This window comes from Scyliorhinus torazame, chromosome 3, assembly GCF_047496885.1.
Source record: "Scyliorhinus torazame isolate Kashiwa2021f chromosome 3, sScyTor2.1, whole genome shotgun sequence".
NCBI lineage: Eukaryota > Metazoa > Chordata > Chondrichthyes > Carcharhiniformes > Scyliorhinidae > Scyliorhinus > Scyliorhinus torazame.
In genome coordinates, this window is record NC_092709.1 from 235,411,955 (window position 1) to 236,332,129 (window position 920,175).

Below are 920,175 nucleotides of genomic sequence, written 5' to 3' on the forward strand. Positions count from 1 at the left end.
TTAGCAACAGCCTTCAGCTGTGTGGCCAGCAGCTTCCACAGTCACCAGGGGTTAGTGACCATATTACCACAAACAGGGCTCTGTTCTGGGGGTGTTTGGAGGGATGAACAAGCAGCAGCCAGAGCTGCCTCTATGATGGATATTAACGATCAGGGAGGATGCTATATCGGGCCTGCGGGTGCTCGATCATCCCCCCCCCCCCCCCCCCCGCCCCCCCCCCCCCCAGCTCAGGGGTGACGTCCCCAACCAGGTCGGTCCCCAGGGCCCAGTCGCCCCAGTGCCCCCGGGCTGGTTGCCCCATTCCGAAGATGGTTACTCACCTTCTCGGATCCTCACAGCAGCCATTCTGCGTGCTTCACATTTTTAGATAGATGCGCTAAAGGGCGCCCGTGTGACTGCTCGCTGGGGAAGCCGGTTAGATCACAGGAGGCCGTTAGAGAGGGGGTTCTTCCCATCAATGTAATGGAGATTGACCTTAAATGGTGATTATTTATTTCTCGCCACGCCACGGCAGAATCCGGGTCTCGCCAACGGGAGCAGGCCGGTGAGATCAGAAACTGATCAGCACCCGGTGTGTTTCTTGATTGCGGCATTTCCCGCGATCTAATTGGCCGGCGCAGATTCGTGCCTGACACGTGCGCCCGTTAGATCGTGCCCAGATTTAGTGTTTGAAGTCTAAATGGCACTTATTCAGAAGTGAACAGAAGTAGGAATGTGATGGACTTTATGTTACTGAAAAAGCAGGGAGGAGCAGGTGAAGCAAAAGAGAAGGTCAGGGATGGGTTAATGGGAGGGGGCAATTAAATGACAAAAATGTCATGGAGCAAAAAGACTAGAAAGTGCTCATGATAGTATTAAAGAAACTAAACATTGTTCCAGAGTAGGTGCTTGTGGGAGTGTGCCTCCTTTAAGGGGCGTGCCCTAGCAGTCCATGTGACCGGCTCGGGGCTTATTTTGCAGAAACACACAAACCTTGATCAATGGGGCCCGACGTTCTGGTCAGAGCAAACCCAGGAGCCAGGGCTTTAACACCTGGATAGAAACTTTGGGCGGGAATCTCCGTTGCCCGACGCCGATATCATAATTGGCGATCGGGCGGCGAATCCCTGTTTACGACCGAATCGGGGCCTGTTTTGAGGTACTCCGCCTGCTCCAAATCGGTGTCATTGAGGAGTACGCTGCACGCCACTGGGGTGGCCTCAGGACGTTACCTGAAGGTCCTCCCCCGATGCTCCGTCCCCGGTGGGCCGAGTTCCTGACGGCGTGGGGGACGTCTGCTCTCAGCTTTCGTGAACCTGGCGTGGCGGCTGCGCACTGTGTCCAGCACTGCCACAGTGGGGGTGGAGGGTGGGGGGTGTGGAAAGCCGTGCTGCTGGCTGGGGCGGCTTTGGTGAGGGCTGGGGGGACTGGTGCAGGGTGGCCCGGGGGGTGGCAAGAGGGTGTCCAGGGAGGCACTATCTGGCAGATCGGGTCCGCGCGAGGCCGGCGCCATGTTGTACGGCGCGACCGCTGCAGGTCATCGCCGACGCATACGCAGCCACAGACCCGGCAATTCTCCAGGCGTTTATATTTGAGTTGTTTATTGTCATGTGTACCGAGGTACAGTGAAAAGTATTTTTCTGCGAGCAGCTCAAAATTATGACGGTAAGGCTGTGCATTTCACGAGGCACGGCTGCTGGCCCCTCACCTCACCAGTCGGAGCATCGGTGCGGGGGCGGCACCAACCTTTTTGATGTAAAACCAGACACATCCTCCGGACATAGCCTCAAAATCAGAGAGCCCAGCCCTTTGTTCTTCCTTACCACCACCCACCTGGTATTGTCTCAAGCCACCACATTGGCGATGAGTATAAACCGGATTCATCGCAAGCCCGCAGGCATCAAATTAGAGAGGGAAGGGAGAGCCTCCAGGACGAACACAGAGTTGAAAAGTGTCAATGATACCAGAGAACAGTGAGTGAAAAATGCTCACGAGTGGGAAGTTAAACCCATTTGTTCAGGGGGTCGAAGACTGGAGTCAATATATTGAGCACTCCGTTACTGAAATAACGGGGGAGGATAAACAGAAAGTTATCCTATTAACAGTGTGTGGGCCAACAATCTACAACCTAATCAGAAATTTGATGTCTCCGGTGGCTCCTGACACAAAGTAATTTGATCAGTTGATGAAGCTGGTCAGGAAGCATTTCGATCCGGACCCTCGATCATATTACAGTGATACAAGTTCAACTCGGCTGTCAGGGACCCAGGAGCAATGATCCTCGCCTTTGTTGCCAGACTAAGGCAAATGGCCGAGCATTGCGAGTCTGGTGCAGCACTTGGTGACATGCTGTGTAATAATTTTTTGGAAATTAATTTACTGGATGTGGGCGTCGCTGGTTGGTCAGCATTTATTGCCCATCCCCAGCTGCCCTTCAGAAGGTGGTGATAAGTTGCCTTCTTGAACCGCTGCAGTCCTTGAGGTGCAGGTATACCCACTGTAATATAATATAATAATAATAATAGCTTATTGTCACAAGTAGGCTTTAATGAAGTTACTGTGAAAAGCCCCTAGTCACCACATTCCGGCGCCTGTTCGGGGAGGCCGGTACGGTTGCGACATGGTAGCACTGTGCTGTCAGGGAGGGTGTTCCAGAACTTTGAAGGAACGGCGACATATTTCCAAGACAGGATGGTGAGTGACTTGGAGGGGAACCTCCTGGTGGTGGGTTCCCAAATATCTGCTGCTCTTGTCCTTTTAGATGGTAGTGGTTGTGGGTTTGGAAGGTGCTGTCTAAGGAACCTTGGTGAGTTACTACATTGCATCTTGTAGATGGTACACATGGCTGCCACTGTTCGTTGGTGGTGGAGGGTTTGAATGTTTGTGGAAGGAGGAGCAATGACGTGGGCTGCTTTGTCCTGGGTGGTGTCGAGCTTCTTGAGAGTTGTTGGATTTGCACTCATCCAGGCAAGTGAAGAGTATTCCATTACACTTCTGACTTGTGCCTTGTGGGTGGTGGACAGGCTTTGGGAGGTCAGGAGGTGAGTTACTCACCTCAGGATTCCTAGCCTTTGACCTGCCCTGGTAGCCACAGTGTTAATATGGCTAGCCCAGTTCAGTTTCTGATCAATGGTAATTCCCCAGGATGTTGATTGTGGGGGATTCAGCAATGGTAATGCCATTGAATGTCAAGTGGTGGTGGTTAGATCCTCTCTTGTAAGAGATGGTCATTGCCTGGCACTTGTTGCGGCACGGTAGCACAGTCGTTAGCACTGTTGATTCACAGCGCCAGGGAGCAAGGTTCGATTCCCGGCTTGGGTCACTGGCTGTGTGGAGTCTGCACGTTCTCCCTGTGTCTGCGTGGGTTTCCTCCGGGTGCTCCGATTTCCTCCCACAAGTTCCAAAAGACGTGCTGTTATGTAATTTGGACATTCTGAATTCTCCCTCTGTGTACCCGAACAGGCGGCAGAATGTGGCGACTAGGGGCTTTTCACAGTAACTTCATTGCATTGTTAATGTAAGCCTACTTGTGACAATAGAGATTATTAAATTATTGTGTGGCGCAAATGTAACTTGCCACTTGTCAGCCCAAGCCTGGATGTTTAGCACAGGGCTAAATCGCTGGCTTTGAAAGCAGACCAAGGCAGGCCAGCAGCATGGTTCAATTCCCGTAACAGCCTCCCCGAACAGGTGCTGGAATGTGGCGACTAGGGGCTTTTCACAGTAACTTCATTTGAAGCCTACTTGTGACAATAAGCGATTTTCATTTTCATTTCATTTTCATTTTCATATTGTCCAGGGCTTGCTGTATTTGGACATGAACTGCTTCATTATCTGAGGAGTTGCGATGGTGCTGAACATTGTGCAGTCGTCCGCAAACATCCCCACCTCTTACCTTATGATGGAAGGGAGGGCATTGATGAAGCAGCTGAAGATGGTTGGGCCTAGGACATTCTCTTAGGAACTACTGCAGTGATGTCCTGGAGTTGAGATGATTAACTTCCAACCAACAGAACTAACAGGCTACAAGGTGCCCCCAGTTGGCACTACTCCTGCATTCCCCCCCCCCTCCTCCCCCCCCCCCCATCCCCCAACCCAGGCCCTGTCAATGCCCAGCACCATTGGGGCTTCTGGCTCTGGTGTCCATCCCTGCTGCCATACGGCTGGTGTCACTCTGCAGGACCAGGGGACAAGGTGGGTGGTCAGTGGGGCACACAGCAAGTTGGCTACCTTGCAGGCCGTGGCAATGCTGGTCTGTGCTTGGCACAGCTCCAGTCCTGTGGGGGATCACCCTGGCCCCGTGGCGTTTCCCCGTCACCACCTTCCACCCCGGCCCTGGCAGGGCCACGCCACCCCAGCCAGTGTTCAGTCCAGCAGCCCATGGCCGAGCATCCGTGTCCTACCGCCTCTCTCTTTCCCTCATCAGCCACAGCACTTGTTTCACGATTTTTAAAAGCACTTCAGGAATTCGCCCCAGTGGAGGCAGAGAATCGTGGAGGCCCCGGAGAATACCAGGTCAGGCCCACTAATGATATGCTACTGATGCTTACTGTACATACATTCTAGAACGCATTGACGTCGTTGTTGAGGCGACGGAGAATTGCGATTTGTTGTGAAATCGGCACCCGCCATGATTTTGGCGTCAAGACCAATTCTCAGAACATCTAGTTTAAATAGTTTATTATGAAACAACTGCCTGGTAAAGATAACTGGAATAAATAAATAAGAAACCACTAACAGTAACTAACTATTATAGAGCTACTGCAAAATACGTCTACACTCCAACACAACTTGCTCCCAACTGCCTCGAGGCACAGAACCGCATGGTAGATTTACCCTGCTACACTGCCACCTGCTGGTCAGAGGTCCTGTAAAATATAATATACAGAACTGCTTTATGCGTATCATCACAACGCGAACTTCTTCCCCCCAGGATGCAAAAACCGCCAGAGACCTGCCCCTCCAATCTCTTCCATAAATACTGACAATACCTTCACCATCACAGCCAGGACCAGCGATTTTGGTCTAGAGCAATCCACCTTCGAGTCCAACACACAGTTCATATCACCCCCAAAATCAAAATCAATTGGTGGGTGTTCAAATCTGGCACCGCAGACAACAACCATTTCATAAACGCTACACCGTCCCAATTCGGGGCATACACATTCACTAAAACCATTTGCTTCCCCTCAATGCCCCTCCACTATCACACATCTTGCACCCAGATCTATGGTAACCCTCTCTGCCCAAAATCAAACCCTCTTATTAATTAAAATCGGCACCTCCCAGGCCCTACTATCAAAGCCCTAGTAAAACACTTGGCTCACCCAGGCTTTTTGAAGCCTCGTCTGATCCTGTTTCTGCATGTGAGTCTCTCATAAAAACACCATGTAGGCTCTTCAAATGAGCAACAACGCTGCCAGAGGATGTGGTGGAAGCAGGCACATTAGCAACATTTAAGAGGCATTTGGATGGATACATGAATAGGGATGAAATAGAGGGATACAGACCGAGTAAGGTCAGAAGGTTTTTTTTTTACTTAGGGCATCAGTTGCTTCACAACTCCAGGGTTCCAGGTTCGATTCCGGCTTGGGTTACTGTCTGTGTGGAGTCTGCACGTTCTCCCCGTGTCTGCGTGGGTTTCCTCCGGGTGCTCCGGTTTCCTCCCACAGTCCAAAGATGTGCTGGTTAGGTGGATTGGCTCTGCCAAATTGCCCTTAGTGTCCAAAAAAGGTTAGATGGGGTTACTGGGATAGGGTGGAGGTGTGCGGAAAGGGTGGGGGTGCGGGCTTAGGTAGGGTGCTCTTTCCAAGGGGCAACACAGGTGGAGAAGGTAGTCAAGAAGGCAGACGGCATGCTTGCCTCCATTGTCCGGCGCATTGAGTATAAAAATTGGTAAGTCATGTTGTAGCTGTATAGAACCTTAGTTAGGCCACACTTGGAGTATAGTGTTCAATTCTGGTCGCCACACTACCAGAAGGATGTGGAGGCTTTAGAGAGGGTGCAGAAGAGATTTGCCAGGATGTTGCCTGGTTTGGAGGGCATTAGCTATGAGGAGAGGTTGAATACACTTGTTTTGTTCTCAGGAGGTTGTGAGGCGGCCTGATAGAGGGCATAGACAGAATGGATAGTCAGAGACTTTTCCCCAGGGTAGAGGGGTCAATTACTAGGGGGCATAGGTTTAAGGTGCGAGGGGCAAGGTTTAGAGGAGATGTACGAGGCAAGTTTTTTTACACATAGGGTAATGGATGCCTGGAACTCGCTGCCGGAGGAGGTGGTGGAAGCAGGGACGATAGTGACGTTTAGGGGCACTTTGACAAATAAGTGAATAGGTTGGGAATAGAGGGATAGGACCCAGGAAGTGTAGAAGATTTTAGTTTAGACAGGCAACATGGTCGGCGCAGGCTTGGAGGGCCGAAGGGCCTGTTCCTGTGCTGTACTTTTCTTTGTTCTTTGGTGCAGACTCGATTGGCCAAATGGCTTCCTTCTGCACTGTAGATTCTTTGATTCTATGATAGGAACAGGTTTGGAGGGCCAAAGGGCCTGTTCCTGTGCTGTACTTTTCTTTGTTCTTTGTTAATAACTCTCGCCCTCTTTACTGGTCCCCCAGGCCATGCACATTCCGGTTAATAACCTTGTCAGTGGCCTATCACCCCCCCCCCCCACCCTCCTCACTCTTGAGTCAGCCATTTCCACCATAATACCTTCACCACCAACTAGGCCACATGCTCATCAGGTGTGCATGCCAATGCATGGCAGCTCGTACCGCCCAAAGGATTCAAATGGTTCAGTCCACACCCAGTGCACCACCACCCAATAACTTCGAAATGGAAAGTTTCTGTTGATTTGTTATTTACTGCATTATTACTGCATTATTAATCATTAATTATTATTAATCATTTTATTACTGAATTACATAATCAATTTTGAATCATCTTCCATTTATTACTAAATCATATACTCAACTTCAGTTATTTTACTGTATAATCATTTTATTTGTATACATGAAATAATTATTATTAACCTTTTATTACTCAATTATGTAATCATGATATCAACTCTTAATCAGTATATCAATTTTTAATTAGTGTCTACATTTTTTATCAAAATGTCAATTTTTAATCAGTAAATCAATGTTTTAAGCAATTTTTCAATTTTTACTGTCCTCTAATCAATGTATTATCAAGTTCCATTATTAATGTATTAATATTTTATGATATTATCATTTGATTTGTTTGATTGAATTATTTAGATGTTTGTAACGCTTCCAAGGCTTTTCCCACTCTGTTGTTGAAGGCTGTTCTCAAATAAGTGAACCATTAAAGGCAATGTGAACGAGTCTCTCTCTATGCCTACCACTGTCCTATTGCATTTATTCCTTTCCTTCTTTGATTCTATTTCATTTTTGATTCATCTTATTCACCTATCGAATAATCAAAAAGGGGGGACTGATAGAATCTACCTTTTTAGTTAGTATATACCAAGTGTAAAGGAATAATTGGCCCAAGATTTAAAACAGCTTCTTGAAATGGATTGTTAAAATACCCACATTTCAAACAAGACAGTAACAAAATGCTGTTTCCCATGAGAATCATCAAGATAAGGAAGCTAGACTTACCAAGGACACATCTGGTTAATTTAAAGTGTTTGGGCAGTGTTCACAGAAACTGTTTTCATGACAACGGATAAGACTCATAAGAAATTCGCATTTCATCACCGCATATTAAAATTTGACAGACGGATATTAATCGAATTGAATTAACTGTGTAAAAACCTTAACCCAATCACAGCCAGAAAGGAGGATACCATCAGTGACAGCAATAATCTTTAAAAAATAGGTGTCAGTTTGAACAATTCATTCCGGAATCACCTACCTTAAACCTCTGAAGCTACTTTTCTGCGCTATCGCTTTGAACAGCCATTTTGTTTTTATTTTCAACTTTTCTGTATTGTGTATTTAATTAGAAGAAATATCAAGAGCTGTAATTTGTATTGAATTCAACTCAGTACTCTGTATTTGCTTGGACAAAACGAACTTCAAAAAACTCTGTATCTGCAAGAAAACTGACCTTTGATAAGAGACATCTGCAAAGCTAAATGAATAAAAGCAATTTAATTCATGCATGAAGCTCAGTTTCATAATCTGACGAGTAGTGTATAAAGTGCGGCGACACATAAGATACACTAACCACAGTACAGATCTAATACCCTCCCTCCACACCATTAACTAGCTTAGTATTAGCAAGGTGACACCCCCAAAGTCCTGCCCAAAAAACAACCTAAAGAGGGAACAGATGGGTGTTCTATCTGAAGAGGAGGACAAGGAGGAGCGGACCAGGAGGGGCTGGGAAACGAGCCCGGGGGAAGCCCGGAGGGACCAGCCTGAGGAAGGCGGCGGCGGCGGTCCTCCTCACACTCCCTCTCCCTACATCTCCCCACCTGACCATTCTGCAGTCATTTCTATTTCTATCAATTTATTTTAATTTCTTCCATTGATTTGTTTTACCCTCACCATTGTTCCCCTCCCCCAACCCTATCTGTTCCTAGTTGCTCTTTGACACACTGCTCACCTTTGTTCTGCCATTCACTCTATCTGCACCCTTCTTAGCCTTAATCACCCTCATTTACATGCCTTTTGTCTTTCTGTCCACAACATCTTTGTCAATCTCCACCTAAAATTAATTGGGCATTCGTTAACTTTTAACACTTCCATTCAGTATCGGAAGTAATGGAATTAATTGATTTGGTAGGCAAAGTTACTTCAGCGGATTTTTCATATTTTTCAATGATCCCTACAAAGAATGTATTTTCCAGGGAGTAACTATCTCAATCTGTCAAAAAAATTTGCTCTAACTCTTCTTCTTTTGATTCAACATTGCAAACATTAATCTGCCTTGAAATTGGTTTGGAAGATTTAAATGCGAGTGAAGATCTGCACTGTGCAGCATAATGATTTAATCTGCCACATTGTGAGCATTGTTTTCCTCTGTCAGGGATTTTTTTTCCAAGTGGGAGGTTCCACACCTTGAACACGTCATTGCGTTGATGTCATGATGCACAACACTTCTTCATGCATGCGCAGATCGGCTTTCGGCCGTCTCGCATTTCTGAGTGAACTGCGCATGTGCAGGGCTAGAATGTTCAAGCGCAAGATGGCTGCCGTTCAAAATGTGCGTCTTCTTCAACTGCTACACTGCCTTTACACACTCTGCCGTTTGGGGAATTTTCGCGCCCTTGTCACGGAGAAAATACTCTTGGTACTAATCTTTTGATTATTGATGAACCATACATATTTCTATCGCGATTTCTAAAGTAAATTCTTTTTGCCTTAGTAATCTGTCCCTTAGATGTTCATCAGTAATGCCAAGCACCATTTGGACACAAATCATTCAGTGTAGAAAAGTTACAGGATAGTGCTAGCAGCCTGAGATCTATTACAAAACTGTTAAAGGATTCATCTTTCCCTTGCAATCTCTTCTTAAATATGTAGCGCTCAAACGTCTCATTGGTTTGAATTTACAGTGGCTATCAAATCTTTCAAGGGTTACGTCAAACTTTGTTTTGTCTTGACCCCCTGTGTACTGAAATGAATTGTAGACCACTATTATATGTAGACCAGCCATAGTTAATAACAGTACAATTTTACGAGCATCTGTGGCATTAGTTAAATCTGAAGTTTCTAAGTAAAGCTGAAATTGTTGTTTGGACAAATGGCAATTTACATTTAAGTTACCTGTGTTCCAGAGGTGTCAAGGAGCTTGTGTTCTGTCCATCAAGCTGGGAATCATCAAAGGTTTTGCCGGAAGATGATGCTTCTGTTGCCGAATAGCTGTGAATGTTTTTTACTTTTTCCTAATCTTACTATACTATCCTAGGTAGTTTCTGTAGCCAATCCTGGTACCATGTTATATTACTGGGTTCAGTAATATGTATCGTTACTAGTTGCTGTATATCCAGAAGGTCTGATGGTGTGATCCTGAAGAAACCACGAGTCTTCAACTTAAAGCAAACAAATTTATTAAATAACAATTAATTATAATTGAGTTCGACACTATACAGAACTATCACTAGTAATCAAGTAATTAAATATTAATGTATTAACTGATTCAAAACTACACGTGCTAAATATGCTGTGATCTATCTACCATACGTTACTGCTGTGCAGTCACTCCTGGGTTGAAAGAGACCAAGATCCTCTGGGACCTGATACTTATAGTGGGATATAGTGGTGCCCTCTAGTGGTAGTGTTAAAGCCAGATGTTATAATTAATTCTTTAATTATCTACATGTATACATAATCATTACAGGAAGGACAGTCATGGTAAGGGTAAGGGAGGCTTGGGGGTCATGGGATGGGAGCCCTAACTAATTGTCAGTCGCTCTCCTTCTCCAATTCCTTCCAGATAAAACAATGTTTTCTGGTGTTGATCACACGTTAGCTGCCTCGCTGTGTTTGTGGCAGCCGAGGCAGGCAGACGGCGTTGAAGGCAGCAAGGCCAACTCAGGCTGGAAGCAGCACCCCACGTTCAAGTGGCTGCCACACACCCTGAAGATCCATGAGGCTGAGGAAGGACCCAGAAGGTGTTGCCAGCGAAGGACCAAGGTGCACAGGCATTGTTTGTCTATCAATGAGATAATGGACAGCATGTGCCGCAGAAGAATGCATCTTAGCAGGGAGACAGTACAGATAGGCACCCCATTGAGGAGGAGGACACCCGCTCCCCGTGGCCGTAGCCCTAAACCTTTCTGCCACCGGATCATTCCAGAGCTTGAGTGGGGGGGGGGACTTGTGTGGCATATCGCAATGTTCCCTTCTTTCCTCCAATTCATCTTAAATTAGAGGCAGCCCCAAAACCTTTTTTTTTAATGAACATTTTATTGAGGTATTTTTTGGTATCATAACAACAACACAATAAACAATGTACATGAAACTAGAAACATGGTGCAAAAGCCGTCTCCCTCCCTTACAGGTCCCACCTTTATTAACCCCCTACTCTAAGCTAAACTAACCCCCCCCTTCTGCTGACGATTAATTTTCCGCGAAGAAGCCGATGAACAGTTGCCACCTCCGGGCGAACCCTAACAGTGACCCTCTCAAGGTGAACTTGATTTTCTCCAAACAGAGAAAGCTAGCCATGTCCGATAGCCAGGTCTCCGACTTCGGGGGCTTTGAGTCCCTCCAAGCTAATAGTATCCATCTCCAGGCTACCAGGAAAACAAAGGCCAGAACGTCTGCCTCTTTCTCCTCCTGGATTCCCGGGTCTTCCGATACCCCGAAAATCGCCTCCTCTGGACTCAGCGCCACCCTTGTTTTTAACACCGTGGACATGACAACTGCAAACCCCTGCCAAAATTCCCTAAGCTTCAGACATGCCCAGAACATGTGGCCATGGTTCACTGGTCCCCGCCGCACATTTTGCACACCTGTCTTCCACCCCAAAGAATCTGCTCATCCGGGCCACTGTCATGTGAGCCCGGTGAACGACCTTAAATTGTATCAGGCTGAGCCTGACACATGTTGCGGATGCGTTCACTCTACTCAATGCGTCCGCCCATTGACCATCCTTTATCTCTCCTCCCGGGTCCTCCTCCCACTTGCGCTTCAGCTCCTCGGTCTGCATCTCCTCTGACCCCATAAGTTCCTTGTAAATGTCCGAGACGCTCCCTTCTCCTACCCACCCTCTGGAAACTACCCTGTCCTGAATCTCCTTTAGTGGTAGGAGCGGGAAGGTTGACACCTGTTTACGTAGGAAGTCCCGCACCTGCAGATACCTGAATTTGTTTCCCCTCACCAACCCAAACTTCTCCTCCAGTGCCCTCATACTCGGAAAGCTCCCCTCTATAAATATATCCCCCATCCTCTCAATCCCTGCTCTCCGCCATATCCGGAACCCCCATCCATACATCCTGGGGCAAACCGGTGATTATTACAGATTGGAGGCCAGACCGATGCTCCCTCTGCTCCCGCATGTCACCTCCATTGCCCCCAGATTCTCAGGGCTGCCACCACCACGGGGCTGTGGAGTACCGTGCCGGCGGGAACGGCAGAGGCGCAGTTACCAATGCCCCAAACTGGTGCCCTTGCATAAAGCTGCCTCCATACGCTCCCATGCCCACCCCTCCTCCACCACCCACTTCCTCATCATGTCTATATTCGCCGCCCAGTAATAGTTACTGAAATTTGGCAGCGCCAGCCCGCCCTCTCCCCGACTCTGCTCAAGCATTACCTTCTTTACCCGCGGGGTCTTGCCCGCCCAAACAAAGCCAGAGATCACTTTGTTGACCTGTTTAAAAAAGGACCACAGAATAAAGATGGAGAGACATTGAAACACGAACAGGAATCTCGGGAGGACCGTCACCTTCACCGTCTGCACCCTCCCAGCTAATGACAACGGGAGCGCGTCCCATCTCCGAAAATCGTCCTTCATTTGGTCTACTCGCCGGGCCAGATTTAATTTATGCAACCGGCCCCATTCCCGCGCCACCTGAATACCCAGGTACCTAAAGCTACCCCCTACTAATCTAAACGGCAGCTCCCCTAATCGACTCTCCTGTCCCCTCGCCTGGATCACTTTTCCCCACATTTAACTTATACCCCGAAAACCGGCCAAATTCCCCATGAATCCTCATGATTTCTGTTTAACTGGTTTAGCACAGTGAGCTAAACAGCTGGCTTGTAATGCAGAACAATGCCAGCAGCGCGGGTTCAATTCCTGTACCGGCCTCCCCAAACAGGCGCTGGAATGTGGCGACTAGGGGCTTTTCACAGTAACTTCATTGAAGCCTACTTGTGATTATTATTATTATTTCTTCCATACCCTCTAATGGGTCCGATACATACAGAAGCAGGTCGTCTGCATAGAACGAGACTCTGTGCTCCACCACCCCTCCCCCCCACCCCCCAACCCCCGGACCAGACCCTTCCAGCCCCTTGAGGCTTTCAGAGCAATTGCCAACGGCTCTATAGCTAGCGCGAACAACAGTGGGGAGAGGGGGCACCCCTGTCTCGTCCCCCGGTGCAATCTAAAATAGTCCAATGTTGTCCTATTCGTCCGTACACTTGCCACAGGAGCCTGATACAGTAACCTGACCCAAACAATAAAGCCCCGCCCAAATCCGAACCGTCCCAGTACCTCCCACAGATAATCCCATTCTACTCGATCAAAAACCTTTTCTGCATCCATTGCGATCACTACCTCCACCTCCCTACCTTCCGGGGGCATCATGATCACATTTAACAACCTTCTTACATTGGCCACCAACTACCTGCCCTTAACAAACCCCATCTAGTCCTCCTCAATAACGTCCAGAATACAATCCTCAGTCCTGGAGGACAAAGTTTTGGCCAGCAGTTTGACGTCCACATTCAACAGGGATATCGGCCTATAGGACCCACACAGCTCCGGGGTCTTGTCCCACTTGAGTATCAGCGAAACCGTGGCCTGTGACATCGTCGGGGGCAGCACCCCTCTTTCCCTTGCCTCATTGAACATCCTCATCAACACCGGCCCCAATATCCCAGAGAATCTTTTATAAAACTCCACTGGGTACCTGTCCGGCACCGGGGCTTTACCTGCCTGCATGGCCTTCAGGCCCTTCACTATCTCTTCCAACCCGATCGGGGCCCCCAGCCCTTCTACCAGCTCCCCGTCCATCTTTGGGAAATTCAGCACCCTCAAGAACTGCCTCATCCCCTCTGACCTATACAGCCTACTGTAGAAATCCTTAAATGCCTTATTCACCCCTGGTGAATCTCCAACCAGGTTCCCATCTCCGTCATTTACTTTCCCTATCTCCCTGGCTGCCTCCCTCTTTCTAAGCTGCTGTGCAAGCATTCTGCTGTCCTTCTCTCCATACTCATAGATCACCCCCCTCGCCTTTCTCAGCTGCTCCACCGCCCTCCCTGTGGTTAACAAGCCAGCATCCGCCTGTAGCCTCCGCCGTTCCCTTAAAAGCCCTGCCTCTGGGGTCTCCGCATACCTCCTATTGATCAGTAGTATCTCCTTAACCAGTCGGTCCGTCTCTGCCCTGTCTATCTTCTCCCTGTGGGCCCATATCGAGATCAGCTCCCCTCTGACCACCGCCTTCAGTGTTTCCCAGACCACCGCTGCTGAAATTTCCCCCGTGTCGTTGACCTGCAGATAGCTCTGAATACATTTCCTCAGCCACTTGCACACCCCTTCGTCAGCCAAAAGTCGCACATCTAACCTCCAGTGCGGGCGCTGGTTACTGTCTTTACTAACCTGCAGGTCAACCCAGTGCGGAGCATGGTCTGAGACTGTGATCGCCGAGTACCCAGTGTCCACCACCACTGCCAGTAAGGCCCTGCTCAAAATGAATAAATCGATCCGGGAGTACACTTTATGCACGTGTGGGTAGAAAGAGAACTTCTTCACCCTCATCTGCCCAAATCTCCATGGATCCACTGCCCCGCCCCCCATCTGCTCCATGAACCCTTTTAGTTCCTTTGCCATTGCTGGCACCCTGCCCGTTTTCGAGCTTGACCCGTCCAAGCCAGGGTCAGAACTGTGTTGAAGTCCCCTCCCATGACCAACCTGTATGAGTCCAGATCCGGTATCTTCCCCAGCATCCTCTTTATAAACTCCATATCATCCCAATTTGGTGCATACACATTTACTAATACCACCTACACCCCCTCCAGTTTCCCACTGACCATAATGTACTGACCTCCCACATCCGAAACTATTCTACCCGCCTCAAACACCACACACTTATTGATCAGGATCACGACTCCTCTAGTCTTTGAATCCAGTCCCGAGTGAAAGACCTGACTGACCCAGCCTTTCCTCAATCTAATCTGGTCAGTTACTCTAAGGTGCGTCTCCTGCAACATTATCACGTCTGTCTTCAGTCCCCTAAGATGCGCAAACACACGTGCCCTCTTGACCGGCTCATTTAACTCTCGAACATTCCAGATGATCAGACTAGTTTGGGGGCACATTGCCCCTCCTCTTCGCCGATCAGCCATCCCCTTTGTTGGGCCCGCCTCCAGCGCATGCTCTGCGCCTCAACCGGCCCGCCCCCAGCAGCCTCCGCCCCCAACCTCCTCTCTGTCATTTGGCCCAAGTCCCTACCTCGTCAGCAGAACGTTTTCCCCCCCTCCCCCTCCCCAGTAACAACACTCTGCAACCCAACCCCTTTGATAAACCGAACATATGCACCCCCCCCACCCCCCCCACTGCGCTTCCGTGAGCTTGCCCGCCCAGCTAGCTTGGTGGCCCCCATCCCTGGTGCCAGATAGTCTCCCAGCTAGTCTCCCTCCCAGTGGGCAGCACGGTAGCCTTGTGGATAGCACAATTGCTTCACAGCTCCAGGGTCCCAGGTTCGATTCTGGCTTGGGTCACTGTCTGTGCGGAGTCTGCACATCCTCCCCGTGTGTGCGGGGGTTTCCTCCGGGTGCTCCGGTTTCCTCCCACAGTCCAAAGATGTGCGGGTTAGGTGGATTGGCCATGATAAATTGCCCTTAGTGTCCAAAATTGCCCTTAGTGTTGGGTGGGGTTACTGGGTTATGGGGATAGGGTGGCGGTGTTGACCTTGGGTGGGGTGCTCTTTCCAAGAGCCGGTGCAGACTCGATGGGCTGAATGGCCTCCTTCTGCACTGTAAATTCTATGATAATCTATTGTTCCCTATCTCCGTTGACTGCTGGGTCGACAACCAGAGGTCCGGTCCTCCGCCACGCTGTCTCCCGCTGCAGCTTCAGCCCAAGCTTTCTCTGTCTTTCTGCTTCTGCCTTTAGGAGCACTTCTAGTCCTTCTCTCCATGCACCGATGTGGGAGTACACAATTGCCTCTGTATTCAGTTTTACAGTACAAGTCCGGTAGAAAATCGGGGGAAAACGTCCAAATGTCCTACCGGAGCGGGAGCCACCAAATGTGCAACTTACTCCTTCATAGCCGCCACCGGAAGTCAGGCAGCCCCAAAACTTAATAATCTTATCAACTTCATATTAATAGCACCATATAAAAAATATACAGTCTAAGTTTTTTGTTCTTGTGTCTCCTTTATACTTGAGTGAAAATAAGATGTCGATAGTCTGGAAGTAGATAATTAATGCAGATAATGCCAATTACATTATCCAGACCCTATTTGAAATCAACCAGGCAACATACCACGAGATAAACCACACAGAATGCTCTATGGGGATGAATATAGCATCTGATGGTTTTCACATGCAGTGAAATTTGTTGGCTGTCCTAATGTCCTTTGCGTATATGGTTATGTATTGCACATATCTGCAACAGTGGTTAGCACTGCTGCCTCACAGCACCAGGGACCTGTGTTTGATTCTGGCCTTGGGTGACTGTTTTTGTGGAGTTTGCACGTTCTTCCCATGTCTCCTCCCACAATCCAAACATGTGCTGGTTAGGTGGATTGGCCATGTTGAGTTCCCCTTGGTGTCCCTGGATGTGCAGGTTATGTTACGGGGATAGGGCGGGGTGGACAGCGGACTGGTCCTGGGAAGGGTGCTCTTTTGGTGGGTACGTTCAGACACAATGGGCCAAATGGCTTCCTGCTGCACTAAAGGGATTTTACGATATGGTACATTAATCAAAAGCGGTCAGCACCTACCCAATTCCAAATCCTTTCCTTAAAGTTGGTTAGGAAATTAGAAGCAGGTGTGCTTTAGTTAAAGTAAATTGTAAAGCTCGGCTCAACATGATGAATAAGATATGAAAAGGAAATGAGAAAAATTCAAAAGAGTTTTTGAAGTTGAGAAGATTTTTTTTTTTTAAATCAGGACAATTTTTCATATTTAGAATAAGACAGGATAAAGGAAAGGCATATTAAAGATAAAGAGGTGGACAGGAAATTAGGATTTCCACTTCAGTTGATGCTGTAGCGACATTCGAACTGACCTTCCAGATCTGACTTTAGGGTGATGTAGTGTGAAAAACCTTGGAGGTAGGATTTAATATTACATTAAATTACTACTTCTGTGTGGTGTGAAACTGAGTTGTTGAAGTGTTCTTGGGGTCTACTGTTCCCCTCAAAATCACAGAATCACAGCACAGAAGAGCCCATTCGGCCCATCATGTCGTCACCAGCTCTCCGAATGTGAAATTCACTTTATGCTGTTTTCCTGCCTCCTCCCTGTAGCCCTGCAGGTTCTTCCTTTTCAGGAAACGGCTCTAAATGTAAACGAGTATGATATATTAGGGATTACAGAGACATAGCTACAGGGTGACCAAGGATAGGAATTGAATGTCCAGGTATATTTAGGAAGGACAGACAAAAAGGAAAAGGCGGTGGAGTTGCAATGTTGGTTAAAGACAACATTAACGCAATAGTGAGGGAGGATATTAGCTCTGACAATGTGGAATCTGTATGGGTAGAGCTGAGAAACACCAAGGGGCTAAAAACATTAGTGGGCATCGTATATAGACCACCAAAATGCAGTGGTGATGTTGGGAATGGCATTAGATAGGAAATTAGAAACGCGTGCGATAAAGGGACATCTGTAATTATGGGTGATTTTAATCTGCATATAGATTCGGCTAATCAAATTAGCCACAATACCATAGAGAGGAATTCCTGGGGTGTATAGGGGATGGTTTTGAGGACCAATATATTGAGGAACTAATGAACCAACTAGAGAACAGGCCATCTTGGGTACTGTGTAATGAGAACGGAATCACTGGCAATCTAGTTGTCCCTTGGGGGTAGAATGTTTCATCAAGGTGGAGAATGAAGTAGTTGATTCAGAGATTGGCGACCTGAATCTCAATAAAGGAAACTACAATGATATGACGCATGAGTTGGCTATGACTGATTGGTGAACGTTAATTAAAGGGATGACTGTGGATAGGCAGTGTCCGCCGACCGGTGCCAAAAACGTCGCGAATCAGTCCGGCATCGCGCCGCCCCAAAGGTGCGGAATTCTCCGCATCTTGAGCGGCCGAGCCCTAACCTTGAGGGGCTAGGCCCGCGCCGGACTGATTTCCGCCCCGCCAGCTGGCGGGAAAGGTCTTTGGTGTCCCGCCAGCTGGCGCAAAATAGACTTTGCCGGGCGGCGCATGCGCGGGAGCGTCAGCGGCCGCTCACGGCATCCCCACGCATGCGCAGTGGGGGGGGTCTCTTCCGCCTCCGCCATGGTGGAGACCGTGGCGAAGGTGGAAGGAAAAGAGTACCCCCACGGCACAGGCCCACCCACGGAACCGTGGGCACCGATCGCGGGCCAGGCCACCGTGGGGGCACCCCCCGGGGCCAGACAGCCCCGTGCCCCTCCCAGGACCCCGGAGCCCGCCCTCGCCGCCTTGTCCCACCGGTAAGAGAGGTGGTTTAATCCACGCCGGCGGGACAGGCATTCCAGCAGCGGGACTTCGGCCCATCCGAGCCGGAGAATCGCCGGGGGGGGGGGCGCCAACTGGCGCGGCGTGATTCCCGTCCCCGGTGCCGGAGAATTCGGCAACCGGCGGGGGCGGGATTCACGCCAGCCCCCGGCGATTCTCCGACCCGGCGGGGGGTTGGAGAATCTCGCCCAAGGTACCAGAAATGTTGGGAAAAACTGTGTTTAGTGAGAGGGAGGAACTGAAGGAGATCAATATCAGTAGAGTAATGGTGTTGGGGAAATTGATGGGATTTAGGCCGATTAATTCCCTGGGCCTGATAATCTGCATCTCAGAGTACTTCAGGAAATGGCTCTAGAAATATTGGAATCATTGGTGGTCATCTTTCAGGATTCTATAGACTCTGGAATAATTCCTGCAGATTCAAGGGTAGCTAATGTAACTCCACTACTTAAAATGAGAGAAAACAGGGAATTATAGACCAGTCAGCCTGACGTCAGTAGTGGAGAAAATTCTAGAATCCATTCTCAAAGATTTTATACCAGAGCACTGAGAAAACAGTGGCAGGATCAAACAGAGTCAGCATGGATTTATGAAGGGGAAATCATGCTCATCAAATCTACTGGAATTCTTCGAGGATGTAACTAGTAGAGTTGTTGAGTGGGCGCTAGTGGATGTGGTTTATTTGGACTTTCACAAATCATTTGACAAATTCCCGCATAAGACGTTAGCATGAAAAATTGAAGTGCATGAGATTAGGGGTGGTGTATTGAGATGGATAGAAAATTGGTTGGCAGACAGGAAACAAAGAGTAGGAATTAACGAGTATTTTTCAAATTGCCGTGCAGTGACTACTGGGGTACCACAGGGATCGGTGCTAGGACTCCAGCTATTCACAATACATATTAATGATTTAGATGAGGGAACAAAATTAATATCTCCAGATTTGCAGATGACACCAAATTGGGTGGGAGGGTGAGCTGTGAGGGGGATGCAGAGATCCTTCAGTGTGATTTGGACAAGTTGAGTGAGTGGGCAAATGAATTGCAGTGTTAATGTAACCTACTTGTGACACTAATAAAGATTATTATTAGTGTGGTGCCCTGATCAGGATGCAATGGTTTAGATGAGGCCGAACTAGTGTTTTATATTTTCCTGTATACTTATAAGCGTGAACCAAGTTTTTTTGTGTGGTGTCTTCAGAATCAAGCCTCTCAAATGAATGATTGCGTTGCTCTATGCACTTGGGTAAGAAGACGCTCCTGATGCCAACATTTTGACTCAGTGCCAGGAGCTATAAGTCAAGCAGTTAATCCTGTAGCTTCCACTCTCAAACTAGCAAGCTATAGTGTAATATAGAGGCTTAGGGGTGATCTTATAGAGGTTTATAAAATAATGAGGAGCATCGATTTGGTAAATAGTCAACATCTTTTCCCAAAGGTAGAGAAGTTTAGAACTAGAGGGAATAGGTTTAAGGTGAGAGGAGAGAGATACAAAAGAGACCAGAGGGGAAATTATTCCTCACAGAGGGTGATGAGCATCTGGAACAGGCTGCCAGAGGCAGTGGTAGAGGCGGGTACAATTTTGTCCTTTAAAAAGCAGTTAGACGGTTACATGGGCAGGGTGGGTATAGAGGGATATGGGCCAAATGCAGGCAAGTGGGACGAGCTTAGTGATAGAAACAGGGCAGCCTGGACCAGCAAGGCCGATGGGTTTGTTTTCATGCTGTAAACATCTATGACTCTACGACTCTAATATATACTTATACCAGAGAGAACGGTTTTGGGAGTACATCCTTTGCAAAGTGTCAAATAATAATAATCTTTATTAGTATCACAAGTAGGCTTACATTAACACTGCAACAAAGTTACTGTGAAAATCCCCTAGTCGTTATACTCTGGCACCTGTTCGGGTACACTGAGGGAGAATTCAGAATGTCTAATTCACCTAACAAGCACGTCTTTCAGAACTTGTGGGAAGAAACCAGAGCACCCGGAGGAAATGCACACAGACATGGGGAGAACGTGCAGACTCCACACAGACAGTGACCCAAGCCGGGAATCGAACCCGGGTCCCTAGCGCTGTGAAGCAACAGTGCTAACCACTGTGCTACCTTGCCATTCATATGCATTTGAGTGCACAATAGAATTACAAGATGAAAATCATTTCCAACAAAAAGATGGACGGTTGCACAGATCCTTTTTTATAACCTATGTGCTGAATGTGTTGAGGGGCACAAAAGCATTAATGGCCAAATTACTATTTATTGATAATAACTATGAAATGAGTGGAAATTGCTGATTGTCACAAGTAGGCTTCAATGAAGCTACTGTGAAAAGCCCCTAGTCGCCACATGTCCAGCACCTGTTCGGGGAGGCTGGTACGGGAATTGAACCGTGCTGCTGGCCTGCCTTGCTCTGTTTTAAAAGCCAGTGATTTAGCCCAATGAGCTAAACCAGCCCCTGCTGTAAAGTTATAACTATAAAGTTATTTATCAATTATGTGTTTCATTGGTTCTATTCAGGTACTACCACTCTTATCCCAGTGTCAAGAAGTCCATGCTAATTCATGGCCTGAGCACAAAATCTAGCCTAATGTTTCAGTGCAATGCTGTGAGAATAGACTATTGTTAAAGGTGCTGGATCAAGACCCCATCTGTCTGTGCAACTGGATGTAAAAGCTCTAAAATAGGCCGATTTGGGGAAAAAAAGGTTGATGTATTGGTTAACATTTCTGTTTCAACCAACACAACCAAAATATTGAAGCAAGATATCGCTCATGCCAGAAATCTGAAATAAAAACAGAAAATGAATGAAGGAATAAAAATGTGAACTGGTCATTCGTTTTATTTGTTGTCTTTGGGTTTTTGTTGTACACAAATTGGTTGCCATGTTTACTCATATAACGTTAGCGAATGTTGTGGAATGCTTTGGGGAATGCAAGACCTTTAGTACTTTTTTAAAAAATGATCTTCTCATGGCTTTTAAGTTTTCCATTCTACAGCTTTCGCCTTGCATGTTGATTTTGTGGATTTATTTATTTTGTTTTCTTTTAAACTTGAATGGATTTATCTTATCGCCAACAAAAACTAATTCTAAGAAACTGTTTCCTTTTTTGCATCAAATATTTTCCCTATAACAGCTCTGATCTCCTTATAGCTCAGCTCCGTTGAATACTTGAATGTTGTTCCCATGTCAGGGGAGGTTCTTCTAACAGTTCCCTTGCATTAATGGACCAGACAGTGGAAAAGATTGTCATCTGATAGAGATTCTTCTTTCACTCAACACTCCAACCTCTGGTTGGTCTCTCTCCCTTTCAGTAATACTATTCTGGTTATTATTCCTCTGGACTTTTACCTCTTGTTCCTATTAAACTGCAAGTATGTTACTTTTGTATAATGGTCCTTGCCAATTATTTTGTGTTCCTTAATGCAAAATATATAAATAATACTCTATTTCATCATCATTGGCTGTCCCTTGCCTTGAGGATGGCGTTTACTCGGGGTCATGATGTTATTGAACAGAACATAAAACATAGAACATAGAAAAATACAGCACAGAACAGGCCCTTCGGCCCACGATGTTGTGCTGAACTTTTGTCCTAGATTAAGAACAAATTAATCTACACCCCATCATTCTACCGTAATCCATGTACCTATCCAATAGCCGCTTGAAGGTCCCTAATATTTCCAACTCAACTACTTCCACAGGCAGTGCATTCCATGCCCCCACTACTCTCTGGGTAAAGAACCTACCTCTGACATCCCCCTTTATCTTCCACCATTCACCTTAAATTTATGTCCCCTTGTAATGGTTTGTTCCATCCAGGGAAAAAGTCTCTGACTGTCTACTCTATCTATTCCCCTGATCATCTTATAAACATCTATCAAGTCGCCCCTCATCCTTCTCCGTTCTAATGAGAAAAGGCCTAGCACCCTCAACCTACTCTCCATTCTAGGCAACATCCTGGTAAATCTCCTTTGCACCTTTTCCAAAGCATCCACATCCTTCCTAAAATGAGGCGACCAGAACTGTACACAGTACTCCAATTGTGGCCTTACCAAGGTTTTGTACAGCTGCATCATCACGTCACGGCTCTTAAATTGAATCCCTCTGCTAATGAACGCTAGCACACCATAGGCCTTCTTCACAGCACTATCCACTTGAGTGGCAACTTTCAAAGATCTATGAACACAGACCCCAAGATCTCTCTGCTCCTCCACATTGCCAAGAACTCTACCGTTAACCCTGTATTCCGCATTCATATTTGTCCTTCCAAAATGGACAACCTCACACTTTTCAGGGTTAAACTCCATCTGCCACTTCTCAGCCCAGCTCTGCATCCTATCTTATTTCTCTTTGCAGCCGACAACAGCCCTCCTCACTATCCACAACTCCATCAATCTTCGTATCGTCTGCAAATTTACTGACCCAACCTTCAACTCCCTCATCCAAATCATTAGTGAAAATCACAAACAGCAGAGGACCCAGAACTGATCCCTGTGGTACACCACTGGTAACTGGACTCCAGGCTGAATATTTGCCATCCACCACCACTCTCTGACTTCTATCAGTTAGCCAGTTTGTTATCCAACTGGCCAAATTTCCCACTATCCCATGCCTCCTTACTTTCTGCATAAGCCTACTATGGGGAACCTTATCAAATGCCTTACTAAAATCCATCTCCATTACATCCACTGCTTTACCTTCATCCACATGCTTGGTCACCTCCTCAAAGAATTCAATAAGACTTGTGAGGCAAGACCTACCCCTCACAAATCCGTGCTGACTATCCCTAATCAAGCAGTGTCTTTCCAGATGCTCAGAAATCCTATCCCTCAGTACCCTTTCCATTACTTTGCCTACCACCGAAGTAAGACTAACTGGCCTGTAATTCCCAGGGTTATCCCTATTCCCTTTTTTGAACAGGGGCACGACATTTGCCACTCTCCAATCCCCTGGTACCACCCCTGTTGACAGCGAGGACGAAAAGATCATTGCCAACGGCTCTGCAATTTCATCTCTTGTTTCCCATAGAATCCTTGGATATATCCCGTGAGGCCCGGGGGACTTGTCTATCCTCAAGTTTTTCAAAATGCCCAACACATCTTCCTTCCTAACACGTATCTCCTTGAGCTTACCAGTCTGTTTCATACTGTCCTCTCCAACAATATGGCCCCTCTCATTCGTAAATACTGAAGAAAAGTACTCGTTCAAGACCTCTCCTATCTCTTCAGACTCAATACACAATCTCCCACTACTGTCCTTGATCGCACCTACCCTCGCTCTAGTCATTCTCGTATTTCTCACTTATGTGTAAAAGGCCTTGGGGTTTTCCTTGATCCTACCCGCCAAAGATTTTTCATGCTCTCTCTTAGCTCTCCTAATCCCTTTCTTCAGTTCCCTCCTGGCTATCTTGTATCCCTCCAGTGCCCTGTCTGAACCTTGTTTCCTCAGCCTTACATAAGTCTCCTTCTTCCTCTTAACAAGACATTCAACCTCTCTTGTCAACCATGGTTCCCTCACTCGACCATCTCTTCCCTGCCTGACAGGGACATACATAACAAGGACATGTAGTATCTGTTCCTTGAACAAGTTCCACATTTCACTTGTGTCTTTCCCTGACAGCCTATGTTCCCAACTTATGCACTTCAGTTCTTGTCTGACAGCATCGTATTCACCCTTCCCCCAATTGTAAACCTTGCCCTGTTGCACGTACCTATCCCTCTCCATTACTGAAGTGAAAGTCACAGAATTGTGGTCACTATCTCCAAAATGCTCACCCACTAACAAATCTATCACTAGCCCTGGTTCATTACCAAGTACCAAATCCAATATGGCTTCCCCTCTGGTCAGACAATCTACATACTGTGTTAGAAAAGCTTCCTGGACACACTGCACAAACACCACCCCATCCAAACTATTTGATCTAAACTCAATGTTTGGGAAGTTGAAGTCACCCATGTCTACTACCCTGTGACTTCTGCACCTTTCCAAAATCTGTTTCCCAATTTGTTCCTCCACATCTCTGCTGCTATTGGGGGGCCTATAGAAAACTCCCAACAAGGTGACTGCTCCTTTCCTATTTCTGACTTCAACCCACACTGCCTCAGGAGGCAGATCCTCCTCGAACTGCCTTTCTGCAGCTGTTATACTATCTAATTAACAATGCCACCCTCCCCCCCCCATCTCTTTTACCACCCTCCCGAATTTTATTGAAACATCTTTAACCAGGAACCTCCAACAACCATTTCTGCCCCTCTTCGATCCAAGTTTCCTTGATGGCCACCACATCGTAGTCCCAAGTACCGATCCATGCCTTAATATTCACCTTTGTCAGTGTTACCTTCCCCACTGCCTCACTACATGCTTTGGCGGCTGCTGGCCGATGACGGGTCCCTCGTCTCGGATCCGGAGAGGGTCAAGACCCTGATTAGGGACTTTTATTCTGACCTCTTCTCTCCGGATCTATCCAGCGAGGATGCTTGAAGAGTTCTGTGGGAGGACCTGCCGCAGGTCCCCCCGGAGGGCGCCGGGAGGCTCGATCAAGTCATCAGCCTCCAAGAGCTGACCGTCGCCCTGGCCAGCTTGTCACGGGGCAAAATCCCAGGGCTGGACGGCCTGACCGTGGAGTTCTTCAGGGCGGTCTGGGACGTCCTGGGGAGAGACTATGCGGGGGTCCTCAGGGAATGTATTGCGACCGGGGAGATGCCCCTTTCGTGGCGCAGGGCCGTCATTGCCCTGCTGCCCAAGAAGGGGGATCTCCGCTTACTTAAAAACTGGGAACCGGTCTCCCTCCTCAGCATGGACTACAAAATCTTTGCCGAGGAGATGTCTTTACGCCTTGGCCCCGTGCTGGACCACATGATTCACCCTGACCCGTCTTACACAGTCCCGGACTGAACCATTTATAACATCCATCTGGTCCGGGACATGAAATGAAATGAAAATGAAAATCGCTTATTGTCACAAGTAGGCTTCAAATGAAGTTACTGTGAAAAGCCCCTAGTCGCCACATTCCGGCGCCTGTTCGGGGAGGCTGTTACGGGAATTACGGACATTATTCATTTTACCCAGAGCATTGGTATGTCGAGCGCCTCCCTGTCTCTTGACCAGGAGAAGGCGTTCGACAGGGTGGGGCAAGAGTATTTACTCGGGACTCTGTGAGCTTTCGGGTTCGGGACACACTTCGTCGCCCGGATCCGATTATTGTACGCTGCCTCAGAGTGTCTGATTAAGGTTGATGGGTCCCTGACGGCGCCCCTTCGCTTTGGGAGAGGGGTGCATCAGGGCTGCCCCTTGTCCGGCCAACTTTATTCTGTGTGCGTGGAGCCTTTCCTGCGCCTCCTGCGGAGGAGGTTGTCGGGGCTGGTTCTGCGTGAGCCGGACATGGCGGTGGTCCTCTCGGCTTACGCTGATGATGTGCTCCTCATGTTCACTGACCCCGGTGACCTGCGAAGGATGCGAGAGTGCCAGGCTGTGTACTCCGCCGCGTCCTCTGCTAGGATCAACTGGGCTAAATGTTCCGGACTCCTGTTCGGTCCGTGGCAGATGGACTCCCTCCCGGAGGAGCTCAGGCCCTTTAGCTGGAGTCGGACCAACATCCTCTACTTGGGAATCAATCTTTGCCCAGCAGAGGAAGCCTGGCCGGCGAACTGGCAGGAGTTGGAGACCAAGGTCACCACTCGCCTGGGACGCTGGACAGGACTTCTCCGAGTGTTGTCCTACAGGGGTCGAGTTCTCGTCATAAACCAGCCGATCTCCTATATGCTGTGGTATTGGCTGGTCACTTTGACCTCTCCCCCTGACTTTGTCACACGCATCCAGGGAACCCTGCTTCGGTTCCTCTGGGTCACAGGATTGCACTGGGTCGCTGCGGAGGTCTTGAGTCTCCCGATTGCGGAGAGCAGTCAGGCATTGGTGTGCCTTCGCACCCAGATTGCGACTTTCCGCCTTCAGACTCCGCAGCGATGCCTGTACGTTGAGCCTCCTCCACGATGGTGTGTCCTAGCATAGAACATAGAACATAGAAAATACAGCACAGAACAGGCCCTTCAGCCCACGATGTTGTGCCGAACCTTTGTCCTAGATTAATCATAGATTATCATTGAATTTACAATGCAGAAGGAGGCCATTCGGCCCTTTGAGTCTGCACCGGCTCTTGGAAAGAGCACCCTACCCAAACTCAACACCTCCACCCAACACCAAGGGCAATTTTGGACACTAAGGGCAATTTAGCATGGCCAATCCACCTAACCTGCACATATTTGGACTGTGGGAGGAAACCGGAGCACCGGAGGAAACCCACGCAGACACGGGGAGGACGTGCAGACTCCGCACAGACAGTGACCCAAGCCGGAATCGAACCTGGGACCCTGGAGCTGCGAAGCAATTGTGCTATCCACAATGCTACCGTGCTGCCCTTAAGAACAAATAAATCTACACTATATCATTTTACCGTAATCCATGTACCTATCCAATAGCTGCTTGAAGGTCCCTAATGTTTCCGACTCAACTACTTCCACAGGCAGTGCATTCCATGCCCCCACTACTCTCTGGGTAAAGAACCTACCTCTGATATCCCTCCTATATCTTCCACCTTTCACCTTAAATTTATGTCCCCTTGTAATGGTTTGTTCCACCCGGGGAAAAAGTCTCTGACTGTCTACTCTATCTATTCCCCTGATCATCTTATAAACCTCTATCAAGTCGCCCCTCATCCTTCTCCGTTCTAATGAGAAAAGGCCTAGCACCCTCAACCTTTCCTCGTAAGACTTACTCTCCATTCCAGGAAACATTCTGGTAAATCTTCTTTGCACCTTTTCCAAAGCTTCCACATCCTTCCTAAAATGAGGCGACCAGAACTGTACACAGTACAGTTGGATTATCTTTCAGCTTGGATTAGTACTTGGAACTATGATGTTGTTGCCATTACAGAGACCTGGTTGAGGGAAGGGCAGGATTGGCAGCTAAACGTTCCAGGATTTAGATGTTTCAGGCGGGATAGAGGGGGAGTGAATTTAAAAACTCTTACCTTTACAGGAGCAGCCCTTTGGATTTCGGCGGCAGCGGTGCGCAGGGGCCTTCTGGGAGGTGAGTAGCGACTTTAAAACCACTTACCTTTACAGGAGCAGCCCTTTGGATTTCGGCGGCAGCGGTGCGCAGGGGCCTTCTGGGAGGTGAGTAGTGACTTTAAAAACCCTTACCTGGTCCCGTGTCTGTTCTTTTCTGTTTTATTTGTTTTTATATAAGGCGGGAACCGGAAGTTCGACCCGCGGACCTCTGGGAAGTCCCCCCCCCCAACCAATAAATTCTGGTGGAGATTTTATTTGTTCCACCCGGGGAAAAAGTCTCTGACTGTCTACTCTATCTATTCCCCTGATCATCTTATAAACCTCTATCAAGTCGCCCCTCATCCTTCTCCGTTCTAATGAGAAAAGGCCTCTCCCACCCGCCCTCCTCCTCTAACCTAATAATAAGACCCATTGGTGTGAGGTAAGTGCCATATTATATTATTATTATATTATTAGCATTGTGCAGGTCAAGGTTCGGAGGTGGAGGAGCAGTCTCTGTCAGCGAGAGAACCTGAGAACATCTAAGACACTCGGAAGGTAAGAAGGTAAGTAAGTGATTTTTACTTATTTTTACTTTTATACCTTTTTTCAAATTGTGTGTGTCGGGGGGAAACTGAAGTGACATCACAGAAAAGCTGTGGCTAGTATTTGGTAACTAATTAAACATAATAACTTAATTATAATTTAGAGGGATATCTAAGCCAGAGATCGGAGAGTACTATAGTTAGATATCTCATTTCTATTAGAAATCTAGTGCTAGGAAACAGATAGTGACAGTAACTTTGAAATGTTTTTAAAAATATTGAAAAAAAAGACTAATTTTAATTTTAATTAATTGACGCAATGTCAGTTAGAGGGGTGCTGTGCTCTGACTGTGAGATGTGGCAGGTCCGGGAGGCTTCCAGCGTCCCGGATGGCTTCATCTGCAGAAAGTGCACCCAACTGGAGCTCCTCACAGACCGCATGGTTCGGTTGGAGCAGCAATTGGATGCACTTAGGAGCATGCAGGTGGCAGAAAGCGTCATAGATCGCAGTTATGTAAATGTGGTCACACCCAAGGTGCAGGCAGAGAAATGGGTGACCACCAGAAAGGGCAGGCAGTCAGTGCAGGAATCCCCTGTGGTTGTCCCCCTCTCGAACAGATATACCCCTTTGGATACTGTCGGGGGGGATAGCCTATCAGGGGAAAACAGCAGCAGCCAGAGCAGTGGCACCACGGCTGGCTCTGATGTTCAGAAGGGAGGGTCAAAGCGCAGAAGAGTAATAGTAATAGGGGACTCTATAGTCAGGGGCACAGATAGGCGCTTCTGTGGACGTGAAAGAGACTCCAGGATGGTATGTTGCCTCCCTGGTGCCAGGGTCCAGGATGTCTCCGAACGGGTAGAGGGCATCCTGAAGGGGGAGGGCAAACAGGCAGAGGTCGTTGTACATATTGGTACTAACGACATAGGCAGGAAGGGGCATGAGGTCCTGCAGCAGGAGTTCAGGGAGCTAGGCAGAAAGTTAAAAGACAGGACCTCGAGGGTTGTAATCTCGGGATTACTCCCTGTGCCACGTGCCAGTGAGGCTAGAAATAGGAAGATAGAGCAGCTAAACACGTGGCTAAACAGCTGGTGTAGGAGGGAGGGTTTCCATTATCTGGACCACTGGGAGCTCTTCCGGGGCAGGTGTGACCTGTATAAGAAGGACGGGTTGCATCTAAACCGGAGAGGCATAAATATCCTGGCCGCGAGGTTTGCTAGTGTCACACGGGAGGGTTTAAACTAGTATGGCAGGGGGGTGGGCACGGGAGCAATAGGTCAGAAGGTGAGAGCATTGAGGGAGAACTAGGGAATAGGGACAGTGTGGCTCTGAGGCAGAGCAGACAGGGAGAAGTTGCTGAACACAGCGGGTCTGGTGGCCTGAAGTGCATATGTTTTAATGCAAGGAGCATTACGGGTAAGGCAGATGAACTTAGAGCTTGGATTAGTACTTGGAACTATGATGTTGTTGCCATTACAGAGACCTGGTTGAGGGAAGGGCAGGATTGGCAGCTAAACGTTCCAGGATTTAGATGTTTCAGGCGGGATAGAGGGGGATGTAAAAGGGGAGGCGGAGTTGCGCTACTTGTTCGGGAGAATATCACAGCGGTACTGCGAGAGGACACCTCAGAGGGCAGTGAGGCTATATGGTTAGAGATCAGGAATAAGAAGGGTGCAGTCACAATGTTGGGGGTATACTACAGGCCTCCCAACAGCCAGCGGGAGATAGAGGAGCAGATAGGTAGACAGATTTTGGAAAAGAGTAAAAACAACAGGGTTGTGGTGATGGGAGACTTCAACTTCCCCAATATTGACTGGGACTCACTTAGTGCCAGGGGCTTAGAGGGGGCGGAGTTTGTAAGGAGCATCCAGGAGGGCTTCTTAAAACAATATGTAGACAGTCCAATTAGGGAAGGGGCGGTACTGGACCTGGTATTGGGGAATGAGCCCGGCCAGGTGGTAGATGTTTCAGTAGGGGAGCATTTCGGTAACAGTGACCACAATTCAGTAAGTTTTAAAGTACTGGTGGACAAGGATAAGAGTGATCCGAGGATGAATGTGCTAAATTGGGGGAAGGCTAATTATAACAATATTAGGCGGGAACTGAAGAACATAGATTGGGGGCGGATGTTTGAGGGCAAATCAACATCTGACATGTGGGAGGCTTTCAAGTGGCAGTTGAAAGGAATACAGGACCGGCATGTTCCTATGAGGAAGAAAGATAAATACGGCAATTTTCGGGAACCTTGGATGACGAATGATATTGTAGGCCTCGTCAAAAAGAAAAAGGAGGCATTTGTCAGGGCTAAAAGGCTGGGAACAGACGAAGCCTGCGTGGAATATAAGGAAAGTAGGAAGGAACTTAAGCAAGGAGTCAGGAGGGCTAGAAGGGATCACGAAAAGTCATTGGCAAATAGGGTTAAGGAAAATCCCAAGGCTTTTTACACGTACATAAAAAGCAAGAGGGTAGCCAGGGAAAGGGTTGGCCCACTGAACGTTAGGCAAGGGAATCTATGTGTGGAGCCAGAGGAAATGGGCGAGGCACTAAATGAATACTTTGCATCAGTATTCACCAAAGAGAAGGAATTGGTAGATGTTGAGTCTGGAGAAGCGGGTGTAGATAGCCTGGGTGATATTGAGATCCAAAAAGACGAGGTGTTGGGTGTCTTAAAAAATATTAAGGTAGATAAGTCCCCAGGGCCTGATGGGATCTACCCCAGAATACTGAAGGAGGCTGGAGAGGAAATTGCTGAGGCCTTGACAGAAATCTTTGGATCCTCGCTGTCTTCAGGGGATGTCCCGGAGGACTGGAGAATAGCCAATGTTGTTCCTCAGTTTAAGAAGGGTAGCAAAGATAATCCCGGGAACTACAGGCCGGTGAGCCTTACTTCAGTGGTAGGGAAATTACTGGAGAGAATTCTTCGAGACAGGATCTACTCCCATTTGGAAGCAAATGGACGTATTAGTGAGAGGCAGCACGGTTTTGTGAAGGGGAGGTCGTGTCTCACTAACTTGATAGAGGTTTTTGAGGAGGTCACTAAGATAATTGATGCAGGTAGGGCAGTAGATGTTGTCTATATGGACTTCAGTAAGGCCTTTGACAAGGTCCCTCATGGTAGACTAGTACAAAAGGTGAAGTCACACGGGATCAGGGGTGAGCTGGCAAGGTGGATACAGAACTGGCTAGGCCATAGAAGGCAGAGAGTAGCAATGGAGGGATGCTTTTCTAATTGGAGGGCTGTGACCAGTGGTGTTCCACACGGATCAGTGCTGGGACCTTTGCTCTTTGTAGTATATATAAATGATTTGGAGGAAAATGTAACTGGTCTGATTAGTAAGTTTGCAGACGACACAAAGGTTGGTGGAATTGCGGATAGCGATGAGGACTGTCGGAGGATACAGCAGGATTTAGATTGTCTGGAGACTTGGGCGGAGAGATGGCAGATGGAGTTTAATCCGGACAAATGTGAGGTAATGCATTTTGGAAGGTCTAATGCAGGTAGGGATTATACAGTGAATGGTAGAACCCTCAAGAGTATTGAAAGTCAAAGAGACCTAGGAGTACAGGTCCACAGGTCATTGAAAGGGGCAACACAGGTGGAGAAGGTAGTCAAGAAGGCATACGGCATGCTTGCCTTAATTGGCCGGGGCATTGAGTATAAGAATTGGCAAGTCATGTTGCAGCTGTATAGAACCTTAGTTAGGCCACACTTGGAGTATAGTGTTCAATTCTGGTCGCCACACTACCAGAAGGATGTGGAGGCTTTAGAGAGGGTGCAGAAGAGATTTACCAGAATGTTGCCTGGTATGGAGGGCATTAGCTATGAGGAGCGGTTGAATAAACTTGGTTTGTTCTCACTGGAACGAAGGAGGTTGAGGGGAGACCTGATAGAGGTATACAAAATTATGAGGGGCATAGACAGAGTGGATAGTCAGAGGCTTTTCCCCAGGGTAGAGGGGTCAATTACTAGGGGGCATAGGTTTAAGTTGAGAGTGGCAAGGTTTAGAGTAGATGTACGAGGCAAGTTTTTTACGCAGAGCGTAGTGGGTGCCTGGAACTCGCTACCGGAGGAGGTAGTGGAAGCAGGGACGATAGGGACATTTAAGGGGCATCTTGACAAATATATGAATAGGATGGGAATAGAAGGATACGGACCCAGGAAGTGTAGAAGATTGTAGTTTAGTCGGGCAGCATGGTCGGCACGGGCTTGGAGGGCTTTGGAGTACACATTTGTACTCCAAATGTGACCTTACCAAAGTTTTGTACAGCTGCATCATCACCTCACGGCTCTTAAATTCAATCCCTCTGTTAATGAACGCGAGCACACCATAAGCCTTCTTCACAGCTCTATCCACTTGAGTGGCAACTTTCAAAGATGTATGAACATAGACCCCAAGATCTCTCTGCTCCTCCACATTGCCAAGAACTCTACCGTTAACCCTGTAATCCGCATTCATATTTGTCCTTCCAAAATGGACAACCTCACACTTTTCAGGGTTAAAATCCACCTGCCACTTCTCAGCCCAGCTCTGCATCCGATCTATGCCTCTTTGCAGCCGACAACAGCCTTCCTTACTATCCACAACTCCACCAATCTTCGTATCGTCCTCAAATTTACTGACCCACCCTTCAACTCCCTCATCCAAGTCATTAATGAAAATCACAAACAGCAGAGGACCCAGAACTGATCCCTGCGGTACGCCACTGGTAACTGGGATCCAGGCTGAATATTTGCCATCCACCACCACTCTCTGACTTCTATCGGTTAGCCAGTTCGTTATCCAACTGGCCAAATTTCCCACTATCCCATGCCTCCTTACTTTCTGCAGAAGCCTACCATGGGGAACCTTATCAAATGCCTTACTAAAATCCATGTACACTACATCCACTGCTTTACCTTCATCCACATGCTTGGTCACCTCCTCAAAGAATTCAATAAGGCTTGTAAGGCAAGACCTACCCCTCACAAATCCATGCTGACTATCCCTAATCAAGCAGTGTCTTTCCAGATGCTCAGAAATCCTATCCTTCAGTAGCGATGTATTTCTTCCGCCAGGTGCACGGCCTGAACTACGACGTGCAGCTCCTGTTCGTTGACCGGAATAGTCTTCGGAACTCTTTGTTGGCGCTGCTGCTGTCTTGTACCAGGACCTCCTCAAAGTCTGGAACATGGTCGCCACGCCCCGCAGCTCTCCCCCGTCAGGAGTGGTGGCTCTCGTAAGGGACCCCTGCTCGGACGGAATTCCACATTGGTCCCAAACCCCGGACGCCCCCCCGAGTGCTGGTGCCCCACAGCCCCAGCCACCTCGCAGAAATATCCTTCATGCCTTTTCGCACTGCGCGGAGGGGTTTCCTGTATGGCCTGCTGTTGCGCGCCTTCCACCTCCTTGCCCTCGCCCGCCGCCCGGACACACCTTGGCGTGCCTTGTTGCCGTCCGGCGGCGGAGTTCCCCACTGGAGGTCCTTCTACGTAGGTGTCCTCCCCATAAAACTGGGGGACCTGGGGTGGAGGGTGCTGCGCATGGCAGTGCCGTGCAACTATCGTTTGAATCACTTCACGGCTTTGCCAGAGACCTGCCACTTCTGCGGCCTGGTGGAGACCGTGGACCACGTTTATGTTGTCTGTCCTAGGCTGCACTCCCTTTTTGTTTACTTGACAACGTTGTTGTTGAGGTTTTCTTTGCACTTCAGCCCCACGCTCCTGATTTAAGGACATCCGGTGCGGAGGGGGGCGGGGAAGGCGGAGGACCTCCTCGTGAATCTGCTCCTGGGCCTGTCCAAACTTGCCATTTATAGGTCCAGGCAGCGGGTGACCGAGCGGGTCGTCCAGCCTGACTGTCTGCCCATCTTCCGCGGCCTCGTTCGCGGCCAGGTGTCCATGGAGAGGGAGCATGCGGTGTCCACGGGCACACTCGAGGCCTTCCGTGCTCGGTGGGCACTGCAGGGGTCGGATTGCCTTATCCACCCCGATTCTCACACTTCAATTTGACGGGTTTTTGCGAAGTTTTTATTCCCTTTCTCGTTCTTTTTGGGCTGTGCTCCACTCGTTGTTTTGGGGCACTCCCCTCTTTTGTTTTATCCATCAGTTCCTTTATGTTCTTTTGCTTGGTTTTCACACCCAGCATCACGCCAGTGTCAGTGGCGGATGCTGGCCTAATCCTGCACGTGTAGATAAACGTGCAGGTCATAAACTCACAGAAAACACAATAAAAAAATAAATAATAATAAACAACACAAAACATATACACAAAAATTAGAGTAGAGAGACCCTATAAAAGGTCTAAACCAAACAGCAACTTTTAAGTTAATTAACTAAATAAAAGAAAGACTAGACTTGAGATAAAAATGAACTGTGACACTCCCTCAGTCACCAAACTCTCACTATAGCATTCAAATGCACCCAAAATCATCACTCAGGATGACTCTTGACTCACAGATCCTTGGGCACAGGGGTAGTGGTATCCAGAGAGCAGGATTTGCTTCCTTTTCTTTCCTTTTCTGCTGCCATTCTGCCTCAATATTAAGATGTGATGCAGATTAGGGCAGCACGGTGGCGCAGTGGTTAGCACTGGGACTACGGCGCTGAGGACCCGGGTTCGAATCCCGGCCCTGGGTCACTGTCCGTGTGGAGATTGCCCATTCTCCCTGTGTCTGCGTGGGTTTCACCCCCACAATCCAACGATGTGCTGGTTAGGTGGATTGGCCATGCTAAATTGCCCCTTAATTGGTAAAAAAAATAATTGGGTACTCTAAATTTATGAAAAAAAAGATGTGATGCAGATTTGTGGACAGGTTGTCACTATTTTGAATAGTTGGTAGCAAACTCCACCCAGACATTAATGTCAATGCGGCTGCACCTCAAGGAAATCTTCTGAAACATCTCTTTAAGCTGAAGCATGTGAACAGACAGAAAAAAATTGCATTCATATTGGAACAGCAGAAATAGATTGCCCCGGACTGTTGATATTGCTTAATGAACACACACCTAAAATTACATCCATTCTTCCTGTTTCAGATGCTCAACAACCTGTAGTGTATTTTCAGGGGGGTTTTTATACATTTTTTTAATTGATTTCCAAACGAGGAAAGGAGGTAAAGCAAGTACAATACAGCAACTATCCCAGTGCTGCAAATCTGCTTTAATTTTAGTGGCCAGTCTCGTAAGGTTTGTTCTATGGAGTCCAACAGGTTTGTTTTGAATCACTAGCTTTCACTGCTCACCTGAGGAAGGAGCAGTGCTTGAAAGCTAGTGATTCAAAACAAACCTGTTAGACTTTAAGCTGGTGTTGTAAGACTTCTTACTGAAAATATTAATTATGCCATCAACACAGGCACCAGGGTTAGTGATATATAATAGGAGGCCAGCAGCAAATAAGGACACACAGTGCACCACACCAGCTCGAAGGATACCCTTTAACAGTGTGGACAACTTTAAGGAGTTTGACAGGGGTTCTATCGCCAGGGCAAAGGGCAGTGGGGACAGAGGGCACCTATGACAGGTTCCCTGGATAAGGGGAAGCACTCTGAGTGCAGAGAGTTAGTGTGCATGCTCACGGTAGAGGAAGCATAAAGAAGCTAAATCAATTAAGTGAATTTTAGACCAAACCCAAATTTACCCAAAATTGAAAACAGGTAATCCCATTCTTTCTAGTCAAAAGCCTTCTTAGAACCCAGTGAGACAACAAATTCAGGGACTGTCGAGGCAGTTGGGAAAGTAGAATGTCAAGAAGATGACATACATTTGAGGATAATTGGCGTCCCTTTACAAAGCCAATTTGGTCATCAGATATTATATCAGGGAGAAATGGCTCCAAGTGGCACTCCAGTACCTTCGATAATAGCTTTATGTCTGCATTTGGAAGAGAGATAGGCTGATATGACCACATTATTCCGAATTTTGAAGTGAAATGGAAGCTTGAGTCAAAGTAGGGGCTTAGAACCCTGACATAATGAGTCATTAAACATAATGTAGCAATAAGGGCGCAAGTTCAGTGGAGAATGTTTATAAAAATCAAAAGGGAAGCCGTTCGGGCTTGGCGCCTTATCACTTTGCATCAACTTAATGCAGTTTATTATCTCATCCAGGTGCAAAAGTTGTCTAAGTCTCTGCTGCTGTCTACATCTACAGATGGGTTGTCCAAATTATTTAGGAAGTCAGCCATGCCATTCTATCTGTCGGGAGATCAGATTTATTGAGGTTACGATAAAAGGGAGCGAAGATAAAATGAATATCAAAGGGGTCAATAGTAAGATTATGGGAAGAGTAGTAAATCTGAGAGATAAACTGAGAAGCAGACTGCTGTCTGAGCTGGTGGGCTAGTAGGTGGTCAGTTTTGTCCCAGTATTCATAAAAAGGGCCCTGTTGTAACAAGTGCACAACTTTATTTGTGGAAAGTAAGTCGAATCTGGAGCTTTAGCCTGTCTGCATATAACTCAGATGTGGGGGTAATGGAATATTTCTAGAATTGAATCCACCAATTCTTGTTGTTTAGTTTTCTTTGTGTTACGGGCCAGGGTTTAGAGAACCCCAAAGTGTATCATGTAGTTCACCTGACCCACAACATTTACTAGATTGTGGTATGTGGAGCACACGTCCCACTCTACAGGTGTGGTACAGCAGAAATGGAAAAGTATTTTTTAAAGCAAAACAATGTTTATCCTATGAACTCAAGTCAACCTTTTTAAAGCATACAGTGAACATCTTAGCAACCATTAATTCAAATACAACACCCAAAGAATACAACACGATGTAATCCTTGAGCTTTCCTTTTAACATCCATAAGACTTAAAACAAAACCTTTAACAGAAGCATCTCAGGTTTAACTTCACTACTGAGAACAGTTACCACGTTGAAATCAGCAAATGGACACTCATAAGCTTGCAGAGATTCACACACATCCTGCTGGGATTGCAGCTTCTCCAAAACTAAAATGAAACCAATCCCACCCTGCAGCAAAAAGCCTTAAGCAAAAGTAAAGAGCTGACAGACAGCCCAGTTCCATCCACTCTCTGACACCACTGCAGTAATAAATACCCATTTCTTAAAGGTACTCTCACTACAGATATTTATGTACACACCCATTTATAAACACCCATTTTTTAAAGGTATTCTCACATGACATTTGTTTGATAATATATGCATTGTAAGAAATTACATTTCCCTGGAGAAGAGCCTTGAGGTTCTCCCATAACACTGGTGGGGTAGTGGAGTCAGATTTGTTTGTTCTAATAAAAACATCAATATTGTCAGATAATTTGAATAATCTTTATTGTCACAAGTAGGCTTATTTTAACCCAGCAATGAATTTACTGTGAAAAGCTCCTGGTCACCACATTCCGGCGCCTGTTCAGGTACACAGAGGTAGAATTCAGAATGTCCAAATTACCTAACAAGCACGTTTTTCAGGACTTGTGGGAGGAAACCGGAGCACCCGGAGGAAGCCCACTCAGACACAGGGAGAACATGCAGACTGCGCACAGACAGTGCCCCAAGATAGTCGGGTTATGTCAGGGCGATGAACGTCTGAGGATCCTGGGATTATATTCATTGGAGTTTAGGAGGTTGAGGGGAGATCTAATAGAAACTTACAAGATAATGAATGGCTTAGGTAGGGTGGATGTAGGGAAGTTGTTTCCATTAGCAGGGGAGACTAGGACCCGGGGGCACAGCCTTAAAATAAAAGGGAGTCACTTTAGAACAGAGATGAGGAGAAATTTCTTCAGCCAGAGAGTGGTGGGTCTGTGGAATTCATTGTCACAGAGGGCGGTGGAGGCCGGGACGTTGAGTGTCTTTAAGACAGAAGTTGATAAATTCTTGATTTCTCGAGGAATTAAGGGCTATGGAGAGAGAGCGGGAGTTGAAATCAGCCATGATTGAATGATGGAGTGGACTCGATGGGCCGAATGGCCTTACTTCCGCTCCTATGTCTTATGGTCTTATGGTCTTATTAGCTTTGGATGTAAGGTCAAGGGATTTCTTGAAGAGATGCAACATTAGCATTAGGCTCTTGAGATGTGAAAACACTTTGGAACATATTACTTGGCCATTTAAACCCCTGACATTCCATGTGACTGATCTGATCAAGAGCCCAGTATCACCCTGACCACCTGAGCGAGTCACATACATAGGAAGACTTTATAAAAGAGTCAGTAAATTGAATGGAAAAGAAGGCAAAGCCAAGAAGATCCATAACACAATGAAAATGGCTAAATGCAAAAAGGTCATTGATTACTGTCAACACAGGAAATCTCTCCCAGCCCACCCTACCCCCAGAACAATGATCACACTCCCAAACAACTAGAACAAAAACCAAAGTGTGATAATAAACCTTTAACTAAATAAAGTCATAAATCAAATCTGAAATTCACCATTATAAACAAGAGGAGCAGCAAGTAATACATCTTATATGACATCCATTGACTAACCAACCCAATTAATAATAATGTTTGTTAGTGTCACAAGTAGGCTTACATTAACACTGCAATGAGGTTACTGTGAAAATCCTCTAGTCGCCACATTCCAGCACCTGTTCGGGTACACTGAAGCAGAATTCAGAATGTCCAAATTACCTAACAAACACATCTTTTGGAGCTTGTGAGAGGAAACTGGAGCACCCGGGAGAAACCCACGCAGACACGGGGAGAACACGCAGACTCCGCACAGACAGTGACCCAAGTTGGGAATCAAACCTGCGCCATTATGTATAGTGTCTAGCACATTAAGGGTTAATGTAATAGTCTAACCAACCACTAGATGGAGCTGGGGAGCATACCTATAAACAGGAATGCCTCTCAGGCTTTTGGGAGAGAGTGTGTAATGTCATGTGAGAATACCTTTTCAGAAATGGTGGTTTATCGAATAGCTGTAGTGGGTGTACCTTTAAGAAATGGGTTTTTCGTTTTGAGAGCTGGATAGCTGCAGGCAAAGCAAGGAGCTGCATACGGATCTCTCTGCAAACTAAAGACTGTCTGAAAATTAATTGGGTGATTTCAAATTGCTGACTGCTCTCAATAGTGAATTTAAACCTGATCTCTGTGTTAAAAAGGGTATTTTGTCTTCCGGATGTTGTTTGGGAATTTATTAAGGGTTATCTATCGAGTACTGTATTCTTTGGGGATTTATTGGTGTTGATAGTTGTTAAGATGTTTACTGTGGGTTTATAAAGTGTCAACTGGTTTCATAAATAAACATTGTTTTAATTTAAATGTACTGTAAAGCTCTGTTGCACCACACCTGTAGAGTGGGCCGTGTACTCCCCATAACACAATCTATTAAAAGTTGTGGGTCAGGTGAACTCCATGATACACTTTGGGGTTCTCTAAAGCCTGGCCCATAACAGTAAGGAGAGCTATAAAGAACAAAGAACAGGAGTAGAGCAGAGAACAACTTAAGTTAGAGTGCATGAGACAGGTTTTAGTATCGTGTAGATTGTAGTTTAGTTATAATATTGCTTGTTTTAAGAATAGTGATCGAACTGTAGAATAAGTAGTGTAATAAATTTAGCTTTGTTTATTAGACTTAGCTTTTGTGGTCTTTGTGTACACTATGAAACCATCCTGAGTAATAGCAGCACAAAGAACACCACAGTCCCTGGTGGGTATGCACTGCGCTACCGTGCATACTCCCATGGTGAGACTTAGACTGAAGGTAACGGCAGGCTCGGTCTAGCTCCGAGGTTTTGGGGAATTTATCTTCGCTCACCATCTTTTTGAATAATTCTGACATAAGCTGTGTTGGGGCTCGGCCTTCAGTCTCTTCTGGTATATCAACAATGCATAGGTTTTGTCATCTTGACCAGTTTTCCAGGTCACCAACTTTGCCCCACAACAACACGCTCTCCGTTATCACCGCAGTCAGCCTGGACTCCAGTGTACTGGTCCTGTCGCTGTGGACAGAAAGGGCCATCTCAATGTTGGTAAGGGTGCTGCCATGAGAGTCGGCAGCTAAATGATGGGTCCAAAGGAGGACCAAATAGGGATCAGCGATTTTTTCAATTAATTTTTCAGTGACAAGAATTTCTCTGAGTTTCGGTTGTTAGAAGCGTGGGGGAGTCGGCCATCTTAGCTGTAGCCGTCTCGGCAGGAGTATCTTTATCATTTAATATTTTCCAGCCTGTATGTTCTAAATTCTTGGGTATATTTTTTAAAAACTTGTTCCTTGAGTGTTTAAATTAATTTTCTCAGCGGCAAATAACAGCATACCGGTGTATTAAGAAAGAACTTGTCAAAAGGATCGTAGAGAGAAACATCACGTGCGCTTCCCTTACATTGCGCAACTGGAAGTCCTCATATTTTCAGTTTTTAATTCGGATTTCCAGCATTTGTGTTTTTCCCTTTGATTTCCACCTATTGATGTTGCCTGTCATTATGCAGGATCTTATCTCTTGAAGAACATCTGTAATGCTGGAAGGACTCGACGCTTCAAGCACATCATCGGGCGAGGAAGAACAAAAGCAGGAAATAGTGGTGTTCATGTTTTAAATGAACTTGAAATATCTGAGATTCAAAGATAAAGGTTGTTGTTATTGCGCATTTGACCTTTGAAGCACTAATCACATCAATTAGTGTACAGAATTGCATTTTTGTTCAAATAAATGCACAGAATAGTAACCAAAACATGGTCATATTATTTTCTAATTAAATAATTCTTATCTCGTGGACTTCCACATGCCAAACCAAATATTGTTTTTTCTTAATTTTACATCTGCTCAAGTTGTTTTCCAGCTTCAATTTATTAAGCTTAAAAGTTATTTTATTATTTTCCATATCCATTGCTTGACCTCAGTTAATGGTATTGAAAGAGACAAGGTAATGATTCCCCATTAATTATTTCATCAACAGGATGTCATGCAGACTTTGCTTCATGTATTAGGCACATCTTGCAAAAGACATATGTGCACTGTGATAACATGCATAGGTTTTAACTATGATGTCCTTTTTCCTTGCTGATAATAGACTTTATCAATGATTATACGTTTGATTAAGACTAGGGGGGTTGCAATCCTGATTCATAAAAGGGTTCAATTTTAGGCGGAGGGTACAGTTACGGATGGGGGCGGCAGATTTGTTATGGTGAGGGGTAAGCTCGAAGGGGTGAGAGTAGTCTTGGTTAGTGTGTATGCCCCTAATTGGGACGATGTGGGTTTTATCAGGAGGTTGCTAGGGAAGATCCCCGACTTGGACTCGCGCAAACTAATCATGGGTGGGGACTTTAACACAGTCCTGGACCCGAGCCTGGATCAGTCGTGTTCCAAAATGGGCAGGTTGCCAGCGATGGCAAAGGAACTGAGAGGGTTCATGGAGCAAATGGGGGGAGCTGATCCGTGGAGATTTAGCTGGCCGTCGGCAAGGGAGTTTTCGTACTATTCCCACGTCCACAAGGTGTATTCCCAAATTGATTTCTTTGTCATGAGTAGGGACTTGCTGGCCGGGATGGTGGGGGCAGAATATTCGGCAATTACCATATCAGACCATGCTCTGCACTGGGTAGATCTACAGATTTGTAAGGATAGCTTTCAGTGCCAACAATGGAGGTTGGAACTTGGATTGCTTGCGGACGAGGTGGTGTGTGAGAGACTCAGGAAATGCATGCAGAATTACCTGCAGGTAAATGATACTGGAGAAGTCTCAGCAGCGGTGCTCTGGGGGGCGCTGATGGCCGTGGTGAGAGGGGAGCTGATCTCAATCCGGGCTCATAGGGACAGGAAGATAGGACAGGAACGGACCGACTGGTTAAGGAAATTTTACGGACGGACAAGAGCTACGCGGAGACCCCGAGGCCAGAGTTACCCAGGAAACGACAGAGGCTGCAGGCCGAGTCCGGGGTGCTGACTACAGGCAAGGCTGTAGAGCAGGTTAGAAAGGCAAAAGGCGCGATATATGAGCATGGAGAGAACGCCAGCAAAATGCTCGTGGAACAACTAAGGAAGAGAGAAGCGGCTCGGGAGATAGGAAGTATAGCGGATGGGGAGGGAAATCTGGTGGGGGACCCGGCAGGGCTGAACAAGGTGTTTAGGGAAATAGTGGTAGCTATGGATGCGGAAAAGACTTTTAACCGGGTCGAGTGGGACTATCTGTGGGTGGTGCTGGAACGGTTTGGGTTCGGGGAGGGGGCCATTGTGGCAAACCACTGTTGCACCTATATTAGGTGATGTAAGGTAGGACCTGTACTACAGGTTCGCCGGTAGTCCCTGCCTGCTGGCTCCGCCCAGTAGACGGAGTATAAATATGCGTGTCCTCCATTCAGCAGCCATTTCGCCAGCTGCTGTGGGAGGCCACACATCTTAGAGCAATAAAGCCTCAGTTGTATCCAACTCTAGTCTTTGTTCAATTGATCGTGCATCATTCATTGACTGGGTTAGGCTGTTATATCAGGCCCCAGAGGCTAGTGTAAAGACAAACAGGACAACATCAGATTACTTCAGACTGCACCGTGGGACAAGGCAGGGTTGCCCTCTCTCCCCACTGCTGTTCGTGCTGGCCATAGAGCCGCTGGCAATTGCTCTGAGAGCTTCAAGGGATTGGAAAGGACTGGTCCAGGGGGAAGTGGAACATAAAGTCTCGTTATACGCAGATGACCTGCTGTTATACGTATCGGACCCAATGGCAGGGATGGACGGTATCATGGAAATCCTGAGGGAATTTGGCCGGTTTTCAGGATATAAGTTGAACATGGCTAAGAGCGAGTTGTTCGTAATTCAGGCGAAGGGGCAGGAGAGTAGGCTGAAGGGGTTGCCGTTCAGACTGGTAGGAGAAAGCTTTAGATACTTGGGGATACAGGTGGCACGGGACCGGGGCAAGCTGCACAAGGTCAACCTGTCCCGACTGTGGAACGAGTGAGGGAGGAGGTTCGGAGTTGGGATGCGCTCCTGCTGTCACTAGCGGGGAGGGTGCAGACTGTTAAGATGACGATTCTCCCAAGATTCTTGTTCATATTTCAGTGTCTCCCCATTTTCATCCCGAGGTCCTTCTTTAAGAGGCTGAATAAAATTATTCTGGGATTTGTCTGGGCGGGGAAGTCCCCGCGGGTGAGGAAGGTGATGCTCGAAAGGAACAGAGGGGAAGGGGGGCTTGCGTTGCCGAACTTTAGCAACTACTACTGGGCGGCCAACATAGCGATGATAAGGAAATGGATGGTGGGTACGGGGTCAGTTTGGGAGCGGATGGAGGCTGCTTCGTACAGGGGCACCAGTTTGGCAGCCCTGGTTACGGCGCCTCTGCCGCTCCCGCCGGCGCGGTACTCCACCAGCCCTATAGTGGTGGCGGCTCTGCGGATCTGGGGCTAGTGGAGGAGGCATATAGTGGAAGTGAGAGCATCGGTGTGGACCCCAATCTATGGCAATCACCGATTTGCCCCGGGGAACATGGACGGTGGGTTTCGACGGTGGCGGAGGGCGAGGATTGCGAGGATGGGTGATCTGTTCCTGGAAGGGAGTTTTCCGAGCATGAGGGCGTTGGAGGAGAAATTTGGGCTGGCAGGAGGGAATGACTTTAGATACGTATAGGTGCGGGATTTTGTGTGCAGACTGGTGCCGTCCTTCCCATGCCTCCCACTGAAGGGGAGGCAGGACAGGGTAGTTTCTAGGGGAGAGGTAGGCGAGGGTAGAGCCTCAGATATTTACAATGAACTAATGGGAGCAGAGGATACACAGACTGAGGACCTGAAGCTTAAGTGGGAAGAGGAGCTCGGGGGAGAGATGGAGGACGGTATTTGGGCAGAAGCTCTGAGCAGAGTAAACACGACCGCAACATGTGCCAGGCTCAGTCTGATCCAGTTTATGGTCGTGCACCGGGCCCACATGACGGTGGCCAGATGAGCTGATTCTTCGGGCTGGAGGACAAGTGTGCCAGATGCGCCGGTGGGCCGGCTAACCATGTACACATGTTCTGGCCTTTGTTTCTGATGCGACCATCAAGTCACACGAGATGGAGAGTTGAAGCGAACAATGGTTTTAATCAGCTAGAACTGTGCCTGCCTGCGACTGCTCTGCATTGAGAGCCGCCTGCAGGGCAGCAGCTTTATATACCTCCCCCAAGGGGGGTGGAGCCAGGGGCGGAGCCCACAAGGGCACCAACATGATACAGTGCGGTGTAATGTGATACAATGGTCCATAGGTGGAGCCCACAAGGGCAACAACATAGTACAATGCAATACAGTGGTGAATGGTTGCCGTAATACATTCACCACAGCTTCCCTGGTAGCCCGGCGATGAATACTGTTGGCATGGAGGGACTCAAAGCCCCCGAAGACCGAAGTATGGCTATCGGACATGGCGAGCTTTCTTGGTCTAGAGAAGGTTAAGTTTGTCTTGAGAGGTTCACTATCAGGGTTCGCCCGGAGGTGGCAGCCATTCATTGACTTCTTCGCGGAGAATTAATCGTCAGCGGGGGGGGGGGGGGGGGGCAGGGGCTGGGCTAGGGTAGAGTAGAGTAGGGGGTGGTTTTAGGCAGGTCCTCGCGAGAATGGAGTCGTGGTTTGCACTATGCGTTATTTGCTTTTCTTTCTGTACAGGACTATACAATGTCATTGTTTAATATGCCAAAAATACCTCAATAAAAATTTTTTTAAAATTTTTTAAATGATTATACGTTTGAAGAGACAAGAGGGTTTTTGTGCTTTTGATGGTAACTTAAAGTATAGGTAAAGTACAGTTAGTTATAAATATAGATATAAAAAAGAGAATAGTTTACAAATTTGCTTTTCTGATTTGAAGTTTCACTCACTGGAATTCAACTTTATGCTGCTTATTATTTTGTAGCCATTCATTTTAAAGGACACATAATTGCAGTGCCCAAAACCAATTACTAATAAGCATTTCCAAATTCTTCCCTGGCGAGCGGACAAAGGGTTTGAACTTGGAAATCCGATGGCATTGTCTTAATAAGGACACAGGGAGGTCCACACCAGATAAGGATAAAGGACTTTGGTTTATTTACAGGTACGTTATATACAACTCCCGGTAGATCCCTACCGCGTCCCTCTCCATGGTCAGGGCCTTAGTGGCCAACCTTTTATACTTAGCTGAATGGAGTTCTCCCGCCCCTCAGCGGGGGGAGCTCATACTCTGCGAGAACCACGGGGCAGATTGTGGTAAACCACTGTGTTCTGATATTAGAGGTTGTACGGTAGAACATGCACTACAGGTTCACCTGTGGCCCCTGCATGCTAGCTCCACCCAGGAGGCGGGTTATGAATATGCGTGGCCTCCAGCTCGCAGCCATTTCGCCAGCTGCTGTGGGAGGCCACATGTCTGATAGTAATAAAGCCTCAGTTTGGATTCAACTTCGTCTCCAGTCAAATTGATCGTGCCTCAATTTATTAGTATCAGATTGAGAAGATGGACCTCCGGATTAAACCAGATCACCTGCAGCTGGATCCACACGCAAGCGACGCCAGAAAGGACTTTCAGCACTGGCTAGCTTGTTTTGAAGTGTATATCAACGTGGCGCCGACCCCTGTTCCAGAGGCTCAGAAGATCCAAATATTGTACTCCAGACTCAGCGCCAAAGTCTTCCCGCTGATCCAGGATGCGCCCAATTATGCTGATGCCATGACTCGACACAAAGAAAATTATGAACAGACGACGAACACGCTCTTCGCCAGACACGCGCTCGCAACTCGTGCTCAACTACCCGGTGAGTCAATCGAGGACTTCTGGAGGGCCCTGATCCCACTAGTTCAGGACTGTGACTGCCAGGACGTTACAGCTAAGGAGAACTCAGATCTCCTTATGCGGGACGCTTTTGTAACTGGGATTGGTTCTGATGTTATCAGGCAGCGGATCCTAGAAGGGGCCACGCGCAACCTTGCAGAGACTAAAGCACTAGCACTCTCCATGTCGGTCGTCCTGCGCAATGTCCAGTCCTACGCCCCCAATCGCGCGGCCCACTCCTCCTACACTTCATGGGCCACACATGCAGCAGCGGGGGCGCTACCCACCCAATACGCCTGCACTACTTGCCAGCCAGGAATATCCGGGGGGGCCCCAATGCTATTTTTGCGGCCAGCAAAAACACCCCCACCAACGCCGCCCGGCCCGCGCTGCCCTTTGTAAGGCCTGCGGGAAGAAGGGCCACTTTGCTGCAGTGTGCCAGGCCCTCTCAGCGGCCGCGGTCGCCCCCACCCCATCCGGTCACCGACTATGGGCGCCGCCATCCTCCTCTCCTCCCCAGGCCATGTGTGACCAATGGGCGCTGCCATCTTCTCCCCCGCACAACACGTGCGTATCATGGGCGCCGCTATCTTGCTCCACCCCCGCAACGTGCGTTCCATGGGTGCCGCCATTTTGTAATCCCCAGGATCTCCGGGCGCCGCCATCTTGTCCACCCCACGGCACATGGACACCAACGGCTTTCCAGGACCTCAACTCAACGGCCGCCTCACTACCCGACGATCAACCATGGCAATCAATCAGTCCCGACCACATAATCTGACCAACGCATCCGCCAGCGTGAAAGTCAATGGCATTGTGACCTCCTGCCTACTGGACTCCGGGAGTACCGAGAGCTTTGTACACCCAAATGCGGTAAGGCGCTGCTCCTTTAAGGTACACCCTACCAATCAAAGTATCTCCCTGGCCTCCGGATACCATCGCGTAGTGATCCAGGGGTACTGCACGGTCATACTCACAGTCCAAGGTGTAGAGTTCCACGGCTTTCGCCTCTACGTCCTCCGTAACCTCTGCGCTGCACTTATCCTCGGCCTGGACTTCCAGTGCAACCTCCAGAGCCTGACCCTTAAATTCGGCGGACCCTTACCACCCCTTACTGTGTGCAGCCTCGCGACCCAAAGGTCGATCCTCCTTCCCTCTTTGCCAATCTAACTCCAGATTGCAAACCCTTCGCCACCAGGAGCAGACGGTACAGCACCCAGGACAGGGCCTTCATCAGGTCCGAGGTCCAGTGGCTGCTTCGGGAGGGCGTCATCGAGGCCAGCAACAGCCCCTGGAGAGCTCAAGTGGTAGTGGTTAAGTCTGGGGAAAAAAAACAAATGGTCGTGGACTACAGCCAGACCATCAACAGGTACACGCAGCCCGATGCGTACCCCCTCCCACGCATATCTGACATGGTTAACCAGATTGCACAGTACTGGGTCTTCTCAATGGTGGACCTGAAATCCGCTTACCACCAGCTCCCCATCCGTAAATCGGACCGGCCATACACCATCTTCGAGGCAGACGGCCGGCTATATCACTTCCTTAGGGTCCCCTTCAGCGTCACCAATGGGGTTTTGGTCTTCCAAAGGGAGATGGACCGGTACAGCTTGCGGGCCACGTTTCCGTACCTAGACAATGTGACCATCTGCGGCCATGATCAGCAGGACCACGACGCCAACCTCGCTAAATTTCTCCGCACCGCCACTCTCCTTAACCTCACGTATAACAAGGAGGAGTGTGTGTTCCGCACAAACCGCTTATCCATCCTTGGATACGTGGTCCAGAACGGAGTTCTGGGGCCCGATCCCGACCGCATGCGCCCCCTCATGGAGCTCCCCCTCCGCCACTGCCCCAAGGCCCTCAAACACTGCCTGGGGTTCTTCTCATATTACGCGCAGGCCCGCCCACTCATACAGTCCACTCATTTCCCCCTGACGGCCAAGGCCCAACAGGCTTTCGCCCGGATCGGAGCTGATGTTGCCAAAGCTGGAATGCACGCTGTAGACGAAATACTTCCTTTCCAAGTAGAAAGCGACGCATCGGACGTCGCCCTTGCCGCCACCCTCAACCAGGCAGGCAGGCCCGTGGCATTATTTTCCCGCACCCTCCATGCCTCCAAAATTCGGCACTCATCCATTGAAAAGGAGGCCCAGGCTATCGTTGAGGCTGTGCGACATTGGAGGCATTATCTGGCCGGCAGGAGATTCACTCTCCTCACTGACCAACGGTCGGTAGCCTTTATGTTCAACAACACACAGCGGGGCAAGATCAAAAATGATAAAATCTTGCGGTGGGGAATCGAGCTCTCCACCTATAATTACAAGATTAAGTTTCGCCTTGGCAAACTCAACGAGCCCCCAGACGCCCTATCCCGAGGTACCTGTGCCAGCGCACAAGTAGACCGACTCCGGACCCTGCACGGCAGCCTTTGTCACCCAGGGGTCACTCGGTTGTACCATTTCATTAAGGCACAAAATTTGCCCTACTCCGTCGAGGAAATAAGGACGATCACCAGGGACTGCCAGGTCTGTGCGGAGTGCAAGCCGCACTTCTACCGGCCGGACCGCGCGCACCTTGTGAAGGCCTCAGCGTGGATTTCAATGGCCCCCTCCCCTTCTCTGATCGACACACATATTTCCTCAGTGTGATCGATGAAGACTCCTGGTTTCCCTTCGCCATCCCATGCCCCGACATGACGTCTGCCACCGTCATTATAGCCCTTAATTCTATCTTCACTCTGTTCGGCTTCCCCGCCTACATCCACAGTGACAGGGGATCCTCATTCATGAGTGATGAGCTACGCCAGTTTCTGCTCAGCAGGGGCATCGCCTCCAGCAGAACGACGAGCTACAACCCCCGGGGAAAGGGACAGGTAGAAAGGGAGAATGGGATGGTATGGAGGGCCATTCAGCTGGCCCTGTGGTCCAGACACCTCCCGGCCTCCCGCTGGCAAGAGGTCCTCCATGATGCACTACATTCCATTCGCTCGTTACTCTGCACCGCTACTAACAATACACCACATGAAAGTCTTTTTGCCTTCCCCAGGAAGTCCACATCCGGGGTATCGCTCCCAACTTGGCTCACAGCTCCGGTAACCGTGCTTATGCGTAAACATGTGCGGCTCCACAAGGCAGAGCCGTTGGTGGAAAGGGTGCACCTGCTCCACGCAAACCCACAGTGCACCTACGTGGCGTTCCCCGACGGCCGCCAGGATACCGTCTCCCTCAGGGATCTGGCACCAGCAGGTGCACCCCCACACCACCGCATCGCCCCCGCGCCACCCTACCCTCCCCTGCCGCCCCATCACCCCCCCTAGGACTGTCTGTCCTCCCCCTACCCACCCCCGTCGATGAAGAGGACTTCAGCATGCTCCCGGAGTCAACTTCTACCATAGAACATAGAACATAGAACATTACAGTGCAGCACAGGCCCTTCGGCCCTCAATGTTGCGCTGACCTGTGAAACCACTCTAAAGCCCATCTACACTATTCCCTTATCATCCATATGTCTATCCAATGACCATTTGAATGCCCTTAGTGTTGGCGAGTCCACTACTGTTGCAGGCAGGGCATTCCACGCCCTTACTACTCTCTGAGTAAAGAACCTCCCTCTGACATCTGTCTTATATCTATCCCCCCTCAATTTAAAGCTATGTCTCCTCGTGCTAGACATCACCATCCGAGGAAAAAGGCTCTCACTTTCCACCCTATCCAATCCTCTGATCATCTTGTATGCCTCAATAAGTCACCTCTTAACCTTCTTCTCTCTCACGAAAACAGCCTCTCTGCTCATCCACGCTGCCAAGAATCTTACCATTAGCCCAGTACTCTATCTTCCTGTTATTCCTTCCAAAATGAATCACCTCAAACCTTTCTGCATTAAACTCCATTTGCCACCTCTCAGCCCAGCGCTGCAGCTTATCTATGTCCCTCTGTAACTTGTAACATCCTTCCATGCTGTCCACAACTCCACCGTCTTTAGTGTCATCTGCAAATTTACTCGCCCACCCTTCTACGCCCTCCTCCAGGTCATTTATAAAAATGACAAACAGCAGTGGCCCCAAAACAGATCCTTGTGGTACACCACTACTAACTGGACTCCAGGCTGAACATTTCCCATCAACCACCACCCTTTGTTTTCTTCCAGCTAGCCAATTTCTGATCCAAACTGCTAAATCACCCTGAATCCCATGCCTCCGTATTTTCTGCAGTAGCCTACCGTGGGGAACCTTATCAAACGCTTTACTGAAATCCATATACACCACATCAACTGCTTTACCTTCATCCACCTGTTTGGTCACCTTCTCAAAGAAGTCTATAAGGTTTGTGAGGCACGACCTACCCTTCACAAAACCGTGTTGACTATCGCTAATCAAATTATTCCTTTCCAGATGATTATACATCCTATCTCTTATAAACCTTTCCAAGATTTTGCCCACAACAGAAGTAAGGCTCACTGGTCTATAGTTACCGGAGTTGTCTCTACTCCCCTTCTTGAACAAGGGGACAACATTTGCTATCCTCCAGTCTTCTGGCACTATTCCTGTAGACAAAGATGACTTAAAGCTCAAAGCCAAAGGCTCAGCAATCTCCTCCCTAGCTTCCCAGAGAATCCACCACGGCAGCGCCAACCTCGGCGTCACCACTTTGTCGATCTCAAAGGACCATCAAGGCACCGGACCGGCTGAACCTCTGACCGGCCCACCAGATGCCAAGAGACATTTTTTTTTCTGCTCTGTAAATATTAAAAATTGCTAATTGCATATAGTTATCCACCACCCCCGCCGGACTCAATTTTAACAGGGGGTGAATGTGGTAAACCACTGTGTTCTGATATTAGAGGTTGTATGGTAGAACCTGCACTACAGGTTCACCTGTGGCCCCTGCATGCAAGCTTCGCCCAGGAGGCGGGGTATAAATATGCGTGGCCTCCAGCTCTCAGCCATTTCGCCAGCTGTTGTGGGCGGCCACACATTTGATACTAATAAAGCCTCAGCTTGGATTCAACTTCGTCTCCAGTCAAATTGATCGTGCCTCACAGATAATCATTCCCACCCAATAAGCCCCGTGCGGGATATTACAATTGTGCCTGTTTATCGGGTGCTAAACCTGAGCCTCTGAAATGGCTGGAAATGAGACAGAAGTGTGCATCCACCATACAGACTGAACAATAGACAGCCAGGATATATAAGTGATGGGAAATAAATACTAGCCTAGCCAGCGACACCCACATACCATGAATTAATTTTTAAAAAATCAATGTAGATATCCATTTCTTAAAAACACAAATAAAAGACTAAATGCCTGTTTGAGACCCCTGTGTAAGATTTGACTGGCCTGACTGAGCCAGAGGTGGGCCAACTCTGTTTTCAGACCTAGTCTGCCAGCAGTTCTTAAAGGGACCACTCCAAAAATGTAAGTTTTTAAAGTATACTTACCTGAAGAATAATCAGAATTTGGAATGCAGTTTCACATTCAAAACAGAGCTGCTGTTGTCACCGCTCACCCTCACCAGCTCCCGTCCCTATACCAGCTCAGGGCTACCTTTGTGGTCAGGTCATTACTTGAGCCTTCTGCAGCAAAACTCCTCTGAAACCTCTCTGGGGAGCTGATACAAGGAACCACCCTTTCCTCCTGGCCTGCTTGCTGCCTACTTGTGACTCACCACATACTAATCCCAACTCTATGCTACCCTGTAACGTATGTGCGCTGTCAGTATCTGAACTGGTGGATAAAATTGACAAATCAGGTGATGGTGTTTATTCAACCCCTGCCTCTTGCCCATTTGTTCTTGCCCTTCATGATGAGCATGAACTGGATGGCCAGGAGAAAAATCTGGAGCAACCAAAACAGAAATACAGAAGGGCAGGGTCAGGATGATGGAAGGGAGGTGGGTGGTGTGGGTGTAGTGGAAAGCAAAGGTTCACGGGTACACCACTTGCCGCTTGAACTTCATGCCAGTAAGCAGGATGAAGATGAAGTGGGATTGGAGAAGACGCAGAAGGCAAGAACGTACCGTCACCCTGAATGCACTTGGTAATACTGGGTACATCATTCTCAGTCAGAGCTGATGCTATGATGTGGAAAACCATTTCCTCCAGGGCTCTGGAGATACAGGCAGAGCCAGTCCCCCACCGGTGCTCTGTTGCTTTTTGGTTTTAAGATCATCACATAAGTATGATCATAATAAATAGCAACAGGGGAAGGGGATTTGACCCCTCGAGCCTTCTCTGCTATTCAATAGGATCATGGCTGATCTGAATGTGGCCTTAACTCATCTTTCCTGCTGACCAGCTCCCCTCCACCAAATGCTTACACCCTTGTTGATCAAAAATCTACATAATACAATGGGTGGAATTTAAATGTCCCAACCAGAAGTTTGTAAAATAGCCTGTGATGACTTTGGGTGTACATCGCAACGTCACCCCGCACTTGTGCAATATTTCGGTCGGCGGGCACAGGTGTGGATTGGCAGTGTGCCTGCTGACAATCATGGAGCCAATTGAGGGGATAATCTACCCCATTGCCCAGAATATTACGCTGCCAGTGCAATGTTTTCATGTCATTTGCAATGTCATTTCATGTGCAGAAGAGGCAGGCAGGCAACTATTCTTCATCGCGGGGGGGGGGGGGGGGGCATATCAATCTGAAAGCCCCTTCCAGAATTATGGATCACCTGCACTCCTTTACCCCTGGCCAAACCCCCAATGTCACCAATCATCCCCCTCTCGACAGCCCCCCCTCCCCCCAGAGCATCCTCAACCAATTTTGGTGTCGTGGAAGTCAACAAATCTTGCCCCAGGGTCAACACTTAGGGCGCGATTCTCCGGGCTCGTTGCACTCTCGATACAAGACTGGTGAATAGCGGGAGAGCCCAAAAATGAGATCCGCGAGAGGCGGCAACCAGTTAGCGATGCAACCGGCCCGCTCCCGTAGGCAAAATCACCTAATTCAACGGCCTCTCCAGCAAGTGCTCATGTTGATGCCGATTATTACTCCTTTTTAAAAAAGTGAACCTGACGGAAGGACTTCTGTGGGGAGCCGAGGAGGTGAGTAGCAATCTTTGCTCACAGACAAAGAGCCCAGGGGTGCTGTGCTTGCCACCCCAGTGCTCGGCAGTGGATGGGGACCCTTGGCTGGGAATGGGGGATCCTTCGCAGGGATGGGCTGCCATGGGAGGGCGGGGGGGAAACCGGGGGGGTAACCGCTCGCGGCACCACCATGTCAAACCCTGGATTGTGTGTACCCGTTCCGGGGCCAACCCCTGCCCCTGCCTGTCTGTCCCACCGACCACTCAGAAACCTCACCAACTGCTGAGGCCTCTGGCAATGCAGCTGAAGGCTGCACCCTCTAGGGAATTGGCAATCGTGGTTAAGTGAGCACTTCACACAATCCAAGCGGATTCCCGTGGGTGGCCGGGCCATGTACCATGTGGAGTCATTGCCTAGCATCCTAATCAAACCGTGATGCCTGGGCACTGTGCTTGAACATTGCGGGAGGCAGCACCACACACACAGCAGCCAACATCTGAACACCCACGGGATGTGACACAGCTCCGGAGACGTGTTAACGGCCGGAGGGTGGGTGATTGCCACGGGGAGGATGCCAGCGCCTGGTCAGATGATGTTGTGAGGGGTCTGGAACCCGGTGAGGTGTGACATTGGATACTGGAGTACGTGGGTAGGGTTTTCCGGGTAGGGGGGGTGGGGGGGGGGGGGCGCGTTCAGTGGGGGAATGGAAGGTCCCGGGGTGGGAGCCACCAGTGTTTGTCAGTCTAACACCCTCTCCCAATGCCTTACAGACATTGAAAGCTATGGCAGGGATGTTGGACTCAGCGATCGCCCTCGTGATGCTGGTGCTATGTGATGCGGCCAGACGCCAGAGATAAAGAACAAAGAACAAAGAAAATTACAGCACAGGAACAGGCCCTTCGGCCCTCCCAGCCTGCGCCGATCCAGATCCTTTATCTAAACCTGTCTTCTATTTTCCAAGGATCTAGGTCCCTCTGTTCCCCGTCCGTTCATATATCTGTCTAGATGCATCTTAAATAATGCTATCGTGCCTGCCTCTACCACCTCCGCTGGCAAAGTGTTCCAGGCACCCACCACCCTCTGCGTAAAAAACCTTCCACGCACATCTCCCTTAAACATTTCCCCTCTCACCTTGAAATCGTGACCCCTTGTAATTGACACCCCCACTCTTGGAAAAAGCTTGTTGCTATCCACCCTGTCCATACCTCTCAGAATTTTGTAGACCTCAATCAGGTCCTCCCTCAACCTCCGTCTTTCCAACGAAAACAATCCTAACCTACTCAACCTTTCTTCATAGCTAGCACCCTCCATACGAGGCAACATCCTGGTGAATCTCCTCTGCACCCTCTCTAAAGCATCCACATCCTTCTGGTAATGTGGCGACCAGAACTGCACGCAGTATTCCAAATGTGGCCTAACCAAAGTCTTATACAACTGTAACATGACCTGCCGACTCTTGTACTCAATACCCCGTCCGATGAAGGCAAGCATGCTGTATGCCTTCTTGACCACTCTATCGACCTGCGTTGCCACCTTCAGGGTACAATGGACCTGAACTCCCAGATCTCTCTGTACATCAATTTTCCCCAGGACTCTTCCATTGACCGTATAGTCCGCTCTTGAATTAGATCTTCCAAAATGCATCACCTCGCATTTGCCTGGATTGAACTCCATCTGCCATTTCTCTGCCCAACTCTCCAATCTATCTATATTTTGCTGTATTCTCTGATAGTCCTCCTCGCTATCTGCAACTCCACCAATCTTAGTATCATCTGCAAACTTGCTAATCAGACCACCTATACCTTCGTCCAGATCATTTATGTATATCACAAACAACAGTGGACCGAGCATGGATCCCTGTGGAACACCACTAGTCACCTTTCTCCATTTTGAGACACGCCCTTCCACCACTACTCTCTGTCCCCTGTTGCCCAGCCAGTTCTTTATCCATCTAGCTAGTACACCGTGAACTTCATACGACTTCACTTTTTCCATCAACATGCCATGGGAAACTTTAGCAAACGCCTTACTGAAGTCCATGTATATGTCATCGACAACCCTTCCCTCATCAATTAACTTTGTCACTTCCTCAAAGAATTCTATTAGGTTTGTAAGACATGACCTTCCCTGCACAAAACCATGCTGCCTATCACTGATAAGTCTATTTTCTTCCAAATGTGAATAGATCCCATCCCTCAGTATCTTCTCCAACAGTTTGCTTACCACTGACGTCAAGCTCACAGGTCTATAATTCCCTGGATTATCCCTGTTACCCTTCTTAAACAAAGGGACAACATTAGCAATTCTCCAGTCCTCCGGGACCTCACCCGTGCTCAAGGATGCTGCAAAGATATCTGTTAAGGCCCCAGTTATTTCGTCCCTCGCTTTGCTCAGTAACCTGGGATAGATCCCATCCGGACCTGGGGACTTGTCCACCATAATGTCTTTTAGAATACCCAAAACCTCCCCCTTTCTTATGCCGACTTGACCTAGAGTATTTAAACATCCATCCCTAGCCTCAACATCCGTCATGTCCCTCTCCTTGGTGAATACCGATGCAAAGTACTCATTAAGAATCTCACCCATTTCCTCTGACTCCACGCATAAATTCCCTCTTTTGTCTTTGAGTGGGCCAATCCTTTCTCTAGTTACCCTTTTGCTCCTTATATACAAATAAAAGGCTTTGGGATTTTCCTTAACCATGTTAGCCAAAGATATTTCATGACCCCTTTTAGCCCTCTTTATTGCGCGTTTGAGATTTGTCCTACTTTCCCGTTATTCCTCCAAAGCTTCATCAGTTTTAAGTCACCTAGATCTTATGTATGCTTCCTTTTTCATCTTAGCTGGTCTCACAATTCCACCCGTCATCCATGGTTCCCTAATCTTGCCATTTCTATCCCTCATTTTCACAGGAACATGTCTATCCTGCACTCTAATCAACCTTTCCTTAAAAGACTCCCACATTTCAAATGAAATTTACCCTTAAACAGCTGCTCCCAATCCACATTCCCTAGATCCTGCTGAATTTTGTTATACTTGGCTATTCCCCAATTTAGCACTCTTCCTTTAAGCACTCTCGACTTTGTCCATGAGTATTCTAAAACTTACGGAATTGTGATCGCTATTCCCAAAGTAATCACCGACTGAAACTTCAACCACCTGGCCGGGATCATTCCCCAATACCAGGTCCAGTATGGACCCTTCCCGATTTGGGCTATTTACATACTGCTCCAAAAAACTCTCCTGGATGCTCCTTAGAATTTCTGTTCCATCTATGCCTCCAACACTACATGAGTCCCATTCAATGTTGGGGAAGTTAAAATCTCCCATCACGACCCCCTATTGCTCCTACATTTTTCTATAACCTGTCTACATATTTGTACCTCTACTTCACGCTCGCTTTTGGGAGGCCTGTAGTAAAGTCCCAACGATGTTACTGCACCCTTCCTATTTCTTAGCTCTACTCATATTGCCTCAGTGCTCGAATCCTCCATCGTGCCCTCCTTAATCACAGCTGTGATATCATCTCTGACCAGTAATGCAACTCCTCCACCCCTTTTACCTCCCTCTCTATCCCTCCTGAAGCATCTATACCCTGGGATATTTAGTTGCCAGTCTTGCCTTTCCCTCAACCAAGTCTCAGTAATACCAATAACATCATATTCCCAGGTACTAATCCAAGCCCTAGGTTCATCTGCCTTACCTGCTACACTTCTCGCATTGAAGCGAATGCACCTCAGACCACGTGTCCCTTTGCGTTCATCATCTCTTCTCTGTCTACTCTTCCCCTTAGTCACATTGAGTTTATTATCTAGTACCTTACTGGCTTTAGTTGCTGCCTCTTTACTGACCTCTAACTTCCTAATCTGGTTCCCACCCCCCTGCCACATTAGTTTAAAACCTCCCCAACAGTGTTAGCAATGTCCCCGAGGACATTGGTTCCAGTCCTGATTGGCGGCAGCAGCAGCGTCTGCAGATACTTGAGGCAATGGCCCAGAGGCCAGACCCCGCCCCATACCCTGAGGACCTGGCTGCCCATCAGGCCAGGGAGAGACTGAGAGGGGGAGACACGCAATGACCCAGGGTATACAATCGTCGCTGGTTGTTTGAACAGATGACGGACAGCGCGTGCCACAGGAAGCTCCACCTCAACAAGGAGACAGTGCGACACCTATGCCATCTTGGCACCACATGGAGGAGGCAGACACCTGCTCCCGGTGGCTGTCAAGGTCACGGGATCATTCCAGGGCTCCAGTAGGGACCTGTGTGGCATCTTGCAGGTCACACCCACAGGTGCATCTGACAGGTCACCTATGCCCTGTATGCCTGGGTAGAAGACTACATTGTCTTTGACATAGACCAAACTCAGCAAGATGCCCGGGTTGCAGGATTCTCCATCGCAACCATGCCCAGCCTCCACCCCCATTTCCCACCCTCCCAGGGTATGTGTTACATGACTCGAGGGTGCTGGGAGTGGGTTGGCACTGTCAAGGGCAGGGGGGGTGATGCTAACCTGCAGAGGGCTGAACGCCAGTGCGCCTCAATCTATGGCATAGTCTGACCCCTGCCTGTCTGCCGAGTGTTCGCTCAAGCTCATCACCTGCACGTGGTAATGCATTCTGGAAGAAAGTGACAGAGGTTTCCTACTGGTTGTGCACAAGGGTGTTTATTGTTCATTACAGGTCTGCACTCTCCCGATGGTGCCACCCCCCCAACCCCGAACCCCCACACTCCACACCCCCTCACCCTCACCCCCCATCACCCCCTACTACCCCATCCCCCCTCACCCAGTGCCCTCAGTGATCCTCGATGTGCTTGGCCCTCCTAGCTCTACCAGTACATCTAGGTGTCTCCCCAGGATGTACATTCAGATGGTGGAGGCAGCCAGCTGCTTACCTCATTCTGTGGCCTTCGTTGCTCCTCTCATCCCTTGGGGGCTCTGGGGCAGGGGGGGGGGGGGGGGCGCGACTCACCTGTCGACAGCATGTGCACAGCTGTGCCGCTCTGTCCCCAGATGCAGCCTAAACAGAGGGGTGAAACTCGGGGAGCTGGTGGCTGTCATGATATACAGACACACACATAATGATATACAGACATGCAGACACACACATAATGATATATAGACAAGCAGCTAATGGACACAGAGAACAGGACATGACCAATAAGCAGGCAGGATACTCAGGGGTGGGATCTGACTATAAAAGATACGAGGCACTCACACTCCGCCTCTTTCCACTGATGAACATCTAGAGAGTCAGTCAAGGCTGTTGTTACAATCTCACACCTCCACCACGTGGCTAAGAGCTAGTCTGGTTCAGTCAGATAGAGTAACCACACTTAAGTTAGCAGAGAGTCGAACTCACAGAGAACTGTGCTAACTGTGCTATTAGTTCAATAAACCTGATTGAACTAACCTCAATGTCTGGAGTATCTTTCTGATCAAAGTTGCAGCCAGTGTTATACCAGTGTACATAACATGACAGTGGCCACCGCCACTGTCCTATGGGGCAGTTCCGGGTTGGCACTTAGTGCCCCCTCCTCCCGGTCGGTGCCCATAGGGCCCTGGGATCCACCTTGAGATGGAGGGGCAGCTGGTTCGAACCCCGGCTGCCCCTGCATCATCTGGCTCTGCCAGCCCTGGCGGTTCCCGATCTCTGCACCATTGTGTCGATGCCCACGGGCTATGTTCCTCAGTGACTGAGCCATGCGCTGCAGAACCTTGGCAATGCACACCTGCGACTGGGACATGTCCCACAGCACCTCATCAAGGTCATCCTGGTACTGGGTGACATTCCCCGGTGAGGCAGACATTCGGCCGAGACCCTCAGCCATGGCCATCCCCAACTGAGTGACGCCTTGGACAACTTCACTCATGGTGCCGATGTTCGTGCACCAGGCCCTCCACTGCGGTTGTTACACTAGCAGGGTTGGCCTCAGTGCCACGCATTGCAGTGCCATGTCCTGCGTCCGTAGCCTCTGAGTCTCCTCCAATTAGCTATGGATCTGCTAGAGTGATGCTGACATCTCCCTCTGAATGTCCTGGCCGCTCCCTATCATCTCCATCAGTCCCGGATAACCCTGTTCCAGAGGCTCAGCATCAGGCTGGGACCCAGCTGGGTCATGGGATCCAGCAGCCCTCTGATTGCTGTCTTGCCTGGAGTTTCTGTCTCCACCTGATGTGCATCATCAGTGGTGTGGTGCTCACCAGATTGTGCCCCAGACGCCTGTCCACTAACATGTCCCACCGAGGTGTGTGCTCTGAGCTGGTGGAGGGTTGGGGTTGACAGCTGTGACACAACTATGGCGGTTGCATCCTCAGAGTTCTCCTCCGAGGTTTTCTCCTCGGAGTCAAGAGAGAGTGCTGTCAGGGATGGGCTGGCTCAGTCGGCTGGAGGACCTGCAGGAGAATGGTCTCCTCAGCACCATTGCAGCTTAAGCGTCCTTGTTAGTGGGGAGCTGGCGAGCTCGGTGCCAGCGAATCAGCTCGCAAGCTGTCATTTGGAGCGAGAAGCCCGTGGGACCTTGTTAAGTGGGCCAATTAACGTTGAATAGCGTTGCTGGCCTCGCTGGGCCAAGCGGCGGGAAAATCGCAGCAATTCCCGCTCGCTAGCACACTTAGAAATTTTTCCGGAGAATCATGCCCTAGTTCTCAGGAATGGAGAATCCAGCCGAAGGTTCCTGAAGCATGCTTCGTTTCAGCAACTATCCATACGTAGGTATCGTGGGCAAGCTTCTCTGTCCAGCGACACAGTAATCACAAAATGCGATTGGGCAGAGAATCGTGTGTGATGTGAAAGTCATGGCCAGCGCCGGGCACCTGACACACTGCCGTGCTCCCCTGCTCATCAGCAGCTTCAATACATTCTATCCTGCCCATACAGTAAACATATCATTAATGGGCCTGACCTGGTATTCTCTGGGGCCGCTGCGAAGCTCTGCCTCCGCCAGGAGGAATTAATGTCGGTCGCTTTCACTTGTGGTTTTAAAATGTGGGAGAGAAGGTGTTGAGAAGCTGCCTTTTTGAACAGCTGCACTCTGTGGTGTAGGTGCACCCACAGTGCTGTTAGGGAGGGAGTTCCATGATTTTGACCCAGAGACAGTGAAGGAACGGTGATATATTTCCAAGTCAGGATGGTGTGAGCTTGACGAGGAACCTCTAGATGGTGGTGTTCCGATGTGTCTGCTGCCCTTGTCCTTCGAGATGGTAGTGATCGTGGGTTTGGAAGGTGCTGCCTGAGGAGGCTTGATGAGTTCCTGCAGTGCATCTTGTAGATGGATTACAGTGCTGCTCCTGTGCATCACTTCTAACCTTATGCTGGAGGGAATATCACTGGTGAAGCAGCTGAAGAAAGTTAAGCCGAGGATATTACCCAGAGGAACTCCTGCAGCGATGTCCCAGGACTGAAATGATTGACCTCCAAAAACCACAGCCATCTTCTTTTGTAGTAGGTATGACTCCAACCAGCGAGAGTTTTCCCTGATTTGCACCGATTCCAGTTTGCTATGGTCCCTTGATGCTACACTGAGTTAAATGCTGCTTTGATGTCAAAGGCAGTCACTCTCACCTTTGCAGATCAGTACTTTGTCCATGTTTGAACCAAAGCTGTAATGAGGTCAGGAGCTGAGTGGCCCTGGCGGAACCCAAACTGAGTGCTAGTGATCAGGCCATTGCTAAGCGATTGCAACATGTTGAAGACCCCATCCATCACTTTACTGTTGACTAATGGGGTGGTAATTGTCCAAGTTGAAGTTGTCCTGGTTTTGTTCACAGGACATATTAGGGTAATTTTCTAATGCTGTAGCTGTACTGGTATAACTTGGCTACGTGTGAGGCTAGTTCTGGAACACAAGTCTGAAGTATTATTCTGGAATATTGTCAAGGCCCATAGACTGCAGTATCCAGTGCCTTCAGCTGTTTCTTGAAATCATGTGGAGTGAATCGAAGAGACTGAAGACTGACATCTGTGATACTAGGGACCTCCTGAGGAGGCTGAGATCCACAAAACACTTCTGGCTGATGATGGTTGCAAATGCTTCAGCCTTATCTTCTGCACTTTTGTACATGTCTTCAAATCTGCAAGAACTGCGTGTTTCTACTTGGCTATTACTGAATCACTTCATCTGAACACTTGAACTTCTTGTACAGGGGTTACATAACAAAAGAGACAAAGACAATGCACAGCAGAAGGGCTCCCTAATATTCTTCCTCTAATTCCATATGAGGAAACATTACCAATCCAAAGACATGCCCATAAAGCAGCTGATGATGTAAAAACAGGAGGACTGTCCTGCTTTGAGTTCATGATAATTCTTTTGGCCATTTTTCATAATTTTCTCATCTCTCAATGGCCCAAATTCAATATTAACACTTTTCACTGAGGTATTTCTTGTAATGAAAGCTGAACTTGAAATATTCCCATAAGAGATATCTCTCCTCTTTTCTTATGCATGGTAAAGAGTTCATTGTGTGGCAGCTACATTAATTGTAAATACAGAATGTTCACTGTTCCCAGCAACCCACAAGTACAGCATGCTCCAACTACATACTGTTACTTCTCTCTTCAGATTAGTGTCACATGTAGATCACCCATTTTGGTCTCTACACAGTAAGATGAATGTAGGAATTTCAGTATTTTAGTTATTTGGTGCAGTAAGGGTTAAAGGTCTGGGTTAGAGTGTGTTTGACTGCTGCAATCACACTTTAAAAGAAATCCTAATTTCAAAGACCGTGGGCAGCACGGTAGCATTGTGGATAGCACAATTGCTTCACAGCTCCAGGGTCTCAGGTTCGATTCCGGCTTGGGTCACTGTCTGTGCGGAGTCTGCACATCCTCCCCGTGTGTGCGTGGGTTTCCTCCGGGTGCTCCGGTTTCCTCCCACAGTCCAAAGATGTGCGGGTTAGGTGGATTGGCCATGGTAAATTGCCCTTAATGTCCAAAATTGGCCTTAGTGTTGGGTGGGGTTACTGGGTTATGGGGATAGGGTGGAGGTGTGGACCTTGGGTAGGGTGCTCTTTCCAAGAGCCAGTGCAGACTCGATGGGCCAAATGGCCTCCTTCTGCACTGTAAATTCTATGATCTATGAAAGGTTTTGTGAGCCAGGGGTGTAATTAAGCCATCATAAAAAGCTTGAGCTAATGCAGTTTTGTTTGGATTAGGGGGATTCCATTTGGGGTTAATTAGATTTCAACTTGGTAAGATAACGTTGTTGCTGGGTGGAGCTACGGCATCAGACATTTTGCAGGAAAAGCAGATCAGTGGAATAGGTGAAGCTGTGAACAGAAGTCAAGCAGTTTGCTCTCTGCAGTTCGGTTAATATTATGTCTGTAGATATATTAGCATCTTTCAAAGCAGTTCAGACTTGTCTGATTAGAAGGTGAGCAGAAGCAGCTTCTGAAGAAATACAGCCAGAGTTTCTGCATGGTTCTGACAGGGTCAGAGCTTTTCTTTAAATCAGTGGCATAAGATGTCTCTTTTTCAAAGCACATTTCTGTACAGCAGTTCCAATGTGTTAATGGTATTTAAGTGGATTGAGAGCTGAGATGTTTTTCTTGTGTGAATGGGAATAAAGATAACAGTTAAGGGTATTGAATTCACTGCATTGAGTAGAATTGTTTAAGAGGCAATTGTAAGTTATTTTCTGGTGTGGTGTTAAAGATATTTTAATACTGTGTTCGTAATAAAGTTTGTTTTAATATACCATATCCCTAATGTTCGTGCAATCACTCCTGGAGCTAGGTATTCTTTCCTCACAGTCTTACAAAATTAAAATAAAATGTTGGGGTTTCTGCCCAGTATCCTAGCCACTGTTGGGATCTTGATGTACCATCAATGACAACAGACGAGAGTCAGAAGAGTAAACTGTGGCTTTAATCAGCTAAAAGACACCTGCTGGCAGCCGGTCCCAGAATGAGGGCAGGGCTGGAGGTTAGCTACCTTTATACTTGAGCCTGAGGGGCGGAGCCAGCAGGGACAAACCCAGACATGTAACAAACAGTAAGAACAGTAAGTACAACAAGTAAGAACGGTAAGTACAATATAATACAGTGGTTTACCACATTCACCCCCTTTTAAAAAGAGTCCGGCGGGGGTGAAGTGGACGGGTTGAATTAGAGATCGAGTCTGTCGGGGGCTTTGACCTTCCGCTGTGACTGCCTCAGTCCCGGCTGTGGTGAGGACACTGGTGTCGGATGAAGTGATGAGGCCTGCGTATCCAGGAGCGTGTCGTCTTCCGGATAAGTAGCAATGGAGGGAGACGGTGTAGAGTCGTGAGTAGCAACGGAGGGAGACAGTGTAGAGTCGGGGGTAGTGGTGATGGTCACTGGGGAACCTGCGGATGCCAAGTCCCGAAGGGAGACTGTGTCCTCCCGCCCGTCATGGTGTGCCACGTAGGCATATTGGGGGTTAGCATGGAGGAGAAGGACCCGTTCGACCAGGGGATCCGACTTGTGACTTCTCGCCTGCTTCCGGAGGAGGACGGGCCCTGGAACCGTCAGCCAGGATGGGAGTGAGACTCCTGAGGTGGACTTCCTGGGGAAGACAAACATTCTCTCGTGAGGTGTCGCATTGGTGGCGGTACACAGGAGCGACCAGATGGAGTGGAGCGCATCGGGACGAACCTCCTGCCAGCGGGAGACTTCTAGACCATAGGGCAAGAAGGACGGCCTTCCAGACCGTCGCGTTACCCCTCTCCACCTGTCCATTTCCCCGGGGGTTGTAACTGGTAGTCCTGCTTGAGGCGATGCCCTTGCTAAGCAGGAACTGACGCAGCTCATCACTCATGAAGGAGGAACCCCAATCACTATGGCTGTAAGTGGGGAAACCAAACAAGGTGAAGAGGCCGTGCAGGGCCTTGATGACTGTGGCAGAGGTCATGTCAGGGCATGGGATGGCGAAAGGGAAACGTGAGTACTCGTCAATGATGTTGAGGAAGTACACATTACGGTGAGTGGAGGGGAGGGGCCCTTTGAAATCGATGCTGAGGCGCTCAAAGGAGCGGGAGGCCTTTACCAGGTGTGCTCTGTCCGGCTGATAGAAGTGCGGTTTGCACTCTGCGCAGACCTGGTCATGGTCCTGGCCGCCTCGATGGAGTAAGGCAGGTTGTGAGCCTTGATAAAATGAAAAAAACGGGTGATCCCCGTTGGCAGTGGTCACTGCGAAGAGTCCGAAGTTGGTCTACTTGTGCGCTGGCACATGTACTGCGGAATAGGGCGTCTGGGGGCTCATTGAGCTTCCCAGGTCGATACAAGATATCATAATTATAGGTGGAGAGTTCGATCCTCCACCTTAGGATCTTGTCATTCTTGATTTTGCCCCGCTGTGTGTTATTGAACATGAAGGCAATCGACCGTCGGTCAGTGAGGAGAGTGAATCGCCTGCCAGCCAGGTAATGCCTCCAATGTCGCACAGCTTCCACAATGGCCTGGGCTTCCTTTTCGACAGAGGAGTATCGAATGTCGGAGCCCTGGAGGGTACGGGAGAAGAAAGCCATGGGCCTGCCCGCCTGGTTGAGGGTAGCGGCCAGAGCAAAGTCAGAGGCATCACTCTCCACCTGGAACAGGATGGACTCGTCTACAGCGTGCATCACGGCTTTGGCAATATCTGTTTTGATGCGGTTGAAGGCCAGGCGGGCCTCAGCCGTCAGGGGAAAAACGGTGGATTTAATAAGTGGGCGGGCCTTCTCCGCATAATTGGGGACCCACTGGGCATAATAGGAAAAGAACCCCAGGCATCTCTTCAGGGCCTTGGGGCAGTGGGGGAGTGGAAGTTTCAGGAGGGGTCGCATGAGGTCGGGATCGGGCCCTAGAACTCCGTTTTCCACAACGTAACCAAGGATGGCTAGGCGGGTTGTGTAGAAAACGCATTTCTCCTTATTGTAGGTGAGGTTAAGGAGCTTGGCGGTGTGGAGGAAATGTTGGAGGTTAGCGTCATGGTCCTTTTACACATATGTGAGTAATATGAGAATGACTAGAGCGAGGGTAGGTCCGATCAAGGACAGTAGCGGGAGATTGTGTATTGAGTCTGAAGAGATAGGAGAGGTCTTGAATGAGTATTTTTCTTCTGTATTTACAAATGAGAGGGGCGATATTGTTGGAGAGGACAGTGTGAAACAGATTGGTAAGCTCGAGAAAATACTTGTCAGGAAGGAAGATGTGTTGGGCATTTTGAAAAACTTAAGGATAGACAAGTCCCCCGGGCCTGACGGGATACATCCAAGGATTCTATGGGAAACAAGAGATGAAATTGCAGAGCCGTTGGCAATGATCTTTTCGTCCTCACTGTCAACAGGGGTGGTACCAGGGGATTGGAGAGTGGCGAATGTCGTGCCCCTGTTCAAAAAAGGAACTAGGGATAACCCTGGGAATTACAGGCCAGTTAGTCTTACTTCGGTGGTAGGCAAAGTAATGGAAAGGGTACTGAAGGATAGGATTTCTGAGCATCTGGAAAGACACTGCTTGATTAGGGATAGTCAGCACGGATTTGTGAGGGGTAGGTCTTGCCTTACAAATCATATTGAATTCTTTGAGGAGGTGACCAAGCATGTGGATGAAGGTAAAGCAGTGGATGTAGTGTACATGGATTTTAGTAAGGCATTTGATAAGGTTCCCCATGGTAGGCTTCTGCAGAAAGTAAGGAGGCATGGGATAGTGGGAAATTTGGCCAGTTGGATAACGAACTGGCTAACCGATAGAAATCAGAGAGTGGTGGTAGATGGCAAATATTCAGCCTGGATCCCAGTTACCAGTGGCGTACCGCAGGGATCAGTTCTGGGTCCTCTGCTGTTTGTGATCTTCATTAATGACTTGGATGAGGGAGTTGAAGGGTGGGTCAGTAAATTTGCAGACGATACGAAGATTGGTGGAGTTGTGGATAGTAAGGAGGGCTGTTGTCGGCTACAAAGAGACATAGATAGGATGCAGAGCTGGGCTGAGAAGTGGCAGATGGAGTTTAACCCTGAAAAGTGTGAGGTTGTCCATTTTGGAAGGACAAATATGAATGCGGAATATAGGGTTAACGGTAGAGTTCTTGGCAATGTGGAGGAGCAGAGAGATCTTGGGGTCTATGTTCATACATCTTTGAAAGTTGCCACTCAAGTGGATAGAGCTGTGAAGAAGGCCTATGGTGTGCTCGCGTTCATTAACAGAGGGATTGAATTTAAGAGCCGTGAGGTGATGATGCAGCTGTACAAAACTTTGGTAAGGCCACATTTGGAGTACTGTGTACAGTTCTGGTCGCCTCATTTTAGGAAGGATGTGGAAGCTCTGGAAAAGGTGCAAAGAAGATTTACCAGGATGTTGCCTGGAATGGAGAGTAGGTCTTACGAGGAAAGGTTGAGGGTGCTAGGCCTTTTCTCATTAGAGCGGAGAAGGATGAGGGGCGACTTGATAGAGGTTTATAAGATGATCAGGGGAATAGATAGAGTAGACAGTCAGAGACTTTTTTCCCCGGGTGGAACACACCATTACAAGGGGACATAAATTTAAGGTGAAAGGTGGAAGGTATAGGAGGGATATCAGAGGTAGGTTCTTTACCCAGAGAGTAGTGGGGGCATGGAATGCACTGCCTGTGGAAGTAGTTGAGTCGGAAACATTAGGGACCTTCAAGCAGCTTTTGGATAGGTACATGGATGACGGTAAAATGATATAGTGTAGATTTATTTGTTCTTAAGGGCAGCACGGTAGCATTGTGGATAGCACAATTGCTTCACAGCTCCATGGTCCCAGGTTCGATTCCGGCTTGGGTCATTGTCTGTGCGGAGTCTGCACGTCCTCCCCGTGTCTGCGTGGGTTTCCTCCGGGTGCTCCGGTTTCCTCCCACAGTCCAAAGATGTGCGGGTTAGGTGAATTGGCCAATGATAAATTGCCCTTAATGTCCAAATTGCCCTTGGTGTTGGGTGGAGGTGTTGAGTTTGGGTATGGTGCTCTTTCCAAGAGCCGGTGCAGACTCAAAGGGCCGAATGGCCTCCTTCTGCACTGTAAATTCAATGATAATCTATGATTAATGTAGGACAAAGGTTCGGCACAACATCGTGGGCCGAAGGGCCTGTTCTGTGCTGTATTTTCTATGTTCTATGTTCCTGCTGGTCATGGCCGCAGATGGTGATATTATCCAGATACGGGGACGTGGCCCGCAACCTGTACTGGTCAACCATTCGGTCCATCTCCCATTGGAAGACCGAGACCCTATTGGTGACGCCGAAGGGGACCCTGAGGAAGTGGTAGAGGCGGCCATCTGCCTCGAAGGCAGTGTGTTGTCGGTCCTCCGGGCGGATAGGGAGCTGGTGGTACGCGGACATCAAGTCAATAGTGGAGAAGACTCGGTACTGCGCAATCTGATTGACCATGTCAGATATGCGGGGGAGGGGGTACGCATCGGTCTGTGTGTACCGGTTGATGGTCTGACTGTAGTCGATGACCATCCGGTGTTTCTCCCAGTTTTGACGACCACCACTTGGGCTCTCCAGGGGCTAGTACTGGCCTCTATGATCCCTTCCCGCAGGAGTCGTTGGACCTCCGACCAGATCAAGGCCTTGTCCCGAGCACTATACCGTCTGCTCCTAGTGACGACGGGCTTACAGTCCGGGGTGAGGTTAGCAAAGAGCGGGGGTGAAGCGACCTTAATGGTCGAGAGGCTACAGACGGTAAGAGGGGGCAGGGGTCCATCGAACTCCAAGGTAAGACCTTTGAGGTGGCATTGGAAATCTAGACCCAGTAGTAGGGCAGCGCAGAACTGCGGGAGAACGTAGATCTTGACACTTTTGTACTCGACGCCCCGTTACTGTAAGGGTTGCGACACAGTACCCACAGACTTCCACGGAATGTGATTCGGAAGCCAGGGAGATTTTCTGGGTCGCGGGTAAAATTGGGAGGAAGCAGCACCGTACCGTATCTGAGTGAATAAAACTCTCCGTGCTCCCGGAGTCGAAGAGGCAGGTCGTCTCGTGGCCGTTGATCCGAACGGCCATCATGGATTTAGTGAGGTGATGAGGTTGAGATTGGTCGAGGTGATGGAGGCGAGCTTCGGAAGATGGGTGGGCTGATTGAGGGAGGCGGCGGGGTGATTTCAAGCTGGCGGCCCCCACAGGTCGCACGTGTCGGGTGGCGTCGAAGATGGCGGCCGCCACGGGTCGCACGAGGCGGATGACGTGGAAGATGGGGGCGGTCCCCGCGGGCTACACACAGCTGGGTTTAGAAACAGGTCGGGCCTGGCAGACTTTAGAGAAGTGGCCCTTCTTTCCGCACCCATTGCAGATCACGCTCCTCGCTGTGCAGCGTTGTCTGGGGTGCTTATCCTGGCCACAGAAGTAACATTTCGGGCCTTTGGAGTTGGCTGGTTGCTGCGCGGCACAGGCTTGCGGTGCCCCTGGGTCGGGTGATGGCGGCGCCCACGACGTCCATGAGGGTGCCACGTGGCCGGAGGTGTAGGCATCCATGTTATGGAAGGCCACTTCCAACGAGTCCGAGAGCTGTACTGTGTCTTGGAGGTCGAGTGTACCCCCTTCTAGTAGGCGCTGGCGGATGTAATTAGCTTTTATGCCTGCGACATTGGCGTCCCGGATCAGCAATTCGGTGTGCTTGACAGCCGATACAACCTTACAACTGCAGTTCCGACCGAGTACCCGTAAGGTGTGCAGAAATTCAGCTTGCGATTCTCCAGGGCGCGGTCACCTCATGGCAAGGAGATACCTAGCGTACACCTCGTTGACTTCCTTAACATACTGCGCCTTCAACAGCGTTATCGCATTCTCGTACGTGGTAGCGTCCCTGATAAGAAGGAAAACCTGCGGGCTCACCCGGGAGTTGAGGACTCGCAGCTTGTGGGTCTCAGCGACGGCGGCGGCGGAGGAATCAATGTAAGATTCGAAGCAGCTTAGCCAGTGTTCAAACGTGGCAGTGGCGTCGGCTGCTTGGATGTCCAGCTCCAGGCAATCAGGCTTGAGCGGTGGATCCATCTTAAAATTTTAGCTGATTAAATTGATGTACCATCAATGACGACAGACGAGAGTCGGAAGAGTAAACTGTGGCTTTAATCAGCTAAAAGACACCTGCTGGCAGCCGGTCCCAGAATGAGGGCAGGGCTGGAGGTTAGCTACCTTTATACTTGAGTCCAAGGGGCGGAGCCAGCAGGGACAAACCCAGACATGTAACAAACAGTAAGAACAGTAAGTACAATAAGTAAGGACAGTAAGTACAATATAATACAGTGGTTTACCACACATCTGATCTGGGATTACAGGTGGATTGAAGGTACATCTACCATTCCATCAACAGTGTCCAGCCACTTCCTCCTTTGACTGTTGCTGTTGCTACCAAAAACAAATTGAAACAAATTCTGCAATAACTGTATGCTCACAGAAGCTTAAATGTGCATATGGGAGTACAGTAGCAGAATTATCAGGTTACTGGAGTACCAATCCAGGAATAATGATCAGAGAGACATGAGTCCAAATCCCACCACGGTAGCTGGGGGAATGTAGAACACATACTTAACCAAATAAATATGCAATATAAAGCTAATATCAGTAATCATAACGATCGTAATAAATAGGAGGGCCATGAAGTTGTTGGATCGTCATAACGTTCACAAGTGCCCTTTAGGAAGGAAACTTGCCTGGTTTGGACTAAATGTGACTCCAGACCATCATCAGTGTGGCTCTTAAGTGCCCTCCTTTATGGCCTCTCAAACCAATTAGGGCTGACTCAAGGAGGGGCAATAAAGTTACCTTTGCCAGGGCCGCACACATCCCATGAAATGAATGACAAATATGCTATTTGTAGTACTATTAGTTCAATATTGAACTTGGCAATGTTTGAAAGATCAAACTGACAAAGTTGCCAAGTGAAATATATTTTCTTTGCTTCTCATATTTTATGGAATATTATCAGTACATTAAATACGGATAATCACACATTTCTTTCTAATCATTATGTAAATACAATTAAGAGGGTTTTGTAGATTGAGGAAAATTAGGAACAAAGTCCAGCATTCTTGGCAGAGAATTATTACTGATTGATATAGGCAAACATGATCATTTTCATCCCACACTCTGCACGGCAGACAGCTGTACGATCAAATGTAATACAGGCCTTGGTTTAGCAGGTTTTTTTTAACAGTTGGTAAATATTTTACAATTATCTGTATAAAAATGACAACAGAATCTAGTGGTGTTTGCATTGCCTTTTTTTAAGATAAATGAATCTTGCTCCATGGTGTTGCTATATGACAGAAACAACAACTAATGACTATTAACTACTCACTGCAAAACTGTACAGTCGGGATCTCAGTTTTTTCAAACCAGTTAATAAAAACATAAGCTACTTTCTCCCACGACCTTGGATTCCCCCTAACTCATGAAACACATTGCTCCTCAGTTAGAGGTCAAGGCTGCAATTCATTCCCAGGGTTGTGCACATGCTGTTCTCGAGCTGTCAACTTAGAAGTGAATGAAAAAATGTGGGTTTATTCACTGACTGTCTTTCCATTCTTCCGTCTGGGAGAGCTCTTGGCTGAGATGAGAATTTCACTATGTGAAAACTGCACAAATCTGCTTCCTCCCCTCTGGCACAGCTTGTTATCACAGTGACTTGCTGCACCAACAGGTTCCATTGAAATACTTTAACCTTTCTCCTGTATTCAGTGGCACGTGTTGGGGTGCAACATTGAGTGATGATGCCCCAGGACTTCATCTAACTGAACATCTTTCACCTGATTTCCTGGTCAATAAGAAACCGTAGGACTAGTTTCTCAATCGTAAAGGTTGAATTACTTTGGGGATTCTCCAAATCCTTTGCTGGAACTTTGGCAGAGAATCTTTGAAAACCCCGGAGAAACAGGATAAATGGCACATGATCGACAGAACTAGTGTGGAAATTCAATCACATAAAATTACTATAAATTACTTGAGTGAAGGAATTGAGAGCCATATGTCTAAATCTGCTGACATGGGAAGGTAAATGGGAGCGGAAGGTTCCAGAGGGGCATTGATAGACTAACTGAGTGGGCAAAACTGTAGCAGGTAGAGTTCAACGTGGCAAGTGTCAGATCATCTAGTTTGGACTTAAGAAAGATAGATCAAAGAATTTTCTAAATGTTGAGAAACTAGGAACTGCAAAGGAACAGCGATTCAGGGATACAGCTAGAGAAATCACTATAAAGCTTGTGGTCAGGTACAAAAATAATCAGATAGGCTAATTGAATGTTCGCCTTTCCCTCATCGGGGCTGGAATATACAAGGGATGGAAGCTATTTTTTAGTTATACATGCTCTGGATGGTATTGGCATCCTTCTATGTACGAGAGATGGTGGATACTCAGCAAACAATCCATTAAAATGGAGACTTTTCTTGTGATGTACCTTTGTTGATGGTTGTGAAGGCCTTTTCTTGAGGGGCCTCAAGCTGCAAAAAGCCATGCACATGAAGCTGCCACATGACATTTAGAATGATGTTCCTGGCATTGGTGCATGTTGCCAAGCCACTGGTCATCGTGGTAGTGCAAGACAGCCCACAGGAAGTGTTACCATTTACCTCTTTCATCAGCTAGTGAAGCCCAAGTGTGAAACTCAATGTTTAGGCCCCTCGTGTCACACTTTCAAGCATCCTTGAAGTGGAGCATTGGACAGCCCACTGGTTGTCAGGCTCCAGCTACCTCACTCTGGGCCTGTGATCATGTTTCATCCTGCGGACATGCCCGGTCCACCAAAGCCACCTCTGGTTGATTAGTGCCAACAAACGTGGAGTTCTGTCTTTGAAAAGACTACTGGCTGCATTTCTGATTTAGCACTTCCTGGATGCACCCATAATATGCCAAAGACGCCGAAGATGAAAATGATTGAGATTCTGCACTGAAGACTTCTATGATTCTTTTTCTGGTAGCTGTAAATCATCCACATTTCACAGTAATGCAGAAAGGTGCTGAGGACACAGGCTTTACAATCCATTAGCAGTTTAGTCCCAAGGTTGAGTTTGGTGTTATTCCATGCTCATTTTGCAAGTTGGCCAATAGTGGTAGCTGCTGTCCTTATGTGCTCACTGAGCTCTGCATCAAAGAATAAATTGTCTGTCATGACGGACCATTGATAGTAGAATTTGATCAGCATGTCCATGGAGTATAATGTGCTCTGGTCAGAGGCTGAGATGCAACACCTTGTCCCGTAATCAAGGATATTCTCAGGGATAACAAATTGCAGACATGGGAGAGACAGATTTTAGAGAGACAAAGCTCTGGTTATACCCTATTTAAAGTATTGCATTCTGTTCTGGATTTTCATCTTTGAGGCACATTGTGGCAATCGGGAAATTTCTCAGTCGCCATGCCCATCCCTGGAGAAAGTACCCACAAAAACAGAGTTTCCATAAAAACGTACATCACAAATAGAAGCAGGAGGAGGCCATTCGATCCTTCAACTTGTTCCGTCATTCATTATGATCATCAAGTTCAATACCCTGATCTTGCCTTCCCCCCCATTGGCCCCAAGAGCGATCTCTAATTCCTCCTTGAAATTACACATTTTGGCCTTGACTACATTTTGTGGTAGTGAATTCTACAAATTCACCACTCTCTGGGTGAAGATATTTCTCCTCACCTCAGTCCCAAAAGGTTTACCCCGAACTCTGACCTCTAGTTCTGTACTCTCCCACCATCAGGAACATTCTTCTTGAATCTACCCTGTCTAATCCTGTTAGAATTTTAATAGTTTCTATGAGATTCCCTCTCACTCTTCTAACCTCCAATGAATATAATCCTAACTGACTTAGTCTCTCCTCATATGACAGTCCCACGATCCCAGGAATCAGCCTGGTAAACCATTGCTGCATTCCCTCCACAGCAAGAACATCCTTCCTCAGATAAAGATACCAAAACTGCACACAATACGCCAGGTGTGGCCTCACCAATGCCCTATGCAATTGTAGCAAAACATCTCTATTCCTCTACTCAAATCCTCTCGCTATGAAGGCCAACATACCATTTGCTTTCATTACTGCCTGCTATACCTGTGGGCTTTTCAGCGACTGATGCACAAGGACACTAAGGTCTTGCTAAGTATCCACCTCTCTCAATTTACACCTATTCAAATAATAATCTGCCTTCCTATTTTTGCTACTGAAGCTGATAACCTCACATTTATCCACATTATACTGCATCTGCCATGCATGCGCCCACTCACTCAGCCTGTCCAAATCCCACTGATGCATCTCTGCATCCTCCTCACAGCTCACCCTCCCACCCAACTTTATGTCACCTGCAAATTTGGAGATAATACATTTAGTTCCCTCATCCAAATCGTTAATATATAATGTGAACGGTTTGGGTCCTAGCACCGATACCTGCAGTACCCCACTGGTCACTGCCTGCAAATCGGAAAAAGACCATTTATTCCAACTTTTTGCTTCCTATCTGCTAACCAGCTTTCTATCCATCTCAAGACACTACCCGCACTTCCATGCACTTTAACTTTACAAAGTAATCTGCTATGTGAGACCTTGTCGAAAGCCTTCTGAAAGTCTAAATAAACCACATCCACTGGTTCTCCCTGATCAACTCTACCAGTTACATCTTCAAAGAATTCTAATAGATTTGTCAAGCATGACTTTCCTTTCATAAGTTCATGCTGACTTTGTCTAATTATGCCACTGCTTCCCAAATGCTGTGCTATGAAATCCTTGATAATGGACTCGAGCAACTTCCCTACAACTGAGGTTAGGCTCACTGGTCTATAGTTCCCTGTTTTCTCTCTACCTCTCTTTTTGAAAAGCAGGGTAATATTAGCTACCCTTCAATCTGTAGGAACCATTCCAGAGTTCAAAGAATTTTGGAAAATGATCACCAATGGATCTCCTATTTCTAGAGCCACTTCCTTAAGTTAGACAGATTTTTAACTGGTAATGGGTTGAAAGGTTATGGAGAACGGGCAGGACAGTAGAGTTGAGGCCATGGTGGGATCAGCCACGATCACATTGAAGGTGTTTAGGTTCGGGAGGCTAAATTGCTCACTCCTGCTCTGAGTTTATGTGTTCTCGGGAGGAGAAGCGCAGGCTGATTATACAATCCAGCTCTTGGTCTATAGCATTGTAGGTAACAGATGCGGAACATATCAGCTATGATAGAATGGCAGAGCAGATTTGATGGGCCGAATGGCCTAATTCTGCCCTTTTATCTGATGAATTGATTAGCTTAAGTACTCTGGGATGAAGATTATTAGGCCCATTTATCCCATTAATTTCCCCAAAACCTAGTACTAATTTGACTAGTACTAATTTCCTTCAGTTTCTCACTAAAACTTCTGATTCTCTGAACATCGTGTACATTATTCATGTCTTCTTTTGTGAAGACAGAAGCGAAATACAAATGTAGTTCCTCATCTATTTCTTTGTTCTCCATTATGAATTCTCCCGTTTCTGACTGTAAGAGGCCAACATTCGCTTTCATTAATCTTTATCTCTTTACATACGTATAGAAACTTTTACAGTCAGTTATTATGTTCCCTGCTGGCTGACCATCATACTATATTTTCCCCTTCTTAATCAATCCCTTAGTCTGCATTTGCTGAATTTTAATCTGTCCTCAGGTCTACTGTTTTTTATTTCTAATTTGTATGCCTCTAATTTCCTTTGTAAGCCATGGTTTGGCCACATTTCCCTTTCCATTCTTGCACCAAATAGGAATAAACAACTTTTGGAGTTCACCTATTCATTCCTTGAATGCCCGCCATTACCTGTCCACTGTCCTTCCTTTCAGTAATGTTTCCCAGTCCAGCAAAGCCAACTCATGCCTCATAACGTCATAGTTAACTTTATTGAGATTCAGTATCCTGGTCTCAGAATCAACTACCTCACTATCCATCTTGATAAAGAATTCTATCATATTATGGTCACTCATCCCCAAGCATTTTCTCACAACTATATTGCCATCTAATCCTTTCTCATTGCACAACAGTCCAAGATGGCCTGTTCGCTTGTTGTTTCCTCAATGTATTGGTCCAGAAAACCATCCCATATGCACTCCAGAACTTCCTGCTCTATTGTACTGTGATTAATTTGACTCACACAATCTATTTGCAGATTAAATTCATCCATAATCACAGATGTTCCTTTATCACATGCATCTGTGATTTCCTGTCTAATGCTATTCCCAACATTACCACTGCAGTTTGATGGTCTGTATACCAGCCCTACAAATGTTTTTTTCTTCTTGGTGTTTCTTAACTCGACCTATACAGATTCCACGTTGTTTGTGCTAATATATTTCCTCAATATTGTATCAACATCTTCTTTAATCAACAATGCAACTCCCACCATCTTTTCCTTTCTGTCTGTCCTTCCTAAAAACTGAATACCCTCAATGTTTAGTTCCCATCCTTGGTCACATTGGAGCCATGTCTCTGTAATCCCAATGATATCATGAAAATGAAATTAAATGAAATGAAAATCGCTTATTGTCACAAGTAGGCTTCAAATGAAGTTACTATGAAAAGCCCCTAGTCGCCACATTCCGGTGCCTGTTCGGGGTATCACTTTACATTTATCTGTGCAACTAATTGAACCATTTCATTGTCAATGCTCCGAGCGATCAGGTTAAAACTTTTAGGCTAGTCCTTTTATCGTCCCTTGCCCCACCCCCACCGTTATCTTATACAGGCCCTTGACTTCTCTGCCTATCACTTTTCCTATTTTCCTTGCTGTCCTTTTCTCTTGTTCTTTATTCCCATGCTTTGAATCCTTACATAAGTTCCCATCACCCTGCCATATTAGTTTAAACCCTACCCAACCATTCTAGCAAGGACCCCCCCCCCAAGGCCATCAGTCCCGCTCCTGTCCAAATATAACCTGTCCAGTTTGTGCAGGTCCCACCTTTCCCAGAACTGGTCCCAATGCCCCAGGAATCTGAAATTCTCCCCCTTACACCATCTCTTCAGTCATATATTCATCTGATATATTTGCATTGCAGGGACACAGGTACAGGCTGCAGTCAAGCCAGCTGATCCGGAAAGAGTTTAGAAGAAGCCAGTACGCCTGCCAGGTGCTAAGAAATGCTGTGGGTAAAGTCTGCGTCATTGCTGTGCGACTTTGTCCCAGTCATACTAATAACAGTAATGCTCACTTGCCTCATCACTCATACCTCTCTACTCCCCACACACTCTCCATGTGCCATCCATGTCACCTTATGCCTCCACACCTATGGCCCCTCATATACACCCATGCCAGATCATTCCCCCCACCGACCCTCCATGTCCCGTCAAACACCACACCAGGCTATGCCCCAACCTACCCCAATGGCGCCTCCTACCTCCATGCCAAGCTATGACACTTCCATGCACATTGACCCATAAAACACTATTCACAGAATGCACAATGAGGCTGGGTTGAGAGGCCAGATATCCATTAGACTGTTGGAATAATCACAGGGAAAGCATTGCTAAATTGACAGCTCAGGTTTTTTGTTCTCTTCTGTCAATTGCACAACATTTATTTGCATAACAATAAAGGGGTTCCAAGTGCTTGTAGTTTTTTCTGCTGATACTTCAAATGGTCTGGATGAATGGCAGTTTTATTGGCCTGTAGTAAGAGGAGTTTTTTTTAAGTAAGTGGAAAATTACAAATTAATGTCTGTTTTGTTTTTAAATCTTTGTTTAACGCACCTGATTGTCACTGTAGGATTCTTTGGTTCCATACAGTGTGTGAATTAGCGTGGAAGTGCCTCAGCTTGACATGAGGGCATGAGAGGCCATGGGGGAGGGGAATGACGTGGCATGGGTAAGAGCGTTTGACCTTATCTTTTAAAAGCTTCTCTTGTGGAGACTATGATTTACGACATCTCTGAGGTGCCATGAACGATGAGTCCTAATTAAATCTGACTCAACTCCAGGGAAATTGCAGAGGGCTAGGAAATACCTCTCCCCACAAATAAGAATCCCAGGAATTGGGTTGGGAACCCTGGAATTGGGTGACACTTTGCCAAAGCCGGAGGGACTGGAAATGGGGTCAGATTTGTACTGCTGTGGAGGTGGGGTGGGGGGGGGGGGGGGTGGCGGTGGCGTGGAGCAGTGGGGCTGAATTGAGGGCCATCAATAGATGGGGTCATGGTCCAGGAGGAGGTATGAGGATGTGTCTGTGAGTTGCACTTCAGTCTCTGCGGGGTATGAACGCAAGCTCCAACAACCATACCAACTGCCATCCAAGACCCTCCCCAAACTTCCCATCCCTTGGAATACAGTGTTTCTAACCCCAGCCCTCCATTCCCTACCAGGATGGTCTGAGGGCTCTCCGTTTCTTCATCGAATAGAGGCCGGAACAATTCTCACCCACCACCACTCTCTTCCGTCTGGCTGAACTTGTCCTCTCACTGAACAATTTCTCCTTTACTATGTATCATTTCCTCCAAACCAAAGGTGCGGCTATGAATACCCACATGGGTCCCAGCTTTGCCTGTCTCTTTATGAGGTATGTGGAGCATTCCTTGTTCCAGTCCTACTCCAGCCCCATCCCACAGCTCTTTTATCGGTACATCGACAACTGTTTTGGTGCCGCTTCATGTTCCCGTCTGGACCTGGAAAAATATATTAACTTTGCTTCTAATTTCCAACCATTAAGCACCTTCACATGGTCCATCTCTGACATTTCCGTTCCCTTTCCTTGACGCTTCCATCTCCATTTATGGGGATGGACTTTTCATTAGTATCCATTACAAACCCACCGACTCCCACAGCTACCTCGACTACAGCACTTCACACCCCACATCCTGTAAGGACTCCATCTCATTCTCCCAGTTCTTTCACCTCCGTCGCATCTGGTTGCATCTGTTCTGATGATGCCACTTTCCAAAATGATGCTGCTGACATGTCTTCATTCCGCCTTAATCGTGATTTCACACCCACTATGATCAACAGAGCTCTCAACCGTGTCTGACCCATCTCCCGCACCTCTGCTCTCACCCTTCCCCTACCTTCCAGAACCAGGATAGGGTTCCCCTTGTCCTCACTTTTCACCCCACCAGCCTCCGCATTCAAAGAATTATCTTCCGTCAGTTCCGCCAACTCTAGCATGATGCCATCACCAAACACATCTTCCCCTCACTCCCTGTCAGTATTTTGCAGGGACCATTCGCTCTGGGATACCTTGGCCCACTCCTCCATCACACCCAATACGTCACCCTCTTCCCACGGCACCTTAGCATGCTATCGCTGACGGTGTACCACCTGCCCCTTCACCTCCTCCCTGCTCACCATCCAAGGACCTAAACAATCTTTTAAAGTGGGGCAGTCCTTCTCATTGACCTCCTTCAATCTAGTCTATTGCATTCGCTGCTCCCAGTGCGGTCTACTTTACATTGGAGAGACTAAACGGTAACTGGCTGACCGCTTTGCACAGCAGCTTTGGTCTGAAAGCAAGCAGGACCCAGACCTTCCTGTCACTTGCCATTTCAATTCACTATCCTGCGCTCACTCAAACCATCATGGTCATGATGCCAACCTTTGCCAAAATCCTCTGCACTGCATTGTGCCGTATCCCTCTATATCCATCCTGTCCATGTGTTTGTCAAATGCTTTTTGGTGTATCTGCTTCCACAATCTCCCCAGGCAACATGTTCCAGGCACTCACCACCTCTGGATGAAAAACCTGCCTTGCAAGCTGTCATGACATTCAGGTAAACATCATAGCACATACATACATACATACTGATGGACAGATCAACGGACCAATCAACACACACAACACGACAGCCAATCACATGCAAGAGCATACACAGTACAAAACAGGGAACACGACACTTCCTGGGCACTCGAGCAGGAGACAGCTCAGGACACAGAGCTCATTACAAGCCACTCAGACATCCACCATATGCTGAGTGCCACTACACGATAGAATTAGGACTAGGTCCACAGAATCAAGGGTCATGATCGAACCTCAGTAAACAGTTTACCAGTGTAAATAGATGTTTGAAATAAAACTGCATGGTACCATTCGCAACCGTGTTGGTTTGTCTGTGTAGCAGAGTACCCAACACTTCACAAGCCTCCTCTAAACTTTGTCCCACGGACCTTAAACCTATGCCCCCTGGTGACTGACCCTTCCACCCTGAGAAAGAGTACCTGCCCACCCACTCTATCCATGCCCCTCATAATCTTGTAGACCTCGATCAGGTCACCCCCTCAACCTCCGTCTTTCTATGAAAACAGTCCGAGTCTATTCAGCCTCTCCACATGGCTAACACCCTCCAGACCAGGCAACATCCTGGTAAACCTCCTCTGCACCCTCTCCAAAGCCTCCACATCTTTCTGGTAGTGTGGCAACCAGAATTGAGTGCAATATTCCAACTGCGGCCTCACCAAGGTTCTATACAGCTGTAGCATAACTTGCCAGTTTTTATACTCGATGCCCTGTCCAATGAAGGCAAGCATTCCGTATGCTTTTTTGACTACCTTTGTCCACTAGTGTTCCCAACTTCAAAGATCTGTGGACATGCACACCCAGATCTCTCTGACTTTCTATATTCCTAAGAGTTTTGTCATTTACGATATATTGCCCCTGTCATGTGAGAGTACCTTTAAGACATGGATGTTTAAGCAATGTACCTTTAAGAAAACAGTGATGTCAGAGAGTGGGTGGGGCTGAGCTCCGGCCAGCCATTTTGCAATTTAGTTTTGCAGTTTGAAAAGCAGCTTGTATGTGTCTGTGTTTTGCAGTGAGCATGATCTCTGCCATGAAAGACTACCTCTGGATCATTTGGGTGATTTAAACTTATAATAGTGAAGCCTTTAACCTGATGTGATTTTGTTTAAAGGTGTTAAGTCTCTTGGAAGTTTGAAGGAACATTTTAAGGAATTATTTACTGTTGCAATATTTTCTGAGTTATTTTTGAAGTAAGGGGTGTTAAGAGTTCCAATGTTTATTTAAGATGTTAAGTTGAGTTCATGGAATAAACAGTGTTTTGTGTTTAAAAACCCACGTGTCCATAGTTGTAATCCCACACCTAGGGAAAAAGCCGTGTGCTAGGAAAAGCGACAAATACATTGGTTGGTTGAACTCCATGATACATTTTGGGGTTCTGAAAACGCCTCGCCCTTAACACCCCTCTATGTTAGGCCTACCAAAATGCATTACCTCACATTTGTCCGGATTAAACTCCATTTGCCATTTCTCTGCCCAAGTCTCGAACCTATCTATGTCCTTCTGTATCCTCTGACAATCCTCAACACTATCTGCCACTCCAGCAACTTTGGTGTCATCCTCGAACTTACTAATCAGACTGGCTGCATTTTTCTCCAAATCATTTATGTACACTACAAACAACAGAGGCCCCAGCACAGATCCCTGTGAAACACCACTAGTCACAACCTTCCATTCAGAAAAACAACCTTCTACTGCTACCTTTGCTGTCTGTGACCGAGCCAGTTCTGTATCCATCTTACCACCTCACCTCTCATCCCATGTGACTTCACCTTTTGTACCAGTCTGCCATGAGGCACTTTGTCAAAGGCTTTACTGAAGTCCATGTAAACAACATCTACCACCCTCCCCTCACCAACCATCTTTGTCATCTCCTCAAAAAACTCGATCAAGCTAGTGAGGCATGACCTCGCCTTCACAAAACCGTGCTGTCTATTGTTTATGGCTCCTTGATTGAGAAAAAACAGGAGACAAGATGCAGAACAGTAATAATCTAATTGAATGTGAGAAGCGGCTTGAGAAACTGAATGGTCTAATCTTGTTCCTGAGTTTTTAATTCCATGTACTCTTTCAAGAAAAAGTGTAGGAGACAGAGACAAATTCCACCTTGGCACTAGCACTTCTGCAGCAATGAGAAACGACCAAGAGAGAAAATGAACAAGAATGTGAAGGAAAAACAGCTATAAAAGATTATCGTTTCATTGTCAACTTCATCATGGGGCGCACGGTAGCACAGTGGTTAGCACAGTTGCTTCACAATTCCAGGGTCCCAGTTTTGATTCCTGGCTTGGGTCACTGTCTGTGCGGAGTCTGCATGTTCTCCCCGTGTCTGCGTGGGTTTCCTCCGGGTGCTCCAGTTTTCTCCCACAGTCCAAAGATGTGCAGGTTAGGTGGATTGGCTATGCTGTATTGCCCTTAGTGTCCAAAAAGGTTAGGTGGGGTTACTGGGTAATGGGAATGGGTTGGAGGTGTGGGCTTGGGTGGGGTGCTCTTTCCAAGGGCTGGTGCAGACACAATGGGCCGAATGGCACTGTAAATTCTATGATTCTATGATTCATCAACCTCTGCCCACAACGCCCATTCCACTGCTCCATTCTGATTGGGCAATCTAGGCCTTTTGTTTGCATTGAACATTACGATGGAAATCCCTCCTCTATATCAGGCTATCCTATCAGTTCAAACAATGTGGGTGCCATGGACATATAAACGCTACTCCTTTCCCACATCACCTGGACAGACCTTGTGCCTGCTCAACAGTTCCATAGCAATTAAAAGGAGAAACTGACCCTGTGATTACTTATTCCGTGTCTTTTGTTTTTTGTTGAGGAACATCTAGAAACACTACACATCATGTCAGCTTTATCATCACATGCAAGGAACTCAATGATGCATTTAGTCACACATTTGTAAACAGAAAAATGTTTGCCATAAATGCACTTTTGTGAAAGGCACTTCCCTTTCTGAACTAGCACCTATCATAATTTAAAAACAAACCCATATTAACAAAGAGATAGGGTAATAGTTTAAACTGATTTGAAACTATAGTGTTAAGGCGAAATGTGGAAAGGAAAAGTAAAAACCATTTAAATGCATAATCATTCAGTCCAGTGTAGCCTCTTGGTAATGATAAAACAGCAATCCAAGCACTTGTTCAGAATCACAACTATTATTATAAACAATCATCAGTTTCTAGCAAAAGCCTTGAAGGCAACTGAGCCATAATGTGCTGCTGTTTTTCTTCTGCTTTATTTCAGTCATGTATAGGGGGCTGGAAGAACAACTGCCAGTCCACTGACAAAGGTAATGGAATGTTTAATCTATTTCCTTAATTCCAGACCGTAACCAAACACAAACATATTTTTCTCTAATTTTCTGTACTCTTGAAGGCACAACTCACTATGGTGACATCAGGCCTGTGGTACCTCTTCAAAGTCGCATTGTTTATATATGTGGCATTAAGGTGGCCTGCTTTGGCCCGTGGGTCCCGCTGTTGTCAAAGGGGTTTCCTGTTGAATGCACCCCTCGCTGCCTTGCTGTCAGCGGGACCAGAAGATCCCACCGACGTGAACGGGCAGAAAATCTCGCCCCATTGTGCAGAAACCGTAATAGACTATTTCCACATACATGCACTTTTGATTCAGAGTATTGGATAATAATCATGCGTGAGACGGTGACCGATTTTCTCCTCCCTAGCCCAGATGCAGTGAACATCCCAAGGGAAGATTTCCTCTGTTCGCTCTTAGTGCTAAAGTCATCAACTTATGTTTGCACTTTTGCTGAAAATAGCAAAAGAGGAAATACCCTCCTTCCAGCTGCTATCCCAGTTGAAACCAACGTGGGGTAAAATGATAATTAAATTCAGGATCTCTGGTCTGTACAGCTAACTGTAGCACCAGATAACATTTCTGCCTATGAAGCTATTAGGGAAGCTAAAAATAATTGCACTATAGAGGAGGTTTTCTAAGACCATGACTACAATATTCTGCGCATATCCGGAATATTTATATGATTCATATTAAAAGTGATTAGATTTTATTTTTGAAATTGTCATATTCCATACAACAGGACTGTTTCAGTAGACATTTCAGTGACTGAAAGTCTTCTAAAGGTGTTACAGAGCCTTGAACTCGTTTGAAAAGCTTTAATTTTAACCAGTCTACTTAGTAATCAGAGTATGATAATCACTGAATTTCCTTTTCTGACATCACTGCTCTGGTTATCTGTTGTGAATCCATTTTTCCATTACCCTTTGTCCTCACAAGTTACTAAAATATTCCACTCACAGTTATCTAATTGTTTTGGAACAACAAACCATAGGCTATTCCTGGATACCAAGAGGTTACAGACTGTTACTTCCTAAAATATGTGCAAAGTATCTCAACCTGGAAACTCAAAGAGGTGGTCAAAGTTTTCAGATTTTTAACGGCTTGTCCCCCACAGATTTATTCTTTATTTTTCCTGAAGGACAGATTGCTAGATAGATAGATTGATATTTATTGTCACATGTACCGAAGTACAGGGAAAAGTATTTTTCTGTGGCCAAGGGAACGTATACAGTACATACATGGTAGGCAAAAGAATAATCAACAGAATATAGAACATAGAACGATACAGCGCAGTACAGGCCCTTCGGCCCACGATGTTGCACCGAAACAAAAGCCATCTAACCTACACTATGCCATTATCATCCATATGCTTATCCAATAAACTTTTAAATGCCCTCAATGTTGGCGAGTTCACTACTGTTGCAGGTAGGGCATGCCACGGCCTCACCACTCTTTGCGTAAAGAACCTACCTCTGACCTCTGTCCTATATCTATTACCCCTCAGTTTAAAGCTATGTCCCCTCATGCTAGCCATTTCCATCCGCGGGAGAAGGCTCGCACTGTCCATCCTATCCAACCCCCTGATCATTTTGTATGCCTCTATTAAGTCTCCTCTTAACCTTCTTCTCTCCAACGAAAACAACCTCAAGTCCATCAGCCTTTCCTCATAAGATTTTCCCTCCATACCAGGCAACATCCTGGTAAATCTCCTCTGCACCCGCTCCAAAGCCTCCACGTCCTTCCGACAATGCGGTGACCAGAACTGTACGCAATACTCCAAATGCCGCCGTACCAGAGTTTTGTACAGCTGCAACATGACCTCCTGACTCCGGAACTCAATCCCTCTACCAATAAAGGCCAACACTCCATAGGCCTTCTTCACAACCCTATCAACCTGGGTGGCAACTTTCAGGGATCTATGTACATGGACACCTAGATCCCTCTGCTCATCTACACTTCAAAGAACTTTACCATTAGCCAAATATTCCGCATTCCTGTTATTCCTTCCAAAGTGAATCACCTCACACTTCTCTACATTAAACTCCATTTGCCATACTCAGCCCAGCTCTGCAGCTTATCAATATCCCTCTGTAACCTGCTACATCCTTCCACACTGTCGACAACACCACCGACTTTAGTGTCGTCTGCAAATTTACTCACCCACCCTCCTGCGCCTTCCTCTAGGTCATTGATAAAAATTACAAACAGCAACGGCCCCAGAACAGATCCTTGTGGTACGCCGCTTGTAACTGAACTCCATTCCTAACATTTCCCATCAACCACCACCCTCTGTCTTCTTTCAGCTAGCCAATTTCTGATCCACATCTCTAAATCACCCTCAATCCCCAGCCTCCGTATTTTCTGCAATAGCCTACCGTGGGGAACCTTATCAAAAGCTTTACTGAAATCCATATACACCACATCAACTGCTCTACCCTCGTCTACCTGTTCAGTCACCTTCTCAAAGAACTCGATAAGGTTTGTGAGGCATGACCTACCCTTCACAAAGCCATGCTGACTATCCCTGATCATATTATTCCTATCTAGATGATTATAAATCTTGTCTCTCATAATCCCCTCCAAGACTTTACCCACTACAGACGTGAGGCTCACCGGTCTATAGTTGCCGGGGTTGTCTCTGCTCCCCTTCTTGAACAAAGGGACCACATTTGCTATCCTCCAGTCCTCTGGCACTATTCCTGTAGCCAATGATGACATAAAAATCAAAGCCAAAGGTCCAGCAATCTCTTCCCTGGCCTCCCAGAGAATCCTAGGATAAATCCCATCAGGCCCCGGGGACTTATCTATTTTCAGCCTGTCCAGAATTGCCAACACCTCTTCCCTACGTACCTCAATGCCATCTATTCTAATAGCCTGGGTCTCAGCATTCTCCTCCACAACATTATCTTTTTCCTGAGTGAATACTGACGAAAAATATTCATTTAGTATCTCGCCTATCTCTTCAGACTCCACACACAACTTCCCATCCCTGTCCTTGAATGGTCCTACTCTTACCCTAGTCATTCGCTTATTCCTGACATACCTATAGAAAGCTTTTGGGTTTTCCTTGATCCTACCTGCCAAATACTTCTCATGTCCCCTCCTTGCTCGTCTTAGCGCTCTCTTTAGATCCTTCCTCGCTACCTTGTAACTATCCATCGCCCCAACTGAAACTTCACACCTCATCTTCACATAGGCCTCCTTCTTCCTCTTAACAAGAGATTCCATTTCTTTGGTAAACCACGGTTCCCTCGCTCTACGCCTTCCTCCTTGCCTGACCGGTACGTACTTATCAAGAACACGCAGTAGCTGATCCTTGAACAAGCTCCACTTATCCAGTGTGCCCAACACTTGCAGCCTACTTCTCCAACCTATCCCCCCCAAGTCACGTCTAATGGCATCATAATTGCCCTTCCCCCAGCTATAACTCTTGCCCTGCGGTGTATACTTATCCCTTTCCATCACTAACGTAAACGTCACCGAATTGTGGTCACTATCCCCAAAGTGCTCTCCTACCTCCAAATCCAACACCTGGCCTGGTTCATTACCCAAAACCAAATCCAACGTGGCCTCGCCTCTTGTTGGCCTGTCAACAAGTCAATACATTGACAAATGGTACATCAACAAATAGTGATTGATTACAGTGCGGAACAAGGGGCCAAACAAAGCAAATACATGAACAAGAGCAGCATAAGGCGTTGTGAATAGTGTTCCTGCAGGGAACTGATCAGTCCAAGGGGGAGTCGTTGAGGTGTCTAATAGCTGTGGGGAAGAAGCTGTTCCTATGTCTGGATGTGTCGGTCTTCAGACTCCTGCATCTTCCGCCTGATGGAAGTGTCTGGAAGAAGGCAATGCCCGGGTGGGAGAGGTCTCTGATAATGCTGTCTGCCTTCCTGAGGCAGCATGAGGCGTAGACAGAATCAATGGGAGGATGGCAAGCTTGTGTGATGCATTGGGCTGAGTTCACCACAGCCTGCAGTTTCTTGAGATCTTGGGCCAAGCAATTGCCATTCCAAGTTGTGATGCAACCATATAGGATGCTCTCTATGGCACATCTGTAGAGGTTTGTGAGTTCAATGAAGACATGCCAAATTTCTTTATTTCCATGGGAAGTAGAGACGTTGTTGGGCTTTCTTGTCTGTTGCATCAATGTGAACGGACCAGGACACACTTTTGGTGGTGGTGACCCCCAGGAACTTTAAGCTATCGACCATCTCCACTTCGGAGCCATTGATGTAGATTGGGGGGGGGGGGACCACGGGGATGGGGGTGGGGGGGTGTTGGGGGGTGGTTATGTGCTACCCTTCCTGAAGTTGGTGATCAGTTCCTTGCTTTTTCCAACATTCAGAGAGAGGTTGTTTCCGGTACACCATGCAACCAAGTGATTTAACTCCCTACTGTAGTCTGATTCGTCCTTGTTTGAGATACGGCCCACCACAGTAGTATCATCCGCAAACCTATAGATTGAGTTGGAGTTAAATCTTGCCACACAGTCGTGTGTGTATAGGGAGTACAGTAGAGGACTGAGCACACAAACATGCGTGCCCCGGTGTTGAGCACTATTGTGGAGGAGGTACTGTTACCTATCCTGACAGATTGGCGAGGAAGTCAAGGATCCAGCTGCACAGGGAGGGGTCAAGTCCAAGATAGCAGAGTTTGGTAATTAGTCTTGTCGAGATAATGATGTTGAAGGCGGAGCTGTAGTCTATGAACAGCAGTCTGACAGGTGTTCTTGTTGTCGAGATGTTTGAGTGTTGATTGTAGGGCCAGAGAGAGAGCACCTACTGTGGATCGGTTGTGGTGATAGGCGAACTGCAATGGATCGAGGCCATCCGGGAGGCTGGCATTGAACTGTCTCATGACTAGCTGCTCGAAGCATTTCATGATAACAGACGTCAGGGCGACCGGTCGGTAGTCGTTGAGGTACGCTACCTTGTTCTTCTTTGGTAGACTAGGGGCTTTTCACAATAACTTCATTTGAAGCCTTCTTGTGACAATAAGCGATTTTCATTTCATTTCATTTCATAAATAGGGAGTTTGAGCAGGGCCCTGGGACAGGAACCTGGGCAGCGTGACCCTGGAGCCAAAGTGTAAAGACCTGTTCACACCAGGGGGATTCTACGGTCCGCTGATGGTGCATGCCCTCCATGGGTTTCCCGGTGGCATGAGGCGAAATCAATGGGAGTTCCCATTGGCAACGGCGGTACCAGAAGATCCCACCACCAGCGAGGAGCACGCCATCCCCCTCCCCCGGGAAACACGCAGCATGGAGACCAGAGAATCCCACCCATTGTGTTCTGTGCCTGTCACTTAACTACCTTTGCCTGTCATCAGTAAATCCCTTTGTTAAGGGGTTTATTGGAAGCCTCTGGTGCATGGCTTGAGCCAGCACATTGGTAACAAGGTAAAGGTTATCTATTGCAACCGACTGATGACATGAATTGAGGGGGGAAGGAAGGAGCAGCAGCAGGAGTCCACAGCGCCACTCAACATAATGGAGAAAAGATCTGAATGCAGTCCAATTGAATAAGGTGACCCCAATTGAAATTGTTTTAAGGGTAAACAGCAACCCCCTTAAAATGGAAGACGACACCAGGGCTTCAGTGAGTGTAGTGGGGAACAGACTTTCCAATATCTTTGTGCAGGCACTCCGTCTATAAGCTTGAAGAATACCAAAGCCAAGCTTTCCACATTCACCGAGAAACTGTGAAGATCTTTGCAGCCACCAATACACCAGTGGTGTACAAAGGGCAGGAGGCCAATCTTCCCTTGATTGTTGTGGAAGGGCATAGACCCAGCCTGATAGGAAGAGACTGGTAGCAGAATGGGCTCAATTGGCTGGAAATTTTCAAAATATCCAATGGCACCTCCAAGGTATCCTAAGGAGGTATGAAGATGTCTTTCACAACGAACTTTGCCAGATTAAAGATGTCAAAGCCAAAATCTATTTCAATCAGGATTTGGCGCCCAAGTTCTTCAGAGCTAGGCCCGTACTATACGCACTGTATCAGAAGGTTGAAGCAAAGCTAAAGAGATTGGAAGAACTGACCATAATCGGCTCAGTTTTCAGAGTGGGTGGCGCCAATAGTCCCTGCCCTTAAACTAGATTGTTTGCTAAGAATTTGTGGGGACTATAAACCAGGGTTTTTCAAAGTGGGGTTACGACCTGCAGGTGGGTTACAGGCGTGAGGGTTGCGGCATTCCAGCGGTGGTCCCGATCATGGGAGAAGCACCAAAAAGGCCGCTACCGGCTTTTACATTGAGAACGGCGGCCGCTGCCACTTTTTAAATGAAAATAAATGAGGTTGTATGGAGTCCTCTATCTAGAAGCGGCAGCAGGGAGAGGCCATGTGCTCTGCATGTTCACTTGATATCAAGCACCCTCCTCGGACGTGCATTTTGCGCCAAATCACGGAGCAGAAGTGCTTTCATTTTCCAGCTGCTGGCATGATGACTGTGATTATGGATCATTTTCTTAAAAGTCAAAGATGGCCAGAGACTCAAATAGGCAATGTACCCACTGGACATGATATCACAACAGAATCTTCTGGAGAGAGCTGCGCAGGAGAGTCCAAGGCAGGTCAGAGTGGGACTCGTGTTAGCTCTGTACAAAGCTCCGGGACCTCTGGTTAACAACCTACAAAGAAAAAAACTTAACTCGGGAATAAAGCAGTATAAAAATGATTCCGTGAGGTATGGGCCAGGATTCTCCGAGCCCACGCCGGGACGGAGAAGTCGCGGGGGGCGCGCGTGAATCCCGCCACGCAGCTCCGATGCCAGGCCGCCGATTCTCCAGCAACTGGAGAATCGGTGGCAATCACGCCGGTGCGGTCATCGCGGTGCCGGTCGGGGTCGTTGAAAGCGGCCCCCGCGGCGATTCTGTACGCTCGACGGGCTGAGTGCCCATCGGCGTCGTTTGTGTATGGTCCTACCCGGCGGGACCTCAGCGTTCTGGCTGCGGGGGCTGTCCTGGAGGGGGGGTTGGTGTGGGGGCGGGGGGGGGGGGTAGCCGACTCCGGGGGTGGCCTCCCAGTGGCCATGCCTGCGATTGGGGGCAACCGGTCGGCGGATGCGCTAATTCCGGCGGGGCCTATGTTCCTCCGCGACCGGGTCCCTGTAGGGCTCGGCCATATTGCCTGTGGGACGGCGCGGAGACGGCCATGGCGCGCATGCGCGGAACCGCATGCGGCGTTCGGTGACGGAACCGCGCACAGCATTCCAGCACCGTGCTAGCCCCCGAGGACGGGGAGAATGACTGGGCCTGGAGGCCCATTGATGCCAGCGTCGCTCGTGCTGGTTTTGACGCCGGCGTCAACACCTGGCCGGGATTTCGGAGAATCGCGGTCATGGTTTTGTCAATTGTGCCAATGCAAATAAGGATTGATGCGCAATCAATTGCAAAAGACGGAGATTGGGTACAACTGTGGCTTTATTGCAGTCAGATGCGTGGCCTCCTGCTGCAGCTGGCGAAATGGCAGAGCAATGGAGGTTACGCATATTTATACAGATCTTAGTGGGCGGAGCCAGCCGGCAGGGGCTACCCGCGAACCTGTAGTGCAGGTCCTACCTTACATCCCATAATACAGTGGTTCACCACATTCAACCCCTGTTAAAAATGAGTCCGGCGGGGGTGATGTGAAACTATATACAAATAGTGCAATTATATACAGTGTTAAGAATGGGGAAAACAAGGAAGAAGAAAAAAAAGAAAAGTCCATGTTGACGGTCCGGAGTCCGTCAAAGGTTCAGCCGGTCCGGTGCTTTGGTGCTTCGTTGGGAGCGGCGTAACGGTGGCAGCGAAGTCGGTGCTGGCGGTGGTGGAGGTGGCACCGATGGCGGTGGTGGCGGTGCTGATGCTTGCCAGTCATCGGGGAACTCCGGGAGTGTGCCGAAATTCTCTTCGTCCTCTTGTGCGGAAAGTGGGGGGGGGTTGGTCTGGTGGGGTCAATGTTGGCGGCGCGGTGGGAGGGGGGGACGCATGGGTGGGGGAGTGTGTTGGGGTGGAACCTGATGGTGCCAGGTCCCTGAGTGAGACAGTATCTTGGTGGCCGTCGGGGAACTCCACGTAGGCATACTGAGGGTTGGCATGGAGCAGGTCACCCTGTCCACCAAGGGATCCGCCTTGTGGAGTCAGACGTGCCTACGGAGAAGGACCGGTTCTGGAGCTGCGAGCCAAGTCGGGAGCGACACCCCGGATGTGGACTTCCTGGGGAAGATAAAAACACGTTCATGGGGTATGTTATTAGTGGTGGTGCACAATAGTGACTGAATGGAGTGCAGAGCGTCAGGGAGGACCTCCTGCCAGCGAGAGGCTGGGAGGTTCCTGGACCGTAGGGCCAGATGGGCGGCCCTCCAAACCGTCCCATTCTCCCGTTCTACTTGCCCGTTTCCCCGGGGGTTGTAACTGGTCGTCCTGCTGGAGGCTATACCCCTGCTGAGCAGGAACTGACGCAGCTCATCGCTCATGAATGAGGATACCTGTCACTGTGGATGTAGGCGGGGAAACCGAACAGAGCAAAGATGGTGTTGAGGGCCTTGATGACGGTGGCAGACGTCATATCGGGGCATGGGATGGCGAAGGGGAATCTGGCGTACTCATCGACCACACTGAGAATGTATGTGTTACGGTCGGTGGAGGGGAGGGGCCCTTTGAAATCCACGCTGAGGCGTTCAAAGGGGCGGGAAGCCTTCACCAGGCGCGCACGGTCCAGCCAGTTGAAGTGCGGCTTGCACTCTGCACAGACCTGGCAGTCCCTGGTGACTGCCCTTACTTCCTCGACGGAGTAGGGCAGATTGCGAGCTTTGACCAGATGGTACAATCGAGTGACCCCCCGGGTGACAAAGGCTGTCGTGTAGGGCCCGGAGTTGGTCTACTTGTGCGCTGGCACATGTACCTCGGGAGAGGGTGTCTGGGGGCTCATTGAGTTTACCGGGGCGATACAAAATTTTGTAATTATAGGTGGAGAGCTCGATTCTCCACCGCAAGATCTTATCATTTTTGATCTTGCCCCGCTGTGTGTTATTGAACATGAAGGCTACCGACCCTTGGTCAGTGGGGAGAGTGAATCTCTTACCGGCCAGGTAATATCTCCAATGCCGCACAGCTTCAACGATAGCTTGGGCCTCCTTTTCGACGGATGAGTGTCGAATTTCAGAGGCATGAAGGGTGCGGGAAAAGAATGCCACGGCTCTGTCTGCCTGGTTTAGAGTGGTGGCAAGGGCGACGTCTGAAGCGTCGCTTTCTACTTGAAAAGGCAGTGACTCGTCCACTGCTCGCATCCCGGCCTTGGCGATGTCTGCTCTGATACGGGCGAAAGAGTGTTGTGCCTCGGCCGCGAGAGGGAATTGGGTGGACTGAATGAGTGGGCGGGCCTTGTCTGCATAGTTTGGGACCCACTGGGCGTAGGAGGAAAAGGACCCCTGGCAGCGTTTGAGGGCCTTGGGGCAGTGGGGGAGGGGGAGCTCCATGAGGGGGCGCATGCGGTCGGGGTCGGGCCCGAGAAGTCCATTTTGGACTACATAGCCGAGAATGGCTAACCGGATCGTGTTGAACACATACTTCTCTTTGTTATAGGTCAGGTTGAGAAGAGTGGCAGTGCGAAGGAATTTATCAAGGTTGGCATCGTGGTCCTGCTGGTCATGGCCGCAGATGGTGACATTATCTAAGTACGGAAAGGTGGCCCGCAAACAGTATTGGCCGACCATTTGGTCCATTTCCCTTTGGAAGACCGAGACGCCATTTGTGACGCTGAAAGGGACCCTAAGGAAGTGATAGAACCGACTGTCCGCCTCGAAGGCAGTGTATGGACGGTCCGACTTCCGGATGGGGAGCTGGTGGTAGGCGGATTTCAGGTCAATTGTTGAGAAGACCTGGTACTGCGCAATTTGGTTGACCATATCAGATATGCGTGGGAGGGGGTATGCGTCGAGCTGCATGTACCGATTGATGGTCTGACTGTAGTCCACGACCATCCTGTGTTTCTCCCCAGTTTTAACCACTACCACTTGGGCTCTTCAGGGGCTGTTGCTGGCCTCAATAATACCCTCCTTAAGCAGCCGCTGGACATCTGACCTGATGAAGGTCTTGTCCTGGGTGCTGTACCGTCTGCTCCTGGTGGCGACGTGCTTGCAATCCGCAGTGAGATTGGCAAAGAGGGAGGGGGGGTCGACCTTGAGGGTCGCGAGGCCGCAAACGGTAAGGGGGGGTAGGGGCCAGCCGAATTTGAGGGTGAGGCTCTGGAGATTGCACTGGAAGTCCAGGCCCAACAAGAGTGCAGCGCAGAGATTAGGAAGGACATAAAGGCGGAAGTTACTGAATTCTACGCCCTGGACAGTGAGGGTGACTGTACAGAAACCTCGGATCGGGACGGAGTGGGATCCGGAGGCTCGGGAGATCCTTTGATTGGCAGGATGGACCGCAAGGGAGCAGCGCTTTACCGTATCGGGGTGTACAAAGCTTTCGGTGCTCCCGGAGTCCAGCAGGCACGAGGTCACGTGGCCGTTGATTTTCACCGGCGTCGATGCGGTGGCCAGGTTGTGCGGGCGAGATTGGTCCAGCATCATTGAAGCGAGCTGCGGGTAGTCGTCGGATGCTTCGGATGGCGAGCGTGTGCGGTTTCGATCTCGGGATGTCTGGAGACCCTGTGGGGAACAAAATGGCGGCTCCCATGGTGCGCACATTGCGGGGTCGGGACAAGATGGTGGCGCCCATGGGCCGCACTTGGCCGAAGGGGGACATGGTGGCGGTGCACATGGCCCCGGGAGGAGAAGGTGGCGGCTCCCATTGTGCGTTTTCCATGGGGGAGGGGGCGATAGCGGGCGCGCTCGCAGCGACTGCATGGGCCTGGTACACAGCGACGAAGTGGCCTTTCTTACAGCAGGATTTACAAACGGCAGTGCGGGCCGGACAGTGTTGGCGGGGGTGCTTCTGCTGACTGCAGAAGTAGCAGCGGGGACCCCCGGGGTGCGCAGATCGGCATTCGGCGCACGCATATTGGGAAAGCAGGGCCCCAGCTGATGAGGTCATCGGCAGGGTCCAGGAGGGTTAGGAAGGGGTAGAAGGGTGGGCAGCGCGGCGGGAGGGGTAAGACTGTACATTACGGGATGCGACCGTCATGGAGAGCGCCAAGGTTTTCGACTCCGCTAGTTCAAGCGTGGCCCCTTCCAGTAATCGTTCTCGGATGCGATCCGACGCAATCCCCGTCACAAAAGCACCGCGCATGAGGAGATTAGCGTGGTCAGCAACCGTAACAGCCTGATAGTCACAGTCCCAGACGAGTGGAATTAGGGCCCGCCAGATGTCTTCGATGGACTCACCAGGTAGTTGCGAGAGGGTGGCGAGTACGTGCCTGGCGAAGAGCGTGTTCGCCTTCTGCGCGTAGTGTTCTTTAAGGAGATCCCATTGCTTTTGCCTAATCGAGGCATCTTGGATCAACGGGAACACGCTAGAGCTCAGTCTGGAGTACAGGACGTTTATCTTCTGAGCCTCCATTGGCGCGGGGTTTGCAGCGTTGATGTAGGCCTCAAAACATGCTAGCCAGTGAATAAAGTCTTTTCTGGCGTCGGGCGAGTGCGGATCCAGCTGATATCCATTCTGTGGAAAGAATCGACTGCAATAAATTGATGCCGGCGTCGCTCGTGCTGGTTTTGACGCCGGCGTCAACACCTGGCCGGGATTTCGGAGAATCGCGGTCATGGTTTTGTCAATTGTGCCAATGCAAATAAGGATTGATGCGCAATCAATTGCAAAAGACGGAGATTGGGTACAACTGTGGCTTTATTGCAGTCAGATGCGTGGCCTCCTGCTGCAGCTGGCGAAACGGCAGAGCAATGGAGGTCACGCATATTTATACAGATCTTAGTGGGCGGAGCCAGTTGGCAGGGACTACCGGCGAACCTGAAGTGCAGGTCCTACCTTACATCCCATAATACAGTGGTTCACCACAAGAATGCAAAGCCTATGAGTGTTATAAGCAGGGAAGAACTGGTAATTGGGAGAAGTTTCAGATTTTGGAAGAGAAGTGGAAGGCAAAAAATTCCTTTTGTGGTTGAGACCCCAGAGTCAGTTATTAATTTATAGCTGTCTCCAAATTAAAAGACTGCACAGCTGTAGCAGTCCTGTAATAGGGACATAGGAGTTAAACTAAAAAGTAGGACCTCAAAAGTAGTAATCTCAGGATTGCTACCAGTGCCACGTGCTAGTCAGAGTAGGAATGTCAGGATAGATAAAATGAATACATGGCTTGAGAGATGGTGCAAGAGGGAGGGATTCAAATTCCTGTGACATTGGAACCGGTTCTGGGGGAGGTGGGACCAGTACAAACCGGACAGTCTGCACCTGGGCAGGACTGGAATCAATGTCCTTGGGGCAGTGTTTGCTAGTGCTGTTGGGGAGGGTTTAAATTAATGTGGCAGGGGGATGGGAACCGATGCAGGAAGTCAGAGGGAATTAAAGTGGGGACAGAAAAAAAAGGTGGTAAGGAGAAAAGTGAAAGGCAGAGAAACCAATGTCAAAAATCAAAAAGGACCACAGTACCGAGAACAGAGACTGTCGAGAACTCAGTGAATGTGTCCAGTAAGGCTAAGAGAAATAAAACACAGGGAGAGTGCACAAAACATGACCGGCCAGATGGTCTGAAAAAGCAGGGCAGAGAGCAAGGGAAGTCGAGATCAAACTGCATTCATTTCAATGCAAGAGGCCTGATGGGCAAGGCAGATGAACTCAGGTATAGCTGTGTACATGGGACTGGGATTTATAGCTATTACTGAAAAATGGCTAAGGAAGGGGCAGGACTGGCAGCTCAATGTTCCGGGGTACAGATGCTGTAGGAAATATAGACCACGAGATAGGAGAGGAGGGGGAGTTGCATTTTTGATTAGGGAGAATATCATGGCAGTACTGAGAGGGGATATATCTGAGGGTTCGCCCACTGAGTCTATTCGCTCACTGAGTCAGAAAAGACTTCTGAACTGAAAAATAAGAAGGGAGAGATCAATTTGATAGGATTGTACTACAGGCCCCAAATAGTCAGCAGGAAATTGAGGAGCAAATGTGTAAGGAGATTACAAATGGCTGCAAGAAAAATAGGCTGGTAATAGTTGGGGACTTTAACTTTCCCAACATTAACTGGGACAGCCAAAGCATTAGAGGCTTGGCTGTCGAAAAAGTTGTTGAATGTATTCAGGAAGAATTCCTCATTCAATATGTGGATGGCCCAACTAGAGAGGGGGCAAAACCTGACCTCCTCTTGGCAAATAAGGAAGCGCAAGTGACAGAAGTATTAGTGAGGGATCACTTTGGGACCAGTGACCATAATTCCATTAGTTTTACGATAGCTATGGAGAATGGTAGGTCTGGCCCAAAAGTTAAAATTCTAAATTGGAGCAAGGCCAGTTTTGATGGTATTAGACAAGAACTTCCAAAAGTTGATTGGGGGAGTTTGTTGGCAGGCGAAGGGACGGCTGGTAAGTGGGAGGCTTTCAAAAGTGTGTTAACCAGAGTTCAGGGTAAGCACCTTCCTTTTAGAGTGAAGGGCAAGGCTGGTAGAAGTAGAGAACCCTTGATGACTCGGGATATTGAGGCCCTCGTGAAAAAGAAGAAGGAGGCTTATGACATGCATCGGCAGCTGCGATCAAGTGAATCCCTTGAAGAGTATAAAGGTTGTCGGAGTAGAGTTAAGAGAGAAATCAGGAGGGCAAAAAGGGACATGAGGTTGCTTCGGCAGATAAGGCAAAGGAGAATCCAAAAAGCTTCTACAAATACATAAAGGGAAAAAGAGTAACGATGGAGAGAGGACGGCCTCTTAGGGTCTACAAGGTCATCTATGTGCGGATTCACAAGAGATAGGTGAGATCCTAAATTAATATTTCTCAGCGGTATTTACTGCTGAGAAAGGCATGGATGTTAGGGAACTTGGGGAAATAAATAGTGATGGCTTGAGGAGTGTATATATTACAGAGAAGGAGGTTCTGGAAGTCTTAAAGCGCATTACGGTAGGTAAATTCCGAGACCTGATGAAATGTATCCCAGGATGTTGTGTGAGGCTAGGGAGGGAATTGCGGGTCCCATAACAGAGATATTTGAATCGTCAACAGCCACAGGTGAATTGCCTGAAGATTGGAGGGTAGCAGATTTTGTGCCTTTGTTTAAGAAGGGCCATAGGGCCACTGGGAACTACAGTTGAGCCTAACTTATGAGGTGGGTAAGTTGTTAGAAGGGATTCTGAGAGACAGGATCTGCAGGCATTTAGAGAGGCAAGGACTGATTAGGGACAGTCAACACGGTTTGTAAGTTGAAATTATGTCTCACGAATTTGATTGAGTTTTTTGAAGGGGTAACCAAGAAGGTAGATGAGGGCAGTGCAGTCGACGTTGTCTACATGGACTTTAGTAAGGCCTTTGACAAGGTACCGCATGGTAGATTGGTGCATAAGGTTAAATCTCATGGGATCTAGGTGAGGTAGCCAAATTAGATACAAAAGTGGCTTGATGACAGAAGGTGGTTGTAGAGGGTTGTTTTTCAGACTGGCGGCCTGTGACCAGCAGTGTGCCTCAGGGATCAGTGCTGGGTCCACTGTTATTTATTATTTATATTAATGATTTGGAAGAGAATTTAAGAGGAATGGTTAGTAAGTTTGCAGATGACACCAAGATTGGTGGCATAGTGGACAGCAAAGACGGTTATCTAGGATCGTAACGGGATCTTGATCAATTGGGCCAGTGGGGCGATGAATGGCAGTTTAATTTAATGGGGTTTAATTTAAATAAATGTGAGGTGGTGCATTTTGGTGCGAATCGGGGTAGGACTTACTCAATTAATGGTAGGGTGTTGGGGAGGCATATAGAACAAAGAGATCTAGGAGTACAGGTTCATAGCTCCTTGAAAGTGGAGTCACAGGTGGACAGGGTGGTGAAGAAGACATTCGGCATGCTTGGTTTCATTGGTCAGAACATTAAATACAGGAGTTGGGACGTCTTGTTGAAGTTCTACAAGACATTAGTAAGGCTACACTTGGAATACTGGGCAGGATTCTCTGATCCTGAGGCAAAGTATTGACGCCGTCGTAAACGCCGTTGTGTTCCTTGACGGCATCAACATGGCCTCAGGAGAAGAAATTCTCACCCCTACAGGGGGCCAGCACGTCACTGGAGAGACCCACACCGCTCCAGCTGCCGTACCCAGCGTCAGATGGGCGCCGCGGGGTCTGCTCATGCGCAGTGGCACCGGCGCCAACGCGCGCATGCGCAGTGGGACCGAAGCGAGTGCCGCACATGCGTGGTGGCTCCCTTCTCCGTGCCGGCCCCGATCCAACATGGCGTAGGGCTACAGGGGCCGGCGCGGAACAAAAGAGGCCCCCAGTCTGAGAGGCTGACCCGCCGATCGGCAGACCACGATCGCAGGTCAGCCCACAGTGGAGGCCCCCCCGAGGTCGGACACCCCCCCACCAGGCTATCCCCAGATGCATCCACACCGAGGTCCCTCCGGGAAACAGCAGGTTTGGAGGCGGCGGTGGGACTCGGCTTTTTCAGCGTGGCTGCTCGGCTCATCCCGGGCCGAGAATCACCGGGGGGATCGCGTAGAGTGGACCCCGACTGGCGCCGCGCCGACTGTGCCGGCGCCAATGGTTCCGGTTCTCTGCGCTCTGGAGAATCGTCGGACCAGCGTTGGGACGGCATGGCGCGATTCGCGCCGGTCCCAGCGATTCTCCGGCCGGGCCCCGGGGTGAGAGAATCCCGGCCACTGTGTACAGTTCTGGTCACCCTATTATAGAAAGGATAATATTAAACTACAAAAAGAGTGCAGAATAGATTTACTAGGATGCTACCAGGGCTTGATGGTTTGAGTTATAAGGAGAGGCTGGACAGACTGGGACTTTTATCCCTGGAGCATAGGAAGCTTAGGGGTGATCTTATAGAGGTCTATAAAATAATGAGAAGCATACATAAGGTAGGTAGTCAACATCTTTTCCCAAAGGTGGGGAAGTCTAAAACTAGAGAGCATAGGTTTAATGTAAGACATTAGAGATACAAAAGGGTACAGAAGGGTAATTGTTTCACACAGAAGGGGGTGAGTGTCTGGAATGTGTTGCCAGAGGCAGTAGTAGAGGTGGGTACAATTTTGTCTTTTAAAAAGCATTTAGACAGTTATATGGGTAAGATGAGTACAGAGGGATATGGGCCAAATGCGGGCAATTGGGACTAGCTTAGTGGTAAAAACTGGATGGCCTGGACAAGTTGGGCCACAGGGCCTGTTTTCATGCTGTAAACTTCTATAACTATGCCTCTACGATACCATATTAAAACACAACAAAAGCCCTTGAGACTGTCAGTGTTCTGGAGTAGCAACTCCCAGAAGTATCCAGTGCTGAGTAAAACAAACATTTTGTTGCTATTGCTCTTCACAATGGCTTACATGTGCGAGATTGGATTTTCTGTTTTCTTAAAGATGAAGACAGCAAAAAGGAACTGGCTGAAGACTGCACCTGATATGCGCATTGCCCTCTCCTCCTTTGAACAAGTGAGATCGTGAAGACCAAACAGGCTCCCCTTTCACATTAAAGGTAAGCGAATATGGCATGTGTCATGAAGATCGGACATGGTGTGTCCCAAAGGCTGGCTGGTTGGCAAAATGGGTCCTGGGAAAAAAAGTTTGAAAAACACTCCAAAAACTAACCATACCTCACACTGCCCAGGTTGATCAGTATCCGATTCCCCGAAGGACCTCGACTCTAAGCTGGCCGGGGGCCTTACCTATTCAAAATTGGACCTTAGTTAATAATAATAATAATAATAATCACTTATTGTCACAAGTAGGCTTCAATGAAGTTACTGTGAAAAGCCCCTAGTCGCCACATTCCGGCGCCTGTTCGGGGAAGCCGGTATGGGAATTGAACCCGCGCTGCTGGCATTGTTCTGCATTACAAGCCAGCTGTTTTTAATACATCTAACTGTAAGTAAAATTGGATGAAGAATCTCAGAAGTTTGCCACAATAAATACCAACAAAGGTCTCTTTTAATATGCCAGACCATCCTTTAGCATCACTTCAGCCTGTGCTATTTTCCAGTGAACGCTGGAAAATCTCCTCCAGGCGTTGGTCTACCTTGATGAAATGTTAGTCACCGGCACTACACCAGAGAAACACATGGGAAGAACACCTGGCCAGCAGGGAGTATTAAAGAGGTTTCAGGATGTGGGGGTCCCCCTCAAATGCAAAGAGTGTATTTTCCAGGCCTCAGAAGTGATGTACCTTGGATTTAGTTTGATGCAACAGGGTTGCATCCCTTGAAAGAAAAGGTCAAGACTATATGAGATGTCCCTTTCCCCCAAAATGTCAGTCAGCTCAAATTTTTCCTCAATATGGCAAATTATTATGGAAGGTTCATTTCAAATTTAGCGACAACATTGGTACCATTACACCATACTAAAGAAGAGTCAGCAGTGGCAATGGAGAGACCACAAGAGGAAGCCCTCCAAGTCACGAAGCAAGCATTGCAGTCTTCAAACCCCTTGGTGCATTTAGGCCTGGGAAAACCGATCGTGTTTACATGTGATGCGTCTTCTTTTGGTATAGGGGAGATTTAATCCCATAAAAGGGGAAATGGTTCAGAGTGCCCTGTTGCCTTTGCCTCAAGGACCCTTTCAGAGGCAGAATAGAACTCTACCCAGATTGAGAAGGAGGGCTTAGCGCTTATCTATGGTGTGAAGAAATTCCACCAATATGTGACGGTTTGACATAGTGATCGACCATAATCCATTACTCGGCCTTTTAAGGAAAGACCAGCCCATACCACCCATAGCTACAGTGAGGATGCAAGATTAGGTCTTGCTGTTGGCAGCCTATGTTTTCCAGTACTGACCTGTGTAGCCATCTAAAATGGCCACCTGCAAAGGACCATGGGAATTGTGGTCAACTAAGACACAGACATGTACACAGCCTCTGTGTATTGTGCAAAGAAGCCAGACCTGACAGAAACTTGCACCCATTAAAGGTCAATCACCATTTCCCCCAGGACAATAGAACTCAAATCATGGAACGGCAACAGTAGCAGACTAACCGGCACCACTTCCCCTTATTTGGAAAGGCCTACGTGCCTAGGACAATGACAGCTAGGACCTGCCCAGCCACCGAGCTATCTGCCCCCTAATTGGCCAGTATCAATGAGTGTGATCAAAACCCTATCGATCCATTGGATCTGAAGTTAAGACCGCCCAAAAGGGCGCGAAAGAGAAGGATACGAAGCCCTGAGCACTAGGGATCGGCCTCTTTTGGACCGGCCTGTGTGCGACCAATTGCAGTATATCAACCAGCCGAGTTCAAGGACCCGCGATCGCTACCTGAAGGACGAGCCCAGCCGAGACGAACCTGACGACTTCCAACCGACCCACGTGGACACAGATAAAGGCCTTATCTCCCGCACAGAGCTGGTCACCCTGAAGTTAAGTAAAGGTCACCTTAGTTATTCGGTCTAGTTTAGTGCGTAGCCGCGTCAATCATTGCATATAGAAATAAGTCTTGTGTTTAATAATAAACTGTCGTTTGGACTAATATACTGGTTGTGTGGTCATTCGGTCAATATAAGAAACAGCTTGTGGTTCACAAAGAAATAAAGAAGTCAACACCTGGCATGCAAATTGCCAATGGGGATGCATTAAGCCGCCCGCCCATGACAAAGAGCATTCTGCTGCCACCAGTACTACAGGGGAACATACTTGCCATGAACCTCCTAGACACTCTGCAAATGTCGGCCAGAAACATCTGAAACTGGACCCAGAGAGACGCCATACTATCAAAGCTGAAAAAAAATGAAACAGACTGAGTGACGCTACGGGAAATCTAAGCAACTGAGGCCACACTTCACTTGTCAGGATGAGTGGACATGTGAGGATGGTATGATTTGGTGGGGATCACCAAATGATTGGTCATTCCGGGTCCAACCAGGAGAGCTAAAAAGAGCCCACCCAGGGCAGACAAAATGTATTTATTTTTTCTTTTTTTTTAAATAAATTTAGAGTACGCAATTCCTTTTTTCCAATTAAGGGGCAATTTAGCGTGGCCAATCCACCTACCCTGCACACCTTTGGGTTGTGGGGGCGAAACCCACGCAAACATGGGGAGAATGTGCAAACTCCACACGGACAGTGACCCAGAGCCGGGATCAAACCTGGGACCTCAGTGCCATGAGGCAGCAATGCTAACCACTGCACCACCGTGCTGCCCTGAGGGCAGACAATGTTGAAGATGCCGGCACCCGGCTACGTCTGATGGCCAGGTAGAGATAAAGCCATTAAAGAATTGGTGCTAAAGTGCCATCTTTACCAAACGCAGCATTCCTTGCTGCCATCCATCACTCTTCGCCGTTGGGAATGGGCAGGCAGCCTGTGGATATGGGTCCACATTGACTAAGTGGGCCCATTTATAGACAAGATGTTTTAAGTCCTCATGGATGCCACTCTGAGTGGCAATCGGTTCAAGAGATGGGAAGCACTACCTCGGGGGCCACTGTTCATGCCTTGCACCGAGTGTTTGCCATTCATGTGCTTCCCAAATCAATCGTTTCGGACCTGGAATCCCCTTTACTTGCAATGAATTCCAGTTTTTTGTACGAGCAAATGGCATAACGACAAATGAGGATGGCCCCGTACCAACGTCTAACAGTTTGGTTGAGAGGGCTGTTCAACTTTACAAGCATGCAATGAGAAAGCAATCTGATAAACCACTTTGCCAGCAGTTGGCTAATTTTTTGTTGTTGTACTATTCAAACCCCCCACTCCACCACAGGGTCACACCAGCTGAGCTGCTCATGAATCATCGGTTGAGAACCAGGTTGGATCTTGTGTTTCCAAACTTGGCAGGAGGGTGGAGGCATGTCAGGCCTCCCAGAAGAGTCAGCAGATAGAGCAGAGGGCGACAGGTCGTTCCGGGTGGGAAACATGATATTTGGTCCATAATTCTGCTTCAGACCTGCCTTGGTTAGCAGGACAGGTTGTGGCCCAGTCAGGGCCAGTGCCATATGTGCTGGTGATGCCAGTTTACCTTTCAATGAGGCGGTGCCTCCTGAGTTGATGCAAACTGTTGATGATTCGATGGTATAGAAGGGTGCTGAGTCTATGGCAGGTCTACGAAGATCTGGGAGGGCCCGGCGATATCCAGACTGATTGACTTTTTGATGGACCTTCTTTCCCATGTTGTCTCTTATAATATTTGTAACTTCTGTACATAGTTTTTTGGGGTTGTTGTAGGAGGGAGGAATATGGTAGTGTGGACCCTTTAAGGGATCAAGCTCCATGGACCACGTGACTGGCTCGGGGCCAATCGCACAGGTGCGTGTGAACACCAGCCAACAAGGAGTATGTGTGGGATCCAGGGTGCAGGACCCTGGGCAGTGTGAACCCAGAGCCGAAGTGTTAAAACCTGTTATACTGTGTTCTGTACCTGATACTTACCTGTCTTTGCCTTTCATCAATTAACCCCTTTGTTAACTGCTGGAAGATTCCAGTGTATGTCTCGAGCCACCACACTGTCAGTGTGGGATAAGATAAAGCAATTTCATGAGTGTGGCACTTGGCTGGGAATTTCAAGTTTGTTCCGAGTGCCTGAGGACGGCTTGAAAGAAGTAGCTCTGCATTTTTAAGTTGTCTATCTATCAATTTCTGGCCCAGTGAAGAAAAACCTGATAATCAAGCTCACATCACCTTCCTGGGGAACAGATGATGGGTGAGGGGAGTTTTGTTTATTTCTGTCTCCCTCCACAGAGGCCTCTGCCACCTCCAATCAGAACAATCTTTTTGCACAGCTGAAAGGGTTAACTCAATGGAGATATTTTTTGACCATGCATGCCGTTACTAATTACCTTTGATCAAGTTTGATCAGTTTATTTTACTTCTGCTTCTGAACAGCTAGAAACGAACCCAACTCTGCAAAGATGGTTGATGGGTGAGTAACACTTTATGACTTCTTTGTGAAATGACTTCCTGATGAAAGGGTCCATGCAGGATACAAGATCTACTGAATATTTTTTAGCGTATCTTTAGCTGACCTTTAATAATGATGTGAAGACATGTCTTATGATGTAGTTCCATCCAATTTCATAGGTGACTCCAGAAGATGTTATTGATATCACATGGGCAAGTTTGTGGAGATAAATTGGGACGTACTAAAATGGCTATACATGATGTAGATGTGGGAAATGCTGTTCCAATCAAACAACATCCATATAGATTTAACCTTTTAAAATTGGCACAGGTTAACAAAGAGATTGAGAATATGCTTAAAAATGGCATAATTGAAGTGGTTTGCAGCCATTGCAGCTCACCCATAGTGATGGTATCAAAACCAGACGGTACCTAATGGTTGTGTGTGGACTATAGAAAGGTCAATGCAGTTACAAGAACGGACTCTTATCCTATCCCACGTTTGGAGGATTGCATTGAGAAAGTGGGACAATCAGCTTTTATTTCCAAACGGGATTTACTTAAAGGTTACTGGCAGGTACATTTACCCGAAAGGGTGAAGGAGATTTCAGCTTTTGTGACTCCAGGTGATATATACCAATTCAAAGTTATGCCATTTAGCATGAAAAACGCCCTAGCCACATTTCAACGGTTAACTAACAAAGTTGTTTCAAGATTACCCAATTGTGCGGTATACATTGACGATCTGGTAATTTTCAGCCAGACATGGACAGAACATTTGAAACACCTGATGGAGTTATTCGATCGACTTCAGGAGGCGGGTTTGGTGATAAGCCTAGCCAAAAGTGAATTTGGAAAAGCCCAAGTCACTTTCCTTGAGGAGTTTCCGATACCCTCAAGACAAAGGGAAATAATGCGATTTCTTGGCATGAGTGGATTTGATTGAACATATGTGCGAAAGTTTTGTCGCGTGATTGCTCCACTGATGGACTTGCTGAAGAAACGTCGAAAATTTCAGTGGACTGCAGACTTTCAACAGGCATTTGACGGCCTGAAAGCTGTGATAACCAATGCTCCTGTGTTGAAGAATTACAAGGGACTCTGCGATCAGATTGAACTACAGTATCTGACTTTAACGAGAAATGCCGAGGCGTAGAGAAATGGGCGGATCGTGCAGAGACCTTCTTGTTCAAAGAGACTGACAATCAGGAAGGATTTCAGTTGGAGGAAGAAGAACAAAAATGGACTATATTATTGTACCTGTTTGCGTGTGTTGTTTTTTAAACAAAAAAGTATATTTACTGTGTGCATTTCTTAAAGGATAGTGAAAAGGTGAAAAATGAAACCATCTTGAAGTTGATGGTTTATTTTTTTTTCTTGGGGGGAGGTGTCATGTACATTTAAGAAATGGGTGTTTATAAATGGGTGTGTATATAAATATCTGTAGTGAGAGTACCTTTAAGAAATGGGTGTTTACTATTGCAGTGATGTCAGAGAGTGGGTGGAGCTGGGCTGTCTGTCAGCTTTTTACTTTCATTTTAGGCTATTTAATGCAGGGCGTGTTTTAGTTTCGTTTTCAGTGTTGGAGCTGAAGCCAGACAGAGCAGGTGTACTGTGATCTCTCTGCCATGAAAAGACTATCTTTTGATCATTTGGTGAATTCAGAATTATAAATGTTCTCAGTAGTGAATGTAACCTAATGTGCTTCTGTTAAAAGGTGTTTCTTCTAAACTGGGTTCGTCAAGGGCAGGCAGCTGGTGGCCAACCTAAGAAGGCGGCTGAATGTGATTATGATGCCCACGGAGAGTAAGGAGGTAGAGGTAGTTGTGGCAATGGATGCTGAGAAGGCTTTCGACCGGGTTGAGTGGGACTATCTTGGTAGGTGCTGGGACGTTTTGGGTTCAGGGAGGGCTTTATCGACTGGGTCAGACTGTTGTACCAGGCTCCGGAGGCGAGTGTGAGGACGAACAGGATGATATCAGACTATTTCAGACTGTACCGTGGGACAAGGCAGGGGTGTCCCCTCTCCCCACTGCTGTTTGCGTTAGCAATAGAGCCGCTGACAATTGCCCTAAGAGCTTCTAGGGGCTGGAAGGGGCTGGTACGGGAGTGGGGTGGAACACAGAGTTTCATTGTACGCCGACGACCTGCTCTTATACATCACGGACCCAGTGACTGGGATGGATGAAATCATGGGAATCATGAAGGAATTTGGCCGGTTCTCGGGGTACAAACTGAACATGGCAAAGAGTGAGTTGTTTGTAGTCCAGGCGAGGGGCCAGGAGGGTATGTTGAGGGGGCTGCCGTTCAGGTTAGTGGGGGACAGTTTTAGATACTTAGGGATACAGGTGGCGCGGGACTGGGGCCGACTGCACAAGTTGAACTTGTCTCAGTTGGTGGAGCAAATGAGGGCTGAGTTCCGGAGGTGGTATATGCTCCCACTGACACTAGCGGGGAGAGTGCAGACAGTTAAAATGACGATCCTCCCGAGATTCCTCTTCACCTTCCAGTGTCTCCCCATTTTCATTCCGCGGTCTTTTTTCAAGAAGGTTAATAAAATGATTATGGGATTTGTGTGGACGGGAAAGTCCCCGCTGGTGAAGAGGGTGATGCTCGAGATGAACTGAGGGGAAGGGGGGCTGCGCTGCCAAACTTCAGCAAATACTACTGGGCAGCCAACATGTTTGTGATAAGGAAGTGGATGGTGGGTGCGGGGGCGGATGGAAGCCGCTTCGTGCGGGGGTACAGTTTGGCAGCCCTGGTTATGGTGCCCCTGCCGCTCCCGCCGGCATGGTACTCCACCAGCCCCATAATGGTGGCGACTTTGCGGATCTGGGGCCAATGGAGAAGGCACGTGGGGGGAATGGGAGCATCGGTTTGGTCCCCAATTTGCGACAATCACCGGTTTGCCCCGGCGAATATGGATGGTGGGTTCCGAGCATGGCGGAGGGCTGGGATTGAGAGGATGGGGGATTTGTTCTTGGAAGGGAGCTTCCCGAGCATGAGGGCGTTAGAGGAGAAATTTGGGCTTGCGAGAGGGATTGAGTTCAGGTACCTGCAGGTGTGGGACTTTCTACGCAGACAGATTCCGTCCTTCCCACGCCTGCCACTCAGGGGGATCCAGGACAGGGTAGTGTCCAATGCATAGATGGGGGAAGGGAGAGTCTCGGATATATGTAAAGAACTTATGGGAGCGGAGGAGTCACAGACCGAGGAGATGAAGCTTAAGTGGGAAGAGGAGCTCGGAGGTGAGATAGAAGAGGGCTTATGGGCGGTGGCGTTGAGCAGGGTAAACGCGACCACCGGGCCCACATGACAGTGGCCCGGATGAGTACATTTTTTGGATTGGAGGACAGGTGCGCCAGATGTTCGGGAGGGCCAGCGAACCATGTCCACATGTTTTGGGGATGTCCAAAACTCAGGGGGTACTGGCAGGGGTTTGTGGATGTTATGTCCCGGGTACTGAAAACAGGGTGGTGATGAGTCCAGAGGTGGCTATTTTGGGGGTTTCGGAGGATCCAGGAGCCCAGGGGGAGAGAGAGGCTGACATTTTGGCCTTTGCTTCCCTGGTAGCCCGGCGACGAATTCTGCTGGCATGGAGGGACTCAAAACCTCCGAAGTCGGACCTGGCTATCAGATATGGCGAGCTTTCTCGGTCTGGAGAAGATTAAGTTTGCTTTGAGAGGGTCACTGTATAGGTTCGCCCGGAGGTGGTAACCATTTATCGACTTCTTTGCGGAAAATTCATCGTCAGCGGAGGGGGGGTTAGGGTAACGTAGGTTAGGGGGTATTTAGGCTGGTCCTTGTGGGAGGGGAGCTGGGTTTCTTGCACTATAACGATTGTTTTTTGCACACTGTTTTATTTTATTTTAGGTTATTGTGCCAAAATGTCTTAATAAAGTTGTTTATCAAAAAAAAAGGTGTTTCTTCTGTCTTCTGGATGTTGTTTGGGAAGTTATTAAGGATTACTTAGTGTTGTATTCTTTGGGGGTTGTATTTGAATTGATGGTTGCTAAGATGTTCACTGTATGTTTTAAAAAGGTTAACTTGAGATCAGAGAATAAACATTGTTTTGCTTTAAAAAAATACTTTTCCATTTCTGCTGTACCACACCTGTAGAGTGGGCCGTGTTCCCCAGACCACAATCTATTAAACGTTGTGGGTCAGGTGAACTCCATGATACACTTTGGGGTTCTCTAAACCCTGGCCCATAACAAAATGAAGTGCATCCATTGAGTATAATGAAAGAAATTATTCCGAGAAACATCATCAACTCAGACATTTCACAGAAAAATGTCAATATCGGAGCATTTTGGTTCTTAATGCATGAAGAGGTAGCTTGTTTTGCGGTTCTGCACATGATAAAAAACTTTTGGTAATGTGTAACATTTTCCTTATCCTTTCAGTAAGAAGCTAATTAAGGGGCGGCAGTGGCATAGTGGTTTTGTCACTGAACTGGTGATCCAGAGACCGAGGGTAATACTCTGAGGACCCGGTTCAAATCCCACCATTGCAGATGGGGGAAATTGAAGCCAATAAATATCTGATGGCCATTAAACCATCGTCAATTGTTTAAAAAAACCCAGCTGGTTAACTCAAGTCATTTAGGGAAGTTTAGTAGTCAGAGGAGTCCGGAAATGAGAGTCAAAACGAATGGCTTGTTACCAAAGTAAAGTATGTACAAGTAATAGTCCCAGTCCCAGCTGAGCCAGCTTTTAATGTCCTGAGTTAACTATCCTTCTGGCAGGCCTCTGCCCCTCAGCGGATTAATTTGGTCGTCCCCATAGGTCTCTTGGGTGTTATAGCATTCCTCCCCCCCGAAGTCTGTAAGTCCCTCTGAAGAAGGTAGAGCAGGAAGATGCCTGCTCTTCTTTGTCCGTGGCTACACTTCAAGCGGCTGTGGGGCTGGGTCGGGGGCATGTAGTGTGTCGGGGTAAGCTGCTTTCTTGACCACCACCTGAGGGATACTACAAATCGTGACTGAACCCTGACCAGGTTGCCGTCGGAAGTCTCGGATGCCTGGGTCTCCATTTCCAAGTCGGGGTCTACCACCTCTCGTATCTCGATGTCGGGAGTCAACAGAGGGCGACGTCCCCAGACCTCCATGTGCCGGGGTGACGTAGCTGGAAGAGAGTTCCTTAGGTGGGGGCCTGGTCTAACACTGGTTCCCTGCTAGGAGCTGGTTTAGCACAGCTGGTTTAACACAAGGCCAGCAGCGCTGGTTCAATTCCCGTACCGGTCTCCCCGAACAGGTGCCAGAATGTGGTGACTAGGGGCTTTTCACAGTAACTTCATTGAAGCCTACTTGTGACAGTAAGCGATTATTATTATTATTATGCTCCTGAGGTGGTCAAGGTGCTTTCGCACCATCCGCACTCGAATCTGCACCTGGTACGAAAGTGGCCCAGTCTACCACTGTCCCTGGATCCGTTGGAATTCCGTCCATGACGTTTTGGACGTAAACCACGTCCTCTGGTTTGAAACTCCTGGTCCATGTCCAGGCCTGACCCTGTCTTACTTTCCCACCAATATCGGGGACGGTGAAGCTGAGATGGGTCCTGAGTCTCCAACCCATCAACAGTTCTGCCAGTGCCACACCAGTGGCCGCATGCGGCGTGATCCAATAGCTGAAAAATAATCTTGCAAGCCACATTTCCACGGACCCTGTAATCTGCTTCTTCAGACCCATCTTGAAAGTCTGCACCAATTGCTTGGCCAGCTCATTAGAAGAAGGGTAATACGGGACCGTGCAGATATGCCACACCCCGTTTGCCTTCATAACTCGTTCGCATTCGTCTCTGGTGAAGGGGGTGCCACTGTCTGTGACTAGAACCTCCAGAGAGCTGGAGCTTCTCAACTGTAGCCTTCGATGTGGTGGTCCACATCCAATAGACTTGGCTAAGGGTTCCCCCATATAGGTTGCGAGTCTCACCTCGGTACCCCACAAAAATGCAACCATTGGTCAGTCCTGATTCTCTGGAAAGTCTGTATTGCAATTACCGAAACTGCAGTCCCCATGTCCAACTCCATCTCGAACGGGCGGTCATTTACCTGCACAGTATTCCTGATGGCGATAATGTGTGGCGTGGTTTTGCAATTCAATTACATACACTGCTGGTCAACAGGTTTTTCTAAGTGGAGGCTGCGGGCTCTGGGCTGGCACTTCCCCTGGGTATGATGATGAGTTTGTTGGCTGGTCTGCGATTGCGCTGGCATCCCAATTACACCGTGATGTCTGGACACTGTGCCTGAACACTACGAGGCAACACCACGCACACAGCAGCCAACATCTGAACATCCAGGGGATGGGACACAGCTCCAGGGACATGCCCACAGCTGGAGGGTGGGTGAGTGCTACGGGAAGGGGGGAGGGCGCGGGGGGAGATGCCTGGAGATATGGTCCAAGACTTCGGAAGTCGGCCCGTAATTGCGGAAGAAAGTGACAGAGTGTGGTAAACCACTGTTGCACCTTTATTAAGGGATGTACGGTAGGACCTGTACTCCAGGTATGGCGGAAGTCCCTGCCTGCTGGCTCCGCCCACTAGGCAGAGTATAAATATGTGCGTCCTCCTTGCAGCAGCCATTTCGTCAGCTGCTTGGGAGGCCACACAGCTTAGAGCAATAAAGCCTCAGTTGTTTTCAACTCTCGTCTTTGTCCAATTGATCGTGCATCAATTTATTGCTCTAAGATTTTCAGAAGGTGGATCTTCGTATCAAGCCTGATCGCCTGCAGCTGGATCCGCAATCAAACAACGCCAAAAAGGACTTTCAGCATGGCTAGTTTGTTTCGAGGTGTACATCAGGTCTGCACCAGACCCTGTTCCGGAGGCTCAGAAAATACAGATACTGTACTCGAGGTTGAGCTCCAACATCTTTCCGCTGATCCAGAACACGCCGAATTACGCCGAAGCCATGGCGCTACTTAAAGAAAATTACGCCCAGTGGACGAACACGCTCTTCGCCAGACACGTACGCGCCACTCGCTCTCAGCTCCCTAGTGAGTCCATAGAAGACTTCTGACGGGCCCTAATCCCACTAGTCCGGGACTGTGACTGTCAGGCCGTTACGGCCATGGAACATTCAAACCTCCTTATGCGAGACGCTTTTGTTACGCGGATTGGGTCGGACCTCATACGCCAGCGACTTTTAGAAGAGGCCACGCTCGATCTCGCAGAGACAAAGAAGCTAGCGCTCTCTATGATGGTCGCCTTCCGCAACGTTCAGGCCTACACCCCCAGCCGTGCGGCCCACCCCTCCTACGCATCGTGGACCCCACAGACGGCCGCCCCAGCGGGGGCCTTACCCAGCCAATACGCCTGCGCCACACGCCAGCCAGCTAACCCTGGGGGTCCCCGATGTTACTTTTGCGGCCAGCAAAAACACCCCCGCCAACGCTGCCTGGCCCACGCTGCCCTTTGTAAGGCTTGTAAGGGGCACTTCGCCGCGGTGTGCCAGGCCCGTGTAGTCACCACTATAGCCCCCACCCCCCTCGTTTACGCACAATGGGCGCCGCCATCTTCACCCCCCCGGACCATGTGCGGCCAGTGGGCGCCGCCATCTTCTCCCCCTCAGACCAAGAGCGGCCAGTGGGCGCCGCCATCTTCCCCTCCGTGCAACACATGCGGCACCGCCATCTTGTCTCCCCCACGGCACATGGGCACAGCCAGCGTTCCAGGACCCCCGGGCACCTCATCACCCGACACCAGCGACGACCAATCACAACTCGCCTCAGTGACCATCGACCAGTCTCGTCCGCACAGCCTGGCCACCGCATCGACCAGCATTAAAATCGACGGACAACGTGGCCTCTTGCCTGTTGGACTCCGGGAGCACCGAAAGCTTCATCCACCCGGATACGGTAAGGCGCTGCTCCCTTGTGGTACACCCCGCCAATCAAAGAATTTCCCTGGCCTCCGGATCCCATTCCATGGCGATCCGGGTGCACTGTGCGGTAACACTCACGGTACTGGGCGTAGAATTCAGTGGTTTCCGCCTCTATCATAGATTATCATAGAATTTACAGTGCAGAAGGAGGCCATTCGGCCTATCGAGTCTGCACTGGCTCTTGGAAAGAGCACCCTCTATGTCCTCCCTAACCTCTGCGCTGCCTAGACTTCCAGTGTAATATCCAGAGCATAACCCTGAAATTCGGCGGGCCCCTACCACCCCTTACTGTGTGCGGCCTCGCGACCCTAAAGGTCGATCCACCTTCCCTCTTCGCAAATCTAACCCCGGATTGCAAACCTGCCACCAGGAGCAGACGATACAGCACCCAGGACAGGACCTTTATCAGGTCCGAGGTCCAGCGGCTGCTTCGGGAAGGCATCATCAAGGCCAGGAACTGCCCCTGGAGAGCCCAAGTGGTAGTCGTTAAAACTGGGGAGAAACACAGAATGGTCGTGGACTACAGCCAGACCATCAATCGGTACACGCAACCCGACGCGTACCCCCTCCCACACATATCTGATATGGTCAATCAGATTGCACAGTACCGGGTCTTCTCAATGGTAGACCTCAAACCCGCCTACCACCAACTTCCCATCCGTAAGGCGGATTGTCCATACACTGCCTTCGAGGCAGACGGTCGCCTCCATCACTTCCTCAGGGTTCCCTTCGGCGTCACCAACGGGGTCTCAGTCTTCCAAAGGGAGATGGACCGAATGGTCGACCGGTACGGTTTGCGGGCCACCTTCCCGTACCTAGACAACGTCACCATCTGCGGCCATGGTCAGTAGGACCACGATGCCAACCTTGCCAAATTTCTCCACACCGCCACTCTCCTCAACCTCACCTACAATAAGGAGAAGTGCGTGTTCAGCGTGAACCGCTTAGCCATCCTCGGCTATGTGGTCCAGAACGGAGTTCTGGTGCCCGATCCCGACCGCATGCACACACTCATGGAGCTCCCCATCCCCTACTGCCCCAAGGCCCTCAAACGCTGCCTGGGGTTCTTTTCATACTACGCCCAGTGGGTCCCAAATTATGCGGACAAGGCCCGCCCATTCATACAGTCCACCCATTTTCCCCTGACGGCCAAGGCTCAACAGGCCTTCGCCCGATTCAGAGCCGATATCGCCAAGGCCGCGATGCACGCAGTAGACGAGATGCTGCCCTTTCAAGTGGAGAGTGACGCATCAGACGTCGCCCTAGCCGCCACCCTCAATCAGGCAGGCAGGCCCATGGCATTCTTTTCCTGCACCCTTCATGCCTCAGAAATTCGGCACTCATCCGTCGAAAAAGAGGCCCAAGCTATCGTTGAAGCTGTGCAGCATTGGAGGCATTACCTGGCCAGCAGGAGATTCACTCTTGTCACTGACCAACGGTCGGTAGCCTTCATGTTCAATAACACACAGTGGGGCAAGATCAAGAATGATAAGATCTTGAGGTGGAGGGTCGAGATCTCCACCTACAATTATGAGATTTTGTATCGCCCCAGCAAGCTCAAAGAGCCCCCAGACCCCCTATCCCGAGGTACATGTACCAGCGCACAAGTAGACACCTTCCGGGCCCTGCACGACAGCCTTTGTCACCTGGGAGCCACAAGGTTGTACCATTTCATAAAGGCCCGCAATCTTCCCTACTCCGTCGAGGAAGTACGGACAATCACCAGGGACTGCCAGGTCTGTGCGGCGTGCAAACCGCACTTCTACCAGCCAGACCATGCGCGCCTGGTGAAAGCCTTCCGCCCCTTTGAACGCCTCAGAGTGGATTTCAAAGGGCCCCTCCCCTTCACCGACCATAACACGTATTTTCTCAGTGTGGTCGATGAGTACTCCAGATTCCCCTTCGCCATCCCATGCCCCGACATGACATCTGCCACCGTCATCAAAGCCCTCAACACAATCTTCGCTCTGTTTGGTTTCCCCGCCTACATCCACAGTGACAGGGGATCCTCATTCATGAGTGATGAGCTGCGTCAGTTCCTGCTCAGCAGGGTTATCGCCTCCAGCAGGACGACCAGCTATAACCCCTGGGGAAACGGGCAGGTAGAGAGGGAGAACGGGACGGTATGGAGGGCCGTCCAACTGGCCCTACGGTCCAGGAACCTCCCGCTGGCAAGAGGTCCTCCCTGATGCACCTCACTCCATTCGATCACTACTGTGCACCCCACTAACAAAACACCCCATGAGCGTCTCTTTGCCTTCCCAAGGAAGTCCACATCCGGGGTATCGCTCTCGACTTGGCTGCAGCTGCAGGACCCGTCCTTCTCCATACATAGAACATAGAACATAGAACATTACAGCGCAGTACAGGCCCTTCGGCCCTCGATGTTGCGCCGACCTGTGAAACCACTCTAAAGCCAATCTACACTATTCCCTTATCGTTCATATGTCTATCCAATGACCATTTGAATGCCCTTAGTGTTGGCGAGTTCACTACTGCTGCAGGCAGGGCATCCACGCCCTTACTACTCTCTGAGTAAACAACCTACCTCTGACATCTGTCTTATATCTATCTCCCCTCAATTTAAAGCTATGTCCCCTCGTGCTAGACATCGCCATCCAAGGAAAAAGGCTCTCACTGTCCACCCTATCCAATCCTCTGATCATCTTGTATGCCTCAATTAAGTCACCTCTTAACCTTCTTCTCTCTAACGAAAACAGCCTCAAGTCCCTCAGCCTTTCCTCGTAAGATCTTCCCTCCATACCAGGCAACATTCTGGTAAATCTCCTCTGCACCCTTTCCAATGCTTCCACATCCTTCCTATAATGCGGCGACCAGAATTGCACGCAATACTCCAAATGCGGCCGCACCAGAGTTTTGTACAGCTGCAACATGACCTCATGGCTCCGAAACTCAATCCCTCTACCAATAAAAGCTAACACACCGTACGCCTTCTTAACAACCCTCTCAACCTGAGTGGCAACTTTCAGGGATCTATGTACATGGACACCGAGATCTCTCTGCTCATCCACGCTGCCGAGAATCTTACCATTAGCCCAGTACTCTGTCTTCCTGTTATTCCTTCCAAAATGAATCACCTCACACTTTTCTGCATTAAACTCAATTTGCCACCTCTCAGCCAAACGCTGCAGCTTATCTATGCCCCTCTGTAACTTGTAACATCCTTCCGCACTGTCCACAACTCCACCGACTTTAGTGTCATCTGCAAATTTACTCACCCATCCTTCTACGCCCTCCTCCAGGCCATTTATAAAAATGACAAACAGCAGTGGCCCCAAAACAGATCCTTGTGGTACACCACTAGTAACTGGACTCCAGTCTGAACATTTCCCATCAACCACCACCCTTTGTCTTCTTCCAGCTAGCCAATTTCTGATCCAAACTGCTAAATCACCCTGAATCCCATGCCTCCCTATTTTCTGCAGTAGCCTACCGTGGGGAACCTTATCAAACGCTTTACTAAAATCCATATACACCACATCAACTGCTTTACCCTCATCCACCTGTTTGGTCACCTTCTCAAAGAACTCAATAAGGTTTGTGAGGCACGACCTGTCCTTCACAAAACCGTGTTGACTATCTCTAATCAAATTATTCCTTTCCAGATGATTATACATCCTGGGCGAAATTCTCCGGAAACGGCACGATGTCCGCCGACTGGCGCCCAAAACGGCGCAAATCAGACGGGCATCGCGCCGCCCCAAAGGTGCGGAATGCTCCGCATCTTTGGGGGCCGAGCCCCAACATTGAGGGGCTAGGCCGGCGCCGGACGAATTTCCGCCCCGCCAGCTGGCGGAAAAGGCCTTTGGTGCCCTGCCAGCTGGCGCGGAAATGACATCTCCGGGTGACGCATGCGCGGGAGCGTCAACGGCCGCTGACGGCATTCCCGCGCATGTGCAGTGGAGGGAAAAAGTGCCCCCATGGCACAGGCCCGCCCGCGGATTGGTGGGCCCCGATCGCGGGTCAGGCCACCGTGGGGGCACCCCCCTGGGGCCAGATCGCCCCGAGCCCCCCCAGGACCCCGGAGCCCGCCCGCGCCGCCTTGTCCCACCGGTAAGGTAGGTGTTTTAATTTACGCCGGCGGGACAGGCATTTTAGCGGCGGGACTTCGGCCCATCCGGGCCGGAGAATCGAGCGGGGGGGCCCGCCAACCGGCGCGGCGCGATTCCCGCCCCTGTCGAATCTCAGGTGCCGGAGACTTCGGCAACCGGCGGGGGCGGGATTCACGCCAGCCCCCGGCGATTCTCCGACCCGGCGGGGGGTTGGAGAATTTCGCCCCCTATCTCTTATAAACCTTTCCAAAATTTTGCCCACAACAGAAGTAAGGCTCACTGGTCTATAGTTACCGGGGTTGCCTCTACTCCCCTTCTTGAACAAGGGGGCAACATTTGCTATCCTCCAGTCTTCTGGCTCTATTCCTGAGGATAAAGATGACTTTAAGATCAAAGCCAAAGGCAATCTCCTCCCTAGCTTCCCAGAGAATCCTAGGATAAATCCCATCTGGCCCAGGGGACTTATCTATTTTAACACTTTCCAGAATTGCTAAAACCTCCTCCTTATGAACCTCAAGCCCTTCTAGTCTAGTAGCCTGAACCTCAGTATTCTCCTCAACAACATTGTCTTTTTCCTGTGTGAATTGACGAAAAATATTCATTTAACACCTCTCCTATCTCCTCGGACTCCAAGCACAACTTCCCACTACTGTCCTTGACTGGCCCTACTCTTACCCTAGTCATTCTTTTATTCCTGACATATCTATAGAAAGCTTTAGGGTTATCCTTGATCCTACCTGCCAAAGACTTCTCATGTCCCCTCCTGGCTCTTCTTAGCTCTCTCTTTACGTCCTTCCTAGCTAACTTGTAACTCTCGAGCACCCTAACTGAACCTTCATGTCTCATCTTTACATAATCATAGATGATCATAGAATTTACAGTGCAGAAGGAGGCCATTCGGCCCATCGAGTCTGCACCGGCTCTTGGAAAGAGCACCCTACCCAAGGTCAACACCTACACCCTACCCCATAACCCAGTAACCCACCCAACACTAAGGGCAATTTTGGACACTAAGGGCTATTTATCATGGCCAATCCACCTAGCCTGCACATCTTTGGACTGTGGGAGGAAACCGGAGCACCCGGAGGAAACCCACGCACACACGGGGAGGATGTGCAGACTCCGCACAGACAGTGACTCAAGCCGAAATTGAACCTGGGACCCTGGAGCTGTGAAGCAATTGTGCTATCCACAATGCTACCATGCTGCCCAGTAAGCCTCCTTCTTCCTCTTGACAAGTGTTTCGACTGCTTTAGTAAACCACGGTTCCCTTGCTCGACCACTTCCTCTCTGCCTGACAGGTACATACTTATCAAGGACACGCAGTAGCTGTTCCTTGAACAAGCTCCACATTTCCGTTGTGCCCATCCCCTGTAGTTTTCCTCTCCATCCGATGCATCCTAAGTCTTGCCTCATCGCATCATAATTGCCTTTCCCCCAGATATAACTCTTGCCCTGCGGTATATACCTATCCCTTTCCATCACTAAAGTAAACGTAATCGAATTGTGGTCACTATCACCAAAGTGCTCACCTACCTCCAAATCTAACACCTGTCCTGGTTCATTACCCAGTACCAAATCCAATATGGCCTCGCCTCTCGTTGGCCTATCTACATACTGTGTCAGGAAACCCTCCTGTACACATTGGACAAAAACAGACCCATCTAAAGTACTCGAACTATAGCGTTTCCAGTCAATATTTGGAAAGGCATGTCCGACTCCACAAGGCAGACCCGTTGGTGGAGAGGGTGCAGTTGCTCCATGCAAACCCCCAGTATGCCTACGTGGCGTACCCCGACGGCTGCCAGGATATTGTCTCCCTCAAGGACCTGGCACCAGCAGGTTCCACACACACACATACCTCTGGCCTGGCTCCACCCCCCCCCTCCCCAGGCGCTCCCAGCAGCAACCCCTCCAGTGTAGCCTCTGGGACACCTCCAATCAGCTATGGACCTGCTGGAGTGTTGCTGACATCTCCCTCTGAATGTCTTTGCTTCTCCCTAACGTCTCCATCATCTCCGGGTAATCCTGTACCAGAGGCTCAGCAACAGGCTGGGACCCAGCTGGGTCCTGGGATCCAGCAGACCTCCGACTGCTGTCTTGCCTGGGGGTTCCTGCCTCCACCTCATGTACATCAGCAGCTGTGTGGTGCTCAACAGATTGTGCCCCAGAAGCCTGACAAATGTTTCCCACCGAGGTGCGTGAATCTGCACTGGTGGAGGGTGGGGATGACAGCTGTGACGCATTGATCGTGTCTTCCTCAGAGCTCCAGAGCCCGTTCCCGGAAGGTGGTGAGGATTCTTAAGTCTGGCACCCCCACCGCTAATCTGGGCTCTCTGCCAAGGTTTTTGAGAGATCTTTTGCTGCAGAGACACAGAGAGGGAATCATTAGCCACACGCGTGGTTCATATTGGTGGGGGTTGGGGGGGGTGAAGGAAGGGTTGCGGGTGTTGAAGGGAGAGGGGGGGTGAACGGAGAGTTGAGGGCCGCATGAGAGGGGGTGGATGCTCGCGTGGGGGCAGAAAGGCCTTGTGTGGGGGGAGGGGAGGGGGTGGCATTGGTACCTACTCACCCATGCTGCACAGTGTAGGTCGTTCACCTTTTTATGGCACTGGAGGCCAGTCCTCCTGGTCACACTCCCCAAGCTTAATAATCTTTATTGTCATAAGTAGGCTTACATTAACACTGCAATGAAGTTACTGTGAAAAGACCCTAGTCGCCACATTCCAGCGCCTGTTCGGGTACACAGAGGGAGAATTCAGAATGTCCAAATTACCTAACAGCACGTCTTTTGGGAGGAAACCGGAGCACCCGGAGGAAACCCACGCAGATACGGGGAGAACGTGCAGACTCCACACAGACTGTAACCCAAGCCAGGAATCGAACCTGGGACCCTGGAGCTGTGAAGCAACAGTGCTAACTAACCACTCGGCTACCACTCTGCTGCTCCCAAATTGTATACAGCCTTTGTGAGATTGCACCCAAGGTATTGTGTACAGCTTTAGTCTCCTCACCTAAGGAAAAATATGCTTGCCATAGAGGGAGTATAACGAGATTCACCAGATTAATCCTTGGGGTGGCGGCATTGTCTTATGGGACGAGTTTGAGGAAACTGTGCCTGTATTCTCTGGAGTTTCGAAGAATGAGAGGTGATCTCATTGAAACTTACGAAATCCCTGCAGGGCGTGACAGGGTAGATGTAGATAGGATGGTTTCCCTGGCTGGTGAGTCTAGAACCAGGGAACACAGTCTCAGGATAAGGGAAGGCCATTTAAGCCTGAAATAAGGAAGTATTTTGTCACTCGGGGAGTGGTGAATCTTTGGAATTCTGCCCAGAGGGCTGTGGAAGCTCAAACATTAAACATGTTCAAAGATGAAATTCCTAAATTAATGTTTTTGAATGATATCAAGAGATATGGACATAATGAGGAAAATTGGTTTAGAGGTAGATGATTAGCCATGATTAAATTGAATGGCGGCAGGTCAAGCTCAAAGGACCCAATGGCCTACTCCTGTTCCTGTTTCTAGTTACTGACAGCTCTTCCATGGTCATCATAAAACACTCACACCAACAATAAGACATTACCATTTCACCTGTGGAAAACAGCATGCCATATGTAATGCCAGAAAACATCACTGAGTAATGAGGCAAGTTATAAATGCTTCCCACTAATTTTCCAAGCTTTGAAATAGAAGTTACTGATAAAGAAAGAGCACCACCTGGTGGAATGTGTTGTAAACTGTACTGTTACTTTTGTGAATACAAATTGGAAATGCGAATTGATAATAGTGCAGCAACTTTAACTGTGCCTCTGGGAATGTGTGAATGTTGGGTGCAATGGTCTATTTCCTTAAGAAATGAAACTTAAGAGTCAGGTGATCCATTTAGTGCTTGCTGACAGGGATATAAATATCTTGATATTGTAGGCAGTTCCTAAAGCTTACATAAACCATTACAGGCTAGATACTGGGCTGAATCTTCCCATCCCCACAAAGGCAGCTTTGGAGGCAGAGAGCTGTGAAAATTTCAATGAAAATGTTTTGGGCCAGCTCCATTACATGTTCCTACCTCTGTGGGCTTTTTCCAGAGGCGGTCTCTCAGCAGCTTCCCAACTGGCAATGGCAGCTAGCTAATTATTAGAGTACTTAGTAGGAAAATCAGTCCCTATTGTGGTAATGGATTGAAACTTTCCTGATTGTGCATGGGCCACTGCCATGTCAGGAGTTGGTAGGAGGTACGGTAGGGGAGGCAGTGGCATGGTGGTATTGTCGCTGGACTAGTAATCTAGAGACCCAGAGCCATGCTCTGGTGACCCAGTGACACCCACATCCTATGAACAAATGTTTTTTAAAGTGACCAGTAAGTTTGCAGATGACACTAAAATTGGTGTTGTGCTAAATATCGGGGAGGAAAGCCATAGATTAATCATCTGACAAATGGTCAAATGAGCAGAACAGTAGCAAATGGAATTTGACCCTGAAAAGTGTGAAGTGATGCATTTGAGGGGTTAACAAGGCAAGGAAATACAATGAACAATTAGATGCCAGGATATACAGAGGATCAGAGGGACCTTGGGGTGCATATCCATAGATCTGTGAAGACAGCAGGACAGGTAGATAAGGTGGTTAAGAAGGCAGATGGGATACTTGCCTTTATTAACTGAGGCATAGAGTATAAGAGCAGAGGGGTTATGATGATGCTATACAAAACGCTCATTAGGCCACAGCTAGAATACTGTGTGCAATTCTGGTCGCCATACTACAGGAAGCATGTGATTGCACTAGAGAGGGTGCAGAGGAGATTCAGCAGGATGTTACCTGGACTGAGCATTTCAACCATGGAGAGAGGCTCGTTAGCCTGGGGTTGTTTTCCTTACAGCAGAGAAGGCTGAGTAGGACCAGATCAAGGTGTACAAAATAATGAGGGACATAGATATGGTATATAGAAAGGAACCTTTCCCCTTAGTAGAGGGGTCAATAATCAGGGGGGCAGCGGTTTATCATAAGGGGCCGGACATTGAGAGGGGATTTGAGGAAAACGATTTTCACCCAGAGGGTGGTGGGAATCTGGAACTCACTGCCTGAGGCAGGAACCCTCAAAGCATCTAAGAAGCATTTAGATAAACACTTGAAATGCCATAGCCTACAAGGTTACCGACTAAGTGCTGGAAAATGGGATTACAATAGACAGGTGTTTGATGGCTGGCGCAGGCAGAATGAGCCTAGAAATGCAGTCATGTTGGCTTCACAGCAGACGATTCAAGAAACAAACATTTGAAACCTTTTATTAAATTGCAGTGCTCGAGTCTCTCCCAAGCAGAAATCATGTTACTGTAGTGCCATCATGGTCACTGATGCTTCTACCAATGTTGTACCTGCTGCAGTGGCAGTCACTGCCCTCTCCTGAAGGTGTTTCCATGGCACTGCTGCTCTGCTCCGTAACATCACCCACACTGTGAGGGGGGGGGGGCAGCGACCCAACCCACAGACCATGCTGAATGGACTTCTCAACACTGGAATCTGGCCTCCAACTCTAATTGAATGGGGTTCCCGGAGCAGGCCTCTTAATCAGTCGTCTCCAGGAAACTCACACTCGCCATACCACGACCTGGAATTGAGGCTGACATCAGAATCAAAGCCACTGGGAAAATCCAGCCCGTTGTTTTAATAAGATATGAAAAACAAACTTCAATAGCACAGCCACACCAGCAAGACTGTACTGAAAAATTTAAAAGTTCTCTTCCAGTAACATGGAATCTGAACACAAACTAATTGCATAAAGGCAATTATGGAAATGGAGATGTTACAGAGTAATAGGAGAACATAGCACGTAATACTGACATTTAACATCCAATAACCACAAAGAAATTAAGAAAATAATTCACAATACATTTTAGGGAAAACTAAACTTTCAGTATGTTCGTTATTACAACAGATTAGGAGATTATTCATGAGCTCTGTTTTATAATTGAATTTAACAACAGCAAAATAAATATATCTTGATATACAGGTAATAGACAAGGTCTTCATATAAAGTAGCACTTTTGTGGTCCAAATAACCCAATTGAGTTGCTGGATTGTGACTCAGAGTTAATGGAACTTTAAATTCCCTGTTAAGATTTAAAATATTCAGTTAACTGCTGCCATATAAGCATAAAAATTACTATTTTTATAAGCATTGTTTCTTCTTTAGAATTTTTTTACAATTACAACGCATGCTCTTTGATCTACAATTTGTTTTTGTTCAGTGCAAGATGACCAACATTGCAGTATTATAATGAAATGCGACTGGAAATAATCATATTGGGTACCCCTTTAAAGTACAAAACAGCCTCTTGCGGATTTGAAGTAACATATATGAGCACAGCAGACGTATTTTCTACCCACTTTTCACTTAGAAATGCAGCGTAAAAGGCAATGATATCATATTCCACTAATCATTTGTGCAATTGAGCAAATTGAGACCTTTAACTATGGGAACATTCTGTGATTCTTCTTCAGCCAGAAAAATAAATCACTGAATGAATCAGTGGCGTGTCACAAAAGATTTGGAAGGATATCTGGAAGAAGATGGCTGTTTATTCAACAATTTACTTACCTAAGTCAGGAATAATAATATGCAAGCACAAATAGTCACAAAAGAAAGCCAACTATGCTAAACTTCTCGGGGAATATATTCAATAGTCCTTGAAACAGGCATACGGATTGAGATGTGTGGTTAACCTGTGCTTGATGGCAAGTAAAGTGGGCAGCTTGTCAACTTTGTGCTGTTGCTTCAAATGATTTCAGTGCTTAGCTAGTGAGAACCATGTTGTTGACTGGTTGGATGGCTGAGCAGGGGGCCACTATTGTAATTAGCTAGCACCAGTTAAAGCTAGCCTGCATCTCTTAAATGGGAGGTATATTGTGGCTTGATCGGGTGCTGGCAGTTGTGCAGGAAGTGAATTTGATCTTTGAAGCATTGAATAATGGCAGTTTGTCGGATAGAGTAGGCTCCAAGGTTTTCAGACGCCGGATGAATTGGTGAAGGAGATGAAATATAACAATCATATCTGGTATCCACCGGCACCTCTAAACGGCACTCAGAAGGTAGAGAGCCTTGGATGTCGATGCCAGGACTCATCCAAAGAACAAGGATGCAGTGATAGAAGCTTAATGACCTCCTAGGAGTGATCAGGACAGAGAACAGCTCTTCAAATGCGAAGAGCTATCAACTACATTATTAGCTTCAGACTCACAACATCTACCAACAATCTCTATCGATCAGGACCAAACATTTATACGCTCCACCACATCCTCACACACTTACCACTATTTTAATCCTGCACCCATATCTCACAGTTTGCATACACTGGCAACTGTCCAGATATGGCAGTCACACCACTCAAACAGATTGCATGACACTCACTGACACGCTTTCCTCTTTCCTGCAGGGTAAGATGATGTACAATTGGTGGCAGAAGCAGAACTAACTAGAGGGAGATAGGTGTGCCTAATGGAGGAGACACTGTTCACAAATAATGAGGCAGCTGCTGCTGAGGCCATCGCCAGCAGAGGAATTGAAAACATCAAAGATAATGGTACCCTCATAACTAATTCTCCTTCACACATCCCACCTCCCACTCACTTCACATTCTCTTCTGATTTACCAACTGGAGATAGTGTAACCATGCATCTCTTATTTTCTCCCTCCCTATCTCATAACCAGACCATAAACTTACCCCTCCGCCTTTGTTTTTTCAGAGACACAAGAAGTGCAATCTGGTCAGAGTAACAACACCAAGAAGACAGCGATACCCCATGCGAAGATGGGAAAAAGGGTAGTGCAAGCACCAGCTTGCCGGAAGTCACACATGCGTTCTGGTCAAAAGTCAGATCAGCAGTTTAATGGGCAGCCTACAGAGGAACACTGATGGCTCTGCACAACAAAATGTTTCATGCATTAGAAAGCCTGCCAGAATGTCTGTGGTCAATGTCAACGAGTCACGGAGGAGTCCATCACCAACTTGGCACAGGGCTTTGCATATAGCTTGGAGCTCCTCTATTCCAATCTAGAAGTGGTGGCAAATTCCACCAACATATGTGTGGACCCAATCATCATGCAAGTATCTAATGGTCGATGCCTCAGCTTCCATTGCAATGCAAGCAGCTTCCACCAGAAGTCTGAGTGCTGAGAGAACCTCAAACTGCTGTCATGTAAAGCTCAACTGCTGATATCATGGTTGTGGATTACAGTGTGCACAGGAGCTTGAATAGTCTCACAGCAGTCTAGTAATTTGTACTCCCAAGAGGTTACTAGCATTGCTGTCCAAGAGGAGTGGCAATGGCTCCATGGAGTAAGAACCTGTTGTCCTCCCACCCCTGCCACTCCTCCAGTGCCCTTGCAGTTGCTTGTTATCCAACCAGCCCAGGCTGCTGCCAACCATGTTGAGATTGGGCAGTCTGCAGACAGGCCATTTAGGTACAGAACTATTCAGGGTCACCCTACAAGATCATCTGCAGTGCTCCTCCATTGAAAGTCAGCAACCTTCCACCAGCCATGCTGTAGCCACTGGTGTAGCCACTGGTGTAGCACTGAGTAGGTGGTTTAGGACAGGCAAAAGCATATGAAAGATAGTCACTCAGGTAATACACAAAGGTGATTAGTTGATTTGTGTATACAATATGCAATAATATCATTTATAAATTTAGTTTGGAATGTTTATATTGTGGTGACTTTTATTTTTGCATTGTGGCCAATCGGATACTGTGATAGTTACAAAGGTAAGGTGATAGTTGTGCTCCTCGAATCCTGGCCCCTTGTGCATTGCCAACTATAACTGCTCCATCATTGATGGTTGTGCCTTCAATTGCCTTGGCTCCAAACCCTGGAATTCCCTCTTTATATTGCCTCTCTAGCTTGCTTTCCTCTTTAAAACCTACCTCTTTGACCAAACTTTTGGTCATCTGACCTAATATATCTTTATGTGGCTCAGTCTCATCCTCTGTTTCATAATGTTCCTGTGAAGTTTCATTACATTGAAGGTTCTAAATAAATGCAGGCTGTTGTTGTGGTGTGGTACTGTTGGTGAATCGGGAATTGGGGTTGTAGTTATTGGGATCACACATGGATGAGCTCTTCATAGCTAGAAAGGAGCTGTCTAGGTTGCTTCCTCTGTTCCTTTTATGCTTCTTCATGCTCCTGCCAGTGAGCTTGCTTGTTGCTGGCAATGGTTGTCCCTTCATGAAGATGAAATTGTGCAGCATGAAGCTGACAATTATGAATCAATCTTAACACTCACTCTGTGAATTACCTCAAGTGGTTCTCCAGAGCAGCCCAGGCAGCAGAACTATTTTCTTTTTTATATTCATTCAAGGGATGTGGACTTCACGGGCTAGGCCAGAATTTATTGCCCATCCTTAATTGCCTTTGAGAAGGTGGACCTAATCTTCTGTTCCCTAAATTGTCGGAGACTGGATGTACGACCCAAGATACGTGTCAGAAACCTATAGAAGTCCTGCCATGCTGACCTCTGCTGGAATTGCCCGGTAAGTTTCAACTTCCAATGGGTAATTCCTCCCCTCCCTGGGACCCTCTGCAAATGTGTCACATGCAGCTAAAGTCGGAGACTTCTGATAATTCCGATTTACTTACTGTGATATCCATCACAGGACTTGAGGGGTGGGAATGATTATCTTCTCCGTGGTTCTCGCGGAGTATGAGCTCCACTGCTGAGAGAGACCCAGTAGGGATCTACCGGATAGTGTATATACCATTGTCATAAATAAATCAAAGTTCTTCATTTTACTCGGTGTGGACTCCCCGTGTTCTTATTAAACTTACCTGAATAGTTACCCAGGAAATATTAAAGAGAAAAAGAATCCTAGTCTAACTCCTGAGTGTCTGAATCAGTCTTACTGACCCCCCGCCCGACTCTCCTATCGACTCCCCAACTATACCCCTGACATCCTGACTGCACTCCTACTCTCCGATTACCCCCGACCCCCTGGCTACCCCTGACCTGATCATCCCTCCTGACACACTACCTCCCTGACCACCTGTCAAATCCTGAACCGACCTGCATACCCCCACCACCTGATCACCCCTCCCAATATGCTAACCCCTGACAACCTGACTACACCCATGACCTGACTACCCCTCCCGACCAACCACCCCGACTCACTGACCCACTCAATCACTCACCCACCCACCCACTCACCAACCTACTTAACTTTCCCACCTGCTACCATACCCACTTACCACCTCGCCCACCTACTACCTCACCCACCTACCACTTCACCACCCTACCTTATCCACTTACAAATATATGAGCATACAAATGTTCCACCATTCAATAAGATTACGGCTGATCTGATTGGCCTCAACTCCACATTCCCATCTATTCTGATCTTTTGATAGTGAGGAATCGACCTAGTTTGGCCTTAAATTATCAATGACCATGCCCCCACTGCCCCTGGGAAGAGAGTTAGTTCTAAAGATTTATGACCCTCTGAGAGAAAATGTTTCTCCTCATCTCCATTTTAAATGGAAGATCCCTTACTATTAAACTGTGTCCCCTAGTTCTAGTCCCTCCTCTCTCACAAGGGGAGCCATATCCTTTCAGAATCCACCCTGCCAAGTATTTTATATGTTTCTTCTAAATTCCAATAGATATAGGCCCAGCCTGTCCAACATTTCCTCATAAGGTAGCCCCCCATCCCAGATATCAGTCTCCTGAACCTCAGCCATGTATACACCCCACAACCCTACTCATTTGTTCATTCATCCACCTATTTAGCCATTCACTAACATTCACACTGGACAGTTAAACTGAACTGCCCTATGGCAGCTCGTGACGTATAGATGGGAGTGTCTTGCCTTTCCCCTGAATTTACAGCACTCTGATGGAGGTCTCAGAGGGATGCTGCGGCCCCCCATTTCTGGTAAAACTAAGTTCAGAAGACTTGGCAAGAAAAGTGAAGCCGTGTCGATGGGGGGTAAATTTGAGCAGAGTGGAAATCCAATTATGGCAGCTGCTCCTCAGAAACTCCGGGCATTGTTTCACTAGACCAATGGTCTGAGGAACCACATTTTATGTGGCAGCACGGCGTTCATTATATCCAATATACATACAGTGCGTTTGTGTGAGAGTTGTGCATTGGAGTCATCAGCCACATCATCGACAGGTAGTTCTTGTTTTCAGTAACCGCACTTTGCTTTGTTGTGGTGGTTCAAATGCAGCTGGTACAGTGGACTGCTGCAGAATGAAGGCACAATGCCTCCTGCCAGGATACCAGGCACTGATCTGCATGATTCTCTGCCTTTGATCACACATCAGTTAATGTTGAGGAAGTGTAATTATTTGGTTCCAGTATAGGGCAGAGATCATAGAATCATAGAATTTACAGTGCAGAAGGAGGCCATTTGGCCCATCGAGTCTGCATTGGCCCTTGGGAAGAGCACCCTACTTAAGCCCACGCCTCCACCCTATCCCCATAACCCAGCAACACCACCCAACCTTTTTTGGACACTAAGGGCAATTTAGCATAGCCAATCCACCTAACCTGCACATCTTTGGACAGTGGGAGGAAACCTACGCAGGCACGGGGGAACGTGTAGACTCCACACAGACAGTGACCCAAGCCAGGAATCAAATCTGGGACCCTGGAGCTGTGAAGCAACTGTGCTACCATTGTGCTACCATGCCTGCAAAGCAACGTGTAACACCTTGGGGAAGCCTAATGAAGCAGAGTATTAGTGACCTACCCTGTGCAATGGGGACAGATAACTGCAATATACTGCAAATATCTCCAGCTCCAGCCCGGTAACAACGAGTTGCATCAACGTTTATTGCCGCATTCACACCAATGGCAATGCAATCCTTGCCCGAATCTGGATTTGCAGTTATGGCTGTCGCAGGTGGCATATTTCAGTGAGGATATCCTTACTGAAGGGCAAACACTGCATACGTTATTCCTCATGAGTTTCAGGTAGGATAATTTGTTCCCTGAACACCCAGGGCAAATATGGTCCCCTGCATAGTGTTCATCTCCCCATCCTCTTCCTCCCTCTTACAGTAGTTTGTCCTGCTGTGCATGGCCTCTGTTCATTCTCCAAGTCATGCTGTATTTCAAAGGGAATAGCTATCATTGCTTTGCGCAGAAGCCTTGAAGTCAACAAAATTTCCTTCAGCATCTGGCACACAACTCCATGTCGACTTTAGTAACTTGCAACAACTGTACAAAGCACCAAACACTTATGGAGTTTAAACAACAGCCAAAATAAATCAACCAGCAACTAATCTGTAAGCAGTTGATGATCCCTTTAAATAGTGCAGGGGCAAGGTGGGGGGTGGGAGTGGGCTCTTCCTGCTGCTGAACACATGTTTTAAGTTGATTGGCATTATCATCTACCTGCACTGCATACTTGCAGTAGCCATTCACTGTACATACACAAAAATCCTCACCATACAGCATCCAGTGAGGCTCACCCCAAAGTATACATGTTCATCATAGATGGCATTTCGGTCAAGAAATGGCATCTCCAGTGCCCAAGCAATGGACATCACGGATTCCCAATTCCACACCACTGATCTTTATTTGATTCTTCATGAAAAACAGTGTAAAAAGTTAACTTCTACAGTGCTAAAATATCATAACCAGAGACTAACATTTAAAAAATACATCATTCTGAAATGAATGAGTAGATTCATATACTAAGCACTTGTGAACCTTTGTATCAGGAAGGATCCCAAAAGGCTGTTCATATGGCGAATTATGAAGATGATGCAAAGTTGAAGAAGGAAGAAGGGCTTGTAGTTATATAGCACCTTTCATAACTTCAGGTGTTCCATAGCACGTTACAACCAATGAAGTAATCTTTATTAGTGTCACAAGTAGGCTTACATTAACACTGAAATGATGTTACTGTGAAAATCCCCGAGTTGCCACATTCTGGCGCCTGTTCGGGTACACAGAGGGAGAATTCAGAATGTCCAATTCACCTAACAAGCACATCTTTCACCTCTGAACTGCAGTTATTGTTGTAAGATAGAAACCATGGCAGGCAATTTGTACACAGCAGAAATAAAAACGCATAAATGATAATGTGATTTAGATTTGTCCATCAAGTTCAATCTATCTAGAGTTCATTCATGATTTTCTACCTGAGACAGCTGACTCAAAACCAGAATTCTCTCGATCCACAATATATGTGGGTCTTGGGTCATTGGAATTTGAGCAAGCTGTGGATGAAGCCCAGCAGCTAGACAGGACACTTACTCCTTGCATTAAGGATTGCTGAAGAGCAGTAGTAGTCTGATGTTTCACACTGTACCCACAGTGAGAGAAAAAGACTAGCACACCTATTTGGGATTCAACGGAAATTGAACAGTTGAGATTGAAACACCTCATCCGAATTATGCAAAATATTGATGTTTCAGTGCTCAGGATGCAGCAAAACTACAGAAGGTGGAATAAATAATAGATAAAAGGGAACACAAGTGTAGGTGATAGTATGAGTAAGCAGTAAAAATCAAAATCGAATGAAGGTTTTTAAAGGGAACAACTACTGTACTTATTCAAAGGCATCAAGTATTAGTGCCTGGCGCACCAGTCTTCCTTGGTGGATTGTTGGTTCTTCAACTGGTTCTTCATCATCACTCTCAGCCTCTTGCTCTGCCATAGATTCTTCATTCTGCTCTTCCTCCATGGTGAGGCCTCTTTGGAGAGCAAAGTTGTGCAGGATACAACAGGCAATGATCATTCTTGAGACCTTGTGGGGACTATACTGTAGGGCACCCCTTGAACGGTCTAGGCATTGAAAGCGCTGCTTCAGAATCCCAATTGTATGTCCAACAGTAATCAAGGTTTTTGAATGTGCCTCATTGTATCTATGCTCTGCTTCTGTTCGTGGGTATCTCAAAGGTGTCATTAGCCATGGTTGGAGAGGATACTCTTTGTCACCCAACAGCCAACCTTCCAGGTTTCTTTCTCCTTCAAATAATGCTGGCACTGAGGATTGCCTTAAAATAAAGGCACTCTGTGAGCTTCCTGGAAAGTGGGCATTGACCTGCATAATTCTGTGCTGGTGGTCACAAACCAACTGCACATTGATAGAGTAAAAGCCCTTGTGATTCATATAGGCCATTGCATCATGCACGGGTGCCCGAATGGCAACCCGCATGCAGTCAATGACGCCCTGTACTCTTGGAAAGCCAGCAAATCTGTAGAAATGTGATGCCCTTTGCTGCTGATGCTGTTGATCTATTGGAAAAGAAATGAAATTGTCAGCCCGGCAGAATAAGGCATCTGTCACCTCTGTGATGGATCTGTGTACAGCAAACTGGCTGACACTGCATATATTACCAGTGCTTGCCTGAAATGACCCTAAAGCATAGAAGTTCAGGGCTGTTGTGACTTTCACAGCCACTGGCAGTGCTGTACTGATAGTAGATTGTGTTTGCAGGTCTCCATTCAATAGATGGCACAATTCTGTCACAGCCTCCCGACTAAGCCTGAGCCTCTGAAGGCACTGTTCCTCAGTCATTCCCAGGTAGCTTTGTCTGGGACGATACACCCGATGGGTTGGGTACCGACGGGATCTGACCGTCCGCCTTCTGTGCCATCTTACATCACGGGCAGCCCTCTCCTGTTCCTCCTGGTCCTCCTCAGCTAGGTGCAGTGCAAGTGATGCGCTGAATCCAATTCCCATGATCTCCAATACTGTCAAAATGGTTTCTGTTCAACTCTCATCAATTCTGACTAAACCAGAGTTGGCTGCAACAACTAATGCTGCACCAGCCATAAATGATCATACCAAACACCCAGCATATGCAAAATGAACATATTGCAAAATGGTTCCCAGTTGAATTAAAACAGTGATTATGTCAACATTAACAAGTTCAGTAAGATCACTGAAACAACTCAATAATATGATGCCTATCAGACACTTCCTGCCAAGAATAATCTTTTAGCACATTTTTTAGCCAGGTAAAATAGGCACTCAACACCACTCTTGAAATTACTTGCTACTAACACACCAATAGTGCAGGCATTAGCAGTAGCGCCAACAGCAATCTCCAGGCTACAATCGTACTGTAGTTTACAAAGTTAGTGTTTATATATGTGTGATCAAATTCCGACATATGTAATTCTGATGCAAATATATTTCTATATGGAGATCTTTATAAAGCTTCAAATTATGTCTTTACTCAGCAAAGCTTTTGCAGATTTGAAAATGTGCTGTTATACAGTTTTCCATCTAATTTTCTTGCATTTATATGGGTGTATGGGTGTATACTATTCACAAGTATGTTAATAGTTGAATCTGCAAAATGCCACTTCACATGAGATTAAACAGATACCTCATTCTGACATTATTTTCTAACAAACTGTATAAATACCACACTCTATTGCCATTGAGTTTCATGTATGGCTTTTTTGTCTAATCAAGATAGGTCAGTAAGATAAGAGATGTAGTTAACTCCATTTTGAAAGCATTTATTGTATCCCAGGGCTATATTCCTGGACAGTTAAGTATCCAGGTAATCACGACATTCAAGTAGTGCCAAGTCCATTTGATGAAGTGAAGGGTGATTTTGAATCCAACATTCCCAGGAGTTTTGTTTCCACCAGCAGAACCTTTACCTCATAAGATTTCAGGAGTCCGTGGCAGATGTAGCTGATATCATACAGGCTGCCATTGATGTGTTCTAAATCTCAGCAGACTGTTAACCCTGCCAGGAGAGAAAAAATAACAAGTGAAGAGGACATTCACTAGAATGCATAATTCTGCCATATTATGTTAACTCAGTATTATTAGAATTAAGCAGTTCTTCCTTGATGATTTTCTCTGCCTGGTTGATTCTCTGTAACTACAAAGCTGAGAAAATAAATATTTGCATTAAAAGCTTCCATCTGACCAAGGAGATTTCAAGCCAATCCACATCCAACAACCTGCTCCGAAAACTCTGTTCACATTTCAAATGCTGTGAAAAATTGCTGAAACAACTTTATAAAACAAACAATGGCATTCTAAATAAAACAGCCCACATCATTCTCCTGGAAAAGTCAATTCACCCTATCTTCCAATGTTAACAGATCCTTTAAAAAAATCCAGGATCTAATCCGTACCTTTGCCAAAACTAATCTGTACTTCCTTGGGCCATACCCTAACTATGTACCAAGTTTCATTGAAATCTGTCCATTTGTTATTGACATATTGTTATGGGCCAAATGTTCTGAGGAGTGGCAATCAACATCGGATTGAAGTGACATTTTTTACTCTAAGGAGGAGCTCAGCATTTCTGGCCTGGACTTCTGAACTGAACCGTTTCAGATCTGTGGAGTGCGGCAGTTCTGGATGCCCTTTCTCATCCTGCAGTATCGTAGGTGGAAGCCAAACCTTGCTCCCTTTTCATGGCAACGGCTGTTGTATTCCCAGATGTAGAGTGGCATGGTAGCACAGTAGTTAGCACTGCTGCCTCCGGCTTTGGATGACTGTCTGCATGGAGCTTGCACTTTCTCCCCGAGTCTGCGTTGGTTTACTCCGGGTGCTCTGGTTCCCTCCCACAGTCCTATGATGTGCAGGTTAGGTGGATTGGCCATTCTAAATTATGCAGATTAGATGGAGGTTACGGAGATAGGGTAGTGGAGTGGGCCTAGGTGGGGTTCCCTTTCTAGGCTCATTGCAGACACAATGGGACAAATGGCCTCCTTCTGCACTGTAGGAATTTTATGATAAGTCCCAAAACTACTTTGAAAGCTACATAGAGAAGATAAGTAGGTGAGGGAGTAAGGCGGGAGGTGGGTGGGTGAGGGGATAATAATAATAACCTTTATTAGTATCACAAGTAGGCTTACATTAACACTACAATGAAGTTACTGTGAAAATTCCCTAGTCGCCACAGTCCGGCGCATGTTTGGGCACACTGAGGGATATTCAGAATGTCCAATTTACCGAACAAGTACGCCTTATAGGACTTGTGGGAGGAAGCCCGAGCACCCGTAAGAAACACACGCAGACACAGGGAGAACATGCAGATTCCACACAGACAGTGACCCAATCCAGGAATCGAACCCGTGCCCCTGGTGCTATGAAACAACTGTGCTAACCATTGTGCTACCATGTCGCCCAAACAATGGCAAATGAATGGATGAAGGGGTAGGGTGGGTTGATGTTCAGTGGGGTATAGGGCAGCCTTTGACTAGGAGCCCCAGGCACGAAAGCCAAGAGCATCTGGACAGTCAGAGTGGGTGAATGAGCAGTGTGCCTGTAGCTCAGCTGACACCACTAGAGTAGCACATTGGGGTAATAGGAAAGGAAGACAAAGACTTTCTAGCTTCACAAGGGAAACACTTGGATATTTAAAAATTAAATTACAGTTTTGTTATCAATGTTTTTGAAGTATAAACTTTAGATCAAAGTTTCACTGTCCAGACACACCTTGTTGCTTGCCAGCCTTCAGCAAAGTGCAATGACAAGAGTAGAAGAGGACAAGAAATGGATATTAGAGAGGGGGATGGATCATTGACTGTGGGGCTGCTTTGTGCTGGGGTCTGAGGGCTAGGCATTCAGGATTGAGATGCCAGGTGTCTGCATTACCTCAGATCATCTGAAGTGTGCCCTAATGACTCTGTCCCATACATCCTTGGCAGCTTAGTTTGCAGTTGCAGTTACTCTGTCCACATAAGGCCCTTCGGTCTCCTCCTCCTCTGAAAATACAGAATGGTCCTCACCTTCCACTTCCTGTAGCTCCAGTAAACTCGGCTGCATTACGTTGTGCAAGGTGCAGCAGAACACCCTTCGGTACAGAAGGGCTCCCTAATCCAGGCATTTGAGTCACATTTTATTTTATTATTTCCCGGAATGTGGGCATGCTCACAAGGCCAGTATTTATTTCCCATCTCTAATTGCCTTTGAGAAGCTGGTGTTGAGACATCTATTGAACTGTTGCAATCCATGTAGTGCCGGTCCACCCGCATGGAGACATGTGGGGGAGGGTCTGCAGAGCAGACCGGGGCCACCATGTGGCATGGGTGAAGCTGATTGGGCATGGGGGTACGCACCATGCTAATATATATATTTTTCATTCATTTACAGGATGTAGGTGTCGCTGGCTAGGCCAGCATTTATTGCCCTTCAGAAGGTGGTGGTGAGTTGCCTTCTTGAACCACTGCAGTCCCTGAGGTGTAGGTACACACATTGTGTTGTTAGGGAGGGAGCTGCAGGATTTTGCCAGCGACAGTGAAGGATTGACGATATAGTTCCAAGTCGGGGTGGTGAGCGAGCTCATCATAGAATTTACAGTGCAGGAGGAGGCCATGCGGCCCATCGAGTCTGCACCGGCTCTTGGAAAGAGCACCTTATTTAAGCCCACACCTCCGCCCTATCCCTGTAACCCTGCAACCCCATCTAACCTAAGGTCAATTTAGCATGGCCAATCCACCTACCATGCACATCTTTGGACCGTGGGAGGAAACTGGAGCACCCGGAGGAAACTCACGCAGACACGGGGAGAAGGTGCAGACTCCGCACAGACAGCGACCCAAGCGGGAATCGAACCTGGGACCCTGGCGCTGTGAAGCCATAGTGCTAACCACTATGCTACCATGCTGCCCAGGTGGTGGGGTTCCCAGGAATCTGCTACTCTTGTCCTTCTAGATGGTAGTGGTCGTGGGTTTGGAAGGTGCTGTCTAAGGAACCTTGGTGAGTTACTGCTGTGCATCTTGTAGATGGCACACATGGCTGCCATTGTTCATCGGTGGTGGAGGGTGTGAATGTTTGTGGAAGGAGAAGCAATCAAGCGGGCTGCTTTGTCCTGGGTGGTGTCGAGCTTCTTGAGTGTTGTTGGCGCTGCACTCATCCAGGCAAGTGGAGAGTATTCCATTAAACTCCTGACTTGTGTCTTGTAGATGGTGGACAGGCTTTCGGGGGTCAGGAGGTGAGTTACTCACCATAGGATTCCTAGCCTTTGACCTGCCCTGGTAGCCACAGTATTAATATGGCTAGTCCAGTTCAGTTTCTGATCAATGGTAACCCCCGGGATATTGATTGTGGAGATTCAGTGATGGTAATGCTGTTGAATATCAAGGGGTGGTGGTGGTTAGATCCTCTCTTGTAGGAGATGGTCATTGCCTGGTACTTGTTTGGCGTGAATGTAACTTGCCACTTGTCAGCCCAAGCCTCGATATTATCCAGGTCTTGCTGCTTTTGGACATGGACTGCTTCATTATCTGAGGAGTCGCGAATGATGCTGAAATTTGTGCAGTCATCTGCAAACATCCCCACTTCTGATCTTATGATGGAAGGGAGGTCATTGCTGAAGCAGCTAAAGGTGGTTGGGCCTAGGATACTACCCTGAGGAACTGCTGCAGTGATGTCCTGGAGCTGAGATGATTGACCTCCAACCACCACAACCATCTTCCTTTGTGCCAGGAATGACTCCAACCAGCAGAGAGTTTTCCCCCTGATTCCGATTGACTCCAGTTTGACTCGGACTCCTTGGTGCCATACTCAATCAAATGCTGCCTTGATGTCAAGGGCAGTCACTCTCATCTCACCTCCAGCATTCATCTCTTTTGCCAACCAAGGCTGTAATGAGGTCAAAAACTGAGTGACCCTGGCGGAACCCAACTGAACATCTGTGAGCAAGTTATTGCTGAGTAAGTGCCGCTTGATAGCACTGTTGATAACTCCTTCCATCACTTTGCTGATGATGGAGAGTAGACTGATAGGGTGGTAATTGGTTGAGTTGGATTTGTCCTATTTCTTGTTACTGGACACACCTGGGCAATTTTCCACATTGCCGGATAGATGATGGTGTTGTAGCTGTACTGGAACAGCTTGGCTAGGGGTGCGGCAAGTTCTGGAGCACAAGTCTTCAGCACTATTGTCGGGATATTGACAGGGCTCATAGCCTTTGCAGTATCCAGTGCCTTCAGCCGTTTCTTGATATCACGTGAAGTGGATCGTATTGGTTGAAGACTGACATCTGTGATGCTGGGGACCTCTGGAGGAGACAGAGATGGATCATCGACTCGGCATTTCTGGCTGAAGATTGTTGCAAATGCCTCAGCCTTGCCTTTTGCACATATATGCTGGGCTCCTCCATCATTGAGGATGGAGATATTTGTGGAGCCTCCTCCAGTGAGGTGTTTAATTGTCCACCACCATTCACGGCTGGATATGGCAGGTCGCCCTGAACTTTAACGCACGGGGTCCTTCCAGGTGCCAAGTGGGTCCTGTCCAGGATCTCGCAGACCTCGACGCACAGGTGCATCCACGCTGTCACAGAGGCCCTTTATACCTGGTTGGCACAATATATCAAATTCAATGTGAACAGAGCCCACCAGGATGTCCAGACAACGGGGTTCTCCGCCATGCTGAGATGCCGCAGGTTCAGGGAATGATCGACGGGGTTCATGTTGCTCTACGAGCACAGCACCAGGGCACTTTTCACAAACCAAAAGGGTTTCCACTCGATGAACATGCAGCTGGTGTATAACCATGAGATGCACATCATGCATGCCTGCGTCCGATACCCAGGCAGTGTGCAAGATGCCTTCGTCCTGGCACACAACCCAGGCTGAGGGGTTAGCTCCTGAGCGACAGGGATTATCCGCTGCAGTCATGACTGATGACGCCTATCTGAAGGACACAGCCCGACGCAGTGACACGCCATAACGATGCCCATGCAGTGACCAGGGGCATGATTGAATGGTGCTTCAGCACCCAGAAGATGCAGTTCAGGTGCCTGGACTGTTCTGGAGTGGCCCTCCAGTATAGCGCTAGGAAAGTATCCTATATCGTGGTGGCCTGTTGCGTCCTATGACTGGGCCAAGCTCTGGAGCGCCGCTGCAATGTCCAGATGGCTCTGGTACACAGCTGCCTGTGACAGGGCAGCACTGTCGTGTGCCTAAGCCACCACCCACACAGACTGCCCCAGGCCTTTGACAGCCTGACCTATGGCCGATACTTTCGCTCCCAAGGCCTCCACCGTGGACACCATCTCTGTTGGCCTGGGTGGCATGCATGGTCAGCACCTTGCAGGGGGTTGGACTCCTCCAACTGCACCTGCAGTGCTGGATGGTTGCTGGCAGCCCCTCATGCAGTCCCTGGCTCTGTGACTGCATATCCATTATCGTTGGGCTGCCCTTTCCAGAAGGCCAAAACCAGTCCAGGTGGCAGCTAGTCCCTGGGGTTGGGCCGGGCTCCAATTGTCCAATGTCTAGGGGGTTCCTACCTCCACCTGATGTACCGCAGCACATGTGTGGTGCGCACCAGATGGTGCCCGAGGAGCCTTATTGCTAAAGTGCCCAATGCGGTGTGTGTCTCTGGGATGGTGGAGTGTGTTGGATGCAGCCGTATAGGGAGGTCAGTACCATCCCCGGACTGATGCTCCGGGTTGTCTCGGGCCGTGGTTCGAGGGCTCTCGTTGCTGTCCGTTTCCTCTTTCTCGCTGCTATCCACTTGGGGTTGGGGGTCAGGGGTGGAGAACATCAGAACAGCCTGCCTCATCGCCAGGTGATACAAGACATGGCGCACAATGGGATCACACATTGTGGTGGTGGTGGTGGGGGGGGGGGGGGGGGGGAGGGGGCGCGTCAGGAGATGGGGTGGTGGTGAGGGGTTGGTGGCACACGTGCCATGAGGAACAGCAACTCAGTAGGGTCTCAATTGCTCGCCTGATGCCAACTTCCGCCTTGGTGGCTGCCATCTCTCCACGCCCACCAACCAAGTCCAGTGCCCGCTGCAGGTCCAGCGGTCCCCATCCAGTCTTTTCTCTCTCCCGGCGGTTGTGGGCCGCCTTTTCCTGAGGCGGGAGGAGGGACGTGAAGTCAGAAAGTGCACACTGTTAGGCAGTCGGATGCATGAAGCACAGGGGTGGGTAGCTAGTGGCCTTCATGGCCGGGACACCCAGCCATGGCGGCCAGCATGGGAGCTGGCATGTGGTGCAGTGTGGGTGTGCGCATACTGCCAGCGGGTGGGGTCCAGTCGCCCTCCTGGTGGGGGTGGGGGTGGTTATGGGTGTGTGCCAGGGGCACAGTGCTGCCTACTCACCCTGGCCACCCTGAGGAGGTTGTGCAGCTTCTTCCTGCACTACTGCACCCAGACCTGGTGTACGGCGGCAGGTGGCTGCCTCCTTCCCACCACCCCAGGGTACAGGGTGGCCTGCCTCTCCTCCATGCTATTCAGCAAGGTTCCCAGCTCCGCGTTCCCAAACCAGGGTGAAGCTCTTCATGCTGCCATCCCGTTGGCTGGGATGAGTGTGTCTGGGGAGTGGAGTGTTAATATGCGACTGCAGCTTGTCAGCCTCTCGAGTGTCAAACCCGACCCTGGCGATGCCAACACCGGTTCCCACTGGAATCGCTCGTGTTCCACGTGACGGCGAGCTAGCCCATTAATGGTTGTTGAATTGTTCTGCGACTGGCGGCAATTTGCTGTCATAGAAGTCCACCGATTCTGTCCCAGCGTCACACTTAGTCTGTGAAATGGAGAATCCCACCCATGGTTTTTCAACGTTCAATTGATTGGAAATTTTACTATTTGAACTGAGACAGAACAAACTGCTTAAAAAAAATGAGAGGCCATTCATAATTGCAGCATCTTTGAGCCATGCATTCAAGGCCCTGGTCTTATATTCCTTCTGTGAATTTTTTGTGCCTCACGTAGGAATCCAGAGATTCTGCTTTTTCTTCTTCGGTGACTACTCATTAACGAGTATGGTTGTCCACCTAAGAAACTTGTGTCTGTGGGTTCTGTGGGTTCATGCTTGGCTGATGTGCCCGATCCTGAAGCTGCTTCTTCAATCGCACACTTGGCAAGTGTTTTCTGGAGGTGGGATTGGTCCTTGGATTCAAGATTGCCGGTGTTTAGTTCTCGTTCCTTTTCTGGGCCTCCTCTTGCCATCGGATGTCCTTGAAGAATTGGGTCCCTTCAATCAGGAGGTTTCTCCAAGTAGGTCTCTTCTGAGCAAGAGTCTCCCAGGCATTGACATCGATATTGCATGCCTTCAGGGTGTCTTTTTAGTGCTTCCTCTGGCCTCCTCCTGCTCAGGAGCCTTCCTTGAGCTGACCGAAGAACATTCGCTTTGGCAGTCGGGATTCTTACATCCCAAGCTCATGGCCAACCCAGCAGAGTTGATTTAGGATGATTATAGCCTTGATGCTGGTGTTCCTGACTGCTTCAAGGACGGGGATGTTAGTAAGCCTGTCCTCCCTGCTGATGCGGAGTATTCGTCTCAGACAGCATTGATGGTGCCTCTCCAGGGCTTTGAGGTGGCATCTGTCGATAGTCCAAGTTTCTGAGTCATATAGAAGAGTTAAGAGAATGACTGCTTTGTATATGTGGATCTTGATGGCAGCACGAATGTCACGGTCGCCAAAGACTCAGGTCCTTAGGCGTTGAAGGAGGTGCTCACGATTGGATACGATGTTGGATCTCCGCATCGATATTAGCCTTCAATAAGAGGTAGTTCCCCAGGTAGAGGAAATGTTCCATGTTTGGTCGGGTATCTCCATTGATCTTGATGGAGGGGGAGACGGAATCTTGCCCTGGAGTGAGTTGGTAAAGGAGTTGCGTCTTCTTGAGGTTGAGGCTGAGACCGATTCTTTGGAATGTTTCCGTGAAGGAGTCAAGCATGGTTTGGAGATTCTATTCTGAGACAGCCAAGATGATGATGTCATCTGCATATGGAAGTTTCCCAAACCATGTCAGTGTCATTTTCCGCTTGGATTTCAACCGGTTGAGGTTGAAAACTTTTCCATCCATTCTGTAGACGGCGTCTACTAAGAAACTTTTTCTTGACAAAGTGAAGGATGGTGGTTGTAAAGATTGAGAAAAGGTGGGGGTGATGACACATCCCTGCTTGATTCCAGTCTTGAACTTTGAAGATTTCTGTCTTATTTCTGTTGGTGACAACTGACACCAATATCTTTTCATGGAGGAGTCGTAGGATGTTGATGAATTTCTCTGGACAGCTGACCTTTGACATGGTCTTCCATCGCACTTTGTCATGGTCAGATCACTGAAGGTCATGTCGAGTGGTTGATATTGTTCTTGGCATTTCTCTTGAAATTGCTGAGCAGTCAAAATCATTTCCGCCATTCCGCGGTTTGTCCGGAGGCCACACTGGCTTTCCGGAAGGATTTCTTCAGAGACTGGAAGAAGGCACCTAGAGAGGATTCAGATGATGATGTTGGTAGCTCCCATGGTCTGCTTTGTCTTCTTTCTTGAAGATGGTGGCGATGACAGCATCCCTGAAGTCGACAGGAATTTCTTTACTCTCCCAGATTTTGAGCAAGACCTGATGGAGATCACCTCCTCCAAGTTTGAAAATCTTTGCTGGAATCAAATCCACTCCTGCATCTTTTCCATTATTCACATGTTTAATGGAGGCTTCAAGTTCATCCACGCTTGGTGGGATTCCAAGATCATCTTTTTAAAAATAAATTTAGAGTACCCAATTCATTTTTTCCAATTAAGGGGCAATTTGGCATGCTCAACCCACCTACCCTGCACATCTTTGGGTTGTGGGGGCGAAACCCACGCAAACATGGGGAGAATGTGCAAAGTCCACACGGACAGTGACCCAGAGCCGGGATCGAACCTGAGACCTCGGCGCCGTGATACTGCAGTGCTACCACTGCGCCACCATGCTTCCCCCAAGATCATCTTTGATGGGGAGTTGGAGGATTTCCTCAAACACATCCTCACCTATGATTGTAACATGGTTTAGAAGTTCTTTGAAGTATTTCCTCCATCAAGGCTAAGATTTTCTCTGTCCCTCAAGAGGTTTCAGTCCTTACTCCACACCAGTTTGATGCCTCGGGTGTTGGATCCATATAATGCCTTGGTGGCACTGAAAAAGCCCAGGTGTCATGCCTGTTGGCAAGGAGTTGCAGTGCCTTAGCTTTCTTAGTCTACTGTTGGTTCTTGATTTCCCTGGTCCTTCTTTGTACCTCAACCTTGGCTGATTGATGAGCTCTCCTCTTTGCTTTGCTGGTTATGTTGTTTTGTCAGGCTTGGAGAGTTTTCCTCTACTTGTCGATGAGGTCTTGGATGATGTGGTCATTCTCATCGAACCAGTCTTGGTGTTTCCTGGTCTTGTAGCCAATGGTTTCTTCACAGCTTGCGATGATGGCTGTCTTCATTTTTCCTCACTCCATTAGAATGGACACTTTGGATATTTTGGAGTAGACATTGTTGGAAGTTAACTAGAATACTTGGCTCTAGAAGCCACTCACGTTGATATTTTTTCCTGAGCTGTTTATTTATCTTCTGCTGCTTCTGGTGGAGTTTGATAAAGGGCCGCATGAGCCGGTGGTCTGTTCAGCAGTCTTCTGTACTGGTCATTTCTTTGGTGATGAGGGCATCCATTTGGTCTCTCCATCAGATGATGATGAAGTCAACCATGTGCCAGAGCTTTGATCGTGGATGTCTTCAAAAAATCTTGAATTTGTCTTTTTAGTGGGACAGTGTGTTAGTGATGACTGTGATTTTGGTGAGCACGGGAACCCCATTCGAGTTTCAATTCCCAACTCCTTCCTTTCCTATGGTTCCTTTCCAGCATCAGGAGTCCTTTCCAACCCTGGCATTGATGCCCCCAAGGAGGATGACGTTATCTCCCTTAGGAATGTTAAATAGTATGGTATCCAGGGTAGAGTCGAAGTCTTCTTTGGACTCCTCATTGGCAAAAAATCCAGAGATTATTATCCTTGTGGTTGTGCTTTTTAATTTAACCATAATAAATAATTGCACTCGCTCAGCAGGTCCTCTTTCTTAGTCCTATCTATGGCGTTGGTAACCACATGTACAAGTGGATCCCTCTCCTCCCACTCCAAATTCTTCTCTTGCCCAGAGGAGATGTCAATAACCTTGGCACTGGTCAGGCAACAGAGCCTTTCAGAATCTTGCTCTTGACTGCAGAGAACAGTGTATCCCCCTAACTATACTACCCCGTTAAAACTAAATTCCTTTTTGCTCCTCTCACTTAAAAGGCATCCTGCACCATGATGCCAGAGTATTTTCATTCTGCCTGCAGTCCACGCTCTCTTTTACACTAGCTGTAATAACCTCAAACTTGTTGGCCAATTGCAAGGCCTGAGGCTCTTCAATTGCTGCCTTCCATTGCTGCCTCCCTTATGGTTACACCGTCCTATCTCTGACCAAAAGGGTGTGATTGCCTCTTGGAACAAAGTTTTCAGATAACTTTCCCCCTCCCTGCATCTCAATATCTGAAGCTCGAACACCAACTCATCAACCTGGAGCCGAAGTTCCTCAACTGCAGACACTTAATGCAGATATGGTTACCATGGATAATACAGCATCCACATGCTACAGTTGCAACACATCATCTGCCCTGCCATCTTTATCTTGTTTTCATTTAACTAATTAGGTTTCCAGCTTAGAATATCACTCAATGATTATCTGTCGTTATATTATGGAAGTTATGCTATGAACTTAATGTAATACTTATATTTCCCTAGTACAGGTTTAAACTATCATCCCAGTTTGGAGGAGTCTCGGGTCCCATTATCTCTGGTTCACTCTCTTGGACCACTAATTTTTTGTAAAAGATGAAAACAGCGCCTCCTCCCTCACTGCACCAAATTCCACCACTTACAAAATTCCTGGATTTAAGCACTCAGATTTGCAGCACTCAGTCTCCTGCCATCTTCATTCAGATTACATGTGCCAATAAAACTGTGAACTCACAACACCCTGCTGAGATAATTGTAGCTTCTGAAATTCAAAATGTTCATAATTACAGTAAAAGCCTTTAAAACAATGTCAGCAAGTGGCTGCACAGTGGTGCAGTAGTTAGCACTGCTGTCTCACGGCGTTGAGGACCCGGCTTCGATCCTGGCCCCGGGGCACTGTACATGTGGAATTTTCACATTCTCCCCGTGTCTGTATGGGTCTCACCCCACAACCCGATAGGTGGATTGGCCACACTAAATTGCCCCTTAATTGGAAAAAAAAGATTTGGACACTTAAAAAGGAAAATGGCAGCAAAGAACTCTATTGAAACTGCATGACCAGATGGGTTTTTTTTTCTAATCTGCAATAGGTGGCTTTCCAATCAAAGCAGTCCAGGAGAGGGTATTTTTATAACACCTGCAGCCTATTTTCTTTTAAAATTTAAAGATCGGACATTTAAAAATCTTCAGGGTCATCACTGTTACACAGACCCTAACTGCCCTTCAAGAGTATTTATATCCACTCTATCAATTCAAGACTCCCACACTGCAGGTTAAGGCCCTTGCAACAATCAGAATAGGGTTAGTTTGAACTCAGCACGAAGCTCAAATGGTCCTACTGAGTTCCAGATTTTCTTCTTGTGTGAACTCTACCAGCAAAAATTGTGTTTGTCAGAAATGAGAGTGGAATCTCCATATCCGGGATCTTCCCATAATTTTGAAAGGTTCATGGAATCTTCCCAGCTCCAAGAAATTCCAGCTTATAGTGTTAAAGAGAAAATCTTGCAACCTCTCTACCCATTACACCCGACCTCATATTGAGACTGTAACAGATGGGTGGCACGGTAGCACAGTGGTTTTTAAGCGCCAGGGTCCCAGGTTCTACCCCCGGCTTGGGTCACTGTCTGTGCGGAGTATGCACGTTCTCCCTGTCTGCATGAGTTTCCTCTGGATGCTCCGGGTTCTTCCCACAAATCCCAAAAGACGTGCTGTTAGGTGAATTGGACATTCTGAATTCTCCCTCTCTGTACCCGAACAGGCGCCGGGGTGTGGTGACTAGGGGGTTTTCACAGTAACTTCATTGCAGTGTTAATGTAAGCCTACTTGTGACAATAAAAGATTATTATTATTATTAATACTGTTGCTTCACAGCGCCAGGGTCCCAGGTTCGATTTCCAGCTTGGGTCACTGTCTGTGTGGAATCTGCATGTTCTCCCCGTGTCTGCGAGTGTTTCCTCCGAGTGCTTCGGTTTCCTCCCAGAAGCCCCGAAAGACGTGCTGTTAGGTAATTTGGACATTCTGAATTCTCCCTCTGTGTACCCGAACAGGTGCCGGAATGTGGCAACTAGGGGATTTTCAGAGTAGCTTCATTGCAATGTTAATGTAAGCCTACTTGTGACACTGATAAAGATTATTATTATATCATGTTCTAAAACCAAATCTATAATGTTCGGAATTCTCTGGCCGTTCATTGGTGACAGGATTCTCTGGAGGCTACAATGGGAATTTCCATTGACAGCGGTGGGAGCAGTAAACGGCGTGCTGCTGAGAAACATCTGGCTGGGAATCTGGAGAATCCCACCCCATGGGTGGGATGGTCCGACCCTCCGCACCGAAACTGCGCTCGGCGTGGGGGCAGAGAATTACCCAAATTAGGCTCCCACACCGGCACACGATTCTCCGGAGACCGGAGAATCGCTGCCAGTCGCGCGCACGGGATCGACGCGGCGCCGGGTCCGAGGCCGTTGAAACGGCCCCCGCGGCTATTCTCCACACCCGATGGGCCGAGTCCCGCCGATGTAGTTCACATGTGGTCCCACCCGGCGGGACCTCAGCGTTCTGGCTGCGGGGGCCGACCTGGTGGGCGGGGCGGGGGGAGCCGAATCCGGGGGTGGGGGGGCCTCCACGGTGGCCAGGCCCGCAATCGGTGGCTACCGATCGGCAGGCGCGCTCATTCCAGGGAGTGGGGCTATGTTCCACCATGCCGGGCCCCTGTAGGGCTCCGCCAGACTGTACGGGGGCCAGCGCGAAGACGGCCGCCGTGCGCATGCGCGGCAGCGCGGGCGTAACTGCAGGGCTCCGCCAGCAGCCAGAGATGCGGGATGCATGCCATGGCCCTGCTAGTCCCCTTGAAGACAGAGAATTACCCCGGACCTTCTAGGAAAAAGTCCGAAGTGATTCACTCACGTTTTCCGGCTGGTGTGGGGACTTAATCCCCAGAAGGGAGACCACTGCCCAATGTCTTTGTTCTCTTTAGAATTTGGAACATGTCCATTCTTTTTTCGAATACTCCAATAGACACTACATGCATAGTGTTGAGCAGCACTTTATCCTTAAATGAAGACCATTCCTTAAAATTATGTTAAGCTTGCCTCATTATTTTGCAATCATGGTACCAGTGGCGCAATGGATAACATGCCTGACTACGGATCAGAAGACTCCAGGTTCGACTCCTGGCTGGCTCGAGAGCATTTATGGGCGGCACTGTAGCACAGTGGTTAGCACTGTTGCTTCACAGCGCCAGGGTCCCAGGTTCGATTCCCAGCTTGGGTCACTGTCTGTGCGGAGTCTGCACCTTCTCCCCATGTGGGCATGGGTTTCCTCCGGGTGCCCAGGTTTCCTCCCACAAGCCCCGTTAGGTGCTTGTTAGGTAAATTGGACATTCTGAATTCTCCCTCTGTGACTCGAACAGGCGCTGGAGTGCGGCGACTCAGGGATTTTCACAGAAACTTCATTGTACTGTTAATGTGAGCCGATTTGTGACAATAATAAAGATTATTATTATTAATTATTTTCTGCTGACGTCCGGTGGCAGTCATGAGAGAGTAGGTCGCACATTTGGTGGCTCCCGCTCGTGACGGACGTTTTGGACTTTTTTCCCCTGACTTTTTTAGGAATTTTATTGAGGGGCCGGTAGTGGATGAGACTGTGAGGAGGAATCCCACCCAGTATATGGAGACATGGTACAGAAGTGGACGTAAGGGAAGGAAGAACTGAATCGAGCAGACACGTGCAGATTCTGCAGCAAAGGAAAGCCTGGCGGATCTGCAGAGTACTGGCTCAGTGGCCCAGTGGACACCAGACCAGCTGGTGGAGTTTATTCGGGAGGGCTTTGCCAAGCAAAAAAAAGAATGCCTGGACCCGATCAAGGAGTCGATCACTCGGGTGGAACAGGGACTGGAAGCCCAAGATCGAGCGGTCCGGAAGGTGGAGGAAACGGTGGCTGAGCATGAGGAACACCTAACTGCGCTGGAGACGCAGGTGGGACTGATGAAAGAGCAACAGAAAAGGCTGCAAGACAAGGTGGAGGACTGAGAGAATAGCACGAGGCACGAGCTGGAGGCTGGCCTAGGAAGGGGGATGGTTGATCGGCAGGGGGAGGGGGGGGCAGTGGTGAGAACACTCCCGACCAGGCTGATCTCGTAGAATATCAGAGGGCTGAATGGGCTGGTTAAGAGTGCTCGCGTGTTCACACATCTGAGGGGATTGAAGGCGGACTTTGCAATGCTACAGGAGACACACCTGAGGGTAATTGATCAGACCAGACTGAGAAAGGGATGGGTCGGGCAGGTATTTCACTCAGGGCTGGACTCTAAATTACAGGGGTCGCGATCCTGATTAATAAGTTGGTGTTATTTGAGGCGGGGAGAATAGTTGCGGATATGGGGGGTAGATATATCATGGTTAGCAGGAAGCTGGAAGGGTTGCCGGTGGTGTTTGTGAATGTTTACACACCAAACTGGGATGATGTGGAGTTTGCAAGACGGATGTTACGGAAGATCCCGGATCTGGGGCGAAATTCTCCGGAAACGGCGCGATGTCCGCCGACTGGCGCCCAAAACGGCGCAAATCAGACGGGCATCGCGCCGCCCCAAAGGTGCGGAATCCTCCGCATCTTTGGAGGCCGAGCCCCAACCTTGAGGGGCTAGGTCGGCGCGGACGAATTTCCGCCCCGCCAGCTGGCGGGAAAGGCCTTTGGTGGCCCGCCAGCTGGCGCGGAAATGACATCTCCGGGCGGCGCATGCGCGGGAGCGTACGGCATTCCCGCGCATGCGCATTGGAGGGAGTCTCTTCTGCCTCCGCCATGGTGGAGACCGTGGCGGAGGCGGAAGGGAAAGAGTGCCCCCACGGCACAGGCCCGCCCACGGATCGGTGGGCCCTGATTGCGGGCCAGGCCACCGTGGGGGCACCCCCCCGGGGCCAGATCGCCCCGCGCCCCCCCAGGACCCCGGAGCCCGCCCGTGTCGCCTTGTCCCGCCGGTAAGGTAGGTGGTTTAATTTACGCCGGCGGGACAGGCATTTTAGCGACGGGACTTCAGCCCATCCGGGACGGAGAATCGAGCGGGGGGGCCCGCCAACCGGCGCGCCGCGATTCCCGCCCCCGCCGAATATCTGGTGCCGGAGACTTCGGCAACCGGCGGGGGCGGGATTTACGCCAGCCCCCGGCGATTCTCCGACCCAGCGGGGGGTCGGAGAATCTCGCCCCTGGTTTCACACAAGCTGATCATGGTGGGGGGGGTCTTCAATACTGTCATTGACCCAAGGCTGGACCGATCGAGTTCAAGGACAGGCAGGGTGCCGGCAATGGGGAAGGAAATAAAGGGGTTCATGGAGCAGATGGGTGGGGCAGACCCATGGAGGTTTGGACGGCCACGAGTGAAGGAGTTCTCCTTCTTCTCACATGTACATAATTATACTCCCAGATCGACTTTTTTTATTTTGAACCACTTTACTGGCGGGGGTAGTTGACACTGAGTATTCGGCGTTTGCTCTGTCGGACCATTCCCCACATTGGGTGGACCGACAGCTGAGCAAGGAGGGTGGTCAGTGCCCTCAATGGAGATTGATGTGGGACTGTTAGCGGACGAGGGTGTTTGCGGGTGGGTGAGGGAATCCATCCAGAATTATCTGGAGATTAACGATACGGGAGAGGTCTCAGCAGCAATGGTTTGGGACGCACTGAAGGCAGTGGTCAGAGGGGAGCTGATTTTGATTCAGGCCCATAGGGAAAAGGAAGAGAGGGCAGAGGCGATAGGTTGGGCGGGGAAATACTTCAGGTAGTCAGGAGGTATGCGGAGGCCCCGGCGGTAGGATTACTGAAGGAATGACGGAGGATACAGGTGGAATTTGGCTTGTTGTCTACGGGGAAGGCGGTGGAGCAGTTGAGGAAGGCGAGGGGGGCGATGTATGAGTATGGAGAGAAGGCTAGTAGAATGCTGGCACACCAGCTCAGGAAAAAGGAGGCAGCTAGGGAGATCGGGAGAGTGAAGGACAGAGGAGGGAACACAATCTTGGACCCAGCAGGGGTTAACGTGGTGTTTAAGGAGTTCTACAGCAGGCTATACGAGTCAGAACCCCCAGCGGGAGTGGAAGGAATGAGGCAATTTGTGGGAGGGCTGGAGTTCCCGAAGGTAGAGGAAGGGTTGGTAGAAGGGCTGGAAGCCCCGATAGGGATTGAAGAAATAGCAGCTGGACTGGAGGCCATGCAGTCAGGCAAGGCCCCAGGACCAGATGGTTACCCAGTGGAGTTTTATAAAAAGTTCTCTGAGATGCTGGGCCCACTGTTGGTGAGGATGTTTAATGAGGCAAGGGAGCGCAGTGTTTTTCCCCGACAATGTCACAGACCTCGATCTCACTGATCCTGAAGCGGAAGAAGGACCCTGAGCTATGCGGGTCTTATAGGCCGATCTCCCTGTTGAATGTTGATGCCAAACTGTTAGCGAAAATCTTGTCCTAAGGACTGTGTCCCGGGGTGATAGGGGAGGAGCAGATGGGGCTCATTAAGTGTAGGCAGCTAACGGCCAACGTTAGAAGGCTCTTGAATGTAATCATGATGCCCCCAAGGGAAAGGAGGTGGAGGTAGTGGTTGCAATGGACGGGGAGAAGGCCTTTGACCGGGTGGAATGGAACTATCTGTGGGAGATGTTGGGGCTGTTCGGGTTTGTCGGGGTTTCATCGACTGGATCTGGCTGCTGTACTAGGCACCAGAGGCGAATGTTCAAACGAACCGGCTGACGTCGGGCTATTTTAGACTGCACCGGGGGACTAGGCAGAGATGCCCCCTCTCTCCGTTGCTGTTCGAACTGGCCATTGAGCCACTGGCTATGGCGTTAAGAGCTTCCAGGGGCTGGAAGGGGCTGGTCCGGGGTGGGGTGGAACACAGGGTCTCGTTATATGCCGACGACCTGTTTTTGTATTTTTCCGACCCGTTACAGGGGATGGGAGAGATCAAGAGGATTTTAGGGGAATTTGGCCGTTTTTCGGGGTACAAATTGAATATGGGGAAAAGCGAGATGTTTGCGATCCAGGCAAGGGGGCAGGAGAGGAGACTGGGAGAGCTGCCGTTTAGAGTGGTGGGAGGAATCTTCTGTTATTTAGTGATCCAGGTGGCACGGGACTGGGAGCTGTTACATAAACTAAACTTGACCCGGTTAGTGGAACAAATGAAAGAAGACTTCTGAAGGTGGGATATGCTCCCGTTATCACTGGCGGGGAGGGTACAGCCAGTGAAAATGACGGTCCTCCCGAGATTCCTGTTTATTTTTCAGTGCCTCCCCATCTTTATCCCAAAGGCCTTTTTCAAGCGGGTAAATAAGATGATCTCCGGTTTTGTGTGGACGGTTAAAACCCCGCGAATGAAGGCGGTGATGCTGGAGCGTGGCCAGAGGGAGGGTGGGCTGGAGCTGCCGAACTTTAGCAACTATTACTGGGTGGCAAATATAGCCATGATGAGGAAGTGGATAGTGGGGGAAGGGTCGGTGTAGGAGCGAGTAGAGGCAGCATCTTGCGAGGACACGGGTTTAGGGGCATTGATCACGGCACCTCTGCCGTTCTCGCCGGCCCGGTACTCCACAAGCCCGGTGGTAGTGGTGGCCCTGAGAGTCTGGGGGCAGCGGAGGAAACATGTGTGAGCTGAGGCAGCATCGGTTTGGGCTCCAATCTGCAGTAACCATCGGTTTGCCCCAGGGAGACTAGATGGAGGGTTTGGGGGTTGGTAGAGAGCAAGGATTGGGAGGAGGGGAGATTTGTTTATAGATGGGAGTCCCCGGTTTGAGGGAGTTAGAGGAGACGTTTGAGTTGATGGGAGGGAATGGGTTTAGATATCTTCAGATTCGGGACTTTTTGCGAAGGCAGGTTACATAGAACATAGAACATAGAAAAATACAGCGCAGAACAGGCCCTTCGGCCCACGATGTTGTTCCAACCTTCCCGCTCCTACCGCCACGTGGGATACAAGATAGGGTAATTTCTAGAGTATGGGTGGGAGAGGGGATGGTCTCAGATATCTATAAAGAACTCATGGAGTCAGAGGAAATGCAGACAGAGGAGCTAAAGCACAAATGGGAGGAGGAATTAGGGGGAGAGATAGAGGCAGGTCTCTGGGCAGATGCGTTAAGCAGGGTTAGCACGTCCACATCATGTGCCAAGCTCAGCCTGGTACAATTTAAGGTCGTTTACCGGGCACACATGACGGTGGCCCAGATGAGCAAGTTTTTTGGGATAGAAGACAGGTGTGCAAGGTGCGCGGGAGGGCCAGCGAGCCATGTCCACATGTTCTGGGCATGTTCGAAGCTTAGGGGATTCTGCAGACGTCATGTCCACGGTGTTAGAAACAAGTGTGGCACCGAGTCCAGAAGTGGCAATTTTCAGAGTGTCGGAGGACCCGGGAGTCCAGGGGGCGAGAGAGGCCGATGTCTTAGCCTTTGCCTCCCGGATAGCCCGGAGACGGATACTGTTAGCATGGAGGGACTGGAAGCCCCTGAAATCAGAGACCTGGGTCAATGACATGGCTGGCTTTCTCAGTCTTGAGAAAATTAAGTTCGCCTAAGAAGCTCAATGCTAGGGTCCGTCCAGAGGTGGCAGCCGTTTGTCGACTTCCTCAGAGAAAATTAACTGTCAGAAGAGGGGGGCGGGGGGGGGGGGGGGGGAGGGGGGAGTCTAGATTACTGTTTTAGGAAGATGGGACCTGTGAGGGACCTGTGAGGGAGGTAGAGGATTGTTGCACTATGTTTATAGTTGTTTGTATATGATTTACTGTTATGGTTATAAAATCACAAATGCCTTAATAAAATATTTTACAAAAAAAAATTATTATTTTCTTCTGATTCAGTAAAACAGCATCTCTCTGCATCCTGTCTTTCTGTTACCTTCATGATTTGAAAATCTCAGATGATGCTGAAGCTTTTATTTATGGTGAAAACAGATTCAGCTCCCTTAGCCTCTTGTGGACCACATATAGCTGAATTGTTGGTATCAGTTCCTTTGATTTACTTACATATGCCAATATTCCTTGCCTTGACAATGACTGCCATATAGTGTGATAACGAGAACCCAGGGTGAAACTTCAATCAGCCATAACATTTTATAGAGATTCAGCATAATTGCCATCAACCTCAGCAGCATCAGGGGCAATTCCACTTCAGCTCCATTATAAAGTATCCCAAATAAAAAGATGTATAAGAATGGGGGCTTAAAGGGTAAACGTCTTGGGCGAGATTCTCCGACCCCCCGCCGGGTCGGAGAATCGCCGGGGGCTGGCGTGAATCCCGCCCCCGCATGTTGCCGAATTCTCTGGCACCGGATATTCGGCGGCGGCGGGAATCGCGCCGCGCCGGTTGGCGCCCCCCCCCCCCCCCTCCCCCCGGCGATTCTCCGGCCCGGATGGGCCGAAGTCCCACTGCTGGAATGCCTGTCCCGCCGGCGTGGATTAAACCACCTCTCTTACCGGCGGGACAAGGCGGCGCGGGCGGGCTCCGGGGTCCTGGGGGGGGCGAGGGGCGATCTGGTCCCGGGGGGTGCCCCCACGGTGGCCTGGCCCGCGATCGGGGCCCACCGAACCGCGGGCGGGCCTGTGCCGTGGGGGCACTCTTTTCCTTCCGCCTTCGCCACGGTCTCCACCATGGCGGAGGCGGAAGAGACTCCCTCCACTGCGCAAGCGCGTGGATACCGTGAGCGACCGCTGACGCTCCCGCGCATGCGCCGCCCGGCAAAGTCAGTTTTGTGCCAGCTGGCGGGGCACCAAAGGCCTTTCCCGCCAGCTGGCAGGGCGGAAGTCAGTCCGGCGCAGGCCTAGCCCCTCAAGGTTAGGGCTAGGCCGCTCAAGATGCGGAGGATTCCGCACCTTTGGGGCGGCGCAATGCCGGACTGATTCGCGCCGTTTCTGGCGCCAGTCGGTGGACATCGCGCCGATTGCGGAGAATTCCGCCCATTAGAATCTTTTTGTTTCCTTTAAAGTGAAAAATCTTTTTTCTTTTCTGATGTTACCTCTGAAGACCAGCTATTTACATGTAACTTCCAGCTGCAATTGTTCAGTTGCAAGTTATTGCTGACAGCACCTTGTCTACACTTCTACTGCAAGTAGATGATCTATTGTTCCACACTAAGTAAGTGCCGCCTTCACATCCAGCTACAATTACTTCTGATACTAGCACCAATTTACTGCTTCAACAGTCACGCTCGTCGATAAAAATGTTACTGATCAAAGAAAAGTGTTCCCTCCACTTTTTAACCTAAGTACATCTGAGTATTGCAGCGCCCACTAATACACCTACTGCTGATATCACTGACATTTTCCCAGCATATCATCTGCCCTTTTGCCTGACTGACTCAACTTCGCAAGAAACAAAATACTGGAGCTATTAGTTTGACTTTTGAAACATTTGCTAAACATCTTTTTGAATCAGATATAATAGAAAGTAAAAAAAAAGGTAAAAGCATCATTTACTCTGAGGCCACTTGGAATATGTGAAGATAGAGTGGCTGTGCAAATGTTGCTGGACATGCCTCATCTTGCACCCTAAGCAACACAAGGTATATAGCATACTAATTGATTTCCCTTCACCTACTACTGGCTTAATGTAATCGTCATTGTCAATATCAAGCTAAATCTGGGCACTAACAACTATCACTCCATAGACTGACTGACCAATTTCCAATGCTTTCATTACAGACACTACATGCATAATGTTGAGCAGCACTTCATCCATAAATGAAGACCACTCCTTAAAATTATGTTAAGCTTGCCTCCTTATTTTGCAATCACAATACCTAATTATTTTCTTCTGATTCATTAAAACAACATATCTCTGCATCCAGTCTTTCTGTTACCTTCTTGATTTGAAAATCTCAGATGATGCTTAAGTTTTGATTTATGGTGAAAACCGAAACGTGCCAAAGAAGGTAGTACCTGCGTTCCTCAACTGGAAACTATGGTTTAACCGGGAGATTCGCTCCCTACTGAAGGACAGGTCTGAGGCGTTCAAGTCAGGCAACCCTGACCTATACAAGAAATCCAGGTTCGACCTCCGCAAAGCCATCAGGGATGCCAAGAGATAATAACGGACTAAGCTAGAATCACAGACTAACGACACGGACTCTCGTCGGTTGTGGAAAGGCTTAAACAACATAACAGGCTATAAAACAAAGCTAAGTAGAATCTCCGGCAACAGTGCACTCCTCCCCGATGAACTCAATGCATTCTATGCTCGTTTCGAGCAGGAAACCAACAAACTGTTGTCAACTGCCACAGCAGCCTTGGACACACCCATACCTACCATTACAGCTTCCAAAGTCAGATTGGTCTTCATAGAATCATAGAATTTACAGTGCAGAAGTAGGCCATTCGGCTCATCGAGTCTGCACCAGCTTCTGGAAAGAGCACCCTACTTCAGCCCATGTCTCCACCCTATCGCCATAATCCAGTATCCCCACCTAACCTTTTTGGACACTAAGGGCAATTTATCATGGCCAATCCACCTAATCTGCCTTCTTGAAAGTGAACCCTCAGAAAGCAACGCGTCGTTCAGATCTTATGCGGACCAATTGGCAGGTGTGTTTGCGGACATCTTCAACCCCTCTCTACTCTGTTCTGAGGTTACCACCTGCTTCAAGAAGATCACCATCATACCAGTACCAAAGAAGAACCAGGCAATGTGCCTCAACATCGATCATTATGAAGTGCTTCGAGAGGTTGGTCATGAGAAACATCAACTCCATACTCCCAGAATGCCCTCATCCACTGCAATTCGCATACCGCCACAACCGGTCCACAGCAGATGCTATCGCCCTGGCCCTACACTCATCCCTGGAACATCTCGACAACAAGGATCCCTTCTTCAGACTCCTATTCATTGACTACAACTCCACCTTCAACACCATAATAACAGCCAAGCTCATATCAAAGCTCCAAAACTTAGGACTTGGCTCCTCCCTCAGCAACTGGATCTTCGACTTCCTGATCCATAGACCACAATTAGTAAGGATAAACAACAATACCTCCTGCACAATAGTCCTCAATACCGGGGCCTCACAAGGATGCGTACTTAGCCCGCTACTATACTCTCTATACACACACGATGTGCAGCAAAATTCAGCTCCAACTCCATCTTCCCGTACCAGCCTCCCCGAACAGGCACCAGAATGTGGCGACTAGGGGCTTTTCACAGTAACTTTATTGAAGTCTACTTGTGACAATAAGCGATTATTATTATTATCTACAGGTGTGCTGATGACACGACCGTAGTGGGTCGGATTTCGAACAATTTTGAGGACAATTACAAGGAGGAAGAAATGCATATGTACTGTGGAGTGGTGACCCAGAATTTCCCGTGGTGGGAGGGGACAGAAATTGCACTGTGGAGGGGAAGGGGGCCAGCCAGCAGACCTCGCCATCGGGCTGCCTGTTCAAAATGGCCGCCCGATAGTGGGATTTACAATGGAAGCCCTAGCGATCCCTGCCTTGCATAGATTTTCATGGCAAGGGGCAGTGAACTGCCTCTGGGCGCTGCTCACAGCGGGAGCGCAAACCAGAGGCAGTTCACCTATGGTGGGAGAACATAGGGCAGGATTCTCTGATTGCCAATGCCGAAATCCCGTTCGGCGATTGGCTGGAGAATCCATTTCTACGCCAAAATCGGGGGCGGCACTGTATTTCTGATGCACTGCCCCCTCAAAAACGGGGTAATCGCCGTACGCCACCGGGACGGCCTCAGGATGTTACCTGAGGCCCTCCCCTGATGCTCCACCCCCAATAGGCCGACTTCCCGACGGCGTCGGTCGTGTGTGCTCTCAGTTTTCGGGGACGTTTTCGGGCTGCAGACTGTGTCCAGTGCCGCCACAGTCAGGGGGGAGCCATTCCGATGGCGTGGGGGGCTTCGACAGGGGCTGGGGGGACTGGTGGGGGATGGTCCGGGGGTGATGAGGTGGGTTACAGGGGGGCACTATCTGACAGGCTGAGTCCGCGCGCGTCTGACGCCATGTTGCAGCCACGGACCCGGCAATTCTCCATCCGTACCTGGTGAAGCCGGGGGCTTTACGTAGCGCAGCTGCTAGCCCCCCACCGAGCGGAGCATCGGTGCGTGGGTCACGCCGACTTTTTCATTGTAAAACTAGAACTTCCTCCGGACATAGCCTCAAAATCGGAGAATCCAGTTCATAGTCTCCCAAACAAAGCATCCTGCCCTGGGGCGAAATTCTCCGGAAACGGCGCGATGTCCGCCGACTGGCGCCCATAACGGCGCAAATCAGACGGGCACCACGCCGCCCCAAAGGTGCGGAATCCTCCGCATCTTTGGGGGCCGAGCCCCAACCTTGAGGGGCTAGGTCGGCGCCGGACGAATTTCCGCCCCGCCAACTGGCGGAAAAGGCCTTTGGTGCCTCGCCAGCTGGCGCGGAAATGACATCTCCGGGCGGCGCATGCGCGGGAGCGTCAGCGGCCGCTGACGGCATTCCCGCGCATGCGCAGTGGAGGGAGTCTCTTCTGCCTCCGCCGTGGTGGAGACCGTGGCGGAGGCGGAAGGGAAAGAGTGCCCCCACGGCACAGGCCCGCCCGCGGATCGGTGGGCCCCGATTCGCGGGCCAGGCCACCGTGGGGGCACCCCCCGGGGCCAGATCGCCCCGCGCCCCCCCCAGGACCCCGGAGCCCGCCCGCGCCGTCTTGCCCCGCCAGTAAGGTAGGTGGTTTAATTTACGCCGGCGGGACAGGCATTTTAGCGGCGGGACTTCGGCCCATCCGGGCCGGAGAATCGAGCGGGGGGGGGGGGCCCGCCAACCGGCGCGCCGCGATTCCCGCCCCCACCGACTATCCGGTGCTGGAGACTTCGGCAACCGGCGGGGGCGGGATTCACGCCAGCCCCCGGCGATTCTCCGACCCGGCGGGGGGTCGGAGAATCTCGCCCCTGGAGTCAGTGTGGTGTTGGCCAGAGACATATTAAGCCCTAGAGATGGAGAAATCTCCACCCATTACTGTATATATGTATATAATTGAAAATAGTTAATAAAAACTTTCTGTCAACATACAAAAGACTATAAAGACTTCTTTTGCAGATATGTTTTGCTATAAACAGCATTACAACATTCCCCAGGAATGAATCATATTATTAGACCTGAATTTGGGCGCAGGGTGTACAATTGTGAAGTTTCGTATCTGATTATGAGGCATTCAATTATGTTTCATTCATTTCCAAAACTGTCTCAAATGTTATTTCATTTACGATATAGATGTTGGGTGCTCAATAGTGGAGTATTTTATGCATGTGGTTTTGTGCCTGTGGTTATTTTACAATAATTTCCAAAAACCGGGATGCCACCTATGAACTGGCAAAGAGGGGCAACTTCAAGGTTTTAGATATTTAGAGATCCCCATTTTAGAGACCCTGGATTTTAGAAGTTCTGGAATGCTGAAACCTGCAATTTCCCAGCCCTTCAGATCATGCATCTCCAGTCCCCTCTCTATGGGAACTTCACTGAGCCAGAGCCTTTTCCAGTCGCAGCAGAGATGTCTGAAGCTGGGATGGGTTGGACTGTGGAGTGCAGGACAATTAAAGTGTAGGATCATCGAGGGTCCAATCCTGGGAAATTCCCAGTCATTTCTGAGGGTGGAGTTTTTCATTCTGGAGACTATGTGAGGTGACAGGCAGGAAAATGGGCATGATTCCCACTGGAAAATTCCACCCGAAGTCTCAGCTGGATCATTGTATATAATTTTGGGCACTATGGGCGGGATTCTCAGTCAGTCGATGCCAAAATCGGGAGACGCATTTGGGCGGAGAATTGGCTGTGAACCCAAAATCATGGTGGGCACCGATTCTCCGGTGCTTCAACAGCGGCAGCAATGTATTCTACTCTTCACGTACAGTAAACGCCATTCGTATATTATTAGCGGGCCTGACCTGGTATTATGCAGAGACCCTGTGACTCTCTGCCTCCGTGGGGGGGGGGGGGGGGGGGGGGGGGGGCGTTGCGGTGAGTACCAGTGGCAAGTTTCATTTATGCGTGGGCTGCCGGACCTGCCTCTGGCAGGACTAGTTGGGGGGGGGGGGGCATCTGCCAGGACCAGTGGGACAGCAGGGCATGACGGGGATGGGGGTGACCAGGTGCTGGGCTGTGGGGTCAATGTGACCCCACACGGGACCCTGGTATCCAGGCATGGACTGCCATTGCTGCGACCTGCAAGCCAGCCAGCTTGCTGCGCACCCCACTGACCGGCCTCCGTGGTCTGTGGTTGTGCGGTGTCACCAGCCATATGGGTGCACCCCTCTCAACCCCCCTTCATTCCACCCTCCATCCCACTAACTCTCACCCCCAAACCGGTGGCCATAACGCGGCCCACCCAAGTACAGCGCCCACAGTAGCTCCTACAAGAGGGTGCAGGGTCTGCAGTGCAGACCAGGGTCAACATGTAGCCTGGTGGACCTGGTCAGGCATGGATGCACACACCATGTTAACATGTCTGACTGTCGCCCCCTACAGATAATGTACTTCGGAATTCAATCAGGAATGGTGGCCTTCATCTTAGTTGCCGCAGCCCTGGGGGATACACTGACGCTGTCCGAGCTAGAGCTACTCGGGGTGGACACTGTAGCAGCGGAGCCTGTTCCAGAGGAACAGGAGACAGCCGGTGAGGATGGAGGGCTGGCTGCCCAACAAACCGAGGAGGAGGTGGGAAGGAGGCTTCACATGATGTCTTGTGTGTGCCGGCAGTGCCTGTTATTCGAGGACCTGCCAGACCAGGCATGCCATCAAAGACTCCGGCTGAGGACTTCCGGGTGCGGCGATGACCAGCTGAGTCGCACGTTTCGGCAGCTCCCGGTGAAACGGACTTTTGGGCTCTTGATAGGAGCCCCAACGGCAATTTTGATGGCTAAAAACACTGTGCAGTAAACCAGAAGGGAATCCCCCCTGGATACGGATGAAAAAAGGAGGAGAAAGTGGCCGGATTGCAGTGGATCCTTTAGAACAGCGGCAAGGAAGGCAAGCAAAAACCAAGATGGCGTCGGAAGGTGGCAGTTTAACATGGGGCCCTGAACAACAAGAGTTCTTGAAATGCTGTGTGGAAGAGCTCAAAAAGGAAATGAAGAAAGAGCTGTTGGCCCCGATACTACAGGCGATCGAAGGGCTAAAGGAGGAACAAAAGACCCAGGAGCGGGAGCTTCGGGTCGTGAAGGCAAAGGCAGCCAAGAATGAGGACGACATACAGGGCCTGGTAGTGAAGACGGAGACGCATGAGGCACGTCAGAAATGATGTGTGGAAAGGTTGGAGGCACTGGAGAACAACGCAAGGAGGAACAACCTGAGGATTCTTGGTCTTCCTGAAGGTGCGGAGGGAGCGGCCGTCGGGGCATATGTGAGCACGATGCTGCACTCGTTAATGGGAGCGGAGGCCCCGGCGGGTCTGTTGGAGGTGGAGGGAGCATACCAAGTGATGGCGCGAGGACCGAGAGCAGGAGAAATTCCCAGAGCCATAGTGGCGAGATTCCTCCGTTTTAAGGATAGAGAAATGGTCCTTAGATGGGCAAAGAAAACTCGGAGCAGTAAATGGGTGAACGCGGTGATCCGCGTTTATCAAGACTGGAGTGCGGAGGTGGCGAGAAGGAGGGCGAGCTTTAATCGGGCCAAGGCGGTGCTTCATAAAAAGAAGATAAAATTTGGAATGCTGCAACCGGCAAGACTGTGGGTCACATATCGAGGGAGGCACCACTACTTTGGGACGGCGGATGAAGCGTGGACTTTTATTATGGAAGAAAAACTGGAATGAGCGGGTTATTAAAAAGAACGTTTGAACAAAGTGGTGGGGCGAATGTGGGGGGCGAAGAGGGGGGTTAAAAAGGGGGGAAAGAGGAGTTTTATGTACTAATCCTGCGATGTGGTAACTTTTCTCTCTTCCACAGGTGGTGATGGGGGGAGGAGGGGAGGTGGAGGAGATGGGGCGTTGGCCATTGGGGGCGGGGCCAAGGGAGAAGCGCGGGCTTGGTTCCCGCACTATGATAATCATGGCAGGAATAGAGAAGCAGGAAGGAGGGGGCGTCGCACGGTGCGAGCCAAGGTCACGGGGGGAAGCCGAGGTCGGCCAGAGTTTGCTGACTTCTGGGAGCAACATGGGGGGAGTAATTACGCTAGCGGGGGATCTAGCGGGGGGGGGGGGGAGGGGGGAATTACTGGGTTGCTGCTGCTGCTGGGGAGAGGGGGGAGCTGGTATGGCAGGGGATGGGCGGGGGGGCACCGCCTGGGGGAGATACAGCTGCGTGGGAACCGGGTGAGGAGCTGGAAAAAGGGGATGGCTAATCGACAAGGGGGGGGTAGGAAGCCCCCCAATCCGGCTGATCACGTGGAACGTGAGAGGGCTGAACGGGCCGATAAAGAGGGCACGGGTACTCGCACACCTTAAGAAACTTAAGGCAGATGTGGTTATGTTACAGGAAACGCACCTGAAACTGATAGACCAGGTTAGGCTACGCAAAGGATGGGTGGGGCAGGTGTTCCATTCGGGGCTAGATGTGAAAAACAGGGGGGTGGCTATATTAGTGGGGAAGCGGGTAATGTTCGAGGCAAAGACTATAGTGGTGGATAACGGGGGCAGATACGTGATGGTGAGTGGCAAACTACAGGGGGAGACGGTGGTTTTGGTAAACGTATATGCCCCGAACTGGGATGATGCCAATTTTATGAGGCGGATGCTAGGACGCATTCCGGACCTAGAGATGGGAAAGCTGATAATGGGGGGAGATTTTAATACGGTGTTGGAACCAGGGCTGGATAGGTCGAAGTCCAGGACTGGAAGGAGGCCGGCAGCAGCCAAGGTACTTAAAGATTTTATGGAGCAGATGGGAGGTGTAGACCCGTGGAGATTTAGCAGACCTAGGAGTAAGGAGTTCTCGTTTTTCTCCTATGTCCATAAAGTCTACTCGCGAATAGACTTTTTTGTGCTGGGAAGGGCGTTGATCCCGAAGGTGAGGGGAACGGAGTATACGGCTATAGCCATTTCGGATCACGCTCCACACTGGGTAGACTTGGAGATAGGGGAGGAAACAGGAGGGCGCCCACCCTGGAGAATGGACATGGGACTAATGGCAGATGAGGGGGTGTGTCTAAGGGTGAGGGGGTGCATTGAAAAGTACTTGGAACTCAATGATAATGGGGAGGTCCAGGTGGGAGTGGTCTGGGAGGCGTTGAAGGCGGTGGTTAGAGGGGAGCTGATATCAATAAGGGCACATAAAGGGAAGCAGGAGAGTAAGGAACGGGAGCGGTTGCTGCAAGAACTTTTGAGGGTGGACAGACAATATGCGGAAGCACCGGAGGAGGGACTGTACAGGGAAAGGCAAAGGCTACATGTAGAATTTGACTTGCTGACTACGGGCACTGCAGAGGCACAATGGAGGAAGGCACAGGGTGTACAGTACGAATATGGGGAGAAGGCGAGCAGGTTGCTGGCACACCAATTGAGGAAAAGGGGAGCAGCGAGGGAAATAGGGGGAGTGAGGGATGAGGAAGGAGAGATGGAGCGGGGAGCGGAGAGAGTGAATGGAGTGTTCAAGACATTTTATAAAAAATTATATGAAGCTCAACCCCGGATGGGAGGGAGAGAATGATGGGCTTCTTGGATCGGCAGGAATTTCCCAAGGTGGAAGAGCAGGAAAGGGTGGGACTGGGAGCACAGATCGAGGTAGAAGAAGTGGCGAAAGGAATTAGGAGCATGCAGGCGGGAAAGGCCCCAGGACCGGATGGATTCCCAGTCGAATTCTATAGAAAATATGTGGACTTGCTCGCCCCGGTATTGACGAGGACCTTTAATGAGGCAAAGGAAAGGGGACAACTGCCCCCGGCTATGTCTGAAGCAACGATATCGCTTCTCTTAAAGAAGGAAAAGGACCCGCTACAATGCGGGTCCTATAGACCTATTTCCCTCCTAAATGTAGATGCCAAGATCCTGGCCAAGGTAATGGCAATGAGAATAGAGGAATGTGTCCCGGGGGTGGTCCACGAGGACCAAACTGCGTTTGTGAAGGGGAGACAGCTGAACACGAATATACGGAGGCTGTTAGGGGTAATGATGATGGCCCCACCAGAGGGGGAAACGGAGATAGTAGTGGCGATGGATGCCGAGAAAGCATTTGATAGAGTAGAGTGGGATTATTTGTGGGAGGTGTTGAGGAGATTTGGTTTTGGAGAGGGGTATGTTAGATGGGTGCAGCTGTTGTATAGGGCCCCGATGGCGAGCGTGGTCACGAAAGGACGGGGATCTGCATATTTTCGGCTCCATAGAGGGACAAGGCAGGGATGCCCTCTGTCCCCATTATTGTTTGCACTGGCGATTGAACCCCTGGCGATAGCGTTGAGGGGTTCCAAGAAGTGGAGGGGAGTACTTAGAGGAGGAGAAGAACACCGGGTATCTTTGTATGCGGACCATTTGCGACTATACGTGGCAGACCCGGCGGAGGGGATGCCAGAAATAATGCGGATACTTGGGGAGTTTGGGGATTTTTCAGGGTATAAATTGAACATGGGGAAAAGTGAGTTGTTTGTGGTGCATCCAGGGGAGCAGAGTAGAGAAATAGAGGACCTACCGTTGAGGAAGGTAACAAGGGACTTTCGTTACCTGGGGATCCAGATAGCCAAGAATTGGGGCACATTGCATAGGTTAAATTTAACGCGGTTGGTGGAACAAATGGAGGAGGATTTCAAGAGATGGGATATGGTATCCCTGTCACTGGCAGGGAGGGTGCAGGCGGTTAAGATGGTGGTCCTCCCGAGATTCCTCTTTGTGTTTCAGTGCCTCCCGGTGGTGATCACGAAGGCTTTTTTAAAAAGGATTGAAAAGAGCATCATGGGTTTTGTGTGGGCCGGGAAGACCCCGAGAGTGAGGAAGGGATTCTTACAGCGTAGCAGGGATAGGGGGAGGCTGGCACTACCGAGCCTAAGTGAGTATTATTGGGCCGCTAATATTTCAATGGTGAGTAAGTGGATGGGAGAGGTGGAGGGAGCGGCGTGGAAGAGATTAGAGAGGGTGTCCTGTAGGGGGACTAGCCTACAGGCTATGGTGACAGCCCCATTGCCGTTCTCACCGACGAACTACACCACAAGCCCGGTGGTGGTGGCTACACTGAAGATTTGGGGACAGTGGAGACGGCATAGGGGAAAGACTGGAGCCTTGGGGGGGGTCCCCGATAAGAAACAACCATAGGTTTGCCCCGGGGGGAATGGATGGGGGATATGGAATGTGGCAAAGAGCAGGAATAACGCAACTGAAAGATCTGTTTGTGGATGGGAAGTTCGCGAGTCTGGGAGCGCTGACCGAGAAATATGGGTTGCCCCAAGGGAATGCATTCAGGTATATGCAACTGAGGGCTTTTGCGAGGCAACAGGTGAGGGAATTCCCGCAGCTCCCGACACAAGAGGTGCAGGACAGAGTGATCTCAAAGACATGGGTGGGGGATGGTAAGGTGTCAGATATATATAGGGAAATGAGGGACGAAGGGGAGACTATGGTAGATGAACTAAAAGGGAAATGGGAAGAAGAGCTGGGGGAGGAGATCGAGGAGGGGCTGTGGGCAGATGCCCTAAGCAGGGTAAACTCGTCGTCCTCGTGTGCCAGGCTAAGCCTGATTCAGTTTAAGGTATTACACAGGGCGCATATGACTGGAGCACGGCTCAGTAAATTTTTTGGGGTGGAGGATAGGTGTGCGAGGTGCTCGAGAAGCCCAGCGAATCATACCCATATGTTTTGGTCATGCCCGGCACTACAGGGGTTTTGGATGGGGGTGACAAATGTGCTTTCAAAAGTAGTGGGGGTCCGGGTCGAACCAAGCTGGGGGTTGGCTATATTTGGGGTTGCACAAGAGCCGGGAGTGCAGGAGGCGAGAGAGGCCGATGTTTTGGCCTTTGCGTCCCTAGTAGCCCGGCGCAGGATATTGTTAATGTGGAAAGAAGCCAAGCCCCCGGGGGTGGAGACCTGGATAAATGACATGGCAGGGTTTATAAAGCTAGAGCGGATTAAGTTCGTTCTAAGGGCGTCGGCTAAGGGTTCACCAGGCGGTGGCAACCGTTCGTCGAATACCTCGCAGAAAGATAGATGGAATGGAAAAAAGAAGGCAGCAGCAGCAGCCCAGGATGGGGGAGGGGGGGGGGAGGAGGAACCAGAAGGACTCTCAGGGTTGTTAATATATACTGTATAATATGTATAGGTCGTTGCGACAGATAATTATATATTGGACTGTTAAATTATATTTTTGGAGAGTGTTACTTGTGATAAGGCAGTTGCCAATTAGGGTTAGTTTTCATTTTTGTTATTTATTATTTATTCATTTTTTTTTTGTTTATAAAATAGGTCATTGTTATTTGTGTTGTTATAATATTGTGTAAAGGATGCACAATGTACTGTGTTGGTTGACCAAAAATTTTCAATAAAATATTTATTTAAAAAAAAGACTCCGGCTGAGCAGGGGGACAGTGCGACATAGGGGGGATTAGGCAGCCATGGCTGACAAAGGAAGTTAGGGAATGCATCAAAGCAAAAGAGAAAGCCTATAATGTGGCAAAGAGTAGTGGGAAGTCAGAAGATTGGGAAGACTACAAAAACAAACAGAGGATAACAAAGAGAGAAATAAGGAAAGAGAGGATCAGATTTGAAGGTAGGCTAGCCAGTAACATTAGGAATGATAGTAAAAGTGTCTTTAAATACATTAAAAACAAACAGGAGGCAAAAGTTGACATTGGGCCGCTCCAAAATGACGCTGGTAATTTTGTGATGGGAGACAAGGAATAGCTGAGGAACTGAATAAGTACTTTGCGTCAGTCTTCACAGTAGAAGACATGAGTAATATCCCAACAATTCCGGAGAGTCAGGGGGCAGAGTTGAATATAGTTGCCATCACAAAGGAGAAAGTGCTAGAGAAACTAAGAGGTCTAAAAATTGATAAATCCCCAGGCCCAGATGGGCTACATCCTAGAGTTCTAAAGGAGATAGCTGAAGAAATAGTGGAGGCGGTAGTTATGATCTTTCAAAAGTCACTGGAGTCAGGGAAAGTCCCAGAAGATTGGAAAATCGCTGTTGTAACCCCCCTGTTCAAGAAGGGAACAAGGAAAAAGATGGAAAATTATAAGCCAATTAGCCTAACCTCGGTTGTTGGCAAGATTCTAGAATCCATTGTTAAGGATGAGATTTCTAAATTCTTGGAAGTGCAGGGTCGGATTAGGACAAATCAGCATGGATTTAGTAAGGGGAGGTCGTGCCTGACAAACCTGTTAGAGTTCTTTGAAGAGATAACAAATAGGTTAGACCAAGGAGAGCCAATGGATGTTATCTATCTTGACTTCCAAAAGGCCTTTGATAAGGTGCCTCACGGGAGACTGCTGAGTAAAATAAGGGCCCATGGTATTCGAGGCAAGGTACTAACATGGATTGATGATTGGCTGTCAGGCAGAAGGCAGAGAGTTGGGATAAAAGGTTCTTTTTCGGAATGGCAACCGGTGACGAGTGGTGTCCCGCAGGGTTCAGTGTTGGGGCCACAGCTGTTCTCTTTATATATTAACGATATAGATGATGGGACTGGGGGCATTCTGGCTAAGTTTGCCGATGATACAAAGATAGGTGGAGGGGCAGGTAGTATGGAGGAGGTGGGGAGGCTGCAGAAAGATTTAGACAGTTTAGGAGAGTGGTCCAAGAAATGGCTGATGAAATTCAACGTGGGCAAGTGCGAGGTCTTGCACTTTGGAAAAAAGAATAGAGGCATGGACTATTTTCTAAACAGTGACAAAATTCATAATGCTGAAGTGCAAAGGGACTTGGGAGTCCTAGTCCAGGATTCTCTAAAGGTAAACTTGCAGGTTGAGTCTGTAATTAAGAAAGCAAATGCAATGTTGTCATTCATCTCAAGAGGCTTGGAATATAAAAGCAGAGATGTACTTCTGAAGCTTTATAAAGCATTAGTTAGGCCCCATTTAGAATACTGTGAGCAATTTTGGGCCCCACACCTCAGGAAGGACATACTGGCACTGGAGCGGGTCCAGCGGAGATTCACAAGAATGATCCCAGGAATGGTAGGCCTAACATACGATGAACGTCTGAGGATCCTGGGATTATATTCATTGGAGTTTAGGAGGTTGAGGGGAGATCGAATAGAAACTTACAAGATAATGAATGGCTTAGATAGGGTGGACGTAGGGAAGTTGTTTCCATTAGCAGGGGAGACTAGGACCCGGGGGCACAGCCTTAGAATAAAAGGGAGTCACTTTAGAACAGAGATGAGGAGAAATTTCTTCAGCCAGAGAGTGGTGGGTCTGTGGAATTCATTGCCACAGAGGGCGGTGGAGGCCGGGACGTTGAGTGTCTTTAAGACAGAAGTTGATAAATTCTCGATTTCTCAAGGAATTAAGGGCTATGGAGAGAGAGCGGGTAAATGGAGTTGAAATCAGCCATGATTGAATGGTGGAGTGGACTCGATGGGCCGAATGGCCTTACTTCCACTCCTATGTCTTATGGTCTTATATCAGCCGGATCATGGTGCACCTGCCACCGCGGGGAGGGGGAGGGCGGGGGGGAAGGACACCCGCTCCCGGTGACCATCAAGGTGACAGTCGCCCTGAATGTTTACGCCACTGGGTCTTTCCAGGGACCAAGTGGGGACCTGGCTGGGATGTCACAGACCTCGGTGCACGGATGCATCTGCGCCTTCACAGAGGCCCTATATGTCGGTCGACACAATACATCAAATGCAACGTGGATTGAGCCCACCAGGATGGGGTTCGACTCGATGATTGTGCAGCTAATGTGTAACCATCAACTGCGCATCACACGCATCTGCACCTGATACCCGGGCAGTGTGCATGCCGCCTTCAACCTGGCACACTCGGCGGTTCCTGGCCTCGTCGAGGCGCGTCCCTGGCTGGGAGGCTGGATCCTGGGAGACAGGGTTTATCCGCTGCAGTCGTGGCTGATGACACCAATCCGGAGGCCACATGCCAATGTGGAGACCCGCAACAACAATCCCCATGCAGTGACACCGGGGCGTGATTGAGCGTAGCTTTGGCATCCTGAAGATGTAGTTCAGATGCCTGCACCGCTCTAGGAAGTCCCTCCAGTATAGCGCTGGCAGGGTCGCCAGCAATCTGGCTGCCTTGCAGGTCGCAACAATGGCAGTCCGTGCCATGGTGGCCTCCACAACATTGTGCAGTGGAGGGACGCCGGACGGAGGAGGATGAACGCCAGGCCTCATCCAATGAGGAGGGTGCGGGGAAGCCGAGTAGGGACAGGACATGGGGCCTGGGCAGGAACGAGAGGCTGCACAAAGTATGCTCCAGGGTCAACGCGCACGGGACGCTCTGATCGCCTCCAGGTTCACTAACTAGGGGTCGGGAGGACTGGCCAGGGGCATGGACACGACATCTGACTTCCACACATCCCCATCCACCCCCTCGCTTTCAACCTCCTCTGTGATACCTACCTGCCACACTAAGGGGTGCGGGCCCTGAGTTGGCAGTAACAGCAGGTATGATCCATGGAATGGAGGATGAGCTCTGTTGCTCCACATCATTTAACAATGTCTGACTCTTGCCCAGGGTAGCACTTCCTATCATTCACTTGGGTGAACACTGCATGCGAGCTGGCCATTCCATCATATAGTCCCATCAAATTCTGTGGGTGGTGGAGGTGGGATGTGCAGAGAGGGTGGGGGGAGGACACCGGAGCGGTAAGCGTTGGCTGAACCGCAGTCTCAAGCCCTCCCCCAACATCCGCCCATTAAACTTCTTGTGGCACTGGGTGGCAGTCCTCATAGTGACACTACACGGATTTACAGCCGCTGCCACGGCCTCCCAGGCGGCACTTGCTGCCCTCTGGCTGACTCTCCGACCCCCTCGAGGGAACAATATATCCCGCCTGGATCCCACCGCATCCAACAGTCTGGCCAGGTTGGCATCTGTGGGGCAGCACAGTGGCACAGTAGTTAGCACAATTGCTTCACAGCTCCAGGGTCCCAGGTTCAATTCCCGGCTTGGGTCATTATCTGTGCGGAGTCTGCACGTTCTCCCCCTGTCTGCATGGTTTCCTCCGGGTGCTCCGGTTTCCTCCCACAGCCCAAAGATGTGCAAGTTAGGTGTAATAGCCATGATAAATTGCCCCTTTATGTGTCCAAAAAGGTTAGGTGGGGTTACTGGGTTGCGGGGATAGGGTGGAGGTGTGGGCTTAAATGGGGTGCTCTGTCCAAGGGCCGGTGCAGACTCGATGGGCCCAATGCCCTCCTTCTGCACTGTAAATTCTATGATTCTATGATCTCCGAATCATGGGGCCGGTGAGCGCGGTGCCATGGCTGAGTACAGTCTGGGATTTGCTCTGCAGGATCGGTTTTAGAACTGTTCCTCCTTGTTAGCAGGAAGCTGCTGAGCGGGACCAGGCGAATCAGCTGGCGGGACAGTCTTTTCTGGCGTGAAGCCCACGGAGTATCATTAAGTGCCCTAATTAACATTAGATACCGGTGACGGCCTCGCTGGGCCGGGCCGGCCATTGGGAAACAACCGTCTGCTCCTGTTCACTATCACAGTTAGAAACATTTCCGCTAGATAGCGCCCTGTGTGCTCTAAACATAATCTTTTACTGCACAAGAATTAAACAGAGTAAGTTCTACTAACTTAACATTTGCTAAATACTTAAAGTCTGAATGGACTACTTCCCTTTCAATTCTTACTTTCACCCAAGAGTTCCCTAAACTTTTATTGTTATTATTATCCTGAGTCATTGGGCTGGATTCTCCGCCCAAAAACGTCCAGGTTTACAAACCTCATTCCTGAAGATAGAACATAGAACATAGAACATAGAACAATACAGCGCAGTACAGGCCCTTCGGCCCACGATGTTGCACCGAAACAAAAGCCATCTAACCTACACTATGCCATTATCATCCATATGTTTATCCAATAAACTTTTAAATGCCCTCAATGTTGGCGAGTTCACTACTGTAGCAGGTAGGGCATTCCACGGCCTCACTACTCTTTGCGTAAAGAACCTACCTCTGACCTCTGTCCTATATCTACTACCCCTCAGTTTAAAGTTATGTCCCCTCGTGCCAGCCATATCCATCCGCGGGAGAAGGCTCTCACTGTCCACCCTATCCAACCCCCTGATCATTTTGTATGCCTCTATTAAGTCTCCTCTTAACCTTCTTCTCTCCAACGAAAACAACCTCAAGTCCGTCAGCCTTTCCTCATAAGATTTTCCCTCCATACCAGGCAACATCCTGGTAAATCTCCTCTGCACCCGCTCCAAAGCCTCCACGTCCTTCCTATAATGCGGTGACCAGAACTGTACGCAATACTCCAAATGCGGCCGGACCAGAGTTCTGTACAGCTGCAACATGACCTCTCGACTCCGGAACTCAATCCCTCTACCAATAAAGGCCAACACTCCATAGGCCTTCTTCACAACCCTATCAACCTGGGTGGCAACTTTCAGGGATCTATGTACATGGACACCTAGATCCCTCTGCTCAGCCACACATTCAAGAACTTTACCATTAGCCAAATATTCCGCATTCCTGTTATTCCTTCCAAAGTGAATCACCTCACACTTCTCTACATTAAACTCCATTTGCCACCTCTCAGCCCAGCTCTGCAGCTTATCTATATCCCTCTGTAACCTGCTACATCCTTCCACACTATCGACAACACCACCGACTTTAGTATCATCTGCAAATTTACTCACCCACCCTTCTGTGCTTTCCTCTAGGTCATTGATAAAAATGACAAACAGCAACGGCCCCAGAACAGATCCTTGTGGTACTCCACTTGTGACTGTACTCCATTCTGAACATTTCCCATCAACCACCACCCTCTGTCTTCTTTCAGCTAGCCAATTTCTGATCCACATCTCTAAATCACCCTCAATCCCCAGCCTCCGTATTTTTTGCAATAGCCTACCGTGGGGAACCTTATCAAACGCTTTGCTGAAATCCATATACACCACATCAACTGCTCTACCCTCGTCTACCTGTTCAGTCACCTTCTCAAAGAACTCAATAAGGTTTGTGAGGCATGACCTACCCTTCACAAAGCCATGCTGACTATCCCTGATCATATCATTCCTATCTAGATGATTATAAATCTTGTCCCTTATAATCCCCTCCAAGACTTTACCCACTACAGACGTGAGGCTCACCGGTCTATAGTTGCCGGGGTTGTCTCTGCTCCCCTTTTTGAACAAAGGGACCACATTTGCTGTCCTCCAGTCCTCTGGCACTATTCCTGTAGCCAATGATGACATAAAAATCAAAGCCAAAGGTCCAGCAATCTCTTCCCTGGCCTCCCAGAGAATCCTAGGATAAATCCCATCAGGTCCCGGGGACTTATCTATTTTCCGCCTGTCCAGAATTGCCAACACCTCTTCCCTACGTACCTCAATGCCATCTATTCTATTAGCCTGGGACTCAGCATTCTCCTCCACAACATTATCTTTTTCCTGAGTGAATACTGACGAAAAATATTCATTTAGTATCTCGCCTATCTCTTCAGACTCCACACACAATTTCCCATCCCTGTCCTTGACTGGTCCTACTCTTTCCCTAGTCATTCGCTTATTCCTGACATACCTATAGAAAGCTTTTGGGTTTTCCTTGATCCTTCCTGCCAAATACTTCTCATGTCCCCTCCTTGCTCGTCTTAGCTCTCTCTTTAGATCCTTCCTCGCTACCTTGTAACTATCCATCGCCCCAACCGAAACTTCACACTTCATCTTCACATCGGCCTCCTTCTTCCTCTTAACAAGAGATTCCACTTCCCTGGTAAACCACGGTTCCCTCGCTCGACGCCTTCCTCCCTGTCTGACCGGTACATATTTATCAAGAACACGCAGTAGCTGATCCTTGAACAAGCCCCACTTATCCAGTGTGCCCAACACTTGCAGCCTACTTCTCCACCTTATCCCCCCCAAGTCACGTCTAATGGCATCATAATTGCCCTTCCCCCAGCTATAACTCTTGCCCTGCGGTGTATACTTATCCCTTTCCATCATTAACGTAAACGTCACCGAATTGTGGTCACTGTCCCCAAAGTGCTCTCCTACCTCCAAATCCAACACCTGGCCTGGTTCATTACCCAAAACCAAATCCAACGTGGCCTCGCCTCTTGTTGGCCTGTCAACATATTGTTTCAGGAAACCCTCCTGCACACACTGTACAAAAAACGACCCATCTATTGTACTCGAACTATATCTTTTCCATTCAATATTTGGAAAGTTAAAGTCTCCCATAATAACTACCCTGTTACTTTCACTCATATCCAGAATCATCTTCGCCATCCTTTCCTCTACATCCCTAGAACTATTAGGAGGCCTATAAAAAACTCCCAACAGGGTGACCTCTCCTTTCCTGTTTCTAACTTCAGCCAATACTACCTCGGAAGAAGAGTCCCCATCTAGCATCCTCTCCGCCACCGTAATACTGCTCTTGACTAGCAGCGCCACACCTCCCCCTCTTTTGCCTCCTTCTCTGAGCTTACTAAAACACCTAAACCCCGGAACCTGCAACATCCATTCCTGTCCCTGCTCTATCCATGTCTCCGAAATGGCCACAACATCGAAGTCCCAGGTACCAACCCACGCTGCCAGTTCCCCTACCTTGTTTCGTATACTCCTGGCATTGAAGTAGACACACTTCAAACCACCTACCTGAACGCTGGCCCCCTCCTGCGACGTCAAATCTGTGCTCCTGACCTCTATACTCTCATTCTCCCTTACCCTAAAACTACAATCCAGGTTCCCATGCCCCTGCTGCATTAGTTTAAACCCCCCCAAAGAGCACTAACAAGATGTGCCCAGAGGATAGCAGGAGAGCCCCTAAACGGGGTTCGTGCCACGCGCTGAACGGAGCACGATGCTCCTGGCCCACGGGATTGGACGTGATCTGGTTTATGCCCTCGATGTCCCCGCTGCTGTGCCTGCACATACTTCTGCAATGCTGGCCCCGAAGATGCTTTTTCCCCCGAGCAGGAGACCCTTATCAGGACAGGACCCTCCAGGACTTGAACCACCAGAGTACGTCTTCCAAGGTAATCATAGATGTCAGGACGTAGCAGTCGGCAGGCTGTTTCCACCCCTGCTGTGCATGTCGGGGCTGCACTGAGGTGCAGTGGTAGGATTAGGAAAGTTAAGATATTTTGATTCGTGGGTGTGCTATCACTGTAAATAAATTGTACTTATTGAAACTCATTGGATGGGTATGTGAATGTTCTGGTCAATTGAACGTGTTTTGATTTTGTACTTTGGAAACCTCGTATCTTGCTTTTCAGCCTTTCCCTCACTCAGTCAGAGTGTCCAATTTTAAGATTATTGCTTTTGTTGTTGTAATTATGATTAATGTTAAACTCAGTGCAACTAGTCTCCAGACCCTTGTGTGTTGTCAGGGAGATATACTTAAATCTTTATTAACAGTGTATGCTGGGAAAGTTTATTCCTCAATGGACAGCAATGGTCGAGGACAACTCATCAGTAATGATACTCTAACATCATTTGGTTCGCATCTCATTAGCGGTATTATTTGTATCATTAGATGAGGTCGAAAGCATTAAGCCTTGTCTTACATTGCTGTTGTTCGTCAGCGGACAGGGTGAGTGAATTAGCAGGTAACAACTAGGATAAAATCCTAGAAAATCATGAGGTCAGAACGTCCTAGTATGAGCGCAGGAACCGTCCTCAGCGATGGTTTGGCTACTCCCTGAGATGACAGGGAATGGCATGGAGGGCGAGAGGAGATGTTTCAAGATGACCTAACTTAACTTTACTTCTCCTGGAATCTGACACAGACATGTTTCCCACATCACCCCTCCTGGATGGCATCATCACACTCATACTGTCTCTCAGTAACGTCCTGGGCTTCCTGCATCATCTCATCTTTATCTTCTGATATGCTGTCATCCTCCTCTGGTTCACCCTCTCTTTGCATGGACAAATTGTGAAGCGCACAGCAAACTGCAATCATGCAAAAACCTCTCTCCCATGCATATTGCAGAGAATCACCTGAGCAATCCAGGCATTTGAATCACATCTTCAGAAGTCCTATGGTCTCCTCTACGAAGGAGCGTGTGGGGCTGTGAGCAGCGCTGTACCACGTAGCAGTCAGCAGGCTGTTTCCAGATGGAATTTGAGGGTGACACATCAATCATTAGTCAGTGTTCAAGTGGGTAGCCTTTCCCCCCTGTAAACTTCTTCCCTCTGCCTTCTGTTGCTCCTTATCCTCATCCACCTTCTTGTCCCTCTGCCTGCCATTGTGGCCCCCTCAGACTTCCCCCTATCCTGCCCTTGCACAGCACTCCTTCCACACTGTCCATCTTGTATTTGCCCTTCCCCTTGCCCTTACACAGCCCTTCTTCCACATTGTCCCCTTGTGTTTGCCTTTCCTTTGTGCAACCCTCCTTCCATATTGCCCCCCTTGTCTGCTTCAGCAAACCCCCTTCATCTCATACCCCATCCCCGTCAAACACTGGTCCATTGAAGTGGAAGGAGCATGGGTCCCACAGCACAGTGCTGTCCATTATGAACAATGGTATCAGGCACCAGGAACAGAAGACATTGCACTCCAACCTGGTGAAGAATTAATCCGGGTCGGTAAAATGGGAGGGTCCGTGAGTCCAACAGGACAGTGCTGTCCATAAAGACCAACTTGGCATAGAGCTGGAGGGCATGAACCGGTCTGTCTCAGCAGCGTTGCATTCAGCGCAATAGGAGCTACGGCAGGTAGGCTATGTATGTGTTATTCACCTCAAAATGTTTGATGAACTGAGGTCCACCTTGTGCAAGCTACTCCTTTTCAAATGGGTTGGAGGCTGAGGTAATTTCGTGCTGTTTTCTTGTAAGATTGGAAGGCGCGAGGACATTCCAGTGAGTAGCTATTTTAATGAGCATTTATGTGATTCAAATTAATGCAAATAGCGTTCACACCACCGTGCAGGAGGAGAACCGAGCTGCACTGGGAGAATTTCAAGCTGTTTTCACACCCGAGGGATTCTGACTTTTTGGGCTGGATTCTCAGTTTCGCGGCAATGGAAAGGTGATTCGCGATCGGGTGGAGAATCCAGCAGGGATGTGTCATCCGCCCACCCTTTTGTCCACCTTCACCCTTCACATTGTCAAGAACAAGCTTCCCAATGGAGTGGACATCGTCTACAGGATGGACAGAGAGCATTTCAACCTCAATCAGTTGAAATTCAAGAAGAAAATGACACTGACATCACTCGTGGAACTTCAATATGCGATGACATCACTATCTCCACTCTCTCAGAAGAGAATTGCAGGGTCATGCTTGAAACCTTCGTGGAAGCAATCCAAAGAATTGCTCTCAGCCTCAACCAAGCCGCCCGAAGGCAAAATCTGGGCTCTCCCTCCCTTAGGATCAATGAAGAAACCTTCCCAAATGTGGAACATTTCCCATAACTGGAGAGCCACCTCTCCTCTAAGGCTGACATTGATGTAGAGATCCAACATTGCCTCCTTCGTACAACTAAGGATGAGAATCTTTGATTTTTTTGAAAAATGCTTTATTGAAAGCATTTTAAATATATATATATTCACAAAAATACAAAAGCCAACCAGGCAAAATGTACTAAAACCCCTCCCTCCCTGCTTCCCCCCCAACCACAGCCCCCACTCTCTTCACTGCCACCGCAGTGCCCACCCCTCTTTTCCACTCTATCTCCCCCCACCAAACAAAAAGTAAACTGCCCCTCCTCTGCTGACAACTCAATATTCAATAAAGAAATTGATAAATAGTTTCCACCTCAAGGTGAATCTCTCTTCCACCCTTCGAATGGCGAATTTAACGTTTTCCAAATGCAGAAACTCTGCCAAATTACTCACCCATGCTTTTGGCGGCTCCGAGTCCCGCCAACCCAACAGAATCTGTCTCCGGGCTATCAGGGAGACAAAGGCCAAGACATCAACCGCATTCCCCACCTGAACTCTCTGATCCTCTGACACTCCAAATATCGCCATTCTGGACTCGGAGCTACCTTTACCACCAAAATCCTTGACATTACGACCGAAAATCCCTTCCAAAACTCACTCAACCTCGGACATGCCTAAAACATTTGAACATGACTGCCCACACCTACCCTCCACCCCCGTGGACTGACTCATCCTAGGCATTTTAAATATATATATTTAAAATGCGTCACCTTAAATTGGATAAGACTTAACCTAGCGCATGACAAGGACGCATTCACCCTCCGTAAAGCTTCCCTCCACGCTCAGGCCCAATGCCCCCCTTCCCAACTCCTCCTGACGAGAATCTTTAATGACCGCTACATCCATGCTGACATCAAGATCCTCATGCACAAGGCAGTTGTCCTCCCAAATTTTCTAAACGGCTCAGAAAATTGGAATATGTACAGACGCCACCTCAAGACTCTGGAATGGTACCATCAGCTCTGTTTGAGGCAGATTCTCCACATTAACTGGGATGACTGGCACATTGGAAGGAGCCATGTGCTTAGGATGTCAGAGTCCCGATTGCCAAAGCGAATATTCTTGCCCAGCTCAAGGAAGGCTTCCAAATTAGAGGAGAACAAAGGAAGCACTTCAAAAGATACCTTGAAGGCTCATCTCAAGAAATGAAATATAAGCATCAATACCTGGGAGATCCTTGTTCAGAAGAGACCTACCCGGAGGAACCTCCTGATTGAAGGGACACAATCTTTTGAGGACACCCAATGGCAAAAGGAGATTGAGAAATGAATACCAGTGATCTAGAATCCAAAGACCGATCCCACCTCCCAGAAATACCTGCCAAGTGTGCAGTCAAAGATTCTGCTCTAGGATCAGGCTCATCAACCATGCAAGAACCCACAGAACCAATGACCAGCAACATGCAGTTTCTTAGGTGAACAATCATACTCATTAGCGAGTGATCGCTGAAGAAGAAGGAACCTTTGAAAAGATCATAGTGGTGAAGAGAGAAATACAACTTGTGGGCACGATTTCACTGTAAATTTGTGATGGTTTCTACATTCTTTATGACGAAGATGTTCATAAAATATCAGAAATTCCGCAACAATACTATTATATTAAATATTTTCTTTACATTTCTAATCAGACTGTCACCATCTGTATCTGCGGCCTATGGTCTTTGCCAGAGGTTTGAGAATCTATAAAATAAATTATAGGATGTGGAACATTGTGTTGCATTTTAACAAGTTTTTATTTGTTTATTCTGTGAATGTTGATAACTAAGTGTAATTAGTCATTTTTACATTTCTCCTTTATGATATTTACAGAGAGTCATTTACCAAACTGTTATAGGTCGATATCCTGAAAGCAGTACAGATGTCTCTGTATTAAACGGGGTTCCAATACAGTGACAAAGCAACATTTCTCAATCTTTGCAAGATCACAGGCCATTTTTAGCATTTTATTTATCACTCCACTTATTCCTCAAACAAATGAGAGCAGCACTCTTGTCTAAATAATCAAAAATCATATCAATACTAGTTTTTTAATATCAGCTTTTAAAGAAACATATAAACAAAATACTTATAAAATAAATATCCTTCCTGGCACTTCAATGCATATATATTCTGTATACCCAAAGTGCATTGCCAGTTTGCACATGCTCAGTTTGGATGTGAAAACCCTTGTTCACAATAAGATGCTTCTGATTTTTTAAGGAAATATTGCTGGTGCTGCTTTCATCTGCATATTTTTCAAGTGGCAGGTTACTGGTAACTGTTCCTTATTCTATTGAACTGATTGTTGAGCAATCTTACCAGCATCACTAGAAGGAACACCTGGATATTCTTCAGACCAGATACTATGTGGATTTATTCAGTAAGCTCAGCTGTTCCCATCAGATACAGTTCTCCAGCAGCAGCCTGTAGAAAACAACTTGTTTCAGTGATAGGTGTAGACCAGCACTGTTATTCTCCTCGATAACCTGTGGCCGTAAAGTGATTTATTCTCCAACATTTTGTTTGACGACAGCTGTTACTCGATTCGCTGCAATCTCTGCTTCTCTGCTCGAAGCATTGGGGATCACATTTTCTCGCTCCAATTTTAAATAATGAGATAGAAAATGGATTTTAGTTCTTCACCTGTTTTTGATCAACACAAAGGTATGGTTATTTTTTATCTGAATTAAAATAATAATGATATGCAATCTTGTTCAGATTTCTGTTGAGATGTACAGGATTCAAAGCCATCTGTGCTTTTCAAATAAAAGTAGATGAACTGGCAAGCTGGATCTTTAAAAATATTACGCACATTGTTATTTCTTACTTCATCTCCAATGAGTCGCTGAAATAGAAATACCAGTTTTTGTATAATTTGTATTTGTTTAATATGTTAAAATTCTGAGATTCAAAGTCTAATAATAACCTCGACACTATACGTTATAGAAAAAGCTTGTTGTCAAGCAAGGGCAATTTTAACTGCAATGGGACTACTGATTACATTACTAATCTAATCTCATATTACTGCATGGAAGTCTACATTTCAGACTCACAACTTTGTCATGCATTTTCCTACAAATACATCCAGATTTGATGAACTGACCCACTTTTGCAAAACCAGACTTATTAGTAACCTGGGGAAATTGCAATTAATGCTGTTTATTAGTTATGTTATTCTGCATTATCTCTTACAAATGGAAATACATTTCTCTATTTTTATCAATGTTAATTTTGAGAAGATACAAACAGAAAAGTGCATAATTAGCAATTCTGTGCTCATTGGTGGCAAATATATTTGGACTGACACCAAGATGAAAAAATTAGCAGCATTTTCATTTTTTTCCAAGAATATTATAAATTCATACGTTTTATAGCTCTGCATATTTTTTTATTATTTTGTACCATCACATTTACAAAAATGTTAATAATGCATAGTGATATGCTCCTCAGGGTAGGGGCTATGAGGAAAGGGTTATTAGTACTAGAACACGTACATTTTCTAATTCAGTGTTTCAGTATAGAATTGACCATTTCAAAGACAGTTTTGTGCTACGAGCCAAACATGTATCATGTACAATCCTTGAATTTATATAACAAAAGTAAGCAACCAGCATCTAATTCGCTGTACCAACCATCCCTCAAGTTAACATTTAGGCTTTTGGTTCCAAATAATATTTATAGCGTGGCTTCACTCACACAGTTTCACATATTGGCCTGGATTTTCCGTTCTGAAGCCTAAGTGCTCCTACCAGCAGAGAATTCTTACTGGGTCTTTTGGTACAAGGAGTGGGACCTGGTATATGAGTCTCTCTCCTTATCCATGCTAATTTGGGAGAGCTCACTGGATTAGATTGGAATCCCGGTATCGGGCCACCATTTTGAGCGGGCGGCCTGATACTGTGGTCTGGCAGTATGCCCCCTTTCCCCACAATGCAAATCCTGTCCTACCCCACCCCTGCCAAGTAGGGGCATCTTCCCCACATACCACAGGAATAACGAGTAACCCCACCCCCACAGCATGCACCAGGGTGACCCTATTACCCCCAGACCCTCCATCTGACTCCCCCATCAGAAATTCCATCAGAGACCCACCCATCAGAAACACCCCCATAGATCCCATCAGTCTCCCTGCCTGAAAGCTGAAGAGCAGTCCAGGCAGTAGAGTGAAACATCATTGCATTTTCACTTACCCTTCCGTAACATCTGCTGCCTCAGACAAAGGTGTTTAAAGCAGCAGCTGTTATAAGTGTCAGAGGTCTCCTCGAAAGCCGAGTACACTTCAAAGGGCTTTAAATCCCTTGACAACATTTCAACTTCACACAGTAATACATTGCACTAGCCAGTGATTGACAGTTTTATTACTTCAGAGACAGGTACTTGGTGGATTGTTTATTTATCTCCCTTCATGGTTGAATGCATCTCAGGTATCCTGCTATGATGATAACCACAATGTTTATAAATGCTCTTGCTATTGACAGTTTCTCACCACATCAAAAGCAGCAAAGCATCACAACAGTGCCAAACCCATTTTTCCCTTGACGCTCCATTCTCTGCCCGATCAGGAAACTGTTTAAAATGCAAGGCCACATTCCAAGGTGAGGGTGAGAAGCAAACAAGTCACCCTCGGGGGAGTGTGAAGCGAGAGGTATTTCCCATAATCCAAACACACATCAAAGCATGTAATTGTCTAAAGAAGCGACATTAAAAATACAAGGAACTGCATCAGCCATCATTTTTACTGGCCACTCCTCTACAAGGATGTAGTTAGGTTTTGCAGATCCTACCACACCTGCCAGTTTGTGGTAAAACACCAATCTGAAATATAACATGCACCTATGATTCTCTTGCTGGCTTTTGGGGAACCATTCACTTGCTTAGCAATAACATGCTCATGGACGCTCAGTTTGGGTTCTACCAGGGTCACTCAGCTCCTCATCTTATTACAGCCTTGGACCAAACATAGACAAAAGAGCAGAATTCCAGAGGTGAGGTGAGAGTGACTTCCCTTGACATTAAGACAGCATTTGACTGAGTGTCACATCAAGGAGCCCTAGCCAAACTGGAGTCAATGGGAATCAGGGGGCAAACTCTCCACTGGCTGGAGTCATACCCAGCACAGAGGAAGATGGTTGTGGTGTTGGAGGTCAATCATCTCAGTCCCAGGACATCACTGCAAGAGTTCCTCGGGGTCGTGTCCTGGGCCCAACCATCCTTCCATCATGAGATCCGAAGCGGGGATGTTCACTGATGATTGCACAATATTCAGCACCATTCGTGACTCCTCAGATACTGAGGCAGTCCATGTCCAAAGGCAGCAAGACTTGGACAAGCCCTGGTTTGGGCTGACAAGAGGCAAGTAACACTAGTGCCACACAAATGGCAGGCAATAACCATCTCCTACAAAAGTGAATCAAACCATCACCCCATTAAATGGCAATACCATCGCTGAATCCTCCATTATCCATATCCCGGGATTACCATTGACCTGAAACTGAACTGGACAAGCCATATAAACACTGTGGCACCAAGAACAAGTCAAAGTCTGGGAATCCTACAGCGAGTAACTCACCTGCTGACCCCCAAAGCATGTCCATCATCTTCAGGGCACAGGTCAGGCGAGTGATGGAATTCTCTCCACTTGCCTGGATGAGTGCAGCTCCAACACTTAAGAAGCTTGATACTATCCAGGATAAAGCATCCTACTTAAATGGCACCTCATCCACAAACATTAATTCCCTCCACCACAGGCAAACAGTGGCAACGTGTGTACCATCTTCACCGAGGGTCCTCAGGCAGCACATTTCTATAATATTGCTACTTCTGATAGTAATGTTATATTGCTTTGTGCAATATATGTTACTCATTTGCTTCTTGCCAGGATGATCTTTAACTCGATGTTGATTAACACTCGTAGTCTTTCAATTAGAGCAAATACTATATTGAGTAATGTTGACAAATTAACTGTGAGTTTGTTCTCTCTCCAATGCTTAAATTAGAAGTTACATGATCAATATTAAATAAGAAATACTTGTGATTAGCTACACCTGCACTGAGCTGTCTTTGTCTACCTCTGGTCACTAGTCACTGTCCTTACGAAGAGGCAGATCTTGGCTTGAGTCTGTCTTTTATACCCATCTCTAGTGCTGCCCTCTAGTGATTACTTAGCAGTTATGTCTATACATTAGTCCCTTGTGTATGTACAGATATGCAGATTACTACAATTCCAAAAGTATTTCCTGTGTACTGTGTACGTTTCCTTGCCCACAGGAAAATACTTTTCACTGTACTTTAGTACATGTGACAATAAATCAAATCAAAGACACAATCACTACCATTTAGAAGTACAAGAACAGCGACCACATGAGAACACCACCACATAGATGTTCCCCTCTAAGCCACTCACCATCCTGACTCGTAAATATATCACTGGTCCTTCACTGTCGCAGGGTCAATATCCTGGCCTCCTTCCCTAACAGAACTGTGGGTGTATGTTCAAGAAGGCAGCTCACCATCACCTTCTCAAGAGCAATTAGGGATAGGCAATAAATGCAGGCCTGGCCAGCGACACTCCCATCCTGTAAATTAATAAAGAAATACATTCTGATTCAGAAAATGCATATCCTAGTGAAAAAGAAACTTAAACCTTTGTTGTGACCAACGAAAGAGGTTGAATAGAGGGGGGCCAGTTCACCCCTTCTCACATGGTTGTAACAAAAGATGGCCATGCATTTTGGGAGTGACATCACAAAGGGGAGGTTGGAGTTGGGGTGACAGAAGCAGCAGGTCAGCATTTACTCCACTTCCTTTATTGTTAGTATTGGGATTTTATAAAGGCAGTAGCCTCCTTTCCAAACATTCTTGGCATATTATGGTCAGTGGTTCTGCTATTGCCTGCCCAATCTTATTTGCTATTCTAGGATGCATACGTTGTGAGACAATTAATTTTTTAGTCCTGTGAATTTTCCTTTTTAAGGGTTATCGCTAACAGAGCGTCAAAGGACTGGCAGGGGTTAGTCCGGGGTGGGGAGGTGGGGGGGGGGGGGGGGCTGGAGCATAAGGTCTTGTTATATGCGGACGACCTACTCCTGTATATTTCGGACCCGTTAGGGGGAATGGGATAGATTATGCAGATCCATAGGGAATTTGGCCATTTCTCGAGGTATAAATTGAATATGGACAAAAGTGAGGTCTTTGTGATCCAGGCGAAGGGGCAGGAGAGGAGTTTGGGGTAGTTGCCGTTTAAAGTGATGAGAGGGAGTTTTTGATATTTGGGAATTCAGGTGGCACGGGGATGGGAGCAGTTACATAAATTAAATCTGGCCCGGTTAGTTGAGCAAATGAAGGAGGACTTTCGGAGGTGGGACATGCTCCTGTTGTCAATGATGGGGAGGGTACAGACCGTAAAGATGACAGTTCTCCCGAGATTTCTGTTTATTTTCCAGTGCCTCCCTAGTTTTATCCCGAAAGCTTTTTTTAAGCGGGTCAATGCGGTGATCTCTGGGTTTGTGTGGGCGGGCAAAACCCCGCGAGTCAGGAAGGTGCTGCTGGAGTGGAGCCGGGGGGGGGGGGGGGGGGGGGGGGCTGCTGGATTTACCGAACGTTAGGAATTATTATCGGGCAGCAAATATAGCCCTGATCAGGAAGTGGGTAGTGGGGAAGGGGTCGGTGTGGGAGAAGGTGTCATGTAAGGGCACAAGCTTAGGAGCATTGGTAACGACATCTCTGCCATTCTCGCCGGCTTGGTACTCCACAAGCCCGGTGGTGGTGGCAGTTCTGAGAGTTTGGAGACAGTGGAGCAAGCATATGGGACTGGAGGGAACGTCGGTGTGGGCTCCAATTTGTGGGGACTACCGGTTTGTGCCGGGGAGGTTGGATGGCTAGTTTCGCAAGTGGCAAAGAATAGGGATTGAGAGGCTGGGGGATCTGTTTATTGATGGGAGCTTTCCTTGTTTTGGAGGTTTTGGAGGAGGAGTTTGAGTTTCACTATCTGCAGCTGAGAGACTTTGTACGAAGGCAGGTTTCAACCTTTCCGCTTCTACCGCCACAGGGGATACAGGATAAGGTTGTTTCAAAAATGGGAGTGGGGCAGGGAAGGTCTCGGAAATTTATAAAGAGCTCATGGAGTGGGAGGGAACCCAGATAGGGGAGATAAAGCGCAAGTGGGAAGATGAGTTGGGTAAGGAGCCAGAGGCAGGTCTGAAGGAGGATGCTCTGAGTAGAGTCAAAACGGCCTCATCATGTGCCAGGCTCAGCCTGATACAATTTAAAGTGGTTCACCGGGCATATATGACGGTGGCCCGGATGAGCAGGTTTTTTGAAGGGATGAAGGGCAGGTGTGGGAGGTGTGCGGGAGGGCCAGCAAACCATGTACACATGTTTTGGGCATGCCCGAAGCTTAGGGGTTTCTGGCAGGGATTTGTCGATGTCATGTCCACAGTATTAAAGACGAGGGGGGTACCGAGTCCAGAGGTGGCGATTTTTGGCAGTGTCGGAAGACCCGGGAGTCCAGGGGGCGAGAAAGGCTGACGTTTTGGCCTTTGCCTCCTTGGTAGCCCGGGACAGATCCTATTAGTGTGGAGGGACTTGGAGCCCCCGAAATCAGGGGTATGAGTTACCGACATGGCTAGATTTCTCAGGCTTGAGAAAATCAAGTTTGCCCTAAGAGGATCCATGTTAGGGTTCGTTCGGAGGTGGCAACCGTTTATCGACTTCTTCGGGGAAATATAAACTGTTAGCAGACACAATAGGACGGGGAGGAATTAGGAAACGTGGGGGGGGAGGAGTTTGTTTAGTTTAGTTCAGGCGGGATCAGTGAGAGGAGGTGGTGGGAATGGGGAATTGTGTGTATAAGCCATGTTGGCTGGGTATGGTGGTTGGTTGGGGAGGTGTTATTTACTGAGTTATGTTTATATTTGTATTTGTTGTTCTAAAATCATAAATGCCTTAATAAAATGTGTTATTAAAAAAATATTTACATCCCGAGAAAATAATGCAAACCACTTCTTCAACATCTCTAACATTTCCTCCCCTTAAGGACCAGGTAACTTCTTTCATCCTTAATTGGTCCAACATCTTATTTGGCAATTCTTCTACTTTGCATGTGGTTATAAAAAAAAACTTTTTATATTGACTTGCAATTTTGTTTCAGACTTTCTCTCCATCTACCTAAACTTTCATTTTGCCTACTTTCTCCACTTTTGATATTTCTTATTGTTCGGTGCATACAAATTGCATATTGATGGATTTAATTCCCTTGCGGTTAAGAAAGGTAACAGGAGGAAGTGAGTATCACTGAATAAGGGGGATTTCGAAGTTACCAAAAGAGATATTGCTTGAATAATTGGGTCACAAAACGAAAGTTGACGATTAACATGAGATTTTTCATGGAAATGAATTTGAAAAGGCATAGATGATTATAAATGTATTAGATTTGATATTAGGCGAGCAATAAAACATAATAAAAAGAACAGATAGTACCTAGTTGTTAGCTAACGTTATTTGCTTTCATCACTAAGAGTTGAATGATGACTGAACTTTTTATGAAAACTATAATTAAAATAAAACCAAATGTAAGGTAAAATAAACAAGAGGCTAAAACTAAAAATATATTTTAGGACTACAATGGTCAGTGGTTTACAATTTTTGAAATCGATATTGAAACGGATATTGAGAGAGATAGATGAACCCAACAGAAAAAAATAGAATGAATAAAATCAGATATAACTATTGCATACAGAGCATTGTGCATGTTTCACATGGACTGCTCAGGGAGATAGCATCAGCAATTTTGAGGGACTTGGGACAGATATTTGGTGAGAAAATTAATTGTGAAATAGAGGCAGTGAACTCTGTATTCTAGATGGATATTGATGATATTTCAGGTCCTGAAGGTTCACAACACCATAATGCATTTCGTAAGAAGTGAAACAAAATGATTATAAAACTTTGCATTATTAATTGTCTTGTTTACAAAAATGAGATTATGCAAATTGTACCTCTGATCAGCATTGTGGTGATATGCACATATGCATATCTGTATATAACTAGATAATTACACCAATGTATATAACTGTATCTAACAGTACCAATGTACATAGCTGATGATCAACATGTAGTGACAGTTATGACCTCCTGCCAGACACACATGGAGCCAGTTATTTTTATTGGATGACGGACGAGACAAGGGCACTTGGTAGCAGGACAGACAATAGGACAGTCGCATCGCACCTTACCGCTATAGTAAATTAGATATAATTGTCTGTACATAGGTTTGTTGGTGACTGTGGTATTGTCATGAATGTAAGAACTACAAGGGTCAATGAAATGTTTAGAATAGCCACTAGAGGGAGCTACAGTTACAAGTATATAAGGCATTGATGCCAAGCCTTGGGGGAGAGAGTAGTGCAGGAGTTAGCTAGAGACAGACTGAAGTAAAGATAGTGGGCTGGATTCGCCGCGCCCCGACGCTGAAATCGTGGCCAGCGAGGGGGTGGAGAATCCATTTTCCCGCAAGGAATCGGGACCTGCGCAGGTTCCAATATTCTGCGGGCCCCGATTCTGCAGGCCGCCTGAGACCTACCTGGGGTCATTGCCAGAGGCCCGCTCTGCCATTCTCCAACCCCGACCGACCAAAGTCCCAACGGCGTGGAACTAATGTGCTCTAGCCGGTTGGGATACTCGCGTGGCGGCTGCGGACTCAGTCCGCGGCTGCCCTGGTCGAGGACGGGCCAATCGGAGGGCGGGGGGGTGCGCCTTATAGGCGGCCGGTAAATTCTTGTGCGGGCTTTAAGGGTTGGGCGCGCGGCCGATCGGGGGGGTTCCTTTTTGGGTCCAGCTCCGCGGTCCAAGTCCGCCATGGAGCACGGTGCGGCCGCTGGAGGCCGCCGCCGTGCGCATGCGTGGCCTCTGACCCGGAAGTGCGGGGGTCCGCATCTGCAGCAAAAGCTGCGAGATCTATGCCGGATCCCTTCTAGTCCCCTGCAGGGTTAAGAATTCGTGGTCCTCTCATGCCAAGTTTTCTGGCGTGAAGCTCCACCAGAATCTCCGTGGGGATATAGTCCCAATAATGGAGAATTCAGCCCAGTGTGAGTAAGAGCAGATCTTGTTTATAACAGTATAGAGATTAGTTCTAGATGAGTGTAGTTTACATGTTAATAATCAACTGTGTATTATTTAAGAGTACATGTCAAATCCAAATGAGCAGTGTTAATAAAGTTATAGCTTTGTTCAAGTTCAAGCTATTTTGTGGTTTTTATGAACACTATGCCAACCATCCTGAATTTAGCAACACAAAGAACACCACATGGTACCAGGAGTTTGTTTCTACAAATAAGAAGCAGTTACACTGGAAAAGATTAGCATAGGAAGATTGAAGAAAACAATCAAGAAGTTACAGCTCTCAGAAAATCTACATCGAAGACAAAACGTAAGATGGAGAGTCTCAAGAAGCCTGACCACTTCAGGACACACAGTAAACTATATCAAAATTGGACATTCCTTAAACAGCAGTTTGAAGTTTTCCTATCTGCCTCCACGCTAGAAAATGCTTCCGATCAAAGAAAAATAGCACTCCAATAAATTTGGCTAGAACTCTTTAATTCGTTTGAATTTACTGCTGATGAGGATAAAACGAAATATAACATAGTATTGCAGAAGTTCGATACACACTGCAAGAAGCAGGTGAATGAGACCTATGAGCGCTACATGTTCAGAAAAAGGCTGCAGGTAAGAGGGGAGTCAATAGATTCTTTCATAACAGTTTTAAAGTTAAGAGCGCAGTCCTGTAACTTTTCCTCAGCTTCCGATTCAATGCTGCATAATCAAGTTGTTTTGGGGATAAATGACGAACGTTTACGTGAAAAAATGCTAAGACGACCGATTTTACTGCTAGAAGATGCGATTAATATGTGCAAAACCAGTGAACAGGCATCGTCTGAATATGCAGAGTTCGTGGCAAATGAAAAGAGTGCAAAATCGGGAAACGTGGCAGACGCCATTAATGCTGTGTCGCAGCAAAGAAAACTGCGTACAACGGCTGGAGGCCATTTTGAGAGTGACATCACAAGCGTGATGACGTGCACACGCTGTGGCCATGTCCACAGTAAAAGGAATTGTCCAGGAAAAGGCAAACAATGTTCAATTGTTGCAAGTTCAACCACTTTGCAGTACAGTGTCGTTTCTCAACAGCTTCTCCAGTAACCAAATTTTAAAAGTTCTCCAATGACTACAGAAGGATCCAAAGTGTTCAGAGTGAAGATAAAAAAATCTAATATCTTGACTGATAGAGAGGAATTCTCATTTTATACGCTAAAGGATACTTTCATGATTGAAGCAGTCACCAGGATTAATTTTCTGGATTGCAATGACAGACCAGTATAACAGCTCTCACAGATAATTAAAGAGTGGACTGTATTATTAGAAATTAATGGCACATATATACCATTTAAAATTGATACAGGAGCACATGCAAACATTATCACAGAAAAAAATTTAAGATAAGCTTATAGGACACCGCTAATAAAGAAATCTACTTGTCAGCTGATCGATTACAATGCTAACACTGAGAGGATCCTGCCGTTTCATTGTTATAAATGGTGACATTGAAATGCCATTCGCCTTTGAGATAGTGGAAGATGATAAGTCATTGCTAATTGGGGTGGATGCTTGCGCAAAAATGAAGCCTAGTTGAAAAGGTTCACTCACTTATCCAGAGTTACCACTGATGCTGACACATCAGATACAGAGATAGTCCAAATAATGGAATCTCAAACCTCTTTCTTTACCGAGATACTTCCAGTGTCTGACCAAAAACTACGAATTATCCAAGACGAAACAGAAAAGGATTTGACGCTCCAGACGGTGATGAAATACCTCAAAGAAGGATGGCCCAATGGATGTAGATCTGCCTTTGAAGTATAAAAGATTATCTTCCTGGAATAGATGGGTTCCTACTCGAGGGCGATAGGAATGTGATTCCTGCAAGTCTTCGTCAAGGAATTCTGCAACAGATTCACGATGGTCATCAGGGCATAGATAAGTGTTGTAGAAGGCTAGACAATCGGTATATTGGCTTGGAATCAACAGAGATGTTGATCAAGATATACAAGAATGCAAAGAGATGTTGATAAATATGTACAAGAATGCACAATCTGCCAGGTGCATCAGCCTATACAGTGCCAAGAAAGCATGGAAGAAACTGAACTCGTCATCAATCCATGGGTCAAAGTTGGTATGGTTTTGTTTCACTTTAAAGGTTGAGACTATCTAGTTGTCATAGACTATTACTCCAACTATCCAGAGGAGATGACGCCAAATGATTCGACAGCAAGATCTGTCATAAACACAACAAAATCAATTTTTGCACACCAAAATATTGAGGACAGATGGACGATCCCGGTAATGCCCAATGGACCGACCATCTAATGCAAGCTCAATATGGGAGTGAGGGCCAACCTGATCCCGTTCTCGGCGGTGCAGTAGCTAAAGGTCAAACCTCACATCACTCCGGGAGGAATGCTTCTGAAAAACTACAATGGTCATCGGATCCCAACTTTGGGAGGATGCGAGCTTGATGTCATCGTCAAAGAGGTAACGCGCAGAATACTATTCTTCATGGTGGAGATGGAGCGTGAATCGCTCATTGGGGTGCAGGCATGTGATTGGGGTGCAGGCATGTGATGAGCTCGGGCTTGTCAAGATAGTGTACAGCAGAGAGTGCATGGTACCCCGCCGACATATCTCGGTGGAGTCGATCTCGAAGATACATCGGGAGGTATTTCAAGGGTTTGGCACCGTACCCTTCACTTACCACATACAACTAAAGGAGGATGCCAGACCAGTAGTGCATGTGCCCAGGCGGGTGCCTGCTCCACTGAGGGAGAAACTCCAAGGGAGAAACTCCAAGCTGAGTTGCAGGGGATGACAACCCTGGGTGTCATTAGGTGCAGAGAAGAGCCCACTGACTGGGTCAACTCAATGGTATGCGTAAAGAAGTGGAATGGAGACCTGAGAGTTTGCATGGATACCAAGGATCTTAACACAAACATAAAAAGAGAGCACTACCCTACCCCAAAGAGGGAGGAAATTGTGTGCAAAATGGCAGGAGCAACATGCTTCAGCAAGCTGGATGCGTCACGTGGAACACCATCGATTCCAAACATAAACAGTATGGGATTTGCCAGATTCGTGAATGACACTCAGGAGGCTGACAAGCTACAGCCACATCTGCACACTTCACTCCCCGCACAGACCATCCCAGCCAACAAGATGGTAGCAAGGAGAGCGGCCCCAAGATTCACTGACGCCGAGCCTCAGATCCTTCTGGATGGGGTGGAAGAGAAGCAGGCCACCCTGTACCCTGGCCCAGGAAGGAAGCTGCCAGCCGCCGCTTTATGCTGAGCCTGTGCGTGGCGGCAGAGGCAGTAAGCGGTCTGCAGTGCCTGTAAAAAATTGCAGGGTGAGTGGGCAGCACTGCGCCCTGGCACCAACCTCAATGCCACACACCCATTACACCAACCCCCCCCCTCCCTCCAACCGAGAGGGCATCCGAACCCCCACCACATGCCGGCACATACTGGCTGCCATGACCAGGTGCCATGGCCACTGAAGCCATCAGCTACCACCCCCTGGGCAGCATGCATCAGACTGTCTGACACTGTGCACTTTCAGTTTCCCCCTACCCTCCCAGATGACCGCTCTTAACTACAGGGAGCGATAGAAGTCTGGAGGGGACCGCCGGACCTGTGGCCCCTCACTGTGGCAGAGCAGCAGAGCAGCAGGCCCTGGACATGGTCAGCGGGCTCGAGGAAAGAGCAGTAGTCGGGGTGGAAATCAGCCTCACCTGAGGAAGTGAGATGCCGTTGAGTTGCGGTTCCCCTAACATGTATCAACTCCTGCCCCCTCCATCAGCACGGTAGCATTGTGGATAGCACAATTGCTTCACAGCTCCAGGGTCCCAGGTTCGATTCCTGACTTGGGTCACTGTCTGTGCGGAGTCTGCACATCCTCCCAGTGTGTGTGTGGGTTTCTTCCGGGTGCTCCGGTTTCCACCCACAGTCCAAAGATGTGCGGGTTAGGTGGATTGGCCATGCTAAATTGCCCATAGTGTCCAAAATTGCCCTTAGTGTTGGGTGGGGTTACTGGGTTATGGCGATAGGGTGGAGGTGTGGACTTGGGTAGGGTGCTCTTTCCAAGAGCCGGTGCAGACTCGATGGGCCGAATGGCCTCCTTCTGCACTGTCAATTCTATGATCACCACCCTCATACCACCCCCCCCCCCTCCACAATTCCCCAGCCCGCGGTCTTGTAGGATATGATGATGGGGCAGGCCCTTCTGGTGTCCCCCACCCGCAGCCACAGCCAGTAGCGACGAGGATACCAACAGAGGGGGCCCTGATGCCCCAGACCAGGACATCCCAGAGCTCGAGTCCGATGATGACATAGACCTCCCATCACAGCTGTCTCCAACATCCTCCACCATCCCAGAGACTCTCATCTTGGTTGTGCACTTTAGTGAAGAGGCTCCTGGGACACTATCTGATGCTCACCACACAAAGGCTCCGGTACAGCAGAAGGCGGTAGGAACACCCGAGGCGGCGGACGGTTGGAGGGCGGGCCGACCCCAGGGACTAGCTGCCGTCCAGAAGAGTTTTGGGCTTCTGGAACAGACAGTCCTATCGATCATGGAGATGCATTCACAGAACCAGGGACTACGTGAGGGGTTGTCGGCGAGCATCCTGCACCTGCAGGTGGAGGAGCCCAACCACGTGGCAGAGCAGGAGGTGGTGCCGGCCATGCATGTCACCCAGGCCAACACTGCACGGGTGGCATCCACAGTGGAGGCCTTGGGGGCGAGGGCTTCAGCCATGGAACAGCATGTCCAATGCTTGGGGCATTTTGTGCAGGCAGTAGCCAAGGCCCAGGACAGGGCTGCTCTCTCACAGCAGCCATGTGCCAGAGCTACCTGGACATTACAACAGTGCTCCTGAGCGTGGCTCAGTCACAGTGGGCAATGGCTGAAAGTGTGGACGGTATTGCCCAGGCGCTGGCCGACATGACACAGACACAGAGGGAGGTGGCCCACTCCCAGAGGGCGATGGCGCAGTTACTGGGTGTGTTACACAGATCCAGAAGGTGGTGGCACTGCCAATGGGTGATGTGTCGCAGTCCCAGAGGGAGGTGCTCCACTTCCTGTGCTTCATGGCTGCATGCAGACCCTGGTTGAGACGGCAGCCGGCCTCCAGGACTGGAAGCGTCAGGTGGTGGGGTAGGCTCAGGGGCTCCGCTCGCACTCCCGTCCCATGGATTAGCCCGGGGGACACCGGGCACCCCAAGGAAGCCAAGGATGGGGCCCATGCCGGTGACTCCCACAGGGGCGTGCCGAAACACCGCTGCACCTCGGATTAGTCCCCCACCCCACTGTTACTGCCAACCCATGGCCCGCAACCCGGAGTGTAGCAGGTATGTATCATGGAGGGGTTGGCCCTCGCGCACACATTGTGCGGCCTCTCTTGCCTGCCTGGGCACCATGTCCTGTCCATCCTCGCCATCCCCTGGACCCTATCATCGGATGAGGGCTGACATTCATCCTCATCCTCCAGCAGGTTGCCCCTCTGCTGCGATGTTGTGGAGGGCGCAGCAGGCCACCACGAAGCAGATGACCCTCCCAGCCTTGTACTGGAGAGCCCGTCCAGAGTGGTCCGGGCACCTGAACCACATCTTCAGGATGCCGAAAACCTCGAAATCACACCCCTGGTCGCTCCATGGGGGTCGTTGTAGTGGGGATGTGGCCTCCGGATAGGTGTCATCAGCCACGACCACAGCAGATAGCACCTGTCACCGAGGAGCCAGCCCCCCAGGCAGGGGCGAGTGCCTCAAAGAGACCGGGAACATCAAGTGTGCCAAGATGAAGGCGTCAGGCACACTGCCAAAGGACGGCATGGTAGCACAGTGGTTAGCTCTGTTGCTTCACATGTCCAGGGTCCCAGGTTTGATTCCCGGCTTAGGTCACTGTCTGTGCGGAGTCTGCACGTTCTCCCCGTGTCTGCGTGGGTTTCCTCCGGGTGCTCCGGTTTCTCCCACAATCCGAAGATGTGCAGGTTAGGTGGATTGGCCATGATAAATTGCCCTTAGCGTCCAAAAAGGTTAGGTGGGGTTAATGGGTTTCGGGGATAGGGTGGAGGTATGGGCGTAAGTGGGGTGCTCTTTCCAAGGGCCGGTGCAGATTCGATGGGCTGAATGGCCTCCTTCTGCACTGTGAATTCTATGATCCTCTGATTATGATGCACATCTGATGGTCACATATCAGTTACACGACTTTGAGTGGAACCCCGTTCGGTTTGTGTAGTCATCTGCAGGTGCTCGTAGGGCGACATGCGTCCCAGTGATCACCCACTGGACCCCGGCCATTTTAGCGATGGCAGCGAACCTCGCTGCCCGGGCATCCTGGTGGGCTTGGACCACATTGAAATGGATGGATTGTGTCGACTGGGCATCTAGGGCCTCCGTGACGGCGGATATGTACCTCTGCACTGATCTCTGTGAGATCCTGGACAGGTTCCCACTCGGCACCTGGAAAGAGCCCATGGCGTAAACGTTCAGGGCGACCGTCACCTTGACGGCCACCGGGAGCAGGTGTCCTCCGCCATTCCCCTGAAGTGTCAGATGCGCCAAGATCTGGCATATATGTCACACTGTCCCCCTGCCCTGCTCAGCCAGAGTCTTCAACGGCATGCCCAGTCTGACATGTGCTCGAATGACGGGCATTGCCAGTACACACAAGGCCTTATGCAACTTCTCTTTTGCACCTCCTCTTCCTCGGCCTGTTCGGCGGCCGGCTATCCATCCTCAGCAGCTGCCTCCTTTTTTTCTGGGGCACGCTCCGCTGCTGCAGCTTCCTCCTTTTAGAGCAACTCCAGCTCGTACAGTCACAGTGCATCCCCCAGGGCTGCGGCAACTAGGAGAAAGGCCACCATTGCTGGTTGAATACCAATATTCATTGTCTGCTGCAGGTGAAACGCCGACATGTTAGCATGACGCATACCCCCGTGCCCATCCAGGTCCAACGGGCTACACGGTGGCCCTGGTTGATACTGCAGACTCTGCGCCCACATGACCCCTCCTCTCTGCACCCCAGGCCCCATCGGTGCCCAGCACTATGGGGGCCTCTGGCTTGTACCTGTCCCTGCTGCTAGGGGTACCATCGGCTGGTGCTACTCTTGCCAGCAGTACGCTTCATGGCCCCTGTCCGGCATCCCCCCCTGTAGGGGCTACAATGGGCATTGCCCTTGGCTGGGCCATGTGATTCCCTGCTAATGGGTGCTGGCCAGTTGGGTGGAGAAGAGGGGGGGTGGAGGCACTCGTATGGCCGGTGGCATGCTGCAGGACCAGGGGCCAGGTGGGGTGGTCAGTGTGGTGCGCAGCAATGGCGATCCATGCCTGGGCACCACCCCAGTCCGATGGGGGTCACCAATTCCCCCCTCCCCCCTCCCCAGCCAGTCCAGCCAGTGTCAGGACCGGCAGCCCAAGGGCGTGCCTCTCTGTGTCCTATCTCCTCTCTCTCCCTCATCAGCCACAGCGCCCATGTCATGATTTTTAAAAGCATAAGTGAACCTCGCTGTTGGGAATTCGCGGCAACGGAGGCGGAGAATCGCAGAGGCCCCGGAGAATGCCGGGGCGGACCCGCTAATATTATACCAACGCCATTTACTGTACGTGCGGAGTGGAACGCCTTGACACTGCTGTCGAGGCACAGGAAATTGTGATTTGGTGTGAAGCCGGCGCTCGCTGTGATTTCGGTGTCGAAACTGATTCTCTGTCCAATCGCGTTTCCCGATTTCAGCGTCGGCTGTCCCAACACCCCCGACTGCACTGCCCGGCCCGCAACGTGAACTGCAGCAGCTGCGGGCGAAAAGGACACTTCGCCAAGGTCTGCCTGGCCAGGTCTAAGAACGCGGACTGATAGGCCCGCAGACCCTGCAAGGTGGCAGCGTGTTTGCCGACTCCACCTCCGCATAACATGTGCGACTCATGGGGGCCACCATCTTGGCCATCCTCCCATGCGGCCGGCTACGTGCGATCCATGGGGGCCGCCATCTTGGACGCCATCTTCCTCACCGCCCACCACGCTCGACCAACGGGGCCGCCACCTTGGCCGCCATCTGCTACGCCATGCAATGCGTACGACCTACACGGACAGCCATCGCGGGGCCACCCCAGGAACTCCGATCACGCCGCCGGCTACCCACACCTCAGCGCGGTCACCCTGGACCAGTCGCGACCTAAGCACCTCCGGAGCTCCATGATGGCCGTCCGGGTTAACGGGTACGAGACACTTTGCCTTTTCGACTCCGGGAGCACAGAGAGCTTCATTCACCCAGACATGGTAAGACGCTGCTCGCTCCCAATATTCCCGACGCAACAAACCATATCCCTCGCCTCTGGGTCGTACTTGGTGCAAATCCAAGGGTGCACTACTGCAACTCTAGCGATACAGGGCGCTGAGTTCGCTAATTTTAAACTATATGTGCTCCCAGACCTCTGCGCTCCTCTCCTTTTGGGACTCGACTTCCAGTGCAACCTCAGGAGCCTAACTCTTAAGTTTGGGGTGCCCCTGCCCCCGGTCACCATATGCAGCCTCACAACCCTAAAAATCGACCCCACCCCCCCCACCCCTTCGCAAACCTCACCGCCGATTGCAAGCCAGTAGCCACCAGAAGCAGGACAGGACGTTCATTAGGTTTGAGGTCCAGCGTCTCTTACGGGAGGGGGTCATAGAGGCCAGCAATAGTCCCGGGAGAGCTCAGGTGGTGGTCGTCAAGACCGTGGAAAAGTTCCGGATGGTGGTTGATTACAGCCAAACCATTAATCGGTATACACAACTCGATGCGTACCCCCTTCCCCGGATTGCAGACATGGTAATTCAGATTGCACACTATCGCGTGTACTCCACGGTGGATCTGAAGTCTGCATACCACCAGCTCCCAATCCGCCCGGAGGACCGCCACTACACGGCATTTGAGGCAGACGGCCGCCTTTTCCATTTCCTCCGGGTCCCCTTTGGCGTTGCGAACGGGGTTTCAGTGTTCCAACGAGCGATGGACCGAATGGTGGACCAGTACGGGCTGCGGGCCACGTTTCCGTACTTGGACAATGTCACCATCTGCAGCCATGATCAGCAGGACCACGACGCCAACCTCCACCGATTTCTCCAGACCGCCCAAAAACTCAACTTCACCTACAAGTAGGAGAAATGCGTTTTCCGCACAACCAAGATAGCCATCCTCGGCTACGTCGTGGAAAACGGGGTCCTAGGGCCCAATCCTGACCGTATGCGGCCCCTCCTACAATTCCCTCTCCCTCACTGTCCCAAGGCCCTGAAGAGGTGCCTTGGATTTTTCTCCTACTACGCCCAGTGGGTCCCCCAGTATGCGGACAAAGCCCGCCCACTATTTAAGGCCACCCTCTTTCCACTGGCAGCCAAGGCCCGCCAGGCCTTCAACTGTATCAAGGCGGACATCGCCAAAGCTGCGATGCGCGCGGTGGCCGAGTCCGTCCCCTTCCAGGTGGAGATCAACGCCTCAGAGGTCGCTCTCGCCACCATCCTCAACCAAGCAGGCAGACCGGTAGCGTTGTTTTCACGCACCCTCACCACCTCCGAAATTCGACACTCTTCGGTCGAAAAAGAAGCCCAAGCCATCGTGGAAGCCGTGCGGCACTGGAGGCACTACCTCACTGGTAGGAGGTTTACCCTCGTCACCGACCAACAATCGGTTGCCTTCATGTTTGACAATACGCAGCGGGGCAAGATCAAGAATGATAAGATCTTGAGGTGGAGAATCGAACTCTCCACCTATAATTATGATATTGTGTATCGTCCTGGGAAGCTCAACGAGCCCCCAGATGCCCTGTCCCGACTACGGGCTACCCACGATGACCTCTGCCACCCGGGGGTCACCCGGCTCGCCCATTACATCAAGGCCCGCAACCTGCCCTCCTCCACCGAGAAGGTCAGAGCTATAACCAGAGACTGCCAAATCTGTGCGGAGTGTAAACCGCACTTCTATCGACCGGATAAGGCCCACCTGGTAAAGGCATCCCGGCCCTTTGAATGCCTCAGTATCGATTTCAAAAGGCCCCTCCCCTCCAATAACCGCAACACGTACTTCCTGAACATCATAGATGAGTTCTCCCACTTCCCGTTTGCCATCCCCTGCTCTAATATGACCACCCCCACTGTCATTAAAGCCCTGCATAGTGTCTTCACCCTGTTTGGTTTCCCCAGTTATGTCCACAGTGACAGGGGCTCATCGTTCATGAGCGACGAACTGCGTCAGTACCTGCTCAGTAAGGGCATCGCCTCGAGCAGGACGACCAGTTATAACCCCAGGGGAAACGGGCAGGTGGAGAGGGAGAACACGACGGTTTGGAAGACCGTCCTACTGACCCTGTGGTTCAGGAATCTCCCAGTTTCTCACTGGCAGGAGGTCCTCCCTGATGCGTTCCACTCTATTAGGTCCCTCCTTTGCACGGCCACAAACCAGACTCCTCATGACCGTTTGTTTGTTTTCCCTAGGGGAGCTACCTCAGGGGCTTCGCTTCCGCCCTGGCTGATGACACCGGGTCCAGTCCTCCTCCGAAAACATGTTCGGAGCCATAAGACCGACCCCCTGGTAGAGTGGGTCCAGCTCCTGCACTCCAACCCACACTATGTGTACGTCGAACACCCCGATGGCCGGCAAGATACCGTCTCCCTCCGGGACCTGCCGCCCACAGGCTCCAACACCACTCCCACTACTGCAGCCCCTACACTATGTCCCGTCCAACCTCCCATGTTCAGCGCCCCCACCCCTTTTATGGTTCCCGCGCTCCCTCCCACCCACCGCACCGGTCCACAGGAATGAAGCTCCGGAAGAGCTGCTCCCGGAGTCCACGCCTGTGCCTGCTCCGGACCCACTTCCACAGCCACCCGAAGCGGCTGCAACACCAGTGCTTCGGCAGTCGCAACGTACAATCCGGGCACCGGACCGACTGAATCTATGAGCCCGTCACCCCCGCCGGACTTCATTTTTAAACAGGGGGTGAATGTGGTGAATGTATAATTACTGATAATTCGCCAGTGCACTGCTATGTTATTAACCCTGTGGGCTCTACCTATGGGCCATTGTGGGCTTCACCCACAGCGGATATGTTGGGGCATGTACGAGCTCCGCCCATGGCTCCACCCCTTTTACAGGAAGTATAAGAGCTGCCGACCTGCGGGGCCGCCTTCAGTGTTGTACCGGTCACAGACTGGCTCAGTTCTAAGCTGATTAAAACCACGGTTTACTTCTCCATGTGTCTTCGAGTGAATTGATGGTCGCATCAGCCCAATTGTAAGCAAAGCAAGGGAGGCCATCGCTTGTAAGGTGCTGACCTGCCATGATTCTGCAACATCAGTGGGTGCTTGGAGCTTAGAACCTCTGCTCAATAAGTGAACAGAATTCATTGCAACAGGCAAACAAATAAAGCAAAGTAAAAGAAAGAAGATGCCAACTCTTTGATTGGCAAGCGTGAATGTCAGGATCATGTTGACGATGGATGACTTACACCCAAGACAGCTGTGAAACTTCATAGGCTGAACATTGATAAACCTTCCCAACAACCTGGCAAGAGACCAGGCTTGCCGAGAGTTGATCATTGAAACAAAAACATTACACATTCGTCCTGAAGGGATAGACTGAGCAAAGTGTAGGTTTCACTGTAAGCAACTCACTATTCTTGTTGATTGAACACCCCACAAATGATTCAGAACGTGTTCTGTCCATTCACCTTTCAACTCAAATGAGGCCAAATAACCTAATTAATGATTAATGTTCCAACACTGTGCTCCACTACAGAGGCGGAAGATTAATTTTATGTGGAGCTTGTCACAGCTATCAGCAGAATTCCTAAATCAGAATATTTTTACCTACTGAGGGATTTCAACGCAAGAATGGCAATGGACCATGAGGCCCCTGCCTCGGACACCGTGCCCTGAGAAAGATAGTTACGCCAGCCCTGATTTTTCCTCTCACCACCCATCCATAATTATATTTCCCCCTTTATAAATGGTGAAGTATTGTCCCTAACCCTCAAATGCAGAGTGTTCTACCCTCTATGAATAACTTGCACAGCAAACTTGGGATAAGAGAAAATAAAAGCGGTTGGTTTATTTCACGCACACACAAAATGCAAAGAGGGGTTTTACAATGTCCGCTCCTTTTTGCACTCATAATACAAATAGGGGTAAGGGAAAGGAAGGAGGTTCAGTACCAGAACACAATAAAATACAAGTTAGGGTTTTACCAGAATCAAAGATCTAATGGAATGTTTCTTCAGAGGAGAGGTTAACTGTTGCAGTGTGACCTGTCATTCGACTTCCACAAGGCATGTGGAGTTGAGTTAGTCTTGAAGGCACACCTTCTAATGTTTCAGTCATTTGTGTTTTGATGAGGATCACCTACTTGATGGTAAGATGGTAGCCAGCGCAGGCTTCTTGGCTGGAGCTATTGTTCCTCTATGGAGGTCCAACAGTGATTGCCTATAACTTCTAAGAGATTGTTAATTAAAGGAATTCAGACAGTGCAAGTCTTAGTCATGTGACACTGGTTTCAGGTTAAACCAGTGTTAAACAAGGCTGCTCGTTGGAAGTCATTGTTAGTTGGAACAGAAGGCTCTGAATGGATTAAGTGCTGCTCGAAGCACGTTCAACAGCCTGCTAGGCAGTGCGCCAATGCCTACTGGTTACAACTTTGCCAGACTATCTAGATGTTCTATGACACAAGAATCTAAGAACATGTATGAAGGGATCAAAATGGCAACAGGTCCATCAGCAAATAAAGTGACCCCATTGTAAACAAAAGCAAGGGAGGCCATCACTGACTACAATAAACAGTTGGAGAGATGGGTGAAACACTATATTGAGTTGTACTTTAGGGCGAATGCTGTCATTGAGGAATCTCTGGACATCATAGAAAACCCACCTGTCATGGCAGAGCTGGATATCAAACCCACTGTGAAAGAGCTTAGTGATGCTATTGACTTGCTTTCCACGGGCAGCATCTCCACAAACATCTCTGACTCTGCTGGATGGAAAGACCTAGGATATGTATGATGCAAAGATTGTGACACTGTACAAAACAAAGGTGATGGCAGAGATTGCAACAATTGGGCATGATTTTCCTACCGCATTGCCCCTGGCGCCGATCCCATTACATCAGGTGCATAGTGGGAGAGGCTAAAAATTAAAGGGTCCCGCACAGCGATCCCCTGACTAAAGGGACCCCCCCCACAGAACCCCCCCACCCCCTCAGAAAAGAGAACTCTGTCTAGAAGCTAGAGAGCAGTCCAGACAGGGGCAGTAAAAACTACAGCTGTAACAGTGGAAGCTCCAAATGTCCATTCCTGGAAGGAATTGCTAAGTCCATTCTAAGCATACAAGTGTGGGATTCCAATGTACTTTCCGCTCTTTTATGTGGTTGGTGTTTGTAAACATTTGAGGTTTCAGCACTTAAGAGTGTGGTAGTCTGTGTAGAGGTATTACGGTACCTGGTAATGCTGGAACACCATTGGTAGATATTGTATGTTTCCTATTGGTCAAGCTGTATGGTAGCTCCGCCTGCAAGGCGGGGTATAAGAGCCCGTGCCACCACAGCAGCCTTTTTTCTGTACCTGAGCTGCTGGGGGAAACACCTAGCTTATTAAAGCCTTCAGTTGGACTACAACCTCGCTTTAGTGGTCATTGATCGTGCATCAATTTAATAAGCTAGATTTAAAAGGATGGAACTCCGAATCAAGCTGGAGTGTCTGCAACTCAGCCCCCACGTGGCAAACTCAGCGGCAACCTTCAAGCACTGGCTGGCATGTTTAAACGGATATCTCGGAACGGCCGAAAACACACCCACGGAAGAACAGAAAATGCAAGTCCTGCACTCGAGGGTGAGCCCGGAAATTTACACCCTCATCGAGGACGCGGACGACTTCGATGCAGCAATGGAGCTGCTGAAAGGACATTATATTCGCCTGGTAAACCAGGTCTACACCCGACATTTACTAGCAATGAGGAAACAAATCCCTGAGGAATCGCTGGAAGAATTCTACCGTGCGCTCCTGGTGTTGGGGAGAAACCGCAGCTGGCCGCATGTTTCGGCGAGCGACCACACAGAACTTTTGATCCGGGACGCTTTCATTGCAGGTGTGCTGTCCTCCCAAATCTGCCAGCGATTGCTGGAGAAAGACAGCCTAGGCCTCAAGGAGGCACGGGCCCCTGCAGGCTCCCTGGATGTGGCCTCCCGAAACCTCGCGCTTACGTCTCCGACCACGCAGCAGCCCCCTGGGCAGCGTGGAACCCCTCCGCAGCCGACCTCGAGACATCTCCCATCCCCCCACAAGCTTGTGCTGCAAGGCGGCCTGGCAACCCCGTGGGGCCCCGCTGCTACTTTTGCGGCAAGGCCAAGCACCCCCGGCAACGCTGTCCAGCCCGCGCATCCACCTGCAAGGGATGCGGTAAAAAGGGCCACTTCGTGGTGGTTTGCCCGGCCCGTGCGGACGCTGCGGTCACTGGTGGCGAATGCGGACCGCCAGCACAACCCTCTCCACGGTCCCCATGTGGCCAGCAGGCGCCGCCATCTTCCTCCTCCAGGGCCACGTGTGGCCCCCGGACGCCGCGTGCAATGGATGGGCGCCGCCATTTTGTGCACCCCCAGCCATGTGCGACCAATGGGCACTGCCATCTTGGATGGACTCCCAGGACCCCAGCTCGGCTGACAACACACCGCCCGAAGAGAACACTCAACTGCTGCCGCGATTAGCCTCGGTGACCCTGGACCAGTCCCGGCCTCGAACACTCTTTTTTAAAAATATATTTATTAAAGTTTTTTCACACAATTTTTCTCCCTTACAAACAATAACCCCCTCCCCCCCCGTAACAAAAAAAAACCGAGAAATTGCGCAGAGCAAGATATACACATGGCAAAATGATATATTTACACAGCTTTGTACACTGGCCCTCACCCATACGTGCCAGTTTCTCCAACACTTCATGTTATCTCTTGCTCATCCACCCTCCCAGGCAGTCCCCCCTTCCCCCCCCCCCTTCCCCCCCCTCCCAGGACGTCCCCTCCCCCCTCCCCCCCCCCCCCACCCCCCCAAGGTTGCTGCTGCTGCTGACTGACCTTCCTCTAACGCTCCGCGAGATAGTCTAGGAACGGTTGCCACCGCCTGTAGAACCCCTGCCCAGACCCTCTCAAGGCGAACTTAATCGTCTCCAACTTTATGAACCCAGCCATATCATTTATCCAGGCCTCCAGGCTGGGGGGCTTCGCCTCCTTCCACATTAGCAAGATCCGGCCGCGAACACTCTCAACTGCTACAACAACAGTACTAATCAACGGGCACGAGACGTCCTGCTTAATCGACTCTGGGAGCACGGAGAGCTTCATACACCCCAACACGGTAAGGCGCTGTTCTAGAACATAGAACATAGAACATAGAACGATACAGCGCAGTACAGGCCCTTCGGCCCACGATGTTGCACCGAAACAAAAGCCATCTAACCTACACTATGCCATTATCATCCATATGCTTATCCAATAAACTTTTAAATGCCCTCAATGTTGGCGAGTTCACTACTGTTGCAGGTAGGGCATTCCACGGCCTCACCACTCTTTGCGTAAAGAACCTACCTCTGACCTCTGTCCTATATCTATTACCCCTCAGTTTAAAGCTATGTCCCCTCATGCTAGCCATTTCCATCCGCGGGAGAAGGCTCGCACTGTCCACCCTATCCAACCCCCTGATCATTTTGTATGCCTCTATTAAGTCTCCTCTTAACCTTCTTCTTTCTAACGAAAACAACCTCAAGTCCATCAGCCTTTCCTCATAAGATTTTCCCTCCATACCAGGCAACATCCTGGTAAATCTCCTCTGCACCCGCTCCAAAGCCTCCACGTCCTTCCTATAATGCAGTGACCAGAACTGTACGCAATACTCCAAATGCGGCCGTACCAGAGTTTTGTACAGCTGCAACATGACCTCATGACTCCGGAACTCAATCCCTCTACCAATGAAGGCCAACACTCCATAGGCCTTCTTCACAACCCTATCAACCTGGGTGGCAACTTTCAGGGATCTATGTACATGGACACCTAGATCCCTCTGCTCATCCACACTTCCAAGAACTTTACCATTAGCCAAATATTCCACATTCCCGTTATTCCTTCCAAAGTGAATCACCTCACACTTCTCTACATTAAACTCCATTTGCCACCTCTCAGCCCAGCTCTGCAGCTTATCTATGTCCCTCTGTAACCTGCTATATCCTTCCGCACTGTCGACAACACCACCGACTTTAGTGTCGTCTGCAAATTTACACACCCACCCTTCTGCGCCCTCCTCTAGGTCATTGATAAAAATGACAAACAGCAACGGCCCCAGAACAGATCCTTGTGGTACGCCACTTGTAACTGAACTCCATTCTGAACATTTCCCATCAACCACCACCCTCTGTCTTCTTTCAGCTAGCCAATTTCTGATCCACATCTCTAAATCACCCTCAATCCCCAGCCTCCGTATTTTCTGCAATAGCCTACCATGGGGAACCTTACTGAACGCTTTACTGAAATCCATATACACCACATCAACTGCTCTACCCTCATCCACCTGTTTGGTCACCTTCTCAAAGAAGTCTATAAGGTTTGTGAAGCACGACCTACCCATCACAAAACCGTGTTGACTATCTCTAATCAAATTATTCCTTTCCAGATGATTATACATCCTATCTCTTATAAACCTTTCCAAGATTTTGCCCACAACAGAAGTAAGGCTCACTGGTCTATAGTTACCGGGGTTGTCTCTACTCCCCTTCTTGAACAAGGGGACAACATTTGCTATCCTCCAGTCTTCTGGCACTATTCCTGGAGACAAAGATGACTTAAAGATCAAGGCCAAAGGCTCAGCAATCTCCTCCCTAGCTTCCCAGAGAATCCTAGGATAAATCCCATCCGGCCCAGGTGACTTATCTATTTTCACACTTTCCAGAATTGCTAACACCTCCTCCTTATGAACCTCAAGCCCTTCTAGTCTAGTAGCCTGAACCTCATTATTCTACTCGACAACATTGTCTTTTTCCTGTGTGAATACTGATGAAAAATATTCATTTAGCACCTCTCCTATCTCCTCGGACTCCAAGCACAACTTCCCACTACTGTCCTTGACTGGCCCTACTCTTACCCTAGTCATTCTTTTATTCCTGACATATCTATAGAAAGCTTTAGGGTTATCCTTGATCCTACCTGCCAAAGACATCTCATGTCCCCTCCTGGCTCTTCTTCGCTCTCTCTTTAGGTCCTTCCTACCTAACTTGTAACTCTCAAGCGCCCTAACTGAACCTTCATGTCTCATCTTTACATAAGTCTCCTTCTTCCTCTTGTTTCGACTGCTTTAGTAAACCACGGTTCCCTCACTCGACCACTTCCTCCCTGCCTGACAGGTACATACTTATCAAGGACACGCAGTAGCTGTTCCTTGAACAAACTCCACATTTCCATTGTGCCCATCCCCTGCAGTCTTCCTCTCCATCTGATGTATCCTAAGTCTTGCCTCATCGCATCATAATTGCCTTTCCCCCAGATATAACTCTTGCCCTGCGGTATATACCTATCCCTTTCCATCACTAAAGGAAACGTAATCGAATTGTGGTCACTATCACCAAAGTGCTCACCTACCTCCAAATCTAACACCTGTCCTGGTTCATTACCCAGTACCAAATCCAATATGGCCTCGCCTCTCGTTGGCCTATCTACATACTGTGTCAGGAAACCCTCCTGCACACATTGGACAAAAACGGACGCATCTAATGTACTCGAACTATAGCGTTTCCAGTCAATATTTGGAAAGTTAAAGTCCCCCACAACAACTACCCTGTTACTTTCGCTTCTATCCAGAATCATCTTTGCAATCCTCTCCTCTACATCTCTGGAACTTTTCGGAGGCCTATAGAAAACCCCTAACAGGGTGACCTCTCCTTTCCTGTTTCTAACCTCAGCCCATACTACCTCAGTAGATGAGTCCTCATCAAACGACCTTTCTGCCACCGTAATATTGTCCTTGACTAACAATGCCACCCCTCCCCCTCTTTTACCACCTTCCCTGAGCTTACTGAAATATCTAAATCCTGGTACCTGCAACAAACATTCCTGTCCCTGCTCTATCCATGTCTCCGAAATGGCCACAACATCGAAGTCCCAGGTACCAACCCATGCCGCAAGTTCACCCACCTTATTCCGGATGCTCCTGGCATTGAAGAAGACATACTTTAAACCACCTTCCTGCCTGCCGGTACACTCCTGCAACTTTGAAACCCTACTCATGACGTCACTACTCTCAACATCCTGTATACTGGAGCTACAATTCAGGTTCCCAAGCCCCTGCTGAACTAGTTTAAACCCTCCCGAAGAGCATTAGCAAATTTCCCCCCCAGAATATTGGTACCCCTCTGGTCCAGGTGCAGACCATCCCGTTTGTAGAGGTTCCACCGACCCCAGAATGAGCCCCAATTATCCAGAAATCTGAAACCCTCCCTCCTGCACCATCCCTGTAGCCACGTGTTCAACTCCTCTCTCTCCCTAGTCCTCGTCTCGCTATCACGTGGCATGGGTAACAACCCAGAGATAATAACTCTGTCCTAGATCTAAGTTTCCACCCTAGCTCCCTGAATTCCTGCCTTACATCCCCATCTCTTTCCTACCTATGTCGTTGGTACCTATGTGGACCGAATGGTAGACCGGTACGGTTTACGGGCAACATTCCCGTATCTCGATAATGTCACCATCTGCGGCCACGACCAGCAGGACCACGACACCAACCTCCGAAAATTCCTCCAGACCGCAAAGATCCTTAACCTTACATACAACGAGGATAAATGCGTGTTTAGCACCGACCGCCTAGCCATCCTCGGCTACGTAGTGCAAAATGGAGTTATAGGCCCCAACCCTGAACGCATGCGCCCCCTTATGGAGATCCCCCTCCCTCACTGCTCCAAGGCCCTGAAGCACTGCCTAGGGTTTTTCTCTTACTATGCCCAGTGGGTCCCCTACTATGCGGACAAGGCCCATCCCCTGATCCAATCCACAGTTTTTCCCCTGTCGATAGAGGCCCGCCAGGCCTTCAGCCGCATCAAAGCAGACATTACAAAGGCCACGACGCACACCATCGACGAGTCCCTCCCCTTCCAGATCGAGAGCGACGCATCTGACGTAGCTCTGGCGGCCACCCTCAACCAAGCGGGCAGACCCGTGGCCTTCTTCTCATGTACCCTCCATGCTTCCGAAATCCGCCACTCAGTCAAAAAGGAGGCCCAGGCCATAGTAGAAGCTGTGCGACATTGGAGGCATTACCTGGCCGGCAGGAGGTTCACTCTCCTCACTGACCAACGGTCGGTTGCCTTCATGTTCGATAATGCACAGTGGGGCAAGATAAAAAACGATAAGATCTTGCGGTGGAGGATCGAACTCTCCACCTATAACTACGAGATCTTGTATCGTCCCGGGAAGCTAAACGAGCCTCCTGATGCCCTGTCCGACGGCACATGTGCCAACGCACAAGTGGACCGCCTCCGAGCCCTCCACTAGGACCTCTGCCACCCGGGGGGTCACTCGCTTCTTCCACTTTATCAAGACCCGTAACCTGCCCTACTCCATCGAGGAGTTCAGGACAGCCACCAGGAATTGCCAAATCTGCGCGCAGTGCAAACTGCACTTCTACAGGCCAGAGAAAGTGCATCTGATCAAGGCCTCCCATCCCTTTGAATGCCTCAGTATGGACTTCAAAGGCCCCCTCCCCCGACCGCAACACGTACTTCCTGAATGTGATTGACGAGTACTCCCGGTTACCATTCGCCATCCCCTGCCCCGACATGACCGCAACCACCGTCATCAAGGCCCTCCATAGCATCTTTAAGCTGTTCAGGTTTCCCGCTTACATACATAGTGAGAGGGGTTCCTCCTTTATGAGTGACGAACTGCGTCAATTCCTGCTCAGCAAGGGCATCGCCTTGAGCAGGATGACCAGTTACAACCCCCGGGGTAACGGACAGGTAGAGAGGGAGAACAAAACAGTCTGGAAGACCGTCCTACTGGCCCTACGGTCCAGGAATCTCCCAGTCTCCCGCTGGCAGGATGTCCTCTCGGATGCCCTCCACTCCATCCGGTCACTGCTTTGTACCACGACCAATCAAACACCTCACAAACGTCTCCTTGTCTTCCCCAGGAAGTCCTCTGGGACCTCGCTTCCGACCTGGCTGGCAGCTCCCGGACCCATCCTGCTCCAAAAACACGTGCGGGCGCACAAGTCTGACCTGTTGGTCGAGAGGGTCCATCTTCTCCACGCTAACCCCAGTACTCCTACGTGGCGTACCCCGACAGCCGGCAAGATACGGTCTCCCTCCGAGACCTGCCGCCCGCCGGATCCCCACGCACAGCCCAGCCACCAGTCCCACCCTCCCTCCCAGCAGTGCACCTTACAGTCGCCCCCTTCCCAGGAGGATCGGTCCTTCCGCCGGCCCCGTCTACGCCCCCCACCCACCGATGAACCCCGAAGATGCTCCCTTCCCAGGTCAATCGGCTTCCCCACCAGCGCCGTCCAGGGGTGTTGAAGCAGCCTCAGAGATCGAGGCCATGCTCCCAGAGTCACAGACGCCCGAGCCTCCACCGGCGTCACCACCAGAGCTTCGACGATCACAGAGGATGACCAGGGCCCCCGATCGACTGATTGCTTCATTTTACAGTGTATATAGTTAATTGTGAATCTGTAAATAGTTACGACAATAAGACAAAACGCTGTACGGAGGTATTACAGTACCTCCATAACTATAATTTCTACCACGTTACCATGTTGTAATATCAAGCCACCACCCCCGCCGGACTCTTTTTAAACAGGGGGTGAATGTGGTAGTCTGTGTAGAGGTATTACGGTACCTGGTAATGCTGGAACACCATTGGTAGATATTGTATGTTTCCTATTGGTCAAGCTGTATGGTAGCTCTGTCCTGCAAGGTGGGGTATAAGAGCCCGTGCCGCCCCAGCAGCCTTCTTTCTGTACCTGAGCTGCTGGGGGAAACATCTAGCTTATTAAAGCCTTCAGTTGGACTACAACCTCGCTTTAGTGGTCATTGATCGTGCATCAAATAGTCACTCATTCATGAAGGGAGATGAATGAAGCAATGCTGCAGCTGTTTTGTGGAAGCTGTCAACCACAGCCCACAACTAGAAAATGGCATGCAGCTAATGAATCTAAGGGGTTGAAACACAGGTTACAGCAGTTCTCCTTCCAAGAATGGACATGAGCGTAGACCTCGTTGTTTCCGCTAGTGGTGGGGGGGGGGGGACTTTCAGGTTTGCCTCTGGCGCTGGTCCCAATTTCCCCTGATGCCCAATTCTCCATCCCATTTGGTAACGCAGTCCTGGGATGGAGAATCCTGCCCATAGTCTCCCAAAGGGAGAATCACACCCTTAGTCATTTGTTGGGGAGAATTGTCCCTTCTGGAAGTACTATGTTGAGTATTGTTGGAGGAGTTGACAGAAGATTTTGGTTTCACAAGGAAGTGGTTCTTGACTCAAGGTCAGATGAATTGAAAGGCTTGCAGTGCTGGGGTTATATTGCAGTCCTTCCTGGGCTGCAACAAGACTCAGAAATGGGGCACAGGCAGCAGAAAGAGGATGCTGGGGCGGCAGGGTGGCACAGTGGTTAGCACTGCTGCCTCATGCCGCTGAGGGCTCAGATTCAATCCCGGCCCCGGGTCAGTGACCTTGTGGAGTTTGCACATTCTCCCCGTGCTTGTGTGGGTTTCGCCCCCACAACCCAAAGATGTGCAGGGTAGGTGGATTGGCCCAGCTAAATTGCCCCTTAATTGAAAAGAAAAATGAATTGGGCACTTTAAATTTATTTAAAAAAAGAAAGGGCAAAGAAAGGGTGCCTGTCCACCCCGACCCCACGGCCCGTCTCTTGGCCACCCCCCACTACTCCCCCCGACCCTGGCAGAAGCCCCCGGCCAGCGGCACAACTGTCAGCAAACTATGGCGATGTTGGACACCTTCCATACGCCCTCTCTCTCCCTCAGCAGCCGCCACAGCGGTTTCACAATTTTTAAAAGCACAAGTGAACCACGCTGTCGGGAACTCGGCCCATAGGAGGAGGAGTATCGCGGAGGCCCCGGAGAATACCGGGTTGCGCCCACTATTGATATGCAAACTGTGTCTACTGCACGTGCGTTCCGGAATGCATTGACGCCGCTGTTGAGGTGCTGGAGCATTGCGATTTGGCGTCAAATCGACGCCTGCCACGTCGAACCGATTCTCTGCCCAATCGCCGTTCCCAATTTTGGCGTCAGCTAACAAAGAATCCCGCTCCAAGTCTCCGTGTTTGTGGCACTGTTGAATTCTCCACAAGGTGACTCTCACAGGGGCACACTTCTTGCTACCTGGCCTTTGGAGGTCACATTGGGCGAAAGAAGAGGAAGGGTTCAGGCATCCTAGACCCTATCACTCCAGACGTGCTGTCTATGTGCAGATACTGAGACTTCCAAGATCTCATGCCCACATCACTATTGCTCCAGAATCCATCTGCTCCATTCATTTCAATCCATCTGCTCCAGACCATCACTGTGTTACTTAGCCGAAATCCTGAAATAAAAGCCACCACTAAGAAACCTGCAGAACAATACAACACTTACAATAATATATGCAAAACTGAACTATTCAAACTTATGCATTGTTTTAGTGCCATGTGCTTTAGCCTGTCCTAGTGCTCCTACACAGTGCTACTTCAATGACTGCAACGTGACTAGTGGAAGGCTGCCAGCTTTTACCAGAGAAGACTGCAGATGACCAAGGAGGTTGAGCTTGAGGTGCTATGGGCCTGGAGGATCTTGTTTTGGACTGCCCTACCTTGGCATGGATGGTAGTGGTCTGGACAGGTTGATTGAGCAGCATCAGCAGGGGCAATGCTGTCCTTCTGAGGGAGGACTGCAGGTATGTGCTCCACGGAGCCATAGACAATCCCCTGGGGCAGTGCCTCAACACAGGTTTTTTTTTAAATTTGTTGATTCGACCTAGGCTTCGCAGGCTGCACCAGCATTTATTGCCCATCCCTAATTGCCCCTGAGGGGCATTTAAGAGTCAACCATGTTGCTGTGAGTCTGGAGTCACATGTAGGTCAGACCAGGTAAGGACACACTAGTGAACCAGATGGGTTTTTACGGCAATCGACAATTAGACTTTTAGTCAGCATTAGACTTTTAATTCCAGATTTTTATTGAATTCAAATTTCACCATCTGCTGTGGTGGGATTTGAATCTGGGACCCCAGAGCAATACTCTGGGTCTCTGAATACCCGTCTAGTGACAATACCACTACACCATTCCCCCAGATTGCTGAACTATTGCCCTTTTCAGGATTGGTGCCTGCAGCTGTGATGTCAGCAGTCTGAGCTGACAAGCTCAGATCTGAGAAAATCCGAGATTTCTATTATATTTTATGTTGTTTTATATAGTAACACTACGTATCAGTATAATATCAAGTGACCATAAACTGAAACTTTGGCCATTCTGATGTTAAAACATGCAGAATTTGAATCCACTCTTGTGTTCAGCAAATAAGTAAGGGAGTTGGTGAAAAAAATGGTATTCTAACTGGTATATAGATTTACCAGTTCAGCTGATTTGGCTAGGCAATTGGTTCATGATGCAGAGTAAGGCCAGCAGCGCGGGTTCAATTCTTGTACGGGCTGAGGTTATTCATGAAGGCCTGCCTTCTCAACCTTGTCCCTCACCTGAGGTGTGGTGATCCTCAGGTTAAGTCGCCACCAGTCAGCTCTCCCTCTCAAACGGGAAAGCAGCCTATGATCATCTGGCTCTATGGCGAGTTTACCTTACATTTATCAGGATTAATTTAAATTGGAACTGTGTATTGAAATATGTGATAATGGTAAGACACTCACATAATAAGGAAATATTCTGGCAACTTTAGAGTTCAAAGTATTACCTCATGATAAATTGCCAATACTATACTTTTTAAGGGGAGTCTTGACAAATACATGAATAGGATATGAATAGAGGGATATGGTCCCCGGAAGGGTAGGGTTTTTTAGTTCAGACGGGCAGCATGGACGGTGCAGGCTTGGAGGGCTGAAGGGCCTGTTCCTGTGCTATAATTTTCTTTGTTCTTTGTATAGATCTCAAGGTATAGACAGAAGGATGGTGCAAAGGTGCAATGGTTCAGTGATTTGTCATGAATAAGTAAAAGTTGGTATTTCTGTAAAACTTGCATTAAATGTTCTGTTTTAATTACTGCCTCTTGATTTGTGATCCTGTTACAAAGGTGACTCTGCAGAAGAAATCGACCTCACTGTGGTTTATCAGGCAGCATCCAATGGAGATGTCAACACCCTGACTGCAGTGATTCGCGAGGATCCTTCCATATTGGAATGTTGTGATAGTGAGGGTAAATGTGTTACCAATACTCCACCCATTTTAAAATTAGATTAGATTATATAATCACAGAAAATATAAATATTATATGAACTTTTGAAGTTCTCGCATTGGTTCAATGGGTCAACAGACCAATTGGTGTAATGTGGAGTAACTCAGGTGTAGCCCCCTGATTTGGTTCCTGATCTTCACTGAAGTAGCTGATGTCACCCAGGGTAACAACTGAGTACTATAATTGTCCTTGATGAATATGAGCTGAGGCAGAACTCCCTGTAGCTGAATAGCCTGCAAACATCCATTGGCAAGACATACATCAAAAATGTTTTTTTTTTGTTGAGATGCTGGAGGCTTACTGGAACCTGTAGAACTGTAGACTGTCAAGAAGAGAATTAGGAAAATGTTTTTACATCACTTTCAGCATTCCGTGTTTATTAAAAATAAAGTCCATATCTTGCCAATAAAATTTATTTACATTCTACCTCACATACTGCTAATTGCATTTACACATCCCCATCCACTAGATTAATTGCTATGAAACCGTGTGAGTAATTGGATAGTTAAAGAATAATCTGTTTAGCAAAGAGCCTGGTCTTCCTAATATTATTCTGCTGCTAGTATTTTAAAAATATACTAATCCCAGGAGTTCCTTATATAAATAGAATTGACACAAAAATATGAAATAAGTTTATTTTACATCAAGCTAACTGCAAAAAATTTGGCTTTCTTAACAGAAATCTCAAGTCCAACAATTATTCAAATAGATATTACTGATATAATTTGCTTTCATACTCTATTTTGCACAAACCAGGATATGTGCGATATATATCGTATACATAGTATATCAATGTATTAATTTGTTCATATTAATAATATTGTAAAAGAGTCCACTTTGCCACAGAAATAAAATGGAATCCTCCTGTAACTAACGGGTTTGCAATACAACTGCAAGAGGAATTTGGAGGTGATACCATATCAAGTTATAGATAATGGAATTTTGAGCTAAAATTTAAATTTGCTGATAAAAGAAAATATCAAGTTAATTGTTTAAAAACTATTTCAGGATCAACTCCGTTGATGCATGCAATATCTGGTCGCCAGCTCGACACAGTGAAGCTGCTCCTTAAGATGGGGGCTTCCATCAATACTGAAGATGCCTCTGGAAGAACTGCACTATCTCTAGCTACCTACTTGGTATAGATTTCCTGTCATTTAATTTACCTCAATTCCAGTTTGCAATGTGTATTCATATCATAGACTCTTACATATTGATTAAAATTAGTAGGCATTTCAAACTTTGTCATTCATATTTGTGTTTGTGATGATGTGTGTGTGTGTATAAATTTTTTTCAAGGGCCACATTTTGCTGGATTGCTGTGTCCCATTTCTTTCAACTTATTTATATACATTTATATCAAAAGAACAATTTCCCATAAAGTTGCTGCTAATAATGGCCAACGGGCATCTGGGACCTGAGTCAACAATGGGAGAAACAGTGTATTTTCTTAATTAGGTTAAAGGATTGAGAAATAAACAGACAAAGGACTGTGAAGGAGACAATTAGAGTAAATAAATTTAATTTCAAATTAGGCACAGAAAAAAGAATAATTGGCTAGGATTATGTTCATGTTGGAGGCAAGAGGACTGGTGCAATTGCAGAGAGTCAGGTTAGGTCCACTCCTCAATGTGGTCCTGCCATTTAATCATTTTACCTTTGGTGGGACTAACTACGGAGAGGCTGACTGCCCCAACGAGGCGGACAGCTGATTTACATAAATAAAAGTCCAATTAGGGGCCATTGGTACCTTTGGTACTTTACTGATGGTGAGGCAACATCTTTCCAGATGGAAAGGCCACCAGCTAAAAAAAGGCAGCCTTCCTGATGCAGTCTGAGGGGGAAGACTCCATGAAGGGGCTAGGGAGGGAATGTAGCACCTGTGGTCTCAAATACTTCTCTGGGGGGGATTTACCCTCTCACTCTCAGCATTGTGAATTTTTCATTTTTTATTTCAACTTGCCTCTCCAGGAATTCAGCTTCTCCTACATACCTCAATGGTGACTACCTCTCCTGGTTGCGCTGCTGAGGCTTCAGAACTGCCAGCCCTGTGATTGTGTGCTGGCAACATGGTCTACCTGCCATCCTTTATTGGACAGAGAACTCAAAGGTGACAAATCAGGAGGCTGGCTGTCTATGGTCAAATTGCCGAGCAGGCTGCTGATGAATGCAGGGTCAGGGCCACTTTTTCACTGATGTTAAGATCCCGAGCCCCCTCAGAAACTTCAGCCCACGATTTACTTTCTGGATGAGAGATTGATTGGCTCTGGTGAGTTTAATGGGAAAATAATATGTAAATGCAGCAACTTCATGAAAATCACAGGGAGGCTAAGGTGAAATCTGTTTTCATGAAGCTAATATGGAATTGTACAAAACATTCAGCTATTTATGTCAATTCGTAATTCATGAGATATCTTTTCCTCGCAACAAATTGCTGGCTGATTTGCACATTAATAATGATATTCCGATGCAGTTATGTTTTCAGCAAAATCTGGCCCAATATGTTTAGTGTATTTCCTGCCCACAAAACATATTTACTGTTCTAATGCTTGTTTGATACTGATGTATGTCCATCATAAATTCTTATACCTATTTTTATAATGGAAGTAGTGATGTAAACTTGTCAAAATTGTCAGTTCTTTATCTTACATATCCTCCGCATGTTCTTCAGAGAAATGTCTACGCAGAAACCAATTCTACACCTCTGCTTCTCAAGTTATAGTCTGCTTTGCTATTTCATTCTAAATCATAAAATAAAATTATAGTATAAAAAAGGATAGAACGTATTACTTTAAAATAGTATCTGAATAATGTCTTCATATCTGGTCTAATTATTCCAAGAAGTCAAGGAGTCAAGACTCTTCATGTGAAATGTCATGCTCCCCAAGAGCAGGTTTGGAGGCGGGTGATGAGGATGGGGTTGTGGGTGTGATAGAAAAGTGGGTGGGAATGTGTAGGGTGAAGACCCCATCATCATGCGACTCCCCCCACTGGTCACGTCCAGAATGGGAATGTTTGAGGATGGTCTTTTAGCCTGAAAGGCAATTAAGGTCCTCAAGTAGCCAGTTAAGTGGCCTCAGTTCATCACTGCTGGTATTCAACCAACCGCAGGTGAGGGCCACGCCATGTGAGCAAGATGCCAGGTAAACCCTGGTGGGTATGCCTGATGGGATGGATCCTTCCTACTTGGGCAGCTCCTGCCCAACAGAGAAAACCCCCAGCCAGGATTGGAAGGGAAAGAGGAACTCGGGAAAATTATGATCACCTGCAAAGTAGTATTTAGCAAATTGTTGGAGCTGAGAGCTGACAAACCTTTGGCTCCTAATGGGCTTAATTCTTGGGTCTTGAAAGAAGTGGCTTATGGGATAGTTGATGCGTTGGCTTTAATTTTCTAAAATTTCCTAGATTCAGGAAAGGTTCCATTAGATTAGAAAATAGCAATGTAACTCCTTTACTCAACAAGGGAGGGAGACAGAAAAGGAAACTACAGACAAGTCAGCTTAACATCTGTCATAGGGAACATGTTGGAAGCTACTATTAAAGATGTTATGGCAAGGCACTGAAAAACAATTAGGCAGTGTTAACATGGTTTCGCGAAATGGAGTTTTTTGAAGGAGTCACTTGTTCTGTGGATAAAGAGGAACCAGTAGATGTACTGTACTTAGATTTCCAGAAGGCATTTGATAAGGTACCACATCAAAGATTGTTGTGAAAAATAAAGTTCCTAGTGTAGCGGGTAACATGTGACATGTACAGAAGATTGGCTAGGAAACAGAGAATAGGCATAATTGGGTCTTTTGCTGGTTTGCAGTATGTAATGAGTGATGTGCCACAGGGATCAGCACTGGGACCTCAACTCTTTACAATTTATATTAATGACTTGGATGAAGGGACTGAGGGTATGGTTACGAAGTTTGCTGAAGACACAAAGATTGATAGGAAAGTAAGTTGTGAAGAGGACACAAGGAGGCTACAAAGGGATATAGATAAGTTAAATGAGTGGGCAAAGATCTGTCAAATAGAATATAATGCAGGTAATGTGAAATTGTCCATTTTGGCAGGAAGAATAAAAAAGATGCATATCTAAATGGTGAGAGATTGCAGAGCAATGGGATGCAGAGGGGATTTGAATGTCCTAGTGCATGACTCACAAAAGGCTAGTATGCAGGTACAGCAAGTAATTAGGAAAACTAATCGAATGTTATCATTTATTGCGAAGGGAATTAAATATAAAAGTAGGGAGGCATATGTTTCAGTTGTACAGTACACCAATGAGACCACATCTGGAGTACTGTGCGCAGTATTGGTCTCCTTATTTAAGAAGGATGTAAATACATTTGAAGAATATTATTTAAATGAAGAGAGACTTCAGAATGCTGCAGTGCAGAGGATGTCCTGTACACTAATCACAAAAATTTAACTTGCAAGTTATTCAGAAAGCAAATTGAATGTTGGTCATTATTATTTGTATATATATATAGGGAGATACAGTACAAAAATAGAGAAGTCTTGCTCCAGGTGTAAATGCATTGTTGGGACCACAACTGGAATGTGTGCACAGGTTTGGTTTCCTTACTTAAGGAAGTATATACTTGTATTGGAAGCATTTTAGAGAAGATTCATTAAGCTGATTCCTGGAATGGGGAAGGTTTGAACAGGTCAGACCTAAATTCATTGGAGTTTTAAAAAATGGGAGGTTAATGTTAGTGAAACATATAAGATTTTGAGTGGTTTGAAAGGCTAGATACTGGAAGGATCCTCTTATGTGAAAATCTAGTACGAAAAATAAAGGATCTCCCATTAAGATGGGGATGAGGAGCAATTTCTTCTCTTAGAGGGTCATTGGTCTTTGGAATTATCTTCCATTGGAGATCCTTGGGTGGTCGGGGACAGGGTACGGTGGCACCCTGGCTCTCTCCATTGCACTCTGATGCCTTGGTACTGCCAGCCTGGCACCTTGGCACTGCCACCCTGGTACTGCCAGGATGCTCAGCTGGCACTGCCAGGCTGGGTGGCAGTACTGGGGTGCCTAAGTGCTGGGATGGCACTGCCAAGGGACAGGGCCTGAGGGGGGCCTTGCCCATAAAAGGGGTGCTCATGGGGGTTATGAAGGGTGCGGGATAAAGGGTGGGAGTGAAGAGGGCTCATAAAGGTGGGAGGGGGGGTTAAGGGTAGGAGTCCTGAAAGGGGGAGGGGGCTGAAAAGGGGATGGGGAGGCCTGGACCTCCCCCGGCGACTCCACAGCAAGGTGTCCTCACTTGGGGGGTGGGGGGGTGATAATGTGTGCAGCGGGTGACATTACCTGTGGGTGGGGGGGGGGGGGTGAGAGACCCTCAAGCTCACATAGAGATCGGGCACACTTTCAAAATGGCGGCCTGATCTCTAATGAGCTTGTCCCGTCGGCGGGTTTAGCTCACCAGCGATGAAAACATGTCAAGGGCGCGATTTAATGGCTGCATTGCGCTTAAGTGAGAGAGCGACGAGGCTGTTGAATTACAGAAGAAGCCAAAATCGAGAACCGTGCCGGCCGCTGATCTGATTACGATCTAAACGGCCCACTCATGTTGCTGAAATCAGGATCCCGTCTTAGCGTTGCGAGAAACCAATAATCACCACTTAAGCCCAATCGACATACAATTAACCGGAGCAACCCCACTATCTAACGACCCCTTGTGATCTAACGACATCCCCAGCAAGTGGTCACGCGGGTGCCGATTCTCTTTTTAAAAAAATGTGAAGCTGTTGGAATGGCTGCAGGGTCCCGAGGAGGCGCGTAACTATCTTCAATCCCAGGCAATGAGCCCATGGCACTGGGGTTGCTGCCCCTGTGCTTGTAGGGGGCTGGGGGAGCCCCTGGGGGGGCAGCCTTGGTCGGTGTGGGCCGCCCTCGGGGGGCCCCGCCCATGACCTGAGCTGGGCTGGAGGGAAGTAGGTGTCTTAGTGCCCATGGGTCTGCCATGCCTGTTTTAGCCCCTGCCCGCCTGCCCCACGAACCATCCTTAGCTCCCACAGACCGTCAAGGCCTCTGGCCGCGCAGCTGAAGGTTATTGCTAATTGGGGATTGGCAATCGTAGTTAAGTGAGCATTCTCACATCCCAAGTGGATTTCCGTGGGTAGCTGTGCCATGTATCATGTGGGGTTATTACCCAGCAACCCTACCAGTTTGTGCTGCCTCGACACTCTGCCTGAACAGTGCGGGGGGGGGGGGGGGGGGGGGGGGGGCAATTCCATGGTGCAGCTGCCAACATCTGAAGCCCAGGGGTTGGGCCCCAGCACAGGGAACATTTTGGTGACCAGGTGGTGGGTGTGTGCACTGGGAAGGGGACCAGCACCCGTTCCAGGTAATGTTACCTGTGGGTGTTTGGGGTACAGGGTTTGGGGTCCGGTGAGTAGGGGCCCCTGCTGCAACCGGGGGGTGCGTGGGAAGGGCATGTATGGTGGGGGATGGGGGGACCAATGGGAGGACTGAAGGGTTCTGGGGTAGAGGACATCGCTGCTTGACAGTCTAACACCCTCTCCCAATTCCTTACAGATATTAAGCGGTATGAACGATATCTTGGACCCAGTGGAAGCTGCCCTCGTGTGCTGCTGGCAGCCCAGGAGGCCAGACACTGAAGGAGGCAGCGAGAGCAGCTTCGATAGTGACTCAAGGTGGCGGCCCATAGGCAGCAGCCAGCACCACACCCTGAGGACCTGGCTGCCCATCAGGCCAAGGAGTGACCCACAGGGGAGGCTCACGACGGTGCAAGGTGCATAGGCATCGCTGGCCTTTCAAAAAGATGATGGATAGCTTCTGCAACAGGAGGCTCCGGCTCAACAAAGGGCGACGTGGCACAAATGCCATGTCCTCGCGGACTTGGCACTGCATGGAGGAGGACGATACTCGCTCTATGCCTTAGGATCATCCAGGGCTCGAGTGGGGACTTGTGCTGCTTCTCACAAGCTACAGCCCACAAGTGCATCTGTGAAGTCATGGATGCCCTGTTGTCCAGGCAGCAAGCTATATAAACTTTGAAATGGAACAAGCCAACAAGATTCTCTGCCATCGACAGCATGACCCAGGTTCAGGGGCTAATAGATGACATGCATGTCACCTTGTGCTCACCGGACCATCTAGGAGTGCCCTCCATCAACAGGAAGAGTTTCCATTCGCTGAATATCCAGCTCATGTGCGACCATGGCATGAAGATCATGCACGTGTGTCACACACTTCCCAGGGAGTGTGCACAACACCCACATCCTGGGGTAGTCGGACATCACCGGCCTCTTCGAGGATCGCCCAGGATGGCTGGTTGGCTGTTGGGGTATAAGGGCTACCCGCTGAGGACATGGCTAATGACTAAGCACGGAGGCTGGTGACCGGTGAGACCCGATATAACGTGGCCCATGCAGCCACCTGGGTTATCATTGAGCAGCACATCAGACTCCTCAAGCTACGGTTTTGATATCTCGACCGATCTGGTGGTGCACAGCAGTACACCACTCAGATGGTCGCCCGCTTTGTGGTGGTCTGCTGCGTCCTCCACAACAGCAGCGGAGTGACGTGCTAGCGGTGGAACGGGAGGAATATGTGGCCATCTCCGAGGAGGACGAGGGGGCACCGGACCCAGAGGGGCTGGAGGACGAGCCCGGAAGGACCCGCAGGACCAGCCGGAGGATGGAGGACAGGCGGATGCGGCGAGGATCCGGCAAGCCCAGGGGAGGCAAGGGATACCCTCATCCTCACCTGCTGCATACAGGACATGTCCATGACTGTCATTCCTCCTCTCCCAGCACCTCCTCTCCTCAGTCTACCCCTCCCCATTCCCCACCCACCCCTTTGTTTCCCCCCCCCCCCCTCATGCCCCACACCCTCCCAGGGTTTGTGTAATAACACTCCAGGGTGATGGGACAGTGCCGGCACTCTCAGCGGGTCACTGTTGAGGGTAGGGGGTGATGATAACCCTCTGAAAGCTGAGCACTGGTGCTCCTCAGTCTATGCCATAGTCTGTTCCCTGCCTGTCTGCTGAGTGCTCGCTCACACCCATCACCTACATGATTGACTAGGTTGGGATTGTTCTCACTGGAGATCAGAAGAATGAAGGGGGATCTCCTAGAGACTTATAAAATTCTAACGGGACGAGACAGGGTAGATGCAGGGAAGATGTTACCAATGATGAGTGTGCCCAGAACCAGGGGCGTCATTCTCCGATCCCCCGCCGGGTTGGAGAATCGGCGGGGGCTGCCGTGAATCCCGCCCCCGCTGGTTGCCGAAGTCTCCGGTACCGGATATTCGGCGGGGGCGGGAATCGGGCCGCGCCGGTTGGCGGGCCCCCCCCCCCGCTGGATTCTCCGGCCCGAATGGGCCGAAGTCCCGCCGATAAATTGCCTGTCCCGCCGGCGTGGATTAAACCACCTTTTGAACGGCAGGACAAGGCGGCGTGGGCGGACTCCGGGGTCCTGGGGGGGGGCGCGGGGCGATCTGGCCCCGGGGGGCGCCCCCACGGTGGCCTGGCCCGCGATCGGGGCCCACCGATCCATGGGCGGGCCTGTGTTGTGGGGGCACTCTTTCCCTTCCGCCTCCGCCACGGTCTCCACCATGGCGGAGGCGGAAGAGACTCCCTCCACTGCGCATGCGCGGGAAACTTTCAGCGGCCGCTGACGCTCCCGCGCATGCCCCGCCCCGACATGTCATTTCCGCGCCAGCTGGCGGGGCAACAAAGGCCGTTTCCGCCAGCTGGCGGGGCGGAAATTCCTCCGGCGTCGGCCTAGCCCCTCAATGTTGGGGCTCGGCCCCCAAAGATGCGGAGCATTCCGCACCTTTGGGGCGGCGCGATGCCCGTCTGATTGGGGCCATTGTGGGCGCCAGTCGGCGGCCATCGCGCCGTTTCGGGAGAATTTCGCCCCAGAGGTCACATTCTGAGAATTCTGGGTAAACCATTTCGGACAGAGATAAGGAGACATTTCTTCACACAAAGAGTGGTGAACCTGTGGAATTCATTACCACAGGAGGTAGTTGATGGTAAAACTTTGAATATATTCAAGAGGCAGCTAGATATAGCAATTGGGGAGAATGGGATCAAAGGCTATGGGGAGAAAGCAGGATTAGGCTATTGAGTTGGATGATCAGCCATGATCGTGATGAATGGCGGAGCAGGTTTGAAGGGCCAAAAGGCCTCCTCCTGCACCTATCTTCTATGCATCTATGTGTCTATGTGAGGGCCTCCTTGGCCCTCCAGGCTTGCCGGACCCTCACGGCTGCCGCCTATCCTGCAGCCTCCGGCTGGTCCTCCGGTTCCTCCCGGCCTCGTCCCCCAGCCCCTGCTGGTGCAGCGCCTCATCATCGTTGTCCCCATCGCCCTCCTCTTCCAAGGTGGCCACATTTTCCTCATCACCAACACCTCCAGCTCGTCGCCGAACTGCTATGCGAGGTTGTGGGGGACACAGCAGACCACAACAAAGCGGGTGACCCTCTGGGCGGTGAACTGGTGTGCACCACCGGAGCGGTCAACGCATTGGAACTGCATCTTGAAGAGTCCAATGGACCGCTCAATGACACCCCGGGTGGCCATATGGGCCTCATTGTACTGGGTCTCCGCTTCGGTCTCCGGGCTACTGGCCTCATGAGACAGGTCCTCAGCACATATCCATTATTCCCCCAACAGCCAACCACCCATCCTGGGGTGTCCTTCGAAGAGGGCAGGGATGACCGACTCATTCCCCGGGCAGCATGCACACACGTGCATTAGCCTCATCTGGTGATCGCAAACGAGTTGTATGTTGAGGAAGTGGAACTCCTTTCTGTTAACATAGGGCACCCCCACATGGCCAAGTGAGCTCAGGGCAATATGCGTGGCATCTATGACCCCCTGGACCTAGGGCATCCCAGCAATGGCAGAGAAACCTACTGCCTGGGCATCCTGTTGGGCTTGGTCCATGGCAAATTGGATGTAGTCTTCCGCCCGGGAATACAGGGCATTCGTGACCTGCTGGATGTACCTGTGGGCTGTGGCTGTGAAATACCACACAGGTCCCCGCTTGAGCCGTGGAATGATCTTGTGGCATAAAAGGTCAGGGCTGCAGTGACCTTGACGGATATCGGGAGTGGGTGTCCTCGTCCAAGTTCGCGAGGATACCTTTTCCAGCATCCGGCCGCATTGTGTAGCACCAGCACCACTAGGGCAACCTCTGCATCCAACATCCCTGCCATAGCGTTCAATATCTGTAAGGCATTGGGAGAATGTGTTAGACTGACAAACAGCGATGGTTCCCATGTCGGACCCACTATACCCCCACTGGTCCCCCCCCCCCCCCCCCAAACCCTCCTCCACGCGGATCGCCCTGCCCACGCACACCCAGCTGCAGCAGCCCTGTATCCCGGACACCCACTCACAATATCAACCGGACCAGGCGCTGGCCCCCTCCCCGTGGCACATACCCACCCTCCGGCTGTGGACATGTCCCCGGAGCTGTGTCCCATCCCGTGGGTGATCGGATGTTGGCTTCTGCATGTGCCTTCTGCAGTGCTCTGGCACAGTGTCCAGTTATCTCGGTCTGATTGGGATGCTAGGCAATGACGCCCAAATGCTACATGGCCCTCCCACCCATTGGCAATCCACTTGGGTTGTGTGAAGTACTCACTTAACCACGATTGCCAATTCTCTAGAGGCTAAAGCCTTGACCTGCACAGCCAGAGGCCTCGGCAGGCGGTGGGGATTATGGGTGGTCTGTGGGGCAGACGGGCAGGGACAAGGGTTGCCCCTGGAATGGGTACACACGATCCAAGGGTTGGCATGGTGGTGCTGTGAGCGGTTGCCCCCCAGTGTTCTCCTATCCTCCCATGGAAGCCCACCCCTGTGGAGGGTCCCTCCACCCCCAGCCGAGGGTTTCCCATGGGTTCCCCATCTCCCACCGAGGACAGGGGCAGCAAGCGCAGCGCCCCCGGGCTCTTTGCCTATGAGCAAAGATGGCAACTCACCTCCTTAGATCCCCACAAAAGCCCTTCCACCAGATTCACACTTTTCAAAAGGATTACTATTCGGCGCCAGCGTGAGCACTTGCTGGGGAGGTAGCTGAATGATGGGAGGCCGTTGGAAATGCGGTTGCTCTCGTTAATTGTACAGAAATGGGGCTTAAGTGGTGATAATTGATTTCTCGCCTCATTGCGGCGAGATTCTGATTTTGCCTCGGCGAGCGGGCCGGTTGCATCGCAAACTGTTTCGCGCATTGTGCGGTTCCTGTTTTTGGCCACTCCCACTATTTACCAATTTCATTTCGCTTGGGCATGAGTGCAACAAGGCAGGATGATCGCGCCCTAAGTGTGGGCTAAACCTGTGAGAAACTCCCCAGGCTAAGTGTCATTGAATAGCGCTGGGGAACTCCCTGAAAAACCCGCCACAAATTAACTTAGAAATCTTTTGGGAGAATTGTGCCCTAAGGGCACATTTCTAAAGTGGATGCTAGAGCAGGGGGACTTGGGACTCTATGACCAGAATTCTTCGGCCGCTGGGATTCTCTGTTTCTGCGGGAAGCGCGGCCCTGCCAGCGGATTTTCCGGCAGCGTAGAACGGCGTCAATGGGAAATCCCATTAACAAGCAGCGTGCCGCTGAGAATCACATGGCTGGGGGACCAGAGAATCCAGCTCTATGTGCACAAATCACTGAAGATGGCAGGAGTTATAAAGCTTACAGCATTCTGGGCTCTTTCAATAGGGTTATAGAGCACAAAAGGAAGTTATGTCAAATCTGGATAAAATTCTGGTTCTTGCCTCAAATAGAGTATTGCATCCAATCCCAGACACCACACTTTAGACAGGATATGAAGACATTAGAAAGGATGCAGAAAATATTCATGAGAATTGTTCCTGGGATGAGGAAATTCAGTAACTTAGATTGAGTAGTTTGAGTTTGCTCTTCTTGGAGAAGAGAATGTTGAGAAATCATGAAGGGTCTTGTCAGAGTAGATAGAGAAAAACTGGTTCCAATTGGTGGAAGAATTGAGAACAAGAAGGCACAGATTAAAAGGGCAGGATTTACCGACCACCCTGTCACGTGATTTTCAGTAGTGGAGGCAGCCCGCCAGCGAGATCTACCGATCCCGCCGTTGTCAATGGGATTTCCCGTTGAAAGTACCCCATATCGCCAGGAATGCATGCGTCAGCTTCGGACAGGAATTTTCTGCTGGAGTGAAAAGCCAGTAAATTCTGCACAAGGTGTCTTGTAAAAGAAGCAATGGTGATACGAGGAAACACTTTTTCACTGCAGCGAGTAGTTACGACCTGCAATGCACTGCCTGAAAGTGTTTTGGAGGCAGGGTCCACTGAGGCATTCAAAAGGGAATTGATCATTGTCTCAAACGGAAAAGAAATTGCAAGGCTACAGGGAAAAGACAGGGCAGTGGGACAAGGTGAATCACTTCTTTATGGGGCTTGCACAGACACAATTGGTCAAATGTTGCGTTGTAATCATTCTATGATTCTATAACAGGTTAGATGGTGAGTGGCTGGTTCATCCAGTTGGGGAGTTTAGAATCAGGGTAAGGAATTGGCCATTTAGGCCTCAGATGAAGACAAATTTATTAATTGAGGGTTTTAAGTTTCGGAATTCTGTAGCCCAGAAAGTTATGGATACTCAGTTGATGAGTATATTCATGGCAGAGATGAACAATCTCGGACACAAAGGGAGGGGACAGTAGAGTTGATGTACAAGTTTATCCATTATCTTATTGAATTGTAGTAAAAAGGGGTCAAATGGCCTACTCTTTTTTGGTTCCTGTCAGTCATGGCCCACAAGAATGCCAAATCTGATATCATCACCTCAAGAAAACTCAGGAAATTTTACTTTCTTTTCAACATTAATGAATGGCAGGCTAGTACTCTTCAAAAAAAAATACTAGTGCTCAAAGATTGATATCAATTGGAGAAAGAAAATTGACCAATTACCTTTCAATTTCAGGGCTGGCTGGATGGCTGTGTAACACTCCTCCGAAATGGTGCCAAGCAAAATATCCCTGATAAAAATGGAAGATTACCCCTTCATGCTGCTACTGCTGAAGACAATGTCAGGTAAAGATTTTTTTCTGTTTGAAAAGTTAAATGATATAGAGGGTGCAATTTAACGTAAAGAAACAGAGTCTCATTGTGGGCGGGTTTACCAGGGTGTTTCCGGCGTATGTTAAATTTTTTAATGGCACCCCAATCCCTCGATCCTGCAATGTGACCCCCGGAGGCCCCAACACCCAAACTTACCAGTTTGGGGGTCCTCGAGCCCCTGTCATAAGGGCAGGGCACACCCGGGCCCGAGCAAAATGTCACCTTGTCACCATGGCAGTGCCAGCCTGGAAGGGCCACCTGGACAAACTGGCAGTGCCAGGATAGCACCCAGGTGGCACTGCCAGGGGGCCAAGGTGGCAGTGCCCGGGTGACATTAACAGTGCTAGGATGCCACTTGCCTAGAGGCCGACCAACTGGAGGCCTCTGATTCTCTGGGAGACCTTCCCATGGGAGATCCCTCCCAAGTGCCATTCTACCTGGTCCCTGTTTGCAGAGACCCGTGCTAAACTGTGCCTGGCTGGGGCCTCCTCAGCATGGGAATTCAAGGCCACGCTCTGGTTAGGTCTGGTGTAGACATATTTAAGAGTGCCGAACTGCAACTTTAGCTACCGCGCATTGTGGGCGAGGTCCAGATCATGACGCCTCACAAGATCCCTTTAGATCTCACAAGGCGTGGCGAGTCGGGTAAATCGCGTGAGAGGGATCTTGTGAGATTTACCGGCTGCCTCGCCTCCCAAGCCGGTAAATTAGATCGCTCCCAGACTCATCATATGGCAATGTTTTTGTTATTTTAATCATTTCAGGAACGGAAGAATTATGGTAATTCTTTCTTTTAGTCATAAGTCAGATGAATATTTGTTTTAATGTCAATGTGCAAGGTAGTTCTAGGGAATGGAGACTGGAATTTAACAAATAGCTAACAGTTTAACAGTTATTATTTGAAATGGAATTGTTGTGACATTAATATATCAGAAACATGAATATTACTGAAAATAGAGATAGAAAATAGAGTCTGAGAACACGCACGAACAGACTCAAAAAGAGCTTCTTCCCCACTGTCACCAGACTCCTAAATGACCCTTTTATGGACTGACTTCATTAACACTACACCCTGTATGCTTCATCCGATGCCAGTGCTTATGTAGTTACATTGTACATGTTGTGTTGCCCTATTATGTATTTTCTTTTATTCCCTTTTCTTCCCATGTACTTAATGATCTGTTGAGTTGCTCGCAGAAAAATACTTTTCACTGTACCTCGGTACACGTGACAATAAACAAATCCAATCCAATCCAATCCAACCAAGCAACTGCTTATCAGAAACACTTGGGGCAGAATTTTACGCTCCCCACAAGGCAGGTTCTGAGAGTGGAGGGTGTTTAAAATTTTGTGGCCAGGATTCCCCTGGGATCCCGCCTGCCCAGGCACAGATGCAGTTTCACAGTTGGGCAGGCAGGGACTCAGTGGGAAACCCACCCTTTCACCAATTAAGGCCCTTCAGTGGCCACTTACTGACCACCTAAGGGCCTTTCCCGTCCAGCTTCAATTTTTAGGCTGGAAGGAGTGGGTGCGAGTAGGGTGGGAAACAGAGAAATAAGCTTTTCTCCATCTCAGGCAGGAAGGACTGGTGGGTTGCCTCAATCTGAAGGCCCCTTCAAGATTTGGGGCATCCTTCCCTCTGGGTCCTTGGATCTCCGGCCTTCATTTCCCCATGGCCTACCCTCCAAAGCAACGATCACTCCACTCCCGACCCACCCCTCGTCTCTCACCCCCGGGATCCCTGGGACTTATCTTGTTACTTTGTTCCAGGCAGAGTGCTGCAGTATCTCTTCTGGCCACTGCAGTACTGTGCCTGGACAGGTTGGAGAGTGACAAGTCTCACAGGCAGGACCTCCTTCCAAGGATGGATGAAAGACCCATTCACTGCCAATCAGTGCTCAAGTGAGTGTTAAATGGGACTGGCCTTCCAAGAGTTGGTGGTAACACGTTATGTGCCTACTCTCTGGGTGGCGAGCATGACCATTCACCATCCTTCAAGTTCTAACGTTTAAATATTTTGTTTTCAGAATAATACTGATGTAATTCTCCAGTCGGTATGCCAGTTACTGGATATATGGGGTGCAATTCTCCGTAATCGGCGCGATGTCCGCCGGCGGAGCCAAAATCGGCGCAAATCAGTCCGGCATCGCGCCGCCCCAAAGGTGCGGAATCCTCCGCCCTTGACCGGCCGAGTCCTAACCTTGAGGGGCTAGGCCCATGCCGGACTGATTTCCACCCCGCCAGCTGGCGCGGAAATGACATTGCCGGGCGGCGCATGCGCGGGAGCGTTAGCGGCCGCTCACGGCATCCCCGCGCATGCGCTGTGGAGGGAGTCTCTTCTGCCTCCGCCTTGGTGGAGACCGTGGCGAAGGCGGAAGGAAAAGAGTGCCCCCACGGCACAGGGTCGCCCGTGGATCGGTGGGCCCCAATCGCGGACCAGGCCACCGTGGGGGCACCCCCCGGGGCCAGATCGCCCCCCGCTCCCCCCGAGGACCCCGGAGCCCGCCCGCGCCGAATTGTCCCGTCGGTAAGGTAGGTGGTTTAATCCACGCCGGCGGGACAGGCATTCTAGCAGAGGGACTTTGGCCCATCCGGGCCGGAGAATCGTGGGGGGGGCCCGCCAAGCGGCACAACTTGATTCCCGCCCCCGCCGAATCTCCGGTGCCGGAGAATTCGGCAACCGGCGGGGGCGGGATTCACGCCAGCCCCCGGCGATTCTCCGACCTGGCGGGGGGTCAGAGAATCTCGCCCATGATCACCACTAACTGGCAAATCCTCTGAGACATTGGGGAATTCCCAACATCTGGGCCAGGATTCTCCGCTCCCCCACTAGGTCGGAGAATCGCCGGGTGGGCACGTGAATCGCGCCACACCACTCCGATGCCAGTCCACCGATTCTCCGGCGCCGGACTCTCCCCACTGCGCATGCGCGGGAAACTGTCGGCGGCCGCTGACGCTCCCGCGCATGCGCCGCATTTCCGCGCCAGCTGGCGGGGCAACAAACGCCATTTCCGCCAGCTGGCGGGGCAGAAATCCCTCCGGCGCCAGCCTAGCCCCTCAATGTTGGGGCTCGGCCCCCAAAGATGCGGAGCATTCCGCACCTTAGGGCCGGCGCGATGCCCGTCTGATTGGCACCGTTTTTGGCGCCAGTCGGCGGACATCGCGCCGTTGGGGGAGAATTTCACCCCCTACTCCTGGCTGATGTCCCTATGTCACTTGTCCTGTCTGGTGTAGGCAAAAGGCTCTTCCCTTAAAATGTACATAGAATATTTAATGTGAGCTGGAACCTGGTGCATCTAGATTTCCTTCTCATTTCAGCTTTTTAGTGCACTCCAGCTGGAGTTACAACAGCAGTGCACTGAAAGGGTTACAGACTTTTAGTCTGCATCAATGTAATGTGCTCACCATATGTGACATTGGTTTGCACAGCTGCAGTAATGCCATTTTATTTGCATAGCCAAAGCTATTTCTGGAAGCACTCAGAAGCAATTAAAGTAGCCCTCTAAGTTTACTGCTGACAATTCGATTTGGATTTCACAAAAAGGGTGTTGTAATATTTTTTTACACTGAAAGGGAAAAATTAAATATTTACCCTGTATCAATTAATCAGTCAAGAGCAGATGGATTCTGCTAGCAGGCTCTCCTTCTGACGCAAATGATCACAACTGAACAAGTCAATAGTTTGCTCAGGCTTCATTTTTATCAGTTGGAAGAAATCGCCTAATTGTTTGTTTTAATTAATTAGATTTTGAAGTGGCTGTTTCTATATTAACACTTCGCAGTAGAAATTCTGCATGAATGCTGTTTTCAGTGAACGTTCAACATAAAATTAATTAAAATGTCTCTTAAATCTGAGTGTATTCCTTTCACAATAGAATTTTTATGGAAATTCTGTGACAGCTGTATGAACCTGTATTAGCATATCCCTAAACAATAACCACTTGCATTTATAAAGTGGCAATTTTTGAGTGGGATGCGATTGTGGGCGGTGGTCTGGTTTCAATTTCAAAGGAGCCGTTAAGCTAACATCATCCTGATCCATCATTCATCTGATTCACAGGAAATCCTACACATCATGGGCGGGATTCTTCCCTACCTGGATTCTCCTCCGCACCTTCAGGGGCTAGGCCGGAGCCGGCGGGGTTGGCGCACGCCAGCCGGCGCGGAAGGGCTTGGAGCCACGCCAACTGGCGCCGTAGGGCCTCCGCCAGCCAGCGCGAATTTGCGCATGCGCGGGAGTGCAGGCGTGTGCTGGCGTCATCCTTGCGCATGCGCAGGGGGGTTCTTCTCCACGCCAGCCATGGCGAAGGTTGACAGGAGCCGGCGCGAAGGGAAAGAGTGGCCCTATGGCAAGGCCCGCCTGCGGATCGGTGGGCCCAGATCGCGGGCCAGGCCACCGTGGGGGCACCCCCCGGGGCCAGATCCTCCCGCACCCCCCTGAGGACTCCGCAGGCCGCCTGTAGAGCCAGGTCCCACCGATACAGACCTGGGTTGATTTACGCTGGCGGGACCGGCCAAAAATGGGCGGCCACTCGGCCCATCGCGGGTCGGAGAATCGCCGGGGGGGGGAGCGCTGCCAGTGGGCGCTGACTGGCGCGCCCGATTCCCGCCCCCGCCAAAACCCCGGCGACGGAGAATTTGGCAACTGCCGTCGGGGCGGGATTCACACCGCCCCCCCCATGGCGATTCGCGATCCGGCGGGGGGTCGGAGAATCCCGCCCCAGATCCTGGGCCAGTCTTGAATGCTTAATAAGAAAATACTGGGCTAAGAAACAGTACTGCCTTAAATATCAAATTGCATTGATTCAGAAACCTCCCAGCCACACTCAGGACCAACTGTGATAATCATTTGTTGGACTCCAGGTGGAGTTGCTCACTGATGCCCCTGTAGCTGATGGTGACACAAAATCGGAGGTCGCCAAAAGAGGAAAAATTACAATAAAATGGGACGTATTCCATAAAATAGAATTGTTTCCAAGTAGAGCTATTGGGCTGGATTCTCCGATCTTGAGACTAACTGTTGACGCCGGTGCAGGATTCGTGAAGTTCCATGACAGCAAAACTGGCGCTGCACCAGGATCGATTCATCTACTGTTAAGGGGCTAGCACCGGCGCCACGTGGAACACAATCAATTCCAATGAGAAACAGTGCGGGATTTGCCGGGTCCAAGATTCACACTCAGGAGGCTGACAAGCTCAGCCACATATACACACTGCACTCCCCACACACACCATCCCAACAAGATGGCAGCGAGGAGAGTGGCACCCGATTCACGGACGACGAGCTGGAGGCCCTCCTGGACGCGGTGGAGGAGAAGCGGATGACCCTGGATCCCAGCCTGGAAGGAGGCTGTCAGCCGGACCGTGGAAAAAACTGCACGGCCTCCTCAGGGCGGCCAGAATGAGTAGGCACAGCACTGTGCCCTTGGCACTAACCCACATCCCACACACCCGTAACCTGATCCTCACCTTCCCCACCCAGAGGGCAGCTGAACCCCCACGCTGCACCACATGTTGGCACCCATACCGACCACTAATGCCAGGTGCCCTGGTCACTGAGGCCACCATCTAACCACCCCTTGGGTTGCATGTGTTGGACTGTCTAACAATGCATTTTCTGATTCTCCCCCTCCCCCAACTCAGGAGAACGCCGCTCATCACCGCCAAGAGAGGGAGAAAACTCGATGGGGACCGCTGGACCTGTGACCTCTCACCTTGGCAGAGCAGAGGGCCCTGGACATAGTTGGCGGCACAGAGGAAAGGGAAGTCGCCGGGGTGGATGTCGGCCACGGGCAAGAAGTGAGATTCCACTGAGTTGAGTTCCTCAAGCCAAACCCCCTCCATCACCACCCTCACCTCCACACAACCGTCACCCTCACACCAACCTCAAACCCCACACCAACCTCAACCCCACACCACCCTCACCCCCACTCTCACCCTCACACCACCCTCACCCCCAGCCTCACCCTCACACCACCCTCACTCTCACACCACCCGCACCCCCACACCAACTTCCCACCACCCTCACCCCCACACCACCGTCACCTCCACCCCCAGACCACCTCACCCCCAGACCACCCCTACCCCCACACCACCCCTACCCCCACACCACCCCTACCCCCACACCACCCCCACCCCCACACCACCCTCCCACCACCCTCACCCCCACACCACCCTCACCCCTCCACCACCCTCACCCCTCCACCACCCTCACCCCTCCACCACCCTCACCCCACTCTCACACCCACACCAACCTCACCCCCACCCCACCCTCACACCACCCCCACACCAACCTCCCACCACCCTCACACCACCCTCACCCTCACACCACCCTCACCCCCAGACCACCCCTACCCCCACACCACCCTCACCCTTACCCTCAACCCCACCCTCACCCTCACCCTCACAGCACCCCTACCCCCACACCACCCTCACCCCTCCACCACCCTTACCCCACCCTCACACCCACACCAACCTCACCCCCACACCACCCTCACACCACCCCCACACCAACCTCCCACCACCCTCACCCTCACACCACCGTCACCTCCACCCCACCCTCACCCCCACCCCCTCACCACCCTCACCCCCAGACCACCCCTACCCCCACACCACCCTCACCCTTACCCTCAACCCCACCCTCACCCTCACAGCACCCCTACCCCCACACCACCCTCACCCCTCCACCACCCTTACCCCACCCTCACACCCACACCAACGTCACCCCCACACCACCCTCATCCCGACTCCACCCTCACCCCACACCACCCTATCCCTCACCCCCACACCACCCTCACACCAACCTTACCCTCACCCACACCACCCTCACCCCCACACCACCCTTACCCTCACCCACATAACCCTCACCCCCACACCACCCTCACCTCCACACCACCCTCACCCCCACACCACCCTCCCAACACCCTCACCCACACCACCCGACACCACCCTCACACCCACACCACCCTCACCCTCACGCCACCCTAACCCTCACACCCACACCACCCTCACCCTCACGCCACCCTAACCCTCACTCCCACACCACCCTCACCCCCACATCTCCCACACCCACACACCACCCTCACCCCCACACCACCCTCACACCATCCTATCCCTCACCTCCACACCACCCTCACCCCCACACCGCCCTCCCACCACCCTCACCCCCACTCCACCCTCACCCCCATATCGCCCTCCCACCACCCTCACTCCCACACCATCCTCCTACCACCCTCCCCCCCACAACACCCTGCCACCACCCTCCCCCCCACACCACCCTCCCCCCCCACACCACCCTGCCACCACCCTCCCCCACACCACCCTGCCACCATCCTCACCCCCACACCACCCTTACCCCCAAACCACTCTCACTCCCTCACCCCCACACCACCCTCACCCCAACACCACCCTCCCACCACCCTCACCCTCACCCCACACCACCCTCAGCCCCACACCACCCTCACCCTCCCACCACCCTCACCCCCACACCACCTTCACCCCCGCACTACTCTCACCCCCACACCACCCTCACCCCCACACCACCCTTACCCCCACAGCACCCTCACATCACCGTAGCCCTCACCCCCCTCACATCACCGTAACCCTCACCCCCACACCACCCTCACACCACCACCACACCACCCCCACACCACCCTAACCCTCACCCCTCACACCACCCTCACACCACCCTAACCCTCACCCCCACATCTTCCTCACACCCACACCGCCCTCACCTCCACCACCCCCCAGGTGACAGGGCGGGAATCTCAGCAGGCCTCCTCCACTCCTGATGTACCATCTGGGGATCCTCCTCGACTTAGCGTTAGGGTCCGTTTCCCCACCCCCTCCCCCAACCAAGTCGGTGAACCTTGGAGGCGATCAGACCATCCTGAGCATGTTGACCCTGGCGCACACATCATGCGGCCTCCCGTGCCTGCCTGGACCCAATGTCCTGCCCACCGTCTAACACCATTGAATCATCCTCATTGGATGAAGCCTGGTGTTCATCCTCCTCCTCCAGCATGTTGCCCCTCTGCTGCGTGATGTTGTAGAGGATGCAGCAGGCCGCCACGATGGAGGCGACCCTCTTAGCATCATATTGGAGAGCCCTCCAGAGTCGTCCAAGCACCTGAACCACACCTTGAAGAGGCCGAAGCACCGCTCGATCACACTCCTGGCTGCTGCATTGGAGACTTTGTAGAGGATCTCGGTATCGGTGTGTGGTCTCCAGATAGGAATCATCAGCCACAACCGGAGCGGATAACCCCTGTTGCCCAGCAGCCAACCACCCAGTCGGAGGTGTTGGGGGTGGGGTCTCAAACATATCAGGAATCGTTGAGTGTGCCAGGGTGAGGGCGTCATGCACACTGCCCGGGTATCGTGCGCAGACGAGCATGATGCGCATCTGATGGTCATATATCAGCTGCAAGTTTATCGAGTGGAACCCCTTTTGGTATGTGTAGAGAGGCCTGACATCTGCAGGTTCTCATAGGGGTCATGCATCCCGCCGATCACCTCCTGGACCAGGGGCATGTTGCCGATGGCGGTGAACCCCGCTGCCTGGGCACCTAGTGGGCTCGGTCCACATTGAAATGGATGTATTGAGCCGACTGGTCATATAGGGTCTCCATGATGGCGCAGATGCACCTGTGCACCAAAGTCAGTGACATCCCGGACAGGTGCCCACTCGGCACCTGGAAGGACCCCATTGCGTAAAGGTTTAGGACAACCGTCACCTTGACGGCCACCGGGAGCGGGTGTCCTTTCCCAAATCCCTGTGGTGCCAGGTGTGCCATCATCTGGCAGATATGTCGCACTGTCTCCCTGCTCAGCCGGAGTCTTCGAAGGCATGCCCGGTCCTGTAGGTCCTCGAATGACGGGCGCTGCCTCATGCGGCGTCTCCTTGGCACCTCCTCGGCCTGCTGGGTGACCCACTCTCCATCTTGGGCAGCTGCCTCCTGTTTCTCAGGGGCTGGCTCCGCTACTGCACACTCCCCTGCTGCAGCTTCCTCCTCCCCGAGCAGCTCCTTCGCATCCCCGAGGGCTGCGGCGATTAGCAGGAAGACCACCATCACTGGTTGAATTTCAATATCCTTTGTTTGGATAAGTGAAAGGCCGCCATATTAACATGGTGCCTACCCCAGTGCCCAACCAAGTCTACTGGCTACATGGTGGTCCCTGTTGGCACTTTGGGCTCTGCCATGCACGATGTCCTCATCTCCGCACCCCTGGCCCCGCTGTTGCCCGACACCATGGTGGCCTCTGGCCCTGGTGCCCATTCCTGCTGCCAGGGGTACTGTCAACTGGCATTGCCCATGCCAGCAGTAAGCTTTTCAGCCTCCACGCGGTGCCACCGTAGGGGCTACAGTGGGCATTGCCTTTGCGTGGGAAGCCTAATGTCCCAGCGGCTGGTGGGGGTATGGCAGATGATGGGATGTGGGAGTAGGGGGGGAGTGGGGACACCCATTTGGCCGGTATCACTCTGCAGAACCAGGCACCAAGGTGGATGGTCAGAAGGGTGCGCAGCAAGATGGCTGTCTTGCAGGCCGCGGCAATGGCGGTCCTTGACTGGGACACTGCCCCAGTCCCGTGGGGGGTCACCCCGGCCACCCGACCCATTTCCCCCCCCCCCCCCCCCACCCTGCCCCCAGCCAGGGTCCGGTCTGGCAGCCCACGGTCGCGCCTCTCTGTGTCCTACCTCTTCTCTCTTCCTTATCAGCCACAACGCCGGTTTCAAAGCATAAGTGAACTGAGCCGTCGGAAACATGGTCCATCGGAAGCTGAGAATCACGGAGGCCCCAGAGAATACTGGGTCGGGCACACTAATGATATGCAAACAGTGTTGACTGTACGTGTGTCCGGACCACATTGACGCTGCTGTCAAGATGATGGAGAATTGCGATTTTGGCATCAGGACCGATTCTCCGCCCAATCGCGTTTCCTGATTTCAGCGTCGGCCAACGGAGACTCCTGACCATTATTTTTCCACACAATCTTCTCTGGAGGTTCCTCAAAGGAATGGGTGAAAACCTTGTTTGGAAGAACCCTGATCTTGATCTAAAAAAATTGTATGCGTTGCTAGTTCCATAATCAAAAAACAAAATAATAGAAACATAATTTTTGCCATGTTAGCAGAATTTAAAACACAGTGGGTGCAATTAAAAATGCACAAAGTGTTGGATCAGCCGAGAAAAGCTGAGCGATAGCCACCTGCTTCACACTTGCCTTTTCTCGCCTGACTAAACAGCACTCTGTGCAATTTCAAAGTGCTGCCAAGGATCACACAGCCAGCTGGAGGGACGGGACTCAAACACACCGGCAAAGCCAGGGTTCTGAGGTTCGGCACCGTTTGTAAAGGGTGCCCGATCTCAAAGTTAAATGTAAGTCGTCCCCCCCCCCCCCCCCCCCCCCCCCCACACCCCCACACCCCCACACCCCCCACCGAGATCAGGATGTCCCACATGGATGTCAGGAACCCCCCATGGAGATTGCGACCTCAACCCCTCTCCCCCCAACCCACCCAAGCATTGGGGCACCCCTCCCCTCCCAACCACACGGCAACATGGGGGCACCCCCCCCCCCTCCATTCACAGACATTGGGGTCTTCCCTCCCCCACCCCCAATGCAGACATTGGGGCTTTCCCCTTTACCCCTCCCCTCACAAACATTGGGATTGTCTCCTCTCCCCCCCAATTGAGAAGGTAAAACCACCCTCCCCGCAAGAGCCACCTTGGCATTGCCTCTTATGCACCTTTTTGGCATTGCTCAGGGACACTGCCAGGGTGCCAGGGGGCAATGCCCAGCCATTGTCCCTCAATCCCTGGGACCTACAGGCACCTCCGTGCCCCTGCTGTTGTTATCATGGCTGAACTTCGCGAAAACCCCAGAGTGCAGGGGCCCAGCCTCATGGTGAGTACGGTGACCATGACCATTTTGGATAGCCCCCTAACAAAGTGAAACCTGGAGTGCAGGGGCCCATCCACAAGGCAAGTATGGTTGATCCCGCAGGAGGCAGGGGGACAAAAAAAAAACATCAGGATAGTTACCTGGAACGTCAGGGGATTTAACGGCCCACTGAAAAGATCCAGAGTCTTCGCTCTCCTGAAAAGTATGAAAGCTGACATTCTCTTCCTCCAAGGGATGCAACTGACAGAAAAGGACCAACTCCAAGTAAGGAAGGGACGGGTGGGACAGACGTGCCATTCATGTTACGGGATGAGAGCCAGGGGGTAGCCATACTGATAAGTAAGAGGACGATGTTCACTGCGACGAAGACGGTCACGGTATGTCATGGTCAGCGGTGTCCTAGACGGTGCACCGGTAGACCTGGTGAACGTGTACGCTTCCAAATGGGACAACGCGGAGTTTGTAAAGAAGACCATGCCGAAATTTCCTGACATAGATACGCACCGACTGACCATGAGGGGGGGACTTTAACTCTGTACAGGACGCACTGACAGACAGGTCAATCCCCAGAACTGGGAAAATGGCAGGCATGGCTCGAGAACTGGGAGCATGGGGGCAGTGGACCCTGTGGTAGTCACCACTGTTGTATTATACTGTATATACTGCACTGCATACGACATTATTACGGTAAGGCCCCTGTACTACAGGTACGGGGGTAGATCCCTGCCTGCTGGCTCCGCCCAGTAGGCGGAGTATAAATGTGTGTGCTCTCCGAACTGCAGCCATTTCGGCTGCAGCTGTAGGAGGCCACGCATCGCTGTGTAATATAGCCTCGATTACTCTCTACTCTCGTCTCTTCGTAATTGATAATGCATCAGACCCATGGTAGTTCATGCACCCAGGTGAGAAGGAATTTTCTTTTTTCTTGCAAGTACACAAGGTCTATACCTGTATCAATGTCTTTGTAATGGGGAAATTGGTGCTTCCAGCGATAGTAAGGGCGGAATACTCCGCGATTGTAATCTCTGGACCACGCTCCACATTACATGGATGTGAAGTTGGAGTTGGGTCATGCCCAACGCCCCACGTGGAGGATGAACACAACCCTCTTGGCCAACAAGGTCTTCTGCCAGAAAATGTCACAGGCCATAGACGAGTAAATTACTAACAACTGGAACGAGGAAGTCTCACCTTCAACGTTCTGGGAGACACTAAAGGCGGTGTTTAGAGGAGACATTACCGCCTCTAAGGCACGCAGAGGCAGGGCAACAACTGATTGGTTTAATTCTGGAGGTCGACAGAAAGTACTCTGAGGCCCCGACCATAGGTGGAGAATAAACTACAAATGGACTTTAATCTGCTATTCACCAGGAAGGCAGTGCACCAACTCCACCAGACACAGGGGACCTTCTCTGAACACAGAGACAAGGCTAGCCACCTGCTGGAACATCAATTGAGAAAGCAGGCAGCCAAGAGGGAAATAATACACATGAAGGATAGCAGAGGTGGACTGGTAGCCAAACAAAAAAGATCAATGAAGCTTTCAATGCCTTCTACCTTGGGCTGTACACCACCTGACGGGGACTCCGGATGAAACAGTTCCTCGATGGACTGGACATGCCAGTCGTTGGGGATGATAGACGGAGGGGGCTGAAAGCACCAGTGGGACTGGGAGATGTCATGGAGAGCATCAGCTCCATGCAGGCGGGGAAGGCGCCGGGATCCGACGGGTTTCCAGAGGACATCTACAAAATGTTTGCAACAGCCCCGCACTTGTTCACAGACTCCCTAGCGAGGGGCACCCTGCCTCCAATGCTAACACAAGCCACCATATCATTGATACCCAAAAAGAACAAAGACCCAAAGGAATGCAGATCATACAGACCCATTTCGCTGCTCAATGTGGACGTGAAAATACTTGTAAAAATCCTGGCTAAGCGGCTGAAGAACTGCGAAACAGAGGTGGTCACAGAGGACCAGATGGGGTTTGTCAAGGGTAGACAGCGAACAGCAAGCATCAGACGACTGCTGAACTTGATAATGACCCATCTGGGGAGAGAGCACCAGAGGTGATCGTCTCCATGGACGCAGAGAAGGCCTTCGACAGGGTCGAGTGGAAGTACCTCATTGAGGTACTAGAGCGGTTTGGGCTGGGCAGGGCTCACCACATGGATGAAACTCCTGTACAACATCCCCAAGGCAAATGTATGGACCAACACCTGAACAATCACAAAGATTCGATGGAATGTGGGTCATCTCAGCCTGCCTTGTTGTTAAGCGCTGATGTTAAGTCGTTGGCAAAGGTTTTGGCAATGAGGCTAGAATCCTATCTACCGGGGTGTTTTTGGAGGAGCAGACTGGATTTGTGAAGGACCAGCAGTTGTCAGCCAATATCAGGAGGTTGTTAAATGTTGTGTTGTCACCCTCCATGGAGAACAAACCAGAGGTGATCATTTTACATAAAACATACAGTGCAGAAGGAGGCCATTCGGCCCATCGAGTCTGCACCGACCCACTTAAGCCCTCACTTCCACCCTGTCCCCGTGACCCAATAACCCCATCTACCTTTTTGGACACTAAGGGCAATTTAGCATGGCCAATCCACCTAACCTGCACGTCTTTGGACTGTGGGAGGAAACCGAAGCACCCGGAGGAAACCCACACAGAAACGGGGAGAACGTGCCGACTCCGCACAGACAGTGACCCAGCGGGGAATCGTACCTGGGACCCTGGCGCTGTGAAGCCACAGTGCTAGCCACTTGTGCTACCGTGCCGCCCATTTTGATGGATACATAGAAGGTGTTTGACAGGGTTGAGTGGGGATACCTCTTTGGAATCTTGGGGCGGTTTGGCTTCGGGCCTAAATGTGTGTCATGGATTAAGCTTTTATGCAGGACCCCCTCCGCAAATTTATGCACTAATGTCCTGAGTTTCGGTTATTTCCAAATGGGCAGCGGTACAAGACAGTATTGCCCATTGTCTCTGTTGCTTTTCACATTCGCAATTGAGTCATTGGCCATTGCATTGAAGTTGTCTATTGGGTGGACGGGCATACAGCGTGGGTGGAGGGAGCATAGGGTGTCCTTTTATGCGGATGATCTGTTACTATATGTTACGGACCTAGCTGGAAGGGTACAGACAGTGAAGGTGAATCTTCTCCCGAGGTTTTTGTTTTTGTTCCAGTGTCTTCCAGTTTTTCTTCCCAAGACTTGTTTTGCAGGGTTAACAAGTTGATTTTTACTTTTGTTTGGGCGGTAAGATTCCTTGGGTGCATATGACATTTTTGCAGATGGACAGACAGTCGGGAGGGGGGATTGGCTTTACTCAATCTGTTTTGTTAATACTGGGCGGCAAACACTGATGACGATGGAGGAGGTAAAGAGGAAGTGGGAGGAAGAGCTGGATTTGGTCCGGAAGTGGAGGGGGGGAGGGACTCTGCGTCGGACCAACTTCACATCCTCATGTGCGAGGTTAAATCTGATCCAGTTTAAGGTGGTGCACAGGGCGCACCTGACTAGGGCATGTATGAGTGTTTTTTCCCCGGGGGTGGAGGATAGGTGTGCGCGGTGTTCTAGGGGACTGGCGAATCACACGCACGTATTTTGGGCTTGCCTTAAATTTGCCAACTTCTGGGTCTCCTTTTTTTTTATACGTTATTCGGGATTTTGGCCATTCAGTTGGAGCCGTGCCTGTTGGTGACCATCTTTAGAGTGTCTGACTCACTGGGGCTGCAGGCAGGAATGAAGGCTGATGCCTTAGCCTTCGCCTCGCTAATAGACCAGAGGAGAGTTCTGTTTGGTTGGAGGTCCCTGTACTGCCCAAGTCCTTGGCTTGGTTGGAGAACTTCTACATGTGGAGAAGATTTAGTATACCTTGAGGGGGTCAGTGGAAGGGTTCTATTCAAGGTGGCAGCATTCCATCTTTTTTAAGGAGCTGGTTACCATCTTCTTAGTTGGGTTAAGGGTTTGCTAAGGCTTTGTTTTGTTTATGAGATATTTGTTTATGAGGGGTTGGGGTTGTATTCTTGGTGGGTTTGTTTGTTATGTTGAACTTTTTGTATTTTTGGTGGATTTGTTTGTTATAATGAAAATGTTGCTTTAATAAAATATTTTAGAAAAAAATGTTTTGCCTAAATTCTTTACCAAAACAACTTTTATTTATATAGCACCTTGAATGTAATAAAATGTTCCAAGGCACTTCATGGGAATGATATAATATAAAATTTGACAGCAAGCCACAGATGATGTTAGGGCAGATGACCAAATGTTTTGTCAGAGAAAGGTTCTAAGGTGTATCTTAAAAGAGGATAAAAGAAAAATACAGAGGCAGAAGGAAACTAGATCTGTTAATGATTATGCTCTCTTTATGGCCTCATCTTTGGGACCCATCACTTCTGGAAACAGTTTCTCCACGTCCAGACTATCGAATCTAGCAATAATTTTAAAGATCTCCTATTTACCTACAATTTCCTGCAATATTTCCTATAATTGTATCATCTCAACTTTGCTAATGTCCTTGTCAATATTTTCTTTTATTTATCCTGTACTTCACATACTTTTTAAAGTATAGAGACCAAAACGTCACAGGAGTTAGCCAATGTTGTGTATAAATGTAACACTACCTCCTTATCTTTGTATTTGTTCCTCTAGCAATGATTCCAGTAATTTATTTGCATTATTTATGATTTTATTAGCCTGTATTATGACTTTCCTAGACCTATGCAGTTGTATTTCCAGATTTCTCTGCTCCTCTTACCGCATCTAATGTCTTGCTTCCGAGGAGTGACCGACCTCCTTATTCCTCTTGTCAAGCTGAACCATGCCACACTTCTCTGCCATTTACCTGCCCGCACTCCAAATCTGCTTATATCTTCCTGTATTTTGGTGCAGCCCATCACATTATTAGTTACACAGCCACTACACCTCCACCTCATAATTTCGTATCTGTAAATTTAAACACCATTTTTCCAATTTATGAGTCCAAATCACTTTTTTGCAGGTGAACAATGGGCTCAGCACAGTTCCCTGGAATACACCATTTCATACTTTGTACCAGTTCAATTAACCTCCCCCTTCTGTTCGAAGTTTTGTATCCACTTTTCAAGCAATTTTGCTATAATTAATACTAATAATCGACTTCAGACATGAATACAATTTATATTTCAATATCTTGAAAGTGTACTTAGCATTAGACCATGATAACTCAAATGAATTGCAGCCTCCTGAGGCACATAGCAAGAGCTGCCAGAGACAGCTTACAGTAGGGGATATTTATATCCTAGTTACTGGAGATCTTGTGGTATAATGGGTAGCATCCCTGCCTCTGAGCCAGAAGCTGCAGGTTCGAGTGCCACCCCAGGACCTGATGGCCATGGAAAGTGCATTCATAATGTGGCCAACATGTTGAGTATCAACCTGCAAAGTCTTTCGAGTACACCAATGACAGGCGGTAAGACCAGGAGAGACTCCTGGTCAGCCATGCTTGATGCAGAATGGCACCCTTCAAGCTATAAGACTCTGGCAACAGGCTAACGACATGCTCCAGGAAAAATTGTGCGATGGGAACAGACAAAAATCTGCCTTGGCAAGAGAACAACAACAATCCTAGTTACTATAATTTATTAAATGACTATATTATATCTTTCTTTTCTTAAAAAATGCTCTTGAACACTTCTTACACGCTCGGATTCATATTTTCCTCTGTTCAAAACACATGTGAAATGCTAATTTTCCTTACCAGTTCTCACCTTGCAGTACACAGTTTTGAATTGTTTGATTCTTGAGCACTTGATTTTATTCATGGTCACAAACAAAACATCAAATCACAACATACCTACAATAATGAAAATAAAGTTCCTGTAATATAGTTCAAGCAAATAATCAGACACTTATCTAATGTAGAAGTTGAAAAAAAGCAAAGAATTCTGGAAATGCACAGTAGGTCAGTCAGTATCTGTAGAAAGTAAAGACTGGTTATTGTTTCAGGTATACTCCATCACAGATGCTGGAAAGTTCTTAAATCCAGTATGCACAATGGCAATTTGGGGGGGGGGGGGGGACATGGCTAAAAGGAAGTAGAGAGAAACCAGGTTTCTCCTGCAGATAAATTGTTGGACATTATATTTTCATTGTTATGGAAAATCATAAGCAAGGTTTTGTAAGGACTGGACACAACCCCCAACTATGAAAAAGATGCAATAAGAATGATGATATGTCATGAAAAAGTGAATGTAATGTCAATGTCTCACAGATTTCTGTCAGAAGAAGCAGAAAAAGGTGATTGATTTAAAGAAGAGCACAATAGTAAGACATGATAGAAAGTAGTAGTCACACATGCAAAAAGAGTCACTGCACTGATGGAGAACATTAAGTGTAGTTAGAATGAAAATTGCAGGCTTACACAGATTAGACCCATTCAATAATTACAGAAGAGAATGTTCTGCTTGAAATAACTCCCATGGGTCTCACCATGCCATTGTAATTCTTGTGGAAAGCTAAACATGCTGATAGGAAATCAAAACACAGAGCAGGCAATGAAAGCTCAAAGATCAAACTGCTGTCTTTTACAAATAAGGACTGCGTAGAATTTATGGGGTGAGAAATTGGACTTATAGTGCTAGTATTTTGGGTGCTGTGAGTGCCCTTAGAGTTCCAAAATGGTATCATGACATTGGTGCACACTTGGGTGAATCACAATGGACACCATCTTGGTACAGGCTTTAGCCTCCAAATAGTGAACAAAAATATGAAGTATGAGGAGGAGAAAAATCATGACATCAAGCAATGTGCAATACTGATTGATGCTTGTGGTGCCATTCGGAGCTTACCACTACAGCCAGCACCCACTCTTAAGCTTGCATAGTTGAACAAGCATTCAGCAGCTGGAAAGAAAACTGACCAACACTATTTAATGGGATTGCCAACTACTTTCAGGTTAGTTTCTTGTTGATTTCCTCTGGCTGTTACATTGGCAAGATCTCCCGGCTGTTCATGCCGGCAGGATGTTCTGGTCATGCCAACGGCGCAATCTCACTGCGGGTTCCCCTGCAGCATGGGGTGGAATAAATGGGAAATCCCATTGAGAGCAGGGAATTCCTTCACATGGCCTCCATCTAGGTATGGCATTTCCCACCCCATCACTCCCAGGTAAATGCAATCTGGAAGACCAGCGATGGATGTTCCTCCCCTTCCTACATTAATGCGCATAGCGATAATGCTCTTTAACCCTGGATGATGATAGTCAAGTGCAGGAAGCCTCAAGCTGACATTTTCTGCTTGCCTCCACTACCCTCAGAACTCTACAGAGAGACCATCGCTTTGACAGCATTGAAGACCAGGATTCAAGATTGAGTCTGCAAGCCTTGGAGGTTCAACCAACATATAGAGCTTTATTTAGAAAATCGTAACACTACAGGCTGCGATGTTAGATTACCCACAAATCACCAATGGTGTCATCTCTGATGTCACGCAATCATTTTCTTAAAGAGCCCCTGCTCAGCTATGAGCCTGTTTATGACGAAACACTAAAAATATTATGAATATACAACATTTCTATCCCTTTAAATCAAAGGTCCCTGACACAATAAACAATATAACAGTAACAATCAATCAGCAACAGGAACAATCAATCAACAGCAACAATCAATATGTCAGACGTTCCGGAGGTCATTGTTCTCTGTGTGGTTGTCGGCGAAGCTCAAGCGCCTGCTTTTTCATACATGCTGCAACCTCTGGTGTATTTGGCTGGTGTGAGCGTCGTCAGTGCTTTTCTTAACCGGAATTTATGTAGTGATCTGAGAGTGGCTCGATGTTTGATTCACAATTCAGGTGCTGCTTTCTCCAATTGGTTCGTTAGTGTCATGTTGTCGGGAAGGTCCAGGTCGTCTCTTGTCACGGCTGGATTTGGACTCTCTGCCGGTTCTGGTGGATTGGTTCTTGTCACCAAAATTGATCCACATGCCTTCTCTAAATGACATAATCTCTGGTTTATAAGACCATAAGACATAGGAGTGGAAGTAAGGCCATTCGGCCCATCGAGTCCACTCCACCATTCAATCATGGCTGATTTCAACTCCATTTACCCGCTCTCTCTCCATAGCCCTTAATTCCTCGAGAAATCAAGAATTTATCAACTTCTGTCTTAAAGACACTCAACGTCCCGGCCTCCACCGCCCTCTGTGGCAATGAATTCCACAGACCCACCACTCTCTGGCTGAAGAAATTTCTCCTCATCTCTGTTCTAAAGTGACTCCCTTTTATTCTAAGGCTGTGCCCCCGGGTCCTAGTCTCCCCTGCTAATGGAAACAACTTCCCTACATCCACCCTATCTAAGCCATTCATTATCTTGTAAGTTTCTATTTGATCTCCCCTCAACCTCCTAAACTCCAATGAATATAATCCCAGGATCCTCAGACGTTCTTCGTATGTTAGGCCTACCATTCCTGGGATCATCCGTGTGAATCTCCGCTGGACGCGCTCCAGTGCCAGTATGTCCTTCCTGAGGTGTGGGGCCCAAAATTGCTCAAAGTATTCTAAATGGGGCCTAACTAATGCTTTATAAAGCTTCAGAAGTACATCCCTGCTTTTATATTCCAAGCCTCTTGAGATGAATGACAACATTGCATTTGCTTTCTTAATTACGGACTCAACCTGCAAGTTTACCTTTAGAGAATCCTGGACTAGGACTCCCAAGTCCCTTTGCACTTCAGCATTATGAATTTTGTCACCGTTTAGAAAATAGTCCATGTCTCTATTCTTTTTTCCAAAGTGCAAGACCTCGCACTTGCCCACATTGAATTTCATCAGCCATTTCTTGGACCACTCTCCTAAACTGTCTAAATCTTTCTGCAGCCTCCCCACCTCCTCCATACTACCTGCCCCATCACCTATCTTTGTATCATCGGCAAACTTAGCCAGAATGCCCCCAGTCCCGTCATCTAGATCGTTAATATATAAAGAGAACAGCTGTGGCCCCAACACTGAACCCTGCGGGACACCACTCGTCACCGGTTGCCATTCCGAGAAAGAACCTTTTATCCCAACTCTCTGCCTTCTGCCTGACAGCCAATCGTCAATCCATGTTAGTACCTTGCCTCGAATACCATGGGCCCTTATTTTACTCAGCAGTCTCCCGTGAGGCACCTTATCAAAGGCCTTTTGGAAGTCAAGATAGATAACATCCATTGGCTCTCCTTGGTCTAACCTATTTGTTATCTCTTCAAAGAACTCTAACAGGTTTGTCAGGCACGACCTCCCCTTACTAAATCCATGCTGACTTGTCCTAATCTGACCCTGCACTTCCAAGAATTTAGAAATCTCATCCTTAACAATGGATTCTAGAATCTTGCCAACAACCGAGGTTAGGCTAATTGGCCTATAATTTTCCATCTTTTTCCTTTTTCCCTTCTTGAACAGGGGGGTTACAACAGCGATTTTCCAATCCTCTCGGACTTTCCCTGACTCCAGTGACTTTTATACAGTGTTGGAGGCTGGTCCGGTCTTTGCTAAGAGGTTGGCAGGAATCCACTTTTCAATTGTGGGGCGTGATTCTGCCAATAGTGTACTTGCCAGCGGGAAAACCAGATTGATTCCAGTTGGCATTAGGAGTGACCCCGACCCTGGGGAAGATGGACGGGGGGTTCCAGAGCTGGCATCGGGCGGGGATTGGAAGAATGGGGGACCTGTTCATCGACGGGACGTTTGCGAGCCTAGGGGCACTGGAGGAGAAGTTCGAGTTACCCCCGGGAAATGCCTTTAGATATATGCAGGTGAGGGCTTTTGTGAGGCGACAGGTGAGGGAATTCCTGTTGCTCCCGGCACAAGAAGTTCAAGATAGGGTGATCTCGGGTGTATGGGCCGGGGAGGGCAAGGTGTCGGAAATACACCAGGAGTTGAAAGAAGAAGGGGAAGCGCTGGTAGAAGAGTTGAAGGGTAAATGGGAGGAGGAGCTGGGGGAGGAGATCGAGGAAGGTCTGTGGGCTGATGCCCTAGGTAGGGTTAATTCCTCCTCCTCGTGTGCCAGGCTCAGCCTGATACAATTTAAGGTGGTCCACAGAGCGCACTTGACGGGGGCAAGGTTGAGTAGGTTCTTTGGGGTAGAGGACAGATGTGGAAGGTGCTCAGGGAGCCCGGCAAACCATGTCCATATGTTTTGGTCATGCCCGGCACTGGAGGGGTTCTGGAGAGGAGTGGCGGGAGCAATATCTCAGGTGGTGAAAGTCCGGGTCAAGCCAAGCTGGTGGCTAGCAATATTTGGAGTAGTGGATGAACCGGGAGTGCAGGAGGCGAAAGAGGCCGGAATTCTGGCCTTTGCGTCCCTAGTAGCCCGGCGAAGGATCTTGCTAATGTGGAAGGATGCGAAGCCCCCCAGCCTGGAGGCCTGGATAAATGATATGGCTGGGTTCATAAAGTTGGAGAGGATTAAGTTCGCCTTGAGAGGGTCTGCGCAGGGGTTCTACAGGCGGTGGCAACCGTTCCTAGACTATCTCGCGGAGCGTTAGAGGAAGGTTGGTCAGCAGCAGCAGCAACCTTGGAGGGGGGGGGGGAAGGGGGGACTGCCTGGGTGGGTGGATGAGCAAGAGATAACATGAAGGGTTGGGGAAACTGGCACGTACGGGTGAGGGCCAGTGTACAAAGCTGTGTAAATATATCATTTTGCCATGTATATATTTTGCTCTGCGCAATTTCTCGTTTTTCTTTGTTACGGGGGGGGGGGGGGGTTATTGTTTGTAAGGGAGAAAAATTGTGTTAAAAAACTTTAATAAATATATTTTTTTTAAAAAGGAGTGACCCCGACCTGTGGAATGGCACATAGAATTATTTTTACCCTAAATCAGGTTTTCCATGCCATTCCATGCCACATCCGGTTCTTGTTGAAACGAGAGGGGTGGGACCTTGTCCCTCCAACAGACCTGCTCCTCTGAGATCAAGCCTCCATTTTTAAAGGGTGCCCCGAACTCAGAATACTGCTGCAAACACTTGTGGATCGCTGACAAGGGCATTCCCTAAACTTCCCCCTCATTCCACCCCCACCCCCACCCCCACCCTTCAGTTCCCACCCCTTGGCAGTGCCATCCTGGCAGCTTGCAGTCCGAGGGGTTGCAAGGAGATGAGTACCCTACCTACAACTGCCTCCAGGGTGTCGAGGGGGTCCTTCATGGGAGGTGGGGATCAGGGGGGCTTGTGCTGGGCTGGAGGGGCTCAGGTCGGGGATCTTTCCTGGGATGGGCATCATTTAGCTGCTCTTCCGATCTGCAGCCATTGAACCCTTGAAAAGGTCAGTTACTTACTATAAATTAAAGTTCTCTCATAATAAAGTTTAAAATATTCCCATTTGGATTTTAAACCTTTAAAAAGTCTGTCAGAATGCCAAGTTCAAAGATCTGTGAGATGAAGGTAAAAATAATCCCTCCAATGTGGTGAAAAACTTTGAAGTGGTTTTCTCACAATCAATATCATTGGTCCTTAAAGTCAGGGTCGCTCCCAGCACAAGTGGGAATCATTCTGGGTTTCCCGCTGGTGGGTTTATTTAGTCGCTGATCAGAGAATTGCATCCCAGAAGTGAAAAGTGTATTCCTGCCACCATTTTACCACCTGCTCCCCTGAGTTAATGGATCACTGCAGAGCTATATAAATAAACAATCTTCCATGCTAATGCTATTATTGGCTTCCAACTCGATAATAAGTTCAGATGAATGCTGACGAGCACTTTGAATGTTCCCACCGGTGCAGGGCTGGAAACCCGTTATAGCCTGTGGGGGTGGGGGTGGGCAGGAGACTTGCGACGGGTCTGATGCCCGGCCTGAATCCCAATTTTGGCCCGACGTGCGATTCAGCAGGCCATCGCGAATCCCACGGCTAGTGGGCAGACCCAGAAGATCCTGGCTGTGGTATACTTTCTTTGCAGAACTTCTTGCCCCTGGCAAAAAACACACCATTTTGCCTTGTTCTCCCACTGTATGAACTGATCCTGCAGCTTTTTCCATCATTTTGTTTTGTCTTGGTTGGTTTTAGAAAATCGAAAGCTGTGCGTAATTGTATTTTAACTATTAATGCCAGAGGAACTTGGGTGTTGAGTGCACAGTAGTCCTGTGCGTGAGCAGGAATTGACTCAAACATTTAGACAATGGACCTTGTTGTCTGGGTACCTTTAAGAATGTTTCATCGCCTGTACAAAATGTTCTGCCAGCCTATTTGTGTCAGGGTGATAAGGAGCGGACCACATGTATTGAATTCCGTTCTCCCTAAAATAGTTTATGAACTCTTGGGATATGAACTGCAGCGCATTATCGCTCACCAATTGTTCAGCATAACTGAATATGCTGAAGATTTCACCTATCTCTCAATTGCTTTTTCCTATGATTTTGAATACATGATGGCAACTTCAGGGTATTCCGAGTAAGCATCGATTATAAAGAGAAACATACTAGCTTAGTCGGTAGAGCATGGGATTCTCAATCCCAGGGTCGTGGGTTCGAGCCCCATGTTGGGCTTTTCCTTTTTAGGATGGCACAGTGGTTAGCATTGCTGCCTCACAGTGCCAGGGAGCCGAGTTCAATTCCGGCCTTGGGTGACTGTCTGTGTGGTATTTGCAATTTCTCCCCTGTCTGCGTGGGTTTCCTCCAGGTTCTCTGGTTTCCTCCCATAGTCCAAAGAGAGAACATAGAACATAGATGTGCAGTTTAGATAGATTGGTCATGATATAATTGTGCCTTAGTGTCAAGGGATGCGCAGGTTAGGTGGGGGTTATGGGGATAGGGTGGGGGAATGGGCCTAGGTAGGGTGCTCTTTCAGAGGATCGGTGTAGACTCGATGGGCCAAATGGCCTCCTTCTGCACTGTAGGGATTCTATGAATTCTATGTGCTTTTCAAATGTTCCAGGGCAATCAACATCTATCCATTGTCAGGCCTCTTCTGGCCATTCCCACAGGTGAAGCAGTGCTAATGGTGGCGAGTTCCACTTTTCATGCACAAGATGAAAACGTTCCCACCTTCTCCTCAATTTCGACATCCAACTCCGGCCACCAAAAATTGCTCCTGGCTATTTCCATCACCCTTACAATACCACAGTGACCTTCATGTAATTGGTTTAATACAAATGTTCTTCATATTGGGGGAATAATGACTCTCATTCCCCAGATGACACAACCTGGGCGGGATTCTCCGAACCCCCGCCGGGTCGTCGAATCGCCGGGGGCTGGCGTGAATCCCGCCCCTGCCGTTTGCCGAATTCTCTGGCACCGGATATTCGGCGGGGGTGGGAATGGCGCTGCCCTGGTTGGCGGCCCCCCCCACCCGGCGATTCTCCGACCCGCGATGATCCGAAGTCCCGCTGCTGGAATGCCTGTCCCGCCGGCGAGAATCAAACCACCGTGGGGGCACCCCCCGGGACCAGATCGTCCCGCGACCGCCCCAGGACCCCGGAGCCGGCCCACGCCGCCTTGTCCCGCCGGTAAATAGGTACTTTAATTTACGCCGGCGGGACAGGCAATTTATTGGCGGGACTTCGGCCCATCCGGGCCGGAGAATCGAGCGTGGGGGCCCGCCAACTGGCGCGGCCCGATTCCCGCCCCCGCCCAATCTCCGGTACCGGAGACTTTGGCAACCGGCGGGGGCGGGATTCACGGCGGCCAACGGCCATTCTCTGACCCGCTGGGGGGTCGGAGAATGACGCCCCTGGTTTGTTCCTGAAGTTTGTTCAGGTACAGTGAGGGAGAATTCAGAATGTGCAATTAACCGGACAGCACTTTCGCTGAAGTGATGCCAAATGATAGGGCGGGATTCTCTGACCCCCGACTCAGGTCGGAGAATCGCCGGGCTGGGCGCAATTCATGTTGACGACGCCCCGAACCCGGTCCGCCGATTCTCCGGTCACCGGAGAATCAGCGCCAATGGCGGCGGCGCGGCGCTACTCTACTCAGCCCCCAGGCGATTCTCCGCATGGGTTGGGCCGAGTGGCCGGCGAGATAGGCTGAGTCCCGCCAGCGCCGTTCACATGTGGTCTTACACGGCGGGACCTCGGTCCATCCTGCGGGGGGCGGCCTGGTGGGAAGGAGAGGGAATCCGACCCGGGGGGGGGGGGGGGGGGGGGGGGGGGCGGTTCAAGGACTCCCGTGCTTACCGGCCATTCTAATTCTGCCTCTACCTTAGTACTGATTGTATTTGGCACTGACATAGCTTTTAAGCATCTTACTCTTTTTCCAACAAGTGTGTGCAATATGGCCCTTTCTGCCACAATTTCTGTGCATGATGTCTTTGTACCAACAGTCTGCGGCTGAGTGCCCAGTGTTTTCACACCAATGGCAAGTGTGAGTCTATGTTTGCTTTCGCGTTTTAGCCAGCATCGTCAAGATTTTTGTGCTTGAACTCAACTGTTGAGCTTCTTTAGCTACTAATTCCATGGATGTAGCAACTTCCAAAACTTCTTTTAAGGTTGGGTTTGCTTTCTGTTAACAACTGTTTTTGAACAGCTTTGCTCCTTAAACCATAGACTAATTTATCTCTGATGGTATCGTTTAACACATGCCCAAATTCGCAGTATTCAGTTAGTTGTTTCAGGGTAGCTACAACTGTGTCATCGATTCACCTTCTTCGTGGTTGCACTTATGAAACCTAAACGGTTTTACGGGACTAAAGGTTTTGGTGAATAGTGGCCCTGAAAAATTTCCATTGTTTCTTCATGGCAGGATTCTCTGATCCTGAGGCTAAGTGTTGACGCCGTCGTAAACACCGTCACGTTTTACGACGGTATCAACAGGCCCCCAGGATCAGCGATCCTGTGCCTCACAGGGGGCCAGCACGGCACTGGAGCAACTCACGCAGCTCCAGCTGCCGATACCGGCATCAAACGGGCGCCGCGGTTCTGCGCATGCGCACTACAGATGGCGCAAATTTGCGTATGCGCATTACAACCGGCGCGATCTCTTGCGTGCTAGTTGCCTTCTCCGCTTTGGCCCCGATGCAACATGGCAGAAAGCTACAGGGGCCCGGCGCGGAGGCACATAGGCCTCACCAGGAGAAGCCAGCCCGCCAATCGGTAGGCCCCGATCGCGGGCCTGGCCACAGTGGAGGCCCCCCCTGGGGTCGGACCCCCCTCCACCCCATCAGGCCGCCCCCCGCCCGGCCAACCAATGGGACACCCTAATAATCAGGAGGAAATTCAATTACTATAATACTCGGTTGTGATCTTCACTCCACGATACAACCGAGTATTATCGTAATTGAATTTCCTCCTGATTATTAGGGTATCCCATTGGTTGGCCAATTATGCTGATCTTGAACTCCACCCATTTAAAAAGACCCTCACTCACTTCAAAGCATCGCAGTTTATATTGAATGGAAAGATGGAGCGTGTAACTTTCCAGACATGCTCCACGACTTTCTACCCTCCCCCTGACCCACCCAATATCATCATTACTCTCCACTCTGTCGCCCTTGAACCTCCCGCCATTACGCTGAATTCTATAACTATCCAAATCCACATGCTATTCTTCTCCTCAGATCCAATGTCTGTGACAGTCCCCAAGCCCATCCTGCCCCTGCCCTCTCCCCTTAACTGAGACAAATGTCTTATTTCCCCTCCATAAGCCATCAGGTGATACCACCAGTTCACACCCCCCACAACCTCACCGTCAACACCACTGAGCCGGTCCTCTAAAGCACTCTTCCCCTTTCCCCAGACAAACCCCCATTCACTCTCCCTGGTCAACTTTCCCCTGTAAGCGTGCCTCCCATGTCCAGCCTTGGAGCTGCCTGTGATACACGCACCCAAATTATGACCTTCTTAAATGCAGCCAAAAGCAGCATTTACTTATCGTCAAGTCATTGATGAAATGAAGCTTGCAGGTGCACGAATGTACAGTTGCGAATTAGACTGTTCTAATAATCCACTAGTGGGGCACTTAATTTGGAGGGAGAACGTGATTCTGGCAAGTTGGCCTTTTAATGAACATTTATGGCATACAAATGCATGCAAATGTCATTCCCAACATAGATCACCAGAAAAGCTGAACTACCTTTAACCTGCCATCAGGAGAACAAAAGTCCAAACTGATTTCTCGACACCAAGAAACGGCAGGATTTTATGGTTCTTCACGCTGACAGGATCTTATGATCTCGCCGATGGCGCACCCCAGCCGCAGGTTTTGCAGCAGCGAGGGGTGCATTCAACGGGAAACTCCGTTGACAACGATGGGATCAGAACCCGCTGCCAGCCACTGGTGAGCCTCCTTCCGCCGTTGCAGAACACGCCGTGGAGGGGGAGCAAACGTCCACCCACAGACTTTTGCAATCACTCCAAATTATGAGCTCCCATCACGATTCACGCTACTGGTGGGAACAGAAAGTTCCACCCAACATTGCAGCTCCTATACAAAGGTAGATTATAAGAGAAGTGGCTAAAGTAGGTCCTCAATCTTCCTGCTCTTCTTCTCAATTTTGAGCATGTAGTTTGTTTTAGTCTTGCAGTGGGTAAGTGGTATTACAGGAAAAAATTGACTGCTTTCTCAGTGAAAATCAAGAGGTAATTTTGACATATTCTACCAGAATTTGGTCAAAACTTGGCCAGCGACTTCTAGAAAGGAAGTGAATACCACATGAATTGTGAATTGCTACAAGTTGCTGGATGATTGCAACATTCCGCCGTTAGTTTTATGAAGCTGGCGTCTCCACTTAATCACGCTTGAGATTTCAGAAAGTACTGGATTTTCATATTAATTCACCATTAAACTTGTCATAGTGAATTAAATCTAACATTCACAGCACAAGTACAGGTACCCCTTTAACAATGTGATAATTGTTGATGACTATCAATCTATCTCTCTTGTCCATATAGTAAGCTATTGTGTGCAGTCTCATTACTTCAGGTTATGAAATTTTTTAAATGTCAACTTTTACCATTTTTATCCTTTTACGCCATTGTTTTCTCTTTCACGCTTAAACCAATTTTTCATTCAAAATTTGACATTCATTTAGCCACTTTAATTTGCCCTCCTTCTCCATCCTCCCTATGTTCATTTCTCAATCTTTTAATCTAATTGAGTTGGGAGATACATTCTCCTGTTGTTCACTCCATGTTGTCCTCACTGTGCTATTATTAGCTTGCACTTACAGTAACACTGAATTTTTTTTCAGTACTGATTAATGCGAGAGCAAACTAAAAGAACAGGTGGGCAGTCAGTATTCACCAATGTAATTATGAAGAAGCTGTAAGTTAACCCTTCTTCCGGCAACCATGAAGAATGCTGCATTTATGACCCATGAATTAACACAGATATGTCTGCTGTAAACTATTCGTTCCTGTAATGTTGTGCTAAAAATTATCTTTCATTTGCTCTAGACTGCTAGTTGTACTGTTGCAACAAACCACTCTATGTGAGATAAATCATCAAGATAATGAGGTGAGTGAAAAAGTGTTTTGTTTTTAATCTGTTGATTACATTATTCAAAAAAGCTTTTGAGAACTAACCACATAATAATGTTAGAGCCACAACATCTGTTTTGGTTTTCTAATCTCCTACCGTAATTTAAGCAGAAGTTCTCGCATGGCTGATAACGCTTGATCTCTCTTCTAAATTCAGTCAACAGATTGGGAGACCCTGCTGAAATTCACAGCCCATATTTCCAGTGTGTAAACTTTCATAAGAAAATACATAGGAACGTAAGAAAGTACAGAACTGGGAAATATCATTTTGGCCTATCTAGAGAGTACAGAATTTGAAATTGTAATATACTTCTCACTACTATCCTCAGTTCATTCTCCTAAAATACCATGCCAGCTCCCTCTTCTCCCAATGTCCTTGCAAACTAGCATCCCTTTGCCAAGTTCCCTGCCCTTTCCAAAGTCCTTGAACATGTTTTCGCCTCCCAAATCCTTTCCCTTCTTTCCTCCATGTTTGAATCACTCTAATCAGGCTTCCTCCCATCACAGTCCTGAGACAGCTCTTATCAAAGTCACAAATTATATCCTATGTGACTGTGACAAAGTTGAACTTTAACGTCTTGTCGTTCTCAACCTGTCTACAGCCTTTGGCATGGTTGACTACACCAGCCTCCTTGAACACCCCTCTGCTTTTGACCAGTTGGCTGGAACTGTTGGCACCAAGATCTATCCTTAATTATCTAATCATAGCCAGAGAATCATTTAGGTAATTTGGACATTCTGAATTCTCCCTCAGTGTACCCGAACAGGTGCCGGAATGCGGTCACCAGGAGATTTCACAGTAACTTCATTGCAGTGTTAATGCAAGCCTACTTATGACTCTAATAAAGATTATTATTATTATTATTATTATTATTATTAATGGCTTCTCTTCCTGCTCTTGCATTGTAACCTCTGCTGTCCTCCAAAGATCGATCCATGGCCACCCCTCCTCATATTTCTAATCTACATGCTTTCCCTTGGTGACATCATCTAAAAGCACAGTGTTAGTTTTCATATGCACGTTGACGGCACACAGTTCTACCTTACCATCACCTCTCTCAGCTCCTCCACTCCCTGCAGCGATCCCTGAAAGTGAGGAGGACGCATGCCACAGAATTCATGGAGTCTTGTACCTGGAGTCTTTTAACTTGCGGAAGCTGTTGTGCTGCAGGTACCACATGGTTCTGGCTGACCAGGAAGCTCTCCCACTCTTAGCAACCGCCAAATTGGAAGGTTTTACAAGTTGATAATCAACCTGTTTTGCCACGTTATGAAAACACCTCCTATGCCATAAAGTCCTGACCTGGGACCAAACACAGAGTTTCTGGCTCAGAGATATAGATTCTGAAACACCAGACCTCCTACTCCTCCATTCCTGCTAAATTATCAGCCTGCTTTCCGACATCCAGCACTGGAGGAGCAGATATTTCTCTCAATTATATTGAAGTTATTGGACAAAATTCTCTGCCTCGTAACGCTGCAAATGCGAACCACTATTGGGCGGAGAATTGGGCATCCAGCCAAAATCGAGGTCTGGATCCGGCTCCGATTCGGGCACCATGCTCCAGTCCCTCGCTGTTGGCGATAACAAGGTTTGCACTCTGCACCAGCGGCAGTATGCAAAATCGGCATTTGCATTCATTTAAATATGATTACCACGTTTGACCGACTATGCTCCAGGCCTCTGCGATGCTCCACTCCTCTCAGGCAGAAGTCACGTGGGCATAATTTACTGCAGGTATTTACAAATGGGGAATGGGCACCATGGCTGCTGAGGGGGAGAGAGAAGGTAAGCAAAGTTTGAAAAACTGTTAAACATTGTAACGCTTGCTGGGGAGTAGCGAGGAGTGACTTGGTGACAGCTCCTTGGATTTGCTGTGTCCCCTCCGGGATCTGGGTGGCCTAGTTCAGGCTGCCTTTGCTGCAGTATTTGTTTTAAACACACCCATTTGGTACAAGTTACAGATCCCTGGCTGCTCACTCTGCTGATTTCTCACTGTGTCCTGTGAATGTTCACAGAGCCTTTGGTCATTTAGGAGGCCACCCGGGCCGCCCCTCTGGAAACCCACAGACCCCAGCTGACCCATCAACAGGATGGTCTTGGACAAGCTCAATCAGTAGCATACCAGGTGCTGCCACTCCTCAGTGCTCTCATCAGAAGCGCAGACCCACTGCGGGGGAAGCAGGAGAATAGCAGATATCACCCTAAACAAAGGACACATGCACCATGGCCTTTGGCACCCTCTCAAGGCAGAGGCCTCACCAGTGATACTATCAGCTCGCCCAGTCCGCAGGACCACCAGCTGTCTCTAAGCCCTGCCTGCCCACCACACCCATGCCCCCATCCATCCAGCCCCCGGACAGTTGTCACAACCTGTGTGCCACAGCCAGGGCCCACATCAAATTGCAGTTATGCTCCCAGCAGATGCACACTTCCCTGTTTCACCCTCATCTGTAGGACCTGCCCACACACAAGCCTCTATGGAGGCAATTGGAAGCACACGGTGACCCTCTCCACCACACAACCAGGTGCCACCCTGCTGGTGGATAACACACAATGAGATCACCCACAGTAGACCCCACTGGGAGGGACAGGACGAGACTGGAATGTTGGTGAGAAGGTGTTTAATCGTGACTATATAAATTGTTGTGCCTTGGCCCTACCTCTAACTTATGTGTCAATTCAACTGGTATCTAACTTCCTTATTATATGTGACCTACCACTGCATCTAGGTGTGACCCCAGGCAGCACATCAGACATGGAGGAGCCTGCTGCGTATCTCGCAATCTGACCTGAGATGCCTTAGGCTGCCGTCCTCTGGAGGGCCTGGATCTGGATGGGCCCGACTTTCGGGTGTCACAGTGACAAGGTGCCATCCTGTTCTGCCCGCTGCCCATCAGATGCACCAGTGTCAGGTGGGTGAGATTCAGAAACACTGAGGTGTTCCAGCATCTCCCCTGCAGAAGGCACCGGCATGGGCCCCATCACCTCCTCCTCCCTCGGGGTGTTCAATGACCCCCCCTCCATAGGACGTAATTGTGACTGGGGTGAGCTTCCATAGACTCCAACGATTCCACTGCCAGTCCTGGAGGCCCACTCTCGTCTCAACCAGGGTCTCGATGCCCTCAACCATGGAGCACAGAGACTGGGCCATGTCTCTCATCGAATAAGTCATGTCCCTCATTGCCTCAGTCATGTCCCTTTGTGAGTGGTCCAGGTCAGCCAGCACCCAGCCAATGCTCTCGACGGCATCAGCCATGACCATTTGTGACTGGCCCAAGCTCTGGAGCAATGTCCATGATGGCCCGGTACATGGCAGCTTGTGATTGGGCTCCCCTGACCAGAGCCTCAGCCATCGACCGCATAGTGTGCCCCAAGCATTGGACATTTTGACCCACGGCTGTAGTTTTCTGACCCATCGCCAGGGTCCCAGGTTCGATTCCCGGCTTGGGTCACTGTCTGTGCGGAGTCTGCACGTTCTCCCCGTGTCTGCGTGGGTTTCCGACGGGTGCTCCGGTTTCCTCCTACAAGTCATGAAAGACATGCTTGTTAGGTGAATTGGACATTCTGAATTCTCCCTCTGTGTACCCGAGCAAGCGTCGGAATGTGGCGAGTAGGGGCTTTTCACAGTAATTTCATTGCAGTGTTAATGTAAGCCTACGTGTGACAATAAAGATTATTTTTTTAAAGTCTCATAATAAGCCATGTACACATTGGCATTGGCTGTACATCTGGGTGATGTACCTTGTTTGGAGATTATCGTTCCTGTGGCACTTGTTGCTTGGTGACTGTTGTCCCATTGCAGTTGTTGTGGACATGCAGACCTCTTGGATTAATGGCAGTTCTGTACAGCTAGTGAGATCACTTCTCCCGATCTCTGTGGTGAAAGTGCAGTTTAGCTAGTTGACCGTACATGCCTGTGGCTCCATCTGTATGTCTAATTGAGTTTTGTCAACTCCCGCTTTGAGGTACCAACTATGGAACTGTGAGTAAATCTTTCCTCCTGGTACCTTTGTGTCATCCCTAAAATGTGTTTGTTCCAATCTCGCACAGCTAGGTTTACCAGAGACTCCAGTTTTTCATGTGTTTTCACTGCTATATACACAGCTGGAATCTTGCCTTGTAAGGGCCCTTCCTGTTGATTCCCTAAGTTCCTATTTCGTTTTTGGTCCATGAACTGTTAATGGAGACATGCCTTTAAGTTGAGCAGAGGAAGTAAGGAACACAAACTGGTAAAATAGTACACTGTGTTATATAGTTTGTATATAGGGCAAAATAACCCAGACATTATGGCACCCAAGAGATTGGAGCAGTTTGTTTCGATTGGTTGGCTGGTGGCCAATGGATTGGCCAGGGACAGTATTCTGCCCGACAACCAACAGCGATTGGTTCCTGTCAGATGGGGACTGAAGATAATGGGCTGAATTTTATCAGCGGGCCCTGACAGTGAACTGGAAAGCTGGGAGCAACCCCAACTTGGCCAAATGCAGGATCCCTGCATGTTGTTCGCATATGTGTGGAACATGGGATCATGTTTTTGGATGATATCGCTGAGAGCCAGATGAAAAATAGGAAGTATGCAGGTTAAATCCTGGGGAGATTCCAGAAGTAACAGAGCAGAAATAGGAAGAGAAAATGAGAAGCTTCCAAATTCCCATCTCTGGTGGAAAGATAAGACCCAAGTATCTTTGAAAACGTCTTTATTTCACTTTCAAGTTCATAATACCAATTGGCCCAATTCATTTATGTTAGTTGTGTAACAACAACAAGCCAGTTGTTGTTTAATTTATTTTGGGACACATTCCAAAGAAAAAATAGTTTCAAAGCACAAGCTATTAAAAATGTTTGTCCCAAGCTTTTAAACACTTGTTTCTTTATCGTTCAGGGTATGACCCCACTTCATTGGGCTGCTTTTCACAACCGGCCACAGCATGTCCAGGCCTTACTCCAGAAAGGAGCTGACCCAACATTGGTTGACAAAGACTTTAAAACAGCCCTTCACTGGGCAGTGCAGGTAAGAATATTTTCAAAATCAAATTTAGTTGCTTAATGCAGTTGGGGGAAATGAATTGCACAATGTGGAACTAAGAAATAAAAACCAGGAATATCTTAGATTCAATTTTTGGTATGTTCTTAGTTTGCTATTCTTAAGTGGTATACAGTTGTTATGAAACTGTGCCACCTGGCTAGGTAAGGCAGAAAAAACAATTGTGAATAATGTTTTCCATTGGCTGACATCAAAAAAAGATGGGTTTTTGTAACTCGAGGTGGGGTAAAAAATTTAATTACACATATTGACTGAGGAGATAAGTGTGATTATGGCACAATGTTGTATTTATAAACAGAGACACCAATGAAGATTATTATTAAAGCAAAGTAATAAACATGTCACATTTCTAAATGAATCACTGTCCAAAAAATACAATGTGAATTAGCAAAAAGTATTCCCTTTGTAATGGGCAAACTGGTTGCAATTATCTGGTACTGCTGTGCAATCGCAGGGTTAAATACAGGCTGTATAATAGACCTCCAATTATTCCAAGAGGAGAAGCTAAGCTCTCAGGTCATGGGCGCGATCTAACCCAATTGGTTCTAAGTGTGGTTAGAAGCAGGAATCACCAGGTGTTGGCCGAGCGGCGAGGCCGTCACTGGTATCGAATGTTAATTAGGCCACTAAATGATGCCCCATGGGCTGCAAATAACTGTCCCGCCAGCTGATTCACCAGGACTGCACCTGGCAGCTTTCCGCTCACGAGGGAGAGCAGCACTGAAACCGATCCCACAGAGTAAACCCAAGACAGCACGCATCCATGCTACCACGTTGACCTGTGCCGCGATTCGGGGATGCCTACAGGCTAGGCTCATGGACGAGGGTGAGTCCAGGAGAGGTATCCTGTTCCCCCAAGGGGGTCGGAGGGTCAGCCACAAGGCAGCCAGTGCCACATGGGATGCAGTGGCTGTCAGCTTGGGGAGTGTCACCAGGAGGCCACCACCCAGTGCCGCAAGAAGCTCAATGACCTCCACCGGGCCGCACGGGTGAGTTGGAATCGGCCCGCTGGCACCGGTCCCAGCTCTGCCCCCCCCTCCCCGGGTTACTCTGCACCTCGGCACCACCCCTTCGGCATAATGCTGCGCCCATGCCCCAGCACACCATGGCACCCACCAGTACATCCCACCTATTCCAGCACCATGAGTGGTGGTGTCCAAGCATTGTTCAGCCAGTGAAGGCCATAGCTGACAGCCTCGACAGCGTGTACCAGTTGCTGTGGGGGGGGGGGGGGGTTGGGGGGGGTGGGGGGGTGGGGGGAGGCATTGCTGAGGCACTCAAGAGCATGACCCGTTCACTGAAGGCCATGTCCCAGATGCAAGTGGGCATTGGCGAGGCGCTGCAGAGCGTGGCCCATTCACAGGGGAAATGGCGGAGGTCATCGACACCATGATGTGGATACTGACGTCATTAGCCAGGACCTAGGCGGGTGCCCGTCATCCCCCAAGAGCCATCTGGTAAGCCTCGGGTTCATTTGAGGGCTTGAACGGGGACTTATGTGGCATATCTCAACCAACAGCTCACAAGTCATCTCGAAGATGCAGGGGATCTCCAAATATTCCAGGATGTAGCTGTCGTGCACACTCCCTGGGAAGCATGCACACACATGCATGATCTTCAGGTCATGGTCGCACATGGGTTGGACGTTTAGGGAGTGGAATCCCTTCCTGTTGATGAAGGGCACTCCTGTCAGCCTGTGTGCAAGGCGCCATGCGTGCCATCTATTATCCCCTGTCCTGGGGCATCCCGGCGATGGCAGAGAATTCTGCTGCCCAGGCATCTTGATGGGCCTGGTCCAGGTCAAAATTTATATCGTCAGCTGCCTGGGCAAACAGGGTATCCGTGACTTCACAGATATGCTTGTGAGCTATTTGTTGAGATGTGCCACATAAGTCCCCGTTCCAAGCCCTCGATCGAACCCGAGGCGTAGAAGTTCAGGGCTGCGGTGACCTTGATGATCACTGGGAGCGGGTATCTTCCTTCTGTACATAGTGCCAAGTCCGCGAGGATGTGGCACAGGTGCGCACTATCCCCATGCTGAGGCGAAGCCTCCTGTGGCACATGCTGTCCAATATAAGTTTGAAAGACCAGCGATGCCTGTACACTTTGTGCCATTACCGGCCTTCCCCTCTGGATCCCTCCCTGGCCTGATGGGTGGTTACGTCCTCAGGGTGTGGGGTGGGTTCTTGCACATGGGCCGGCACCTTGAGCCTCTATCGATGCCGCTGCCTTCTCCATTTCTAGCCACCTGGCCTGCCAATGCCACTGCGAGGGCAGCTTCCCCGCTGCCCACAATATCATCCATCATGTGATATCTTAAAGAATTGGAGAGATTGAGGACAGACGATCATCCATGGCTTCCACCCCGGTCCCGCGGGTCCCCCAGGTCTCCCCCACTCTCACACATCCCCTTCCATTCCTCATGGCACCATCCAAAACGCCCTGCATATGCACCCCGGCCTCAGCGGTGGCCCCTTGGGACTGGACCCCAGACCCTGTACCCCAGACATCCGCTGGTAACATTACTGGACCGGGGACTGGTTCCCTCCTTGGTCTACACACATACCCTCTAGTCGCAGGGATGTCCCCAGTGCTGTGGCTCAGTTCTTGGGTGTTGGAATGTTGGCTGCTGCCTCTGTGATGTTGATGTCCCCCAGAGTTCAGGACAAATGTCCAGACCTCAGAGTCTGATTGGGATGCTTGGCTGCCTGCTTCATGGCATGCCTACCTATGGAATCAACTTGGGAGTTGTGAAGTGGTCACATTATTACGAGTTGCTAATTCCCTATTAGCAACAGCCTTCAGCTGTGCGGCCAACAGCCAGCACGGTCAGTGAGAGTTAAAGTGACTTTCAACATATTGCCAAGGGTGGGGCTCTGACACGGGGGTGTTTATTGGGACACACAGGCAGAAACTGGAGCCACCCCCGTTATGGGTATAAACGATCCGGGGTGGTGGCATGCTGGGCTAGCGGCACAGGACCACCCAACCCCCGCTCAAGGGCCACCCCCAACGATGGCAGCCCAACCCCCTGACCAAACCCGTCCCCCCAGAGGTTCCCCCACCCCTCCACACACTGGGGCAGTGGCCCCAGTGCCCCCTGGCTGACTGCCCAATTCTGAAGATGGCTACCCGCCGCCTCGGACCCCCAAAGTAGCCACTCTGCTAGCTTTACCTTTTCAAATAGGTGTACTAAATGGTGCCCACGTTACCGCTCGCTGGGGAGACTGTTAAATCACAGGTGGCTGTTCAATAGGGGGCTCTTCCCATTAATGTTATGGAGATTGGACTTAATTGGTGATTATTGATTTCTCTCCACGCTGTGGCGGGATCCGGATCTCGTCATTGGGAGCGGGACTGTTAAATCGGAAACCATTCGACGCCCGGTGTGGTTTCTGATTTCGGCCTCTCCCGTTACCTAACCACCCTGCCTGTTTTGCGCCCAGCGCGACCAGGCCGATAAATCATGCTGTTGTGTTTTGTCCTTTATACCTTCTGAAGGAATGAAAATGAAAATCGCTTATTGTCACAAGTAGGCTTCAAATGACGTTAATGTGAAAAGCCCCTAGTCGCCACATTCTGGCGCCTGTTCGGGGAGGCTGATATGGGAATCGAACTGTGCTGCTGGCCTGTCTTGGTCTGCTTTCAAAGCCAGCGATTTAGCCCTGTGGAAGAGGCAGCCGGGGGAGGGGGGGGTGGTCAGGTCAGGCCCCGTAGGTGGGGATCCAGCGGATGCCAGGTCCCGGAGGGAGACTGTGTCCTGGCACCCGTCGGGGTGTGCCACGTTAGCGTACTGTGGGTTCGCGTGAAGGAGGTGGAACCTTTCGACCAAGGGGTCCGACTTATAAGTCCGCACATGCTTGTGAAGGAGGACGGGTCCAGGAACTGGTAGCCATGTTGGGAGCGAGACCCGGAGGTGGACTTCCTGGGGAAGGCAAACCCACGTTGAGGCACAATCAATTTGACTGGAGACAAAGTTGAATCCAAACTGAGGCTTTATTAGTATCAGATGTGTGGCCTCCCACAGCAGCTGGTGAAATGGCTGCGAGCTGGAGGCCACGCATATTTATACCCTGCCTCCTGGGCGGAGCTAGCATGCAGGGGCCACAGGTGAACCTGTAGTGCAGGTTCTACCATACAACCTCTAATATCAGAACACAGTGGTTTACTACACACGTTCATGTGGGGTCTCGTTAATCGCGGTGCAGCGGAGTGATCAGATGGAGTGGAGCGCGTTGGGGAGGACCTCCTGCCAGCGGGATGCCAGGAGATTTTTAGAATGCAGGGCCAGAAGGACGGCCTTCCAGACCGTCCAGTGCCCCCTCTCCACCTGGGGTGTTTCCCCGGGAGTTGTAGCTGGTCGTCCTACTCGAGGTAATGCCCTTGCTGAGCACGAACTGGGGCAGCTCGTCGCTCATAAAAGAGGATCCCCGATCACTGTGGATATAGGTGGGGAAACCGAACAGAGTGAAGGTGCTGTGGAGGGCTTTAATGACCGTGGCAGAAGTCATATCGGGGCATGGATGGCGAAAGGGAACCGGGAGTACTCGTCAATCACGTTCAGAAAGAACGTGTTGCAGTCGGTGGAGGGGAGGGGCCCTTTGAAGTCCACGCTGAGGTGTCCAAAAGGGCGGGAGGCCTTCACCAGGTGCGCTCGATCTGGCCGGTAGAAGTGCGGCTTGCACTCTGCGCAGACCTGGCAGTCTGTGGTGACGGTCCAAACCTCCTCAATGGAGTAGGGCAGGTTGCGGGCCTTGACGAAATGGAAGAACCGGGTGACCCCCGGATGGCAGAGGTCATAGTGGAGAGCCCGGAGTCGGTCCACTTATGCGCTGGCACATGTATCGCGGGATAGGGCGTCAGGGGGCTCGGTGAGGTTCCCCGGGCGATACAAAATCTCGTAATTATAGGTGGAGAGCTCGATCCTCCACCTCAAGATCTTGTCGTTTTTGATCTTGCCCCGTTGTGTGGTTTTGAACATGAAGGCAACCGACCGTTGGTCAGTGAGGAGAGTGAATCTCCTGCCGGCCAGGTAATGCCTCCAATGTCTCACAGTTTCCACAATGGCCTGGGCCTTCTTTTCGACAGAGGAGTGCCGAATTTCAGAGGCATGGAGGGTGCGGGCGAAGAAGGCCACGGGCCTGCTCGCCTGGTTGAGGATGACGGCCAGAGCTACGTCCAATGCATCACTCTCGACCTGAAAGGAGAGGGACTCGTCGACCGCGTGCATCGTGGCCTTGGCGATGTTTGGCTTGATGCGGTTGAGGGCCTGGCGGGCCTCAGCCGTCAGGGAAATGAGTGGACTGAATGAGTGGGCGGGCCTTGTCCGAATAATTAGGGACCCACTGGGCATAGTAGGAGAAAAACCCCAGGCATCATATCAGGGCCTTGGGGCAGTGGGGGAGTGGGAGTTCCATGAAGGGACGCATGCGGTCGGGGTCGGGCCATGGAACTCCATTTTCCACGACATAGCCAAGGATGGCTAAGCGGTTGGTGCGGAACACGCATTTCTCCTTATTGTATGTGAGATTAAGGAGTTTGGCGGTCTGGAAGAATTTTTGGAGGTTTGCGTCGTGGTCCTGCTGGTCGTGGCCGCAGATGGTGGCGTTATCTAGGTACGGGAAGGTGGCCCGCAGTCCGTAACGGTCAACCATTCGGTCCATCTCTCGCTGGAAGACCAAGAGCCCATTAGTGACGCCGAAGGGAACCCTAAGGGAGTGATAGAGGCGGCCATCTGGTTCGAACGCAGTGTATTGGCGGTCCTCCGGGCGGATGGGGAGATGGTGGTAGGCGGACTTCAGGTCCACTGTGGAAAAGACCTGGTACTGTGCAATCTGATTGACCATGTCAGATATGCGTGGGAGGGGGTACGCGTCGAGCTGCGTGTACCGATTGGTGAAAAAAATGAAATGAAATGAAAATCGCTTATTGTCACAAGTAGGCTTCAAATGAAGTTACTGTGAAAAGCCCCTCGTCGCCACATTCCGGCGCCTGTTCGGGGATGCTGGTACGGGAATGATGGTCTGACTGTAGTAAATGACCATCCTGTGCTTCTCCCCAGTCTTTACTACAACCACTTGAGCTCTCCAGGGGCTGTTGCTGGCCTCAATGACCCCTTCCCGCAGAAGCCGCTGGACCTCCGACCTGATGGAGGTCCTGTCCTGGGCACTGTACCTACCGTCTGCTCCTGGTGGTGATGGGTTTGCATTCCGGGGTGAGGTTCACAAACGGAAGGTGGGTCGACCTTAAGGGTCGTGAGGCCGCATACGGTGTGGGGGGGTAGGGGTCCGCTGAATTTTAAGGTTAAGCTTTGGAGGTGGCACTGGAAGTCCAGGCCGAGTAACAGGGCAGCGCAGAGGTGGGGGAGGACTTAGAGCCGGAAGTTGCTAAACTCTACGCCTTGGACGGTGAGGATCGCGATGCAGTGCCCACGGATTTCCACGGAATGGGATCCGGAGGCCAGGGAGATTTTCTGGGTGACTGGGTGTGCCGGGAGGGAGTAGCGCCTTACCGTACTGGGGTGGATGAAGCTCTCCGTGCTCCCGGAGTCAGAAAGGCAGGTCGTCTCGTGCCTATCGATCTTCAACGTCGTTGTTGCAGTCGCGAGGTTGCGGGGCCGAGATTGGTCCAGGGTGATCGAGGCGAGCTGCGGCAGATGCTGGGAGGCCACGGGCTGGTCAGAGGTGGTGGAGATAGCAGCAGGCGTTGATCGGCCAGACGAGCAGGGGTCCTGAGACGGAGTCCAAAATGGCGCCGAAGATGGCGGCGCCCACGGGGCGCACATGGCGGGGGACATCAAAGATGGCGGTGCCCACGGGCCGCACGTGGTTTGCGGTGAAGAAGATGGTGGCGCCCGCGGGCCGCACGTGGCTGGCGATGAGGAAGATGGCGGCGCCCCTGGGTCGCACGTGTGGGGTGCAGGAACGTCGGGCCTGGAAACAGCGGCAACTGACCGAGCCTGGGAAACAGAAACAAAGTGCCCCTTCTTCCCACATTCGTTGCAGGTCGCGCTCCGCGCCAGACAGCACTGCCTGGGGTGTTTGTTCTGCCTTGATGCTACCTTTGTGCCTTGCCAGATCCAGCTTTCATTATCTGGGTATCCAGGTGGCCAATGATTGGGCCTCGCTTCATAAATTAAACTATGCTAGTCTGATTAATGGGGCCAATTGTGACTTACAGAAGTGGGATAACCTCCCCCTGTCCTTGGCAGGCAGGGTTCAGACTATTAAAATGAATGTCCTCCTGGGGTGTTTATTTTTCAGTGTCTCCCCACTTTCCTCCCCAAGTCCTTTGTCAGAGTTAACAAATTAGTGTCCTCTTCCATTTGGATGGATCCATAGGGGATTTCTCCTCAGAGATAGACAGTCAGTTTAGTTTTCTCCAATTTATTATATTATTATCAGGCAATCAATACTGAGGAAGTATTGGGGTGGTTTAGTGATCCAAGTTCCATATGGGGACAAATGGAGGTGAGTTCTTGTAGGGGTTCTAGCGTGGGTGCATTAGTAACTGCCTTGCTGCCATTCTCTCCTGAAAGATTTTCTTTGAATCCAGTAGTGGTGTCCACCCAGAGAATCTGGAATCTAGCTCTCATGTCTTTGCTGGTCGCTAACTGCAATAATCACCTGTTTTTGCCAGCAAGTTTAGAATCAACATTTAGGTCTTGGGGGTGAAGGGTTTGGAGAGATTTGGGGACTAGTTTTTGGAGTGAGGTTTTGCCAACTTTGAGGAGCAGTCAGAAATATTTGAATTCCCTAGTTCCAATCGTTTAGATATTTTCAGATTCATGATTTTTTGCGTAAAGCATTTCCCTCTTTTCTCTTGCACCATCATCCTCCCTGTTGAGGAGGATTTTGGTCGGGATTCTCCGAGCCTTTGCGCCGAAATCGCACTTGGCGTGGGGGCGGAGAATGGGGGGCGGGGTTCTCTGATCCTGAGGCTAAGTGCCAAACGCCGTTGTAAACGCCGTTGCATTTCACGATGGCGTCAACATGCCCTCAGGAGCAGCGATTCTGACTGGGGGCCAGCACGGCACTGGAGCGACCCATGCCATAGGCACCGTGGGTCTGCGCTTGCACAGTGCGACCGGTGCGATTGCGCGCATTCACGGTGGCTCCCTTCTCCGCGGCGGCCCCGACGCACATGGCTTGGGCTACAGGGGACGGTGCGGAGCAAAAGTGGCCCCCAGCCCGAGAGGCCGGCCCGCCGATCGGTAGGCCCCGATCGCGCGCCAGGCCACAGCGGAGGCCCGCGCCAGGGTCGAGCCCCCCCCCCACCCAACCCCACCGCCACCAAGCCGCTCCTGGACGGATGCACCAGGTAAGACCACACATGGACGGCACCGGCAGGACTTGGATTTTTTATGCGGCCGCGCGGCCCATCCCGGGCGGAGAATCGCCGGGGGAGGCCACGTAGAGCGGCCCCTGACCAGTGCCGCGCCTGGGCCAATGCCGCCGATTCTCCGCTCTGCAGAGAATTGCCGGACAGGCATCAGGGCGGCGTCGTGCGATTCGCGCCCGACCCGGTGATTCTCCGGCCCGGCGTGGGCTGAGAAAATCCCGTCCAGGGTCTCAGACCCGCAGCACCGGAACGCAATTCTCCGTGGACTGGAGATGCGGCGCCGGTCGGGGACCATTGAAAGAGGCCCCCGCGGCAATTCTCCGTGATCAACTGGCCGAGTTCCTGCCGAGTTCCGTCGGCCAGGTTCCAACCTGGTTCCACCCGGCGGGAGCTCGGACTCGCGGCGGCGTTGGCTGTCCTGGTGAGGGGGGCGGGGGGGATCAGACTCCTGGAGGGGGGGGGCTCCATGACGGACAGGCCCATGATCGGGGGCTGCCGATCAGCGGGCAATCTGGGGGGGGCTATCTTCTTTCGCGCTGGCCCGCTGTGTGGCTCCGCCATGTTGCATGGGGGCCAGAGCTAAAACATCCGCCGCGCGTATGAGTGGACCCACGGCCGGCCGCCACGCGCATGTGCGGACCTGCGGCCAGAAATGCAGGGCCCCGTATGTGCAGCAGCAGCTGCGCAGCGCACGCCTGGGCCCTGCTATCCCACATAGAACCAGAGAATCACTCCGGACTTTTTGAAAAAAGTCTGGAGTGATTCCTTTCACTTTCCCGATCTCCCTCGCCACCTCCTGCTTCCTCAACTGGTGAGCCAGCATCCTTCTCGCCATATTCATACACCGTCCATTTTGCCCTTCCCAACGGCCCCCTGCCCCTCGCTGATCAACCTGGGCCAGCCCCCAGCTCACGTCCCGCACCTCCTCAGGCCCACCCTCGGGTGGCCACCGTCATCGACCTTCCCTATACCACCTTTTAAAAACCCCTCCCAACACCAACCCCCCTCACTCTAACCACCTGCTCACCCCCCACTGCGCTACTGTGAACTAGCCCGCCCAGCTAGCCTGGTAGCCCCTTCCCATGGCACCTAGCATCCTACCCCCCATTTGTTCCCCTCCCCCCACTCATCCTCCCAGTGCAAACTTAACAACCCCCACCAACCCCCATCAAGACAAAACAAAACAATAACCCAAACAAACCCCAAAGGAACAGAACGGAAACATCTCCTCCAAAGTTCAGTGTCCTCATCTCCTGCCAGTTCATTGACCCTGACAAAATCCATTGCCTCCTCCAGTGTCCCCAAATAGAGCTCCCGACCTTCATAGGTTACCCACAGGCACACCGGGTACAACATTCCAAATTTCACTCCCTTCTTGAAGAGGGCTGCCTTTACCTTATTGAAGCTCGCTCTACTCTTGGCAAGCTCCTGGTACACCCGTAGCTCTCTGCCCTCCCAGGTGCAGCGCCTCATCTGCCTGGCCCACCTCAAAATCCGTTCTTTATCCAAGAATCGGTGCAGGCGCACCACATCGCCCTCGACGGCTCATTTTGCTGCGGCTTCCTCATTAGCGCCCTGTGTGCCCGGTCCACTTCCAGGAGTCATGCAAATGCCTCCTCTCCCAGCAGCTTCTCAAACATCCGCGCCACATACGTGCCAGCGTCCACTCCCTCACTGCCCTCCGGTTGGCCCACAATCTTCAAATTCTCCCTGCGTGACTGATTCTCCAGATCCTCCACTTTCTCCTGTAGCCGCCTCTGTTGATCCCGCATCAACCCCATCTCCACTGCCATCGGGGCAAGCTGTTCCTCGTGCTCCCCCACCGCCTCCTCCACTTAATGGATCGCCTGGCCCTGGGCCTCCAACCTCGTCTCCATGCAGTTGATCCCTGCCTTTATTGGGTCTACCATCTTGGCCAGGTCCTCCAATTTCTCCTTCCTCTGCTGGGTGAACGTCTCATTCAGGAAGCCCACCAGCTGCTCAGTCAACCACAGGATCGGTCCCTGACCCTCCGCCATCTTCACCTGTGTTGCAGGTACCACACCAATTTTCACTGACTGTTCACTTCTTTTTCGACCACTTCTGGTGCACGAATCCATCCACCGGTGGGACACCCTCTCCCTCCACCCCATCTGCACCTTTTTCAATCACGCAATCCACCCGTTAGCCGGGGAAAAGGTCTGAAAATTCCACCACAAGCGGGAGCCACCAAATGTGCAACCACTCACACCATGGCTGCCACCAGAAGTCCAATGGACCGTAAAGCTTAAGTTATTGGATATGAATCTTGCTGGCAGACTAATATTTTAATGTTAATATTGTAATAACGCAAGGTATTTTAAATGACTTTACAGACAAGGTAACAATACTTCCGAATAACTTCAGCTAAGCACTCAAGTTGATACATTTAATTATTTTTCAATGGTACCGAAGCAACCCTAGTCCAGCTCAAACAGGGGATTGTCTACAGCATCAGAACACTGAAGATTACCATTATTGTCAAATCATGTAGTATTTTTTACTCGTTTTATTTGTTCTTCTTGGCAGAGTGGAAATAGGACCATGACTTCTATCATTCTGGATCATCATCTGAGCCCCTCTATAATAAACTATGATGATGAAAATGGAAAGACAAGTGTGCATATAGCAGCAGCAGCTGGATACAGTGATATTATCTTTGATCTGGCAAGAATTCCAGAATGCAACCTGCAACCACTTGATGTGGATGACAGGTACTACATGCATGTCATTTCATTTAATTTCATCTACTCCAAAGTGATGCAAAGATCATTTCATTTCATTTCATCTACTTCAAAGCGATGCAATATCTTTCTGCGTTTAATTAAAATTTTCAGGACTATGGGAAACCAGTACAACACTTATTTAATATACACTTGTGACTAACATGCTCCAGCATTCCTGGATATTTGTCGAGCATATTAATATTGTCCTCATTGTCACTGCGTACTGGCTATCTAGATTCATCGAGGACATAAAGTAACCTGTGATATAAAATGTTTGATAAATAACAATGTGTTATGGGCTATTGTTTAGAGAACCCCAAAGTGTATCATGGAGTTCACCTGACCCGCAACTTTTAATAGATTGTGGTCTGGGGAGCACATGGCCCACTCTACAGGCGTGGTACAGCAGAAATCGAAAAGTATTTTTTAAAGCAAAACAATGTTTATTCTATAAACTCAAGTTAACCTTTTTAAAACATACAGTGAACATCTTAGCAACCATTAATTCAAATACAACCCCCAAAGACTACAACACTAAAGTAATCCTTACTTTCCTTTTAACATCCATATGACTTTAAAAAAAACTTTTTAACAGAAGTACATCTGGTTTAAATTCACTACTGAGAACAGTTATCACTCTCAATTCACCGAATGATAAAGAGATAGTCTTTACGCGGCAGAAAGAACGACATTGCACCTTCTCTGGCTGACTGCAGCTCCAACACTGAAACAAAACCAAAAAAACACAGACACACCCAAGCTTTTCTCAAAGTGAAACAAAAAAGCGGAGCCAGTGCTCAGCTCCACCCACACTCTGACATCACTGCAGTAACATGAGCAGACAAACATTTCTTAAAGTGACATTCTCATGTCACCTCCCCCCACAAAAAAAAACCATTAACTTCAAGATGGTTTCATTTTTCACCTTTCCACTTTCCTTTAAGAAATGCACACAGTAAATATACTTTTTCATTTCAAAAAACAACACACGCAAACAGGTATAATAATGTAGTCCATTTTTTTGTTCTTCTTCCTCCAACTGGAATCCTTCTCGATTGACAGTCTCTTTGAACAAGAAGGTCTCTGCACGATCCATCCATTCCTCTACATCTCGGCATTTTTCTTTAAAGTCAGATACCTTCGTTCAATCTGATCACAGAGTCCCTCGTAATTCTCCAATACAGGAGCATTGGTTATCACAGCTTTCAGGCAGTCAAATGCCCGTTGAAACTCTGCTGTCCACTGAAATTTTTGAAGTTTCTTCAGCAAGTCCATCAGTGGAGCTACCACGCAAAAACATTTTCACAAATGTTCGATCAAATCCACTCATGCCAAGAAATCGCATTATTTCCCTTTGTCTTTAGGGCATTGGAAACTCCTCATGGAAAGTGACTTGGACTTTTCCAAATTCGCTTTTGGCTAGGTTTACCACCAAACCTGCCTCCTGAAGTCGATCGAATAACTCCATCAGATGTTTTAAATGTTCTTTCCATGTCTGGCTAAAAAGTACCAGATCGTCGAAGTATACCGCACAATTGGGTAATCCTAAAACGACTTTGTTAGTTTACCGTTGAAATGTGGCTGGGGCGTTTTTCATGCCAAATGGCATAACTTTGAATTGGTATATACCATCTGGAGTCATAAAAGCTGAAATCTCCTTCGTCCTTTCGGATAAAGGTACCTGCCAGTAATCTTTAAGTAAATCCAATTTTGAAATAAAAGCTGATTGTCCCACTTTCACAATGCAATCCTCCAAACGTGGGATAGGATAAGAGTCTGTTCTTGTAACTGCATTGACCTTTCTATAGTCCACACACAACCGTTGGGTACCGTCTGGTTTAGGTACCATCACTATGGGTGAGCTCCATGGGCTGCAACCCACTTTAATTATGCCATTTTTAAGCGTACTCTCTAGGTCTTTGTTAACCTGTGCCAATTTTAAAGGGTTAAGTCTATATGGATGGTGTTTGATTGGAATAGCATTTCCCACATCTACATCATGTTTAGCATTTTAGTACTTCCCAATTTATCTTGCCCATGTGATATCAATAACTCTTTCAGGTCAGTCCGTTTTTCCTCTGGAAGGTAACACAACAATTTATCCCAATTTTTAAGAACATCCTCATTTTCCAATTTAATTTGAGGTATGTGAAATTCAAAGGCATCTGGATTTGGTTCATCACTTTGAGTGAGAATCATTAAAACCTCCTTCTTTTGTTCTCCTTCCCTTTCAAAGCACCTTTTAAGCATATTCACATGACACACTCGGTGAGTTTTCCTTCTATCTGGAGTTTTTACCACACAATTCACCTCACTTAATTTCCTTTCAATCTGATAAGGTCCACAAAACTTTGGTTTTAAAGGTTCACCTACCACTGGTAACAATGCTAAAACTTTATCTCCACTGGCAAAACTACGAACTTTGGATTTCTTGTCCGCTACCCGTTTCATCACATTTTGTGCAACTTTTAAATGTTGTCTAGCCAATTCACCTGCTCTATTTAATTATTCCCTAAAATTTGACACGTAATCCAATAATGTATTTTCCGATTTCTCACTCACCAATTTTTCCTTAATCAATTTAAGTGGTCCTCTTACCTCATGACCAAAAATTAGTTCAAAAGGACTAAATTTGGTTGACTCATTAGGTGCATCCCTAATTGCAAACAGTACGAACGGAATTCCTTTATCCCAATCCTCTGAATAATCGTGACAATAAGCCCTCAATATTGTCTTTAATGTCTGATGTCACCTTTCTAATGCTCCCTGCAATTCTGGATGGTACGCAGTTGATTTAAATCTTTTGATTCCTAAGCTATCCATAATTTCTTTGAACTACCTTGAGGTAAAATTCGATCCTTGATCCGATTGTATTTCTGTGGGTAGTCCACATTTAGTAAAGAATTTCAGTAACTCCTCCACAATCTTTTTAGCTGTAATATTACGTACTGGAATGGCCTCTGGAAACCTAGTTGACACATCCATTATAGTCAAAAGATATTGATTACCACTTTTCGTTTTAGGAAGCGGTCCTACGCAATCAATTAGGATCCTTGTAAAAGGTTCCTCAAGTGCTGGAATGGGTATGAAGGGTGCTGGTTTTATCACTGCTTGAGGTTTCCCTGTCACTTGACATGTGTGACATGATTGACAAAATTTAACTACATCTTTATGTAGTCCAGGCCAACAAAAATGTTTTTGGATTTTAGCTTGAGATTTCCTTATTCCCAAATTTCCTCCCACTGGTATCTCATGTGCAACTGTCAACACCTCATTTCTATACCCTACCGGCAATACTACTTGATGAACTTCTGCCCACTTTTCATCCGCCTGCATTTGTAAAGGTCTCCATTTTCTCATCAAGCCATCACATTTACAGTAATAACACTCTAGTATACACTCAGATTCCTCTTCCATGTATGCTTTCTGATACATCCGTTTTATTTCTATATCTTTCAGTTGTAACTCCGCCAATTTTCCTGAACTAAAAATATCCACCTCATCCTCCGCCTGTCCTTTTTCAACCATCAGATCAAAAATCGTTTCTGATAATTGCACTTCAACTTCATCTTTATCTTCACTCTCTGATTTCTCCTCTTGTCTTAACCTGTGACTTTGCAACCTTGTTACTACACAATCTGGAAAAATCCCAGGATACTCGTCCTTCAACAGTTCAGTTGTCTGATTTTCCACTGGCTTATCAACCACAGTAGGCATCACTCCCACCTGCGATCCAGCTATATCATTACCCAAGATAAACTGTATTCCTGGACAAGATAGTTTCTCTATTACTCCTACTACCACTTCACAACTCTTCACTCGACTTTCCAATCTTACCTTATATAGTGGAACACGACTCTTCTCACCCTGAATTCCACATATTACCACCTTTTCTGGCAATATTCTTCCCAGACTACATAACTCCTCATCTCTTACCATTAAAGATTGACTAGCTCCCATATCTCTTAAAATTGTGACTTCTTAACCTGCTCCTCCTGATACACATGAGTAAACTTTACCCCACAAGTAAATTCTTTAAAGAGATCTGACACCTTATTATCAATCACCTCTTGATCAGGCTGTACAATCTTTTGCACCTCCTTTGCTTCACTTGGGCTTTCCTTTGCCACTTTAACAAACCCCACTGTCTTCTCCTGTTTTACCACATCAGCCTTCCCAGTGCTTTTCTTCAACCACCAACACTGTAACTTTACATGGCCTAGTTTATTACAGTGAAAACATTTGAAACTTTTCATTTCTTTTCCACCCTCCTGGATTTCTTTTTTAATCTGAGGTACACTCTCCTTATTATCTCCCATCAGATCACCTTTACCTCTACCACTTGAGTATTTCTCATTTCCCCAGTTTCTATCCCTCACAGGCTGAAACTGATGTCGGAAACCAAGCTTTGATTTATGAACTAATTCATTATCATCTGCCGTTCCTGCTGCTAATCTCGCAGTTTTAACCCTCTGCTCTTCCACATGAGTTCTCACTACATCAGGAATTGAATTTTTAAAGTTCTCCAAAAGTATAATTTCTCTGAGAGCTTCATACGTTTGGTCTATTTTCAAAGCCCTTATCCACCTGTCAAAATTACCCTGTTTGATCCTTTCAAACTCCCATGTATGTTTGACCAAATTCTTTCCTTTAATTTCTAAACCTTTGCCTGTAGGCTTCAGGCACTAATTCATCTGCACTTAAGGTGGATTTTGTCACCTCTTCTTACGTCCCAGATACCTCCTCCGGTTCTGATGCAAACACTTCACTCGCCCTACCTACCAGCTTTGTTTGAATCAGTAATACCCACATGTCCTGTGGCCATTTCATTTGTTTAGCCACCTTCTCAAATGAAATGAAAAAGGCTTCTACCCCCTTCTCGTCAAACCTTGGCAATGCTTGGACATACTTAAATAGATCCCCACCAAGCCTTCGACTATGCCACTCTTTCCCTTTATCCTCATCACTATCCTCAAACTGTACATTTCCCTTCAAATCCGCCAATCTTAACTGACTGTCATGTTTCATGGCCATTTTCTGAAGTTGAACCTCTCTCTCTCTTTCTTTTTCCTCTCTATCTCTTTTGTATTCAAGCTGCTTTAATTCTTTCTCATGTTCCATTTGTTTAATTTGTAACTGAAATTTTGCCATTTCCAATGAGTCAGACTGTATCTCAGGCAACTTTAAATGCTTAGCCAGTGCCATAATTACCTCACCTTTTCGCATTTTGTCAGGTAATGTTAACTGCAATGTTTTTGCTAAATCTAACAGTCAGCTTTTAGTCTCTCTCCGTAAGGTACTGCGTGTGACCGTCTCCACTCCCAAAAACTTCAGAGCCTCTGAAAGAGCCATTGTCCACAGCACACTCCCTATTTAAACTGAAATAACACACCTGACAAGCCACCACAATATGCTCACCCCTCACTGTCTTTAAGTTCACAAAGCCAATCCAATAGATAGACTTTTATCCCGGACTAGCCCCCAGTTTGTTATGGGCCAGGGTTTAGAGAACCCCAAAGTGTCTCATGGACTTCACCTGACCCACAACTTTTAATAGATTGTGGTATGGGGTGCACGCGGCCCACTCTACAGGTGTGGCACAGCAGAAATCGAAAAGTATTTTTTAAAGCAAAACAATGTTTATTCTATGAACTCAAGTTAACCATTTTAAAACATACAGTGAACATCTTAGCAACCATTAATTCAAATACAACCCCAAAGAATACAACATTAAGAAATCCTTACTTTCCTTTTAACATCCATAAAACTTTAAAAAACTTTTAAAAGAAGCACATAGGGTTTAAATTCACAACTGAGAACAGTTATCACTCTCATTTCACCAAATGATCAAGAGATAGGCTTTACATGGCAGAGAACAACATTACACCTTCTCTGGCTGACTGCAGCTCCAACACTGAAACAAAACCAAAAAAACACAGACACACCCAAGCTTTTCTCAAAGTGAAACTAAAAGCAGAGCCAGAGCACAGCTCCACCCATACTCTGACATCACTGCAGTAACATGAGCAGACAAACATTTCTTAAAGTGATATTCTCATGACAAATGTGTCTGCACTGAATGCACACTGGTGGTGATTTCTCAGCTCAGTTTCCTGCGGACACAAATCCCGTTATAACCATTAACTCTCGTGAGAGGGCCATAATGAAATTTGGACCGGGCAGATCTCAGAATGAGCTCTTCCCCATCTCCCGTCAGCGATGTTATCAGGTTCAGGCCGAGCGAGGTTGTGAACTTGATTATCATGCATTCACATAAAGTTAAACATACCTAAACAGCATAACCTTCTGGATTCACCGTATGTCCCCCCCGTCCCCGTCCCCTCAAGCCGGTATGTGATACCTGGCGGGTATCACAACTGCTTTGCAGCATTCCAGATGACCACATGGAGGCAAGTGTAGCTCCAGTGTGGTCAGGGATATGGCAGGGTAGTGGCGGGGCAATGATGGGGGGGGAACCATGATATGGCACCACACTGGCAGGGGCGGAGGGGTGGGTATTGCTGGAGCCAAATAATTGGGGTGGGAATTGCTGGCGATGATGGATCGGGGATGGGACAGGGGTGTCCCGATGTACATGGGGAGAGGAAGGGACTGTCTCTTAACATTAAATCTCTGCGGAGCCTGGCTTGCCTGCATCTATAGGCCCCACCCCTCAAGAAAGATGGCGCAAAACACACCCCTGCCTTTTTTTGACCAAGTGTCAGAAGGTCTGGAGAGAGAACCTGGCTCTTCTCTGGGGGAAAACTTGCCAGTTTTCAGTCAGAAACTGACACTTTGTCATTTTTTGGAAAATTTTCACCCATTGATAAAAAGCTTCTTCTCAGTTGAGGTGAAAATATTAAGCTCGTAGTATCCATGTCCGCTCTCTGCAAGTGCAACTCAGCCAGTCCAATTTTTCTTAGCCCTGAAACTCTTTTCTCTTCAGATAATTATCCTTTTGAAGGCCACAATTGAACCTGCCTCAAACAGTGCATTCCAGATCCTAACCACTCACTGCATAATAAATGTTTTTCTCATGTCACCTCTGGTTCTTTTGCTTATCGTATAAATCAGTGTCCGGTAGTTCTCAATCCTTCCACTAATGGGAACACTTTCTTGCTATCTACTCTGTCCAGTCCATTCATGACCTTGAACTCCTCTCAACATTATTTTCTGTAAGGAGGACAATCCCAGCTTTCCCAATCCATCCATGTAACTGAAGTCTCTCATTCTGAAACTTTTCTTGAGTAACTTTTCTGTACCCTCTCCAATGTCTTCATAGCCTTTCAGCGCCTGAATTGAATACTACTCCAGCTGGGGCTGAACCAGTATTTAATAAGTGTTCATTATAACCCACTTGCTGTTGTACTTGTTTCTCTTTATAATCCTGTATGGGGATCCCATATGCTTTATTAACCATTTTCTCAACTTGCCCTGCCACCTTTAATGATTTGTGTACATATACACCCAAATGCCTATGCTCCTGAACTTTGGTTAAAATTGCACCCTTTTTTGTATATTGCCTTTCCTCATTCTTCCTATCAAAATGTATCACCGCATGCTTCTTTGCATTAAATTTCATCTGCCATATATCCGCTCATTTCACCAGCCTGCTTATGTCCACGAGACATATATCACAATCTCCTTACAGTTCACAATAAACCCAAATTTTGGGTAGTCTGCAAATTTTGAAATTGTACTCTGCAAGCCCAAATCTAGATTATTAATGTACATCAAGAAAAGCAGTGGTCTGAATACCAACCCCTGGGGAACTCCACCACATACCATCTTGCAGTCTAAAAAACAACCATTCACCACTATTCTCGGTTTCCTGTCACTCAACCAAGTTTGGAAGTATGCTGCCAGTGTCTCTTTTATTCCATGGGCTTCAACTCTGCTGACAAGCATGTTTTATGTAGCACTTTATCAGATGTTTTTGTAAGTCCATGTACACCACCACAATTGTGTTACCCTCATCAATCTTGCCTGCTACCTCATTATAAAACTCAATCAATTTAGTTAAATACAATTTGCTCTTCACAAATCCGAGCAGGCTTTTTAAAACTCTTCAACTGTTACAGCCAGGTGAAAAAGAGTTAACTGGCTCCTCTCTATTCAATCTCCTTCATTGGTCACAACAAAGGTTAAGTTTCTTTTTCACTTGGATATCCCTTTTCCAAATCAGAATGTATTTAACTATTTAAGCTGTGAGCAATAAGGAGCCAATCAACCAAGGTCTTCTTGAGTCAAAGAAAGAGAAAATGTATGTACCACAAAGCTTGAGAAAAATAATAAAAACGTGACATCAAGTATTTGGCCCATGCACACACACATACAAACACACGCATCAGAAATAAGGCGAGTTAGAGTCCAATAAAAAAGATAAAAGAATATACAGTTCAGTATACTTTGACTGTCCTTGAGGCATAGATTTTAAAATGTGGCTGATTTAGGTTAGCTGGTTTCTTGGATGTGATCAGATGTAGAAGATGTTGCAAGTATTACAAAATCTCGGTTTGCTGGAAGGTTTCTGGTAAAGTTAGTTTTTTGAGAGGGAGGGAGAGAGAGAGAGCAGCCTTCAACCTGCTTTCTTTACTGAAGGCTTTCTTTATACAGCCTGTGCCATTTTCAATTTCTCTCAAATGACTCGGCAGCCTTCCCTTGAAATAGGAATATAGGAATGCAGGAGTAGCCCATTTGTCCCCCCGAGCCTGGTCCATCATTTAACTAGGTCCTGGCTGATCTTCGAGCTCAACACCATCTTCTCGCATTATTCCATTATCCCAATATTCCTTGGTGTCATTGGTATCTAGAAATCTATCAAATTCTCCTTCGAACATACTCAACAACTGAGCCTCCACAGCCCCTTGAAGGAGACACCTCCCCTCAACAGTGGGAAACTAGGGGGTAAATCCTTTCTGCATCTAATCTTCCAAACTCCTTAGATTTTGGAACGGTCCCAATGTTTCGGAAAACAGCCAATTTAACATCTTTATTCAAGCAAGAAGGGAGACAAAAATCAAGAAACTACAGGCCAGTTAGCCTCACAATTGTCAAAGGGAAAACGCTAGAAACCAATATTAAGGAGGTTATACCAGGATACTCAGAAAAGTACTTAGGGCACAGTGGGGAGAACTGTTGCTTCACAGCGCCAGGATCCCATGTTCGATTCCCAGTTTGGGTCACTGTCTGTGCGGAGCCAGCATGTTCTCCCTGAGTCTGCGTGGATTTCCTCCGGGTGCTCCGGTTTCCTCCCACAAGACCGAAAGATGTCCTGTTAGTGAATTGGACATTCTGAATTCTCCCTCTGTGTACCCAAACAGGTGCCGGAATGTGGCGACTAGGGGATTTTGCAGTGTTAATGTAAGCCTACTTGTGACAATAAAGATTATTTTAAAAAATCATAATTTGATCAGGCAAAATCACATGGGTTTGTGAAAGGGAAATTGTGTTCAACTAATTTAAAGAGGTTTTTGAAAAGCAACAAGCAAGGTGAATCTTTAAATGTTCTGTACCTGGATTTCCAGAAGGCATTTGATAAGGTGCCACATCAAAGGCGACTGTATAAGATACAACTATGTGTTTTAGAGGCAACAAATTGGGAGTGAAATGTGATTGGTGGCTAACAGGAAGCAGAGAGTAGTGATAAATTGGTCTTTTTTGGGTTGGCAAGCTGTGACAAGTGCAGTACCACAGAGGCACAAATCCCAGTCGGCCCTCATTCGTCTGCCCCCCAGTGCTTTGTATCTATGGGTTGTGTTGGTGTGAAGCATATCTTCTCCACACCAACATTGTTTACGGGAACTGTGGCATTTCACCCTACCTAAGTATTATTCAGCCATAAATTGTGAATAGCTGGGGCCAAGCACTGACCCTTGTGGTATCCTATTAGTTACAGCCTGCCAACCTGAGTATGATCCATTTATCCTAACTCTCTGTTTTATGTCCATTAATCAGTCCTAAATCCATGCCAGTATATTTCTCCCAATTCCATGAGCTGAAATGTTGCTTATTAACCTCCTGTGTGGGGCCTTACTGAAAATCCAAATACAGCACTTCACCTGATTCTGCCTTATCTATTCTGATTGTAATATCCTCAAAAAGCTCCATCAGGGGACTTCCGGTAGCAGTCATGGAGTGAGTGGTCGAACATTTGGTGGCTCCTGCTCGAGGTGGAATCTTTTTGTCCTTTCCCACCTGATTCAAGGAGTGTGTGATGGTGTGAGGTGTATGAACTCTTAGGAATTGCAGTACTCCATTGGTGGGGCCGGTTTATGGCTTACCAGACAAGGAACATAACAAGTTAGAGGCAGCAGTTTGAGTGAGAGATTATTCGAAGTCCGACACAGGAAACGTTGCCGGAGGATGCTAGGGCGTTGTTGCCAGCGCAGTGATCTACTTTTGAATGCGAAGTTCCAACAGCAGAGGCAGGAGGCCTCAGAAACAGAGGCTGGAGGTGCAGGGTCTGGCCCACCAGAAGGTCGAGGGGTTGTTGGGGAGTATGAGGACCAGCTTGTCTCATTGGTGGCAGTGATGGTACTTATGGAAGACAGCCATAAGTGGTTAAGGGAGAAGGTAAAGTAAAGAACCGTTCCAGGAGGCAGAATCTCCGGATTGTGGGACTGCCTGAGGGGGATTGAGGAAACGCAAGCCACAAAGTATGTGACGAGTATGTTGGAGGGGATGGTGGGGGAAGGGATCTTTGACCATCCGCCCAAGTTGGATCGAGCACATAGGATGCTGTGGAGGAGGCCAAAGGCAGGGGAGCAGCCGAGGGTGATGGTGGTACGGCTACATCGTTTTCTCCATAAAGAGAAGATACTGTGATGAGCGGAGCAAACAAAAAAATGCTTCTGGGAAGAAAATGTAGTGAAGATCTACCAGGACATAGGTGAGGAGTTGGCCAGGTGGCAGGCCGGTTATTTGGATCAAGCCTGCCCTTTACAAGGAAAGGGTGGAGTCTGGGGTGTTGTATCCTGCTCGTCTATGGGCCACGCTCCAGAATCAGGAGTTTTATTTCAAAACGCCAGAGAAGGCAAGTGAATTTATGAGAGACCATGGACTGGGAGGTGTGAGAGGACACTGAACTTTGGAGACGCTAAAGTGGGGAATATGGGTTTACACGAAAGATGGAGGGTTGTATTTAACAAATATGGGTGTGGAGTGGATGAGTGAGTTTTTTACTGGTTTTGGTGATTTGCGGGTAGTTGTGGGGAAAGGGGTAGATGGAGGCCTCGAGTGGGGACCACCATGCTGGCTGGTTGGCTAGTTAATGGGAGTGAAGTTCAGGGGTCGACCTGTGGATGGAGTGGGGGAAGGGTGGTTGAGTTTTCTTTGTTTTTGTTTATGAGGAGGAACGAGGGGGAGATGGGGAAGGATGCTGACATGGGTGGTGTTGATATGGCGCAGTTGGTTACGTACATACATAGATACATAGAAGATAGGAGCAGGAGGAGGCCTTTTGGCCCTTCGAGCCTGCTCCGCCATTCATCACGATCATGGCTGATCATCCAACTCAATAGCCTAATCCAGCTTTCTCCTCATTGCCTTTGATCCCATTCTCCCCAAGTGCTATATCTAGCCGCCTCATGAATATATTCAAAGTTTTAACATCAACTACTTCCTGTGATAATGAATTCCACAGGCTCACCATTCTTTGTGTGAAGAAATGTCTCCTTATATCTGTAGTGATATGCATCACTGTATATACACAAGAGGTTAATGTAAATACACTACAACTAAGTAACCACTAGAGGGAGCACCAGAGATGTATATAATGGACAAACAGGAAGTCAAGGAGCACTGTTCACAGGAACAGCAGCTAGTGAGCAGGACACAGACAGACAGCTCAGATATAACAAATAGTAAAAGCGCTGGAGAGAGAACAAACTCACACAATAAAGCATCTACTTGAATTGTAAGACTACAAGCTTTATTCAGACACAAGGAATAATACAATATCTGTCCGAAATGGTTTACCCTGAATCCTCAGACTATGATCCCTGGTTCTGGGCACACTCATCATTGGTAACATCTCCCCCGCATCTACCCTGTCTAGTCCCGTTAAGTCTCTGTGAGATGCCCCCTCATTCTTCTGAACTCCAGCGAGAACAATTCCAACCTAGTCAATCTCTCCTCATATGATAGTCCCACCATCCCTGTAATCGGTCTGGTAAACCTTCGCTGCACTCCCTCGAGAGCAAGAACATCTTTCCTCAGAAAAGGAGATGAAAACTGCACACAATACTCCAGGTGTGGCCTCACCAAGGCCCTGTATAATTGCAGCAACTTATCCCTGCTTCTATACTCGAAACCTCTTGTAATGAACACCAACATACCATTAGCCTTCTTTACCGCCTGCTGCACCTGCATGCTTACCTTCAGCGACTGGTGCACAAGGACACCCAGGTCCCACTGCACACTCCCCTCTCCCAATTTACAACAATTCAGGTAGTAATCTGCCTTCCTGTTTTTGCTTCCAAAGTGAATAACCACACACTTATCTAAATTATACTGCATCTGCCATTGATTTGCCCACTCACCCAATCTGTCCAGATCATGCTGTAGGATCCCTGCATCCTCGTCACAATTCACCCTCCCGCCTAACTTGGTATCAACTGCAAACTTTGAGATCCAAATCATCCAAATCCAAATCATTAATATATATTGTGAATAGCTGGGGTCCCAGTACCAATCCCTGTGGTACCCCACTGGTTACTGCCTGCCAATTTGAAAAGGACCCATTAATCCCTTCTCTTTGTTTCCTCTCTGCCTACCAGTTTCCCCAATCCCACGCGCTTTAATTTTGCCCAATAATCTCTTATGCGAGACTTTGTCAAATGCCTTCTGAAAGTCCAAATATACCACATTGACTGGCTCCCCCTTGTCAACTTTACTGGTTACATCTTCAAAGAATTCCAACAGATTTGTCGAGCATGATTTTCCCTTCATGAATCCATGCTGACTCTGACTGATCCTGCCACTGCTTTCTAAATGTTCCGCTATAAAGTCCTTGATAATGGATTCAAGCATTTTCCCCACTACCGATGTTAGGCTTACTGGTTTAGAATTCCCTGCTTTCTCTCTACCTCCCTTTTTGAATATCAGAATGACGTGAGACACCCTCCAATCTGCAGGAACAGTTCCAGAGTCTATAGAATCCCGGAATATGACCACCAATGCATCAACTATTTCCAGAGCCGCCCCCTGCACTCTGGGGTGCAGGTCCTCAGGCCCTGGGGATTTATCCGCCTTCCAATCCCATCAATGTTCCCAGCACCATTTCTCTACTAATGTTGATCTCCCTCAGTTCTTCCCTCTCACTAAATCTTTCATTTTCCAGCATTTCTGGTATCTGATTTGTGTTCTCTTTTGTGAAGACAGAACCAAAGTATGTATCCAATTGCTCAGCCATTTCTTTGTCCCTTATTATGCATTCCCCTGTTTCTGTCTGTAGGGGGCCTAAATTTCTCTTTATCAATCTCTTTCTCTTCACATATCTATTGTTTCGGTGTAACATCGTGGGCCGAAGGGCCTGTACTGCGCTGTATTGTTCTATGTTCTATATCTATAGAAACTCTTAGTGCCAGTCTTTATGTTCCCTGCAAGCTTTCTTTTGTACTGTACTTTCCCCTTCTTAATCAATCCCTTTGTTCTTCTTTGCTGAATTCTAAACTGCTCCCAATCCTCAGACCTATTATTTTTCTTGGCCAATCTGTATGCTTCTTCATTGGATCTGGTACTATTTCTAATTTCCTTTGTAAGCCATTGATTGGCCCTCTTATCCCCTTTGCTTTTGTGCCAGAGAGCAATGAACAATTGCTGTAGTTCCCCCATGCGTTCCTCGAATATTTGCCATTGTCTATCCACTGACATCCCTTTAAGTAACTCTCCCCAATCTATCAAGGCCAACTCACGCCTCATATCTTCATAGTTCCCTTTATTACGATTCAGCACCCTAGTCTCCGAATCAGCTACTTCACTCTCCATCTTAATAAAAAATTCTATCATGTTATGGTTGCTCATCCCCAAGGGGTCTCGTACAGTCAGATTGGTAATGATTCCCTTCTCATTATACAGTACCCAGTCTAAGATGGCCTGCTCTCTAGTTGGTTCCTACACATATTGGTCAAGAAAACCATCCCGTACACACTCCAGGAATTCCTCCTCTACGGCATTGTGGCTAATTTGATTTGCCCAATCTATGTGATGATTATAATCACCCATGATCACTGATATTCCCTTATTACATGCATCTCTAATTTTGTGTTTAATGCCATTCCCAACCTCACCACTGCATTTTGGTGGTCTATATATGACACCCACTAATGTTTTTTGCCCCTTGGTATTTCTCAACTCTACCCATACAGATTCCACATTGTCAATTCCACATTCCACATTGACTTCAGGAAGCAAAGTACTGTACACACCCCTGTCAGCATCAACGGGGCCGAGGTGGAGATGGTTAGCAGTTTCAAATTCCTAGGGGTGCACATCTCCAAAAATCTGTCCTGGTCCACCCATGTCGACGCTACCACCAAGAAAGCACAACAGCGTCTATACTTCCTCAGGAAACTAAGGAAATTCGGCATGTCCACATTGACCCTTACCAACTTTTACAGATGCACCATAGAAAGCATCCTATCAGGCTGCATCACAGCCTGGTATGGCAACTGCTCGGCCCAGGACCGCAAGAAACTTCAGAGAGTCGTGAACACCGCCCAGTCCATCACACGAACCTGCCTCCCATCCATTGACTCCATCTACACCTCCCGCTGCCTGGGGAAAGCGGGCAGTATAATCAAAGATCCCTCCCACCCGGCTTACTCACTCTTCCCAACTTCTTCCATCGGGCAAGAGATACAGAAGTCTGAAAACACGCACGAACAGACTCAAAAACAGCTTCTTCCCCACTGTCACCAGACTCCTAAATAACCCTCTTATGGACTGATTTCATTAACACTACACACTGTATGCTTCATCCGATGCCAGTGCTTATGTAGTTACATTGTATATGTTGTGTTGCCCTATTATGTATTTTCTTTTATTCCCCTTTTCTTCTCATGTACTTAATGATCTGTTGAGCTGCTCGCAGAAAAATACTTTTCACTGTACCTCGGTACACGTGACAATAAACAAATCCAATCCAATCCGATCCAGAGGTAATATCCTTTCTCACTACTGTGTTAATTTCCTCTTTAACCCGCAGTACCATGCCACCACGCCTTCTTTTATGCCTGTCCTTCCTAAATACTGAGAACCCTGGGACATTCAGTTTCCATCCCTGGTCACCCTGCAGCTATGTCTCCGTAATCCCAATTATATCATACCCATTTATATCTCTCTGCACGATTAGTTCATCCATTTTATAGCAAATGTTCCGGGTATTAAGGCACAGAGCTTTTAAGTTTGTATTTTTCACATTGTTTGTCTTGCTCCCAATATTTTTCTCTATTGGTTAGGAGAGGATTGCAGCGGACATCTTGGGGTCGGCCCGGGACGAGCGCTGCGTGGACCTGGGGGCGCTGGTTAATGGGGGGGCTATGGATGATCGGCGGGGGCTGGGGGGGCCTCTCAACCCAGTTGATTAAGTGGAACATACGTGGCCCGGTCAAAAGGTTGCACATTTTCGCACATTTAAGGAGATTGAAGGCGGATGTTGTGTTTCTTCAGGAGACGTACCTGAAACTGGGGACCAGACGATGCGAAGGAAGTGCAGGGTGGGGCAGGTGTTTCACTCGGGGCTAGATATGAAGACAAGGGAGGTTGCAGTGCTGGTCAACAAGAGGGTGGCCTTTGAGGTCGGCAGTATTGTAACCAATCCAGGGGTAGGTTTGTGATGGTTAGCGGGAAGCCAAAGGGGGTGGTTGGATTGGAGTATTTGGCGATTGCGGTTTCTGATCATGTGACACACAGGGCAGATTTGCAGGTGGGGCATTCGGGCCACACAAGTACCAGGCAATGACCATTTCCTACAAGAGAGGATCTAACCATCGCCCCTTGATATTGAATGGCATTACCATCGCTGAATCCCCCACAACCACGCCGGCGACTAACTCAACTCCTGACCCCACTTCCTCTAAAGCCTGTCCACCATCTACATGGCACAAGTCAGGAGTGTAATGGAATATTCTCCAGCTGCTTGGATGAGTGCAGCTTCGACAACACTCAAGAAGTTGGACACCATTCAAAAAAAAAAGCAGCCTGCTTGAGTGCTCCCCCTTCCACAAGAATTTAAAACCTCCACCACCGCCGAACAGTGGCAGTGTGTGTACCATTTGCAAGATGCACGGCAGTAACTCACCAAGGTTCCTTTGATAGTGTCCGTGATTCTCCAAAATCCCGGCTAAGTGTTGATGCTGGCGTAAACACCGGGGTGTTTCACGCCGGCGTCAACTGGCCTTTTGGCCCAGCGATTCAGTGGCCCACATGGGGCCAGCATGGTGCTGGAGTGCTGCAAGCAGCGCCAGCGCCGATACCTGGCCCTGCACTGCCGGTGCGATCCGCGCATGCGCGCGGTGGCCGTTTCTGCGCCAGCCCAAGTGCGTAGTGGCCGTTTCACTATACAAGGTATAGTGTTCAATTCTGGTCGCCACACTACCAGAAGGTTGTGGAGGCTTTAGAGAGCGTGCAGAAGAGAATTACCAGAATGCTGCCTGGTATGGAGGGCATTAGCTATGAAGAGCGGTTGAATAAACTCGGTTTGTTCTCACTGGAACGATGGAGGTTGAGGGGAGACCTGATAGAGGTCTACAAAATTATGAGGGGCATAGACAGAGTGGATAGTCAGAGGTTTTTTCCCAGGGTAGAGGGGTTAATTACTAGGGGGCAAAGGTTTAAGGTGCGAGGGGAAAGGTTTCGAGGAGATGTACGAGGCAAGTTTTTTTACACAGAGGGTAGTGGGTTCCTGGAACTCGCTGCCTGAGGAGGTGGTGGAAGCAGGGACGATAGTGAAATTTAAGGGGCATCTTGACAAATACATGAATAGGATGGGAATAGAGGGATACGGACCCAGGAAGTGTAGAAGATTTTAGTTTAGGCAGGCAGCATGGTCGGCACAGACTTGGAGGGCCGAAGGGCCTGTTCCTGTGCTGTACTTTTCTTTGTTCTTTGTTCTTTGTTAAACTTATGCCCTCCAGTTCTAGACTCCTCTACCTTTGGGAAAAGATGTTGACTATCTACTTTATCTGTGCTCCTCATTATTTTATAGAGCTCTATAAGATCACCCCTAAGCCTTCTGTGCTCCATGGAACAATGTCCCAGCCTATCCTTATAGCTGAGCCCATCAAGTCCTGGTAGCATCCTCATACTTATAAATCTCTTCTGCACTCTTTCTAGCTTAACAATATCCTTCCTATAAAAGGGAGACCAGAACTGAACACAGTATTCCATGTGTGATCTTACCAATGTCTTGTACAACTTCAACAAGATGTCCCAACTTCTGTATTCAATATTCTGACCAATGAAACCTAGCATGCCGAATGCCTTCTTCACCACCCTGTTCACCTGCGACTCCACCCTCAAGGAGCTATGAACCTGTACTCCTAGATCTCTTTGTTCTGTAACTCTCCCCAACTCCCCACCATTAACTGAGTAGGTCCTACCCTGATTTGATCGACCAAAATGCATCACCTCACATTTATCCAAATTAAACTCCATCTGCCATCTCCATCTGCCCAATTGGTCAAGATCATGTTGCAATCTTATATAATCTTCTTCACTATCCACTATGCCACCAATCTTGGTGTCATCTGCAAACTTACTAACCGTGCCTCCTACATTCTCATCCAAATTGTTAATGTATATAACAAATAATAATGATCTAATTGGGCATAGTCAACATGGATTTGTGAATGGGGAATCATGTTTAATTAATCCATTGGAGTATTTTGAGGATGTTATTAACAGAATTAATAAAGCAACTTGATTTTCAGAAGGCTTTTGATAAAGTTCTTCACAGGAGTTTGATTAGCAAAATTAAAGCACATGAGGTAGAAGGCAATATACTGGCATGGATTAAGCTTTGATTAACAGGCAGAAAACAGAGTTTTCTCTCATGTTAGTAGGCTGTGACTAGAGGTCTACCACAAGAATTAGTACTTGGACCACAACTATTCACAATATATATCAATGATTTGGATGTGAGAGTCAAGTGCGTGGGTTTCCTCCAGGTGCTCCAGTTTCCTCCCACACTCCAAAGATGTGCAGATGAGGTGGATTGGCCATGTTAAATTGCCCCTTCATGTCCGAAGATGTGTAGGTTAGATGGGGTTACAGGGTTGCAGGGATAGGGTGGGGGAGTGGACCTGGATAAAGTGCTCTTCTGGAGTTTGTTCGCAATGGCTCAAATTTCTTATTGTTCCTCATAACTAGGAACAAATTTACATGTTATACTGAAAGCTTTATTTTTCACCTTTATCCTTTTTAACAAAAATATTTTTATTCAAAAAACATTTGCAGTATTACAAAAATAACCCCAACACTACACAACCCACCCCAATCTAGTTTTTTCCAGGATGATCCCCACTAATGCCCCCCCAGGGCACCTCCACAAAGACGACCCTAATAAACTCACCGCCCAACAGCTGATGGCAACCAGCTCCACGAAAAAGGTACTGAATGGCTGCCACCTTGAGTAAAACACATTCACTGACCCTGCCCCCCCCCCCCCCCCCCCCCCCATCGCATACTTGATCTTCTCAATGTACAGGAATTCCTTCAGGTCCCCTAACCAGGCCAAAGCCTGAGGCGACACCGGAAACCTCCACCCAAGCAAGACTTGCCTCCGGGCTATTAGCAGGGCAAAAGCCCAGACATCTGCCTTCGTCCCCACTGTTATATTACTTGGAGTAATATATGTTACTCATTTTCTTATGCCAAGATGCTCTTAAACTTGATGTTGATAAATGCTCAGAGTCGTCCAATGAAAACAAATAATTTATTGAGTAACTAAGCAATTAACTTGTGAGTTTGATTCTTTAATACTTTTACTGGCTATGAAATTAAACAAGATAGAACTAGAATAAATTATGATTAATTATACTTCCACTCTGAGCTAACTCTGCACCTCTAGTCACAATACACAAGAGGCGGGAAAACAGATTGAGTCTGTTTTTATACCCCTTTGTTAGTGTTGCCCTCTAGTGACCATTTAACTACAATGACTATACATTAACCCCGTGTGTATACACAGATACACAGATCACTACACCCACCTGCAGCACTGGCGAGTCTGACACTCCGGAAATGGCCAACAAAGGATACAGCTCCAGCTTAACACCCAGAATCCCTGACATTGTATCAATAAAGGAGACCCAAATATTAACTAGCTTGAGGCAGGTCCAGAACATGTATGTGTGGTCCGCCGGCCCCCAAGAGCACCGCTCAAACCGGTCCTCCACCCCTGAGAAGAATCCGCTCATACGCGCCCTGGTCATGTACGCCCTGTGCACCACCTTGAACTGTATTAATTCACCTTAATTCTAAGGAATATTTCCCATTTAACTTTTCCACTGTATCGCAATCAGAAGTTTGTGTTGACAAGTTGTTGCTGTGTAATGTGCTAAACACCAGTAAAATATTTACTAATTCTGTTCAAAGCAACATTGTCTTTATCAATGTGTTTTATTATTTACCCTAGGACACCACTTCATTGGGCTGCTGCTGCAGGGAAAGCAGATTGTGTACAATCTTTGATGCAGTTGGGGGTGGACAGCAGTCCAAGGGACATCAATGAAAACACTCCTTTGACATATGCAATGTACTGTGGGCACACAGCATGTATCAAGCTGTTTTCACAGGAAAACAGGTGGGTTCCAAATAAACCTTTCAATTATTTGTGAGGAAAGAATGTTGGATAAATATAACACTGTTACAGTACAACTTATGTTTAAATAGATGCTTTCATATTTTCTTGGGCTTATCAAACCCAGGTAATTGAGTGCTGGTTTAATTGAATACGTTTGTAAAGTATGATCAGTGCATTATGTTAGCATCAAATACTCCCTGGTCTATTTAACACTCTATTCTAGCAATGACACTGGACACCTTTCTTTGTGTCGTGCAAATTAGTGTGGACAATTTGTCCTGCGAGTTTCATATGCAGGGAACTTTGAGTCTTTCTTCACCATTGAAGACATCTGTAACATACAAAGATACGAAATAGGAGCAGAAATAGGCCATTCAGTCCCTCAAGCCTGCCCTTCATTCAATAAGATCATGGCGGATGTTTGTGCTTTGAGTTCCAGTTTATCATCTACCCCTGACAATATTTGATTTCCTTTTTGAACAAGAAACTATCTACCTTAAAAATATTCAGTGACCCCACTTCTTAGACAAAGTTGCACAAATCTATCCTTATCGCTGTTCTGTAAGGGCCTGCCCTGATTTTAAAATAATGCCCTTTAATTCTGGACTCGCCCACGAGAGGAAACACCCATTCCCGTCTACCTTGTCAAGACCATTCAGGATCCTATATACTTCAATCAAGTAATCCCTCACTCTTCTAAATGCCAGTGGAAACAAGCCTAGACTTAACAACCTATCTTCACAGGGCAACCCACTCATCCCAGATATCAATCTAGTGGACCTCCGCTGAACTGCTTCATAAGCATTTACATCCTTCCTTAAATAAGGAGACCAAAGTGAACAACTTCAAAATTTCCCACCTTATACACCATCTGCCAGGGCCGGGATTCTCCAAGCCTCTGTGCCTCAATCGCGCTTGGCGGGGAGAAAGCGGCGTCAGACCCGCGATCGGGTTCGATGTCTTCCCGTTATTCTCCGGGGACTGCGCACGCGCAGTTGGCGTGGCGTCGGTTGGGGGCCAATGAAAAAGGCCCCCACGGCGATCCTCCGCCGACAACTGCCCGAGTTCCCGCGTGGTTCATTCATGGTTCCACCGGGCTGGAGCTCTGAGTGGCGGCTGCGGACTCAGGAATCGCATTTGGCAGATCGGGGGGATCCGTCACCGGGGGGGGCGGGGGGGGTGGGGGGGGGGGGCTCCACAACGGCCAAGCTCGCGATCTGGGGTCACAGATCGGCAGGCATGCGCAATCTGGGGGGGGGGGGGGCTATATTGTCAGGGCCGGACCACTGTGTTGGTCTGCCATGTTGCACGGGGCCACCGCGCGCATGCGTTGATCCGCGGTCGGAAGTGCAGGGCCCCATATCGGTAGCCAAAGCTGCGAGGGGCCTGCAAGACCCCTGCAAAACGGAGAATCACTCTGGACTTTCTCCAGGAAAGTCCAGAGTGATTTGCGCCTGTTTTCACGCGGGCATAGGGACAGAGCCCCATTATCACAGAATTCCGCCCAAGGTTCATGCCCACTCACTCAACCTAGCTAGGCCGATCTGCAAACTCCTGGGGCGGGAGTCTCTGTTTCAGAAACTAAGGGCTGGATTTTCGGATTTTGAGGCTATGTCTGAAGCATGTATCTAATCTTACAACCAAAAATTCAGCGGTACCCCCGGACTGGTGCTCCCTCTGGTGGGGGGCTAGCAGATGCGCCACGTAAAGCCCCCAGATACGGACGGAGAATTGCCGGGTCCGTGGCCGTGCATGTGCACGGCGGCAACCTGCGGCGGTCGCACCATACAACATGGTGCCGGCCGCGCTCAGACCCGGCCTGCCAGATAATGCCCCCTTGTAAACCCTCTCGCCACCCCTGGACCACCCCCCACCAGTCCCCCCAGCCCCCTCCGAACCCCCAGCCAGCGGAGCGGCTCCCCCCCACCCCCCGAATGTGGCGGCGGTGGACACAGTCCTCAGTTGGCACACGAGGTTGACAAAACCTCAGAGCCCATCGGGGGAGGAACATCGGGGGAGCGCCTTCAGATGATGTCCTGAGGCCGTCCCAAAGGCGTGCGGCGTACTCACCGATGACGCCGTTTTGGAGGGTGCTGGGCATCCGAAAAACATTGCCATCCACGATTTCGGTGTCAAAACGGATTCTCCAACCAGTCGCCAAATGCGATTTCGGAGTCGGCAATCGGAGAATCCAGCCCTAAGTTTTAACGCCGGGACTGAATTGGTGAACTTCAACAACTAAATTGGCGCCAGTCCTGGAAAAATTCATGATCCATGAATGGGCTAGCACCGGCGCCACGTGGAACTCGAGCAATTCCAATTGTTATGCGCGAGGCGTTTTCAGAACTCCAAAATGTATCATGGAGTTCAACCAACCTAACCCTTTAATGTATTTGTTGCTTTTCCGAGCACGCGGCTTTTCCCTAGGTGTGGAATTACAATTATGGACACGTGGGTTCTTAAACACAAAACACTGTTTATTCCATGAACTCAACTTAACATCGTAAATAAACATCTTAACACCCCTTACTTCAAAGATAACTCAGAAAATATTGCAACAGTAAATAATTCCTTAAAATTTTCCTTCAAACTTCCAAGAGACAAAACACCTTTAAACAAAATCACAACAGGTTAAAGGCTTTACTTTCAATCACCCAAATGACCCAGAGATAGTCTTTCCTGGCAGAAACCCAGCTCCCTGCAAACACAGACACACTCCCAAGCTGTTTTCAAACTTGCAGTTCTCTGGAAACACACAGACACCAGCTGCTTTTTAAAACTGAAACTAAAAACCTGCAAAACTAACTGCAAAATGGCTGACCTGAGCGCAACCCCACCCACTCTCTGACAGCACTGTTTTCTTAAAGGTACATTGCTTAAACATCCAGTTCTTAAAGGTACTCTCACATGACACCTCCCCCCAAGAAAAAAATAAACCATCAACTTCAAGATGGTTTCATTTTTCACTTTTGCACCATCCACTAAGAAATGTACACAGTAAATATACCTTTTTGTTTTTAAAAAAACCAACACATGCAAACAGGTATAACAATATAGTCCATTTTTCTTTGTTCTTCTTCCTCCAACCAAAATCCTTCTTGATTGACAGTCTCTTTGAACAAAGTCTCTGCACAATCCATCCATTCCTCTACTCCTCGGCATTTCTCTTCAGAATCAGGGGCGAAATTCTCCGGTATCGACGCAATGTCCGCCGACCGGCGCCAAAAATGGTGCAAATCAGTCCAACATTGCGCGGCTCCAAAGGTGCGGAATCCTCCGCATCTTGGGGGGCCGAGCCCTAACCTTGCGGGGCTAGGCCCGAGCCGGACAGATTTCCACCCTGCCAGCTGGTGGAAAAGGCCTTTGTTGCCCCGCCAGCTGGCGCGGAAATTACATTGCCGGGCAGCCCATGCGCTGGAGCGTTAGCGGCTGCTCACGGCATCTCCGCGCATGCGCTGTGGAGGGAGTCGCTTCCGCCTCCGCCATGGTGGAGACTGTGGCGAAGGCGGAAGGAAAAGAGTGCCCCACGGCACAGGCCCGCCCGCAGATCAGTGGGCCCCGATCGCGGGCCAGACCACCGTGGGGGCACCCCCCGGGGCCAGATCGCCCCGTGCCCCCCCCCAGGACCCCGGAGCCCGCCCGCGTCGCCTTGTCCCGCCGGTAAGGTAGGTGGTTCAATCCACGCCGGCGGGACAGGCATTCTAGCAGCGGGACTTCGGCCCATCCGGGCCGGAGAATCGCCGGGGGGGGGGGGCCGCCAACCGGCGCGGCGTGATTCCCGCCCCCATCGAATCTCCGGTGCCGGAGAATTCGGCAACCGGCGGGGGCGGGATTCACGCCAGCCCCCGGCGATTCTCCGACCCGACGGGGGGTCGGAGAATCTCGCCCCAGATACTTTGGTTCAATCTGACCATAGAGTCCCTTGCAATTCTCCAATACAGGAGCATTGGTGATCACAGCTTTCAGGCAGTCAAATGCCTGTTGAAAGTCCGCTGTCCATTGAAATTTTTTACATTTCTTCAGCAATTCCATCAGTGGAGTAATCACGCCACAAAACGTTTGCACAACTGTTCGATCAAATTCATTCATCACATTATTTCCCTTCGTCTTGAGGGTATCGGAACTCCGCAAGGAAAGTGATACGGGCTTCTCCAAATTCACTTTCGGCTAGGTTCATCATCAAACCCTACTCCTGAAGTCGATTGAAGAACTCCATACGATGTTTTACATGCTCTTTCCATGTCTGGAAGTTGGAAATAAAAGCAGATTGTCCCAATTTCTCAATGCAATCCTTCAATGGTGGGACATGATAAGAGTCCGTTCTTGTAACTGCATTCACCTTTCGATAGTCCACACACAACCGTTGGGTACCATCTGGTTTAGGTACCATCACTATGGGTGAGCTCCATTGGCTGCAACATACTTCAATTATGCCACTCTTCAGCATACTCTCAATCTCTCTGTTAACCTGTGCAAGGAAAGTGATTCGGGCTTCTCCAAATTGACTTTCGGCTAGGTTCATCACCAAACCCGCCTCCTTAGGTCGATCGAAGAATTCCATACGATGTTTTATATGTTCTTTCCATATCTGGAAGTTGAAAATAAAAGCAGATTGTCCCACTTTCTCAATGCAATCCTTCAAACATGGGTTAGGGTAAGAGTCCGTTCTTGTAAAAGCATTTACCTTTCGATAGTCCACACACAACCGTTGGGTACCATCTGGTTTAGGTACCATCACTATGAGTGAGCTCCATTGGCTGCAACCCACTTCAATTATGCCATTCTTCAGCATACTCTCAATCTCTCGGTTAACCTGTGCCAATTTTAAAGGATTAAGTCTATATGGATGCTGTTTGATTGGAACAGCATTTCCCACATCAACATCATGTATAGCCATTTTAGTACTTCCCAATTTATCTCGACAAACTTGCCCATGTGGTATCAATAACTCTTTCAGGTCAGTTTGTTTTTCCTCTGGAAGGTAACTTAACAATTCATCCCAATTTTAAAGAACATCCTCATTTTCCAATTTAATTTGAGGTATGTCAAATTCACAGTCATCTAGATTTGGTTCGTCACTTTGAGTTAGAATCATTAAAACCTCCTTTTTCACTCCTTCCCTTTCAAAGTACTTTTTAAGCATATTCACATGACACACTCGGTGAGTCTTCATTCTATCTGGTGTTTTTACCACATAATTCACCTCACTTAATTTGCTTTCAATCTGATAAGGTCCACAAAACCTAGCTTTTAAAGGCTCCCCTACCACTGGTAACAACACTAAAACTTTATCCCCACTGGCAAAACTACAAACTTTGGATTTCTTGTCCGCTATCCGTTTCATCACATTTTGTGCAACTTTCAAATGTTGTCTAGCCAATTCACCTGCTCTATTTAATCGTTCCCTAAAATGTGATACGTAATCCAATAGTGTAATTTCCGATTTCTCACCCACCAATTTTTCCTTAATCAATTTAAGTGGTCCTCTTACCTCATGACCAAAAATTAGTTCAAAAGGACTAAATTTGGTAGACTCATTAGGTGCATCCCTAATTGCAAACAATACGAATGGGATTCCTTTATCCCAATCCTCTGGATAATCTTGACAATACGCCCTCAACATTGTCTTTAATGTCTGATGCCACCTTTCTAACGCTCCCTGCAATTCTGGATGGTACGCAGTTGATTTAAATTGTTTTATTCCTAAGCTATCCATAACTTCTTTGAATAACTTTGAAGTAAAATTTGTTCCTTGATCCGATTTAATTTCTGTGGGTAGTGCATATCTAGTAAAGAATTTAAGTAACTCCTCCACAATCCTTTTAGCTGTAATATTACCTACTGGAATGGCCTCTGGAAACCTTGTAGACACATCCATTACAGTCAAAAGATATTGATTCCCACTTTTTGTTTTAGGAAGCGGTCCTACACAATCGATTAGGACCCTTGTAAAAGGTTCCTCAAATGCTGGAATGGGTATTAAGGGCACTGGTTTTATCACTGCTTGAGGTTTCCCTATCACTTGATGTGTGACATGATTGACAAAATTTAACTACATCTTTATGTAGTCCAGGCCAATAAAAATGTTTCTGGATTTTAGCTTGAGTTTTCCGTATTCCCAAATGACCTACCACTGGTACCTCATGTGCAACTCGCAACACCTCCTTTCTATACCCTACCGGTAATACTACTTGATGAACTTCTGCCCACTTTTCATCCGCCTGCATATGTACAGGTCTCCATTTTCTCATCAAGACATCATTTTTACGGTAATAACACTCTGGTATACTCTCAGATTCCTCTTCCATATATGCTTTCTGATATATCCATTTTATTTCTACATCTTTCTGTTGTAACTCCGCCAATTTTTTTGAAGTAAAAATATCCGCTTCCTCCTCCACCTGTTCTTGTTCTTTTTCAACCATCTGATCAAAAATTGTTACTGATAATTGCACTTCAAATTAATCTTCACTCTTTGATTTCTCCTCTTGTCTTAACCTGTGACTTTGCGACCTTGTTACTACTCATTCTGGAAAAATCCAAGGATATTCGTCCTTCGTCCAGTTGTCTGATTTTCCGCTGGCTTATCAACCACAGTAGGCATCACTCCCACCTGCGATCCAGCTATAACATTACCCAAGATAAACTGTATTCCTGGACAAGATAGTTTCTCTATTACTCCTACTACCACTTCACCACTCTTCACTGGGCTTTCCAACCTTACCTTATATAATGGAACGCTACTCCTCTCACCCCGAATTCCACATATCACCACCTTTTCTGGCAACATTCTTCCCAAACTACATAATTCCTCATCTCTTACCATTAAAGATTGACTAGCCCCTGTATCTCTTAAAATTGTGACTTCTTTACCTGCTCCTCCTGATACACATGAGTAAACTTTACCCACACAAGTAAATTCTTTAAATACATCTGGCACCTTCTTAACAATTACTTCTTGAACAGGCTGTACAATCGTTTGCACCTCCTTCACTTCCCTTGGGCTTTCCTTCACCATTTTCACAAACCCCACTGTCTTATCCTGTTTTACCACATCAGCCTTCCCAGTGCTTTTCTTCAACCACCAACACTGTGACTTTACATGGCCTAGTTTATTACAGTGAAAACATCTGAAACTTTTCATTTCTTTTCCACCCTCCTGGATTTCTTTTTTAATCTGAGGTACACTCTCTTTATTGTCTCCCATCAGATCACCTTTACCTTTACCAGTTGAGTATTTCTCATGTCCCCAGTTTCTATCCCTCACCGGCTGAAACTGATGTCGGAAACCAAGCTTTGATTTATGAACTAATTCATAATCATCTGCCATTTCTGCTGCTAATCTCTCAGTTTTAACCCTCTGTTCTTCCACATGAGTTCTCACTACATCAGGAATTGAATTTTTAAACTCATCCAAAAGTATAATTTCTCTGAGAGCTTCATACGTTTGGTCTATTTTCAAAGCCCTTATCCACCTATCAAAATTACTCTGTTTGAGCCTTTCAAACTCCATGTATGTTTGACCAAGTTCTTTCCTTAAATTTCTAGACCATTGTCTGTACGCTTCAGGCACTAGCTCATATGCACTTAAGATGGATTTCTTCACTTCCTCATATGTTCCAGATACCTCCTCCAGTAGTGATGCAAACACTTCACTAGCTCTACCTACCAGCTTTGTTTAAATCAGTAACACCCACATGTCCTGTGGCCATTTCATTTGCTGAGCTACCTTATCAAATGAAATGAAAAAGGCTTCCACTTCCTTCTCGTCAAACCTTGTCAATGCTTGGACATATTTAAATAGATTCCCAACAAGCCTTCGACTATGACGTTCTTTCTCACTATCCTCATCACTGTCATCCAACTGTACGTTTCCCTTTACGTCTGCCAATTTTAACTGATTATCATGTTTCATGGCCATTTTCTGAAGTTCAAACTCCCTCTCTTTATCTTTTTTCCTGATCTGTATCTCCCTTTCTTTTTGTTCTGCTATGGCTATTCTTTCTTTTCTCCTTTCTTCTCTCTCCTTTTCTTTTTCCTCTCTCTCTCTCTTTCTCTTTCTTTTTCCTCTCTCTCGTTCTCTTTCTTTTTCCTCTCTCTCACTCTCGTATTCCAGCTGCTTTAATTCTTTCTCATGTTCCATTTGTTTAATTTGCAACTGAATTTTTGCCATTTCCAATGAGTCAAACTCTATCTCAGGCAACTTTAAATGCTTAACCACCGCCATAATTACCTCATCTTTTCACATTTTGTCAGGTAATGCTAACTGCAATGTTCTTGCCAAATCTAATAGTCTGCTTTTCGTTTCTGTCCGTAAAGTGCTACGTGTGACATTCTCCACCCCCAAAAACTTCTGAGCCTCTGAAAGAGCCATTGTTCACAACAAGCCTCTTCCCACTTAAACTAAAATACCACACCGGTAAAGCAACAATCCTTCACAGTCTTTAAGTTCACAAAAGTCAATCCAATAGATAGACTTTTATCCCCCTCGAGCCCCCAATTATTATGGGCAAGGCGTTTTCAGAACTCCAAAATGTATCATGGAGTTCAACCAACCTAACCCTTTAATGTATTTGTTGCTTTTCCGAGCACGCGGCTTTTCCCTAGGTGTGGAATTACAATTATGGACACGTGGGTTTTTAAACACAAAACACTGTTTATTCCATGAACTCAACTTAACATCGTAAATAAACATCTTAACACCCCTTACTTCAAAGATAACTCAGAAAATATTGCAACAGTAAATAATTCCTTAAAATGTTCCTTCAAACTTCCAAGAGACAAAACACCTGTAAACAAAATCACATCAGGTTAAAGGCTTTACTTTCAATCACCCAAATGACCCAGAGATAGTCTTTCATGGCAGAAACCCAGCTCCCTGCAAACACAGACACACTCCCAAGCTCTTTTCAAACTTGCAGCTCTCTGGAAACACACGGACACCAGCTGCTTTTTAAAACTGAAACTAAAAACCTGCAAAATGGCTGACCTGAGCTCAGCCCCACCCACTCTCTGACATCACTGTTTTCTTAAAGGTACATTGCTTAAACATTCAGTTCTTAAATGTACTCTCACGTGACACAATGAAAAATGATGTCGGATTTGACAAGGTCGGGATTGCCACTCGAGAGGCTGACAAGTTGCAGCCACATATTAACACTTCGCCCCCCCCCCCCCCTCCCCCCCACACACACACACTCATTCCCGCCAACAAGGCGGCAGCACGAAGAGTGGCACCCTGGTTCACGGGTGCAGAGTTGGAGACTGCTGATTGCAGTGGAGGAGAGCCAGGTCACCCTTTTCCAGGGGTGGGAAGGAGGCTGCCACTCACTGACGTACACGGCGCTCTACTCCCAGGACAGGCCAGCAGTGTAGGAAGAAGCTGCACAATCTCCTCAGGAGGCCAGATGAATAGGCAGTGCCGTGCCCCTTGCACCAGCCCCCATACACCCATAATCACTCCCCTGGAGGGTGGCCTAACCCCACCTGCTGGAAATGTGCTAGGTGTCCTGTTCACAAAGTCCATCAGCTGCCCAGCTCCTGTGCTACCCGCGTCTGACTGCTTTCTGCCCCCCCCCCCCCCCCCCACCCACCCACCCCTGCGGCTGCACACTGTCGTGGAGCAGCGGGCACTGGACCAGGTCCCCACTCGGAAGGACCCATCGCATAAAGGTTCAGGGTGACCATCAGATTGACGGCCACCATGAGCGGGTGGCCTTCCCCATACTCCTGTCGTTTTAGGTGTGCCATGATCCAGCAGACATGCCGTACAGTCCTCCTGCTCAGCCGGAGTCTTCGATGGCATGCCCAGTCCAGCAGGTCCTTGAATGACGGGCGCTGCAGGTACACACGAGGCCTAATGCCACGCCTTTTTCCCACCTCTTTCTCAGCTGGTTGGGCAGCCGGTTCTCCATCCTCACAGCTGGCTCCTGTTCCTCTTGAGCAGGCTCCTTCGCTGCAGGGCCCTCCTCGAGCCCTCATGCAGCCTCAGTGCAGCCGCTAGGGCTGCGGCGGCTAGGAGGAAGGCTGGGCCAAACCAGGTCTAACGGGCTACACGGTGCCCCCGGCCTGCACTACAGCCCCTGTCCCTGCATTACCCCTCCCCCCCTTCATCATCCCCACACCCACCCCTGGCCGTTTCCCTTGGCATTCTGCCCTCCTCACCACATCCCTTGGCCCTGTCAGTGCCCGACACGTGGGGGCCTCTGGTTTGGTGCGGACTCGATGGGCTGAATGGTCTCCTTCTGCATGGTAGGGATTCTGTGGATTCTATGATATTATCCACTCACTTCCACTCAGGTACTTTAATGCCTGAATTACAATCCTGTCCACTGATGAATACAGATCATTGGTTTGAAGATGTTGTGATCTTTCAGACAAAACATTAAACTAATGCTCTATTGTTCAGAAAGCCAGCCCACTAACAAAAAGCACAGTAATATGCTTGATATTCAGGATGACATTCTTCTCTCAACCAACATTCCCAAAAAGACTAACCGGACAGAGATGCAGATGACCCTAAGAGGAAAGGCAGTCAAAGTTGAATTTGAAGCTTAGAACCATAGGATAGTCGTTGCACAGAAGGAAGCCATTCAGCCCATTATGTCCATGCTGGCTCTCTGTAGAAGTAATTCAACTGGTGCCACTCACCTGCCGTTTCTCTGTCGGCCTGCACATTTTTCCTTTTCACATAATGATTCAATTCTCTTACAATGTCTCGATTGAGCCTCCCTCCAATACACCATCAGGCAGTGCATTTCAGATCTTAACCATGCTGTGTGAAAGTTTTTCTTCATGTCACTGCTTCTTTTTAAAAATTAATTTATGGAATGCAAGCGTCGCTAGCTGGGCCAGCATTTATTGCCCATACTTAATTGCCCTTGAGAAGGTGATGGTGAGCTGCCTTTTTGAACCACTGCAGCCCACAAAGTGTAAATCCGCCTCTGGGTATACCCTTTGCCTCTAGATATACACTTTGTGGAGCCCAGAGCTCTCCTACATTCCTGGGTGCCCGGCACCCACTCCCAATGACATCATGCTCTTCCTGACCCCGCCCACCCTCACCACAGAGAACGCAAAGGCGCAAGTCACAAAACTATACAAATTGATCACTGCTTCAGTGCTTTTTAACTTGAAAATCATGCCTGTATGAAGACTTGCTAAATTGAAATCCAGCCATACTCCTTGTCAAAATGATGGTAAAGATTATCAATATTACATGTGTGTCTTGAGACAAGCTAATATGGACCTTGCTGATGAGCAATGAGATGGAAAATCAGCCAATGACATCACTGCGGCACAGGCCAGTGGAGGACAAAATGAGCCAGTTCGGTGCAGGAGCAAATACTCCAATCAACAAAGTTCATACACCGTCATCCAGTAGTTTTCAGAGTCCCATTAAGTTTCAAAAGTTAACTTCCTCTCACAAAATCCAAGAAGTTATTGCCATTAATTCATATGAGTGGAGTTCCCAGTGAGTCCAAGTCCAATATCAGTGGCTCTGTCTGCAGGAATCCATTCTTTGTCTTAGAGAGACTTTCTGAATGCCTGTCTTAGGGTTGGGGGGAGGTTGGGGGGAGTTGTGGTTGGAACTATCAGCATATAGCCAGCTACAGCCATTATATCAGGCTCGCAATAGAATTAAATTCAATAGAATTTAAACATGAGAATATGGAAGACGGACAGGGAGAGCACGGTACCACAGTGGTTAGCACAGTTGCTTCACAGCTCCAGGGTCCCAGGTTCGAATCCCGGCTTGGGTCACTGTCTGTGCGGAATCTGTACGTTCTCCCCGTGTCTGCGTGGGTTTCCTCCGGGTGCTCCGGTTTCCTCCCACAGTCCAAAGATGTGCAGGTTAGGTGGATTGCCCATGCTAAATTGCCCTTAGTATCCAAAAAGGTTAGCTGGGGTCACTGGGTCACGGGGATAGGGTGGAAGTGTGGGCTTAGGTAGGGTACTCTTTCCAAGGGCCGGTGCAAACTCAATGGGCCGAATGGCCTCCTTCTGCACTGTAAATTTTGTGATTCTGTGACAGATTTTTTTGCTACATCCCTTGTTGACATGGCAGTGCAGCTATTTTTGTATACTTTTTCTTCACAAAGTTATCAATTACATTATCATAGGTATAGTCATTTAAAGACGCACTTTCAATCATAAATATTATTGAACTTGTCAAATGTTCCTGACTCATCGTACCTCCTAAATAATTTTTAGTTATTTTTTTAAAAGAATGTTCATCGGAAGCATTTGTGATAGACATTATGAAAAAATAATTTCGGAATGGTTTCCACATTTTGAAAGGTTGCCTGCAAACCATCAGGTACAAGTCCGTAAGACCATAAGACATAGGAGCAGAGTTAGGCCACTCGGACCATCGAGTCTGCTCCGCCATTCAATCATGGATGATATTTTCTCCTCCCCATTCTCCTGCCTTCTCCCCATAACCCCTGATCCCCTTATTAATCAAGAACCTATCTAACTCTGTCTTAAAGACACTCAGTGATTTGGCCTCCACAACCTTCTGTGGCAAAGAGTTCCACAGATTCACCACCCTCTGGCTGAAGAAATTCCTCCTCATCTCAGTTTTAAAGGATTGTCCCTTTAGTCTGAGATGGTGTCCTCTGGTTCTAGTTTTTCCTACAAGTGGAAACATCCTCTCCACGTCGACTCTATCCAGGTTTCGCAGTATCCGGTAAGTTTCAATAAGATCCCCCCTCATCCTTCTGAACTCTAACGAGTACAGACCCAGAGTCCTCAACCATTCCTCATATGACAAGTTCTTCATTCCAGGGATCATTCATGTGAACCTCCTTTGGACCTTTTCCAAGGCCAGCACATCCTTCCTTAGATACGGGGCCCAAAACTGCTCACAATACCCCAAATGGGGTCTGACCAGAGCCTTATACAGCCTCAGAAGTACATCCCTGGTCCTGTATTATAGCCCTCTTGAAATGAATGCTAACATTGAATTTGTCTTCTTAACTGCCGACTGAAGCTGCACATTAACCTGAAGAGAATCATGAACAAGGACTCCCAAGTCCCTTTGTGCTTCTGATTTCCTAAGCATTTCCCCATTTAGAAAATAGTCTATGCCTAAATTCCTCCTTCCAAATTGCATAACCTCACAGTTTTCTACATTGTATTTCATTTGCCACTTGATTGCCCACTCTTTTAGCTTGTCCAAATCCTTCTGCAGCCCCCTTGCTTCCTCAATACTACCTATCCCTCTACATATCTTTGTATCATCTGCAAACTTAGCAACAGTGCCTTCAGTACCTTCTTCCAGATCATGTTTACAAATCAGTTAGTGACCTCGAAGCACAGAGCTCATCATTATCTATGAAATTAATGAAGTGTTTCATTTCACCTTCAAAAAGATTTGTCTATGTGCTCCCGGTAGAATTCACTTAATTATCTTACTGCAGTGGCTTTTAGCATTCTCATTGAAACTTCTGTTGAAAAGAACGCAAAATAAATCAACAGTTTTCTTCAGAGATTATTCCCGGCTTGGGAGAAGTGCAGTGCAGAAGGAGGCCATTTGGTCCATCAAGCATGCACCGACCCTCCAACAGCTCACCCGACCTAGGCCCACTCTCATGCCCTTTCACCGCAACCCCACCTAACCTGCAAATCTTTGGACACCAAGGGACAATTTAGCATGACCAATCCACTGAAATTGCACATCTTTGGACTGTAGGAGCAAACCGGAGCACCCAAAGGAAACCCACACAGCCACAGGGAGAATGTGCAAACTCTACACAGTCACCCAACGCTGGAATCGAACCTGGGTCCCTGGCACTATGAGGCACAAGTGTTAACCACTGTGCCACCATGCTTCTAGACCTGAATATTTTCCTACCATTTGCAGCATTGTTGAAGCTCTGCCCGTGACAATTTTTGATGTCCAAACCTAAATTTGCAATGATTTGCAAAGTAGTTTTCACTAGACGCTCAGAACAGTGGGATTGTAGCTGGACAAAACAAATAAGTCGTCATACAACTGCATCATCACTGGTCACCTTAAAATTAATGTTAATTGGTCCACATGACTCACATCTGATGGTGAATCAACTAGTATGGAATAGTGTTCAGCATCTTTTACTTTATTAGTGAATTGGTTTCTGAGCTGCTCTGCCATCTGCAGCTGATCAACGCTTATTGAAGTGTAAATTGGCTGCAGAACAGTCGGAGTTGGCAGAGACGTGTTCCCCACTGACTCTTCGGATGCCAGGGTCTTATTTCCTCCGTACAAAGAGTCAGTGGGGAACAAATCCTTGCCAGACCAATTTTTGTCATCCCTTAAAATTGTGCCCTGTATACCCAAGTCTAGGTCATTAATATATATCAGGTAGCGCAAGGTCCCATTGGCCCTGGGGAACTCCACTACCAGCCTTTGTCCAGTCTGAAAAACAATCATAATCCATGTGGACTCATACTTTAATAACCTTTTGGAAAAATAGCATCGATATAAAACAAAATACCCTACAGAATATCAACAGCAACAGTAACACTTGACTTGAGCTCAGCATCTCCAAAAATTATTATTGTACCTATACTAAATAGCAGCACTGGAAAACAATATTTATAAAACAACTCACAAACTGTAACAATACACCAGGCTTGCATGCTGGAAATCTGAGTTCAAATTCCAACTCAAGTAACAATCAAGCTACAAGTCAGGATGCCAGTTCTCATCTAGGGTGCCAGACCATAACCTCAAAATTGTATAGTGCCTCATCTTGTCAGGAGGGATAAATCAACATGAGACCTATAATACCCAGAGCGATGCACATTCATCAAATAGACTGAAAATGGTCATCGCAGATATCTTCAGCCCAAACTGAAAAACAACAGTATAGAGAAATGTAGGCAGCATAGACTTGGCATATATAATGATCTTTTTCTCTTGAACAGCATTTGACAATGTCTAGAAATAAGGATTTTAAAGTGAAGATTTTACTTCTATGAAGAAAAATGTACAGCTCATAATAATTACAAATAACAACCATTAAAATAAAGAACTAAAGACAGTTAAGAATACGATAAAATAGTTGATGGGCATGATTCTCCCATCAGGTGGTTAAGTGTCGACGCCTGCGTAAAAACGGGAGTGTTTTACTCCAGCGTCGACGCCCGTTCCGAGACCCGATTCTCTGGGCCACAGTGAGAGAGCATGGCGCTGGAGCGGCCCACGTCGCTACAACTGCCGATCCCGGCATGAACCCGGCGCTGGGTAAGCGCAGTTGGGCCGGCACCAACTAGCGCATCGCAGTGGCCTTCTTCCCCGCGCCTACCCCGACGCCAAATGGTGCAGGGCTACAGGAGCTGGCGCGGAGGAAAGGAGGCCCCAAGACAGAGAGGCTGGCCCGCCGATCGGTGGGCCCCAATCGCGGGCCAGGCCACTACAGAGGGCCTCCCGGGGTCGGAATCCTCCCCCAAGAGGCCGCCCCCAGACCCTTCAACGGCGAGGTCCCGTCGGCTCAGAGGATGTTAGAACGGTGCCGGCGGGACTGGGCTTTTTGTTGACGGCCGCTTGGCCCATCCGGGCCGGAGAATCAGCGTGCCGGCCCGGGCCGGAGAGTCGGTGCATACCCCGACTGGCGCCGCGCCAACCACTCCGGCCACGCCGGCCCCAGTGGCGCTGATTCTCTGCTCTGCGGCATCTGGCATCGGGTCGGCGTGGCGCGATTCGTGCGGCGCCGCAGCGATTCTCCGACCTGGCAGGGGTCGGAGAATTCCGCCCGATGACTTTAGTTGATGTCTAACTTATAAAATGCTGCTCAAATGACAATTCGTTGTAAACCTTTTAACATCTATGGTTATTTTATGCTTTAAATAATAACCACTAGTGAAAAACATGATAAAATCTGTTTGTAAAGTTTTATTTAATATTATTTTTATTGAATACAGACCTGACCCTGTTAGACAGCAACTTTCCCAAAGCAGCAAGAAGAAAGAGGGGCGCTTCAGTGTATTGAACCAGATATTCTCCTGCAAAAAGAAAAAGGATGAGAAAAAGAGCACTCGGAAAGTTAAAAACAAGGAAAAATGCCTAAGAGATGAAACTTCCGAAGTCGATGACATTATAACAACCTTTGATTGCATCATGGATTCCAACAATAGTGATGTCCTGGAGGAATGGACGGAGGAGAGCAGGCAGAGGAAAACAACTGCAGAGCTAGCAAATCAGAAACAGCAGACAGACAAAAAACAAAAAGTATATAAAAGTCTTCCCCCAATACGGACACAGAGCCTTCCACCACTAACTCTGAGCAATCCTCTGTTTTTAAATTCGCCTTGCACAGATCAGAGCACAGAGAATAAGTCTAGTACACACCATTTTGCGCATAGGTCTCAAAAAAGCCGCAGTGAACATGACTTGTTTGGGAACAGGACGAGCTCTCAGCAACTTTTGGATGGTCCATGGGCCAAAGACACCAATCACGTTTTGCCCCATAAAGCATGGACTGATCCTCCTTCATCAAAGCTACTGGAAGTATTTCTGCAAGAAAGAGCCAAACACATGGAACTCTCGCAACATCCTCAACTTCCCTGCTTATACAACAAACCTCAAGGTAACTTTTAAAATGTTACACTGAAATACTTATGTTTATATCATGACTTATGAAACAATGTCTTAAAATACATCATGCAATATATTACTTTGAAGTGTAATGAGCAATCATATTTAAGAAAAGCTATATTACTACTTTAAAATATAGAGAGCTGAATTAGATTGGGTACAATATATGCACTTTTGTTGACCACAATGTATCCAACATGCCAATTTTATGTTGTCTGTTCAAAGAAAGACTTGCATTTATATTGTGCCTTTCATGACCACCAGATGTCACAAAGCGCTTTACAGCCAATTAAGTATTTTGAGGTGCTGTCTGTGTTGTAATGCAGGAAACATGGCAGTCATTTTGCAAATAACAAATTCTCACAAATAACAGTGATAATGACCAAGTTATCTGTTTTGTGGTGTTGATTGAGACAATTATTGGCTTGCAAATTGGGAAAATCTCTATTACTCTTCTTTGAAATACTACTGTAGGCTCTTTTAAATCCATTCGAGAGAGAGAAGACAAGACCTCTGTTTACTGTCTCACCCAAATGATGGTGGGCTCGATTCTCTGGCCCTGCATGCTCTTGCACAGATCGCAATTGTGCCACGCAGGACCAGAGAATTGCAGGGGAGGAACAAAAGCGCGTTTCGCTCCCCACTCCCGCGCCCCGATATAATCTGGTTCAAGCCCATCAAGGGAAGGATGGATGGGAGGGTGGGGGATGACTGGGTCACCCTCATGTCTGCGTGGTGTGGGGAAGGAGGGTGATCAAGACATTTAGCAATGATGCGAGGTTGCTCATCTGGGGTCAAGATTTGGGGTGTTGCTGATGTCTGCAGAGGTCGTGATGTCCGTGTCCACAGATCGTGCTGGAGCCACGCGGTAGCACAGAATCGAAGAGGAGGGACCACAGCGGATTTAGCGCTGGAGAGAACCCGCTTTGGATTCTCCACAGCCCTGAGCCATGATATAATCCTCATTTAAATATGCTCTGTCACTTTTAAGTCCTGCCCCTTGCTAGTACCATCTTGGAACCCTGGCAGTGCCGACCTGGCAGTGCCAACAGGTCGACACTGCCAGGTTGACACTGCCATGTCGACACTGTCAAGGTGCCAAGAACAGCATGGAACAGCATGACAGAATTCAGGCTCTGAGGTTTTCAAAAGCTGCACTGGAAGCATGGTGGGGAAGGGAAGGAAGTAGTGAATTTCTGTATTCACAAGGGACCAAGACATCCTCCAGGCATTAACAACTTGAAATTAGATAGTAGTTTCAACATAAGAAAATGTCCTAAATGGTCACAAGACCATTATTAAACAAAATTTGACACCTAGGCACATAAAGAGATATTGTAAATCACAGCGTCTAAGCCAACCAGGAATTTAGATGATCCCATTGGTACTGTTCCTCAAACTCCAGAAGGTGTATCGGTTATGGCTTTAATCACAACTTGTCCTTCCACCAAGACTGCTCCAGCTAAAAGCTGCAACAGATGAACCTGCTACACTGAACTGGGTGGAACTAGAGGGTGTAACTCTATTAAAACATAAGTTTCAAGTCCTCAATGGTGAAATGGACATTAAATAAGGCGCACGCGCACACCAATGACTGTGAAGATGGATGAAGGCTGCAATGGGATTGACAGTCACCAGTTGTCACAGCTTGCCATGACATTGGGTAAAGATTGCCAATCCAACAAGATTGTGCAGTTGTTGAGTGCGCACCAACTTCCTCACGTTAAAAGATGGCATGTGCAGTCCTCTGCTATGGACAATGAAAATATTAAACCTGTACATAGGCTGTGGGTACTTGAGGATTGCAAGTGCTTGGATTTGGGAAGAAGTAAGTTCCCAGGTGCAGCATTCTTGACTCAGCAGTCCTCTTTAGTATCCCCTCTGCTCATCTCACTTGGCAAAAGTGCTAGAAAAGTTGTCTAAAGCATTCCAAACAGTCCTGACCAGGAAACTGCACCCAGTGGAATCACCACCCTTGCAGTCAAAATACACACAAACAATAATACACATGAATTTCTGTACTTGAAATGTGCACAACCTATGGACAATCACAACAGTAAATGCCCTGAAAGAAGAACCGCCATAGTTACTTGTGAGCTTGTGAGGTGTAATATCAATATTGCTGCTTTCAATGAAATCCAATTCCTTGCGGAAGGCCAGCTTAAAGAAGGGGGAGGATACACTTTCTTCTGGAGGGGAAACCAGAGGAGGATCGTCATATACACAGAGTTGGGTTCACCATGGACTACATCATTGTCAAAATCATGGATGGGAAGAATATGCACATCACACAAGCCATGCAGGGTATAAACAATGCTTGCATGTGCACACACAGAGGCCGAGCTCCAAATTATTGTCTATGCATTCGTGGAGGGGTATGAAAGAATAGGCCTTAGGCTAAACATCTGGAAGACAAAGGTCCTCGACCAGCCTGCTCCCACAGCATAACACTGCCACCTGACTGTAAAGAGCCTCAGAAAATTATTGGACAATGTAAATAATTTCTCATACCTTTGGAGCCACTTCTCAGAGACGGCAGATGTCGATGATGAAACTTAACATTGCCTCCAGTGTGGCAGAGCAGCCTTTAGACAACTTAGGAAAAGAGTGTTTGGCGACAAATGCCTGAAACCCAGCACCAAGCTCATGGGGCTACCTGCCTTCTTGTATGCTTCAGGGACATGGATAACGTATAGCAAATCCCTAACTCCCTGGAGAAATATCGCCAGCGGATTTGATGGCAGGATAGATGCTCCAATATTCCTGTCTCAGGCCACCATCCCCAGTCTCAAGGCACTGGTTATGGTTAATTAGCTACATTGGGCGGGCCACATAATCCGCATACCTAATAATAATATTTATTGTCACAAGTAGGCTTACATTAAAACTGAAACGCAGTTACTGTGAAAAGCCCCTAGTTGCCACATTCTGGTGCCTGCTCAGGAAATGGAGGGGGAATTCAGAATGTCCAATTCAAAGAAGCACGTCTTTCAGGACTTGTGGGAGGAAACTGGAGCACCCGGAGGAAACCCACACAGACACGCGGAGAACGTGCAGACACCGCACAGACAGTGACCCAAGCGGAAATTGAACCTGAGACCCCGGCTGTGAAGAAACATGTTAACCACTGTGCTACCATGCCGTCCACCACACAAGACTCCCAAAAGCAAGCTCTCTCCTCCAAGCTTTGTCACGGTAAGCGGTTTAAAGGGTTGAAAGGTTGCCAAAGGAAAGAGCAGCTAAGCAACGCCACCCCAGGAAAGACCCCCGATCAAACCCCTCTAGCCTAGCACTGACCCCCACCTCCCATGAAGGATGCCGTCTTGGCACTCTGGAGGCATTTTTAGGGAGAATACTTATCCCCTTGCTATCCCTCGGACTACAAGCTGCCAAGTTCCCATTTCTCAGGATTTGCACCAATTGGCATCTGCAGGACTCTCAGCTGGGGGCTGCTGGAGCAAAGTAGGAGGCAGGTGAATCGGGCCTGTAAATTCCATTCAAAATAGCTCTGGGTGTTAACCCCCTTGAGGATGTCAGGAAGCTCATCGGGGCCAGCGGGGTGGGCTTGGAGATTCGCAATGGATTTCACGACCGGCGTGAAACCCATTTGGGCCCGACACCAGGGATTCCCCAGGCTATCGGGATTCCCTCCACTGGAGGTCGGTCCCGGAAAATCCCGCCTTTGTATCAAGCTGAAAAAAGCGATCCAAGATACATACACACAGTTCAACAGGTTTAAATCTCGAAGGCACCAAAACAGGTATTATGAAAATGATGAAGAAATATGCAAGATCTTTGACTGGAAACACCTTCATTATGTGTCAAAATCACTCTACATCACAGCAGAAATGAGACCTGAAACTTAGAGAATATATGTGTCATCAAAAGTAAGTAGTGGGTAGAGAAGGCTAATGAAATCCAATGCAATGCAGACCTGTACACCATATGCTGCTCCTTCCAAGCTATTAAGAACATAGATGGACCAAATACAAATGGTTTCTTCCCTCTCCAAGTTGAAGAGGGTGATACTCTTCTCAAAGACAATGCAACTTTCCGAGATCGTTGGAACCTTCTCAATTGTAGTCAACAGTATCAGACAAAAAAACAATTATGTCAGAGGGTTGTGCAACTTTGGAAATCTCTGGGCTGGAATCTCCGATCGCCGAAATCACAGTTTCCGACCAAATCGGGGGCGGCACCGCTTTCGTGATGCTCTGCCCCCTCCAAAGTGGCATACTCTCCGAGTATGCTGTGCCACGTAACGAAGGCCTCATGACATTGCCTGAGACCTGCCCCCCAATGCTCTGCCCCTGACCGGCCAAGTTCCCGAAGGCGTCGGTCGTGTGGTCTCATCCGTTGGGAACTCGGCGTGGCGGCTGCGGACTCAGTCCAGCACCGCCACAGTCGGGGTAGGGCCGATCCGTGGGCAGGGGGAGACAACAGCCCCCATACCAGCCTCCCCGAACAGGCACTGGAATGTGGCGACGAGGGGCTTTTCACAGTAACTTCATTTGAAGCCTACTTGTGACAATAAGCGATTTTCATTCATTTCATTTATTAGGGGCTGGAGGCACTGTGAGGGGGTGGTCGGGGGCGCAAGAGCCGGCCTAAGTGGGGTCACCATTTTGCGGGCTGAGTCCATGTGGTACACGGTTGCACCATGTACCACAGTGCGGCCGCTGCAGGCCGCCACTGTGCATATGCGCAGCCACGGACCCGGCAATTTTCCGGGCTGTATCGGCAGCTAGAGCCGGGTGCTCTACGCTTCCGGCATGCTAGCCTCAGGGAAATGGGAAATCGGTAGCCGTTTTACGCCATTTTTTCTGCCATAAAACGGCGCTGCTCCCACGCCGGCGTGGGGACATGACCCCAGAATCGGAGAATCCAGCCGTCTGTCTCAGAAGGTGGAAGAAGCAAGGTCACTGAATATTTTTAAGGCAGGAGTAGATAGGTTCTTGTGAGGCAAGGGAATCAAAGATTATTAGTGGTTGATGGGGAATGTGGAACTCAACGCAAACAGATCAGCCATGATCTTACTGAATGGCTGTTTCGAGGGGCCAAATGGCCTACTTCTGCTCCTATTTCATATGTTTGTGTGTTCGTATGATGATTTAAGAAACAAATTAACCGAGTTAGGAGAAAAGTAGAGGTGACTAAAATTCAAAAGTAGAGAAATAGAAAGGAACACACAAAGATTTATAGCCTATTTTGTCCAAAAGAGAACTATTCAATCCAATCACACCTCATAACTCTTGGCCTATAGCCCAGTAAATTACAGCCCTTCAAGTACTTATCCAAGTGTTTTAGAAACATGATTAAGGTTTCTGCCTCCACCAGCTTTTCAAATAGTGAGTTCCAGACCGCTAGCATCCTCTGGGTGAAAAGTATTCTCAATTCCTGCTACCAATTATTTTAAATCTACTTTGGTTATAGACATTTTTATGAAGGGAAATGGGTCTTTCCTAACCACTCTATCCAGGTCCCTCATAATTTTAAATGCCTCAACAAACCTCCTCTGAGCCTCCTCTGTTCACTGCCTATGTTCATACTCAAGCTGGGTGCAGCAGGTATGGAATCACTTTTAGCTCTGGTACAGGGCAGGGTTTACACATGGGGCAAGATTCTCCGACCCCCCGCCGGGTCGGAGAATCACCGGGGGCTGGCGTGAATCCTGCCCCCGCCGGTTGCCGAATTCTCCGGCACCAGATATTCGGCGGGGGCAGGAATCGCGCCGCGCCGGTTGGCTGCCCCCCCCCCCCCCCCCACCCCGCGATTCTCCGGCCCCGATGGGCCGAAGTCCCGCCGCTAAAATGCCTGTCCCGCCGACGTAGATTAAACCACCTACATTACCGGCGGGACAAGGTGGCGCGGGCGGGCTCCGGGGTCCTGGGGGGGGCGCGGGCGGGCTCCGGGGTCCTGGGGGGGGCGCGGGGCGATCTGGCCCCAGGGGGGGGGGCGCCCACGGTGGCCTGGCCCGCGATCGGGGACCATTGATCCGCGGGCGGGCCTGTGCCTTGGGAGCACTCTTTCCCTTCCGCCTCCGCCACGGTCTCCACCACGGCAAAGGCAGAAGAGACTCCCTCCAATGCGCATGCGTGGGAATGCCGTCAGCGGCCGCTAATGCTCCCGCGCATGTGCCGCCCGGAGATGTCATTTCCGCGACAGCTGGCGGGGCGGAAATTCGTCCGGCGCCGACCTAGCCCCTTAAGGTTGGGGCTCGGCCCCCAAAGATGCGGAGCATTCCGCACCTTTGGGGTGGCGCGATGCCCGACTGATTTGCGCCGTTTTGGGCGCCAGTCGGCGGACATCGCGCCGTATCCGGAGAATTTCGCCCATGGTGTGACAAAGCAATGTGCATTGCCATCAACTTCTCAGCCACTATCAATGCAGCCCTTGCCCTGCTCTGAGGATGCAGTTAGGGTAGCAGCAGGTAGCATATTAAAGTGAGGAAATCCTTCCTGAAGTGCAGATATTACACAAATATTTTCCTCGCTGAGGTGCAAGTCGGAGAATAGTTCTCTAAACACCCTGGGGTGATCGACCTTCTGCTGAAAGCAACACCCAGAAGAGATGAACTAGCAAATAATCTGAAAGTAGGTGATAATCCCTTTATGTCGTGCTCCGCTACTACCGTTTTAACCACATACTGCATTTCGGAGGAAATGCTTTGTATACACTTGCACAATACACTTGTATTTACTTAACACATCGGCCACCAATGTAACCAAGGAAATGAAGCAGTTGATAACATGCTCTCGCACTCTGCTTTCCCCTTAGATTTTTACAAGAAACACAAAAATACACAGGCACCCTGCTCTCGAATGAGAATTGAGAGTATGTGATGTCATATTTTTAAAAAATTTACTCATCAGAAAGCAACTTGGGCAAAGATACACATTTCATTAATAAGAGGAGGATATGATGATGAAGCTTTTTAATTTTTTGAAAAGTTTTATGAATCCCTGGTTTTATAGGAAAGGGCAAAAGTGTCCAAAAACAAAGCAGCAATAATAATTCTGTGCAGTCAGTGGCAGGAATGTGGTTGGGAAGGATTTTTACACACTTAATTCACCCTGCAGTGACCCCACCAATCTTCTAGGTGCAATGCAATTTGAACATTCTGGGTCTCTGGTGGTGGTCTCTGATGGGGGTCTCTCATGTGGGTCTGGTGGGGTCGAGGGTTTCAGGTCATCCTCTTGCGTATGCGTGCTGTGGGGTGACCAGCGGTGGAGGGGCAGGATTTGCATTGTAAGGGGAGAGGGGCCAACCGCTGAACCTCAGTATCAGGCCACCTGTTCAAAATGGCGGCCCGAAATCGGAATTTGGAACGGAATCCCTCAAGTTCCCCACGATGCATAACTTAGCACGGTAAGGGAGAGGGATTCACTGCTGGGCGCTGCTCCTAGCATCAGCGCAAACAGAAGTGATTCACTTCCGACAAAACAAGGCCGGTGAATAGCAGGAGAGGATGAAAACGAGAATTGTGCCAGGTGCCAAACAGTTCCTGATGCAACCGGCCCGCTCCCCTAGGCGAAACCAGGATCTCGCTGTCGTGTGGCGAGAAACTAATTCTCACCATTTTAGCCCTATTTCCATACAATTAACGAGAACCACCCCTGATCCAATGACCTCCTGTCATTCAGCGGCCTCTCCAGCAAGTGGTCATGCTGGCGCTGATTAGTACTCCTTTTAAAAAACGTGAACCTAGCAGAAGGGCTTCGATGGTGAACTGAGGATGTGAGTAGCCATCTTTTCTCACAGTGAAAGAGGCCTGGTGCGCTGGGCTTGCCACCCCAATATTCAGAGGGAGCGGGGAATGGGAGATCCTTGGCTGGTGGGGAAACAGCCCCAGCTGGGGTGGGCCGCCATGGGAGGGAGGGAGGCGCTGGGGGAGCAATAGGAGGGCAACTGCTTGCGGCACTAACATGCCAACCCCTGGGTAGTGTTTACCCATTCTGGTAGCAAGGCTTGTCCCTGCCCCATCTGTCCCACCGGCCACCCATAACCCCCATTGACTGCCGAGGCTCCTGGCCGTGTGGCTGAAGGCTATCGCTAATAGGGAATTGGCATCGTGCTTGGATGAGCAAGTGGATTCCAGTGGGTGGGCAGGCCATGTAGCATGTGGGAGTCATTGCCCAAAATCCCAATCAAATCATTATGCCTGGACATCATGCCTGAACACTGCGGGAGGCAACACCACAAACGCAGCAGCCAACATCCGAACACCCAAGAAATGGGACACAGCTCCGGGGACATGTCGACGACCAGAGGGTGGGTGAGTGCCACGGGGAGGGGACCACCGCCAGTTCCAGGTGACGTTGTGAGTGGGTGTCTGGGGTACAGGGTCTGGGGTCCAGTAAGGAGGGCCCGCTGTGGCCGGGTGTGCATGGACATGGCTTCCGGGGTGAGGGGGGAGGTGTATTTAGTGGAGGCATGGAGGGTCCCAGGATGGGAACCACTGCTGTTTGTCCCAATCCCTTACAGACATTGAATGCTGTGGCATGGATATTGGACTCAGAACTTGCCCGAGCTGATAGTCATGGCGACCAAACGCCGGAGATGGCAGCAGCAGCATCTGCAGATGCTCGCGGTGGCGGCTCATGTGCTGGACCCAGTCTCACACCCTGAGGACCCGGCCACCCATCAGGCCAGGGAGGGACCCAGAGGGGGAGTCCCATGATGGCCCAGGCTGTACAGGCCCGCTAGTCGTTCGTGCAGACGACGAACAGTGTGTGCCGCAGGAAGAACAAGAACAAAGAAAATTACAGCACAGGAACAAGCCCTTCGGCCCTCCCAGCCTGCGCCGATCCAGATCCTTTACCTAAACCTGTCTTCTATTTTCCAAGGATCTACTTCCCTCTGTTCCCCGCCGTTCATATATCTGTCTAGATGCATCTTAAATGATGCTATTGTGTCCGCCTCTACCACCTCCGCTGGCAAGGCGTTCCAGGCACCCACCAACCTCTGCGTAAAACACTTTCCACGCACATCTCCCTTGGGGCAGCACGGTAGCATAGTGGATAGCACAATTGCTTCACAGCTCCAGGGTCCCAGGTTCGATTCCGGCTTGGGTCACTGTCTGTGCGGAGTCTGCACGTCCTCCCCGTGTGTGCGTGGGTTTCCTCCGGGTGCTCCGGTTTCCTCCCACGGCCCAAAGATGTGTAGGTTAGGTGGATTGGCCATGTTAAATTGTCCTTAGTGTCCAAAATTGCCCTTAGTGTTGGGTGGGGTTACTGGGTTATGGGGATAGGGTGGAGGTGTGGGCTTCGGTAGGGTGCTCTTTCCAAGAGCCGGTGCAGACTCGATGGGCCGAATGGCCTCCTTCTGCACTGTAAAATCTATGAAATCTATTAAACTTTCCCCCTCTCACCGTGAAATCGTGACCCCTTGTAATTGACACCCCCACTCTTGGAAAAAGCTTGTTGATATCCACCCTGTCCATACCTCTCATAATTTTGTACACCTCAATCAGGTCCCCCCTCAACCTCCGTCTTTCCAACGAAAATAATCCTAATCTACTCAACCTTTCTTCATAGCTAGCACCCTCCATATCAGGTAACATCCTGGTGAACCTCCTCTGCACCCTCTCTAAAGCATCCACATCCTTCTGGTAATGTGGCGACCAGAACTGCATGCAGTATTCCAAATGTGGCCTAACTAAAGTCCTATACAACTGTAACATGACCTGCCGACTCTTGTACTCAATACTCTGTCCGATGAAGGCAAGCATGCTATATGCCTTCTTGACCACTCTATCGACCTGCGTTGCCACATTCAGGGTACAATGGACCTGAACTCCCAGATCTCTCTGTACAACGATTTTCCCCAGGACTCTTCCATTGACCGTATAGTCCGCTCTTGAATTAGATCTTCCAAAATGCATCACCTCGCATTTGCCTGGATTGAACTCCATCTGCCATTTCTCTGCCCAACTCTCCAATCTATCTATATTTTGCGGTATTCTCTGACAGTCCTCCTCGCTATCTGCAACTCCACCAATCTTAGTATCATCTGCAAACTTGCTAATCAGACCATCTATACCTTCGACCAGATCATTTATGTATATCACAAACAACAGTGGTCCGAGCACGGATCCCTGTGGAACACCACTAGTCTCCTTTCTCCATTTTGAGACACGCCCTTCCACCACTACTCTCTGTCTCCTGTTGCCCAGCCAGTTCTTTATCCATCTAGCTAGTACACCCTGAACCCCATACAACTTCACTTTTTCCATCAACCTGCCATGGGAAACTTTACCAAAGCCTTACTGAAGTCCATGTATATGACACCTACAGCCCTTCCCTCATCTTTGTCACTTCCTCAAAGAATTCTATTAGGTTTGTAAGACATGACCTTCCCTGCACAAAACCATGCTGCCTATCACTGATAAGTATTTTCTTCCAAATGTGAATAGATCCTATCCCTCAGTATCTTCTCCAACAGTTTGCCTACCACTGACGTCAAGCTCACAGGTCTATAATTCCCTGGATTATCCCTGCTACCCTTCTTAAACAAAGGGACAACATTAGCAATTCTCCAGTCCTCCAGGACCTCACCCGTGCTCAAGGATGCTGCAAAGATATATGTTAAGGTCCCTGCTATTTCGTTCCTTGCTTCCCTCAGTAACCTGAGATAGATCCCATCCGGACCTGGGGACTTGTCCACCTTAATGCCTTTTAGAATACCCAAAACTTCCCCCTTCCTTATGCTGACTTGACCTAGAGTATTTAAACATCCATCTTTAGCCTCAACATCCGTCATGTCCCTCTCCTTGGTGAATACCGATGCAAAGTACTCATTAAGAATCTCACCCATTTCCTCTGACTTCACGCATAAATTCCCTCTTTTGTCTTTGAGTGGGCCAATCCTTTCTCTAGTTACCCTCTTGCTCCTTATATACGAATAAAAGGCTTTGGGATTTTCCTTAACCCTGTTAGCCAAAGATATTTCATGACCCCTTTTAGCCCTCTTCATTGCGCGTTTGAGATTTGTCCTACTTTCCCGATATTCCTCCAAAGCTTCATCAGTTTTAAGTCGCCTAGATCTTATGTATGCTTCCTTTTTCATCTTAGCTAGTCTCACAATTCCACCCGTCATCCATGGTTCCCCAATCTTGCCATTTCTATCCCTCATTTTCACAGGGGCATGTCTGTCCTGCACTCTAATCAACCTTTCCTTAAAAGACTCCCACATTTCAAATGTGGATTTACCCTTAAACAGCTGCTCCCAATCCACATTCCCTAGCTCCTGCCGAATTTTGTTATACTTGGCCTTTCCCCAATTTAGCACTCTTCCTTTAGGGCCATTCTCATCTTTGTCCATGAGTATTCTAAAACTTACGGAATTGTGATCGCTATTCCCAAAGTAAGCACCGACTGAAACTTTAATCACCTGGCCGGGATCATTCCCCAATACCAGGTCCAGTATGGCCCCTTCCCGAGTTGGACTATTTACATACTGCTCTAAAAAACTGTCGTGGATGCTCCTTACAGATTCTGCTCCATCTACGCCTCCAACACTACATGAGTCCCATTCAATGTTGGGGAAGTTAGAATCTCCCATCACGAACACCCTATTGCTCCTACATTTTTCTATAATCTGTCTACATATTTGTATCTCTACTTCACGCTCGCTTTTGGGAGGCCTGTAGTAACGTCCCAACAATGTTACTGCACCCTTCCTATTTCTTAGCTCTACCCACATTGCCCCAGTGCTCAAATCCTCCATCGTGCACGGTAGCATTGTGGATAGCACAATTGCTTCACAGCTCCAGAGTCCCAGGTTCGATTCCGGCTTGGGTCACTGTCTGTGCGGAATCTGTACATCCTCCCCGTGTGTGCGTGGGTTTCCTCCGGGTGCTCCGGTTTCCTCCCACAGTCCAAAGATGTGCAGGTTAGGTGGATTGGCCATGATAAATTGCCCTTAGTGTCCAAAATTGCCCTTAGTGTTGGGTGGGGTTACTGGGTTATGGGATAGGGTGGAGGTGTGGACCTTGGGTAGGGTGCTCTTTCCAAGAGCCGGTGCAGACTCGATGGGCCGAATGGCCTCCTTCTGCACTGTAAATTCTATTCTATGATTAATCACAGCTGTGATATCATCTCTGACCAGTAATCCAACTCCTCCACCCCTTTTACCTCCCTCTCTATCCCTCCTGAAGCATCTATACCCTGGGATATTTAGTTGCCAGTCTTGCCCTTCCCTCAACCAAGTCTCAGTAATACCAATAACATCATATTCCCAGGTACTAATCCAAGCCCTAAGTTCATCTGCCTTACCTGCTACACTTCTCGCATTGAAACAAATGCACCTCAGACCACCTGTCCCTTTGCGTTCATCATCTCTTCCCTGTCTACTGTTCCCCTTAGTCACATTGAGGCTCCGTCTCAGCAAGAGATGGTGTGGCATCTACCATGCGGACTTAGCACCACATGAAGGAGGAGCACACCCGCTCCGGGTGACCTTCAATGTCACTGCAGCCCTGAACATTTACGTCTCAGGATCATTCCAGGGCTTGAGCAGGGACCTGTGTGGCATTTTACAGGCCACAGCCCACGCGTGCATCTGGAAGGTCACAGATGCCCTATATGCCCAGGCGCAGAACTACATCATCTTTGACATGGAGCAAGCCCAGCAAGATGCCCAGGCAGCGTGCCCTCCATCATCGGGATGCCCCAGATCCAGGAGTTAATAGATACCACGCATGTTACCCTGTGCTCACCAGGCCATCTGGGGGTGCCTTATGTTAACCATAAGGAGTTCCACTCTCTCAACATACAGCTTGTATGTGACCACCAGCTGAAGATAATGCATGTGTGTGCCCGCTTCCCAGGGAGTGTGCATGACGGCTACATCCTGGGGAAATCGGTCATTCCTGGCCTCTTCGGGGAGCATCCCAGGTTGAGCTGCTGGCTCTTGGGGGATAAGGAGTATCCGCTGAGAACCTGGCTATTGACACCAGTACAGAGGCCGGAGACCGAAGCGGTGACCCAGTACAACCAGTCCAGGCACAAGCAGCCACCCGGACTGTGATTGAGCAGTGCATCGGACTCTTCAAGATGCGGTTCCGATGCCTCGACCGCTTCGGTAGTGCACTCCAGTACACCGCCCAGCGGGGCGATGTGCTGGAGTTTGGTGATGAGGAACATGTGGCCATCTCCGAGGAGGAGGACGAGGATGATGAGGTGGCGCCGGACCAGCAGGGGCTGGAAGAAAAGGCTGGTGAGGAACCTAAGGATCAGCCGGAGGCTGCAAGCCGGGCGACAGCGGCAAGCCCGGAGAGCCACGGAGGCCCTCATACTCCCCCAATTCATGTCAAGGAGTGGCGATTAGATTCTCTTTCTTGTTGGAGATGGTTATTGCCTGGTACTTGTGTGGCATGAATGTTATTTGCCACTTATCAGCCCAAGCCTGAATGTTGTCCAGGTTTTGCTGCCTATGAACATGAGCTGCTTCAGTATCTGAGGAGTCACAAATGGTGCAAACATCAGTGGACATGTCTCTTCTGACATGATGGATCGAAGGTCATTGATGAAGCAGCTGAACATGATTGGCCTAGGAAATTGCCCTGAGGAACGACTGCAATGATATCCTGGGACTCAGAGGATTGACCTCCAACAACCACAACCATCTTCCTTTGTGCTCGGCATGACTCCAACCAATGGAGAGTTTTCCTCCTGATTTCCATAATTCAACTTTTGCTAGGGCTCCTTGATGCCACACTCATTCAAACCCGATTTTGACGTCAAGGGCACTCACTCATGGTTCATCTCTTGAATCCAGCTCTTTTGTCCGATATGAAGATAAGTGAATAAACGCGCGTTTATTGTAGACATAGAAAACAGCCACTCCGGCGACATATACACAATCAGCCCCCGTACCAGGATGCTGGTCCCTGTCCGGGCCGGCTTTTACACTGTCCACCAGCTAGGGCCTCCGCCCACTACCGGGGAAGTTTGTATTGCACAAGTCCCACGGGGAGATCGATTAGGGTATCTCTGTGGGCCTCATGAGGGTTATTACCTCCATGTTTAAACTAAGGCTGGAATAAGGTCAGGGAGTTTCCCTGGCAGAACCAGTGAGCAGGTTGATTTGAGTAAGAGCTGTTTGATAGCTCTGTTGAGGACCCCTTCCATCATTCTGCTGATGACTGAGAATAGACTGATGGGGGAGTAATTGGCCAGGTTGGATTTATCTTACTTTTTGTGGATATACCTGGGCAATTTTTCACATTGTCGGGTAGATACCAGCGTTGGAACTTGGCTAAAGGCACAGCTAGTTCTGGAGAACAAGTCTTCAGTACTATTGCTGGAATGTTGTCATGGCCCATAGCCTTTACAGTGTTCAGTGCCTTCAGCTTTTTCTTGGTATCACATGGAATGAAACAAATTGGCTGAAGACTGGCATCTGAGATGCAGGCGACCTCAGGAGGATACTGAGATAGATCATCCACTTGGCACCTGACTGAAGATTTTTGCAAATGCCTTCCCTGGTGTACTGATGTGCTGTGCTCATGCATCATTGAGGATGAGATATTTGTGGAGCCTTCTCCTTCAGTTAGTTGTTTAATTGTCCACCATCATTCAAGATTGGATGTGGTAGGACTACAGAGCTTAGAAATTATCTGTTTATTGTGGGATCGTTTAGCTATGTCGATTGCATGCTGCTTTCACGGTTTGGCAGGCACGTAGTTCTGGGTTCATTTCCCGTACCACTTGAGGTTATTCATGAAGGCCCACCTTCTCAATCTGAGGTATGGTGTGATGATCCTCAGGTAAAATCACCACCAGTCAGCTCTCCCCCTCAAAGCGGAAAGCAGCCGATGGTCATCTGGCGACTTTATCTTATCTTTACCTTTAGTCCAGGATTGTACCTTCACCAGATTGACACCTAATTTTTATGTATGCATGGTGCTACTCCTTGCATTTCCTCCTGCACCCTTCATTGAACCCATCTTTTTTTTTATTTTTTAATCTTTTTATTGGCTTTTCTCATATTTCTAAACAGTTGTTACTTATATACATTACATTTTCCTTGCCCGCGCTAATTTAATTTATTTTATAGAAAGGTTTGTTTTGTCCTTCATTAGAGACATTTTGCTGCCCTCTGGATCGGTCTATGATACCCCCCCCTTCCTCCTCTCCCCCTCCGCCCCTCCGCCCCCCCCTCCACCCCCTTCCCCCTCCACTTCCCCCCCCCCCCCCCGATTGGTTTCAGCACCCTTCCTCTTCTCTTGTGATTTCCCCAATCCACCCCCCCCCCCCCGGGTTGCGCAGTCCTTTGGTTCTTCATCTTTTTGGGTTTTTTTTCCCATGGCTTACTCCTCGTTGCTGGCCTCGAACAGGTTTTGGAACAGGCCGCGAACTGCCCCCAAGTATCCAGGAAGCCTTCCTCTGACCCTCGGATGGAGTACTTAATCTTCTCTAGGTGGAGAAATTCCAAGAGGTCAGCGAGTCTGCAGCTTTGGGCGGTGCTGCCGATCGCCAGCCGAGCAGGATTCTCCGGTGTGCGATTAGGGAAGCGAAAACAAGGGCGTTGGCCCCCTTCCCCATGTGTAGCACTGGCTGCACCGATACCCCGAAGATTGGGCATGGCTTCACCCTCACCCCCACACTTTGGGCATTGCCTCGGAGAAGGCTGTCCAGAACCCAGCAAGCTTGGGGCAAGCCCAAAACATGTGGGTGTGGTTGGCCGGGCCCCTCTGGCACCGTTCACATTTGTCCTCCACCTCCGGGAAGAACCTGCTCATTTGGGTTCTGGTCAGGTGCGTTCTGTGCACCACTTTGAGCTGCATTAGGCTTAGCCTTGCGCAGGAGGAGGTGGAGTTCACCCTGCTCAGGGCTCCGCTCCAGAGTCCCCATCCTACCTCTGTCCCCAGTTCGTCCTCCCATTTTTGTCTGGTCCTGTCCAGTGGTGTTCGAGCTCTGTTCAGTAGCTGTCCGTATATTTTCCCACATAGGCACAAGCAGCGAGAAGGGGGGGCTATCAGGTCCTCTGGTAGTGTGCTTTCTGGGGCCCCAGGGTACCCTACTGTCTCTTTGCGGAGGAAGTGCTTTATTTGGAGGTGTCTCAATTCCTGTCTTTTTGCTAGTTTCCACTTCCTCATCAGTTCGTCCAGTGTTGCCAGTCTGCGCCCTACGTAGACCGTCAGTGTGCCCCCGTCCTGCCGCCATCTTTTGAAGGTGGTATCTTGCATGGCTGGGGGGAAACTGTGATTGCTGCAGACGGGGGCCATGGGGGACATTTTGGTTATCCCAAAGTGCTGTCTCAACTGGGTCCACGTTCTCAGCGTGGCCGCTACCACTGGGCTCGTTGTGTACCTTGTTGAGGAGGATGGGAGTGCTAATGTGGCCAGGGCCCGGAGGATTGTTTCTTTACAGGATGCCTCCTCCATTTGTACCCAATCTGTGACGGGTTCTTATACCCATCCCCTCACCTTTTCTGCCGTTGCTGCCCAGTGGTAGTATTGTATGTTCGGTAGAGCCAGGCCCCCTCTGACTTTCCCTCTTTTCTGTTCTGGGCTGTTTTGATCAGGAGCCCCTTCAGCTCTGTCCCTCCCCCTTTTGGGTTCACTGGGAATGTCTCACTTTTGCCCAGGTTAAGTTTGTAGCCCGAGAAGGTTCCAAACTCTTTCAGTATTTGCAATATTGGCTTCAGTCCCTCCTGTGGCTTCGAGACATAGAGGAGCAGGTCATCTGCATAGAGTGTGCTCTATGTCTCCTCTCCGGATTCCCTTCCAGCTTTTTGCGTCCCGCAGGACTATCGCCGGGGGTCCGATCTGTATCGCGAGCAAGAATGGGGACAGGGGGCAGCCCTGTCTTGTTCCTCTCTGTAACTGGAAGTATTCAGAGCTGGCGGTGTTAGTTCGGACACTCGCTTTGGGAGCGTTGTACAGGAGACTCACCCAGGCAGTGAATCCCGTCCCAGTACCTCGAGGAGGTAGCTCCAATCGACTCTGTCAAAGGCCTTTTCTGCGTCCAGGGAATCGATCACCTCTGGTGTTCTCTCCCGGGGGGTGGGAGGGTCATTATCACATTCAGTAGCCACCTGATGTTCGCTGTGAGCTGCCTACCCTTGACAAAGCCCGTTTGGTCTTCTGCGACCACCTCTGGTACGCAGCCCTCCAGCCTTTTGGCCAGGACCTTGCGATAATTTCCGCATCCACGTTCAGCAGTGAAATGGGTCTGTATGATCCACATTCCGTCAGGTCTTTATCTTTTTTGGGTATCAGTGAAATTGTGGCCTGCGCTAGCGTGGGGGGCAGGGTGCCCCTTGCCAGTGAGTCCGCCAACATGTCCCTGAAGTGTGGGGCCAGGACTGGTGCAAATCTTTTGTAGAAGTCCGCCAGGAACCCGTCGCGTCCCGGTGCTTTCCCTGCCTGCATGGAGCTGATGCTCTCCATGATTTCTCCCAGGTCTATTGGTGCTCCCAGCTCTCCCCATCTGTCTTCCCCCACCACTGGTAGTTCCAGTCCGTTTCATCCCCGCGCCCCCGTTAGGGGGCTCGAAGGTGTACAGTCCCCGGTAGAAGGTCTCAAATGCCCGATTGACCTGCTTTGGCTCTGTTACCATTCTGCCGTTGCTATCCTTAACCTGCGCTATTTCCCTCGTGGCTGCTTTCTCAGCTGGTGAGCCAATAGGCGGCCAGCCTTGTCTCCGTGTTCGTTGAAGGTCTCCCGTGTCTGGCAGAGTTGGTACACTGCTTTCCTAGTGGATAGCAGACATTTGCAGCTTTTCCCTCTCCGCCAGCAGCTCTATGGTCGGGGCTTCGGAGTACTTTCTATCGACTTCCAGAATGGAGTCCACTAGCTGTTGCCTGGCCACCCTCTCTTCCCTAAATCTACTTGCCTGGTAGGCTATGATCTCTCCTCTGATCACGGCCTTCAGTGCCTCCCAAAACATGGAGGGTGAGACCTCCCTGTTTTGGTTGTTACTAACGTAATCGCCTATGGCCTGTGACATTTTTTGGCAGAAAACCTTGTCGGCCAGGAGGTCCGTGTCCAGCCTCCATGTGGGGCACTGGGCCCAGCCTGTCTCCAACCTCACATCCATATAGTGTGGAGTGTGGTCGGAGATAACGATCGCGGAGTAGTCCGTTCCCGTGATCCCTGGAAGCACCGATAGCCCCACAGCAAAGAAGTTGATACGGGTGTATACCTTGTGCACCTGCAAAAAGAACGAGAACGCCTTTTCTCCCGGGTGCAGGAACCTCCATGGGTCCACTGCCCCCATCTGTTCCATAAAGGCCCCTAGCTCCCTAGCCATGCCAGCCGTTTTCCCCGTTCTGGGGTTTGATCGGTCAGTCAGTGTGTCCAGCATGCAGTTAAAGTCGCCCCCCATAATCAATCGGTGTGTGTCAAGGTCGGGGATTTCTGCCGTGGTCTTCTTTATGAATTCTGAGTCGTCCCAGTTGGGAGCGTACACATTTGCCAGTACGACAGGTGCTCCTTCCAGGACACCGCTGACCATGACGTACCTTCCCCTGGGTCCGTAACTGTCTTGGTTCCTGTGAACCTCGTCCTTTTGCTAAGTAATATTGCTACCCCCCTAGCCCTCGTCCCGTAGCATGAATGGTACATCTGTCCCACCCAGCCCGTCCTTACCAGCAGTCGGTCCTTCTCCCTCAGGTGTGTCTCTTGTAGGTAGATTATGTCTGCTTTTAGGCTTAGGTGGGCGAACACTCTGGATCTGTTCACTGGGCCGTTGAGTCCCCTTACATTCCAGGTAACAATCCTGGTGTCATGATATCCATATTAACATATCATGGTGCAATCACACACACACTGATGGACAAACAGTTGGACCAACCAACACACACATAACATCGCAGCCAATCACCAGTGAGAGCACACGCACTATAAAACGGAACACCACAGTTCCCGCTCATTCTACCAGGAGATAGCTCAGAGCACAGAGCTCACAGCATGCCACTCAGACATAGTCCATGTGCTGAGTGCCTCACTAAGATAGTGATAGGGCTGGGTCCACAGCTTAGCTGGTTAAGCACGTACCCAAGCCAGCAGTTAGTTGTAACCGTTGTTTAGACAATAAAACAGAGTTGTACCATCTACAGCCGTGTTGGATCATTTGTGCAGCAGAACACCCAACACGACATCTGGTGGGGGGGGTTTCTGACCCCCTGGTCCTGTGGGATCATCCATACTTACCTGGTGGATGCGCCCCTGCACTCCGGGGTTTCCCTTTGTTTGGGAGCAGTCCAAAATGGCCAGGATCACCGCTATCACCATGGGGTCATGCCCCAATGCTCAGGGGTTTCTCTTTGCCCAGGGGGCACTCAATGCGGCCACCAGCTGTGTGTGTGCCACACAGGTGCGCCCTTGCGCTCCAGGGTTTCTCTCTGCCCTGATGCCCTCTCGAGCGGCTGTTTGCGGCGCCCTCTTGGTTCCTCACCCTGCTCCATGCCCGCCGAGGCCGATGTCTGTACTGCTTTACTATCTCACCCTTCTCTTTTGTTCTGTGTTCTCCCCCAGACTCCTCTCCCCCCCCGAGCCCCTGTACCTTTGTCACCCCCCTGCGTTCTCCCCCCCCCTTCTGCCCCCTCTCCCTTCCTTGTGCCAGGCGCTCCCCATCCCCTGAGAGGGGCGCCGCGGCCCTCCTTCCTTCCTGCCCTACCGTGCTGGCTCTCCTCGCTAGTACGGTAGCCCTCCTCCCAGTATTCGCCCAGTTCTGGCCCGGTTTAACCTTTCTCCTACTGGCCCTTGTCTCGCCCTCCTATTTGCTTTCCTCACTCTCATTTCCCTCGCTCCACTCCCCCCCCCCCCCCCCATTGCATTGAGAGAGAAGATAATCTCTGAGACAAGACAGCACACCCCCGCGCAAGGCATAACCCCCATGTGCACAGTTCATGAGTCCATTGTCCTTGTTTGTGGTCTGTCCTCCGCTCTTTGTCCTAGTTTTCCGTTCTTTTTCCGTCCTCATGTCTTTCAATGTGGTTGCGTGTGATCCTCTCCCAGCTTGTTCACCCTAACGAACTCATCAGCCTCCGCTGGGGTGTTAAAATACAGCTCTTTCCCCTCAAATGTTACCCAGAGTTTGGCCGGGAATAACATCCCAAACTTTATCTTGTTTTTGTGCAGTGCTGATTTCGCCTTGTTGAATTCAGCCCTCTTTTTGGCCAGGTCTGCCCCAATGTCCTGATACACCCTCATGGTCTTCCTTTCCCACGTGCTCTGTTTTGTTTCCCGGGCCCACTTTAGAATTCTCTCCCTGTCCTGGCGCCGGTCCAGCTTCGCAATAATTGCCCTGGGCTGGTCCCCGACTTTGGGCTTGGGTCGGAGCGACCTGTGCGCCCTGTCTATTTTCGGTGGATTTGGGAATACCTCCTTTTCCACTAGTTTGCCCATCATTTGGGTGATGTAGCCTGTTGGGTCTCTGCCCTCTATCCCCTCTGGCAGACCCACTATTTTAATGTTCTGCCGTCTGGACCTATTTTCCTGGTCCTCCACTTTCCCTCTTAGGCTCCCCTGGGCTGTTACTAACCTTTTGACCTCGGCTTCTAGGGTTATCACCCTGTCGCTCTGGTCCGAGGCGGCCCTCTCCAATTCCACAATCGTTTTTTTTCTTCTCCTTCACTTCCCTTTCCAGGCCTTCGATGGTCTGCTGCATTTTGTGCGTCATCTCCTTCATCATTGTTTGGAACTCCGACCAGAGCGCCTCCTTTATGCTGGTCGCTGCGTCCTGCTCATGCTCCGCTGCTTGGTCCGCCATCGTTTTCCCTTTCAGGCTCGCCTGTACCTCCGTCTCGTCTTGTGGGGCCGCCTGCCTGTGCGTCCGCCGCTCATGCGCCTTACCTTCGCTGCTGCTGCTGCTTGTGGCTCGCTGTCTCTTCACCTTGGTGTTTTTCTTTCCTCCAGCCATCTGTCTGTCTCTCTTTATTTCCCCGCTGCTGTTCCTTACCCTACTCTCACTTCCCCCACTCCTCTGCTCTCGCTGGGTCTGCCTCACGCTTCGGGTTTCCCTTTTTTTTTGTTTGGGGGGGTGCGGTGTTGTGGTTGGTTACCTTCCTCCCTTCCTTCCTTTCTCTCTTTCCTTGTCTCTTGATTCATTTACTTTTATATTTCCCCCCTTCTTCGTCTCTTTTTTCTCCCCCTCCTTCTCACTGGGTCAGGAGGGTTTGGGAGAGACGTATCCTGGTGCGGACCGGAGTCCCTCTTTGTCTCATCCCTCATCATGTGGTCACTGCCGGTCCGTTGCAGGGGGTGGTGGGGGGACCCTCTCTCTCTCTCTCCTGCTCGTTGGCCCCGCTGGCTCCGAGCGCTTGTGTTTCTGGCTTCGCGGTCCGGGCTGCCGCTTCTCTTCTGCCGCCCACGTTCTGCTGTGCGGGGAGGGGGCTCGGTCAGGCAGGCTCGCAGGCCTGCACTAGTTCTGTTCGGGGACGCGACTGTCCTTGGCCGCTTCTGAGCCTCCAGCTCCGGTTCATCCCACACCTTTTTCCCCCCCTTTTTAAAAATATTCTCTGGCTCCTCTCGCACGCTTATTTCTCCCATGGGCTTCAGCTTATCGTTGGTCCGGTCCCTTGCGGCTTTTTTTCCCGTCCTGTTCATACCTTCAGGGGAGCGCTACGTGTGTTCTTTCTTTTTTTTAAATAAAAAAAACAAGAATAAAAATACCCCCGAGACTAAACAAACAAACAAACAAAAAAAACCTGAAAGTTTAGTCCTTTCGCGGGAGCTGCCTCGTGCACGTCTTCCCCCTCTAGAGCTCTACCGGAAGTCCGATCCCCCATCTTGATGATCATGATAGAATAGGAGATATGCCAGACCATGGTGTTACAGATTCTGGTTGTATAAAATTCTGCTTCTGCAGTTCTGCTGATGATCTACAGCACCTCATGGATGCCTAGTTTTGAGTTGCCAGATCTGTTTGAAATCTATCCCCTTTAGCATGGCACAACATAATAGTGTATCCTTGATGTGAAGGTGGAACTTAGTCTCACAAGGACTGTGCAGTGGTCACTCCTACTGTCATGGACCGATGCATCTGCAACATAGATTGCTGAGGATGAGGTCAACTAGGTTTTCCCTCTTGTTGTTTCCCTCACAACCTGCCACAGGCCCAGTCGAGTAGCTATGTCCTTTAGGATTTGCCCAGCTTAGTCAGTAGTGGTGCTACTGAGAAACTCATGTTGATAAACATTGATGTATTGAAGTTCCTCACCCAGAGTATATTCTGTACCCTAGTCATCCTTGATGCATCCTCCAAGCAGTGTTCAACATGGAGGAGTACTGATTCATCAGCTGAAGGAGGGCAGGAATCAGCTGGAGGTTTCCTTGTCCTTTTTTGACCTCTCTCCAAGAGACTTCAGAGGGTTCTGTGTTCAGAGTCAATGTTGATAACTCCCAAGGCAATTCTCTTTTGACTCATTACTTAAGTTATGACAATTGGGAGAAACCCTGCAGAACTGCACCTCAATATCTTTATTGCCTCATTTAAACTCAACACTCAATTTTTGAATTGGATCAAGTAGAATTGAAATTGAAAACTGGACAGATAAAAAAACTGGTGAGAATCTAGCAACTCGCTCCATTCTTGCTCCCAATCCCATTCTCAGTCGTATTTCCCACTCTGATCCCACCTACCTCAGTTCTGTTCAAAGTTGGTCAATTTGAATAGGAAAATCCAGCTGAAATGAAAAATGTAATTACAATAATGTATTCATTACCACACAGCCAACATGTCTGTGTTAAACAACTATTACAAGCTGAAATTTTCCAATTGTGATAGCAGTGATAAGAAAAGGTTTTGAGGAGGTGGTGGCATAGTGGTATTGTCACTGGACTAGTAATCCAGAGACCCAGGATAATGATCTGGGGACCCGGGTTCGAATCCCACCACGACAGGTGATAGAATTTAAACTCAATAAAATATCTGGAATTAAAAATCTAATGATGACCATGAAACCATAGTCGATTGTCGGGAAAACCCATCTGGTTCACTAATGTCCTTTAGGGAACAAAATCTGCCGTCCTTACCTGGTCTGGCCTACATGTGACTCCAGGCGCATAGCAATGAGGTTGACTCTTAACTGTCCCCTCAAGGGCAATTAGGGATGGGCAATAAATGCTGGCACAGCCTGCGAGGCCCACATCCCACGAATGAATAACATTTTATTAAATGCACGGCATTTTAAATGGTGAACTTTTGCTGTATCCCTTTAAATAATTGTCTGCTATATTATGTTGTGTATTGATAGTTCTTTCCATGTTCAATGTGCTTTAGTTAATTCTTCATCTTGTCTCTTAAGAACAGGTAGGATACATATTCTGCAATGCTCTGGAGAAATACTTTTCTGCACACAAATGCATTCACTCATTTTGTGGTTACATGATCCAACAATTGGAAATCAACAATGGTTTTCACATGAAGCTGTCTTGATATTACTATTGAGGTAATAGACATGTTGGTCGCAAAGTTTTTTAACAGGCTTACATTCCAACCTGGACAATTCATGTGTTCCCAAACTGATGTCAATAGGTAGCTTAATTAGTTCACTCCGAATGGTGTAGATGCGAATGTAACCAAAACAAAATCCTAAAGGAAAATTGATACTTAGCAGTATGAGAATGTTGAGAATATATACTGACGTACATCCTTGTTACACATTTTATATTTTCTCTGTAGAAGTAAATATACAGGAAGAACCGCTTGAGAAAATGAAAATAAAAGATTCAATTCCGGCACGGTCCTTCTTAGCTCCAATTTCTCACTATTGTGCTCATAAATGTAAGTGAATATTTATAAATTTGTTGCTGCAAATCATCTTAGTAAAGTCTGATCACATTTGATAAGTTCTGTATGACTTTTGTTTTACATTGTGGGGGTTAACATTTCTCTGTTCAATAATTCCAACCGTAACATTAGCATGCATACAAAATATGATTTCTCATTTTGCACTCATACTTTTTCTTTAAGGTTATTGAAAAGAGGAATCTCACCCCATTTGTATTAATAGATAAATGATAATTTGGTATTTTGCTATTATTACATTTTGTGACAATTGAATATGGAACAGTTGTCTCAACTGTCCCTACACTTGTAATGAGGAAATTTCTTATTTGGAGTATATTTTCACGCTCAACAAGGTAAGGAATATTAATATCAAAGAATAAAATATTTTGCAATTCCACAAGCTCCCAGGTCAGATGTGAAAAAAATCAGCTACAGTGTGAACCTCCCTCCATTAATTGATCACATATGGGCCATTCCCTCTCCACACCCCCATTACATTTCTGACAGGTAAGCGGTGGACAGGCAGGCTACTCACTGGATTTTATGTGCCCCCACCTTCAATCCCAAGCGTGGGCAAAGATACAGCCTGGAGAATTCATAGAATGTTTATAGGACATAAGGAGGCCATCTGGCTTGTTGTGTTTCTGCTGGATTTTGCAACAGAAACCCAGCTAGACCCACTCTTTTTCAAAACTATTTTATTGGATATAGGTGTCACAGTCTAGGACATCTTTATTGTCCATCCTTAATTGCCCTTGAGAGGGTGGTGGTAAGCTGTCTCTTGAACCACCAATCCATATGGTGTTGGTACACCCACAGTGCTGTTAGGGAGGGTGGACCAGTAGTTTGACACATTGACAGTCAAGGAATGGTGACATATTTCAGAGTCAGGATGGCAAGTGGCTTGGAGGGGAACTTCATGTGGTGGTGTTCCCATGTGTCTGCTTCTCTTGTCTTCTCGATGATAGTGGTCGAGGGTTTGGAAGATTCTGTCCAAGGAGTCTTAGTGAGTTCCTTGGTGACTCCCCCGCCGTTTCCCTGCAAGGGGTCGTTAAAATTATGAATGGGTTGGAGAGGATAGATGTGGAGAAATTGTTTCCACTTGTGGAAAGGTCCAGATTAGGTGCCATAAATACAGATAATTCCGACTAAATCCAATGGAAATATAAGGAGAAATTACTTTACTGAGGAAGTGGAATTCGCCACCACATGAGGTGTGAGGCAAGTAGCTTGCATGTTTTGAAAAGGAAACATGACAAGGAAAGGGAGTAGAAAGATGCTTTGAAATGCTCAGACAAGGAAGATGTCATTGAAGTAGATTTCAGAGGAGCATAAATATCAGCATAAACCAGTTGGTCCAAATGGCAGGATTCAGTACTCGAGATACATGTCTGATGTTATCTATCCCTTTAGATTTTGAAGTTTATAAGAAATCCCCTGCTATGCAGTGTGACTTTCTTTTATTTCCCACAGCAATCATTCACGCGATCGCTTTGAGAATGCTACTTAAAGGCGATTCTTAGCACCGAGGTTGAATCAAATAGGAGATCTTAGTCTGCCCAAACTCGTCGAAGTTCCCTTACACCTAGTATAGAGAATACCTTCATCCCATTAGTCTGGAGTGGATTTAAACTTAGGTCAGAAGTAACAATTTCTACTGCTCAATTTCCAAGTCGATTTCATCTCGTCATTTTGGTCATTTTAGTGACATTCAAATTTCTAATACTGAAAGTGAAGCTCAATAATATCCTCAGAGAAGTGAGTTGTTAATAAGCTCTATTCAATGTTGTTAAATACTCTGACTCGAAATTCCAAAATTCTGAAAAATTACATTTTATCTTTTAGATATTTTTTGACTTATATTTTCAATTCAGCTGAAGAGTTTAATACCATACATTTACTTGGAGTGTCAAACTCCAGCTTATCACAAAATAAACATGCACAGCCTGTTTTGAGAGGCTGAATCAATAATATAAATCTAAATAAGAATGAATAATTAACATCTGCAAAGAATCTGCCATTTTCTGCTTCCTAACTGGATCAAATGCAGTATTTATGTATTCACTGAATGTTGTTTTGTCATTTTCATTTTCTGCATAAAAATTCATGGAATAGTCTAATATCTGCGATCTTCTTTTAGAAAAGGCAAAAGCAAGTTTGTGATCTTGTTGTCATATTTGACCCGAGGGTGAGCTTCCAGCCACATAAACATTGTGGGCAGGATTCTCCGGTCGCCCTAAAAATAGCGTACTCGGGGAGTGCACCGCACGGCGAATGGACGGCCTCAGGACGTCACCGGAGACCCTCCCCCGATGCTCCGCTCCCAATGGGCCGAGTTCCTGACGGCGTGGGTCACTCATGCTATTTTTCTCCGTGGACCCCGCGTGGTGGCTGCGGATTGAGTCCAGCGCCGCCACAGACGGGATGGAGCCGTTCCAAGGGCAGTGGGGCTTTGGCGGGGGCTGGGGGCACTGGTGGGGGTTGGTCCGGGGGTGTCGAGGGGCGTTACTGGGGGACAGTTTTTGGCAAGCCGGGTGCACATGGCGGGCCGCCGCAGGGCGCCGCCATGCGTATGCGCGGCCACGGACCTGGCAATTCTCCGGCCGTATTTGCAGGTAAAGCCGGGGGCTTTACGTTGCGCAGCTGCTAGCCCCCCACTGGATGGAGGATCGGTGCAGCTGTTGTGCAGATTTTTCTGGCTTAAAACGCCACTGTTCCCACGCTGGCGTCAGCGTTTAGTCTCCAAATCGGACAATCCAGCCCATCATCATTGCGACGACCTATTTTGACCTCCAGCTCCATAACATTGTCAACTTCACCCCTGCCTCAAGAATCCTCATCATATGGGCACGATTTAACCAAATTGGTTCCAAGTGTGGTAGCAAGCAGGTTCTGCTGCTTGCTTCCCGACGCTCGGCCCAGCGAGACCGTCACCGCTAGAAAACGTTAATTGATCCACTTAACATGGCCCCACAGGCTTCACACCACAAATGATGGTTCCGCCGGCTGATTTGCCAGGACCGCGCTCGCCAGCCCCTCTCAATAACAAGGAAGAGCAGCATTTAAACCGATCCTGCACACTCAACCCCACTCAACTCGTAGTCATGCCTCTGAGAAGACCAGCCCCATGATTCGGATATGCACACCTGGGCAGAGAATTGGACACAGTTGAGTCCAGACTGGTGCCAAGGTTCTTGGAGGATCAGCCACAGGGCAGCCAGTGCCCCTGGTATGAAGTGGCAGCGGCCATCAGCTTGGGGAGCGTGGCCAGAAGGACTGGCACCCAGTGCCGTAAGAAGATCAACGACCTCGACCGGGCCGCAGGGATGAGTTGGCACCGGACCCTGGACCCATCCTCCCCCCCCAACAAGTATGCGCCTGGCACTGCCCCCGCCCAGCACCGTTCCGTGCCCTGACCCACCCATGTCCAGCAGTGCTGCCCACCCGCCCCTTCCCCATTCTCCCCACAATATGGCCCATATCCCCAACCCCCCCACCCACCAAGCCTCACAACCCCACAGCCTCTAAGAACAAAGATCCAAGAAAGGTACAGCACAGGAACAGGCCCTTCGGCCCTCCAAGCATGCGCCGACCATGCTGCCCGTCTAAACTAAAAGCTTCTACACTCCCGGGGTCCATATCCCTCTATTCCCATCCTATTCATGTATTTGTCAAGATGCTCCTTCAACGTCACTATCGTCCCTGCTTCCACCACCTCCTCCGGCAGCGAGTTTCAGGCACCCACTACCCTCTGTGTAAAAAAACTTGCCTCGTACATCTCCTCTAAACCTTTCCCCTCGCACCTTAAACCTATGCCCCTAGTAATTGACCCCTCTGCCCTCGGAAAAGTCTCTGACTATTCACCCTTTCTATGTCCCTCATAATTTTGTAGACCTCTATCAGGTCGCCCCTCAACCTCCGTCGTTCCAGTGAGAACAAACCGAGTTTATTCAACCTCTCCTCATAGCTAATGCCCTCCATACCAGGCAACATCCTGGTAAATCTCTTCTGCACCCTCTCTAAAGCCTCCACATCCTTCTGGTAGTGTGGCAACCAGAATTGAACACTGTACTCCAAATTTGCCTAACTAAGGTTCTATACAGCTGCAACATGACTTGCCAATTTTTATACTCAAGTCGACTCCTTATACTCTGACTTTTTATACTCTGTCGACGCTGCTCCCGCCGACTTCTCCGCTGTCTGGCTGATTCACTATCAATTACGACGAGGCAAGAGTAGAGAGTAATCAAGGCTCTATTAAGCAGAGATGTGTGGCCTCCTGCAGCTGCTACCAGAATGGGAGCAGCTCGGTGTGCACACACATTTATTCTCTGCCTACTGGGCGGAGCCAGCAGGCAGGGATTAACCCCCATACCTGTAGTACAGGAGCCTTACCGTATTACCTCTAATAACAACTATTATACAATCAGTGGTGACTACGACATTCACCCCCTGTTAAAAAAGAGTCCATCGGGGGTGGTGGAAAAATTTACAGGTTTGTGAAAAATTAAAGTTTACAGTTTGGTGAAAATTTACAAATTCAGCCAGTTGGGTGCCTTGATCCTCCGCTGTGAGCACCTCGGTCCCGGTGGTGATGCAGGCGGCGACTTGGTCGCCTATGACTCTGGGAGCGTGTTGTCCTCTTCTTCATCCCCGGGTGGAACCAGTGGGAGGACGGATCGTCCTGGGGCGGGGGCTGTAGTGAGGTGCGCTGGAGGGAGGGTGGGTGGCGCCGGGGCAATCGGAGGGGGGGGGGGTGTCGAGTGGTGGGCTGTGGGTGGGGATCCATCTGGTGCCAGGTTCCTGAGGGAGACTGTGGCCTGGCGCCCGTCGGGGTACGCCACGTAGAGGCGTACTGCGGGTTCGCGTGCAGTAGTTGTACCCTTTCGACCAACGGGTCCACCTTGTGGATCTGCACGTGTTTGCGGAGGACGGGTCCAGGAGCTTCCAGCCATGTTGGGAGCGAAACCCCGGAGGTGGACTTCCTGGGGAAGGCAAGGAGACGTTCATGGGGGGTTTCACTAGTTGCAGTTTAGAGTAGCGATCGAATGGACTGGAGCGCGTCAGGAAGGACCTCCTGCCAGCGGGAGACCGGGAGATGTTTAGACCGCAGAGCTAGCAGGACGGCCTTCCAGACCGTCCCATTCTCCCTCTCCACCTGCCCGATTCCCCGGAGGTTGTAGCTGGTCATCCTGCTCGAGGCAATGCCCTTGCTGAGCAGGAACTGACACAGCTCATCACTCAGAAAGGAGGATCCCCGGTCGCTGTGGACGTAAGCGGGGAAACTGAACAAGGTGAAGATGCTGTTGAATGTTTTAATGACTGTGGCAGACGTCATATCGGGGCATGGGATGGCGAAGGGGAATCGGGAGTATTCATTGACCACGTTCAGGAAGTACGTGATTTGGTCGGTGGAGGGGAAGGGCACTTTGAAGTCCATGCTGAGGCGTTCAAAGGGGTGGGAGGCCTTCACCAGGTGCGCTCGGTCAGGCCGGTAGAAGTGCGATTTGCACTCCGCGCAGACCTGGCAGTCTCTGGTGACAGCCCTGACCTCCGCAATGGAGTCGGGCAGGTTGTGGGTCTTTATGAAGTGAAATAACGGGGTGACCCCTGGGTGACAGAGATCATTGTGTCGGGCCCGGAGTCGGTCCACTTGTGTGCTGGCACATGTACCTCGGGATAGGGCATCGGGGGTCTTGTTGAGCTTCCCGGGACGATACAAAATCTCGTAATTGTAGGTGGAGAGCTCGATCCACCACCTCAAGATTTTATCGTTTTTGATCTTGCCCCGCTGCGTATTGTTAAACATGAAAGCAACCGACCGTTGGTCACTGAGGAGAGGGAATCTCCTGCCGGCCAGGTAATGCCTCCATGACCACAGCTTCCACGATGGGTTGGGCCTCCTTTTCGACAGAGGAGTGCCGGATTTCGGAGGCATGGAGGGTGCGGGAAAAGAATGCCACGGGTCTGCCTGCCGGGTTGAGGGTGACGGCCAGAGCTACGTCCAATGCATTGCTCTCGGCCTGAAAGGGGAGGGTCTCGTCGACCGCGTGCATCGTGGCCTTGGCGATGTCTGCCTTGATGCAGTTGAAGGCCTGGCGGCCTCAGCCATCAGGGGGAAAACTGTGGAGTGGATGAGTGGGCGGGCCTTGTCCGCATAGTTAGGGACCCAATGGGCATAATAGGAGAAAAACCCCAGGCATCATTTCAGGGCCTTGGGGCAGTGGGGGAAGGGGGGGAGTTCCATGAGGGGGCGCATGCGGCCGGGGTCGGGCCCTAGAACCCCACTTTCCACAACATAGCCAAGGATGGCTAAGCGGTTGGTGTGGAACACGCATTTCTCCTTGTTATACGTGAGGTTAAGGAGTTTAGCGGTGTGGAGAAATTTGAGAAGGTTAGCGTCATGGTCCTGCTGGTCGTGGCCGCAGATGGTGACATTATCTAGGTATGGGAAGGTGGCCCGCAGCCCATACCGGTCAACCATTCGGTCCATCTCACGTTGGAAGACTGAGACCCCGTTAGTGATGCCGAAAGGAACCCTAAGGAAGTAGTAAAGGTGGCTGTCTGTTTCAAACGCAGTGTATTGGTGGTCCGCCTTGTGGATGGGGAGCTGGTGGAAGGCAGATATCAGGTCCACTGTGGAAAAGACCCGGTACTGTGCAATCTGATTGACCATATCAGATATGCATGGGAGGGGGCACGCGTTGAGCTGCGTGTACCGATTGATGGTCTGACTGTAGTCAATGACCATCCTGTGTTTCTCCCCAGTCTTTACTACTACCACTTGGGCTCTCCAGGGGCTGTTGCTGGCCTCGATGATGCCTTCCCGCAGCAGCCGCTGGACCTCCGACCTGATGAAGGTCCTGTCCTGGGCACTGTACGGTCTGCTCTTGGTGGCGACGGGTTTGCAATCCGGGGTGAGGTTTGCAAACAGGGAAGGTGGGTCGACCTTAAGGGTCGTGAGGCTGCATACGGTGAGGGGTGGTAGGGGTCCGCTGAATTTTAGAGTTAGGCTTTGGAGGTTGCACTGGAAGTCCAGGCCGAGTAACAGGGCAGCGCAGAGGTTGAGGAGGACGTAGAGCCGGATGTTGCTGAACTCTACGCCCTGGACGGTGAGGGTGGCGATGCAGTACCCCCGAATTTCCACGGAATGGGATCCGGAGGCCAGTGAGATTCTCTGGGTAACGGGGTGTAGCGCGAGGGAGCAGCGCCTTACCATAGAGGGTGGATGAAGCTTTCCGTGCTCCCGGAGTCAAGAATGGCAGGAGGTCTTGTGCCATCGACTTTCACCGTCGTCGTCACGGCTGCGAGGTTGTGCGGCCGGGACTGGTCGAGCATGATGGAGGTGAGCTGCGGTTGGTGTTGGTAGGCCCCGGGCTGGTCGACGGTGGTGGCAGGCGATGAACGGCCAGACGAAGTCCCCAACGAACAGGGGTCCTGAGGCGCCGTCCAAAATGGCGCCGAAGATGGCGGTGTCAACGGGGCGCACATGACGGGCGGTGTTAAAGATGGCGGCACCCACGGGCAGCACGTGGTGTACTGGGAGGAAGATGGCGGCGCCCACGGGCCGCACGTGGCCTGCGGGGATGAAAATGGCGGTGCCCACGGGTCGCACGTGGGGGGTGCAGGAACGCTGGGCCTAGATACAGCAGCGATCGACCGGGCCTGCCACACAGCAGTGAAATGTCCGTTCTTCCCGCACGTCTTGCAGATTGCACTCCGCGCCGGGCAGCGCTGCCGGGGGTGTTTGGTCTGCCCGCAGAAGTAGCATTTTGGCCCCCGGGGTTGGCTGGCTGCCGCACGGCGCAGGCTTGGGATGGGCTGGGGGCGGCAGCTGGTGGCGCCCACGATGTCCATGAGGGCGGCGTTCGGTCGGTGGCGTACGACTGTACGTTACGGGAGGATACCATTAGCGAGTTCGCGAGCTTCCTGGCCGCCGCGAGGTCGAGCGTACCCCCTTCTAATAGACGCTGGCGGATTACGCCGACCCCATGCCCATAACAAAAGCGTCCCTGGTTAAGAGTTCTGTATGTTCAGTGGCCGAAACTGCCTGGCAATCGCAGTTCCTCGCCAGGATGTGCAGGGCACGCCAGAAATCGTCTACTGACTCACCGGGGAGTTGTTGCCTCGTGTACAGGAGGTGCCTGGCGTAGAGTTTGTTGATCAGCTGGACATAATGTCCTTTCAGGAGCTTCATAGCTTCAGTGTAAGTGGGCACATCCCGGATAAGAGGAAAAATATCGGAGCTCACCCGTGAGTACAGGATCTGGAGCTTCTGTGCATTCGAGGGTTGTTCAGTCGATGATCTGAGGTAGCTTTCGAAGAAAGCTAGCCAGTGGTCGAAGGCCGACGTGGCGTTGGCTGCTTGCGGGTGCAGCTGTAGTGATCAGGCTTGATGCGTAGTTCCATCGCTGTAATATCTCTGCTTAAATAAATTGATGCACTATCAATTACGAGACGAGAGTAGAGAGTAATCGAGGCTTTATTAAGCAGAGATGTGTGGCCTCCTGCAGCTGCTGCCAGAATGGGTGCAGCTCAGTGTGCACACACATTTATTCTCCGCCTACTGGGCGGAGCCAGCAGTAAGGCATTTACCACCGTAACTGTAGTACAGAGCCTTACCATATTACCTCTAATAACAACTTTTATACAATCAGTGATGACTACCATACTGGCCGCCTGGCCTGTCAACTGCACCACGAGGGCAGCTTTGGCGGGGTCTAAGATATCATCCGTCCCCATGTAATATCTGGTAGGTTTGAGACTGACAACCAAAGGTGGCTTCTACCCCGCAACCCTCCAGGCCCCCAATTCTCTCCCCCACGCAACATGATCTGCACACACACACGCAGCTGCAGTGGGGGCCCCTGCTCACCTGACCCCAAACACTGCACCCAGACACCCGCACGCAAGGCTACCTGGATTGGGCGCTGGTTCCGTCCCCGATGCACACACCACCCTCTAGTTGCAGAAATGTCCTCGGTGCTGGGTCCAGTCCCTGGGTTTTCGCAACCTAGGTGTTGTCTCCCACAGTGTTCAGGCAAAGAGTCCAGGCATCACGGTCTGATTGGAATACTAGACAATAACCCCCACATGATACGGCACGCCTATCCATGGGGTTACATTTGGGATATGTGAAGTGCTCACTTAACTAGGATTGCCAATTCCCGATTAGTAATAGCATTCAGCTGTGTGGCAAGTGGCCTCCGTGGTTAGTGGGAATTATGGGTGGATGGTGGGCAGGTGGGCTGGGGTTACCCCCAGAACGAGACCACACGATCCAAGAGTTGGCATGATGGACCGTCAGGTGCTGAGACACTCATCTCCCCCTGCCCTCCTCTAGTCCAGACAAGCCATGGGCAGCCACACCCCCTGCCTCGCAATCCCCCCCACCAATGGCGGCCCACCCCAACCAAGGCTGGCCCCTGGGGGCTCCCCACTCCCCTCTGAACACCGGAGCAGCACACCCACTGCCCCTTGCTCATTGCCTTTGAGCGAAGATGGCTACTCACCTCCTTGAGGTCCCCACAGCAGCCCTTCCACCAACTTCACGTTTTATAAAGGAGTATTAGTTGGCACCAGCAGGAGGTCATTAGATCATGGGAGGCGTTAGATAGTGGGTCTCTCCAGTTAATTGTATGAAGATTAGACTTGGTGGTGATTATTGGTTTCTGCCCATGCTACGGCGGGTTCCTGATTTCACCAAAGGGAGCAGGCCAGTTAGATCCCAAACCGATCAGCGCCCTGCGTGGTTCTTGTTTTTGGTCTCTCCCACGATCTAATGGGCTTGATACGCTCTTGTTTAAGCGCATACACGGGCATTAACTCACGCCCCATATCTGTATCTAGATTTGACTATTCCAACACACTTCTGGCTGACCTCCCAAATTCTACTCTCCATAAACTTGAGGTTATCCAAACCTCTGCTCTCTGTGTTCTAATTCATACCAAGTCCCTTTCAGCCGTCAACCCTGTGCTCACTAACCTACACTGGCTTGAGGATAAGCAATGCATTGATCTTTCCAAAACCAACCAAGTCTTCACCCTCCCTATCTCTAATCTTCTCTATCCCCATAACCCTTTGAAATAACTGCACTTCTCTAATTCTAGCCTCTTGAGCATTCATGATTTTAATCGCTCCATCAATGGCAGCCATGTCTCCTGTTGTGAAGGCCTTAACTTCTTGAATGCCATTGTCTCTCTACCTCTCCTTCCGGCTTTAAGACACACTGGCCTGAATTTTACACTCCCACCCCCGGTGGATTTTGAGGCAAAGGGACAGCACGAAATTACATGGAAGGGATTCCCTCTGGGATTCCAATGCCCTGATCTGGAAGTAATTTTACGTTGGTTGGCAAGGCCTTGGGGAGGAAGCCCCCCCCATTGCCTCAATTAAGGCACTTAAGTGGCCATTTAAGGCACTTAAGTGGCCACTTAAGAGTGAGGGGGAGAACACCTCCATCAGAAGCCTCCTTCTTGCTGGAGACGCCGACCCCTCAAGGACTGGAAACCTTCAGATCTCTCTCTCGCCAGCTCAGCTTATCCCCGAATCACCCCCCTGACAACCCCCCTCTCCCAGTAGATCCCTGCCACTTACCTGGCCTCCATATCCCGACAGTTAGTTCCAGTCATGTTGCTGCAATGCCTCTACCGGCCACTCCAGAGGATTGGAGGATAGCCAATGTTGTGCCGCTATTTAAGAAAGGTTGCAAGGATAACTCCGGTAATTATAGGCCAGTGAGCTTGGCATCAGTGATAAGTGAAATTGTTGGAAAAGATTCTCAGAGATAGGGGGCTGGATTCTCCATTTGGTGACGGCAAAATCGTGAAACGCAATTGGGCGGAGAATAGCTTCCGATGCTGAAATCGCAATAGGCGCCGGTTTGAAGCCAAATCGGGATGCTCCAGCAACCCCAAAATGGAGTAAATGACGCGGGCTGAAAGTACAGCCGGCATATAATTCGCCAGCCTGACGCCCGATACTTCGGGGCCTCCGCGATTCAGCGCCTCCGATGGGCCGATTTCCAGACGGCGTGGTTCACTTGTGCTCTCACAAATCGTGAACCTGGCGTCCTGGCTGCTGAGCAAGAGAGAGGAGGTAGGAAATGGCGTGGAGTGACTGCGAGCTGCCGGCCCGGACACCGGCCTTGCTGGCTGCGACGGGGGGGGGAGCCCTGACAAGGGCGGCGGAGGGGAGGGGGTGTGGGGGGGTCAGGCTGAACAGCTGCTGTGCCCCCCCACGGGACTGGGGCAGTGCCCAGGCACCAACCTCCATCCTGCTGAACACCCACTGATCGACCATGATTTCTGTCGGAAACGCCGGGGGTTTTAAGTGGCGCGTCTGCTAGCCCCCCCCCACCGGGCGGAGCATTGTAAGACTAGAGAAAAGACTAGACTAAAAACGGACAATCCAGCCCTAAGGGTTGACACCAACCCAGAATTCATGGACTTTCACAACAGCAAACTGCCGCCCAACCTGGACCAATTCAGTAACTATGTAGGGGCTAGCACCGGTGCCACTTGGATCACAATCAATTCCAATGAAAATCATGCAAGATTCGCCGGGTCTATGATTGACACTCGGGAGGCTGACAAGCTGCAACCGCACATACATATTACAATCCCCACACACATTCATCCCGGCCAACAAGATGGCACTGGTTGAGCTGGAGCTGATGGGTCGGCTGGGGCCAGAGGGCACCTAGGGGAATGGCCTGGGGGGACATCTATATGACCTCTGGCCATAAGTTCACAGTGAGCTGTCAGCGACGTGCACAGCTGCATGGCTGCCTTTCTGGCTGCGGCAATGGTGTTCCATGCCAGTCCACGCGTACCCCACAGCCCATGGCGATGTTGGACACTTTCCATTCCCCCTCTCCCTCCATCAGCAGCCACGACGCCCGTTTCACGATTTTTAAAAGCACAAGTGAACCGCGCCGGTTATTCGGCCCATCGGAGATGGAGCATCACGGAGCCCCCGGAGAATACCAGTCAGGTCTGCTAATGATATGCAAATAGTGTCTACTGTACGTGCGTTCCGGACCACATTGACACCGCAGTTGAGGTGACGGAGAATAGCGATTTGGAGTCAAATCGCGCCCGCTGTGGTTTTAGCGTGAGCATCTATTCTCCGCCCAATCGCGTTTTGCAATTTCGGCATCAGTCAACGGAGAATCCCGCTGACTTCCTAATTACTTACTGTACCTGCATGCTGACTTTTTGTGATTCATGTACAAGGACCCCCAGATCCTTCTGTTAGTGCAGACTTCTGTGGTCTCTCCCCATTTAAATAATTCTCTGTTTTTCTATTCTTCTTGCCAAATTGGGATTTTCTAATCCCTGCCGCTGAGATCAGGAATCCCGATCGGGCCAAAAATGTTGCATGGGCACAAAAACGTGTTGAGCACTGGGAGGCATACCCATCCCCAGTCTCTGGTCCCACACTGCCGGCCAGAGCGGGATTCCCACTCAAACTGCCGGGAACATGCAAACAGTTCCTTTGCAATCATTTGAATGCGATGAATGGGGCTGGAAGCTCGAATCTCCACTCCCCCCCCCCCCCCCACCCCCCGTTATGCTCCACCCCTCCCAGCCGGGAGTTACGCAGGAGTGATTTAGCGCAACTGTTTACCAACAGGGTCCTGGCATCATGACTTTTGAAGGGGAGCAAGGAGGTAAGTACCTTTTTCTATATCTTTGGCTTGCTGGGGCGGGGGGGGGGGTGCTTTGTGACTAGTGAGGACCAACTTAGTGGTAAGGATGTGGACTCGTGGTGTTCCTCAACACCCCCAGGATCGGGGTGCCGGGGCTGAACCTTCAATTGCTGCTGTAAAAGATTAGCAATTAGGTGTTACTTACAGTCCTTTCATCCCACTTTCTCATTAGCCGTTCATCCTTTCCCACAACCACAGCTCCCATCCTCGTTCCGAGAGTCATCTCCGCATCCAACAGGGTGTTGGGCCTGGGTTGGCAGTCTGCGGGGTTTATCTGCGGGACAGAGGAAGATGACGACTGGCTGTGAGATGAACTTTGGTGCGGTGACAAAGGCTGACTCCAGTCTTTTGGATAACATACTGTTGTCCACCTGGGTGACCCCTGGTTGTATGGTGGGGCTCATTCTCATGGGCCACATTGTTTTGGGAGAGGAGCTTTGGGTGAGATGGAGTAAGCTTTGGGCTCACAGAGTGGGGATGCTGTCATACTAGGCAGTGTCAAACTGCGACTGCCATGGCCTGTCACTTCTCGGTAAGGGTGGATGTCTGTGGGACATCCATGTGTCCGATGGGCCCTGGACCGAACCCCCCCCCCCCCCCACACACACACACACCAACCACACCCCAACCCCCCTCCCCTTCCCCCCATCACAGGCCAACATAAGCTCAGGCGAACCTTCCTACCATGGGACAACAGTGAGAGGCAGATCGAACGGGTGGTAGAAAAGTGTTTAATGGTGTTCCTACAGATTTGGTGCCCATCCACTGACTCACTATGTTAAACTACACCCATGCCAACTTAAGTGTTGTCTATCTTTCTGATCCTCTGTGACCTCCCGCTTCTTCTAGGTGTTCTCCAGATTGCACAACGGGAGTTGAGGCAGCTTGCTGCTTGTTCCTCAGCGAATGAGCCATGTCCCTCATTGAGCGGTCATGTTACTGTAACTGTATCATGTGACTGGCTAGGGTCAGTCCTCGCCTGGCCAATGCTTTCACTGCCCTCAGCCAGGACACTTTGTGGGTGGGCCAAGCTCTGGAGCTCCGCAGCAATGTATATCTGTGCCTGGGACATGCTCACCTGTGGTTGGGCCTTCCTGTCCTGGGCCTCAGCCATGGCTAATACATTGTGCCCCAAGCCTTGGGTGTCCTGACACATGGCTCAGACTTCTTGCCCAGGCCTTTCACTGCGGGTGCCGCCCTTTCATTGTTGGCCTGGATACCACACATTGTCCACAACATCTCCTGTTCCTGAAGACGATTGGACTCCACCAGTTTTATTTTCGGGCGCTGCAATGTAGTTAATACCCCCTCCTGTATATTCTGGCTCTGAATTTGCATCAGTGATGAAATCATCTTTTTCAGAGGCACGACATCTGTCTTGGAGGCAGTTGTTCCCTGGGATCGGGCAGCCCGACCGGCCGCTCCCTCAGGCCTCCACCTGATGTGATGCAGCATATGTGTAGTACACACCAGAGGATGATCCAGGAGCCTGACCACTAACATTTCCCATCGAGGTGATAGTCTCTACCCTGGTGGATGGTGCTAGTGAAAGTAGTACCGAGAAGTTGGTTATAGAACATAGAACATAGAACAATACAGCGCAGTACAGGCCCTTCGGCCCACGATGTTGCACCGAAACAAAAGCCATCTAACCTACACTATGCCATTATCATCCATATATCTTCCCCAGAGGTCTGCTCTGGAATGTTCTGAAGGTCTTAATGGAGGGGTGCGACCCAGACGATTCGGCCTCGTCTGATGGAGATCCTGGAAGACAAAGGATATGGGATCAGTTGTTGGGAAGGACAGGGCTATAGGAGATGAAAGACCTTCTTGAGATAAGACATCTGGATTAAATTGCATTGGACTCTCACTTCTTTGGCACATGCCAAACTCCATGTCAGCCACAACTTGTTGCTTGGCCTCCCCCGCAAGTTCCATGACTCTTTCTTAAAAGGGGAGGTGGAACCGTATGTTGGGCATGCCGCTGGCTGACTTCTGACGCTCCCTTCGATTATGGTCCGCTTTACCCTTGGGGATACAGAAAGGACATAGTGAGATGCCATCATGCCAGTTTTATGGGGGGAGTTTGTAGCTGGTGGCATATGTGGGAAAGGTGCCTGACCAAAGACAACAGGGCATGTGTTGGGGGTTCCTTGAAGGGGGGGGGGGGTGCTGAGGGGCACACTGGTAGGTGAAGTGTTACTGGCAGATCAGGGTTTGTAGGCAGGTGTCAGGGGTCAAGATGGGACTGATGCTAAGGTCACGCAGGTGGTTCTCACTTGAGTTGCTTGAAGGAGGTTGTTCATCTTCTTCCTGCTTTGCATGCGGTCCTCTTGATGAGGCTGCCAGCACTCACTGCATTTGCCACTTCATCCCAGGCTTTATTCACAACAGTTGGCTGTTGACTCCATCCCACCCAGGGAACCAGGGTGACCCTCCTCTCCTCAACTGTGTCCAACATACTGTAGATGTCCGCATGAAAGAAGCGTGGTGCAGGTCTTTTAGCAGCCATATTCTTGGTTGGAATGAGAGTCTGGTGTGAGTGGAGCGCTTAAATCTGCTCCAATTTGTCAGCCTCTCATAAGGAGTCCCAGCCCCAACGAATCACATGTTTGGGAATCGGGACTTGGGCAGGATGCACATGAGCAGCGTGCTGCCCTATTTGCATAGATGAAATCACACTTCCCCGGCGCTCCTAATGGCAGTGCGAAAATGTTCCGATTCTCCACTGGTGGGAGCACTTAGACTCTGGAACGGAGAATTCCACAGTCCAGCTGCAAAATTTTTTGCTGACTCACTTAATTTACCTATATCCCTTTGCAGACTTTTTGCATCCTACCTATTTTCATATTGTCAGCAAATTTAGTTATGATACAGTTGATCCCTTCATCCAAGTTATTAATGTAGATCATAAATAGTTGAGGCCCCAACACTGATCCTTGTGGCAATCCACCAGTTACAGTTTGTCATCCTGAAAATAGCCCATTTGTCTTGACTCTGTTTCCTGTTTGTTAGCCATTCCTCTATCCATGCTCATATATCACTCCCAACACCATAATCTCTTATCTCGTGGAGTAGTCTTTTATGTAGCACCTTGTCAAATACTTTTTGGAATTCCAAATACACTACATCTACTGGATCCCCTTTATCTACCCTGCTTGTTCATATTTTGTGTTATCTAGGAAACTAATGGTTTAACAATCACTCGCCTGAAATTATTACACAATTGCAGGAGAATTTTTTTTTTTAGGAATGTTGAAACTTCGCAATGTAACTATGTTAAAAATTAAGTCCTTTCTTTTGACTATAGGTAATCTGCCATCTGACAGCATGACTCAGAATATGAAAAAATTCAGATCCCTTCCTCAGACTTCTGTAAGAACTACTGCAGTGAATTTCCTGCCACCACGCCCATCCAGATTGCAAAGGGAAGGGATTGTCCAAAGCCAATCTTTTCTGCCAGTTATGTCAGGTGACTCCCTGAGAACCAATCGTGTACTCCCTGCTATCCAATCTCAGAAGAAGGGTACTCATTCAGAAGGCTTATCCAAGTGTGTCACCGAATTGCAGCACAACAGCCAATAAATATAAGAATGTAAATTTCTCCCTTTTTTAACAGCAATTTTGAAACTGAGTAAATATTCAGATAGAATTCTTTAATTAATAACTTTTGCCTTTCATTTTCAAACAAGGCACTAGGACTTTATAATGCATTTTATATTTTGAGACTGCAGCGCTTTGTTAAAATGCAAGAAGTTTTCATGGAAGCCCCATTTGCATGCCAAATGTAATCAGTTTATTCAAAACAGTATACATGTGCTATATGTAGCTGTAAACTATTATCTTTCTCTGCATATGTTTTTCAGGCACCAATGTTTCTAATCATGGAAAGTACTTATTTGAAACTTAGTTTATGGCAGCTTTTTTTAAGGCATTGATTAAAAAAAAGTTAAGAACGCTGGAAATTTTTATAAGAGCAGAAAATGCTAGAAATACACAGCATATCTGAATCAGAAAGATGGATTAACATTTCAAGTGTTAAGAGTTACAAGTAAAATATTGTATTTCCTTTCAAATCATGGCCTGTTGACTTTCAATGTTTTTTGTGATATATTGATGCTATCTTGGGATGAATTAGAGGATGTGGTAAGAACTAGTCACGTGCTGAATTCTTTAAAAAGTGCATAAACGGCCTTCCTGTGAATCACTGTGTAGTTGAAGTGTCCAGAACAGGAAAGTCTCAGATTTGATCTATGCTCTATGTTGAATTATCAAGCTAATGATAGCTGATATATCAGCAGCAGTATTACAATTAGCCTCAGCGACATGTGCTAAGTAAGGGGAAAACTCCTGATCAGTGTTCTGAAATCCTTATTGAAAAATGTGCATGTGAGGACATCAGGGCAGCACGGTAGCACAAGTGGATAGCACTGTGGCTTCACAGCACCAGGGTCCCAGGTTTGATTCCCCACTAGGTCACTGTCTGTGCGGAGTCTGCATGTTCTCCCCGTGTCTGCGTGGGTTTCCTCCGGGTGCTCCGGTTTCCTCCCACAGTCCAAAGACGTGCAGGTTAGGTGGATTGGCCATGATAAATTGCCCTTAGTGTCCAAAAAGGGGTTATTGGGTTACGGGGATAGAGTGGAAATGAGGGCTTAAGTGGGTCGGTGCAGGCGCGATGGGCCAACTGGCCTCCTTCTGCTCTGTATGTTCTATAAGATCTATAAGGTGAAATCAGAATCAGGATTAGTTGTACTGCCTCTCCATAACCAAAACCGTTTCAGTATTGTAAGATGGTGTAAAGTTAGAATGGTAGACTTTGGATCCACCAAACCTGTTACCACCCTTGACAAATTTTCTGAGGTCAACCTAATTACTGTAATTTTATTGCCATCCCAGTGGGATTCTCTACTCCACCCAAAGACCACTTTGCGAACTGGATGAAGAAAAATGATCGCTGTGGAATTTGGGTATCTGCAGCAGCAGAGCAGGTGCTGTGCACAGATAAAAAGAACCAAATTGATGCAAAGTAAAATATCATTAAAGTCCATCTGTCCAAAACGTAATATTGGATGCCGAAAGAAATACTCTCCAAGCATTTCCCCACTCCTGTCATCCCAGAATTTGCAGAAGACCAGTGCAAATTTCCCCTCAATTCTCCAAGGTTCACAAACAAAGGATGTACACATACTTTCAGCATTAAAGCAGTGTTGCTTGTGCTCATTGAACAGTACAACAGCAAGGAATCAATATCAAATGGGGAGCAGGAGAGAAGGGAAAAGAAAATGAACAGAAGAAACAGTGTAAAAATAATAAAGAAATTAAAATCAATATTTTCATAAAAATAAAAATAAATACTTCACTTACATTTTTTTCTTATTCAACCAGAATTATTACAATTCTCAGTAACATTCAACTCTAGTCCTATGCCACAATTTCTCTCTCCAAGCCTGCTATTTATCCTCGAGCTCATTGATGTGTCCAGATCACAGCAATACTACCACCCTTAAGACTTCTACTACTTAACTGTTTTCCTTCCAACAGAAATGTAACTAATGCCAAAAATATTCAGCAAACTTTGTGAGAGGACTGGTTGAGATGCTAAAATGGTCCAAATATTATGATGTGAGAGAAATTCATTATTTTTTATTTTATTACATTACTTTTATTGGCTATCATGTTCAATGAAAATCCTCCATTCATGGTCCGCCTCCCAGCCAAATGCATGTTCCTCGGCGGCGTGCCATCGCCGGCAGCAGGATTCTCCATCCCCGCTGCCGGCCAATGGGATTTCCCATTCTGGCCACCCCACAACGCCGGGAAACCCTCAGGCGAGGGAGCACTGCCGCGGAACAGAAAATCCCGCCGGATGAAAATTCACCCCAATTGAACAGAGAATTTTGTTTGAACAGGTGAGTCAATTTAATGAAAAGTGTACAGTGGAATTTCTACCTTGATGTATGAAGTTGCGGTCTACCTATTGGCTGTGGAACATTTATTCACTGTCTCGTTTTTGCTTGGACATGCATTTGCTATTGCACTGTTTCTGAGATTACAATAAATAACTTAAAATAAATTAAAGGACATCTTCAAAATCCTTGAATTGAAATATTCAACCTGTTTTGTAACTGTTTGTAATGCCTCATGTCATGCACAATTCTTCCATCACAATTGTGAATCCAGATTTCTGCATACTTCACTCCAAACTGATCATTTAATGGCCAATTAAGTCAGCTGGTTCACTAATTTTAACTACCTCTTCTCTGTACATTCTATCCTTTATTCCCAGTGAACTATACAGAGATACAGTTAAACAGGCATCAGCAAAGCTCCAGCGGCTTTCTCAAGTAGTTGTACTTCATGTGTGGCCTTGGGCAGTGAGTGCAGCCCCTCACATCCCAAAGCAGCATCTCAAAGATCAGGGAGGCCCTGGGCACAGCCAGATGAGGTCTCCTCTCCATTCCTGTGTATTCTTTTTTTAATTCATTTACGGGATGTGGGCATCACTGGTTAGGCCAGCATTTATCGCTCATTCCTAATTGTCCTTGAGAAGGTGCTGGTAAGCTGCCTTTTTGAACAGCTGCAGTTCCTGTGGTTTAGGTACACCCACAGTGCTGTTAGGGAGGGAATTCCAGGATTTTCATCCAGCGACAGTGAAAGAACAGCAATATATTTTCAAGTGCCTCTTAATAATAATAATCGCTTATTGCCACAAGTAGGCTTCAGTGAAGTTTTTGTGGATCATACACACAGCTGCCACTGTTTGTCAATGGTGGAGGGAGTGAATGTTTGTGGAAGGGGTGCCAATCAAGCAGGCTGCTTTGTCCTGGATGGTGTTGAACCTCTTGATTGTTGTTGGAGCTGCACTCATCCAGGCAAGTGGAGGATATTCCATCACACTACTGACTTGTGCCTTGTGGACAGTGGACAGACTTTGGGGAATCAGGAGATGAGTTATTAACTGCAGGATTCCTAGCCTCTGACCTGCTCTTGCAGCCACATTATTTATATTTCTGCAGTCTGAAAAATCCAAGTGCTGGACAGCTTTTCTGATAAATGCCGTGATCTCTTCAATTAAGATTCTTTCCTTTGACAGAATGGACTTATCAGCCTGCCTTCCCTCCCTAATTGGATTTGGAATCTGGAGACGTGGATGATAATTGGTTTGTGCAGGTGAAGAGCTGGACTTGCTGTGCAGAAAGATGGATTCCATATTTAAACATTTATAGATTATAGATTATAGAATTTATAGTGCAGAAGGAGGCCATTCGGCCCATCAGGTCTACACAGGCCCTTGGAAAGAGCACCCCACTTATTGATTATACATAATCAGAATGTGAAAAAAAACAAAGGTTGACCTGTTATTAAAAAAATTGATGCTGACAATTTCTTCCAAGATTTCTAGACTTTTTTATGTGCAATCCTTCTTTGTTAATCAGCGGAGGTGATGTTTTAGTTTAAAACCACATACTTGCTACATTGGCAAAATTGATTAAAGATCAAGGCAGGATTCCCCATCCCGTGACAACCAGAATGCATTCCCCAATGGGACAGAGAATCGGCGTTGGGGAAAATCAGGATTGGCACTGGCCCCGATCTGAATGCAATGCTCTGACGCACTACTGGTGCCATGAATGAAGTGCACGATGCATGCCTTGGGGTTGCGGGGGGGGGGGGGGGGGAATCTAAATAAATGTAAATGGGTCTTAATGATTCGTTTGCATCTATTTAGTGGGCTTGGCACTCAATGCTCCGATCTCCCGTGATTCTCCTGTCTCCCCGGCCGGGAATCTTGTAGGCATGGAAGACTTGTGGTCTCAGTAATCTTCAACCTGATGTGGTGGACGTCGCAGTGGGGCAAGGGGGCAATCGTGCCCTAGCCCCTAATGATAACCTAAGTGCTTCACCTGTGCCAACTTAGTTGGTGTCTAACTTTCTAACCTTACGTGACCTAACAGTCCTTCTAGTGCATCCTCCAGGTGATACATCAGAAGTGGAGGTGACCTGCTGCATATCTCGCCCTGTGACCTGGGTCCTCTTTGTTGGCCGTCCTCTGGAGCGACAGGGCTGAGATTGGCCCGGCAGCCTTCCGGGTATCATGGGTGGCGTGGTACCAAGCTGTTCTGCTCACTGTCCATCAGGCACCCCGAGGGACGTGGAGGTGATGGGCTTGTGCCAGTCTCCCGCAGCAGGGTGAGTGCGGGAACACCGCAGAACCTATAAATCTCACCCACCTGTCCCTGGTGCATTTGGGGTTAGGGCACGATACTTGTATATATATTTTATTCATTTGCGGGATGTGGGCATTGCTGGTTAGGCCAGAATTTATTGTCCATCCCTAGTTGCCCTTCAACCGCTGCAGACCTTGAGGTGTAGACATTGTAAAATGTCAATCATCGAACAATAAAAATTGCTCACATTTAGAGAAGCGCAGATATTTCAGAGGGTTGTGGTACTGGAGGAGATCACAGAGATAAGGAGGGGCAAGGCGTGGAGAGATTTGTAAATAATAAGGGGAATTTTAAAATCAAGCCATTGTTGGACTTTGAACCAATGTAGGTCACCAAGCACAGCGATAATGGGTGAATGGAACTTGATGCAAGTTAGGATATGGCTGGCAGAGTTTTAAATTAATTCACAAGTTTATGGATATTGGAAGATGGGTACCTGACCAGGACAGCATTACAACCGTGTAGAGGGAACAAAGGCATAGGACAGGGTTTCAGCAGCAGGATGGAGATGAGTGACGTTACAGAGTTAATAGTCTTGATGATGGATTGACTATGCTGTTTGAAATTCATCTCCGGATCAAGTATGATGCCAGCTTTGCCATCAGTCTGGTTCAGCCTCTGACAATTGCCAGAGAGAGGGATGAAGTCAATAGCCAGAGAATAGAGTTAGTGGCATGGACCGAAGACAATGGTTTCAGTCTTCCCCATATTTAGTTGGAAGAAACCTCTGCTCATCTAGGACTGTATGTTCGATTCCCGCTTGGGTCACTGTCTGTGTGGAGTCTGCATGTTCTCCCCATGACTGCGTGGGTTTCCTCCCACAAGTCCCGAAAGACGTGCTGTTAGATGAATTGGACATTCTGAATCCTCCCTGTGTATCCGAACAGGCGCCGGAGTGTGGCGACTAGGGGCTTTTCACAGTAACCTCATTGCAGTGTTAATGTAAGCCTACTTGTGACACTAATAAAGATTATTAGGTAAGCAGCGTGACAAATCAGAGACAGTGCAGCAGTTGAGAGAGATGATGAGGTAGAGCATATCAGCAGACGCGTGGAACCTGTGCTTTCAGACAATATTGCCAAAAGGTAGTATATGAATGAGAAAAAGGAGAAGGTCATGGATAGAACCTTGGAGGACTCCAAGGATGTATTTTAGAAGTTCTTCATGTAATTCTGCTCAGTGGACCACTGCAGCTCATATGTCTTTTTGCTCCACCAGGTGTCACTCATACTCCTTAGTTTAGTCTGGCCTTCTTTACTGACATTATCTTAACATATGTATCTTTTTAATATTATTCTAAGTTTTTTGTTTTATGACTTGTTCTTTATCCATGATGAGTGCAGATAATGTTTCCCATCATGTAACCGTTTAATATAATCATTTTCATCAAACCAGTCATTGGGTGGGATTATTTGTGGGTTTAGTGGCGGCGAAGACAGCCCTCCATTGGTCGGCAGTGGGATCTTCTGGTCCTGCCACTGTCAATGGGATTTTCCCGTTGTTTGAACCCTTCGGGCTGCACGGTAGCACAAGTGGAAACCACTCCGGTTTCCTCCCACAGTCCAAAGACGTGCAGGTGAGGTGGATTGGCCATGATAAATTGCCCTTAGTGACCGAAAAGGTTAGGAGGGGTTGTTGGGTTACGGGGATAGGGTGGAAGTGAGGGCTTAAGTGGGTCGGTGCAGACTCGATGGGCCGAATGGTCTCCTTCTGCACTGTATGTTTTACGTTCTCCACCGGGGAACCCACTGCGGGGTGTCGCTTTAGGTGGGACCAGAAGATCCTGCTGGCAGGAACAGCTGAAAAATCGCTTCCATTGTGTGTCTGTTCAACTGTTTTGCTTTTTCCATTATTAGACGTGGTGGAATTCCCTCTCTCTCAATCTCTTTCGCCTTTAAAATCATAGAATCATGGATTTTACAGTGCGGAAGGAGGCCATTCAGCCCATCGAGTCTGCACCGGCCCTTGGAAACCTCACACCTCCACCCTATCCTCGTAAGCCTACTAAGGACAATTTAGCATGGCCAATCCACCTAATCTGCACATCTTTGAAATGTGGGAGGAAACCGGAGTACCCAGAGGAAACCCACGAAGACACAGGGAGAACGTGCAGATGCCGCACAGACAGTGACCCAATCCAAGTATCGAACCGGGGACCCTGGAGCTGTGAAGCAACAGTGCTAACCACTGTGCTACTGTGCCACCCAGCTAATGCTGCTGAGTTTCCTGGAGATCATGGGCCTTCCGTACCAGCGGCAGCATGAAGATACCCTTAAGTGGCCAATAATGAGCTTCTTTAATGGCCTCAATAGGGTCAAGGGTGGGCGGACATCCCAACACTTTCCTTGCCGTTCTCCCATAAAATTTCAGACACATGGGGCAGTTGGCTCCATGGCAAGAAGGCTGGATTTTATGTGCCCCCTACCTTCAAATGAATCGGCGGAAGAGCATAAAATTTAGCCCACTGTCTTTTTCAGATAATTTTTTAAAACCTTCTTTGTTGGGAACAAATGTTTATATGGATGTTTTCTGTTGTAGGATAACAAAATATCAATCAAAATATTCTGGTGACATGGACAGGCTGGCTGTGTGAACAAACACATGGCAAATGCATATAATTTGGGTAAATGTGAGGTTATCCACTTTGGTGGCAAAAACAGGAAGGCAGATTATTAACTGAATGGTGGCAGTTTAGGAAAAGGGGAAGTGCAACGAGACCTGGGTGTAATGGTGGAACAGTCGCTGAAGGTTGGCATGCAGGTACAGCAGATAGTGAGGAAAGCTAATGGCATGATAGCCTTCACAGCAAGAGGATTTGAGTATCGAAGTAGGGCTGTCTTGTTGCAGTTATATCAGGGCCTTGGTGAGGCCACACGTTGAGTATTGTGTGCAGTTTTGGTCTCCTAGTTTGAGGGAGGACATTCTTGCTATTGGGGGCGTCCAGTGAAGATTCACCAGAGTAATTTCCAGGACGACAGAACTGACAAATGAAGAAAAACTGAATCGACTGGGCTTGTACTCACTGGAGTTTAGAAGAATGAGGGGATCTCATCGAAACGTATAAAATCCTGTTGGGACTGGACAGGCTAGATGTGGGAAGAATGTTCCCGATGTTGGGGACATCCAAAACTAGGGGTCACAGCCTAAGAATAAGGGGAAAGCCATTCAGGACTGAGATGAGGAAGAACATCTTCTGAGTTGTGAACTTGTGGAATTTGCTACCACTGAAAGCAGCTGGGGCCAGTTGAAATGAAATGAAAATTGAAAATCGCTTATTGTCACAAGTAGGCTTCAAATGAAGTTACTGTAGAAAGCCCCTAGTCGCCACTTTCCGGCGCCTGTTCGGGGAGGCTGTTATGGGAATTGAACCGTGCTGCTGGCCTGCTTTCAAAGCCAGCGATTTAGCCCTGTGCTAAACAGCCCCTGCTGTTCGTTGGATATATTCAAGAGGGAGCTGGACGTGGCCCTTGTGGCTAAAGGGATCAAGGGTTATGAAGAGAAAACAGGAGTGGGATACTGAATTTGCATGACCAGCCATGATCATGTTGAATGAGGCTGCAGGCTCGAAGGGCTGCACCTATTTTCTATGTTTCTAACTTGTAACATTGCCGAGTTAATACAGTTTTGCAATAATTCGAAACATCCCACAATGAGTTTTTTCCCAATGAACAATAGATGTTTATGGTTTTATTTTGTGAAGTTGGGAAGACAAATATTACAACTGTCTTTGTAAATTGTATAATTTTGAATTTGTTTTCTATTCAAGGGCTTCCAAGTAGATGCATTCAGAAGTTTAAAATATATTGGCTTGGGGATAGAGGTGAAAGAGGACAAGAAATAACTCTGATCTTCAAGACTGTCTTTAGGAGAATGGGATTTTCTTTGTGTCTTCATAGGAAAATGTTTTCAACTTATCTATATTAATGTCAATATTTGAGCAAGAAATATCTTCCAATAAATTGCCTTTTTTGCTGTTTAAGGTTTTAAAAGATCACTGATTTCGGTCTTCAATAATTTGTTCCTCTCATCCACTGAAGTAAGCTTCTAGAGAGGTGATCTGGGGCGAAATTCTCCTAACCGCCCCGCCACATTTCTGCCCCGACCGGCCGGCGGGAGTCTCCGTAACACCGGCCGGTCAATGGGGGTTCCCATTGTGGGGCAGCCCCACACCGTCAGGAAACCCCGGAGCGCCGGCAAAACGGAGACTCCCGCCGGCGGAGAATGATGCCCCTGATCTCTGTGGTCTGTTAAGGCCATCTCAATGCCTTCAAGTGTGGCACCATGTGCCTCGATGGTCATATTTCTTTTTCTCCAATTTTGTGTGAATGTGGGTCACAGCTTCCTCAGTCGACCTTTTCAGATCCACCGCCAAATTTTGACGATGTTTCTCTAATTCATTCGCCATGATGCGGCCGTTGCTGGTATAAACAAGATGGGAATACGATCAACTATTACACACTCTTCCCCCTCCCTGTATCTTTATTGTGTTAAAATTAAGACCCATCCATGCATCTTTTCCTTCGCTCACTCTTTCCCAAATTCTCAAAGCAGCTCGATAGACTTGCCTCAGTCCCCTTGCCTTATCGCATGTTACCTGGGAATTCAGGAAAATAAAATGATCTATGATTGTTGTAAAAATCACACTGACTCACCTAATGCCATTTCAAGTCTGCTGTAATGCTGCTCCAGTGCTCCAGTAGAAAATTGACTTTGACGACATTTCAGGGAGAAACTTGGGATGGACTATATGCTGTTCTGCTAGTGTCACTAATATCCCAAGAATAAATTGCTATGGGGCAAAATTCTCCCCAAACGGCGCGATGTCCGCCGACCGGCGCCCAAAACGGCACCAATCAGACGGGCATCGCGCCGCCCCAAAGGTGCGGAATGCTCCGCATCTTTCAGGGCCGAGCCCCAACATTGAGGGGCTAGACCGGCGCCGGAGGGAATTCCGCCCCTCCAGCTGGCGGAAACGGCCTTTGTTGCCCCGCCAGCTGGTGCGGAAATGACATCTCCAGGCGGCGCATGCGCGGGAGTGTCAGCGGCCGCTGACAGTTTTCCGCGCATGCGCAGTGGGGAGAGTCTCTTCCGCCTCCGCCATGGTGGAGACCGTTGCGGAGGCGGAAGGAAATGAGTGCCCCCACGGCACAGGCCCTCCCGCGGATCGGTGGGCCCCAATCGCGGGCCAGGCCACCGTGGGGGCACCCCCCCGGGGTCAGATCGCCCCACACCCCCCCCAGGACCCCGGAGCCCGCCCACGCCGCCTTGTCCCGCCGGTAAATAGCTACTCCAATTTACGCCGGCGGGACAGGCAATTTATCGGCGGGACTTCGGCCCATCCGGGCCGGAGAATCGAGCGGGGGGGCCCGCCAACCGGCGCGGCCCAATTCCCGCCCCCGCCCAATCTCCTGTACCGGAGACTTTGGCAACCGGCGGGGGCGGGATTCACGGCGGCCAACGGCCATTCTCCGACCCGCTGGGGGGTCGGAGAATGACGCCCATGATCTTAGGTCAGACCTCGGGTTTTCAGTAAAATCCGATTAGAGTCTAAGAACATTTTGTTTAAAGTAGACAAAGTTAGAGATTCAAGACACTTTCCCAGTGAATAAAGCCACAAGGTTCCAGGGGTTTGGAACAGACAAAAAAAAATCTTACGAAACTCTGGGCAGCATGGTAACATTGTGGATAGCACAATTGCTTCACAGCTCCAGGGTCCCAGGTTCGATTCCGGCTTGGGTCACTGTCTGTGCAGAGTCTGCACATCCTCCCCGTGTGAGTTTCCACCGGGTGCTCCGGTTTCCTCCCACAGTCCAAAGATATGCAGGTTAGGTGAATTGGCCATGATAAATTGCCCTTAGTGTCCAAAATTACCCTTAGTGTTGGGTGGGGTTACTGGGTTATGGGGATAGGGTGGAGGTGTTGACCTTGGGTTGGGTGCTCTTTCCAAGAGCCTGTGCAGACTCGCTGGGCCGAATGGCCTCCTTCTGCACTGTAAATTCTATGACAATTTATGATTAATCTAGGACAAATGTTCGGCACAACATCGTGGGCCGAAGGGCCTGTTCTGTGCTGTATTTTTCTATGTTCTATGTTCTAAACAAGTTCAGAAAGATAAAACAATTTAAGATCTTATAACCTAACGTTCAAGGTAAGTATGAGGTACATGTGGTCCAATGAGGTACATGAGGGGGGCACAGTAGCACAGTGGTTTAGTTGCTTCACAGCACCAGGGTTCCAGGTTCGATTCCCATCACTGCCTGTGCGGAGTCTGCACCTTCTCCCCGTGTCTGCATGGGTTTCCTCTGGGTGCTCCAGTTTCCTCCCATAGTCCTAAGATGTGCAGGTTAGGTGGATTGGCCATGATCAATTGCCCTGAGGTAAGGTGGGGTTACTGGTTTATGGGGATAGGGTGGAGGTGTGGGCTTAAGTGGGGTGCTCTTTCCAAGAGTCGGTTCAGTTGGGCTGAATGGCCTCCTTCTGCACTGGGAATTCTATGATTATGAACAAGCCAAATCTGGTCGAACAGACCACATTACACAATAAATGGCAGGCGCAACCAAAACAGCATCCATGGATTTCTGAAAAACCCACCCAAAAGTCGGTAATACTGTGAGTCAACCAATCTCACTGAAACTCTGTCTCCCACATGAGGGATTCCAGTCTTCACCTTCAAAGATATAGGGAGCGATCCAACAGAAATGTTTCTAAGTGTGGTAGCGAGTGAGAATTCATCATAGAATCCAGACAGTGCAGAAGGAGGTCATTCAGCCCATGGAGTCTGCACCGACCCTCTAAAAGAGCACCCTACCTAGGCCCAATCCCCATGCCCTATCCTCGCAACCCGACCTAACCTTTGGTCACTGAGGGACACTTTAGCATGGCCAATCCACCTAACCTGTACACCTAACCTGTGGGAAGAAATCAGAGCATCCAGAGGAAATCCATACAGATACGGGGAGAATGTGCAGATTCTACAGTCACCCAAGGTTGGAATCGAAGCCGGGTCCCTGGCGCTGTGAGGCAGCAGTGCTAACCACTGTGCCTCCGTGCCGCCTAATTGCCGGGAGCTTCCCGATGGGCAGTCAGCTTCCCAGGCAAACAAGGCATCCATTACCTCATGGATGCACTTGTGGGCTGTTGGTTGGGATATGCCATACATGTCCCATGGAATGAACCCAAGACGTAAAAGTTCAGGGTTGCGGTGACCTTGATGGCCACCAGGAGCAGAAATCCATCTCCTCCACGTGGTGCCAAGTGCCAAGTCCACAAGGACATGGCACATGTGGCGCACCATTCCCTTGTTAAGGCGGAGCCTTCTGTGGCACATGCTGTCTGACATCTTCTCAAACAACCAGCAATGCCTGTATGCCTTGGGCCTCAACAGCCTCCCCCTCTGGGTCCCTCTCTGGCCCGATGAGCGGCCAGGTCCTCAGGATGTGTGGTGGACCCCTGCACATGGGCTGCTGCCTCGACTCTCTGTCGATGCTGCTGCCACCTTCTCTGGCATATGGCCACCTAGACTGCCACCACCATTGCGAGGGCATCTGCTGTCGGGTCTACAATATCATCCATCATGTGACATCTCTAAGGAATTGGAGAGGGTGAAAGACCGACATCAGTTATGGCTTTCACCCTGGGACCCTCAAGTCCCCCAAGCCTTCCCTAACCTTACATTGCCTGCTATCTCTCAGGGTGCCATCCTACGAGCCGGTTGCGCTGGGGGACCCTGCCTTGCACACGCATCCCTGGCCAGAGCATGGGCCCTTGAGCACTGGACCCTGGACGCCAGACTCCCACCAGGAATATTACTTGGAACAGCTCATGTGCCCTCTCCAATTTACACACCCACCCTCTAGTCGCAGCGATGTCTCCAGTGCTAAGGCCCAACTCTTGGGTGTTTGATCTGCAATATATGTTCTATGTTCTATGATTGATGGCTGCTGCCTCTGTGGTGCCTCCAGTCTTCAAGCAAAGTGTCCAGACCTCACAGTATGATTGGGATGAGAGGCAGTAACACTCACCTGCGACATGAGAGGTCTACCCACGGGAATCCACTTGGGAGCTGTGGAGTGCTCACATTCCCTTTTCGCGATAGTCTTCAGCTGTGCAGCCAAAGGCCACCCCGGGAGTGGGAGTTAAAGTGACCTGCACTATATTACCACGGTAATGGGTCAATCCTGGGGTGTTCGGTAGGACGGACAGGCAGCAGTTGAAGTTGTCCCTTGTATGGGATACACGATCCGGGGGTGGCATGTCTGATCTGTAGGTTATGAGCCATCACCCTGCAGCCTAGGGGTGACCCTCCATCGATGGCAGATGACCACCCCCCGTCCATGCCCTACCCCCCCCATTGGTCCCCCTATTTACCCTTCCGGAGCACTAGGGCAGCGGCCCCCGTGTCCCCAGGCTGATTGCCCGATTTTCAAAATGGCTACTCATCTCCTCCAATCCTCACAGCAGCCATTGCGCTAGCTTCACCTTTTTAAATAAGTGTGCTAAAGGGCACGCGTGTGACCGCTCGCTGGAGAGCCGGTTAAATCACGGCAAGCCATTCGATCGGGGATCCTTCCCGTTAATGAGATGCAGATTGGCCTTAATCGGTGATTATTGGTTTCTCGCCACATTGTGGCGGAATCTGGATCTCGCCAACAGTAGTGGGCTGGTGAGATCGGAAACCGATCAGCGCCCGGCACTGTTCCCAGTTTCGGCCTCCCCCGCGGCCTAACCGGCTCACGTGAATTCACACCCAGCACAATGTGGCTGTTAGATCGTGCCCATAACCTTGGAACTCTCTCCGAACCTCACCATAACTCAGACATCAACAATGCCACACCTCCCAGGGTTTTAATCACATCTGCTGAAATTCCGTTCCCTTGGATTCCTGAGTGTGCACCTGAACTAACTCGCAAGCACAATTTCAGATCTTCAGCCACTCCCAACAGAACACTACTGTCCCAAACAGGTTCCTTTGCTCCAATGGCTCGCAGCATGTAGTCACCAACCTTCAGCTGCCTTCTTGAATCTTCATGGCTTCTTCTGATTAACAGGCCTTTCCCTGAGCTCTCTTCATTTAAAGTCTGCTACCTGCAGCACTTTTCTTATTTGGAGCCTTTTCTCTGCACATCTTTTTGTAAACTTTACTGGGACCTGCCTCTATGACTCTTCCTTTGGGATCTCTCACCATCCCCTCTCACTTTGGGAGCTCTCCCTGTCCCCACTGCTTGTCCCCTGCCTGGAACTCTTCTCGATGGTGCTCTGTTCCTGGTCACCTGACCTGAGTTTTCACATTTTCTCTTTCTATCTTTATACGCCGGCTTGCTGGGCCAGCCGTGGGCCCGAAGAACTGACAATGCAGAACTGCACATGTGCAGCCTGCTCCCAACCTGTGCATCCGTGGAAAGTCCAAGGTCCATCAGGAGTTGAAATTCCCAACCTCCACTCTCAACCCCAAAGTAAGTTTGGATTTCATAACAAAGTAGAATAAAAAATATAAAACCATACAGTTTAAACTCCATGCTAGGGGCCAAGGGCAGCACGGTAGCACAATGGTTAGAACTGTTGCTTCACAGCTCTGGGGTGCCAGGTTCAATTTCCGGCTTAGGTCACGTCTGTGTGGAGTCTGCACGTTCTCCCTCTGTCTGGTTGGGTTTCATCCGGCTGCTCCGGTTTCCTCCCACAAGTCCTGAAAGACGTACTGTTAGGTAATTTGGACATTCTAAATTCTCCCTCTGTGTACCCGAACAGGTGCCGGAATGTGGCGATGATGCGCAATCAATTACACTCAAGACGAAGTGATTTCATAACTGAAGGCTTTAATCTACTAGAACTTGTTCCCCAGCTTCGATACAGAAAGTGAAGGCTGCTGGGACGGCACGGTTTCTTATACCCCGCCTGTCAGGGCGGAGCTACGTACAACAGCCAATGGTAGACTCCTGGGTCTAACCAATGGTCATCAGCCTCTTAGGTACCGCAGTACCTGGTACAACACAGGCGACAAGGGGCTTTTCACAGTAACTTCATTGCAGTGTTAATGTTAATGACACCAATGATTATATTTTTAAAAATTGAAACATTCACGGGATTCTACAGTCTCCGACGCTGAAATCGCGTTTGGTCATCGGCCGGAGACTACTCGTTTGATCCGCCCCCTCCAAAGCGGCGTACTCTAGGAGTACGCCGCACGTCATATCGACTGCATCAGGATGTTACCTCAAGCCCTCCACCCCCGATGCTCCACCCCCGACCGGCCGAGTTCCCGACGGTATGGCTCTCATGCTATGTTTTGTCGGCAACTCGGCGTGGCGGCTGCGGACTCAGTCCAGCTCAGCTACAGTTGGGGGAGAGCCGATCTGCAGGCAGGGTAACTTTGGCAAGGGCTGGGGGCACTGTTGGGGGGTCGTCCGGGGGTCGCGAGCCTGACCAAAAGTGAGGCACTATTTGACAGGCTGGGTCCGCACGCCGCCGGCGCCGTGTTGCATGGCGTGGCCGCTGCAGGCCGCCATCGTGCGCATGCGCGGCCACGGACCCGGCAATTCTCCGGCCATTTTGGCAGCTAGAACTGGGAGCTCTACGCTGCCTGCCTGCTAGCCCCCCACCAAATGAAGGATCGGTGGCCGATTTGCTCTGATTTTTCAGTCGTAAAACGCCACCATTCCCACGCCGACATAGCCTGAAAATCGGAGAATCCAGGCCAAATTATGTTTTTTATTATTTTGGCTTCATGTTCGCTCTATAATCCCTTTGTGCTGGTGGTATTGCATAATGGATTTTGACTTCACATCATTCTGATTCTAACTCAGGGTAGAAATTGGGAGTATGGATGATTGGGCAAGTGGTATGAAGTCTGAGGGAATTGAACTCCTAGGCTTCATTACCTAAGACCAAAACTTAGCTAGTGTTCCAGCCTTAGCTAGTGTAATGATATCACTCAAAGAAAAGCAAAATACTGCAGATGCTGGAAATCTAAAATAAAAACAGAAAATGCTGGATGAACTCAGCAGGTCTGGCAGCATCTGTGGAGAGAAACAGAGGGTGGGATTCTGAAATGAAAATCGCTTATTGTCACAAGTAGGCTTCAAAATGAAGTTTCTGTGAAAAGCCCCTAGTCGCCACATTCCGGCGCCAGTTCGGGGAGGCTGTTACGGGAATTGAACAGTGCTGCTGGCCTGCCTTGGTCTGCTTTCAAAGCCAGCGATTTAGCCCTGTGCTAAACGGCCCCCTCTGTCCTGCTGCACCAGTTTTCTAGTGCGGCGCACCCCCGTCGCCAGCGGGACTCTCCGTCCCGCCAGCTGGCCAATGAGGTTTCCCATTGTGGGCAGCCCCATGCCGTCGGGAAATCACCAGGCATGGGTGTGCTGCCGGCGTAATGGAGAATCCCGACAGTGGAGAATCTAACACAGAGTTAATGTTTTGAATCGAAATGGTGTTTCTCTGCAAGACAGTTTTTCTGTAAAATTTCATGAGAGGGCTAATCGATTGCCAAAGAACAAAGAACATTACAGCGCAGTACAGGCCCTTCGGCCCTCGATGTTGCGCCGACCTGTGAAACCACTCTAAAGCCCATCTACACTATTCCCTTATCGTCCATATGTCTATCCAATGACCATTTGAATGCCCTTAGTGTTGGCGAGTCCACTACTGTTGCAGGCAAGGCATTCCACGCCCTTACTACTCTCTGAGTAAAGAACCTACCTCTGACATCTGTCTTATATCCATCTCCCCTCAATTTAAAGCTATGTCCCCTCGTGCTGGACATCACCATCCGAGGAAAAAGGCTCTCACTGTCCACCCTATCCAATCCTCTGATCATCTTGTATGCCTCAATTAAGTCACCTCTTAACCTTCTTCTCTCTAACGAAAACAGCCTCAAGTCCCTCAACCTTTCCTCATCAGATCTTCCCTCCATACCAGGCAACATTCTGGTAAATCTCCTCTGCACCCTTTCCAATGCTTCCACATCCTTCCTATAATGCGGCAACCAGAATTGCACGCAATACTCCAAATGCGGTCGCACCAGAGTTTTGTACAGCTGCAACATGACCTCATGGCTCCGAAACTCAATCCCTCTACCAATAAAAGCTAACACATCGTACGCATTCTTAACAACCCTCTCAACCTGGGTGGCAACTTTCAGGGATCTATGTACATGGACATCGAGATCTCTCTGCTCATCCACACTTCCAAGAATCCCACCATTAGCCCAGTACTCTGTCTTCCTGTTATTCCTTCCAAAATGAATCATCTCACACTTTTATGCATTAAACTCCATTTGCCACCTCTCAGCCCAGCTCTGCAGCTTATCTATGTCCCTCTGTAACTTGTAACATCCTTCTGCACTATCCACAACTCCACCGACTTTAGTGTCATCTGCAAATTTACTCACCCATCCTTCTACTCCCTCCTCCAGGTCATTTATAAAAATGACAAACAGCAGTGGCCTCAAAACCGATCCTTGTGGTACACCACTAGTAACTGGACTCCAGTCTGAACATTTCCCATCAACCACCACCCTTTGTCTTCTTCCAGCTAGCCAATTTCTGATCCAAACTGCTAAATCACCCTGAATCCCATGCCTCCGTATTTTCTGCAGTAGCCTACCGTGGGTAACCTTATCAAACGCTTTACTAAAATCCATATACACCATATCAACTACTTTACCCTCATCCATCTGTTTGGTCACCTTCTCAAATAACTCAATAAGGTTTGTGAGGCATGACCTACCCTTCACAAAACCGTGTTGACTATCTCTAATCAAATTATTCCTTTCCAGATGATTATACATACTATCTCTTATAAACCTATCCAAGATTTTGCCCACAACAGAAGTAAGGCTCACTGGTCTATAGTTACCGGGGTTGTCTCTACTCCCCTTCTTGAACAAGGGGACAACATTTGCTACCCTCCAGTCTTCTGGCACTATTTCTGTAGACAAAGATGACTTAAAGATCAAAGCCAAAGGCTCAGCAATTTCCTCCCTAGCTTCCCAGTGAATCCTAGGATAAATCCCATCCGGCCAGGGGACTTATCTATTTTCACACTTTCCAGATATGCTAACACCTCCTCCTTATGAACCTCAAGCCCTTCTAGTCTAGTAGCCTGAATCTCAGTATTCTCCTCGACAACATTGTCTTTTTCCTGTGTGAATACTGATGAAAAATATTCATTTAGCACCTCTCCTATCTCCTCGGACTCCAAGCACAACTTCCCGCTACTGTCCTTGACTGGCCCGACTCTTACCCTAGTCATTTGTTTATTCCTGACATATCTATTGAAAGCTTTAGGGTTATCCTTGATCCTACCTGCCAAAGACTTCTCATGTCCCCTCCTGGCTCTTCTTAACTCTCTCTTTAGGTCCTTCCTAGCTAACTTATAACTCTCAAGCGCCCTAACTGAACCTTCATGTCTCATCTTTACATAAGCCTCCTTCTTCCTCTTGACAAGTGTTTTGACTACTTTAGTAAACCACGGTTCCCTTGCTCGACCACTTCCTCCCTGCCAGACGGGTACATACTTATCAAGGACATGCAGTAGCTGTTCCCTGAACAAGCTCCACATTTGCATTGTGCACATCCCCTGCAGTTTTCCTCTCCATCCAATGCATCCTAAGTCTTGCCTCATCGCATCATAATTGCCTTTCCCCCAGATATAACTCTTGCCCTGCGGTATATACCTATCCCTTTCCATCACTAAAGTAAACGTAATGGAATTGTGGTCACTATCACCAAAGTGCTCACCTACCTCCAAATCTAACACCTGTCCTGGTTCATTACCCAGTACCAAATCCAATACGGCCTCGCCTCTCGTTGGCCTATCTACATACTGTGTCAGGAAACCCTCCTGCACACATTGGACAAAAACAGACCCATCTAAAGTACTCGAACTATAGCGTTTCCAGTCAATATTTGGAAAGTTAAATTCCCCCATAACAACTACCCTGTTGCTTTCGCTCCTATCCAGAATCATCTTTGCAATCCTTTCCTCTACATCTCTGGAACTTTTCGGAGGCCTATAGAAAACCCCTAACAGGGTGACCTCTCCTTTCCTGTTTCTAACCTCAGCCCATACTACCTCAGTAGACGAGTCCTCATCAAACGACCTTTCTGCCACCGTAATATTGTCCTTGACTAACAATGCCACCCCTCCCCCTCTTTTACCACCTTCCCTGAGCTCACTGAAATATCTAAATCCTGGTACCTGCAACAAACATTCCTGTCCCTGCTCTATCCATGTCTCCGAAATGGCCACAACATCGAAGTCCCAGGTACCAACCCATGCCGCAAGTTCACCCACCTTATTCCGGATGGTCCTGGCATTGAAGAAGACACACTTTAAACCACCTTTCTGCCTGCCGGTACACTCCTGCAGCTTTGAAACCTTACTCATGACCTCACTACTCTCAACCTCCTGTATATTGGAGCTACAATTCAGGTTCCCAAGCCCCTGCTGAACTAGTTTAAACCCACCCGAAGAGCATTAGCAAATTTCCCCCCCAGGATATTGGTACCCCTCTAGTCCAGGTGTAGACTATCCCGTTTGTAGAGGTCCTACCGACCCCAGAATGAACCCCAATTATCCAGAAATCTGAAACCCTCCCTCCTGCACCATCGCTGAAGCCACGTGTTCAACTCCTCTCTCTCCCTATTCCTCGTCTCACTATCATGTGGCATGGGTAACAACCCAGAGATAATAACTCTGTCCTAGATCTAAGTTTCCACCCTAGCTCCCTGAATTCCTGCCTTACATCCCTATCCCTTTTCCTACCTATGTCGTTGATACCTATGTGGACCACGACTTGGGGCTGCTCCCCCTCCCCCTTAAGGATCCCGAAAACACGATCCGAGACATCACGCACCCTGGCACCTAGGAGCGAACACATCAACCGCGAGTCTCTCTCGTTCCCACAGAATCTCCTAACTATGGAGTCTCCAATGACTAATGCTCTACTCCTCTCCCCCCTTCCCCTCTGAGCAACAGGGACAGACTCCGTGCCAGAGACCTGTACCCCATGGCTTACCCCTGGTAAGTCCCCCCCCCCCACCCACCCCCCCCGTCCCCCCCCCCCCCCCCCCCCCCCCAACAGTATCCAAAGCGGTATACTTGTTACTAAGGGGAACAAGGACTAATGGAGTCAGTGCATGACAAGGTACGAAAGCGAGGAGGGGATGGATCAGTAAGTTCTAAGTGAAGGTTCAGTAAGAAGTCTTCCAACACCAGGTTAAAGTCCAACAGGTTTGTTTGGAGTCAATAGCTTGTCACATGCATGTCTGCATATCATGACACATCCTGGTGCTATAAGCACCATGAAAGACCCCGCTAATCCCACTCAGAATGGCACTCTGTTTTATTTTGGTTAGATCACACCCGTTAGCTTTGCTGGGTCTCTATGAAGTCAATGTGGTTCCACAATGACATCCCGAGTGAAAAGTGTTTGAAACCAAGGCAACCATTAGCCACAGCTTTAAAATATAATAGTTTTAACATGGTGTATGGTGGTGTAGTAATTAGGTTGGTAATAAAGAAATCTTGGTTAAAAATCCAAAGAATGAATTTAAATTACATCATGCTAGTTTTCGAATTTGAACTTGGTTTGCTAACATTTAGGAATAGAGAAGGTAGGTGGTAGAAAGAAAAGGGGATAAATGAACAAGGCCTGCATTTTATATTAGGGCTGTGGAGGCAACATTGGACTGTTGTGCTCAGCAGTGCATTGCCACGTTGTAATTTTTGTGTAATGTTACCAATGGGAATTTTTAATTTTTAAATAAACTTAGAGTACCCAATTCATTTTTCCAATTAAGGGGCAATTTAGTATGGCCAATCCACATACTCTGCACATCTTTGGGTTGTGGGGGTGAAACCCACGCAAACACGGGGAGAATGTGAAAACTCCACACAGTAACCCAGAGCCGGGATCGAACCTGGGACCTTGACGCCGTGAGGCTGTAGGGTTAACCCACTGCGCCACTGTGCTGCCCTTTGGGAACATAAATTGATAGCAAAATGAAATTATGGCAAATGATTATGGCCCTTACCAAAGGGAAATGAGTCATCCTATCTTTCTGAATGAGTCAGCTGGCACTGCTGTAATATTCTAAGATCGTAGGATTTTGTATGCTTCTAGTTTCAATTCAGTTTTATAAAAATGCTCATAGTGAAACACATTGCTTGTAATATCACTTGTTTTCAGTATGTGTCTCGTTAATACATCTCAATCTAAAGTAAAATATTTAAGCTTTTTCTTTAAAATCAAAGGGCTGGATTCTCCAATTTTGAGGCCATGTCCGGAGGAAGCGTCTAGTTTCACAATGAAAAATTCAGCACTGCACCTGCACCGATGCTCCTGGGGGGCCAGCATGTACCGGCTTTACCTGCAGATACGGATGGAGAATTGCTGGCCACACGGCAGCGACCTGTGGCGGTCGTGCCGTACAACATGGCGCCGGCCGCGCACGGACCCGGCCTGCCAGTGCCCCCCTGTAACCCTACTCGCAACCCGGGGACCACCCCCCACCAGTCGCCCCAACTCCCACCGAAATTCGCCCAGCTCGTGGAACGGCTCCCCCGACCGTGGCGGCTCTGGACACAGTCCGCAGCCGCCACGCGATGTCCCCGGAAACTTGAGGACACGCAACCGACGCCGTCGGGAAGTCGGCCCTTCGGACGCGGGGCATCGGGAGAGGACCTCGGGTGACGTCCTGAGGCTGCCCAACGGTGTGTGGCGTACGGCGTACTCAGCGATTAGGCTATTTTGGAGTGGAAAAACGGGACCGCCCCCGATATCAGCGTAAAAACGGATTCTCCAGCCAATCGCCAATCAAGATTTCGGCGTCGGCAATCAGAGAATTCCATCCAAAGTATGTGTTCAACTAAATGCAACTATAATTTGGTTTTTAAACTAACAATCAGTGTCTTTGAGTTCTGATGAAAAATCATGAACTTCAAACATTAATTCTGGCCAGGATTTGTTCGATATCGGCAAAGGCTGGGTTCCATGATGCTTTGCAGGCATGCCGGCCTCTGATTCAAATCAGAGACTCGAAGATCTGGAGCGGGATTCTCCGCAATCGGCGTGATGTCCGCCGACCGGCGCCAAAAACGGTGCAAATCAGTCCGGCATCACGCCGCCCCAAAGGTGCGGAATTCCCTGCATCTTGAGGGACTGAGCCCTCACCTTGAGGGGCTAGGCCCGCGCCGGACTGATTTACGCCCCGCCAGCTGGCGGGAAAGGCCTTTGGTGCCCCGCCAGCTGGTACGGAAATGACTTTTCTGTGCGGCGCATGCGCGGGAGCGTCAGCGGCCGCTCACGGCATCCCCGCGCATGCGTAGTGGAGGGGGTCTCTTCCGCCTCCGCCATAGTGGAGACCATGGCGAAGGCGGAAGGAAAAGAGTGCCCCCACGGCACAGGCACGCCCGCAGATCGGTGGGCCCCGATCGTGGGCCAGGCCACCGTGGGGGCACCCCCCGAGGCCAGATCGCCCCGCGCCCCCCCCCCCAGGACCCCAGAGCCTACCGCCTTGTCCCGCCGGTAAGATAGGTGGTTTGATTCTCGCCGGCGGGACAGGCATTCCAGCAGCGGGACTTCGGCCCTTCGCGGGCCGAGAATCGCCGGGGGGGGGGCGCCGCCAACCGGCGCGGCGCGATTCCCACCCCCGCCGAGTATCCGGTGCCAGAGAATTCGGCAACCGGCGGGGGCGGGATTCACGCCAGCCCCCGGCAATTCTCCGACCTGGCGGGGGGTCGGAGAATCCCGCCCCTGGGCGCTGAAGTCAGACGGACCTGAAACTTTAACTGTGTTTTTTCTCCTTGCGTATACTGCCAGACCTGCTGAGTTTTTCCAGCATTTTCAGTATTTGTTTAAACTGGTACTACCCTGGGATTATCCTCTCACTCCTGAGTATTTCACTCACCTCCAAGTTCCTTTGGCAGTACTGCTCGCCAAGTGCAAATCTTCTGAGACCTGTCGCATTTCACACCACTCTGGCAGCACGCTGCTGTGGATGGATTTTTTGACATGGGGGGCTGCTTCTGGCATAATGCTGATCATAATAATAATCTTTATTTGTACGAACACATTCAAGTCACTCTGAACATTTTTTAAACTCTTTCATGGGATGTGAGCATCATTGACAAGGCCAGTATTTGTTGCCCCTTCCGAATTGCCTTGAACTAAATGGCTAACCAGGCTATTTCTAAGGGCAGTTCAGAGTGAATCACATTGTTGTGGGTCTGGAGTTACATGTCGGCCAGACCGGATAAGGATGGCAGATTTACTTCCCTAAAGGACATTAGTGAATCAGATGGATTTTTACAACAATCAATGATAGCTGTCACAGTCACCATTACGGAGACCAGCTTTCTCTTCCAGTTTTATATGTTGAATTTATATTCCACAGTGGTGGGATTTGAGTTCATGTCCACAGAGCATTGGCCTGGGTCTCCGTATTACTAGCCCAGAGACATTACCATTATGCCACCATCTCCCATATGAATTAACATTTGCAACATCAAGGTTTCACATCTTTCAAAAAAATTCTGCTTTTCTATTTTTCCAACCATAGCAAATAACCTCGCCCTGACTTACTTATGCTCCTTCTACCATCTTGCTGTCCTCCACATAGCCAGCAACTCCTTCCACCTGACCTCCTTCTCAGCCTCACTCACCTGTGGCCTGGATCCCTCACTGAGCCCCGGTGTCTGGTTGGTGCATCGTCAGCAGCGACTACTGCTATTGGTGACACTGCCGATATTGGGGAGATGCCGGTTTCTGATTTGCGGGCAGCTCTCGGGGAGTGGAATTTTCACTCCTGGAATCCACACAAGTGGGAGGCACAGTGGGTAGCACTGCTGCCTCAGCGCCAGCAACTTGAGTTCAATTCCTGCTTTGGGTGACTGTCTGTGTAGAGTTTGCACTTTCTCCCCGTGTCTGGGTGGGTTTCCTCCGGGTGCTCCAGTTTCCTCCCACAGTCCAAAGATGTCCAGGTTAGGTGGATTGGCCATGCTAAATTTCCCCTTTGTGTCCAAGGTTTGCAGATTAGGTGAGGTTACGGGGCTGTGGCAGGCGATTAGACCTAGGTACGGTGCCCCTTCGAAGTGTCGATGCAAACCCGATGAGCCAAAAGGCCTCCTTCTGCACTGTAGGAATTCTATGAATCTAAATGCCAGCAGGCATTCACCATAGGATGGGACACAGGGATCTCTCTGATTCTTCAGCCAACAGGAGAGATCCTTCTCGGCAAAATTAAATTCATCCCCTCATTACCATAGCAGCAGATATCATGACGTCTCAGTACAGTTATTGTCCACCTTTCTGTAAGAAACCTCAGTCAAATAAATGCTACAGCATTAACCATGGAAGCATAGGGGATGATTTTAAACCTAACTGCCTTGCAGAAGTTAAGCAGACAGGCAGTTAACATTTCCTGGGTGACTTAACCACAGAGCGAATAATATCCACTTTTGTTTCATCACCTCACATTTCTCTGCACTAAATATTATTATTTTTAAAAATAAATTTATTTAGCCAATTCATTTTTTCCAATTGAGGGGCAATTTATCATGGCCAATCCACCTACCCTGCACACTTTTGGATTGTGGGGGCGAAACCCATGCAGACACGGGGAGAATGTGCAAACTCCACACAGACAGTGACTCAGAGCCGGGAATGAACCTGGGACCTCGGCGCCATGAGGCAATAAGTATTCTAATAATAATCCTTATTAATGTCACAAACAGGCTCACACTACCATTGCAATGAAGTTACTGTGAAAATCCCCGAGTTGCCACATTCTGGCACCTGATCGGGTACACTGAGGGAGAATTCAGAATGTCCAATTCACCTAACAAGCATGTCTTTTGGGACTTGTGGGAGGAAACCGGAGCACCCGGAGGAAACCCATGCAGACACAAGGAGAATGTGCAGACGCCGCACAGGCAGTGACCCAAGCCGGGAATCGAACTCGGGCCCCTGGCGCTGTGAAGCAACAGTGCTAGCCACTGTGCTACCTTGCCGTCCCAATCGACAATCAATCAACCAAACTGAAGTCACTTACAGGCCTTTTCAGTTAGCTACACACCTTGGGCAGGATTCTCCGTAAATCCCGCCCGGCCACCCCGTGATATTCTCCGGCCCGCCAAAAATTCCGGCGACGTGAATCGCGCTATGTGCCTCGGAGAACGGCGCGATGCAAGGGGCTCCGGGGCCGCCCCAATTCTTCGGGACGCATGGACCGAAGTCCATGAGTCATGCCGGTGTAAATTAAACCACTTATTTAACGGTTGACGCCGGCCAGCACGGAGGTATGGGTCGGCATGGGGCGGCCACCAGTGAAGTGACGGCACGGCCACAGGTGGTGGTGGGGAGGGGTTGCAGCAACCGTTGGAGTGTGTGTGCCAGGGGGAGGAGCTAGGGGGGGAGAGGAGCTGGGGGAGGAGCTGGAGGGGGGAGGAGCTGGGGGAGAGGAGCGGGGGGGAGAGGAGCGGGGGGGAGGAGCTGGGGGAAGGAGCTGGGGGGGAGGAGCGGGGGGAGGAGCGGGGGGGGAGGAGCTGGGGTGAGGAGCGGGGGGGGGAGGAGCGGGGGGAGAGGAGCGGGGGGAGAGGCGCGTGGGGGAGAGGAGCTAGAGGGGGAGGAGCTGGAGGGGGAGGAGCTGGAGGGGGAGGAGCTGAGGGTGGGGGAGAGCTGGGAGGAGAGGAGCTGGGAGGAGAGGAGCTGGGGGGGAGGAGCTGGAGGGGGAGTAGCTGGAGGGGGGGGGAGCTGGAGGGGGAGGAGCTGGAGGGGGAGGTGCTGGAGGGGGAGGTGCTGGAGGGGGAGGAGCTGGGTGGGAGGAGCGGGGGAGGAGCTGGGGGTGGGGGAGGAGCTGAGGGTGGGGGAGGAGCTGGGGGGTGAACTGGGGGGAGAGGAGCTGGAGGGGGAGGAGCTGGAGGGGGAGGAGTTGGGTGGGAGGTGGAGCTGGGGGTGGGGGAGGAGCTGAGGGTGGGGGAGGAGCTGGGGGTGAGCTGGGGGAGAGGAGCTGGGGGGAGAGGAGCTGGGGGGGAGGAGCTGGGGGAGAGGAGCTGGGGGGGAGGAGCGGGGGGGAGGAGCTGGGGGCAGGAAATGTGGGGGGAGGGGGTGGGGGAGCAGCAGGGTGGAGGAGAAGCGGGGAGGAGCGGGGGGGGGGGGTGCTGGGGGGGGGAGGGGTGCCGGGGGGGGGGGGGGTGCCGGGGAGGGCGAGTGATGGAGAGGGTGCGTGCCAGGGAGGAGAGGAGGGGGGGGGGGAGGGGTGTCCACCTGGCCATGCGCCTGCTGGCTACAGTCGCGACCATGCAGCCCATGGCATCTGGCTGCAGGGCGGTGTATGGGCAATGATGACATGGCGTCTATCACCCCCAACCCCCACCCGCACCCCCACCCCCGCCCCCACCCCCTGCAGGCTGTTATGCTTGGCCACCACCCAGCGATATTGGCCGTTGAGGCGGGAGCTGCACTTTGACATGTTGCCCTTATGGGAGCTGGAGGAGGAGCGTGCCAGGGAGACTGCAGAGGCTGCCACAGAGGAGCGTGCTGCAAGGAGGCAGGTGGCAGCCACCCAGGCTGGAGGGCCGCCCGCACAACAGGACGTGGAGGAGGAGGAGGAGGTGGTGGTGGTGGTGGTGCCACGGCAACGGCGACGCCCGATGAGGCCCCGTGTGTACCGACCCCGCTCGTCATACCAGGACCTCGGACCGGGCATGCAGGAGGGGACTCCGGATGAGCCGGGAAACTGTCGCCCATATCTGCCACCTGATGGCACACCTGGCACCGCATGGCACTGGGGGAGGACACCCTCTCCCCTTGGCCGTCAAGGTTACGGTGACATGAACGTTTATGCCACGGGGTCATTCCAGGTGCTGAGTGGGGACCTGTCCGGCATCTCGCAGGCGTTGGTGCACCGGTGCATCTGTGCAGTGACAGACGCCCTGGATGCCATTGCGGACCACTACATCCAGTTCCCTGTGGACCAGGCCAGCCAGGATGCCCAGGCAGCGGGCTTCGCTGCCGTGGTCAGGATGTCCATTGTCCAGGGGCCGATCGACGGGATGCACGTCGCCGTGCGGCCATGTGCGGATAACAGGGCCTTGTTCACGAATAGGAAGGGGACCTATTCCATGAGCGTGCAGATGGTCTCTGACCACTGCATGAGGATCATGCACGTCTGCGCCCGGTAACCGGTGATGCACTATCAATTACGACGAGACGAGAGTAGAGAGTAATCGAGGCTTTATTGCACAGATATGTGTGGCCTCCTACAGCTGCTGCCGAAATGGCTGCAGTTCGGTGAGCACACACTTTTATACTCCGCCTACTGGGCAGAGCCAGTAGGCAGGGATCTACCCCCGTAGTACACGGGCCTTACCGTAATACCCTCGTATGCAGTGCAGTATATACGATATAATACAACAATGGTGACTACCACATTCACCCCCTGTTAAAAGCGAGTCCAGCGGGGGTGGTGGAAAACTATTTACACACAGGTTGTCATTAAAATTTCAGAGAAGGTTACAAATTTAGACGGTCGGGCACCTTGATCCGTCGTTGAGAGCGCCGCAGTGCTGGTGGCAAGTCAGGCGTCGGCTCGGTCGTCTGTGACTCCGGGAGCGTGTCGACATCCTCTTCATCCCCGAGTGGGACCAAGGGGAGAACTGAATGTCCTGGAGCAGGGGCTGTGGTGGGCTGTGCTGGGGGGAGGGTGGCACCGGGGCAGAGGGTGGGGACCCAGCTGGTGCCAGGTCCCAGAGGGAGACTGTGTCTTGGTGGCCATCGGGGTACGCTACGTAGGCGTACTGCGTGGAGTAGCTGTACTCTCTCAACCAACGGGTCCGCCTTGTGGAGCCGCACGTGATTGCGGAGGAGAACGGGTCCTGGAGGTGCCAGCCACGTTGGGAGCGAAACCCCGGAGGTGGACTTCCTGGGGAAGGCAAAGGGACGATCAAGGGGTTTTGTTTTTTGCCGTGCACAGGAGCGCCCGAATGGAGTGAAGTGCGTCAGGGAGGACCTCCTGCCAGCGGGCGGCCAGGAGATTTCTGGACCGTAGGGCCAGGTGGACGGCCTTCCAGGCCATCCTATTCTCCCGCTCCACCTGCCCGTTTCCCCGGGGGTTGTAGCTGGTCGTCCTGCTCGATGCAATGCCCCTGTTGAGCAGGTACTGGCGCAGCTCATCGCTCAAAAATGAGGATTCCCGGTCGCTGTGGACGTAGGCGGGGAAACCGAACAGAGCGAAGATGGTGTTGAGGGCTTTGATGACAGTGGCTGACGTCATATTGGGGCATGGGATGGCGAAGGGGAATCTGGAATATTCGTCAACCACATTGAGAAAATACGTGTTGTGGTCGGTGGAGGGGAGGGGCCCTTTGAAGTCCACGCTGAGGCACTCAAATGGGCGGAAGGCCTTCACCAGGCGCGCACGGTCTGGCCGGTAGAAGTGCGGTTTACACTCTGCGCAGACCTGGCAGTCTCTGGTGACAGCCCTGACTTCCTTGATAGAGTAGGGCAGATTCCGGGCTTTAATGAAGTGATAAAAGCTGGTGACCCCTGGGTGACAGAGATCGTTGTGCAGAGTCCGGAGTCGGTCCACTTGTGCGCTGGCACATGTACCTCGGGACAGGGCATCAGGGGGCTCATTGAGCTTACCGGGACAATACAAATTCTCGTAATTAAAGGTGGAGAGCTCGATCCTCCACCGCAAGATCTTATCATTTTTGATCTTACCCCGCTGTGTGTTGTTAAACATGATGGCAACCGACCGTTGGTCTGTGAGGAGAGTGAATCTCCTGCCGGCCAGGTAATGCCTCCAATGCCGCACAGCTTCAACGATAGCTTGGGCCTCCTTTTTGACGGAGGAGTGCCAATTTCGAAGGCATGGAGGGTGCGGGAAAAGAATGCCAAGGGCCTGCCTGCCTGGTTGAGGGTGGCGGCCAGAGCGACGTCTGATGCATCGCTCTCAACTTGGAAGGGGAGTGTCTCGACAACCGCGTGCATCGCGGACTTGGCGATGTCGGCCTTGATACAGTTGAAGGCCTGGTGAGCCTCGGCCGTCAGTGGGAAACCGGTGGGCGTAGTACAAAAAGAACCCCAGGCATCGTTTGAGGGCCTTGGAGCAGTGGGGAAGGGGGAGTTCCATGAGGGGGCGCATGCGATCGGGGTCGGGCCCTAGAACTCCGTTCTGAACCACATCACCGAGGATGGCTAATCGGTTTGTGCTGAACACACACTTCTCCTTGTTGTAGGTTAGGTTGAGGATTTTGGCGGTGTGGAGAAATATGGAAAGGTGGGCGTCGTGGTCCTGCTGGTCGTGGCCGCAGATGGTGATGTTATCCAGGTACGGGAAAGTGGCCCGCAGTCCGTACCGGTCAACCATTCGGCCCATCTCCCGTTGGAAGACCGAGATCCCGTTAGTGATGCCGAAGGGAACCCGAAGGGAAATGGTAAAGACGGCCGTCCGCTTCAAACGCGGTGTATGGATGGTCCGCCTTGCGAATGGGGAGCTGGTGGTAGGCAGATTTCAGGTCCGCTGTCGCGAAGACCCAGTACTGTGCAATCTGATTGACCATATCAGATATGCGTGGGAGGGGGTACGCGTCGAGCTGCGTGTACCGATTGATGGTCTGACTGTAGTCAACGACCATCCTATTTTTCTCCCCCGTTTTCACCATTACCACTTGGGCTCTCCAGGTGCTGTTGCTGGCCTCGATGATACCTTCCCGCAGCAGCCGCTGGACCTCAGACCTGATGAAGGTCCTGACCTGGGCGCTGTACCGTCTGCTCCGTGGAGACGGGTTTGCAATCCGGGGTTCGGTTTGCAAAAAGGGAAGGCGGGTTGACCTTAAGGGTCGTGAGGCCGCATACAGTAAGGGGTGGTAGGGGCCCGCCAAATTTCAGGGTTAGGCTCTGGAGGTTGCACTGGAAGTCCAGACCGAGTAGCAAGGCAGCGCAGAGGTTGGGGAGGACGTAGAGCCAGAAGCCGCTGAACTCTACGCCTTGGATGGTGAGGGTGGCGGTGCAGTACCCCCGGATCGCCACAGAGTGGGATCCGGAGGCCAGGGAGATTCTTTGGTTAATGGGGTGTCCCGCGAGGGAGCAGCGCCTTACTGTATCGGGGTGGATGAAGCTCTTCGTGCTCCCGGAGTCCAGAAGGCAGGATATCTCATGCCCGTCGACCTTCACCTTTGTCGACGCGGTCACGAGGTTGTACGGTCGGGACTGGTCGATCGTGACGGAGGCGAGACGTGGCTGGTCATCGGCAGTTGCAGGCGATGAGTGGACCGATGAGGTGCCCGACGGGCAGGGGTCCTGATGCGGGGAAGATGGCGGCACCCTCGGGCCGCACGTGTCCTGGGGCAGGCATGATGGCTCCGCCCATTGGATGTGAGGCAAGCAAGATGGCGGCACCCACGGGCCATACATGTTGTGAGGGGAGCAAAATGGCGGCACCCACGTGCTGCACGTGGTCTGAGGCAAGGAAGTTGGCGGCGCCCACTGGCCGCACGTGGGGGGTGTAGGGACAATAGCGGCGATTGAGCGGGCGTGGCACACTGCAGCGTTGCCAGGGGTGTTTTGCCTGTCCGCAGAAGTAGCACTTCGGTCCGCCGGGGTTGGTTGACTGCCGCGCAGCGCAGGCGTGGGGTGGGCATGGGGCCACGATGGGGTGGCCGCTGGCGGGGTCCACGATGCCCAGGAGGGGTGGGCCGTGCGATCGGGGGCATACGCCTGTACATTGCATGAGGCAACTGTGAGTGAGAGCGCTAGTTTCTTGCTCGCCGTGAGGTCAAGCGTAGCCCCTTCTAAGAGGCGCTGGCGGATCTAGGCCAACCCTATGGCCGTTCAGAATGTTCAGCGGCCGAAACGGCCTGGCAATCACGGTCTCGCACCAGGGCGAGCAGGGCACGCCAGAAATCTTCCACAGACTCACCGGGAAGTTGGTGCCGCGTGGATGAGGTGCCTGATGTAGATCTTGTTGGTCTGCTGAGCGTAATTCTCCTTCAGTAGCACCATGGCCTCTGCGTAGGTAGGCGCGTCCTGGATGAGGGGGAAAGACATCGGAGCTCAGCCGCGTGTACAGAATCTGGAGCTTCTGTGCTTCTGGGATTGGGTCTGTCGCAGATCCGATGTATGCTTCAAAGCAAGCTAGCCAATGTGCAAAGTCCTTTTTGACATTGTCTGCTTGAGAATGCAGCTGCAGGCGATCTGGCTTGATGCGGAGTTCCATCTTTGTAAAATCTCTATGTAATAAATTGATGCACTATCAATTACGACGAGACGAGAGTAGAGAGTAATCGAGGCTTTATTACACAGAGATGTGTGGTCTCCTACAGCTGCTGCCGAAATGGCTGCAGTTTGGAGAGCACACACATTTATACTCCGCCTACTGAGCGGAGCCAGCAGGCAGGGATCTACCCCTGTACCTGAAGGACAGGGGCCTTACTGTAATACCCTCGTATGCAGTGCAGTATATACAATATAATACAACAGTGGTGACTACCACACCCGGGCAGTGTACATGACTCATCCGTATTGGCGCAATCGTTCAGCCCCACCATGTTCGAGGGGTGCCCCCCCCCCCCCCGGCTGAGGGGCTGGTTGCTGGGCGACAGGGGTAACCAGTTGCGGTCGTGGCTCATGACGCCTATACAGAGGCCACAGACTGACGGGGAGAACCTCTACAACGATGCCCATGCAGCGACCAGGGGTGTGATTGTGAGGTTCTTTGGACTGCTGAAGATGCGCTTCAGGTACCTGGACCGCTCTGGAGGGGCCCTCCAGTACCCTTCAGATAGGGTCGGCCGCATCGTTGTGGTCTGCTGCGTCCTGCACAACATAGCCCAGCAGTGGGGCGATGTGCTGCAGGCAGAGGAGGGTGAAGGGGAGGAGCAGCAAGACGAGGTGCAGACCTCCCGAGATGAGGAGGTTGGGGGCAATGGTCAAGACAGACGGGCTGGACATGGACGGGAGGCTGCCCACCATTACCGGCTGGGCCAGCGGGCACGGGACAGGCTGATAGCCGCCCGGTTAACAGGCTAGGGGGGCATGGGAATCGCCGAGTATGGGCACAGACTGCACACTACGGCACCAGCCTATCACCCTCACCCTACCCACCCAACACCAACCACCCTCACCCCACCTGCATGCACACCACCCCTCCATTGCACATTCACCTACGGCACAATGGGCCGGGCTCACACGGTCGTCGGTGAAAGCGTGTCTATTGGAGGAAATGGAGGACGATGACGACCTGCTCTGCAATGAGCTCTGGCCTCTACATTGTTGGACAATGTCTGACTCATGGCCACAGTACCACCCTCCACCCGGACTGTACCTGCATGCGGCCGTGACACTGCAGCGCACGGTCCCGCCGTCTGCCCAGGGGGATGGCGAGGGCGACCCGGGGGGAGGGGGGTAGGCACACCCACCTGAGGCCGATGTTCTATCACCCCTCACACACACACTGACGCTCACCTTACACCACACTCCCGCACGCATTGGAAAGAGCACAAAGGCAGATTCTGTAGGTGTGAAAGTGATTTTAATAACACAGTTCATACACGTGCCCTAGCCCCAGAACTGATCTGTGCCCTGCACCCGTGCCAACTTACTCCGTGTCTAATTTTTTGGCCTTACGGGCCCTATGACTACGTCGAGGTGGTTCCCCATATGATGCAGCAGAACTGGAAGTGGACTCCTGCCCTGTGACTAGGGAGCCCTTTGCGGCCGTTTCCTGGGGCGATCTGGCCTAGATGGGCCAGGCTGCGGCTCAGGCGACTGGGATGGCGAGCTGCCAGCCTGTCCTGCCCGTTGCCCACCAGATGCACCTGGGACGGAAGGGGGGGGCGGGGAATCCGAGGTGTCGCGGTGTTCCGGGACCTCCCGTTTAGGGGGACCCGGAATGGGCCCCAGCACCTCCTCCTCCCTCGGGGTGCCCGATGGCCCCCGGGCCTCTACATGGGTCGGGGATGCGAACGGACACTGCACCCAAGGCCCCCCCGACACCTGGCACTGCCAGTCCTGGAGGCCTGCCCTGGTATCAACAAGGGTCTGCAAGTTTGCAGCCATGGAGCTCAGGGAGTTGGCCATCCCTGTCTGTGTCTGGGCGATGCCGGCCAGCACCTGGGCAATGGCGCCGATGCCCTCAGCGATGGCCTGCAGAGACTGGGCCATTGCCTGTTGAGACTGGGCCACGACGTTGAGCGCCTCTGTGATCTGCTGCTGGCTCTGGCTCATGGCTGCCTGTGAGAGGGCAGCCATGTTCTGGGCCACGGACGCCGCCTGCACGGAACACCCCAGGCCTTGCATACTGCGACCCATGTCTAACACCATCGCACCCATTGCCTCCACCGCGGATGCTACCCATGCGGTGACAGCCTGGGCGGCACGCATGACCGGCACCACTACCTGCTCCTGCATGCGGGTGGACTCCACCGTCGTCTGCAGCTGCCGCAAGCCAGCCGTCACCCACTTCGGTCGTCCCTTGGTCCGTGACTGCATCGGGTCTATGGGTGGGTGTGGTAGCTCCATGAACCCAGGACCAGCCTGGACGGCAGATGGTTGCCTGCCCCTCGGCTGCTCCTGCCTCCAGCTGCTGTACTGGGACGGCTGTGTTGTGCGCACCAGTTAGTGTCCCAGATGCCTCATCGCTAAAGTGTCCAACCGAGGTGAGTGTCTCTGCGATGGTGGAGGGTGTAGGAGATAGCAGTGGCGTAATGGCGTGCTTCTCATCCGACACAAAGTCCGGGGTCCCCCGGAGTGGTGATTCCTGTCCATCCGTCCGCTCTGTGTGGGTGTCGTGTGCGTCAGTGTCCTGGGCGTCGGTATCCTGTGTGTCAGTGTCCTGTGCGTAGTGTCGTGGGTCGGCTGCGACGGGGGCCTGTTCCTGTGGCTGCCCCCCTCGTAGCTGCGTGTGGCCCGCCGGCGTCGCCGCACTCGCACTAGATGTGGACGCCGTCCGCCTGGTGCTCCTGGTCTGTCCCTGGCTCATGGCCGCCCTGGAATGTCCTGGGGGCATCGTATGCCTGATGGGCCGGGTCTGTCCCCCCTTCCCCCATATACCCCCTCCCTCCATATCCCCTTCCCCATAGCGCCCCTTCCCCCATATCCCCCTTCCCCCATATCCCCTACCCCCATATCCCCCTTATGGGGGGATATGGGGGAAGGGGATATGAGGGAAGGGGGATATGGGGGAAGGGGATATGGGGAAATCGGGGATATGGGGGAAGAGGGTATGGGGATATGGGGAGGGGGATATGGGAGGAAGGATATGGGGGAATGGGGAAGGGGGGAAGCGGGGATATGGGGGGAAGGGGGATATGGCGAAGGGGGATATGAGGGAAGGGGATATGGGAGAAGGGGGATATGGGGGTGAGGGGGATTTGGGGGAAGTGTGGGAAGGGGGATGTGGGGGAAAGGGATGTGGGGGAAAGGGATATGGGGATGGGGAAAATGGGATATGGGGGAAGAGGGATGTGGGGGAAGGGGGCATGGGGGAGGGTGATATGGGGGAAGGATGATATGGGGAAGGGGGACTTGGGGGAATGGGAGATATGGGGAAGGGGGTATATGGGGAAGGGGATATGGGGGAAGGTGAGATATGTGGGGATGTGGGGAACGGGAGATATGGGGAATGGGGTTATGGGGAAGGGGAATATGGGGAAATGGGGAGGTGGGATATGGGGGAAGGTGGATATGGAGGAAGGGGATATGGGGGAATGTGGGGGGGAAGGGAATATGGGGAAGGGGATATGAGGGAAGGGGGATATGGGGAAGGGGGATATGGGGGAATGGGGTTATGGTGGAATATGAGGGAAGGGGTTATGGGGGATATGAGGGAAGTAGGTATGGGGGATATGAGGGAAGGAGATATGGGGAAGGGGGATATGAGGGAAGGGGGATATGGGGGAAGGGGATATGAGGGAAGGGGATATGAGGGAAGGAGATATGGGGGAAAGGGGATATGAGGGAAGGGGGATCTGGGAAATGGGGCTATGGGGAGGGGGATATGGTAGATATGGGGGAAGGGGGGATATGGGGGAACGGGGATATGGAGAAGGGGGAATATGGGGGAAGTGGGGAAGAGGATATGGGGAGGAGGATATGGGAGGAAGGGGGATGTGGGGAATGGGGTTATGGGGAAGGTGATATGGGGGAAGGGGATATGGGGGAAGGGAGATATGGGGAAGGGGGATATGTGGGAAGGAGTATATGAGGGAAGGGGGATATGGGGGAGGGGGATATGGGGGAAGGGAGATATGGGGAAGGGGGATATGTGGGAAGGAGTATATGAGGGAAGGGGGATATGGGGAGGGGGATATGGGGGTGAGGGGAGATGGAGGAAATGGGGCAAGGGGGATGTGTGGGAAGGGGGATATGGGGGAAAGGGATATGGGGTGGGGATATAGGGGAAGTGGGATTTGGGGAAGGGGGATATCAGGGAAGGGGGCATGGGGAGGAGGATATGGGGGGGAAGGAGGATATGGGGAAGTGGGACTTGGGGGAAGGGGAGATATAGGGAATGGGGTTATGGGGAATTTCATAAAATTTCATAGAATTTACAGTGCAGAAGCAGGCCATTCGGCCCATCGAGTCTGCACCGGCTCTTGAAAAGATCACCCTACCCAAGGTCCACACCTCCACCCTATCCCCATAACCCAGTCACCCCACCTAACACCAAGGGCAATTTTGGACACGAAGGGCAATTTTATCATGGCCAATCCACCTAACCTGCACATCTTTGGATTGTGGGAGGAAACCGGAGCACCCGGAGGAAACCCACGCACACACGGGGAGGATGGGCAGACTCCGCACAGACAGTGACAGTGACCCAAGCCGGAATCGAACCTGGGACCCTGCAGCTGTGAAGCAATTGTGCTATCCACAATGCTATCGTGCTGCCCCTAAGGGGAAGGGGAATATGGGGAAGAGGGGATATGGGGGAAGGGGATATGGGGACGTGGGATATTGGGGAAGGGGGAATATGGGCGAAGGGGATATGGGGGGAAGGGGGAAGGTGAGATATGGGGGAATGGGGATATGGGTGGATGGGGATGTGGTTGAAGGGGGGATATGGGGATGTGGGGGATGGGGGATGTGAGGAAGGGGGATGTGGGGTAAGGGGGGGATATGGGAGAAGGGGATATGGGGGATGGGGGGAGATGGGGGATGAGGGAAAGTGGACATGGGGAAGGGGATATGGGGGAATGGGGAATATGGGGGAACAGGATATGAGGGAAGGGGATATGGGGAAGGAGGATATGGGGAGGGGGATATGGGGGATGTGTGGGAAGGGGGGATATGGGGGAAGGGGGATGGGGGGGGCGGGGATATGGGGGGCGGGGGGAATTGGGGGATATGAGGGAATGGGGTATGGGGATATGGGGAAGGGGGACTTGGGGGAAGGGGAGATATGGGGGAATGGGGTTATGGGGATATAGGGGAAGTGGGATTTGGGAAAGGGGGATATCAGGGAAGGGGGCATGGGGAGGAGGATATGGGGGGAAGGAGGATATGGGGGAAGGGGAACTTGGGGGAAGGGGAGATATGGGGAATGGGATTATGGGGAATTTCATAAAATTTCATAGAATTTACAGTGCAGAAGCAGGCCATTCGGCCCATCGAGTCTGCACCGGCTCTTGGAAAGAGCACCCTACCCAAGGTCCACACCTCCACCCTATCCCCATAACCCAGTCACCCCACCTAACACTAAGGGCAATTTTGGACACGAAGGGCAATTTTATCATGGCCAATCCACCTAACCTGCACATCTTTGGATTGTGGGAGGAAACCGGAGTACTTGGAGGAAACCCACGCACACACGGGGAGGATGGGCAGACTCCGCAGAGACAGTGACAGTGACCCAAGCCGGAATCGAACATGGGACCCTGGAGCTGTGAAGAAATTGTGCTATCCACAATGCTACCGTGCTGCCCCTAAGGGGAAGGGGAATATGGGGAAGAGGGGATATGGGGGAAGGGCATAGGGGGACGTGCGATATTGGGGAAGGGGGAATATGGGCGAAGGGGATATGGGGGGGAAGGTGAGATATGGGGGAATGGGGATATGGGTGGATGGGGATGTGGTAGAAGGGGGGACATGGGGGATGTGGGGGACGGGGGATGTGAGGAAGGGGGATGAGGGGTAAGGGGGGATATGGGAGAAGGGGATATGGGGGATGGGGGGAGATGGGGGATATATGGGGAAGGGGCTATGGGGGAATGGGGAATATGGGGAACATGATATGAGGGAAGGGGATATAGGAAAGGAGGATATGGGGAGGGGGATATGGGGGAAATGGGGGATGTGTGGGAAGGGAGAATATGGGGGAAGTGGGATATGGTGAAGGGGGATAGGGGGGACGGGGATATGGGGAGCAGGGGGAATTGGGGGATATGAGGGAAGGGGGTATGGGGATATGGGGGGAAGGATGATATGGGGGAAGGGGGACTTGGGGGAAGGGGAGATATGGGGGAATGAGGTTATGGGGAAGGGGGGATTTGGGAGATGGGGAAGGGGAGATATGGGGAATGGGGATGTGGGGGAAGAGGGGATATGGGGGAAGGGGGATGTGGAGGAAGGGGGTATGGGGAAGGGGATATGGGGGAAGGGGATATGGGGGATATGAGGGAAGGGGGATATGGGGAGGGGGATTTCGGGGATATGGGGAAGGGGGTTTGGGGGATATGGGGAAGGGGATATGGGGAAGGGGGATATGCTGGAAGGGGGATATGGGCAAAAGGGAGATATGGGCGAAGGGGGGTATGGGGGAAGGGGATATGAGGGAAGGGGGGGTATGGGTAGGGGGATTTCGGGGATATGGGGAAGGGGGATATGGGGGAAGGGGGGTTTGGGGGATATGGGGAAGGGGGATATGGGGAAGGGGGATATGGGGGAAAGGGGGATAGGCGAAAGGGGGATATGGGGAAGGGGGATATGGGGGAAGGGGGTATGGGGAGGAGGAAAGGAGGATAGGGGAAGAGGGATATGGGGGAAGGGAGAGATATGGGGAAGAGGGTATGGGGAAAGGGTGAGATATGGGGGAACGGGGATATGGGGAAGGGGGGATATGGGGTAAGGCGGGATAAGGGTGTGTGTGGGAAGGGGGATATGGGGAAGGTGGATATGGGGGAAGGGGGGACATGGGGAAGGGGGGATATGGGGGATGGGGATATGTGGGAAGGGGATATGGGGGAGGGGGGATATGGGGGAAATCGGGGATAGGGGGAAGGGGAATATGGGAGAAGGGGGGATATGGGTGAAGGGGAGATGTAGTGGAACGGGGATATGGGGAAGGGGTATATGGGTAAGGGGGATATGGGCGATATGGGAGAAGGGGAGATGTGGGGGAATGGGGATATGGGCATGTGGGTAAGGGGATATGGGGTATATGGGGAAATGTCGGACAGGGATATGGGGAAGGGGGATATGGGGGAAGGGGATATGGGGAGGGGGGATATGAGGGAAGGGGGAGATATGGGGGAACAGGGATATGGGGGGAACAGGGATATGGGGGAACAGGGATATGGGGGGAAACAGGGATATGAGGGAAGGGAGGATATGGGGGAGGAGGATATGGGGGAAGGGGATATGGGGAAGGGGATGTGGGTGAAGGGGGGATGTGGGGGAAGGGGGCTCTGGGGAAGGGAGGATATGGGGAAGGGGGAGATATGGGGAAGGGGGATATCGGGAAGGGGATATGGGGGAAGGGGGGATATGGAGGAAGGGGGGATATAGGGAAGGGGATATGGGGGAAATGGGGGGAGGGGATATGGGGGAAGGGGGAAATGGGGGGATATGGGGTAGGGGAGATATGGGGAAGGGGATATGGGGAAGGGGGGATATGGGGGAAGGGGGATATGGGGAAGGGGAAAGGGGGGCAGGCTGTGGGGGTCTCACTTGGCGCTGCGTGGCAGGTGGCCATTTTGCTGGGTCTCCGGTGGGGGGGCGTCTTTTGTGCAGTGACGCTACGCGCGTCCGTGACAGGTGACGGCGTTGCGAATGACGTCACGCCGCTACTAGCCCATTCCCAGCCGAAGAATTCGCGACGTTTTGGGGTGCCCGACACCGTAGTGATTTGCCCTGTTTTTGGGCCATCTGCCGATTCCCGGAGAATCCCGCTCCTTATTTTCATGTTGCCTACTAATTTCGAGGCGCTACTATGCATACCCAAGTCCCAATCGTTTCACAGAATCACAGAAATGTGTCTAGAATTAGGTAATTCAGCCCATTCTGACTGCACTAGCTCTCCAAATGAGCATTTCCGTTTTGTGCCATTCTCCTACCTTCTCCCTGTGACCCTAATTTTTTTCCTTTTCAGATAGCATAAAGGATTTACTTAAATCAAAAGAGCAATGGCTCTAACAATGATCCATGAGAGACATAACTGTTTCCATCCCTGCAGCCTGAAAAAAAATCCATTAATCATTACTCTGCGCTGAATGTCCTTTAGCTAATTTCCAACCTTACTGTCTTATTCCATTTAATTTAATACCTTAATTTGATCAACAATCCTCCAATGTGGCACCTTACCTAACACCTTTTGAGGTGTTATTAATCTGCTATTATTTCATGATTTTTTTAACCTAAAGATTTCAAAACAAAACTGGGTTCACAGTAACTCATTTAAAATTACTATAAATCCGAGTTCAGTATCATCAACAATTACAACAGCTTGATAACTTCATGAGGAAACTCTGGGTTTCCCATCAACTGCAAACCATAAAGTAAGGTTTCTTTAGAAATTGCTCAATTTCTCAACATTACTGGTATTTTATGGTGCACTCATATCCCCACCATAACTATCACAGAAAGATGAGTAGCTATGAACTGGATAAGATTTTAATTTGTCATCTTTCAGATTTTTAAACTTGTCATCTCTCAGGTTTTTAAACATGCGAATATCTGGATTTGATTCTGTTGACATTGCATTTCACCTCACTATGTGTGGCATAATTTTTATTTTAAGAACCTACACAGAAAACTATTATTGCCTAACTGGAGAGGGAAACCGTTGCATCATCAGTTTGCAGTGCAGTAAATGTGGGTAACAGCATTCACATTAAAGTTAGTACTACCTCTTTTTCTGGTACACTGATGACTCTATTGGTGTTGTTTCATGCTGTCACTCTGAAACTGAAAATTTCAATTTTCACTTTTATCTCACCATAACATGGCCCATCTTCCCAATTCTTCCCTTACTTTTCTCCATTTCTCTGTCTCCCTTTCTGGTGATAGTTATCAACCGATATTGACGATAAGCGAACTGGCTTCCAGAACAACACTGACTACACTGTCTTACACTTGGCTGAGGACTCTATCCATTCCCCCAGTTTCTCCATCTCTTGTCAGATCTGATCTGATGATATCACCTTACATACCAGGGACGGACTATCCAGTGCCCCAGCCTCGTGCTTCTCGGCCTTGTGCCGTTCGCTGGCAGCGATTCTATCTTCCTGCTGCTTGTCAATGGGATTTCCCATTGTAACCCCCTGGCCATTGTACGCTGCCAGTGGGAAAATTGAATCACATCACCGGAGAATTCCAGCCCAGGGCTTCTGAAATTGTTTCCCTTTTCCTCAGTTGAGGATTCTTCCCTACCCTGATTGAATAGCGCCCTCAATCGTATCTATTACATTTCCCACACTACTGTACTCACCCTACCACTTCTTCCCAGAATCTCAAGAGGTTTCCCTTTGTCCACACCTCCTACCCCACCTGCCTCAACAGATCACCTGCTGCCATTTCCATCATCGCCACCGTGATGCCACTGCCAAACACATCTCCCATTCCTCTCCATTTTCACCATTCTGAAGGAAGCATTGTGGATAGCACAAATGCTTCACAGCTCAAGGGTCCCAGGTTCGATTCTGGCTTGGGTCACTTTCTGTGCGGAGTCTGTACATCCTCCCCGTGTGTGCGTGGGTTTCCTCCGGGTGCTCCGGTTTCCTCCCACAATCCAAAGATGTGCAGGTTAGGTGGATTGGCCATGATAAATTGCCCATAGTGTCCAAAATTGCCCTTAGTGTTGGGTGGGGTTACTGGGTTATGGGGATAGGGTGGAGGTGTGGACCTTGGGTAGGGTGCTCTTTCCAAGAGCCGGTGCAGACTCGATGGGCCGAATGGCCTCCTTCTGCACTGTAAATTCTATGATTCACTCCATGATACCTTGATCCAACCCTCAATCAGCCCCAATACTCCCTTTGCCTTCCCATGGCACCTTACCATACAAATGGAGGAGGTGCAACAACTGTACTTTTACCTCTTCCCTGATGACTGTCCGAAGCCCCAAACACACCTTCTAGCTAAAAATACAATTTAATTGCACGTGTTTCAATTGAGAAAATTGTATTCACTGCTTGTGATGGACTCTCTTCTATACTGAGAAGCTCAATTTAAGAATTCCACTTTGTGGAATATTGCCACCCAGTCCACAAAATTAGGGTTCGCCCTTACAGGACAAAGATGAGGAGAACTATTTTCTCTCCGAGGATTGTGTGACTTTTGAACTCCCTGCCTCAGAAGACAGTGGAAGTGGGTCACTGAATATTTTTGAAGCAGACAAAAATAGATTCTTGTAAGGCCAGGGGTTCAAAGGTTATCAGGGGTGAATGGTGAAGTTAACACATATATATCAGCCATAATTTTATTGAATGGCGGAGCAAGCTTAAGGGGCTGAATGGCGGAGTACTTCTGCTCCTATTTGGTATGTTCATATGTTTGTAAGCGCAGCCACAAGATTCCTGCCATTTTAATTCTCTGCCCCATTCCAACTCTGCCCTCAGCCTCCTACACTGTTCCGATGAAGCTCAAAGTAAACTTGAGGAACGTGATCTAACTGTCTCCCCAGCAAGTGGTCACGTGGGTCCCGATTAGTATACCTTTTTAAAAATGTGAAGTTGGCGGAGTAGCTGCTGTGGGGAGCTCAGGAGGTGAGTATTCATCTTAGAACCCAGACGGCGAGCCCAAAGACATTGAGGTTGCAGTCCTCGTGTTGGAGAGAGGGGGACAGGATAGAGACTCAGGGAGGTTACCCGGGGGGGGGGGGGGGGGGGGGGGACCTCGGTCAGCGGGGCTGGACCACCATCAGTGGTTGGGTGTCCCACGCTGTCAGGGCCACCATGCCACCCCCTGGATCGCCTGTACCCATTACAGGGGCAGCTTCTGCTGCTGCATATCGGTCCCCCGAACCCCACTGACTGTAGCCGCCTCCGGGCACACAGCTGAAGGCTATTGCTAATAGGGAATTGGCAATCTGCTCTCAAGTGCAGTGCCGTGGGCACAAGTGCCATTTCACAGGTGAGAATTATTGACTAGCATCCCAATCAGACCATGAGGCCTGGACATCCTGCCTGAACACGGAATATCACAGAGGCAGAAGACAACATCCAAACACCCAAGAGCTGGGCTTCAGTACTGGGGGCAACCCCGCAACCAAAGGGTGAGTATGTGCACCGCAGAAGCAATCAGCACCCAGTCCAGGTAACGTTACCAGCGGGTGTCTAGGCTACAGGGTTTGGGCTCCAGTGCCCGGGGGCGCCCACTGTGGTCGGGGGTGCGTGTGCAGGATGTGTTCGACGGCAGCCCGAGGGATGGCAGAGGTTGTGAAGGATGGGGTGGAAACCATGGGGGACCAGAGGGTTGGGAGCCATCACTGAATGACTATCCCTCACCCTCGTTAATCCCTTACAGATATTGCACGGAGTGGATGATATCTTGGACCCTGCGGAGGCTGCCATCGCGGTGCTGGCGGCAGGCCAGGGGGCCAGCCAGGCGGCCAGATGGCAGAAAAGGCGGCGGTAGGAGCATCGACAGAGGCTCAAGGCGGCGACCCATGTGCAAGGCCCTGCCTCACCCTGAGAACCTGGCTGCCCATCAGGCCAGGGAGGGACCCAGAGGGGGAGACAGGCAAAGGCCCAAGGTGTACAAGTGTCGCTGGTCATTCAAGTAGATTAGGGACAGTGTGTGCCGCAGGAAGCTCCGTATCAACAAGGGGCTGGTGCAGCACCTGTGCCACGTCCTTGAGGACTTGGCACCACGTGGAGGCGGAGGATACCCTCTCCTGGTGGCCGTCAAGGTCACCGCAGCCCTGAACCTTTACACTTTGGGTTCATTCTGTTCATGGCTGTTTAGCACAGGGCTAAATCGCTGGCTTTGAAAGCAGACCAAGGCAGGCCAGCAGCATGGTTCAATTCCCGTAACAGCCTCCCCGAACAGGCGCCGGAATGTGGCGACTAGGGGCTTTTCACAGGAACTTCATTGAAGACTACTTGTGACAATAAGCAATTTTCATTCATTTCATTCATTCAAGAGCTCGAGAGGGACTTATGTGGCATTTCCCAATCAATAGCCCACGAGTGCATCCATCACGGATGTTCTGTTTGCCCTGGCAGCTAACTATGATCATGGCATACAAAATGATCAGGGGGTTAGATAGGGTGGACAGTGAGAGCCTTCTCCCGCAGATGGAAATGGCTGGCACGAGGGGACATAGCTTTAAACTGAGGGGTAATAGATATAGGACAGAGGTCAGAGGTAGGTTCTTTACGCAAAGAGTGGTGAGGCCGTGGAATGCCCTACCTGCAACAGTAGTGAACTCGCCAACATTGAGGGCATTTAAAGGTTTATTGGATAAGCATATGGATGATAATGGCATAGTGTAGGTTAGATGGCTTTTGTTTCGGTGCAACATCGTGGGCCGAAGGGCCTGTACTGCGCTGTACCGTTCTATTTAAACTTTGACCTGGACCAAGCCCAACAGTATGCCCAGGCAGCAAGATTCTCTGTCATCGCTGGTTTGGCCCAGGTCAAGGGGGTAATAGATGGCACGCATGTAGCTTGAGGCACCAGGGCATCAGGAAGTGTCCTTCATTAACAGGAAGGCGTTCTACTCCCTGAATGTCCAGCTCGTGCGCGACCACCACATGAAGATCATGCACGTGTGTGCACCCTTCCTCAGGGGTGTGCAGGACACCTGCATTCTAGGGCAGTCGGAGATCCCCAGCATCTTCAAGGGACACCCCAGAGTGACCTGTTAGCTCTTGGGTGATGAGGGGAACACGCTAAGGACCTGGTTGGTGATGAAGTGCAGAGTCCGGAGACCGATGCAGAGACCCGATGTAACGAGGCCCGGGCTGTCATTGAGTAGTGCATTGGACTGCTGAAAATCTAGTTCCGATGCCTCAACCGCTCCGGTGGTGCACTGCAGTACACCTCCCAGAGGAACGCCCGCTTTGTGGTAGTCTGCTGTGCCCTCCACAATCTGGCACAACAGCAGGGTGACGTTCTGGAGGTGGAAAGGAAGGAACATGCGGCCACCGTGGAGGAGGAGTACGAGGAAGTGCCGTGCCAGGATGTGCTGAAGGGCGAGCCCGGGGAGGACCCGCAGGACCAGTTGGAGGATGGAGGACAAGCGGCAGCGGCACACCCTCAATCTATGCCATGGTCTGATTCCTGTCTGTCTGATAACTGCGTGCTCGCACCCATCACCTGCACTAATATGCCCTGGGGGGTGCAGATCCAGGACCACTGTGCCTGGGGGGCTGGGGCAAGGGGTTGTAAGTCATAGAATCACAGAATTTACAGTACAGGAGGCCATTCAGCCCATCGGGTCTGCATCGGCCCTTGGAAAGAGCACCTTACCCAAGCCCACACCTCCACCCTATCACCGTAACCCAGTAACTCCACCCAACCTTTTTGGACACTAAGGGCAATTTAGCTTGGCCACTCGATCTAAACTGCACATCTTTGGACTGTGGGAGGAAACCGGAGCACCCGGAGGAAACCCACGCTGACACGGGGAGAATGTGCAGACTTCCCACAGACAGTGACCCAAGCCGTGAATCAAACCTGGGACCCTGGAGCTGTGAAACAACTGTGCTGCAACTTATTTTATTATTGTACAATAAAACAGCCCCTAACTCCTGATGGTGTTGCCCTCTCCTCCCCCGCCCCCTTCTTCACATCCCTTCTCTACCACAGTGCCCTCTCAGTGACCATCTATGTGATTAGCCTTTCGTGCTCTGCCATCACGTCTAGGTGCACATCAGAGCTGGGGACAGCCTGTTGCTTACCATGCCCCATGGCCTTTGATGCCCCTAGTGGGTGTCCTCTGTGGGCCCTGGAGCCGGAGGGCGCTGGCCCACTCGTCAGCAGAACATGCCCTGCCATACCACCATGTTCCGGATGCTGGCTCCAAGACGCGTGGGTTGTTGGGGGGGGGGCTACTCAGTGGTGCTGGTGGCTGTCTTTGCCACCCCGCAGGGAGTCTCCGTGTTGGCCCCCCCAAGCCGCCTCCTCCTGAACGGTGCTTGCAAGGCCCTGGGGGCTACCTTGGGACAGAGGGACAGCTGGATTGAGCTCCAGGTGTCCAACCAGTGAGGCCGTCACCGGTATCTAACATTAATTAGGTCATTTAATGAGGCCCCATGGGCTTTCTTAAACTGATTCCACATAGCAAACCCCAGACGGCATGCAGCCATGCCACCGTGCACACCAGCTGCATGATCTGGTGGTGCCGCTCTGGCCAGACTGATGGATACCGTGGAGTCCAGATGGGATACCCTGTTCCCACGAGGGGGGTCAGAGGGTCAGCCATAGGGCAGCCAGTGCTGTCTTGGAGGAAGCAGCAGCAGCCGTGTCACCAAGAGGATTGCTATTCAGTGCCATACAAGGTAAACGATCAGGCGGCGCAGTGGTTGCCTTACATCGCCAAGGAGTTGGGTTCGACTCTGCCCCGGGTCACTGTCCGTGTGAAGTTTGCAAATTCTCCTTGTATCTGCGTGGTCTCATTCCCACAACCCAAAGATGTGCAGGAAAGGTGAATTGGCCACACTAACTCGGACCTTAATTGCAAAAACAAAAACCAAAGAAGCTAAACGACCTGCACTGGGCCACATGGGTGAGTTGGCTCCAGCTCCATGACACCAGTCCTGTCTGCTAAACCTGGAAGACCCCGATGACCCGTGACGTTTTCACCGCCCACCCCGCCCCATCCCTCACACCCTGGCACCCAACAGCACACCCCACGCATGCCCAGAATCCATGGCTGTCCCCCGCCATGCCCCCCCCCCCCCAGCGAAGCATGAAACGTGCGGCTCAAGATGTCCTCGCAGGAGAAGTTGCCCATTACAGACCAGAGGGGGTCAAACTGGCGGCAGGGATGGGCAATAATGACATCAGTCCTCACACCTTATGAGGAGAGGGCCCCAGTGGTTGCAGGGGTGGCCGAGAACAGATCGGTCACCGATATGCAGAGGTGGGTATCCACCAGCCCCTGCCCAGATGACATATCGCTTGTGTTTTGAATAAAATTCATCATGGGATGTGGGCGCCGCAGGTTGTGGCAACATTTATTGCCCATCCGTAATTACCCTTGAGGGGGCAACCGCATTGCTGTAGGTTTGGTCACGTGTAGGTCAGACCAGGTAAGGACGGCAGATTTAGTTCCTGAAACCAGATGAGTTTTTCCGACAAACGGCAATGGTTTCATGGTCACCATTAGACTTTTTAATTCCAGATATTTTATTGAGTTTAAATTCTATCACCTGCCGTGGTGGGATTCGAACCCGGGTCCGAACAGATCATTATCCTGGGTCTCTGGATTACTAGTCCAGTGACAATACCACTATACCACCGCCACCTCAAAACCTTTTCTTACCACTGCTATCACAATTGGAAAATTTTAGATTGTAATAGTTGTTTAACACAGACATGTTGGCTGTGTGGTAATGAATACATTATTATAATTACATTTTTCATTTCAGCTGGATTTTCCTATTCAAATTGACCAATTTTGAACAGAACTGAGTGTGGTATTATCAAGTATTACAGTACTCAGGAGGCCGAAGACCATTGGTTAAACCTAGGGGTTTACCATTGGCTGTTGGTATATAGCTCCGCCTTGACAGGCGAGGTATAAGAACCGGTGCCGTCCCAGCAGCCCTCACTTTCTGTACCGAAGTTGCTGGGGAACAGTTCTAGTCGATTAAAGCCTTCAGTTATGTTACAACCTCGTCTTTGAGTGTAATTGATCGTGCATCACTGAGGTAGGTGGGATCAGAGTGGGAAATACGACTGAGAATGGGACTGGGAGCAAGAATGGAGCGAGTTGCTAGATTCTCACCAGTTTTTTTACCTGTCCAGTTTTCAATTTCAATTCTACTTGATCCAATTCAAAAATTGAGTGTTGAGTTTAAATGGGGCAATAAAGACATTGAGGTGCAGTTCTGTAGGGTCATCATTAGGATTTTAATTCCAGATTTTTATTGAATTCAAATTTCAACATCTGCAGTGGTGGGATTTGAACCTGGGTTCTCAGAGCATTACTCTGGGTCTCTGGTTTATTAGTCCAGTGACAATACCACTACGCCACCACCTCCCCCTGGCCAGAGGCCTCCATGGTGTAGGGCACTGACAGGGAAGGGTGCGGGGATGGGGGTCATGCGAGGGCAGGCGCTGCAGTGCCAACATGTCGGTCTTTCACCCTCTGCAGACAATGGATATTGGAATTCACCCAGCAATGGTGGCCTTCCTCCTAGAAGGCACAGCCCTGTGGGATGCACGGAGGCTGTACGAGCTGCTGCTGCTAAAAGAGGATGAAGCTGCAGCAGCGGAGTGTGCCCCGAGGAACAGGAGGCAGCTGCTGAGGATTGAGGGTCGGCTCCCCAACAGGGTGAGGAGGAGGACAAGGAGGTGTAAAGGAGGCGCAGCATGATGCCTCACGTGTACCAGCAGTACTTGTCATTCGAAGACCTGCAGGACCGGGCATGCCGTCAAAGACTCCGGCTGAGCAGGGAGACCGTACAACATATCTGCCAGATCATGGCGCACCTGGCACCACGGGAGAATGGGGGAGGACACCTGCACGCGGTGGCTGTCAAGGTAACAGTCGCCCTGAACCTTTAAGCCACGGGCTCCATCCAGAAGCTGAGTGGGGACCTATCCGGGATCTCAGAGCTCCGTGCACAGTTGCATCCGCGCCGTCATGGAGGCCCTATATGCCCAGTCGGCACAGTACATCAATTTCAATGTGCACTGAGCCCACCAGGATCCCCGGGTAGCGGGATTTGCCGCCATTGCCAACATGCTCCGGATCCGGGTGATGATCGACGGGATGCATGTCGAGCACCTGCAGATGATAGGCCGAAAAGGGTTCCACTCGATGAATATGCAGTTGGCCTGTGACCATCATATGTGCATCATGCATGACTGCGTCCAATACCAGTGTGTACGATGCCTTCATCCTGGCAAACTCAACGATTCCCGGCCTCTTAAAGGTTGGCTCCTGGGCAACAGAGGTTATCCGCTGCGGTCATGGCTAATGACGCCTATCAGAAGGCCACAGACAGACGCGGAGACCCGCTACAACGACGCCCATGCAGCAAACAGCAGCGTGATCGAGTAGTGCTTCGGCATCCTGAAGATGTGGTTCAGTTGTCTGGACCACTCTAGAGGGGCCCTCGAGTATAGCGCTGGGAAGGTCGCCCGCATCGTGGTGGACTGCTGCGTCTTCCACAATATCGTGCAGCAGGGAAGTGACGTGCTGAAGGAGAAGGATGAACGGCAGGACTCGTCTGATGAGGAGGATGCGGGATAGGGAGAGGATGGACAGGACATAAACAGCGGGCAGGCACGGGAGGCCACACAACGTGCCGCTAGGGCCAACGCATACGGTATGCTCTGATCGCCCCCAGGTTCACCGACTGGGGGTGGGGGAATGGCCAGGGGAACGGCTACGGCTACTCTGTTCCCCCCCATACCCCCCCCCCGCCCTGAACATGTCCCTGAACTCATGCCAACTTAGCTGTTGTCTAATTTTCTTGTCTTACAAGCCCTAACACTATGCTAGGTGGATCCCCAGATGGTACATCTCGCCTGCTGTGATTCCCGCCCTGCGACCGGGGTTCCCTTTAGCGGCCATCTTCTGATGCAACCCGTCCTGGATGGACCTGCCTGCTGCTCGGGTAATGCAGATGGCGTGGTGCAGCCCTGTTCTGCCCGTTGCCCACCAGAGGTGCCAGAGAAGGGTGGGGGGGGGGGGGGGGGGGGGAGGGAGTCCGAGGTGCTACAGTGTCCCAGTATCTCTCCTGCAGGAGTCACCGGCACGGGCCCCCTCACCTCCTCCACCTTCGGGGTGCCCGGTGGCCCCCAGGCTCCTCTATTAGACGGAGGTGCAAGCGGGGATATCCCCTGAGGCTCCCCTAGCACCTGGCACTGCCAGTTCTGGAGGCCCTCCACCATCTCGACCAGAATCTGCATTCCCGTGGCCGTGGAGCACAGGGAGTGGACCACATCCATGTGGGACTGCGCCAAATCACGCTGTGACTGTGTCACCACCTCTGGGTTTGTGCCACATCAGCCAGTGACTGTATCAGTTCCCTCTGGGAGTGGCCCACCTTCATCTGCATCTATGCCACATTCGCCAGCGCCTGGGCAATGCCGCCGATGCTCTCAGCCATGACCTGCTGTGACTGGGTCACACTCAGGAGCTCCGTTGCAATGTCTAGGTGGCTCTGGCACATGGCTGCCTGTGAGAGGGCAGCCCTGCTCTGGGCCTCGGCTACCACATGCACGGAATGCTCCAGGACTTGGACATGCTGATCCATGGCCGAAACCCTCACCCCCAAGGCCTCCATCACGGATGCCACCCGTGTGGTGTTGGTCTGGATGGCACGCATGGCCAGCACTACTTTCTGCTCCTGCACGTGGTTGGACTCCTCCACCTGCGCTTGCAGGTGCTGGATGCTTGTCAACGACCCCGAATGTAATCCTGGCTCCACGACTGCATCTCCAAAATCGATTGGACTGTCCGTTCCAAAAGTCCAAAACTCGTCTGGATGGCACGAGTCCCTAGGGCCGGCCCGCCCTCCAACTGTCTGCCCCCTTGGGAGTTCCTACCACTACCTGATGTGCTGGAGCATTTGTGTGGTGAGCACCAGATGGTGACCCAGGGGCCTGTTCACTAAAGTGCCCAATCGATGTGAGTGTCTCTGGGATGGTGGAGGGTGTTGGAGACAGCTGTGACTGAAATCCGTGTTATCCTCGGACTCCAGCTCCAGGTGTCCTGGGTCACGGGGAATTTGGGTCACCTGCATTTCGATGTCGTCGTTGCTGCTCAGCACCTGTGGCTGGGGGCAGGGGACACCAGAAGGGCCCGCCCCTCACCAGCAGGTGCTGCAAGACACAAGACAGGACACATGAATAGGCCACGGGCAGCAAGGGCGGGGGGCGGGAGTTGAGGTGGTCTGGCGTTAAGAGTGGTGTGGGAATGAGGGTGGTGTAGGGGTGAAGGGAGGGTGTGGGGTGAAGTTGGTGCGGGGGTAGTATGAGGGTGGTGTGGGGATGAGTGTGGTGTGTAGGTCGTGTGGGTGTGAGGGTGCTGTGGGGGTGATGGTGTTGTTGGAGGGTGGGGGGGGTAGGGAGTGATACACGCAGGGAACCGCAACTTAGCGGGGTCTTACATCCTCGCCCAAAGCTGATCTCCACCCCAGCGACTGCCCTTTGTTCAGGCCAGCAAACCACGTCCAGGCTCATTGCTCTGCCATGGTGAGGGGCCGCATGTCCGGCAGTCCCCTTCCAGTTTTCTCCCGCTCCCTGCGTTTATAAGCGGCCTTCACCTTGAGGAGGGGAAACAGAAAAAGCACAGTGTTAGACAGTCTGACGCATGCAACCCGGGGACTGGGTAGCTGGTGGTTTCAGTGGCCAGGTCACCCGGCCATGGCGGCAGTTATGGGTGCCAGCATATGGTGCAGGTTGGGGGTAAATGAACATACTCACCCACCCATAGTGGTCAGAATTTGTTCGGTGCCAGTGCTCGCAGCACCAAATTGTTGTGGTTGTAAGATGAGACCACTTGCGTGTGAGAGTTCCAGTTGCTATCTCTTTATTACTTTATTCAGACAAAGCTGTGAGAGCAATTAGGCTTCAACAATCTACGATTGCTAGGTGGGTTCCCATAGTATCCTGCAACTTGCACATCATGCAGCACAGTAGCACAATGGTTAGCACTGTTGCTTCACAGTTCCAGGGTCCCAGATTCAATTCCCTGCTTGGGTCACTGTCTGTGCAAAGTCTGCACTTTCTCCCCATGTCTCCGTGGGTTTCTTCCAGGTGCTCCGGTTTCCTCCCGCTGTCCAAAGATGTGCTGGCTAGGTGGATTGGCCATGCGAAATTGCCCTGAGTATCCAAAAAGGTTAGATGGGGTTCCTGGGTTACGGGGATAGAGTGGAGATATGGGCTTAAGTAGGATGCTCTTTCCAAGGGTTGGTGCAGACTCGATGGGCTGAATGGCCTCCTTCTGCACTGTAAATTCTGTGATTCTATGCCAGCGTGAAGTCAAACCTTCCCACCATTCCTGTTGTGTTTGGTCCTTTGTACTTTACATAAGAACTAAGAGCAGGAGTAGGCCATCAAGCCCTTCAAGCCTGCTCCTCCATTCAATGAGATCATGGCTGTTACTTTGCGGACTCAGCTCCACTTTCCTGCCCGAACACCATAACCCTTTATTCCTTTATTCTTCAAAAAACTATCTATCTTTATCTTGGAAACATCTAATGAAGGAGCCTCAACTGCTTCGCTGGGCAGGGAATTCCATAGATTCACAACACTTTGTCATGGGATTGGCACTTTAAGAAATGTTTGTCTGGTCAAGTGGCTGCAGTGATGTCAGACTGTCGGTGGAGCTGAGCTCTGGCTCTGCTTTTTAGTTTCGCTTTGAGGAAAATCTTGTGTGTGTCTGTGTTTTTTAGTTTCATTTTAGTGTTGGAGCTGCAGCCAGCCAAAGAAGGTGTAATTTTGATCTCTCTGCCATCTAAAGACTATCTCTAGATCATTTGTTGAATTCAGAGTGATAACTGCTCTCAGTAGAGAATTTAAACCTGTTGTGCCTCTGTAAAAACGTTTTTTGTCTTATGGATGTTAAAAGGAAAGTTGAAGGATTACTTACAGTGTTGTATTCTTCGGGGTTGTATTTGAATTGATGGTTGCTCAGATGTTCACTATATTTTAAAAAGGTTAACTGAGTTCATAGAATAAACATTGTTTTGCTTTAAAAAAAGTACTTTTAGATTTCTGCTGCACCACACATGCAGAGTGGGCCATGTGCTCCCCATACCACAATCTAGTAAACGTCGTGGGTCAGGTGATCTCCATGATATACTTTGGATTTCTTTAAACCCTGGCCCATAACAAGTTGGGGGCTCGTCCGGGATAAAAGTCTATCTATTGGGTTGGCTTTGTGAACTTAAAGACGGTGAGGGGTGAGCATATTGTGGTAGCTTTTCAGGTGTGGTATTATAGTTTAAGTAGGGAGTGTGTTATGGACAATGGCTCTTTCAGAGGCTCAGAGGTTTTTGGGGGTGGAGATGGTCACACGCAGTACCTTACGGACAGAGACTAAAAACAGACTGTTAGATTTGGCAAATACATTGCATTTAACATTCCCTGCCAAGGAATGAAAAGATGAGGTACTTACGGTGGAGCTGAGCATTTAAAATTGCCTGAGGTGCAGTCTGACGCATTAGCAATGGCAAAAATTCAGTTACAAATCAAGCTACTTGAACATGAAAAAGAATTAAAGCAACTTGAATATGAAATGAGAGAAAAAGAAAGAATAGCCCAAGCAGAACAAAGAGAGAGACAAAAGGAAATGCAGATCAGGGAAAAAGAAAAATAGTGGGAAAGAGATAGAACGGAAAAAGAAAAAGAAAGAGAAAGAGATAGAGAGGAAAAAGAAAAAAGAGAGAAAGAGATCGAGAGGAAAAAGAAAAAGAGAGAGAAAGAGATAGAGAGGAAAAAGAAAAGGAGAGAGAATAAAGGAGAAAAGAAAGAATGGCCCTAGCAGAACAAAAAGAAAGAGAAAGGGAAATACAGATCAGGGAAATAGAAAGAGAGAGAGAAAGGGAGAGAGGAAAAAGAAAGAGAGAGAGAGGACAGGGAAAGAGAGAGAGAGTTTGAACTTCGAAAAATGACCATGAAACATGACAGTTAAGATTGGCGGATGGAAAGAAAAACGTACAGTTGGAGGATAGTGATGAGGATGAAGAGAAACAGCTTCATAGTCAAAGGCTTAGTGGGGATCTATTTAAGTATGTCCATGCATTGCCAAGGTTTGATGAGAAGGAGGTAGAAGCCTTTTTCATTTCATTTGAGAAGGTAGCTAAACAAATGAAATGGCCACAGGAGATGTGAGTATTACTGATTCAAACAAAGTTGGTAGGTAGAGCTAGTGAAGTGTTTGCATCACTATCAGAGGAGGTATCTGAGACATATGAGGTGAAAAAATCCATCTTAGGTGCATTTGAACTAGTGCCTGAAGCCTACAGACAAAGGTTTAGAAATTTAAGGAAGGAACCTGGTCAAACATACATGGAGTTTGAAAGGATCAAACAGAGCAATTTTCATAGGTGGATAAGGGATTTGAAAATAGACCAAACTTATGAAGCTCTCAGTAAAATTATCCTTTTGGAGGAGTTTAGAAATTCAATTCCTGATGTAGTGAGAACTCATGTGGAAGAGCAGAGGGTTAAAACTGCGAGATTAGCAGCAGAAATTGAAGATGATTATGAATTAGTTCATAAATCAATGTTGGGTCTACGACATAAATTTCAGCCTGTGAGGGATAGAAATTGGGGACATGAGAAATAATCAAGTGGCAGAGGTAAAGGTGATCTGATGGGAGATAATAAGAAGAGTGTACCTCAGATTAAAAAGGAAATCCAGGACGGTGGAAGAAACATGAAAAGTTTAAAATGTTTTCACTGTAATAAACTACGCCATGTAAAGTCACAGTGTTGGTGGTGGAAGAAAAGCACTGGGAAGGCTGATATGGTAAAACAGGATAAGACAATGGGGTTTGTGAGAGTGGTAAAGGAAAGCCCAAGTGAAGCGAAGGAGATTGTGCAGCCTGATTATGAAGTGATTGATAAGAAGGTGAGAGATCTCTTTTAAAGAATTTACTTGTGTGGGTAATGTTTACTCATGTGTATCAGGAGGAGCAGGTAAAGCAGTCACAATTTTAAGATCTACGGGTGCTAGTCAATCTCTGATGGTAAGAGATGAGGAGTTATGTAGTTTGGGAGGAATATTGCCAGAAAAGGTGGTGATATGTGGAATTCAGGGTAAGAAGAGTCGTGTTCCATTATATCAGGTAAGGTTGGAAAGTCCAGTGAAGAGTGGTGAAGTGGTAGTAGGAGTAACAGAGAAACTATCTTGTCCAGGAATACAGTTTATCTTGGGTAATGAGAGAGCTGGATTGCAGGTGGGAGTAATGCCTACTGTGGTTGATAAGCCAGTGGAAAATCAGACAACTGAAGTATTGAAGGACGAGTATCCCGGGATTTTTCCGGATTGTGTAGTAACAAGGTTGCAAAGTCACAGGTTAAGACAAGAGGAGAAATCAGAGAGTGAAGATAAAGGTGAAGTGTCATTATCAGAAATTATTTTTGATCAGATGGTTGGAAAAGAACAGGTGGAGGATGAGGCGGATATTTTTAGTTCTGGAAAATTGGCGGAGTTACAACAGAAAGATGTAGAAATAAACCAGATGCATCAGAAAGCATACATGGAAGAGGAATCTGAGTGTATACCAGAGTGTTATTACCGTAAAAGTGATGGCTTGCTGAGAAAATGGAGACCTTTACGTATGCAGGCGGATGAAAAGTAGGCAGAAGTTCATCAAGTGGTATTGCCGGTGAGTTTATAGAAAGGAGGTTTTGCGAGTAGCACATGAGGTACCAATGGGAAGTCATTTGGGAGTGAGGAAAACACGAGCCAAAATCCAAAAACATTTTTGTTGGCCTGAACTACATACAGATGTAGTTAAATTTTGTCGATCAAGTCACACATGTCAAGTGATAGGGAAACCTCAAGCAGTGATAAAACCAGCACCCTTAATTCTTTTAGGAAGGGAATAGAGGGATACGGGCCCCAGAAGTGTAGAAGATTTTAGTTTAGACAGGCAGCATGGTCTGAACAGGCTGGGAGGGTCGAAGGGCCTGTTCCTGTGCTGTACTTTTCTTTGTTTTTCGTTCTTTGTAATACCCATTCCAGCATTTGAGGAACCTTTCACAAGGGTCCTAATTGATTGCATAGAACCGCTTCCTAACATGAAAAGTGGGAATCAATATCTTTTGACTATAATGGATGTGTCTACTAGGTTTCCAGAGGCCATCCCAGTATGTAATATTACAGCTAAAAAGATTGTGGAGGAGTTACTTAAATTCTTTACTAGATATGGACTACCCACAGAAATACAATCGGATGAAGGATCAAATTTTACCTCAAAGTTATTCAAAGAAGTTATGGATAGCTTAGGAATAAAACAATTTAAATCAACTGCGTACCATCCAGAATTGCAGGAAGCGTTAGAAAGGTGGCATCAGACATTAAAGACAATGTTGAGGGCTTACTGTCAAGATTATCCAGAGGATTTGGATAAAGGAATTCCATTTGTACTGTTGCAATTAGGGTGCAGCTAATGAATCAACCAAATTCAGTCCTTTTGAACTAATTTTTGGTCAGTCGGTAAGAGGACCACTTAAATTGATTAAGGAAAAATTGGTGAGTGAGAAATCAGAACTTACATTATTGGATTACGTGTCACATTTTAGGGAACGATTAGAGCAGGTGAATTGGCTAGACAACATTTAAAAGTTGCACAAAATGTGATGAAGTGTGTAGCGGACAAGAAATCCAAAGTTCATAGTTTTGCCTGAGGAGATAAAGTTTTAGTATTGTTACCAGTGGTAGGTGAACCTTTAAAAGCAAGGTTTAGTAGACCTTATCAGATTGAAAGGAAATTAAGTGAGGTGAATTATGTGGTAAGAACGCCGGATAGAAGGAAAACTCACCGTGTGTCATGTGAATATGCTTAAAAGGTACTTTGAAAGGGAAGGAGAGCAAAAGGAGGTTTTAATGATTCTAACTCAAAGTGACTCTGAATTTGACATACCTCAAATTAAATTGGAAAACAAGGATGTTTTTAAAAATTGGGATACATTGTTGAGTTACCTTCCAGAGGAAAAATGAACGGACCTGAAAGTTATTGATATCACATGGACAAGGTTGTGGAGATAAATTGGGAAGTACTAAAATGGCTATACATGATGTAGATGTGGGAAATGCTGTTCCAATTAAACAACATCAATATAGACTTAACCCTTTAAAATTAGCACAGGTTAACAAAGAGATTGAAAGTATGCTTAAAAATGGCATAATTGAAGTGGGTTGCAGCCAATGGAGCTCACCCATAGTGATGGTACCAAAACCGGACGGTACCCAACGGTTGTGCGTGGACTATAGAAAGGTTAATGCAGTTACAAAAACGGACTCTTATCCTATCCCACGTTTGGAGGATTGCATTGAGAAGATGGGACAATCTGTTTGATTTCCAAATTGGATTTACTTAAAGGTTACTGGCAAGTACCTTTACTTGAAAGGGTGAAGGAGATTTCAGCTTTTGTGACTCCAGATGATATATACCAATTCAAAGTTATGCCATTTGGCATGAATAACACCCCAGCCACATTTCAACGGTTAACTAACAAAGTCGTTTCAGGATTACCCAATTGTGCGGTATACATCGACGATCTGGTAATTTTCAGCCAGGCATGGAAAGAACATTTAAAACATCTGATGGAGTTATTCGATCGACTTCAGAGGCGGATTTGGTGATAAACCTAGCCAAAAGTGAATTTCGAAAAGCCCAAGTCACTTTTCTTGGCCATACAGTCAGATAGGGTCGAATGGTCACATGGGATGAGAAAACAAAAGTTATTGAGGAGTTTCCAATACCCTCAACACAAAGGGAAATAATCCAATTTCTTGGCATGAGTGGATTTGATCGAACATTTGTGCCAAATATTAGCAGCGTGGTTGCTCCACTGACGGACTTGCTGAAGAAACGTCGAAAATTTCAGTGGACAACGGACTTTCAACAAGCATTTGACTGCCTGAAAGCTGTGATAACCAATGCTGCTGTGTTGGAGAATTACAAAGGACTCTGTAATCAGATTGAACTAACGTATCTGATCTTAAAGAGAAATGCCGAGGTGTAGAGAAATGGATGGATCATGCAGAGACCTTCTCATCCAAAGAGACTGTCAATCGCGAAGGATTCCAGTTGGAGGAAGAAGAACAAAAAATGGACTATGTTATTATTAAATGTTTGCGTGTTTTATTTTGTTAAAAAAAAAACGTATATTCATTGTCCATATTTCTGAAAGGAGAGTGAAAAGGTGAAAAATTAAACCAACTTGAAGTTGAAGGGGCTGGTTTAGCACAGAGCTAAATCGCAGACTTTGAAAGCAGACCAAGGCAGGCCAGCAGCACGGTTCAATTCCCATACCAACCTCCCCGAACAGGCGCCGGAATGTGGCGACTAGGGGTTTTCCACAGTAACTTCATTTGAAGCCTACTTGTGACAATAAGCAGTTTTCATTTCATTTTCATTTCATTTGATGGTTGGTGTTATTTTTCTTCGGGGGAGGTGTCATGGGAATGTCACTTTAAGAAATGTTTGTCTGCTCAAGTGGCTGCAGGATGTCAGAGTGTGGGTGGAGCTGAGCTCTGGTTCTGCTTTTTAGTTTCGTTTTGAGGAAAAGCTTGGGTGTGTCTGTTTTTTAGTTTCGCTTTAATGTTGGAGCTGCAGCCAGCCAAAGAAGGTGTAATTTTGATTTCTCTGCCATGTAAAGACTATCTCCAGATCACCTGGCAAATTCAGAGTGATAACTGCTCGCAGGAGTGAATTTAAACCTGATGTGCTTCTGTAAAAAGGGTTTTTGTCTTCTGGATGTTAAAAGGAAAGTTTAAGGATGACTTAGAGTGTTGTATTCTTTGGGGGTTGTATTTGACTTGATGGTTGCTAAGATGTTCACTGTATGTTTTAAAAATGTTAACTGAGTTCATAGAATAAACATTGTTTTGCTTTAAAAAATACTTTTCGATTTCTGCTGCACCACACCTGTAGAGTGGGCCGTGTGCGCTATACCACAATCTAGTAAAAGTCGTGGGTCTGGTGATCTCCATGATATACTTTGGAGTTCTCTAAACCCTGGCCCATAAAACCTTTGGGTGAAGAAGTTCCTCCTAAACTCAGTCCTAAATCTATTTCCCCTTTTGAGTCTATGCCCCCTAATTCTGCTTTCACCCGCCAGTGGGAACAACCTCCCCGTATCTATCCTATCTATTCTCTTCATAATTTTATATGTTTCTATAAGATCCCCCCGCATCCTTCTAAATTCCAACGAGTACAGTCCCAGTCGACTCAACCTCTCCTCGTAATCCAACCCCCTCAACTCTGGGATTAACCTAGTGAATCTCCTCTGCACTCTCTCCAACGCCAGTACGTCCTTTCTCAGGTAAGACCAAAACTGAACACAATACTCCAGGTGTGGCCTCACTAACACCTTATACAGTTGCAGCATAACCTCCCGAGTCTTAAACTCCATCCCTCTAGCAATGAAGGACAAAATTCCATTTGCCTTCTTAATCACCTGTGCACCTGTAAACCAACTTTTTGCGACTCATGCACCAGGACACTCAGGTCCCTCTGAACAGCAGCATGTTTTAATATTTTATCATGTAAATAATAATTCCTTTTGCTGTTATTCCTACCAAAATGGATAACCTCACATTTGTCAACATTGTATTCCATCTGCCAGACCCTAGCACTTCACTTAAACTATCCAAATTCCTCTGCAGACTTCCAGTATCCTCTGCACTTTTTGCTTTACCATTCATCTTAGTGTCGTCTGCAAACTTGGACACATTGCACTTGGTCCCCAACTCCAAATCATCGATGTAAATTGTGAACAATTGTGGGCCCAACGCTGATCCCTGAGGGACACCACTAGCTACTGATTGCCAACCAGAGAAACACCCATTAATCCCCACTCTTTGTTTTCTATTAATTAACCAATCCTCTATCCATGCTACTACTTTACCCTTAATGCCATGCATCTTTATCTTATGCAGCAACCTTTTGTGTGGCACCTTGTCAAAGGCTTTCTGGATATCCAGATATACCACTTCCATTGGCTCCCTGTTATCTACCGCACTGGTAATGTCCTCAAAAAATTCCACTCAATTAGTTAGGCACGACCTGCCCTTTATGAACCCATGCTGCGTCTGCCCAATGGGACAATTTCCATCCAGATGCCTCGCTATTTCTTCCTTGATGATAGATTCCAGCATCTTCCCTCCTACCGAAGTTAAGCTAACTGGCCTATAATTACCCGCTTTTTGCCTACCTCCTTTTTTAAACAGTGGTATCATGTTTGCTAATTTCCGGACTTCCGGGTGCGGCGATGACCAGCTGAGTCGCACGTTTCGGCAGCTCCCGGTGAAACGGACTTTTGGGCTCTTGATAGGAGCCCCAACGGCAAGTTTGACGGCTAAAAACACTGTGCGGTAAACCAGAAGGGAATCCCCCCTGGATACGGATGAAAAAAGGAGGAGAAAGTGGCCGGATTGCAGTGGATCCTTTAGAACAGCGGCAAGGAAGGCAAGCAAAAACCAAGATGGCGTCGGAAGGTGGCAGTTTAACATGGGGCCCTGAACAACAAGAGTTCTTGAAATGCTGTGTGGAAGAACTCAAAAAGGAAATGAAGAAAGAGCTGTTGGCCCCGATACTACAGGCGATTGAAGGGCTAAAGGAGGAACAAAAGACCCAGGAGCAGGAGCTTCGGGTCGTGAAGGCAAAGGCAGCCGAGAATGAGGACGACATACAGGGCCTGGTGGTGAAGACGGAGACGCATGAGGCACATCAGAAACGATGTGTGGAAAGGTTGGAGGCACTGGAGAACAACGCAAGGAGGAACAACCTGAGGATTCTTGGTCTTCCTGAAGGTGTGGAGGGAGCGGACGTCGGGGCATATGTGAGCACGATGCTGCACTCGTTAATGGGAGCGGAGGCCCCGGCGCGTCCGTTGGAGGTGGAGGGAGCATACCAAGTGATGGCGCGAGGGCCGAGAGCAGGAGAAATTCCCAGAGCCATAGTGGTGAGATTCCTCCGTTTTAAGGATAGAGAAATGGTCCTTAGATGGGCAAAGAAAACTCGGAGCAGTAAATGGGAGAACGCGGTGATCCGCGTTTATCAAGACTGGAGTGCAGAGGTGGCGAGAAGGAGGGCGAGCTTTAATCGGGCCAAGGCGGTGCTTCATAAAAAGAAGATAAAATTTGGAATGCTGCAACCGGCAAGACTGTGGGTCACATATCGAGGGAGGCACCACTACTTTGAGACGGCGGATGAAGCGTGGACTTTTATTGTGGAAGAAAAACTGGAATGAGCGGGTTATTAAAAAGAACGTTTGAACAAAGTGGTGGGGCGAATGTGGGGGGCAAAGAGGGGGGTTAAAAAGGGGGAAAGAGGAGTTTTATGTACTAATCCTGCGATGTGGTAACTTTTCTCTCTCCCACAGGTGGTGATGGGGGAGGAGGGGAGGTGGAGGAGATGGGGCGTTGGCCATTGGGGGCGGGGCCAAGGGAGAAGCGCGGGCTTGGTTCCCGCGCTATGATAATCATGGCGGGAATAGAGAAGCAGGAAGGAGGGGGCGTCGCACGGTGCGAGCCGAGGTCACGGGGGGAAGCCGAGGTCGGCCAGAGTTTGCTGACTTCTGGGAGCAACATTGGGGGAGTAATTACGCTAGCGGGGGATCTAGCGGGGGGGGGTGGGAGGGGGGAATTACTGGGTTGCTACTGCTGGGGAGAGGGGGGAGCTGGTATGGGAGGGGATGGGCGGGGGGGCACCGCCTGGGGGAGATACAGCTGCGTGGGAACCGGGTGAGGAGCTGGAAAAAGGTGATGGCTAATCGACAAGGGGGGGGGGGGGGGGTAGGAAGCCCCCCAACCCGGCTGATCACGTGGAACGTGAGAGGGCTGAACGGGCCGATAAAGAGGGCACGGGTACTCGCACACCTTAAGAAACTTAAGGCAGATGTGGTTATGTTACAGGAAACGCACCTGAAACTGATAGACCAGGTTAGGCTACGCAAAGGATGGGTGGGGCAGGTGTTCCATTCGGGGCTAGATGCGAAAAACAGGGGGGTGGCTATATTAGTGGGGAAGCGGGTAATGTTCGAGGCAAAGACTATAGTGGCGGATAACGGGGGCAGATACGTGATGGTGAGTGGCAAACTACAGGGGGAGACGGTGGTTTTGGTAAACGTATATGCCCCGAACTGGGATGATGCCAATTTTATGAGGCGGATGCTAGGACGCATTCCGGACCTAGAGATGGGAAAGCTGATAATGGGGGGAGATTTTAATACGGTGTTGGAACCAGGGCTGGATAGGTCGAAGTCCAGGACTGGAAGGAGGCCGGCAGCAGCCAAGGTACTTAAAGATTTTATGGAGCAGATGGGAGGTGTAGACCCGTGGAGATTTAGCAGACCTAGGAGTAAGGAGTTCTCGTTTTTCTCCTATGTCCATAAAGTCTACTCGCGAATAGACTTTTTTGTGCTGGGAAGGGCATTGATCCCGAAGGTGAGGGGAACGGAGTATACGGCTATAGCCATTTCGGATCACGCTCCACACTGGGTAGACTTGGAGATAGGGGAGGAAACAGGAGGGCGCCCACCCTGGAGAATGGACATGGGACTAATGGCAGATGAGGGGGTGTGTCTAAGGGTGAGGGGGTGCATTGAAAAGTACTTGGAACTCAATGATAATGGGGAGGTCCAGGTGGGAGTGGTCTGGGAGGCGTTGAAGGCGGTGGTTAGAGGGGAGCTGATATCAATAAGGGCACATAAAGGGAAGCAGGAGAGTAAGGAACGGGAGCGGTTGCTGCAAGAACCTTTGAGGGTGGACAGACAATATGCGGAAGCACCGGAGGAGGGACTGTACAGGGAAAGGCAAAGGCTACATGTAGAATTTGACTTGCTGACTACGGGCACTGCAGAGGCACAATGGAGGAAGGCACAGGATGTACAGTACGAATATGGGGAGAAGGCGAGCAGGTTGCTGGCACACCAATTGAGGAAAAGGGGAGCAGCGAGGGAAATAGGGGGAGTGAGGGATGAGGAAGGAGAGATGGAGCGGGGAGCGGAGAGAGTGAATGGAGTGTTCGAGACATTTTATAAAAAATTATATGAAGCTCAACCCCCGGATGGGAGGGAGAGAATGATGGGCTTCTTGGATCGGCTGGAATTTCCCAAGGTGGAAGAGCAGGAAAGGGTGGGACTGGGAGCACAGATCGAGGTAGAAGAAGTGGTGAAAGGAATTAGGAGCATGCAGGCGGGAAAGGCCCCGGGACCGGATGGATTCCCAGTCGAATTCTATAGAAAATATGTGGACTTGCTCGCCCCGGTACTGACAAGGACCTTTAATGAGGCAAAGGAAAGGGGACAACTGCCCCCGACTATGTCTGAAGCAACGATATCGCTTCTCTTAAAGAAGGAAAAGGACCCGCTACAATGCGGGTCCTATAGACCTATTTCCCTCCTAAATGTAGATGCCAAGATCCTGGCCAAGGTAATGGCAATGAGAATAGAGGAATGTGTCCCGGGGGTGGTCCACGAGGACCAAACTGGGTTTGTGAAGGGGAGACAGCTGAACACGAATATACGGAGGTTGTTAGGGGTAATGATGATGGCCCCACCAGAGGGGGAAACGGAGATAGTAGTGGCGATGGATGCCGAGAAAGCATTTGATAGAGTGGAGTGGGATTATTTGTGGGAGGTGTTGAGGAGATTTGGTTTTGGAGAGGGGTATGTTAGATGGGTGCAGCTGTTGTATAGGGCCCCAATGGCGAGCGTGGTCACGAATGGACGGGGATCTGCATATTTTCGGCTCCATAGAGGGACAAGGCAGGGATGCCCTCTGTCCCCATTATTGTTTGCACTGGCAATTGAGCCCCTGGCGATAGCGTTGAGGGGTTCCAAGAAGTGGAGGGGAGTACTTAGAGGAGGAGAAGAACACCGGGTATCTTTGTATGCGGACGATTTGCTACTATACGTGGCAGACCCGGCGGAGGGGATGCCAGAAATAATGCGGATACTTGGGGAGTTTGGGGAGTTTTCAGGGTATAAATTGAACATGGGGAAAAGTGAGTTGTTTGTGGTGCATCCAGGGGAGCAGAGTAGAGAAATAGAGGACCTACCGTTGAGGAAGGTAACAAGGGACTTTCGTTACCTGGGGATCCAGATAGCCAAGAATTGGGGCACATTGCATAGATTAAATTTAACGCAGTTGGTGGAACAAATGGAGGAGGATTTCAAGAGATGGGATATGGTATCCCTGTCACTGGCAGGGAGGGTGCAGGCGGTTAAGATGGTGGTCCTCCCGAGATTCCTCTTTGTGTTTCAGTGCCTCCCGGTGGTGATCACGAAGGCTTTTTTTAAAAGGATTGAAAAGAGCATCATGGGTTTTGTGTGGGCCGGGAAGACCTCGAGAGTGAGGAAGGGATTCTTACAGCGTAGCAGGGATCGGGGGGGGCTGACACTACCGAGCCTAAGTGAGTATTATTGGGCCGCTAATATTTCAATGGTGAGTAAGTGGATGGGAGAGGAGGAGGGAGCGGCATGGAAGAGATTAGAGAGGGCGTCCTGTAGGGGGACTAGCCTACAGGCTATGGTGACAGCCCCATTGCCGTTCTCACCGAGGAACTACACCACAAGCCCGGTGGTGGTGGCTACACTGAAGATTTGGGGACAGTGGAGACGGCATAGGGGAAAGACTGGAGCCTTGGGGGGGTCCCCGATAAGAAACAACCATAGGTTTGCCCCGGGGGGAATGGATGGGGGATATGGAATGTGGCAAAGAGCAGGAATAACGCAACTGAAAGATCTGTTTGTGGATGGGAAGTTCGCGAGTCTGGGAGCGCTGACCGAGAAATATGGGTTGCCCCAAGGGAATGCATTCAGGTATATGCAACTGAGGGCTTTTGCGAGGCAACAGGTGAGGGAATTCCCGCAGCTCCCGACACAAGAGGTGCAGGACAGAGTGATCTCAAAGACATGGGTGGGGGATGGTAAGGTGTCAGATATATATAGGGAAATGAGGGACGAAGGGGAGACTATGGTAGATGAACTAAAAGGGAAATGGGAAGAAGAGCTGGGGGAGGAGATCGAGGAGGGGCTGTGGGCAGATGCCCTAAGCAGGGTAAACTCGTCGTCCTCGTGTGCCAGGCTAAGCCTGATTCAGTTTAAGGTATTACACAGGGCGCATATGACTGGAGCACGGCTCAGTAAATTTTTTGGGGTGGAGGATAGGTGTGCGAGGTGCTCAAGAAGCCCAGCGAATCATACCCATATGTTTTGGTCATGCCCGGCACTACAGGGGTTTTGGATGGGGGTGACAAAGGTGCTTTCAAAAGTAGTAGGGGTCCGGGTCGAACCAAGCTGGGGGTTGGCTATATTTGGGGTTGCACAAGAGCCGGGAGTGCAGGAGGCGAGAGAGGCCGATGTTTTGGCCTTTGCGTCCCTAGTAGCCCGGCGCAGGATATTGCTAATGTGGAAAGAAGCCAAGCCCCCGGGGGTGGAGACCTGGATAAATGACATGGCGGGGTTTATAAAACTAGAGCGGATTAAGTTCGTCCTAAGGGGGTCGGCTCAAGGGTTCACCAGGCGGTGGCAACCGTTCGTCGAATACCTCGCAGAAAGATAGATGGAATGGAAAAAAGAAGGCAGCAGCAGCAGCCCAGGATCGGGCGGGGGGGGCGGGGGGGGGGGAGGAGGAACCAGAAGGACTCTCAGGGTTGTTAATATATACTGTATAATATGTATAGGTCGTTGCTACAGATAATTATATATTGGACTGTTAAATTATATTTTTGGAGAGTGTTACTTGTGACAAGGCAGTTGCCAATTAGGGCTAGTTTTCATTTTTGTTATTTATTATTTATTCATTTTTTGTTTATAAAATAGGTCATTGTTATTTGTGTTGTTATAATATTGTGTAAAGGATGCACAATGTACTGTGTTGGTTGACCAAAAATTTTCAATAAAATATTTATTTTAAAAAAAATGTTTGCTAATTTCCAATCCGCTGGGACCACCCCAGAGTCAAGTGAATTTTGGTAAATTATCACGAGTGCATTTGCAATTTGCCTAGCTGTCTCTTTTAGTAGCCTGGGATGCATTCCATCAGGGCCAGGAGACTTGTCTACCTTTAGCCCCATTAGCTTGCCCATCACTCCCTCCTTAGTGATAATAATAGTCTCAAGGTCCTCACCTGTCATAGCCTCATTTCCATCAGTCACTGGCATGTTATTTGCGTCTTCCACTGTGAAGACCGACCCAAAAAACCTGTTCAGTTCCTCAGCCATTTCCTCATCTCCCATTATTAAATCTCCCTTCAAGGGCAGTACGGTGGCGCAGTGGGTTAGCCCTGCTGCCTCACAGCGCCGAGGTACCAGGTTCAATCCCGGCTCTGGGTCATTGTCCGCGTGGTGTTTGCACATTCTCCCCGTGCGCCCCCACAACCCAAAAATGTGCGGGTTAGGTAGATTGGCCACGCTAAATTTCCCGTTCATTGGAAAAAAATAAATTGGGTACTCTAAATTTTAAAAAAAATGTAATCTCCCTTCTCATCCTCTAAAGGACTAATATTTACCTTGGCCACTCTTTTTTGTTTTATATTTTATATATTTGCAGAATATATAATATACGAATGTGTAAAATACGAAGGAATCCACCAAACACTTCGACTTGTCCAAACAGAATCTTCTATTGAGTCTTGTGTGGTAAGATAGCAATCTGATACAGAGCACGTTATCATTGAGTCTGCTAAATACCCCTTTGGAACTTGCACCTAGCACTGACAATTCACATGCATGTCTTATTACCCTCTCAATCTTCTTCTGAAGATGGCCGGATGTGTCTCCCCTTAGATGGAAGTCACAGGTTACATGACCTTAGTCGAGCAACCGCATGGTGTGTCTGTACCACCACCTGCTGGTTGGAGGTCACACACCTTCCAACTATGATATAGCCCATAGGCATATCACCACAATTTCCAAAAGGCTCTCAAAGTTGACTTTAAACTATTACTGTTCAAACTACATTTGTATTTTTCCAAATCTATATAATGCACAGTTAAATATAAGTTTTAATATCAAATGGATTCAATTACCCCACTTCAGTTTGGTATAACTGAATGGCCATATAAGAGGACAGTTTAGAGTCAACCACATTTTTCGAGTCTGAGGTGTCGTGTCAGCCGGACCAGGTAAGGCATCAGGTCCAGGAGAATTATCAGCCTTTAGTTCCATTAGTATTTCTCGTACGTTTTCTCTTGCGATTGTTTCAAGTTTGTTTCGCCCTTTCCCCTCTTTCCCTTTCCGCCCTGCTTTTCACCCTTTCCCCCCATTCCCTGGCTCCCTGCTTTTCTATTATTCTTCGGATTTTTTAATACATTTTCTACTGTGAAGATCCATACAAAATAATTTTTCAAAGGCTTTTCTCATTGGAACGGAGAAGGATGAGGGGCGACTTGATAGAGGTTTATAAGATGATCAGGGGAATAGATAGAGTAGACAGTCAGAGACTTTTTCCCCGGGTGGAACAAACCATTACAAGGGGACATAAATTTAAGGTGAAAGGTGGAAGATATAGGAGGAATATCAGAGGTAGGTTCTTTACCCAGAGAGTAGTGGGGGCATGGAATGCACTGCCTGTGGAAGTAGTTGAGTCGGAAACATTAGGGACCTTCAAGCAGCTATTGGATAGGTACATGGATTACGGTTAAATGATATAGTGTAGATTTATTTGTTCTCAAGGGCAGCACGGTAGCATCGTGGATAGCACAATTGCTTCACAGCTCCAGGGTCCCAGGTTCGATTCCGGCTTGGGTCACTGTCTGTGCGGAGTCTGCACGTCCTCCCCGTGTCTGCGTGGGTTTCCTCCAGGTGCTCCGGTTTCCTCCCACAATCCAAAGATGTGCGGGTTAGGTGAATTGGCCAATGATAAATTGCCCTTAATGTCCAAATTGCCCTTGGTGTTGGGTGGAGGTGTTGAGTTTGGGTAGGGTGCTCTTTCCAAGAGCTGGTGCAGACTCAAAGGGCCGAATGGCCTCCTTCTGCACTGTAAATTCAATGATAATCTATGATTAATCTAGGACAAAGGTTCGGCACAACATCGTGGGCCCAAGGGCCTGTTCTGTGCTGTATTTTCTATGTTCTATGTTTTGCCATTTCCTTGTTATATACTTTTAAAAACAGTTACTATCTCTTTTTATATTCCTTGCTAGATTTCTCTCAGATTCTAATTTCTACGTCTTTTGTTTTGGTCGTCCTTTGCTGGTTTTTAATATGTTCCCAATCTACTGGCCTATAATGACACAAAGGAGGCAAATGGTAAACATAAAATAGATTTATTTACAAGTTTTTACAATGGTCTGCATCAGGCAACATCTCACTCTCAGTGCAATCCTAGCTGGGAGGACTTGTCTCGCGGACGTACTTTTAACCTTTGCTCATAACGAGCCAGAGGTTGTAGGTCTCCGCCCCCTACCTGGAGAGCTCGTACTCCACGAGTCCCATGGGGAGGTCAATGAAGATTTCCCCATGATCCTAATGGGGATTAGGTCATGGTCTATCACTAATCTATGTAGCATCATGAATCTTTTCTTTCAATTTGATACCATTCTTAACTTTAGTTAGCCACAGATGGTATTTTGTGAGAGTCACTAAGAGTCTAGCATGAGTTTCTTGAGTCAGACAGAAAGTAACTTTTATTTACAACAATATTTACACATTGGAGAACTACTGGTTCTCTCTCCAGCCAGTACCATACTAGTCAGCTCTATTTATACAGCTCATAGATTATCATAGAATTTACAGAGCAGAAGGAGGCCATTCAGCCCATCGAGTCTGCACCGGCTCTTAGAAAGAGCAACCTACCCAAGGTCAACACCGCCACCCTATCCCCATAACCCAGTAACCCCACCCAACACTAAGGGCAATTTTGGACACTAAGGGCAATTTATCATGGCCAATCCACCTAACCCGCACATCTTTGGACAGTGGGAGGAAACCGGAGCACCCGGAGGAAACCCACGCACACACGGGGAGGATGTGCAGACTCCGCACAGACAGTGACCCAAGCCAGAATCGAACTTGGGACCCTGGAGCTGTGAAGCAATTGTGCTATCCACAAGGCTACCATGCTGCCCCTATATGCTTCCTATATGCTCCCTGTATGCTTCATGTAAAGTCTTTTTTTTGTCAAGGAAATATATTTTGTGAAGCGTTATGAAATATCTCGTGGAATGTTTAGTAACCTTGCTATTGATCATTATGAAGTGCTTCGAGAAGTTGGTCATGGGAATTCCTTGATCCATTGCAATTTGCATACCACCACGACAGGTGCACAGCAGACGTTATCTCACTGGCCCTATAGTTAGCCCGAGAGCATCTCGACAACAAGGACTCGTAAGTCAGACTCCTATTCATTGACTATAGCTCTGCCTTCAGCACTATAATCCCAACCAAGCTCATATCAAAGCTCCAAAACCTAAGACACGGCTCCTCCCTCTGCAACTGGATCCTCGGCTTCCTTACCCACAGACCACAATCTCAGTAAGTATAAACAACAACACTGTTATGGGATTGTCCCTTCAAAAACTGTTTTGTCTTATCACATGGCTTCAGTGATGTCATTGTGTGGATGGAGCTGGGCTGTGGCTCTGAATTTCACTTTCGCTTTGAGTTTGGACTGGTTTGAACTGCACAGGTTGAAAGTGTTTTTCTCTATCTTCATTTTAAAAGCTGTTCCAGACAGCTTGGTAACTTAAAAGAGAGAACTGCTTTCTGGAAGGAATTCAAATCTGCTGTTTGAAAAGGGGAACAGAGTATGAATAACAAGTTTTACACCAGTGAGAATGCTGTGTCCTGGGCCACACCTTTGAAAAGTTGTTTCTGGATTTACATGGATTTTGTTATTGAATTGGAACAGTTAAGGGGGAATTCATTTAGGGTTATACAAAGATTACTGTAGCTGTGTGGGGTCTTTATGTTTGTAGTTGATAAAAAGTCTTGCTGTGTGTGTTTATACAAATGTTAACTCAACCATAATGGGTCAGATCTCGAACAACGTTGAGTCAGAGTACAGGAGGGAGATAGAGATAGTGGAGTGGTGAAATGACAACAGCCTCTCCCTCACTGTCTACAAAACTAAAGAGCTGGTCATTGACTTCAGGAAGCAAAGTATCGTACACACCCCATGCTGCATCAATAGTGCCAAGATGGAGATGGTTGACAGCTTCACATCCCTAAGTATGCATATCATCAACAATCTGTCCTGGTCCACCCACGTCGAGGCTATCTTAAGCACTTCACCTTCCCCTGTAGCCACCTCTGAATATCCCGCATCGCCTCCATCTCGGCTGCCATCGAAGTCCTCGTGCACCGTCTCCTCCACTTTCTGGATCACCTGACTCTGAGACTCCAGCTTTATCTCCACGCAGTCGATCCCCGCCTTAATCGAATTCACTGTCCTCGTCAGGTCCTCCAGAGTCTCCTTTCTCTGCTGGGAGAACGTCTCGTTCAAGAAGTCCACCAGCTGCTCCATAGACCACTGAGACATTAGGGCCGGTCCCTTACCCTCCAAGATCGTCCTCTGTGTCCCAGGTACAGCTTCTCGCTTCAACTGCTCCTTTTGCTTAAAACCATTTCTGGTCCACAAATCCATCCATCGGTGTAACACCCTCTTCTTCCACCACTCCTGCACCTTTTTTCATCAACAGGTCCGCCCGTTAGCTGGGGAAAAGGTCCAAAATCACCGTCACAAGTGGGAGCTACCAAATGTGCAATCACTCACACCATGGCTGCCACTGGAAGCGTCGCTTCTCAGTTTCAATGAGCAGAATTGGCACACCAGAAACAGCTTATTGAGAAGGATCGGCAAGTCATAAACCAGCTGAACACAAAAATGAACTCCCTTCAGCATAGTATTGCGTTTTTAGAGCGAGAGAGAAGCCACATGAAAGGGATTATCTTGAAGTGGAGAACTAACGTATTCAGTTGAAAAAAGCACTTGAAGCAAGTGAAGACAACAACGGAGAAGCTGTGTTTAAACTGCAGAAGCTACAAACTGAGATAGGTGAATTGCATCAGGAAATCAAACAACTGAACATCCAGAAGGAAGAGCTAAATAGAAAGACAGGAGATATGGAAACCTGCCTGCAAGAGAAAAAGGCAGAGCTGCAAGTGATGATGGATAATCACAGATACCAAAAAACAGCAGCTCAGTGAAAAGAACAGCACACTCAAGCAACCAGAGGAAAAGCTGAAAGGGCAGTCTGACCATGAAGAGGTCAAAAAAGCACTGAGTATCCTGAAATCGTTGGGAGGTGTAGCATCAGAAGGATCTGGATCACAGGACACATCGAAAACCCTGGAAGTACTTCTTATGGAGAAGAACCGCTCGTTGCAATCTGAAAATGCAATTCTGCGAATCACCAAGTGACCTCAGTGAACCCGTTCCAGCATTAGATCTAGGACAACAGCTCCAGCTCAAAGTCCAGCGTATGCAAGATATAGAAACCGAGAATCAGAAACTATAGGACTCACTTGAGCAATACAACAAGGAGTTTGCAGAAGTCAAGAATCAGGAAACAACAATAAAAGCACTTAAAGAAAAAAAATCAACGAGTATGAACAGACCTTGAGCAGCAAAGCAGAAAGCGTTGCTCTTGGGAAAGAGCAGATATTACGGAATGACTTCACGAAAAAGGACAGTAAGTTGCAGAAGATTCAAACATTTTTGGCCTCCAAATTTGAGGAGGCTGATCTGCGCCTGTGCGCAGATGGCAGAGGCAGTAAGCGCCACGAGTAATACCATCTGGACGGCCTGAACTGAGTAGGCAGCACTGTACTCCTGGTACCAACCACCATCCCATACACTCATAACCCTAAACACCCCCCCCCAACCCGAAGTGCGAGCGAACCCCCACACTACTCCACATGCTGGCACCCATACCCTCCACCATGGCCGGCTGCCCGGGTCGCTGAAGCCACCAGCTACCCACCCCCTGGGCTGCATGCATCGGAATGTCCAACACTGTGTGTTTTCTGTTTCCCCCCTCCAGGAGAAGGCTACTGACAACTGCAGGGAGCAGGAGAAGACTAGAAGGGGACTGCCGGACCTGCAGCCCCGCACCGCGGCAAAGCATTGGGCCCTGGACGTGGTTGGTGGGACGGAAGAAAGGGCAGTCATCGGAATGGAGATCGGCCTCGGGCAAGGAAGTGAGACCCCGCTGAGTTGCACTTCCCCGTGTCACATATATCACCTTACTGACACCACCCTCACACCCACATCACCCCCAAACTGCCCTCACCCCCACACCACCCTTAGCCCCGCACCCTCAAACCACCCTCAACCCCACACCACCATCACCACCGTCACCACCCCCACTCGCCCCCCCCGGCTCATAGTCTAATCATGTGTCTTGTCTTGTGTCTTGCAGGACCTGCTGGTGATGGGGCAGGCCCCTTTAGTGCCCTAATTCCCAGCCACAGCCAGAGCAGAAGCCGGCTGCCAAGGAGCGACGACGATACTGACACAGAGGTGACTCATATACCTGGAACCCAGGACACCCCTGAACTCAAGTCCGAGGATGACACGGATTTCCCATCATAGCTGTCTCCAACAACCTATACCATCCCTTGGACACCTCGGTTGGGCACTTAGGTGAAGAGACTCCCGGGACACAAATGCTCCGGAACATCAGGTGGAGGTAGGAACTCCCGAGGGAGCGGATGGTCGGAGGGCGGATTGACCCCAGGGACTAGCTGCCATGTAGACGGGTATCAGGTTTCTGGAATGGACAGTCCCACCGATCGTGGAGATGCAGTCGCAGAGCCAGGGACAACATGAGGGGTTGTCGGCGAGCATCTAGGCACCTGCAGGCATAGGTGGAGGAGTTCAACGGCCTGCAGGTGCTGGCCATGCGTGCCACCCAGGCCAACACCGCACGGGTGACGTCCATGGTGGTAGCCTTGGGGGCAAGGGTTTTGGCCATGTATCAGCATGTCCAAGGCCTGGGGCATTTTTTAAAAATATTGTTATGGCCCAGGGTTTAGAGAACCCCAAAGTGTATCATGGAGTTCACCTGACCCAAAACTTTTAATATATTGTGGTATGGGGAGCACACGGCCCACTCTACAGGTGTGGTACAGCAGAAATGGAAAAGTATTTTTTAAAAGCAAAACAAGGTTTATTCTATGAACTCAAGTTAACCTTTTTAAAACATACAGTGAACATCTCAGCAACCATCAATTCAAATACAACCCCCAAAGACTACAACACTAAGTAATCCTTTAAGCTTTCCTTTTAACATCCATAAGACTTAAAAACACCTTTCAACAGAAGTACATTAGGTTTACATTCACTGCTGAAAACATTTATAACTCTGAATTCACCAAATGATCAAGGGATAGAGATAGTCTTTTGATGGCATAGAGAACAGCAGTACACCTGCTGTGTCTGGCTTCAGCTCCAATACTGAAAGTGAAACGAAAACTCACCCTGCAGCAAACAGCCTAAAACGAAACTAAAAAGCTGACAGACAGCCCAACTCCACCCACTCTCTGACATCACTGCAGTAGAATTATAGAATTTACAGTGCAGAAGGAGGCCATTCGGCCCATCACAAAGGACACCCTATTGAAGCCCATGTATCTACCCTATCCCCGTAACCCAGTAACCCCCACTTAATACTTTTCGGACACTAAGAGCAATTTAGCATGGCCAATCCACCTAACCCGCACATCTTTGGACTGTGGGAGGAAACCGGAGCACTCGGAGGAAACCCACGCAGACACTGGGAGAACGTGCAGACTCCACACAGACAGTGACCCAGCCGGATATCGAACCTGGGACCCTGGAGCTGTGAATCAACAATGCTAACCACTATGCTACCGTGCTGCCCAAGTAATAAACACCCATTTCTTAAGGGTACTCTCACATGACAACTACCCCCAAGAAAAAACATAAACCATCTACTTCAAGATGGTTTCATTTTTCACCTTTTCACTATCCTTCAAGAAATGCAGACAGTAAATATACTTTTTTGTTTCAAAAAACACACGCAAACAGGTATAATAATATCGTCCATTTTCTTTTTAGTTTCTCTTCCTCCAACTGAAACCTTCTCGATTGACAGTCTCTTTGAAGAAGAAGGTCTCTGCACGATCCGTCCATTTCTTTACGCCTTGGCATTTCTCTTTAAAGTCAGATACTTTAGTTCAATCTGATTTGAGTCCCTTGTAATTCGCCATCACAGGAGCATTGGTTATCACAGCTGTCAGGCAGTCAAATGCCTGTTGAAACTCCGCTGTCCCTGAAATTTTCGACATTTCTTCAGCAAGTCCATCAGTGGAGCAATCGCACTACAAAACTTTTGCACAAATGTTTGATCAAATGCACTCATGCCAAGAAATCGCTTTATTTCCCTTTGTCTCGAGGGTATTGAAAACTCCTCAATAACTGTTGGTTTCACATCCCGTGTGACTATTCGGCCCTGTCCAATTGTATGGCCAAAGAAAGTGACGTGGGCTTTTCCAAATTCACTTTTGGCTAGGTTTATCACCAAACCTACCTCCTGAAGTCGATCGAATAACTCCATCAGATGTTTTAAATGTTCTTTCCATGTCTGGCTGAAAATTACCAGATCGCCGATGTATACCGCACAATTGGGTAATCCTGAAACAACTTTGTTCGTTAACCGTTGAAATGTGGCTGGGGCGTTTTTCATGCCAGATGGCATAACTTTGAATTGGTACATACCATCTGGAGTCACAAAAGCTGAAATCTCCTTCGCCCTTTCGGAAAAAGGTACCAGCCAGTAACCTTTAAGTAAATCCAGTTTAGAAATAAAAGCTGATTGTCCCACTTTCTCAATGCAATCCTCCAAACGTGGGATGAGATAAGAGTTTGTTCTTGTAACTGCATTAACCTTTCTGTAGTCCACACACAACCATTGGGTACTGTCTGGTTTAGGTACCATCACCATGGGTGAGCTCCATTGGCTGAAACCCACTTCATTATGCCATTTTTAAGCATACTCTCAATTTCTTTGTTAACCTGTGCCAATTTTAAAGGTTAAGTCTGTATGGATGTTGTTTGATCAGAACAGCCTTTCCCACATCGACACCTATAACCATTTTAGTACTTCCAAATTTATCTCCACAAAATTGCCCACGTGATATCAATAACTCATTCAGGTCAGTTCGTTTTTCCTTTGGAAGGTATCCCAACAATTTATCCCAATTTTTAAGAACATCCTCGTCTTCCAATTTAATTCGAGGTATGTCAAATTCACAGTCATCTGGATTTGGTTCGGCACTTTGAGTTAGAATCATTAAAAACTCCTCCTTTTTCTCTTCTTTCCTTTCAAAGTACCTCTTAAGTATATTCACATGACACACTAGGTGAGTCTTCCTTCTATCTGGTGTTTTTAACCACATAATTCACCTCACTTAATTTCCTTTCAATCTGATAAGGACCACTAAACCTAGCTTTTAAAGGGTCACCTACCACTGGTAACAACACTGAAACTTTATCTCCTGTCATGTGAGGGTACCTTTAAGAAATGGGTGTTTATAAATGGGTGTGTTTATAAATATTTGTAGTGAGAGTACCTTTAAGAAATGGGTGTTTACTACTGCAGTGATGTCAGAGAGTGGGTGGAGTTGGGCTGTCTGTCAGCTTTTTAGTTTCATTTTAGGCTGTTTACTGCAGGGTGTGTTTTCGTTTTGTTTTCAGTGTTGGAGCTGAAGCCAGACAGAGCAGGTGTACTGTTGATCTCTCTGCCATGAAAAGACTATCTCTTGATCATTTGGTGAATTCAGAATTATAATTGTTTTCAGTAGTGACTTTAACCTGATGTGCTTCTAATAAAGGTTTTGTTTTTAACTCGTATGGATGTTAAAAAAGAAAGCTTAAAGGTTTACTTAGTGTTGTAGTCTTTGGGGGGGGGGGGGGGGACATCAGGGGGCTCGTTGAGCTTACCGGGGCGATACAAAATCTCGTAATTAACGGTGGAGAGCTCGATCCTCCACCGCAAGATCTTATCATTTTTTATCTTACCCTGCTGTGTGTTGTTAAACATGAAGACAACCAACCGTTGGTCTGTGAGGAGAGTGAATCTCCTGCCGGCCAGGTAATGCCTCCAGTGCCGCACAGCTTCAACGATAGCTTGGGCCTCCTTTTCGACGGAGGAGTGCCAAATTTCTGAGGCATGCAGGGTGCGGGAAAAGAATGCCATGGGCCTGCCTGCCTGGTTGAGGGTGGCGGCCAGAGCGACGTCTGATGCATCACTCTCGACTTGGAAGGGGAGCGTCTCGTCGGCCGCGTGCATCACGGCCTTGGCGATGTCGGCCTTGATACGGTTGAAGGCGCGGTGAGCCTCGGCCGTCAGTGGGAAACCGGTGGAGTGGATGAGTGGGCGGGCCTTGTCCGCATAATTAGGGACCCACTGGGCGTAGTACGAAAAGAACCCCAGGCATCATTTGAGGGCCTTGGAGCAGTGGGGAAGGGGGAGATCCATGAGGGGGCACATGCGATCGAGGTCGGGCCCTAGAACTCCGTTCTGAACCACATCGCCGAGGATGGCTAATCGGTTTGTGCTGAACACACACTTCTCCTTGTTGCAGGTTAGGTTGAGGAGTTTGGCGGTGTGGAGAAATTTGGAAAGGTTAGCGTCGTGGTCCTGCTGGTCGTGGCTGCAGATGGTGATGTTATCCAGGTACGGGAAAGTGGCCCGCAGTCCGTACCGGTCAACCATTCGGTTGGAAGACCGAGACCCCGTTAGTGACGCCGAAGGGAACCCTAAGGAAATGGTAAAGGCGGCCGTCCGCTTCAAACGCAGTGTATGGGCGGTCCGCCTTGCGAATGGGGAGCTGGTGGTAGGCAAATTTCAGGTCCACTGTCAAGAAGACCCGCTACTGTGCAATCTGATTGAGCATATCAGATATACGACGGAGGGGGTATGCGTCGAGCTGCGTGTACCGATTGATGGTCTGACTGTAGTCAACGACCATCCTGTTTTTCTCCCCCGTTTTCACCACTACCACTTTTGCTCTCCAGGGGCTGTTGCTGGCCTCGATGATACCTTCCCACAGCAGCCGCTGGACCTCAGACCTGATGAAGGTCCTGTCCTGGGCGCTGTACCGTCTGCTCCTGGTGGCGATGGGTTTGCAATCTGGGGTGAGGTTTGCAAGCAGAGAAGGCGAGGCGGGTCGACCTTAAATGTTGTGAGGCCGCATACAGTAAGGGGTGGTAGGGGCCCGCCAAATTTCAGGTTTAGGCTCTGGAGGTTGCACTGGAAGTCCAGGCCGAGTAGCAAGGCAGCGCAGAGGTTGGGCAGGACATAGAGCCGGAAGCCGCTGAACATTACGCCCTGGATGGTGAGGGTGGCGATGCAGTACATCCGGATCGCCACAAAGTGGGATCCAGAGCCAGGGACATTGTTTGGTTAATGGGGTGTACCGGGAGGGAGCAGCGCCTTACCGTATCGGGGTGCTCCCGGAGTCCAGAAGGCAGGATATCTCATGCCCGTCAACCTTCACCTTTGGCGACGCGATCGCGAGGTTGTGCGGTCGGGACTGGTCGATCGTGACGGAGGCGAGACGCGGCTGGTCGTCGGCGGTTGCAGGCGATGAGCGGCCCGATGAGGTGCCCGACGGGCAGGGGTCCTGAGGTGGGGAAGATGGCGGCGCCCATGGGCCGCACGTGTCTTGAGGCAGGCAAGATGGCGGCGGCCTCGGGCCGCACGTATCCTGGGGCAGGCAAGATGGCTCCGCGCATTGGTTATGAGGCAAGCAAGATGGCAGCACCCACGAGCCGTACGTGTTGTGAGGGGAGCAAGATGGCGGCGCCCACGGGCCGCACATGGTCTGAGGCGAGGAAGATGGCGGGGTCCACTGGCGGGGGGTGCAGGGACAATAGCGGCGATTGAGCGGGATAAGGCCCACCTTTACCAGGTGGGCCTTATCCAGTCGATAGGAGTGCGGTTTACACTCTTCACAGATTTAGCAGTCCCTGGTCATAGCTCTGACCTCCTCGGAGGAGTAGGGCAGGTTGCGGGCCTTGATATAATGGACGAGCCTGGTGACCCCTGGGTAGCAGAGGTCATCGTGGATAGCCCGTAGTCGGTCATCTTGCGCGCTGGCGCATGTCCCGCGGGACAGGGCATCTGGGGGCTCACTGAGCTCCCAGGACGATATACTATATCGTAGTTATAGGTGGAAAGTTCGATCCTCCATCTCAAGATCTTATCGTTCTTGATTTTGCCCCGCTGCGTATTGTCGAACATGAAGGCTGCCGATCGTTGGTCGGTGACGAGGGTAAACCTTCTACCAGCGAGGTAGTGCCTCCAGTGCCGCATGGCTTCCACGATGGCTTGGGCTTCTTTTTCGACCGAGGAGTGTCGAATTTCAGAGGAGGTGAGGGTGCGCGAAAAGAACGCTACCGGTCTGCCTGCTTGGTTGAGGGTAGCGGTGAGAGCGACCTCTGATGCGTCGCTCTCCACCTGGAAGTGGACGGACTCGTCCACCGTGCACATCGCGGCTTTGGCGATGTCCGCCTTGATGCAGCTGAAGGCCTGGCGGGCCTCAGTTGCCAGTAGAAAAATGGTGGCCTTGATTAGTGGGCGGGCTTTGTCCGCATAATTGGGGACCCACTGGGCGTAATATGAAAATAACCCAAGGCACCTCTTCAGGTTCCGGATGAGGTGCCTTGGGACAGTGAGGGAGAGGGAGTTGCAGGAGGGGGCGCATACTGTCAGGACCCTAGGACCCTGTTCTCCACGACGCAGCCGAGGATGGCTAGTCTGGTTGTGCGGAAAACGCATTTCTCCTTGTTGTAGGTGAGATTGAGGGTTTGGGCGGTTTGGAGAAATCGGTGGAGGTTGGCGTCGTGGTCCTGCTGATCATGGCCGCAGATGGTGACATTGTCCAAGTACGGAAATGTGGCCCGCAGCCCGTACTGGTCCACCATTCGGTCCATTGCTCTTTGGAACATCGAAACCCCATTCGTCACGCCAAAGGGGACCCGGAGATGGAAAAGGCGGCCGTCTGCCTCAAAAGCCATGTAGTGGCGGTCCTCCGGGCGAATTGGAAGCTGGTGGTATGCAGACTTCAGATCCACCGTGGAGAACACCCGGAAGTGTGCGATCTGGTTAACCATGTCTGCGATCCGGGAAGGGGGTACGCATCGAGTTGTGTATACCGATTAATGGTTTGGCTGTAATCAACCACCATCCGGAACTTTTCCCCGGTCTTGACGATCACCACCTGAGCTCTCCAGGGGATATTGCTGGCCTCGATGACACCCTCCCGCAAGAGACGCTGGACCTCGGACTTAATGAACCTCCTGTCCTGCATGCTGTACCGCCTGCTTCTGGGGGCGACTGGCTTGCAGTCGGCGGTGAGGTTTGCGAAGAGAGGGGGAGGGTCGACTTTTAGGGTCGCGAGGCTGCATATGGTGAGTGGGGGCAGGGACCCCCAAACTTCAGGGTTAGGCTCCTGAGGTTACATTTGAAGTCGAGTCCACATAGGAGAGGAGCGCAGAGGTCTGGGAGCACATATAATTTAAAGTTAGCGTACTCAGCGCCCTGTATCGCTCGGGTTGCAGTAGTACACCCTTGGATTTGCACTGAGTGCGACCCAGAGGCGAGGGAGATGGTTTGTTGCGCCGGGAAAATTGAGAGCGAGCAGCGTCTTACCATGTCCAGGTAAATGAAGCTCTCTGTGCTCCCGGAGTCGAAGAGGCAAGGCGTCTCATGCCTGTTAACCCGGACGGCCATCATGGAGCTCCGGAGGTGCTTGGGTCGCGACTGGTCCAGGGTGACCGCGCTGAGCTGCGGGTAGCCGGCAGCGTTGTCGGAGGGCTGGGGCGGCCCCGCGATAACTGTCCATATTGATCATACACGTCGAGCGGCGTAGCAGATGGCGGCCAAGATGGCGGCCCTTGCTGGTCGAGCATGGCGGGCGGTGAGGAAGATGGCGTCCAAGATGGCGGCCCCCATGAATCGCACGTGGCCGGCCGCGTGGGGGAGGGTGGCCAAGATGGCGGCTGCCGTGAGTTGCACATGCTGTGAGGGCCGGAAGATGGCTGCCCCCACTGATAGCATGAGGCCGAGGCATCTGCAGGGGGTGGAGTCGGCAGGAACGCTGCCACCCTGCGGTGTCTGGGGGGCTGTGAGTCTGAGGATCAGGTCTGTGAGTTAGAGTTCTTAGACCTGAACAGGCAGACTTTGGCGAAATGTCCTTTTCTCCCGCAGCTGCTGCAGTTCGCGTTGCGGGCCGGGAAGTGCTGTCGGGGGTTTTGCGAATAGCCGCAAAAATAGCAGGGTAGCCCCCCATGATGGGCGGGCGGCCGCGCGGCACAGGCCTGAGGGAGTCTTTGGTCAGGGGCCCACAGGGGGGTCGCGTAGTCAGCCGGGAATGCAGTGAGGCTCTGAAATGCAACCTCCAGAGAGGTGGCTAACTTTACCGTGTCATCCAGATCCTGGGCCCCCTTTTCGAGTAGGCGCTGTCTCACATAATTCGACCGGACTCCCGCCACGTAGGCGTCTCAGACGGCGAGTTCCATGTGCTGAGTGGCCGTAACGGCCTGGTAATTACAGTTGCGTGCGAGGGCTTTGAGGTCGCGTTGGTAGTCCTCTAGTGACTCCCCGGGGTGCTGGCGGCGAGTGGTGAGGATGTGTCGCGTGTAGACCTCGTTCACGGGCCATACGCATAGGCGTTCGAGCATCGCGAGGGCATCTGCATAGGAGGAGGCCTTGTCGCGCTGGACAGAAATGCGATGGCTCACCCGTGCGTGGAGGAGGCTCAGCTTCTGTTCATCGGTGACGGAAGGCGTGGAAGAGGCAGCGAGATAGGCCTTGAAGCAGCGGAACCACTGTGAAAAAATTTATTTCGCCTCCGCAGCCTGCGGGTCGAGTTGCAGTCAATCAGGTTTGAGGGCTGCTTCCATAGTTGTGTTTAAGCTGATTAAATTGATGCAATCATCAATTCACTCAAAGACACGAGTAGAAGTAAACCGTGGTTTTAATCAGCTTAGAACAATGCCTGCCTGCGACCGGTACAATACTGTGAACCGCCTACAGGTCAACTGCTCTTTTTCCTTCCTTTCAAGGGGAGGAGCCATGGGCGGAGCTTGTACATGCCCCAATATATCCCCCTGTGGGTGAAGACACACAATGGCCCATTGGTGGAGCCCACAAGGTCAACAACATAACATAGCTGTAACACAATGGCAGAACATGATACTAATACAATCGTGAATTACTAGTACGAGACAGTCACAACGGCCTGGCAATCACAGTCTCTCGCCAGGGCGAGCAGGGCACGCCAGAAATCTTCCACAGACTCACCGGGAAGTTGGTGCCACATAGACAGGAGGTGCCTGGCGTAGATCTTGTCTGCTGAGCGTAGTTCTCCTTCAGTAGCTCCATGACCTCTGCGTAGGTAGGCGCGTCCTGGATGAGGGGAAAGACATCGGAGCTCAGCCGCGTGTACAGAATCTGGAGCTTCTGTGCTTCTGGGATTGGGTCTGTCGCAGATCCGATGTATGCTTCAAAGCAAGCTAGCCAATGTGAGAAGTCATTTTTGGTGTCGTCTGCTTGAGGATGCAGCTGCAGGCGATCCGGCTTGATGCAGAGATCCAGCTTTGTAAAATCTCTGTGTAATAAATTGATGCACTATCAATTATGATGAGACGAGAGTAGAGAGGCTTTATTACACAGAGATGTGTGGCCTCCTACAGCTGCTACCGAAATGGCTGCAGTTCGGAGAGCACACACATTTATACTCCGCCTACTGGACGGAGCCAGCGAGCAGGTATCTACCCTTGTACCTGTAGTACAGGGGCCTTACCATAATACCCTCGTATGCAGTGCAGTATATACAATATAATACAACAGTGGTGACTACCACACTCAGGAGGTTGACAAGCTGCAGCTGCATATACACACTTCACTCCCCACACACACCATCTCAGCCAACAAGATGGCACTGGTTGTACACAGATGATGTGTCGGCTGGGGCCAGAGGGCACCTAGAGGGGTGGCCTGGGGGGACACCTATACGACACGTGGCCCTAAGTTCACAGTGAGCTGTCAGCGGTGAGCGCAGCTGCATGGCTGCCTTCATGGCTGCGGCATGGTGCCCATCCACCTCCTGGCCACATCCTGCTACTCCTCCCGGTCCTGACTGAAGCCCCCGACCAGTGGCACAACTGTCCGCAAACGATGGTGATGTTGGATACTTTCCGTAACCCCTCTCTCTCCCTCGGCAGCCACGACTTTGCTTCACGATTTTTAAAAGCACAAGTGAACCACGCAGTTGGGAACACGGCTCATCAGAAGTGGGGAATTGAGGAGTCCCTGGAGAATACCGGGTCAGGTATGCTAATGATATGCAAATGGTGTTTACTGCACGTGCGACCCAGACCGCTGTCGAGGTGACAGAGAATGGCAATTTGGCTTTAAATCGCCGCCCGCCACGATTTTGCCGTTGGAACCTATTCTCCGTCCAATCGCCGTCAGCCAACGGAGAATCCCGGCAAAGGTAATCATGAGTGAAATCAGGAAGTACTTTTCTAATATCTGAAACTGTCACTCAAAAGGCTGAGCATACTGAGTAAAAGTCTGAGATTAGTAAATTTTTGTTATATAAGTGTTTAAAGGTGAGAAAATAGAGTTGAGGTACAAACCTGTCAGTATTGTTGAACAGTGAAGAAGTTCAAGGGATTGAATGGCTTATTCTTGTTCTTTTATTCCTATGTTTATTATTTAGAAAAAAATCAGTTATTTCAATTATTTTAAATGAAAACAATCCACAGTTTTATCTGATTCTCAAGAAAATTGGAAAAATGTTTTTGCAATAGATGAGCATTTCATTCCATCAATTCAGTTACTGACCCAGAGTACTTTGACCACTGGCATGTCTACTGACCTATACGATTAATGTAGCTTCCAATGCAGGAAAAATGATAAGCTGAAAGTGACATAGTTAAATATCATGCCTAAAATACTGCTGATCTCTGCAAAACACTAATGCAGTCCTCATATTTTTAACTGGCTCCAGGCTCAAAGGAACTAAACTTTAGTATCACTGCAATTCACTCAGTTTCTTAATGCAATCGCACTATAAAGTGAAGGAAACATTAAGCACAATTTTAGTACCTATTTATAATTCAAAATAAGTTGGCACTTGCATTCTACTTTATCAAGTTTGTAAAGAATGTGGATCAGAATACTTCCCAGCAGAAAAAATATATTGCTGGGAATACACCATGGTCCAAATCTTCCAATCATAGTTGAAACCCGTTTCCAATCCTGATCAGTCAGAAAAAGCTACTTACACAATTATCTTCCTTCAATTTTTCTAATCAATCTTCCAAAAAGGATCTTGCAGAATTCAGTCAGTGCAAGAACCCTCAGAGGGGCCGGCGGAGAAACCATGCCTTTTTTAACAGCACTGGCGGCCATATTCTAGTAATTAAGGGTGCAATTCTCCAAAATGAAGACTACGGGCGGGATTCTCCATTATCCGATGCCGAAATCGTATTAGACTTTCGGGCAGAGAATCACCGTTTGCTACCGAATCGGGGTCGGTGCCGTTATTCAGATGCTCCGCCCTCTCCAAATCGGCGTCATCAAGGAGCGCGCCGCACGCCATTGCGACGGCGTCAGAGTGTCGCTTTGAGGTCTTCCCCCAATGCTCTGCCCACGATGGGCCGAGTTCAGAAACGCACGGGTCGCGTGTGAGTTTGTAAGGCAGCCACCTTACTGCACACCCCACTGACCACCCACCTTGGCCCCTGGTTCTGCAGAGTGACACCCCCACCTCAGCATCCCACCCTCCGCCATACTCTCCACCACCCAACCGGCTGTCACCCGCCAGCAGGATATCAGGCGACCCACACAGGGCAATGGCTACTGTAGCCCCTCTGGGGGTGCCGGGCAGGGCCACTGAATGTACTGCTGGCAACTACAGTGACAGCCGACGGTACCCCTGGCATTAGGGATGGGGGCCAGGGCCAGAGGCCCCATGGTGCCAGGCAATGACAGAGCCAAGGCTGAGGAGGTGGTGGGGGGACATGTGGGGGCAGAGCCCGTAATGCCAACCGAGGCCACCATGTAGCCCATTGGACCTGGTTAGGCACAGGGGTACGCACCATGCTAACATGCCGGCCTTTCACCCACTGCAGACAATGGATATTGGAATACAACCAGCAATGGTGGCCTTCCTGCTGGTCGCCGCAGCCTTAGGGTGTTGCCCAGTGGCGTTACAAGCTGGAGCTGCTCGAGGAGGAGGAAGCTTCAGCAGTGGAGCGTGCAGTAGCAGAGCGTGCCTCAGACGAACAGGAGGCAACCACCCAGGATGGAGAGGGAACCGCCAACAGGCCGAGGAGGAGGAAGTGCCAAGGAGGCGTCGCATCAGGCCTTGTTTCTACCGAAAGCGCCTGTCATTCGAGGACCTACCGGATCAGGGATGCTGTCAAAGACTCCGGCTCAGCAGGGGAACAGTGTGACATATCTGCCAGCTCCCGTTGGCCATCAAATTGACGGTCGCCCTGATCTTTTATGCAACGTGGTCCTTCCAGGTGCCAAGTGGGGACCTGTCTGGAATCTCACAGACCTCGGTGCACAGGTGCATCCATGCCGTCACGGAGGCCCTGTGGGCCCAGGAGGTTCAATGCATCCACTTCAATGTGGACCAAGTGCACCAGGATGCCTAGGCAGCGGGGTTCGCTGCCACCGATGTGATGCTCGGATTCAGGCAGTGATGCATGTCCACCTACGAGCACTTGCAGATGGCAGCCTGCTCTACACCAACCAAAAAAGGTTCCACTTCATGAACATACCCATACACCGACCAGGGGCGTGATCGAGCGGTGCTTTGGCCTCCTGAAGATGCGGTTCAGGTGCCTGGAGAATCTGGAAGGGCCCTCCAGTATGATGCTGAGAGGACCGCCCACAGCGTGGTGGCCTGCTGGGTCCTCACAACATCGCGCAGCAGAGGGACGACGTGCTGGAGGGGGATGAACGCCAGTCCTCGTCCGATGAAGAGGGTGCGGGGGAAGGGATAGAACATAGAAAAATACAGCACAGAACAGGCCCTTCGGCCCACGATGTTGTGTCGAACCTTTGTCCTAGATTAATCATAGATTATCATTGAATTTACAGTGCAGAAGGAGGCTATTCGGCCCATTGAGGCTGCACCGGCTCTTGGAAAGAGCACCCTACCCAAAGTCAACACCTCCACCCAACACCAAGGGCAATTTTGGACACTAAGGACAATTTATCATGGCCAATCCACCTAACCTGCACATCTTTGGACTGTGGGAGGAAACCGGAGCACCCGGAGGAAACCCACGCACACACTGGGAGGATGTGCAGACTCCGCACAGACAGTGACCCAAGCCGGAATCGAACCTGGGACGCTGGAGCTATGAAGCAATTGTGCTGTCCACAATGCTACCGTGCTACCCTTAAGAACAAATAAATCTACACTATATAATTTTACCGTAATCCATGTACCTATCCAATAGCTGCTTGAAGGTCCCTAATGTTTCCGATTCAACTACTTCCACAGGCAGTGCATTCTATGCCCCCACTACTCTCTGGGTAAAGAACCTACCTCTGACATCCCCCCCTATATCTTCCACCATTCACCTTAAATTTATGTCCCCTTGTAACGGTTTGTTCCACCCGGGGAAAAAGTCTCTGACTGTCTACTCTATTCCCTTGATCATCCTATAAACCTCTATCAAGTCGCCCCTCATCCTTCTCCGTTCTAATGAGAAAAGACCTAACACCCTCAACCTTTCTTCGTAAGACCTACTCTCCATTCCAGGCAACATCCTGGTAAATCTTCTTTGCACCTTTTCCAAAGCTTCCACATCCTTCCTAAAATGAGGCGACCAGAACTGTACACAGTACTCCAAATGTGGCCCTACCAAAGTTTTGTACAGCTGCATCATCACCTCACGGCTCTTAAATTCAATCCCTCTGTTAATGAACGCTAGCAGACCATAGGCCTTCTTCACAGCTCTATCCACTTGAGTGGCAACTTTCAAAGGTGTATGAACATAGACCCCAAGATCTCTCTGCTCCTCCACATTGCCAAGAACTCTACCGTTAACCCTGTATTCCGCATTCATATTTGTCCTTCCAAAATGGACAACCTCACACTTTTCAGGGTTAAACTCCACCTGCCACTTCTCAGCCCAGCTCTGCATCCTATCTATGTCTCTTTGCAGCCGACAACAGCCCTCCTCACTATCCACAACTCCACCAATCTTCGTATTGTCTGCAAATTTACTGACCCACCCTTCAACTCCCTCATCCAAGTCATGAATGAAAATCACAAACAGCAGAAGACCCAGAACTGATCCCTGCGGTACGCCACTGGTAACTGGGATTCAGGCTGAATATTTGCCATCCACCACCACTCTCTGACTTCTATCGGTTAGCCAGTTCGTTATCCAACTGGCCAAATTTCCCACTATCCCATGCCTCCTTACTTTCTGCAGAAGCCTACCATGGCGAACCTTATCAAATGCCTTATTCAAATCCATGTACACTACATCCACTGCTTTACCTTCATCCACATCCTTGGTCACCTCCTCACAGAATTCAATAAGACTTGTAAGGCAAGACCTACCCCTCACAAATCCGTGCTGACTATCCCCAATCAAGCAGTGTCTTATCAGATGCTCAGAAATCCTATCCTTCAGTACCCTTTCCATGACTTTGCCCAGAACCGAAGTAAGACTAACTGGCCTGTAATTCCCAGGGTTATCCCTAGTCCCTTTTTTGAACAGGGGCACGACATTCGCCACTCTCCAATCCCCTGGTACCATCCCTGTTGACAGTGAGAACGAAAACATCATTGCCAACGGCTCTGCAATTTCATCTCTTGCTTCCCATAGAATCCTCGGATATATCCCGTCAGGCCCGGGGGACTTGTCTATCCTCAAGTTTTTCAAAATGCCCAACACATCTTCCCTCCTAAAAAGTATTTCCTCGAGCTTACCAGTCTGTTTCACACTGTCCTCTCCAACAATATGGCCCCTCTCATTTGTAAATGCAGAAGAAAAGTACTCGTTCAAGACCTCTCCTATCTCTTCAGACTCAATACACAATCTCCCGCTACTGTCCTTGATCGGACCTACCCTCGCTCTAGTCATTCTCAGATTTCTCACAAATGTGTAAAAGGCCTTGGAGTTTTCCTTGATCCTACCTGCCAAAGATTGTTCGTGCCCTCTCTTAGCTCTCCTGATCCCTTTCTTCAGTTCCCTCCTGGCTATCCCTCCAACGCCCTGTCTGAACCTTGTTTCCTCAGCCTTACATAAGTCTCCTTTTTCCTCTTAACAAGACATTCAACCTCTCTTGTCAACCATGGTTCCCTCACTCGACCATCTCTTCCCTGCCTGACAGGGACATACATATCAAGGACATGTAGTACCTGTTCCTTGAATAAGTTCCACATTTCACTTGTGTCCTTCCCTGACAGCCTATGTTCCCAACTTATGCGCTTCAATTCTTGTCTGACAACATCGTATTTACCCTTCCCCCAATTGTAAACCTTGCCCTGTTGCACGCACCTATCCCTCTCCATTACTAAAGTGAAAGTCACAGAATTGTGGTCACTATCTCCAAAATGCTCCCCCACTAACAAATCTTTCACGTGGGCTCATTTAGCACAGGGCTAAAGAGCTGGCTTTTAAAGCAGACCAGGCAGGCCAGCAGCACGGTTCAATTCCCGGATCAGCCTCCCCGAACAGGCGCCGGAATGTGGCGACTAGGGGCTTTTCACAGTAACTTCATTTGAAGCCTACTTGTGACAATAAGCGATTTTCATTTTCATTTCATTTCACTTGCCCTGGTTAATTACCAAGTACTAAATCAAATATTGCCCCTCCTCTGGTCGGACAATCTACATACTGTGTTAGAAAAGCTTCCTGGACACACTGCACAAACACCACCCCATCCAAACTATTTGATCTAAAGAGTTTCCACTCAATGTTTGGGAAGTTAAAGTCACCCATGACTACTACCCTGTGACTTCTGCACCTTTCCAAAATCTGTTTCCCAATCTGTTTCTTCACATCTCTGCTACTATTGGGGGGGCCTATAGAAAACTCCTAACAAGGTGACTGCTCCTTTCCTATTTCTGACTTCAACCCATACTACCTCAGTAGGCTGATACTCCTCGAACTGCCTTTCTGCAGCTGTTATACTATCTCTAATTAACAATGCCACCCCCCCCCCCCCCACCTCTTTTACCACCCTCCCTAATCTTATTGAAATATCTATAACCAGGGACCTTCAACAACCATTTCTGCCCCTCTTCTATCCAAGTTTCCGTGATGGCCACCACATCGTAGTCCCAAGTACCGATCCATGCCTTAAGTTCACCCACCTTATTCCTGATGCTTCTTGCGTTGAAGTATACACACTTCACCCCATCTCCATGCCTGCAAGTACTCTCCTTTGTCAGTGTTCCCTTCCCCACTGCCTCAATACACGCTTTGGCATCCTGAATATCGGCTACCTTAGTTGCTGGACTACAAATCCGGTTCCCATTCCCCTGCCAAATTAGTTTAAACCCTCCCGAAGAGTACTAGAAAACCTCCCTCCCAGGATATTGGTGCCCCTCTGGTTCAGATGCAACCCGTCCTGCTTGTGCAGGTCCCACCTTCCCCAGAATGCACTCCAATTATCCAAATACCTGAAGCCCTCCCTCCTACACCATTCCTGCAGCCACGTGTTCAGCTGCACTCTCTCCCTACTCCTAGCCTCGCTATCACATGGCACCGGCAACAAATCAGAGATGACAACTCTGTCTGTCCTGGCTTTTAACTTCCAGCCTAACTCCCTAAACTCGTTTATTACCTCCACACCCCTTTTCCTACCTACGTCGTTGGTACCAATGTGCACCACGACTTCTGGCTGCTCCCCCTCCCCCTTAAGGATCCTGAAGACACGATCCGAGACATCCCTGCCCTGGCACCCGGGAGGCAACATACCTTCCGGGAGTCTCGCTCGCGACCACAGAATCTCCTATCTATTCTTCTAACCATTGAATCTCCTACAACTATTGCTTTTCTATTCTCCCCCCATCCCTTCTGAGCCCCAGAGCCCGACTCAGTGCCAGAGACCTGGCCGCTAGGGCCTTCCTCCGGTAGGTCATCCCCCCCAACAGCATCCAAAGCGGTATACTTGTTTTGAAGGGGAACGGCCACGAGGGATCCCCGCACTGTCTGCCTGTTTGTTTTTTTCCCCCTGACTGTAACCCAGCTATTCTTGTCCTGTACCTTGGGTGTGGTTACCTCCCTGTAACTCTTCTCTCTCACCCCCTCTGCCTCCCGGATGATCCGAAGTTCATCCAGCTTCAGCTCCAGTTCCCTAACACGGTCTTTGAGGAGCTGGAGTTGGGTGCACTTCCCGCAGGTATAGTCAGCGGGGACACCGGTGGTATCCCTCACCACCCACATCCTACAGGAGGAGCATGCAACTGGCCTAGCCTCCATCCCCTCTTACCTTACAGAATATAGCTGCCCTGTGGACCAACTGGATCTCCGCCCTCCGACTCTGCTCCCAGTCAGCTGCACTCACTGTAAACTCCTGGCTCTCTTCTCACTCTTTGCGGAAATGTAGGAAACAAAATGAAAGGAGCACCTTACTCCCTCCTCACCTACCTCCCTCAGTCACCAAACTCTCACTATAGCACTCAAATGCACCAAATTCAGCACTCCCTCAGTCACCAAACTCTCACTATAGCACTCAAATGCACCAAATTCAGCACTCAGTGGGCAGGACATAGAGCCCAGGCAGGCACAGGAGGCTGCACGACGAGTGTGCCAGGGCCAATGCGCACGGGAAGCTCTGATCGCCTCCAGGTTCACCAACTACAGGGAGAGGAACTGTCCAGGGGCACGGACACTGCATCCCTCCCCCACATACCTCTCCCCTGACCAGCCACTCCCCCGCCCTGCAACCCCCTCTGTGATACATACCTGCCGCACTATGTGGTGTGGGCACTGGGTTGGCAGTAACAGCAGGACTGGTCCATGGGATGCAGGATGATGACAACCCACTCTGCGATGAGCTCTGGTGCTCTGCATCATTTGACAATGTCTGACTCCTGCCCACGGTAGCACTTTCCACCATCCGCCTGGTTGATCCCTGCATGTGAGCTGGCCGGTCCATCACACGTTCCCATCGAATCCCTGGAGAGATAGTGGTGGCGACGGTCAGGGATGGGGTGGAGTCCAGGCCACCCACAACTTCCGCCAATTTCCCCCCTTCCCCACCTCTCTGGCCAGACAAGCCCACCCCTTATACCATCTAACAGAGCACCGAGACAGGTTTTAACAGTGTGAACAGGTGTTTAATGTAACAACGTATATACAGATATAAACTGTGCCCTGCAACTGTGGCAACTTAACTGGTGTCTAATTTTCTGGCCTTACGGGCCCTAATGCTACGTTTTGGTGGATTCCCAGACAGTACAGCAGGAGGGGAGGCGGCCTGCTGTGATTTCCGCCCTGCAACTTGGGCCCCAGTTGGAGGGCGTCCGAGGTGCTGCAGTGTTCCGGTTGCTCCCCTGTGGGAGTCACTGGCATAGGCCCCATCACCTCCTCCTCCCTCGGGGTGCCCGATGGCTCCCGGGCTATTCCATGGGACAGTAGTGCGATCGGAACCATCCCCTGAGGCTCCCCGCTACCTGCCACTGCCATTCCTGGAGGCCCGCTCTGGTCTCAACCAGGGTTTGCATTCTCGCGGCCATGGAGCACAGGGAGTAGACCATCTCCGTCTGAGACTGCACCACATCACGTTGCTACTGTGCCACCAACGTCTGGGTTTGTGTCACGTCAGCCAGTGACTGAACCATCACCCTCTGGGACTGGGCCATCTCCCTCTGTATCTGCTCTATGTTGGCCAGAGTTTGGGCAATGCCGCCGATATTTCCAGTCATGGTCTGCTGTGGCTGGGCCATGCTCTGGAGCGCCGCTACGATTTCCAGGCTCTGGCACATGGCTGCCTGTGAGGCGGAAACCCTGTCCTGGGCCTTGGCAGCACCCGCACAGAATGCCCTAGGCCTTGGAAATGCTGATCCATAGCCAAAACCTTCGCTCCCAATGCCTCCACCGCGGATGCCACCTGTGCTGTGTTGGCCTGGGTGGCACGTATGGTCGGCACCACCTCCTGCTCCTGGATGCATTTGGACTCCTCCAACTGCACCAGCAGGATGCTCGCCGACAACCCCTCATGTAGTCCCTGGCTCTGCGACTGCATCTCCACTATAGATGGGACTGTCCGTTCCAGAAGCCCCAACCCCTTCTGGACAGCAGCTAGTCGCAGGGGTCAGGCTGCCCTCTGACCATCTCGGGAGTTCCTACTGCCACCTACTGTACCGGATCAGCTGAGCAGTGCACACCAGAGTGTCCCAGGAGCCTCTTCACATAGGTGCCCAACCAAGGTGAGTGTTTCTGGGATGATGGAGGGTGGTGGAGACAGCTGTGATGGGAAGTCAGTGTCATCCCCGGACTCAAGCTCCAGGGTGTCTTGGGTCTCAGGTGGAGGCTGGCGTCTGAGTTGCTCCCAGTGTCACTGCTCGGCTCAGGGGGATGCTCCGGCTGTGGCACTGGCTAGGGGCTGGGGACGTCATACGGACCCGCCCCATCTCTGGCAGGTACTGCAAGACACAAGACAAGACCCATGATTAGACCGCGGTTCGGAGGTGTAGTGCGGATGGTGGGGGTGAGGGTGGTGTGGGATGAGGGTGGTGTGGGGGTGAGGGTGGTAGGGGGTGACGTTGGTGTGATGGTGGTGTTGGGGGGGTTGGTGTTGTTAACACACATGTCACGGGGAACCGCAACTCAACATGGTCTCATTTCCTTGCCCATGGCCGAACTCCACCTCAGCAACCTCCCTTTCCTCCGGGATGCCGACCATGGTTAGCACAGCTCCAGGGTCTCAGGTTCGATTCCCGGCTTGGGTCACTGTCTGTGTGGAGTCTGCACATTCTCCCCCTGTGTGCGTGGGTTTCCTCCGGGTGCTCCAGTTTCCTCCCACAGTTCAAAGATATGCAGGTTAGGTGGACTGGCCATGATAAATTGTCCTTTGTGTCCAAAATTGCCCTTAGTGTTGGGTGGGGTTACTGGGTTATGGGGATCGGGTGGAGATGTGGGCTTGGGTAGGGTGCTCTTTCAAAGAGCCGGTGCAGACACGATGGGCCGAATGGCCTCCTTCTGCACTGTAAATTCTATGATTCTATGTTCATGGCCCTCTGCTTTGCCATGGTCAGGTGCCGCAGGTCTGGCGAGAACGGGAGAAGACTGAAAGGGGAAGCCACACGGTCCATTTCCCGCGTCACTCCCCCTCCCACTGGCCTTGGCAGAGCCCCCCACCCCCCATCTCCAGCCAGCCCCAGCCAGTTTCCTACCTCCTCTCTCTCCCTCATCAGCTACGACGCCAGTTTCACGATTTTTAAAAGCAAAATTGAACCACGACATTGGGAATTCGGCCCATCGGAGACGGAGGGCGCCATTCTCTGGAAAAATTTCTAAGTGAAGTGGCGAGGCCGGCAACACTATTCAATGTTAATTGGTCCACGAGGCCTCACGCGTTTCCTGCCCCAAATGGCGGCTCGCCAGCTGATTCGCCGGGACCGAGCACGCCTGCCTCCCGTAACAACGTCGAGCTGCACTTAGGCTGCTCAGCCAACCCCAGCCAGGAGGGATGCCCTGTTCCCCAAGGGTCCCGGACGGTGAGCCAGAAGGCAGCGAGTGCTGCCTGAGACGAGGTAGCCAGCCGGCTGTCTCCACCTCTGATGTGCATCCTCGGGACACAACTAGATGTAATGGTAGAGCTAGAAGCGCAAAGCACATCGAGGATCACTGAGGTCTTCGGGGAGGGGGAGGCGGTAGGTAGGGGGTGAGGGGTGGGTGGGGGGGTGAGGGTTGAGGGGGAGATGCACCATGGGGAGAGTGAGGACTTATATTGAACAATAAACATCCTTGCGCACAACTAGTAGGAAGCCTCTGTCACTTTCTTCCATAATGTATTGCCACGTGCAGGTGATGAGTGTGAGCGAGCTCTCAGCAGACAGGCAGGGGTCAGATTATGGCATAGATTAAGGAGCACTGGCGTTCAGCTCTATGTGGGTTATCATCACCCCTTCCAACCTCAACAGTGACCCGCGGACAGTGCCAATACCCTGGAGTGATATGACACATAGGTGGGAAATGGGGGTGGCGGGTGGGTAAGAATGCGACGATTGTCCAGGCCACGTCCTCGGTGAATTGGGCAAGTATGAGGGCCTCCCTGGCCCTCCGGGTTTGCCGGACCCTCACTGCCGCCGCCTGTCCTGCAGCCTCCGGCTTGGGCATCTGCTAGTGTGGTGCCTCCTCATCCTCGTCCCCGTCCCCTCCTCCTCCAACCCCTGCTCCTCCTCCGAGGTGGACACAAATCCTCATCACCAATCTCCAGCTCATCGCTGCTCTGCTATGCGAGGTTGTGGAGGACATAGCAGACCACAACAAAGCGGGCGACCTCTGGGCTGTGTACTGGAGTGCAACACCGGAGTGGTTGAGCCACCGCATTGCATCTCTTTTTTTTAACAAGCATATTATTAACGCATTTATGGTTTTATAACAACAAAAATGCAAATACAAATGTAAACATAATTCAGTGCGTAACACCCCCCTCCATCTCTTCACACTGTTCCCGCCTAAACTAAACTAAACTAAACTAACCTAACTCCCCCTGTCCGCATTAATCCCTAAGCCCCACCCTTATTATATCTGCTAACAGTTTAGTTTTCCCCGAAGAAGTCGATAAACGGCTGCCACCTCCGAATGAACCCTAACATGGATCCTCTCAGGGCAAACTTAATTTTCTCAAGCCTGAGAAACCCAGCCATGTCACTCACCCATACCCCCAATTTTGGGGGCTCCAAGTCCCTCCACGCTAGTAAGATCCGTCTCTGGGCTACCAAGGAGGCAAAGGCCAAAACGTCAGCTTCTCTCGCCCCCTGGACTCCCAGGTCTTCCGACACTCCAAAAATCATCACCTCTAGACTAGGCGCCACCCTCATTTTTAGTACCGCGGACATGACATCCGCAAATCCCTGCCAGAATCCCCCAAGCTTCGGACATGCCCAAAACATGTGGACATGATTTGCGGGCCTTCCTGCACACCGCATGCACCTGCCCTCCACCCCAAAAAGCCTGCTCATCCGGGCCACCGTCATGTATGCCTGGTGAACCACCTTGACTTGTATCCGGCTGAGCCTGGCACATGATGAGGACGTGTTGACTCTACTCAGAGCATCCTCCCACAGACCGCCTCTAACTCCTTTCGAAACTCATCTTCCCAATTACGCTTACGCTCACCTATCTGGGTTTCCTCCCACTCCATAATTTCTTTATAGATTTCGGATAGCTTCCCCTCCCCCACCCCCGTTCTACAAACTACCTTGTCCTGTATCCCCAGCGGCGGTACAAGCGGAAAGGTCGAAACCTGCCTTCGCACAAAATCCCTCACCTGCAGATAACGAAACCCATTCCCTCCCGGCAATTCAAACTTCTCCTCCAAATAAGGAAAGCTCCCATCAATAAATAGATCCCCTAGCCTCTCTATCCCTGCTCTCTGCCACCTCCGAAACCCCCCATCCAACCTCCCCGCCACAAACCGGTGATTACCACAAATTGGAGCCACAACGACACTCCCTCCACCCCCAGATGCTTCCGCCACTGCTCCCAAACGCTCAGGGCCGCCACTACCACCGGGACAGTGAGAACGGCAGAGGTGTTCCCAGACTTGTGCCCCTACATGATGCCACTTCTACCCGCTCCCACACTGACCTCTCCCCCACTACCCACTTCCTAATCATGGTTATATTTCCGCCAAGTAATTGTTCCTAAGGTTCGGCAGTGCCAACCCTCCCCGCCCCCCTCGGCTTTGCTCCAACAGGACCTTCTTTACTCGCGGGTTTTTACCCGCCCACACAAAACCAGATAGCACCACATTTACGTGCTTAAAAAAAGCCTTTTGTATAAAAATAGGGAGACAGAGGAAAACAAAAATCTCGGGAGAACCGTCATCTTTACAATTTGTACCCTCCCCGCCAGTGACAACGGGAGCATATCCCACCTTCGGAAGTCCTCCTTCATTTGCTCAACTAACCGGGCCAAATTTAATTTATGAAGCTGGTCCCATCTCTGTGCCACCTGAATTCCCAAGTGTCGAAAACTCCCTCCCACCACTTTAAACGGCAACTCTCCCAGTCTCCTCTCCTGTCCCCTCGCCTGGATCACAAAAACCTCACTTTTACCCATATTGAATTTTTACCCCATAACCAGTAAAATTCCCCTAAAATCCGCATAATCTCCTCCATCCCCCCCAACGGGAGTAGGTTGTCTACATATAACGAGACACTGTGTTCACTCTTTCTATCTCCCTGGTCACCTCCCGTTTCCTGAGCTGGTGTGTTGGCATCCTACAGGCCTTCTCACCATACTCATATATCGCCCCACTCACCTTCCTCAACTGCCCCACCGCCTTCCCTGTAGATATCAGACCAAACTCCATCTGCAGCTTCTGTTGCTCCTTCAACAGCCCCGCCTACGGGGCTTCAGAATACCTTCTATTCACCTGGTGTATCTCCCTAACCAGCCTATCCATCTCTGCCCGCTCCACCTTCTCCCTGTGAGCCCTTACTGAAATCTGATCCCCCCTAACTACTGCCTTCAGCGCCTCCTACACCATTGCTGCCGAAAACTCCCCTGTGTCGTTTATATCCAAATAATTCTGGATGGCCTCCCTCACCCGCCCGCAGACCTCCGCATCCGCTAACAGTCCTACATCCAATCTCCATTGCGGGCGCTGACACCCCTCCTTGCTCACCCATAGATCCACCAAGTTTGGGGCATGGTCCGACACAACAATCGCTGAATACTCGGCATCTACCACCCCCACCAGCAAAGCCCTGTACAAAATGAAAAAAATCAATCCAGGGGTACACTTTGTGCTCGTGGGGGAAAAAAGAAACTGCCTTCGCTCTTGGCCGACCAAACCACTCATCTGCTCCATAAACTCTTTTAATTCCTTCGCCGCTGCTGGCACCCTCCCTGTCCTTGAATTCGACCGACCCATCCTCGGATCAATGACTGTATTAAAGTCTCCCCCCCATGATCAGCCTTTGCGAGTCCAGGTCCGGAATCTTCCCTAACACCTGCCTCATAAACTCCGCGTCGTCCCAGTTTGGTGCATTGATATTCACTAATACTACCGGCATCCCCTCTAGCTTCCCACTCACCATAACGTATCTAACCACCCCAAGTCCGCCACTATACTCACCACCTCAGATGACACCCGCTTATTGATCAAAATCGCTTCCCCCCTAGTTTTAGAGTCTAGCCCCGAAGGCAGCACGGTAGCATTATGGATAGCACAATTGCTTCACAGCTCCAGGGTCCCAGGTTCGATTCCGGCTTGGGTCACTGTCTGTGCGGAGTCTGCACATCCTCCCCGTGTGTGCGTGGGTTTCCTCCGGGTGCTCCGGTTTCCTCCCACAGTCCAAAGATGTGCAGGTTAGGTGGATTGGCCATGATAAATTACCCTTAGTGTCCAAAATTGCCCTTAGTGTTGGGTGGGGTTACTGGGTTATGGGGATAGGGTGGAGGTGTTGACCTTGGGTAGGGTGCTCTTTCAAAGAGCCGGTGCAGACTCGATGGGCCGAATGGCCTCCTTCTGCACTGTAAATTCTATGATAACTATGATTAAGAACAAAACAAATCCGCATACAAAACTGAGCAACGGCCCAAAACTTAGTACAAAAACAATACACACAGAACCCAAAGTGAAAGGAAATTTAGCAGCATAAGTACAAAATTACTCGCCCCCTTGTTCAATGTCCTCCATCACCTGCCAGTCTCCTGTCCATAACAAAGTTCATCGCCTCATCCGGCGATCCAAAATAAAGTTCTTGGCCCTCGTAAGTGACCCACAAACGAGCTGGATACTGCATGTCGAACTTCACCCCCTTCTTAAAGAGGGCCAATAAATTTTACTTTATTGAAGCTTGCCCTTCTTTTGGCCAGTTTCGCACCCAAGTCCTGATAAATGTGCAGCTAGTTATCTTCCCATTTGCAGCTCCTTGTCTGCCTGGCCCACCTCAAGATCTGTTCCTTGTCCAGGAACCGGTGCATTCGTACCACCATCGCCCTCAGTGGCTCATTCTTCAGCTGCTTCCTCATAAGCGCTCTGTGCGGCCTGTCCACCTCCAGGCCGAGTAAACACAACTTCCCACAGCAACTTCTTGAACATACGCGCCATATATGCCCCTGTGACTGATCCCTCGCTGCCCTCCAGGAGGCCAACGAACCTCAGGTTCTGCCTGCGTGACCTGTTCTCCAAATCCTCCACCTTCTCTTGCAGTCTTTTCTGGTGGTCCTTCATCAACCCCATCTCCGCCGCCATCGCGGCTAGCTGGTCACCATGTTCAGCAACCGCCTCTTCCACCTTCTTAATCAACTTGCCCTGGGTTTCCAATATTTGCCCCACCCAGTCAATCCCCATCTTAATCGGGTCCAGGTACTCTTGCCTTTGCTTGGCAAAGCTCTCCTGGAGGAAGTTCACCAGCTGCTCCGTTGACCACTGGGCTGGCAATCACAGTCCCTGAGCCTCAGCCATATTTCTCTGTGCTGCAGACTCCACTCCCTTCTTTGTCCAACGCTCTCTCCTTTTCAGACCACTTCTGGTCCACAAATCCATACACGGTGGGGTATCCTTCTCCTCTACCTCACCAATCTCCTATTTTGCTGATAAAATCCCCCATAAGTCAGGGAAAAAGATCTCAAAGGTCCACCATGAGCGAGAGCTACCAAATAAGTGAGCATTCACTCCATGGCCACCACCGGAAGTCTCCAGAACCGCACCTTGAGGAGTACGATGCACCACTCAATGCTGCATGGACCTCGTTGTAGCAGGTCTCCGTTTCAGTCTCCGGCTTCCATACTGGTGTCATTTGCCAGGTCCTCGGCGGATATCCCTTATCCCAGGATCAGCTATCGATCCTGGGGTGCTCCTTGAAGAGAGCAGGGATAACCGACTGCCCTAAGATGTGGTTGTCGTGCACACCCCCCTGGAAGCGGGTGCACACGTGCATTATCTGCAACTGGTGGTCGCACGCGTATGTTGAAGGAGTGGTTAGCACAGGGCACCTCCAGATGGCCCGGTGAGTGCAAGGCAACGTGCGTGGCATCTATGACTCCCTGGAACTGGGGCATCCCAGCGATGGCGGAGAAACCTGCTGCCTGGGTATTCTGTTGGGCCTGGTACACGTCAAAGATGATGTAGTCTTCCGCCCTGGCATACAAGGCATTCATGACCTGCTGGATGCACCTGTCGGCTGTGGCCTGTGAGACATCACACAGGTCCCCACTCGAGCCCTGGAATGATCCCGTGGCATAAAAATTCAGGGGTACAGTGACCTTGACAGCCACCGGGAGCGGGTGTCCTCCTCCACGAGTTGCACCGTCTCTTTGTGGAGGCGAGCCTCCTGCGTCACGCGCTGTCCATCATTTGTTCGAATGACCAGCGTTGCCTGTACACCCTGGGCCGTTGGGGGATTCCGCCCTCTGGGTCCCTCCCTGGCCTGATGGGCAGCCGGGTCCTCGGGGTGTGGGCCGGGGTCTGGCACATGGGCCACTGCCTCGAGCTTCTGCAGACGCTCTGTTGCTGCCGCCTTCTCCAGCGTCTGGCCGCATCGCGTAGCACCAGCATTAATAGGGCAACTTCTGCATCCAACAACCCTGCCACAGCATTCAATATCTGTAAGGCATTGGGAGAGGGTGTTAGACCAGCAAATAGCAGTGGATCCCACCCCCAGAGCCCCCATTCCCCCACTGATCTCCTTCACCCCCCTACCCGGAACGCCCTGCCCACGTACTCCTGGCCGCAGGGTGCCCCCTCACCGGGTCCCAGACCTTGTAACCCGGACACCCGCTTGCAACATCACCTGGACTGGGTGATGGCGCCCTCCCCTTGGCACTCACCCACCCTCTGGCCATGGACATGTCATTGGAGCTGTGCCCCATCCCCTGGGTGTTCGGATGTTGGCTGCTGTGTGTGTGGTGTTGCCTCCCGCAGTGTTCAGGTATACTGTCCAGGCATCACGTCTGATTGGGATGGTACGCAATGACTCCCACATGCTACATGGCATGCCCACCCAGGGGAATACACTTGGGTTGTGTGAAGTTCTCACTTAACCACGATTGCCAATTCCCCATTGGCAATAGCCTTCAGCTGCACGGTCAGAGGCCTTAGCAGACAGTCCGGGGGCAGACGGGCAGGGGCCAGGGTTGCCCCCAGAATGGGTATACACGATCCAGGGATTGGCATGGAGGCGTAGCAAGCGATTGCCCTCCCCCAGCACACCCCACCCTCCCATGGCAGCCCACCCCTGCGCAGAGTCCCCCTATCTCCAGCCGAAGGCCCCTGTCCCCCACCAAGCACAGGGGCAGCAAGCCCAGCGCCCGAGGGCTCTTTGCCTGTGAGCAAAGATTGTTACTTACCTCTTCAGCTCCCCACAGAAGCCCTTCAGGTTTTTAAAAAGGAGGACTAATCGGCGCCTGCGTGAGCACTTCTGGGGAGGCCAGTGAATGACAGGAGGCTATTGGATGACGGGTGGCTCTCGTAATTGTATGGAAATGGGGCTTAAGTGGTGCAGATTGGTTTCTCGCCACGCTGTGGCGGGATTCCGAATTCGCCTACAGGAGCAGGTCGGTTGCATCGCAAACTGTTTGCCGCCTGCCACGGTACCTGTTTTTTACCTAGCCCGTTATTCACCGGCTTCACTATGCTTGAGCCCAAGTGTAACGAGGCCGGAAGATCGCGCCCGGAGAATCATGGAGGCCTTGGAGAATGCCGGGTCGGGCCCTGCTGATGACATGGAAACAGTGTTTACAGTACGTGCGTTCAGGACACCATTGACGCTGCTGTCGACGTGATGGAGAATCACGATTTGGTGTCAAATTGGCGCCCGCCTCAATTTTGACGTCTGAACCTATTTTCTGCCCAATTGCGTTTCGTGATTTTAGCGTCAGCCAAAGGAGAATCCCACCCTAAATGTTTCAGTACGATCTCCTCTTAATCTTCTAAAATCCAATGGATCGTCCCAACCTGTCCATCCTTTCCTTATAAGATAACCTCTTCATCCCAGAATCAGTTAAGTGAGCCTTCTGTGAACTGCTTGGATTGTAATTACATCTTTTTTAAGTAAGAGACCAAAATTGTACACGGTACAATGTAAATATGGACACATGATGCCAAATGTGTGAGCTTCCATTCTTTAATAATGAGACTGGAAGAGAGAGGAGGTGGTGAAGGAGCAAAGGTCTTGGGAGGGTGGATTTGAAACCTCTACACAGGTTGCCATCATTCATTGGCGGTTTGAAGATTGAAAATTCAGTGGAAGTGCTCTTAGTCAACTCAAAGTAAATTCCAGACTATGCCATCTCCCTGGGTAAGAAAGGGGCCTGATGATCCTTGATGTTGGCGGCATTCCGATTAAACCCTTGAGTTCTGCCCTGGGCTGGGACATCATCATGCCCAGTCAAGCATCTCTGTATTTTGCATATTCCTCCTTTTCCTTTGATCCACATCTTTCCTCTCCCCACATCCTGCTCCTCCTCTTCTTCCAATAAATTGTGTCATTCCAGGCCCTCTTTCCAGGGCAGGAACAGTAACAGGAATCCAGGACACCATGCTATAATGCTACTTATAGCACCAATCTGGCTCCCGTCGAGGCTAAAAATTGTGCCCACAGGGGGAATGTGAAAAAAAGGATTTTTATACATCATGTGACAATGATCTGGAACTGGTTGCCTATATGAGGCTGGTGGAAACGAAGACAATTAATTATTTCAAAAAGGAATTGAATGGTCACCTAGGGGATATAATCCGACAGGGCTACAGGAATAGAGTGGGGAATAGGACAAACTGGATTGTTCATAGACTGGATGGGCTGAATAGCCTCATTCTGTGCTCCATTGACTATAGAAGCACTATGCTCTCAGTAACAACTAAAATTAGTTTGAGTCTATTCCTTTGTCATATTTGTCTTCAGGTGCTCTGTATTGTGATATCACATTACAAATATGCAACAGTGCATATATAATGATTTCAGCTGAATCTAAATTCATGCTCTTATGCAACAATTTAACTTCCTAATGTAACATTTTAGAATGCCATGTCACTTTCTTTTAAAAAGGGTTCTGTATGTTAACATATTTGCACTCAGTAGTATTTCTTCCTCTTCTTGATCATTATTCTTTCTGAAACATCCTATTGCAGCAGTTTCTATATCAGTAATTCAGTACATGACACCAGTGTCATGATATTTAGATCAGCATATCATGGTTCAATCAAACACACACAGCATGCAGCGGCTTGTTTTAGAACAACTGCACGAAGGCCATCTCGGCTTTGAGAAGTGCCAGCGGAGGGCCCGAGACGCTGTGTACTGGCCGGGAATAAGTGAGGACATTGCTAACACTGTGCTCAATTGCCCCACCTGTCAGTGGTTTCAGCCGGCACTACCCCGTGAGACCCTTCAGCCCCATGAGTTGGTCACGTCCCCCTGGTCGAAGGTGGGCGTGGACCTGTTCCATGCGCTCGGCAGGGGCTACATCATCATCGACTACTTTTCCAGCTATCCAGAGGTCATACGCCTGCATGACACCACGTCATCGGCTGTCATCCGGGCCTGCAAAGAGACCTTTGCTCGCCACGGCATTCCGCTCACTGTGATGTCAGACAATGGTCCCTGCTTTGCGAGTCAGGAATGGTCTTCCTTCGCCAGCTCATACAATTTCACACACGTGACGTCCAGTCCTCTGCATCCTCAGTCGAATGGCAAAGCAGAAAAGGGCGTCCATATCGTTAAAAGGCTCCTCTGCAAGGCTGCTGATGCAGGATCTGACTTCTGCCTCGCCTTGCTGGCCTATCGCTCGGCCCCACTGTCCACGGGCCTATCGCCAGCCCAGCTGCTTATGGGTCGCACCCTCAGGACCACTGTGCCATCCATTCAGGTCCCAGACCTCGACCATGCTCCAGTACTTCGGCGGATGCAGCAACAGCGTGAGCAACAAAAGGCGACACGTGATGCTCGGGCGACTGATCTTCCTGTCCTGGCGCCTGGAGATAATGTCCACATACACCTTCCGGAGGGCGGCTGGTCGACAACCGCTGAGGTTCTCTGACAGATAGCTCCCCGCTCGTTCCTGGTTCGTTTGCCTGATGGCTCTATTCGCCGCCACAATCGGCGCGCCTTTCGTCTGGTTCCGCGCTCGCTACGTGATCCTGCACCGGTGCCACACCCTCCTGTTGTCCCTGCAATGGACTTTGTTGACCTTCCGGACACCCTGCATCCTCCTCACTCGACCGTCGCTCAGCCCGTTCCTCAGCCAGTGGATCCTGACCCACCCTTGAGGCGGTCAACCCAAATTCGTCCCCCACCTGAGAGACTTAATTTATGAACCTTTTCATATTGGACTCACTGACTTGTGGTCCCAGACCATTGGGTGTTAATATTATGCACAAGCACAGAATAGCTCTCATAAAGTCTGACAAGCATTACCATCCCCATTGATATTATAACTGAATGGGAAGCTCCCATTTTGTCCCGATTACAAAATGGACACTTGCAAAGACTGCAGGGAAAATTGGACAATGCAAAGAAACAAGCAGGTGCAAGTTGTGTCTGTTGATTAGAACCTTAAACGCTCAGACAGGACAGAAACTACCAAGCGATTTACATACTAATGAGCCATCTCCGGGGACTAAAGGGAAATATTTAGATACACAATGTTAGGACAGACTCCCCGCCGCCAGAAGAAGCTAAGACAAAGCAGACCGACAGTCACCAGGACACGCCCAGCGATCAGGGAACCACCCCTCTATTGGGAGGAAAATCGATACCGATGATTGGGAAAGGCCCAATTAGTTGAGGCCAAGTTCAAGGCCCGCCCAAAAGAGCGCAAAGCCCTTTGCAGTATAAGAGGTATCACCCAAGGGAGAATCTTTCTTCTTTGGCTTTGGCTCTCAGCGAAGAGAGAGACCAGCCGAGCAGCTACAGCAGACCAAGTAAGTTCCAAGTCAACGCACGCTACGAGATAGACGCTCCTAGTTGCTACCCTGTAAACAGCTCAACCCAGCAGCCTCAAAACAGAGCAACGGCCATTGTTCTTCAGACTGAGTGGGAGCCCAAAGCTAAGTATAGGCCTTAGTAATAGTGGTAGTTTAGTTTGTAGAGTTCATGCATGAGTAGATTTGACTGTGTGTAAATAAATGAGCATTGCTTTTGAACTTACTAACTGGTGTATCGAGTCATTGATCAGTATTCGGTTCTGAACCTTGTGGCAGTGTCGAAAGATACCTGGCGACTCTTGAGCAAACGTGATTAAATAGAGCCAAATTAAGAGCCAACCAAAAGTTAGCAACATTTACTGGCGACTCTGGGTGGGATTCAACTTAGAAGTGGCCTAACCACTCCGAGAGAACCCAAAATTTGAATTGAGAATCCAATTGGTAACAGAAAACCACAAGTGTCAAAACAGTACTGATCAAACCTCTGAGATTCGGAAGTGTGTTAATGCATGCGTACTAACAGGGATATAAGGTAAACCCGAGAGATTTTGTTGCGAAAAACTGTCGGGAGTTTTGTAGGCCGGAAAATAGCGTAAGCCGCATCCATGTTTACATCACCGCTTTATCACCCCGTGTTCCAAATTCGTTAGAGATCCTAGTAGAGAGAATGGCAATGAAGGCAATGGAACGCCTTATGAACCCCCAGAAATTCGAGATCGCAGCGACCAGTAGAGTAGGACAGTGTCCCGTTTGGGAAGAAGAGATCAGGAAATATCTCAAAGCGAAAGGATGGCCCCTTTGGAGTGAATTCTGTGAAAATGAGGAAACAGGACCCGGGAGTATAGGACATACTTGGTGGGAGAACCTGTCAGAGATCCACAAGAAGAGCTTGGGAAAAGTTCGGAAGCCGATGGCAATCGTGTCCTAAGTGGCACAATTGCGAGGCACAGAGGAGGTCATTAGGACGTTCCGTAGAGAGATAGAGGAGAGAGACAGAACCAGTGAGGTAGACTTGAGTGAGGTAGAGAAAGAGAATCGGGATCTGAAAGAGCAGTTAGCAGCAAAGGACAGAGAGGTGGATGATGCCAAAAGGGCACATCAGTCTTGTCTCGCGCATTTGAACAGCTTTCAGACACAATACGATAAGGCCTACCAGGACACGCAACGTGCGGTCTTGGTAAGACAAGAAACAGAACAGCAAGTTGAGAAATTGCAGAAGCAGTGCAATGATTTAAAAGCAGCCCTACGAGCACTCCATACTTCCACAACGGAACAAAGGCAGAACTCCGTAGACCATGCAAAGTGCCGGAAGCAAATTGCAGAATTGCAATCTCAGCTGTCCGTGAAAAATGGCTTTCAGAGTACATTCGGACCCCAATTAGATCAAGAAAACGGCCTGATTGGCAGGAATTGAACGAGACTGCCCATAGATACGTACATGGGACATGTACGCAGGAAAAACTACAGAAAAGGAAAGCGCCCCAACCCCCAACTGAACAGGCTGAACACACCCCCATGAATCCTGTGACCACACACCGCAGGGCTGCAGGAGAAGGAGAAGCAGGCTTCCTTTACACAACCCCGTTAACCGTGACCCAATTATGGGACGCGTGTGGAAAAATTACACCGTTCCTTCCCACTTCAGACCCCCACCAGTTTTTGGCGAAAGTCAGACAACAGGCAACCATGTACGGCCTGGACGAAAAGGAGCAAGTGAAGCTCACAGTTTTAAGCCTCAACCCTTCAGTCGTAGCAGCTTTCCCGACCCACAGAATGTAGGAGAAGGCACACTCCAAGAGATGCGCACAGCGATCCTTAATGCGATCAGCTTTAACAGAGGAGACCCCGTAGAAGGCCTAAATAAGTGTAGGCAAAAGAAGACAGAGCACCCCACAGCGTTTGCTGGACGTTTGTGGACTCACTTTACCGCAGTTTTTGGAGAGTTAGCCCGTGCCCATTTGTCCCCAGATAATACAGCCAAATGGACCCGAATTCTAGTCTCCCACGCCACAGAAGCAGGACGAAAAGCTTGCTCAATTTATGACCCCTCAGATGAGGCCCACAATGAAAAATAGGTTTTGAAGAGATTGTCCCGCCCTTGGGAGCAATCAATTGCAGGCAAAACTGCATTTATAACACCCGATGAAGAGCAGGCAGAAATTAACTCAGTTAAGGCACACCAGAACCCCGCATGGGTAAATGAGGGCAGGAACAGCCAACCCCAGCCAAAACCTCAAGAATGTTATAATTGTGGACAGCTAGGACACTTTGCACAAGAGTGCAATCCGCCCCAGAAGCAGCAGAGAAACCAACAGACAGGCACCCTAAACAAGAATAGGGCAAAGCCGATCCATAGCGTTAGCGCCTGTTCAGAGTCCAGACATGAACGGCACCGACTGACGGTGTTCGGGCTCCCCAACCTGGGTCTGCGACACCCTTTGGGACAAGTCCGGTAGACCGGTAGTAGCAGGCAAAGTTCGGGGACAACCCGTGGAATTTCTTTGGGATACAGGAGAGTCCCGCACCACACTCAAATCCTCCACGATGTTCCAGCGAGATACGTGGCCCACAACAGACTATTATACTCAGCGGCTTTACAGGCCATTTGCAACAGGGATACATCACAGCCCCTATACCTATACAGATAGGGAACATCACAGCCAAGCACCCCATAGTTTTAGTTGGTCTGGCCCAGACAGCAGAACATATCCTTGTGATCGATTTCATGAGCTCCCATAACCTTTCTTTCAACCCAGTGAACAAGAGTATATGGAAAATAGCAAAGGCAGTACGAGCCCCCGCCACGCTCACAGTAGGAGAATACGTAAATAGGATTATCTCAGTGGGAGACTTCTGGTTCGACCCTCGAGCCATTAGTGCAGACAAACAGGTTAGGGCAGTCCTGCAGGAACACAAAGCAGCATTTGCACAGCACAATCACGACTATGGCAGTTTGACTGGCTTTGTGAACATTACAGGTCCCGACCCTAAACCCTAGAAGCAGTACGGATTTCCCCAGGAAGCAGAGGGAGAAATCTCCAAAGTAATAGAGAGTTTGTTGGATCAAGGCGTACTCAGATCAGTAGCCCCCACAAACAATGCACCGATTGGCCCGTCAGGAAACCGGATGGATCATGGCGACTGACCATTGATTACCGGGAACTGAACAAAGTAACCCCAGCAGCAGCCCCCACCGTAGCCACGAGTCCCGAGACCATGCTTAAACAGGGACACTAGTCAAAACATTTTTCGGTTTTGGACATTAGTAATGGCTTCTGGTCCATTCCATTGGCTAAAGCGTGCCAGTACAAATTCGCCTTTACATTCCAAGGGCAACAATAAACGTGGATGTGCTTTCCACAAGGCTTCCACAACTCCCCCTCCATTTTTCTCCGACAGCCGGCAAATGGATTAGCAAAATTTTCCCGCCCCGATGGTCTGGTCCAGTATGTAGACGACTTGTTACTACAGACAGACACAAAGGGAGAGCACATTTTGCTTCTCGCCGAACTCCTAGCACTCCTAAAAGAAATTGGTTGTAAAGTCAAGTCCAAGAAGGCCCAGATTCTGAAAGAAAAAGACTTGGGAACAGTGATCACTCATGGTAAACGCGAGATCGAGCACAAGAGAATTGACTCAATCGTCAAATTGCCCCTTCCCCACAATGTCTCAGCCCTCCAGTCATTTTTAGGACGAGTTGGTTACTGCCGAAACCATATTTACGGTTTCGCCACTAAAGCAGCGCCCCTTTCCGAACTTCTCAAGAAGCAGGCACCTTGGGAATGACTTCCACAGCATACAGATGCCGTAGACGCTTTAAATAGAGCACTCAGCACAGCCCCCGCACTACAGGTCCCAGATCCACATTCCCCGTACGCTATAGAGGTAGCAAGCACCGACCGAACCCTTTCGGCCATGCTCCTCCAGGAACACAACGACCCTATAGCATACGCCTCACACATGTGAGACCCCGTAGAGCAAGGATTTTCTGTCTGTGAAAGGCACCTGCTCGCAGTTTTTTGCGCAGTACAATACTTCGCCTACATTACAGGACTCAACCCCATCACCATCCTCACAGAACACACACCGACACAGTTTTTGTTAGACGGCCGACTTAAAGATGGCACAGTCAGCCAAATCCGTGCAGCCCATTGGACCCTTCTTTTGCAGGGAAGGGACATCACGGTAAAGAGAACCAAAACCCACACATGCCTTGCCGATAATTTGCAGTATGCAGGCATCCCTCACGAATGTGAGATCATCACCACTAAACACAACACAGGCCCATTTATTCCCAAAACACCCCCCAGGAAAACAGGTAGTACACCCCAGAGACCCCAGCCCACAGACACGTGCGCACCCCTAAGGATTTATGTGGATGGCTCCTCCAGTGTTAAATGGAAAGCGAATTACCTGGACAAGAGTGAGTATTTTGTGGTGTCTCGGCCGGGGGTGGGGGCAGGGGTGGGGGGGCTCCCATTCCTATAAGATGATCAGGGGAATAGATAGAGTAGACAGTCAGAGACTTTTTCCCCGGGTGGAACAAACCATTACAAGGGGACATAAATTTAAGGTGAAAGATGGAAGATATAGGAGGAATATCAGAGGTAGGTTCTTTACCCAGAGAGTAGTGGGGGCATGGAATGCACTGCCTGTGGAAGTAGTTGAGTCGGAAACATTAGAGACCTTCAAGCAGCTATTGGATAGGTACATGGATTACGGTAAAATGATATAGTGTAGATTTATTTGTTCTTAAGGGCAGCATGGTAGCATTGTGGATAGCACAATTGCTTCACAGCTCCAGGGTCCCAGGTTCAATTCCGGCTTGGGTCACTGTCTGTGCGGAGTCTGTACTACCTCCCCGTGTCTGCGTGGGTTTCCTCCGGGTGCTCCGGTTTCCTCCCACAGTCCAAAGATGTGCAGGGTAGGTGGATTGGCCATGATAAATTGCCCTTAGTGTCCAAAATTGCCCTTGGTGTTGGGTGGAGGCGTTGAGTTTGGGTAGGGTGCTCTTTCCAAGAGCCGGTGCAGACTCAGGGGGCCGAATGGCCTCCTTCTGCACTGTAAATTCAATGATAATCTATGATTAATCTAGGACAAAGGTTCGGCACAACATCGTGGGCCCAAGGGCCTGTTCTGTGCTGTATTTTCTATGTTCTATGTTCTATTCCGTAGAGCAGGGACTCATTTTAGGCATCTGGGGGTGCAGGTTGCCCGGGAGTGGGGGAGGCTTCGCAGGTACAACATCACTAGTTTGGTGGGGAGAGTGAAAGCTGATCTGGCAAGGTGGGACGGCCTTCCTCTGTCACTGGCGGGTCGGATACAGGCGGTTAAAATGAATGTGTTGCCGCGATTCCTGTTTATTTTTCAATGCGTACCGATTTTCCTGCCAAAGTCTTTTTTCAGGGAGAGTGAGGGAAGGATTACCTCATTCATATGGGGAGGGAAGGTGGCCAGAGTGAGAAAGGTGCTGCTACAGAGGGGAAGGCAGGCAGGGGGTTTGGGTCTCCCGAACCTGTTGTACTACTACTGGGCGGCGAATGTGGAGAAAGTGCGGAGCTGGGTCAGAGGGGTTGATTCTCAATGGGTCAGAATGGAGGAGAGTTTGTGCAGGGGGTCGGAGCTGAAGGCACTTGCAACAGCGTCTCTCCCGATAGCTCCGGGGAAATATTCAGGGAGTCCGGTAATAATAGCTTCATTGAAAATCTGGCGGCAGTTTCGCCAACACTTCGGGTTGGGTTTAGGGTCAAGGGAAATGCCGATTCGGGGGAACCACAGATTTGAGCCAGGGAGGTGGGATGGAAGTTTTCGGAAATGGGAAAAGAAGGGGATTAAGACGCTAAAAGATTTGTTTCTTCGGGGTCGGTTTGCAGGATTGAGGGAGCTGGAAGCGAAGTATGGGCTAGAGCAGGGAGAAGTGTTTAGGTACATGCAGGTTCAGGATTTTGCCAGGAAGGAGATACAGAGCTTCCCAGAGGAACCGGCCTCCACATTGCTGGAGGAGGTGTTGACGACAAGGGGACTGGAGAAAGGGGCAGTGTCAGCGTTGTACGGAGCTATTTTGGAAGGGGATAAGGCACCACTGGGAGGGATCAAAGCAAAGTGGGAGGAAGAGCTGGGGGAGGTTATAGAGGAGGGGGTCTGGTGTGAGGTGCTCCGGAGAGTGAATGCCTCCACCTCATGTGCGAGGTTGGGGCTGATACAGCTGAAGGTGGTATATAGAGCGCATCTCACGAGGGCGAGGATGAGCCGATTTTTTGAAGGAGTAGAGGATGTGTGTGAGCGTTGCGGGGGGTGGGGGGGGGCTGTGTAGATTAAGGGTGACTACGGGTAATCCCTGATTCCTTTTTGTCATTTGTTTATGTAAACATGCGGGCTGATATTTGGGGGTTGGTGTGCGGATGGGATCGTTGTTATTATGGGGATTGACATATCTTGCTGATTATTGTTTATTGTTGATGGGTGTAAATGTGGGAGAAAATGTGAAAAAGGAGGAGAATAAAAATTTTTTTTTTTTTAAAAAAGCTAATCCAGTCCAGGATATTACACCAACCCCTTTAGGATTTTGCTGTTTTGACTGCTGTTTTTTTAAATAAATTTAAAGTACCCAATTAATTTTTTCCAATTAAGGGGCAATTTAGCGTGGCCAATCCACCTACCCTGCACATCCTTGGGTTGTGGAGGCGAAACCCACGCAAACACGGGGAGAATGTGAAAACTCCATACGGACAGTGACCCAGAACCAGGATCGAACCTGGGACCTCAGCAATGCTAATCACTGCACCACTGTGCTGCCCTTCAATTGCTTTAACTCTTGATTCACAGAGTAGATAAATATAGTATCAGACATTTAGTCTACCTCTGAAGTCTGTGGTCCCACTTTAAATCTAGTTACTGCAATTGTCTCTTTAACTCAGAACATTTTATTTAATCTTCCTTGAATTCTTCTTAACAATATCTTGTTTTCTGTTCTCTTAACTTTAGGTACCTTAAACACACTTTCTGTCACAATTCCCTCGTTATCTGGACTGTGATTTGTACTTTCGGAAGATGGCTCCTTTGCAGCTCCCACCCTGTTCAGTCTTTCTTCTGGCAGAGTTGAGAAATGTTTACTTCCTAAGATCTTGCCTCCAACTACAATCAAATTAGCTGAACTAAAATGTAAAAGCATCTCTATCCTCCAAGGCCCAGTTGCTAACCAACACCCATATGCTGATTCCTTTTATTTATTCTTCATACTGTAGCCCTCTCTAAGCACAACATAAATACAGTTGGAACTTAACCAACCCCCACACATACAAACACTTTTGTCCAGCATGAATCTAATTATAGGTTTTACCCTTCCAGGCACAGAAACATTAAATTAAACCTACTTAAATCTATCCTTATTTCTAATGTTTAACAATACAAATATAAATCCCTTAAAACTACCTTTGTTTTCTGAACACATGCCTAGAGTCCCTCTTTGCCACTTCTCTTCCAAACTTGCCAGAGGGATAGCCATTGGAATAATCATTGGTGCCAACAATGGTGCTCAAATCACAACGCCTCAAATCACAGGAAGGAATAAAATGAAAAAAGATGAATAATTATTGCAGAAACTGCCAAATGTGTACAACATTTGCAATTCTAGACACCTATTACATGTGAACAGAACATAAGAACATAACAAATAGAAGCAACACTATATAACTTAAACCTTTGAGACCATTCAACAAGATCGTGGCTGATCTTTGACCTCAAACCCATTTTTCTGCCCAATCCCTTGATCCCCAATTATTGTAACAGATGCTAGGCGTGATTTATCGTGCAAAAAAGAGAGTACCATTTTGGACGCGTATAGTGGGGCCTTCAGCGCCGTGAACAACCACACTATGAAACAAGACTCGGTTTTCTTTCTGGCCTCAGTCGGGAACGCCTTGGCGAGGCTGCAGTTCCAAGATGGCACTGCCAGAGTGCCCGAGTGGCTGTGCAAAAGTGCGAGGCTTGCAGTGCCAAGGTGCCCAGGTGGCAGCAGGATTGCCAGGGTACCACCCTGCCCAATGTCCGAGCTCTCGGGGGCTTCCGATGGCCTGGGAGACCCCCTCAGGTGCCATTACGTCTGGTCCACATTTGTCTGGACCAGTGCTAAATATCGCCATGGAGAGATCTCCCAGGAGTGGGCATTCATTCCCTAGCCTTGGGAGAATGGTGCACCAACATAGTTAAATGAGCCTAATGGATCCCTTAAATATGTTGATCTGGAGAGGCATCCCGAGCATTGCAAATCTCTCAAGGTGCCTCTCACGAGACTTAGCGTCCTTGTCACATCGCCGAGTCAGGCGCGATGAGGCCATTCGATCGCACCCGGAATTTCACATTGATATTAAGCCTTTCTCACACACTCAGAAGAGGGCTCTGAATTCTCAGAATCTTTCAAAAGCGGGCAGGTTGCCAGCAATGGCAAAGGAACTGAGAGGGTTCAGTGTCTCCCCAATTTTCTCCCCAAGTATTTTTTTTTGCTAAAGTCGACACATCACATTGATGTCCTCCTTTACTTGGGTGGGTATGACTCCCAGAATCCGTGGCATTTTATTCCAGATACAGACAGTCGGGGGTGGGGGGTCTGGCTCTATCCAATTTATAATTTTACTATTGGGCAGCCAATATTCAGAAGATATTGTTGTGGTTTAGCCATCCAGGCTCTATATGGGGACAAATGGAAGCGAGCTCCTTACTGCTTCTAGACTGCACCATTGTCCTTTTTCCTCATTGAAATTTTCCTCAAATCCAGTGGACAAATCCTGACGATTTGGAAGCAGCTCAGGTAACATTTCAACCCCGCTCCCTGTCTTCACTAGCCCCCATCAGAAATAACCATCTTTTCCTCCTGCCAGTTGTCTTGGACTCAACGTTTAATAAGTCCTGGGAGGGAAAGGGTCTGGGGAGGTTTGGGAGACTGTTAATGGAGGAGAGGTTTGCTAGTTTTAAGGAATTGGCTGAGAAATTCCAACTGCCTAATTCTAGTCTTTTCTGGTGTTTTCAATTTCAGGATTTTTCATGCAAGGCTTTCCTCTCCCTTCCTTTGGAGCCATCCTTTTCCCTGTTGAAGACAATTTTGACTCTGGCTAGGCCGGACCAGGCGGGAGGAGGGATCTATTTTGGACATATTTGGCCATATCCTTTCAACGGATTCTGCTCCGTTGTGGGAGGTGAGGGCGAAATGGGAGGGCGAACTGGGTCCCATTTTTACTGATGAGGTGTGGTGTGAGTCCCTCCATAGGATCAACTCCATGTCTTCATGTGTTTGGCTGAGCTTGATTCAAGTTAAGGACAGGATTCACCTGACCAGAGCTAGGATGAGCAGCTTCTTCTCTAGGGTTGAGTACAAGTGTGATCGCTGCTCTCGGGGGCTGGCTAATCATACACATATGTGCTAGCCCACTCCCAAGTTGATAAGCTTTGGGATCTTTCTTTAACACCATGTTGGAGATGCTCTTGGTAGATTTGGATTCATGTCTTCTGGTGGCCATATTTGGGGTGCTGGATTTGCCAGTGGTTCAAACTGGGGTGAAAGCGGATGTCCTCGTCTTTGCCTCGTTGGTAGCCCAGAGGCAATTCCTGCTTTGGTGGAGGTCTCCTTCTCCGCCTATTGCCTCGGTTTGACTGGGTGACCTTATGTCTTTTCTACATTTAGAGAAGGTCAAATACACCATCAGGGGTCAGTGGAGGGATTCTACCCGAGATGGCAACAATTCATTTTCTTTTTTAAGGAGTTAGTCACCGACAGCTGTCAGGGGGGGTTAGTTTAGTTTTTTGTGTAAAAGTTAATGTGTGGGTTTGTTTTTTTCCCTTGGTTTCTCTCTTCCATAGTATATTTATGTTTGGTTATTTCAAGTGGTTTTCTTTAACATGAAACAGTTTTAATCAAAAAATGTTTTTAAAGATATTGTGGTTGATACTGTTTGATATTAAAATAATTAATTTAACTTAAAGGGTAAGACATGGCAGGAGAGCTTCAAGCCATGGTCTGCTACATGTGGGAGACCAGGAACATTTCCAGTTCCCAGGACCAGCATGTGTGCAGGAAGTGCCTCCGGATGCAGCTCCTGGAAGCCTGGGTTTCAGAGCTGGAGTGGCGACTGGGGACACTGTGGAGCATCTGCGAGGAGGAGAGTATCATGAATAGCACTATAGAGAGGTGGTCACAACGCAGGCTCAGACTCTACAGACAGGAAGGGAATGGGTGACCGCCATGGAGAGCAAGAGGACTAGGCAGGCAGTGCAGGAATCTCTTATGGCTATTCCCCTGCAAAACAGAAAAACCATTTTGGATACTGTTGAGGGGAATGGCCTCTGGGGGGATAACAGCAGCAGCCAGATTTGTAGCACTACAGTTGGCTCTGCTTCACAGGGGAGTAACAAAAGGTATACAAATGCAATTGTCATAGGGGACTCAATTGTGAGGCGAATAGTAGATAGTCATTTCTGTGCCCATAAAAGAGACTTCAGGATGGTACGTTGCCTCCCTGGTGCTAGGCTCAAGGATGTTTTGAAGCGATTGCAGAACATTCTGAAGGGGAGGGTGAACAGCCTGTTACCGTTGTAGCCATCTGGGATGGCCACGTCCCGATTACAAAATGGACACTTTGCAAAGAATGCAGGGGAAATTGGACAATACCAAGAAAGCAAGCAGGTGCAAGGTTTGTCTGGTGATTGGAGCTATAGCTCCCAGGGAAGACCGAGACTGCAGAACCATCGACATACTAATGAGCCATCCCCGGGAACAAAAAGGTAACATTTAGGTAAACAATACTAAGACAGACACCCCCGGCGCCAGAGGAGACTAAAACAAAGCAGACCAACGGCCACCTAGGACACGCCCAGCAATCAGGGAACCCATCCCTCGATTGGAGGAAAATCGATAAGAACGATTGGGAAACGGCCCAATTAATTGGGGCTAAGTTCAAGGCCTGCCCAAAAGCACGCAAAGCCCTTTTGGGTATAAAAAGGATTCCCCAAGAGAGAATCGCTCTCTTGGCCTCGGCTCTCATCAAGGAGAGACCTGCCAAAGCTGCTCCAGACCAAGTAAGTTCCAAGTCAACGCACGCTACGAGATAGACGCTCCTAGTTGCTATCCTGTAAACAGCTCAACCCAGCACCCTCAGAACCGAGCAACTGCCAATGTTCCTCTGACAGAGTGGGCACCCGAGTATAGGCTTTTGGCAGTTGTGATAGTTTAGGTTGTAGAGTTTTATGCATGAGTATATTTGACTGTGTGTAAATAAATGAGCATTGAGTTTGAACTTACTAACTGATGTATCGAGTCTTTGATCAGTATTCGGTTTTGAACCTTGTGGCGGTGTCGAAAGATACCTGGCGACTCTTGAGCAAACGTAATTAAACAGCCAAATTAAGAGAGAACACAATTAGCAACATTTACTGGCGACATCTGATGGGACTCGACTTAGAAGTGGCCTAACCACTCCGAGAGAACCCAAATTTGAATTGGAATCCAATTAGAAACAGAAAAACCACAAGTGTAAGAACAGTATTGATCAAGCCTCCGAGATTCGGAAGTGTGTTAATGCATGCGTACTAACAGGGATATAAGGTAAACCTGAGAGATTTTGTTGCGTAAAACTGTCGGGAGTTTTGTAGGCCGGAAATTAGCATAAGCCGTACCCATGTTTACATCACCACTTTATCATCCCCTGTTCCAAATTCAGTAGAGAACCTAGATAGAGAAAATGGTAATGAAGGCAATGGAATGCCTTATGAACCCCCAGGAATTCGAGGTTGCAGCGACCAGTAGAGTATGACAATGTGCCGTTTGGGAAGATGAGATCAGGAAATGTCTCAAAAGGAAAGGATGGCCCCTTTGGAGTGAATTCTGCGCCAATGATGAAACAGGTCCAGGGAGTATAGGACATACTTGGTGGGAGAACCTGTCTGAGATACACAAGAAGAGCTTGGGGAAAGCTCGCAAGCCAATGGCAATCGTGTCCTGTTTGGCACAATTGCGAGGAGGTCGTTAGGACGCTGCGTAGAGAGATAAAGGAGAGAGACAGAAGTAGTGAGGTAGACGTGAGCGAAGTAGAGAAGGAGAATAGAGATTTGAGAGAGCAGTTAGCTGCAAGGGACAGAGAGGTGGATGATGCCAAGTGGGCACACCAGTCTTGTCTCGTGCATTTGAGTAGTTTCCAAACGCAATATGATAAGGCCTACCAGGACACGCAACGTGCAGTCTTGGTAAGACAAGAGACCGAGTAACAATTTGAGAAATTGCAGAAACAGTGCAATGATTTGAAAGCAGCGCTACGAGCACTCCATACTTCCATGACGGAACAAAGGCAGAGTTCCATAGACCACGCAAAGTGCCGGAAGCAAATTGCAGAATTGCAATCTCTGCTTTCCGTTCAAAATGGGTTTCAAAGCACATTCGTATCCCAGCTAGATCAGGAAAACGGCCCCGATTGGCAGGAATTGAATGAGACTGCCCAAAGATACGTACATGGAACATGTATGCAGGAAAAACTCCAGAAAACGAAAGCGCCTCAACCCCCAACCGAACAGGCAGAACACAACCCCATGAACCCTGTAACCACACACTGCAGGGCCACAGCAGCAGGAGACGCAGATTTCCTTTATATAACCCCGTTAACCATGACCCAATTATGGGACGCGTGTGGAAAAATTACACCGTTCCTTCCCACATCAGACCCCCGCCAATTTTTCGCGAAAGTCAAACAGCAGGCTACCATGTACGGTCTGGACGAGAAGGAGCAAGTGAAGCTGACAGTTTTAAGCCTCGACCCTTCAGTCGTGGCAGCCCTTCCCGACCCACAGAATGTAGGAGGAGGCACACTCCAAGAGATGCACACAGCGATCCTTGATGCAATCGGCTATAACAGAAGAGACCCCGTAGAAGGCCTAAACAAGTGTAGGCAAAAGAAAACTGAGCACCCCACAGCGTTTGCTGGACGCTTGTGGATACACTTCACAGCAGTTTTCGGAGAGTTAGCCCGCGCCCATTTGTCCCCAGATAATATGGCCAAATGGACCCGAATCCTAGACTCTCACGTGACCCCCCCAGATGAGGCCCACAACGAGAAATGGGTTTTGAAGAGATTGTCCCACGCATGGGAGCAATCAGTCCAAAGCAAAACCGCAATTATAAAACCTGATGAAGAGCAGCAGACATGAATCCAGTTAAAGTGCACCAGAACACCGCATGGGTAAATGAGCGCAGAAACAGCCCACCCCAGCCCAAAGCTCAAGAATGTTACAATTGTGGACAGTTAGGACACTTTGCACGAAAGTGCAACGCGCCCCAAAAGCAGCAGAGAAACCAACAGACAGGCACCCTAAACAGGAATAGGACAAAGCCGATCCATAGCGTTAGAGCCCGTTCAGAGAATGCAGACATGAACGGCACCGACTGACGGTGTTCGGGCTCCCCAACTTGGGTCTGCGACACCCTTTGGAACAGGTCCGGTAGACCGGTAGTAGAAGGCAAAGTCCGGGGACACCCCGTAGAATTTCTTTGGGACACAGGAGGGTCCCGCACCACACTCCATGATGTTTCAGCGAGACACGTGGCCCACAACAGACACCATCACACTCAGCGGTTTTACAGATCATTTGCAACAGGGACACATCACAGCCCCTGTAGCGATACAAATAGGTAACATTACAACTAAGCACCCCGTAGTTTTGGTTGATCTGCCCCAGACAGCAGAACATATCCTAGGGATCGATTTTATGAGCTCCACAACCTTTCTTTTGACCCAGTTGACAAGTGTGTATGGAAAATGGCAAAGGCAGCCCGAGCCCCCGCCACGCTCAAAGTAGGAGAGTACGTAAACAGGATTAGCTCAGTAGGAGACTTCTGGTTCGACCCTCGAGCCATGAGTGCAGACAAACAGGTTATGGCAGTCCTGCAGGAACACAAAGCGGCATTTGCACAGCACAAGCACGACTGTGGCAAATTGGCTGGCTTTGTGAACATTACAGGTCCCGACCCTAAACCCCAGAAGCAGTACGGATTTCCCCAGGAGGCAGAGGAAGAAATCTCCAAAGTAATAGAGAGTTTGTTGGATCAAGGCGTACTCAGATCAGCAGCCTCCACAAACAATGCACCAATTTGGCTCGTCAGGAAACCGGATGGATCATGGCGACTGAACATTGATTACCGGGAACTGAACAAAGATTTTGAAAGAGAAAGTAATTTACTTGGGAACAGTGATCACACATGGTAAACGTGAGATCGAGCAAAAGAGAATTGACTCGATCGTCAAATTGCCTCTTCCCCACAATGTCTCAGCCCTCCGGTCATTTTTAGGACTGGTGGCTACTGCCGAAACCATATTGACGGTTTCGCCACTAAAGCAGCGCCCCTTTCCGAACTTCTCAAGAAGCAGGCACCTTGGGAATGGCTTCCACAGCAGACAGATGCCGTGGATGTTTTAAAAAGAGCACTCAGCACAGCCCCCGCGCTACAGGTCGCAGATCCACTTTCCGCGTACGCTATCGAAGTAGCAAGCACCGACCGAACCCTTTCGGCCATGCTCCTCCAGGAACGCCATGACCAATTACGCCCCGTAGCATACACCTCACGTGTGTTAGACCCTGTAGAGCAAGGATTTTCTGCCTGTGAAAGGCACCTGCTCGCAGTTTTTTGGGCAATACAGTACTTTGCTTACATTACAGGACTCAACCCCATCACCATTCTCACTGAACACATCCCAACACAGCTATTTTTAGACGGTCGACTTAAAGATGGCACAGTCAGCCAAATCCGTGCAGCCCGTTGGACACTTATTTTACAGGGACGGGACATTACAGTAAAAAGAACCAAGACCCGCACCTTCCTTGCCGATAATTTGCAGTATGCAGGCACCCCTCATGAGTGTGGGATCATCACCACAAAACAGAACACAGGCTCATTTTTTTCCCAATACACCTCCCAGGAAAACAGGTAGTACACCCCCAGAGACCCCAGCCCACAGACAAGTGCACACCCCTGAAGATTTATGTGGATGGCTCCTCCACAGTGTTAAATGGAAAGAAAATCACCGGTTGTGGTATTTATGTTGAGGACGCGCAGGGACGCACCCTAGATGAGATTTCACTCAAGTTGCCAGGACACTTAGGCTCGCAGACAGCAGAACTGGCAGCGATCGCTTACATTGTAGACACCCCGACTCATTCCGACCCCAGCAGACATCTATTCGGACAGCTTGTATGTCTGCAATAGTTTGACGGAATTCATACCCCTGTGGGAAACGAGAGGATTTGTTTCCGCGGACAGTAAACGCTTAGCCTCAGCCCCATTACTCCGCCACATCTTAGAGACAGCGAAGGATAGAAAATACGGAATAATTAAGGTTCACGATCATCACCGTTCTTTCCCCCCACCCCGGTAACGTTAAAGCAGACGCCCTAGCGAAGGCAGGCTCCAGCCATGGTTATTTTTGGAACCCCCGGAAAGCACCCCAGTACATGCAGTTTAGGTCTCACAGACCAATATTCAGGATCTAGCGAAGGCACAGAAAGAGGACGAGAAACTCAGGGAAGTTTTAAAGGGTACATTCCCAGCCCTGTATGATAAATAGAAGAATGCAATAACCACGCATGACGGTGTGATTGTAAAGGATGGCATTTATATCGTTCCCAGCCAGGACAGGAACCAGATCATTTGTCAGTTCCATGACAATCATGGACACCAAGGTATTGAAACCACCCTAGCCCACCTCAGACCGCTCTGCTGGTGGCCTGATTTAAAAGTCGATGTTACCCACTACATAGAGAATTGCTTGATCTGTGCCCAGAACAATCCGGACAGATATGCGAAAAAGGCTCAACTTAGTCATACCTGCCCCGTTAATGGACCCTGTACAAATCTACAGATAGATTATATAGGACCCCTACCCCCTTGCAGAAATGGTTATAAGTATGTGTTGGTGGTCATCGACACCTTCACAAAATGGGTGGAAGTATTTCCATCGAGGACTAATACGGCCAAGACAACAGCTAAAATACTAACACAGCACATCTTTACAAGATGCGGCCTCCCCCGCAGTATAGAATCCGATCAAGACTCCCATTTCACAGGGCGTGTAATGAAAAACGTCCTCACGATTTTCAGCATTCGACTAAAGTTTCACATAGCATACCACCCCCAGTCAAGTGGTATTGTAGAGAGGATGAACAGGACATTAAAAGCCACCCTCAGGAAAATGGTACAGCAGAATAACAGCACTTAGGATTCAGTTCTCCCATTTGCTTTAATGTTTCTAAGGAACATGGTATCCACGTCCACAGGATACACCCCCCACACTCTCATGACCGGACGCCCCATGAAAGAGACAGAGTATTTATTAGGACTGGATTTGGCCAGCCCCGCAGTCACAGCCCTCACGCATGAAAATGCTGTACAACAATTCATAGAGAACATAAAGGCAGACCAACTCGCAGCAGACTTGGGACCAGGAAGAAACAGAGCAAGGCTTGTTTTGACAAAACAGTACAGGCCACTGAGTTTGCAGTAGGGCAGCAAGTGATGCTTTCCCTATACAACCCCAGTTCATTCCTTTCCTCTAAATTCTCCGGACCGTACTCCATTTCAGACAAAGTCAGTCCCTCGGTATACAAGATTACATATCCCAATGGCAAGTCTGCGTGGTTTCACATAAACCAGCTCAAGGCTTATGGCTCGCAGAATAGCCACACACACCACATCCTGCTCGCAGCAGCAGACGAGCACGCCCCGCCCACAGATGAATTTTTCCTACCCTCCCCCAACCAGTCCAGCCAGTCCTCAGACACATCTTCAACTCCACCCCCAGAGACACGACTCCGCCTCTCCCTTCCTTCAACCAGCAGCGACATCGACAGCGATAGCGTTCACGATGACGATAGCCACAGCACACCACGTTACGATTATCCCCTTGTACCAGGCCCCATTCCCAGCGAATCCGAGCATATTTCCTCTGACCCCTTCGAGATTACATATATCAAAGCCCCGGACCCAGACCCCCCGCCCAACGATTACGGATTGAAACCTAGTAGCTCCAACCTCGACACACGATTCTGGCACCGAGACAATTCGTTCAGGTTCATCTGGAATGATGAGATGGACCCCAATTCGCCCCAAGCTGCTTTAGCATGATTACTACAGTCAAGGGTTTGGCAGCCGGGAGAAGATGATGACATAGAGTCTGACTCCCACCAAACAAATCCCTTTGCGACCCTGTTCGCTATTGAGCAGTGAGGTGTCCAGATGATGGAAAAAAGGAACCGATGGAGAGATACGGTGTCCTTTCTGATGGAACCTGCACCATGTTTGGTGTATGTTTGTTCGTTAGTGTTAATGTTAAGTGTTGTTTGTAAACTTGAAAGATTTCACGGCCCCACGTCACCACTCCTTTAACACCCCCTGGCTGTTAATGGAACAAGTTTGTCCCCAGACAACAGTTCAGAGGAACTAGTTTGTCAACAGAAACCAGTTCAGAGGAACTAGTTTGTCAACAGAAACCAGTTTAGAGGTACAGGTTTGTCAGCAGACAACAAGGCAACCCCCACGACGACCATTCTTACCTGTTCTTGCCGGTTGCTCAGGCAGTGGAGAAACGGCACTGGTCCCCGCCCTGCCTGAGGAACCCCCTCTGGTCAGTTACGCTCGGGTAGAGCATATACGGCATTGGTCACTGTCCTACCCGGGGATTCCACCCACTTGTTACCCGCCGCGGCCCATACGCACCCCATTTTGGCACTTTCAGTTCGAAATTCTTTTGTTTGGTTTTGGCAACCCTTAGGTTGCTTCCGTATGCTATTTACATCCTCAAACACTAGGATGATAGATTGCACAGGCTGCGAGACAGCTCGCACTATGTCAGTATTTTTCTTGGATGTCTTGTCCCAAATATTTGGTTTTTTAAAAAAATGAGGGAGTCACAGATGGTGACCAATTATAAAGGGAAATTGGTAACAAAGGACAGACAGACACACGAGATCTTAAGCAATAACAGGTATTATGCTTGTGTCCATAGAACTCCTGAACCTCAGGAAACCCAGAGGAAGACAAAGAAGAAGACAGAAAGACGGAAGGATGAAGATGACCTCCATCTTTTTCACCTGGATCTTAGCGGGATTCCTTCAGTTGCGCGTGGAAGCTACCCCCCTGACCCCTACCACACAAGCCGTGAATGATTCCCACCCCCGCAATACACAGAACCCCGAGATAGCTAGTCCTGCGACAGTTAACAATACCCCGACCTGGTGTGATAAGTTTATCACCTGGTACTCACTATCGTATGTAGTAGACGCCCTCTTAGTACTGGCGATACTTTGTAGTGTCGTGCAGACATTTAAAGTCAGGAAATGGCGAAAGAGAGCCTACTGCTCTCGCACCCCGGAACACAGGTTTAGGTCTCCCATTTTCGGATTCCACCAAACCCCAAACCCCTTGACATGAATTAAAGTGCATCCATTTCTCTTTATGTATTCTGTTAAATAAAGAAATGTAAACCTCTGTGCCTGATTGCCAGGCCAGAGAAATTTGTGTGCTGCTATTTTGTACAGTTTAAGATATTATAGATTATTTTTGGGATTGTTCGAGTGAGGATAATTTATTGAGGATAGTTCGAGGTTCCAGTTTTTTTTATTTTTCTGTAATGCATGCATTAATGTCATAGCGCCCCGTAGAGTTTTATAATAATGGATGTATTTAAAAGGATTTAGGTAAAATTGTGTTTCATAGGATAGGGCAGAGTAGAGCCTGATTATGGGTGCCTCGTTTGGTCAGAGAACGAAGGCGACGCAGTAATATGATCCTTCACGCTTCGCGTTGAGGATCACAAGGAGGGTGTGTAGCCATCTGGGATGGCCACGTCCCGATTACAAAATGGACACTTTGCAAAGAATGCAGGGAAAATTGGACAATACCGAGGAAGCAAGCAGGTGCAAGGTTTGTCTAGTGATTGGAGCTATAGCTCCCAGGCAAGACCGAGACTGCAGAACCATCCCCGGGGACAAAAGGGTAACATTTAGGTAAACAATGCTAAGACAGACACCCCGGCGCCAGAGGAGACTAAAACAAAGCAGACCAACGGCCACCTAGGACACGCCCAGCAATCAGGGAACCCACCCCTCTATTGGAGGAAAATCGATAAGAACGATTGGGTAACGGCCCAATTAATTGGGGCCAAGTTCAAGGCCCGCCCAAAAGCACGCAAAGCCTTTTGGGGTATAAAAAGGATTCCCCAAGAGAGAATCGCTCTCTTGGCCTCGGCTCTCATCAAGGAGAGACCTGCCAAAGCTGCTCCAGACCAAGTAAGTTCCAAGTCAACGCACGCTACGAGATAAACGCTCCTAGTTGCTATCCTGTAAACAGCTCAACCCAGCAGCCTCAGACCCGAGCAACGGCCATTGTTCCTCTGACTGAGTGGGCACCCGAAGTTAAGTATAGGCTTTTAGTAGTTGTGATAGTTTAGGTTGTAGAGTTTTATGCATGAGTATATTTGACTGTGTGTGTAACTAAATGAGCATTGATTTTGAACTTACTAACTGATGTATCGAGTCTTTGATCAGTATTCGGCTTTGAACCTTGTGGCGGTATCGAAAGATACCTGGCAACCCTTGAGCAAACGTAATTAAACAGAGCCAAATTAAGAGAGAACAGAATTAGAAACACCGTGGTACACATTGGTACAAACGATACAAGTAAAAGGGGGGATGGGGTCCTAAAAGCAGAATCTGGGGAGCTAGGAAGCAAGTTGAAAAGTAGGACCTCACCCTGCAACAGAGGTAGAGGCAGCGGGGGGGGGGGGGGGGGTTGGCGTTGCCGAACTTGCTTCATTATTATTGGGCGGCGAATGTGGACAAAGTGCGGCGGTGCTGGGAAGGAGAAGGGGTAGAGTGGGTTAGGATGAAGAAGGAATCGTGTAAGGGGTCTAGTTTTCTAATTGGAGGGCTGTGACCCGTGGTGTTCCGCAGGGATTAGTGCTGGAACCTTTGCTGTTCGTGGAATTGCAGATAGCGATGAGGACTGTCAGAGGATACAGCAGGATTTAGACTGTTTTGCCGACTTGGGCGGAGAGATCGCAGATGGAGTTTAATCCGGACAAATGTGAGGTAATGCATTTTGGAAGGTCTAATGCAGGTAGGGAATATACAGTGAATGGTAGAACCCTCAAGAGTATTGAAAGTCAGAGAGATCTAGGTGTACAGGTCCACAGGTCACTGAAAGGGGCAACACAGGTGGAGAAGGTAGTCAAGAAGGCATACGGCATGCTTGCCTTCATTGGCCGGGGCATTGAGTATAAGAATTGGCAAGTCATGTTGCAGCTTGAAAGAACCTTAGTTCTATAACACTATACTTGGAGTATAGTGTTCAATTCTGGTCGCCACACTACCAGAAGGATGTGGAGGCTTTAGAGAGGGTGCAGAACAGATTTACCAGAATGTTGCCTGGTAAGGAGGGCATTAGCTATGAGGAGCGGTTGAATAAACTTGGTTTGTTCTCACTGGAACGACGGAGGTTGAGGGGCGACCTGATAGAGGTCTACAAAATTATGAGGGGCATAGACAGAGTGGATAGTCAGAGGCTTTTCCCCAGGGTAGAGGGGTCAATTACTAAGGGGCATAGGTTTAAGGTGAGAGGAGCAAGGTTTAGAGTAGATGTACAAGGCAAGTTTTTTACACGGGTAGTGGGAGCCTGGAACTCGCTACCGGAGGAGGTGGTGGAAGCAGGGACGATAGTGACATTTAAGGGGCATCTTGACAAATACATGAATCGGATGGGAATAGAGGGATATGGACCCAGGAAGTGTAGAAGATTGTAGTTTAGTCGGGCAACATGGTCGGCACGGGCTTGGAGGGCCGGAGGGCTTGTTCCTGAGCTGTACATTTCTTTGTTCTTTATGAGCTGGCAAGATGGATACAGAACTGTCTAGGTCATAGAAGGCAGAGAGTAGCAATGGAAGGGTGCTTTTCAGATTGGAGGGCTTTGACTGGTGGTGTTCTGCAGGGTTCAGTGCTGGGGCCTTTGCTGTTCGTAGTTGTGGTAGTCACCACTGATGTATATATTGTGTATATCGGATGCTAATATAGATGCTTTATGGTAAGGCCCCTGCACTCCAGGTACGGGGGTAGATCCCTGCCTGCTGGCTCCGCCCAGTAGGCGGAGTATAAATATGTGTGCTCCCAGTACAGCAGCCATTTCATCAGCTGCTGTAGGAGGCCACACATCTCAGTGGAATAAAGCGTCGATTACATCCTACTCTCGTCTTTGTGTAATTGATCGTGCATCAATGGGATCAGAGGTGAGCTGGCAAGATGGATACAGAACTGTCACAGAAGGCAGAGAGTAGCAATGGAAGGGTGCTTTTTTGATTGGAGGGTTTTGACTGGTGGTGTTCCGCAGGGTTCAGTGCTGGGACCTTTGCTGGTCGTAGTATATATAAATGATTTGGAGGAAAATGTAACTGGTCTGATCAGTAAGTTTGCGGATGACACAAAGGTTGGTGGAATTGCATATAGTGATGAGGACTGTCAGGGGATACAGCAGGATTTAGATAGTTTGGAGACTTGGGCAGATAGATGGCAGATGGAGTTTAATCCGGACAAATGTGACTCATGTGTATCAGGAGGAGAAGTCGCAATTTTAAGAGATACGGGAGCTAGTCAATCATCAACGGTAAGAGATGAGGAGTTATGTAGTTTGGGAAGAAAGTTGCCAGAAAAGGTGGTAATATGTGGAATTCAGGGTGAGAGGAGTAGTGTTCAATTATATAAGGTAAGGTTGGAAAGTCCAGTGAAGAGTGGTGGTGGTAGTAGGGGTAATAGAAAAACTATCTTGTCCAGGAATACTGTTTATCTTGGGTAATGATATCGCTGGATCGCAGGTTGGAGTGATGCCTACTGTGGTTGATAAGCCAGTGCAAAATCAGACAACTGAAGTGTTGAAGGATGAATATTGTGGGATTTTTCCGGATTGTGTAGTAACAAGGTCGCAAAGTCACAGGTTAAGACAAGAGGAGAAATCAAAGAGTGAAGATGAAGTTGAAGTGCAATTAGCAGAAACGATTTTTGATCAGATGGTTGAAAAAGAACAAGAACAGGTGGAGGATGAGGCAGATATTTTAAGTTCTGGAAAATTGGCGGAGTTACAACAGAAAGATATAGAGATAAAACGGATGTATCAGAAAGCATACACGGAAGAGGAATCTGGGTGTATACCAGAATGTTATTACCGTAAAACTGATGTCTTGATGAGAAAATGGAGACCTTTACATATGCAGGCGGGTGAAAAGTGGGCAGAAGTTCATCAAGTAGTATTGCCGGTGGGGTATAGAAAGGAGGTGTTGCGAGTTGCACATGAGGTACCAGTGGGAGGTCATTTGGGAATAAGGAAAACGCAAGCTAAAATACAAAACATTTTTATTGGCCTGGACTACATAAAGATGTAGTTAAATTTTGTCAATCATGTCACACGTCAAGTGATAGGGAAACCTCAAGCAGTGATAAAACCAGCGCCCTTAATACCCATTCCAGCATTTGAGAAACATTTTACATGGGTCCTAATTGATTGCGTAGGACCGCTTCCTAAAACAAAAAGTGGGAATCAATATTTTTTGACGATAATGGATGTGTCTACTAGGTTTCCAGAGGCCATTCATGTATGTAATATTACAGCTATAAAGATTGTGGAGGAGTTACTTAAATTCTTTACTAGATATGGACTGCCCACAGAAATACAATCGGATCAAGGATCAAATTTTACCTCAAGGTTATTCTAAGAAGTTATGGATAGCTTAGGAACAAAACAATTTAAATCAACTGCATACCATCCAGAATCGCAGGGAGCGTTAGAAAGGTGGTATCAGACATTAAAGACAATGTTGAGGTCGTATTGTCAAGATTATCCAGAGGATTGGGATAAAGGAATTCCATTCGTACTGTTTGCAATTAGGGATGCACTTAATGAGTCAACCAAATTTAGTCCTTTTGAACTAATTTTTGGTCATGAGGTAAGAGGACCACTTAAATTGATTAAGGAAAAATTGGTGAGCAGGAAATCGTAAATTACATTATTGGATTACGTGTCAAATTTTAGGGAACGATTAAATAGAGCAGGTGAATTGGCTAGACAACATTTCAAGGTTGTGCAAAATGTGATGAAACGGGTAGCGGACAAGAAATCCAAATTTGTAGTTTTGCCTCTGGAGATAAAGTTTTAGTGTTATTACCAGTGGTAGGTGAGCCTTTAAAAGCTAGGTTTTGTGGACCTTATCAGATTGAAAGGAAATTAAGTGAGGTGAATTATGTGGTTAAAAATACCAGATAGAAGGAAGACTCACCGAGTGTGTCATGTGAATATACTTAAGAGGTCCTTTGAAAGGGAAGGAGAGAAAAAGGAGGAGTTTTTAATGATTTTAACTCAAAGTGACGAACCAAATCCAGATGACTGTGTATTTGACATACCTCAAATTTAATTGGAAAACGAGGATGTTCTTAGAAATTGGGATAAATTATTGAGTTACCTTCCAGAGGAAAAACGGACTGACCTAAAAGAGTTATTGATATCACATTTGTAGAGATAAATTGGGAAGTACTAAAATGGCTGTACATGATGTAGATGTGGGAAATGCTGTTCCAATCAAACAACATCCATAGAGACTTAATACTTTAAAACTGGCACAGGTTAACAAAGAGATTGAGAGTATGTTTAAAAATGGCATAACTGAAGTGGGTTGCAGCCAATGGAGCTCACCCATAGTGATGGTACCAAAATGAGACGGTACCCAACGGTTGTGTGTGGACTATAGAAAGCTTAATGCAGTTACAAGAACAAACTCTTATCCTATCCCACGTTTGGAGGATTGCATTGAGAAAGTGGAACAATCAGCTTTTATTTCTAAACTGCATTTACTTAAAGGTTACTGGCAGGTACCTTTATCCAAAAGGGCAAAGGAGATTTCAGCTTTTGTGACTGCAGGTGGCATATACCAATTCAAAGTTATGCCATTTGGCATGAAAAACGCACCAGCTACATTTCAACGGTTAACTAACAAAGTTGTTTCATGATTACCCAATTGTGCGGTATACATCGGCGATCTGGTAATTTTCAGCCAGACATGGACAGAACATTTGAAACATCTGATGGAGTTATTCGATCGACTTCAGGTGGCAGATGTGGTGATAAACCTAGCCAAAAGTGAATTTGGAAAGGCCCAAGTCACTTTCCTTGATCATACAATCGGACAGGGTCGAATGGTCCCACGGGATGTGAAAACAAAAGTTATTGGGGAGTTTCCGATACCCTCGACACGACGGGAAATAATGCAATTTCTTGTTATGAGTGGATTTTACTGGAAATTTGTACCGAATTTTAGCAGTGTGGGCGCTCCACTGACGGACTTGCTCAAGAAGCGTAACAAATTCCAGTGGACAGTGGAATGTCAACAGGCATTTGACGGTCTGAAGGCTGTGTTAACCACTGCTGCTGTGTTAGCCATTCCAATTATACAAAACCATTCAAAGTGGCGGTTGATGCGAATGATGTGGGTGTAGGTGCGGTGCTTCTACAAGATGACAACGAAGGGCTAGAGCAGCCAACTGGTTATTTTTCAAATAAATTGAATTCTCACCAGAAAAGGTATTCCACATTTGAGAAGGAGACTTTGAGTTTGGTGCTGGCTTTGTAACATTTTCACATTTATGTGACCAGCAATCCGTCTGACACCGTTATATATACTGATCATAATCCGTTGACGTTTTTGGAGCGATTCCAGAATAACAATGCAAGGCTGTTTCGCTGCAGTTTATTGTTACAGCCATTTCATTTATAAATAGTACATGTGGCAGGACGAGAAAACGTGATAGCCGATGCTTTGTCACGAATGTGATGAACGGAACAGTTTCAATTGGAGGAAGAAGAACAAAAAGAAAATGGACTCTATTATTCTACGTGTGTTGTTTATTGAAACGAAAAAGTATATTTACTGTGTGCATTTGTTGAAGGATAGTGAAAAATGAAACCATCTTGAAGTTTCTTTTTTTTTCTTGGAGGGAGGTGTCATGTGAGAGTACCTTTAAGAAATGGGTATTTAAGGAATGTACCTTTAAGAAATAGGTGTTTAACAGTGATGTCAGAGTGTGGGTGGAGCTGTGCAGTCTGTCAGCTTTTTACTTTCATTTTAGGCTGTTTGCTGCAGGGTGTGTTTTAGTTTCGTTTTCAGTGTTGGAGCTGAAGCCAGACAAAGCAGGTGTACTGCTGTTCTCTCTGCCATGAAAAGACTATTTCTTGATCATTTGGTGAATTCAGAATTATAATTGTTTTCAGTAGTGAATGTAAACCTGATGTGCTTCTGTTAAAAGGTGTTTCTTTTGTCTTCTGGCTGTTGTTTGGGAAGTTATTAAGGATTACTTAGTGTTGTATTCTTTGCGGGTTGTATTTGAATTTTGGTTGCTAAGATATTCACTGTACATTTTAAAAAGGTTAACTTGAGTTCATAGAATAAACATTCTTTTGCTTTAAAAAACATTTCCATTTCTGCTGTGCCACACCTGCGGAGTGGGCCGTGTGCTCCCCATACCACAATCTATGAAAAGTTGTGGGTCAGGTGAACTCCATCATACACTTTGGGGTTCTCTAAACACTGGCCCATAACAAGAAGGCATACGGCATGTTTGCTTTCATTGGCCGGGGCATTGAGTATAAAAATTGGCAAGTCATGTTGCAGGGATATACACTTGGAGTGTAGTGTTCAATTCTGGTCGCCACACTACCAGGAGGATGTGGAGGGTGTGGAGAGGGCGAAGAGGAGATTTACCAGGATGTTGCCTGGTAAGGACGCCATTAGCTATGAGGCGAGGTTGAATAAACCTGGTTTGTTCCCACTGGAACGAAGGAGGTTGAGGGGCAACTTGATAGAGGTCTACAAAATTATGAGGGGCATAGACAGTGGATAGTCAGAGACTTTTTCCCAGGGTAGAGGGGTCAATTACTAGGGGGCATAGGTTTAAGGTGTGAGGGGCAAGGTTTAGAGGAGATGTACGAGGCAAGTTTTTTACACAGAGGGTAGTGGGTGCCTGGAACGCGCTGCCGGAGGAGATGGTGGAAGCAGGGACAATAGTGACGTTTCAGGGGCATCTTGTACAAATACATGAATAGGCTGGGAATAGAGGGATACGGACCACAGAAGTGTAGACGATTTTAGTTTAGATGGGCAGCATGGTCGGCGCATGCTTAGTGGGCCGAAGGGCCTGTTCCTGTGCTGTATTTTTCTCTATTCTTTGTTCTTTGTTGAGGACTATGGTGACGGCAGCATGCCAATGGCTCCGAGTAGGTATTCAGGGAACCCAGTGGTGCAGTCCACGGTGAAGATATGGAATCAGCGGAAGAAGCATTTTAGGATGGAAGGGATGTCGGTGCTAACGCCGTGTGCGAGAATCATGGGTTTGAGCCGGGGGGGATGGGTAGTGTATACAGGAGGTGGAGGGAAGAGGGGCTGATCAAGTTGAGGGATTTGTATTTGAAGGAAGGGTTCGCCAGTCTGAGGAGCTAAGAGAGATTGTCGCGCTGCCGAAGGGTAGTGAGTTCATGTATCTGCAGGTTAGGGACTTTGCACGATTCTGGAGGGGGTTCCCGAGGTTGCAAGGATATACCCTGCTGGAGCGACTGCTGCTTCCGGATGTGGAAGGGGAGGGAAAATTGGGATATATATAAGTGGCTGGGTGAGCTGGGAGGTGAGCGAGTGGTGAAGATCAAGGAGAAATGGGAAGCGGAGTTGGGAATGGAGATCAATTGGGGAGTATGGAGTGAGGCACTGTGAAGGGTAAACGGGACCTCCTCTTATGCAAGGATGAGCCTGATACAGTTTAAGGTGGTGCACAGGGTGCATATGACTCGGGTGAGAATGAGTGGGTTCTTTCAGGGCGTAGCAGATGAATGTGAGAGATGTGGGCGGGGGCCAGCGAATCACGAGCACATGTTTTGGGGTTGCGGAAAATTGGGAAGATTCTGGGCAGGTGTGTTCGCGTTCTTAGCCAGGATAGTGGAGGAGGAGGTGGACCTGGACCCTTTGGTGATGATATTTGGGGTTTCAGAGAAACCAGAGATTATGGAGAGCAGGAAGGCCGATGTCATGGCCTTCGCCTCTCGGATTGCACGGCGATGAATTTCGTTGGGAGTGGGGGTCGGCATCGCCACCGGGGGTAGTAGCATGGTTAGATGACCTGTACGACTTCCTGCTGTTAGAGAAGATAAAGTATGATTTAATGGGCTCAGTGGGGGAGTTTAAGCAAAGGTGAGGGATGTTTGTGGCAGTGTTTGAGGAGCTATTCGTCGCAGGGGGATGGGTGATGGGGAGAGGGGGGGGGTGAAAAAGGGGGAAAATCTGTCCAGATTGTATGGTTGAAAGTTGGGAAGTATGTTTCCCAGGGTGTTTACTTGCTGTAACCTGCTTTGATATAAGTTTGGAATAAAATACGTTTTTAAAAAAAAAAAATTAGGACCTCAAAGGTAGTTATCTCACGATTACTGGCAGTGCCACGTGCTAGTCAGAGTAGAATCAGTTGGATATATGGGATGACTACGTGCCTGGAAAGATGGTTTGAGGGGAAGGGTTTCAGATTCCTGGGGCATTGGGACCCGTTCCGGGAAGTGGGACTAGTATTAATTGGACAGGTTACGCCTGGGCAGGACTGGGACTGATGTTCTTGGGGCGGGGGGTGGGTAATGATATAGCTGAGATTACGGAGACATGGCTCTAAGGTGACCAAGGATGGGAACTAAACATTGAGGGTCATTTAGTGTTTGGGAAGGACGGACAGAAAGGAAAAGGTGGTGGAGTTGCATTGTTGATGAAAGAAAATACTGATACAGTATTAAGGAAAGATATTAGCACATGCGATCTGAAATCTGTCTGGGTCGAGTTAAGAAACACCAAGGGCCAAAAAACATTTGTGCGGTGGTATACAGACTACAAACCTGTCGTGGTAGTGTTGGGAATAGCATTAGACAGGAATTCAGAGATGCATGTCATAAAGGAACATCCGTGATTATGGGTGACTTTAATTTGCGTATTGATAGAGTGAGTCAAATTAGTCACAGTACAAAAGAGGATAAATTTCTGGACTGTATATGAGATGGTTTTAAATTGAGGAACCAACAAGGGAACAGGCCACCTTGGACTAATGTGCAATGGGAAAGGATTAATTGGCAGTCTACTTGTGGGAGAACTCTTGGGGACGAGTGACCATAAGTTCATAAGATTATAAGAGCAGAATTAGGCCATTCGGCCCATCGAGTCTGCTCGCCATTCTATCATGGCTGATATGTTGCTTATCTGCTACCTACAATGCTACAGACAAAGAGCTGGATTACAAAATCAGCCAGAGCAGCTCCTCCCTAGAACACATGACCTAGGAGCAGGAATGGGCAATTTAGCCTCCCGAGCCTAAACACCTTTAATATGATCATGGCTGATCCCATCCTGGCCTCAACTCCACTGTCCTGCCCGTTCTCCATAACCCTTCAAACCATTACCAATTAAAAATCTGCCTAGCTCCTCCTTAAATTTACTCACTGTCCCTGCATCCACCTCACTTGAGTTTCAGATTCACAACCCTTTGGGATAAGTAGTTTTTCCTAAAATCTGTTTTAAATTTGCTACCTCTTATTCTAAGATTATGACCTCTCGTTTTAGAATGCCCCACAAGAGGAAGCATCAGTTCCACGTCTACTTTATCCAGACCTTTTAGCATCTTGTATACCTCAATTAGATCTCCCCTCATTCTTCTAAACTCCAGAGTATAGGCCTATACTGCTAAATCTCTCCTCATACAACAAACCCATCATCTCTGGAATCAATCTAGTGAACCTCCTCTGAACTACCTCCAATGCCAATTCCTCAATTAGGGGGACCAAAATTGTGCACAATATTCCAGGTACGGTCTTACCAATGCCTTGTATCGTTCCAACCACACTTCCTTACCTTTATACTCAATTATTTTTGCTATCAATGCCAACATTCCACTTGCTTTCTTTATTACCTGCTGTCCCTGCATGCTAGTTTTCTGCGACTCAGCACGAGGACACCCAGATCCCTCTGCATCGGAGCACCCCAAAGTTCTCCCCATTTAGGTAAGCTGATTCAGAGATATATGAGTCCTGAATCTCAAAAAATGTAACTTTGATCGTGTGAGGCATGAGTTGGCCATGTTGGACTGGGAAACATTACTGAAAGGAAGGACAGTGGACAGATAATGGCAGGCATTCAAAGAACGAATAGGTGAACTCCAAAAGTTGTTTATTCCTATTTGGTGCAAAAGTGGAAAGGAAACTGTGACCAAACCATGGCTTACAAGTGAAATTCGAGATAGTATTAAATTCAAAAAAGCTTGCAAATTGGCAAAAGCAGTAGACCTGAGGATTGGGAAGTTTAAAATTCAGCAAAAGCGGACCAAGGGATTGATTAAGGGGAATATAGAGGATGAAAGTAAGCTAATGGGAAACTTAAAAACTGACTGCAAAAGTTTCTATAGGTATGGAAAGAGAAAAGGATTGACAAAAACGAATGTTGGCCCCTTACAGTCAGAAACAGGGAATTCATAGTGAGGAACAAAGTAATGGCTGAGGAACTAAATTCATAGCTTGCTTCTGTCTTCACAAAGGACGACATGAATAATGTACCAGAGTTTCTGAGAAACACAAGTTGTAGTAAGGAGCTGAAGGAAATCAGTATTATTAGACAAATGGCTTTGGGGAAATTAATTCGATTGAAGTTGGAAAAATCTCTGGAGCCTATTAATCTTCATCCCAGAGTACTTAAGGAAGTGGCCCTAGAAATAGTTGATCCATTGGTGGTCATTTCCAAAATTCTTTGGACTCTGGAATGGTTCTTACAGATTGGAGGGTAGCTAATTTTTTTTATTGGGTTTTATACATGATATACTTACAAATGTACACACAGAGAAACAAAAATAAAACAGAGGAAGTATATAAATTTTAAAAAACAAAGAAAAACGTCATAACACATAGCAGTAAGGGCGGGGGTGGGGACTTTCTCCCCCCTTCTCTCTGTTTTTATACAAAACAAACAAAACAAAACCAGGTGGAAGGGGAACCTGGGTGCTGCCCCTGATGTCACTTGCATACCTTGGTCTTTTTTTTTGTCCATTTGCCTAAGCTTCGGCCGTCTGTCGTTCCTTCTCCCTGTTCTTTCTTTCTCTCTTTTGCCTTGCTGTGCTTGTTCTGGTCGTTGTCGTTTCCTGCGCTCTCCCCCAGGTTGTGTTCTCTCCTCTTTCCTCCCTTCTGGCTCCCCCCTGTTGGTCTCCTTCTCTCATCCTCCCCCACCCCTTGCCCCCCCCTTCTCCACGCCCCCCTTCTCTCCCCCTCTCCTCTCCCATCCCCTTCTTCTCTGCTACTCCCCTTTCTTTCTGCTTAGTTTGGCTAACCCCTCTTGCTCCACTTCCCCACCCCCCCACCCCCAGGTCGAGGGTAGCTAATATAACCCTGCTTTTCAAAAAGAGAGGTAGAGAGAAAACAGGGAACTATAGACCAGAGAGCCTAACGTTGGTACTAGGGAGGTTGCTAGTCCACTCTCAAGGATTTCATAGCACAATATTTGGAAAGCAGGGGCATAATCAGACAAAGTCAGTATGGATTTACGAATGGGAAATCATGCTTGACAAATCTTTGAAGATGTAACTAGTAGAGTTGTCCAGAGAGGACTGGCAGATGTGGTTCATTTAGACTTTCAGAAGGCTTTTGACAAAGTCTCACATAGCAGATTACTATGTAAAGCTAAAGCGCATGGGATTGCGGGTAGTATTCCTGGTTAGTAGACAGGAAGCAAATCATTGGAATAAATTAGTCTTTTTCTCATTGACAGTCAGTGACTAGTGATGTATCGCAGGGATCTGTGCAACGGACCCCAAATGTTTGCATTATATATAAATGATTTGGAGGAGGGAACTAAATGTATATATAAATGATTTGGAGGAGGGAACTAAATGTATTATCTCCAAATCTGCAGATGATACAAAGTTGAGTGGGAGGGTGAGCTGTGAGGAGGATGCAGAAATGCTTCAGAGGGATTTGGACAGGCTGAGTGAATGGGAATATGCATGGCAGATACAGTATCAATGTGAGGTTGTCCGCTTCGGTAGCAAAAATAGGATTATTTGAGTAGGTGCAAATTGAGAGAGGTACTCAAGAGACCTTGGTGTCCTTGTGCATCAGGCGCTGAAAGTAAGCACTCAGGTACAGCTGGCAGTAAAGAAGGCAAATGGCATGTTGGCCTTCATAGCGAAAGGATTTGAGTATAGGAATAGGGATGCCATACTGCAATTGTATAGGGCATTGGTGAGGTCACACCTGGAGTATTGTGTGCAGTGTTGGTGTCCTTATCTGAGGAAGGATGTTCTTGCTAGAGGGAGTGCAACAAAGGTTTACCAGGCTGATTCCTAGGATGCCAGGACTGTCATATGAGGAGAGACTAAGTTCGTTAAGATTATATTCATTGGAGTTTAGAAGGGTGAGAGGGAATGTCATGGAAACTTATTAAATTCCAACAGTATTAGACAGGATAAATTCAGAAAGAATGTTCCCGATGGTGGGGAAGTCCAGAACTGGGAATCATAGTTTGAGGAATTCACTACCACAGAAATTAGTTGAGGCCAAAACATTTTGTAATTTCAATAAGGAATTAGATATAGTTCTTGGGGCTAAAGGGATCAAGGGATATGAGGGGATGGGGGAGGCGGGATCAGGGATTTCATGATCAGCCATGATCATAATGAATGGTGGAGCAGGTTCGAAGGGATGAATGGCCTTCTCCTGTTTCTATGGCACAGTGGTTAGTACTGCTACCTCACAGCGCCAGGGACCCAGGTTCGATTCTGGCCTTGGGTAACTGTGTGTGGAGTTTGCACATTTCTAACAGTGTCTGTGTGGGTTTCCTTCCACAGTCCAAAGATGTGCAGATTAGGTGGATTGCCCGTAGTCAACGCCTGGGTTATGGCGGGGGAATAGGCCTAGGCAGAGTGCTCTAGGCAGTGCAGACCCGATAGGCCAAATGGCCTCCTCCTTCTGCACTGTTGGGATTCTAAGGATTCTATGAAATACAGAGAAGTAAAACAAGTTTTCAGCATGGCTGTATAAATGACATATTCAAGATAGCAAAGTGTTCATCTATTTTTGATAAGAGGAAAAAGGAAGTCACTTAGACAATGGAAAATGCGAGGCAAATAGAACTGGGAATGTAGATATTTAATTTCTGCGCACATAACTGTCCCATCACCAAGACAGCCTAAATTCAAATCCGTAAAATCACCCATCTTTGATCTTGCCTCAGCTCATCTGCCATTGAAACTCTCATCCCTATTCTTATTATCTCTAATCTTGACTATTTCAATACTCTCCTGGTCAATTTCCCAACTTACAAATTCCATAAACTTGAACACTGTTGTTGGTAACCTACATCAAGTTCAATTCATTCAACACTCCTGTGTTGGATGACCCACACAGGTTCCCAGTTCAATGTCCTAATTTTAATATCCTCATTCGTGTTTCCAAATCCCTCCATGACATCAGCCCTCCTTATCTTGGTAACCTCCTCAAGCCCTACATATCTCTGAATTTTTGTTATATTTTTGCAGGACGTAGGCGTTGCTAACTCGGCCAGCATTTTTATTGCCTATCCATACTTGCCCTTGAGAACGTAGTGGTGAGCCACTGCATTGAATTACTGCAGTCCATTTGGTGTAGGTACATCTGCAGTGCTGTTTGGGAGGACTTTCAGCATTTTGAACCAGTAAGTGAAGCAATGGCAATTTTGTTCCAAGTCAGAATGGTATGTGGCTTGGGTGGGGAACTTGCAGGTCGTGCTGTTCACATGTATCTGCTCCCCCTGTTCTCTAGGTGGTGGAGGTCGCAGATTTGGAATGTGCTTTTGAAGGAGCCTTGGTGCAGCCTATCATGCAGATAAGTCACACTGCTGCCACTGTGCATCAGTGCTGGAGGGAGTGGATGTTGAAGATGGTGGGCGGGGTTCTCCGACCCTCCGTGCCAGAATCGCGCCTGGCGCTGGGGTGGAGAATAGCTGTTCACACCGGAAATTTGGCGCGACGGCGCTTCCGCGATTCTCAGCGGACCCATCAGTAGCACGCGCGGTAGACGCGGTGCCGGTCGGGTGCCGTTGGATTCTCTGCAGTCGACCAGCCGAATTCCCACTGGCGTGGTTTTTATCTGGTACCACCCGGCAGCTCGGACCCGCGGCCGGGATGGTGGTCCTGGTGGGGGTGGGGGGGTATTTGACCCCCCGGGGAGGGGGGCCTCAGCGGTGGCCAGGCCCGCGATCGGGGGGGCCACCGATCAGTGGGCCATCGCGATCTGTGGGGGACCTACCTTACTCCACGCCGGCCCGCTGTGTGGCTCCGCCATGTCGGCGACGCCCATGCTGAGGTGGGCCACTGCGCACATACGCGGACTCGCTTGCAGTCTAAACAGCAGGGCCACGCCGGCAGCCAAGAGTTGTGGAACGCACGCCGGGGCCCTGCTAGCCTCCTGGAAAACGGAGAATCACACCAGACTTTCGAGGAAAAAGTCCGGAGTGATTCTCCCCGTTTTCCGGCGGGCGTGGGGACTTAGTCGGAATGCCAGCCGGTATCTACACTCCTCGAATTCTGGCCTCTTGTGCATCAGCGATCATATTCACTCCATTTTGCTGGCCATGTCTTCCATTGCCATGGCCCTAGGCTCCCTAAACCTCTCTACGTCATTTGCCTCCTTTAAGACACACCCTAAAATTTACCACTTTGAACAAGCTTTTGGTCATTTGTTGTAATATCTTATGTGGCTTAAAAGACGACAAAAGTAAACTATGAGCAATGTGTGGTTTGGATAGGTTCTCCACTCAGAACTGGATTGAAACTGGCCAACCTAATTTCACAAATAATTCATACAAAAGACAGATCTGACATTCACATCGACAAGTTAACTGTTTGATAACCCATTGCGTAAACAATTTTCTATCTGGACTTCAGGCTTTTCGTCCTTGTCTTTTTAAATGTCCGTAGGGACCACGAGCGAGATTCCCTTGCGGCCGGAGATCCTCTGGTGTTCGGCGGCCGGAGGCAGCCCGCCAACAGCTGGAAGGACTCACCGTCAAATTGTAATTATTTCATGGAGTGATATTACTTCCAAAATTTGTCATAGAATCTCAGTTATGTGGTTAAACCATTGTATTACGTTTGAAAAATCTTAATTAAAACGGCTATTTTTATTCTAAAAACTCGGCAATACAAAGGCAGCGTGTAAGACAGGATGTCCCCTCGCAACAGCCCTTTACCGGATAGACCCTGAATCAGCGTTAAGTGACATTCTGGTAATCGCAGTATTTTCCATGCCAGCTTTTGATGCAACAGCTGCAGTTTGGTAATCAAAAAGTGTACAGAATAACCTGCAAAATAAAGCGATCTTTAATCCAACTTCAACAACAATCTGTTTTTCCAGTCTTAACCGCTCCTTCTCTGTCACGAAGGTGTCTGCTCCAGTTGCAAATGTTTTAATAAAATCAATTACTTTTCTGTAATTCACACGCCAACTCATGAACCATCTGATGATGACTCAATTTACTGGAAGGCCATATTTCAAGGGTCTCTGCCAGGAAGTGCTTGTACATTGTGCCGTAAGGCGTCTACTGTTGTTGCGACTCCTCCTCCATAACCTTTAACATCAAATTTAAAAATTCCAAAATATACATCGTAACGCGCTCTCAGTTAGATTTTTAAAAACACGTAAAGCAATACTTCCCTTAGCCATCTACAAAAACACATTAACACTTTTTTTAAACTACTTTTCTTGCAGTTCCTTAAAAATCCTTACTGAAGGAGGCCGTTTGGCCATCGAACACCGAACCTCCTAAAGAGCACCCACCTATGCCCAATCTCCCACTCTTTCCCCATAACCCCATCTAGCCTCGGGACACTAAGGAGCAATTTTAGCACAGCCAATCCATCTAACCTGCACATCTTGTGGACTGTGGGAGGAACCCCATGCAGACACAGGGAGAATGTGCAAACTCTACAGTCACCCAAGATCAGGATCGAACTCGGGTCCCTGGCACTCTGAGGCAGCAGTGCTAACCACTGTGCCACCATGCCGTCCTCCTCAAACATTGCCTTTACTGGTCATCCACAGTAACCACATTTAATCTCTTAATTTCTATTCACAGAAACAATTGTAATTTCATGTATTGCTTCCCTGGGCCCACCCAAAAATAATTGCATCAACATTATATTTTCTATGTTTTGGTTTGATTTGTTGAGTGTCTAGCATAGGTATTAGTCAATACTGGACCGAGTGGATAATTGGGAACCTAGATGTGTATCGAGATAAACTGGCAGAAGAGGCGAGGGGACATGAATTTAAGGTAATAGGAAAAGAACCAAAGGCTGGGATTTTCCACTGCCCCCGACCGGCCTTCCCATGACAGGTGTGGCTGACGAATGTGATATAAAATAGTTACTTTAGAGATATTAGTTACTGTAATGTAGAGATAGGCCAGTCTCATTCTGGTGAGTTCACAGACAAAGGATTTCAGACCGCATGGCAAAGCAAGGAGGAGGTGTGTCCACCAAAGGAGGAGAAAAGGATGCTGGGTAATAAGGGGGCCAAAGGAAGGGATGAGAAGTGAGCCAATCAGAATGTATGACCAGGTCAGGAGGGGTATAGGATGACCTATGGGAATCGTGTATGTGAAACTTGATACCATTTGAATGTATTTGCAGAAATCCCTTTGTCTCCTTGTTCATTCGCTTTCCCGGGGTGTAGGAGACTAGATGTGTCCTATGCCTCTGTGAAATGAATCAGGCTTGCAAGTCAAATAAAATAACTAATGCTGTACCTGCAAATCCAGCTCGACTTTTATTGAGGCCAGACTGACGGGTAAAGAAATTTTGTTTTGTCATTTGGTGCCGAAACCTGGGATTTCTCAAGACGGTTCTGACCAACCGCGAAATCGGAATTAGACTGATTATGAACAGGGAGAGTGGGATGAAGGGGCCCACAATGTATAGCTGGAAAATGACCGCGCATTGCTTTTTCCCTTCTTCTTATCGTCTGATTAGTCTGGTCACTCGCGGTTGGTATGGAAAGATCGTCTCGACGAAATCAAAGGTTAGTCTGGGGATTAGAAAATTAAACTGATGGGATATCATAATTGATAGTTCAGTTTTGGGTTAATTGTGTTGTTGATGGACTGATGTGACTTCAGCAGATGAAGGTTCAGTTAAGTAAGTGTTTTAAAGACTGATGTGACTTCAGCAGATGAAGGTTCAGTTAAGTAAGCGTTTTAAAGACTGATGTGACTTCAGCAGATGAAGGTTCAGTTAAGTAAGTGTTTTAAAGACTGATGTGACTTCAGCAGATGAAGGTTCAGTTCAATGAGTGTTTTTAAATCTGAAGATGATTCAATTCCATGTGTGAGTGTTTTAAATCTATAGTTGATTAAGCTACAATTGTACCCTTGGACTGTAGTGGCGAAAAACGCAGTTCTGAGGACTAGTTGAGATTATGGGGAATTGCTTGGATAAATTTCAAAACAAAGAACATCCATAGAACTGGATGCTGCATGTTAGTTAAAGCAGAAGTCTCTCAAAGGGTTAACAGCAGCAGCCAAAGTTAAAGACGACAGACAGTGCTTCTCACACAGGCCTTGAGGTAACAGCAGCAGCCTGTAGTGTAATCGGATACCTTTCCTTTGAGTCAGTGAACTCCAGCAAAGTTACGTTTTGAATTAATTAAAGGAAACCAGTGGGTTTCTCCACCTCTTTGATAAAAGTTATTATTTTCGAAAGCAATTGATTGAAATTGCCAGAATCTTAAGTTTTACTTACTTGAAATTATGTTTATCTCATTTTATTTGTGAATTAATAGAAACTGAAAGAAACTCACTGACACCATTTTAAAAAGTGTAAATCTGGAGATGACAGCTGACTTTGCTCCGGTATACATCACCGCAGCTAACTGCTCCCTCATTGATAGCAGCCAACATTTTTGAGAATGTAAGAAAAACTTGTTAAAAGAAAAATTGTTAAGATAAAGAATTAATTAAGTTGTAAATGTTATACAAGTTTGTGTTAAGCAAATCGTAAATTTAGTTCTGAGTTGAGATCAGAGCTAAGCTTGCAAGTTGCAGTAATTCAATTTGAATTTTCAAACAAGTTAAGTTTTAAAAGAACATTGTTAGAACCTTTTTAATAATTTTGTCAAGGAGCAAAAAAAAAAAAATTGCCATTGGTTATAAATAAGCAAATAAAAAATATATATATAATTAAAAAAAGAAAGAGCCAAAGTATGAAAGCTAAAGAGTTAATTAGATTATGGAGACAATATTGTCAAGAGGAAAGAGATAAGATCATGTTATCAAGTTGGCAGGACAATGCCCTTAAAATGGGAATTCCAATTAGTGAACAGGGTAACAAAAAAAATTACAGGTCTTGAAAAAGGAATGTGCATTCAAAAAAACACGCAAGTAAAGACAGGAAAGGCTCGGGTCAAACAAAAGATGGGCTACGTAGTTCAATGGCTGGCCTTGAATTCACAGAAAATGACCAATTCGATGATTTGAAAATGTCAGCAAAGGATTTCGACTGCACCTGTAGCATTGTCTGCACTAATTCCAGAACCACCAGAGTATAATAATTTATATCCAGTCACTGCTCCTCAGATTCCAATCATGCCAGTCACTCCAGCCCTTTTGGTTGATAGCGTGGGTCCCGATTTACCATCTTCACGATCAGTAGGGGAAGAGGAGCTCTGTTCCACAAGCCCAGTTAGCTCTAGGACCCGATCTCGGACAGCAAGAGAAGGGCTTGATCCTAACCAGAAACAATTAAGCATACCACCTAAATCCCTTCAGACCAAGGGGAAACCGCAAATTTCGAGAACAAAGGGAGATGCCAGGGATGATTCTGAAGAGAAAGAACTCCCTCTAGTGACAGGGAGGGACGTCGAAGTCTTGGAAGAAGAGCCAGAGGAATTTCTGGATCGTTTTAATGAAATCTACCGTGGGCAGTCAGGCGACTTGCCATATCAAAATGGTCAGAATTCCCCTCAATATTGTGCTATGTTAATGCATTGCCTACCACCTTCCGTGGCTACTGCTGTGAAATGTAATAACATGAATTGGACAGAGAACGACCCTTCCCAGATGGCAAGGGCAGTCAGATTTTATTGGAAGGAGGGTGTAGGCCAGGAAGGAGGCTCAGTTACAAAGGTTAAGACTGAGTATGTAATGAAAAAGGATGATCTGCGACCCCAACAAGCAGCAGAAATGGTAGCTTACCAGCTGGAGCCCCAATATTGTGACTTTGGGTGGGTGGATCAGCGAGGGGGAGGATATCAAACCCACCCAAAGGGACCCTCAGCTCCTTTTTATGGCCCACCGTATGCACCAACAGCTTTACAACCGCCGCCCCCTCTGAGGGGCCATTGGTCTACTGGGAGAAGAGGACGGGGCAGATATAGAGGGAGCAATGCATGTTTTAATTGCGGCCGTGCAGATCACTGGCACCAGGAATGCCCCTTTAAAAGACAGGCAGCAGAAGGAGACTACACGACCCAAAGGAGGGGGTACCCACCAAGGGGAGGACAGACGAGATACACTGACTTCTCCCAGGCAAACCCTTTCCCAACACAGGATTGACTAGCTAATTTAGTCATAAGGACTCTCCAATCGGACAGGGAACCTATTATCTCTCTGCAGATAGGAGATGAACATCACCCATTTGTAATCGACACTGGAGCAGCCATGTCTTCGGTACAATCAGAACTTCGACTACCACTATCCGACCACACCCAGCATTTGTCGGGGTTCTAAGGACAGGTGTGTGAGTATCCTATTTCTGAACCTGTGACAGTCACTTACGAGAATAAGTCTGCAGATCATCAGTTTGTAGTGACTACTGGATTGGACTGTAACTTGTTGGCCCGAGATTTACTGTGTATCTTCCAGCTACAGCTAGAGTACGGAGACGAAGGGGTAACGGTCCAATCATGGAGGATGAGACAACAGTGCTATCTTTCTATCACCCCCCAGTGGTGCACGTTAGACATTGAACATTCACTGCATCACGTTACCCTGGCCTATGACAGAACTGGACAAAACAGGGAGTTGGAGGACAAATACCGGCCATTAATTGGGACCGAATGGCCAGTCAAAGTTACAGCCACAGTCACGGGAAAAGAAGGTACAGCCGATTTTGTTACAATACCACCACATTTATGGCCACAGTCAGCTTCGGTAAGCCTTCATATTACACGTCAGGTCCACGACCAGTACCATGCCAGGGATCTGGGACCTATGGTAAGGAGGGCAGTGGATCATTCAGATCCAACAAGTACGCACTTCAAGTCACGCCAGACGGCACTGCCATAAAATATTTTGAGGTCCCTGAAACGATTAACACTCGACTGCAGCCCCGTCTATAGACAAATTAATCCGAGAGCTGTTGCAACAGGGTATTTTGGTCCCTTGCCAATCAGAATGTAACACCCCCATACTTGCTGTGCCTAAACCAGCCAAGCCAGACCAGTACTGATTAGTACAGGATTTACGTTCAATCAATGCCATCGCACAGCCGTTACATGCTCTCACTCTCCAACAGGATATTACGGTGTATAGCTCCCACTCGGTCATCGCACTACTGAGGCAACTGCAGACTCAGCATCTTACCGCAGCTCGTCAGAATAGGTATGGAATATACCTTTTGAACAATCCACGTCTGACATTTAAATACTGTACCACTATCAATCCAGCCTGTTTTCTTAGCGGTCGCCCTGTCCATGAGGACGCACCTGGTCACGACTGTTTAGCCTTGATTCAGGAAACTACCACAATAAGGGACGATCTGAGTGATATTCCGTTAGAACAACCTGACATGATTATGTATGTTGATGGCAGTGCATTAGTAAGACCCACTGGCCGGAGATTGTCCGGTTATGCAATCGTAGAATAGGATGGTCTGATTCTGGAAGCGGCAGCTTTCCAGACCCCTTATTCAGCCCAACAAGCCAAACTTTTTGCCCTCACCCGTGCATGTATACTTGGGGTAGATCGTCGGGTAAATATTTACACTGACTCCCGATACGCTTTCGGGGTAGTTCATGACTTCGGACAACTCTGGAAGAATAGGGGATTCCTTACCTCGGCAGGCATGGAAATATCCCACCAGGGTATAGTTAATGACCTACTGCAGGCCCTCCTTATGCCCGCGCAGATTTCCGTCATTAAATGCGCTGCCCACACAAATGGTAAGACCCCAGTTGACGTTGGTAATGAACAAGCAGATTGTGCAGCGCGGACAGCCGCGCAAATTCAGCAAGTGATGGTGCCTAAAATGTTAAGTCAGACTAAACAATCTACTATAAATATGTCTGCTTCTGACAAGTCAATGCCAACCACCCAAGACGTTATAAGGTTACAGGAGGACGCTCCTGAGAATGATAAACAAATGTGGAAACGGTTAGGTTGTACATAGAACATAGAACATAGAACAATACAGCGCAGTACAGGCCCTTCGGCCCACGATGTTGCACCGAAACAAAAGCCATCTAACCTACACTATACCATTATCATCCATATGTTTATCCAATAAAATTTTAAATGCCCTCAATGTTGGCGAGTTCACTACTGTAGCAGGTATAGAACATAGAACATATGATTCTATTTCCTCTTTATGGACCACGCCAGCACATCAGACTTGTATGTATGTATCACTAGCTCGGGGGACTAGTGATTTGTTGTTGGACACTTGGTGGCACCCTAAAATGCAGGGGTTGGCCCAGAGTATCAGTAATCGGTGTTTGATTTGTCAGCAATATAACACCGGCAAAGGTATCCCTTGTGTGATGGGGCAAACCCCGTCGCCCAGTGGTCCCTTTGAGACGCTCCAAATGGATTACATTGAGTTGGAAAGGTGTCAATCGAACAACAAAGAACAAAGAAATGTACAGCACAGGAACAGGCCCTTCGGCCCTCCAAGCCCGTGCCGACCATGCTGTCCGACTAAACTACAATCTTCTACACTTCCTGGGTCCGTATCCTTCTATTCCCATCCTATTCATATATTTGTCAAGGTGCCCCTTAAATGTCCCTATCGTCCCTGCTTCCACTACCTCCTCTGGTAGAGAGTTCCAGGCACCCACTACCCTCTGCGTAAAAAACTTGCCTCGTACATCTACTCTAAACCTTGCCCCTCTCACCTTAAACCTATGCCCCCTAGTAATTGACCCCTCTACCCTGGGGAAAAGCCTCTGACTATCCACTCTGTCTATGCCCCTCATAATTTTGTATACCTCTATCAGGTCTCCCCTCAACCTCCTTCGTTCCAGTGAGAACAAACCGAGTTTATTCAACCGCTCCTCATAGCTAATGCCTTCCATACCAGGCAACATTCTGGTAAATCTCTTCTGCACCCTCTCTAAAGCCTCCACATCCTTCTGGTAGTGTGGCGACCAGAATTGAACACTATACTCCAAGTGTGGCCTAACTAAGGTTCTATACAGCTGCAACATGACTTGCCAATTCTTATACTCAATGCCCCAGCCAATGAAGGCAAGCATGCCGTATGCCTTCTTGACTACCTTCTCCACCTGTGTTGCCCCTTTCAATGACCTGTGGACCTGTACTCCTAGATCTCTTTGACTTTCAATACTCTTGAGGGTTCTACCATTCACTGTATATTCCCTACCTGCATTAGACCTTCCAAAATGCATTACCTCACATTTGTCCGGATTAAACTCCATCTGCCATCTCTCCGCCCAAGTCTCCAGACAATCTAAATCCTGCTATATCCTCCGACAGTCCTCATCGCTATCCGCAATTCCACCAACCTTTGTGTCGTCTGCAAACTTACTAATCAGACCAGTTACATTTTCCTCCAAACCATTTATATATACTACAAACAGCAAAGGTCCCAGCACTGATCCCTGTGGAACACCACTGGTCACAGCCCTCCAATTAGAAAAGCATCCCTCCATTGCTACTCTCTGCCTTCTATGGCCTAGCCAGTTCTGTATCCACCTTGCCAGCTCACCCCTGATCCCGTGTGACTTCACCTTTTGTACTAGTCTACCATGAGGGACCTTGTCAAAGGCCTTACTGAAGTCCATATAGACAACATCTACTGCCCTACCTGCATCAATCATCTTAGTGACCGCCTCGAAAAACTCTATCAAGTTAGTGAGACACGACCTCCCCTTCACAAAACCATGCTGCCTCTCACTAATACGTCCATTTGCTTCCAAATGGGAGTAGATCCTGTCTCGAAGCATTCTCTCCAGTAATTTCCCTACCACTGAAGTAAGGCTCACTGGCCTGTAGTTCCCGGGATTATCCTTGCTACCCTTCTTAAACAGAGGAACAACATTGGCTATTCTCCAGTCCTCCGGGACATCCCCTGAAGACAGCGAGGATCCAAATATTTCTGTCAAGGCCTCAGCAATTTCCTCTCCAGCCTCCTTCAGTATTCTGGGGTAGATCCCATCAGGCCCTGGGGACTTATCTACCTTAATATTTTTTAAGACACCCAACACCTCGTCTTTTTGGATCACAATGTGACCCAGGCTATCTACACCCCCTTCTCCAGACTCAACATCTACCAATTCCTTCTCTTTGGTGAATACTGATGCAAAGTATTCATTTAGTACCTCGCCCATTTCCTCTGGCTCCACACATAGATTCCCTTGCCTATCCTTCAGTGGGCCAACCCTTTCCCTGGCTACCCTCTTGCTTTTTATGTACGTGTAAAAAGCCTTGGGATTTTCCTTAACCCTATTTGCCAATGACTTTTCGTGACCCCTTCTAGCCCTCCTGACTCCTTGCTTAAGTTCCTTCCTACTTTCCTTATATTCCACGCAGGCTTCGTCTGTTCCCAGCCTTTTAGCCCTGACAAATGCCTCTTTTTTCTTTTTGACGAGGCCTACAATATCACTCGTCATCCAAGGTTCCCGAAAATTGCCGTATTTATCTTTCTTCCTCACAGGAACATGCCGGTCCTGTATTCCTTTCAACTGCCACTTGAAAGCCTCCCACATGTCAGATGTTGATTTGCCCACAAACATCCGCCCCCAATCTATGTTCTTCAGTTCCCGCCTAATATTGTTATAATTAGCCTTCCCCCAATTTAGCACATTCATCCTCGGACCACTCTTATCCTTGTCCACCAGTACTTTAAAACTTACTGAATTGTGGTCACTGTTACCGAAATGCTACCCTACTGAAACATCTATCACCTGACCGGGCTCATTCCCCAATACCAGGTCCAGTACCGCCCCTTCCCTAGTTGGACTGTCTACATATTGTTTTAAGAAGCCCTCCTGGATGCTCCTTACAAACTCCGCCCCGTCTAAGCCCCTGGCACTAAGTGAGTCCCAGTCAATATTGGGGAAGTTGAAGTCTCCCATCACCACAACCCTGTTGTTTTTACTCTTTTCCAAAATCTGTCTACCTATCTGCTCGTCTATCTCCCGCTGGCTGTTGGGAGGCCTGTAGTATTCCCCCAACATTGTGACTGCACCCTTCTTATTCCTGATCTCAACCCATATAGCCTCACTGCCCTCTGAGGTGTCCTATCGCAGTACAGCTGTGATATTCTCCCGAACAAGTAGCGCAACTCCGCCTCCCCTTTTACATCCCCCTCTATCCCGCCTGAAACATCTAAATCCTGGAACGTTTAGCTGCCAATCCTGCCCTTCCCTCAACCAGGTCTCTGTAATGGCAACAACATCATAGTTCCAAGTACTAATCCAAGCTCTAAGTTCATCTGCCTTACCCGTAATGCTCCTTGCATTAAAACATATGCACTTCAGGCCACCAGACCCGCTGTGTTCAGCAACTTCTCCCTGTCTGCTCTGCCTCAGAGCCACACTGTCCCTATTCCCTAGTTCTCCCTCAATGCTCTCACCTTCTGACCTATTGCTCCCGTGCCCACCCCCCTGCCATACTAGTTTATGTTGTCAATATTATAAATATGTTTTGGTTATTGGGGATGTGTTCAGTAGATGTGTCGAGGTGTATCCGACTATCGATAATAAAGCTGCTACTGTGGTTAAGGTTCTGAGGCGGGAAATCATTCCCCAGTACGGCATACCAGCTCAGTTGAGTTCTGATAACGGGCCTCATTTTCTTGGACAGATTAACCAGCCTCCCTTCCCCAGTGCTATTTTACAGGTGTGGAGCATGAGGGGGTGGCTACGCACCGTCTGTGTGATATTCGGCCTCACCTCGCTTGGAGTGTTATTGGCGATGGACATGGAAAAGGGAAATATTATCTACATTTGTAACCCCAACCAAGCTACAAGGACATTTCATTTATGCAAAGGTGATGTTCTTCGCTGCCCCCATATACGAGGACATAGTATCGACTCATGGAAGGTCACCAAATTCAAGGAAAATGCAGGACTCATGAAGCAATTGCACCGGTCCCGGCGATGGGAAGGAAACATTATATGGACATTGCCTTGTTTTTGGAGTACATGTAAATTTGATTTTGGATGTGTTAAGATTGGTGCGATAGACTTCCGGGTGCGGCGATGACCAGCTGAGTCGCACGTTTCGGCAGCTCCCTGTGAAACGGACTTTTGGGCTCTTGATAGGAGCCCCAACGGCAATTTTAACGGCTGAAAACACCGTGCGGTAAACCAGAAGGGTGTTCCCCCTGGACACGGATGGAAAAAGGAGAGGAAAGTGGCCGGATTGCAGCGGATCCTTTGGAACAACGGCAAGGAAGGCAAGCAGAAACCAAGATGGCGTCGGAAGGTGGCAGTTTCATATGGGGCCCTGAACAACAAGAGTTTTTGAAACGCTGCGTGGAGGAGATAAAAAAGGAAATGAAGAAAGAGTTGTTGGCCCCGATATTACAGGCGATTGAAGGGCTGAAAGAGGAACAAAAGACCCAGGAGCAGGAGCTTCGGGTCGTGAAGGCGAAAGCAGCAGAGAATGAAAACAACATACAGGGCCTGGTGGTGAAGTCGGAGATACAGGAGGCACACCAGAAACGATCTGTGGAGAGGTTGGAGGCACAGGAAAATAACGCAAGGAGGAACAACTTGAGGATTCTTGGCCTTCCTGAAGGTGTGGAGGGGGCGGACGTCGGGGCATATGTGAGCACGATGCTGCACTCGTTAATGGGAGTGGAGGCCCCGACGGGTCCGTTGGAGGTGGAGGGAGCATACCGAGTTATGGTGCGAGGACCGAGAGCAGGAGAAGCTCCCAGAGCCATAGTGGTGAGATTTCTCCGTTTTAAGGATAGAGAAATGGTCCTTAGATGGGCGAAGAAAACTCGGTGTAGTAAATGGGAGAACGCGGTGATCCGCGTCTATCAAGATTGGAGTGCGGAGGTGGCGAGAAGGAGGGCGAGCTTTAATCGGGCCAAAGCGGTACTTCACAAAAAAAAGATAAAGTTTGGAATGCTGCAACCGGCAAGACTGTGGGTCACATATCAAGGGAGGCACCACTACTTTGAGACGGCGGATGAAGCGTGGACTTTTATTGTAGAAGAAAAATTGGAATGATTGGACTACGAAAATGAACGTTTGGACAAAGTGGTGGGACGAGTGGGGGGGGGGGGGCGAAGAGGGATTGTATGATTAATCCTGCGGTATGGTAACTTTTCTTTCTCCCACAGGTGGTGATGGGGGGAGGTGGGGAGGGAGAGGAGATGGGGCGTTGGCCATGGGAGGCGGGGCCGAGGGAGAGGCGCGGGCTTGGTTCCCGCGCTATGATAATTATGGCGGGAATAGAGAAGCAGGAAGGAGGGGGCGCCGCACGGGGCGAGCCGTGATCACGGGGGGAAGCCGAGGTCAGCCAGAGTTTGCTGACTTCTGGGAGCAACATGGGGGGAGTAATTACGCTAGCGGGGGGTCTAGCGGGGGGGGGGGGGGAGGGGGGAATTACTGGGTTGCTGCTGCTGGGGAAAGGGGGGAGTGGGTACGGGAAAGGATGGGCGGGGGGGCACCGTCTGGGAGAAATACAGCCGCGTGGGAACTGGGCGAGAAGCTGGAAAAGATGATGGCTAACCGGCAAGGGGGGGGGGGTGGGAAGCCCCCCAACTCGGCTGATCACGTGGAACGTGAGGGGGCTTAACGGGCCGAAAAAGAGGGCACGAGTACTCGCACACCTTAAGAAACTTAAAGCAGATGTGGTCATGTTACAGGAAACGCACCTGAAACTGATAGATCAGGTTAGGTTGCGCAAAGGATGGGTAGGGCAGGTGTTCCATTCGGGGCTGGATGCGAAAAACAGGGGGGTGGCTATATTAGTGGGGAAGCGGGTAATGTTCGAGGCAAAGACTATAGTGGTGGATAACGGGGGCAGATACGTGATGGTGAGTGGCAAATTACAGGGAGAGATGGTGGTGTTGGTAAACGTGTATGCCCCGAATTGGGACGATGCCAATTTTATGAGGCGAATGCTAGGACACATCCCAGACCTAGAGACCGGAAAGCTGATAATGGGGGGAGACTTTAACACGGTGTTGGAACCAAGGCTGGATAGGTCGAAGTCCAGGACTGGTAGGAGGCCGGCAGCAGCCAAGGTGCTTAAGGATTTTATGGAGCAGATGGGAGGGGTGGACCCGTGGAGATTCAGTAGACCTAGGAGTAAGGAGTTCTCGTTTTTCTCCTATGTCCATAAAGTCTATTCACGCATAGACTTTTTTGTGTTGGGTAGGGCATTGATCCCGAGGGTGAGGGGAACGGAATATACGGCTATAGCCATTTCGGATCATGCCCCACACTGGGTAGACTTGGAGATAGGGGAGGAAACAAGAGGGCGTCCACCCTGGAGAATGGATATGGGACTAATGGCGGATGAGGGGGTGTGCTTAAGGGTGAGGGGATGCATTGAAAAGTACTTGGAACTCAATGACAATGGGGAGGTTCAGGTGGGAGTGGTCTGGGAGGCGTTGAAGGCGGTGGTTAGGGGGGAGCTGATATCAATAAGGACACATAAAGGGAAGCAGGAGAGTAAGGAACGGGAGCGGTTGTTGCAAGAACTTTTGAGGGTGGACAGACAGTATGCGGAAGCACCGGAGGAGGGACTGTATAGGGAAAGGCAAAGGCTGCATGTGGAATTTGACTTGCTGACCACAGGCACTGCAGAGGCACAATGGAGGAAGGCGCAGGGTGTACAGTATGAATATGGAGAGAAGGCGAGCAGATTGCTGGCACACCAATTGAGGAAAAGGGGAGCAGCGAGGGAAATAGGGGGGGTGAGAGACGAAGATGGAGAGACGGAGCGGGGAGCGGAGAGAGTGAATGAAGTGTTTAAGACATTTTATAAAAAATTGTATGAAGCTCAACCCCCGGATGGGAGGGAGAGAATGATGGAGTTTTTGGATCGGCTGGAAATTCCCAAGGTGGAAGAGCAGGAAAGGATGGGATTGGGAGCACAGATCACGGTAGAAGAAGTGATGAAAGGAATTAGGAACATGCAGACGGGAAAGGCCCCGGGACCGGACGGATTCCCAGTTGAATTTTACAGAAAATATTTGGACTTGCTCGCCCCGCTACTGACGAGGACCTTCAACGAGGCAAAGGAAAGGGGACAACTGCCCCCGACTATGTCAGAAGCAACGATATCGCTTCTTTTAAAGAAGGAAAAGGATCCGCTACAATGCGGGTCCTACAGATCAATCTCCCTCCTCAATGTAGATGCCAAGGTCTTGGCCAAGGTAATGGCAATGAGAATAGAGGAATGTGTCCCGGGGGTGGTTCATGAGGACCAAACTGGGTTTGTGAAGGGGAGACAGCTGAACACGAACATACGGAGGTTGTTAGGGGTAATGATGATGGCCCCACCAGAGGGTGAAACGGAGATAGTAGTGGCGATGGATGCCGAGAAAGCATTTGATAGAGTGGAGTGGGATTATCTGTGGGAGGTGTTGAGGAGATTTGGGTTCGGAGAGGGGTATGTTAGATGGGTGCAGCTGTTGTATAGGGCCCCAGTGGCGAGTGTGGTCACGAATGGACGGGGATCGGCATATTTTCGGCTCCATAGAGGGACAAGGCAGGGATGTCCTCTGTCCCCGTTACTGTTTGCACTGGCGATTGAGCCCCTGGCGATAGCGCTGAGAGGTTCCAAGGGATGGAGGGGAATACTTAGGGGAGGAGAAGAACACCGGGTATCTTTATATGCGGATGATCTGCTACTATATGTGGCGGATCCAGCGGAGGGGATGCCAGAAATAATGCGGATACTTGGGGAGTTTGGGGATTTTTCAGGGTATAAATTGAACATGGGAAAGAGTGAGCTGTTTGTGGTGCATCCAGGGGAGCAGAGTAGAGAAATAGAAGACCTACCGTTGAGGAAGGTAACAAGAGACTTTCGTTATCTGGGGATCCAGATAGCTAAGAATTGGGGCACATTGCACAGGCTAAATTTGACGCGGTTGGTGGAACAGATGGAGGAAGATTTCAAGAGATGGGATATGGTAGCATTGTCAATGGCAGGGAGGGTGCAGGCAGTTAAGATGGTGGTCCTCCCGAGATTCCTTTTTGTGTTTCAGTGTCTCCCGGTGGTGATCACGAAGGCTTTTTTCAAAAGGATAGAAAAGAGTATCATGGGTTTTGTTTGGGCCGGGAAGACTCCGAGAGTGAGGAAGGGATTCTTACAGCGTAGTAGGGATAGGGGGGGGCTGGCACTACCGAGCCTAAGTGAGTATTATTGGGCCGCTAATATTTCAATGGTGAGTAAGTGGATGGGAGAGGAGGAAGGAGCGGCGTGGAAGAGATTAGAGAGGGCGTCCTGTAGGGGGACCAGCCTGCAGGCTATGGTGACAGCCCCATTGCCGTTCTCACCAAGGAACTATACCACGAGTCCGGTGGTGGTAGCTACACTGAAGATTTGGGGACAGTGGAGACGACATAGGGGAAAGACCGGAGCACTGGGGGGGTCCCCGATAAGAAACAACCATAGGTTTGCCCCGGGGGGAATGGATGGGGGATATGGAATGTGGCAAAGAGCAGGTATAACGCAATTGAAAGATCTATTTGTGGATGGGAAGTTTGCGAGTCTGGGAGCGCTGACCGAGAAATATGGGTTGCCCCAAGGGAATGCATTCAGGTACATGCAATTGAGGGCTTTTGCGAGGCAGCAGGTGAGGGAATTCCCGCAGCTCCCGACACAAGAGGTGCAGGACAGTGTCATCTCAAAGAAATGGGTGGGGTACGGTAAGGTGTCGGATATATATAGGGAAATGAGAGACGAAGGGGAGACTATGATGGACGAACTAAAAGGGAAATGGGAAGAAGAGCTAGGGGAGGAGATTGAGGAGGGGATGTGGGCAGATGCCCTAAACAGGGTAAACTCGTCGTCCTCGTGCGCCAGGCTAAGCCTGATTCAGTTTAAGGTATTACACAGGGCACATATGACTGGAACACGGCTCAGTAAATTTTTTGGGGTGGAGGATAGGTGTGCGAGGTGCTCGAGAAGCCCAGCGAACCATACCCATATGTTTTGGTCATGCCCGGCACTACAGGGGTTTTGGATGGGGGTGACAAAGGTGCTTTCGAAAGTAGTAGGAGTCCGGGTCGAACCAAGCTGGGGGTTGGCTATATTTGGGGTTGCACAAGAGCCGGGAGTGCAGGAGGCGAAAGAGGCCGATGTTTTGGCCTTTGCGTCCCTAGTAGCCCGGCGCAGAATATTGCTAATGTGGAAAGAAGCCAAGCCCCCGGGGGTGGAGACCTGGATAAATGATATGGCGGGGTTCATAAAGTTAGAGCGGATTAAGTTCGTCCTAAGGGGGTCGGCTCAAGGGTTTACTAGGCGGTGGCAACCGTTCGTCGAATATCTTGCGGAAAGATAGATAGGGGAGAACAAAGAAGGCAGCAGCAGCGGCCCAGGACTTGGGGGGGGGGGGGGGGGGGATGGCCTGAGACAAGGCAGTTGCCAATTAGGGCTAGTTTTTATTTTTTGTTATTTAATATTTATTTATTTGTTGTTGTTTTTGTTTAAATTTAAAAAAGGTCATTATTATCTGTATTGTTACAATGTTGTGTAAAGGATGCACAATGTACTGTGTTGGTTGACCAAAAATTTTCAATAAAATATTATTTAAAAAAAAAAAAAAGATTGGTGCGATAAAGGTAACATCAGACTGTCAGGAGACGGTAGGAAGAGGTTGTGAGAGAGAGAGGGGGACCAGAGAGAGGACGGAGCGTGTGAGAAGGGGAGTACAGCTAGAACGTAGGTTATCAGGAGATACACTTAATTTAGTTAAAGGCCACACTGAGGAAAACCCGGGTAGTATGAATCTCTTCTACCAGATTTACCACCGCTTGTATGGCCAGGGACGGGTTGTCTGCTACCCGAACCCCGCAGCGGTGTCTAGGTTATTTTCTGTTTCACCGCTTGGGGGCACTCCCCAAACGGTGGTTCATTGTCAGCGTTCCGAGCCACCGCCCGATCAAGTCACTCTTCCTTACGATCCGGGTTCAGCACCACCGGCTATTTGCCTTCCCCTTCCTCGGGATAATCCCCACTCACAGTATGATAGGCTGCAACGGTGGGGGGCGTACATACCTAGCCACTTCACTCCCAATAGGGATTCCCGGTCGTACGAGAATTGTTTCAGAAGTGAAGGATACGGCTGTTTGCTGGTAGAGGTAGAAATGAATATAACATGTCTGTTCCCCACCTGTACGGACAGGAGGTGTCATATCACCCAGGCGTCTGGCCAATGCGTTTGTTATAACACCACCTGCGTTCCATTGAACGCCGGCCTCCAGCTCCTTTGTGGCTGGGCGAATGTCTCTCATATCACTGTTGGGACTAGGGCTTTCCGCATTGCTAGGCGGCCCGAATGGGCGTTCCAAAGCTGGATAAACTGGGCTACTGGGGGATCCCTACACAACCGATATACCGATTGTGATGTTCACCTGTACACGGAACAAGGATACTACTTAAAAAAAAAAAATGGTACAGCAACTAATGTTTTGTCACCCCCATTTCCCCGCCAAATTGCTATTGGGACTCTCGTCCCTACCACAGTCCCCTGCCCCTCGGCGTAGATGCTGCATAATCAGTTAGCACGCCGGGCAGTCTCAGCTGAATTCTGCGAGAACTGGAAAAAAACTTCAGGTTCTCGCACCCAACCGGGGCCCCTCAGCCCGGTGGGGAATTCGGAGCGTCTTGACACTGGGAGGTGTGGGGGTTTCCTTGGCTGTCAGCGATAGGAATTATTTTATTTGTGGCCTTACCATCTTGGGAAATGAAACCTTGGGAGCCCTCGGGGCAATAACCAAGGAATTGTCTCAGCTGCGGTTGTTTGCAGTGCAGAACCGGTATGCTCTTGACTATCTTCTGGCCCTTGAGGGTGGGGTATGCGCCATAGTACAGGGCAAGTGTATCATGGGAGTTCAAGATTTAACCGCTAACATCACTAAATTTATGGATCGCATACGGGATCACCTGGACGGAATGCAGGATCTTGGCTCTTGGGGTAACGGGGGATTTGGAGGTTGGAAGGACTGGTTGATAAATATGGCCATGTATTTAGCAGTGGCTATTGGCTGCATCTTTGTGGGCCCAGCCATCCTTAAATGTGTGATGGGTAGAATGCGGGGTGCACTGGAACAGATCAACGCCCCTAAAATCTTGGCTGTCAAAATCCATGAGGGTGCAGCAGATGAAGGGGGGCTACGCCAGGAATTGGAAATGCAGCGACAGATCTTTTTAGATGAGGGACCGTAGCTATGGATTGGATAGTTCGGTTATCATGGAATGATAAAAGGAGGGAATGACGAATATGATATAAAATAGTTACTTTAGAGATATTAGTTACTGTAATGTAGAGATAGGCCAGTCTCATTCTGGTGAGTTCGCAGACAAAGGATTTCAGACCGCATGGCAAAGCAAGGAGGAGGTATGTCCACCAAAGGAGGAGAAAAGGATGCTGGGTAATAAGGGGGCCAAAGGAAGGGATGAGAAGTGAGCCAATCAGAATGTATGACCAGGTCAGGAGGGGTATAGGATGACCTATGGGAATCGTGTATGTGAAACTTGATACCATTTGAATGTATTTGCAGAAATCCCTTTGTCTCCTTGTTCATTCGCTTTCCCGGGGTGTAGGAGACTAGATGTGTCCTATGCCTCTGTGAAATGAATCAGGCTTGCAAGTCAAACAAAATAACTAATGCTGTACCTGCAAATCCATCTCGACTTTTATTGAGGCCAGACTGACGGGTAAAGAAATTTTGTTTTGTCATGGCGAGCCATTGGCTGCTGATGGGATCTTCCAGTCCTGCCAAAGTCTATGGGCTGCTGCGTGGCTCACTGGCCCTGCAATGAGGGGTCTACTTCGATTTGACCGGAACATCCTGCCGGTGGGAGGGGCTGGAAAATCACACCCAACAGGAGGAAAATATGTTCTCATGCAGAAGTAGTTGGGATCTGGAATACTCTACCCAAGAGGGTGGTGGAGGTAGGTTCAATGGTGGCTTTCAAAAGGTAATTGGATAAGCACCTGATGACGAAAAACAATATTTGCAGAGTTACGGGAAACGGATGGGAGTGGTTCTTACACATTATGGGCAGAATAGCCACCTTCTGTGCTGTAACCATTTTATTATTCTATAGTAAATCTATGGTAAGTAAATAAAAAAATAAGAGGTAATGTTCTTGTGCATGTCATCACAAGACTAATATTTGCACAATGTACTTTAGCTTTTTTACCCATTCTTTGGTGAAATTATGGGAAAAACATTAGTGTGCCCTTATTTTTTGATCACTGCTTTACTTCCTTGATTACTAAATGGTGGTAGATGTTTGTTGGTAGTATACCTGAGTGGAGTAAATGTCCCCTTTTTGTGTGAGCATTTGTAAGTTTTCTACTATAATAAGAGCATATGATACAAACAGTGACATCCCTTTGACCATCAATCACACACCATCCTGACTTGGAATTGTATCGGTGTTCCTTCACTATCACGGATTCAAAATCCTGGAACTCCGTCCCTAATGTCACTGTTGATGTTCTTACACCACATAGGACTGCAGCAGCTCAAAAAGGCAACTCACCACCATCTTCTCAAGAACAACTAAGGATGTTAAATAAATGCTGGTCTAGGCAGGGACACATACATCCCAAGAACAAAAAAAAACCAATGAAAATCTTGACCATCATTAACAAGAAACTAAACTGGACCAGCCATACAAATACTGTGACTTCACGAGCGGGTCAGAGGCTGGAAATTCTGCAGAAGGTAAATCACATTCTTACTTCCCAAGGCTTGCCCACGATCAACAAGATGCAAGACAAGAGTGTGATAGAATACTCTCCACTTGCCTGGTGAGTGCAGCTCCAACAATACTCAAGAAATTAAACACCATTGAGGACAAAGAAGCCTACTTGATTAGCACTCATCTACCGTCTTATACATTCAATCCATGCAGCATTTATCCGTGTGCCTAAGCAGTCATCCAGGCAAAACACCATGCCTGCAGTGTGTACCGTCTATACCAGGCATTGTCAAACTATGGCGCAAGCCGCGGGCGGGTGTCGGGAGGGTCGCGGAGCCGTCCGTCGCGGCGCTCCCGATCGCGCAAATCGGCGCGTAACTGCCGCAGCAGCTGGCTGTTAACATCCTTCAAAATGGCCGCGAACATGTAAATGAAATGCGGCCGAACTGCGCATGCGTGCCAGATCATCGGTGCGCATGCGCAAAACTATGCGCATGCGCCTCGATGATCGGGCACGCATGGGCACTGCGGCCGCTTTTTTTTTTTAACGGTTGCAGCTTTTTGTTTTACAAGTTCGGGGGGTTTTATTCATTTCATTCATTTAGTTTATTCATTTAATTTTTATTTTTTTCATTTATTTTATTCATTTTATTTTTATTTTTTTACAAGTTACGGGGATTTATTTGATAAAATTTACAGGAAAAAAATGCAAAACTTTGAACAGATGGAGACAACATACTTTCCGACACCGGAAGGCTTCACCTTCATCCAACAGGTTCCATTGGAGGAGCGTGTACGAGGGCAAAAGGACCCAAAACCATTTCAACCATTTTTGTCAGCAGCAAACAAGGTAAGGAAAAATGGTGGGTCACGCAGGTCGGCCGGCGTCAGTCGTGAAGGTCGCCGTGTTGGGTCCCGAAGGTTGGCCGGTTGGGAAAAATGGGTCCCCGGAAAAAAAGTTTGAAGAACACTGATCTGTACAATTCACTGCAGCAAATCGCCAAGGCTTCTTTGACAATAACCTTCAAACCTGTGACCTTTATCAGCGAGAAGAACAAAAAAAAAGCAGGTGCATGTGTGTGGTAAACCACTGTTGCACCGGGTTTAGGTGATGTAAGGTAGGACATGGACTACATGTTCGCATGTAATCCCTGCCTGCTGTCTCCACTCAGTAGGCGGAGTATAAATATGCATGTCCTCCATTCAGCAGCAATTTCGCCAGCTGCTGTGGGAGGCCACACATCTTAGAGCAATAAAGCCTCAACAGAACCTCAGTTGTATCCAACTCTAGTCTTTGTTTAATTGATCTTGCCTCAATTTATTGCTCTAAGATTTTCTAAAAGATGGACCTCCAAATCAAACCAGATCGCCTGCAACTGGATCCGCAATCAAGCAACGCCAAAAAGGACTTTAATCACTGGCTAACTTGCTTCGAGACGTACATCAACTCAGCGACCACCCCTGTTCCGGAGGCTCAGAAGATACAGATCCTGTACTCAAGGTTGAGCTCCAATGTGTTTCCGCTGATCCAGGATGCCTCGAACTATGCCAACGCCATGGCGCTTCTCATAGAAAACTACGCACAGAAAACGAACACGCTCTTCGCCAGGCATGTACTCGCCACTCGCTCTCAAATCCCTGGTGAGTCCATAGAAGACTTCTGGCGGGCCCTAATCCCACTCGTCCGGGACTGTGACTGTCAGGCCGTTACGGCCACCGAACATTCCAACCTTCTTATGCGGGACGCGTTCATTACGGGGATTGGGTCGGACCTCAAACGCCAAAGACTGTTAGAAGGGGCCACGCTCGACCTAGCTGAAACAAAGAAGCTAGCACTCTCCATGACGGTTGCCTCACATAACATTCAGGCCTACCCCACCTGTCACGCGGCCCACCCCTCCTACCCCTCGTGGACCCCACAGACGGCCGACCCAACGGGGGCATTACCCAGCCAGTACGCCTGCACCACATGCCAGCCCGCGCACCCCAGGGGTCCCCGATGGTACTTCTGTGGCCAGCAGAAGCACCCTCGCCAACGCTGCCCGGCTCGCGCTGCCCTTTGCAAGGCTTACGGCAAAAAGGGGCACTTCGCCGCGGTGTGCCAGGCCCGTGCAGTCGCTGCTATCGCCCCCCACCCCCCTAGCCTACACACAATGGGCGCCGCCATCTTCATCTCCCCGGACCACGCGCGGCCCCATCATCACCTCCCCGGACCACGCGCGGCCAGTCGGCTCCGCCATCTTCACCTCCCGGGGCCACGCGCAGCCAGTGGGCGCCGCCATCTTCTCCCCCTCAGTCCACGTGAGGCCCAAGGGTGCCGCCATCTTGTCCAACCCCCCCAACGTGCGGCCCATGGGCGCCGCCATTTTGTCCCCCGCAGGATCTTCAGGCGCCGCCATCTTGTCTCCCCCACGGAACATGGACACCGACAGCATTCCAGGACCTGGGTCCCCCAGGCTCCCCATCATCCGATATCAGTGACGACCGACCACGATTCGCCTCAGTGACGATCGACCTGTCTCGTCCGCACAACCTGGCTACGGCATCGACCAGTGTGAAAATCAACGGCCACTTGCCCGCTCCGGACTCCGGGAGCACCAAAAGCTTCATACACCCGGATACGGTAAGGCGCTGCTCCCTTGCGGTACACCCCGCCAAGCAAAGAGTTTCCCTGGCTTCCGGATCCCATTCCGTCGCGATCCGGGGGTTCTGCACGGTCACACTCACAGTCCAGGGCATAGAATTCAGTGGCTTTCGCCTCTACGTCCTCCCTAACCTCTGCGCTGCTCTACTACTTGGCCTGGACTTCCAGTGTAACCTCCAGAGCCTAACCCTCAAATTCGGCGGGCCCCTGCCACCCCCCACTGTGTGCGGCCTCGTGACCCTAAAGATCGATCCCTCTTCCCTCTTCACCAATCTTGCAAACCCGTCACCACCAGGAGCAGAAGGTACAGCACCCAGGACAGGACCTTCATCAGGTCAGAGGTCCAGCGGCTGCTTCGGGAGGGCATTATTGAGGCCAGCAACAGCCCCTAGAGAGTCCAAGTGGTAGTCGTTAAAACTGGGGAGAAACACAGAATAATCGTGGACTACAGCCAGACCATCAATCGGTACACGCAGCTCGACACGTACCCCCTCCCACGCATATCTGATATGATCAATCAGATTGCACAGTACCGGGTCTTCTCAACGGTAGACCTCAAATCCACCTACCACCAGCTCCCCATTCGTAAATCAGACCGTCCATACACCGCTTTCAAGGCGGACGGTCGCCTGCACCACTTCCTCAGGGTTCCCTTTGGCGTCACTAACGGGGTCTCGGTCTTCCAAAGGGAGATGGACCGAATGGTTGACCGGTACGGTTTGCGGGCCACCTTCCTGTACCTAGACAACGTCACCATCTGCGGCCATGACCAGCAGGACCACAATGCCAACCTTGCCAAATTTCTCCACACCGCCACTGTCCTCAACCTCACCTACATCAAGGAGAAGTGCGTGTTTAGCACGACCCGCTTAGCCAGACTCGGCTATGTCGTCCAGAATGGAGTTCTGTGGCCCGATCCCGACTGCATGCGCCCCCTCATGGAGCTTCCCCTCCCCCACTGCCCCAAAGCCCTCAAACGCTGCGTGGGGTTATTCTTGCACTACACCCAGTGTGTCCCAAACTATGCGGACAAGGCCCGTCCACTCATTCAGTCCACCCATTTTCCCCCGACGGCCGATGCACAACAGGCCTTCGGCCGTATCAGAGCCGGTATCGCCAAGGCCGGGATGCATGCAGTAGACAAGACACTGCCCTTTCGAGTAGAGAGTGACGCATCGGACGGTGCCCTAGCCACCACCCTCAATCAGGCAGGCAGACCCGTGGCATTCTTTTCCCGCACCCTTCATGCCTCAGAAATTCGGCACTCAACCGTTGAAAAAGAGGACGAATCTATCGTTGAAGCTGTGCGGCATTAGAGGCATTAGCTGGCCGGCAGGAGATTCACTCTCCTCACTGACCAACGGTCGGTAGCCTTCATGTTCAATAACACACAGCAGGGCAAGATCAAAAGCGATAAAATCTTGCGGTGGAGGATCGAGCTCGCCACCTATAATTACGAGATTTTGTATCGCCCCGGCAAACTCAACGAGCCCCCAGACGCCCTATCTCGAAGTACATGTGCCAGCGCACAAGTAGACCGACTCCGGACCCTGCACGACAGCCTTTGTCACCCGGGAGTCACACGGTTGTACATTTCATAAAGGTCCGCAACCTGCCCTACTCCGTCGAGGAAGTACGGACAATCTCCAGGGACTGCCAGGTCTGTGCGGAGTGCAAGCCGCAATTCTACCGGCCGGACCGTGCGCACCTGGTGAGGGCCTCCCGCCCCTTTGAACACCTCAGCGTGGATTTCAAAGGGCCCCTCCCCTCAACCGACCGAAACACATATATTCTCAGTGTGGTCGATGAGTACTCCAGGTTCCCCTTTGCCATCCCATGCCCCGACATGACATCTGCCACCGTCATCAAAGCCCTAAACACTGTCTTCGCTCTGTTCGGTTTCCCCGCCTATATCCACGGTGACAGGGGATCCGCATTCATGAGCGATGAGCTGCGTCAGTTCCTGCTCAGCAGGGGTATCGCCTCCAGCAGAACGATCAGCTATAACCCCCAGGGAAATGGGCAGGTAGAGAGGGAGAATGGGACGGTATGGAGGGCCATCCAACTGGCCCTACGGTCCAGGAACCTCCCAGCCTCTCGCTGGCAGGAGGTCCTCCCTGATGCACTCCACTCCATTCGGTCACTGCAGTGCACTGCATGAACCTCTTTTTGCTTTCGCCAGGAAGTCCACATCCAGGGTGTCGCTCCCGGCTTGGCTCGCAGCTCCAGGACCAGTCCTGCTCCGTAGGCACGTCCGCCTCCTCAAGGCGGACCCGTTGGTGGAAAGGGTGCAATTGCTCCATGCCAACCCCCAGTATGCCTATGTGGTGTACTCCGACGGCCGCCAAGATACTGTCTCCCTCAGGGACCTGGCACCGGCAGGTTCCACACACACACACCTCTCCAGCTCGGCGCCACCCTCCCCTCCCCCGGCGCTCCCAGCAATAACCCCACCAGGACCATCAGTCCTTCCCCTGCCCATGCCCGAGGAAGAAGAGGATTTTGGCACACTCCCAGAGTCACTGAACATCAGGCCAGCATCGACATCGCTGCCACCGCTACGTCGCTCCCAGCGGAACATCAATGCACCAGACCGGTTAAATCTAACTGGCACCGGACTTCAAAAGACATTTTTTTTCCTGATCAAATACTGTAAATATAAATTCATTGCTGTATATAGTTCTCCACCACCCCTGCCCAACTCAATTTTAAAAGGGGGTGAATGTGGTAAACCACTATTGCACTTGTATTAGATGATGTAAGGTAGGACCTGTACGACAGGTTCGCCGGTAGTCCCTGCCTGCTGGCTCCGCCCAGTAGGCAGCATGTCAATATGCGTGTCCACCATTCAGCAGCCATTTCGCCAGCTGCTGTGGGAGGCCACACATCTCAGTGCAATAAAGCCCCAGTTGTATCCAACTCTAGTCTTTGTTCAATTGATCGTGCCTCAATGGGAACTCAACAACAACTTATATTTATATAGCACCTTTAACATAATGAAACTGCTCAATGCAATTCACAGGAACACTATAAAACAAAGTGTGCTAGTCTGTGTAGAGGTAATTCGGTACCTGGTAATGCTGGAACACCATTGGTAGATATTGTATGTTTCCTATTAGTCAAGCTGTATGGTAGCTCCGCCCTGCAAGGCGGGGCATAAGAGCCCATGCCGCCCCAGCAGCCTTCTTTCTGTACCGGAGCTGCTGGGGGAAACATCTAGCTTATTAAAGCCTTCAGTTGGACTACAACCTCACTTTAGTGGTCATTGATCGTGCATCAATTTAATAAGCTAGATTTAAAAGGATGGAGCTCCGAATCATAGAATTTTACATAGACTTTACAGTGCAGAAGGAGGCCATACGGCCCATCAAGTCTGCACCGGGTCTTGGAAAGAGCACCCTACCCAAGGTCAACACCTCCACCCGATCCCCATAACCCAGTAACCACACCCAACCCCACCCAACACTAAGGGCAATCTTGGACACCAAGGGCAATTTATCATGGCCAATCCACCTAACTTGCACATCTTTGGACTGTGGGAGGAAACCGGAGCACCCGGAGGAAACCCACGCACACACGGGGAGGATGTGCAGATTCCGCACAGACAGTGTCCCAAGCCGGAATCGAACCTGGGACCCTGGAGCTGTGAAGCAATTGTGCTATCCACAATGCTACCGTGCTGCCCCTTTTCTGCACTTCTTCCTGGCATTTTAAGGGCCTATGCACCTGAACCCCCAAGCCTCTTTGGACATCCACTGTACCTAACCTCTTTCCTTTTAGAAAGTACTCTGCTCTATCCTTTTTTGATCCAAAATGGATAACCTCACACTCGCTTACATTAAATTCCACCTACCACAATTGCCAATTCACCGAGTCGGTCAATATCTCCTTGCAATATTATGCTATCATCTAGGCTGTCTACAATGCCGCCTAACTTTGTATAAGCCGCAAATTTGGATATATGACTTTCTATGCCATTATCCAAGTCATTATAATGAATAGTGTGAAAAATTGAGCCCCATAACAGATTCCTGTGGTACACCACTAGTCACCTCCTGCCAATTAGAGTAATTACCCATTATCCGCACTCTTTGTCGCCTGCCACTCAGCCAATTTGCTAACCATGTCAAAATTTTCCCTCAACTCCATGGGCTTCCACTTTAGTAAACAGTCTTTTGGTGGGACTTTATTAAGTGCCTTCTGGAAGTCCATATAAATGACATCCAGAGACATTTCCCTGTCCACTACCTTAGTCACCTCTTCAAACAATTCAATAAGATTAGTTAGCCTTGACCTTCCCTTCACAAATCCATGCAGGCTCTCCATTGTGGAGATTGTGAAAAAGGATGTAAAAATGATGGATCCTTTTGGGAGCCTGAGGATCATGGTGCAGGGCTGGAAAGAGAAGTTATTGCTAGAGATGCTCTAGAACAACTGAACAGGCAAGAGTGGAAGAACTGGACAGGCAAGAGTGGAATCAAACAAGGATAATCTCACCAAGGTGGACAAAGGAAAAATGGCAAAGTGGATGGATGATGTGGTCAAGCATATTGAAATTCCAAAATGGTGCAGTGGCATAATGCAGAATGTTGTTATTTATTGTTTCTTCCCTTCCTTCAATCTCTAATTCAGTCCTTGTGCATGAGCTGTCCCACCTTCTTCCAAGAAATGTTTTTATTCTCCTTTTGAGCGTTGTGGGTGGCGCTGGCTAGGCCAGCATTTTTTGCTCATCCCTCATTGCCTTCAAGAAGGTGGCCTTTTTGAACCACTGCAGTCCATTCCATATGGCATTTACTGCTCTTTAGGGAGGCACGGTAGCACAGTGATTAGCATTGGTGCTTCACCGCGCCAGAGACCTGGGTTCAATTGCCGGCTTGGGTCACTGTCTGTGTGGAATCTGCACGTTCTCCCCCGTGCCTGCGTGGGTTTCCTCTGGGTGCTCCGGTTTCTTCCCACAAGTCCCGAAAGATGTGCTAGTTAGGTGAATTAGACATTTTGAATTCTCCCTATGTACCCGAACAGGCGCTGGAGTGTGGCGACTAGTGGATTTTCACAGTAACTTCATTGCAGTGTTAATGTAAGCCTACTTGTGACACTAATATTATTATGGTTTACAAATTTTGTCCCATAATCCTGTCTAATCTCTTCCTGTAGCTTTTCTTCATGTTCTTTACGTTTGTCCTCAGTTTGATTTTAGTTATCTGCCCTGTAGATGCTAATTATTTTTTGAAGTTTAAAATTTGATTTAACCCTCCTGCTAATTCCAGGAACTGAGACAGTACAGAAATTGCGGCCATTCTTCTTTTGAGTGAAAAGTTCGGGGGAGGTTCAATCTTATGAAGGGTTTTGATAAAGGACATAGATTTAAAGTAACTGATAAAAGGTGAGATGAGGAGAATTATCTTTATGTAAGAAGCTGTGATCGAGAATGCTTTCCCTGAAAGGGTGATGAATGCATATTCAATAACATTTTCAATAGCGAATTGGAGAAATACTTGAAGGGGGGAGCGTGGCTTTTCAAAGAGTCACTAGAAGCAGAATGGCGCTACCAGAGCGGGGTGACTATAGCTTTCCGTAAACTTTTTTTTTCTCAGTGGAATTTAACTATAGGTTTGTACAACTCAATGCTGAGGTTAAGATATTAAAACACGATAATGAAATGTCCTGCAGTCAGGTGCTGGAGCGACAAAGAAGGCGGTGTGTTTGAACAGCCGCTGGTGTGGGCGTGGTGTGAAGGCGTCAGTGGTGGTGGGCGGCCAGCAGGGAGATGCTGGCTGACAGGCAGCGGTGGGAGGGCCCAAAGCGCGGCCTGCGGATCCCAGTCTTTTATCAGTTACTAACACAACCTGAGCGAATTTAATTCCGCCGCAGTGGGAGAGGCCTGGAATACCGAACAACGAAGTAACACAGTAAGTACCGTGCAATCCACAGATCTATAACAGATTCTAGATCATATATAGTTTAATGGTTTTGTTTTACATACGGTGTCCGACTCTGGGCGTTGCTTGCGAAGGAGTTGCCGTGGTGACGCACAAACCTCGTGCAGCTGGTGGCAGCGGTCAGCAGGCAGGTACTGCGTCTGCGCACTCAGTTTGGTGACGCAAGTGTCTGCGGCTGGACGCTTCGTTGAACCACCGAGACACCGGGGCCCCTGCCAGGAGGTACCGGGAGCGGCCGCCCGGACAGCCGGTACGTGTTGTTCGGCTACCCGCAACTTGTGTTCTTTTGTTTGTTGTGACATTCTTCAGGCAGGAAGGCGTCTCCGCTGGGAGTGGTCGTTGTGCGCCTGTTTTTCTTCTTGTTCATTTGGTTCAGTGTTAACTTTGTCTGATTTCATAATCGCGCGATTTCTCAATTCCAGTCACCGCCGCCAACCCCCAATTTCCCCAAAAAAGCGTTGGCTGGGTTGGGGGGGAATGTTCGGAGGCAGGGTGTGAAAATGAGAGTTGCAGCATGATGTAGCAATTGATCAACGTTTCTTTAAGCCATTTATAGTAGTAATGTGCTCCTCATACTCGATGCAAACAATGAAGGGAGCCTAGCAAGTAAGGAAGGCTTGTTTATACATAGCCTCTTTAACATCTCGAGACTTCCCACAACGTTACTTTTTGAAGTGCAATCTCTGTTATAATGTAGGAGTAATTCGTGTTAGATGAGCGTGCTAATAATCAGGCAGGCCAAAATGTTACTAAAACTGACTACTCCAAACCCCACATAACCATGCTCTTGGATGGGATTCTCAAAATCCTTGTGTTTTATGATCATAGATGTTTACAGCATAGAAACAGGCCCTTCGGCCCAGCTTGTCCATGTGCCCAGTTTCTACCACTAAGCTGGTCCCACTTGCCTGCATTTGGCCAATATCCCTCTATACCCACCCTGCCCATGTAACTGTCTAATTGCTTTTTAATGGACAAAATTGTACCTGCCTCTGGCTGCCCATTCCAGATGCTGACCATCCTCTGAAGAAATTTCCCCTCTGGTCTCCTCTCCCTTTAAACCTATACCCTCTAGTTCTAGACTTCTCTACCTTTGGGAAAAGATGTTCACAATAGCACACTTGTATAGTAAACTTTTCACTTCTCTGACTCCAGCATGCCATTATGGGCTGTCCTTATCATGGGTTTCCTGAAATTAAATGCCCCTGTGTACTGCTTCAGGTGGATTTTTAACTTAACTTTATAACATCATTTGTCATCCACCAGTTGTCCATATTGTGTGTATTGCTTTTATTGCATCTCTGTTTACCCTCGACAGATCATGATCTTGTTTCAATTGCTGTCGCTGGAATTGGAATTTGTTTCTGATTATTGCAGGGGTAATAAGTACTAAAATCAAACCTAAATTCCTTCTAGAGCGCAACATTGCATATTTTAATTGATTTGAAAATGGAGACGGGCCTTTGCGATACCATTTGTATCTCATGAATTGGCTGGCCTGAACTGGCAAATTATTTAATTGACTTCAGTGTCTCCAAATCGGAGATGAGAGGGGAAAAGCACCAGCAGTCCCAGTCTTTGTCTTTGCATAGTGTTTCCTGATTGAAAATACCTCTGAAAATCAGACAAAACAATAGGAGACTCGGTTGTAATGCAACCTATAACCAGGCAGCAACCTGTAACCAGACAGTGTACTGACACTGTCTTGACTCTCAAATGAGTATTTAGTGACAAATACCGAAAGGCAGCTGGCCCCAGTAAATCAGTTTTCCAGCAAGTAAGTACAGCCAGGGTAGGATCGGAATAAGAAAAGTCTGTCAATTGTATATCAATGTCTCCACGAATAAACCCAATAAGGAAATGAGAAATGTATTTATTGACAGTGGTTACTCCAAACGGTGATCGTTTCCAGGGTTTACTCTGAGCCCATGTTAACACTGGATCTGCTCAGGACTGTAGATTTTCACCTTCGCTTTACATCCCCTATATAAATGATTGTTGATCAGAATTTGATGACAACAATCCTAAGTATGCTGATGATATGGTACTTGTGGACTTCATAAACAATAGTCAAGGAAACTATAGGGACTCAGCAAAGAAGCTTGTAAAAAAGTACAATAACAATTATTTGAAACTGAATGAAAACAAGACAAAAGAACTAGTTTGAAACTTCAGGGGGGAAAAAAGTTAATTTTGTTCCTGTGAAAATTCATGATAAAGACATTGCAATTGCAAACTAAAAGTATCTAGTTAAAATTGGAGGGAATAGTGTATACATGTGGTAACCAAGGGACATAAGTGATTAAACTGCCATGGAAAATTTAAATTCTTTCACGTAGATCACACAATTCAGCTGGAGTTAAATGTGCTAACCCATTTGGATATCTTGCCTGTTACTTAGAGGTGTCTCAGAACGATAAGACATCAGAGCAGAAATAGGCCCCTAGGCCCATCGTCTGCTCCGCCATTCAATGAGATCACGGCTTATCTGATATTATCGTCGACTCCACTTTCCTGTATTATCCCTAGAACCCTTGATTCCCTTACTGATTAAAAATCTGTCCAACTCAGCCTTGATCATACTTTTCACTACTCTCAAGAGAAAAAAACTCCTCCTTATCTCTGTCTTATGGGCGACCCCTTATCTGAAATTATTCCCTTTGGTCCTAGACTCTCCCACAAGAGGAAACATCGTCTCAGCATCTACCCTGTCAAGCCTTCTGAGCATCTTGTATGTCTCAATAAGGTCACCTCTCATTCTTCTAAACAACAATGAGTACAGCCCCAATCTAGCTAACCTCTCCTCGTAAGAAAATTCCTCTATACCCGGGATCAACCTAGTGAGCCTTCTCTGGACCGCCTCCAATGCCAGTATATCTTTCCTTCAATAAGGGGACCAGAATTCTTCACAGTATTTCAGATGTGATCTGACTAGTGCCTTGTATTGTTTGAGCAGGACCCCCCTAATTTTATACTCCATTCCCTTTGAAATGAAAAGTAAACATTCCATTTACAAAGAACAAAGAAATGTACAGCACAGGAACAGGCCCTTCGGCCCTCCAAGCCCGTGCCGACCATGCTGCCCGACTAAACTACAATCTTCTACACTTCCTGGGTCCGTATCCCTCTATTCCCATCCTATTCATGTATTTGTCAAGATGCCCCTTAAATGTCACTATCGTCCCTGCTTCCACCACCTCCTCCGGTAGTGAGTTCCAGGCACCCACTACCCTCTGCGTAAAAAAACTTGCCTCGTATATCTACTCTAAACCTTGCCCCTCTCACCTTAAACCTATGCCCCCTAGTAATTGACCACTCTACCCCGGGGAAAAGCCTCTGACTATCCACTCTGTCTATGCCCCTCATAATTTTGTAGACCTCAATCAGGTCGCCCCTCAACCTCCTTCGTTCCAGTGAGAACAAACCGAGTTTATTCAACCGCTCCTCATAGCTAATGCCCTCCATACCAGGCAACATTCTGGTAAATCTCTTCTGCACCCTCTCTAAAGCCTCCACATCCTTCTGGTAGTGTGGCGACCAGAATTGAACACTATACTCCCAAGTGTGGCCTAACTAAGGTTCTATACAGCTGCAACATGACTTGCCAATTCTTATACTCAATGCCCCGGCCAATGAAGGCAAGCATGCCGTATGCCTTCTTGACTACCTTCTCCACCTGTGTTGCCCCTTTCAGTGACCTGTGGACCTGTACTCCTAGATCTCTTTGAATTTCAATACTCTTGAGGGTTCTACCATTCACTGTATATTCCCTACCTGCATTAGGCCTTCCAAAATGCATTACCTCACATTTGTCCGGATTAAACTCCATCTGCCATCTCTCCGCCCAAGTCTCCAAACAATCGCAATCCTGCTGTATCCTCTGACAGTCCTTACCTTCCTTATTTCTGCTGAACTTGCATGCTAGCTTTTAATGATTTATGCACGAGGTACTCCAAGTCCCTCTGTGCTGCATGCAGTTTTCTGCAGCTTCTCCATTTAAAAAATTGACTCTTTTTTTATAAGGGTGCAGAGACTATTGACCCAGGCAGTATTGGAAGAGCAAATCTTTCTTGAATAAATCTGCTCTCGAAGAATCTTGCTGAACATTAAGAGTGTCGTGAACAATGAGAATCGCCACATGTTTCAGCATCACTGCTGGTTGCATTCAGAGAAAAGGCTACAATTCCTACGATGCAGGACATATTGGTCCTTGAACTCTGCCCTTCTCCAAAAGAACTTTTAACAGAAATATGATTATATGGATTAAGATATGCACTCATGGTGGAACTCGCTCCTTGTTTTTATGCCTTGGAACAGTTTTTATCCATATTTTAATTAGAGTTGGACCTCTGTCGCAGAGTGATTTTTCTCTTTATTGTTACTATTCATTTAATGTAATTTTTTAATAAATGAATTTCCATATGGACAATGAAGTTAAACTGGTTAATTGTTTAAAATGTGGAACTTGGCACTAGGAATTGATTGCATTCAAAAACAAAATAGACAAATATGAGAGGAAAGGAGATGGATAGAAGGAGACAGGTGAAATGGGAAGGAAATGTATGGAGTAAAAAATACCAGCACAGACTAGTTGGGCCAGATAGTCTTTCCATATGCTGAATATTTTAGTTAATTCTACATATAACAAGTATACCGTTTTGGATGCTGTTGGGGGGGATGACATACTGGGTGAAGGAATCTAGCGGCCAGGTCTCTGGCATTGAGCCTGGCTCTATGGCTCAGAACGGAAGGGGGGAGAATAGAAAAGCAATAGTGATAGGAGACTCGATGGTTAGGGGAACAGATAGGAGATTCTGTGGTCGCGAACGAGACTCCCGGAAGGTATGTTGCTTCCCGCATGCCAGAGTCAGGGATGTCTCGGATTGGGTCTACAGGATTCTTAAGGGGGAGCAACCAGAAGTTGTGATGCACATAGGCAACAACGATAGCTAAGAAAAGGGATGAGGATCTTAAAAAGTGATTTTCGGGATTTAGGTTGGAAGCTAAAGAGCAGGACCAGCAGAATAGTAATTTCAGGATTGCTACCGGTGCCACGTGCAAGTGAGACAAGGAACAGAAAGCGAGTGCAGTTGAACACGTGGCTACAGGGCTGGTGCAGGAGGGAAGGCTTCAGATATGTGGATCATTGGGATACCTTCTGGGGCAGGTGGGACCTGTATATGAAGGACGGATTGCACCTAAACTGGAGGGGCACCAATATCCTGGGTGGGAGGTTTGCTGGAGTTCTTCGGGAGGGTTTAAACTAGTTTGGCAGGGGTTGGGAACCAGAGCAATGGACCAGAGGATACGGTAGACATTGAACAGGCAGAAATAATATGCAGAGAGTCTGAGAGGAAGGATAGACATTTGATAGGGCAAAGTTGTACTCAGTGGAATGGGTTAAAGTGTGTCTGTTTTAATGCAAGGAGTGTCAGGAATAAGGGAAATGAACTTGGAGCATGAATGAGTACTTGGAGCTACAATATTGTGGCCATTACAGAGACATGGATTTAACAGGGGCTGAAATGGTTGTTAGATGTTCTGGAGTTTAGATGTGTTAAGAAGAATAGGGAGGGATGTAAAAGAGGAGGGGGAGTGGCACTGTTAATTAGGGAGTGCATCACAGCTGCAGAAAAGGAGGTAGTCGAGGAGGGTTTGTCTACTGAGTCCGTATGGGTGGAAGTCAGAAACAAGAAAGGAGCAATCACTTTATTGGGAGTATTCGATAGACCCCCCCCCCCCCCCCCCCCCCCCCCCAAGAGCAGCAGAGAGATGGAGGAACAGATTGGGCAGCAGATCTTGGAAAGGTGCAGAAGTAACAGAGTTGTTGTTATGGGTGACTTCAACTTCCCTAATATTGACTGGAACCTCCTTACTGCAAATGGTTTGGATGGAGCAGATTTTGTCAGGTGTGTACATGAAGGATTCCTGACTCGATATGTAGATAGGCTGACTAGAGGGGGAGGCCATATTGGATTTGTTGCTTGGCACCGAACCAGGCCAGGTGTCAGATGTCTCGGTGGGAGAGCATTTCAGTGACAGTGACCACAACTCCTTGACCTTTACCATAATCATGGAGAGGGATAGGAACAGAAACTAGGGGAAACTATTTAATCGGGGGAGGGAAAATTATACTGCTGTTAGACAGGAGCTGAGAAGCATAAAGTGGGAACAGTTGTTCTTGGGGAAATGCACAACAGTAATGTGGGGGTTGTTTAAGGAGCACTTGCTGCAAGTGCTGGATAGTTTTGTTCCACTAAGACGAGGAAGGAATGGCAAGGTGAAGTAGCCTTGGATGACAAGAGAAGTGGAGCTTCCAGTCAAGAGGAAGAAGGAAGCTTACGTAAGGTTGAGTAAGCAAGGATCTGGTACGGCTCTAGAGCGTTACAAGGTAGCCAGGAAGGAACTCAAAAATGGTCTTGGGAAAGCTAGAAGGGGGCATGGAAAGGCCCTGGTGGGAAGAATTAGGGAAAACCCCCAAGGCGTTCTACAATAATGTGAGAAATAAGAGAATGATCAGAGTGAGAGTAGGGCCGATCAGGGATAGTGGAGAGAACTTGCGCCTGGAGACTGAGGAGATAGGGGAGGCCCGAAATGAATATTTTGCTTCAGTATTCACTCGAGAGAGGGACCTTGGTGCTCATGAGAACGATGTGAACCAGGTTAATAGACTCAAACAGGTTGATATTAAGAAGGAGGATGTGCTGGAAATTTTGAAAAACGTCAGGATAGATAAGTCCCGTGGGCCTGACGGGATATACCCAAGGTTACTACGGGAAGCAAGGGAGGAGATTGCTGTTGGCAATGATCTTTGCGTCCTCACTCTCCACTGGAGTAGTACTGGATGATTGGAGGGAGGCAAATGTTGTTCCCTTGTTCAAGAAAGGGAATAGGGAAATCGCTGGGAATGACAGACCAGTCAGTCTTGCGTCTGTGGTGAGCAAAATATTGGAAAGGATTCTGAGAGATGGGATTTATGATTATTTAGAAAAACATAGTTTGTATAAAAAGATAGTCAGCATGGCTTTGTGAGGGGCATGTCATGCCTCACAAGCCTCATGGATGCTTTGGAGAGGGTGCAGAGGAGATTTACCAGGATGCTGCCTGGATTAGAGGGTATGTCTTATGAAGAAAGGTTGAGGGAGCTAGGGCTTTTCTCACTGGAGCGAAGAAGGAAGAGAGGTTACTTGATATAGGTGTACAAGGTGATGAGAGGCATGGATAGCCAGAGACTTTTCCCAGGATGTGACAAGACACATTGATGAAGGTCGGGCAGTGGATGTGGTGTATATGGATTTCAGTAAAGCATTTGATAAAGTTCCCCATGGTAGGCTAATTCAGAAAGTTAGGGGGCTTTGGATACAGGGAAATTTGACTGGGTACAGAATTGGCTGGTCGAAAGAAGTCAGCGAGTGGTAGTGAATGGAAAGTATTCTGCCTGGAGGTTGGTGACCAGTGGTGTCCCGCAGGGATCTGTTCTGGGAGCTCTGCTCTTCGTGGTTTTTATAAATGACTTGGATGAGGAAGTGGAAGGGTGCGTTAGTAAGTTTGCCGATGACACGAAGGTTGGTGGAGTTGTAGATAGTGTCGAGGGCTGTTGCAGGTTACAACAGGACATTGACAGGATGCAGAGCTGGGCTGAGAAGTGGCAGATGGAGTTCAACCTAGATAAATGTGAAGTGATTCATTTTGGAAGGTCGAATTGGAATGCTGAATACAGGGTTAAAGGCAGGACTCTTGGAAGTGTGGAGGAACAAGGGGATCTTGGGGTCCACGTACATAGATCCCTTAAAGTTGCCACCCAGGTTGATAGGGTTGTTAAGAAGGCGTTTGGTGTTTTGGCTTTCATCAACCGGGGGATTGAGTTTAAGAGCTGCGAGGTTTTGCAGCAGCTTTATAAAACCCTGGTTAGACCACACTTGACTATTGTGTCCAGTTCTGGTCGCCTCATTATTGGAAGGATCTGGATGCTTTGGAGAGGGTGCAGAGGAGATTTACCAGGATGCTGCCTGGATTAGAGGGTATGTCTTATGAAGAAAGGTTGAGGGAGCTAGGGCTTTTCTCACTGGAGCGAAGAAGGAAGAGAGGTTACTTGATATAGGTGTACAAGGTGATGAGAGGCATGGATAGCCAGAGACTTTTCCCAGGGCGGCAATGGCTGTCACAAGGGGACATAATTTTATGGTGATTGAAAGAAGGTACAAGGGAGATGTCAGAGGTAGGTTCTTTACACGGAGAGTAGTGGGTGCGTGAAATGCAATGCCAGCAGAGGTGGTTGAGTCCGAGTCATTAGGGTCATTTAAGCGAGTCTTGGACAGGCACATGGACAGCAGTAAATTGAAGGGGTGTAGGTTAGGTTGATCTTGTATAAGGATAAATGGTCGGCACAGCATCGTGGGCCGAAGAGGCTGTACTGTTCTATGTGATAGTTTGTCATAATAGAATCTTACAGCACAGAAGATCTCCATTTGCTGCATCATTCCTATGCCAACTCGTTGAAAGAGGAACCAATTATGGTTGTTCACGAGCACTATTTAGTCCCTCCGGCCTGTTCCACCATTCAGTGAGACCATGTTTGATTTGCAACATAACTCCACGTACTCGTCTTTGAATTATCATCTGTACATCCTAGATTTAGAATTAACAGCTGATCTCATATCAGTTGCTGTTTATAGAGGAAAGTTCTAGACCCTTATCATCCTTTGTGTGTAGAATTTCACTCCTGAAAGGCCCAGCTCCAAATTTTAGATTATGCCCCTGATACTAGACTCCAACTGATTCGGATAGGGTAGTATCTATTCCCTTTTTAATATCTTGAGCACTTCAACCAAATCACCCCGCAGCTTTCTAAATTCCGGGAAATAAAAAATGTAAACGTAAAATGTAAATGTCACCACATAACCAGAGGTGTATAGGCTGCTCTCCCCTTTGAAAGCTGACTGTTGGTGATTTAACCTGAGGCTCACCACACCTCGGGTGAAGGGCAATATTGAGAATGCAGGGGCTTCATGAATAACCTCAGCCAGTATGGGAATTGGACTCGTGCTGTTGCATTGCCGCACATCATGAACCAGCTAACTGACCCCCTACTTCAATCATCCTGTTTGGTTTCATGGGTGCCATATACATAAACTCCAATTTATGTATCTGGTACAGTAGTGCAGTGGTTATGTTACTGGACTAGTATTCTAGAGATCTGGTCTATTCTAGAGAATGACCATTCAACCATGCCACAATGGCAATTTGAATTCAGTTTTTAAAATAATTAAGTGGTTGCAGTAAAAATAGCAGTGAAACTGTTGTTCTATTGTAGAAACCCAGCATTTTTTCTAGAAGGATGCTACTTGCAGTACTTTTAAGTTCAAAGCCCCTATGCAATGTTTGTTCTGTCTCACCAAGACCCCGCACACATCAAGCAAGTACCCATGATATATAACAGAAGTTATTGTCATAATTCATCACTTTAAGGTAGACTGCCTGCAGGATAGAAATAATTTCACTTCAAATTCCTGTGGCACTCAAACCTTTTGGGGTTGAAATTGTTATCTTTGATAGTAATGAGTACAACATACAAAAAATCTTTCTGTTCTTTAAAGTAAATATTATATAACATTAAATACTAGACTGAGAAATTTCATACAAGTGCAAGCATTACCGATATCGCACTGCAAGATTCAAAACTAGGTTTCCTAGCTTGAGTGTTGGATCCAGACAGAGCGACCACAAGGAGAGATGATGGAGGCAAAACAAAGCATTACTGATATCGCACAGCAAGATTCAAAGCCAGGTTTCCTAGCTTGAGTGTTGGATCCAGACGCGTGGCCAGAAGGAAGCAATGATGGAGGCAAAACAAAAAGATTTAATCACAATACAATATTCAAACTCCACTCCCGAGACTTCCGGTGGCGGTGATGAGTGAGTGAGGCGCACATTCCGCAGGGATTTGAGGACCTGGTTCCCCGGTTTTGCGGGTCTGCGGAGCGCTGAAAAGATGACCACGGAGGTACTGAGGAATGGGCAGAGCTGCATGGAACCGCGGGAGAGCAGAAAGCAGCAAAAACGGGAGAGGAAAGGACAAAGGCAAGGTGCAGGGGAAGCTGACCCGGGAGCAAAGATGGCGGACGTCGGACCCGGCGATCCAGCAAGTGCTGGAAAACATGCTGCAGGTGACAAACTCCACTCACGAAAGGGTTCTCCCGCCCCGAGCCACATCGGGACGGGAAATTTTTATATCCACCAGTACACTCTTAACGAGGAAGCTCGTATTCCGAAAAGGTCATGGGGTACCTAATAGTCCATACCCATGACCTTCCTGAGAGTTATAACACTCCTCTTTTTCCTCCTCCTCTCTTCCCCCCCCCCCCCCCCCCCCCCCCCCCCCCCCCCCCCCCCCCCGCCCCGCCCGCCCGCCTCCCATCCCGAAAGGCCTGGACGGCACCGTGACTGATTGAGCAGGACCTCTGGTCCTTTTCACCCTGGGCTGGCACTTGGGCATTGTGTGTTTGGGACCTGGCGGCATGTAGCGCACATGGGACCACCTAACTGCGCACTGCCGCCACAGATTGACCTGTATCTGCGCCCAGGTGCTGGGCCACCGCAGACGGTTCATCTCCATCTCGGAGTCAGAAGACAAGGTGTCAGCGTCCTGGGGGTCTGGAACCTGTGGAGGTGGCAACGGAGCTGGTTCTGGGGCATCCGAACAAGGGTCGGCCAGTTCTGGAGTACATCCACGGAGGTGGCCCACGTGCCTAATAGATTCCTGGCTGTGTGCCCCTATCATAGTGTCATAGAATTTACAGTGCAGAAGGAGGCCATTCAGCCTATCCTGTCTGCACTGCCCCGTGGAAAGAGCACCCTACTTAAGCCCATGTAGGAGACTTGCCCTGTTTGTTTAAGTACAACACCCAGGATCCACATGGCTCCATCTCTTGTTCCAGGTGAAAATCATCGAAGAGGCGTGCATCTGCCAGAGTCTAATTTTGGACCACTCCTGCCTGCTGTGGACCTTCCTGCCAATATCTGGTAACACAAGGCTCTGGCGCATGTGAAGGCGCCATCCCATGAGCAGTTCCGATGATGCCATCCCTGTGCAGGTGTACAGCATTATGTAGCAAAAAATGCCAGATGCATTTCAAGAGAGCCCGTGGTCTGTTTCCAAATTCACCATTTAAATGTCTGGACTGCTCGCTCAGCCAAACCATTCAGCAGGTGGTATGGTGCGCTGCGGACATGACTAATCCTGTTGGTTCGTAAAAAGGTGAACACCGTCCCTTTGTCGGAGATGAGGATTCCAGTATGCCGTGTATACTGAACGTCTGGTGGAGTCACTTGATCATGGCCTTGGGGGTTGTCGAGATCATCCTGTGAAAGTCCATCCACGGAGTGGGCTTCAACCAGAATCAAGTACAGTGATCCCTGGAATTGGCCTGTAGATGGGGAGTGGCCAGAATGGCCCTGTTCACAAGAGTGTAGGGATGCTGCCTGCGGAAGCTTCTGATGCTCCTCGCACTGGCTATACTTGGGCATGTTTTGCGATATCTGTGTTGATGCCAGGCCACCACATGTAACTGCAGATCAGCATCTTCACTTTCGAGACCCTGGAATGGCTGTTGTGGAGATCTTTCAAAATGGGGTCGCAACATTTTGTCGGGACCACGAAGCGTGTCCCCCACAGTAGGACCCCGTCCTCTATGCTGAGTTCCGCGACCTTCAACGTGAAAGCTCTCAGGTGGTCAGACAAAGTGTGGTGCTGAGCCCCATACAAATGACATGCCGGACACCGGCTAACTGGGGGGTCATAGAATCATAGAATTTACAGTGCAGAAGGAGGCCATTCGGCCCATCGAGTCTGCACCGGCTCTTTGAAAGAGCACCCTACCCAAGCCCACACCCTATCCCCATAACCCAGTAACCCGAGCCAACACTAAGGGCAATTTAGCATGACCAATCCACCTAACCTGCACATCTTTGGACTGTGGGAGGAAACCAGAGCACCCGGAGGAAACCCGCGCACACACTGGGAGAACGTGCAGACTCCGCACAGACAATGACCCAAGCCGGGAATCGAACCTGGGACCCTGGAGCTGTGAAGCAGTTGTGCTAACCACCATGCTACTGTGCTGCCCTGTCTGGTTCAGGTCCTGATTTGGAATGCGTTAACAGGCAATGTATCCATAAAATGTAAAAGCGCAGAAACTTTGTTGGTACAAGCGGGCGTCCGTGGCCTGGTCGCTGGGGGAATTCGCCTTCCGCATGAGAGATCTTCGTCCTGGCAGTGTTCCCAATACATATTCGTAGGCTGCCAACAGCAAACCCCATCGTTAATTTTTTGCGGACGTAAAGGGAAGGATCGCCTTGTCCTCCTTGAACAACCCCAGCAAAGGCTTGTGATACGTCAGAACTGAAAGCATTGCCCAAGACCTATTGATGGAATTTCTTCACTACAGACCCTATAGCCAAACCCTCCTCAATCTGGGTGTAATTTCGCTCTGCTGCTGTGAGAGTCCAAGAAGCGAAGGTGATGGGCCGTTTTGTGCCATTGTCCATCCAGTGGGCTAAGACTGCTCCGATGCCATAAGGTGAGGCGTCGCAGGTGAGTATCAGTGGCTTGGCGGGATCGAGGTGTGTAAGCAGCCGCAAGGATGAGATTTGCTCTTTTACCTCAGCAAAGGCTGCCTGCTGTGGAGGACCCCACATCTATGCCTGACCCTTCTTCAGCACCCAGTGTAAGGGGGCCAGCAGGGTCACTAGGTTCGGGATAAATTTCCTGTAATAGTGAAGACCGAGAAAAGATCGGAGTTCCGTGGGCCCCTCCGAACGGAGGCCGAAGAGATTGCTCTCTCCTTGTCCTCGACCAGGTGAAGACTGCAGTCCACGCCGTAACCAAGGTACGTAATGTCCCGGGCATGGGACCAAACATTAGCGGACGAAAAATGACTGAGCACCTCATCAAGGTTCCTTAAGTGTTCCTGGTCCGACGTCCCAGTGAGCAGGATATCATCAAGATAAGCCGCGAAGCTGGGTAACCCCCGCAGTCTGTTTTCCATGACACACTGGAATATTGCGCAGGCCGATGATGCCCCAAAGGGTATTCCAGTACAGCGATTTTCAAGGTATTGGTTGCAGCCCCAGATGGACTGCTGGATGGTGTAGAATGGGTCGGCAAAAGGTCACCAAAATGATCCCCAAATATCGCCTGACCATGTTTACTGCTTTCTCTCGTGATAAATTCTCATTGCGTTACAGTGTATGACCACGCAAGGCTGATGAAGAACTGCTCCCGTGGACTTCCTTGCTTCTCTGGGCCAGAGTATAGTTGTGCAGTTTTCAGTCAAAGACCTGTAAAATTCTCTTTGGGTGGCATATCCTGCTACTGTGTTCAGCGTCAAGATCTGTATTGTTTCTTTTATCATTCTCTCAGTTAAACTGGACATACAGCCTCCTCCAGCCCGACAAGCCCCCATGTCCACTGCTTCCACTTGCGAATTGTCTCTCCACACCAGGGCTCTTGTCCTTCAAGGACACTTTTTATCATCACGTCCCCCGCCGCTATCTGCCCGTCTTCTTAGGTACTCGTCCCCACGCATCCCTCTCTGCCGTGTGGCTACATAGATTCCATCAGTTGAATCGGTTCCTCTACAGCAAGAACTTTTGCATCTCGGGACTTGAATTGTTCGCCAAAGATGGTATTAGCTGGTGACTAAACTATACTTGTGCCTACAGGAGCCGGTAGCCGGTATAATGTTGCAGGTGTATGGAATGGAATGTGCGTGCATGCTTTGCATATTGCTTTTTTAGCAAGCTTTCAGTCTGTTGCATAAGTACCTGGGAAACTGTATTTTTACCTGGGAAACGGTACTATCAGGCGTCCAGTGACATTCTGTCTGACCGTGTTTTTCATTCAACAGTACAGGCTCCTGTTGCTGAAGTTGAAGTTTTGAGTTTAATTTCCTATCGGTGGTCGTGTTAAGTTTTGAACACATGAACATGACGTTGTGAAATATTAAGCCTGTTGATCTTTCCAGCTCTTGCAAGCAATTTACCAAATGCTAACAATGGGTGTGAAGAAACAAAATAATCAAATAATCCTGAGGTACACCCTTTAGCAATGTGTCAGGGTGCAGCTGTCGTTTAAGATGAAACAGCAACTCAATTTACAAATTTAGATTCAATAATGCAGAAGTGCCAACAATGAGCGCAACATTTTAACAGTAATTCTGGAGAATCTTTTGTAAATGTGGTGTGGGTCGCGATAGTCCGACATTCTGTAAACGTGGGTCGCTGGAACAAAGTCTAGTAAGCTCATACAACCTGCGATGCATATTTCCCGTCACAAATTATCTTGATCCCGGGACCAAGATAAGCGTGGCTCATCGAGAGTTGTGAAGGTGTGACCTCTGCTGAGCCGTGCATAAAGATTTTGTATCCCGGGACCATGGACGGCACGGTAGCACAGTGGTTAGCACGGTTGCTTCACAGCGCCAGGGACCTGGGTCACTATCTGTGCAGAGTCTGCACGTTCTCCCCATGTCTGCATGGGTTTCCTGTGGGTACTCCGGTTTCCTCCCACAGTCCAAAGATGTCCCGCTTGGGTGGATTGGTCACGCTAAATTGCCCTGTAATGTCCAAACGTTAGGTGTGGTTGCGGGGATAGGGTGGGAGTATGGCCAGGGGCTGGAGCAGTCAGATGTTGCGTTTTGGAGTTCAGTTTTGGTCTATCTGTAAACAGGCGACCAGATTCTCTCAAAGCAGTTTAGTTCAAAAGATGTTGCCTGTAAACAGAACAGCAGTTTCTGAAAAGGCTGGCAGGTTAAACTGTAGTTTGACACAGGCAAGAATCTGCAAGCTGTTTCCTGAAGGATCTCTAAAGCAGTTCATTCAAGATATCTCTTTACAGTAAATAATCTTGGGTCTGATAGCTGTATTTAAAAGTGGACTGTATGTTAATGTGGCTTTTGACTTGAGGTGCGTTTTGCTTGAGTGGACACAGAAGATAGCAGTATCATTGTTAAGCATTGTTTAACTAGTAATTATAAGCTCTTTTCTTTATGATGTTAAAGTTAGTTTTCAGACGATGTTAATGTTGAATCCCAAGTTTCTTTACCCGTCAGTCTGGCCTCAATAAAAGTTGAGATGGATTTGCAGGTACAGCATTAGTTATTTTATTTAGCTTGCAAGCTTGATTCCTTTCACAGAAACATAGGACACGTCCAGTCGCCTACATCCAGGAAAGCGAATGAACAAAAGAGACAAAGGGATCTCTGCAAATCAATTCAAATGGTATCAGGTTTCACATACTCGACGCCCATAGGTCAGCCTATATCCCTCCTGACCTGTTTGATCTATTCTGATTGGCTCACTTCCAATCCCTTCCTCTGGCCCCTATTACTCAGCATCCTTTTCTCCTGCTTTGGTGGACACACCTCTTCCTGCTTTTCCATGCGGTCTGAAATCCTTTGTCTGTGAACTCACCAGAATTAGACTGGCCTACCTCTACATTACATTAACTAATATCTCTAAAGTAACTATTTTATATCACATTCGTCATTCCCTCCTTTTATCATTCCATGATAACCGAACGACCCAATCCATAGCTACGGTTCCTCATCTAAAAAGATCCGTCGCTGCATTTCCAATTCCTGGCTTAGCCCCCCCTCATCTGCTGCACCCTCATGGATTTTTTTAACAGTTAAGATTTTAGGGGCGTTGATATGTTCCAGTGCACCCCGCATTCTACCCAACACATTTAAGGATAGCTAGGCCCACAAAGATGCAGCCGATAGCCACCACTAAATACATGGCCATATTCATCAACCAGTCCTTCCAACCCCCAAATCCCCAGTTACCCCAAGAGCCAGGATCCTGCATTCCGTCCAGGTGATCCCGTATGTGATCCATAAATTTAGTGATGTTAGCGGTCAAGTCCTGAACTCCCATGATACACTTGCCCTGCACTATGGCGCATACCCCACCCTCACGGGCCAGAAGATAGTCAAGAGCATACCGGTTCTGCATGCAAACAACCGTAGCTGAGACAATTCCTTGGTTATTGCCCCGAGGGCTCCCAAGGTTTCATTTCCCAAGATGGTAAGGCCACAAATAAAATAATTCCTATCGCTGACAGCCAAGGAACCCCCCAAACCTCCCAGTGTCAAGACGCTCAGAATCCCCCACCCGACTGAGTGGCCCCGGTTGGGTGCAAGAACCTGAAGTTTTTTTCCAGTTCTCGCAAAATTCAGCAGAGACTGCCCGGCGTGCTAACTGATTATGCAGCTTCCACGCCGAAGGGCAAGGGACTGTGGTAGGGACTAGAGTCCCTATAGCAATTTGGCGGGGAAATGGGGGTGACAAAACGTTGGTCGCTGTGCCATTAAATAAAAAGTAGTATTCTTGCTCCGTGTGCAGGCTAGCATCACAATCAGTATATTGGTTGCGTAAGGATCCCCCAGTAGCCCAGTTTATCCAGCTTTGAAACGCCCATTCGGGCCGCCTAGCAATGCGGAAAGCCCTAGTCCCAACAGTGATATGAGAGACATTCGCCCAGCCACAAAGGAGCTGGAGGTCGGCGTTCAATGGAATGCAAGTGGTGTTGTAACAAACGCATTGGCCAGACGCCTGGGTGATATGGCACCTCCTGTCCGTACAGGTGGGGAACAGACATGTTATATTCATTTCCACCTCTACCAGCAAACAGCCGTATCCTTCACTGCGGAAACAATTCTCGTACGACCGGGAATCCCTATTGGGAGTGAAGTGGCTAGGTATGTATGCCCTCCACCGTTGCAGCCTATCATACTGTGAATGGGAATTATCCCGAGGAAGGGGAAGGCAAATAGCCGGTGGTGCTGAACCCGGATCGTAAGGAAGAGTGACTTGCTCGGGCAGTGGCTCGGAATGCTGACAATGACCACCGTTTGGGGAGTGCCCCAAAGCGGTGAAACAGAAAATAACCTAGACACCGCTGCGGGGTTCGGGTAGCAGACAACCCGTCCCTGGCCATACAAGCGGTGGTAAATCTGGTAAAAGAGATTCATACTACCCGGGTATTCCTCAGTTTGGCCTTTAACTAACTTAAGTGTATCTCCCGGTAACCTACGTTCTAGCTGTACTTCCCTTCTCACACGCCCCGTCCTCTCTCTAGTCCCTCTCTCTTTCTCATAGCCTCTTCCTACGCTCTCCTGATGACCTGATGTTACCTTTATTGCACCAATCTTAACGCATCCAAAATCAAATTTACATATATTCCAAAAACAAGGCAATGTCCATATAATATTCCCTTCCCATCGCCGGGACCGGTGCAATTGCTTCATGACTCCTGCATTCTCCTTAACTTTGACGTCCTTCCATGAGTCGATACCATGTCCTCGTATATGGGGGCAGCGAAGAACATCACCTTTGCATAGGTGATGTATCCTTGTAGATTGGTTGGGGTTACAAACATAGATAATATTCCCCTTTTCCATGTCCGTCGCCAATAACACTCCAAGCGAGGTGAGGCCAAATATCTCACAGACGGTGCGTAGCCACCCCATCATGCTCCACACCTGTAAAATAGCACTGGAGAAGGGAGGCAGGTTAATCTGTCCAAGAAAATGAGGCCCGTTATCAGAACTCAACTGAGCTGGTCTACTGTACCCGGGAATGATTTCCCGCATCAGAACTTTAACCCCAGTAGCAGCTTTATTATCGGTAGTCGGATACGCCTCAACCCATCTGCTGAACACATCCACAATGACCAAAACATATTTATAACATTGACACCTTTCCAACTCAATGTAATCCATTTGGAGCGTCTCAAAGGGACCACTGGGCAACGGGGTTTGCCCCATCCCACAAGGGATACCTTTTCCGGTGTTATATTGCTGACAAATCAAACACCGATTACTGATACTCTGGGCCAACCCCTGCATTTTAGGGTGCCACCAAGTGTCCAGCAACAAATCACTAGTCCCTCGAGCCCCACAATGAGTTGCGTAGTGTACACATTCAATGACTCATAAAGCCAGTACATCAGACATACAAGTCTGATGTGCTGGCGTGGTCCATAAAGAGGAAACCGAATCATATGTACAACCTAACCGTTTCCACATTTGTTTATCACTCTCCGGAGCGTCCTCCTGTAACCTTATGACGTCTTGGATGGTTGGCATTGACTTGTCAGAAGCAGACATATTTATAGTAGATCGTTTAGTCTGACTTAACATTTTAGGCACCATCACTTGCTGAATTTGCGCGGCTGTCCGCGCTGCACAATCTGCTCGTTCATTACCAACGTCAACTGGGGTCTTACCATTTGTGTGGGCAGCGCATTTAATAACGGAAGTCTGCGCGGGCATAAGAAGGGCCTGCAGTAGGTCATTAACTAAACCCCGGTGGGATATTTGACCACACATAATCATGTCAGGTTGTTCTGACGAAATGTCACTCAAATCGCCCCTTATTGTGGTAGTTTCCTGAATCAAGGCTAAACAGTCGTGGCCAGGTGCGTTTTCATGGACAGGGGGACCACTAAGAAAACAGGCTGGATTGATAGTGGTACAGTGGTTAAATGTCAGACGTGGATTGTTCAAAAGGTATACCTCATACCTATTCTGACGAGCTGCGGTAAGATGCTGAGTCTGCAGTTGCCTCAGTAGTGCGATGACCGAGTGGGAGCTATACACCGTAATATCCTGTTGGAGGGTGAGAGCATGTAACGGCTATGCGATGGCATTGATTGAACGTAAATCCTGTACTAATCAGTACTGGTCTGGTTTGGCTGGTTTAGGCATAGCAAGTATGGGGGTGTTGGCAAGGGACCAAAATACCCTGTTGCAACAGCTCTTGAATTAATTTGTCTATTGACAGAGCAGCTTGGGATTTCAGGGGGTATTGCCGAATGGAAGGTAGCTTTACATGATCCTTAATCATTACCTTTATAGGTGTAACATTTGTCTTTCCCACTTGTGATGGGTATTCCGCCCAGACCTGCGGATTGACATATTCCAACACATCATGTCCCCAGTGATGCTGCAGTCGAGTGTTAGTTGTTTCAGGGACCTCAATATTTTATGGTAGTGCCATCCGGCATGACTTGAAGTGCGTACTTCTGTTGGATCCGAATGATCCACTGCCCTCCTTACCATTTGCCCCAGATCCCTGGCATGGTACTGGTCGTGGACCTGACGTGTAATATGAGGGCTTACCGAAGCTGACTGTGGCCATAAATGTGGTGATATTGTAACAAAATCGGCTGTACCTTCTTTTCCAGTGACTGTGGCTGTAACCTTGACTGGCCATTCGGTCCCAATTAATGGCCGGTATTTGTCCTCCAACTCCCTGTTTTGTCCAGTTCTGTCATAGGCCAGGGTAACGTGATGCAGTGAATGTTCAATGTCTAACGTCCACCACTGGGGGGTGATAGAAATATAGCACTGTTGTCTCATCCTCCATGATTTAACCGTTACCCCCTCGTCTCCGCACTCTAGCTGTAGCTGGAAGATACACAGTAAGTCTCGGGCCAACAAGTTACAGTCCAATCCAGTAGTCACTACAAACTGATGATCTGCAGACTTATTCTCGTAAGTGACTGTCACAGGTTCAGAAATAGGATACTCACACACCTGTCCTTGGAACCCCGACAATTGCTGCGTGTGGTCGGATAGTGGTAGTCGAAGTTCTGATTGCACAGAAGACATGGCTGCTCCAGTGTCGATTACAAATGAGTGATGTTGATCTCCTATCTGCAGAGAGATAATAGGTTCCCTGTCCGATTGGAGAGTCCTTATGACTAAATTAGCTAGTCAATCCTGTGTTGGGAAAGGGTTTTCCTGGGAGAAGTCAGTATATCTCGTCTGTCCTCCCCTTGGTGGGTACCCCCTCCTTTGGGTCGGATAATCTCCTTCTCCTGCCTGTCTTTTAAAGGGGCATTCCTGTTGCCAGTGATCTGCACGGCCGCAATTATAACATGCATTGCTCCCTCTATATCTGCCCCGTCCTCGTCTCCCAGTAGACCAATGGCCCCTCAGAGGGGGCTGCGGTTGTAAAGCTGTTGATGCATTGGGTGGGCCATAAAAAGGAGCTGAGGGTCCCTTTGGGTGGGTTTGATATCCTCCTAATCGGCAACTGTCTCCGAAGCTCACCAGGGGGCACTCTAGCTATTTCCTCTGGTTCTTCGACGTCTCTCCCTGTCACTAGAGGGAGTTCTTTCTCTTCAAAATCATCTGTTGCAGCTTCCTTTGTTCTACAAACCTTGCGGTTTCTCCTTAGTTTGGAGGGACTTAGGTGGTATACTTAATTGTTTCTGGTGAAGATCAAGCCCTTCTCTCGCTGTCCGAGATCTGGTCCTAGAGCTAACTGGGCTTGCGAAACAGAGCTCCTCTTTCTCTACTGATCGTGAAGATGGTAAATCAGGATCCATACTATCACCCAAAAGGGCCTGAGTTACTGGCATAATTGGAATCTGGGAGCAGTGACTGGATATCAATTATTATACTCTGGTGGTTCTGGAATTAGTGCAGACAATGCTACAGGTGCAGTCGGAACTTTTAGTGAACATTTTCTAAATTATTGAATTTATCATTTTCTGTCAATTCAAGGCCAGCCATTGAACTACGTAGCTCATCTTTTGTTTGACCCGCGCCTTTCCTGTCTCTACTTGCGCGGTTTTTTTCTTGGCAAAGCGATTGAAAAGGTTCTAACAGTGTTTTTTTTTAAACTTTAAAATGTTTGAAAATTCAAATTGAATTACTGCAACTTGCAAGCTTAGCTCTGATCTCAACTCAGAACTAAATTTACGATTTGCTTAACACAAACTTGAATAACATTTACAACTTAATTAATTCTTTATCTTAACAATTTTTCTTTTAACAAGTTTTTCTTACATTCACAAAAATGTTGGCACAGTCAACTATCATCTCCAGATTTACACTTTTTAAAATGGTGTCCGTGATCTTCTTTAAGTTTCTATTAATCTCCAGATAAAATGAGATAAACATTATTTCAAGTAAGTAAAACTTAAGATTCTGGCAATTTCAATCAATTGCTTTCGAAAATAATAACTTTTATCAAAGAGGTGGAGAAACCCACTGGTTTCCTTTAATTAATTCAAAACGTAACTTTGCTGGAGTTCACTGACTCAAAGGAAAGGTATCCGATTACACTACAGGCTGCTGCTGTTATCTCAAGGCCTGAGTGAGAAGCACTGTCTGTCGTCTTTAACTTTGGCTGTTGCTGTTAACCCTTTGAGAGACTTCTGCTTCAACCAATATGCAGCATTCCCCACAATCTCAACTAGTCCTCAGAACTGCGCCCTTCGCCACCACAGTCCAAGGGTACAATTTTTGCTTGATCAACTATATATTTAAAACACTCACACATAGAGTTAAACCATCTTCAATTTCAAATGTCCCATCAACTCCATAACCTAACCCAAGCCGAATCAGAACTCACACATGGAGTTGAACCATTTTCAATTTCAAATGTCCCATCAACTCCATAACCTAACCCAAGCCGAATTAACAATATGAAATCCCATCAATTAAATTGCTAATCCCCAGACTGACCTTTGATTTCGTCGAGACGATCTTTCTGTACCAACCGCGAGTGACCAGACTAATCAGACGATAAGAAGAGGGGAAAAATCAATGCACGGTCATTTTCCAGTTCTGCATTGTGGGCCCTCTTTCCCCATCCTCCTGTTCATAATCAGTCTAATTCTGATTTCGCAGTTGGTCAGAACCGTCTTGAGAAATCCCGGGTTTTCGGCACCAAATGTTGAATCCCAAGTTTCTTTACCCGTCAGTCTGGCCTCAATAAAAGTCGAGATGGATTTGCAGGTACAGCATTAGTTATTTTATTTAGCTTGCAAGCTTGATTCCTTTCACAGAAACATAGGACACGTCCAGTCTCCTACATCCAGGAAAGCGAATGAACAAAAGAGACAAAGGGATCTCTGCAAATCAATTCAAATGGTATCAGGTTTTACATACTCGACGCCCATAGGTCAGCCTATATCCCTCCTGACCTGTTTGATCTATTCTGATTGGCTCACTTCCAATCCCTTCCTCTGGCCCCTATTACTCAGCATCCTTTTCTCCTGCTTTGGTGGACACACCTCTTCCTGCTTTTCCATGCGGTCTGAAATCCTTTGTCTGTGAACTCACCAGAATTAGACTGGCCTACCTCTACATTACATTAACTAATATCTCTAAAGTAACTATTTTATATCACATTCGTCATTAATAATCAAGTTTGTTTTAATGCACCATATCCCTATTTATGGGTGGAATTGCTCCTCACTCTTGGAGCAAAGTATCCTTTCCTCACAGTCTTACAAATTAAATAAACTATCTAGGTTTCTGTCCGATATCCTCGCAATTGTTAGGTCTGATCCGGGACCGTAATAACCCCATAACACCACCTAATCAAAGTCTCTCTGCCCATCAAGTCTGCACCGAACTTGCTCTTGATGAATCCACAGATGTACAAAATAACGTTATGTAATTGTGAAAGAAGAATTGTTGACTTTAGTGGTGCCCAAAGAAGCAACTCGTGGTGTTTACTTAAAGGGGGTACTTGTCAAGAGTTAACAAATGCCAATGTACCACTGGATAAACCCGTCGGTGTTGTAACGGATGGAGCAACTGCAATGGCGGGGAAACATGTCGGCCTAATTGCGCTCTTGAAGTGATCCAAAATTTCCAAACGATTTTCATCACTCATTATGAACATCTAGGCAGCCAGATACTTCCAAGTACGAAAATCTGCTCAAATGGGAAGACTCCCTGATGGTTGAAACATTTTATTGAATAGCAGGATCTCTTAAGACGAGCCTGCCGATGTCTCTTTCTATTGCACATCGAGGTGGTTATCAGCCAACAATGTCTTAAATAGGTTTGTGGAACTGTTGAAGCCTTTCATTGCTTTCCTTGAAGAAATTTAAAAATTGTACCACAGCTGGAAGATGACAAATGGATACAGAATATGATGTTTCTCACTGATGTGCAGCATCTACAAACTCGCAACTTGGCAAAGGCAGGAGAAGATTATTTCTGACCTTAATAAAATAATTTTCAGCTTCCAGAATAAAATGAGGCTTTTGCAAAAGACTCACTGTCAAGAAACGTCAACCACTTGCTTCACCTCAAAAGAAAGGTAAACACGTTCCCTGAATTTGAAGTATTAGATCATAAACGCAAAGAATACAGAGATAAATTAGAAGGACTGCTTGATAATTTGGAGCAGGTTTGATGACTTGCACAAGTTCAGATCCTGCTTTGCCTTTCTTGTAAACCCATTCATGGTTGATGTGGTCAATGATGGCTGTCGGAGTCTCGAACCTTTGGCTGTAGAAACATCTGTAGAAATTGAACCATTAAACTTGCAGGAGGTCCAGGGCCTAAAGATGATGCATAAAGCGAGCAACAAATTTTCCTCCCCCCAAGAAAACTAGTATCAGCATATTGCTATGAATTGATGTACTCCAGAATTAAGTTTGTAAAGTTGAAACATCTTGCAGCTCTTTCAAATCAACATCTGACGGAACTCCTTAGTATAGCCTTGACAACATATCAGTTAGAATTTCAAAGACTTATGCCCAGGATGGAGACCCACAAGACCTCTTGCTGCTCTCTTACATCTGAGTTCAGTAAGTTTAGCCACCTTTTAAGTAACTTAGTATTCCACTTGGCATCTGCAATCTCAATATTCCATGTAAAAAAAGACTAAATAAGAAATTTATCCTCTGTAGATAAACCTTTTCTGTCACTGTCACCCATCTGTGAGCAGTCCATAATTGAAAGAAAGATTTGAAAAGCCAGCTTCTCCAATCTTTTGGCAGAAGCAAATACGTGGAGACAAAACCTTGTTGTATATTAGCTCTTATACTGGGAAATTATGCATCTTGCAGGTGCTCCGATCTGTGGTTGTGGCAGAAAAGGTCTGCTTGTCCAACTGAGGGTAAAGGCATCCAGTTGAAACCTACGCTTTCGAGACAAGTTGCAACTTTGAGGTTAAAAATATTGATGAAGGTCTTCAAAGGTAAAAGACAAAGATAAAATATTAAATTTGGGTATATTTAATCTGATATTATGTCTGATTATTTTTTTTTATTTAAAAGCTTATTTTGGATTTTAAACATTTCCGCTACTGAGGAAAAATACAATGGATGTGATCTTTTTGAAAATGTATTAGTTCAACAACAAACCGAGACACAAATGTTCAACTCTGATTTTCTGTGTATAAAGCATAGAATCCCTACAGTGCAGAAGGAGGCCTTTCAGCCCATCTAGTCTGCACCGAACCTCGGAAAAAACACCTCTTACCAAGGCCCACACTCACCCTATCTCTATAACCTCATAACACCATCTAACCTTTTGGACACTAAGGGACAATTTAGCATGGCCAATCCACCTAACCTGCACATCTTTGGACTGCGTGAGTAAACAGGATTACCCGGAAGGAACCCATGCAGACACGGAGAGCAGGGAGAGTCACCCAAGGTCATAATTGAACCTGGGTCTTTGGAGCTGAGAGGCAACGGTGCTAGCCACTGTGCTGCCCTATTTGGAAGATTATTTTCCCAATGTTGACATAACTGTTGCACAAGGTAATGTTTACGATACATATGTACTGTATGGAACATTTTCCATAAATTTATAAATACAAATCTTAGCTGTGTTAAGTAAATGACAATTGCATATAATTTAATTAAACATGACACAAATGATGACTAATGAAAAATGCATACAAGTACAGTTAGTGTTCGAGGAAACATTAGGGAAAACTGGCAGCTGTTCCATATTTCCTGAATGTTTTGCATGCTTTCACATTTCAACTATTGCTGCTGTCCTATTTCCTTTGCCGCTATTGGTTAAACAGCATAAACTGCTGTATTTCTATGCAGTAGATTCATTTGGAATAATTGACCATTTAGATCTAATGCAGATGATCTGGGGTGCATTGTAAATTACTAGTTTTTCTATGAGTGAATGATTAATTTATGCTTGTAGTATTTGCATGTTGTGGTCCCTGGCTTTAGAGAGGGTGCACAAAAGATTTGCTAAAATGGTTCCAGGGAGCAAGCGTTTAGGATCTGCCTGAAAGTGTGGTGGAGACAGATTCAGTCGTGGCTTTTTAAAGGGTATTGGATAAGCACCTGAAGAAAGAGGTTTGTAGGGTGAGGGAGTGGGACTAACTAAATTGCTTTTGCAGAGTCCCTGCACAGGCTCAATTGGCTGAATGGCCTCTTTCTGCTCTATAATCATTCTATTGTCCTACAATCAAGATTAAAATCATGCATTTAATTAATTTACTCCACATTTGTATATATTCTGAGACAAACTTTAGAGCCTGGCATACATTGATTATTATTTAACATGCAGATTGATATCAAGCACTGGGAAAAATTACACTTAAGTAAGCAGACTTTGCAGCTCTAAAGTCTGTTTCCTGTGTGATCTTCATTCATCACCTTGATATGTTTCCATCCACATATTTCTGCCTACCCATTATACAACTGAATCTCATGATTTTAGTTCAGAAAAGCAAAGTCTATAATACTTCAAGACATTTTTCACAGTTCAAGTGGTCACTATGTAGTTTTTTAAAAGTATAGTTAAATATATAAATATGCCACAGCCCTCCATTTAAGATTTGGGGAAAGCCTAATGATGGCAGTGTTTCAAAACTTTATGGAATAACTATAGACAATATAACATTTGCAAAACATATGTACACTTCATATCAATTTTCCCTACTGCCATTTGTCACAACTTGTGTAAGTTAGTTTGCCTTCACTGATGTATTTGAGTTTACAAAAGCCATCTGGGTTATTAGATATAGATAAATTTATATTATGACAATGAGAGGCACTATATTTGTACATATGTGCACTCAACCTAAAACACTGCAACTAGCTTACTGGTATAGCCAAATAACTTCTGTATTTGTACCCAATATTAATTTATCCGTCATTTAGCATTATTTCACTTAGTTTTTAAACTATTCATGAGCTCTTTAGATGTGTAAGGGCATACCACACACCAAAAACATTTCCCTGGTACTCCAAATAATATAAAAAGTTTTGAATATATCCTATCGACATTCAATATATGCTCATCTCCTTTTTTAAATTTATTATTTGATTCACAGAATCTTTACAGTGCAGAAGGAGGCCATTTGGCACTATCTCGCTGAAAGTGAGTTCTATCTAATCCCCATAACCTTGCGTATTCTTTCTTTTAAGCTAGCAATCCAATTCCCTTTTGAATACCTTAATTTAACCTGCCTCCACCACCCTCTCCAGAAGTTTGTTCCAAACTCCAACCATCCTCTGGATGCAAACATGTTTCTTCACACCACTTAAACTCCTTTTACCTATTATTTTGAATCTGTGCCCTCTAGTTTTTGAGGTATTCTCAAGAGGGAACAGTTTCTCACTATTTACCCTGTCCATATCCCACAGATCTTGAATACTTCTGTAGTCTCCAAGGAAAACAGACTGAACCTTTCCAATCCAGCTAAGGGTTCCAAGTTCGATTCCCAGCTTGGGTCACTGTCTGTGTGGAGTCTGCACGTTCTCCCCGTGTCTGCATGGGTTTCCTCCGGGTGCTCTGGTTTCCTCCCCCCATCCAAAGATGTGCAGATTAGGTGAATTGGCCAAGCTAAATTGCCCTTGGTGTCCAAAAGAGGTTGGGTTGCGGGGATAGGGTGGAGATGTGGGGTGCGGTGCTCTTTCCAGGGGCCGATGTGGACTTGATGGGCCGAGTGGCCTCCTTCTGCACTGGAATCATGCTTGTGAACCTCCTCTGTACCCTCACCAATTCCTTCACATCCTTCCTCAACTATGGTCCCCAGACTGGATGCAGTATTCCAGGTGAGGTCAAACTAATGCCTAATACAAGTTCAACATGACCTCCTTAATCTTGTACTCCATGCCGTTATTAATAAAACCTAGGATACCATATGCTTTATTAAGGATTCTTTCAACGTGCCCTGTCACCTTCAATGACCTGTGTACATATGCACTGAGGTCCCTTTGTCCTCCCTTTATTTTACACTGTGTCTCCATATTCTTCCTACTAAAATAAATCACCCCCACTTCTCTGCATTGAACTTCATCCACCATTTGTCTCCAAATCCACCAATGTCACGATATCCCTTTGAAGTTCAAGACTATCCTCATCACAGATCACAGTTGACCATGCTCCCAGTCTTCATATCATCCACAAATTTTGAAACCATGCCCTGCACACCAGTTGAAGTAATTTAATATATCAGGAAGTGCCAGGGTCCCAATACTGACTCCTGGGGAACTCCAGTACAAATCTTCCACCAGTTTGAAAAACAATATCACTAATGTTTGTTTCATCTGTCTCAGCCAATTTGTTTCCTCTGTCTCAGCCAATTTGTTTCCTCTGTCTCAGCCAATTTCTTATCTAAGTGTCTACTTTTTTTATTCCATTAACTAGAATTTTGCTTAAGTCTTTATATGGCACTGTATGAAATGCCTTTTGAAAATCCATACACACCACATCAGCAGCATTGCCCAATCAATCTTCATATTGCCACCTCAAAAAAAACTCCAAGTTAGTTAAACATGATTTTCCCTCATGCTGGCTTTTCTTAATAATCTTTATTGTCACAAGCAGGCTTACATTCTTCACACTGCAATGAAGTTACTGTGAAAAGCCCCTTGTCGCCACATTCAGCGCCTGTTCGGGTACACAGAGGGAGAATTCAGAATGTCCAGATTACCTAATAGCACGTCTGTCAGGACATGTAGGAGGAAACCCACACAGACACGGAGAGAACGTGCAGACTCCGCACAGACAGGGACCCAAGCTGGGAATCAAACCTGGGACCCTGGCGCTGTAAAGCCACAGTGCTAACCACTATACTACCGTAATTATCCTGTACTTGTCTAAATGACTGTTGATTTTGTCCCGAACTATAGTTTCCAGAAGTTTCCCTACCATTGTAGTCCAACTGACTGGTCTGGAGTAGCTGATATTATCTTTGCACCCCTTTTTGTACAAGGGTGTAGCATCACAATTCTCTAGTCCTCCAGCACAACCCCTGTAACCCAAGGAAGACGGGAAGATCATCACCAGGGCCTCCAAAATTTCCACACTCATCTCCCTCAATATTCCTGAATGCATCTCAACTAGCCCTAGTGCCTTATTAATTTTAAGTAAATAAAGCCTTTGTAATATCACCACATTCTCAATTGTCAATTCTTTGAGTGTACCAGTTACTACCACCTCATCTTGGCCTGGGTGGTATCCTCTTCCTTTTGTAAAGACAGATACAAAGTATTTGTTTAATGCCTCTGTCAGTTCTCCTACCTCCACATGCATTTCTCCTTTTTTTAAAAGACCTATTCTTTCACCACCCTTTTCATATTTACATGCTTGAATGTAGAAGATCTTGGGATTCCCTTTTATGTCATCTGCTGGTCTCTTTTCATGCTCACTCCTTGCTTTTCTGATTAGTTTTTTTCATTTACCCTCTGGTCCTTCTATATTCAGCCTGATTCTCTATTCTATTTTCTACCTGATATCTGTCATATATGTACTACTTTTCATCTTCATCTTGATCCCTTACGTCATCATAGGTGTTCTGGACATATTTATCCTACCTTTTCCTTTCAAAGGAATATACCTTGACATTGCCTGCAATACTTCCTTTTTAAGGGAACCCATTATTCAGCCGCCGTTTTTTCTGCCAACATTTGATTCCAACTCACTCAACTCCAATGCATTCTCATCCTGTCAAAGTTGGCTTTCTCGCAAATGATTATCCCAGTTCTGGATTGCTCCTTTCCCTTTTTCTTTTCCAATCTAAATCTTTTTAATAAATTTAGAGCACCCAATTCTTTTTTCCAATTAAGGAGCAATTTGGTGTGGCCAATCCATCGGTATACACCAAGGAGAGGGACATGACGGATGTTGAGGCTAAGGATGGATGTTTAAATACTTTAGGTCAAGTCGGCATAAGGAAGGGGGAAGTTTGGGGTATTCTAAAAGGCATTAAGGTGGACAAGTCCCCAGGTCCGGATGGGATCTATCCCAGGTTACTGAGGGAAGCGAGGGACGAAATAGCTGGGGCCTTAACAGATATCTTTGCAGCATCCTTGAGCACGGGTGAGGTCCCGGAGGACTGGAGAATTGCTAATGTTGTCCCTTTGTTTAAGAAGGGTAGCAGGGATAATCCAGGGAATTATAGACCTGTGAGCTTGACTTCAGTGGTAGGCAAACTGAGAGATAGGATCTATTCACGTTTGGAAGAAAATAGACTTATCAGTGATAGGCAGCATGGTTTTGTGCAGGGAAGGTCATGTCTTACAAACCTAATAGAATTCTTTGAGGAAGTGACATTGTTAATTGATGAGGCAAGGGCTGTAGATGTCATATACATGGACTTCAGTAAGGCGTTTGATAAAGTTTCCCATAGCAGGTGGGTGGAAAAAGTGAAGTCTTATGGGGTTCAGGGTGTACTAGCTAGATGGATAAAAAACTGGCTGGGCAACAGGAGACAGAAAGTAGTGGTAGGAGGGAGTGTCTTAAAATGGAGAACGGTGACTAGTGATGTTCCACAGGGATCCGTGCTCAGACCACTATTGTTTGTGATATACATAAACGATCTGGACGAAGGTATAGGTGATCTGATTAGCAAGTTTGCAAATGATACTAAGATTGGTGGAGTTGCAGATAGCGAGGAGGACTGTCAGAGAATATAGCAAAATATAAATAAATTGGAGAGTTGGGCAGAAAAATGGCAGATGGAGTTCAATCCAGGCAAATGCAAGGTGATGCATTTTGGAAGATCTAATTCAAGAGTGGACTATACGGTCAATGGAAGAGTCCTGGGGAAAATTGATGTACAGAGAGATCGGTCCATTGTACCCTGAAGGTGGCAACGCAGGTCGATAGAGTGGTCAAGAAGGCATACAGCATGCTTGCCTTCATCAGACGGGCTATTGAGTACAAGAGTCGGCAGGTCATGTTACAGTTGAATAGGACTTTGCTTAGGCCACATTTGGAATACTGCGTACAGTTCTGGTCGCCACATTACCAGAAGGATGTGGAAGCTTTAGAGAGGGTGCAGAGGAGGTTCACCAGGATATTGCCTGGTATGGAGGGTGCTAGCTATGAAGAAAGGTTGAGTAGATTAGGATTGTTTTCGTTGGAAAGACTGAGGTTGAGGGGGACCTGATTGAGGTCTACAAAATTGAGGTATTGACAGGGTGGATAGCAACAAGCTTTTTTCCAAGAGTAGGGTCACGATTTCAAGGTGAGAGGGGGAAAATTTAAGGGAGATGTGCGTGGAAAGTTTTTTATGCAGAGGGTGGTGGGTGCCTGGAACGCTTTGCCAGCGGAGGTGGTACAGGCGGGCACAATAGCATCATTTAAGATGCATCTAGACAGATATATGAACGGGCGGGAAACAGAGTGAAGTAGATCCTTGGAAAATAGGTGACCGGTTTAGATAAAGGATGTGGATCGGGGCAGGCTGGGAGGGCCGAAGGGCCTGTTCCTGTGCTGTAATTTTCTTTTTTCTTTGTTCTTTGTTCTTTACCCTGCACATCTTTAGGTTGTGGGGATGAGACCCACACAGACACTGGGATAATGTGAAAACTCCACACGGACAGTGACCCGGGATCGAACCCGGATCCTCAGCGCCGTGCGACCAATCTAAATCTTATGATACAATGGTCGCTGTCCCCTAAAAGCTCTCCCACTGATACTTGGTCCACTAGGACCATCTCCTTCTCCAGTACCAGGTCCATCAGTGTCTGCCCTCTCATTGGACCAGAAACATACTGCTGCAGAAAATGATTTTGAACGAACTCAAGGAACTCTAACTTTTCTTGTCCCTTTGCACTATTCCTATCCTAGTCTATATTTGGATAATTTAAGTCCCCCATTACATATTCTTCTCAATAAGGGATTTCATCTCCAGAAGGACATTGCAATGGTCACCCCCTAACAATACTGCCATAGACAGATGAATTTGTGGCAGGTAGATTGGTGAGGGCGAGGAGAAATGTGGTTAAATGTAGAACTCACCACCACAGCGTGTAATTGAGACAAATATTACATTTGCTTACAAGATGAAGGCAGATGAGCTTATAAAAGAGAAGGGAATATAGAAGCTAATGCTGTTGGAATTGATTAAGAAGGGTGGGCAAGTACTCCAATGGAGAATAAACTCGAGCATACACTGAGCTGTAAAGTTTGTTACAGTGCTGTATATCCCACATAATACTGCAGTGAATGTGAGTAATCTAATAGGAGTGGCACTGCTCACTGCTCCAGGGACCTGGGCTGACCTTGGGTCACTGTCTTCAGGCAGTTTGCACTTTCTCTCTATATCTGCATGAGTTTCCTCCGGGTGCTCCGGTTTCCTCCCACAAGAGTCCATAGATATGCAGGTTAGGTGGATTGGCCATGCTAAATTGTGCCTTAGTGTTCAAAGGTTAGGTGGAGTTACAGGGTTGGGCAGGGGAATGGGCCTAGCTAGGGGTGCTCTTTCGGAGGGTCGGTGCCCACTCGATGGGCCGCATCCTAGCAAATCGTGTAACTAGGGTTGTAGATAGGACTTTAAACTAAATGGGGGAGGGAGGGGGATTCAGTTGTAGGGGAAACTAGAAAACCCAATTTAAAGGAGGAGGTAAGAGTGCAGGTTAGCAATGTGGCGGACGGTTACCAGAAAATGAGGGACAGAACAGGTGAATGTCTTTATGCCCAAGGAATTACAGAAGAGTAGAGAAATCTAACATTGAAACAAATTTAAAAGCTTTGCATATAAATGCAAGAAGCATTTGTAACAAACTTAATGAGCTAATGGTGAAAATAGAAACAAAAGGTTATGACTTGGTGGGGATTACTGAAACGTGATTACAGGGAGACCAGGTCTGGGAATTGAATATCCAAGGGTACGCAGTGTTTTGGATAGATAGGGTGAAAGAAAAAGTAGGTGGCTTAGCTCTGCTGGTGAGGAAAGGGATCAGTGCTGTAATGAGAAATGCCATAAGCACTGGAGATCAAGATGTCAAATCAGTCTGGGTTGAAATAAGAAATAACAAAGGGAAGAAGACCTTCGTAGGAGTAATCTATAGGTCCCCAAACAGTAAGTTCTACCGTGGGGCACAGTATAAACTAGGAAATACTGGCGGCTTGCAAGAAAGGTACGGCAGTAATAACGGGTGATTTTTATATGCACATAGACTGGTGGAATCAAATTGGCAAGGGTAGTCTGGAGGCAGAGTTCATTGATTGTATTAGAGATTATTTCCTGAAACCGTATGTTGGGGAACCAACCAGGGAGGAGGCTACTTTCGATTTGGTATTCTGTTATGAGGGATTAATTAATGACCTCATAGTTAAGGATCCACTAAGGAGTAGTGACTACAGTATGGTAGAATTCAAGATTCAGTTTGGGGGCGAGAAAGTGGAGTCCCACACTAGTGTTCTGGAATTAAACAAAGGAAATTACATAGGCACGAGAACAGATTTGGCCAATATAGACTGGGCAGGAAGGCTAAAAGGTAGGACAACTGATGAGCAGTGGCAGTGGTTTAAGAAGATAACTCACTTCCTCTCAACTAAAATATATCCCTGTGAGGAAGAAAGATGGGAAGAGGGGTAAAAAATCTATGACTAAACCAGGATATCAAGGACATTATAAAGACACAAACTAAGTTACATCATTTTGCAAAGGCCGGTAGCAGGCTGGAAGATTGGGAAACTTTCAAACATAAAACAAAAGGATGCTAAAAAAGTACAAAAAAGAGCTAAAGTAAATTACAAAAAAAGACTAGCACAAAATAAGGATAGCAGAAGCTTCTACAGGGACATAAAAGGGAAGTGAGTCGCTAAGGTGAATGCTGGCCCCTTGGAAGACAAAACTCGTGAGTTAATAATGGGGAACACAGAAATTAACAGACAGATGCTAAATCAGTACTTAGCCTCAGTTTTCACGGTGGAGGAAACTAGTACCATTCCTATAGGAACTAGCAATTCAGAGGTAAAAGAAAGTCCCCAGGGACTGCTGGCCTACATCCTAGGGTGTTCAAGGAAGTGACTGCAGAGATAGTGGATCCATTAGTTATAATATTCCAAAAATTCCATGGACATCCAGTGGAATGGAGCAGTGCTAACGTAACACACTTATTCAAAAAAGGAGGGAGGCAGAATGTGGGAAATTACAGAGCAGTTAGTTTAACTTGTTGGAAAGTTGTTAGAAGCAATTATCAAGGTCGTAATATCAGGACATTTGGAAAGCCAAAATGCTACCCATCAGTCAGCATGATTTTATGAAGGGCAAATCATGTTTGACTAATTGGGACAGTTCTTTGAAGATGTAACAAGCCAAGTGGATAATGGGGATCCTGCAGATGGAGTATATCTGAAGTTCCGGAAGGCTTTTGATAAGGTGCCGCACAGAAGGTTAATTCACAAGGTGAGCTCACATGGGATTAGCGTTAACTTATTAGCTTGGATAGAAGACTGGCTGACGTCAAGAGATGGAGAGTAGGGATAAATGTTTTTTTTTTCTGGACGGCAAGATGTAACTAGTGGGATGCCACAGGGTTCGTTCCTTGGGCCCCAGCTATTTACAATCTATATATTAACAACTTGGATACAGAGATAGAAGGAGCTACAGCTAAATTCGCAGGTGACACAAAAATAGGTGGGACAGTAAGTTGCAATGAGAAAATAACCTTACAAATGGATATAGATAGGTTAGGAGAGTGGGCCAAAATATGGCAGATGGAGTCTAACGTGGATAAGTGTAAGGTCATGCATTTTTGTTGAAAAAATGGAAAAGCAACTTATTATCTAAATAGGGAGAGACTTGAGGGTGCTCCAATGTAAAGGGATCTGGGTGTCCTTGTGCATGAGTCACAAAAAACGAGCATGCCGGTGCAACAGATAAGGACATCAAATGGAATGTTGCCATTTATAGCAAAATAAATTGATAAAGGTAAGGAAGTGTTGTTGCAACTATACAAGGCATTGGTAAGACCTCACCTAGGGTATTGTGCACAGTTTTAGTCCTTTTATTTGAGGAAAGATGTAGTGGCTTTGGAGGCAGTTCAGAAGAGGTTCGCTAGATGGATTCCAGAAATATGGGGTTTGTCGTATGAGGAGAGGTTTAGGTCTATACTCTGTAGAGTTTAGAAGAATGAGGGGTGATCAAATCGAAGTACACAAGATCCTAAAAGGTATGGATGAAGTAGACTTTATGCTTATGCTTCCTCTTGTGGGGCATTGTAAAATGAGAGGTCATAATCATAGAATAAGGGGTAGCAAATTTGAAACGGATTTGAGGAGAAACTACTTCTCCCAAAGGCTTGTGAATCTGGAATTCTCTATCTCAGTATAGGATGCAGGGACAGTGAGTAAATTTAAGGAGGAGCTAGGCAGATTTTTAATTGGTAATGGTTTGAAGGGTTATGGAGAACGGGCAGGACAGTGGAGTTGAGGCCAGGATTGGAGCAGCCATGATCACGTTGAAGGTGTTTAGGCTACGAAGGCTAAATTGCCCACTCCTGCACCTACGTCATGTGTTCCAGGGAGGAGATGCTGTGGCTGATTTTGCAATCCAGTCTTGGTCTGTAGCATTGTAAGTAACATATGAGGAACATATCAGTCATGGTCGAATGGTGGAGCAGGCTCAATGGGCCGAAGTGGCCTAATTCCGCTCCTATATCTTATGAACCTCTGTCTGCACTGTAGGGATTCTATGCTTCTATGATTTTTCAACCAGAAAATAAGTTTTAATATTGCCAATTTTTATAGCTGTCCATTGTTACATTGGAAGTTAGGAATGTAACTACCATTATCTGCAGATCTGAAGTTTGTGATATTGTGTAATTTTAAAATTAACTGACATTGTGGCAAACTTTATTTGCGAACGAACATGATGAATTGCAGCAATGTATTGTGACATTTGAGTGCAAGTTTGCTGTGACGTTTGCTGTGATGTAATCAAATTATTTGTCAAACAAAATGTTCATTATCTTTTCAGTTGGTGAAATTGTTTTATGGAGTACTTTTGGGAGAGTTGGTGTGATTGTAGAATCATTGTTGTTAATTACACTTGTATAAAACGCCTCAAAAGATTTTCTGTTCCTTTTTAGAAGTTTTGTATAATTTATGCTGTCTGTCTTTTGTAGAGGTTCCAAGTAGGGGAAGTTTTGGATATTTTGAGAAAAAGACGTGTGAAATGTAGAGCAATTGGCTAACTGGGAATGGGCATAGCTTTTTAAAAGAAAAATCAGTCTTGGCTTATTCAACAGAATATTTGAACTGTTTGCACACTTAGCTAGCTAGATGAATACACAATTACTGGACAATATCAGCAATTGCTGTGAAAACTTTTCAAAACTATATAGTCCTGTTTTGTCTGAGGAGGTGTGGCAATATAAGGCAAATTTGAGAACCAGCTTAATTGGTAGCGAGGGTGAGAAAGGGTGCAGAAATCTCTTTAATGTCCTATGTGATATGAATAAGCAATCTTGTATATAATAATATACACGACCTCCAACCACCAGGTGGCAGTGTAAACCTTCCATGTGACTCTGTGCCTAGGGGAGTTGGGAGTAACCATGTTGGTGGATAGATTTATTTTGCAGTAGCTCTAGTTTGTTAGTTACTGTTAGTAATTTGTTACATATTTATTCCAGTTATCTTTACCACGCAGTTGTTTCATAAATTATTTTAAACTAGTCAAGAACTAGATGTTCTGCAATACATTTACGTCGGCCAGTCAACAGAACATGACATCCGATAAACTTGGTATTTACGGATATATTCACAGAACCTTGTGACCATACTTTGAGATGAAGTTTGTGGCTGATAACTTCTTTCTCTGGAGGATCGTGCCCCAGAAAATGCACTGGGATACTCTGGAAAACCTTAAGCAAGGATTGCACAGGAATTTTCCAAGATGGGGGAAATTTCCATGCACCAGGAACCATTCATAACCGCAATTTGAAATGGAGACTTACAATGGTTCCAGCTCTTTTAACAGAATAGTTACCCAGGAAATGTTAAAGGATTAAAACTGCTTCCAACTCCTGGGTCACTGTGGTACTAGAACCACCTGACTGCTTTCCCCCAACTAACCCCCTTCAACTGCTCTCCCCCTCCCTACATACATTTATTTTCTCTCCTGCAAAAATATGAGACCTTTCAACTTGCCCACTTTGCAGCAGCTCGCGTTGTGAAAAAGGGTATGTGGCTTCACTTCCCAAACTGCTGCTGGCCTACACCGAAGGGACTCTCTGGAGCTGCTACACTGCACATTTTGTACCAGGCCCAGATCAGGATGGAGTGGCAATCCAACAGTGGTTGCCACTCCACAGAAGTTCTGTGAATTGTAGTGTTGGGATTTTACTGGTGTGTGCCTAATAATCATGGTATAAACCTTTACACCAAAGTGTTCAATGTGCTTGACAGTTATGGTATTAATGAATTAACAACTCTGGCATTAAACAGGAACTTCATATCTTTAACCTTGCCAACCACTGAATAAACAATTGAATAAAATACTGTCAATAAAATGCTGCTTGTTGCAATTTGGGGGTCAATGTTCTGTGCAACTTGTAATTAATAGCCATTGGGAATGCTTTTTTCACTGCTGGATACTCAATTCTTTTCTCCATTTGTTGCATGAAATTTTTTCTTTACCTGCAATTTATGTTGCTCAATTCAAACTGAGATAATTCAATCCCTTAGCACAGAAAATAACTTTGCCATTCCATATCAGAATACTGTAACTTGCTTCACTTTAGCATATTCATTCTCCTATTGCTTTATTCATTAGTTTCCAGTGCAATAACTGATTACAATCACTTAATTCCACCTCCATAACATCACCTGCCTCCCTCCCTGCCTCAATCAGGCTGCAGCTGAAATTCATGCATTCCTTTTGTTACCTCCAGACCTTCTTTGTTCCAATATTCTCTTGGTCAGTATCCCAACCTTAAGGCTCTAAATGAGCTTATCCTATCCTATCCCACACCAAGTCCCACTCGCCTATCTCTCCAGTCTTTACTGACTGACATTGGCCCCTCGTTCCCCACTGTCTCAAATATAAATTCTCATTCTTGGTTTTAAATATTATCATGACCTCACCCATCCCTATCACTAACCTCTTCTGGCACTACAGCTCCTAGTAGTACTCTCCATTTCTCCAATCATGGTCTTTTGTGTATCGTTCCACTGACCGTGTCTTCAGATACTTAAAACCTACCCAATAACATTTTATTTTTTTTAGTTCACATTTTAAAAAATAAAATATGGCAGCTGAAGTTATTCCTCTACAGCCACAGATAAGCCAATGCTCAAAAGTGAGGGCGGTCCTAGCATGACAACCAGCTGGAAGCTATCATTGTGAAACTGGCACTAGCGAGTTAAACTCGACACCACCAACGTATGAGGATCCTTAAGTCTCTGCTATCAGTGTGTACTGATGTCCTCTGGAATTGGTCATTTGGGATACAGTCAAACATGATTGTGCGCAGTACATGTTGAATTAAAGTAAATAAGAGGTAGGTAGAGTGGCTTGTGTTGGAGACTCTTAAACATAGTCATAAATTTCTGTGCAAAAATCATTCTGCTAACCAAAAATAAAGTTGCTAAAATTGTATATGAAAAATTGATCCCTTGAACTTTTTGGCAAAATCTATTCAAACTGTTCCTTTATTTACAAGGAAGAGCTATAGGGTGGGATTTACCTGCCCTGCCGCGTGTTTTTCGGCAGCGGAGATGGCCCGCAGGAGAATTTTCAGGCCCACCGTTGTCAATGGGATTTCCTATTGACTGCATTCCTTGTCTCCGGGAAACCTGTGTGTCGCCGGTGGGACCAGAATATCCTGCCGGCGTGAACAGGCGGTATATTCCACCCATAATGTGTTATTGTGGGGTCACTGATTATAGTATACAGCAGGGGGCATATCCTCCTACATTTTCTGTAAATCTAACGGGCAGCACTCTGTTGAGAAATGAAATGTATGAGAAATTCAATTAAAGCCAGTAATGTGAAAACCTTCTTGTTTTTTAACATTGGCTTATGCAGTGAGTTTACCAGTGATCGATTTTTCTTTTGCTTTGAAATTTTTGTGCATCCTTAAAAATGCATTGCTGAGCAGTCCATGTGAAAAAAGGACATTGCGTAAACTATAAAATACCAGAAATAGGAAAGCATTGGACTCTATGTTTGCTGTATAAATTGAGGCTAGTATTGTTTCTTTGGGATATTTTACTTAAATTATGTAAATCAGTTTGCACTTCTTGCTTCCAAGTAAAAAGTTAATATACAGCTGAACTTTGCATTCCAGATGTTGATAGCAGTGGGTTTGATATACAATATTACTTTAAAACTACGAGATGTTTTTTGTTGTAAAGTATTTCCATGATTGAGATATTTTTATAAGTTTGGGATTTCAGTTAGCCGGTTTCAGAATGCCCAAATGTTTGAGTCATTTAGTACGGCAGCTTATCGGTGAAGCAAGTATACAGTGCTGTAAAGAAATTTCACAAGGTAGTAGTGACTGTAATCATTTGGGTTAGCAGACCTCTACTCTAGTATGGAAATTGCCGCAGATCACTACTGCTTTAAATGTTGTTTTCAAATCTTTCGTGCAGCTTCATGACTTGGCCATTTATTTTTCTAATTATTCTATGCCTATTTTAAAATGAGGTCATGTGTTATTAACACATTTTTTGTGGGATTAATCACCATTTAAATGTGCATAAGCATCTCTTTTGTTTTATCGTCGTTCTCTTAACAGCATAATACAGCATGTAACAGCACCTTCAATGTGTTAAAATATCACAGGGCAAAAATAGCATCCCTTTATGATCTGTACTGGACGATCTGTGAAAACAGATCTACATAAGGCAAAATTTACTGTGGATCATAAACTGATTCATTCCATGGTATGGTAAAATACAGCAGACGTGCAGAATATAAAAACAGATCGCAGTGTATCTTCAACAGAGTGGAACATTGATAATTTGGTGAGCATGCAGAATTGAAGTGGGGAAGCAAGGCAGTTTTACTTTTAACACTTTTGGTATGATCCAATTAGGGATGAGTAACTTTTTTTTTTAAGTAGTCAAAATAAGAGATTCCAGATACTTACAAAGAGAATGAAGTCACAAGATACCACGGTTTTGAACAATCAAAACATGGTTTTGATCAGTCAGAACCAATTTACAATATTTATCTGATTTTCTATCATTCAGAATCATCAAAAGGTACATGTGAATTAATGGGCAAACTGTTGTCCAGTTGCACAATAAATGGCAAATGTGACAGATCCCACAAATTTCACAGCAACCCACCCAGATGCCACTAAACACTGAGTCAACTAATCTCATTAAAATTGCCTCCCTATGAGGGACTTCCAGTATTCACCTAAAAAGACCTCTAAATTGTTCAAGTTCTGACTGCCTCAAAAACTCATATCCCAGGGTTTCAATCTTGATTCCTGACTATGTTGCACCAGATTCCCAGGTCTGCACTCCAGCACCGGCTGATCATTACAACTCTAGCTTTTCAGCCATGCTGAGGAGAACACCACTGCTTCAAAGGGCTACCTTTGCCCCAGTGGCACACAGCAAGGAGTTGTTGCCCTTCTGCCTTTTCAGCTCTCCAGGACTTCTCCCAAACCCTGATTGGATTGGATTTGTTTATTGTCACGTGCACGGAGGTACAGTGAAAAGTATTTTTCTGTGTGCAGCTCATAACAGAACTTTGTATATGAAAAGAAAATACGTAATGGGACAACACCAGGTCCACGATGTAAATACATGGACACCGGTATCGGGTGAAGCATATAGGAGTGTAGTATTAATCAGATCAGTCCATAAGAGGGTCGTTTAGGAGTCTGGCAACAGCAGGGAAGAAGCTCTTTTTGAATCTGTTCCTGCGTGTTCTCAGACTTTTGCATCTCCTGCCCGATGGAAGAAGTTTGAAGAGTGAGTCAGCCGAGTGGGAGGGGTCTTTGATTATGCTGCCCGCATTTCCAAGGCAGCGGGAGGTGTAGATATAGAGTCAATGGATGGGAGGCGGGTTTGTGTGATGGGTTGGCGGTGTTTACGACTCTCTGTAGTTTCTTACAGTCTTGGGTCGAGCAGTTGCCATACCAGGCTGTGTTACAACCAGATAGGATGCTTTTTATCGTGCACCTGTAAAAGTTGGTAAGAGTCAATGTCGACATGCCGAATTTCCTTACTTTCCTGAGGAGGTCTAGGCACTGTTGTGCTTTCTTGGTCGTAGCCTCGTTGTGGGTGGACCAGGACAGGTTTTTGGTGATGTGTACACCTAGGAATTTGAAGCTGTCGACCATCTCCACCTGGGTCCCGTTGATGCAGACTGGGGTGTGCAAGTCAATGACCAGCTCTTTAGTTTTGCTGGCATTGAGGGAGAGATTGTTGTTGTTACACCACTCCACTAGGTTCTCTATCTCCCTCCTGTATTGTTGTTCCATCGTTGTTCAAGATCCGACCCACTATGGTCGTGTCGTTCAGCAAACTTGTAGATGGAGTTTGAGCCAAATTTTGCCATGCAGTCATGTGTGTGTGTATAGGGAGTATAGTAGGGGGCTAGGTACACAGCCTTGCTGGGCCCCGGTATTGAGGACACTAGTGGAGGAGGTGTTGTTATTTATTCTTAATGATTGTGGTCTATGGGTCAGAAAGTCGAGGATCCAGTTGCAGAGGGAGGAGCCATGTCCTCTGTTTTGGAGCTTTGATATGAGCTTGGCTGCGATTATGGTATTGAAGATGGAGCTGTAGTCAATAAATAGGAGTCTGATGTAGGAGTCCTTGTTTTCGAGATGCTCTAGGGATGAGTGTAGGGCCAGGGAAATGGTGTCTGATGTGGACCGGTTGCAGCGGTATGCGAATTGTAGTGGATCTAAGCATTCTGGGAGAATGGAGTTGATGTGCCTCATAACCAACCTCTCGAATCACTTCAATACAATCAATGACTGGAGCCTGCCAACCCAACTCCACAGGGCATCAACAGCACTTTAATTGCATGGAACTTCGTCTCCTACTCCTGAATAAAACTGACTGACCTTTGAATTGTTCTTCACTGACCCTTGAGCTGATCTGGGCGACCTATCAACACACCCCAAGAGGGTCCTATCCAGAAACAATTATAGAAGCATGCTGAACCTTGAATGTTACAATCACCACAAGTGTTAGTTCACAAACCATACAGCCCAAAACAAAATACATGACATTTTGTAAAATTTGCCTCAAACTTAATTTAAAACTAGGGATCCACGATTAATACAGTATTAGGAAAATAATCATGTGAGCAGATGTGGTAAATTAAAAGGAAGCAACTAGGTAATAGAGCAAGGTAGCAATTTGAGTAATGATAGCCAGTGTTGGAGGAAGGGACACATCATACAAACCACAAGAGAATGCCAAAGATTGCAAAAATGGCATAAAGACAAGAGTTCAAGCTCTGCACCTTAATGGTCACAGCATTCTGGATGAATTTTCAGCGCCGATATAAATAAAAATGTATAGCCTAATAGCCATTTCAGCCATATGATTGCAAGGAGACCAACTGGGACCTGAATATTGAACGGTATTTGACATTTTGAAGAGACCGGAATCTAGGCAAAGGTGGGGTACTCTGTTAATCAAGGATGTCATTAGTGTAGTAGCAAGAGCTGACTTTGGCTCAAAAAAGCAAGATGTAGAATTAATTTTGGTATAAATAAGAAGAGGTCAATTATGCAAGTAGTTTATAGGTCCCCAAACAGTAGATGCAGTGTAGGGCAAATATACAGAAAAAAATAATGGTGGCGTGCAAGAAAGGTATCTCAATGATCATGGGTGACTTTAATCTATATGTCGATTGGGCAAATCAGATTGGCAAAGCCTGGAAAATGAATTCATAAGTGTGTATTCTGGACAATTTCTTGGAGCAGTGCATTCTAGAGCCAACCAGGGAGCAAGCTATTTCAGACCAGAAAATGTATAATAAGGCAGGATTAATCAATAACCTCATGGTAAAGGAGCCTCTCGGTGACAATAATCATAACATGATTCAATTTCACATTTGGTTTGAAGGGGACAAGTGTGGATCTAAAACTGTTTTGAACCTAAACAAAGGTAACTGAGAATATGAAGACAGAGCTGGCTGAAGTGAGCTGGGAAAATAGGTTAAAAGGTAGGACCGTAGAAATGCAGTGACAGACTTTTAAGGAGTTATTTAATAACTTTCAGCAAAGATTTAGCGGAGTGAGAAAGAATAATCTGTGGCTAAATAAAAATATCAAGTTAAAAGAAACACTACAAATCTGTAAGGATTAGTAGTAGGTCAAAAGATTGGGTAGATTTAAAAAGCAGCAAAGAATGAGGTAAAAAGTAGGGTACAAGAGAGAGCTAGCGGTAAGATAAAACTGATAGTAAAGGCTTCTACAAGTTTTTAATTGGAAACAGAGTAACTTGAGCTAATGTTGATCCTCTAGAAAATGAGTCTGGGGAATTGTTAATGGAAAACAAGGAAATGGCAGGTGCATTGAACAGGTATTTTGTGTCTCTTTTCACTGTTGAAGACTTCAATATCCCAAATATACTTGAAAATGCTGAGGTGAAAGGGAGGAAGGAACCTAAAACACTGTCACCAGGGAAGTGGTGCTGGGAAAATGATTAGACCTAATCTAGACTAGTCTTGTCCCCGGGGCTGGATGGCCTGCATCCTAGGGTCTTAAAATATTAATAAGTCATGATGTGGAGATACCGGCGTTGGACTGGGGTGAGCACAGTACGAAGTCTTACAACACCAGGTTAAAGTCCAACAGGTTTGTTTCGATGTCACTAGCTTTCGGAGCGCTGCTTCTTCCTCGGGTGAATGAAGAGGTATATTCCAGAAACATATATATAGACCAATTCAAAGATGCCAAACAATGCTTGGAATGCGACCATTAGCAGGTGATTAAATCTTAACAGATCTAGAGATGGTGTAACCCCAGGTTAAAGAGGTGTGAATTGTGTCAAGCCAGGACAGTTGGTAGGATTTCGCAGGCCAGATGGTGGGGGATGAATGTAATGCGACATGAATCTCAGGTCCCGGTTGAGGCCGCGCTCATGTGTGCGGAACTTGGCTATAAGTTTCTGCTCGGCGATTCTGCGTTGCCGCGCGACCTGAAGGCCGCCTTGGAGAACGCTTACCCGGAGATCAGAGGCTGAATGCCCTTGACTGCTGAAGTGTTCCCCGACTGGAAGGGAACATTCCTGCCTGGTGATTGTCGCGCGATGTCCGTTCATTCGTTGTCGCAGCGTCTGCATGGTCTCACCAATGTACCATGCTTCGGGACATCCTTTCCTGCAGCGTATGAGGTAGACAACGTTGGCCGAGTCGCACGAGTATGTACCGCGTACCTGGTGGGTGGTGTTCTCGCGTGTAATAGTGGTATCCATGTCGATGATCTGGCACGTCTTGCAGAGATTGCCATGGCAGGGTTGTGTGGTGTCGTGGTCACTGTTCTGAAGACTGGGTAGTTTGCTGCAAACGATGGTTTGTTTGAGGTTGCGTGGTTGTTTGAAGGCAAGTAGTGGGGGTGTGGGGATGACCTTGGCAAGATGTTCATCGTCATCAATGACTTGTTGAAGGCTGTGAAAAAGATGACGTAGTTTCTCAGCTCCGGGGGAGTACTGGACGACGAAGGGTATTCTGTCGGTTGTGTCCCATGTTTGTCTTCTGAGGAGATCGGTGCGGTTTTTCGCTGTGGCGCGTTGGAACTGTCGATCGATGAGTCAAGTGCCATATCCCATTCGTACGAGGGCATCCTTCAACGTCTGTAGATGTCTGTTACGCTCCTCCTCGTCTGAGCAGATCCTGTGTGTACGGAGAGCTTGTCCATAGGGGATGGCTACTTTAATGTGTTTAAGGTGGAAGCTGGAGAAGTGGAGCATCGTGAGGTTATCCGTGGCTTTGCGGTAAAGTGAAGTGCTGAGGTGACCGTCCTTGATGGAGACGAGTGTGTCCAAGAATGCAACTGATTTTGGAGAGTAGTCCATGGTGAGTCTGTGGTTGGATGGAACTTATTAACGTCATTGTGTAGTTTAAACACATTAAAGAAGCCATCCCCTATGGACAAGCTCTCCGTACACACAGGATCTGCTCAGACGAGGAGGAGCGTAACAGACATCTACAGATGTTGAAAGATGCCCTCGTACGAACGGGTATGGCACTCGACTCATCGATCGACAGTTCCAACGCGCCACAGCGAAAAACCGCACCGATCTCCTCAGAAGACAAACATGGGACACAACCGACAGAATACCCTTCGTCGTCCAGTACTTCCCCGGAGCGGAGAAACTACGTCATCTTCTTCACAGCCTTCAACACGTCATTTATGACGATGAACATCTTGCCAAGGTCATCCCCACACCCCCACTACTTGCCTTCAAACAACCGCGCAACCTCAAACAAACCATTGTTTGCAGCAAACTTCCCAGTCTTCAGAACAGTGACCACGACACCACACAACTCTGCCATGGCAATCTCTGCAAGACGTGCCAGATCATCGACATGGATACCACTATTACACGTGAGAACACCACCCACCAGGTACGCGGTACATACTCGTGCGACTCGGCCAACGTTGTCTATCTCATACGCTGCAGGAAAGGATGTCCCGAAGCATGGTACATTGCCGAGACCATGCAGGCGCTGCGACAACGAATGAACGGACATCGCGCGACAATCACCAGGCAGAAATGTTCCCTTCCAGTCGGGGAACACTTCAGCAGTCAAGGGCATTCAGCCTCTGATCTCTGGGTAAGCGTTCGCCAAGGCGGCCTTCAGGACGCGCAACAACGCAGAATCGCCGAGCAGAAACTTATTGCCAAGTTTCGCACACATGAGTGCGGCCTCAACCGGGACCTGATATTCATGTCGCATTACATTCATCCCCCACCATCTGCCCTGCGAAATCCTACCAACTGTCCTCGCTTGACACAATTCACACCTCTTTAACCTGGGGTTACCCCATCTCTGAATCTGTAAAGATTTAATCACCTGCTAATGGTCGCATTCCAAGCATTGTTTGGCATCTTTGAATTGGTCTATATATATATGTTTCTGGAACATACCTCTTCATTCACCTGAGGAAGGAGCAGCGCTCCGAAAGCTAGTGACATCGAAACAAACCTGTTGGACTTTAACCTGGTGTTGTAAGACTTCTTAAAATAAGTGGCTGCAAGATCATAGAGGCATTGTAATATTTGAAAATTCTTTAGATTCTGGAAAATAGCAAACATGGCACTTTATTCAAAAAGGGATACAGAAAGCTGGAAACTGTATTCCAGTTAGCCTGACAATGATCATAGCGAAATTGCTAGAATTCATTGGGAGGGTGCTTAGAAAATGATAATGGGATTAGGCATAGTCAACATGGTTTTTTGAAAGGAAAATTATACTTCACTGAGGAAAGTAATAAGCAGAGATGAGTAAAGCAGAATCTGTAGATGTGGTATATTTGGATTTCTAAAGGGCGTTTGATATCAACGGTTATTTAACAAGTTAAGAGCCCTTGCTGTAGTAGTAACATATTTGCATGGATAAAGGATTGGTTAGCTAACAGGAATCAAAGAGTAGGTGCAATGGGTCTTTTCGGGTTGGCAAATTGTAAATAGTGAGGTGCCATCGGGGTCAGGGCTGACTATTTACTATTTACATCTACGACCTGGATGAAGGGACTTGAGTGCATCGTGACTAAACTTGGTGCTGACACCAAGATAGGTAGGAAAGTAAATTTGTCAAGAGTATGTAGAGAGTCTGCAAACTAATTTAACTAGGTCAAGTGAGTAGGAAACTCGGCAGATGGAGTATCATGCTGGAAAATGTGAATTAGTCCATGTTGACAGGAAGAATAGAAAAGGCAGTGTTCTATTCAAATGGAAAGATTTCAGAACTCGGTGGTACAGAGGGTTCTGAATGTCCTCGTCGTGGGTCATAAAAAGATCATTTCAAGTGCAGCTAGTAATTAGAAAGTTAAATGAAAAGTTGTTATTTACAGTAAGGGGAATGGAATATAAAGGAGTTTTACTGCAGCTGTCCAGGGCCTTGGTGAGACCACATCTGGTGTACTGAACATAGAACATAGAATTTACAGTGCAGAAGGAGGCCATTTGGCCCATCGAGTCTGCACCAGCGCATGTAAAGAGCACCCTACTTAAGTCCACACCTCCACCCTATCCCTGCAACCCAGTAACCCCACCTAACCTTTTTTGGACACTATGGGCAATTTAGCATAGCCAATCCACCTAACCTGCACACCTTTGGACTGTGGGAGAAAACTGGAGCACCCGGAGGAAACCCACACAGACACTGGGAGAACATGCAGAATCCGCACAGACAGTGACCAAGCCGGGAATCGTACCTGGGACCCTGGAACTGTGATGTGAATCCAGTGCTAACCACTGCTACTGTGCTGAGAATGAAGTGCTTCAAAATTAGGCCATTTTGGCCCATCGAGTCTGCTCCACCATTTAATCATGGCTGATGTGTTTCTCATCCTATTCTCCTGCCTTCCCCATAACCCCTGATTCCCTTATTAATCAAGAACCTATCTATCTCTGTCTTAACGACACTCAGTGACTTTGCCTCCACAGCCTTCTGTGGCAATGAGTTCCACCAATTCACCACCCTCTGGCTGAAGAAATTAAGAAATTCTACCTCCTCTCGGTTTTCAAAGATTGTCCCTTCAGTCTGAGTATGTGCCCTTGGGTTCTAGTCGCTCCTACTAGTGGAAGCAACTTCTCCACGTCTACTCTATCTTGACCGCTCCGTATTCTGTAAGTTTAAATGAGATCTCCCCTCATCCTTCAAAATTCCATTGAATACAGACCCAGAGTTCCCAACCGCTCCTCATATGACAAGTCCTTCATTCCCAGATCATTCTTTTGAACCTTCTCTGGACAACCTCCAAGGCCAGCACCTCCTTCCTTAGATGCGGGGCCCAAAACTGCTCACAATAGTGCAAATGGGGTCTGACCAGAGACTTACACAGCCTCAGGAGTACATCCCTGCTCTTGTATTCTAGCCCTCTTAATATGAATGCTATCATTGCATTTGCCGTCCAAACTGTCAACTAAACCTGCATGTTGACCTTGAGAGACCTGAACTAGGGCTCCCAAGACCCTTTGTGCTGCAGGTTCCTAAAGCCTTCCCCCATTTAGAAAATAGTCCAATTCTCTTCTTCCTACCAAGTGCATAGCCTCACACCTTTCCTTTCCACATTGTGTTCCATCTGCCAACTCTTTGCCCACTCTCCTAGCCTGTCCAAGCCGTTCTGCAACCTCCCCACTTCCTCAACACTACCTGCCCTTCTACATATCTATGTATCATCTGAAACTTGGGCAATAATGCCTTCAGTTCCTCCTTCTGGTTCATTAATAGTGAATAGTTGTGTTCCCAAAACTGACCCCTACGGAACACCATAGTCACTGGCTTCCATCCTGAAAAATACCCTTTTATCCCCACTCTGTCTTTTGCACGTCAGCCAATCCTCTATTCATGCCAGTACCTTGCCCCTAATGCCATAGGTTCTTTTCTTATTAAGTAGCTTCCTGTATGGCACCTTGTCAAAGGCCTTCTGGAAATCCAAAAAGATCATGTCCACTGACTCTCCTGTCGAACTTCCTTGTTACCTCCTCAAAGAACTTAACAGATTTGTCAGACATGACCGCCCCTTTGCGAAGCCGTGCTGACTCAGCCCTATTTTACCATGCACATCTTAAATATTCTGCAATCTCATCCTTAATAACGGACTCCAAAATATTACCAATGACCAAAGTCAGGCTAACCAGCCTATAATTTCCAGTCTTCTGCCTCCCTCCCTTTTTAAACAGGAGTGTTACATTAGCCAATTTCCAGTCCTCTGGGACCCTCCCTGCCTCCATTTATTCCTGAAAGAGCACCACCAATGCCTCCACAATCTCCTCAGCTATCTCGTTCAGAACCCTGGGATGCAGTCCATCTGGTCCAGGTGATTTATCCACCTTCAGACCTTTTCAGTTTCCCCAGAACCTTTACCTTGGTGGTGGCCACTACACTCACCTCTGCCCCGACTCAGTTTTGGTATGCCATTGGTGACTTCTACCAAGAAGACTGATGCAAAGTGCCTTTTCAGTTTCTCTGCCATTTCTTTTTTCCCCATTGCTACTTCTCCAGCCTCGTTTTCCAGTGGTCCAATGTCCATTCTTGCCTCTCTTACCTTTTATATATCGAAAAAATCTTTTGCAATCTTCTTTTAGATTACTATATTTTATATAGGCAGGTTATATAGACAAGATTATAGACAGGCGAAGTGATTGGGCAAGATGCTGAGAGACAAGAATATAATGAGGAGGTGTGAAATTATTCATTTTGGTTTGGATGAATGAAAAAGCAAAACTATTAAATGTTGATATTCCGCGTGATTTGTCTATGAACCACAGAAGATTAACATGCAGCTGTAGCATACAGTTGGGAAGGCAAGTGGTATGTTAGACTTTATTCAAGGACAGTAAGAAGTCTTACAACACCAGGTTAAAGTCCAACAGGTTTGTTTCAAATCACTAGCTTTCGGAGCACTGCTCCTTCCTCGGGTGAATGAAGAGGTAGGTTCCAGAAACATGTATGTAGACAAAGTCAAAGATGCAAGATGATGCTTTGAATGCAAGCATTTGCAGGTAATTAAGTCTTTACAGATCCAGTGAAGTCACATATTTTAAGATACTTGGAGGATTCCTTCACAGGAACCAAAATTGTGCCATGAAAAGATAGAATCATCAAATCCCTACAGTGCAGAAGGAGGCCATTTGGGGCCCATCGAGGCCACACGATCCTCTGAAAGAGCACCCCAACCCAGGCACATTTCCCCCACCCCATCCTTGTAACGTCACCTAGGGACAATTCAGCATGTCTATTCCACTAACCTGCACATCTTTGGACTTTAACCTTCATACAAATTCCTAAATTTGAACAATTTTGGAATATTTTAATGCAATTTCCCTGAACAGAATTATTGGGGTGAAAATAAAATTGTCAAATTAAAAATAGGCAACATAAAATATGAAAGTTACCAATTTTTCTGTTTAAACTACACTTCCAAACTGCAAGTTGTCAATGCAACAAGTAAACATTCAACTAATACAATCAAACTGTAACATGGTGGCACAGTGGTTGGCACTGCTGCCTCACAATGCCAGAGACCCAGATTCAATTCCGACCTCCGCCGATTGTGTGGAGTTTGCACATTTTTCCTGTGTCTGCATGGGTTTCCTCTGGTTTCCTCCCACAGACTAAAGATGTGTCCAAAAGGTTAGGTGAGGTTACTGGGTTACAGGGATAGGGTGGAGGCGTGGGTCTAAGTAGGGCGCCCTTTCCAAGGACTGGTGCAGACTTGATGGGCTGAATGGCCTCTTTCTGCACTGTAAATTATATGATTTTGTTTAGTAGCTAAGGTTTCAACCTGATGAGAGCAATTTTCAATAGGTTTTAATTTGTTTTGGGTATGTGGGCATCGCTCGCAAGCCCAGAAATCATTTCCTATTTGCACATCTTTGGACTGTGGGAGGAAACCAGATGCACCTCCCGGAGGAAACCCATGCAGACACTTGAGTGAAAGCACAAACTCTACATAAAATCACCCAAGGTCAGAATAAAATCCTGGTCCCTGGTGCTGTGAGGCAGCAGTGCTAACCACTGTGCACCCTGCCGCCCAACCAGACTATGTAAGCATAGAAGATTTCCTTCCCTAAAGCATGTTAGGTGGGGTTTTACAACAATCCAGTGATTTCATGGTCATCATAACAGATGCTGGCTTTTTATTCTGGATTTATTTGTTTAACTGTCTTTAATATAACTAGCTGTCATGGGGGAGCTTAAAATCCACATCTCTGGAACATTAGTCCAACCTCCTGGATTACTGGTGAAGCGACAAACCATTTGCTATGGTACCCTGTAAAGATTGGCTAAATTAAGATAAGAACTGCCTTGCCCTATGGAGTATTTTGGGGCTGGTTTGGCACAGGGCTAAATCGCTGGCTTTGAAAGCAGACCATGGCAGGCCAGCAGCACGGTTCAATTCCCGTTTCAGCCTCCCCAAGCTGGCGCAGGAATGTGGCGACTAGGGGCTTTTCACAGTAACTTCATTTGAAGCCTACTTGTGACAACAAACGATTTTCAGTTCATTTCATTTCATCAGTTTATATATTCCCAGTCCATTCTTGCCCAATAATGAAAACGGAAAATACTGGAAAGGCTCAGCAGGTCTAGCAGCATCTTTAGAGAGAAAAGTTAACATTTCAGGTCTGTTAGAATGGGGAAAAGAGTTTGAAATGTATAGGTTTTGAACAAGTGAAAAGTTTGTGGGTGGATGGGAAGGAGAACCGAAGGGAAGGTCTCACATAAGGGGCAAAATTCTCCGGAAACGGCGCAATGTCCGCCGACTGGCGCCAAAAACGGCGCAAATCAGCCGGGCATCGCGCCACCCCAAAGGTGCGGAATGCTCCGCATCTTTGGGGGCCGAGCCCCAACCTTAAGGGTCTAGGCCGGTGCCAGACGAATTTCTGCCCTGCCAGCTGGCGGAAAAGGCCTTTGGTGCCCCGCCAGCTGGCGCGGAAATGACATCTCCGGGCGGCGCATGCGTGGGAGCGTCAGTGGCCGCTGACGGCACGCCCACGCATGCGCAGTGGAGGGAGTCTCTTCCGCCTCCGCCATGGTGGAAACCGTGGCGAAGGCAGAAGGGAAATAGTGCCCCCACGGCACAGGCCCACCCGCTGATCGGTGGGCCCCGATCGCGGGCCAGGGCATCGTGGGGGCACCCCCTGGGGCCAGATCGCCCCCCCCCCCCCCCCGGACCCCGCCCGCGCCGCCTTGGCCTGCCGGTAAGGTAGGTGGTTTAATCTACGCTGGCGGGACAGGCATTTTAGCGGCGGGACTTAGGCCCACCCGGGCCGGAGAATCGTGGGGGGGGCCCGCCAACCGGCGCAGCGCGATTCCCGCCCCCGACGAATACCTGGTGGTGGAGAATTTGGCAACCGGCGGGAGCGGGATTCACGCCAGCCCCCGGCGATTCTCCGACCCGGCGGGGGGTCAGAGAATCTCGCCCAAGGTAGAGGACAGAAGTTCAGAAGAATGAGATCTGATTGTATTGAAACGCAAAAGATCCTGAGGGAGTTTGACGGGGTGGATGTTGAAAGGATGTTTCCACTTGTGGGAGAGACTAGGGCACATAGTTTAAAAATAAGGTGTCTCCCATTTAAGGTCGAGATGAGATTTTTTTTTTTTCTGAGATTTGTGAACTTCTCCCGACCTATAAACCTCCTGAGATATCTATGCTCCTCTAATTTTGTCCCCTCTTGAGCATCCCCAGTTGTAATTACTATGCCTTCAGAGTGCAAATTTAGTTGGTATCTAATTTCTCATGTGGACTTGACCTGTAACTCATACAGATAACATCTGTAGTTAGTTATTTTCAGTTTCTCCTATTTATGATCCATAACTGGGTTAATGCTCTTAGCTGCAACACTATTAACAGACTTATTTTTGCCCAGATTATTAAAAGAAAATGGGATATTGCTATCCTTGATGTCATCTTATTTCCCAGCAAAGAGTATGGATAGATAAAATGCTCAAGTTTTTGAAGCTGCCCAGGAGCAAACCAATTGGAGATAACACTAGTGTTGAATATAATTCAAGAACCGAGGATGCTGGAAAACCCCAGGAGGAACTGAGAGAAAACATAGTTAACATTTTGATTCCTTTGGTTCTTCATCATATAGTGTTGAGTTAGCAGGGGGTTGACATTATTGGCAGCATGTTGGAACACCAACTAGTGCAATCCTGTGTTGCTATTTAATATTTGCTCTAGCTAAATTTTATCCAAAATCAAAAGCTAATGTTGAGGTAAATTGGTTAATTTCAACATTGACCATCTTTTTATATTTTAGTGGCTGCTAGAATCATGTTTCTGCAGTGGGGTTGGTTGACGTTGATCGGACATCTATACATACAATTCAGTGTATGTTTAAGTACAGGTAAGTAAAGAATAATTATGTGCTATGTCTCATAGCTTATCATCTTCATTTTTGATATTTGCTTTAAGCAATAAATTAGAATGATTTGTTTGCACTAAGATATATTTCCTGAGCTATCAGCAGGAGTGACTTGCAGAAACAGTGATATTGAATCAGTTTTTGTGTGTAGGCCATAGTCCAGGACACTAACCTAGTATACTGGCTTATTGTCATATTATTACAGAGATTGAACTGCATAGAATTTCTGGAGATGTAGATATTACAAAATGTTTGCTGCAAGCAATAGTATATCAAGCATTGAAGTCTTTTCCTCATCCTTGATTTTTCTAATGTTTTTATTGCTTAGAAAGCCTGGCTTTTTGGTATTTTTCAAATTGAATTTAAATGCATGCATTAATTATCTAAACCAAAAGAGTTCTCAAAGCCATTGCTGGAAATGCAGGTCAAGAAATCGGGAAGGGAGATAGTGGGCGGCACAGTGGAGCAGTGGTTAACAGTGCTGCCTCACGGCGCCGAGGACCCGGGTTCGAATTCCGGCCCTGGGTAACTCTCCGTGTGGAGTTTGCACATTCTCCCCATGTCTGCGTGGATCTCACTCCCACAACCCAAAGATGTGAAGGTTCGATGGATTGGCCACACTAAATTGCCCCTTAATTTGAAAAAAAAATCAAAAAAGGAAGGGGGATAGAAATATAGAATGGAGGTCCCAATTTTCTGGATGTTCTGCTCCAATTCAGCACTGCCACAATTATAGAATCTCAAGTACTTGAGATAAAATGGCCACAAGCCAAATCCAGATTTGTCAAACTCTGAACACTGGGCCTGAACTTAGTCAGAGTTGCAATCAGTTTCAGATTGCCCCTCTGCTCCTAGTTGTTTACCCAAAATCCTGCCTCGCCCAACCTTCCAACTGAAGGCCGGCACGACCCGAGTACTGTACTGTTGAACAATGCGTTCTGAACCAGCAGATCTATTTCCTGAGCTATCAGCAGCATGTTATGGTTAACCTGATGAATGCTAGCCGGGTACTGCTTCTGTAGCAAAACTGACAAGTAGGGAAAGCTTGGTTTAGTGAAACTAAAGACCTGCAGCCATGGCCAAGTTGAGAGTGCTTTCAGTGCTGAACAGCTGATTGCCAACTTCTTTGAAGTCAGTGTGTCCTGTCTCCCTCGTCTTCAGCTGCACTTACCTGCTGCCAACCTTCACCATGGCACTGAAGAGGCTTGTGCAGCTCTTGAAAAGCACTAATGGTAGCAACACCAACTGCAGTCATGACTTTTCTGTCAATTTCTATCAGTTTGAATTCAGAACTTCACAACTTCGAAAAACCCGATATCTTGTCCAATATCCTCAATTTAATTAAGTTGCTATTAAAGAGACTCATTGAATGCAACAATTTCCATTTTTCCTGACCAGTCTTCACCAGTTTGAGGTCTCTTGTACTGCATTTGCCTTCTTGAGATAAGCCAGTCAATTTTGAAAAAGATTAGGACGTGATTTAATGCAATAAAAAAAGATGTTGAGGGTGCGTTTAGCGGGATGAGTCCCAGCATTTGCTGCACCGAGAATGATCTTGCTATTAAATGGGACGGGACACTTTTTTTCGAGCAAAGTACGCCTCGCCAAGGCCACACTTAGACTCATTTCCTGCACTAAAGAGCTCAGTTGACCCCACCACACCCCGCCCGTGGCCTCTGTACCAATTGGGGGATCCTCGGGCCTCCCCACACTCCACCTCGTAAGGCCAAGGCATCTGCAGATCCTGGCACATGGGCATTTTGATAGTGCCCTTGCGAACCTGGAGGTGCCTGGGTGGCAGTGCCTGGTGGTGGCGGGGCCAGCGCCTGGCGGGGCCAGAGTAGCACTGCCTGCTCAGAGTCCAACCCAACCACCCAGTGCCTTCCAATTGCTTGCGCGACCCCCTTCCATTACACCTGGTCCACGTTTGTTGAAACCAGTGCTAACATGATAGGGTCTCCGAAGCAAGGCCATTTGACCTCATTGTGGATGGAATCCAGATCGCGAGTCCCTAGCGAGATCTCGTTCGATCTCACAAGGCATAACTAGCATTGTAAATCTCCTGAGAGGCCTCAGTAAAATAGGACTTGTTCTGTTGCCCTCACTTTTCAGATTATGCCCCCTTACCTTACATGTGCATTTTATATCATGTCTTTAAAAAATCAGCTTGAACCAGTCTACTTCAGTTGTATAAATACTGTTGAGAAATGTATTTTGTGACACATAGGTGTAGTTGCTAAACTAGTTTCATTTCTTTCCTCTAATAGATAGTTTAATTGAGAGGCATGCCTACATCATACCGGAGTCACCAGTAAGAGCACTTGGCTCACAACTAGAAGCATCCTGCATCCTTAATGATACCTTCGTAAAAAAAAGTAAAGTGGATGCGAATCAGATATTCTGGAAGTTAAAAGAAGATAAAATATCAAAAGACTTCTACCACACAGTCAATAGTACAGTGTCTAATGTAACGCTGAACATTTCCAGTGTTGGGATTGCACTTCTGACCTGCAATGTACAACTCAATGAGGATCAAGTAACAACTGTCTTCGGAATACAAATTAGAGCAGGATGTAAGTGTTTTTTGTGGGCAAGAAGGATAAAAGGGATATTTAACTATCTAACCATCTCATTTTTTAATATTCCAGAAGTAGGCATTGTTTTCACTGACGCATTCCAGAAGTTAAGTTGACCAGAATAAAAATATTGTGAGGATGCAGACAAGATTAAAGCACAGTCAATGTCTGTTTCTACAACAAAGTTTAGTTATCATAGTTTTATCATACGATTTGAGCATTCCATACTTGTACAGATACCAGGAAAGGTTTAGCTTGCATATAAGGACAATTAGAATGGCTGTATTCCATTTTTTATGGTGGGCTGGAATGTGATTTTTGTTTACTCTCTCCCCCACTTTGTGCTTTCACAAAGCATATCCAAGGTTTCGAACACTAACTGATATATAGTTGTCCACAAAAAATAAACCCATTTATTTGCAAATGATGCCATAAAGTCACAGCATTTGCTAACCAGTCAAACCAAAGCGTGAAAGAAACTATTGCCAGTATTTGAAGTTAAAATTTGGATGACTGAAGAACCCATGCACTTAAACATAAGCAACTTGGCCTACTCCATTAAAGGGATTTTATGGGTTTCTTTCATTTCCCAACTGTCCAAGAATGCACGAATTCTGGTGTATCTGGAATTTACAAATTTCTTTAAATGTCAGATTCAGTGACTGTGCTTCATATTATCCAAGTGCTCTGAGGTTTTGTCAATCAAAGGGAAGTATTTTTTTACTTTATATTCACAAAACACCATCGATGGTTGCCATCACTTCCTACAGCTTTTGATAAATCTGTTCCCTCTTTAGAAAAGTGACTCAGCAAAGTAACTTAAATGAATGCAACAGTCACAGTCCAGTGGGCTATTCGAAAAATAAATATTGTTTCTATCTTGACTAAACACATACCAATAACAGTTGGCTGTCAAATTATGAGCTAGCAAATAGGCAAAATGCTCGGTTTCCAAGCATGGCTGGAGGTGGAGTTGCAGCTGGGGAGTCAGTGTTTAGAATAAAATCCCTTTCTTTCCTGGCCTGGCTAAGTTTCTTATAGATGAGGCTAATGTTTATCTTAAAGATTCAAGTGAAGAGAAGCTAATAAAAAGGGATAATGAATGTGCTAAATTGTTTTGCACATTTTTCTAAATGTAAGAACTATTTTGATTTAACCTAATTAAGTGAACAGATACCCTTCAAACTGAAGACCACAATCTGTATTCAACATCTCAAGCCCTGACAGTTCAACCTGTCCAACGGTTATATTTGGGATTTTATTTTCTACTCGTTGATTCTTTCCTTGCTTGAATTGTGTGAGACTAGAAGTTAGAAAGAGAGAAGTGCATTTTTAGTGACTTGTTGCATCCTTCACAACATCTGAAATCATTTTGCATATAATGAATTTTATTAAAATATCATTAGTAAGGGCAACACGGCGCAGTGGTTAGCATTGCTGCCTCACGGCACCAAGGTTCCAGGTTCGATCATGGCTCTGGGTCACTGTCCGTGTAGAGTTTGCACATTCTCCCCATGTGTTTCACCCCCACATCCCAAAGATGTGTAGGGCAGGTGGACTGGCCGCACTAAATTGCCCCTTAATTGGAAAAATAAATTGGGTATTCTAAATTTATAAAAAATGAATAAATATCATTAGTTATGTAGGCAAACATGACGGACATTTTGGACATGCCCAATACTGTTCGTGATACTGATCTCAATGGATAAATCAGAATATCCAGGCAATATGGGCAGCACGGTGATGCAGTGGGTTAGCCCTGCTGCCTCACGGCGCCGAGGTCCCAGGTTCGATCCCGACTCTGGGTCACTGTCCAAATGAAGTTTGCACATTCTCCCCGTGTTTGCGTGGGTTTCGCCCCCTCAACCTAAAAGATGTCAGCTAGGTGAATTGGCCACGCTAAATTGCCCCTTAATTGGAAAAATGAATTGGGTACTCTATAACTTTATATTTTTAAAAAGAATACCCAGGCAATTGTAAAGGCAATTTGTGATCTATGCAGACTATATACATTCACCTGTGAGTCTCCATCAGACTTTGAACGACATAGGCATATACTAAAAGCTCAAAAAGCTCCTGATGTATGATAAATGATGTTTCTTATACAGTGCTCAATTTTCTTTTATTGTGAATTGTGATGGAATACATTTTCTGTTGATTTTTTCCTTTAGTACCACCAGAGAAGCCAAAACACTTGTCATGTATTACATATCATGAAAGAAATATGACTTGCTCCTGGAATCCGGGAAATAATACATACTTGCCAACCAGCTATCAGTTTAAATTGTCGTAAGTATACGGTTGCTTTGTCAACAATTAGTTTTGCAGGTCATCCTACAGAAAGTTAATTGCGATTTAAAAACATTTTCTTAAATGTTCAGTTTTTAAGCATAGAGAAATCACAATCAACATTTATTTCCTATGTGTTTGGGGATTATATTTTCAATTTTTATCCTTGGGCCATTTAATAATCTTTAATGTCACAAGTAGGCTTATATTAACACTGCAATTAAGTTACTGTGAAAAGCCCCTAGTCGCCACATTCCGGCGCTTGTTCGGGTACACAAAGTGAGAATTCAGAATGTCCAATTCATCTAACAGCACACCTTTTGGCTTGTGGGAGGAAACTGGAGCATCCGGAGGAAACCCACGCAGACACGGAGAACGTGCAGACTCCGCACATACAGTGACCGAAGCCGGGAATCGATCCTGGGACCCTGGCTCTGTGAAGCAACAGACTAAATCATTGTGCTACCATGTAATTTACTACTTAAAGATAATATTTTGATGATCTTGCTAAAAGGAAGCATTTAAAAAAAATGAAATCTGAACAATATAATTTGCAGTCAGTGATATTCCTACAACACCAGGTTAAAGTCCAACAGGTTTGTTTCGAATCATTAGTTTTCGGAGCACTGCTCCTTCCTCGGGTGAATTCACCTGAGCAAGGAGCAGGGCTCCGAAAGCTAGTGATTCAAAACAAACTGTTGGACTTTAACCTGGTGTTGTAAGACTTCTTACTGTGCTCACCCCAGTCCAATGCCGGCATCTCCATATCAGAGATATTCCTGTAAGTAGCTTAGAATCATGCATGTTTAGGGACACATTGCTCAGAAACAACATTGTGACTTGAATAAATAGCCCTTGCTATAAGCCTGAATGAGCTTAACATTTTATATCAAAAATAAGTGTTGAAACATTCTAATTTTTCTTTTTCAGAATTGCACCCGACAGGTTGAAGTCATATCAGCTACTAAATAATGTGAACAACTCGTACACAATTTTCTATCCAACTATTTCTTATTTTGTTTCCAATAAAATTTGGGTGGAGGTGCATAATGACTTGGGCAGTGCAAAATCTGATGTACTGTGGCTGGATCCAGTTGATGTTAGTGAGTATGCATCGATGTATTTATTATGGGGGAAACCTTATGAGCAATAGCGATCAATCCATGCTCAATATTTCTAGTGTTAAATCTAAAGTCACTCTAATGTCATTTGTCAAAATGTATCCTGCACTTCTTTGGACTGTATGAGGAAACCAGAGCACCCAGAGGAAACCCACACAGACAAGGGGAGAAAGTGCAAAATCCACACAGACATTTGACATAATTTTGAATTCTTTGTGCACAGACTGACAACATCTAGTATTGTTGGCTCTCAATTTGAATATTTTTGATTCCACTGCGTGGTTTAATTGGAGAACCAACAATTATTTGTCCTAGAATTGACAGAAACCCCACAACTGCTTTTGATCATTGGCTAGTTATGCAGGCTCGGATCGCTGTTTGGTTTTCCAAGACCCATCGTTGTTACAATCTCAGTAGATTTTTTTAAAAAGAGAAGTCGAAAGTCCCAGTTATTTACTAAAACAATGACATGATTTCACTGTAAAACTGAAGAATTTTTACTATTCAAGAGTTACAGAATAGCATCAATTAATTCATTGTAAACTATAGATTACATGTTAAATGATAGATAAACTGATCTTAAGAATTGGTTCAGCAGTCTACTCGGGACATAAGTCATTAAAGCCAATCATGATTTCCTTCAAAACTCTACAAAGAATTTCAGCTCATTTTCGTCTAGGAGCCAAACTGATCGCCAGCAAACATAGGCCTACAAGCAAACAAAGTTCCAGGGGTGTATTCTTCACCAAAAATGGCACACATCTACAGAACCTCCTCAACTCTACTTGAGAGAATCTGGATGTCGTAAACTCATCAATGTTATCTTCCAATTAATAGAAATAGCAAATAAGTTTATTCTCAGTTTCTGGATTTAATCTCTGTCTTCAGCTTGCCTGCTACTATTGAGCTTGGGTGGCTCTGTGCCACTCCATGTAGCCTCAAACAGTTTCAGTTTTGGTTTCCTTAAAAACTAGGAGGGTCAGTCTGCCTTCCCTGTCTCACTTCCCAGATGGAATCTGTCTCAAAAAAGATATAAGCTTTGAAACCATAGATTTCATCACATCATGTGTTATTCCTTATATTTATCATTTTGAATATTTTTAAATCACAACAACATGTTTCATCACTGTTTGACAGCGTATACATACCCCATTTTACTCAGTTGCTTTTGTGATATGATTTCGCAGTTTGTGTATTTAGTTGAGGTATCCTGACTGATGTACAGATAATGAGTTAATAGAAAGCAGTAGAAAAGGTTTACCACCATAGCAAGTGATGAGTGAAGCTCTGCATGTCTGTTAACTAGAAGAATAATGAATATGCAAATAGCTATATACTACGTGATGTATAGAGCTACTGTCATATTTTGCTAACGTTGGCAATTTGCAGAACAGTTTTAACAAAACTCCTAATACTAACTTAGACTTGTCCTCTGAAAGAATGTATCTTGCTCTTTCATCTCTCCATTCTATCCTCTTGCCTTTGCCCAACACTTTTACACCCCCCCCCCCCCCCCCCCCACCCCAAAATCCATGACCGGGCTTTAAACCATTTTTCTCTACACTATGGAACTCTTCCCTTTTGCTACATATCCCTGCACCTTTAGATTCACCCTCAGGACCTAATTATTTGATGGCACCATTTGCCCTCTTCCATTAACTGCATCCCCCTCTTATTTTGGTTTGAATTGCCATTGGGAATTTTGGTACACTGTTATTGCAAACATTTCAAGCAAACCGACTTTTGTTTTTATTTTTTCTTTCCAACATCTATGTTACACAGGATTTGAAGAGTTGAGAATTGACCGGCTTGCACAAGTGTTGTGGGATTGCAAAGAAGTTGAAATAGTGTCAAGATACTTATTTTTTTGTCTCTTTCCTTGTTTTTTGGCTTGCAGTCTGTTTCCAAATCTCATTTTATGGTTATCTGTCCATGTTAAATTAGTTTCTCTTGTATTTCAGTAAAACCTGATCCTCCAAAGATAACATCTGTGCAACACGTAAAACATATAAGCACAGTCTTGACTCTGAAATGGGAAAATCCAGTTGTTCCATATACATATGACCTCGAATACAATCTACGATATAGAATTGTTGATAATCCAGAGTGGATGCAGGTAAGTTATTGCCCTGGTAAAGAAGTTGACTATTTGTTGCATATGTTAAGGTAGATTATCAAATTCACAGATAATTAACTTGAAAGAATTCAACAGATTTTGTCTTTGCATAAACTTGGATCTCTATTTTGATGCACGAAGAATAACGAGTAATTATGAGAAATAGTTTTCAGATGTTGTTGACCTTCCAGGAATTGAATTTGTAATTATTTGCTCATAATTTTCTCACTGTTTCCCCACAACATTGAATGAAATAAACCCAAATAATTAACTAGTTCCAATTATATTGTTCAATGACACATCTGTTTCTGTCAACCAACTTAACTGTAGCAGTTGCCAATTCCTGGCCATTCGCCATTACAGTACTTTAAAGTAGTGTAACATTGGCCCAATTCTTCCTGCCCTTCACTCTGGTGGAATCTTCCATAAATCCTTTGGTGCGGGGGGGGGGGCTGCAAAATTCTGGCAGTTGTTTCATTTGAGATCAAAGTGATCCTAGGTTTGATCTTGTCAGTGCTAAATAAGCTATCTCGGGTGGCATCGGCTGTTTTGAACCTAAATTTGTTTAATTATATCTGAGAAGTCATGAACCATTACTAAAAATGTAGTGATAGATGACTTTCTTAATCTTAAATTCAATGTGCTGTATAGTTATTTTCACATAAGAACATAAGAACCAGGAGTAGGCCACCTGGCCCCTCGAGCCTGCTCCACCATTCAATGAGATCATGGCTGATCTTTTGTGGACTCAGCTCCACTTTCCGGCCCGAACACCATAACCCTTACTCCCTTTATTCTTCAAAAAACTATCTATCTTTATCTTAAAAACATTTAATGAAGGAGCCTCTACTGCTTCACTGGGCAAGGAATTCCATAGATTCACAACCCTTTGGGTGAAGAAGTTCCTCCTAAACTCAGTCCTAAATCTACTTCCCCTTATTTTGAGGCTATGCCCCCTAGTTCTGCTTTCACCCGCCAGTGGAAACAACCTGCCCGCATCTATCCTATCTATTCCCTTCATAATCTTATATGTTTCTATAAGATCCCCCCTCATCCTTCTAAATTCCAACGAGTACAGTCCCAGTCTACTCAACCTCTCCTCGTAATCCAACCCCTTCAGCTCTGGGATTAACCTAGTGAATCTCCTCTGCGCACCCTCCAGTGCCAGTACGTCCTTTCTCAAGTAAGGAGACCAAAACTGAACACAATACTCCAGGTGTGGCCTCACTAACACCTTATACAATTGCAGCAGAACCTCCCTAGTCTTAAACTCCATCCCTCTAGCAATGAAGGACAAAATTCCATTTGCCTTCTTAATCACCTGTTGCACCTGTAAACCAACTTTTTGCGACTCATGCACTAGCACACCCAGGTCTCTCTGCACAGCAGCATGTTTAAATATTTTATCATTTCAATAATAATCCCTTTTGCTGTTATTCCTACCAAAATGGATAACCTCACATTTGTCAACATTGTATTCCATCTGCCAGACCCTAGCCCATTCACTTAGCCTATCCAAATCCCTCTGCAGACTTCCAATATCCTTTGCACTTTTTGCTTTACCACTTATCTTAGTGTCGTCTGCAAACTTGGACACATTGCCCTTGGTCCCCAACTCCAAATCATCTATGTAAATTGTGAACAGTTGTGGGCCCAACACTGATCCTTGAGGGACACCACTAGCTACTGATTGCCAACCAGAGAAACACCCATTAATCCCCACTCTTTGCTTTCTATTAATTAACCAATCCTTTATCCATGCTACTACTTTCCCCTTAATGCCATGCATCTTTATCTTATGCAACAACCTTTTGTGTGGCACCTTGTCAAAGGCTTTCTGGAAATCCAGATATACCACATCCATTGGCTCCCCGTTATCTACTGCACTGTTAATGTCCTCAAAAAATTCCACTAAATTAGTTAGGCACGACCTGCCATTTATGAACCCATGCTGCGTCTGTCCAATGGGACAATTTCCATCCAGATGCCTCGCTATTTCTTCCTTGATGATAGATTCCAGCATCTTCCCTACTACCGAAGTTAAGCTCACTGGCCTATAATTACCCGCTTTCTGCCTACCTCCTTTTTTAAACAGTAGTGTCACGTTTGCTAATTTCCAATCCGCCGGGACCACCTAGAGTCTAGTGAATTTTGGTAAATTATCACTCGTGCATTTGCAATTGCCCTAGCCATCTCTTTTAGCACTCTGGGATGCATTCCATCAGGGCCAGGAGACTTGTCTACCTTTAGCCCCATTAGCTTGCCCATCACCACCTCCTTGGTGATATCAATCCTCTCAAGGTCCTCACCTGTCATAGCCTCATTTCCATCAGTCCACTGGCATGTTATTTGTGTCTTCCACTGTGAAGACCGACCCAAAAAACCTGTTCAGTTCCTCAGCCATTTCCCCATCTCCCATTATTAAATCTCCCTTCTCATCCTCTAAAGGACCAATATTTACCTTAGCCACTCTTTTTTGTTTTATGTATTTGGAGAAACTTTTACTATCTGTTATATTCTGAGCAAGTTTAATCTCATAATCTATCTTACTCTTCTTTATAGCTTTTTTAGTAGCTTTCTGTTGCCCCTTAAAGATTTCCCAGTCCTCTAGTCTCCCACTGATCTTTGCTACTTTGTATGTTTTTTCCTTCAATTTGATACTCTCCCTTATTTCCTTAGATATCCACGGTCGATTTTCCCTCTTTTTACCGTCCTTCCTTTTTGTTGGTATAAACCTTTGCTGGGCACTGTGAAAAATCACTTGGAAGGTTCTCCACTGTTCCTCAACTGTTTCACCATAAAGTCTTTGCTCCCAGTCTACCTTAGCTAGTTCTTCTCTCATCCCATTGTAATCTCCTTTGTTTAAGCACAAAACACTAGTGCTTGATTTTACCTTCTCACCCTCCATCTGTATTTTAAATTCCACCATATTGTGATCGCTCCTTCCGAGAGGATCCCTAACTATGAGATCCTGAATCAATCCTGTCTCATTACACCGGACCAGATCTAGGACAGCTTGTTCCCTCGTAGGTTCCATTACATACTGTTCGAGGAAACTATCGCGGATACATTCTATAAACTCCTCAAGGCTGCCTTGACCGACCTGGTTAAACCAATCAACATGTAGATTAAAATCTCCCATGATAACTGCTGTACCATTTCTACATGCATCTGTTATTTCTTTGTTTATTGCCTGCCCCACCATAATGTTACTATTTGGTGGCCTATAGATTACTCCTATCAGTGACTTTTTCGCCTTACTATTCCTGATTTCCACCCAAATGGATTCAACCTTATCCTCCATAGCACCGATGTCATCCCTTAATGTCATCCTTAAATAACACAGCTACACCACCTCCCTTACCATCCACTCTGTCCTTCCGAAAAGTTTGATACCCTGGGATATTTAACACCCAGTCGTGACCATCCTTTAACCATGTTTCAGTAATGGCCACTAAATCATAGTCATTCACGATGATTTGCGCCATCAACTCATTTATCTTATTCCGAATACTACGAGCATTCAACTAAAGTACACTTATGTTGGCTTTTTTACCTCTGTTCTGAATCTTAACACCTCGATCAGTAACCTCTCCTAAGTTATATTTCCTCTTAACCTTTCTCCTAATTTTCCTTGTCGCGAACCCATATCTTCCTGTAACAACCTGCCGCGTCGCTTACCATTAATGTTTTCACTTCCCGTTTTATTTCTTTTAGTATTTCTGGTCCTATTCACTGAGCTCCCCTCAGTCACTGTACCTTGTACTGTCGCCCTTTTTGATTTTTGACTATGGCTTCTCTGCCTTACATGATATTATTTTCTTGACAGGTTCCTCCTGAGGATACAAAATCCAAACGGAAGTCCTTCTCGGTTCAAAACCTGAAACCTTTCACTGACTATGCCTTCACAATTCGATGTAAAAGAAAAGATGAGGCAGGATATTGGAGTGACTGGAGTTTGGAGAAAATTGGAAAAACTCCTGAAGCCGGTATGTAGAATAAGGAAATTTGAACTCTGTTGAGTGTAGATATGGTAAATTGAATTGAAAACTGCTTAAAGAATTCACTTAAATTCACTTAATTTTGAATCACCTTTCCTCTATTACCAGCGCACAGTGGCAGTTGTGTACCAAACACAAGATATACGGCAGCAATTTCTATTGCTCCTTTGACAATACCTTTCAAATTTTCAACCTCTGTCACCTAGAACAGTGTTTTTCAAACTTTTTTCCGGGGACCCATTTTTACCAACCGTCCCACCTTTGGGACCCGGCCCACCTTCGCAGCCCACGCTGGCTGACCATTGCGACCCACCACTTTCTCTTACCTTGTTTGGTGCTGACAAAAATGGAGGAAATGGTTTTGGGTCCCTTTGGCTCTCGTACACACTGCTCGCGGCCATTTTGAAGGCCGCTTACAGCCGACGTTATTAAAAGCCGGCTGCTGCGACTGTTGCGCGTGGATATGCGCGATCGGGAGCGCCGCAACGGATGGCTCTGCAATCCTCCTGGCACCCACCCGTGGGTCGTGCCCCTGGGTTTGACAATGCCTGACCTAGAAGGACTAGGGCAGCGGGTGCATGGAAAAAAACACCAGTGACTTCTCCAATCTCGCATATCCTGACTTGGAAATATATCGCCATTCCTTCACTGCCATTAGGTCAAAATACTGGAACTCCTGCCCACTGCACTTTGATGTACTAAGCCATAAGAGCTGCTGTTGTTCAATAAGGTAGCTCACCAACACCTTGAGTATTTAGGGACGCGCAATACATTATCGCCTTCCCAATGGTGCCATATCCCATGAATAAATTTTAAAAGAAAACCTCTTGGACTACATAATTAGAACAAGGTGCAATTAATGTCCGTTAAGTTCCAGATAGCACTATCTGTATTTCTCTATTTTGGGAACATGGATACAGGAAGAGACCATTTAACCTCCTAAGCCTGTTAGTGAGATCATGGCTGACCTGTGACCTGCCTTTGCCCATATCCTTTATATCTTTGCCCAATAAAAATCACATCAATCTCTGTTTTAAGTTGACAGTTAACCTAGCCGCAATTGTTCATTGCAGAAGGGAATTCCAAACATCCACCACTCTTGCCATTTACAAATGTTTCCCAATTTACACTAGAAAGGTCTGACTCAAATCTTACGGCTATGTTCCATCATCCTAGACTCCTCAACTAGTGCAATCTCTCCTCGGATCATAACCCTTGGAATCCGAATATCGTTCTGGTAAATTTATGCTGAAACCGTCCAAGGCCAAAGAATCCTTCTGATGGTAGTGCCCACAACTGAATACAGAGCTCTTAAGTGATGTCTAACTGGTCCTTTGTAGATAGCATAACTTCTATGCCTTTTTAATCTAGATATAAAGCTCAGTATCCCATTAATGTCTTTATTCTTTTCTTACCATTTCATAATATATATATTTTTTTATAAATTTAGAATACCCAATTCATTTTTTCCAATTAAGGGGCAATTTAGCATGGCCAATCCACCTAGCCTGCACATCTTTTGGTTGTGGGGGCGAAACCCATGCAAACACGGGAGAATGTGCAAACTCCGAACGGACAGTGACCCAGAGCCGGGATCAAACTTGGGACCTCGGCGCTGTGAGGCAGCAGTGCTAACCCACTGCGCCACCGTGCTACCATTTCATAATATTTTAATCATCCACCTATAAGAACATAAGAACTGGGAGCAGGAGTAGGCCACCTGGCCCCTCGAGCCTGCTCCGCTATTCAATGAGATCATGGCTGATCTTTTGTGGACTCAGCTCCACTTTCCTGCCCGAACACCATAACCCTTAGTCCCTTTATTCTTCAAAAAACAATCTATCTTTATCGTAAAAACAATTAATGAAGGGCCTCGACAGCTTCACTGGGCAAGGAATTCCATAGATTCACAACCCTTTGGGTGAAGAAATTCCTCCTAAACTCAGTCCTAAGTCTACTTCCCCTTATTTTGAGGCTATGTCCCCTAGTTCTGCTTTCACCCGCCAGTGGAAACAACCTGCCCGCATCTATCCTATCTATTCCCTTCATAATTTTATATGTTTCTACAAGATCCCCCCTCATCCTTCTATATTCCAACGAGTACAGCCCCAGTCTACTCAACCTCTCTTCGTAATCCAACCCCTTCAGATCTGGGATTAACCTAGTGAATCTCCTCTGCACACCCTCCAGCGCCAGTGCGTCCTTTCTCCGGTAAGGAGGCCAAAACTGAACACAATACTCCAGGTGTGGCCTCACTAACACCTTATACAATTGCAGCAGAACCTCCCTAGTCTTAAACTCCATCCCTCTAGCAATGAAGGACAAAATTCCATTTGCCTTCTTAATCACCTGTTGCACCGGTAAACCAACTTTTTGCGGCTCATGCACTAGCACACCCAGGTCTCCCTGCACAGCAGCATGTTTAAATATTTTATCATTTAAATAATCCCTTTTGCTGTTATTCCTACGAAAATGGATAACCTCACATTTGTCAACATTGTATTCCATCTGCCAGACCCTAGCCCATTCACTTAACCTATCCAAATCCCTCTGCAGACTTCCAGTATCCTCTGTACTTTTTGTTTTACCACTCATCTTCGTGTCGTTTGCAAACTTGGACACATTGCCCTTGGTCCCCAACTCCAAATCATCCATGTAAATTGTGAACAATTGTGGGCCCAACACTGATCCCTGAGGGACACCACTAGCTACTGATTGCCAACCAGAGAAGCACCATTAATCCCCACTCTTTGCTTTCTATTAATTAACCAATCCTCTATCCATGCTACTACTTTACCCTTAATGCCATGCATCTTTACCTTATGCAGCAACCTTTTATGTGGCGCCTTGTCAAAGGCTTTCTGGAAATCCAGATAAAGCACAGCCATTGGCTCCTTGTTATCTACATCACTGGTAATGTCCTCAAAAAATTCCACTAAATTAGTTAGGCACGACCTGCCCTTTATGAACCCATGCTGCGTCTGCCCAATGGGACAATTTCCATCCAGATGCCTCGCTATTTCTTCCTTGATAATAGATTCCAGCATCTTCCCTACTACCGAAGTTAAGCTCACTGGCCTATAATTACCCGCTTTCTGCCTACCTCCTTTTTTAAACAGTGGTGGCACATTTGCTAATTTCCAATCCGCCGGGACCACCCCAGAGTCTAGTGAATGTTGGTAAATTATCACTCGTGCATTTGCAATTTCCCTAGCCATCTCCTTTTGCACTCTGGGATGCATTCCATCAGGGCCAGGAGACTTGTCTACTTTTAGCCCCATTAGCTTGCACATCACTACCTCCTTAGTGATAACAATCATCTCCAGGTCCTCACCTGTCATAGCCTCATTTCTATCAGTCACTGGCATGTTATTTGTGTCTTCCACTGTGAAGACCGACCCAAAGAACCTGTTCAGTTCCTCCGCCATTTCCTCATCTCCCATTATTAAATCTCCCTGCTCATCCTCTAAAGGACCAATATTTACCTTAGCCACTCTTTTTTGTTTTATATATTTGAATAAACTTTTACTCTCTGTCTTTATATTCTGAGCAAGTTTACTCTCATAATCTATTTTACTCTTCTTTATAGCTTTTTTAGTAGCTTTCTGTTGCCCCCTAAAGATTTCCCAGTCGTCTAGTCTCCCAATAATCTTTGCCACTTTGTATGCTTTTTCCTTCAATTTGACACTCTCCCTTATTTCCTTCGGTATCCAAGGTCGATTTTCCCTCTTTCTACTGTCCTTCCTTTTTGTTGGTATAAACCTTTGCTGAGCACTGTGAAAAATCGTTTGGAAAGTTCTGCACTGTTCCTCAACTGTTTCACCATAAAGTCTTTGCTCCCAGTCTACCGTAGCTAGTTCTTCTCTCATCCCATTGTAACCTCCTTTGTTTAAACACAAAACACTTGTGTTTGAATTTACCTTCTCACTCTCCATCTGTATTTTAAATTCCACCATATTGTGATCGCTCCTTCCGAGAGGATCCCTAACTATGAGATCATTAATCAATCCTGTCTCATTACACAGGACCAGATCTAGGACCGCCTGTTCCCTCGTAGGTTCCATTACACACTGTTCTAGGAAACTATCGTGGATACATAATGTATCCTCCTCAAGGCTGCCTTGACCGACCTGGTTAAACCAATCGACATGTAGATTAAAATCCCCCATGATAACTGCTGTACCATTTCTACATGCATCAGTTATTTCTTTGTTTATTGCCTGCCCCACCATAATGTTACTATTTGGTGGCCGATGGACCAATCCTATCAGTGACTTTTTCGCCTTACTATTCCTGATTTCCACCCAAATGGATTCAACCTTATCCTCCATAGCACCGATGTCATCCCTTACTGTTGCCCGGATGTCATCCTTAAATAACAGAGCTACACCACCTCCCTTACCATCCACTCTGTCCTTCCCTGAATTGTTCGATACCCTTGGATATTTAACTCCCAGTCGTGACCATCCTTTAACCATGTTTCAGTAATGGCAACTAAATCATAGTCATTCACGATGATTTGCGCCATCAACTCGTTTACCTTATTCAGAATACTACGAGCATTCAGGTAAAGTACACTTATGCTGGCTTTTATACCTCTGTTTTGAATCTTAACACCTTATCAGTAACCTCTCCTAAGTTATATTTCCTCTTAACTTTTCTCCAATTTTCCTTGTCGTTGAACCCATATATTCATGTAACAACCTGCCGCGTCGCTTACCATTTATGTTTTTACTTCCCGTTTTATTCCTTTTAGTATTACTCGGCCTATTCACTGAGCTCCCCTCCGTCACTGTACCTTGTACTGTCGCCCTTTTTTGATTTTTGACTATGGCTTCTCTGCCTTACACTTTCCCCCTTACTGCCTTTTGTTTCTGTCCCTGTTTTACTACCTTCCGACTTCCTGCATCGGTTCCCATCCCCCTGCCACATTAGTTTAAACCCTCCCCAACAGCTCTAGCAAACCGCCCCCCCGCGCCAGGACATCGGTTCCAGTCCTACCCAGGTGCAGACCGTCCGGTTTGTACTGGTCCCACCTCCCCCAGAACCGGTTCCAATGCCCCAGGAATTTGAATCCCTCCCTCCTGCACCATCTCTCGAGCCATGTATTCATCCTATTCTGACATTCCTACTCTGATTAGCTCGTGGCACTGGTAGCAATCCTGAGATTACTACCTTTGAGGTCCTGCTTTTTAGTTTAACTCCTAACTCCCTGAATTCAGCTTGTAGGACCTCGTCAGCTGGCTGTTCACCCCCCACCCCCCCACCCAAGAATGTCCTGCAGCCGCTCCGCGACATCCTTGACCCTTGCACCAGGGAGGCAACATACCATCCTGAAGTCTCGATTGCGTCCGCAGAACCGCCTGTCTATTCCCCTTTTAATTGAGTCCCCTATCACTATAGCCCTGCCATTCTTCTTCCTGCCCTGCTGCGCAGCAGAGCCAGCCACGGTGCCATGAACCTGGCTGCTGCTGCCTTCCCCTGGTGAGCCATCGCCCTCTTTTTATTTTGTAATTTTTATTAAAGGTTTTCATAAAATATCAATAACAAAATGAAAAAGAAACCCAACAGGGTTAAGTACAAAACACAGTCCAGAAAAACAAACCTCCATATCCCCCTTCCCCCACCCTGTACATAATAAATTAACATTAACCCCCCCCCCCCGAGTTGCTGCTGCCATTGACCAATGTCTACCGCTCTGCCAGGAAGTCTAAGAATGGTTGCCACTGCCTAAAGAACCCTTGTACCGACCCTCTCAAGGCGAATTTCACCCTCTCCAACTTATTAAACCCCGCCATATTGCTGATCCAGGATTCCACGCTTGGGGGCCTCGCATCCTTCCACTGAAGAAGAATCTTTCGCCAGGCTACCAGGGACGCAAAGGCCAGAATTCCGGCCTCTTTCGCCCCCAGCCTCCTGCACTCCCGGCTCCTCTGCCACCCCAAATATTGCGAGCCCCCAGCCCGGCTTGACCCTGGATCCTACCACCCTCGACACCGTCCTCGCTACGCCCTTCCAAAATTCCTCCAGCGCTGGGCATGCCCAGAAAATATGGGTGTGGTTTGCTGGGCTCCCTGAGCACCTAGCACACCTGTCCTCACCCCCAAAAAACCGACTCATCCTTGTCCCGGTCATGTGTGCCCTGTGCAGCACCTTAAATTGTATGAGGCTGAGCCTCGCGCACGATGAGGAAGAGTTCACCCTCCCCAGGGCATCTGCCTACGTCCCTTCCTCCATTTCGTCTCCCAACTCCACCTCCCACTTACCTTTTACCTCCACCACCGAGGCCTCCTCCTCTTGCATCACCTGTTAAGTTTCCGAGATCTTCCCTCCCTCACCCCCCCCCCCACACACACACCCAGAGCACCCTGTCCTGTACTGTGTGTGGCCGTAGCCACGGGAATTCCACCACCTGCCGTCTGGCGAACGCCCTTACCTGTAAGTACCTGAAGGTGTTCCCCAGGGGGTGCCCGTACTTCTCCAGCTCACCCAGGCGCGCAAACTTCCCGTCCACAAACATGTCCCCCAGCTTTCGAATCCCTGCCCTGTGCCACCCCACAAACCCTCCACCTGTTCTTCCTGGGGCGAACCGATGGTTCCCCCGTAATGGGGTCCCTGCCGAGGCCCCCACTTCCCCCCCGTGCCGCCTCCACTGCCCCCAAATTTTGAGGGCAGCCACCACCACCGGGTGGCTCGTGGTATACCTCCTTGGAGGGAGCGGCAGCGGCGCCGTTGCCAGCGCCCCCAGACTCATACCCACACAAGATGCCGTCTCCAGCCTCTTCCATGCAGCCCCCTCCGTCATCCACTTGCGCACCATCGTCGCATTGGCGGCCCAGTAGTATCCACAGAGGTTATGCAGCGCCAGTCCCCCCCCTATCTCGACTCCGCTCCAGGAACACCCTTCTCACCCTCGGAGTCCCTCGCGCCCACACAAACCCCACTATACTCCGGTTAACCCGCCTGAAAAAAGCCTTCGGGATAAACACGGGGAGGCACTGGAACAGGAACAAAAACCTTGGGAGCACCGTCATTTTGATTGACTGCACCCTACCCGCCAAGGACAGCGGCAACGCGTCCCACCTCTTGAACTCCTCCGTTTGCTCCACCAGCCTTGTAAAATTAAGCCTATGCAGGGCCCCCCAGCTCCTGGCCACCTGGACTCCCAGATACCTGAAGTTCCTCGCCGCCTTTTTTAGTGGGAGCTCGCCGATCCCCCTCTCCTGGTCCCCTGGATGAACTACAAACAGCTCTCTCTTCCCCATGTTGAGCTTGTACCCCGAAAAGTCCCCGAATTCCCTAAGAATCCTCATTACCTCCGTCTGTAGTAGGTAAGTTGCTAGAAGGTATTCTGAGAGACAGGATCTACAAGCATTTAGAGAGGCAAGGACTGATTCGGGGCAGTCAGCATGGCTTTGTGCGTGGAAAATCATGTCTCACAAATTTGATTGAGTTTTTTGAGGGAGTGACCAAGAAGGTAGATGAGGGCAGTGCAGTAGACGTTGTCTACATGGACTTTAGCAAAGCCTTTGACAAGGTACCGCATGGTAGGTTGTTGCAGAAGGTTAAAGCTCACGGGATCCAGGGTGAGGTTGCCAATTGGATTCAAAATTGGCTGGACGACAGAAGGCAGAGGGTGGTTGTAGAGGGTTGTTTTTCAAACTGGAGGCCTGTGACCAGTGGTGTGCCTCAGGGATCGGTGCTGGGTCCACTGTTATTTGTGATTTATATTAATGATTTGGATGAGAATTTAGGAGGCATGGTTAGTAAGTTTGCAGATGACACCAAGATTGGTGGCACAGTGGATAGTGAAGAAGGTTATCTAGGATTGCAACGGGATCTTGATCAATTAGGCCAGTGGGCCGACGAATGGCAGATGGAGTTTAATTTAGATAAATGTGAGGTGATGCATTTTGGCAGATCGAATCAGGCCAGGACCTACTCAGTTAATGGTATGGCGTTGGGGAGAGTTATAGAACAAAGAGATCTAGGAGTACAGGTTCATAGCTCCTTGAAGGTGGAGTCGCAGGTGGACAGGGTGGTGAAGAAGGCATTCGGCATGCTTGGTTTCATTGGTCAGAACATTGAATATAGGAGTTGGGACGTCTTGTTGAAGTTGTACAAGACATTGGTACGGCCACACTTGGAATACTGTGTGCAGTTCTGGTCACCCTATTATAGAAAGGATATTATTAAACTAGAAAGAGTGCAGAAAAGATTTACTAGGATGTTGCCGGGACTTGATGGTTTGAGTTATAAGGAGAGGCTGGATAGACTGGGACTTTTTTCCCTGGAGCGTAGGAGGCTTAGGGGTGATCTTATAGAGGTCTATAAAATAATGAGGGGCATAGATAAGGTAGATAGTCAACATCTTTTCCCAAAGGTAGGGGAGTCTAAAACTAGAGGGCATAGGTTTAAGGTGAGAGGGGAGAGATTCAGAAGGGCCCAGAGGGGCAATTTCTTCACTCAGAGGGTAGTGAGTGTCTGGAATGGGCTGCCAGAGGTAGTAGTAGAGGCGGGTACAATTGTGTCTTTCAAAAAGCATTTAGATGGTTACATGGGTAAGATGGGTATAGAGGGTTATGGGCCAAGTGCGGGCAACTGGGACTAGCTTAATGGTAAAAACTGGGCGGCATGGACTGGTTGGGCCGAAGGGCCTGTTTCCATGCTGTAAACTTCTATGATTCTATGATTCCTCCCACCGGGTCCGTCACATACAGCAGCAGGTCATCCGCATAAAGTGACACCCTATGCTCCTCCCCACCCCGCACCAACCTCCTCCAGTTCCTCGACTCCCTCAGTGCCATAGCTAGGGGCTCAATCGCCAGTGCGAAGAGCAGGGGGGACAGGGGACATCCCTGCCTCGTCCCTCGGTGCAACCGAAAGTACTCGGACCTCCTCCTGTTTGTGGCCACACTCGCCATCGGGACCTCGTACAACAGCCTAACCCACCTGACAAACCCCTCCCCAAACCCGAACCTCTTCAGCACTTCCCACAGGTACCCCCACTCTACCCTATCGAAGGCTTCCATCGCCACCACTATCTCCGCCTCCCCCTCCCTCGCCAGCATCATGATAACGTTCAAAAGCCTCCGCACATTTGCGTTCAACTGCCTCCCCTTCACAAACCCCGTCTGGTCTTCATGGATGATCTGTGGCACACAATCCTCAATTCTCGTGGCTAAGACCTTCGCCAGCACCTTGGCATCTACATTTAGCAAGAAAATCGGTCTGTAAGACCCACACTGCAGGGGATCCTTGTCTCGCTTCAGGATCAAGGAGATCAGTGCCTGGGACATGGTCGGGGGCAAAGTCCCCCCCCCCCCCCCCCCCCCCTTGCCTCATTGAAGGTCCTAACTAACAGCGGGCCCAACAGGTCCATATATTTTTTATAGAATTCGACCGGGAAACCGTCCGGCCGCAGTGCCTTCCCCGCCTGCATGCTTCCTATCCCTTTGATCAGCTCCTCCAGCCCAATCTGGGCCCCCAATCCCGCCACCAGTCCCTCTTCCACCTTTGGAAACCGCAATTGGTCCAGGAAGCGGCCCATCCCTCCCTCCTCCCGTGGGGACTCGAATCGGTACAATTCCTCGTAGAAGTCCCTGAAGACCCCATTGATGCCAGCTCCACTCCGCACCACACTCCCTCCCCTGTCCTTAACTCCCCCGATCTCCCTAGCTGTGTCCCGCTTCCGAAGCTGATGCGCCAGCATCGGCTTGCCTTTTCCCCATACTCGTAAATCGCCCCCTGGGCCTTCCTCCACTGCACCTCCGCCTTCCTGGTGGTCACCAGGTCGAATTCGGCCTGGAGGCTACGCCTCTTCCTCAACAATCCTTCCTCGGGCTCCTCTGCATACCTCCTGTCTACCCTCACCATCTCCCCCACCAGCCTCTCCCTCTCCCCCCGCTCCCTCCGCTCCTTGTGGGCCCTAATGGAGATCAACTCTCCCCTCACCACCGCCTCAGTGCCTCTCCTACCATCCCCACTCGGACCTCCCCGTTGTCATTGGTCTCCAGGTACCTCTCTATACTTCCTCTGACCCGCTCGCTCAACATCTCGTCCGCCAACAGCACCACCTCCAAGCGCCACAGCGGGCGCTGTTCCCTCTCCTTCCCCATCTCCAAGTCCATCCAATGCGGGGCGTGGTCAGAAATGGCTATTGCCGAATACTCAGTATCCTCTACTCTTGCTATCAACGCCCTACTCAAGATGAAAAAGTCGATTCGGGAATAAGCCTTATGGACATGTGAGAAGAATTAAAATTCCCTAGCCCCCGACCTTGCAAATCTCCAAGGGTCCACCCCTCCCATCTGGTCCATAAACCCCCTCGGCACTCTAGCCGCCGGCGGCTTCCTACCCGTCCTAGACCTGGAGCGATCCAGTGCCGGATTCAGCAGTGTCTTATAGTCTCCCCCCATTATCAGGCCCCCCCATTTCCAAGTCTGGGATCTGACCCAACATACGCCGCATAAAACCCGCATCGTCCCAGTTCGGGGCATACACATTGACCAGTACCACCCTCCCTGTAACTTGCCACTTACCATTATGTACCTCCTCCTCAGGCTCAAAATAATGGTGCAGGTCCTTGTAGGTAACCCACGGTCGCGCCGGCTGCAACATGCCAAACTCCACCCCCTTCCTGTACAGCACCGCCTTCGCTCGATTGTACCGGGCCCCCCTCTTCGCCACCTCCGCACTCCAGTCCTGATATATCCGAACCTCCGCGTTCTCCCACCTGCTGCTCCTCTCCTTGGCCCACCTGAGCACACACTCCAGATCGATGAACCGATGGAACCTCACCAGCACCGCCCGCGGAGGCTCGTTAGCCTTGGGCCTCCTCGCCAGCACTCTATGGGCCCCTTCCAGTTCCAGGGGCCCCTGGAAGGACCCCGCTCCCATCAGCAAGTTCAACATGGTGACCACATAGGCCCCCACGTCCGGCCCCTCCAGGAGGCCCAGAATCTGCAGATTCTTCCGCCTCGACCGATTCTCCATCTCCTCAAACTGCTCCTGCCATTTCTTGTGGAGCGCCTCGTGCGCCTCCACCTTTACCGCCAGGCCTAAGATCTCGTCCTCATTGTTAGAGATCTTTTGTCGCGCCTCGCGGATCGCCACTCCCTGTGGCTTCAGCAGCTCATCAATAGATGCCTTCATCGGCTCTAGCAGGTCCGTTTTAACCTCTCTGAAGCAGTGCTGGATACCTGCTGCTCTTCCGCCCACTGCATCCACGCTGCCTGGTCTCCGCCCGCTGCCATTTTGTCCTTCTTCCCTCGCATCTTCTTCGGGTCCACCACCACCTTTTCTGTCGCCCCGCTCCTAGTTGAAGCCATATACTGACCGGGAGCTGTTGTGGACTCCTTCCCACACCAGGAAACGTCGAAAAGGTGTCGTTGGGGGCCATGAAAAGAGCCCAAAAGTCTGTTTTTGCGGGAGCCGCCGAATGTGCGACTTAGCTCCGCATAGCCGCAACCGGAAGTCATGAGCCATCTCCCTCAACAGTATCCAAAACGGTATATCTGTTTTGCAGGGAGATGACTGCTGGGGGAACCTGCACTGCCTTCCTACTCTTGTTCTGTCTTTTGGTCACCCATTTTCTATCTCCCTCAGTAACTTTCACCTACGGTGTGACCAACTCACTAAACGTGCTATCCGCGACGTCCTCTGCATCGCAGATGCTCCAAAGTGAGTCCATCCGCAGCTCCAGAGCCGGTAAGCGGTCTAACAGGAGCTGCACTGGACACACTTGCACGTGAAGGAGCCAGGGACAGCGGACGTGTCCCTGAGCTCCCACATCACGCACTAGGAGCATGATATGGGTCTGGGATCTCCTGCCATGCCTTAAACCTTAGGTTAACTTATACAACTACAATTCCAAAAAATGAAAGAATAAATAAATAGGACAATGAAAAGAAAAACTACTTACCAGTCACTTACCAGGGTTAAAAAGCACCTCCTCTCCACCCAGCTTCGAATTCCCACCTAGCTTCAAATTCCCAAATTCACTCTTTGCTGACTCACTCTGGCGATGTCTTCTCTGGCTCACTGGGAGAACTCATGTGGACAATTTAAAGCAGATGTTGCACTTTAGGCTCTTTTCAAACCACTTTATCCCAAATTACCTTGGCTTCCTTGAATACTTTTATTGGTGAGTCCCTACTCTCCATGCCTTGCAGTGAAATATGGGTAAGCATTTGATTAGATACTTGAGAAACTAATAGCAAAACTTTGTCTGATAATTGCTTTTGCTACTGGACTAATCATGATCCTTCATTGGAAGCAATATTTATAAATTTGAGCTATTGGGCAAATTTATTTTCAGATGATGAAAAAGTGTACAGTGGCAGGATTCACTGGCATTACCTGTGTTGAGTCGGTAGGGGTCTAGTCCAGACGCTTGATAGTTGGCAACTAATACGAAAAGCAAAATACTACAGATGCTGGAAATTTGTAATAAAACAGAAAATGCTGGAAATACTCAGCAAGTCGAGCAAATATGAGGAGAGAAACAACATTAACGTTTCGCTTTGATAACCTTTCATTTGAAGTTCAGATGAAAAATCACAAAGTGTTAATTATGTTTCTCTTTGTAGATGCTGCTGGGTATTTCCAGCATTTTCTGTGTTCATTTCATTCACATTTGGATTTGGTTAAGAATTGAGCAGCTAGGAGAGATGGAGGAGCAGTACTGAAAGCTTGAGGAATTTTATCACAAAATGCCAACCAGCCATCCAAAATAATAACTGTTGGCATGAAGACCTGTCCTTGAAATATGCATTTGTGATATAAATACTGAGTCAATTCATTAATGTTTTTTTTTTCAAATCAAACCAATTCTTCTATCTATCATTTTATTTCTAGTACCATTGCGTGGTCCACTCATGTGGAGAACAGTTGAAAATCAAGGATCTTCAGAGCGAAAGATATGCATCATGTGGAAGGTAACTTTGTTTATATAGTGAAGATTTTCCTAGCACAGGCATCTCAAATACACAAGTACCTAGTGACAAATGCAGGGGAATTAGTAATTTTAAAATACATTGTCTAATGCTGTATCTGGCTCTCATTTATGTATGGTAATATATATTGCTAAATTGTCTAGGGTTTTTGTTCCATTTTGGAGAGTGGATAAACAGTGCAGGAAGGTTGGCCAATTCTGGTCTACCTCCTAACTCAACGGACACCTACAGAAGTCATGGTTTTCAAGTTTTGGCCAAAAGGAGAGCAAGAGGCAATAATGACTTAATGTCACAGTTCTAAAGAGTGTACAAGGACAAAGGAACCTGTTGGCAGGATATGTTGAGAGAGCAGTTAGCAAAGCATTTGGGATATTGGGCTTGATAAGAGGTATTGAGTACAAAAGAAGGGAAATTATGCTGAACCTGGATAATGCTCTGGTTAGGCCACAACCAGTTCTTGTCAGTACATTTTTGGGAAGATGAGGAGCCATGGGAGCATGCAGAGGAGATGTACCGGAATGGCTTCAGAGAATCAGGGATTTTATCAACAAGGTTAGGTTGTAGGAGTTGGGGTTATTCCCCTTGGAGTAAAAGTGGTTGAGGAGAGATTTGGTAGAAATCAGCCATGATCAGAATAAATGGCAGAGCAGGCTTAATTAGCGATGTTGGCTGCTCTTGCTCATATTTCTTAGGGGTGCAAGAAAGGGTATACAAAGGAAAGCTGTCCCCAATAGCGGATGGTAGAAGGACTAGGGGGTACAGATTTAATAATTTTGGCAAGAGGTACACAGGGCATGTGAGGAAGAACTTTCTTTACACAGCAATCAACAATGGCTTGCAACTTGCTGCCTACAAGGCTGATAGAAACCGAGATGATAGGCTTGGAAATTAAATTGGACCAAGTCCAAATGTGAATGAATGAAGTAAATTGAATGCCGCTTAAACAAAATAAATTTGCAGTACTGCGAAGACCAAGTAAAGAATAGAACTGATTAGCTTTATGGAGAGCTGGCATGGACTCGATGGGCAGAAGGCCTCTTGTGGCGTTAGGGCATACAACAGCAATAACGTTGTGGGCAGGAATCAAAAACAGAGCATCAGTGAATTTCAATGATGGTTGTGCCAGATTAGCATCCAAGTCTAGAAAGGAATCTGATTCAGTTTAATGACTCCAAGCTGAAGAGGGAACTGAGTATGTCACTTGAATTGATCATTTTATCTGACCTGAACAAAGAAATGTACAGCACAGGAACAGGCCCTTCGGCCCTCCAAGCCCGTGCCGACCACGCTGCCCGACTAAACTACAATCTTCTACACTTCCTGGGTCCGTATCCCTCTATTCCCATCCTATTCATGTATTTGTCAAGATGTCCCTTAAATGTCACTATCGTCCCTGCTTCCACCACCTCCTCCGGTAGCGAGTTCCAGGCACCCACTACCCTCTGCGTAAAAAAAAAAAAAAAAACCTGCCTCGTACATCTACTCTAAACCTTGCCCCTCTCACCTTAAACCTATGCCCCCTAGTAATTGACCCCTCTATCCTGGGGAAAAGCTTCTGACTATCCACACTGTCTATGCCCCTCATACCTTTGTAGACCTCTATCAGGTCGCCCCTCAACCTCCTTCGTTCCAGTGAGAACAAACCAAGTTTATTCAACCGCTCCTCATAGCTAATGCCCTCCTTACCAGGCAACATTCTGGTAAATCTCTTCTGCACCCTCTCTAAAGCCTCCATATCCTTCTGGTATTGTGGCAACCAGAATTGAACACTATACTCCAAGTGTGGCCTAACTAAGGTTCTATGCAGCTGCGACATGACTTGCCAATTCTTATACTCAATGCCCCGGCCAATGAAGGCAAGCATGCCGTATGCCTTCTTGACTACCTTCTCCACCTGTGTTGCCCCTTTCAGTGACCTGTGGACCTGTACACCTAGATCTCTCTGACTTTCAATACTCTGGAGGGTTCTACCATTCACTGTATATTCCCTACCTGCATTAGACCTTCCAAAATGCATTACCTCATATTTGTCCGGATTAAACTCCATCTGCCATCTCTCCGCCCAAGTCTCCAAACAATCTAAATCCTGCTGTATCCTCTGACAGTCCTCATCGCTATCCGCAATTCCACCAACCTTTGTGTCGTCTGCAAACTTACTAATCAGACCAGTTACATTTTCCTCCAAATCATTTATATATACTACAAACAGCAAAGGTCCCAGCACTGATCCCTGCGGAACACCATTGGTCACAGCCTTCCAATTAGAAAAGCATCCTTCCATTGCTACTCTCTGCCTTCTATGACCTAGCCAGTTCTGTATCCACTTTGCCAGCTCACCCCTGATCCCATGTGACTTCACCTTTTGTACTAGTCTACCATGAGGGACCTTGTCAAAGGCCTTACTGAAGTCCATATAGACAACATCCACTGCCCTACCTGCATCAATCATCTTTGTGACCTCCTAAAAAAACTATATCAAGTTAGTGAGACACAACCTCCCCTTCACAACACCATGCGGCCTCTCACTAATACGTCCATTTGCTTCCAAATGGGAGTAGATCCTGTCTCGAAAAATTCTCTCCAGTAATTTCCCTACCACTGACGTAAGGCTCACCGGCCTGTAGTTCCCTGGATTATCCTTGCTACCCTTCTTAAACAGAGGAGCAACATTGGCTATTCTCCAGTCCTCCAGGACATCACCTGAAGACAGTGAGGATCCAAAGATTTCTGTCAAGGCCTCAGCAATTTCCTCTCTAGCCTCCTTCAGTATTCTGGGGTAGATCCCATCAGGCCCTGGGGACCTATCTACCTTAATATTTTTCAACACGCCCAACACCTCGTCTTTTTGGATCTCAAGGTGACCCAGGCTATCTACACACCCTTCTCCAGACTCAACATCTACCAATTCCTTCTCTTTGGTGAATACTGAAGCAAAGTATTCATTTAGTACCTCGCCCATTTCCTCTGGCTCCACATATAGATTCCCTTGCCTATCCTTCAGTGGGCCAACCCTTTCCCTGGCTATCCTCTTGCTTTTTATGTACGTGTAAAAAGCCTTGGATTTTCCTTAACCCTATTTGCCAATGACTTTTCGTGACCCCTTCTAGCCCTCCTGACTCCTTGCTTAAGTTCCTTCCTACTTTCCTTATATTCCACACAGGCTTCGTCTGTTCCCAGCCTTTTAGCCCTGACAAATGCCTCCTTTTTCTTTTTGACGAGGCCTACAAAATATCTCGTTATCCAAGGTTCCTGAAAATTGCCGTATTTATCCTTCTTCCTCACAGGAATATGCCGGTCCTGAATTCCTTTCAACTGACACTTGAAAGCCTCCCACATGTCAGATGTTGATTTGCCCTCAAACATCCGCCCCCAATCTAGGTTCTTCAGTTCCCGCCTAATATTGTTATAATTGGCCTTCCCCCAATTTAGCACATTCACCCGAGGACCACTCTTATCCTTGTCCACCAGCACTTTAAAACTTACTGAATTGTGGTCACTGTTCCTGAAATGCTCCCCTACTGAAACTTCTACCACCTGGCCGGGCTCATTCCCCAATACCAGGTCCAGTACCGCCCCTTCCCTAGTTGGACTGTCTACATATTGTTTTAAGAAGCCCTCCTGGATGCTCCTTACAAACTCTGCCCCATCTAAGTCCCTGGCACTAAGTGAGTCCCAGTCAATGTTGGGGAAGTTGAAGTCTCCCATCACCACAACCCTGTTATTTTTACTCTTTTCCAAAATCTGTCTACCTATCTGCTCCTCTATCTCCCGCTGGCTGTTGGGAGGCCTGTAGTAAACCCCCAACATTGTGACTGCATCCTTCTTATTCCTGATCTCTACCATATAGCCTCACTCCCCTCTGAGGTGTCCTATCGCAGTACAGCTGTGATATTCCTCCCTAACCAGTAGCGCAACTCCGCCTCCCCTTTTACATCCCCCTCTATCCTGCCTGAAACGTCTAAATCCTGGAACGTTTAGCTGCCAATCCTGCCCTTCCCTCAACCAGGCCTCTGTAATGGCAACACCATCATTATTCCAAGTACTAATCCAAGCTCTAAGTTCATCTGCCTTACCCGTAATACTTCTTGCATTAAAACATATGCACTTCAGGCCACCAGACCCGCTGTGTTCAGCAACTTCTCCCTGTCTGCTCTGCCTCAGAGCCACACTGTCCCTATTCCCTAGTTCTCCCTCAATGCTCTCACCTTCTGACCTATTGCTCCCGTGCCCAGCCCCCTGCCATACTAGTTTAAACCCTCCCGTGTGACACTAGCAAACCTCGCGGCCAGGATATTTATACCTCTCCAGTTTAGATGCAACCCGTCCTTATATAGGTCACACCTGCCCCGGAAGAGCTCCCAGTGGTCCAGATAACGGAAAAACCTCCCTCCTATACCAGCTGTTTAGCCACGTGTTTAGCTGCTCTATCTTCCTATTTCTAGCCTCACTGGCACGTGGCACAGGGAGTAATCCCGAGATTACAACCCTAGAGGTCCTGTCTTTTAACTTTCTGCCTAACTCCCTGAACTCCTGCTGCAGGACCTCATGCCCCTTCCTGCCTATGTCGTTAGTACCAATATGTACAACGACCTCTGCCTGTTTGCCCTCCCCCTTCAGGATGCCCTCTACCCGTTCGGAGACATCCTGGACCCTGGCACCAGGGAGGCAACATACCATCCTGGAGTCTCTTTCACGTCCACAGAAGTGCCTATCTGTGTCCCTGACTATAGAGTCCCCTATTACTATTGCTCTTCTGCGCTTTGACCCTTCTGAACATCAGAGCCAGCCGTGGTACTACTGCTCTGGCTGCTGCTGTTTTCCCCTGATAGGCTATCCCCCCAACAGTATCCAAAGGGGTATACCTGTCCGAGAGGGGGACAACCACAGGGGATTCCTGCACTGATTGCCTGCCCTTTCTGGTGGTCACCCATTTCTCTGCCTGCACCTTGGGTGTGACCACATTTATATAACTGCGATCTATGAGCTTTCCGCCACCTGCATGCTCCTAAGTGCATCCAATTGCTGCTCCAACCGAACCATGCGGTCTGTGATGAGCTCCAGTTGGGTGCACTTTCTGCAGATGAAGCCATCCGGGACGCTGGAAGCTTCCCGGGACGCTGGAAGCTTCCCGGACCTGCCACATCTCACAGTCAGAGCACTGCACCTCTCTAACTGACATTGCGTCAATTAATTAGTAAATTAAAGTTAAAAGTTCAAATAAAAAATAAAAAGTTACTGTTAACTATCTGTTTCCTAGCACTAGATTTCTACTATAAATGTGAAAGCTAAATATAGTACTCTCCGATTTCTGGCTTAGATACCCCTCTAAATTATAATTAAGTAATTATGTTTAATTAGTTACCAATGCTTAATTTTTTTATTTTAGTGTCGATTCCCAACCAGCCACTCGGGTCACAGCTTTTCTGTGATGTCACTTCAGTTTCCCCCACCCACACACGCACACGCACACGCACACGCACACGCACACACACACACACAATTTGAAACGGTAATAAAAGTAAAAATGAGTAAAAATCACTTACTTACCTTCTGAGGGTCTCCGATGTTCTCAGGTTCTCTCCCTGCAGATTAAAAGTTACAGGCCAGCAGAAAGAGAGAGAACAAAACAGTAGGGAAAAAACACCTTCTCCCACTCTGCACCGAATTACCTCACTGCACCAAATTACCAAGTTTCAAATTCTCACTCTGTCTGTGTCTCACTCACTCAGGCTGTGTCTCTTTGACCAGCGCAACATTTACTAAGTGCGCTTTCTGTCTGTCTTTTATGCAGACTTTAGGATAACTCACACTACTTAAACTTCAAAGAGAAGAATACAATGTGTACCTTTGTGCCCCTAAACAGGCGTCAGGTGACTGCCAGATAACTGCCTCTCAGCAATTAGGGTGGGGGCGGCTTCAGCCAATCAGACACTAATCTACACTGCACTTTTAACTGAAAAACAACAGAATTAGATTTATCACTTACCTTTCCTGGTTACCTCACTGCACCAAATTACCAAGTTTCAAATTCTCACTCTGTCTGTGTCTCACTCACTCAGGCTGTGTCTCTTTGACCAGCGCAATGCTTACTAAGTGCGCTTTCTGTCTTTCTTTTATACAGACTTTAGGATGACTCACACTACTTAAACTTCAAAGAGAAGAATGCAATGTGTACCTTTGTGCCCCTAAACAGGCCTCGGGTGACTGCCAGACTGCCAGCAGGGGCTGTTTAGCACAGGGCTAAATCGCTGGCTTTTAAAGCAGACCAAGGCAGGCCAGCAGCACGGTTCAATTCCCGTAACAGCCTCCCTGAACAGGCGCCGGAATGTGGCGACTAGGGGCTTTTCACAGTAACTTCATTGAAGCCTACTTGTGACAATAAGCGATTTTCATTTCATTTTCATTTCAGATAACTGCCTCTCAGCAATTAGGGTGGGGGCAGCTTCAGCCAATCAGACACTAATCTACACTGCTCTTTTAACTGAAAAACAACAGAATTAGATTTATCACTTGCCTTTCCTGGTTACCTCACTGCACCAAATTACCAAGTTTCAAATTCTCACTCTGTCTGTCTCACTCACTCAGGCTGTGTCTATTGACCAACGCAACAATCGAGCAGATTGTCAGCAAATTCTGTTAATCTGTGAAATGTGGCATGTGCTTCTTGAGTAGGAGATGTTTGGAATAAGATTACTTTGATTACTTTCCAACTATACTGGGCAGGACTTGAAGATATTATTGCTCCAAAGTAATGTTAAATTTCAAAATTTTATGATTGGATTATATTTACTATCAATTTGTTCGAAAAACTAAAAATGAAACTTTCTTTTAAAAATAAACTGAATTGCCTCATCTGATTCTGAAAAGGCACAAACTTGAAACCTCTACTTTAAAAGGGAGTAATTTATTCCTTATAAGTGACCTAATGCTGATTACAGCAACCACAATATGCTAAAGGTGCAGTTCATATTTTTTTTAATATTCAGGCATTTTCATAAAAACAAACCAAAGCAGAAGAAAAATTGTACAACATTATAAATAACCAACACCCACTCCAGGCACACGCCCGGTCCCCACCATTGCCCTTTCTCCTATCCTGCCTTCCCCATTTTACCTCCCCCTCTTTTCTCTCCTCTTTTCATCCCCCCCCCCCCCCATTTCCTGACCCCTCAATCCTCGTTAAAGTCGATGAATGACTTCGATCTCCGATCGAGCCCATCAACCAACTCTCTCAGGACGAACTTGACCTTCTCCAGCTTCAGGAATTCTGCCAGGTCGCTCACCCACAGCCCCGCTTTCCACGGCTCCGAGCTCCTCCACCAAGCAAAATCCGTCTCCGTGCTATCAGGGAGGCAAAGGCCAAGACATCAGCCTCTCTCACCCCTTGGATCTTCCGACACCCCGAATATCGCTACTTCTGGACTTGGGGCCACCTTCACCCCCAGCACCTCGGACATTACATCCGCAAACCCCTGCCAGAATCCCTTTAGTTTCGGACATGCCCAAAATATGTTGACATGGTTCGCGGGCCTCCCCGCTCTCCGCCCGCACTTATCAACACCCTCAAAAAACCTACTCATCCGTGTTACCGTCATATGTGCTCTATGAATTAGCTTAAACTGAATGAGGCTTAACCTCCCACACATCGAGGACACATTCACCCTCCGTATGGCCTCAGCCCACGTCCCGGCCTCCACCTCCCTCCCAGCTCCTCCTCCTACTTACGCTTTATGTCCCCCACCAGGGCCACCTCCCAATCCATCAGCTCCTGTAGATCTTGGACACCTTCCCCTCCCCTATCTCCTCCTTCGACAGTATCTTATCCTGCAACCCCAAGTGCGGTAGCCCAGGAAAAGATAGTAACTCTCTCCTCACGAAATCCCAGACCTGCAGGTATCTAAAACCGTTTCCTCTGGGCAACTCGTACTATTCCTCTAAGTCCTCCAACTTTGCAAATCTGCCCCCAATAAACAGGTCACCGAATCACTCAATCCCTGCCTTCTGCCGCCCCCGAAACCTCGCATCCAGCCCCCTACCCCGCTGCAAACCTATGGTTGTTGCAAATGATTGCTCACATCGAGGCATCCTCCAGTCACAAATGCTGCCTCCACTGTCCCCACACCCTCGAGGTCGAAACTGTCACTGGGCTCACTTGAGTGTCTGGCGGCGAGAACGGCAGAGGCACTATTAACAATGCCCTTAAGCTCGTTGCTCTACAAGAATCCACTCACTCCCACGCCGACCCCTCCCTCACTACCCATTTCCTAACCATGGCAATGTTCATTTATTATTTTCGGCAATGGCAGCACCCCCCCCCCCCCCACCTCGTCCCTGCTCCGAAAAAGCCCTCCTGGCCCATGGGGTCTTCCCTGCCCACACAAACCAAGAAATCAGCGCATTGACCTTTTTTAAAGAATGTCTTCCAGCCAAAGATTGGGAGGCTCTAAAACACAAACAGAAACCTTGGCAGCACCGTGATTTTTACTGTCTGCACTGGTCCCGCCAACGACAATGGCAGCACATCCCACCTCTTAAAGTTCCCCTTCATCTGCTCCACCAATCGCGTCAAGGTCAGCTTGTACAACTGCGCACAACCCTGCGTCACCTGGATGCCCAGGTATCTAAAACTCACCCCCACTGCCTTAAACGCCAGCTCCCCTAATCACCTCCATTACCTTCTAGCGTCAATCAGGAACACCTTGCTCTTTCCCATTTTCAACTTGTACCCAAAGAATCGATCAAAATCCCCATAATGTCCCCTATACCACCCAATGGGTCCAAAATGTATAATAACAGGTTGTCCGCGCATTGTGAGGTGGGCTGGGTACAGCACTTCAAACTTCACCCCCTCCTTAAAGAGGGCATCCCAGTGAAACCCAGCCCTTCCCTTTGCCAGTTCTGATTCACCTGCAGCTCATTCCCTTCACAGGTGCATTTCCTCACCTGCTTCGCCCACCAAAGGATCTTCTCCTTATCCAGAAAGCGATGCAACTGCACCACCATCGCCCTTGATGGTTCACCCGTTTGCGGCCGCCTCATCAGCGCCCTGTGCACTCGGTTGTCCTCCAGGGGCTAGTCAAAGGCTGCCTCCCCCATCAACTGCTCCAACATTGTGGCCATGTACCTGCTGGCCTCAGCACCTTCCATGCCTTCGGGCATCCCCACAATCCTCAGATTCTGTCTTTTGGAGCGATTCTCCAGATCTTCCACCTTCTCCTTCAGCCTCTTCCAGGTCTCCCACATCACCCCCACCTGCACCACGAACGAGGCCAACTGCTCCACATGCTCCCCCACTGCCTCCTCCACTTTCTGGTCACCCGGACCTGCCTCTGATCCACTCTCTCGATCCTTGCTTTGATCGGCTCCACCATGTTGGCCAGGTCTTCCAGGGCCTCCTTCCTCTGCTAGCTGAACTTTGTGTTCAAAAACTCCACTAGCTGCTCCATTGACCATTGGGTGGGCAGAACAGTCCCCTTGCCCTCTACCATCTTATCCTGTGGTGCACCACAAATAGTCTCCTGTTCCAGCAGCTTTTTTCTTCTCGCCCCACTCCTAGTTCGTGGATCCAGTCACACCAGAGGAGTAACACCTTCTAAGTGTACTCCTGCACCTCTTGCCATAAAAAACTTCACCATTCGGGGGTTGGGGGGGGGAACCAGAAAATACTGCCTTGAGCGGCAGCCACCAAATGTGCGACCACTCACTCCATGGCCGCCAACGGAAGTCGTGCTGTTCATATTTTGCACAATGTCTGTTTTGAAAATCAGTCTGCACTAACCTCAATTTCTCTTGAACTTTTCAAATCTATTTAAATTATTTTTAAATTTCAGGAACTGGATAAATCAGATGCTAATGGAATTATTTTGAAGTACCAAATGACAATTAAGGGAAAGACTTTTATGAAAACTGAAAGTTTTGGAGCTGAAAAACTAGAATACGATCTTACTCTTTCAAACGAAGAATATGAAATCAGACTTAACGCCAGCAATTCAGCTGGTGACTCTCCTGATGCAATTTTAATACAGCCATCAACAACAAAGTCGGGTAAGCTAAATGTTATAATATAAAGCAGTGTGTGAAAATAGGCTACACGATCTTTAAAACCCATTCCCTCTGCGTATTTGTTCTACTGTAAAAATTCATTGCATTTCCCAAGAAATACTAACCAGTACCTGCAAAATCTTCCAAGACATTAGAGTACAAATGTTGTTCCTTAATACTCCAGGCAATCAAGCTAAATTCCATGATACTATGCTCTTGCAGTTGGATCTGGAGTCACATGTAGGCCAGACCAGGTAAGGAAGACCGATTTCCTTCCCTGAAGGACATTAATGAACCAGAAGGGCGGTGCAGTGGTTAGCACTGCTGTGTCACGGCGCCAAAGACCGGGTTCGATCCCAGCCTCAGGACACTATCCGTGTGGAGTTTGCATATTCTCCCCATGCCTGCATGGGTCTCACCCCCACAACCCAAAGATGTGCAGGGTAGGTGGTTTGGTCAGGCCAAATTGCCCCTTAATTGGGAAAAAATAATAATGAACCAGGTGGGTGTTTGCGACAATGGATTCATGGTCATCATTAGACTTTTAATTCCAGATCTCTATTGAATTTGAGTTTTATCATCTGCCGTAATGGGATTCAAATCCTGGCCCCCAGAGCATTACCCTGGATCTCTGAATTACTAGTCTAGCAATAATACCACTACGCCACTACCTCCCCACAAAGTTAAAGGCGAAGTTGTTTAATGTGAGAACAAGCTCAACCAGGCAGAAGCTGGTGACTTCTTGGATTTCCATTCAAGGAAGAAAAGGAGACTAGCCTGGTGAGTGTGGGATGTCAAGAGGGATTGGATATCAGTCGTGAAAAGGATACTGTTAGGGCAAGGAAACTTAGTAGCAGAAGGTGTCAAAAGAATTGCAGATGTAGTTGGGAAGAGACTGGGCAAGGAGCGATAAGACAAAATAAGTTTAGTAGGGCAAGAACAGGCTGAACCAATGGGTTTGCCAGGTAATACTGTTTGTGAATCTTGGGAAAGAGATGAAATCAAGTTGTGTGGGATTGGGGAATCTGAGTTTGGAAGTAGTGGAAAGAAGATTTTCAGAGGAGATGAGTTCAGTGACAGTCTTGGAGACAGTAGTTCGTGGAATGAGAGACTTCAATTACATGGATAGGTTTGGAGCTTTGTATAATGCGAGCTCTTCCTTCCTCTCCATGTCTGCTTCATTTGCCAGTGGCTTTTCCCCCTACATTGCAAATCCTTTCTCTCACTTTCAGAATTGTCATTCCACTTGGATCTGCCCCTCTGGCCTGTTGCTTTCTCCAGATCTTTTCATTGGAAACTGCCAGCATGACGTTGGCCATCTCAATTTCTCTGTTTCCCTCTCAATTTAAACTAACCCTTTGAATTGTAGGACTGCATTCTCTCGGGTTCAATGCTAAAGTTGTTATCAAATCTTCTTATAAGAATGGCGGGGCATTGTCTTTTTTAAATATTTTTTACTAAAGTTTGCATTTTTACACTGTACAAGAAATGGATGAAACGGTTATAATTCACAATTTACACATTCCTTATCAGCCCTTTTCCGCCGCGTGCCCCCCCCCCCCTTTCCAACTGTCTTTGGGTCCTATCCTGGCCCTTCCCTTACACTTCACCATAGATGGTTTGTTCTGGTGTTTGTTTTACTCTTATTGTTTTGTGAGTGGCCCTCTCCCCCCTTTGGCGTTTCCTTGGATCTCTCTCTTCCCCCCCCCCCCCCCCCCCCCCCTGTTGCCTCCCCCCTTCGTTCCTGTCAGCTTTCCATGATCCTGGTGGTTCCTGGACATCCCCCACCCCCCGTTCTATCTATTGCTGGATTTGAACAGTTCTTGGGAACATACTGATGAATGGCCCCCACGCTTTGTGGAAGCCCAAGTCCGACCCTTGGATGGTATCCTTGATCTTCTCCAGGTGGAGAAATTCCGGCAGGTCTGCCAGCCAGTCTGTAGCTGTAGGTGGTGCTGTCGATCGCTAGCTGAGCCGGATTCTCTGGCAGGCAATTAGAGAAGCAAATGCAAGGGCGTCAGCCCTTTTTCCCCCATGTGAAGTTCTGGCTGTCCGATACACCAAACACTGCCACTCTTGGACATGGCTCCACCCTCACCCCCACAAATGAAATGAAATAAAAATTGCTTATTGTCACAAGTAAGCTTCAAATGAAGTTACTGTGAAAAGCCCCTAGTTGCCACATTCCGGCGCCTGTTCGGGGAGGCTGGTGCGGGAATTGAACCGTGCTGCTGGCTTGCCTTGGTCTGCCTTAAAAGCCAGCGATTTAGCCCTGTGCTAAACCACAAGCTTGGACATTGCCACGAAGAAGGCTGTCCAAAACCCAACGAGTCTGGGGCAGGCACAGAGCATGTGGGCGTAATGGCCGTGCTTCCCTGGCACCGTTCACATTTGTCTTCCACCTCCGGGAAGAGCCTGCTCATTCAGGTTCTTGTCAGGTGTGCTCTGTGCACCACTTTAAGCTGCACGAGGCTTAGCCTTGCACAGGAGTAGGTGGAGTTGGCCCTGTTCAGTGCTTCACTGCAGAATCCCCGTCCTACTTCCATCCCTAATTCTTCCTCCCATTTCTTCCTTGTTCCGTCCAGTGGGAAGCGTTTCCTTCCTAAAAGTCGTCCCTATATGTCCCCGCAGTTCCCTTTTTCCAGACTGTCCACGTCCAGTAGCTCTTCCAACATTGTGTATTCTTGGGGCCCTCCTCATCTTGCAGAGAATGTTTTTGATTTGTAAATGTCGGAGCAGAGTCTCTTTGTCAGCTCTTCTAAGGTCGCAAGTGTGTCCCTTGTGCAGAAATCCCTGACTGTTAGCGTGTGTCCCCCTGTCCTGTCTACTTCTTAAAGGTGGCGACCGGTATGATTGGTGGAAACCTGTGGTTGCCGCAGATGCGGACCATGGTGGACACCTTGGTTAGACCAAAGTGATGTCTCATCTGTTTCCAGGTTCGTAGTGGTGGGGTATGGGTATAAACAGGAAGAGGAACCTGGGCAGTACATTCATCTTGATCATCTGCAACCTTCTCGCCAGGGAAAGTGGGAGTGCACCCCTTCTCTGTAGGTCCTCTTTAACTTCCTCCGCCAGACTGGTCAGATTCCACTTGTGGATCTGTGTCCAATTGTGGGCAGTTGGATCCCCAGGTAACGGAATTTGTTTATGGCCATTTTAAATGGGAGATTTTCCAGGTCTGCCTCTTCCCCGCTTGAGTTCACTTTTGTCCAGGTTGAGTTTTGTAGCCTGAGAAGGCCCCAAACCCTTCCAGTAGCCTCATGGTTTTGTTTGTGCCGTTTTGCAAGTCCGAGATGTAGAGGAGCAGATCATCTGCATAGATGGAGACTCTGTGTTGCCTATCTTCTCTTCAAATACTTTTCCAGCCTCTCGTGTCTCGCAGGGCGATCGCCAGGGCTAACAGGAGCAGGGACAGCGGGCAACCCTGTCTGGTGCCTCTGTGCAACTGGAAGTATTCGGAGCAGGTGGTGTTGGTCCGAACGCTCGGCTTGGGAGCATTATCCAGGAGGCACTGGTGTTGTTGAGAAAACCAAACTCCAGCCCAGTGGAGGGTGCATGCCAACTTTTTGACTCCTCCTCCTACCTCCCCAGACCATGAAGAGACTACTGAATATCAAGCCACAGTTATTGACCCTATCTCCTCTTGAAACCCCCAACTCCATAGTCACACACTTATCACAGTGCAGAAAGTGGCCATTCGGCCCATCGTGTCTGCACCAACTCTCTGAAAGAGAACTCTATTTAGGCCCACTCCCCCACCCTATCCCCATAATCCCACCTAACCGTTGGACACTAAAGAGCAATTTAGCATTACCAACCCACCTCACCTCATCTTTGGACTGTGGGAGGAAACCGGAGCACCTGGAGGAAACCTACGCAGACACGGGGAGAATGTGCAAACTTCACACAGACGGCCAATGTCGGAATTGGACCCGGATTCCTGGTGTTGTGAGGCACCACTGCTAACCACTGTGCCACCCCAGACCTTGTGTAACTCACTTATACCTTCTTCCCATGGTCTGCAAATATGGCTGCTGATAAAGCACACCATTTCAGCCTGATTTTGTTCTTTCTACCTATTCCAACTTGATTTTCTCCCCTTGTCCATCCTCTTTCCATGTACATCTATGACTCTTCCAACTCTCTGCCACTTTAATAGTTTTCTTGCTCTCCTTACATTAATTATTATAATGATGTTGTTCCATGCTTTCACCTCGGATGGAAAATTTAATTAACTTTGTTTTCCATTCCTACCCTTTCCTCACTTTCACATGGTTGACCTTTATCTCTTCCCTTTCCTTTCTTGATTTCTTTGTCACTATTTCTGGGGATAGATTAGCAACCAATATCCATCAACTACCTTGGGTACACTTCCTCCCATCCAGCTTCATGGGAACATATAACATCGGAGCATGAGCAGACTATTAAGCCTGTTCAAGCGCTATATTCTATGTTCCTGTGAAGCTGGATGGAAGTATACCTTATGCCCCCACCTGAGGAATTCCTCAGTAATTCTAATGCTCTCACCTCTTCCCTCCCTCCCAGAACCACTGAGGTTCCTTGTCCTCGCCTTCCATCCCACCAGAGTCTGCGTTCAATGCATTGTTTGCACAACCTTCAATGTGATGCCCACCAAACGTATTTTCCTCTTCCACATCTCTTTTGGCATCCTGAAAGGGCTGTTCCTCCATGACCCCCTAGTCCACTCCTAATCACCTCTATCCATCCCAAAGCACCTGTCTATGCAAACAAATAAGATGCCTTTACCTTCTCCCCATTTACAAGTTCCTGTGCATAGGAGAGTTGAAACACAGGTTTGGTGACCATTTTGCTGAATACCTCTTGTTCCATCCACAAGCATGACCCTGAATTTCCAGTCGTTTGTCATTTTAATTCCCTGCTCCACTATCATTCTAACTTATCTGCCATTGACCTCTGACACTGTTCTTCAGTAAGGCTTATCAAAAGTTCAAGGTATAGTACTTTATCTTTTGATTAGGCACTTTATAGCCTTCCTGACTCGGCAAACAATTTCAGATTATAACCACTGCCTCATTTTCTCCTTGTTTACTTTGCTTTCTGTACTATTTTGTTTATACATGATGATGATTCCACATTTTCCAATTGTAGCACTTCTTCTAAAGCCATCTTTTTGTTTCTTTGCTTGTCCCATTAACATCTCCTTTTGCTTGCACAATATCCCTTTCAAAAATGTATCTCGCCAACCTTCAATCCAAAACCAACCCCACTTCCCTGGCCAACACCCTGCCTTTGTATTTGCTTGTCATTCTTTAACCCTTACAGTTCTGATGATACATCTTCAACCTTGGACCTTAGCTCTGTTTCTTTCTTCACAAATGCTGCCAGACCTACTGAGTATTTCCAACATTTTGCTTTCCTTATTAATTGTTCCAAAATCTTTCCTGTAAAATAAATTGTGCAAAAAAAATAAATTAAAATCTGAAACACAGCACTTCATTATTTGATGTGCTTCCAGTTTCAGAATTATTTACAACATTAAAATACTGAATAGAGGGAGAAAGAAAAATATTGGATCAATTTAGGAAAAATGACATGCATTCCAGCAACTAAGTGTGATCAAACAAGATCCAAGTGCCATGGTAACTCATAACAAGTCTCAGTTAACCTATGTATCATCTAGGTAGTGTCAGTCTTGATTATGTGCTCTGGAACAGGATTTTTCAGATGGTGCTGTTTCCCACCCTGTCACCCAAAGAGTCAGCAGGGAATGCATCCCCGCCAATATCAGCTGCTCTGCAGCCATTTAATGTTCAGTGGGACAGGACAAGACAGGCCGATCAGACGCTGCATTTTGTGAAGTCGCACCCTTCCCCCACCCCCCACCACCACTTTCTAATATTGAAATGTGTGTTATGACTGAACTCATGGCAGTAAACATTTCTTTCAATGCAAAATGTGTTAATTCTGTTTTAGCACTGCCACCTGTACAAAATCTCCAAGCTTACCCTGAAGATAATCAGTTGCTGGTGAAGTGGAAGCCTCCTGTTTCTTCAGTGAGTGGCTACGTAATAGAGTGGTGTGAAGAGTCCAGCAAGGATTCATGTACTGGGCCTTTATACTGGCGACACGTGCAAAAATCTGCAAGCAAGGCTTTTTTAAAAGGTAAGCGGTTCTGTTATTTTGGCTTCATTCACAGTATTCAGTATTTGAAGGGCTAGTGTGTAATGTGATTACCTTCCAATTATTTTATTTTTACTTTGTTCAATGGCTAGAATATATGAGTGATTTTCTTTGTTTGTGCTTCTGATGTGTGGCCATGCTGGCTCAGAAGGGGATATTGGAAATTTGAGTATAAGTGTATAATTTGAGTATAGTGTATAATTGTCCAGCTAATATCTTAAATAGGGAGAAAAATTTGCACAGCGTGTGCATTCATCTTATCCAAAAGAGCCACTGTTAGAGGATGGGTTTATTTATGATTGGATTTCATAGATTCTGTAACTACAAGGAATGGTACTTCGGCATAGAATTAATCATGAAGTACTATCAATTGCACCTGCTGATTGTGGTTTTTAGCACCAATATTTCTGGTTGGGACTGTACTGTACTTTACAGCAGTGAATTGTAACAATTCCACCATATTAGTTTGTTTCTTTGCATCTGGTTAAATTTTTCCACTCCGAGTTCCCTAGAACATTTCTCATCCAGGTAATGCCAACTTTTTGTTAGCTAATAACTTATTGGCTACTTCAGAATATTTTGAATAAAAGCAAATTACTGTGGATGCTGGAATCTGAAACGAAAGAGAAAATGCTGGAAAATCTCAGCAGGTCTGGCAGCATCTGTTGGGAGAGAAAAGGGCTGACGTTTCGAGTCCGATGACTGTCAAAGCTTGTCAAAGAATATTTTGAATTGGTGCCTCTTCTCTCCCAATTAGTAGGGTACTCATCTATGTAAATGCACTGGTCAACAAATCACTTGGACATCTAACTGATTTTGGACTTGTTGAGGGAGGATTGGGGGACTGGAGAAGCAATGGAGTTGTCCTTAAACTCTTTCATTTCTTAATTTCATCACATTATAGCCTGTATTCATGTATTAAGTTTCACAGGTTAATTTGACATAAGTTAACTAATTGGTAATATGAATATCCCCATTTATAGCGCATTCTAATATTGTGTTTTCGTTTTAGCACAGTTGGCAAATTAGGGATGTTCTTCTGTAGCGAGTTTATGGAGCATGCTCAGTGGGTTCCTCCGGGTGCTCCGGTTTCCTCCCACAAGTCCCGAAAGACTTACTGTAAGGTGATTTGGACATTCAGAATTCTCCCTCAGTGTACCCGAACAGGCGCCAGAGTGTGGCGACTAGGGGATTTTCACAGTAACTTCATTGCAGTGTTAATGTAAGCCTACTTTTGACAACAATAAAGATTATTATAGGTATCTTAAAAAGACAAATTACAGCTTCTCATCTGCTCTCCACTTCTCCCACTTGCTAACTCCCTCCTAATCGCTGCTTTCCTCCTCCCACTCTCCGTGCTGCTTCCCAGCTCCCTCCCTCCCACTTGCAGCCCTCTTATTCCATCACTCACTTTTTCGCACGTGCCACCCCTCTCCTGAGCCCTTGCTCACAGCAAGGGTTTAGGAGAGGAAAGCACCAACCACTGGAGGCAGGGAAGGAGTAAGTGGGGAGAGTTGGCAAACTGGTGGCCGAAAGCGGCATTCTGCAGGCAAGTTAGGCGGGTGTATCTGTTAGTAAGAGTTCATAAGATGATTTTGGGCCAGTTAGGTTCAAGACAGCCAGTAGGCTTTTACTGTAAAAATTACAGGTCAGGAACCAACCCAACCTCATCATATGCTTTCTTATCGAATAGTAATTTTTGTTTAGCCTGCTTTCTTTTAGCACACTGCTTCTATTTTTGCAGGAATGCAGCAGGAAAGCTAAATGTGGGATAGCTATATAAAAGTTGAAGTAATATCTGTTTAATTTTGTTTCTTCGTCAGATAATGTTATGCCATTCAAGCGCTATAGGATAACTACTTACACACTGTACAGTGGTCGTCCAGGAGCTCCACTCTCACAACTGGCGTATCTACAACAGGATCGTACGTACACACTACTTATACTAACTATAAATGCAGAATGTATGAGCATCAAATAGCTTAATTGTTAAATATATTAATTCTTAACACAATGTTTATATAATTCATTCATCTACATATTCAGTCCATGGTATCATAATATATAATAATATAATAATCACTTATTGTCACAAGTAGGCTTCAACGAAGTTACTGCGAAAAGCCCCGAGTCGCCAAGTTCAGATGCCTGTTCGGGGAGGCCGGTACGGCAATTGAACCCGCGCTGCTGGCATTGTTCTGCATTACAGGCCAGCTGTTTAGCCCACTGTGCTAAACCAGCCCCTGGTCTCAGCATGTTTTAATAAACATCGAAACATACTTTAGAAGAGAGTTGGCTCGCACAATGCTCTTTCAACCCTGGGACCGAACAATTGAATTCTTCAGTAAGAATTTTATATATGAATGCAGTGGCTAATGAGAAGGTTCTGGGGAAACTGAAGGGTCTGAAGGTGGATAAATCACCTGAACCAGATGGACTACACCCCAGGGTTCCAAAAGAGATAGCTGAGGAAATTGTGGAGGCATTGGTGGTGATCGTTCAGGAATCACTGGAGGCAGGGAGGGTCCCAAGGACTGGAAAGTGACTAATGTAACACTGCTGTTTAAGAAGGGAGGGAGGCAGAAGATGAGAAATTATAGGTCGGTTAGCCAGACTTTGGTCATTGGTAAGATTTTAGAGTCCATTGTTAAAGATGAGATTGAGGAACACTTGGAAGTGCACGATAAAAGGACTGAGTCAGCACGGCTTCGTCAAGGGGAGGTCATGTCTGACAAATCCGTCAGAATTCTTGGAGGAAGGGCGGCACAGTGGCGCAGTGGTTAGCCCTGCTGCCTCACGGCACTGAGGACCTGGGTTTGAATCCCAGCCCTGGGTCACTGTCCGTGTGGAGTTTGCACGTTCTCCCCGTGTCTTCGTGGGTTTCATCCCCACAACCCAAAGATGTGTAGGTTAGGTGGATTGGCCATGCAAAAGTGCCCTTTAATTGGAACAAAGATTTTTTTAAAAATAATTGGGTACTCTAAATTTAAAAAGAAAAGAATTCTTGGAGGAGGTAACAAGGAAGTTAGATAAAGGAGAACCAGTGGATGTGATTTATTTAGATTTCCAGAAGGCCCTTAACAAGGTGTCGCCTGGCAGACTATTAAATCAGTTAATAGCCCATGGTGGGAAGGGTAAGATCCTGGCATGGATAGAGGATTAGCTGACTGGCAGAAGGAACTGAAGACCTTGTTGCTAAGTTTGCAGATGATACAAAGATCTGTAGAGGGACAGGTAGTATTGAGGAAGTGGGGGCTGCAGAAGGGGGCTGGACAGGCTAGGAGAGTGGGCAAAGAAGTGGCAGATGGAATACAATGCGGAAAAGTGTGACGTTATACCCTTTGGAAGGAGGAATGGAGGCATATATTATTTTCTAAATGGGGAAATGCCTCTGAAGTCAGAAGCACAAAGCGACTTGAGAGTCCTAGATCAAGATTCTCTTTAGGTTAATGTACAGGTTCAGTCGGCAGTTAGGAAGGCAATGCAATTTTACCATTCGTGTCGAGAGGGCTAGAATACAAGACCAGGGATGTACTTCTGAGGCTGTATCAGGCTCTGGTCAGACCCCATTTGGAGTAATGTGAGCAATTTTGGGCCATGTATCTAAGGAAGGACGTGCTGGCCTTGGAAAGTGTCCAGAGGAGGTTCACAAGAATGATCCCTGGAATGAAGAGCTTGTTGTATGAGGAACGGTTGAGGACTCTGGGTCTATACTCGTTGGAGTTTAGAAGGATGAGCCAGGATCTTATTGAAACTTGCAAGATACTACGAGGCCTGGACAGAATGGACGTAGAGAGGATGTTTCCACTTGGAAGAAAAACTATAACTAGAGGGCACAGACTAAATGGACGATCCTTTAAACAGAGATGAGGAGGAATTTCTTCAGCCAGAGGATGGCGAATCTGTGGAACTCTTTGCCGCAGAAGGTTGTGGAGGCCAAATGACTGAGTGTCTTAGACAGAGATAGATAGGTTCTTGATTAATAAGGGGATCAGGAGTTATGAGGGGGAAGGCAGAAGAATGGGAATGAGAAAAATATCAGCCATGATTGAATGGCGGAGAAGACTCAATGGGCCGAGTAGCCTAATTCTGCTGCTATGTCTTATGGTCTTGTTACACCAACAATCTCACTAAATTTCTCACTAAAGTGCATTCGCATTGAAATAAGTTTGAACCCTGTTTGTAGTTGGCACAAATTCATTGCATACACTGCCAATTTGCCATAACACTAAATTGGCATAAAAAATGGAAAATTCACTGGTAATTAAATAATTTAGTACAATTGGCATTAAGGTACATTTCAGAGGAAGGTGTTTGCAGAAATCCCTATTTTGTATCATGTTGCATCCAGCCTGAATGGCCCTGATGCCTAAAGCAGCAAAGTACCCCAGTATTCGTGCTGATCTTTTCCTAATAAGTGCATAATTAACTATACATGATTATTGTTAATACATTCCCCGTGGCTGCGTGGGTCTCACTCTCATAACCCAAAGATGTGCAGACTAGGTGGATTGGCTACGCTAAATTGCCCTTTAATTGGAAAGATTTTTTTTTTTTTAAATTTTTTAAATGTAAAAAATAAATTAATTTTGCAAAATAATTGGAGTAAAGGTGATTAGATATAAGAGACCTGGAAATGTAGAATTGCTTTTACAACATGAAATTTAGAAGTTGAATTGTTCTGTTTTGCAGGTCCTGAAAATGGTCCATTAGTTCATCTGAAACATGTGGGAAAAAAAGAAGCTGAATTAACGTGGAGTGAAATTCCTGTAAAGGAAATGCGTGGTTTCATCACAAAGTACACCATATTTTACAAGAGTGGAACTGCAAATGAGACAAGTATGTCGCTTTATGTGAAATATCTACAATATAATGTTTTCAGAAGGTTTTTCAACTGGATGGGCTGGATTGCCATTTCAATGGCAATTGAATGTTGAAATTGGAATGTTATTTTCTATTCTTTTACTCGTGTTAAATATTCTGGTATTTCCTGCAGCATTCAGCTGTAAATGTTAAATGCTACATGTGAATATTTTTAAATATTCATAAAATCAGGTTCTGCATTTGTAATAATTAAAGTTTATATGATGATTAATCTTCTGGCAGTTGCCAATAAAAAAGCTTGATTCTTTGTTTTGATTTAAAATATCTTTTCAACTTAAAAGTTTCAAAAATTGGAAAAGTATACTTCTGGAGACCAACATGGCTGCTAGGTTGCACATGATAAGATCCTGCAAGCAACACTGAGAAAACTGACCGCATAATTTAGTTAAATGATATTGTTTGAGGAAAACATTTTGGTTGAGACACCAAGAGAATTCCTTTGTTTGTCTTCCAAGTAGTGTCACTAGACATTTTTATGTCCATCAGAGCAGACAAAAACTCACTTGGCATCTCACCTCTACTGGTGCAGCCCTACTGAATTGTCAATCTTGTGCCGAAATCCTGGAGTGAGTCTTTAACCCCTTTACTGAGGCAAGGATACTGTTACTAAGCCAAGGCTACCGCAACAAACTCATGCAATTTGAAAAGGATATTGCAACAAACATAAGAATTTCTTTCACAAACTGCTTAAAGGAATTTCTTTCTAAGCTTTTCAGCTGCCAAACAGTAAAATGGATGAATTGGAATAACTTGGACTAGAAAGTGATGAACATGTTCATTAACCATAACCAGCAACCAGTCTATCTTTGAACAAATTGATGGCTTTTAAAAAAAATAAGTTTGTGTTCAACCCAAAAACGTAGTCTGATGTGCACTGTGAGGTGTTCCATAGTGTGATGTGCACTGTGTGAAGTGTTCCGAAGTAATATTGCCTGCATTAATTCAGTTTTTACGATTTTAAAACTGACATTTTATGGCACTGTTGGGTGAACTGAGAATTGTTTCTGAAAGTAAAACACTGACCGCCTTTTCAGGAATAAATTGCTTGCCTTTCCTCCAAGTCATTATCGCAACTATGACTTTGCTGTCCCATTTTGAATAAAAATCTATTTTGCTGTATATATACACATTGAAATATCACATGATTACTTTGTGTTACTGTACAAAAGTGATAAATTTCATGAATATTGAGAGATTGTAGGCAAGTTCAGTGAAACAGTGAAGAATTTAATATATTTTTGAGGTAACACTTTTATAATAAGGCCCTTGTAAAGCTTGTGCAAATATTGTGTTCAGCCAATTTTTTAATTGGTTTAGAAAATATAGTAAGGCTTAACTGATTACAATGAGGTGAAAAACCTGTTCCCTCTGAGCTTAAGAGGAGTTCAGATGAAAGAATTGTTGGGAAATATATAGTTGTATCCTGACTCTGTTGCACCGATTATGCAATCTGTTCAAGCAAACAGAGTCCATAATGTTGAATGTGAAGGTGTTCTGACAATTATCGCACGCAATTTAAAAACCCTGTCTTATCCTTCAGTAATTATGCAGAGAATAGGTTTCTAAATGTCCAATCAATAGGGACATGCTGAGCCAAATAACCTCCTTCCGTGCCATAAATCTTTCTATGTAATCTTACTGAGTGGTAACTGATGTCGTCCCAACTGCCAAATTCTCAGCATTTCCAAACTGTGTTTTAAAATACTGGCCCAGAATTTGCCGGAACAGGCAAATTCACCCTTAACCCTTCCACAAATTTTTTTGCAAAATAAGTTGCTGGAAGTTCAAACTGCTAATGAGGCACTTGGGACCATGGTGACAATAGGACCAAGCAGTCTGTCTCCTTTAATTAAAGAGATTTGAGAGAGAAATTATGACTAAATTAGAGTCAAATTAGGTACAGCAAGAGTGTTGAGATTGGATTCAGTAAGAGAAAAGGAAAGGTAAGAAAATAATTAAAGCACTTAAAATTTGAAATATTTACACCACAAACAACAATTTATTGCCTGCAGTTTGAGACTCCATAGTTTGAATTGCTCCCTTTCTGGGATGGAGAGGTTGAATGGCATTGCAGGAACCTAAATCTTGTAAATAAAAAGGATGCTTATTCTGTTGGATACCAACCCTAACTTGCTGCCCACTTTATTTTTGTGCAAAATCTCGGCAATATATTTTTTCATCCTTTGCATTAGTGGCGATTTTCTGCCCACTGGTTTCACTTGTCTTTGCACATTGTTTGCATCTCTTCAATGGTTTTAGTTTTTATTTGATAGGAGTTTCTCAAATTGTTTCTAATTTCTAATTCTTTGTTTAATTTCCAGGTATTGTTGTTGATGCAAAGTATCAAGAGCTCCAGCTAAATTCGTTAACGGGCAATACTTTGTATGTCGTACGTGTCATGGCATCAACAGTGAAAGGAGGCACAAACAGCTCGGAAGTTAACTTCACCACTTTAAATTTCGGTGAGTTATTAACTAGAAGTTAAAAATATTACTGAATAATCAGTGGAAACTTGCATTCCAAAGCAACACAACTGAGGTACGAATTCATTTCATAGATATTCTGAGATCTAAATTGCTAGTTTGTGGGAATAGTTTAAACTGGAATTTCTGTATGCGTAACTATCTGTCAGAGCCTCAATTGATTTATTATTAGATTAGGCCCGGGTTGTCATACACGCTGTGTACAGTGGGTATGATATGATAACCTGTTAGTTTGCCAAAAGGTATTTGAACACTTGGGTTTTGCTTGCGTTCCTGGGTGTAAGATTGGTGCACTGTATACCAATTTTCTAGATATTATGTTCTGGACCCAAAATGAGGATTGAAGTGAAGATAAGATCCCAAGCAAGGAGCTAGTAGTTCAGATGGAGATAACCTCGAGCCTGATGGCTACAGCTCACTGCTCTGAGAGAAAAGCAGTCCGCTTCTGGCTCCTCCTCTTCCAAACCAACATTAATGATGTCTTTTGGTGCTTACAATATAAAACCAGATTGTGTAATTCCTCACAAGCCAAGAATTCTCGGTCTGCAAATTCTTGTTCCCTATTCACCAAAGGCCCCTGCTCATTCTTGGCAGTAAGGTCCCTGGTTTCACACACAGTTTTACTGACTACTTGCTCTTCTCTCAGTGCTACCACAGTGCTGCTATGCCCACCTCAGCGGGACAGCTGGGTTGCATGTCACGCACTCCCATTCCAGTTCTTAAACCCTTGTCCCCCATTTCCCCCTCACCTCCTCCCCCAGGCCCAATCTTCCAACCCCTGCCACACCCATCATGCAGTTTCCTTCTCTCTCTCTCTCTGACTCGCTTTCTCTTTCCTGTACCCTCCGCTCTCCATCCCAAGCCATTACCCTAACACACCTCCATTATTTTCTCCCTGTCCTGAGTCCCAATCTCCTCTCTCCTAATCTCTATTCATCCTCCTTCAACCCAACCCAAATTTCCTACTCCTTTTTTTGTTCCGTACATCATCTGATCCTGCTTTGGTCACTGCTGAGCAGGCTGCTCACAGTGGGTGAGAAGTGCTGCTGCAAGACAACATTTAAAAAGTGTAGTTCTCCTGGACAAGTGTCTAGGATTCCCATATCTTGTTCTGGAAGATTCTGCAACACTATTAGCGCAGCTGAGGTTGAATAAAACTGTTCCGGGTTGACATCACTTGATTGATTAAAGACATGGAAGGACTTCGATCATAGAATCATACAATTTACAGTGCAGTAGGAGGCCATTCGGCCCATTGGAAAGAGCACCCTACTTAAGTCCACGCCTCCAACCTATCCCCGTAACCCAGTAACCCCACCTAAACTTTTGGATACTACGGGGCAATTTATCAAGGCCAATTCACCTAATCTGCACATCTTCGGGCTATGGGTGGAAACCGGAGCACCCGGAGGAAATCCATGCAGGCACGGGGACGAAGTGCAAACTCCACACAGCCAGTCACCCGAGGCCAGAATTGAATCTGGGATCCTAGAGTGGTGAGACAGCAGTGCTAACCACTTTGTTGTAGCATCTACAGGCTTTTCAAGCCTAAGTTTGGTTTCATTTAACCTCTGCTGTCAGATTGTCCTCAATGTTTCTATTTAAATGCTGCTGATATCCTTGTACTAATATTTAATCTGTTTGTTTACCAAGGTTTTTGTAATTTTTAAATGTTAGGTAGTTAAATCTTTGTTACAATTGAAACTGAAAGGAAAGGTGCTCTGGTGATTTAATGTACCATAAGCCAATTAATTTGATATAAGTAACTACAGCAGACTTTAAAGTTGCCATTGCCATAATTTTCTTGATTGATTCATGTCAGTTTCTGAGCAACCAACTAATTCTAGGCCTAAATTTAATAAACATAAATTACACTTTTCCATAACGTTTTTGTAATTTTGGGGATAAAGTTTACCCTTGGTTGAAATTCATAAAGCAAATTTTATCAAATAAAACTACAATAAGTAACTTCTGTAAGCTTTGTAAATTTGGAAACATTATAGTTACTGCTTTTTATTCTTACATTTTCTAACTGTGTACTTCTTGCAAATTGTCCCAGAGGTTTTCTGGTTTCATTGGTTTTCCAGGAGTAGTTTTGAAATGCATGTACAGGCAGTCCTCAACTTTATGACGTTCAAGTTAAGATGAACGGTGTTTATAATTTTTAGAAATTGGCACCTTGTTTTGACTTTCCGCGTCGGTTTTGATCTTCGTTGCCACACATCAGTGGTGACCTTTTGACGCCAGATCAGTGGTGACCTCATGATGCTATATTAGTGGCATCCATATGTGTACATCGACATTAAGTGGCGTCCATACATGTTCATCGATATTCAGTTGCTGTATGATACACTTTTGCAGTGCTTTTAGTTCCTTTGTTTTTCCAAACTCTTTTTTAAACTTGTCTCTTTGTCCATAATAATGATAAAAAAGCATAAATCTGGTGCAAGAAATGTTTCTTCAAAGAAATGTAGAGCAATTATTATGGAGCAGTAATGGAAATAATTAAAAGATCTGTAAAGGGAAAGACGCAAACTGAAAACGGTAGAGCTTTGGCTATCCCCTGAATGACAAAGAACAAAGAAATGTACAGCACAGGAACAGGCCCTTCAGCCCTCCAAGCCCGTGCCGACCATGCTGCCCGACTAAACTACAATCTTCTACACTTCCTGGGTCCGTATCCCTCTATTCCCATCCTATTCATGTATTTGTCAAGGTGCCCCTTAAATGTCACTATCGCCCCTGCTTCCACCACCTCTTCCGGTAGCGAGTTCCATGACAATCGTGACCATTCTGAAACACAAGCTAAGAAATCAGGAACATGAGTTTGGCTCCTATCAACTGTGAAAACTAAGCGTGTTTGACATAGAGTAACTGTTAATAGTTTGGCTTGAGGTTCAAAATCGATGCTCTGCTCCTGTGAGTTTAGACATAATTCAAGAAAAGGCTAAGAGTCTTTATGGTGCTGTAAATAAGCAACAGGGGGAAGAGTTCTAACGCTGAGCCTTTTAATGCAAGTAGAGGGTAGTTTGTGTTTTAAAGCCAGGGCCAATCAAGTTTTCAGGTGAAGCTGCTGGTGCTTTTGAGAAGGCAGCTCATTCATTTCCTGAGACATTGGTTGAAATTATTGAAGAGGGTGTGGTGGGTGTTGTGCTCGACAGGCTTTTAATGTTGATTGAACTGGATTCTTTTGGGTGAAGAAAGTGCTGTCGAGAATCTACATTGCCATAGAGGAGAACTCCATGCCAGGATTACGGACACAAGTTTACTTTCTGCTCGGTGCCAATGCTGCGGGTGACTTTCAACTTAAACCTTTGCTTGTATCATTTGGGAAAACCCAAAGGCTTTTGAGGGACATTTCAAGGTATTTCTCCCAGTGATATGAAAATCCAATCGTAAGGGTCAGTAGGAACACCTTTGAAGATTGGTTTAACCATCATTTTGTGCCACGGAGTTATTGCAGCAGAAATAATCTTGCATTTAAAGCATTGTTACTCCTCAGCCAATGCTCCTGGTAATCCAACCATCCTTGATGATATGCATCCTGACATTAAAGTAGTGTTTCTGTCCCCCAACCTACCTCCAGCCCATGGACCAGAGGTAATTGCATCCTGTAAAGCTTCCTGCCTTAGGTGGTCCAACTCTCAAGGAATTCTGGAAGGGCTTCAACATTTACCATGCAGTAAAGAATTTAGGTGAGGCATGGAATGAATTCTCACTATCAAATTTGCATGGTATTTGGATTTATTGTTTGTGAATGACCTTTAAGGCATTACAGACACTGTTGAAGGGGTGACCAGAAAAGTTGTCAAAATGGGTGAAGAACTCAACTTAGACATTGCACCGGAGGATGTTTGAGATGCTGGCATCACATTCTGAAGAATTAACTAATGAGGACCTCATTGAATTGGAACAAGAAAAAGTGGCAGAGGAAGTAGAAGATGCACCCAATGTTGTAAGAGATTCCTCCTCGTAAAATCTTAACTGCACACGTGTTGGCTGAGGCATTTCAACATTTGGAAGCTGCCATGTCCCTGTTTGAGGAACATGACCCCAACACTGAACACAGTGCATCTGTAAATAGGAGCATGGACAACATGTACAGCTGCTACAGAGACGATTTTGAGGAGAAGAGAACATCTGTCCAAACCTCCTTGGACACTTTCACTTTAAGAAAGCAGAGAAGAAGAAAACATGAAGCCAAGAATCCTGAGAAGATTCCAGCCAGTAACCTTTCAAAATTTCCAACCAAAGTCAAGCAAAAATCATGCCAAAGAAATCCTTCTACTGAAAACCTCATCCAGTCAGACTCATCCATGAGCCCAGGAATGAAGACGACACAAGTACTGTAAAAAAAAAATGTGCCTACACTTTTTAGATAATTTGTAGGTAATATACAGTGGACAATACTATTGTACAGTGCGATACAGTATAGACTTGTACATTTCGATGATATTTTTGTCAATAAATATGTTAATATTGATCTATTACTCATCTATGATTTGAGTACATAATCCTGGGTTATTTTGTTGAAAATAGTGTATCGGTCCTCAGTTCAGAAACCAAACCGTATTTATAACATTGGTTTTGGTGTATGGCGTTTCGACTTCAGGTGCGGGTTTTCTGGAACCAATTGTGTCGTAAAACTGCCTTTGTTGCAATGTGAGAAGCTGCAAAATACCGCTAATTGCTTAGTATAATAATTAATTAAATCTTCAATTTTTATACTTCACAGTATGGTAAAGTTAGAAAGAACTTTACGCATGTCAAATTAATGATTAGAGTAAGTATTTTTCCGTTATGGTCCGCACCTAATAAATGAACTGCAATTTCCCACATGTACTATATGAGGCACTTGATAAAGTTCACTTTTGTTTCTCACATTTAATTCAAATGAATTTGGTTGCAATGGAGACATTTTTCTGACATCTGCCTTCATGATAGCTGACTGATCCTTGCTCTTCCTGGTTGTGATATTTAAATGGAAACACTGTTCAACTCTAACAGTCACTTTTTTTACCCTCCCAATTTAATTTCTGGCACTTAGAACATAGAACATAGAAAAATACAGCACAGAACAGGCCCTTTGGCCCACGATGTTGTGCCAAACCTTTGTCCTAGCTTTCTCCACCCTGTGTCCGTCCTACCTCCTGCTGTGGTCCTTCTCCCCTCCACCCTGAAGTCCTCCCATTGTTCACACTTTTGTGGGTACAGGAAGTCATCTTTGACATAGTTTTCAAGTTAAAACAAATCTGGGGTCATGCAAAGCCTGGAGCGTTAAAATGGCGACACTCAAGGAAAATGTTTGGGAAGCAGTGCCACAGAGACATTTAAATCTGCACAGTGAAAAGAGATTCCTCCAGATAGAGTACTTGTGAAGTACTTCATTGTTCCTCAGGATAAATCTGTGCTGGCTTGAAATGCTGTTTCTTTTAAACTACTGAAACATCAGATTGTGGTATCAAGAACAAACTGCATCTCCATAATATAGAAACCTACCCGGTATTTTAATCTTGCATATGTGTACTGCAATTTATATATACTTGTATTTTATTTGATATTGCTTCCATAGGAACATTATTATTAAATTCCTTTTAAGAAAGCCTAAAACACTCAAGTGAACAATGTATTCTTATTCCAGAGTTCATAACTTTTCCACACTTCAAAATTGGGGAACCTCGTGCAGGCACAGATGCTGCCTATGATGCAACTTATTTTAGAAATACTGCAAAATTTTCTTTTAGTTGTAATGTTGATCTTTTTTTTTTAACAGCAAAAGGTGAAATTGAGGCAATTGTAGTGCCTATTTGTCTGAGTTTCCTTTTGATTACTGTGGTGACTATACTACTGTGCTTCAACAAAAGACATCTGTAAGTATAATTTATTTTGGTTTAGTAGTGTCAGCTACAAAATCTTAATCTCTTGCAAATATGACAACAATTTATTTATATGCAGTGCCTTTTAACATAATAAAACATCACAAGGTGCTTCCCGGGAACATTGGAACATAAGATCTAGGAACAGAAGTAGGCCATTCGGCCCATCGGGTTTGCTCCGCCACTCTGATATCGCTGATATAATCCTCAAATCCACTTTCCTGCTGTATCCCCATAATCTTTGCTTCATTTACGGATTTTTAAAATCCATCTCAGCCTTAAAACATGGCGACACAGCCTCTACAGCCCTCTGCTATAAAGAACTCCACAGATTCACTATCCTCTGAAAGAAGAAATCTCACCTCATCTCGGTCTTAAATGGGTGACCCCTTAGTCTGAAATTCTGTCCTCTAGTCCTAAGCTCTTCCACATGGGGAAACAACCTCTCAGCATCTATGCTCTTAAGCCCCCTGAGAATCATATGTCTCAACAAGTTTGCGCCTCATTCTTCTAAACTCCAATGAATACTGGCCCAACCTACTTAACCTCTCCTCGTAAGTAAATTTCTCTGTTCCTGGGATGTCTCGTGAACCTTCTCTGTATTGCCTCCAATGCCTGTATATCTTTGTGCATTGTAGAACAAAGTATATCATGGAGCCACGTAAGGAGCACGTAGGGTAGCGCAAGTGAATAGCACTGTGGCTTCACAGCGCCAGGGTCCCAGGTTCGATTCCCTGCTGGGTCACTGTCTGTGCGGAGTCTGCACCTTCTCCCCGTGTCTGTGTGGGTTTCCTCCGGGTGCTCCGGTTTCCTCCACAGTCTAAAGACGTGCAGGTTAGGTGGATTGGCCATGCTAAATTGCCCTTAGTGTCCAAAAAGGTTCCGAGGGGTTATTGGGTTACGGGGATAGGGTGGAAGTGAGAGCTTAAGTGGGTTGGTGCAGACTCGATGGGCCGAATGGCTGCCTCCTGCACCGTATGTTCTATGTTCTAAGGAGAAATTCAGTCAGATGTCCAAAGAGTATCTTAAAAGGGGGAAAGCAAGATATAGAGATGTAGGGATGGAAATGATAAAACTTGGGACCAACAGCTGAAGGCACAGTCACCAATGGTGGAGCAGTTATAATTGTGAATCCAGACAAGGCCAGGATTAGTGAAGTGTTTTTATTTTGGACAGTTGTGCGGCTGGTGGAGATTGCAGAGATGGGGTTGGACGAGACCATGGAGAGGTTTGAAAATATCCTGCTGGATGTTTTGTGTTGCTTTTTAGCTGGTTACAGTTCACATGAGCACTGCCAATTGAAGCCTCTTAACCTGGCATGAGCTGCATGTTGCATATTCCCTCCCAGCTCTCCCCCTCTCTCCCCACCAGGATGACCAGTTCTATCCAATGCATCAAACTCATTGTCGCAGTTTTGCCCCCCTTTCCAATTTAGTCTTTGGAGAGTCATAGATATCTCACAGGACAGAAGGATGCCATTCGGCCCTAACGTTTCAGTACCTTTTTCAGTACATGTTGAGCATCAGAGCCAGGCAGCCTGTCTTTCTCCCATGCCATTCTCTCACCCATCGTTCCCTCCTTTTACCCAGTGTATATCCCTATCATCTTATTTCACGCCCTGTCCTGCAGTAACATTTGTAACCAGTAATTGAGGACATAAGTAAGAGAACAAATATGAAATTCATGTAGAGCGAATGAAAGTTAATGAAAAAAGTGAAATGGTGTCACAGTTTAAAAGCACCATATACGCAAAAAGCAAATAATGAAAAATAGAGTGGCACAAAGTAGCAACGGGCAAGAGAAACAGTTACAAGGAGAGAAAACTAGAGATTTTTTTGTTCTTGTACAATAACAAACCCTGTTGCAGGGCCTAATGCTTCAGTGAACCATGCTGCGCAATAAACACTGGTTTAATTTCAATTTTTTTTAATACAGGATTAAGAAATATGTTTGGCCTAACGTTCCAGATCCTGCAAATAGCAGGGTTGTTGAATGGTCACCTAGCGCGGCAAATCTCATTCAGGTATGGTTTTTCGTCTGACTGTAAAACTGTTAAATGGCTTTGGGACATAATTTAACAGATGCTGAAAAGCAATGCAGTCTCTGTGCACCAAAATACCCAGCTATGGTGGAAGATATGCACCAAAGTAAAGTTAAGTTTATTTTAATTGAGCTTCAGTAAGTTTCTTACTCCTGTTCTTTTCCCCCGCACGTATTCGGAGTTCAGCAGAGTTTAAAATGGATCCAAGTTTGTTTGTGCTCTGATGATGACCACTTAAACATTATTCGGTCACCACAGTGGAGCAACCAAATCAAATTGTCATTAAATTTGGGCCAACTACATTAGAACCGTAGAAACCATAGGAAAGTTACAGTACAGAAGGAGGCCATTCGGCCCAGCTTGTCCATGCCAACCCGAGGACACCCAGATGTTCTTTTTAATCCCACCTTCCTGCACCCCGGCCCAAAGCCCTGTAGCTTGCAACATCTAATGTGCAAATCCAGGTACGTTTTAAAAGAGTTTACGGTCTCTGTCTCCACCACCAACTCGGGCAACGAATTCCAGACACCTACCACCCTCTGTGTATAATTTTTTTTTTTTTTTTTTAATTCTTCCCCATGTCCCCTCTACAACTTGCCACTTATCTTGAATCTATGTCCCCTGGTTCTAGAATTCTTACCAAGGGAAACCATGTTATCCTGTCTACTCTATTTCTTCCCCTCATAATTTTGTACACCTCAATTAAGTCACCCCTTGGCCTTCTTTGTTCCAAGGAAAGTAGCCCCAACCTATCCAATCTCTCCTTGTAGATACACTTTTCTAGCCCTGGTAACATTCTTGTAAACCTCTTCTGCATTCTCCCCAGAGCAATTACGTCCTCCTGTGATGTGGTGGCCAGAATTGCGCGCACCACTCCAGTTGTGGCCTCACCAGTGTTTTATACAATTCCAACTATATATCCTTATTTTTATAGTCTATACCTCTGCCAATGAAGGAGAGCATTCCATATGCTTTCTTTACAACCTTGTCTGCTTGAACCGCTGCCTTTAGGGGCGTGTATACTTGTACGCCAAGATCTCTCACTTTATCTACCCCTCTTAGCATATTGCCATTTATTATGTACTCCCTACCTCCCTAAATGTATGACCTTTTACTGCTTCTCTGTGTTAAGTTCCATCTGCCACTTTATGGCTCACTCCATCAACCCATCCATATCATTTTAGAGATTATAGCTATCCTCTGAACTGTCCCCCACTCGGCCAATCTTTGTGTCATCTTCAAATTTCCCAATCATATCCCCCACGTTCACGTCCAAATCATGATATGTAACACAAAACAGTAAGGATTCCGACACCGAGCCCTGTGGAACACCACTTGAAACAACTTTCCATTTGCAAAAGCAGCTATCGAGCATTACCCTTTGTTTCCTGTTACTAAGTTTCCTGTTACTAAGCCAACTTTTTATCCAGTATGCTACGTTGCCCTGTATCCCATGTGCTTTTACTTTTTTGACCAATCTGTCATTAGGACTTTGTCAAACGCCTTGTTAAAATCCATGGACACAACATCACTGCACTACCTTCATCAACCCTTCTTGTTACTTCCTCAATCACATTTGTGAGGCAAGACCTTCCTTGAACAAATCCAAGCTGGCTATCACTGACTAGTCCATGCCTTTCTACGTGACAATTAATCCTATCTGTCAGGATTGATTCTACTAATTTGTCCACTAATTTGTCAGACTAACTGGCCTATGATTGTTTGGCATTTCCAGTGATCCCTTTTTAAACAATAGGACCACATTTGCATTTCTCCGGTACCCAATCCATGATCTATGTCAGGTGAGGATCAGAGAATTATCCTCCGAGCATTTGCTACCTCCTCCTCTAACCTCCTTCAGTAGCCTCGGAAACAATCCATCTGGCCCTGACGACTTATCAACTTTGAAGGATTCCAACCCTTTCAGTACTTCCTCTCTCTTCATGATTATCCCATTCAATATTTTAGTGTTCCTCCTGGATTACTATATTGGCATCATTCATTTCCTTTGTAAACGGAGACAAAATATTCATTTAAAACCCTTCCCATAGATTCTGCATCTATACATCAGTCCCTTCAGCTCTGGTAGGTACCAATTTTTCCTTAACTAACCTTTTATCATTAATATGTTGATGAAACATTTTTGGGTTTTCTTTAACTTTACTTGCTAATGTTTTTTCATGTCCTCTCTTTGATTTCCTTTATGGCTTTGTCCCTGCACTTCCTATACTCGTCTATCTGCAGTGCTTAGTTCTTTGAACCTATCATATGCTTTCTTTTTATGTTTGATCTTACCCTGTATTCCTCTATAGACAACAAGGTACAGCAGTACCACTCTTATTTTTGGAGGGGACATGTCTACTTTGTACATTTAGGATCTCGCTGGTTTTCTGCTGATTTATTCTGTAGCAATGCTGGCCCAGCCCACCTCAGCCAAGTCCCTTCTCATTTCTGTGAAATTTGCATTCCCCCAGTTCAAAACTTACTCCTGCTTTATCTCTGTCCTTTTTCATGGTAATACTGAATCTAACTGAGTTGTGGTCCCCAACTGTCACTTCACTCACTTGCCCTTCTTCGTTCCCCAAGATGAGGTCTAGAATTGCATCTCCTCTCGTCACTAATTGGTTGAAAACATTTTCCGAGACACACTGCATAAACTTTTACCCCCCGGTCCCCCTTGTATTGTTTGAATCCCAGTTGATATTGGGATAGTTAAAATCTCCAACTATTATTGCCCTCTTGTTCTTACAGGTATAAATTTGCCTACATATTTGAATTTCTATCTCCCTTTCACTATTTAGGGGTCTGTAGTACACTCCCAGTAGTGTGATTGCCCTTTTTTTATTTCTAAGCTCAACCATAAAGTCTTGTTTGTCAATCTGTTTAGTATACCATCCTTTCTCACAACTGGAATTGATTCTTTAACCATTAGAGCTACACCCTCTCCTTTTTTTAAAATCTCCCACTCTATCAGGTCTGAAGACTCTATAATCAGGAATATTGAGCTGCCAATTTTGCCCCTCCTTTAGCCAGGTTTCCGTTATAGTAATGACATCCTGCTGTCATGTGTCTCCCTGTGCCCTGAACTCACCTACCTTGTTTGTAATACTCCTTGCACTGAAGTATAAACAGTTTGACCCCATAATTTTCCCTTGCTGGGCGATTTTTAAACTTTGCTTGTCCTGTAATTCCAAGTCTATCAGTACGGCTTCATCATTACTTGTTCATGTTCCAGCTCCCTTTTCCTGATCTGAAGCTGACCTATCTGATCCTAATCCTGGGATCCAATCCCCCTGCCACACTAGTTTAAATACTCCCAACAGACATTGGTCCCAGCTCTGCCTGGGTGCAACCGAGCAGGTTTGTACAGGTCCCACCTTCCCCAGAACCGGTCCCAGTGCCTCAAGAATCTGAATCCCTCTCGGCTACACCATCTCTCCAAGCACGCATTCATCTGATCTATCCTCTTATTCCTGCTCTCTCTAGCGCGTGGAACTGGGAGAAATTTGATGTCCTGCATTTTAGTTTATCTCCTAACTTCCTGTACTCGGCTTGGAGATCCTCAACCCTTAGTTTACCTATGTTGTTATTACCAATATGTACCATGACCAATGGCTATTCACCTTCCCTGCCTAGAATGCCCTGCAGCCGCTCCATGGCACCCCTGATCCTGGCACCAGGGATGCAGCATACCATCCTTGATTCACGTTTGTGGCTACAGAAGCGCCTGTCTGTGCCCCTTACTATTGAATCCCCTATCACTATAGCCCTGCCACTTGTTTTTCTCCCACCCGTCTGCTGCCACCCACGGTGCCACTAACTTGGCTGCTGCTGCTTTTCCCTGAGAGGCCATCCCTGCCCACAGCCGTATCCAAAGCAGTATATCTGTTTGGGGGGGGTGAATGACCACAGGGGGGTCAATGACCTGCACTACCTTCCTCAGTCTTTTCCTGTTCCTGATGGTCCACCATTCCCTTTCTGCCTGTGCAATCCTCACGTGCGGTGTGACCACTTCGCTAAAATATGTTATCCACCTCCAGCTCCGAAATCCGGTTATCAAGAAGCTGAATTCTCCACTCCCACGCCGGTTTGGAGAATCGCCTGGCGCGCCATTATTCCCCACGACGCCGGTCCGACGCCCTCCCGCGATGCACCGAAGCGACGAGAACGGCCCCGTCGAGTTCGGCGCGCGCAGGCCGGAGAATCGCCCGGGACACCCAAAATGGCGATTCTCCACTACACCCGCGATTCTCCGGCCCGAATGGGCCGAGCGGCCTGCCCAAAACGACGGCTTCCCGCCGGTGCCATCCACACCTGGTCGCTGCCGGCTGGAACAGCGCAGGAACGCTGGGGGGGGGGGTGACCTGTGGGGGGAGCGAGGGGGATTCTTTCACCGGGGTTGCACTCAAAAGGGGTCTGGCCCGCGATCGGGGCCCACCGATCGGTGGGCCGGCCTCTCTGAAGGAGGACCTCCTTTCCTCCGCGCCCAGCAAGATCCATCCAACATCATCTTGCGGGACAGCCTCGGGGAGGACGGCAACCACGCATGCGCGGGTGAAGGCAGTTAGGCGGCTGATGACGCGGCGTCGCTTTTCTGCGGCGCCAATGCCCGGCGCCAATGCCCGGCGCGCGCTGACGACGCTGCTTTAGGGACACACCCCCCGAGTTTCTCACGGCCCCGATCCTAGCCCATTTTCGGGCCCTGAATCGGTCGAGATCGGGGCAGTTTCGCGCCGTCGTGAATCTCTATGGCGTTCACGACGGCGTGGGCACTTAGCCGCGGGAGTGGAGAATCGCGCCCACCTTTTGCACACATAGTCCAGCATCCCTGTTTTCCCATATTATGCATATCACCGGTCCAAATCAGCCAGTGCTTTCAATGATGTAACTTGATTGTATCGGTAAAGGTGATTAATGGGCCTTTTATCTCATATGTTTACTGAATCTTTCTCTGTGTAAATTTCCACATTTACCTATATAAACAAGTTGCTCTATTTCAAAAAGTAATCAATTAGCTACAAAGTACTTTTTGGGCCATCCTGAGAATGTGAAAGCCATTATGTAAAATGCAGTTTTCTCCTTCATATCTGAGTGTGACTGAAATTAATTTGTGCCGACTGCTGTTCAATTTGATAAGTATCTTCATTTGTGTTTCATAACTTTTAATGTGCTTAGATTATACATATGTCACTCTTAATCACAACAAATAACTATTTTCAACAGAACAACCTAGGCCCAAAGGAGCCCTTGAATCCAGATGGTTTTATTTCCGATGTTACTATAATTGAAGCTGATGTAGATGATGAGAAATATCTGTCTAATGAGGATGAAATAAAGCAATTGACATCCTTAAAGAAGGAGAAGAGTACATCAGAAGAGCACAGCAGTGGCATTGGAGGTTCCTCGTGCATGTCATCCCCTCGACAAAGTGTTTCAGATAGTGATAGTGAATCTGCACAGAATACTACAAGCACAGTCCAATATTCAACTGTATTAGTAAGTGACACTGGTTATAGGTGTCAGCAACCATCAACACAGGTATTTACAAGATCAGAATCAACCCAGCCACTATTAGAAAATGAAGAAAAGACTGATGAGCATGCATATGGCAATTTTGGAAGCTGCAGTACAGAAGTAAAAAGACAGTATTTTAAACGGAATGCTAGCATTGAGGAGACATGTTTGAGTGAGCCACATCCAAATGGGGCAGAAATCGTCGGTGATACGAATGAAGAAGACTCACTCAGACCAAATCAAATTGAAATTTCAGATCAGAACTCAGACTTGGAGGGATGCTGTCCAACAGTGGAGGAGTTCCCAAGCAGTAATGATCAAACTGTTGTCAGACTGGAATTTTTGGGATTCAGTGCAGGTCTGGAAACTGATCAGCAAAGTTACATGCCTCAGGCTGTGAAAAGTAACAGTTATATGCCTCAATCAAAATAAAAGAAGTCTACCCTTTTCCTTGTGCTTGAGATGAAGCAGCTCCTCTTTCACAATCTACATGTCAAAGTTGTGTTTGCAGCTATCCTAAGTAGCCTAAACAAGCACTTGTGATTTGAACATTTGTGGTAGCACCTTGAAGAAAATTGTATCCAAATACTGATGTGAATGTCTTGTTTGCAAAATCTTGGACACCAGATTTTGAGGTTGACTCATTTTATTACCCCTTCTAACCACTTTGGAAATGCTAGCCTGGTGGAAAAATCAACTTGACCATGGAAACCAAGCTAAATCATTCTTGTACTTGCAAGACAGCCATATACCAAAGAATGTTGGGCAGCTGATTGGCTTTATGTTACTATGGGGCAAGGGAGGAAGGATAAGTAAAATTAATCTCTCGTGAGTTTTAAAAAATACATACCATGTTGGATTTGTTTTGAAGTTCTTTCAGGATTAGGACAATTAAGTATTAAACTTCTAAATTCCTTTGCCTGTCCGCTCTTAAAAAAAATTGAAATACAATGTATTTTACTCTAACATTTTTAATTTTATTGAAAATTTATTTGCATATTATGAAGTCACTTTTTTCATTGAAAGTGCTGCACTATTCAGTGGATTCATGTACTTAAATTCTGCTTTATCCAACTAAACTGGTATTTAAAAAAAAAGCTAATTTAACTTAGAGGGCACAAGATGAATCTAAACACTCAAAAGTGTTGCTTGGTCACCTTCTTCCGTAACAGACTTTCAGTAATTATTGTGAATAAAATGCTGATGCATTTTATGCTTATTCGATCCCCTTAACTGTACTTAATAAAAGGGCAGCACGGTGGCACAGTGGTTAGCAATGCTGCCTCACGGTGCCGAAGTCCTAGGTTTGATCCCGGCTGTGGGTCACTGTCCGTGTGGAGTTTGCACATTCTCCCCGTGTTTGCGTGGGTTTCGCCCCCACAATCCAAAGGTGTGCAGGGTAGGTGGATTGGCCATGCTAAATTGCCCATAACGCCTTTTAAGAATTAGAGGTGGCAAAAGCACTACAACCTTTTTTTCGCAATATGTTAACCAGGTAAAGAGAAGGGAGGAAATATCAGATTTACACTACTGCAGCTATATACCTTAAACAAAAACTATTTTTCTAATATGTACAGTGTTAAAGTATCTTTCACACTTTATTTGGGATGGGGGCAAGAATGCAAAGCGTGTCCGGCATAAACCACACAAGTACGTAAATGTGAAGTATAACACTTGAGCGGTGAGTTTTGTGTTCAGTTCTCCTAAACCAGGATGTGGCAGCATTTTGAGATCTCTTGCAACTATATTTGCAGATTTACAATGGTAAAACCATTTATATGTATTGGATGTTGTGGAAGGGTTAGTAATGAAGTTTGAATATAGATTTTTCTCACAGTTTTTAAAGGATGTACGCCACTTAAATATTCAATATAATCAGTGTTGTGACATTTTAATCATGTTCTGGACAATTCTACTCCATTATGTTTTCTCAGTGTAAGCTATATCCAATTGCATTATCTGCTGAACTAACACTCAAAAGCATCTTCAAGCCAAAGATTTTCAATCATGAGCTCTGCTAACATTTTATTCTATGCATGTATATTTAATGGTGATAATTCTGCACCTTGAGAAATTGTTAATATGTTACAAAATTTAAAAAATAATTGTACTTGGCACTTGTGCTCCACACCGCAATGTTCAAGATTTATTTAAAAGTTAATCCGGCTCCTTGTGCTTCTTTATCCTAATGGCTAAAATATTTTCCACTATTGAAGCATTATGCTATTTTTATTTTCTTTCTAATAGCATAAGATCAACTTTGAGCAGGTAATCTCCAACCCAAATGTTAGTGTCCTAATGACATTTTGTATCCAAGGCAACATTGTGCACAAAATTTGATCAAACCTAATTCTGGTTGCAATATTTAAAAACAATAATTGCCATTAGGGCGGAGTCTCCGGTCCGCCAGCCGCATGTTTCTCGGCTGTGCGCCGTTTGCTGGCGGCGGGATTCTATCTTCCTGCTGATTGTCAATGGGATTTCCCTTTGAAACAACCTACGCCGCCGGGAAACCCGCTGGTGGGGCTGTGCTGCGAGTGGGAAAATTCAATGGCAACAGCCAGAGAATTTCGGCCATTATCTTTTATTTGACTATATGCTGCTTTTAATCTTGCTGGTACATTATACAACCAAAATTACTGGGCTAATTCTGTGCAGCTGGCAGTGTAAGTCTTTTGGGTTGTCATTACACTTGTATGTTCTTAAGCCACATATTATTTTCATAAAGTCATTCCTGGAAAACTAAACTTGTGGTTAGGGCTGTAAGATTTGAGTTTTGCTAATTCTGCCTGAATCCAAAATAAAGCTTATTTTCAAGTTTTGATTGTGCCTGACCTTTTCATGGACCACATTTTTTGTATGCTATACTTCCTACCTGCAAAATCTGAAGCTGAGATCAGTGTTTTAGAATTGATTGTTAATCCATTCAGTTGTATTGGAGGAAGGACTTACAAGGTAGCTTAAGAACTGAGATTTTGGGACGAAAATTGCATGTGTTACATGCTACATGGTAATGAATTGCTTGCACAAAGCATTTTACCACCAGGAAATTGTCAAACATTTCATCAAAATTTGTTTCTTATGCATAAAGCTTAACATACACTGGAATGTTGTATTGGTACTTAATTAAATTTTGTTTCGTTCTTTGGAATACAACTTTTTGTTTCAGAGGTAAAGTGGTTCATTTATTTCCTAAAGACTGAATGTAATATCTAAGTTCCTGAAAAGCATACTTACTGTGAAAGCATGCTGTTTTGAGGATAATGTATCTGGACTATTTGGATGACTTTCTTTTCCAGAGTACTGAGGCAGTAAGTATGAGGAAATCATGTGCATAAATATGCAAGAGGCGGCTGGATATGGTACTTGGGGAGAATGGAATCAAAGGCTATGGGGAGAAAGAGAAAGCAGGATCAGGCAATTGAGTTGGATGATCAGCCATGATCGTGATGAATGGAGGAACAGGCTCCAAGGGTCAAAAGGCCTCCTCCTGCTCCTATCTTCTATGTATCTATATGTAACCCACTTAATTGGCACCCCATTGAACACCTTCAACATCCATACACTCCACTATTGATGCACATGGAAAGCATTATGTACCATCTGCAGGGTCCACTACAGCAACTTCAACTGCACCTTCCAAAACCCATGACCTCTACCATCTGGAAGAGCAAGGGCAGCAGATACAGGGGAAAGCCACTCTCCTCTAATCCACACACCATCGGGACTTGGAACTATATCGTTGTCCCTTCACTGCCACTGCATCAAAATCCTGGAACTCCCTCCCTGACAGCACTGTTGGGGAGGCGGTGGTGCAGTAGTATTGTCACTGGGCTAGTAATCCAGTGACCCAGGTTATGCTCTTGAGGTCACTAGTTTGAATCCCACCGTGGCAGATGGTGATATTTGAATTCAATAAATAAATCTGGAATTGGGTCTAATAAGAACTAGGAGCAGGAGTAGGCCATCTGGCCTCTCGGGCCTGCTCCGCCATTCAATGAGATCATGGCTGATCTTTTGTGGACTCGGGTCCACTTTCCCGCCCGAACACCATAACCTTTATTCTTCAAAAAACAATCTATCTTTATGGTAAAAACATTTAATGAAGGGCCTCGACTGCTTCACTGGGCAAGGAATTCCATAGATTCACAACCCTTTGGATGAAGAGGTTCCTCCTAAACTCAGTCCTAAATCTACTTCCCCTTATTTTGAGGCTATGCCTCCTAGTTCTGCTTTCACCTGCCAGTGGAAACAACCTGCCTGCATCTATCCTATCTATTCCCTTCATAATTTATATGTTTATATAAGATCCCCCCCGCATCCTTCTAAATTCCAACGAGTACAGTCCCAGTCTACTCGACCTCTCCTCGTAATCCAACCCCTTCAGCTCTGGGATTAATCTAGTGAATCTCCTCTGCACACCCTCCAGTGCCAGTACGTCCTTTCTCAGGGAAGGAGACCAAAACTGAACACAATACTCCAGGTGTGGCCTCACTAACACCTTATACAATTGCAGCATAACCTCCCTAGTCTTAACCTCCATCCATCTAGCAATGAAGGACAAAACTCCATTTGCCTTCTTAATCACCTGTAAATCAACTTTTTGCGACTCATGCACTAGCACACCCAGGTCTCTCTGCACAGCAGCATGTTTTAATATTTTATCATTTAAATAATAATTCCTTTTGCTGTTATTCCTACCAAAATGGATAACCTCACATTTGTCAACATTGTATTCCAACTGCCAGACCCTAGCCCATTCACTTAACCTATCCAAATCCTTCTGCAGACTTCCGGTATCCTCTGCACTTTTTGCTTTACACTCATCTTAGTGTCGTCTGCAAACTTGGACACATTACACTTGGTCCCCAACTCCAAATCATCTATGTAAATTGTGAACAAATGATGACCATGAAAGCATTACTGATTGCCGTAAAAACCCATCTGGTTCACTAACCAATGTCCTTCAGGGAAGGAAATCTTGGCACCCTCACCCAGCCTAGCCTCCATGTGACTCCAGACCCATACAGTAATGCAGTTGACTCTGAACTTACAACCCCCACCCCCCCCCCCCACTTCCACTGAAATGGCCTTGCAAGCCACTCAGTTCAAGAGCAATTAAGAGATGGGCAACAAATGCTAGCTTAGACAGTGATGCCCACATCCGAAGATCGAATAAGAAAAAAACTGGGTGTTCCTGCACTACATGTATTTGACATATTTACAACAATTTAGAGAAGGTGTTGAGGGCAAAATCTCTAAATTTGCAGATGATACTAAGCTAGGGAGAATAGTGAATTGTGAGGATGACACAGAGACGTCAGAAGGACATTGACAAGTTGGCCAAATGGGCAGTGACCTGCCAGATTAATTTCAATGCAGAGAAATCTGAGGTAATGCATTTTGGGAGAAAAAACATGGGGAGACAATACAGGCTCAATGGCACAACTTTGAGGGGAGTACAGGGTCAGAGGGACCTCCGGGTTCAAGTGCATAATTCTCTGAAGGTGGCCAGGCAAGTTGAAACACTTGTTCAGCAGGTGTATTGGATCCTTGAGTTTATAAAATAGAGGCATAAAATATAAAACCAAGGAAATGATGCTCCACCTCTAAAAATCATTGTGACCTGGATCATCATCTTCTGCAGAAAAGTCTATTCCCCTAACAATAGAACCAAAGTTAAACTTTTGAGCTAAAAATTAATTTGATGAGCAAGTTTAGCTTCTCTTGCTTTGAATTTCTGTTTTTATATGGGTTTTAAGGAATACATATTCCTGCCACGCTCTTGCATTATTGCCTCATCCTTAATTTCCGCTGGTCGTCATGTCAACCAAAATTTTGCATTTATTCTTTCTTACTTGCATAGTATAAACCGCCGAGTCTGTGAGCTATGACATTGATACTGCCATGAGTGCATTCTTGAAAATCTAGAGAATTCTGTGGATACCTTCTTGCTGTTACTTTTTATCGAAAGTCCTTTTTCAATTTGAACAACAAAAAATTGCTTTGGAATTAAAGGTACCTTTTTAATGAAGAAATTACTATAATTTATAAATTTAAAGATTGTAGGATTCAAATCAGGGAAGCATTATCACAAGCATATTTTTCTTCTGGAATGTAATATTTAGTTCTACCCAAGCTTCATCAGCCAAACTGTAAATGGTTATCTTTCTGTGGAGCTAAGAAGAAACAATAACATTAAAATGTGAGCACTTAAGAATTGAATCTCAAAGCTGACTCTAAATAAGATTTATAGGTATTTTTGACAAATGTTATATTGATAAAGAAATTGATTCTTTGAATATATTACCTACTCTGCAAAGAATTGAATCTCATGTTATTCCATTCATTGGTCTTGTTCTGTGCAATTTAATGCAGTTTACAATAAAGCAAGAATAAAAATCCCCAAAATTTGATATTGAAAAAAATAATTTTTGTCTGTAAATTCTTGTTAAAATCAATTGTGTATGTAATCTTTTTCTATTAAATGAAAAGTAAATATCCCAATTTTTCAATCTGTTTATTTATTCATTCAAGTGATGTGGGCTCTGCTGGCTAGACCAGCATTCATTGGCATGTCCTATTGCCCTAGAGAAAGGTGGTGGTGAGCTGTCTTCTTGAACTGCTGCAGTCCATGTGGTGTGGGAACATTCAGTACTATTAGGGAGGGAGTTCCCAGATTTTGACAGCAGCAACAGTGAAGGAATTATATATTTCCAAGTCAGGATAGCGAATGGCTTGGAGGGGAACTTCAAGATGGTAGTATTCCCATGTACCGGCTGGCTTTGTCCTTCTAGAAAGTAGTGGTCATCGTGGGTTTGGAAAGTGCTGTCGAAGGAGCCTTAGTGAGTTCAAGATGTACATCTTGTAAATGGTACACGCTGCTACTGAGTGTCGATGGTGGAGGGAGAGAATGTGGAAAGGTTGGATTGCTTTTGTCCTGGGTGGTGTCAAGCTTCTTGACTGTTGTTGGAGCTGCACTAATCCAGGCAAGGGGAGAGTGTTCCATCACACTCCTGACTTCTGCCTTGTAGATTACGGGGGAGGTTCGTTACTCACTGCAGGATTCCTAGCCTATGATGTGCTCTTGTAGCCACAGTATTTATATGTCTAGTCCAGTTGTATTTCTGGTTAATGGCAAACCCCAGGATATTGATAATTGGTGATTCAGTGATGCCAATGCCATTAAACATCAAGGGCCAATGGTTAGATTGTCTCTTGTTAGAGATGATCATTGCCTAGCCCTTGTATGGAGTGGATGTTCCTTTCCAGACTGACCAACGGTGGTGGCACAGCAGCATACAGTTGGAAAGAAGTTGCCCTGGAAGTTCTCAATATTGATTCTGGACTTCCATCAGGTCAAACATGGGCAAGGAAACCTCCTGCTGATAACCACCTATCCCCTTGACTGATGAATCAGTATCCCTCCATGCCAACCACCAATTGGAAGACACAGAGGTTGGCAAGGGCACAGAATGTACTCTGGGTGGGGACTTCAATGTTCTTCACCGAGTGGCTCAGTAGAATAAATTGTCGAGTCCTGAAGGACATGCTGCTCGATTTAGTCTACAACAAATGCTGAAGGAACCTTAATGATGGTGAAACCCAGCACATCAGTGCAAAAGACAAGTTGGAAGCATTTGCACCCATCCTCAGCCAGAAATGCCAAGTGGATGATCCATCTCTGCATCCTCCTGAGGTCCCCTAGCATGACAGATGCCAGTCTTTAGCAAATTCAATTAATTCCATCTGATATCAAGAAACTACTGAAGACACTGGATACTGCAATGACTGGTCCTGAGAAAATTCAGGCAACAGTCCTAAAGACTTGTGCTACAAACTAGCTGCGCTCCTAGCCAAGCTGTTCCAGTATAGCTACAACACTGGCATGTACTCAGCAATGTGAAAAATTGTTTTGTCCACAAAAAGTCAAATCCAACCCAACTCAATCAGTCTACTCTCGGTCATGATGAAAGGTGTTGTCGAATGCTACAAAGTGACACTTGCATAGCAACAACCTACTTGTTGATGTTTAGTTTGGGTTCTGTCTGGGCCACTTAATTCCTGATCTCAATACAGCCTTAGTCCAAACATGGACAAAAGAGGTGAGAGTGAGAATGACTGCCCTTGACATTAAGGCAGCATTAAATAGAGTATGGCATCAAGGAACCCTAGCAAAACTGAAGTCAATGGGAATTTCTTTTTGAGGGGAATAGGGCAGTCCTATCCAGCACAAAGAAAGATGGGTATGGCTGCTGGAGGTCCGTCATCTGAGTGCAAGGATATCGCTGCAGGAGTTCCTCTGTTATGTCCCCGACCTAACTCTAGGTTCTTTGGCCTTTCATCCATCATAAACTCAGAGGTGGGTATGTTCACTGATGACTGCACAATTTCTGACATCTCAGATACTAAGCAGACCATGTCCATGGGCAGCAAGACCTGCACAACATTCGGGCTTTGGCTGGTAAGTGGCAAGTATGCCACAAATGTGCCAGGCAATAACTTTCAAGAAGAGAGAATCTAACATCTCCCCTTGATATTCAATGGCATTACCATCGCGGCATTCCCCACTATACGCATCCCGGGGTTACAAACAAAAACTCAGCTGAACCATTTGCCTCGCTACAGATGCTGCCTAACCTGTTGAGATTGCAGCATTTTTTGTTCTTATTTTGAAGGATATGTTCACGGTAATAGTGTGGTAGATTACAATAGCGTGGATCCTGCTTGAATGGAACCTTATCCACCACCTTCAACATTCACTCCTTCCACCATCAATGCACAATGGCAGCAGTGGGTCCCATCTCCAAGCTGTAATGCAGCAACTCACCAAGGCTCTTTTAAGAATATCTTCCAAAACCACAACCTCTATCTGGAAGGACAATGATGTGGAGATGCCGGCGTTGGACTGGGGTGAGCACAGTACGACGTCTTACAACACCAGGTTAAAGTCCAACAGGTTTGTTTCGATGTCACTAGCTTTCGGAGCGCTGCTCCTTCCTCAGGTGAATGGTGCTGGAAGGACAATGGCAGCAGATGCATGTGAACACCACCGTGCAGGTTCCCCTCCAGGCCACATCATGCTGACTTGGAATTTGTTCTTTCATGGTTGCTGGATCAAAATCCTGGAACTTCCTCCCTAACAGTACTCCTACACAAGATGGAGTGCAGCAGTTCAAGAAGGTAGTTCGCCACCACCTTCTCCAGGACAATTGCATATGGGCAATAAATGCAGGCTCAGTCAGCAATGCATTCTTGACTGCATTCATAGGTAATAATCGCTGCCAATTATTAGATACATCTCCTAAATAGAGGGTTTCACAAGACCTCCTGCTTACAGCATACATCAAATAGCAGATTGGCATTGGATAAGAACTGACTGAGGAGAAGGTGGGAGGAAATGAAAGTAGAAGTATCAGTCTGAACTGGGTATGAGTTACCAGTGTGACCTGGAAGGACAAGGAGAAGGGCACTAACTAGAATGGCAAGACCTTGATGCATGAGCTAAGGGCAGACATGTGCCATTTGAACATAGGGAAAAGACGCTAAACTGGGGAGATAATAGAATTAAGTGCCTTCATAATCTCAATATCACAAAATATTTTTGAGTAGTTTAACAATTCAATTTAGCAGCAGCAGAATATAATGCAGTAGCGCTAATTTATTTTGTCTAAAGGTCAACATAAGTTTAATTTAACTCCCCTCTGATAGCTCTGTTTTTGGCTTTCTGCACTGTTCCAATGGAACTCAACGCAGGCTCAATAAGCAGCACCTTATCTTTCGGGCACGATTCTCCCAAAACATTTCTAAGTTCATTGGTGGCATGTTTTTCAGGGAGTTTCCTACCAGCTCCGCCAGTGAGGTCCCCACCACTATTCAATGTCACTTAGTCACTTTTTGGGGCCCTGAGGAATTTCTCACCAGTTTAGCCCACACTTAGAATTTTGTTTTAGCACTGAGGAGCTGAACTCCGAGATAGGGCCGCCATTTTGATAGATTGCCCCGATCTCTAGTGAGCTTGTGGGACCCCACACTCCCCACCCATGGGCAATGTCATTCCCCACACAAGGGCACTGCTCCACACCCCCAAGTGAGGATACCCCACTATGGGGTACTTAGCGGATCCCCTCTTCAGGCCCCCCAAGCCACCTTACAGCACCCCCTCACATCCAGGACCCACACCTGTCACCACCCCCCAATCTCAGGAGGCCCCTACTTACCTGCCCTGCACACTCCCACCTTTAAAATCCCCCCCCCCTCCACCCTCCTTTCATGGGCATGGGCCTCCTCGGGCCCTGACCCTTGGCAGTTCCTGGCATCTGGGCACCCAGGCAGTGTTTCATCCAGCTTAGCAGTGCCAGGATGCCAACTTGACAGTGCCCATGTTCCAGGGGGCCACCCTGCTCTATTCCTGACCACCCAGGGGTCTCTGATAGCCCAGGAGACTTCCCCAAGTGCCATTCCATCTGGTCCACGTTTGTGTGGACTAGCACTGATCGGTGCCCGGCTACAGAGTTGCTGGGGAGACCAGAGAATCGAAAGGGATCCGTGTATCCCGGCTGAGTTAAGTCTTAAGTAGGTTTAAGACCTACTTCTGGGTGGTCTATTTCGTCCTGCCCGTTTTGAGCGGAGTTCCAACTCCGCCTCGTGTGATTTGGGTAAATATTTGAGTCGCGGGTGCTGCCAGGAGGCCTGCGAGAGGGCTATGCCAGGATTTTCTGTCAGCATTGTGCTCTCACTTAAGCGCAAGGCAGCCAGAGAATCGTGCCCTTTGATTCTGGACTCAACATTGAATTCAACAATTTTAGAGCATGGGACATCAAGAAAATAGGACTTAGGAGCAGGAGTAGGCCCTTTAAGTCTCCCCCCACCCGCCCCCCCAATAACTCTTGATTCCCTTGTCTGCCAAAAATCATTGAATTTTGAGCCAGCCTCCACGACTTTCTGAGGAAAATAATTCTCAGACTAACAACACTGAGAGAAAAGAAAATCTTCAGTTCCATCTTTAAAGGGAGACATCCTATTTTTAAACCGAGTCTCTTACTTCTAGTCTCTTCCACAAGAGAAAATATCTTCCTGGTATCTAACCTATCAATTTTCCCCCAGGATCTTGTATGTTTCAATAAGATCACCTCTCATTCGTCTAAACTCCAATGATTATCGGCCCAACCTGTTCAATCTTCACAGGATAAGCCCCTCATCCCAGGAAAGAGTTGAGTGAACCTTCTTTGAACTGTTTCTAAACCACTATATCCTTTTTCAAATAAGGAAACCAAATCTACACGACGCTCCTGACTGGGCGGCATGGTAGCACAGTGGTTATCACTGTTGCTTCACAGTACCAGGAACCTAGGTTCGATTCCCGGCTTGGGTCACTGTGCGAAGTCGGCACATTCTCCCCATGTGGGGTTCCTCCGAGTGCTCGGGTTTCTTCCCGCAAGTCCCAAAGACGTGCTTGTTAGGTGAATTGGACATTCTGAATTCTTCCTCTGGATTTTTAGAGTAATTTAATTGCAATGTTAACGTAAGCCTACTTGTGACACTAATAAATATCATGTGGTCTCACCGATGTCCTTTGCATTCCATTTGCATTGATCACTTGCATGTTCATTTTTATGATGCATGTACCAGGGCACCCAGACTCTCTTTTTTTTATCATAAAGTTCTGCAATCTGTTTACATTTAAATAGTATTCTGCTTTTCTATTCTTCCTAATAAAGTGGACAAGTTCAAATGTTACCGCATTATACTCCACCTGCCAATTTTTTGCGCATTCACTTAATCAATGTCCGTTTGTAGACTCCTTGCCTCCTCTTGACAGCTTACTGTCCTGCCTATCATGATGTCCTTGGCAAATTTAGTTACTGAACATTCAGTCTCTTCATCCAAGTCATTGATAGAGATTGTAGATAGTTGAGGTCTCAGCACTGCTCCCTGTGGCACTCCACTAGTTATGGCTTGCTAACCCAAAGAAGACTCATTTATCCCTACTCTTTGCTTCCTGTTAGCCAATCAATCCACTATCCATGCTAAAATGTTGCTCCCGACACCATATTTTCTTGGCTCACCTTTGATGTAGCACCTTATCAAATGCCTTTTGGAAATCCAAGCAAACTACATCCAAAGATTCCCCTTTACCAACCTTACTTTTAACTCTCTCAACAAACGCTAATAGATTAGTTAAACATGATTTCCCTTTCCCTAAGCCATGTTGAACCTACCTGATCCAATAATGAGTTTTGAAGTATCCTGCTTATAACCTCCTTGATAATGGTTCTAGAAATGTCTCTCTGATAGTTTAGTTATTAGGCCAACTGGCCTATAGTTCGTTGCTTTCTGTCTCGCCTTTCTTTAATAAAGCTGATACGTCTGCTTTTTCCAATCTGCTGGAACCTTTTTGAAACCTAAAGAATTTTGGAATATTAAAATGAATACCTCTTCTATCTCTGCAGCCACTTTTTTTAAGATCTAGAATGCAGGCCATCATGTTCTGGGGATTGGTCAACCAGTCCAGTCTGGCTGGTCCAATCCTTTTCCCAATACCTTGGGGGCGATTCTCCCAAATGGAGCCCAAGTGTTCGTGCCGTCGTGAACACCGTCGCGTTTCACAACGATGCAAAACGGGCACGGGGACGACCGATACTGGAGCGGTTCACGCCGCTCCAGCCTCCCTTCCTGGCACCAAATGGAGGCGCGCCAACCCGCGCGTGCGCAGTGGAGCCACGCCAACCTGCGCATGCGCGGGCGACATCTTTAGCATGCCGGCCCCGACTCAGCATGGCGTCGGTGTTCAGTGGCCGGCCGCGCAGGAAAGTAGGCCCGGGCGGGGGGGGGGGGGGGGGGGGGGGGGGGGGGGATTGGAAAGAGAGAGCCTGGCCCGCCGACCCTTCATGCAGAGTTCCCGCCGGCAGCGATGTAGCCACCTGGGTTGGCCACTTCCCGACTTTAAAATGGAGATCCGCTAAGAATGCAGGGAAACTCAGCCAACACAGGAAAAACAAGCAGGTGTAAAGTTTCCTGTAATCAGAACTTGCAGGAACCCAGACAGCATGAAACAAACAACCATCTACATATTAATGAGCGATCCCCGGGTACAATTAGAAACAGTTGAGGTAAACAAGGCCAAGCCAGACTCCTCGGCGCCAGCAGGAGCCAAGACAAAGGAAGGCCAACGGACACTTAGGAACCGCCCAGCGATCAGGGAACAGCTCCAGTATTGGAGCAAGGTCAATGTTAGTGAGATCGAGAGAGAGAATGTAGAATTGAGAAGGAAGTTGGCAGCAAAGGACTGAGAGGTGGATATGCCAAGATGGGGCACACCAGTCTTGTCCAGCATCTGAGCAGCTTCCAAACCCAATACGATAAGGCCGATCAGGACACGCAACGTGCAGTCCTGGTAAGAGAAGAGACAGAGAAACAGGTCGAGGCAGTGCAGTGATCTAAAAGCAGCGTTAAGAGCACTCCATGCTGCCACCACGGAACACAGACAAAGCTCAGTGGATCATGCAAAATGCCGGAAGCAGATTGCGGAACTGCTGTCTTTACTTTCAGTGCAAAATGGGTTTCAAAGCACCTTTGGATCCCAATTAGATGAAGAAGACGGCCCTGATTGGCAAGAACTGAACAAAACCGCGCATAGATATGTACAGGGAACATGTGCGCAGGGAAAGTCCCAAAGGAGAAAAGCACCCCAAACTCCCACAGAGCAGATAGATCAGGCACCCATGAATGCAGTAACTACCCACCACACAGTCACATCGGACGGAGACACGGAATTCCTTTACACCACCCCCTTAACCGTGACCCAATTACAGGACGCGTGCAAAAGATCACACCGTACCTCCCCACCTCAGACCCCCACCACTTCTTTGCTAGAGTGAAGCAGCAGGCGACCATGTACGGCCTGGATGAGTGTGAGCAAGTGAAACTCTCAGTTTTAAGCTTAGACCCTTCTGTTGTAGCAGCCCGTCCCGACCCACAGAATGTAGGAGGAGGCACCCTTGCAGAGATGCACATAGCGATCCTAGACGCGATTGGTTATAACAGAGGTGACCCAGTAGAAGGCCTGAATAAGTGCAGGCCAAATGGAGCCGCACCCTTATCTTCCATGCCACAGAGGCAGGACAAAAAGCTTGTACTAATTATGACCCCTCGGAAGAAACGCACAACGAAAAGTGGGTTTTAAAAAGGTTGTCCCGCACCTGGGCGCAATCTGTCCACAACAAACCCGCGATTAGAAAACCCAAAGAACAGCAGGCAGAGGCAGATATTCAAGCAGTTAAAGCGCATCTGAACCCTGCATGGGTGAATGAGGGCAGGAACAGCTCACCCCAGCCCAAAGCCCAAGAATGTTATAATTGCGGACACTTAGCACAAGAATGTCAGGCCCCCCTGAAACAGCAATGGAATCACCCCAAAAATGCCCCCGAACCAGCAACGACGCCAACGGCCCCAACCCCCAACCCAGGGAACCATACCCAAGGGAACAATACCCCAGAGAGCCTGCTGCACCTTACGTGCCCCTAGGGTCATGTTACAACCGTCGGCAGTCAGGACACTTCACCCAAGATTGCAGGAGACCCCCACCAGCTAGACTAGCCCCCAGATATGAAAGAGACCACCACCCACAGCAGCTGCAAGGTCCCAGCTGCCCCATGCAAACTGTGAGTGCTTACCCACCACTTCTCATGGCAGCGATACCTCAGCAATGCCACTTCATTTTGGTTTCGCTTCTCCTTCCTCTCTTCTCCGGTCACACTACACTCCCTCCTTATGCTAGTTACACCCCAATCCAAATGTGATTTACGATGGCCTTTCTGTTGGAACCTGCACTATGTTGAATGTTTGTTCGTTAATGTTATCGTTAAGTGTTGTGTGTAAACTCGGAAAGTTTTTCACGGCCCCACGTCACCACCCCCTTTGATGCCCAATAGCTGTTAATGGAACAAGTTTGTCCCAGACAATAGTTCAGAGGAACTAGTCTGTCGACCGAACCCGACTCATAGTTGCTCTCCTAATTCGAGAGGCAGCCCCCCCACGACGACAACATTCTTGCCCGTTCTTGCCGGTTGCTCAGGCAGTGGAGAAACGGCATTGGTCCTCGCCCTGCCTGAGGACCCCCCTCTGGTCAGCTACGCTCTGGTACAGCACATACGTCATTGATCACCGTCCTACCCGGGGAAAATCTTACCCGCCGCGGCCCATACGCACCCCATTTTGGTTTGTTACGTTCAAAAGTCTTCTGTTTGGTTTTGGCAACCCTTGGGTTGCTTCCCTATGCTATTTACATCCTCAAACACTGGGATGGTAAATCACACAGGCTGCGAGACGGTTCGCAGTACGGCAGTATTTGCTTAGATGCCTAGTCCAAATTTTCGGTTTAAAAAAAAAATTTTTTAAATGCGGGACTCACATGGTGACCAATTATAAAGGGAAATTGGCACTAAGAGACAGACCTGCTAATGTACAAGATATTAAATAAGATAGTACGAAGAGGAACATACCTCTTCATTCACCTGAGGAAGGAGCAGCGCTCCGAAAGCTAATGACATCGAAACAAACCTGTTGGACTTTAACCTGGTGTTGTAAGACTTCGTACTGTGCTCACCCCAGTCCAACACTGGCATTTCCACATCATTAAATAAGATAGTAACAGAAACTATGATTGATCCACAGAATTCCAGAAGCATCAGGAAGAGAGAAGAGACTAAAAGGAAGAGAAGAGAACAATGAAGACATCATACGTGTTTTTCGTTACCATTATAATTTGTATTCGGTTACGCGTGAACACGAACCCCCTGACCCCAACCCCCCCCCCCCCCCCCCCCCCCCCCCCCCCGGCCGTCAATGATTCATTTCCCCATAGCGCCCAGTGACAAGTGGGGCAGCACGGTAGCATTGTGGATAGCACAATTGCTTCACAGCTCCAGGGTCCCAGGTTCGATTCCGGCTTGGGTCACTGTCTGTGCGGAGTCTGCACGTCCTCCCCGTGTGTGCGTGGGTTTCCTCCGGGTGCTCCGATTTCCTCCCACAGTCCAGAGATGTGCAGGTTAGGTGGATTGGCCATGATAAATTGCCGTTAGTGTCAAGAATTGCCCTTAGTGTTGGGTGGGGTTACTGGGTTGTGGGGATGGGGTGGAGGTGTGGACCTTGGGTGGAGTGCTCTTTCCGGGAGCCGGTGCAGACTCGATGGGCTGGGTGGCCTCCTTCTGCACTGTGAATTCTATGATAATCTATGAAACACACCATCATGGTGTGATAGGTTTATAACATGGTACTCCCTTTCAGATGTAATTGAATCCCTTTTAGCATTGGCGATATTCTGCAGCATCGTGCAGACTATCCGCGTGAGAAAATGGCGAAGGAGAGCCTACCGCTCTCGCACCCCGGTATACAGGATAAAATTCCCTATTTTCAGTTTTCGCCAGGCCCCCGAACCCCTTGATCTACAATAAAGGACATTCATTTTGCGTCATTTGTGAATAAAGACAACTGAGAGATTGTACAACTCTGAGCTTGACCGCCAAGCCAGAGGGAAATGTGAATGCTGCTATTATTTTTGTATCGTTAGGAAGTTAGTATTATTGGATGTTTAAGTGAGTGTGGTTTATGGAAGATAGTTAGAGGTACCTTTTTTTATATGCTGTACTGCATGTCCCGGGTGTGACATAGCGCCACTTAGAATTGTCAGTTAAAATTTTCGTGCATAGTTATGGTCAGTGTAGAGGCCATGGAAGAGTGTCGCTGGGTCAGGGAGTGAGGACGACGCAGTTATGTGATCCTTCACGCTTCGCGTTAGGGATCACAAGGAGGGTGTGTAGCCACCTGGGTTGGCCACTTCCCGTCTTTAAAATGGAGATCCGCTAAGAATGCAGGGAAATTCAGCCAACACAGGAAAAACAAGCAGGTGTAAAGTTTCCTGTAATCAGAACTTGCAGGAACCCAGACAGCATGAAACCAACAGCCATCTACGTATTAATGAGCGATCCCCGGGAACAATTGGAAACAGTTGAAGTAAACAAGGCCAAGCCAGACTCCTCGGCACCAGCAGGAGCCAAGACAAAGGAAGGCCAACGGACACTTAGGAACCGCCCAGCGATCAGGGAACAGCTCCAGTATTGGAGCAATCGATCTAAGTGATCAGAACTTAGTCCAATCACTTGGAACCAGGTACGGGGTCCGCCCCGAATGGCGCGAAGCCCCTGGGGACTATAAAGTAGAGTCCCCAAGTTCAATTCGTCCTTCTTGGCAGGGTCTCTCAGCAGCTCGAAACAACCCTTGACCGTGACCCGCCTAGTAGCTGCACCAGCCAAGTAAGTCTCCAGTCAACGCACGCTACGAGAAAGGCGCTCCTAGCTACCAGTCCATACCAGCTTTGAAGCCTGCAGACTCAGAATCGGACGAAAGGCCATTTGTTTCCCTGACCTAGTGGTCCAATTCTAAAGCTAAGTATAGGCCTATAGTGTTAGAGATAGTCTAGTAAGTAGAGTTTTATACATGAGTAGTGATTGACTGTGTATAATAAATGTGTTTTGATTTGAAATGTACTAACTGGTGTATTGAGTTATTGATCAGCAACTAAACCTCGTGGTGGTATCATAAAGATACCTGGTGACTCTAGAGCACAGGTTATAAAAACAGAGCAAATTAAGTAAAGACACAACGAGCAACATTTACTAAGAGCCAACCAAAAGTTAGCAACAGCGACCAGGGGTGAACGGCACCGGCTGGACTCTGTTGTATCCGCACGGCCGCTCGGCCCATCCGGGCTGGAGAATCGTCAACCCCGCCGATTCCAGCAGCCGGCGCCACACCAAACGCGCCGGCGCAAATGGTGCAGATTCTCAGCACCTTGGAGAATCGCGCGCCGGCGTCGGGGCGTCTTGGCGCGGTTGCGCGATTCTGCAGCCCGGCGCGGGGCTGGGAGAATCGGCCCCCTTTTAGTTTAAAGTTTCTCTCTCCCTTTCCCTTAATTTCTAAGGATATTTTAGAAGTTTTTTTTTAAATCTTCTACAGTAAAGACAGACACAAAATACCTGTCAGACCCATCCGACATTTCCTTGCTTTTCATCAATAATTCCCCACACTCCCCCTTGAAGCCATATTTGGGGTGTCGGAAGCAGGTGCAGAGGTAGATGTCTTAGCCTTTTTTTCGTTGATTGCCCGAAGATGGGTCATGTTGGGGTGGAGGTCAGCCTCTCCACCCTGTGGCGGGATAATTTGCTGGAGTTCTGAAGTTCGAGTTGAGGGGAAAGGTGGAAGGGTTCTATACCTCATGGGCTTTGTTCATTATGCATTTTCAAGAATGACATTGAACATTAGTGGGGGATTGGAGTGTATAAGTTATTGGTGGTATAAGTTATGAATGGGATGATGGTGAATTCCTGATTCTTTTTCTTTGGTGTTTGTATTTAAAATGTTGGGGGCTGTTTGGGGTTGGGTGGGATGAAGGAATTGTTGGCCAGGAGATTGCCGTTGTATTTGTTACTCTTGATTATTTGTTGGTGGATGTAAATTTGATGATAAATGTGAAAAAGGAGGAGAATAAAAATATATTTTTAAAAATAATAATTCCCCAGACTCGTCAGCTAGAAGGCCAACATGTGCTCTAGTTACTATTTTCCTGTTTAAATACTTGGAGAAACTCCTACGATGGCTTCATCTGCAGAAAGTGCACCCAACTGGAGCTCTTCACAGACCGCATGGTTCGGTTGGAGCAGCAATTGGATGCACTTAGGAGCATGCAGGTGGCGGAAAGCATCATAGATCGCAGTTATATAAATGTGGTCACACCCAAGGTGCAGGCAGAGAAATGGGTGACCACCAGAAAGGGCAGGCAATCAGTGCAGGAATCTCCTGTGGTTGTCCCCCTCTCGAACAGGTATACCCCTTTGGATACTGTCGGGGGGGATAGCCTATCAGGGGAAAACAGCAGCAGCCAGAGCAGTGGCACCATGGCTGGCTCTGATGTTCAGAAGGGAGGGTCAAAGCGCAGAAGAGCAATAGTAATAGGGGACTCTATAGTCAGGGGCACAGATAGGCTCTTCTGTGGACGTGAAAGAGACTCCAGGGTGGTATGTTGCCTCCCTGGTGCCAGGGTCCAGGATGTCTCCGAACAGGTAGAGGGCATCCTGAAGGGGGAGGGCAAACAGCAGAGGTCGTTGTACATATTGGTACTAACGACATAGGCAGGAAGGGGCATGAGGTCCTGCAGCAGGAGTTCAGGGAGCTAGGCAGAAAGTTAAAAGACAGGACCTCTAGGGTTGTAATCTCGGGATTACTCCCTGTGCCACGTGCCAGTGAGGCTAGAAATAGGAAGATAGAGCAGCTAAACACGTGGCTAAACAGCTGGTGTAGGAGGGAGGGTTTCCGTTATCTGGACCACTGGGAGCTCTTCCAGGGCAGGTGTGACCTATATAAGAAGGACGGGTTGCATCTAAACTGGAGAGGCATAAATATCCTGGCCGCGAGGTTTGCTAGTGTCACACGGGAGGGTTTAAACTAATATGGTAGGGGGGTGGGCACGGGAGCAATAGGTCAGTAGGTGAGAGCATTGAGGGAGAACTAGGGAATAGGGACAGTGGGGCTCTGAGGCAGAGCAGACAGGGAGAAGTTGCTGAACACAGCGGGTCTGGTGGCCTGAAGTGCATATGTTTTAATGCAAGAAGTATTACGGGTAAGGCAGATGAACTTAGAGCTTGGATTAGTACTTGGAACTATGATGTTGTTGCCATTACTGAGACCTGGTTGAGGGAAGGGCAGGATTGGCAGCTAAACGTTCCAGGATTTAGACGTTTCAGGCGGGATAGAAGGGGATGTAAAAGGGGTTGGGGAGTTGCGCTACTGGTTAGGGAGAATATCACAGCTGTACTGCGGGAGGACACCTCAGAGGGCAGTGAGGCTATATGGGTAGAGATCAGGAATAAGAAGGGTGCAGTCACAATGTTGGGGGTTTACTACAGGCCTCCCAACAGCCAGCGGGAGATAGAGGAGAAGATAGGTAGACAGATTTTGGAAAGAGTAAAAACAACAGGGTTGTGGTGATGGGAGACTTCAACTTCCCCAATATTGACTGGGACTCACTTAGTGCCAGGGGATTAGACGGGGCGGTGTTTGTAAGGAGCATCCAGGAGGGCTTCTTAAAACAATATGTGGACAGTCCAACTAGGGAAGGGGCGGTACTGGACCTGGTATTGGGGAATGAGCCCGGCCAGGTGGTAGATGTTTCAGTAGGGGAGCATTTCGGGAACAGTGACCACAATTCAGTAAGTTTTAAAGTGCTGGTGGACAAGGATAAGAGTGGTCCTAGGATGAATGTGCTAAATTGGGGGAAGGCTAATTATAACAATATTAGGCGGGAACTGAAGAACCTAGATTGGGGGCGGATGTTTGAGGGCAAATCAACATCTGACATGTGGGAGGCTTTCAAGTGTCAGTTGAAAGGAATTCAGGACCGGCATGTTCCTGTCAGGAAGAAGGATAAATACGGCAATTTTCGGGAATCTTGGATAACGAGAGATATTGTAGGCCTCGTCAAAAAGAAAAAGGAGGCATTTGTCAGGGCTAAAAGGATGGGAACAGACGAAGCCTGTGTGGAATATAAGGAAAGTAGGAAGGAACTTAAGCAAGGAGTCAGGAGGGCTAGAAGGGGTCACGAAAAGTCAATGGCAAATAGGGTTAAGGAAAATCCCAAGGCTTTTTACCCGTACATAAAAAGCAAGAGGGTAGCCAGGGAAAGGGTTGGCCCACTGAAGGATAGGCAAGGGAATCTATGTGTGGAGCCAGAGGAAATGGGCGAGGTACTAAATGAATACTTTGCATCAGTATTCACCAAAGAGAAGAAATTGGTAGATGTTGAGTCTGGAGAAGGGTGTGTAGATAGCCTGGGTCACATTGAGATCCAAAAAGACGAGGTGTTGGGTGTCTTAAAAAATATTAAGGTAGATAAGTCCCCAGGGCCTGATGGGATCTACCCCAGAATACTGAAGGAGGCTGGAGAGGAAATTGCTGAGGCCTTGACAGAAATCTTTGGATCCTCACTGTCTTCAGGTGATGTCCCGGAGGACTGGAGAATAGCCAATGTTGTTCCTCTGTTTAAGAAGGGTAGCAAGGATAATCCAGGGATCTACAGGCCGGTGAGCCTCACTTCAGTGGTAGGGAAATTACTGGAGAGAATTCTTCGAGACAGGATCTACTCCCATTTGGAAGCAAATGGACGTATTAGTGAGAGGCAGCATGGTTTTGTGAAGGGGAGGTCGTGTCTCACTAACTTGATAGAGTTTTTCGAGGAGGTCACTAAGATGATTGATGCAGGTAGGGCAGTGGATGTTGTCTATATGGACTTCAGTAAGGCCTTTGACAAGGTCCCTCATGGTAGACTAGTACAAAAGGTGAAGTCACACGGGATCAGGGGTGAGCTGGCAAGGTGGATACAGAACTGGCTAGGTCATAGAAGGCAGAGAGTAGCAATGGATGGATGCTTTTCTAATTGGAGGGCTGTGACCAGTGGTGTTCCACAGGGATCAGTGCTGGGACCTTTGCTGTTTGTAGTATATATAAATGATTTGGAGGAAAATGTAACTGGTCTGATTAGTAAGTTTGCAGACGACACAAAGGTTGGTGGAATTGCGGATAGCAATGAGGACTGTCAGAGGATACAGCAGGATTTAGATTGTTTGGAGACTTGGGCGGAGAGATGGCAGATGGAGTTTAATCCGGACAAATGTGAGGTAATGCATTTTGGAAGGTCTAATGCAGGTCGGGAATATACAGTGAATGGTAGAACCCTCAAGAGTATTGAAAGTCAAAGAGATCTAGGAGTACATGTCCACAGGTCACTGAAAGGGGCAACACAGGTGGAGAAGGTAGTCAAGAAGGCATACGGCATGCTTGCCTTCATTGGCCGGGGCATTGAGTATAAGAATTGGCAAGTCATGTTGCAGCTGTATAGAACCATAGTTAGGCCACACTTGGAGTATAGTGTTCAATTCTGGTCGCCACACTACCAGAAGGATGTGGAGGCTTTAGAGAGGGTGCAGAAGAGATTTACCAGAATGTTGCCTGGTATGGAGGGCATAAGCTATGAGGAGCGGTTGAATAAACTCGGTTTGTTCTCACTGGAACGAAGGAGGTTGAGGGGCGACCTGATAGAGGTCTACAAAATTATGAGGGGCATAGACAGAGTGGATAGTCAGAGGCTTTTCCCAGGGGTAGAGGAGTCAATTACTAGGGGGCATAGATTTAAGGTGAGAGGGGCAAGGTTTAGAGTAGATGTACGAGGCAAGTTTTTTACGCAGAGGGTAGTGGGTGCCTGGAACTCGTTACCGGAGGAGGTGGTGGAAGCAGGGACGATAGTGACATTTAAGGGGCATCTTGACAAATACATGAATAGGATGGGAATAGAGGGATACGGACCCAGGAAGTGTAGAAGATTGTAGTTTAGTCGGGCAGCATGGTCGGCACGGGCTTGGAGGGCTGAAGGGCCTGTTCCTGGGCTGTACATTTCTTTGTTCTTTGTTCTTTGATGTGTTTTTACATTTCTTTTTTAAAATATATTTTATTAGATTTTTAAATTTTTTTACAAAAGAAGCAATAAACAATGCAAAATGGGTTCAGAACAGGAGAAGGATTATTGCAAAAATAGAAAAAGGCAATTAACATAAACTCTATATCCAAAATCCCTAACAACTGACGCTGTCTACATCTTTGAACAAGGAGATAATTGGTTGCCATCTCAGGTAAAATATCTCAACAGAACCCCTGATAGTAAATTAAGTCCCCTAACCCAGCCAGACACAATAGGCGAAGCGGGAGACCTCCAACCAAGCAGAATCCGCCAGTACACCAGAGTGAACTGCTGGAGAGTCCGAAACCCCAAATATAGCCACCAGCGGGCATGGCTGTAATTCTAATCGGAGAATACTAGTCATGGTATTAAAAAAGGAAGCCCAGAAGTTGGCGGGTCTGGGACAGGACCAAAACATATAAGTGTGACTGGCAGGGGCAGTCGCATCTGTTCTCAATGTTTGGGGATAAGCCCACTCATCCTCGCATCGGTTGTACTTTGAACTGAATTAGGCTCAACCGGGCACATGAGGACCTGGAGTTGACCCTGAGCGTAGGGCCCAGTTCACTCTTCCATTTCACCTTAACCTCATTCAGTGGGGAGGGGTCGGATAAGAGAATGTGACCATGCAAGTCTGAGACAGCTCCCCTGCCTGGCTGAGCCGGGGATCGAATCCTCTCCAGTGACCTGGAGCCAGAGGATTGAATCCTCTCCAGTGATGACGTGCCGAGGATTGAATCCTCTCCAGTGAGGTAGAGTCAGAGGATCGAATCCTCTCCAGTGAGGTAGAGTCAGAGGATCGAATCCTCCCAAGTGATGAGGTGCCGAGGATCGAATCCTCTCCATTGAGGTAGAGTCAGAGGATCGAATCCTCTCCAGTGAGGAGGAGCCGAGGATCGAATCCTCTCCAGTGAGGAGGAGCCGAGGATCGAATCCTCTCCAGTGAGGAGGAACCGAGGAGCGAATCCTCTCCAGTGAGGAGGAGCCGAGGAACGAATTCTCTCCAGTGAGGTTGAGTCAGAGGATTGAATCCACTCCATTGAGGTGGAGCCAGAGGAAAGAAAGGAAAGGCTGTACAAGTGAAATCGCGACCATAAAAGTAACAAAATAGACTAGAGTTGGGTAGCTGAAATTTGTCCAACAATTCTTTAAAGCAAACCTCCCCTCCATGAACAGGTTATCAAAGTGCGTGAGTCCTTCAATTTCAACCAGTTAAAGGTCGAGACCAGTCCTGAAAGTAAGAAAAAGTGATTTTTACAGATAGGGGCCAGTGAGGACAAGGACAGCAATTACATATGTTGTCTGAACTGTTTCCAGACTCTTTCTTTCTTTTTTTTTTAAAAAAGTATTTTTATTGGCATTTACCAATTTTTGTAAAAATAAATTTAGAGTACCCAATTATTTTTTTTTCCAATTAAGGGGCAATTTAGCGTGGCCAATCCACCTACCCAGCACATCTTTGGGTTGTGGGGGTGAAACCCACACAGACACGGGGAGAATGTGCAAACTCCACACGGACAGTGACCCAGGGCCGGGATTCGAACCCGGCTCCTCAGTGCCATAGTCCCAGTGCTAACCTCTGCGCCACGTGCTGCCCTTGCATTTACCAATTTTAACAGTTTGACAGTTTAACATATAAAGCACAATATTTACAAAGTATGATGTTTGTTATGTACAATTTTACACACACCCCTTCAGTCATTGCCCCCCAGACTCCCCCGTTGATAGTCAGGCTCCATCCTGGCACCACCTTTCACCCTGGGTGTCGTATTGTTGCACTTTGTTCCTTTCTTATGCGATTCCTGTTGTTATCCTTGTGGGTATGCTGGGGTGAGGGCTCTCTGTCCCCTCCCCTCCCCCCTCCCGTCCTCCTCCTTTTTCATGATCATGGGGGGGAGGGGGGGCGACTTCAACTGTGACAGGACCCGTGGACGGACTGATCAAGCCCCAAAACAGGAAAAAGACAGAGATGGCTAGGGAACTGGGACCTTTCATGGAGCAGATGGGGGGGCAGTGGATCTATGGCAGTTCCTACACCCCGGTGAGAAGGAATTGTCTTTCTTTTCGCCAGTGCATAAAGTATACACCCGTATTGACTTCTTTGCAGAGGGAAAATCAGTGCTTCCAGAAATAGTCAGAGCAGAATACTCCGCGATAGTCATCTCCAACCACACTCCACTACTAAGAGGTTGGAGACGGGACTTGCCCAATGTCCCGCATGGAGGTTGGACAGGGACGTTTGGCTGACGAGGTCTTCTGCCAGAAAACATCACAGGCCATAGGCTAGTACATCACGGACAACCAGAGCATGGAAGACTCATCTTCCGCTCTCTGGGAGGCACTGAAGGCAGTGATTAAGGGAGAGATTATAGCCTACAAGGCACGTAGAGAGTGGCACTATTGCCTGGGCGAATAAAAGTGGAGAGAGTGGGCAGGCCTGCCTTGTGCCCTATTCAAGGGGAAGTAAGTAGTCCGAGTATAAGATATTCACGTGGACGCTGGCAGTAGGAGCATTATACAGCAACTGGATCCATGAAACAAATTTTTGGTTTAATCCAAATCTCCCAGGAATCTCAAAGAAATAGTCCCATTCAACTCTATCAAATGCCTTTTCTATGCCTGGAGCTGCTATCACCTCTGGCTCAGGTGCAAGAGGGGGAGAAAGTATTATATTCAAAAAGCGATGTATATTGGCTGATAACTGACAGTTCTTTACAAAGCATGTTTAGTCCTCTGCAATTCTGCTTGGAAGGCAAGGCACCAACTGCAGTGCCAGTACCTTCACGAACAGTTTAACATATGCGTTTAAGAGCAAGATGAGTCGGTATGAACCACACTCGGTCGGGTCATTGTCTCTCTTGCAGAGCAAGAAAATCTAGGTTTGAGTAAGGGTTGGAGGCAATGGACCGCGGGACAGTGAGTCGTTGAACATATCTAACAGCAACGGTGTAAGTTGCTGAAAACCTCAATTGGAAAGCTTTCTGGGCCAGAGGCCTTAGCAGCCTGCATGTGACTGATTTTGAAATCTCATCAGGGTGTAACTCTCAACTCTTGACTGTTTCGACAGATGGGATGGGCAGGCTGTCCAGAAAATCAGCCATGATCGACTTGTCTGTAGGAGGCTCACATTTATACAGGTCACTGTAATAGAATGTGAGAGCTGTATTGACATGGAGAGGGGTGGAAACGAGGTTACTGCCCAGGTTGAGTATCTGGGGGATCTCACGGGAAGCCAATTGGCATTTAGGTTAGTGTGCTAAAAGATGACTGGCCTTCTCCCCGTTTTTGTCGAACGTCCTGCCTTGTGGTCTGTAACTCAAACTGGGTCTGCAACTTTTGCCTGCTTGCATGTAATTCCGGAGTGGCATCAGATTCTACCTCTAGAATGGTCCACACGCCTCTGTTCTAGTTTCTTCAGCTTTAGCACATGTGTGCTATAAGAAATCATTTCCACCCTGAGGGCAGCTTTAAGAGCCTTCCACTGCGTGGAAGGGGAGATAGAGTCGACCTATTTAGTTTAATGTAGACATCAAGAGACATGGACAAGCGCTCGCAAAATTTTTAAACAGCCAACAAAGTACTGGCCAACCTCCAGGTTGGATGTTCGGAGGGGCCGGATTTCAGCAACAGATCGACAAAGTGTGGGTCAGACATTACAATTACTGAGTACTCAGCCGCCACTACCGATGGAAGGAGAGCCGTATCCAGAATTTAAAAAAACAATGCAAGAGTGCTCATGAGGGACATGAGAGAAAAAGGAGAAAACCCTGTCTTTGGATGCAAAAAATACAAGGATACTACCCCTTTCACCTGAGCCATGAAGGAAGACAAAGCCCTGGTCATTCCTGATGGGATAGAAGATTTGGATTTTCAGCAATCAAATTGTTGGTCCAGAACACAGTTCAGGCTGCCTCCCAAAATAAGATGGTGTGTGTCAAGTCTGGTACTGGAAACAGGCTGACAAAACACATAGGCCAGGAACAGAAACTGCCATAAGAGGCCCTTGCTGAATTGATACTGGCCATCTGCCAGAGCACTCAAGTCAACACAAACTCGTTATTGCTAGATGGACTTTGTGATTACCTACTCACATTTACACAAAAGAACCAAGACCATGCTATGGATGTGTATCAAATTTCCAGGCACAGGTGATCAATTTGCAGCAGGACAAAGGACAGACAAAAGAAACCATCCGACTCCTTGATGGGTTAATAGCTGGTCAGATGAGGGTGTTTCAGAGGACAATGATTCTTGATTGAATCACTCTGCATGAACAGGAGCATACTATTTAATCCCATCCATGAGTTTGAATGTGGATGTGATAATAGAACTCAGGCCAGTTGTGGGCATATACCTATGACTCAATGATAGCAGACCAGTTTAAAGGAAGGAACATCGGAACGGGTCTTCAGCGATAACCTGGGATCTCCCAGGCACAACCTGAAAAACAGTATTAAAAGAAGACGGTAGAGCTTCAAAGAATTGATGCAGGACTTATAACAAATATATATTTCTTTGTGGCACTGAAAAGTGATCCAACCATAGCTAACAAGAGAAGTTGAAGACTTTTAGATCAAAGAAGAAGCTTATTAAAATGCTTAAAAGGTAGTAAGCCTGAGGATTGGGAGATTTTTAGAAGGAGGAACAAGAAAAATGGTGATAAAAGGGAAAATAGAGTATGAGAATAAACTATTGAGAAACATCTAAGGTATCTAAAAAGTAAACAATCAGCAAAGACAAATAAGAACAAAAGAACTAGGAACAGGAGTAGGCAATTCGGCCCCTTGAGCCTGGTCCGCCATTCAATGCGATCACTGGGCCCACTACAGGCAGTCACACAAGAACTTTTAATGGTAATAAGGAAATGGCAATGAAACTAAACAAATATGTTGGGTTGAATAATACTGGGGGTGGGGGAGGCGGACGGATGGCCACTCCCTCATGGAAACAGCACTGTTGCACAATGGTTAGCACAGTTGCTTCACAGCTCCAGGGTCCCAGGTTCGATTCCCAGCTTGGGTCACAGTCTGTGTGGGGTCTGCATGTTCTCCCCGTGTCTGCGTGGGGTTTCCTCCGAGGGTTCCGGTTTCCTCCCACAGTCCAAAGATGTGCAGTTTAGGTGGATTGGCTATGCTAAATTGCCCTTAGTGCCCAAAAAAGGTTAGGTGAGGTTACGGGATAGGGTGGGGGTGTGGGGACAGGGTGGAGATGTGGGCTTAGGTAGTGTGCTCTGTCCAAGGGCCGGTGCAGACTCGATGGGCCGAATGGCCTCCTTCTGCACTGTAAATTCTATGAAACCATGCTAATTAAGTGCTCATTAACTAGGGATAAGTGGAACTTCCGACCCTCATTGGGGTGTAAGTCCCACCCTCTGAAGCTGCCAGCCAATCAGATTGCCCGGCAACACCAGGAAGATGTCAGTCACAGCTGTCGGGATCGTAGCTTTAGCGAGAAGTCTAAGATCGAGGATCCCCGAAGCAAGTACATCTGGGGACTTTGACCAAGTGGCTTGGGAGCATGAGGGGCAGGGGCTCTAAGGGGGAGCAGGTAGGAACGAAGGTGGGGGTTTAGTCTAAATAGAGGACCGCCCTGCAATTGGCAAAGGGCAGCTCCTGAAGGGGGCTATGAAAGCTCAGTCATTGAGTATGTTCACGACTGATATGGCTAGATTTCTAGATAGTAAAGACATCAAGGGATAGGGTGGGAACATGGCATTGAGGTAGAAGGTCAGCCATGATCTGATTAAATGGCTGAGCAGACTTGAGGTACCGAATGGCCTATTCCTGCTCATATTTCCTATGTTCTCTCATCCTCCAATTTCATATGAAGCACCCTTCTCCTGGGGTCTTTCTTTCTCACTGGGATAAACCTGAGAGATATTAAATATCTCCTTAAAAGTCTGCCACTCCATCTCTATTACTCTCATTATCTTGGGCATTAGGTGCTGGAAATGATTATGCTGTTGCCATTTAGATGTCTTCTATACCCATCCTTTATTTTTTTATTTCTACTTCATCTCTTTTGTTATTTAATTATTTTTACCCTCCACCCTTTCATGGAATACTCTCTTCCCCTGGAGCCATGCTTGCCTGAAAGCTTGCTTGTTAAAGCTCCAACTTCTTCCAATTCTGATTAAAGGTTATTAATGTGAAACATTAACCCTGTTCTCTCTCTACAGCTGCTGCCTAACCTGTTGATTTTCCAACATTTTCTGTTTTTACTTTGAAGGATTCCTAGATTAATAGTTTTTAGTCTGCCAATAGATGAAGATAAAGACTATATTAAAATGGAATATGATGTCCAATACTTACAGCACCACTAAAGTTAATTAGATCCCAATTAATGCTGTTTTTAATTTAGTTTAATGTTTAATATCAGGTTAAGTTTAGATTGAAATGTCCACATTGGTTTTAGTACACCCAAAATAGACACTTTAAACTGCTGCAATGTGTGCTGGTAAATTGGCTTAAAAATACCATTGGGCAGGAAATGTGTCATTAATACAGCTGTGGTTTTGTATGATAAATGTAAACTTTTGGTGTATTTAGTAGAATTGTATGGCTATTACAGTCACGCCATGTAAAACCCCGGCAGATACGGACGGAGTATTGCCGGCTCTGTGGCTGCGCGTGCACACGGCGGCGACCTGCAGCAGTCGGGCCGTACAACATGGCGCCGGCCGTGCGCGCACCTGGCCTGCCAGATAGTGCCCCCTTAGTGGCAATGAGTAGAGCAGCCCCAAGATTCACAGATGCCGAACTGGAGACCGTCCTGGGCGCCTTGGAGAAGAGGAGGATGACCCTGTACCCCAGCCCACGAAGGAGGCTGCCAGCCGCCGCCTTTCGCCGTGCCTGGGCGCAGGTGGCAGAGACAGTCACTGGTGGGAGAAACTACATGACCTCCTCAGAGCGGACCGGGTGAGTGGGCAACACTGTGCCCCTGGCACCAACCCCCATCCCACACAGCCATGCGTCCCACACACACCCCCACCCGTAAGGCCGGTGAGCCCCCACCCTGCAACACATGGCAGCACCTGTACCGGCCATCATGTCTAGGTGCCCTGGCCACTGAGGCCACCAGCTACCCAGCCCTGGGCCGCATGCATAGGACTGAGGAAAAGTTTGGCCTTGGGCGAAGAAGTGAGACCCCAGTTAGTTGCAGTTCCCCGTGACATGGGTATCAACCCCCACCAGCACCATTGCACCCTCACACCAACCTCACCCTACACCACTCCCACACTCATCACCCCCCAACCCCAACCAAATGCTCAAAACATCCCCCCCCCCCACCCTCCGGCCCGCGGTCTCATCATGCGTTTTCTCTTGTGTCTTGCAGGACCTGGTGGTGACCTGGTGGTGATGGGGCGGGTCCATCTGATGTCCACAGCCAGAGCCCACTGTGAGCCGAGCAGTGGCACTTAGAGCAGATCGGACACCAGCCCTCCAGAGCCAACACAGCCCGGAGCTTGAGCCAGAGGTGGATGCTGACTTCCCATCAAAGCTGTCTCCAACACCCTCCACCATCTCAGAGACTCTCACCTCAGTTGGGCACTTTAGTGAAAAGGTTCCTGAGCACTATCTGGTGCTCAGCACACAGCTGCTCCGGTACATCAGATGGAGGAAGGAACACCCGAGGGGGCGAACGGTCGGAGGGCAGACTGACCCCAGGCGCTCACTGCCATTCAGACAGATTTGGCTTCTGGAACGGACAATCCCATCAATCGTGGGGATGCAGACGCTGAGCCGGGACTACATGAGGGGTTGTCAGAGATCATCCAGCACCTGCAGGTGCAGTTGGAGGAGTCCAACCATGTGCAGGAGGTGGTGACGACAATGCATGCCACCCAGACTGACCCGCACGAGTGGCGTCAGCGGTGGATGCATTGGGGGGCAACGGTTGTTGCTATAGATCAGCATGTCCAAGGCCTGGGGCATTCTGTGCAGACGCTAGCCGAGGCCCAGCACAGGGTTGCCACTTCACAGGCAACCATGTGCGAGAGCCAACTGGACATCGCAGTGCCGCTCCTGAGCATCGCCGAGTCACAGCAAGCCATGGCTGGGAACGTCAGCGGCATTACCCCGGGGCTGGCCGACGTGGAACAGATGCAGAGGGAGGTGGCCCAGTCCCAGAGTCACAGTCACCGGCTGATATAACACAAACCCAGAAGGTGGTGGCACAGTCAATGTAGGATGTGGCGCAGTCCCAGACGGAGATGCTCCACTCCATGTGCTCAATGGTCGCAAATGTGCAGACCACTGGTCGAGACCAGAGCGGGCCTCCAGGGCTGGCTGTGCCAGGTGGTGGGGAAACCTCAAGGGGTTGCTCCGCTTTCACCCCTGACCTATGGAGGAGCCCGGAGGCCATCGGGCACAATGAGGGAGGAGGAGGTGACTCCCATAGGGGAGGTGCCAGAATACTGCAGCTCTCCTGTCCCTGGTGCATTTGGTGGGCGGCGGGCACAACAGGGTGACACCATGCCACGTGGGACACCCGAGCAGCAGTCAGGCCCATCCAGGCCCGGTCGCCCCAGAAGACCTGCCAATGGGGACCCAGGTCACAGAGTGGAAATCCGAGCAGGCCGCCTCCACTCCATCTGCTGTATCATCTGGGGAACCACCTAGACGTAGCATTAGGACCTCTAAGGCCAGACACATGTAAAGTTGGTAAGGGTACAGGGTACAGTTTAGTTATAGGGGCTAATGCACAAACCTGTAAGTATCTGTTCACCGTGAAGGACGTGGGGGTGGGATGTGGTGTCCATGCCTCTGGCCAGTCCTGCGCCCCCCAATATTTGGTGACCCCGGAGATGCTCTGAGCGTTTCATGCACGTTGGCCCTGGCGCACATGTTGTGCAGACTCCCATGCCTGCCTGGGCCCCGTGTCCTGCCCATAGCCCTCGTCAGACGATACCTGGTGTTCATCCTCTTCCACCAGCAGATCGCCCCTCTGCGGCGTGATGTTGCAGAGGACGCAGCAGGCCGCCACGATGCGGGAAACCCTCTCTGCGTCATACTGGAGGGCCCCTCCAGAGCGGTCCAGGCACCTAAACCGCATCTTCAGGATGCCGAAGCACCGCTCGATCAAGCTCCTGGTTGCTGTATGGGTATCGTGTATATGGGTGTTGTTGTAATGGGTCTCTGCATCGGTCTGTGGCCTCCGGATTGGTGTCATCAGCCACGACCGCAGTGGATAACCCCTGTCAACCAGGAGCGAACCCCCCAGCCGGGAGTGCATCTCGAACATGTCAGGAAGCGTCAGGTGTGTCAGGATGAAGGCATCGTGCACACTGCCCGGGTATCGAGTGCAGAGGTGAATGATATGTGCATCTGATGGTCATATATCAGCTGCACGTTCATCGAGTGGTACCCCTTTTGGGTGGTGCAGAGTGGCATGTCATCTGCAGGTACTCAAAGGGGGACATTCATCCTGTCAATCACCCCCTGGACCTTAGGCATCCTGACGATGGCGGTGAACCCCGCTGCCTGGGCATCCTGGTGGGCTTAGTCCACATTGAAGTGAATGTATTGAGCTGCCTGGGTATACCAGGCCTCCGTGGTGGCATGGATGTACCAATGCATCGAGGTCTGTGAGAACCCGACAGGTCTCCACATGGTGCCTGGAAGGAACCCATTGTGTAAATGTTGAGGGCGATCTTCACCTGGACGGCCACTGGGAATGGGTGTCCTGATACCCCCACGGTTCCAGGTGTGCCATCATCTGGCAGATATGTCGCACTGTCTCTCTGCTCAGCCGGAGTCTTGGACGGCATGCCCGGTCCGGCAGGTCCTTGAATGACCGGCGCTGCCAGTACACATGAGGCCCCCATGCGGCGCCTCCGTGGCACCTCCTCCTCCTCAGCCTGTTGGGCGGCCGGCTCTCCATCCTGGACGGCTGCCACCAATTCCTTTGGAGCAGGCCCCGCTGCTGCAGTTTCCTCCTCTTCCTCGAGCAGCGCAGCTCATACAGCCACAGGGCATCCTCCAGGGCTGCGGCGACTAGCAGGAAAGACACCATTGCTGGCTAAACTCCAATATCAATTGTCTGCAGGGGGTGGAAGGTCAGCGTGTTAGCATGGTGCATACACCCGTGCCCAACCAGGTTCAACGGGCTACATGGTGGCCCCAGTTGGCACTGCGGACTCGGGGGTGGGGGGGGTGGGGTGGGGTGGGGTGGGGTGGGGTGGGGTGGCGGGGTGGGTGGGTGGGGTGGGGTGGGGGGGGTGGGGGGGGGTGGGGTGGGGGGGGTGGGGGGGGGTGGGGTGGGGGGGGTGGGGTTGGGTGGGTGGGGTGGGGGGGGTGGGGTGGGGGGGGTGGGTGGGTGGGGGGGGTGGGGTGGGGGGGTGGGTGGGTGGGGGGGTGGGGTGGGGGGTAGTAGTGTCTGCATGGATTTCCTCCGGGTGTTCTGGTTTCCTCCCACAGTCCAAAGATGTGCAGGTTCGGTGGATTGGCCATGCTAAATTGCCCTTAGTGTCCAAATAAAAGGTTAGGTGGGGTTACCGGGTTATGGGGATAGGGTGGAGGTGTGGGTTTGGGTGGGGTTCTCTTTCCAGGGGCCGGTGCGGACCTGATGGGCTGAATGGCCTCCTGTACTGTAAATTCTATGGTTCTATGATCCCTGATTTACAATTTTTTCCTTAGTCTAATGAAATAGGCAGGCTTTCTAACCTTCGAGGTTTCACAAAATGCTTTGAGGCTAATTTAACTCTAACTGCCAAAACAAAAAATTGGATAAGTACATGGATTACGGTAAAATGATATAGTGTAGATTAATTTGTTCTTGAGGGCAGCACGGGAGCATTGTGGATAGCACAATGCTTCACAGCTCCAGGGTCCCAGGTTCGATTACGGCTTGGGTCACTGTCTGTGCGGAGTCTGCACGTCCTCCCCGTGTCTGCGTGGGTTTCCTCCGGGTGCTCCGGTTTCCACCCACGGTCCAAAGATGTGCAGGTTAGGTGAATTGGCCAATGATAAATTGCCCTTAATGTCCAAAATTGCCCTTAGTGCTGGGTGGAGGTGTTGAGTTTGGGTGGGGTGCTCTTTCCAGGAGCCGGTGCGGACTCGAGGGGCCGAGTGGCCTCCTTCTGCACTGTAAATTCAATGATAATCTATGATTAATCTAGGTCAAAGGTTCGGCACAACATCGTGGGCCGAAGGGCCTGTTCTGTGCTGTATTTTCTATGTTCTATGTTATGTTCTCTTTTCTATTACTTTCGGCAGACATCTCCTCTTTAGCTAAATATCCCCGTCTGCTATTTTATAGCTCTAGCTCATCTGTTCTAACTTTATTAAATAAACATGGGTAACCTGATGAAATGCCATTTTTTAGATGTTCTGGTAATCTCGAAAGCCCAACATTTTAATTACCTTGCCATTCCAACTTTAATCTTCCAGGAATTAAAACAAAATTATCTCTAAAATATTATAAACCATGAAATAGATATTTGCGACACTATAAAAGTGATTTTGCAATTGTGTGCATCGTACGAACCTCTTATTTCCCACCACAATACTTTAGGCAGGGCAAGCCAATTATATAGTGTATGTAAAATACTCTCTTATATTTACAAAAATAAGAAATACATGCGTCATTTTTCCGAAAAGCTGTAAGTAAGCAGTTTTAGCTTCCTGAAAAATGTAAATATCCAACAGGAAACGGAGCTAAGCATTTTTTAAAAAGAGAAAAGTAAGAGCTTCAATAAGACCTGTTGAAGAAAAACCAGTCAAGTAGATTTCACTTCCCATGGAGTTTAAAATCTCTATAACAGGAAATAAAAGTAAAGTTCTTGGGTTCCAGATTTGACTTGGGGGTGGCACTCTTGTCTCTGAGTCAGAAGGTTTAAGTCCCATTGCCGAGCACCTATTGCTGTATTGCTGATTGAGATCTGGTTGCCAAATTTCCTATATTATACTTCAAATGTATTTAATGGGTAATAACTTTGAGATGATTTTAAGCCATGAAAGACACAAAAATAAGGGGAGAGATTTCCCTTTGGCTGACGCCGAAATCAGGAAACGCGGTTGGGCGGAGAATAAGTTCTGATGCCATAATTGCGGCGGGTGCCGATTTGACAGCAAATCCCAATTCTCCGCCGCCTCAATGGCGGCGTCAAAGCAGTACGGAACGCATGTACAATAAACACAACTTGCAAATCATTAGCGGGCCCTGCCCAGTATTCTCAGGGGCCTCCGTGATTCTCTGCCTCCGATTGGCCGAGTTCCCAACGGCAATTTATCCTTTGAAAAATCTTGAAACCAGCATCATGGCTGATGAGAGAGAGAGAGAGGTGGTAGGATACTGTGAGGAACGACTGTAGTCTGACGGCTGGTTGAGGTGGGGGAGTGTCCTGCCTGGGCAGGGCGTGGGGGGGGTGGGGCGTGTGTGGCTGGTGGATGACGGGTAAACCACAATGGGACTGGGAGGTCCCATGGAAGAATACCACTGCCTGCAAGGCAGCCATCTTGCTGCGCACCCTACTCACCACCCGTCTTGGCCCCTGGTTCTGCAGACTGACACTGGCCGTATGGGTGCCCCCATACGCCCCCACCCCATCCTCCGCTACACCACCCCCACCCCCCTCTCCCCCCCCCCCCCCCCCCCCCCCCAACCTGGCCGCCACCTTTCGGCAGCCCACCCAGGGTAACGCCCATTGTAGTACCTACAGGGGTGTGGGGCAGGTGTCACGGAGCTTACCCATGGCAAGGGCATTGCCAGCCGATGGCACCCTGGCATCAGAGACGGGCACCTCTGTTATAGTACACCCTAATGGTTTGTCTCAAATAGATTACAAGTAATACATATGTGCAATCACCCAATGAGCAGTCAACATCACGAATGATCATACCTCTTGTAATATATTTCTGCAATAATTTTAGACTTTTCTTTTCCATGATGAGCAGGTTGTTTCCTTGTCAAGATCCCCTCAATGTCAACTTTGAGCTACAATTATCCAATGAAGTGACTAATTCTTTGTTCAAACTATGATTTTAGGCACTCTTTGACAATATCCATGTGTCCAAAACCCTCATCTGTAATTTCTATCCCTCTTGGCTGTTGCCAAAGTTTTTTTAGTTCCTCCTTCCCTGGACATAGGACAATAAAACAGTTACAGACTCTCTCAAATTTCTGGCTCCTTACAAACTCTGCCAAATTAAAGGCAGCATAAACTACGAAGACCATTTTACAAAGCAAATTTTTGAAACTGCCATCCTTTGTCATGCTCTCAGATATGCAGGGCTTCTATAAATCATCTTGCCATCAAAGTGAAGCATAATATGTTTATTGGTAGTATTTAGGTGTTCTGGCCCACTGCCTTTGTAATCAGTGATGGAAGAAACCACCGGGCAGCTGTAACTGCATTCTGTATTTAATTTAAACTATTGATGTTCTCCCCGTGTCTGCGTGCATTTCCTCCGGGTGCTCCGGTTTCCTCCCACAAGTCCCGAAAGACGTGCTTGTTAGGTGAATTGGACATTCTGAATTCTCCCTGCGTGTACCCGAATAGGCACCGGAGTGTGGTGACTAGGGGATTTTCACAGTAACTTCAGTGCTAAAGTAAGCCTACCTGTGACAATAATAAAAATTATTATTACCCCCGATTGAATCATTTCAACAAATTTGAAGCACAAATTTTGATTAAAAGTGCAATCAGATTCTCTTACTGGGGGAAATAATCCTGAGTTATGACACTGTGATTCAATGAGAGGGTTATTCAGTCCACCATGATTTGGTAAGGGATCCTACATGATTTTTTCTATCCATGTAAATTGATGGATGGAAAATCAACCATGGAAAGTCCATTAGGAGGACAACTTCTCCACGCCTTTTATTTCTATAATTGCTACATCCTGTTGGCCCAGTAGCCAGACACAGGAAAAAGGATAATTTGCCACAGAGAATCTACCAATCTACACACACAATCACATCCATCAAACTATGGCCTACGTTTAAAACTAAACATTTTAAATTTAAACAAAATATGCAGAAAATAGAATTATGCTACATTAATTTTAATGAATGTTCAGTATGGTTTCATCCTAACTATTCCGTAGCTTGTAATCTTCTGCTAAATGTTGTGCATCTCTAGCCTTAACTGGTGATTCATTGTCTTCTCCATCTCAAAAGCAAATGATAAAGAGTGGTATTCAATACTTTTGAACAGTTACCATCATTGGGCCTTCAATGTGGCTATGCTTCCTTCTAAATTGCACTACCTTTGCTGCAGCTAATGATTCGTCCTTGGACTCTTTTGTTATTAACCTGGGAGACACTGTCCTCTCTCCCAATCCTATTTCTCCGTATTCGTAACATCTGCCATTAATTATCCACCTATCTATTTTTTTTTGTTGATGACTGTTCCAGATTCACCAACTTCCTCCATGTCACATGGCCTTTGTGTTTGTAATCCTCTATCTTTAAGCACTGTAAGGGTCCTTCCTGTTCATTTCCCCTTTCTTTTATTTTACCGTTCTTTTTTGACCCATTGTTGCTAACTTTTGGTTGGTTCTTAATTTGGCTCTATTTAATCACGTTTGCTCAAGAGTCGCCAGGTATCTTTCGACACCGCCACAAGGCTCAGAACCGAATACTGATCAATGACTCGATACACCAGTCAGTAAGTTCAAAAGCAATGCTCATTTATTTACACACAGTCAAATCTACTCATGCATAAACTCTACAAACTAAAGTACCACTATAACTAAGGCCTATACTTAGTTTCAGGCGCCCACTCAATCAGAGGAACAATGGCCGTTGCTCGGTTCTGAGGCTGCTGGGTTGAGCTGTTTACAGGGTAGCAACTAGGAGCATCTATCTCGTAGCGTGCGTTGATTTGGAACTTACTTGGTCTGCTGTAGCTGCTAGGCTGGTCTCTCTCTTCGCTGAGAGCCAAAGCCAAAGGAGAAAGATTCTCCCTTGGGTGATACCTCTTATACTGCAAAGGGCGTTGCGCTCTTTTGGGCGGGCCTTGAACTTGGCCTCAACTAATTGGGTCTTTCCCAATCATTGGTATCGATTTTCCTCCAATAGAGGGGTGGTTCCCTGATCGCTGGGCGTGTCCTGGTGACTGTCGGTCTGCTTTGTCTTAGCTTCTTCTGGCGCCGTGGAGTCTGTCCTCACATTGTGTATCTAAATGTTTTCCTTTCGTCCCCGGAGATGGCTCATTAGTATGTAAATCGTTTGGTAGTTTCTGTCCTGTCTGAGCGTTTAAGGTTCTAATCAACAGACAGAGCTTGCACCTGCTTGTTTCTTAGCATTGTCCAATTTTCCTTGCAGTCTTTGCAAGTGTCCATTTTGTAATCGGGACGTGGCCATCCCAGATGGCTACACCATGGATGATTAATGGATATGTCTCTTTAAGGCAAGCAGCCTGTATCTTTAATACAGGCAGAAGAATCCAGAAGTTTCATGAGACCACAGACTTGCTGGCACCAATGAGATGGGTTGAGACTCGATTTGCTTGATTGGCTGGTGGCCAATGAATTGGCCCAAAAGGATGTACTCTCCCTGGTAACAGGAGGTGATTGGATCTTATCCCACTGGTATGTTTTTCAGAATCCTAAGGTTTCAGTTTTTGATTTTTGCAACACGGAGAAAAGATCCAACTGACTCACTCCATAACACTGCTGTGAGTGCTATCGCTCTCTCCAGAAAGCCTGTGCGGGCTGTATTCCTGAAACTACAGAGGTCCGAATTCAAACCACAATCTGAAAACAAGATTGGAAGAGAAGTAAAGTTCCTCTCCAGAAAATTTGTGAATACTGTAATTCTAAATCATAAAGAACCTGAATGAATGAATCTACAGAGAGGACTTTCACAGGCTTCAAGCAAAGACTTTAACCTGCAAGCTTGCTGTGAAGAAAAATGTGCTTAAAACCATCATCATCTGAAACAAATTCTCTTTTTTCTTTTTGTTTATTAATTTTTACCCCTTTCCACCCCTTCTGTGTTTGTCTGCCGTGCGCATGTGTGTGTTTATAGAGAGGGCCAAGTTAAAGTGGGGAGTTAGGAATTGGTTAATAGTTAATCAGTTTCATTTGCTTCATAGTTCATTAAAGTTCTAGTTATAAATAAACTGTAATTGTACTTACATTTACAAACCTGGTGACTGTAATTGTTGGGCAGCCAAGGGCCAAGACTTCGGGTATTTTTATGAGAATTATTGATTAATTCACTTGTGTTGTGATCCGGGGCATGTGGGGCTGTAATTGACCATGCACTTGTCCAGAGGGAGTCGTAACAGCACAGTGCCAAATCACCGCATTACACATGGCAGAAAGAAAACTTTAATTAGTATAGGATTTGTGAAATTAATCATCTCCAAGCAAGGCTGGGCATTGAGATAAATCACTTGATGCGGGGGAGATCCAGGGTGCCGTGAAAAAATAAGCATTTGAAAACAATTTGAAGACCTATAGGGAAGTAGTGAAGCATCTGGGGAGGTAGATTGGAAATAGACTAGTACGTTCAAGAGGGTGCCAAATCAGTTATAAACACTGCATACAAATTAATCTTTTTTCCAGTTCACATGAAATAATGACATAGATTATCAGGAGTAAATTTGAGAATTAATCTAGATAACAGATGTCAGCCTGCCCTTGCCCAACCTCCTCGGTCTCTCAAGGAATTTGTAACCCAAGTGGACTCAAAGGCAAGACACACATTTCCAAAGGTTTTTGACAATGTTCCAGAAGAAAAGCTATTAGTTAAACACACAAGCTGTGGGTGTCCAAGGTAAACTCTAACAATGACAGTGACTGTAGCAGGGAAAACCAGTGATGATTAGAAATGTTCTGTCAGAGTACAAGGAAATGCTGACTTAGCTACCTCAAGTCTGGCAACCTCTGCTATTGCCAATTCAAATAAATAACCTGAATCAGAAATTGAAGGCAAACTGATCAAATTTTCAAATGAGAGGGAAAACAATTCAATATTATATGCTGCTGATCTTTCATTAGAACTGGAAAAAGTTAGAAATGCAATAGGTTTTCAGCGAGCAGAGGAAGAAGTGGGGAAAGGGGCAAAAAACAAAAGGGAAGGTCTGTGATAAGGTAAAAGGAAGGAGAGATTAAATGGCTAAAGAGAAAATGGTGCAAGGCAAAAGGGACAAGGAAAGAAACAAAAGATGAGTCTAGAGGAGGTGTGAATGGCAGCAGAATCATCTTTACCAACAGCTGCTGCCAAAAATTGAAAGTGGTGATTATTATCTGAAATATTTTGATGCTATGTTCAGTCCAGAAGATTATACAATGCCTAAACAAAACATGAGATGCTTTCTTTGAGCTTTGATTCATGTTCAGGGGAACAGTGTTGTAGGCCAAGGATAGAGAGCTCAGATTGGGAGCGGAGCGGAGAATTAAAGTGCTAGGCTACAGGAAGAAAAGGGTCAGTTCTTGCAGAATAAACATGGTATTCTACAAAACAATTTGCATTTGGTCTCTCCAGTGTAGACCAGATTGCATTATGAACAGTTAATATGCAGTGTACTTAATTAAAATAATTAAGTTTCACCATGGGAACTTGCTAGAATCCAGTACTAAGTGTCTCTGGGCTTTCTTCTTTCCCTGACAGGTAAGCCTGTTCTGTTAAAGGTGATGTCAACTAATCTAAATTTCCATCTTCCTCTTTTGATCCTACATGTCTGAGTTTATTATTCCTCGTGGATATTCAGTCTTGGAACAATAGAACTTTGCAACACAGAAATCCCTATTTGACCCTCATATTTATCTCTCAAGCAATGCAAAATTAATCCTTTCTTCTTGAGCGGCAAGGTAGCACAGTGGTTAGCACTGTTCCTTCACAGCACCTGGGTCACTGTGCAGAGTCTGCACGTTCTCCCTGTGTCTGCGTGGGTTTTCTCCGGGTGCTCTGGTTTCCTCCCACAAGTCTTGAAACATGTGCTGTTAGGTGAATTGGACATTCTGAATTCTCCCTCCGTGTACCCAAACAGGCACCGTAGTATGGCGACTAGGGGCTTTTCACAGTACTTCATTGCCGTGTTAATGTAAGCCTACTTGTGACAATAATAAAGATTATTATTATTATTAGAAGGCAATAATAGACCGTTTTGAAAATCATAATGTAGCCAGGCAGAGTCAACATGGTTTAGTGAAAGGGACATTGGGCTGGATTATCTGGTCACTGACGCTGAAACCGCGTTCAGCGAAGGGCTGGAGAATCACATTTCCCAACTGAATCGGGGGCGCCGCCACTTTCACGATGCTCCGACCACTCCAAAACGGCATACTCACAGAGTACGCCGCACACCGTATCGTCAGCCTCCGGCCATTGCCTGAGGCCCACCCCCCGATGCGCCACCTCCGACCGGCCGAGTATCTGACAGCGAGGGACATGTGTGGTCTCACCTGTCAGGAACTCGGCATGGCGGCTGCAGACTCAGTCCAGCGCCATCACAGTTGGGGGTGGTCTGATCCTCGGGGGCGGGCAGGGGGGGGGGGACATGATTTGGGGCTGGGAGCACTGTGGTGGGGGGTCCGGGGCATGCAGGCCGGCTGAAGAGGGGACTATTTCATGGGCCGGGTCCGGGGGCTGCGTCCGCCATGAAGCACAGTGCGGCCGCTGCAAGCAGCCGCCGTGCACATGCACGGCCATGGACCCGGCAATTCTCTGGGGCGTATCGGCAGCTAGAGCCGGGTGCTCTACACTGCCACCCTGCTAGCCCCCAGAAAGACGGGGAATCAGTGGCCGTTTTGCACCAGTTTTCCTGGCGTAAAACGCCACCGTTCCCATGCTGGCATGGGGACATAGTCTCCAAATCGGAGAATCTAGTCCATTGTGTTTTACAAATTTATTAGAGTTCTTTGGGAATGTAACAAGCAGAGTGGTAGGGGAGTTCAGCTAGATATAATGCATATGGATTCCCAAAAGGCATTCAAAAAGGGGCCACATAAAAGATTATCACACAAGATAAGAGCTCATGATGTTCAGGGTGTAAAATTAGCATGGAGAAAGGATCAGCTAAGAGTCAGGATAAATGGTTAATTTTCATGTTGGCAAACTAATTGGTGGTGTTGCAGGGCTCAATGCTGGGGCTCAACTATTTACGATCTATATTAATAACTTGGATGAAGGGGCCAACTGTATTGTAGCCAAATTTGTTGATGATAGGTAGGAAAGCAAGTTGTGAGGAGGATACAAAGAGTCTGCAAAGGGAATGGACAAAAAATTGGCAGATCAGTATATAATATGGAGAAGTGTGAGTTTGTCCTGTTTGACAAGAAAAATAGAAAAGCAGAATATTATTTATATGGAGAGAATGCAGAATGCTGTAATACAGAGAGATCTAGATGTCCGTGTACATGATAGACGGCACGGTGGCACAGTGGTTAGCACTGCTGCCTCACAGCGCCAGGGACCCAGGTTCAATTCTGACCTTGGTAACTGTCTATGTGGAGTTTGCACTTTCTCCCAGTGTCTGCGTGGGTTGCCTCCGGGTGCTCCAGTTTCCTCCCACAGTCCAAGGGTGTGCAGGTTAGGTGGATTCACTATGCTAAATTGGCCCTAGGTGAAGTTACGGGAATAGTGTTGGGTTTGGACCTAGCAAGAGTGCTGTTTCAGATGGTTTGTGTAGACTCAATGGGCTGAATGGCCTCCTTCTGGCCTGTAGAGATTCATGCAATTAGGAAGGCAAATAGAATGTTGGCCTTTATTGCAAGGGAGATGGAGTATAAATGTAGGCAAAGCCTTGCTACAATTATACAGGACATCAGTGGTGAAACCACATGGATTACTCTATACAGTTTTGGTCCTCTGACTTAAGGAGAGATATACTTGCATTGGCAGCAGTTCAGAAAAGGTTCACTAGGTTGATTCCTGGGATGACGAGGTTATCCTATGAGGAAAGGTTGAGTAATTTGGCCTATGCTCACTGGAGTTTAAGAAGACTGAGAAGTGATCTTATTGAAATATATATGATTCTGAGGGGATTTCACAGAGTAGATGCTGAGAGAAAGGTTCTTCTTGTTGGGAAACCTCGATCTAAGAGACAGTTGTTTTATAGGAGTTTCCTCATTCTTTGTTACCTTGTGATAGATTGGCCTCTAATAGTGTCAGGGGTAGAGGGATAGGCATTTGCACGACTGAGGATCATACCGGCTGTTCAGAAGATCCCGCTGACAATGCACCGTCGCTGTGGGTTTCCCAGCAGCATGGGGTGGATTCAATGGGAAATCCCATTGGCAGCGGTGGGACCGGAAAATCCCGCTGCTAGCCAATGGTGGGCCACCTCCCGCCACAGAGAAACACGCCACAGGGAAGTGTGAGGATCTCACCCATCATCTCTTCTAGAACTTTAATGGATTGAAAATTGTGTCTTCTGACTGGCAGGTGCAGCAATATTGAAACATCAATGGGTAGGGTGGAGCACCTCCAGGGCTTGGGTGACAGCTGCATTGATGGACAACTACTTGACTCCAGAACTCAGTCGTGGCAGGACATTCCAGGAGTACGGCAAAAATGCTTTAGTGATGTCCTCAAATCATCCCTTAAGAGGTCAAACATCCTGCTGACTCATGGGAGTACCTGGCTTGTGACCAACCAATATGGAGAAGGTTCATCCAGGAGGCATCAAACACGTAGACAGACTTCATCAGGATTGTGAAAAGGCAAAGCTCAGAATATGAGGGAATGCACAAACCTCTAAATTACCCAAATACCCAACTTTTCAAGCAGGACCTGCCCCACATAGAACATAGAACATAGAACATTACAGCGCAGTACAGGCCCTTCAGCCCTCGATGTTGCACCGACCTGTGAAACCGCTCTAAAGCCCATTTACACTATTCCCTTATTGTCCATATGTCTATCCAATGACCATTTGAATGCCCTTAGTGTTGGCGAGTCCACTACTGTTGCAGGCAGGGCATTCCACACCCTTACTACTCTCTGAGTAAAGAACCTACCTCTGATGTCTGTCTTATATCTATCTCCCCTCAATTTAAAGCTATGTCCCCTCGTGATAGACATCACCATCCGAGGAAAAAATCTCTCACCGTCCACCCTATCCAATCCTCTGATCATCTTGTATGCCTCAATTAAGTCACCTCTTAACCTTCTTCTCTCTAACGAAAACAGCCTCAAGTCCCTCAGCCTTTCCTCATAAGATCTTCCCTCCATACCAGGCAACATTCTGGTAAATCTCCTCTGCACCCTTTCCAATGCTTCCACATCCTTCCTATAATGCGGTGACCAGAATTACACGCAATACTCTAAATGCGGCCGCACCAGAGTTTTGTACAGCTGCAACATGACCTCATGGCTCCGAAACTTAATCCCTCTACTAATAAAAGCTAACACACCGTACGCCTTCTTAACAACCCTCTCAACCTGAGTGGCAACTTTCAGGGATCTATGTACATGGACACCGAGATCTCTCTGCTCATCCACACTGCCAAGAATCTTACCATTAGCCCAGTACTCTGTCTTCCTGTTATTCCTTCCAAAATGAATCACCTCACACTTTTCTGCATTAAACTCCATTTGCCACCTCTCAGCCCAGCGCTGCAGCTTATCTATGTCCCTCTGTAACTTGTAACATCCTCCGTACTGTCCACAACTCCACCGACTTTAGTGTCATCTGCAAATTTACTCACCCATCCTTCTACGCCCTCCTCCAGGTCATTTATAAAAATGACAAACAGCAGTGGCCCCAAAACAGATCCTTGTGGTACACCACTAGTAACTGGACTCCAGTCTGAACACTTCCCATCAACCACCACCCTTTGTCTTCCAGCTAGCCAATTTCTGATCCAAACTGCTAAATCTCTCTGAATCCCATGCTTCTGTATTTTCTGCAGTAGCCTACCGTGGGGAACCTGATCAAACGCTTTACTGAAATCCATATACACCACATCAACTGCTTGACCCTCATCCACCTGTTTGGTCACCTTCTCAAAGAACTCAATAATGTTTGTGAGACACGACCTACCCTTCACGAAACCGTGTTGACTATGTCTAATCAAATTATTCCTTTCCAGATGATTATACATCCTATCTCTTATAAACCTTTCCAAGATTTTGCCCACAACAGAAATAAGGCTCACTGGTCTATAGTTACCGGGGTTGTCTCTACTCCCCTTCTTGAACAAGGGGACAACATTTGCTATCATCCAGTCTTCTGGCACTATTCCAGATGACTTAAAGATCAAAGCCAAAGGCTCAGCAATCTTCTCCCTCACTTCCCAAAGAATCCTAGGATAAATCCCATCCGGCCCAGGTGACTTATCTATTTTCACCCTTTCCAGAATTGTTAACACCTCCTACTTATGAACCTCAAACCCTTCTAGTCTAGTAGCCTGAATCTCAGTATTCTCCTCAACAACATTGTCTTTTTCCTGTGTGGATACTGATGAAAAATAATAATTTAGCACCTCTCCTATCTCCTCGGACTCCAAGCACAACTTCCCACTACTGTCCTTGACTGGCCCTACTCTTACCCTAGTCATTCTTTTATTCCTGACATATCTGTAGAAAGCTTTAGGGTTATCCTTGATCCTACCTGCCAAAGACTTCTCATGTCCCCTCCTGGCTCTTCTTAGCTCTCTCTTTAGGTCCTTCCTAGCTAACTTGGAACTCTCGAGCACCCTTACTGAACCTTCATGTCTCATCTTTACATAAGCCTCCTTCTTCCTCTTGACAAGTGTTTTGACTGCCTTAGTAAGCCACGGTTCCCTTGCTCGACCACTTCCTCCCTGCCTGACAGGTACATACTTATCAAGGACACGCAGTAGCTGTTCCTTGAACAAGCTCCACATTTCCATTGTGCCCATCCCCTGCAGTTTTCCTCTCCATCTGATGCATCCTAAGTCTTGCCTTATCGCATCATAATTGCCTTTCCCCCAGATATAACTCTTGCCCTGCGGTATATACCTATCCCTTTCCATCACTAAAGTAAACGTAATCAAATTGTGGTCACTATCACCAAAGTGCTCACCTACCTCCAAATCTAACACCTGTCCTGGTTCATTACCCAGTACCAAATCCAATACAGCCTCGCCTCTCGTTGGCCTATCTACATACTGTGTCAGGAAACCCTCCTGCACACATTGGACAAAAACGGACCCATCTAAAGTACTCAAACTATAGCGTTTCCAGTCAATATTTGGAAAGTTAAAGTCCCCCATAACAACTACCCTGTTGCTTTCGCTCCTATCCAGAATCATCTTTGCAATCCTTTCCTCTACATCTCTGGAACTTTTCGGAGGCCTATAGAAAACCCCTAACAGGGTGACCTCTCCCTTCCTGTTTCTAACCTCAGCCCATACTACCTCAATTGACGAGTCCTCATCAAACGTCCTTTCTGCCACCGTAATACTGTCCTGGACTAACAATGCCACCCCTCCCCCTCTTCCTTACCACCTTCCCTGAGCTTACTGAAATATCTAAACACCGGCACCTGCAACAACCATTCCTGTCCCTGCTCTATCCATGTCTCCGAAATGGCCACAACATCGAAGTCCCAGATACCAACCCATGCCGCAAGTTCACCCACCTTATTCCGGATGCTCTTGGCATTGAAGAAGACACACTTTAAACCACCTTCCTGCCTGCCGGTACACTCCTGCAACTTTAAAACCTTACTCATGACCTCACTACTCTCAACCTCCTGTATACTGGAGCTACAATTCAGGTTCCCAAGCCCCTGCTGAACTAGTTTAAACCCACCCGAAGAGCATTCGCAAATTTCCCCCCCAGGATATTGGTACCCCTTTGGTCCAGGTGTAGACCATCCCGTTTGTAGAGGCCCCACCGACCCCAGAATGAGCCCCAGTTATCCAGAAATCTGAAACCCTCCCTCCTGCACCATCCCTGTAGCCACGCGTTTAACTACTCTCTTTCCCTATTCCTCATCTCGTTATCACATGGCACGGGTAACAACCCAGAGATAATAACTCTGTTTGTCCTAGATCTAAGTTTCCACCCTAGCTCCCTGAATTCCTGCCTTACATCCCTATGCCTTTTCCTACCTATGTCGTTGGTACCTATGTGGACCACGACTTGGGGCTGCTCCCCCTCCCCCTTAAGGATCCCGAAAACACGATCCGAGACATCACGCACCCTGGCACCTGGGAGGCAACACACCAACCGCGAGTCTCTCTTGTTCCCACAGAATCTCCTATCTATCCCCCTAACTATGGAGTCTCCAATGACTAATGCTCTACTCCTCTCCCCCCTTCCCTTCTGAGCAACAGGGACAGACTCTGTGCCAGAGACCTGCACCCATGGCTTACCCCTGATGGCAGAGTCTGTAGATTGCCCATTGAATTTATCAGCCATCTCAGAATACATTAAACTGGAGTAGAAGCAAATTATCCTCGATCCCAAGGGACTGCCTAAGGAGAAAAGATGTTCTTTGCATTTCCAACTTGTAGACCAGGATGCTGTTACTTGTTGGTTTGAAGGGCTGATTAAGAGTATCGTTTGTGAATTTCTGTGAAGGATTCAGTCTATTGTGGGAGGGGCAGGTTGGTAACATGTTCAGATTCAATAGCAAGGAATCAATAAATCACATATTAAGTCATGTCTGATTTTCAGTCAAATATCCTGGGGGGGAGATTTGTTAGTGCTCTTTGGGGGGGTTTAAACTAGAGCAGCAGGGGCATGGGAACCTGGATTGTAGTTTTAGGGTAAGGGAGATTGAGAGTATGGAGGCCAAGAACACAGATTTGACGTTGCAGGAGGGGGCCAGTGTTCAGGTAGGTGGTTTGAAGTGTGTCTACTTCAATGCCAGGAGTATACGAAATAAGGTAGGGGAACTGGCAGCATGGGTTGGTACCTGGGACTTCGACGTTGTGGCCATTTCGGAGACATGGATAGAGCAGGGACAGGAATGGATGTTGCAGGTTCCGGGGTTTAGGTGTTTTAGTAAGCTCAGAGAAGGAGGCAAAAGAGGGGGATGTGTGGCGCTGCTAGTCAAGAGCAGTATTATGGTGGCGGAGAGGATGCAAGATGGGGACTCATCTTCCGAGGTAGTATGGGCTGAGGTTAGAAACATGAAAGGAGAGGTCACACTGTTGGGAGTCTTCTATAGGCCTCCAAATAGTTCTAGGGATGTAGAGGAAAGGATGGCGAGGATGATCCTGGATAAGAGCGAAAGTAACAGGGTAGTTATTATGGGAGACTTTAACTTTCCAAATATTGACTGGAAAAGATATAGTTCGAGTACATTAGATGGGTCGTTTTTTGTACAGTGTGTGCAGGAGGGTTTCCTGACACAATATGTTGACAGGCCAACAAGAGGCGAGGCCACGTTGGATTTGGTTTTGGGTAATGAACCAGGCCAGGTGTTGGATTTGGAGATAGGAGAGCACTTTGGGGACAGTGACCACAATTCGGTGACGTTTACGTTAATGATGGAAAGGGATAAGTATACACCGCAGGGCAAGAGTTATAGCTGGGGGAAGGGCAATTATGATGCCATTAGACGTGACTTGGGGGGGATAAGGTGGAGAAGTAGGCTGCAAGTGTTGGGCACACTGGATAAGTGGAGCTTGTTCAAGGATCAGCTACTGCGTGTTCTTGATAAGTATGTACCGGTCAGGCAGGGAGGAAGGCGTCGAGTGAGGGAACCGTGGTTTACCAAAGAAGAGGAATCTCTTGTTAAGAGGAAGAAGGAGGCCTATGTGAAGATGAGGTGTGAAGTTTCAGTTGGGGCGATGGATAGTTACAAGGTAGCGAGGAAGGACCTAAAGAGAGAGCTAAGACGAGCAAGGAGGGGACATGAGAAGTAATTGGCAGGTAGGATCAAGGAAAACCCAAAAGCTTTCTTTAGGTATGTCAGGAATAACTGAATGACTAGGGAAAGAGTAGGACCAGTCAAGGACAGGGATGGGAAGTTATGTGTGGAGTCTGAAGAGATAGGCGAGATACTAAATGAATATTTTTCGTCAGTATTCACTCAGGAAAAAGATAATGTTGTGGAGGAGAATGCTGAGACCCAGGCTAATAGAATAGATTGCATTGAGGTACGTAGGGAAGAGGTGTTGGCAATTCTGGACAGGCTGAAAATAGATAAGTCCCCGGGTCCTGATGGGATTTATCCTAGGATTCTCTGGGAGGCCAGGGAAGAGATTTCTGGACCTTTGGCTTTGATTTTTATGTCATCATTGGCTACAGGAATAGTGCCAGAGGACTGGAGGATAGCAAATGTGGTCCCTTTGTTCAAAAAGGGGAGCAGAGACAACCCCGGCAACTAGAGACCGGTGAGCCTCACGTCTGTAGTGGGTAAAGTCTTGGAGGGGATTATAAGAGACAAGATTTATAATCATCTAGATAGGAATAATATGATCAGGGATAGTCAGCATGGCTTTGTGAAGGGTAGGTCATGCCTCACAAACCTTATCGAGTTATTTGAGAAGGTGACTGAACAGGTAGACGAGGGTAGAGCAGTTGATGTGGTGTATATGGATTTCAGCAAAGCGTTTGATAAGGTTCCCCACGGTAGGCTATTGCAGAAAATACGGAGGCTGGGGATTGAGGGTGATTTAGAGATGTGGATCAGAAATTGGCTAGCTGAAAGAAGACAGAGGGTGGTGGTTGATGGGAAATGTTCAGAATGGAGTTCAGTTACAAGTGGCGTACCACAAGGATCTGTTCTGGGGCCGTTGCTGTTTGTCATTTTTATCAATGACCTAGAGGAAGGCGCAGAAGGGTGGGTGAGTAAATTTGCAGACGATACTAAAGTCAGTGGTGTTGTCGATAGTGTGGAAGGATGTAGCAGGTTACAGAGGGATATAGATAAGCTGCAGAGCTGGGCTGAGAGGTGGCAAATGGAGTTTAATGTAGAGAAGTGTGAGGTGATTCACTTTGGAAGGAATAACAGGAATGCGGAATATTTGGCTAATGGTAAAGTTCTTGGAAGTTTGGATGAGCAGAGGGATCTAGGTGTCCATGTACATAGATCCCTGAAAGTTGCCACCCAGGTTGATAGGGTTGTGAAGAAGGCCTATGGAGTGTTGGCCTTTAGTGGTAGAGGGATTGAGTTCCGGAGACAGGAGGTCATGTTGCAGCTGTACAGAACTCTGGTACGGCCGCATTTGGAGTATTGCGTACAGTTCTGGTCACCGCATTATAGGAAGGACGTGGAGGCTTTGGAGCGGGTGCAGAGGAGATTTACCAGGATGTTGCCTGGTATGGAGGGAAAATCTTATGAGGAAAGGCTGATGGACTTGAGGTTGTTTTCGTTGGAGAGAAGAAGGTTAAGAGGAGACTTAATAGAGGCATACAAAATGATCAGGGGGTTGGATAGGGTGGACAGTGAGAGCCTTCTCCCGCGGATGGAAATGCCTGGCACGAGGGGACATAGCTTTAAACTGAGGGGTAATAGATATAGGACAGAGGTCAGACGTAGGTTCTTTACGCAAATAGTGAGGCCGTGGAATGCCCTACCTGCTACAGTAGTGAACTCGCCAACATTGAGGGCATTTAAAAGTTTATTGGATAAACATATGGATGATAATGGCATAGTGTAGGTTCGATGGCTTTTGTTTCGGTGCAACATCGTGGGCCGAAGGGCCTGTACTGCGCTGTATCGTTCTATGTTCTATGTTCTATTATTTCCAGAAACATCTCCCTTGCCCTATCCTTTCCAAACTTCCGTCCTTCTGTGTTTGCTGGTGTGGCCATCTAAAATGGCCACCCACAAAGAATGTGGGAATTGTGGTCAGCTTGGGACGCAAACAAGACACAGCTTATGTGCATTGGCAAACAGCACCCAGACCTATACAGAAACTCGCACCTGCTAGAGGTCACTCACAGATCTCCCAGGACAATGGGACTCAGACTGAAACATTACATTAATAGCAGTCACAGGGGCACCTATTCACCTTATTTGGGAGTGCATTCATTGGTGCCTTGGACAATAACAACTAGGACCTGCCCAGCTATCAAGGTACCCGCCCTCATTGGCCAGAATTGATTTGGGTGTTTGAAATCATATCGATCCATTGGATGCCTGCCTGGGACTGCCCAAAAGAGCCCGAAAGATCGGAGGATAAGAGGAACTGTACGACCAACGCTCTGTCTCTTTTGGACTGGCCTCTGCCCACCAACTGCAGCAAATCGACCAGCCAAGTTCAAGGACCCGTGATCGCTACCTGAAGGACGAACCTCAGCCTAGACGTATCAGACAACTTCCAGATGCCACATGTGGGGAACCAGATAAAGGCCTTATCTAACCTGCACAGAGCCGGTCACTTGAAAGTTAAGTAAAGGTTGTTTAAACTGCTAGATATTGCCTAATGTGGAGTAGCGTGTAAGTTATTAAGTATAGAACCAATCCTATGTTTAATAATAAACTATAATTGTACTATTATACTGGTTATGTGGTCATTTGTCCAATACACGGAACACACTTTCATCTTGTGGTTATTAATAAAGATAGAAGTCCAACACTGGGAATGAACACTCTCACAATTCACTTACAACTATACTGTAATGCAAAGTTCTTCTTTATAGAAAACCATCTTTTTAAATGTTCTCCCCCTGCCTACTCCAATCTCCCTTCGTGAGGCGGTCATGGATTTCTGTGTCACCAAGATCGAGGCCCTCTCATCAGCTGCATCTGCCATTTGCCACCCTTTCTCCAGCATATTAGGGTAATCTTGCTCAGACGTTCCTCTGCCCTAACAGTGAACTTGCATCTTTCTCGTTTCCTCTCCTATCTTCTTTCATACTCTCTCCAAACATATCCTGTCCAAAAGACCCATCTCTGATGACATATCTGCGCTATTACGAAGAACCTATTTCCACCACTTTAGCAGTGTCTGACTCTGCCCCTACCTCAACTCATTTGTTGGAACTGTTCATCCATGCGTTGTTAACACTAGACATGACTGTTCACTCCATTATCCATGTGCGCACTGACTTACACTGACTTACACTGAGTCCCAGTTAAGCACGTTACAAATATAAAATTCTCCCTCTTATTTTCATATCCTTCATTGCCTCCCCCTGCCCAATCTTTGTAATCTTCCCTAGCCCTATAACCCTCCAAGATACCTGCTGTACTCGAATTCTGACCTCTTGAGTTGAGCATCCTCAATTTTATGCACTCCACCTTTGTGGCCATGCCTCCAGCTGCCAAGGATCTACGCTATAAAATTCTTTCCCTAAGCCGCTCTGTCTCTCTACCTTTCTTTCCTCCTTGAAGATGCTCCTTCCAATTACCTATTTGACCAAACTTTTGGTCATCTGCCCTAATATCTCTTTTTATGGCTTGTGTCAAGTTTTCTTTCAGTAATATTCCTGTGAAGCACATTGGAACATAGAACTATATTAAAGGAGCTATATTTTAACACGTTGGCAGGACTCTCCGTTGCCCAACACCGAAATCGGGAAAGGCGATCGTGCTCCCGACGCTGAAATCTCTGTGGGCGGATGTTTGACGCCGGGTCACGATGCTCTGCCTCCTCCAAATCGGCATCACGGGACGCGCGTTGGAATGTCATTAGCAGGCCCACCCGCCATGCTCCGTCTATGATGGGCCGACTTCCCGACGGCGTGGGCCACGTGTGGTCTCAGCGGTTTTGAGCCTGGCGTAGTGGCTGCTGGGAGAGAGAGAGCGTGCGGACAGTGTCCAGCACCGTCACACTCGGCCGAGATCTGTGCCGCTGGCCGGCGGGGGGCTTCTGCCAGGGTGTAGTGGTGGTGAGAGGCCAGGAGGTGGCTGTGAGGTTGGGGTAGACGGGTACGCAGTCCAGCACAGCCGGCGCCACCTTTTCTGGCATGACAGCTGCATGTGTGGGGGGTGTAGGCGTATGCACGGCTGCAGCTTGTCAGCCGTGCGCACGTGCAGCCTGGACCCTGCAATTCTCCAACCGTTTCCTGCGTGTTTCACGGCATTTCACACGGCGCCGGTACGAGCCCCTCACCGGTATCGGAATCGGTATAGGTTCTGGCCAATTTTTCTGACATGGAACACCATGGATTTGGCATTTGGCATCAGCACTTAGATGCAGGAACGGAGAATCCTGTCAGTTATTTCTTTTTTTAATAAACATTTTATTCAGGTATTTATGGTTTTACAACACCAACAAAATAAACAATGTACATGAATTTATAAACATAGTGCAAAAGCCGTCTTCCTCCCTTACAGGTCCCACCTTTACTAACCCCCTATTCTAAACTAAGCTAACCCCCAGCCCCCCCACCCCCCTCCCCTTCTGTTGACAGTTAAGTCGATGAACGGCTGCCACCTCCGGACGAACCGTAACAGTGACCGTCTCAAGGTGAACTTGATTTTCTCCAAACAGAGAAAGCTAGCCATGTCAGTTAGTCAGGTCTCCGACTTCGGGGGCTTTGAGTCTCTCCAAGCGAATGGTATCCATCTCCGGGCTACCAGGGTAGCAAAGGCTAGAACGTCTGCCTCTTTCTCCTCCTGGTTTCCCGGGACTTCCGACACTCTGTAAATCGCCACCTCTGGACTCGGTGCCACCCTTGTTTTTAACACCGTGGACATGACATCTGCAAACCCCTGCCAAAATCCCCTAAGCTTCAGGCACATCCAGAACACATGGACGTGGTTCGCTGGCCCTCCCGCACACTTTGCACACCTATCTTCTACCCACAAAAAACTGCTCATCCGGGCCACTGTCATGTGAGCCCGGTGAACGATCTTGAACCGTATCAGGCTGAGCCTGGCACATTTTGTGGACGCATTGACTCTACTTAACGCAACCACCCAGTGACCATCCTCTAACTCGCCACCTAACTCCTCTTCCCACTTGCGCTTCAGCTCCTCGGTCTGCGTCCCCTCTGACCCCATAAGTTCCTTGTAAATGTCAGAGACGCTCCCTTCTCCTCCCCACCCTCTGGAAACTACCCTGTCCTGAATCCCCCTGGGTGGTAGGAGTGGGAAGGTTGAGACCTGCCTGCATAGGAAGTCCCGTGCCTGCAGGTACATAAATTAATTTCCCCTCGCCAATCCAAATTTCTCCTCCAGCTCCCTCAGGCTAGAAAAGCTCCCCTCTGAAAACATACCCCCATTCTCTCAATCCCTGCTCTCTGCCATCTCCGGAACCCTCCATCCAGCCTTCCCAGGGCAAACCAGTGATTATTACAGATTGGAGACCACACCAATGCTTCCTCCGCTCCCACATGCCTCCTCCATTGCCCCCAGACCCTCAGGGCCGCCACCACCACTGGACTGGTGGAGTACCGTGCCGGCGGGAACGGCAGTGGCGCCGCTACCAACGCCCCCAAACTGGTGCCCTTGCATGAAGCCGCCTCCAGACGCTCCCATACCGACCCTCCCCCCACCACCCACTTCCTGATCATGGCTATATTCGCCGCCCAATAATAATTACTAAAGTTCGGCAGCGCCAGCCCGCCCTCCCCCTGGCTCCGCTCAAGCACCCCATATTTTACTCACGGGGTCTTACCCGTCCATACAAAGCCAGTGATCACCTTATTGACCCTTTTAAAGAAGGACCGTGGAATAAAGATGGGGAGACACTGAAACACAAACAGGAATCTCAGGAGGACCGTCATTTTTACTGTCTGCACCCTCCCAGCTAGTAACAACGGAAGCGCGTCCCATCTCGGAATATCGTCATTTGGTCTACTAGTCGGCCAGATTTAGCTTGTGCAGCCGTTCCCATTCCCGCGACACCTGGATGCCTTGGTATCGAAAGCTTCCCCCTACCACCCTAAATGCAGCTCCCCTAATCGCCTCTCCTGCCCCCTTGCCTGGACCGCAAACATCTCACTTTTCCCCATATTTAGTTTGTACCCCGAAAACCGGCCAAATTCCCCCAGAATCCTCATAATTTCTTCCATCCCCTCTAGTGGGTCCGAAACATACAGGAGCAGGTCGTCTGCGTAAAGCAAGACTCTGTGTTCCACTCCCCACCGGACCAGCCCCTTCCAGCCCCTTGAGGCTCTCAGCGCAATTGCCAGCTAACACAAACAGCAGAGGGGGCATCCTTGTCTCGTCCCCCGATGCAGCCTGAAATAGTCCGATGTTGACCTACTTGTCCGTACGCTCGCAACAGGAGCCTGATACAGCAACCTGACCCAGTCAATAAAGCCCCACCCAAATCCAAACCATCCCAGTACCTCCCACAGATATCCCCATTCCACCCGATCAAAAGCCTTCTCTGCGTCCATTGCGACCACTACCTCCACATCCCTACCTTCTGGTGGCATCATAATCACATTTAACAACCTTCTTACGTTGGCCGCCAACTGCCTACCCTTAACAAATCCCATCTGGTCCTCCCCAATCACGTCCGGAACACAGTCTTCAATCCTAGAGGACAAGATTTTGGCCAGCAGTTTGGCGTCCACATTTAATAGGAATATCGGCCTGTAGGACCCACACAGCTCCGGATCCTTATCCCGCTTCAGGATCAATGAGATTGTGGCCTGTGACATTGTCGGGGGAAGCACCCCACGCTCCCTTGCCTCATTGAATGTCCTCATCAACAGCGGTCCCAATATCCCAGCGAACATTTTATAAAACTCCACTGGGTACCCTCCGGCCCCGGGGCTTTACCCGACTGCATGGCCTTCTGACCCTCTGCTACCTCTTCCAACCCGATTGGGGCACCCAGCCCTTCTACCAAACCCTCGTCCGCCTTCGGGAAATTCAGCCCCCCTAAAAAGTGCCTCATCCCCTCCGGCCCAGCTGGGGGTTCCGACCCATCCAGCCTACTGTAACTCCTTGAATGCCTTATTCACCCCTGCTGAGTCTCCAACCAGATTCCCATATTCGCCCTTTACTTTCCCTATCTCCCTGGCTGCCTCCCTCTTTCTAAGCTGCTGCGCAAGCATTCTGCTGGCCTTCTCCCCATGCTCACAGATTGCCTGCCTCGCTTTCCTCAGCTGATCTACCGTCCTCCCTGTAGTTAACAAGCCAAACTCCACCTGTAGCTTCCGTCGTTCCCTTAGAAGCCCTGCCTCTGGGGTCTTGTAGCCATCTGGGCTGGCCACTTCCCGATTACAAAATGGACACTTTGCAAAGATTGCAGGAAAAATGGACAATACTAAGAAAGCAAACAGGTGCAAGGTTTGTCTGTTGATTGGAGCCATAGCTCCCAGACAAGACCGATACTGCAAACCATTTCCATACTAACGAGCCATCCCCGGGAACAAAAAAGTAACATTTAAGTAAACAATACCAAGACAGATACCCCGGCGCCAGAGGAGACCAGAACAAAGCAGGCCAATGGCCACCTAGGACACGCCCAGCAATCAGGGCACCCACCCCTCTATTGGAGGAAATCGATGAGAACGATTGGGAAATGGCCCAATTAATTGGGGCCAAGTTCAAGGCCTGCCCAAAAGTGCGCGAAGCCCCTTTGGGTATAAAAAGAATCTCCCAAGAGAGAATCGCTCTCTTGCGGCCCCGGCTCTCACCAACGAGAGACCTGCTCAACAGCAACATCAGAACAAGTAAGTCCACGGTCAACACACGCTACGAGACAGACGCTCCTAGCTGTTATTCCATACCAATTCGACCCCAGCAGCCTCAGAACCGAACAACGGCCATTGTTCCTCTGACTGAGTGGGCGCCCGAAGCTAAGTATAAGCTTTTAGTAGTAGTGATAGTTTAGGCTGTAGAGTTTTATGTATGAGTATATTTGACTGTGTGTAAATAAATGAGCATTGAGTTTGAACTTACTAACTGGTGTATCCAGTCTTTGATCAGTATTCGGTTTTGAACCTTGTGGCAGTATCGAAAGATACCTGGCAACTCTAGAGCAAGCGTAATTAGAATTAAGGAAGGCGACCATATTGGCTGCCATCTTCAGAGCCAAATTAAGAGAAACACAATTAGCAACAGTCTCCGCATACCTCCTGTCGACCTGCAATATCTCCTTTATCAGTTGGTCTGTCTCTGCTCTGTCTGCCTTCTCCCTTTGGGCCCGTATCGAGATCAGCTCCCCTCTAATCATGCCTTCAATGCCTCCCAGACCACCGCCGCCACAACTTCACCCATGTCGTTGACTTCCAGGTAGTTCTGAATACATTTCCTCAGCCGCCCGCACACCTCTTCATCAGCTAAAAGTCCCACATCCAGCCTCCAGTGCGGGCGCTGGCTACTCTCCTTGCTCACCTGTAGGTCAACCCAGTGCGGGACATGATCTGAGACTGTGATCGCCAAGTACCCCGTGTCCACCACCCCCGTCTGTAGAGCCCTGTTCAAAATAAAAGTCAATCCGGGAGTACACTTTATGCACGTGTGAGTAGAAGAAAACTCCTTCACCCTCGGCTGCCCAAATCTCCACGGATCCACCCCCATCTGCTCCATAAACCCCTTTAGATCCTTTGCCATTGCTGGCACCCTGCCCGTCCTTGAGCTGGACCGGTCTAACCCAGGTCAATAACTGTGTTAAAGTCCCCTCCCCTGACCAACTCATGTAAATCCAGTTCCGTGATCTTTCCCAGCATCCTCTTTATAAACTCCACATTGTCCCAATTTGGCACGTACACATTTACTAATACCACCTGCACCCCTCCAGCTTCCCACTGACTATAATATACCGTCTCTCACATCCACAACTATTCTTCCCGCCTCAAATACCACTCGCTTATTAATCAGGATCGCGATCCCTCTAGTCTTCGAGTCCAGTCCCAAGTGAAAAATCTGTCCAACCCAACCTTTTCTTAATCTAATCTGCCCAGCTACTCTAAGGTGCATCTCCTCCAGCATTACCACGTCCGCCTTCAGTCCTCTCAAATGCGCGAACACGTGTGCCCTCTTAACCGGCCCATTTAGCCCTCTCACATTCTATGTGATCCGCCTAGTTGGGGGGGCTCATCACCCCACCCCTTCGCTGATCAGCCATCACCTTTCTTGGGCCAATCTCCAGACCGTGCCCCATGCATCCGCTGGCCTGCCCGCAGGCAGCCTCCGCCCCGACCTCCTTTCTGTCCCACAGCAAACGTTCCTCCCCCCGTCAGCAGAACATTTCCCCCCCTTCCAACTCTACTAACAGCACTATGTAAACCAACCCCTTCAACAAGCATAACATCTGCTCACCCCCCATTGCGCTTCCGTAAGCTAGCCCGCCCAGCTAGCTTGTTGATCCCCGCCCATGGCACCAGACATTCTCCCACCTATTGTTTCCCCCCCCCCCCCCCGCCCCCCCCCCCCCCCCCCTCGCTCGTACACACATATTCATTCGAAAGAAAAGCAATCCCAACACAATTGCCCGGAAAAAAACACGAAAAATAAAGAAAAGATCAAACAGAAGATCCAACATCTAACAAACACACCTCTATCCCTCATCAGTGCAAATGTAAACTTTAACTCACTCAGCTCTGCAACAGACCTCAAATCAATACTGAAGGCATTACAAATAACGTCCAAAAAAACAGGAAACTTTTTTAACATGAGCGCTGCAGCAAAGTTCAAGACCTCAGTCCACCACCAGTCCTTTCCTTCCAGCGAAGTCCATCGCTTCCTCGGGCGACTCAAAATAATAATGTTGCTCCTCATACGTGACCCAAAGACGGGCGGATACAGCAGTCCAAACTTCACCTTTTTCTTAAAAAGGGTCGACTTTATCTGATTGAACCCCGCTCTTCTCCTGGCCACCTCCGCACTCAGATCCTATAGATCCGCAGGATACTGTTCTCCCATTTGCAACTCCGTGTCTGCCTGGCCCACCGTAAAATACGCTCCTTATCCAAGTAACTGTGGAATCTCACCACCATTGCCTTCGGGGGATCGGGGGATCCCCCACTCGCGGCTTCGTTGCGAGCACTCTGTGAGCCCTGTCCACCACCAAGGGTCAGGAGAATGCCTCATCCCCCAGCAGCTTCTCAAATGTCCCAGCGTTCGCTCCTTCGGACCCCTCTGGGAGACCGATGATTCTCAAGTTCTGCCGGCGGAACCTATTCTCTAGGTCCTCCACCTTCTCCAGGAGCTTCTTCTGCTGGTCTCTCAGCATCTCCACCTCCAACTCCACCGCAGTTTGATGTTCGCTCAGCCAGCGCCTTCTCTACCTTCTGGATCGTCTGATCTTGGGCATCCAATCTAAGTTCCAGCCGCTCAATCAACTCTTTTATCGGGTCCAAGCAGTCCTGTTTCTGCTTGGCGAAGCCCTCCTGAATAAACTGCATCAGCTGCTCTGTCGACTGCTGGGTCGACAAGCCAGAGGTCTGGTCCTCCGCCATGCTGTCTCCCGGTGCAGCTTCAGCCCAAGCTGTTCGTCTATTTCTTCCTTTGCGAGCACTTCTAGTCCGCGTCTCCATGCACCGCTGTGAGAATCCAATCAACAATTGCCTCTACCATCAATTTACCAAATCAAGTCCAATACAAAATCGGGGGAAAAGGTCCAAAAGTCCGACCCGAGCGGGAGCCACAAAATGTGCGACTTACTCCTTCATAGACGCCACCGGATGTCCAGTTGTTATTTTTAATCATTGATGAGTTGTGTGTGTTGCAGACAAGGTCAACATCAATTATCGCTGGGAAAGTAATGGTGAGCTCAGACTTCCCATAGTATTGCTAGGTAGGGATTTCCTGGAATTTGACCTAACAACAGTCAAAGAACAGCATTATAGTTCCAAGGGGGAATAAGAAATACATAATAACATGGTAGCAGAGGTAGACCCCATAGTCCTCGAGCCTGCTCCATGATTCAATATGATAATGCCTAACCAAAACCTCAATGCCCTTTTCTATCCACACCCCATGAAGACCAGTGGTTGAAATGGTTCATAACTTCGCTCTTGTGGCTGAAAATTGTTGAAAAATGTTTCAGCCTTGTTCTTTGCATTGTTGTCATTGAGGATTTGGATGGGGATGTCTACCATTCTCCACCACCATTTGTAATTGAATGTGGCAGGATAACAGGTCTTCATATAATCCATTGGTTGTGGAATGATCTAGCCCATAGAATTCTGTTTTTACTGCTTGTAGTTTTATGTTGTAGCTTCACCAGGTTAGTGTCTTATTTAAAAAAAATACCTGGTACTTCTTTTCTTTGAACCAAGGTGATCCTCTCGCTTGATGGTAAGGAATTCATCAGCTGATGGCAACTCATGGATGCCCATTTTTGAACTCGCAGATCTATACTGGACCTATCCCACGTAGCACAGTGGTAGTATGACACAAGACAATGGATGGTGTCCTCAGTATGAAGATGGAACTTTGCGTCCAAAAGGATTGTGTGATGGTCACTGCTGCCAATAATGTCATGGGCAGCTGCATCTGCAACAGATAGATTTGTGAATACATTCTGTTCCCTTGCTAGCCTCAATGCTTTTTGCATGTTGTGTTCAACGTGGAGGAGTACTGATCTGATGAGGGAGGATGGTAGGTAAGAAGCAACAGGATTCCTTGCCCATGTTTGACCTGATGCAATGAGACTTCATGCTGTCCAGAGTCAATGTTGAGGACTCCCCGGGCAGCTCCCTCCTGACTGTAAACCTGTGTGGAGTGGGTCAGAGATCAGTATCGCAGAGTATTCCACCCCAACTAACCCTGGAAGGACCGATTCCCCTACTATCAAGACGTCTATGCGTAAATAGGCCTTGTGCACGTGGTAGAAGAAGGAGAACTCCTTCTCCCTCGGATGAATGAATCTCCATGGGTCTACCAACCCCCTCCCCCCCCCCCTCCCCCCCGCCCCATCTGCTACAGAAAGGTATTTAGCTCTCGTGTCATTCCTGATATTGCTCCCATCCTAGCATTGGATCTGTCCACCTTCGGGTCCTGCACACAGTTAAAGTCCCCCTCCTTGATCAGTCAGTGGGAGTCTAAGTCAGGGATTTCCGCCATTGAATTCTTGACGAACTCTGCGTCTTCCCAGTTTGTGGCGTATATATTTTCCATATTCGTCACTGTGAATGCTACATTTTTGGTAACTAGTGTGGCCACCCCCTTGACCTTGTGTCGAAACATGCCTGAAACGTCTGTCCCACCCAGCTTTTCCTTACCCGCATTCGGTCCCTGTTGTTCAAGTGCGTCTCTTGTAGGAGGGCTACGTCCACCCTCAGTCTTTTGGGATGGGTGAAGACTCTGGGTCATTTCACTGGCCTGTTGAGGCTCCACATGTTGCAGGTGACTATCCTGATGAATGGGTTTTGTCCCTCCCCAATCCTCTTCTGTGGGATCAGCTATATTCACCCTGTGGTCATGGCGCTGCTTCCCAGGCGTGTTCTTGGGCCATTTAAGATGGCAGCCGTCTCCTTCCTCTTTTCCACCGTTTCCACATGCAACCTGTTGCAACCAGCGCTCTCCCCTCTCCCCATCTCTCCCCTCCCCCCCACCTATGCCCTGATTTCCCCTGAACCTCTCTATCCTTGTGATCCCCCTCCCTTTTCCACATTCCGCCTTTGTCTCCTCCCCCTCCACCTGTTCCTCACCTATCGCCCATTGTCCCCCCCTGGATTTTTGCTTCCTTGCCCCCCTCCCCTCCTCCCCTTTTGCCAGGCACTCCCTCCCTCCTGGGAGATGTGCCGTGGCCTCCCCCTTCTTTTTACTTCCGTACACCAGCTTGTTCGCTAGTCTAGCAGCTCCCATCAATGATCGAGTTCTCATTCTTACAGCCCCATTCTGGTCCTCCCCCCATCCCACACTCCATGACCCCATGTATGGTTGCCCCTGTCCCCCCTCTGGATCGTTAATAGACCGTTGTCCTTTACTGATGCCTCTCGAGTTTATTATTCTGAACCAAACTTGTTGGCCTCAACCGGGGAGTTGAAGTGATATTCCTTGCCCTGAGAAGTGACCCATAGTCTGGCAGGGTAGAACGTACCAAACCGCACCTTGCTCTTCAGCAGTGCGGATTTGGTGCCATTAAATTCTGCCCGGCATTTGGCCAGGTCTGCTCCAATATCTCAGTACAAGCGGATGGTGTGTCCTTCCCACTTGTACGCCCTCATGTTTTTTGCTCACCTCAGGATCTGCTCTTTGTCCTGGAAACGATAGAGCCTCAGTATCATCGCTGCAGTGGTTCCTCCTCCTTGGGCCGCTCCCGGACCAACCTGTGAGCGCGGTCCACCTCTGGGGGCTTGGCGAAGCCTTCCTCCCTAACCAGCTTTCCGAGCATCGCCGCTACGTACTCTGTGGGGTTCCTCCCCTCACTGTCCTCCGGTAGTCCAACAATCCGCAGGTTCTGCTGGTGGGACCTGTTTTCTTGGTCCTCAACCTTTTCTTTTAGTATCTTCTGGGTCTTGTTCAGCTCATCACCTTGTCTTTGAGTGCAGTGATCCGGTCTCCCTGCTCCCTGAAGGCTTTTTCTAGGTCCTGCACCATTGTCTCTTGGGCCTTCAGTTTCCGCTCCACTCTGCTCATTGCCTCTTTTAGTGGGGCCATCGCGGTCTCTACTGCTGACACCACTGCTGCCAAGAGGCCCTACTTCATCACTTCCCTCTGCCTCTGGAGCTCAGTTGTGATGAACTCCATCATCTTGTCCACCATTGCCTGGGTCTGCGCTGGCAATTCCATGGGGTCAAACATGGCTGGGGCCAGCATGCAGGCCTCACTGTTCCGAGGTCAAGGTTTCCCTTTCCCCTGCTTTTACTGCCTTTACAGCTGGATTTGTGGTTCGTCGGCAGTTTAGTTAGCACCTCAATGGATCCGGGGTTAGTTTGGGGAACATTTTGCCCTTTTAGTGCCTATTTGGTGGGGTTGAATGGTCCAAACCGAAGTTCCTAGACAAGAGCCACATTGTGTGACGGCTCAGCTCATGGCCGCCCCCGGGACTCGGGCAGCGGTATTTTAGAATTATCTGCAAACATACCGCTGCTGAAGATCACTCTAAATAAATCCCTTCTTGTTCACTAATAAAGTCTCTGACAGTTCATTATTACAAGTAGTTACCTTCAATAATGAAACAGCCTGTGCCTGAAGAATATCTGTCAACTGACAGCTAACATTTGTAACTCATAATGCCAAGAAATTACCATCTTCAATAAACAAACTTCTCGCCCTATTTTCAAATGCCCCCCAACACTGAGTCTCTCAGTATCAACATTTATGTGGTCATCAATGATCAGAAGCTTAACTGGGCCATACAGTGTGTGGAACATAGGAAGAGAAGAGCTCATTTAGCCCCTTGATTCATTTAATGAAGTCATGTCTGATCTGCAAATCAGCTCCATATGGGCCTTTGTCTAGTAGCCCTTAATTTATGTTATTAACAGAAATCTGTGAATTTAAAATTTACAATTGATTTAGCATTGCTAAAGTTTAATGGAATAGAGTTTCAAACTTGTACCACCCTTTGTGTATATGTTAACTTCACATTGAAAGGCCTGACTCTAGGCTCTTAGAGGGAGATAGTGGCATAGGCATAGTGGTAATATCACTGGGCAAGTAATCCCGAGGCCCAGACTAATGTTCTGAGGACGTGGGTTCAAATCCCATTGTGGCAGCTGGTGGAATTTAAATTCAATTGATAAAATCTGGAATTGAAAGCTAGTCTCAATAATGGTGAGCGTGAAACTCTTATTTATTGTTGTAAAAACACATCTCGTTCACCAATGTCCTTTTGGAAGGGGAACCTGCTATCCTTACCTGGTCTGGCCTAGAGTCAGAAAGCTCAACATCATCAGGAGAAGAACAGTCCAATTGTTCAGTGCCTCTCGCACTGGACCTAATATCAATTTTGTCACTTTGAAGCTGCAATCTGCAGAATGCCCAGCAACAAGTAAGCAAACATATATCAATAGAATCTGCCACAATCGCGAAGGCAGCACTATCATAATGTTGTAACCCCAATCCAGGTCCTGTGATCAGGACCATACAATATCCCACATCCTCCCTGGAATATGAACTTCCCCTTTAAGGCAGGCAGAACTTCCCCTTTTAGGGGCAGGGTTTCCCCTTTACAAAGACCTCAGCTGTATAAAAAACCCGGCCCAGCTGCAGGATGAGAAAGGAGACCAGGACGAGGAAGGAGACCCTTAGGAGAGTGGAGGAGTATTGTAACTGTATTGGAATAAACCTTGATCTTTAATTTCTCCCATTGTCTATGTTTTCTGCTCATTGAGGATTCAACACTGGCAATGAGGATTCAGTGGAGCTGTCATCTAGGCTTTGGCAGGCCCCACTGCTAACCGCTGAAATGCCATTCATAGGAATGCTGGAACCTTTTAATTCAGGTACAGACGATTTGGGGGCAATGTGTGGAACGCATGGACTATATTTTTTTCGCACAAATGATATTACTGGCGATGCAAGAAAATGTGTTATATTGCTGACAGTTTGTGGAGGGCCCACAGCTGCAGTGTGATGAAGAGCCTGACTCACCCAGACGCCCCAGATTCCTGGCCGTTCGCCGCCTTGGTGACCCTGGTGGGGGAGGGGAATTTCGACTCGAACCTACCGCTCATCGTACACAGTTTCCAGTCCATTTTATGGACTCATGACAGATCATGGCATCCTGCATCTGCAGGTGGTCCCAGATTGACCTTCAGCTATCCTGTGTCCGCCACATGGTGCAGTCTGGGCTCAGCACAGGGCTGTACCGCAGGACCTAAAGGCCTATGCCACAAAGCTGAAGGAGCTTAGCATAGAGGATGGTGTGCTCCTTTAGGGTACCCACGCGATGGTCCCCGAACGTGGTCGCGCCCACTCCTGATGGACCTTCACTGCCATGGCTAAAGTGAAAATATTAGCTCGCACGTACATTTGGTGGCCCAGCATTGATGCAGAAATCGAACAGGTGGTCCAGCACTACATCCTGTATCAGGCACACCAGAAGATGCCTCCTGCAGCTCCGCTCCATCTGTGGGAATGGGCAGGTTGTCTATGGCCTCGCCTCCATAGAGACTTTGTGGGCCTCTTTCAAGCAGCAATGTTCCTCGTCGATGTCCACTCCAAATGGATGGAGATCCTTGAGATAGAGGTGACAATGGCCTGGATCATCATAGAGAAACTCCAGCACATTTTCAGCATGCACGGCATACCCGAGGTGCTGGTATCAGACAATGGTAAGACCATTAGACATAGAAGCAGAATTAGGCCACTCGGCCCAACGAGTCTGCTCCGCCATTCAATCATGGTTGATATTTTTCTCATCCCCATTCTCCTGCCTTCTCCCCATAACCCCCAATCCCCTTATCAATCAAGAACCTATCTATCTCTGTCTTAAAGACACTCAGCGATTTGGCCTCCACAGCCTTCAGCGACAAAGAGTTCCACAGATACACCACCTGTCGTGATATGCAGACATGCACATAATGACAGGCAGTTAATCAGCACAGGGAACAGGACATAACCAATCAGCAGGCAGAACACTTGGGGTGGTTTCCCACTATAAAATGCATGAGGCACTCACACTCTGCCTCTTTCCACTGGTGACATCTACAGTGTGAGTACCTATTACGTAATGCATACAGCACATGGCTAAGAGTTAGTCTGGTTCAGTCAGATAGAGAAATCACACTTAGGTTAACAGAGAGTCGAACTCACAGTGAACTGTGCTAACTGTGTGGCAGGTTCAATAAATCAAATTGAACTAACTTCAAGGTCTGGAGTCTACTTGAGTTCAGGGGCGGATCTACTATGAAACTAATGAAGTTTAAGCTTCAGGGCCCCTAATCCCGGAGGGGCCCCAGAAGCGACTTTAGTCCACATTGCTTAAAAATTTGGGGTCTACTGTATGAGAAGGGCTTTTAAAAAAATAATAATATCAATAATATAGTGTAATTCAATACAAAATAAAAGTTAATAAAAATTAAAAGGTTATGAAAGTATCATGTAGGTTAGCCGTAAATGAAAAAACATTCAAATTAAGGATGTTTCATTCTTAATATATTTAATATAAAATAATAATAAATAATTTAAAACACTATTAACATTTATGACAGAAATACAAACAGTAGATGACGTGTTGTAACAAAAAAGGGGAGCCATTGAAAAGGTAATCACAATGCTAATGTGAATTTTCAACGTGATAGCACTCGTGATAGCGATCTGGACAAGAATTTTTTTCAATAAAGTGTTCATAAGGATACAATATTTTAATTGCCCCCTACTCAAAAATAAATGTTATATTTAGAAAAGTAAGGTAAGTAATAAAGGTGAAATAGTGTTAGATTAGCCTAAGCCTATTGTTTTTATGAAGAGGTGAACGGAAGGTAGGCTACGACCGCATAGCCTAGGCTAATACTATATTACAAGTATTTATGAAAAAGTAATAAAAGGGTAAATTTGTGTTAAATTACAGGTGTTTATTATGAAAAGTGTTCAAATAATGGTAAAATTGTGTTACATTACCTTAGCCTATGAGTTTTGGTGACCTAGTCTTGCCTGACTTAGTCTAGCCTAGCATAGGCTAGCTTGAACATAGCCTAGTTTAGCCTATTTAGCTTATTTATTATAAATCTTAAAAATGTCGCTTTACTTTCCGAGAAGGTTTTTTTAAAAAACCCTTTCTCAGAAAGTAGACCTAAAATGTTTTCCTTTCAAAGCATGTGACAATAGTCGCACGACTCAAATTGATTCGTTTTTTGTTGTATATATTTCAACAATCCCAAAGTTGAGAGTCAATAGCACAGATGTTGTAAAGGTGGAGTGTCGCGGTAAGTTGGCTGTTCTGCTGTGGCTAATGTAATTTTTTCCCCTTTTTAACAGAGGTCAAGAATAACAATGAGTTCACGAAAGTATTTAAGTAGATACCAAAAACGCAAACTCAATGAAAAGCGATCTGACAAAATTTCTAAATGTCAAAAACTAACAAACTGTTTTGCAATGTCAAGTTTGTCAACACCTACAGTTGAAACAAGCCAAGCAAACACCATTGAAGCCAGTAATAGTGCACAAACCGTGGGAGCTCTTTCTAACAATATTCAACCCACTGTTGACGCTTTTGATACAGATGACAATCACAGTGGTCAACATGAAAGTACCGCGGAACAAGCAGAGACTGAGCAGAAACACGAAACAGGAAGTAAATTCAGTAATTTCAAAAAATACAGTGATCTCGAAAACTGGCCCACAACAGTTGATAATGATTTCATACAGAATTGTTTAATGCAAGACAAGGTCTTTTTCAAAATAAAAAAACAGATGATGTATATACCGAATCAAGCAGGGTTTACAAGGAGCAAAACAGAAGTTTCTCAAACAAATATTTTGAAAAAAGATTGAAAAATGGCCAGACTGTGATGAGATCCTGGGATCCTGGTTAGTTTACTCAAAGAGCAAAGGCTGTATATACTGTTTTGTTTGCAAACTCTTTTCTAAATGCCAAACATCACTTACAACAGGTGGGTTTTCTGACTGGATGAATGTACTCAGAACTCTGGAGACTCATGAAGACAGCATGGAACATAAGAGGGCGATGTTGTGTTGGATAACAAGAAAATCAAATAAAAAAACCGTGGATCAGCAACTTGAAGAACAGGGGCGAAATTCTCCGGTATCGGCGCGATGTCCGCCGACTGGCGCCCAAAACGGCGCAAATCAGTCGGGCATCGCGCCGCCCCAAAGGTGTGGAATGCTCCGCATCTTGGGGGGCCGAGCCCCAACCTTAAGGGGCTAGTCCCGCGCCGGACGAATTTCCGCCCCGCCAGCTGGCGGAAAAGGCCTTTGGTGCCCCGCCAGCTGGTGCGGAAATGACATCTCCGGGCGGCGCATGTGCGGAAGCGTTAGCGGCCGCTGACGGCTTTCCCGCGCATGCGCAGTGGAGGGAGTCTCTTCCGCCTCCGCCATGGTGGAAACCGTGGCGAAGGCGGAAGGGAAAGAGTGCCCCCACGGCACAGGCCCGCCTGCGGATCGGTGGGCCCCGATCGTGGGCCAGGCCACCGTAGGGGCACCCCCCGGGGCCAGATCGCCCCGCGCCCCCCCCCCCCAGGACCCCGGAGCCCGCCCGCGCCGCCTTGTCCCACCGGTAAGGTAGGTGGTTTAATCTACGCCAGCGGGACAGGCATTTTAGCGGCGGTACTTCGGCCCATCCGGGCCGGAGAATCACGGGGGGGGGGCCCGCCAACCAGCGCGGCGCGATTCCCGCCCCCGCCGAATATCCGGTGCCGGAGAATTCGGCAACTGGCTGGGGCGGGATTCACGCCAGCCCCCGGCGATTCTCCGACCCGGCGGGGGGGGGGTCGGAGAATCTCGCCCCAGATGAGAAAAACCATACAGTACTATTTTGAAGTACTTAAAAGAGTTGTAGCTGTTATAAAGTTTTTAAGTGAAAGAGGTTTGGCATTTAGAGGTCATGAGGAGAAGTGGGGCTCACCAAATAATGGAAACTTCATGGGGGCCATTGAACTTATTGCAGAGTTCGACCCATTTTTACATGAACATGTTCTGCTATCTTCTGCTATCATCTTTACTTTTGTTTGTTAAAGAACTCAGAGAAAATTCAGCCGATAGGATTGCACACTATGAATCAGAAGCAAAAGGTCTGTGTGAAGATATCACCTCAAGTTATTCTGATGCTTCCAAACGCATTGTTACAAGGAAATTTTCAGATGGAACAAGTGGAATTGCTTCTTTGAGAGGAGCTGACAAATTTAGGATAGAAGTTCTATATCAACTCTATGACTGCTTGATAATCCAGTTACGCAGGAGGATTGACCCATATGAGCAGATTGCGAAAAGGTTCAAGTTCCTCTCAGAATTTGTGAACAATTCTGAAATTGATGAGGACAATATTAAACTTATAATATCGTATTACAAAGATGATATTGACCACAAATTAGTAAACGAGTATTATCAGTTCTAAGTATATTTGCTCCTTAGGAAATCCCAGAACACAGAAATAAACACGCCATCTAAAATGCAATGCGCAGAAGTTCTTCAGCTTATTTGTGAGCAACACCTAATTGAAGTGTTCCCCAATATTACTACTGCGCTTAAGCTGTACTTGACAATGCCTATTACGAGCTGTGAAGCAGAAAGGAATTTTTCAAAGCTATCCTTTATAAAGAACAAATTTCGGTCTACCATGACTGAAGAGCGCTTAAATTCTTTATGCATATTGTCTCTAGAAAATGACATTGCAAGGAGGCTCTCATGTGACAAAACTGTACGTGAATATGTTGCTATAAAAAACAGAGAAAAGCGTATTTTGTAAAATGTGCTTCATGTAGTATGTATTCTCATAGGTGTCTAAAATAAAAGATTACATTGACTGTGGTCTTTTCTATGTTTTATTTCATCATTCTATGATGCATCATGCATGTATATAACAATTCCCTAATTTTCATCCCCCATAACTCGAAAACTATAAGGCATAGGAAATTTTTATTCCCACCAGTGACTTTGATATGTGAGATAATCCAGTACAGCAATTTTAATCAAAATCTGAAATGTAGTGGTTACATTTTTAAAAAATTTGTGGTGATCTGTCGTGGAACAACCCCATTGAAGAAGATAACAGTGGTTACCCAGACCTCGTTGCTGGTTGCGAAGGGGCCCCCATAACAGTTCAAGCTTCAGGGCCCCAAAAATGTAGGTCCGCCACTGCTTGAGTTATAGCTGCATCCAGTTGCAGTCCATGTTATCTCAGTGTGCATAACACGACATGGTACCAGTAGACTGCTATCCTTAGGTGATTTACCTCAATCTGTTCCGTGACGACCAGCAAATACATCCCGACACCATGAAGAAGATCCAGCCTCCTCAACTGCTGTGGACCTCCGGCAATCTCAGTGCCAACTGGCGAACCTTCAAGCAAATGTTTCTGCTGTACATCGAAGCCTCAGACCTCGAGGGTGCGCCTGATACAAGAAAGATCGCGCTTCTCCTCTCAACTGCGGGGGATCAAGCCATCCAAATCTTTAACTCGTTTAACTTCACCGAAGGCCAGGACAAGACGAAGTTTCAGACCATCTTGGACAAGTTTGACAGTTATTGTGAAGTGGACACCAATGAAATCTTCGAGCGCTACATATTTCAGCAACGCCTACAAGGTAAAGACGAATCTCTCAACTCCTTCCTAACTAATCTCCGTCTACTAGCGCTAACCTGCAACTTTGGTGACATTGCTGACTCCACGATCAGGGACCAGATCGTTTTTGGCGTTCACTCTGATCCTCTGAGAGAGCAGCTTTTAAAAATCAAGCATATGACCCTGTCAGTCGCGATTGAAACATGTGCAGTGCATGAACACGCCAAAAATCGGTATTCCCAATACAAATCGGCTGAAAATGAGAAACTTGCCTCCCACGAGGCAGAGTGTGTGCAGGCCATCGCCCGGATGCAGCGCCTCAGCATTGATGAAAGCGACCATTTCGCCCGCTCTTGCGGAGCACCACGCATGCGGGATACGAATGGGAGAACGAAGTGGCCGATCACCACACTGTGCAGGTGCGAACGTCTGCCGACCGCACTGCGCACGTGCGAAGACGCACGGAGCGTAACAACGTCACAACGTGCCTGAACTGTGGCACCGCCCATTTAAAGAAACACTGCCCTGCAATAGGCAGGCACTGTTTAAATTGCGGGAAGCCTGGACACTATGCAGCCTTGTGCAGGTCTGCACCACCAGTCAAGGGCCAGCGCTCCCAAATCCAACGCAGGCGCGTTCGGAGCGTTCAGCGCGGTTTACAGGATTCTGATCCTGGCAGCATTACGGATCCAGAGGACGATTGCCTGGAGTCCCCCTACCATGTGGGCATCATCACCAGGCGTGAACATGCCTCACCGACATCATCACGAAGCCTGTCCATCCTCACTGTGGATTCTGCGGACGAATGGCGTGCGGCGATGCAAGTAAATCAATGCTCTATCCAGTTCAAGCTGGACACAGGTGCTTCTGCCAATCTCCTTTCACAGGCAGATTTCAACAGCATCAAGAAGCCACCCAAGCTCCTTCCAGCAGCCTGCCAGCTCCTGGACTATATCGGCAATGCCATCACAGCACTGGGATCCTGCCATCTGCTTGTCTCCAACGGAAGCGTTCACGCAAGGCTAAGGTTTGAAATCGTCAAGCCAGACAGGGCCTCCCTGCTCGGCGCACAGGCATGCAAGCAGCTAAACCTTGTGCAGCGGGACTACACAATTACCTCCCCCCAACGTGGATCTTCAAGCCGGCATTGACGACATCCTCGCTTAGTATCCGGATATATTTGACAGGATGGGCACTCTGCCATATCGGTACAAGATCCTGCTGCGGCCTGATGCCACGCCTGTGGTCCAGGCTCCACACCGGATTCCGGCTCCATCGAAGGAGCGCCTGAAGGCGCAGTTGAAGGATCTTCAGGACCAGGGTATCATCTCCAAAGTCACAGAACCGATTGACTGGGTCAGCTCGATGGTCTGTGTAAAAAAAATGTCGGTGGAGCTGCGCATCTGCATTGATCCCAAGGATCTCAACCAGAAAATCTTGCGGGAACACTACCATGTCCCAAAGCGGGAGGAACTGACAAGTGAGATGGCACATGCCCGGTTTTTCACAAAGTTAGATGCATCACACGGGTTCTAGCAAATCCAGCTGGATGAGTCCAGCAGAAGGCTCTGCACCTTCAACATACTGTTTGGCAGGTACTGCTACGATCGTATGCCGTTCGGCATTGTCTCGGTCTCGGAGATCTTCCACAGAATCATATAGCAGATGATGGAGGGCATTGAAGGGGTTCGTGTGTATGTGGACGACGTCATCATTTGGTCCACAACCCCCAAAGAGCACATCTCTCGTCTCTAGCAGGTATTCCGCCGTGTCCATGCCAATGGCCTCAAGCTGAACAGGGCAAAGTGTTCCTTCAGCATGTCAACGCTGAAGTTCTTGGGTGACCAGATATCTCAGCAGGGTGTGCGCCCGGACATAGACAAGGTCAAGGCCATCAAAGCCATGGAGACCCCTGAAGACAAGAAGGTGGTGCTGCGCTTTCTAGGCATGGTAAACGTTTTGGGCAAGTTTATCCCAAACCTGGCCTCACACACCACGGCGCTCAGACACCTGGTGAAAAAGTCTACTGCCTTTGAGTGGCAGGCAGCTCATCAAGCAGAGTGGTTGGAGCTGAAAGCCAAGCTCACCACTGCACCTGTATTGGCATTTTTGGATCCTGACAGGGAAATGAAAATCTCGATGGATGCGAGCCAGGACGGCATCGGCACGGTGTTGCTCCAGCGCGATGACACCTCATCCTGGGCTCCGGTTGCCTACGCATCATGGGCAATGACACCCACCAAGCAGCAGTATGCCCAAATTGAAAAGGAATGCCTGGGCCTGCTTACTGGAATTCTCAAGTTCCACGACTATGTCTATGGCCTGTTCACCGTCGAGACGGACCACAGGCCTCTGGTCCACATTATCCACAAGGACCTGAACGACATGACGCCCCGGCTGCAGCGCATCCTCCTCAGGCTCAGACGGTACGACTTGGAGCTCGTGTACACGCCGAGCAAGGAGCTCATTATTGTGGATGCCTTGTCTCGCTCCATAACCTTGCCCAGTGAACCGCCGGCATTCATCCAACAGATTGAATCACAGGTGCAGCTGTGGGCCAGCAACCTCCCAGCGTCGGATGAAAAGGTGATCCGCATTCGCGACGAGACAGCCAAGGACCCGCTTCTGCAGCGTGTCATGCACCACCTCGCCAATGGCTGGCAAAAAGGGCACTGACTCCAATTCTTCAATGTGAAGGACGACCTGACGGTGGTTGATGGCATCCTCCTTAAGCTGGATCGCATTGTCATTCCACGCAGTCTCCAGAGCTTGGTGCTCCGGCAAATACACGAGGGGCATCTGGGTGTCGAGAAGTGCAGGCGCAGAGCCAGGCAAGCTGTTAACTGGCCTGGGATTAGTCAGCACATCTCAAATATGGTCATCAACTGTCCGACCTGTCAATGCTTCCAGCCAGCACAGGGCAAGGAGACGTTTCAGCAACACGAAATTGTGACCTCCAAGTGGTCCAAGCTGGGCATTGACCTCTTTCACGCCAATGGTCGTGATTATGTGTTAATCATTGATTATTTTTCCAACTACCCAGAAGTTGTGAATCTCTCGGACCTCACGTCCAAGACCGTCATCAGGGCCTGTAAGGAGACGTTCTCCAGGCATGGTATTCCCCTCACTGTCATGAGTGACAACGGTCCTTGCTTCAGCAGCCAAGAGTGGTCAAAATTTGCCCAGCTATATCAGAATCACGTCCCATCCAGCCCACATTACCCGCAGTCCAACGGGAAGGTTGAGAAAGGGGTGCACATAGTGAAGCAGCTCATCTGCAAGGCCGCGGATTCTGCTTCTGACGTCAACCTTGCGCTGCTTGCGTACAGGGCAATCCCTCTGTCTACCGGCATGTCACCGGCACAACTCCTGATGAACAGGGACCTGTGGACGACTCTTCCAGCCATACACTTGCCTGACCTGGATCACCTCCCGGTGCTGCAGAAGGTGCAGAAACTCAGGGACTGGCAAAAGCAGGGCTATGATGTTCATGCCGCCGATTTCCCTGTGCTATCCCCAACGGATGCTGTTTGGATTCAGCTGCCTGATGGAGGCTGGTCAGCTCCAGCTGTTGTTGTCCGACAGGCTGCTCCTCGATCGTACGTTGTGCGTATGGCTGATGGCTCTGTTGTGCGGCGAAACAGACGTGCCTTGCGCGCAGTCGCCTGCCCCCAACCACAACCACATTCTTTGTTGTTTCCATCTGTTATTGTGTCACCACCTGACACCTCGAACCACGAGGCCACCAGTCAGGCTTCAATCCCGCCTATCAAGGCGCCGTCTTCCCCACCACCACCTCTCCGGCGGTCGACCAGGATCAGACAAAAGCCCCAGAGACATTTGTTTTGTTTGCTATGTTCTGTTTTTGCACATTAGACACCTGTTTTCGCATGTACATATGTTCCCGTCTGCCATCTCATGTAAATATGTTAGTTTTTCGGCCTACACATGTAAATACTTTCACATAGGCTGCGAAAAATCTTTTCAAAAGGGGAGATGTCATGATATGCAGACATGCACATAATGACATACAAACAGGCAGCTAATCAGCACAGGGAACAGGACATAACCAATCAGCAGGCAGAACACTTGGGGGTGGCTTCCCACTATAAAAGGCAGGAGGCACTCACACTCCACCTCTTTCCACTAGGGACATCTACAGAGTGAATCCGGTGTATATATCACGTAACGCATACAGCACGTGGCTAAGAGCTAGGTTGGTTCAGTCAGATAGAGAAATCACACTTAGGTTAGTAGAGAGTCGAACTCACAGAGAACTGTGCTAACTGTGTGACAGGTTCAATAAATCAAATTGAACTAACTTCAAGGTCTGGAGTCTACTTGAGTTATAGCTGCATCCAGTTGCAGCCCGTGTTATCTCAGTGTGCATAACACCACCCTCTGGCTAAAGAAATCCCTCCTCATCTCTGTTTTAAAGGATCATCCCTTTAGTCAGAGATTGTGTCCTCTGGTTCTAGTTTTTCCTACAAGTGGAAACATTCTCTCCACTTCCACTCTATCCAGGCCACGCAGTATCCTGTAAGTTTCAATAAGATCCCCCCTCATCCGACGGCATTTACGAGTGCGGAATTTGCAGCATTCATGTCTGCCAATAGAATCCATCATGTGAGGACTGCCCCCATACCACCCAGCTTCGAATGGGTTGGCTGAGTGGACAGTGCAAACTTTTAAGTTCAGCATGAAAATACAAACATCGGGATCCTGGGAGACGTGCATAACAAGATTCTTATTCTGCTACCAGACAACCTCACATGCCTCAACGGGCATTGCGTCGTCCGAGATGTTGATAGGTTGTCACCTCTGCATCTGTTTTGAGTCCCCGTCCTTCCGGATATTGGTGGAAAAGTCCGCTGTGCTCAGGACCCAACCGAGGGAGACTCAGGTCGCCGCAGGACACTGCACGAGTTTGCACCGGGAGACATGGTACACGTCCAGAATTTTGGCAGTGGGGCCGCTTGGATCCCGGGCATCGTTTTAGTGAAACCAGGTCCGGTTTCTTACCAAAAACGGACACAGTCTAATCGCCACGTGGACCATCTCTGAAGCCGCATGCTGGATACTCCTGTCGTACCGGCCATTGATGCAGACGTCCCAGCTTAGCCATCTTCACCGCCACCACTGTTAGCACCAACACCCCTAACTCTGCTGGTTGTTGAGGATTCAGCAGTAATTTTTGGGGACACTGAAATGCCAGGTGAACGGCCGCCTAGACCCGCCTCGGAAACTGAGATGGATATTCTGCCACCGCTGGAGGTATCCGGTCTGGCTCTCTTGGCCACGCTAGTGTTGCCGTCACCGTCCAGATGCTCGTCATGTAAACGCTACTCCCCGGTCTGATATACGCCTCCTGACGCTTCAAGGTTTGGGCCTGAACACCGTCCACAGGTGAAACGGTCGGACGGCCCGACACACTTACCCATGGATGTGGTCATTGCTCCGGACTTGGGGGGGGGAGGAGTGTTATAACTCCAATGGAGGTCCCGGGATCAGGATCATATGACTGACTTCCCATGACCTCCTTGGAATATGGACTTTCCGTTTAAGGTGCCAGGGTTTCCCTTTTACAAGGAGAGCCCCAGTTGTATAAAAATGCCGCTCTAGCTGCAGCTCGGGGAGGGAGACCCTTGGGGGGAGTGGAGCAGTGTTGTAACTGTATTTGAATAAATGGTTTGTGGAAGGGATCAACACCACCTTCTCAGGGAAAGCAGATATATATTTTTGACAATAATGAGTCATTGATTACAAAGCAAAGATAATATTCTCCTGTGTATTTTTTAAAAGAGGAATGTCACCCCTATTTTTACATCTAGCTTGATCCTGACATTCAGTGTCTGAAATGAGAAAACATTCTAGGAGCAATATTCATTGTTTATAGTACCTGAGCAGCTTGCGTGGCATTCCATCAGCAAAGAGCATATAGGGGGGAACGCAGGCCAGAGGATTGTGAATGCATGATATCCTGACATAATACAGCCTAACCAGCTATTGTGATGCTATGATGCTAATTTTGGATTTGTGCAGATCCAAATATTTTGCAAATCGCTCAACAACTAGCTAGCACTAATCTGCAAGATGGGCCCTGAACTAATGTCTCTGAAAAGGTCAGGCACCCAAATTGCAGGTGAGGTCATATTTAAGGGCTTTTGTTAGTGCAATGGGTCTAGAAATACTCAAGTGTATTCGTAAGTGGTGAGTTCCTGGATTTGCCACAGAGTGTTGCTATATCATCACAAGGATGGCAGAGGACTAGGTAGATTGTCAACAAAAACACAGCAACAGGTATGGGGGCAGCGTGGCAATGGCTTTGGGTGTGCAGTATGACATTGAAATGAAGCAGAAGCTCAGAAGAGGGAAAGATCAGCTTTCTATCCTCTGCTAGCTTTGAGTGCAACTCTTCCACACTCTCTGACACTAAGAGGAGGCTGTCTTGCAGGCCAAGCAAGGTACACTGAATCTAAGAGTGCATGTCCATCAGTGCTCTCACCCCATCAAGGTCCTCATCTGAACTCTCTGCAACATAACCCATCTACAAACTCACCCTCCACTTAGGTGGCAAATGAAGATCCTTTCTCCCTGACATGGCTGGTGTCCATTCATCCCCAGATGACTCACCACATGCTGATCCCAACTCTGTACTAGCTTCCAAGGTATGCGCAGTACCAGCATCTGAGCTGGTGGCTGCGAGGGTTAGATTAAATGACAGAGCATTTTCGTTAGTGTTGTGCTGTTCCTCTTTCTTTTTCTCTTCCTCTGCAGATGGCAGTTTTGGATGCCTGAACATAGGAGGTCAGAAGAGAAAGATTTATGTGAAGAAAGAGACTAGGGTGTAAAGCAAGAATCCATGACCACACAATCAGCTCCTTGCTCACCATGCCAAGGCTGCACCACCGAGAGCTGCAGACTGGCTGGCAGACCTGGTGGAATTTCTCCTGGAGAAGATCTAATACACCATCCAAGGGTCAGACGAGGGCTTCCAAAAGTGTAGGCGCCATTCATCAGCCTGTTCCAAGACCTGTTTGAGGCAAACAGCGACTAGGAAGAGAAGGTAGGCGAGGAAGAGAGAGAGAAAGACAAGGGAGACAGGGGCAGAGGAAGGGAGGGAAAGGATCCCAAAGATGGCACAAAACAAAGCATGGAGGGCAAGGGGAGGAGGGCAAAGGCCACGCAGCCCACACCCCCTCCCAACACCAAACAATTTTTTTAAAACAACGGTGGGGGGAGGGGGGGGGGGGTGACACTGGAACATGCCTCCAAAAAGGGAGTGGGGGGGAGGTGGGAAGAGGGGGGGACCGCTTGTTGAAAACTGTTGTACATAGGACACAAACTAGCTTGTAAATATCTGACATACTTGAGCTGCTACTTTGTAAATACCTTATGCCTTACATGTCAAACTGTTATATTGTTAAAGTTGAAAATGCCAATAAAAATATATTTTTTAAAAAGCATGTGAGGATTATCTGGGACTTGAGAAGGGGCATAAGGAAGAAGCCATCCGCCTCACTGCACTCAGTGATGTTGGATGCTAGGGCCTCTGTCACAGCTGGTCCCATGATGCAGAGCCACCTCCACCATAAGATTCAAGAAATGCAGGGGTTCTTGTCCTCTGCCACCTCTGTTCCACTCTTGTCTATTGTGTGTCACCTTATCCTTTCATATCAATAATTGTTTAGCACTATGTTTGGGTATTGTGAATGCCAAAGGTAAATAGCTGGAGTCAAGTGAAGGTAGTGTGAGGTGGATGTGAGGCTGGCCGGTGTGACAGTGAGGTGGAACATCTGGATTTTAGGTGATTGTGCCAGGGTGTGCTGCTGGGTAAGTGACGGAGTGTGGGGCATTGCACAGCAGTGTTGTGGTGGCTAGGAATTGTCGTGGGAAGATGCATTCATTGACTTTGACCATCCGTATGAGATCATTAGACTTCCTATGCAACTGCTGCCACGTCCTCGAGGCCCAGACTCTGGGAATTAACCAGGCCATCTGCTCCCACTCCATTCTAGCATTTGCTGAGAACCAAAATAATATTTTAAACTAAAAAGTTGCATGTGAAAATAGAAATATGTGGTAATCAATCAGTTTATGTGGTTTATCGGACCCAAACCACAAGGTGAGTCAGACAGCATTATTTGCAAACTAATATGGATACTGGAAATCTAAACAAAAACAGAAAATACTGCAATGCTCAACAACCCAGGCAGCAGCTGTGGAAAGAGAAGCTGAGTTAACCATTCGGGTCGATGACCTCTCATCTTTTTCAAAATACTATCATGGATTCAGTGGGAAATTATATGAAGGTGAATAAATAAGCCAGACAAATAAAGGCTGTAAACTTGCAAGACAGAAATGCAAGCAATTCTGAAATTTATACCAGCCCTGGCTCAGTTGGTAGAAGTCCCACCCTTTGAGTCAGATTGGGTTGGGTTCAAGCCCTACTCCGGAACCTAAGCACAAAAATCAAGGCTGACATTCCTGTGCGGTACTGAGGGAGTGCTGCACTTTCAAAGGTGCTGTCTTACAGATGAGACATTAAACTGAGGCCCTGTCTGCCAAAATGAGTGCCTCTTGAGTATCCAAAATCCAGTCTCGCTTCACAGATACTATCCAACCTTCTGAATATTTCTGGCAGGTGGATGTAAAAGACATTTTTTCAAAGAACAAGGGGGTTCTCGCTACGATGTCCTGGACGTTTCATATCCCTCAATCAAAACCTCATCTTCCTTGGTCTTATCACATTAGTGTTTGTGGATGCCTGGGGGGGGTGTAAATTGGCTGCCGTTTTTCCTGCACTACACAGAGTGCATTTGAAAAGCACTTAACTGACCGGAAATACATTTGAGTCATCCAGTGATTATGAAAAGCACAATATAGTTGCATGTCTATGCATGATTTTCCAGACAGCAGGATCTGCAGGTTCTGCCAAAGGCGACCCTCCTTATGGACAGTGGGACGGGCAAACTACACACAACAATGCTGTAGACAATAGCAGGACGAGAAGATCCCAATGATGTGCCGCCTCTGCCGCTGGGAAACATGCCGCATTGGCTGGTGGGGAGGGGCAGGAAAATCCCACCCTATTGGGGTGATTTTGCATCCGCGTTACCTGTGAGCGCTAATGGCAACAAGGGTGCAAAATCTCACTAGAATTGGAAAACAAGATTCTCCCTAGTTTTCCACGCCCCTCTCCGGTGATGTAATAAGATTCCGAGTCGAAGGACAGGAAAGGTTTGTCCGCCATATGTTCCCCACTCACTGAATACTCATGCATTTAAAAACGTGAAGCAGCCGAGGGGAACCCACCAGGGATGCATTGGCTAGAATAATCCTCGGGGGGGGGGGGGGGGGGGGGGGGGCGGGGGGGGGGGTGGAGGAAGGACCTGCCTGAGCAGTGCACTGGCACTGACCCCAGACGCCAGAAGATTCTTTTCATTCTAAGTGCTGGAATATCTGCCGAGAAAAACTGACTGCAGCTGGGCAGTTCCAGGCAGGTTTTCTCGCCAGAGCCAGCAGCAAATTTCAGACGATTCCACCCCACATTTTAAAAAAGAAACAGGCGATGCTGGAAATATTCAGAAGGTCAGGTTGTATCTATGGAGAGAGATTGGGTTGTGGATACCCAAGAGGAATCAGTATTGGAATAGGTGCCCGCCAGCACTCTTCAAGTTAAGTGACCATAAAGGTTCATGGCACCCACTGTGATAGCGCTGTCCCATTAAGGGGCAAGCCCTCGTGGTCCACCTAACCGACTCTGGACCTATCGAGCAGAAGGCACATGATCTTTTTTTTATAAATTTAGAGTACCAAATTGTTTTTTTTTTCCAATTAAGGGACAATTTAGTGTGGCCAATCCACCTAACCAGCACATCTTTGGGTTGTGGGGGTGAAACCCACACAGACACAGGGAGAATGTGCAAACTCCACATGGACAGTGACCCAGGGCCGGGATTCGAACCCGGATCCTCAGCACCATAGTCCCAGTTCTAACCACTGTACCACCGTGCTGCCCAAGGCACATAATTTTAACTGGGTGCCACCATGATAAATATGACCAGTTTGGGCCTTATCTTACTCGCAAAGACAAACTCAGTTGTGAGGATGGATTCATACTCTGGGATAACCAAGTGGGAGGACCACCCCCAGCAAGGGAGCCACTGTTGCAGGGATTGCAAAGTGCCCCTCTGAGCCAAATGAAAATGCTAACTCGAAGCGATATTTGGTGGCCCGACATAGATGAGGATAGTGAGCGCATCGTGTGCCAGTGTGATCCCTGCCAGACACAGCAGACATTATCACCTACAACCAACCTCCACCCATGGGAATGGCCGAGTCATCCATGGATGAGGGTACATGTGGACTTCACAGGCCCTTTCTTGGGCAGAATGCTCCTCATCTTGATTGATGCCCACTCAATGTGGTTGGAGGTCCAAAGAGATGGGGCCAACAACCATGGTGGCCACAATAAAGGCGGAGTTTTGCTACCCATGGTCTCCCTGAAGTCATGGTGTCCGATAATGGTATTCCATTCACTGAAGAAGAGTTTCAGCACTTTATCCAAACTTATGGGCATATACCAAACTAGAAGTCTCCTATCACCCAGCCTCAAACAGGTTAGCATAGAGAACTGTGTTCAAGACAGCCATGAAGAGCAGTCCAGCAGACCACTATACCTTAAGTCGGTCAACTTCCTTCTATCTTATAAGACAAACCCCCATGTCACCACTGGCATCACTCCGGTTACTTATTGGCCGTCATCTCCAGACCTAACTGTTCTTAGTTTTCCTGGATTTGGCAGGGAGGGTGGAGACACGGCAGGCCTTTCAGAGGAAACGGTATGTTTCACACAAAGAGACAGGTTATTTCAACTGGGTGACCTGGCTGGTCCTCATCAGGAACTTTGCAGTAGGCACACTTTGGCTACCAGGCAGAATTGTATCAAAGTCAGGCCCAATCTCGCACGTGGTGGATTTAAACAGCAGGATGGTGTGGAAGCAAGTTGCACAGGTAAAAAACCAGGCAACCACAACCCCAATCTCGAAACAGTTCGAGTCAGTAGGTAGCACCAGTGTTCCCATGACAGAGCCGGAACAGAGGCAATCTAGGTTTTCTGAGGAGGTCCCATTAGCAACTGGGAGGGAGCTGGAGAAGGGAATGCCCCTGCTCTAGTGCATGAATCTAGAGACAATCTTCCACATATAACAACGTTTTTATCTCCGAGTTGGAGGAGCCAGTTGTGAGACCCAGAAAATCCTGACAGATTGACATTGTGATGAACTGTTATGAACTCTCTCTCCTCTTGTGTTTCTCAACCTTTCTTACTGTACATAATCTGTTCTGTAAATATGTTGAGGGACTTAAGGGGGGAAGGGGTGTCGTAGCGCTTCCCCCATTCAGGGGTGAGCACCCGTGGTCCTGTGACCAGCTCAGGGCCTATTGCGTGGGAGCGTGTGAACCCTGTCCAATGGGGAGAAAGTATGGAATCCTAGGAACAAGGCCCCAGGCAAAGGTGGCCCTGGAATGAGAGAATGAAGACCTGTTTAGTGACACTGTGCCTGTGTATGGTTAGCCTTTGCTTGTTACCAATAAACCCTTGTTCAGTTAGTATGGCCTTGAGTCACCACACCCACACTGGGACATCATCTGTGCAAAGGACGTTTAGTATACATAAAATCAAAAAGTGCCAGAAATGTAATGCCTCCTTTTCACTCGGAGAATTTTCAGTATGTTGGCAAGACAAGGGTGCATCATGAGAATACCTTTCAGTAGCTGGTGTTACATAACAGGGAATATTCAGGAGACCTTATGTACAGTTATACTGATCTGACTTAAACAGAATAATGCCTACATGTCCTCTACAAACAGAAACACCTCCGCAGGAATAGTGGAGTCATTTGGGAGATCCCCTATGATGAGCAGTACAATATCTTTTTAAACACGTCAGTTAATTTTTTACTACCACCAGATGTTAAAATGCCTGCGACATATTTAATTGTATGCAAATATCGCTATTGATTTTCCCCGTAAGTTTCTGACTATGTTCATTTTACATAGATTAATTTCCTCCCCAGAAATATTTGGCAAAACTGATCTGAGATGCATGTTTCTGGAGTTAATTGAGGTGTCAATTCAGATTTTATTTCACTCCGTTTCCACTCACTGTACCAAGGCTCATATTTAATCTAGCATTAAGCTGGGATATATCGATTGATTTTTACAAAGACTTTATTGGTTAGGCAACAGCATGATTATACTCAACAGATTTAACATAGAAAATCATCCCAAGAAGATTCATGGAGATGTAAGACAAAAATGGATACCAGATTAAACAAGGAGATATTAGGAGGGGTGAACATAAGTGTACCAGAATAGGGGAATTTTAAGCAGGAAAGTGTAGCTTCCCTGTGCAGGGAGGGAATTTCAGAGCACGGAGCTCAGGTGGCGAGAAGGGATTGCTACTACTGGTGTGATGACCGAGAAATGGGCCCAGAGAAAACAAAGACCAGTGAATTGTGCACCTTCTCAGCCAACTAACTGTCTTCCTCTGCAGCAAATGCGGCAGAGACTGCCATGCCAGAGTGGGGCTCCTGAACCTCCCCAGGCAATGCTTTACCACAGAGTTGACCGACCACCATGGTGCAAACCATTGCCTTACGAGATGGAAGTCTGCTACACTGCAATGGCGGGACAAACAACTGCAACACATTAATAAATTGGAAAGGAAATCTTGACTCCTGTGTGATGACCTCAGCATGTGTATGTGGTTGAGAATTTCTACAGGAACATTCTTCAACAATCTTCAAATGAAAATTTCATTCATTATTTTTCTAAAGCAATTTATCTGAACTGTTCGTCACCCATTTCCTGACAATTTGAATTGTTTCCAGTTCGTGTAGAAATGTTCTGCACAGCACATTACTGCTGCAGTCCTCAGCCTGAATTATTAATATGCCCTTTGAAGGAGGAGTTACAGTAAATTGTTGAAAAATATCAACAGTCTCCTTTGCTTTACACGTATAACATGATGCTGAAAAGAACGGGAAACCAATGGATGGATTTGTGTGTTATTCTTTCCAGATTTGTAAAGGAACAAAAATTCATAACAAGCATTGGCAGATGCCCAAAATACATGTGTCGTTCTTTCAGCCACAGCGAAAGGTCACAAGGGAGTTGCAAGAGGAAAATTGCAACAAGTAGCAAAGATATTTTACATGTGTGAAGGGGATAGTTCTGAAAAGTGCCAGGTAACATTTTTGCACTATATTTTGCACCCGGATTGAGCCTACATCGGCAGAAAATTATACAATTTTTGCATATCTTGGAACCTCTCTAAACATCTGCCCGGCATCCATTTGAATGTGGCTTTTTTTGCTTCATTAGAAAAGTCAAATAAGTTTTTCTGTTAAATAATTATATTGTAGTCACCTCATCAATATCACAGCCCGTTGCCGTTTCTTTAAGACTGTATCACATTTTGCAACTTATAATTTCCATCAATAGTGGGAATGGCGTGCAAATATGTCAACTGCTTCCCTTTCCATTCTCATTTATAATAACAATGTGCATTTATATAGCACCACTTATGTAGAAAAACAAACCAAAGCACTTCACAGGTGCACAGAAAAAAGAAATAGTTGTTCGCCTTCGAAGCAAACTTGGGATTTCCTCTCCTTACATTTTCTCCCTGCCTCTGACACGCGATTGTTTTCAAAGGAGGCCACACCCTTTTTCATTTGGTTGTATCAGGTGCAACGATCTTGGGCCAGTTTCTCCCAGGACTTGAAGGCAACGTCGAAATTCCTAAATAAAACCTTCAGAGGGTCTTCCTCTTGCTTCCTTTGGCCACCATGAGACTACACCTCAGATTTAAGCTCTTCATAAAAGATTTCATTTAGTAAATGACTGTGAGGCATTCTGGACACACAACCAGCCCAACTCAGTTGTGACTGCCTCAATTTGGGGTTTGGGGTATTGGGGCTCTCTGGGTTGGGGAGAAAAAGGAAAAGAAAAGAGGTGGCACGGTGGCACAGTGGTTAGCGCTCTACCTCAATTGAACCATGGTTCAATTCCAGCCTTAGCTGACTGTGTGGAATTTGCACAGTCTCCCAGTGTCTGTGTGAGTTTCCTCCAGGTGCTTCGGTTTCCTCCACATTCCAAAGATGTTCAGGTTAGGAGGATTGGCAATGACTAAATTGCCCCTTAGGGTTGGGTTACTGGGCAGGGATTGGACCTAAGTAGGGTGGTCTTTCGAAGTGTCAGTGCAGACCTGATGGGCCGAATGGCCTCTTTCTGCACTGTGGGGATTCTGTGATTCTATGAGTTTGGAATGGATGCTTAGTCAGCTTAGTGGAGGGGGCACATCAGCGCCTGATCTTCGGAAGCTTTCAAAGGCAGCTGAAGTGAAAGTGGTGGAGCTTCTAGGCACGACACTGGTACACAGTCCATGCCTCGCACATGTACGGCAGAGTGGGCGAGACTAATGCTCAATGGACAGTCAGATTGGTAGGCAGATTTATACTCTTGATTCCCAGGCTGTGCAGCCACTTAAAATGGCCAAATCCCGATTCAAAATGGCGAACGGCAAAGGCTGATGGGAAAGCCAGCCAACAGGACAAAAACGAGCAGCTGCAGGTTGGCTGTGTATTTACCTCTGGAAAGGCCAGACAAGATCGATACCAGCAACCATCAGCATAACAAAACACCAGCCATCTGCATATTAATGAGCAATCCCCGGGAACAATGAGCAACATTTAGACACATAAAGCAAAACCAGACTCTTTGGCGCCAGCAGAAGCCTACACAAAAGGAGGTGAACGACCACCTCAAGACCGCCCATCGATCAGGGAACCGCTCCAGCATTGGAGAAAATCGAAAAAAGTGATTGGGACAAAGTCCAATCACTTGGGACCAGGTACAGGGTCCGCCCCGAAAGGTGGGAAGCCCCTGGGGACTATAGGAATTGAACCCCAAGTTCAAGGCGCTCTCTCTTCACTCGCTCTTCACGCTTCAACAGCCGCTCAAAACTGTAAGTCTTACTTCAACGCTCGCTACGAGATAGGCGCTCCTAGCTATCAATCTGTACCAACTTCGAATCCCGCAGGCTCAGAACCCGAACGAAAGGCCATTTGTTTCCCTGACCTGGTGGGCCAGTTCCAAGTTAAGTATTGGCCTGTTAGCTGTAGAAGTAGCTTAGACGTAGAATTTGTACATGAGTAGTGATTACTGTGTATAATAAATGTGCTTTGATTTAAATCTTACTAATCGGTGTATTGGATTATTGATCATTACTCGGATTTGAACCACGTGCGGTATCATAAAGATACCTGGAAACTCAAGAGCAAAGGTGATAAAACAGAGCAATTAAACTAAGGCAAAGTTAGCAACATTATTTGACGGGACCCGATCTAGAAGTGGAAAACCACTCCGGGAGAACCCAGAATTTGAATTAGAGATCCAATTGGAAACAGAAAACCACAAGTGTTCAAGCAGTTCTGATCAATACTCAAAATTCGGAAGTGTGTGTATGCATGCGTAACTAGCAGGGCGATAAGGTAAAACTGATAGATTTTTTGTTGCGGCAGAACTGTTGGAAGTTTGTATTTCGGAAAGTAGCGAAAGCCGTACCCGCATTTACAGCACCGCCTTAATACCCCTGTCCCAAATTTGAAGAGCAGCATTCGGATTAACACCCCGTCCCAAAATTTGAAGAGCAGCATTCGGATAGGAAAGATGGCAATGCAGGCAATGCAGTGCCTAATGAACCCAGAGGAATTTGCGGTTGCAGTGACCAGCAGCAGTAGAGTGGGACAATGTCCCATTTGTGAGGAAGAGATCAGGAAATATCTCAAAGGGAAAGGATGGCCCCTTTGGAATGAATTCTGTGACAACGAGGAATCAGGTCCCGGGAGTATAGGACATACTTGGTGGGAGAACCTGAGCGATATCCACAAAAAGAGCTTAGGGAAAGCTCGCAGGCCAATGGCAATCGTGTCCTGCTTGGCACAATTGCGAGGCACAGAGGAGGTCGTTAGGACTCTCCGGAAAGAAGTTGAGGGCATTCATCGAATGAGTAAGGTCGATGTAAGCGAGGTAGAAAAGGAGAATTTAGAATTGAGAAGGAAGTTGGCAGCAAAAGATGTAGAGGTGGAGGATACCAAAAGGGCTCACCAGTCTTGTCTGGTGCACTTAAGCAGCTTCCAGTCTCAATATGAAAAGGCCTATCAGGACACGCAACGTGCAGTCCTGGCACGAGAAGAAACGGAAAAGCAGGTAGAGGCATTACAGAAACAGTGTAGTGACCTCAAGGCAGCATTAAGAGCACTCCATGCTGCCACCACAGAACAAAGACAAAGCACGTTAGATCACGCAAAGTGCCGGAAGCAGATTGCAGAGCTGCAATCACTGCTTTCAGTTCAGAAAGGTTTCCAGGAAACTTTTGGTGAAAAATTAGATCAGGAAGACGGCCCTGATGGTGAAGAATTGAACGAAACAGCGCAGAGATATGTTCAGGGAACATGTGCGCAGGGAAAGCCACAAAAGAGGAAAGCGCCCCAACCCCCCACACAGCAGATAGTTCAAGCTCCAAGAACCCAGTGACCACCCACCGCACAGCCACATCAGACGATACGGAATTTCTATACTCCACCCCCCTAACAGTGACCCAATTACGGGATGCGTGCGATAAGATTACACCGTTCCTCCCCACCTCAGACCCCCACCATTTCTTTGCCACAGTTAAACATCAGGCGACCATGTACGGCCTGGATGAGCGAGAGCATGTAAAGATCACGGTTTTAAGTTTAGATCCGTCAGTCGCAGCAGCCCTTCCCGACCCACAGAATGTAGGAGGAGGCACCCTTGCAGGAATGCATACCGCGATCCTGGATGCGATCGGGTATAACCGGGGTGACCCCGTAGGTGGCCTCAACCAATGTAGGCAAAAGAAATCCGAACACCCCACAGCGTTTGCTGGACGCCTGTGGATCCACTTTGCAGCAGTCTTTGGAGACTTAGACCGTGCCCATTTGTCCCCAGACAACATGGCCAAAAGGACCCGTACCCTTATCTCCCACGCCACAGAAACAGGACAGAAAACCTGCGTGAGTTATGATCCCTCAGAGGAGGCCCATAACGAGAAGTGGGTAGTGAAAAGACTGTCCCGCGCTTGGGAGCAATCTATACAGAGCAAACCCGCAGTTAAGAATACCGAGGATAAGGAGGCCGGCGCAGATATGCAGGCAGTAAAAACAACACACGAGAACCCCGCATGGGTGAATGAGGGAAAGAACAGCCCCCCACCCAAGTCACAGGAGAGTTACAATGCGGACAGTTGGGACACTTCGCAAGAGTGTGCAATGCCCCTAAAAAGCCACAGAGAGCCCAGCAGACGGGCACTCTGAGTAAGAAAAAGACAGAACCCATTCATAGCATTAGCGCCCGTTCAGATCAGACGGACTTGACTGGAACGGACTGACGGTGTTCGGGCTCCCCCAGTTGGGTCTGCGACACCCTTTGGGATAGGTCCGGACGACCGGTAGTTGCAGCGAAAATTCGGGGACAGCCCATCGAATTTCTCTGGGACACAGGAGGGTCCCGTACCACAATAAATTCCACCACCATGTTTCAAAAAGACACGTGGCCCACTACAGCCACCATCACCCTCAGCGGCTTTACAGGCCACTCACAGCAGGGACACATCGCAGCCCCTGTACCCATTCAAATCGGTAACATCACCACCAAGCACCCCGTAGTTTTAATTGACCTGCCCCACACAGCAGAACACATTCTGGGAATCAATTTCATGAATTCCCATAATCTTTCATTTGATCCAGTCAACCAGTGTGTCTGGAAAATGGCAAAATCCGCAAGAGCCCCCGCAACACTCAACATAGGAGAGTATGTGAACAAAATTAGCGCAGTAGGCAAATTTTGGTTCAACCCGACCACGCTTAGTACGGACAAGCAGGTTAGAGCAGTTCTGCAAAAGAACAGAGCAGCATTCGCGACCCACAAACACGACTGTGGCCGGATGACTGGCTCCGTACAGATAACAGGACCTGACCCTAGACCCAAAAAACAGTACGGATTTCCCCAAGAGGCAGAGGGAGAAATCTCCAAGGTAATAGAAAGCTTATTAGAGCAGGGCGTACTTAGATCAGTAGCTTCCACTAATAATGCCCCGATTTGGCCAGTGAGAAAGCCCGATGGATCATGGCGACTGACCATCGATTACCGGGAACTCAACAAAATCACCCCCGCAGCAGCCCCCGCAGTAGCAACAAGTCCCGAGACCATGCTCAAGCAGGGACTCAATTCCCGATTCTTTACGGTTTTGGACGTCAGTAATGGATTCTGGTCCATTCCATTGGCAAAGGCGTGCCAGTACAAATTTGCCTTCACCTTTAAAGCACAGCAGTACACGTGGATATGCCTGCCACAAGGCTTCCACAACTCCCGCTCCATTTTCCACTGACAGCTGGCAAATGGTTTAGCCAAATTCTCTCGCCCTGAATGGCTGGTTCAGTATGTAGATGACCTACTACTGCAGACAGACACCAAGGAAGAGCACATTGAGCTTCTGTCCGAACTCCTGGAACTCTTACACTCAATCGGTTGTAAAGTCAACCCCAAAAAGGCCCAGATTTTGGAAGAAAAAGTGATATATTTGGGAACAATTATCACACATGGTAAACGCGAGATCGAGCATAAAAGGATTGACTCGATTGTTAAATTGCCCCTTCCCCAGAACGTTTCAGCCCTCCGGTCGTTTTTAGGACTGGTTGGCTACTGCCGAAACCACATTGACGGTTTCGCCAACAAGGCAGCACCCCTCTCAGACCTCCGAAAGAAAGGAGCCCCCTGGGAATGGCTTCCGCAGCATACGGATGGTGTGGACTCTTTAAAACAGACACTCATAGCAGCCCCCGCACTACAAGTTCCAGACCCGCTTTCCCCTTACGCCATAGAGGTAGCGACCACAGACCGCACCCTTTCAGCCATGCTCCTCCAGGAACGGCACTACCAGTTAAGGCCCGTTGCTTACGCCTCCAGAATTTTAGATGCTGTGGATCAGGGATTTTCAGCCTGTGAGAGGCACCTGCTCGCAGTATTTTGGGCAGTGCAGTATTTTTCGTACATTACCGGACTGAACCCCATCACAATTCTCACCAAACACACCCCCACCCAACATTTACTGGACGGACGACTCAAGGACGGTACAGTAAGCCAGATTAGAGCAGCTAGATGGACCCTTCTCTTGCAGGGACAGGACATCACTGTCAAAAGGACAAAGACGCACACCTTTTTAGCCGACAACCTACAGTACCCCGGAACCCCCCATGAATGTGAGATTATATCTCCACACCACAACACAGGCCCCTTTATCGCTAAGACACCCCCCCAGACAGATAGGTAGTTCAACCCAGACCCCCAGCACACGGACACGTGTGAGCCCATAAAGATCAATGTGAATGGATCTTCCACAGTCTTGGATGGGAAGCGCATAACAGGTTGCAGTATCTATGTCGAGGTCGCGCAGGGACGCGCCATTGAGGAAATATCGTTAAAACTGCCAGGCCACTTAGGCGCGCAGGCAGCAGAGCTCGCGGCCATCGCGTATATAGTGGAACACCCAGATTCCTTCCCCAGCCCAGCAGACATATACCCGGACAGCCTCTATGTCTGCAACAGCCTCACGGAATTTCTGCCCCTGTGGAAAGCAAGAGGATTTGTTTCCGCAGACGGAAAACCCCTCCCCTCAACCCCATTGCTCCGTCATATTTTACAGAGAGCCCAGAACAAGACTTATGGAATAATCAAAGTCCGCAGTCACCATCGTTCCTCCCCCCCTGGAAATGTGAAAGCTGACGCACTGGCTAAAGCAGGCTCCAGACACGGATATTGTTGGACACTCCCCGAAGGCGCACCAGTGAGTGCAGTTCAGGTCTCACAGACAAAGATCAAGGATCTAGTAGAGGCCCAGAAGCAGGACAGCAATCTCAAGGGGATTGTAAAAGGACAATATCCAGCTCCCTACGAGAGGTTCAAAAATGCACTGACCACACATGACGGTGTGGTGTTAAAAGACACCCTTTATCTGGTTCCTGAACAGGACAGGAATCAACTGATTTGTTTTTTCCATGATGGTCATGGACATCAGGGAATCGATCCCACTACAGCCCATCTCAAGCAGCTTTGTTGGTGGCCGAATTGAAAGGATGATGTAAACCATTACATCGAGAATTGTCTTATCTGTGCCCAGAATAATCCGGACAGATATGCCAAAAAGGCTGAACTCAGCCACACCCGACCCGTTAATGGCCCCTGGACTAACCTCCAGATCGATTTTATAGGACCATTGCCCCCTTGCAGGAATGGCTATAAATATGTACTTGTGGTGATTGATACATTTACGAAATGGGCGGAAGCATTCCCAGCCCGCACGAACACTACAAAAACCACAGCCAAGATTTTGACCCACCACATCTTTACAAGATGGAAACTCCCCCGCAGCATTGAATCTGACCAAGGCTCCGATTTTACGGGACGTGTCATGCAGAACGTCCTCACGATATTTGGCATCACCCAAAAATTCCACATAGCATACCACCCACAGTCGAGTGGTATCGTGGAGCGCATGAATCAGACCCTAAAATCCACCCTCAGAAAAATGGTCCAGCAGAACAACACCACTTGGGACTCAGTCCTCCCTTTTGCGCTAATGTTTTTGCGTAACACAATTTCTACTTCCACAGGTTACACCCCACACACCCTCATGACCGGACGCCCCATGAAAGGCACAGAATTTTTATTAGGTTTGGACTTGACCAGCCCCGAAGTGATGGCCCTCACACACGAGAAAGCAGTAGAACAATTAATGGAAAATGTTAAAACGGCTCAGCTAGCAGCCGCAGTAAAATTGCGCACCAGAAAGAAACAGAGCAAGGCTTGTTTCGACAAGACAGTGCATGCGACTGAGTTAGGACAGCAAGTTATGGTCTCTGTATATAACCCCAGCACATTCCTGTCACCAAAATACTCGGGTCCGTACTCCATTGCGGATAAAGTAAGCCCTTCCATTTATAAAATAAAGTACCCCAACGGTAAGACTGCGTGGTTCCATATAAACCAGCTGAAGGCATATGGAACACAGTCTAACCACGCACACCACGTCATGCTCGACGCAGCACACCACGCCCCACCCAACGCCAACGTAACCCTACCATCCCCCAACACGTCCAGCCCCGGACTCGACCTCGACTCCACCCCCTAAATATACACTCCGCCCCGGAACGCCCACAGACTACAGCAGCAGAGACAGCGACTGTGACTCGGACGATTGCCACAGCACACCTCCCTACTATCCCCATGCAACAGGACCCACACCCAGCGATTCTGACTACGATCCGAGTGATCCCTTCATGATCACTTTCCTGAACAAACCCCACCACCGACCACCGAATTACCATGACGACCCCGATTTTGTCCCCACACAGCTAGACACCCACTATTGGCACCGAGATAACTCGTTCCGACTCGTCCGCAACAACGAGAGCGACCCCACCTCACACCATGCAGCCCTTTCAGCCCTGATACACTCAAGAGTTTGGCACCCGGGAGAAGATGACGACCTTGGGTCTGACTCCCAAACAGAGAACCCCTTTGCGACCCTGTTCGCAACCGAGAACTGAGGTGTCCAGATGATGTTTTAAAAGGAACCGCATGGGAGAAGTGGTGTCCTTTCTGATGGAACCTGCAGAATGTTTTATGTTGTTTGTAAGTTTGCTAAATGTTGTATGTCCGACAGGAAAAAAAAAGTTTTCACTGCCCCACGCCTATTCGGCCGAAACCTCTGAGGACTTGCCCACAGAGACTCACTATTGCCAGACACTAGTTCCGCGGAACTAGCTTGGCTGCAGAGACTGGTTAAGGAACCAGATGCCCGTTCGTAACTGCCCTTCTGGTTCGAAGGTAGAACCACTACGGCGGCCCCACCACGATGACTACGTTTTTTGCCCGTTCTTGTCGGTTGCTCAGGCAGTGGAGAAACGGCTTGGGACCCGCCCTGCCTGGGAACCCCCCCTCTGGTCAACTACGCTCGGGTAGGAGAGACATGGCATTGGTAACCGTCCTACCCGGGGACTCCATCCAACTCTTACCCGTCGCGGCCCATACGCACCTCATTTTGGCACTTTTTGTTCAAAAGGTTTTGTTTTGTTTAGGTAACCTTTAGGTTGCCAACCACATGCTATTTACATCCTGAAACATTTGGATGGTAAATTGCGCAGTCTGCGAGACAGCTCGCACTGGTTCATTATTCGGAAGTGTGTCCTGTCCTAAAATTTGATTTTTGAAAAAAAATGAGGGAGTCACACAAAGTGACCAATTATAAAGGGAGTAATTGGCACTACAGGACAGACACACTATCGTACGAGATATGAAACAAAGATAGTTACAGGCACTATGCTTGTTTCCACAGAACTCCAGAAGCTCCAGGACCGGAGAAGAGAAGAAAGAAAGGAAAGAGAAGAGCCATGAGGACTTCCTTCACATGGATCAGCATCATCTTTATGGACATTTGGTTGCACGTGAATGCGAACCCCATGACTTCAAGCCCCTCAGCCGTTAATGTTTCACTTCCCCGCAGTACCCAGAGCCCAGTCACCAGCGACACCACATCATCTTGGTGTGCCAGGTTTATAATGTAATAGAAACCTTACTGGTATTAGCGATACTAGTGCAGACCATGCGTCTACGGAAATGGAGAAGGAGAGCCTACCGCGCTCGAACCTCGGTATATAGGATCAGATCCCCTATTTTTGGATACGACCAGACCCCCGACCCCCGCGATCTATAATAAAGAGCATTCACTTGTGTTTATTGTAAATAAAGAAATGTAAAGAACTGTTCATGAGCAAATTGTACGATCCTGAGCTTGACTGCCAACCCAGGAAAACTGTGTATCAACTGCTATGATTTTGTTTGTATGGTTGAGGAAGTTAGACTAATGAAATGTTTAAGTGAGTGTAGTGTATTAAGAATAGTTAGAGGTTCCCAGTTTATTGTTTTGTAATGCATGTCCCTGTTTGACATAGCGCCCTTAGAATTGTTAGTTAAAAAATTTTTGCATAGCTATGGTCAGTGCAGAGGCCATGAAGGAAGTGCCCCCCCCAGGTCAGGGAATGGAAAGCAACATAGTTATGTGATCCTTCACGCTTCGCGTTGGGATCACAAGGAGGGAATGTAGCCACTTAAAATGGCCAACTCCCGATTCAAAATGGCGAACGGCAAAGGCTGATGGGAAAGCCAGCCAACAGGACAAAAACGAGCAGCTGCAGGTTGGCTGTGTATTTACCTCTGGAAAGGCCAGACAAGATTGATACCAGCAACCATCAGCATAACAAAACACCAGCCATCTGCATACTAATGAGCAATCCCCGGGAACAATAAGCAACATTTAGACACATAAAGGAAAACCAGACTCTTCAGCGCCAGCAGAGGCCTACGCAAAAGGAGGTGAACGACCACCTCAAGACCACCCATCGATCAGGGAACCGCTCCAGCATTGGAGAAAATCGAACCAAGTGTTTGGGGCAAAGTCCAATCACTTGGAACCAGGTACAGGGTCCACCCCGAAAGGCGGGAAGCTCCTGGGGACTATAAGAATTGAGCACCAAGTTCAAGGCGCTCTCTCTTCACTCACTCTTCACTCTTCAACAGCCGCTCAAAATTGTAAGTCTTACTTCAAAGCTCGCTACGAGATAGGCGCTCCTAGCTACCAATCTGTACCAACTTCGATTCCCGCAGGCTCAGAACCCGAACGAAAGGCCATTCGTTTCCCTGACCTGGTGGGCCAGTTCCAAGTTAAGTATTGGCTTGTTAGCTGTAGAAGTAGCTTAGATGTAGAATTTGTACATGAGTAGTGATTACAGTGTATAATAAATGTGCTTTGAGTTAAATCTTACTAAGCGGTGTATTTGGATTATTGATCATTACTCGGACTTGAACCACGTGGCGGTATCATAAAGATACCTGGCGACTCAAGAGCAAAGGTGATAAAACAGAGCAATTAAACTAAGGCAAAGTTAGCAACAGCTGTTGTCAAAATCTGCCGAAGACTACAATTGCCTTGCAATTCTTCCGGTCATGTGTCTTTGATCTAGTCAGCTCGAGAGAGAGAGAGAGTGTACTGCCGAGATAAGTTAAAGTATCCACTGCTGACAAGTTCCAGTCATGGGCTGAAACCCTGGGCTTGAGTTTTGGTGTTCCTGGACTAGGCTGGTAAATTACTTCAGTTTTCCTTGTGCTAAAGATGTCACATGCATTGGAGAACAAGCTGCTGCTACATTACATGTCCAACCCTGAACCAATAGCTAGAGTGGAGGCAAACAGGAAATCGCAAAGTATGTCTTAAGAGATCTTGGTCTTTGCCTGGAGTCATCACAAATTAAGCAGCTTCCCATCCATGCAGTACCTGATTTTGATGCCAGCATCATCATCTTGGAAGGTATCAGAAAGCACGGTCGAGAACAAAACATGCTAATGAGGGTTGGTGTTAGCCCTGTTTACCTCCATTAGTGCTAAGAATGGGTCAGAAGCTTCACCATTATCCAAGGCACATACGAACATACTGGCATGGAACTGTCAAACTATTGTGATGAATTTCTCAGGACAGCTGAATTTCTCGATTACTTTCAGAAGGCTCTCATGGCTGACTGTGTCGAAGGACTTACCAGGGCAGTAGCTGTGGTGTGGAGATCCATGTTCTGTTCTTTGCATTTGGCCTGGAGCTGTCTAACTGAAAACACCATATCTGGGGTTCCTCAAACCTTTCTGGAACCGCACTGACTCCCTGACAGCAGATCCTGATAGAGATGTTGCATTGAGCATTTCATAAGGATTCTGAGAAAGCTTTTGCTGGTAACAGAGCACAATGAGATACCTCTTTGATCACAAGGTCAGAAGAAATAGGAGTAGACCCATTGAGCCAGCTCCACCATTCAACAATAACATGGTTGATGATTACTGTGGGATTGGCGAGTTCCTTTCCACTTGTACAGGTGGACAATGGAGGTATCTTTATTCTTGCTGGGTGGTTCTTTGCTCCCACATAGACTGAAAGGGTTCAGTGACCTTCTTGACCAGGCATTGACCTCCAGCCTTGGGATAGCATCAGCCTCTGGAACTTTGTCACTAGTCAAGAGTTTGATTGCATTTGTCATTTCTAATAACGTGAGAGGGTTAGAAAGAGAACAATTGATGGCTACCTGTGGTAGCCTGTTGATTGCTTCTTCATTGATAGATGAAGGTTAATTGAGGATGTGGTCAAAGAGCTCCACCCATCTTTGTAGAATGTGGGCTGTTTCTGTGAGCAATGTTGACCTGTCGGCACCAAGGATTTGTGGACAGGTTTCAGAGTATTTCTCTTCTTCTTTGTTTCAAGTCTCAAACAGTTAATCGCGGAGGAATCTCTCATTCTGCATCGACGATGACTGAGAAATATTCAGGGAAATAGTGAAAGCTCCTGCTCCAAAGGCCCGTGGAGTTACCTCTCATGAGCACCAAGATTGTTTTGACAAAAACAGTGAGGTGATCCATAAACATTGGCTGGAATTGTCCAGTACAACAACTCCCCCACCCCCTCCCCCGCCACCCCCCACCCCTGCTGTAGGCTTTCCGTTCACATGAGTGTGACTGGAAAATCCCACCCGGATGAAGGAATCTTCAGGGTTTTACTCAATGGCAAGTCATCAATTTCCAAGCCTGTGCCTATTTAAAGACCCGCTAGACTGTCCCATGCTAGCTCAGAAAGATATAAGACACCTGGCTGAATCAGAAAGCAAACAAACTTCAGTCATATGCAGACCTCAAAGACAAAAGAGATTCTACAGTACTCTGAAATCTGTCTATGGGGAAAGTAATAAATGATGAACCAAAGAATGAAGACTGAAGGATCATCAAAAGCATGTTTTTAAAAAGTTGCATTTTTGGGGTCACTAAGACAACCCACCAACGGTTCTATCTCCTCCACAACTACCAGCAACCACAAGTAGTGCATTGCCTCCAAGATACACTCCAAGACTAATATCATTTTGATTTGCCATATCATTCATTGCTGCGATAAAATGCTGGAGTCCCCTAAAAACTTTGTACGAGCACATACACCACATGGTCTAACACACAGTCAAAAGGAAAACTCACCTTCTCAAATCCATTCTCCCCACCGATGGCAGTATCCCGAGAATGAATTTTAGCAAAATGGGATTGGATACATGGCTCGGGATTGAACTGGGCACTGCACAACCAATAAAGAGATGATGGTTAAGATATTTTAAAAACAAATTCATGAGAACGATATGTGATTATAAACAGCAAATAAAAATATATCTCTTCATTTGGTGAGTGGCCTAATAACACTGACAGTGCAGCACCTGCCTCCCAATTGAATATGCACAAAATGTACCAGTCCTAAGTATGTCTGAGGTTGCCACCCAGTGCTTGAGAATGTGTCTATTCTTGGCCATGCTCACTGCAACATTCTTTCCTGGGGATAGGTCAATTTTAAATATGCAACTCACCTTCTAACAGGCTGATTTTGACTTAATTAGACGTAAACAATTGTCACAATGAGAACAAACAGGTTTAAGGCGGCGAGAATGAAGCCAAAGCTGAATTGGAACTATAACTCATGTAAAAATGTAGGACAGAGGAATCCTAAACTTGGGCGGGATTCTCAGTCCCACCAGCCCCATTTGCAGCAGGATTATCCGTTCCCGCAGCCTCCCAATGGGGTTTCCCATTGTGGCCACCCCATGCCGGCAGGATACATGCGGGCGTGGATGTGCCACCGGTGAAGCGGAGAATCCCGCTGAAGGAGAATCCCACCGTTTATATTTAATAGGATGCAGTCAAATTGTGCAGGCTAAACTTTGCTGAGCTACCTAAGTCTCAAGTGGCACAATCACAGTGGAAATCAGAAGCAGTTGAGGGTTAAGAAACTGAACTGCTCAGATAGATATGATACTGCGGGCATTGCACCAAGGCATGTTAAACGTCAATGGTGACATTCATACAGTTACAGTAGGGGATGTGGACCATAAAAGAGCAGATTGTTGAAGCATATTTCATTACTTTTGTACCCTTAAAAACACAGATGGACTTTGTAAAGCGCATTCCCAATTTCAGTAAATGGGTAAACAATGAAATCACAAAAAAGTGTTTCGGTGCTTCCCAGCAACAATTGACAAACACCACCTTTTACGAGGATGAATAAAAATTATGTGAGTCCTATGCTTATGAGGAAATAATTGGGAAATTTGTTCATATTGCCCATGGTAGATTATGGGAAGTTTTTAATGCCCCCCCTCCTTGAAGATTGGAACCGACTGTGGGAGAATTTAATCGGGCGGGTGGGTGTTGTGTGGGGACCTTGCCGTCCTCACACCTCTGCCCTGATTAAGCCTGAGGCAGGAAGGCTCGTGATTGCCTTCTCAACATGCTACCAATTGAGAGGCCCTTTAAGGACTTTATCCTATCTCCACTGGTACTCAACCAGCTAGTGGGGAGGGATTCATTACGTGGGGAGCCCAAAAGATAAACCATGTTTGGTTTGTTTTCAGGGACCCCAGCAGGTTGATACAGGGGGGTTCTCTCATTGTCAAACGCTCAGTACCTGATTGAGGGACTAGGCATCAGGCAGGGGAAGCTGTCTGGGAGGGGGGGTGATTACTGAAAGCCAGCTCTGCCCTTGCTGCTGACCCCTCCCCTTTCTCCCATAATGCCAATCCTGTCCTCACCCACCTGTGACCTTGGGACCTTGGCTGACTCTCGACATCTTAATGGTGCATTTCCAGCTGCTCCCACCACTCCTGCTGGTGCTGCTTGCAAAGGGCAGCTGCTGACCTCTGATTGGCCAACAGCTGTCAGGAGCATGGGGATTCTGACTGTGGGAGGGTGTGGGGGTCACTGATTCTAGAGAAGGCCAACCCCAGGCCACTTAAGTGCCTGATTGATAATTAATACAATGGACCTTTCCCAGAGGAGGCAACATAGGTCTTTATGGTGAGACACCTCTGATCTGGTAAATTCTGTCCTGTGTGTCTAAGCGCCAAACTTTCTGAATTAGTGTCACCGACCACCGTACCTGGAATCACAGCATCCAATCTCACTCTGCAAAGCAGCAGCAGCAAGCCACAGGTTTGGCAGGTGGTTTTTGATGAGGTGGGTGGGTGGGATGCTCTGGATTCTGCGTTCTCCTTCCTCTGTTTATGCTTGGCCTCCACATGGTCCATCCTACGACACGCGAGGTGATTGGCGCCTTCAGGGATGATTTTTCACCAGCTTGTGCTTTCTAAGGCAAGCGAGTCCCACAACCCAAAGATGTGCAGGGCAGGTGGATTGGCCGCGCTAAATTGTCCCTTAATTCGAAAAATAAATGAAAATGTAACAGGTGCAGGACAAAACAGAATAGGTCTTAACACTTCGGGTCCGGGTTCCACACTGATGGGGTACAGCCCCAGGGTCCCACGCAGACTCCCTATTGGCTGGGGTTCACACAATTGCCGCTGAGTTGGTCACGTGGTGCAGTTGCAAAAAGGGACTTCAGCGGGGAGGGATGTGGTGGGGAGACCCCATAAGGGAGCAGACTCCTGCATCTGTTACATTTTCATTTATCTTTCGAATTAAGGGACAATTTAGCGTGGCTAATCCACCTGCCTTGCACGTCTTTGGGTTGTGGGGGTGAGACCCACGCAGGCACGGGGAGAATGTGTAAACTCCATATGGACAGTGACCCCCGGCCGGGATCGAACCTGGATCCTCGGCGCCATGAGGCATGCGCCACCGTGCCGCCCGTTGTACCTGTTACATAATTGCCTTTGCCTGTCATCAATAAACCTCTTTGTTAACTACTGAAAGCCTCAAGTGTATGCCTCAAGCCACCATGTATATTTTAGCATGTAATATATATTGACAACATACTTGCAACATTTTGTTTGAGAAGCTGGGGAACAACATGTATGGTGGAGAGGTGTGCCCTGGCTGGCTGGTCAGGATAGCAGAATGGGGCATTTTGTGCATTTAGATTTAATACAGGCAATGGGGAAGGTGTAGGGAGGAGTGGTAATAAAGAGTCTCCATAAAAAATAGGTCTCTTTCCTGCAAGCTGCCTGTGGCCATTGATAAAGTGGATACAAAATCACTTATTGCATAAAGTCAAAATTAACTCCAGAAAGACTGTATTACAGAAGTCGAGGTGATGGAGGAAAGTTGGGGGCTGGGTGCTTCAGTGATATTAATGGGCAATGTTCTGCAGGTGGAGGCCGGTTGTTTTGGGAACAGACAGCATGAGGAATAGAAAATACACCTCCAGGTTAAAGTGAATGTTGACTTGTGCACTACCTAGCACGCTAAGCTGGCAGTCAGTGAGGTTGATGGCATCTGTCCCAGAGTTACTTATTAGCTGGCAAGAGCTAAACAATCTTGGTTTTGCTTATTCAGGGCTATAGAAGGTTTCATCTCCTTCAGGGTTGATTTCAGACAGGCAGGCTGATTTTCGATGGCAATACTGTAGTCATTTATGCTGAAATTGATAGAGACGAGAGGATTATACACATGAGAATGCTAATGGATTTTGCTTCCCGTTTCTTCAAATTTCTTCAAAGATGAGCATTGTTTTACAGGAAAATGGGGGTGTATTTTTCCATAATCTACGTGGATTCGGTGCTGCATTGTTATAATCCATACGGCTCTAACGGGGTGGGAATGATTAACTACTCTGTGGACCTTGCAGAATTCGTGCTCCCCCAATAAGGAGGCTGGGGACCTCTAACAACGTTGGGCTGTGTATAAATAGAGTCAGCTAGTAAGGCACCGACTAAGGAGCTGTGTATAATAGTAGTTGTTAAATAAAGTAAGTTTTTGTTTCTACAAACTCGGTGTGGAGTCCTTGTGGCCCTTATAAAACCACCCTTTCTGTAATCCTTCCAGTTTACTCCTCAGTCCCCTTTCATGTGAATCCTGTCTCAATAGCAAGTTCTCATAAGATTTTTTTGTACACATTTCTTAATCTTCGCAATATTATTGATCCTCTTGAAACCTGTTATTGGACTGTTTGACACAATTGTATTTGGCAAAATTAAACAATGAGAAAATAAACATTTATTTTGCCAAACCGATCCATTTTTATCAAAGACACTTTCATTTAGTTCCCATATAACATTCAAATCATTATATATGGTTATAATGTTTTTTTTAGCATCCTTTATGGCCGACATCCTTAATTTTATTAATACACTTTTTTGCATGCTCTTCCTTCCTGTTACATGTTTTTTCTATGTTTCTCTTCAATGTCCACTTAAGCCTTTTTGTTTATTTGAATTCAAAGTTCCTGTTGCTCAGTACCCACAGCCACCCTGCAGGGTACAAATTTCTTCACAGTTTTTTAAAACGTTCTTTCTATTTTGTAATCGCTTGAGGTTGACCTTGCAATGCATGAATTTCACATGACACTTCTTCGCAATTTTGCAATGTTACCTCACTCTTGTTTGTGTGAAGCAACCACAGCCTTTAAAATTGATGTTGCTTCGGCTAAATGCTGTTTTTATGAAATTATTTATTCATATTAATCTAAGGCTAGGAATGTAAATTATCCCACATTTATCTAACTTATTGACATAGCCATTCCTTTACTTAAAAATACTTTTATTCAATTATTTTCATTTTATACATAAAATAAAAACAAAACAACTACTTCACCCAAAGGCCCCCAAATCCTATCTACCCCCACAGAACCTAGCCCCACCCCTCCAAAAAACACCTAATCCCTCCCCACTTCCCCTTCCCACTCCCTTAGCACCTAACGGTGACCAGCTCTTTGAAATACACAATAAACGGCTGCCATCTTCGGTAAAACCCCTCAATTGCTCCCCTCACGGTGCGCTTGACTTTCTCGAGGTATAGGAACTCCATCAGACCTCCTAGCCACACTGAGGCAGTGGGTGGAGAAGCTGATCTCCACCCCATCAGCATTCTCCTCCGGGCAATCAGTGAGGTGAAGGCCAGGACATTGACCCCAGTGCCCGTCTGCAGTTCTGACTAGTCTAATACCACAGATATGACCACCAAGGGACAACTCACCAGCTCAATTTTCAGAATCGCTGACATGGTGCTAAAGAATGAGTCCCAGAAATCCACAAGCTTGGGACTCGACCTGAACATGTGCACATGGCTAGCCGGACCGCCAGCGCAGGGCTTGCACTTGTCCGCCACACCTGTAAAGAACCTACTCATCCTGGACTTAGTCAGGTGAGTTCTGTGCACCACCTTAAGTTGTATTAAGCCCAGCCTTGCACACGAGGACGTGGAGTTTACCCTCCGCAGGGCCTCACTTCACACCTCATCATCCAATACCGATCCCAACACCACCTCCCACTTGGCCTTAGTCGCCTCCATTGGTACTGAGTGCTCCAACATAATCCAGCCATAGAAACCAGAAGTGCTCTCTTCCTCCGACCGTGCGAGCGAAGTAACCCTTTACATTAGCGAGGTTGGCGGCGCCACGGGGGATGTCGGGAAGATCGGTTTTGCAAAATTGTGAACTTGTAAATATCTGAATAAGTCAGGTTGTGAGAGCCCAAACCTCTCTGACAGTTCCTCTAAACTAGCAAACTGCCCTTCCAGGAACAGATCTCCCATTCTTTCCAACCCTTTCCCCTCCCACTCCCCCGAGCATGGCATTCAACCACCCAGGCTCAAACATATGATTTGCACAAATCTAACCCAACTTCGATACATATTCCAATTTAAAATGCTGCCAAAACAGTCCCCATATCTTCAGGGTGGAAACAACGGGGGGATTCTCCGACCCTCCGCGCCAGAATCGCACCTGGCGCGGGGGTGGAAAATAGCCGTTCACGTCAGAAATCCGGCCCGACGGCGTTTCCACGATTCTCTGCGGACCCGCCAGGCGCGCGTGCGCAGGCAATGCGGCGCCGGTCGGAGGCCGTTGAAAGCGGCCCCCGCGGTGATTCTCCGCGCTCGATGGGGCGAGTGCCCGCCGAGTCCCACCAGCGTGGTTCACATGTGGTCCCATCCAGTGGGACCTCGGCATTCTGGCTGTGGAGGCTGTCCTGGAGGGGGGGCGGGGGGATCCGACTCCGGGGTGGCCTCCACAGTGGCCAGGCCCGCGATCGGGGACTACTGTGCTCATTCCGAGAGGGGGGTGCCTATGTTCCTCTGCGCCGAGCTCCTGTAGGGCTCCGCTAGTGGGGGCTAGCGCGAAGATGGCCGATGTGCGCATGCGCGGCTACGCGGGCATAACTGAAGTGCCCGGTCGGCTGCCGGAGCTGCGGGAAGCACGCCAGGGCCCTGCTAGCCCCCTTGAAAATGGAGAATCACCCCGGGCCTTCGAGGAAAAAGTCCGGAGTGATTCTCGCCTGTTTTCTGGCACGCGTGGGGACTTAGTCCCAGAAGGGAGAATCCCACCCAACCACCGGATTTGCCGAATATTTTACTAGTGAGAACAGGAGCAAAGCCGTCTCTAATGCCCACAGCCCATACAATCTACACAACTTCAATTCCATCTGCACCCACATGACACCCGGATCACTGCACCAACCCAACACCTTGTCCGCATTCGCGGTCCAATAATAGTATATTAGGCTCAGCAACACCAAGCCCCTGACTCTCTGAAAGACTGTCCTGTGGATACTCTCAGTCCTGCCTGCTCATTTAAAGGACATGATCAATTTTTCAACTTCTCCAAAAAAGGATTTGACCCTGGAACAAGAACAAAAACTCAGCAAAATGTTCATCTTGACTGACTGAACCCTCCCCGCCAAGGAACGAGGAAGATTGTCGAACTTCTGCAAATTGCTCCTGACCCTACCCACCAAGCTTGTATAGTTTGGCTTACGGAGCCGGGCCTAATCCCGGGCCACCTGAATCCCTAAATACCTAAAGTTGGAACTAGCCAACCGTAATGGCAGCATCCCCAGATTGACTCCCCTCCCTGGGGGATTAACTGGGAAGCACTCACTTCTTTCCCAGGTTTAACTTGAAAAACAGCCAAAGCCTCTCAGCAGCCCCATTATGTCGCCCACGGTGGGAATCGGGTCTGGTACATACAGTAAGACATCATCGGCGTACAGGGGTACCCTGTGCTCCACCTGCAGTGATATGCATCGCTGTACATATACAGGGGGGTAAAGTAAATACACTACAACTAAGTAACCACTAGAGGGAGCACCAGAGATGTATATATACATTGACAAACAGGAAGTCGTCTCTCTTCACAGGAACGGCAGCTGGTGAGCAGGACACAGACAGGCAGCTCAGATGTAACAAAGTATAAGTGCTGGAGAGAGAACAAACTCATAGAAATAAAGCATCTACTTCAATTGTAAGACTACAAGCTTTATTCAGACACAAGGAATAATACATGGTACCAGGTGAGTTCAGAACACTTACTAGAAAAGTTACACAAGATGCAGACAAAGCAAGATCGAAAACAGAAGAAAACTCGTACGGGGGAGACTTCGCTGAGTCGATGAAACTCATTGGAACTCCACCGCAGCTGAAAACAACCGGTAATTTAAGTCATAGATGGAAAATCTTTAAACAAACGTTCGAACTGTATATCGTAGCTAATGAGTTGAGCACGGCCTCAGAAGAAGAAAAAATAGCACTTCTACGAGTAGGACATGAAGCTAGAGAAATCTATAACTGCTTTAATTACTTGAAAGGTGAAGACACCACCAAATTAGAAGTAATACATAAAAAATTGGAAGATTACTGTAACACCAGTAACAATGCTGCTTTAAGACATTCAAATTTGCGAAACTCAAACAATCATCAGAACAGAAAGGTTTAATGCTAGAAATCACGATTGACAAGTGCAGATCGCAAGAAAAAAATAACTTTAAGTTTTTAACAAGAAAAAACAGCGAAAAAGTTCTTTTCCATGGGTCTGAAGAAGTTAAAATGGCGTCTGAGCACATTTTAAACTGCCCGGGGAACAAAGGACGCAAATCTGGGTCTGCGCATGTGCAGGAAACCCCAGCCGCGCATGCACAATTGAAAAAATAAGTTTGGGGCACAGATCGTTCTGCGCATGCGCAAGCCGTGCGCAGTTTACGAAAAAGCGCACAGTAAAGGAAAATCGATTTGCACAAGTGCAATCGATTCCTACGCTTTACGCCACGAGCGCCATGACGTCGGACAACTCAGACCACGTCCACTTAAAGGGGAAATGCCCAAAAATCACAAACAAGACTCTTAAAGGCACAAAACCAACAAATTTAACCTCAAAAGGCACAACAATGCCTGAACTTCTACCAGCAGCAGCAGTTGAACATAACTTTCGCAACACCCTGGAACAAGCAGTTTGAACCACCCAAAGTGAAGAGCACAATGACAAATCCGAAACCAAAGAAGATGATTTGTTCATTGAACATGAAGAGGGCAATAACACATCCGAAACAAAAACAGATGATTTGCTTATCGGAAAATACTACTCAGACATGGCTGAGTTATTCGGATATGATGATCATAAAAGCATCAGCGCCACGGTTGAAAAGCTCAACACGACTCTATTCATGGTTGATGAATCCAATACCACGATGCAATGGCAGATCGTCGATACATTGTCAACCTGTCAAATACCCAAGAAGAAAACAATGCCACACAGCAAGTACTGAACGACTCGATTGACAGAGCACAGATCGACTCCACAGAGAGACTCCACACAGAGAGCGACGCAAGCCTCCACAGAGAGCTCGTTGACAGACTCCAGATTGGAAGCAACTAAAGACTCTGGAGCGAATTCCATGCATGAACAAGACCATGAAGGTCTATCAACCTTATCTGAGCAACCAGCAGCAGACTATGAAAGTCTACCACGTTCAGGTGAACAACAAAAAGACTATGAAAGTCTACCCAGCTCATTTAACCAACAAGAAGACACTGAATGTCTACCCATTGTAAGTGAGAATAGTGACAATGTGATCACGATTGACATACAAGATGTGCAAGATCACAGCGAGACTGACAGATCTCAGCTCATATGTACAGAAGCACTCAACAATCAAAGTGAAACTATTCTTGAGTCCAGTGAGACCACGTCAATTAAAAACCTCATCTACTCGAAACTACTCACAAGAAAATGAAATCTTGAAGATTTTGACTCCAGAAGAGGAGCACCAAGAAACCAAAGAGGAATCACATCAACTACAAAGGAGTGATGTCACCAAGATCAATGCAACATCAGATCATTCTCACAATCGTCAAGAAGAATCGCTCAATGAAACATCAGATACCACAAAGAACACTGACACAAATAACTTTGAGAATGACTCGAATTATCCACACGGAACAGTCATTGAGCGCAACAAGAACAACAAAAACCATAAGAAGCACAACAGAAACAAGAACAACAACAGCAACAACAAAAACAACAAGAAGCACAACATGAACAACAAAAAAATCTACAAGCATAACAATAAAAACAACAAGAACGACAAAAAAAATATAAAAGAACAACAAAAGCAACAAGAAGCATAACAAAGGCAACACAGCAACAACAAGCACAACAAAAACAACAAGAACAACAACGGAAACAACAAAGACAGAAATGACAAAAACAACAACAATGAAACAACAACTTGTACGACATGGTGCAATTCTGCACATGAAGGACAATGTAACAGCACAGTTCAAAACAATGGCAAGAGTACAAACATATCATGGCATGACAGCGAATCTCACATTCACATTTGCTCCACTACAAACAAGCAAACCTGCTTTCAAGAAAGATGACATCCAGAATCGATATCGCAAGCACAGGAAAAGGTCCAGGCCAGACAACAAAGGTGACATACAGAATGGCTACCACAAGCATAGAAAAAAAGTCTAAATCAGACAACGAAAATGATTCGACCATTCGAACACCTCATAATGACTTGTTGGTTACTTAAACACAAGAACACTGACGACATTCACAAAGAAATGACAACATCACATCACCACTTCAACAACAGAAGAAGAAAGCAATTCAACCTAACAAATTCATAAAGTTTGGACTCATAATTTTTTTAAATTAAGATTCGACTCATAAATATTAATTGGCTTTGTATAATCATCAATATCATCACAACATGTCCATATCATCATTTATCTACCTGTTTTGGACAATTTTCTTTAACAAAGTACAGAAAATATGTAAAAAGAAAAAAGGGGGATGTAGTGATATGCATCACTGTATGTACACAAGGGGTTAAGGTAAATACACTACAACTAAGTAACCACTAGAGGGAATACCAGACATAGACAAACAGGAAATTGTCTCTCTTCACAGGAACGGCAGCTGGTGAGCAGGACACAGACAGGCAACTCAGATGTAACATAGTATAAGCGCTGGAGAGAGAACAAACTCATAGAAATAAAGCATCTACTTCAATTGTAAGACTACGAGCTTTATTCAGACACAAGGAATAATGCACCACCCTTCCCCTCATTATCCCCCTCCACCTACCTGAAGCCCTCAAGGTGATGGCCAAAGGCTCTATTGCCAATGCAACAAGAGGGAGGACATGTGGCACCCTATCTTGTTCCCCTGTTTAATTGGAAATACCCCAAGCTCAAGCTCACGTCATTTGTGCGGGCACTGGCTTTCAAGGCTTTGTACAACAATCATATCCAAAACACACACTTGGGCCCTAACCCAAACTTTTCCAATACGGCAAACAAATACCACCATTCTACCCTGTCAGATGCCTTCTCGGCATTCAATGCAACAATTACCTCTGGTTCTGGCCCCTCCCACGGAGCACCACATTTAACAACCGCCGCACATGAGACGACAATTGCCAGCCTTTTACAAAACCTGTCTGATCCTCCCCAATAACTTGAGGGAGACACTGCTCCAGCCTCAGTGCTAACACCTCGGCCAATATCTTAGCATCTACGTTCAAGAAAGAAACAGTGTGGCACGACCCACATTCCACCAGGTCCTTATTCGTTTTTCAAAGAAGTGAAATGGATCAGCGTCTCGGATAGGGAACTCCATGTTACTGAATCCGCAAACATTTCCACTAATAATGGTACCAACTGTCCTGCAAAATTCCACGGGGAACCCACTCAGACCCGGGGCCTTACCCATCTGCATTCACCCTATCACTGCCAAGACCTCCTCTGCCCCCAATGGCTCTTCCCACCCTTCTCACTCTTCCTCCGACACCTTCAAATGCCCCATTGACTTTGCCTGGCCTGGACACCAGCCCGCCACCCGAGTTCTGAACCTGAATAATCTCTTGGGAAGCTGCCTGCCGCCTCAAATGGCAAGCCTAAAGGTGACTGGCCTTGTGCCATATTTGTAAATAATCCCCCTGGAGCACTGCAACTGTCGCACTGCCATATCTGTAGATAATTGGTCAAACTGCATCTGCAGCTTCTTCCTGCTAGCTGGGAGTCTGGGGTTGGGTCACTGAAATATCTACTATCTACCTCTAGGATTTCATCCACCGACCTCTGGCATTCCTCCTTTGCCTCCTATCTGTATGCGCTTTATTCGAGATTATCTCCCCTCTCACCACTGCTTTCAGGGCCTCCCACAGAGCCAAGGGCGAGACCGCCCCATTCTTATTAAACCCCTCATACTCATTTATCACCCTTGATATCCTTCCACAGAACTCCAGGTCTGCCAACAACCCCACATCCAGCCTCGAAGCTGAACCGAACCCATCTCTCATGTCAAATCTACCAGATGTGGAGTGTGATCCGAGATATCTATCTGAGTATTTTGCTTTCCTCACCCCAGGCAAAAGAGGCCTTCCCATCATGAAAAAGTTAATCTGTGAATATACTTTATGTACTGGGGAGAAAATGGAGCATTCCCTACGCCCAGGATACATAAATCGCCACGGATACTCCCTTCTCCTTCATAAATGCCATCAGTACCTTTGCTCCCCTGAAGGGGTCAACAACTTTGGTTCAGACCAATCTAATTTTGGATTCCGTACACATTTAAAATCCCCCCGCCTCCCAAGATAATTGGTACATGTGCAAGTCTGGTATTGCAGCCAACACATAAATGCTGCATTGTCCCAATTTGGAGCGTACACATTCACCAACACCACCGACTTGCCTTCCAGTGTCCCAGTGCCTATTGCGTATATACCTTCCTGATCTGGGGCGAGATTCTCCGACCCCCCGCCGGGTCGGAGAATCGCCGGGGGCTGGCGTGAATCCCGCCCCCGCCGGTTGCCGAAGTCTCCGGCACCAGAGATTCGTCGGGGGCGGGAATCGCGGCGCGCCGGTTGGCGGGCCCCCCCGCTCGATTCTCGGGCCCGAATGGGCTGAAGTCCCGCCGCTAAAATGCCTGTCCCGCCGGCGTAAATTAAACCACCTACCTTACCGGCGGGACAAGGCGGCGCGGGCGGGCTCCGGGGTCCTGGGGGGGGTGCGGGGCGATCTGGCTCCGTGGGATCAAGGCCCACCGATCCGCAGGCGGGCCTGTGCCGTGGGGGCACTCTTTCCCTTCCGCCTCTGCCACGGTCTCCACTATGGCGGAAGCAGAAGAGACTCCCTCCACTGCGCATGCGCGGGAATGCCGTCAGCGGCTGCTAACGCTCCCGCGCATGCGCCGCCCGGAGATGTCATTTCCGCGCCAGCTGGCGGGGCACCAAAGGCCTTTTCCGCCAGCTGGCGGGGTGGAAATTCGTCCGCCGCCGGCCTAGCTCCTCAATGTTGGGGCTCGGCCCCCAAAGATGCGGAGCATTCCTCACCTTTGGGGTGGCGCGATGCCCGTCTGATTTGCGCCGCTTTGGGCGCCAGTCGGCGGACATCGCGCCGTTTCCGGAGAATTTCGCCCCTGATCTGCCACAACCCTACCTGCCTGGAATCAGACTCTTTTATTATTTAAAATTGCCTTGTCCCGGGCCTTAGTATCAAAGCCCGAGTGGAACACCTGGCTCACCCAGCCCTTCTTAGCCGAATCTGATCCCTCACCTGCAGGTGGGCTTTCTTCAAAAGTACCACATCCGCCCTTAAATTCTTCAAATAAGAGAAAACTTGCTTGCTTCACTGGGCCATCCAAACCCCTAACATTCCACCTGATTAGCATGATCAGGGGTCTCTCACCCCCCCCCCCCTCCCCTCCCCTCAGATCAGCCATTTCCACTGTGCGGGATTATCCCCTCCACCTTTCAAATCACTGATACCAGGGCCAATGCAAGATAGCCAACAGTCCCATCCTCAAGATTAAACAAAGAAAAACCTTTGGTCACCGTCAGCAATCTACCCTCCCCCCTCCATACCCCAATCCCAGAAATCCCAGCTACTCCCCCTCAAACCATAATCTTTCCTCATTATCACCCCGATAGTGCCACGGCCGCGATGCACGCAGTAGACGAGATGCTGCCCTTTCAAGTGGAGAGCGACGCATCAGACGTCGCTCTAGCCACCACCCTCAACCAGGTAGGCAGGCCCGTGGCATTCTTTTCACAAACCATTCATGCCCCCGAAATTCGACACTCCTCCATCGAAAAAGAGGCCCAGGCTATCGTTGAAGCTCTGCGGCATTGGAGTCATTACCTGGCCGGCAGGAGATTCACTCTCTTCACTGACCAACGGTCGGTAGCTTTCATGTTTAGCAACACACAGCGGGGCAAGATCAAAAACGATAAAATCTTGCGGTGGAGAATCGAGCTCTCCACCTACAACTACGAGATTTTGTATCGCCCCGGTAAGCTCAACGAGCCGTCCGATGCCCTATCCCAAGGTACATGTGCCAGCTCACAGGTGGACCGTCTCCGGACTCTGCACGACAACCTTTGTCACCTGGGAGTCACACGGTTGTACCACTTCATCAAGGCCCGCAATCTGCCCTACTCCATCGAGGAAGTACGGACAATCACCAGGGACTGCCAGGTCTGTGCGGAGTGCAAACCGCACTTCTACCAGCCGGACCGTGCGCGCCTGGTGAAAGCCTCCCGCCCCTTTGAACGCCTCAGCGTGGATCTCAAAGGGCCCCTCCCCTCCACCGACCGTAACACGTATTTCCTCAGTGTGGTTGATGAGTGCTCCAGATTCCCCTTTGCCATCCCATGCCCCGACATGTCATCTGCCACCGTCATCAAAGCCCTCAACACCACCTTCGTTCTGTTCGGCTTCGCCGCCTACATCCACAGTGACAGGGGATCCTCATTCATTAGTGATAAGCTGCATCGGTTCCTGCTCAGCAGGGGTATTTCCTCCAGCAGGACGACCAGCTATAAACCACGGGGAAACGGGCAGGTGGAGAGGGAGAACGGGACGGTCTGGAGGGCCGTCCAGCTGGCCCTACAGTCCAGAAATCTCCCGGCCTCCCACTGGCAGGAGGTCCTCCCCGATGCACTGCACTTCATTCAGTCGCTCCTATGCACTGCGACTAACGACACACCCCATGAACGTCTCTTCGCCTTCCCCAGGAAGTCCACATCCAGGGTGTCGCTCCCAACTTGGCTCGCAGCTCCAGGACCCGTACTCCGTAAGCACATCCGACTCCACAAGGCGGACCCGTTGGTTGAAAGGGTGCAGTTACTCCACGCTAACCCCCAGTATGCCGATGTAGCATATCCCGATGACCGCCAGGATACTGTCTCCCTCAGGGACCTGGCACCAACAGGTTCCACACACACACACCCCTCCGGCCCAGCTCCACCCTCCCCTCCCCCGGTGCACCGAGGAGCAACACCCCCGGGACCATCAATCCTCCCCCTGCCCACGCCCGAGGATGAGGAGGATTTCGGCACACTCCCGGAGTCACCGAGGACCAGACCGGCACCAGAATCGACGCCACCACTGCGTAGCTCCCAACGTCAGATCAAGGCCCCGGACCAGTTAAACCTGTAATTGGTTCGGGACTGTTAAAGCACCATGTACTGGACTCCAAAATTTTTTTTGCCTCTGTATATTAAAACTTGTTCTGTATATAGTTCTCCGCCACCCTCGCTGGACTCAATTTTAACAGGGAGTGAATGTGGTAATCACCACTGTTGTATATATTAGGAGATGTGCGGTAAGGCCCTGTACTACAGGTACGGGGGTAGTCCCTGCCTGCTGGCTCCGCCCAGTAGGCGTAGTATAAATATGTGTGCTCCCCATACAGCAGCTATTTCGCCAGCTGATGTAGGAGGCCACACATCTTAGTGTAATAAAGCCTCAGTTGTATTCAACTCTTGTCTTTGTGCAATTGATCGTGCATCACAACTTCCTAGGCCCTCCCAACCATGCCCAACAACGTATTCACCTCCAATACAGAATCATCAAATTCAGTTAAGAATCATATATACAAAAACAATGTGCTGGATTCTCTCAAAATGGGGCTATGCCCCCACGCCGGCGTAAAAATCATGCCGCCCCTCTGCGATTCTCCGACCCGGCGGGGCGTCGGAGAATCCCGCCCGAGGACTCTGACGCTACCTTGTGTATGAATTCCCTCTAAATGCCACCACTGGAAATCTGACATAGCCATTCCTAACGCTATTTCAATTGAAGATCACTAAAGGATCTTCACTCCTCCACCTCTCTCACTATAATTCTAAAATGTTTTGGTGGTAAAATACAATGCCCAAACAAATCTAAGCCCATTAGTCGGTATTTCCATTCCAAGTCCTGACTCTATACCATGGGCAAAGTCTTGTTGAGGTATCAGGGATGCTGACTGGAGAGCGGGGCATGGTGGCACAGTGGTTAGCACTGCTCCCTCACAGTACCAGGGTCCTAGGTTCGATTCCAGCTTGGCTGCCTGTGTGGAGCTTGCACATTCTCCCCGTGTCTGCGTGGGTTTCCTCTGAGTGCTCCAGTTTCCTCCCCATCCAAAGATGAGCAGGTTAGGTACATTGGCCATGATAAAATTGCACCTTAGTGTCCAAAGATGTGCAGTTTAGCTGAGCTTATTGCGATAGGGTGGGCCGTGGGCCTAGGTAAGATGCTCTTTTGAAGGGATGGTGCAGGCTCGATAGGTCGAATGGCCTTCTTCTGCACTGTAGGTATTCAATGGAGAGACCCGTGATGCCTCTTTTTGGGAAGTCCTACCTAACCACAAGGGAATTAGACAGTGGATAGGCAAGCAACGGGCCTTCGCCTGGCCCCCACTGAACCTTTTGGACACTAAGGGGCAATTTAGCATGGCCAATCCACCTAACCTGCACATCTTTGGACTGTGGGAGGAAACCGGAGCACCCGGAGGAAACCCACGCAAGACACAGGGAGAAAGTGCAAACTTCACACAGTCACCCGAGGCTGGAATTGAACCCGGGACCGTGGAGCTGTGAGGCAGCAGTGCTAATCACCCTGCCACCATGCTGAGGAATGTTCCCTTAGAGGTACTGTATTTTTTTGTATTTTTGTTGTGTTGGGCTTTGTAAGATGTTGACTGAATCCTGCAATGGCCCAGCCAGATCTCTCACCTGAGAAAAGAACATTATAGGGAAGTTGTTGTAACCTACATGACACCCACAGGGCTGGACCTATTAGGCTCCCGTGCATCTTGTGGAGTACCAGCTTTCCCGCTGAGGGGTGTTGCCTCCTTATGAGCAGGAGAGGAAACCAGAATATAAAAACTCGGCCCGAGTGTGAGCCGGACTGGGTAGTTCTTTCTGGGATTTGCGTATATAGTATTTTCGTACCTCTGTAATAAACCTTTCATTCCCTATGCTTCCAGTGTTGCTGCTTTTGTGAACTCAACAGACATTATGGTGCCTTTGGTTTAACTTGAGATGGAGGTGGTGTGTTTTGGTGCACACCCTAATATGGCACGAAAATCCTATCCTATTTTTCTTCTGGTGGTCTGTGCAATGGCAGTAGCTAATTTTAAACTATGTTCCTGCAATGTAAGGGAAATTCATCATCCTGTCAAAAGGAAAAGGATCCTGGGCAGGATTCTCCATTTGGGAGACTATGGGCGGGATTCTCCGTTGTCCGACTCCAAAATCGTAATCGGCGATCGGGCGGAGAATCGATTCTGACATTGAAATCGGGACCGGCGGCGGTTTGACATCAGTTTGTGATTCTCCGCCTCCTCCATACCCGGCGTCATCATGACGCGCCGTACGCGCAGTCACAATGCCGTTGGTGCCTCAACAACCGGCCACCTCTGATGCACCGTCCCCAATGGGCCGAGTTCCCGATGGCGTGTGGTCTGAGCTGGCGTGCTGGCTGCAGACTGTGCCCAGCACCATCACACTCATCCGGGATCCATGCCGCTGGCTGGGGGGACATCTACCAGGGCTGGCGGGACGGGTGGGGAGTGGCCGGGGGTGGCCAGGAGGTGGGCTGTGGGATCGCAGTTGGCGGGTTAGATTAAGCGCATGGCCGGTGTCGTGTTGTACGGCTCGACCGGTGCAGCCCGGGACCCGGCCAGTCTCTGACCGTGCCCGACGCAATCCGGGGGAGTTTTGCACGGCGCTGTTGCTTGCCCATCACGGGTACCGGAATTGGTGAGGGGATCACGCCGATTTTTTCATGTGAACCTCCCGCAGATTCTCTGTTCGAGCCGGCACTTAGCCGCAGAAACAGAGAATCCAGCACTATGTTCTCTCGCTGGAGTTGAATTATACCTGATTCTATTCACGCTGGGGGCGCAAATCAGGAAACGTTTCCCAATCCTTAGCCATGCAAATCTTTGCTACCAGCGGTGGGCAGTGGTGATTGCAGCGGAGATGGTGAAGATTGCAAGGGATTCCCGAGGAAATCCTGCCATTATGAAGAGAAATATATTGTGCAACAGCAACACTGTACAGTTAGCAATATTATTTTAAACACATAGTAGGCACCTGTTTGTGGGGGGGGTGGGGGGGGGCGGGGGGCGCGGGGGACTGGGGAGGTACATATACATTTGGGTGCCGGAGAAACAATTACATTAGTTATGTCCAATGCAGAGAGGGCAATACGAGAATGGACCTGGTGTTGGTGTTGTTACTAATTATTTGGTTTATAGGTTGCGGAGATTTGGTCTAAGCGAGGAATATATCAAATGGATTTAGGTGTTGTATCATAGGCCATTGGCAGCAGTGCTCACAAATGGTTATAGATCTGAATTTTGGCCTTCAGAGAAGGACCAGACAGGGCTGCCCCTTATCCCCCTTGCTGTTTGCATTGGCTATAGAGCTCTGCGGAGGCTATTGGTCAAGACCCTTTGATATTCGGACTGTGCTGTGGGAGGAAGCAGCATTATGTCAAACTCCATGCTGATGTTATGCTGCAGTTTGTATCGAAACATGACATTTCAGTTCTCGCTATTATCGACGTGGTAGATAGATTTAGTACCTTCTCCAGTTATAAGATAAACTTTATAAAGTCTGAGGCTATGTCAGTGGGAGGGCTAAGAGGTAGATCACCGTCCTTGCCAATTTCCCTTTTAGGTGGTCCCTGTTGGGGTTTACTTATCTGGGTGTTGTTGTTACCCCATTTATCAAACAGCAATATGGAGCCTATTCCCTCAGTTGATTTCTGGGACCTGACTCGTTGGTCCTCCCTGCCAGTTTTGTGGCTGGGTAGGATTGAATTCTGAATGTTTTGCCTAGACTGTTGTACTCCTTGCAGATGTTGCCAATCTCACTGTTTGCTAGAGTCTTAAGGGAGATAGATGAATGGATTTGTCAGTTTGTTTATATGGAATAAAATTAAGCCTCATTTGAAGTTCATCAAGTTGTAAGGGAGGTTTCGGGGTCCCGAATATTAGATTGTAACAATTAGCCCCTCATCTCAGGTTTATAAAGGATTGTGTTAGAATGGACCCTACCTCCATTTGGCTCGATATTGAAGCAGATCAGTCAGTATATTCTTTACAGGTCTTGCTATTTTATGGGAACTTTGGGTCGAGTTCTACTGTGCAAAAGTTCTTAATTATTAATACTCCTAGAGTGTGGAGGATGGCACCTCAATTGGAAGGGAGATCTAAACTGACTTCTGCTCTCCCTTCCATCCAGGGCAGCCCAGACTTCCAACCAGGTCTTATGGACCTTATTTTCGATATTTGGAGAGATAGCGTCATTTGTAGGATGGGAGACATGTTCAGTCATGCCTCCTTGTCATCCTTTGAGCAGCTGTGCCAACAATTTGACACTCTGAGACACTCCTTTTTTAAGTATCTGCTACTTAACCACTCCTTAACAAGACAACATTGGGTCTTGACTCTTCTATTGCTCTGGTGTAAAAAATCCTGATTTCTGCTGAGCCTAAGCAGCTTTAAGATACCTTGAGTTCTGGATCTTTTGTTAGAATATTGGATACCTTGCAGTCTTTGGAAAGAGATTTGGCAACTAATATAACTAATGAGGAGACATGGGGTAGCATATGGAATTATACCAATAAAATGTTGATATGCAATATAATGAAGGACACTTAGTTCAAGCACCGCTTGCATATCACACAGGGTTTGGGACACAGGTTTGATCCTGCTATATCCCTGATGTGCCTAAAGTGCCTGGTAGGCGAGGGTGATTATAGGTACTGTGTATGGACCAGTGTCAAGATTCAATCCTATTGTTCTGGTGTGATTAAGGAGCTTGAGAGGATATTTGGCAGGGTCTTAGAATTTGATCCTGTGTCCCTAATTCTGGGCCTTCGAGGAAAATGTTTGATGTTAATGAAAAACTGCTGTATGACATCCTACCTTTTCATAGAATCGTAGACTTTACAGTGCAGAAGGAGGCCATCATCCCATTGAGTCTGCAGCGGCCCTTGGAAAGTGCACTCTACTTAAGCCCAGGCTTCCACCCTATCCCCGTAACCCAATAAACTGACCTAACCTTTTGGACACCAAGGAGCAATTTAGCCTGGCCAATCCACCTAACCTGCACATATTTGGACTGTGGGAGGAAACTGGAGCATCTGGAGGAAACCCATGCAGACATGGGGAGAAAGTGCAAACTCCACACAGACAGTAACCCGAGGCCAGAATTGAACCTGGGACCCTGGAGCTGTGAGCTACAGTGCTAACCACTGTGCCACCATGCCACCCCTCGGAAAAATATCCTCTACTCCTGGATCAGTGACAAGTACCCTTTGATTCAAAATTGGCACAAAATAGGCATGGAGCGTACTCCTATGGAATTCCTGACATCAGTGCTCGCTTCTAAGTCTGATACATTCTGTAAAATGTGGGGCCTCTATCTCAAATTTCTAGGCTTCACTTTGTCTGACCAGCTCCTGCAACGTTTCCCTGAGCCATGTTGCAAGTCATGATATCGCTATACATAAAGGACTTGCATCTTGATATGTTATCCTGTCAGGTTTATATGACCTTATCCTCTTTCCCCCATGTTCTGATTGATCCAGTCTATAAATGGATGCACTAGTTATGTAGAACTGTTGTTCTGAATTTATCCTGTCTATCTCTGTTCTTACGTTTGCAGAATTATTTGTTCTATACTTATACCAGTTGTGTTTTGAAAATTTGTTGCATTATCTGTAAAATAAAATGATAGAACTCTAATAAAAATATATGTGTAAAAAAAAGAAAATGAGGGTGCTGGGAGAGCTGAAAATAATAATCACCATTTTAACAATATTAAGTGAGAGCGAGTTCTAAGCGCGGGTAGCACAGTGGTTAGCACAGCACAGTTGCTTCCCAGCTCCAGGGTCCTAGGTTCGATTCCTGGCTTGGGTCACCCTCTGTGCGGAGTATGCATGTTCCCCCGTGTCTGCGTGGATTTCCTCCGTGTGCTCCGGTTTCCTCCCACAATCCAAAGATGTGCAGGTCAGGTGGATTGGCCATGATAAATTGCCCATAGTGTCCAAAGAAGGTAAGCTAGGGTTACTGGGTTACAGGGATAGGGTGGAGGCGTGGGCTTAAGTGGGGTGGTCTTTCCAAGAGCCAGTGTAGACTCGGTGGGCCGAATGGTCTCCTTCTGCACTGTAAATTCTATGATTCTATTATCCACAGATTGATGTGCAATAGGAAGATGATCCATCATACCATCATAGGAGCAGTCACGATCTCGAGGGTGATAGTAAATAGTTAAAGCTGGGTGTCATCAACACACTTGCAAAAGTTGATCCTGTGCAATACCACTGAGCAACAGCATGTAGATGAGGAAGCGGAGAGGCCTAAATAATGTGGGTAATATCCTTGGTGACTGATATAAAGCCATGTTTCTTTCAAAGATGACTTATGCATTTATTGGGCCAAAAAACACTGGTTAAGATTTAAGAAGACTGAACAGCATTTTTTTCACAAAGTGACTTATGGCTCCAGCTGCCAAGACAGCCAAACATTTGTGTCACTGTACCTTACAAATTTTAACGTCATTAAATTTGAGTCAGCCTGTCTAGGGAAAAAATGCCATCAGAGTCAAACAGCTTGGCAGAGTATGAATGGGCCACCTCGTGACTCATTCACAAAACATCCAGAAAACCTGTGAACTCAAGTGAAAAGGGAGCAATCCATTAGACAAATTGGACCTGGAAACAACTTCCTATGGTCATGTTGAGCAACAGGTCAGTTGGAGAGTGGGGATCATGTGATGAACCAACTAATCCTCTCTTTTGAGTTTAAGAAACTGTTTTCTCTTTAGACCACAGAACAGAAGGAGAGAAGCTGACGATACAGGGCCCCTGAGTTGCTACGTCTCTGTCCATTCATCCTGCAAGCTCGAGACATGCCTGTTGTTTGACCACTTGCCACAGGCAGTGTGTTATGATCCAACCAGCAGCTGCTGTCTCCGAAAGAAAAGATAAATTGTACATTAACATCTTCAGATAATCTCAAAGCCGAATCCAGAGGTTACCGAGCCCAGTCTGAAACTATCCAAGTCATCAGTCTACAAGATCCGTAGATCACTGATTTTCATTGGACTTTTAAAACCACTTTACCTGCCCTTCAACTTTGTAACTTGTGTTTGTGTGAACTCTTTAATGCGTGTGTGAGAGTCAGTGTTTTTTATTATTTTTACTTAGATCAGGTGTTAAATTCAAAAAATATCACTCGCTTTTCTTTCAACAATTTGCAAGGAAACATGTACGCGTCAGTCTTTTATAGTCATAGCACTTAAACAGTTAAACACTGGTTGAATAATGAGTAAGCGCAAACTTTTTTTGGATTTAGACCTACCAATTCAGAAACTGTGGCAAACCACTGTCCCCGATGTTACTTCTGCGGCTAGCAGAAGCACCCTCGCCAATGCTGCCCGGCCCGCGCTACCCTTTGCAAGGCTAACGGCAAAAAGGGGGACTTCACCACGGTGTGCCAGGCCCGCGCAGTCGCCGTTATCGCCCCCACCCCCCTAGCCTACACACAATGGGCACCGCCATCCTCATCTCCCCGGACCACACGCGGCCAGTGGGCGCCGCCATCTTCACCTCCCCGGACCACGCGCGGCCAGTGGGCGCCGCCATCTTCACCTCCCGGGGCCACACGCGGCTAGTGGGCGCCACCATCTTCACCTCCCGGGGCCACGCGCGGCCAGTTGGCGCCGCCATCTTCTCCCGCTCAGTCCACGTGTGGCCCATGGGCGCCGCCATCTTGTCCAAACCCCGCAACGTGCGGCCCATGGACGCCTCCATTTTGTCCCCCGCAGGATCTTCAGGCGCCACCATCTTGTCTCCCCCACGGGGCATGGACACCGACAGCATTCCAGGACCTGGGCCCCCCAGGCTCCCCATCATTCGACGTCAGCGACGACCGATCACGACTCACCTCAGTGACGATTGACCAGTCTCGTCCGCACAACCTGGCCACCGCATCGACCAGTGTGAAAATCAACGGCCACTTGACCTCTTGCCTGCTGGACTCCGGGAGCACCGAATGCTTCATACACCCGGTTATGGTAAGGCACTGCTCCCTCGCGGTACACTCCGCCAACCAAAGAACTTCCCTGGCCTCCGGATCCCATTCCGTCGTGATCCGGGGGTTCTGCACGTTCACACTCACGGTCCAGGGCATAGAATTCAGCAGCTTCCGCCTCTACGTCCCCCCTAACCTCTGCGCTGCCCTACTACTCAGCCTGGACTTCCAGTGTAACCTCCAGAGCCTAACCCTCAAATTCGACCCTAAAGGTCGATCCGCCTTCCCTCTTCGCCAATCTAACCCCGGATTGCAAACCCATCGCCACCAGGAGCAGACAGTACAGCACCCAGGACAGGACCTTCATCAGGCCCGCAGTCCAGCGGCTGCTTCGGGAAGGCATTATCGAGGCCAGCAACAGCCCCTGAAGAGCCCAAGTGGTAGTAGTTAAAACTGGGGAGAAACACAGAATGGTCGTGGACTACAGCCAGACCATCAATCGGTACACGCAGCTCGACGCGTACCCCTCCCACGCATATCTGATATGGTCAATCAGATTGCACAGTACCGGGTCTTCTCAACGGTAGACCTCAAATCCGCCTACCACCAGCTCCCCATTCGTAAATCGGACCGTCCATACACTGCTTTCGAGGTGGACGGTCGTCTCTATCATTTCCTCAGGTTTCCATTCGGCGTTACTAACAGGATCTCGGTCTTCCAAAGGGAGATGACCGAATGGTCGACCGGTACAGTTTGCGGGCCACCTTCCCGTACCAAGACAATGTCACCATCTGCGGCCATGACCAGCAGGACCATGATGCCAATCTTGCCAAATTTCTCCACACCGCCACTCTCCTCAACCTCACCTACATCAAGGAGAAGTGCGTGTTTAGCACGACCCGCTTAGCCATACTCGGCTATGTGGTCCAGAACGGAGTTCTGGGGCCTGATCCCGACCGCATGCACCCCCTCATGGAGCTTCCCCTCCCCCACTGCACCAAGGCCCTCAAACGCTGCCTGGGGTTCTTCTCGTACTACGCCAGTGGGTCCCAAACTATGCGGACAAGGCCCGCCCACTCATTCAATCCACCCATTTTCCCCTGACGGCCGAGGCACAACAGGCCTTCGCCCGTATCAGAGCCGATATCGCCAAGGCCGGGATGCATGCAGTAGACGAGACACTGCCCTTTCAAGTAGAGAGCGACGCATCGGACGTCGCCCTAGCCGCCACCCTCAATCAGGCAGGCAGACCCGTGGCATTCTTTTCCCGCACCCTTCATGCCTCAGAAATTCGGCACTCAACCGTTGAAAAAGTGGTCCAGGCTATCGTTGAAGCTGTGCGGCATTGGAGGCATTAGCTGGCCGGCTGGAGATTCACTCTCCTCACTGACCAATGGTCGATAGCCTTCATGTTCAATAACACACAGCGGGGCAAGATCAAAAACGATAAAATCTTGCGGTGGAGGATCGAGCTCTCCAACTATAACTACGAGATTTTGTCTCGCCCCGGTAAACTCAACGAGCTCCCAGATGCCCTATCCCGAGGTTCATGTGCCAGCGCACAAGTAGACCGACTCCGGACCCTGCACGACAGCCTTTGTCACCCGGGAGTCACACGGTTGTACCATTTCATAAAGGCCGGCAACCTGCCCTACTCCGTCAAGGAAGTACGGACAATCATCAAGGACTGTCAGGTCTGTGCGGAGTGCAAACCGCACTTCTACCGGCCGGACCATGCGCGCCTGGTGAAGGCCTCCAGCCCCTTTGAACGCCTCAGCGTGGATTTCAAAAGACCCCTCCCCTCCACCGACTGAAACACGTATATTCGAAGTGTGGTCGATGAGTACTCCAGGTTCCCCTTCACCATCCCATACCCCGACATGACGTCTGCCACCGTCATAAAAGCCCTCAACACAATCTTCGCTCTGTTCGGTTTCCCCGCCTATATCCACAGTGACAGGGGATCCTCATTCATGAGCAATGAGCTGCGTCAGTTCCTGCTCAGCAGGGGTAGCGCCTCCAGCAGGACGACCAGGTATAACCCCCGGGGAAATGGGCAGGTAGAGAGGGGGAATGGGATGGTATGGAGGGCCGTCCAACTGGCCCTTCAGTCCAGGAACCTCCCAGCCTCTCGCTGGCAGGTGGTCCTCCCTGATGCGCTCCACTCCATTCGGTCACTGCTGTGCACCGCTACTAACAACACGTCTTTTTGCCCTCCCCAGGAGGTCCACATCCGGGATGTCACTCCTGACTTGGCTCGCAGCTTCAGGACCCGTCCTGCTCCGTCGGCACGTACGCCTCCACAACCATTGGTGGAAAGGGTGCAATTGCTCCATGCCAACCCCCAGTATGCCTACGTGGCGTACCCCGATGGCCTCCAAGATACTGTCTCCCTCAGGGACCTGGCACCAGCAAGTTCCACACACACACACCTATCCGGCCCGGCGCCACCCTCCCCTCCCCCGGCGCTCCCAGCATTAACGCCACCAGGACCATCCGTCCTTCCCCTGCCCACGCCCGAGGACGAAGAGGATTTCAGCTCACTCCCGGAGTCACCGAACATCAGGGCAGCATCGACATCGCCGCCACCGCTACGTCGCTCCCAGTGGAACATCAAGGCACCAGACTGGTTAAATCTCTAACTGGCACCGGACTTCAAAACTCATTTTATTTCTGATCAAATACTGTAAATATAAATTCATTTCTGTATATAGTTTTCCACCACCCCCGCTGGACTCAATTTTAACAGGGGGTGAATGTGGTAAACCACTTTTGCACCTGTATTAGGTGATGTAAGGTAGGACCTGTACTACAGGTTCGCTGGTAGTCCCTGCCTGCTGGCTCTTCCCAGTAGGTGGAGTATAAATATGCGTGTCCTCCATTCAGCAGCCATTTCGCCAGCTGCTGTGGGAAGCCACACATCTTAGAGCAATAAAGCCTCAGTTGTATCCAACTCTAGTCTTTGTTCAATTGATCGTGCCTCAGAAACCTGCCAACAATAAGATGCTGGAAGCAGCCTTAATGAATGTGTGAATTTCACACACATCTGTGAGAGAGTGCCCATCCTCGAGAGCTGCTGGCCATTCTGATTAACTGGCAGCTTTGTTTCCCACCGCAGTGCCAGGATTGAACAGTGGCCACTGGAAAAATCATGGAGCCTGGACTGAAATGTATTTTGGACTGGCCTGGTTGGGAGAGGCCACCGAGGGGGCTGATAGGGGTGGTGATCTGTTGTTTTGGCCTCTGCTATTTGGTGCTGTGATATAAAAGGTGCAAGCAAACTGTTTACTGTTTATTTTGCCTGTGTCGTTATAGCTGTGGCCATTGGCCTGTGTTATCAATATCAACAAATATTGAAAAAGCGAATAAAAAGCAAAGACCAGAAAACAAGTTGCACTTTGTTTGCCAGCTCCAATGTTTGATTATTTTTGAACAGTACAAAATATCTCATACCTTTTAAGGTAAAATTTGAAGAACGGCAGGGGCTGGTGATTGGGTGTGTGGTGGTGCGGGAAGGCAGGTGATGGGGTGCTGAAAATCTGTGGGCCCAGTCGGGCTGTAAATTCGGCCAAGAGGGGTTTGGTCAGATCCTTGCTTAAAGTCCAGAAATACAGACAAGTACGGGAGTTTCCTGTTCAAATCAGTGGGCAGGGAGGTGATCGAATTGTTGTCTGATTACAGTGAGGGTGTTCGTCACCTGCCTTTCACCATATGAGAAGCAAAACCACAGCTAAGCCCCAAATATTGCAAATCAGAAAGAACCTGTGGAAAATAATTTGAGGCCTTTCAAGTTTCACAGCCACAGGAAGTTTTGTGCGAGCTGTGAACATTGGCTCAAATTCCTTTGCAACAAGTGGCTTGGGTTAATGACTGCCTGCTTATTGCAACAATCTTTTTTTTAAGTTTAAAAAAAGTCCCAATTTAGGGGCAGTTTAGCGTGGCCAGTTCTCCTACCCTGCACGTCTTCAGGTTGTGGAGGTGGGACCCACGCAGACTTGGGGAGAATGTGCAAATTCCACACGGACAGTGACCGGGACTGGGTTCAAACCCGGGTCCTCTGCGACATGAGGCTGCAGTGCTAACCACTGCAGCACCCCGCGCTGCCCCTACTGCGACAATCTTACTGCTCTTCTCACATGCTGTGGTACAATATCCAGTTCTAAAACACGTGCATTCTTATCCTTGCCTCCTTCTTCATTTTCTTTGAATCTCCCCAAGTTTATGTTGTTGTGCTTGCTGCTCCTGCGGCCTCTGTTGCCAATCGTGTGGCAGCCTCAGTGGTAATGCCAGCAACCTTGCCATCTTCTTTTGGTTCTCCTGCAGTCAGTGAAGTCAATTAGTGCTGTTGCATCCAAAGATCTGGGGCGAAATTCTCCGTTATCGGCGGAAACTCCGCCGATCGGCGCAAAAAACGGCGCAAATCCCACTTGCGTCACGTCATAAAAATGGGCCGATAGTCTGCGGCCCGAAATGGGCTAGCAGCGACGTAACGGGATCCGCGCTTGCGCAGTGGTTCACGCCGTGCAGCGTCATACGCGCTGCACGGCGTGACGGCTCATAAGGCCGCGCAGCTCCCCCCCACCCGACCGCAACACCCGACCGCAACACCCGACTTGATGGCTGGCCGTCGCTCAGCCCCGAGGTTCGAGTCACGCGATGTGGAGGCGCTCCTGGACGCGGTGGAGCAGAGGAGGGACGCCCTGTATCCCGGGCACGGCCGCAGAGTTGCCTCACGCCACAGCCGGCGTCTGTGGAGGGAAGTGGCAGAGGCCGTCACCGCTGTGGCCCTAACACCACGTACAGACACCCAGTGCCACAAGAAGGTGAACGACCTCGTCAGAGCAGGCAGGGTGAGCCTCCCCATATCCCCCATATCCCCCCTCCCCATATCCCCCCTCCCCCATATCCCCCCTCCCCCATATCCCCCCTCCCCCATATCCCCCCTCCCCCATATCCCCCCTCCCCCATATCCCCCTCCCTCATATCCCCCTCCCCCATATCCCCCCCTCCCCATATCCCCCCTCCCCCATATCCCCCCTCCCCATATCCCCCCTCCCCCATATCCCCCCTCCCCCATATCCCCCCGTCCCCATATTCCCCCCTCCCCCATATCCCCCCCTCCCCCATATCCCCCCTCCCCCATATCCCCCCTCCCCCATATCCCCCATATCCCCAAGTGAATCCAGCCCTAACCTTAACCTCTGCAATGCACGCGCAACCGATGGCGTGCATTCATATACCTGCCTAACACTGTTGCCTTTTACCCCTGCCACCACCCCCCCCCCCCCCACAGGAGAAGCGCGCACACAACAATAGGGAGCATGTGAGGACTGGAGGAGGGCCCGCTGATGAGAGGCCACTGACCGTACACGAGGAAAGGGCCCTGGAACTGGCTGGCGGACCTGAGGACCGGGAGGTTGCTGATGCAGAGGTCGGGGCCCCACGAGCAAGTGAGCCACCAACAGCCCGTCCCCATATCCCCCCTCCCCTATATCCCCCTCCCCCGTATCACCTGATCACTGCCTGATGTCTAACCATGCATGCTTCATTTTGTATCGCAGGACCAAACGTCCAGGCACCCATCCCCGCAGATGCAGACCGCCCGCAGGATGCCCCTCGGAGACCACAGGAGACGGAGAGACCCGCACCCTCCAGCATGCGACGCCCGCAGGATGCCCCTCGGAGACCACGGGAGACGGAGAGACCCGCACCCTCCAGCATGCGACGCCCGCAGGATGCCCCTCGGAGACCACAGGAGACGGAGAGACCCGCACCCTCCAGCATGCGACGCCCGCAGAATGCCCCTCGCACACCACGGGAGACGGAGAGACCTGGAGCAACAGGGAGACGACACCCCCGTCACGTGCGGGAGCGACCACCCAGCGATGAGGGGGGCAGCCACAGGCCCCCGTCACATCCGAGCCAGGACACCGCTACCCAGGACACCACTATCCAGGACACCCCTACCCGGGACACCACTACCCAGGACACCCCTACCCGGGACAGCACTACCCAGGACAGCACTACCCGGGACAGCACTACCCAGGACACCCCTACCCGGGAAGACGAAATACCGGACAGTGACTCAGAGTGGATGGGTGGAGACGAACCCCCACCCCAAAGTGCCATGGACTCAGAGTGGGACGAAGAGCACGACACAACGCCACTGCTGTCACCAACACCCTCCACCATCGCAGAAACACTCACCACGGTTGGGCACTTTAGTGATGAGGCGTCTGGTACACTCACTGGTGCGCACAACACAGCCGTCCCGGTACAGCAGGTGGAGGTAGGAGCAGCAGAGGGACCGGGCGGTCGGAGGGCAGCCCAGGCCAAGCGAACATCTGCCGCCCAGATGGATCCCGGGTTCCTGCAGTTACCACACCCACACATAGATCCGATGCAACCACCGACACGGAGATGAGCGAATAGGGTGACGGGTGGCTTGCGGCGGCTGCGGTCGCAGGTGGAGGAGTCCACCCACGCCCAGGAGCTGGGAGTGGTCCCGGTCATGCGTGCCACCCAGGCATACACCGCACGGGTGGCGTCCGCGGTGGAGGCAATGGGTGCGACGGTGTCAGACATGGGGAACGGTTTGCGAGGCCTGGGGCCTTCCGTGCAGGCGGCGTCTGTGGCCCAGGAAATGGCTGCCCTCTCACAGGAGGCCATGAGCCAGTGCCAGCAGGCCATAGCCCAGTCTCTGCAGGCCATGGCCCAGTCTCTGCAGGCCATGGTCCAGTCTCAGCAGGCCATCGCTGAGGGCATCGGCGCCAGTGGCCATGTGCGAGCTGGCGTCGCACTGTCGCAGACAGGGTTCGACAACCCCCTGGGCTCCATGGCTGCAAACCTGCAGACCCCTGTCGATACCAGCACGGGCCTCCAGGACTGGCAGCGCCAGATGTCGGGGGCGCGTCGGATGGCCAGTCCGTTCGCATCCCCCACCCATGTAGAGGCCTGGGGGCCATCGGGCACCCCGAGGGAGGAGGAGGTGGTGTGGCCCGTCCCGGCTCCCTCTGTAGGGGAGGTCCCGGTACACCGCGACACCTCGGACTCCCCCCCTTCCGTCCCAGGTGCATCGGGTGGGCAACGGGCAGGACAGGCTGGCATCTTGCCATCCCAGTCGCCCGGGCCGCAGCCTGGCCCATCTAGGCCAGGACGCCTCAGGAAACGGCCGCCAAAGGGATCCGGTGTCAGAGGGCAGGAATCACAGGAGTCCACCTCCAGTTCTGCTGTACCGTCTGGGGAACCACGTAGACGTAGTCAAAGGGCCCGTAAGGCCAAACAATTAGACACTGAGTAAGTTGGCACGGGTGCAGGGCACAGATGAGTTTTAGGGGCTAGGGCACGTGCATGAACTCCTTTGGTTATTAAAGTCAATGTTACACCTACCGAAGCTGCCTTTGTGCTCTGTCCAAAGTGTGCGGGCGTGTCATGTACGTTGAGCGCAAGTGTGTGTGTGACGGGTGGTCTTACCTCAGCCCCAGGTGAGTCTGCCCCCTTCCCCCTGGGCCGCCATCAACATCCCCCGGGCAGAGGGCGGGATCGTGCGCTGCAGTGTCACAGCCGCATGCAGGGATGGTCCGGGTGGATGGTGGTACTGTGGCCATGGGTCAGACATAGTCCAACGATGTAGAGCCAGGAGCTCATCGGAGGCGGGTTGTCATCATCCTCCATGGCCTGCGATAGACACGCGTCCACCCGCAACTGGGTGAGCCCGGCCCGTTGTGCCGCCGGTGGATCGGCAATTGGGGGTGGGGGGGTGGTGTGCATGCGGGTGGGGTGTGTGGGGTTGGGGAGGGGGGTGAGGGTGCTGGGTGGGTGGATGGGTGGGGGGTGTGGGTGGTCGGCTGTTGTCATGGTGTGCGGTCTGTGGCCATACTACCCGATTCCCACGCCCACCTAGTCAGTGAAGCGGGCGTCTATCAGTCTGTCCCGTGCCCGCTGGGCCAGCCGGTAACGGTGGACAGCCACCCGCCTGTGTCTACCCCGTCTGCCCTGACCATTGCCCCCATCCCCCTCATCTGGGGAGGATTGGGCCTCTTCCTGCTGCTCCTCCACTCCGCCCTCCTCTGCCTGCGGCACATCGCCCCTCTGCTGGGCTATGTTGTGCAGGACGCAGCACACCACAATGATGCGGCCGACCCTATCTGACCGATACTGGAGGGCGCCCCCAGAGAGGTCCAGGCACCTGAAACTCATCTTCAGCACGCCAAAGCACCTCTCGATCACTCCCCTTGTCGCTACATGGGCATCATTGTAGCGGTTCTCCGCCTCATTGCGTGGCCTCCGTATAGGTGTCATCAGCCACGATCGCAATGGGTAGCCCCTGTCGCCCAGCAACCAGCCCCTCAGCCGGGGATGGCGTCCCTCGTACATGCCGGGGATGGATGACCGCGACAACACGAATGAGTCGTGTACACTGCCTGGGTGACGGGCGCAGACGTGCAGGATCATCATGCGGTGGTCGCAGACCACCTGTACGTTCATTGAATAGGTCCCCTTCCTATTAGTGAACACGGCCCTGTTCTCTGCAGGTGGCCGCACGGCGACGTGCATCCCATCAATCGCGCCCTGGACCATGGGGAACCCGGCAACAGCAGAGAAGCCCACGGCCCGGGCATCTTGGCTGGCCCGGTCCACGGGGAAGCGGATGTAGCGGTGCGCCATGGCATAAAGGGCATCTGTCACTGCCCGGATGCACCGATGCACCGATGTGTGCGATATGCCGGACAGGTCCCCACTCGGTGCCTGGAATGACCCCGTTGCATAAAAGTTCAGTGCCACCGTAACCTTGACGGACACGGGGAGAGGGTGTCCCCCGCCAGTGCCACGCGGTGACAGGTGTGCCAGCAGGTGGCAGATGTGTGCCACGGTTTCCCGGCTCATCCGGAGTCTCCTCCTGCATTCCCGGTCCGTGAGGTCCTGGTATGACTGCCGGGGCCGGTACACACGGGGCGCCCTCGGGTGCCTCCGTTGCCGTGGGGCCACGACGTCCTCCTCCCCCTCCTCGTCCTGTCAGTCAGGTGTCCCTCCAGCCTGGGCGGCTGCCGCCTGCCCCTCTGCGGCAGCCTGCGCCGCCTCTCTGGCACGCTCCTCCTCCTCCTCCTCCTCATCCAGGGCAACATAGACATGAGCGGCTGCCACCACGGCGGCCAACATCGCTGGATGGTCTGAAAACATGACGGCCTGGTGGGGGGGAGGGGATCGACGACATGTCATCATTGCCCATATCCCCTCCTCCCCCCAGCCAGGTGGCATGGACCGCATGGGTCCAACTGTTGGAGGCTGGCACCTGGCCAGGTGGACCAACTCATTTGCCCTCCCATCACCCACCCTGGCACGGACCCCCTCCCCAACCCCCAACCTCCACCCCAGCACGGACCCCCCCCCAACCTCCACCCCGGCACGGACCCACTCCCCAACCCCCAACCTCCACCCCAGCACGGACCCCCCCCCAACCTCCACCCCGGCACGGACCCCCCCCCCCAACCTCCACCCCGGCACGGACCCCCTCCACAACCCCCAACCTCCACCCCGGCACGGACCCCCTCCCGGCACTCGCCCGGAGCCCAGCCTACTCTAACCACCCCCCCCCCCCCCCGCCGCACACACACACAAGCCGAGACACACCTCTCCTCACGCAATCAGTCTGCGGCCACGCCATTTCCTGCCCAGAGCCAACCCCCCAGGCCGTCACTCACCTCCTCGCTGGTCGGCGTGAGCCTGGAGCACCGGGTCACGCCGATGAAAAGGAGGTTTGATTGACGTCGACGTGAACGGTCATCACGTCGACGGGACTTCGGCCCATCCGGAAGGGAGAATATCGGCAGGCCGAAAATCGGCTGCCTTGCACAGACCCGTGACATTCTCCGCGGCAGCGGCGCCATTAACGCCCCGCCGACTTTTCTCCCTTCGGAGACTTCGGCGGGGGCGGGGGCGGGATTCACGGCGGCGAACGGCCATTCTCCGACCCGGCGGGGGGTCGGAGAATGACGCCCCTGCTCTCCAACAGCTTTGATGGGAAGACAAACTGTTAACACTCAAACAAAGCAACAGGAAAGCCACCAAAATCCTTCTGAAGGCAAAAACAACTATCCAGAGCCTTATGGTCATTGCTATTTCAGCCTGCTTCCTGAGTGTCTGCACTGTGTTTCCCTGGGGTGACATCAATATGAGCAATTCCTTGGAGGGATCCTAATCCACATGTAGGACTCCTATTTAAATACTTCAATGAGGCCAAGGAGCACCTTGACCAAGAGAGCAACAGCTGCTTTTCAATTGGACATGGTTTTCATACCTAAAAACCCAGCAAAAACAAAACACATTTCTACCCCATTGTTCATAAAACTCGCAAAGAGCTTTATGAGCTTTACAGTGTATGAAGTCACTAATGGAGAGATCAGACTGGGAATACGAGAAAAAATAAAAGTGACGAGCCAAAAGTAGCTTGAAACAGAAACAAAGGTGTGGACACCTAGTCCCATTTGGTATTCCCATTGTGGAGACCACTGCATTGTGGCCGGTGCATACTGATTGTTCATTTACACAGAAGAAGGGATGAAGAAACAGATGAATGGGCAGGTTTTGCCTCTCTTGAATTTGTAAGGAAGGTTGAGTTTGAAGAGGAAGGGGAACTGGAAGTATTGGGGGGAGTGGGGGTTGATGGGAGTTGTCATATTGCTTGGTACCACCCCACCCACCCCATTGTAAAAGTCAGTTGGTAGCCTTGCAACTTAAAAAAAACAATCCTACCATGATGGCACACTGCCACTGAGCTAAATGAGCAGGGAGTGGAATATCAAGCTTCAGTGAGACCTGCCCCCAAGAGCTACCGGAGAATCTGATTGACCAGTCCCAGCAGTGCTAGGACTAAGTACTGGTGCTGCTGGGACTGCAGGTTGGCTCTGGGATGAAGGTGATCCCGGTGTCTGGACTCAGGTAAGTGCATTTCTGGACGGGAAGGGATCAGGGAGCCTAGGGAGTGGCTGAGGTGGGTGGGTGGGTTTTAAAGGTTCGGCAAGTAGGAACAAAGGAAGGGGTAACATCTTGTGGAGGCTACCTCCCCGATGCACACATGGAATCGCCCAAATGATGTGCCTCACTTCCTACCCGCCTTTTCCATAAGGATGTTTAAATTCCCGTCCACCTGCCCATGCTAACTATATTATGGGGTATGCGGCTTATTATTCCGGTTAATTGGCTTAGTAACACGCACAATTGCTATTCATTTATTTTTCAAAATGGTTCGCAGGCTGTGGATTTTGGCATCTGCCCGCCAACCATTTTATGGGGATTGACTGCGAGGGAAGATATGGACTCAGCAGGAGGTATTAAAATCCAGCCCTTAGGGTCATGAGGGAATTTTTGATCCAATAAACGTGGCGGCAGGGGAGGGAGAAGACATGTTTGGTGGTGGGAATTTTCTTTGGATCGTGCTTTGGGGTTGCCATGGCTGGCTTGGTTGGAATTTATTTATTACACCTAGCTAGCCTTAGAGAAAGTGGTTATTCATTAATTATTGCAGTCCATGCCGTGAAGATGGTCCCATAATGCTGCTTGCTAGAAATTGCAAGTTTTGACCCTGTGACAATCAAGGAAAGGTAATGTGGCCCAAGACAGATCAGTGTATAACTTGAAGGTGGACTTGGGGTTGATGTTTATTCCATGTGCCTGCAACCTTTGTATTTCCAGGTGATGGAGTTCCAAGATTTGGGAGGTGCTGTCAGAGAATCCTCAGTGAGTTGCTGAAGTGCATTCTGCAGTTAATAGGCATTGCCGAAATCTTACGCGGGTGGTGGTACCTCATGGGTACAGTGGGACTCTCTACTCTCAGTTCCAGCTTTTTAAATGGAAATTCCCATCCTTTTTCCTTCTCTTGCCTCTCTCTTCCTCTTTGTCTCTCTCTCTCATCTTAGGAATGCTCTTTCTCGCTCTTTCCTTTTCTCTTTCTTCTCTCTCTTTTTCCCTGGAAGCCTGGAAGTATAGCTCTGGTCTGCATGGTTCCAGCTATATTTTAAGTTTGTCTGTTCCTGGTTCTGCACTTACCACTGGTTCTCCCAATTTAATCACAAGATTGTTGGCCACAAGCTTTTAAATTTCAAGTTTTGTAGCTTTTGTTCGGATTTCTATCTCTGAATGTCGAGCCACCAGTCTTCAACTCTTCAAGGAATTGGACCCTCAAACTGCCCCAAGTTACCTCACTTTGTTCTAAAAGCACACTAGTTTTGAAAGTGGAATGGAGATTTAGACCAGTGGATTTGTTGTGCAAACAGACTGCTTGTCCTCAATAAGAGTGTTGTTGAATCCGTAACCTTTTAGACAGATTGAGAATTTTCCATTAAACACCTGACTTGTACCTTATTGGTAGCAGATGTTTTGGAGAGTGAGGAGGTAAGCCACTCACTTCAAAATAACCAGCTTCAATCTGCTCCAGAGCTGCTGCATTTATATTGCTGGTCTAACTGTTTCTCATTAATATATCTGAGGACAATCATGGAGGTGATTTAATTAGCAAAGGTAATGACATTGACAAGGGAAAGTGGTTAGACTCTCTCTTGTTGGGGATGGTCATTTCCTGGCTCGTGTGTGACTCCCAACAACCACATCCATCTTCCTTTGCCTGGATATGACTCAAACCACTGGAGAGTCTATCCTAAACCCCATTTGTTTCAGTTTTATTCAGAATCCTTGCTCCCACATTAAATTGAATGCTGCCTTGATGCCGTTATCACAGATATTGTCACCTCCGCGTTATTCAGATCTGGTGTCAACATTTGGACCAAAGCTGTGAGGAACTTTGGAGCTTTGTAGTTCTGATGGAACCCAAAATAATCATGGGTGAACAGTTTAATAGTAAGTGCCATTGAATAGCATTGTTGATGCTTTCTTCTATCATATTGTTTGGCAGTGGGCCAGTGGATAGTAATTTTGCAGATGTGGATTTGTTCTGATTTTTGCTCTGTACATATCAGAAATGGAAGGAGATGATCTGGCAAATGCAGAGACAGGTAGGATAAAAAGTGAAGACCAGAGGGACTCTGATATGTTGGCCTCCTTCTGTTCTATGATTCAATGATTATGGGAGGATAGGGAGTGGGCCATGGCAGAAGTATAGGAAATGGAATTGACCCAGTCACAAAGACCCTTTTAAATTTTGCAGAGGTATCGTCCATCGAGGAAATAGGAGGGCATTACAGAAGCTCCAATGTGCAAAGTAGAGTTATCAAGGCAGATTGAATGCAGATGGGAAAACGGGATGAATTTCTATGGGACATGGGATGGGAAGTAGCATAAACAGGCAGTTGTGGTGGTTGATGAACTTGTACTAGATGGCAATGGAAAGGCCACCTCTGAGAATGGGGAAAGAGGAAAAGGAAGTGGAAATTGGAGACGAGAAATGAGGGGGAATTGAAAGTGATTAGAAGAGGAATTGGATATCTCTGTAACTGCAGATAGGTGTCAGAAAGCTTCCTAAGTCATCTTGCAGTTCGCTGAAATGTCATCAGAAAACGTGGCAAGACCTTGTGTGTCATGCCTGCGAACCTGCTTTACATTAGCAGTGTCCTCTCTTCTAGCCATTTCATTTGCTTTGCAAGCTTCTCAAATGAGATTTAAAATGATCCCACATGCCCCTCCTTAATTTTTGGGCTCATGTGGGAGAATGTTAAGAGTTCAGCACTTGGCCTGAGTTAGAGTGTCGCCACTACCACATCAACTGGTGGTACCTCATGGGTACAGTGGGATTCTCCACTCACAATTCAAGCTTTTTAAACAGAAATTCCTTTCCTTTTTTCCTTCTTATTGTTCTCTCTTTCCATTTTTCTTCTCTCTCTTTTCCCTAGCCTGGAATTCTCGCTCTCGTCTCCGTTGTTCCAGCTGTATTTAGGTTTGTCTGTTTCTGGTTCTATACTCGTCTCTGATTCTCCCAATTCAATCACGAGACTGTTGGCCACAACCTTTGAATTTCCTAGCTTTTGATCAAATTTCTATCCCTAAATGTCTAGCCACATTCTTCGTTTCTTCAAGGGATATGGCCTTTAAACTGCCCCAAGTTGTCTCACTTTGTTATAAAAACACACTAAAAGTAGACATCTTGTGGCACTGTAACACAAGAAAAACCGGTACTGGAGTTCTTTAAATTATGCCGAGGGATTAATTTAATTCCTCATGCCAATTTCTCTTGTTAGTCTGTGGGTTCAAAACTTGGATGTTATCACCCAAATTTCAGCGACGACCGGGTGAGGAGGGGTGAACCGACTCCTCTCTTTCTCCACTCCCTCACTCCTTCAACAGATATTTGAATTTTAAAAGGATGGGATATTGCCAATCCAGTATGGACTCGACTTTGTGCAGTTTGTAAAAATCAAATCAGACATGCATGTTTGAGTTAAACATGTAAGGGGGTATTTTTATTGTCCTAAAACCTATCCATGTAAAAACATTAAATATGTACAAATATGTCCTACTTCCCATTAACAAGTCAAAACGCACATTCAAACCCCAAGCATGCAGAAAACAATACAACTTCACAGAGTATCACATGTTAAACTTGGCCAAGTTAAAGTGCAGATTAAAAAAGGAAAAGTGAATAAAGATTCACTGATTATATCTGAACTCTGGTTCTTCACTGAAAAAGTTGCTTTTCAGATATGTTTGGTAGATCTACTTTTCTTTCTTGGAATCGGTGTTAACGAGAATCCAACTGCATTGTAGAGCCTCAGTTTGCTGCAGGGACATAAACACGTTTCTCAGCAAATTAGGGTGTATATTTAGATTAAATATTGCAGAGGGAGAGAGAGGACAAGACCCCTGTTCCCTATGGCAGCCTGTGTGTTCCCTGCTTAGAACATAGCACATAGAACATTACAGCGCAGTACAGGCCCTTCGGCCCTCGATGTTGCGCCGAGCTGTGAAACCACTCTAAAGCCCATCTACACTATTCCCTTATCGTCCATATGTCTATCCAATAACCATTTGAATGCCCTTAGTGTTGGCGAGTCCACTACTGTTGCAGGCAGGGCATTCCACACCCTTACTACTCTCTGAGTAAAGAACCTACCTCTGACATCTGTCTTATATCTATCTCCCCTCAATTTAAAGCTATGTCCCCTCGTACTAGACATCACCATCCGAGGAAAAAGGCTCTCACTATCCACCCTATCCAATCCTCTGATCATCTTGTATGCCTCAATTAAGTAACCTCTTAACCTTCTTCTCTCTAACGAAAACAGCCTCAAGTCCCTCAGCCTTTCCTCATAAGATCTTCCCTCCATACCAGGCAACATTCTGGTAAATCTCCTCTGCACCCTTTCCAATGCTTCCACATCCTTCCTATAATGCAGCGTCCAGAATTGCACGCAATACTCCAAATGCAGCCGCACCAGAGTTTTGTACAGCTGCAACATGACCTCATGGCTCCGAAACTCAATCCCTCTACCAATAAAAGCTAACACACCGTACGCCTTCTTAACAACCCTCTCAACCTGGGTGGCAACTTTCAGGGATCTATGTACATGGACATCGAGATCTCTCTGCTCATCCACACTGCCAAGAATCTTACCATTAGCCCAGTACTCTGTCTTCCTGTTATTCCTTCCAAAATGAATCATCTCACACTTTTCTGCATTAAACTCCATTTGCCACCTCTCAGCCCAACGCTGCAGCTTATCTATGTCCCTCTGTAACTTGTAACATCCTTCCGCACTGTCCACAACTCCACCAACTTCAGTGTCATCAGCAAATTTACTCACCCATCCTTCTACGCCCTCCTCCAGGTCATTTATAAAAATGACAAACAGCAGTGGCCCCAAAACAGATCCTTGTGGTACACCAGTAACTGGACTCAAGTCTGAACATTTCCCATCAACCACCACCCTTTGTCTTCTTCCAGCTAGCAAATTTCTGATCCAAACTGCTAAATCACCCTGAATCCCATGCCTCCGTATTTTCTGCAGTAGCCTACCGTGGGGAACCTTATCAAACGCTTTACTGAAATCCATATACACCACATCAACTGCTTTACTCTCATCTACCTGTTTGGTCACCTTTTCAAAGAACTCAATAAGGTTTGTGTGGCACAACCTACCCTTCACAAAACCGTGTTGACTATCTCTAATCAAATTATTCCTTTCCAAATGATTATACATCCTATCTCTTATAAACCTTTCCAAGATTTTGCCCACAACAGAAGTAAGGCTCACTGGTCTATAGTTACCGGGGTTGTCTCTACTTCCCTTCTTGAACAAGGGGCCAACATTTGCTATCCTCCAGTCCTCTGGCACTATTCCTGTAGACAAAGATGACTTAAAGATCAAAGCCAAAGGCTCAGCAATCTCCTTCCTAACTCCCCAGAGAATCCTAGGATAAATCCCACCCGGCCCAGGGGACTGATCTATTTTCACACCTTCCAGAATTGCTAACACCTCCTCCTTATGAACCTCAAGTCCTTCTAGTCTAGTAGCCTGAATCTCCGCATTCTCCTCGACAATATTGTCTTTTTCCTGTGTGAATACTGACGAAAAATATTCATTTAGCACCTCTCCAATCTCCTCGGACTCCAAGCACAACTTCCCACTACTGTCCTTGAGTGACCCTACTCTTACCCTCGTCATTCGTTTATTCTTGATATATCTATAGAAAGCTTTAGGGTTATCCTTGATCCTACCTGCCAAAGACTTCTCCTGTCCCCTCCTGGCTCTTCTTAGCTCTCTCTTTAGGTCCTTCCTAGCTAACTTTTAACTCTTGACGTATGCAAATTTCCCCCGCAATAACCAATCAGCAGCTCCGCTCTACTGCCCTCGGCTGGATGCTATTCTTCACTTGAACAGCAAGGGTCTCTTGTTCAGGCACACCTTCAAGTTACGGTGAGCACACGGACGTATGCAAATTTTCTCCGCAACAGCAATTAAGCAGCTCCGCTCTACTGCCCTCTGCTTGATGCTAGTCTTCACTTGAACAGCTAGGGTCTCTTGCTCAGGTACACCTTCAAGTTAGGGTGAGCACACGGACGTATGAAAATATCCCCCGCAACAGCCAATCAGCAGCTCTGCTCTACTGTCCTCTGCTGGATGCTTGTCTTCTCTTGAACAGCGAGGGTCTTGTGCTCAGGTACACCTTCAAGGTAGGGTGAGCCCACGGACGTATGCAAATTTCCCTGCAACAGCCAATCAGCAGCTCTGCTCTATTGCCCTCTGCTGGATGCTTGTCTTCACTTGAACAGCTACACCTTCAAGTTAGGGTGAGCACACGGATGTATGCAAATTTCCCCCGCAACAGCCAATCAGCATCTCCGCTCTACTGCCCTCTGCTGGTCCCAATCCCAGAATCCACTCAAAAGTTTGTATCACATGACCTCTCTCCATGTCAGTTTTGTATGCCAAAGAATATCGAGGACTAGCTCATGTTTCACCTTTAGCAATTGTTTCATAGCCGAGGTGATTAATTTCTTTTAATGTCCACTAACTCCTAAATGACCCACCCTCCATCTTGGTGAGATAGGAAGGAGCTGTTCACACCTCCAGGGCTGTCATTGTCTCTATTATGGTTTCTGTAGACTTCACACATCTCTATTGAATGGATTGCGACTTCACAGATGCAAATTAGCAGCTAGTTCAAAAATGTGTCCTTTGGCAAAAACATCTTTGTATTTAAAAAGGTTCTAGACCAGCTAATGAAATTATAGATTAATAAAGCACATCTTCATAACAGAAGAAATTGCTTGATTTCCCTTCCATTTAAATTAAAATAATCACATAATAGGTTAGGATGATTCATCTTCATTTACATCAAGGATGATTAGATGATTAGAACTCTGCGACAAGTTTGTTGCTAGAACGATAGAATGATTACAGCACAGAAAGAACCCATTTGGCCATCGTGTTCGTACTGGCTCTCTGTAAGAACAACTCACCTAGTCCCACTCCCCTGCCTTCTCCTGGTAGCCTTGCAAATTCTGTTGAAGCAGAGTCCATAATTTATTTTAAAAGTAAATAAAATAGGTTAAGCTACGAAAATAGAGATAAGACACTTGGTTGGCCAAACAATCTATTGCTGTTTACAACATTCAATGATTGACTAGGTTTTTGACATGAATTTGGTCAAGCCTATTCTGAGAGGGTGAAGCAATAGTGGAGTTTCTTTTGGAAACCGGCCTCGAGGACTGGCAGTTTTATTCACAACTAGCTTCACAGGTTTTGCGCCTTCTTGTTTTTCAGCAACAGATTTGGCGACAATCTGCATCCTGTTTGCTCATACAAACCTCTGATGTTGAAACAGCAAATAATTGTGACAGAATTTAGGTGAAGCACCAGCTTCTCGCTGTAATTACCTGAGCCACTGTTTTCACAGAAAACAACTGTTTACAAAATGAAGCGGTGTTGAGAAACTGAGTGGAATGTTCCTGTCAGTATGAATATAAACTATCCGCCCAGCAATACATGACGTTTCTGCAAATCTATTTGAGATATATATTGCTCTGGGGATTTTTTAAGTGTCTCAGTCTTGCTGGAGACTTAAATCCACATTTGGACTCCTGACCGTTCACAAGCAGGAATCAGGTGATTAGCGATTGGATGTTTTTAAATTATAAACCTCACCCAGAGGTGTTGTGTGAGAAGCCCCCTTTAAACATCTGGGTGACAAAAATTGTAGGTGTGTTACATTGCTTTTATGGCTATGCAGCTTAAACATTCATATTTGAAAACTTTGGAGATTCCATCAGCAAAACATGTTACTTCGATTTTACATGACATAGAAATTGGCGATAGTTTTACCCTAGCACGTAACCTCACCAAGGGGAGACAGTGGCGCACTGGTATTGTCGCTGGGCCAGTAATTCAGACACAGAGTCATGCTCTGGGGACCCGGGTTGGAATCCCTTCAGGGCAGATGGCGGAATTTGAATTCAATTAAAAAGTCTGGAATTAAAAGTCTGACGACCATGAAACCATTGTCAATTATTGTAAAAATCCACCTGGTTCACTCTTGAAGGAAGTCTGCCATCCTTACCTGGTCTGGCCTACATGTGACTCCAGACCCACAGCAATGTGGTTCACTCTTACGTGCCATCAGGGATGGGTAATAAATGCTCGCCCAGCCAGCGATGCCCACATTCCATAAATGAATAAAGAAACTTCTGCCATTTTTGTCCATTTACCGGCTGGTCCTATGAGTTCTTCAACTATCTCCTGAGCTTTTTTTAAATGGGATGTCTTTTAATTGCCCATCCCTAATTGCCCTTGAAGGAGCAGTTAAGAGTCAATCACATTGCTATGGATCTGGAGTCTCATGTAGACCAGACTGTGTGAGGTTGGCAGATATCGTCCTCTTTTGTGAACCAGATGGGTTTCTATGACAATCAGCAATGGTTTCATGGTCACCATTAGACTTCTAATTCCAGAATTTTATTGAATTCTAATTTCACCATCTACTGTGGTGGAGTTCGAGCCTGGGTCCCCAGAGCATTGCCCTGGGTCTCTGGATTACTGGTCCAGTGACAATACCACCATGCCACTGTAGTGACATTACCACTAGGTCACTGCCTACCCTAAAGTGCTGTGAATGACATTCTTTTGGGGAGGGGGCACAGAACAGAATAATTTTCTTTTGTGTTATTGCATTATCTGTAAATATGTAAGTATCTTACTTGTCTGGAACCCTCCATTACACAACAACAGGGTGCAGCTTTAACTTCCTTCCTTCCGTTCATGTTAGGAGGAAACTCTTGAAATGGATGCTGCAACCTCTGAAATAGGTGCCACAACAATCTAAAACTCCTGTTCAGTGAATGCAAGCTCTTACAAACAGCCCAGAGTCAGAAATGGAATTCATCAAAAATACAAAAGCTACACGAACCATAATTCTAGGCAGGGACAAGGGGGTTTAAGCAAAGCACTTCAGATGCTGGATATCTGAAATAAAAACAGAAAATGCTGGATAAACTCAGCAGGTCTGGCAGCACCTGTGGAGAGAGATAGAAAGTTAATGTTTTGAGTCTATAGGACCCTAGGAAGCACCGAGGATCAGAGGGACTTTGGTGTGCATGTACACCGGCCCCTTAAGGTGGCAGAGCAGGTGGATACAGTGGTTTAGCAGGTATATGGTACACTTGCCTTTATTAGCCAAGGCATAGAGTTCAAGAGCAGGGACTTTAGGCTGGAACTGTATAAAATGTTGGTTAAGACATCCCATTGTAAAGAAGCTCAGGAGCTAGAGTATGGTGTGCAGTTCTGGAATCATCATTATAGGAGGTATGTGAGAACACTGGAAAAGGTGCAGAGGAGATTTACCAGGATGTTGCCTGGGCTGGAGAGTTTTCGTTATGAAGAGAGATTGGATAGACTGGGCTTGTTTTCCTTGGGGCAGAGGAGACTAAGGGGGGGACATGATTGAGATGTATAAAATTATGAGGGGCATAGAGTTGGCTGAAAGAAGCTTCTCCCCTTGTTGGAGGGATCAATGGCCAGAGGGCATGAATTTAATGTAAAGAGCTGGAGATTTAGAGGGAATGTGAGGAAAAACCTTTTTTACCCAGAGGGTGGTGAGAGTCTGGAACACACTGCCTGAAAGGATGGTGGAGGCAGAGGACCCTCATAACATTTAGGAAGTATTTAGATGGGCACTTGCAATGCCAAGGCATACAAGGCTGTGGGCCAAGTGCTGCAAAATGGGATTAGAATAGGTGGAAGCTCTTGGCCTGTGCATCCGTGATGGTCAAAGGGCCTTTTCTGTGCTGTACACCTCTATGGCTCGATGATCTTTCAACAGAACTGCCTGGACCTCCCACATCTTTGCCAGAATCATGCCCTGCAGCAATTTTCACTTTACGTCTGCTTGCATTTATAATCCCAGTGAAATAATTTGCACCCGCTTTATCAATGCCTTCCTTCATTTCAACAACCTAAACAATGTCCCCTTGGAATACTTTTATCCCAATGGCATCTATCTCTCTTCTATCTTAGTCCCAAGTCTGTCAACCTTGTCTGAGTTAGACACAGGCACCAGGCTCGTTTATTTGTAAATACTATGTGAGAAATCGAATCCTAACTGTGGTTAGCCATTGCTCAACATCCTGCTAATATTTGTTGAAGTGTAACAAAAACGTGGTCAGCACATCTGAGTTTAATACACTGGGTAATGATTGTTGATTTCCAATATTAGGACCGGGAATTTTGTTTTGAAATGTGCTAAGTGGATGACAGGAACAGTCCCTGTGTCTGAAAATGGAGGCCGAAGGATTACAATGAATTGGTCCAGGGCTCTAAATAATCATGGTCAGCTGCAATCGTGGTCACATATACACAGGAAACAATAGGCTGAGAAGCGAATTCCAATCTGTCTTATTGGCAGCGACCTTTAGGTTGTGCAGGAGGGACAGGGGAAGGGTGCAGTTTCCTGAGAGCTGTGGAACCATGAGGAGCTGAACAGGCTGAATCTTGTTTATAAAACCTGAGGGGAACTGGTCCATCACTTGGGATGCGCAATTTCCGAGAGGGGCCCTAATACTTACATTGGCCTCTCAGTAACATTTGCAAGGGGCCTACGTTTAAGAGGGCTCCCTCAGATTCAATTATGGGTTAGACATTTTTCAGCTATCCTTGGAATTCTTGGTCGTCATAAAACAAATGCAAGAAAATAGAAAATCTACCCTGTTCTTCCTACTGCTTCAAGAAATGTGAACGATGTGAGTTTCACGGATGAAATGTCACTAGAAGGAGCATGATGGTGTCTTGGCTTCAGCTGTACCCTTCCATCATCATCTACTTGCCCGCTCTTGCCAGCAACACATGCATCCCATGAACAAATAAAGAAAAATAATCCTTTGGCACCATCTTACATTGTACAGTGTGCTTCAGATCAATTTGTGTTACAGGGAGACTTGATAGAGATTTATAAGATGGTCAGGGGAATAGATAGAGTAGACAGTCAAAGACTTTTTCCCCGGGTGGAACAAACCATTACAAGGGGACATAAATTTAAGGTGAATGGTGGAAGATATAGGGGGGGATGTCAGAGGTAGGCTCTTTACCCAGTGAGTAGTGGGGGCATGGAATGCACTGCCTGTGGAAGTAGTTGAGTCGGAAATATTAGGGACCTTCAAGGGGCTATTGGATAGGTACATGGATTATGGTAGAATGATGGGGTGTAGATTAATTTGCTCTTAATCTAGGACAAAGGTTCGGCACAACATCGTGCTGCATTTTCTATTTTCTATGTTCTAAGTCTGCCCTCTCCTGGAATTGAATCATGTGCTAAATAGAAGTAACCTCTTCACTTCTGTTTAGCACCTGAGTACATTTTTGCAAAGGTTTTTCGATATTATGGGGCGATTTTAAACCCGCATAAACCATCAGTGAGAAACTAAGTACGAACTGGGGTTCAGCTTCTCAATCTCAGGGGGCAGCGTCGCTAGCAAGCCTGAACTTCCCTTCGTTCCGGGCATCACTTGCTGGAGGCTCACATGCAGGCATCGTTTCCTATGTCCTCCTTGCTGGGCTTGTGTTCAAAGTGCCACTGAGCGGGTTCCCGTCTTTAGTGGGAGCTGGAAAGTATAAATATGCATGAGCTCCAGTGCCCTGCCATTTCGCCAGCTGCAGCAGGAGGCCACCTGACTGTAATAAAGCCACAGTTGTACCCAACTTTAGTCTTTGTGCAATTGATCGTGCATCAATTTATTACAGTCAGATTTTCCACAGAATGGATATCAGAATTAAGCCCGATCGCCTGCAGCTGGATCCGCACTCGCCCGACGCCAGAAAAGACTTTACTCACTGGCTAGCATGCTTTGAGGCCTACATCAACACGGCGGACCCCGCGCCAACAGAGGCTCAGAAGATAAGCGTCCTGTACTCCAGACTGAGCTCCAGCGTGTTCCCGCTGATTCAAGACGCCACGAATTACACAAAAGCAATGGAACTCCTTAAGGAACACTACGTGCAGAAAGCGAACATGCTCTTCGCCAGGCATGTACTCGCCACCCGCTCGCAACTACCTGGTGAGTCCATCGAAGACTTCTGGCGGGCCCAAATTCCACTCGTCCGGGACTGTGACTGCCAGGCCGTTACGGCCGCCTAACACGCAAACTTACTCATGCGCGATGCTTTCATGACGGGGATTGCGTCGGACCGCATCCGAGAACGATCACTGGAAGGGGCCACGCTCGAACTGGCGGAGACGAAAACCTTGACTCTCTCCATGACGGTCACATCCCATAACGTGCAATCGTACCCCTCCTGCCGCGCTGCCCACACTTCTACTCCTTGCTACCCCTCCTGGACGCCGCCGCTGACCTGCTCAGCTGGGGCCCTGCCTTCCCAATACGCTTACGCCGCACGCCGATCCGCGCACCCCGGGGGTCCCCGCTGCTACTTGTGCGGTCAGCAGAAGGATCCGCGCCAAAACTGTCCGGCCCACACTGCCGTTTGTAAAGCCTGCAGTAAAAAGGGCCACTTCGCAGCTGTGTGCCAATCCCGTGCAGTCGCTTGATCGCGCCCGCTATTGCCCCCTCCCCCACGCAAGACGCACAATGGGAGCCGCCATCTTCTCCTCCCGGGTCCCTGTGCAACCAATGGGCGCCGCCATCTTGTTCCCCTTTGGCCACGTGCGCCCCATGGGCGCCGCCATCTTGTCCCGACCCTGCAATGTGCGCACAGTGGGCGCCGCTATCTTGTCCCCCACAGGGTCTCCAGACATCCCAGCATCGGAACCGTCCACGCTCACCACCCGAAGCTCCCCGCAGCTCGTTTGATGACGCTGGACCAATCTCGCCCGCACAACCTGGCCACTGCGTCGCCGACGGTGAAAATCAACAGCCACGCGACCTCGTACCTGCTGGACTCCGGGAGCACCAAAAGCTTCGTTCACCCTGATACGGTAAGGCGCTGCTCCCTCGCGGTCCACCCTGCCAATCAAAGGATCTCCCTAGCCTCCGGATCCCACTCCATTCCGATCCGAGGCTTTTGTACAGTCAATTAGATTGCGCAGTACCGGGTCTTCTCAACAATTGACCTGAAATCCGTTTACCGCCAGCTCCCCATCCGGAAGTCGGACCGGCCATACACGGCCTTCGAGGCAGACAGTCACCTCTGCCACTTCCTTAGGGTCCCTTTCGACGTCACAAATGGGGTCTCGGTCTTCCAAAGAGAGATGGACCGAATGGTCGACCAGTATGGTTTGCGGGCCACCTTTCCGTATTTAGATAATGTCACCATCTGCGGCCATGACCAGCAGGACCACGATGCCAACCTTGATAAATTCCTCTGCACTGCCACTCTTCTCAACCTGACCTATAACAAAGAGAAGTGTGTGTTCAGCACAACCCGGTTAGCCATTCTCGACTATATAGTCCAAAACGGACTTCTCGGCCCCGACCGCATGCACCCCCTCATGGAACTTGCCCTCCCCCACTGCCCCAAGGCCTTCAAACGCTGTCTGGGGTTCTTTTCCTACTACACCCAGTGGGTCCCAAACTATGCGGACAAGGCCCGCCCACTCATCCAGTCCACCCAATTTCACCTCGCGGCCGAGGCACAACACGCTTTCGCCCGCATCAGAGCAGACATCGCCGGGATTTCCGCAGTGGACAAGTCACTGCCTTTCCAAGTAGAAAGCGACGCTTCAGACGTCGCCCTTGCTGCCACTCTAAACCAGTCAGGCAGACAAGTGGCATTCTTTTCCCGCACCCTTCATGCCCATGGAATTCGACACTCATACGTCAAAAAGGAGGCCCAAGCAGATGTGTTGGGTGCCTGCGCACCAAGCAGGGAGCATTTGGCCCTGTTGAGGCGGAGGCCATGCTCATGTATACGTCTGAATACGCGCTGGAGGTGACTAACATGCTCCTGCAGGGTGGTGGACCAAATGATTATGTCATCGACATAGACACGAACACCTTCAATACCTTCCATCATTTGTTACATAATCCTATGGAACACTTCTGATGCAGAGATGATCCAAAATGGCACCCTGTTGTAACAATATCTTCCAAAGGGGGTGTTAAACGTGCAGAGTTTCCTGCTGGATTCATCGAGCTGGATTTCCCAGAATCCTTTTGAAGCGTCGAGTTTGATAAAGAGCTTGGCGCGAGTGAACTCTCTGAACTAGGTTCAACAGCTTGCATGCCTGCGCGCCAAGCAGGGAGGCTTTCGAGGAGCCCACGATTTCCAAGGGAACGATGGCTTTGCGTGACCTGTACGTCACTTCAAGTTGGCATGAGCCGCTGGCAGCAATGGCATTGCCATTATAATCTAATAGCTGGCAGGCTGATGGCAGGATGGCTGGTTTGACACAAAGGCTTTGGAGGTCAGACCGCGCAATGAGATTGGCGGAGGCACCAGTGTCCAGGTGGAATTGTATTTGGGATTGGTTGACCGTAAGGGTGGCACACCACTCATCGTCCGGATCGATGCTGTATACCGATAGAGGCTGGATTCTTTGCTTCGGGGACACCCTGTTTTTTATAATGATACCGACTCGAAAAGGCGCCTTCAGTCCTCGGTGTCAATATCGGGTAGCAGGTCCAAATCGGGCTCGGTGACCGTGGGATGAATGGCCCGGACATTCCTGGGAGGCTGGCTGGAGCGACGAGAGTTGGCAGGCTGAGCTGATCTGCATAAAGCAGCATAGTGGCCAAGTTTGCCGCATCGCAGGCATCGTCAGGATTTGGCAGGACATTGCCGCTTTAAGTGGACGGAGCCACAGTTGCCGCACGTTGTAGCGCCAGTACGTTCGCTGCGCCACCGCACATGCACGGGGCAGTCGTACGTGGTGCGCGCCTGCGCAGTACGTTCATCGACGTCGCCGTCCCCTCGTTCGGTGCGCACAAGCGCGGGTGTCCGCGAAAAGCATGCAAAATGGCCGCCCTCATCCAGGCTGAGGCCCTGGAGTTGCTCGATTGCTTGAACCCGTTCTGCCTCACGGGGACCTTGCCGCGCCATTTCAGCCGCTTGGATGTGGGAATACCGACTAGTGGCGTGTTCATGTAGCACGCAGGTCGCGATGGCGGTCGCTAGGGTGAGCTGCTTTACCTTGAGGAGCTGCTGACGTAGGGAGTCCGACTGAACACTGAAAACGATCTGGTCGCGTATCATGCAGTCAGAGGTGGGCCCGTAATTACAGGACTGCGCAAGGATGCGGAGGTGGGTGAGAAAGGACTGGAAAGGTTCATCCTTACCTTGCAAACGCTGTTGGAATACATAGCGCTCGAATCTTTCATTCACCTCGATGTCGCAGTGACTGTCAAACTTAAGGAGGACCGTCTTGAATTTTGATTCATCTTCACCATAAGAAAAGGTGAGAGAATTGAAAATGTGGATGGCATGGTCCCCGGCCGTGGATAGGAAGAGAGCGATCTTCCTGGTGTCTGAGGCAGCTTCCCGGTCTGTGGCTTCAAGGTAGAGCTGGAAGCATTGTTTGAATATCTTCCAGTTGGCCCCTAGGTTACCGGTGATGCGGAGCGGCGGCGGTGGGCGGACGCTGTCCATTCTGCAGGATGGCTCTATGCTGGTGGAAGGCAGATCACTTGCAGGTAGGTCTAAGAATTTCTAACATCCCTCAACTACTGGTACCATGATGTGTTGGGTGCTCTGGATCCATGGAACACATACAGGCCACCAACACTTAAAATAGTGCAACACTATTTTATTAAGTTAGAAACTGTTGAACATACTTTCACTGTGGGTTAACACGATATTAGATTAAACTAAAGACCTATGCCTGTCCTAACCAATCTATGCACTCAGCGCATGGTGAAGATCTGTGCTGTAAGCTGTAAGCTCTGTCCTTCTGAGAGGCTGCATCCCGAATGAACGGGAACTGTGATGCCCCCTGTCTATATAGTGAGTGTGCTCTAACTGGTGATTGGCTGCGGTGTTGTGTGTGTTGATTGGTCTTGCTGTGTGTCCATCAGTGTGATATACTGGTACATATTATGACATCCCCCCTTTTATAAAAAAATGTATGTGTGTGGCAATAAATAATGTGTGGTGATAATGTTCCTAACTACATGTGGAGTGCGAAGACATATTTACAGGACTACGTACATGAGAACTAAGCTATTTACATGGGAAGGTGCCTGGTGCAGAGAAGCAGTATGCAACAAGAGTAACGAGATCAACACTATATACAAACCAGGGAAACGATCAAACAAAGCAAGAAAACAATTCAGAGAATCCATAAATTCAAAAAGTTCATAAATTTAGTCTCTGAGGTGGGCGACGAATTCTGGTTGACCGCCTCAAGGGTGGGTCGAGAGTCGCCGGTTCAGGAGCGGGCTGGACTGCGTCAAAGTCAGAGGGAGGCAGAGTGACAGGGAGCTCTGCATAGTCCGTGGCAGGGTCAGCAGAAGAGCAAGGCGACACTGGAGGATCTCATGGCGAGCATTGAACGAGACGAAGGGCGCGTCGATTGCGGCGCAGAATAGAGTCATCCGGTAGACGAACCAGGAACGAGCGGGGGGGCCACCTGCCAAAGGAAACAGTGGTTGCAGACCAGCCACCATCTGGAAGATGGACGCGGATGTTGTCATCTGGAGCCAGAGCAGGGAGATCAGCTGCACGGGAGTCATGAGCCGCCTTGTGCTGTGCACGAGACAGCTGCATCCGGCGAAGGACCGGAACGTGGTCGAGTTCTGGGACATAGATGGACGGCACCATCGTCCTCAGGGTGCGACTCATGATTAACTGGGCTGGCGACAGGCCAGTGGACAGTGGGGCGGAGCGATAGGCCAGCAAGGCAAGGTAGAAATCAGCACCCTTGCATAGGAGCCGTTTGGCGATATGTACTCCCTTCTCTGCTTTGCCGTTGAATTGGGGGTACAGGGGACTGGACGTCACATGGGCAAAATTGTACCGCCTGGCAAAGTTGGACCATTCTTGGCTGGCGAAGCAGGGCCATTGTCCGACATAACTGTGAGCGGGATGCCATGTCGAGCAAAGGTTTCTTTACAAGCACGAATGAGTGCAGACGAGGTGAGGTTGTGCAACCGTATCACCTCTGGGTAATTCGAAAAGTAGTCCACGATCAGGACATAGTCTCTACCCAGCACGTGGAACAGGTCGATGCCCACCTTGGTCCATGGTGACGTGACCAACTCATGGGGCTGCAGGGTCTCACGTGGTTGGGCCGGCTGGAAGCAGTGACAAGTGGGGCAGTTGAGCACTGTGTTGGCTATGTCCTCATTAATGCCGGGCCAGTACACTGCCTCTCGGGCCCGTCGGCAGCACTTTTCCACGCCAAGGTGGCCCTTGTGTAGTTGTTCCAGGACAAGCTGGCGCATGCTATGCGGGATGACAATGCGGTCCAGTTTTAGAAGAACCCCGTCTACTACCGCCAGATCATCTCTGACATTATAGAATTGAGGGCATTGGCCCTTGAGCCACCCGTCTGTTAGGTGGCGCATGACATGCTGTAGCAAGGGGTCAGCCGCCGTCTCGCGGCGAATTTGGACGAGGCCTTCATCCAAGGCAGGTAGATTGGAGGCCACGAAGGCCACATGGGCGTCAACCTGACAGACGAATCCCGCTGGGTCACACGGAGTGTTGACTGCCCTGGAGAGAGCGTCGGCAATGATGAGGTCTCTGCCTGGGGTGTATACCAGCTGGAAGTCGTATCGCCGGAGCTTGAGAAGAATACGCTGGAGGTGAGGCGTCATGTCGTTCAAGTCTTTCTGTATTATATTGACCAGCGGGTGATGGTCGGTCTTGACGGTGAATTGGGAAGTCCGTAGACATAATCGTGAAACTTAACAACACCGAAGGCCCAGGCACTCCTTTTCTATCTGCGCGTAGCGCTGCTCCATGGGGGTCATCGCACGTGTCGCATATGCAACGGGGGCCCATGATGAGGCCTCATCACGTTGAAGGAGCACGGCCCCAATGCCGGATTGACTGGCATCGGTCGAAATTTTGGTCTCCTTTGCTGGATCAAAGAAAGCTAAGACCGGGACCGTGGTCAGTTTTGTTTTGAGTTCTCTCCATTCGCGCTCGTGAGCGGGGAGCCATTGGAAGTCTGTCGTCTTCCTCACCAGGTTCCTGAGAGCCGTAGTATGAGAGGTGAGGTTAGGGATGAACTTCCCTAAAAAATTGACCATGCCCAGAAATCGGAGGACCGCCTTCTTGTCCTCTGGTGTTTCCATAGCTGTGATGGCGGCTACCTTGTCCGCATCCGGCTGCACACCCAATTGGGAGATGTGGTCCCCGAGGAACTTCAGTTCTGTCTGACGGCTCTGTTGAGGGGGAGGCCATGCTCATGTATACGTCTGAATACGTGCTGGAGGCGACTAACATGCTCCTGCGGGGTAGTGGACCAAATGATTATGTCATCGACATAGACGGAAACACCTTCAATACCTTCCATTATTTGTTCAATAATCCCATGGAACACTTCTGATGCAGAGATGATCCCAAACGGTATCCTGTTGTAACAATATCTTCCAAAGGGGGTGTTAAATGTGCAGAGTTTCCTGCTGGATTTATCGAGCTGGATTTGCCAGAATCCCTTTGAGGCGTCGAGTTTGGTAAAGAGCTTAGTGCGAGCCAACTCACATGTGAGCTCTTCGCGCTTGGGAATTGGATAGTGCTCTCTCATGATATTGCAATTTAGATCCTTGGGATCAATGCAAATTCTCAATTCGCCGGAAAGCTTTTTTACACATACCATGGAACTGACCCAGTCGGTCGGTTCCGTGACTTTGGAAATCACTCCTTGGTTCTGGAGATCATGCAGCTGCTGCTTGAGGCAGTCCTTAAGAGGTGCTGGGACCCTGCAAGGTGCGTGCACCACAGGCGTGGCATTCGGTTTTAATAAAATCTTGTAGGTGTACGGGAGCTTGCCCATGCCCTCGAAGACGTTGTGGTACTGGTTGATAATGGCGTTGAGCTGCGCCCTGAAGTCGGTGTCCTGAAAGGAAGACGTGTCAGCAGGAGAGAAAGAGTGAACTCTCTGAACTAGGTTCAACAGCTTGCATGCCTGCGCGCCAAGCAGGGAGGCTTTCGAGGAGCCCACGATTTCAAAGGGAAGGATGGCTTTGCGTGACCTGTGCGGCACTTCATGTTGGCATGAGCCGCTGGCAGCAATGGCATTGCCATTATAATCTAATAGCTGGCAGGCTGATGGCAGGATGGCTGGTTTGACACTAAGGCTTTGGAGGTCAGACCCAATGAGATTGGCGGAGGCACCAGTGTCCAGGCAGAATCGTATTTGGGACCGGTTGACCGTAAGGGTGACACACCACTCATCGTCTGGATCGATGCTGTCTACCGATAGAGGCTGGATTCTTTGCTTCGGGGACACCCTGTTTTTTGTAATGATACCGACTCGAAAAGGTGCCTTCGGGTCCTCGGTGTCAATATCGGGTAGCAGGTCCGAATCAGGCTCGGTGACCATGGGTTGAATGGCCCGGACATTCCTGGGAGGCTGACTGGAGCGACGAGAGTTGGCAGGCTGAGCTGATTTGCATAAAGCAGCATAGTGGCCAAGTTTGCCACATCGCAGGCATCGTCGGGATTTGGCAGGACATTGCCGCTTTAAGTGGGCAGAGCCACAGTTGCTGCACGTTGTAGCGTCAGTATGTTTGCTGCGCCACCGCGGTTGCCGCACTGGTGATTGGCTGCGGTGTTGTGTGTGTTGATTGGTCTTGCTGTGTGTCCATCAGTGTGTGTGTCTGCACCATGATATACTGGTGTATATTATGACACAAGCTATCGTGGAAGCTGTGCGGCATTGGAGGCATTACCTGGCCGGTAAGAGATTCACTCTCCTTACAGACCAACGGTCGGTAGCCGTCATGTTCAATAACACACAGCGGGGCAAGATCAAGATAAAATCTTGCGGTGCAGAATCGAGCTCTCCACCTATAATTACGAGATCTTGTATCGCCCCGGTAAACTCTACGAGCCCTCAGACGCCCTCTCCCGAGGTACATGTGCAGCGCACAAGTGCACCAACTCCGGGCCCTGCACGACAGCCTTTGTCACCCGGGGGTCACTCGATTGTACCATCTGGTCAAAGCTCGCAAACTGCCCTACTCCGTCGAGGAAGTAAGGACAGTCACCAGGGACTGCCAGGTCTGTGCGGAGTGCAAGCCGCACTTCTACCGGCCAGACTGTGCGCGACTGGTGAAGGCTTCCCGCCCCTTTGAACACCTCAGCGTGGATTTGTAAGGGCCCCTCCCCTCCACCAACCGGAACACCTACATTCTCAGTGTGGTCGATGAGTACTCCAGATTCCCCTTCGCCATCCCATGCCCCGATATGACGTCTGCCACCGTCATCAAGGCCTTCAGCACCATCTTCGCTCTGTTCGGTTTCCCCACCTACATCCACAGTAACAGGGGATCCTCATTCATGAGCGATGAGCTGCGTCAGTTCCTGCTCAGCAGGGGTATAACCTCCAGCAGGATGACCAGCTACAACCCCCGAGGAAACGGGCAAGTAGAAGGGGAGAATGGGACGGTTTGGAGGGCCGTCCAGCTGGCCCTACTGTCCAGGAACCTCCCAGCCTCTCGCTGGCAGGAGGTCCTCCCTGACGCTCTGCACTCCATCCGGTCACTATTGTGCACCGCCACTAATAACACACCCCATGAACGTGTTTTTACCTTCCCCAGGAAGTCCACGTCCGGGGTGTCGCTCCCGACTTGGCTCGCTGCTCCAGGACCGGTCCTTCTCCGTAGGCACTTCCGACTCCACAAGGCGGACCCCTTGGTGGACAGGGTTCACCTGCTCCACGCCAACCCTCAATATGCCTACGTTGAGTTCCCCGACGGCCACCAAGATACTGTCTCACTCAGGGACCTGGCACCATCAGGTTCCACCCCAACACACACCCCCACCCATGTGCCCCCCCTCCCACCGCGCTGCCAATATTGACCCCACCAGACCACCCCCCCCTCACCTTTTCCGCACAAGAGGACGAAGAGGATTTCGGCACACTCCCGGAGTTCCCCGATGAATGGCCAGCAACTGCACCGCCACCACCGCCATCGGTGCCACCTCCACCACCGCCAGCACCGACTTCGCCGCCACCGTTATGCCGCTCCCGACGAAGCACCAACATGGACTTTTCTTTCCCTACCACTGTACATCATTGCACTAATTGTATATAGTTTCACGTCACCCCTGCCGGACTCATTTTTAACAGGGTTGAATGTGGTGAACCACTGTAATAGGAGATGTAAGGTAGGACCTGCACTACAGGTTCGCCGGTAGCTCCTGCCGGCTGGCTCCGCCTATGGAGAACTGTATAAATATACATGACCTCCAGTGCCCTGCCATTTTGCCAGCTGCAGCAGGAGGCCACGCATCTGACTGTAATAAAGCCACAGTTGTACCCAACTTTAGTCTTTGTGCAATTGATCGTGCATCACATCACTCACGCCGTCACTCAGGGCGTGTCTTTGAGATGTCCCCTGCATCCACTCAACTGCCCAGTCATCGAATGCACGGCTTTGGGGGGTAGGGGGAGGGGAAATTTCAGGGAAGATGTGCTGCTGAGATTCGTGAGGTACAGGCACGTAATCCTAGTGGAGTTGAGAGGACAGCTGTGGGGATATGCCAGGGTGAGAGGGGAGGGTGTGAGGCCTAGTGGAGAGCCACTCACCGAGGGGATAGCACATGAGTGGCGGTCCCAATGGAGTGGAGGGCTGAGGGACAGGTCTCTGTCAGTAATCCTCATCACTCAGTGTGGTTTTCTTATCTTTTCTGTGCATGATTTTGGAGAATCGTGGAGTTTGTCGAGTTGGCGTTTCTACTACTTGCAATAGAACAGCGGCAGAGACATTGGCATCCCGCTGCACCCTGCCGAGGAGGGGAGGCTGGGCCCATTGCTGTATTGAAAACAGTACCACACAGGGTGGAGCCCCACAGGAGACTCTACCAGCAAAGGGACTTCCAACGGCGGACATCCTACCTACAGATGTTTGCACCTCAGTACCAGAGAAGACTGCACCTGTCCTAGGAGATGGTGGGCCACCTTTGCCATATCCTACAAGAGCTGGCACCATATGAAATGGGAGGACACCCACTGCCTGTGGCCCTTAAAGTCACAGCTGCTCTGAACCCCTATGCGAGTGGCTCGTTTCAGGGCAGTACTGGTGATGTGTGACATCTCCCAGTCAGCCACACATAAATGCATTAAGGAGGTAACAGATGCCCTTTATGCAAGAGCACACATGTATGACAACTTGGACCAGGACCAGAAGATCCAGGAGGCCAAAGCCATGGGCTTCGCCCACTTGGCAGGCATGCCCAGGTGCAGGCGGTGATAGACTTCACCCACATGGCTCTGCAGTCTCCATGGCATTACGCGGTACCATTCATGAACCTCAAGGGATTCCACCCCCTCAATGTCCAACTCGTTTGTGACCACATGGTGAGCATCATGCAGGCTTCCCTCGGAACATACATGACCGTTACATCTTGGGGCACTCTCAGATCCCTGAACTTTTTGAGAGAGATCAGCGGCTGGAGGAATGGCTCCTTGGGTACAGGGGCTACCCACTCAGGAGGTGGCTGATGACTTCAGTGCTGAGGCCACAAACTGAGGCAGAGGCCCAGTACAACGAGTTCCATGCAACAACATGTGTGAGCAGGTGGTTGGACTGCTCAAGATACGGTTCTGGTACTTGGACCAGCCGGGAGCAGCCCTCCAATACAGCCCCTGGGAGTGTCCTGCATCATTGTGGTCTGCTGGACTCTGCACAGCCTGGCACTGCAGCAGGGAGAGCAGCTGGACAAGGTGGAGATAGAGGAGAGCCACATCTTCTCGGGTGAGGAGGTTGTCGAGGAGCGTGGCAAGGGGCTACCTGCAGAGGAAGAAGAGGAAGGACCTCGAGCCATGGCCAGGCCCCGCATGGACGACAAAGTAGAAATGTCCTCATTCCTCATAAATGTCTCGATTTGGGGACAACCAGGGTTAGGGAGTGAGGAACTCTCCCACACTGCGGAGTTTAATCTCATCATAACTATGGTGCCAGAGGCATGTTTCCATTATGGCGCCCAATTCCATGAGCAGAGCGCTAAAGTCATTGGTCAAACATTTGTGGGAGAACGATGATGACTTACATTGAGGACAGAGCGATGTTCCTCTATTCATCAGCGATATGTCTGAATCCTGCCTGACGGAGAGCTGACCGCATGGAGTTTAGAGACGCGGGATGAGCTCTCATCTGTAACAGCCCCCTTCGAGGGCAGGGCTCCTGATGTGTTCCCCCAACTAACCTCTGGGTGGATCAATCTCTCTACACTTTGTCAGCCACAGGCATCTTCATACTGGAGAAGTGGCTGCAATGGGAAGCCTGAACATTGATGCTGGGGGACAGTAGCACCACATCTTTACTGAGTCATCAGTGTGGGAGGTGAGAGAGACACAGCCCTGTGATTCTCACAATGCACAGAGATGAAGCGCACAGTGTGTGGGAATGTGGCCCCATGAAATGATAGGGTAGAGGATCTGCTGATGATCAGACTGATGTTTATTTACAAGTGCTATATTGCAATGGTGATCTATGTTAACTGGTGCCTATGTTCAACTTTGCCCACTAGGGGCCCACTGTTTCTTACTCTTTCTCACCCTCCCGCTACACCTCGATGCATTCCCAGGACCCGCTGCTGAGATTAAGAAGGTCCACAGCATTCCACGTCCTGTTGCCTGAGATTACCTTGTCAGGTGTCCCCTGGGGAGCCTGGACCTTGATTGTGTGGGCCTACCTTCGGGCAGACGGTGTACTGGGCTGGAAGTGTGTCGCTCATAGGGAGGGAGATGCCAGGCGGCCTGGACACCCCTGGCTGCGCTCCTACCGATATACTATGGAATGGCGGGGCAGCTGGAGTGAGATCCAGAAGCCCCTCCATTCTCTGGCGTTAACACTCGTGGATTCGCACTAGTGCCTGCACCATGCAGTTGAATCCCTGCACCATGGAGCTCATGCCATTGAAGTTATCAGCTAAGTCACGTAACGGACATCTCTGTCATGGAATGCATCTCCTGCACCAAGGTCTCCACAGCGGCAGCCACACGCGCAGTGTTGGCCTCTTGTGTTGGAGTGATGTCACCACCCTTCGGGCAGAAGGTGATTGGACTGCTTCAATTGGCGTTGGAATCCGAGGAGGAATGATCCCATCCCTTCCTGATGCTCACGACTCTCCCTTTGCTATTCCATCAGCTCGGGGACGACCGGACCCAGGGGTACGACATGAGCCATGGGCTTAGCAGTGTCCTGGCCTCTGACTTCCCCTCGAGTGCCGGATCCCTCGGACATACCTGCCTCCTCCTGCTGTGGATCCTCAGTTTTGAGGTGGTCACCAGTGAGTGAGCCAGAAACCTGCCTGCTCATTGTTCCCACTGAGGTGTGAGTATCTGCACTGGTGGAGGGTGCGGGTAACAGATGTGACGCCTCCTCGATGTTAACATCTATGAATTCTCCCTTTGCACTGCTCGGGTCAGTGGTTTCCAGTGAGCGTGAGGATGGTCCGGGCTGCTCGTCTGATTGCCCTGCAAGGGAAGGAAGATGGCATTAGTACATCACGGGGATAAATGAAGTGAGATGTTTACTCATGTGAGGCTTGAGGAAAGATTGGGAGTCCCTAAGGTTCTCATTTTTGCTCGCTGCCCCCACCACCATCAGCACAGACACAGTCAGGCTCCTCCCCGGCCAGCTCGAGGGCTCTTTCCTCCATGTGGTGGAGGGTGCGGAGCTCCCGTATGACTCCGGGTGACTGTGCCCTCTCACGTCAGTTGTGCTCAACTTTGTCCTGTGGCGAGACAGATGGGGAGAGTGTAGGCAGGGACTGCAGTGAGAGCGTGGATGTGAGAAGTTGAGTAGAGAGGGGATTGGGGAGGGGGGTGCAAAATGGCCTTGTGACAGGTGGGCAACCCGCTAGAAGGCTGAGTGAGTGATCACCTTTGAGGTGCAAGGGGTGGGTGAGTGGATGCAGTGAGAAACTGTAGGTAGCAGACTTACCCTGGCCACATGAAGGTCATTAATGTTTTCTGGCACTGTGGCCCTGTCACTTCTGCAGGGATCTGGCACGTAATAAAGCAGCAATACTCACCTAGGTGGGGGTAGTCACCTTGTTGGTGGGCCACTTCCTGGAATGCGGATGTAGGAGGTCCCGCCTCTGCTGGACACCATCCAGGAGTCTGGTGAGGCCTCCCTCTGAGAATTTTGGACCAGGCTTCCTGGATGCCACACCCTCAGTTGGATCTGGAGCAAGTGCTGGGAAATGCTGGGGAGGCAGTTAACATAGGTTATCAAAGGTTTCTGGTCATGTCCGTGCTTGTATTTGAAACAAGGACATACAGAGGTTATTGATGTGTTGGGTGTTCTGGATCACAAACAGGTCACCAACACTTGAAGTGGTGCAACTCTATTTTATTATAAGGTTAACTATATTAACATACTTGAACTGTGGGTAAATGCAATACCAGCTTTAACTGTTGACCCTTGCCTAGTCCTAACCAGGTGGATGCACTCAGCACATGGTGAATGTCTGTGTTGCAGGCTGTGAGCTCTGTGCTCCGAGCTGGCTGCTACTAGAATCCGCAGGAACTCTCCTGTCCCCTGTTTTTCTAGTGCGTGTGCTCTCACTGGTGATTGGCTGCGGTGTTGTGTATGCTGATTGGTCCCACTGCATGTCCATCAGTGTGTGTGTGTCTGCACCATAATATACTGGTGTATATTATGACAGTTATAAGAACTAACTATGAATCAAATAGAATCAACACTGCAGCCAGCTTCCCCAAGGCAAAAATAGATCATCCTAACATCCAAGTTTGCTCAATTATCACACCGACAACTTTAGAAGTCATTGGTAAGATCTCAGCTGGAGGCTTATGGACAATTCTGGGCATCATATTTCAGGAAAGATATGGGGCGGGATTCTCCGGCGCCGAGGAGTGGTGTAAACCACTCCAGCATCGGGCCGCCCCGAAGATGCGGAATCCTCCACACCTTCAGGGGCTAGACCGGCGGCGGAGTGTTTGGCGGCATGCCAGCTAGCACGGAAGGGCTTGGCGCCACACCATCCGGCGCCGAAGGGCCTCCGCCAGCCAGCGTGCATTAGCGCATGCGCGGGAGCGCCAGCGTGTGCTGGCGTCATCCCAGCGCATGCGCAGGGGGGATTCTTCTCCGCATCGGCCATGGTGGAGGTTGACAGCGAAAGAGTGCCCCCACGGCACAGGCCCCCCCGCAGATCGGTGGGCCCCGATCGCGGGCCAGGCCACCGTGGGGGCAACCCCCGGGGCCAAATCACCCCGCGCCCCCCCGAGGATTCTGCAGGCCGCCTGTGGAGCCAGGTCCTGCCGGTAAGGACCTGTTGTGATTTATGCTGGCGGGACTGGCCGAAAACGGGCGGCCACTCGGCCCATCGCGGGCCAGTGAATCACGGGGGGGGGCTGCTGCCAACGGCCCCTGACCCGCGCGGTGCGATTCCCGCCCCGCCAAAACCCCGGAGAATTCGGCAGCCGGTGGGGGCGGGTTCACGCCGCCCCCCTGCGATTCTCCGACCTGGCGGGGGGTCAGAGAATCCCGCCCATGAACTCCTTGGCCACGGAGGAATTGCACCAGGACGTTGCCAGGAGTGAGGGGTTTTAGTTCTGAGAAGTTGGAATAATTAAGATTGTTCTCCTTAGAAAAGAGAAGATTCAGGAATGGAGGTTTCAAGATGTGTTGGGGCGATAGTTGACAAAGAAAATAGAGAAAAACTATTCCCTGTGGTGAGTGGGTCAACAATCAGTCGGCTTAAAATCATCAGCAGAAGATTCATAGTGGAGGTGAGGAGAATTTCTTTCACTCAGAGGTTTACCTGAAAAGGTGGTGGAAGCTGATTTTGAGAAATAAATAAAAGTGAGTTGGGTTGGTAAGGAACTGACAGGATTACAGATGAAAATGAACAATTGAGTTAAGCACAGCTGCTCTTTCAAAGAGCCAACACATTTGCAAAGGTCTGAATTGCCTCCTTCTGTGCTCTCAGTTCCTGTCATTCTATGAACAACAATTCTTTTTTTTTAAATGTTTTTATTCTCCTTTTTCACATTTTCTTCAAAATTTACCCCCACCAATAAACATAAACAGTAATGGATAAAATGTCAAATTCCTTATCAACAACAACGACCCCATCCTCCCACCAACCCCACACAACAGCCCGCATGACAATATAAGCATCAAATAAAGAAAACCCAGGAAAGGAATCAGGAATCGCCCATAGTCACCATTAACATATATAGTCCACCCCTGTGGTAGTCACCACTGTTGTATTATATTGTATATACTGCACTGAATACGAGGGTATTGCGGTAAGACCCCTCTACTACAGGTACGAGGGTAGATCCCTGCCTGCTGGCTCCGCCCAGTAGGCGGAGTATAAATGTGTGTGCTCTCCGAACAGCAGCCATTTCGGCAGCAGCTGTAGGATGCCACACATCTCTGTAATAAAGCCTCGATTACTCTCTACTCTCGTCTCGTCGTAATTAATTGTGCATCAACCCCCCCATCCCCGCGCTAATATTCAAGGCCATCCAATCCCCGAATGTGTAAAATGAATGCCACCCATGACTTGTAAACCCCCAAATCCACCCTCCCAGACCACTCCCCTCCACTTACTCTCTAAAACACCTCACCCAGTATCGGTCCCTACCCCCAACTTTTCACCACCGGCTAGGCTCATCGAAATCTGTTCTACCAGGCTCTGATGACCGCAGCCCCTTCCCCCACCTCACTCCCGTTCAATGGCCGGCTTAAACCGGCCAGCGTGGAGGCTCCTGCCCGGGTCTCCTTCCCCCCTGCCCGGTCCCTGGAAAACCAAGAAATCCCCTTTAGCACACAATCCCCGCATACACACCCAAGCCCCAAAGAACCATCATTGCAAATGAAAGTCCCAACTCTTACCTTGTCCAAATAGACAGCATTGACTCATTTAGTACATACAACAACATGCAGTGAAAAGATAAAGCTACATACAGCTATATCCTCTCCTACCTACTCCCTACCCTCAGTACAAGACCAGTCCTCAGTCCCATTTCTCAATTCTGCCACAGCCCTTCTGCCTTCGCAGACATCCGCCGCTTCCACCGTCTCAAAATAAAAGTCTTTGGATTTGTAGGCCACCTTCAACTTAGCTGGATACACTATGCCGCACCGCACCCTGCTGTTATACAGTGCCATCTTCACTCGGCCGAAGGCCGCCCGCCTGTGGTAAACCACTGTTGCACCTGTATTAGGTGATGTAAGGGAGGACCTGTGCTACAGGTTCGCCGGTAGTCCCTGCCTGCTGGCTCCGCCCAGTAGGCGGAGTATAAATATGCATGTCCTCCATTCAGCAGCCATTTTGCCAGCTGCTGTGGGAGGCCACACATCTTAGGGCAATAAAGCCTCAGTTGTATCCAACTCTAGACTTTATTCAATTGATCGTGCATCAATTTATTGCTCTAAGATTTTCTAAAAGATGGACCTACGTATCAAGCCAGATCGCCTGCAGCTGGATCCGCAGTCAAGTGACACCAAAAAGGACTTTAATCACTGGCAAGCTTGCTTCAAGGCGTACATCAACTCAGCGACCACCCCTGTTCGGGAGGCTCAGAATATACAGATCCTGTACTCAAGGTTGAGCTCCAACGTGTTTCCGCTGATCCAAGATGCCCCGAACTACGCCGACGCCATGGCGCTCCTCAAAGAAAACTATGCACAGAAGGCGAACATGCTCTTCGCCAGGCACGTACTCGCCGCTCGCTTTCAACTTGCTGGTGAGTCCATAGAGACTTCTTGCGGGCCCTAATCCCATTCGTCCGGGACTGTGACTGTCAGGCTGTTACGGCCACTGAACATTCAAACCTCCTTATGCAGGACGCGTTCGTTACAGGGATTGGGTCGGACCTCATACACCAGCGACTGTTAGAAGGGACCACGCTCGATCTAGCTGAGACAAAGAAGCTAGCACTCTCTATGACGGTCGCCTCACGCAACAGTCAGGCCTACACCCCCAGCTGCGCGGCCCACCCCTCATACGCGTCGTGGACCCCACAGACGGCCGCCCCAGTGGGGGCCTTACCCAGCCAGTACGCCTGCGCCACACACCAGCCCGCGCACCCCGGGGGTCCACAATGTTACTTCTGCGGCCAGCAGAAACTCCCTCGCCAACGCTGCCCGGCCCGCGCGGCCCTTTGCAAAGCTTGTGGCAAAAAGGGGCACTTTGCTGCGGTGTGCCAGGCCCGCGCAGTTGCTGCTATCGCCCCCACCCTCCTAGTCTACACACAATGGGCACCACCACCTTCATCTCCCCGGACCACTCGCGGCCAGTGGGCGCCGCCATCTTCTCCCCCTCAATCCACGTGCGGCCCATGGGCGCCGCCATTTATGTCCCCCGCAGGATCTTCAGGCGCCGCCATCTTGTCTCCCTCACGGGGCATGGACACTGACAGCATTCCAGGACCTGGGCCCCCCAGGCTTCCCATCATCCGACGGCAGCGATGACCGACCACGACTCGCCTCAGTGATGATCGACCAGTCTTGTCCGCACATCCTGGCCACCGCATCGACCAGTGTGAAAATCAACGGCCATGTGACCTCTTGCCTGCTGGACTCCGGGAGCAGCGAAAGCTTCATACACCTGGATACGGTAAGGCGCTGCTCCCTCGCGGTACACCCCGCCAACCAAAGAATCTCTCTGGCCTCCGGATCCCACTCCGTTGTGATCCGGGGGTACCGTACGGTCACACTCATGGTCCAGGGCATAGATTCAGCGGCTTCCGCCTCTACGTCCTCCCTAACCTCTGCGCTGCTCTACTACTAGGCCTGGACTTCCAGTGCAATCTCCAGAGCCTACCCCTCTAATTCGGCGGGCCCCTCACTGTGTGCGGCCTCGTGACCCTAAAGGTCGATCCGCCTTCTCTCTTCGCAAATCTAACCCCGGATTGCAAACCCGTCGCCACCAGGAGCAGACGGTACAGCACCCAGGACAGGACCTTCCTCAGGTCTGAGGTCCAGCGGCTGCTTCGGAAAGGCATCATCGAGGCCAGGAACTGCCCCTGGAGAACCCAAGTTGTAGTCGTTAAAACTGGGGAGAAACACAGAATGGTCGTGGACTACAGCCAGACCATCAATCGGTACACACAGCTCGACGTGTACCCCCTCCCACGCATATCTGATATGGTCAATCAGATTGCACAGTGCCGGGTCTTCTCAACGGTAGACCTCAAATCCGCCTACCACTAGCTCACCATTCGTAAATCGGACCGTCCATACACTGCTTTCGAGGCGGACGGTCCTCTCTATCACTTCCTCAGGGTTCCATTCGGCGTCGCTAACGGGGTCTCGGTCTTCCAAAGGGAGATGGACCGAATGGTCGACCGGTACGGTTTGCGGGCCACCTTCCCGTACCTAGACAATGTCACCATCTGCGGCCATGACTAGCAGGACCATGATGCCAACCTTGCCAAATTTCTCCACGCCGCCACTCTCCTCAACCTCACCTAAAATAAGGAGAAGTGCATGTTTGGCACGTCCCGCTTAGCCATACTTGGCTATGTGATCCAGAACGGAGTTCTGGAGCCCGATCCCGACCGCATGCACCCCCTCATGGAGCTCCCCCTTCCCCACTGCCCCAAGGCCCTCAAAAAGCTGCCTGGGGTTCTTCTCATACTACGCCCAGTGGGTCCCAAACTATGTGGACAAGGCCCGCCCACTCATACAGTCCACACACTTTCCCCTGGCGGCCGAGGCACAACAGGCCTTCGCCCGTATCAGAGCCGATATCGGCAAGGCCGGGATGCACACAGTAGACGAGACACTGACCTTTCAAGAGAGAGCAGCGCATCGGACATCGCCCTAGCCGCCACCATCAATCAGGCAGGCAGACCCGTGGCATTCTTCTCCCGCACACTTCATGCCTCAGAAATTCGGCACCCACCCGTTGAAAAAGAGGCCCAAGCTATTGTTGAGGCTGTGCGGCATTGGAGGCATTACCTGGCCGGCAGGTGATTCACCCTCCTCACTGACCAACGGTTGGTAGCCTTCATGTTCAATAACACACAGCGGGGAAAGATCAAAAACGATAAAATCTTGAGATGAAGGATCGAGCTCTCCACCTATAATTACGAGATTTTGTATCGCCCCGGCAAGCTCAACGAGCCCCCAGACCCTCTAGCCCGAGGTACATGTGCCAGCGCACAAGTAGACTTACTCTGGGCCCTGCACGACAGCCTTTGTCACCCGGGAGTCACACGGTTGCACCATTTTGTCAAGGCACGCAATCTGCCCTACTCCATCGAGGAAGTACGGACAATCACCAGAGACTGCCAGGTCTGTGGCAGAGTGCAAGCCACACTTCTACTGGCCGGACCGTGCGCGCCTGGTGAAGGCCTCCCGCCCCTTTGAACGCCTCAGCGTGGATTTCTAGGGCCCCTCCCCTCCACCGACCGAAACGCGTATATTCTCAGTGTGGTCGATGAGTACTCCAGATTCCACTTCGTCATCCCATGCCCCGATATGACGTCTGCCACCGTCATCAAAGCCCTAAACACTGTCTTCGCTCTGTTCGGTTTCCCCACCTACATCCACAGCGACAGAGGATCCTCATTCATGAGCGATGAGCTGCATCAGTTCCTACTCAGCAGAGGTATCGCCTCCAGTAGGACGACCAGCTATAACCCCCGGGGAAACGGACAGGTAGAGAGGGAGAATGGGACGGTATGGAGGGCACTCCAACTGGCCCTACGGTCCATGAACTTCCCAGCCTCTCGCTGGCAGGAGGTCCTCCCTGATGCACTCCACTCATAAGAACATAAGAACTAGGAGCAGGAGTAGGCCATCTGGCCCCTCGAGCCTGCTCCACCATTCAATGAGATCATGGCTGATCTTTTGTGGACTCAGCTCCACTTTCCGGCCCGAACACCATAACCCTTAATCCCTTTATTCTTCAAAAAAAATCTATCTTTATCTTAAAAACATTTAATGAAGGAGCCTCTACTGCTTCACTGGGCAAGGAATTCCATAGATTCACAACCCTTTGGGTGAAGAAGTTCCTCTTAAACTCAGTCCTAAATCTACTTCCCCTTATTTTGAGGCTATGCCCTCTAGTTCTGCTTTCACCCGCCAGTGGAAACAACCTGCCCGCATCTATCCTATCTATTCCCTTCATAATCTTATATGTTTCTATAAGATCCCCCTTCATCCTTCTAAATTCCAACGAGTACAGTCCCAGTCTACTCAACCTCTCCTCGTAATCCAACCCCTTCAGGTCTGGGATTAACCTAATGAATCTCCTCTGCATACCCTCCAGTGCCAGTACGTCCTTCCTCAAGTAAGGAGACCAAAACTGAACACAATATTCCATGTGTGGCGTCACTAACACCTTATACAATTGCAGCAGAACCTCCCTAGTCTTAAACTCCATCCCTCTAGCAATGAAGGACAAAATTCCATTTGCCTTCTTAATCACCTGTTGCACCTGTAAACCAACTTTTGCGACTCATGCACTAGCACACCCAGGTCTCTCTGCACAGCAGCATGTTTTAATATTTTATCATTTAAATAATAATCCCTTTTGCTGTTGTTCCTACCAAAATGGATAACCTCACTTTTGTCAACATTGTATTCCATCTGCCAGACCCTAGCCCATTCACTTAGCCTATCCAAATCCCTCTGCAGACTTCCAGTATCCTCTGCACTTTTTGCTTTACCACTTATCTTAGTGTCGTCTCAAAACCTGGACACATTGCACTTGGTCCCCAACTCCAAATCATCTATGTAAATTGTGAACAGCTGTGGGCCCAACACTGATCCCTGAGGGACACCACTAGCTACTGATTGCCAACCAGAGAAACACCCATTAATCCCCACTCTTTGCTTTCTATTAATTAACCAATCCTCTATCCATGCTACTACTTTCCCCTTAATGCCATGCATCTTTATCTTATGCAGCAACCTTTTGTGTGGCACCTTGTCAAAGGCTTTCTGGAAATCCAGATATACCACATCCATTGGCTCCCCGTTATCTACCGCACTGTTAATGTCCTCAAAAAATTCCACTAAATTAGTTAGGCACGACCTGCCCTTTATGAATCCATGCTGCATCTGCCCAATGGGACAATTTCCATCCAGATGCCTCGCTATTTCTTCCTTGATGATAGATTCCAGCATCTTCCCTACTACCGAAGTTAAGCTCACTGGCCTATAATTACCCGCTTTCTGCCTACCTCCTTTTTTAAACAGTGGTATCACGTTTGCTAATTTCCAATCCGCCGTGACCACCCCAGAGTCTAGTGAATTTTGGTAAATTATCACTAGTGCATTCGCAATTTCCCTAGCCATCTCTTTTAGCACTCTGGAATGCATTCCATCAGGTCCAGGAGACTTGTCTACCTTTAGCCCCATTAGCTTGCCCATCACTACCTCCTTGGTGATAACAATCCTCTCAAGGGCCTCACCTGTCATAGCCTCATTTCCATCAGTCACTGGCATGTTATTTGTGTCTTCCACTGTGAAGACCGACCCAAAAAACCTGTTCAGTTCCTCAGCCATTTCCTCATCTCCCATTATTAAATCTCCCTTCTCATCCTCTAAAGGACCAATATTTACCTTAGCCACTCTTTTTTGTTTTATGTATTTGTAGAAACTTTTACTATCTGTTTTTATATTCTGAGCAAGTTTACTCTCAGAATCTATCTTACTCTTCTTTATAGCTTTTTTAGTAGCTTTCTGTTGCCCCCTAATGATTTCCCAGTCCTCTAGTCTCTCACTGATCTTTGCTATTTTGTATGTTTTTTCCTTCAATTTGATATTCTCCCTTATTTCCTTAGATATCCACGGTCGATTTTCCCTCTTTTTACCGTCCTTCCTTTTTGTTGGTATAAACCTTTGCTGAGCACTGTGAAAAATCACTTGGTAGGTTCTCCACTGTTCCTCAACTGTTTCACCATAAAGTCTTTGCTCCCAGTCTACCTTAGCTAGTTCTTCTCTCATCCCATTGTAATCTCCTTTGTTTAAGCACAAAACACTCGTGCTTGATTTTACCTTCTCACCCTCCAACTGTATTTTAAATTCCACCATATTGTGATCACTCAAATTCGGTCCCTGCTGTGCACCGCCATTAACAACACACCCCAAGAACGTCTTTTTGCCTTCCCTAGGAAGTCCACATCCGGGGTATTGCTCCCGACTTGGCTCGCGGCTCCAGGACCAGTCCTGCTCCGTAGGCACGTCCGACTCCACAAGGCGGACCCGTTGGTGGAGAGGGTCCCATTGCTCCATGCAAACCCCCAGTATGCCTATGTGGCGTACGCAACGGCCGCCAAGATACGGTCTCCCTCAGGGACCTGGCGCCAGCAGGTTCCACACACACACCCCTCCGGCCCAGCGCCACCCTCCCCTGCCCCGACGCTCCCAGCATCAACCCCACCAGGACCATCCGTCCTTCCCCTGCCCACGCCCAAGGATGAAGAGGATTTCAGCACACTCCCGGAGTCACCCAACATCGGGCCAGCATCGACATCGCCGCCACCACTACGTTGCTCCCAGCGGACCATCAAGGCACCGGACCGGTTAAACCTCTAACTGGTCCGCCGGACTTCAAAAGACATTTTTTTTCTGCTCAAATACTGTAAATATAGATTAATTGCTGTATATAATTCTCCACCATCCCCGCTGGACTCAATTTTAACAGGGGGTGAATGTGGTAAACCACTGTTGCACCTATATTAGATGATGTAAGGTAGGACCTGTACTACAGGTTCGCCGGTAGTCCCTGCCTGCTGGCTCCGCCCAGTAGGTAGAGTATAAATATGTGTGTCCTCCATTCAGCAGCCATTTCGCCAGCTGCTGTGGGAGGCCACACATCTTAGAGCAATAAAGCCTCAGTTGTATCCAACTCTAGTCTTTGTTCAATTGATCGTGCATCACCGGCTCCGTGCCAAATTCCACCGTAAAGTCCTGGTATACGCGTATACCAACTCCAGCCCACTGCACCTCCCGCTTCTGCTTTGCCCAGCACAGGACCTTCTCCTGCACGCAGTACCTACGGAAACAAACAGTCAGCACTCTAGGCGGCTCACTCGCCTTTGGTATAGGCCTTCACGACCTATGAGCCGGATCCAGTTCCTGTCAAGAGGGAACGTCCCCCTCCCCCAATAGCTCAGCCAACATCATGGCAAAATACTCCGTTGGCCTCGGGCCTTCCACCCCTTCGGGCAGACCCACGATCCTCAGATTCTGCCGCCCGGATCTGTTTTCCAGGTCTTCCATTTTGGCTCGCAGACCCTTGTTGGGCTCTATCACCCTCCGCAGCTCCTTCCCCATCGAGGTGAGTTGATCATTGTGTTGCGCTAGTGCCTCTTCCACTTCCTTCAGTGTCTCACCCTGCTCCCGTACCTCAGCCGCTGCATTCGATACCGCCGCCCTCACCAGGGCAATAACCTCCTCCACCAACACTTTCAATACTGCCCCCATCTCCTTCCTCATCGCTTCCATGTGGTTTGTGAACTGCTTTTCAAGTTCCATGGCCATCGCCTCGGTCATCCTTTCTGCCATGAGCAATGCGGCCTCACCCGGCGCCCCAGCCTCCACCTTCCTTCCAGTTCCTGAGCCGACCTTTCCACCCACCGTCATTAGCCCCCTTTTTCACTGCCATTTTTCTTTGAGCTTTGGACATCTCTCTTCTCTGTGCCTTCCTATCCTTGTTTCATCAAAAGTTGCTCCTGGGACGGAGCATCAATACTCCGAAAAATCAATTCTCGGGCGGGAGCCCTCCAACGTGCGGCTTCCTCCTACCCGCCGCCACCGGGAGCCCTATGAACAACCATTCTAACTTAATGTCAACAGGAGTTGGAGAAACAGATGGAGTGGTGACTGAACACCTGTTTGAAGGGGTATTTCTTGAGGAATCTTTTGAAAGGAAGAAGAGGTTTAAGCAGGCAAACAAACTTAGAAAGGAACTCTCGAGTGAAGTAATTTGCTTGAAGATTCTTCTACTGATGTTTCAATAAAATAGATTTTTAAAAACACAATTGCCTTCATGTCACGGCACGGGTGGCACAGTGGTTAGCACCGATGCCTCACAGCACCAGGGACCTGGGTTCAATTCCAAACTTGGTGACTGTGTGGAGTTTGCACATTCTCCCCATGTCTGTGTGGGCTTCCTCCCACAGTCCAATGATGCGCAGGTTAGGTGGATTGGCCATGATCAATACACACAGTTATGGGGATAGGGCAGGGGTGTGGCCCTAGGTAGCGTGCTGTTTTGGAGAGTCGGTGCAGACTCGATGGGCTGAATGGCTGAATGATTCAAGTTCAATTTTTCAATGCAGAATACATCTTATAGTCACAATGCACACAAACCTTTTTGAAGCTTGCAGAGCCTGCAAGATATGATGACATTCATTGTGGGTTTTGGCAACAGCACTATAGTTGTGCCATTATAGTGCTAAACTTCAAGAAGATTGAGTTTCAGTGCACCATGCTACTTACCCTCTGAAAATGCCTGCTAATTGTTTCATGAACAATGTTAATTAGCTTCCTGCGTACTGAAGCTACTTCCAAACAAATAGGAGGAAACGGAAATACATCAACATTCCTGTCTGATGTCACTTTCCTCACCATCCATCCCAGCGGCAAACACTGCAGCCTTCACCAAAACAGTTGAGAACAACAAGGGAAGGCTGCAGAGATCTATCTCTACCGATTCTCATTTGATTCATTCAAGGCATCTTCCGCATCTTCAAGTTGCCACAACCAAGATTATTCACACACCAGCTGCGCCCATGAGGCACTGTGACAGAGCAGCAAATCGCCAAAGAACTGTGGCATTTTTCACAAGAAAATCTGAAGTTTCTGCTGGAAGGGATAAATACTGAAGTGCACCAGCTAGAATCCCAGTTAAGAGACAGCTAGAGCCCAGTCAGTGCCTTTATTCCACAGAAGCACAAACTTTACATTGAGGGAAGATTAGAACACAGAAATGATTGTGACTTCCAGACCTTGGCTACTGCGTGGCAGGAGAATGGGGATGAGAAAATATCAGCCATGATTGAATGGCGGAGCAGACTCGATGGGCCGAGTGGCTTAATTCTGCTCCTATGTCTTATAGTCTTATGGTCTCTAAGATTTGGACAGATTTGACAGATGAGATGCCATTAGATCAACCATCCAACTAATCATTGGGTCTGCAGATCCAGGTCTCAATGAAATTGTGACCTCTCTGAGAACAGTAGCATGTGTCAAGCTTCCAAGCTTGGTGGGCAAGACCAGAATGCCCAGGATCACTGTCAACCCATGCAGTGGCTCACCATCAGGAGGCAGCAGCTATGATCCAAGGGTCACCCCAGTCCAAGTCTTTGGCGGAAAAGAAAATAGTGCAAGGTGTAAAATAGGCTGCTGCTTCACATTTTTTTTCTATCGCCAAAGGCTAATAATCACTATCAATATCTTTGTAAAACATGTGCTGCACTGGAGGCCCTTTCCCATGCATTGCGTTTGTGCTCTTAAAACAAACTCATTTTGTTTTTGGTTTAGTGCTGTTGTAAATTTTCTTTACGTAAGGTACAACTAAAGCTGCCAAGTTCAAAGTGTAGCACATTACACAATTTAGCGACGAAACAGAGTATTGAATTGTCTCAATCACACGATCTGAATCAGTGCTATTCACAGAATAGTGTTCACTTCAGACTTAAACAGGTACAGGCATGAAATTATAGAGTAGAATGCACAATGCCTGAAGCAAAATAAAATCTATTAATCTTAATCACCAACACTGAAAGACAATGTTTGCTCTAGGCTTCAATCAGTTTCGTCTGAAATTTGGTACTGGGTTCATGTTTTTTGCAGAAGTGTTTTCTCCCAGTTCAATATTATGGGCTGCAAGCAGCTGTTGTGATATATAATGCATGCAGTTTAACATTTTGATAACATACATGCTGATTATGTAAATAGTCTGAATTCTCCCTCTGTGTACCCAAACAGGCAGCGGAATGTCGCGACTAGGAGATTTTCACAGTAACTTCATTGCAGTGTTACTGTAAACCTACTTGTGACACAAATGAAGATGATGATGAAGCGACGTGCTAAAGCCTGGGGTAACATGAGGAAACAGCTGGAAGAAGCAGCGAAGCTTGGGACCTAGTCCGAGAATCATCCTTGAGAATCAATACTCTGAGAGAGTGAGGAGTTGAAGGGGAAGGAGTATTGGATTGTAGTTGACCAGAAAGGCAATTGTTCTGGTGGAATCAAGCTTGAAAAGTCAATCTGAATTAGAGCTCTGAAACTGCAGAGCCATTGAACACATGAGCTTTCCCTGCCAAAAACAGCTCTGTGGATGAGGTCCCCCTGTGTGGAAGCTGGAAGCCAGTCCTGCAACCACAGAGCTCAAGGCATGGCAGAAATGAAGTGCATTCTTCCTTTCCATTGAGGGAAAGTTATTTAAGGTGGAAATCTTGGGAAATAGAATTCTTGAGAAGCAAAAAGGTTTTACTCCATGACAGCAAAATAACCAGTATTGAATTGGAAGACTCCTGATGTCCTCAACGTATTCAAATTATTTAGGCAACGTATGGAGTTGTGCTTATGAAGGGCATCATTGCATAAACACATCTGCATTATCAGAAGCAGACCAGAAAGACACATCAGGGGCGAAATTCTCCGTTATCGGCGGAAAGTCCGCCGATCGGCGCAAAAAACGGCGCAAATCCCACTTGCGTCACGTCATAAAAATGGGACGATAGTCTCCGGCCCGAAATGGGCTAGCAGCGACGTAACGGGATCCGCGCTTGCGCAGTGGTTCACGCCGTGCAGCGTCATACGCGCTGCACGGCGTGACGGCTCATAAGGCCGCGCAGCTCCCCCCCAACCGACCGGAACACCCGACCGCAACACCCGACTGGATGGCTGGCCGTCGCTCAGCCCCGAGGTTCGAGTCACGCGATGTGGAGGCGCTCCTGGACGCGGTGGAGCAGAGGAGGGATGCCCTGTATCCCGAGCATGGCCGCAGAGTTGCCCCACTCCACAGCCGGCGTCTGTGGAGGGAAGTGGCAGAGGCCGTCACCGCTGTGGCCCTGACACCACGGACAGGCACCCAGTGCCACAAGAAGGTGAACAACCTCGTCAGAGCAGGCAGGGTGAGCCTCCCCCATATCCCCCCCCTCCCCATATCCCCCCTCCCCCATATCCCCCATATCCCCCCTCCCCCATATCCCCCCTCCCCCATATCCCCCATATCCCCCCCTCCCCCATATCCCCCCTCCCCATATCCCCCCTCCCCATATCCCCCCTCCCCATATCCCCCATATCCCCCTCCCCCATATCCCCTTCCCCCATATCCCCCCTCCCCCATATCCCCCATATCCCCCCTCCCCCATATCCCCCATATCCCCCCTCCCCATATCCCCCTCCCCCATATCCCCCATATCCCCCCTCCCCCATATCCCCCATATCCCCCCTCCCCATATCCCCCCTCCCCCATATCCCCCATATCCCCCTCCCCCATATCCCCCCTCCCCATATCCCCCCTCCCCCATATCCCCCCTCCCCCATATCCCCCATATCCCCCCTCCCCCATATCCCCCATATCCCCCCTCTCCCATATCCCCCCTCCCCCATATCCCCATATCCCCCCTCCCCCATATCCCCCCTCCCCATATCCCGCATATCTCCCATAACCCCCCTCCCCCATATCCCCCATATCCTCCCTCCCCCATATCCCCATATCCCCCCTCCCCCATATCCCCCATATCCCCCCCTCCCCATATCCCCCCTCCCCCATATCCCCCATATCCCCCTCCCCCATATCCCCCATACCCCCCTCCCCATATCCCCCCTCCCCATATCCCCCCTCCCCCATATCCCCCTCCCCCATATCCCCCATATCCCCCCTCCCCCATATCCCCCTCCCCCATATCCCCCATATCCCCCCCCTCCCCCATATCCCCCATATCTCCCCTACCCCATATCCCCCCTCCCCCATATCCCCCATATCCCCCCCTCCCCCATATCCCCCTCCCCCATATCCCCCCTCCCCCATATCCCCCATATCCCCCCCTCCCCCATATCCCCCATATCCCCAAGTGAATCCAGCCCTAACCTTAACCTCTGCAATGCACGCGCAACTGATGGCGTGTATTCATATACCTGCCTAACACTGTTGCCTTTTACCCCTGCCACCACCCCCCCCCCCCACAGGAGAAGCGCGCACACAACAATAGGGAGCATGTGAGGACTGGAGGAGGCCCCGCTGATGAGAGGCCACTGACTGTACACGAGGAAAGGGCCCTGGAACTGGCTGGCGGGCCTGAGGACCGGGAGGTTGCTGATGCAGAGGTCGGGGGCCCACCAGCAAGTGAGCCACCGACAGCCCGTCCCCATATCCCCCCTCCCCTATATTCCCCTCCCCCGTATCACCTGATCACTGCCTGATGTCTAACCATGCATGCTTCATTGTGTATCGCAGGACCAAACGTCCAGGCACCCATCCCCGCAGATGCACACCGCCCGCAGGATGCCCCTCGGAGACCACAGGAGACGGAGAGACCCGCACCCTCCAGCAAGCGACGCCCGCAGGATGCCCCTCGGAGACCACGGGAGACAGAGAGACCCGGACCCTCCAGCATGCGACGCCCGCAGGATGCCCCTCGGAGACCACGGGAGACGGAGAGACCCGGACCCTCCAGCATGCGACGCCCGCAGGATGCCCCTCGGAGACCACGGGAGACGGAGAGACCCGGACCCTCCAGCATGCGACGCCCGCAGGATGCCCCTCGGAGACCACGGGAGACGGAGAGACCCGGACCCTCCAGCATGCGACGCCCGCAGGATGCCCCTCGCACACCACGGGAGACGGAGAGACCCGGACCCTCCAGCATGCGACGCCCGCAGGATGCCCCTCGCACACCACGGGAGACGGAGAGACCCGGACCCTCCAGCATGCGACGCCCGCAGGATGCCCCTCGCACACCACGGGAGGCGGAGAGACCTGGAGCAACAGGGAGACGACACCCCCGTCACGTGCGGGAGCGACCACCCAGCGATGAGGGGGGCAGCCACAGGCCCCCGTCACATCCGAGCCAGGACACCACTACCCAGGACACCACTACCCAGGACACCACTATCCAGGACACCCCTACACGGGACAGCACTACCCAGGACACCCCTACCCGGGACAGCACGACCCAGGACACCCCTACCCGGGACAGCACTACCCGGGACAGCACTACCCAGGACACCCCTACCCGGGACAGCACTACCCGGGACAGCACTACCCAGGACACCCCTACCCGGGAAGACGAAATACCGGACAGTGACTCAGAGTGGATGGGTGGAGACGAACCCCCACCCCAAAGTGCCATGGACTCAGAGTGGGACGAAGAGCACGACACAACGCCACTGCTGTCACCAACACCCTCCACCATCGCAGAAACACTCACCACGGTTGGGCACTTTAGTGATGAGGCGTCTGGTACACTCACTGGTGCGCACAACACAGCCGTCCCGGTACAGCAGGTGGAGGTAGGAGCAGCAGAGGGACCGGGCGGTCGGAGGGCAGCCCAGGCCAAGCGAACATCTGCCGCCCAGATGGATCCCGGGTTCCTGCAGTTACCACACCCACACATAGATCCGATGCAACCACCGACCCGGAGACGAGTGAAGAGGGTGACGGGCGGCTTGCGGCGGCTGCGGCCGCAGGTGGAGGAGTCCACCCGCGTCCAGGAGCTGGGAGCGGTCCCGGTCATGCGTGCCACCCAGGCTGACACCGCACGGGTGGCGTCCGCGGTGGAGGCAATGGTTGCGACGGTGTCAGACATGGGGAACGGTTTGCGAGGCCTGGGGCCTTCCGTGCAGGCGGCGCCTGTGGCCCAGGAAATGGCTGCCCTCTCACAGGAGGCCATGAGCCAGTGCCAGCGCCAGATGGCAGAGGCGCTCAACGCCATAGCCCAGTCTCAGCAGGCCATGGCCCAGTCTCAGCACGCCATAGCCCAGTCTCTGCAGGCCATGGCCCAGTCTCTGCAGGCCATGGCTCAGCCTCAGCAGGCCATCGCTGAGGGCATCGGCGCCAGTGGCCATGTGCGAGCCGGCGTCGCACTGTCACAGACAGGGTTTGACAACACCCTTGGCTCCATGGCTGCAAACCTGCAGACCCCTGTCGATACCAGCACGGGCCTCCAGGACTGGCAGCGCCAGATGTCGGGGGGGGCGTCGGATGGCCAGTCCGTTCGCATCCCCCACCCATGTAGAGGCCTGGGGGCCATCGGGCACCCCGAGGGAGGAGGAGGTGCTGTGGTCCGTCCCAGCTCCCTCTGTAGGGGAGGTCCCGGTACACCGCGACACCTCGGACTCCCCCCCTTCCGTCCCAGGTGCATCGGGTGGGCAACGGGCAGGACAGGCTGGCAGCTCGCCATCCCAGTCGCCCGGGCCGCAGCCTGGCCCATCTAGGCCAGGACGCCCCAGGAAACGGCCGCCAAAGGGATCCAGTGTCAGAGGGCAGGAATCACAGGAGTCCACCTCCAGTTCTGCTGTACCGTCTGGGGAACCACGTAGACGTAGTCAAAGGGCCCGTAAGGCCAAACAATTAGACACTGAGTAAGTTGGCACGGGTGCAGGGCACAGATGAGTTTTAGGGGCTAGGGCACGTGCATGAACTCCTTTGGTTATTAAAGTCAATGTTACACCTACCGAAGCTGCCTTTGTGCTCTGTCCAAAGTGTGCGGGCGTGTCATGTACGTTGAGCGCAAGTGTGTGTGTGACGGGTGGTCTTACCTCAGCCCCAGGTGAGTCTGCCCCCTTCCCCCTGGGCCGCCATCAACATCCCCCGGGCAGAGGACGGGATCGTGCGCTGCAGTGTCACAGCCGCATGCAGGGATGGTCCGGGTGGATGGTGGTACTGTGGCCATGGGTCAGACATAGTCCAACGATGTAGAGCCAGGAGCTCATCGCAGGGCGGGTTGTCATCATCCTCCATGGCCTGCGATAGACACGCGTCCACCCGCAACTGTGTGAGCCCGGCCCGTTGTGCCGCCGGTGGATCGGCAATGGGGGGGGGGGGGGGCGTGGTGTGCATGCGGGTGGGGTTGGGGAGGGGGCAGAGGGTGCTGGGTGGGTGGATGGGTGGGGGGTGTGGGTGGTCGGCTGTTGCCAAGGTGTGCGGTCTGTGGCCATACTACCCGATTCCCACGCCCATCTAGTCAGTGAAGCGGGCAGCTATCAGTCTGTCCCGTGCCCGCTGGGCCAGCCGGTAACGGTGGACAGCCACCCGCCTGTGTCTACCCCGTCTGCCCTGACCATTGCCCCCATCCCCCTCATCTGGGGAGGACTGTGCCTCTTCCTGCTGCTCCTCCACTCCGCCCTCCTCTGCCTGCGGCACATCGCCCCTCTGCTGGGCTATGTTGTGCAGGACGCAGCACACCACAATGATGCGGCCGACCCTATCTGACCGATACTGGAGGGCGCCCCCAGAGAGGTCCAGGCACCTGAAACGCACCTTCAGCACGCCAAAGCACCTCTCAATCACTCCCCTTGTCGCTACATGGGCATCATTGTAGCGGTTCTCCGCCTCATTGCGTGGACTCCGTATAGGCGTCATCAGCCACGATCGCAATGGGTAGCCCCTGTCGCCCAGCAACCAGCCCCTCAGCCGGGGATGGCGTCCCTCGTACATGCCGGGGATGGATGACCGCGACAACACGAATGAGTCGTGTACACTGCCTGGGTGACGGGCGCAGACGTGCAGGATCATCATGCGGTGGTCGCAGACCACCTGAACGTTCATCGAATAGGTCCCCTTCCTATTAGTGAACACGGCCCTGTTATCTGCAGGTGGCCGCACGGCGACGTGCATCCCATCGATCGCGCCCTGGACCATGGGGAACCCGGCCACGGCAGAGAAGCCCACGGCCCGGGCATCTTGGCTGGCCCGGTCCACGGGGAAGCGGATGTAGCGGTGCGCCATGGCATAAAGGGCATCTGTCACTGCCCGGATGCACCGGTGCACCGATGTCTGCGATATGCCAGACAGGTCCCCACTCGGTGCCTGGAATGACCCCGTTGCATAAAAGTTCAGGGCCACCGTAACCTTGACGGACACGGGGAGACGGTGTCCCCCGCCAGTGCCACGCGGTGACAGGTGTGCCAGCAGGTGGCAGATGTGTGCCACGGTTTCCCGGCTCATCCGGAGTCTCCTCCTGCATTCCCGGTCCGTAAGGTCCTGGTATGACTGGCGGGGCCGGTACACACGGGGCGCCCTCGGGTGCCTCCGTTGCCGTGGGGCCGCGACGTCCTCCTCCCCCTCCTCGTCCTGTCGGTCAGGTGTCCCTCCAGCCTGGGCGGCTGCCGCCTGCCCCTCTGCGGCAGCCTGCGCCGCCTCTCTGGCACGCTCCTCCTCCTCCTCCTCATCCAGGGCAACACAGACATGAGCGGCTGCCACCACGGCGGCCAACATCGCTGGATGATCTGAAAACGTGACGGCCTGGTGGGGGGGAGGGGAACGACGACATGTCATCATTGCCCATATCCCCTCCTCCCCCCAGCCAGGTGGCATGGACCGCATGGGTCCAACTGTTGGAGGCTGGCACCTGGCCAGGTGGACCAACTCATTTGCCCTCCCATCACCCTCCTCGGCACGGACCCCCTCCCCAACCTCCACCCCAGCACGGACCCCCTCCAACCTCCACCCCAGCACGGACCCCCCCCCCAACCTCCACCCCAGCACGGACCCCGGAGCCCAGTCTACTCTAACCACCCCCCCCCCGCCGCACACACACACACACAAGCCGAGACACACCTCTCCTCAGGCAATCAGTCTGCGGCCACGCCATTTCCTGCCCAGAGCCAACCCCCCAGGCCGTCACTCACCTCCTCGCTGGTCGGCGTGAGCCTGGAGCACCGGGTCACGCCGATGAAAAGGAGGTTTGATTCACGTCGACGTGAACGGTCATCACGTCGACGGGACTTCGGCCCATCCGGAAGGGAGAATATCGGCAGGCCGAAAATCGGCTGCCTTGCGCAGACCCGTGACATTCTCCGCGGCGGGGGGTCGGAGAATGACGCCCCTAAACTCTGGACTCAGCGAAGAGTTGAAATAAACTCCAGAATCCATTGACTTGAACTGATGGCCTAGAGGCAACAGCCCAAAGAAACTATTGATCAGTTTACTAGAAGGTGTTGGAACAAAGGCAGAGATTATGGGCGGAATTCTCTGACCCCCCACTGGGTCGGAGAATCGCCAGCGGGCCGCGGGAATCGCGCCACGCCGCCCCGATGCCGGGACACGATTCTCGACAGAGCAGAGAATTGGCGCCATTGGGGCCGGTGTGGTTGGCGTGGCGGTAGTCGGGGTATGCGACGGCTCTCCGGCACGGGCCGGCGCGCCAATTCTCCGGCCTGGATGGGCCGAGCGGCCGTCATCAAAAAGCCGATTGGCCGCGCCGGCTCCTGTAGCCCTGCGCCATTTGGCGCTGGGGTTGACGCGGGGAAGAAGGCCACTATGCATGTGCTAGTTGGCGCCGGGCCAACTGCGCATGCGCAGACCCCGCGGCGCCGGGCATGGGCCGCTCCAGCACCGTGCTGCCCCACTGTGGGCCGCAGAATGGGGTCCCAGAACGGGCGCCTACGCCGGAGTAAAACACTCCCGTTTTTACACCGGTGTCGGCACTTAGCCGCCCGATGGGAGAATCCCGCCCAATGATTCTCCAGTTGTAGAATTCTCTGACAGTGATGGTGATGGTAATCGTATTGACTCCAATAGAGATGTTCTTAAAAGATCTGTTCAATACAGAAAGGGGACACGACATCGGCAGCCTATTTAAATATTGCAGAAAATACAAGGCTATCATTGCGGGCAGACCAATCCACAAATGCTTGGAGCAGCATCAACTGTAGGTGAGGTAGTCATAACATCTAGATGGCACGAGACATCCAGTAAGTGTGGTATCATGCACCAGCCATGATAGCAAGGTGTGTGTTCTATAAGGATTCTGGGGAAGATAGTGTAGAAAGATTGGCAGCGATGTAGTCGTCAGAAACCACAGAAGCCACAACTTAACAAAAAACACATGCTATATAGTGACAAGAATAAGAAGGAGTTCACAAATTCGCCAGTTCAAGCATTGGCATGTGTACAAGGTAGCCCGAGATCTGGATGGAAAAGATGGCACTGAGATATACAAACATGAGTATGAAAGTGAACCAACTTTTGGTGTAGTGACAGTCACACAGCATGTGGATTCAGTCTGGGATCTTACACCGCTGTTAAGGTTCTATGTCCTAGTAAACATAAGCTATAACTGAAGATACCCACTGGGAAAAGTGACAACATTTTACCACCGCGGATACTTAAAGACATGTTCCCTGCCAAATGAGAGTCTGTGTTAAAGCCAGCAATAGCTAAGCTCGCTGCATATAACTGTTCATCAATCTACTGCAGATACTGAAATTCTTCATGGTCACCACAAGTCTTCCACATTGTTGACACGAATGGACAAGCAGTAACAGGACAACCAACGTGCAGTGAACTCTGGATCATGACAATTCACAATCAATAAAACATCAAGTGTACCATATCGATTCTATTTAAGATGTCCAACAGAAATACCCATTTATGTCTGACACATTGAGCAGGCTACCCAACCCCAAACAGACAGAAGATATGCCATTGGGTATGATAAGATTTGGACAAGACAAATGTGGAAAACTCCAGACAGAGACTTCCAGATATCCTGTCCTTAGAGCATTATGGCAAATCATCGTCAGTGGAAGATCAGATACAGGGCAAGATATTCCCACAGACCTCAGAATCTTTTGTCTGTAGCACGATGGAATTGGCTTTTCAAGTGGAGTGATTTTCAAGGGCACACAATGGCTGATACCAGAAGTGTTTAGTCAAGACATCCTTACCCAGTAGCATCTAGATCACATCAGCATTGAAAGAACAAGACAACTTTGCACAGGAGACAGTTTATCAGCCAGGGACCATAAATAAAATAGTATAAGATGTGAGGATATTCAATGCATGTCAGGAGCGCCAACCAAGTTAGCATAAAGAGCCACTCCATCCTAATGATATTCCTTCTATTGTCAAGTATAGCTACAGGCTTGTTAACAGTCAGAGGTGATAACTTCTTACTTGTTACCGACTACGTCTCCAAATTTCTGCTCATTAGTTAACCAATGTCTATATCAAGTGTACTGGTGACAAACACAATGAGTACAATTTTCAGGCTTTTTCGTTCCCCAGAAGGGATAGTGTCAGGCAACAGTCTACATGGCACGAAACCCTTCAATGTGGGCTAGAAGCCATGTTATATCATCCCCACACTATCCAAGGTCAGATGGACCTTGAGGAGGGATGGTGTGAATAGTAAAGCCAATGATTTTGAAATGTAAGGAGATCAGTTAAGACATTAAAGTAGCAATGTTACACCTACAAGCAACATCAATAGATATGGGATTACCATCCCCAGAAGAGGTTCTGTTTGGAAGGCAAGTCTGCACAACTCTTCATTGTCATCATCTGATCAGATCATCATCAGTGCAAGAAAAGTATGAGGAAGACAAGAGAAAATGAAAATCACACATGACAAATGCGCAAATATATAGTTGTCATATCTGCATGTAGGGAAAAAGATCAGAGTGACCGACATGCAAAAGAGGACATGGTACCCTGCAAATGTGTCATAGATCTAGTCACGGTCATATTGAGGCGAGCACCCCAAATGGAGCAATGTTAAAGAGGAATAGATGTCAGTTGACAAAGTTATCCAACAGCCTCATACCTAACAATCTTGAGTGTCACGAATGAGTGCACCTTCAAGTTCTGACAGTGGGAGGTTCAGACAAGGGAGATCACATGTACAACACTCAAGTGCAATATAATTGTTGGTCTATACCCACGAGATAACAAGAAAGAGTTGATAATTCCAGATCTCACAGTTTCCAGAGCGGGTCGAGATCGCAGACCACATCAAAGTTTCAAACACATTTGAACAATTAATGTGAGAGTCGTAGACTCATAGAATCTACAGTGCAGAAGGAGGCCATTCGGCCCATCGAGTCTGCACCGGCTCTTGGAAAGAGCACCCTACCCAAGCCCACACCTCGTAACCCCATAACCCCACCTAACCTAAGAGCAATTTAGCATGGTCAATCCACCTAACCTGCGCATCTTTGGACTGTGGGAGGAAACTGGAGCACCCGGAGGAAACCCACGTAGACAGGGGGAGAATATGCAGATTCCGCACAGACAGTGGCCCAAACCGGAAATTGAACCTGGGACCCTGGAGCTGTGACACAACTGTGCTAACCACTGTGCTACATTGCCGCCTGGTCAATACATGTTTAAATTCTCTTCACAATTATCGTATTCCATCATGTACATGGCTCATAACTTTTTCTATTTAAGGAAAGAAAGGGATATTGTGATATTGCTCTGGAGTGCATGTGGATTAACATACTATTGAATATGTAAATGATTTCACACACACATCTCAATATGACCAGCGAGCAGCCTTTGGAATGTAGAATAGCTCCTACTGCTGTGTCCTGCAACCAGTCTTAATAGGTACGAGTAGCATCGGCTGTTGTTTTCAGTGATCTTATCTAGCAATGAATCTACAGAACTGCTGGTGACTTAGCCAGAACTAGGATTTATTAATGTACACGTGGTAAGGTAATGATCAGCTACAGACCAAGTTATTATAGAATTACTTTAGACTCTCCTGGAACTACCCTTATGCACGACTGTCCTCATGTACGCCTTACAACCTTCTGGAGCAAGACAGATGTCCCTGACTTGTATCTGACACCACCTGCTGGTGGAAGATCACACTGCTGAGTGTGTGGCCACCTGCTGGTGGGAGGTCACACTGCTGAGTACATGGCCACCTGCTGGTGGGAGGTCACACTGCTGACTATATGTAATATTATCTACAAGCATATCACCACACCAGCTGCTCAACAAGTTAAAGTGTGATCCATTTTTTAGGTCATTCTTTTCACTCGCATCGATTTCTTCCTAAAACAGAATCGCCGAGCAGAAGCTTATAGCCAAGTTCCGCACACATGAGTGCGGCCTCAACCGGGACCTGGGATTCATGTCGCATTACATTCATTCCCCACCATCTGGCCTGCGAAATCCTACCAACTGTCCTGGCTTGATACAATTCACACCTCTTTAACCTGGGGTTACCCCATCTCTGGATCTGTAAAGATTTAATCACCTGCTAATGGTCGCATTCCAAGCATTGTCTGGCATCTTTGAATTTGTCTACATATATGTTTCTGGAACATACCTCTTCATTCACCTGAGGAAGGAGCAGCGCTCCGAAAGCTAGTGATATCGAAACAAACCTGTTGGACTTTAACCTTGTGTTGTAAGACTTCTTACTGTTCCTAAAATTGGTGAAGGGAGACCGCCGGGTCGGAGAATGGCCGGTGGCTGCCGTGAATCCCGCCCTCGCCGAAGTCTCCGGTACCGGAGATTGGGCGGGGGTGGGAATCGGGCCGCGCCGGTTGGCGGGAGCCCCCGCTCAATTCTCCAGCCTGGATGGGCCGAAGTCCCGCCCAGAAATTGCCTGTCCCGCCGGCGTAAATCAAAGCTGGTATTTACCGGCGGGACCAGTCGTAGTGGGCGGGCACCGGGGCCCTGGGGGGGGACGCGGGGCGATCTGACCCCAGGGGGTGCCCCCACGGTGGCCTGGCCCGCGATCGGGGCCCACCGATCCGCGGGCGGGCCTGTGCCGTGGGGGCACTCTTTCCCTTCCGCCTCTGCCACGGCCTCCACCATGGCAGAGGCAGAAGAGACTCTCCCCACTGCGCATGCGCGGGAAACTGTCGGCGGCCGCTGACGCTCCCGCGCATGCGCCGCATTTCCGCGCCAGCTGGCGGGGCAACAAACGCCATTTCCGCCAGCTGGCGGGGCGGAAATCCCTCCGGCGCCGGCCTAGCCCCTCAATGTTGGGGCTCGGCCCCCAAAGATGTGGAGCATTCCGCACCTTTGGGCCGGCGCGATGCCCGCTGATTGGCGCCGTTTTTGGCGCCAGTCGGCGGACATCGCGCCGTTGGGGGAGAATTTCGCCCCATCGAGTGGGATTCTCTGTCGACAGACGCCAAAATCGGGAAAGACGATTGGGCGGAGAATCGGTTTTGTCACCAAAATCATGGCGGGCCCTGTGTTCATGGCAAATCGCAATTCTCCGATGCCTCCACAGCAGCGTAAATGCATTCCACTCCACGCGTACAGTAAACGTCATTACTGTACTGCATATCATTAGCAGACCTTATCCGGTATTCCCCAGGGCACCCGCGATGCTCCGCCTGCACCGGGCGTGGGGAATTCCCGACGGTGAGGTCTACTTGTGCTTTTAAAAATTGGGAAACAGGGTATGTGGCTGATGAGGGAGAGAGAGAGGAGGCAGGACATGCAGAGGCGCGACCGTGGGCTGCCGGTCCGGGCTGGCTGCAGGAAGGGGGGGGGGGGCTTGGGGCCGGGGTGACCCCCCCACGGGACTGGGGCGGTGTCCAGGCACGGAGCCCCCTTGCTGCGACTCCCACTGCGCTGGACATGGGCCATTGAGGTTACCGTTGGCAAGGGAAGCACCTGCTGACGGTACCTATGGCAGCCGGGACCACCATGTAACCCGCGGGACCTGGTTGGGTACGGGGGTACGCACCATGCTAATACGTCAGCCTTTCACCCCTGCAGGCAATGGATATTGGAATTCAACCAGCAATGGTGGCCTTCCTCCTAGTCATCGCAGCGCTGGGGGATGACCTGAGGCTGTACGAGCCGGAGCTGCTCGAGGAGGCGGAAGCTGCAATTGCGGAATCTGCCCCAGATAAACAGGAGGCAGCCGGTGAGGATGGAGATCCAGCCAATAGGCCAAGCAGGAGGCGGTGCAAAGGAGGCGCCACAGGAGGCCTCGTGTGTACCGACAGCGCCTGTCATTCGAGGACCTGCCAGACCTGGCATGCCATCGGAGACTCCGGATTAGCAGAGAGATCGTGCAACAAATCTGCCGGATCATGGCGCACCTGGCATCGAGGGAGGAGGGAGGACACCCGCTCCCAGTGACTGTCAAGGTGACTGTCGCCCTGAACTTCAACGCCATGGGGTCCTTCCAGGCGCCGAGTGGGGACCAGTCCAGAATCTCACAGAGCTCGGTGCACAGGTGCATCCACACTGTCACGGAGGCCCTATATGCCCAGGCGGCTCAATACATCCATTTCAATGTGGACCGGGCCCACCAGGATGCCCGGGCAACGGGGTTCGCTGCCATCGCCGGCATGTCCCGGGTCCAGGGGGTGATCGACGGGATGCATGTCACCCTACCAGCACCTGCAGTTGACAGGCTGCTCGACACAAATTGAAAGGGGTTCCACTCAATCAAAGTGCAGCTGGTGTGTGACCATGAGATGCACATCATGCATGTGTGCATCTGATTTCAAGGCAGTGTACCGCCTTCATCCTGGCACATTTGACAGTTCCCGGCCTCTTTGAGGTGCACCCCCAACTGCCTCCTGGTTAACAGGGGTTATCCAGTGAGGTCATGGCTGATGAAACCTATCCGGAGGCCACAGACCTAATACTACACCTAGGTGGATCCCAGGCAGTACATAGATCAGGGGTGGAAGTGGCCTGCTGTGAATCCCGCCCTGTGATCTGGGTCCCCTTTGGCAGTCATATTCTGGGGCTGCTGATCAGGTGTCCCAGGTGGCGTGGTGCCGCCTTGTTCTGCCCGCTGTCCATGTGATGCGCCAGGGACAGGAGGGCGATTCCGCCATTTTCCTGCGGGAGTCACCAGCACAGACTCCAGTAGCCCCCGGGCTACTCCATGAGGCGGGGGTGCGAGCAGAGCGAACCCCTGAGGCTCCTCCGCCACCTGGCACTGCCAGTCCTGGTGGTCCACTCTTGCCTCGACCAAGGTCTCCATGCTCGCGGCCATGGAGCACAGGGAGTGGACCACCTCCATCTGGGACTGCACCACATCACGCTGCGACTGTGCCACCACCTTTTCGGTCTGTGTCACATCGGCCAGTGATTGCACCATCTCCCTCTGGGACTGGGTCACCTTCCTCTGTGTCTGTGTCACGTCGGCCAGCGCCTGGGCAATGAAGCCAACGTTCTCCGCCATGGCCCACTGTGACTGGGTTACGCTCAGGAGCGCCGCTGCAATGTCCAGGGTTCTGGTACATGGCTGCCTGTGAGAGAGCAGCCCTGTCCTGGGCCTGAGCCAGCGCCTGCACAGATTGCCCAGGCCTTGGACATGCAGTGTTCGCCTGGGTGACACGCATGGCCGGCACCGCCTCCTGCTCCTGCAGCCGGTTGGACTCCTCCAACTGCACCTACAGGTACTGGATGCTCTCCGACAACCCCTCATGCAGTCCCTGGCTCTGCGACTGCATCACCACAATTGATGGGACCGTTCGTTCCAGAAGCCCTAAACCCGACTGGACAGCTGACTACTAACCCTAGCCTCCCTGAGGGGGTTGTGCAGTTTTTTCCTGCACTGCTGACTGGCTGGACGGTGTTGCCCAAGGCGTTGACCACTTCAGCCACCTGCGCCCATTCCCGGCGAATGGCGACGGCTGGCAGTCTCCTTCCCACCCCAGGGTACAGGGTAGCCTGCCTCTCCACAGCATCCAGCAGGATGTCCAGTCCTGCATCGGTGAATCTTGGAGCTGCTCTCCCCGCTGGTATCTTGTTGGCTGGGATGGTGTGTGTGGGCAGTGCAGTGTGTATATGTGGCTGCAGCTTGTCAGCCTCCTGAGTGTTGATCCCGAACCCGGCGAATCCGGCACCGTTTCTCATTGGAATCAATCGTGTTCCACGTGGCGCCGGTGCTAACCCCTTAACGGTCATTGAATCAGTCCAGGTGCGCCACTAGTTTTGCTGTCGTCGAACCCGACTAATCCTGCCTCGGCAACAACACTTAGTCTCAGCAGCGGAAAATCCGGCTGATAATGTTTGGATTCAACTACTTTCTGTGGTAACGGATTCCACCGGCTCACCACTCTGGGTGAAGACATTTCTCCTCATCTCTGTCCTAAATGGACTACCCCATATCCTCAGACTGTGACCCCTGGTTCTGGACACACCCACCACCAGGAACATCCTTATTGTTTCTACTCTGTCTAGTCCTGTGAGAATTTTATAGGTTTCTATGAGATCCCCCCTCATTCTTCTGAACTCCTGCGAATACAATCTTAACTGATTCAATCTCTCCTCATACGTCCGTCCCGCCATCCCAGGAATCAGTCTGGTAAACCTTTGCTGCACTCCCTCGAGAGCAAAAACATCCTTCCTCAGATAAGGAGACCAATACTACACACAATATTCCAAGTTTGGCCTCACCAAGGCCCCTGTATAATTGCAGTTGGACATCCCTGCTCCTGGACTCGATTCCTCTCGCTATGAAGGTCAACATACCATTTGACTTCTTTACCGCCTGCTGAACATGCTTATCTTCAGCGACTGGTGCACGAGGACACCCAGGTTTCATTGCACATTCCCCTCCCCATATATATGGCCATAAGTCAACAAAAAATGTAGAGGTCATTTGCTCAGGACTCAACCACCTTGCCTTCAAATCTGACGTGAGTCTCAGAAAGGAGGGGTGAGGGCAGAAGGACACAGAAAGGGGTGTGGTGAAGGAAGGGGGAGAAGAGATACGCATCGGTTGGGGGAAGGTGTAGATCGACCCGACAGGGAAAGGGTGCCTGGCGACAGGGGGAGAGAAAACTCTAGATGGGGGAAAAATAGGGGGGTAAAGAGGGGGAAAAGCTGGGGGGGGCGGAAACTCGTAGGGATGAGGGGGAAGTGGGGGGAGACATACCCAGGGGAAAAGCCGAGGGATGGACGGGAGGTGTAATAGGTTGGCTACAACAGATTGCACACGGTGGCAAGGAAAGGAAAGGCACTGCAAACAGCCCCAAACAAAGGGAAACTCTGAAGTGTGGGGCCTATCCACATGGTGTACACAATGATGGCCACCATCTTGGTTGATCCTGGACAAAGGGAAACCCGGAGCGCAGGGGCACAGCCACAAGGTAAGTATGGTTGAGCCCGCAGGAAGGGGGTGTGGGGACAGAAACCCTCCATCAGAATAATCACCTGGAACGTCAGGAGACTTAACTGCCCAGTGAAATGATCCAGAGTCTTCGCCCTGAAATGTCTGAGAGCCGACATAGTCTTCCTCCAAGAGACACACCTGAGATAGAAGGACTGACTGTGGGTAAGAAAGAGTTGGGTGGAACAGACATGCTATTCGTTGTATGGGACGAGGGCTAGTGGAGTGGCCATACTGCTCAATAAGAGGACAGCATTTACAGCGATGAGGATGGTTACAGACTAGGGGGATGATATGTCATGACTAATGGTGTCCTGGAAGGGGCACCAGTGGTCTTTGTAAACGTACACTCCCAACTGGGACGACGTGGAATTCATGAAGAAAACCATGGCGGATATCCCCGACATAGACTCACACCATGGAGGGGGGGAACTTTTTTTTTAAATTTAGAGTACCCAATTATTTTTTTCCAATTAAGGGGCAATTTAGCGTGGCCAATCCACCTAATCTGCACAACTTTGGGGTGTGGGGGTGAAACCCACACAGACACGGAGAAAATGTGCAAACTTCACACGGACAATGACCCGGGGCCAGGGTCGAACCCGGGTCCTCAGCGCCATAGGCACCAGTGCTAACCACTGGGCCACCATGCCGTCCGGGCGGTGGGGGGCACACACTTTAACTGTGTAATGGACAGATCAAACCCCAAATTGGGGGAAAAAAATCAAATACGGTGAAGGAACTGGATGTATTCATGGAACAAATGGGGGCAGTGGATCCATGGAGGTTCACACACCCAGGTACATAGGGTATATACTATGATCGACTTCTTTGAAGTGGGGAAAGGGTAATAGGAGCGGAGTGCTCTGCAATCATAATCTCCGACCACACTGCACTATGTGAGGTTGGAGATGGGCCGGGCCAGAGAGGCTGAACACGGCCCTCCTGGCAGACAAGACTTTCTACGAACAGATATCACAGGCCATAAACGGGTATGTTATCAACAACTAGAATAGGGAGGTCTCACCCTCCACATTCTGGGAGGTGCTGGAGTCAGTGGTAAGGGGGGAAATTTTGTGTATAAGGCGTGCAAGGATAGGAAGGAGAGGGCAGCTAGGCAAGAATTGGTCGACTTCATACTGGAGGTGGATTGGCGATACTCCTCAACCCTGGCCGTAGAGCCACTGTTGGAGAGGAAGCTATAAATGAACTTTGACCCGCTCTCCACTGGAATAGCAGTGCACCAGCTCTGCCAAACATGGAGGACTTTCTACAAACATGGAGACAAGGCCAGCCACCTGCTGGCTCACCAGCTGAGAAAGCAGGCAGCCACGAGGTTAATAGCACAGGTTAAAGACAGCAGCAAGAAAAGGTCAACGAGGCCGTTGCGACCTTTTACCGGGGGCTGTACACCTCTGAGCCCCCCACCCTATGACCACAAACACCACCAGCTCTGAATACTTCCAGCTGTACAGAAGCATGAGGCAGGGATGCCCTCTGACCCCGCTGCTGTTTGCTCTGGCAATCGAGCCACTGGCGATCATTCTCAGTGCAGAGAAGGGGTGGAGAGTTATCCAAAGAGGAGACAGAGAGCATAGAGTTTCACTCCATGTGGATGACCTGCTCCTCTATATCTCAAACCCCCAGGCCAGCATGGAAGGGATAATGAAACTCCTAGAGGAGTTCTGAGCCTTCTCAGGTTAAAGCCTAACCTGAGCAAGAACGAGATCCTCCCTGTGAACCCACAGGGGGGAGAGACAGAGCTGGAGGCACTGCTGTTTTAGCAAGCCAAGACAAATTACGCTAACTGGAATCCAAATAGCTCACGACTGGACACAGATCCACAAATGGAACCTGACGTGTCTGGTGGAAGAAGTCAAAAGGGACCTGCAGAAGTGGGGCCCACTCATACTCTCCCTCATAGGGAGAATACAGACAATCAAAACAAACGTGCTCCCCAGGCTCCTCTTCCTGTTCAGATCCCTCCCGATCTACATCCCTTATACCTTTTTCAACATAGTGGATAAACTAATCATGGCGTTTGTGTGGGGTGGGAGGGAAGAACCCAAGTATCCAAAAGAAGGTCCTACGAAGGAAAAGAAACAGGGGAGGCCCGGCCCTCCCAAGCCTACAGTTCTACCACTGGCCAGCCACCGCAAAAAGAGTACGGGGATATGGGTTAAGGAACCAGGAGCAGAGTGGGTGAAGATTGGATTGGATTAGATTTGTTTATTGTTACGTGTACCGAGGTACAGTGGAAAGTATTGTTCTGCGTACAGCTCAGACAAATACATAGGGTAAACATAAAATACACAATGTAAATACATAGGCATCTGGTGAAGCATACAGGACCGTAGTACTACTCAGTAGAGAAGATAGAGGAGAGTTCCTGCATAGGGATGTCCCTCTGAGCCCTAGTCACAACCGCTCCCCCATCCTCCCTGGCCAAGCAAACGAGAAGCCCAGTGGTAGTAGCCACGCTCTGGACGTGGTACCAAATGAGGCAACACTTCAGTCTAACCAAAATCTCCACCATGGCCCCCATCTGCAATAACTACAGGTTCACTCCCGCAATAATGGACACCACCTTCAAGAGGTGGAGACAGGATGGGGTTAGGGACATGTACACGGACGACAGAGTAACGACCCTAGGGGAACTCATGGAAAGGTTCCAAATGCCAAAAGGATAGGAGCTAAGCCACATACAGGTTAAAAGCTTCTTCCGTAAGGAAACAACGACGTACCCCCAGATACCAGGACATTCATTAGTCGAAGAACTGCTGGATGCGGACGACCTAGGGAAGGGGAACTGTGCGGACCTGTACGGCTGACTGATGGAGGAGGTAAGCTCCCCCACTGGAAAAGGCAAGGAAAAAAATGGGAGGAAGAACTAGGCATAGAATTAGGGGGAGGACGCTGGATTGAAGCACTACACAGGCCGAACTTCACCTCCACGTGCACAGGGCTCAGCCTAACGCAGTTAAGGGTGGTGCGCAGAGTGCATCTAACCAGAACCCAAGTGAGTGGGTTCTTTCCGGAGGTGGAGGACAAATGTGAACGATGCCAGGGAGACACACATGTTCTGGGCCTGCCCCAGACTTGCCGGGTACTGGACGACCTTTTTTATGGCAATGTCCAAGGTTGTGGGTATGAGGGTGGGGCCTTGCCCAAAAGTGGCGGTCTTCAGGGTCTCAGACTAGCCAGGACTCTTCATGGGGAAGCGGGCTGACACCTCAGGATTTGCCTTCCTGATCGCCTGCCGGAGAATCCTCAGCAGAAAAACCGACCATGGAGTTTGGGGCCCGAGATTGTGGCGAGGGAGTAGAGGTGCCGGCACGTATGGCTCAGTAAAGTTCAAGTGGGGCTCAGGCAGGCCAGTGTGAAGCTCAGATCCATTCAGGCCAGCTAGGCCAGGAAGACCAAGTTCACCAATTTCTCCCTGAGAGAAAGAGAAGTAAAGCAAAGTAAAGAAAAGGAGGGGGGAAAAAGAGTAGATTGAGGAACATAACTGTTCCTTGGTGTGTGTAAAGGAAAAGCTGACTTTCAGGGTGGCCATGCGCTGAAAGGTTGTACGCAAGGTGGCTCCCGGACGAAAACGTCAAAATCAACCTTTTAACCCCATTGAACGGGGACAAACATTATCCACAGCTCCACCCCCCTCCACCCCTTCCAGCCTAACCCCTGCTCACCACTACCAGAAAAAAAAAGAAAATGGGAAAGAGCCATCTGCCCACAAGGAAAACCAGCAAGGATGAGAGAATGGAAACTTCAGCCTTGGAACTGGCAGCCACATGAGGTGGCACAGAAACGGGAAGGGTCGCCCCACGGAGTTCTCAGCACAGACCCAGGCGCTAATGGACACGGGCTTTATCACCTCTGAACTCCAGAGACACAGAAAGGAGCAAAAAAGAGACCTGCTGGCAGCCGTCGATACAGCAGCAACGGCCCCCATGAGGGAGGCGGTGGTCAAAATGGAGCAGCGGCTGGAGGCCCAAGAATCAAAGACAAGGCTGGAGAAGGCAACCACAGACCAAGGGGACCGAATCGCAGCATTGAAGATCCAGGTGGTGAGCCTGATCAAGACCCAGAAGAGCCAAAGAGAGAAAATCGATGACCAGGAGAACAAGTCTCGCTGCCAGAACCTGACGGAATGGAGGGGAAGAACCCCAAGGAATATGTCTCAGATATGTCCTGGAAACTGGTCGGCAAAGAGGGCTTTGCCAAGGACCCCGCCCACAGGTCGCTTCAATAGCGACCCAAAGCCAGGGAACCACCGCGGGCGATAATTGTGAAGTTCCATAAATACCAGGATAAGGAGCGGATCCTGAGTGGGCAAGAAGAGGGCAAGCGGGCGGGACGTCCCATCCGCTTGTGTCAAGACATTGGGGCAGACCTAGCCAAGCGCCGCGCCGAGTTCAACAGCGCCAAATCCACCCTCTACAAGAGCAAGGTATAGTTTAGCATGTTCTACCCTGCCAGGCAAAGGAGTATTACTTCAACGTGAGATGCCCAACACATTTGTCCAGGATAACGGTCTGGAGAAGCAGTAAGTGTGCACATGGGTGAAAAAACATGGTGCAAAAAGCCAAGAGAAAGAAAGAAAGACAGGAACGAATGCGGGCAGAGATGCGGGGGGGCGTGGAAGGGTAATAATGGAAATTCAGGGTATACAAAGGGCAAAAGAAGATGTGTCAGGGGTGTGGAGGGAGGAGAGTAGAGCCAAGGGGAGGGGGACTAGGAGGAGGAAGCACAAGTGAAAGAGGAGAGGGGATAGAATCGGGGGGGAGGATAGAACGGAGATTGCAATAGGTTACACGTGGAGACGGCGAGAAAGGCAAAGCAGCTGCTGGCCATTTGGAATGGCCCAGGAAGGAGCGCAGGCTTGATCGAACTAGGCTGGGCCCACAAGGTGAGTATGGTTGACCCCACAGGAGAAGGGGGCAGTCCCCCCTCCCCCATTCGCATAGCTACACGTGAGGGGTCTTAACAGGCCGGTGAAGAGATCCAGAGTCCTCGCCCATCTCAAGAGTCTGAGGGGGGACATGGCCTTCCTACAGGAAACACGTCTGAGAGAGAGAGACCAACAGCGGGTAAGGAAGGCCTGGGTAGGACAGACGTTTCATTCATGTTTCGGTACCAGGACAAATGGGGGCCATCTTAGTTAGCAGAACAAATTCATTCACGGTGACGAACACAGTGACGGACCAAGGGGGGAGGATGATTTGTTATGGTTAGCGGGACCCTAGAGGGGGCCCCGGTTGTTTTGGTACATATATACAACTCAAACTGGGATGACACAGAATTCACCGAGAAAACTATGGCTGAAATCCCGGGCTTAGACACCCACCAACTGATCATGGGAGGCAATTTAACTGTGCACAAGACCCGATACTAAACAGATCCAGGTACGACAGGTAATGTGACAGGCTCGCGAACTGAACACCTTCATGGAGCAGATGCAGGGGTAGATCAGTGGAGGTTCCACCGCCCGGGGAAAAGGAATTCTCCTTCTTCTCCCACGCGCATAAGGAGTGCGTCAGGAAGAGGGTGCTTCCAGGGTTAACAAAGGCGGAATACTCTGCAATCGGAATTTCTGACCATGCACCGCATGACATGGACGTGCGGCTGGAGAAGAGCTGGGCACAATGCCCCCTTTGGAGGCTGGATGCTGCTCTCTGCGTCAATAAGGAATTCAACACTAAAATATCTCAAGCCAGCAACAATTATGTATCCTGTAACCAGAATGGGAATTCTCACTGTCCACGTTCTGGGAGGCACTGAAGGCGGTGATCAGGGGGGAAATTATAGCTTATAGGAAGGGCCCTTAGGGACAGGGGGAAGAGGGAAACCAAGCAGCGGCTGATTAACTCCGTACTGCAGGTGGATAGGTGCTACTCCACGGCCCTAACTGTGGAACAGCTGGCGGAGAGGAATTTGGCCTACTCTCCACACAGAGAGCAGTCCACCAGCTCCGTCAGGCACCAGAGCTGATCGTCTCATTGGACGCTGAGAAAGCCTTCAATCGAGTAGAGTGGAGGTACCTCATGAAGGTGCTTGAACGGTTTGGGTTCGGAGAGGGATTCACCACGTGGGTGAAGCTCCTGTACAGCATTCCTATGGTGAGCGTACGGGTGAATGGCACCAGCTCTGAATTCTTTTGGCTGCACAGGGGAACGAGGCAGGGTTGCCCTCTATCCCTGCTCCTGTTCGCGCTGGCAATTGAGCTGCTGGCCATCGCCCTTAGATCAGCAGATTGGTGGAAGGGTATCCAAAGAGGAGGCAGGGAGCATAGAGTATCACTCTCCGCTGATGACCTGCTCCTCTACGTATTGAACCCCATAGCCAGCATGGGAAAGATAACCGGACTCCTCGGGCAGTTCGGCACCTTCTCAGGTTGCAAACTCAACTTGGGATAGAGCAAAGTCTTCTTGGTAAATCTCCGAGAAGGAGGAGCGGAGCTGGAGCAACTGTTAAATAATGGGTTAAGAGACATTCCAATTAGTTGTCTCATTTATGTTAAGTATCCAATAATTGCCACTGATATGTAAAGGGGCTTCAGGTGGCCTTGGTGTCAGGTGATGTGAAGATTGAGTTTTGTGCCGAGTCTGTTAAAGTGTAATAACGGTGTCTGTAAAAAGGAGCAGTACCTTTGACTGTTTATATAACAGCAGCTAAACGTCTACCAAATGGTAGCAGAGGATGGTTGCTGTGAAAATGTGAAGGGTTGAAAGGTACAACTTTTCCAGACCAAACCTTGGAGTGAGTGAGAAGAAAAACAAAAAAAAAGCGATATGGCTGAACCGAGGATAAGGATGGCTGGATATGACTACACCCCCTTATTTTCTGAAAGGGGATCGTACGACCAATGGAGAAGTGCAGTAGTTATGTGGACTAAGGTAACTGCCTTGGGAAAGAGAAAACAAGGTATGGCATTGGCTCTTTCTCTACCTTATGACAGTAAATTCTGAAGCAAAATGTTTTCTGACCTGGAATTGGAAGAGTTAGACTCAGAAGAAGGTCAGCAGACTCTATTACGTCATATGGATAAGATTTATAAAAAGGATGCTTGTTACGTGCATATGAAGAATGGTCGGATTTTGATAGGTTCCAGAAAATAGAGGATTTCTCCATTGAAGACTATATAATGGAATTTGGCAGACTATATAAAAGGCTGCAGAAACACAACCTGTAATTTCCACAGTCTGTGTTGGCCTTTAAATTACTTGACTGTGCTAGAGTGAGCAACATGGATAGGCTCCTGGTTTTGACAGGAGTTCAGTTTGCGGATAAGGATACCTTATTCAATCAGATGACAGAAGCTTTAAAAAAAGTTTCTGGGGAAACATTCGATTCCGATGGCTCTGATGACCCAAATAGGTCAGTCTGCAATAAAGCAGAATATGGAAGATACACTACTAACAGGATGGCAAAATCGCACGTCTACAAACAGGTTCCAAAACTATAGAAGGAGATCGGGACCCGGAAATTATGAAGACAGAAACCCAGTTAGACCCTACAATAGGAAGATGAACCCCAGAAATGCCCGGGGTATGATAAATCAATGTTTTCGATGTGACTTTCAATACCATTATGCTTTCAACTATCCAACACATTATAATACTGTTTGAAGCGACACATGACACGGATGAGTCAGAAGAGGAAAAAGATAGTGACCAGAAAAAATACATTTTCCTATTACAAGCAGTTTTACGCCGGTTATGAGGGTGTTGCAGAATCCTTCAATTGTGCTGTATTGGACAGTGACTGCACATCTACTGTGTGTGGAATTGACTGGTTAAAATGTTACCTGGACTCATTGAATGCTGAAAATCATAACAAGGTTAAGGAATTTGAAAGTTCCACAAGTTTCAGGTTTGGGGATGATAATACTCTGAAGTTGCTGAAAAGAGTGGTGATCCCTTGCAATATTGCCAGACTGAATCATTTCATTGGCACGGATGTTGTATCAAGTGAGATACCTTTGCTTCTGAGCAGACTGTCGATGAAGAAAGCACACATGAAACTGGATATGGAACAGGATAAGGCAACAGTTTTTGGAAAGACGGTGGACTTACAATTTACACAGTCGGGACACTATTGTATTCCATTACTGACAAATAATATTTCAAGTACAGTTGTTAAGGATGTGTTAATGGCAGCTGAAAATGGGACTTTAGCTGATAAAAAGCTTGTTGTATTAAAACTGCATAGGTAATTTGCGCATCCATCTCCTCGGAGGCTGAAAAATGTCTTAAAGGATGTAGTGGTAAGGAATGAAGACTATACTAAACTGATAGAACAGGTTAGTGATCGCTGTGAAGTTTGTAGGAAGTACAGAAGGACACTAGCACGACCAATAGTAAACCTACCTTTGACCAGAAATTTTAACGACATTGTGGCCATGGACCTTAAGATCTGGGATAAAGCCAATAATATATTTATTTTGCATTTTGTAGATTTAGCAACCAGATTTAGTCAATCAACAATTGTACGAAGTAAAGAAAAGAGAGTAATTCTGGATCAAATCGTGGAAAAATGGATATGGACATGAATGGGCCCACCGGTAAAATTTCTTACGGACAATGGGGAGAATTTGCTCATGATGAGTTTAGGGATATGTGTGAAAACGTGAATATCACAGTTATGAATACAGCTGCGGAAAGCCCATTTAGTAATGATGTGTGTGAAAGAAACCATGCAGTAATAGATGACACGCTCCAGAAAATTTTGGCAGATAGACCAAACTGCAAGCTAAATTCATTTTTAGCACGGGGCGGTACATGCAAAGAATTCATTGCAGATGGTTGAGGGCTATAGTCCCTATTAATTAGTGTTTGGTAGAAATCATAAAATTCTGTCCATTTTAGATGACCAGCCTCCAGCTTGGGAGGGGACTACAATTAGCTCTGCCTTTGCTGAGCATTTAAATGCAATACATAGCAGTAGAAAAGCTTTTTTGGAATCAGAAGTCTCTGAAAGAATTCGCAGAGCTTTAAGACATAATGTATGGCCATCAAATACCGTTTTTCAGCAAGGAGACATAGCATACTATAAGAGAGACAATTTTAATGAATGGAAAGGCCCAGGGAAGATCATAGGCATAAATGGCAAAACAATCATTTTGCAACATTCACCAAGGATAATGGGTACAGATTACAAATTTTCAAATTTAGACAGAGCAGACAGACATGACGAGGAACCAGAGTCATCTGGTACGCATGTGTTACAGAACTATGAGGACCAGTTAACTGATATAGACAGGGTTTCTGTAGGGGAACACAACACTTCTGATGAATTAGAACAGGCCATTTTTCCGAAAGGACAACTGCCAAAAGTTGGTACAAAAGTGACATACTTGCCTGAAGGGCCTAGTCAATGGAAGGATGCAACTGTTATTAATAGAGCAGGGAAGGCCACTGGAAAGTATAAACATTGGTTGAATGTACAGCATTCAGGGGAAGGAGTCAAGACAATGTTTATTGTTGGTGGGTGCAAATTTTGGACAAAATGTGAAAAAGGAGAGTAAAAATATTTTTAAAGAAAAGAAAAGGTCAGGACTCCACTGGACAAGACCAGACAGAATGCGGGGGACGAACTGGGCACGGAGATAGGGGGACGACTCTGGATTGAGGCATTGCGCAGAGTCAACTCCACCTCCACATCCTCCTGCGCCAAGCTAAACAAAAGTGTGAGAGGTGCAGGGGATGCCCACATGTTCTGGTCCTGCTCCAGACTCGGGGAATTCTGGACTCCAAGGTGGTGGGAGTCGAGATGGAGCTGTGCCCGTCTCTGGCGGTCTTCGAGGTGTCAGAGCACCCAGAGCACTGGGCAGTGCAAGGGGCAGGCGTCCTGGCCTTCGGGGTCGGGAGAGAGCAGCTAGCTGGGGGGGAGATGGGGGAAAGGAGAAGAGAAGAAGGGAGGGAACTAGAGAAGGGGAAATAGAGATAGCCCCCCAGAGAAAGGGAGCTCGAGGGGAACAGGTAAGGAATGAGGAGGTGGGTCATTTACTGCATGCAGCACAGGTCTGCCCTGCATGGGGAGAAGCTGGGGTAACAAACAGACCTGCCTTACCTCAAAGACTTGAAGACCAAGGGGCAGTGGCCACCCCCCCCCACCCCCTCCCCCACCCCACCCGCACCATTGGAAAGCAGCCTACAGACAAGCAAGGGGAGAAAGCCTACCCACACCAAGACACAGAAAGGGGAAACTGGGGACAACCCCTAACGCCAAGCAGCATGGGCCCCCCCCGGCGAAACCCGACAAACCAGTGAAAAACTCAAACACGGATGTACAAATGTTATCCAGCATCAGAGCCCCAGTCACGGCTATGGTCAATGCGAGTGGCTCAAGGCTGGTTGGCCTGACCGATGTAGTTTTCTTTTTGGTCATTGTATAATACTCTACGCAAGGAACCCAACTCTTTTTATTTTCTATTCTGTAAATGTTATTTGAAACATCAATAAAAACATTAAAAGAAAAAGAAAATAAAATGTTACCATCCGGAGGTCGGAAGAGGACTTCCATAGGACGCGGAAGCTGTTCACCAACTGTTCCAAAATCTGATCCTAGCCAGCAACCATTAGAGTAGGAGGGGGGCGAGAAAGGGAGGGGGGAGACACAAGCGATTCACGGGATAAAGATGAAAAAGAAAGGGGGGGGAGAGGGAAGGAGTTGGGGGGATGGGCGGGGAGGAATCGCAATGAAAACGAGAGGTACAAAGGACCAAAAATGTAGATAGACAACTGTAAATACCGTCCCAGGCCAAACTTGGAATTGTAACAAAGGTACGGCGACCTAAGGGGAGTCACGGCCAAAGCAGGAGGGAAAGCAATTGTATGTAAATATTTGTACTGACTTCTGCCTGTCTTCTTACCTCCTTTTATTTCTGCCTTGTTTTTTTCCCCTCTTTTCGGTACGGTTATGTAGAATGTAACATATGAATTATGAAATAATAAGCTGTGAAAACCCAATAAAAACACTTTAAAACATTTTTTTACATGTTAATCTCTTATGTTGGACTTTGTTGAAAGCCTTCTGGAAGTCCAAATGAACCACATCCAATGGCTCCTCCTCGTCAACTCTACTGGTTACATCCTCGAAGAATTCCAGTAGGTTTGTCAAGCATGAGTTTCCCTTCATAAATCCATGCTATCAGGCAGCACAGTAGCACATGTGGCGAACACTGTGGCTTCACAGCACCAGGGTCCCAGGTTCGATTCCCTGCTGGGTCACTGTCTGTGCAGAGTCTGCACGTTCTCCCTGTGTCTGCGTGCGTTTCCTCCGGGTGCTCCGGTTTCCTCCCACAGTCCAAAGACGTGCAGGTTAGGTGGATTGGCCATGCTAAATTGTTTTTAGTGTCCAAAAAGGTTCGGAGGGGTTATTGGGTTACGGGGATAGGGTGGAAGTGAGGGCTTGGGTGGGTTGGTGCAGACTCGATGGGCTGAATGGCCTCCTTCTGCACTGTATGTTCTATGTTCTATTGCCTATTCACTGTCATCCCATTAAGTAACGTTTCCCAATCAATCATAGCCAACTCACGACTCATATTATCATATTTTATTTTATTAAGATTCAAGACCGTAGTCTCAGAGTCAACTACATCACTCTCCATCTTGATTCCTTTAAACAAGTTGTGACAAAGCCTGTTTTGAATTTCGCCGAAGTGTTCATTTACTTTTAAAGTCAGTGTCAGTCAAAATCATGTGGTTAAAGTATGTTTGCCTATTTTTACAAATACCTTTCTGTTTGAACAAGTCAAAATACTGAAGCTACTGAGTCATTCCAAGAGATTCCTGTTGCCTAACAAAAGGATTCTTCAAGACGTAAGTAAATCTCTCGCTCTTTAAGCCTCAAAACAGTCTTCATTTTTCAGTTTGAGTAACAAATTCTCTTACTGCTATGTGCAAAATTTTGGATTAAGACCACTTTTGACTGTGTTTTTGAAATGTGTGTATAAAATTATTCTCTGAATAATTCCTATTATTCCCAATGCTTTCCTCAAACCATCGCGGTCAAACTATGTCGTTAATTTTTGATAGAAGTTCAATCAATGACTGCATGTGCAACTAGCAGAGGTAAGTGGAATTAAAACATTAGTGTCAGTCCAGTTTTAACAGAAATAAGCTCTGAATATCATGGAGTATTGATACAAGTTTACCTTTGACACAATTTGAATTGTCATGTAGAGGCTGTGGAGTACTAGACACATTAAAATGGTCTAACAATGCAATTTATCTTTATTGTGTGATCTGGTTCTTGTATTACACGTTTCTATATTTAAACCATTTAAAAAATTTTTAACATTAGCAGATAAAGCACAGAAAATGTAATTTTCTAATTCAGACGAAACATCACAGAGATATATAATGGGGTGGATTCTCCGTGGCCTGCCGTTGGTAGCGGATTTTCTGATCCGGTGACGAATGGAACATCGGCCGGAAAATGGGATTGGTGCCAGGCATCTACTCCGAAGAATCAAGATAGATGGGTGACGGTGAGAGGGGCTGGGAGGAAGCAGTCAGTGCAGGGATCCTCTGTGGCCGTTCCCCTCAGTAACAAGTATACCGCTTTAGATGCTGTTGAGGGGGACGACCTACCAAGAATAAGCCACGGTGAACGGATCTCCAGCACTGAGTCCGTCCCTGTGGCTCAGAAGGGAAGGAGGGAGAGCAGGAGAGCAATAGTTATTGGGGACTCGATAGTTAGAGGGACAGATAGATGGTTCTGTGGCAGCGAAAGAGACTCACGGATGGTATGTTGCTTCCCGGTGCCAGGGTCCATGACGTCTAGGACCATATTTTCAGAATCCTTAAGGGGGAGGGGGAACAGTCACAAGCCGTGGTACACATCGGTACCAACGACATAGGTAAGAGAAGGGACAGGGATTTAAAACAGGAATTTAGGGAGCTAGGGTGGAAGCTGAGAGCCAGGACAAACCATGTTGTCATCTCTGGTTTGTTGCCGGTGCCACATGTTAGCGGGGTGAGGAACAGGGAGAGAGTGCAAATAAACACGTGGCTGCAGGGATGGTGTAGGAGGGAGGGTTTCAGTTACGTGGATAATTGGAGCACATTCTGGGGAAGGTGGGACCTGTACAGACAAGACGGTTTGCACCTGAACCAGAGGGGCACCAATATCCTGGGAGGGAAATTTGCTATGGCTCTTCGGGGGGGTTTAAACTAATTTGTCAGGGGGATGGGAAAATGAACTGTAGTCCAGAAGCCAGTGTTGAGAGTAATGAGGTACTGCGGAGGGTATCAAGGTCGCAGGAGTGTACCGGCAGACAGAAAGGTGGGTTGAAGTGTGTCTACTTCAATGCAAGGAGCATCCGGAATAAGGTAGGTGAAGTTGGAGCGTGGATTGGTACTTGGGACTACGATGTTGTGGCCATTACGGAGTCATAATTAGAACAAGGACAAGAATGGTTGTTGGAAGTTCCGGGGTATAGATGTTTCAGTAAGAGTAGGGAAGGTGGTAAAAGAGGTGGAGGAGTAGCATTGTTAATCAAGGATAGTTTAACGGCTGCAGAAAGGCAGTTCGAAGCAGATCTGCCTACTGAGGTAATATGGGCCAAAGTTTAAAATAGGAAAGGAGCTGTCACGTTGTTAGGAGTTTTCTATAGGCCCCCAAATAGTAATAGAGATGTGGAGGAAGAAATTGCAAAACAGATTATGAATAGGTGTGGAGGTCTCAGGTTAGTTGTCATGGGTGACTTTAACTTTCCAAATATTGATTGGAACCTCTATAGGTCAAACAGTTCAGGTGGGGCAGTTTTTGTACAATGTGCAGGAGGGTTTCCTGACACAATATGTGGATAAGCCGACAAGAGGGGGGGCCACATTGGATTTGGTACTGGGTAATGAACCAAGCCAAGTGTTAGATTTGTTTGTGGGAGAGCACTTTGAAGATAGTAACCACAATTCGGTGTCTTTCACTATTGCAATGGAGAGGGGTAGGGCCATACGGCAGGGCAAGGTTTATATTTGGGGGAGGGGTAATTATGACGTGATTAGGCAAGAATTAGGGAGCATAAGATGGGAACAGAAACTGTCAGGGAAAGTCACAAATGAAAAGTGGAGCTTGTTAAAGGAACAAATACTGCGTGTCCTTGATAGGTATGTCCCTGTCAGGCAGGGAGGAAATGGCCGTGAGAGGGAACCATGGTTCACAAAAGAGGTTGAATGACTTGTCAAGAGGAAAAAGGAAGAGTATGTAAGGATGAGAAAACAAGGTTCAGTTGGGTCGCTTGAGGATTACAAGGTAGCAAGGAATGAGCTAAAAAAAAGGGCTTAGAAGAGCTAAGAGGGGGCATGAGAAGTCCTTGGCGGGTAGAACCAAGGAAAACCCCAAGGCGTTTTACTCTTATGTGAGAAATAAAAGAATGACCAGGGTGAGGTTAGGGCTGGTCAAGGACAGTAGAAGGAAATTGTGCATGGAGTCAGAAGAAATAGGAGAGGCATTGAATGAATATTTTTCTTCTGTGTTTACCAAGGAGAGTGGCCATGTTTTTGAGGATGAGAGTGTGATACAGGCGGGTAGGCTGGAGGAGGTAGATTTCTGAGGAAGGATGTATTAGCAATTTTGAAAAACCTTAGGGTCGACAAGTCCCCTGGGCCAGATGGGATATATCCAAGGATTCTTTGGGAGGCAAGGGATGAGATTGCAGAGCCTTTGGCTTTGATCTTTGGGTCCTTACTGTCCACGGGGATAGTGCCAGAGGACTGGAGAGTGGCGAATGTTGTTCCTCTGTTCAAGAAAGGGAATAGGAATGACCCTGGTAATTATAGGCCAGTTAGTCTTACTTCGGTTGTCGGTTAGTTAATGGAAAAGGTCCCGAAGGATAGGATTTATGACCATTTGGAAAGATGCAGCTTAATCCGGAATAGACAACACGGATTCGTGAAGGGTAAATCTTGCCTCACAAATTTGATTTAATTCTTTGAGTAACTACATCCCTGAAGCTATTATCTCTGACCACCTCTGCCTCCTGAATGATCCGAAGTTCATCCAGCTCCAGCTTCAGTTCCCTAACGCGGTTTCTGAGGAGCTGGAGATGGGTGCACTGCCCACAGGTGAAATCAGCAGGGACACTGTTGGCGTCCCTCACCTCAAACATTCTGGAGGAGGAACATTGCACTGCCTTCCCTGCCATCCCCTCTAGATAAAACAAGAAAAAGAAAGAAAGAGCTTACCTGTTATTCACTCTACCCCTTAGGTTAGAGGAGGTGGAAGGGTGGGGGACACTACAAGTGTAGTGTCTAGGGTTTAGGAACTGCCCAACTTAAATACAGGTAAAAATAAAACACTTAACCAGCAACCACTGGGCACCGCACGAGAACAGCAATCAGCTGTTATGGGCCCGTGCAAACAATTTAAATCTTTACTACTTACCCAGTAGTCACTCTGTCCTCACTCCGACCAGATTCAGCTGGAAACTCCCAACAGTAAGTTTTTTTAAAAATTTACTCCCCTTCTCAGCAAGCACTCACTCAGCAACCACTGCGCCCCGCACGAGAACACCTCAGGGAAAAGAAAAACTACTTACCAGTCACCAGCCAATCACTTACCTGCAGGCTGTGATGTCACGGTTCAACTTCTTTCTATTTCTACCTGCCCTCGAGTCTCCCTCTTGATCTTTACTCGGCTAGGATCCTTACAGTGATTGGTTTTTTTTTTGGTTAGAGGAGGCGGTAGGGAGGGAAACACTGAAGAAGTGTTTGGGGTTTAACTGTCACTTGACAACAGCTCCTCCACAAACCACCTTCTAGATACAGTGACCGTAATGCACTGATGCAATTTGTACCCGCAACAGCCAATCAGCAGCTCCGCTCTGCTGCCCTCTGCTGGATGCTTGTCTTCGCTTGAACACGAAAGGTGTCTTGCTCAGGTACACGGTCTGGATACAGTGACCGCAATGCACTGATGCAAAGTTTCCCCGCAACAGCCAATCAGCAGCTCCGCTCTGCTGCCCTCTGCTGGATCAGAAATTCATGTACCATTATTCATTTGCGTGGTAGGCATAATATCTCTTTGGTTTGGCAGCAGCATCCTGTTAGGATAAAATACCACTTATGGAAATACCACTTACGTTACTATTGCATTGTAGCAGCATGAAATATCTACCTTTGCCAGTTGCTCAATGTTTGAGATGGTTTACCCCTCCCGGGTAATTTGAGGTAGACTGTGCACTTTTCAGGTCTCAAAGTGGCATCTTTAGGCCCATTCAGAAGTATGCACTACATATAGCAAGTAATGACCTGATCAGCTTAGCCATTATCTGGGGTGGCACGGTGGCGCGGTAGACAGTACTGCTGTCTCACTGCGCCGAGGACCCAGATTCGATCCCGCCCCCAGGTCACTGTCCGTGTGGAGTTTGCATATTCTCCCTGTGTCAGTGTGGGTCTCACCCCCACAACCCAAAAATGTGCAGATAGGTGGATTGGCAATGCAAAATTGCCTAATAAATGGATTAATTTAAATAAAGATTAGCCATTATCCCACAGGTTAATTTCAGGCCGTTTCCTGCTGATACCATGGGAGTGCAAATTGGGAAGCAATTCAGTATCCTTTGCCATGCACATTTATGCATGATGAGGAAATCCCGCTATTGGGCCGCCATTTCGTGTGGGCGGGCCAATAGCAAGGCCCCACAGCCGTCCACCCTCACGCACCGCAAACCAGCCCCAAACACCACCCCCCCCTCACCAAAAATAACCACCCCCCCACCCCCGGATTGTCTGAGTGCCCCGATTTTATCCCCAAGTACAGGGTGACCTGACATGCCCACCCCCCAGGATCCCTTAATGAAGGAGAGTCCCAGGGACCCCTGTAATAGGGAAGCTTCCTCCCCCCATGGACACCTGTTATAGGGAGCCCCCACCCAGGACATCTGCAATAGGGAGACCCCCCACCCCCCGGGACACATGCAATAGGGACACACCCCCAGGGCACCTGCACTAGGGAACCCCCCCCAGAGACACCTACCTAGGGAGCAGCCCCCCAGGACACCTGCAATTGGGAGACTCCCCTCCCCCCCCTCCCCAGAGACATCTGTTATAGGGAGCAGCCCCATGAGGACACCTGCAAAAGGGAGACCCCCTCAGAGACACCTGTCATTGGGAGCACCCCCTCCCACCAGGGACACCTGTTTGAGGGAGTTCCCTCCGCAGGGACACTTGCAACAGGGAGAACCCCCCAGGGACACCTAATTAAGTAGTTTTTGGCCTGTAATGGGCTTTGCTTAATTGGAGATATAGAGGGTATAAGTTTGTAGTTAAAATGTTTCATTTATTTTAAAATTGTCAATTGTAAAGCTATATTCTGTGCTATTAATGTGCTTAATTCTGTGTTAATAATAAAATTTGTTCCATTATAAAAGACCCCTATTTGGTACTGGGAATCACTTCTGGAGTGAAGTATCCTATCCTTACAATTTTACAAATTGAAATATTGTTGGGATTTCTCATCCGGTTTCCTAATATTTCACCCCTAATATTTTCCTAATATTTCACATCTCCTCTAAACCTCCTTAAATCTATGTCCCCATGGTTATTATATATTATTAAATACAGGTGCAGTATATCGTGGATAAATTTCAAGTTATCCACTTCAGTCGAAAAAACAGAATACTCCAGTGAAATGGAGTATTATTTAAATGGTGATATATTTGGAAATGTTGATGTACAAAGAGATCTTTGTGTTCTTGTACACCAGGCATTGGAAGCAAGCATGGAGATGCATCAAGTAGTTAGGAAGGCAAGTAGCATGTTGACCTTCAATGCAAAAGGATTTGAGTACAAGAGCAAAGATGTCTTACTGCATGAGTACAAGGCCTTGGTGAAACCACACCTGGAGCATTTGGTGCAGTTTTGGTCTCATTATCTAAGAAAATATATACTTTCCCCAGAGGGAGTGCAGCCAAGGTTCACCAGGCTGATTCCTGGGATGGCAGGATTGGCGAATGAGGAGAGATTGGATCACTTAGGCCTCTATTCACTAGAACTTAGAAGAATGAGAAGGGATCTCATTGAAGTATATAAAATTCTGTTAGGGATGGACAGACTGGATGCAGGGACGATATTTCCTCTGGCTGGATAGTCTAGAACAAGGAATCATGACCTCAAGACACAGGGTAGGCCATTTTGGACAGAGATGAGGAGAAATGGCTTCACTCAGAGGGTGCAGAACATGTGGAATTCTCCACCACAGAAGTCTGTGGAGACCAAGTCATTGAATGCTTTTAAGTAAGAAATAGATTTCTCAACACTGAAGGGGTCAAGAGTATGGGGAGAGAGTGGGAACATGGCATTGAGATTGAGGATCTGCCATGATCACACTGAATGGTCGAGTACATTTGATGAGCCAAATGGCCTACTCCTGCTCCTATTTTCTGTGGGTGCGATTCAGTCACCACGTTGCTTCTGGCACAGAACTGGGCGCAATGGGTGAATCCCGTGGGAGCCCCAGCTAGGCTAATCCTAAGTCTCCCGAATCGTTCCACCCGCTGTGATCTGGATAGGATTGGATTTGATTTATTGTCACATGTACCGAGGTACAGTGAAAAGTATTGTTCTGCGTACAGTACAGTCAGATCACTCCTTACATGAAAAAAAACATAGGACATACATAAATACACAATGTAAATACAGAGAGATAGAGATCGGGTGAAGCATACAGAGTGTAGTACTATTCAGTAGAGAAGATGCATGAAGAGATTAGTTCAGTCCATAAGAGGATCATTCAGGAGTCTGGTAATAGTGGGGAAGAAGCTGTTTTTGAACCTGTTAGTGCGTGTTCTCAGACTCTCCTGCCCGATTCTACTCCAGGTTCTACTCCAAAATCTGGAATAGCTGCCAAACGTTTTGGAAAATTGTCTTTCTTGTGCCTAGGATTTTAATAACATGCCTTCTATGACTCAGAATTTCCGCAGGACTGCTCCCCCGGCAGTAACGAGAACTTTATTGGACATGTGGCATATCCAGGATTTAGGTCACATTTGCAATAGTAAAGCTACAGTTGACAATAACTCCAAGAAGATTTCACGATCATGATTCTACAATATACACCTCTGCCCTTATCTCTCCCACACTGTGCTGAATGCCTTATTTGGTAATTTTTTTAAACCTTGAGAGTCAACCTCTCCAGTATTTTCCTTGCTAGCCTTTTGAAATGAAAAAAATGAAATGAAAATCGCTTATTGTTCACAAGTAGGCTTCAAATGAAGTTACTGTGAAAAGCCCCTCGTCGCCACATTCCGGTGCCAGGCCGGGGAACCACCCAATGCAGGCTCCAGCCTCGCAAATCTATTTCTGATATGTCAATCACTCAGCTCGCTGGCCTCCTCAGATCTGTTGAACTCACAATTCTTATCCGTATTTACAAGTTCCTCCACTTCCAACTTTCCTTCCCCAGTCCTAAACCCTAGCTCTTCAATCTTCCAACCAAGGCCTCCAATGTTTCCTACTTCCATCCACTCCAGTATTAGCAGCAGACTGCTCAGCGGTTTCGGCCCACTCTTTGGAACAGCCACCCAAGATCCATCTTTCTTCGTACCTCTCTCCAAGTCTTCAGAAATCTTCTTTGACCATATGTTTTCAGTTATGCGACTCTCCTATCAATGGTCACAGTCCATTTCTCTTCAGTGAACAGACTTTGCTAGCATCCCTATCTCTGGCCTACCAGCTCCAGGTTAAAGTTCCACTTCAGGACTTGACAGCCAAGGGGGGTGAGTTCACGATGTGGCAAGATAAGTTAATAATCAGCCTGTGGGGGCAGCACAGTGGCACAGTGATTAGCACTGCTATCTCATGGCGCTGAGGACCCGGGTTTGATCCTGGCTCTGGGTCACTGTCCGTGTGGAGTTTGCACATTCTCCCCATTTTTGTGTGGGTTTCGCCCCTACTACCCAAAGATGTGCAGGGTAGATGGATTGGCCACGCTAAATTGCTCCTTAATTGGAAAAAATTAATTGGGAACTCTAAATTTATTTAAAATAAGAAAAGAAAATCAGCCTGTGAATCCTTCCAATACACCTGATAGCAGGTAGCAGGAGGGTTTCCTGGTCAGTCATACTGCAAACGGTGACAGCAGACCCCTGCAGTACTTTGCCAAGCAGAATCAGGTACTAATTCAATGGAAGTCTACAGTTGCCAACATCCTGTTAGGGCAGGGTACCTGAAGGAGATGGGGGAACTGCCCTGGAGCATTTACTGTGTTAACGGTGTGGTGATATGCATGCACACATTAATGTATTTGCTCATCTATTAATGTATATAGTTATCTATATGACCTCCAACCAGCAAGTAGCGATAGAGATCCACCATGTGGCTCTACAGATCCCGCAGTTGGTAGTAAGTCATACTAGAGGACCGTCTCATTAGATGTGGCTCCAGGAGAATGCACTTATTCCTTTCCATTTGTATTATAGTTCGTTAGTTATCTTTCTGCGTACTCATTTTGTCAATAGACTATATTACATTTTGTCATAGAACTAGAAATTCTATATGCATCATTACCACAACCACAACACAGAACACAACAAATGGCAGAGCATAAATGAAAATTATTATTTATGCACAGAACCATGCAGCATAATTATTCAGCTCTAAACTGGACTGTTAAGTGAAAACATATTCAGACATGAAATAAAGAAAATCGTGTGGATTTTACTAATGAAACCAAAGCTTTTCTCCATTAGCTCAATTTTGGTTGTAGCAACATGACAGAGTTTCATGCCTTCCTTAGCTCAATTAGAAGCTCATGTTATATTGGGAAAAATTGAATCTGTGGATATTGCAAGTCTCCACTGGAGTTTCCTGTTGAATTTTGTTTGCTGCTTGTACGTATCTAATCAGATGCTGGTGGCAGGCAGGTTTACTGTAACAATAAGTGAAAAAGAAGATCAATCGAGCCATCTGCTTCATGTGTCGTTGTGGCCTCTTTTACTGGATACGCGAGGCATTTCAATAAAATTACCTCACAGCAGTTTGGCAGAAGCCGACGGAGAACAGATTTTTAATCCAATTCAACCCCATGTGTCATCAGTAATCAGCAACTAAATATATACATTTCCATAGATTCCTTTAAAAGAGCTTGCTCCTTCTGTTCAGCGGAAAATATCCAGTCTAGTTTGGCAGTAAACTACACAGATTATTAAAATATTAGGTTTAATTCCTTGTCTAATCTCAGTTAGTTGATCGCAAACTGGCCAATGGATTGGCTACTGCAATTTGCCCCAGGATCCCTGGCCAGGAATTGGAAAAATAGCTAGGATTCTTCTAGAATCACAGAATGGCTACAGGACATAGGGATGCTAGTTGGCCCATTATATCAAAACTAGCTCACTGGAGGGGGATCCAAAGAGGAGGCAGAGAGCATAGAGTCTCGCTCTACGCAGTTGACCTGCTCCTCTACATCTCGGACCCACAAAGCAGCATGGACGGAATCATCACGCTCCTGAAAGAGTTTAGTGCCGTCTCGGGCTACAAACTCAACATGAGCATAAGTGAGATTTCCCGGTGAACCCGCAAGGGGGAGGGATAACACTGAAGGGACTGCCGTTTAAACAAGCCCGACACAATTTCCACTACCTGGGGATCCAAATCATGACTGGACGGGGATCCACAAATGGAACCTGGCCAGTCTGCCAGAGGAAGTCAAAAAGGACCTGCAGAGATGGAACACACTCCCACTCTCCCTGGCGGGGAGAGTACAGGTGATCAAAATGAACATGCTGCCCAGATACCTCTTCCAAATAAGATCTATCCTGATCTATATTCCCAAGGCCTTTTTTAATTCACTGGACAAGTTAATCATGGCATTATGGGACCTCTCTCCAGGCCCTCGCCACGGCAGCACACCCAGTCCCACCCAAGAAACACTCCAGCAGCCCAGTGGTGATAGCTACCCTCCAGACGTGGAACCAACTACGGCAGCAATTCGGACTGACCAAAATGTCCGACATAGCCCCCATCTGCAATAACCAGTGGTTCACACCAGCACTCAATGATGCCACTGTTAAAAGGTGGAGACAGGACAGGGGGACATTGACAGTCAGGGACCTATACACTGATGGTAGGGTCGCAACACTGGACAAACTTAAGCAAAGATTCCAACTAGCTAAAGGTAACAAACTCAGATATCTGCAGCTTAAAAACTTCCTACGGAAGGAGACAAGGATATACCAACATCCACCACAACAGACACTATTAGAAGAGCTATGGACGCAGGCATCCTAGGCAGAGGGAACTGTAGTGACATGTACGAATGACTGCTAAAGAGGGCCAACACCGAAATGGACACAACAAGGAGGAAATTGAAGGAAGACTTGGGGTTCAAAATAGGGTGGGCATTCTGGAGCGAAGCACTGCACAGGGTCAACTCTACCTCCACATGAGCGAGGCTCAACCTAACGCAGCTAAAAGTGGCACATAGAGCCCATTTGACCAGAACCCAAATGAGCAGGTTCTTCCCGAAGGTGGAGGATAGATGTGAACAGTGCCAAGAAGGCCCGGCCAACCATGCTTAAATGTTCTGGTCTTGCCCAGACTTGCTGGGTACTGGACAGCCTTCTTCGAGGCAATGTCCAAGGTGGTGGGGATGAGGGTGGTGTCATGCCCGAAAGTGGTGGTTTTCGGGGTATCAGACCAGCCAGATCTCTTCACGGAGAGGAGGGCGGACTCCCTTCCCTTTGCCTCCTTGATTGCCTGCCATAGAATCCTGCTCGGTTGGCGATCAGCAGCACCACCTAAAGCTGCAGACTGGCTGTCCGACCTATCAGAATTTCTCCAAATGGAGAAAATCAAATTCGCCATACGTAGGTGGGAAGAGGGCTTCCACAAAACATGGGAGCCATTCACCCGACTGTTCCGAGACCTGTTTGTGGCCAACACATAAATAAATAAGTAGCCAGGAGCCAGGGAGAAATAGCCCAGACAATATAGAAAGAGGGAAGCGAGGGCGGACCCGGGAGGTGGGGGGAGCAAGGTGAGGTAGCAAAAAAAAGCAAGAAAGAATGGGGGCAGCAGTGAAGAAGGGGGGAAGGGAGGGAGGGGGGGAAGGGGGAAGAACAAAAAAGGAGAGCCAAAAGGGGGAAGAGTTAAGGGTACAAAAACGTGGAGAACACAGGGAAGACAACAGTGGCAGCAACCACAGCATGGTGAGAGAATGCGAAGAAAAACGGGAAGGAGAAACGAGCAATGGCCGATGCCGAGGGAACTGCTACTTCCGGTCCGGTTATATTTCCGGTACATACCTGCATTTATAACGTGTACAAAACCCAATAAAAGACATTTTTTTAAAAACCAGCACTCTGTAAAATTTACTCAGCTAGTCCCACCAGCCGTACCACCACAACCCCTTTCCCCATAGCCCTGCAAGTTTCTTTATTTTCAGATAATGGCCCAATTTCCTTTTGGAAGCTGATTGAATCTGCCTCCACCCCACCCAGGAAGTGCATTCAGATCCTAACCATTCACTGCATAAAAAGGAAATGAAGTCTCCTTTGTTTCTTTTGTGTCCTCTTCTTTTCAACCCTACCACCAACGAGAATAGTTTCTCCTCATCTACTCTGTTCACATTGTAATATCCCGCACGGGACCCATGGGATGGGAATGCATGTCTTCCCCATGTTTCTTGTGGAGTACGGGCTCCCCCGCTAGGGGCGGGTATCTCAGTTATCCACAATATATAAGGTCCTTGAGTAATGTACCGACCAATAGGAACCCGGTAAGGGTCTACCGGGAATTTTATATATATCATTTGTAAATAAATGTTGTTCTTATTTTTACTTGGTGTGGAGTGCCTGTGTCCGTATTAAACTGGCGATGAGGAGTAAACTGGTTTGCTGTCGACACTGCGACCTACTCGGCTGAGCCACCTCCCCGATATTCTTGACCCAGGTTTGGATTTCTTTGAATCGCTATGCTTCTGTTTGGGCGATTAGATGCATTTGATGCTGGGCATCACCCCTCATGTGGTATCCCTGCCGTCCAGACCGAATGCTGCTGCAATTCTGGCTTCTGGGTGCAGAGCCGGCCGCCGAGATGTGCAGCCTCTCCGGACTCAGCTGAGGGCGCTTCTGGCCTGTGTGCTACATGTGGGCGCCAGTTTAGGCGTACCCGCTGGCAGCAGGAAGGCGAGAGTTCCAGGTGCCCCAGTCGAGGTAGATATCAGTCCCTGGGACAGGCCTTGCATCTGGATGATCCAGAAGAGGCCGAGGATAAGGCTGAGATGCAGCGCCTGTGCGGCCCCTATTCCTGTTCCGATACAGACGAATGGTCATATGCTCCAAATGAAGCTGGATACAGGAGCGGCCGTTTCTGTAGTGCTTCAGAGCACCTTTGATCTTATCAAACAAGGAGTTCATAATTTGTCTTCGGTTGACACGACGGCTCTTTTGGCCACTTATACAGGGGAATGACTAAATGGCATGGTGTCCACCTCACTCCGGTGGTTTATGGGCGCCACTCAGTTTGCCTTCCCCTCATTGTTGTTCAGGGAAGCAGCCCTAGCCTGTTGGGCAGCGATTGACTACACCAGCTGCAGTTGGATTGGCCGCATATCTTCCAAATGGGGTCTGGTGGTTTGTGTGCGGTACTGAGAAAATTCCTGGAGGCTTTCCAGTCTGGTTTGGGGACCATCAAAAGGGCCATGTACAAAATCCAAGTGGACCTGGATGTCCAGCCCCAATATTTCCGTGCCCACCCAGTTCCCTACGCTATAGTGGAGAAGGTTGAGACCACATTTGGAAAATTTGAACATTATTCGGCCTTTGCGCTTCGCTGATTGGGCGGCACCGGTGGCCCCCATCATGAGGCCAGATAAGAGAGTCGCCTCTGCGGAGACTATAAATTGCCAGTGAATCTTCACATCGAGGATTTATATGCAACATTGTCCGGTGGGTGTACATTCACAAAATTGGGCATGAATAATGCTTATCGATAGCTGGAACTCGATGAATCCTCAAGGAAGTACGTCACAGTTAATGCGCACAAGGGACTCTATGAGCACACCCAGCTTCCATTCGGAGTCCCCTCGGCATGCATAGTCTTCCAACGTACCATGGACAACATTCTGCGTGGATTACCACACATTATGGTTTACTGGGACGATGTGTTAGTCACAAGAACATTTGCCGAACCTCAAGGTGGTGTTGAAACCGTTTTCCAAATATGGGGTCAGCTTGCGTCGTGCAAAGTGCATGTTTCATGCAAAAGAAGTAGTATATTTGCGATGTCGGGTGGATCGAGGTGGCCTGCACCCGGTCACCGAGAAGGTAAGGGCAATCAAAATGGTACCCACTCCACGAGACACCACGGACCTTCGCTCTTCCTTTGGATTAGTGAATTATTATGGGTGCTTTTTTCCGTATTTGGTTACCATCCTTGGGCTTGGGGAAGGCCCAGGATGTGGTGTTTAACAAGATGAAGTTGTCTTCTTCAGGGGTGTTGACACATTGTGACTCTTCAGAACCGTTGTACCACACGTGCGATGCTCCACCATATGGCATTGGGGCAGTTTTGTCCCATCGAATGGACGACGGCCATGACCGTCCAGTCGCTTTTGTCCCCTGGATCTTGGCTGCAGCCAAAAAGACAAATGCCCAGATTGAAAAAGAAGATCTGGCAGTCATAGTAATGCGATTTCATCAATACATCTATGGTCAACATTTTTTTATCGTCACCGATCACAAGCCATAGCTCGGCGTCTGCAAGGATCCAGCACTGGGCTCTGTTATTGGCTGCTTATGAATACTCTTTCAAGCACTGCCCAGGGACCCAGATTGCGCATGCTGATGCATTGAGCCGTCTTCCCCTGCAGATCGAATCTGCGAACCCACCTACGGTGGCCAAAGTCATTGCTGTCCTGAATTTCATGGACTCCTTGCCCGTCACTGTCTCGTGTGTTTTTGACTCGACGCAAACCGACCCTGTACTAGCCAAGGTGCATCATCTGGTGCTATACGGTGGGCAGCATTGGCAGCTGCCAGAGCAGTTGAAGGTTTTCTCCTCAAAATTGTCAGAGCTGACCGTGCAGGCGGCATTCACCTGTGGGGCACCAGGGTTGTTGTCCCGGCAAAGGAACAGGCTGTTGTGCTGAAGGACCTTCACAATGGGCATCCCGGAGTGTCCAAAATGAAGATGCTGGCGAGAAGCTACGCCTGGTGGCCTGATTTGGATACGGATAACGAGACGTTGGCCCAGCAGAGCTCCATCTGTCAAGAGCACCAGAAGCACCAACATGCTTGGCAGTGGCCGGGGCGCCCTTGGGACAGCGTGCATGACAATTTCACCGGTCCCTTCTTGGGGTCGATATTTCTCGCCCTGGTGAACACCCCCTCTATGTGGCCGGAGTTCCTCACCTCCTGGGCAACCATCGAGTGATTGCAATATTTTTTTTCCACCCACAGAAACCTAGGGGTACTCATGACCGATAGCGGGGCCTCTTTCACTGCTTTTGTTATGAGCAATGGGATTCGGACTGCCCCATACCATCTGGCATTGAACCGTTTGGCAGAAAGGGTCGTGCAGACAGTTAAACGGGGGCTTACGAAACAGACGTCTGGCTTAATGGTCAAAAGACTGGCAAGATTTCTATTCTCATACAGACCATGCCACACTCAGTCACTGGGGTAACTCCCGCTGAGATGTTAATGGGTCGTAGACTTCGTACATCGGCGCGAAGGTGCATCATAACTGAGATTTGCAAGGGCATTGCCCAGTTTGACGTCAACCTTTTCGTTGTTTCGCACCTGACGACATGGTGTTCGTTCGTAACTTCAACAAAGATGCTCGCTTGCTCTCTGGAATTGTCTCTTACCAAGTTCGGGTCAGGGAGCAACTAATGAAATGCCAGCTGGATCACATTTCGCTCACGGTGGTTGCTCCTTTGTGAAGTGCTTCGCAAGAAGCCTGCCCTGGACCCTCCGACTGCATTGCCGAACCAGCCTGCTGTGATGCCTCCAGTCTCTCGCCGCTAACATGCCCGACATTGTGTCTTCCGACTCCAAGATGGAGACGCATGTCGTGGTATGAAGACATGCAGATAATGATATACAGACAGGCACTGGCAGGCAGCTAATGAACACAGAGAACAGGACATGACCAATGAGAAGGCAGGACACTCAGGGGTGGTATTTCACTATGAAAGGCACAAAGTGCTCACACTCCGCCTCTTTCCACTGATGAACATCTACAGAGTATGTCAGGGTGTATGTACAGTATCACACCTCCAGCACGTGGCTAAGAGCTAGTCTGGTTCAGACAGAGTAACCACACTTAGGTTAGCAGAGAGTCGAACTCATAGAGAACTGTGCTAACTGTGCTATTGGTTTAATAAATCAGATTGAACTAACTTCAAGGTCTGGAGTGTCTTTTGGTTAAAGCTGCATCCAGTTGCAGCCTGTGTTATCCCAGAGTACATAACACAAGAACGCAGACCTTTGCGGTCTCGGATGTTGACTCTGTAGTTCAGCCGCCTCCTGACGATTATCTGCCATTAAGTTCCTGCCGCCGGCCGCATTCACCAGTGTGGTATACACCAACTGATTTGGTACATCAGCTCTCTGAAGACTTACCGGAGCCGAAGAGACTCTGAGGTCCTCTGCCTGCTCCTCCTTCTCCATCTCATGGTTCGTCGAGGATGGTCTTCGGAGTTCGGGGGGGAAGAATGTAATATTCTGCACGGAACTACCGGGTGGGAATGCTTGTCTTCCCCGTGCTCCTTGCAGAGTACGAACTCCCCTTCTAGGGGTGGGGTATCCCAATTACCCGGTGTATGTCAGGTCGGTCAATAAAGTACCAACCAAGTGGAACCCGGTAGGGGTCTACCGGGAAGTGTATGTATCGTTTGTGAATAAAACCTTGTTATTATTTTTACTCGGTGTGGACTCCCCATGTGCTTATTAACAGGCCTCTTATGATTTTGAATACTGTGATAGAATGGCCCCTTTAAGAGGGCCACATGACCCACTCAAAACCTATGGGGATGGAGCGTGTAAACCTGGGCCTATCGTTGTCAGGGCATGAACTCAGGTAGGGGGTATCAGAGTAAGTCTTGGAGTCGGTTGGACTAGACCTGTGTTGGAGTTGTGTTGATCTTTGTATATAAAGTTCTTCTGTTGTTAATAAATCACCATTGCGATTTAACTCTGCCTTCTCATATTACTTCGCAATATAAGAAATACCTTTGTCAAATCTCTTCTCAACCTTTTCTTCTCTAATTAGAACAACCCCACCTTCGTCCGTCTATCCATATAACTGAAGTCTCCCATCCCTGGAACCGCTTTTGTAATTCCTTTCTGAACACTTTCACATCCATCGTAAAGTATGTTGCCCAGAATTGGACACAATACTCCAGTTGAGGTTGAACCGATTTTTAATAAAGATTCACCATAACCTCATTGCTTTTGTACTCTGTGCCTCTCTTTATAAATGATGTGGAAACACCGGCATTGGACTGGGGTGAGCACAGTAAGAAGTCTTACAACACCAGGTTAAAGTCCAACAGGTTTGTTTCAAACACTAGCTTTCGGAGCACTGCTCCTTCCTCAGGTGAATGAAGAGGTAGATTCCAGAAACATATATATAGACAAATTCAAAGATGCAAGACAATGCTTGGAATGCGAGCATTTGCAGTTAATTAAGTGTTTACAGATCCAGAGATAGGGGTAACCACAGGTTAAAGAGGTGTGAATTGTGTCAAGCCAGGACAGTTGGTAGGATTTCGCAGGCCAGATGGTGGGGGATGAATGTAATGCGACATGAATCCCTGGTCCCGGTTGAGGCCGCACTCATGTGTGCGGAACTTAGCTATAAGTTTCTGCTCGGCGATTCTGCGTTGTCGCGCGTCCTGAAGGCCGCCTTGGAGAACGCTTACCCGGAGATCAGAGGCTGAATGCCCTTGACTGCTGAAGTGTTCCCCGACTGGAAGGGAACATTGCTGCCTGATGATTGTTGCACGATGTCCGTTCATTCATTGTCGCAGCGTCTGCATGGTCTCGCCAATGTACCACGCTTCAGGACATCCTTTCCTGCAGCGTATGAGGTAGACAACGTTGGCCGAGTCACACGAGTATGTACCACGTACCTGGTGGGTGGTGTTCTCACGTGTAATGGTGGTATCCATGTCGATGATCTGGCACGTCTTGCAGAGATTGCCATGGCAGGGTTGTGTGGTGTCGTGGTCGCTGTCCTGAAGGCTGGGTAGTTTGCTGCAAACAATGGTTTGTTTGAGGTTGCGCGGTTGTTTGAAGGCAAGTAGTGGCTGATCTGATTGTTGCTTTAACTTCACTTTACTGCTGTCCTCCATAACCATTGAGATTGGCGGCATGGTGGCATAGTGGTTGGCACTGCTACCTCAGAGTGCCAGGGACCAGGGTTCGATTCTGACCTTGGGTGACAGTCTGCGTGGTGTTTGCACATTCTCCCCATGTCTGCGTGGGTTTCCTCTAGGTGCTCCGGTTTCCTCTCACAGAATGACTGAATAATAAGCTCAGAAGAGGCCCTTTGGCCCATTGAGTCTGCATCAATGCATGAGTGTACAGTAAAAAAACAATGTGCTCATTCTGTTGAAAGTTAGAACACGCTAAATCACTTTAATTCACATAGAGATTAGCTCAGTTAAACTTTTACCTCATGACTCAAAAACCACCAATTGTTGCAATGTTTAAAATATTAAATTGCTAGAATATTACAACACACAATTTACACTAAATGAGTCTAATATTTCTCCAAAATCAACGGTGTGCTTTTTGTTTAATGTTAACCACGAGATATGTGCCCCAGCAGATAAAGAGAATTACCAAAAATAAAACTTAAACAGTGACATCTTTTCCCAGAAATAATGGTAATCTATAGCATTTTTTGGAAGAAAGAAATGCAGCAGTTACAGGAAATGATAAAGCTGCTGGCACGACTACTATACTTTTTTTGAAGAAGCCTCAATCTAAGCCAATAGTGGGAAGTATCACTAAACTATAGCTTATGTTGATTGATGGTTGCACACAGCCTCCTATTCGTTAAACAAATAATTCCCAAACCAGGAACAGTTCCTTTTGGAATATGCCTATCCGGATTGTTTCATGATTTCTGAATCCAGCCATCCTTACAAACCTGCCTGGCATGTCTGAGAGAGAGGTTTGTCTTGATTTTACTTTGCGTTTTTAATTATACAGTGTGCCTTGTAACACGAATTAGCTTTTTATTTTGTTGGGACTCCAATACTTACTGTACAACTAGCAATTGCTTATGGCAATTTCCTAAACGAGATTATAATGAAAGGTTGAAACAAAGCAATGTCAGTTAGGAAAGGATGGATGGACACTCCTACCTTTGCTGCCTCTCTGTCGGTGGCTCGTAAGGCCTTTTCTCTAAAAGATAGATTAATCTCCAGGATCTGCTGTTTTCTATCTCTGCCTGTTAAAAGGAGGAGGTGAGGAAATTGTAGCTGCTCTAATCACGGTCTTCCAAAACTCTAATTCCGGACCATCTATTTCTGACACTAGTCGGATGTCATGGCCCATCATTTCACCCCATTATGTGGCCAGACTGAATTTGCAATATTTTTCTTTCCCAGTCTGTGGTCTCTTTAAATTGGTAATTAATAAAACGGTAACCAGAGCTCTGAATTCTGACAAAGAATCCATTCAAAATACTAATTTATTGTTTTTGAATGCAAATGTTCATTGCCAGTATTTTCTGATTTTATTCCATAAATGTTAATATCTTAATAATCTGCAATATCATAGGTTTGAAGACTCATTGTTACAAACCTGGGTGACTCTTAGATTAAAGTCTAGCATGTTACAAAACCATACTCCAAGCAACAGTTTTCAAAGCTCTGCTGGAGAGAAAAGGCATAAATTGTAAGTTTGTGGCTTTGCTGTAATTGAATTATTGGGCACGATTCTCTGGAAAGATTTCTAAGTGCTGTAGCGAGCGGGAATTGCAAGGCCGGCAATGCTATTCAATGTTAATTGCTCCACCTAATGAGGCCTCACGGGCTGCTCCCTGCAAATTAAGGCTCGCAAGCTGATTCGCCGGGACCTTGCTCGCTAGTTCCCCGCTAACATGGTCGAGCAGCATTTAAACTGCACTTGCTCAGCCAACCCCAGCCAGCACACAACAATGGCGTCGAGGAGACCGGCAACAAAAGGACGCTGACCTAGGGAGGCTGCTAGATGTTTGGAGACCAGAAGAGATGTCCTGTTCCTCTAAGGGTCCAGGAGAGTCAGCACAAGGCAGCCAGTGCTGCCTGGGATGAGGTGGCGGCAGCTGTCAGTTCCGGGAGTGAGACCAGAAGGACTGGACTCAAAGAACAAAAAACAAAGAAAAGTACAGCACAGGAACAGGTCCTTCGGCCCTCCACGCCATTGCCGACCATGCTGCCCGTCTAAACTAAAATCTTCTACACTTCCGGTGTCCGTATGCCTCTATTCCCATTCTATTCATGTATTTGTCAAGATGCCCCTTAAATGTCACTATCGTCCCTGCTTCCACCACCTCCTCTGACAGCGAGTTCCAAGCACCCACTAACCCCTGTGTAAAAAACCTGCCTCGTACATCTCCTCTAAACCTTGCCCCTCGCACCTTAAACCTATGCCCCCTAGTAATTGACCCTTCTACCCTGGGAAAAAGCCTCTGCCTATCCACTCTGTCTATGCCCCTCATAATTTTGTAGACCTCCCGGATCTGTCTGTACCCATGGGAGCATCCACCCACCAACTTTCAAAACGACCCCCAACCCTCCCTCCATCCCCCCTCCCCCTTCAACCCTTCGTTCACACACCCACTCCAACCTCTGGGAACCACGCATGTGGCTAACGATGCCCTCTCTGTGTCTCCTCATGAAAAGCTCACCCACAATCGCCGGGAGAGGGCCCAGACTGGTGGTGGGGTGCCGGATATCAGAATCCTCACCACCTTCAAAGAGCATGACAGGTGTGGCTAATGACAGGGCAGTCACCAATGTGGAGGCTGGTGGACACATCAGAGGTGAGGAACCATCGGGTCCACCTCGAGGACCTGTCAAATGTCAGTTGTTATTGCCAGTCTGACTGGCCAATCCCTCCCACTGACCACATGTCCATTCTCCTGCGGACCCTCCAGCTAATGGTGCTGGCCCATCCCTGGCGACACCCTCTCCAGCCTCCCAGGAGACCACCTTGGAGGAGAGCTCCAAGGATGCCACCGTAACAATCGCGTCACAGCCATCAATCCTACCCTCCACCAGCACAGAGACACGAGAATGTTAGTGGTCAGGCCTCTGTGGCACAATCTGGTGAGTATCACATTGCTGCTGATGTACATCAGGTGGAACCAGGAATCCCCGGATGAGACAGCAGTCGGAGGTCTGCTGGATCCCAGGAACGAGCTGGGTCGCAGCCTGATACTGAGCCTCTGATACAGGATTACCAAAGCTGATGTTAGGGTGCGGCCAGGACATTCAGAGGGAGATGTCAGTGACACTCTAGCAGATCAATAGCCGCTTAGAGGAGTACCAGTGGCTAAGGGCGCGGGAGATATCGCCGACAATGGGTGGCACCGAGGCCAACACTGCTAGGGTGGCGACCGCAGTGCAGAGAGCCTGGGTGCACGACGTTGGCATCATTAGTGAAAGTGTCCAAGGTGTTGCGCAGTCAGTCACAGCCTTGGCTGAGGGCCTCGACAAACTGTCCATCTCGATGGGGGATGTGACCCAGTACCAGGCCAACCTTGATGAGGTGCTGCGGGACATGTCCCGCTCTCAGATGGGCATGGCTGAGGCGCAGGTGGCTTGTCCCAGTCGCAGGTGGGCATTGCTGAGGAGCTACAGATCATGGCCGAGTCAATGGGGAGCATTGGCAAGGGCGTCGACACGATGGTGCGGACCATGGGGAACCGCCAGGGCTGGCAGAGCCAGATGATGCAAGTGAACCCCAGGGTCCTATGGGCACCGAGCGGGGGATGGGCACTGGCTGGCAACCTGGACCCGTCCCATGGAGTGGCAATGGTGGATACCAACTTCCGATTTCGCCTACGGGAGCGGGGCTGGTTGCATCACAAACGGTTTGGCGCTTGGCGCGTTTCTCATTTTCTTCCTCTCCCACTCTTCACCGGCCTCATTTCGCTTGAGTGAGAGCGTAACGAGGCCGGAAAATCACGCCCAATATCTCCTTGATCCACATAAGAATGTCAGTGGAAAATCAAAGTAATTGCTGATGATGCAATGTGACTATTTAAAATATCAATATTATTGATATATTAAACAAGTACTTCACAATTTACCCCAAATCATTTCCATTAATGCTGGCAGGAACTCCAATAGAACCACAACACAAACTAACTTTGCTGTAGTGACAAAACAACAAAATCATATTGTACAATAGGGACGGCACGGTGGTACAGTGGTCAGCACTGCTGCCTCACAGTTCGAGGGACCCGGATTCAATTCCGCCTTCGGCGACTGACTGTGTGGAGTCTGTGCAAGTTAGGTGGATTGATCATGATCAATTGCCACTTAGTGTCCAGGGATGTACAGGTTAAGTGGGATTGTGGGGCTGCGGGGATAAGGCAGGCAATGGGCCGGGTGGAGTGCTATTTCGGAGGGTCGGTGCAGACCCGATGGGCCAAATGGCCTGCTTCTGCAGTTTGGGGATTCTTCTATGAAACATACACAGAACACAGCCATACACAATCACATATGCAATTTTTATAAATCCAAATATCTGGGGTCACGGTGGGGCAGTGGTTAGCACTGCTGCCTCACGGCACCGAGGATCCGGGTTCAATCCTGGCCTTGGGTCATTATCAGTGTGGAGTTTGCACATTCTCCCCCACAACCCAGAAGTTGCAGAGTAGGTGGATTGGCCACGCTAAATTGGAAAAATATTAAAATAAATAAGCTCAAATATCATAGCTTGGGTTTCAATTTGATATTCATTGTGGAATCAGCACTAATGTAAAGTCAGGAGTAAAAGTACTAAAAGTCTATGGGTGGGATTTTCTGGTCCCATGGTGCGGGCAGGATCCAAATTGTTTCCTGCCATGGATGCCAGAGGGAATTTGTGCCACATCATGGGATGCTAACCGAATCAATTATGCAGTGGTGGGCTTAACCATAGAATTCCTACAGTGCAGAAGGATGCCATTCGGGCCATCAAGGCTGCACCTAACCTCTGAAAAGACAGCCTACCTGGTCCCACCCCACCTCCCTGCCCTCTCCCCATAACCCCACCCAAACTGCACAACTTAGGACACTAAGGGGCAATTTTACATGTCTAATCCACCTAACCTGCACATCTTTAGACTGTGGGAGGAAACCGGAGCACCCGGAAGAAACCCATGCAGACACGGGAACAAAGTGCAAACTCCACACAGACAGTGACCCGAGTTCGGAATCGAACCCGGGTCCCTGGAGCTGTGAGGCAGCAGTGCTAACCAGTCTGCCACCGTGCCTCCAAATGGTGTTTCACACAGAGGGGAGGATTGGATGTTTTGGTCTCCTTACCTGAGAAAGGACATATTGGCTCTGGAGGGAGTGCAGAGGAGATTCACTAGGTTGATCCCAGAGTTGAGGGGATTAGATTATGACGAGAGGTTGAGTAGACTGGGACTGTACTCGTTGGAATTTAGAAGGATGTGGGGGGATCTTATTGAAACATATAAAATTATGAAGGGAATAGATAGGATAGATGCTGGCAGGTAGTTTCCACTGGTCGGGGAAAGCAGAACTAGGGGGCATAGCCTCAAAATAAGGGGAAGTAGATTTAGGACTGAGTTTAGGAGGAACTTCTTCACCCAAAGGGTTGTGAATCTCTGGAATTCCTTGCCCAGTGAAGCAGTTGAGGCTCCTTCTTTAAACGTTTTTAAGAAAAAGATTGATACCTTTCTAAAGAATAAAGGGATTCGGGGATATGGTGTACGGGCCGGAGAGTGGAGCTGAGTCCACAAAGATCAGCCATGATCTCATTGAATGGCGGAGCAGGCTCGAGGGGCCAGATGGCCTACTCCTGTTCCTAGTTCTTATGTTCTTATGGATGGCACGCTCCCTGCCATCATTTGTGGGCACCATATTTAAAAGGCATCCGGACATCAACTTTTTTTTTAAATTTAGAGTAGCTAATTATATTCTTTTTCCAATGTAGGGGCAATTTAGCGAGGCCAATCCACCTAACCAGCACAGCTTTGGGTTGTGGGGGTGAAACTCACGCAGACATGGGGAGAATGTGCAAACTCCACACGGTCAGTGACCCAGGGCCGGGATTCGAACCCGGCTTCTCAGCGCCGAGTTCCAGTGCTAACCACTGCGCCACTTGCCACCCACTTTCGTACATCAACTTACCCACTGTTGGAAGGGAGGGTGCCCCGCTGATCAGAGGGAGCTCTGGCCTCCAAATTCAGTGATGCATCCCCAGACGTCCTGTTCAGTACAGTGGAGGCCATGAGGAGCATCGTCTACATCGAGGCAGGAGAAAGATACCTGAAACCTGATTGCTCTCAATCCCATCTTTTCTCCTTGCACAGGAAAAGGTGAGTCGCAATAGATGAGGCATTATCATATTAAATGACAAGCAGGTTCAATGGGCTGAATGGCCTACTGCTGTTCCTATGATCCTAATACCTAAGGGAGAGGAAAGGTAGGAGGGGACCGGCCCGACCTCAAGAAACTGATCACATTTGAGGACAGGGCAGCCCAGCTGCCAGGGGAGCAAGCAGACTGTACTCGCAGTGATGGAGAGATTGGCAGGCAGCCTCCATCCAGGAGAGATCCATGCATGTCACATAGGAACGCAAGGATCATGCATTCCTCCATGCTGGAGGCAGCTCACGTGGTCACTCACTCTCTCCTTTCTCACTTACAGGTGTCAGCAGGAGAAAGGTAAGGCCAGAAGAGGAAGCCCTACCCAGCAGTACCTCCAGCGCAGAGAACCAAGGACATTGAGGAGGAGGAAGGAAGTGCACCTGGAGAGACATTTAACAGTCACCTTCACCCTCCACCAGCACAGAGATACACACCTCGGTGAGTATTATGTGTAGTTCAGTATGGGTCTCACATTCAGGTGGTCATTGCACAGGCAGGTGACCACAGTAGGAAGAGGCGACCCTGCCCACCAGCTCACTGGCACTCCGACTGCTGAGAAAGTGGCATCAGCGATGTGGACGTGGGATGTCAAGACACCTTGTCAGGGATATTGTCAGAGGCAGGGGAACAACAGGCGGAGGTTCAGAAGCCATCGGCAGGGAGGCACGTGAGGCTGACAAGTTTGTCTGTTTGCTCTCTGATTAAGTGGTTGGGACTGTGCATGCATTGAGGTCTCCAAGGGGAGAGTGGCGAAAACCATGGAGAACCTGCTCCAACAGAATGTCCAGTTTCTGCCAGAGAAGCGCAAAGACCTGCTCTTGCCTTAGGAAAGAATTTGCAGTGGTTACGTGAAAGGGGGACAGGGAATCTTAATCTCCTTAATCTCGGGGCAGCAGGGTAGCACAGTGGTTAGCAGTGTCGCTTCACAGCACCAGGGTCCCAGGTTCGATTCCCCGCTGGGTCACTGTCTGTGCGGAGTCTGCACGTTCCCCCTGTGTCTGCGTGGGTTTCCTCCGGGTGCTCCGGTTTCCTCCCACAATCCAAAGATGTGCAGGTTAGGTGGATTGCCCTTAGTGTCCAAAAAAAAAGATTATGAGGGTATTGGATTACGGGGATAGGGTCGAAGTGAGGGCTTAAAGTGGGCCGGTGCACACTCGAAGGGCCGAATGGCCTCCTTCTGCCCGGTATATGCTATGTTCTATGTTCCAGGTGCCCCTTCCCCTTAAATAGTCAGGCAGGGGCCATCCGGCACCCAGAGAGAACAGGAATGACTGCTGGACACTCCTGGGACATCCATTCACGACTCTCTGGGAGTATCCGACCCTTCAGAATCCCCATTACCTGTAACCCCTTCAGCTTCATCCTCTGTGATCGGAGACGGAGTAGCTCCCACACAGCAGGGCAGCCAAAGTAAGCCAACCTCTTCAAGCCTCTGCTCTCCAGAGGATGGACACCAAGGTCATCCAAGACAACAGGGAAAAATGGTCAGAAGTCTGTCTCCACCCCTGCTGTGGATATCAGAGGAGTACCTAGGGAATGAAAACTTAAGAAGATCTGATTTAATATGCAGTTACATGGGTGAACTCTGATTATTAATCATATGAGCCTTTGTAAGTAGAGCACACTTGCACTTTCAGAGATCTGGGGCTGGATTGTCCAATTCTGGGGCTATGTCCCCACGCTGGCGTGGGAATGGTGGCATTTTACTCCAGAAAAAATGGCGCAAAATGGCCACCGATTTGCTGGGGGCTAGCAGGACGGCAGCGTAGAGCACCCGGCTCTAGCTGCCAATACACTCCGGAGAATTGCCGGGTCCATGGCCGTGCATGCGCACGGCAGCGGCCTGCAGCGGGACATCGGGCAGTATGGACCCCGGAGCCAAAGTGACCAGACCTGTTATATCATGTTATATTGTGTTTGTGCCTCTTATCTAGCTGCCTTTACCTTTCATCAATAAACCCCATTGTTTATTACTGGAAGCCTCCAGGTAATATCTTGAGCCACCAAATTGGCGGTAAGAATGGGATTCATAACCTTAATATCAAAAGAAGCTTACGTTGGAAAAAAATGGTTGAGATAGTTCAGGCAACGGAGTACACCAAAAAAGGTGCCACTGAGCATCAAAGAGTGGGTGAAGGGGAGGTTAACCAAGTATAGGGTGATATGGCTGCGTGATCTGTGGTGGGATCAACAGGCACACCTCAGAGCCTCGGGACAGGACCAGAGCCCAAGACTGGGAAGGAATCGGGGGTGTAAAAGTGAATCTGAGGTGGACTGCTATTGTTGCAAGGAGGACCATCCCGATGAGACCTGCCATGTTCGGGGTTTTGTGTGCTTCCGTGCAACCAAAGGGGACACATTCAAGCATGTTGCCGTGAGAGGCAAAGCACACCTTTGCAAAACAAAATCAGCAGCAGCAGTCCACAATGCCAATGAACATACTGGAGAAGAGCTCTGAAGAAGAGCATGCAGTGCATTGGGTGAATGCAATCCAATTGAGTAAGATGGCTCCAATTGAAATTGTCTTAAGAGTAAATGGTAGACCCCTTAAAATGGAAGTCAGCACTGGCCCTCGGTGACTGTAGTGGGTGAGCAGACCTTCCAATATCTGCATGCAGGAACGCAGTCTTTAAGCTTGAAGAGTATTACGGCCAAGCTTTCCACATACACCAGAGAGATTTTGAAAATCCTCAGAACAGCCAAGGCCCTGGTGGCCTACAGAAGGCAGGAGGCCAACCTGCCGTTGATTATTGTGGAAGGATATAGACCCAGTATATTGGGAAGAGACTGGTTACAGAAGATTCGGCTCAACTGGCTAGAAATCTTCAAAATATCTGATGACACCCTCCACTATGTCTTATGGAAGTATGAAGATGTCTTCCACAAAGAATTGGGCCAGATTAAAGACGCAAACCAAGATATATGTCAATCCAGATTCAGCACCCAGGTTCTTCAGAGCCAGACCAATGCCATATGCATTTCATCAGAAGGTTGAAGCAGAGCTAAAGAGACTGGAAGAGCTGGGCATAATTATCGCATCATAGAATCACTACAATGCAGAAGGAGGCCATTCGGCCCATTCAGTCTACACCGACCCTCTGTCAGTGAGCACTCTACCTAGGGCCACTACGCCACCCTATCCCCGTAACCTTGTAACACTATCTAATCTTTGGACACCAAGGGGCAATTTAGCATGGCCAACCTGCCTAACCTGCACATCTTTCGATTGTGGGAGGAAACTGGAGCACTCAGAGGAAACCCATGCAGACACGGGGAGAACATGTAAACACACACAGGCAGCCACCCAAGGTCGGAATCGAGGCAGGGACCCTGGCTCTGTGAGGCAGCAGTGCTAATCATTGTGCCACAATGCTGCCCTCAAGCCAGTTCAGTTTTCAGAGTGGGTGGTGGTTGATTGGTTGATAAGGACTTGTGGGGACTATAAGATGACAATAAATCAAGCTGCCCAGGTTGATTGATAACCAATTCCTTGAATTGAGGGCATGTCCAGGGGGGCACTATCTGGCAGGCCGAGTCCGCGTGCGGCCGGCGCCATATTGTACGGCGCGACCGCTGCAGGTCGTTGCCATGCGCATGGGCAGTCACGGACCCGGCAATTCTCCAGCCGTTTATATCGGGAAGGTTGTGCATTTTAAGTGGCACGGCTGCTAGCCCCTCACCGGTCGGAGAATCGGGGCTGGGGCCTCACCGATTTTTTCATCGTAAAACCAGACATTTCCTCCGGACATAGCCTCAAAATCGGAGAATCCAGCCCGTTACATTTTCATATTTTTTAATTAAGTATTGACTGTGGGCATTCTCTTCAAGTTAGCCCACTCAAGCAGGCATTGGAACTTTCAAGTCTGTTTCTGCCAGTAAGCAATAAGAATAAATATTCCATTAATTTTTTTTAATACAGCTGTTTTTATAGATTTAGTGGACCAATTTACCTGAGAGGGAGCATACAATATACTATTATAAAATAATCAATTGTGTTTGTTTTTCAGTGGTTCCTGTAAATATGGGGTATCGAAGAAACTGTGTAATATGGGTGACCTGTCTGCAATTCAGTGTATGTTTGTGCAGTGGTAAGTGCAACCCAAAGAAATGTGTGTTTCTAATTCTGCATTAAACCTGGTCAGTTAAATATTGGAGTACAACCAGGTCATCTTGGGGTTAAATTCTGGCTAGATTCACACAATTTTTCATCCTGATGAGGTGGCCAAAACTGTCACCTTGTCCTGGATCATGGGGAAAAGCTGGAGTGTACTGGGATTTAGAATCACTTCTTGACATATTACAGTAATAGAAAAATTGTCTTAAAAGTTTGAAGGACAAGTATCCCCTGGTGAGGACACAACTCATAGGGGCGATTGACAAAGGACTTTTGAATGGAAAGATGACGCAATGGCTGAAATTCTCCGGTTGTCGGAATTCTCCAGTTTCGGCATCAGCGCACTCCCGCCCGCGGGTTTCCCAGCAACGTGGGGTGGCTTCAGTGGAAAATCTCATTGACGAGCGTTGGGAAGATAGAATCCCGCCGCTAGTGAACCGCGCGCTGCCGAGAAGCACTGGGTGAATGGAGAATCCAGCCCATTGTATCAATTTTAGTTGCACTGAATGGTGCGTGCAAGATTTTGTGACACTTTCAAAGTAAGTCTTCCAGTAGATGATTTGTTGAGACTCATGAAGAAGCGAATAGGGCATTTCAAGGTGGCAGAGAAAAAGAGCACTTCCTTTAAATGCTGCAAAGGAGAAAAACAATGTGGAGAGGCCATTGATGGAAACCACAGAAAATGTGATGTGTGCTCAATAGCACATTTCATTACCCAGAACTGTAGACAAGTGCTGGAAAAAAATTCAATGATCTGACAGGAGCAGGCAAGATATCATACTGGCTTGTCAGATTTTCTTCCAACACACTGTTTGCCTGATAAAAGTATTGGCTACATAACTTGCACTGCACTGAAGGTAAGATCAGCATCAACTCAGGACCCTACCGTACATGTCTCCATCTCCACTAACAGCAATTACCTGCAAGCCTTACTCCACTTTAGAAGGGTGATACCACTAGATTTAACATACCAACCATTTGTCACTGCCTGAAAGAGCGCCCTCAAATGTTAATTGCCATCTAATTCCCTCTGGCTTGCAAAGAATCCCCTTGGGCAGCAAGGGACTGAAGCAATCACTCCAGACATTAGCAAGCTGACCCCTCTTAAAAGTAGCCATGATACTGCTGTCCTAACTGTGAAAGATGGCAAGATCAGTGGAACCGTTCTGGCTGCGGCTTAATGGGAACAGAACTAATGTCGCTAAAGTTCGCTAAAGTATCCTTGTTAAGCTCAAGAGAGGCACAAGATGTCATATCCTTCTCTGCCGCCTTCATCCCAAGGGACCATGATCATCCAAACTTAGTTCAAATCCAGCAGATATCAATGCTGCTCAGGAAGCAAGGTACATCACCGCATTCCTCTGCCACAAGCTATGCAATCCTCCACCTCACCACAACCTAGCTAAATATTGCTTGCTGATTTACCAAAAAGCTGCACTAAATGGAAGCATTTGTCAAACTTCAGCAGGACAGAAACACAGAATAGAAGGATTATTACAACACAACAGGAATGCAGGAACTTTTTCCTGAAATGTTTCCAGGGACACGAAAACTTACTCTATATGTGTAAAATAAACTCATGTAATAATTACATGCAATTTTTGCCTTGTAGTTAATTGTTTCATCTTTTTGGTCTGTCACCTGCAATTAAAATATTAGATTAATTAATTGGTTATTGAATATCAACTTTCCTTTCTCTTCAGGACCACCTGAGAAGCCTACAAACTTGTCCTGCGTAACATATTACGATAAAAACATGACCTGTTGGTGGAATCCAGGACACGGCACACTGGTCCCAACCACGTATCAGTTAAATTTGTTGTGGGTATTGTTTTTTCTAATTTTATGGGCCAGCATACATTAAACAGCACCTTCCAAACCCCCTCCCCTCACAGAAGGCACTAGAAGGCCACCCTCATACAGCCGGTGGCTTCCCCATGTGACCGGGGACATTTCCAACGCTGACAAAAATGTCGGCCAATTAATAACTGGCTTCCTATCTCCGGTAGGTGGGTGCGTTCCCCTGGCAACGTAAACACTTTATGTTTTTTTTTATTTGTTCTTGGGATGTGGGCATTGCTGGCTGGTCCAGCATTTGTTGCCCATCCCTAATTGCCCTTGAACTGAGTGGCTTGCTGGGTCATTTCAGTGGAGGGCAATTAAGAGTCAACCCCACCTCTCTGTGGGGTCGAGAGTTGCATATAGGCCAGACCAGGTAAGGGCAGCAGATTTCCTTCACTAAAGGACATTAGCGAACCCGATGGGTTTTTATGACAATCGGCAACAATTTCACGGTCATTAGACTTTTAATTTCAGATTCTTATTGAATTCAAATTTCACCATCTTCCATGGTGGGATTCAAACCTGGGACCCCAGAGCATTACCCCGGTCTCTGGATTACTAGTCCAGTGACAATATCACTATGCCACCGCCTCCCCCTGGCTGTCGCCATTGAGCTGGTAGAATCCGGACCAATGTGAAATTAGAGTAAATTTTAAAAAGAAAAAAACATGTATCAATGTAATGCATGCATATGTTAAATAATGAAGGAGTAGTGGTAGAAACCGATATATTCTCCAGGGCTCAAAATTAAATGTGTTATTTCTAAAATAAATGGCAGAAATCAAAAAATGTACCAAACTTTATCATCGGTCTGTCAGTTTTTTTACTATCCATTTGTTCCATTTGTTTTAGCATTCCTTCACTCAATTTGCAAAACTGCATACCAGAACTCCCCAAGAACTCATGCACAATTTATTATCCAAATATTCGGTATTATGTTGATTATACCATTTGGGTGGAGGCAAAAAACAATTTTGGAAAAACTGACTCAGATCACATAGTACTGGATGCAATGGATTCAGGTAACATTGGAACTGCATGTAATGGGGAACCATTCTAAAGTGTATTATTGTGATATTGTATGTGATGCGATAAAGGAATTGAAATACAATAATTATTTAATATGTTAATTATTATAATACATTACTTCTTGTGGTTATATACAAAGTTTTATCCATGATATAACAACCATTTCACAGATCTAATAACTATTTTTTGGACTAACTTTATTTAGTAAAGCCTGAGCCCATTTTCATCACATCTGTACAACCCGGGCATGGGTCAAGCAGAGCGTTGGTTGTGAAATGGGAAAACCCTGGGAAATTGCCAATAATCTTTCCACTAAAATACCACCTCCGATATCGAATGGCTGGGACTCTGGACTGGATTCAGGTACTTAACTGGGCATCAGTGGGAAAGGATTCAATGCAAATGCTGAATTTAAAAGAAAACTGAGTTGATTACTATTCAAAGTCTGAAATGCTTAATGCCTTTTTTGAGATATTTATGGAGTTGTATGCAGGCTTATTGTTTACCTTTGAGCGAGATCTTCCGGCTGGTCCCGCCGATGGCACCCCCCCCCAGTGGCGTGGGGTGGATTCAATGGGAACTCCCATTGACAGCGGCAGGACCAGAAGATCCCGCCACTGGTCAAAGGTGGGCCACCTCCTACCACCGGGAAACATGGCATGGAGAGGCCAGAGAATCTCACCATTTGAAGCTCTAAATAATTAAAGGCTTAAATGTTAATCTCTCCTTTATTTTATACTACCAATGAATCTATATACTTGCATCAAAAGTCATGGTTGAAAGAGTATAAAATATGAAAAAGTTATGTTTTTTTTAAAAAAAATTTAGAGTACCCAATTAATTTTTTCCCCAATTAAGGGGCAATTTAGCATGGCCAATCCACCTAACATGCACATCTTTGGGTTGTGGGGGTGAAACCCATGCAGGCATGGGGAGAATGTGCAACTCCACATGGACAGTGACGAAAAAGTTATGTTTTGTATCTTTCCCCTTCTTCCAACTGGGTGATCTATCTGCTCTCTCTATGAGAAATAAAATGTCTTTCGACCAACACAAGTTTTTTATTCTTTCTGCCTTAGATTCGACCAGAGGAAATATTGCCTCATCGAGAGGATTTTACAATTAAAGGTCTGAAGCCATTTACAAAGTATATTGTGGCAATTTGTTGCATGGGACAAGGTGGGAAAGGTTACTGGAGCGATTGGAGTTCAGAGAAAAGTGGAACTACTTCTGAAGATCGTACGTAGATTGCAAAATCTGTTTATACTGACAACTCTCAAATGAACTTGCATGCGTTGGATATGAAAATTGTGCAGATCTTACAAGCAACCAGAATTTTAGTGAATTATTTTGTTTTGTGAGTCAGAGGGTTGCACATCTCTTCTAAAGCCTCTCGAGGTCCATTGGCTATATAATAATGCAACTGGAAATTCAACACTGAAAACTGGGTAACATCCTAGCTTTGTAATCAGAGACCTATTTGTCTTTGCAAAGAATCATCAATACTCTGAAATAGAAACAGAAAATGCTGGAAATACTCAGCCAGTCTGGCAGCATCTGTGCAGAGAGAGACGGAGTTAACATTTCGAGTCCAATATGACTCTTCATCAGAATAATCATCAATACTCTACTGAGTAATGAATTAGCATTATACTCCTGTTGGTATAACTGTGACGGGTCAAAAGTCTGTCCTATTTATTATCTAGTAACTTTCTACAAGGGGTTGATTTTATCTCACAGTGCAGTTTAGTGAACAGCAGCAGGGAGTCTGTTAAGCTCCGATGGTAACACAAAAGCAAGTTTTGCCTTCTTCAACTCCAAGTTTATTTTTCTAACACCACCACAGTGCCACCTGTAGCCTCTTTATATATTGATGCAAGTCTCTGAAACAATAAGTGCAATCTATTAAACAATTAAAACCCCAATTCCAAGTATTGGGGACTTAACTCTTTCCTAACACAGTCTTTATTGATTTTAATAACTTTCCATGTTATCATCCCGCACCCTAACATCCCAAATAAAATGGCCTCTTATAAATTAACAGTTGGATGACCTGGGGCGAAATTCTCCCGAAACGGCGCGATGTCCGCCGACTGGTGCCCAAAACGGCGCCAATCAGATGGGCATCGCGCCGCCCCAAAGGTGCGGAATGCTCCACATCTTTGGGGGCCGAGCCCCAACATTGAGGGGCTAGGCCGGCACCGGAGGAATTTCCGCCCTGCCAGCTGGCCGAAACGGCCTTTGTTGCCCCGCCAGCTGGCGCGGAAATGACATCCCCGGGCGGCGCATGCGCGGGAGCGTCAGCGGCCGCTGACAGTTTCCCACGCATGCGCAGTGGAGGGAGTCTCTTCCGCCTCCGCCATGGTGGAGACCGTGGCGGAGGCGGAAGGGAAAGGGTGCCCCCACGACACAGGCCCGCCCGCTGATCGGTAGGCCCCGATTGCAGGCCAGGCCACCGTGGGGGCACCCCCCGGGGCCAGATCGCCTCGCCCCAGGACCCCGGAGCCCGCCCACGCCGCCTTGTCCCGCCGTTCAAAAGGTGGTTTAATCCACGCCGGTGGGACAGGCAATTTATCGGCGGGACTTCGGCCCATCTGGGCCGGAGAATCGCGCGGGGGGGGCCCGCCAACCGGCGCGGCGCGATTCCCGCCCCCGCCGAATCTTCGGTGCCGGAGACTTCGGCAACCGGCGGGGGCGGGATTCACGCCAGCCCCCAGCGATTCTCCGACGTCCCACTGATTACTCAACGAAACAAGATCACCTGCTAACACATCTTCCATTTCTTATTCACAACTCGGCAGCTTTTGGATATTCATCAGTTGTTATTTATCAGTTTTGATACACCTTGTAGCATCTAATAAGCAGAACAGTTTAGTACCTTTTATACTAACCATAAATAAGGCGAGTGACTTGTCATGATAATTGCCATGGTGAGTGCTGTGACATTACATGCCATGGTGAACTCTCTGACCGTTACATTCTCTATTTACAGGCCTACTTTTATCCAGTAACCATATGAATTTTAAAGGCTACACTACTTCTGCGTAAAACAGGAAAGGTTAAGAATCATAGAATCCTAGAGTAACAACTGTGCAGAAGAAGGTCATTCAGCCCATCAAGTCTCCACCGACCGTATGAAAGAGCATCCCATTCCCCCGCCCTACATCCTACCCATCCTTTGGATACTAAGGGGTAATTTAGCATGGCCAATCCACCTAACCTGCACGTCTTTGGATTCTGGGGGGGAAACTGGAGCTCCCATACAGACACGGGGAGAATGTGCAGACTCTGCACAGACAGTGACCCAAGGTCGGATTTAAGCCCAGGTCTGCTGTGAGGCAGCAGAGCTAATCTCTGTGTCACAATGCATAAAGGTCAGCCTTAGGATTAGGGTTAGAGACTGTTTATTAGGCATTGAATATTGGGAAGACTGACGCTGAATGCAGTGATGGGGATGTGCTGAGTAGTTGCACATCAGGTGGCTTTCCTCCAAAAGACAAGAAAATTGGCACTTTTAGCGTAAATCAGCTCACAAAAACCAGACTAAAACATCCCCTCACCGTCAACAATACAAAGAACAGCAAAGATGCCAGGAAACAGCAGTACCAGAGGCGCAGAGACATGACAAACGGCAGCAAGGGACAGGAGCCAAGCGTGTGAGTGGGTTGGCAGACCCACAAGGAGAGGGGCCACTCCCGAGAGTGGGAGACCAGTGACCCGAAAAACGAGCTCCCCACCTCCGCCAGAGGATGGATGGAAAACGTTCCTCACTAGGGAACTGAAAGAGATGAAAGAGGGTATAAAGACAGGAATTAAGGCGACGGTCAAATTGGCAGTGATGGAGGTGCTAACCACTATGCAGATGGCCCTCGACAAAATAGGAAAGAGATTGGAGGCCCAGGGAAACAAGGTAAAGGAACTGGAGAAAGCCTCGAGCGGCTGAATCATTACCCTGGAGGCTGAAATAAAGAGGGTGGTGACGACTCAGGGGAACCTGAAAGAGAAGGTGGAGGACCAGGAAAACCGGTCGAGATGCCAGGATTCTGGGCCTTGCAGAAGAAATTGAGGGCGTGGATCCAATCGACTAAGTGGCCCAGATGTTTGGGAACCTGTTGGGGAGAGACAGCTTCCTCAAGCCGCCGGCCCATAGGTTGCTCCAGCTGAAACCCAAGGCAGGGGAGCAGCTGCGAGCGGTCATTGCCAAGTTGCACAGATAGCAGGACTGATTAAAGATTCTTTGCTGGGCCGGACAAACGAAGGCCTGCAGCTGGGAGGGGCACAGGGTCAGAGTCTATCAAAACATTGGGGCAGATCTGGCAAAGCGCCGGGCAGAATTTAACAGGGTGAAGTCGGCCTGGTACAAGAGCAATATCAAATTCTAGATGCTGTACCCAGCCAGGCTCTGGGTAACGTATCAAAACAGGGAAGATTATTTTGTTCCCCCTGCAGAGGCGGATGAGTTTGTCCAAAAGAACGGACTGGATAAGCAACAAGGGAGGCAGCGATGAGGCAGACACAGAGGAGGCAGAGAAAGCCAGTGAACAATTTGGATGGGACTGTATCGCCTCGTTCTGAATAGGGGAATCAGTTCGCAGAAAGGAGGGGGCGATGCAGCAGAGCGCAGGAGAGGGGAAGAGGGGCCAGAGGGGAGAACAACATAGCGGGCATAGGAGGGGGTCAGACCGATCCTCGGAGGGGGGCCACCCCACCAGTGGGAAAGCTAGCGCCAGGAGATATGAGTGAGGGAGAAGGACTGACTGTGGGTAAGAAAGGCATGAGTGGGACAGACGTACCATTTATGTTACGGGACGAGGGCTAGGGGCATAGCTATACTACTGAGCAAGAAGATGGCATTTATCGTGTAAAAAACAGTTACGGACCCAGGGGGATGTCATATCATGGTCAGAGGTGTCCTAGACAGGGCACCGGTGGTCCTGGTGAACGTGTATGCAGCCAACTGGGACAACAAGGAATTTATAAAGAAGACCATGGTGGAAATGACCAACATAGATATGCATCGACTGATCATTGGGAGGGACTATAACTGTGTACAGGACCCACTGACGGACAGGTCAAACTCCAAAAGCGAGGAATACGGCAAGCATGGCTAGATGGGGGCTGTGGAGGAGTTCTCATTTTTTTCGCAAGTACACAAGATCTTCTGCCAGAAAACATTCCAGGCCATAGATGAGGATATTACTAACAACCGGAACGGGGAGGTCTCGCCTTCTATGTTCTGGGAGGCACTAAAAGCTGTGATCAAAGTTGAGACTATCGCCTCCAAGGCACGCAGCAGAGATGGGGAAGAGAGGTTGGCTAGGCAACAACTGGTCGACTCCATTCTGGAGATAGACAGAACATACTCCAAGGCCCTGACCTAGAGCTTCTGGTGGAGAGGAAAAAGCTATAAATGGCCTTTAATCTGCTAGCCACCAAAAGCAGTGCACCAATTCTGCCAGACCCAGGGGACCTACTACGAACACGGAGACAAAGCTCACTAGCTGAGAAAGCAGGCAGTCACAAGAGAGATAGCGCAGGTGAAGAATAGCAAAGACAGACCGGTAACTGATCCAAAAAAGATCAACAAAGTGTTCAAAACCTTCTACTGAACACTCTGAACCCCCCGACAGGGACTCAGGGATGAAATAGTTCCTCGATGGACTGGGCATGCCAATAGTTGGGGACGATAGGAGGAGGGGGCTGGAAGCACCAATAGAACTGGGAGAGATCATGGAGAGCATCAGCTCCATGCAGGTGGGGAAGGCACCGAGACCCGGCGGGTTCCCGGCAGACCGTTGCAAATAATATGCGACAGCACTGGCCCTGCACTTGCGGGAGGTGTTCGCAGACTGACTAGCGAGGGGCACTTTGCCTCCAATGCTGACACAAGCCACTATTGAGGGCAACATGGTAGCATAGTGGTTAGCACTATGGCTTCACAGCGCCACGGTCCCAGGTTCAATTCCCGGCTTGGGTCACTGTCTGTGTGGAGTCTGCACATTCTCCCCGTGTCTCTGTGGGTTTCCTCCGGTGCTCCAGTTTCCTCCCACATGTCCCGAAAGATGTGCTGTTAGGTAATTTGGACATTCTGAATTCTCCTTCAGTGTACCCGAACAGGCGCCGGAATGTGGTGACGAGGGGCTTTTCACAGTAACTTCATTGTAGTGTTAATGTAAGCCTACTTGTGACAATAACGATTATTATTATTATATCAAGATACTTTCTGATTCTCAAGAAAGACAAAGACCCAAATGAATGCGAATCCTACAGACCCATCTCACTGTTCAATGTGGACCGAAAAATACTTGCAAAGATCCTGGCTAAGCGACTGGAGAACTGCGTACTAGAGGTGGTCGCAGAGGACCAGATGGGCTTTGTTAAGGGTAGACAGCTAACAGCGAACATCAGCCGACTGCTAAACGTGATAATGACCCCATCCGGGGAGAGAACACCAGAGGTGATTATCTCCCTGGGCGCAGAAAAGGCCTTCGACAGAGTCGAGCGGAAGTACCTCATCGAGGTAATAGAGTGATCTGGGCTGGAGACAGGGTTAACCTCATGGGTGAAACTTCTGTACAACGCCCCCATGGTGAGCGTATGGACCAAAACCACCAGCTCTGAATACTTCCAGCTGCACAGGAGCACAAGGCAGGGATACCCACTGTCCCTACTCCTATTCGCCCTGGCAATCGAGCCGTTGGCGATCGCCCTCAGAATGGTGAAAAACTGGAAGGGAATCCGAAGAGGGGAAAGAGCAGAGTCTCACTCTGTGCGGATGACCTGCCCCTCTGCATCTTGGACCCGCAAAGCAGCATGGGAGGGATAATGAAGCTGCTGAGAGTGTTTGGAGCCTTCTCGCGCTACAAGCTCAACCTGAGCAAGAGTGAAGTCTTCCCGGTAAACCCGAAAAGGGGAGGGGCAAAGCTGGCAGACTGAAGCCATTGACTTGTGTCTCCACTACAAAATTAATTCCCATCGATCAACTTCCTCCCTCTCCTGGCAATTGAAGCTGACCAGACTATTCATAATCATGAGGTCATATTTGACCCCAATTTGAACTTCTGACCACTGATCTGCAACATCGCTAAAGCCACTTATTTAAACCTCCATAACATTGCCCGACTCAGCTCAGCAGTGCTTAGACTCTTGTCTATGCCTTTGTTACCTTTAGTTTTGATTATTCCAACACATTCCTGGCATGTCTCCCAGGTTCTACCGTATGTAAACTTGAGGTCATTCAAAACTCACGCCAACCCTCGTTCATCCCTTACCCCTGCCCTCACTGACCAACATCAGGTCACAGTTAAGCAAAGGTCTGGTTTAAACATTCTCATCCTTGTTTTCAAATTGCTCGATGGCCTTTCCCCTCCCTATATCTTTAATTATCTCCAGCTCGACGACTCTCCGAGGCATCTGTGCTCCTCTAATGCTGTTGAACAACACTGATTTTAATCATCCCAACATTTCTAGCTGTACTTTCAGCTGGCAAGGCACTAAGTTCTGGGACACCCCACCCCTTTCTGCCTCGCTTCCTTTCCCTCCTTTAAGACACTCCTAAAAACCAACCTCTTTGACCAAACCTCTGGGATGAGGTCTTCCGGCTGTTCGGCTGCGGCAGGTTTCCCAGAGGCGTCGGGTGGATTAACTGTGAAATCCCATTGACAGCAGGGGAGACCAGAAGATCTCACCAATAGCCAACAACGTGTTGCCTCCCATTACCAGAAAACACGCCACATGGAGGCCAGAGAATCTCGCTCTTGGTCACCTGACCTAATAACATCTGTGTGTCTCTATGTCAAATATTGCTTTATAACGCTCTTGTGAAGCACCTTGGGATATTTCATTATATTAATGGGGCAACATAAATATAAATTATATTAAAGGGGCAATATAAATATAAATCAGGCTTTGTAAGGTAAAAGACAACAATGTCTGGTGGGTCATGGGTATTATTCTCTGAATTATGCAAATGCTGCTGCTTGCTTCAAAGACAGCCCAGAAAAGCACTCGAGTGTGAGCGGCTGTAATACAATGGAAGTGGAATAAGGATGGAGATGTTACTTAGCCTTGCTTGTGTTGGTTTTCAGATAAAAACATGATACTGATTGTGCTCAAAGCCATCCCATAGTTTTCAAACTTTCCCATGGCCTTAACTCACCCTGGAGATTATTTCCTGATTTTGCAGTCCTGACAGCGATACACATCTGCTGCTTACACATTTCAGAAATTCAAACCCATGCTCCATTTGCCTTTTCCGTCATTTAAAATTTTGGTCAGAAAATCATCCGCCTAAATTTTCATTGTACACTCATGGCAGTCAAGGCAGGAACACAAGTGGCCCCCCTCACTTTAACACCTGTGTGCTGTATATACAAATTATTTTATAATTCATGCCTCTTAACATTTTATTGAAAATATTCTTCTTCTCTTATGCTTCTTAATCCTAGAGCCAGCTCAAGGGCCAGACCTTTGGATCGTAAATAAAAATCCAAATTCACAAAGTAGACCAGTACTCATCATGTGGAAGGTAATGACGACATCGGTTTTTGTAGCTTGCAAACTTAATGCGGCAATGGGTTTCTTTAAACAGTAACATCAGATTATTTTTGGATAAAAACCTGCAAGGGTCTTAATGGTGCACTTACTTATCAACAAACCATATCTCCTTAAAGTGGTCAATGAGTTAACCCCTGGAGGTTACATGAGATCTTCTTCTAATGATTCAGTAGCTTTAATCCTTAATATAGATTCAGAGATAAAATTAAGCTGGTTAATTAAAAGTTGTTGGTTCTTTAAATGAACCATTGAAATGTTGACTGGCTCTCAGCGGTAGCCTGTCTTGTCTGCGATACAGAATTTAGTGAGCTTCAATCCCCAGTTGAGCATGTAATCTAGGCCATTACACTAGTGCATTACTAAGAGATGGACAGACTGCACTGTTGGAAATTTCATCTTTCAGATAAGAAGTTAAACCGAGACTCCATCTGCCCCATTAGGTGCATGGGAAAGACCTTGGCACCATTTGAAGGCTGTCTTCTTGAAGCGCTGCAGTCCATGCGGTGGAGGTTCACTTACAGAGCTGTTATGGAGAGAGTTCCAGGATTTTTATCCTACGATTCAATGATTCTATGACAGTGAAGGAATGGTGATATATTTCTAAGTCAGGATAGTGTGTAGCTTGGAAGGGAACTTGCAGGTGGTGGTGTTCCCATGCATCGGCTGCCCTTGACCTTCTGGGTGGTAGAGGTGGTATTTCTAGTCACTAAAGGCATCAAAGGTATGGGGAGAGCGCGGGAGTATAGTGTTGAGATAGAGAATCAGCCATGATCACATTGAATGGTGGAGCAGGTTCAATGAGCCAAATGGCCTACTCCTGTTCCTATTCACTATATTTCTATGTTACGGGTTTGGAAGGTGCTGTCAAAGAAACATTGCTGAGTTTCTGCAGTGCACACTGCTCCTACAGTACATCAATGGTGGAGGGAGTGAATGTTCATGGTCGTGGGTGGGGTGTCGATCAAGTGGGCTGCTTTGTCCTGGTTGCTGTCGAACTTCTTGAGTGTTGTTGGAGCTGCACTTTCCAGGCTAGCGGAGAGAAATCAAATCACATGCCAGACTTGTGCCTTATAGATTGTGGACAGTCTTTGGGGAGTCGCGAAGTGAGTTACCCTGCAGGATTTCAGGGCTCTAACCTGGTAGCCACAGTAGTGATATGGCTAGTCCAGTTCAGCTTCTGGTCAATGATAGCCCTCAGGATGTTGATGGTGGTGAATTCAGCAACGGTAATGCCATATCTACATCCAAATCTACATTTTAGCACTGACCACACAGACTACTTGCTTTTATTTGACGATTTTACAATCACAAGATCACAAGATACTTATCAATGAGGAATATAATTCAGTACACCTTAGTATATTCTTCCAGAACAACCCTACATCATCCACCCCATCCAACACCCCCATTGATGCATCCAATTGAATCTTAAATGAATCCAGGTTTTTCAACTCTAGCACTCTGAAAATCCAATCTAAGTATTAATTATTCTTTGTGGGAAGAAGCTCCTCTTGCCAATGTTATGGGCCAGGGTTTAGAGAACCCCAAAGTGTATCATGGAGTTCACCTGACCCACGACTTTTACTAGATTGTGGTATGGGGAGCACACGGCCCACTCTACAATTGTGGTACAGTAGAAATCGAAAAGTATTTTTTTAAGCAAAACAATGTTTATTCTATGAACTCAAGTTAACCTTTTTAAAACATCCAGTGAACATCTTAGCAACCATTAATTCAAATACAACCCCCAAAGAATACAACACTAAGTAATCCTTAAGCTTTCCTTTTAACATCCATCAGACTTTTAAAAAAAGGTTTTAACAGAAGCACATCAGGTTTAAATTCACTACTGAGAACAGTTATCACTCTGAATTCACCAAATGATCAAGAGTTAGTTTTTACATGGCAGAGAGAACAACATTACACATTCTCTGGCTGGCTGCAGCTCCAACACTGAAACAAAACCAAAAAAACACAGACACACCCAAGCTTTTCTCAAACTGAAACTAAAAGCTGACAGACAGCCCAGCTCCACCCACACTCTGACATCACTGCAGTAATAAACACCTATTTCTTAAAGGTACACCCACTACAGTTATTCTATAAAAAACATCCATTTCTTAAAGGTACTCTCACATGGCACCGCCCCCCAAGAAAAAAAACCCATCAACTTCAAGATGGTTTCATTTTTCACCTTTTCACTATCCCTTAAGAAATGCAAACAGTAAATATACATTTTTGTTTCAAAAAACCAACACACGCAAACAGGTATAATAATATAGTCCATTTTTTTTTTCTTCCTCCAACTGGAATCCCTCTTGATTAACAGTCTCTTTGAACAAGAAGGCCTCTGCACGATCCACTCATTTCTCTCTGCCTCGGCATGTCTCTTTAAAGTCAGATGCTTTAGTTCAATCTGACCACAGGGTCCCTTTTAATTCTCCAACACAGGAGCATTGGTTATCACAGCTTTCAAGCAGTCAAATGCCTGTTGACACTCCGCTGTCCACTGAAATTTTTGACATTTCGTCAGCAAGTCCATCAGTGGAGCAACCAGGCTACAAAGATTTTGCACAAATGTTCGATCAAATCCACTCCTGCCAAGAAATTGCATTATTTCCCTTCGTCTTGAGGGTATCGGAAACTCCTAAATAACTGTTGGTTTCACATCCCGTGTGACAATTCGACCCTGTCCAATTGTATGGCCAAGGAAAGTGACTTGGGCTTTTCCAAATTCACTTTTAGCTAGGTTTATCACCAAACCCGCCTCCTGAAGTCAATCGAATAACTCCATCAGATGTTTTAAATGTTCTGTCCATGTCTGGCTGAAAATTACCTGATCGTCGATGTATACCGCACAATTGGGTAATCCTGAAACGATTTTGTTAGTTAACCGTTGAAATGTGGCTGGTGCGTTTTTCATGCCAAATGGCATAACTTTGAATTGGTATATACCATCTGGAGTCACAAAAGCTGAAATGTCTTTCACCCTTTCGGATAAAGGTACCTGCCAGTAACCTTTAAGTAAATCCAGTTTGGAAATAAAAGCTGATTGTCCCACTTTCTCAATGCAATCCTCCAAACGTTGGATAGGATAAGAGTCCATTCTTGTTACTGCATTAACCTTTCTATAGTCCACACACAAACGGTGGGTACCGTCTGGTTTAGGTACCATCACTATGGGTGAGCTTCATTGGCTGCAACCCACTTCAATTATGCCATTTTAAAGCATATTCTTAATCTCTTTGTTAATCTGTGCCAATTTTAGAGGGTTAAGTCTATATGGATGTTGTATGACTGGAACAGCATTTCCCACATCTACATCATGTATAGCCATTTTAGTACTTCCCAATTTATCTCTACAAGGGAGGTCCCGGAGCACTCGGACTCACCCCGTTCCGTCCTGGGTGCATCTGGTGGGCAGCGGGCAGAGCAGGGTGGCACCACGCCATCCAGCACACCCGCTGAGCAGCCTGGCCCATCCAAGTCGGGACACCCCAGGAAACTCACGCCGACGGGGACCAACGTCGCAGGGCAGGAGTCGAAGCAGTCCGCCTCCACTCCTGCTGTACCGTCTGCGGAAACACCAAGACGTAGTGGTAGGGCCCGTAAGGCCAAGAAGTTAGACACGTAGTAAGATGGCACGGGTTCAGGGCACATCTTAGTTGTAGGGGCTAGGGCACTTGTATGTGAATGTCATGATTAAAGTCACTGTTACACCAAAACTAGATGCCTCTGTGCTATGTCCGGTGCCTGAGGGGGACCGAGTGACGCTGGGAGTCGAAGTTCTGGACAATGGTGAGGCCGGGTGTGTGTTTCATCCCCCCCCCAACACCCCATCGCCCTCAGTACACCAATGCCAGCTGCCCCACATGGCCATGTGGTGGATTGTCCGTGATGCATACAGGGACCACCGAGGTGGAGGGCTCAGATATAACCATGAGTCAGATATTGTCTAGTGATCCGGAGCTCACATCTCATCGCAGAGCGGGTTGCCATCATTCAACATGGCACTGATCACACCCGCTGACACAAGCAACTGTGTTAAAACATTCACGAGGTGCCACAGGTGTAAGGTGCTGTGAAAGTGGTGGTGTGGGCGGTAGGGTTGTGCGATGGTGCGGGAAGTGGGGGGTGCTGGGTGGTGCGGTTATGCGCGATCCGGGCGCAAGTACCTTGCTCAGCGATGCCCACTCCCTAGTTAGTGAAACGTGCGGCGATCAACGCCTCGTGTGCACGCTCGCCAAGCCGGTGGCATCGCGCAGCTTCCTGGCCATATCCCGCCCCCAGGGCGTGTCTGTGCACCCCCCACCCCCCCATCCTCCTCCTCCTCATGTGCAGAGGCGTTGCCCTCATCGGGCTCCCCCTGTGCATCCTCCTCCAGGCCATCGCACCTCTGTTGGGAAAAGTTGTGCAACACACAGCAGACCACAACTATGCACCCGACCCTGTCGGGGTGGTACTGCAGGGCCCCTCCAGACGAGTCCAGGCACCGGAATCCCACCTTCAGGAGACCAAAGCACCTCTCCACAACACCCCTGGTTGCTGCATGGGCCTCATTATAGCGGGTCTCCGTGTTGGTCTGTGGCCTCCATATACATGTCATCAGCCACGACCACAACGGGTAACACCTGTCACCCAGCAACCAGCCCCTCGGCCGGGGGTGGGGGGGGGGGACCCTCACAAATAGCGGAGATGAAAGAATGAGCCAGTATGAAAGCATCATGCACGCTGCCAGGGTATTGGGCACACACGTGCATTATCTTCATGCGATGGTCGCAGACCACCTGAATGCTCATCGAGTAGTTTGCCTTCTTGTTCAGGAAAACATCCCTGTTATCCGAGGGTGGACGCATTCCGATGTGCACCCCATCAATCGCCCGCTGGACCATTGGCATCCCAGCCACGGAGGAGCATACTGCTGCCCAGTCAGCCTGGTGTGCGTGGTCCTCCGGAAAATTTATGTATCTGTCGGCGATGGCATGCAGGCGCGGTGACGGCCCGGATGCACTGGTGCGGGAAGATGCCTGCAAGATTCCAGACAGGTCCCCGCTCGGCGCCTGGAAGGACCCCGTGGTGAAGAAATTGAGGGCGACCGTGACCTTGGACCGTCACCGGGATAGCATGTCCTCCCCCCGTTCCACGTGGTGCCAGGTGCGCCATGAGGTGGCCTATATGTGCCACGGTCTCCCGACTCAATCGGAGTCTCCTCCTGCATGCCGTATCCGGAAGGTCCTGGAACGACATGCAGTCCCTGTACACTTGAGGCCACATGGGGCGCCTCCGGCGCCTTGGCACCACCACATGCTCCTGTTCCTCCCTTTGCGCCCCATCAGGAACCGAATCCTCGTCCTCTGCTTGCCCAACGATTTGGTGGTCATCGTACCCCTCCACCTCCTCCTGCACCTGTCAGGCGGGAGGGCCTGCAGCATGAGCGGCTCGCACTGGACCCTCTGCAGCCAGTCCCTCTGCTGCAGCCACCGCTCCAGCAGCTGCTCTGAGTCGCCTATGTCAGCGGCGCCGAATGGCTACCTGCAGGGCAGCCGCTCCCGCCACGGCGGCAAATATAGCTGGCTGGTGCGCATACATGCGAACTACACAAAGGCGGGGGGGGGGGGGGGGGGGGGGGGGGGGGGGGGGGGGAGACAACATGTTTAACGATGGCGCTTTGACACCTCGGCAGCCAGGGCCCATGGGTGCCACCGCTGCCTGGTTTCGCTGCAGACACGCATACAACCTTCATCCTGCCCACAGTATCCGTCCACCGCCCATTTCACTCCATCCCTTCTCGTTGCGGCGCTACTGGCCTCAGCCCATCTCCATGACCTGCACTTGGAAGCGTGTCTTCGCCACCGTCCTGCCATGGCAGGCCTGCTGGCATGTTACTCCCGCGGGTAACCTTGCCCGCCCTCACCCCCCGCCCCCACCGTCACAGCATGGCGGCATGATTTCCCCCAGCCCCTCCTCCTTGCCCCACTCCTTCTTCCACCCCCTCTTCCTTTCCCCACCTCCTCCTCCTTTCCCCACCCCCCTCCTCCTTCCTCACCCCCCCTCCTCCTTCCTCCTTCCTCCACCCTCTCCTCCTTTCCCCACCCCCTCCTCCTTTCCCCACTCCTTCCTCCACCCCCTGCTCCTTCCCCCCCCCCCCCCCGAGCATGGCGGCATCCTTCCCCTACCACCCCATGGTGGAATTTAAAATACAGATGGAGGGTGAGAAGGTAAAATCAAACACTAGTGTTTTGTGCTTAAACAAAGGAGATTACAATGGGATGAGAGGAGAACTAGCTAAGGTAGACTGGGAGCAAAGACTTTATGGTGAAACAGTTGAGGAACAGTGGAGAACCTTCCAAGCGATTTTTCACAGTGCTCAGCAAAGGTTTATACCAACAAAAAGGAAGGACGGTAGAAAGAGGGAAAATCGACCATGGATATCTAAGGAAATAAGGGAGAGTATCAAATTGAAGGAAAAAGCGTACAAGGTAGCAAAGATTAGTGGGAGACTAGAGGGCTGGAAAATCTTTAGGGGGCAACAGAAAGCTACTAAAAAAGCTACAATGAAGAGTAAGATAGATTCTGAGAGTAAACTTGCTCAGAATATAAAAATAGATAGTAAAAGTTTCTACAAATATATAAAACAAAAAAGAGTGGCTAAGGTAAATATTGGTCCTTGAGAGGATGAGAAGGGAGATTTAATAATGGGAGATGAAGAAATGGCTGAGGAACTGAACAGGTTTTCTGGGTCGGACTTCACAGTGGAAGCCACAAATAACATGCCAGTGACTGATGGAAATGAGGCTATGACAGGTGAGGACCTTGAGAGGATTGTTATCACTAAGGAGGTAGTGATGGGCCTACTTGTGACAATAAGCGATTTTCATTTCATTTCATTTCAAGCTAATGGGGTTAAAGGTAGACAAATCTCCTGGCCCTGATGGAATGCATCCCAGAGTGCTAAAAGAGATGGCTAGGGAAATTGCAAATGCACTAGTGATAATTTACCAAAATTCACTAGACACTGGGCTGGTCCCGGCGGATTGGAAATTAGCAAACGTGACACCACTGTTTAAAAAAGGAGGTAGGCAGAAAGTGGGTAATTATAGGCCAGTGAGCTTAACTTCAGTAGTAGGGAAGATGCTGGAATCTATCATCAAGGAAGAAATAGCGAGGCATCTGGATGGAAATTGTCCCATTGGGCAGACGCAGCATGGGTTCATAAAGGGCAGGTCGTGCCTAACTAATTTAGTGGAATTTTTTGAGGACATTACCAGTGCGGTAGATAACAGGGAGCCAATGGATGTGGTATATCTGGATATCCAGAAAGCCTTTGACAAGGTGCCACACAAAAGGTTGCTGCATAAGATAAAGATGCATGGCATTATGGGTAAAGTAGAAGCATGGATAGAGGTTTGGTTAATTCATAGAAAGCAAAGAGTGGGGATTAATGGGTGTTTCTCTGGTTGGCAATCAGTAGCTAGTGGTGTCCCTCAGGGATCAGTGTTGGGCCCACAATTGTTCACAAGTTACATAGATGATTTGGAGCTGAGGACCAAGGGCAATGTGTCCAAGTTTGCAGATGACACTAAGATGAGTGGTAAAGCAAAAAGTGCAGAGGATACTGGAAGTCTGCAGAGGGATTTGGATAGGCTAAGTGAATGGGCTAGGGTCTGGCAGCTGGAATACAATGTTGACAAATGTGAGGTTATCCATTTTGGTAGGAATAACAGCAAAAGGGATTATTAGTTAAATGAGAAAATATTAAAACATGCTGCTGTGCAGAGAGACCTGGGTGTGCTAGTTCATGAGTCGCAAAAGTTGGTTTACAGGTGCAACAGGTGATTAAGAAGGCAAATGGAATGTTGTCCTTCATTGCTAGAGGGATGGAGTTTAAGACTAGGGAGGTTCTGCTGCAATTGTATAAGGTGTTAGTGAGGCCACACATGGAATATTGTGTTCAGTTTTGGTCTCCTTACTTGAGAAAGGACGTACTGGCACTGGAGGGTGTGCAGAGGGGATTCACTAGGTTAATCCCAGAGCTGAAGGGGTTGGATTACGAGGAGAGGTTGCGTAGACTGGGACTGTACTCGTTGGAACTTAGAAGGATGCGGGGGGAACTTATAGAAACATATAAAATTATGAAGGGAATAGATAGGTTAGATGTGGGCAGGTTGTTTCCACTGGTGGGTGAAAGCAGAACCAGTAGGCATAGCCTCAAAATACGGGGAAGTAGATTTAGGACTGAGTTTAGGAGGAACTTCTTCACCCAAAGGGTTGTGAATCTATGGAATTCCTTGCCCAATGAAGCGGTTGAGGCTCCTTCATTAAATGTTTTTAAGATAAAGATAGATAATTTTTTGAAGAATAAAGGGATTAAGGGTTATGGTGTTCGGGCCGGAAAGTGGAGCTGAGTCCACAAAAGATCAGCCATGATCTAATTGAATGGTGGAGCAGGCTTGAGGGGCCAGATGGCCTACTCCTGCTCCTAGTTCTTATGTTCTTATGACACCAACTTGAACTCCTGGTATTCATGGCCCTTTTTTGCCCTGCTGCCAGTGCTTCCATGTCTTCCCTGTGTCTTAGTCTGCCTGTATCGGACTCTATAATACTTTTAATTTATCTGATGCTTATTCATTCAACAGATGTACAGATTAAATAAAAATATACTATTTAAATATAATTTAAATTTAAACACGCAGGAACTAAGCACATCTGATGCTAATGGAATCATTTTAGGATACCAACTGCAGATAAAAGAAAGGAAAAGTCAGACAGTAGCATGGATCAACAGTATGGATCTAGAGTATAGTCGTGTTCTTTCTGGAGAATCCTACATGATAACGATTGCTGCCTACAACTCAGTTGGGAACTCCCCTGAGTCTAAGCTGATAGTGCCCCCAGCAAATCCAGAAGGTAGGTGTAACAAATAAAAGACGCCAATTGATGATTCCATTTATAAAGGGAGTGTAAAGTTGTGCAATACTGACTAAACATTGTCAGAGATTAATCTCCACTCTGTGCTACAATTAGTTTAGTGCCCCTGGATGACTTGATAGCTGTCCATTCATTTCTGTTGAAATGTGCCTGAGAAATGGGAACAGGTTTGACTTCTGATTTCTGTCACGGCAGCACTTCTCGAAAGTCTGATGGGGGAGGGCACAGGTGGGTGGGGCGGGTGGTGGTGCTGGGTTACCAGAAGGACCCTAAAGGTGTCTTTGTCTTTTCTGTGGGGTTCAGGCCTTGATCCCAGTCTGAACGTCCCTGGGGTCCTTACGACTGCTCGCGGGCCTGTGATGTTGGGTCTGATCAGCTATCCTCCGGAGGTCATGTGCCCTTTGAAAGCCTAAGGCTTGGGAACTCCTTAAGTGAGGAGTCCCTGCCATGACCCATTTCTGATGACCTTGTAGGCCTAGATACAGGCTCCAACTTCACTGAACCATTCCAGAAGCTCGAGGACACAGGCCGGGACCAGGCATAATCAGATCCAGCTGACTCTGGCCAAAATTATTGCAGGAAAGTAATAAATTATTTAAATGAGGCATTGGGAGGAACATAAATCCAGTGTGGATGTACAAGCAATTGTTCAAATGTCAACTTGGCTCTCCCCGTGTCTGCGTGGGTTTCCTCCGGGTGCTCTGGTTTCCTCCCACAAGACCCAAAAGGCGTGCTGTTAGGTGAATTGGACATTCTGAATTCTCCCTGTATGTACCTGAACCGGCACCGAAATGTGGTGACTAGGGGCTTTTCACAGTAACTTCATTGCGGTGTTAATGTAAACCTACTTGGGACAATAAAGATTATTATTATAATTAAGATAATTTTCTAATGTTAAATGTGTTTGTTTGATTATAGAACTCCCACCTGTACTACAGGTTCACGCTGCCCCACATAATGAGCAATTGATGGTGGAATGGAAGGCTCCAAACACAACTGTAAATAGATACATAGTTGAATGGTGTGTGGCAGAGTCAGACAGTAATCAGTGCAGTGGGCCTGTGCACTGGATGAATGAACCCAATTCGACTGAGAAAGCGTTTGTAGATGGTGAGTAGTTATCGTAAAACATAAGAACAGAGGATATAGAAGCAGAAGTATGCCATTCGGCCCCTCGAACCTGCTCCGCCATTAAATAAGATCATGGTTGATCTGTTTGTGTTTTATATTCCTCATTCCCACCAACCCCCGATAACCTTTGATAGAATCTATCTACCTCCACATGAAAAATATTCTATTACCCCACCTCCACTGCCTTCTGAGGCGGAGAGTTCCAAAGTCAGACAACTATCTGAGAGACAATAATTCCCATATGTGTCCTAAAAGGGCATCTCCTAATTTTAAAAACAGTGTCTGAGTTCTGGACTCACCCACAAGAGTAAAAAGAATCAAGCGTTTGAAAGTGATGGCTTGCTGGAATTACAAGAGTTCAAAGTGCACTTTCCTACTTGGAAAACTTTGTTGAAACATCTGCTGGCTGGAGCTGTTTGGGACCATCAGCGAAAGAGTCCCCGAAGACCACAATGCAGCCCAGCACAGGCGAACTCAGGGAGGCCACCTCCCCCCCTTTTTAAAAAATATTTTTATTGAGGCATTTTGTATATACATTGAACACAGCCAAAATCAGAATGAGAACAAACAAGAAACCTCATAACAAATAAATAAAGAACACCAAACTGCCCTATCCTCCGTGCCGCCCCCTTCCACCCAACCTGCCTCCCCCATTTTAACCCCCTTACCTGCCCCTCCCCCTCTCCGCTGATATCTTAACTGCCCTTGAAGAAGTCGATAAACGGTTTCCAGCTCCGGGCAAACCCATCCACTGATCCTCGAAAGGTGAACTTAATTTTGTCGAGCCGAAGGTACTCCGCCAGGTCACTCACCCACACCCCCGGCTTTTAGGGCCCCGAGTCCCTCCATTCCAACAAGATCCGTCTCCGGGTTGCCTGGGAGGCAAAGGTCAAGACATCGGCCTCTCTCACCCCCTGGACTCCCAGATCTTCCGACACTCCGTAAATCGCCACTTCTGGGCTCGGGGCCACCTTCACCTTCAGCACCTCAGACATAACGTAAATGAACCCCCGCCAGAATCCCTCCAGCTTCAGACACGTCCAAAACATGTGGACATGGCTCACGGACCCCCCATCCCACGCACTGCCCACACCTGTTCTCTACCCCCTCATCCTGGCCACCGTCATATGCACCCTGTGAACTATCTTAAACCGAATAAGGCTTGGCACATAATGAGGCTGTATTCACCCTCCTCAAAGCCTCCAGCCACAACCCAGCCTCCATTTCCACCCCCAACTCCTCCTCCCACTTCTGTTTAACTTCTCCTACCAGGGTTCCCTCCCAGTCCATCAACTCCTTGTAAATCTCGGACACCTTATCCTCACCCACTCCTGCTTTTGATACTACCTTATCCTGGAGCCCGTGGGGCGGCAGATCGGGAAAGGACAGCACCTGCTTCCTCGCATAATCCTGCACCTGCAAGAACTGGAACCCGTTCCCACTGGACAGCTCGTACTCCTCCAATTCCATTAAACCTGAAAAGCTGCCGAACAAAATGTTCCCAAACCACTCAATCCCCACCATCACCACCCCCAAATCCTAGCCTCTAAGCCCCCTGGTGCAAATCTATGATTCCCACAGATCGGTGCCCACACTGAGGCGCCCTCTAACCTCCGATGCTGCCTCCACTGTCCCCACACCCGCAGTGCCGCCGCCACCACTGGGCTCGTGGAGTACTTGGTTGGCGAGAACTGCAGAGGCGCCATCAAATTGTGCCCTCACAAGAAGCTGCCTTCATCCGCTCCGATACCCACCCCTCCCTTACCAAACACTTCCTAACCATGGCTATATTCACCGGCCAGTAGTAGTTCACTATGTTTGGCAAAACCAGCCCGCTCGCCCAGCGCCCCCTCTCCAGCAGCACCTTCTTTACCCTTGGAGATTTCCTCGCCCACACAAACCCCAAAATCAGAGCATTAATTTTCCTGAAGTAAACTTTGGAATAAAGATCAGGAGGTTCTGAAAAACAAATAAGAGCCTCGGGGGTACCGTCATTTTCACTGACTGCACCCGTCCCGCCAGTGATAACGGTAGCCGTCCCACCTCTTGAAATCCCCCCTCATCTTTTCCACCAACCGCTCCAAATTCAATTGATGTAGTTGATCCCATCTCCGCGCCACCTGGATGCCCAGAGACCTAAATCTCACCCCCACCACTTTAAATGGCAGCTCACCCAAACTCCTCTCCTGTGGAGTGGGAAGATCTCAATCTTCCCCATGTTTAGCTTAAATCCGGAAAACCGTCTAAATTCCCCTAAAATATTCATGATATCCCCCAAGGCCTCCCAGTGGATCCGATATGTAAAGCAGCAGATTGTCCACATATAACGAGACCCTGTGCTCCAACCCCGCCCCCGCACTATCTCTCTCCAACTCCTTGACATTCTAGGCGCCATTGCCAGTGGCTCTATTGCCAAGGCAAAAAGCAATGGGGAGAGTGGGCACCCCTGCCTTGTCCCAGGTTTGGCCCGCAGTACCCCAAACTCACCCGATTCATCGTTGCACTCGCTACCAGCGCCCTGGACAGCAATCGGATCAGTCCTTGAGCCCTTGCCCGAACCCGAACCGTCCCAGCACTTCCCTCAGATACTCCCACCACCCAGTTGAATGCCCTCTCTATGTCCATGGCGACCGCCACCTCCACCTCCTGTCTCTCCAGGGACATCATTGATGCGTTTAACAACTGCCTAACATTAACCGACAAATGTCTCCACTTTACGAACCGTGTCTGGTCCTCCCCTATCACCCCCGGGACACAGTCCTCAATCTGCGAGGTCAAGATTGTCGCCAGCAGTTTGGCATTCACATTCAGCAGTGATATCGGACGGTAGGACCCGCACTGCTCTTGGACTTTATCCTTCTTCATAATTAAGGATATCGTAGCCTGCGATAAATCAGGGGGAAGCTCCCCCCTGTCCCTCGCCTCATTATATGGCCTTACAAGCAGGGGTCCCCGATCCCCAGAGAACTTCTTGCAGAATTCCACTGGGAACCCATCCGGGCCCGGGGCCTTCCCTGCCTGCATCGCCCCCATGCCCTCCATTACGTCCACCAATGGGGTCCCCCAGCCCCTCTACCAGGTCCTCCTCTACCTTGGGGAACTCAAACCCGTCTAGGAATCGCCACATTCCCTCTCCCCCGGCCAGGGCTCCGATGCATAGAGCCTCTTATATAATTCCTCAAATTTAACCCCACCGGGTTGAAGTTTAAAAACTCACTACTATTCTTAGAATTCCCCCTCTACCAAGAAGGGCCGACATTCTAAATGGTGAACAGGGATTCTCACTCCCTGACTCCTGTGCAGCCTTAGGTGGGTGCTATTCAGGTCAAACTATGTTTTCAAGTTATCCCCCGGTATAACCCATACCTTCACAGAGAATTTTACCTACTTACCACTTAGTAGCATCGAAACCTGGGTCCTACGTTGTTAAGTAAGTAAAGTAGGCTTTGTAATAACCACTGTTTCAGGTGAAAACGTTTAAGTTATTTTATTGTTATATTTTTTCTTTTAAAAGATGCAATCCCTATCTTTACAGAAAAGTAAAAAGACCTTGCTTCTGGATTCTCCTGGTTGGTTGAAGAGACCTTCAGGTCCACCTTGACAATCACTCTTCTTTAGCTTTTGGTCTTCCTCAGATGTATTCGCTGTTCTGCTCGGTTGCTATGCTCTATCTTTCCCATGTACCGAGCTGTGAGAGCTGGCTCTGAGCTGACTCTGAGCTGACTCTGCCTCCTCTTCAAATTCTGGTCTTCCTTAGATGTATTAGCTGATTTAGCTCGGCTGCTTTGCTCTGTCCCTTTCCCATGACCGAGCTGACTGTAAGCTGACTCTTCTTGCTTCTCTTGTTCCTTCTCTGCTTCTCTACCCCTTTCTCAGGGTTTATGTATCTTTCTAAGTTATTTATTTTTTACGACTTTATTGTAAAGTAACTTTTATTTCACTTGGATTGTAAAAGGTACCTTAAATCTAAATTTTTCTAACACGACGAAGTATTCATTTTGAGCATGACCTCAGCTCATAGATCTGATTACATTGTTTCCTTTGTGATGTTCAAAAATGCTTTGATTTCAAAGGTGGTGTGACTTTTGATTCCTGTCATTTCTATAGTTTTATTATTATCAAATTGTGTCCCCAGCTCATAATTTTGACTTTGATTTGGATCTAATTTGTGTTCTCGTAGACACGTTGTCTCCAGCTTTCCAGATTCACCTGAGTTTCAACCTAAAATTGTCACCTAATTCAACTGAACCTCATCCATTCTTTTCCATCTGCTGACCGAACTTCAAAAGGAGGTGCAAAACATTGCTTTTAGCTGTATACTAAAATTCACTCGATTGTGACTTGAAAGACCTGCTTGTTTCGTTTGCTAAGCCTGTTTGACCAAGGCTATCTGCATTTTACAATCCTCTCCTGGCAGCTGCTGTTAACCCTTCGTGGGATTTTCCCCTACATTCTCTAATGTTTCTTAAATCAGGTATTGCCAGACTTCCATGTTTCATAAGAACATAAGAACTAGGAACAGGAGTAGGCCATCTGGCCCCTCGAGCCTGCTCCGCCATTTAATGAGATCATGGCTGATCTTTGTGGACTCAGCTCCACTCTCCGGCCCGTACACCATATCCCCGAATCCCTTTATTCTTTAGAAAGGTATCTATCTTTTTCTTTAAAACGTTTAAAGAAGGAGCCTCAACTGCTTCACTGGGCAAGGAATTCCAGAGATTCACAACCCTTTGGGTGAAGAGGTTCCTCCTAAACTCTGTCCTAAATCTACTTCCCCTTATTTTGAGGCTATGCCCCCTAGTTCTGCTTTCCCCGACCAGTGGAAACAACCTGCCCGCACCTATCCTATCTATTCCCTTCATAATTTTATATGTTTCAATAAGATCCCCCAGCATAATTCTAAACTCCAATGAGTACAGTCCCAGTCTACTCAACCTCTCGTCATAATCTAATCCCATTTGCCTTCTTAATCACCTGTTGCACCTGTAAACCAACTTTTTGCGACTCATGAACTAGCACACCCAGGTCTCTCTGCACAGCAGCATGTTTTAATATTTTATCATTTAAATAATAATCCCTTTTGCTATTATTCCTATCAAAATGAATAACCTCACATTTGTCAACATTGTATTCCATCTGCCAGACCCTAACCGATCCACTTAGCCAATTGAAATCCCTCTGCAGACTTCCAGTATCCTCTGCACTTTTTGCTTTACCACTCATCTTAGTGTCGTCTGCAAACTTGGACACATTGTCCTTGGTCCCCAACTCCAAATCATCAATGTAAATTGTGAACAATTGTGGGCCTAACACTGATCCCTGAGGGACACCACGAGCTACTGATTGCCAACCAGAGAAACACCCATTAATCCCCACTCTTTGCTTTCTATTAATTAACCAATCCTCTATCCATGCTACTACTTTCCCCTTAATGCCATGCATCTTTATCTTATGCAGCAACCTTTGGTGTGGCACCTTGTCAAAGACTTTCTGGAAATCCAGATATACCACATCCATTGGCTCCCCGTTATCTACCGCACTGGTAATGTCCTCAAAAAATTCCACTAAATTAGTTAGGCACGACCTGCCCTTTATGAACCCATGCTGTGTCTGTACAATTTCCATCCAGATGCCTCGTTATTTCTTCCTTGATGATAGATTACAGCATCTTCCCTACTACCGAAGTTAAGCTCACTGGTCTATAATTACCCGCTTTCTGCCTAACTCCTTTTTTAAACAGTGGTGCCACGTTTGCTAATTTCCAATCCGCCGGGACCACCCCAGAGTCTAGTGAATTTTGGTAAATTATCACTTGTGCATTTGCAATTTCCCTAGCCATCTCTTTTAGCACTCTGGGATGCATTCCATCAGGGCCAGGTGACGTGTCTACCTTTAGCCCCATTAGCTTGCCCATCACTACCTCCTTAGTGATAACAAAACTCTCAAGGTCCTCATCTGTCATAGCCTCATTTCTATCAGTCACTGGCATGTTATTTGTGTTTTCCACTGTGAAGACCAACCCAAAAAACCTGTTCAGTTCCTCAGCCATTTCCTCATCTCCTATTATTAAATCTCCCTTCTCATCCTCTAAAGGACCAATATTTACCTTAGCCACTCTTTTTTGTTTTATATATTTGTAGAAACTTTTACTATCTCTTTTTATATTCTGAGTAAGTTTACTCTCATAATCTATCTTATTCTTCTTTATAGCTTTTTTAGTAGCTTTCTGTTGCCCCCTAAAGATTTCCCAGTCCTCCAGTCTCCCACTAATATTTGCCACTTTGTATGCTTTTTCCTTCAATTTGATACCCTCCCTTATTTCCTTAGATATCCATGGTCAATTTTTCCTCTTTCTACCGTCCTTCCTTTTTGTTGGTATAAACCTTTGCTGAGCACTGTGAAAAATCGCTTGGAAGGTTCTCCACTGTTCCTCAACTGTTTCACCATAAAGTCTTTGCTCCCAGTCTACCTTAGCTAGTTCTTCTCTCATCCCATTGCAAACAGTATCCAAAGCGGTATATCTGATTTGCAGGGAGATGACCGCAGGGGACACCTGCACTGCCTTCCTTAGATTTTTGATTGACAAAGGAATCGAGGGACAGAAAAGTGGAATTAAGACCACAATCAGATCAGCAAAGACTTTATCGAACGCCGGGGCTGACACCAGGACTGAATGGCCAACTCATGCCCCTAATTCTTGGGTCCTTGCATTGTGTTGACGGCAAGAATGGATCCTGGGACCACGCTGACTTTCTGGGGTTTGAGCCATTAGAATCAATTGGAGTGGCTCTCTGGCCTCAGTGGGAGGTAAGGAGAAAGGTTAAGGCAGATTTATTAGGCCAGTTTTAGTGTAGCGTTGCAGGCAATCTCTGAGCAAAGGGCCTTTATGTTTACAATTGATAATCTTGATGATTTGCATCAGCCTTCTAAAATTAAAATTGCCCTGGAACATCAGTATCAATACTGCACAGGACAAATAGGTACCTCATGGCACCCTGCATTGCACTAGACACATGGCGGGAAATATACCATGTGACACATTCTCAACATATGCGTAGTTATAAGATGTTCTCACACATTGAGGTGGATGTAGAGTGGTCTAGAAAAATGTATCTTACTAGAAAATAATACAAGGGGCCGAACTCTCCCAAAATATTTCGAAGTGTGGTCTCTGGTGGAAATGAGCTATGATTCCCATCAGCAAGATCAGCGCGATCCAGATCACAATTCACACACACATAGAAATTTATTTGGAGCCAGGGATGATTCACATTGTGGTTCCTGAAGAAGTCAGCAAGGCCAGATACTCAGAGATCAGGATACCCAATGTCCCGATCTCAGAATACCCCTTCAGCCCTCCACCCAATCACTGGCAAGGCACCTCCCACCCAATCAGGACCCCCTTCAGGCCCCACACCATGACACTGTCAATCAGGCACTGCCCCTGGCATCCCTGGCAGTGCCAATCTGTTACTGCCAGATTGGCACCACCAGCATGCCGGGGCAGTGCCAGGGCATTGTCCAGCCATGTCTTTGACCACCCAAGAGCTACAAAGGTCACTGAGCACTCTGGCGTCGTCATCACGCCTACCCAGTGAATCCAACAGTGGCTGCGAGATGGTCCTCATTGAAGAACCTTTGCACTTCAATGTCTGGGTGGTGTCCGCTGCTTCTCTGATGGAAAGGCTCTTCCAGCGCTGGCATGCTGTTCAAGCATCAGAGGTTGAAAAAGATCCAGTCTTTAAAAAAGCAGTCAGAGAGCCTGGGGTGGGATTCTCCGAGCCTCCGTGCCGAAATTGGGCTCGGTGCAGGGGTGGAGAATGGGCGTCAGACCCGCCATCAGGTCCAACACTGTTCCCGCGAGCCACCAATTACGCATGCATGGTCGACGTGGCGCCGGTCGGCGGCCATTGAAGAGGCCCCCGCGACGATTCTCCGCTGACACCTAGCCAAGTTTCAGGAGGCACTTCAGAACCAAGAAAATGCCTGTATGAAAATTTATAGTTAGAAACATCACCTGCTCAAAAGAGGAAGCACTTTGAGTTAATGGACTGTGAAGGGCAATAAAAGCAAAAAAAAGCTAATCCCGCCTTTGAAATAGTCTGGACCAGTTAATCAAGGGGCTTGTAAAAGGTAATCGACCTTAAAATTGAATGAAAAAAATACAGTTCAAAACTTTTAAGCTTCTCAGCAAGCTCAGAGGCTTCAGAAAGCTAAAGGGGAATGAAATTGTCTCTGAAAGAAGCACAACAAAAGTTTCCAAAACATCAAAGGGAAGTCTTTTACCTTCATCTGACAGATCTTTGAAATTGACACGCTGAAATAGAATTTAAAGGTTTTCAAGGCTACAGAGGGAAGACTTGCCACATGCCCCCATCCTGAGAAAAACCTCCAACCTGAGCCCCTCTAGACCAACCTGAGTCAATCCCTACCTCTACCTCCCCTGAAGGCCCCCCCCCCCCCCCCCCCACCACCCGAGAGGTAAGCGTAGAGAGGGTACTCACCCCCTTGCTCCACCTTGCTTCCCCTTCTCGGTGTTCATGGCAACAGGAACGGCTCTAGGTACCAGTAGTGATTCGCAGCCAGGTGACTTGGACGGTGTCTAACTGCAGCTACTGACTAACTGCATTTCGGAGCTGGAGCTGAGGGTGGATTCACTGTGGAACATCCGCAATGCTGAACAGGTCGTGGCTAGCACTTCAGTAAGGTGGTCAAACCACAGGTAGGGATTAAGCAGGCAGAGAGGGCATGCGTGACCATGAGGAAGAGTAGAGGTAGGCAGGTAGTGTAGGGGTCCCTTGTGGCCATCCACTTTTCTAACAAATATACCGTTTTGGATACTGTTGGGGGGAAATGATTGTACAGAGCAAAAGTGTGGCAGCCAACTTAATGGCACCATGGTGGATCAGCTGCACAAGAGGGGAGATGGATGAATGGCAGGGCTATAGAGGTAGGAGATTCAATTGTAGGGGAGCAGATAGGTGCTACTGTGGCCATCAACGTGACTCTAGGATGGTGTGTTGCCTCCCTGGTGCCAGGCTCCAGGAGGTCACTGAACGGCTGCAGGCATTCTGAAGGGAGAGGGTGATAAGACAGAGGCCATGGTACATATTGGTACCAATGACATAGGTAGAAAGAGGGATGAGATCTTACATCAGGAATTCAGGCAGCTAGGCTGTAGACTAAAAAGCAGGACTTCTCGGGTTGTAATCTCTGGATTACCCCCAGTGCCACGCGCTAGCGAGTATAGAAATAGGAGAATAGCGCAGTTGAATGCATGGCTTAAGAGTTGGTGTAGGAGGGAGGGTTTTAGATTCCTGGACCATGGGACTGTTTCTGGGGAAGGTGGGATCTGCACAAGCAGGACGGTCTACACCTGAACAAGAGCAGGAATAACATCCTTGCTAGTGGGTTTGCTTGTGCTGTTGGGAGGAGTTTAAACTAATTCGACAGGGGAAGGGACACAGCCTGTTCGCAGAATAGGGACACAGTGTATCACAGAAAAACAATCAAGTCAGAGGGAATACAGCGATAGGAAGTTTCAAAGGAGTAAGTTAAGGTTGAATGGCCTCTACTTTAATGCCAGGGGTATTACAGGTAAAACGGATGAGTTGAGGGTGAGGGTTGAATCATGGAATTATGATACGGCAGCCATCACGGAGATCTGGTTGAGGGAGGGGCAGGAAAGGCTGCTTAACATCCTAGGATACAGAATCTCAGTAGGGGCAAAAGAGGGGGATGCATTGCACTATTAGTTATGGAGTCAATTACTGCAGTAAGTAGAGGTGGTATCTTGGGAGTGGTCTTAAATGAAGCTCTTTTATTACGCTCCTGTATTATCTTTTATTACACTTCTCTGTGTGTCTTGATATACCACGGAGTGTAATATGTGTTACTCAAACCTTGGTTACTGATGAGGTCTTCTGAGTCTCGATGAAGAAGACTCAAACTCGTCCAGTAGTAACAAAAGGTTTATTGAGTAACTATAACAACAATTGTGTGAGTTCTTTACTTTAACATTGATACCCGTGATAAGGTTAACAAGATCTACCTACAGTAACTGCACTAACCATCTGAGCTAATCTGATACTCCTGTCCTGGTCACAGTCCATCCAAAAGAGAGGTAGAGAGACCCAATGTGGTTTCTTTTATACCCCTGTTGGTCCGGTCCTCTAGTGATCATGTGGTGCTACTGATTACACATTAACCCCTTATGTACATGCACATATAGAGATCACTACACCCCCCTTTTTTTCTTGTGTTACATATTTTCTGTATGTTGTAAAGAAAATTGAACAAACATAATGGATGCAGTTTGCAAATGAATTACATAAAATCAATGAGTTAATCAGTCAAATGTTAATACATTTAGTCTTTTAGGTTTTTCTTTTTCTTGCTTGAAATAGGTAGATAAATGATGATATGTTCAAGTTGTGATGATATTGATGATTATACAAAGCCAATTAACATTTATGAGTCCAATCTTAATTAAAAAATTTATAAGGCCAACTTTATGAATTTGTTTGGTTGAGTTGCTTTCTTCTTCTGTTGTTGATGTGGTGAAGTTGATGTTGTCATTTCTTTGTGAACGTTGTCAGTGTTCTTGTGTTTAAGTAACCAACAAGTCACCATGAGGTGTTCGAATGGCCGAATCACTTTCGTTGTCTGATTTTGACTTTTTCTCTATGCTAGTGGCAGCGATTCTGGATGTCACCTTTGTTGTCTGACCTGGACTTTTTCCTGTGTTTGCGGTATTGATTCTGTATTGAGATAGGAGAGGTCTTGAATGAGTACTTTTCTTCAATATTTACGAATGAGAGGGGCCATATTGTTGGAGAGGACAGTGCGAAACAGACTGGTAAGCTCGAGGAGATACTTGTTAGGAAGGAATATGTGTTGGGCATTTTGAAAAACATGAGGATAGACAGGTCCCCCGGGCCTGACGGGATATATCCAAGGATTCTATGGGAAGCAAGAGATGAAATTGCAGAGCCGTTGGCAATGATCTTTTCATCCTCACTGTCAACAGGGGTGGTACCAGGGGATTGGAGAGTGGCAAATGTCTTGCCCCTGTTCAAAAAAGGGAATAGGGATAACCCTGAGAATTACAGGCCAGTTAGTCTTACTTTGGTGGTCGGCAAAGTAATGGAAAGTGTACTGAGGGATAGGATTTCTGAGCATCTGGAAAGACACTGCTTGATTAGGGATAGTCAGCACGGATTTGTGGGGGGTAGGTCTTGTCTCACACGTCTTATTGAATTCTTTGAGGAGGTGACCAAGCATGTGGATGAAGGTAAAGCAGTGGATGTAGTGTACATGGATTTTAGGAAGGCATTTGATAAGGTTCCCCATGGTAGTCTTATGCAGAAAGTAAGGAGGCATGGGATAGTGGGAAATTTGGCCAGTTGGATAATGAACTGGCTAACCGATAGAAGTCAGAGAGTGGTGGTGGATGGCAAATATTCATCCTGGCGCCCAGTTACCAGTGGCGTACCACAGGGATCAGTTCTGGGTCCTCTGCTGTTTGTGATTTTCATTAATGACTTGGATGAGGGAGTTGAAGTGTGGGTCAGTACATTTGCAGATGATACGAAGATTGGTGGAGTTGTGGATAGTGAGGAGGGCTGTTGTCGGCTGCAAAGAGATATAGGTAGGATGCAGAGCTGGGCTGAGAAGTGGCAGACGGAGTTTAACCCTGAAAAGTGTGAGGCTGTCCATTTTGAAAGGACAAATATGAATGCGGAATACAGGGTTAATGGTAAGGTTTTTGGCAATGTGGAGGAGCAGAGAGATCTTGGGGTCTATGTTCATAGATCTTTAAAAGTTGCCACTCAAGTGGATAGAGCTGTGAAGAGGGCCTATGATGTGCTAGCGTTCATTAGCAGAGGGATTGAATTTAAGAGCCGTGAGGTGATGATGCAGCTGTACAAAACCTTGGTAAGGCCACATTCGGAGTACTGTGTGCAGTTCTGGTCGCCTCATTTTAGGAAGGATGTGGAAGCTTTGGAAAATGTGCAAAGGAGATTTACCAGGATGTTGCCTGGAATGGAGAGTAAGTCTTACGAGGAAAGGTTGAGGGTGCTGGGCCTTTTCTCATTAGAACGGACAAGGATGAGGGGTGACTTGATAGAAGTTTATAAGATGATCAGGGGAATAGATAGAGTAGACAGTCAGAGACTTTTTCCCCGGGTGGAACAAACCATTACAAGGGGACATAAATTTAAGGTGAATGGTGGAAGATATAGGGGGGATGTCAGAGGTAGGTTCTTTACCCAGAGAGTAGTGGGGGCATAGAATGCACTGCCTGTGGAAGTAGTTAAGTCGGAAACATTAGGGACCTTCAAACGGCTATTGGATAGGTACATGGATTACGGTAGAATGATGGGGTGTAGATTTATTTGTTCTTAATCTAGGGCAAAGGTTCGGCACAGCATCGTGGGCCGAAGAGCCTGTTCTGTGCTGTATTTTTCTACGTTTTATGTTCTATGTCCTCTGCCTTGAAAGCTGATTTGATTGTTTGTAATGGAGCAAATGGGAATTCGTGAGATTCGTTGTCATGCCATGGTATGCTTGTACTCTTGCCATTGATTTGAACTGTGCTGTTACATTGTCCTTCATGTGCAGAGTTGTACCATGTCGTACAAGTTGTTGTTTCATTGTTGTTGTTTTTGTCGTTTCTGTCTTTGTTGTTTCCGTTGCTGTTTTTGTTGTTTTTGTCGTGCTTGTTGTTTCTGTTTTTGTTGTTTTGTTGTCCTTGTTTTTGTCATGCTTGTTGTTGCTGTTGTTGCCTTTGTTATGCTTCTTGTTGTTGTTTTTGTTGCGCTTGTAGTTTTTATTGTTGTGCTTGTAGCTTTTATTGTTGTTGTTGTTTCTGTTGTGCTTCTTGTGGATTTTGTTGTTCTTGTTGCTCTCAATGACTGTTCCATGTGGATAATACGAGTCATTCTCAAAGTTATTTGTGTCTGTGTCCTTTGTGGTATCTCATGTTTCATTGAGCATTTCTTCCTGAGGATTGTGAGAATGATCTGATGTTGCATTGATCTTGGTGACATCACTCCTTTGTGGTTGATGCGATTCCTCTTTGATTCCTTGGTGCTCCTCTTCTGGAGTCATTTCTGGTTCACTTGAATCATCATTGATTTCTTGGTGCTTCTCTTTTGGAGTCATTTCAGGTTCATTTGAATCATCTTTGGTTTCTTGGTGCTCCTTTTCTGGGGTCAAAATCTTCAAGATTTCATTTTCTTGTGGGTAGTTTAGAGTAGATGAGGTTTTAATTGACGTGGGCTCACTGGACTCAAGAATAGTTTCACTTTGATTGTTGAGTGCTTCTGTACATACGAGCTGAGATCTGTCAGTCTTGCTGTGATCTTGTCAATCGTGGTCACATTGTCACTATTCTCACATACAGGGGGTAGACATTCAGTGTCTTCTTGTTGGTTAAATGATCTGGGTAGATTTTCATAGTCTTCTTCTGGTGGCTCAAATAAACTGGGTAGACTTTTATAGTCTTTTTGTTGTTCACGTGAACTTGGTAGACTTTCATAGTCTGCTGCTAGTTGCTCAGCTAAGGCGGATAAACCTTCATAGTCTTCTTCCTGCACGGTTGTCACTCTGGAGTCTTTAATTGCTTCCATTCTGGAGTCTGTCAACGAGCTCTCTGTGGAGGCTTGCGTCGCTCTCTGTGTGGAGTCTTTCATCGCTCTCTGTGTGGAATCATGCAGTGTTCTCTCTTTGGAATCAGTCTGTGCTCTCTCAACAGAGTCGTTCTGTGCTCTCTGTGTGGTGTTGTTTTCTTCTTGGCTGATTGACAGGTTGCTGTCATTCAATGTTTCAACGATCTGCCATTGCATCATGGTATTGGATTTATCTACCATGAGTAGATTCGTATTGAGTTTTTCAACCGTGTTGCTGATGCTATGATCATCATATCCAAATAACTCAGCCATGTCTGAGTAGTATTTTCCGATAAACAAATCATCTGTTTTTGTTTCGGATGTGTTATTGTCCTCTTCATGTTCAATGAACAAATCATCTTCTTTGGTTTCGGATTTGTCATTGTGCTCTTCACTTTGGGTGGTTCAAACTGCTTGTTCCAGGGTGTTGCGGAGGTTATTTTCAACTGCTGGTAGAAGTTCAGGCATTGTTCTGTCTTTCGAGGTAAAAAAAATTGTGTTTTGTACCTTTAAAACTCTTTTTCTTCAATTTTCGGGCATTTCCCCTATAAGTGGGCGTGGTCCGGGTCCTCTGATGTCATGACGCTGACGTCATGCGTAGCACTCGACTGCGCATGTGCACGCCGAGTTTCCTTTACTGTGCGCTCTTTGCGCAACTGCGCATGCGCAAAACACTGTTCTGCCGATTTGCATCTTTTAGGGAAGTGCGCATGTGAGGACTGGTCAGACTGCACACGCGCAAGATGGCTGCCACTCAGAACTTCCGTCTTCTTCTGTTTCAACCCTGCCTCCGCCTCGTGGTGAGTATTGGCGCCATTTTTACAGATTTTGTTTCTGGATACCGATTCTTTGTTTGTAAAGACTCAAAGTATTGATTTTGTTTTTGTTCATCAGCAAGGCATTTTTGTACAGCGATTTCTATAGTTAGATACTTATTTTGTGAAAGTTCGTCCCTCAAATTTTTATCAGATAGTCCAGATGTTAATTGATCCATTATCATAAGGGGCACAATTCTCCGAAACCGGAGTGAAAATCGGAGTGTTTCACTCCGGCGTCGGAGCCCGCTCCCAGCCCCCTATTCTCCCGCCCCAAGGGGGCTAGGAGCAGTGTCGTGTATTTTACGCGCGCTGGGCCTTGGCGCCGCATAAATGACGCAGCCCGCGTCGCGTAAATGAAGTAACCCGCGCATGCGCAGTTGCCGTCCTCCCCGAGGCCGCCCCGCAAGAAGATGGCGGATGGATCTTGTGGGGCATCGGAGGAAAGGTGGTCCTCCTTTAGAGAGGTCGGCCCGCCGACCGGTGGCCCCCAATCGCGGGCCAGACCCCATCGGAGACCCCTCCGGTAGAGGAACCACCCTCCCCCCCCCCCCACAGGCCACCCCCCAGCATTCACGCACAGTTCCCGCTGGCAGCGACCAGGTGTGGATGGCGCCGGTGGGAACCTGTCGTGTTGGGGCGGCCGCTCGGCCCATCCGGGCCAGAGAATAGCAGGGGTACTGGAGAATCGCCGTTGTGAGTGTCTCGGCCGATTCTCCAGCTGGCGCGGTGCAGAACTCGACGGGGCCGTTCTCGCCGGTTGGGAGAATGGCGGGACGGCGTCGGACCAGCGTCACGCGGTAAAACGGCGCTGCCGGCGATTCTCCCAACCGGCGCGTCCTCGGAGAATCGCGCCCAGTGTCTCTCAAATCAGCATAATTACAGCCTTGTGCTATTAACTTGAGGTCTGTAATAAAGTCAGTGATGGGCTCTCCATTTCTCTGGCATCTATGACAAAAGTTCAATCTTTCCAGCATCTCACCAGACTGACTTTTACAGTATTCATCAAATATTTTGAGTATTACTTCTAATTTGGTGTTGTCTTCACCTTCTAATTAATTTAAGCAATCATAGATTTCTCTAGCTTCATTCCCTCCTGTTGAGAGGAGCAGCGATATTTTCATTGTGTCGGAGGCTGTGCTCAAATCATTAGCGTCGATGCATATTTGGAATATCTGTTCAAACATTTTCCAGTTATAACTGAAATTACCGGTTGTTTCCAGCTGCCATGGAGCTCCAACGAGTTCCATCAAATCAGTTAGTCGTCGAGGATCCATATGCTGCGAAGTCTTCCACAGTGGAATATCTGGTTTGAATTTTCTTCTCTTTTTGTCTAAGCTAATCTCATTAGTTTTTTTAAAGGCAACATACCTGGTACCATCTTTTATTACGCTCCTGTATTATCTTTTATTACACTTCTCTGTGTGTCTTGATATACTACGGAGTGTAATATGTGTTACTCAAACCTTGGTTACTGATGAGGTTTTCTGAATCTCGATGAAGAAGACTCAAACTCGCCCAGTAGTAACAAAAGGTTTATTGAATAACTATAACAACAATTGTGTGAGTTCTTTACTTTAACATTGATACTAGTGATAAGGTTAACAAGATCTACCTACAGCAACTGCATTAACCATCTGAGCTAATATGATACTCCTGTCCTGGTCACAGTCCATCCAAAAGAGAGGGAGAGAGACCCAATGTGGTTTCTTTTATACCCCTGTTGGTCTGGCCCTCTATTGATCATGTGGTGCTACTGATTACACATTAACCCCTTATGTACATGCATATACAGAGATCACTACAGAAGCTTTGTGGGTAGTGCTTAGGAATGAAAAAGGGACAGCCACATTGCTAGGTGTTTATTATAGACCCCCAGATAGTCAGCAGGAAATTGAGGAGCAAATATGTGTGCAATTTGCAGAAGTGTGTAAAATTAATAATAGGGTAATTATAGGGGTGATTTCAACATTCCCAACATTAACTGGGTTAGTCTTTGTGTTAAGAGCGTAGATGGAGAAATTCCCCAAATAACAAATGAGATGACTGACCATCTAATCTGTTTTTGGTTGAATGCTGGCTAGTAGAACTCTTCTTCAAATAAAGCCCTGGGTAACTCTTAATGTCCATAAGATTAGACAGATAAGACCGCCAAAGACCTCCATCTGCAACAAGTAGCTTTTCTTCAGTACTGCCTGTTATTTTATAGGGGTGTAATATATATGCTATTCATTTGTCTTGCGAATTGTATTTAACTTGATGATGAACAGTCGAAGTCTGCCAGTTGATGACAAATTATTTATTAAGTAACAAAATAATATACTTCTGAGTTCTTTCACTTTAATACTTTGGCTAGTAATAGAATTAACTAAGATTAGATTAAATTAAAAATTAATATAATACACTACACTCTGAGCTGGTCATGTCCATCCTCTAGCTGCAATACGCACACACACTAACCCTAAGAAAGAGCAGGAAACTCCTTATATAGTTCCTGTTAGTGTTGCCATCTAGTGATCATCTGTCTGTACTGACTTCACATTAACCAATCATGTATTTACATATACAGAGATCACTACACTGCCGTGCAGGACCGGCCTCAGTTACACACACCAGTCTAGTCTATGTGCTCAGGTTTTGGTGAGACGCTGGGACTCATAAGGCAAGATTTTCCAATCAGCTGAAATACCAAGCAATAAAAGAGCAGATTCACCCAATGTCAAGTGAGCTGACCCATTTCCAGGGCCAGCCTAATTAAAATATTTAGGGTGAACTTCACGCATTAGATTCAGAGCTCATCAATTGTTGGAAACATGGGCAGCACGGTGGCGCAGTGGATTAGTCCTGCTGCCTCATGGCGCCGAGGTCCCAGGTTCGATCTGGCTCTGGGTCACTGTCCATATGGAGTTTGTACATTCTCCCTGTGTTTGCGTGTACAATTCACCCCCACAACCCAAAGTTGTGCAGGGTCGGTGGATTGGCCACGCTAAATTGCCCCTTAATTGGAAAAAATGAATTGGGTACTCTAAATTTTTTTAAATTAATTGTTGGAAACATTGGAACACAGGGACAGGAGTAGGCCTTCAGCCCCTCGAGCCTGTCCCGCCATTTAATGAGATAATGGCTGATCTGTGACCTAACTCCATATACCTACCTTTGACCCATATCCCTTAATCTTTGCGCAACAAAAATCTATGTATCTCCGATTTAAAATTAACAACTGTTCTAGCTTCAACTGCTGTTTGTGGGAGAGAGTTCCAAACCTCTACCACCCTTTGAGTGAAGAATTGCTTCCTAACATCTCTCCTGAATGGTCTAGCACTAATTTTTAGACTCTCCAACCAGTGGAAATAGTTTATGTTTATCTGACCTGTCTTTCCCTGTTAATATCTTGAATATTTTGATCAGGTCACTCCTTAACTTTCTAAATTCTAGCAAAAACAGGTTAAATTTGAGTAATCTCTCTTTGTAACTCAACCACTGTAATCCATGTATAATTTTTATAAACCTACATTGCACTCCCTCCAAGGCGAAAATGTTTTCCTAAGGTTTGCCCAGAACTGCTCACAGTACTCCAAGTGGGGTCTAACCAGGGTTTTGTATTGCTGCAGTATAACCCCCATGTCATTATACTCCAATCCTCTAAATATAAAGGCTAGCATTCCATTAGCCTTTTTGATTACCTTCTGCACTTGTTCCTGGCATTTTCATGACTTGTTGAGGAGGAATAGGAACTTCTGTGTTGCTGCAGGAATTCAAGGGCGGTAGCAATTTAGAGGGCGATTACATCATGAAGATTCTCTTTACCCACTGGCAGCACCCCACACCCCCACCCGTGGGTTTCCCAGTGGCATGGGCTGGCTACAATGGGAAATCCCATTGACAAGCTGCGGGAAGAGAGAAACCTGCTGCCAGCGAATGGTATGCCACTGAGAAACACACGGCTGGAGGACCGGAGAATCCAGACCCATGTCTTTAAGTCCTCAACACATTTTCCACCGAGTTTATGCTGGGAGATCAGGATCGCCCTTGTAGAAATTCTATCACAAGCTTTTTAATTCTATATAATGTTGATATCACACTCAGTTTACATCCAATTAATTGTATCAGGAATGATACATTCCCTGAAACATACTTTTTACCTCAATCTATTTTTTCCACAGAAAACATTGTGCCATTTAAGCGCTATAAGATAACAGTTTACCCTGTGTACAATGAAGGACCTGGAACTCAGCTTTCAATAAAGGCATATCTTCAACAAGACTGTAAGTAGATTCCAACAAAATCGCCCTACAACTTGCATACATAAATCAAATTTAGTAAATCTAATTGTATCTAATTGGGCTAGTATCATGGTTCCGAACATTTCGGAACAAGTTTTGAATTGAAATGTTAAGTATTGAGTTAACCACCATTACTACAACATAAACTGGGGCTGTGGGAAGTCATTTCCTTGCCAGTTTGTTGTGTCAATTGCTTCACGCATAGTGATCGTCACAGTTACAACCAGACAGATGTTGCAGGTGTTTCTTATGACTACTAAAATGTCAAAGGAATATGATGATTTACCCAGATTTTGTAATGCTAGCCTTTTCCCAAACTGCCTCCTTTTTCAGCTCCAGCACGTGGACCTTTTGTTCATCTGAAGAAAACAGGGAAAACGGAAGCTAAGCTGGAATGGGATGAAATTCCAGTGAATAAACAGCGTGGGTTCATCACAAATTATACCATCTTTTATAAGCGTGCTGGTGGAAATGAATCATGTGAGCTGAAAAGATCATTATCTTCCTTGTTGTCATTGGAATAAAATGTCTGTACAGTGATAGAGCCAGAGGTTGCATGCAGAGGCTACCACTTCCATGGGGGCTGTGGTACACTGGGGAACAATTGGAGCTGGGGGCTTCATGCCCCAAGGTGGGGGGGGAGGGAGGGAGGGGGGATACTGCCATGAAAGGCTATTGGCAAGTGCTAGCTGGTGACCCCCATTTGGTCCCAATGTCAGGGTCCTAAAGCACATAGTAAAACCCTGCCAATTAATTCCAACTCTCGCTCCACAAATGCTGCCTGATATTTCCAGCAATTTCCATTTTTATTTCAGATTACAGGAATTACAAGGGCTATCCCGATCTCCCAGCATAAATACAAAATTATTTTTTCTTTAAATTGCAGCTGATTCTTTTGCCACTATGGCCCTGATTACTGACCCTTGAACGCCTCTATCAAACTGCCCTGAGCCTTCAATAATAATATAATATGAAAACAGAAAATGCTGGATAAATTCAACGGGTCTGGCAGCATCTGTGGAGATAGAAACAGTTGACATCTGCACATGTCACTAATGACCTTCAGGGAAGGAAACCTGCCAACCTCACCTGGTCTGGCCTACGTGACTCCAGACCAACAGAAATATGGTTGACTCTTAAAATGCCCTCTGAAATGGCCCAGCAAGCCACTCAGTTCAAGGGCAGTTAGGGTGAGCAATAAAAGCTGGCCCAGCCAGCGATGCCCACATCCCGTGAATGAATGATACATTTTGAATAAAAGTTCGGTATAACCGATATTTATAGAACAGTCAGCAGTTAAGCAGAGGTCATGCCTCACCAACTTGATTGCACTTGAGGTGACCAGGTATGTAGATGAGGGCAATGCATTTGACGTAGTCTACTTGGACTTCAGCAAGGCTTTGATAGGTCCCACATGGGAGACCGATAGCGAAGGTAAGAGCCCATGGGATCCAAGGGAATTTAGCAAATTGGATCCAGAATTAGCTTTTTTTATAAATGTTTTTTTATTGGGTTTTTGAGAAAAGTATATTTGCCGTTATGTACTCAGAATAGGATATATATTTATAGAGGAGAAGGGCACACACAAACATACCAAAAAAAAAGTAATAATAAAAAATAAAATAAAATAACTGGTAAGGTATTGTACACCAGCTCAACTGCAGCATCTCTGTACAACTGGCAAAATTATTTACAACACATAAGTAGGCAACTGTTTGTGTGTGTGTGTGGGGGGGGGGGGGGGGGTGCGGGGGGCGACTGGGGAGGTAGATATACATTTAGGTGCCGGAGAAACAATTACAGAGGGCAATACTTGAATGGGTCTGGTGCTGGTGCTGCCCCTTGCTTCTCCCGGACGGATCTCGCTGCCGTTGTCATCTCGCGCTCACCTCCGCTTCAGCCGTTCCTCCTGTCTTTCGCCTGTATTCTCCTTGTTCTCTATTCCTGTAGATGCCAAGTTTGTTATCGTTTCACATGCCCTCCTTCCGGCTATCATTTCCCTGCCTCCCCCCCACCTCTCTGGTTGATCCAGAATTAGCTGAGTGACAGGAAGCAGAGGGTGATCGTTGAAGGGTATTTTTATGACTGGAAGCTTGTGTCGAGTGGGGTCCTGCAGGGATCAGTGTTGGGGCCCTTGCTGTTTGTGGTTTAGATAAGCAATTTAGACATGAATGTAGGAGGGTTGATCTGTAAGTTCGAGGATGATACAAAAGTTGATGGGCTGGTAAATGGTGAGGATAGCCTTAGATTACGGGAGGATATAGCTGGGCTGGTCAGATGGGTTGATCAGTGGCAAATGGAATGCAACCTGGGCAAGTGTGAGGTGATGCACTTGGGCAGGACAAATAAGGTAAGGGAATACATGATAAATGGCAGGACCCTGGGAAGCACCGAGGATCAAAGGGACCTTTCTGTGCATGTACACCAGTCCCTTAAGGTAGCAAGGACAGGTAGAAACAGTACGAAGTCTTACAACACCAGGTTAAAGTCCAACAGGTTTGTTTCGATGTCACTAGCTTTCAGAGCACTATTACACGTGAGAACACCACCTACCAGGTACGCGGTACATACTCTGCGACTCGGCCAACGTTGTCTACCTCATACGCTGCAGGAAAGGATGTCCCGAAGCGTGGTACATTGGCGAGACCATGCAGACGCTGCGACAACGAATGAACGGACATCGCGCAACAATCACCAGGCAGGAATGTTCCCTTCCAGTCGGGGAACACTTCAGCAGTCAAGGGCATTCAGCCTCTGATCTCCGGGTAAGCGTTCTCCAAGGCGGCCTTCAAGACCCGCGACAACGCAGAATCGCCGAGCAGAAACTTATAGCCAAGTTCCGCACACATGAGTGCGGCCTCAACCGGGACCTGGGATTCATGTCGCATTACATTCATCCCCCACCATCTGGCCTGCGAAATCCTACCAACTGTCCTGGCTTGGTACAATTCACACCTCTTTAACCTGGGGTTACCCCATCTCTGGATCTGTAAAGATTTAATCACCTGCTAATGCTCGCATTCCAAGCATTGTTTGGCATCTTTGAATTTGTCTATATATGTGTTTCTGGAACAGACCTCTTCATTCACCTGAGGAAGGAGCAGCGCTCTGAAAGCTAGTGACATCGAAACAAACCTGTTGGACTTTAACCTGGTGTTGTAAGACTTTGTACTGTGCTCACCCCAGTCCAACGCCGGCATCTCCACATCAGGTAGAAACAGTGGTTAAGAAGGCATCATAATACTAATAATGTTTATTAGTGTCACAAGTAGGCTTTCACTAACACTGCAATGAAGTTACTGTGCAAAGGCCTGAGTCGCCACATTCCAGTGCCTGTTCAAGTACACTGAGGGAGAATTCAGAATGTCCAATTCACCTAAAGATTCACAACCCTTTGAGGAATTTCTCCTCAACTCAGTCATAAATGATCAGCTCCTTACCCTGACACTTGACAAAGAACAACTTCTCCATCGCTACCCAATTAAGCCTCTTCCCAAGCTTGTTTCAATGAGATCAGCTCTCATTCTTTTCTATAGGCTGATTCCATGAATGGGCTCAGATCCGTGCACATAGAGTAAGCCCTTTATGGTAAAACAATCAATGAACAATAGAAAAACTATTGAATAGAAGCATTGTTCATGGGAAAAATCCAATGGTGTAGGAACTGTACTGTAGTATTTTTACACAGGTGTTTGCAGTCTTGTATGTAATCCTTTTGCAGATGAGACTGTTGGCCCAGCAAGTCGAAAATACACTCTGCTTAACTTAAGAAGCAATACCTTGTACCAGGTAAATGTCATGGCTTCTACAGCAAAAGGAGGCACAAATGGTACAGTCATCACTTTCAAAACGTTAATCTTTGGTAAGTTCTGAACACTGCTGGATCATATTTTTAACCCTCTGAGTTCAGTTTTAAGGTAATGCTGTTCACAAATTGAAAATATATCTTTTCTGCAACAGTGCAAGTTATTCTATACAGGATTGACCATAAGGATTTAAGAAATTATAGACAGTAATGATATTGGGACAAGTTCCAAATGCCTGAACTAATGCTGGGTGACATGAGTTCAAGTTTCACCATCGCAATTAGGGATGGGTAATAAATACTGGCCTTTTCAGCGATGCTCACATCTCAGGAATGAATTCATAGAAAAATAAATTATGGAAAGAAAAAAAAGAGTATTTGTCCCATCGGCCTATTCCCTCCACAAGCACAGTTCACCCTGTCATGAGCCTCACCTGCTTAGCTCAATTGCCAGGCAGGAACTATTCCCAAGGATTACCCCTGTGAACAAGGCAGAGTAGAATTTCAGTGTTATTCCAAAGTTTCCAAGGCTTTTTTTCTGCACAAGAGGCACAATCCATATAGCAATCCACCCCAAAACAATATAAATTCAATTTTTGCAACCTACATCACGATTCGAAAAGCCAAGTTTTGGGTGCTGGGTTTTGCAAAGCCAGTTATGCAGTCTGTCACTGTTGCTAACATTTTTTCGATCTCTGTTTTTGAATATAATAATCTAAGCCATACATTTTGTATTTTTCAGCAAAGTGGGAAACTGCTGCCATCATATCATCCACCTGCCTTGTCTCCCTATCAATCGCTATTTTGATGTTGCTTGTGTACTTTAAGAACAAGTAAGTACTTCTGAAGTTTCAAGTGAACGTTCAATTTAGTCAGTGTTCTTCAAACTTTTTTTCCAGGGATCCATTTTTACCAACCGGCCAACCTTCGGGACCCAACCCGGTCGACCTTCGCGACCCCCGCCAGCCGACCTTCGCGACCCCCGCCGGCTGACCTGCGTGACCCACCATTTTCTCTTACCATGTTTGCTGCTGAGAAAAATGGAGGAAATGGTTTTGGGTCCCTTTGGCCCTCGTACACGCTCCTCCAATGAACCTGTTGGATGAAGGTGAAGCCTTCTGGTGTCGGAAAGTATGGAGTCTCCATCTGTCCAAAGTTCTGAATTTTTTTCCTGTAAAATTTTATCAAATACAAACCCCCCCCGAACTTGTAAAAAAAAGAAAATAAAATGAGTAAAATAAATGAAAAAAATGAATAAACCCCCCCCGAACTTGTAAAAAAATAAAATGAATAAAATAAATGAAAGAAATGAAAATTAAATGAATAAAATAAATGAATAAATGAATAAAAACCACTACAGAACTTGTAAAACAGAAAGCTGCAACCGTTTTTAAAAATAGCGTCCGCACTGCACATGCGTCCCTGATCATCATGCGCGCATGCACAATGCGGTTGAATTTTTTTTTTTACATGTTCGCAGCTGCTTGCAGCCGGCGTTATGAAAAGCCGGCTGCTGCGCAGGGATTTGTGCGATCAGGAGCGCCGCGGACAACGGCTCCGCGACCCTCCCAACACCCGCCCGCGGGTCGCGCCCCCGACTTTGAAGAACGCTGCTGTAAGTCACTGAAAGCAATTATTCTAGTGCACTCGATGTATCCATGTTCTCCAGACCACAGTACACAAACTACTGAGCACAAGCTGCTATCGTTCATTGTTTTTAAAACATACATTACAAAAGAAACTGTCAATTTGGATTGAGGGGGCAGCACGGTGGCACAGTGGGTTAGCACTGCAGCCTCACGGCGCCGAGGTCCCAGGTTCGATCCCGGCTCTGGGTCACTGTCTGCGTGGAGTTTGCACATTCGCCCCGTGTAGGTTTTACCCCCCACAACTCAAAAATGTGCAGGCTAGGTGGATTGGAAACACTAAATTGGCCCTTAATTGGAAAAAATGAATTGGGTACTCTAAATTTTTTTATTTTTTTAAAAATTTGGATTGAGAAACATGCAGGAGATTTGGATGTGTTTATTATCACATGTACCGAGGTCAGTGAAAAGTATTTTTCTGCGAGCAGCTCAAACAGATGTACCTGGATTTCTTGTTATAATAGAGCAACTGAAGCTAATTCAACTCAATGGCATTATGTTTCATCAAAAGTTCACTATGTTTATATTTCGTTATTACCTTTTCAAATCTTGTTCCCTAGGATTAGAACAAAGTCTTGCCAGACTCTCCCAGATCCAGCTGACAGCCATCCTTATGTAAATTCGCTGAAGCACCAAACCCAGGTAAGGTGAATCACTGCAAGGTTGTTAAATGGAAACTCAGCATACTTTTAATAAAAGCAAATTACTGCGGGTGCTGGAATCTGAAACGAAAGAGAAAATGCTGGAAAATCTCAGCAGGTCTGGCAGTATCTGTAGGGAGCGAAAAGAGCTAATGTTTCGAGTCCGATGACTCTAACAGACAGAGAAAGTGGGAAATATTTTTACTGTGTCCTCACAGTTTTCGGGGACCTCCCACACAGCTGCGGACTGTGTCCAGCGCTGCCACAGTCGCACAGTCGGGGGGGGGGGCTGTTCCGCTGGCAATGGGGGCTGGGGGGACTGGTGGGAGGTGGTCCAGGGGGTGGTGAGGGGGGTTACAGGGGGGTAGTTTTTGGCAGGCCGGGTCCATGTGCGGCTGGCACCATGTTGTACGGCGCAGCCACCGGATGGTACTGCGCGGCTATGGACCCGGCCATTCTGCAGCCGTATCCACAGGTAAGGCTTTAAGTGGCACGGCTGCTAGCCCCCCACCGGGTGGGAGATCAGTACTGGGGCGGCACCGACTATTTGGTCGTAAGACCAGATGGATCGTGCGTACATAGCCGCAGAATTGGAGCATCCAGCCCTAACTGTTGAAGCCGGGGCAGAATTTGTTGACTTCCTCGACAGGAAAACTGGCGCCGCATCTGGATCGTTTCAATGACCATTAAGGGGCTAGCACCGGCGCCGCTTGGAACAGAATTGATTCCAATGAGAAACGGTGCGGGATTCACCGGGTTCAGGATTGACACTCAGAAGGCTGACAATCTACAGCCACATATACACACTTCACTCCCCACACACACCATCCCAGCCAACAAGACAGCATGGGTTGTGCCGGAGCACGGCCATCCCGCGGATGGGTCGGCTGAGGCCAGAGGGCACAAAGGGGGTGGCCTGGGGGGTGTAATGATCTCTATATGTGCATGTACACAAGGGGTTAATGTGTAATCAGTAGCACCACATGATCACTAGAGGGCCGGACCAACAGGGGTATAAAAAGCAACCACATTGGGTCTCTCTCTCACTCTTAGGTGCACGATGATCAAAGCAACAGCAGACTAGTTCAGATGGCTCGTGGAGTTACGTATAGTTACCATAGTTAGATCTTGTTAACCTTATCACTAGTATCAAAGTTAAAGTAAAGAACTCATGCAATTATTGTTGCAGTTACTCAATAAACCTTTTGTTACTACTGGACGATTTTGAATCTTCTTCATCGAGATTCAGAATACCTCATCACTAACCAAGGATTGCGTAGCACATGTTACCTACAACACAGGTAACAAAACAGGGGGGACACCCATATGACCTGTGGCCCTAGGTTCACAGTGGGCAGTCAGCAGCGTGCACAGCTGCCTTGCCGGCTGCGGCAATGATAGTGCCCGTCCACCCCGACCCTACAGCCCACCTCCTGACCACTGCCCCCAGCCCTGGCAGAAGCCCCCGGCCAGCAGCACAACGGTCAGCAAATTATAGCGATATTGGACACTTTCCCTAACCCCTCGGTCTCCCCGCGCCTCCCGGAGGACCCCGCTACCCGCCCTCCAAGCCAGGTCCCGCCAGTATGGACCATATCTAATAAACGGCGGCAGGACTGGCCGAAAACGGGCGGTTGCTCGGCCCATCGGGGCCCAGAGAATTGCCAGGGGGTCCACTGCCAATGGCACCTGACTGGCGCTGCGCGATCCCCGCCCCCGCCCGAAAACCGCCAGTGGAGAATTTGGCAGCCAGTGTTGGAGCGGCGGGATGGGATTTACGCCGCCCTCCGCCGATTCTCCGACACGGCGGGGGTCGAAGAATCCTTCCCAAGGTATCATTTGAATTTTTACCGTCTGCTGTACCTGCATGCTTACCTTCAGCGACTGGTACAAGGAAACCCAGGTCTCGTTGCACATTGCCCTCTCCTAATTTATGGCTATCCAGATAATAGTCTGCCTTCTCGTTTTTGCTACCAAAGTGGATAACCTTGCATTTATCCAAATTATACTCCATCTGCCATTCATTTGCCCACTCACCCAACTTGTCCAAGTCACACGGAAGGATCTCTGAATCCTTCACCCAGCTCACCCTCCCACCCAACCATGTGTCATCTGCAAATTTGGAGATATTACATTTTGTTCCCTCATCCAAATCATTAATACACATTGTGAATATCTGGGGTCCCAGCATCGATTCCTGTGGTACCCACTATTTACTGCCTGCCATTTGGAAAAAGATTAATTTGTTCCTATTCTGCCAACCTGTTTTCTGTACATCTCAATACATTACCCCCAATCCCATGCGCTTGAAATTTACATGCTAATCTCTTCATGTGGGACTTTGTCGAAAGCCTTCTGAAAGTACAAATAAACCGCATCCATCGGCTCCCCCTCATCAATTCTACTTGTTACATATTCAAAGAATTCCAGTAGATTTGTCAAGCATGATTTCCCTTTCTTAAATCCGTGCTGACTCTGTCTGATCCTGCCACTGTTTTCCAGGCACTCTGCTATAAAACGTTTGGTAAGGCCAGTGCCGGCACTTTGAACGGGACACTCCTAAAATGGCGGTCACCCCTTCCACTCCCAGTGCATTTGTTATATTTACAGAAATACACATGTTAAATATATTTTAAAATGTAAAGGTAAAAAATGTCCTGTTCTCTAGCTGGTTCCTCAAATGTTTTGGTCCAGAAAACCATCCTATATACAAGTCAAAAATGGATTCTAGAATTTTCCCCACTACCGACATCAGGCTTACTGGTCTATAATCCCCGGTTTTCTTTCTATTCCCTTTTTAAATAGTGGGATTATATTAACTACCCTCCAATCTGTAGGAACTGTTCCAGAGCCTATAGAAGCTTGGAAGATGACCACCAATGCATCCACTATTTTTAGAGCCACTCCTTAAGTAATCTGGGATGCAGATTATCAGACCCTGGGGATTTATCAGCCTTCAATCCTATCAATTTCCTCAACACCACTTCTCTACTAATGTTGATCTCCTTCAGTTCCCCCCTCTCATGAAACCTTGCATTCCCCAACATTTCTGGTATCTTATCTGTGTCCTCATTTGTGAAGACATGATGGGCCGAATGACCTCCTTCTGCACTGTATGTTCTATGTACTAGTAATGTGCAAAGTATGTATTTAGTTGGTCAGCCATTTCTTTGTCTCCAATTATAAATTCCATTGTTTCTGGAGTGTAAGGGACCTACATTTGTCTTCACCAATTCTTTTCTCTTCACATACTTACAGAAATGTTTTCAGTCAGTTTGTATGTTTCCCAAGAGCTTAGTCTTGTACTCTATTTTCCCATTCTTAATCAATCCCTTGGTCCTCCTTTCTAAACTGCTCCCAATCCTCAGAGCTGTTGTTTTTCTGGGCCAATTTGTATGCCTCTTCTTTGGATCGACTACTACCCTTAATTTCCCTTGTATGCCATGGATTGGCCACCTTTCCTGTTTTATGTTTCTGTCAGTCAGAAAAAAACAATTGTTACAGTTTCCCCAAGCGCTTCTTGAATGTTTGCCATTGCCTATCCACAGTCATCCCTTTAAGTAACATTTCCCAATCGATCATAGCCAACTCTCACCTCATTTCATTGTAGTTTCCTTTATTAGGATTCAGGACCCTAGTCTCAGAGTCAACTACGTCATTCTCCATCTTGATGAAATAGTCTATTATAATATGGTTGCTCATCTCCAAGGGGTTTCACACAATTAGATTGCCAATGATTCGATTCTCAATTCACAGTACCAGTTTAGGATGTCCTGTTCTCTAGCTGGTTCCTCAAATTATTGGTCCAGAAAACCAGCCTGTATACATTCCGGGAAATCTGGGAATACGACATTGTGACTAATTTGATTTTCCCAATCTATATGCATATTAAAATCACCCATAATTACAGATGTTCCTTTATCACATACATCTCTATTTTCCTTTTTAATGCCATTCTGAACATCACCACTACAGTTTGGGGGTATTTACAACACCCAGTAACGTTTTTTGCCCATTGATGTTTCTAAGCTTAACCCATATAGATTGCGCATTGTCGGAGCTAATATCTTTCCTTATTGTTGCGTTAATCTCTTTATTCAGAATGCAATTCCACTGCCTTTTCTTTTTTGTCTACCCTTCCTAAAAACTGGATACGCCTAGATGTTCAGTTCCCATCCCTGGTCATCTTGCAGCCATGTCTCCATAATCCCGATTATATCATACCCCTTTACATATATTTGAGTGATTAGTTCATCCGCTTTATTGTGAATGCTCCGCGCGTTAAGGCATAAAGCCTTTAAGCTTGTTTTTTTAACATTCCTTGTCCCACTCCCAACATTTTTCACTGTGGCCCTGTTTGAATCTGGCCCTTGGTTTCTCTGTCTATCACTTTTCATATTCCCCTTTCTGTCTTTTGTTTTTGTCTTTGATTTCCCTTCCTCTGACTCCTTCCATTGGTTCCCATCCCCCTGCCATTTTAGTTTAAACACTCCCCACCCACTCTAGCGAATACTTCCCCTCGGGCATCAGTCCCTGGCCTGCCCAGGTGTAACTCGTCCAGTTTGTACTGGTCCCACCTCCCCCAGAACCGGTCCCAATGCCCCAGGAATCTGAAACTCTCCCCCTGACAGCATCTTTTCAGTCACATATTCATCTGATATATCCTACTTTTTCTACTCTGACTAGTGTTATGGGCCAGGGTTTAGAGAACCCCAAAGTGTATCATGGAGTTCACCTGACCCACAACTTTTACTAGATTGTGGTATGGGGGCCACTCTACAGGTGTGGTACAGCAGAAACGGAAAAGTATTTTTTAAAAACAAAACAATGTTTATTCTATGAACTCAAGTAATCCTTTTTAAAACATACAGTGAACATCCTAGCAACCATTAATTCAAATACAACCCCCCAAATACTACAACACTAAGTAAACCTTTAAGCTTTCCTTTTTAACATCCATACGACTTAAAAACAAAACCTTTATCAGAAGCACATAGGTTAAAGTCACTACTGAAAACATTTATAATTCTGAATTCCCCAAATGATCAAGAGAGAACATGTTGCTAACTTTTGGTTAGCTCTTAAATCGTAATTTGCTCTGTTTCTTTATCCTTTGCTCTAGAGTCGCCAGGTATCTTTATGATACCGCCACGAGGTTCAAGTCCGAGTAATGATCAATAACTCAACACACCAATTAGTACGATTCAAATCAAAACACTTTTATGATACACAGTAAAACACTACTCATGCATAAACTCTACTTTCTAGGCTATTCCTATCACTAAAAGGCCTATACTTAGCTTCAGACCGGCCCACCAGGTCAGGGGAACAAATGGCCTTTCGTTCAGGTCCTGAGTCTGCAGGATTCAAAAGCTGGTATGGACTGGTAGCTAGGAGCACCTATCTCGTAGCGAGCGTTGACTTGAGACTTACTTGGTGGCGGCAGCTGAGACAGGTCACTCTCACGGGTAGATTCAAGTTGCTGAGTGACCCTTCCAAAGAAGAACGATTTGAACTTGGGGGCTTTACTTTATAGTCCCCAGGGACTTCCCGCCCTTCGGGGCAGACCCCGTACCTGGTTCCAAGTGATTGGACTACTTTCCGATCACTTGGATCGATTTCTCCAATACTGGAGTTGTTCCCTGATCGTTGGGCGGTCCCTAAATGTCCATTGGCCTCCCTTTGTCTTGGCTCCTGCTGGTGCCGAGGAGTCTGGCTTGGCTTTATTCACCTTAATTGTTGCGATTGTGCCTTGGAATCGCTCATTACTATGCAGATGGCTGCTGCATTACTATGCAGATGGCTGCTGGTTTCAGTGCTGTCTGGTTGTTTTGCAGGTTTCAATATACATGATTTCTGCACTTGCTAGTCTTTGCCTGTGTTGGCTGAATTTTCCTTCAGCCTTTGCGGTTCTCCATTTTAAGCCGGGAAATGGCCAACTCAGGTGGCTACAAACAGCAGTACACCTGCCTGGCCTGGCTTCAGCTCCAAGACTGAAAACAAAACTAAAACACACCCTGCAGCAAACAGCCTAAAACCAAAGTAAAAAGCTGACCGACAGCCCAGCTCCACCCACTCTCTGACATCACTGCAGTAGTAAACACCCATTTCTTAAAGGTACTCTCACTACAGATATTTACATACATACCCATTTATAAACACCCATTTCTTAAAGGTACTCCCACATGACACTAGCACATGAACTGGTAGCAATCCAGAGATCACTATGTTCGAGGTCTGACTTCTCAAATTTCTTCCTAACTCCCTATATTCTGCTTTTAGGCCCTGATCACTTTTTTTTACCAATGTGTACCACAACCATTAGCTGTTCACCTTCCCCCTCCAGAATGTCCTGCAACCGCTCTGAGACATCCTTGATCCTAGACACCAGGGAGGCAACACACCATCCCGGGGTCTCGTTTGTGTCCACAGAGACGCCTGTCTATTCTCCTCACAATTGAATCCCCACTATTGCATTCCCACACTTTATACTCCTCCCCTCTGCAGCAAAACCAACCGTGGTGCAGCAAATTTGGCTGTTGCTGCTTTCCCGGAGTTCATTACCCTCAACAGTATCCAAAGTGGTATATCTGATTTGCAGGGGAATAGTCACGGGATATTCCTGCACTGCCTGCCTAACTCTCTTGTTCTGTCTGGTGGCCACCCATTCCCTGCCTGCCTGTGGAGTCTGAGCCTGCGGTGTGATCACGTCTCTATATATGCTATCCATGACACTCTCTGCCTTCCGGAAGCTCCACAGTATCCCCAGCCACCACTCCAGCTCCAAGATCTCGGCTTCCAGGAGCTGCAGCTGGAGACACCTCCTGCACACATACTGGTCCCCGACACTGGAAATGTTCTCGGCTTCCCACATGGAGAAAGAGGAGCAAGTCAAGGCTTTGAGCTCTCCTGCCATAATTGACCCCTTTCAATTAAACCTTTGGAAGAATCTTGATATTAGATTATATCCAATTCTCTATAACCCTTCTTTCCCTGTGTTGATTACTCCAATTATAACCCTTACAGATTATAAAAGTTGCAAAGGCTTACCGACATTACTCTTTACTTACCAATCAGCTCCCTCTCGTCTAGCCTCAGCTGCTGCAGCAGGGCAAGGCCACTCACTGAAGATTTAAAACATTACATAACAAGGAGAAAAAGCAAACAACCTATTCCCACTCTGCACAAAATTCCCACTCTGTTTCAAATTCCCAAGTTTCAAACTCACTCCAGCTGTGTCTCACTGTGAACGTGGTGGTCTGTCCCACTGCTCGTGTGCAATTAAATGCTCGCTGATGAGCTCATTAATAGGCCTCAGAGGAGGAATTTTTAATTTGCAAAGAGATTCAGGGTGCGTTTCAGCGGACTCAAGTTAAAGTCCACTGAACGGTGCGATGGCCAGGGTGTTTCACAGCGCATACTATTCAGTGCACTTTTCTTTGGCCTTAGCGAAGAACTCCCCATCGAGGCTACTCTTTAAGTAATTTCCTGCACTTCCAAGCTCAGCTCAGCTCGCCATGCACAAAGTCTACTCCCGGATTGGGGCACCATTTTTAAAGGCTGCTTTGATCATTCGATGCCCACCGTGACTTTAGGACCCTCCACATCACCCAACTTACCTCGTCCAGGGTATTGGTTCCCCCCCTCATCCCACCTCTTATGGGCAAGGCACCCCAGCGCCTGTTCCTTGGCATGGCCACCTGGCACCTGGGCACCTTGGCACTGTGAGCCTGGCATCTGGCAGTGTCACTACTAGCTTGGCAGTGTCACCCGGGCAGCTCGTTTGGCATCATGAGGGGTAATGGATAGACTGGTCAGCTTATTTAAATGACGGAGAATCAAGGCAACACACTGGAGTATCACTCACACTCCTCCCGGAGTCATCACCTGCAATGGGCATTCGCCTTGCCCCATCTCTGCCTCCCACCCCCACCACAGCCTCCCCAGAGCCATGATGTGACAGCGTGGCCCCTTTAAGGGGGTGACCCTTCACAGGCCACATGACCAACCCAGAGCCTCTGGGAATGGAGTGTCCGAATGTTTACCTATCAGTTTTAGGCACAGACCTGGCTATTGTGGTACGATCAGAGGAAGCTTGGGAGTCAAGGGAACTAAACGTGTGTGGGAGTTATACAGTTCTGTGTATAAAGCTCCTCTTAGTTAAATAAATCACCTTCGTGATTCAACATTGCCTCGTTGCTTTGCCTCGCAATACAACACATGGAAAATCCTGAAAGAGGCAAAGCAAAAGACAAACAAAAAAATAATCTGGAGAATTACTCTCCAAACCGCTCAGGTGATCAGAAGTAGCCAAGGAGATTTCATGGACTAAGTTCCATCTGTAAAGAATATTCTGATGCATTTATAGTTTTGAATGGATTAAAAACACTGTCAGTCACATTTGTAATGAATGAATTAACACGAAGGGGTGAAATTCTTCTGTGTAAAAGTATTCTTTAACCCAACTTATTTGAGAAAGTTTCATCTTGGTCTTTTTATCGCAGCATAGACTTGATGCCGAAAACCTGGAAAAGGCCTGGGAGAAGGTCAGCACTACAGGGCAGCAACAGCAAAGTGGTGACAAGAATGAATCACGTAGAATCTGTTCAGGGAGTGCTGAAGATCCAACTATTATGGGGAGTAACAGTGGTCAGCAGACACCAACTCTGGTCTTAAGGTCAAACTCGACTTGTCTGCTTTTGGGCCCTGAAGAGACATCTTAGATTTACGTGAAGAAGGGAAATGGAATCCAGAATATCTACCTTCGTACGGAGAATAACTTTATGAGAAAGTACATTTGTTAAAACAAAGAGTGCGAACGCTCACAGAATGGAGGCGGGAAAATAGTGAACCAGAGAAATCTGACATAAAAATATCAGAATCATAGACTGTCCAAAAAAGCCTATATTTTGCATGACGAATCATTGTGGACAGTCAGCAGACAACCATTTAATATCTTGAATCAGTCACTCCGTCATGTCGTTTTTTTCTGAGCCAGGAAATAAATTTCAAATGCCTGAAACCTTCAGTTCAGCTTCAAGGAGAAGTGAAAAAAATGTCAAACAAATATTATAGTGATGGAGAGGCTCACTGACTGACCAGCGTATCCTTGGAGCCAGTGCAGTGTCTTGTTTCCTAAATTCAGGCTAATAAGGACTTTAAATAATTAAATAATTCCTAACAGATGGAAAAGGTCTTTTTTTAACAATTTGTATACAATGACTAGAGGGGGGAGTATATGACATAAACTATTTCTCCTTACAGCAAGACACTGAAGGGGAAAGGCATTTATTCAAACTTCTGCATGTCTAACTGATTGTGATTTATTAATTTCATGTTATTTCCCCCAAATAAACAACTGTCAAAGTTAACCAGCACTGGAAACTATTTTCCACTAAATTCTATTCCCAACAGCAGCAGATTGATTGACTTCACTTATGACATTTCAAACAGGGATGGAATTTCCTGTAACTGTAGACTTGCCCCCGCACACATCATAAGAGGCATGGAGTCACAGATGTTTACAGCATGGAACAGACCCTTTGGCCCAGCTTGTCCATGCCACCCAGTTTCTATCACTAAGCTAGTCCCACTTGCCTGCATTTGGCCCATATCCCTCTATACCCTCCCTGCGCATGGAACTGTCCAACTATTTTTTAAAGGAAAAAATTGTACCCGCCTCTACCACTGCCTCTGGCAGCCCATTCCAGATGCTCACCACCCTTTGTGTGAAGAAATTTCCCCTCTGGTCTCTTTTGTACTCGCCCTTCTCACCGTAAACCTATGCCCTCTAGTTCTAGACTCCTCTACCTTTTGGAAAAGATGTTGACTATCTACCTTATCTATGCTTACCATCTACCTCATCACTATCTTCCTTACCAGGATGGATTACACCTGGACCAGAGGGGTACCAATATCCTGGGGGGGAAATTTGCTAATGCTCTTTGGGAGGGTTTAAACTAGTTCAGCAGGGGATTGGGAACCTGAATTGTAGCTCCAGTATACAGGAGGTTGAAAGTAATGAGGTCATGAGTAAGGTTTCAAAGTTGCAGGAGTGTACCGGCAGGCAGGAAGGTGGTTTAAAGTGTGTCTTCTTCAATGCCAGGAGCATTCGGAATAAGGTGGGTGAACTTGCGGCATGGGTTGGTACCTGGGACTTTGATGTTGTAGCCATTTCGGAGACATGGACAGGGCAGGGACAGGAATGGTTGTTGCAGGTGCCGGGGTTTCGATATTTCAGTAAGCTCAGGGAAGGTGGTAAAAGAGGGGGAGGGGTGGCATTGTTAGTCAAGGACAGTATTACGATGGCAGAAAGGACGTTTGATGAGGACTCGTCTACTGAGGTAGTATGGGCTGAGGTTAGAAACAGGAAAGGAGAGGTCACCCTGTTAGGGCTTTAGTATAGGCCACCAAAAAGTTCCAGAGATGTAGAGGAAAGGATTGCAAAGATGATTCTGGATAGGACCGAAAGCAACAGGGTAGTTGTTATGGGGGCCTTTAACTTTCCAAATATTGACTGGAAACGCTATAGTTCGAGTACTTTAGATGGGTCAATTTTTGTCCAATCTTTGCAGGAGGGTTTCCTGACACAGTATGTAGATAGGCCAACAAGAGGCATGGCCATATTGGATTTGGTACTGTGTAATGAACCAGGACAGGTGTTAGATTTGGAGGTAGGTGAGCACTTTGGTGATAGTGACCACAATTCGATTACGTTTACTTTAGAGATGGAAAGGGATAGGTATATACCGCAGGGCAAGAGTTATATCTGGGGGAAAGGCAATTATGATGCGATGAGGCAAGACATAGAATGCATCGGATGGAGAGGAAAACTGCAGGGAATGGTCACAATGGAAATGTGGAGCTTGTTCAAGGAACAGCTACTGCGTGTCCTTGATAAGTATGTACCTGTCAGGCAGGGAGGAAGTGGTCGAGCGAGGGAACCATGGTTTACTAAAGCAGTCGAAACACTTGTCAAGAGGAAGAAGGAGGCTTATGTAAAGATGAGACATGAAGGTTCAGTTAGGGTGCTCGAGAGTTCCAAGTTAGCTAGGAAGGACCTAAAGAGAGAGCTAAGAAGAGCCAGGAGGGGACATGAGAAGTCTTTGGCAGGTAGGATCAAGGATAACCCTAAAGCTTTCTATAGATATGTCAGGAATAAAAGAATGACTGGGGTAAGAGTAGGGCCAGTCAAGGACAGTAGTGGGAAGTTGTGCGTGGAGTCCGAGGAGATAGGAGAGGTGCTAAATGAATATTTTTTGTCAGTATTCACACAGGAAAAAGACAATGTTGTCGAGGAGAATACTGAGATTCAGGCTACTAGACTAGAAGGGCTTAAGGTTCATAAGGAGGAGGCGTTAGCAATTCTGGAAAGTGTGAAAATAGATAAGTCCCCTGTGCCGGATGGGATTTATCCTAGGATTCTCTGGGAAGCTAGGGAGGAGATTGCTGAGCCTTTGGCTTTGATCTTTAAGTCATCTTTGTCTACAGGAATAGTGCCAGAAGACTGGAGGATAGCAAATGTTGTCCCCTTGTTCAAGAAGGGGAGTAGAGACAACCCCGGTAACTATAGACCAGTGAGCCTTACTTCTGTTGTGGGCAAAGTCTTGGAAAGGTTTATAAGAGATAGGATGTATAATCATCTGGAAAGGAATAATTTGGTTAGAGATAGTCAACACGTTTTTGTGAAGGGTAGGTCACAAACCTTATTGAGTTCTTTGAGAAAGTGACCAAACAGATGGATGAGGGTAAATCAGTTGATGTGGTGTATATGGATTTCAGTAAAGCGTTTGATAAGGTTCCCCACGGTAGGCTAGGAAGAAGACAAATGGTGGTGGTTGATGGGAAATGTTCAGACTGGAGCCCAGTTACTAGTGGTGTACCACAAGGATCTGTTTTGGGGCCACTGCTGTTTGTCATTTTTATAAATGACCTGGAGGAGGGCATAGAAGTATGGGTGAGTAAATTTACAGATGACACTAAAGTCGGTGGAGTTGTGGACAGTGCGGAAGAATGTTACAAGTTACAGAGGGAATAGATAAGCTGCAGTGCTGGGTTGAGAGGTGGCAAATGGAGTTTAATGCAGAAAAGTGTGAGGTGATTGATTTTGGAAGGAGTAACAGGAAGACAGAGTACTGGGCTAATGGTAAGATTCTTGGCAGTGTGGATGAGCAGAGAGATCGCGGTGTCCATCTACATAGATCCCTGAAAGTTGCCACCCAGGTTGAGAGGGTTGTTAAGAAGGCGTACGGTGTGTTAGCTTTTATTGGTAGAGGGATTGAGTTTCGGAGCCATGAGGTCATGTTGCAGCTGTACAAAACTCTGGTGCGGCTGCATTTGCAGTATTGCGTGCAATTCTGGTCGCCGCATTATAGGAAGGATTGGATTGGATTGGATTGGATTGGATTTGTTTATTGTCACGAGTACCGAGGTACAGTGAAAAGTATTTTTCTGCGAGCAGCTCATCAGATCATTAAGTACATGAGAAGAAAAGGGAATAAAAGAAAATACATAATAGGGCAACACAACATATACAATGTAACTACATAAGCACTGGCATCGGATGAAGCATACAGGGTGTAGTGTTAATGAAATCAGTCCATAAGAGGGTCATTTAGGAGTCTGGTGACAGTGTGGAATCTGGTGACTGGTGACAGGATGTGGAAGCATTGGAAAGGGTGCAGAGGAGATTTACCAAAATGTTGCCTGGTATGGAGGGAAGATCTTATGAGGGAAGGCTGAGGGACTTGAGGCTGTTTTCGTTAGAGAGAAGAAGGTTAAGAGGTGATTCAATTGAGGCATACAAGATGATCAGGGCATTAGATAGGGTGGACAGTGAGAGCCTTTTTCCTCAGATGGTGATGTCTATCATGAGGGGACATAGCTTTAAATTGAGGGGAGATAGATATAGGACAGATGTCAGAGGTAGGTTCTTTACTCAGAGAGTAGTAAGGGCGTGGAATGCCCTGCCTGCAACAGTAGTGGACTCGCCAACACTAAGGGCATTCAAATGGTCATTGGTTAGACATATGGACGATAAGGGAATAGTGTAGATGGGCTTTAGAGTGGTTTCACAGGTCGGCGCAACATCGAGGGCTGAAGGGCCTGTACTGCGCTGTAATGTTCTGTGTTCTATGTTCTATGCCCCTCATTATTTTATAAACCTTTACAAGATCACCTCTCAACCTATGCTCCAGGGAAAAAAGTCCCAGCCTATGCTCCAGGGGAAAAAGTCCCAGCCTATCCAGCCTCTCCTTATAACTCAGACCATCAAGTCCTGGTAGCATCCTCGTAAATCTCTTCTCCATTCTTTCTAGTTTAACAATATCCTACATCAGGTCAAAAAAACTTGTGAGATTTGATAATGGTGCTGTGAGGAAAATAGCAATCTACAGGACTCCTCCTTCATCATTACGATTGAAGGCCTGCGGGGGGGGGGGGGGGGGGGGGGTGCGGGGGGCAGGAAAAAGTGAGAAAGTATATAAAGAGGGCAAATACAATGTCAGTTCAGGTACAGAAAAAGAGCAAAGGAAAGACTGGATTAGAAGAGAGGGGAAGAAAGACTGAGAAAAGAGCATGGCAACGAATAAACTTACTATTTTTTTATTCGCTGAAGGGTGTGGGCCCTGTTGGCTAGGCCAGCATGTATTGCCCATACCTAATTGCCCTTGAGACGGTGGTGAGCTTCCTTCTTGAACCCCTGCAGTCCATGTGGTGTAGGTACACCCACCGTGCTGCTAGGGAGGGAGTTCCAGGATTTTGACCTTGCCACAGTGAAGGAGCGGTGAAAAAGCTCCAAGTCAGGATGGTGTGTGGCTTGGAGGGGAATTTTCAAGACATTCAATGCATATAAATGCAAACAGAGAGATGCTGTTTACACAAAGCTAATGATAGAGCAAAGCACTCAGAAGCAGCAACCTTTAAATATTTACATAAAACAGGACATCTGTCCCTTACTTGATGTTGATGTACCATTTTTATCAAAATAACAGTGACTCAGGGTTAGCACTTTAACAGCAAAATCTGGTCCAATATATCTGGTTTACAGAGGAAAAGGTTTCTTAAGCTGAACAAGAATCCTCTGTATGTGTGCTGCTACTGGCAGTTGTTTGTTTTGTTTTACAGCTTTCATGGAAGGGAGCAGAATAACATTGTGTATTTAAATAGAACTTGATCAGCGAATTTAATTATTTTTTTTTACAATCTTTATTGTCACAAGTATGCTTACATTAACACTGCAATGAAGTTACTGTGAAAAGTCCCTAGTCACCACATTCTAGTGCCTGTTCGAGTACACAGAGGGAGAATTCCGAATGTCCAAATTACCTAACAGCACGTCTTTGGGGACTTGCTGAAGGAAACCGGCGCACCCGGAGGCAACCAGCGCAGACACGGGGAGAACGTGCAGACTCCTCACATACAGTGACCCAAGCAGGGAACAAGTGCTACCCACTGTGCTACCGTGCTTTAGACGACAGTTCCAGTGTTGGTTCCACAGGGTCAGTTAAGCATGGCACAATTGGCCTTCTGTCTATTGGCCCACATCAGAGAAGGGACTTTAACACAAAGTTATTTGGCACAAGCATTCGGGACAGCCACTAATAGGGGAAGGGGAAGGAAATGTGTGGAATTAGCACGTGTAAGAAAAGAAGCCTCACCACAATTCTTCGAGCTGTAAAAGCAGAAGGATGAAGTCCCAGAAATTATTGTAAATCTGCTTCATGAAAGTGTTTATTTCAATGGGAAATCAATGGAGGTGTCTTCAATGTTCTCTGTTGAATCCAGTATCCAAATGACTTATGTATTACTGCATGTCCCGGATCTGAACTTTGTGAATCACCACTACTCCCACAATACTGGAAAAAATATCCATATATCCTACTCTGCGCTTTCTTATCTAAAAACCTTTTTTTTCCCATCATAATATTTTTCATCACATTCTCAATTACCGCAGGATTCACCTCCAATCTGATATCATTCTTTTCTTTTAAAGAAGTTTATTTTTTTTAAAGTTCACAATAGTCCATGCGAACCAGAACAATCAAAAAGAGAGGGCAAAAAGGCAAAACATCACAATCAAAAAAAAAAAACACACAACACCGAATTAATAATTAATTAATAATCTTTATTGTCACAAGTAGGCTTACATTAACATTGCAATGAAGTTACTGTGAAAAGCCCCTAGTCGCCACATTCCAGCGCCTGTTCGGGTACGCTGTTTTGCATCATCAGGCGAAGCGAAGGGTGGAGGGATTTGCCTCTTCATCAACTCCTCCTGGTGCTTGGATGTGGCGACCTTGGCGACCTACTGCTCCCCGGACCTGGAATACCTGACCGTGAAGTGCCGCCCATACTATCTTCTACGTGAGTTCACTTCAGCCATTATCACAGCGGTCTACATCCCACCCCAGGCAGAAGTGAGGAAGGCGCTGGACGAACTGTACACAGTTATAAACAATAATGAAACAGAACATCCGGAGGCCTTGTTCATCATGGCTGGGGACTTCAACAAGGCCAACCTCAAAAGTGTGCTGCCAAAATCTCCAGCACATCTCCTGTCCCACCAGGGGCGCCAACACTCTTGACCACTGCTACTCAAAAATCAAGGGCACCAACCGTTCCATCCCCCGACTGCACTTTGGGAAATCAGACCATAAGACGGTGCTCCTTCTCCCGGCATACAAGCAGAAACTCAAGCCAGAGAATCCAGCTAAGAAGGTCGTGCAGTGTTGGTCCGAGGAACCAGAAGAGCTCCTACGTGACTTCTTAGAGACAGTGGACAAGGCTATACTAAAGAACACAGCTACCAACTTAAATGAGTATGCCACCACCGTCACAGACTTCATCAGCAAATGTGTGGACGACTGCATGCCAAAGAAAGCATTACGTATGTTCCCCGACCGGAAACCATGTCTCAATCGCGAGATTGACTCCCCACTGAAGGACAGGTCAGAGGTGTTAAAGTCAGGCGACCCTGACCTATAAAAGAAATCCAGGTACGACCTCCGCAAAGCCATCTGAGATGCCAAGAGAGAATATCAGACCAAGCTAGAGTCACAGACTCTCGGCGATTGTGGCAAGGACTAAACAACATTGGGTTGGATTGGATTTGTTTATTGTCACGTGTACCGAGGTACAGTGAAAAGTATTTTTCTGCGAGCAGCTCAACATATCATTAAGTACATGAGAAGAAAAGGGAATAAAAGAAAATACATAATAGGGCATCGGATGAAGCATACAGGGGTATAGTGTTAATGAGGTCAGTCCATAAGAGGGTCATTTAGGAGTCTGGTAACAGTGGGGAAGAAGCTGCTTTTGAGTCTGTTCGTGCGTGTTTTCAGACTCCTGTATCTCCTGCCCGATGGAAGAAGTTGGAAGAGTGAGTAAGCCGGGTGGGAGGGATCTTTGATAATGTTGCCTGCTTTCCCCAGGCAGCGGGTGGTGTAGATGGAGTCAATGGATGGGAGGCAGGTTCGTGTGATGGACTGGGCTCTCTGAGTTCACGACTCTCTGAAGTTTCTTGCGGTCCTGGGCCGAGCAGTTGCCATACCAGGCTGTGATGCAGCCCGATAGGATGCTTTCTATGGTGCATCTGTAAATGTTGGTAAGGGTTAATGAGGACATGCCGAATTTCCTTAGTTTCCTGAGGAAGTATAGGCGCTGTTATGCTTTCTTGGTGGTAGCGTCGACGTGGGTGGACCAGGACAGATATTTGGAGATGTGCACCCCTAGGAATTTGAAACTGCTAACCATCTCCACCTCGGCCCCATTGATGCTGACAGGGGTGTGTACAGTACTTTGCTTCCTGAAGTCAATTACCAGCTCTTTAGTTTTGCTGGCATTGAGGGAGAGATTGTTGTCACTACACCACTCCACTAGGTTCTCTATCTCCCTCCTGTATTCGGACTCATCGTTATTCAAGATCCGGCCCACTATGGTCGTATCATCAGCAAACTTGTAGATGGAGTTGGAACCAAGTTTTGCCACGCAGTCGTGTGTGTACAGGGAGTAGAGTAGGGGGCTAAGTACGCAGCCTTGCGGGGCGCCGGTGTTGAGGACTATTGTGGAGGAGGTGTTGTTGTTCATTCTTACTGATTGTGCTCTGTTGGTCAGAAAATCGAGGATCCAGTTGTAGAGTGGGGAGCCAAGTCCTAGGTTTTGAAGCTTTGATATGAGCTTGGCTGGGATTATGGTGTTGAAGGCGGAGCTGTAGTCAATAAATAGGAGTCTAATGTTTTCAAGATGCTCTAGGGATGAGTGTAGGGCCAGGGAAATGGTGTCTGATGTGGACCGGTTGCAGCGGTATGTGAATTGCAGTGGATCAAGGCGTTCTGGGAGTACATAACGGGCTACAAAGCGAAGCTGAGCAGTATCTCCAGCAGCAGCGCACCCCTCCCCGATGAACTCAATGCATTCTATGTTCAGTTCGAGCAGGTAACCAACAATCTGCTGTCGAGTGCCCCAGCAGCCCATAATTCACCCATACCCAGTCACAGCTTCCGAAGTCAGATTGGCATTCCTGAAAATGAACCCTCAGAAGGCGACGGGTCCGGACGGGATCCCTGGTCATGCACTCAGAGCCTGAGCGGACCAGCTGGCAGTTGTGTTCGCGGACATCTTTAACTTGTCCCTACTCCGAGGTCCCCACCTGCTTCAAGAAGACCACCATCCGGTGCTAAAGAAGAACCAGGCAACGTGCCTCAATGATTACCGTCCGGTGGCCCTGACTTCAGTTGAAATGAAGTGCTTCGAGAGGTTGATCATGAAGCGCTTCACCTCCAAACACCCAGAACGCCTTGATCCACTGCAATTCGCATACCGCCTCAGCCGGTCCGCACCAGACACCATTTCCCTGGCCCTACACTCATCCCTAGAGCATGTCGACAAGAAGGACTCCTACATTAGACTCCTATTTATTGACTACAGCTCCACTTTTAACATCATAATCCCAGCAAAGCTCATATCATATCAAAGCTCTAAAACCTAGGACTTGGCTCCTCACTCTGCAAATGGATCCTTGACTTTCTGACCCACAGACCACAATCAGTAAGAATAAACAACAACACCTCCTCCACAATAGTCTTCAATACCAGGGCCCCGCAAGTCTGCGTACTTAGCCCCCTACTGTGCTCCCTTTACACACACGTCTGCGTGGCAAAATTTGGTTCCAACTCCATCTACAAGTTTGCTGACGATACGACCATAGTGGGCCGGATCTTGAATAACGATGAGTCCGAATACAGGAGGGAGACAGAGAACCTAGTGGAGTGGTGTAGCGACAACAATCTCTCCCTCAATGCCAGCAAAACTAAAGAGCTGGTAATTGACTTTAAGAAGCAGAGTACTATACACACCCCTGTCAGCATCAACGGGGCCGAGGTGGAGATGATTAGTAGTTTCAAATTCCTAGGTGTGCACAACTCCAAAAATCTGTTCTGGTCCACCCACATCGACGCTTCCACCAAGAAAGCACAACAGCACCTATACTTCCTCAGGAAACTAAGGAAATTTGGCATGTCCACATTAACCCTTACCAACTTTTGCAGATGCACCATAGAAAGCATCCTTTCTGGCTGCATCCCAGCCTGGTATGGCAACTGCTCGGCCCAAGACCTCAAGAAACTTCAGAGAGTCGTGAACACCGCCCAGTCCATCACACAAACCCGCCTCCCATCCATTGACTCCATCTACCCCTCCCACTGCCTGGGGAAAGCGGGCAGCATAATCAAAGATCCCTCCCACCCGTCTTACTCACTCTTCCAACTTCTTCCATCGGGCAGGAGGTACAAAAGTCTGAGAACACGCACGAACAGACTCAAAAACAGCTTCTTCCCCGCTGTTACCAGACTCCTAAACAATCCTCTTATGGACTGACCTCATTAACACTACACCCCTGTATGCTTCATGCCGGTTTTATGTAGTTCCATTGTATACCTTGTGTTGCCCTATTATGTATTTTCTTTTATTTCCTTTTATTTCATGTACTTAATGACCTGTTGAGCTGCTCGCAGGAAAATACTTTTCACTGTACCTCGGTACACTGACAATAAACAAAATCCAAATAAACAAATTCCAGAGTGAGAATTCAGAATGTCCAATTCACCTACCAAGCACATCTTTCGGGACTTGTGGGAGGAAATTAGACCACCCGGAGGAAACCCATGTAGACACAGGGAGAATGTGCAGACTCCACACAGACAGTGACTCAAGCTTAAAGTCTGCTTCCTGGCCTAGCCTCAATTTTGAGGCTGACGAGTGGAGATCTGGGAACCGGGGAGACAGGGGTTGGGCATTGGATGGGGGTGGGGGGGGTGGGGGGGGGGGGGGGGGTAGCCCAGCAGGTCAACCTATTGGGCTTGGCCTGGAGGAGGGTTTGACACTTTCCTCACTAGCCCCTTTGCTACACCGGATGCCCTGTGGTCAGCACCATCTGCCCACCCCACCCCAGGTGCTCTCTCTCTCCCCCTGAGCCTCTCTTTCTGAAACCCTCACACTCCTCTCTCACCCTGCCCTGAGCCTCATCTCCCCTTTTCACTGAAACATCCTGATGCATGATCAATTACGATTAAAGATGAGGTAGTAACATAACTGAAGGCTTTAATAGACTAGAACTGTTCCCCAGCAGCTTTGGTACAGAATGAGGGCTGCTGGGACGGTACCATTTCTTATACCCCGCCTGTCAGGGCGGAGCTACATACCAAACAGCTAATGGTAAACTCCTAGGTTTAACCAATGGTCTTCAGCCTCTCGGGTACTGCAATACCTGATAATACCACACACCCCTAGTATTTACTTACCCCTAACATGGCTCCAGGATTACATTCTGGAGACTGTTTGCAGTTTCAGGAGTGGCCACTACTCCACGTGGTACTGTTGGGACAACAGAGCTGCTGGCCAATCAGATTAGCCGGAAAGTCTTTGAGGTTGTACTTCCACCCAAGTGAGGGGAAGAGGTCACACCACCATCCAAAATGGCTGAGGGGCAGCCACCATTGACATAAATGTGTTCCCCAACTCCTCATCAAATAGCGGCGAGGGAAATCCCACCAGCTGTTGAATTCTGCCCATTGTCCTGTAAAACACTCTCAAACTAAATCACATCTAATGCCTGAAAAATGAAGCAGGCAATGAAAGATTAGATTGTGAACAAGTTATACGGTGGGTACGTTGCCAATTCCTGCATGCTTTCCATAATCTGGGGCATTGGCACACTGATGTTGTATTGTCGACATGGGGCCATCATGCCTCGCCCTATTTCACACTTTGGCAGTGGCAGGGGCGGGGGCTGGTTTGCTGGGGGAGGTGCGGGTTCCGTAGATCCAGTTTGGGAATATAATATCCAGCCCTAAATCTGGGGCAGGATTCTCCGTCCAGCGATGCTGGAATCACGAAACGCGATTGGGCGGAGAATGACACGAGCTGAAAATCATGGCTGGCGGTGGACGCGCGACGGAATGCATTGCTCCAGTGTCTGGACAGCGGTGTCAATGCGTTCCACTCCCCATGTACAGTAAGCACCATTGGCACATCATTAACAGGCTCGACCCGGTATTTTCCGGGGCCTCCGGGATGCTCCGCCTCAGCCAGGAGGAATTACCGACGGCGAGTTTCACTTGTGGTTTTAAAAATAGGGAAACAGGTGCTGTGGCCGCTGAGGGATGGGGAGGAGGTAGAACATGTTACCAGTGCCAGGATCGTGGACAGGGCCGGCTAGAGTGGGGAGCGGGGTGGGTCAGCCAGGACTGAGGGGCAATAGGGAGGGACGGGTACCGGGGGATAGGCCGTGGGGTCAGAGTGACCCCATCTAGACTGGAGTGTCTAGGCGTGGTCTGCCATTGCTGTGGCCATCTTGTTGCATACCCCACTGATGGCCCACTGTGGCCCCTGGTTGCGCAGAATGACTGACCGTATTGGTGCCCCCATCACACCGTGCCCGCCCCCCTGTACTGCACCAACCCCCCCCCCCCCCCCTCCCACAACAGGGCAGCACTCACCAGCATGGCATTACGCAGCCCACCTAAGAGGGACACCCACAGTAGTCCCTATGTGAGGTGCCGGACGGGGGTCGCAGAGCATACCGCTGGCATGGGTAGAGCCAGCCATTGATACTCCTGCCGGCAGGGACGGGTGCCAGGGCCAGAGGTCCCCACAGTGCCAGAATTGACGGGTCAAAGGTGCGGTAAGAGGGCAGAGTGCCAGGGGTGGGTGTGGGGATGGGAGTGGAGGGACGGAGGTAGAAGGGGGCATGCGGGACAGGAGCTGCAGTGCAGGCCAGGGCCACCAAGTAGCCCGTTGGACCTGGTTGGGCATAGGTTATGCACCATGCTAACATATCTGCCTTTCACCTCTTGCAAACAATGGATTTCGGAATCCAACTGGGAATAGTCGCCTTCACCCTAGTCGCCGCAGCCCTGGGGGATGGAATGAGGCTGTACGAGTAGAAGCTGCTTATGGAGGGATCAGGCAGCAGCGGAGCCTGCCCCAGAGGAACAGGGACCAGTCACTCAAGATGGAGAGACAGCACCCAACAGGAGGAGGTGGGAAGGAGGTGTGGCATCAGGCCTCATGTGTACCAGCAATGCCTGTCATTTGAGGACCTGCCAGACCGGGCCTGTCATCGAAGCTGGGGTCCCTACAGCATATCTGCAGGATAATAGTGCACCTGGAACCGTGGGGGTATGGGCGAGGGCACCCGCTCCCAGTGGCCATCAAGATGATGGTCGCCCTGAACCTTTATGCTACGGGGTCCTTCCAGGCACTGAGTAGGCACCTGTCCAGGAGCTCACAGACCTCGATGCTCAGGTGCATCCATGATGTCATGTAGGCTGTATTTGCCTGGTCGGCAAAATAAATCCATTTCAATGTGGTCCGAGCAGCCAGTGCTGCCTGGGGCGAGGTGGCGGCAGCAGTCAGCTCGGAGGGGTGACCAGGAGGGCTGGCATCCAGTGCCGGAAGGTCAATGACTTACACCGGGCGGCATGAATGGGTCGACTCTAGCGCAACCCCCCCTTCCACCCCACGCCCCCCTCCACCGCACCCCCCCCCACCCCCACCCCCTCCACCCCGAAGGACCTGTCAAAAGTGAGTAATGATTGCGTTGCTGACTGACTCTTCCCTCCCACTGACCACATGTCCATTCTCCTGCAGGTCCTCCAGCCAACGGCGCAGGCCCATCCCGGGCGGCACCCTCTCCATCATCCTAGGAGACAACCTCGGAGGAGAGCTCCGAGGATGCAACCGTTATAGTCACATCACAACTATCATCCCCATCCTCCACCAGCACAGATGCACACACCTCAGTGGGAAATGTTAGTGGACAGGCTTCTGGGGCACAATCTGGTGAGCACCACACTGCTGCTGATGTACATTAGGTGGAGGCAGGAACCCCCAGGCGAGACAGCAGTCAGAGGTCTGCTGGATCCCAGGACCCAGCTGGGCCCCAACTTGATGCTGAGCCTGTGGAACGGGGTTACCCGGAGCTGATGGAGACGATAAGGAGCAGCCGGGACATTCAGAGGGAGATGTCAGCGCCACTCCATCGTGTTCCAATTGGTGCCAGTGTTAGCCCCTCCAGAGTTGCTGAATCAGTCCAGGTGCAGCGCCAGTTTTGCTGTTGTGGAAGTCCGCGAATCCTGCCAGCGTCAACACTTAGGGCACCATCTTCTAGCCTCATTAAGCTTTGCTCAAGCAAAACAAGTCCGGTGAATAGCGGGAGAGGCCAAAAACGGGATCTGCACCTGGCACCATGGTGTCGCGCCCTCAGCGATGCTCCTCAGTGACTGGGACACATCCCCCAGTGACCGGGCCACGCTCTGCAGAGCCTCAGCAATGGCCACCTGCAACTGGGACAAGCTCCGCAGTGCCTCGGCCATTCCCATCTGAGAGCGGGACGTGTGCCGCAGAACCTCATCAAGGTCGGCCTGGTACTGCCGAGACCCTCAGCCATGGCCGTCACCAACTGCGCGACGCCTTGGACACCTTCACTCATGGCGCCAACGTTGTGCACCAGGCTCTCCACTGCGGTCTCCACCCTAGCAGTGTTGGCCTCGCCGCCACATTGCCGGTGCCACATCTTGCATCCCTAACCTCTGGGACTCCTCCAAGCGGCTGTGGATCTCCTAGGGAACACAATCAATTCCAATGTTAAATGGTGCAGGATTCGCCAGGCCCGTGATTGGCACTCGGGAGGCTGACAAGCTGCAGCCACATATATGCACTGCACTCCCCACACCCCTGTGGGGAGCATCGTGGTGGCCCCGGAAAATACCGGGCCCGTTAATGATATGCCAACAGTGTTTATTTTATTCATGGTGTGGAACGCATTGCAACAGAGGATTGTGATTTGGTGTGAAACTGGTGCCCACCACGATTTCAGCGACAAAACCGATTCTCCGTCCAATGGCATTTCCCGATTCCGGCATTGACCGACGGAGAATACCGCCCAGGATTCTGATTCTGACTCTTTGACAACCTTAATCACTACCTTAATTAACATCTACATTCAGCATGCAGGCTTCCATTGTTTGACCACCCCCCCCCCCCCCCCTGCATGGCATATTATTCAAATCCTAAATTAAATGCCGCCTGATATTACAGCCCCCTATGTGGAAAGTGCTCCTGTTTTGGGAACTTAACATTCAGCCAATTGTATCTGAAGGTGTGGATTTAAGTAAACTACCCAGAAAATTACAATATACATTCTGGAATTTATTCATTTTCCTTAATACAATTTTACCATCAGCTCTATAAAAATTAATATTGATATCACAAAAGATACACAATATACAAATAAAGTTATACAACAGATATAGTATGGTTCCATGGATACCAACAGCTCTCAAATTCCTACCCAAATGGCCATTCTTTAAAACTGAACATTGAGCGTCTTGTCTACTTCAGCAAGGAAGGTGTACCCAAGTCAGATACGATCCTCAGCAACTATATCTGTGTGTACATTAGAGCAAACAAAGCTGACAAAAACAATAATACTGTGTCGGGTTTTCTCCTTTTAGCCCAGGAAAGAGGTATATGTAAAATTGATGCTTCTACCAGTAGAGGAGAGGGAATTTAGCTCTAAACAAATGTGAAACTTGTTTTTTTTGCACCTATTGAATACACCCATTACTCTTCTAAACTATGATAAAGATCTGGGGCGTCATTCTCCGACCCCCCGCCGGGTCGGAGAATGGCCGTTGGCCGCCGTGAATCCCGCCCCCGCCCCCGCCAAAGTCTCCAGTACCGGAGATTGGGCGGGGGTGGAAATCGAGCCGCGCCGGTTGGCGGGACCCCCCAGCTCAATTCTCCGGCCCGGATGGGCCGAAGTCCCGCCCAGAAACTGCCTGTCCCGCCGGCGTAAATCAAAGCTGGTATTTACCGGCGGGACCAGGCGGCGTGGGTGGGCTCCGGGGTCCTGGGGGTGGTGCGGGGTGATCTGACCCCGGGGGGTGCCCCCACGGTGGCCTGGCCCGCGATCGGGGCCCACCGATCCGCGGGCGGGCCTGTGCCGTGGGGGCACTCTTCCCCTTCCGCCTCTGCTACGGCCTCCACCATGGCGGAGGCGGAAGAGACTCTCCCCACTGCGCTTGCGCGGGAAACTGTCGGCGGCCGCTGACGCTCCCGCGCATGCGCCGCATTTCCACGCCAGCTGGCGGGGCAACAAACGCCATTTCCGCCAGCTGGCGGGGCAACAAACGCCATTTCCGCCAGCTGGCGGGGCGGAAATCCCTCCGGCGCCGGCCTAGCCCCTCAATGTTGGGGTTCGGCCCCCAAAGATGCGGAGCATTCCGCACCTTTGGGCCGGCGCGATGCCCGTCTGATTGGCGCCGTTTTTGGCGCCAGTCGGCGGACATCGCGCCGGTGGGGGAGAATTTCGCCCCTGTTCAGTGTTGCTTTATCTCATCTACATATTTAAATTCATAACACACTGAAATTACTGTGAAAAGCCCCTCGTCGCCACATTCCAGCGCCTGTTCGGGTACAGGGAGGGAGAATTCAGAAATCCACATTACCTAACAGCACATCTTTCGGGATTTGTGGGAGGAAACCGGAGCACCTGGTGGAAACCCACCCAGATACAGGGAGAAAACACTTGTATCTTCCTTTTCCCCAGGCTTTAAATAGGGTATCTTTACCATTCTTTCTCACCCATCTACAGACAGGCAAGTTGTATGAATAGTGGCCAGTCCACTGCCCCTAGTTTTCTGCCCCAACAAATATGAACATAAACTTCTGTCAGTTGTTTAAAACTCAAGAACGAGGGCCACTTAGTCATCATTTCAATAACTTAAATCATCTCTACTACTCGATTCAACTTTTGAAATGTCCTGCACTTTGATCCTTTCCTTTTTATTTTCATTTGCCTAATAAGTTCATAATTCAGACTTTCTGGTGGCAAATCCGCATGTCTCCATTGCCTTGCAATGATATTAAAATGAGGAATTTTGAAGTGTGCAATCAAAAATGCATCATGACCAGCTTTGCGCAATGGAAGCAATATTGTCTCCAAGTCAGAAGTTGATGGATTTAAACCCTACGCCAGGAGTTCAGAACATAATCCACGCTCCATGGCATTTCATGGAGGTAGTACTGCATCATCTGAGATGCCGTCCTTCAGGTAAGATGTTGAACTGAAACCTTACCTGCCCTAGTAGGTAGATGTAGAAAATCTACTGGCTCTATTTGAAAATGATTAAGTGGTCCATCCTGGTGTCCTGCCCAACATTTATCCTTTCATCAACATCATTATAACTGTTTAGCTGGTCATTTAATTCATCGCTGTTCGTGGGTCCTTGCTGCGGGCAAATCGTCTGCCACATCTTACTAAAGTATAACATTTGAAGTTAGTATTCATTAATTGAAATGAAAATCACTTATTGTCACAAGTAGGCTTCAAATGAAGTTACTGTGAAAAGCCCCTAGTCGCCACATTCCAGCACCTGTTCGGGGGGGCTGGTACAGGAATTGAACCCGTGCTGCTGGCCTGCCTTGGTCTGCTTTCAAAGCCAGCGATTTAGCCCTGTGCTAAACAGCCCCAGGTAATTGTGAATGGATGTCCTGAAGTTATGAGCGATGCTACATAAATGTGCGTTTTCCTTTCTTATTCCTCAATTCCGTAGGCTGATAAGTGTCAGCAGGCCATTCAAGAATAGGACCAGTCCACATAGGTACATGTTCCTACTTCTGGAAGGGTTCAGAGAATAGCATCAGAAATACAAACCCCGATCAATTTTTCCCAGGATACGCTGAAGATTCCACCACACTGTCAGAGATCAGATAATCAATGATCAAGTCCAAAATCATTATGGTCTGTGCAGTGTAAACACTTTCTGGATAGTGCCAAGGTGCTATTACATTTTTGCAATACTTTTTTTTTACAGTATTGGGACGCCACTGGCTAGAACAGCATTTATTGCCCATTCCTCTTCTATGATTCAATATATATTAATATAAGACAAATATTATATAATCTGCATGTTTCCTGGTGAAAACTTCGATTAAAGTATAAAGAAACAGACGTATTATTGGGGTTGCTTTTCACTGCCTTGAAAATGAGCTTCATAACCTTATAGCCTGATAGCACCAGTGATGTGGCTGGCCCCATTTTGAAAGGAGTCAATTGTCTGCTTCAGTCAATAAGTCCCATTTAACAAGGAAATATGGTTCCTATGACATGATATTTGAATAACATAACATAGCACAATACCTTGAAAGTAAATTAATTGGCTGTTAATTCCTTTGGAATGACCTTGCATCCTTCACTCCTGCCCTCAAAGGTTCAATAATCAGGCAGGTTCTGATCAAAGTCACACATGACCACCCTACGTGGCAATGACAAAGGTAACATTTATCTCTTTGTTGTTGTCAACCTGTCTGCAGCCTTTGACACAGTGGATCAATGTAACCACACTATTTAACAAAGGAGAGAGAAAGAAAACTACAGACCTGATAGCCTGATATCAGTAGTAGGGAAAATGCTAGAATCTGTCATTAAGGATGCTGTAACTGAACAGCTAGAACACTTAGAAAATAATGGTAGGATTGAGTAGAGTCAACATGGATTTATGAAAGGGAAATCATGTTTAACAAACATGTTTCAGCTTTGTGAGAATGTAACTAACAGAATAGATAAGGACAAACCAGTGGATTCGGTACATTTGTATTTTCCAAGTCTTTCGAAAGGGGCCCATACAAGAGGATAGTGCACAAAATTAGAACACATGGAATTGGCACAGATATACTGGCATGGATTTCGAATGAGTTAACAGACAGAAAACAGAGCAGGATTAAACGGGTCATTCCCAGGTTGGCAGACTGTTACTAATGGGGTATCACAATCAGTGCTTGGGTCCCAGCTAGTCACTATCCATATCAATGATCTGGATGTGGGAATGAAATGCAATATTTCCAAGTTTCCCGATGGCACAAAATTAGCTGGGAATGTGAGTTGTGAGGCTTCAAGGAAGCACAGTCTCAGTATAAAGGGTAGACTGTTTAGGATTGATTTGAGGAGGAATTTCTTGACTCGGAGGGTGGTGAATCTTTGGAATCCTCTACCCCAGAGGTCAGTAGAGGCTCAGTCACTGAGTATGTTCAAGACTGAGATCGACAGATTTTCTAGATATTAGATCAAGGGTCAGGGGAATGGGGTGAGAAATTGGCATTGTGGTAAAAGACCAGCCATGATCTTGTTGAATAACAGAGTAGGCTCGAGGGGCCGAATGGCCTACTCCTGTGTGTTCCTATGACAACACCCTCCTCCTGAAACATCCAATTTTATTTTTAAATCATTGATTGTTTTGGCACCAACCACCCTCATGGGCAGCGAGTTCCAGGTTGTTACGACGTGCTGTGCATCTCTTGCCAAAATCTTAAATCTGTGTTCCTGAATTTGCTCCCATCAGCCATGGGAAGGGTATTTCCTGATCTATGATATCTCAGCCTGTCATAATCTTGGAACCTCTGTCAAATCCTTTTTACTCCAAAGAGAATTCCAAAATCTCCAATCTAACCCGGTAGCTAAAATACTTGGAATCATTCTGGTACATCTCCTTGGCACCCTCTCAAGAACTTTCACATCTTTCCGAACCTGTGGTGACCAGAACTGGACGTTATACTCTCCGAGAGCTTTAAACAGTTTCTCCACTTTTGTGCTCAGTGCTTCTAATAGTGAAGGCCAAGGCCCCATATGCTTTGCTAACCACTCTCTCAATATGTCCTGTCAACTTCAAAGGTGCATCACCTCACACTTTTCTGTATAAAATTTCATCTGTCATTTGTCTGCCCATTCTGTTAACCTATTTATGTCCTGTTGCAGACAATTCATATCATCTTCACTGATGCCACTTCTCCAGGTTTGCTATCACTCCACATTCCAAGATCTAAGTAATTTATACATAGCAGAAAAAGCAGTAGTCCTTGGGGAACATCACTGTCTACCACCATCCAGTCCGAAAAACAACTATTTGCCACAACTCACTGATTTCTATTCTTAAGCCAAATGTTTATCCCATTGCTCACTAGCCCTCCTATTCTATAAGCCTCAGTTTTATTAACCAGCCTTTTATTTGGCACTTTGTGAAACCCTTTCTTAAATCCATATATCTATTGTATTCCCTTCATCCACATTCTCCAGTGCTTCATCAAAAAATGTAATTAGTCACACACAATCTGCCTTTTACAAATCCTTGCTAGTTGTGTCTAAATAACTCAAACCTCTCTAAGACCCTGTTGATTTATTTTCCTTGACTAATGATTCCAAAACCTTACTCACCATTGATGTTAGGCTAACTGACCTGTAATTGCTGGGACTGTCCTGCCACCCTTTCTTGAATAAGGAGTCACATTTGCCACTCTCCAACCCTCTGGCTCCTCCCCCATATAGAATCATATCATTCCTGCAGTGCAGAAGGAGGCCATTTTGCCCATCTAGTTGGCACCGATCCTCTGAAAGAGCACCCTATCTAGGTCCACACCCCCACCCATATCTAGAAAAGTTTGAAAAATTAAGACAAGTTCTTCCACTATCTCTGCTCCCACTTGCAATGTATTCTCTTTCCTGCTTTACCCTCTGGTGCCTATTCTTGACCACCTCCTATATCTCATCTATGGCATTAGTTTCACATGTCCGCTGACAGTACACTCTTCTAGCTCACCACTTCATTTGACTCCTCCACTATTGCTAAATTATCTGACTGCTTTTACACTTCCAGTACTGGATGAGCAAATAGTTTCATATATTTAGTTCCAATAAATTTGCACATCACTATCTTCATCAATGTGGTATGCAATTGCAACACATACTGACATTGTGTGCAGTTCTAGTTGCCGCAGTAGAGGAAGGAAGTGATTGCACTAGAGAGGGTGCAGAGGAGAGTCACCAGGATGTGTGAAGAGAGGCTGGTTAGGCTGAAGGAAAGCTGAGGAGGACCTGATCGAGGTGTACAAAATCATGAGGGACATAGATAGGAAGGAACTGTACCCCTTAGTCAGGGGGGGGGGGGGGGGTCAATAACTAGGGGGCATAGATTTAAGTTAAGGACCAGGAGATTTAGAGGACGGTGGGAATCTGGAATTCCCCTGGAAGGAGGGTAGAGGTGGAAACCCTCTCAACTTTTAAGGAACATTTAGATGAGCATTTGAAACTCTATAACATACAAGGCTAGAGACCAAGTGCTGGAAAGTGGGATTAGAATAGAAAGGTGCTTGATGGCTGGCGTAAACACAATGTACAATAAAGCTCGATGGATGGCATTTTCCTGAAAAATGGCAAAGGGTCAGGTTGTGACTGAAAACCAGCATGTTTCACCCCAGAAACACAGCCAGGTTTCCACACCAGGGGCGGGATTTTCCAACCCCCCCCGGCCGGGTCGGAGAATCGCCGGGGGCTGGCGTGAATCCCGCCCCCGCCGGTTGCCGAATTCTCCGGCACCGGATATTCGGCGGGGGTGGGAATCGTGTCGCGCCGGTTGGCAGGCCCCCCCCCCCGGCGATTGAATGCTTGAATACCTGTCCCACCGGCGAGATTCAAACCACCTCTCTTACCGGCGGGACAAGGTGGCGCGGGCGGGTTCCAGGGTCCTGGGGGGGGCACGGGGCGATCTGGCCCCGGGGGGTGCCCCCACGGTGGCTTGGCCCGCGATCAGGGTCCACCGATTCGCGGGTGGGCCTGAGCCGTGGGGGCACTCTTTTCCTTCCGCCTTCACCATGGTCTCCACTATGGCGGACGCAGAAGAGACCCCCTCCACTGCGCATGCGCGGAGATGCAGTGACCGGCCGCTAACGCTCCCGCGCATGCGCCGCAGGGCAAAGTCAGTTTTGTGCCAGCTGGCGGGGCACCAAAGGCCTTTCCCGCCAGCTGGCAGGGCAGAAATTAGTCCGCCGCAGGCCTAGCCCCTCAAGGTGAGGGCTCGGCCCCTCAAGATGCGGAGGATTCTGCACCTTTGGGGCGGCGCGATGCCGGACTGATTCACGCCATTTTTGGCGCCGGTCGGCGGACATCGCGCTGATTGCAGAGAATCCCGCCTCAGATCTTCTGACATTTTTTCAAACAAATAGCAGAGGGGCGTGTTTTGCGCCGTCATTCTGGCAGGGCGGGCCTGACAGAGCCGGCAAGTCCAGCTCCACAGAGTTCGGGGATTGCAAAGGCAAAGTGAAGGTCCCCGCGCCCCCTCCCCACCAACGGACATCAGAGCCCCTGGCAGACGAGAACACCCCTAACCCTCTTGAAGACAGAGGGGCAACCTCTCCCTCCATCATGCAGACATCCAGGTGACCTGACCCCCCTCCCCTCTATCATCGCCAGCATTGTGGTTTCATCCACCCCCCCTCCCCCCACCCCGCGCCCTCTTGCGAACTTGGCACTGGGCGCCAGGGGGCAGCGCCAGAGCACTGCCCAGCCATGTCCCTCACCACCCGGGAGCTATATTCACTTCCAAGCATGATCACCATGACTGGTCTCCGTTTTTGCAAACCAGTAGTGATTTCCACCGGCATTACATTACACTAGTGGTGTGAACATCTGATGACCGGGGAAGCAACGGCAATAAGTTGTTTCAGAATATTTAAATTCATGATAATCAGGTCCATGCCCAGTGAGGATTTGCGCCCGTGGTGAACTGCCCCAGAAAACCACGGCCTATGACTCTGTGACATGGCACTTTGCAGCCCTGGTGCAGTTTCTGTTAAGGCAATAGACAAAGGAATGTAAACATTAAGGATTTGTACAAAGACGTGCTGTTAGATGAATTGGACATTCTGAATTCTCCTTCCGTGTACCCGAACAGGAGCCAGAGTGTGGTGACTAGGGGCTTTTCACAGTAACTCCATTGCAATGTTAATGTAAGCCTACCTGAGACAATAAAGATTATTATCATACAAATACATATTTTAGACCTTGGTTTCTTGCTTGCATTGTTTCCCAGTATTTGTCTTGTAGCCACCTCCTCCATTTTGGGATTGACGATTGGGGGCAGGGACCATAGTATGACTCAGGCTTTGTTGCTGTGAGCAGGGTGTTGGTTGGTGGGTGGTAATTTGAGCCTGAATTATTTCCTTATAATGGTTCTGACAAGTATTACAAGGGATCAGTTGTGGCTCAGAACTAAAAGCAATGGGCTGGAATTTCCGTTTCTGAGGCTAAGTGCAGCGTATGCATAAAACTCCCGGTCTCCGCAAAATAAACGGCCGGAGGATGGCCGTTTGCATGCGCACGGCGACGACCTGCAGCGGTTGCGCCGGGAAACATGGCGCTGGCTCTGCGAGGACCCGACCTGCCAAATAGTGGCCCCCTGGCCCAGCCCTCGAGGCTGCCCCCCCGGCTGCACCCCCGCCCCCCCCCCCCCACCGTGACCGGCAGCATGGCTCCCGTCGGACTGTGGTGGCGCTGGACTGTGGTGGCGCTGGATGCAGTCCACAGCCGCCACGCCAGGTTCCCGACCGCTGGAGACCAGGGGCGAAATTCTCCGGAAATGGCGCGATGTCCGCCAACTGGTGCCCA

At 48.3% G+C, this 920,175-nt stretch overlaps 3 protein-coding genes and 1 pseudogene across 7 annotated transcripts; 3 read left to right on the plus strand and 1 right to left on the minus strand.

Moving 5' to 3' along the window:
• Positions 1–126,984: 126,984 nt before the first annotated feature.
• On the minus strand, positions 126,985–505,103 carry LOC140409001 (putative nuclease HARBI1 pseudogene; annotated as a pseudogene).
• On the plus strand, positions 174,308–343,815 carry ankrd55 (ankyrin repeat domain 55). 2 transcript variants are annotated; one of them, XM_072497012.1, is made up of 11 exons: positions 174,308–174,465; positions 207,188–207,310; positions 208,358–208,488; positions 220,283–220,392; positions 248,659–248,719; positions 253,629–253,757; positions 264,678–264,862; positions 284,514–284,681; positions 300,591–301,255; positions 324,900–325,001; positions 341,034–343,815. In XM_072497012.1, exons 1-11 carry the CDS (start codon positions 174,426–174,428, stop codon positions 341,306–341,308), a joined length of 1,989 nt encoding a protein of 662 aa, XP_072353113.1. In that variant the 5' UTR covers positions 174,308–174,425; the 3' UTR covers positions 341,309–343,815. The 2 variants fall into 2 exon arrangements, with proteins under 2 accessions (XP_072353113.1, XP_072353114.1); XM_072497013.1 differs by lacking the exon at positions 207,188–207,310 and having other exon boundaries at positions 174,318–174,465.
• LOC140408998 (interleukin-6 receptor subunit beta-like) lies at positions 504,688–621,824 on the plus strand. 4 transcript variants are annotated; one of them, XM_072497008.1, is made up of 17 exons: positions 505,062–505,117; positions 528,755–528,885; positions 556,836–556,922; positions 559,208–559,513; positions 561,688–561,805; positions 562,736–562,908; positions 564,888–565,042; positions 568,872–569,031; positions 581,902–581,981; positions 591,830–592,043; positions 597,996–598,184; positions 600,026–600,127; positions 602,895–603,041; positions 605,408–605,548; positions 611,343–611,439; positions 613,381–613,468; positions 618,710–621,824. In XM_072497008.1, the coding sequence occupies exons 2-17, from the start codon at positions 528,870–528,872 to the stop codon at positions 619,430–619,432; spliced, it is 2,796 nt and encodes a 931-aa protein (XP_072353109.1). In that variant the 5' UTR covers positions 505,062–505,117; positions 528,755–528,869; the 3' UTR covers positions 619,433–621,824. The 4 variants fall into 4 exon arrangements, with proteins under 4 accessions (XP_072353110.1, XP_072353111.1, XP_072353109.1 ...); XM_072497009.1 differs by lacking the exons at positions 505,062–505,117; positions 528,755–528,885 and adding an exon at positions 504,688–504,837; XM_072497010.1 differs by lacking the exon at positions 528,755–528,885 and having other exon boundaries at positions 505,016–505,117.
• A 192,130-nt stretch (positions 621,825–813,954) lies between these two features.
• On the plus strand, positions 813,955–897,553 carry LOC140409585 (interleukin-6 receptor subunit beta-like). Its single transcript, XM_072497950.1, has 16 exons — positions 813,955–813,982; positions 838,000–838,157; positions 841,727–841,807; positions 843,537–843,654; positions 844,528–844,697; positions 844,910–845,067; positions 845,784–845,943; positions 853,152–853,231; positions 861,954–862,167; positions 863,107–863,298; positions 881,971–882,072; positions 882,424–882,570; positions 885,812–885,952; positions 886,638–886,728; positions 888,102–888,183; positions 896,687–897,553. Exons 3-16 carry the CDS (start codon positions 841,741–841,743, stop codon positions 896,903–896,905), a joined length of 1,941 nt encoding a protein of 646 aa, XP_072354051.1. The 5' UTR covers positions 813,955–813,982; positions 838,000–838,157; positions 841,727–841,740; the 3' UTR covers positions 896,906–897,553.
• Positions 897,554–920,175: the final 22,622 nt, after the last annotated feature.

What these genes read in the sequence shown, in the direction of transcription:
- LOC140408998 (XM_072497008.1), top strand. An exon ending in CTTCACCACTTTAAATTTCG is followed by an intron (nt 605,549 to 611,342) that starts GTGAGTTATTAA and finishes TTTTTTTAACAG; the next exon opens with CAAAAGGTGAAATTGAGGCA. An exon ending in TGCTTCAACAAAAGACATCT is followed by an intron (nt 611,440 to 613,380) that starts GTAAGTATAATT and finishes TTTTTAATACAG; the next exon opens with GATTAAGAAATATGTTTGGC.
- LOC140409585 (XM_072497950.1), top strand. Translation starts at nt 841,741, where the DNA reads ATGGGGTATCGAAGAAACTGTGTAATATGGGTGACCTGTCTGCAATTC. An exon ending in GGACTCTGGACTGGATTCAG is followed by an intron (nt 845,068 to 845,783) that starts GTACTTAACTGG and finishes TTTCTGCCTTAG; the next exon opens with ATTCGACCAGAGGAAATATT. An exon ending in TTTCAAAACGTTAATCTTTG is followed by an intron (nt 885,953 to 886,637) that starts GTAAGTTCTGAA and finishes TGTATTTTTCAG; the next exon opens with CAAAGTGGGAAACTGCTGCC.
- ankrd55 (XM_072497012.1), top strand. Translation starts at nt 174,426, where the DNA reads ATGGATTTTAGTTCTTCACCTGTTTTTGATCAACACAAAG. An exon ending in GGAATGTTGTGATAGTGAGG is followed by an intron (nt 207,311 to 208,357) that starts GTAAATGTGTTA and finishes AAACTATTTCAG; the next exon opens with GATCAACTCCGTTGATGCAT. An exon ending in CCCTTCACTGGGCAGTGCAG is followed by an intron (nt 253,758 to 264,677) that starts GTAAGAATATTT and finishes TCTTCTTGGCAG; the next exon opens with AGTGGAAATAGGACCATGAC.